Source organism: Trichosurus vulpecula, chromosome 3, assembly GCF_011100635.1.
Source record: "Trichosurus vulpecula isolate mTriVul1 chromosome 3, mTriVul1.pri, whole genome shotgun sequence".
NCBI classification, from domain to species: Eukaryota; Metazoa; Chordata; class Mammalia; order Diprotodontia; family Phalangeridae; genus Trichosurus; species Trichosurus vulpecula.
Genome location: NC_050575.1, coordinates 406,422,754 through 407,378,583, shown reverse-complemented (window position 1 = coordinate 407,378,583; position 955,830 = coordinate 406,422,754). Strand labels below are relative to the sequence as shown.

The 955,830-nt window shown below is 39.7% G+C and overlaps 12 protein-coding genes, 7 pseudogenes and 7 gene segments (V, D, J or C); 14 read left to right on the top strand and 12 right to left on the bottom strand.

The window, feature by feature from the left end:
- Window positions 1-8,066: 8,066 nt before the first annotated feature.
- LOC118844326 (zinc finger protein OZF-like) lies at window positions 8,067-38,951 on the top strand. The gene is made up of 4 exons (XM_036752197.1): window positions 8,067-8,119; window positions 35,290-35,416; window positions 36,057-36,152; window positions 37,361-38,951. Exons 1-4 carry the CDS (start codon window positions 8,087-8,089, stop codon window positions 38,731-38,733), a joined length of 1,629 nt encoding a protein of 542 aa, XP_036608092.1. The 5' UTR covers window positions 8,067-8,086; the 3' UTR covers window positions 38,734-38,951.
- Window positions 38,952-47,219: 8,268 nt separating this feature from the next.
- LOC118842752 lies at window positions 47,220-84,803 on the top strand (annotated as a pseudogene).
- An 8,260-nt stretch (window positions 84,804-93,063) lies between these two features.
- Window positions 93,064-537,548, bottom strand: LOC118844120 (zinc finger protein 420-like). Of its 2 annotated transcripts, none has more exons than XM_036751956.1 (5): window positions 537,477-537,548; window positions 105,992-106,082; window positions 99,707-99,833; window positions 98,896-98,991; window positions 93,064-96,552 (listed from the first exon to the last, which is right to left on the bottom strand). In XM_036751956.1, exons 2-5 carry the CDS (start codon window positions 106,022-106,024, stop codon window positions 94,601-94,603), a joined length of 2,208 nt encoding a protein of 735 aa, XP_036607851.1. In that variant the 5' UTR covers window positions 106,025-106,082; window positions 537,477-537,548; the 3' UTR covers window positions 93,064-94,600. The 2 variants fall into 2 exon arrangements, with proteins under 2 accessions (XP_036607851.1, XP_036607852.1); XM_036751957.1 differs by lacking the exon at window positions 537,477-537,548 and adding an exon at window positions 106,418-106,710.
- LOC118842750 (zinc finger protein 383-like) lies at window positions 127,103-165,478 on the bottom strand. The gene is made up of 7 exons (XM_036750114.1): window positions 165,385-165,478; window positions 146,364-146,495; window positions 138,590-138,842; window positions 137,654-137,744; window positions 133,173-133,299; window positions 132,326-132,421; window positions 127,103-130,587 (listed from the first exon to the last, which is right to left on the bottom strand). The coding sequence occupies exons 1-7, from the start codon at window positions 165,476-165,478 to the stop codon at window positions 129,476-129,478; spliced, it is 1,905 nt and encodes a 634-aa protein (XP_036606009.1). The 3' UTR covers window positions 127,103-129,475.
- LOC118842749 lies at window positions 170,526-180,696 on the bottom strand (annotated as a pseudogene).
- LOC118844124 (zinc finger protein 260-like) lies at window positions 181,032-212,383 on the top strand. The gene is made up of 4 exons (XM_036751960.1): window positions 181,032-181,260; window positions 183,890-184,879; window positions 195,462-195,467; window positions 210,055-212,383. The coding sequence occupies exons 1-4, from the start codon at window positions 181,116-181,118 to the stop codon at window positions 211,293-211,295; spliced, it is 2,382 nt and encodes a 793-aa protein (XP_036607855.1). The 5' UTR covers window positions 181,032-181,115; the 3' UTR covers window positions 211,296-212,383.
- LOC118842748 (zinc finger protein OZF-like) lies at window positions 248,675-261,260 on the top strand. The gene is made up of 5 exons (XM_036750113.1): window positions 248,675-248,747; window positions 249,517-249,608; window positions 256,674-256,800; window positions 257,511-257,606; window positions 259,034-261,260. Exons 1-5 carry the CDS (start codon window positions 248,675-248,677, stop codon window positions 260,305-260,307), a joined length of 1,662 nt encoding a protein of 553 aa, XP_036606008.1. The 3' UTR covers window positions 260,308-261,260.
- On the top strand, window positions 304,052-308,157 carry LOC118842747 (zinc finger protein 345-like). The gene is made up of 3 exons (XM_036750112.1): window positions 304,052-304,517; window positions 304,967-305,098; window positions 307,961-308,157. Exons 1-3 carry the CDS (start codon window positions 304,052-304,054, stop codon window positions 308,155-308,157), a joined length of 795 nt encoding a protein of 264 aa, XP_036606007.1.
- On the top strand, window positions 308,286-337,298 carry LOC118844122 (zinc finger protein 90 homolog). The gene is made up of 5 exons (XM_036751958.1): window positions 308,286-308,357; window positions 309,241-309,331; window positions 334,466-334,591; window positions 335,189-335,284; window positions 336,815-337,298. Exons 3-5 carry the CDS (start codon window positions 334,558-334,560, stop codon window positions 337,060-337,062), a joined length of 378 nt encoding a protein of 125 aa, XP_036607853.1. The 5' UTR covers window positions 308,286-308,357; window positions 309,241-309,331; window positions 334,466-334,557; the 3' UTR covers window positions 337,063-337,298.
- LOC118844121 lies at window positions 331,849-332,852 on the bottom strand (annotated as a pseudogene).
- Window positions 337,300-362,169, top strand: LOC118842746 (zinc finger protein 420-like). The gene is made up of 8 exons (XM_036750111.1): window positions 337,300-337,452; window positions 337,861-338,124; window positions 338,377-338,559; window positions 340,678-340,859; window positions 348,518-348,866; window positions 349,053-349,185; window positions 356,905-357,000; window positions 358,430-362,169. Exons 1-8 carry the CDS (start codon window positions 337,300-337,302, stop codon window positions 360,139-360,141), a joined length of 3,072 nt encoding a protein of 1,023 aa, XP_036606006.1. The 3' UTR covers window positions 360,142-362,169.
- LOC118842745 (zinc finger protein 585B-like) lies at window positions 398,011-399,881 on the top strand. The gene is made up of 2 exons (XM_036750110.1): window positions 398,011-398,029; window positions 398,121-399,881. The coding sequence occupies exons 1-2, from the start codon at window positions 398,011-398,013 to the stop codon at window positions 399,839-399,841; spliced, it is 1,740 nt and encodes a 579-aa protein (XP_036606005.1). The 3' UTR covers window positions 399,842-399,881.
- On the bottom strand, window positions 413,661-429,335 carry LOC118842744 (annotated as a pseudogene).
- LOC118842743 lies at window positions 441,602-587,694 on the top strand (annotated as a pseudogene).
- Window positions 514,737-536,908, bottom strand: LOC118844119 (zinc finger protein 850-like). Of its 2 annotated transcripts, XM_036751953.1 has the most exons (4): window positions 536,816-536,908; window positions 524,440-524,566; window positions 519,684-519,779; window positions 514,737-517,461 (listed from the first exon to the last, which is right to left on the bottom strand). In XM_036751953.1, exons 1-4 carry the CDS (start codon window positions 536,846-536,848, stop codon window positions 515,240-515,242), a joined length of 2,478 nt encoding a protein of 825 aa, XP_036607848.1. In that variant the 5' UTR covers window positions 536,849-536,908; the 3' UTR covers window positions 514,737-515,239. The 2 variants fall into 2 exon arrangements, with proteins under 2 accessions (XP_036607848.1, XP_036607850.1); XM_036751955.1 differs by lacking the exon at window positions 524,440-524,566 and having other exon boundaries at window positions 536,816-536,897.
- Window positions 561,750-582,488, top strand: LOC118844123 (KRAB domain-containing protein 4-like). The gene is made up of 4 exons (XM_036751959.1): window positions 561,750-561,839; window positions 562,408-562,503; window positions 580,903-581,029; window positions 582,340-582,488. The coding sequence occupies exons 2-4, from the start codon at window positions 562,471-562,473 to the stop codon at window positions 582,486-582,488; spliced, it is 309 nt and encodes a 102-aa protein (XP_036607854.1). The 5' UTR covers window positions 561,750-561,839; window positions 562,408-562,470.
- Window positions 587,695-608,768: 21,074 nt separating the features above from the next.
- On the top strand, window positions 608,769-630,311 carry LOC118843849 (zinc finger protein 420-like). The gene is made up of 5 exons (XM_036751635.1): window positions 608,769-608,856; window positions 609,885-609,987; window positions 625,648-625,774; window positions 626,507-626,602; window positions 628,113-630,311. The coding sequence occupies exons 2-5, from the start codon at window positions 609,967-609,969 to the stop codon at window positions 629,912-629,914; spliced, it is 2,046 nt and encodes a 681-aa protein (XP_036607530.1). The 5' UTR covers window positions 608,769-608,856; window positions 609,885-609,966; the 3' UTR covers window positions 629,915-630,311.
- Window positions 630,312-684,327: 54,016 nt separating this feature from the next.
- LOC118842742 lies at window positions 684,328-688,288 on the top strand (annotated as a pseudogene).
- A 23,263-nt stretch (window positions 688,289-711,551) lies between these two features.
- Window positions 711,552-712,163, bottom strand: LOC118841575. The segment is given in 2 exon segments: window positions 711,552-711,868; window positions 712,094-712,163. Coding segments are annotated over 2 exon segments (372 nt in total).
- Window positions 712,164-724,242: 12,079 nt separating this feature from the next.
- On the bottom strand, window positions 724,243-724,898 carry LOC118842741. The segment is given in 2 exon segments: window positions 724,243-724,601; window positions 724,850-724,898. Coding segments are annotated over 2 exon segments (408 nt in total).
- A 23,029-nt stretch (window positions 724,899-747,927) lies between these two features.
- On the bottom strand, window positions 747,928-765,217 carry LOC118842740. The segment is given in 2 exon segments: window positions 747,928-748,244; window positions 765,145-765,217. Coding segments are annotated over 2 exon segments (366 nt in total).
- A 33,924-nt stretch (window positions 765,218-799,141) lies between these two features.
- LOC118842739 lies at window positions 799,142-799,748 on the bottom strand. The segment is given in 2 exon segments: window positions 799,142-799,458; window positions 799,678-799,748. Coding segments are annotated over 2 exon segments (372 nt in total).
- An 18,790-nt stretch (window positions 799,749-818,538) lies between these two features.
- LOC118842738 lies at window positions 818,539-832,990 on the bottom strand. The segment is given in 2 exon segments: window positions 818,539-818,855; window positions 832,935-832,990. Coding segments are annotated over 2 exon segments (372 nt in total).
- Window positions 832,991-835,612: 2,622 nt separating this feature from the next.
- On the bottom strand, window positions 835,613-836,229 carry LOC118842737. The segment is given in 2 exon segments: window positions 835,613-835,929; window positions 836,149-836,229. Coding segments are annotated over 2 exon segments (372 nt in total).
- Window positions 836,230-854,469: 18,240 nt separating this feature from the next.
- LOC118842736 lies at window positions 854,470-857,815 on the top strand (annotated as a pseudogene).
- Window positions 857,816-911,575: 53,760 nt separating this feature from the next.
- Window positions 911,576-921,693, top strand: LOC118841574. The segment is given in 2 exon segments: window positions 911,576-911,810; window positions 921,129-921,693. Coding segments are annotated over 2 exon segments (372 nt in total).
- The last annotated feature ends 34,137 nt before the right edge of the window (window positions 921,694-955,830 follow it).

The window sequence follows — 955,830 nt, the reverse complement described above, 5'->3', positions numbered from 1 at the left end:
GAGAACAAAGAAGTCCAGGTCCTGGATCTTCTTCCAGTTACTCATTAATTCAGGCTCTGGGTCTGGTTAAAAAAAAAAAGGTTTATTCAAGTATCCTATTTCCTCCTCTTTTAATCTAGGCAATTTGTATTTTTGTAAATATCCATCCATTTCACTTAGATTGTCAGATTTATTGGCATACAATTGGGCAAAATAGCTCCTAACATTACAATTTTCAACTTCCAACTTTTGTAACAATATATTGGCAGCTTCAGCCGTCCCCTACACTCCTTTGAATGGCTTGTGTGAGTCTATGAAGAAAATCTGGGAATGTTTCTGTTGCCCCCTGTGTGGGTCAAAAGACCACTGGCTCAAGTAACAAAAACAGAGATATGTCGGTTTCTCAAGGCAGAAAAAAAAAAACAGAAGCTTTATTTGATCAAGTCTGGAGAATTGGGCATCTCTCACTACCAGGGTGGAGATAGCAATGAAGAGAGGCAAGGGCGGGGTGGGGGAGGTGGGGAGGGTGGGGGAGGCAAGCAGGGAGATATATACCCTTGTACAAACAATTCTAAGAAATCCCACCCCAGAGGCTGGACCCCTGTCCCCATTTGCGGAGACAAGTGGCCTCACAATCTAACCAGGAATAAGTTTTTACCCAATACAAGCACAGAAACTACAGAATTACCTTATAGGGAAACTCTAATGCTAAGATGGCCATTTGTAAGTAGGCTAGGGGAGGGGGAGAGGGGAATATCATCTGGTTTCCCCAAAATCATATGATTTACAGGAAAACAAAACTTAGGCCTGGTGAGGTTCACATCCTAACTAAATTTGTACTATCTCTATTTGAATATTGCCTTGCCTGAGTTATTCATAGGGAAGCTTTCAGAACTTGTATTCCATTCCCAGCTGAGGTGACATCTATAAATCTAAAGAAGAAGGGGGAGAAAGACATTCCTAAAGGCTAAATAATCAGATTCCCACAGACTCAAATTTATCCCATTTCCCTTTTCTCTAAATATTGATTCTCAAACATTTTAGATATAAACACATATATACATATTCCCTGTGAAGTCTTCACACTTTATTCTCTCACTACCTCACACACCCCTGTAATATCTTAGTGAATGAAGAGTTCCGGTCTGTTTTGCCGGGTATTCTCTGCCAAGCTGCATTCCTTCTTTTGGGAACCAGGGGCAACACTTTTCTACTATTTCTAGAAATTCCTGTTATTGGGCAGTTGTTATTAAGAGATCTCTTTCTCTTACTAGCCTCTCTAAGGCTTTCATGCAGTATTCTTGGTCCCTCTCTCCTGATTGCATCTGCCCCATCTCTCTAATCCCCATATAAGCCTGGTGATACCTTAGAATAGGAAAGTGAAAGTAAAGGAGAAGAAAGATTATCACCCTTATCTTAGTCAACTCTGTTTGCTGACTAGAGGTCCGTTTTTGTCAGGGCCTCTCCGCGGGAGACTTCACTCTTTTGTCTGCTTCAGGTTTGTCTTCAGGTCCGTCTGTTCGGGCACCACTTGCTGCCAGCGGCTGTGGAGCCAGGCCACCAAAGAGTGAAAAGGATGCTGCAGAGAGTGAAAAGAGTACACGGGCCAGGCAAGAGAGTATAGCACAACTCTGTTTATTAAGCTGAGGGAAAGGGCTTATATTCTTTTTTAGGCAAGCAGATCAACAAATTCTTGCGTGAAACATTTGTTACATTGCATGACTTCCTCGTGTTTTGTTAACTTTTTGCTGTAACAATATCATGTTAACAGCCCACAGGTGGTGTTTAGCACGTGTGTGCCTAGGGGATTTGGAGAGCCCACATCCTGAGTTATCAGCTCAAGGGCAAGAACAGGCTTCAGGGACAACCTGGCCTGTACTTTATCCCAGAATGGACTTTCTCAGAGCTGGCCCTCTACATACACTGCCACCCCCCATCCCCTTCCCCCTTACTTTCTTGTAGGGCAAGATAGATTTCTATACCCCATTGCCTGTATATCTTTGAATAATAATTTTTTAAAAGGTTTGGAATCGCTCATGACATGGACCAGACTATTTAACCCTAACCCGACTCTGCAACAGAGAGGAAAACCTTAAGATTTCTGCCTGCCTCACTGAACTGCACAAATCTACCTGCCAATTCTAGCCAGATGGGAGCAAAGTCCAATGGAGTTCAATTTGTGGAGGGCCAAGCCTGGGCTCTAGGGTAAAGGAAGGTATGATGAATGGCTAATGCACACATCAGCCAGAATTTGGTTCTGTAATCACTTGACCTATCCTAGAAGTGAGTCACCCAGTCTTTTTTGCCTCAAAGAGTTGGGAATGATCTACAAATCACCACTTACAAATAATTTTTCCAGTGCACCTATCTCCTCAACCACAAGTATCCCACCAGGCTGTGTGCGGAGCTGCTGTTCTCTTCCAGTACCCCTTCAATGATTTCATGGCATCTTCCCTTCTCCTAGCAGGCAGGAAATATGCAATTAGCTTGTAAAGACAGCTTGGAATCACATGGACTTTAACAGAGGACTTAGTGTTTTATCCTCACTGTAGGGTTTGACATTCCTAAATCATAGGTCAGACATACAGGAATGTCAATTTGCTAATTGTATAGAGAAGGTGCTCCTGAGTCTGTTTTGGTCTGGACCTGTTATTTCATCCTTATGGGAAAGTTACAGTTTGGAGGGTACACACACTCATAGAGATGGACAACTCCTTTGAAAATTACTGTTTTGGCCTCACTGTGATTCCAAAGGACTGAAGATAAGCATGCTACCCATCTGTTTTCTGGAGAAATAATAAATTTATAATACAGAATGAGATTTACATTTCTGGATGTGGCCAATGTGGAATTTTATTTTGTTGGATACTGTGTATATGTTATGAGGGTTATACTTTGTTGCCTTTTGTTCAATGAGGGAGAGAAGAGGAGGGAGAAAAAAATAATTATTAAATATGAAAGTAAAATTTTCAATGAAAAAAAACTTCTTTAATGAGTGTCTACAGCATGTCCAGACGTCCTGAGAAGAATTGTTTTGTCTAACTTATCAATCCACTTAAGGTGTATTCTGCCAGCGCAGAATATTGCTGTTATGCTTCTTGAATTTACTCCCATTTCACTTTTTTCTCTCCTTCCTCATCCTGCTTGTTGAACTGACACTGTTTACTGTAAATCATGTTTATTTGCTATCTGCACTTTTATAATGGCTTGTGGCTGCAAGCAAAGATCAGCTGATTTCTATTGTATGTTAAGCAAGTGTTTGCTATATATGATTGGATCTCTCTGGGGAAAGGGAAGGGGGGGAACATCTGGACAGATAGTTCTAGGTTTGGCAAAGAGCCTTATATCAAAAGATTCTCTACCTCCTTATCTATCTCTCTCTCTCCATTCTTCCCACCCCAATCTGCGCCCCCACTAACCCACCTGCCCCAGGAAACAAAAAGGGATTTACATGTTTTATCATGTTAGAGATGAGAGGGTTTTGTTTTGTTTTTAATAAATCCTTTTCAAGATTAAAACCTCACATGTCCAAACAGGTTTCTGGAATTTGCCATTTGCTTCTAACAACAGCTGTAATTGTTGTTTGCTTCTAATTCAAATGTAGCCCCAGTAAGGAGCAGTTTTTCCTCTATCCAAGTTATTTCCCTCCTGCACTTCTGTACCTGTAGGTACCAGAGAGTTCAGGGAAATACTTTGAGTACTCACATCAGAGATATGCCAGAGCTCCAGAGGGTCTTAATAAAAGGGCAATATTTTTGTGACTGTACCCCGGGAGCCTCTCTGTTTCCTCTCCAAGCTTGCAGGAGGTATCGTTGGGGCATTTGCTCTTCTGACTGGGACATGTTTGCAACTCCAGGAGAAAACAAGAGATGGAAACTGGCCAGTCCTGCCCAGGTACATACTTCTTAGTGGGCAGCTAGGAGTTCCAGTGGGCATTTACTGCAAGAGCTCTTGTAAGGACTAGAAAAATAAGCTGATGAGATCATTCCTCTTTCCCCTACCTCTTCATTTGGATATTGGAAGCCTGAAAGGGGTTCTCTACTAAGAAGTGATAGTCTTCCTTTCCCTTGGAAAACTAGGAGGTATGTCCCAACAGGATAGGGGAAGGGAAATTCTCATACCTCTTAAGTCTTAAAGTTATACATTTTGTTTTTGATATTGTTTCAGTCAATATAATTTCATTTAAATGCTAATTCACTAAATCCTTTGAGACTTCAGGAAAGAAAAGACTTCTGGGGAAATAAGTGGGAGGACAGGGGCAATGACACAAATCAATTATTATTGAGTTCAGGGCCCTTCACTCACTTGGAGCTTTCTCAGTCTCCATTCCTGGCAAGTATATGAAGCTTGAGTGATTTGGATTTAAGGCATGGTCCTTGTTAAAGAAACCTAGTGTAAACCCCAAGGTATCTTGTGAGATTTCAGTGATCAAAATTCACATTCCCCTAGGCAGAGCACCCACAGGTAAGAAAGGGCGCTACACCTATATGGACAGAGGGAGAGGAAGGAGGAGAGGAAGGAGGAGAGGAGAGAAGAGGAGAGTTGAGGAGAGGAGAGGAGAGGAAAGGAGAGGAGAGCAGCTGCACTGGCCAACTGGAAGCAACCAGCTGGGTCCCCAATGGGGCAGCTTGTCCTACTCACAGTGGTTGTGAACCTAAATAACATAATAGTATAGATGGTAGAACAGAAAAAGAAGGTTATACATGAAACTGCAGGTCTCTATCATATACAGTTTTCTTTTCTTTTTAAATATACATTAAGCCAGCCATGGTAGTACATGCTTGTAATCTCAGCTACCAGAGGAGAGGGAGACTGGCAGATGTACTGGACCCAGGAGCTCTGCAGCAGTGGACCATGTGGATCAGGTGTTTGCAATAAATTGGAAATGAATATGGTGAGCCTCCAGGAGCAGGTGGTCACCATGTTCTTTAAGAAAGGGGAAATCAGCCCAGGTCAGCAATGGAGCTGGTCAAAGGTTTCATTCTAATCAGTAGTGGAGTTGGGCCACTGCACTTCTAGCCTGTTTAAGATAGGGAGACCCCATCTTTAAAAAAAAGCATATAATAAAATTGATCCATGGCTTTCAAAGCAGTCCTGATTTTCTGACCTTCATTTCTATTTAAAAAAAATCTCCCTGTCCTCTTTTAATCCAAATTTTACAGAATGAATCCAGTTATTTTTATTAATGCATTTTTGTTCATCTTTTATACTTTTATTTTTAAATGAATGTATTTAAAATACCAAGGAACAAAATAAGTTTCAATTAAATAATCCTCCCAGATTGACCAGCACAATTAGAACATTAGTAAGCCTAAAGTGCTAAACTGATGACTGCTATGCTCTTGATTTAGTTCTAACTTCCCCCTGGCACCACCACCACACAAAGCTGGTTGGCAAGAGTTTATGGGGGTTGTTAAACCTGAAAGTTGGTTAAAGGAGGCAAACAGAGCTGATAGAAAATTTATATTACTTATACATTTATTCATTCATTCCCTTTAAACATAGCAGACAGACATGATCATGGATTGAGCCAGACAGAGTCTGACTGACTTGTACAGAAACATGAACAGGTTTTATATTTTTTTAGAACAATCACAATTCAGCATGTTACTCAATTTTATGATCCCCATGTATGTTTAACCACAAGACAAGGATTTCCCTTAATGGAATAGGGTTGTAAAGAATGTTGACAAAGGTAAGTTAAAACTACAGCCCAGCATCTCTGTGTCTCATTAACATTCCATAACATAGTATATACCCGTAGAATATTAAACGAGGTAGTCTCTCTTGGGGTTAGGGTCTCATCCTTTAATGGCTAACAGGAGAAAGAATGTCCTCAGGTCAGTCTGATCTGGCCTTGTTAACAGAGGTAAGGGTATTTCCTGAGCAAACTTTAGAGAACAAAGAAGCCCAGGTCGTGGATCTTCTTGCAGTTACTCATTAATTCAGGCTCTGGGTCTGATTGAAATTAAAAATGATATAAAATGGTATAAAATTTTTCACAGGGTACACCAGTCTGTTATCAGCTTTTGACAATGGTGCAGGGACAGGTGTTAACCAAAATTTAACTCTGTGAGAACAGATAATTAAATTTTATGAAGAACAGAATCAGCAATGTAAATTATTGAAAGAAGATTTCTATAGGAATGTTGCATGTCTGTGTGATGTCAAATCAAAACAACTTGAATATTTCTTTGCAAGGTAAACTGTGTGTGTGTGTGTATCAAAAAATCCAAGCATTTCAAAAAAAAGCTATCTTTTTTCAAAACACTTTTTCAAAAGGAAATTTGGGATAAACATTTTTCCCAGTTAACAAAGGTCATTGATGACCAAGGAGATATATGCATGCAGCTGTTATAGACCTATTAACTGGAGAATACAATGAAAGGTTCATTGACTGGGAGAATCAGGACATCACACTCAAATTAGCATATCAGTTTCACCTAGCTGATATCATCAAGACACCTGAAGAACTATGTGTGGAATTGATTGAGCTCTCGGTAAATGACATTTTAAAGTCATTGCTGGATCATAAAAAGATCCAATTAAAATGTGTAAAAATGCAGTAGAATAACCACACCTTTGGCAACATGCCCAAAAAATGTTTTCTTGCCTTTCAACCACTTATTGCTGAGAATCTACATTCTCCTACCTAACTCAAATCAAGCTTAGCTTAAGGTCACAAATGACTGATACCCATCTGGAGGATCAACTGAAACTGGATCCTCCATGATGCAAGCAAATATTCAAATGCTTTCCAACAAAAAGCAGATATAACAAAGTCACTAAAAAGTTAGTTTTAAAATTAACAAATAGCTTTCATGTTTTGAAATTAAGTACATAGTAGTTAGATTTTTATGAAATAAAGTACATTTTATAAAGTATAGCTAATCGAAGTTTCTTGAATGTTGCCTTATTTGATTAAGCTAAGCTAAATATCAATGTGGGCGTCCATGACGAAATGGTTCCCCAACCCCGGACTAGATTTGGAAGAGGCCCATATGCGCCTCCAGGTCTGGGACCCCAGGCCTAGTGACTCGCCTTAAGTTTCTGGGACTGTGAAAACCACGCAGGAGGTAAGGGGAGGAGCGGAGGGGGCGGGGCTCCGAGGCAGGAAGAGCCGGGAGGGGCGGGACTGGCAGGGAAACGGAATCGTATTCCAGGGCGGGGGAGGGGCCGATGCCCAGGCATGCGCAGAAGACACCGAGGCCTCCAGACTACAATTCCCAGTAGACTATGTTCAACTAGGGAGCATTTTCCAAAACGAGGATGAAACTTCCCCCTGACATCACTTCCACCCCGCCCTCTCTTCTCCTTTTCTTTACTTTGTTGTGGTAGTTTTCCCCTCTTCTGTCTTGAGCCTACCTGCGGCGGGGTGAGGGGCAGCCGAAAGCGGGGCCAGGCCGGGGCCGGCTGAGAAGGTGCGGCGGGGTCGGGGTAGCGGGTGGGGGGCGGGGGCGTTGTGGCGCGGTACTGGCTAGGGAGCTCCTAGGGAAGGGGAGGAGCGTCTGTCAGAGGAGGAAGGAAGGAAGCCTTCACGGGATTATACTGGCCGGTTGGGCGGAGCTTGGGCAAAGGTGGAGGTCCTAGCGGGGCGGAGTCTAAAGGCGGGGCCGAGTTAAAGCCGCACTCAGCTGTCCCCTGGGCTGCTCCAGTCTTTGGGGAGTTCCTGGTGTGTGTCTGGCCCTTGGTCCGGCCTTCCCTGTGGCCTCATCTCCTCCTCCCGGCATCTTCCGGGGCACCCCCTCCTCCGGGAAGCCTTCCCTGATGTTGCCGGGGATCTGTGCAACCACCCACCCCGACTAAGAGGGTCACGTCTCTGTTCCCCAGTTTTGTTTCTAAAGAGATCTTGGCTCAGAGACAGCGGCCCACCCCGGCCTCAGAGAGAAATGACTGTTTCATTCTGGCCTCCTACCCCTCACCCAGACCCAGGCCTCCTCCCTGACCCCCCCCTCCCTAATGGAGAAGTGGGGCTTCCTAGTCTCTGAGCAGGGCAGACCCATAAAGTGGCCTCTCATTCTCATGGTTCCTCTTTCCTCCCCAGGGGAGCTCTGCCTTCTGTGGTCTCTGCCCTGCCCCAGTAGGTGGGAGCCTTGAGAAAGAGGGAATGGCTCCTGTGCTGACAGCCAGGCCTGGACAGGTGAGTGCCACCTGCTGCTTTCCTGAAACACAGTCTCAGGCCAGAGACCCTGGGATATGTTTCTTTGTCCTATGCTATAACCCTAGAAAATATGGACATGGGGAATCGTATAGTTATTAGAGCTTAAAAATATCATAGAGAGCATCTGTCTTCTTCCCACAAAAAAGTTTTCCAACTTTTACCTTTGTTTTTTTTAAACATTTTTAAATTTTAAGTTCCAAATTCTTCCCTTCCCTCCGTCAGTGTTCCCAGACATTTTTGTCAAGTAGTGTGTTCTTTCCCCAAAAGTTTGGATTTTTATCAAATACTAGGTTACTATGGTCGTTTGCTTTCTGTATATTTGGTACGTATTCTATTCCATTGATCAACCACTATTTCTTTCCCCTTACCAGATTATTTTGATGGTTAATATAATAGAGTTTGAATTAATAGAATTTGAAACCTGTTTCTTAGGCTGTATTTCTTCACATTGTTTATTAATTTCCTTGACATTTTTGATCTTTTGTTCTTCCTGATAAATGTTATTTTTTTCTATCTCTATGAAAAATTTCTTTGGTAGTTTGATTGGCATGGTACTGAATAAGTAAATTTAGGAAAAATTGTCTTTTTTGTTATATTGACTTAACTTACTCATATGCAATTAATATTTCTCCAGTTGTTTAGATCTGTCTTTGAGTTTGAAGTGTTAAGTGTGAGAAACCTGCTCGTTTGGAAAGAACAACACTGGATGTAAAAGCCAGGAAAGCTTTTATTTAATGCAAGGTTCCAAGCCCTGGTGTTCTACAAAAACACATACTTTCTGGTAGTGAGCAAGAGGACTTTTATCCCTGTCCCAGCCTCGAGGTCCCTCCCTCTTTTCCCACTGTTTGGTACTCAGAGGTATACAACTTTCCTACCAACTTGGTTCATACTAACCCCTTTAACATGCCCCCCCCTGCAAATTAAGTCTTGGCTACACCCTGGGGTGGGGAAATAATATTCATAAAATCATTAAGCATGAGCTCTGCCTTTCAGCTGTGACTTTTGACCCACCTAGAGATGTCCTAACCCCAGAACCAGTTGTAGCTAGTTTCTGTTAATATGGGGCTTGTGACCCTCTTTCCTTCCCCTATTTCCATCTCTTGTGAAAACAATACTTCTTCCTCGATTCCTTACATGTTAATATAATTCTAGGTGTGTCTGGGCAGATAGACTCCCAAGTATTTTATATTGTCTGCAGTTATTTCAAATAGAATTTCTTTTTCTTTCTCTTATTGCTGGACTTTGTTGGTAGTATATAGAAATGCTGATTATGTGGATTTATTTTATATCCTGCAACTTTGCTAAAGTTCTTCATTGTTTTGACTAGTTTTTTTTAGTTATTTTTAGGGTTCATATCATCCACAACGTGTGATAGTTCTGTTTCCTTGTTGCCATATTCTTTTTGTCTAATTACTATAGTCAGGATTTCTAGTACAATATTGAATAAAAATCTTGATAATGGCCAACTCTTCTTCACCCCTGATCTTATTGGGAAGGTTTCTTGTTTATCCCCATTACAGATAATGCCTGCCCTTGGTTTTTGATAGATACAACTTACCATTTCAGGAAAAGCTCCATTTATTCCTATGCTCTCTAGTGTTTTTAGTAGGAATGGGTGTTCTGTTTGTTGCCCTGAAGCCAATATAACCTGTCTTCTTGAGTTCCCATATTTTCCATAAACATTGAACCTGGGGTATGCAGGAGGCTCTGAATGAGTCCAGGATAAACACATACCCCTACTCCCTAGCTGACATTAATTGTTATTTGCACGTAAGTGTGTCCTTGAGAGTTGAACCAACTACAAGACTTCAACCAATGAGTCTGCATCTGACTGACAAACTGTGCAGCTGGGACCCATGTAGATGAGCAGATCATCATATCTTCATAGTCTAGAAATTCCCAAGGGAAAAGAGTGCTGCTTTTGCCATCCTCCTTACTTATCCCTTCCCTTTTTGCTCCCTTCCTCCTCTATACCACTCCCATTTGGGAGGGGATTGCTACCACCACCTTCCGTAACTCATAAATATTCAATCTTCCGTCTAGATTGTGACCTTCTTCATGCTTGGTATAGGAGTTCCTCATGCATGTTCATTTCTCTTGTAATATCCAGTTGTAACACATGCCTCATAGACTTGTGATTGATATGAACACATGGTTTTTGGTGTTTTTTGTTACTGATATGGTCGATTATGCTTATAATTTTCTTAATATTAAACCAGCTCTGCATTGCTGGTATAAATACAACTTGGTTGTAATGTATGATCTTTGTCTCTCTCTTTCTCTCTCTCTCTCACACACACACACACATGTGTAGCCGTAATCTCCTATTAATATTTTAAAATTTTGGCCTCAATATTCATTAGGGAAATTGGTTTTGTTGTTTTCTTTCTCTGTTTTTGCTCTCTCTGGTTTTGCTATCAAAATCATATTTGTATGATAGAAGGAATTTGGCTGGACTCCTTTCTCCATTTTTTTCATATAGTATTGGAATTGATTGTTCTTTAAAAGTTTGGTAGAATCCACTGGAAAATCCATCTGGTCTTGCGAATTTTTTCTTAGTTCATTTATATCTTGTTCAATTTACTTTTCTAAGATACAGTTATTTAAGTTTTTATTTACTCTTTTGTTAATCTAGGCAATTTAAGTTTTTGTAAAAATTCTTCAATTTCACTTAGATTGTCAGTTTTATTGGCATATTATAGGGCAAAATACCTCCTAATAATGACTTTAACATCATCTTCATTGGTGATACATTCACCCTTTTCATTTTTTGATACTGCAAATTGGATTTTCTGTCTTTTTTTAAATCAAATTAACCACTAGTTTATTTTATTGGTTTTTCATTAAACCAGTTCGTGATTTTTTTATTAGTTCTTTGGATTTTTTGCTTTAAATTTTACTTTAAATCTCTCCATTGATTTTTAGGATTCCTGTTTCGATTTTGGGATTTTTAATTCATTCTTTTTCTAGTTTTCATTAGTTATGTGCCAAATCCATTGAGATACTCATTCTTTTATTGATATAAATTTTTTGATAAATGCTTCCTAAATGCTTGCTTCCTTGCTTCCCTTCCTCCCTCCCTCCCTCTTGATTTCATGTTTAAAGTCTTTCAGTCTTCAGTCAGAATAGGGATTGGCACCAATTGATTCACAGAGATCCCTCTGTCATTTCTTTAGGATCTGATTACCAAAAATTGCATCCGGTATTTATAACATAAAATGAAGAGAAAAACCAAGCACAATTAGGCTATTTATAAGTAACATAAAAAAATTGCCTACAAGGAGAAAAATGGACACAACGTCGTATAAAGCTTGATAAACAGTTTGTAATAATTGGGGCCCAGTACATACTTCTTCGAATTATATTAATATGATGGTAACTCATTTATTCAGTTTGAGGTCCCCTGGGTCTTTAGACTTGCACCTTTTACCCTTGTATGCTTTCAAGATATTTGCATTCATTAGTTTCAGGATTTTTGTTTTTAAGTTCTATAAATGAAACAAAAAAGAATAAGAAAAAAGCTCCTCTTAGCATTACAGCCATATGCCAAGTGGTATGAGTAACCTGAGGCATTGTAAGGATTGACATAAGAACAAAGCAGATTATCGTTCTAGTGACTTGGGGTAAAGAGTTATTTGAGAAACACTGGCACTCATTGCTTTAGGCCGTAACTGTTCTGGAACCTGGATCTGAGTTTCTGATCATTAATTAAGTTGTATATAGGAGATGACAATGCTTAAGAAAGTAGTCTGTGACTATATCAGTAACAAAAACAAAAATCATGATTTTCTCACTAGATGCAAAAAAATCTTTTGACAAAATACAGCACCTTTCCTATTAAAAACACTGGAAAGCATAAGAATACATGGAGCTTTTCTTAAAATGATAAGTAGTATCTATCTAAAACCAAGAGCAAGTATTATCTATGACAAACTTGAACCTTCTCAGTAAGATCAGGGGTAAAGCAAGAATGCCCATTGTCACAACCGTAATTCAATAGAATACTAGAAATGCTAGTTATAGCAATAAGACAAGAAATAGAAATTGAAGAAATAAAGATAAGCAATGAGGAAACAACACTATCATTCTTTTCAGATGATATGATAGTAGCCTTAGAAAACCCTAGAGAATCAACTAAAAATGAATTGAAACAATGTCAAACTTTAGCTGAGCTGCAGTTTTTTAAGTAAATCCACATAAATCATCAATATTTCTATATACTACCAATGAGACACTGCAGAAAGAGACAGAAGGAGAAATTCTATTTAAAAATACTGCAGATAATATAAAACACTTATGAGTCTATTTCCCACGGGATTAAATCCTATATAAACTCAGGGATTATATGAACACAGTTATAAAACACTTTCTCAACAAAGACAGATATTAAAAATTGGAGAAATATTAATTGCTCGTGGGTAGGTCTAACCAATGTAAGAAAAAATGATCATTCTACCTGAGTTACCAAAGATTTATTCTATAGAGCTATAAAAAATAATAAAACTCATCTGAAAGAACAAAAGGTCAAATAAGAAAGTCAACAAAAACAAAAAAAAGAAGGTAGCCCAGTAATACCAAATTTCAAACTATATCACAAAGTAGTAACATTCAAAACTATCTTGTACTGACTAAGAAATAAACTGGTGGGTCAGTGGAATAAATTAGATACACAATACACAGTAATAAATGATCATAGTAATCTAGTGTTTGATATACCCAAAGATTTAAGTTTTTGGTGTAATAACTCCCCATTTAACAAAAATTACCGAGAAAAGTGGTTCGCAGAAAAGAGGCATAGGCCAGCATCTCACAGCGTATTCTAAGATAAGATTAAAAATGGATAAATGGTTTAAACATAAAGGGGTAATATCATAAGCAAATTAGAGGAGAATTGAAAAATGTACCTCTCACATGTACAGATAAGGAAGGAGTTTGACCAAATAAGAGAGAGGATAGAATCATGGGAAGTAACATGAATAATTTTGATTACATGAACTTGAAAGGATTTTACACAAGCAAAACTAATGCAGCCAAAGTTAGAATTAAGAAAGTAAACTGGATAAAATTTTCAATAGCAAGTTTCTCTGATAAAGGCCACAATCCTCAAATATATAGGGAACTGAGCCATATTTATAAAAGTAAGAGTCATTCACAGTCCATAAATGGTCAAGGGATAGGAACAGGAAGATTTCAGACAGAATCAAAGCTATCAATGATCATGTGACAAAATTTGCCAAATGACTAGTGATTAGAGAAATGCAAATTTAAAAAAATTCTGAGATACCAAATCACATCTGTCAGATTGGTTAACATGACAGAAAAGGAAAATAACAAATGCTGGAAGGGATGTGGAAAATTTGGGAGACTAATGCAATGTTGGTAGAGTTATGAACTAGTTCAACCATTCTGGTGAATAATTTGGATCTATGCCCAAAAGGCTATAAAACTGTGTACCCTTTGAACTAGCAATACCACTGTATCCAAGAAATCCAAGAAAAGGCAAAAGGACTTATTTATATAGCAGCTCTTTTTGTGTATGGTATTCCCTCTTTGAGCCAAATCCAATGAGAGTAAGGTTCAAGGAATGCTCACCCCCTTCCTTCTTTCCCTCTACTTCAATAGGTCTTGCACACCTCTTCATGTGAGATAATTTATCCCATTTTACCTCTCCCTTCTCTCTTCACCCAGTGTAACCCATTTTCTTACCTTTTTTAATATCATCCCATCAAAGTAAACTCATACCCATACCCTCTGTTTGTGTATATACTCCTTCTAACTGCCCACTAGTGATACACTTCTTAAGAGTTACAAGTATCATCTTCCCCTGTAGGGATGTAAATAGTTGAATCCCTTATGTTATCTCTTTCTTGTTTACTTTTTTATGCTTCTCTTGAATCTTGTATTTGAAAATCAAATTTTCTGTTTAGTTCTGGTCTTTTCTTCAGGATCTTTTGAAAATCCTCTATTTCATTGAATATCCATTTTTTTTTCCTTTGAAGATTTATGCTCAGTTTTGCCAGGTAGTTGATTCTTGGTTGTAATCCAAGCTCCTTAGCCTTCTGGAATGTCATATTATAAAGCCCTCTGATCTTTTAATGTGGAAACTGCTAAATCCTGTGTAATCCTGACTGTGGCTCTATGATATTTAGCCTGTTTCTTTTTGGCCATTTGTAGTATTTTGTCCTTGATCTGACAATTGTGGAATTTGTAAAATATTCCTAGGAGTTTTCATTTTGGGATCTCATTCAGGAGGTTATCAATAGATTGTTTCAGTTTCTATTTTGCCCTATGATTCTAGGATATCAGGGCAGTTTTCTTTGATAATTTTTTGAAGGCTCCTTTTTTGATCATTGTTTTCAGGTAATCTAGTAATACTGAAATTATCTCTCCTGCATCTATTTTCCAAGTCAGTTGTTTTTCCAATGAGATATTTCACATTTTCTTCTATTTTTTTTTCTTTTGATTTTCTCTGATTGATTCTTGATGTTTCATGGAGTCATTTATTTCTACATGCCCAATTCTGATTTTTAAGAAATTATTTTCTTCAGTGAGCTTTTGTACTTCCTTTTCCATTTGGTCAATTCCACTTTTTGAAGAGTTGTTTTCTTCAGTGAATTTTTGTACATCTTTTTTCATTTTTTGTGCTGCTTTTTCCAAGCTGTTGACTCTCTTTGTGATTCTCTTGCATAACTCTCATTTCTTTTCCCAATTTTTCTTCTACTTCTCTTATTTGATTTTAAAAACCTTTTTAGAGTTCTTTTTTGGACTCGAGACCAATCCATATTTCTCTTTGAGGCTTCACATGTAGGTGTTTTGACATTATTGTCCTCTTCTGAGTTGGTGTTTTAGTCTTCCATATTGTCACAGTAGCTTACTATGGTCAGGGATTTTTGTTTTTGATTTTTTACTCATTTTCCAATCTATGCCTTGACTTTTAAAGTTAAGCGTTGCTCTCTGTTGTAGTGAATGCTACAGAGGGGCATTCTCTCAAGCTTCTTGTACTGGGGCCAGGGGTGGTTTGCTATGCTAGGGCCATGAGCCTTAGTTTTGATTTGTGCTGCAGCTTTGTGTCCTCACACTGGCTTGCCCAGACAGTGCCCATGCTGACCTGCACTCCCCTTTTACCAGAGTGAGACAGACCTTTTCTGCAGTCCTAAGTTATCTTAGGCTAGAAAATTGTTTCATTCCATTCTTTTGTGAGTTCTACCACTACAGAATTCATATTGAGGCATAATTTAAAGTTGTTTGGAAGGAAATTTGGGAGAGTTCAGCCAAGTACCTGCCTTTTCTCTGCCATCTTGACTCTGCCACTGCCCTTGCCACTCCCTCTAGCTATTTTTGTAGTGGCAAAGAATTGGAAATTGAAGGGATGCCTGTCAATTTGGGGAATGGATGAACAAGATGTGGTATATATGATGGTGATGGAATACTAAGAAATTACACTAATTGCACTAAGAAATTACAAGAAGGGGGTGGGTTCAATATAACCTGGGAGGACCTAAATGAACTCATACAAAGTGAAGGGAACAGAAATGAGAAAATTGTATACAGTAACAGTAATATTATAATGATCATAAACTGTGAAAGATTTAGCTACTTTGATTAATGATCCAAGATAATTTCAAAAGACCAGTGATGAAATATGCTATCCTCCTCCAGAGGAAGAACTGATGAACTCTAAATGCAGATTGAAGCATACTTTTAATTTTTTTTCTTTATTTTCCTTGTTTTGAAGTGTATGTATCTGTGTGTATCTGTGTGTTTTCTTTTGCAACATGGCTTATACAGAAGTAGGTTTTACGTGACTCCACATGTAAAAATGATATCAAATTGCCTTCTCAAGGATGGGAGGAGTGGCAGGAAGAAGGGAAAGAATTTGGAACTCAAAATTTTAAAAAATGAACATAAAACTCTTTTCTTATGTAACTAGGAAATATTTAATGAAATAAATATGTATTTTTAAAAAGTAAATGGAAATTTTTTTAAGTTCAGGAAAAAAAAAGTAATCTGGAACTGTTGTTCATTTCTTTTAGTCATGTTCGACTCATCATGATCCCATTTGGGGTTTTTTTGGTAAATATACTGGAGTGGTTTGCCATTTTCTTCTCTACCTCATTTTGTAGATGAGGAAACTGAGGCAAACAGGGTTAAAGGACTTGTACAGAGTCACACAACTCATAAGGCACTGAGGCTGGATTTGAATTGGATCTTATTTTCCTGATTCCAGGCCTGGAGCTCTGTCCGTTGTGCTGCCTAGCTACCCCCAATCTGGAATTTGATTAGTCCAATTAAGTAGTATTTGGTACTTCAGAATAACATTAATCTATTTGTGAATTGGCCAGTAAACTGAGTCATTTCCCATCGGTATAGTAAGTATAAAGTAGATTTTTTTTAGAGATAGCAACAATACAGCTGTTACTGTCATGAAACAAAGACCCCCAAGAGAAATATCCACTCCTTAAGCTACTTAGCCAATATTATCCTGAATTGGAATCTGATAGTACCTTGAACATCCTAAACACTTAACACGTGCTTCTTGATGATTGATTTTTTGATTTGCTGTCATTTGGCTACCATCCTCTAGGTGTCCACTGGATAGAGGTCTAGAATCAGGAAGTTCTGAGTTCTGAGTAAAATTTGGATAGTAATAGCACTTGTCTCCCGGGATTATTATAAGGATTACATGAGATTATATTTGTAAAGTGCTTAGCACAGTGCCTGGCATATAGTAGATACTTAATCCTACTTTCCTTCTTTGTTTCTTTTCTTACTTTCTTCCCTCCCATCCTCCTTCCTTCCCTTCTCTCTTAATTCCAAGCGCATACAAAATAACTGGTGTTATTCTAAGAGCATTTATGTATTGATTAGGTTCTTTGTAAGGGGTAGTACCAATCTCCCACATTTCACAGTGTACTACCCAGTTGCAGATGCAATCCAGCCCAAGGTCCTAGTGCCCAGAATCCCTTAATGGAGCCACAGAATTGTGCAGGTTGATCGTGTAGACTTCCAACCTAAAAGCCACGAGGTCTGTCTCCAAAACCGTCCTTGTTAGTTGTTCCCATGTTCAAGCCATTCACAGCGAATGTAGTCAGCATGTATAGCCTGCAGCTCAGAACCCATTCTGTTCCATTTGAATGCACTGACCTGTTTGATGATATCACTGATCTGTGATGAAAAGAGGATTCTCATATTTTTGTCTAGAGCACCAGTGCCGAGTTGTCCCTAGCCTGCCATATACATGTTGACACCCCGATAGAAAATAAGCTCCATAAATAAAACCGGGTGTTGCTTCCTTTTTTCTCTATCTCCAGTAACTAGCCAATGTCTGGTATATAACACACTTAATAAGTGATTTTTGATAGTTTAATTGAGATTATTTAGTTGAGCCTCTGTTAAAAGACTAGTAGTTTGTCCTCATTGTTAGTCTCTTTTTAGGCCTTTATTTATATCGTAAAATGAAACAGCGTTGACCCTCTCCCAAAGGTGTACTTAGGTCCCTTGGGCTCCTACTGTTACTTCACGCCCCAAGTCCCTGTAATCCAGGGGTTATTTTTTTTTAAATTTAAATTTATTTATTTAACATATTTAGTTTTCAGCATCGATTTTCACAAGAGTTTGAATTACAAATTTTCTCCCCATTTCTACCCTTCCCCCCACTCCAAGATGGCATATATTCTGGTTGCCCTATTCCCCAGTCAGCCCTCCCCTCTATAACCCCCCGTCTCATCCCCTTTTCCCTTCCTTTCTTGTAGGGCAAGGTAAATTTCTATGCCCCATTGCCTGCATATCTTATTTTCTAGTTGCATGCAAAAACTTTTTTTTTGTTTGTTTTTGAACATCTGTTTTTAAAACTTTGAGTTCCAAATTCTCTCCCCTCTTCCCTTCTCACCCACCCTCCCTAAGAAGTCAAGCAATTCAGCATAGGCCACATGTGTATCATTATGTATAACCCTTCCACAATACTCATGTTGTGAAAGACTAACTATATTTTGCTCCTTCCCAACCCATCCCGCTTTATTGAATTTTCTCCCTTGACCCTGTCCCCTTTCCAAAGTGTTTGTTTTTGATTACCTCCACCCCCATCTGCCCTCCCCTCCATCATCCCCCCCTTTTATTTTTTTATCTTCCTCCCTCTTCTTTCCTGTGGGGTAAGATACCCAATTGAGTATGTATGGTATTCCCTCCTCAGGCCAAATCTGATGAGAACAGGATTCACTCATTCCCCCTCACCTGCCCTCTCCCCTCCTCCCACAGAACTGCTTCCTCTTGCCACCTTTATGTGAGATAATCTACCCCATTCTAGCTCTCCCTACCTCCCTCTCTCAGTATGTTATTCTCTCATCCTTTAATTTGATTTTATTTCTTTTAGATATCTTCCCTTCATCTTCAACTCACCCTGTGTCTGCTCTCTCTCTCTTTCATATACACACACACACACACACACACATGTGTATATACACATACACATGTGTATATATACACACACACACACACACGTGTATATATATACACACATACATATACACACACAGATATATACATACATACACGTTCACTTATATATATACATAAACATATATATGTATATGTATATGCATATTCTCTTCAGCTACCCTGATACTGAGGTCTCATGAATCATACGTGTCATCTTTCCATGTAGGAATGTAAACAAAACAGTTCAACTTTAGTAAGTCCCTTGCAATTTCTGTTTCTTGATTACCTTTTCATGCTTCTCTTGAATCTTGTGTTGGAAAGTCAAATTTTCTATTCAGTTCTGGTCTTTTCACTGAGAAAGCTTGAAAGTCCTCTATTTTATTGAAAATCCATATTTTGCCTTGGAGCATGATACTCAGTTTTGCTGGGTAGGTGATTCTAGGTTTTAGTCCTAGCTCCATTGACCTCTGGAATATCTCATTCCAAGCCCTTTGATATCTTAATGTAGAAGCTGCCAGATCTTGGGTTATTCTGATTGGGTTTCCACAATACTCACATTGTTTCTTTCTGGCTGCTTGCAGTATTTTCTCCTTGATCTGGGAGCTCTGGAATTTGGCAACAATATTCCTAGGAGATTTCTTTTTGGGATCTATTTGAGGAGGCGATCGATGGATTCTTTCAATTTCTATTTTGCCCTGTGGCTCTTGAATATCAGGGCAGTTCTCCTTGATTATTTCTTGAAAGATGATATGTAGGCTCTTTTTTTGATCATGGCTTTCAGGTAGTCCAATAATTTTTAAATTCTCTCTCCTGGATCTATTTTCCAGGTCAGTGGTTTTTCCAATGAGATATTTCATATTGTCTTCCATTTTTTCAATCCTTTGGCTCTGTTTTATAATATCTTGATTTCTCATCAAGTCACTAGCTTCCACTTGCTCCCATCTAATTTTTAAAGTAGTATTTTCTTCAGTGGTCTTTCGGACCTCCTTTTCCATTTGGCTAATTCTGCCTTTCAAGGCATTCTTCTCCTCATTGGCTTTTTGGAGCTCTTTTGCCATTTGAGTTAATCTATTTTTTAAGGTGTTGTTTTCTTCAGTGTATTTTTCAGTATTTTTTTGGGTCTCCTTTAGCAAGTCATTGACTTGTTTTTCATGGTTTTCTCGCATCCTTCTCATTTCTCTTCCCAATTTTTCCTCTACTTCTCTAGCTTGCTTTTCCAACTCCTTTTTGAGCTCTTCCATGGCCTGGGACCAGTTCATGTTTTTCTTGGAGGCTTTTGTTGTAGGCTCTATGACTTTGTTGTCTTCTTCTGTCTGTATGTTTTGGTCTTCTTTGTCACCAAAGAAAGAATCCAAAGTCTGAGACTGAATCTGGATGTGTTTTCGCTGTCTGGCCATATTCCCAACCAACTAACTTGACCCTTGAGTTTTTCAGTGGGGTATGACTGCTTGTAGACTAACGAGTTCTATGTTCCACGTTTGGGGGGGAGGTGCCAGCTCTGTCACACCAGCACTACTCCTTCTCCAAGAACCCCCAACCCGGACTGGGCTTAGATCTTCAGCAGGCTGTCGACTCCTGCTCTGATCCGCCACTTAATTCCTCCCACCAGGTGGGCCTGGGGCCAGAAGCGGCAGCAGCTGTAGCTGCCCCACCTACGCTGCCCCCTGGGCAGGAAGCCTAACTGCGAACTCCTTCCACTCCTGCAGCTTTTCCCACTAACTTTCTCTATTGTCTTTGGTGTTTGTGGGTTGAGGAGTCTGGTAACTGCCGCAGCTCACTGATTCAGGGTGCTAGGGCCCCCTCCGCCCGGCTTCTGGTCTGGATGGTCCACGCCGCTCAGGCTGGGTTCTGCTCCACTCCGTTCCCAGCTCCCAGCTCCCACAGAGACCATCTAGGCTGTCCTGGGCTGGAGCCCTGCTTCCCTCTGCTGTTTTGTGGGTTCTGCAGTTCTAGAATTGGTTCAGAGCCATTTTTTATAGGTTTTTGGAGGGACTCGGCAGGGAGGTCACGCTAGTCCCTGCTTTCCAGCTGCCATCTTGGCTCCGCCCCCCCCCCCGGGGTTATTTTAAAACAAATTTTGATTGTTGTATTTCAGCATAATTGGTTTTCTTTGTAATTCTATTTATTTCATTTTTTTGCATTTAAAAACTTTATTCTTTATCTGCTGTGTCACCTACGTGCCATAGTTTAAAAAAAAGCAATTAGTAATAAAATAATATTGTATTATAATCTTTGCGTTATTAAACTTGAAAAAAAAGAATAGGATTTAAGATGACTAATTACTCTTGAGGTGCTGTAGAAAGAATAATGGATTTAGGTCTAGATCCCAGAGGGTCTGGGTTCACATCTTATATCTGCATGTATTAATTAGATATACTAATCACCATCCCTGGGCATCAATTTCTTTCAACAGAAAATGAAGAATTTAAATTAGATGATGCTGAAGACAGGGGGAAAAAAAGATGAAAGCTAAAAGAACTTTCCAATCTCAATGATACAGTGATCCAGTCAGATTTAGAGCTGGAAAAATTAAATGATTGGCCAAGGTCACACTGGTAATAAGTAGGAAAATTGGAATTTGAACTCAGAGTGAGTCTGGCAACTTTGCACAGCCCTGCCTCACTTGAATCCGATTCACTTGCAAGTCATGACATCACCTTCCTAAAGTCACGGTCCTCTTCAAGAACAAGGGACAAAAAGCTACAATCTTTGCCTCTAGACAGTAAATAAACTTCTGGCAGCCTAGCCCTCTATCAGCACAATTTACTTAACAATTCTAAATGTTATCAAAGAATAATTGGCCTCTAAGACCTTACCTTGGTTTAGCACTTTTAAAAATGAGTGTTTCTAAACTTCACTTTTGGTCCTGAGAATAATTTGGTAAGTGTGTGGGATGAAAGACCCTCACCAATTAAAAAAAATAATTTTTAATAAGGAGCCATCTCAGCGTGGGAACAGAAATAAAATTTTATTCAATTCTCGTGAGAATAGGGCACCCTCTGCCAGAACAGATCTAGCAAGGGAGGCAAAGTACAAGGGGCAAGGCACTAATAATTATACCTAACACAAGAGAATTCCCACCCACCTCTGGCCCTTCTCACCATTGTCTGGGAGGAGGGTTTACAATCTGAGTGCAAAAAGCTAGACAAAGAACTGGGAAATCAAGGCACAGAAATTCCAGTTCCCATTCCCTTAGTTAATGGTTGCAACTGAGATGACATCTATAAATCTAAAGATGGATAATAAGACAAGGGGAGGGGTAGACCCTCTCCTTTCTTTTACAGTACTTTTACAGTAAAGGAAAGCAGGTCACAGTGACCCTATTCTTACTTAACAAATCTTTGAACCAGAACCAGAAGAAAGAACAAAAAGTTTCAGGAGAAAAAAAAAAAGAAAGAAACTTTCCCAGAGGCTGAGTAATCAGACTCTCACAGTCTCAGAATTTTTCTACTTCGCTATTTTAGGTATAGATATGAATATATATGTGTGTGTGTGTGTGTGTGTGTGTGTGTGTGTGTGTATGTATACACATACACATATATATATTCCCTGCGAAGTCTTCACATTTTTTTTCTCACTACCTCACACAGTAAGGTAGGTTAGGATAAACCACCCCTGTTTTACAAAAGGGGACACTAAGGGACTTCAGGGCACAAACGAGATTTGCTGATTTCTGGCTCACTGCTTCTTTCACTAACTCAAAAGAATTCTGCAGAAGTTCTTAGTCAGATTTTCCTTACAAGTATAGCTCAGCAAGCAAGAGAGAGGGGAGAAAGAGCTATTGTTCAACTGTGTTTTTCAATAACTTTAAAGGATAGGCCGAAGTGTGGGGGGAAAAACATTTCCAGGTGACCTGACATATAGTTAGATGGAAAAGCCAGTGACATGATCTAAAGGAATACTGCTAGACCACACTATTTGCCATTGAGAGCCAAAGGAAAGTTAAAAAGAATGGTTTTTTTTCCACTTTGTAGGATACTAAATAGTTTCTTAATTTAAAAAAAGTATTGTAGTAAATGTTGCTAAGCCCTAAATGATATGTACTACAAGTTCAATATAGTCTAGAAGAGGAAAAAAGTTCCCACACTGTTATTTGCAGCTTTTTGTCCTGGCCCCCAACCCCAGCATTTTATTAGCTGCTGTTAGCAGTTTTACCCAATCTCTTCCACTGAATGGCAGTGACTATGTGTATGTGTCTAAAATTGCAAGGAAGATAAATGAAGATGGCAGGGTGGAGAGTGCCTTCCCCACCTCCAGGGCTTTTTTGGCTGTAGGGTGGGACTGAGAGAGGTAACTGCAAGCTTAACACAGTGCCTGACCAATAGGTACTTAATAAATGTTTCTTCCCTTCTTTTCCCTTCCCAGTAGGGCTAGGGATATTTGAGGGCAGAAAGAGGCAACAAATCTAGGAGTCTGAGGTAAGGAAGGGACAACAATGAAGAGTAACAAATTTATGTATTTGGGGAGAATTGTGGGGGACAAAAAAATCTAAAAATTGGGGAGGGAGGAGAAAGAGGGGCAGAGATAGTACAGTCAGATGTTACGGAGGGGAGTGGAGAGTGTGGCTCTAGATCTTAATATTAGGGGGAGGAAGGAAGGGAAAGATCTGAATTTGAAGGAGGAGGAGGTTGTGAGAAGGTTACATCTGGATGGGGAGAGTGTGACTATTTGAAAAAATAGAAAAAAAAAAGATCCTACCATATTCCTCCTTCTGTCAACCTGAAAGTTTGGTTAAAAGAGGCAAACAATATAGGTGGCGTATAAATTCATATTGTTGATTCCCATAAAGCTAGCAGAATACATGCATGCACGGAGCTAGAACGAAAATTCTGATTGCCTGATAAAAGAATGACAAGCCTTTTTATATGTTTTAGGATAATCCCAACTCAGGATGTTTGTGTCCCGCAGATTCATGGTCTCCATGTGTTTAACTATACCATGAGAAAGGAAGTTTCTTAGTTGAGTAAGTTGTAAATACAATAAGACAAGACAGTTGACAAAGTGTCCATTGAAATTATGATCCCAGGATATCTGTGTTTCCCCTATATAGCCTACGTCCATAGGATACCAAGATAAGAGAAGTCCCACTATTCAAGACAATGTCTGGTCCCAGGCATCCTGTCCTTTAGTGGTTAAAAACAGGAAGAATACTCCTGGTCAGCCTCACCTGGTCTTAAAGTACTGACACAGGAAAGGGCATTTTTAGAATAAAGCAAAGTATATCTGGTTGATTAGTTCAGGCTTTGGCCTTTATTGGGGTTCAAATGATCTTAAATGATTATCGATGCAAATATGGTGTTGTTACCTAAACCAGAGAGAAATTACAGCAAGATATAATCAAGGTTATAAACTATGATCACATTGGGTTCATATTAGGAATTCAGGGTTGGTTCAGTGTTTCAAAAACTATTTATATAATAGACTACATTAATAAGAACAACAAAAATGATTATATCAGGCAGACAAGCTTCTAACAAGACAGAAGACCAATTCTTTTTTTAAAATGCATTTATTTTTTATTTAATATTTTTCATTTTCAACATTGATTTCTGCAAGATTTTGAGTTACAAATTTTCTCCCCATTTATACGTTCCCCCCTTCCCTAAGATGGCATAAATTCTGATTGCCCCTTTCCCCAGCCTGTCTTCCCTTCTATCACCCCACTTCCCCCTACCCATTTCCCTTTCCCCTCACTTTCTTGTAGGGCAAGATAGATTTTTATACCCTGTTGCCTGTATGTATTATTTCCCAGTTGTATGTAAAAAGAACTTTTTTTAAACATTTGTTTTTAGAACTTTGAGTTCCAAATTCTCCCCCTTCTTCCTTCCCCACCCACCCTCCTTGAAAAGGCAAGCAATTCAACATAGGCCACACGTGTATCATTATGCAAAACACTTCTATAATAGTCAGGTTTTCAAAGACTAACTATATTTCCCTCTGTCCTATCCTGTCCCCCTTTATTCAGTTTTCTCCCTTGACCCTGTCCCTTTTCAAAAATATTTGCTTTTGACTACCTCCTCCCCCAATCTGCCCTCCCTTCTATCATTCACCCCCCCCCAAACCCTTCCCTCCTACTTTCCTTTAGGATAAGATACCCAATTGAGTGTGTATCTTATTCCCTCCTTAAGCCAAATCTGATGAGAGCAAGATTCACTCATTCCCTTTCACCTACGCCCTCTTCTCTTCCATTACAACAGCTTTTTCTTGCGACTTTTATGTGAGATGATTTACCCCATTCTATTTCTCCCTTTCCCCTTCTCCCAATATATTCCTCTCCCCTTAATTTTATTTTTTAGGTATCATCCTTTCATATTCAACTCACTCTGTGCCCTATGTCTACATATATGTATATTCCCTTCAACTACCCTAATACTGAGAAAAGTCTCATGAGTTACATCTTTCCATGTAGGAATGTAAACAAAACAGTTCCCTTATGATTTCTCTTTCCTGTTTACCTTTTCATGCTTTTCTTGATTCTTGTATTTGAAGTCAAATTTTCTATTCAGCTCTGGTCTTTTCATCAAGAATGCTTGAAAGTCAGGGTATGACTGCTTTCAGAATGGAGAGTGCTTTGTCCCAGGCTTCAGGAGTTTTGAACTGCTGTTTTCAGAGCCACTTCTATTCTGAGGTGTTATGATGTTCCTCTCCTGGCCTGTGCTGTGGTCTGGGAGTGCAGGCACTCCTTTCTGCCATGTAACCATCCTCTCTACAGCCACCACAAAACTATGCCACACCAGCACTACTCCTCCCTCAAGAACTGCCAGCGAGGACCATGACCCAGATCCAAGTACAGCAAAACAGGAGAACTTTGTCTCAGCACCAGCAAAGCCATCTCTCCACTCCCACTCTGATCAGCCACTTGATTCCCCCCACCGTGTGGGCCAGGGGCTCCAGAAGCAGCTGCTTCAGCCACCTCCACTGCCCCAGGGCTGGGGCCAGACTATGCACATCCCTCACCCAGATCCAGCAGTTTTCCCACTGACCTGCTCCATTGTCTTGGCATTTGTGGGTTGAGAAGTCTGGTAACTGCCACAGCTCAGTGATTCAGGACCCTGAGGTTTGCTCTGCCCAGTCTACTCCAGCCTGGGCTGACCTGGCGTGGCCCACATTGAGCTGTGCTCCACTCCCAGTGTGTAATAGACCCTTCCCAGCGACCATCCATGCCATCTTGGGCTGAAGACTTGTTTCCCTCTGTTATTTCATGGGTTCTGTAACTATAGAATTTGTTTAGAGTCATTTTTTACAGGTGTTTGGAGAGATTTGGGTGAGTGCTTAAGCAAGTCCTTGTTTTCAAGGCGCCATCTTGGCTCTGCCCCCCAGAAGACCAATCCCTATTAAAAATATAAAGCATAGAAATAAAGGCTAATTAAGGCAATTTTGAAGTTCTACCTCACAGTCATTAAGTTGGCAAAGTTGACAAAAAAGTAAAATGACAAATGCTGGAGGAGATTTGAGAAAACACATACATTAATACACTGCTGATTGAGCTACAAACTGGGCCATCCATTCTTGAAAGCAATTTGGAACTATGCTGAGAAAATTAGTAAATTGTGCATACCCTTTTATCCAACAATGTTACTACTAGGTCCAAAGAGATCAAAGAAAGAGGAAAAGGACCCATGTACAAAAAATATTTGTAGCAGCTCTTTTTGTGGTGGCAAAGGATTGGAAACTGAGGAGGTTCCCATCAGTTGGGGAATGGCTGAACATGTTATATATACAAAAGTTAGAGAAAACTATTATAAGAAATTGTGAAGGGAATGTTTTCAGAGAACCTAGGGAAGATTTATATGAATCAACGCAGGGTGAATTGAGTGGGCTAGGAGAAAAATTTATCCAATGACAACATTGTAAAGGCAAACAGCTGTAATATTTAAGAGCCCTGATCAACATAGTGACCAACCACTTTTCAAGAGGATTCATGATGAAATATGCTACCCAACTTCTGGCATTGCTGTGACCAGCCTGTAGGGTGTAGATTGAAATTTTGGACTTGCCCAGTGTGGGAATTTGTTTTGCTTGCCTATGGATATTTGTCACAAGGATTTTGCTTATCATTTTTTCCAAATGAATTTGGGAAAACAGAAGTGCTAGAAAACAGATTTTTGATAAGTGTGGCCCTCCTTCCTGGGACTGGAGGAGGAAGGATGAAAAGAATCCTTTTTCTTGTGGGTGGTCCTCTTTCCTGGTACCCTGATAATGTCATACCTTTTTATCTAATGTATAACAAAGGTTTAAGACTGAAGTCCTTTTTGGGGAAGTGCTATGTTAAAGTAAATTTAATGAGAGAGGAGGAGGCAGCAGAGTATAAAGAAAAGAAGACCAGGATGTCTGTCGGAAGGCTTGTGTTTGAGACTCAGCTATAATTGTTAATAGCTGATTGACAAGAATTATAATGACTCATGATAATAAAAATATTTTAAGTACCATTAACAGAGGATTAATAAGTGTAACAAAACAAACAAACAAACAAGTAGTGGAGAGATAACAAAGCCCTGAAAGAAATTATTCTAGTGATAAAGATTTTTAAAACCTATTTTGGAGGCAAGGAAGAGATCAAAAAATAGTGAGAGCCATGTTTAGGGGTAGGAATGAGAGCCCAAAAGTTGACAGTAAGAAGTGGATCCCCAAAACAGGAGACAAACAGGATTTAGCTATTCTAATAGGAGTATAGGTGTTTGATTGCTTAGCCATATCATGTATCCCTGAAAATAGGGAGAGGTGACACAGAACTGGAAAAGGGGGACATGTTCCAGGTTTCAAAAAGGAGGGTAGACTCTGTAAAATCTAGACCAGTGACTTTGAATTCTGACACATTCCTAGGATACATTGGTAAATGAATAATTAGGGAGCAATTAAAAAGGTTATTTTATTTTTTCTAAAATGCCTTTTGCTATTTCACCACAGTCATTGCTCAAAAAAATTTTCCTCACCCTCCAAATTTTATCCTCCTTTATACCAAAGAAATACAGTTACACAAAAATACCTATTACTGTGGTCTTCATCTTCTCTGCTCTGAGAAGTGGTAACATTTTATTCAACTACTCAGAGATCAGCATCATTTTTAAATAATATTTTTGTTTGTGTATAATGCTCTGTTTATTTCACACTGTATCAGTTAATGTACATTTTTCAGTGCTTTTTGGAATTCTTCACATTTGTCATTTCTTACTGTATAATAAGTCTGTTGTATTCATATGTTACTTTTTGGTAGTCATTATTGTGAATCCCTCCCACAACCAAGTGAGAAAGGCCTAAACCTGGATTGGCCAATCAGGAGAGACATTTTGGCCCACTGTGAGCTTAACCTACCATAATGCTTTGCGTGTTTTAGCATAGCAGACGTGTTTTGCTTTGCTCTCTTAGTGAACTCAAAATGCCCCTTCCTGTGTCAACAACTATAAGGCCAGATGAAGCTGATCAAGAGCATTCTTCTGTTTATGACTATCTAGGGCAAAATGCCTCGAACTGGACACTAGCTTGAATAATGGGACTTTTTCTCATCTTGGTATTTTATGGATGTATGTTATGCTATGGTATACTCTCTCTTTGTCTCTCTCTCTCTCTGTAGATAGATAGACCCTAAAGGAGACTCTGAAATGCCTTAAATTCCTTCTGACAGGGAATTCCTCTGACAAGTGAAAATCAACCTTGATTGGTCAACATTTAATGAGGAAGTGGGCTAAAAGTCTTCAGCTCCTCCTGCTGAGAACAAAACTTGATCATGAGACTCAGGAGCTATAACAGTGTTGTTGGCAGCTGCTGTGGGAGTGCAAGACTAATAAAAACAGCATACAGAAGAGCTACTAGCACAGGTTCTTTGATCTGCTTTTCTAAGGAAAGCAGCCTTAAGGGGTTAACAATCTCACTTTAATCAAACATACATGTATCATTCACTTAGTTCAGGGGGAAAAGCCAGCACCTGAATTTCAGAGCAAATACAAAGAGAAATTACAGACAGACAATTTAAACAGAGCAAACTTTTCTGTCTAACCAAATCACGACATATGTAGTTACCAGAGAAGCATCAACATCTGGTTTTTCCAAAGCTGGGAGGCTCCAGTGGCTACCCAGAGTCTCCACATCAACATTCTTCCAGTGAGTGAGAGCCCCAAACAAAACGCTAACCTCTGAGTTTATATACCCTTCTTAGGGTTGGAAGGCTTCACATCTAATCAGCAAAAGGGTATGGGCCTGAGGCTTTGAACCTAGTAAGACTTAATCAAAGGCACTTGATTACTAAAAGAGAAAACAGTAAAAAAAAAATTCCACCTTAATTAATATTACAGGTGTCGGCGGCCGAACGGGATGTGCCCCACTTTGGCACCCCGTGCTCCCCGACTACCGCCTACCACTCACCCTGCCCTCGGGTCTTCGGATGTCTCCAGCTCCTCTCGGGGGATGCGAGAGGAGAAATCACCAGGCAGTACACCGGACTCGGACAAGCAGCTTTATTGCAATGGCGTACCAGAAGTCCCACAAATCCCACTGACCCTCTCTGGGGAGCGCCTTATATTGGGTGTTTCGGGTTGGCTCCTCCCCAGTTCCTCCCCGAGGGTGGAGCTCCTCCAGTAAGAGCCGCCCAGGTACTGACGTGGTGGAAGCCACACGGGCACTGCCGTGTCAGCAGGTCCAGACTCTCTGGCGTCTCACTACCCTCTGGGGGGGGCCTAGGTCCAGAGCGCCCCTAACAACTCCCCCTTTTTGTTTTATGAGCGGCGCAGAACCCCAATCATACAAGAAGTCAGGCAGGGTAACCACAAACAGGTGAGAAGGGCAAGGACGAGGACAAACCCCCCAATGGAGGCCCATTGGAGTAGTGTCCCACCAGTCCTTGGCGTTGTTACAGTTCTTGTCCCGGTCGCCATTGAATTGTATAGTGGCAGTCTGTATGGCCCCAATGGCCTCATCTAACATGTGCAGTTCAGTGGTGAAAGTAGTGGCAGTGCTAGAAGTCTTTCTAATTGTGCATACTGGGAAACATGGTAGGGAATAGGGGTTACACAGACAGGATGGGCTGCAGGTCACCAACTGGAACATCGGGAGATTTGGGGTAAGGGCCCAATGCGTGGGGGTCACTGCCAGGGGTGGCAAGACGGCAGGAGCTGTGGATGGGGTCGCCAACTGGATCATGGCAAGCAGGCAGCTAAGGGCGTTGTTCAAGGCAGCCCTCTTTCTCTGGACGGTCCTGTTCTTCCCTGGGCGTCGACGGGGGCGCAACCTCACGGACCCGGCGGATGGGCACCCAGACTTGTTCTCCTGTGGCGTCATCTGTGGAGACACAAAGACACCCTCCTCCCTCTGATTACGACCCTTCCCGGCCCGCGCCACACCCCTTTCTCATCTTTCCACCAGACCGTGCTGCCTTGAAGGCACGCGGTTGGTGGTGTCTCCTCCTGGTCTGTTTCTCACACCGGCCCCCAGCATAGTATTTTAGCGCGGGCGTGAGGCCACCATCACGAAAATTGGCAGTAAAGGTAGCTGTAGCGAGCTGCGCATGGGTCAGCCTACCCGCTACTCCCCCTTTTTGTTTTAAGACAATAGGACTCACATACATAAGGGAGTGAATTAAACATCTTTCATCCTCTACGTTAAACTTATCCCGGTGTAAAAGCCAAATATTAGAATCCTTTCCATCTATTGTACATTCAGTTCCTCAGCAAGTCAAGTTCATTGTTTAGGACCTACATAACTCAAACAAGTTCTTTTTCTGGGCTGATGACCTTGCCCGTGCAGAGAGTGTCCAAGGGCCTTGGCAATGTTACAAAATAAGGAGAAGTAACATGGTCTCTAGGAAGGGGTTACATAGAGAACTCTGTGTGCTATCTTTTGCTGTTCCTCTGAGCAAACTTAGTCAAGGTCTTCAAAAATCATGCAGAGGAGTTCACAAACCTTTCCTACGTAAAAAATCTCTCTTACTCAGAAACAGCGTATAATTTATCCTGATATTATTAATTCCTAGTGCTAGCAATTCTTAAATTTTGATTACCAAACCTTTTCCACATAAGTAAACAAAGAAAACTAAACTTACTAGTGCAAATACTATCTCTAAGCAACAACATCAATAGCTTAATTAATGATCTCACAAATTTCCCAAATGATAGCAAAACAATTAAAGATAAAATTTGGTAATTTAAGATTTCTCAAATTACAATTCTTAACCTAATAACAGTTAGATTATAAAAGAAATTGCTTTTCTAACAACACAGATGATATAGCTGCTTACCAATTTACGCAATAAGAAAAATTTGAGAAATATAACAAAATATCAAAAAACCATAATTATCATCTATTTAAACTTGAAAACCAAAACCAATTAAGTTCCATTTTGGTGGCTTTACCGCAGTCAGATATGACCCCAAATTGCTTAATACAGAGAATCATCCATCTCATTACCAAAACGTCACATTGAAGAAAATCCACATAAAGTTAATATAAAGCAATTATCTTTAACTTAAAACAGTTTACATTTAAATAGCATGTATCTTATGTCAAGTAGTGTGCCAAGCACTTTTACAATCATGCGATCTTTGTAATATCCCTGGGAATGGATTCCACCACCATTCCCTTATTGAACAGCAAACTACAGTAAATAGAATTTTCTTGGGGCTATATAGTTAATACCTTTCTCAATGCCAAGCAATAATATGCACTTTGTAAATTATTCAAATATGAATTTCTAAGTTCCATTCACATTTTTCTTGGGAAAGTTTTACAAATAGTTTGCAATCACGTATTATAATTAGATCGGTTTGAAATGTGCTGGGCCAGTATTCTAACTACTTCTTTTGCTCCGGGTAAAAAGGAAACCTAAGAAATTTGAATCATTGCGAAGAAGGTATAGTCGGTTTCCCTTCCAGGCAGAGGGGGTTGATACTTAATGGAACAGCAATCATAATAACTCACAATAAGCAATATATTTATCCTGATTAATATCTTTAGGTGGACTTAATTCCTTTTATCTTTCCAAAACTGTATTAGGTGGGTGACATAATTTCTTTTATCCCTTCAGAACGTAATTGGTTTTTAACATTAACACAGTAATCCCACATAACCTAGCTAACAATCTTACAAGTTTCATAAGTGCTACACAATTCAGAAGTACAATAATAGTACAAACAGAAAAATTTCAGATGACATTAATTGCATTCCCAAATCATTACATACATTAGGCTTACCAAGCATAGAGGCTTTTCTACTCCTCATAGTTGCAGAGCCTGGCTGTGGACTGAGGGGGGGAAGGTGCTGGGAAGCTGCAGAGTCCAGCACCTGAATTAAAGGTCTAAGGAATCATTGAGGAGGGTCCCTGAGAGATCTTTATAAAGGGCTTAAATAAGAAAGAGCAGCTAGTACACAGGGCAATTATTTTGACAAGAAGCCAACTCTCTATTGTATATTTGCAAATCACTTTCTAAACTTTCCAAGTAGCAAACGTAGGAAAATCACAGCGAGCTAGAAATGTTTTCATCCAGGTGGCCCTGGTTATATCTATGGAGATAATTCATATCCGAAGAAGTATTTTTGTTTCTCAGGACTACAGTAACAGTCTTTTGGGTACACTATGTTCAGATTGGCTTTCATTTCTCTGTTTTGGAAGCTTTAAACCACTTGTTTCAAATTCAAACAGGAATGAGGGTCACTAAATTGCACATAAGAATCTCTGTAGTTGTATATTGAAAAGTACTTATTAACTCTATAGATTTAATACCGTTATGTCATTAAATATTTTCCAACTTTTTATCTATACTAGTCTCATGGTGATTCTCATTCACCACACAGGAATTAAAACATCTTTGTATATACTTCTGACATAGAGCTGAAATTCTTAACCCCCCAAGGAGTCTACGGATTGGAGGGGGATACAGAATATCTTTTGTCATATAAACTGATTTTTCTTCACATTCATACGTGTATTATTATTTTGAAAAAGGTTTCATATACTTCACCAGATTATCTATGGTTAACAGAATCTGCTAAATCAAGATCTTAATAGTTCTAATTTTTTCTCGAGTAAATTTTACTTCTGTGTTTACTCCTTAAAAACCTTTTTGGAAGTGAGAACTTTGAATTTGCCAGTCTAAGGTGAGTGGGACTCTGGAAAAGATCCAGTGGTACCATGTCCCTTTCTCCTCATACTGGGGAGCTCAAAGTGTCTCTTTAGTAGAGATTCATGCATTTTCCGAATTTGCCTTAGTGCCAAATGGTATGAGAAATTCTGACTTTATCTTAAGCATCAAATCAGGAGTAACACATTTGAATTTCAGGGAAAAGGTCCCCGCCTCCTTTCTTATCTCTTCTCACATCCCAAATCGTCCAGATTTGGGATGAAGGGAGAAAGAAAGAGCATTATTTCCAACAACTATAAACCGTTAAACAAGAAGACATTTTCCTCTCTCCTTCTCCGCCCCCCCCCCCCCGCCCTCCCGCTCCTCTGAAGAGACTGGAGTCAGGGAGGGAGAGAAAGAGATAGTGGACATTACAGGGTGTCAGATTACACACACAGAAACACCACACACAGAAACACAGATACAGCACACAGACACAGAGACAAAAAACACAGAGAGGATTTTTTGAATCCTATGCAGAAATTGCTTGGCCCTCTGATGTAACGGAGGCCAGGTGCCGTGCTTTATTGGGACTAACTTCTTCAGAACTTTACTTCATTCTTTCCTTTTTCTGGTATCTTGTCCTTGGAGTCTACCAAGTGTGCAAGTTCCTCCTCTTGCTCTGTTCCGGTAGCCACATCTGTAATTCGGGGAGTGATTGTACACCCCTGATCTTGGCCATCTTGTATATGAGTCTTATGAATGTGGCCTGATCCGTGGCGGTTCCTAAGCACTCCGCCTGCCGCGGAGACAGGCAGATCCACCCCGGTGTGCTCCAGCCACGGGCTGACCACCCAGATCTTCTCCACCCACTCTCTACATGTCCTTATGTAACTGTTAACGCCTTGTTCTTTGCAGACCTTGTAGATCTGGCAGGCGAGTACGCCTTTGTCCTCCGGCTCAACACGGGCTTCACGGACCTTTGGTCCCATCTTCCCAAGGGCTCAACCTGTCTCCTTGGGGCTGCCTGGTCTTCCGCTCCCCTTATCTATGGGGAGCAGGAGCGGCCTCACTGGACGAGCCCCACGTTTGGGCGCCAGCTGTCAGCGGCCGAACGGGATGTGCCCCACTTTGGCACCCCGTGCTCCCCGACTACCGCCTACCACTCACCCTGCCCTCGGGTCTTCGGACGTCTCCGGCTCCTCTCGGGGGATGCGAGAGGAGAAATCACCAGGCAGTACACCGGACTCGGACAAGCAGCTTTATTGCAATGGTGTACCAGAAGTCCCACAAATCCCACTGACCCTCTCTGGGGAGCGCCTTATATTGGGTGTTTCGGGTTGGCTCCTCCCCAGTTCCTCCCCGAGGGTGGAGCTCCTCCAGTAAGAGCCGCCCCGGTACTGACGTGGTGGAAGCCACACGGGCACTGCCGCGTCAGCAGGTCCAGACTCTCTGGCATCTCACTACCCTCTCGGGGGGCCTAGGTCCAGAGCGCCCCTAACATACAGGAGCTTACAGCAATCTGGGCAGGGGAAGCAGTTTCCATCTGGACTACTCTCACTGGTTTGCTCTTTCACAAGCTAGATCACTCTAAACTCTAATGGGGGAGATCAAGAACAGGGCTTCCTTTCCCCAATGTTAAGGGCTTCCACAGACTAGATTTTGTTTATACTCTAAACAGAAAGTTGGGTGATGTCCTGCCCAAAATCATGTTCATTGAGGGGTAGGAGCAATTTCATTAATCAGCCATGCCCTTCAGAGACTGACAGACCTTAACAAGAGTTGGACCTTTACAGAAAATTAAGGGAAAATGTTTGTTGTTGTTAATAATTAATTATTAATATGTTATAATATTTCAGCTGAAATGCAAATCTGTTTACTCCCTTTTTAATGTTACACAAGTTACTTTTCCTCTCTGGGCCTCATTTCCTAATTTGTAAAGTGAAAAAGTTGGATTTTAAAGTGTTCCAGCTCTAAATATATGAACTGGGAAGTCAGGGTCCTTTAACTCCCTTTTCAACTATAAAATTTTTTTACATAGTGTTGCAGATAGGAGATGGCAGTCTCTTGTGCTCACCTTTGTTGTTATGGTTCCAGAAGCATTGAACACAATTGTGTACAATTCAGAGTGCCACATTTTAAGAAGCACAGCAATTGGATGAGGAGGGGAACACATTTACCTTAGGAGATCAGGCTGATTCGTTAAAGGAACTGTGGATGTTTATCCTGAAAGAGAAGTCTTAGGGCCACATGAGAGTTGTCTTCAGCTATTTCATTTTTGTTGTTTTATTTCAGCAAGTAGAAAAGGAATTGGGCATTCTACAGCTTCGGCTCAGAGGATAGTAATAGGAGCCATAGGTGCACAGTGTAAAAAACAGACACATTTAAAATTGATTGTCCTTGGATCCATTAACAATAGTAAACACTAATTAAGAATCTGTGTGCCCAGAACTATGCTAAGTGTTAAGGTTACAAAGGAAGGCAAAAATAGCTCCTGCCCTCAAGGAACTTGCAGTCTAATGAGAGAAGATTTCTTAAAGTGCCTGCTAGCAGGCACTCTTCTGGGTTACAAATAAATAAATGAAACAACCCCTGTTGGCAAGGAGTTTACGTTTAAACTTCATAACAGAGCTGTATCTTGGTAAGCACACATTTTTTTTGATGTTTCAGGAATCAGTGACATTCAAGGATGTGGCTGTGGAATTCACGCAGGAAGAGTGGGTACAATTGCACCCATCTCAGCAAAAGTTGTACAGGGATGTGATGCTGGAGAACTATAGGAACTTGGTCTCTTTGGGTAAGAACAGCTAATCCTTTGGCTCTTGATATATACTATGAAGACTTCGAAGATTTTAAGAGTTATTCTTTGGCTTACAAAATGAAGGTATTTCTAATCCTTTTATAGCCAAGAGAAAGTACTTGTGCTGTTTCCAAGAATGGGGTCTTTGTCTTTGCTCAGTATTCCTGCAGACTGACTTCTTGATTTTTTTTATTATCCTTGAGAATGTATCTTCCCCTTTCTGTTGCTTTAAATTGAAAATTAAGTCCTATTCTGTAACCAATTTCCCCAGAATATCCCCAGAATATCCTTCAGTGGTCCTTCATCCTATACTTGGATTTGTACTAATGTCTATTTTTTTCCCCAAAGAGAACCTGAACTAGTTTTAAATTCTTTTATTGTTATAATATGAGGCTTTTTAAAAAATGTTATTTTTCCTCTTTACCTCTCACCTAAAAAACACCTAACTCTCCCTTTAACCAGTCCATTGAGCCCTCCTTGGTTGAAAAAAAATTCTCAGACCAAGTTAGCTAACAGAGAAAGTGCCCTTGGTGGTATAAGATACATTCTGCACCCTTGTTCCCCCACCTTTCTACTAGGAGTTGTGAGGGAATTTTGAGATGACTGTCCCTAGTACTTTTTCCTTTTCAATGAACAGGATTTGCAGTTTCCAAACCAGATGTGATCTACCAGTTGGAAAGAAAGGAAGCATCTTGGATGCCAGAGGCAGATATTCCCAGAAGCACCTATCCAGGTGACTGCATGAAAACCAAGGACATGAGTCATTGCAAATACAGCTCTGTTGGTTATTTTAGATCAGAACTCTTGCAAAAATATTGAACAAGGTGGTTGTATTAAAGCTTCTAGAGCTATGACTTTAAAACTTAATATTTTAACTCAAAAAGTTACATTTTTGTGCATGTCTTTACTCACATGTACCTCCACTCGCAAAGAATCTTGTTGCCTCAGTTATAGGAATCATATTTCTCTTCTATTCATTGATAATTATCATGAGCAGACATTATCCTGCCTCACTTCCATCAATTCACTTTCCCTTTTAAAATAAGCACATTTCTTAAATATTAACAATATGCTCTTTTTGCTTCTATAACTTTCTGATATTTTATTCTGTATTGTTTTTATGATAATGTTTCTTTGCTGCTCTTTTTAAAATATTTAATCATAACCCAGTTTTCCTTTCTTCAGTCTTTCATTTTATATGTCAGAAATACCTTTCAACATAACTGTGAAAATTTTTTAAAGTACCTTTGCTAATCCCATTGCTGTTTGGTGATAACTCTAAATTGTTTTCAGTTTTAGTTCTTTGATTATCAGAGTTTGAGTAGTGTTTCAGGTAATTATTAATAATTTCTCCTGTGAAAAAGACCTGTATGGATTGATTATCTACCTTTTTGGAAATGGATCTTACTCTTAGAATTTTGAATCACTTCTTTCAATGTAGATATATTGGATTTTTAGCAAAAGTTTCTGGCAGTGATTGTCTGATACAACCCCTTTTTCTCATATTTCTTCTTTATTCTGTTTACTTTATGTTTCTATCTCTCCTCTTCACTCTAAACTCATTGATTCTCCATTTTATTTATGGTCAGTTTTTCCCTTCCTATTTAAACCTCAGATGGCAAGGACATATTTGCAAACTCAAGTCTACTTTTTATGGATAGTTTTTTATTTCCTTATTCCATTCAAATGTCAACCATATACAATATAGTAAGTTCTTATTCATCTTTCTAGGTAACTTCATCCTAAGTCAATTCATTTACATATGTTAAATTGAGTCATCATACTTTCACATAAGAGAAACTGATCCTTAGTGAAAGACCAGAGAGACTAGCCTTCTCAAATGAGAAGACCAGAGAATAGCTCTAAAACCTTTGAGCAAGTAGGAAGCTGGGGGAAGGGAAGAAAAGGCAAGGTTAATCCGATCTTTATTCTTCTTTTCAGGGAGGGAAGAATTTCCTAGAGAAAAACCTTATGAATGTAGTGTGTGTGGGAAGGCCTTCAGGACTAAGACGCAACTTGTTGTACATCAGAGAGTTCATACTGGAAAGATTATTTATGAATGTAAGGAGTGTGGGAAGGCCTTCCATTGGAACTCAGATCATATTAAACATCAAAGAATTCATACTGGAGAGAAACCTTATGAATGTAGTGAATGTGGAAAGGCCTTCAGAAGGAAGCCACAACTTACTGTACATCAGAGAATTCATACTGGAGAAAAACCTTATGAATGTAGTGAATGTGGGAAGGCATTTAGGATGAAGGAATATCTTACTGTGCACCAGAGAATTCATACTGGAGAGATTCTTTATAAATGTAAGGAGTGTGGGAAGGTTTTCCACTACAACTCAGGACTTATTCGACATCAAAGAATTCATACTGAAGAGAAGCCTTATGAATGCAGTGAATGTGGGAAGGCCTTCAGGAGGAAGCCCCAGCTTATTGTACATCAGAGCATTCATACTGGAGTGAGACCTTATGAATGTAATGAATGTGGGAAGGCCTTCAGGAGGAAGGCATATTTTACTGAGCATCAGAGAATTCATACTGGAGAGAAACCTTATAAATGTAGTGAATGTGGGAAGTCCTTTAGGAGTAAGACACAACTTACTGTACATCAGAGAATTCATACAGGAGAGAAACCTTATGAATGTAAGGATTGTGGAAAGGCCTTCCATCGCAACTCAGATCTTATTAAACATCAACGAATCCATACTGGAGAGAAACCTTATGAATGTAGTGAATGTGCAAAGGCCTTCAGGAGGAAAGCAAAACTTACTGAGCATCAAAGAATTCATACTGGAGAGAAACCTTATGAGTGTAATGCATGTGGGAAGTCCTTTAGACAGAGGACACAACTTTATGTCCATCAGAGAATTCATACTGGAGAGATTCCTCATGAATGTAAGGAGTGTGGGAAGGCTTTCCTCTACAACTCAGAACTTATTAAACATCAAAGAATTCACACCGGAGAGAAACCTTATAAATGTGAATGTGGGAAGGCTTTCAGGAAGAAGTCACATCTTACTGTCCATCAGAGGATTCATACTGGAGAGATTCTTTATGAATGTAAGGAGTGTGGAAAGGCTTGCCACTACAACTCAGATCTTATTGTACATCAAAGAATTCATACTGGAGAGAGACCTTATGAATGTAATGAATGTGGAAAGACCTTCAAACAGAGGACACAACTTACTCAACATCAGAGTATTCATACTAGAGAGAGACCATATGAATGTAATGAATGTGGGAAGACCTTCAAACTGAGAACACATCTTGCTCAACATCAAAGAATTCATTCTGGAGAGAAACTTTAAGAGTGTAATGCACGTGAGAAAGCCTTTAGACTGAGGACACTACTTTATATCCATCAGAGAGTTCCTACTGGAGAGGTTCCTCATGAAATGTAAGGAGTGTGGGAAGTACCTTACATCTGTTGAGGGAGAAATTTAACAAGAAGGTAAACAGGCATTTCCCCAAGCGTTTGTCAATAAATGGGTCAATGGCTTACCTCTATTTATGCCAAAGACCAGAAATAAAAGGATATTTCCCCTTTTATAGGTTTTGAGGCGTACAGAACACAGGGTAGGTGACAACATGGGATTAAGAATAACGGAGCTGAGGTGTGGGTAACAACATGACTGATTGGAAGTTTAGTAATGGGGGCTAGCAACAACACCCCTTCTCCTCTCCTGAGTCTTAGGAGTGCATATTATTTGAGTCCAGCTGCAAGATATAGGACAGCAAATCAAACATCTTTGAAAGATAGAATAATGGTGTAAAGATACTATGCCTGACTTTACAGTCTTCGTATGCTTTCTGGAAGGTCAACTAAGAACAGATTAGCAGGAGAGCTGGATTTCTAAACTTTACCCATTACAGGCAAGCTGGATTCTGAACTAAGTTCAGAGATATAGAACCATGACTTAAGCACTTAATGGGCAAAAGCAATAAATTGCAAATCAGATCAATAGGATCAATACAGGATCAATTCAGTCTTGTTTCCCTTTTGATCAATGAGAGATAGTTCTCTTACCTATATGCTAATCCTGTAAGATTTTTAACAGTCATTCTCAACAGTAGGGTGCACCAACAAACATCTTTCCAGTGGAAGTTCAGAACAGGCTTTAACACAGTAACTAATCAAATTTGAAAAATAGCAAGGCTGATTAATCATAAAACAAGCCATAATAGGAATTTCTGAAACCATGGACTGAATGTAGACGGGAGATTTATATATTTCAAGGCAACTAAGAAAACTCTCAGCAAGCATAGTGTAAGAAAAGCCAAAGTAACACAGTAATGATCAACAACATTAACTAATATAAAGTTTTCTTGTATCCCAGTATTTTGTTAAGTTTCACACTATCTCCTTTCTTCCCAGCCTCTCCACCTTGCAATAGAGAAGGCTACCATTACACATATATGCACATATGTATGTATGTATATGTTAAAACCATACTATGCATACTTCTATTTATCATTTCTCTGGAGGTGGATAGCATCTTCCTTCATAGGTCCTTACTAATTTATTTGAATATTTATAATACTCATAATAGCTTTGATCTTCACAGTTATTCCTCAAAAAATAGTGCTATACTATGTCCATTGTTCTCTTAGTTCTTCTCATTTCACTCTTTATTATTTCATGTAAGTCTTTCCATGTTTTTCTAAAATCAACCTGCTCATTTCTTACAGCACTGTAGTATTCCATAATAAATCACTCTCACTATCTTATTTTATTTGCATTATTTCATCTTGGATCCAGATGTCCCATGTGCCTGTCTGTTTCTATGGAAACATCTTGTCTTGGACATTCTGGAAAAGGTCTCATTTCTCAGGGAAACTCTGAAGAGGCTTCTCGTTGACATACTGCTTCTCTGGTTTACTATCACTTATAGATTCTTTGGTATTCCTGCTAAAATCTTTTATAAAACAAATCTTAATGCACTTTACTAAGCCCTCTTAATTATAACTTCTAAAAAAACACTTCTCAAGCCTTGTGGTTGTGATAATATTAAATTAAGAACCCATCGTTCACTTGAGATTTCAGAGAATTCAGATTCTTAATTACCCCTTGCTGTTTATCTTTTTTCTTAATTCTGTAACTGATAAAAACATTGCTATCAAGAGGCTGAAAATTTTTTTTTAAAAAATATGAGAATCTGACTTGAAAATGAGGCCTCCTGGTTAAAGATTTAATATTCACCAAGGTAAACATATAAACTAGGGCTAAGAGTGCTTGTCTAAGTTAGCACTGACTCCACTATCATTTACCTTCCTACAGTATAAATTAGCAAACTGTTACATTGATATATTTAAGAAATTCAAAGACAAGCTGAAAAATCAAAAGCTAAATACCTAAAATACTACAGAAGGCAGAATTCTTAAAACTTCTTAAATAACTTGTGTGTGTGTGTGTGTGTGAGATCTTGTTGCTTTCTCAAAATTTTTTGGCTCAATTTTTTACTGTAGTCTAAATGCAGTACTGCATTTAAAACTCCAACTTTTTCAATTCAGATTTTTTTTTCCTTTTAAATTTCCAGTTAATTCCAATTCAGTTTCCCCCTTAGGAGGAATAGACTGATAAAAATATAAACCTTACATAAATAGATGACCTCCAGTACACAAATGAATTTACCTAAAAGTTGCAAATTGTACTCTAATTATAGCAAAAAGTCCTGGGATAGGATGCGTAGATATACTAAGTAACTAATTCCAAAGTGTGTACAACAAACTGCTCATCAAATAAATTGTCTGTAGTAAAACATGTTTGTACTTGAGGACATGTTCCATATCCACACAGAGATGTTAATCCCAAATTAAATAATAAACCTAAGTAAAATTAACTTTCCTTTTGAGATAACACAAGATAGTCCATGTTACTATCCACAAAGATAACTGATTGCCCTGAAATTTTTTTCTTTAAAAACAAAACGAAATGTTTCTGACTTAGTCTTACTAATTAATAGATTACTATTTTGGCCTAAACTGTTGCACCATTGTTTAATTCTCACATTTTGAAAAATTAAGGACCTTATCTTATACATAAATATATAAAAGTAACAGGCAGATGACAAGCCCAAATATACATCTACTAAGTTGTTCAGGATATAATATTACAATAGGATTCATCATAAAAATTACAACTTGCCCTGGTTAAAGAGATTTGATATGAAAGGAAAAAGCAGGGATATGAATATAATAGCATCAATGCTGGTACTCCAAGCCAACCCCTAGGTTGCAGAATGATTCAACACTGTATGCCAGGATAAAGCATCCTTAGTTCCATTTGATTTTAGTTAAGAATTGTATGAACAGCTAAGTGTATAACAGGATACCATAGCCAGTCTCTGAATTAACAGGAAGGAAGAGTTCTTCTATGGGAAACTGTGGCAAGAGTGTCTTACTTTAGCCTTCCCAAGTTCTGTTTCCCCCCTTCCCCCAACCATTGCCTCAGAGACAGATCCACTGGCCATAGGTCACAGACCTCATTCCCATTGAGCTGCTAGCATTTGACTAGTGACTTCAGACAAGCATACCTTAAATCAAAACTCAGAATAATATCAGATTATAGTCCCATGAGATCTTACCTCACATAGCAAGTCTCATAAATCATGCTTAGGAATGGCTATAGTTATCAACACTCTCATATAGTTGCAATAAATTGGCTAGCAAATAAAAATTTATCAGGTCTTTAAAAAATCACACAAAAGATTTTAGTAAACATTCTTTTAGTTCTCTTTCTCAGATACAACTTAAAATTCATCTTGATGTAAAACTTTTAACATATTGTATATTAACTCTTTTAAAGCAAAAATAAATCAAAGCCAGAGTCTGTTAAGACTAAGCTGGTACAACTTCAGTACAGACTATTCCAAGTATAACTTCATAATTATAACCAGAAATCATCACATAAAACCTACACTATAGACACACTTTCAAAAATTTTTTCCCAAATATTTCCCTCTTATTCAAGGAGTGTTTTTAATGAGAGAGGGTAAGCCTGCTGGGTTGCTGCATACTGCAACAATCCAGGGGGCAGTAGCAGCTGCCAGCGCAAGTGGGGGGTGTTGAATAAAAATAAGGGGGCAGTGGAAGCATGAGGAAATAGAAGTTTGAAAAGCCATTTGTATGTTCAGGGGATGTACCCATTTATTCAGGGGGAATAAATTAAATTATAATAAAAAAAGAAAAGCCATTTGTACATGTTTCATCTGTTGTATAACAGCTAAAGTCATAGTGATTACATTATTTTCTAAATAAATGCACAAAATTCAAGTTATAATTGATCAGTGGTTAAGTCCACCAACAGGTCTTAACAAACAAGTATTAGCAGGTGAGCATGTCACACATTGTTGGGAAGTTCAGCATGCATCAGCAGGAATCTGTGTGTGTAATGATTTTTACATTATGATACTATACAGTTTCATGATCAAAATTTCAATGCAGGAAAAAAACCCACAAATTTACAATAAATTATTAAATTTAAGATGTGTCTTTTATTTTAATTTATTTTTTAGATGAAGAAAATTTTGAAAAAAAACATTAAAGGGCTAAAGAAAGTAGATTTCTAGGGGTGAACTGAGTAATTTTTTAAGGGGCTAATAGGCCAAATAAGTTTGGGAACCTCTGAATCTAAATAAACCAGTACACAAGGTTTTTCTGACCTTGGTGAAGAAATTTGGCAGATTTACACACAAGGAGATTTTTACAAGGTCTTTATCCCACTTCCCTTTTCCAAAAAATAAGCAATTATTCTATCCTTTTAAAATATATCCAATTTGTGACAAAAACCTTCCAATAACTTAGTTAATAATTTGACAGTATTCAAATCAAAAGGAATGAAAATCTCCAACAATCTACTCCTTTTCCAATCTTAAACCAATCAGTTGTTCCATATTGGTTTTAACTGTTTCTTCTTGGCCTGTGCACAGGTTCTTATGGGGCCAAATAAGATGATTTGATGCTCCCATCTTTTGGAGGACTTGCCACATTTTGTCGTGATCCACACAGTTAAAGGCTTTAGTGTAGTCAGTGAAACGGAAGTGATGTTTTCTGGAACTCCCTTTCTCAATAATCCAATAAATGTTAGCAATTTGGTCTCTAGTTCCTCTGCCTCTTGGAATACCAGCCTTCTCTTCTGGTAATTCTCAGTTCACATATTGCTGAAGCCTAGCTTACAGAATCTTAACCATAACTTTGCTGGTATGTGAAATGAGCACAATTCTTTGGCACCAGCCTACTTTAGGATTGGTAAATAAACTGATCTTTTCCAATCCAAGGGCCACTGTTGAGTTTTCCAATTTCGTTAACATACTGAGTGCAGCATTTTAACAGTATCATCTTTAGGACTTTAAATAGCTCAGCTGGGATTCCATCATCTCCACTAGCCTTATTTTTATCAATGCTTCTTAAGGCCCACTGAACTTCATGGTCTGGAAGTCTGGCTCTAGATCAGTAACTGTACCATCATGGTTATTGGTGATGTTAAGAACTCTCTCATATAGTTCTTTTGTGTATTCTTGTCACCTCTTATTAATCTCTTCTACTTTTGTTAAGTCCTTACTCTTCAGGTCTTTTATCATGCCCATTTTTGCATAAAACTTATCCTTGATATCTCAGATTTTTATGAAGAGATCTTTTGTCTTTCTCATTCTGTTGTTTTCTTCTATTTCTTTGCATCACTCATTTAAGAAAAATCTTACCTCTCGTTGCTGTTCTCTGGAATTCTGCATTCAGTTGTATATTTTTGTCCCTTTCTCCTTTACTTTCACTTTCCTCAGCTATTTGTAAAGCCTTATCAGACAGCCATTTTGCTTTCTTGCTCTTTTTTTCTTTGGGATGTTTTTTGTTGCTCTCTCTTGTATGATATTGCAAACCTCTATCCATAGCTCTTCAGGCACTCTGTAAGATTTAATCTGTTGAATCTGTTCATCCCTTCTACTTCGTAAGGGATGTTATTTAGGTCATACTTCTATGGTCTGATAGTTTTCCCTCCTCTCTTTAAGTCTGAATTTTACAATAAGAAGCTCATGATCTGAGCCACAATCAGCTCCAGGTCTTGTTTTTAACTGATTGTAGAAAGCATCTCTACCTTTGGCTGCAAAGTATATAGTCAGTCTGATTTCTGTATTGACTATCTAGTGATGTCACCTTTTGGGTTGTTGCAAAATAAAAGCATTTACTATGACCAATGAGTTATCTTAATAAAACTCTATTAGTCTCTGCCCTGCTTCTTTTTGTACTCCTAGGCCAAACTTGCATGTTATTCCAATTATCTTTTGATTTCCTACTTTAGCATTCCAATCTCCTTTGAGAAATATGACATTTTATCAATGTTGTTTCTAAATGATGTTGTAGGTCTTCATAGAACTGATCAATATAGAATTGATATCTATAGAATACAGAACTGATAAATATACTACCCACAGTGTTACATGTAGCAATCACCAGAATTAAATTTACTCAATTCCTCTCCATTTAAGTTCACTGATACCCAGGATGTTGGATGTTTAATCTCTCCATCTCCTGTTTGACCACATCCAGCTTATCTTGGTTCATAGGTCTTACATTCCAGGTTCCTATACAATATTGATCTTTATGACATTGAACTTTCCTTTCAACACCAGACATATCCACAGCTGAGCTTTCTTTCAGGTTTGGCCCAGCTGCTTCATTTAGTACTGGAGCTGTTTGTAGTTGTCCTCCACTGTTCCTTAGTAGCATTTCGGATACCTTCTGACCTGAGGAGTTTATCTTACAGTTTCATCACTTTTATCATTTTAGTACTGTCCATGGAGTTTTCTTGCAAAAATACTGGAGTACTTTGACATTTCCTTCTCCCATGGATCACCTTTTGTCAGAACTCTCCATTGTGACCTATCTTGAGAAACTCTGCATGGCATAGTTTGTAGTTTCATTGAAATATGCAAACCCCTCTACCAGAACAAGGTAATGATGGGGGATTTTTTAAAAAATTTTCAATGCAACTTTATTTTCATAATCCAAAAAGTAACTAACACAATACTACTTGCCAAGAATTTAGAAGTATCAATTTTATTCCATATCACAATTCAAAATTTTTTTTCTTTAGACTAGAGTGCCATCACCTCTAGGAAAGGATATTCAGAAGGGGAGAGTGATCGTACAATCCAATCTTTATACTACCTTCTAAGAAACAAAACAATTTTTCTATATTTCCCTGGGTTTGGGTCAGCTTAAATTGGCTCTGGATCAGATGATGCTTGTCTAACTCTTCAAACCTATTAGTTAGGGAAAAGGTGGTATAAAGCTTCTGCATGTCATAACAGGCCTGTTCAAGCTTGTCTTGTACACCTCTTGGAAGACCTTGGGCTTTAGTTAATGAAAAGCTGTGAAAGATAGTGGCCCCAGTATTTCTTTACTGACAACACTATAGTTACCAGCCTTCTGAATATTTATTTCTAATAATCTATCTCCTCTGCTCATAAATCTTTTACTGGTTACTTTAACTTAATGTCACTGGTAATCTTTATATATTGCCTTACCTATTTTGGTTGCTGGAGATTGTGCTATCTCAAACACACAAAAATCACATTTTAGCAGTTACTTTGATTTAGATCAGACCGCCTTTTAATAGATTACCAGGTAGGGCAAAAGCCCTCATTCTGGCACATTGGAGAAGCACCAAGTGCCAGTAAGACCATAGGATACCCCTCAGGCCCCAGTAAGTGAAGTATATGGTCTCTTTATCCAGTCAGGAGACCTTTAACAAGGACACATCTCTATAAAAGAATCCATAGGATCCTGACCTGGGTGCTCTCCCCTTCCCTCTGTATGTGTGTATGTATGTATACGTATACATACGTGTGTATGCAATTAATTTCCAAGACAAAAAATGGTGGCTATTAATGCAAATAAACATACTCAAAACACACATAAAACATACAAAACTTGTCAGTTTTTACCCAGAGAAGATCTGTTGTGAATAGGAAGAGAGCTTGTTCACAGACATAGAGCCCCTAAATGAAGTTGTTCCATTTGGATCCAGTAGATTAGGGGAAAATTCTGATAAAAGTTTGAAAGGAAGCTTTTATTTATTATCCCATTGCTGCCGCCAACTATCATATGTGAAATTTAATAAGAAGGTAAACAGGCAATTCTTTGAACAGGATACTATTTATTAACAGAGACATGCTGACCATCAATAAATAATACCTGCACTTATGCCAAAGACCTGCAGCAAAAGGACAGTTCCCCTTTTATAGATTTTGGGAAGTACAGAACAGGGTAGGTGACATGGGATTAAGAAAAACAGCTGAGGCATGGGCAATAACATGATTGGTTGGCAGTTTGGTAAGGGAGGCTAGCAACAACCTCCTTCCTTTCCTGAGACTAAGAAGTGCTCATTATTTGAGTCCAGGTACAAGATAGTGGTTTAGACTTTGGAGAGCAAACCAGACATCCTTGAAGGATAGCTTGGTAGTGTAAAGATACTAGACTTCCTTGGCTCGCATGCATTTCCCCGAGTCAGATAATTCCTTGAGGCAAGAATGAATAGGTGATTAGCAGAAGAGCTAGATTTCTAAACTTAAATGGGCCAGCTTAATTCTGAACTAAGTTTCAGAGACAGAGAACCATGACATAAGCACTTACAAACAAAAGCAATAAATTGTAAGTAGGATCAATAAGAAAATGATATAGGATTGATTCAGTTTTCTCACATCACAACTTACATCATCATCAAAAGATTCATACTAGAGAGAAACTACGAATGTAGTGAGTGTAGGAAGTCTTTCAGGAGGAAGGCACATTCTGACATATGTGTCAGAAAATTCATACTAGAGAAAAACCTTATGAGTACGGGAAGGCCTTTAGACAGCAGACCCAAGTTTATGTCTTTAGAGAATTCACACAAGAGATTCCGCAGGAATGTAAGGAGTGTGCAAAGGACTTATATTGCAAGTCAGATCTTATTCAGCATCAAAGAATTCATACTAGATAGGAACCTTAGGAATGTAGTAAATGTGGGAAGGCCTTCAGGAAGGCACATCTTGCTGTGCGTCGGAGAATTCATACTGGGGAGATTCTTTATGAATGGGAAGGATTTACACTACAACTTGAAATTGATATGACATTGAAGAATTCATGCTGGAGAGAAATCTTATGAATGTACTGTATGCAGAAGGCCTTCCTCTTGACTTTAGAACATACTCAGCATCAGAACATTCATACTAGAGAGAGACAATAGGAATGTGAGGAGGTCTTCAGGAATAAGACACAACTTACTATGCCTTAGAATTCACACAGGAAAGATTCTTTACAAATATGAGGAACATAGCAAGGCCTTCTGTCACAACTCAGATCTTATTAAATATGAAAGAATTTATCCTGGAGAGAAACCTTATGAATATAATGAATGTGGAGCGGCCCTCGGGCTGAAGGCAAATCTTACTGTGCATCAGAGAATTCATACTGCAGTGATTACTCATGAGTGTAAGAAGTGTAGAAAGACTTTCCACTATAATTCAGGTCTTATTTAACATCAAAACATTCATACACAAGGGAGGCCTTATGAATGTAATGAATGTGGGAAGACCTTCAAGCTGAGGATACAACTTAGCATGAGAGAATTCATACTGGAAGGATTCCTAGTGAAAGTAAATAGTGTGGGTAGGCCTTCCATTGTTGAGGTAAAAACTTTGGTAAAGAGAAAGTAGGGCACAAAGTTCTGATCATGATCAGTTTATTAGTATGGCTAGCAAATACCAATAAACTGGATCCAAGACTCCTCAGTAGTCAAGGATTCATCTGACAGCAATTCTTACACAGTTGAAAAGGTACAAATTATCTGGGTTACAAAAAATTGTCCAGTGATACAAATGACATCTGAGGCTATGACTGGCTTGACCCAGAGAGAGAGGGTTGGCTATTCTTGGCTTGACTTAGAGGGAGGGTTTATATAACCCTTCCATAACCCAGGGCAATGGGGAAAAAAACAGAACTGACATTCTCTGGAGAGTCCCATGGTAGGTACAGCTTATCACCAGATTGACTCACATCCCCTGGAAAGCCCCTGGTGGGCAAACATCCTGTGATCAGATTGACTTATCTCTCCTCATACTCAGGCGAAGTAACATATTAGGATTTTGTGGTTAGATTATAACCCATAGGTATATGGAAGTCACATTCTCACAAATATTACTAATAGGGCCACACAATCAAGTCTGAATTTGATTCACAAATAACAATTGGATACACTGTTTATATACAATTCTCAATCAATCATGGAATGTCAGTTTTCAAATTTGATAATAGGCAACTGTAGGTACAGGCTTAAGGGAGCTCAAACTCACACAATGAGGGGGCCAACCAATATATAGTGGGTTCATCATTAATACATAATAAATTGACTAAGGCTTATTAAAATCATATAAAATGGGGTAACAATTTTCAATTTCTTATTCCTTCTTTTGATTCTTTGGAGACATGTCTTCAATGAATCACCATGTATAAACCAAATTGATATAATTAGGATTGATCATCATCCATTGGAATTAAATTAGTAATGGGGCAATAGCAATAATTACAGAGTTTGACAATTTATACAAGGACAGCCATGAGATGTTTTATTATTACTGGTGCTAGTTGACTTATAAATGGTTCAGAAAAAGACAATAAGTCTCTCCTGCTTTCTCTATCTTTATTTTGTGGTAGCCAAACAGAAATAAGCTCCCATGATTTGGGAGTGTTTTGGTGACAAAGTCTTGCTGTCTATGGCTGTCATATTGGCAGAATCTGTTTGGGGCAGTTCCCTTCCTTAAGCTAGACTTAGAGAGACAGTGGCACATGCAAAAGGAAATAAAATATTCAAGTGTCTTTATGCCCTAGTAGCGTAGAGCAGAGCTATCCAACCTTAGGTTATCTTAGAGCCGCATTAAAATAAAATAATTATTCGAGGGCTGCACCCAGAATAAAAAATATAGTACACTAATAGAAAGTGGGGGAATGTGCATCATCAATACGACAGGTGAAGGCACGAAGCACAAAAGCAAACACAAAACAACAAAGTGACAATACAACAGTATAAAGGTAGGTACATACTGACTAGCCTGCATCTTACGGACAGAACGCATCCCACAGATCAATTGAAAACTCTGTGCTATATATTCTGTCCATAATACTGCTTAAAAACAACAAAGAAAGTTAACATCAAGGAGATTATTTATTAGTGATGGTATTAAAAAATCTAATATGCATTCCATGCAAATTATTATTTTATTATTTCGCTTGTGAAAATTAAAATCCACAGGTGGGCTGCATAAAATCACACTGCAGGTCACATTTTGGACAGCCGTGGCCTAGAATATAGGATGTGTTCAGGGAAGACTAGTACCTCTGGTGTGAGGACTGCCAAGCCCTTTTCAGGGCAGTTTTCCACCTTTGGTGTCCACCTGATTCACCCAACTTCACCTATGGCTCCAAGAAGCTGTAGCACGAACAGTGGCCACGCCCCAGTAAATCATTTTGGCAGATGGGTTAACCAGATTGAGGGCAACCAAAAGGTTTCAGACCCTTGAGTGAGTTAGGGAGGTGTTTACTCCAAGCATATGAAGAGTTCCCCAAGATGAGAACAATTTGTTCCAACAGCCACAAAGGTGGCTGAAGCAGGTGATGTGGAGAGCTTAGAGATTGGTTAGACATTAAGGTCATCCACTGCATTCCAAGCTATCTCTAGTTATCTTTGCTTTTGTTTTGCCACTGGACTCTGATAACTCTGGAAGAGAAAGTGGGGCTGCCCACTATGAGCAACTCTACCTCATTTAAATGCAATTTATGCACAAATTAAAAGACATTGCTTACACCATTTTACCACTTTTTCCTACCTCAAAGTCCTGTGGTGACAAGCAAGTAACAAGCAGTGCAGAGGCTATAGAGTCATTCACACTGGACTGAAGCAATAGTGGGATTTGACAGCCCATTGGGTGTCTGTGCATCCTTTTTTAAGGACTGCACTCCTCACCTCCTGTTGTGAGGACCACGCTGTAGTCGAAATGCAAAAACATGTACAAGAAATTTTGCAAAGATGATTCTATTCATCATTGGTACATGGAATATGTGCATGCTTATGGACAACACAAAATCCAGTATACCAGAAAGAACAACTCTTGTGAGAAAACTGAGCAGGTATCACATCCAAATAGCAGCCTTGAGTGAAACAAGGCTGGCAAATGAAGGCCAACTTACTAAAGTCAGAGCTGGATATATATTTTTCTGGAGTGGCCATAGTGAAAGAGAACACCATGAAGTGGTGTAGGTTTTGCAATCAAAACTAATGTCAAGAAGATTGTATGCCTCCCAAAAGAAGTAAATAGCAGGCTCATGACAATGTAGTTGCCACTTGCAGGAAAGCACCATGCCACCATCAGCAGTGTCTGTGCTCCCACCATGACAAAACTTGATAAGGTTAAAGGAAAATTTAAGATCTGGAGACACTCATTGTCTGTGTGCAATAAGGACAGCTTATAATTCTGGGTGACTTTAATGCAAGAGTAGGCACAGACTACCAGAAATGGCAAGGAATACTTGGGAAGAATGTTGCTGTCACCTACTACTGAAGACTTGTGCATCTCATTACCGTTACCATCACCATCACCATTCCATTTTCCTGAATGCAATAAAACTTTGTGGATGCACCCCTCACAGCAAACATTGGCAATTAATAATGTCATTGTAAGGAGAAGAAACAGGATGTGACAGTGAGAAAGGTGATGTGTAGTACAGAGTGCTGAATTGATTATAAACTTATCCTCTCCAAGCTTAATATTCACATTCAACAAAAGTGGCGGTCCCAATGCAAGACAACTACCAGAAGACTTAATATTAACATATTAGAGTGTTTCTCTAAGTGGAATAGTTTGTTGCTTACTTGGAGAAAAAAACTGAACCAAGAAGCACCTGCCAGCATAGATTAGCCCAAAGTATAGATATGACAGACACCCCCATGATCTCATGCTGCAGATTTCTGTTTAGATCCTCCAAGCACCCCATTTTTATTCTTATGCTATAAGTACCTTTTTTTCTTTCTGCAATGTGTTTTAAAATGCCCCTCCCCTTTTTGAGGCAAAAAAAGCAGCCTATTCCCTGAGATTTCATGGTAAGGCTCAAAAAGGAGCTAGAGGTTTTGGATTGTGACCAAGATTGCCTGTGTTTTCTACCTAGGTTTCCACTTTTCTTTATTTCTTCTTCATATTGGGCAATTCCTGGTGTAAAAAGATAGAATCTTAAGGGCTTCATATTTCCAGACTAGGTTAGAGAAAAACCAGCAGCAGCCAGTCCTTCTTGTTCAAAAGTGGTTACATCTCTTACTATAGTTGGAGAGGAATAGGGTGAAGGAGCAGAAAAAGAGGGTACAGTTAGAACAGAAGTCAGGAATAGGTCTTTTAAGGAGTGTTGGGCATGTCCAATCAGAACTGCCCAGCACCACATAGTTCATTGGTTTTGGGTGAGATTGTTCAATGATGATTCTTAGTTTCTCTAATGTCCAATAATCAAAAGGGAAAATTTTAGACAGGTAAATGGTAAAAATAACTATAACTCTTATGGTAGCAAAACAACTCATCATCTAATTAATGACATAAAAGGGCAAACAAGATTCACTTGATCACAAAATTGAGGAATATGAACAAGGAGTTTTCAGAAGAAGAAATAAAAACTATCAATTGTCATATGAAAAAAAATGATGTAAATCATTATTGGTTAAAGAACTCAAATGAAAACAACTCTGAGGTACCCCTCACACCTATCAGATTGCCTAACATGACAGAAAAAGAAAATAATAAATTCTAGAGGAGATGTGAAAAATAGGGACACTGATGCACTTTTTGGTGGAGTTCTTCATGGTCCAACCATTCTGGAGAACAATTTGGAACTATGCCCAAAGGGCTATAAAACTATGCATATCCTTTGACCTAGCAATACCACACCTAGGTCTGTATCACAAAGAGATCAAAGGAAAAGGACCTGTATGTACAAAAATCTTTTTAATGACTCTTTGTGGTGGCAAAGAATTGGAAGTTGCTTGTCAATTGCAAATGAATAAACAAGTTGTAGTATATGATTGCAATAGAATATTCTTGTGTTATAAGAAATGATGAGGGGGATGGTTTCAGAAGAACTTGGGGACACCTCAAAACTGGGAGAGCATCGTGTATGCTTACAGCAACATTGTAATGATGGTTAACTATGAAAGACTTAGCTATTCTGATCAAGATGGTGATATAAGACAATTCCAAAGGACTCATGATAAAAATGCTATTCACCTTCAGAGACAGAAGTGGGGAACTCAGTGTAAATTGAAGTATAATTTTTTCATTTTCTTTATTTTTCTTGCTTTTTGTGACATGGCTAATATAGATATAGTTTTTGCATTATTGCAATGTATAATTGATATCATATTGCTTGCCTTCTCAATGGGTGGAGGATGAGCTGGAGGGAGGAAGAAAATTTGAAACTCAAAATTTAAAAAAAAAGAATCTTGAAAGTAATAATTTTTCACTAAGAATGGTAAAGAAAAAAAATTGGGATTCACCCACAACATGGAACGGATTATTGAACTCTATGACTTGGGTCTTTCTGTAGCAGAGAGAAAAAGCCTAAGATTTTTGCCTTCCTCCATGAACCCACTAATCTGCCTGCCAATTGTAGCCAGAAGAGTGCAAAATCCAGTGGGGCCCAACTTGTTGAGGGCCAAGCTTTGGCTTTAGGTTAATAGAAGAACACACCAGTCAGAAGCTGGCTCTGCTGTCACTTGACCAGTTCTACAAGAGAGTCACCTGGTCTTTTCTGCCTTAAAGAACTGGGAATGGTCTACAAGTTGTCACTTAAAAACTCATTGTTCTAGCATGCCCATCCCCTCAACCACAAGTGTCCCACCAGGCTCAGTGTCTGGAGCTGCTGCTCTCATTCATCCCTTCTTCAAAGATTTTGAGGCATCTTTGCACCCCCTGGCAGGCAGGCAATATGTAATCAGCTTTTAAAGACAGATTGGAGTCACATGGTGGTGGGCTTTTACAGAGGAGTTAATGTTTTATCCTAGAATTTGTTGGAAAGCTAAAGCCTTAGAATAGAATGACGTGATGTAGGAATATCAATTTGCTAATTATATAGAGAATGTATTGGAAAGGAGAGAGGTTGCCTATGTGTCTGTTTTGGTCTGGACCTGTGATTACATCCTTATGGGGAAGTCACAATTTGGAGGTTACCTACACTTATACAGATGGACAACCCCTTTGTAAATTATTGTCTTGAGCCCATTTCCCTATTGTCCCATGATTCAAGAGGACTGAAGATAAGCATGCCACCCATCTCCTTTCCGAGAGGTGATGAATTTAAAATACAGAATAAGACTTTTTTAATTTGACCAAAGTGAAAATTTATTTTGCTGAACTATAAGTATGTGTTATGAAGGTTTTACTTTTCTTGACTTTCGTTCAATGGAGGAGAGAGGAGGAGGGAGAAGAAAAAATAATTGCTAAAAATAAAACTAAAATTTTAAAAACTTCTAGGAGGCTGAGCCAAGATGGCAGAGTGAAAACAGGGAATTACCAGAGCTCTCTTACAAATACTGTCAGATACCTCTAAGAAAGTGAATCTGAGCAGATTTGAAAGAGGTAGAAGCCACTAGGAGACTATGTGGCACATTTCTGGCCCAGGAGAGCCCACAGGGTTGACAGAATGGATCTGTGGGCTGGGAGAGTGCCAGGCATGTGGAACTATACCTGACCACACCAGAGTGGAAGCAGTAGCATGACAAAACAGGAAAATGATAAATGTTGGAGAGGATGTGGGAAAATTGGAACATTGGTACATTGGAGTTGTGACCTGATCCAGCCATTCTGGAGAGCAATTTGGAACTATGCCCAAAGGGCTATAAAAATGTGCATATCCTTTGACCCAGCAATTCTGCTTCTAGAGCTATATCCCAAAGAGATTACACAAGTGGGAAATGGACCAGTATGTACAAAAATATTTATAGCAGATCTTTTTGTGGTGGCAAAGAATTGGAAATCAAGGGGATGCCCATCAATTGGGGGAATGGCTAAACAAATTGTCTTATATGAATGTAATGGAATACTATTGTGCTATAAGAAATGAGGAGCAGACAGACTTCATAACAACCTGGAAAGACATATATGAACTGATGCTAAGTGAGGGGAGCAGAACCAGGAGAACATTATACATGATTACAAACACACAGTATCTGTAAGGGCTAACTTTGATAGACTTGGCTCTTCTCATCAATGGAAGGTTCAAAGACAGCTCCAAAAGACTCATGATGGAAAAAGCTATCCACATCTAGAGAAAGAATTATGGAGTCTGAATGCAGATTGAGGCAAAACTATTTGCTTTCCTTTTTTAATTTTTTCCCTTCTTTTTTGGTTTTGTTTCTTCTTTCTCATGATTCATTCCATTGGTTCTAATTCCTCTTTACAACTTGACTATTATGTAAATAAGTTTATATATCATTTAGGCAAAATTCATGACCTTAGAGAGGACCATGGGTAGGTAGAAGGCAGAGGAAGTATAGCATTTATTTAGACTCCAAAGGATCAGACTCAAAGACTAATGCCCCCAATTCAATATTGTGGCACTAACATTCCAAAACCAATAAGTCCACCTCACTATAGTAACAAGGAGATAATAATAAAATATTATAACCAAACCATACTTGTGCTTCCCCTTAGTGCTAGGGCCCTTCTATAAGAAGATCACTTACAAATCCTAACTTCCTGCTCAGCACTCTCTCCTACAGCTCTGCTGACTCCGAGTTCCACAACTGCCTCTTATGTAGAGCACTCTCTGCTCTGCACACTCTGGAAGCTGGCCCTTGTCTTCTGAATGCTGCTGCTCTCTGCTCTGTTGCTTCTGGCTCCATTGTGTCCGGTTCCACTCTCAGTCCTCAGTTTCTCCTCCCTTAGTCCTCAGTTTCTGCTGTTTCCAAGTTCTGTTCTCTCTTATTATACAGTCCTTAAGTGTCATCTGATTGACTAGAACGTCATCTGATTGACTAGAACTCAGGCACATACCATTGGCTCTGGTCTTAGCAACTCCCCTTAGGGCCTTGAGGTCTTCATGCCTCTCTCAGCCTAGCAAATTAGTTTGCTAACTAGCCTGGGGCCTCACATCTAATTAGTGAAAGGATGTGGGCATGTCTCCAATCTCCCTTTGTCGGCCCCACCTGAAGCCTATTCAGGGCAGGAAAGATCTTTTCACTTACTGATTGGCTTTACAGTGTAATGTAAAGGTATATGTAGAACCTATATGGGATTACATGCTCTCTTGGGGGGGAAGGGGAAGGAGAGGGAGGGAGAGAAAATTTGGAACTCAAAAACTGATGGAACTGAGTGGTATAAACTAAAAATAAAAAATAAAAAAAAAACCTTCTGTACTGAGGGTCTAGAGTAGTGGTGGGGAACCTGCAGCCCCAAGGCTACATGTAGCCCTCTAAGTCCTCAAGTGCATTCCTTTGACTGAATCCAAATTCACAGAACAAATCTCCTTAATAAAAAGATTTGTTCTGTAAAACTTGGACTCAGCCAAAAGGCCACACCCAAGGACCTAGAAGGCCACATGTGGTTTTGAGGCCACAGGTTCCCCATCCCTGGTCTAGAGCACGTCCAGACCTCCTGAGATGGAATATGTGTATACCACCATTACATACAATATAGACATAAAGACAATAAGTAGAAATAAGTGGGAAAAAATAAATTCAAAGGAATGGCAGTGGTGGGACAAATGAAGAAGCTTTGGACATTTATTCTTCCTTCCAATCCCCATGTTACCACAGACCATACCCTCCACCTACACAAGAGGAATTGGGAAGGGGGAACTAAGGGTGGTAGGAAGGCAGAATAGAAGGGAGCCTCACCAACAAGAATCCTTAGGCAGGGAGAGAAAAAGGAAAAGATGGAGTTGGTATTTCTAGCTGGCATTTGTTAATATGTAGTATATACAGACCCTGACTCACTGTGAAATATAGGTAGACATTTATTTATTGGTTGTTCATGAATCTACCTTAAATTGTTTCCTCCCACCAAATGGGTATGGGAAATGTATAGTCCATTATCACTAAAAGAGAGAGAGAGTAATGGGAAGTATAGTTTTCCCAGATAGAAGGAGGGACCAAAGGATAATGGGAGTTGGGAGCTGTAGGGAGCAGAGGGTGTAGGAACTTTGGAGCTGGTTCAAAAGCTGAAAGTTAATAGCAAAGGGCACTGCTGCCCAAAACAATATAATCATGAGTAGCTGGAGCCTTGTCTAACTGATTTTCTAATTATCATTTCCAAAACTCCCTCCTCCATCTCCGACTCATTTCTGTTACAAATAGAAATCATTAAAGGAATTCGTTCCAGGGGTGTCTCATTTTTATGCTCTTTATGTCCAAAGCCCTTTACAAAAAAATGTCTAGTCTTCCATGCAACCAGATAGAATATTGATTTTAAGGTCATGCAGCATCTACCCACAATCCATTTCTATAGTTTCCCTTTGGGTGGATCTCTTCCCCCTTCCACTCTCTTCTCCCCCCAAGTGTCTGTAAACAATCAAAGGAACATGAAAATAATAACTGATCAATCAATATGGAATCAGTTTTCTGATAAGACGTGGGTTGCTTGAGATGTGCAACTGTGAGAAAACCCTTTGCATCAATACTTGGATTTGACCGGGTTTCTGGTCAGCATAATATACGTCCTTGGTTAAGAGTCTCTAAGTAAAAATAGAGTTGGTCCATTATCCCGGCCATGCAGGGCTAGTTTCAAACAATACAGTAAGATTTTCTCTCAATTCCCACAACTGAATAGAGTTTTCTCACAGGACAGAAATTGGACCAGATCTGTCATTGAATGAGCAGCTAGGTGGTACCATGGATAGAACACTTGGACTTACCTTCCTGAGTTGAAATCCTGCCTTAAACATTTACTAGGTGTGTGACCCTGGGCAAATCACTTAACCCTGTATGCATGTAAAATGAGCTGGGGAAGGAAATGGCAAATCACCCCAGTGTCTCTGCCAAGAAGCCCCCTAATGGGGTCACAAGGAATTGGACGAGACTGAAAAATGATTGAAATAACAACATAATCAAATAATCAAACAAAGGGAACTCAGCTAGCTCCAGAATTGAATCAGAAGATTGAGTTCGTATGGTTCACTCAATTGCCTCAATACTCACTACCACTTGCTGCTCCAATCCCCTCAATTCCTTAAAGTATTCTATCCCATTCATGTATTGTAACATTCAGTCATTCCTCAATCAATGGACACCCCCTCAGTTTCCAAATTTTTGCTGCCACAAAAGAGATACTATGACTATTTTTGTATGTATAAGTCCTTTTTCTTTGATCTCTTTGGGGTATAGACCTGGTAGTGGTATTGCTGGATCAAAGGGTATGCACAGTTTAATAGCTTTTTGGGCATAATTCCAAATTGCTTTCCAGCATGACTGAACCAGTTCACAGTTCTACCAACAAAGCATTAATGTAAATTTTGCCAGAATTTGTCATTTTCCTTTTTTGTCAACCATATTAATCTGAGGATTAATGTTTTCATCAGTGCTACTTCTACAAGGCAAGATATAAAGAGTCAGAGAAGGGTATTGGTATGAGGGAAGGTAAACAGCTGGTAAAGAAAATGGTGTCTCAGAATGGGGTATAGAATTTTTGACCGCAGCAGTAATGACCAAAAGCAGCAACGACGGGCTCTTGATCAGGAATTTACATTTAATGTGAGTGGGTAGAAACATATATGTCTAATATGCTATAAACTTTAAAAGGACGGCAGCAAAAAAATGTTTACAATCCACCTAGGTAAATTTTGTCAAGTGTAACTTGAAGAAGTAACCCATGTATCCCAGGGGACCAAATCCAGGAAAGGATCCAGCAATGGAACCCACAGCCTGAAATGTGTCTACATAAGTGTACAAAGCACATCTGACAAGCAAGGGAAATTAGAAGCCTTAAGACAAGCAGGAAAAATCAACCTTATAGGTATGACTGAGACTTGATAAAATGGGATTCATAACTGAAATAGAATATTCTTCCATCCCTCCTTCTGCCTCAGGTCCATATCTGCTCGTTTCTTACTCTGAACTCAACTTCTTCAATCCCTCTGTGTTTGCCCAGTTCATTATCCTGACTCTGGGTTTACGTTGCTCCCCCCATAGTCTGAACCCACAGGCGATCACTCCATCTCTACATTGTGCTATCACCTAGGATCCCTTGCCACCTTCTCCTATTATAAGTGATGCCTCATCAAACCTCAGTTCTCAATTACTTCCACCTATGTGCCTTCCCAATGTCTTAGGAACTTCCTGTGCCATTACTGAATGCTGCTGAATCTGAGGTCCCTGCCTGCCTCAGTCATTGGCCATGGTTCCAAGACAGATTTCACTACCCCGCTAACAGCCTGGAGAATGATATCAACTGACGTCAACAGGACTACATCAGATCTTCCACAGTGCTCCTGCATAGATTCATTCAGTAAATATTTATCAAGTGCCTACTATGTGCCAGGCACTGTATTAAGCACTGGGGGCATAAAGAAAGGTAAAAAAGGAGTCTTTTTTCTTAGAGCTCACAGTTGAATGGGGCAGTGGGTAGCAACATAAAAACAATTTTGTGCAAATAGGATATATACAGGATAAACTGAGAGTAATCTTGGAGGGCAGGAACTACAATGAAGGGGGACTGGGAGAGTTTTCTTGGGACTTCAGTTGAGATTTGAGGGAAGTCGGTGAAACATTTAATTTGCCTAATTGGGGGAGGGAGTAGTGGGTAGATAAAGAAAAAAAAACATTGTCAGTTTAAAAAAACAATCCAAGTGCTTTACATATGATATTTCATTTGATCTTTGACAAGAATCCTTTGAAATGGGTGCTATTATTTATCCTATTTTACAGATGACAAAAATGAAGACTGAGAGTTTAAGTGACTTGTCCAGGATCGCAGCTAGGAATTGTCTGAGGCTGGATGAAAGCTCAGGTCTTCCTAACTCCCAGTCTACCACTAAATTCACTGCCTCAGTAAGAGCCACTTCCCAGTAGACAAATGGTCAAAAGATGAACAGGTAATTTCCAAAGGAATAGATGCATCATCGATTGTGTGAACAAGAATAGCTAACATTCATATAGTGCCAAGCACTGTGTTAAACACTACAATTATTGTCTTATTTGAATCTCACAACAACTCTGGGAAGTAGGTGCTATTATTATGCACATTTTACAGGAGGGGAAACTGAAGAAAAGAGAGGCTATGTAAGTTGCCCAGATCACATACCTAGGAAGTATATAAGGGCAGATTCAAACTCTTGTCTTTCTGACTCAGTGTCCAGTCCACTGCCCACTATACCACTTAGCTGCCAAAAATGTTCCAAATCATTAATGATAACAGAAATACAAATCATAATTATCTTTGAAGTTCCAACTCATTAGACTGGCAAAGATAACAAAAAAAGGACACTGAGAATTGATGGAGGGGCTAGGGAAAAAGAGGTACAAGAATTCCTTAGTGGAACTATGAATTGGTCTAAATATTTTGGAAAGCAATTTGAAACCACTTCCCCAAAGTTACTAAACTATACATACCCTCCTTTGACCTAGTGACTAATAGGCCTATACTCAAATGTAATTTTAAAAAAGAGAGAGAAAAGAACACTTGTGTACAAAAATGTGTATAGCTTTTTTGTAGTAGCAAGGGACTGGAAACTTGATAGAGAATAGCTGAACAAATTATTATATATAAATGTAATGGAATATTACAGAACTCTAAGAAATCTTTAAAGAGATGGCTTTAGAGAAACCTAAAGAGACCCAAATGAACTGATGCAGAGTGAAGCAAGCAGAACAAGGTGACTTATTTATTTAATAGCAATACTGAAAAGAAAAACGACTTTGAAAAACTTGAGAACTCTGCTTCGTTCAAAGACAAATCATGATTCTAAAGGACCAGAAATGAAAAATGCTATCCACCTTCTGATAGAGTGGTGATAGACTCATGATAGACTCAAACTAATACGAACATGTCTAGAGATGTCTATTTGTAAGGATTTGAAGAATTTGGGATGGAAAGGAATTGGGATCTAGGGAAGGGAGTGACTAGGGATGGGTTATCAAAAAAGAGAAGGGAACAAGAAAGAAAGAAAAAGAAAGAAAATGTGTCATTGAAACATTTTTATGGACAGAAGGGAAGGAAGGCCAAAAGAAATTACAAATAAGCTGGAAGCTTTGAAAGCTACATGTTGAACTTATCTCCATCTGTCTATCTATCCAGCCATCATGTATTCATTTATGCATCTGTCATCTATTTATCTATCCAACTATCATCTATCTGTCCATCTATTTTTCTATCTTTGAAAAGAAAGTCAAGCTGTAAATAATTGATTATCAATCTCACATATAATCCTCTTAGTTTTCTACTATTTAAACATATTAATGTTATTCTGTGCTAAATTCAGAATTTTAAAAAAAAGATTTCTAAAAATTGAGTGTCTCTTCTCAGTTGTTCACATCTTGTGTGTGGCCATAGTGGAATCAGGTAAGCCCTCTGAGTCTCAGTTTACTTTTCAGAACATAAAGCTGTAGGACTAGAAGATCTCTAAGGCCCTTTCCAGTTCTATCCTTTCTTTTATAAAACTGTTATTCTGAATAGTTTAAGCTATTTAATACGGAAAGTTTTGCTTTTTTCCCTTTGTCTCTTAGAACAGAAATTCAGAGGGCAGGTTGCTACCCCTCTTTTATTAGGCTGCCTGACTGCTAATAACCACCCATAGTCAAGTCCATCTTAGGAAGTAGGAGAGAGATACTTGGACAGCAGAACCCAAGTTTGATGCTTCGACTCTCCTGGATTCCCTGTTCAAATATCTAACAAAGATAATCCATGGTATAGCTCAAGGATGCCCATGCTAGGGAAAGGTAGGCCCTTGTCATTCCCATGGGCAGTTTTTCTTTAAAGTATCTGCCCTTCAATTTCAGTCCAGCTCACCCATCAAATGCATGTTGGAAGTTGATGAGGCAGTTGGATAGTTGGGGTAGGTACAAAAGTAGGTTCTTGGAAGAAACTGAGCATCCCTCTTACAGCTGAGCGCAGGGTTCATAGATAGAAAGTAATGTTTTTCTAAAGTATCACCTTTATAGGGACATTGTTTAAATGTTGTATGCCGTTACTAGAAGTATTTCTATGAAAACATGAGGCTAATCTGTGGAGATGAGTAAAAGAGGAGAAGTAGGAATGCTTGAGGTGTATTAAAGACACAATGAATATGTCAGTTTGGCTGGATGAGAAGCCAGATCAGGAAAGGGATGGATGAAGAGACCAATGGAATGTTTTCTCCCATCTTCTATAGCATTTCTAACTATCATGTCCTGAGTCTGAGCAGATGAGGAGGCAATTCTGTCCCCCTGATAATCAGGGGAGACAAATAGTTTTGAGGCTGAATGTGCCTCCCTGTTCTAACTGGAAGATGCAGAGAGGAACTGACTGCATCATTAGCCCCATAAACTGACCAACCTCCAGAGCCCCAAGCCCAGAGCACAAGCTGCTTTGCATCTTTTCCCAACCCACAGCATGTTCCTTCTGCTCAGAGCCCTCATCAGTGAGGCCTGTCACTACCCTGCCCAGAGGGAAAACAACATGGAGATGGTGTCCCTGGCTCAACCCTCTGCCTCCTCCTACTTCTCTGGCTCCCAGGCAAGGAAGGAGAGAACACAGAGGGCCCATGAGATCATTAACAGGCTTGTGTTTTCATCTCAGATAATTTAGAATATATTTGTGGACTTTTAAAATTTTCTTGTTCATTAAAGTGTCCAGTATCAGTAATGTCAGTCTAGCTGGTTTTGTCCAACTTAATAGAGTGTAAACTGGATAACTCTTGGTAACTTTTCGCTTTTCTTTTTCATTGCAGATACCACAAAGCAGATTGCAATGATTCAGACTCCAGCTTCTCTATCTGCTTCTCCAGGAGAGAAAGTCACTGTGTCTTGCTGTAACAACAATATGCCTAGCAGCTGCTGTAGGGGTGTAACACCCAACAAGCCCAGCAACAAGAGCTGCCAGCACAGGTTCTTCGATCTGGTTTTCTAAGGAAAGCAACTTTAAGGGGTTAATAATCTCACTTTAATCAAGTATACACATATAATTCACTTAGTTCAGTGTGAAAGCCAGCACCCTCAACTTCAGAGCAAATACAAACAAATTACAAGCATACCTTATGTAAACAGAGCAAATAAACACTGATCAGCAGACAGGCTTCTAGCTGTCTGTCCAGGCAATACATAGTTACCAGAGAAGCACCAACATCTGGGTTTTTTCAAAGCGGGGGTGGGGAACACTCCAGCAGCTACCCAGAGTCTTGTCTGGTCAAATCACAGGACACTCTTCTAGTGAGTGAGAGCCCCAAAGCAAAACACTAACCTCAAATGAGAACTCCACAGGTTTGTCATGTAGCGGCTTCTGAATTTCCCCATCATTTTGATCAAACCAGTCTTGGTGTTTGTAAGTCTTCTAACCCAAATGAGCAAATGCAGTGCTATATACCAAATCTCTGAAAGCTACCTTTTCTGCTCCACTGTTGCCAGCCGTGTGTAGGCTCAACTTGCCATCCAAGTCAGTGACAAACTGTTCCCACTCAGAGAAGAGCTCTAATTTGTTGACATGAGATCTGGTAGTCATTTTGCCTTGGGGGCACTGCTTTTTTTTGAATGGAAATATTTAGCTTAGAAAGGATAAGTCTATGATCATTCCAGCACTCTGCACCACACATTGCCTTCATCACTCTCACATCCTGTCTGTCTCTTCTCCTTACAATCACATAATCTATTAAATGCCAATGTTTGCTGTGAGGGTGCATCCATGAAGTTTTATTGCATTTAGGTAAATGGAAGACAGTGTTGGTGATGAGAAGGTCATTATATGCACAAGTCTTCAGTAGTAAGGGACCATTATTGTTGCTGTTGCCAACTCCATTCCTCCCTAGTGTAAGGGGCTCTTGAGAGCCTGATGAGCTTGGGAGTTGAAGCCCAAGGACAGTCCTGTAAAAAAAGGGATTATCTGGGGCTACACAGTCCGGCTTGGCTCCTCCTCCTCTGATAAGGCAGGCTGTGAACAGAACATGCCCCCCTTCCAAATAAGCACTGGACATGAGTTGTCCACAAGCTGTGATGCAAGGCCTTGATAGGGGCTCCTGATAGGCTTAGAGGATCATGCATGAGCTTGCTTGCTTGCACCAGTAACAAAGGCTAGTACTGCATAAAAATCCTGCTTGCTGAAACAATAAACGGAGTGCCTTCCATCCTTGACTCCCACCTCAATCATTGCATACCGAGACAGGTCCTTGCTGGTCAAGGACTACCAGGGGTGAGAGGACCCCAATAAGTGGCGCCCGAACGTGGGGCTCAAGGAGAGGACCCCACGCCCCATGAGGCCCCTCTGATGCATAGAGGGATGAATCACCTCGGCTAGCGTGCAGCTGAGCCAATCACAGAGGACAACAATACTCAACTCGCCTGGGAGAGACAGCTGGACGAGACTCCGGGACGCAACCCGAAGCAAGGTCAGAGAGCCGGATAAGACTTCGGAGGAGGTAAGGTTAAGGGAAAGCCTTACCAATGGGGCAGTGTGCATCCTTCACAGACTCTAAGGACTTAGAGACACTCTGTAGAATACGTCACAAGCTTAGCAAGAAGCAAGGATGCACAATTCATTTGAGAAAAGTTAGGGGCACCACACTATGACAGCAGCTACATCAAACACTATATACACTGAAGTTCCTCAAAACAAAAGTTTTAAAGACAGATGTGGCTACCGGAACAGAACAAGAGGAGGAACTTGGACACTTGGCAGACTCCAAGGACAAGATACCAGAAAAAGGCAACTTAGAATATGATCCAAAGGATTCAAATTTCTTAGGCTTCCTTTTTACCCGGGGCAAAAGAAGTAGTTAGAATACTGGCCCAGCACATTTTAAACCAATCTAATTATAATAGGTGCTTGCAAACTATTTGTAAAACTTTCCCAAGAAAAATGTGAATGGAACTTAGAAATTCATATTTGAATAATTTTTTTAAAAGGTGCATGTTGTTATTTGGCATTGAGAAATTTATTAACTATATAGCCCCAAGAAAATTCTATTTACTGTAGTTTACTGTTCAATAAGGGGATGGTGGTGGAATCCATTCCCAGGGATATTACAAAGACCGCATGATTGTAAAGGTGCTTGGCACAATGCTTGGCATAAAATAAATGCTATTTGAATGTAAACTGTTTTAGGTTAAAAATAATTGCTTCATATTCATTAACTTTATGTGGATTTTCTTCAATGTGAAGTTTTGGTGATGAGATGAATGATTCTCTGTTATCAGGCAATTTGGGGTCATATCTGACTGAGGTAAAGCCACCAAAATAGAAATTAATGGATTTTGGTTTTCAAGTTTAAATAGATGATAATTGTTTATGATATTGTTATATTTCTAAAATTTTTCTTATTGCATAAACTGGTAAGCAGCTGTATCATCTGTGTTGTTAGAAAAGCAATTTCTTTTATAATCTAAATGTTATTAGGTTAATAAGAATTAGGTTAAGAATTGTAATTTAAGAAATCTTAAATTCCCAAATTTTGTCTTTAATTGTTTTGCTATCACTTGGGAAATTTGTGAGATCATTAATTAAGATATTGATGTTATTGCTTAGAGATAGTATTTACAATAGTATGTTTAGTTTTCTTTTTTTTCAATTATGTGGAAAAGGTTTGGTGATCAAAATTTAAGAATTGCTTAGCACTTAGGAATTAATAATAATATCAGGATAAATTATAAGCTGTTTCTGAGAAAGAGAAATCTTTTTTTATGAAGAAAAGTTTTGTAAAATCCTTTGCATGATTTTTATCAAGGCTCGACCTTGAATAAGTCTGCTCAGAGAAACAGCAAAAGATAGCAAACAGACCCAAGGTTTTCCCTTCCTGGAGACTGTGTTACTTCTCCTTATTTTGTAAAATTGCCAAGGCCCTTGGAAACTATCTGCACTGGCAAGGTCATCAGCCCCAGAAAAAGAACTTGTTTGAGTTATGTAGGTCCTAAACAATTAACTTAGCTTGCTGAGAAACTGAAAGTTTATGTACTATAGATAGAAAGGATTCTAATATTTGGCTTTTACACCAAGACAAGTTTAAAGTGGAGAATGAAAGATGCTTAATTAAATCCCTTATGTTTGTGAGTCCTGGTAAATCTTTATTGCTTATTGCAGCTTTGTATCTGACTCTAAGCTGTGATTGGTGGGACTTGCTGTTCAAGGTTAAAAGGTACTCGGGACCATAACTAATTTTGTTTTGAGTTTGAATCTGGGTATAGTCATCTACATTACATCAGTATCTGAGAGAAATGCCACAAGCTACTCAGAAGGAGTGTTATCCATACTGTTAAAGGTGGAGATCTGCATTTGGGAAAAAGCTGAGGGGATGATCTTAGTCTCAGTCTAGGATGGGATCCTCCTGGCCTCAGTTTCCCCCTGTGTTCCTTTGGAAAGGAAGTTTCCCACCTAACTATTTCTGAGTGTAGCATTGAGGTGGAAGAGATACTGCATAATTGAGAAATCATAACTATATCTGGATTATAAACAAAGTCAAGGATGTTTTATCCTGTCATATTTGGCATGTCACAAGTCCTTGCTTTTTTATTTTTATTATTATTATTTATTTTTAATATTATTTTTATCTAGAACTATAACACGTGCAGAAATTTATGCAAACTGCTTAAGACTCACCTTAAGATGTTCTCTTTGTTTAAAGGATTTTTAAAACAGTAGTATTTTTCCTGTGATTGCTCTCTTACTGCTATCAATGTGAGATTCCATTACAACACCTTTTTGACTAAGAAACTTTATGATATTTAGGAATTCTGCTATAACTAGAAACTTTGTTATGATGCTTTGGAGTTAGCGTTACTTATTGACTTTTGCACCAACTTAGTAAAGCTTTATGAACTAGGGTAGAAATGCATACAAGTCACACAGGGCTCGCTTTTCCTTAAGCAATGTGAGAATGTCATTTTGTTATTTGATTAATATCATGCTTGTCTAAAATTTTGTTGCTAATAAGAAAATGGTTTGAGGTTTATTTTGTATACACCATCAAAGAAACATGGCACAGCTAAAAGGTTAAGATTTTATATCCATTGTGTTAATTTGACTATTTGATGTATTTATGTATCTACTGAAGCCTGTTATTAATTCCTTAAGTGACATCTCATCCTCCTGATGAGGAAATTAATAATGGATGTATGTAAAGTGTACGACAATAGTTTCTGACAATTAGCCATGGTTCAAACTTTCAGTTTGTAAAAATGATCAGGGTTATAAAGATTAGAAATGATAATTTAAAATTGTGCTAAGATTACTCTTGTAGGACGATAGACAGAAAGCTAGTTCCTGCAAGAAGAGAAGAAGAAGAAGTCGCTGCGCTGGAGATGACTGGAACAGATACCAAGGACCAGAAGATTTCATTGACGATGTCCTCTGCCAGACAGCTGCATACAAAAAGAACCTTTTGAATCTTAAAGAAACAATTACATTTTTATTTCTTTTTTGAGTCTATGTATCTATATTCACAAAGGGGACTGCCCCCTTTGATTTGTCAATGCGCCGATCAATCCTTCCCATATTTACTTACTAGGGGATAGTTAAAGGAAAAAATTCGGATGTACCTATAATAGTGAGGTGTCCGCAAACAAAAGAAAAGGGGGGGAGGATTGAGTGAAATACTGATTGAGTGGAATACTGAAGTAGCAAAACAATTATTGATTATTGATAGTTTCAAAAAATTATTGATATTTTCAAAACATTTACCCATTTCGTAATATATTCTTGACTAATACATTAGGAAATGGGTAAATGTTTTGAAAATATCAATAATTTTTTGAAACTATCAATAATTGTTCTGCTACTTCAATATTCCACTCAATCAGTATTCCACTCAATGACTCCCCCTTTTTGTTATTTGCAGACACCTCACCACTATTGGTACATCCGAATTTTTTCCTTTAACTATCCCCTTGTAAATAAACATGTGAAGGATTGATTGACGCATTGACAAATCAAAGGGGGTAGTCCCCTTTGTGAATATAGATACATAGACTCAAAAAGAAATATAAATGTAATTGTCTCTTTAAGATTCAAAAAGTTCTTTTCGTATGCAGCTGTCTGGCAGAGGACTCCGTTAAGGAAATCTTCTGGTTCTTGGTATCTGTTCCAGTCATCTCCAGCACAGAGGCTTCTTCTTCTTCTTCTTGCAGGAACCAGCTTTCTGTCCATTCTCCTACAAGATTAATCTTAGCAGAATTTTAAGTTACCATTTTTAATCCTCATAACCCTGATCATTTTACAAATTCAAAATTGAAACCTTGACCAATTGTTCTGTTTAAGAAATTCACATCAGAACCCAAATTCTTATACTTTACATTACTCATCATTAATTTTCCCCACCAGAGGGATGAGACTCCAGTACATACATAAATACATTAAATAACCAATTTTCAACATAGTACATATAATGCCATAAACTTTTGTCATGCCATGTTTCTTTGATGGCATTTACAGGATAATACACAAGCCATTCTTCTTTTAACATTACTAATTGTAACAAAGCTTTAGACAAGCTTGATATTAACCAAATAGCAAAATAATATTCTCACAAGCCCTTGACCTAATTGTCTCCATACCATTACTGGGAGAAAATCTAACTCATATATGGACCTATGCAAAAATGCTACTCCCAGTCCTATAGTAATCTAAGATGTTCCATAATCAATATAAATAGATTTTCACTATGCCTACAAAACCTTCTGATTAATAGAAATTTGCCACCAAGAGAGTAGGGACTTAGAGTAAGGGGACCATATTTTCCCCAGCTTCCTGTCAACTCCAGGCAGAGGCCATGTCAAACTGCAAGCTGCATTGAGTCAGGCTTAGACTGCCAGGTTTTAATTAAGGCATCAGGTCAAGACGGTCCCACCTCAGCACAGGCTGAACAGTTGCCCTCTCAACTCTGCCAAGAAATCATACCTGCAGCTCATGCTTGCCCTCTCACAGGGCCGCTGGCATCCTGGGTCAGCCTTTCTTGATACTCACACCTGGAGTTAGACTCAGAAAAACAGTCAGTTAACGGTCCCAATAGTCTTTGAGTGGCAAGTTCCAACTATCAGTGACTATTGCCTAAGGAACATCCTTAAAGTTAGCTCTAAATAGCTTGCAAGCATTTCCTCCCTTGTTCATAAAATCTTCCCATTAAGATCATAAGTTACTGCTCTAACACATTTGCATCAGTTTCTCCTCTATTTTTCCTATTCTTTTCTAATTATGCCTGATCTGAAAGAATTGAACCATATGACTTTATCTTTATGTTTTAGATGATGGAATGAATTCAAATCCACATTTAACTTTTCCCATTAATACAGAAATATTCTACAACTTCTCTCCTAAAGAGACTTACATTGAAACTCTTTTTCCCAAATTATTCCCATTAATACTTTAGAAGCCATATTATCTTTCATTTGGCTATACAAGAGTACCAATGTTACCAGTCATTTGATTAGAACAACAAGATTTCACATATTTGCATTTATCCAATTTCCCATAATTCCCCATAAAACCAACTTCTTTCACAGTGGTAACAAATTCTGGCAGATAACTTCCCTTTTGTCACTACTGGCTTATTTCTGATTACAGAGATCTGTCATAAAAAAGCATCATATTATCTCACCCAGAACTTGGATAACTCACAGAAAACTGCAACCAATTAGCTTACAGGTGGAAATTCAGCAGGCCTTCTGAAAATTATACAAAAAGATTTTACAGAGCATTTTTCAAAAGTATTTTCACTAAACTTTCCTGAAGAAAAATTATTTGACAGCTCTAAAATGAGATGTGTCTCTCTCTTAAAGTAAAATAACCTTTAAACATTTGGATTCATTCACAAATTAGTCCATAAACCTCCAGATTAACATAAATACAGCTTTAGATGATACAGGCTTGAAAATCACACTCCTATATTTGCAAAGTATTGTAACAACTGAATTCTCTGTTATTACAGAATTTCTAGATATCACAAATAGGAATTGTTGATCCTGTGACTTCTGGTATTTCTATATTAGTACATTAATATATAAATACATGCATAACCTATATTAATACATTAATGTCTTAAATACACTTCATTAGGAATATTTGCCTGGCCATGAATGAATTTATGAAAAAAAAGAAAAAGCTTTATTTGCACCCAGCTTTCTCCAAGCTTCATCTTATGCATTCCAATCCCTGACTCTAATTCTTCCGCTTTTACAAAAAGGGTTTGAATTAACAAAAAGCCTAAGGAATTTGAAAGAGGTGAGCCACTTCTTTTCAAGCAAAAGGAGCAAGCTAAAACAATTTTAGTTTCCCCTCCCTTCTGTCTACCTCAACATGAGAAGAGAGGGATCCTTTTCAGTTGCTGAACAGAACTGACCAAGGTGAGTTAAAGAGGAACTCAGGATTATCCATGATAAAAATCTCAGCCACAGGTAAATTACCTTGGGCTGGGAAGACCCATACAGAACAAAAGAGCCTGCCTATGTGAATTCCCCAGGCGGGGAGCTTCCTTGACCAACAGTAAGATTTAACATTTTTAACAGTCATACCTTACATAGACAGAGCTTAATGATTATACAAATCAAAATCCTTCTTATAGTAAATAACCAGAGTTTCAATAAAACCTTTCATCATTAACTACAAGTTACAAGTTTCTTTTAGTTTCAGCTCCTAAGGTGGAGTGGGGGGGGGAGGGAGTGGCCCAGAGCACAGGGACCCTAAGCCACGTGGACTCAACTACAGCCTCTACCCCCACACCCAAACTCCTCCATACAACTCTCTCTCCTTCCCAAATTTTTACCTTAACTTTTTTCTTTTCTTTTTACCCTCTGTATCTCCAATTTCAATCTTTCTTTTCCAAACTACCTTAAACATTTCAAGTAAATAAATTACATACCCAGCTTTTCCTTTCCACAGCTGGCTTACTTTTCACCTTAAAACTTAAAGATTAAAATGAGCAACAGCTTAAAACTTTTTTGGAAGTGAGAACTTTGAACTTGCCAGGCAAAGGTGAGTAGGACTCTGGAAAAAAGAGAATCCAGTGGTAACTTGTCCCCTATCCTTGTACTGGAAGACTCAGAGTGTCTCTTCATTAGATATTCACGAATTTTCCAAATTTGCCTTAGTGCCAAATGGTATAAGAAATTCTGACTTTATCTTAAGCCCAATTAGAACACATTTTCACTTAAATTTAAGGGAAAAGTTCCCGCTTTCTTTCTTTTCTCTCTTCAGATCCTTCAAACTGGCCACATTTGAAGAAATGAAGTGAAAAAGAGCATTATTTTCCAGCAATTTTCCAAAACTACATTTTTCTCTCTCTTTCTCTCTCCCCCGAGGAGGGAGAGAAAGAGATAAGGGAGATTACAGGGTGTCAGATTACACACTCACACAGAAACCAAGACGCAGAGACACAGAGACACAGAAGGGATTTTTTGAATCCTGTACACAAAGTGCTTGGCCCTCTGATGAAACAGAGGCCAGGTGCCATGCTTCAAAACTTTCATATAATGTATTTTATGTTCCCAAATGCACAGATTGAATTTATATTGAGGAGTTGGGGGAGGGGCCGAAGGAGACTTCATTCTTTCCTCCGGATCATAGTCTAAGTTTTCTGGTATCTTGTCCTTTAAGTCTGCCAAGTTTGCAAGTTCCTCCTCTTGCTCTGTTCCAGCAGCCCCATCTGTCTGTAAAACTTTTGTTTTGAGGAACTTCAGTGTATATCATGTTTGATGCAGCTGCTGCTGTGGTGTGATGCCCCTAACTTTTCTCAAATGAATCATGCATCCTTGCTTCTTGCTAAGCTTGTGAAGTATTCTACGGAATGTCTCTAAGTCCTTAGAGTCTGTGAAGGATGCACACTGCCCCATGATAAGGAGATCTCCTTACCTCACCAGCATTGAAAACTGGGTTGTTGCCACGAAGACGAGAAGATGAAGCATTTCTCGCTGAGAATTTTGAACCTGGCCCAAGGCTGTGCGCGCGTGTAGTCCCTCCTGCTCATCTCCTTCTGCTCCCAGAAGGAGGCACCTTGGGTATTGTGGGTGCACACGCTGTGGCTCGGCCATGTAATTACCCCACGTTCTGGGTGCCACTTGTTGCGAGTCCCCAGCCTCGCAACCAAATCGTGGGGGTCTGTGGTTAGCCCCCCACACCCAGGCCTTTGCGTAGCAAAGGGCCTGATCTCGTGGACAATGTATGGGGCGGGAGCCGAAAGGTGGTGAATGACTCCGTTTATTATTTCAGCAAGCAGCATTTTTATATCTGTAGTGACGTAGGTACATTCTTTGGTTACGTGGGTGAAAGAACAGGTAAAATCAAAACACCTGGGTACTAGGACCACCCCGACTCCGCCTACTCTCCTCCCCTTCTCTTCCCGAGCTAACCCGAAGCTCCCTGCGGTCAGGCAGTCCAGGCAAAGAACCAGAAGTTCCATGTGCTCTGGCAAGCCCAGACAGAGAACTGGAAGTTCCATGTGCTCAAGCGGGTCCGGGCAAAGACCTGGAATTGCTAGGGAGGCAACAAAGGCGAGACCCCTCCTCCTGGCTCCACCCATATCTCAGAGCCCTGAGTTTATCTCAGCAGGCCCCTGGGCCTGGAGGTCCGAGGAGGGCAGGGCTGGGCTCTAATGTAACAGAAAACAACAACAACTAAATAAATAAATAAATGAATGAATGAATGAATGAATGAATAAATAAATAAATAAATTTAAATCTTTCAAAAATAAAAAAAAATAAAAAGGCATATGTATTTGAAAAAAAATAAAACAGAAGACATTAAAAAAAAGATTGTTGACTCCTTTAACAGCTTTCTTTCCTAGTAAAGCAGATCTAAGAAACTGTGCTAGCAGACATCCTGGGCATGCCAGTGTGGTTGCCATTACACCATATTAAATGATCACAGAGGTTGGAGTTGATATTCTGGAAGGCCAAGGAGCTAGGATAATCACCAAGAATCACCTAGCTAGCAAAACTGAGCATACTCCTTCAAAGGAAAAAAAATAAGCATTTAATGACATAAAGGATTTTAAAGCATTCCTGACCAAAACAGCAGAGATGAATAGAAGTTTGTCATTAAAATCCAATACAAGGGGTGGAGCCAAGATGGTGGCTGGAAAGCAGGGACTTGCTTAAGCTCCCCCAAAATGCCTCCAAACACCTGTAAAAAATGGCTCTGAACAAATTCTAGAGCTGTAGAACCCATGAAATATCAGAGGGAAACAGGTGTCCAGCCCAGGAGAGCCTGGATGGTCACCAGGAAGGATCTGTCACACCATGCTGAGAGCAGAGGGCAGCCCAGCATGGGCCGTGCTGGGACAGACCAGACCCAGAATCAGCCAACCAGAACAGGCCTTGGGGCCATGAAACAGTGAGCTGTGGCAGTTACCAGACTTCTCAACCCACAAACGCCAAAGAGCAGGTTAGGGGGAAAATGTGAGATCGAGTTCAGAGCAGTCCAGCCCCCAGCTCTGGAGGTGGAGGAGGTGGTGCAGCAGTGGTGGTAGCAGCAGCAGGAAGCTCCTGAGGCTGCTTCCAGAACTCCAGTGTCAGCTGCTTCCTGAGTCCCTGGCTCACATGGTGGGAGGAATCTGGCAGTGGATCAGAGTGAGAGTGCAAGGAGCACTTTGTGGGCACAAAGGGTATATTCTCTTCCTGTGCCCTGCTTGGATTTGTATTGTGGTCCTGGTTGGCGGTTCTTGGGGGAGGGGAAGCACTGTTGGGACAGGGCCTGGGGGGACAGTGGAGTAGAAGTAGCTCTGAAAACAGCAGTGCTTGGACACTAAAGCTTGGGACAAAGTACTTTCTACTCTACAAGCAGTCATACACTGACAAAAAACTCAAGGGTCAAGTAGTTGGCTGGGAACATGAAAGGGCAGCAAAAACAGACTCAGACTCAAACTCAAATTCTAGATTCCTTTTTTGGTGACAAAGAAGATCAAAACATACAGCCAGAAGAAGTCAACAAAGTCAAAGAGCCTACATCAAAAGCCTGCAAGAAAAATATGAATTGCTCTCAGGCCATGGAAGAACTCAAAAAGTATTTGGAAAAGCAAGTAAGAGAAGTAGAGGAAAAATTGGAAAGAGAAATGAGAGTGATGCAAGAAAACCATGAAAAACAAGTTAATGACTTGCTAAAGGAGACCCAAAAAATGCTGAAGAAAGTAATACCTTAAAGAATAGACTAACCCAAATGGCAAAAGAGCTCCAAAAAGCAAATGAGGAAAAGAATGCCCTGAAAGGCAGAATTAGCCAAATGGAAAAGGAGGTCCAAAAGACCACTGAAGAAAATACTACCTTAAAAATTAGATTGGAGCAAGTGGAAGCTAGTGACTTTATGAGAAATAAAGATATTATAAAACAGAACCAAAGGAATGAAAAAACGGAAGACAATGTGAAATATCTCATTGGAAAAACCACTGACCTGGAGAATAGATCTGGGAGAGATAATTTTAAAATTACTGAACTACCTGAAAGCCATGATCGAAAAAAGAGCCTAGACATCATCTTTCAAGAAATTATCAAGGAAAAGTGCCCTGACATTCTAGAGACAGAGGGTAAAATAGAAATTGAAAGAATCCACCGATCGCCTCTTGAAAAACCTCCCTGCCCTGCCCCCCAAAAAACTCCTAGGAATATTGTTGCCAAATTCCAGAGTTTCCAGGCCAAGGAGAAAATACTGCAAGTAGCCAGAAAGAAACAATTTGAGTATTAAGGAAACACAATCAGGATAACACAAGATCTAGCAGCTTCTACATTAAGGGATCAAAGGGCTTGCAATATGATATTCCAGAGGTCAAAGGAGCTAGGATTAAAACCAAGAATCACCCACCCAGTAAAACTGAATATAATGCTCCAAGGCAAAATATGGATTTTCAATAAAATAGAGGACTTTCAAACTTTCTCAATGAAAAGACCAGAGATGAATAGAAAATTTGACTTTCAAATACAAGAATCAAGAGAAGCATGAAAAGGTAATCAAGAAAGAGAATTCATAAGGGACTTACTAAAGTTGAACTGTTATGTTTACATTTCTACATGGAAAGATGATGGAGTTGAATATGAAGGGATGATATCTAAAAAAATGAAAAAAATTTAAGGGGTGAGAGAGGAATATTTTGAGAGAGGGAGAAAGGGAGAGATAGAATGGGGTAAATTATCTCACATAAAAGTGGCAAGAAAAAGCAGGTCTGTTGGAAGGGAAGAGGGGGCAGGTGAGGGGAAATGAGTGAATCATACTCTCATCGGATCCAACTTAAGGAGGGAATAACATACACACGCAATTGGGTATCTTACTCCACAGGAAAGTAAGGGGAAGGGGATAAAAAGGGGGCGGGGATGATAGAAGGGAGGGGATATAGTGGGAGGAGGTAATCAAAAGCAAACACCTTTGAAAAGGGACAGGGTCAAGGGAGAAAACTGAATAAAGCGGGACAGGATAGGATAGGAAATATAGTTAGTCTTTCACAACATGAGCATTGTGGAAGTGTTTTACATAATGATACATGTATGATCTATGTTGAACTGCTTGCCTTCCTAGGGAGGGTGGGTGGGAAGGGAAGAGGGGAGAGAGTTTGGAATTCAAAGTTTTAAAAACAGATGCTTAACAAAATTTTTAAAAAGTTGTTTTTTGCATGCAGCTGGGAAACAAGATATATAGGGAATGGGGCATAGAACTCTATCCTGCCCTACAAGAAAGTAAGGGGAAAGAGGATGGGGAGGGGAAGTGGGGTGAAAGAGGGGAGGGCTGACAGGGGAATGAGGCAATCAGAATATATGCCATCTTGGAATGGGGGGAGGGTAGAAATGGGGAGAAAATTTGTAACTCAAAATCTTGTGGATGGAAATCAATGTTGAAAACTAAAAAACAGAATTTTTCTGCTTGAAAAAAATGATACAAATAAAAGCATAAAAAAGTAAACAGGAAAGAGAAATCATAAGGTACTTAAAACTTTATAATATCATGGGAAGATGATATATGTAACTCCAAGAACTTTATTATTATTGTGGCAGTTAAAAGGAGTCTACATAAACAGAAAGTACAGGGGCAAGTCAATAATGTTGGGAAGATCTTTAGAAAAAGATAGGTGAGAAAGATGGATGTACTAGGAAAAGGGGGAAGGAAGTGGGAAAATGGGGGAAATTAATATAAAAGAGGCACAAAAGAAATAACTCTTAAATTGAAAAGGAAAGGGGGAAGGGAAGCAAAGCTTGAACTGCACTCTCACATGGTTCCGAGAGTCTAGAATATGTACAAACTTTATGGGATACAGAAACCTATCTTACCCAATGTGGAAGCAGGATGGGAAGGAGATAAGAGAAAGCAGTGGGTGTTCTGATTAAGGGAGTAGTCAGAAGCAAAAAACAACAACAACAACAACAAAAAAACAAATCTTTGAGGAGGGAAGGGCATAATCGTAATTCAAATTTGAAGATCTTTTCCACCCATTAATAGGCCCAACTGACCTATTTATGACACAGGAAGCCTAAGTCACAAGTGATGGGAAGAGCTTGCTGAACAGGAGGAACAGGAAAGGGTGGAGCACAAAATGCTCAGAGCAGTTAGAGCTAAGGGAGAGAGCAGATGTGCTAGCTATGCTGTGAGTGTGTTTGTGGGAAGGGCACAGCAGAGGGGCAGAAGGTTATGGGATGGCGAGGCTCCATGCTGTGATATTGTGTTTTAAGTTCCTTGCTGTTATGATAAAGTGGGCTTACTGATTTTGAGAGCTGGTTGTTGCTTGGATGGGTTGGACTTATTGGTTATGAGATTTGGTTCTCTGGTGTTTGAATAAATGTTTTACTTCTACCTTCTATAAGGAGACTCTCTCTATATTTTGTGACACAGAACTACATAGGCATATTCACAATTATTGTCAATGTTCTGTTTATTGCCTTGCTGATACAAAGGGTAAGAAAAGAGAGAGAGAAGGATAAACAGAAGAAAATAGGATGGAGGGAAATACACAATTATTAATCATAAATGTGAATGTGAATGGAATCAATTCACTTATAAAACAGAAGTAGAACACAGACTGGATTAGAAACCAGAATCTAACAATATGTTGCTTTAGAAAAACACCTGGAAAAAAAAGATACATACAGAGTTAAAATAAGGGGCTAGAACAGAATCTATTATGCAGCTGAAGTAAAAAGGGGAAGGGTAGCAATCATGATCTCAAATAAAGGAAAAGCAAAAATAAACCTAATTGAAAGAGATAGTCAAGGAAACTACAAATTGCTAAAAGGTACTATAGACCATGAAGTATTATCAATGCTATCAATGCACCAAAAGGAATAGCATTCAAATTTTTAAAGGAAAAGTTAAATGAGTTACAGGAGGAAGTATTGAAACTATAATAGTGGGGTACCTCAACTTTTCCCTCTCAGAATTAAATAAATCTAACCATAAAATAAATAATAAAGAAGTTAAGGAGATGAATGGAATTTTAGAAAAGTTATCTATGATACACTTCTGGAGAAAAGTGAATGGGAACAGAAAAGAATATACGTTTTTTCTAATCTCTGCATGGCACCTTCGCAAAAATTTAAGATATATTGAACATGACAACCTCACAGACAAATGCAGAAAGGCAGAAATATTAAGTGCATTCTTTTCCAATCATATGGTAATGAATGTCACATTCAACAAAGGACCTTTGAAGCATAGATTGAAAATTAAATAAAAACTAAATAACCTGTCCTAAAGGATATGGGAGTCAAAAGAACAAATGATAGAAACAATCACTAATTTCATTAAACAGAATAAAAATAATGAGACAACATACCAAAATTTGGGAATACAGCCAAAGCAATATTTCCAGAAAACTTCTACTTCTAAACTCTTACAAGAATAAACAGAGAAAGATCAGATCAATGAATTGGGAATGTAATTAATAAAAACTAGAAAAAGAACAAATTAAAAATTTCCAATTGAACATCAAAACAAAAATCCCAAAAATCAAAGGTGAAATTAATAAAATCGAAAGTAAAAAAGCTATTGACTAATAAAATTAAGAGATGGTTTAATGAAAAGCCAATAAAATAGTTAATTGTGGTTAATTTCATTTAAAAAAATAACCAGCATCAAAAAGGAAGGAGGTGGAGGCATCAACAATGATGATGAAATTAAAGCCATTATTAGGAGTTACTTTGACCAAAAATATGTTAATAAAACTTACCATGTATTTTAAATGGATGAGTTTTTACAATAATGTAAATTTCACAGATGAACAGAAGAGGTAATAGAATACTTAAGTAACTCTATGTTAGAAAAGGAAATTAAACAAGCCATAAATCAACTCCCTGAAAAAATTCCGAGGATCAGATGGATTTTCAAGTGAATTCTACCAAACTTTTAAAGAACAATTGATTCCAATACCACATGAATGATTTGGACCTGGGGGGGGTAGTTTGGAGGGGGTAGAAATGGGTAAAGAAGGAGTCCAACCAAATTCTTTCTTTGACACGAACATGTTTTTTGGTAACAAAACCAGGGATAGCAAATAAAGAGAAAACAATAAAACCAGTTTTCCTAAAGAATATCAAGGTAAATTTTTAAATACTTTATTATCAGGAGATTCCAACAATGTATCAGAAAAATCATACATTATACCAGGAATGCAGAGAGGGTTCAATATTAGGAAAACTATAAGCATAATTGACCATGTCAGTAACAAAAACAAAAAAAATAATATGTTCACATCAATAGATGTGGAAAAGACTTTTGAAAAAATTAAAACACCTATTGCTACCAAAAAAAACCATAAGAAAGCATAGGACTAAATAGGGCTTTTCTTAATATGATAAGTCGTATCTATCAAAAACCAAGAACAAGCATTATCTGTAATGAAGATAAACTAGAAGCCTTCCCAAAAAGATCAGAGGTGAAGGAAGGATGGCCATCGTCAACACTTTTATTCAATATTGTACTAGAAATGCTAGCTATAGTAACAAAACAAGAAACATAAATTGAAGGAATAATTCAACAAGGAAACACAATCATCACACTTTGCAGGTGATATGACAATATACTTAAGAGAACTCTAGAGAATTAACTAAAAAGACAAGTTAAAGCAATGAGGAACTTCAGCAAAATTGTAGGATATAAAATAAACCCACATAAATCATTAGCATTTCTATATATTACCAGAAAAACCCAGCATCAAGAGATAGAAGGAGAAATTCCATTTAAGATAACTGCAGACAGTATAAAGTATTTGGGAGTTTCCCTGCCCAGACATGCCCAGGAGCTATATGAACATAATTATAAAGCACTTTTAACACAAATAAAGACAGATCTAAACAACTGGAGAAATATTCATTGTTTAAGGGCAAGTGGACAATTCCACCAAAATTAATTTACTTATTCAGAGGCACATCAATCAAATTACAAAAGAATTTCTTCTATACACCTAGAGAAAATAATAAAATATGTCAGGAAGAACAAAAATTCAACAATATCAAGGGAATCAATTTTTAAAATTGCAGAAAGGCAGTCTAGCAGTACCAGATTTCAAACAATATTAAAAGGCAGTAATTGTCAGAATCATCTAATGAGGGCAAAGAAGTATAGTGGTTGATCAGTGAAATACATTAGGTTTTTGGTTTGGTTTGGCTGTCGTCCTTCATTCTGGAAGAGGATCAAAATGACATCATTATACCAGAATCAAGTCACAGTGTGTCTGACTGTGGCTGATGAGACCAACATGAACTTGGAATGTTCTACCACAGGTTGAGCACAAACTGCCCATGTGAACACTTGGCATGGTTTCTCTAAATTTATGCATCTTGTGTTTCTTCTGAGTTACATCAATTCTACTTTGCTCATAGAGCACAGCACCTTCTCTGATGTGGGCATGCCATGCTGAATGGTCCTGTGCCAGTGTCTCCCCTGTCACACAATCAATTCCAAAGTTCTTAAGAGAGATCTTGAGAGTGTCCTTGTATTGCTTCTTTTGACCACCATGTGAACACTTCTCCTGCGTGAGCTCTCCATAAAATAGTCTTTTTGGCAAGTGTAGGTTTGGCATTCAAATACCGTGGCCAGCCCATCACAGTTGCACTCTCTGAGGCAGATTTTAAATGCCTGGCAGTTTAGTGAGAATATGAAATGAGAATAAATTCACTCAGCTCCCAAAAGCAGCAGAACATGAACATCCAGTTCCAAAAGATTATGGTTTAACTGGGTCGATAACTTATACAAGGCTCCAACTACTCTGGATTATATTCAGTTGTGGGTAGCAGTGCCCTTCATTTGTTATCTGTTCTCCAAAGAGCTCCCAAATTCCTACTCCCTCTACCCACTATAGTTTCCAATTCCCACTGTCCTTTGGCCCTTCCTTCTATCCAGGAAAATGCTATTTGTTTTTAGTGTCCTTGTCAGTAAGGGACTACACATTCCCTATTTCCCCCCACCTGCCATTTGGTGGGGGACAAAAATTTTTAAAACAAATTCATGAACTGATAAATGTCTGCTTATAATCTGCAGCAAGAGTTTACGCAGATGACATATTTAATGATGACTACTAGGAAGGGTCAACTCAATCTTTTGCTTTCTCTCCCCCTGACCACTCCATGGATGCTTGCTGCTGATGCTCAAGTCCATTCCATCTTCCCAGCAATTTTAGTTGCACAACTCCCTCTTGTGTGGGTGGAGAGCCTCATCTGTGGGAAGGAAGTGCAAAGGTCCAAACTTCTCCTTCATCTGGTGCACCACCATCATTCCTTTGAATTTAATCTTCCTATTTATTCATAATTATTTTCTTCATATTTATTCTTTATGTAATGGTGGTCAATACATTCCACCTCAGGGGGTTTGGACATGCTCTAAACTCTATTTCTAGAATTTTTTATTTAAAATTTTACCTTTTTCCCAACTTAATAGTATTTTTTTCCAATTACACATGAAGTCAGTTTTCAACATTCACTTTTAGAAGATTTTGAGTTCCGAATATTTTTGTCCCTCCTGCCCCTTCCTCCTCCCCAAGGCAGCATACAATCTGATATAGGCTATACATGTACAATCATATTAAACATATTTCCACATTAGTCATGTTGTGAAATAAAAATCAAAACAAAAGGGAAAAACCACAAGAAAGAAAAAATAGTACACTTTGATCTCCATTCAAACTCCATATTTCTTTCTCTGGACATGGACAGCATTTTCCATCATGAGTCTCTTGGAATTATCTTAGATCACTGAATTGCTGAGAAGAGCTAAGTCTATCAAAGTTGGCCATTACACAATGTTGCATACAACTGAGTATGATGTTCTCCAGGGTTTGCTCACTTTCACTCAGATAAGTGTGAGGAGGTACCTCAGAGTTGTTTTAATTTGCATTTCTCTAATCAATAATGATTTAGAGCATTTTTATATGACTATAGATAACTTTAATTTCTCCATCTGAAAACTCCCTGTTCATATCCTTTGACCATTTATTAATTGGGGAATGACCTGTATGCTTATAAATTTGACTCAGTTCTCTATACATTTTAGAAATGGGGCCTTTATCAGAGACCCTGACTGTAAAAATTGTTTCCCAGCTTTCTGCTTCCCTTCTAATCTTGGTTGTATTAGCTTAGTGCAAAAGCTTTTTAATTTAATGTAATCAAATTACGCATTTTGCATTTCATAATGTTCTCTCTCTTGTTTGCTCATAAATTCTTCCTTTCTCCGTAGATCTGACAGGTAAACTATTCCTTGCTCTTCTAATTTGCTTATGATATCATCCTTTATGTCTAAATTATGTACTCACTTTGACTTTATCTTGGCAGAGGGGCAGAGCCAAGACGGCAGCTGGAAAGCAGGGACATGCCTAAAGTTCTCTCCCAGGACCCTCCAAACACCTATAAAAAACGGCTCTGAACAAATTCTAGAATTGCAGAACCCACGAAATAGCAGAGGGAAGCAGGGCTCCAGCCCAGGACAGCCTGGATGGTTGCTGGGTAAAGTCTATCCCACGGAACTGGGAATGGAGTGGAGCAGAGCCCAGGGTGGGCTGCACCTGGGACAACCAGACCAGGAGTCAGGTGGAACAGGCCCTAGTGCCCTGAATCAGTGAGCTGTGGCAGTTACCAGACTTCTCAACCAACAAACACCAAAGACAACAGAGAAGGTTAGTGGGAAAAAAAACTGCTGCAGAGATAGAGTGAAAAGAGTTGGCGGTTCAGCCACCACCTTGGGGGCAGTGGAGGTGGTGCAGCTACAGAACTACAGCTGCAGTTGCTTCCAGCCCCAGGCCCACTTGCTGGGAGAAGTTAAGTGGCAGATCAGAGCAGGAGTGCAGAGCCTGCTTAAGATCTGAGTCCAGTCCAGGTTGGCCGTTCTTGGGGGAGGAGTGCTGGTGTGGCTTGCTGTGTAGAAATAGCTCTGAAAACAACAGCACAGGCCCTCAAGCTTGGGACAAAGTACTTTGACTATAAGCAGTCATACCCCGATGAAAAACCCAAGGGTCAAGTAGTTGGCTGGGAACATGGCCAGGCAGCGAAAATGGACTCAGACTCAGTCTCAGACTTTGGATTCTTTCTTTGGTGACAAAGAAGACCAAAACATAGAGCCAGAAGAAGTCAACAAAGTCAAAAAGCCTACATCAAAAGCCACCAAGAAAAGCATGAGCTGGTCTCAGGCCATGGAAAAGCTCATAAAGGATTTGGAAAAGCAAGTCAGAGAAGTAGAGGAAAAATTGGAAAGAGAAATAAGAATGATGTGAAAAAACCATGAAAAACAAGTCAATGACTTGCTAAAGGAGACCCCAAAAAATACTGAAGAAAATAACACCTTAAAAAATAGGCTAACTCAAATGGCAAAAGAGCTCCGAAAAGCCAATGTGGAGAAGAATGCCCTGAAAGGTAGAATTAGCCAAATGGAAAAGGGGGTCCAAAAGATCACTGAAGAAAATACTACCTTAAAAATTAGATTGGAGCAAGTGCAAGCTAGTGATTTTATGAGAAATCAAGATATTATAAAACAGAACCAAAGGAATGAAATAACGGAAGACAATATGAATTATCTCATTGGAAAAACCATTGACCTGTAGAATAGATCCAGGAGAGATAATTTAAAAATTATTGGACTACCTGAAAGCCATGATCAAAAAAAGAGCCTAGATATCATCTTTCAAGAAATTATCAAGGAGAACTGCCCTGATGCTCTAGAGCCAGAGGGTAAAACAGAAATTGAAAGAATCCACTGATAGCCTCCTGAAAAAGATCCCAAAAAGAAAACTCCTAGGACTTTATCTTGGCATACAGTGTAAGATATTGGTCTATGCCTACATTCTGCCATATTATTTTTTTTCAGTTTTCCCAGCAATTTTTGTCAAATACTGACAGAAGCTGGAGTCTTTGAGTATATCAAATAGTTGCTTGCTAGTCATTGACTACTATGCCTTGTTTACCTAACCTATTTCACTGATCCACCACTGTTTCTTAGCCAGTACCGAGTAGTTTTGATGATTGCTGTTTATAATAGTTTTAGATCTGGAATGACCAGACCACCTTCTCTTGCATTTCTTTTCATTAACTCCCTTAATTTTCTTGACCTTTTGTTCTTTAGATGAATTTTGTTATTATTTTTTCTAGCTCTATAAAACGTTTCAGTAGTAAAACAGCAAAATTTAAAGAATATATACCAATAACAGACTCTGAACTTAGGCAAAAGATCCATCAGACTTACAGGGTACAATACATTCAGGACATCATTTTGCCAATGCCATCTGTTTTTGAAAAGAATTTTTTTCTGCTCATCCTTCCTTTATTTTCTTCAACAAAGTTGAGATTGGCAGCATGTTGCAGGAGGATAAGAAGTTTTTGCACAGTTAACAGATTAAGCTACAGATAATGATAAACGGTGTGAATTGGTTAGTTTTTTCAAGAAACTGTGCATTTTCTCAAACATTACAACCTCAAAACAGGGATGCATTTTTCAAAACTTTGGCAAAATTGGGGCTTCTTCCTGTTCTTGAAATTGTAATGGGAATGGATGATTTGCAGGTCAGGTTTGCTGCTACAGATATATTTTCTTATATAGTAGAGTTTGGTCCATCTATCATCAGAGAATTTGTTGTGCAAGAAGCCCAGCAGAGTGATGATATCCTTTGCATTAATGTAGTAATTGAACAAATGATCTGTGCTACTGACCCTGAACTAGGAGGAGATGTTCAGTTAATAGGATTCCTTCATACTTTTATTGATCCAGAGAACATTCTGGCTACAGCTAATAAAACTGAAAAAAGCTAATTTATAAATTTTTTCTATAACCATTGTATGCATGTTCTCACAGTACCACTTTTGGCTAATACTTCAGAAGACAAATGTGGAAAGGATGAAATAGTTGGTGCTAACAAAAGTAACACAATTTGCCCTGATAACTACCAAACAGCACAGATGCTTGCCTTAATTTTGGAATTACTTACATTTTGTGTGGAACACCACACATATCACATAAAAAATTATATTATGAACAAATATGTGCTAAGACGTGTCCTGGTCTTAATGAATTCAAAACATATGTTCTTGGCATTATGTGCTCTTAATTTTATGAGGAGGATAATTAGTCTTAATGATGAATTTTACAACCATTATATCACCATGGGAAATCTTTTTGAGTCAGTTCTAAATGCCCTTCTCAATAATGGAACCCAATACAACCTGCTAAACTCAGCTGTCATTGAATTGTTTGTGGAAGATATCAAATCTCTAACTGCACTTGTTGAAAATTTTTATAAGGCCCTTGACTCAATTGAATATGTTCTGACATTCAAAGGATTGAAGACAAAATATGAACAAGAAAAAGACAAAGTCAGAAACTGAACAGCAGCAGATTTTGAAGAAATGCAACAACCTTAGAGGAAGATGAAGAAACATGGTTCAATGAAGTTGAAGAGGAAGAAGGTGAAGCAGTTGTGCCACCAGGTGGATGGATGATTTTCCAGATAGCTATGAAAAGTTTATGGAAACTGAAAAAGCAAAAGAAAGTAAAGACAAAGAAAATCTTCCCAAAAGGACATCCTCTGGCTTCAAATTTACTTTCATTCTTCCAGTGCTGCTAATGGAGCAAATAGTACAAACAGTAAATCTGTAATGGCTCAAACAACACCAGCAAGTTCTAATGGATCTTCCAAAAATACAAGCTTGATTATATCAGTAACTGCCACTAAAGGAAGTCTAGTTGGCCTAGTGGCTTGTCCAGATGACTAAGAAGAGGAGGAAGAAGAGGAGACATCTCCAAGAAAAAGACCTCTCCTTGGCTCATAAAAACTTTGCGGGGAGGGGAACCTCACTGTAGGGTATTACTAAATGCTGCAACTGTTCAGTGAGCATAAAAGTCTGAATCAGAAAGCTTTTTCCCTTGAACTAAGTGGCATTTAACATTAAGAAACCATTTTGGAACAAAAAGGAGTTACTAGAAAAGAGAAGTCAGCATGCAGCACATAAACCTTTTTCTTAAGCAGGGTGTAATATGAAAGCTGCTTTTGTTTGTTTTTGAAGAGCACAAGCACATTCCATGTAAACAAATGAATTTCAAAAACAACTGAGGCAAACAGTTGTAGTTTTATTTTCAAAGAACAGCAAGTAATCTGTAAATATTTTAATGTTAGTTTGCCCATCTAATGAGCTGAGATTATGCTAAAGTAAGAAAACACATCCCCAAACTATAATTAATGTGTTAGAAATGATAAAAGTTCAAAACTATGAAACCAGCTGCAATCTACCACATAGAAATTGCCCTTGTAATATATTATGGGTTCATTTTTCCAGGAATAGTTTGAAATGAAGCAGTTTCCCTGTTTTGGAGATTTTGTAGTTAATTTTAATTTTAGCTTGTTTGGAAAAGATGGGCTGTCTGTGTAGATATGAAGTATAGTTTTTTTCCCCCGTAAAACAGAATTTATTTTGTATCAAAAATGCCACTGTTCTGGGGGGCGGAGCCAAGATGGCAGCTGGTAAGCAGGGAATAGTGTGAGCTCCGTACTGAGACCCTCCAAAAACTTATTAAAAATGGCTCTGAACCAATTCTAGAATGGCAGAACCCACAAAACAGCAGAGGGAAGCAGGGCTCCAGCCCAGGACAGCCTGGATGGTCTCTGGGTGAGGTCTATTCCACACGGAGCTCGGAGCTGGAGTGGAGGAGCAGAGCCCAGCCTGAGCAGCGTGGACCATCCAGACCAGAAGCAGGGCGGAGGGGGCCCTAGCTCCCTGATTCAGTGAGCTGCGGCAGTTACGAGACTTCTCAACCCACAAAACCAAAGACTGCGGAGAAGGTTAGTGGGAAAAGCTGCCGGGAGTGGAAGGAGTTTCGCGGTTAGGCTTCCAGCCCCAGGGGCAGCGGAGGTGGGGCAGCTACGGCTGTTGCTGCTTCCGGCTCCAGGCCCGACCTGGTGGGAGGAATTAAGTGGCGGATCAGAGCAGGAGTCCACAGCCTGCTGAAGATCTAAGCCCAGTTCGGGTTGGGGTTCTTGGGGAAGGAGCAGTGCTGGTGTGGCAGAGCTGGCACCTCCCCCCCAAACGTGGAACATAGAACTCAGTAGTCTACAAGCAGTCATACCCCACTGAAAAACTCAAAGGTCAAGTTAGCTGGTTGGGAATATGGCCAGGCAGCGAAAACATACCCAGATTCAGTCTCAGACTTTGGATTCTTTCTTTGGTGACAAAGAAGACCAAAACATACAGCCTAAAGAAGTCAACAAAGTCATAGAGACTACACCAAAAGCCTCCAAGAAAAACATGAACTGGTCTCAGGCCATGGAAGAGCTCAAAAAGGATTTGGAAAAGCAAGTTAGAGAAGTAGAGGAAAAATTGGGAAGAGAAATGAGAAGGATGCAAGAAAACCATGAAACACAAGTCAATGACTTGCTAAAGGAGACCCAAAAAAGTACTGAAAAATACACTGAAGAAAACAACACCTTAAAAAACAGACTAACTCAAATGGCAAAAGAGCTCCAAAAAGCCAATGAGGAGAAGAATGCCTTGAAAGGCAGAATTAGCCAAATGGAAAAGGAGGTCCAAAAGACCACTGAAGAAAATACTACTTTAAAAATTAGATTGGAGCAAGTGGAAGCTAGTGACTTGATGAGAAATCAGGATATTATAAAACAGAACCAAAGGAATGAAAAAATGGAAGACAATGTGAAATATCTCCTTGGAAAAACCACTGACCTGGAAAATAGATCCAGGAGAGAGAATTTAAAAATTATTGGACTACCTGAAAGCCATGATCAAAAAAAGAGCCTAGATACCATCTTTCAAGAAATTATCAAGGAGAACTGCCCTGATATTCTAGAGCCACAGGGCAAAATAGAAATTGAAAGAATCCATCGATCACCTCCTCAAATAGATCCCAAAAAGAAATCTCCTAGGAATATTGTCGCCAAATTCCAGAGCTCCCAGATCAAGGAGAAAATACTGCAAGCAGCCAGACAGAAACAATTTGAGTACTGTGGAAACCAAATCAGAATAACCCAAGATCTGTCAGCTTCTACATTAAGAGATCGAAGGGCTTGGAATGCGATATTCCAGAGGTCAATGGAGCTAGGATTAAAACCTAGAATCACCTACCCAGCAAAACTGAGTATCATGTTCCAAGGCAAAATATGGAGTTTCAATAAAATAGAGGACTTTCAAGCTTTCTCAGTGAAAAGACCAGAACCGAATAGAAAATTTGACTTTCAAACACAAGAATCAAGAGAAGCATGAAAAGGTAATCAAGAAATGGAAATTGCAAGGGACTTACTAAAGCTGAACTGTTTTGTTTACATTCCTACATGGAAAGATGATGTGTATGATTCACGAGACCTCAGTATTAGGGCAGTTGAAGGGAATATGCATATATATATGTTTATGTATATATATATATATATATAAGTGAATGTGTATGTATGTATGTATCTATGTGTATATGTATGCATGTGTATGTATGTTTATATATATGTGTGTGTGTGTTTTCATGTGTGTATATATACATATATATATATATGTAAAAGAGAGAGCAGACACAGGGTGAGTTGAAGATGAAGGGAAGATATCTAAAAGAATAAAATGAAATTAAGGGATGAGAGAGCAACATACTGAGAGAGGGAGATAGGGAGAGATAGAATGGGGTGGATTATCTCGCATAAAGGTGGCAAGAGGAAGCAGTTCTGTGGGAGGAGGGGAGAGGGCAGGTGAGGAGGGAATGAGTGAACCTTGCTCTCATCGGATTTGGCCTGAGGAGGGAATGCCATACATACTCAGTTGGGTATCTTACCCCACAGGAAAGAAGAGGGAGGAAGATAAAAAAAAATAAAAGGGGGGGGATGATGGAGGGGAGGGTAGATGGGGGTGGAGGTAATCAAAACAAACACTTTAGAAAGGGGACAGGGTCAAGGGAGAAAATTCAATAAAGCGGGATGGGTTGGGAAGGAGCAAAATGTAGTTAGCCTTTCACAACATGAGTATTGTGGAAGGGTTATACATAATGATACACGCGTGGCCTAGGCTGAAGTGCTCGACTTCTTAGGGAGAGTGGGTGGGAAGGGAAGAGGGGAGAGAATTTGGAACTCAAAGTTTTAAAAACAGATGTTCAAAAACAAAAAAAAAAAAGTTTTTGCATGCAACTAAAAAATAAGATACACAGGCAATGGGGCGTAGAAATTTATCTTGCCCTACAAGAAAGGAATGGAAAAGGGGATGAGAGGGGAGGGGGGTGATAGAGAGGAGGGCTGACTGGGGAACAGGGCAACCAGAATATATGCCATCTTGGAGTGGGGGGAGGGTAGAAATGGGGAGAAAAATTGTAATTCAAACTGTTGTGAAAATCAATGCTGAAAACCAAATATGTTAAATAAATAAATTTAAATAAAATAAAATTTAAAAAAAATGCCACTGTTCTAGAGCCAGAGGGTAAAATAGAAATTGAAAGAATCCACAGATCACCTCCTCAAATAGATCCCAAAAAGTAAACTCCTAGGAACATTGTCGCCAAATTCCAGAGCTCCCAGATCAAGGAGAAAATACTGCAAGCAGCCAGAAAGAAACAATTTGAATATTGTGGAAAAGCAATCAGGATAACACAGGATCTGGCAGCTTCCACATTAAGGGACCGAAGGGCTTGGAATATGATATGCCAGAGGTCAATGGAGCTAGGATTAAAACCAAGAATCACCTACCCAGCAAAACTGAGTATCATGCTCCAAGGCAAAATATGGACTTTCAATAAAATAGAGGACTTTCAAGTTTTCTCAGAGCTGAATAGAAAATTTTACTTTCAAACACAAGAATCAAGAGAAACATGAAAAGGTAAACAAGAAAGAGAAATCATAAGGGACTTACTAAAGTTGAACTGTTTTGTTTACATTCCTACATAGAAAGATGATGTGTGTGATTCATGAGACCTCAATATCATAGTAGCTGAAAGGAATATGTATATATATATATATATATATATATATATATATATATATATATATATATGTGTGTGTGTGTGTGTGTGTGTGTGTGTGTGTCTATGTATATGTATACACACACACACACACACACAAACACACACACACAAAGGGCACAGGGTGAGTTGAATATGAAGGGATGATATCTAAAAAAATAAAATCAATTTAAGGGATAAGAGAGGAATATATTGAGAGAGGCAGCAAGGGAGAGATAGAATGGGGTAAATTATCTCGCATAAAAGTGGGAAGAAAAAGTGGTTCTGCAGGGAGGGAAGAGGGGGCAGGTGAGGGGGAATGAGTAAATCTTGCTCTCATCGGATTTGACCTGAGGAGGGAATACCATACACACTCAATTGGGTATCTTACCCCACAGGAAAGAAGGAGTTAGAAGATAAAAAAGGGGGGATGACAGAAGGGAGGGCAGACGGGGGAGGAGGTAATCAAAAACGAACATTTTCGAAAAGGGACAGGGTCAAGGGAGAAAATTCAATAAAGGGGTATAGGTTTGGAAGGAGCAAAACATAGTTAATCTTTTGCAACGAGTATTGTGGAAGGGTTTTACACAATGATCCGCATGTGGTCTATGTTGATTTGCTTGCCTTCTTAGGGAGGGTGGGTGGGGAGGGAAGAGGGGAGAGAATTTGGAACTCAAAGTTTTAAAAACAGATGTTCAAAAACAACAACAACCAAAAAATTTTTTTTCATGCAACTAGGAAATAAGATACACAGGCAATGGGGCATAGAAATTTATCTTGCCCTACAAGAGAAGAAGGGAAAGGGGGATGGGAGGGGAGTGGGGTGACAGAAAGGAGGGCTGACTGGGGAATGGGGCAACCAGAACATACGCCATCTTGGAGTGGGGGTAGGGTAGAAACGGGGAAAAAATTTGTAATTCAAACTTTTGTGAAAATCAATGCTGAAAACTAAATATATTAAATAAAAAAAAATACCACTGTACTTGTTTTACACCACTTGTGCACATGTGGTGATAATAATGCTGAAATGTAAAATTCAGGAATTAAAATGTGACCCTGTAATTCCATACCAATCCATTGATTGGTGTGGCACTGAATAAGTAGATTAATTTAGGTGAAATTGTCATATTTATTGTATTAGCTGGGCCTAACTATGAGCAACTGATATTTTTCCAATTATTTAGATCTGACTTTGTGTGAAAGTGTTCTAAAATTGCGTTCATACAGTTACTGGGTTTGTCTTGGCAGGTAGACTCCCGAATATTTTATATTGTCTACAGTAATTTTAAATGGAATTTCTCTATTCTGTTGCTGCTTGGCTTTGTTAGTAATATATAGAAATGAAGATGATGATGATTTATGTGGGTTTATTTTATATCCTGCAACTTTGCTAAAGTTGTTCATTATTTCAAGTAGTTTTTTAGTTGATCCTCTAGGATTCTCTAAGTACATCATTATACCATCAGCAAGCACTTCCTGTAATGGGGATAAGCTAGAAACATTCCCAACAAGATTAGGGGTGAAATGAGGATGTCTATTATCACCACTGTTATTCAACATTGTGCTAGAAATTTTAGCTTTAACAATAAGAGAAGAAAAAGAAATTGAAGGAATTAGAGTAGGCAATAAAGAAACAAAACTTTCTTTAAAATTTTGCTTATGTCAAGATATTAGGAGACAACCTGTTTTCCAGAGCTATGGCCTAGGAAGCAAGCAGTTCCCTGAGCTTGGCATAACAACAATCCTTTGCGCTCACCCTCTAGATGATCTCTACCACTGGCAATAACCCAATTATTTTTGTATTGCTTTGATTAGCACCAGGTGTTCAGACAAGCCCAGGACAAGCTCAGACAAGTACCCATGTTCCAGTCATGAAGCCTTGATATGAATCATACTTGTCTCATTGTTGCTTTTGCCTCTTTTTGTCAGGGCCACAGCTCACTGCTTAACTATTGGTATAAGAACTGAGACCTCCCCACACTGCCTCATGCGCCCCCACTAGGGGCAGGGCCCCAACACATGTCTCATTTCCTCCCTGCTTACAAGCCATTTCCCTCACTTTGAAATTAAACTTCTGTTTGATTCCTGACTCTCCTGCCTGTAGCTTGCTGTTTGGTTCTGGCCATTCACAGGCTGGTTTGGTACAAATGACACTTTTATTTTACCCATTATTTTTGCTTCTCTCTCAATGAACAAAAAAGACAAGAAAAATAAGACCTTCATATCATATATAGTCCAATAAAATAAATTTCCCCTTTTGTCATACCCAAAAATTTAAATCTCATTCTGTATTTTAAATCCATCACTTCCACAGAAAGAGATGAGTAACATACTTATCTTCAGTCCTCTTGAATCATGGTTCACCTCCACACTAGTCCAGACCAAAACATACACACAGGCAGTCTTTCTCCTTTCCAACACATTCTGTATACAATTAACAAATTTATATTCTTAAATCATAGATCAGACTATATCATTCTGTTCCATGGATTCAGTAGCTTTCTTACTGATGCTAGCACAATTAAAGCCCACCAGAGTGTGACCCAAGTCTATCTTTATAAGCTGATTACATATTACCTGCCCCATAGAAGGCAGAAAGATGGCTCAAGACCATTGAAGAAGGGGCTGGAAGAGAGCAGCAGCCCCAGAAACTGAGCCTGTTGGGACATTTATGGTTGAGAGGATGGGAGTTCTGAACAAGGGGTTTGTAAGTAGTGATTTGTAGATCACTGTTAACCCTCTGAGAGAAAAAAAATCAGATGACTCTCTTCCAGAATTGGTCAAGTAGTTGCACAGCCAGCCTCTGGCTGTGTGCATTAGTCATTGAAACAGTAAGGCAATAATAAAATGTAGATGATAATTGTCAAAATGCCTATGTAGTTCTGTATCGCAAAGTATACAAGACTCTCCACATAGAAGGTAGAAGAAGTAAACCATTTATTCAGACACCAGAGAACCATATCCCACAAGCCATTTATCCAGTGTACCACAGCAGTAAAACATTCCACACACAATATAACAACCTGGAGCCTCGCCATCCCAAAACCTCTCTGACCCCCTGCTGCCCCAAAACAAACTCACAGTATATCTAAGTCAGCCTGTTCAGTTCGAACAATCACGCAAGCGGCCATTAGCAGCCATAACATCTCTCTCTCTCCCAGCATTTCCTGTGACATAACTTCCTTTTCCTGTCAGGAAACTCCTCCCACCACATGTAACTTAGGCTTCCTGTGATGTAAGCAGGACACATGGCCTATTTATGGGTGAAAAAGATCTTCAAATATAATTGCTACTATAGTCATTCACCAAACCATCTTGTGCTATAGAGCCCAAGCTTGGACCTCCACAAATTGACCACCATTGGAGTTTGCACACATCTGGCTAGAAATGGCAAACAGATTATTGGAGATCATGCAGGCAGGCAGAAATCTTAGGCTTTTCCTTTCTGTTCCAGAAAGACCAAGTCTAGGAGTTCAATAATCTGGTCCATCTTGTAGGTGATTCCAAATCTTTTTATTTTTATTATTTAAATTAAAAAAATTATGTTGAACATTGTTTTTAACATTTTGAATTTGAAAATTCTCTTTCCAGACTCTTCCTACTCATTGATAAGGCAATAAATATATCAATTATACATATGAAATCTTACCCCCCCCAAAATTTTTGAATACTAATCATGTAGCAAATAAAGTAAGAAAACTATAGAAAAGGAAAAAATATATATTTCAATTTATATTGAGTTCATCAGCTTGCTCTCTGGAGGTGGAGAGTATGTTTCATCGTGAGTCTTTTGGAAGTATCTTCATCAAGCAGCTAACTCTTTGACAGTTGTTCATCATTACAATATTGCTATTACTGTGTACAATGACCACCTGTTTCTGCTCACTTCACAATGTATCAATCCATTTAGGTTTTCATGGGTTTTTCTGAAACCATCACATTCATTATGTTGTTGTTTTTCAGTAGTTCAGTGATTGCTTGACTCTTCATGACTTCCATTATGGGAACTTTCTCAGCAAAGAAAATGGAATGGTTTTGCCATTTCTTTCTCCAGTCTAAGTGTCTTAGGCCCTATTTGAACTCGGGTTTGAGTGACTTCAGGCATAGTGCTTTATCCACTAAGCCATCTAATTTCTAACAGCAAAATAGTATTCCAATACTGTTGTATTGCTTCTCTCCAGTGTGAATACTGTGTACTTCAGGGCAGATCCTGGTCTACATATCTTGCCACTAGACCCAGGTGGCTCCAGAGGAGATAGTGAGGAAGGTGACTTTGCACAGTCCTCCCTCAATTAAATACAACTCACTTGCATGGCATGGCATTACCTCCTTAATGTCATGGTGAACAAAGGACAAAAAGCAACAACAATTAGATGACAAGGCCTGAGGCAGCCTTAAAAGAGTAAACGTTATTGCTGCTGTTCACTGGCACTTCACTGAATTCCTTCACTTTTATATTCAGAACAATGGATAGAAAGCATATAGCATCAATATCTGCCAAAGACCCTTACTAGGCTTTTAAAAAATTGTGATTCCAAATCTTCATAGTTCAGTGACTACCCTGATGAGCAGAAGCAGCACCAGCAACATCAGAACACAGCTCAGATTATGACACATCCCTCAAGCACAGTCAACAAGTACTTATCATACATCGGGCTCATCTGATGGTCAAGTCATCATCCATATGCCTCTTGCATGCTATCTTCCCAGGGATCAAAGTTAATATCAAGGCTCTCCCAATATCACCACCCACTCAGTATCCTCTGGCTCAACCACCAAATCCTCTCCATTCCAGAAGGTCCATGGGAGGATAACATTAATCTTTTTTCCCTTAGAGGACTCTACAGAGGGGATATCTCCTTTAATGGGGGAGGGGTGCCTAAATGAGGACCCTTAGAACTTCATATAAGGATTCAGAATAATGGCCTAGATAGCTACACAATCTTCCCACACACTAAGATTCTACACAGCATGAATTCTCTGATAGACATCAGAGAAGTGTCCTCAGTCAAAATTCCTTGCCATATGCATTACTTAACACATAGGGTCTCACTCCAGAATAGATTCTTTAATGTTGAATAAGTTGTGTCTTCAGTAAGAGGATCTTCCATATTCATTACATTCATAAGGTCTCTCCAATATCAATTCTCTAATGTTGAATAAGTTCTAAAGTCAGGAGGAATGCCCCCATAAACTACATTCATACAGTTTTTCTTCAATATGAATACTGTGATGTCCAATAAATTCTGAGCTGTAGTAGAAGGCCTTTTCACATTCCTTATATTCATAAAGAATTTTCCCAACATGAATTTTCAATGTGGAGTAAATTGTGTCTTACTTCTGAAAGCCTTCCCATATTCACTACATTCATAAGGTTTCTATCCAGTACGAATGCTTGGATGCACAGTAAGTCATGGCTTATTTCTGAAGGGCTTTCCATATTCATAAGAACCCTCAGCACTATGAATTCTCTGATGTTCAATAAAATCTAAATTGTGATTGTCTTCCCACTCTTTATATACATTACATATATTTACATACATCACATACATTTACATACATTAAATACATCTCTAGTATGAATTCTCTTATGGACATAAAGTTGTATATTCTGTATAAAGACTTTCCCGCATTCACTACATTCATCAAGTCTCTCTCAAGTATGAATTCTCTGATGCACAGTAAGCTGTCTCTTAAACCTGAAGGCCATCCTGCATTCACTACATTCATAAGGTGTCTCTCCAGTATGAATTCTCTGATGCACAGTAAGATTTGACTTCCTATTAAAGATCTTCCCACATACACTGCATTCATAAGGTTTCTCTCCAGTATGAATACTCTTATGCACAGTAACATGTGCCTTAATCCTAAAGGCCTTCCCACATTCACTACATTCATAAGGTTTCTCTCCAGTATGAATTCTCTGATGCATAGTAAGACGTGGCTTCCTCCTGAAGGCCTTCCCACATACATTACATGCATAAGGTTTCTCTCCAGTATGAACGCTCTGATGAAAAGTAAGTTGTATCTTACTCCTGAATGCCTTCCTACATTCACTACATTCATAAGGTTTCACTCCAGTATGAATGCCCTGATGCACAGTAAGTGTTCTCTTATTCATGAAAGCCTTTCCACATTCACTACATTCGTAAGGTTTAGCTCCAGTATGAATTTTTTGATGTCGAATAAGTTCTGAATTGTACTGGCAAGCCTTCCCACACTCTTTACATTCATATAGAATCTTTCCAGGATGAACTCTCTGATGTACATTAAGTTGTGTTTTACTCCTGAAGGCCTTCTTACATTCACTACATTCATAAGGTTTCTCTCCAGTGTGAATTCTTTGATGTAGAATAAATACTGAGTTGTAGAAGAAAGTCTTCCCACACTCTTTACACTCATAAAGACTCTCTCCAGTATGAATTCTCTGGTGCACAGTAAGCTCTGTCTTACGCCTAAAGGCTATCCCACATTCACTACATTCAAAAGGTTTCTCTCCAGTATGAATTCTCTGATGCACAATAAGATGTGACTTCATCCTAAATGTCTTCCCACAAACACTACATTCATAAGGTTTCTCTCCCCGATGATTTCTTTGATGTTTTATAAAATCTGCCTTATGATGGAAAGCATTCCCACACTCCTTACATTCATAAAGACTCTCACCAACATGAATTCTCTGATGCACAGTAAGATTTGACTTCCTATTGAAGGTTTTTCCACATAAACTACATTCATAAGGTTTCTCTCCAGTATGAATTCTCTGATGCATAGTAAGCTGAGTCTTAAGCCTAAATGCCATGCTGCATTCACTACATTCATAAGGTTTCTCTCCAGTATGAATTCTCTGATGCATATTAAGAGTTGACTTCCTCTTGAAGGCCTTTCCACATGCACTACAATCATAAGGTTTCTCTCCAGTATGAATTCTCTGATGCATATTAAGATTTGCCTTCCTCCTGAAGGCCTTCCCACATTTACTACATTCATAAGGTTTCTCTCCAGTATGAATTCTTTGATGTTTAACAAGGTGTGAGTTGTATAAGAAAGCTTTCCCACACTCCTTACATTCATAAGGTTTCTCTCCAGTATGAATTCTCTGATGCATTGTAAGTTGTGTTTTACTCCTGAAGGCATTCCCACACTCACTACATTCATAAGGTTTCTCTCCCATATGATTTCTTTGATGTTCTATAAGTTCTGAATTGTAGTGGAAAGCCTTTCCACACTTTTTACATACATAAAGAATCTTTCCAGGATGAACTCTGAGATGCACAGTAAGTTGTATCTTACGCCTGAAGGCCAGCCCACATTCACTACATTCATGAGGTTTCTCTCCAGTATGAATTCTCTGATGCATATTGAGATTTGCCCTCCTCCTGAAGGCCTTCCCACATACACTACATTCATAAGGTTTCTCCCCAGTATGAATTCTCTGATGTAGACGAAGTTCTGAGTTGTAGATGAAAGCCTTCCCACACTCCTTACATTCATAAAGAATCTTTCCAGTATGAATACTCTGATGCACAGTAAGTTGTGTCTTATTCCTAAAGGCATTCCCACATTCACTACATTCATAAGATTTCTCTTCAGTAAATCCTTTGCTCCCTGAAAGGAAGAAGGGAGAATTGATTAAACCTGCCTTTTCTTCTGGTTCCCAAGGCTCCTATATGCTTAAAAGGTTTTAGAGCTATTCTCTTGCCTTCCCACTTGAAAAGACCAGTCTCAGGACTCTTTCACTAAGGATCCCAGTTTATCTTATGTGAAAATATGGTGACTCAAAATTAACAAATAAATGAATTGACTTGGAATGAAACTACCTGGAAAGGATGAAATAGATGAATTTACTCAAATGTAAATGGTTGACACTTGAATGGCATAAGGAAATGAAAGCTTTCCATATTTCACTGCATAATCATTGCAGATATTATGCCAAATTTTTTTGCAAAAAAGTGGGCTGTGACCATTATGTGAAGCTTTTAAAAAAATTTGTGCTGGTATTACTTAAAAACCATTTATTACTAAACTGTATCACTGACCGACAAACTGTACAGTTTAGATAATGCAGAAAGATGTAAGTCTTACCACATCACGTGACTTATTCATGGCAGCTTTGCCTGCAGGCATGCTTCCCTTGAGCCTATGGTTCTTCACTGGGTTAAGTGGCAATACTGTTAGTACTGTAGTGCTCTAAACAAACCATACAAGATAGCTTTTGGAACTATACTAACAATGCACATGAGCTGAGAATTCTAGGCTCTGGGCTCATAATGCACTAGAGATAAATGCATATCCATATGCCACTTGCGAATACATTCCTGGTTTTTTTACAAGTGGTAAGATGAACAGAATTATACCATATGACAATTATGCATGAAAGGTTACAAATCAATTTTTGGACAAAAAAAAACTGGGTGTGATGATTATGTGGTGAAATACAGTAGCCTTTAAAAGTAGATGACTTTAAGAGGTTGCAAAGTAGCCTTAGGGTCGCTAGGTAGCACAGTGGATAGACTGCTGGGCCTAGAGTCAGGAAGATTAATCTTTCTGAGATCATACCAAAACTTAAAACACTAGCTCTGTGACTCTAGGCAGGTCATTTTACCATGTTTTCCTCAGTTTCCTCACCTGCAAAATAACTTAGAGAAGGAAAAGGAAAACCAGTCCATTATCTCTGACCAAAAAAAACCCAAATTAGGTCATAAGCAGTTGGACATAAACAAAAAATGACTGAACAACAAAAATGTATCCTTAATGTTTAAAGTGGAAATAGGAAAGGAAAACACTGAACAGAAAGAAAAAGGGGAACTAATGAGAGTAGCATGAGGAGAGATAGAAAGAGATGTGGAATAAATAGTAAAAAGAAAAAATATGAGAAAAGAAGGTCTTACTGGACAATTGTTGCCATGAAGGTCTGCTAAAAATCCAACATATCTACATTGTAAGGAACTGATAAAATTTGTAAGAGTAAGATCCAATTCCAAAAAGGTAAATGATCAAGACATAAAGGTATTTTTCACAAAACAAAACTACCAGAAACAATACAGAAACTCTGGTAACCAAAGAAATAAAATTCTGAACAATTTGGAGGTATCACCAAATAGTCATCAAATTCGAAATGATACTTTAAAATGATAACAAATTTTGAAAGTTATGCTGAAACAGACACTTATTAAGCTGCCAATGCCATGTTTCTAAAAAACAACAAAGCAATTTACGTTTTAGCTACAAAACTTCATAACCTTTGACCAATGGTCCCACTACTAGATCTACATCCTCAAAATGTTACTCAAAACAAAGACATTTCATATAACATATTCACCATAGCTTTTTTTGAAATAGCAAAGTACTCAAAACCTATAGGTCCAATGATGGTGTTATGGCTAAACAAATCCTTCCATAAGAAAATATTATCTGCCTTGATAAACATAATTTCAAAGCACAAAGAAAAACAGTATGACATGTAACATGATCAACTAACGAAAGAGGAATTAGGTTAGGATTAAATATTTTATAAAGTAACAGCAACAAAGAAACATAAGCATCAAACAATAGAGAAGAAAGCATCAGAAGAGGGCACAAAAGCCAAAAGGACATGTTGTTAATAGTTTAAATGATTTGCTTATTTTAAGATGGAGGATGAATTCATGCAACTGAGTCAGGAGAATGCCTGCTTGAAATAGGATACTCTTCAATGAATTGGATAGAAATACCTACCCCACACTGAGGCAACTACTTGCCTTGAAAGTGGAGGTACATGAGGGTAGAGATGCATAAATAGCTAACTTCTTGAGTTAAAAAAATGACATTTTAAAGTCTTAGCTCTTCTCAACAGGCCTGAGAAGCTTTGATAAGACCACCTTGTTCAACATTTTAAATGAGCTTTGAACTACAATGACCAACAGGGCAGTATTTTCCAATGACCCATTTCCTTGGTTTTTATGTAGTCACCTGGACAGCTGCTTCTTGGAATATCTGCCTCTGGCATCCAAGATGCTTCCTTTCTTTCCAATTGGTAGATCACATCTGGTTTGGAAACTGCAAATCCTGTTTGTTGAAAATGAAAAAGTGCTAGGCACAGTCATCTCAGAATGCAATCATAGAACAGAGATGAAACACTCCTCTCGACTCTTAATAGAAGAGTGGGGGAATAAAGGCACAAATTTTTTCTTATACCATCCAAGACACTGTTGATGTAGTGCTAATTTTGTTTGTAATTAATTTTTTTTTTCAACCAGCGAGGGAGCAATAGCCTAGATGGAAAGAGAGGTACAGTTTGTTTTGTTTAAAAAAAAAAGCATCGATAAAACATAATAAAAGAATTCAAAACTAGTTAAAACTCTCTTTGGGAAAAAAGCAGGCATGCTAGGAAGACCCCAAGGATAGTAACAAGGACCTATGCGGGGATGGATTATAGATCATGACTTAGGAAAAGTATTTCATCTGACTCTGCTTAGACAATGGGGAGACCTCGTATGTAATGAAACCCACAATGGGATTGAACAGAAAATCTTGGATTTAAAGCAAAAGAGAAGGGAAGATACATTTTCAAGGACAACACCAAATCAAGAAATCATACTAAGCAACAAACTTTTTCCTGGAAACAGTAGCACAAGTATTGTGTCTCTAGGCCGCACAAGGATTAGGAATATCTTCCTTTTGTATGCCAAAGAATAACTGTTAAAATTCTGAAAGTCAACATCATATTATATATATATTATATATATATAAAACAAGATTGCAAAAGGGAAGCTATTCTTACCCAAAGAGACCAAGTTCCTATAGTTCTCCAGCATCACATTCCTGTACAACTTTTTCTGAGATAAGTTCAAATGTATCCACTCCTCCAAAGTGAATTCCACAGCCACATCCTGGAATGTCACTGGTTCCTGAAACACCAAAAGTATTTGTGATTACCCAAGTATAACCGTTATAGTTACTATACACATAGGCACCTATCTACAAACATGAATATATATGTATATAATATATACATACACTTAGATATCTATAATCATACTCATATATAGACAGATACATTTACATGCATCTATGTAAGACCATACTATACTTGTCCTCTGTTTCTGAGGGTGGATAACATTTTCCTTGATAAGTTTTAGTCTTTCCATACTTTTCTAAGTACAGCAACTCATCATTTTCTATACCACAGCAATATTCTAACCTTATACTGTCTAGTTATTTTAAATAGCCTAAAACTATATTGATTAATATGGCTGACCTACAGTATAGTTTCCGTTTTTCTCTTTTGATTAAATCTATTTTAGCTTTAACTTTGTCTGAGATCACAATTACTAATCCTGTTTTTCTTTCCTACTCCTAATCTTTATTTTATGTTTGTTTATCTCTTATTTCCTATCCTTCCTGACTCTTCTACTTTACTTCTACCTGGTACCATACCCACCTATTATTTAACATACTCGCTACCCCCTTATTCTCTCCCCCAAGCCTGAAATCCCTCCCTTATCCTCTCCCCCTATCCCTTTAATCTTTTATTTCTTTCTGAATTTAGAAGTCTTTTATACCTATATGTGTATATGTATATATATATATATGCATATACATATACACACACACATATATATATGTACATACGTATTGTTTGTTCCCTCTTTAATCCATTCCTGATGAGAGGAGGGTTCCAGAACTACCAGCCCTCCTCTCCTATCTAATTCCGGTGTCAGTTCTTCTTTTTGCACTTCATTTGTATAAAATACTCTTTTTACCTTTTCTGATATGGTTTTGCTTTTTAGTACTCCATCATACTTAGTTCTACCTAAATCTATCTTTTGAATTACTCAATTACTAATAACAATGTTAGACATATGATTTATATTTCTTCATATAAAAAGTAAACAGTCTATCCTTATTAAGTTCCTGGTAATTAGACTTTGATGTTTAACTTATATTTCTCTTGGATCTTGTATGTCGAATTTCCTACTGATTTCAGGTCTTTATGCATCAAAATCCTGAAAGTCTAGAAATTCATTGAATATCAATTTTTTTAAAAAAAATTCCAGCTTATGCTTAACTTTTCTGGGTAGGATTTTTTTTGCTCTGTGACAGATAGTGCACAATGACCTGTGGTCTTTTAGTGTAGCCGCTGCTAGGTCTTCTGTGATTGTAATTATGGTTTCACCACATTTGAATCTTTTTTTTCTTGTTGCTCATAATATTTTCTCCTCGAACTGGGGACTTCGGAATATAGCTATGATATTTCTACATGTTTTCCTCATAGAATCTCTGTCAGGGGGTAATCAGAGGGTTTTTTCTATTTCTACTTTCTCCTCTTGTTCTAATACTTCAGGAAATTTTTCTTTATTTTTTGTATAATTGTATCAAGATTTTTTTTTGATCATAGCTTTCAGGTAGTCCAATTATTCTTACATTTTCTCTTCTTGATCTGAATCAAGGAGTGTTATACTCCTAGTATACATAAATAAAAAGGTATGACCTATCAGGGTACCAGGAAGGAGGGCCATTCACACCTAAAAGGATTCTTCTCATCCTTCCCCCTTGAGTCCCAGGAAAGAGGGCTACCCATAACAAAAATCTATTTTCTAGCACTCCTACTTCCCCATTCCATTGGGAAAAAAAGATGAACAAAATCCTTGTAGTGAATACACACACACACACACACACACACACACACACACACACACCCAAATTTCCACATTGGCCAGGTCTAAAATATCTATATCTGAATCGATACCCTGTAAATTGACTGCATCACTGTCAAAAGCTGGGTAACATGTCTCATCAAGAATCCCCTTGGAAAATAGTTGGTCATTGTGATCAGAGTTACATATCTTTCAAATTTGTCTCTTTTTCACTCTTTAATATTTTTTCCATTATTACACAGAAAAATAACTCAAAATATTCATTTTTTAAAAATTTGAATCCTAAATTCCCTTACAACCCTCCCTCTTCAATGGTTCTTTCTCTAAAGGTAGTATCATATAATATTGCTGTGAAGTTCTCCTCATTTTGCTCATTTCACTTTGCATCAGTTTATGTAAGTCTTTCCCAACACAAATTCCATTATAATTCTATATGATAACTTGTTCAGCCATTCTGCGATTGGTGGGCATCCACTCAATTTCTGATTCTTTGCCAACACAAAAAGAACTGCAATAAATATTTGTGTACGTATGGGTCCTTTTCATTTTCATTCTTATGATTTTGGGATACATAACTAGTAGTGGTATTGCTGGAACAAAAGGGTGTGCATAGTTTTATACCCCCTTGGGCACACTTTTAAATGAACATTCACAATGTAAACAAGGAAATCATATTATACTGAAAGCAACTACTGATGACAACCTAATATCAATATTAAATGTTTATGTTCCAAATGTCTTAGCATATAAATTCATAAAGAAAAAATAAGCATGTCAATTGAGCATGTAACAAAAAACAACAGAAATCATATGTTTACATCAATAACTGAAGAAAAAGCTGTTGACAAAATACAACAGCCATTGCTATTAAAAACACTGGAAAACAGAAGAATAAATGGAGCTTTTCTTTAAATAAGTAGTATCTATTAAAAACCAAGAGTGAGCATTACCTTCAATGGGAACAAACTAGAAGCCTTTCCTGAAAGACCAGGGGTGAAGTAAGGATGGCCATCATGAACACTTTTATTCAATACTGTACTAGAAACACTAACTATAGTACTAACACAAGAAAAAAGAAACTTGAGGAATAAGGCAAAAAACAATACAAAACTATCATGCTTTGCAGATGCTTTGATGGTATACTTAACAGAACCTTACATAGTCAACTAAAAAGCTAGTTAAAAAGGGACAGCTAGGTGGAGCAGTGAATAGAGCACTGGCCCTGGAGTCAGGAGGACCTGAGTTCAAATCCTGCCTCAGACACTTGACATTTACTAGCTGTGTGACAGAGGGCACTTAACCTCAATTGCATTGCCTTCCCCCTCAAAAAAAAAAAAGGCTAGTTAAAATAACGAAGAACTTCATCAAAGTTGCATGATATAAAATAAACCCACATAAACCATGAGTACATCTATATATTACCCACAAAACCCAGGAGGAAGAAAGAGAAATTCCATTTAAAATAACCAGAGATATGCAGAGCCTACTTGCCCAGAACAACCCAGCAACTATTTCACACAAATAGAGAGATCTAAACAATTAAAGAAATATTAGTTGCTCCTGGGTAAGCTGAACTAAACTAGTATAATGAAAATTACAATTCTACCTAAATTAATATACTTATGCAGTGCCTACCAATCAAATTAACAAAGAAATTATTTTATAGAAAAATACCAAACATTATCAGTATAAACAAAAAGTCAAAAACATCAAGAGAATCAAACAAAAAAAAAACATGTGAATGAAGGGAAACTAGCAAAACAGACTTCAAACTATATTAAAAAGAGTAATCATCAAAACAACCTAGGAAGGGCTAAGAAATTCCATGGTTCATCAGTGGAAGACATTAGGTACATAATACATGAAAGTAATGACCATAATAATGAAATGATGAACCCAAAGATCCAGGGTTTTCAGGTAAGAACTCCCCATTTCATAAAAATTGCAAGCAAAATAGCAAAGCAGTCTGGCAAAAATTTGGCACGGACCAACGTCTCAAGTCATATACCAAGGTAAGGTCAAAATGAGTACATGATTTAGATATAAAGGGTGGCATCATAATTAAACTAGGTGAGCATGGGAAACTACCTGTTAGATCTGTGGAAAAGAGAAGAATTTACAACCAAGAGATAGAGAGGATAACATAAAGAATTTTGACCGTATGCCATTTGAAAGTTTTTGCCAAAACAAATCAATGCTGCCAAAATAAGAAGGCAATCAGGAAAGTGGAAAAAGTTTCTACTGAAAAGTTTCTCTGATAAAGGACTCATTTCTCAAATATATAAGAAACTGAGCTAAATATATAAATTTAAGATCCATTTACCAATTGAAAAATAGGTAAAAGATATGAAGAGGCAGTTTTCAGAAGTTTAAACCATCAATAGTTATATGAAAAAATGGTCTAAATCACTAATTAGAGAAATGCAAGTTAAAATAATGCAGAGATGCCACTTCACACCAATCAGATTGCCTAACATGAGAGAAATGGCAAAGTGAAGTGAGCAGAATCAGAACATGGTGGTCAGTAACGCCAATACTGTAACAATGATCAACTGTGAAAAACTTGCTTACTTTGTTTAATACAATGAGGAATGAAAATTCCAAAGGATTCAAGATGAAAAGGGAAGAGAGAAGTTGTGAATTCTAAAGGCAGATAAAGGATTTATCATAATATCATAATAAATGCTGGAAGGGATGTAAGAAAAGACACTAGTGCTTTATTAGTGGAGTTGAGAACTGTTCCAACCCTTCTTGGAATACAATTTGGAACCACACCCAAAAGGCTATATAACTCTGTATACCCTTTGACCTAGCAATCCCTCTATTAGGTCTGCATCCCAAAGAGATCAAAGAAAAAAGGAAAGCACCAAAATGCACAAAAATATTTAAAGCAGCTTTATTTGTAGTGGCAAAGAATTAGAAACTGAGCAGATATGAGGGAATCACTTTAAAATTGCAGGGGAGAACTCCTGGGACTTTGAGTAATTCCAGGACCTCACCATCTTCTAAAATAGTGAATGAAACTTGAGGAGATTCAGGGAATCAGGAAAGCACATGGTTTATTGTGGGAATTAAGTGAACAACAATGACTCCATCTTGTGACTCAACTCAGGAGCTAGGTTGGTTTCTACTCAACTTTTGGTTTCTCCATTCCAAATTCTGCCTTATGAGAAAACTTCATTCATCAGTGGCACCTGGAAAAGCTTATTGCATTGTTTGACCCTGGCTTTTCATGGCTGGGAATCTGGACAACCTCTCCCTGCTTTTCAGAGCCCCTTGACTGAGGACTTGCATTACCCTGATCAGAATCCCAGGCACATCCAAAGGGTGAGGTAAGGAGTTTCTCACAGTGGTCATTCTCAAGCAATTTATGTCTTATCTGAAAACTGGCCCCATACTGATCAATTATTGTTTCCATGTTCCTTTAATTGTTTACAAACACCTGGAGGAAATGGGACACCTCTTTTTCTGATTTCAGGGCATCGTACCTGTTTCTCTCCCCTTCCAAACTTGGAAAGTTCCTAATCTTTCAGCTAATTAGAAATCAGATTACCTCATGGTGTAATTTCCTTTAAATTAAGTGACCTTATTTGATTATTTTCAAAAGTCCAAAACCTAAAGTCAGGAAGTCTGGTCCTGGTTTCTTGAAAAACTGACATGTACTGCTTAATAAAATGCCATGCTCAGAAGATCAAACCATTTTCCTTGGTCATTTCATCTTTCACCCAACACAGCTGCCTGTCAAGTGGAGAATGGCTCAATAAGGTGCTGGATATGATTCTTAGGGAATACTATTGTGTACTAAGAAATGACAAGAGTAAGGTAGGTTCAGAAAAACCGGAGAAAAGTTCTTTGAAATAACACAAAGTGAATGAGCAGAATAAGAACACTGTGGCCAGTAATGCTGATGTTGTGACGCTGATCAACTGTAAGGACTTGCCTACTTTGATCAATACGTAAACATGTTTCATTTCATGAAAATTCCAAAAGATTCAAGATGAAAAATGAAGAGAAGAGTTGTAAACTCCAAAGGCTGATAAAGGATTTTTTATCGTTTTAAGAAATTCTAATGCTTTTTTAACTCTGTTTACAATGTGACTAATAGAAATGTTTTTCATGTTTTTACATGTATGATGTATATCTTGTTGGTTCCCTTGTCAATGGGTGGTAGTCAGCCTGAAGGAAGTGAAAGAATCTGGATTTCAAAATTTTAATATGAATGTTAATTTTAGGGTAGGTAGCATTGGATAAATAGACGATCTCATAGAGATACCATAGGTATTTTTTAGCTCTAAATATATGATTCCCTGATGCCCATAATTTCTAGGGTTGCAGCACAGGAGAAAGAAACACATGCCACAGTTTTTGCCTTGTGACTGTATTTCAGTAAAGCAGCAAGTGGCACTCACCTGTCTGGGCCTGGCTGTCAGCACAGGAGCCATTCCCTCTTCCTCAAGGCTCCCACCTACTGGGGCAGGGCAGAGGCCACAGAAGGCAGAGCTGGGGAGGAAAGGAGAACCATGAGAATGAGGGGCCGTGCCAGGGGTCTCCCTGCTCAGAGACGAGGAAGCCCCACTTCTCCCCAGGGGAGGGGGGGTGGGGAGGAAGGGGAGCAGGGATGGGGGTATGGTGATGGGAGTGGGGGGCACAAGGAAACTGTCATTCCTCTAGTCGGGGGGAGAGCCACCCCCTCCCACCCCCCGCTGTCTTTTAGCCAATCTCTCTTGACAGACAAAACGGGACAGACGGGGGACCATCTCAGCACGGCAGGGCACGGACCCCTGGCACCACGGCGGGGCGGGGGGAGGGGTTCTCCTGCAGTAAGCGATCGTCACCAGGACTTGGTTCCCTAAGAATCTCCTCCGGGATAACGACTAAACCCGGGGGGGTCGGGGCGGCTCTGTCTGCAGCACTCAGCTGACCCCGGGAACAGAGGGCAGGGCCTGCAGGGCAGGAAGGCTCTTCTTCCACAAACAGAATCTGAACACTCGCTAGCTGGGTGACCCTAGCCAAGTCCCTTCACCCTGCGGGCTTCAGTCTCCCCGGATGGAAAATGGCCTGAAGCAAAGGCAAACCATTCCAGCATGTCTACCAAGAGAATCCCAAATGGGTCCCGGACACTGGCAAACCACTCCACGACCCCCTCCCACGGCCTCAGCGCAGGCCACACCGCCCTCCCGCCTCCACCCCCTGCTGCCCACGCCCCCACTCCACCGGAAGCCCCGTCAGGGCCCCTCCTACCCCGTGCACTCCCGAACCAACTCCCAGGGCTCCGGCACCGCCCCAGCCCCGCAGCCCGCCTGAGGTCAGGCCCGGCCCGGCTATCGGGGGCCGCTCACCCCGTTCCGGGTCAACTCAGTGAAGAGAAGGGAAACGGACAACCCCAAGCGTCTGTGTGTGTGTGTGGGGGGGGGGGGGGGGGGGGGCGGGGCGGACGTGACGTTAGAGGGACCGCCCATCCCCACGGCGAGGAACTTGGAAAAGGCGCCTCGGGTGAGAGAGGCCTTCTGGGAATCGTAGTCTAGAGGCCACTGCAGTTTCTGCGCATGCCCGGGGCTAGGCGCCACCCCGGCCACCAACAGCACCCTCCATGTCATTCTATGGTGGTGTTCCCCCTGACCCGGGCAGCTCTTCACACCCCACGGAGGAGGAATGTCCTGCTTACCAAGGGTTGCTGAGGCCGTCCTGACTGCATGTCGAGTATCGGAGGAAGCAGAAGATGATGCACAGGCCCACGTGGAGGCTTCCGTGGCCTGGGGAAGTACGTGACTTATCCAGAGGTCTCTGGAGCCCCGGGATCCTCCAAGGCTGCCCGGTCAGAGCCACCCAGGGGCAGTGTGGCAGCTCCGGGAAGGATAGGCTGCAGGGGGGGCCCAGAGGACCTGTCCCAGGTTATCGGAGCCGCCCCACAGAGCTGGAGGCCCTTGGGACTGGAGCGCAGCAATGGCAGAACTTTGCCCCAGGACAAGCCTCGAGCCTTGGCCAAGGCGGGATGGGGGAAGTGGGGTAAGTGTAAACTTCCTGCAGGAGGTGGTCATGTAAGAGGACTGAAGACGAGCAGTGGCTCTGGACATGCCCTGTGCATGGGAGACCAGCTGAGGCTTTGGAGGAAGATCCTTCTTTCTATCTGGGAAAACTATCAGCTAACAAGCTCCTTTCTAATAAGGGACTATACATTCTCCATTCCTTCCCAGCCATAACTTGGTGGGAGACAATAACTTAAAACAAATTCATGAACTGACAAATGGCTGCTTATATTCAGCAGTAAGAGTCTGCACAGATGACTTATTTAATGATGGCTACTTGGGAGGGCCAACTCCGAGGTCTCTTGCTTTCTCCCTGACTGTCCCAGGGATGCTTGCTGCAGATGCTCACTCCATTCTGCCTTCCCAGCAATTTTATTTTCCCCTCCACAACTCCCTCTCCTGTGGGTGCAGAGCAGTTTTAACAATCCGGCTAGCAGCTTCCGTGGGGGTGTAAGATCCACCCACAGCCAGCACCCAGGAAGCTGCCAGCAGCACAGGTTCTTTTGATCTGCTTAACCAAGGAAAGCAAGGTGAAGGGGTTGACAAGCTTACTTTAATCCAGCATACAGACAGCATTCAGTTAGTTCAGGGGAGCATACAGACAGCATTCAGTTAGTTCAGGGGGAAAAGAACAGCACCCTCAACTTCAGAACATTCATTTAGTTCAGGGGAAAAAACCAGCACCCCACGGAGGTCAGAACAAAATACAAACAAATTACAAATATCAACAGACAGACCCAATACAATTCATAGTTACCAACATCTAGGTTCAGCCCGAGAGCTCAGAGCAAGGGCTGGCCCAGAATCATGCTCGCCACGGCTGCTGCTCCAACAGAAAAGGGATCTTCGAGCTGTCTTCTCTCCTCTTACAGAGTTTTTGACATCATCAAGCGTGGCCTGAATGACCAGAGCCGTTGGTTCTTGAGTTGGCCCCTCCCCTTAGGACCCTGGGAGGTTCACATCCACGTAGATTAGGTTAACACCCAATAGGGCATGGCTCTGGAGTTAACACCTCCCCTTAGCCAGCCCCATGAATCGTCACAAAGAGGCAGACTTAAACCCACGTGGTATAAAAGCCTCTGCTGTCCCAGACATGTAAACTAGGCCCCCCTGGAGTTAGCCCTACCTTGGGCCCTACCAAGGTTCCACACCTAACAGGGCTCTGGGCATGGGTCCCAGCACCCAGCAAGGCTCAATGAGATAAACTGAATCACTCAAAGAAAACAAATGCCATTCTGCGTACACTAGCCTGGTCTGTGGTAGCAGGGATGAGAAGGAAGTGCAGTGGTCCAAAGCTTCTCCTTCATCTGGTTCACCACTGCCAGTCCTTTGAATTTATCTTTTCTATTTATGTGTAATCGTTTTCTTTATGTTAATTCTGTATGTAATGGTGTTCAACATATTCTACCTCAGGAGGTTTGGACATGCTCTAACCCCTAATCACAGCATTTTTTAATTTAAAATCTTACATTGGCAAGATATTAGGAGACACCATGTTTTCCAGAGCTAAGGCCCAGTCAGCAAGCTGTGCCCTGAGCTTGCAAAAAAAAAAACAACAAAAAAAACAAACCAACAATCCTTTGTGCTTAGTCTCTGACAAAATCTCATGATTATTTTTTTACTTTGACCAACACCAGATGTCCTCTGAGCTTAGATAAGCACAGGACAAGTTTGGACAAGTACCCATGGTCCAGTCATAAGGCCCTGATATGAATCAAACTTGTATCATTATTGCTGTTACCCCTCATTGTCAGGGCTACACCTCACTGCCTACCCATTGGTATAAGTATTGAGATCTCCTGCCACTGCCTCTGGTTCCCCCACTAGGGGCAAGGCCCCAACACATATGTCTTGTAAGGGGTTAGGCCGACCCCGGGGCTGGTCAGGGTCCTAGCACTTGGCCTGTTTCCTGGGTAAAACCAGATAGGCTTAGTAGGAGTTGGAATGGCAGGCGCCCAGAGGGAGGGCCTCCGTCCTTAACAGCCCCCCCCCCCCCCCCCCGTAGTTATCCTTCTCATGCAGGCAGAGTCCATCCACTAGGGACTCTCAAGCCCAGAAGGAGGAACCCAGCTGGCCACTACCTAATGCTCTTGAACCAGTGCCTAACACAACAATGCTTTGATACTTTACTTACTGGAACATCTTTGATACTTTACAAGGGCATCCTGCCCTGTGCCTCACATAGCTCATACAGCTCTGGTATCAGCTGGCTACATGCCTGAGCCTTCCCATGCCTCCATAGATACTGTAGGACAGCATCCCCCTGTGTTCCCATACTCCCATAAAAACTATCTTGCTACAGCCCTAATTTTCCCATACGCCTGTAGGAACCATAGTTTGCAACAATCCAGATTCTTCCCACCCTATATCGATCTTCCCATGCTGTCATCCCCTAACCCCTTCAACACCTTCTTCTGCTCATGTAGTGCAAAACCCTTAAAACTGGATAATGTCTCCCAATAAATCGGAGTTGTATCTTCCCTGACTCCCGCCTCATCATTGCGTACTGAGATTGGGGTCCTTGCTGGTCAGGGACCCCCAACAATGTCTCATTCCCTCCTTGCTTGCAAGCCATTTCCCTCACTTTGAAGCTTCTGTTTGATTCCTGACTCTCCTGCCTTTAGTCTGCTCTGTTGGATATCCAGCCACCCACAGGTTAGAGGCCTGTTAGGTATAGCTGACACTTTTATTTAGCAGTTGTTTTTCCTTCTCCCTCAGTGAATGAAAAGACAAGAAAAATAAAACTTTAATGCTATATATAGTCCTCAAAATTTAATTTCCACATTGGTCACATCCAAAAATCTAAAGTCTCATTCTGTATTTTAAATCTATCCCCTCAACAGAAAGAGATGAATACCAAACATCTTCAGTCCTCTCGAATAATGGTTTGCCTAGGACAATAATTTACACAGGAGTTGTCCATCTCTATGAGTGTAGATAACCTCTACATAGGTCCCGACCAAAACACACAGAGGCAGTCTTTCTCCTTTCCACCACATTATTTTTTTTGTTTTGTTTTGTTTTTTGTTGTTGTTTTTGGCAGGGCAATTGGGGTTAAGTGACTTGCCCAAAGTCACACAGCTAGTACATGTGTCAAGTGTCTGAGGCCAGATTTGAACTCAGGTCCTCCTGACTCCAGGGCCAGTGTTCTACTCGCTGCGCCACCTAGCTGCCCCCCAACACATTCTTTATACAATTAACAAATTGATATTCATAAATCATAGGTCAGACTATACCATTCTGATCTAGTGCTTTGGTAGCTTTCTTACTGGCTCTAAGATAAAATACTGACTCTTGTTAAAGCTCACCAGAGTATGACCCAAGCCTATCTTTACAAACCGATTAACACATTGCTTGCCCTGCAGAAGGCAGAAAGACGGCTCAAAACCATTGAAGAGGGGCTGGAAGAGAGCAGCAGCTCCACAAACTGAGCCTTCTGGGACACGTGGTTGAGAGGATGTGAGTGCTGGAACAGTGGGTTTCTAAGTAGTGATCTGTAGATCACTGGTAACTCTTTGAGAGAGAAAAAAAACAGGCAACTCTCCTCCAGGACTGGTTCAAGTAGCTGCACAGCCAACTTCTGGCTGTGTGCATTAGTCACTCACCAAACCTTCCATTGCCCTAGAGCTCAAGCTTGGCCCTCCGCAAACTGACCCCCATTGGATTTTGCACCCATCTGGCTAGAAACAGCAGATTGTTGGGGAACAGAAAGGCAGGCAGTAATCTTAGGCTTTTCCACAGAGTTGCAGAAAGACCCAAAACTAGGAGTCCAATAATCTGGTTCATGTTGTAGGTGATTCCAAATCTTTTTGTTTAGTCAATTAACTAAAAAAATATTATTTTGAACACTCCTTTTAACACTGAGTTCCAAAATTCTCTTTCCAGCCCTCCCCCACTTATTGATAAGGGAAGAAACATATCAATTAACTATGTGGAATAATTCAAAAAATTTCAATACAAATTATGTAGAGAAAAAAGAAAAACAAAGAAAATGAAAAAAAATTATACTTCAATTAATTCTTTGAGGTTCAGCAAGTTCTGTCTTCAGGCTGAAGGTCTTCCCACATTCACTGCATTCATGTTTCTCTAGCATGAATGCTCTGATGTTGAGTAACATCTACATTCAGGTGGAAGGCCTTCCCATGTACACCATATTCATAAGGAAAGAATAAAGCCTTCCTACATTTATTACATACATAAGATTTTGCTCCAGCATGAATTTTTGATGTCTAATAACATCTGAATTGCAATGGTAGACCCTCCCACACTTCTCACATTCACGAGGAATCTCACCAGAATGAATTCTCTGATGGACATAAAGTACTGTCCTCAATCTAAAGGCCTTCCTATATGCATTACGATCTTAATATTTCTCTCCTGAATGAATACTTTGGTGTTCAGTAAGTTGTATCCTCACTCTGAAGGCCTTCCCATATTCATTATATTGATAAGGTTTCTCTACTGTATGAATTTTTTGATGTTGATTAAGACCTGAGTTCTACTAGAAACCCTTACAACACTCCTTGCATTCATAAAGAAAGGCTCCACTATGAATTCCCTGATGCACAGTAAGATGGTCCTTCCTCTTGAAGGCCTTTCCACATTCACTACACTCATAAGGTTTCTCTCCAGTATGAAGTTTCTGATGCTCATTATGATGTGACTGCCTCCTGAAGGCCTTTCCACATTCACTACATTCATAAGGTTTCTCTCCAGTATGAATTCTTTGATGCTGAATAAGTTCTGAGTTGCAAGGACAAGCCATACCACACTCCTTACATTCATACAGAATCTCTCCAGTATGAATTCCCTGATGCACAGTAAGAAGTGCCTTCCTCCTGAAGGCCTTCCCACATTCACTACATTCATAAGGTTTCTCTCCAGTGTGAATTCTTTGATGACGGATAAGGTATGAGTTGTACAGGAAACCCTTCCCACACTCCTTACATTCATAAAGAAAGTCTCCAGTATGAAGTTTCTGATGCTCAGTATGCTGTGACTTCCTCCTGAAGGCCTTTCCACATTCACTACATTGATAAGGTTTCTCTCCAGTATGAATTTTCTGATGTCGAATAAGATCTCTCTTAAAAGTGAAATCCTTCCCACATACACTACATTTATAAGATTTTTCCACAGTATGAATTCTCTTATGCAGTGAAAGTTGTATCTTAATCCTGAAGGCTTTCCCACATTCACTACATTCATAAGGTTTCTCTTCAGTATGAATTTTTTGATGCACTTTAAGTTGTGAGTTAGTTCTAAAGCCCTTTCCACATTCACTGCATTCACAAGGTTTCTCTCCAGTATGAATTCTCTCATGTGCTATAAGTTGTGCCTTACTCCTGAAGGCCTTCCCACATTCCCTACATTCATAAGTTTTCTCTCCTTTATGAATTTTTTGATGTTGAATAAGTTCTGAGTTGTACAGAAAAGCCTTCCCACACTCCTGACATTCATAAAGAATATCTCCAGTATGAGTTCTCTGATGCACAGTAAGTTGTACCTTCACCCTGAAGGCCTTCCCACATTCACTACATTTGAAAGGTTTCTCTCCAGTATGAACTCTCTGATGCACAGCAAGATGCTCCTTGCTCCAGAAGGTTTTCCCACATTCATTACATTCAAGAGGTTTATGTCCAGTAAATTCTCTGCTCTCTGAAAGGAAGAATAAAGAGCTGATTAACCCTGCCTTTTTTGCCCTTTCCCAAGGCACTTAGTTGCTCAAGGTTTTAGAGCTATTCTCTTGCCTTCTCACTTGAGATGACTAGTCTCACTAGTCTTTCACTAAGGATCAATTTATCTTATGTGAAAATATGACTCAAAGGTAACATACGTAAATGAATTGACTTGGGATGAAATTACCTGGAGGAATGAATGAAACCTTTCTTTACTTTAAGTGGCTGACATTTGAATTGAATGAGACTATTAAGAAAAAACAAATGACTTGAACTTGGAAATGTATTCCTACAATCTGAGGTGGAAATAGGAAGGGAAAAGACTAAAGTGAAAAAAAAATAGAGAACTGAGTTTATAGTGAGAAGAAATAGATACATGAAGCAAACAGAATAAGCAAGAAATATGAGGGGAAAAAAATGTGACAATTGTTACCATAAATATCCTATAAAAATCCAACATAAATACTTTGTAAGGAATTGATTGAAATTTGTAAGAATAAGATATACTGGTATTTTTAACAGGAGAAAGTATTAATGTTCACTTGAGACATTACTCAAACTCTGATAATCGAAGAAGTAAAAATGAAAACAATTGACAGTGAGGAACATTTTATACCATTTTATATTATTTTTGCAATTTCAATAAGACCCAGGGCCTGAATTAACGATCAGCAGGAAGAGCCTGAACCTGGGCTTCTTTGTTCTCTAAAGTTTGCTCAGAGAATATCTTTTCTCTGTCAACAAGGCCAGATAGGCCTGACCTAAGAACATTCCTTCCCCTGCTAACCATTAAAGGATGAGACCCTAATCCCGAGAAAACTACTTTGCTTAATATTTTACGGGCATATACTATGTTATGGAATGTTAATGAAACACAGAAACGCTGGGTTGTAGTTTTCACTGACCCTTGTCAACACCTTTATCTTATTGTATTTACAAACCTATTCCATTAGGGAAAATCTTTGTCTTGTGGTTAAACACACATGGGGATCATAAAATTGAGTAACATGCTAAATTGTGATGTTCTAAAAAAATATAAAACCTGTTCATGTTCCTGTACAAGGCAGTCAGACTCTGTCTGGCTCAATCCAAGATCATGTCTGTCCGCTATGCCTAAAGGGAACGAATAAATAAATAATATGAATTTTTCTATCACCTAGCTCTGTTTGCTACCTTTAACCAACTTTCAGGTTTAACAACAGGTATCAATAAATAGCCATTACAGGGTAGAGCCAAGTTGGCAGCTGGAAAGCAGTGACTTGCGTGAGCTCCCCACCAAGTCCCTCCAAAAACCTATAAAAAATAGCTCTGAACAAATTCTAGAACTGCAGAATCCACAAAATAGCAGAGGGAAGCAGGGCTCCAGGCCAAGACAGCCTGGATGGTTGCTGGGTGAGGTCTATCATGCACCGAGCTGGAAGAGGAGGGGAGTGGAGCCCAGCGTGGGCAGTGGCAGGACCAACCAGACCAGGAGCTGGATGGAACAGGCCCTAGCGCCCTGAATCAGTGAGCTGTGACAGTTACCAGACTTTTCAACCAACAAACACCAAAGACAACAGAGAAGGTTACTGGGAAAAGCTGCGGGTAGTGAAAGGAGTTCGCAGTTCGACCACTATCCCAGGGGCAGCAGAGGTGGTGCAGCTACAGAACTACAGCTGCAGTTGCTTCCAGCCCCAGGCCCAACTGGTTGGAGGAATTAAGTGGCAGATCAGAGTAGGAGTGCAGAGCCTGCTAAAGATCTGAGTCAGGTCTGGGTTGGCAGTTCTTGGGGAAGGAGGAGTGCTGGTGTGGCAGAGCTGGCTGTATAGAAATAGCTCTGAAAACAACAGCACGACATGGCCAGGCAGCGAAAACGGACTCAGATTCAGTCTCAGACTTTGGAATCTTTCTTTGGTGACAAAGAAGACCAAAACATACAGACAGAAGAAGTCAACAAAGTCAAAGAGCCTACAACGAAAGCCTCCAAGAACATCATGAAATGGTTTCAGGCCATGGAAGAGCTCAAAAAGGATTTGGAAAAGCAAGTTAGAGAAGTAGAGGAAAAATTGGGAAGAGAAATGAGAAGAATGCAAGAAAACCATGAAAAACAAGTCAATGACTTGCTAAAGGACACCCAAAAAAATACAGAAAAAAATACTGAAGAAAACAACACCCTAAAAAATAGACTAACTCAAAGTGCACAAGAGCTCCAAAAAGCCAATGAGGAGAAGAATGCCTTGAAAGGCAGAATTAGCCAAATGGAAAAGGAGGTCCAAAAGACCACTGAAGAAAATACTACCTTAAAAATTAGATTGGAGCAAGTGGAAGCTAGTGACTTTATAAGAAATCAAGATATTATAAAACAGAACCAAAGGAATGAAAAAATGGAAGACAATGTGAAATATCTCATTGGAAAAACCACTGACCTGGAAAATAGATCCAGGAGAGAGAATTTAAAAATTATTGGACTACCTGAAAGCCATGATCAAAAAAAGAGCCTAGATATCATCTTTCAAGAAATTATCAAGGAGAACTGCCCTCATATTCTAGAGCCAGAGGGTAAAATAGAAATTGAAAGAATCCACAGATCACCTCCTCAAAAAGATCCCAGAAAGAAAACTCCTAGGAATATTGTCACCAAATTCCAGAGCTCCCAGATCAAGGAGAAAATACTGCAAGCATCCAGAAAGAAACGATATGAGTATTGTGGAAACGCAATAAGAATAACACAAGATCTAGCAGCTTCTACATTAAGGAATTTAAAGGCTTGGAATACGATATTCCAAAGGTCAATGGAGCTAGGATTAAAACCAAGAATCACCTACCCAGAAAAACTGAGTATAATGCTCCAAAGGAAAATATGGATTTTCAATAAAATAGAGGACTTTCAAGCTTTCTCAGTGGAAATACCAGAGCTGAATAGAAAATTTGACTTTCAAACACAAGAATCAATTGAAGCATGAAAAGGTAAACAAGAAAAAGAAATCACAAGGGACTTACTAAAGTTCAATGTTTTGTTTACATTTCTACATGGAAAGATATGTATGATTCATGAGACCTAGTAGTATTAGGGTAGCTGAAGGGAATATGCATATACATATACATATATATATATATATATGTATATATATATATATATATATATACACACACACACACACACATATGTTATATGTACATATATATGTGTGTGTGTATGTATATATGTATGTGTAAATATATATAGACAGAGGGCATAGGGTGAGTTGAATATGAAGGGATGATAGCTAAAAAATAAAATCAAATTAAGGGATGAAAGAGGAATATATTGAAAGAGGGAGAAAGGAAGACATAGAATTGGGTAAATTATCTTGCATAAAAGTGGCAAGAAAAAGCAGTACTGTAGGAAGGGAAGAAGGGGCAGGTGAGGGGGAATGAGTGAATCTTGTTCTCATCAGATTTGACCTGAGGAGGGAATACCATACACGCTCAATTGGGTATCTTACCCCACAGGAAAGGAGGAGGAAGAAGATAAAAAAGGGGGATGATAAAAGGGAAGGCAGATAGGGGGAGGAGGTAATCAAAAACAAACACTTTTGAAAAGGGACAGGGTCAAGGGAGAAAATTCAATAAAGGGGGATAGGTTAGGAAGGAGCAAAATATAGTTAGTCTTTCACAACATGAGTATTGTGGAAGGGTTTTACACAATGATACATATGTGGCCTATGTTGAACTGCTTGCCTTCTTAGGGAGGGTGTGTGGGGAGGGAAGAGGGGAGAGAATTTGGAACTCAAAAGTTTCAAAAACAGATGTTCAAAAACAAAAAAAAAAAGTTTTTGCATGCAACTAGGAAATAAGATACACAGGCAGTGGGATGTAGAAACTTGTCTTGCCCTACAAGAAAGGAAGGGAAAAGGGGATGGGAGGGGAGTGGGGTGACAGAAGGGAGGGCTGACTGGGGAACAGGGCAACCAGAATATACACCATCTTGGAGTGGGCGGGAGGGTAGAAATGAGGAGAAAATTCATAATTCAAACTCTTGTGAAAATCAATGCTGAAAACTAAACATATTAAATTAATTTTAAAAAATAGCCATTAGATTAGCAAAGATTCTTCAAATTGATAAAATTTGGCCATTGCGCTGAATAATTATTAAATTGCTTCTGCCATTTTTCTGAAAAGTAAGGTAAGAATTTCAGCTAGAATTACGAAACTATTCATATTCTTTGACCCAATGGTCCCACTACTAGGTCTACATCCTCAAAATGTTAGTGAAAGCAAAGAACTATCTCTTCAATTTTTACAATAGCTTTTTGGGAAATTGCAAAATGATGAAAACCTACAGATCCAATGATGGCATTATGGTTAAACAATCATATGAACATATTATTTGCCTTTATGAATCTAACTTCAAAGCATAAAGAAAAAGAGAATGACACATAACGATAGACTGAAGAAAGGGCAATTAGGTTGGGACTAAATATTTTTAAAAGTAACAGCAGGAAAGCAACATAATCATAAAAAACAAAAAAAAATATCAGAAGAGAACTGAGAAGCAAAAGGAGCACATTACTTAATATCTTAAGTAACATGATTATTTTAAAAGGGAGAATGAATTCATGCAAGTGAGGCAGAGAATACCTGCTTAAGAGAAGATAACTTTCAATGAATAGAGGAGAAATAACTGCCCTGTACAGAGGCAACAACTTTCTTTGAGAGTGGAGGTACATTTTTGTAAAAGAGATACATAAAAAAGTAACTTCTTGAGGTAAAAAATGAAGTTTTAAAGTCTTAGCTCCTCTCAACAAGTCTGAGAAACTTTGATAGATCACTCTGTTCTACATTTTACCTAAAATTTACCTACATTTTGACCTAAAATTACCAACAGATCTGGATTTTGCAATGACACATCTGCTTGGTTTTTAAGAAGTGATGATCATTTCATATCAAATTAGTAATTTCAATAAGGGTCAGAGCCTGAACTGATTGACCAGAGGAAGAGCCAGAACTGACTAACTAGAGGAAGAGCTTAGGCTGATTAACCAGAAGAATAATTTGAACCTAGCAACCCCTTTGTTCTCTAAGTAAACTCAGAGAATAGCTTTTCCTATATCAACAAGGCCAGATCAGGCTGACCTAAGAGCATTCTTTCTTTTACCTGTTAATCATTAAGGATGAGACCCTTAACCCGAGAAAACTATCTCGAATAATATGACTTTTTCTTAATATTTTATGGGCATATACTATGTTGTGGAATGTTAATGGTAAATTAAACACAGAGATCCTGGGTTGTAATTCCAATTGACACTTTGTCACCTATCCTGATTTACTGTATTTACAACCTATTAAATTAAGGAAAATCCTTATCTAGTATCATGGTTAAACATACATGGGGATCATAAAAGTGAAGCAATGCAGGCATGCTGAGTTGGGACTAAGAAAACGTATCTAAACCTTCTCATTTCTTTGCTCAGGCAGTCAGACTTTGTCTGGCTCTATACATGTATGAATCCGCTAGCTTTAAGAGAATAAATGAATAAGTAATATAAAATTTTCTATCATCCAGCTTGTTGCCTCCTTTAACCAAACTTTCAGGTCAACAGATGTCACCTGGACAGCTGCTTCTTTGGATATCTGCCTCTGGCATCCAAAATGCTTCCTTTCTTTCCAACAGGTAGATCATATCTGGTTTGGAAACTGCGAATCCTGTTAGTTGAAAATGAAAAAGTACCAGGGAGTCACCATGGAGTTCCATCATAGAACAGATAGATGAAATACTCTTTCCAACTCTTAGTAGAAGGGTGAGGGAATAAGGCCCCATCAAGGATAACAAGAAATCAAATTCCAGGCATACTAAGCAAAGATCATTTTCCTGGAAACAGGTAGCACAAGTACTTGGCTATAAAACGATTAGGAATAGTTTTCTTTTGTATGCCAAGTAATAACTGTTAAAATCTTGAAAGTTGTCATAGCTTATATCAAGACTCCAAAGGGGTAGCTTTTCTTACCCAAAGACACCAAGTTCCTATAGTTCTCCAGCATCATATCCCTGTACAACTTTTTCTGAGATGAGTTCAATTGTACCCACTCCTCCTGGGTGAATTCCACAGCCACATCCTTGAGTGTCACTGATTCCTGAAATACCAAAAACATTTGTGCTTACCCAGCTATAGCTCTAACTGTTATGAAGTTGAAATGTAAACTGCTTGCAGCAGGGTGAAGAAACGCAGGGCATTAGGATAGCAAGTGGTACAGGGAATTGAGGCAATTTAGTCAACCATGCTGACTCGATTTTGTGACTTAATTCTGGAGGTAGCTCAGTTCTTTTTCTGTTCAATTACAGGTCTAGTCCAACTTCTGTCTTGTGAAAAAATTTATTCAATTGTGGAAATTGGGAAAAAACCTTACTGCATTGTTTGAACCAAGCCCTGCGTTACTGAGGAAAAGACTACCTCTACCTGCTATTCAGAGACTCTTTAACTAAGGATTGAGGTTACACTGAACAGAAACCCAGTCAGATCCAAAAAGAATGATGTAAGAAGTTTTCTCACATTTGTACATCTCAAGCAACCCTTATGTCTCATCTGAAAACTGGCCTCATACTGAACAATTAGTTGTTGTTTACACATTGCTTTGATTGTATACAGACACTTGGGGGGAGTGAAACACCTCTTTTCCTGAATTCAGGGAACTGAACCTGTTGCCTACCCCCCCTGTCAACATAAAAAGTCCCTTATCTTTCCTCCAATTAGAAATCAGATTACCTAACATTATATTATTTGCTTTTAATTAATTGGTCTTGTTTGTTTTTAATGTATAAAAGTATGTCTCCCCCTATATTCAGGGTCCAGATCTAAGTTAAGGAAGGGGCCTGGGTACATTTTGTTGTGCAACTGCCATGCATTGCTTAATAAACTGATACACTTAAAAGATAGAACCTTTATTTCCTGAGTCATTTCATCTTTCATTTGTCAGAAGGGAAAGTGCTTGCTTAAGGTCAAAAGGGGAGTAAATGGTAGGTGTGCACTCTGAGCCCAGGTCCTGCCAACCTCAAATCCAGGACTATTCTCACTGTACCATGTTGCCATTCCCTTTCTGTACAACCAGACCAAGGCCACAGTTGAATTTTTACACAAAATCATTCATAAAAGCACTCTTTGGGGCAGCAAAGAGGTGGAAACAAACTGAATTCTCACCAGTAAAGAATAGCTAGAAAAATGGCATATGAATAACACTAGATTATTACTATATAGTTAAAAATGACAAATATGAGGAATTCTGAGGAGCACTTGAAGATACATTAACTGACAGTGTACAATAAGCAGACCCAACAGAACATAATACACAAAACTACAAAAATACAATTAGGGATAAAAAAGAAGCTGGACTCCAAGTAAATAAAAAATAAATTTGAACATATTACTTATCAGACTTATGGATTGGCGAATAATTTATGGATAAGTGAGAGATAAGAGAGCACAAATAAATCCAATAATCTTGTATTCTGTCAGGACAAAAACTTATGAATTCATTATCTGGTAAAAATTCTTGTGAAAACTGGAAAGCAGAGTGGCAGAAACTGGGCATAGACCAGTACCTTACATCATTTACATAGACATTGATTTTGGAGAAAGGTGGTTAATTTGTCTTATGGGGCCCGACCATGAGTTATTGCTAGGCATAGTGTCCTTGGGCTGGGGAGAAAACTATCAGGTATAGTGTTTTGAAGCTAGGGAGAGAAATGTGATCTTGGAATGGGGATCCAAGCACAAGCACCCCATCAGATGGAAAGAATTTGGAACTCAAAATTTGAAAATGATTGTAAAAACAAGTAAATCTAATTTATTTTGTCAGGGGAGCATAAATAGAAGATCTCTGTGGTATCTTTTAGTTCTAAATACATTATTTTTTGATGCCCACAATTTCTAGGGTTACAGTACATGAAAAAACCATATCCTGGTCTTTACCCTGAGACTGTATTTCAGGAAAGCAGCAGGTGGCACTCACCTGTCCAGGCCTGGCTGTCAGCACAGGAGCCATTCCCTCTTCCTCAAGGCTTCCACCTACCAGGGCAGGGCAGAGGACACAGAAGGCAGAGCTGGGAAGGAAAGCAGAACCATGAGAATGTGGGGCCAGGCTGTGGGTCTGCCCTGATCAGAGACTAGGAAGCCCCACTCCTCCACTGGGAGGCTGGTATCAGATAGAAGGGCAAGGTACTGGGGGTGAGAGAGGGCCACAAGGAAACAGTCATGGGGGGAGGGAAGAAAACTCATTTGTCTCCTGGGGGGGACGCAGAAGGAAACACTCATGTGTGATGGTGGCACACGGAAAGTCATTTCTCTCCTGGGAGGGGTGCAAAAGGAAAGAACCATTTCTCTCCTGGGGCGGGCCACAAGGAAACCCTCATTTCTCTACTGGGAACAGAGGGCAAATGGAAACCCTCCTTTCCCTGGAGGGGGGAGGGAGCCCCTCCCGATGTCTTTGGGACAATTTCCCTTTACAGACAAAACAGGGCAGATGGGGACCCTCTCAGCAGGGCACGGACCCCTCCCCTGCACCATGGCAGGGGTGGGGGTGAGGTGGTGTTTCAACTGTCCGGCTAGCAGTTTCTGTGGGGGTGTAAGATCCACCAATGACCAGCACCCAGAAAGCTGCCAATACACTGCAAAAGCACAGGTTCTTTTGCTCTGCTTTAGCAAGGAAAGCAACGTTAAGTGGTTGACAAGCTTACTTTAATTCAGCATACAAATACCATTCACTTAGTTCAGGGGAAAAAGCCAGCACCCTAAACTTCAGAGTAAAATACAAACAAATCACAAACATCGACAGACAGCCCTTGTCTGATTCAAATCCCAATACATAGTTACCAGAGTTTAACAAAGTCTCAGCATCCAGATTTACGAGCTGCAGGGCTTCTAGCTACAGCTGCCTGGAGTCTCTGCATCAACACCATCGGGAGTCAGAGTCCTCCGCAAATGGCTCTGTCTTCTCTTCTTGTAGGATTTCAGACATCATCAACAGCCAACTGAATGACCAGCACTTAGGTTCCTATGATTGGCTCTTGAGTTAGCTCCTCCCCTTAGGCCCCTGGGAGGTTCACATCCACATAGGTTAAGTTAACACCTAATAGGAGTTGGAGCCTGGGGCTTAGCACTTGGTAAGACTCAATGAAATACAGTGAATTGCTCAAAGGAAACAAAAGCCAAACTCTTCAAGGGTACTTGGTTGAACTAAGTGTTAAGGGTCCATTTTGCTTACCAACACAGGTGGAGAGGGTGTCCTCTGGGGGACTCCTGGAGGAATAGAGCGGTCCCAGGACTTGGTTCCCTAAGATTCTGCTTCTGGGGAAGGGAAGAACTGAACCCTGGGGGGTCGGGGCACTCTGTCTCCAGCACCCAGATAGCCCTGGGGGAAGAGGGCAGGGCCTCCTCTTCACCAGACAGAATCAGAACACTCGCTAGCTTCGTGACCGGCCAAATCCCTTCACCCTGAGGGTCTCAGTCTCCCCAGATGGAAAATGGCCTGAAGCAAGAGGCAAACCACTCCAGCATGTCTGCCAAGAGAATCCCAAATGGAGTTCCAGACACCTGGAAACCACTCCGCGACCCTTCCCACGACCTCCGCCCAGGCAACACCGCCCTCCGGCCTCCACCCTCTGCTGCTCACGCCCCCTAACCCACCCGAAATCCCCCTCAGGGCCCCTCCCATCCCTTGCGCTCCCCAACCAGATCCCAGGCTCCGGCCCCGCAGCCTGCCTCCGGTCAGGCCCCAACCGGTTATGGGGGCCGCTCACACCTTTTCGGGTCAACTCAGGGCACAGAAGGGAAGTGGCCAAGCCCAAGCGTGAGAAAGGGGCGAAGAGCGGGGCGGACATGACGACAGAGGGACCGCCCACCCTCACTCCCTGGAACTTTGAAAATGCATCTCGGGTGAGCGAGGCCTACTGGGAATCGTAGTCTGGAGGCCAATGCGGTTTACACGCATGCCCGGGCTTCGGCTCCGACCCGGCCACCAACACCACGGTCCATGTCCTCCCAGGGAGGTGTGCCCCTGACGGGGGCAGTTCTTCACACCCAAAGAGCAGTAATGCCCTGTTTACCAAAGACTGCCGAGACCGGCCTGACCGCATGCCGAGTGCTGGAGGAGACAGAAGACGATGCACAGGCCCACGTGAGGCTTCCGTGACCCGGAGAAGGAGATGGCTTGTTATCCATAGGCCGCGGGAGCCCCGGGAGCCTCCTTGGCAGCCAAACGAGCTGCCGGGTCAGAGCTCCCAGGGCTAGTGTGGCAACTCCGGGGAGGACGGACTGCAGGGGGGAGCCAGAGGACCTGTCCCAGGATATCGGAGCTGCCACACGGAGATGGGGGCCCTTGGGACAGGAGTGGAGCAGTGGCAGAACTTTGCCCCAGGACAAGCCGCAAGCCTTGGCCAAGGGGGCATGGGATGGAAGTGGGAAAGTGAAAACTCCCTACAGGAGGTGGTCAGGGAAGATGACCGAAGACCAGTCGTGGGTCTGGACATGCCCTGTGCACAGGAGGAGACCAGCTGAGGCTTTAGCGGAAGATCATTCACGGGAAGTCAGCCCAGGACAGACAGGAGACTCCCACGATGAAATTAAAACACCAAGCAAAATGGTCTGAGGAGGAAATCGAGAAGTTGTCTGATGGATGCATGGACAACTTCTTCACCAACCCAGGAGTTTCTTCATGTGCAAGACTGGCCAGGTTCCATCTTTTGATTTCCCCTGATATTGCAGACGTAGCCCAGTGAGGAAGAATAAATGCTTCAAGGGCATCTTTTACAAGCCTGAGTAAGAAACAGAGGGACTCCCAGGGGACACTAACAAAACGTTGCTGCCCCTTTATTAGGACGCACTGGAGCACCAGACCTCATCAGTCTCTGATCTCACTACTCACTACTAAGTCCTTCTGACTTCTCTGGTACCTAAAGGAACAGAAATGCGAGGGGGAAATACCTCAGCTTCCAGCAAAAGCTGCTCCTGATTGGAACTACATTTAAACTAGAAGCAAACAACTTTTACAGCTGTTGTTTGGAATATGTGGCAATTTCCAGAGACCACTTTGGACAGGAGGTTTCAGTCTTCAAAATGAAGCAAAGAAAAAAAAACCCTCCCATCTCTAACCTGATAAAATTTGTCTTCCCTTCCTGTTTTTTGGGGTGGGGGAGCAGGAGAACACTTAAACATGAAGCTCCTGGCCAAGTCTAGGAGTGTCCAAATTTTCCACTTTCTCCTTCCCCAGAGAGATCCATTTCTTGACAGATCCTACCCTCTACCCATTGCACCTTCCAGCTCCCATCATACTTTGACACTTTTCTATCTGGCAAATCTATACTTGGTAACAGTCTCCTTACTAGTAAGAAACAACAGATTCTCTACTCCCTCCCAACCACCACTTGGTGGGGGACAATAACATAAAACAAATTCATGAACTAATAAATGTCTGCTTATATTCAGCAGCAAGAATCTGAACAGAGAACTTATTTAATGATAACTGCTTGGGAGGGCCAACTCAGAGGTCTCTTGGTTTTTCTCTCCCTGACCACTGATGTTCAAATCTATTCTGTCCTCCCACCAATTAGTTCCCCCTCCACAACTCCCTCTTGTGTGGGAGCAGCCTGGTCTGTGGTAGTGTGATACCTGAGCAGGCAGCTATTGCTAGAAAAGCCCTGCCCCCAGCCCCTAACTACAAACCCCAGTTTGCATATAAGAAAAACAGACTGAGTTCCTGCCCTTTGGCGTTCAGCAAGTGTCCTGGGCCCTCAAAGGCTTTTCCAAGAAATATAAACTAATTACCATAAAAAGCCTGATGCCTAACGGTATTCCTTTGTCTAACTGAGTGGGCTCAGAGATGTCTCTATCTTGTGTCAACAGACTAAGCTGGAGCATCCCTTGGTCTAGCTATGGCCATTAAGGATGAAAGCCTCGGCCCTAGACATTATCTTGAATTATATGACCTCTGCCTTATCTTCAGCCTCACCCGTGGGAGTTATGGCAAGGTGGACACAGGGATCCTGCGTTGTAATTTCAGTTGACACTTTGTCAGCTATCTGATATGTTGTATCTACAATCTATTGAGAAGGTTCCTTTTATCATGGTCATAAAAGGTACAGGTGTGCCAAGTCTGCAAAATGACATTTCAAGAGATAATTAACCACTGTACCCTGTATTTTCTATATAAACTACCTTTTCACTCCAATGCGGGGCCATTCTTGTTTTGGGCTAATTGCCCCTAAATGGACGCCGAGTAATAAATTCTCCATTTAAAACTTATACTCTGTGGAGCGTCTCACTTGCTCTCGGTATAACATTAGCAGGGGATGACAAGGAAGTGCAACGGTCCAGAGCTTCTCTATTTAGTCCACCACTGCCATTGCTTTGCATTTATGCTTCCTATTTTTCATTGTTTTTTCTGTGTGTAATGGTGGTCAACACATTCCACCTTAGAAAGTTTAGACATGTTCTAAATCCTGATTACAGCATTTTTAAATAAAATCTTACACTGGCAAGATATTAGGATACCATGTTTTCCAGAGCTAAGGCCCAAGAAAAAATGTGAGCCTGGAGCTTGAAAAAAAAAAAATCCTTTGTGCTCACCCTCTGGCAAAATCCCTTAATTGTTGTACTGCTTTGACCGACACTAGGTGTTCTCTGAGCTCAGACAAGCATAGGACAAGCTTGGGCAAGTACCCATGTTCTAGTCATAAAGCCCTGGTATGAATCAAACTTGTATCATTATTGCTGTTAACCCTCATTGTCAGGGCTATACTCACTGCCTAGCTATTGGTACAAGTATCGAGATCTCCTCCCACTGCCTCGGGTCCCCCCAAAAACGTCTCATTCTCTCCTTGCTGGCAAGCAGTTTCCCTCACTTTGAAATTGAACTTCTGTTTGAATTCTCATTCTCCTGCCTTTAGCCTGCTCAGTTGGGCACCCAGACAACCACAGGTTAGAAGGCAATTTGGCACAATTGACACTTTTAGCAATTATTTTCCCTTCTCCCTCAATGAACAGAAAAAAAAAGGAAAAATAAATCTTTCATATCATATATAGTGGAACAAAATACATTTCCACAATTATCATACCCAAAAGTCTAAATTTCATTCTGCAGTAAGAGAGGAGTACCAATCTTATCTTCAGTCCTCTTGAATCATGCTCTGCCTGGGATAACAACTTAAACAGGAGCTGTACAACTCTAGGAGAGTAGGTAACCTCTACACAGATCCAGACCAAAACAAACACACAGGCAGTCTTTCTCCTTCCCAACACATTCTCTACACAACTGATAAACTGATATTCCTAAATCATAGATCTGACCATATCATTCTCTTCCAAGGATTCAGCAGCTTTCCTACTGACTCTGGGATAAAATAGTCACCCCTTTGTTAAGCCCACTAGAGCTCTTTACAAGCTGATTACAGATGCTTGCCCTGCAGCAGCTGGAAAGGTGCCTCAAAACCATTGAAGAAGGGCTGGAAGAGAGCAGCAGCTCCAGAAACTGAGCCTGTTGGGACACATGTTGAGAGGACAGAAGTGCTGGAACAATGGGTTTCTAAGTAGTGATCTGTAGATCACTGGCACCTCTGAGAGACAAAAGACCAGGTGAGTCTCTTCCAGGACTGGTCAAGCAGCTGCACAGCCAACTTCTGGCTGTGTGCATTAGTCATTCACCAAACCCTTCCATTGCCCTAGAGCTCAAGCTTGATCCCCATTGGATTTTGCACCCATGTGGCTGGAAATGGCAAATTATTGGGGAAAAGAAAGGTAGGCAGAAATTTTAGGCTTTTATGCTGTCTTGTAGAAAGACCCAAGTCTAGGAGTTCAATGTTGCAGATACTTCCAAATATTTTTTAATCACTTAAATAAAAAAAAAACTACACATTTTGAACATCCTTTTTAACATTTTGAGTTCCAAAATTCTCTTTCTAGGCCCTCCATCACCCACTGATAAGGCAAAGAACATAATATTTAACACATGAAATAATACAAAAAATTTCTATACCAACCATGTACAAAATCAGTAAGAAAAACAAAGAAAATGAGAAAAAATTATACTTCAGTTTACATTGAGTTCTTCAGTTTCCTCTCTGGGGATACATAGTATGTTTCATCATGAGTCCTTTGGATTGATCTTGATCACAGTAGATAAGTCTTCAGTAATTAACGATCATTAAAATCTTGCTGTTGCTGTGTACAATTACCACCTGGTTCTGCTCCCTTCATTCTGTATCAATTCATATGGATTTTCACAGGTTTTTCTGAAACCACACCCCTCATGATGTTGTTGTTTAGTGGTTCAATAAAGTCCCCAGTCCCATTATAGGGGTTATCTTGGGGAAGATAATGAAATGGCTTTGCAATTTCCCTCTCCAGTAGCTTAAGGCAAATACAGCTTAAATGACTTCTCCATAGTCACTGAGCTAGTAAGTGGCTGAGGCCCTATTTGAATTCAGATTTTAGTGACCCCAGGCACAGTGCTCTATCCACTGAGCCATCTAGTTACCCATCTTTCATTTCTTACAGCAAAATGGTATTCCATTCCAAACATAAACCACAACTTAACCAGCCATTCCCCAAATGAGAAGCATCCCCTCAATTTCCAATATTTTGGTACCACAAAAAGAGCTGCTATGAATATTTTTGTACACAGAAGTCCTTTTCTTTCAATTTCTTTGGCATGTATTTCAAGTAGTGTTACAGCTAGGAAAGGGGAATGCATTATTTTATAGGCCTGAGGGGACAGTTCTAAAATATTCACCATAATAGGCTGGATCAGGTTTGAACTCTGCATTAGTATCTGTATTTTTCCATATCCCCTCCAGAATCAGTCACTTTCCTTATCTATCCTATCCTTATTATGTCACCCAAACTGATAGGTGTGAGGGGGTATTTCAGAGTTCTTTTCATTTGCATTTCTCTAATCAAAAGTGATTTAGAGCATTTTTTCTTAAGACAATTGTTAGCTTTGATTTCTTCTTCTGAAAATCCCATTTATATCCTTTCACCAGAATCAGAATCCTATTCTACATTTCATATATCACCAGTTAAATGACAAGGCCCATGGCTACCTTAAAAGAGTATTAGCTACTACTGCTGTTTAACAGCACTTCACTGATTTCCTTCACTTAGATATTCAGAACACTGGGCAGAAGCGATACAGCTTCAACATCTGCCACAGGCCCTTTGTAGGCTTTTAAAAGAGTAATATGATTCCAAATCTTCATAGTTCAGTGGCTACTCTGATAAATATGAGCAGAAGCAACACCAGGAACACAGCTCAGATTATGATACATTCCTTAAACAGTCAACAAGTATTTATCATACATCAGGACCATCTGATGGCCAAGAGGTCATCCATATGCCTCCTGCATGCCACCTGCCCAGGCATCAAACTTGGGCTCTCCCAATACCACTACCCACTCAGTATCCTCTGGCTCTACCACCAAATCCTCTCCATACTAAAAGACCCATGGGAGAAAAACATTAATCTTTCTCCCCTTAGAGGGCTCTGAAGATGGGAGGGATATCTCCTTTCCTGGGGGCTAAATTAGGACTCTTAGAACTTCATATAAGAACTCAGAATCATAATCTACACAGCTAGGGGATCCTCCCACTTTCCTTACATTCACAAAGCTTTTAGAGTATGAATGCTCTGATAGACATCAGGAGAACATCCTCAGTCAAAATGCTTTCCCACATGCATTACAAAACTCTTAAGGTTTCTCTCCAGAATAGATTCTTTGATACTCAGTAAATTGTGTCCTCAGGCTAAGTCATCCACATTCATTACATTCCTAAGGTCTTTCTCCAGTATCAGTGCTCTGATACTGAGTAAGTTCTAAAATCAGGAGGAAGGTCTGCCCATGTACAGTGTATTCATAATTCATTCATTCTCTTCAGGATGAATTCTGTGATGTCCAGTAAATTCTGAGCTGTATTTGAAGGCCTTCCCATACTCCTAATATCCAAAATATCTTCCTAGTATGAATTTTCAATGCACAGTAAATTATACCTTAAAACTGAAGGCCTTCCCAAATTTACTACATTCATAAGTTTTCTATCCTGATTGCTCTGATATGCAGTAAATTGTAGTTTCCTCTAAAAGACCTTTCCATATTCATAAGGACCTTAACCTGTATAAATTACCTGACATTCAATAAAATCCAAGTTGTGATGGTATTTCCCCCCACCCCTTTATATTCATGAGGAATCTCTCATGTATGAGTTCTCTGATGGCCATAGAGTTGTGTACTCTGTAAAAAAGTCTTCCCACATTCACGACATTCATAAGGCCCCTCTCTAGTATGAATTCTCTGATGCTTATTGAGCTTTTCCTTCCTCCGGAAGGCCTTCCCACAGTCAATACATTCATAAGGTTTCTCTCCAGTATGAATTCTCTGATGCACAGTAAGACGTGGCTTCCTCCTGAAGGTCTTCCCACATACATTACATATGTAAGGTTTCTCTCCAGTATGAATTCTCTGATGTTCAGTACGTTGTGTCTTACTCCTGAATGCCTTCCCACATTCACTACAATCATAAGGTTTCTCTCCAGTATGAACTCTCTGATGTTCAGTAAGTTGTGTCTTACTCCTAAAGGCCTTGCCACATTCACTACAATCATAAGGTTTCTCTCCACTATGAATTCCCTGATGCACAGTCAGTTGTGTCTTTCCTCTGAAGGCCTTCCCACATTCACTACATTCATAAGGTTTTTCTCCAGTATGAATTCTATAATGCACAGTAAGACGTGGCTTCCTCCTGAAGGAGCTCCCACATATATTACATTTGTAAGGTTTCTCTCCAGTGTGAATTCGCTGATGCACATTAACATCTGTCTTACTCCTAAAGGCCTTTCCACACTCATGACATTCATAAGGTTTCTGTCCAGTATGAATTATCTGATGCACAGTAAGTTGTGTCTTACTCCTGAAGGCCTTGGAACATTCACTACATTCATAAGGTTTCTCTCCAGTATGAATTCTCTGATGAAAAACATAATGTCCCTTAGTCTTGAAAGCCATCCTGCATTCACTACATTCATAAGGTGTGTCTCCAGTATGAATTCTCTGGTGCACAGCAAGACTTGACTTACTACTGAAGGCCTTCCCACATACACTACATTCACAAGGTTTCTCTCCAGTATGAATTCTCTGATGCAGACGAAGTTCTGATTTGTAGATGAAAGCCTTCCCACACTCTTTACATACATAAAGTGTCTTTCCAGTGTGAATGCTCTGGTGCACAGTAAGTTGTTTCTTACTACTGAAGGCCTTCCCACATTCACTACATTCAAAAGATTTCTTTCCAGAAAATTCTTTTCTCCCTGAAAGAAAGAATAAAGAGCTGATTAACAGTCCTTTTTCTTCCATTTCCCAAGGTTCCTACTTGGTCAAAAGGTTTCAGAGCTATTTTTTTGCCTTCCCACTTGAGAAGACTAGTCTCACCACTCTTTCACTAAAGATCACAGTTTATCTTATGTGAAAATAAGAAGACCCAAAATTAACATATACATGAATTGACCTAGAGTGAAATTACCTGGAAAGATGAACAAGATGAATTTATTTTAATATAAATGGTTTACATTTCAGTAGAATAAGAAATGAAAAAGTATCCTTAAAAACTAGATGACTGACAGTTTGTAAAAGTGGGCCTAGAGTCAGTAACATTAAACTTTCTGACATCATGTCAGGACTCAAGACACTAGCTGTGTGACCCTGACCAGGTCCTTTAACCATATTTGCCTCCCTTTCTATACCTTAAAAGTGACTTAGAGAAGGAAAAGGCAAACTGCTGCATGATTTCTAACAAGAAAACCCCAAATTAGATCATAAAGACTTGGAGACAACCAAAAAGTGATTGAACAAAAGAAAAATGTATTCTTAACATTCAAGGTGGAAATAGGAAGGGAAAACACCGAGCAGAAAGTAAAAGAATTGATAAGCTTAGCACAAAGAGACATAGAGTAAATTATAGAAAGAAAAAAACTTGAGGAAAGGGGGCCATACTGAAAAATTGTTGCCATACAGACCTCTTAAAAATCCAATATGTCTACTGTGTAAGGCATGGATTACTTCCATAAGGCTAGGATCCAATTCCAAAACAGTAAATGATCAAGACAGGCAGGTATTATTCACAAGGCAAACTATGAATAACTGCCTGAAACAATATTGAAACTCTAGTAATCAAAGAATTACAATTCAGAACAATTTGAAGGTATCACCAAATACTCATCAGATAGGAAAAGATACTTTAAAATAACAAATTTTGCAAGTTATGCTGAAATACGTACTTATTTAGCAACTGACGCCATTTTCCTGAAAAGAAACAAAGCAACTTAGGTTTTAGATAAAACTTCATAACTACTGACCCAAAGGTCCCACTACTAGGTCTACATCTTCATAACGTTACTGAAAGCAAAAACATTTCTCAAAAATATCCACCATAGCCTTTGTGAAATAGAAAAATACTCAAAACCTATAGGTACAATGATGGCATTATGGCTAAACAAATACCATCATAGGAATATATTATTCTGCCTCAATAAACATAATTTCAAAGCATAAAAAAAAACAGGGTGACATGTAACATGATAGACTGACAGAAGGAAAATTAGGTTAGGATTAAATATTTTATAAACTAACAGTAACCAAAAAAATAAGCATCAAGCAATAGAGAAGAAAGTATGAGAAGAGGATGCAAAAAGGCATACTGTTAATAGTTTAAATGACTTGCTTACTTTAAGAGGGAGAATGTATTCACGCAACTGAGGCAAGAAAATGCCTGTTTAAGATAAGGTAATCTTCAATAAACAGGACAGAAATACCTACCCCACAATGAGGCAATCACTTGCTTTGAAAATGGAGGTACGTGTGGATAAAGAGATGCATAAAAAAGTAACTTCTTGTGTTAAAAATGACATTTTAAAGTCTCAGCTCTCCTCAACAGGCCTGAGAAGCTTTGATAAGACCATCTCGTTCAACATGTCAAAAAAGCTTTGACCTACAATGACCAACAGAACAGTATTTTCCAATGATCCATTTCCTTGGTTTTTATGTAGTCACCTGGACAGCTGCTTCTTGGAATATCTGCCTCTGGCATCCAAGATGCTTCCTTTCTTTCCAACTGGTAGATCACATTGGGTTTGGAAACTGCAAATCCTGTTAGTTGAAAATGAAAAAGTGCTAGGCACAGTTATCTCAGAGCTCAAACATAGAACAGAGAGATGTAACACTCTTCTCAACTCTTTGTAGAAAACTGGGGGAATAAAGGGACAAAAATTATCTTCCACCATCTAAGGCACTGTCCTGGTTAGCTGGTTTTGTCTGTGATTAATCTTTTTGCAACAAGAAAGGACTTAAAAGCCTAGATGGAAGGAGAGGTAGGGTTTGTTTTCTTTTGTTGTGTTTTTATTTAGTGTGGAGGGAAGAGACCTTACATTAAAAAAAATCCATAAAATTTAATCAAAAAATTAAAAATTAGTTCAAACTCTCCTTGGGAAAAAAGTAGGCATGCTAGAAAGATGCCTAAAATAGTACAAACGACCAACAAAGAATAATCTTTTATTTAGGAATGGGATACAGAGTAGAACTATGGAAAAATAGTTTCATTTGACTACTTAGGCAATGGGAACATTTAATAATGATAAAACCTACACTGGGATTGAACAAACAGTCTTGGATTTGAAGTAAAAGAGAGGGGAAGATACATTCTGAAGGACAGCAACAAATCAAGAATCAATTTTCAGGCACAGTGAGGAAAGACCATTATCCTGGAAACAAGAAGCTCAAGCATCACCTCTCTGGGGCTACACAAGGACTAGAGAACATCTTCCTTTTGTATGCCAAAGAATAACTGTTAAAATCTTGAAGGTCAACATTATACATACTGCAAAGGGGAAGCTGTTCTTACCCAAAGATACCAAGTTCCTATAGTTCTCCAGCATGACATCCCTGTATAACTTTTTCTGAGAGGGGTCTAAATGTATCCACTCCTCCAAGGTGAATTCCACAGCTACATCCTGAAATGTCACTGATTCCTGAAACACCCAAAACATTTGTGCTTAGTCTTTCACTGATAACACACTAGAGGCACTGGAGGTTTCAGACTCCATCCTCTAACAGGTTCACTCTTGATCTGGTCAGACAGAAAGGTCAGCTTTGGAGGGGTTAATAATAAGCTTTATTCTAGTCTAGTTTTCTCAGAAGGGTCACTGATAATGAGACTACTTTATTCTAGTCTAGTTTTCTCAGAAGGGTCACTGATAATGAGACTATCAACCCCTACAGTATCCCCTAACAAAGCATTCCCTTTACTTATCTGTAATCCAGTACAGTGACTGGTGAATAATAGGTATCTCAGAATTCCTCTCTCATTAGACTGTAAGCTCTTTGAGGGCATGGGATAGGCTTGCTTTCTTTGTATCCTAACAACTTAGCAGAGTGGATGCTTGTTGTTCCTAATGGATCCAATGACTTCAACTTCAAAGGTGGGTGGGCTTTTTTGTTTGGTTGTTTTTTGCCTTTCTCCTAATGAACACGATCCTGCTCAATGCTCCTGGAACCATAAGAGCCAAGGTGAGCATCTCATATCTGCAACACTGTGGGAAAATGTTGTACAGCTGAAAAGGATGGTGCAGGGTCATTTTTTTCCAATTCATATATTTAGAACTGAAAGAGACTTGAGAGTCCAACTTTCTCATTTTACAAATGAGGGAAGTGAGGCCCAGAGAGGGAAAGTAACCTGCTGACAGTCAAAAGGGGGTAAACTGCAGATCTATACTTTGAACCCAGGCTTTCTCAACCCCAAATCCAGAGACATTTTCACTCCACCATGCTGCCATACCCTTTCTCTATAACCAGAACAAGGCCACAGGTGAGTTTATACATAAAAAACTTTTATTATTCTTTGGGGGCAGCAAAGAACTGAAAACAATCTGAATTCTCACCAATAAAGAAGGATTGCAAAAAAAGTGGCATATGAATACAACAGATATATTATACGGTTTGAAATGACAAATATGAGCAATTTTGAATACTAATGGAAATGCAAATCAAACAATGCAGTGCAAAATAAGCAGCTCCAACCTTATATTATACACAAATACTACAAAAATAGATCTTTAAAAAGAAAAAGATGCTCAACTCTCAATAACTGGAAAAATGACACTGTTTCTAACAGCAGAGGAGATGGAGATCACTAGAGAGGAGCATGTTCTCTGAATTATCCAGAAGAGTCACTATAAGGGGAATTTTTCAGTAACTATGTTTCTTTGCCACAAAGCAAGGTGAGCGAGAGAAAACTTTTTCCAGAAAAGACTGAGGTAAATAGCATAAAGCACGGTAGGAAAATAAATAAATAAAAGCCTTTTCTGATTGGTCACTAACCAACTCATTTCAAAAGGTGATCTAGCAATGTGCCAGCATTGGAAGTCACTGGCCTAAGCTTTGAAGAATCCAATGTCTGTTTTTTGAAACTTGACACCAGTCCCCTTTCAAGTTCTGTGGCACCAACCCCATTCTCCAAAATCTTGCAGGGATACCTGAGAATGGCTAAGCAATCAAACACATTGTACACTTCTTTCAGAACAACTGGATCCTATCTATCTCTCTTTACCTTGGGTTTCCACTTCTTGTTGACAACTTGGGGGCTCTCAATCCCACTTCAAAGATCTTCATTTTTCAAAGGGAAAATTTAAGCCAAGCAAGAGATTACTTCTTTAGGTTTCTCTCAGGCATCCCTCCTTATCATCATCCCATCCTCCCCTAAACTTGGTCCTCACTACTCTTTGATCCCTTGCTTGCCTCCAAAATAGTTTTTTTTTAAATCATTTTGTAACATTTATGATCAGAATCACATCTTTGCGGGCCTTGTTGTCTTTCCACTGATCTTTTACTATCTCTTTTTTATTCATCTTCAGTTAATGGTACTTAAAGCCATTTTTATTATCAGAATTAGCTATGGTGGAATCCTAATAAAGCTGCCCTCGGCACCAATATTCTCACTTCCTTATAGGCCCCACTGAACTGCAAGCCCACTGCCCATACCTAGCCTCTCACCTCTTCCCCAACTCAATATCCTAACTTCTTCATATATGCCTCACTGCTCACTAAAACAAGTGTATCCATGAACTCATATTTCTCACAGAACAGGTGTGTCCACGTGATGGGATGCCACTACCTCTAGCTAGCCACTGCCCCCAAATCCATTCCTCATATTTCCCTCAGAAACAGCAGGTATGGCCATGTACTCAACCACAACCACATCCATCTAATCTCAGAAAGGACAACAATAGCTAGCCAATCAGAAAGCAGCACCACCAGCATACCCAAGGAGAATGTGGACCCCAAAATAACAGAAGGGACTTCCCCTAAGTAGGCACCTGCACAGTAATAGTAAAAGCTGTCCTTTAGGTGAACTTATGACATAGAGAGGCTTATTCTAATATTATCATACATACATATCTCCCCCATTGGTTTTTCTGTATGCATTGTGGGTAATCTCAATGTGCAGTTCCACTGTCGCGGGGATCCTTTCTCTATGACCTAATGTCTTAACATAACCCTCCTGCCTTTTTAATATTCATAGTTTCTGTTATGTAATTGCATCTTTGCCATATGAAAATCCATCTTGCTTTCTCTGAAGTGGCTAGCTCCTCTTGGAACTCAGCCCACTTTGTGAGAGGCATCAATCTCAATAAATACCTATGCTTGGATTAAAGGTGGTCTGACTGAATTCTTTGAGACAGTTCTACCACAATATATCATGAAACCCCAACAGTTAGGCTTCAAGTCAATCAGCTATTAACAAATACAGCAGTCTCACCTACAAGCATTCTGACACATGGTCTGGTGTTCTTTTCTTAATACTTTGCTGCCTCTTACTCTTTAATTCAATTCACTTTAACATAGCAGTTCTCCAAAATGCAAATTTGAATCAAGAGCTTAAGTCTTAACCTTCTACTATATACAAGATAAAAAAGAGGACCACTCACAACAAAAGGGATTCTTCTCAACCATCCTCCTTGAGTGCCAGGAAGCAGGAATACCCTGAACAAAAATATGTTTTCTAGCACTCCTACTTCCCCCACTCCATTGGGAAGAAAAAGATGAAATCCACGTAATGAATACACCCATAAGGTACTTAAATATTTCAAATTTGTCTCTTTCTTCACCCTTCAATTTTTTTTCCATTATTACACGTAAAAATAACTTTAAATATCCATTTAAAAAATTTTCAATTCTAATTTTCCTTTGAACACTGCCTCTTCCATTGCTCTTTTTCCAAAGGTAGAGAGCATTTTTTTTTTCACCATAAGTCCTTTGGAACTGTATTGGTTCATTGATGGCTGAGAATAGCTAAGTCATTCAGAGCTGATCATCATACAGTATTGCTGTTACTATGTATGATGTTCTCCTAGTTTTGCTCATTTCAGTTTACACCAGTTCATGTAAGTCTTTCCCAGAAAAACAGTACTCCACTACAATCCTATATCACATGTTCAGATATTCCCCAATTGATAGGCATTCTCTCAATTTCCAATTCTTTGCCACCCCAAGAAAAGTTGCAATAAATATTTGCATAAATATTGGTCTTTTTTATTATTGTTTTTCTCTCTCTGGGATATAGACCTAGTAGTGGTATGGCTAGAACAATGGGTATTGCTGATTAATTGTTATGCTCAGAAGATCAAACCATGGTTTCCTTGGTGATTTCATCTTTCACCCAACATAGATGGCTATCTGTTGGGGAATGGCTGAAAAAGGTCTTTGATATGATGGTGAGAGAATACTATTATGTACTAAGAAATGACAAGGGAGCAGGATGGTGTCTAAGTTCAGAAAAACCTGAGGAGACTTCTATGAACTGAGGCAAAGTGAAGCTAGCTTAATCAGAACATTGTGGCCAGTAATGCCAATACTGAAACAATGATCAACTGTGAAAGACTTGCCTACTTTGTTCAATACAATGGTGTATGAAAATTCAAAAGATTCAAGGTGAAAGATGAAGTGAGAACTGATGAACTCTGAAAGCAGATGAATAAATTTTTCAATTTTCTTTTGTTTTAATGCCTTCTTTTTTTTGCAATGTGGTTAACATAGAAATCTTTTTTATGTCTTCATGTGCATAATGTCTATCTTGTTGCTTGCCTTGTCAATTGGTGGGGAAAGGGCTGGAGGAAGGGAAGGAATCTGGATTCCAAAATTTTAAAATGAATGTTAATTTAAGAGTAGGTGGTATCAGGTCAAAAGATTATCTCTATGGTATCTTTTAGCTCAAAATACAGGATTCTCTGATGGCCAAAATTTTTAGGGTTATAGCACATGAGAAAAATGTATCCCATATTCTTTAGACTGAGATGGGGTTTCAGGAAAGTAGACTGTGGCACTCACCTTTCTGGGCCTAGTTCTCAGCACAGGAGCCATTCCCTCTTCCTCAAGGCTCCCACCTACTGGGGCAGGGTAGAGACTGCAGAAGGCAAAGCTGGCAAGTAATGGAGAACCATGAGAATGAGGGGCCATGGTGGGGGTCTCCTCTGCTCTGAGAGGAGGAATCCCCACTTCTCCAGGAGGGTTGGGGGTGGGGGATCAGGGAGGAGGTGTGATGATGGGAGGGGCGGGGTGAGAAGACCTGAAGTAAACAGTCATTTCTCTCCTGGGGGGATGCGTGCCTAAGGAAACAGTCCTTTCGGGGGATGGGGTGGCAGAAGTAAACACTCATTGCTTTCCTGGGAGGGGGGGAGGGGCAGAAGGAAACACTTCTGCCTTTGAACTAATCAACCAATCTCTCTTTACAGACAGAACAGGACAGATGGGGGACTCTCTCAGCAGGGCAGGGACCCCCGGCAACATGGCCGGGGGGGGCGGGGTGGAGACAGGCTGAACCCTGGTGGGTCGGGGCAGCTCTGTCTCCAGCACCCAGATAGCCCCGGGGGGAAGACGGCAGGGCCTGCATGCAGGAAAGCTCCTCTTCCTCAGACAGAATCCGAACACTCGCTAGCTGCATGACTCTGGCCAAATCCCTTCACCCTGAGGGCCTCAGTCTCCCCGGATGGAAAATGGCCTGAAGCAAGAGGCAAACCACTACAGCATGTCCGCCAAGAGAATCCGAAATGGGCTCCCGGGCAGCGGGAAACCACTCCGCGACCCTTCCCATGGCCTCCGCCCAAGCCACGCGGCCCTCCTGCCTCCACCCCCTGTTGCTCAGGCTCCCACCCCCCCCGGAAGCCCCCTCAGGGCCCCTCCCGCCCCGTGCGCTCCCCAACCAGATCCCGAGGCTCCAGCTCGGCCCCAGCCTCGCAGCGCGGCCCGGCTACGGGTGCCGCTCACACCGTTTGGGGTCGATTCAGGGCAGGGAAGGCAAGAAGACAACCCCAATTCGAGCTGGACAGCTGAGGAAGCAGGGCGGACGTGACGTCAGAGGGATCGCCCCGTTCCCTACGTCCCGGAGCTTGGAAAAAGGCACCTCGGGTGAGCGAGGCCTTCTGGGAATCGTAGTCTGGAGGCGGCTGCAGTTTCTGCGGTTTCTGAGCCCCAGCCACCAAGGCCAATAACCTTCCTGTCCCTCCTTGTGGGTGTCGCTCTGACGCAAGCAGTCCGTCACACCCCAAGGGGCGGAAATGCCACGTTTACCGGTTGCCGAGGCCGGCCTTACTGTATCCCAAAGAGATCAAAGAAAAAGGGAAAGAACCTAAATGCACAAAAATATTTAGAGCAGCTTTTATTTTTGGTGGAAAAGAATTAGAAATTGAGTAGATGTGAGGAATCACTTTAAGATTACAGGGGAGAAGTCTTAGGACCTGGGTAATTCCGGTAACTCATCCATTTCTGAAAATAGTGAGTGAAACTCGAGGGAATTCAGCGAATTAGGACAGCAAGTGGTTAACTGTGGGAATTAAGTGAACCACACCGAGTCCATCTTGTGACTCAATTATGGAGCTAGCTCAGTTTCTAGTCAATGATAGGTCTCCCCAGTACAATAGTTGCCTTCTAAAAAAACTTTATTCAATTATTGAAACTGGCAAAGCTTATTGCATTGTTTTCACTTTCAATTCACCGCTGGGAAACTAAACAACCTCTCCCTGTTTTTTGGAGCCCCTTAACCAAGGACCTACATTATGATGACAAAAAAAGCCAGTCAGATCCAAAGACTGATGTAAGGAGTTTCTCACAGTTGAACATCTCAAGCAATTCATATGTCTTACCTGAAAACTAGTCCTAAATTGATCAACCAGTTATTGCTTCCATGCTACTTCAATAGTTTAAAAACACTTGTGGGGAGTGGGACTACTCTTTTCTTGATTTCAGGGCATTGAACCAGTTCACTCTCCCCATGGGAACATGGAAAGTTCCTAGCTGGTCATCCAATTAGAAATCAGATTGCCTGGTGGTGTAATATTAACTTTCAATTAATTGACCTTATTTGATTATTTTAAAAAATCTATCTATCCCTGTATTTGGGGTCAGGCCTAAAGTGAGGAAGTCTGGTCCTTGTTTCTTGAAAAATTGACATGCACTGCTTAATAAATCACTATGCTCAGAAGATCAAACTGTTGTTTCCTTGGCCATTTCATCTTTCACCCACCACAGATGCCCATCAACTGTGGAGTGGCTTGTAAGAGCAATTTAGATTTGAAGATCTTTCCCACCCATTAATAGGCCATGTGACCTGCTTACCTCACAGGAAGCCTAAGTCACATGTGGTAGGGCAAGTTCTCCTATGGGCTCAGATGTCCATTTTGGAGCAAGAGCAATCTTTAGATGTGACAGACCTAACAGGGGTTCCCAGAAGACATACAATTTGATAATTGAGAGGATACAGCACAACATAGGTAACATGGCTAAGTTCAGTTTCCCAGCCATGCAGACCTAGGTTCACACAATACAATAATGTTTTTCTCACAATTTACAAAATTGCATAAGTTTCCATTTACACATTAGATAACAAAAAAAAAAACTTAAACATGAACCGTACAAAGCAATGCAATCATTATTAACAATGTTAACTAACATTAAATTCCTTGTATCCCAGTTACTTATTCCCAATGTCCATTTAAGCAGCACTTTTTTTAACCCCAGATGCCTGATGTAGTTATCTGGTCCCTGTATAGCCTTTCTTTGACAATAGCTTTTATTCTTAGGACAGCTCAAAAAGGAAGTTCTGCTTCTCTGGTTCAGGTCTAGAAGTTCCCGGGTAATTCTGACAGTATAGATTAGTACAATCACTTAAATTTGGTTTTCCATTTTTGAAACATCAGAGAATTTCAGTTTATATATCATCTGCTGCTTCTATCCTTACCTAAACCCTGTACCTGGTATAAGAAACTTTTAAAATGTGGAAGTCCTTACAGAAAATAAGCTCATCTGCCTTTTAAAATTATCACACACTTTAATAAAGGAGAAATAATTTCACTTTTTACCACTATCTTATACAATTTTGTGCAAAAATCCAAATTTAAGATCTATTTATGAAAACATAATAAATTTTGGAAGCCAGTCATGTACATCTGTATATAATTCTTAGAGGAATCAATCTGATCCTGTTACTTTTCTCAAAATTTTGCTTTCCTATTTAATTAGATATCTATCACATTACATCTTTGTCTTATAACTTTGTCTAATCATTTTCTTCTTTTGGAGGATGTTATTTCTATATTATATTTATTTGGGGAATACAGGTTAAAATTCTAAGCTATTCATTCTTACATCACATTATAGTAACTCAGAGATATTCCAATATCCATCTATTACCTAATAGATTTAGCATTGTGTTTACAAAACTTCTTGATGATATAAATTTGCTATAAAAGGAAGGACAATGTCATATATCTTACCAGAAGGAAAGAACTTCCCTAGCTCTGTTTGATTCCAGGCATGAGTCATATAGTCACTGATGCTGAAATCAGGGCTTAGGAATAATCATGTGGGGAACTTTCCTTTATTCAGAAAGGAAATAGCAAAATTGGGAAATAGAGTCAGGAAGATCCTACCTAGGCCATGTCCAAGGTTGTCTTCAAAACTCTTCCCAGGCACAGACATTCACCTTTATCAGTTCTCAGCCTATAGCACATGCCATTCTACTATTGGCTTTATGACACCTGTCCCTGTAATCAGAGCTTGAAACAATAGTAAATTGCAGTAACATAAAGTCTTAAATAGCAAATAAACATGGGCTGGTATCCTTCAGATAGGGCCGTCCCAAATTTGATTGAGCATTAATTATCAAATCAAGTTACACAATTTTTCAATCTTCTCAAAATATTTCCTCACACTCTCTCAACATACTTAAACCATCTGAAACTAGTACAAAGGTATCCAGAGCAATTATCTAGGGACAGGAGGGGCTTGGATAACTCCCATTTGTCCCCAAACCTTCTTATCTGCTTTTCATATTTCCAGTCAAACCTTTATTTATCTTTACAAATCTTTCAAACCCACTATTCAGCCTTCCTTTACATGTCAACCATAAGACAAGATAGCTCATAAGTTATTACTCTTTACTAACATAACCACTGTACTGGAATCCCATTCCAGCTTAAGCAATACAAAGAGGTTAATGAATAACCCCACAGGTTGTTGGATTTATGTCTTTGTTTCACAAGCTTGTTTATTCTTCCCCAATTGTACTCATTCTGGAAGAAAGAGATACCTCAGGAATTACATATTATAAGTTCAAACACCAATTTTCACCTTTACTTAGGCCATGGAATAGCTACAAATTCAGATCAAGATGGCAAGGTCTCTTGTGCTTTACAACTCATTACATTAATGTAGTAATAAATTATCTTGAAAACTTATCCTGATATTAAGAGGAACAGTCACTAAACTTTCATGAAGAAAATCAGTTGGACAACTCTAAAATGATAGGTGTCTCCTCCTTAAAGCAAAAATAAACCCTTAAACATTGGGATTCATTCACAAATTCCAAAAGTGCTGTCATAAATTATTCCATAAACCTCCAGATTAACATACATAAATATATCTTTAGATGATATAGGCTTGAAAATCACACCCCTATATTTTTCCAAGGATTCTCATTTGCTCAATAGGAATTCTGCAACACCTAAACCTTTTGCACAGAGTTTATAAGAACTTAAATATATACAGAGGTTGGAAATCTATCCTAATTTATTCGCTCTTTGTCATATATATATATATATATATATATATATTGCACAATTTTTAGCCTAACATCTAGATTATAAGAGAAATTGCTTTTTCATAAATTCCAAAAGTATTACAACAACTAAATTCCTTGTTACTAAAGAATTTCTAGATATCACAAAGTTCCCAAATTTTGTATTCACAAAACCTCTTGTACATTACAAGGGGACATCCCAAACAAGGCCTTTGTATAAATACCTGATTTATAGCAAAAACAATTTTAACTGAACTTCCTTTTAAATAAAGACAAAACTTGGAAGTTTATAATTTCTTAAGTTACAGCAATTGTCCAGCTTCTTAACCCATTCATCATTTTCCTCAGACAATACAATTCTAACAACATTTAGACCATAGAAATGTAATAATGCCCTGAACATTATTATGTATTTAAAATTTGAAACTACCCATTATCTAATTAGGTGAATGCATTTCTAAATTTCCTTACACAGAGAATCATGTATCTTATCATTAATATGTTGAAACTATAACTTTGAACCACCTTAAATTCTCATAAATAGGTAAGATTTCAAAAAAAAAACTATCATAGTAAATGTCAGCATTATTATTACTTGTTTATAACCAAACATAATGGCTTCAAATCATCAAATTTTTATCACATCCCTTTGAAAACCCAATTCACATATATCAAAAATCAAATTAAATTGCTATAATACTATTTATACCACACAGTAGTCTTCTCGAATTTCACAATCTAAGAGAATTTTAGAAATATAATACAATTTTAGAAATACAGAAACAATAAACTTCAGATAACATCAATTGCACTTCCAGGTTATCACATATAGAAGTTATTAAAGTTATTTCTTTTGGTATTTAAAAACCACTTCAAAGTTAACAATTACATTAAATTAGAAAGATATAATAATAATGTTGTATCTAACATATGCCAGTCATTATTTTAAGCATTTTACAGTCATTATGTCATTTTGATCCCATAACAACAATCACTATTGTTTTCCCTTAACAAATCATGACACAGGTCAAACAGACATAAAATATATTTTTACAACTAGAACAGAGAAGTATGAAGTTTACCAAAAGCAGAAGCTGGTATCCCAGTGGTGGTAATTCTTGGAGGCTGGGCTTAGGGAATGCTATGCACAGAATGAATCCATGCACCTCTCCCTTCCCCCACAACTGCAGAATTTACTGAGTCTGGGGCGGTTTGCAGCTGCTGGGACAGGGTGGGCAGAGTGTATGGGACCTGGGTAAAATTTCCAAGCTTTGCCTAGAAGGATGACCTACAAGGGGCCCAGGGGCACAAAGCTACTCTCAGTCTCCAAATTGCTGCCCCTCCCCTCCTTTTGCCAGGTGGGGAAGGGTGATTTAAGTTTTTCCTACAATTCTCCAACATTCTCATTTTTTCTCCCGTAGTTGCAACTAATTAGTTTCCAAACTTTTTAATAATCCCACGATCTGCTAAAATGTTTTTAGCTCTGTTTCCATTGTAATTCCAGGTTGGTCAAATCAAAGAACAAGAGGAAAAGAGTCTTAAGTTTTGTTTGTTTCCCTAGCTGCAGCCCTTAGAAATCTCTGACTGCCTGCATTTTAAATTTGACTTGCGCCATCTTGGAGTGGGGGGGGGGGTAGAAATGGGGAGAAAATTTGTAATTCAAACTGTTGTGAAAATCAATGCTGAAAACCAAATATGTTAAATAAATAAATTTAAATTAAAAAAATTTGACTTGCTCACAAGATAGAAACAGAGACACACATACTGACAGACAAAATTTGACAGGACAAATACAAACTGAGCTCAGAATTTAACAACAGAGAGGGAATTAGAGGCTTGCTAGAAATTCTCATCATGAATTGGCTATTATTATTCCAAGGAAAGAGGGTTGGGGAATTTGCAAAGATCTAAGACCTGACAGGGTAGGAATGGATGGAGGTCAGATCCTGCAACCTTTGCTCAGAGCACCTCTGTGGTCTTTGGGGGAAGCCTTGGCATCCCTGATGTTTCTGACTCTCCATATCCTACATCCAGAGTGTAGCTATCCTTCTCAAAAATGGAGCCCTTAAGGGAAGGGGGAAAAGGGAGAGAGGGAGGAGGCAATGGCAGCAGAACAAAATTATCCTCCTTAAGGCTAGGGCAGATAGGGAGGTAGTAACGACGAAATGCTGTTAATCCTCCCTAGAATCAGAGCCTTTAAGGGAAAAGAGGGAGGAAAGAGGTGAGGCATAGGGCAGGAGTGGAGGAATAGCTATGGCTGGGGTTGTTGGACAAGAGGGGAGAGTGAGGTAGAGAGAATTAGGCAATATTGCCTAATAGTCTATTTTTAAGGTGTTGCTTTCTTCAGTATTTTTTTCAGTATTTTTTTGGGTCTCCTTTAGCAAGTAATTGACTTGTTTTTCATGGTTTTCTCACATCCCTCTCATTTCTCTTCCCAATTTTTCTTCTACTTCTCTAAGTTGCTTTTCCAAATCCTTTTTGAGCTCTTCCATGACCTCAGACCAGTTCATGTTCTTCTTGGAGGCTTTTGTTGTAGGCTCTTTGACTTTGTTGACTTCTTCTGTCTGTATGTTTTGGTCTTCTTTGTCACCAAAGAAAGATTCTAAAGTCTGAGACTGAATCTGAGTCTGTTTTCGCTGCCTGGCCATGTTCCCAGCCAACTTACTTGACCCTTGAGTTTTTCGTCAGGGTATGACTGCTTGTAGAGTAAAGAGTACTTTGTTCCAAGCTTGAGGGGATGCGCTGTTGTTTTCAGAGCTATTTCTATACAGCTAGCTCTGCCACACCAGCACTCCTCCTTCCCCAAGAACTGCCAACCTGGACCTGATGCAAATCTTAAGCCAGCTCTTCACTCCTACTCTGATCTGCCACTTAATTCCTCCCACCAGGTGGGCCTGGGGCCAGAAGCAACTGCAGCTGTACTTCTGTAGCTGCACCACCCCCACTGTCCCCGGGGCAGTGGCCGAATTGTGAACTCCTTCCACTCTGTCCCCCACAGCTTTTCCCACTAACCTTCTCTGTTGTCTTTGGTGTTTGTGGGTTGAGAAGTCTGGTAACTGCCACAGCTCACTGATTCAGGGTGCTAGGACCTGTTCTGCCCGGCTCCTGGTCTGGTTGGTCCTGCCGCTGCCCATGCTGGGCTCTGCTCCCCTCTGCTCCCACCTCCGTGCACAATAGACCTTACCCAGAGACCATCCAGGCTGTCCTGGGCTGGAACCCTGCTTCCCTCCACTGTTTCGTGGGTTCTGCAGTTCTTCTCTGTTGTCTTTGGAGTTTGTGGGTTGAGAAGTCTGGCAACTGCCACGACTCACTGATTCAGGGCGCTAGGGCCCATTCCACCCGGCTCCTGGTCTGGTTGGTCTGCTCAGCCCATGCTGGGCTCTGCTCTGCTCCACTCCCAGCTCTGTGCATGATAGACCTCACCCAGCAACCATCCAGGCTATCCTGGACTGGAGCCCTGCTTCCCTCTGCTATTTTGTGGGTTCTGCAGTTCTAGAATTTGTTCAGAGCCATTTTTTATAGGTTTTTGGAGGGACGTGGCGGGGAGCTCATGCTAGTCCCTGGTTTCCAGCTGCCATCTTGGCTCCGCCCTGAAGTAGCTTTTCAAGACTTAGGGGGAGAGGATTCTGCCTTTTGTTCTCGCTCAGTCATCTCTGCAAACCCATGATGAAAACATTTACTCTCCTAGCTAGATGTTTTATTGGCCTTTAAATTTAATTTGGTTTTAAGATAAAGTAACTTTAGTCCAAAAAAGCCAATGTAATGTGGGGCTATCTTTAATTAACTGACACTAGTGATGACAATACTTGTACTAATTTCCAAAGATCCATCTACAGAGGGGACCTAATTATTCCAGAGTGATTTAACGCAAATTGGTCCCTGCCCCCAGAGCTAGCCCAAAGGAAATTAGGGACTTCAACCAAACTAGTGGGAGTCCTTTGGAAGCTGGGAATAGGGAGAACTTACCCAACCCCATCAAGGTAAAGACTCCAGGCAAAACGAATCCTGAGGTGCCTGCATCATTAGCATTGGTGAGGTTGGGCTGCTGTTCTGTCATTCCATCAGTTCCATCTGAGGCACAGAACCATACTGGTCGACCTAAAAGTTTGGTTAAAGGAGGAAACAGGCTAGGTGATATATAAATTCATATAATTTTTCCCTTGAAGCTAGCAGATACATGATCTTGGAATCTCAAGCAAAGTTCTGATTGACTGAAAGAAGAAAGACACAATTTAAGTAACAATCCCAACTCATAAGAAAGGAAGTTCTTAGTTGAATGAGTCAGTTGACAAGGTAGTGTCACTTAGAGATTATGGTCGAAAGATGCAAGTGTCCCTAGAATATCGAGATAAGAGAAATCCCATTGTTCTGGTTGCAGACATCCTGTCACCAATAGGAAAGATATTCTTTGTCAATATTATCTGGTCTTTGAAGTTGCTGACACAAAAAGGGCATTTTTAGAGTAGAGTAAAGCAGTTTGGATGCGTTGGATATTATTGGGGTTCAAATAATATGAAAGGATTGTCACATTCCATAACATAGTATATGTTCATAAAATATTAAGATAAGAAAGGTTCCACTATTCAAGAGAGTACATCGGGTTAAGGAGCCTAGTCATTAACAGAAGAGAATGTTCTTAGCTCCCTATGGCCTCACTGACACAGGAAGAGGCTGAGTAAACTCAAGCTGAGGGGCTTCTTCTGGTTGATTAGTTCAGGCTCTGGCCCTTATTGGAATTCAAATGATATTAAATGATTATCAAGGGTAACCAAGGGGTCTCAGACCCATTGGTGAGTAAGGGGGCGGGGTGTCTACCCCAAGCGTGTGAAGACTTCCCCTGGTGGAATGGGTGGATGAGAACAATTTGTTCCAACAGCCATGAAGGTAGCTGAAGCAGATGCTGTGGAGCCCATAGAGCTTGTTTAGGCATCAAAGACACCAAGGTCATCCATTGCATCTTGAGTCACCACCAGCCATCTTTATTCTGTCCTGTCATTGAACTGTGATGATGTTCAATTAAGCTAGGTTAGGTTCGGATTCAGATTCGCACTGGCAATAAGACACACTCCCAACAGAATAAAGTTCTTATTGAAAGACAGGGGAAATACTCTAACTAACACAGTTAACACAACAAAGACAAAGACACAGACAACATAGATTCATCACCTCTCGGGGGAGCTCCTGCACTTGATCCTCTCAAAGCTGTGGGGGTCCCAGTTTGCACAGCTCAGTCAAGGCCCCAAAAGGGAAGATGGTCCCAGGCAAAGCTTTCTCCCCATGGGTGAGATCCCAGTGTGCTTCTCCCACGTGGTGACTTTTACAGGATGCTGAACAAAGAAAGTTTTTCCTGCCAGAGAGGGGAGACTCATTGCTAACTGTCCTGGATGTTCTCCACCAGAGAGGGTAGCCACTCTCCTCGAGAAGGGAAGATCCTGTCAGTCATTTTGGTTTTTGAAAACTGGGAGGTCCTCAAAAAGCAGCTTCAGAAATATTTCCTGTTCTTTGTTTAGGACCTATCCGTCTTCTAGTTGAAATGTATTCTATCCTTTGTTTGGGCCTATCAGTCAGGGAGGAATGTCTGAGAGGTTCTTTCTTATTTGGGCTTCTCAGTCTCCTACCCAGAAAGGAATGTCTGATTCTTTATTCCAAGCCAGAGAGTCAGGAGCTGGGGAGTGGGGGGGGGGGGAAGGGAGAGCCAGACTTACACTATAATATGGAGGATCTTCTCTAATGATTTATCATTCAGATGATGATGGAGAGAGTGTGGCCAACAACTTCATGTAATTCTGCCTCACTTAAATCCAATTTACCCACAAATCAAAAGATATCATCCATACCATTTTACTATTTTACCTATCTCAAAGCCCTGTGGTGACAGGCAAGTGATGAAGCACCATGTGCGGATACACTGAGAGCTATAGTCACAACCCTGCACACAAGTGGGCCCAGGCCATAGGGTCATTTCTCACTGTAAGCAGCAGTGGGATTCAGCAGCCCCCTGGGTATCTGAGAAGCCTTTTAAGGATTGCACTGCTCACCTTCTGGTGTGAGGAAGGGACTAGTAAAGGTGCCCCAAAATTGTCTACTCACCCAACCCTGGCCTGATTGCTGTGGTCAGTGGGGAATCCCACTCTGTTGTAAAAACACAAAAAACTTCACAATCTGCAAAGACAATTCCACTCACCATTGGCACGTGGAATGCGTGCACACTTATAGACAACACAAAATCCAGTATATCTGAAAAATGAACAACTCTTGTTGTAAGAGATCTCAGCAGGTATCACATCCAAAGAGTAGCCCTGAGTAAAACAAGGCAGGCAAATGAAAGCCAGCTTAGTGAAGTTAGAGCTGGATATACATTTTTCTAGAGTGGCCACTGTGAAGGGGAGTACCATGAAGCTGGTGTAGGCTTTGCAATCAAAACTGATCTAGTCAACAAGCTTGTATGCCTGCCAAAAGGAATGAACAATAGGCTCATGACAATACGATTGCCACTTGCAGGAATATGTCATGCCACCATCATGAATGCCTATGCTCCCACCATGACAAACTCTGAGGTCAAAGAAGAATTGTATGAAAACCTGGAGACTCTTATCATCAATATGCCAAAATAAGACAAGCTCATAATTCTCTGTGACTTTAATGCTATAGTAGGCTCAGACTACCAGACTTGGCAGGGAGTCCTAGGGAGGAATGGAGTTGGAAACAGCAACAGTAATGGTCAATTACTACTGAAGACTTGTGCATCTCATGACCTTCTCTTTACCAACACTGTCTTCTGTTTACCTAAATGCAATAGAACTTTGTGGATGCAACTTTGCAGCAAATATTGACATTTGATAGACTATGTGACTGTAAGGAGAAGAGACAGACAGGATGTGAGAGTGATGAAGGCAATGTGTGGTGCAGAGTGCTGGACTGATCATACACTTATCCTCTCCAAGCTAAATATTTATATTCAAAAAAATGGTGTCCCCAAGGCAAAATGACTACCAGAAGAATTAATGTCAACCAATTAGAGCTCTTCTCTTGAGTGGGAACAGTTTTTTTGCTGACTTGGAGGGAAAATTGAGCCAACACATAGTTGGCAACAGTGGAACAGAAAAGAAGTGAGCAACTTTCAGAGATTTGGTATATAGCACTGCCTTTGCTCACCTGGGTCAGAACACTTGCAAACATCAAGATGGCTTTGATGAAAATGATGGGGAAATTCAGAAGCTGCTAAATGACAAATGAGAACTTCACGGGGTTTACCAGCAGGGTAGTTCATCCATCTCTAAGAAGGCATTTAATTCTATCAAATTTAATTCTATCAAAAGTAAAGTACAAGCAAAGCTTAGAGAGATGCAGGATTCTTGGCTCAGTAAGAAGGCTGATGAAATTCAGTTTTTATGCTGATAGTAATAATCCCAAGGGCTTTTATGATGCACTGAAGTCTATTTATGGGCCAAAGACCTATGGTGTATCACAACTACTCAGTGCCGATGAAGCCACATTGATTACTGAAAGGATATGATCCTAGAGAGATGGGCTGAACACTCTCATAGTGTTCTCAACGGACCATCATCAATCAATGCTGAAGTCATTGACCCTTTACTTCAGGTTGAATTTAATCCTTTCCTAGATGAAGTTCCAACTGAAGAAGAGGTTTTGAATGCCATTAGGTTCCTGTCATGTGGCAAAGCACCTGGTGCTGATTCTATTCCAGCCGAGATTTACAAGATAGGGGGTCCATTGCTCATACAAAAGCTGACTGAAATTTTCCAGGTTATATGGCAAGAGGAAGTTATACCCCAGGAGTTCAAGAATGACCCATTGTCAATCTCTATAAAGGCAAAGTAAACAGGTTGTCCTGTGACAATCACAGTGGGGTCTCTCTCTTAGTCACTGTTGACAAGATTCTTGTCAGAGCCCTCCTTAATAGGCTGTTCCTTCACCTGGAAGATGGTCATCTACCTGAGAGCCAGTGTGACTTCAGAAGGGGCAGAGGAACAGTTGATATGGTGTTTGCTGCCCAGCAACTCCAGGAGAAATGCCAGGAGCAGAAAAGAGGTCTGTAAGACACAATGCTGGGAAAGCAAGGACTTGCTTAAGCTCTCCCCCAAATCCCTCCAAACACCTGTAAAAAATGGCTCTGAACAAATTCTAGAGCTGCAGAACCCATGAAATAGCAGAGGGAAACAGGTCTGCAGCCCAGGAGAGCCTGGATGGTCACCGGGAAGGGTCTCTCGCACGGTGCTGAGAGCAGAGCACAGCCCAGCATGGGCCGTGCCGGGACAGACCAGACCCTGAGTCAGCCAACTGGAACAGGCCTTGGGGCCATGAAACAGTGAGCTGTGGCAGTTACCAGACTTCTCAACCCACAAACGCCAAAGAGCAGGTTAGGGGGAAACTGCAGGATTGAGTTCAGAGTGCTCTGGCCACCAGCTCTGGGGGTGGAGGAAGTGGTGCAGCTGTTGTGGTAGCAGCAGCAGGAAGCTCCCGAGGCTGCTCCCAGAATTCCAGTGTCAGCTGCTTCCCGAGTCCCTGGCTCATACAGTGGAAGGAATGTAGCAGTGCATCAGAGCAGGAGTGCAAGGAGCACTTTGTGGGCACAAAGGCAGATTCTCTTGCTCTGCCCTGCTTGGATCTGTATTGTAGTCCTGGTTGGCGGTTCTTGGGGGAGGAGGAACGCTACTGGGACAGAGCCTGGGGTGACAGTGGAGTAGAGGTAGCTCTGAAAACAGCAGTGCTTGGACCCTAAAGCTTGAGACAAAGTACTCTCTACTCTACAAGCAGTCATATCCTGACAAATAGCTCAAGGGTCAAGTAGTTGGCTGGGAATATGAACAGGCAGTGAAAACGAACTCAGACTCAAACTCAAATTCTAGATTCCTTTTTCGGTGACAAAGAAGATCAAAACATGTAGACAGAAGAAGTCAATGCTATCAAAAGCCTCCAAGAAAAATATAAATTGGGCTCAGCCCATGGAAGAGCTCAAAAAGGATTTGGAAAAGCAATCAAGAGAAGTAGAAGAAAAATTGGAAAGAGAAATGAGGGTGATGCAAGAAAACCATAAAAAACAAGTCAAAGATTTGCTAAATGAGACCCCAAAAATACACAAGAAAATAACATCTTAAAGAATAGACTAACCCAAATGGCAAAAGAGCTCCAAAAAGCCAATGAGGAAAAGAATGCCCTGAAAGGCAGAATTAGCCAAATGGAAAAGGAAGTCCAAAAGACCACTGAAGAAAAAGACCACTTTAAAAATTAGATTGGAGCAAGTGGAAGCTAGTGACCTTATGAGAAACCAAGATATTATAAAACAGAACCAAAGGAATGAAAAAATGGAAGACAATATGAAATATCTCATTGGAAAAACCACTAACCTGGAGAATAGATCCAGGAGAGATAATTTTAAAATTATTGGACTACTTGAAAGTCATGATCAAAAAAAGAGCCTAGACATCATCTTTCAAGAAATTATCAAGGAAAACTTCCCTGATATTCTAGAGCAAGAGGGTAAAATAGAAATTGAAAGAATCCACCAATTGCCTCCTGAAAAAAAGAACCCCAGAAGAAAACTCCTAGGGATATTGTTGCCAAAGCTAAAGTTGAACTGTTATGTTTACATTCCTACATGGAAAGATGATGTATGTAATTCAGGAGATCTTTCTCAGTATTAGGGGAGTTGAAGGGAGTATAGACAGAGAGCACAGGATGAGTTGAATATGAAGGGATGGTATCTTAAAAAATGAAATAAATTTAGGGGGTGAGAGAGGAATATATTGAGAGAGGAAGAAAGGGAGAGATAGAGTGGGGTAAATTATTTCACATAAAGGTGGCAAGAAAAAAGCAGTTCTGTTGGAAGGGAAGAGGGGGCAGGTGAGGTGGAATGAGTGAATCTTACTCTCATCAGATTCAGCTTGAGGAGGGAATAACATACCCACTTATCTTACTCCACAGGAAAGTAAGGGGAAGGGGATAAAAAAGGGGGGGATGATAGAAGGAAGGGCATATAGTGGGAGGAGGTAATCAAAAGCAAACACATTTGAAAAGGGACAGGGTCAAGGGAGAAAATTGAATAAAGGGGGACAGGATAGGATGGAAGGAAATATAGTTAGCCTTTTACAGCATGAGCATTGTGGAAGTGTTTTATCTATGTTGAATTGCTTGCCTTCCTAGGGAGGGTGAGTGGGAAGAGAAGAGGGGAGAGAATTTGGAACACAAAGTTTTAAAAGCAGATGCTTAAAAAAAATTTTTAAGAAGTTTTTTTTCATGCAGCTGGGAAACAAGATATATAGGGAATGGGGCATAGAAATCTATCCTGCCCTACAAGAAAGTAAGGGGAAAGGGGATGCAGGTGGAGTGGGGTGAAAGAGGGGAGGGTTGACTGGGGAACAAGGCAATCAGAATATATGCCATCTTCGAATGGGCAGGAGGGTAGAAATGGGGAGAAATTTTGCAACTCAAAATCCTGTGGAAATCAACGTTGAAAACTAAATATTAAATAAAAAACAGATTAAAAAAGACACAATGTTTGGAGATCTGATCAAGGCTGAGTGCTAATGGAAAATTATGTCAAAATTAGATTGCATGGAGAAGTACATCAGCACTGTATGTTAATTTCATGACGGCATGCTTGCCTAGGTTCTGGATAATGGACAATGCTCTTGTCCTTTCCCAGTCCCCAGTGGATTGAAACAGGGCTGTGTGCTTGCTCCCACGCTTTTTAGCATAATGTTTTCAGCTATTGTTACACCAAGAACGAGTGAGACACTCCACAGAGTATAAGTTTTAAATGGAGAATTTATTAGCCAGCGGTCATTCAGGGTTAAACCCAAATCAAAATGACCAAGAGTTTGGGGTGGAGAAGTCAAATTTATACAGTAGATCAAGGAGCAGTGGTTAATTATCTCTTGAAACTTGCATATGTTATTTTAGCAGGCTTGGCAAGCCTCTTCCACCTTTGTGGTCATGATATATGAAGAGGAACCTCCTAAATAGACTGCAAGTACAGCATATCATACTGCTGACAAAGTGTCAACTGAATTACAGCCCAGGATCTCTCTGTCCAATTTGCCATTTACATCCCACAACATAAGATAAGAATAAGGAATTCAAGAGAATGTCTGGGGCTGAGGCCTTCATCCTTCAAGGCCATAGGCAGACCAAGGGATGCTCCAGCTGGGTTTGTTGACACAAGATAGAGATGTCTCTCAGCCCGCTCAGGAAGGAAACAGAGATTGCTAAGCATCAGACCCTTCCCTTGGCCACACTCCATACTCCCAGAACAGTCATGGTGGGGGGAGGGGGGAAGGACACCCGCTGAACGCCAAACGGCAGGAACTAAGTCTGATTTTCTTATGCAAACTGGGGTTTTTTAGTTAGGGGCTGGGGGCAGGGTTTTTCTAACAATAGCTGGCTGTTCAGGTATCACACTATGTTGTCAAATGTTTTCAATGAGGATGAACACAGCATCAAGGTCAGCTCTGGCACTGATGGTAAATTCTTCAACTTGAAAAGGCTACAAGCCAAGACCAAAGTGGAGGGAGTGTTGGTGCATAATTTTCTGTTTTGGGATGATTGGGCCCTCAATGCAGCCTCTGAGGCTGAGATTCAACAAAGCATGGATCAATTCTTTGCTGTTTGTGATAATTTTGGCCTAATAATTAACACCAAGGAAACACGGGTGCTCCATTAGCTACCATTACACCATCCCTATGCGGAACCATTGGTTACAGCAAATGGAGACGTTTTAAAAGCTGTGGATAAGTGCACTTTCCTTGGTAGTGTAATTTCCAGGGATGTTCACATTGATAATGAGGTCGAGGCCAGAACTAGCTCAGTGTTTGGGACACCCCGAAGGAAAGTATGGAAAAGAAGAGGTATTAGACTGACTACCAAACTGAAGGTCTATAGAGCCATTGTGCTGACCTCGTTGTATGCCTGTGAAACCTGGACAATCTACCAATGCCATGCCAGGAAACTGAATTGCTTCCATTTGAGTTGTCTTAGGAAGATTCTGAAGATCACCTGGCAAGATAAGCTACCAGTCACTGAGATCCTTATTAGAACTGAACTGCCAAGCATTTAAACTCCGCTTCAGAAAGCACAACTCCAATGGGCTGGCCACATTGTTTGAATGCAAAACATACGTTTGCCAAAAAGACTATTTTATGGAGAACTCATACAGGGCAAACATTCACATGGTGGTGAGAAGAAGTGATACAAGGACACTCTCAAGGTCTCTCTTAAGAACTTTGAAATTGATTGTGTGACATGGGAGACACTGGCACAGGACCTCTCAGTGTGGTGTTTCCACATCAGAGAAGGTGCTGTACTCTACGAGTAAAGCAGAATTGAAACAGCTCGAAGGAAACACAGGATGCACGTATTTAGAGAATTCACTCCAAATGTTCATGCAGACTATTTGTGCTTGACTTGGGGTAGAGCATTCTGAGCTTGTATTGGTTTGATCAGCCACACAGTGTTGTCATTTTGGTCCTCTTCCAGAATGAAGAACAATAATAGTACATTTAGTCAGTCCTATCGATTTATTTTTATATAGAAATTACATATATTCCCAAAGAGATAGAAAACAAAAAAGGAACAAGACTTGTGTATACAAAAATATTTATAATAGCTCTTTTAGTGGTGGAAAAATATTAGAAATTGAGAGGATGTCCATCAATCGGGGAATGGCTGAAGATGATATTGTGTATGATTGTGATTGAATACTATTATGCCATAAGAAATGAGGAGCAGGATGCTCTCAGAAAAACCTGGAAAGACTTACATGAATTGATGCAAAGTGAAATGAGTAGAAGGAAACAACATTGTACACAGTAACATCAGTGTTGTATGGTGGATGATCTACTGTGAATAACTCTCAGCAATGCAGTGATCCAAAACAATTCAAAAGGACTTAAGATGAAAGGTGCTCTCCATCTCCAAAGAAAGAACTGGTGGAGCTTGAATGAACATTAAAGATACTTTTTCTTCATTTTCTTTATTTTTCTTGGGTTGTTTTTTTCTGTGTGTTTTTTCATGGCATGATTTACATGGCAGTGTGTTTTGCATGACTGCACATGTATAACCTATGTCAAAGTGCTTGCCTTGGAAGGGGGTGGGGGAAGAGGGAGAGAATTTGAAACTCACAATTTGAAAAAAGAATGTTAAAATTGTTTTTATATGTAATTGGAGAAAATATTAAATAAAGTTTTTAATTAAAAAGAAGTTTCAAATATTAATACATCTTTCACATAGGGAGAATTAGATAATATAAATGCTTTCATATAATAGGCCTCAAACTTTAAATTATAAACCATAAGGTCACTATTCACTGTTCACTAACCTGTTATTAAGTTCACTTCCCTAACCACAAGAAGGCTGACTAGGGGACCTCCACCCTGTTTTCTCAGTCACCATCACCAAATTCAGCTTGGATGGGATGTCTTGATGGGATATGGAAATTCCCCCAACTCACATTTTTCTATCTTGAGACTACTCTCTCTTGTCCAGCAAAAGTAGGGTCTCATCTTATGATCACTTACTCAGCTGAAATGACTCTTGCTTTGCTCATCCTGTGATGCCCCCCCCATGTGGATGCATCATTTCTGGCCCTCTTGGAGGGTCAAGAACAATCAATGTATCAACCAATGAGATGTTGTATTTTACTTTTCTTCTTCTATGTGTCTGGATATCAAGCATTATAAAAATAAGGCCCTGGGGAGAAGGGGGCATCTCAGATCTTAAGGATGATCGGAAGTCCCCTTTCTTAGAGGGGGCCAGGTCCCTTTGATAAAGTGCTATTGGTTCAGAGCTCTGCCTCAGTTTCTCTTACTGTAGATGAGGTGTTTTGGACCTCACAGTACTGAGTCTTTCACAATTGGTCATCATACTTTATTGCTGTTAACTGTTCATATTGTTAACTATATTGCTGTTAACTGGTTCTGCTCACTTCATGAGTTCATATAAGTCTTCCCACAATGTAGATTTTTAAATGATACCTATAGGAGATGGAGATGAGGGCAGGCCAGACGACCAGGACAGAAGTGAGCACAGGGCAGGCAGGAGAGGCCAAGAGAGTGCTAGCCAACAGCTGGGATGCCAGGGACAACAGAAGGGTTTGCTTTGGCTTGGGTTTTGTTTTTTGAAAGCTTTGGGGCAAAACTGAGGATGAAAGAAGGCACAGGACCCATGTTGGGGATCCATGGGATGATGATCATTGACAGGAGGTAGAAGGAAGAACCACTCCATTCTTACTTTGCTTCTTTTTCCTCTGTCAAGGAGACTGACCTAAGGTAAATAAGGAAATATTGAGTGCATTTAGCTGTACTTAAAGAATGCAAGTCTTTTGGCCTAGATAGAATAATTAAAAATAAGAGCTAACATTTATATAGAGCTTATTGTGTTTCAGGCACTGTGCTAAGTACTTTATAATGATTATCTCCTTGATTCCTCAGAACAACCCTGGGAAGTAGGTACTATTATTATCCCCACTTTCTTGTGGAAATGAAGGTGAAGTGACTTTCCCAGGGCCACACAGCTAGGAAGTGCCTGAAGTTGGATTTGAACTCAGGTCCTCCTTACTCCCTACCCAGACACTCTACTCACTGCCCCACCTAGCTTCCCTTTAGTTATCTCTTAGCTAACTGAAGAGTTGACAGATAGCATTGCTGAGCCATTGACTGCGATACAGGCAGGATCATGGACTACAGGAGAGAAGCAATGGGAGAAATAGAAATGTCCTAATTTTCCAAAAAGGGACAAGAACAGAGTCAACAAACTGTAGGCCCAGTGAGCTTGCTTTTATTTTCTGACAATATTCTTGGTTGACCTTTTAACCGTTATTGATGTTCATGTTTTTACATTACCTTCTTATCCAATATATGCTTTCTCCTTTGTATTGTTAATGGAATGAGAAGATCTTTCCCATCCATTCATAGGCCCATGTGATCTGCCTGAGTCACATGAGTCTGAGTCACATGAGCTTGTGGTGGGAGGAGCTTGATGAAGGGGCAGAGCAGGAAGGGGCAGCGCAAGAAGTGAGACAGAGCAGTCAGAGCTGGGAGAGAGAGAGAGAGAGGGTGGGAGTTGCAGCTTGGAGAGAGAGAAAGCAGGCAGAGTAGAGGAAGAGCAGCTAGGGTGAGTGAGTGTGTTGGTAAGCAATATGGGCTCTTAGCACTCAGTTCAACCAAGTGCTCTTGAAGAGTTTGGCTTTTTGGTTTCCTTTGATTAATTCAGTGTATTTCATTGAGTCTTACTAGGTGCTAAGCCCCAGACCCAAACCCCTATTAGGTGCTAAGCCTATGTGGGTGTGAAGCTCCTAGGGACTGAGGGGAGGTGCTAACTCAAGAGCCAATCATAGGAGCCTAAGTTCTGGTCATTCAGATGACATTTGATGATGTCTGAAACAGTATAAGAAGAGAAGACAGAGCCATTTGCTCAGGACTCTCACTCTTGGTGGCGTGGAGACTCCGGGCAGTTGTAGCTAATGTTATGCCGAAAAACAAGCGAGCGAGACCCAGACATAAATTTAGATGTAGATTTATTGAAGCACGTGACTGTTCGGAGTAATTACTCAAATTGAACAGCAGCGAGTTGGGGAAGATAAAAAGTATTTATAGGGAAAGAACACAATTAGATTTCCGTGGAGATGGGGACACAAACAGTGGGACAAGCTAAGGCAGGATTATTTCCGTGGAGAATGGAACACAAACAGTGAGGTCTGTGGAGATGGGAGTACAAACAGTGGGGTCCGTGGAGATGGGAGTACAAACAGTAGGGTGAGCTGGGGCAAGATGGAGAAACTGGAGGGGGGTGAAAGGGCATAACACTAAGAGCCCTCCAGCTTGTAAACCCGGATGCTGGGACTTTGTTAAACTCTGGTAACTATGTATTGGGATTTGAATCAGACAAGGTCTGTCTGTTGATGTTTGTAATTTGTTTGTATTTGCTCCAAAGTTCAGGGTACTGTCTTTTTCCCTTGAAGTAAGTGAATAGTATTTGTATGTCGAATTAAAGTAAGCTTGTTAACCCCTTAACGTTGCTTTCCTTAGTAAAGCAGATCAAAAGAACCTGGGCTTTTGCAGCATGATGGTAGCATGCCTGTTGTTGGGCTTGTGTTGGTCTTTAACCGCCACAACAGCTGCTAGCCGGATTGTTGAAACAGTGAGAGAGGGAGCCATTTTGCATAAGGGAGTCTGCTTGTGGGAAGGCCCCAACGGAGGAAAGGCTTGGGGATGGTGATGCTTCCTGCATTGATAATTTGTATAGATTTTTTTGTTGCCATGGCGGATTTGTCTTTCTGATGTTAGAATAAATGTTTTGGTTTCATCTTCCATGGAGAGAGCCTGTTATATCTTGTGTTTCAAACCTGGGAATTTGCTTGCATATTCATAGCAGCTGCTGTGGGTATCACATGGCGATATGCCCCTTTCCTATTCAAAGAATCAGTCCTTATAACAAAGAATAAAGAGAGAGAAAGCATTACAACAAATCTAACAGATTTATAGACTCATTCTAAATCATGTTCCACAAATATATAATGGACCACATCTGCAAAGAGAAGCAGAAGAATTCAGAAAGAAGGGAGGGGCATCTCTCTTCCCTTGGTCTCCTGCGATCTTGTTACTTTGAAAAACAAAGAAGAGGCAAGATTTATTGCATATGATAAGACCATTTCCTCGAGGAGAAAATAGCCTCATGTAACTTAAAAGGCAGTTAGATTTACAAAATGTATTATAATAAATGTGTTTTATATCACCACCTTATAATTTTACTATGGGTTTTTATTTCTGATAAGACAGGAAAAAAGATTGAAAATATGTTCTCATTCTTTAGGAACATTTCTGACATTCTTTTCAGATACATGACTATCAAACAGTGGAAATTATAGAATACAAATATTTACTTGCCTCTTAACTGATACACGTGTATTTATTTCTTTATTGATTCTGTAAATCAGAGAAAGGTTTTCTCCCCTAAGAATTTGGGGCACAGGGGGTGGGGCATTTTGCAATCTGTTAAAAAATTTATCAAACAAAGGCAAAAACCTCTGATTGCTTTGCCATTAAGTGATTCTTAGAAATAAGGTAACCCCCTTTCTTCCCCTTCATTTGTCTTGAAAAAAATGATTTAAGGGCCTTTTTTCCTCATGAACTTTTCCTAATCTAATGTTTGATTACTGGAGGAAAGTTTCATTGCATCTTGTACTCTAAAGATACAAGTAGTCTGATGTTTCTGTCAACCTGAAGAGTTTGGTCTAAGAAAGACAAAGGGGATTAGGCTGTAGTCACATCTTTATTTCTCTAAAAGTGTGCAACACATATGCGTGGGAACCAGTCTAGAACTGGAATCCTCTTCAGGTTATAGTGCATAGGGGCTGATGTCACTCCATCATCATTTCATCTCTGGACAGAGGAAATACCTCTTTTCAGACCACCCTCAGGATTTAGGGTATTTTGACAAAAGAATCTCTCTCCACTCAAGCATGAGTAGAATAAGATGGTCTTCCCTACCCCAGATTAAATTATTTGTAAGCTTGAGTGGGGGCGGACCAGGATAAGTAGAGTCAATGCAGTCTCATTATCAGCAATGTCTATCAGAAAAAAAAAACTGAATTTAAAGTCAGGGCTTTAGAAGAAAAGGGCAGGGGAAAGCTCTGAATCTCATTTTTCATATTCCCCCATCTGATTCTCATGAGAGGTATAGCCTCCTCAATGAATCATTAATTGACATAACCAACACTTCATCAAGGGTTTGGGGACTTATAATGGGTAATAATGTGGGGGGCTGTAGTAACAATTAGATATGAAGATCTTTCCCACCCACTAATAGGCCATGTGACCTGCTTATGTCACAGGAAACCTAAGTCACATGTGGTAGGAGGAGCTTCCTGACAGGAAAAGGAAGTTATGTCACAGAAAATGCTGAGAGGGAGAGAGAGAAAGAGGTTATGGCTGCTGGTGGCTGCTATTGGCTGCCCTCATAGTTGTTAGAACTGAACAGGTTAACTTAGCTGTACTGTGAGTTTGTTTTGGGGAAGACCCCAGCAGGGGGTCAGAGAGGTTTTGGGATGGCGAGTTTACGGGTTGTAATATTGTGTGTGGAATGTTTTACTGCTGTGGTAGACTGGATAAATGGCTTGTGGGATATGGTTCTCTGGTGTCTGAATAAATGGTTTACTTCTTCTACCTTCTATGTGGAGAGTCTTGTATACTTTGTGATACAGAACTACATAAGCATTTTGACAATTATTATCTACATTATTATTATTGCCTTACTGCTTCAGGGGCAGGAGGGAGAAACTGATTGACACATTGACAAAACCAAAGGGTCCTTTCCCATTTAGTAAGTAGACACATTGATAAAACCAAAGGTGGCAGTCCACTTTAGTAAACTGACCATAACGATTAAAGAGGCAAAAGGAAAAAGTAAACAATGAATAAAATTGTCCATTTAAGGTTCAGAAACCTCATCTCATACAGCTGTCTAGTTCTTGAGATACCTTCTGATGAAGTTCTCCATTCTGGGTGTGTGCTAAGCAGTTTCCAGCTGACTACCTTCTTAGACTCCTTGTAGAGATCCTCTTTCTTTGTTAAAAATCTCTTACAAAGTTTGTCTTAACACAATTTTAAATTACTTTGCCAACACCAGGTCAAATAATGCAAGTTTTAACTTAACACTTATGTCTCTGTTATTATAATAATCAAGTTTGGAACTTTTTAGAGCTGGGAACTTGTATTTTTACGTGGGCCAATTGTCATTTTGATATATCTAAGAAACTCAAAAATAGAAAAATTCGAACCCAGTTTTTATACTTATGCCCAAAGGAATATAAATTTTGATTGTTGAAACCTCTGAATATATCTTTGGGTTCAAGAGCTAGATTTCTTTCATAGGGACCATGTCTCAAACCCAAATCACCCTAGCTTTCATTGATTAGTCAATAATGGGTCCTAGGCCAAGCACCACTTGGTCATTGTTTGGGCCCTGCTTGCCTCAGGAGCTATCTCCGGTTGTCCTGATCTATATCTGGCACTTCACTGAATTTCTTCACTTTGACATTCTCAACACTGGGCAGTTTCTGATCTATATCTTGCCACTGGACCCAGATGACTCTGGAGGAGAAAGTGAGGCTGGTGATTTTGCACAGCCCTCCCTCACTCAAATCCAATTCACTTGCAAGTCATGGCATCATCTTCCTGATATCATGAACTTCTTCCAGAACAAAAGACAAACCACAACCTGTGAGTATTCTAGCTGCCTCCTGTGAGACCCAACTTGCCAGTTCTAATCTGGTAACTCAGCTCCTCTCCTTTCCTCTCCTCTCCCCAAATGGGATATCATGCCCTTACCTGAGGGTGCTCTGGCCAAAGGAAGGTAAATTTTGATGACTGAAACCTACATTGATTTCTTGGGGTTTACTGGCTAGATTTCTTTCTTAAACACCATACCTTAAACCCAATTTCCCCAGAGTCTCATTGATTAAACAACAATAGATTCTTGCCCAACCACCACTTAATGGTTATTTTTGGGGCCCTGATGGCTTAGAGTGGATGTAAATAGTAATTGTTTCTCTTTTGGCCAGAAACCCTGGAGTCTTCCCCTCCCAGCCTGGTGTTTCATTTATTTATTTATTTGTTTGCTTATTTATTTTTATTCAAAGGGCATCCCTTGACTCATTTAAACAGCCCTAATCAATGAATGGGTATTGCCTCAGTCAAAGTGGGAACTTGGAAAGACCTTAGCTTGAAAAATCCAAGGTCTCCCACTGCATCCTGGGCCATCTCCAGGCTTCTGATCAGTATCTAACCAGGGACTCCTTCCCAGCTCCTGCTGGGCAAGTAACGTGTACTCAGCTTGTAAAGATAAGCTTGATTCACATCCTGGTGGGCTTTAACAAAGGGGTTACTATTTTATCCTAGAATCAGTAAGAAAACTACAGAATACAGTAAGAAAACTATAGAATGATATGATCTGATAATCATTTAGGATCATTTGGGTCCCAATAAGGGCTAAAGCCTGAACCAATCAACCTGAAGAAGCACCTCAACCTAACAAACATGCTTTTCTTTGTTCTCTGAGTGAACTCAAAATGCCCCTTCCTGTGTCAACACTACAAGGCCAGATGATGCTGACCAGGAGCATTTTTCAAGGTGCCTTGACCTAGACATCTTGAATAATGGGACTTTTCTTATCTTAGTATTTTATGGACATATACTATGTTATGTCATGTTAATGGTAAAAGAAAGACATATGGTGGATCTATAATTTCAATTTACACTTTAACACTACTATCTTATTTTATTCCCACCCTATTCACTTAAGAAATTCCTTTCTCATCTCATGGTTAACCATATGGAGACTATAGTTTTAGCTGACATAGGCATTTTGAGGCAGTAAGGGAGGGAGCGGTGAGAGGGAATTGCTCTGAAGACATAAGGTCTGTTTTGTCTGTCCGTCCCCATGCTTATCTCTATATGCATGTTCTGCAAGTTTTGAGAGAAATAAACACTCACATTCAGCCTAATTTGTTTGTCTTTCTAAGAATGAACCTGGTAATGATTGACAGGTCTGACCTATGATTGAGAAATATCAGTTTGTTAATAATATAGAGAATGTGTTGGAAAGGAGAAAGACTGCCTGTGTGTCTGTTTTGTTCTGCACCCATGTGGAGGTTACCTACACTCATAGAGATGGACAAATCCTTTATAAATTATTGTCCTAGAAAAGCTGTGATTCAAGTGGATTGAAGATAACTATGGTACTCCTCTCTTTCTGCAGAGGTGATGGATTTAAAATACAGAATGAGACTTAGATTTTTGGGTGTGACTAATGTGGAAATTTATTTTATTGGGCTCTATGCATGTGGTAAGATGGTAGTGAGTTGTTTTTTTTTTTTTTTTTGGTCTTTTTCATTGAAGGAGAAGGAAAAATGATTGCTAAAATGAAAGTGTCAACTGTACCTAACTGGCCTCTAACCTATGGATGGCTCGATGTGAAACAGAACAGGATAAAGACAGGAGAGTCAGGAATCAAACAGAAGTTTTACTTCAAAGTGAGGGAAATGGCCTGCAAGTAAAAAGGGAATGAGACACGTGTTGGTGTCAATAGTGGGGGACCTGAGGCAGTTTGGGGACATCTCAGTACATATACCAATGGCTGCCCAGTGAAGTGTAGCCCTAACAATGAGGGGTAACAGCAATAATGATACAAGTTTGATTCATAGCAGGATTTCATGACCAAAGGGGTACTTCTTTAGAGAACACCTTAGAACATCTGGTGCTGGTCAAAGTAGTACAGTAATAAGGAGATTTTGCCAGAGGGTGAGTACAGAGGCTGCGTTGTGCCATGCTCAGGGTACAGCTTGCTTGCTTGGGTCTTACCTCTAGAAAATGGGCTGTCTACTAATATTTTGATGCAAATAAAATTTTAAATTAAAAAATTCTATAATGAGGGCTTAGAACATATTCAGTCCTCCTGAGAGGGATTTTAACATGGTTACATACAGAATAAATTTAAAGAAAATAATTACAAATAAACAGGAAGAATAAATTCAAAGTAATGGAAGTAGTGGATCAGATGAAGGAGAAATTTTGGGCATTTATACTTCCTTCCCACCCCCTGCTACCACAGACTAGGCTCTCCAACAAGAGGTGGTTGTTGAGAGACAAGTAAAATTGTTAGGAAGGCAGAAAGAACTTGCACATCAGCAACAAGCATCTCTGGAGTGGTTGGGGGAGAGAAACCAAGAGACTGAGTTGGCCCTCCAAAGTAGCCATCATTAAGTCATCTGTGTAGACTCTTCCTGCTAAATATAAACACACATTTGTCAGTTCATGAATTTGTTTTAAAATTCTGTCCCTCATCAAATGGTGGTTGGGAGGGAATGGAGAATGTGTAGTCCCTTATTAGTAAGGAGATTATTAGCAAGTATAGTTTTCCAGGATAGAAACGGGCCAAAGAATGGTCACAGTTGGAATTGTAGTGGGTAGAGGGAGTAGGAACTTGAGAGCTGTTTGGAGAACTGAAGGCAAATGAAGGGCATTGCTACCCAAAACTGAATATAATCCAGAGTAGCCTAATATAAATTAGTGACCAATTTAAGCCAAAATCTTTCAGTTCTGGACGTTGATATTCTCCTGATTTGGGGGACCTGAGTGGATTTATTACCACTTCACTTCCTTCTTCATCCTGCTTTATGAACTGATATTATTTTTACATTTATTTGCTTGCTGCATAATCAGCTGCTTTTATGAAATTCTAAGCAACTGTTTGCTGTCAATGATTGGACCTCTCTGAGGTAGGAAAAACAGAAAATTGGAACAACAAACCCTAGACTTAGCCAGGGGTCTCATATTAAAGGGTTTTCTCATCCTTTCCCCCATGGCCAGAAACTTAGAGGACATATGTGTTTTATTATGTTAGAGATAGAAAGGTTGTTCTTTTTTCTGGTTTTGGTGTTCTGTTTCCTTTTCAAGACTGAAACCTCTTATGTCTAAAGTGGTCTCTGGAAATTGCCATACTCCAAACAACAGCTGTAAAAGTTCTTTGCTTCTAGTTCAAATATAGTTCCGATCAGGAGCAGTTTTTGCTGGAAGCTGAGGTACCATCCCCCCTGCATTTCTGTTCCTTTAGGTACCAGAGAAGTCAGAAGGACTTAGAGTAGTCACATCAGAGACTTGTGAGGTCTGATGCTTCAGTGGGTCCTAATAAAGGGGCAGCAACGTTTTGTTAGTGTCCCCTGGAAATCCCTCTGTTTCCTACTCAGGCTTGTAAAAGATGTCCTTGGAGCAGAGTCTTCCTCATTGGGCTGTCTGCAACTCCAGGGGAAAATCAAAAGATGGAAACTGGCCAGTCTTGCACAGGAAGAAACTCCTGGGGTGGTGAACAACTTGTTTATGCATCCATCAGACAACTTCCGGTTTTCCTCCTCAATGACTGTTTTGCTTGGTGTCCTAATTTCATTGTGGGAGCCTCTTGTCTGTCCTGGGCTGACTTCCCGTGAAGGATCTTCCTCCAAAGCCTCGGCTAGCCTCCTCCCATGCACAGAGCACGTCCAGAGCCACGACTGGTCTTCGGTCCTCTTCCATGACCACCTCCTGTAGGGAGTTTTCACTTCCCCACTTCCCCCATGCTCCCTTGGCCAAGGCTCACGGCTTGTCCTGGGGCAAAGCTCTGCCATTGCTCCGCTCCTGTTCCAAGGGCCCCCATCTCCGTGGGGCGGCTCCGATCTCCTGGGACAGGTCCTCTGGGGCCCTCCCCGGAGGTGTCACACTGGCCCTGGGAGCTCTGACCCGGCAGCTCGTTTGGCTGTCGAGAAGGCTCCCTGGGCTCCCGCAGCCTCTGGACAAGCCACGTCCTTCCCCGGGCCACGGAAGCCTCCACGTGGGCCTGTGCATAGTCTTCTGCCTTCTCCGACACTGGGCAGGTGGTCAAGCAGGCCTCGGCAGCCTTTGGTAAACAGGGCATTCCTGCCCCTCGGGGTATGACTGACTGCCGGAGTCAGGGGAACAGCGCCAAGGCGGGACGTGGAGGATAGTGTTGGTGGCGTGAGCGAAACCGAACCCCAAGCATGCGCAGAAACCGCAGCCGCCTCCAAACTACTATTCCCAGAAGACCTCGCTCACCCGAAGTGCTTTTTACAAGTACCGGAGCGTGGGGAATGGGCGGTCCCTTGACGTCACGTCCTCCCCGCCCCCTTAACCCGACTTTGTGCTTGGGGTTGTCCGTTTCCCTACTCTGCCGTAAGTTGACCCGAAACGGGGTGAGCGCGCCCTGATAGCCGGGCGGGCCTGACCGGAGACAGGCCGCGGGGCTGGGGCGGGGCCGGAGCCCCGGGACCTGGTTGGGGAGCGAACGAGGTGGGAGGGGCCCTGAGGGGGATTCCGGTGGAGTGGGGGCGTGGGCAGCAGGGGGTGGAGGCAGGAGGGCGGCGTGGCTTGGGTGGAGGTCGTGGGAAGAGTCACGGAGTGGTTTCCCGCTGCCCGGGGCCCCATTTGGGAGTCTTTTGGCAGACGTAATGGAGTGGTTTGCCTTTTGCTTCAGTCCATTTTCCAGCCAGGGGGACTGAGGCCCTCAGGGTGAAGGGATTTGGCCAGGGTCACTCCGCTAGCGAGTGTTTGGATTCTGTCTGGGGAAGAGGAGCCTTCTTGCCTGCAGGCCCTGCCGTTTGTCCCCGGGGCCAGCTGGGGGCTGGAGGCAAAGCCGCCCCGACCCCCGCCATGGTTTAGTCTCCCCCCCCCCCCCCCCGAGAGTCTTAGGGAACCAAGTCCTGGGGCCGATCTCTTCCTGCAGGAGTCACCCCGCCCCCCTCCCCGCCGCGGTGCCGGGGGTCTGTGCCCTGCACTGCTGAGAGGGTTTCTCATCTGTTCTATTTTGTCTGTAAAGAGAGATTGGCGCAAAGACACTGGGGGAAGGAGGTGGGAGTGTTTCCTTCTGCCCCTTCCCCCCAGTAATGAGTGTTTCCCTCTGCACCCACAAGGAGAGAAATGAGTGTTCCTTCTACCCAGCCGGGAAAGAAATGAGTGGGTTTCTTTTCCCCCAGAAGAGAAAAGAGTGTTTCCTTGTGGCCCCCCTTTCCCCGCGAAAGGACTGTTTCTTTATGCACCCCTCCCCCCCAAGGAGAGAATTGACTGTTTCCTTCAGGCTTCCTTGCTCCACCCCAGCATTATGCCCCCTCCCTGACCACCCTTCCCCACCCCTCGTGGAGAAGTGGGGATTCCTCGTCTCTGATCAGGGCAGACCCACAGAGTGGCACCCCCTTCCATTCTCATGGTTCCTCTTTCCTCCCCAGCTCAGCCTAATGTGGCCTCTGCCTGGCCCCAGTAGGTGGGAACCTTGAGGAAGAGGGAATGGCTCCTCTGCGGACAGCCAGGCTTGGACAGGTGAGTGCCACATTCTGCTTTCCTAAAGTTTCATCTCAGTCTAAAGACCATGGGATACATTTTTCTCATGTGCTATAACCCTAGAAATTTTGGCCATCAGAGAATCCTATGTTCTGAGCTAAAAGATACCATAGAGATCATCTTTTAATCCAGTACCACCTTGTTGTACCAGAAGCCAGTGAGACACGCCACAGAGTATAAGTTTTAAATGGAGAATTTATTAGCCCGCCACCATTTCGGGGTTCCACCCAAATCAAAATGGCCCCAAGTTGGGGTGGAGGAGTGGCTTATGTAGAAAATACCGGTACAGAGGTTAATTATCTCTTGGAACTTACAGGCCAGGTCACAGGGTGGGGGGAACAGGAACAAAGGTCCTGACTGATCAAAAGATTCTGACCAGTTATCTTTAAGTGGGATAATCTTGTTGACATTCCTTGGTGGAGTCACAGAGCCCCAGGGACATTTGCTAAATGCCAGAAGGTCTAAGTCCATTCTTTATTATGCAAACTGGGGTTTCTCAGGGGTCTCCCTACCTTTAAATTAACATTTATTTTAAAATGTTGCAATCCATATTCTTTCCATCGGTCCAGCCCCTTCCCCACCCATCGACAAGGCAAGGAATAAGATACACATTATGCATGTGAAGACATAAAAAAGGTTTCTATATTAGCCACATTGCAGAAAAAAAAAAGGCATTAATATAACAGAAAGTTGAAAAATTTCTTCATCTGCTTTCAGAGTTCATGAGTTCTCTCTTCATTTTTCATCTTGAATCCTTTGGAATTTTCATACATCATTGTATTGAACAAAGTAGGCAAGTCTTTCACAGTTGATCATTGTTTCAGTATTGGCGTTACTGGCCACAATGTTCCGATTAGGCTAGTTTCACTTTGCCTCAGTTCATAGAAGTCTCCTCAGGTTTTTCTGAACTTAGACACCACCCTGCCCCCTTGTCATTGTACACAATAGTATTCCCTCACCATCATATCAAAGACCTTGTTCAGCCATTCCCCAACAGATGGACATCTGTTTTGGGTGAAAAATGAAATCACCAAGGAAACCATGGTTTGATCTTCTGAGGATAGCAATTAATCAGTACATGTCAGTTTTTCAAGAAACCAGGACCAGACCTCTTGACTTTAGGCTTGCACCCCAAATGTGTTAGGGGAGACATTCTTTTAAAAATAGTTAATCAAATAAGATCAGTCAATTAAAAGGAAAATTACACCATGAGGTAATCTGACTTCTAATTGGATGAAAGATCAGGAACTTTCCAAGTTTGGAAGGGGAGATGAACTGGTGCAATGCCCTGAAATCAGAAAAGGAAGTGTCCCATTCCCCCCAGGTGTTCGTAAATAATTAAAGGAACATGAAAACTAACTGATCAGTATGGGGGCAATTTTCAGATAAGACATGAATTGCTTGAGAAGTACAACTGTGAGAAACTCCTTACCTCACTCTTTGGATCTGACCAGTGTAATGTAAGTCCTTGGTTAAGGGGCTGTGATCATCAGGGAGAGGCTGTCCAGTTTCTCAACCAGGAAAGGGTAGGGTCAAACAATGCAATAAGGTTTTCCAATTGCCACTGATGAATGAAGTTTTCTCACAAGATAGCAGTTGGAATAGAGAAACCAAAAATTGAATGGAAATTAAGCTAGCTCCAGAATTAAGACACAAGGTGGAGTCCACAACTCAGTTTCTTAGCTAGTACCAGGTAGTTTTGATGACTACTGCTTTATAGTACAGTTTAATATGTGGTATGGCTAGGCTACCTTCCCTAGCATTTCTTTTCATTAATTCCCTAGATATTCTGGACCTCTTGTTTTTCCAGATGAATTTCATATTATTTTATTGAGCTCTGTAAAATAATTTTTTGGTAGTTTGATTGGTATGGAGCTGAATAAGTAAATTAATTAAGGTAAAATTGTCATTTTTACTATATTAGCTCAGCCTAACCGTGAGCAACTGTTGTTTTTCCATTTTTTTAGATCTGACTTTATTTGTGTTAAAAGCGTTTCATAATTATGTTCATATAGGCCCTGGGTTTGTCTTGGCAGATAGACTCCCAAATATTTTATAGTGTCCACAGTAACTTTAAATGGAATTTCTCTTTCTATCTCTTGCTGTTGGGCTTTGTTAGTAATGTGTGGGAATGCCAAGGATTTATGTGGGTTTCTTTTATATCCTGCAACTTTGCTTATTATTGCAAGTAGTTTTTTATTTGATTCTCTAGGATTCTCTAAGTAAATCATCATATCATCTGCAAAAAGTGATAGTTTAGTTTCTTCTTTGCCTATTCTAATTCCTTCAATTTCTTTTTCTTCTCTTATTGCTACAGCTAACGTTTCCAGTACCAAATTTAATAATAGGGGTGATAATGGACATCCTTGTTTCACCCCTGTTCTTATTGGGAATGCATCTAGCTTATCCCCATATATTAGGAAGGCAGAATTTATGATGTCAAAGAGAATCTCATATGTGCCTGAAAGGTTCGGAACTGCAGGATATAAGGAATTCTCTAGGCAGAAGGCAGGAGAACTAAAGCATGTAGTTACACTCCACAGTAACAGGCCCACAAACCAGCATCCCCATTTTGATATTTTGATCAAAAGCTTCCAGGCCCAATAAGTCTGCCTCACAAGAATAACCAGGAGGCCACAGAGAGGCGAGATGGTATAAGGCAAAATCGTATACATGCTTCCCCTCTACGGTAAGAAGATTACCCACTGGCCTCTAGTCCTTGCTCAGCAATCTTCACTCCACATGGGTCAGCTCTGCTACCAGCAGCTCAGCTTCAGCTGTAGGCATCTCTGGCTCCAACTGGAAAAGGAAAAAGGGGTCTTCAAGCTGTCTTCTCCCCTCTTATAGAGTTTTCGATATCCTCAAGCACCGCCTGAATGACCAGGGCCGATTGGTTCTTGAGTTGGCCCCTCCCCCTAGCGCAGACCAGGTTAACATCCAATAGGGCGTGGCTCTGGAGTTAACACCTCCCCTCAGCCAGCCCCATGACTCATCACACAGGAAGTTCTATGCTTCCTGGAAGAGAAGCAGCAGCAACCAGCAAGGCTCAATGAGGTAAGCTGAGTGACTCAAGGAAAACAAAGGCCACTCTGGCCATACCCCATTACAAATAATGCTTGTTGATGGTTTTAGGTAGATGCTATTTATAATTTTAAGAAAGGCTCCATTTATTCCTATGCTTTCTAGTGTTTTTTTGTTTTTTGTTTTTTTTTTTAAAGATAGACCAGCCATTTTATTTTCCTCTGATTGGTTCAGGAATGTTGATTGTCAGCTCTTTACATGGGCTTTGGATGGGGTCTGGGGGCAGCACCTGCAGGTCTGAATCGGGGCGGGGGCGTCCAATCCTTCTGAGCCTCACGGGAGCGATTCCTCACTACCTTGCTGTGGATCACGCAGCTCACACAGTAATGTAGTTTCACATACAGTTTGGGCAGCACATAGGAGTCGAAGACACTGGCCTTGGAGATGTCCCCGACGGCCGCAGCTTCCATGATGTTGCGGATTACAAATTTCTTGATGGCCTTGTCCTTCAGCACCCAACGGGCGCAGTTGGTGCAACGGATGGGCTGCACGTGGCCAGGGCCCTTCTTGGCGCGCCTGTTGTTCTCCTCTTCTTGGTCATCTTGGAAGCCAGGAACCGAAAAAGCTTTCTAGTGTTTTTAGTAGGAATGGGTGTTGTATTTTGTCAAAGGCTTTTTCTGCATCTGTTGAGAGGATCATATGGTTTCTGCTAGTTTTGTTGTTGATATGATCAATTATGCTGATAGTTTTCCTACTATTGAACCAGCCTTGCATTTCTGGAATAAATCCTACCTGGTTGCAGTGTGCTATTCTTGTGAAAAGTTGCTGCAGTCTTTTTGCTAATATTTTATTTAAAATTTTTGCATCAATATTCATTAGGGAAATTGGTCTATCATTTTCTTTCTCTGTTTTGACTCTTCCTGGTTTAGGCATTAGTACCATATTTGTGTCATAAAAAGAATTTGGTAGGACTCCTTCACCTATTTTCCCAAATAGTCTATAAAGTATAGGAATTAATTGTTCTTTAAATGTTTGATAAAATTCACATGTAAAACCATCTGGCCGTGGAGATTTTTCATAAATTTCAGAAAGTGGTGAGTTCCTGGAATTAACCACAGTCTTAGGAGTTCTCCCCTGCAATCTTAAAAAGATTCCCCTACATCTGCTCAATTTCTAATTCTTTGCTACTACCAGTAAAGCTGCTGTAAATATTTTTGTACATTTAAATGCCTGCTCTTTTTCTTTGATCTCTTTGGGATACAGACCAATAGAGGAATTGCTAGGTCAAAGGGTATACACAGTTTTATAGCTTTTTGGTCATGGTTCCAAATTGTATTCCAAGAATGATTGGAACAGTTCACCACACCACTGATAGTACACTAGTGTCCCTATTTTCCCACATTCCTTCCAGCATTTATCACTTCCCTTTTCTGTCATGTTAGGCAATCTCATAGATGTGAAGTAGTGTCTTGACTTTGTTTTACTTGCATTTCTCTAATTATTAGTGATTTAGACCATTTTTTCACATGACTATTGATGGCTTCAACTTCTGAAAACTGCCTCTTCATATCCTTTGCCTATTTTTTAGTTTTATATATTTGGCTGTATTTCCTATACATTTGAGAAATGAGTCCTTTATTAGGAAAACTTTGCTGTAGAAACTTTTTCCATTTTCCTGATTTTCTTCTTATTGTGGCAGCATTGGTTTTATTTTGGCAAAAATTTTTAAATGGCGTACAGCCAAAATTATGCATGTTACCTCCTGTGATCCTCGCTATCTTTTGTTTGGTCATAAATTCTTCTCTTTTCCATAGATCTGACGGGAACATTTTCTCATGCTCGCCTACTTTGCTTGTGATACCACCCTTTATGTCTAAATCATGACCTCATTTTGACCTTATCTTGGTGTATGACTTGAGATGTTGGGCCATGCCTAGTTTTTATCTGACTGCTTTGCAGTTTTGCCAGCAATTTTTGTGAAATGGGGAATACTTAATTGAAAAGCTTGGCTCTTTTGCTTTATCAAATACTAAATTATTATGGTCTTTGCTTCTGTGTGTTGTGTAACTAGTCTGTTCCATTGATCAACCATTGAATTTCTTGGCCCTTCCCAGATTAGTTTGATGACTATTCCTTTTCATATAGTTTGAAATCTTTTATTTTAGGTTCCCTTATTTCACATTTTCTGTTTGATTCCCTTAATGTTCTTGACTTTTTGTTTATATTGATAATGTTTATTTTTTTTCTAGCTCTACAATAATAATTTTTTGGTAGTTTGATTGGTGTGGCACAGAATAAGTGTATTAATTTAGGTATAATTGTCATTTTCATTATATTGGCTCAGCTTACCCAGTACCAATTAATATTTCTCTAATTGTTTAGATCTGTCTTTACTTGTGTGAAAAGTGCTTTGTGCTGTTGTTCATATAGTTCCTGGGTGGTATGGAGAGATAGATTCCCATGTATTTTATACTGTCTGTGGTTATTTTAAATGGAATTCCTCTTTGTATCTCCTGCTGCTGGATTGTGTTAGAAATATATAATAATGCTGAAGGTTTATGTGGGCTTATTTTATAATCTTGCATCTTTGGTAAAGTTCTTTATTATTTCAACTAGTTTTTTAGTTGCTTATCTTGGGTTCCCTTAAGTGTACCATCAAATCATCTGCAAAGTATGATGGTTTTGTATTGATTTTTGCCATATTCCTTGAGTTTATTTTTTCTTGTCTAATTACTATAGTTAGCATTTCTAGTGCAATATTGAATAATTGTGTTGACAATGGCCATCCTTGCTTCTGCCCGGTCTTTTAGGGAAGGCTTCTAATTTGTCCTCATTAGAGATAATCCTTGCTCTTGGTTTTTGAGTGATACTACTTATTTAAAGAAAAGTTCCATTTATTCCTGTGTTTTCCAGTGTTTTTAATAGAATGGCTGTCGTATTTTGTCAACAGCTTTTTCTTCAGCTGTTGATATAAACACCTGATTTCTGTTGTTTTTCTTACTGACATGCTCACCTATGATATGCTCGTCTTTTCCTGTATGAATATTATATGGTAAAACATTTAGAATACAATCTTTTAATATTGATACTGGTTCATTTCAGGATAATATGATTTCCTTATTTACATTGTGAATGTTTATTTAAAAGTATGCCCAAGGGGGTACAAAACTTTGCATACCCATTGTTCCAGCCATACCACTACTAGGTCTATATCCCAGAGAGATAAAAACAATAATAAAAAAGATCTATATTTATTTTTTTTTCCTTGTTCATCTCTCTTGTATTATTTATTTATTTATTTAATTTATTTAACATATTTAGTTTTCAGCATTGATTTTCACAAGAGTTTGAATTACAAATTTTCTCCCCATTTCTACCCTGCCACCCACTCCAAGATGGTGTATATTCTGGTTGCCCTGTTCCCCAGTCAGCACTCCCCTCTGTCACCCCACTCCCCTCCCATCCCCTTTTCCCTTCCTTTCTTGTAGGGCAAGATAAATTTCTACACCCCATTGTCTGTGTATCTTATTTTCTAGTTGCATGCAAAAACATTTTTGTTTGTTTTTGAACATCTGTTTCTAAAACTTTGAGTTCCAAATTCTCTCCCCTCTTCCCTTCCCACCCACCCTCCCTAAGAAGTCAAGCAATTCAACATAGGCCACATGTGTATCATTATGTATAACCCTTCCACAATACTCATGTTGTGAAAGACTAACTATATTTTGCTCCTTCCCAACCCATCACCCTTTATTGAATTTTCTCCCTTGACCCTGTCCCCTTTCGAAAGTGTTTGTTTTTGACTACCTCCACCCCCATCAGCCCTCCCCTCCATCATCCCCCCCATTTATTTTTATCTTCTTCCCTCTTCTTTCCTGTGGGGTAAGATTCCCCATTGGGTATATATGGTATTCCCTCCTTAGGCCAAATCTGATGAGAGCAATGTTCACTCATTCCCCCCTCATCCGCTCTCTCCCCTCCTCCCACAGAACTTCTTGCTCTTGCCTCCTTTATGCGAGATAATCCACCCCATTCTATCTTTCCTTATCTCCCTCTCTCAGTATGTTCCTCTCTCATCCCTTAATTTGATTTTATTTCTTTTAGATATCTTCCCTTCATCTTCAACTCACCCTGTGTCCCCCCCCTCTCTGTGTGTGTGTGTGTGTGTGTGTGTGTGTATATATATATACACATATACATACACACATAGATATATACATACATACACATTCACCCATATATATACATAAACATATATGTATGCATATTCCCTTCAGCTACCCTAATGCTGAGGTCTCATGAATCATACTCGTCATCTTTCCATGTAGGAATTTCAACAAAACAGTTCACCTTTACTAAGTTCCTTGCAATTTTTTTTCTTGTTCTTTTTCTTGATTACCTTTTCATGCTTCTCTTGATTCTTGTGTTTGAAAGTCAGATTTTCTATTCAGTTCTGGTCTTTTCACTGAGAAAGCTTGAAAGTCCTCTATTTTATTGAAAGTCCATATTTTGCCTTGAAGCATGATACTCAGTTTTGCTGGGTAGGTGATTCTTGGTTTTAATCCTAGCTCCATTGACCTCTGGAATATTGTATTCCAAGCCCTTCGATCTCTTAATGTAGAAGCTGCCAGATCTTGGGTTATTCTGATTGGGTTTCCACAATACTCAAATTGTTTCTTTCTGGCTGCCTGCAGTATTTTCTGCTTGATCTGGGAGCTCTGGAATTTGGTGACAATATTCCTGGGAGATTTCTTTTTGGGATCCTTTTGAGGAGGCGATCTGTGGATTCTTTCAATTTCTATTTTGCCCTGTGGCTCTAGAATATCAGGGCAGTTCTCCTTGATAATTTCTTGAAAGATGATATCTAGGCTCTTTTTTTGATCATGGCTTTCAGGTAGTCCAATAATTTTTAAATTATCTCTCCTGGATCTATTTTCCAGGTCAGTGGTTTTTCCAAGGAGATATTTCACATTGTCTTCCATTTTTTCATTCCTTTGATTCTGTTTTATACTATCTTGATTTCTCATCAAGTCACTAGCTTCCACTTGCTCCAATCTAATTTTTAAAGTAGTATTTTCTTCATTGGTCTTTTGGACCTCCTTTTCCATTTGGCTAATTCTGCCTTTCAAGGCATTCTTCTCCTCATTGGCTTTTTGGAGCTCTTTTGCCATTTGATTTAGTCTGTTTTTTAAGGTGTTGTTTTCTTCAGTGTATTTTTCAGTATTTTTTTGGGTCTCCTTTAGCAAGTCATTGACTTGTTTTTCATGGTTTTCTTGCATTCTTCTCATTTCTCTTCCCAATTTTTCCTCTACTTCTCTAACTTGCTTTTCCAACTCCTTTTTTAGCTCTTCCATGGCCTGGGACCAGTTCCTGTTTTTCTTGGAGGTTTCTGTTGTAGGCTCTTTGACTTTATTAATTTCTTCTGTCTGTATGTTTTGGTCTTCTTTGTCAGCAAAGAAAGAATGCAAAGTCTGAGACTGAATATCGGTGCGTTTTCGCTGCCTGGCCATATTCCCAGCCAACTAACTTGACCTTTGAGTTTTTCAGCGGGGTATGACTGCTTGTAGACTACAGAGTTCTATGTTCCACGTTTTGGGGGGAGGTGCCAGCTCTGCCACACCAGCACTGTTCCTTCCCCAGGACGAACTGGGCTTAGATCTTCGCCAGGCTGTGCACCCCTGCTCTGATCCGCCACTTAATTCCTCCCACCAGGTGGGCCTGGAGCCGGAAGCAGCAACAGCCGTAGCTGCCCCCGGGGCTGGAAGCCGAACCGGGAACTCCTTCCACTCCTGCAGCTTTTCCCACTAACCTTCTCAGCAGTCTTTGGTGTTTGTGGGTTGAGAAGTCTGGTAACTGCCGGAGCTCACTGATTCAGGGCGCTAGGGCATGCTCTGCCCGGTTGCTGGTCTTGGTCTATGCTGCTCAAGCTGGGCTCTGCTCCTCTCCGTTCCCAGCTCCCAGGTCCCAGCTCCGCATGGGATAGACCTCACCCAGAGACCATCCAGGCTGTCCTGGGCTGGAGCCCTGCTTCCCTCTGCTGTTTTGTGGGTTCTGCTGTTTTAGAATTGGTTCAGAACCATTTTTTATAAGTTTTTGGAGGGACTCGGTACGGAGCTCACACTATTCCCTGCTTACCAGCCGCCATCTTGGCTCCGCTCCCAGATCTATATTTATACAAATATTTATTGCAGCTCTTCTTGGGGTGGCAAAGAATTGGAAATTGAGAGAATGCCCATCAATTGGGGAATAGCTGAACAAGTTGTGATATAGGATTGTAGTGGAGTACTGTTTTTCTGGGAAAGACTTACATGAACTGGTGTAAACTGAAATGAGCAAAACTAGGAGAACATCATACATAGAAACAGCAGAACTATATGATGATTAGCTCTGATGACTTAGCTATTCTCTGCAATCAGTGATCCAATACAGTTCCAAAGGATTTACGGTGAAAAAAAAAATGCTCTCTATCTTTGGAAAAAGAAAAATGTTCAAAGGGAAATTAGAATTGAAAATTTTTTTAAATGGATATTTAAAGTTATTTTTACGTGTAATAATGGAAAAAAATTGAAGGTGAAGAAAGACAAATTTGAAATACTTAAGTACTCTGTGTGTGTATTCATTATGTGGATTTTGTTCAGCTTTTCTTCCCAATGGGGTGGGGAAAGTAGGAGTGCTAGAAAATACATTTTTTATTCAGGGTATTCCTGCTTCCTGGCACTCAGGGAGGATGGTTGAGAAGAATCCCTTTTGTTGTGAGTGGTCCTCTCTGCTAGTAACCTGATAGGTCATACCTTTTTATCTTATGTATGGTAGATGTTTAAGACTGAAGCCCTTGATTCAAATCTGCATTTTGAGGAACTGCTATGTTAAAGGGAATTGAATTAAAGAGTAAGAGGCAGCAAAGTATAAAGAAAAGAACACCAGACTATGTGTCAGAATGCTTGTAAGTGAGACTCTGCTGTATTTGTTAATAGCTGATTGACTTGAAGCCTAACTGTTGGGGTTTCATGATGGGTTGTGGTAGAACTGTCTCAAAGAATTCAGAGTCAGACCACCTTTAATCCAAGCAAGGGTATTTACTGAGATTGACGCCTCTCACAAAGTGGGCTGAGTTCCAAGAGGAGCTAGCCACTTCAGAGAAAGCAAGATGGATTTTTATATGGTAAAGATGCAATTACATAACAGAAACTATGAATATTAAAAAGGCAGGAGGGTTATGTTAAGAGATTAGGTCATAGAGAAAGGATCCCCACGACAGTGGAACTGCACGTTGAGATTACCCACAATGCATACAGAAAAACCAATGGGGGAGATATGTATGTATGATAATATTAGAATAAGCCTCTCTATGTCATAAGTTCACCTAAAGGACAGCTTTTACTAATACTGTGCAGGTGCCTACTTAGGGGAAGTCCCTTCTGTTATTTTGGGGTCTACATTCTCCTTGGGCGTGCGGGTGGTGCTGCTTTCTGATTGGCTAGCTATTGTGGTCCTTTCTGAGACTAGATGGATGTGGTTGTGGTTGAGTACATGGCCGTACCTGCTGTTTCTGAGGGAAATATGAGGAATGGATTTGGGGGCAGTGGCTAGCTAGAGGTAGTGGCATCCTATCACGTGGAAACACCTGTTCCGTGAGAAATATGAGTTCATGGATGCACTTGTTTTAGTGAGCAGTGAAGCATATATGAAGAAATTAGGATATAGAGTTGGGGAAGAGGTGAGAGGCTAGGTATGGGCAGTGGGCTTGCAGTTCAGTGGGGCCTATAAGGAAGTTAGAATATTGGTGCCGAGGGCAGCTTTATTAGGATTCCACCATAGCTAATTCTGATAATAAAAATGGTTTTAAGTACCATTAACTGAAGATGAATAAAAAAGAGATAGTAAAAGACCAGTGGAAAGACAACAAGGCCCGCAAAGATGTGATTCTGATCATAAATGTTACAAAATGATTTTAAAAAAAAACTATTTTGGAGGCAAGCAAGGGATCAAAGAGTAGTGAGGACCAAGTTTAGGGGAGGATGGGATGATGATAAGGAGGGATGCCTGAGAGAAATCTAAAGAAGTAATCTCTTGCTTGGCTTAAATTTTCTCTTTGAAAAATGAAGATCTTTGAAGTGGGATTGAGAGCCCCCAAATCATCAACAAGAAGTGGAAACCCAAGGTAAATAGAGATAGTTAGGATTCATTTGTTCTGAAAGAAGTGTACAATGTGATCAAGAAAAAGAACAAGAAAAAGAAATCGCAAGGGACTTGCTAAAGTTGAACTGTTTTCTTTACATTCCTACATGGAAAGATGATGTGTATGATTCATGAGACCGCAGTATTAGGGTGGTTGAAGGGAATATGCATATATGAATGTGTGTATATACATATATATATGTATATACACACACACATATATATATACGTGTGTGTGTGTATGTATATATGTAGGTATGTGTGTGTGTATATATATATATATAGAGAGAGAGAGAGAGAGAGAGAGAGGGCACAGGGTGAGTTGAAGATGAAGGGATGATATCTAAAAGATACAAAATCAAATTAAGGGATGAGAGAGGAATATATTGAAAGAGGGAGAAAGGGAGCGATAGAGTGGAGTAAATTATCTCGCATAAAAGTGACGAGAAAAAGCAGTTCTGTTGGGAGGGAAGAAGGGGCAGGTGAGGGGGAATGAGTAAATCTTGCTTTCATCAGATTTGACCTGAGGAGGGAATACCATACACACTCAATTGGGTATCTTACCCCACAGGAAAGAAGGAGGAAAGAGGTAAAAAAAGGGGAGGATGAAAGAAGGGAGGGCCGATGGGGGAGGAGGTAATCAAAAACAAACACTTTCGAAAAGGGACAGGGTCAAGGGAGAAAATTGGATAAAAGGGGATAGGTTAGGAAGGAGCAAAATATAGTTAGTCTTTCACAACATGAGTGTTGTGGAAGAGTTTTACATAATGATACACATGTGGCCTATGTTGAATTGCTTGCCTTCTTAGGGAGGGTGGGTGGGAAGGGAAGAGGGGAGAGAACTTGGAACTCAAAAGTTTTAAAAACAGATGTTCAAAAACAAAAAAAAAAGTTTTTGAATGCAACTAGGAACTCAGATACACAGGCAATGGGGCATAGAAATTTATCTTTCCCTACAAGAAAGGAAGGGAAAAGGGAATGGGAGGGGAGTGGGGTGACAGAAGGGAGGGCTGACTGGGGAATAGGGCAACCACAATATGCGCCATCTTGGAGTGGGGGGGAGGGTAGAAATGGGGAGAAAATTTGTAATTCAAACTCTTGTGAAAATCAATGCTGAAAACTAAATATATTAAATAAATTAAATAATAAAAAATAAAAATAAAGAAGTGTACAATGTGTTTGATTGCTTAGCCATTCTCAGGTATCGCTGCAAGATTTTGGAGAATGGGATTGTGCCACAGAACTGGAAAAAGGGGACTGGTTCCAAGTTTCAAAAAACAGATTCTTCAGAGCTTAGGCCAGTGACTTCCAATTCTGGCACATTGCTAGATCACCTTTTGAAATGAGTTGGTTAGTGACCAATCAGAAAAGGCTTTTATTTATTTATTTTCCTACAGTGCTTTTTGCTGTTTACCTCAGTCATTTCTGGAAAAAGTTTTCTCTCCCTCACCTTCCTTTGTGGCAAAGAAACATAGTTACCAAAAAATTCCCCTTATAGTGACTCTTCTGGATAATTCATAAAACATTCTCCTCTCTAGTGATCTCCATCTCCTCTGCTGTTAGAAAGTGTCATTTTTCCAGTTATTGAGAGTTGAGCATCTTTTTCTTTTTAAAGATCTATTTTTGTAGTATTTGTGTATAATGTTCTGTTGGCTCTGCTTATTTTGCACTACATCATTTGATTCACATTTCCATTACTATTCAAAATTCCTCATATTTGTCATTTTAAACTGCATAATATATCTATTGTGTCCATATGCCGCTTTTTTTGCTATCCTTCTTTATTGGTGAGAATTCAGATTGTTTTTAGTTCTTTGCTGCCCTCAAAGAATACTCTAATGAAAATTTTTATGTATAGACTCACCTGTGGCCTTGTTCTGGTTACAGAGAAAGGGTATGACAGCATGGTGTTGTGAAAATGTCTCTTGATTTGGGGTTGAGAAAGCCTGGGTTCAAAGTATAGATCTGCAGTTTACCCCCTTTTGACTGTCAGCAGGTTACTTTCCCTCTCTGGGCTTCACTTCCCTCATTTGTAAAATGAGAAAGTTGGATTCTCAAGTCTCTTTCAGTTGTACATATATGAATTGGAAAACAATGATCCTGCACCATCCTTTTCAGCTGTACAACATTTTCCCACAGTGTTGCAGATAGGAGCTGCTCACCTTTGCTCTTATGGTTCCAGAAGCATTGAGCAGGATCGTGTTCATTAGGAGAAAAGCAAAAAACAACCAAACCAAAAAGCCCACCCACCTTTGAAGGTGATGTCATTGAATCCATTGCAAACAATAAGCATCCACTCTGCAAAGTTGTTAGGATACAAAGAAAAGCAAACCTATCCCATGCCCTCAAAGAGCTTACAGTCTAATGAGAGAGGAATTCTGAGATACCTATTATTCACCAGTCACTGTACTGGATTACAGATAAGTAAAGGGAATGCTTTGTTAGGGAATACTGTAGGGGTTGATAGTCTCATTATCGGCAACCGTTCTGAGAAAACTAGTGACTTATTATTAACCCCTCCAAAGCTGACCTTTCTGTCTGACCAGATCAAGAGTGAACCTGTTAGAGGATGGAGTCTGAAACCTCCAGTGCCTCTAGTGTGTTATCAGTGAAAGACTAAGCACAAATGTTTTGGGTATTTCAGGAATCAGTGACATTCCAGGATGTAGCTGTGGAATTCACCTTGGAGGAGTGGATACATTTAGATCCCTCTCAGAAAAAGTTATACAGGGATGTCATGCTGGAGAACTATAGGAACTTGGTATCTTTGGGTAAGAACAGCTTCCCCTTTGTAGTGCTGGTATATATGATGTTGACCTTCAAGTTTTTAACAGTTATTCTTTGGCGTGCATAAGGAAGATATTCTCTAGTCCTTGTGTAGCTCAGAGAGGTGGTACTTGAGCTTCTTGTTTCCATGATAAAGGTCTTTCCTCAATATTCCTGGAAATTTGTTTCTTGATTTGTTGCTCTCCTTCAGAATGTTTCTTCTCCTCTCTTTTACTTCAAATCCAAGACTGTTTGTTCAATCCCAGTGTAGGTTTTATCATTATTAAATGTTTCCATCGCCTAAGTAGAGTCACATGAAGCTATTTTTCCATAGTTCTACTTGGTATCCCATTCCCACATAAAAGATTATTCTTCATTGTTCCTTTGTACTGTTTTGGAGATCTTCCTAGCATATCTACTTTTTTCCCGGGGAGAGTTTGAACTAATTTTGAATTTTTTGATTAAGTTTTATGGATTTTTTTTAACGTAAGATCTCCGTCCCTCCCTACTACATAAAAACGCAACAAAAGAAAACAAACCCTACCTCTCCTTCCATCTAGACTTTTAAACCATTCCTTGTTGCAAAAGGATTAATCACAGACAAAACCAGCTAACCAGGACAGTGCCGTATATGGTAGAAGATAAATTCTGTCCCCTTTATTCCCCCAGTTTTCTACAAAGAGTTGAGAAGAGTGTTTCATCTCTCTGTTCTATGTTTGAACTCTGAGATAACTCTGCCTAGCACTTTTTCATTTTCAACTAACAGGATTTGCAGTTTCCAAACCCAATGTGATCTACCAGTTGGAAAGAAAGGAAGCATCTTGGATGCCAGAGGCAGATATTCCAAGAAGCAACTTTCCAGGTGACTACATAAAAACCAAGGAAATGGATCATTGGAAAATACTGTTCTGTTGGTCATTGTAGGTCAAAGCTCTTTTGACATGTTGAACGAGATGGTCTTATCAAAGCTTCTCAGGCCTGTTGAGAAGAGCTGAGACTTTAAAATGTCATTTTTAACACAAGAAGTTACTTTTTTATGCATCTCTTTATCCACACGTACCTCCATTTTCAAAGCAAGTGGTTGCCTCATTGTGGGGTAGGTATTTCTGTCCTGTTTATTGAAGATTACCTTATCTTAAACAGGCATTTTCTTGCCTCGGTTGCGTGAATACATTCTCCCTCTTAAAGTAAGCAAGTCATTTAAACTATTAACAGTATGCCTTTTTGCATCCTCTTCTCATACTTTCTTCTCTATTGCTTGATGCTTATTTTTTTGGTTGCTGTTAGTTTATAAAATATTTAATCCTAACCTAATTTTCCTTCTGTCAGTCTATCATGTTACATGTCACCCTGTTTTTTTTATGCTTTGAAATTATGTTTATCAAGGCAGAATAATATATTCCTATGATAGTATTTGTTTAGCCATAATGCCATCATTATACCTATAGGTTTTGAATATTTTTCTATTTCACAAAGGCTATGGTGAATATTTTTGAGAAATGTCTTTGCTTTCAGTAACGTTTTGAAGATGTATGGGACCTTTGGGTCGGTAGTTATGACGTTTTATCTAAAACCTAAATTGCTTTGTTGCTTTTCAGGAAAATGGCATCAGTTGCTAAATAAGTACCTATTTCATCATAACTTCCAAAATTTGTTATTTTAAAGTATCTTTTCCTATCTGATGAGTATTTGGTGATACCTTCAAATTGTTCTGAGTTTTACTTCTTTGATTACTAGAGTTTCAGTATTGGTTCAGGCAGTTATTCATATTTTGCATCATGAATAATACCTGTCTGTCTTGATTGTTTACCTTTTTTTCTAATTGGATCCTAGTGTTACAGAAGTAATCTATTCCTTACACAGTAGACATGTTGGATTTTTAATAGCTCTTTATGGCAACAATTCTCCAATATGGCCCCCTTTCCTCAAGTTTTTTTCTTTCTGCAATTTACTCTATGTCTCTTTGTGCTAACCTTATCAATTCTTTTACTTTCTGCTCAGGGTTTTCTCTTCCTATTTCCATCTTGGATGTTCAGAATACATTTTTTCTTTTGTTCAATCACTTTTTGGTTGTCTCCAAGTCTTTGTGACCTAATTTGGGGTTTTCTTGTTAGAAATCATGCAGCAGTTTGCCTTTTCCTTCTTTAAGTCACTTAAAAGGTATAGAAAGTGAGGCAAATAATGGTTAAAGGACCTGCCCAGGGCCTCACAGCTAGTGTCTGAGTCCTGATATGATGTCAGAAAGTTTAATCTTCCTGACTCTAGGCCAATCCTAGTCCATCCACTGTGCCACCTAGCTGCCCTAAGGCTACTTTTACAAACTGTCAGTCATCTGGTTTTTAAGGATACTCTTTCATTTCCTTATTCCACTGAAATGTCAACCATTTATATTAAAATAAATTCATCTTGTTCATCTTTCCAGGTAATTTCACTCTAGGTCAATGTATGTATGTGTTAATTTTGGGTCTTCTTATTTTCACATAAGCTTAACTGTGATCCTTAGTGAAAGAGTGGTGAGACTAGTCTTCTCAAGTGGGAAGGCAAAAAAATAGCTCTGAAACCTTTTGACCAAGTAGGAACCTTAGGAAATGGAAGGAAAGAAACTGTTAATCTGCTCTTTATTCTTTCTTTTAGGGAGCAAAGAATTTACTGGAAAGAAATCTTTTGAATGTAGTGAATGTGGGAAGGCCTTCAGGAGTAAGACACAACTTACTGTGCATCAGAGCATTCATACTGGAAAGATTCTTTATGCTTGTAAAGAGTGTGGGAAGGCTTTCATCTACCAATCAGAACTTCGTCTACATCAGAGAATTCATACTGGAGAGAAACCTTATGAATGTAATGTATGTGGGAAGGCCTTCAGTAAGAAATCAAGTCTTGCTGTGCATCAGAGAATTCATACTGGAGACACACCTTATGAATGTAGTGAATGCCAGATGGCCTTCAAGAGTAAGGCACATATTATTTTTCATCAGAGAATTCACACTGGAGAGAAACCTTATGAATGTAGTGAATGTTCCAAGGCCTTCAGGAGTAAGACACAACTTACTGTGCATCAGATAATTCATACTGGACAGAAACCTTATGAATGTCATGAGTGTGGAAAGGCCTTCAGGAGTAAGGCAGATATTACTGTCCATCGGAGAATTCATACTGGAGAGAAACCTTACAAATGTAACGTATGTGGGAAGACCTTCAGGAGGAAGCCACGTCTTACTGTGCATCATAGAATTCATACTGGAGAGAGACCTTATGAATGTAGTGAATGTGGGAAGGCCTTCAGAAGAAAGACACAACTTACTGTACATCATGGAATTCATACTGGAGAGAAACCTTATGATTGTAGTGAATGTGGGAAGGCCTTCAGGAATAAGACACAACTTACTGTGCATCAGAGAATTCATACTGGAGAGAAACCTTATGGATGTAGTGAGTGTGGAAAGGTCTTTACCAGGAAGCCAAATCTTACTGTGCATCAGAGAGTTCATACTGGAGAGAAACCTTATGAATGTATTGACTGTGGGAAGGCCTTCCCAAGGAAGGAAAATCTCAAAAAGCATCAGAGAATTCATACTGGAGAGAGGCCTTATGAATCTCGTGAATGTGGGAAGACTTTTTTACAGAGTACACAACTTTATGGCCATCAGAGAACTCATACTTGAGAAATTCCTCATGAATATAAAGGGGTGGGGGGAAAGACCATCACAACTTGGATTTTATTGAACGTCAGATAATTTATACAGGTTAAGGTCCTTATGAATATGGAAAGGTCTTTTAGAAGAAACTACAATTTACTGCATATCAGAGCATTCAGGATAGAAAACTTATGAATGTAGTGAATTTGGGAAGGCCTTCAGTTTTAAGATATAATTTACTGTGCATTGACAATGCGTACTAGGAAGATATTTTGGATATTAGGAGTGTGGGAAGGCCTTCAAATATAACTTGGAACTTATTGGACATCACAGAATTCATCCTGAAGAGAATGAATGAATTATGAATATACTGTACATGGGCAGACCTTCCTCCTGATTTTAGAACTTACTCAGTATCAGAGCACTGATACTGGAGAAAGACCTTAGGAATGTAATGAATGTGGATGACTTAGCCTGAGGACACAATTTACTGAGTATCAAAGAATCTATTCTGGAGAGAAACCTTAAGAGTTTTGTAATGCATGTGGGAAAGCATTTTGACTGAGGATGTTCTCCTGATGTCTATCAGAGCATTCATACTCTAAAAGCTTTGTGAATGTAAGGAATGTGGGAGGATCCCCTAGCTGTGTAGATTATGATTCTGAGTTCTTATATGAAGTTCTAAGAGTCCTAATTTAGCCCCCAAGAAAGGAGATATCCCTCCCATCTTCAGAGTCCTCTAAGGGGAGAAAGATTAATGTTTTCCTCCCATGGGTCTTTTAGTATGGAGAGGATTTGGTGGTAGAGCCAGAGGATACAGAGTGGGTAGTGGTATTGGGAGAGCCCAAGTTTGATGCCTGGGCAGGTGGCATGCAGGAGGCATATGGATGACCTCTTGGCCATCAGATGGTCCTGATGTATGATAAATACTTGTTGACTGTTTAAGGAATGTATCATAATCTGAGCTGTGTTCCTGGTGTTACTTCTGCTCATATTTATCAGAGTAGCCACTGAACTCTGAAGATTTGGAATCATATTACTCTTTTAAAAGCCTACAAAGGGCCTGTGGCAGATGTTGAAGCTGTATCGCTTCTGCCCAGTGTTCTGAATATCTAAGTGAAGGAAATCAGTGAAGTGCTGTTAAACAGCAGTAGTAGCTAATACTCTTTTAAGGTAGCCGTGGGCCTTGTCATTTAACTAGTGATATATGAAATGTAGAATAGGATTCTGATTCTGGTGAAAGGATATAAATGGGATTTTCAGAAGAAGAAATCAAAGCTAACAATTGTCTTAAGAAAAAATGCTCTAAATCACTTTTGATTAGAGAAATGCAAATGAAAAGAACTCTGAAATACCCCCTCACACCTATCAGTTTGGGTGACATAATAAGGATAGGATAGATAAGGAAAGTGACTGATTCTGGAGGGGATATGGAAAAATACAGATACTAATGCAGAGTTCAAACCTGATCCAACCTATTATGGTGAATATTTTAGAACTGTCCCCTCAGGCGTATAAAATAATGCATTCCCCTTTCCTAGCTATAACACTACTTGAAATACATGCCAAAGAAATTGAAAGAAAAGGACTTCTGTGTACAAAAATATTCATAGCAGCTCTTTGTGGTACCAAAATATTGGAAATTGAGGGGATGCTTCTCATTTGGGGAATGGCTGGATAAGTTGTGGTTTATGTTTGGAATGGAATACCATTTTGCTGTAAGAAATGAAAGATGGGTAACTAAATGGCTCAGTGGATAGAGCACTGTGCCTGGGGTCACTAAAATCTGAATTCCAATAGGGCCTCAGCCACTTGTTAGCTCAGTGACCCTGGACAAGTCATTTAAGCTGTGTTTGCCTTAATCTACTGGAGAGGGAAATTGCAGAGCCACTCCATTATCTCTAAGATGACCCGTATAATGGCATCAGGGACTGTACTGAATCACTAAACAACAACAACAGCAACATCATGAGGTGTATGGTTTCAGAAAAACCTATGAAAATGCATATGAATTGATACAGAATGAAGGGAGCAGAACCAGGTGGTAATTGTACACAGCAACAGCAAGATTTTAATGATCGTTAATTATTGAAGACTTATCTACTGTGATCAAGATCAATACAAAGGACTCATGATGAAACATACTATGTATCCCCAGAGAGGAAACTGATGAACTCAATATAAACAAGTATAGTTTTTTCATTTTCTTTGTTTTTCTTACTGATTTTATACATGGTTGGTATAGAAAACTTTTGTATTATTTCACGTTTAATTATTGCCTTATCAGTGGGTGGGTAAGGGCATGGAAAGAGAATTATGGAACTCAAAATGTCAAAAAGAATGTTCAAAATATGTAGTTTTTTTTTATTTAAATGATTAAAAATATTTGGAAACATCTGCAACATGGACCAGATTTGAACTCCTAGACTTGGGTCTTTCTGCAAGAGAGCATAAAAGCCTAAGATTTCTGCCTGCCTTTCTTTTCCCCAATAATCTGCCGTTTCTAGCCACATGGGTGCAAAATCCAATAGGGATCAAGCTTGAGCTCTGGGGCAATGGAAGGTTTGGTGAATGACTAATGCACACAGCCAGAAGTTGGCTGTGCAGCTGCTTGACCAATCCTGGAAGAGACTCACCTGGTCTTTTGTCTCTCAGAGGTGCCAGTGATCTACACATCACTACTTAGAAACCCATTGTTCCAGCACTTCTGTCCTCTCAACCATGTGTCCCAACAGGCTCAGTTTCTGGAGCTGCTGCTCTCTTCCAGCCCTTCTTCAATGGTTTTGAGGCACCTTCCCAGCTGCTGCAGGGCAAGCATCTGTAATCAGCTTGTAAAGAGCTCTAGTGGGCTCAACAAAGGGGTGAGTATTTTGTCCTAGAGTCAGTAAAAAAGCTGCTGAATCCCTGGAAGAGAATGATATGGTCAGATCTATGATTTAGGAATATCAGTTTATCAGTTGTATAGAGAATGTGTTGGGAAGGAGAAAGACTGCCTGTGTGTTTGTTTTGGTCTGGTTCTGTGTAGAGGTTACCTACCCTCCTAGAGTTGTACAGCTCCTGTTTAAGTTGTTATCCCAGGCAGAGCATGATTCAAGAGGACTGAAGATAAGATTGGTACTCCTCTCTTACTGCAGAATGAAATTTAGACTTTTGGGTATGATAATTGTGGAAATTTATTTTGTTCCACTATATATATGATATGAAAGCTTTATTTTTCCTTTTCTTTTTTTTTTTCGTTCATTGAGGGAGAAGGGAAAATAATTGCTAAAAGTGTCAATTGTACCAAACTGGCTTCTAACCTGTGGTTGTCTGGGTGCCCAACTGAGCAGGCTAAAGGCAGGAGAATCAGGAATCTAACAGAAGTTCAATTTCAAAGTGAGGGAAACTGCTTGCCAGCAAGGAGAGAATGAAAGACATTTTTGGGCCCTGCCCCAATAGGAGGACCTGAGGCAGTGGGAGGAGATCTCAATACTTGTACCAATAGCTAGGCAGTGAGTATAGCCCTGACAATGAGGGTTAATAGCAATAATGATACAAGTTTGATTCATACCAGGGCTTTCTGACTAGAACATGGGTACTTGCCCAAGCTTGTCCTATGCTTGTCTGAGCTCAGAGAACACCTAGTGTTGGTCAAAGCAGTACAACAATTATGGGATTTTGCCAGAGGTGAGCACAAAGGATTATTTTTTTTTTCAAGCTCCAGCTTACATTGCTTGCTGGGCCTTAGCTCTGGAAAACATGATATCTCCTAATATCTTGCCAATGTAAGATTTTAAATTTTTTTTTTGTGCTCGACATACTTAATTTATTAAATATTTAATTTAAAATATTTAATTGAATAAATAATTATTTCCTTATTTTATTATAAGTCTTAAAGAACACCTTCATTGGGGTTAAGCAATTCAGAAATCTTTCTTTGGAGTGATTTAAAAAGATTTATTTATTTTATTTAATTTTATTTATTTAATATATTTAGTTTTCAGCATTGATTTTCACAAGAGTTTGAATTACAAATTTTCTCCCCATTTCTACCCTCCCCCCACTCCAAGATGGCGCATATTCTGGTTGCCTGTTCCCCAGTCAGCCTTCCTGTCACCCCACTCCCCTCCCATCCTTTTCCCTTCTCTTGTAGGGCAAGATAAATTTCTGTGCCTCATTGCCTGTGTATCTTATTTCCTAGTTCCATTCAAAAACTTTTTTTTTGTTTTTGAACATCTGTTTTTAAAACTTTGAGTTCCAAATTCTCTCCCCTCTTCCTTTCCCACCCTCCCTCCCTAAGAAGGCAAGCAATTCAACATAGGCCACATGCGTATCATTATGTAAAACCGTTCCACAATACTCATGTTGTGAAAGACTATGTTTTGCTCCTTCCTAACCTATCCCCCTGTATCCAATTTTCTCCCTTCACCCTGTACCTTTTCGAAAGTCTTTGTTTTTGATTACCTCCTCCCCCTATGTGCCCTCCCTTCCATCACCCCCCTCCCCCTTTTATCTTCTTCTTCCTTTCCTGTGGGGTAAGATACCCAATTGAGTGTGTATGGTATTCCCTCCTCAGGTCAAATCTGATGAAAGCAAGATTTACTCATTCCCCCTCACCTGCCCCCTCTTCCCTCCCAACAGAGCTGCTTTTTCTTGGCCACTTTTATTCGAGATAATTTACCCCACTCTATCGCTCCCTTTCTCCCTCTCTCAATATATTCCTCTCTCATCCCTTAATTTGATTTTATTTTTTTAGATATCATCGCTTCACGTTCAACTCACCATGTGCCCTCTGTCTATATATATACACCTACATATATACATACATACACACCCATATATGTATATGTGTATATATACACATATATATACACACATATATATGCGTATTCCTTTCAGCTACTCTAATACTGAGGTTTCATGAATCATCCACATCATCTTTCCATGTAGGTATGTAAACAAAACAGTTCAACTTTAGTAAGTCCCTTGCGATTTCTCTTTCTTGTTTATGTTTTCATGCTTCTCTTGATTCTTGTGTTTGAAAGTCACATTTTCTATTAGGCTCTGGTCTTTTCACTGAGAAAGCTTGAAAGTCCTCTATTTTATTGAAAATCCATATTTTGCCTTGGAGCATGATACTCAGTTTTGCTGGGTAGGTGATTCTTGGTTTTAATCCTAGCTCCATTGGCCTCCGGAATATCATGTTCCCTTCAGTCCCTTAATGTAGAAGCTGCTAGATCTCGTGCTATCCTGATTGTTTTTCCGCAATACTCAAATTGTTTCTTTCTGGCTGCTTGCGGTATTTGCTTCTTGACCTGGGAGCTCTGGAATTTGGAAACAATATTCGTAGGAGTTTTCTTTTTGGGATCCTTTTGAGGAGGCGATCTGTGGATTCTTTCAATTTCTATTTTACCCTCTGGCTCTAGAATATGAGGGCAGTTCTCCTTGATAATTTCTTGAAAGATGGTATCTAAGCTCTTTTTTTGATCATGGCTTTCAGGTAGTCCCATAATTTTTAAATTTTCTCTCTTGGAACTATTTTCCAGGTCAGTGGTTTTTCCAATGAGATATTTCACATTGTCTTCCATTTTTTCATTCTTTTGTTTCTGTTTTATAATATCTTGATTTCTCATAAAATCACTAGCTTTCACTTGCTTCAATCCAATTTTTAAGGCAATATTTTCTTCAGTGGTCTTTTGGACCTCCTTTTCCATTTGGCTAATTCTGCCTTTCAGGGCATTCTTCTCATTGGCTTTTTGGAGCTGTTTTGCCATTTGAGTTAGTCTATTTTTTAAGATGTTGTTTTCAGTATTTTTTTTAGTATTTTGGGTTTTTTTTTTATCAAGTCATTGACTTGTTTTCCATGGTTTTTCATTTTCATTTCTCTTCCCAATTTTTCCTCTACTTCTCTAACTTGCTTTTCCACATCCTTTTTGAACTCTTCCATGGCCTGAGACCAGTTCATGTTCTTCTTGGAGGCTTTTGATGTAGGCTCTTTGACTTTGTTGACTTCTTCTGGCTGTATGTTTTGGTCTTCTTTGTCACCAAAGAAAGATTCCAATGTTTGAGAATGAATCTGGGTCTGTTTTCGTTGCCTGGCCAAGTTCCCAACCAACTTGCTTGACCCTTGAGTTTTTTGTAGGGGTATGACTGCTTGTAGAGTAAAGAGTACTTTGTTCCAAGCTTGAGTGGATGCGCCGTTGTTTGCAGAGCTATTTCTATACAGCCCGCTCTGTGACACCAACACTATTCCTTCCCCATGAACCACCAACCTGTACCTGACTCAGATCTTAAGCTGGCTCTGCACTCCTGCTCTGATCCGCCATTTAATTCCTCCCACCAGGTGGGCCTGGGCCTGGAAGCAACTGCAGCTGTAGTTCTGTAGCTGCACCAGCCCCGCTTCCCCCCTGGGTGGTGACCAAGCTGTGAATTCTTTTTACTCTGCCCGTGCAGCTTTTCCCACTAATGTTCTCTGTTGTCTTTGGTGTTTGTGGTTGAGAAGTCTGGTAACTGCTACAGCTCACTGATTCAGGGCGCTAGGGCCTGTTCTGCCCCACTCCTGGTCTGGTTGGTCCTCCTGCCGCCCACGCTGGGTTCCGCTCCCCTCTACTCCCAGTTCTGTGCATGATAGACCTCACCCAGCAACCATCCAGGCTGTCCTGGGCTGGATCCCTGCTTCCCTCTGCTATTTTGTGGGTTCTGCAGTTCTAGAATTTGTTCAGAGCCATTTTTTATCGGTTTTTGGAGGGACCTAGAGGGAGTTCATGCAAGTCCCTGCTGTCCAGAAACCATCTTGGCTCCACCTGTAAGATGTTAAATTTAAAAATGCTGTAATTAGGATATAGAACATGTCTAAACTTCCTAAGGTGGAATGTGTTGACCACCATTACATACAGAAGAAACAAAACAATGAGAAATAGGAAGGATAAATTCAAAGGAATGACAGTGGTGGACCAAATAGAGAAGCTCTGGACCGTTGCACTTCCTTGTCATTGCTTGCTACCACAGACCAGGATCTGTGTGGACAAGAGGGAATTGTGGTGGGGGAAGTAATTGGTGGGAGGACAGAATGGACTTGAACATCAGCACCAAGCATCCCTGGAGTGGTCAGGGAGAGAGAAACCAAGAGACCTCCGAGTCGGCCCTCCCAAGCAGTCGTCATTAAGTATGTCCTCCGTCCAGACTCTTACTGTCGAATATAAGCAGATTTTTATCAGTTCATGAATTTGTTTTAAATTATTTTCCCCCACCAAGTAGTGGTTGGAAGGGAATAGAGAATCTGTTTTCCCTTACTAGTAAGGAGATTGTTACTGTTGAGGGAGAAAAGAAACCCAGGGATGTAGGAATCCTAAACCAAAGTTCCCAGGTTGCCTGGAATGAATTCATGGACCCAAGCATTCTTTAAGTCAAGGAGGCAAAGATTTATTACGCTTTGCAGCCAGCAAGAGTTCTTAGCAAACCTGCAACCTTACAGGGCTACAGAGAAAGTTTAAGTACAAGATTTGGGGGTGAAACTTGTGAATTAGGTTTTTGGGGGTGGGATTAGGGAGTGGTTAAGGGGTAGTCAGTTCTTAAAGGAACATGCACTTTTCGTATCTACTGTGCAGGTGTCTTACCCAGCGTTCACTGGGAAAAACCTGGGTGGGGGGGGGGTAGGAGGAGGTGTGGTTTTGATTGTGAAATCTCACGAAGTCACCAAAAGTTCACGGCTGACTGGAAATACCCAGGTGGATTCCATCACATGTCTTATTAGACAAGATAAATGTAAGGGAGTATACATTTTACAATGTCTAGGATACATATCAATAAGGCCAGTACGCAGTAAATATTGTTGTGTTCCAGCGCACAGCCAATTAGCAATACACAAGGAGTCCAAACTAATGAATTCTATATGTGTAGCAGGCCACAGTATCAGGAGGAGAGAGAAATGTTTTGCTAAGGCATGCTGCCCTTGAACTGGAGAGAGACTGCTAAGGCCAATGCTTTGAAGCTAAGGAGAGATGTGATTTTTAGAACTGGAGTTCAGGCACAGGCACCCCAGCAGAGGCTAAGAGGAAATGTGATTTTAGAATTAGGGTTTAAGCACAAGCACCCCATTATTACCAAGTATAGATTTGGACTTGGCCAGGAGCTTCATATTTAAGGGTTCTGCTGCTCTCCCACCCAGAGAAACAGGAAGGGAGGACATAAATATTTCATCAGGTTAGAGATGGGAGGGTTTTTTTTTTCTTTGCTTCCTTTTGAAGACTGAAACCTCTTATGTCCAAAGTGGTCTCTGGAAATTGCCACATACTTCAGGAGCAGCTTTTGCTGGAAGCTGAATTATTTCCCCCTTGCATTCCTGTTCCTTTAGGTACCAGAGAAGTCAGAAGGACTTAGAGTGGTCAGATCAGAGACTTGTGTGGTCTGGTGCTCCAGTGGGTCCTAGTAAAGGAGCAACATTTTGTGAGTGTCCCCTGGGAGTCCCTCTGTTTCCTCCTCAGGCTTGTAAAAGATGTCCTTGAAGCATTTATTCTCTCCCCTGGGCTATGTCTGCAAATCCAGGGGAAATCAAAAGATGGAACGTGATCAGTCTTGCACATGAAGAAACTCCTGGGCTGGTAAACAAGTTGTCTGTGCATCAATCAGACAACTTCTGGTTTTCCTCCTCAAAGACCGTTTTGCTTAGTGTTCTAATTTCATTGTGAGAGCCTCCTGTCTGTCCTGGGCTGACTTCCCCTGAAGGATCTTCCTCCAAAGCCTCAACTGGTCTCCTACGCACAGGGCACGTCCAGAGCCACGACTGGTCTGCGGTCATCTTCCCTGACCACCTTCTGTAGGGAGTTTTCACTTCCCACTTCCCCACTTCCCCCATGCTCCCTTGGCCAAGGCTCGCGGCTTGTCCTGGGGCAAAGCTCTGCCATTGCTCCGCTCCTGTTCCAAGGGCCCCCAGCTCCGTGAGGCGGCTCCGATCTCCTGGGACAGGTCCTCTGGGGCTCCCCTGCAGTCCGTCCTCCCCGGAGCTACCACACTGGCCCTGGGCAGCTCTGACCGGGCAGCTCGTTTGGCTACCGATGAGGTTTCCCGGGCCACGGAAGTCTCCACGTGGGCCTGTGCATCGTCTTCTGCCTCCTCCGACACTCGGCATGCAGTCAGGCCGGTCTCGGCAGCCTTTGGTAAACAGGGCATTTCTGCTTCTCGGGTGTGAGGGACTGCCTGGGTCAGGGGCACTCAGCCCCGGGCATGCGCAGAAACCCATAGGCCTCCAGACTACGATTCCCAGAAGGAATCGCTCACCCACCGCGCATTTTCCAAGTTCCGGGGCGTGGGGATAGGCGGTTCCTCTTACATCACGTCCGCCACGCCTCCCTTACCCCACCTACAAGCTTAGGGTTGTCTGTTTCCCTTCTCTGCACTAAATTGACCCGGAACCGGGTGAGCGGCCCCCGAGAGCCGGGCCGGGCCAGACCGGAGGCGGGCTGGGGGCTGGGGCGGGGCCGGAGCCCTGGGATCTGGTTGGGGAGTGCACGAGGTGGGAGGGGCCCTGAGGGGGCTTCCGGTGGGGTGGGTGTGGGAGGACTGTATGGCCTCGGCATACCCTGTGCTACAGTGTTGCTGAGTTGGTTTTCCGCTGCCCGGGACCCCATTTGGGATTCTCTTGGCCGACATACTGGAGTGGTTTGCCCTTTGCTTCAGGCCATTTTCCAGCCGGGGAGACTGAGGCCCTCAGGGTGAAGGGATTTGGCCAGGGTCACCCAGCTAGCGAGTGTTCGGATTCTGTTTTGGGAAGAGGAGCCTTCCTGCCTGCAGGCCCTGACCTCTTCCCCCGGGGCTATCTGGGTGCTGGAGACAGAGCTGCCCCGAGCCCCCAGGGTTCAGTCCTTCTCCCCGAGGAGAGTCTTAGGGAACCAAGTCCTGGGTTCGATCTGTTCCTTCAGGAGGACCCCCCCCCCCACACACACACACAGTGCTGGGGAGTCCGTGCCGTGTCTTGCCGAGAGGGTCCTCCTTCTATCCCGTTTTGTCTGTAGAGAGACATTGGCCCACAGGCAGCGGAAGCCCCGTCCCCGAAAGGAGGGTTTCCATTTGCCCCCTGTCCCCAGGAGAGGGTTTCCTTGTGGTCCCCGCAGAAGAGAAATGACTTTGCTTTTGCACCCCTTCCTGGAGAGAAATGACTTTTTTTGTGCCCTGCCCCAGACATGGGTGTTTCCTTTTGCGCCCCCCCCCCCCCCAGGAGAGAAATGAGAAATAAGTGTTTCTGGACACACACAAACCTTGCCCCCTCCCCCCCCCCCCCCGTGAAATGACTGTTTCCTTGTGGCCCCCTCCCACCCCCAGCACCTTGCCCCCTATCTGATCTAACACCCGCCCCCCCCCACCCCGCCAGTGGAGTGATAGGACTCCCTAGTCTCTGATCAGGACAGACTCACAGCCCGACCCCACATTCTCATGGTTCTCCTTTCCTCTCCAGCTCTGCCTTCTGTGGCTTCTGCCCTGCCCCAATAGGTGGGAGCCTTGAGGAAGAGGGAATGGCTCCTGTGCTGACAGCCAGGCCTGGACAGGTGAGTGCCACCTGCTGCTTTCCTGAAATACAGTCTCAGGGCAAAGACCAGGATATGGTTTTCTTGTGTGCTATAACCCTAGAAATTGTGGGCATTAAAAAATAATATATTTTGAACTAAAAGATACCATAGAGATCTTTTATTTATGCTCCCCCCACAAAACAAATTAGATATACTTGTTTTTACAGTCATTTCTAAATTTTGAGTTCCAAATTCTTTCTTTCCATCTGATGGGGTGCTTCTGCTTGCACCCCAATTCCAAGATCACATTTCTCCCTAGTTTCAGAACACTATGCCTGACAGTTTTCCCCCTAGCCCAAGGTAACTCATGGTTGGACCCCAGTAAGACAAACTACTTTTCGCCACGATTACTCATGAGTGGGCCCCAGTAAAACAAACTGTCTTTACCCATCACAAGAACAAGCTGACCTCTGAAGAAACTCTCTCATAAAAACAGTTATCATAGAATTATCGTGTATTGATTCCCAAAGTTATCATATTCAATGCAGAGGTCACATTATAGACATCAACTCACAAAGCTATATTGCTACAGAGGTAACAGACCAAAAGTATACTCCTGAAAAACGCTTCCCCTGGTTTCCATTAGTGAATGACACCTGTGACTCAGGTTGTGTATTATCACCTAATAGCATATCTCAAATAATCCACTGCTTTTCCTATATAAGCTTTAGCATCATTGCTGTTAAGTTGGTAGTTCCTTAAGGAGTGCTGCCTGCTGTATTGGCATTACAATAAACCTTTACAAACTTTACGTAAAGAATGCTTGAGTCCCTGAATTCATTCCAGAAGATCCTATCCAGTACTCTTGGTCTTTGCGGGGGGCAGTCCTTGAACCCCTTAAACTTCATCACATCCAGCTCCTTCCCCACACGTGAAGTCAAGAATCAAGTTGTATGATACCATTACGCATCTGACATTATGCAAGACATTTCAATATTAAGCCATGTTGAAAAAAATTAATAAAAATAAAAGAAAGTTAAAAGTTAGCTTTCATCTGCTTTCCCAGTTTATGAGTTCTCTTCATTTTTCATCATGAGTCCTGTGGAAATTTCATGCATGCATCATTCTGTACATCGCAGTAGCTATGTTGTTCACAGTTGATCTACCTTTCAGTATTTCTGTTACTGTGCACAGAATTCTCATAGTTCCGCTCACTTCATACAAATCTTCTTAGAGGTTTTTCTGAACTCACCCCTATCATCATTCCTTAGTACACAATAGTATTCCATCAGATTCATATACTGCATCTTATTCAGCCATTCCCTAGTTGATGGGAATCCACTCAATTTCTAATCCTTTGCCATTACAAGACAAAAGACATACTTGAAAAAAATTGGTATATATTTGGGCTTTAGTTCCAAACTATTCTCCAGAATGCTTGAAGCAGTTGACTGCACCATCAACAGTGCATTAGTGTCCCTATTTTTTCCACATTCCTTCCAGCATTTATCATTTATAATTTGTCATACTAGCCAATCTGATAGGCGTGAGGTGTTTTAATTTGCTTTTCTTTAATTATTAGTGATTTGGAGCATATTTTTCATATCACTGTTGATAGCTTTGATTTCTCCTTCTGAAAAGTGCCTACTCAGAATATTGGACCATTTTTCAATTAGGAAATGGCTCTTATTTTTATAAATTTGTCTCTGTTCTCTCTGTATTTGAGAAATGAAGCTTTTATTAGAATGAAAATTTGTTATAAAAATTGATTTTTAAAAAACTTATTAGGTAAAAATTCTTACCATTTTCCTGATTGCCTTCTTACTTTAGCTGCATTGTTTTTTAATGTGTACAATAATATCCAGTCCCTGGTCACTTCACTGCAGCAGTTCATATAAGTCTTCTCAGGTTTGGGGAAAGTATCTTATTTTTTGTAGCACAGTAGTATTACATCACAATCATATAACACAGCTCGTTTGGCCATTCCCCAATTGAGGGCAGCCCCTCAGTATCCAATTTTTTGCCACTACAAAAAGAGCTGCTGTAATATTTTTGTACAAATAGGTTCTTTTTACCTTTTCTTTGATCTTTTTGGGATACAGACCTAGTAGTGGTATTGATGGGTCAAAGATTATGGATAGTGTTACAGTGTAGCCTTTCAAGTGTAATTCCAAGTCATTCTTCAGAATGATTGGACTAGTTCACAATTCATTGCATTAGTGTCTTGTTTTTTCCACATCCCCTCCAACATTTGTTGTTTTCCTTTTTTGTTTGTTAGCCAATCTGATAGGTGTGAAGTAGTACCTTTGAGTTGTTTTAATTTGTATTTCTCTAATCATTAGTGACTTTCAGCATTTTTTTCACACAACTAGAGATAATTTTGATTTCTTTTGAAAACTGTCTGTTCATATCCTTTATTGACCTGAAAGTTTGGTTAAAGGAGGCAAACAAGCTAGGTGATATGTAAATTCACAATGTTTATTCCCTTAAAGCTGGCGAAGCTAGCTTACTTGTATGTCCAAGGAGCCAGAGCATAAGTTCTGACTGTCTGAACAAAAGAATGAGAAAGCTTAAATGCATTTCAGGACAGCCACAACTCAGCCATGTCTGTGTCACTCAAAATTTATGATCTCACGTATGTTTAATCACAGGATAAGAGAGGAATTTCTTAATTGGATAGGTTGTAAATACAATAAGATAAGAGAGTTGACAAAATGTCAATTGAAATTATGATCCAGGACATCTCTATTTTCTTTACCATTAACATACCATAACAGAGTATATGTCCATAAAATACTGACATAAGGAAAAGTCCCATTATTCAAAATAGTATTTCAGGTTAAGGGTCACATCCTTAATGGCCGTGAACAGAGGAAAAAAAGTTCTTAAGTCAGCTTCATCTGGGTTTGTTGACATAGGAAGAGGTGTTCTCTGAGTTTACTCAGAGAACAAAGAAGTTGTTGGGTCCAAATGTTTCCTCTGGTTGATTAATTCAGGCTTTGGCCCTTACTGAAGTGACTAAATTGATATTAAATAATTATCACCTTTGACTATCAATGGGTGAATGACTTGTATTCTTATAAATTTGACTCAGTTTGCTATATATTTGAGAAGTGAGGCCTTTATCAGAAAATTGCTGTAAAATTTTCCCCCAATTTCCTGCTTTTCTAATCTTGGCTGTATTCATTTTGTTTGTATAAAAACTTAATTTGATGTAGTGAAAGTTATCAATTTTGTATCTTCTAATGCTCTCTATCTCTTGTTTGGTCCCAAATTTTTCCCTTATCCATATTTCTGATAGGTAAAATACTCCATGCTCCCTTAAATTCCTTAGGTATCACCCTTTATATATAAATCATTTATCCATTTTCATCTTATTTTGGTATGCTCTATGACATGTTGGTTTATCCCTACTTTCTGCCAAATTTCCTTTTAGTTTCCCCAGCACTTTTTGTTAAATTCTTGTCCCCAAAACTTGCATCTTTATGTTTCTCAAATTATGGTCATTTACTATTAGGTATTGTGTACATAATCTGTTCCATTGATCCACCACTCTGTTTCTTAGCCAGTACTAGATTGTTTTGATGATTTCAGCCTTGTGTTTGAGATCTGGTACTGCTAAGCCACCTTTCTTTACTTTTTTTCCATCAATTCATTTGAAGTTCTTGAACTTTTGTTCTTCCAAATGAATTTTATTTTTTTTAGTTATATTAAATAATCTTTTGGTAATTTGCTTGGTATAACACTGAATAAGTAAATTAATTTAGGTAGAATTGTCCTTTTTAGTATATTGGCTCAGCTTACCCATGAGCAATTAACATTTCTCCAATAGCATAGATCTTTATTGTGTGAAGAGTGTTTTCTAATTGTGTTCAGATATTTGCTGCATTTGTCTTTGCAGATAGACTCCCAAGTACTTCATATTGTCTACAGTTATTTTAAATGCAATTTCTCTATCTCTTTCGGCTGGACTTTGTTGGTAATGTATAGAAATGCTGATGATTTATATGAGTTTATTTTGTATCCTTTGCTGAAGTTGTTAATTATTTCAACAAGTGTACCATCATCTCATCTGCAAAGAGTGATAGTTTTGTTTCCTCGTTGCTTTGTTTCCTCATTTCTTATTTTATCCAGTTCATTCAATTTTTGAATAATAGTAGTGATAATGGCTATCCTGGCCTCACCTCTGATCTTATTGGGAAGGCTTCTGTTGTTATTCGATCATTTATCAGTCGCATATGAGCCTTTGTGACCTCATTTGGGGTTTTTTTCTAGAGATACTGGTGTAGTTTCCCTTTCCTTCTGTAGCTAATCTTACAGATGAGGAAACAGGCAAACAGGGTTTAGAGACTTGCACTGAGTCACCTAGCTAGTAAGTGTCTGAGGTCAGATCTGAACGCAGGAAGGTGAGTTTTTCTTACTCCAGGCCTACCATTCTATTCACTGTACTATCTTGCTGCCCTGGGAAGGCTGCTCACTTATCACCATTACAGATGTTAAACCTGAATATTTGGTTGAAGGAAACAACAGAGCTAGGTGATAGAAAAATTCATATTACTTATTTATTTATCCATTCATTCCCTTTAAACATAGCAGACAGACATGATCATGGATTGAGCCAGAGTCTGACTGACTTGTACAGAAACATGAACAGGTTTTGTATTTTTTAGAACAATCACAATTCAGGATGTTACTCAATTTTATGATCCCCATGTACGTTTAACCGCAAGACAAGGATTTCCCTTAATGGAATAGGGTTGTAAAGAATGTTGACAAAGGTCAGTTAAAACTACAGCCCAACGTCTCTGTGTCTCATTAACATTCCATAACATAGTATATACCCATAGAATATTAAGTGAGGTAGTCTTTCTTGGGGTTAGGGTCTCATCCTTTAATGGCTAACAGGAGAAAGAATGTCCTTAGGTCAGTCTGATCTGGCCTTGTTGACAGAGGTAAGGGTATTACCTGAGCAAACTTTAGAGAACAAAGAAGCCCAGGCCCTGGATCTTCTTCCAGTTACTCATTAATTCAGGCTCTGGGTCTGGTTGAAATTAAAAATGATATAAGATGGTATAAAATGTTCCACACAGAGAATGCTCAATGATGGTTGTGGAGAAATAATACTTACCATTTTAAGGAAAGCTTCATCTATTCCTATGCTTTCTTGTGTTTTTAATGGGAGTAAGTGTTGTATTTTGTGCGAGGCTTTTTCTGCATCTGTTAAAATAATTGTAATGGGTTTTGTTATTTTTGTTACTGCCATTGTTAATTATGCTTTTAGTCTTCCTACTATTGAACCAGCACTGCATTCCTGGCTTACATCCTACTTGATTAAGTTTATGATATTTTTGATATATTACTGTAATCCCCTTGCTAGTATTTTATTTAAAATTTTTGCATCAGTATTCATTAAAGAAATTGGTCTCTAATTTTCTTTCTCAGTTTTTGGTCTTCCTTCTTTAGGTATCAGCACCATATTTGTGTCATAAAAAGAATTTGGTAGGACTCCACTTCTTTTTGCAAATAGTTTATATGGTATTGGAATTAATTTTTCTTTCAGTGTTTGGTAGAATTCACTTGTGATTCCGTCTACTTCTGGAGATTTTTTTCTTAGGGAGCTCATTGATGGCTTATTCAGTTTCTTTTTTCTCAGGGTATTTAAGCATTCTATTTCTTCTATTAATCAGGACAATTTATATTTTTGGAAATATTCATCCATTTCACTTAGATTGTTAGATTTATTGGCATATAATTGGGCAAAATAGCTCCTAATAATTGCTTTACTTTTATCTTCATTTTCATTTTAGATGCTAGTAATTTGTTTTTCTTCTTTCTTTGCTTAAATTGGATTAAGCAGTGGTTTATCAACATTTTTTTTTCATAAAACTGGCCTCTAGTTTTATTTATTAGTTCAATGGTTTTCCTGCTTTAAATTTTATTAAGCTTTCCTTTTATTTCCCCTAAGTATTGCTTTGGCTGCATCCCATAAATTTTGGTATATTTTCTCATTGTCGTTTTCTTTAATGAAATTATCGATTGTATGATTTGTTCTTTAATTCACTAATTCTTTTTTTTATTCTTAAAAATTTTTAAATTTTAAACTTAAAGACTAAAACAAATACAAAATAAGAAAAGAAAAACAAATTATAAAATTAAATATTAAAAAAATTCAAAATTAGAAAAGAAAAAAAACATCATGTCCACGGCAGAACATAAGAGAAGATTCAAAATATACAATAAATTTCTACTTCAAGAAAGCCTATATAATAAATCTTACATGTTATATTCAGAGCTGTCCATCTTTTCTTTGCTTCCTTGTAAGTTTTCTTTTGTTTTTTGCTGTGCACTTTTTACTTTGTTCTTTTTCTCCCCTTTTTCCCCCCACCAAAGGCTACAATTAAGCACAGATATCTTTATATCCACATATATATACATATACATGTTTATATATATGCTTATGTACATACATATATACACATGCACATATATACATGCATATGAACATATAAATGAATATATATCTGAGCTTAATTTATATATGTATATACATATACATATATACACAGATATATACATACATATGCACATTCGTATACTTCAATATCTATAATCATACTCATATATATCCATATGCATCTATGTGAGATTGTCCTATACTTATTTGTTTTCTTTCTCTGAGGGTGGATAGCCTCTTCCTTCATAAATCTGAATCTTTCCATGTTTTTTTAAATCCCTCAACTTATCATTTCCTACACCACAGCAATATTCCAACGTTATGCTGTCTGGTTGTTTTAGTCTAAAAATAATATTGATTAATATGGCTGTTATATAGTGTAGTTTCCATATTTTTCTCTTTTGATTATATCTATTTTGGCTTTAACTTTATCAGAGATCATTATTGCCCCTGCGTTTTTTCCCTAAGCTCTATTTCTGATCTTTATTTTATGTTTGTGTGTATCTCTTATTTCCTATCCCTTCTGACTCTTCTGTTTTATGTCTACCTGCTACCTTGCCCTTCTATTATTTAACCTACCCCCCTCTCCTAGGATCCCTGCCTTATCCTCTTATTCCCGTCAATCTAAATACCCTTCTATACCACCCCCAATCCTATTCTCTCCTCCCTTCTGAAAATCCCTCCCTTATTGTCTTCCCATTCCCTATCCCCTTAACTTTTTATTTCTTTCTAAATTCTTTCTTTTTATTTCTTTCTAAATTCCTGTATTTTTATATCCTGACTTTTATACCCTTCTAGATATATAGATATATAGATATAGATATAGATATAGATACAGATATAGATATAGATATAGATATTGCCCCCTCTTAAACTGATTCCCAGTGAAAGTTGTGCTTGTCCCTCATTCTTGAAGAGGACCATGACATCAGGGCGATGATGACATGACTTGCAGTTGACTTTGATTTGAGTGAGGTAACCTGTGCAAGGTTACCAGCCTCACTTTCTCCTCCAGAGCTATCTGGGTCCCATGGCCAGATATTCATCCGGACAATTGGAGTTGGCCCAGGATGCAGTAGGAGACCCTGGCCCTTTTAAGCTAAGATCTTTTCAGGTTCTATGAAAGTAGGATTCTGGGACTACCAACACTCCTCCCCCATCTAATTCCTTTGTGTCAGTTCTTCTTGGACCTCATTTGTATAAAATTATTACTCTTTTTACCTTTCCCTTAATGGTTTTACTTTTTAAAATCATATCATACTCAGATCTACCCCAATTACTAATAACAATCTTAGACATTTGTTTTAAATTTCCTCATATAAAAAGTAAATAGTCTGTCCTTATTGGGTTCCTTGTAATGTGTTTGAAAAATACCTTATAATCCTCTTGAATCTTATATGTTAAATCTTCTGTTGAATTCAGGTGTTTTTTTTTTTTTTGTTTTGAAACAAAATCCTGCAAGTCTGACAATTCATTTAGTGTCCTTTTTTTTTCATTCAGGATTATGCTTAACTTTGCTGGGCATAATATTTTCGGCCGCATCCCCAGTTCTTTTACTGTTAGATATATGGTGTTCAAAGACTTGCGGTCTTTTAGTGTCACCACTGCTAGGTCTTGTGTGATTCTAATTGTGGCACTGCCATATTTTAATTTTTTTTCCTGTTGCTTGTAATGTTTCTCCTTGAGCTGGGGTTTCGGGATTTGACTATGATATTCCTGTAGGTTTTCTTCATAGAATCTCTTTTATTTCTATTTCTACTTTCCCCTCTTGTCCAATGCTTCAGGACAATTTTCTTTGATAATTTCTTCTATTATTGCATCAAGATTCTTTTTTTGATGATAGCTTTCAGGTAGTTTGATTATTCTTATATTTTCTCTTCTCGATCCGTTTTCCAGAGCAATTGTTTCATTCTTTATATTTTGTTTATTATTTCTTGGTTTCTTTTAACTTTGCTGGCTTCCCCTTCCCCAATTCTAATTCTCAAGGAATTGTTTTCTTCCTTAAGATTCTGAATCTTTCTTTTCTAATTGGTTGGTGTTCTTTTCATAATCTTCTTGTTTTTATTAGATTTTTCTTTTTTTTTTTTAATTATTCCTCAGTCTCCCTCTGTTTTTAAAGTCTTTTTTAAGTTCTTCTATAAATTCTTTTTGCCCAGGTGTCCATTTGACATTACTCTTTCAGATAGGAGAGGCTTTTTCTTTGCCTCAGTTTCTTCCTCCGAAGACGAACCCCCAGTCTTTTCTATTCCCATAACTTTCTGTGGTTGGATTCTTCTTCACCTGCTCATTTTATTGTTTTATTTGTAGCAGCTTATTTTTTGTGATCACTTCTAGTCCTGGTGTTTGGAGTGTGGTGTCTCTGTCCTCTGAACCTCCTTCAGTTCTCTTCTCTGGCCTGGAACTGAAACCAGGAACTCCAGCCTCCTGTAAATGCCCATAGCCAGTGGAGTCCCCATCTCACTGCTTCTGCACTCACCAGACTCGCGTTGGTTCCTTCTAACCCAGTCTTGGCAAGCACAGCTGGGCTTGGAGTCCCTTATCAACAGAGGTTCCCTCAATCTTCCCCCACTCAGATGCCTGACTCCCCACACTGTGGGGGGTGTGGGGGGAGGGTGGAGAATTCCTGTGGCTGAGGCTGAGTCTGAGCCTACCTCCCAGCCCAGCTAGCCCCAGGGCTTGCCACTTGCTGTTTCAGAAGAACTAGCCTGGAGGTGTTTACTCTTCACAGAGACCAAACCTCTTTCTGGGATTTTTCTTCAGATCATCTCAGATTTGTCCCAGGAGGACCTCTGTTTTGCCTCCACTCTTGTTTATTTTTACTGCTTCATGTTTGCCCTGAGGCATTATTTTGTTTTCTTTGTGGGAGAAATCAAGAGAGCTTTGAAATTTCTGATGCCCCATCTTCCCAAAATCCTCTCCCTGCCCATTCTTTAGGATTAAATTATTTAGATTCCAATTAATTTTTAGTCTGTGTTTCACTCGGCTTTTAAAATATAATTTTTATTTCATTATGATCTGCAAAGGATGCTCTTCATATTTGTCTTGTTTTACCTTTGGTTGTGAGGTTTTTATTCCTTAATGCATGGTTAATTTTTTGTGAAGATGCCATGTCCAGCTGATAAATAGGAATACTCCTTTCTGTTCTTATTCAGTTTCTCCAGAGGCCTTTCATATCTAAATTTCCTGAAATTCTTTCATCCCCTTAACTTATTTATTTTGTGTTTAGATTTTTCTAGTTCCGAGACAGGAAGGTTGAGATCCTTTCATTAATATTTTCTTTTTCCTCTTGTAACTCATTTTACTTTCTTCTTAAAAATTTGGATCCTATACCATTTGGTACATATAAGTTTTGTATTGACATTACTTCATTGTCTGTAGTACTGTTATACCAAGAGCGAGTGAGACACGCCACAGAGTGTAAGTTTTAATCGAGAATTTATTAGCCAGTGACCATTTGGGGTTCCACCCAAATCAGAATGGCCCAGAGTTGGGGTGAAGGAGTCATTTTTAAAGAAAATACAGGGTGTAGTGGTTAATTATCTCTTGAAATTTATAGGCCAGGTCACAAGGTGGTCGGGGAACAGGAACAAAGGTCCTGACAGATCAAAGATTCTGACAGGTTATCCTTAAGTAGGATAATCTTATCTATTGACATTCCTTGGAGGAGTCACGGAGCCCCAGGGACATTTGCTAAATGCCAAAAGGTCTGAGTCCATTCTTTATTATGCAAACTGGGGTTTTAGTTAGGGGCTGGGGGCAGGGTTCTCCTTAGCAATAACTGATTTCTCCAGCACCACAGTACCTCTTCACAAGATGTAATTTTCCTGCCTATCTCTTTCAGTTAGTTCTGTTTTTCCTTTTGCTTTGTCTGAGATCATGGTTGCTTTCCATTGCCGTTTTTTACTTCAGCTGAAGCATAATAGATTCTGCTTCAGCCCCTTATTTTAACTCTGTGTGTGTCCCTCTGTTTCAGATGTTTCTTGCACACACAATATATTGTAGAATTCTGATTTTCAATCCATTCTGCTAACCACTTTCATTTTATGGGTGAATTCATCCCATTCACATTTATGATTAGTATATTTCACTTCATCCTGTTTTCTCCCTATTTATCTTTCCCTCATTCTTTTCTAAACTGTCCCTCCTAAAAAGTCTGTTTTGCTTCAAATAACTGCCTCTCTTAATCTACCCTGAATACTATCAGTGCCACCCCATCTCCCCTTGCTTTATCCTCATTCCCTCCTACTTCCCTATATGGCAAGAAAGATTTCTGTAACCAGCAGAGAGAGCAGCTCCAATGGGCTGGCCACATTGTGTGAATGTTAAATGTACATTTGCCTAAAAGACTACTTTATGGAGAACTCACAGAAAGCAAAGGGTCCTTCAATTCTCCCCTGCCTAAATATCTGATCCCCACACTATCTGTGAGGTGAAAACTCCTGTGGCTGAGGCTGAGGCAGGGGCTGGGGCTGCCTCCCGATCCAGCTACCCCTAGGGCTTGTTTGTAGTTTCAGAGGATACAGCCTGAGGTATTTGCACTTCACTTGGGCCAAACTTCTGGCCCTGGGTCTTCAGGTCTTTTTCATTTGTCCTAGGAGGACCACTACTCCACCATAACTTGTTTAATTTTTCTGTTCTACATTCACTCTGAGGCACTGTTTGTCTTGTTTGTAGAGGAAATCTGAGAGCATGGAATTTTATAATCTACTGTGCCATCTTCCCTTGTTTTTACTCTTTTGTCTCTGGGAGCACTGAACATGATCATGTTAATTTCAGAGCACCAGCATTTTAAGAAGCAAAGTGATTGCATGAAGAGAGGAAATTGTTTTAGTGGTGAAGAGATCAGGATGATTGATTGAATGTATATTTAGCCTGGAAGAGAAGACTTAGGGCCACATGATAGTTATTTTCAGCTATTCCATTTTCATTGTTTTATTTCACTAAGTGTATGGGACAGAATTTTTAAATAATAGGAGAGACATCTTTAAGAGAAACAAAGTAAATTTATTCTACAAACCTTGCAAGATTTGGGCACACCTCCATAATGGAGGAGGCAAGGTAAAAGGGAACCTGCCTTAATTTATAGTCTTAATGAAAAGATTCCCACCCACCTGTGTCCCTTCTCACCAGTGGCTGGAAGGTGGGCTTACAGTCTAGGCGTGAAAACTACACAGAGGACCAAGGTTGATCCGGTCCATTCAGTTTTTCCCTATCAGAACTCAACTGCCTGGGTGGCGTCTGAAAGTCTAGGAGAAGAAATGGGGTAAGGGGGGAGGAGACACCCTTCCTGGAGCAGAGAACAAATAGCTCAGGGGAAGTTCATTATCTTCTAACATCTGAGAGAGAGAGGGGGAAGGGCATGCCTTCCCAAAATTACAAGGCCAAATCCCAAAACCTCCCCATTAGACATAGCCTGTGAAGTTTTCACAATTATCCATCCCATTCAAAGTGAAAAAGGAACTAGGCATATTACTATTTGAGCTTAGAGAGTGGAAGTAAGAGCCATTGGTACATGTTAAAAAAAAAAACTTTTAAAATTGATGTCACTGGATCCATTAACAACAAGTATTTTTTTAGTTCCTACTAGGTACCAGGCACTGCACTAAGTGGTGAGGATACAAAGGAAGGCAAAAATAGCCCCTGTACTCAAGGAACTTGCGGTCTAATGGGAGAGGAATTTTTAAGTGCCTTTTATGTGCCAATCTCTGTACCAGGTTACAAATATGTAAATAAAATAATCCGTACTGGCAAGATGTTTATATTTAAACTTCATAACAGAACTATACTTCAGGAAGCACAAATATTTTTGGTATTTCAGGAATCAGTGACATTCAAGGATGTGGCTGTGGAGTTCACTTGGGATGAGTGGGTACATTTGAACCCATCTCAGAAAACACTGTACAAGGATGTGATGCTGGAGAACTATAGGAACTTGGTCTCTTTGGGTAAGAACAGCTACCCCTTTGGAGCCATGATATATACTGTGGAGACTTTTTGAGATTTTAAGAGTTATTCTTTGTCATACAAAAGGAAGATATTCCTAATCCTTTTGTAGCCCAGAGACAGAGTACTTGTGCTGCCTGTTTCCAGGAAAAATGTTTTTCCTTAGTATGTCTGTAAACTAGACTGCTTCATTTGTTATCCTTGAGAATGTATCTTCCCCTCTCTCTTGCTTGAAATCCAAAATTTTCTGTTCAGTTCTAGTGTAGGTATTATTTCCCATTGTTTAAGCAAGGAGTGAGTCAAATGAACTATATTTTCTAAGTCCCACTCTGTATCCCATTTCTTCATAATGTAGAATATCTTTCAGTGGTCCTTTGTACTATTCTTGAGTTCTTCCTAGCAGGACTATACTTTTTTTTCCCCAAAGAACTTGATCTGGTTTGGACTTCTTTTGAGTTTAATGGATTATTTTTTTATATGTCAGTTCTCTTCTACATTCCCACTCTACCACCTAAAAAAACAAATGACAGCAAAAAAAAATCCTATCTCTCTTTCCAACTAGCCCATTGAGCCCTCCCTGGTTGAAAAAAAAGATTTAAGAGAAAATCAGCTAACATAGACAGTGCCCTTGATGGTATAAGATACATTCTGTACCTTTATTTCCCCACCTTTCTACTAAGGGTTTTATGTCTGTTTTATGATGGCTTCTGAGTTGACTGTAGAACTTTTTTATTTTCGATGGACAGGATTCGCAGTTTCCAAACCAGATGTGATCTACCAATTGGAAAGTAAGGAAGCATCTTGGATGTCAGAGCAAGATTTTCCAAGCAGCAGCTGTCCAGGTGACTACATAGAAATCAAGGAGATAGATAATTGCAGATTGCCACTCTGTTGGTCATTTTAGCTCAAAGCTCTTGCAATATGTGGAGCAAGGTGATACTACTAAAGATTCTCAGGCCTGTTGAGAAGAGCTGAGACTTTACAACTTCATTTTGTATGTCTTTACTCACATGTATCTCCACTCTAAAAGAAAGTTCTTGCCTCAGTACAGGGTAGGTTTATTGAAGATTATCTTATCTTAAGCAGGCAGTCTCCTGCCTCACTTGCATGAATTCATTCTCCTTTTTAAAATAAACACGTTACTTAAAATATTAACTATATGCCCTTTTTGTTTCTGAGTTCCATTTTGATATTTTCTTCTGTGTTGTTTTTAATGATTAATGTTGCTTTGCTTCTGATACTTTTTAAAATATTTAATCATAACCTAATTTCTCTTTCTTCAGTCTGTCATTTTATATGTCATCCTGTTTTTCTTTATGCTTTGAAGTTATGTTTATAAAGGCACAATATTATATTCATATCCCAGGACTTGTTTAGCTATAACCCCATCTTTGGACCTATAGTTTTCAGTATTTTGCTATTTCACAAAAAAAGTACCATGAATAAACTTTGAGAGAGATGTTGTTTGCTTTTGATAACATTTTGAGGATGTAGACCTAATAGTGATTTCCGGTGATTATTAATAATCTGTCTTTTGAAAAATACCTATTTGTCTTGATCATTTACCCTTTGGAATTGGATCTTTTAAAAATTTGAATCAATTCCTTACGAAGTAGATATGTTAGATTTTTAGAGCAAATTTATGGCAACAGTTGTCTGATATGACTACCTTTCGTCATATTTCATTTTTACTCTGTTTTATTCTGTTTATTTTGTGTGTGTCTCTCTCTCCTTATTACTCTAAACTCATCAGTTCTTTTTCTTTCTATCCAATGTTTTTACTTTTTATATTCCCTCCAGATTGTAAGGATATGTTTGCAAGTTCTCAAAGTCATTTTATGGATAGTCTTTCATTTCCTTATTCCATTCCAATATCAGCCATTTACAGTAGTGTAAGGACTTGCTCATTTTTCCAGGTAGTTTGATCCTAAGTCAATTCATTAACATATGTTAACTTTGAATTATTACACTTTCACATAACATAAATTATGATATTTAGTGAAAGACCAGTGAGACTAGACTTCTCAAGTGTGAAGGCAAGAGAATAGCTCTAAAAGCTTTTAAGCACATAGGGACTTCGGGAAAGGGGAAAAAAGGCAAGATTAATCGACTCTGTATTTTTCCTTTCAGGCAGCAAAGAATTTGCCAGAGAGAAACATTATGAATGTAATGAATGTGGGAAGGCCTTCAGGAGTAAGACACAACTTAGTATACATCGGAGAATTCATACTGGAGAGATTTTCTATGAATGTAAGGAGTGTGGGAAGGCTTGTCACTGCAACTCAGAACTTATTCGACATCAAAGAATGCATACTGGAGAGAAACCTTATGAATGTACTGTCTGTGGTAAGGCCTTCAGCATGAATGCAAATCTCACTGTACATCAGAGAATTCATACTGGAGAGAAACCTTATGAGTGTAGTGAATGTGGGAAGTCCTTTAGACAGAGGACACACCTTTATGTCCATCAGAGAATTCATACTGGTGAGATTCCTTATGAATGTAGTGAATGTGGAAAGGCCTTCAGGAGGAAGACGCAACTTACTGTCCATCAAAGAATTCATCCTGGAAAGATTCTTTATGAGTGTAAGGAGTGTGGGAAGGCTTTCTTCTGCAAGTCAGATCTTATTAAACATCAGAGAAGTCATATTGCAGAGAAAGCTTATGAATGTAATGAATGTGGAAAGGCCTTCAGGAGTAAGATACAACTTACTGTACATCAAAAAATTCATCCTGGAAAAATTCTTTATGAATGTGAGGAGTGTGGGAAGGCTTTCCATAGAAACTCACATCTTATTAAACATCAAAGAATTCATACTGGAGAGAAACCTTATAAATGTAGTGAATGTGGAAAGGCCTTCAAGAGGAAGGTGCATCTTAACCTGCATCAGAGAATTCATTCTGGAGACATTCTTTATGAATGTAAGGAGTGTGGGAAGGCTTTCCTCTACAACTCAGATCTTAATCGACATCAAAGAATTCATAGTGTAGAGAAACCTTATGATTGTACTGTATGTGGAAAGGCATTCAGGAATCAAACACAACTTACTGTGCATCAGAGAATTCATACTGGAGAGAAACCTTATGAATGTAATGAATGTGGGAAGTTTTTTAGACAGAGGACACACCTTTATATGCATCAGAGACTTCATACTAGAGACATTCTTTATGAATGTAAGGAGTGTGGAAAGGCTTTCCCTTACATCTCAGATCTTATTCAACATCAGAGAATGCATACTGGAGAGAAACCTTATAAATGTACTGTGTGTGTGAAAGCCTTCAGGAGTAGGACACAACTTACTGTGCATCAGAGAATTCATACTGGAGAAAAACCTTATGAGTGTAGTGAATGTGGGAAGTTCTTTAGACAGAGAACACACCTTTATATCCATCAGAGAATTCATAATGGAGAGATTCTTTATGAATGTAAGGAGTGCGGGAAGGCTTTCTCCTACAACTCAGAACTTATCCGACATCAAAGAATTCATACTGGAGAGAAACCATATGAATATACTATATGTGGTTAGACCTTCAGGATGAAGACATAACTTACTGTGCTGAAGAAAATTCATACGGGAGAGATTCTTTATGAATATAAGTGTGAGAACACTTTCCACTACAACCCAGAACTTATCCAACATCAAAGAATTCATACAGAGAGAAGCCTTACAAATGTACTGTATAAAGGAAGACCTTCTGCGGAATGTAGAACTTACTGAACATGAGAACATTTATTCTGGAGAGAGACTTTTTGAATGTAATGAATGTGGGAAGACCTTCATAGTTAGGACACAGCTTGCTCAGCATCAAAGAATTCATTCTGTAGAGGAATCTTATGAGTGTAATGCATGTGGGGAAGGCTTTTAAACTGAGGATTTTGATTTATTTCCATCAGCAAATTCACACTGGAGAGATTGTTTATGAATGTAAGGAATGTGAGAAGATCCCCTAGCTAAGTAGACTATGATTCTGAGTCTCTAGATGATGTTCAGAGAGTCCTTATTTAGCCCCCATGGGATAAAGAGATAGCCCTCCTTTCTGTGGAGCCCTCTAATGGGATAAAGATTAGTGTTATCTTTCCATGGTCTTTCAGGGAATGAGAGGCTATACTGGTTGGGCAGGGGATACTGAGTGGCTGCTGGTATTGGAAAAGCTTTGGTATTAGCTTTGATCCCTGACATATGTCGTGCAAGAGGTATATGAATTACCTCTTGGCCATCAGGTAATCATGATGTGTGCTATGTAATTGTTGACTCTACTTGAGGAAGTATGATCTGAGCTATATTCTTGATTTTGATGATTTTGCTTCTGCTCATATTCATCAGGGTAGCCACTGTGAACCGCAAAGATTTGGAATCTCTTTAGTTAAAACAAAGCATCAAAAGGACTTGTGGCAGATGTTGATGGGATATGATTCCTTCCTAGTTTTCTTAATGTCAAATGAAGAAATTCAGTTAAGTGCAGGTGAATGATATGAGTAACTATAATTCTCTTAAGGTAGTCAAATTCCTTATCGTATGATTGGTTGTTATTTATGCATTTTCCATTGTGGCTGACTCTTTGTGACCTGCTTTGGGGTTTTCTTGGCAAAGATACTGGAGGGGTTTACCATTTCCTTCCTTAGTTCATTTCACAGATGTGGAAGTGAGGCAAATAGGGTTAAATGACTTGCCCTGGACCACACAGCTAGTAAAGTGTCTGAGGCTGGATTTAAAGTGATTTCTTCCTGACTCCAGAGCTAGCACTCTATCCATTGTGCTACTTAGCTTCCCATTTTATGAAATTAGTGATACATTTCAAAAGATGAATGAGATTTTCATTGTGGTCAAGGGATATGAACAGGGAGTTTTCAGAAGAAGAAATCAAAGCTATCAATTATCATGTGGAAAAAATGCTCTAAATCACTATTGGTCACAAAATTACAAATGAAAACAATTCTGAGATACCACCTCACACCTATCAGATTAAAAGAAAAATGATAATTTCTGGAGGAGATATAAAAAAATAGAGACACTGGTACGCCATTTATAACTTTTCCAACCATTCTGGAGAACAATTTGGAACTATGCCCAAAGGGCTATAAAAGTATGCTTAGCCTTTGATACAGAAATACTCTTACTAGATTTGTATCCCAAAGAGATCAAAGGAAAAGGATTTATATGTACAAAAATCTTTATAGTAGCTCTGCTTGTGATGGCAAGTAATTTGAAATAGAAGGGATACCCATTAATTGGAGAGTGGCTGAACAGGTCGTGGTATATGATTCTGATGGAACATTATCTTACTATAATTGAAACATTAGATGGTTCAGGGGAAATTGCACTGAGCCAGGAGTTAGGAATACCTGAGTTCAATTCTGGCCTCAGTCACTTATTAGCTGTGTATCCCTTAGCAAGTCACTTAACCTGTGTTTGTCTTAATACACTGAAGAAGAAAATGGCAAAAGCACTCCAGTTTCTTTCCCAAGAAAACCTCACAGTGGTGTCACAAAGAGTGAGAAACAACTGAACTACAACATAAGAAATGATGAGGGGGATGGGGTCAGATAAACCTGGTAAGACCTGTATGAATTGATGCAGAGTGAAGTGTGTCACTCCAACAGAGCCTGGAGGTCTTGTACACAATAACATCGATATTGTAATGTTGATCAACTGTGAAAGACTTAGCTGCTACTCTGATTAAGATGATCTAAGAGAATTCCAAAGGACTCATGATGAAAAATGCTCTCTACCTCCAGAAAGAGAGCTGATGAATTCAGTGTAAATTGAAGTATAACTTTTTCATTGTCTTTGTTTTCTTATTTGCAGCATGATCAATATAGAACTTTGTTTTGCATGATGTCACATGTATAATCGATATATTGCTTGCCTTCTGAGTAGATGTGGGAGGGGATGGAGTGAGAGAGGGAATTTGGAACTCCAGATTTTTAAAAGAATGTTTAAATATTTTTTGAATGATGAAAAAAATTTGGAATCCCCCATGATATGGACCAGATTATTGAATTATGATACTTGATCTTTTTGTAACAGAGAGAAAAAGCATAATATTTCTGCCTGCCTCCCTGAACCCCAGTAATCTGCCTGCCATTTCTAGCCAGATGGTTGCAAAGTCTAATGTAGGTTAATTTGTGGAGGTCCAAATTTGGGCTATAGGGTATTGGATTGTTCGTTGTGTGACTAATGCAGACACTAGCCAGAAGTTGGTTCTGCAGCCACTGGATCCATCCTTGAAAGAGACTAACCTTGTCTTTTCTACCTCAGAGAGGTGAGAATGATCTACAAATCATCACTTACAGACTCATTGTTCTAGCGTGTCTATTACCTCAATCAGAAGTGTCCCATCAGACTCTTCCAGCCCTTCAGTGATTTTGGGTCATCTTCTGACCTTCTGGTGAGCAGTCAAAATGTAGTCAGCTTGTAATGACAGGCTGGAGTCACATTTTGGTGGGCTTTAACAGACGACTTAGTGTTTTATTCTAGAATCAGTCAAAAAGCTCCCAAAACTCTAGAGCAAAATGACATGGTCTGACTTCTGATTTAGGTACATCAGTTTGCTAATGTATAGGGAATGTGTTGGAAAGGAGTAAGACTGCCTGCATGTCTATTTTGGTCTGGATCAGAAAATCACAGTGTGCAAGTTACCTTGACGTATAAAGATGGACAACTCCTTTGTACATTATTGTCCTAAACCCAGGCAAACCATGATTTTAGAGGACTGAAGATAAGCATGCTACCCATCTCTTTTTGAAGAGCTGCTAGATTAAAATACAGAATGAGAACTATGTTTTTGATATGACCAATGTGGAAATTTGTGTTGCTGCATTATATATGTGTGTTATGAAGTTTTAACTTTAATTGTCTTTTTTGTTCAATGAGGGAGAGAGAAGAAAAAGTAATTGCTCAAAGTAAAAGTAAAACTTTATAGTGAAGTTTGAGTATAACCAGACATCCTGAAAAAGAATATGTGTGTAGACCACCATTACATATAGAATAAAGATAAAGAGAATAAGTACCAATAAATAGGAAAAAAATTCAGATGAATGGCAGTGGTGGACCAAATAAAGGATAAGCTTTGAACATATATACGTTTCTTTCCCATACCCAGACCATGCTCTCCACCCACACAAAAAGGAGTTAGGGAGAGGGAATTGAAGTTGGTGGGAAGACAGAATAGATGGGAGACTCAGTAACAAGAACCTACGCAGTGTTCAGGGGGAGGGAATGAAAGTGATTTGAGTTGACCCTCCGAAGTGGCCATTGTTAAAATAGATAATATGTGCAGTATCTGATTCACTATGGATCATAAGCAGACATTTATTTATTGGTTCATGAATCTACCTTAAAAGCATTATACCCCAACAATGGGGGATGGGGGGATGTTTAGTTCCTTGTCAGTACAGAGACTAATAGGAAGTACAGTTTTCCCAGACACAAAGAGATCCAAAGCATGGTGATACTTGGAAGCTGTAGGGGCCAAAAGGAGTAGGAACTTTAGAGCTGGTTGGAGAGCTGATAGCTATGAAGGATGTTGCTACCCAAAACTGAGTACAGTTATGAATTGTAATCTACTCATAAGTTGTCCAATTTTTGAATATACTTAAGGAGTAATCTGCCAAGGCAGGATATTGCTGTTATGATGCTATTGAGAGCCGATGGAATATATTCCCCTTCACTTCCCTTCCTCATCCTACTTGGTGAACTGACATTACTTACCCTTAAATTGTATGTGTTTGATGTCCGCACTTTTATAATGGTTTTTGGCTAGAAACAATCAGCTGATTTTTATTGCATTCTAAGCAAGTGTTTGCTATAAACAACCAGACATCTCTTGGGAAGAGAGAAAGAGAATATTTGGATGTAGAACCCTAGACTTGGCCAGGGTCCTCATCTTAAAGGGTTCTCTCCCAATCCTCTATCTTCCCACAGAAACACAAGGAATTCACATTTTTTATTACATTTGTGATGGAAGGTTTTTTGGTTTTTAAATTCTTTTTAAGAAAAAAACTTAGTATATCCAAAGTGGTTTCTGGAACTTACCATTTGCTCCAAATTGCTGTAATTCTTTTTTTTTCTTTAAATTCTTTTTTTTATTATTATTTAATATTTTTAGTTTTCAGCATTGATTTCCACAAGGTTTTGAATTACAAATTTTCTCCCCATTTCTACCCTCCCCCCTACTCCAAGATGGCATATATTGTGATTGCCCCGTTCCCCACTCAGCCCTCCCTTCTGTCACCCCAATCCCCTTTTCCCTTACTTTCTTGTAGGGCAAGATATTTATGCCCCATTGCCTGTATATCTTATTTCCTAGTTGCATGCAAAAAATTTTTTTTGAACATCTTCTTTTAAAACTTTGACTTCCAAATTCTCTCCCCTCTTCCCTCCCCACCCACCCTCCCTCCCTAAGAAGGCAAGCAATTCCACACAGGTCACACATGTATCATTATGCAAAACCCTTCCACAATACTAATGTTGTGAGAAACTAACTATATTTTGCTCCCTCCTATCCTGTCCCCCTTCATTCAGTTTTTTCTCTTGACCCTGTCCCTTTTCAAAAGTGTTTGCCTTTGATTACCTCCTCCCCCATCTGCCCTCCCTTCTATTGTACCCTCTTTTTATCCCCTTCCTCCTCCTTTCCTGTGGGGGTAAGATACCCAGTTGAGTATGTATGTTATTCCCTCCTCAGGTCAAATCTGATGAGAGGAAGATTCATTCATTCCCCCTCACCTGCCCCCTCTTCCTTTCCAATGAACTGTTTTTCTTGCCACTTTTATGTGAGATAATTTACCCCATTCTATCTCTCCCTGTCTCCCTCTCTCAATATATTCCTCTCATCCCTTAATTAGATTTTTTTAGATATCAACCCTTCATATTCAACTCACCCTGTGCCATATATATATATATATATATATATATATATATATATATATATATATGTATGTATGTATATAGTGTGTGTGTGTGTATGTATGTATATTCCCTTCAGCTACCCTAATACCAAGGTCTCATGAATTACACACATCTTTTCATGTAGGAATGTAAACAAAACAGTTCAACTTTAGTAAGTCCCTTATGATTTCTCTTCTTGTTTACCTTTTCATGCTTCTCTTAATTCTTGTGTTTGAAAGTCAGATTTTCTATTCAGCTCTGGTCTTTTCACTGAGAAAGCTTGAAAGTCCTCTATTTTATTGAAAATCCATATTTTGCCTTGGAGCATGATACTCAGTTTTGCTGGGTAGGTGATTCGTGGTTTTAATACTAGCTCCTTTGACCTCCAGAATATCATATTCCAAGCCTTTCGATCCCTTAATGTAGAAGCTGCTAGATATTGTATTATCCTGAATGTGGTTCCACAATACTCAAATTGTTTCTTTCTGGCTGCTTACAGTGTTTTGTACTTGATCTGGGAGCTCTGGAATTTGATGACAATATTCCTAGGAGTTTTCTTTTGGGGATCTTTTTCAGGAGGCGATCTGTGGATTCCTTCAATTTCTGTTTCACCCTCTGGCTCTAGAATATCAGGGCAGTTCTCTTTGATAATTTTTTGAAAGATGATATCTAAGCTCTTTTTGATCATGGCTTTCAGGTAGTCCAATTTTTAAATTCTCTCTCCTGGATCTATTTTCCAGGTCAGTGGTTTTTCCAATGAGATATTTCACATTGTCTTCCATTTTTTCATTCCTTTGGTTCTGTTTTACAATATCTTGATTTCTCATCAAGTCACCAGCTTCCACTTGCTCCAATCTAATTTTTAAGGTAGTATTTCCTTCAGTGATCTTTTGGACCCCCTTTTCCCATTTGGCTAATTCTGCCTTTCAAGGCATTCTTCTCTTCATTGGCTTTTTGGAGCTCCTTTGCCATTTGACAGTCTGTTTTTTAAGGTGTTATTTTCTTCAGTATTTTTTGGTTCTACTTTAGCAAATCATTGACTTGTTTTTCATGGTTTTCTCACATCATTTTCATTTCTCTTCCCAATTTTTCCTCTACTTCTCTTACTTCCTTTTCCAAATCCTTTTTGAGTTCTTCCATGGCCTGAGACCAATTCATATTTTTCTTGGAGGCTTTTGATGTAGGCTCTTTGACTGTTAACTTCTTCTGGCTGTATGTTTCGGTCTTCTTTGTGACCAAAAAAAGATTCCAAAGTCGGAAACTGAATCTGAGACTGTTTTCACTGCCTGTTCATGTTCCCAGCCAACTACTTGACCCTTGAGCTTTTTGTCGGTGTATGACTGCTTGTAGAGTATAGAGTACTTTGTCCCAAGCTTGAGGGGCTGCACTGCTGTTTTCATAGCTACTTCTACACAGCAAGCTCTGCCACACCAGCGCTCCTTCTCCCCCAAGAACAGCCAACCAGGATTGCAGCCCAGATTCAGGCAGGGTAAAGCAGGCTTTTCACTCCCACTCTGATTTGTTGCTTAATTCCTCCCACCAGGTGGGCCTGGGGCTGGAAGCAGCTGCAGCTATAGCTCTGTAAGCAGCCTCAGAGCTGCACCACCTCCACCACCCCTGGGGTGGTGGTAGACCGCCAACTCTTTTCACTCTATCCCAGCAGCTTTTCCCACTAACCTCTGTTGTCTTTGGGGTTTATGGGTTGAGAAGTCTGGTAACTGCCACAGCCTAATGATTCAGGGCCCTACTGCCTGTTCTGCCCAGCTCCCGGTCTGGTTGGTCCTGGCGCAGCTCACACTGAGCTCTGCTCCGCTCCGCTCCCAGCTCTGTGTGATAGACCCTTCCCAGTGACCATCCAGGCTGTGCTGGGCTGGAGCCCTGCTTCCCTCTGCCATTTTGTGAGTTCTGCAGCTCTAGAATTTGTTCAGAGCTGTTTTTTATAGGTGTTTGGAGGGACCTGGGGGAGAACTTAGGCAAGTCCCTGCTTTCCAGCCGCTATCTTCAAATTGCTGTAATTCTTGTTGGCTTCTGATTCAAATGTAGCCCCAGTGCAGCTTTTGGTCCAGCCAGATTATTTACCTCCTGAATATTTTAGGCCTTTGGGTATCAGATTGATTAGAGAAGTATTTAGAGTATTCACATCAGAGATATGACACATGGGGAACTCCTGTAGGTCAGTATAAAAGGACAACATTTTGTGAGTGTCCCCTGGGAGCCACTCTGTTTCCTACTCAACCTTGCAGATTTCCTTGGGACATTAATTCTTCCTGACTGGGAGAAAGCTGCAATTCCAGGAGAAAACAAGAGATGGAAACTTGCCTGTCCTGACCATGAAGATATGAAGAGGTGATATCCTCAGTCAGCAGCTAGTAGCTCCAGTGGACACTTGCTACAGCAAGTGACAAGAACAATTAGGTGATAGAGGCAGAACCTATGACAAAGAAAAGGCAGGGACTCTTCTGAGCATTCCCCAAAACCTCTCCAAACATCTTTAAATGATGCCTCAAAATAAATTCTAGAGCAAGAGAACCCGCACAACGACTAAGTGAAACAATGATCCAGTCCAAGACAGCTTAGAGGGTCAGCACAAAAGGTCTGTTGCACCGAGATGAGAGTCCAGTGCAGGTCATGTCCCAGCAGACCAGAGGCAGGTCTTGGGGAGCTAGGGTGGTGACTGAATCTGTGGTAGTTTCCTGACCTCTCAGCACTCAGTAAGGGGGTTAGACAACTGGTCAAAAGGAGATTGCAGAGGTCCCTTTGCTGGCACCAGGGGCAGAACTCTGTTGCAGTGTTCATACCTGGATCTGGGTCTCAGTTCCAGGAAGAAGAGAAGCCCTAGCATACCAGAGCTTGCAGCCACCGGGGACCTGGGACCCGGTTCATGTTCTAGGATGGAAAAGTGCTTGTATTCACTCACAGAACAGAGCAGGAGAATATACCTATTCCTAAGTCATACCACCTTGGAAGAACTGAAAACTTACAGGTTCCCCAGAATTACTCTGAAAACATCTGCACAAAAACCTGACTCGAGTCAGTGCCCCCTTCACTCCATAGGCAGAGTGCCACTTTAGCATACATAGAGTCAAAAGTCAAGAAATTGTTTAGCAAAATGAGCAAACAGCAGAAAAACATCCATTTTTTCTTTATTTTTGTTCGTGTTTTCTTTCATAGCATGCCTATGTGGAAATATGTTTTTGCATGATAACACATGTATATTCTATGTCAAATTGCCTTCTCAATGGGCATGGTAAGAAGAGGGAGGGAAAGAATTTGGAACTCAAAATTTTGCAAAAAGAATGTTAATCATTTTTACATGTAATTCGTGAAAAATAAAATATTACATCTTTTAAAAAATGAAGCGATGAGATCATTTTTCTTTCTTCTACCTCTTGATTTGGATATTGGAAGTTTTACAGTGCTTCTTTATTAAGGGGTGAGAGCCTTTCTTTCCCTTGGAGAACAAAGCATGTCCCAGCAGAATAGGGAAAGGGAACTACCCATAGCTCCTAAGTTTTAAAGTTATACATTTCACTTTTGATATTATTTCATTCAATGCAATTTCATTTAAATGCTAATTCACTGAATCCTTTGAGATTTCTGAAAAAGAGAGAAGACTTCAGGGAAAATAAGGGGGAGAACTAGAACAATGACCAAAAGAATTATCAATTATTAAGTTCTGGGCCCTTCACTCACATGGAACATTCTCGGTCTCTATTCCTGGCCACCTGGTGGAAGGCATAATCTAGCCATTATATTTCATCCTGGAGTCTGTTAAGCCAAAGAACTCTGGAGAAAGAAGACAAGAATATGGACTAGAGCATGATACTGGTCATCAGTCCCTGAGTCTTAGACCAATCAGCTTCTCACTCGCTCTACAAGAATCAGAATGTCCTTACCCCTAAGCTTGAGACAAAAACCAAAGAAACCTCTAGGAGTGAGCCATAGAGGTTATAAAATCTATGAGTAATAGACAACATTACATGTGAAGCTGGTCAGATAGGCAACTCGATTCTGGAATACCATTTGGTGGTTCAGCTCCAAGTAATTGCTCCAGACAAATTCCCTGGTGTCTGGTAAAACACAACCCTTTCCAGTGGGTATTGGAAAGATCCACCCACAAGCTATTTCTGGAGGTTCCTTTTGGGAGGCATTTCCCAACACCCCTGCTTTTTTCCCCCTTTAAAGAAATGCAAATTGATCTTTTTGATTCTAATTCATTCTGATAATTCTAGCTGTTTACAGAGAGTTGGTTCTCAAATCTATGTCTTCAGCCTCTTTCCTAAGTATTATAACTGCATTTCCATCCAGTTCTTGGGTGCTTCCACTTGTTTTTCCTGAGAGTAGCTCAAATTTAGTATGTCTTAAATTTAACTCATTAGTTTCCCCGCAAAGACCTGTTCCTTCCTGACTTGCTACTTTTTGCCGATAGCATTATCCCCTCTGTTCACCCAGGCTCAAAACTTCAAGTATATGTTGATCTATTCTTTGTTATAACCCTTCCATTCTAATCAGTGGCCATATTCTGTCATTGTTACCCCTCAAATATCTCTTGCATTCAAACTTCTTTTTTCATTGTTCTCCCTGTTCAGTGTTGGGACTGTATTAGTTATTGCCTTTTCCATTACTATAGCTTCCCAAGGAGTTGTCATTGTGGTGATGCAGCAGGTAGAACATCATCCTTGGATACAGGAAGATAGAACTTACAGGACATCCCAAAAATCAGTGCAGTTTTATGCTTTAATTAGTCCAAAAGTATAAATTCTATGAACTTGCCCCCAAAATATGAAAGGCTAATTATATATTTAGTTGATTTTCTGACTTTACAAAAACTTTCATCAGCTGCTGGTCAATAACTGAAAGGATTGCATTTGTGATCCTAGACTTAAGATCATCCAGAGAATGAAGTTTTGGTATGTATTTGGCACATTGGAACCCACAAAAAAAGTTTAGTGGAGATTGATCAAGTGAATGAGGTGGCCAAACAAGAGGACCTAGTGTATCGATCCAACTCTCTTAAGTGTCATCCAAAAACAATTTCATACAATGCATAATGACATGATGTCTCTTATTGTTAAGATTACAATTTAAAATTTATGATTCAAAATTCATAAAACTTGATAATGGTCAAAGAATATGAGCAAACATTCAGAAGAAAAAACTATCAATAGTAGCATGAAAAATGCTCTAAATCATTGCTTATTAGAAAAATGCAAATTAAAACAACTTAGAGATACCACCTCATGCCTATCAGGTTGACTAATTTGACAGAAAAGGAAAATGGCAAATGCTGGAGGGAATATGGAAAAATTGGGACACTAATGTACCATTGCAGAACTTAGGAACTACTCCAACCATTCTGGAGAATAATTCTGAACTACACTCAAATGGCTATAAAACTATGCATACCCTTTGACTCAGCAATACTACTGCGAGGTCTATGTCCCAAAGAGATCAAAGAAGAGGAAAAAGGACCTATCTGCACAAAAGTCTTTATAACAGCTCTTTTTATGGTAGCAAAGAATTGGGAATCTATGGATGCCCATCAATTGGCAAATGGCTGAACAAGTTGTGTTACATGGTTGCGATTACGCTCATCAGGTTTCTTTACAGAATGAATGCTCTGCTGCTTAGGAAACTGTGTTCTCAACCTGAAGGTCTTCCCATATTCATCTTAAAAAAAAGAAGACAAAAATAGTCCCTGCCCTCAAGAAGCTTACTTTCTAAGAACAGAAATGTGGTTTTTTGTTTGTTTTATAATTAATGGGTCTGCTTTCCTACCCACTAACCATCTCTATAACTCCTTTGTAATCTGCCTTTTATTCCAGTCATTCTATTAAAACTGATCTCTCAAAGTTAAAAAAAAAAAAGAATGGTCACATCATTTCACAACTCCACCAAGAATGCATTAATTTCTCAACTTTTCCATATCTCCTGAAGCATTTGTTATTTTCCTTTTCTGTCATATTAGCCAACCTGATACGTGTGAGGTGGTACCTCAGTGTTACTTTAATCTGCACTTCTCTAATCAATAGTGATTTAGAGCATTTTTTTCATGACTCTAGATAGCTTTGATTTCTTCTTCTGCAAACTGCCTATTCATATCCTTTGACCAGTTATCAATTGGGAAATTGTTGCGGGCCCCCAAGCCTTGCAACTATACTCGGCGTTCTCCCCAAGCCCCAGGCCTTTGCCTAGCAAAGGGCCTGATCTCACGGACAATGTATGGGGCTGGAGCCGAAAGATGGTGAATGACTCCAAATTTTATTTCAGCAAGCAGCAGTTTTATATCTTTAGTGACGTAGGTACATTCTTTGGTTACGTGGGTGAAGGACAGGTAAAAATCAAGACACCTGGATACTAGGACTGCCCCGACTCTGCCTACTCTCCTCCCCTTCTCTTCCCTCGCTAACCCGAAGCTCCCTGCGGGGCAGGCAGTCCAGGCAAAGAACCAGAAGTTCCATGTGTTCTGGCAAACCCAGACAGAGAACCGGAAGCTCCATGTGCTCAGGCAGGCCCGGGCAAAGACCTGGAATTGCTAGGGAGGCAACAAAGGCAAGACCCCTCCTCCTGGCTCCACCCATATCTCAAAGCCCCGAGTTTATCTCAGCAGGCCCCTGGGCCTGGAGGTCCGAGGAGGGCACGGCTCAGCTCTAACTTGGCCCGCAACAGGAAATAACATGTAATCTTATAAATTTGACTTAGTTCTCTATATGTTTGAAAAATCAAACTTTTATCAGAGAAACTTGCTGTAAAACTTTTTCCTCAGTTTCTTGCTTTTCTTCTACTCTTGGCTACATTGATTTTGTTTTTGCAAAACTGTTTCAATTTCATGTAATCAAAATTATGCATGTTGTCTCTAGTGATGTTCTCTCTCTCTTGTTTGCTCATAAATCCTTCTTTTATCCATATGTCTGAAAGGTAAATTATTCCATGCCCTGCCACCCCCAATTTGCTTATGATATCACCCTTTATGTCTAAATCATGTATCCATTTTCACCTTATTTTGGTGTATCATTTGAGTTGTTGGTCTATACTTAGTTTCTACCAAACTACTTTCCAGTTTTCCCAGCAATTTTTGTGAAATAGTGAATTCTTTACCCCAAGCCCTGTATCTTTGCACTTCTCAAACACTAGGTTTCTATGGTCCTTTACTTCTTATACTCACATTTTTAATTGGGGACTTACCCTTGGGACTTGTGGTGAGTTAGTGGAAAGTGATAGGGAAAGAGAGTGGCACTGTGACCTCACTGATAAAAGGAATTCCAGGATGAGTAAATGCCCTCTACCAGTGCGAGTCAACATCTTCTCAGCAATTTCTAGACTTAGAGAGTGCTTAACCAGGGGTTAAGTGTTGTGCCTTACAGTCAAACAGCAGGTACATTTTAGAGGTTTAACTTGAACCAAACCCTATCTCTCTGGCCACTATATGATGCTGCCTTTGGGGAAAGTAGTAGCAATTAAAAATAAAAGCACAGAGTCTCAATAACACATTTGAAAATAAAACACATACTAGGAAACAAAAAGACCTTGAGACAGGGACACTGGATAATTTTATTACTACCTCATTAAATGGAATATATACTTTAAAAAACAAACTGCACAGAAGAGTTTATGGTTTTTGTCCACTGCCCTCTTTTTTGGGTATTTTTTTTATGAATCAGAACGTTTGTGCTTGTGGAATGCTGAGTTCATGCTTTTTAAAATAGGAGGCAGAGAAAAGGAATACAGGCAGCTCTTGTCTGTAAAGGAAAACAATCTGCATCAAAGAAGAGATGGAGTAGAGAGAGTTACATTTAAGATGGATTATGTACATTTTACTTTTCACAATTCCCAGCCAAGCTGTATGATTATTATTACTATTCGTTTTCCTGTGATTGTATTACCAAGGCAATATTCACAATGGTTGCTATTATTATGAATATGCCAACATGGTTCTGAATCTCAAAATATAACAGACTTTCTATATAGAAGACAGAAGCAAAACATTTATTCAGACACCAGAAAACCAAATCCCCAAACCAGTAAGTCCAATCCATCCAAGCAAAAGAGAAGTTAAAACACATTATGATTACAGAGAGCACTTCCATTCCATGGCCTTTCCCCACTTCCCACAAACACATTCACAGCACAGCTAACTTGCCTCCTCTCTCTCCCTCAGCTCTAACTGCTCTGACCTCACTTCCTCTCAGTTCTACTAACCTCCTTCCTACTCCACTGTTTCCTGTTCTACTCGTTCAGCAAGCTCCTCCCACCACATGTGACTTAGGCTTCCTGTGATGTAAGCAGGTCACATGGGCCTATTAATGGATGGGGAAAATCTTCAAGTTAAGCAAAAATACATTATCAATACAGTAATCTTCTTGCAAGAAGAAGAAAAATAAAGTGGTGATATTAGCAACTTTTAATATAGTAATACATATGAAGTCCTTCCAACAGTACTTTTTTTCTTAAATAATTTCCTGTCAACTAAGTCTTTGCTTTTGTTTCATGCTTTGGTTACATTTGAAGATGTCTCACCCCAACCCCCAATCAGACAGACTGTTGCTGTCCTTCATTCTCAAAGAGGACCAAAATGACATCACTATGCTAGAGTGAAGTTTTAACATTTCTGATTGTGGCTGATCAGACCTATACGAGATCAGAATGCTCTACAACAGGTTGGGCACAAATAGATCATGCGAACATTTGGGGTGGATATTCTAAATTTGTGCATCCTGTGTTTCCTTGGAGCTGTTTCGATTCTGCTTTGCTCATAGAGCACAGAACCTTCTCTGACATGGGAACAGCATGCTGAGAGGTCCTGTGCCAGTGTCTCCCATGTCACACAATCAATTTCAAAGTTCTTGAGAGAGACCTTGAGAGTATTCTTGTATTGCTTCTTCTGACCACCACGTGAATGCTTGTCCTGTGTGACTTCTCCATAAAATAGTCTTTTTGGCAAGCATGCATTTTGCATTCAAACAATGTGGCCAATTCATTGGAGTTGCACTCTCTGGAGCAGAATTTGAATGGTGGGCAGTTTAGTTTGAGTGATGACCTCAGTGTCTGGTAGCTTATCCTGCCAGGTAACTTTCAGAATCTTCCTAAGACAATTCAAATGGAAGCAATTCAGTTTCCTGTCATGGCACTGGTAGACTGTCCAGGTTTCACAGGCATACAACAATGAGGTCAGCACAATGGCTCTGCAGACCTTTGTAGCAACAATTTGGCTAGCAGCAGCTGTTGAGGTATAACACCCAACAAGACTAGCAACAAGAGCTGCCAGCACAGGTTCTTTGATCTGCTTTTCTAAGGAAAGTAACTTTAAGGGGTTAACAATCTCACTTTAATCAAACATACATATACAACTCACTTAGTTGAGGAGGAAAAGGCAGCACCCTGAACTCCAGAGGAAACACAAATAGATTACAAACATACATTATATAAGCAGAGCAAATAAACATGAATCCACAGACAGGTGTGTCAGTAAGGCAATAATAACAATGTAGATGATAACTGTCCAAATGCCTATGCGGTTCTGTATCTCAAAGTATATGAGACTCTCCACATAGAAGGTAGAAGAAGTAAACCATGTATTCAGACACCAGAGAACCATATCCCACAAGCCATTTATCCAGTCTACCACAGCAGTAAAGCATGCCACACACAATATCACATCCTGGAGCCTCGCCATCCCAAAACCTCTCTGACCCCTGCTGGGTCAGAAGATTATGACAGCCATTAGCAGCCATAACTGCTTTCTCTCTCTCTCAGCATTTCCTGTGACATAACTTCCTTTTCCTGTCAGGAAACTCCTCCCACCATATGTGACAGGTTTCCTGTGACATAAGCAGGTCATGTGGTCTATTAATGGGTAGGAAAGATCTTCAAATCTAAATTGCTATTACAACAGGCCTCTTATCTGTCTGATCAAATCACAATAGTTCCCAGAGAAGAACCAATTGGTCTCTGTTAGCAAAGCTGGGGGGCAGTTACAACGGCTTGTCCAGAGTCTCAATACTCCTTCCATGAGTGAACCCCAAAGGAAAAATGCCAACCTCTGAGTTTATATACCCTGTTCAAGGTCAAAGGGTGTCACAGCAGGCAAATCAAACCCACATGACTTAAAAGCATCACAAACATGTGACTCAAACCCATGTGAACTAGGCTTTCCCTTGAGGTAAGGAGGTCATCAAAGACTGCTGATTTAATCAAAGAAACAAAAGCCAGACTCATCAAGGGCACGTTATTAAATAAGTGCTCCAAAAGAGAAAACAGTAAAAAAAAAAAAAAAACAAGTCCCACCTTAATTACTGATACAACCTTCAGTTTGGTAGTCAATCTAATACCTCTGCTCTCCCACACTTTTCTTTGGAGCCTCTCAAACACTGAGCTAGCTCTGGCAATGCATACATCAACCTCATTATCAAAGTGTACCTCCCTGGAAAGTACACTACCAAGGTTAAGTGAACTTATCCACAGCATTCACAACTTCTTCATTTGCTGTAACTGATGGTTCCACATATGGATAGTGTGGTGGTGGCTAATGGAGCACATGTGTTTTCTTGGTGTTAATTGTTAGGCCAAAATTAGCACAAGCAGCAGAGAAGTGATCCTTACTTTGTTGCATCTCAGCTTCAGAGGCCGTACTGAGGGTACAACCATCTGCAAACAGAAATTCATGCACCAATACTTTGGTCTTGGCCTACAGCCTTTTCAAGTTGAAGAATTTACCATCAGTGCAGTAGCTGACCTTGATGTTGTGTTCATCCTCATTGAAAGCAGACAGACAGACACACACACACATACACACACACACAACACACACACACACACACACACACACACAAACACACTTGCATAAACAAACATATTTCCCCCTTGAAAGGGGGAAGTTGCTCATACTACCACTTTCTTTTTTCTTCTTGCAAGAAGATTATACAGGAAAATCAATGGAAATAATAATCATAATAATAACTACTTAGCATTTAGCCTCTAGTACTTTTTTAAGGTTTGCTAAGTAATTTACAAATATTATCCCATTTAATCCTCTGAAGAAATTTTTGAGGTAATTGCTATTATTATCCGTATTTTACGGTAGAGGAAACTAAGGCAGGGAGCTGTCTAGTGGCAGCTCACCCAATTAGTGTGTTACACCAGATTTGAACTCAAGTTTTCCTGACTCCAGGTCTAGCTCTGTCCACTGCACCACTAAGCTGCTATGATAAGTTCATATATTTAGAGCTGGAAGCAACCTAAGAGGTCATGAAGTTCCACCTTCTCATTTTAAAAGATGAGGAAAGAGGGGCTCATGGAGTTTAAGTACTTTTACAAAGTCACACTGGTAGAGGCCAAGCTGAGGCTCACAACCTAGGAGTCACCATTAATTTCTGACTCTTGCCCTCTCCCCACCCCATTTTTATTGTGCAGCGATGTCGTGGGATTTCTCTCTAACATCTTTCTTATACACCCTTCTTTCTCTTCTGACGATGCTACCACCCTGGTCCCTGCTCTTACCATCTCATGCCCAGGCTATTGCAAAAGATTTCTGATCAATCTCCCTGCCACAAGTCCCTCCCCTCTAGCTGTTGAAGTCCTCCTCTCAGCTGTTAAATTGATCCTCCTCTACCTAAGATCTGGTCATGTCAGCTCCCTTTCTAATAAATTCCATTGGTTCCCCATTCCAGAATCAAATATAAAAACCTATTGGATTTTCTAACCCCTTCTTAAAGTGGTTCCCTCCTACCTTTCCAGTCTTTATGAACTACTCCATCATTATAACACTCTATCCCCTGATTCCAAGCATTTTCTTTCTTTTTTTAATAGTATTTTATTTTTTCCAATCATATGGAAAGACAATTTTACCACTCATTTTTTCTTTTTTTATTAATTTATTTTGAACTTGAATACAAAATAAGAAAAGAAAAAAAATTGCCATGAGCACAGCACAACATAAGAGAGGATTGAAAATTTAAGCAATAAATTTTCATTTCAAGAAAGCCTGCATAATAAAAATTACACATCATGTTCAGAGCTGTCCATCTTTGCTTCCTTGTTGGTCTTTTTGTGTTTTCTGCTGTGTACTTTTTACTTTGTTCTTTTTCCCTCCTTCATCTCCCTCCCCCAAAAAGGCTACAATTAACTTCATGTATATGTGTGCACACACATACATGTGCATATATATATATGCATATACACATACACAAACATACACTTACATATATACATACATACACTTACATACACATACATATACATACATTTATATGATCATAAGCATATATGCACATATACATTCATATGCATTTATATAAGACAATACTATGCTTGTTTGTCCTCTGTTTCTCTGAAGATGGATAACATCTTCCTTCATATGTTCAAGTCTTTCCATATTTTTTAAATCTGCCAACTCATCATTTCCCACACCACAGCAATAGTCCAACCTTATGTGGTCTAGTTATTTTAAACAGTCTAAAACAATATTGATTAATATGGCTGACATATAGTGTAGTTACCCTATTTTTTCTTTTAATCAAATCAATTCTAGCTTTAACTTTGAAATCATGATGCTTTTTTTACCTAGTAAATTCTATTCCTGATCTCTATTTTGTGTATCTCTTGTGTGTATCTCTTATTTCCTATCCCTTCTGACTCCTCTGCTTACTTCTACCTGCTGCTTTGCCCTCCTATTATTTAATCTACCCCCCACCAAAGATCCCTACTTTTTCTTCTCCCCCCCTTTTCCCTTACTCACTTCTTTCTGCCTGAATTTAGAAGACTTTTATTCTTCCAAATATATGTTGTTCTTTATCCCATCTTTGTTAATCTAGACACCCTTCCACAATACCTCCCTTATTCTATTCCCTCACCCTCTTATTTCTTTATAAATTTAGAAGACTTTTATTCTCTGCCAAATGTATATGTTGTTTTCTCTTTTACCCAGATCTGATGTGAGTAGGTTCCCTCTAAAAATCCCTTCCTTATCCTGTCCCCTCTCCCCAGCCCCTTAGCTTCTTACTTCTTTCTGAATTTAGAAGATTTTATACCCTTCTAAAAATATATGTATTGTTCCATCTTTAATCCATTCTCGATGACAGTAGGGTTCCAGAACTACCATCTCCAGCTCTCCTTCCCCATCTGTTTCAACAATCCGGCTAGCAGCTCCTGTGAGGGTGTAAAGCCAACAACAACCAGCTCACTGACGCTGCAAGCCCAGGTCCTTTTCATCTGCTTTACTAAAGAAAGCAACGTTAAAGGGTTAACAATCTTACTTTAATCCAGCATACAAATATCATTTACTTAGTTCAGGGGGAAAAACCAGCACCCTGAATTGCAGACCAAATACAATTCATAGTTATCAACATCTGAGTGTTCAGCCGGGGAGCTCATTAGAACGGCTGGCCCAGAGTCACACGCCACTCCTGCTGTGGCTCAGAGCTCCAAGTGAGAACGCTAACCTGTGTGCTTATATATCCTCTTCAGGCCCTGACCTCACCCAGGCTGGGCGTGGAGAAGTTCCCCACCCCCAATATCACATCAGATACAAATCAATGGTTCCCAATAAAAGGTCAACAGCAAAAAGTCCCACCTTAATTACTATTACATTGTCCACCCCTTTCCAGGGTGTATGGACTAACAATATCTAAATTAAAGGGTCATGGATCCTGGAACAAAATAGAAACATTATACATTACAATCATGTTCAGGGAAATACAACAAAACATATCATTCACAACAAAGCAAAACATATCATTCAGTGCCATTACCAAATATTTGTTTACAATTCAAATGTCCACCCCTAGGTCTCAGCAAGTTAATCTCTTTAAGCAGTACAGAATGTCCAAGCAAAGCTCTTCTTGAGTGTCCTCCCCGCACAGCAGTTGCAGGCTTCCTGCTGTCACCCTCAGGTACCAGCATGCTTTAATTAGCAAAGTCCCAACACAAAGTCCAAATTGAGTTCTCTTGGGGATGTGTCCTTCTCCCCACACTGCTCCAGCACCCCACTTCCAAGTCCTGGGGGGGCAGCTGGGCAACAAAACCAACAGGGTGGGGTCCCTGGGGGTCCACAGCACTTCCCCCACCCCACCATAGACAAATCCACCCCTCCCTCCTGGGTCCCAAACAGTCCCAGAGGAAGGCAGGAAAAAGTCACACTCCGTGCCTTGCTGCAAAGTTTCCATCTTGCCCCAGGACTGAACTCCAGCCTCCTGGGTTCCTGGTTGTCCAGCTCTGGCTGGCCAGGCCTGGCTTCTGCCAGAATCCCAATGTAGGTGATTCCCCGCCTCTGTGCTCACCTCACCAAAGTCAGCTAGAAGGCAGCTCACCGCTCTCACTTTTCCAAAGTTCTCATGCAGGTAGTCTTCTGCTCTGTCTGGGTAAATACTTTGGCAGTCACTGTCTACTTCCTCCTTCTCCTCACCAGCCACTCCTGCCAAATCTTCAGGAACACCATTCTCCACTTTTTGTCTGAAGTCTGTCGGAAGGCATTTCAGGCATTTCTCCGCTCCTGTTCCAAGACTCCGCATACAATACAATCTCAAAACATTCACTCTTTCAGCACAGTCCTCCAGAGCCGGGCTTATCAGCTCAAGCCCTTTCTCCAGCCATCCAACCCTGCCCCATGCCTCATCTTGTTCTCCTCCCACAGCCTCTGCTCTGGCTTCTAGCCTCTGGAGGGCTAATAGGGTAGGGAGAGGGAAGGAGAGGTTATCTCCCAGAGCCCCTGCTCTGACCTCCTGGGAAACCACTCCCATCTTTGCCATTTGCCCGTTCTCCTTCAGGCCTCTGGGGCTCCACAGAACCATAGCCACCACAAGTACAAAGAGCAATCCAAAAACTGGGAAACATTCAGCCACCCCAGTACCCCAAAACACCATACTTTCCTTCTAAAATGCAGATCCTGTTCGTGACACCATTAGTTTCAACAATCTGGCTAACAGCTGCTGTGAGGGTGTAAAGCCAACAACAACCAGCTCACAGAACACTGCAAGCCCAGGTCCTTTTCATCTGCTTTACTAAGGAAAACAACGTTAAGGGGTCAACAATCTTACTTTAATCCAGCATACAAATATCATTTACTTAGTTCAGGGGGAAAAACCAGCACCCTGAATTACAGACCAAATACAATTCATAGTTATCAGTATCTGAGTGTTCAGCCGGGGAGCTCATTAGAACAGCTGGCCCAGAGTCACACGCCACTCCTGCTGTGTTTCAGAGCTCCAAGCGAGAACGCTAACCTCTATGCTTATAAATCCTGTTCAGGGCCCCAATCTCACCCAGGCTGGGCGTGGAGAAGGTCCCCACTCCCAATATCACATCAGATACAAATCAATGACTCCCAATTGTCTCAGTGCTGAGAAATACAAAAACATCCCACTTTATCTGCCCCATTCAAACAAAGGCCAGAATCATTAAAGGTCAACAGCAAAAAGTCCTACCTTAATTACTATTACACCATCTAATTCCTCTGTGTCAGTTCTTCCTCTCACACCTCATTTGTATAAGATAATTACTCTTTTCCTGAATGATTTTGCTTTTTAGTATCACATCATACACAGCTCTACTCCAATCTTTCTTTTGAACTACCCAATTACTAATAACAATTTTAGACATGGAGTTTCACATTTTTACACATAAAAAGTAAACAGTCTGTCCTTATTGAGTCCCTTGCAATTAGTCATTGGTGTTTTTCTTATATTTCTCTTGGATCTTGTAAGTCAAGTTTTCTTTTAAGTTCAGGTCTTTCTACAACAAAATCCCCAAACTCTGGCAATTCATTGAATGTCCTTTTTTCATTCAGGATTATGATTAAATTTGCTGTGTGTGATATTTTCACCTGCAGCCCCAGTTGTTTTGCTCTTTGCTATATAGCGTTCCAAGACTTGTGGTCTTTTAGTGTAGACACTACTAGGTCTTGTGTGATTCTAATTGTGGCTTCATCATATTTGAATTGTTTTTTTCTTGTTGCTTATGGTATTTTCTCCTTGAGCTGGAGGTTTTGGAATTTGACTTTTATTTTAGCACCTTTTTGAAGAATCTTAAGCACTTCTTTGTTTTATTAAATAGAGAATACTGAACATAACCTTTTCTTGGTGATTCAAGGGTAGTCATTATACACATCAGTAAATGTACAACCTAGATGATTTATACTATAACATCTTTTTCAGCTGTAGAGGCATAATAAGAACAACTTTTTGGTTCAATGGAAAGTTATTAAGAAATAAATTTTTCTCTAGTCTAAAGTCCTTTCCAAATTACCTGAAAGAATGAAATTTTATTGGTTCTTAATCAAAGTTCTAAAAAAAATAATGCCTGCTACTAAAATCCTCTCCCCTCTTTCTCTTAGGACTAATCCCTTTCTTTTTTGTGTGATCATTTTCTTTATTTGATATTTTTTAGTTTTCAGCATTGATTTCCACAAGATTTTGAGTTACAAATTTTCTCTCCATTTCTACCCTCCCCCCACTTCAAGATGGCATATATTCTGATTGTCCCGTTCCCCAGTCAACCCTCACTTCTATCACTCCCCTTCCCTTCCCCCCCATCCCTTTTCCCTTTACTTTCTTGTAGGGCAAAATAGATTTCTATGCCCCATCGCCTGTACATCTTTGAGTTCCAAATTCTCTCCCCTCCTCCCTCCCCACCCACTCTCCCTAAGAAGGCAAGCAATTCAACACAGGCCACACATGTATCATTATGCGAAACACTCCCATAAACAGTCAGAGCTGCACTGCCTCCACCACCCCTGGGGCAGTGGCAGATCAGCCACTCCTTTCACTCTGTCTCTGCAGCTTTTCCCACTAATCTTCTCTGTTGTCTTTGGTGTTTGTGGGTTGAGAAGTCTGGTAGCTGCCACAGCTCAATGATTCAGGGCCCTACCACCTGTTGCGCCTGGTTCCCGGTCTGGTTGGTCCTGGCATGGCCCATGCTGGGCTCTGCTCTGCTCCGCTCCCAGCTCTGTGTGATAGACCCTTCCCAGTGACCATCCAGGCTGTCCTGGGCTAGATCCCTACTTCCTTCTGTTATTTCATGGGTTCTGCAGCTCTAGAATTTGTTCAGAGCCATTTTTATAGGTGTTTGGAGGGATGTGGCAGGGAGCTCACACAAGTCCCTGCTTTTCAGCCACCATCTTGGCTCTGTCCCCCTGGAATATCGCATTCCAAGCCCTTTGATCCCTTAATGTAGAAGCTGCTAGAACTTGTGTTATCCTGATTGTGTTTCCACAATACTCACATTGTTTCTTTCTGCCTGCTTGCAATATTTTCTCCTTGACCTAGGAACTCTGGAATTTTGCTACAGCATTCTTAGTTTTCCTTTTGTTTCCTTAGTTTTCCTTTCTTTCAAGAGGCAATCAGTGGATTCTTTCAATTTCTCTTTTTCCTTCTGGTTCTAGAATATCAAGGCAGTTTTCCTTGATATTTTCTTGGAAGATGATATCTAGGCTCTTTTTTTTTTTGATCATGGCTTTCAGGTAGTTCAATAATTTAAAAATTATCTCTCCTGGATCTATTTTCCAGGTCAGTGGTTTTTCCAATGAGATATTTCACATTATCCTCTATTTTTCCATTCTTTTGGTTCTGTTTTATAATTTTTTGATTTATCATAAAGTCATTAGCTTCCATTTGCTGCATTCTAATTTTTAAGGAATTATTTTCTTCAGAGAGCTTTTGGACCTCCTTTTCCATTTGGCCAATTCAGCTTTTTAAGGTATCCTTCTCCTCATTGGCTTTTTTGGACGTCTTTTGCCATTTGGGTTAGTCTACTTATTAAGGTGTTATTTTCTTCCGTATTTTTTGGGTCTCCTTTAGAAAGCTGTTGAATCATTTTTCATGATTATCTTGTATCACTCTCATATCTTTTCTCAATTTTTCCTCTACTTCTCTTACTTGATTTTCAAAATCTTTTTTGAGCTCTTCCATGGCCTGTGACCGATTCATATTTTTCTTGGAAGCTTTTGATGTAGGATCTTTGACTCTATTGTCTTCTGGTTGTATATTTTAATCTTCTTTGTCACCAAAGTAAAATGTTATAGTCTGAGTTTTTGTAATGCTATCTGCTCATTTTCCCAGCCAATTGGTACTTGACTTTTGAGCTCTTTGTCAAGGTGTGACTCTGCTTCCAGGGTGGAGAGTACTCTGTCCTAAGCTTCAGGGTTTTTGCACCACCAGCACCCCTCCTCCCCCGAGGATCACCACTCAGGACTGTGACCCAGATCCTAGCAGGGCAAAGCAAGAGAATCCTGCCTCAGTGCCACCAAAGAGATTCCTGCAATACCACTCTGATCAGCTGCTTAATTTCCCCCACTGTCTGTGGGCCTGGAGCCCTGGAGCTGCTGCAGCTGCTGCTACCACCTCCACTTCCCTGGGACTGGGGCCAGACCATGCCCTTCTCTCACTCAGGTCAGATAGAGTTTTCCCACTGACCTGTTAAGTTGTCCTTGGTGTTTGTGGTTTTAGAAGTCTGGAAACCACCACAGGTGCCAGTGATTCAGTGCCCTGAGGCCTGCTCTAGCCCTGTCTGCACTGGCACAGGCCACACAGCATGGGCCATGCTGGGTTGTGCTCAGCTCTCAGCATGGGCTCTGTCTTGGGCTAGAGATTTGATTCACTCTGTCATTTTGTGAGTTCTGTAGCTCTAGAATTTGTTTAGAGTCATTTTTTACAGATATTTGGAGGGGTTTAGGTGAGACCTCAAGCAAGTCCCTGCTTTTACTCTGCCATCTTGGCTCTGCTCTGAATTGTTCTTTAAATGTTTGGTTGACACTGGGGATTTTTTCTTAGGAATTTTTTCTTATTCATTGATGACTTCTTCAATATTTTTTCTAAGATGGAGCTATTTAGGTATTCTATTTTTTATTTATTCATCTTCATGATTTATATTTTTGTAAATATTCATTGATTTTGCTCAGATTGTCGTATTTATTGGCATTTAATTGGGTAAAATATTTCCTAATGATTGCTTTATGTGCATCTTCATTGGTGATGATTTCAATTGAACAACCATGGCTTCAAGGAGCTTCTAGTCTAACAGAGGAATACAAAGCAGAAAAAGAAGCTGAAAACTATGAGTTTGTGGAGAAGGCAGCCTATATGTGGGCATGGTGAAGAACTCAGTCAGGGAATTCCCAAAATTGTACAGCCAGGTGAGAAATGAAGCAATATCTGAGCCAAGCTTTCTCCTGAAATGGAGGACTGGAGTTCAGGGACCCACCCTCCAATCAGAGAGGCCAGCATAGTTATTCAGTAGAGTCCCAAACTGATGGGATTTTATGGGGTGATAGGTTTATCTCAATAATGAGCTTCCTGAGGCATGGAGGCAAGAGGGGTTCATAACTGAGCTCAATAGAGAAAAAAAAATCAGTGGTTTCTCTTCCCTGTGGAACCCTGGAGTCAGCAGCTGCTCCTCTGAGCAGAAGCCACTGAAACTTCCCAGGGAGGTTTGTGTACCAAGATGGAGCACTGTGTGAGAGAGCAACCCCATGGCTGACAGTAGTAGACTGCAACATCTTCAGCTTCCACACTGCTGACTGTGAGGGGGAAATGTGTGCCAGACCCACTGCCACTGAACCAAGCAGGGACCTCAGAGGCCTGGCTAGATGTGCTATAGATGAGGAGCCTTCGGGCCTTTCCTGGATTCTCTTGGTACCAACATAAGCAGCAAGTACTTAAACTCTGGGTGACCCTGCAGGACACAGTGATTATCTCCCCTAGAGACACAGACAAGGCAACTGGAAGTCAAGGCAACACAATCTCTCCTTTAGCATCTACAATGAGAAAGAAAACACAGATGTTTCGAAGAGTTAATCAACTGTTACTTCATTGTTGTTGTTCAGGAGTATCCAACTCTATGATCCCATTTTTTACCACTCCATTCTCCAGTATATCCCCATGTTACAGTTGGGGAGCTAAGGCAAGTAGGTTTTAAACGACTTGCCCAGGGTTGTACTTTTCATGAGTGTTTGAGGCTGGATTTGAACTTAGATCTTTCTGATTTCAAGCCCAGTGTTCTATTGACTATACCACGTAGCTGCCCTTTACCTCATTGGCTTTCACAAAAAATCACTGGGAGTGATATTTACTTGACTGTAAGTACTGAACCCTCAAGTAAAGGAGAACATTTAACAAACAATTGTAACAAGTTTGACAAAGCTCAGAAATGAGCTTTGAAAGGTGTAAAAATGGCAATAAAATTATGATTATAATCCCATGACCACTTTAGGGTCTCTTTCCTTATGTGGGAGCCAGAGGCAGTGCAGTTGAGCTGTTGACCACATCTCCATGCTATGCCCAGCTCAGTGCTGATCCCCGGGATTGGGAGAGTAAGAAGTTCATTCATAAGGATTCTCAGCACCAGAAACAAGACAGAGTGGGCAATGACAGCATGTAAAGCTGAATGGCCCGTGAAGGAAATATGAACCTCCAGCTGCTGTGTTTATCTCTCTGGCTCATGACATAGGACATTCCTCTTCACGCGCCTCCTGCCCCATCACATCACAGAAGAGTATTCAGACTTGGTAGTCTCCGTTGCCCTTAATGGTTAGTGGGATTGAATCACTTCATGTTCTAGCCCTTTTCTCCCCTCAGTCTCAAAAGAAATTAGCTATCAACTGGGACTTTTTGTGTACCCCCTTATTTATCATGAGCCTCCACTGTTCCTCTAGCTAAGACTGTTCATTCCTAAATGGGTCACAAGCATTCTCATCCCCACCTCCTTTGCTCACTCCCACCAATTGAACCCTCTCTTTCCAACTGAAATATATCTTAAAGATAAAGGTCATGTTCATGTACCTTTAAACAATCTATAATGTTAGTCATTTAGGGAGGAAAGTATTTTAAAGCAAATCAACACCCAAAAGGATCTTTTCCTTCTACTAACTCTGCTCACCTACAATATGGATCCTTTCCTTCTTTTCACAACTCTACATGATTATTATGTCCACATCTCACCACTGACCTCAATGCCAAAGTCCAGGATCTCAGTGCATGTCTATAGAGTCTGCTCTGGGGTTATTTCCAAGAATCTGGGGATTATTTTCAAGCAAACCTGAACCAGAAATAACAAAGGTATCCCCTTCTCCATCCTTGGCACCCCATGGTCTATGATGTATTATCAAGGTTATACATTAGAGCAGAGATTCTTGGAGAGTTAGGAGATCAGAAGGAGGTGGTCAAGGCTTGGGGCTCTATCTTCCCGCTCCTCACATGCCAAGGCAGATTATCTCTGTGTGGAATTATTTGGTCTTCTCTAAGTCATTCTTTCTCTCTGGTACCAGTTTCAGGGCTTTGTCATGACCATCATTGATAGTCATGAGGACACAGTTGAGACTCACAATCCAAAGCCTTAAAAAAAAGTATTTCTAGCCCTTTGGGAGCTAACCACAGATCCTTGAGCTGAGGTGTATCCAACCTTGCCCAGGGAACTCAATTCATTTTTGTATGTGCAAACTATGATAAGAACACCAGATTCTCTCTGGGCTACACTTTTGTGTCCCCATTATTTATTCTTTGGTTGTTTCCCTTCTGATTAGTCTGTAGACCCCAGAGACTGGATTATAGGATTTTTTTTCAGCCTCTTTGTGAGCATTTGCTCTTCAGAAATCAGCAAATGCCACAAATCAGAACTAGATTCATTGCTTTGTTGATTGTACAGACTTAAGAAAGTGATGGATAAAATAATAATGCAGATTAAACTAAGGAGTGTATCATGCATATTCTGTCACCTCCACTCCCAACCCCCACCCAGAGATTCAGTTTTCAACAATTACCAACCTACCCCTGCTTTGGAGGGAAACATTAGAGAGCAGAAGTTGGATGTCTAGGGCTGAGGTGGCAGCAGCAAGAACTGATGGTGAATGAGAATTATGCATGAGCAGCTGGGGTGGGGTTCAGAATCACTGGGGATGAGGTCACTGTAAGGGGATTGGAGTATGCTAACCACAGAGCAAAATTTCCTGGCAGAGTATCAGTGGCTGGTATTTGTTGAATAAGGTGTGATTACATTGTTCTGGTTTCTCCCTTTAGATTTAGTTTCCTGGCAGAGGAAGATGCTGTGTCCTATAAGACCCCAGGAATTCTACCTGATAGCAGGTAGGAACAAGTAGAGATATATGGGAGGGTGCTAAGGAGTCAGGGTGCTTTGATTGTCTTGAAAAAGACCCTAAAGTATAGGAAATGGAAAAATTCTTCTGGGCAGAGGGTAGCCCAGTCCTGAAAATGATCCACATCAGAGGTCTACTGATGCAGATGGTGAGAAACAATGTTTTTGTGTACAGCAGAGGAAAGCACCTCCAGCATTTGTTGAAGCATTAACACATTGCCATTCCCAAGATTCTTGGGCCCATGGTCCTAGGCTGTTTGCATCAGGTCTGAGGAGAGATGGTAGTCAAGATGGTGGTGTTGGTTGGACTTGCCTGGCACATGCTGTCTCCTGTCTCTTCCCCTGAATGCTATGTTCCTTCAGCTAGGCTGGCTTGCCTACCTTATGAGTGGCAGTTGGTAGGGATGGCTAGTTCCCTTTCCATAGGAGTTACTACTTTGGATGATGGCTGGGAGGGCTAGGCTAGAAGCAAGACTAATGGTCTGGGGATGAAGGAGCTCTGCCAACACCAGGGCTCCCATGTGTATCTGCTTCTTGGTGATGGTTGCTGGTGGTGATAAGCATAGTGGGCTCCCTCTCAATAATCATTTCTTCCTTCAATGATGGCCATGGGGGCTGGACTAAAAGGAAGTCTAGTGGTCTGGAGGGCAATGCTATTCACAGGTGTTTCGGTTCAGTGTTGTAGATTATTTTCATATGGATCTGAAAGGAGATGGCAACAATAGTTTTACTTGCCTGGCACATACTTTTCCTGTCAACCCCTCTGGGTGTCTTTCTCAGCCTCAGGGCTGAATCTAATAAGATGGTATGTCACATGAACAAAATACAGTCTTAAACTTGATCTAAAAAAAATAAATTTCACAAGAATAAGATTGAGATGATGGGAGATGGGATTTACATTGGACCCCTAAAAGGAAAAGACCATGTCTTTGGGACCTGGACCACAAAGCCCCTGAACCCAGATCTCTGGCATTCACCTGAGGCACCCAGCCCATCCCAGTCAATAATCTTTTTAACTGCCCTTTCCTTGTGGCTCTCATTTTCTGCACCTGGCCCACCCCAGGCTATTTTCCACTCCTAGATTCCACCCAGATCTTCCCACAGTCTTTCTGTATAAAAGTGTTGATCTTACCCCCATTAAATTGCTCATATTCTTAAAATCTGGCCCACTTGTATTAGCATCACAGATAGTGCAGGCTAACTAGGAGTCTGGCCCGCTTCTATTGGTGTCACAATAAACTCACTACTTGGACTGAAAGAAGGCTTGTGTGGTCTAATTCTTTTGAGGCAGACCCCTGCCCTGTACCCTTGCATTTTGGGTTTCCTAGCACCCCTAGACCCCAACAGAGAGAAATTCTTAAATACCCCTTGTCTGGGAAAATCTGGTGAGTATTATGTCCTATCCTAAAAATGAGTCAATGGGGGGTCGGAGCCAAGATGGCGGCTGGTAAGCGGGGAATAGTGTGAGCTCCGAACCGAGTCCCTCCAAAAACTTATAAAAAATGGCTCTGAACCAATTCTAGAACAGCAGAACCCACAAAACAGCAGAGGGAAGCAGGGCTCCAGCCCAGGACAGCCTGGATGGTCTCTGGGTGAGGTCTATCCCACACGGAGCTCGGAGCTGGGAACTGGGAGCTGGGAACGGAGTGGAGCAGAGCCCAGCCTGAGCAGCATGGACCATCCAGACCAGAAGCCGGACGGAGGGGGCCCTAGCGCCCTGATTCAGTGAGCTGCGGCAGTTACGAGACTTCTCAACCCACAAATACCAAAGACTGTGGAGAAGGTTAGCGGGAAAAGCTGCGGGAGTGGAAGGAGTTCACGGTTCGGCTTCCAGCCCCGGGGGGCAGCGGAGGTGGGGCAGCTACAGCTGTTGTTACTTCTGGCTCCAGGCCCACCTGGTGGGAGGAATTAAGTGGAGGATCAGAGCAGGGGTGCACAGCCTGCCGAAGATCTAAGCCCAGTTCGGGTTGGGGGTTCTTGGGGAAGGAGCAGTGCCGGTGTGGCAGAGCTGGCACCTCCCCCCCAAACGTGGAACATAGAACTCTGTAGTCTACAAGCAGTCATACCCCACTGAAAAACTCAAGGGTCAAGTTAGTTGGCTGGGAATATGGCCAGGCAGCGAAAACGCACCCAGACTCAGTCTCAGACTTTGCATTCTTTCTTTGCTGACAAAGAAGACCAAAACAGACAGACAGAAGAAATTAATAAAGTCAAAGAGCCTACAACAGAAACCTCCAAGAAAAACATGAACTGGTCCCAGGCCATGGAAGAGCTCAAAAAGGAGTTGGAAAAGCAAGTTAGAGAAGTAGAGGAAAAATTGGGAAGAGAAATGAGAAGGATGCGAGAAAACCATGAAAAACAAGTCAATGACTTGCTAAAGGAGACCCCAAAAAATACTGAAAAATACACTGAAGAAAACAACACCTTAAAAAACAGACTAACTCAAATGGCAAAAGAGCTCCAAAAAGCCAATGAGGAGAAGAATGCCTTGAAAGGCAGAATTAGCCAAATGGAAAAGGAGGTCCAAAAGACAACTGAAGAAAATACTACTTTAAAAATTAGATTGGAGCAAGTGGAAGCTAGTGACTTTATGAGAAATCAGGATATTATAAAACAGAACCAAAGGAATGAAAAAATGGAAGACAATGTGAAATATCTCCTTGGAAAAACCACTGACCTGGAAAATAGATCCAGGAGAGAGAATTTAAAAATTATTGGACTACCTGAAAGTCATGATCAAAAAAAGAGCCTAGATACCATCTTTCAAGAAATTATCAAGGAGAACTGCCCTGATATTCTAGAGCCACTGGGCAAAATAGAAATTGAAAGAATCCATCGATCACCTCCTCAAATAGATCCCAAAAAGAAATCTCCTAGGAATATTGTCGCCAAATTCCAGAGCTCCCAGATCAAGGAGAAAATACTGCAAGCAGCCAGAAAGAAACAATTTGAGTATTGTGGAAACCCAATCAGAATAACTCAAGATCTTGCAGCTTCTACATTAAGAGATCGAAGGGCTTGGAATGTGATATTCCTGAGGTCAATGGAGCTAGGATTAAAACCTAGAATCACCTACCCAGCAAAACTGAGTATCATGCTCCAAGGAAAAATATGGACTTTCAATAAAATAGAGGACTTTCAAGCTTTCTCGATGAAAAGACCAGAACTGAATAGAAAATTTGACTTTCAAACACAAGAATCAAGAGAAGCATGAAAAGGTAATCAAGAAACGGAAATTGCAAGGGACTTACTAAAGTTGAACTGTTTTGTTTACATTCCTACATGAAAAGATGATGTGTATGATTCATGAGACCTCAGTATTAGGGTAGTTTAAGGGAATATGCATATATATATGTTTATGTATATATATAAGTGAATGTGTATGTATATATGTATCTATGTGTATGTGTATGCATGTGTATGTATGTGTATATATATATATGTGTGTTTATATATATATATATATATATATATATGTAAAAGAGAGAGAGCAGACACAGGGTGAGTTGAAGATGAAGGGAAGATATCTAAAAGAAATAAAATGAAATTAAGGGATGAGAGAGCAACATACTGAGAGAGGGAGATAGGGAGAGATAGAATGGGGTGGATTATCTCGCATAAAGGTGGCAAGAGGAAGCAGTTCTGTGGGAGGAGGGGAGAGGGCAGGTGAGGGGGGAATGAGTGAACCTTGCTCTCATCAGATTTGGCCTGAGGAGGGAATACCATACATACTCAGTTGGGTATCTTACCCCACAGGAAAGAAGAGGGAGGAAGATAAAAAAAAATAAAAGGGGGGGGGATGATGGAGGGGAGGGCAGATGTGGGTGGAGGTAATCAAAACAAACACTTTGGAAAGGGGACAGGGTCAAGGGAGAAAATTCAATAAAGTGGGATGTGTTAGGAAGGAGCAAAATGTAGTTAGCCTTTCACAACATGAGTATTGTGGAAGGGTTATACATAATGATACATGCGTGGCCTAGGTTGAAGTGCTCGACTTCTTAGGGAGGATGGGTGGGAAGGGAAGAGGGGAGAGAATTTGGAACTCAAAGTTTTAAAACAGATGTTCAAAAACAAAAAAAAAGTTTTTGCATGCAACTAAAAAATAAGATACACAGGCAATGGGGTGTAGAAATTTATCTTGCCCTACAAGAAAGGAAGGGAAAAGGGGATGAGAGGGGAGGGGGGTGATAGAGGGGAGGGCTGACTGGGGAACAGGGCAACCAGAATATATGCCATCTTGGAGTGGGGGGGAGGGGAGAAATGGGGAGAAAATTTGTAATTCAAACTCTTGTGAAAATCAATGCTGAAAACCAAATATGTTAAATAAATGAATTTAAATTAAAAAAAATTAGACTAATAAAAAAAAATGAGTCAATGGCCACCATAGAAAGCTGATATAACCTAGTGCTGCTCTTGGATAGTAATGGTATAGGAGAGTAAAGAGAAGATAGTCTTGCTCTGTTCTTTGCTGGTGAGACTCAAAAGCATTGTGTTCACTTCTGCTCTCCATATTTTAGAAAGGACATTCTAATCTGGAGGGAAGACAGGATAACGGAGGGTCTTGAGTTTATGACACTTGAAAATTATTTGAAATCACTGGACTTGGGTAGGTATGGCGCATGGCAGCTCTCTTCAAGTGTATTAATCCTTGTCATATGGAAGAGGGAATGTAGATCAAATCTATTGAACTGCTTGCTTCACAGAAGAGAATCAGGATCAACTCATGGAAATTTCAAAGGAATAAATTTACACTTTATTCAAGGAAAATCTCCCTCTCAAGTAAAGCTGCCCATAAGTACTGAGAGAAATGATTATCAATAACCAATGATTTGATAAGATCCAGAATTCCCCTTTTTTCTATAGTCCTCATTTCAAAGTTCAGTCTCTTTAAGGACATTACTGATAATGAGACTGAATGAACTCTCCTTAATCTTGGTCAGAACCCACACTACCTTCCACTCACTTTTGGGTGGGGATAAATTCTTTGAATAGATTGCCCAAGGCTGGGTAATTTAGAAGTAAATAACATAATCAAAGTTTGTTTGTAAGGTCAGGAACTTCCTCACTTAGTCAATCCTGCATCTCTTAGCCCCCCAAAGAGTGGGACAAGTTCCATACCAAAGGCAGAGGCCAAGGAGTTCCAGATTTATCATAGGTAATAGTTTAGTCAATTGGATTGCCTACATTAGGGGCCAGTATGATGGATCTCTGCCAAGAGTTCTGATAATCAGAGACATAGCCAAGATGGCAGAGTAAAGGCAGGGACTCACCTGAGCTCTTCCCCAAACCCTCTAAATACCTTTACAATGGAGGAGGGTGGTGGGTGGAAGTCAGAGAACCTTACTCTCATCAAAATTGACTCAAAGAGGGAATAACAAATACACTTAATCGGGTATAGAATTCTATCTTACCCTACAGGAAAATAGGAGTAGAAGAAGATAAGAGAAGGGGGAGTGATAGAAGGGAGGGAAGCTTGGGGGGTGGTAGTCAGAAGAAAAACACTTTTGAGGAGGTACAGGGTGAAAAGAGAGAGAATAGAATAAGTGGGGGGGGACAGTATCGATGGAAATACAGTTAGCAATAGTAACTGTGAAAAAAATTTTTGAAGCAAGTTTTTCTGACATAGGCCTCATTTCTCAAATATATAGAGAACTGAGTCAAATATATAAAAATAAGAGCCATTCCCCAATTGATAAATGATCAAAAGATATGATCAGTTTTCAGGTGAAGTAATCAAAGCTATCTATAGTCACATGAAAAAATACTTTAACTCATTGTTGATTGGAGAAATGAAAATTAAAACAATTCTGAGGTATTGCCTCATTCCTATTAGATTGACTAACAGGACAGAAAAGGTAAATGACAAATATTGGAGGGGATGTGGGAAAAATGAGACTTTAATGCACTGTTGGTAGAATTGTGAACTGATTCAACCACTCTATAGAACAATTTGTAACTATACTCAAAGGGCTATAAAACCATGACTTGGCAATACCACTACTAGGTCTGTATCCTGAAAGAGATTAAAAAAACCCAAAAATGAAGAGGACCTATACGTACAAAAATATTTATAGCAGCTCATTTCTGGGGGCAAATAATTAGAAACTGAGGGGATGCCCATCAATTGGGGAATGGCTGAACAAGTTATGGTATGTGATTATGATGTAATACTATAGTACTATAAGAAATGATGAGCAGGATGCTCTCAAAAAAACCTGGAAAGACTTACATGAGCTAGTGCAAAGCGAAATGTACTGGGTACAAAATAAACGCATTACTATAAGATGATCAGCTCTGAATGACTTAGCTATTCTCAGCAATACAATGATCCAAGACAATTTTGAAGGACTTATGATGAAAAATGCTCTCCATCACCAGAGAAAGGTCTGATGGTACCTGAATACAGATTGAAGCATACTTTTTTTTAACTTTTTAAATTTTTCTTGAGTTTTTTTTATATTTTCTTTCCCAATGCAAGTATTATGGACATGTTTCGCATGATTACACACATATAACTTATATCAAACTGCTTGCCTTCTCAGTGGGGGTAGAGGTGGGGAGGGCAGAGGGGACCTCCAAGTTTAAAAAATGAATGTTAAAAATTGTTTTTACATGTAACTGGGGAAAAGTTTTTTTAAAAGAAAAAAAAAGAGTTCAGACAATCAGTGGTCTGATGTGGCAGCCAGACGAATTGTGGATCCCAACAAAGACCCCAAGAAAGCTTGGCCTCCCTGGGACATCTCTCAGTCAGTCTGACCACTATGGTAAGCTTTGGTTAGATAATTTCTATCATACAAAGCTGGGTTCAAATGATACAAATAAATAATAAAGTATTTTCCCCACCAAGGAGAAGGAAGTTGGAAATAGTTTGACATGTACGCTCAATTTTGGCACAGATTTCAAGGATGTCAGAAAAAAAAGTCAGGCTCACAGGAACTATAATACTTATTGTGAGCATGTCAAGCTGGGAGGTATTTCAAGAATGAAAATCTTAAGATTCGAAGAGAAACAAGTCCAATGAGGAGCAAAAGGATTGGTTGTCTGAAGAAAATGATGTTAATATACAGAGAACTAATCAACCAATGTCGTTTAAAACACACACACACACACACACACACACACACACACACACAAAATGGCACTAGACCTTACCATCCTCCTAAAGTGGGCATTCTGTATCTTTCTTCCTTTCCTTAGCCAAACCCTCTACAGGATGTTCCTAAAGTCTGGACGCATAGGCAATTGATGGCAATGTAGAGTTATTGCATCAAATTCACGAGAATCTTGCAAAGCACATCAACCTTTGCATCACAAATGAATTGAAGATATTATTTGTTAATATTCCAATTATATAAAATGTTGAAAATTTCATTCATTTCATTTCTTCAAAATATGCATTTTTGCCTATGTGTCCAGACTTTAGGAACACCCTGTATGTAAGCTACCTCACTTATTGTTCCACTTCCTCTTGTCTTTGAGGGATTTGTGACGGGATGTCTACATCAAGGGCTCTGGGTGATGGTGTCCAACATCTTGGTTACCATTGAGTGAACAGGTAGGTGTGTCCACCTTGGAGGTCTCTTTCCTTGGTTGTAATTGGTGAACAGTGGTGCATACCAGGAAGCAGAGCTGCTGATTCCAAGGGTGGGTTTTAGGGTAGTGTGTGGGATGGAGGTGACAGGAGTGAGTGGCATCACAGTGAAGAGGTTCCTTTGTGGCATGATGTGTGCGTCCATAGCAGGTGCTCTAGGTTTAGAAAGCAATTTTGTTTGGTAACAGCATTTTTGTTTCATTTTTTTTTCAGTCTTGTCTGACTCTTCAGGACCCCTTTTGGGATTTTCCTTGGCAAAGATACTGGAGTGGTTTGCCATTTTATTCTCAAGCTCATTTGACAGATGAGGAAACTGAGGCAAACAGGGTAAAATGACTTGCCCAGGGTCATGAAAGTAGTGCTTGTATGAAGCTGAATTTGAACTCAACAGGAGGATTCTTCTTCACTCCCAGACCAGCCATCCATTTCACCACCTAGCTGCATGTTAACAGTACCTGAGATCACACCAATGGGAACAACATGTACTTTTCCAGCTGATGGGCCCAGTAGGTGGTGCCTGGTAGTTGGCACAGAATTCCTGAAACCTGTTGGTGAATTCACTGGTGGCAATGTTTTCATAGCTGTTATTTTCTCTGTTAATTGAAGGCCTGTTTGTCATGGGCACCATGAGTCTCCTCTGTTTTGAAGATCTGCTTTTCTGTTCAGAGTGTTTTGAATGTACATGAGAGAAACTTGGGGGAATATCAGCATGTCTACTTTCTTTTCGAATCTTAGCTGTGACATTTTAAGGAAACGTCCTGTTTGTTTCACATGTTTCACATGATTTGACTCTCAGGCAGAAGAAATTAAGCCTTGCCATAGGATTTACATAATTACAAAATCTGAGAGTTGGAAGGGACTTTGATGGCAATCCAGTCTAACTCAGATAGTAAAGGGATCCCCACTCACTATAGCACACCTGACAAAAGGTAGCTCAGCCTCTGCTTGAAGACCTCCAAGGAGGGGAAACCACCACCTGTCAAGGCAGCTCATCCCACTTTGGGACAGCTCTAATTGTTAGGAAGTTTTGGACATTAAGCCCAACTTTTTGACTTTGCACCATTTATCCACTCCTCTGGCTTTTGCCCTCTGCAGCTAAACAGGAAAAGTCCAATTCCTTCTCCACATGACAGATCTTCACATTCTTGAAGACAGCTATCATGTTCCCCCTCAGTCTTCTCTTCAGGCTAATTATCCCACTTCCCTCAACTGATCTTCTTATGTCCTAGAGTCAAAACCCTCCTCCATCCTAGCTGCCTTCCTCTGGACACTCTCCAATTTATCAATGTCCTTCTTAGATCATAGCACCTAGTACCTGACAGGAGTTCAGCTATGCTCTGGCACTGGGACTACTTCCCTGTTCTCGGAGCTCTGATCCTCCTAATGCAGATCAAGGTGACATTCAGTAGAATCATGTTAACTTGTTAAGAGGGGGTCTCCAAAATCCATAGCAACTGGGGAAAACACAGTTAATTAACATCCACTGGAAAGTCCCATGACAGATACCACTCAGCACCAGAAAAAACCCGTGCTGTGCAAACCATCTCCTGACCAGGCTGACTCTTCTACCATCCATCTTCCTTATCTCCCTCAGAAGATAGGACAAGTTTGCAGCCTTAAGATTTGGGTACATAAGCTCTTTAAAAATCTACTGTTAAGGCTTATGGTATTAAATTCAAATCTGATCCATAGATTTTTATTTCAGTGTTTAACAAAAACTTAACAATCAGTAATCAATAACCAATTTCACAAATTACATTAGAAAAAGTAGGGAAAATACCATGCAAATAATTAAGACAAAGTGAAGGTTAACTTATTTCTAAAAATCACTTAACATAGCAAATACGTAATCAGAGATTTTTGCTTTTTAAAAAACACCTCCCAATTATTTAAAACTTTCTATGACCCATAGATAAAATTTAAAAATGAATACATGTTTATCGCTTAAAAGGTAAGTAAACTCTTGTATTCTATAATTTTCACTTGTGTAATGTTTAAGCATAGAAAAGAATGTTCAAATCCATCTTCAAGGACTTGCTAGTTGTGTGACACTGGGCAAGTCACTTAACCCTAGTTTCCACATCTATAAAATGGGTGTTATTATAGCACAGGCTCCCAGCGTTGTTGTGAGGACCGGATGAAATAGTCACTGTACATAACAGTGCCTGGAACACTGGAAGCTCCAGGTAAACATTGGCTCTTATTTTTATTTAGTCCATCTACCAAACTGGCATTCACGAGGTAAAGGGAGGAGCGGAGGGGGAGGGGCTCCTAGCCGGAAGGGCCGGGCGGGGCGGGGCAGACAGGGAGGCTGGACCGCATTCCAGACCAGGAGCGGGGCCGAGCCCCAAGCATGCGCAGGTGTCTCAGCCTCCAGACTACGATTCCCCGAAGACTGTGCTCGCCTCGGAGGCATTTTTTCCAAGGTGAAGAGTGGGAGGAGGGACGTGCGTCTTATTACCTCACTTCCGCCTCGTTTCCTCCCCACCTCTTCAATGTTTGCCGGTAGTGGCCTCCCCTCCTCTGTCCTGAGCTCGTGTGACCGGATGAGGGGCAGCTGAGAGCGGGGCCAAGCCCAGGCGGAGACAGTCTGCGGGGATGTAGCGGGCTCTGGGCCCCGGGGGCTGGTTGGGGAGCTCACGGGGAAGGGGAGGAGCGTCCGCCGAAGGAGGAAGGGAGCCCCCGAGGGCTTCCAGAGGTCTGGGGGCGGCCTGGGGGTGGGTGGGCTGGAGGAGGAGCAGGCGGAGGCGGGGTCTGGGGGCGGGTTCTAATCCTCCTTCAGTCACGGCCGCATCCCATGATCCCAATCAGGTCCTGTCCCTCCAGGCCTCACTGCCCAGGGTCCGAGGGCAGGTACTCCCCGTGTGTGTTCAACTGTTCCTTGGTCCGGCCCTCCCTGTGGCCTAACCTCCTCTTCCCGGCATCCTCCGGGGCACCCCTCCTCCGGGAAGCCTTCCCTGAATGCTGCCGGCCCCGCCCCCAGCTGAGAGGGTCACGTGTCTGTTCTCCAGCTTTGTCTCTAAGAGATTGTCCCTCCCCCCGGAAGTGACTATTTCCTTCTCCCCACCCCCACCCCCAACATTGCTTCCCCCTTTCTTCACCCTTCCTCTCGGGGAGAAGTGGGGATTTCTAGTCTCTGAGCAGGATAGACCCACAGTCGGCCCCTCATTCCTATAATTCTCTTTTCCTCCCCAGCTCTGCCTTCTGTGGCCTCTGCGCTGCCCCAGTACGTGGGAGCCTTGAGGAAGAGGGGAATGGCTCCTGTGCTGACAGCCAGGCCTGGACAGGTGAGTTCCACCTGCTGCTTTCCTGAAATACAGTCTCAGGACAGAGACCCTGGGATGCTTTTCTTTCTCCTATGCTACAAAATGTGAGAATCAAGGAACCATATATTTAGAGTTAAATGATACCTTAATGACCAGTTTATCGTCCCCCCACCAAAAAAGACCTTACATTTACTTTTTCAAAAAATTTTGAGTTCTAGATTATTTTCCTCTGTTCAATGCTTCCCCCACCCATTGAGTAGGCAAACAATAGGATACCCATTTTGCATGTGAAGTAATGCAGAACATTTCCATATTAGCCCTGGTCCAAAAAGAAAAATGAAGGTGACAAAGAAGATGCTTCAGTGTGCATTTAAAGTTAATCAGTTCCCTTCATTTTTTATAATTAGATTGAAACATACTTTTTTAACTTTATTTTTCCTGAAGTTGGTTTTTTTTGTTTGTCTTTTCTTTCAGAACATGACTATCCTGGAAACGTTTTGCATGACTACACATGTATAACCTTTATGAAATTGCTTGCCTTCTCCGTGGCTGGGGGCGGGGGAAGGGAGCAAGAGGGAAGAAGGGAGAGAATTTGAAACTCATAAAGTTTTTAAAAGAATGTTAAAAATTGTTTTTACATGTAAATGGAGCAAGATACTAAATAGATTTAAAAAATTTTAATGTAATCAAAATTATCTGTTTTACACCTCACACTACACTATCTCTTGTTTCTTCATAAATGGTTGGCCTGTCCATAATTCTGATAAGTAATATGTTTCATGTTTTCTAATTTTCTTGTAATATCTCTCTATATCTAGGTCATGTATCCATTTTGAGCTTATCTTGGTAAATGGTGTAAGATACTGGTCTATACCCAGTTTCTGCCATTCTGCTTTCCAGTTTTCGCAACAATTTTTACCAAATAATGAATTCTTATCCCCAAACCTTAAATCTTTACCCTGACAAAGTACAAGGTTATTGTATTTATTTATTACTGTAAATTGTATGTCTTTTCTGTTCCATTGATCTACCTTTCCATTTCTTAGCCATAACCAGGTAGTTTTGGTAATTACCGCCTTATAACATAGTCAATAATATGGTACTGCAGAACCTCCTTCCTTAACATGTTTTTCATTAGTTCCTTTGATATGCTTAACTTTTTGTTCTTTCAAATACATTTTGTTATTTTTTCTAATTCAGTAAAATAATTTTTTCGTAATTTAATTGGAATGGCATTGAATATATAAATTAGTTGGTAAAATTGCCATTTTTATTATATTGGCCTTGCCTACCCATGAACAATTAAAATAACTCCATTTGTCTAAATTTGATTTTATTGGTATAAAAAGCTTTTAATACTTTTACTTATATAGTTCCTGGGTTTGTTTTGGCGGGTGTGCTCTCAGGTATTTTATACTCTCTAGAGTTATTTTTAATGGAGTATCTTTTGCTATCTCTTCTTGCAGTGTTATGTTTGTGATATATAGGAGTGCTGTTGAATTGTGTGGATTTACTATATAACCTGCTACTTTGTCTTAACTAAAGTGAGTGTTTAAGATTTTCCAAGTATGTCATCACATCATCTGCAGAAAGAGATAATATTATTTCCCCATTCCCTATTCTGATTCCTTCTATTTCTTTTCCTTTTTTTTTTTGTATTTTTTTTTTGGAGGGGGGAAAGCAGGGCAACTGGGGTTAAGTGACTTGTCCAAAGTCACACAGGTAGTAAGTGTGTCAAGTGTCTGAGGCCGGATTTGAACTCAGGTCCTCCTGACTCCAGGGGCAGTGCTCCACTCCCTGTGCCACCTAGTTGGCCCCTCTATTTCTTTTTCTAATCTTACTGCTATTGCTAGGATTTGCAGTACAATACTGAAAAATATTGGTGAGAGTGGGCATCCTTGTTTCACACCTGATGTTACTGGGAAGACTTCTAGCTTATTTCTATTACAAATAATACTTGCTGATGGTTCTGGATAAATGCTTTTTATCAATTTAAGGAAAAATCCATTTAGACCAATACTTTCAAGTGTTTTTAATAGAAATGAGTATCGTACTTTATCAAAAGCTTTTTCTGCATCTATTGATAGAATCACATGATATTTAAAAACTTTTCTTGTTAATATAATCAATTATTTTAATATTTTTCCTTATGATAAATCATCCCTGCATTCCTGGTATCAGTTCCATGTGATTGTAGTGTGTAATTTTCATAATATATTATTGTAATCTTTTAGCTAGTGTTTTATTTAGGATTTTTGTGTCAATATATGTTAATCAAATTGGTCTGTAATATTCTTTTTGTTTTTCTCTTCCTGGTTTGGGTATCAGTATCATATTTGTTTCATAAAAGGGGTTTGGTAAGGATCCCTTTTTTGCCTATTATTCCAAAAAATTTATTTAATATTGGAGTTAGTTGATGTTTAAATGTTAGATAGAATTCACTTGTAAATCCATCTGGTGCTAGTGCTTTTTTCTTAGAAAGCTCATTTATGGTTTGTTCAATTTCTTTTTCTAAAGGAGGTCTATTTAGATATTCCATTTCTTCTGCTAATTTATGCAATTTATGTTTTTGTAAATATTCTTCCATTTTGCTTAAATTGTTAAATTTATAGGCATATAACTGGGCAAAATAATTCCTTATAATTGTTTTAATTTCATCTTTGTTAGTGGTGTATTCACCCTTTTCATTTTTGACACTAGTGATTTGATTTTCTTCTTACAGTCAAATTAACCAGTTGTTTACTTTATTTGTTTTTTCACAAAACCAATTCCTAGTTTTATTAATCCAGTGGCTTTTTTATACATAATTCTAATTTTAATTTTCAGAATATTGATACCCAGTTCATTGATCTGCTGCTTTCTCTGTTCATTTAGGGAGATACATTTTCCCCTGGTCACTGCTTTTGTTGTATTCCAAAGGTTTTGATATGTTATCTCATTTTTGTCATTCTCTCCAATCAAATTATTGATTGTTTCTAAGATTTGTCTATAACACATTCATTCATTAAGATTAGATTGTTTAATCTCTAGTTAGTTTTTAATCTATTTTTTTGTGGTTCCTTATTAAGTGTAATTGTTATTGCATTGTGATCTGAAAAGAATACTTTTAGTATTTCTGCTTTTCTGCTTTTAACTATAAAATTTTTATGTGCTAATACACAGTCATTCTTTGCAAAGGTTTCATAAACTGCTGAAAAAAAGTTATATTCCTTTCTATTTCCATTCAATTCTCTCTAGATATCAATAATATCTAACTTATCTTAAATTCTTTTCACTTCCTTGACATCTTTCTTATTTATTTTTTGGTTAGATTGATCTACTTCTTCAAGGGGAAGATTAAAGTCTCTGATTATTATAGTACTGCCGTCTGTCTCCACTTGTAATGCATTTAACTCTTTTTTGTAGAAATTTAGATGCTATAGTATTTGGTGCATATAGATTCAGTATTGATATTCTACATTCTTGGAAGATGGAGGAGTAGGTCAGAAATTTCTAGGCTTTCCAGATTTCTTCCACAGGCAGAAAATTGCCACAAAATGAATGGAGAGCAGCAAAAATAAAAGGGTAAAGCAGTATTCCTCCTAAGACAAATTGAGAGGACCTCCAAGAGCTGAGATTTGGCCTGAGTGACACGTAGTCGTCTCCAGGCTGACTCCACTGAATCAACAAATATCAGGCTCTGGATCAGCTCTGTCAGGAAGCAGACTAGACCTCAGGAAATTTTATCTTACAAACACTTGCCTTATAGCCTCAGGAACTTTCACCTCACAAACTTTTATTCCAGACTTTCATCTAAGGAACAGCAGATGGCTGAGTGCAGCAAGATTGAGCCCTCTATCCCCCCATTTCCCTGAGTCTGCTTCCACTAGCTAGGCCTAGCAGTATTGACCAGAAGCTATCCTGGGTTGTGGCTGTGGGTAAGAAGCGAGCACATGGTCAGTGAGTGTAGTACTGCAGGGAGGAAGACCAGTTTTGTGGCATCAGGGCTGGGAACCCTGACTGATTTAGGGGAGGAGAAAAGTCCCTGAATTTGAGCCCTTTGATAGAATTCAAAAAATAAATTGTCAACAGTAAGTGGATACAAGAGGTAAAAGGAGACAAACAGGATCCAGCTGTTCTGATAGGAACATATAATATACTTCATTGCTTAGCCACTATCAAGTGTCTCTGAAAGATCTTGGAGAATGGAGAGAGGTGCCTCAGGACTGGAAAAAGGTACATTACCAAGTTTCTAAAAAGAGGATAGATTTTGCAAAGCCTAGTGACTTTGAATTCTGGCACATTCCTAGAATACGTTAGTCAATGAGTGGCAGAGAGCAATTAGAAAGGTTTCTTTTATTTTTTTCTATAAGGCTTTGTGCTATTTCACCACAGTCATTTCTGGAAAAAGACTTCTTTCCCTCGCCCTCCAAATTTTATCCTCCATTATACCAAAAAAAGTAGTTGCACAAAAATACCAATGATAATAACTTTACCCGACAGTTCATAAAGCATTCTACTCTGGTGGTCTCCATCTTCTCTGCTCTCAGAAGTGGGAATGTGTTTAAAAATTTTATCTTTAATTTATGGAATAAAACAAGTATTTCCATAACAAAGTACAATAAAAAAGGTGATTGTACATGAAGCTATAAATCTACGTACAACTTGCTATTTCTTTCAAATAAACAACAAAATCATCACATAAATTTCTTTTTTTGCTCCTTCCAACCTAGAGAGCTGCCATTAGACACAAATAGGCACATACACACATACGTATATGTATACATTCTATACATCTGTTTAGCAGTTGTTTCTCTGGATTCAGATAGCATCTTTCTTCATGTGTCCTTTACAGTTAAATTGGTCATTTAAAATCATCAATAATTCATTCAAAGTTGTTCTTAAAACAGTATTGCTGTTACTGTGTACAGTGTTTTCTTGGTTCTGCTCATTTTTTGCTCTTATTTTGTGCAAGTCTTTCAGTATTTTTCTAAAATCACTTAGCTCATTTCTTATAGCGTAGTAATAGTCCATCACAATCATGTACCACAACTTCTTCAGCCATTCTTCAGTTGGTGGGCATAGCTATTCTTTATTGATGAGAATTCAGTTTGTTTCCAGTTCTTTGCTGCACAAAGAGTGCTCTTATGAATGTTTTTGTGTAAAAACTCAGTTATGGCCTTGGTCTGGTCATACAGAAAGGGATTGGAAACATGGTACAGTGAGAATAGCCCTGGATTTGAGGTTGGGAGGACCTAGGCTCAAAGTGCAATCTACCCTTTATTCCCCTTTTCACCTTAAACAAGTCACTTTCCCTCTCTGGGCTTCACTTCCCTTACCTGTAGAATGAGAAAATTGTACTCTAAAGTTTCTTCCAGCTCTAAATATATGAATTGGAAAATAATGGTCCTTTAACATCCTTTTCACATGCTGTTACAGGAGATTGTAGTCCCCCATGATTGCCTTTGCTCTTATGGTTCCAGGAGCATTTAACACTGTTCATTTCATATTTTTAAGAAGCACAGCTATTGAATGAAAACAGGAAGATAGCTGTCTTAGTTGTGAAGAGATCAGGCTGATTGGTCAAAGGGACTGGGCTTGTTTAGATTGGAAGAGAAGACTTAGGCCCATGGGATAGCTGTCTTCAACTGTTTCATTTTCATTATTTATTTCAGCAAGTAGAAAAGGAATTGCCCATATTGCTGCTTCAGCTCAGAGGGGAGAAAGTGGAACCATGGGTATACATTGTATAAAAAGCAAAAAAAACCTCATACATTTAAAATTGATGTCATTGGAACCATTTACAGCAATAAGCATTTATTAAGCACCTACAAAATGCCAGGCACTGTGCTAAGTGCTGAGGATACAAAGGATGGCAATAATGACTCCTGCCCTTAAGGAGCTTACCAACTAATCAGAGAGAAATTCTTTTCTAAAATTTTTTATTCATTTAATTTTTAATTTGTGGAATAAACAAGCATTTCCAAAACATAGTATAATTAAAAAAAAATTGATTGCACATGAAACTGCAAATATATTATGTATAACTTGTTATTCCTTTTAAATATATAGTAAAATTATCATGTGAATTTCTTTTTTTCCCCTTCCATCCCCAACCCTTGAGATGGCCAATTTCAACACACACACACACACACACACACAAGATCATTCTATACATCTATTTATCATTTCTTTCTGGGAGAGGAATTCTTAAGTGCCTGCTATATACCAGACTCTGTACTGGGAACAAATGAATAAATGAAACAACCCCTTGTGAAAAATGAAAGATGGAATGACTCAGGAAACAGAGGTTTTCTCTTTTGAGTATATCAGTTTATTAAGCAATGCATGGTAGTTGCACAACAAAATGTTACCAGGCGCCTTCCTTAACTTAGGTCTGGGCCCTGAATATAGGGGGAGACATACTTTTATACGTTAAAAACAAACAAGACGAATTAATTAAAAGTGAATAATGTAATGTTAGGTAATCTGATTTCTAATTGGAGGAAAGATAAGGAACTTTTCATGTTGAGAGGGGGGGAAGGCAACAGGTTCGGTTCCCTGAATTCGGGAAAAGAGGTGTTACACTCCCCACCAGGGGCCGGATACAATCAAAGCAACATGAAAAAAGTAACTAATTGTTCAGCATGAGGCCAGTTTTCAGATGAGACATGGGTTGCTTGAGATGTACAGTTGTGAGAAAACTCCTTACATCACTCTTTTTGGATCTGACTGGGTTTCTGCTCAGTATAACTTCAGTCCTTAGGTAAGGGACTCTAAACAGCAGGTGGAGGTGGTCTTCTTTCCCAGTCATGCAGGGCTTGGTTCAAACAATGCAATAAGTTTTTCTCCTAATTTCCACAATTGAATAAATTTTTCTTACAAGACAGAATTTGGACTAGACCTGTAAATGAAAAGAAAAAGAACTGATCTACCTCCAGAATTGAGTCACAAAATGGAATTGGTGTGGTTGACTCAGTTGCCTCAATTCCCTGGACAATTTGCTGTTCTAATGTCCTGCGTTCCCCCATCCTGTTGGCAAACAGTTTACATTTGAACTTCGTAACAGCTATAGCTGGATAAGCACAAATGTTTTTGGTATTTCAGGAATCAGTGACATTCAAGGATGTGGCTGTAGAATTCACCCAGGAGGAGTGGGTACAATTGAACCCATCTGAGAAAAAGTTGTACAGGGATGTGATGCTGGAGAACTATAGAAACTTGGTGTCTTTGGGTAAGAAAAGCTACCTTTTGGAGTCTTGATATATGCTATGACAACTTTCAAGATTTTAACAGTTATTGTTTGGCATACAAAAGAAAACTACGCCTAGTCCTTTTGTAGCCAAGTATTTGTGCTACCTGTTTCCAGGAAGAAGATCTTTGCTTTGTATGCCTGGAAATTGATTTCTTGATTTGTTGTTATCCTTGAGAATGTATCTTTCCCTCTCTGTTGCTTCAAATCCAAGATTTTCTTTTTAATCCCAATGTAGGTTTCATCATACACAATGATCTCACAGTCTAAGCAGGGAGTGAGTTAATGGAATTATTTTTTTTTCCTAAATTCCGGTCAGTAGTCCTTTCTCCTATAATATAGTATATCCTTCAGTGATCCTTTGTACTAACCTTGAGGTCTTCCTAGCATGCCTAAGTTTTATATGTTCTTTTTTTAAAAAAATGTAATTTCTCTTTCCCCCTCCAACAACAACAAAAAAGATAAAAACAACTCTACTTCTCCCTCCAGCCAGCCCATTAAGCCTCTCTTGGTTGGAAAAAAAAAAATCTCAGACAAAATGAGGTAACATAGTGCCCTTGATGGTGTAATGTCCATTTGGGGGCCTGACTCCCTCACCTTTCTACTAAGCGTTGGAAAGAATATTTCATCTATCCGTTCTATGATGGAACTCTAAGATGACTCCCTGGTACTTTTTCATTTTCAACTAACAGGATTTGCAGTTTCCAAACCAGATATGATCTCCCAATTGGAAAGAAAGGAAGCATCTTGGATGCCAGAGGCAGATATTCCAAGAAGCAGCTGTCCAGGTGACTTCATAAAAACCAAGCAGATGTGTCATTGCAAAATCCAGATCTGTTGGTAATTTTAGGTCAAAGCTTTTGTAAAATGTAGTACAGAGTGGTCTATCAAAGGTTCTCAGACCTGTTGAGAGGACTTTAAAACTTCTGTTTTTTACCTCAAGAAATTATTTTTTTATGTATGTCTTTACAAAAATGTACCTCCACTCTCAAAGAAAATTATTGCCTTTCTGCTGTGCAGGTATTTCTCTTCTGTTCATTGAAGGTTATCTTCTCTTAAGCAGGTATTCTCTGCCTCACTTGCATGAATTCATTGTCCCTTTTAAAATAATCACATTACTTAAGATACTAAGTAATGTGCTCCTTTTGCTTCTCAGTTCTCTTCTGATATTTTCTTTTGTTTTTATGATTATGTTGCTTTCCTGCTGTTACTTTTAAAAATATTTAATCCTAACCTAATTGCCCTTTCTTCAGTCTGTCATGTTATGTGTCATTCTCTTTTTCTTTATGCTTTGAAATTAGATTCATAAAGGCAAATAATATGTTCATATGACTTGTTTAACCATAATGTCATCATTTTGCAATTTCACAAAAAGCTGTTGTGAAAAATTTAAGAGACAGTTCTTTGCTTTCAGTAACATTTTGAGGATGTAGACCTAGTAGTGGGACCATTGGTTCAAAGGATATGAATAGTTTTGTAGTTCTAGCTGAAATTCCCACTTTACTTTTCAGAAAAATGGTAGCAGCAATTTAATAAGTAGCTAATTCAACATAATGGCTAGATTTTATCATTTTAAAGAATCATTGCTACTCTGATGGCTATTATATTGATACCTGTCAGGTGTTTTCATTTTTTCTTCTTTGATTACCAGAGTTTAAATAATGTTTCAGGTAAGTATTAATACTTAAAAATACCTGTATATCTTACTCTTACAAATTTTAATCAGTTCCTTATAAAGTAGATGTGTTGGATTTTTATAGGATATTTTTGGGAACAATTGTCACATTTTTTCCCATCATATTTCTTGTTTATTCTGTTTGCTTCGTGTATCTATTTCTTCTCCTCTAACTCAATTCTCTATTTTTTTTCTCTTTAGTGTATTCCTATTTACACCTCAGATTGTATGAATATATTTGCAAGCTCTTAAAGTCATCTCTTTTTTCTGGTCTTATTCCATTCAAATGTCATCCATTTAAAGTAATGTAAGACTTCATTCATTCCTCTAGGTAATTTCATCCCAAGTCAATTCATTTACATTTGTTACCTTGAATCATCATACTTTCACATAAGATAAATTGATCCTTAGTGAAAGACTAGTGAGACTAGTCATCTCAAGTGAGAAGGCAAGAGAATAGCTCTAAAACCATGAACAATTAAGGACCTTGGGAAAGGGCAAAAAAGGCAGGGTTAATCAGCTCTTTATTCTTCCTTTCAGAGAGCAGAAAATTTACTGGACATAAACCTCTTGAATGTAATGAATGTGGGAAGGCCTTCTGGAGCAAGGAGCATCTTGCTGTGCATCAGAGAATTCACACTGGAGAGAAACCTTTCAAATGTAGTGAATGTGGGAAGGTCTTCAGGGTTAAGATACAACTTACTGTGCATCAGAGAATTCATACTGGAGACATTCTTCATGAATGTCAGGAGTGTGGGAAGGCTTTTCTCTACAACTCAGAACTTATTCAACATCAAAAAATTCATAGAGGAGAGAAAACTTATGAATGTAGTGAATGTGGGAAGGCCTTCAGGAGTAAGACACAACTTACAGTGCATGAGAGAATTCATACTGGAGAGAAACCTTGTGAATGTAGTGAATGTGGAAAGGGCTTTAGGACTAAGTCACAACTTAAAGTTCATCAAAGAATTCATACTGAAGGGAAACCTTATGAATGTAGTGAATGTGGGAAGGCCTTCAGGGTTAAGATACAACTTTCATTGCATCAGAGAATTCATACCGGAGAGAAATCTTACAAATGTAGTGTATGTGGGAAGGCTTTCACTCTTAAGAGATATCTTACTCGACATCAGATAATTCATACTGGAAAGAAACCTTATGAATGTAGTGAATGTGGGAAGGCCTTCAGGATTAAGATACAACTTTCACAGCATCAGAAAATTCATACTGGAGAGAAACCTTATGAATGTAGTGAATGTGGAAAGGCCTTCAGAAAGAAGTCACAGCATACTGAGCATCAGAAACTTCATACTGGAGACTTTCTTTATGAATGTAAGGATTGTGGGAAGGGTTTCCTGTACAACTCAGACCTTATTCGTCATCAAAGAATTCACACTGGAGAGAAACCTTATGAATGTAGTGAATGTGGGAAGGCCTTCAGGAGAAAGGCACTTCTTACTGTGCATCAGGGAATTCATACTGGAGAGATTCTGTATGAATGTAAGGAGTGTGGTATGGCTTGTCCTTGCAACTCACAACTTATTCTACATCAAAGAATTCATACTGGAGAGAAACCTTATGAATGTAGTGAATGTGGAAAGGCCTTCAGGAGGAAGTCACATCATAATGAGCATCAGAAACTTCATACTGGAAAGAAACCTTATGAATGTAGCGAATGTGGGAAGGCCTTCTGGAGGAAGGATCGTCTTACTGTGCATCAAGGAATTCATAGTGGAGACTTTATGAATGTAAGGAGTGTTGGAAAGGTTTTCAGTAGAACTCAGGTCTTACTCAACATCAAAAAATTGATATAGTAGAGAAGCTTTATGAATGTAACAAGTGTGGGAAGACTTTCAGAGTGAGGATACAATTTACCCAACACCAAGGTATTCATTCAGGAGAGAAATATTAAGGTTGTAATACATGTAGGAAGGCCTTTAGAATGAGGAAACTACTTTATGTCCATCAGGGAAATCATCCTGGTGAGATTATCTTGTGAATGTGGAGTGTGGGAAGGCCTTCCACTGTAATTAAGATGTTATATTAAACATCAGAAATTTGTGCTAGAGAAAAACTTTATGTATGTAGTGAATGTGGAAAGGCATATAATGAACAAAGGAAGGCCTTACACCTGAATGTAGATCTTACTCAACATCAGAGTATTCATACTTTAGAAAGATCTTAAGAATTCAGTGAATGTGGGAAGACCTTCAGCCTGAAGATAGAACTTGCTCAACAACAAAGAATTAATTCTAGAGAGTAACCTGAATTTGGGAAGGCCTTTAGACTAAGGACATACTTTTTGTCCATCAGAGAGTTCTTACTAGAGTGATTCCTCATGGTTATAAGGAGTGTGGATAGATTCTCTCAGCTGACTAGACTGATTCTGAGTCCCTAGATGTAGTTCAGAGTCTTTATTTGGGCTCCATGGGAGAAGAAGATATCCCTCCCCTCTGCAGAGGCCTCTAAAGAGGCAAAAATTTAGTATTATCTTCCCATAGGCCTTCAGGGAGGGAGAGGTTATGCTGGCTGAGCCAGAGGTTACTGAGTGGATGGTGGTATTGGGAGAGCCTTAGTATTAACTTTCATTACTGGAGATAATAGCATGCAGGATACTTGGTGATGACCTCTTGGCCATGAGATGAGCCGGAGCTTAATGTGTGATAAATAATTGTTGATAGTGTTTGAAGGGGGAGGCGGAGCCAAGATGGTGGCTGGAAAGCAGGGACTAGCGTGAGCTCCCTGCCGAGTCCCTCCAAAATCCTATAAAAAATGGCTCTGAACCAATTCTAGAACTGCAGAACCCACAAAATGGCAGAGGGAAGCAGGGCTCCAGCCCAGGACAGCCTGGATGGTCTGTGGGTGAGGTCTATCCTGCACGGAGCTGGGAGCTGGGCGCAGAGTGGAGCAGAGAGCAGCGCGGACCAACCAGACCAGGAGCCAGGTGGAGCGGGCCCTAGCGCCCTGAATCAGTGAGCTGTGGCAGTTACCAGACTTCTCAACCCACAAACGCCCAAGACAGCGGAGTAGGTTATTGGGAAAAGCTGCGGGAGTGGAAGGAGTTCGAGGTTGGGCCACCGCCCCAGGACAGCGGAGGTGGGGCAGCTACAGCTGTTGTTACTTCTGGCTCCAGGCCCACCTGGTGGGAGGAATTAAGTGGCGGATCAGAGCAGGAGTGCACAGCCTGCTGAAGATCTAAGCCCAGTCCGGATTGGGGGTTCTTGGGGAAGGAGGAGTGCTGGTGTGGCAGAGCTGGCGCATCCCCCTCAAACGTGGAACATAGAACTCTTTAGTCTACAAGCAGTGATACCCCACTGAAAAACTCAAGGGTCAAGTTAGCTGGTTGGGAATATGGCCCGGCAGCGAAAACACACCCAGATTCAGTCTCAGACTTTGGATTCTTTCTTTGGTGACAAAGAAGACCAAAATATACAGCCTAAAGAAGTCAACAAAGTGCAAGAGCCTACACCAAAAGCCTCCAAGAAAAACATGAACTGGTCCCAGGCCATGGAAGAGCTCAAAAAGGATTTGGAAAAGCAAGTTGGAGAAGTAGAGGAAAAATTGGGAAGAGAAATGAGAAGGATGCGAGAAAACCATGAAAAACAAGTCAATGAATTGCTAAAGGAGACCCAAAAAAATACACTGAAGAAAACAACACCTTAAAAAATAGACTAACTCATGGCAAAAGAGCTCCAAAAAGCCAGTGAGGAGAAGAATGCCCTGAAAGGCAGAATTAGCCAAGTGGAAAAGGAGGTCCAATGAACCACTGAAGAAAATACTACCTTAAAAATTAGATTGGAGCAAGTGGATGCTAGTGACTTGATGAGAAATCAAGATATAAAACAGAACCAAAGGAATGAAAAAATGGAAGACAATGTGAAATATCTCATTGGAAAAACCACTGACCTGGAAGATAGATCCAGGAGAGATAATTTAAAAATTATTGGACTGCATGAAAGCCATGATCAAAAAAAGAGCCTAGATATCATCTTTCAAGAAATTATGAAGGAGAACTGCCCTGATATTCTAGAGCCACAGGGCAAAATAGAAATTGAAAGAATCCATCGATTGCCTCCTCAAATAGATCCCAAAAAGAAATCTCCTAGGAATATTGTTGCCAAATTCCAGAGCTCCCAGATCAAGGAGAAAATACTGCAAGTAGCCAGAAAGAAACAATTTGAGTATTGTGGAAACAGAATAACCCAAGATCTGGCAGCTTCTACATTAAGAGATCGAAGGGCTTGGAATACGCTATTCCGGAGGTCAATGGAGTTGGGATTAAAACCAAGAATCACCTACCCAGCAAAACTGAGTATCATGCTCCAAGGCAAAATATGGATTTTCAATAAAATAGAGGACTTTCAAGCTTTCTCAGTGAAAAGACCAGAGCTGAATAGAAAATTTGACTTTCAAACACAAGAATCAAGAGTAGCATGAAAAGGTAATCAAGAAAAAGAAATTGCAAGGGACTTACTAAAGTTGAACTGTTTTGTTTACATTCCTACATGGAAAGATGATGTGTGATTCATGAGACCTCAGTATCAGGGTAGCTGAAGGGAATATGCATATATATATCTATATGTTTATGTATATATATATATGTGAATGTGTATGTATATATGTATGTGTGTGTGTATATATATGTGTGTATATATATATATATGTATATATGTAAAAATAAAGAGAGGGAGAGTGGATACAGGGTGAGTTGAAGATAAAGGGAAGATACCTAAAAGAAATATAATCAAATTAAGGGATGAGAGAGGAATATATTTAGAGAGGGAGATAGGGAGAGATAGAATGGGGTGAATTATCTCGCATAAAGGTGGCAAGAGGAAGCAGTTCTGTGGGAGGAGGGGAGAGGGCAGGTGAGGGAGGAATGAGTGAATCTTGCTCTCATCAAATTTGGCATGAGGAGGGAATACCGTACATACTCAATTGGGTATCTTACCCCACAGGAAAGAAGAGGGAAGAAGAAAAAAAAAGGAGGGGATGATGGAGGGGAGGGCAGATGGTGGTGGTGGTAATCAAAAACAAACACTTTGGAAAGGGGACAGGGTCAAGGGAGAAAATTCAATAAAGGGGGATGGGTTGGGAAGGAGCAAAATATAGTTAGTCTTTCACAACATGAGTATTGTGGAAGGGTTATACATAATGATACACATGTGGCCTATGTTGAGTCACTTGACTACTTAGGGAGGGTGGGTGGGAAGGGAAGAGGGGAGAGAATTTGGAACTCAAAGTTTTAAAAACATGTTCAAAAACAAACAAAAAAAAGTTTTTGCATGCAACTAGAAAATAAGATACACAGGCAATGGGGCGTAGAAATTTATCTTGCCCTACAAGAAAGGAAGGGAAAAGGGGATGGGAGGGGAGTGGAATGACAGAAGGGAGGTCTGCCTGGGGAACAGGGCAACCAGAATATACGCCATCTTGGAGTGGGGGGGAGGGTAGAAATGGGGAAAAAATTTTTAATTCAAACTCTTGTGAAAATGAATGCTGAAAACTAAATATGTGAAATAAATTTAAAATTTAAACAAAAAACCATAATCTTAAAAAAAAGTGCTTGAAGAATATATCATAATCTGAGCTGTGGTCCTGATGTTTCTGTGGCTTCTGCCCTTATTCATTTGTGTAACCACTGTGGATCATAAAGATTTGAAATCACCTTAATTAACACAAAGCATCACTAGGTCCTGTGTCAGGTGTTGATGTAATATGATTTCTGTCCAGTGCTCTGAATGCGAAAGGGAAGAAGTATATTGAAGTCCAGTTAAACAGGAATATTAATATGACCTTCTTATGGTAGCCGAATGCCTTGTCATCCAGTTAGTGATACACATGAAAAGATGAATAGTATTCCCATTATGGCTAAGGAATATAAACAGGGAGTTTTCAATGAAATCAAAGCTGTCAATAATAATGAAAGCTCTAAATCGCTATTGATGAGAGAAATGAAAGTGAAAACAACTGTCAGGTAACAGCTCACAGTACCTCAGATTGGCCTACTTGACCAAAAAGGAAAATGACAAATTCTGGAGGGAATGTGGAAAAGGAAGGACACTAATGCACAATTCAGAACTGGTCCAAACATTATGGCGAACAATTTGGAACTGTGTCCAAAGGGCTATAAAACAATCACTGCTAGGTTTGTATTCCAGGTAAAAGAAAAACCAAACGACCCGTGTGTACAAACATATTTATAGCGAGTCTTTTTGTGGTGGCAAAGATTTGGAAATTGAGGGGATGTCCAGTTGTTGAATGGCTGAAGAAGTGGTTGTATATGATTGTGATGGAATATTATTGTGCTCCATGAATTGAGGGGGATGGTTTTGGCAAAACCTGGGAAGACCTATATGAATAGATACAGAGTTAAGTAAGCAGAATCAGGAGGTACATAGTAGCAGCAATATTTTAATGAAGATTACGTGATCACACAGTAAGGGCCTCTGGCCAGTTTTTGAAGTCAGGAAGATGAGTTTTCCTGACTCCAGGCTTGACACTCTTTGTACTGCACCACCTGTCCAATCAGAAAGCTACTGAAACACTAGAACACGATGGCATGCTGTGGCCTACGATTTTTGAATATCAATTTGGTATTTGTATAGAGAGTGTTTGAAAGGAGAAAGACAGCCTGTGTGTCTGTTTTATTCTGGACCTGTGATTTCGTCTTTATGGGGAAGTCACAGGGTGGAAGTTACCTACACACATTGAGATAGACAACTGCTCTGTAAACAATTTTCCTGGGCAAACACTGATTCCAGAGGACTGATGATAAGCTGCCCATCTCTTTCTAGAAAGGTGATGGATTTAAAGTACAGAATGAAACTTTGATTTGGGGGTATGACCAATGTGGAAATTTCTTCTGCTGGACTCTGTGTGTGTGTGTGTGTGTGTGTGTGTGTGTGTGTGTGTGTGTGTCTGACTGTCTGATGAAGGTTATAAATTTCTTGTCTTTTTTGTTTCATGAGGGAGAAGAAAAAACAATTGACAAAAATAAAAGTAAAATTTTAAATTAAGGAAAAATACATATAATAAGGGTCCAGAGCATGTCTAGAGCACCTGGGCTGGAATATATGTAGACCAGAATTACATGAGGGGCAGCTAGGTGGTGTAGTGGATAGCATGCTGGGCCTAGAGTTTGGAATGCTTATCTTCCTAGTTCATTCAGTTGCTGAGTCAGACGTTTGGTAGTAGTGTGATGCTTGCCAGTTAATCCTGTTTGTTTCAGTTTCGTCATCTGTAAAATGAGCTGGAGAATGAAATGGCAAACCACAGTAGTATCTTTGTCAGGAAAACCCCAAATGTGATCATAGAGTCAGCCATAACTGAAATGACTGAACAAGAACAACAACCTGTATTTATATGTACATACAAGTGTGAATACCTACCCATATTTGTATGTAAAGTTTTTTGAAATCAGGACTGTTTAATTATTTGTCTTTGTCACCTTTGTTGAACTCAGTGCCTGATGCATAGCAGATATTTAATAACTGTTTTTGATTATTTGAGTGGTTTGAAGGCTATCCCATGCAAGGATTAGAATTCCTTATTTTGGATTAGGAAAATTGGTAAAAATTGCAATGAGGCAAACTTAGGTTTGAGTTAAGACAACTTATGAATTACTGTTCTTATCTTATTGCTAAAGCTACCATTTCTAGCACAGTATTGAATAACGATGATGATGATGGCCATCCTTGTTTCACCCCTGATCTTACTGGAAATGCTTCTAGCTTTTATCCCCATTACATATAATGCTTGCTGATGGTTTTAGATAAATGCTACCTGTCATTTAAGGAAGACTCAATTTGTTCTGTCTTGTGGTTTTAATAGGAAAGGTGTTGTATTTTGTCAAAAGTTTTTTCTACATCTATTGAGATAATCATGATTTATGTGAGTTTTGTTGTTGACATCATCAATTACGCTGATAGCGTTCCTAATACTGAACCAGTGCTGCATTCCTGGTATAAACCCTACCTCTTTACAGTTTATTATCCTCAAGATAAGTTGCTGTAGTCTCATTGCTAATATTTTATTTAAAAATTTTGCATCTATATTTACTAGGGAAATTGGTCTATAATTTTCTTTCTCTGTTTTGACACTTCCCAGTTGAGGTATCTGCACCATATTTATATCATAAAAATAATTTTATTGGACTCTTTCTTCACCTATTTTCCCAAATAGTTCATATAGTATTGGAATTCATCATTCTTTAAATTTTTGATAGAATTTTGATAGTAAATCCATCTGGCCCTCGAGATTTTTTCTTGGGGAGTTCATTGATGGCTTGTTCAATTTCTTTTTCTGAAGTGGGGTTAAATATTTTATTTCCTCTCCCATTAATCTGGGCAATTTATATTTTGGTAAATATGCTCTAGTTCACTGATTGTCAAATTTATTGGCATACAGTTGTACAAAACAGCTCCTAATTTTCGTTTTAATTTCCTTTTCATTGGTGGTCAATCCACCCTTTCCATTTTTGATACTGGTAATTTGGTTTTCTTTTTTTTAATCAAATTAACCAAAGGTTTATCTATTTTATGGTTTTTTTCCCCCATAAAACCAGCTCTTAGTTTTATTTGTTAGTTGAATAGTTTTCTTAATTTCAATTTTATTAGCCTCTTTGGTTTTCAGAATTTCTAACGGTATTTAATTGGTAATTTCTAATTTGTTTTTTTCTAGCTTTTTTAGTTGCATACCCAATTCATTGAGCTCCTCTTTCTCTATTTTATTCATGTAAGCATTCAGAGATATAAAACTTCCCCTAAGAACCACTTTCACTGCATCCCATAAGTTTTGGTATTTTGTCTCATTATTGTCATTCTCTTAGATGAAGTTATTGATTTTTTAGGATTGGATTATTTAGTTTCCAATTAATTTCTAGTCTGTCTTTCCATAGCCCTTAATTACATGTAATTTTTATTGAATCATGATCACAAAAGGATGCATTTAGTATTCTGCCTTTCTGCATTGGATTGTGAGGCTTTTATGCCCTAATATATGGTCAGTTTATGTGTAGGTGCCATGTACCACTGAAAAAAAGCTATATTCCTTTCTATCCCCATTCAGTTTTCTCCAGAGGTCTACCATATCTAACTTTTCTAAAATTCTATTCACCTCCTTAACTTCTTTCTTGTTTATTTTGTGATTAGATTTATCTAGTTCTGAGAGAGGTAGGTCGAGGTCCTTCACTGGTATAGTTTTACTGTCTGTTTCTTCCTGTAACTTCCTTCTCTAAGAATTTGGATGCTATGCCACTTTGTGCATATATATTTAATGATATTATTTCATTTTCTGTGGTACTTTTAGTAGGATATTGTAGTTTCCTTTCTTACCTCTTTAAATTAGATCTATTTTTGCTTTTGCTTTGTCTGAGATCAGGATTGCTACCCCTGCTTTTTTTTTTACTTCAGCTGAAGCATAATATATTCTACTCCAGCCTTTTACCTTTACTCTGTATATCCCTCTGCTTCAAATGTGTTTCTTGTAAACGACATATTGTAGGATTATGGTTTTTAATCCATTTTGCTATTGCTTTTATGGGAGAGTTCATCCCATTCACATTCACAGTTATGATCACTGTCTCTCTCCAGCCTATTTTCCTTCCTGTTTATGCTCTTCTCTCCTTTCCCCCTCACTAGAGTTTTGCTTTTAACCACCTCCTCCCTCAATCTTCCCTCCCTTCTTTATACCCCGTCCCTTTTCTTTCCCCTTTCCTCTCTTTCTTATAAGGTAAGTTAGATTTCTATACCTGAGTATGTTATTCCCTCTTTGAGCCAAATATGATGAGAGTAAGGTTCAAATAATGCTCATCTCCCTCACTTCTTTCCTTCTGCTTTAATAGGTCTTTGCGCCACTTCATGAAATTTAATTTATCCTTTTCTGCCTCCTCCTTTCCTCTTCTCTCAGTACAATCCCTTTTCATCACTTAGATTTTTTTGTCATCACATCAAAGTCAACTTACACCCACACCCTCTGTCAATGTATTGCCCTTGTAAACGTCAGAATAAAGATACAGTTCTCAAGAGTTACAAATATAATCATCCCATATAGGGATGTAAACAATTTGCCCTTATTGAATAATGTTTTTTTTTCCTTTCCTGTTTACCTTTTTATCACTCTCTTGAGTCTCGTATTTGAAGATCACATTTTCTGTTTGAGCTCTGATCTTTTCATCAGGAAAGTTTGGAAGTCCCCTGTTGCATTGAATGTCCATCTCCTCCCCTGAAAGATTATGCTCAGTTTTGCTGGGTAGTTGCTCTTTGGCTGTAATCATAGCTCCTTTGCTTCCCGGAATATCATATGCTAATTCCTCTGATCTTTTAATGTAGAAGCTGCAAGGTCCTGCATGATCCTGACTGGTTTCATGATATTTAAATTGTTTCTTTCTGGTTACTTGCAGTATTTTCTCCTTGACCTGATAATTCTGGAATTTGGCTACAGTATTCCGTAGTGTTTTCACTTTGGGAACTACCTTCCAAGGTTGTGAGGATAAAATGAGATGATTACACCAATATAAATGCAACTGTATTTTTATAAACAATCAGTTTTTTAAATCAGAACATGTAACAGCTTCTAGGTAATGGGCCATGAGGCTGGTGGCAGCATTCCCTTTATGTTCTGTGGTTTGGGCTCTAATCCAATGTCCTGCTGCACAAGTCTCTCAGGTGGAAAAAAGGATTAGTCTTCCCTTTTTTTGACCCAAAGGGAAGAACTGTGGGCAATGAGGGAAAGTTTCAAGGACCCAATTTAGGCTCAGTGTCAGAACAAACTTCTTCACTATTACAGATGTGCAAAAATGCGATGGCTGCCCATTCCAATGAGGAAGTTGCCTGATACTTTGGTTTTGCATATCCTACCCGCTTCCTAAAACGTCACTTGTAGGAAATAGGTATTTCTCTTCTCAAATATGGGGGAAGGGATAAAAAGAAAAATCCCCATATCATCAAGACCATTAATGTTTTTAAATCATTGCCTCAAAAATGAAGTACCACTCTACTCAATTAGGATACAATGACAATGTGCTCCATACCTGGAACAGGTATGTCGGAGTAGGGCCAAGACCACTGTACACTAGGGCCCTAAAAAACCTTGAGGACAAGGCAAGAAACAAAGCTGTCACAGATGAGGGAGGGAGGGTTGAAGGACAGGAGATGGGTTAGCTGAGCCTCACTGCTTAGGCAGCCAGGAAGGGTTTTGTTTAGGGCTTCTTTTGTTTACTATCTTCTTTCAGGACCAGTTTAGATAGTTACTAATGCTTGAACTGGCCACGTACCTGATGGTGACTTTCTCTTGGGGTCACTGCCAAGCAAGCTGGAGACTGAGTTACCACATGGCCCTCCAAAACCTGAAATCCTTAAGAAGTAATCAAAATACACAGAAGTCAGTCGAACCTTGAAATATATAACCGGCTCTTATATTCCCAAAAGGACATATAATGTTAGCCAATGTTCATGGGCACTTTTCTATCATCATTATAAAGGATGTCCCAGAAGCCTTAATGCATCTAATTGTTATGGAAACTTAAATTGTACTGTATTTTTATTTTCCTGAAACAATCTCTTGATTATGAAAATGGGAGAAATTAGGAAGTATACAAAGTAGCTACAGAACAGGTGCAAAGAAGCTAAAATAGCAAAACCAATGGTCTATGTCTTAGGACTAATGAGACAAATCAGTGAAGTCCAGTTGACAAAAAATTCCAGTGTTCTCTGGCTTAAACTTTTTTTTTCAACTTTTAGGGCAGGAGTTCTTAACCTTGTTTATATCATGGACCTCCTTGGCAATCTGCTGAAGCTTATGGATAGTGCCTAGAATCATATTTTTAATTGCACAAAATAAAATACACAGGAAACAACAAGAAAATTATTTTGAAATAAGTACCTAATTTCCCCATCTATATGTAAAGACCATGTGAAATTTATTCACAGACCCCAGGTTAAGAACCCATATTTTGTGATATCTCTCAGAAATTGATGGAAGAAGCCATAAGATCACAGTTGTAGAGGTAAAAGCATTCTCCAAAGGTCATTAGTGATTGTGGTTTTGGGTTATTTTCCTTCCAATACCACTCCTGCCTTCCCCTCTCCTGTGGCCCTCTCTTTGCCTCTCTTTTATAGTATTTTGTGTGTTGTATCAGTTTCCCCCAATACTTTGATCAGTATCATTCAAGGCCATCTTTCTTGTTTCCCCTAAGAGTTTTGTTTCACTGGGGACTTTCTGTGGTTGGCACAGTGACCAGCCAACAGGTAGCTTCTTCTCCTGGTGACCCCCTCATTACCATTTTACTGGAAGCCCCATAGGCCACTGCAGATACTATGCCCCTGCCCTATTGGCCATGTAGCCAAAAGCACATTGTTCCATTGTTTATCTCTCAGTCATGTATATCCTTCCTTGATCTTAGGTGTGTGAGTATCCGACAGAATAGACCAGGCCAAGACCTCGTGAACTCTGGAAAATACGAAGAACCAAAGATACAATAAGTGGAATCCTTAGCAGGGTATCTCCACACGCTGTGGTAACTAAGGAATGGCTTACATGACTCAGGTCAGTCATGAATGAACAAAGAGGTCAAGAATATGTTTTACAAACAAAGGAATGGTTAATCCATCACCTCTGCAATATGTAGTAGTGAACTCAGTACAGTCAATTTGAGTTCAGTCTCCTTACTAGAGGAAAATGGCTCCCAATTTCAGAGGGTCCATACATTTGAGTCTTACCACGTATTCTTAGTAACTCTTTGTTAAACGTAGTAGAAGTTTATCGGATAATTGATGTTAAGGAATTATCAATTGGTTGGCTGATATGGGATACTTAGTGGTAACTGGTACTGGGGAGAACACACTGGATAGGTGCTCATAATCTATTGCACTAATGAAGCACTCCCCAAAACCTTCAGGATTAACCCTAGAACTTTGAGGGCAATGGTTGTCCAGCTCTGATAACCTGACATGCAAGTGGGGTTGGGGTTGGGAGAGTAGCTTATATTTTTTATTGTTCCTACTACGTATAAAGTTTTCTTGTTTTTAAAAGAAATGACTTCCAAGCAAAGCACTTGCTAAAGTCTCCTATGGCCAAAGCATTTTATGAAAAGTGAAGAGTGCTGCCTGCAACTACAGCTGTAATAGTTTGTTTACTTGAGTTTTTAAATTCAAGTGTAGCCCTTGTTTTGAGCTATTAGGACTGCTTGAATGCACTTCAATCAATAGGATTTTTACAGTTCCCTCTGACTTCAGTCACAACATCTACTCCAATATCTGTGTCCTTCCTTGCCAATCAGAAATCTGAGCCCTTTAATGGATGCAAAAAACTTATACTGATTATGTGGTGCAATCACTGTCTTAAAGTAAAGTACCAAGGCAGTGTAAAGGGACTGAATCTTCCCTGAAGTTGTTGAGTGGGATCATCCCTCCTTCCACGATTCCAGGGTCCATGTGTTCCTTTGGAGAGAGATTGCACATCCTCCTCTCCTTATTGCCAGTTTGGAAGAAGGAGAAAGAGCCAAAGCATCACAGAAAGGAATGAGTAAGATTGAAAGGAAATGTGGTCTAATGGAAACATTCTGAATTGGAGTCATGGAACCTGACTTTAAATCTGTTAAATTCTGTAAATCTGTTTAAATTCTGTTACTACTTCTGACCTAAAGCAAATCACTTAGCTTCTCAGCCCCAAAGTTCCTTCATGTTTATAATGAATGGCTTAAAGTTACTGATCTATAAGATTCTGCCTCACTGTGAAGCTTTCATCTTTGTAAATACTCATACCCAATTCTAGACAACTGAATGAGCACTTTGTTAAGTGCTTACTATGTGTAAAACACTGCTAAGAGCTGGGGGTGCTACTAGTGAAGAAGAGCCAGTCTGCTCTGAATGAGCTCAGATTCTAAGGGGAAGAACAAGTGAAATCAGTGAATATGAGACCCCTGCTAGGTGCCAGCCCCTGTGCTAGTAAGTGCTAGGCGTACAAAGAAAACCAAAAGACAACCCCTATACTCAAGGAGCTCACAGTCTAATACAGGGAAATAACATGTAAAGAATTACAAATAGGATGTACAGGATATCCCCAAAGTCTTAGTTCACTATTGAGCTTTGATAGGAAGAATTAATGAAATCTCAAAAGGAGGCCACCAGCATTAAGGAGGATCGAGTAAGACCCTTGCAAAAGGTAAGATTTTGTTGTTTATTCATTGTCCTGTCTCTTCATGACCCCATATAGCATAGCAGATCAGGCTGTTCTGTGCTCCACTGTCTTTTGAAGTCTGTCAAAGTTCATGTTCATTGTTTCCATTATACTATCTATCCATCTCTTCCTCTCCCATCCCGTTTTCCTTTCTCTTTCAATCTTTCCCACCATAAGAGTCTTTTCCAATGGCTCATCTTATGTGGCCAAAGTATTCCAGCTTCAGCTTCAGTATTTGACTTTCCACTGAACAGCCTGAATGAAATTCTTTAAGTATTGACTGATTTGATCTCCTTGCTATCCAAGAGACTCAAAAATCTCCCAAGATCACAATTTAAAAGTGTTGATCTCTCAGCTTTCCTTATAGTCCTCTCACAGCCTTACATTGCTACTAGAAAAACAAACAGCTTGTATTGTATCTCTGGAGCTTTTCATAAATATTGCTCAATTTTGTATATGTTTGAGAAATAAAGATCTTTATCAGAGAAACTTGATAGAAGAACATTTTCCATTTTTCTCATTGCCTCATTTTGGTTTAATTGGCTTTATTTCTATAAGAAACTTAAATTTCATGCTATTTCTCTGGCCTTGTAATTATGACCAGGGCTCCAGCTTTCTTGGCCCCCAAGGGTTTGTCCCTATCCTGCAACTGTGACCTGGAACTGAGTAATGTACACTGGAGTTGGCAAGTAGCCCCTAGCCCCACACCCAGAACCTGCACAGCAGTCCCATGTAATCTTTGGAGAGGGGGAGGCAAGGCAATTGGGGTTAAGTGACTTGCCCAAGGTCACACAGCTAGTAAGTGTCAAGTGTCTGAGGCTGGATTTGAGTTCAGGTCCTCCTGACTCCAGGGTTGGTGCTCTATTTACTATGCCACCTACCTGCCCCCCATGAAATCTCCTATTTTTGTAAAGCAGCCATTAAGCACCTGTCATGTGCCAGGCACTATGTTAAGTTCTGGGGCTACAAAAAACATTTCAAAATACAGTCCCTGCTCTCCAGAAGCTCACAATCTCCTGGAGGAGATGACATGCTATGTCATAGAACTATGACATAGAACTATGTACAAACAAGATATATACTCAACAAATTAGAGATAATCCAGAGAAGCGAGGCACCAGTATTAAGGGGGATCAGGAGGGGCTTCTTGCAGAAGGTGGGACTTTAGCTGACATTTGAAGGAAGTCAAAGCCCAATCAAGGTGTCATAGGAAGTACCTTGTTAAATTTTTCTGACCATTTGTCCAGTCTCTTGACCATCTCCGGACAATGAGATCTCCACCTCTAAGGCCCAGATCTAGTGTTACTGTCAAGTGTACTCTAGACCAGCCTCCATTCCAGTGACATAGGCTACTCCTGACCCCCTAAGTTGTCTTGGCCTGGAAAAAATATCCCAACCTTCATTTGGCTGTGCCACTTCAGAATTTGCTTAAAGTCTTTTTTGGAGAGGAATGTTGAGTTTGCAAATGGTGCCTGTATTTTGCTATCTTGGCTCCACCTCATCCTTTGTTTTGCATTTATGATGCTCTGTGTGCATAAGTATGTAAACTCCTAGAGAGCAGTGACTATTTGATTTTCCTGTATGAAACCTGTGCTTAGCATAGTGCCCTGCACACGTTAAATATTCAATAAATGCTTGTTGAATACCAGAGAGGAAGCTAAGGCTCTGCCAGTGAAAATGATTGAGTGTTTATTCAGAGCCAGATGCTATATAGAGTAAGAGGGTCATGATTTCATCACAGGTATATAAACATCATCTCTTAAACTTTTCTATAACTGTGACTCCAAAACCAAGCACTCTATAACCCAGTACTGCCCTCCTAAAGGATATCCTTCACATGAAATACTTCCCATGTGCCTAATGCCTTCTTTTTTGTATCCAACTTTTATGTATTCATTTGTTCACTCTTTCAAGGCTATAGTATAGTCAATACTAATCTTTCTGTTTCAGGGATGCAAAGGAAGGAGAGTAATAGCATTGAATATTTATATCCTGATTTAAGATTTACAAAACATTTTCCTTGAAGAAACTGATGGGTATTAACATTTCCATTTTATAGATTAGAAAACTAAAGTTTAGGGAGAAAGTAACTTTGCAAGGATCATACTGGGCATGTTAAAGTCAGGAATCTAAAAGGAACACAAATAACTTGAGCCTGTCCTGATTTTTCATCTTCTATTCCAAGACCAGAGGAGACCAAGACTACTGCTTGAATTGGTGTGTCAGTACTACACGGAAGTCAAGATTAAGTTTCTAAGTAAATCCTTAGAGGCCTTAAATATTCAGAGAAAGAAGGATATTATAAAACTTTGTACTGGTCTCTTATTTTTTCCTTTGTTATCACTTGATTCTCCTTGGACTAGTTTCAGTGTTAATATGTGGGAAAAATCAAGTTTCACTCTTGATTTTGTGGTTAAAGTCTTCCAGTCTTTACTCAGAATACAAACAATTTTTGGGAGAGGCAACATTTGACTTGCAGATCCCTCTGTCTTTTCATTGGGATTTAATTACAAAAAAAAATTGCATCTGATATCTATAGCATAAAATGAAAAGCAAAAACCAAGCACAGTTAAGCAGTCTTATAAGCTATTATTAATACCATAAAAATAAAATTGCCTACAAAGAGAGAAATGGTCAGAGTGTACTTCTTAGCTATGATACTCTTTCAACTACAACATTGTGAAAAGCTGGACAAGCAGTTTGGAATAATTGGGGCCCGAGGCATACTTCTTCAAATCCTATCATTATGTTGGTAACCTTTAGCCTCATTTATTCAGTTTGGGTTCTACTGGGTCTTTAGACTTACATCTTTTACCTTTTTATGCTTTCCAGAATATTTGTATTTGTTAGTTTTGGGATTTTAGCCTGATCCTTGGGGTCATTGTTTTGTTCCTTAGGTATTCATAGAATCATTATTGAGAATTATTATTCTATCAGGCATATAGGACATAGCTATTCTGGAACCTGGGTCTGACTTTCTAATCATTGATTGAATAGTATGTAGGAGATGATAATGATTTAAAAAAATAGTCTGTGACTATTTCAGTAACAGGAACAACAAAAATCATATGATTATCTCAATAGATGCAGAAAATGCTTTTGACAAAATACAACACCCATTCCTATTTAAAAAAAAGTGGGGCAGCCAAGTGGCTTGGTGAGTAGAGCACTGGCCCTGGATTCAGGAGGACTTGAGTTCAAATCCAGCCTTATGAAATTGACAGAGTTACTAGCTGTATGACCTTGGGCAAGTCACTTAACCCAAATTGCCCTGCCTTCCCCCCTGCAAAAAAAACAAAAAAACCCATAGGAATAAATGGAGACTTTCTTAAACTGATTAGTAGTATTTATTTTAAAGCCAAGAGCAAGCTTTATCTGAAATGAGGATAAACTTGAAGTCTTTCCAACAAGATTGTAGTAAAGTACTATGGCTAATAATACTACTACTATTCAATATCATACTCAAAATAATACCTATTACAATAAGATAAAAAGAAAGTGTAGGAATAAAATAAGCCATGAGCAAACAGAACTATCACTCCTTGCAGATGATATGATGGTAATCTTAAAGAACCCTAGAGAATCACTGAAAAACTAGTTGAAATGATGAAGAACTTTAGCAGTGTTGCTGTTTATAAAATAAACCCATATAAATCATTAGCATTTCTCTACACTTGCAATAAAACCCAGCAGGAAGAGACAGAGAAGTTCCATTTAAAATAACTATGGACAACATCAAATACATTGAAATATTTCCAAGTACTACCAAGATAAACCCAGGGATAATATGAACACAATTGTAAAACACTACTGGAGAAATATTAATAGCTTATGGGTAGGCCAAGCCAATATAATAAAAATGACAATTCTACCTAAATTCATTTACTCATTCAGTGCCATAATGATCCAACTTCAAAAGAATTATTTTATAGAGCTACCACAAATAATAACAAAATTCACCTGGAAGAACAAAAGGTCAAGAATATCCAGGGAATCAAGAAAAAAAAATGGGAAGAAAGGAAGGCTAGTAGTTCCAGGTTTTCTTTAAAAATCTGATACTGGGCTAAAAAATAGAATGTTGGATCAATGGAATAGATTGGGTACACAATACACAGTAGTAAATGATGCTAGGAATCCAGTGTTTGATAAATGCAAAGATCCAAACTTGTATCATTTGACAAGAATTGCTAGGAAAACTGGCAAGCAGTTTGGTAGAAATTAGGCACAGACCCAACATCTCACACCGTATACCAAGATAAGGTGAAAATGGCTTAGATGGCAGAGCCAGGATGGCTGCTTGAAAACAGCATCTTACCAGAGCTCTCTCACAAATTCTGTCAGATACCTCTAAAAAAGTGAGTCTGAGCAGATTTGAGAGAGTTAGAAACCACGAGTAGAGTGAGTGGGGTAAATTTCCAAGGCAGGAGAGTCAGAAGGGTTGACAGGATGGATCTGTAGGCTGGGAGAGTGCTCAGCACACAGAGCTGCACCAGAACACACCAAAACTGAAGTAGCTGTGGAACTCAGCCAGCATTCCAGGCTGGGAGAATGCTGGGTGCGTGAAACTGGTGGTGATCTCCAGGCCCCCCAGTCCAGGACGGGAGTCTGTCAGAGCTACAGGAGGCAGCAGTGCAGCATCTGCAGCTGCAAGAACAACTACTTCTGAGGCTTGCAGCCTACAGTCTAAAGGTTTGAAACTTGCCTTCTTGAACTTCCAGGAGCTATAATAACAAGGTAAAATGACTCTCATCCCTCCCTTCTCACCCAGCTAATGCTCCCTTGGGAGAAACCCCGAAATAGAGGAACCAGAAGTGGGGCTTCAGTAGCCAAACAGTGGGGGTTCCTGAGCCCCATGGGGGTGGAGCCAGCAAAGGTCAACACCAGGAACCCGGAGTTGCATTCACACAGCCAGGAGAAGGGGCAGACACCAACACAGACAACGACTGAGACCACCAATGCTCTAGCGCAGCACTAGGGGAAGAGGAGATTTCCAGCAGCCAAACCACCCTTTCCCTACACCTCACAAAAACCAGAGGCCATAGCACACAAATCCAGTAACTATGCCCACAATTCCCAGAACAAGAAGCCTGGGACAGAGGTCCCTGAACTCCAGAAGCAGAAACCCACTTTAAAGCCAGGAAAAAGTTAACCAACATGAAAAAACACTTGAGAAAACTGAGGATCATTACTTCTTTTTATGGAGACAGGGAAGATCAAAATAACAATTCAGAAGAGAACAACATTGACTATACCCACATCTGAAACCTCAAAAGGGAATGTGAACTGGTCTCAGGCCCAAAAAGCATTCCTGGAAGAGCTCAAGGAGAATTTTAACCAAATTAAAGAGGTAAAAGAAAAAATGGGAAGAAAATGAGTGGTGAGAACAAATACTTAAAAAGTAAAATTGGCAAAATGGCTAAGGAGATTCAGAATCTAATTAGAAAGAATGATGCCCTGAAAAGTAAAATTAACCAAATGGAAAAGGAGGCTCAGAAGCAAAATGAAGAAAACAATTCATTAAAAATTAGAATTGAGCAAGTGGAAGCTAATGACTCTATGAATGAAACAAAATCTAAAGAATGAAAAATTAGAAGAAAACATGAAATATCTGATTGGCAAAACAACTGACCTGGAAAATAGATCCAGGAGAGACAATCTAAGAATCATTGGTCTATCGGAAAGCCGTGATGAAAAAGAGAGACTGTACAGTATCTTCCAAGAAATCACCAATGATAATTTCCCCAAGGTCCTAGAACCAGAGGGTAAAATAGTCATCAAAACAATCCACCAATCATGCCCTGAAACAGATCCCAAATTTAAAACTCCAAGAAATATTTTATCCAAATTCCAGAATTATCAGGTCCAGGAGAAAATACTGCAAGCAGCCAGAAAGAAACAATTCAAATATTAAGGAACTACAGTCAGGATCACACAGGATCTTTCACCTTCTACATTAAAAGACAGGAGAAATTGGAATATGATATTTGGAAAGGCAAAGGAGCTTGGACTACAGCCAAGGATCAACTATCCAGAAAAATTGAACATAATTTTCCAGGCAAGGAGATGGACATTCAATGAAATAAGGGAATTCCAAACCTTCCTGATGAAAAGGCCAGAGCTCAATGGAAAATTTGATCTTCAAATACAAAACTCAAGAGAGACATAAAAAGATAAACAGGGGGGAAAACCCACAAACATTTTAATCAATAAGGGCAAAAGGGAGGGTAGATTGGGGAAAGTAAAAATCAGAAGGAAAACACTTCTGAGAATGGGCAGGTTAGAAGGAGAGAGAGTAGGATAACAGAAAAAATAAGAGAGAGGAAAATACATAGTAATCATAATTGTGAAAAAACTTTAAGATGAGTTTCTCTGATAAAGGCTTTATTTCTTAAATATATAGAGAACTGAGTCAAATTTATGGAAATAAGAGCCATTCCTCAATTTGATAAGTGGTAAAAGGATACGAACAGGCAGTTTTCAGATGAAGTAATCAAAGCTATCTACAATCCTATAAAAGTGCTCTAAATCACTATTAATTAGAGAAATGCAAATGAAAACAACTCTGAGATACCACTACACACCTATCAGTTTGGCCAGTATGACAGAAAAGGAAAACGGCAAATACTGGAGCAGATGTCAGGAAATTGTGGTAAAGTTTTATACTGATTTAACCATTCTCAAGAGCAATTTGGAACTATGCCCAAAGGGCTATAAAACCATCTACACCCTTTGACCAGGCACTGCCACTTCAAGGTCTGTACCCCAAAGAGATTTAAAAAAAGTTAAAGGACCTATATCTAAATATATATGCATATATGTACATATATATTACTTATATTATGTATATATTATGTACATAAATATATGTTATATTTATTTATAGTAGCTCTTTTAGAGGCGGCCAGAGTTGGAAATTGAGGGGGCATCCATCATTTGTAGGTGAGTGAACAAACTGTTATAATTATTGTGATTAAATACTATTGTGCTATAAGAAATAGTGAAGGGTGCTTTCAGGAAAACCTGAAAGACTTACATGAACTGATGCAAAATGAAATGAGCAGAACGAGGAAGATGTTATATACAGTAACAGCAATATTTTACGGTGATGAACTGTGAATAACTTAGCTATTCCCAGCATGTAGGCTTAATGGAATATAAGATAACATGTGTTCCCTTTTTCCCTTGGAACAAAGGCTATGTTCCCAGGTTTAAAGGTGCACAGGCATTTCAGTCACAGATGTCTTGCTGCTTTGAGCTCCAGCCCAGTTCACAGCTGTGATAGATCCCGAATCACATAGAGCCCATTGGGGGAGGAATTTTCCTAAGAAGAAGCTTGCTTAGGGGAAGCTTTCATACCTTTTGGTTCTAAGCTATTTTGGAATTGAGTCATGTGAGTTGTGGTGCCTTCTGGCTCTGAGCCTATTAGCCAAAAATGTATATATATATTCTGAGGTGAGATTTTGCTTTTGGGATCACTCATGGGAAGAATGTTTGCCTGAGGTCTTTGTGAACCCAGATGTTGGTGCTTTGTGGTCTGGCGATTATGTATCTATTACTTTTTTTAGACAGTTGGAGCCCTGTCTATTGGATCTTTGTGCTAATTTCTCTGCTTGTATTTTCTCCACGTTCAGTGAGGTGATCTTTCCCCTGAACTAGTGAATGACCTTTACCTTATTTACTTATATAGCTTTAATTAAAGTAGGGTTGTTCACCCCTTTGAAGCTGTCTTTCCTTTAAAAGCAAATCAAAGAACCTGTGCTAGCAGGCCATCCTGGCTGTGCTAGGGTACTTGTGAATACACAGCAATACAATGATCCAAGACAATTCTGAAGGACTTATGATAAAAAAAAATGGCATCCATCTCCAGAGAAAGAACTGATGGAGTCTAAATTCAGATTGAAACAAATTTTTTCTTTATTTTTCTTGTTATTTTTTACCCCATTGTATCTTGTCACAACATTACTAACATGGAAATATGTTTTACATGACTACACATAACATAAGTTGAGTTCCTTGCCTTCTCAATAAGGGGGGCAAGGGAGAGAGGGAGAAAATTTGGAACTCAAAAAATTTTTAAAATAGTGATAAAATTGTTTTTATGCGTAATTGTGGAAGATAACTAAATATGCATATATTAAATAAGAATCATTCCCCTCTTGATAAATGGTGAAAAGATAGGAATTGGCAGTTTTCAGAGGAAGAAATCAAAGCTAATAATGGTCATGTGAAAAAATGTTTTATATCACAAAGGATTAGAGAAATGCAAATTAAAACAACTCTTCAGTACCACCCCACACACCTATTAGATTGGTTAATATGACAGAAAAGGAAAATAACAATTGCTGGAGGGGGTGTAGGAAAATAGGGGCACTCATACATTGTTGGTAGAGTTGTGAACTGTCCAGCCATTCTGGAAAACTATTTTGATTAATGCTAAAATGCTATAGAACTGTACACCTCCTTTATCCAGCATTACACTACTAGATGTGTATTACAAAGAGATTTAAGAAACTGGAAAAGAACTTAGCAGCTCTTTTTTTTGGTGGCAAACAATTTGAAATTGAGAGGATGCTCATTAGTAGGGAAATGGCTTTACAAGTTATGGTATGTGATTGTGATGGAATACTATTTTGCTATAAGAAATGACAAGAAGGATGATTTCAGATAAGCCAGGGAAGACTTATATTAACTCATGCAAAGTCAAGTGAACAGAACCAGGAGAGCATCGTACATAGTAACAGTAATATTGTAAGGATGATTAGTTGTGAAAGACTTAGCTTTGATTATTACAGTGATTATTATTACAGGAAAATATTATAATAAAATATCATAAAATACAATATGACAAAATATTGTTATTAACAATAATAATATTATTACAGTGATACAAGACAATTCCAAAGGTCCCATGATGAAAAATGCTATCCCCTTCCAGAGAGATAACTGACAAAATCTTAATTTCTTTTCTTGTTTTATTTTGTCTGTTTTCTTTTGCAACATGGCTAATATGAAATTATGTGTTGTATGACTTCAAATGTATAATTGATATCAAATTGCTTGCCTTCTCAAAGGAAAGGGGGAATTTTTAACTTGAAATTTTTTAAAATGCTAAATTTTTTCTTAGAGGTGATTGGTAAATATTTATGAAATAAATTGAAAAACAGAAGATGACTATAAAACAATATAAAATAATATTTAAATTTTTTTGAGTTCAGAAAAAAAGTCTGGAATTACATTAGCTCAATTAAATGGCATTTGGTACTTAAGAATAACTCTAATCTCTTGGTGAATTGCCAGTAGAAGGAGCAATTTCCCTTTGATGTAGCAAGTATAAAGTGAATTTTTCAGGGGATAGCAACAATCCAGCTGTTACTGCTAGGAAATAATTTCTGACCATCTCCTTATGCCATTTAGTGAATCTCAACCTTATCATATTAGAGGCTGACAGTTCCTGGCATATAGTAAGCACTTAATAAATGCTTGTCAATTGATTTTTTTATTTGCCATCATCTGCCTACCATCCGGTAGGTGCCCCAGTGGATCAAGTGCTGGACCTATAGTCAGGAAGTCCTGAGTTCAAATCTAACCTTATACACTTACAAGTTGTATAACTCTGGCCAAGTTACTTGACCTCTTTCTGCCTCAGTTTTCTCAACTGTAAAATGGGGATAATATTAACATCTTCCTGTTGTGAGGATCATATGAAATAATATTGGCGCACAAAAGGCCCTTAATAAATGCTTGATTCCTTTCTTCTTTCTACCTTTTCTTGCTTCATTCTTTCCTCCTTCCTCCCATGCATCCAGAAAAGATAGAATATTCCCTTAATCCCAAGTTCAAATTCTGAATAATTAGTGTTATTTTAGAAGCATTTATGTATTGATTAGGTTTTTTGTAGGGGGCTAGTACTGATCTGCCACATTTCACAGCATGCTGCTGTGGGGTATAAAATTGTCCAAGCTATAATAAAAGAAACTGAAGCAGAGTTCTGAACTAATAACACTTTATTAAAGGGACCATGGTCCCCTCTACTGAGGTGGACCTCATATCTTCTTCATGATCTGAGAACCCCACTTCCTCCAGGGCCTTAGTTCTATAGTGCTTGATACCTATATGATACAGAAAAGGCAAAGTAAAATATGGTCTCATTGGTTGATAGACCTTCTAGGAGAAACTTCAGTTCATGCCTATGGTTAATGACCAGTAGAAAATGTCCAAAAATAGGCAGGGCTGATGGCCATCCACTGGTCCCATATTGGGTAACAGATTTTTAGGCAGCTCTAGTAGATATGGTCACCCATTGGTCAAGTACTTATAGGACTGCTGGCCAAATGCCATGGGCCCATTTCCCTAACAAAGGAATGTTAAGCTCTAAATTCAACTTTTTCATTTTTGATGCTGGGAATTTATTTTCCTCTTTCCTTTTCTCTGTGACTAGAGGTTTGAAGGTATACATACATATATACATATATTTATATGGCTATATAAACTACATAATAGCTTATATTAATAACAAGAAAAATTAAAATGATATGGTTATATCAATAGATGCAGACAAAGTTTATTGTGTCTGACCCTTCTTGACCCCTGTAGGGTTTTCTTGGCAAAGATACTGAAGTGGTTTGTGATTTCCTCATCCAGTTGTCCCCATATTACAGTTGGAAATGAAGCAAATAGAGGTTAAGTGACTGTCCAGAGTCACACAGGCAGTGAGTGTCTGAGGCCAGATTTGAACTCAGGTCTTTTTTTAGGCCCAAGTCTCTCCACTGAGCTACCTAGGTGCCCTTTGACAAGATACAATACTTATTCCTGTTAAAAAATTATAAAGCATAGGAATAATGACAAAGTAAAGCTACCTTGAGATTCCACCTGACTCATCAGATTGGCAGAGTTGACAAAAAGTAAAACATGCCAAATGCTAGAAGGACTGTGGGAAAACAGGTGCATTAATTGATGGAGCTACAACTTGGACCAGCCATTCCTGAAAGCAATTTGGAACTATGCTGAGAAAATTACTAAACAGCGCACATATCCTTTGAGCCAGGATAATAGCAAGTACCCTAGCATACTCAGGATGGCCTGCTAGTGCAGGTTCTTTGATCTGCTTTTCTAGGAAAGACTACTCAAAAAGGGATTAACAATCCTACTTTTAATTACATTCACTAGTTCAGGGGAAGGGTCAGCACACTGAACTTGGAGAAAATACAAGCAGAAAAAATACAAACAGAGAAAATAAAAGCAGAGAATTTAGCACAAAGACCAACAGACAGGGCTCTTAACTGCCTGAACCAAAGCAATATTGCTATACACTTTTCATACACCAGTGGATCAAGAGTGCCTTTACATCTGAGTTTGGGGAGTTCTGAACATATGACTACTCAGAGTCTCAACCAGGGAATCAAAAGATCCTTCTCATAAGCAAACCCCCAAAGGAAAATACCAACTCAGAGTATACATATACTTCTCAGAGACAGAAGGCATCACAACTCAGTGCCTAATCAACTTAGTACCAAAAGGTATGAAAGCCTTCCTACAAGCAAACCTCCCCTAAGCAAACTTCCTTCCCCCAATGGGCTCCATGACTCAGAATGTATCACAGCTGTGAGCTGGGCCAGAGCTCAAAGCAGGTCACATAGGCCTATTAATGGATGGGGAAGATCTTCCTACTCCATTAACATTACAACCAGCAATACCACTACTAGGTGCAAAGAGAGCAAAGAACGGGGAAAATGGCCCATGTATCTAAAATCATTTATAGCAGCTCTTTTTGTGGTGGCAATGAATTGTAAACCAAAAAGGTTCCTATCAATTATGGAATAGCTGAACATGTTATGATACATGAAGGTGATAGAAAGCTATTGTAGTATAAGAAATCACAGTGGAAACATTTTCAGAGAACCCATGGAAGACTTGGATGAATCAATGCAGAGTGAAGTAAGCAGACCAGGAGAAAAATTTATCCAATGACAGCCTTGTAAATATAAATGACTTTGAAAGATTTAAAAACTCTGATCAGAGCACTGACCAAAACCATTTTTCACAAGGATTCATGACGAAACATGCTATCCAACTTCTGACATTGGTGTCGTTAACTCGTAGGGTATTGAGATGCACATATTTTTGACATGGCCAATGTGGTAATTTCTTTTTCTTACTTATGGATATTTGTTACAAGGATTTTGCTTATCTTTTTATCCCAATGGGGTTCGGAAAGTGGGAGTGCTCAGAATTAGATATTTGTTTACCTCCTTCTTGGGACTGAAGTAGAAGAATGAAAAGAATCCCTCTTGGTGCAGGTCCTCCCCCCTGCTCAAAATATGACATCATATTTTTTTAATCTCATGTATAATAGGGGTTTAAGACTCAAGTGTTTGATCTAAGTCTGCTTTTTTGGGAAGTGCTATATTAAAGTCAATTGAATTAGAGAGTAAGAGGCAGTAAAGTATAAAGAAAAGACTAGGCTATGTGTCAGAAGGCATGTATTTGAGACTTAGCTATAATTTTTTAGTGTCTCATTTCACATTTTATTTTATTTTTAATTTTTAAAATTAATTTTGAATTTAAATTTTTATAAAATAACATTTCCAAGTACACCACACAAGATAAAAAGAGGATTCAATATAAAACCATGAATTTCCATTTCACACTGTTTACTTTTTTTGAAAAACTATGTAATAAATAAAATACATTGGTTTCAAAGCTACCCTGCTTCTCTGCGCTTATTTCCAAGTTTTCTTTTTTTCTTTGCTGTGCACATTTTATTATATTTTTCTCCTTCCCTCCCTATCCTACCCTAGAGGCTACCATTAGAAATATATATGTAGAACCATGCTATACATACCTCTGTTTATCAGTTCTTTCTCTGTAGGTGGATAGCTTCTTCCTTCATAGGTTATTTGTAGTTGGTTTGAGTGTCTGTAATACTCAAAAAGACTTATTCAAAGTTGTTCTGAGAACAATATGGCTTAACTAAATTAATTACATATTCAGTTTCATAAGAATCAAAGTACTAAAAAATTATTTTATGGAGCTAGAAAAAATAATTACAATAATCATCTGGAAGAAAAAAAGGTCAAGAATGTCAAGGGAATTAATGAAAAGAAATGCAAAGGAAGGTGGTCTAACTCTACCAGACCTAAAACGATAAAGTGGCAATCATCAAAACTACTTGGTATTGGCTAAGAAATAGAGTGGTAGTTCAGTGGAATATGTTATGTACACAAGGCAGAGCAGTTAGTGACTATTGTAATCTACTGTGATAAACCCAAAGACTCCAGGTTCTGGGATAAGAACTCACTATTTGACAAAAACTGATGGGAAAACTGGAAAATAGTATGGCGGAAACTAGGCATAGACCAACAACTCACACCATATACCAAAGTAAGGTCAAAATGGGTACAGGATTTAGACATAAAGAATGATACCATACTCACATAGGAGAGCAAGGCAATTTACCTGTCAAATCTTTGGAGAAAAGAAGAATTAATGATGAAATAAGAGAAAGAGATCATTTTGAAATGCAAAATGTATAATTTTCATTACATTAAATTTAAAAAGTTTTACACAAACTAAACCAATGCAACCAAGATTAGAAGGAAAGCAGAAAGCTGGGAAACCATTTTTAAAGCCAGTGTTTCTGATAAAGGCCTCATTTCCCAAATATATAGAGAACTGAGTCAAATGTATAAGAATACAAATCATTCTCTCCTTGATAAATGGCCAAAGAATATGAACAGGCAGTTTTCAGATGAAGAAATTAAAGCTATAATCATATGAAAAAATACTCTGAATCACTATTGCTTAGAGAAATACAAATTAAAACAACTCTGAGGTACTACCTCATACCTATCAGATTGATTAATATAGCAGAAAAGGAAAATGACATATGTTGGAGAAAATGTGAGAAAATGGGGGCACTAATGCATTATTGATGGAGTTGTGAACTGATCCAACCATTCTAGAGAGCAATTTGGAATTGTGCCAAAAGGGCTATAAAACCATGCATACCCTTTGGATCCAGCAATAACACTATTACGTCTGCATTCTAAAGAGATTATTAAAAAGGCAAAAGGACCCACATGTACAAAAATACTTATAGCGGTTCTTTTTGTGGTGGCAAAGAAATGGAAATTAAGGGGATGTCTGTCCATTGGGGAATGGCTAAAGAAGTTGCACTATATGAATGTAATGGAATATTATTGTGCTATAAGAAATGATGAGCAGGTGGATTTCAGAACAACCTGGAAAGACTCACATGAACTGATGCTAAGTGAAGTGAACAGAACCAGGAGATCATTGTACAGAGTGACGGTGAAATTGTGCAATGATCAACTATGATAGACTTATCTCTTTTCAACAATACAATGATCCAAGGCAATTTCAAAAGACTAATGAAGGAAAATGCTATCCACTTCCAGAGAAAAAACTATGGGGTCTGAATGCAGATTGAAGTATACTATTTTCACTTATTTTGTGTTTTTTTTTGTTTTTTCTTTCTCATGGTTTTTCTCTTTTGTTCTGATTTTTCTTTCACAACATGACTAATGTGGAAATGTTTAACATGATTGTACATATATAACCTATATCAGATTGCTTGCTGTCTTGGGGAGATGGGGGGAGAGAGAAGGAGGGAGAAAAATTTGGAACTCAAAATCTTAAAAAAAAAGATGAATGTTGAAACTTTCTTTACATGTAATTGGAAAAAGTTAAATACTGTTAAGTGCAAAAACCAAAAAAGAACAATATTGCTGTTACTGTGTACAATGTTCTCTTGATTCTGTTCATTTTGCTCTTCATTATTTCATGCAAATCTTTCCAGGTTTTTCTAAAAATCATCCAGCTCCTCACTGCTTATAACACAGTAATATTCTATTACAATCATATACCACAAATTATCTAACCATTCCCCAATTGATGGGTGTCCCCTCAATTTTCAGTTCTTTGCCATCACAAAGAGTTGCTATAAATATTTTAGAACATATAGGTTCTTTTTCTTTTCCCCAATCTCCTTGGGAAACAGAGCTAATAGCATAGCTAGGTCAAAGTGTATAGACAGTTTTATAACTCTTTGGATGTAATTCCAGATTGTTCTCCAAAATGTTTGGATGACTTCACGGCTTCAATGATAATGATTTAGTATCCCAATTTTCACATCTCTTCTGACATTTGTGGCTTTCTCTTTCTATCACTTTTAGTCAATCTGATAGGTGTAAGATGATATCTCAAAGTTGTTTTAATTTGCATTTCTCTAATCAGTAATGATTTAGAGCACTTTTTCGTGTGAATATATATGGCTTTGATTTCTTCATTGAAAAGTTGCCTGTTCATATCCTTTGACTATTTATCAATTGAGGAATGAATCACATTCTTTTAAGTTTGACAGAATTCTTTACATATTTGAGATATGAGACTTTTATCTGGGACACTGCCTACAAATTTTTTCCCCATTTTCTGCTGTTCTTCTAATTTTGCCTAAATTTTTATTTTTACAAAAACTTTTAAATTTAATATCATTGAGATTATCCATTTTATCCCTCACAGTGCTCTCTATCTCTTTTTTATTAGTAAGATGGTCTCCTATACATAAGTCTGATAGGGAATATGTTCCATGTTCTTCTAATTTTCTTGTGATATCTCTCTTTATATCCAGGTCATGAATCCATTTTGACCTTATTTTGGTAAATGGTATAATATGTTGTTCTAAGCCCATCTTCCACCAGCCTGCTTTCCAGCTTCCCCGACAATTTTTTTTTTACCAGATAATGAATTCTCATCCCCAAAGCTTAAATCTTGACATTTGTGAAACATAAGGTTACTATAATTATTTTCTATTGTGTATTTTATGTCTACTCTATTTCATTGAACTAGCTTTCTTTTTCTTAGCCAGTACCAAATAGTTTTGATAATTACTGCCTCATAGTGTAATTTAAGATCTGGTACTATTAAGCCTCTTTCCTTTGCATTTTTTTGGTTAATTCCTTGTTATTCTTAGCCTTTTTTTCTTCTAAATGAATTTTGTTATGAATTTTTCTAGCTCAGTAAAATAATTTTTTGGTAATTTGATTGGGTTGGTATTGAATAAATTGATTAGTTTAGGTAAAATTATAATTTTTACTATATTGGCTACGCCCACCCATGAACACTTGATATTTCTCCCCTTATTTAAACCTGACTTTATTTGTGTAATAAGTATTTTATAATTTTGTTCATGTAGTTCCTAGGCTTATTTCGATAGGTACACTCCTGATATTCCATATTGATTACGTTTATTTTAAATGAGGTGTGTTTTACTATCTCTTCTTGCAGGGTTTTGTTGGTGTTATATAGAAATGCTGATGATTTATATGGATCTACTTTATGTTCTGCTGTTTTGCTAAAATTATTGTTTTCACTAACTTTTTAGTTGAATCTTTAGAATTTTATGTCTGTCATCATATCATCTTCAAAAAAGGATAATTTTTATCACTTTTTGCAGATGATATGATGATTTACTTAGAGAATCCTAGAGAATCAAGTAAAAAACTACTTGAAATAATAAACAACTTTAGCAAAGTTGCAGGATATAAAATAAACCCACATAAATCCTCAGCATTCTTATACATTACTGACAAAACCCAACAGCAAGAGATAGAAAGAGAAATTCCATTCAAAGTTACTGTAGACACTATAAAATATTTGGGAGTCTATCTGCCAAGACAAACTCAGGGCCTATATGAACATAATTATGAAACACTTTTCATGTGAATAAAGTCAGATCTAAATAAATGGAAAAATATAAGTTGCTCATGGTTAGGCTGAGCTAATATAATAAAAATGACAATTTTACCTAAATTAATTTATCTATTCAGTGCCACACCAATTGAACTACCAAAAAATTATTTTACACAGCTGGATGAAATAATAACAAAATTCATTTGGAAGAACAAGAGGTCTAGAATATTTAGGGTATTAATGAAAAGAAATGCTAGAGAAGGTGGCCTAGCCATACCAGATAGTAAACTGTACTGTAGAGCAGTAGTCATCAAAACTACCTGGTACTAGCTAAGAAACAGAGTTGTGGATCAGTGGAATAGGATAGGTACACAAGATGGAGAAGTCAATGAGTATAGCAATCTACTCTTTGATAAACCCAAAGAGGCCAGCTTCTGGGCTAAGAATTCACTATTTCACAAAAACTGCTGGGAAAATTGGAAAATGGTAGGGCAGAAACCGGGCATAGACCAGTATCTTACACCATATGCCAAAATAAAGTCAAAATGTGTTCATGATTTAGGAATAAAGGCTGATATTATAAGCAATTTGGGAGAGCAAGGAATAGTTTACTTATCAGATTTATGGAAAAGAAAAGAATTCATGACCCAACAAGAGATAGAGAGCATTACAAAATGTGAAATGGATAATTTTAATTATGTTAAATTGAAATGTTTTTGTACAAAAAAAGCCAATGCAACAAAAATTAGGAGGGAAGCAGAAAATTGGGAGAAAATCTTTACAACTAGTGTTGCTGATAAAGGCCTCATCTCTAAAATATACAGGGAACTGGGACAAATTTATAGCAATACAAGTCATTCCCTAATTGAGAAATGATCAAAGGATATGAACAGGCAGTTTTCAGAGGAAGAAATTAAAGATATCTATAGGCATATGAAAAAATGCTCAAAATCACTACTAACTAGAGAAATGAAAATCAAAACAACTCTTAGATACCACATCTCTCCTGTCAGATTGGCTAAAATAACAAAACAGGAAAATGATAAATGCTGGAGAGGATGTGGGAAAATTGGAACATTGTTACATTGCTGGTGGAGTTGTGAACTGATCCAGCCATTTTGGAGAGCAATTTGGAACTATGCCCAAAAGGCTATAAAAGTGTTCATACCCTTTGACCCAGCAGTACCACTTCTAGGGTTGTATCCCAAAGAGATCACACAAGTGGGAAAAGGACCCATATGTACAAAAATATTTATAACAGCTCTTTTTGTGGTAGCTAAGAATTGGAAATCAAAGGGATGTCCATCAATTGGGGAATGGCTGAACAAGCTGTGGTATATGAAGGTAATGGAATACTACTGTGCTATAAGAAATGGGGATGATAAGAACTTCATAACAACCTGGAAAAACCCACACGACATAATGCTGAGTGAGCAGAGCAGAGCCAGGAGAACATTATATGGATTCTGTGAGGACTAACCCTGACAGACTTTGCTCATCTCAGCAACACAAGGTGCAAAGATAACTCCAAAGGACTCACGATGGAGAATGCTGTCTACATCCAGAGAAAGTACTATGAAGTATGAATGTGGATTGAGGCACACTTCATGCTCGCCTTCTCCCCCTCACCTTTTTTTCTTTTTCTCTCCTTTGTTTTTGTTTTTGGGTTGTTTTTTGTTGTTATTGTTCTTTTTTTTTTTTTTTTGGTTCTGTTTATTCTTTCTCATGATTCATTCCATTGGTCATATTTCTTCTCCACAATTTGACGAGTGTGTAAATTAATTCAATGCGAAGTTATACTTGGAAGTTATATGGGATTCCATGCCGTCTTGGGGAAGGAGGCATGGAGGGAGGGAAGAAAATCTGGAACTCAAAATTATGTAGAACTGAGTGTTGTAAACTAAAAATAAAAAGAAGCAAAAAAAAAAAGATAATTTTATTTCCTCATTGCCCATACTTTGTCTTCTCTTATTGCTATTGCTAGCATTTCTAATGCTTCGTTTGGTTTGTTTCTTTGTTTGTTTAATAGAGGCAATCGGGGTTAAGCGACTTGCCTAGAGTCACACAGCTAGTAAGTATCTGGGGCTGGATTTGAACTCAGGTCCTCCTAACTCCAGTGGTGGTGCTCTATCCCTTACACCACCTAGTTGCCCCATTTCTAATATAAATTTGAAAATTTTTGGTGATCATGGACAACCTTGTTTCACTCCGTATCTTATTGAGAAGTCTTCTAGCTTATCCTCATTACAAATAATGTTTGCTGATGCTTCTAACTAGATGCACTTTATTATTTTAAGGAAAAATCCATTTATACCTGTGCTTTCAAGTGTTTTTAATAGGAAGGAGTATTGTTTTTATCAAAAACTTTTAATGCATCTTTTGATATAATCATTTACATTGTTTGTTACATTTGTTATTGATATAATCAGTTAAGTTAGTATTTTTCCTTATGTTAAACCATACCTGCATTCCTGTTATAAAGCTCACTTAGCCACAATGTATAATCTTTGTAATATATTGTTGTAGTTTCCTAGCTAGTATTTTATTTAGGATTTTTCCGTCCATTTTCGTTAATTAAATTGCTCCATAATTTTCTTTCTCTTTTTTTGATGCTCCTGGTTTAGAATATTTGTTTCATGAAGGGAGTTTGGTAGAACACCTTCTTTGCCTATTATTCCAAATAATGTATTTACTATTGGAATTAGTTGACTTTTAAATGTTAGATAGAATTCACTTGTAAATCCATCTGGTCTTGATGCTTTTTTCTTAGGAAGTTCATTTATGACCTGTTCAATTTCTTTTTCTGAAATAGGTTTATTTAGATATTTTATTTCCTTTTATCTTCACCTAGGCAGTTTCTATTTTTGTAAATATTCTTCCGTTTCATTTAAATTGTTAAATTTATTGACATATAATTGGGCAAGTTAACTCTTTACAATTACTTTGATTTCATTTTCATTAGTCATATATTCATTTTTAATACTAGTAATTTGGTTTTCTTCTCCCTTTTTAAAAATCATATCACCCAGTGATCTATCTATTTTGTTGGCTTTTTCATAAAATCAACTCCTAGTTTATTTATTCAATGGTTTTCTTACACTCAGTTGTGTTACTCTCACTTTTAATTTTTAAGATTTCCAATTTGGTGTTTGGGAATTTTAAATTTGCCCCTTTTTATTTTTTTTTTAAATTCTATATGCAATTTGCTGGTCTACTCTTTCCCTATTTTATTGACATTCACATTTAGAGATCTAAATTTTCCTCTGATTACTGCTTTTGCTGCTTCCCATAGGTTTTGATATGTTGTCTCATTATTATCATTCTTTTTAATGAAGTTAGTGTTTCTATGATTTCGTCTTTAACCCACTCATTCTTTAAAACTAGGTTGTTTAGTCTCCAATTATTTTTTTGGTGAGGCAATTTGGGTTAAGTGACTTGCCCAGGGTCATATAGCTAGTGTCAAGTGTCTGAAGCCAGATTTGAACTCAAGTCCTCCTGACTCCAGGGCTGGTGCTCTATCCACTGCACCACCTAGCTGCCCTCCAATTAATTTTTAATCTGCATTTCCATGGTCCTTTATTGAATCTAACTTTTATTGCATTGTGATTTGAAAAGTATGCATTTAATATTTCTGCTTTTCTGTATTTAAATGTAAAGTTTTTATGCCCTAATATGTGGTAAATTTTTGTAAAGTTGCTGATGAAAAGGTGTAATCTTTTCTATTCCCATTCAGTTTTCTCCAGATATCTATCATTTCTAAGATTCTATTTACTTCTGACATATTATTTATTTTTCGGCTAGTTTTGTATAATTCTGAGAGGGGATGGTTAAAGTCCCACATTGTTATAGTATTACTACCTATTTCTACCTGTAATTCATTTAACTTTTTCTTTAAAAATGTAGATTCTATATCATTTGGTGCATATAGGTTTAGTATTTATATTACTTCATTGTCTATGGTACATTTTATCATAATGTAGTTTCCCATTTATCTCTTTTAATTAAATCTACTTTAGCTTAAACTTTTTCTAAGATCATGTTTGCTACCCCTGATTTTTTTACATGAGTGGAAGCACGATAAATTCTGCTCCAGCCCTTTATTTGAACTCTCTGTATATCTATCATTTTCAAATGTGTTTCTTGTAAGCAACATATTGTCTGATTCTGATTTTAATCCATTCTGCCATCCGTTTCTGTTGTATGGATAAGTTCATTCCATTCACATTCAAAATTATAATTAGTAGTTGTGTATTTCCCTCCTTCCTATTTTTCCTTATTATTATCCGTCTTTCCACCTCTGTTTGCACTATCCCTCCTCACAAGTCTCTTTTACTTTTACCCACTACCTCCCTAATCTGCACCATTTTTCAGAATCCCTCCCTTATCCTCACCCATTACCACCCTATTCCTAAATCTATTCAACCCTCTAAAAGTGTTTCCTTATCTGCTCCCCCCACCCTCCTTCTTCTTGATCTAAAAGTCACTCCCTTTCTTGTCCCCAGCCCTCCTATTTCTTAATAACTTTAGAAGACTTTTATACCCTGCTAGTTGTATGTTATTCCCTCTTTAACCCAGTTCTAATGAGAATAACATTCCAGTACTACCAGCCCTCCACCCCTACCTGCTTGCATTGTAACAGTTCTTCCATTTGCACTTCATATGTATGAGGTGATTGCTCCATTTATTTCTCTTTGCCCTTTTTATTTTTTTGTGAGGCAGTTGGGGTCACATGACTTGCCCAGGGTCACAAAATGAGTAAGTGTCATGTCTGAGGCTAGATATGAACTCCTCCTAACTCCAGGGCTGGTGCTCTGTCCACTGAGCCACCTAGCACCCCTCCAATTTTATTTTTTAGTGTCATCCCATCATACTCAGCTCAATCTCAAGCCTTCAATCTATGTGTGCTCTTTCAAAGTACCCAATTAATGATAATTTTGTTAAGAGTACAGACTGTTATTGAGTCCCTTATAATTGATCTTTAATGTTTACCTTTATTTTTCCTGCATCTTATATATTTATTTTCCAGTGAATTTTGGTCTTTTTGTAACAAATAATTGAAATTCTTTAATTCACTAAATGTCTATTTTTGTTGTTGTTGTTCAGGATTATACTCAGTTTTGCCTGGTACATTGTGCTTGGTTTCAAACCCTGCTCCTTTGCTCTTTTACATGTAATGTTCCCAGGACTTCGTTCTGAATGTAGAAGATGCTAGATCTTATGTTATATCCAGTGTATTTAAAATGTTTTTTCTTGTTGCTTGTTTTATTTTCTCCCTAATCTGGCAACTTGGTCATAATATTCCCATGAGTTTTCATCTTAGTGTCTATTTCAGGTGGTGATCAGTGAATTTTTTTCTATTTCTATTTACCCTCTCATTTCAGAATTTCAGGACAATTTTCCTTAATAATTTTGTGTAATATAGTGTCAGCTTTTTTTTTATCATAACTTTCAGGTAGTCAAACAGTTCTTATATTGTCTCTCTTTGATCTTTTCTTCAAATCAGCTGTTTTTCTAATGAGATGTTTTATATTCTCTTCTATTTTTTCATTCTTTTGATTTTATTTTATGATTTCTTGGTGTCATTAGCTTTCCATTGGATCCCTTTCCAATTGATTTTTGTTTTTTTATTTTCTTGGTTTCTTCTTGGTTCTTATCTTCTCTTATTTTTTCATAATTTTGCCACTGCCTCTTTTATTTGATTTTTAAGGTCCTTTTTAAACTCTTCCAAGAACTCTTTTTGGGCTTGTGACCATTTGATATTTTTCTTTGAAATAGGAGTGCCTTTTTAAACTTTACTATCTTCTAAGTATGAAGCCAGATCTTCTCTCTCCCTATAGTAGCTAACCATGATTGGGTTCTTTCTCCTTTGCTTACTCATTTTTTTTAGTGGCTTATTATTATAGTCAGGTTCTAGTCCCTAAGTGTGGAGGATAATGCCTCAGGCTTTAAATTTTTATTATTTTTATTTTCTGAGCTCTATCTTAGGGCTTGACTTAAGCCATTCCTCTTCACCTCTGAGTCATGGCTAGGGCCCCCAGTCAAACTGTCACAACAAATGCTCTTGTTCCCTGTGATCCCTCGCAAGGTTCCAAAGTACAGCTCACTTTTCTGCCCTGGATCTGAAGGACTCTACTCTCCTACAAGGTCACTATCCCTCTGCTACCACACTCACTAGGCATATACTTGCTCCTCCTTGTTCACAGTTGCAGCCCAGACTGCATCTGGTCAATAAACCTGGGCCTGGCATCCAGTACAAGTGGAGCGTGCTTTAATATTCCCCTGCTCAGCTGTGTGACACCCTCACTATCCATGAAGTGAAAGTTGCTGAAACTGAGGCACCTGACACAGCTGTTGAATCAGCAGAGTATGCCTGCAGGTCTTTGCAGCTCATTCAGACCAAATATCTGGCTCATGAGGTTGGGTTTTTCCTAAAGTGCTCCCAAGTTATCTTAAGAGAACACCTACTTTACCCTGAATTTTCATTATTTCTGGCACTCAAAGTTCACTTTGAAACATTGTTTTACCTCATTTGGGGGAAAATTTAGGAGAGCCTGGTATTTCCTGTCTTAGTCTGTCATCTTCCCACAGCTGTAATTCTTAGTAGCTGATCGACTGTAAGTATAATTAATCATGATAATAAAAATGTTTTTGAGTGTCATTAACTGAGGATGAATAAAAAAGAAATAGAGCAGTGTAAAAAGAAATAATGGAGAGACAATATAGCCCCAAAGAATTGATTCTGGTGGTAAATGTCACCAAAAGGTTTTTAAAACCTAGTTTGGAGGCAAGCAAGAAATTAGAGGATAGTGAGAACCATGTTTAGTGGTGGATGGGATGGTGGTGATAAGGAAGGATACTTGTGAGAAAGGTTAAACAATGAAAATTTTGCTTGGCTTTAGTTTTCTCTTTGAAGAATGATGATCTTTGAACTGGGAAAGAGAGCCCCCAAATTGTCAACAGGAGACAAGCAGGAGCCAGCTGTTCTGAAAGAAGTGTATAATATTTTTGAATGCTTAGCCATTCTCACTTGTCCCTGACAGACTTTGGAAAACAGGGGAGGTGTCACAGGACTGGAAAAAGGGATGTGTGCCAAGTTTCAAAAAAGAGAGGGTGGATTCTGCCAAGCCTATGCCAGTGACTTTGAATTCTGCCACATTCCTTGATTACATTGGTAAATAAATAGGGAACAATTAGAAAAGGTTATTTTATTTTTTCTATAATGCTTTGTGGTATTTTTCATTTATGGAAAATAAACTTCTTTTCTATGCCCTCCAAATTTTACCTTCCTTCATGCCAAAGAAATATAGTTATGCAAAAATAGACATTATGGCTCTACTTGACAATTCCTAAAATATTCTTCTTTACTGGTCTCCATTTTCCCTGTTATGAGAAGCAGTAACGTTTTTTCAATTCTTCAGAGTTCAGCATCTATTTTTTTTAAATTTATGTACTTGTAGTCTTTGTGTATAATGTTCTGTTGACTCTACTTACTTCACATTGCATCAATTAATATATATCTTCAATGCTTCTCAGAATCCCTCATATTTGTAATTTCTTACTGTATAATAATAATCCATTGTATTCATATGACATTTTTTTTCTAGTCATTCTTTGTTTTTGAGAATTCAGTTTGTTTCCAGTTCTTTGCTGCCCCAACAAGTGTTCTTAAAAATGTTTTTGTGTATGAACTCATCTGTGGTTTGGTCTGGTTAGAAAGAAAAGATATGGCCACATGGTACAGTAAAAATAGCTTTGGATTTGGAGTCAGGAGGACCTGGGGTCAAGGTGCAGATCTACCATTTTACTCCTCTTTTGACCTTCAGCAAGTTATTTTCCCTCTCTGGGCCTCACTTCCACAATTCATAAGTTGAGAAAATTGGACTTTAAAGTCTCTTCCATCTCTACATAGATGGATTGGAAAGTAATGGTTGTTTAACACCCTTTTTAGCTGTAAAAAAATTTTCACTTAGTATTGTAGACAGGAGATATGAATACTCTATGCTCTGCTTTCGCTCCAGAATCTTTGAACACTTTGTGTTCATGTCAGATTACCACATTTTAAGAAGCACAAAGATTGGATGAAGAGAGGAAGGTGACTACATTAATGGTGAAGAGATCAGGCTGATTGTGGAAGGAACTGGGGATGTTCAGCTTGGAAGAGAATGGTTAGGGCCACAGGATGGCTATCTTCAACTCCTTCATTTTTGTTGTTTTATTTTCACAAGTAGAAAAGGAATTGGTTATACTACTGCTTGAGCTCAGGGGGCAGAAGTAGGAGCCAGGGGTGCCTATTGTAAAAGAACACATTTAAAATTGATATCATTCAATCCATTAACAACAATAAGGATTTATTAAGCACCTACTTAGTGCCAAGCACTGTGCTAAGTGCTGAGGATACAAAGTATGACAAAAATATCCCGTCCTCAGGAAGCCTATAGTCTAATTTTATTCACCAGGCATTGTTCTTAGTTACCAATAGATAAGACAATTCCTACCAGCAAGTACTTTACATTCAAACTTCATAAAAGAGCTATACCTGGATAAGCACAACTTTTTTTTTTTCTGTTTCAGGAATCACTGACATTCAAGGATGTGGCTGTGGAATTCACCTGAAAGGATTGGGTACAATTGAACTCACCTTGGCAAAAGTTGTATAGGGATGTGATGCTGGAGAACTACAGGAACTTGGTCTCTTTGGGTAAGGACATCTACCCCTTTGGAGTCTTGATATATACTATGGGGACTTTCATGATTTTAACCTCATTCTTTGGGATGCAAAAAGGAGATATTCCTAATCTTTTTTTAGCCAAAAGACACAGAACTTGTGCTATTTCCAGGAAAAAGTTCTTTCCTTAGTATGCTTGATATCTGACTCCTTAACTTGTTATCCTTGAGAATGTATCTTCCTCTCTCTTTTGCTTCAAATCCAAGATTTTATTTTTATTCCCAGTGTAGGTTTCATCATACACAATGTGTTCTCATTGTCTAAGCAGGGTAAGTCAAAGGAGGTATTTTTCCCCAAATGTAAATCTGTAACCCATACATAATATAAAATATTCTTCAGTGGTCCTTTGTAATATCTTCTTAGCGTGCCTACTTTTTCCCCAAAAGAGTTTGAACTAATTTTGTATCCTTTTACTAAGTTTTGTGGATGTTTTATTTCATGTCAGCTCTCTTTCTCTCCTCCCACCTGAAACAAACCCACCTTACCTCTCTTTCTCTCTGACCAACACATTTAACCCCTCTGTGGTTGAAAAAAAACTCAAACAAAATGAACTAACATAGCCAGTGCCCTTGATGGTATAAGATGCATTCTGCACCCTTATTCCCCCAACTTTCTACTAAGAGTTGGGAGGAGTATTTCATCTACCTGTCCTATGATGGAATTTTGTGATGACTGGCCCCAGCACTTTTTTATTTTCAATTAACAAGATTTGCAGTTTCCAAACCAGATGTGATATACCATTTGGAAAGAAAGGAAGCATCTTGGATGTCAGAGCCAGATATTCCAAGAAGCAGCTGTCCAGGTGACTACATAAAAACCAAGGATATAGTTCCTTGCAAAATATAGCTCTGTTGGTCATTTTATGTCAAACCTCTTGTAAAATATTGAATGAATTGCTCTTATTAAAGTTTCCCGGGCTTGTTGAGAAGAGCTGAGATTGTAAAACTTCATTTTTTAAGTTACTTTTTTATGCATCTCTTTACTCACATGTACCTCCACTCTCAAAGAACATTGTTTCCTCAGTTCAGGGTATTTCTCTTCTGTTCATTGAAGATTATATTAAGCATTTATTCTCCTGCCTCACTTATCATTCTTCCTTTTAAAATAAGTACATCACTTAAAATATTAACAGTATGCCCCTTTTTCTTCTGAGGCTCCTTCTGACATTTTCCTTTGTTTTTTATGGTTATGTTGCATTGCTGATGTTGCTTTTTAAAATATTTAATCATAACCTAATTTCCCTTTCTTTAATCTACATTTTATGTCATTCTGTTTTTACTTTTGCAGTTATATTTATAAAGGCACAATGATATGTTGATATGACAGCACTTATTTAGCCATAACGCTGTCATTGGACCTGCAGATTTTCATTATTTTACTACTTCACAAAAACCTGCTGTGACAATTTTAGAGAGTTTCTTGTTTTCTTTTAATAACATTTCAAAGATGGAGGCCTGGTAGTGGGACCATTGTGTCAAGGATATGAACAGTTTTGTTGCTTTAGCTTAAATTGCTAAATTGCTTCTCAGAAAAATGGCAACAGCTGTTTAACAGGTACCTATTTCACTATAAAATTGGTTATCATTTTAAAGGACCTTTCTTTCTCTGATAGCTATTAGGTGATACGTCCACATTATTTCATTGTTACTTTGATTACCAAAGTTTGAATAATGTTTCTGGTAACTATTAATAATTTCTCTAATGAAAAATACTTGTATGTCTTGATCTTTTACCTTTTTGGAATTAGATGTTCTGCTTACAAACTTAAATCAATTCCTTACAAATTGGATATGTTGAATTTTTAGCAGAAGTTTATGCTAACAATTATGTGATATAACCCCCTTTTCCCTCATATTTCTTTACTTTTCTTACTTCATATGTCTTCCTATCTCTCCTTCTCAATCCAAACTCATTGATTCTCCTTTTTTTTTTCTGTTCAGTGTTTTCCCATTCTATTTCCACCTCATGTGGAAGAGTTTATTCATCCCTCCAAGTAATTTCATCCTAAATCAATTCATTTACATATGTTCACTTTGAGTCACCATACTTTCATATAAGATAAACTGTGATCCTTAGTGAAAGACCAGTGAGACTAGTTGTGTTGGTAAACAAAATGGGCTCTTAGCACTCAGTTCAACCAAGTACCCTTGGTCTTTGTTTCTTGATTAGATTTGGGAGTCCTTGGTGACCTCCTTGCCTCAGGGGAGGGCCTAGTTTACATATGAATTTGAGTGACATGTTTGGGACATCAGAGGCTTTTAAGGTTTAAGTGGCCTCTTTGTGATGATTCTAGGTCACATGGGTGAGTGGCTGTGACAATTCTAGGTCATGTGGGTGAGTCTCATGTGTGACTCACCCTTGACCCTGAAAAAGATATAAAACCAGGGGTTGGCTTTTTCTTTTTTGGAGCTCTTACTCACAGCTGTGGTGGCGTGTGTGACTCCCTTGTTATGAGCTCCTGGGCTGAACCTAGATGTGGGTAACTATGAATTGTATTTAGTCTGTCTGTTGATGTTTGTAATTTGTTTGTATTTGTTCTGAAGTTCAGGGTGCTGGCTTTTTCCCCTGAACTAAGTGAATGGTGTTTGTATGCTGAATTAAAGCAAACTTGATAACCCTTTAACGTTGCTTTCCTTAGTAAAGGAGATCAAAAGAACCTGGGCTTTTGCGGCATGCTTGTAGCATTCTTGTTGTTGGGCTTGTGTTGGTTTTTCCACCCCCACAACAGCTGCTAGCCAGATTGTTGAAATACTAGCCTTCTCAAGTGTTACAGCAAGAGAGTTGCCATAAAATCTTTGAGCAACAAGGAACCTCAGGAAAGGAAAGAAAATGCAGGGTTAATCAGATCTTTATTCTTCCTTTCAGAGTGCAAAGAATTGACTTGTAAGAAATCTTATGAATGTAGTGAAGGTGAAAAGGCCTGGAGGCAGAAGACCCATCTTATTATACATCAAAAAATTGATACTGGAAAGAAATCTTGAGTGTAGTGAATGTCAAAAAGACCTTCTGGAAGAATCTAAATAGTACCTCACATCAGAGAATTCATACTATAGAGAAATCTTATACATATAATGGATGTGGAAACACTTTCTATCACAACTCAAATTTTATTCCACATAAAAGAATTCATACTAGAGTGATTATTTATTTTTATTCTTCAACACATTTCCACAAGATTTGAGTTCCAAATTTTCTCCCCATCTCTCCCCTCCCCTGCACCCCAAGATGGCATACATTCTGATTACGCTTTCCCCCAGTCCGCCCGTTGCCCTATCACTCCCCACTCCTACCCCCCTCCACCTCACTTTCTTATAGGGCAAGATAGGTTTCAATATCCCATTGCTTGTACATCTTATTTCCCCATTGTATGTAAAAACAATTTTAAACATTTGTTTTTAAAACTTTGAGTTCCAAATTTTCTCCCTTCTTCCCTCCCCACCCACCCTCATTGAAAAGGCAAGCAGTTCAATATAGATTATACATGTGAAGTTATGCAAAACACTTCCATAACAGTCATGTTGTTAAAGATTAACTGTATTCCCTCGATCCTATCCCACCCCCCATTCTTTTTATTTTCTCCTTTGACTCTGTCCTTTTTTAAAAGTGTTTGCTTCTGACTAACCCCTCCCCTGATCTGCCCTCCCTTCTATCATCCCCCTTCTTATCCACTTCCCCATACTGTCCCCCTACTGCTATTCCCTCCTTAAGCCAAATCTGATGGAAAGACTGTTGACTCATTCCCTTTCACCTCCTCCCTCTTCCTCTCCATTGTAAAAGCTTTTTCTTGCCTCTTTTATGTGAGATGATTTCCACCATTCTATCTTTCCCTTTCTCCTTCTTCCAATATATTCCTCTCTCACCCCTTAATTTTTTTTTAGATATCATCCCTTCATATTTAACTCACCCTGTGCCCTCTAACAACTTTCCAAGTAGGAATGCAGACAGTTCAACTTTAGTAAGTCCCTTATGATTTCTCTTTCTTGTTTACCTTTTCATGCTTCTCTTGATTCTTGTATTTAAAAGTCATATTTTCTATTCAGCTCTGGTCTTTTCGTCAAGAATGCTTGAAAGTCTTCTATTTCATTGCATGTCCATTTTTCCCCTGAAGTATTATACTCAGTTTTTCTGATTTTTGGTTTTAATCCAAGCTCCTTTAATCTCCAGAATATCATATTCCAAGCCCTCTAATCCCTTAATGTAGAAGCTGCTACATCTTTTGTTATCCTGATTATGTTTTCACAATACTCAAATTGTTTCTTTCTGACTGCTTGCAATATTTTCTCCTTTACCTGGGAACTCAGGAATGTGGCTACATTCCTGAATATTCCTAGGAGTTTTCCTTTTGGGATCTCTTTCAAGAGGTGATCAGTGTATTCTTTCAATTTCTATTTTTCCTTCTGGTTCTAGAATATCAGGGCAGTTTTTTCTTGTTAATTTCTTGGAAGATGATGTTTAGGCTCTTTTTTTGATCATGACTTTCAGGTAGTCCAATAATTTTAAAATTATCTCTCCTGGATCTATTTTCCATATCAGTGGTTTTTCCAATAAGATATTTCATATTGTCTTCTATTTTTCATTCTTTTGGTTCTGTTTTATAATTTCTTGATTTCTCATAAAGTTATTAGCTTCCATTTGCTCCATTCTAATTTTTAAGGAATTATTTTCTTCAGTGAGCTTTTAGACCTCCTTTTCCATTTGGCCAATTCTGTTTTTTCAGGCAACGCTTTTCCCCATTGGCTTTTTGGACCTCTTTTGCCATTTGAGTTAGTCTATTTTTTTAAGGTATTGTTTTCTTCAGTATTTTGGGGGTCTCTGTTAGCAAGCTGTTGACTCATTTTTCATGCTTTTCTTGCATCACTCTCATTTATCTTCCCAATTTTTACTGTACTTCTCTTACTTGATTTTCCAAATCCTTTTTGAGCTCTTCCATGGCCTGAGACCAATTCATATTTTTCTTGGAGGCTTTTGATGTAGGAGCTTTGACTTTGTTGTCTTCTTCTGCTTGTATGTTTTGATCTTCTTTGTCACCAAACTAAGATTCTATAGTCTGAGGGTTTTTTTATGCTGTTTGCTCATTTTCCCAGCCAAATACTTGACTTTCTAACTCTTTATTAAGGTAGGACTCTACTTTCAGTGTATAGTATGTCCTGTCCCAAACTTCAGGGGTTTTTGCACAGTTGTTTTCAGAGATACTTCTAGGGGCCTATAAATTTTCAGTTCTTCCAAGGTGGTATGATCAAAGGAGAGGCGTTACTCCTTCCTTGGCCTGTGTTCTGGTCTGTGAGTGGCCCCAAGCACTCTTTTCTGCCTTGGAACTGTGAGGAAGAGTCCCTCTCCACTGCAGCCACAAACTCTGTCACACCAGTTCTCCTCCTTGCCCCAGGACTGCCACCCAGGACTGTGACCCAGACCCAGACAGGACAAAGCAAGAGAATTCTTCCTCAGTGCCAGCAAAGAGATCCCTACCTCTGACCAGCCACTAGATCCCCTCACCATCTGTCAGCCTAGAGCTCCAGAAGCACAGGCTACCTTTGCTGCTGCTGCCACTGCTACCACCACCACCGTCGCCCTGGGGCTGGGGCCAGACAGTGCTCATCTCTCATCCAGGTCCAATAGAGTTTTCCCACTGATCTGCTTTGCTGTCTTTGGTGTTTGTGGATTGAGAAGTCTGGAAACTGCCAGAGCTGCCAGTGACTCAGTCGCCTGAGGCCTGCTGCAGCCTGCCTATGCTGGCACAGCCCATGCTGGACTGCACTCCACTCCAAGTCCAGTGTGATAGACTCTTCCTGTCAACTTTCCAGGCTGTCTTGGGCTAGAGATTTGTTTCACTCCCTGCAGCTCTAGAATTTGTTTAGAGTCATTTTTTACAGGTATTTGGAAAGGTTTGGGGGAGAGCTCAAGCACCAGAGGATTCGTACTAGAGAGATTCCTTATGAATGTAACTAATGTGGGAGCACTTTCAGTTTGAGGGCACTGAAAATATTCATACTGGAGAGAAATACCATGAATGTAGCGAATGTGTGAAGTCCTTTAGTATGAAGGTACAAGTTACAATGCATCAAGGGATTTGTACTGGAGAGAAACCTTATGAATGTAGTGAATATGGGAAGACCTTCAGGAAGAAGATACCTCTTACTGTGTATCAGAGAGTTCATACCGGAGGGAAACTTTTTGAATCTAAGGAATGCAGGAAGTCTTTCAAGTGCAACTCAGGGCTTATTCAACATGAGAGAAGTCATACTATAAAGAAATCTTTTGAATGTACTGTTTGTGGGAAGGCCTTCGCAAACAATTCAGTTCTTACTGGGCATCAGCAAATTCATAATGGAGAAATCACATTTGAATGTAATGTATACGGAAAGATCTTCTGCCTGGGTTCGGAAGTTACTCAACATCAAAGAACAAATAAAAGTGAGCACCCTGAACTTCAGAGAAAATACAATCAGAAATTACAAGGAGAAAGTATATAAACAGAGAAATAAACCAACAAACAGGGCTTCTAACTGTCTGACCATAGCAATACATACATAGTTATTAGAGAGAGAAGCATCAACACCTAGGTTTTTCAAAGCTGGGGGGCTCCTTAACAGCTACCCAGAGTCTTGTCTGGCTACAAAAACACTCTACCCATGAGTGATCCCCAAAGTAAAATGCTAACCTCAGAGTATATATACATTTTTTCAGGGTCAGAGGGCATCACAAGCCTTGTGACCCAGGCTCATGTGACTCAGACTCCCATGTGATTCAGGCAGGTCACATGGGCCTATTAACAAATGGGAAAGATCTCCCCATTTTCATTAACATAACAGAATGCCTTCTATAGGGGGTCAGAAGTTACTCAAACAGTATTCATCCTGCAGAAAAACTTTATGAATGTAATCTATATAGGCAGGATTTCCTCCTGAGGACAGTACTTGCTAGACATCAGAGAATTCATATTGGAGAAAAACATGATGAATGTAATGAATGTGGGAAGATTTTCAAACTGGGAGGTGGGGGTAGAGCAGACCTTACTCTGCAGGACAGAATTCATAATAGAGAAAATCCTTAGGCACATATTGAAGGAAGGAAGGTTTTCAAACTGAAGACATAGGGTAGAGCCAAGATTACAGAGTGAAGCCAGCATTTTTGCCTTACTCTCCCAACATACTTACTGTACAGTTGTAAAAAAAAAAAAGCCCACCAAATCAAATATAGAGTGGGGAAGTAAAGAATAAATCACAGTGAATCATTTTTGCAGACCAGGGCACCTTAGAAAAAGAGGTCTCTAGACACTGGGGTGTCAACTGGCCAGCAGTCCAGCACAAGGGACATAAACCCAGTAGTGGGGAACAGCCTAGCACTCTCGGAAATTAAGGGGACTACACAGTTGATCAGAAAGATTCCAGGAGTCTCCTGTGCTAGCACTAGGTCCAGGACTAGTCCTATTTGGCAGCTTCATCTCCCATTAGACCATTCTGATTTGCATTTCAAAGGTGGAGAGGAGCATTTGCAGTGGCAAAGGAGTATGACCCTTACCTTGGTAAAGGCCAGAGCAATGAGCAAGAGGGCAGTGACCCAATCCTTCCCTGCATCACACCATCTTGGAAACATTAAAAACTTACAGGCCTCCCTCTCCTCCACCACAGACCTAGTTTAGAAAGCAGCAGCACATCAAAATCTGAAGACTAAGTTAGCTATCCATATCATTCTCTTTCCCCTGCCCTCACCCAGTGGTGAGTAGAACCCAACTGTACCATAAAGTCTAAACTGAAAATATGCTAGTTAAATGGACAAATCAAAAAAGAACCTTACCATCAAAAGGTACTATGAGAGCATAAGATACAGACTTGGGAAAAGGTAATGACTTTTAAAAAGAAACAAGGCCCCCAAATACAACTGGACACAAACTCAACAAGGCTTCCTGGAAGAGCTCAAGAAAAAATCAAAACAACGTTTCTAATAATCGGTTGCAATACTAATTTAGATTAGAAAATCATTCCCACCTATTTATAGGCCATGTGACCTGCTTACGTCTCAGCAAGCCTAAGTGACATGTGGTGGGAGGAGCTTGCTGAGATGAAAATGAAAGTGTGTCAGGAGAGAGCAGTTAGAGCTGAGGGAGAGAGAGCAGACGTAGTGGCTGGGTTGTGATTGTTGATGGCAAGGTCCCAGCAGAGGCGTGGATGGCTTTGAGTTGGAGTGGTTCTCTACTGTGATATTGCGTATTGAATTCTTTGCTGCAATGATGAATTGGACTTATTGGTTTTGCGATCTGGTTCTCTGGCAAATGGTTTACTTCTTCTACCATCTATATGGAGAGTCTCTTATATTTTGTGATACAGAACCACACAGGCATTTTGACAATTATTGTCTATATTGTGATTATTGCCTTGCTAATACAAGAGTCTATGATGCAATCATTGTGGAGAGCAATTTAGAACCACGACCAAAATACTGTGCATACCCTTTGACCTAGCAGTACCACTTCTAGGTCTTTATCCCAAAGAGATCATAATGTTGGCAAGAGATGTGGGAAAAGGACCCCCATGTACAAAAATATTTAGAGCAGTTCTTTTTGTAGTGGCCAAGAATTGGAAATTGAGGGGATGCCCATCAATTAGGGAATGGCTGAATATGTTATGGTACATGAATGTAATGGGACCGTATTATTCCATAAGAAATGATGACCAGGCAGACTTCAGAACAACCTGAAAAGACTTACATGAACTGATGCTAAGCATTGTGAGCAGAACCAGAACATTGTTCACAGTAACATCAGTGTTGTACAATGATCATCTGTGAGTGACTTAACTCTTCTCAGAGATGCAAGGATCTAGGATAATTCCAAAAGACTCATGATGGAAAATGCTACCCACATCCAGAGAAAAAATATGAGTCTGGATGCAGATCAAAGCATACTATTTTCTCTCTTTTTTTGTTTCTTCTTTCTCATGGATTTTCCTTTTGTTTCTAATTGTTCTTCACAACGTGACTAATGTGGAAATGTTTAACATGGTTGTGCATGTATAACCTATATCAGATTGTACTCTGTCTTGGGGAGGGGTCAGGGAAGAGAGTGGGAGTAAATTTAGAACTCAAATTCTTATAGAAGTGAATGTTGGGAACTAAAAATAAATTTTAAAATAATTTAATGAGAAAAAAAAAGACTTGGTGACTTTCTTTTGTCAAGGTATTCAGAGACACTCTGTTTTTCCAGTACTAAGGCCTGGTGAGCAAGCTTTATCGTGAACTTGGCATAACCAGAATCCTTTGCTCTCAACCTCTGAACGATCTCACCCTCTGGTAAAATCACATAATCATTGTATTGTTTTAACAAACACCAGGTGTTCTCTGAGTTCAGATAAGTGTCAGACAAGTACCCATGCTCTGGTCATTAAGAACCTGTTATGAACCATCAGTTCTCTCTTCATTTTTTCTCATGAGTTGAAATCAAGTTCAGGCACTTACTAGCTGTGTGATTCTGGACAAGTCACTTCACCCTAGTTTCCTCATGTATAAAATGGGGTCTATAACAGCACCGGCTTCTCAGGGTTGTTGTGAGGACCAGATGAGATAATCATTGTAAAGTACTTAACAGTGCCTGGAACACGGGAAGCTCCAAGTAAATGTTGGCTCTTTTTCATCTAGTCCGTCTACCAAATGACTGGCATTCTCCATGGGCAGCTAAACGTTCTCACTATCTCTTGGTTTCCCTTGGGTCCGTCTCCTTGACAGAGGAAACAGACACAAGGTGGGCACGGTCTAGCTCCGCCTTCTTCCCTCGTCCGTAATCCTAGTTTCACAGACCCACACAGGTCCTGGCCCTTCTCAGATCCTCAATTTTTCCCCAACATCGCTTCCCTAAAACACAGCCCAGGCCACAGCAAAGTCTTTCACAGTCCCTCAGGTCCCCGCTGGTGGCTGGCTCCCTCTTGACCTCTCCTGCTGTCCCGGGTCCACTCGTGTCCTGCTATTCAGGCCTGGAAGTCCCCGAGGGCTAAGCAGTAGCTCCTGTCCTACAGTTCCAACTCGTGGTTTCCTTCCTTGGAGCCGCCGCTTCCGGTCCTGAGCGAGTCACTTCCGCCATGAAGATGGCGGCGCACAGGAAGCATTTTTTAAGAGCTGCGGCCTGTTAGAACTGGCTGCCGCAGTGGGAGAGACGCGAGGCGGACTAGACTGGGAGTAGCACCAGGGCCCCTCCAGGTCTGGGACTCCATGCCTGCTGACTCTCCGTGGGCTCCGGAGTTGGGAAGACCACGAACGAGCTGTGTGAGCGAAGGGGCGGGGCTCCAAGGCAGGAAGTGCCAGGAGGGGCGGGGCAGGCAGGGAGGCAGAAACGCCTTCCAGGCCGGGGGCAGAAGACGCCTCAAAATTCAGACTACGATTCCCAGAAGGCCGTGCGCTCTAAAGGGGCATTTTTGCAAGCTTAAGAGAGTGTGGCAAAGTCCCACCCTAGTCAGTTCCGCTCTGCCGTATCTCTGCTTTTTCGTAGACTATTAGTAGTCTTTCCGTTTTCTGTCCTGAGCGGCCTGTGACTGGGTAGGGGGGAGCGGAAAGCACGGCCAGATCGAGGCGGAAGCTGAGGGACCCTGGACCTGGTTCGGGAGCTCAGCGGCAACAGGAGCATTGCACGCCTGAGGAGGAAGGAACCCTCCGAGGGCATTACTATAGCTTGGAGGCAGCACATGCCCACACATGCGGTCGTCCTCCTGAGCTTCAGTCCTTTGCCCTTTGCAAGGAGTGAGGGAATGAATGCCTGGTGTATGTCTTGTCTTTGGTTCAGACTTTACTGCGCCCTCATATCCCAGCACCCCCCCCCTCCACTTAGTCCAGAATCCCTCCGGGGCACCCCTTTCTCTGGGAAGTCTTTGATGCCTCTGGGGATCTGTGCCCTCCCCTTGCTGAGAGGGTCACGTGTCTGTTCTCCAGCTTTGTCTCTAAAGAGATATTGCGGCCCCCCGCCCCTCCCCATCCCCGGAGAGAAATGACTGTTTCTTCTCCCCTCCGCCCATGACTGTTTCCTTCTACCCCCGCAGCCAGCACCATACCCCCTCCCTTCTGCTCCCCAACCCGAAGTGGGGCTTCCTCGTCTCTAAGCAGGGCAGACCCACAGCGTGGCCCTTCATTCTCATGGTTCTGCTTTCCTCCCCAGCTCTGCCTTCTGTGGCCTCTGCGCTGCTCCAGTAGGTGGGAGCCTTGAGGAAGAGGGAATGGCTCCTGTGCTGACAGCCAGGCCTGAACAGGTGAGTGCCACCTACTGCTTTCCTGAAATACTGTCTCAGGCCAATGGATGCGTTTCTAACCCTAGAAATTGTGGGCATCAGGGAATCAAATATTTAGAATCAAATGACACCGGAGACACCAGTTTATCCCCTACACACACACACACACACATACACACACACCCTTGCATTTACTTTTTTAAAAAAAATTGAGTTCCAAATTCTTTCCCTCTCTCCAATACTTCCAGTGCTATAACACTAAAAATTGTGGGCATCCGAGAATCATAAATTTGATGCTAAATGATATCATAGAGATCTTTTACTTATCTTCACCCCACAAAATTGCATTTTTTACAATGTTCATTTTAAAATTTTTAGTAATAAATCCTTTCCTTTCCTTCATCTCTTCCCCCACCTATTGAAAAGGAAAGCATATAAGCTATATGCAAAGTTCATCAGTTCTCTCTTCATTTTTTCTCATGAGTTCTTTGGAATTTTCATAGAACATTGTATTGATCAGAGTTTTGAAGTTTTTCCACATTTAATAATTTTTGCAATTTTGCTGTTACTGTTTACACTGTTCTGGTTCTGTTCACTTGTCTTTGTCTCAGTTCATATTTGTTTTAAGAAATTTTTCTGAGCCAACTCCATCATCATATCTTAGTTTGCAGTAGTATTCCATCACAACCATATACTGTTTAACTGATGGGCATCCATTCAGTTCCTAATTCTTACCACAGCAAAAAAAAAAGAAAAAGAAAAAGTTTCTATAAAATATTTTTGTACAATTTGATCCTTTCCCTTTTTCTTTGATCTCTTGGAATACAGACCTAGTAGTGGTATTGCCAGATAAAAGGGTACGCACAGTTTTGTAGTCCTTTGGTCATGCTTCCAAACTGTTCTCCAGAGTGATTTGTTTAATCAGTTTCACACCTCTACCAACACTGCATCAGTGTCCCCATTTTTTAACATCTCTTCCAGTATTTATCATTTACCTTTTCTGTCATGTTAGCCAATCTAATAAGTTTGAAGTGGTAGCTCTGAGTTGTTTCAATTTGCATTTCTCTAATTATTAGTGATTTAGAGTGTTTTTTGTATGACTAGTGATAACTCATTTTTTTCTTCTGAAAAGTGCCTGTTTATATCCTTTGACCATTTTTCAGTTTGGAAATGATGCTTATTTTTATAAATATGGCTCCATTCTTATACTATTTGAGAAAGTTGCTGTAAAAGCTTTTTTCTGTTTTTCCTGATTGCCATCTAATTTTGACTGCATTAGCTTAGTTTTTGTAAAAACTTTTAAACTTTACTTTCTGTGATCCTCTGTATCTCTTGTTTGGTCATAATTTCTTCCATGACAGATAAATCTGAGAGGTAAATTTTTCCATGCTCCCCTTAGTGATATTACCCTTTGTGTCTAAATCATGTACTCATTTTTACCTTATCTTGGTATACAATGTGAGATGTTTGTCTATGTCTAGTTCCTGCCACACTGCTTTGTAGTTTTTCCAGCAGTTTTTGTCAAACAGTAAGTTCTTAGCCCAGTAGCTTGCATATTTGGGTTTATCAAACAGAGTTACTATGATTTTACTTACGTACATTACTTCTGTCTATATTGTACCTAATCTATTCCTTTGATCCTCTCTTCTATTTCTCATCTAGTACCAAATTGTTTTGATGATTACCACTTTATTTGAGATCTGGATGGCTAGGTCACCTTCCTGAACATTTAAAAAAATTGATTTTCTTGTTGTTCTTGAACTTTTGTTTTTCCTGATATCATTTACCTTTTTTTTTTTTAATAAATTTGATTGGTATGGTACTGAATTAATAAACTAATTTAGGTAGAATTGTTATTTTTATTATATTCGCTCTGCTTACTCATGAGCAATTAATATTTCTCCAGATTTTTAGATCTGGTTTTTTTTTTTTAAGTTTTTTTTAAGTAATTATGTACCCAAGTGTGTAAGAGCAGGTAGATTCCCAAGTATTTTTTACTGTCTCTGGTTATTTTAAATGGAATTTCTCTTTCTGTCTCTTGCTGCTGGGTTTGTTAGTAATATATAGGAATGCTGATGTGGGCTTATTTTATATTCTCCAACTTGGGTAAAATTCTTCGTTGTTTCAACTAGTTTTTTAGTTGATTCTCTAGGGTTCTCATCATCTACAAAGAGTGATGGTTTTTTTTCCTTGTTGCCTATTGTTATTCCTTCAGTTTCTTTCTTTCTTTTTGTTTTTTTTTTGTCTCTTTAATATAGTTAGCATTTCCAGTACAATATTGAGTAAAAGTTGATAGTGACCATCCTTGCATCACCCCAGATGTTCAAGGGAAGACTTTTAGTTTATCTTCATTATAGATAATGTTTGCTCCTGGTTTTAGTTATCATTTTAGTTTCCGAAAAGCTACATTTATTCTTATGTTTGCTATTGTTTTTAATAGGAATTTGTTGATATAAATGTGATTTTTTTGTTACTAACATTGTCAGTTATGCTTATAGTTTTCATAATATTGAACCAGCCCTGCATTCCTGGTATAAAATTTAAGCATGACTGTAATGTATGATCTTTATGCTGTGTTACTGTAAGGTCCTGCTAATATCTTTAAAAAAAATTTTTTTCCATGTTCATTAGAAAAATAGATTTGTTGCTTTCTTTTTTTGTTTTGATCTCTTTTTGATTTCCTTTTTTTAAAAATAAAACTAACTCGCAAAAAAAAAATAAAAAAAATAAAACGAACCCTTGGTTTATAATATTTTTTTACATTTTTACATTAAACTAGCTCTTGATTTTATTTATTAGTTCACTGGCTTTTCTACTTTCAATTTTATTAGTCTCTCCTTTGATTTTTGGGATTTGTTTTGATGTTTAATTGCTTTAATTTATATGTAAATTATTATATATATAAATAAATAAAATATATATATAAATTATATCAATTAAATCATTCATTTTTCTATTTTTTTTAAAGTTAAATGCTCAATTTACTGATTTATTCTTTCTTTTGTTGGTGTAAGAGTTTAGAGATATAAATTTTTCTAGAAATACTACTTTGGCTGCATCTCACAAATTTTAGTATGTTATTAGTTATTATTATCTTTAATGAAATTACTTATTGTTTCTATGATTAGTTCTTTGACCCCCACATTCTTTAGGATTAGTTTTCAATTAAGTTTTTATTTATGCTTCAAAGGCCCTTTATTGAATGTGATTTTCTTTGCATTATGATCTGAAAAGGATATGTTTAATATTTCTGGTTTTCTGTATTTGCCCTAATGTATCGTGAATTTGTGTCAGTGTCATGTACAGCTGATAAAAAGGTATATTCCTTTCTGTTCCCATTTACTTATCTTCAGAGGTCTATCATAGCTAACTTTTCTAAAATTCTATTCATCTTTTATTTATTTTGCTGTTAGATTTATCTAGTTCTGAGAAAGGGAAGTTGAGGTTTCCCACTAACATAGTTTTACTTCCTGTTTTTTCCTGTAACTTACTTAATTTTTCCTTTAAAAAATTTGAATGCTATGCCATTTGGTGCATATATGTCTGGTATTGATATCACTTCATTGTTTATGGTACCTTTCAGCAAGATGTCGATCATGACTGTTTTTGCTTTTTCTTTGCTTGGGATCATGATTGCTACCCCTGCTTTATTTACTTCAGCTGAAGCATAATTGATTCTGCTCCAGCCCGTTATTTTAACTCTATGTATCTTTCTGTACTAGGTGTGTTTCTTGTAAACAGCACATTGTTTGACTCTGTTTTCTAATCCATTCTGCTTTCCGCTTCAATTTTATAGGTGAATTGATTCTATTCACATTCAGTTATAATGACTGTGTTTTTCCTTTCATCCTATTCTGTTTTTCTTTCTCTCTTTTTTTATGCTGTCCCTCCTGAAAATCTTTTTTGCTTACTACTGCCACCCTTATTACTGTATTTCACTGCATAATTGTTGCAGATATTGTCAAATTTTTTTTTTTTTTGCAAAAAAACAAAAAGTGGGGTGAGGCCATTCTGTGGAGCTTTTTAAAACAAATTTTGCCACTATTACTTAAAAATCATTTATAACTAAACTGTATCGCTGGCAGACAAACTGTACAGTTTAGTTAGTGCAGGAAGATACAGGTCTTACCATATTACGTGACTTACTCATGGCAGCTTTGCCTGCATGCCCACTCCTCTTGGGCCTATGGCTCTTCACTGGGTTGACTGACAATACCATTAGTACTGCAGTGCTGTAAACCAACACTACAAGTCGGCTTTTGGAAATATATTGACAATATGTTCTGGCTGAAAATTCTAGGCTCACAATGCCTGAGAGATAAATACTTATCCATATGCTACTGGTGGATACACTGCTGCTCTGTTTACCTTTTAAGCAGCATGAGGAACAGAATTATACCATGTGACAATTATGCAATGAAAGTTTATAAACCAGTCATCCGTTTCTTCATCCTTCATCGTTTTCTCATATGCTCTTCCCCTGTAACTTACACAGTGGGCAAAATAGATTTCTGTACCCCACAGAGTTTGTTTATATTCTTTCCTGTTTGAACCAGATAAGAGTAAGGTTTAAACAATGCCCACCCTCTCTCCCATTTTCCCTCCACTGTAAGAGTTCTTCCTTTTGCCCCATTTTCATGTGAGATAATTTTCTCCATTTTTCCACGTTCTTCCCCTATTTCTCAGTATATCTCTCTTTCTCACGCCTCCATATTTTTTTAAGATCATCCCAAAATTATCCACTCACAGCCTTGCCTTCTGTTTACTTAGACCCTTCCTAACTGCTCTACCATAATAAGCACAAAGTTCTTAGGAGTTACATTTATCATTGTCCCATGATAATGTAAACAGTTTAACTTAAGTCCCTTAAGATTTCTTCATGTGTACCTTTTTATGTTTCTCTTGAGACTTGTGTCAATGTCAGATTTTCTATTCATCTCTGGTCTTTTCATTAGGAATGCTCGAATGTCTTCTATTTAATTAAATATCCCTCATTTCCTGTGAAGAATTATACTCAGGTAATCCAGGTTGTAATACCAGCCCTTTTCCTTTCTGGAATGTCATGTTCCAAGCCCTCTGCTAAATCCTGTGTAATCTTGATTTTAGCTTCATAGTATTTAAATGGTCTCTTTCTGGCTCCTTACAGTATTCTCTCTTTGACCTGGGAGCTCTGAAAGTTTTCATTTTGGCATCTTTTTCAGGAGGTGATTGGTAGATTCTTTCCATTTCTACTTTGTCCTCTTATTCTAAGATATCTGGTCACTTTTTCTTGAAATATAATGTCTAGGCTCTTATTTTTTTAATTAATTTATTTTTAGTTTTCAACATTCACTTCAGCAAGATTTGGACTTCCAAATTTTCTCCCCATCTCTCCCCTGCACCCACCCCAAGATGATGTGCATTCTGATTATCCCTTCCCCAATCTGCCCTCCCTTCTATCACCCCTCCTCTTCTCATCCCCTCCCACTTCTACTTTCCTATAGGGCCTCATTGCCTGTATATCTAATTTCCCAGTTGCATGTAAAAACAACTTCCAACATTCACTTCTAAAACTTTGAATTTCAAATTCTCTCCCTTCCTTCCTCCCCACCCACCCCCATTGAGAAGAAAAGCAATTGATATAGATTAGACATGTATAGGCATGCAAAACACCTCCATAAATGTCATGTTGTGAATGACTAAATATATTTCCCTCCATCCTATCCTGTGCCTATTTATTCTATTCTCTCTTTGACTCTGTCCCTCCTCAAAAGTGTTTGCTTCTGATTACCCCTCCCCCAAATCTGTCCTCACTTCTATCTTCCTCCCCTCTCTTATCCCCTTACCCCCTACTTTCCTGTAGGATAAGATAGATTTCATACCCAATTGTAGGCTCTATTTTTGACTGTGACTTTCAGGTAGTACAATAATTTTTAAATTCTCTCTCCTCAATCTATTTTCCAGGTCACTTGTTTATCCTGACATGATGTTTCACATTTTCTCCCATTCTTTTTTCAGTCTTTTAACTTTGTATTATTATTTCTTAATGTCTTATGGAGTCATTTGCTTTCTTTGACCAATTCTAATTTTTAATCACGTATTTTCTTCACTTTGGTTTTGTGCCTCTTTTACTACTTAGCCAATTCTGATTTTTAAAGAATTTGTTCTTCATTTTTTTCTTCTTCTTTTCCTAAGCTGTTTATTCTCTTTTCATAATTTTCTTTAAATGCTCTCAATCATTTTCCCAATTTTTCCTCTACCATTCTTACTTGATTAAAACTTTTTTTTTTGCTCTTTAATTCTTTATCATTTTTAGGGATTCTTGTTGGGCTTGTTCCAAGATTAAGATTTTTCCCCTGTTGCTTTCACAGCCTTGTCTGTGGTTCTCTATGTTTTTGGTGATTCCAAAGTAGCATGATCTGCCAAGGGGTGTGGTCAGTGCTCTCCTGGGCAGCATTCTGGTCCTTACCTAGGAAAGGGCCCTACTCCCTTTGATGAAATTAAATTGACTCTTTATCACTTTATAATTGATTCTGTTCTATAATTGGTATTATTCTATATTACTGCCTCATTTTGTATGATTGCTCGAGTCTCTTTTCTTTGTCTCTTTGCCTATGAGCTAAGTTTAGAAGTTCATTTCTCATTCTTCTGTTCTTGCTTCAAGGAAATCCTTGACAGATGCAGATGCATACCAGGGAGTCTAGTCCACTGACTTTAACTTTGCAGGTAGGCTCAAACAGTGAACATTTCTTAGTCTCAGAAATCTAGCTTTAACTTTGAGTTAGTTAAAAGTTATAATGGGAAAAACTGTTATGTACCATACCTTCAGCTGCTAGGAAAATATGGAGACGTCTAGTGTTATCTTTTACACAGCAGGCTGCCTCTAGGAGATATATTGCCTGTCTTTGTCCTTGTACAATTAAGGAAGGTCCTATCTCCTTCCCAGGAGCCAGGGAGTCTTCTTTTCCTGTGATATTAATAAAAACCCAAAAGACAGAGTTTCTGGGTAATTAACAATTAATTTATTAATTAGGCTAGCTGACAGTCAATGAATTGATGATTAGTGGTTTCAGTAGCCAAGAAGGACAAAACCATGGAGATCACCGAATGCTTAAATACCTTAAATACCTGGAAAGGGGGTTGCCCCTGACAGGTAAAAATCAACTTTGATTATTGAACAGTTAATGAGGGGGTAGACTTTCAAAGGAGGAGGTGGGTGGGCTACAAGCCTTCAGCTCCTGCTGAGAACTTGGTTTGATCATGAGATTCAGCTGCCTCCAGCATTCTGGATAAAAGAATTCCTCTACCCAGACCATTCTGGTTGGTTTTCTCTTTCATGAGCTGGTTTGTCCTAAACTCTAATGGAGGAAGGCATAAGCTTAATGCTTTAGGGCTAGAAATCATCTAGATTAGATTCAGTTTACATGCTAAACAGAAGTCAGGTCTTCTAGTTGGGTGGGGTCCTGCCCAAGATTGATAAGCATGTTCCCTGAGGATTTGGGCTATCTTATTTGTCAGTCATCCTTCAGAGACTGACTGGCCTACAGAGTCTGGTCCCTGAATGATGAACTAAAGAGAAAAATCCTTAATCCTAATTTAATAATTGGCTACTAATATAATAGAAAAATAATTGCCCTCCCCTGGTTCACTGTCAATGGCCTCAGGATGCAGATAGGTCCCATAAATCAATCAAGCATTCTTTTAAGAAGGAGAGGGGTGGATGCTAGCCCCATGTAAGTATTAACCTGTTCTTCTTAATGTAACCAGTCATATCATCCTCACTCCCATTGTGCTGCCAACCCTATAACCAATTGTATTATTTTCTTCACCTACCCAGTTCTGTTCTTTATTCTATGCTTATAGAAAGGGGCTGTGCCTCCTCCTCTGGGTCACTGACTTAACTGAAGTAGCAGCTTGTAGTCCTCAGCCCCACACCCAGCATGAAGAGAACAGTCCCATGTAATCTCTTTCTGGCTGTCCAATCACCTTACTGTCTCTGGACAAAGAGGGCTCCCTGAACAGCTATTGCTGTTGCCTCTGCCAGCCCCTCCAAGGACCAGAGCTGGTGTTTCTGCCATGTCCACTGTAAGCCAGCCCCAACCTGTGGTACACACTGTTCTTTCTGACCCCCAAGTTGTCTTGGGATACAAAAATGTCTCATCCTGACCTTTTCTTGGTTATTTCACTTCTGAATTTGATTTGTTGCATTATTTTAAGTTTTTTTGGAGGGGAATATTGGGAAAGTTTGAAAAGGTCCTTTTCCCTCTTTTTTTTTTTTTGGTGTCTGGGATATAGACCTAGCTGTGGTATGATTGTGTCAAAGGGTATGAACAATTCTATAGCAGTTTGGGCACAGTTCCAAATTGCTCTCCTGAATGGTCGGATCACTTCACAACTCCACCAACAATGCATTAGCGTCCCAGTTTTCCCTCATCTGCTCCAGCATGCATCATGGTCCCTTCACTCTACCATTTTGGCTCCATCGCACAGTTTATATATGTTTTATATTTGGATTACTGTATGTGTGAACATTGTTTTTACCAGAAATGTAGACTCCTGGGGGGCAGGGAATATTTTATTTTCCTTTATGATCTCAGTGTTTGGAATAGTGCCTTGCACATTTTAGATACTTAATAAATGCATGTTAATTACTGAAGAGCAAGTTAGGCTCAGGCAGTGGCATTGATTGAGTGGTAAGTCAGAGCCAGGAGTCGCACAGAGTGAAAGTGCCAAGATTTCCTCACAGGTGTATAAATCTCATCTTGTATAAACCTGTCCATGACTTTGACACCAAAATCAAACTCTCCATTACCCAACACAGCCCATATCTATATCGATAACAATATAGATACAGATATGGGCTGTGTTGGGTAATCTATATATACACACACACATACACATGTGTATATATTTTTATTTTTCCCCCAATTACATGTTAAAACAATTTTTAAAAAAGTTTTGGGTTCCAAATTCTATTCCTCCTTCTCCCCCTTCCTGAGTAATCAATCACGGTTCCATATAGTCATTTTATACAAGAATACTCAAATAAAAGAAAATGAAAGAAAGAAAGTGAAAAATAGCATGCTTCAGTCTGTATTCAAACAATATCAGTTCTTTCTCTGGAGTTTGATAGTATGCTTCATCATTAGTCCTTTGGGATTGTCTTGGATCATTGTATTGCTTAGAATGGCTAAGTGATTTGTAGTTCTTCATTGTATAGTATTGCTGTACTTATGTACAATGTTTTCCTGATCTTGTTCACTTCATTTTGTATCAGTTCATGTAAATCTTTCCAGATTTTTCTGAAATCATCCAGCTTGTGATTTCTTATAGCACAATAATATTCCATTAGAATTATATACCACAGCTTATTTTGCCATTCCCCAATTGATGGGCATCCCTTTGATTTCTAATTCTTAGCCATCACAAAAAGAGCTGTTATAAATATTTTTGTACAAAAAGGTCCTTTTTCTCTTTTTTTTTTTTTTGGTGTCTTTGGGATACAGACCTACCAGTGGTATGGTTGGGTCGAAGGGTATGAACAGTTTTATAGCACTTTGGGCATAGTGCCAAATTGCTCTCCAAAATGGTTGGATCAGTTCACAACTCCACCAACAGTGCATTAGTGTCCCAGTTTTCCCACATCTCCTCCAGCATGCGTCATTTTCCCTTTTTGTCATCTAAGCTGATTGGATAGGTGTGAGGTGGTACCTCAGGGTTGTTTTAATTTGCATTTTCTAATCAATAGTGATTTAGAGCATTTTTTCATATGATGATAGATAGCTTTTATTTTTTTGTCTGAAAACCATCTGTTTATATCCTTTGATCATTTATCAGTTGGGGAATGACTTGTATTATAGATTTGGTTAAATTCCCTGTACATTTGAGAAAGAGGCCTTTATCAGAGATGCTTGTAAAATGTTTTTTCAGTCTTCTGCTTTCCTTATAATTTTGGTTGCACTGGTTTTGTTTGTGCAAAAAATGTTTAAATTTTATATAATCAAAATTATCTATTTTGTATTTTGTAATACTCCCTATATTTTCTTTGGACCTAACTTCTTCCCTTATCCATAAATCTGACAGATAAACTACTCCATGTCCTCTTAATTTGCTTATGTTATCATCCTTTATGTGTAAATCATGATATGCTTCATGTGTGTCTAGTGTCCTCTTCACCCAGCTTTTACATGTTCATTTGTTCACTCATCCAAGGCTACTCTATGGTCAATACTAATCTTGCTATTGTGGGGGATGCATTGGAAGTAGAGTAATAGCATCAAATATCTATATCCTTCTTGAAGATATAAAAACATTTTCCTTGAAAAAGCTGATAAATGTTAACATATCCATTTTACAGATAAGGAAACTGAGGTTTAGGGAGAGGAATCAACCTTGCAAGGATCACCCTGAGTGTTTTAGAGCCAAGAATCCAAAAGGCTGACACATAACTTGAACTTCCCCCCCCCCCCCCCCAGTTTCTTGCCTTCTACTCCCAAGACCAGAGGACACCAAGACTGCTGGTTGAATTGGTATGTCAGTACTACAGGGAGGTCAAGATTAAGTTTCTAGGTGAATCCTCAGAGGCATTAAGCAGTCAGAGAAGGAAGGATGTGGAAAATATTGTAGTAATCTTTAACTTTTTCCTTTGTATCACTTGATTCTCCTTTGGCTGGTTTCAGTGTTAATTTGTGAGAAAAATCAAATTTTACTCTTCATTTTGTGGTTAAAGTCTCCCAGTCTTTACTCAGAGTACATACAATTTCATTGACGTAGAGATTCCTTTGTCATGTCTTTGGGATCTGATCACAAAAAATTGTATCTAGTATTTATAGCAAAAAATGAAGAAGACTCAAGTGCAGTTAGCCAGTTTTTACAAGTTATTACTAATATATTTTTTAAATTGCCCTCAAGGAGAGAGGTGGACAGAGGGTACTTCTTAGCTGTGATATTGCACTCTCTTATAACATAAAGATCTTGACAAGCAGTTTCAATAATTGGGGTCCAGTACATACTTCTCCAGATTCTATCATTATACTTGTAATCTTTAGCATCATTTATTCAGTTTGGGGTCCCTTGGGTCTATAGACTTGCATCCTTTACACTTTTATGCTTTCAAGAATATTTGTGTTTGTAAGTTTGAGGATTTTAGCTTGCAAATCATTGTTTTTTTCCATAGGTATTCATAGAATCATTGTTGAGAGTCATCATTTTGTCAGGCTTTGCATAAGTGTGTAATTCTCTGCTTTTAAGTTATTATAAAATCTTTGAAACAAAAGAGCAAGAAAAAAAGCTTTTCTTAGAGTGACAGCCATATGCCAAGTGGTAAGAGTAAATTGAGGCATTGCAAGCGTTGTCCTAAGTCCAAAGCAGGTTATGTCTAAAGTGATATAGACAGAGGTTACTTGGGAAACACAGGCACTGCTCTAGGCCATAGCTATTTTGGGACCCGAGTCTGAATTTTTCATCATTAATTGGATAGTATGTAACAGACAATATTGATTAAGAGAGTAGTCTGTGACCATATCAATAACAAAACAAAATCACATGACTATATCAGTGGGAGCAGAAAAAACTTGACAAAATAAAACATTCCTATTAAAAAAAAAAAAAACACTGGAAAGCATAGGAATAAATGGAGCCTTTTTAAAAATAAGTAGTATCTATCTAAAACCCAGAGCAAGCATTATCTGTAATGAGGATAAACTTGAATCCGTCCCAGTAAGGGGTGAAGCAAGGATGGCTATTATCACCACTATTTCACTAGAATTGCTGGCTATAGCAGTAAAAGTAGAAAAAAGTTGAAAGAATAAAAATAAGTAATGAGGAAATAAAACTATTACTTTTTGCAGATGATGTGATGGTAAACTTAGAGGACCTTAGAGAATCAACTAAAAAAAAAAACTAGCTGAAACAATGAAGAACTTCAGCAGAGCTACAGTTTATAAAATAAACCCACATAAATCATGAGCATTTCTACGTGCTACCAACAAAACCCAGTAGAAAGAGATAAAATGAGAAATTTAAAATAACTGCAGACAATATAGAATATTTGGGAGTCTACTTGCCAAGATAAAACCAAGGAATATATCAACATAATGATAAAACTGTTTTTAAATAAAGAGATCTAAACATTTGGAGAAATCGCTCATGGGTAGGCCCAGTCAATACAATAAAAATTGTAAATCTACCTAAGTTAATTTACTTATTCAGTGCCATACCAGTTCAACTACCAAAGATGTATTTTATGGAGCTAGAAAAAATTACAGAATTCATGTGGAAGAACAAAAGGTGAAGAATATCGAGGGAATCATTGGAAAAGCAATATGAAAGAAGGTGGCCTAGCAATACCAGTTTTGAAAGTATATCCTAGAGTGGTAATCATCAAAGTAATCTGATACTAGCCAAGAAACAGTATGTTGGATCAGTGGAATAGATTAAGTAAACAATACATAGTAGTAAATGACCATAGTATCTAATATTTGATAAACCTGAAGATCCAAGCTTTTGGGGTAAGAACTCCCCATTTGAAAAAAACTGCTAGAAAAACTAGAAAGCAATTTGAAAGAAATAAGGCATATACCAACATCTCACAGAACATAGCAATATAAAATCAAAATGAGTAAATAATTTAGACATAAATGGTGATAATTAAATTAGAAGAGCATGGGAAAATGGGCCTGTCAGATCTCATGATATGGGAAGAATTTATGACCAAACAAGAGATAGAATCATGGGAAGTGAAATGAATGATTTTAATTGGGTAATCAAAAAGCTTTTGCACAAACAAAACTAATGCAGCCAAAAATGGAAAGAAAACCAGAAATGGAAAAATTTATAACAAATTTCTCTGATAAAGGTCTCATTTCTCAACTATATAGGGAACCAAGTTAAACTTCTAAACATAAGAGCCATTCTCCTGTTGATAAATGGTCAAAGGATAGGAACAGGTAGTTTTCAGGAGAAATCAAAGCTATCAGTAATCATGTAACAGAATGGTTTAAATGACTAATGATTAGAGAAATGTAAATTAAAACAATTCTGAGGTACCACCTCACACATATCAGATTGGCAAATGTGACAGGAAAGGAAAATGACAAATGCTGGAGGGAATATGGAAAAATTGGGACACTACTACCCTGTTGGTGGAGAACAATTTGGATCTATGTCCAAGAAGTACTAAAACTGTGAATATCCTTTGACCCAGCAATACCACTGCTAGGTTTATATCCCAAAGAGATCCAAGAAAAGGGAAAAGGACCTATTTGTACAAAAATATTTATAGCAGTTCTTTTTGTGGTGGCAAAAAATTGGAAATTGAGGGGATACACATCAATTGGGGAATGACTGAACAAGATATGGCATATGATTATGATAGAATACTATTGTGCTATAAGAAATAGTGAGAAAAAGGTATCAGAAACACCTGGAAAGACTTATGTGAACTCATGCAAAGTGAAGTTGAGCAGAACCGGGAGAATCTTGTACACAGTTACAGCAATATTGTAATGATGATCAACTGTAAAAGACTTAACTACTCTCATCAAGAAAATGATCCAGGACAATTCTGAATTATCCTTGATGAAAAATGCTAACCTATCCCCATCCAGAGAGAGAAATGATGTACTCTGAATGCAGATTGAAGAATACATTCTTTTTCTTCCTTTTCTTTTCTTGAGAGGTCATCAGAGTTAAGTGATTTGCCCAGGGTCACACAGCTAGTAAGTGTCAAGTATCTGAGATAAGATTTGAACTCAGGTCCTCCTAGCACTAGGGCTGGTGCTCTATCTACTATGCCGTCAAGCTGCCACTGAAGACTACTTTCTTAAAATGTCTTTATTTTTCTTTTTTTGTGTGTTTGTGTGTGTATATGTTTTTACTTCACATGCATAATTGATATCAAATTTTTGCCTTCTCAAAGAGGGGGGAGGGATGGGAAGAAAGGAGAGAATTTGTAACTCAAAATTTAAAAAAGAAAAATGTTAATTTTTTTTTACATGTAACTAGGAAATATTTAATGAAATAATTTTTTTTGAAAGTAAGATAAAAATCTTTTTTTAAGTTGAAAAGAAAATAGTCTGGAATTTGATTAGTCCAGTTAAATGATATTTGGTCCTTCAGAATAATAACATTAATCTATTTGTGAATTGACTAGTAGACTGGATGTAGCAAGTATAAAAGATTTTCTTAGGGATAACAACAGTCCAGCTGTTACTAGCATGAAACATTTCTTGTCTCCCAAGAGAAATAGTGGGTCTTTTAACAACTCAGTTAATCTTCTACTATATTGGAATCTGATAGTACCTGGCAAATAGCAAACACTGCTTCTGTGGGAAAGTGCTGTGTTAAAGTGAATTGAATTAGAGAGTAAAAGGTAGCAAAGTTTAAAGAAAAGAGGACCAGACTGTGTGTCTGAAGACTTAGGTTTTACACTTAGCTGTAATTCTTAATAGCTGATTGAATTGAAGCAGAACTAATCATAATGATTAAAATGGATTTAAGTACTATTGGCTAAGGATGAATAAAAAAGAAATAGAGCAATGTTTAAAAAAAAAGTAGTAGAGAAACAATAACTCCCCCAAAGAACTCATTCTGGTGATAAGTGTTAGCCTAAAATTTTTAAAACCTAGTTTGGAGGCAAGCAAACATGGAAGACCATGTTTAGGAGATGATGGTAATGAAGAAGGATACCTTCAAGGCTAAAACTAATTTCTAAATAAAAACTAAAATCTTCGTGGGCCTTAGTTTTGTCTTTGAACTGGGAATGAGAGTCCCAAACTTGTCAACAAGTAGATATACAAAGTATAATGAATGAAAAACCCTAGGACATAGAGCTTCTGAGTAATTAATAATCAATTCATTAATTAGGCTAGCCCACAATAGTAAATTGATGGCCATTGGTTTCTCTTACTAACCAAAGATAAGCCACAGAAAGCCTGAAAGCTTTACATAATCTTTGAAAGGGAATGTTCCTCACAAGTGAAAGTCCACCCTGATTGGTGGACATTTAATGAGGAGGTAGACTAGAAGTCTTCAGCTCCTTCTGCCCGGAATGTGGTGTGATCATGAGACTCGACCACCTCCAGACATCTAGACAGGTGAGTTTATCTCCATCAAGACCACTTTGGTTGGTTTTCTTCCTCATGAATTCAGTTACCCTAAATTCTAATGGAGGAGTATAAGAACAGGGGCTGTTTTCCTCAGGGTAAGAACTGCCCAGACTGGTTCCTATTATACTCTAAATAGAAGTTAGGTCTCCTAGTTGGGTGGAGTCTCACCCAAGATTGAAGAGCATATTCCTTGAGGGTTAGTGCTATTTTCCTTAGCCAGTCCAATCCTTCAGAGACTGACCTGTTACTGGAGTTGGGCCTTAATGAAGAAATAGAAGAGAAAAGCCTGGATCCCAATTTAATAATTGGTTATTAATGTACTAGTAAAATAATAATTTCTCTTAAAAGTAAAAGGAGACAGGATTCACTTGTAATGAAAGAAGTCTGTAATGCATTTGATTGCTTAGCCATTATTACCATATATCCCTGAAGAATCTTGGAGAATATGAGAGGTGCCACAGGATTGGAAAAGAGGATGGATTCTACAAAGCCTAGGCCAGTTCATTGGTAAGTGAGTGGTTAGGAATCAATTAGAAAAGACTTATTTTTTTTTCTATTTCAACCACAGTCATTTTTGGAAAAAATCTTTTCTCTCTTACCCTCCAAATTTTACCATCTTATACCAAAGAAATGCAGTTACACAAAAATACCCAAGATAGTAACTTTACCTGACAAGTCATAAAACATTCTCTTCTAGTGGTCTCCATTTTCTGTGCTATGAAAAGTGGTAACTTTTTTTAGTTAGTTGGTTCAGCATCTTTTTCATTTTGAAAAAAATCTTTATTTTGGTATTCTTTGTGTATGTGTTCAGTAAGCTCTACTTATTTCAAACTGCATCAGTATTAAGCATTTTCCAATGCTTCTCAGTCCTCATATTTATGATTTCTTACTATATAATAATAGTCCATTGTGTCCACATGCCATTTTTTTCTAGTCATCCTTTAATGGTGAGAACTCAGTTTGTTTCTATTTCTTTGATGTCTCAGAAGAGTACTCTTGTGAATGTTTTTTGTGTATAAACTCAATTTTAGCCTTGCTGTTGTTATAGAGAAAGGGTATGGCAGCATGGTACAGTGAGAATAGCTCTGAATTCAGAGTGTAGAGGACCTGGGCTCAAAATACAGATCTAACATTTATCCTACTTTTGACCTTAAGCAAGTTACTTTGGCTCTGTGGATCTCACTTCTCTAATTTGCAAAATGAGAAAGTTAGACTCTAAAGTCTCTTCTAGCTCTGAATATATGAATTGGAAAATAATCATTCTTTAATGCACATGTTTTTCACTTACTGTTACATACAGGAGATGGTAGCCCCCTCACCATGCTCACCTTTGCTCTTATTGCTCTGGGAGCACTGAACACTTGGTGTTCGTTACAGAACACATTTTGAGAAGCACTGTGATTGGATGAAGAAAGGGAGGAGACTACCTTAGTTGTGAAGAGATTGGGCTGATTGCTCAAAGGAACTGGGCATGTATGGTCTGGAAGAGTTAAATTTAGTGCCACTGTAACAACAATTTGGCTAGCAGCTGCTGTTGAGGTGTAAAACCCAACAAGAGCTGCCAGCACAGGTTCTTTGATCTGCTTTACTAAGGAAAGTAACTTTAAGGGGTTAACAATCTCACTTTAATTACACATAGATATGGCATTCACTTAGTTCAGGGGAAAAAACCAGCACCCTGAACTTCAGAGCAAATACAGACATTACAAACAGAAAATATCAACAGATCAAATAACACAATTCAAAAGTCTGATCAAGACATCATATACATAGTTACCAAAAAGAGAAACAACAACATCTGGGTTTTCTTCAAAGCCAGGGGGCTCCAGCGGCTATCCAGAGTCTCCACACCAACACTCTTCCAGTGAGTGAGAGCCCCAGACAAAATGCTAACCTCTGAGTTTATATACCCTTCTTAGGGCCCAAAGAGTTAATACCTAATCAGCAAAAGGGTGTGGGCCCAGGGCTTTGCACCTTGTAAGATTTAATCAAAAGCACTTGATTACTTTAGCATTCTCAAAGGGAAAACAGTAAAAAAGTCCCACTTTAATATTATAGCCACATGATCACTACCTTCAACTATTTCATTTTCATTGTTTTAGAAAAGGAATTAGGCATACTGTTGCTTGAGCTCAGAGGTCAGAAGTAGGAGCCATGAGCATACATTGTAAAAACAAAACACATTTATAATTCATGTCACTGGATCCATCAACAATAGTAAGCATTGGGGCAGCTAGGTGGCGCAGTCAGTAGAGTACTGGCCCTGGAGTTAAGAGGACCCAAGTTCAAATCCGGCCTCAGGCACTTGACACACTTACTAGCTGTGTGACCATGGGCAAGTCACTTAACCCCAATTGCCCTGCCTTCCCCCCTCAAAAAAAAATACTAAGCATTTATTAAGCATCTACTAAATGCCAGGCACTGGGCTAAGTGCTGAAGACACAAATAGTCCCTGCTGTCAAGGAGCTTGCAGTCTAATTATAAGAGGAATTCTTATGTGCCTATTATGCACCAGACGTGGTACTGGCTTACAAATAAAATAATAAAACAGCCCTTACTGGCAAAGAATTTACATTTGAACTGAGACCTGGGAAGACCTTAGCTTAAAAATGCCAAGGTCTTCCACTGCATCCAGGGCCATCTGAAGTTGTCCTGATCCATATCTTGCCACTAGACTAGGCTCTGGAGGAAAACGTGAGGCTGGTGACTTTGCACGGCCCTCCCTCATTTAAATGCAATTCAATTTCAAGTCATGTCACTACTTTCCTGATGTCATGGTCCTCTTCTAAAATAAAGGACAAACAACAATTTGTGAGTAGTACGAGCTCCCCAACTGGGGATCCAAGTGGTCAGTTCCATTTGGGCAACACAACTCCTTGCTCCTTCTTTCCTCTTTCTCTCCCTCTGTCCACACGAGGTATCATACCCTTACCTGTGGGTGCTCTGCCCAAAGGAATGTAAATTTTGATCACTGAAACCTTCAAAGATACCTTGGGATTTAAGGGCTAGATTTCTTTCTTTCTTTAGGGACCATGCCTAAACCCAAATCACTCTGGCTCTCATTGATGGGTCAATAGTAGGTCCTAGCTGAAGCCCCACTTCATCATTGTTTGGGCCCTGATGGCTCAGAGTGAATGTAATTAAGCAATTGTTTCTGTTTTGGCCAGAAACCTTGAGGGTCTTCCCCTCCCATATTGATTTTATTTATTTATTTATTTGTTTATTTAGTTTGCAACACACGGTTCTACATAATTTTGAGTTTCAGATTTTCTCCCCTCCCTCCCCAAGACGGCATGGAATCTCATATACCACGTATAACTTTGCATTGAATTAATTTATGCAGTAGTCAAGTTGTGGAGAAGAATTATGACCAATGGAATGAATCATGAGAAAGAAGAAACAGAACCAAAAAAAAAAAACCAAACCCAAAAACAAAAACTAAAGAGAAGAAAAAAAGGCGAGCATGAAGTGTGCCTCAATCTGCCTTCAAACTTCATAGTTCTTTCTCTGGATGTAGATAGCATTCTCCATTGTGAGTCCTTAGGAGTCATCTTTGTACCTTGTGTTGCTGAGAAGAGCGAAGTCTGTCGGGGTTGGTCCTCACGGAATCCATATATCTGTGGTTGTGTATAATGTTCTCCTGGCTCTGCTCTGCTCACTCAGCATTATGTCGTGTAGGTTTTTCCAGGTTGTTATGAAGTCCGTATCATCCCCATTTCTTATGGCACAATAGTATTCCATTACCTTCATATACCACAGCTCGTTCAGCCATTCCCCAATTGATGGGCATCCCTTTGATTTCTAATTCTTGGCTACCACAAAAAGAGCCGCTATAAATATTTTTGTACATATGGGTCCTTTTCCCGCTTGTGTGATTTCTTTGGGATATAACCCAAAGTGGTATTGCTGGGTCAAAGGGTATGAACATTTTTATGGCTGGATCATCTCACAACTCCACCAGCAATGTAACAATGTTCCAATTTTCCCACATCCTCTCCAGCATTTATCATTTTTCTGTTTTGTTATTTTAGCCAATCTGACAGGAGAGATGTGGTATCTAAGAGTTGTTTTGATTTGCATTTCTCTAATCGGTAGTGATTTAGAGCATTTTTTCATATGCCTATAGATAGCTTTAGTTTCTTCCTCTGAAAACTGCCTGTTCATATCCTTTGACCATTTCTCAATTGGGGAATGGCTTGTATTCCTATATGTTTGGCCCAGTTCCCTGTATATTTTAGAAATGACACTATTTATCAGTGACACTAGTTGTAAAGATTTTCTCCCAATTTTCTGCTTCCCTCTTAATTTTTGTTGCATTGGCTTTTTTTGTACAAAAACATTTCAATTTAACATAGTCAAAATTATCCATTTTGCATTTTGTAATGCTCTCTATCTCTTGTTGGGTCATGAATTCTTTTCTTTTCCATAAATCTGATAAGTAAACTATTCCTTGCTCTCCCAAATTGCTTATAGTATCAGCCTTTACTCCTAAATCATGAACCCATTTTGACTTTATTTTGGTATATGGTATAAGATATTGGCCTATGCCCAGTTTCTGCCCTACCATTTTCCAATTTTCCCAACAGTTTTTGTGAAATAGTGAATTATTAGCCCAGAAGCTGGCCTCTTTGGGATTATCAAAGAGTAAATTGCTATAGTTGTTGACTTCTCCATCTTGTATTCCTATCTACCCTTACTATTCAATTTGGTACTAGAAACGTTAGCTGTAGCAATAAGAGAAGAAAAAGAAATTGAAGGAATTAGAATAGGAAAAGAAGAAACTAAATTATCACTTTTTGCAGATGATATGATGATTTATTTAGAGAATCCTAGAGAATCAAGTAAAAAACTACTTGAAATAATAAACAACTTTAGGAAAATTGCAGGATATAAAATAAACCCACATAAATCCTCAGCATTCCTATACATTACTTACAAAGCCCAACAGCAAGAGACAGAAAGAGAAATTCCATTCAAAGTTACTGTAGACACTATAAAATATTTGGGAGTCTATTTGCCAAGACAAACCCAGGGCCTATATGAACATAACTATGAAACACTTTTCACGCAAATAAAGTCAGATCTAAATAAATGGAAAAATATCAGTTGCTTATGGTTAGGCTGAGTTAATATATTAAAAATAACAATTTTACCTAAATTAATCTATTCAGTGCCATACCAATTGAACTACCAAAAAATTATTTTACTGAGCTGGACAAAATAATAACAAAATTCATCTGGAAAAACAAGAGATCTAGAATATCTGGGGGATTAATGAAAAGAAATGCTAGAGAAGGTAGCCTAGCCATACCAGATATTAATTTTTTTTTAATTTAAATTTATTTATTTAACATATTTGGTTTTCAGCATTGATTTTCACAACAGTTTGAACTACAAATTTTCTCCCCATTTCCACCCTCCCCTCCACTCCAAGATGGCATATATTCTGGTTGCCCTGTTCCCCAGTCAACCCTCCCTTCTATCACCCCCCTCCCCTCTCATCCCCTTTTCCCTTCCTTTCTTGTAGGGCAAGATAAATTTCTACGCCCCATTGCCTGTGTATCTTATTTTTTAGTTGCATGCAAAACCTTTTTTTTTGTTTTTGAACATCTGTTTTTAAAACTTTGAGTTCCAAATTCTCTCCCCTCTTCCCTTCCCACCCACCCTCCCCAAGAAGTCGAGCAATTCAACCTAGGCCACACATGTATCATTATGTATAACCCTTCCACAATACTCATGCTGTGAAAGGCTAACTACATTTTGCTCCCTCCCAACCCATCCCGCTTTATTGAATTTTCTCCCTTGACCCTGTCCCCCTTCCAAAGTGTTTGTTTTGATTACCTCCACCCCCATCTGCCCTCCCCTCCATCATCCCCCCTCCTTTTATTTTTTTTTATCTTCCTCCCTCTTCTTTCCTGTGGGGTAAAACACCCAACTGAGTATGTATGGCATTCCCTCCTCAGGCCAAATCCGATGAGAGCAAGGTTCACTCATTCCCCCCTCACCTGCCCTCTCCCCTCCTCCCACAGAACTGCTTTCTCTTGCCACCTTTATGCGAGATAATCCACCCCATTCTATCTCTCCCTATCTCCCTCTCTCAGTATGTTGCTCTCTCATCCCTTAATTTCATTTTATTTCTTTTAGATATCTTCCCTTCATCTTCAACTCACCCTGTGTCTACTCTCTCTCTTTTACATATATATATATATACATATATATATATATGTATATATATATAAAACACACACACATATATATATACACATAGATATATACACACATACACATTCACTTATATATATACATAAACATATATATATGCATATTCCCTTAAACTACCCTAATACTGAGGTCTCATGAATCATACACATCATCTTTCCATGTAGGAATGTAAACAAAACAGTTCAACTTTAGTAAGTCCCTTGCAATTTCCATTTCTTGATTACCTTTTCATGCTTCTCTTGATTCTTGTGTTTGAAAGTCAAATTTTCTATTCAGTTCTGGTCTTTTCATTGAGAAAGCTTGAAAGTCCTCTATTTTATTGAAAGTCCATATTTTTCCTTGGAACATGATACTCAGTTTTGCTGGGTAGGTGATTCTAGGTTTTAATCCTAGCTCCATTAACCTCCGGAATATCACATTCCAAGCCCTTTGATCTCTTAATGTAGAAGCTGCAAGATCTTGAGTTATTCTGATTGGGTTTCCACAATACTCAAATTGATTGTTTCTGGCTGCTTGCAGTATTTTCTCCTTGATCTGGGAGCTCTGGAATTTGGCGACAATATTCCTAGGAGATTTCTTTTTGGGATCTATTTGAGGAGGCGATCGATGGATTCTTTCAATTTCTATTTTGCCCTCTGGCTCTAGAATATCAGGGCAGTTCTCCTTGATAATTTCTTGAAAGATGATATCTAGGCTCTTTTTTTTGATCATGGCTTTCAGGTAGTCCAATAATTTTTAAATTATCTCTCCTGGATCTATTTTCCAGGTCAGTGGTTTTTCCAAGGAGATATTTCACATTGTCTTCCATTTTTTCATTCCTTTGGTTCTGTTTTATAATATCCTGATTTCTCATAAAATCATTAGCTTCCACTTGCTCCAATCTAATTTTTTTTGGGGGGTTAAGTGTCTTGTTTAATTATGAAAAGCTTAACAACTTTATCTAAGTTCACATTTCTGCCAAATAACCACAAGCTGCTTGCTGGTTAGTAACTGGGCCTCCAGTGAGCAAAACACACTCAAGCTTGACAGCACTCAAAAAGACATATCCAATGTAGGGAGGCCTGTTTGCTATATATTGCAGAGCTAGTCTTAATCTATACCAGTAGTTTTCTACTTTTTCACTCTGAGGAACTGGGAAAAAACATTCGTGAAGCAAAACCATTCAAAATATTTACCTCAATTAGCCTTTTGCCTGTTTCAAGCTCATGAATAAAGATAACACTTTGTTAATTCTATTGTGGAAAACTTTTGCAAGTGGTTTTATTTACAATGCCAACGTTCCTTAAAGGGCAAGTCAAATAGCAAGAAAACTAAAGTTTAAAGGTGGACGATAACTGGACAAACTGCTTTACAAAAGAAGAAAAGGAAAGCCAAAAGTGCCACTTTCCATACAGAACCCACACAGTTTCAGTTTTATTCAGACCAAAGTAAAAAGACTTTTGATTATACTGGTTAAAACAGCCATAGGATTAGACTCTGGACACAAAAAACACTACACATGCAAAGGGAACGATCGATATCCTGCTAATACAACAGATTTGCTGCTGCATTTGTCTAATATTAACAATTATAAACAGAGCAGTGCAGCTAGTTATTTGGAACGATCCTTACAGTGTTACAGTGTCAACAGGCACAAAACTTCACTTTTCTTCACACCACTGGTTCTCTTTGCGTACCTGGGCTTCTTCCTCTTCAGTGAAGTCATTCTTGCTATTGAATGTTTTGCGAATCTCTTCTGGAGTTTTTCCCTTGATCATATTTGCAACAGTCTTGCATGTGACATCAAGCAAACCTTTAATGTCTAAGTAGTTTGCAATCAAAAAGGGTTCCTTGGTCAACTTTCAGGAATTCTTGGTCCCAAACAGGAATATCATCTGTTTGCTTCTCTTTGTTCTCATCATCCTCAGGAGGAGGAGGATCATCCTTGTGGTGGGTGCACCACTGAATTACCTTTTTTAATATCGCTGCGTTAACATTTGGTAGAGGAACTGGATCGTCATCCCCTTCATCATCCATTCCCAGATCTTCCAACATGGTCTTGATAGTTATAGACTGTTTTGCAATTTCAACATCAACTTCGAATATCTCTCCATCAGAACTCTGCAACTTAATTGAAGGCATGGTTCCGGATCCCCGGGGACCCCGGCGGGCAAGCTGGCAGAGCCGAGAAAACCGGGTGGGCTAAGGGGCAGGCGACGAGGGAGGGAAGGCCCCGAAACAACGCGGAGCACCGAGACCACTACCCAATCTAATTTTTAAAGTAGTATTTTCTTCAGTGGTCTTTTGGACCTCCTTTTCCATTTGGCTAATTCTGCCTTTCAAGGCATTCTTCTCCTCATTGGCTTTTTGGAGCTCTTTTGCCATTTGAGTTAGTCTGTTTTTTAAGGTGTTGTTTTCTTCAGTGTATTTTTCAGTATTTTTTTGGGTCTCCTTTAGCAGATCACTGACTTGTTTTTCATGGTTTTCTCGCATCCTTCTCATTTCTCTTCCTAATTTTTCCTCTACTTCTCTAACTTGCTTTTCCAACTCCTTTTTGAGTTCTTCTATGGCCTGGGGCCAGTTCATGTTTTTCTTGGAGCCTTTTGTTGTAGGCTCTATGATTTTGTTGTCTTCTTTAGGCTGTATGTTTTGGTCTTCTTTGTCACCAAAGAAAGAATCCAAAGTCTGAGACTGAATCTGGGTGTGCTTTCGCTGCCTGGCCATATTCGCCACCAACTAACTTGACCCTTGAGTTTTTCAGTAGGGTATGACTGCTTGTAGACTAACGAGTTCTATGTTCCACGTTTAGGGGGGAGGTGCCAGCTTTGCCACACCAGCACTGTTCCTTCCCCAACCCCCAACCCGAACTGGGCTTAGATCTTCAGCAGGGTGTGCACTCCTGCTCTGATCCGCCACTTAATTCCTCCCACCAGGTGGGCCTGGAGCTGGAAGTAACAAGAGCTGTAGCTGCCCCACCTCCACTGCCCCTGGGGCTGGAAGCCGATCCGCGAACTCCTTCCACTCCCACAGCTTTTCCCACTAACCTTCTCCGCAGTCTTTCATGTTTGTGGGTCGAGGGGTCTGGTAACTGCCGCAGCTCACATATTCAGGGCGCTAGGGGCCCCATCCGCCTGACTCCAAGTTTGGTTGTTCCACGCCGCTCAGGCTGGGCTCTGCTCTACTCCGTTCCCAGCTCCCAGCTCCCAGCTCCGTGTGGAATAGACCTCACTCAGAGACCATCCAGGCTGTCCTGGGTTGGAGCCCTGCTTCTCTCTGCTGTTCTGTGGGTTCTGCCGTTCTAGAATTGGTTCAGAGCCATTTTTATAGGTTTTTGGAGGGACTCGGTACAGAGCTCACTGTAGTCCCTGCTTACTCACCGACATCTTGGCTCCGCCCCCCCATACCAGATATTAAACTGTACCACAGAGCAGCAGTCATCAAAACTACCTAGTACTGGCTAAGAAACAGAGGTGTGGATCAGTGGAATACCATATTGAGTTTTTTTTGACCAGGTAAAAGAGGCCATTCTTTGCCTCATTTCTTACTCACCTTTATTCATCGAGTGGGTATTGCCTCAGACAAACAGAGACCTGGACAAGACCCTAAGTTAGGTCTCCCTGCATCTGGGGCCAAATCCAGTCATCCTGATCTGTATCTTACCACTGGACCTAAATGGCTTCAGAGGAGAAAGTGAGGTTGGTGACTTTACACAGCCCTCCCTCACTTAAATCCACTTCACTTGTTAGTCATGGAATCACCTTCCTGATGTCATGGTGCTCTTGGAGAATGAAAGACAAACAAGAATAATAACATTTGAATTTCATAACAGAACTATATTTGGGTAATACAAATACTTTTGGTGTTTCAGGAATCGGTGACATTCAAGGATGTGGCTGTAGAATTCACCTGGGAGGAGTGGGTATTTCTGAACCTGCCTCAGAAAAGTTGTATAGGGATGTGATGCTGGAGAACTATAGGAACTTGGTCTCTTTGGGTAAGAACAGCTGAAGGTCTTTGCTTAGTATGCATGGAAACTGACTTTTGATTTGTTGTTATCCTTGGGAATGTATCTTCCCCTCTGTTGTTTCAAATCTAAGGTTTTCAGTTTAATCCTAGTGTAGGTTTCATTATACACAAAGCATTTTCATTGTCTGAGTATGGAGTGAGTCAAATGAACTATTTTTCCTTAGTCCTACTCTCTAAACCATTCTTCCATAATACAGAATCCTTCAGTAGTCCTTTGTATTGTTTGAAGGCATCCTAGGATGCATACCTTTTCCCCCCAAAGAGACTGAACTCGTTATTAATTCTTTTATGAAATTTTATGGAACCACCGCAATTACAACCACCTAAAAAACAAACAAAAACCTACCTCTCCTTCTAGTGTACCCATTGAGCCCTCCATGGTTGAAAAAAAATCTCAGACATAATGAGTTAACATTGCCAGTGCCCTTGATGGCATAAGATCAATTCTGTACTCTTTTTTTCCAAACTTTTCTAGGAAGAGTTGAGAGAAATATCTAATCTATCTGTTCTATGATGAAATTCTGAAATGTCTCTCCCTAACACTTTTTCATTTTTAACTAAACAGGACTTGCAGCTTCCAAGCCAGATGTCATCTACAAATTGGAAAGAAAGGAAGCATCTTGGATGCCAGAGGCAGATATTCCAAGAAGCAGCTGTCCAGGTGATTACATAAAAACCAAGCAGATGGGTTGTTGCAAAATCCAGCTCTATTGGTCATTTTAGGTCAAAGCTTTTGTAAAATGTTGAACAAGTTGGTCTTATTAAAGCTTCTCAGGCCTGTTGAGAGGAGCTGAGACTTTGAAAGTTCATTTTTTTTAACTCAACAAGTTACTTTGTTTTGTACCTCTTTACTTATATGTACCTGTACTCTCAAAGAAAGTTATTGCCTCAGTAGTGGGCAGGTATTTCTTTTCTGTTCATTAAAGATTATCTTATCTTAAGGAGACATTCTTCTGTCTCACTTCCATCAATTCAGCCTCCCTTTTAAAATAAGCACATTATTTAAAATACTAACAATATGCCCTTTCCTTCTCAGTCTCCTTCTGATATTTTCTTTTGCATTATTTTTATGATTGTTTCTTTGTTGTTGTTACTTTATAAAATATTTAATCTTAATTTAATTTCCATTTCTTCAGTCTATCATGTAATATTTCATCCTGTTTCTATGGTTTGAAATTCTGTTATAAAAGGACAATAATATGTTCATATGACAGGACTTGTTTAGCCACAACTCCATCACTAGACCTATAAGTTTTTAACATTTTGCTATTTCACAAAAAGATGTGAATATTTTTGAGAGAGATCTTTGTTTTCAATAACATTTTGAGGATGGAGACCCAGTACTGGGAGAGTTGGGTCAAAGGGTATGAAAAGTCTTATAGCTCTAGCTGATATTGCTATGTTACTTTTTAGGAAAATGGTAGCACAAGCTTGATAAGTACCTATTTCAGCATAACTGCCAAATTTTGTTATTCTTTTAAAGTATCTTTGCTAATCTGATGGTGATTTAATGATACCTCCAAATTGTTTTCATTTTTACTTCTTTGATTATCACAGTTTGATTAATGTTTGAGGTAATTAGTAATAATTTCTCTTGTGAAAAATAGCTATATTGTTACTCTTAGAATTTGAATAAATTCCTTATATTGTTACTCTTAAAATTTGAATAAATTCCTTATAATATAGATATGTTAACTTTTTAGAGGAAATTTATGGCAATAATTGTCTGATATGACTCCCTTTCCTCATATTTCCTCTTTACTCTATTTGTTTCATGTCTCTGTCTCTCCTCCTCACTCTAAATTCATCAGTTCTCTCTGTTTTTTCTGTTCAGTCTCTTCCTTTCCTGTTTTTCACCCAGGATGTTAATGACTCATTTGCAAGCTCTCAAAATCATATACTTTTTATGGACAGTCTTTATTTTCCTTATTACATTCAAATGTCAGTTATTTATAATAAAGGGCTTATAAATCCCTCCAGATAATTTTATCCTAAGTCAGTTTATTTACATATGTTTCATCTGAGTCATCATACTTTCACATAAGATAAACTGTGATCCTTAGTGAAAGACCAGTGAGAAGAGCCTTCCCAAGTAGGAAGGCAAGAGAAAAGCTCCAAATTTGGACAACTTAGAACCTTGGGAAAGGGAAGAAAAGGCAGGGTTAATTAGTTCTTTATTCATTTTTTTCAGAGAGCAAAGAATTTGCTAGAGAGAAGTCTTATGAACGTGGTGAATATGAGGCCCTCAGGAGAAATCAACATCTTGCTGTGCATCAGAGAACTCATTCTGGAGAGTTTTTTAATGAATGTAAAGAGTGTGGGAAAGCTTTCCACTGGAACTCAGAACTTATTCGACATCAAAGAATTCATACTGGTGAGAAACCTTATGAATGTAGTATATGTGGAAAGGCCCTCAATATGAAGGCAAATCTTACTTGACATCAGAACATTCATACTGGAGAAAAACCTTTTCAATGTCGTGAATGTGGGAGGGCCTTTAGACAGAAGACACAACTTTGTGTCCATCAGAGAATTCATACTCGAGAGATTCCTCATGAATCTAAGGACTATGGGAAGACCCTCTTCTGCAACTCGGAACTTTTTGAAAATCAAAGAATTCATACTAGAGAGAAACTTTATGAATGTAATGAATGTGGGAAGGCCTTCAGGAGTAAGATGAAACTTACTGTTCATCAGAGAATTCATACTGGAGAGATTATGTATGAATGTAAGGAATTTGGGAATGCCTTCCATTGCAACTCAGATCTTATTCAGCCTCAGAAAATTCATACTGGAGAGAAACCTTATGAATGTAGTGAGTGTGGGAAGGTTTTCAGAAGGAAGACACAACTTACTGTGCATCAGAGAATTCATACTGGAGAGAAACCTTATGAGTGTAGTGAATGTGGAAAGGCTTTCAGACTGAAGGCACACCATACTTGACATGAAAGTATTCATACTGGAGAGGAACCTTATGAATGTAGTGAATGTAAGAAGGCCTTCAGGAGTAAGATAAAACTTACTGCGCATCAGAGAATTCATCCTTTAAAGATTCTTCACAAATGTAAAGAGTGTAAGAAGGCCTTCTATCACAACTCAGATTTTATTGAACATCAGAGTATTCATAAGGGAGAGAAAACTTATGAATGTAGTGGATGTAGAAAGGCCTTCAGGAGGAAGGCATATCTTACCGTGCACCAGAGAATTCATACTGGAGACATTCTTTATGAATGTAAGGAATGTGGGAAGGCTTTCCTCTACAACTCCACACTTACTGTGCATCAAAGAATTCATACTGGAGAAAAAGCTTATGCATGTAGTATATGTGCAGCAGTGTTCAAGAGTAAGATACTACTTGCTGTGCATCAGAGAATTCATACTGGGAAGATTCTTTATGAATGTAAGGAGTGTGGGAAGGCTTTCCCCTATAACTCAGAACTTGTTCGACATCAAAGAACCCATACTGGAGAAAAACCTTATAAATGTAGTTTATGTGGAAAGGTCTTTAGGAGGAAGCACCATCTTACTGTGCATCAGAGAATTCATACGGGAGAAAAACCTTATGAATGTAGTGAATGTCAAAAGGCCTTCAAGAGAAAGGCACATCTTACTGTACATCAGAAGTCTCATGCTAGAGAGACTCTTTATGAATGTAAGGAGTATGGGAAGGCTTTCCCTTACAACTCAGCATTTATTCTTCATCAAAGAATTCATACTGGAGAGAAGCCTTATGAATGTAGTGAATGTGGGAAGGCTTTCAAGAGGAAGACACTACTTACTGTACATGAGAAAATTCATACTGGAGAGATTATTTATGAATGTAAAGAGTGTGAAAAGGTTTTCCCCTACAACTCAGAACTTGTTCGACATCAAAGAATTCATACTGGAGAGAAACCTTATGAATGTAGTATATGTGGGAAGACCTTCTGCCGGACTGTAAATCTTACTCGACATCAGAGCATTCATACTGGAGAGAGACCTTATGAATGTAATGAATGTGGGAAGACCTTCAGACTGAAGATTCAGTTTACTCAACATGAAAGAATTCATTCACAAGAGAAGCCTTAACAGTGTAATGCATGTGGGAGACTTAGACTAAGGATAGCACTTTATATCTATCAGAGATTTCAACTTGGAGAGATTCCTCATAAATATAAAGAGTATGGACTGGCCTTCTATCACAACTCAGATCTTATTAAAAATTAATGAATTCATACTGGAGAGAAACCTTATGAATGTAGTAATTATGGGAAGGCCTTCCAGAGGAAGGCAATTCCCTGTTCATCAGAAAATTCATACTGGAGAGAAACAATATAAATGTGAATGTTTAGAGATCTTCAGGAGTAAGACCCTACTGGACATCAGAAATTCATACTGGAGACATTCTTCACGAATTGAAGGGGTGTGGGAAGGTTTTCCTCTACAACTCAGTATTTATTCTACATCAAACAATTCATAGTGGAGAGAAATCTTATGAATGTAGTGAATGTGGGAAAGCCTTCAGTAAGCAGATACAACTTAATGTCCATTGGGGAATTTTTAGTGGATAAATTCTTTATGAATATGAGAAGTTTGGGAAGGGCTTCTAGTACAACTCAGATCTTATTCAACTTTGAAAAATTCATACTGGAGAGAAACCTTACAAATGTACTCTATGAGGGAAGTCCTTCTGCCTGAATGTAGATCTTACTCAGCATCAGACAATTCATACTGAACAGACACCTTATGAATGTCATGAGTGTGGTAAGACCTTCAGACTGAGGATACAATTTACCCAGCATCAAAGAATTCATTCTGGAGAGAACTCTTGTGAGTGTATTGCATATGGGAAGGCCTGTAGACTGAGGACACTACTTTAATGTCCATTAGAGAATTAATACTAGAGAGATTTCTTATGAATGTAAGAAGTGTGGGAAGATCTTCCAGGTGACTAGACTGTGATTTTGAGTCTCTAGATGTAGAGTCCTTATTTACCCATCAACAGAGACAAACCCTCCTCTCTTTCAGATGCCTCTAAAGATGTAAAGATTTAGTGTTATCCTCCCATCTCCCTTTAGGGAGGGAGAGATTATACTAGTTGACCCTGAGGATCCTGAGTGGGGCAAGTGGTATTGATAGAGTCTTTGTATTAACTATGATCTGTGGGCACATGGCATGCAATACGTTGATGGATGACCACTTAGCCATCTGATGAGCCTGATGTGTGATAAACAATTGTTGACTATGCTTAAGAAATGTATCCTGTACTGAGCTGTGTTCTTGATGTTGCTCCTGCTGCTTCTGCTCATATTCATTAGGGTAGCCACTGTGAAGCATAAAGAATTGGAATCCCCTTAATTAAAAAAAAAAAGCATCACAAGGGCCTGTGCTGATCCTTGATGAGATGTGATTCTGCCCAGTGTTGTGAATATTAAAGTGAAGAAATTCAGTGAAGTGCAAGTAAATGGCGGTCCCTCCTGGTCAAATGAAATAGTGGCCTGTCCTAGTAAGTGTCCAGGGGCCTCAGGGACCAGGACAAAAGAATGAAAGGCTCTGGTCTCTCCAATAAAAAGGGAGAGTGGTTCTGAGATATGGGCTGCAATGGTCTTATTAGCAATCCCCACAACTGAGATACACTCTTGACTTCAGGGGAGGGGAATGGGTAAGGCAGTGGGGTTTAAAACTGAGAGTGTGGCACTGATGTCAACTAGAGCAGATGCCTTTTGCCCTATATAAGCAAGGAAACATCTTCAGTAGAAGTCATGGGGATAAGCATGGCTTGTATATACCCCTCCTGTTGCTGTCCCTCCTACTACCTCTCCCTGGAACAAAGTCATGTTTTCTGGCAGCAACTCCTAGTCTCCCCCTTTCCTGACTGAGACAACCATGAGTTGATACAGATCTAGATACTCAGGTCTGTATAAACACAGAGTGAGTCAGAACTGCTCAGCAAAGCTTATGGCAGGGGTGGGAAATATGCGGCCTTAAGGCTATGGCCTTCCAGGTCCTTAAGTGCAGCCTTTTGACTGAATCCAAATTTTGCAGAACAAATCTGCAGGTTCTCCCCCTCCCTAGCCTATGGGATCCCTCCTGGGGCTGGTACACTCCTTGGCAATAGAATGGAGTTCTCCTTGCTGCCTTGAAACCATAGGGCCTGATCAAGCCACTCTCCTCAGGGGGTTTTCTTGGGCTAATTTCGGCTTGCACCTTGAAAGGGAACATAGAAACTGGGGAGCTGGTGGAGTCTTTCGGCAAAGGTGGGTAGTTGAGTTTTTTAGGGGTTCTTAAGGAGAAGGTTTTCAGATAATTGAATCCTTTCTTTCACTGATTCTAATTTGGACCTGTAAGTAAGGAGGATTTTTTTTTTATCCTTTATAGAGTTTAGTTTCTCAGGATCCATGGCCATGGCAATCTCTAGTTTTTAGGTGTTAGATAATAACTCCCAGAATAGCTCCAAAGATCCTAGATAGTAATTCCTAGAATCATAAAGAGAGACAGTCCTACAACTGCGCAGTGAGATAAGGGGTGACATAGTATGACACTATGCTTGTGCTGAATGACGATACTGCTAAAGTTAACCTGTGAGGCTATTGCTGGCAGTATGCCTTCTTTGTCTGTTGCCCTATAAAGCAAGTGGGTACTGGTCAATGAATGGGGAACCTATGGGGGAATATGACAGTGTAATACTGCGTGTACCTTGATCGGCCCCCATCAAGGCTTGGGGGGGGCGGCGGAATCTGTGTTTGCCTTAACTGGCCCCCACTGAGGTTTAGGGGATTCTGCAGGAGTTGTAAACTCCTGCTATATTCTTGCTGGCCCCTGTGAGAAGTGTGATTAGGGAATGCTGTAGGAGTTGGTGTTCCCATGATCAGTAAACCCTCTTGAGAAAACCAGACTAGAATGAAGTAAGATTATTAACCCCTCCAAAGATGTTTTCCTGTCCTTCCTATTTGACCAGATCAAGAGTGAAACTGGTAGAGACTGGAGTCCCAAAACTCCAGTGCCTCCCATGTGTTATTTGTGAAACAGGACCTATGTTCTCTTTTCCTTGCCTCTGAGTACCATTTATTATAGCTGTCCCACTCAAGAGGTTGGCTTTCCTCATTCATCAGTTCCTGCCTTAAATACTCTAATATGGTCTTATCAAAGCTGCCCCAATGGGGCCAGCAAAGTTTAAGATCATCACTAGTCAAATCAACCCAATTCTGGCAATATGTAGGACAGTAAGGGCCATATTTCTCATATATTTGAAAGGCACACGTTTGTTCTGGGGGTTTGTTAACAGGAACTGCTGTAACTTCCCCCATGCCTTTACCACACATCTGTCTTATTTTATAGGTGAACACTCAAAGATACTACCACTTAACTAACAAGTACACACAACACACAAATATAAATGCACTATAAGGGGATATAACAACACAAATACACAAAATACCAGCATAAAAATATAAGTATTCCACACTGTGCTAGCAATTCACTTGAATTACAGAAGTAAATTTTTCACAATTCTAAGTTTAACCACACACAAAACCAACTTTGCAAGCAATTCTTATGCAAATAAAATTTACCCCAAGCAGAAATAAAACCAAGTCCAAAGCCTGAGCTGCCTTTACAAAAGAGGAAAGAAGAGAAAAAACAAAGGCCATAGCTGGGAAAGGAGGCAAGCAAAAGCCAAATCCACGTGCTAACAGGCCTCAGCAGAGTAATCCAGACCAAGAAAAGGCCCCAGGAACGTTCCTTACAATGAAAAGTGGGCATGATCAAAGGCTGGACCCATAATAGTGGAGTGAGAGTGGGAGCATTGATCCTGCCAGACCAGGTGAGTTGAGATGCTGAAAAAAGATCCAGTTGGTTCCTAGTCCCTTCTCTCTGGTTCTCAAGGCTTCACCCTACATCTACCCCCTTAAAAACTTCTGACATCAACTAATGTTAATAGGATTGTACTGAGCCAGCCTATCACCAAGAATGATGAATCAGCAGGCTAGAGACAAAGTGCCAGTAATCAGGTAGCTGTTTAATTAATTGGTTTCATTATGAGGAAGATTTGCAAATCAGGAATTCTCCTGATCAGAGTTCTACCTTGCTGTAGTGAAGACAGAGATTATATACATAAGTCACAATGGGAAGGGAGGGAGGAAGATAGATCTCCCTGAATGGTTTCTCATCTCAAGCCCACAAATGGAAGGGAACACAATTCTGGAGTCCTGTGGGAAGAATATTGTTCAAGTTTTAGAGGGTTGTTACTTAGTAGGGTACAGAACCAGAATTCTGTGATGGAATAGGTTCTACAATTTTGGTTTGCTTCAGTTAAGGTATATAGGCAAAAGAATGCAGTGGCTGTGGGAGTGTCATCAAGGGTTTGATTGATGATTTCAAGCTGTATTGTAAATCTGACTCACAAGCTAAAAGAGGCAATTCTTGAGAATTGTAAATTATTAGTATATTCACTACACATATCATATTGATAATTATCAAAATCATAATTCTCTTCACAATGTATAGAATAAACACAAAGAGAATAAGTACAAATAAACAAGAAAAGTACATTTCAAGGAATGTCAGTGGTGGGTCAGATGGGAGAGAAGCTAGGGGCATTTATACTTCCTTCTCATCCTCATGCTACCACAGACCATACTCCACACACAGAAAGGGGAGTTGAGGAGAGGGAACTAAAATTAGTGGGAAGGCAGAAAGGACAGGGGCCTCAGCAGCAAGAATCCCTGCAGTGATCTGGGGAGGGAAAGGAAGAGACTGAGTTGACCTTTCAAGTGGCCATTATTAATATATATCATATGTGCAGACACTGACTCACTGTGGATTACTGAAGACTCAGAAGAGGCAAAGTAAAATAGAGTCTTATTGGATGATAGAACTTGGTTTTTGACCTGCAGGAGGGCCAGAAATGATGTATCAGCATGGATGGTCCTAATGATGGGGTATAGGCCCTGTGAACTCTCTTAAGCCCCACCTTGAATCTTTCCACTTGATCTAGCATTCACTTGAGGCCATAAGCTTTTCATGTCCAAATCTGTTACCCTTAACTTAGCCTAGCCCTCTATTGTGGCCTTCAGCTATTTCCCACCCTTAATCTCATTCCTGTAGTCTGACCTCTAGTCATCCCAGCCTCCTTAGACTCCTCTTCAAGATGCTCCCTAAACCCCTCCTGTAGTCACCCCAGAACACTTGGCCAACCTTAGATCCCTTCCTCAGTCTTTCTGTACTTAAGATCCATCTTGCTTCCATGAGGGTGCTCAGATTCAATCTGGCCTGCTTGTGAATACAAGCATCACAAATGCTCAGATTCTTTAAGTCTACCCAATATGGCGAATCTTTAATAAACTTTGTTTTACTTTGGCTAAAAGAAGGCTTGAATTGAATTCATTTGAGCAGGACCTGGCGTGTCAGTATTTTGGGGTCCCAAACACCTCCAAACTTCAACAACAGGATAGGCAAGGCCAGGGTCATCTCCAATGACTAAGTGGTCATAAGATGAGTACCTCATGTTGGGCAAGACAGAATGGTCCAGAGGTACAAAAATAAGTTGGGGAACTTTCCACATTACATTAGGACATCCCACCCATAATAGGCTTGGTCTTAAACTCATCACTTAAAAAGGCAGAGGTCCTCTAGTGAGCATTCTTGTGGTTAGGCAAGTGAACTTTATAACTAGTTTAACAAGCTAGTCAACTTATAGCTTGTAGTCTAAAGTTTGGGGCCTACTATAACAAAGTATCTTACCTTGGGCATCCATTCTGAATCATTTCTCTTCTGAAATTTCCAGTATAAATCATTCTCCTTTAGAGAAAACAAAATAAAAATGACATTTATGAAGATCTTCACTGTGTTGTCAGTTATCATCCTATCTCTTCTTTGATCTTCCTTTTTTTCTCAACATGACATTTAAAAAACCCCACCTTCAATTTTCATTAGCATCCTCAGCTTATTCTGAGTTTTAACATTTCTGATACAACTTTTCCAGGACCATACTATACTCATATTTGTTCTTTCTTATCTGGTTTTGCTTCTATTATCTGTACATTTCTTTTTTTCAGTCTTAAGTTGGTTGGTGAATTTGCCATACTTTGTTTGGTCTCTCCAGACAAAACATACTTTTCAATTGATGGGAAATTTTTCTCTTTCTTTCTTCAACATTTCACTGCTGACCTCCCATCCCTTCTAGACTGATTTCCCTCTAAAGCATTTTACTTCATGGGAACATACCTTTAAACTTTTCCTTTGAACCACTTCTAATCTGCTTTCTCAAAACACAGAGTATAGTCAGACTGTTTTTCCTTTTTGTAATTTGATTCTGAAGTAAATGATTTTATAACATCAAGGTATAAATTCTCCTTTCCTATTATCTAATATTAAAACATATTTTTAATCATTAGCAAAGATTGTGATCAGTTTAAAATGAATATACTTTTTAAAATCAAAATTATGGCTTAAGCACTTCTCACTTATAACATTCAAAATCATTTTAAGGACTATGTATAATTTTATATTCTTCACTCAAATGAAACATGACATTGCTTATATCTTTAAAATATGATACAACATTTTTCTCTAGTAATCAAATGTATTTTGATTACATTAGGAAAAAAGATCACTTAAATCTTGTTTAGGACAAATGAAGGGGAGTGAAAAGGGTTAACTTATTTCTAAGAATCACTTAAGAGCAAAGTAATCAGAGGTTTTTTGCTTTTTTTTTTTTTGATAAATCTTTCAACAGATTAAAAAAAAAAACCACCCCTCCATTCTTAGAAGACAAAAAAGCTTTCCCTGACCCAGGGAAAGAATACACAAATAAATACATGTCTATCAGTTAAGAGGTAAGTAAACTTCTGTACTCTATGATTTTCACTTGTGTGATAGTCATGCATAGAAAACAATGTCAGAAGTGTTCATAAAGAAGAACATATTTTCGGGGGGGCAGAGCCAAGATGGCAGCTGGGAAGCAGGGACCTGCGTGAGATCCCCACCCGATCCCTCCAAAAACCTATAAAAATGGCTCTGAATAAATTCTAGAACTGCAGAACCCACAAAATAGCAGAGGGAAGCAGGGATCCAGCCCAGGACAGCCTGGATGGTTGCTGGACGAGGTCTATCATGCACGGAGCTGGGAGCAGAGCGGAGCACAGCCCAGTGTGGGTGGCGGCAGGACCAACCAGACCAAGAGCTGGGCAAACAGGCCCTAGCACCCTGAATCAGTGAGCTATGGCAGTTACCAGACTTCTCAACCCACAAACACCAAAGACAACAGAGAAGGTTAGTGGGAAAAGCTGCTGGGGACAGAGTGAAAAGAGTTTGAGGTTTGGCCTCCACCCCAGGGTCATCGGGGGTCGTGCAGCTACAGAACTACAGCTACAGTTGCTTCCAGCCCCAGGCCCACCTGGTGGAAGGATTTAAGTGGCAGATCAGAGCAGGAGTGCAGAGCCGGCTTAAGATCTGAGTCAGGTCCAGGCTGGTGGTTCATGGGGAAGGAGGAGTGATGGTGTGGCAGAGCTGGCTGTATAGAAATAGCTCTGAAATCAACAGCACATCCCCTCAAGCTTGGAACAAAGTACTCTTTACAGCAGTCATACCCCGACAAAAAACTCAAGGGAAAAGTAAGTTGGCTGGGAACATGGCCAGGCAGCGAAAACACACTCAGATTCAGTCTCAGACTTTGGAATGTTTCTTTGGTGACAAAGAAGACCAAAACATACAGCCTACAGAAGTCAACAAAGTCAAAGAGCCTACATCAAAAGCCTCCAAGAAAAACATGAACTGGTCTCAGGCCATGGAAGAGCTCAAAAAGGATTTGGAAAAGCAAGTTAGAGAAGTAGAGGAAAAACTGGGAAGAGAAATGAGAGTGATGTGAGAAAACCATGAAAAACAAGTCAATGACTTGCTAAAGGAGACCCAAAAAATACTGAAAAAATTATTGAAGAAAACAACACCTTAAAAAATAGACTAACTCAAAAGGCAAAAGAGCTCCAAAAAGCCAATGAGGAGAAGAATGCCTTGAAAGGCAAAATGAGCCAGATGGAAAAGGAGGTCCAAAAGACCACTGAAGAAAATACTACCTTAAAAATTAGATTGGAGCAAGTGGAAGCTAGTGACTTGATGAGAAATCAAGATATTATAAAACAGAACCAAAGGAATGAAAAAGTGGAAGACAATGTGAAATATTCATTGGGAAAACCACTGACCTGGAAAACAGATCCAGGAGAGATAATTTAAAAATTATTGGACTACCTGAAAGCCATGATCAAAAAAAGAGCCTAGATATCATCTTTCAAGAAATTATCAGGGAGAACTGCCCTGATATTCTAGAGCCAGAGGGTAAAATAAAAATTGAAAGAATCCACCGATCACCTCCTCAAAAACATCCCCAAAAGAAAACTCCTAGGAATATTGTTGCCAAATTCCAGAGCTCCCAGATCAAGGAGAAAATACTGCAAGCAGCCAGAAAGAAACAATTTGAGTATTGTGGAAAAACAATTAGAATAACACAGGATCTAGCAGCTTCCACATTAAGGGACTGAAGGGCTTGGAATACGATATTCCAGAGGTCAACGGAGCTAGGATTAAAACCAAGAATCACTAACCCAGCAAAACTGAGCCTCATGCTCCAAGGCAAAATATTGACTTTCAATAAAATAGAGGACTTTCAAGCTTTCTCAATGAAAAGACCAGAGCTGAATAGAAAATCTGGCTTTCAAACACAAGAATCAAGAGAAGCATGAAAAGGTAAACAAGAAAGATAATAAAACTGTGCTTACCCTTGAACCCAGCAATACCACAATTAGGTCTGTATCCCAAAGAGATCAAAGGAAAAGGACCCACATGTGCAAAAATCTTTATATCAGCTCTTTTTGAATGTCAAAGAATTGGAAACGGAGGGGATTCCCATCAACTGGTGAATGGCTGAACAAGTTAAAGAATATGAAATGTGATGCAGTACTACTATGCTGTGACAAATGATGAGGGTGATAGTTTCAGAAAAACTTGGAAAAATTTATATGTAGTGATGTAAAGTGAAATGAGCTGAACCAGAAATAGTCCGTACAATAAATAATATTCTAAAGATAATCAACTGTGAAAGTCTTTGCTACTCTGATCAACACAAAGATCCACCACAATTCCAAAGGATTCATTATGAAAACTACTCTCCTCTTCTAAATAGAGAACTGATAGATTCAGAGGGCAGATATTAAAACATATTTTTTCCTTTATGCTTCATTCTATTTTTCCTGGAATATGGCTAATACAGAAACATATTTGATACAACTTCTCATATTTAATGGGTATTGTATTTCTTGCCTTCTCAATGGTTTGGTTATGGGTGGAGGAAGGGACTGAATTAGGAATTGAATATTATAATTTTAAAAAATGTCAAAAAATTAATGAAGCATGATAAATGAGTATTTGATGAGAAATGAGAGTGATGCAAGAAAACCACAAAAAACAAGTCAATGACTTGCTAAAGGAGACCCAAAAAAATACTGAAGAAAAAATAACATGTTTTAATTTAGTTTAAATCTGGGTTCCACAATCTCAGAAGGAACCCATAACTCTCTATGATTTCTTATTATGAATAGGAGTCTCATATAATTTAGTAGTTTTCATTTTTAACACACACCCAAATTTTTAAAATTATTTTTAAATTGACCAGTACTTAATTTTAGTTTGTAAGACTCCCTAAATTCTAGCTAGATATTTTAATCAAACTCAATTACCTTTTGGCTGGGTCCTGATGCACACAAACCTTTCCTCATTTTCATGAGCCAGGGAAGGGTTAAATGTCAGTTCTATTCCAAAGTGTCCACTTCCTCTATCTCTTTAACTAGAAACTTTCACTGACACAGCTCCCAAACCAGCCTGTCTCTCTCTAATAAGGTGAGCAACTTCTCCTTTTGTGAACCAGGAAAAGGGATCGGAGGGGCGGGGCAGGCAGGGAGGAGTGGGGCGGGGTAGGCTGCGAGGCTGACTCCATTTCAGGACGTGGGCGGGGCCGAGTCCCAGGCATGCGCAGAAGGCGCCTCAGCCTCCAGACTTCGAGTCCCAGAAGGCTGTGCATGCCTCAGGGGTATTTTCCCAGCCCAAGGGCGAGAGCATGGGACTTCCGTGTTTGCGTAACTTCCGCCTCGCTTCCGCTTCGCCTCTTTTGTGCTGGTTGTGGCTTCCCCTGCTCATTTCTGACAAGGAGAGGAGGAGAGCTTGGCCCGGCCCAGGGGGAGACCGGCTGCGTGGGTGCGGGGCCCGGGGGCTGTTTGGTGAGTTCGCCGAGAAGGAGAGAAGCGTCAGCCCGAGGAGGAAGGAAGCCCTCGAAGGTTTCCAGGGTTCTAGAGGCTGCCGGTGGCGTCTCGGGCGGCTTCTAATCCTCCTTCAGTGACGCCCGCATCCCGTGACCCCGGTCAGGTCCTACCTTTCTTGTCCTCAGTCTTTTTCCCTGTGCCCAGGGTGTGAAGGCCGGTACTCCCCGTGTGTATCCGGCTACTCTTCTGTCCGGTCTTCCCTGTGATCTCATCTCCTCTTCCCGGCATCTTCCGGGGCAACCCCTCCTCCGGGAAGCCTTCCCTGATGCTGCCGGTGGTCCGTGACCCCCACTTCTTCGCTGAGAGTCACGTGTCTTTTCCAGTTTCGTCTCTAAAGAGATATTGGCGCCCCCCTCCCAGGAGACAAATGACTCTTTCCTTCTAGCCCCCTTTCCCCCCAACCTTACGTCCTCGCTCCCTGATTCCCCTCCCAGTGGAGAAGTGGGGCTTTCTCGTCTCCAAGCAGGGCAGACCCACAGCGTGGCCGCTCATTCATATGGTTCTCCTTTCCTCCCCAGCTCTGTCTTCTGTGGCCTCTGCCCCGCCCCTGCCCCAGTAGGTGGGAGCCTTGAGGAAGAGGGAATGGCTCCTATGCTGAGAGCCAGGCCTGGAAAGGTGAGTTCCACCTGCTGCTTTCCTGAAATACCGTCTCAGGTCAAAGACCCTGGGATACGTTTCTTTTTCCTATTGTATAATACTAGAAATTGTGGATATCGGGGAATCGTACATTTACAGCTAAAGGACACCATCGACACCAATTTATCTTCGCCCCTACATTTAATTTTTTTTTAAATTTTGCATTCCATATTCTTTTCCTCTCTCCAATGCTTCCCCCACCCATTGAGAAGGCCAAGGATAGGATACCCATTTTGCATGTGAAATAATGTGGTACATTTCCATATTGGCCCTGGTCCCCAAAAAAAGTGCAAGAAAAATGCAAGTGAAAAAAATTATGTTTCAATCTGCAAACTAAGTTCATCAGTTCTGTCAAAATATTTTATAATTAGTCCTTTGGAATTTTCAGGGGTTATTGTATTCATCAGAGTAGCTAAGTCTTTCTCAGTTGAGCCTTATTGCTGCCACTGTGCCCAGTCTTCTCCTAATTCTCACTTTTCATATGTATTGATTTTTTTTTTTAATTTATGGAATAAAACAAGCATTTCCAACTTGCTGTTCTCTTCAAATATATAATGAAGTTATCGTGGAAATTTCCTTTTATTCTCTTTTTTTTTCTCTGACTGTAAATTATTTTGATTCCTTTATTGGAAAACTGCTGTTCATATCCTTTGACCACTTCTCAGTTGGGAAATGATTTCATATTCTTATAGATTTGACAAAGTTCTTCATATATTTTAGATATAGGACCTTTACCCGAGAAACTTTCTATAAAATTTTTTCTCCCAAATTTCTGCTTTCCTTCTGATCTTGGCAACATTCATTTGTACAAAACCATTTTAATTTAATGAAATTGAACTTATCTGTTTTATACTTCATACTACTTTATCTCTTGTTTATTCATAAATTATTTCACTTGTCCATAAGCCTGATAAATAATATGTTCCATGTTCTTCTAATTTTCTTGTAATATCTCTTTATATCTATGTTATGTATCCTCTTTGAACTTATCCTGGTAAATGGTATAAGATAATGGTCTGTACTCAGTTTCTGCCATTCTGCCTTATAGTTTTCCCAGCAATGTTTACCAAATAATGAATTTTTATCCCAAAATCTCAAGTCTTTATCCTTGTCAAATATAAGATTATATTTATTTTCTTCTGTAAATTGTTTGTCTGCTCTGTTCTGTTACCCTATCTTTCTATTTCTCAGCCAGTACTAGATAGTTTTGAAAATTACTGCCATATAATATAAAGTCTGCTTTTGCAAAACCTCCTTCCTTGACTTTTTTTTTAATCAGTTCCTTTGATATTCATGACTTTTTGTTCTTCCAAATACATTTTGCTTTTATTTTTGCTAATTGAGCGAAATAATTTTTTGGTAATTTAATTGGGATGGTATTGAATATTTAAATTAATTTAGGTAAAATCGTCATTTTTATTATATTGGTCCTGAACAATTAAAGAACAATTAAAATTCCTCCAATTATTTTAAATATTATTTTATTTGTATAAGAAGTTTTAAATAATTTTATTTATATAGTTCCTGGGTTTGCTTTTACAGGTATACTCTCAGGTATTTTGTACTATCTAAAGTTATTTTAAATGGAGTATCTTTTACTATCTCTCTTGCAGGGTTTAGTTTGGGATATGTTAGGAATGCTGATAGATTTACTTTATAACTTAACACTTTATTAGTTGTTTCAAGTAAAGTGAGTCTTTAGGATTTTCCAAGTATATCATCATATTGTCTACAAAAAGAGATAGTTTTATTCCCTCATTTCTTATTCTTATTTTTTCTATTCCTTTTTCTTTTATTACTAGAATTTCCAATTCAATACTGAATATTATGACAGGGGGTATCCTTGTTTCACTCCTGATCTTACTGGGAAGGCTTCTAATTTATCTCTATTGCAAATAATACTTACCGATGGTTTTAGATAAATACTTTTTTTTTATCAATTTCAGGAAAAATCCATTTATACCAATACGTTCAAGTGTTTTTTTAATAGAAACGAGTGTTGTACATTATCGAAAGGTTTTTGTGCATCTATTGACATAATCATATGATTTTAAAAAATATTATTGATATAATCAATTAATAGTTTTCCATATGATAAATCATCCCTCCATTCTAGGTATGAATCCCACTTGATCCTAGTGTATAATCTTGGTAATATGTTGTAATTTTTTAGCTAGTGTTTTATTTAGGAGTTTTGCATCCATATTCAGTAATGAACTTTGGCAGTAATTTTCTTTCTCTGTTTTTTCTCTTCCTGGTTTTGGTATCAGTATCATTTATTTCATAAGGGGAGTTTCCATAGGATCCCTTTTTTGTGTATTATTCCAAATAATTTATTTACTATTGGAATTAGTTGATGCTTAAGTGTTGAATAGGATTCACTTACAAATCCATCTAGTCCTGGTGCTTTTTTTAGGAAGTTTATTTATGGCTTGTTCAATTTCTTTTTCTAAAATAGGTCTATTTAGATATTTCGTTTATTCTTAATTTAGGCAATTTATATTTTTATAATTTTATAATTTATAATTTTCCATTTCACTTAAACTGTTAAATTTATTGACATACAATTGGGCAAAATAACTCCTATTTGCTTTAAGTTCATTTTTGTTAGTGGTATATTCACCCTTTTCATTTTTGATACTACCGATTTGATTTTCTTCTCTCTTTTTACAATCAAATTAACCGATTGTTTATTTTATTTGTTTTTTCATAAAAACAACTCTTTGTTTTATTAAGTCAGTGGATTTTTTTTTAATATGCAATTCTACTAATTTCACTTCTCATTTTTAGGATGTTAATACCCACCTCATTGATGTGCTTTCTTTTATTGATGTAAGCATTTTAGAGATATAAATTTTCCTCTTATTACTGCTTTTGCTGTTTCCCATAGGTTTTAAATATGTTGCCTCACTTTTATTACTCTCTTTAATCAAATTATTGATGATTTCTATAATTTCTTCTTTAACCCACTTATTCATTAAGATTAAGTTGTTTAATCTCCAGTTAGTTTTTAATCTATATTTCTATGGTGGTTTATTAAGTATAATTTTTAGTGTATTGTGATCTGAAAAGGAAACTTAATTTTTCTGTTTTTAACTATAAAATTTTTATGTACTAATATATGGTAAGTCTTTGTAAAGGTTCCATGAACTGCTGAAAAAGAGGTGCTTTCTTTTTATTTCCACTCAATTCTCTCCAGATGTGGATCATATCTAGCTTGTCTTGAATTCTATTCACTTCCTTAATGTCTTTCTTATTTATTTTTTTTTTGGTTAGATTGATCAAGTTCTGAGAGGAGAAGATTAAAGTCCCTATTACAGTACTACTATGTAACTCCATTTGTAATTCATTTAACTTTTTTTTTGTAAAAATTTAGATGCTATAGTATTTGGTGCATATAGATTCAGTAGATACTGTTCATTCTTGGAAGATGGTGGAGTAGGTCAGAAATTTCTGGACTCTCCAGATTTCCTCCACACACAGATAGAAAATTGCCACAAAGTGAATGGAGAGCATCAAAAATAAAGGGGTAAAGCAGTTTTCCTCCTAAGACAACTTGAGAGCTCCTATAAATATTTTGGAGCAGATAGGTTCTTTTCCTTTTTCTATGATCATCTTTGGAAACAGACCAAGTAGTGGTATTGCTGGGTCAAAGCATATGTGTATTTTAATAACTCTGTGCATAATTTCAGATTGCTCTCCAAAATAGTTGGATCATTTTACAGTTACAACAGTGCATTAGTGTCCTAAGTTTTCCACATCTTCTTCAACATTTGTCACTTTCCCCTTCTGTCATTTTAGCCTGGTACACAGGTAGGTGTAAAATGATATCTGAAGGTTGTTTCTGTTTTCATGTCTCTGATCCAATAATGATTTAGAGCATTTTCACATGACTGTAAATTGTTTTGATTTCTTCACTGGAAAACTGCCAGTTCATATCCTTTGACCATTATCAGGTAGGGAATGATTCATATTCTAGTTATAGATTTGACAAAGTTGTTTATATATTTTAGATATGATGCCTTTATCTGATAAGCTGTCTATAAAATTTTTTCTCCAGTTATCTGTTTTCCTTCTAATTTTGACTTTATTTGTTTTATTTATACAAAATCTTCATTTAGTGTAATTAAAATTATATATTTTATACATGATGTTGCTGTCTTATCTCTTGTTTATTCATAAATTGTTCTCCTATCCATAAGTCTGATAGGTAATATGTTCAGCTTTTTAAAAGAAGTAATTACTTGAAGTTCAGCATTTTTTTCTTTTTTATTAAGTTATATTTTTGCGCATTATATTCTGTTGTCTCTGCTTACTTTACACTGTCAATTAATGCATATCTTCCAATCCTCGGAATTCTTCATATTTGTAATTTTTAATCATATAGACAGTGTTCTTCATATGCCATTTTTTTCTTTCCTGGTGAGAATTCAGTTTGTTTCCAGTTCTTTGCCATTCCAAAGAATGCTCTTATGAATGTTTTTATGCACAAACTCAATTGCGGCCTTGGTCTGGTTATACAGAAAGGGAATGGCAGCGTGTTTCAGTGAGAGTAGCCCTGGATTTGAAGCTGGGAGGACCTGGGCTCAAAGTGCACCCTACTGTTTATTCCCCTTTTCTCCTTAAGCAAACTCACTTTCCCTCTCTGGGCCTATCTTCCCTAACGTGTCAAATGAGAAAATTGGACTCTAAAGTCTCTTCCAGCTCTAAATATATAAATTGGAAAGTCATGGTCCTTTAACACCTTTTTCAGCAGTAAAAAGTTTTCACATGCTGTTATAGACAGGAGATTGTAGTCTCCCATGCTCACCTGTGCTCTTCTGGTTCCAGGAGCATTGAACACCATCCTGTTCATTTCAGAGCAGCACATTTTAAATAGTGCAGCAATTGGATGAAAAGAGGAAGGTAACTGCCTTAGTTGTGAAGAGATCAGGCTGATTGGTCAAAGGAATTGGGCTTGTTTAGACTGGAAGAGAAGACTTAGGACCACAGGATAGCTGTCTTCAACTAATTCATTTTCATTGTGTTATTTCAGCAAGTAGAAAAGGAATTAGCTGTATTACTACTTCAGCTTAGAAAGTAGAAGTAGGAGCCATGGGTGCACATTGTTAAAATCAATAACAACAACACCACACCTTTAAAATTGATGTTTCTAGAACTATTTACAGCAATAAGCACTTATTAAGCACCTACAAAGTGCCAGACACTGTGCTAAGTGTGGAGGATACAAAGGAAGGCAATAATAGCTCCTGCCCTCAAGGAGCTTACAAACTGATGGAAGAGGAATTCTTTCTAAAAATTTTATTTCATTTAATTTTTAGTTTATGGAATAAAACAAGGATTTCCAAGACATAGTATAATACAAAAATAAAAAGATGATTGCACATGAAACTGAAAATCTATTAAGTATAATTTGCTATTCCCAAATGTATAATAAAGTCATTTTAATTTCTTTTTTTCCCTTTCCTTTCCACCCATCCCCATAGATGGCTACCATTAGATACAAGTGTATGTGTGTGTGTGTCTTTATGTCTTTCTGTGTGTATGTCTGTAAAATAAATGTATCCACACTTCTATTTATCAGTTCTTTGTGGGAGAGGAATTGCTAAATGCCACACACTGTACTGGGATACAAATAAATAAATGAAACAATCCCTTGTGGCAAGTGAAAGATGAAATGACTGAGGAAGCAAAAGTTCCGTCTTTTGGGCATATCAGTTTATTAAGCAATGCATGGCAATTACACAACAAACTGGGACCAGGCCCCTTCCTCAACTTAGGACTGGACCTTGTACTTTTATACGTTAAAAACAATGAAAACCAGTTAGTTAAAAAAACAAATTATACAGTATTAGGTAATCTGATTTCTAAGTGGAGGAAAGATTAGGAACTTTCACTGTTAGGAAGTGGGGGACACAACAGGTTCAGTTCCCTGAATTCAAAAAAATGAGGTATCCTACTCCCCACAAATGTCTGTATATGATCAAAGGAACATGGAAATGATAACTGATTTACCAGTATGGGGCCAGTTTTCAGATGAGACATATGGGTTGTTTGATATGTACAGTTGTGAGAAAACTCTATATAATCAATCTTTGGATCTGACAGTTTCTGGTCAGCATAACCTAGGTCCTTACTTAACGGTCCCTAAACAGCAAGTAGAGGTATTTTGGGTTTCCTAGCCATGCAGGGCTTGGTTCAAACAATGCAGTAAAGTTTTCTCCCAGTTCTCACAATTGAATAAATTTTTCTCACAAGACAGATCTTGGACTAGAACTATAATTGAACAAAAAAAGAACTGAGCTTCCTCCAGAATTAAGTCCCAAAATGGAGTCAGTGTGGTTGACTCAGTTGCCTCAATTCCCTGTACCACTTGGTGTCCTAATGCCCTTCATTCCCCCACCCTGGTGGCAAGCAGTTTACATTTGAACTTCGTAACATTTAGAGCAATAGCTGGGTAAGCACAAATGTTTTTGGTATTTCAGGAATCAGTGACATTCAAGGATGTGGCTGTGGAATTCACTCAGGAGGAGTGGGTACAATTGAACCCATTTCAGAAAAACCTGTACAGGGATGTGATGCTGGAGAACTATAGGAACTTGATCTCTTTGGGTAAGAACAGCTATCCCTTTGGAGTCTTGATATATACTTTGACAATTTTCAAGATTTTAGCAGTTCTTTTTGGGCATACAAAAGGAAAATATTCTTATTCCTTTTGTAGCCAAAAGAAATATTATTTGAGCTACTTGTTTCCAGGAAAAAAGGTCTTTGCTTCATATCCTTGGAAATTAATTTTTTGATTCCTTGAGAAATGAATATTACCATCTTGGTTGATTCAGTTCTAAGATTTTCTTTTGAATCCCATTATAGGTTTCATCATTCACAGTGTTCCCACTGTCTAAGTAGGCAGTGAGTCAAATAAACCATTTTTTCCTAAGCACAGTTCAATAATCCATTCTGCCATAATATAGACTATCCTTCAGTGGTCCTTTGTACTATCCTTGAGGTCTTCCTAGCATGCCTCTTTTTTCCCAAAGAGGGCTTGAAGTAGTTTTGAATTCTTTTATTAAGTTTTATGGATGCTTTTTAAAAACATTTAATTTCTCCTCCCTCTGCCACCTTAAAAAAAAGAGAGAGAAAATCTTACTTCTCTCTCCAGCCAGCCCATTGAGCCACCCATGGTTGAAAAAAAGAACCCCAGACAAAATCAGCTAACATAGTGCCCTTGGTGGCATAAGATACATTCAGCGCTCTTATTCCCCCACCTTTCTAGTAAGAGTTGGAAGGGGTATTTCATCTGTCTGTTCTATGGTGGAATTTTGAGATGACTCCCTAGCACTTTTTCTTTTTCAATGAACAGGATTTACAGTTTCCAAACCAGATGTGATCTACCAGTTGGAAAGAAAGGAAGCATCTTGGATGCAAGAGGCAAATATTCCAAGAAGTAGCTGTCCAGGTGACTACATAAAAACCAACCAGATGGGTCAAAAACTAGTGATCTATTGGGCATTGTAGGTCAAAGCTCTTGTAAAATGTTGAACAGAGTGTTTATCAGAGTTTCTCAGGCCTGTTGAGAGAAGTTGAGACTTTTAAAATTCATTTTTTAACTCAAAAAGTTACTTTTTTAATGTATCTCTTTACTGAAATGTGCCTCTACTCTCAAAGAAATTTATTGCTTCCGTACAGGGCAGTTATTTCTCTTTTGTTTATTGAAGATTATCTTAAGCAGGCGTTCTCTTGCCTCACTTGCATGAATTCATTCTCCCTTTTCAAATAAGTAATGTGCTCTTTTTGCTTCTGAGTTCTCTTTGTTTCCTTCTGTTTTATTTGTATGATTATGTTGTTTTGCCACTGTTACTTTATGAAGTACTTAATCCTAACCTAATTCCCCTTTCTTCAGTCTATCCTGTTGTGTCATCCTGTTTTTCTTCATGCTTTGAAATTATGTTTATAAAGGCACAATATGTTTATATGGCAGGACTTGTATAGCTATAACCCCTTATTGGACCTATAGGTTTTCAGTATTTTTCTATTTCATAAAAAGTTGTTGTGAAAAATTTACAGAGAATCCTTTGTTTTCAGTAACATTTTGAGGATGCTGACCTAGTAGTGGGGCCATTGTGTCAAAGGATATGAACAGTTTTGTACCACTAGCTTAAACTGCTGTTACTTTTCAGAAAAATTGTGGCAACAGTTTAATAAGTGCCTATTTCAACACAAGTGCCAAAATTTATCATTTTAAATTATCGTTGCTAATTTGATTGCTATTGATACCTCCTAATTGTTTTCATTTTTATTTCTTTGATTACAAGAGTTTCAGTAATATTTTAGGTAATTATTAACAATTTCTCTTGTAAAAATACTTGTATTTCTAATTCTTACGAATATCAAACCATTCCTTATAAAGTAGATATGTTGGATTTCTAGAGGAAATTTATGGCAACAATTGTCACATGTTTTTCCTTCATATTTCTTCTGTTTTTGCCTTACTCTAAACACAATTCTCCATTTTCTTTCTGTTCACTCTTTTCCTTTTCTGTTTTCACCTCAGAGGGTAAGGATATGTTTGCAAGTTCTCAAAGTCATCTGGTTTTTCTGCATAGACTTATTCCAGTCAAATGCCAGCCACGTACAATAGAGTTAAGGGTTCATTATCCATCCAAGTAATTGCATCCCAAGTCGATTCATTTACATATGTTACCTTTGAATCATCATACTTTCACATGAGCTAAATTGATACTTAGTGAAAGACTAGTGAGACTAGCCTTAAGTGAGAAGGCAAGGGAATAGCTCTAAAATCTTTGAACAGCTGAGAACCTTGGGAAATGGTAAAAAAAAAAAAAAAAAAAAAGCAAGGCTAAACAGCTCTTTATTCTTCCTTTCAGAGAGCAGAGAATTTACTGGAGATAAACCTCTTCAATGTAGTGAATGTGGGAAGGACTTCAGGAGCAAGGAGCTTCTTGCCATGCATCAGAGAGTTCATACTGGAGAGTTTGTTTATGAATGTAAGGAATGTGGGAAGGCTTTTCTCTACAATTCAGAACTTCTTCAACATAAAAAAATTCATACTGGAGAGAAACCTTATGAATGTAGTGAATGTGGGAAGGCCTTCAGGAGTAACTCACAACTTGCAGTGCATCAGAGAATTCATACTGGAGATATTTTTTATGAATGTAAAGAATGTGGGAAGGCTTTTCTCTACAACTCAGAATTTGTTCAGCATCAAAGAATTCATACAGGAGAGAAACCTTATGAATGTAGTGAATGTGGAAAGGCCTTCAGGAGGAAGGAACATCACACTGTACATCAGAGAATTCATACTGGAGAGAAACCTTACGAATGTAGTGAATGTGGAAAGGCCTTCAGAAGTAAGGGACATCAGACTGAGCATCAGAAAATTCATACTAGAGACATTCTTTATGAATGTAAGGAGTGCGGGAAGGGTTTCCTTTACAACTCAGGTCTTATTCAACATCAAAAAATTCATACTGGAGAGAAACCTTATGAATGTAATGAATGTATGGAGGTCTTCAGGAGTAAGACCCTACTTTCTGTGCACCAGAGAATTCATACTGGAGAGATGCTTTATAAATGTAAGGAGTGTGGGAAAGCTTTTCTCTACAACTCAGAACTTCTTCAACATCAAAGAATTCATACTGGAGAGAAACCCTATGAATGTAGTGAATGTGTGAAGGCCTTCAGGAGTAAGTCCCAACTTAAATTGCATCAGAGAATTCATACTGGAGAGAAACCTTATGAATGTAGTGAGTGTGGAAGGGCCTTCAGGAGTAAAGGACATCATACTGTGCATCAGAGAATTCATACTGGAGAGAAACCTTACAAATGTAGTGAATGTGGGAAGGCCTTCAGGAGTAACTCACAACTTACAGTGCATCAGAGAATTCATACTGGAGACATTTTTTATGAATGTAAGGAGTGTGGGAAGGCCTTCAGGAGTAAGGGACATCATACTGTGCATCAGAGAATTCATACTGGAGAAAAACCTTATGAATGTAGTGAATGTGGAAAGGCCTTCAGGAGTAAGGGACATCATACTGAGCATCAGAGAATTCATACTGGAGAGATGCTTTATGAATGTAAGGAGTGTGGGAAGGGTTTTCTCTACAACTCAGGTCTTACTCAACATCAAAAAATTCATACTGAAGAGAAACCTTATGAATGTAGTGAATGTATGGAGGCCTTCAGGAGTAAGACCCTACTTTCTGTGCACCAGAGAATTCATACTGGAGAGATGCTTTATAAATGTAAGGAGTGTGGGAAAGCTTTTCTCTACAACTCAGAACTTATTCGACATCAAAGAGTTCATACTGGAGAGAAACCTTATGAATGTAGTGAATGTGGTAAAGCCTTCAGGATTAAGACACAACTTACTGTGCATCAGAAAATTCATTTTGGAGACATGCTTTTTGAATGTAAGGAGTGTGGGAAGGCTTTCCCATATAACTCAGGACTTACTCGACATCAAAGAATTCATACAGGTGAGAAACCTTATCAATGTACTGTATGTGGGAAGAACTTTATGACTAAGTCACAGCTTACTGTGCATCAGAGAGTTCATAGCGGAGAGAAACCTTAGGAATGTAGCGAATTTCAGAAAGCCTTCAAAAGAAAGGAACATCTTACTGTATGTCAGAAAATTCATATTGGAGACATTCTTGATATATGTAAGGAGTGCGGGAAGGCTGTCCTGTACAACTCAGATCTTACTCGACATCGAAGACTTCATACTGGAGAGAAAGCTAATGAATGTAATGAATATGGGAAGACCTTTAGAGTGAAGCTACAACTTACCACCAAAGAATTCATTCAGGAAAGAAACTTCTTAAGAGTGTAGTGCTTGTAGGAAAGCTTTTAGCTGAATAGCATTACTTTATGCCCATCAGAGAATTCATCTTGGTGAGATTCCTCATGAATATGAGGAGTGTGGGAAGGCCTTCCATTGCACTTAGATCTTATTAAATACCAAAATTCATGCTGGAAAAAAAATTTATGTGCAATAAATGTTGGAAGGACTTCAGGAAGAAGCCACATCTTACTGTGCATGAGAGGATTCTTACTGGGGAAATTCTTTATGAATGTGAGTAGTATGGGAAGTTATTCCATCACACGTCATATTTTTCTCAACTTCAAATAATTCATACCTTATCAATGTAATGTAAGAAGGAAGGCCTTCTATCTGGATGTAGATTTTATTCAACATCAGAGCATCCATATTGGAGATAGACCTTATGAGTGCAATGAATGTGGGAAAACTTTCAGCCCGAAGACACAACTTGCTCAACAACAAAGAATTAATTCTCTAGAGAAACCTTTTGAATTTGAGAAGCCTTTAGAGTAAGGACACTACTTTATGTCTATCAGAGAATTCATACTAAAGTGATTCTTCACAAACGTAAGAAGTGTAGGAAGATCCCTCAGATGACTGGACTGTGATTCTGAGTCCCTAGGTGCAATTCAGAGAGTCCTTATTTAGGCTTCTTGGAGGAGATATCCCTTCCCTCTGCCGAGGCTTCTTAATGGGCAAAGATTTAGTGTTATCCTCTCATGGACTTTCAGGGAGGCAGAAATTATGCTCCCTGAGCCAGAAGTTTCTGAGGGGATGGTGGTATTGGGAGAGCCTTTGTATTAACTTTTATCCCTGGGCTTATGGCATACAAGATACTTGGGGATGACCTCTTGGCCATGAGATGAGCCTGAGCCTGATGAGTGATAAATAATTGTTGATAGTACTTGAGGACTATATCAATCTGAGCTGTGTCCGTGATGTTGTTGGTGCTGCTTCTGCTCATATTCATTTGTGTAGCTGCTGTGGGCTATAAAGATTTGGAATCACCTTAAAGCATCACAAGGGCATGTGGCAGATGTTGGTGCAATGTGATTTCTGCCCAGTGCTCTGAAATGCCAAAGGGAAATTCAATGAAATGCAGGTAAATAGGAGGATTAACTTTGACCTTCTTATAGTAGCCACATGCCTTGTCATGTAGTGACAAACATGAAAAGATAAATCAAGATTCCCATTATAGTTAAGGAATATAAACAGAGAGTTTTCAATGAAGAATTCGAGGCTTATTAATAATAATGAAAAAGTGCTCTAAATCACTATTGATGAGAAATGCAAATAAAAACAACTTTGAGGTAACACCTCACAGTACTTCAAATTGGCCAACATGACAAAGGAGGAAAATGAGAAATTCTGGAGATGTGGAAAAATAGGTACACTATGCAGAATTCAGAACTGGTCCAACCATTCTGGTGAACAATTTGGAACTGTGCCCAAGGGTTATAAAACTGTTCCTCCCCTTTGACCCAGGAACATCACCACTTATGTCTGTATTTCGAACAGATGGAAGAAAAAGGAAAAGAATCTGTGTGAGCAAACATTTATAGCAGGTTTTTTTTGTGGTTGCAAAGAATTGGAAATTGGGATGACCATCAATAACTGAATGGCCGAAGAAGTAGTTTTCTATGATTGTGATGGAATATTATTGTGCTCTCAGAAATGACGGGGTTGGTTTTGGCAAAACCTGGAAAGACCTATATGAATAGATGCAAAGTTAAGTAAGCAGAATTAGGTGGTCCTTGTACACAGTAACAGCAGTATGTTAATGATGATCCACATGATCAACTTTGAATGACTTAGCTACTCTGATCAAGAAAATTAAGATAATTTTTTTAAAATAATAGGATAAAAGAATTTGAAATCACCTATGATATGGATCGTATTGTATTCTTGAAACTTGGATCTTGCTGCAGCAGAGAGGAAAAGCCAAAGATTTCTGCCTGCCTCCCTGAACCCCAGTAATGTGCCTGCCAATTCTAGCCAGATGGGTGCAAAGTCCAGTGGGAGCTGCTTTGTGGAGGCCCAAGCTTGGGCTCTAGGGTAGTAGATGGTTTGATGAGTGACTTGTGTACACACCTGCTAGAAGTTGGCTCTGCAACCACTCAGCTAATCTTAGAAGGTCTTTTCTGGTCTTTTCTGCTTCAGAGAGTTGGGAATGATCTACCCATAATCACAAACCCATTGTTCCAGTGCTCCCATCCCATCAATCCCAAGTGTCCCATCAAACTCAGTGTCTGGAGCTATCACTTTCTTCAAAGCCCCCTCTTCAGTGATTTTGAGACATTGTCACATTGTGGTGGGCAGGCAATAGGTAATCAACTTGTAAAAACAGGCTGGAGTCACACTGTGGTAGGCTTTAACTGAGCAGTTGGTGTTTTATCCGAGAGTCAGATGGTTTTTTGTTGCTTAGTTGTTTTTCAGTTGTGTCTGACTTTCCCCATTTGGGGTAACTCCAGGTACTGGAGTGGTTTGCTGTTTCCTTCTGTAGATCCTTTTACTGTTGAGGAAACTGAAGCAGACAGGGTTAAGTTAAGTGACTTGCCCAGGTTCACACAGTAAATGTCTGAGGCCAAATTCCAAACTCAGGGAGATGAGTCTTCCTGACTTGAGGCACAGCACTTTTTCTGCTTCACTACCTAACCGCCCAGTCAGAAAACTACTGAAGCCCTAGAGTAAAATGATGTCTGACTGGTGATTTTTGAATATCAATTTGCTAATTGTATAGAATGTATTTGAAAGGGGAAAGACTGCCTGTGTGTCTGTTTTATTCTAGACCTGTGATTTCATCCTCATAGGGAATTCACAGTGCAGAAATCACCTACATTCATTGAGATGGACAACTTCTCTGTAGGTGATTGTCTTAGGCAAACCATGATTGCAGAGGACTGAAGAAAAGCATTCTGCCCATCTCTTTCTGGAGAGGTGAGGGATTTAAAGTACAGAATGAAACTTATATTTTGGGATGTGATCAATGTGGAAATTTCTTTTGCTGAACTATATATGTGTGTGTTATCAAGGTTATATTTTTCTTGTCTTTTTTGTTCCATGAGGCAGAAGAAAATATGCTAAAAATAAAAGTAAATTTTTAAATTAAAAAAAAAATTAAGCAGTGTTTAGAGCATGTCTAGATCTCCTTAGCTGGAATATATGTTGACCAGCATTGCATAAGAGGCAGCTAAGTGGTGTAGTTGATAGAGTTGTGAGCCTGGAGTCAGGAAGACCTATCTTCCTGAGTTCAAATGTGGCATCAGACACTTAGTAGCTGTGTGATTCTGGCATGTCAGTAATGGCAAACCACTCCAGTATCTTTGTCAAGAAAATCCCAAATGAGGTCACAAGCAGTCAGATGTAACTGAAATGATGGAACAACACAATAACAAAAATATCTTTCTATGCATATATGTATGTGTATAGATTCACTCATTTATATGTAAGCTTTTTGGAAATCAGCACTGTTTCATTCTTTACCCCTGTCACCTTTATTGAGCTCAGTGCCTGGCACACAGTAGGTGCTCAATAACTATTTTTGATCATTTGGTTTAAGGGCTACCCCATGCAAGAAGGATTACAATTCTATATTTTGGCTCCAGAAGGTAGGACTAGCAGTAATTGGTAAGAAATTGCAATGAGGCAAATTTGGTTTGAATTAAGAAAATTTATCCAGTTAGACCTATCTGAAAGTAGAATTGGACTTCCTGAAGAAGCAGTTGGGCCTTTGCCCTCATTAGAGACTGGATAGGAACATTTCAAGGTATATCATGGAAGAAATTCATTTTCAAATATGACTTAGAGAAGATAGCTGACAAGGTCCTTTCTATCTCCAGTTATGTGATTCTGTGAAGTCAGTTTTGAGTCAGCCACAATTTTGGTTGGTTTTCTTTTTAAGTATGTTAATCCAGTTTTCCTCACATTCCCCCTGCACTGTCTGGCACTAGGGAGAATTCAGTTAGCTTTCTTGGAACATCTGAAAACATCCCCTATACCCTGGGCTTACTTAAGCACAGCAGCAGGTGAGAAACAAGGACAGCATCCTTGTAGCTCAGAACATGTCCAGTAACCATAGGTCACACTGTGTCCTGAGTGGGGAGTCATACCTCCTTCCCTCCCTTAGTCGTTCTATGCCCTGCTAGATAGAAGAGGGAGAAGAGCATATACAGAGGTATCAGCAAGAGAAGTTAGTAATATGTATGAGTCCTTGTTCCCATAGACAGATGGACAGAAAATGTGGCTCAAGTGATTTATTATGAAGATAATGGGAGACAGTGCTAGGCTAACATGGCAAGGGAATTGGAGATAGTGGGAGAAATGTTCATGCAATACAGTTCTAGCAACATAGACCTACATTGATGCACCACTCCAAATGTTCATATGGACTCCCATGTGCCGGACCTGTTGTAGAGACTTCTGAGCTCATACTGGATTGGTCAGCCACTGTTGAACACACCATCACACATCGCTAGTTTAAGAGGGTGTTTTAGCATCTTGTTCAGGACAGTCTTCAAGCCCCTTTTCAGTTTAGCCAGATGGTACCTTAGCTCTTGGGGAGCAGGTGGATGAGAAGTTTCATGGTAGAACCTTGTCAGTGAGTCATGGGTTGGAGGGATTAGCAGCATAGTGACCTCTGTAAAGTTATCCCATCTTCCTGGTCTTCAGCTTTGAAGGGATTTGTTTGTCCAGAGAAATCCAGAGGACATTGCCCTTTGGCCCAGAGCGTTCTCCTTTCCTCTGATTAAAAAAAAAGGGAGGGGTGGTCACTTCACCCACACCTGAAGTCCCCTGGGCCCTGATCTAAATGATTCCAGAGCCTGTTTGCCTGGTTTGTATGATCTCAAATGATGAGAGCTAATTGGGAATGGTGTTCTAACCCACTTCTTTGTGGGACCTTGGACAAGTTACTTTAACTATCTGAGTTCTTCATCTGTGAAACAAGACCTTTATTAGATGATCTCTAAAGATCTTTTATTGAAAGCAAAGACACTTGCTCAGGAGAATTGAATTAAACTCTCCCACCCCCACAATAGCAGCAAAGGAGGTAATATAGAGCAAATCTGGGTGTTTCCTCCCAGGTGGATTGATGTGGGACCTACTTAGGGACTCTTTGGGGCATGGAGAATATTTTAAAAAGTAAAAATAAAAAACCCAGCATTGACAGAGGAACTCCTGACATCCCAGGAAACCTCCTTTTTGATTGTTTTAAATTCCCTTGCCTGCTGATTATGTCTGCTTTTACTTTTTGGACTTCATTTTGCCAAGCATAGAGTGTCATTTAACTTTGCCTTGGTTTCTTTAAAAATCTATAAAATAGGAATAATAACAGCACCTGATGGGGTGCTTGTGCTTGGACCTGTTTCAACAATTCGGCCAGCAGCTACTGTGGCTATGTAAAACCAACAACAACCAGCACACAGAATGCTGCAAGCCCAGGACCTTTTGATCTGCTTTACTAAGGAAAGCAATGTTAAGGGGTTAACAATCTTTAATCCAACATACTAATATCTTTCACTTGGTTCAGGGGGAAAAGCCAGCACCCTGAACTTCAGAGCAAATACATACAAATTACAAACATACATATATAAACAGATCAAATTCAATTTGTAGTTACCAAGGAACCATCAACATCTGAGTTCAGCCAGGAGCTAGACAAAGGCTGGCCTAGAGTCACCTGCTGTGGCTCAGAGCTCCAAGAAAAGAAAGCCAACCTCTGGTTTTATATATCTTGTTCAGGGTCAAAGGTGAGTCACATATTTGACTCACCCACGTGACCTAAAATCGTCACAAAAATGCGACTTAAACCCACGTGGTCTAAAAGACTGATGTCACAAACAGGTGACTCAAACCCATGTAAACTAGACTTTCCCTTGAGGCAAGGAGGTCATCAAAGACTCCTCATTTAATCGAGGAACAAAGACCAAACTCTTCAAGGGCACTCGGTTGAATAAGTGCTAAGAGCCCATATTGATTCTCAATATAGGACACTAATTCTAACATCACATTTCTCCTCAGCTTCTGCTTGAGTGCCTGTGCGTGGACCCCAGTTCTAAAATCACATCTCTCCCTAGCTTTAAAGCATTGGCTCTAGCAGATTCTCTCCAGTTCAAGGGCAGCATGCCTCAGCAAAACACTTAGCTCTCCTCCTTATACTGTGGCCAGCTACACATATAGAATTTATTAGTTTGGACTCTGTGTACATGCTAATTGGCTGTGCACTGGGACATAACAATATTTACTACTTACTGACCTTCCTGATATGTATCCTAGACATAGTCAAATATATACTCCCTTACATTCATCTTGTCTAACAAGACATTTGATGGAATCCACCTGGATATTCCCAGCCAGCTGTGACCAATGGTTGACTTAGTGACTTTTCCCAGTCAAAAGCACACCCCCAGGTAGCCTCCCCTTGGGCTATTTCCCAGTGAACTTTGGGTAAGATACCTGTGCAGTAGATTCAAAAAGTGCATGTTCCTTTAAGAACTGACCACCCCTTAACTACTCCCTAATCCCACCCCAAAACACCTAGTTGAACCCCAAATCTCATTTAAACTTTCCCTGTATCCCTGTAAGGTTGCAGCTTCCCTAAGAACTTTTGCCTACTGTGCAGTGTAATAAATCATTGCCACCTTGGCTTAACGAATGTTTGAGATCGTGAATTCATTCCAGATGGCCCTGGCACTCTCTAGGACTCTCATCTTTGAGGGGCACTCCTCAATGACCCCATCTGGGAACTCCAGTCTTGGGGTTCCTGGACCTCATCTCCCCCAACCCTCAGCATACCCACCTTCCAAGGTGGTTGTGAGGATATAATGAGATGACTACACCACTATGTGGATGCTAGCTATATTTTTATAAAAAATCAGTTTTTAAATAAAAACGTCCAAGGGCTTCCAGGTAATGGGCCCTGAGGCTGGTGGCAGTGATGAGATCAGGGAACCATATGTTTTTAGGGGTGCTCGAGACCCCAAAATACCAACACATCAGGTTCTGCTCAAATGAATTTGACTCAAGCCTTCTCACAGCCAAAGAAAAAATTTATTAAAGGTTTTTCATACTGGGTTCACTCTTAAGAAATCTCACCATTCATGACATTCGTTCTCACAAGCAGGCCAGATTCAATCTACCGAGCTAGATTGAACTTGAACCCCTTCATAGAGGCAAGATGGAGCTGATATAGAGAGACTGTAGGAGGGATCTAGAGTGGTCCTAGGGTGAAGGGAGGGGGGGTTTAGGGAAAGTTTTGAGTATAAGGATGGGACTTGGGTTAGGTCAGACTCCAGGAACCAAGAGAATGGGATTAAGGGTGGAAAGTAGTTGAAGGCTACCTGAAAATAACAGACAATGTAGTGCTAGGCTAGTTTAAGGGTAACAAATTTGGGCATAGACATTTCGATAGGATCAAGGGTGGGAAGTAGCTGGACAATGGAAGGCTAGGCAAAGTTAAGAGTAACCTAGCCTAGAGATTTGGGCCTAGAAATAATGAAAGGCTTATGGCCTTAGGCAAATGTCTCATCAAGTGGGAAGATTCAAGAAGAGTTCAAGGGGACTCCCACAATCTAAAACCTATCATTCCCTAGTCAGACAAATGGGAATCAAATTCCTTTGGTATAAGGAGCTAAGGTCTCAGCTCCTGAAATTGCTTCCTGCTGGTAAGGGGTGTAGAGCTGTCCCTGCCTTGATGGGTCCAGTTCAAGGGCTACATAGTCTGAGCAGTCATCTGGAAGTTGATGGCTTGGAGCCTGGAGGAGACAAACCTGGCAAGGAGGTTAAGCAAACAAGGACCAAACAAGCAGTATAGGAGTATAGAGAAATGACAATTTCCCTGCAGGAAATTAAAGATGACTATTTCGTACCTAGTTCTCCTAACCATTAGTTCTGTGTACCACACTGCTTCAGGGTTCAGGAGTGTATAGTACACCCAAATTAAGTCAGGTGTATCCAAGAACAAGGCTTGACTTTTGGTGAGCCTGTGGCTAGCCAGCCACTGATGACCCTCTGCTTCCAGGATGCTTTGAACTTGGTGGGGAGTCAGAACTTCTAAGGTCTGGTCAACTAGAGCTTTAGAAGCTTCCTCAATTAGAATGTAGTAGCCATGGAATCTAATTGTTTTGAAAAATAGGAAACTGACCTGGGGTCCTAAGGACTGGATTAGGACTCCCAAGGCCTTCCTCTCCTTTCATCAACGTACAGAGTGAAAGGTTTTTCTAGATTGGGTAGAGCTAATGCTGGAGTGGTGGTTAATTCAGTTTTCAAAGTTTCAAAGCTTTAGACTGATTGGGGCCCCATTCTAGAGGGAGTGAGTCAGGGCCTTGAGTAGGATTAATGATTTCAGTCCATCCCAGGCCTTGTGCTTAATTAGATATTGACTAAGATGGGGTAACACCTTAGGATCTTGGAGGGGAACTATGGCTGGGGTGGCCGAACTAGCTTACTCAGGATTTCCCTGATCCCAAACAATTGGCTCAAATGTCTCCTACACTTCTGGAGGAACATGGGGAGGTCTGGTAAACAGAGGGAAAAGGGAGATGGGAGGCTTAACTAGAGAAAATTGGCTCCCCAATTTCACCATCAGGTCCCTTCCCAACAAGGGGGCAGGGCAAGAGGAGAGCATAAGGAAGGAGTGTTCAACAGATCTTCAAGTAGGTGGGGGAGGGGGTATGTCTGGAGACATCCCTTAATTTCTGCTTTGGTGCCTATGACCTGATGGGTCGAGGGGCAGGTAGGGCCAGCGTAATTAGTTAAAAGAAGAGAACATAGCTTTGATAAAGTGGGTAACCTTACTTTCAGCCTCAATTTTGCCCAGGGCTCAGCAAGAGAGGTAGAGAAAGTGGGAGGGCTGCCAAGCCCTAGGCTCCCAAATTATTCTGAATCTTGAGAAGACTGGAGGACAGGGTACTGGGGGTGACTCTACCACTTTTCCAACCTCAGAGACAATCCTTCAAATTTCCCTACTGGTCACATTTGCATGGTCCCAAAGAAGTCAGTTCCTGGGGCTCCTTCTAGGTGGGGCACCCTAGAGGGGCACTCCTTGGATCAGTGACCCTCCTTGTGGCATGAAAAGTGGGTTTCCTCAGTGCCCAAGTCACCAGGCTTCCTCCAAGGGGGTGCCCTGGAGAGGAGCTCCTTGGGTCTTTTCATGGCCATGGCAGCAGCCAAGAATTGAGCATGTTCTCTGTCTCTGGCTCTTTCCCTGCATTCTCGTTCCTCTGCTGCAACTAGTTCTCTGTTGTTAAAGACTCCAAAGGCTGTCTCCAGTAATTGGGCCTGATGTGTTTGGGGTCCCATTGCCAATTTATGCATTTTCCTCCTAATATCTGGGGAAGACTGATTAATGAAATACATGCTATCCCTTCTATAGAATCAGGATCCAAATTGGTATATTTCTTAAAAGCTTCTATTAGCCGGTCTTGCAAAAAGGCAGGGTTTTCTTTTTCTCCATGAGTAATTTCCCTATTTGAAAATTTATTTGCTTTTGAAATGCATTTTCTAAGCCTTGTAACAGGCAAGTTACCATATGATCCCTCTTTCCCCTAGCCTCACTCTTTTGATAATCCCATATTGAGTCACTAGTGGGAACAGCAGCTCTTCCTGGGAGGGGTATTTTACGGGGCCCTTGCTAGCCAAACAATCCCCAAATTTTTGGGCTTGTTCCCAGATCCTCCTCTTCTCCTCAGTGCTACAACAGGTAGAGAAGAGGATATGCATCACTCCAAGAAAGCTCGAATTGTAGGGACAGATCCCTAAACTCTCAGTAAAGTTAGTGGGATCTTTTGAGTATCTCCCCAGTTTTTCTTAAATTTGAGTGAGATCTGAAATGGAAAACAGAACATGGACTCTAATTCTCCTGCTAGGTGAGGCAGGCACTTCCCTCAGGGGGAAAAGCCCTGAAGGTGCTGTGGGGACTGGGGCCTGGGAGGGAGATAGGAAGTCCCACTTCTTCTGAGGAAGGGGCTGGGGAGTGCTGGCTGAACTGGATTAGACTTTAAGGCCAGGGGATCCAACTGGCAAGGGAAAAGGTTAGCTGTTACCTGAGGAGGGGAAGGGGTGAGGAGATACCCTAGGTACCCTGTGCCATGGGGGCACAGCCTGAGGCCAGAACCTGAGTAGGGGTTGCCTCAGGTGGAGGGGCTGAAGGGGGAGCTGCCTCAGTGAGATCCATGGCTGGGACCTGAGCAGGAGTTGCTGAGGAGGGAGGGGCCAAAGCCCTGGGGTCCATAAGAAGGTGGTCATCCAAAATGTCATGTTGACCCCCATTGCCCCTTTGTGGGGTAGCTCTACCTACAAGGATCTTACAATCTTTTCTGAGGCCAGGGTTCCAAGACAGCTTGAAGAAGGTCATCATGTAGGCAACTTCTATCCATTTTCCTTCTCTGCGACAGCACAACTCTAACTGCAAGAGACTATTATGTTTTAAAGTACCAAATATGGTCACATTTCATGGCCCTCTAAATGATACTGAGGCCAGTGTTGCAAAAGAACACCAGCCTTTTCTTTTTAAATTCTTTGGAGTAACTATTTTTTCCCCAATTTTGTAAAAGACAACCCAAAGGTGAACTTTTGGGGATTGAAAAGGTTTGACCCATTACAGGTGTGGGGGCTAGAAGTCCCTTCCTTCATAAAGAAGTTAGGAGTAAGCTTCTAAAGACAAAAGAAGGCTGAAGGCTACCTGGAGATAACAGACAATGTAGGGCTGGGCTAGTTTAAGGGTAACAAATTTGGGCATAGACATTTTGTAGGATCAAGGGTGAGAAGTAGCTGGACAATGGAAGGCTAGGCAAAGTTAAGAGTAACCTAGCCTAGAGATTTGGGTCTAGAAATAACGAAAGCCTTATATGGCCTCAGGCAAATGCCCCATCAAGTGGGAAGATTCAAGCAGAGTTCAAGGGGGCTCCCACAGTCTAAAAACCCCATCAGAACCATTCCCTTTATGTTCTGTGCTTTGACCTCTAATCCAATTTCCTTCTGCTTAAGTCTCTCATGTGGAAAAAAGGATTGGTCTTGCCTTGTTTGACCCAAAGGGAAGAACTATGGACGATGAGGGAAAGTTTTAAGCAGGCAATATAAGCTCAGTATAAGAAGAGACTTCCTCATAGTTATGGAAATTAGGGTGGAAATTTTTTGCTGTTCTTCTCTTTTGGAATGCTGAGGTAATCAAATACCTTTAATGAGTTTTGCCTTTCAAATGTAATGGCAAGCAAAGTAGACTTTTTGTAGTCTTTGTTTCAGAATGTTTCTCAGCACTGAGGAATCTTTAATTGAATCAGAAGTCTTTGATGACCTGCTTACATCAAGGGAAGACCTGGTTCACATGGGTTTGAGTCACATGGTTGTGATGCCCTTTGACCCTGAGACTTGTATATAAGATCAGAGGTTAGCGTTTTGTCTTTGGGGGCACACTTATTGGAAGAGTATTTGTGATGAGAATCTGGGTAGCCAAAGCAGCCCCACCCACAGCTTTGAAAATGCAGATGTTGGTGTTTCTCTGGTAAATATGTATTGTGATTTGGTTATACAGAAATGTTGATCTGTTTATATTGTCTCTGTAATTTGTTTGTATTTGCTCTGAAGTTCAGGGTGCTGCCTTTCCTCCCAAAACTAAATGAAGGTTATATGTATGTTTAATTAAATATTGTTAACTCCTTAAAGTTGGTTTCTTTTAACAAACAGATCAAAGAACCAGTGCTGGCAGCCCCTTTTGTGTGCTGGTGTTGCTGGTCTTACACGGCTGCAATAGCAGCAAGCTAAAGTTGTTACACTCACTATTAAAGCTGTGCAGAAATGGAGTGGGCTACCCATTTCAATGAGGAAGTTGCCTGATACTTGGGTTTGGGTAGCCTGCCTCCTTCCTATACTATCACTTGTAGGAAATAGATATTTCTTTCTCTTCTCAAACATGGGGGAAAGGGGATAAAAAGAAAATCCCGTAATCTCAAGGGCATTAATGTTTTTATACCATTACCTCAAAAATAAGGTACCACTCTTCTCAATTAGAACCACAATGACAGTATGCTCTGTACCTGGAACTGTTATGCCAAAGTAGGGCCAAGACCAGAGTGTCTACCAGGGCTCTAAAAAACCTTCATGTGAACAAGCCTAGAAGCAAGGCTTCTAGATGGTGGGGTAAAGGACAGGAGATGGGTTAGCTGAGCCTCACTGCTTAGGCAGCCAGAAAGGGTTTATGTTTAGGGTTAGAGCACTGTGGGAGGGACACCATTACTATGATGACTATTAGTCTGAGATGTCCTTAGACTCCACAGAACTGGTAAGAGGGTGTGGTCAGTGTAACCACTGCCACTGACCACAGCTGGGACACCAGAGGCCCTCTCGTACTCGTAATAGAGCCCAAGTGTCTATCTTGGCTTCTTTTGGTACCAGTTAAGTTACCAGTGCTTGAACTGGCCTTATACCTGATAGTGACTCTTTCTCTTGCAGTCACTGCCAAGGAGGCTGGAGATTGAGTCGGCACATGGCCCTCCAGTAACCTGAATTCCCCAAGAAATAAAATACAGGGAAGTCATTTAAACCTTGAAATGTACAATCAGCTCTTATATTCCTAAAATGACATGTAGTGCTAGCTAGTGTCATGGAGACCTTTCTAATTTACATTATACAGGATGTTCCAGAAGTCTTAATGTATTAAGTGTTATCAAAACTTATATTGTACTGTTTTATTTTCCTAGAACAATAGAATCTCCTGATTATGAAAATGGGAGAAATCCTCCAAAGCTCATTAGGGATTCTGGTTTTTGGTTATTGCCCTTTCAATTCCACCTTTGCCTTCCTTGCTCCTGTGGCCCTCTCTTTGCCCCTCTTTTCTTCTAGTATTTTGTGTGTTGTATCAGAGTTTCCCCCAATACTTTGCTTAGTATCATTCAAGGCCATCATTCTTGCTGTTGTTTCCTTTAAGAGTTTTGTTTCATTGTGGTATTTCTGTGGTTGGCAGAGTGACAAGCCAACAGGTAGTTTGTTCTCCTGGTGACCCCCTCATCACCATTTTCTGGAAGCCCCACAGGCCATTGCAGATACCATCCCCCTGCCTTAACAGCCATGTAGCCAGAAGCACATATCAGAAACAGAATAGACCAGGTGAAGACCTTGTGAACTATGAAAAGTAGGAAGAACCAGAGATATAATAAGCAGAATCCTTAGCAGGATCTCTCAGAAACTGTGCCACCCCTGAGGAATGGTCTACATGACTCAAAGCAGACATGAAAGAACAAAGAAGCCAAGAAAGTATGTTTTGCAAACAATGGAGTGTTTAATCCATCAGCTATGCCACACCTAGTAGTGACCTTGGTGCAGTCAAGTTGAGTCCAGTGTCGCTACCCACCAAAGTGGTGGAGGACAGTGTCTTCCACTTTTAGAGGGTTCCATACTTTGAGTCTTACCATGTGTTCTCAGTAACTCTTCATTAGCCATAGTAGAGGTTTATTAGATAATTGATGTTAAAGAATTATCAGTTGGTTAGCTGATATGGGAGTAATCAATGGTTACTATTATTGGGGAGAAGACACTGGATGGGTGCTCATAATCTGTTGTACTAATGAGGCACTCCCAAACCCTTTAGGATTACCCCTAGAACTTTGAGGGGAATAATGGGCCAGCTCTGATAACCTGACCTGCAGGTATGGTTGAGGCTGGGAGAGTAGCTTTCATAGCCTTGTACCTGGGTTTATCAGCTTATATTAGTCTGTCCTTAATGTTTAACAAAATTTGTTTTTAAAAGGACTTATATATTTTCTTTGTACCTAGTACATATAAAATTTTGCTGTTTTTAAAAGAAATGACTTCCAAGGAAACTGCTTGTTAAAGTCCACTTAAAGCATTTTATGAAAAGTGAAGGGTGCTGCTTGCAACCACAGCTATAATAGTTTGTTTACTTTAGTGTTTTTTTTTTAAATTCAGGTGTAGCCTTTGTTTTGAAAAATAGGACTGCTTGAATCACTTCAATAAATAGGATTTTTACAGTTCCCTCTGACTTCAGTCATAATATCTACTCTAATATCTGTTTCCTTCCTTGCCAATCTGAAATCTGAGCTCTTTAGTGAAGACAAAAAAACTTATGCTGATTATGTGGTGGGATCACTGTCTTAAAGTAAAGGACTAAGGGAATGTAAAGGGACTTAGCTGGAATGGTTGGGTACAATCTTCTCTCTTTCTACAATTCCAGGGATCATGTATTCCTTTGGAGATGGATTTCACATTCTGCTCCTCTTATTACCAGTTTAGGGGAAGGAGAAGAAGCCAAAGCCTTATATAAAGGAACGGGTAAGATTGTGAGGAAATGTGGTCCAATGGAAACAATCTGAATTGGAGTCATGGAACCTGACTTAAAATCCCATTTCTGCCACCTAATACCTTTGACCTAAAGAAAAGGACTTAACTTCTCAGCCCCTCAGTTCCTTCATGTTTATAATGAAGGGCTTAAAGTTACTGATCTATAAGATTCTGCGTCACTGTGAAGCTTTGATCTTTGGAAATGTCATACCTAATTCTAGAAATGAATAGACAACTGAATGAAATAGAAAGCCTTTGTAGTGCTTACTATGTGTAAAACACTGCGAGCTGGGAGTGCTACTAGTGAAGAAGAGCTAGTCTCTGCTATAAACAAACTCAGCTTCTAAGGGGAAGAACAAGTCACATCAGTGAATATTTATGAGATCCCTGCTATGTGCCAGCCACTGTGCTAACAAGTGCTAGGGATACAAAGAAAGCCAAAAGACAGTCCCTGCACTCAAGGATTGCACAGTCTAGTAGAGGGAAATAACATGTAAAGAATTACATTCAAATAGGATATGCAGGCTATCCCCAAAGACTTAGCCCACTATTGAACTTTTTTTCTGTATATATTGTATTTAATATTTTAGTTTTCAACATTGATTTCCACAAGATTTTGAGTTACAAATTTTCTCCCCATTTCTACCCTCCCCCCTTCCAAGATGGCATATATTCTAATTGTCTCATTCCCCTGTCAGCCCTCCCCTCTTCCACCCCATTCCCCCCCATCCCCTTTCCCCTTACTTTCTTATAGGGCAGGATAGATTTCTATGCCCCATTTCCTATATATCTTGTTTCCCAGTTGCATGCAAAAAACAGCTTTTTAAAATTTTTTTTAAGCATCTGCTTTTAAAACTTTGAGTTCCAAATTCTCTCCCCTCTTCTCTTCCCACCCACCCTCCCTAGGAAGGCAAGCAATTCAACATAGATCACACATGTATCATTATGCAAAACACTTCCACAATGCTCATGTTGTGAAAGGCTAACTACATTTCCTTCCATCCTAACCTGTCCCCCTTTATTCAATTTTCTCCCTTGACCCTGTCCCTTTTCAAATGTGCTTGCTTTTGATTACCTCCTCCCCCATCTGACCTCCCTTCTATCATCCCCCCCTTTTTTTATCCCCTTCCCCTTACTTTCCTGCAGAATAAGATACCCAATTGAGTGTGTATGTTATTCCCTCCTCAAGTTGAATCCGATGAGAGTAAGATTCACTCATTCCCCCTCACCAGCCCCCTCTTCCCTTCCAACAGAACTGCTTTTTCTTGCCACTTTTATGTGAGATAATTTATCCCATTCTATCTCTCCCTTTCTCCCTCTCTCAATATTTTCCTCTCTCACCCCTTAAATTTGTTTCAGTTTTTTAGATATCATCCCTTCATATTCAACTCATCCTGTGCCCTCTGTCTATATTCCCTTCAACTCGCCTAATACTGAGAAAGGTCTCCTGAATTACACACATCATGTTTCCATGTAGGAATGTAAACATAAAAGTTCAACTTTAGTAAGTCCCTTATGAATTCTATTTCTTGTTTACCTTTTCATGCTTCTCTTGATTCTTGTATTTGAAAGTCATACTTTCTATTCATCTCTGGTCTTTTCATTGAGAAAGCTTGAAAGTTCTCTATTTTATTGAAAATCTATATTTTGCCTGGGAGCATTATACTCAGTTTTGCTGGGTAGGTGATTCTTGGTTTTAAGGAATCTAGAGTTTGAGTTTGAGTCTGAGTTTGAGTCTGAGTTTGTTTTCACTGCCTGTTCATGTTCCCAGGCAACTACTTGACCCTTGAGCTTTTTGTCAGGATGTTACTGCTTGTAGAGTAGAGAGTACTTTGTCTCAAGCTTTAGGGTCCAAGCACTGCTCTGTTCAGAGCTACTTCTACTCCATCGTCACCCCAGGCTCTGTTACAGCAGCATTCCTCCTCCCCCAAGAACCGCCAACCAGGGCCACAATTCAGATCCAAGCAGGGCACAGCAAGAGAATCTGCCTTTGTGCTCACAAAGCACTCCTTGCATTCCCACTCTGATCTGCTGCTAGATTCCTCCCACCTTGTGAGCCAGGGACTCAGGAAGCTGCTGATGCTGGCTCTCTGGAGGCAGCCTCTGGAGCTTCCTGTTACTGCCACAGCTGCACAACCTCTGCCACGCCCAGGGCTGGTGGCCGGACCGCTCTGAACCCGATCCTGCAGTTTCCCACTAACCTCGTCTTTGGCATTTGTGGGTTGAGAAGTCTGGTAACTGCCACAGCTCACTGTTTCATGGCCCTAAGGCCTGTTCCAGCTGGCTGATTCCGGGTCTGGTCTGTCCTGGCATGGCACACACTGGGCTGTGCTCTGCTCTCAGCACCATGCAATAGAGGACTTTCAATCTTTCTCAGTGAAAAGACCAGAGCTGAATAGAAAATTTGACTTTCAAACACAAGAATCAAGAAAAGGGTGAAAAGGTAATCAAGAAAAAGAACAAGAAAAAGAAATTGCAAGGGACTTACTAAAGTTGAACTGTATTGTTTACATTCCTACGTGGAAAGATGATGTGTATGATTCATGAGACCTCAGTATTAGGGTTGCTGAAGGGAATATGCATATATGTGTGTATATATATATATATGTTTATGTATGTATATGTGAGTGTGTATGTATGTATATATGTATGTGCATATATATATATATATATATATATATATGGAGAGAGAGAGAAAGAGCACAGGGTGAGTTGAAGATGAAGGGAAAATATCTAAAAGAAATAAAATCAAATTAAGGGATGAGAGAGGAATATATTGAGAGAGGGAGACAGGGAGAGATAGAATGGGGTAAATTATCTCACATAAAAGTCGTAAGAAAAAGCAGTTCTGTAGGAAGAGAAGAGAAGTCAGGTGGTTGGGAATGAGTGAATCTTGCTCTCATCAGATTTGACCTAAGGAGGGAATACCATACATACTCGATTGGACATCTTACCCACAAGAAAAAAGGAGGAGGAAGATAAAAAAAAGGAGGGATGATAGAAGGGAGGGCAGATGGGGGTGGAGGTAATCAAAAACAAACACTTTCGAAAGGGGGCAGGGGTCAAGGGAGAAAATTCAATAAAGGGGGATGGGTTGGGAAGGAGCAAAATATAGTGAGTCTTTCATAACATGAGTACTGTGGAAGGGTTATACATAATGATGTGCATGTGGCCTATGTTGAATTGCTTGACTTCTTAGGGAGGGTGGGTGGGAAGGGAAGAAGGGAGAGAATTTGGAACTCAGAGTTTTAAAAACAGATGTTCAAAAACAAAAAAAAAAGTTTTTGCATGCAACTAGAAAATAAGATACACAGGCAATGAGGCATAGAAATTTATCTTGCCCTGCAAGAAAGGAAGGGAAAAGGGAATGGGAGGGGAGTGGGGTGACAGAAGGGAGGGCTGACTGGGGAACAGGGCAACCAGAATATACGCCATCTTGGAGTGGGGGGGAGGGTAAAAATGGGGAGAAAATTTGTAATTCAAACTCTTGTGAAAATCAATGCTGAAAACTAAATATATTAAATGAAAAACAAAAGATAAAAAGCCACTTGAAATGACAATGAGAAGCTGAAATACTTAGAGATTCAACTCAATATTTCTACATCCAGACCACATCCCATGAAATATAAAGCATGTGCAAACCATTGCAGGAATGATCTATGGTATCATACTCCCTGGGTTTCTGAATGGTTCTTCCCTGGAAGTGACCCAGGCTGAACATGCCATAGCTCACAAGAGATGAAAGCCTAAATCTGCACAGCCATGTGAAGGAAAGGAAATGCATTCGATTCATTTCAAGGACAGAAGAAGGCACCAAAGAGCTACTTAGATGAAAATCCTAGAGGTTTCCATGCTTGAGGGACTAGGAACCTAGCAGGGGTAAGTGCTATCCTCTAAGAATTAACTAGGGAAAGGAAGGGGGCATAAAGATGTTGAACTAATTCAGTACTTTGTGTTTTTCTGACATAACTAAGGCAATTTTTATTACTTGTGGCCACAACAGTTGGACCATGGACACTCAAGCAGATCCAGAAGGTATATTATCACTTCTGGTAGAGTAATACTAACCAATTTATCATCTTACAGCTTGGTGAACATGAAAAAGGGCAAATTGGAGATGGTATAAAAGTGAAAGACAAATGGGGTTAGTACAGTTGGGAGGAAGAGGCCCAAAGTTAAGAGACTGATGAAAGTGCACTTAGTGGGGCAGAGTGACTGAGTTAAGACTGTGATATTCTAGGAAGAAGTACTGCAAGCAGAGCAGGAGCATCCGTTGTCCTTCCCAGAGTAAACATTTCTCCCCATGGGAATGTATTTGTCCATGGTTTCTTTGGGACAGCAATATGTAGTCCACCCACAGGACTTTTCAGTAAAGTCACGCTCTGTTGAAATCCAGTCACCTGCAGCAAGCTTAGGCTCCTGATTCCTCAGGGAAGAGTAGATAAAAAGTGAGAAGTAGAGTCAGGAACAAGTTTCTGGGAATTTGAGGAAAAGCAGGGAAAACAATAAATCCAGGAGAGATAATCTGGCTAACAAAGGAAACAAGCATTTATTAAGTGCTTACAAGGTGCCAGGTCCCGTCCTATATGGAGTTAGTATCTAAAATCAGCATGTCAAAAATCAGAGCCACAATTATCCTTTAAATGGGCACTCTTTTAAATTGCCCATGAAATGTATAGGGCAATAGCTTTAGACATATGACTATACCTGGAAAGCAACAAGGAAAATCCTAACTTCAGAAGCTTGATAATGAAGCCTTCCTCCCACCTAATGGCAGAGAACTGATGGACCAGAGGTTTAGAATGAGATGCATTTTCAGACATGGCCAATATCTTGATTGGTCTTACTTGGTTATACTTACCTCTTTCAGTGGGGGGAGGGGGGCACATCAAACTAGGAGGTAGTGTGAGTTAGTGGAAATTGATAGTTCTAGACACTGGATCTTTGGCTTCATTGCTATAAGGAAGTCTCAGATGAACACACACCTTCTACCAGTGCAGGTCAAAATTTTCTCTGCAACTTCTAGTTTTAGAGGCTTGCCTATGGTACCAAGTAGTTCAGTATTGTGCCTTAGGTCAAAGAGCAGGTATGTATTAGAGGTTGAACTTGAACCCAGGACTTTCTACCTTTCAGAACCCCTCTCTGGCCACTATATGATACTGCTTTTGGAGAAAGTGATAGCAATTGGGGGGAAAAAGAACAGAGTATCAATAACACATTTTAAAAAATACATAAAAGGAAAAAAACACAAGAAGGGGACACTGAATAATTTTATTACTACCTTCTTAAGTATAATACTGTAAAAAATGAACTGCATAGAGCAAGAGTTTATGACTTTATTCACCACCCTCTTTTTTGGTTTTCTTTATGAATCAAAATGTTTGTGCTTGTTGAGCAATGAATTCCTAATTTTTAAAATGAAGGAGGAAGAGGCAAGAAGAGGAATGCAGCAGCTCTAGTCTTCAAAGGAAAGCAATCTGCCTCAGAGAAGAGATGGAGCAGAAAAAGCTGCTATAGAGACTGTTTAAGTACATTTTATTATTTACAGTTCTGAGCCAAGCTTCTGTGGATAAGGAATGTGTGAAGTGTATTCGTGTGTGTGTGTGTGTGTGTGTGTGTGTGTGTGTGTGTTTTCCTTTTTGGGGTGGAGGTGAGACATATTCAAATATAACCAAAAAATAAAAGTAAAGACTTAGCTGTCAGGGAATTGATTATTTCAAATAAATACTCTTGGATGGGGATCACCTGTGTTAGTATAGTAGATGTTGCTCACACCACTGCTTTAGTCTTTCTTCTAGCAAGACTACAAATGAAAATCAATGGGAATAATAGTAATAATAACTAGTCTTTAACATTTTAAATTTTGCTAAGTATTTTATAAATATTGTCTCATTGGATCCTCGTAAGAACCCCATGATGTAGGTACTATTATTATCTCCATCTTACAGAAGAGGAAACCGAGGGAGACAGAGGTTAAGTGATTTACCCAAGGTCAGACAGTGTCTTTGGCCAAATTTAAATTCAGGTCTTTGTGACACCAGCTCCAGTGCTCTGTCTACTGCACCACCAAGTTGCTGTCATAGGTTCATAGATTTAAAGCTGGAAGTGACCTGAGAGGCCATGAAGTTCCACCTTCTCATTTTACAGATGAGAAATGAAGGACTCACAGAGTCTAAGTTCTTACACAAATCCACACTGGTAATGCTCAGTGGATGGTCCAAAATCACGCTTACAACCCAGGTGTCACCCTCAATCCTGAGTTGATTCTTGGCACTTCTACTTTTGTAAGATCATTCTAATGCACCCCCTTCTCTCTTCTGACAATGCTGCCAATTTGGTCCCCACTCTCATCACCTCATTCCCAGATTACTGTAAAAGCCTTCTGATTCATCATCCTGCCAGAACTCTATCCCTGATCTAGTCCATCTCCCTCTCAGATGTTCACTTGATCCTCCTCTATCTAAGGTCTGGTCATGTCAATTCCCTAACATTATCAGCAAGGCAATAACTACAACATCGACGATAATTGTGAATATGCCTATATAGTTCTGTATCGCAAAATGTAAGAGACTCCAAATAGAAGGTAGAAGTAAAACATTTATTCAGATACCAAAGAACCAAGTCCCAGAACCAGTAAGTCCAACCCATCCAAGCAGCAACCAACTCCCCAAACCAGTAAGCCAACTTTACCATAACAGCAAGGAACTTAAAACACAATATCGCAGCATGGAGACTCACCATCCCATAACCTTCCCCCCCACTGGGACCTTCCACAAACACACTCACAGCACAGCTAGCACATCTCCTCTCTCTCCCTCAGCTCTAACTTCTCTGAGTATTTCCTGCTCTACCCTTTCCTGTTCTCTTTCAGCAAGCTCCTCTCACCCCATGTGATTTAGGCTTCTTGTGACATAAGCAGGTCACATGGGCCTATTAATGTGTGTGAAAGATCTTCAAATTTACATTACCATTACACCTAGTAAATAAAATCCAGTGGTTTCCTATTTCAGAATCAAATACGAAATCCTTTAAGGTTTTTAATACCCTCCTAACTTGGCTGCCTTCTACCTTTCCACATTACTTTAACAGACTAACAATCTATTTCCTGACTGCAAGCATTTCTACTAGTTGTGCCTGATGCCTGGAACTCTCTCCTTCCACCTCCTCATCTCTTAGTTTCCCAGGCTTCCTTCAGGTCCCACCTAAAATTTCATTTTCATCCAGCAAGAAGTTTCTCCCCATTCCCCTCAATCCTAGAACTGACCTTCTACTTATTAACTCCAATTTGTCCTGCCTATATATTGTTTGTACAGAATGGGGTGCATGTTGTCTCCCACTAACTGAGCTCCTTGAGAACAGAGATTGATTTTCCCTTTCTTCATATTTGCATCACTTAGCACAATGCCTGGAACATAGAAAATGCTAAAAAAAAAGGCTTGGTGACTGTATCAGCAAGGCAATATTCACAACACTGAAGATAATTATAAATATGCCCATGTAGTTCTGAATCACAAAATATAACAGACTCTCCATGTAGAAGTCAGAAGAAGTAAAGCATTTATTCAGACACCAGAGAACCAAATTCCAAAACCAATTAAGTCCAATCCATCCAAGTAGCAAAGAAGTTAATAAACATTATCATGGCAGGGAGCCATCCCATCCCATAACCTTGCCCCCTGCTGGGGCCTTTCCATAGACAAACAGTCACAAATCCTAGCTCACTCTTTGTCTGTGGTCCTTCTCCTCCCAAGGTTTGTATCAGCAAGGCAATAATCACATCGACAATAATAGTGAATATGTCTATGTAGTTCTGTAACACACTGTATCTCTCCATATAGAAGGTAGAAGTAAAACATTTATTCAGATAACCAGATCCCTTAACCAAACAACCAACTCTGATAACTAGTAGGCCCACTTTACCATAACAGCAAGGAACTTAAAACACAAAATCATAGCATGGAGCCTCACCATCCCAAAACCATCTGGCCCCCTGCTGGGGCCTTTCCACAATCACACTGACACAGCATAGCACAGTCTGCTCTTTCCCTCAGCTCTAGCTGTAGTAACTGCTCTCTTAGCATTTCCTGTGACACAACTTCCTTTTCCTCTCAGCAAGCTGCTCCTACCACATGTGACTTAGGCTTCCTGTGACATAAGCAGGTCACATGGCCCTATTCATGGATGGGAAGACCTTCAAATTTACATTACCATTACAGTGACTTACTCTGAATAGCAGTAAATGAATGACAATGTGGATGGAAGGTTAATTGTTGTTGTTCAGTCATTTAAGTCATATCTGACTCTTTGTGACTCCATTTGGGTATTCTTGGCAGAGATACTGCAATGGGTTACCATTTCCTTCTCCAGAATGTTTTATAGATGAGGATACTGAAGTAAATAAAGTTGTGTGACTTGCCCAGGGTCACACAGCTAGTGTCTGAGGCCAGATTTGAAGTCAGAACGAGGAGTCTATGGGACTTCAGGCATAGGCTCTACCCACCTAGCTGTGAGACTAAGGGTGTAAGTAAGGCTTGGATAAAAATAAACCAGCATTCTCAGTAAAACCAAAGGTTTTGCTTCTCCAATGTAAACATGAGGGATAGTAAAGAATTTTGGATGGATTTGGAATGTCAACTAATCCCACTTGTTAATCCCAACTAATCTCTCTCCCTCCCTCTCTCTCTCTCTCTCTCTCACACACACACACACACACACACACATCCCCTATCAGTATTACTCTCAGCTCTCTGCCCTGCCTCAGTTGGGAGTAAATGAGGTGTGGCCTGGGATGGGTGAGGGAGTTGGGGGTGGGGGCTAACTCAGCTCAGTCCTGACAAGACAGCAGTCACGGCTCTGGCCTAAGATTTGAGCTAAGACAGCCAAATTTCCCCAGGAGACTTTTGTTCTGAGCTGAATCACTGAGACAGGCCAACTGTGATTGTGTTGATAGTAACAGAGTCTGTCATCTTCAGTCTCTACACTGCTGTCTGTGAGAGTATAGTCTGTCCCAGACACACTACCACTGAACCAGACAGGAGCCCCAGAGTGCAGGATGGTAGAAGGACAGATCAGGAATCTGGGAGACTGTCCTGGTGGCTGCTGGTACCAGAGTAAATTACTGTTAATAAATACCCTGACTGGCTCTGCAAGACATAGTTGACTTTCTCTTGTCTGAGATATTTGGAGACACTCTGTTTTCTAGAGCTAAGACCAGGCAAGCAAGCTGTGCCTTGAGCTTGGCATAACAACAATCCTTTGTGCTCACCCTCTGGCAATATCACATAAGTATTGTATTACTTTAACAAGCACCAGGTGTTCTCTGAGCTCAGACAAGCATCAGACAAGTACCTACGTTTCAGTCATGAAGTTCTGTTATGAATGAAACTTGTCAAATTGTTGGTGTTACTCCTCATAGCCCCGAGTTCAAATCCAAGTTCAGGCACTTGCTAGCTGTGAGATCCTGGGCAACTCACTTCACCCTAGTTTCCACATCTACAAAATGGGGGCTATAATAGCATGCTTCCCAGGGCTGTTGTGAGGACCAGATGAGATAGTCACTGTACAGTACCTAACAGTGCCTGGAGCTCAGGAAGCTCCAGGTAATTGTTGGTTCTTATTTTCATTTAGTCCATCTACCAAAGGACAGGCATTTTGAAGCGCAGCTAAACGCTCTCAGTGTCTCCTGGTTTCTCTTGGGTCCGTGTTCTTGACAGAGGAAACCGATGTAAAGTGGGGTCGGCCTGGCTCCGTCTTCTCCCCGCCTCTGTGATGCTCGTCCCACGGAGCCCACACAGGGCCTGGCCCTCCTCGGATCCTGGGCTTTTCCGCAACATTGCTTCCCCAAAACGCAGCCCAAGCCCCAGCAGAGCCTTCCTTTGTCCCTGGGTTCCCTGCTGGTAGACGACACCCTCTCGACCTCTCCTGCTGCTCCGGGCCCACTCACGTCCTGCTCCTCCGTCCTGGAAGCCCCTGGGGGCTAATAGAGCACTCTGGGGTTCCAGTTCGTGGTTTCCTTCCTCGGAGCCTCAGCTTCCCTTCGTGGTCGCGTCACTTCCGTCGGCCAGCGAACAAAAAGCTTTTCCTTAGAGCTGTGGTTTGTCGGTACTGGCTGCCGGAGTGCGAGAGGCTTCAGGGTGGACTAGATGGGGAGGAGCCCGAGGGCCTCTCCAGGTCTGGGACTCAAAGCCTTGTGACTCCCTGTGGGACCTGGGGCTGTGAAGACCACGCACCAGGTAAGGGGAAAAACAGAGCGGGTGGGACTCCGGGTATGAAGAGCTGGCAGTGGCGCAGCAAGCAGGGAGGTGGGACCGTTTTAAAGACCAGGCAAGTGGCCGCTCCCCAGGCATGCGCAGAAGGCGCCTCAGCTCCAGACTACGATTCCCAGAAGGCTGTGCGCACACCGGGGGGTGGGGGGGCATTTTCAAAGCCCAAGGTCGGGAGGATGGGACTTCCGTCTTCCTATGTCATTTCTTCCTGTTTTCCTCTAGGGCTCCTCCCGGCTTGCTGGTGGCGGCTTCCCTTCCTCCATTCTGAGCTGAAGTGTGACAGGGTGAGGGGCAGCCGAGAGCGGGGCCAAACCCAGGCGGAAGCCGGCTGCAGGGGTAGTGCGGGGTCGGGGCCCCGAGGGCTTGTTGGGGAGCTCATGAAGAAGGGGAGGAGAGTCCGTCAGAGGAGGAAGGAAGCTCCCAAGAGCTGACTGGAGTCTGGGGGTGGCCCGGGCGTGGGGGGCTGTTGGAGGAGGAGCAGGCGGAGGTGGGATCTGCGGGTGCGTTCTAATCCTTCTTCAGTCACAGCCACATCCTGTGACCCTGGTCAGGTCCTGCCCCTCCAGGCCTCAGTCTTTCCCCTGTGCCCAGGGTCGGAGGTCAGGTGCTCCCGATGTGTGTTTGGTCCTTGGTCCACCCTTGCCTGTGGCCTCATCTCCTCCCGGAATCTTGCGGGGCACTCCGTCCTCTGGGAAGCTTTCTCAGATCATACCGGGAGTCCGTGCTTCCCCCAACCACGCAGGATCATGTGTCTATTCTCCAGTTTTGTCTCTAAAGAAATTGGCCCCCCACCCCACGAGGGAGATGACTTTACTTCTGCCTCCTCCCCCCAGCAGAGAAATGAGCATTAATTTCTGCCTCCCCCACCCCCCTTCCTGTCCCGTGGCGGAAATGGGGATTCCTTGTCTCTCAGCAGGGCAGACCCACAGCGTGGCCCCTCATTTTCATGGTTCTCCTTTCCTCCCCAGCTCTGCCTTCTGTGGCCTCTGCCCTGCCCTAGTAGGTGGGAGCCTTGAGGAAGAGGGAATGGCTCCTGTGCTGACAGCCAGGCCTGGACAGGTGAGTGCCATGTGCTGCTTTCTTGAAATACTATCTCAGGCCAGAGACCATGGGATGAGTTTCTTTGTCCTGTGCTATAACCTTAGAAATTGTGGGCATCAAGGAAGCATGTATTTAGAGCTAGATGATAGCATAGACACCAAATTATCCTCACTACACACACAAAAAAACTTTACGTTTACTTTTTTTTTTTAAATTTTAAGCTCCAAATACTTTCCCTCTCTCCAGTCTTTTCCCTCCCCATCCAGAAGGCAAACAATAGGATCCCCATTATGCATGTGAAGTAATGCAAAACATTTCTGTAGTAACCCTGGTCAAAAAAAAGCATAAGTAAAATGAAAGTGAAAAAGAATATGCTTCAGTCTGCACTTAGAGTTCATCAATTCTCTCTTCAATTTTTATAGTGGGTCCTTTGGACTTTTCATGGATCATTGTATTCATCAGAGTGCCTAAGTCTTTGACAAGTGTTCATTATTGCTGCTACTGTGCCCAGAATTGCAAATCTATCATGTAAAACTTGTTATTCCTTTTGAATATGTAACAAAGTTGCTGAGTAAATTTCCAGGTTTTTTCTCTTCCTCCCTGTCATGGGTGCCATTAGACACAAAGAGGTATATATATGTACGTATGTATGTATGTATAGATACATATATGCACGTACATATATATCTATGTGTACATATGTATGGGTGTATACGTGTAAACGTATTCTATATATACTTTTATTTATCAGTTCTTTCTCTGGATGCACATAGCATCTTTCTTCATTTATCCTTCGTAGTTAATTTGGATATTTATAGTAGTGAAAGTAACTTATTCACATTTGTTCTTAAACCAGTATAGCTGTTACTATATACAACGTTCCTTGGTTCTGCTCATTTCACTCTTCATTATTTTGTGAAAGTCCTTCCATGTTTTTCTAAGATTATTGAGCTCATCATTTCTTATACTATAGTAGTATTCCATCACAATCATATACCACAACTTGATCAGCCATACCCCAATGGATGGGCATCCCTGCAATTTCAAATTCTTTGCCACCACAAAGAGAGCTGCTATAAACATTTTAGAACATATAGGTTCTTTTTTCCCTAATCATCTATCATTTTAGCCAATCTGATAGGTGTAAAGTTATATCTCAGGGTTGTTTAGTTTTCGTTTATCTAATCAGTTATGATTTAGTACATTTTTATTTACATGACTATAAATTGTTTAGATTTCTTTGTTAGAAAACTGCCTGTTCATATCCTTTGACCATTTATCAGTTAAGGAATGATTTGTATTCTTAAACATTTCAAAAAGTTCTTTATTAGATATGAGATTTTATCTGAGAACTGTCTATAAAATATTTTCCCCAATTTTTTTCTTTCTTTCTGATCTTGGCAGATTTTTTGTCTTTTATTTGTACAAAAGCCGGGCCCAAGATGGTGGAGTTAAGGCAAGAACTCTGCTGAGCTTTCCCCCAAACCCCTTCAAATACCTTTAAATAATGATTTGCAACAAATTCTAGAGAAGCAGAACCCACAAAAAGACAGAATGAAGCAATTTTCCAACCCAAGACAACTTAGAACTTTGTCAGGAAGGACTTGGTGCACTAGGGTGAGAGAGGAGTGCAGTCCAGTGCAGGTGCAGGGAGGGCTGAGCAAACCAGGAGCAGGCCTCAGGCAACTGAATCAGTGGCAGCAGTGGTGATATCCAGACCTCTTAGCCCAGAGATGCCAAAGACAACTTAGTAGGTCAGCAGGGAAGGCCTGTTGAACCATGGTGAGAGTAAAGCACAGTCCAGCATAGGCTGTGTCAGCACAGCCCCGGCCGCAGCAAACTAGGAGCAGACCTTGGGAGTCACTGAATAAGTAGCAGCAGCAGCTGCTTCAGGGGTTTTCAGTCCACAGAAGGTAAGGGGTTTGAAGAAGGAGATCACAGGGGTGTCTTTGCTACCACTGAGGTAGGATTCTGTTGCCTTGCTCGTACTCAGATTTGGGATGTAATACTGGGTTGAAGTTCCAGGGTGAAGAGGAGCACTAGTACACCAGAGCTTGCAGCCACAGTGGAACTATTACCCTTCTCACAGTTCCAGGACAAAAACGAGTTGTTGTGGTCACTCATACACCAGAGCACAGGCCAGGAGAGTAGTAAATCCCCCACTCCTTAGATCATACTACCTTGGAAGAACTGAAAACTTACAAGTCCCTAGATGTAAATCAGAAAGCAGCTGCACAAACTCTTAGAGCTTGGGACACTGTGCCCTCTACTCTGGAATCAGAGCACTACTTTACCAAAGATTTAAAAGTCAAGTAATAGGCTGGGAAAATGAGCAAGCAAGAGGAAAAAAAAATTCTGACCATAGAAAATTATTATGGTTACAAAGAAGATCAAAACACACCTTCAGAAGAAGAAACAAAGTCAAAGCTCCTCCATCCAAAGCCTCCAAGAAAAATAGGAATTGGTCTCAGACTATGGAAGAGCTCAAAAGGGATTTTGAAAATCAAGTAAGACAGAAGAAAAGTTGAGAAGAGAAATGAGAGTGATGCAAGAAAATCATGAAAAATGAGTCAACAGCTTGGTAAAGGAGACAAAAAAAATGGAGAAAATAACACATTAAGAAAAAAAAGGAGTAGGCAAATGGAAAAATGGTCATGAAAATTCATTGAAAAAAAGAACTCCTTAAAAAGTAGAATTGGCCAAATGGAAAGGGAGGTGCTAAAGTTCACTGAAGAAAATAATTCCTTAAAACTAGAATTGAGCAAATGGAAGCTAATGACTTTATTAGAAATCAAGAAACAAAACAAAACCAAAAGAATGAACAAATAAAAGTCTGTGAAATATCTTATTGGAAAAATAACTGATGTCAAAACAGATTGAGGAGAGATAATTTAAAAGTTATTGGACTACCTGAGAGCCATGATAAAAAAAAAGAGCCTAGACATCATCTTTCAAGAAATTATCAAAGAAAATTGTCCTCCTGTTCTAGAGATGGAGTGAAAAATAGAAATCGAAAGAATCTAGCAATCACCTCCTGAAAGAGATCTTAAAATGAAAATTCTTAAGAATATTATAGTCAAATTCCAAAGCTCCTAGGTCAAGGAGATATAATTGGAAGCAGCCCAAAGGAAAAGAAAAAACCAGTATCATGGAGCCACAATCATGATAAGACAAGATTTAGCAGCTTCTAAATTAAAGGATCTGGTGGGTTGGAATATGATATTCCAGAGGGCAAAGGAGCTAGGATTACAACCAAAATCACCTTCCCTACAGAAGTGGCTATAACCCTTCAGGGGGAAAAATAGTGATTCAATAGAATGGAGTACTTTCAAGCATTCTTAATTAAAAGACCAGAGCTGAATAGAAAATTTGACTTTCAAATGCAAGACTCAAGAGAAGATTAAAAACGTTAACAGGAAAGGAAAATCATAAGGAACTTAAGTTAAACTGTTTTCATTCCTACATGGGAAGATGATACTTGTAACTCAGAAGAACTTTCTCATTATTAAGGCAATTAGATGGGCTATATTTTGACAGGGGGCATAAGTGTGACCTGAATATGAAGGGATAACATCTAAAAAAGTAAAATTAAGGGGTAAGAGAGGAATGTTCTTGGAGAAAGGGCAAGGGAGAGGTAGGATGGGGTAAATTATCTCATAAAAGGCAAGAAAAAGCTTTCATAGTAGAGGGGAGGTGGAGGGGTGGGGAGTGTGTGAACCTTATTATCATTAGAATTGGCTCAAAGAGGGAATAATATACACAATTGGGTATAGAAATTTATCTTACCCTCCAGGAAAGTAGGAAGGGAAGGGGATAAGAGAAGGGGGAGCATAATAGTAGGGAGGGCAGTTTGGGGGAGGGGTAGTCAGAAGCAAAGCACTTTTGAGGAGGGACACAGTGAAAGGAGAGAGTAGAAAAACCTGGAGGGAAATAGGATGGAAGGAAATAAACTTAGCATTAGTAACTGAAAAAAAAAAAACATTTGAAACAAATTTCTCTGATAAAGGCCATTTCTCTACATAGAGAAATGAGTCAAATTTATAAAAATAAGAGCCATTCCCCAACTGATAAATATATATAGACAAAGGGTACAGGGTGAGTTGAATATGAAGGGATGATATCTAAAAATACATAAATACAAGGGGTGAGAGAGAAATATATTGGTAGAAGGAGGAAGGGAGAGAGAGAATGGGGTAAATTATCTCATGAAAGTGGCAAGAAAAAGCATTTCTATTGGAAGGGAAGAGGGGGCAGATGAAAGGGAATGAATGAATCTTGCTCTCATCAGACTTGACTTAAGGAGGGAATAACATACACATTCAATTGGGCATCTTACCCTACAGGAAAGTAGGGGGGAAGGGTATAAGAGAGAGGGGATGATAGATGAGAGGGCAGAGCAGGGGAGGAGGTAATCAAAAGCAAACACTTTTGAAAAGGGCCAGTGTCAAGGGGATAAAATTGAATAAAGGGGACAGGATTGGATGGAGGGAAATATAGTTAGTTTTTCACAACATGACTCTTATGGAAGTGTTTTGCATAATGATACATGTGTGGCCTATGTTGAATTGCTTGCCTTCTCAAGAAGGGTGGGTGGGGAGAGAAGAAGGGAGAAAATTTGGAACTTAGAGTTCTTAAAACAAGTGCTCAAAAAAAAAAGTTGTTTTTTACATGCAGGTGGGAAATAAGATATACAAGCAATGGGTTATAGAAATCTATCTTGCCCTACAAGAAAGTAAGGGGAAAGGGGATGGGGCGGGGAGTGGGGTGACAGAAGGGAGGGCTGACTGGGGAAAGGGGCAATCAGAATATATGCCATCTTGGGGTAGGGGTAGGGTAGAAATGGGGAGAAAATTTGTAACTCAAAATCTTGTGGAAGTCAATGTTGAAAACTAAAAAATATTAAAGGAATAGAGAAAAAAGTTACATTTATTCCTATTTCTGTTTTTAATAGGAATGGGTATTGTATTTTGTCAAAAGTTTTTTCTGCATTTATTGATTTCAGCCTATGACTTTTATTTTTAGTACTGATATCATTTATGTTTATAGTTTTCTTTATGTTAAACCAGCCCTTCATTCATTGTATAAATACAGCCTGGTTGTAGCATAGGATCTTTATGCTGTATTGCTGTAATCTCCTGCTAATATTTTCTTTAAAATTTTTGCCTCAGTATTCATTAAGGAAATTGGTTTGTTGCTTTCTTTCTCTGTTTTTGTTCTCCTTAGTTTAGTTATCAAAACCATATTTATGTAATAGAAGGAATTTGATAGGAGTCTGTCTTTACCCAATTTTTCAGATAGTTCATGTAGTATTGGAATTAACTGTTCTTTGAAAGTTTGGTAGAATTCACTTGAAAATCAGTTTGGTCCTGGGTTTTTTTCTTTAGGTATTTATTTATGGATTAGTCAATTTCATTTTCTAAGATAGGGTTATTTAAGTATTCTGTTTCTTTTGTTAATCTATGCAGTTATTTTTTTTGGGGGGGGGTTGTAAAAATCCATCCATTTCTACTTTCCAGATCATTTTCCTGATGATATATTTCACATTTTCTTCCATTCTTCTTTCAGTCTTTTGAGTTTGTTTTATTATTTCTTGATATCTCATGGAGTTGTTTGCTTCTACTTGATCAGTTTAAATTTTTTATCCATTCTTTTCTTCACTTGGGTTCTGTCCTCCTTTTACCACTTGGCCAATTCTGATATATAATGAATTATTTTCTTCATTTTATCTTTGTGCTTTTTTTTTAATCAAGTTGGTAATTGTTCATAATTTTCTTGTATGGCTCTCATTTTTGTTTTAAGTAGTTCTTGTTCGGCTTCTGTCCAAACTGCGTATTTCTTTGAGGCTTAGTTACAGAAGTTTTCTTGTTGTTTTCTTCTAATAAATTTAACATGTGACTTTCAAAGATGTCTTCTTTTTCTTTTTGAACTTCCTTCTGTTCTCTTCTGTGCATCTTTTTCTTTCTTTCTGACAGCACTATCTCTAGCTCGCTTCTTTTCTCCCCATTACTTTTCTGGAATCGTGGCTGGTCATTGCATGGTACTGTAATTTGTAAAATTTCTTGATTCTGCTATTTTCCCCCTTCACTGCTTCATACAAATCTTCTCATTTTCTCTGAAACTGTTCCCTTCATAATTTCTTATGGCACAGCACTACTCCATTTCATGGAATGATCAGGTAATCCCAGTTGTTGGGTATCCCTTGGTTCAAAATATTTTGATGTAACAGGAAGGACTGTTAGAAATATTTTTGTCCTTTTGAGTCCTCTTCTACTTTTCATTTTTGATATCTTTGGGAGTATAGGCCTAGTATAGCTTTGGCTAGGTCAAAGAATACACACTATTGAGTAGTTTTCTGTCTGCTTCCAACAGTTTCTCTGCTAATTGACAGTTTTGCCAGCATAAGTGCCTTATGCACTTATCAATAAAAGAGAAAAAAAAATCAATTATGGGACATGAAATTCAGTAAGTCAGTTGTCAACAAACATTTATTAAATTCCTATTATGTGTCATGGCATATCATATGATAATAAATAATATATAATAATGTGATAATAACATGGCATTAAGGTCATCTACCACTGTCTTGGTAAATTCTTCAACTTGAAAAGGCCACAAGCCAAGATCAAAGTAGGAGTGTTGGTGCACAGTTTTCTGTTTGCAGATGATTATGTCCCTGGTGCAGCCTCTGAAGATAACATCCAGGAAAGTATGGATTGGTTCTCTGCTACCTGTGTTAATTTTGGCCCAGCAATTAACACCAAGAAAACACAGGTGCTCCGTTAACCATCGTCCATACATAGAACCATCGTTCTCAACAAATGGAGAAGTTTTGAATGGTGTGAACAAGTTCACTTACCTTGGCAGTATACATTCTGGGGATATAGACATTGTTGACACACACACATTGAGGTTGACATACACATTGCTGGAGCTAGTTCAGTGTTTGGGAAGCTCCAAAGGAAAGTGCGGGAGAAAAGAGGTATTAGACTGACTACCAAACTGAAGGTCTATAAGAGCTATTGTGCTGACCTCATTGTTGTATGCCTTTGAAACCATGCCAGTGCCATGCCAGGAAGTTGAATTGCTTCCATTTGAATTGCCTTATGGAGATTCTGAAGATTACCTGGCAGGATAATCTGCCAGACACTGAGATTCTTTCTTGAACTGAACTGCCAAGCATTCAAACTCTACTGCAGAGCTTGCAACTCTGATGAGCTGGCTATGTTGTTTGTATGCCAAATGTGTGATTATCAAAAAGACTATTTTATGGAAAAATCACACAGAGCAAGTGTTCACATGGTGCTGAGGAGAAGCAATACAAGGATACAAGGTCTCTGTCTTAAGAACTTTCAAATTAATTGTGTGACATGGGAGACACTTGCACAGGACCACCCAGTGTGGCATGCCTTCATCAGAAAAGGTTCTGTGCTTCATGAACAAAGCAGAATTGAAGTAGTTCAAAAGAAATGCAAGATGTGCAGATTTAGAGAATCTAACCTAAATGTTCACATGGACTATTTCTTTTTCAATTACTCATAGTTCAGGATCTTTTTCATTTTAAAAATTATATTTTTGTAGCTTTTATGTGTTACCTTCTGTTGGGTCTGGTTATTTTATACTGTATTAGTTAATGCATGTCTTCTAGTTCTCAGAATTCCTCATATTTGGTGTTTTTAACTATATAAATGACAGTGTTATTCTTATGCCATTTTTTCCTAGCTATTTTTTATTGATGAGAATTCAATTTGTTTCCAGTTCTTTGTTGTCCCAAAGAGTGCTCTTAGGAATGTTTTCATGTGAAAACTCAGTTGTGACCTTGGTCTGGTTATACAGAAAGGGAATGGCAACATGGTACAGTGATAATAGCCCTGGATTTGAAGCCAGTAGGACCTGGGTTCAAAGTGCACGTCTACCATTTACACCCTTTTTAACCTTACTCAAGTCACTCTCCCTCTCTGGCCTTCAATTTCCTAATTTGTAAAATGATAAAATTGAACTCCAAAGTTTCTTCCAGCTCTAAATATATAAATTGGAAAGTGATGATCCTTTAACACTCTTTTCAGCAGTAAAAAAAAAATTTCACATGCTATTACAGACAACAGATTGTTGTCCCTCATGCTTGTCTTTATAAGTTTCCAGGAGCATCAAACCCCATCCTGTTCGTTTCAGAGAAGCACATCTTTAAGAAGTACAGGGATTGGATAAAAAGAGGAAGGTAGCTGTCTTAGTTGTGAAGAGATCAGGCTTTTTGGTCAAAGGGACTGGGCTTGTTTAGATTGGAAGAGAAGACTTAGGACCACATGATAACTATCTTCAGCTATTTTATTTTCATTATTTTATTTCAAAAAGTAGAAAAGGAATTAGCTGTGTTATTGCTTCAGCTCCAAGGCAGAGGTAGGAGCCATGGTGTTGCTGCCAGCGGCTGTGGCACGGAATGGCCAGAGATGGCTGAATGCTGTGGAGAGTGAGAAGAAGACATGGGCCAGGTGGGAGAGTATAGCACAGCTCTGTTTATTAAGCTGAGGGAAAGGGCTTATATACCTTTTAGGCAAGCAGAATCAATAAGTTATAATGCGAAACATTTGTTACATTGCATGACTTACTCGTGCTTTGTTCCCTTTTTGCCATAACAATATCATGTTAACAGCCCACAGGTGGTGTTTAGCACATGTGTACCGAGGAGGTTTGGAAAGCCCACACCCTGAGTTATCAGCCCAAGGGCAAGAACAGGCTTCAGGGAAAATCTGGCCTGTATCTTATCCCAGAATGGATTTTCTCAGATCTGGCCCTCTACACAGTGTCACATTGTTAAAAAAAAAAATGAACAACATGTTTAAAATTGATGATATTGGAACCAGTTCCAACAATAAGCTTTTATTAAGCACCTACAAAGTGCCAGGCACTGTCCTAAATGCTGAGGATACAAAGAATCATAATAATAGTTTCTGTGCTTAAGGAGCTTACAAAATAACCAGAGGAATTCCTTTTTAAAATTTTTTATTCATCTGATTTTTAATTCATGGAATAAGACTAGCATTTCTAAAACATAGTATAATAGAAAAATGATCGCATATGCAACTACAAATCTTTTATCTACAACTTGCTGTTCCTTTTAAACATATAATAAAATTATCATGTAGATTTCTTTTCCTCCCTTCCCCCCAACTCTAGAGTTATCTACCAATAGATACAAATATGTGTGTGTGTGTAAGTGAATGCAAAATCATTCTATCCATACATCTGCTTCTACTCCCATACTTTCTGGGAGAGGAATTCCTAAGTAACTACTATATATCAGACTGTACTGGGATACAAATATAGAAAGGAAACAATCCCTTGTGGTAAGTAAAAGATGAAATGACTGAGGAAACAAAGATTCTGTCTTTCGAGCATATCAGTTTATTAAGCAATGCATGGCAATTGCACAACAAACTGGGACCAGGCACCTTCTTCAGCTTAGTGCTTGACTCAGAATATAGGGAGAGATAAACTTTTTTATACATTAAAAACAATCAAAGAAGACAAACAAAAGCAAATACTATAATTTTAGTTAATCTGATTTCTAATTGGACAAAAGATTGGGAACTTTCCATTTTGGGCGGGGAGGGGGGGAATCACAACGGGTTCAGTTCCCTGGATTCAGAAAACTAGGGGTCCCACTCCCCCCAAGTGTCTGTATACAATCAGAGGAACGTGGAACCAGTAAGTAATTGTTCAATATGGAGCCAGTTTTCCGATAAGACATGAGTTTCTTGAGATGTAGAATTGTGAGACAACTCCTTAGATGTGCTGGGTGAGCACAAATGTTTTTGGTATTTCAGGAATCACTGACATTCAAGGATGTGGCTGTGGAATTCACCCAGGAGGAGTGGGCACAATTGAACCCATCTCAGAAAAAGTTGTACAGAGATGTAATGCTGGAGAACTATAGGAACTTAGTGTCTTTGGGTAAGAAACAGCTACCATGTTTGGAGTCTTAATATATGCGCTGACAGCGTTGAAGATTTTAACAGTTAATCTTTGGCATATAAAAGGAAACTTCCAAATCCTTTTGTAGCCAAGGGACAGATGACTTGTGCTACCTTAGTATGCCTGGAAATTGATTTCTTGATTTATTGTTATCCTTGAGAATGTGTCTTCCCCTCTCTGTTGCTTAAATCCAAGATGTTCTTTTTAATTCAGGTGTAGGTTTTATCATCATGCACAGTGTTCCCACTGTCAAATGAACTATTTTTTCCTAATTCCTATTCAGTAATACATTGTACCATAATATAGAATATCCTTCAGTGGTGCTTTGTACAGCCCTTGAGGTCTTCTTAGCATGTCTGCATTTTTCCCAAAGAGGATTTGAACTCATTTTGAATTCTTTTATTAAGTTTTATAGATGCTTTTTTCTTTTTTCTTTTTTAAAAAAGTAATTTCTCCAGAAAAACCCCGAAACTAAAAAAAGAAAAAAAACCCCTACTTTTCCCTCCACCAAATGCATTGAAACCCCCATGGTTGAAAAAAAAAATCTCAGACAAAATCAGCTAATTCAGCACCCTTGGTGTAGTAAGGTAGAAGGTATATTTCATTTTTCTGCTCTCTGGTGGAACCCTGAGATAACCCCCTAGCACTTTTTCATTTTCATTGAATAGGACTTGCAGTTTCCAAACCAGATATGATCTACCAGTTGGAAAGAAAGGAAGCATTTTGGATGCCAGAGGCAGATATTCCAAGAAGCAGCTGTCCAGGTGACTACATGAAAACTAAGCAGAATCCACTTTTGTTGGTCATTTTAGGTCAAAGCTCTTGTAAAATGTTGAACATAGTGGTCTATCGTAACTTCTCAGACCTGTTGAGATCAGCTGAGACTTCAAAACCTAATTTTTTTTCCTCAAAAGTTACTTTTTTTATATATCTCCTTACTGAAATGTACAGTCACTCTCAAAGTTGTTGCCTCAATACAGGGCAATTTTTGCCTCACTTGCATGAATTCATTCTCCCTTTTAAAATAAGTACACTGAAGATATTAAATAATTGTGCACTTTTTGCTTCTGAGTACTTTTCTGATATTTCTTCTGTTTTGTTTTTATGATTATATTGTTTTGCTGCTACTTTTTAAAATACTTAATTCTAAATTAAATCCCCTTTCTTCAGTCTAACATGTTATGTGTCATCCTATTTTTCTTTATGCTTTGAAATTAATGTTTATAAAGGCACATTGATATGTTCATATAACAGGATTTGTTTAACCATAACCCCATCATCAGACCCATACATTTTCATTATTTTGCTCTTTCACAAAAAGGTGTTGTGAAAATTTTACCGAGAGTGCTTTGTTTGCTTTAAATAACATGTTGAGTATTCAGATTTAGTACAGGGACAATTGGGGTCAAAGGATATGAACAGTTTTGTAGGCTCTAGCTGAAGTTACTGTTACTTTTCAGAAAAATGGAAGCAGCAGTAGCTGTTTCAACATAATTGCCAAAATTTATTATTTTTAAAGTATCTTTGCTAACCTGAATGCATTTATTGCTACCTCCAAATTGTTTTCATTTTTTTTCTTTGATTAGCAGAGTTTGAGTAGAGTTTCAGGTAATTCTTAATAATTTCTCATATGAAAAACACCTGTATGTCTTACTCTTAAAAATTTAATCAATTCCTTGCAAAGTAGATATGTTGGATTTTTATAGGAAATTTATGGCAACAATTGTCACATTTTCTCCCTCATATTTCTTTATTCTGTTTACTTCATATATCTATTTCTCTTCCTCACTCTAAACTCAATTCTATATTTTCTGTTTAGTCTTTTCCCTTACTATTTTCACCTGAGAGGGTAAAGATACATTTTCAAGTTCTCAAAGTTATCTTTTTTTTTTTTTTCTGAACAGTCTTATTCCATTCAGATGTCAACCAGTGAAACTCGAGTCATAGGTCATAAATCAGCTCCATGTTATATCATCCTATGTCAATTCATTTACATATGTTATCTTTGAGTCATCATTCTTTCACATGAGATAAATTGATCCTTAGTGAACATCTAATGAGACTAGCCTTCTCAAGTGAGAAGGCAAGAGAGTAGCTCTAATAACTAAGAACCTTGGGAAAGGGTCAAAAATGGAGGATTAATCAAGCCTTCATTCTTCCTTTCAGAGAGCAGAGAATTTACTGGAGATAAACTTCTTGAATGTAATGGATATGGGAAGGCCTTTAAGAGCAAGAAACATCTTGCTGTGTGTCAGCTAATTCATATTGGAGATAATTCTTATGAACATAGTGAATGTAGGAAGGCCTTCAGGGAGAAGTCACATCTTAATGTTGATCATAGAATTCATACTGGAGAGAAACCTTATGAATGTAATGAATGTGGAAAGGCTTTCTGGAAGAAGTCACATCATACTAAACATCAGAGACTTCATTCAGGAGAGAAACCTTATAATTGTGATAAATGTAGGAAGGCCTTCAGGATTAAGTCAGAGCTTACTGTGCATCAGAGAATTCATACTGGAGAGAAACTTTATGAATGTAGTGAATGTAGAAAGGCCTTCTTGAAAAAGTCAGACCTTATTGTGCATCTGAGAATTCATACTGGAGGGAAACTTTATGAATGTAGTGAATGTGGAAAGGCCTTCACGAGGAAGCAATATCTTACTGTGCACCAGAGAAATCATACTGGAGAAAAACCTTATGAATGTAGGGATTGTGGAGAGGCCTTTATGAGAAAGCCAGAGCTTACTGTGCATCAGAGAATTCATACTGGAGGGAAACCTTATGAGTGTAGTGAATGTGGAAAGGCCTTCACAAGGAAGCAGTATCTTACTGTGCATCAGAGAATTCATATTGGAGAATACATTCTTTATGAATGTACTGAATGTGGGAAGGCCTTCAGGGAGAAGTCACATCTTAATGTTCACCAGAGAATTCACACTGGAGAGAAACCTTATGAATGTAGTGAATGTGGAAAGACCTTCAGACATAGGGGAAATCATACTGTGCATCAGAGAATTCATACTGGAGAGAAACCTTATGAATGTAGTGAATGTGGAAAGGCCTTCAGGAGTAATTCAGGGCTTACTGTGCATCAGAAAATTCATACTGATGAGAAACCTTATGAATGCAGTGAATGCGGAAAAACTTTCAGATATAAAGGAAATCATACTGTACATCAGAGAATTCATACTGGAGAGAAACCTTATGAATGTAGTGAATGTGGAAAGGCCTTCAGAAGTAAGGATCATCTTATAGTACATCAGAGAGCTCATACTGGAGAGAAACCTTATGCATGTGAATGTGGAAAGGCCTTCAGGAGCAAGGATCATCTTATAGTGCATCAGAGAATTCATACTGGAGAGAAACCTTATGAATGCAGTGAATGTGGAAAGGCCTTTAGGAGTAAGGAACAACTTAAAGTGCACCAGAGAGTTCATACTGGAGAAGACAAACCTTATGAATGTAGTGAGTGTAGGAAAGCCTTCAGGAAAAAGCTAGAGCTTACTATGCATCAGAGAATTCATACTGGAGAGAAACCTTATGAATGTAGTGAGTGTGGAAAATCCTTCAGGATTAAGAGACGCTTTATTATGCATCAGAGAATTCATACTGGAGAGAAACCTTATGAATGTAGTGAATGTGGGAAGGCCTTCAGGATTTACTCACAACTTAAAGTGCATCAGAGAATTCATACTGGAGAGAAACCTTATGAATGTAGTGAATGTGGGAAGGCCTTCAGGACTTACTCACAACTTAAAGTGCATCAGAGAATTCATACTGGAAAGAAACCTTATGAATGTAGTGGATGTGGAAAGGTCTTCAGGATTAAGAAACACCTTATAGTGCATCAGAGAGTTCATAGGAGAGACACCTTGAAAATGTAGTGAATGTGGGAAGGCCTTTATGTATATTGCTTCAGAAATTCATACTTGAGTGAAACCTTACAGATGTAGTGAATGTTGAAAGGCCTTAATGAGAAAGGTACATCTTAATGTGCATCAGCAAATTCATATTGGAAACATTCTTTTTGAATGTAAGCAGTGTGGGAAGGCATTTCCATACAACTTGGAACTTATTCAACATCAAATAATTCATACTGGAGAGAAACCTTATCAATTTACTCTATGTGGGAAGGCCTTTGGGAGGAAGACACATCTCACTATGCATCAGAGAACTCATACTAGAGAAAAACCATATGAATGAGCATAATTAAGCACAGCAGAAGGAGGTGAGAAAAAAGTACAGCATCCTTTTTTAAAACAGCTGGTAACCATGGGTCACAATGTGTATCCTGAATGAGGAGTCATACCTCCTTCCCTGAATCCATCCTTCTTCCATGACCTCATAGATAGAACAGTATGATGGCAAGCAGAGTGGGACTTTTTGCCTAATTTTTTTTTAGGAGTGCTTCTCAGCACTAAGGCAGTCAAGTACCTTTGGTGAATCTTGCCTTTGAAATGTAATGGCAATGTTGTATTTTGTTCTGGAATGCTTCTCAGTACTGAGGTAATCAAGTGCCTTTAAGCCTTTGACTGGATCAAGAGTCTTTGATAACCTGCTTAAGAAACAAGAAAGCCCCAGGCCCCACACCCTTTTGCTAAGTAGGTCCTAAGTCCTAGGGCCCTGAGAAGTGTATATATGATATATATTTGTTTTGGGGGCACTCTCATTAGAAGAGTGTTGGTGATTTGGCCAGACAAAACTCTGGGTAGCCGTTAAGGAGCCCTCCTGGCTTTGAAATCCCAGATGTTGGTGCTTCTCTCTATGTATGTAATGTCTTTCGTCAGACAGATAAAAGCCTGTCAATTTGTGTTATTTTGCTCCATTTATTTCTGTTTGCAATTTCTGTTTGTATTTTCTCTGAAGTTCAGGGTACTGACTTTTTCCCCTGAACTAAGTGAATGATATGTATGTTTGTTTAAAGTGAAATTGTTAACCCTTTAATATTGCTTTCCTTAAAAAAGCAGATCAAAGAACTGTGTGCCCTTGTTGTTGGTCTTATTGGTCTTTCATCTCCACAGCAGCTGCTAGCAACATTGTTGTTACAAAGAGGGAGAAGAAACTGTACAAGGTACCAGCAGGAAGAATTAGGAACATGTATGCAGGCATGTTCCAATAGGCAGATGGGCAGAAAATGAGGCACAAATGATTTATCATGAAGATAATTGGAGATGATGGTAAACTAACATGGTAAGGGAACTGGAGATGGTGGGAGAAGTATTTGTATAATACAGCTCCTTTGACATAGACCTGCATTGAGGCATCACTCCAAATATCCATTTGGACTATTTGTGCTCAACCTGTGGTAGAACCTTCTGAACTCATATTGGTCTGATCAGCCATTGTTGGGCACACTATATATCATTTTAGTCCTTTTTGAGCACAAAGGACAACCACCATAGTGATGCCATCCCTAGGTTAAGAGGCCGTTATATTGGTATATCGTATAAGATGTTAGTCTATGCCTGGTTCCCACCACACTATTTTCCAGTTTTTCCAGCAGTTTTTTTCAGATAGTGATTTCTTATCCCAGAAGCTGGACTCTGGGTTTGTCAAACAGTTGATTTCTATAGTCAGTGACTACTGTGTCTTGTGTACCTAATCTATTCCACTGAGACTACTTGCCAAGACAAACCCAGGAACTATATGAATACAAATACAAAACACTTTTCACACAAATAAAATCAGATCCAAGCCACTGGAAAAACATAAATTTCTCATGGGTAGTCTGAGCTAATATAATAAAAATGAGAATTCTACCAAAATTAATTTACTTTTTCATGCCATGCCAATCAGACTACCAAAAAATTATAGATACAGAAATAATAATAATTCATCTGGAGCAACAAGTGGTCAAGATTCTCAGGGGTCTTATTGAAAAATATTGCAAAGGAAGGTTGCCTAACCTTACCAGATCTATAAATATATTATAAAGTGGCAATCATCAAAATTATTTAGTATTAGCTAAGAAATAGAGTGGTGGATCAGTGGAAATAAGGTTGAAATTGGTACATGATTTAGACATACAGGGTGATAACATAAGCAAATCATGAGGAGAGTAAAGAATAGTTTACCTGTCAGATCTATGGAGAAGGGAAGAATTTATGACCAAACAAAAGATAGAGAACATTATGAAGTACAAAATGGATAATTTTGATTACATTAATTTAAAAGGTTTTTGTACAAAGCCAGTGCAATCAAGCTTAGAAGGAAAACAGACAGCTGGGAAACAATTTTTACAGCCATTGTTTCTGATAATGGCCTCATTTCTAAAATATATAGAACTGAGTAAAATTTATAAGAATAAAATTCATTCCCCAAATGATAAATGATCAAAGGATAAGAATGGAGTTTTCAGATGAAGAAATTAAAGTTATCTATAGTTATATAAAAAAATGCCCTTAAATTTTTTTTAAAAGGCCTAAAAATGTTCTCAATCACTATTGATTAGAGAAATGCACATTGTAACAACTCTGAAGTACCATCTTACAACTATCATGTTGGCTAATATAGCAGAAAAAGAAAATTGTAAATGTTGGAGAATATGTGGGAAAATTGGAAACCTAATGCATTGTTGGTGACGTAGTGAACTGGTCTGACTCTTCTGGAGAGCAATTTGAAATTATGCCCAAAGGGCTATAAAACTCTGCACAACCATTGATACCACTACTAGGTCTGTATTCCAATGAGATCATAAAAAATGGGAAAAGGACCCACATGTACAAAAGTATTTATAGCACTTCTTTATGTGGTGGCCAAGAATTGGAGATTGAGGGGATGTCCATGAATTGGGGAATGGGTGAACAAGTCATGGTATATGAATGTAATGAAATGCTATTGTGCTGTAAGAAATGATGAGTAGGTGGATTTCAGAAAAACCTCAAAGGATTTACATGAACTGATGCTGGGTGAAGAGAGCAGAATCAGGAGAACATTATCCACAGTAACAACAACATTGTGCAGTGATCAAGTTTGATACACATAGCTCTTCTCAGCAATATAGTGGTCAAAGACAATTCCAAAAGATTCATAATGGAACATGGATTCCATATCCAGAGAAAGAACTATGAAGTCTGAATGCAGATGGAAACATAGTATTTTTAATTTTTTTGTTTTTTCATTGTTTTTCCTTTGCTGATTTTTTTCACAACATGCCTAATGTGGAAATATGTTTAATATGATTGTACATGTATGGCCTACATCAGATTTCCTGCTCTCTTGGGGTAGGTGGGGGGGAATTTTGAAAATCAAATTCTTATCAAAGTGGATGTTGAAAACTATCCTTATATGTAATTGGAAAAAATAAAAGACTATTAAGTGAACAAAAGAGGCCATTAAAGGTTCTTGTTTAGGAGAATCTTCAAACCAGTACAGCATCAGACTCTTCAGCCAGATGGTGGCTTTGCTTTTTTGGGAGGAGATGGTGGGTGTGGTGAAAGGTTTCATGGTAGAACCTTGACAGTGAGTCATGGGTTGGAGGGATTAGCAGATCTAGTGATCTCTGTACAGTTATCCCACCTTCCTGAAATTCAGCTTCAGAGAGATTTCTGCTTGTCTTGAGAAATACAGAGGACATTGCCCTTTGGGAGCTTTCCCCTTTCCACTTCTTTAAAAACAAACAAAACTCACCACCACTACCAACAAAAGACGTTGGTCTCTCACCCACACCTGAAGTCCCTGTTTGTATTGTTAATGTATTTTTGCTTAATTTGAAGATCTTCCCATCCATTAATAGGCACATGTGACCTGCTTAAGTCACATGGAAGCCGAAGTCACATGAGCTTGCTGAATGAGTGGAACAGGAACATGTAGATCAGGAAGTCACAGCAGTTAGAATTGAGGGAGAGAGAGGAGGCAGGCAGCTTGTTGGGTTTGTTTGTAGGAAGTCCTGAGCCAGGGGAAGACTTTGGGTTGGAGTTGCTTCCTGCAGTGATAATGTGTATTAACTTCTTTGTTGCTATGTTGTTTTGGGATTTGGCTTTCTGGTGTCTGAATGTCTTGCTTCTATATGGAGAGTCTATTATATTTTGTGATTCAGAACTACACCTACATATTCATAGTCACTGTTGGTGCTGTGAATATTTCCTTGGCAATACATTTGGCATCATGAACAGGAAGACAAATCTCTATTTGGAGGCAGAAAGTCTTTAGAGGAAGAAATGGATATCCCAGGATGGGATTCCCTAGCAAGGGAATGGGCTAAAAGCGGACCTTGGAAAGTATTGGGACAGGTGGAAGTAATCAGTATGCTGAACTTATGACAGTACATCAAGGTATCAAAATGAAACAAGGAGGACAGTGTCATATATTCACTGATTCATGGGCAATAGCTAATGGGTTAGCTACATGGATGCCCCTGTGGAAAAATCAAAATTGGGAGATTCATGGCAAAGAAGCCTAGGGCAAAGAATTATGGGAAGATATACGGGACATGTCTTTGGTTACTAAGTTGTCAGTTTTTCATGTAGAGGCTCATGTGGCCCTCACCACACCAGAATGTGAGTACAATGCACATGCTGATCAACTAGCAAAGATTGCTACTCAACATGTTGTCCCTACTCTGACACCAATTGATGATCTAGTACTAGCAAAATGGGTCCACCAAACAGCTGGCCATTTAGGGATCCAGGCCACACACCAGTGGGTTCAAGATGGAGGTATTAGTATCTCTTATCCATTGTTAAAACAAATAGCAGAGGAATGTTTTTTCATATATATATGTATATATATGTATATATATGTATATGTTGTATATGTATATATACATGTATGCACATATACATACATATATATAGTCAAACTTTTCTGATTATTTGAACCCCAATAATCCAAACTGCTTTTGCTCTATTCTAAAAATCCCCTTTTTCTGCCTCAGCAACTTCAAAGACTAGGAGTATCTTTATTGTCTGTGGTGACAAAAAGTCTGCAGCCAGAGCTGTAGGCTAGAAACATTTGTATCTCTGAGTGACTCTACTTTGTCAATTGATTTGTTTACCTGAGAACTTCCTTTCTTTGATACGGCCATCATAAACTGCTGCTGAATTGTTACTTAAACCTTCTCTCTTTCTTGTTCAAGTTAATCAGAAGTTTGCTTCTGATTCCATGATCATGTACAAGTTAGCTAAAAGGGAATAAATCTATACAAATTTTATTTCACCTAGTCTGTTTGCCTCCTTTAACCAAACTTACAGGTTGACTATATATATGTCAGTTGGAAAAGGAACGAACTCTTCCTCAGGTAGTAACTGGGGAAATAGCAAGGGGAGAAGTTCCAGCTCAGATTTGGCAGTGTGGAACATTTTATGCCATTTTATATCATTTTTGTAATTTCAATAAGGCTCAGAGTCTGAACTGATTAACCAGAAGAAAAGCCTCATCCTAACAGTCTCTTTGTTCTCTGAGTAAACTCAGAATGCCTCTATCTTGTGTCAACAAATCCAGATGGAGCATTCTTTTCTCTATCCATGGCCATTAAGGATGAGACCTTTAGCCCAGAGAAATGATCTTGAATTATCTTAATATTTTATGGGCATATACTGTGTTATGGATGTTAATGGTAAATTAAACACAGACATCCTTGGTTGTAATTCCAATTGACACTGTTGAATATCTTGACTTATTGTATTTACAACCTATTCTGTTAAGGAAAATCCTTGTCTTGTATCATAGTTAAACATACGTGGGGATCATAAAAGTGATGTAATGCAGGCTGCTGTGTTGGGAGTAGGAAAAATGTATATAAGTTTTCTCATTTCTTTGTTTGGGCTGTCAGAACTTATGCTCTGGCTCCTTGTACATACAATCTAGCTAGCTCCGCTGACATTAAGGGAATAAACAATATGGATTTTTCTATCACCTAGCTTGTTTGCCTCCTTTAACCAAACTCTCAGGTCAACAGTTATGGTGCCGTGAACTTTGAATGGAAATGATGGAACTGGGACAAAGAACTAACTGCATCCCAATCTCACCAATGCCATTCTTAGGCACCTCAGGATTCATTTTTTCCTCGAATCTTGGCCTTGATGAGGTGGGGGTAAGTTGTCCTTATTCCCAGCTTCCAAAAAGGACTCTCACGGGTTTGGTTGAAGTCCAAAAATTCCCTTTAAGCTAGCTGTGGGGGCAGGGATCAAATCTTCGGTAAAAATGCAGATCTGCAGTCAAACACACATAGATCCCCTGGAAATACTAATTGATCTAGAAAATTAGCTGTGGATCAATCACAGTCTAAAATTAGAAGTCCAACCATCATTCCTCCTCCTCCATTCCCTCTGCCCTATTCCTCACCCCCTCCCTTCCTTCCTTCCCTTGGAGGCCCTGATAGGGGGAGAAGAACTGCACTTTGCAGTTACCCCCTCCACCTCTGCCTCCCAGTACCTGCTCTAACCCAGAGCAGGGTAACTCTGTTCTGCTATCGTTGCCTCCTCCTCCTCTTCCTCCCTTCCCTTAAGGGCTCTGTTTTTGCCTTCTGCCCTATTCCTGCTTCCTTTCCCTTAGAGGCTCTGATTCAGGGGAGGACAAATGCACTTTATCCTTACTCCTCGCCTTTCCCTTACCTGCCTAAGGAGGGTAACTCTGTACCGCTGCCGTTAAGTGCTAATAGCCAACTCATGAAAGCCTCTAATTCCCTCTTGCTGTTGTTAAATTGTGAGCTGTTTGTATTTGTTCTGTTAAATTGTCCAATTTGTCAGTATGTGAGTGTGTGTGTTCCATGAAATGAGTTGACCTTGTAAAATTTGAAATGCAGGCAGCCAGAGATTTTGGGGGCTGCAGCTAGGGAAACAAAGACTCTTCCTTGTGATTTCTGGTCTGGACAACCTCAAATTATAATGGAAATAGAGCTGACACATTTGGGCAGAATTCAATGGGAAATAGCCCAAGGTGGGGGTAACCTGGAGGTGTGGTTTTGACAGAAGTGTCACTAAGTTAACTAACAGTCAAGGCTGACTGTGAATATCTAGGTGGCTTTCATCAAATGTCTTGTTAGACAAAATAAGCATAAGAGAGTATACATTTGACTATATCTAGGATACATATCAGTAAGGTCAGTAAGTAGTAAATAGTCATGACCCAGTGCACAGCCAATTATCAGCACACAGGGAGTAGATAGGCACAGCCACCTACTGTGAAAGGAGTAGAGATAAGTGTGTTGCTGCCCTTGAGCTAGAGAGAGAGTATTTTGAGGCTAGGGAGAGATATGATTTTAGAACCGGATGTTGTTTTGGAATTGGAGTTCAGGCACAGGCACCCAAGCAGAGGCTGTTAGGATTAGAGTCCAAGCACGAGCAACCAACCAAGCACCCCATCACTTTCTCCTTCAGAGCCATCTGGTTTCAGTGCCCGAATAGAGATCAGAATGAGTGGAGGTAGCACTGGTTGTAGTGGGAACTGTGGCCTTTTTAAACTAAGTTCTTTCCCAGGTCTCAGTGCTTGTGGATTTCTGAGCTCATGATTTTTGAAATGAAGGAAGGAAAGGTAGAGAAGAGGAATGCAGCAGCTCTAGTCTGTAAAGGAAAGCAATCTGCCTCAGAGATGGAGCAGAGATTTGCTATGGAGACTGATCATGTACATTTTAGTATTCACAGTGCCTAGCCAAGTTGTAGATGAGGAATGGGGGAAGTGTTTTGTTTGTGTGTGGAGGCCTGCTATCATAGGTTCATGGATTTGGAGCTGGAAGTGACCTGAGAGGTCATGAAGTTCTACCTCACTTTACAGATGAGCAATGAGGGGCTCAGTTCTTGCATGAAGCTACAGTGGTAGTACCCAAACTCAGGCTTACAACCTTGATATCACCCTCAGTCCTGACTCCTGACTCTTTAATCTGCAGTTGAGTCTTTGCATTTCTAACATCTTTCTTATGCACCCCCTTCTCTCCTCTGACAATGCTACCACCCTATTCCCTACCCTTATCACCTCATGCTCAGGGTATTATAAAAGCCTTCTAATTGATCTCCTTGCCAGAACTTTGTCCTTGATCCAGCCTTTCCCCTTCCCAGCTGTTCATTTGATCCTCCTCTATCTAAGGTCTGGTCATGTCAGTTCCATAGTTAATAAACTCCAGTGGTTTCATGTTCCAGAATCAAATATAAAATCCTATTACATTTTTAAACCCTTCCTAACTGGCTGTCTCCCACCTTTCCAATCTTTCTGCATTACTTTAACACACCAACAATGTCCTGACTCCAAGCATTTCTACTAGTTGTGCCTAGGCTGGAACTCTCTCCTCCCTCCTCATCTCCTGGATTCCCAGGCTTCCTTTAGGGCCTACCTAAAATCCCATTTCCATCCAGAAAGGTTCTACCCATTCCCCTTAATCCTAGAACTGACCTTCTGCTGATTAACTCCAGTTTGTCCTGCCTATATATTGTTTGTACAGAGCTGGGTGCCTGTCATCTCTCACTGACTGAGCTCCTTGAGAGCAGAGATTGATTTGCCCTTTCTTTTTATCTACGTGACTTAGCACAGTGCCTGGCACATAGAAGGTACTTAAAAATGCTTGGTGACTCTCCCTGAATAGCAGTGAATGAATGAGAATGTGGATGGAAGGTTGGTTGTTCTTCAGTCATTTAAGTCATATCTGACTTTCTGCAACCACATTTGGGATATTTTTGGCAGAGATGCTGAAGTAGTTTGTCACTTCCTTCTCCAGATAATTTTATAAATGAGAAAACAACAAAAAGTTGTGTAACTTGCCCAGGGTCATACAGCTAGTGTCTGAGGCCAGATTTGAAATCAGGAAAACAAGTCTACCTGACGTTAGGCATGGGCTATATCCACCCAGCTACCAGATGAAGGGTGTAAGTAGGGCTTGGATAAAAGTAAGCCAGCATTCTTAGTAAAACCAGAGGTTTTGCTTCTCCATGAGGGATACAGTGAAGAATTTTGGATGGATTTGGAATGTCAACTAATCCCACTTGTTAATCCCAACTAATCTCTCTTTCACAAACACACACACACACACACACACACACACACACACACACACGCACGCACGCACGCACTCTCAGCTGTCTGCCCTGCCTTAGTTGGGAGGATGTAATGTGTGAATGAGGTGGGGGCCTGGGATGGGTGAGGGAGTTGGGGGTGGGGGCTAACTGAGCTCAGTCCTGACAAGACAGTAGTCATTGCTCTGACCTAAGATTCTGTAGGGGAAGCAGCTACTCCCCTGAGCTAAGACAGCCAAATTTCCCCGGGACACTTTTGTTCAGAGCTGAATACTGAGAGAGGCCAGCTATAATGGTGTTGATAGTGATAGAGTCTGGCATCTTCAGCCTCTACACTGCTGACTGTGAGAGTATAGTCTGTCCCATACCCACTGCCACTGAATCAGACAGGAACCCCAGAATGCAGGATAGTAGAAAGACAGATCAGGAATTTGGGAGACTGTCCTGGTGGTTGCTGGTACCAGGCTAAATTACTGTTAATAAATACCCTTACTGGCTCTGCAGGACATAGTTGACTTTCTGTTGTCTGAGATATTTGGAGACACTCTATGTTTTCTAGAACTAAGACCAGGCAGGCAAACTGTGCCCTGAGATTGATAAAAGCAATCCTTTGTGCTCACCGTCTGGATGATCTCAACATCTGACAAAATCAAATAATTATTGCATTGCTTTAACAAGTACCAGTTGTTCTCTGAGCTCAGAAGAGCACTTGTGTTCTAGTCATTAAGTCCTGTTATGAATCAAACTTGTCACATTGTTGGTGTTACTCCTGATAGTGCTGAGTGCAAATCCACTTGCTAGCTGTGCGACCCTGGGAGAGTCACTTCACCTTAGTTTTCACATCTATAAAAGGGGGTCTAGCAAGATGGTGGCTGGAAAGCAGGGACTAGCATGAACTCGCCAACAAGTCCCTTCAAAAAACTATAAAAATGGCTCTGAACCAATTCTAGAACTGCAGAACCCACAAAATAGTGGAGGGAAGCAGGGCTTTAGCCCAGGACAGCCTGGATGGTCTCTGGGTAACGTCTATCGTGCATGGAGCTGGGAGCAGAGTGGAGCAGAGCCCAGTGTGGGCGGCGCAGACCAACCAGACCAGGAGCCAGGCGGAACAAGCCCTAGCACCCTGAATCAGTGAGCTGCAGCAGTTACCAGACTTCTCAACCCACAAACACCAAAGACAACAGAGAAGGTTAGTGGGAAAAGCTGCTGGGGACAGGGTGATAGAGATGGTGGTTCAGCCACCACCATGGGGGGCAGTGGAGGTGGGGCAGCTACAGAGCTACAGCTGCAGTTGCTTCCAGCCCCAGGCCCACCTGGTGGGAGGAATTAAGTGGTGGATCAGAGCAGGAGATCTAAGTCCAGTCCGGGTTGGGGGTCCTTGGGGAAGGAGGAGTGCTGGTGTGGCAGAGCTGGCTGTATAGAAATAGCTCTGAAATCAACAGCGCACCCCCTCAAGCTTGGAACAAAGTACTCTTTACTCTTCAAGCAGTCATACCCTGCTGAAAAACTCAAGGGTCAAGTAAGTTTGCTGGGAACATGGCCAGGCAACGAAAACACACCAAGATTCAGTCTCAGACTTTAGAATGTTTCTTTGGTGACAAAGAAGACCAAAACATACAGCCAGAAGAAGTCAACAAAGTCAAAGAGCCTATAACAAAAGCCTCCAAGAAAAACATGAACTGGTCTCAGGCCATGGAAGAGCTCAAAAAGGATTTGGAAAAGCAAGTTAGAGAAGTAGAGGAAAAATTGTGAAGAGAAATGAGAAGGATGTGAGAAAACCATGAAAAACAAGTCAATGACTTGCTAAAGGAGACCCAAAAAAATACCAAAAAAATACTGAAGAAAACAACACCTTAAAAAATAGACTAACTCAAATGGCAAAAGAGCTCCAAAAAGCCAATGAGGAGAAGAATGCCTTGACAGGCAGAATTAGCCAAATGGAAAAGGAGGTCCAAAACACCACTGAAGAAAATACTACCTTAAAAATTAGATTGGAGCAAGTGGAAGCTAGTGACTTGATGAGAAATTAAGATATTATAAAACAGAACCAAAGGAATGAAAAAGTGGAAGACAATGTCAAATATCTCATTAGAAGGACCTGAGTTCAAATCTGGCCTCAGACACCTGACACATGTACTAGCTGTGTGACCTTGGGTAAGTCACTTAACCCTAATTGCCCTGTCAAAAAAAAAATTAAAAGAATGTAAAAAATTATTGGACTACCTGAAAGCCATGATCAAAAAAAGAGCCTAGACATCATCTTTCAAGAAATTATCAAGGAGAACTGCCCTGATATTCTAGAGCCACAGGGCAAAATAGAAATTGAAAGAATCCACAGATCGCCTCCTCAAATAGATCTCAAAAAGAAGTATCCTAGGAATATTGTCGCCAAATTCCAGAGCTCCCAGATCAAGGAGAAAATACTGCAAGCAGCCAGAAAGAAACAATTTGAGTATTGTGGAAACACAATCGAATAACCCAAGATCTAGCAGCTTCTACATTAAGAGATCGAAGGGCTTGGAATACAATATTCTGGAGGTCAATGGAGCTAGGATTAAAACCAAGAATCATCTACCCATCAAAACTGAGTATCATGCTCCAAGGCAAAATATGGATTTTCAATAAAATAGAGGACTTTCAACTTTCTCAGTGAAAAGACCAGAGCTGAATAGAAAATTTGACTTTCAAACACAAGAAGCAAGAGAAGTGTGAAAAGGTAATCAAGAAAAAGAACAAGAAAAAGAAATTGCAAGGGACTTACTAAAGTTGCACTGTTTTGTTTACATTCCTACATGGAAAGATGATGTGTATGATTCATGAGACCTCAGTATTAGGGTAGCTGAAGGGAATATGCATATAAATATATATGTGTACGTATATATATATATGTGTGTGTGTATGTATGTATATATGTACGTGTATATATATATGTATATATATATATACATGTGTATATATATATATATATATATATATATAGAGAGAGAGAGAGAGAGAGAGAGAGAGAGAGAGAGAGAGAGAGAGAGACAGAGACACATACACACAGGGGGGGGGCACAGGGTGAGTCGAAGATGAAGGGATGATATCTAAAGGAAATAAAATCAAATTAAGGGATGAGAGAGGACTATATTGACAGAGGGAGAAAGGGAGAGCTAAAATGTGGTAAATTATCTTGCATAAAAGTGGCAAGAAAAAGCAGTTCTGTAGGAAAAGAAGAGAAGCCAGGTGAGGGGGAATGAGTGAATCGTGCTCTCATCAGATTTGACCTGAGGAGGGAATACCATACATACTCAATTGGGTATCTTACCCCACAGGAAAGAAGGAGGAAGAAGATAAAAAAGGGGGGATGATAGAAGGGAGGGCAGATGCGGGAGGAGGTAATCAAAAACAAACAGTTCAGAAAAAGGGACAGGGTCAAGGCAAAAAACTGGATAAAGGGGGATAGGCTATGAAGGAGCAAAATATAGTTAGTGTTTCACAACATGAGTATTGTGGAGAGGTTTTACATAATGATACACATGTGGCCTATATTGAATTTTTTGTCTTTTTAGGGACGGTGGGTAGGGAGGGAAGAGGCGAGAGAATTTGGAAGTCAAAGTTTTAAAAACTGATGTTCAAAAAAAACGTTTTTGCCTGCAACTAGGAGGTGAGATATACAGGCAATGGGGCATAGAAATTTATCTTGCCCTACAAGTAAGGAAGGGAAAAGGGGACGGGAGGGGAGTGGGGTGACAGAAGGGAGAGCTGACTGGGGAACAGGGCAACCAGAATATACGCCATCTTGAAGTGGGGGGGAGGGTAGAAATGGGGAGAAAATTTGTAATTCAAACTCTTGTGAAAATCAATGCTGAAAACTAACTATATTAAATAAATTAAACTAAAAAAAATAATAAATATAAAAAAGAGGGTCTTTAATTGCACCAGCTTCCCAGGTTTGTTGTGAGGACCAGATGAGATAATCGCTGTAAAGTACTTAACAGTTCCTGGAATACAGGAAGCTCCAGGTAAACGTTAGCTCTTATTTTCCTTTAGTCCAGCTACCAAAGGACTGCTATTCTCCATGCTCAGCTAAACTCACCCTCCCCATCTCCTGGTTTCCCGTGGGTCGGTTTCCTTGACAGAGGAAACAAGAAAAAATGTGGTGGCATGGTTCTGCCTTCTCCCCTCCTCCGTGATGCCCACAAAGGGACTGGCCCTTCTCCGATCCTCGGCTTTTGTCCAACATGGTTTTCCAAACCACATCCCAAGCCACAGCAGAGCCTTCCGCCTTCCCAGGGTCCCCACTGGTGGTCTGCGCTCTCTCGACCTGTCCTGCTGCCACAGGCCCACTCGTGTCCTGTTCCTCCAGCCTGGAAGGGCCTGAGGGAATGTTCTGCGTCTCCAGCTCCCAGCTTGTGGTTTCCTTACTCGGAGCCACGGCTTCCCTTCGTGGCCTCGTCACTTCCGTCGGAGGAGATGGCGGGGCACAGGAAGCATTTCCTTAGAGCTGTGGCCTGTTAGGACTGCCTGCCCAAGTGGGAGAGACTGCGGGGTGGACTGGACTGGGAGAAGCACCACGGGCCCTCCAGGTCTGAGACCCCACGCCTGCTGACTCCTCTTGAGCTCTGGGGCTGTGAAGACCAAGCAGGAAGTAAGGGGAGGTGCGGGGAGGCAGCACCACACTCCAAGCCTGTGGAGGGGCCGAGCCGCAGGCATGCGCAGAAGGCCCCTCAGTCTCCAGACTACGCTTCCCAGAAGGGCCTACGCTCCTAGGGGGCATTTTTCAAAGCCCAAGGGCGGGAGGACGGGACTTCCTTCTTCCTGCGTCACTTCCGCCTTCTTTCCTTTCGGCCTGTTCCTTTCTTGCTGGTGGCGGATTCCCTTCAGTCCTGAGCTCAGGTGAGACCGGGTGAGGAGCAGCCGAGAGGAGGGCCAGACCCAGGCGGAGGCTGGCTGCGGGGATGCTGTGGGATCGGGCCACTGGGGCGGGTTGGGGAGTTCATGGAGGAGCCTCCGCCAGAGGAGAAAAGAAGTCCCCGAGGGCTTACAGGGGTCTGAGGGCGGCCCGCGGTGGGGCGGGTTGGAGGAGGAGCATGCGGAGGTGGGGTCTGGGGGCGGGTTCTAATTCTCCTTTAGTCTTGGCCGTATCCCGTGACCCTTGGTCAAGTACTTCTCCTGGGGCGGGTAGGTCTGCACCCTGGTCAGGCTTTCGCTCATCTCCTCCCGACATCCCTCGGGGCACCCGTCTCCTGGGAAGCTTTCCCTGGTGCTTAGGAGGTCTGGGCCCCGCCCCATTGAGAGGGTCACGTGTCTGTTCTCCAGTTTTGTCTCTAAAGAGAGATAGGGCCCTGCCAGGAGAGAAATGGCCGGTTCCTTCTGGCCCCAACCCCCAGGGCAGAAGTGGGGATTCCTGGTCTCTGAGCAGGGCAGACCCCCACTGTGGCCCCTCATCCTCATGGTTCTCCTTTACTTCTCAGCCCTGCCTTCTGTGACCTCTGCCCTGCCCCAGTAGGTTTCCGCCTTGAGGAAGAGGGAATGGCTCCTGTGCTAACAGCCAGGCCTGGACAGGTGAGTGCCACGTGCTGCTTTCCTGAAATGCAGTCTCAGACCATGGGATCCCTTTCTTTCTGTTGTGCTTTAACGCTAGAAATTGTGGGCATCAGGGCATTGTATATTTAGAGCTAAGTGATACTAACATATCCTACCCTCACAAAAAAGAGACCTTACCATTCCTTTTATTTTTTTTTTCAAATTTTGAGTTTCCAAATTCTTTCCCACCCTCCAATCCTTCCTCCACCTGTTGAGAAGGCAACAATAGGACACTGTTTGCATGTGAAATAATGGAAAACATTTCCATATTAGTCCTGGTCCAAGAAAAAAAGATTAAGAAAACTGAAAGTGAAAAAGTGAAATACTTTAATTTGCACTCAAAAATTCATTAGTTGTCTTTTCATTTTTTATAATGGGTTCTTCGGCGTTTTCATGGATTGTTGTATTCATCAGAGTACCTAAGGCTTTCACAGTTGTTCATTATTGCTGCTATTGTGCCCAATCTTCTCCTACTTCTCACTTGTCACATTTATTGATTTTGTTTTTAGTTTATGAAATAAAACAGGCATTTCCATGATGTGTTGGTAAGCAAAATGGGCTCTTAGCACTTAGTTGGCCTTTGTTTCCTTTGAGTAATCCAGTGTATTTCATTGAGCCTTACTAGGTGCTAAGCCCCAGGCCCAAACCCCTATTAGGTGTAGAACCTATGTGGGTGTGGATTGGTGACTAGGGTGGGGCCCAAGGTGGGGCTGGCTAAGGGGAGGTGCTAACTCCAGAGCCATGCCCCTCTTGAGTATTACTAGGTGCTAAGCCCCAGGCTCAAACCCTTATTAGGTGCTAAGCCTATGTGGGTGTGAAGCTCCCAGGGTACCAAGGGGTGGTGCTAACTCAAGAGCCAATTATAGCAGCCTAAGTTCTGATCATTCAGATGATGTTTGATGACGTCTGAAGCCCTATAAGAAGAGAGGACAGGGCCATTTTTGCAGGGCTCTCACTCGTGGTGGTACTGAGGCGGAGACTCCAGGCAGCTGTAGCTAGGAGCCTTCCAGCTTGTAACCCGGATGCTGAGAGTTTGTTAAACTCTGGTAACTATGTATTGGGATTTGAATCAGACAAGGTCTGTCTGTTGATGTTTGTACTTTGTTTGTATTTTGTTCTGAAGTTCAGGGTGTTGGCTTTTTCTCCCTGAACTAAGTGAATGATATTTGTATGCTGAATTAAAGTGAGCTTGCCAACGCCTTAACCTTGCTTTTCTTAGTTAAGCAGATCAAAAGAACTTGTACTTTTGCAGAGTGTTGGCAGCTTTCTGTGAACTGGTTGTTGTTGGTTTTACAGCCCCACAGCAGCTGCTAGCCGAATTATTGCAACAATAACACAGTATAATACAAAAGAAAATTGCATATGGAATTGCATATTTATTATGCACAACTTTTTATTTTAATGTTTAAAAAATTACCATGTAAATTTCTTTTTTTCTTCTATTTTTTTCCTCTCCCACCTCCCACGTAGCTACCATTAGGTACAAATCGTTATGTATGTGTGTATATACTCATATGCATGTGTGTGTGTGTATATATGAGTGTATACACACATACGTAATGATATATTATATACGTACGCATATTCCCCAATTGATGGGCATCCCTGCAATTTCCAGTTCTTTGCCACCACAGAGAGAGCTGCTATAAACATTTTAGAACATATAGGTTCTTTTTTCCCTAATCATCTTTGTATTGGTATGGTTGTATCACAGAGTATAGGTAGTTTAATACCTCTTTGGACATAATTCCATATTGGTTGCCAAAATGGTTGCATCAGTTGACAGTTCCACCAACAATGAATTAGGGTCCCAATTTTTCCATGTCCCCTCCAACTTTTGTTGCTTTCCTTTTCTGTCATTTTAGCCAATCTGATAGGTGTAACATGCTATTTCAAGGTTGTTATAGTTTTTTTCTTTAATCAATTATGTTTTAGAGCATTTTTTTTATGACTAAAAATTGTTTTGCCTGTTCATATCCTCTGACCATTTATCAATTGAGGAATGATTTCTGTTCTTATAGATTCTGCAAAGTTTTTTACACATTTTAGATATAAAACCTTTATCTGAAAAACTGTCTATAAGATATTTTCCCCAATTTTTTTGTTTTCCTTCTGATCTTGACAATGTGCCTTTTATTTGTACAAAACCTTTTTAATGTAATGGAAGAGCCAGAGCCAAGATAGTAGAGTAAAAAAATGCAAGGATTTCCCCAAGACCTCTCCCAAACTCCTCCAATTACATTTAAATTATGATTGTAAACAAATTTAAGAGCAGCAGAACCTACTAAAAGACAAAGTGAAAGAATTTTCTCATCCAAGACAACTTAGAAGGTCATCAGGAAAGGTTTGCTGCATTAGGATGAGAGAGGAGTGCAGTCCAATGCAGGCTGCATAAATGCAGTCAGGGCCCAGCAAACTGGGAGCAGACCTCAGGGCAACTGAATCAGTGACAGCAGTGGTAGTTTACAGACTTCTCAGCCCACAGATGCCAAAAACAGCTTAGAAGGTCAGCAGTGAAAGTCTGTTGCAACTTGGTGAGAGCAGAGCTCAGTCCAGCACAGGCTGTGTCAGCACAGCCCTGGCCCCAGCAAACCAGGAACAGGCCTTGGGAGCCACTGAATCAGTAGCAGCAGCAGCTGTTTCAGGGGTTTTCAGCCCTCAGAAGGTAAGGGGTTTGAAGAAGGAGATCACAGGGGTGTCTTTGCTACCTCTGAGGCAGACTTCTATTGCTTTGCCCATACTCTGGGTTGCAGTCTTGGGTGGCAGTCCCAGGGCAAGAAGGAACACTAGAACACCAGGGGTTATAGCCACTCAGGAGCTGGTACCCTCTTGACAGTTCCAGGGGAAAAATGAGTGCTTGTTGTCATTAGAGCAGAGCACAGACTGGGAGAGTAGTTAATACACCTCTCTTTAGATAATACCACCTTAGAAGAACTGAAAACTTACAAGTTCCTAGATATATCTCTGAAAAAGGCTGCACAAAACCCCTAAAGCTTTGGACAGTGTGCCCTCTACCCTGGAAGCAGAGCCCTGCTTTACCAAAGATTTAAAAATTAAGTGTTAGGCTGGGAAAATGAGCAAACGAGAAAAAAAAAATCTGACTATAGAAAATTATTGTAGTGATGAGGAAGATCAAAACACACCCTCAGAAGAAGACAACAAAGTCAAAGCTCCTCCGTCTAAAGCCTCCAAGAAAAATATGAATTGGTCTCAGGCAATGAAAAAACAATCTGAAAATCAAGCAATTAGAGGAAAAATTGGGAAGAGAAATGAGAGTGATGCAAGAAAATCATGAAAAATGAGTACACAGCTTTTTAAAGGAGACACAGAAAAATAATGAAGAAAATAACACCTTAAGAAACAGAGTAGGCCAAATGGAAAAGAAAGTACAAAAGCTTACTGAAGAAATAATTCCTTAAAACTATAATTGAGTAAATGGAAGCTAATGACTTCATGAGAAACCAAGAAGCCTTAAAACAAAACCAAAAGAATGAACAAATAGAGGTCTGTGAAATATCTTATTGGAAATACAACTGGCCTGGAAAATGGATCCAGGAGAGATAATTTTGAAATTATTTTACTACTTGGAAGCCACTGTCAAAAAAAGAGATGACATCATCTTTCAAGATATTATCAAGGAAAATTGTCTGGATGCTATACAATGTTAAAAAGAAATGAAAAAAATCCACCAATCACCTCCTGAAAAAGATCCCAAAATGAAAACTGTCGGGAATATTATAGCCAAATTTTGGAGCTCCCAAGTTAAGAAGAAAATATTGCAAGTAGCCAGGAAAAAAAAATTAGTATCGTGGAGTTGCAGTCATGATAAAACAAGATTTAGCAACTTTTTCATTAAAGGATTGGATGTATAGGAATATGATATTCCAGAGGGCAAAGGAGCTAGGATTAAAACCAAGAGTCACCTACCCATATTATACCCAGGTTATAATCCTTCATGGAGAAAAAAATGGTTATTCAGTGAAATAAATTTCAAGCATTCTTGATGAAAAGACAAGAACTCAGTAGAAAGTGTGACTTTCAAATTTAAGACTCAAGAAGCATAAAAAGGTAAACAGAAAAGGGAAATCATAAGGGACTTAGTATGGTAAAACTGTTTACATTTCTACATGGTAAGGTGATACTTGTAACTCATATGAACTTTCATTATTAGGGCAGTCAGAAGGAGTATATATTAACAGTGTACTGTTGTGAATTGAATATGAAGGGATGATGTCCCAAAAATAAAATTGAAGTGTGAGAAAGGAATGTACTGGGAGAAAGAGATAGGGAGAGGTAGAATGGGGTAAATTATCTCACCTAGAGTAGGCAAGAAAAAGCTTTTATAATGGAGAGGAAGAGGAAGAATTGTGGGGGAGTGCATGAAACTTATTTATCAGAATTGGCTCAAAGGGAGAGTAACTTAGAAAACTGGGTATAGGAAATCTATCTTACCCTACAGGAAAGTAGGAAGGGAATGGGATAAGGGAAAGGGTGGGAGTAATAGAAGGGAGGACAGATTGGGTGGGCGGAGGAGGGCAGTATTCAGAAGCAAAACACTTTTGAGGAGGGACAGGGTAAAAGAGAGAGAATGGATTGTACTGAGTAGGGGAACTGAATAAAGAGAAAAACACTTAGCAATAGTAACTGAAAAAAATTTTGAAGGAAATCTCATTTCTCAAGCATATAGAGAACTGGGTCAAATTTATAAAAATAAGTGCCATTCTCCAATTGATAAATGATCAAAAGATATGAAGTGTCCCACTAAAGTAATCAAAGCTATCTGTAGCCATATGAAAAACTGTTCTAATGCACTATTGATTGGAGAAATGCTAATTGAAACAATTCTAATGTACTGCCTCATACGAAGTAGATTGGCTAATAGGACAGAAAAGGAAAAGTACAGATGTTGGAGGGGATGTGGGAAAAGTGGGATGTTAATGCACTGTTGGCGGAGGTTTGAACTGATTCAACCATTCTGCAGAGCAATTTGGAACTGTGTCCAAAGAGCTATAAAACCATTGCATACCCATTGACCTAGGAATACCACTATTAGGTCTGTATCCCAAAAGAGATAAAAAATAAAAGGAAAAAGGACGTATATGTAAAAAAATATTTCATAATAGCTCTTTTCTGGTGGCAAAGAATTGGAAATTGAGGGGATGCCCATCAATTGGGAAATTATTAAACACATTATGGTATGTGACATGTGACCATGATGGAATACTATTGTCTTATAAGAAATGATGAGCAGGAAGCTCTGAGAAAAACCTGGAAAGACTTACATGAGCTGATGCAAAGTGAAATATACTATGTACAAAGTAACAGCAATATTATAAGGTGATCAACTGTGAATGACCTAGCTATCCTTAACAATACAATCATCCAAGACAACTCTGAAGGACTTATGATGAAAAATGCTATCCATCCCCAGGAAGAGAACTGATAGTCTCTGAATACAGATTGAAACATACTTTTTTTTACTTTCTTTATGTTTCTTGAGGGTTTTTTTTTTGGTCTAACTTTTTCACAAAATTATGACTGTTAATGGAAATCTTTTGCAAGACTATACCTATATTGAATTACTTGTGTTCTCAGTGAGGGGGAATGGGGAGGGAGGGAGAGAAATTAGAACCCAAAGTTAAAAAATTGAATGCTAAAAATTGAATGTTATATATTGTTTTTACATGTAACTGGGGAAAAATAATTAAAAAATTAATATTGAAAATACCTGTTTTGCACTTCACACTGCTGTATCTTTTGTTTATTCATAAGTTGTTCACCTATCCATAATTCTGGTAAGTGATATGTTCTACCTTCTTCTAATTTTCTTGTAATTTCTCTCTTTATATCTAGATCACGTATCCATATTGAACTTATCTTGGTAAATGGTATAACATTGATCTGTGCCCACTTTCTGTCATTCTGCTTTCCAGTTTTCCCAACAATTTTTACCAAATAATGAATTTATATAAAAGGGTTTTATTTATATAGTTCCTGGATTTGGTTTGGCAAGTGTACTCCCAGGTATTTCATACTGTCTAGAGTTATTTTAAATGGAGTATCTTTTACTATCTCTTCTTGCAGGGTTTGGTTTTGTGATATATAGGAATGCTGATGAATTATGTGGATTTATTTTCTAACCAGCTACTTTATTAATTGTTTCAATTAAAGTGAATCTTTCTGATTTTTTAAGTATATCATCATTTTGTCTATAAAAGGAGATAGTCTTATTCCCTCATTGCCTGTTCTGATTCTTTCTATTTTTTTTTCTCTTATTGCTATTGCTTGGATTTCTTGTACAATACTGAATTATTATTGGTGACAGTGGACATCCTTGTTTCACATCTGATCTTACTGGGAAGACTTCTAGCTTATCTCTGTTATAAATAATGCTTGCTGGTGGTTTTAGATAAATGCTTTTTATCAATTTAAGGAAAAATCCATTTATACCAATACTTTCAAGTGTTTTTTTTTTAATGGAAATAAGTGTTGTACTTTCATCAAAAGCTTTTTCTGCATCTATTGATAAAATCATATAATTTTAAAAACTTTTAACCAATTATTTTGATAGTTTTCTTTACATTAAATCATGCTTGCATTCCTGGTACAAATTCTAATTAATCATAGTGTATAGTCTTTGTAATCTTTTAGCTAGTATTTTATTTAGGATTTTTGCTTTCATATTCATTAATGAAATTGGTCTGTAGTTTTCATTCTCTGTTTTTACTCTTCCTTGTTTTGGTATCAGTATCTTATTTGTTTTATAAAAGAAGTTTGGTAGGATCTTTTCTTTTTTATATTATTCCAAATATTCTATTTAATACTGAAAGTAGTTGATGTTTAAATGTTCAATAGAATTCACTAGTAAATCCATCTTATTCTGTTGCTTTTTTCTTAGGAAGCTCATTTGTGGTTTGTTCGATTTCTTTTTCTTAAAGAGGTCTATTTGGATATCACATTTCCTTTTCTGCTAATCTAGACAATTTACATTTTGGTAAATATACTTCCATTTCACTTAAATTGTTAAATTTATTGGCATATGGTTGGGCAAAATAACTCCTTATGATTGTTTTAATTTCTTCTTTGTTAGTGGCATACTCACCTTTTTCATTTTTGATACTAGTGGTTTGAGTTTCTCACTTTTTATTATCAAATTAACCTGTTGTTTATATGATTTGTTTTCTCATAAAACCAACTTAGTTTTATTTATTAATTCAATAGGTTTTTTTACCTATTGAATGTAATAATTTCTGCTCTGCTCTGCTCTAATAATTTCCCCTTTAATTTTTAGGATATTCATAACCCAATTCATTGATCTGCTCTTCCTTTGTTTTATTGATGCGAGCATGTAGAGATATACATTTTCCTCTGATCACTGCTTTTGCTGTATCCTGTGGGTTTTGACCTGTTTTCTCATTTTTGTCATTCTCTTTAATCAAATAATTATTTCTATGATTTGTTCTTTAACCCTTTCATTCATTAAGATTACATTGTTTATTCTGCAGTTAATTTTTAATCTATGTTTCTGTGGTCCCTTATTAAATATAATTTCATTTCATTGTGATCTGAAAAGGATACTTTTAATGTTTCTGCTTTTTTGTTTTTAACTGTAAAATTGTTATGTACTAATATATGGTCAATCTTTGTAAGGGTTCCATGAACTGCTGGAAAAAAAAAAGGTGTATTCCTTTCTGTTTCCATTCCTTTCTCTCCAGCTATGGATCATATCTATCTAGCTTATCTTAAATTTCATTCTCTTCCCTTGACTTGTTTCTTATTTAATATTTGGTTAGATTGATCTAGTTCTGAAAGGGGACGATTTAAGTCCCTGACTATTATAGTACAACTATCTATCTCCACTTGTAATTCATTGAACTTTTTTTGTAAAAATTTAGATGTTGTAATATTTGGTGCATGGAGATCCCGTATTGATAATTGCATATTCTGGAAAGATGGCAGAGTAGATCAGAAATTTCTAGGCTCTCCAGATTACCTCCACAGATAGAAAATTTCCATAAAATGGAGAGCAACGAAAATAAAGGGGTAAGGAATTGTTCTTCTAAGAAAACTTGAGAGGACCTCAGAAAAGAGAGGATCTTTAAGGCTGAGGTTTGGCTTACGTGAAGTGTAGTCACCTCCAGGTGTACTGAAGTAATAAATATCAGGCCGTGGATCAACTCTGTCATGAAACAGACTAGGCTTCAAGAAATTTCACCTCACAAACTCTTACCTCACAGCCTTAAGAACTTTCACCTCACAAGCTTGTACCTCAAACTTTCATCTAAGTACCAGCACATGGCTGAGCACAAGAAGATTGAAAAACCCTCCCCTGCCCCCACCCCCTCCTTCTTTTTCCCAAATCTAGGCCTAACAGTGCTGATCACTATCTGGGCTTGTTGCTGTTGATGAGGAAAAGCAAACACATGCCCAGTGGTGCAGTACCACAGGGAGGAAGAACATTTTGGGGGCAGCATGGCTGGGGACCCGAATTGTGGTTTAAGGGAGGAGTCTCTGAGGTCGAACCCTTTGACAGAATTCATAAAATAACAGTAAGGACTTGAGGGCTAGGGCAACATTACCCACAACTTGAGATTAAAACTTGATTATAATAATAAACTGCTAAAAAATAAAATAAAAATAAAAATGAGCAAGCAAAGGAAAAAGAACCCAACCATAGATAGATACTTTGGTGAAAAAGAAGATCTGGGTTCATATTCAGAGGAAAATAGTGAGGTGAAAAAAGCCCACACCTGCCTCAGAGAGTGATGTCAAATGGTCACAAGCCCAAAAAGAACTCTTGGATGAACATAAAAAGGAATTCAAAAATCAAATAAAAGAGATGGTAGAAAAATTAGGAAAAAGAAGAAATTTTTAAAATTGTGAAAAGAAAGTTAACCAATTGGAAAATTTTTAAAATTACAGTTCAGTTTTCTATTTGATAGCTTTTTATTTTTTCCAATTACATGTAAAGATAGTTTTCAGCATTCACTTTTTGAGTTCCTAATTTTTTTCCCTTCCAACCTTTCTTCCTGCCTCCCCTAGATGGCAAGCAGTCTGATATAAGTTACACAGGTACAATCATATTAAACATAATTTTACATTAGTCATTTTGTCAAAGAAAAATCAGAACAGAAGGAAAAAGGCACAAGAAGGAAAAAACAAAAGCAACCAAAAAATGGAAATAATATGCTTTGATCTGCCTTCATACTCCATAGTTCTTTCTCTGAATATAGATAGAATTTTCCTCATGAGTCTTAGATCAGTGTATTGCTGAGAAGACCTAAATCTATCGAAGATAGATTGAGCATGATGTTGCTGTTACTGTGTAGAATGTTCTCCTGGTTCTGCTCACTTTATTCAGCATCAGTTTTTTCTTATCTTTTCTTTGCTTCCTTGTAGGTTTTCTTTTGTTCTCAGCTGTACATTTTTTTACTTTTTTCTTTTTCTCCCCCGTCTTTTCTTCCTCCCCCAAAAAGGCAATAATTAAACATGTGAGAGCGTGCGTGCACAAACACACATGTGTGTGTATACCTATATATAGGTATACACACATATATTCTCCTTCATATATATGTGTGTACGTATATACACATAAACAAATGTATGCTTATTTACACCCAAGGATATATACATACATGTACACATACATATGTACACTAACATACATATACGTAGATATCTATAATCATACAAATATCTATACATGTACATTCATGTGTCTCTATGATCTTTATTTCCTTTGTGTGCATCTCTTTTTTCCTGTCCCTCCTGACTCCTCTGCTTTATTTTTATATGTTCCCTTACCCTCCTGTTCCTTAACCTGTTCCCCTTCCAAGGATCCTTCCCTTATCCTCTCCCCCCTACCCCTCTAAAAATCCCTCCCTTACCCTCTTCTCACTCTGTGTCCCATTGGTCTCATTCCTTTCTGGATTTAGAAGACTTTTATACCTTCTTGATTTTTATGTATTGTTCCATCTTGAAACCATTCCCAATGAGAGTTGGGTCCCAAAACTACCAGCCCTCCTCCCCCATCTAATCCTTCTGTGTCAGTTCTTCTGCCTCATTTGCATAAGATAATTACTAATTCTTTTTAAATTTTTCTTATATGGTTTTGCTTTTTAGAATCCCATCATACTCAGCTTTACCCCAGTCCTTTCAAACAACCTAATTAGTAATAATCTCAGACATTCATTTTACATTTCCATGTATAAAAAGTAAACAGTCTGTGCTTATTGAGTCCCTTGTAATTGGTCTTTGATGTTTGTCTTGCTTTTCTCTTGGATTTTATATGTCAAATTTTGTATAAAGTTCAGGTTTTTTTGCAAAAAAAAAAAATCCTGAAAGTCTGGCAATTCATTGATTGTCCATTTTTTTCATTCAGGTTTTTGCTTAACTTTGATATAATAGTTTTGACTACAACCCCAGTTCTTTTGCTCTTTGAAATATAGTGTTCCAAGACCTGTGGTCTTTCAGTGTAGCCACTGCTAGGTCTTATGTGATTCCGATTGTGGCTCCACCATATTTGAATTTTGTTGTTGTTGCTCATAATATTTTCTCCTGGAGCTGGGGATTTCGTAATGTGGCTATGATATTCCTGTAGGTTTTCCTTGTAGGATTTCTTTCAGGTGGTGATCCGTGGATTTTTTCTATTTCTACTTTCCCATCTCATCCTAACACTTTAGGACAATTTTCTTTAGTTATTTTTTTATTATTGTATCAAGATCCTTCTTTGGATCATAGCATTCAGGTAGTCTTATTCTTATGTTTTTCTTCTAGCTCTGTTCTCTAGATAAGTTGTTTTTTTATGAGATATTTCATATTTAAAAGTTCTTCTATGAATTCTTTTTGGGCAGGTGACCATTTAACTTTACTCTTTGGGGTAGGAGAGCCTTATTTCACTACAGTATCCACTTCTGGAGATGAACCCTGGGCTTCTCTGTTCCTATAGTAACTTTCTGTAGTTGGGTTCTGTTTCCTTTGCTTGCTCATTTAAAAAAAAATTTTTTTTATATCAGCTTGTTATTGTAATTACCTTTAGTCCTAGGTCTTGGGGGAGTGGCGACTCTGGCCTCAGGTCCTCTTTCAGTTTTCCTTTCTGTCCTGGAACGGAAACCAAGAACTCCACCCTCCTGTAAATGCCCACAGCCAGTGGCATTCCTACCCCACTGCTTCAGCACTCATGGGTCCTGTGCTGGTTCCTTTTTACCCCAGGCCACGTACCGGCAGCACAGTTGGGCCTGGCATCCCTTGTCAGCAGAGATTCGCCTGTCTTCCCAGGCTCAGATGCCGGACTTCCCACACTGTCTAAGAGGTGAAAGTTCCTGTGGCTGGAGTTGTGGCTACCTCCCAACGCAGCTCACCCCAGGGCTCACTATTTACTGTTTCAGGGCAGCTAATGAAGAGGTGTTTGCACTTCACAGGGGCCAAACATGAGTCCTGGAGTTTTTTCTTATCTTCACAGTTTGTCCTAGCAGGACCACTTTTTTGTCCCACCTCATTTTTATTTTTACCACTCTGTGTTCACTCTGAAGAACTATTTTATCTTGTCTGTGAGGGACATCTAGAAAGCTTGGAATTTTCTGACCTACTCCTCCATCTTCCCAGAATCCTCTAGTAAATGCATTTTGACAAAGATACCATAGACAATGAAGCATACATGTCTTCCTTGGTTTTTCTGAATGTATCCCCTTCAACTTTTCTCAGTGCACAATAATATTCTGTCACAATCATAAATCACATCTTATTCAGTCATTTCCCAGCTGTTGGACATTCTCTCAATTTCTGATTATAATTTCCAAAAAATTTTTTTTCTTTTTATTGTAAGTAGCATTTGTAGTACAAGACTTAATAAAAGTTGATAATGAGCATCCTTGCTTCACCCAAAAGTTCTTAGGAAGGTTTCTAGTTTATCCTCATTATAAATCATGTTTGCTCTTCATTTTAGATAGATGCTAATTATCATTTTAAGAAAAGTTACATTTATTACTATGCTTTCTGTTGTTTATGATGAGAATGGGTGTTGCATTTTGTCAAAAGTTTTTTCTGCGTTTATTGATTTCAGCCTATGACTGTTGTTATTTTTAGTACTGACATTATCAATTATGCTTATAGTTTTCCTTATATTAAACCAGCTCTGCATTTGTTTTATAAACACAGGCTGGTTATAGCATAGGATCTTTATGGTGTGTTGCTGTAATCTCCTGCTAATGTTTTCCTTAAAATTTTTGCTTCAGTATTTATTAGGGAAATTGATTTATTGCTTTATTTCTCTGATTTTGCTCTCCTTGGTTTAGTTATAAAAACCATATTTGTGTCATAGAAGGAATTTGATAGGAATCCTTCTTTACCCAATTTTTCAAATGGTTCCTGTAGTATTGGAATTGTTCTTTCAAAGTTTGGTAAAATTCACTCGAAAAGCAGTTTGGTCCTGGGGATTTTTTTTTTCGGTGTTTATTTATGGATTAGTCAATTTCATTTTCCAAGGTAGAATTATTTAAGTATTCTATTTCTTTTGTTAATCTGGACAGCTATTTTTTTTTGTAAAAATTCATCCATTTCACTTAGAATATCATTTTTATTGGCATATATTTGGGCAAAATAGTTCCTAATAATTACTTTAATCATCTTTATTGGTGATATATTCCATCTTTTCATTTTTGATACTGGTGACTTGTTTTTTTTTTCTTTTTAAATCAAATTAACAACTGATTTGTCTTTTGGTTTTTTGTTAAGCCAAGTCTTAATTTTCTTAATTAGCTCAATGGCTTTTTTACTTCCAATCATGTTAATTTCTCCCTTTGCTTTCAGGACTTCTGTTTTTATGTTTAATGGTGATTTTTAATTGGTTGCTTTTCTAGTTTTTTTATTTTTAGTTATATGCTGAATTTACTGATTTCCTCTCTCTCTTTCATTGGTGTAAGAGTTTAGCGATGTATCTTTCCATAAACACTTCTTTGGCTGCATCCCACAAATTTTGGCATGTTGTCTCATTGTTATTGTCATTAATGACATGATTGATTATATGATTTGTTCTCTCACCCCCACATTCTTTAGGATTAGGTTATTTAATTTTCAATTAATTTTTAATCTATGCATCAAAGGCCCTGAATTGAATGTGATTTTCAGTGTATTATGGTTGGTAAAGTATGAATTTATTGAATGTGATTTTCAGTGTATTATGGTTGGTAAAGTATACATTTATTATTTCTGCTTCACTATATTTATGAGGTTTTTATGCCCTAACACATCATGAATTTTTGTGAAGGTGTCATATGCAGTGGAGAAAAAGTATATTCCTTTCTGTTTCCACTTAGTTTTTTCAAGAGGTCTGTCATAACTAATTTTTCTACAACTCTACTCATCTCCTTAACTTCTTTCTTACTTATTTTATGCTTAGATTTATCTAGTTCTGAGAAGGGAAAGTTGAGTCTGTCACTGGTATAGTTTGGCTGTCTAACTCTTCCTTTAACTTTTTAAATAAATTTTATTTACTTATTTTTAGTTTTCAGTATTCACATTTTTAAGATTTTGAGTTTAAAATTTTCTCCCCCTCCTTCCCCTCTTCTTCTCAAGATGGTGTGCAATCTGATATATGCCAAACATGTATAGGCATATTAAACATATTTCCACATTAGTTATGTTGTAAAGAAGAATTATAACCAAAGGGAGTTACCACAAGAAAGAGAGAGAGAGAAAAAATAGTATGCCTTTATGTGCTTTCAGACTGCATAGTTCTTTTTCTGGATGTGAATAGCATTTTCCATCATGAGTCTTTTGGAATCATTTAACTTTTGCTCTAAAATTCTGGATTCTATGCCATTTAGTGCATCTATCTTTAGTATTTTTATGACTTCATTGTCTATGGTACCTTTTTGGCAACATGTAGTTTCCTTGATTATTGTTGTTATATTGAGATAACTTTTAATTAGATCTATTTTTCCTTTTGCATTGTCTTAGATCATGATGCTACCCTTCCCTTTTTTATTTCAGCTGAAGCATAATAACTTCTGCTCCAGCGCCTTATATTTTTTTTAAATGAGAACAAGTCCCTTTTACTTTATATTTGATTTACAGAATGTTAGAAAGAATACAACTAGGATATTTTGCAAATTGCAAATTAAAATTAAAAAAAAAAAGAACAAGATTTTCATGCTTTTCTTCCTTCTTGATGAAGTATCCTACTAACTTCTGTGGTCTCTTTTGATACTCAACAAGCAACTCTTGGGAGCAATCTGAGGCAATTTAGAATAGTAACACGTACAACAGCAGCTTTGATGCCATCAGTACCACACATGGCTGCAAAGATAGAAGATTGCATCTCAGTGTTTCTGATTCCTGCATCATAAGCTGCCTGTAAATATTCTCGCTTATCCTTGTTAGTATATGAGCAGAATGCATCATCCAGCTCAACTTGACTTTCATAGAAGTCTAAGGTACACATGGTGTTTCCCATGAATGGTATTAAACTCATTCATGTCCTTGGCACATGCCATTAATTCTTGATTCAGGTCATCACCGAGCTCTCTATTTTGCATTGTGCACTTCCCCAAAACATTTTGTTCAAATTCAGGTTTGAAGCAAGAATCCATTGCTTTTCTAGTTAGCACCACTAAACCAGGCTCCAGACCTATTTCACCACATGTAAGCATGCAAATGGTGACAGCATTGGAGCACTTGGCGTGATACAATAACTTGACATGTTCGTGTAACATGATTCCAATGGAAGGAACTCCCGTACCTGGCTAAATGATAGCATAGATCCAATCTTATACATGGCATAGCAGTCAGTTCCTTCATAAATGTTAGGAAGGTCCATGCCAGGTTGTATAAATCCCAACTCTTCACCAGTATAGCTAATGAAAGCTTTCATCCATCCAGCCCCTTATTTTAATTCTGTGTATTTTTCTTTTTTCAGGTGGTTTTTTTTCCTTTGTGAACAACATATTGTTAGATTCTAGTTTCTAATGCGTTTTGCTTTCTACTTCCATTTTATATGTGAATTCATTCTGTTAAGGTTCATGGTTAAGGTTACTATGTTTCTTTCTACACCCTATTTTCTTCTGTTTTTCCTTCTCTAGTTTATTTTTTTACCTTGTTCCTCAGAATTTTTTTTTGCTTCTTACTGTTGCCTCCCTTAATCAGCTCTACCTTTTCTCACCCCCACTTTTTTTTCTTATCCCCTTCCCCTCCTGCTTCCCCATTGGGTAAGATAGATTTCTTTACTCCACTGAATTTGTATATATTATTTCCTCATTGAAGCAGATTAGAGTGAGGTTCAAACATTACCCACCTCTCCTATTTTCCACTCCATTAAAAGTGTTCTTCCTTTCTCTCCATTTTCATGTAAGAAAATTTCCCCCATTTTTCCACTTCCTTTTTTCATCTCCTAGTACATTCTTTTTTCTCAATCGTCTATTGTTTTTAGATCATCCCAACATTATCCACCCATAGCCCCATCCTCTCTTTATTCACACCCCTTCTGACTTCCTTAAAAATGATAAAGTTCTTAAGGAGTTACAGGTGTCATTATCCCCTGACAATACAGATTGTTTAACTTAACTTTCCCTTATGATTTCTCTTTCATGTTTACCTTTTTCTGCTTTTCTTCAGACTTGTATTTTAATGTCAAATTTTCTATTCATCTCTGGTCTTTTCATCAAGAATACTTGAACATCCTCTTTCATTAAATATCCCTTTTTTTGCTGTGATGAATGATTCTCAGTTTTGCTAGGTAGATTATTCTTGGTTGTAATCCTATACCTTTTAACTCTTAGAAAGCATATTTCAAGCCCTCTGCTCCTTTAACATAGTAGGTTCTAATCTTGTGTGATAGTGGTTTTAGTTCTGTTTGTCTCTAAATAGTCTGTCTCTGATTGCATGCATTATTCCCTCTTTGACCTGGGAGACCTGGCATTTGGCTACAGGATTCCTGGAAGTTTTATTGTGGGATCTCTTTTAGGAGGTAATTGATAGATTTTTTCTGTTTCTACTTTACCCTCTTATTCCAAGATGTCTGGTGAGTTTTTCTTTATGATCTCTTAAAATACTACATCTAGGCTTTATTTTTGGTCATGGCTTTCAGGTAATGCAATCATTCTTAAGTTATCTCTCTTCCATCTGCTTCCCAGGTCACTCTCTTGATGACATATTTCACATTTTCTTCCATTCTTTTTTCAGTCTTTTGACTTTGTTTTATTACTTTTTGATGTCTCATGGAGTTGTTGGCTTCTACTTGATCAATCTTAATTTTTAATCAGTTATTTTTTTCACTGGGGGTTTGCACCTCTTTTATCATTGGACAATTCTGGTTTTTAATGAATTGTTCTCTTCTTTTGCACTTCTTTTACCAAGCTAGTAATTGTCTTTTCATAATTATCTTGTATTGCTCTCATTTCTTTCCCCAGTTTTTCCTTTAGTATTCTTATTTGTATAAAAGTATTTTTTTTTTCTCTTTTTAAAACATTTTCTTTAGCTTTTTAAAGTAATTCTTGACGGCTGCTCTAAACTGCATGTTTCTTTGAGGTTTGGTTATAATGTTTTCTTGTTGTTGTCTTGTAATAAATTCAATATGTGACTTTCTCTTTTTTTAATTTAATATATTTAGTTTTCAGCATTGATTTTCACAAGAGTCTGAATTATAAATTTTCTCCCCATTTCTACCCTCCCCCCCACTCCAAGATGGCGTATATTCTGGTTACCCTATTCCCCAGTCAACCCTCCCTTCTGTCACCCCACTCCCCTTCCATCCCCTTTTCCCTTCCTTTCTTGTAGGGCAAGATAAATTTCTATGCCCCATTGCCTGTGTATCTTATTTTCTAGGTGCATGCAAAAACTTTTTGTTTTTGTTTTTGAACATTTTTTTAAAACTTTGAGTTCCAAATTCTCTCCCCTCTTCCCTTCTCACCCACCCTCCCTAAGGAGTCAAGCAATTCAACATAGGACACATGTGTATCATTATATATAACCCTTCCACAATACTCATGTTGTGAAAGACTAACTATATTTTGCTTCTTCCTAACCTATCCCTCTTTATTGAATTTTCTCCCTTGACCCTGTCCCCTTTCTAAACTGTTTTTTTTTATTACCTCCACCCCCATCTGCCCTCCCTTCTATCATCCCCCCTTTTTTATCTTCTTCCTCCTCCTTTCCTGTGGGGTAAGATACCCAATTGAGTATGTATGGTATTCCCTCCTCAGGTCAACATGTGACTTTCAAAGCTGTCTTCTTTTCTTTTTGAACTTCCTTCTGTTCTCTTCAGTGCATCTTTTTCTTTCTTTCTGACAACACTATTTCTAGCTCCCTTCCTCTTAAATCCAACTCTCCTCACACTTCCAGTAAAGAAAGAAAAAAACAGTGCTTATAGCCAGTAAGCATAGTCATGTAAAATAAATTCATAAATTTGTCACCACTTTTCTGTCATAAGACAGGCCGCATGTTTCACCATCACTTTTCTGGAATCATGGTGGTCATTACATGGTACTGTCATTTGTAAATTGTTTTCTTGGTTCTGCTGTTTTCCCCTTTCACTGCTTCATACAAGTCCTCTCACTTTCTCTGAAATTATCCCCTTTGTAATTTCTTATGGCAGATCAGTTTTCCATTTCATGGAATGATTAGGTAATACCCACTTATTGGGTATCCCTTTGTTCCTAATACTTTGCTATAATAGAAAGGACTATTAGAAATATTTTTGTCCGGGGGTGGAGCCAATATGGCGGCTGGAAAGCAGGGACTTGCATGAGCTACCCCCCAGGTCCCTCCAAAAACCTAAAAAAATGGCTCTGAACAAATAGTATTGCTGCAGAACCCATGGAACAGCAGAAGGAAGCAGGGCTCCAGCCCAGGACAGCCTGGATGGTCACTGGGTAAGGTCTATTGCGCATGGAGCGGGGAGTGGAGGGTAGCAGAATCCAGTGTGGGCTGTGCCCAGACCAGCGAGACCAGGAGCCAGGCAGAACAGGCCCTAGTGCCCTGCATCAGTGAGTTGTGGCAGTTACCAGACTTCTCAACCCACAAACACCAAAGAGAACAGAGAAGGTTAGTAGGAAAAGCTGTTGGGACAGAGTGAAAGGAGTTCGCGGTCTGGCCACCACCCAGGGGGCAGTGAAGATGGTGCAGCTCTGAGGCTGCTTACAGAGCTATAGCTGCAGTTGCTTCCAGCCCCAGGCCCACCTGGTGGGAGGAATTAGAGCAGGAGAACAGAGGCTGCTTAAGATCTTAGTTGCAGTCATGGGTTGGCGGTTCTTGGGGGAGCAGAAGTGCAAGTGTGGCAGAGCTTGCTGTGTAGAAAAAGCTCTGAAAATAACAGCACAGCAGACAAAGTACTCTCTGCTCTACAAGCAGTCATACCCCGATGAAAAACTCAAGGGTCAAGTAGATGGTTGGGAACATGGCGAGGCAGTGAAAACAGACTCAGATTCAGACTCAGACTTTGGAATCTTTCTTTGGTGACAAAGAAGACCAAAACATAGAGCCAGAAGAAGTCAACAAAGTCAAAGAGCCTACATCAAAAGCTTCCAAGAAAAGCATGAACTGGCCTCAGGCCATGGAAGAGCTCAAAAAGGATTTGGAAAAGCAAGTTAGAGAAGTAGAGGAAAAATTGTGAAGAGAAATGAGAGTGATGCTAGAAAACCATGAAAAACAAGTCAGTGATCTGCTAAAGGAGACCCAAAAAAATACTGAAAAAAATATTGAAGAAAACAACACCTTAAAAAATAGACTAACTCAAATGGCAAGAGAGCTCCAAAACGCCAATGAGGAGAAGAATGCCTTGAAAGGCAGAATTAGCCAAATGGAAAAGGAGGTCCAAAAGAACACTGAAGAAAATACTTACCTTAAAAATTAGACTGGAGCAAGTGGAAGGTAGTGACTTTATGAGAAATCAAGATATTATGAAACAGAACCAAAGGAATGAAACAATGGAAGACAATGTGAAATATCTCGTTGGAAAAACCACTGACTTGGAAAATAAATCCAGGAGAGATAATTTAAAAATTATTGGACTACCTGAAAGCCATGATCAAAAAAAGAGCCTAGATAACATCTTTCAGGAAATTGTCAAGGAGACCTGCCCTGATATTCTAGGGCCAGAGGGTAAAATAAAAATTGAAAGAATCCACCGATCACCTCCTGAAAAAGATCCCCCCAAAAAACTCCTAGGAATATTGTTGCCAAATTCCAGAGCTCCCAGATCAAGGAGAAAATACTGCAAGCAGCCAGAAAGAAACAATTTGAGTATTGTGGAAACACAATCAGAAAAACACAAGATCTAGCAGCTTGTACATTAAGGGATCAAAGGGCTTGGAATATGATATTCTGGAGGTCAGTGGAGCTAGGATTAAAACCAAGAAACACCTACCCAGCAAAACTGAGTATCATGCTCCAAGGCAAAATATGGACTTACAATAAAAGAGAGGACTTTCAAGATTTCTCAGTGAAAAGACCAGAGCTGAATAGAAAATCTGACTTTCAAACACAAGAATCAAGAGAAGCATGAAAAGGTAAACAAGAAAGAACTCATAAGGGACTTACTAAAGTTGAGCTGTTCTGTTTACATTCCTACATGGAAAGATGATGTGTATAATTCATGAGACCTCAGTATTAGGGTAGCTGAAGGGAATATATATGTATAGACGGAGGGCACAGGGTGAGTTGAATATGAAGGGATGATAGCTATAAAAAATAAAATCAAATTAAGGGATGAGAGAGGAATATATTGAGAGGAGAAAGGGAGAAATAGAATGAGGTAAATTATCTCACATAAAAGTGGCACAAAAAAGCTGTCTGTTGGGAGGGAAGAGGGGGCAGGTGAGGGGGAATGAGTGAATCTTGCTTTCATCAGATTTGATGTCAGGAGGGAATACCATACATACTCAATTGGTTATCTTACCCCACAGGAAAGAAGGAGGAAGGCGATAAAAAATGGGGGACAATAGAAGGGATGGCAGATGGGGGAGGAGGTAATCAAAAGTAAACACTTTTGAAAAGGGACAGGGTCAAGGGGGAAAATTGGATAAAGGGGGATAGGCTAGGAAGGAGCAAAATATAGTTAGTCTTTCACAACATGAGTATTGTGGAAGGGTTTTGCATAATGATCCACATGTGGCCTATGTGGGATTGCTTGCCTTCTTAGAGAGGGTGGGTGGGGAGGGAAGAGGGGAGAGAATTTGGAACTCAAAGTTTTAAAAGTGGATGTGCAAAAAAAAGTTTTTGCATGCAACTAAGAAATAAGATATACAGGCATTGGGGCATAAAAATCTATCTTGCCCTAAAAGTAAGGGCAAGGTAAGGGAAAAGGGGATGGGGAGAAGTGGGGTGACAGAAGAGAGGGTTGACTGGGGAATGGGGCAATCAGAATATATACCATCTTGGAGTGGGGGGAGTGTAGAAATGGGGAGAAAATTTGTAATTCAAACTCTTGTGAAAATTAATGCTGAAAACTAAAAATATTAAATATATAACAATTTTTTAAAAAGGCAAAAAATTGATTAATTAAAAAATATTTTTGTCTTAGAAGTCATCAAAACTACTTGGTACTGGCTAAGAAATACAGTGGTGGATCAGTGGAATAGGCTAGGTATACAAGATGTAGTAGTTAATGACTATAGCAATCTACTCTTTGATATACCCAAAGAGTTCAGCTTCTGGGTTAACAATTAAGTATTTCACAAAAACTGCTGGGAAAACTAGAAAATATTATAGCATAAGCTGAGCATAGACCAATATCTTAAACCATACACCGAAATAAAGTCAAAATGGGTTCACAATTTAGATATAAATGCTGATACTACAAGCAGTTTGGGAGAGCAAAGAATAGTTTTGCCTGTCAGATTTATAGAGAAGGAAAGAATTTATGACCAAACAAGAGAGAGAGAGAGCATTACAAAATGCAAAATGGATAATTTTGATTATGTTAAATTGAAAAAGTTTTTGTACGATCAAAGCCAATGCAACCAAGATTAGGAGGGAAGCAGAAAATTAGGAAAGAATTTTTAGGAGTTTCCCTGTTAAAGGCCTCTCTCTAAAATATACAGGGAACTGAGCCAAAGTTATAGGAATACAAGTCATTCTCAAATGGTCTAAGGATCTGAACAGGCAGTTTTCAGAGGAAGAAATTAAAAATATCTATAGTTATATTGAAAAAATGCTCTAAGTCACTATTAGAGAAATGCAAATCAAAACAACTCTTAGGACATCTCACCTGTCAGATTGGCTAATATGACAAAACAGTAAAATCATGAATGCTGTAGAAGATGTGGGAAAATTGGAACATTGTTACGTTGTCGGTGGAGTTGTAAACTGATCCAGACATTCTGGAGAGCAATTTGGAACTATGCCCAAAAGGCTATAACAATGTTCATACCCATTGACCCAGCAATACCACTTCTAGGGCTGTATCCCAAAGAGATCATGTGAGTGGGAAAGGGATCTGTATGTACAAAAATATTTATAGCAGCTCTTTTTGTGGCGGCAAAGAATTGGAAATCAAGGGGATGCCCATCAGTTGGGAAATGGCTAAAGAAGTTGTGGTATATGAATGTAATGGAATAGTATTGTACTATAAGAAATGAGGAGCAGACGGACTTCATAGTAACCTGGAAAGACTTACATGATCTCATGCTGAGTGAAGGGAGCAGAACCAGGAGAACGTTATACACCATTACAGACACACGGTATTTGTCATAACTAACTTTGATAGACTTGACTCCTCTCAGCAATGCAAGGTTCTAAGACAGCTCCAAAAGACTCATGATGGAAAAAGCTGTTCACATCCAGAGAAAGAATTATGGAGTCTGAATGCAGATTGAGGCAAACTATTTGCTCTCCTTTTTTTTTTTCCCCTTCATTTTTTGGTTTTGTTTCTTCTTTCTCATGATTTATTCCATTGGTTCTAATTCTTCTTTACAATGTAACTATTGTTTAAGTAAGTTTAATGTGAAGGTATATGTAGAACCTGTATCAGATTACATGCCATCTTGGTGGGGGAGGGCAGAGGAGAGGAAGGGGGAGAAAATTTGGAACTCAAAAACTTGTGGAACTCAGTGTTGTAAACTAAAAATAAAAAATAAAGAAATAAAAAGAAATATTTTTGTCCTCTGAGTCCTTTTCCACTTTTTGTTTTTGGTGTCTTCAGGAGTATAGGCCTAGTATTGCTTTGGCAAGCAATACACATTTTGGCAAAGAATACACATTGTTGAATAGTTTCCTGTGTCCTTCCTACAGTGGCTCTGCTATTTGACAGCTCTGCCAGCATAAGTGCCTTAAGCACTTATCAACAAAAGAGAAAAAAACACAAATCAATTGGGTATGAATTTGCATAAGTCAGTTGTGAACAAATATTAAGCTCCTATCATTTGCCACGACATATAATATAATAATAACACGGCATGAAGTTCAACACTGATGGTTACACTGATGGTAAATTCCTCAAATTGAAAGGGCATCAAGCCAAGACCAAAGTGGAAGGAGTGTTGGTGCATGATTTTCTGTTTGCAGATTATTGTCCCCTCAGTGCAGCCTCTGAAGATGAAATACAACAAAGTATGGATCGATTCTCTGCTGCTTGTGCTAATTTTGGCCTAACAATTAACACCAGAAAAACCACAGGTGTTCCATCAGCCCGCACCACACCATCCATATATGGAACCATCAATTATAGCAGATGGAGAAAGGAGTTTTGAATACCATAGATGAGTTCACTGAGCTTGGCAGTATACTTTCCAGGGGCGTACACATTGATAATGAGGTTGATGCACATGTTGCCAGAGCTAGCTCAGTATTTGGAGGCTCTGAGGGCAAGTATTGGAGAGAAGAGGTATTAGACTGACTTCCAAACTGAAGGTCTGCAAGAGTTCTGATGCTGACCTCATTGTGTGCCTGTGAAACCTAGGCAGTATATGAACACCAGGCTAGGAAACTGAATCACTTCCATTTGAATTGTCTTAGGAAGTTTCTGAAAATCACTTGGCAGGATAAGATCCCAGACACTGAGGTCCTTTCTCAAACTAAAATGCCAAGCATCCAAATTCTACTGAACAGAGCATAACTACATTGGGCTGGCCATGTTTGAATGCAAAATATAAAGTTGCCAAAAAAAACTTTTATGAAGAATTCACACAGGGCAAGCACTCACCTGGTTGTCAGAAGAAACAATCAAGGGCACTCTCAAGGTCTCTCTCAACTTTCAAATTGATTCATGACATGGATGACACTGGCACTGGACTGCCCAGTATAGCATGCCTTCATCAGAAAAGGTTCTGTGCTCCATGAGCAAAGCAGAATTCAAGTAACTCAAAAGAAATGCGAGATGCACAAATTTAGAGAATCCACCCCAGATGTTCACGTGGACTATTTTTTTTAATTACTCATAGTTCAGCATCTTTTTTTAAAGTTTATATTTTGTAGTTTTTATGTATTATCTTCTGTTGGGTCTGCTTATTTTACACTGTCTCAATGCATATCTTCCATCAGAATTCCTCATTTTTACTACAATGTTGCTTGCAGCTGCTTTGGGGGTGTAAGACCAATAATACCAGCACACAGGAGGGCTACTAGCGCATAGGTTCTTTGATCTACTTTTCTAAGGAAAGCAACTTTAAGGGGTTTACAGTCTCACTTTAATTAAACATACATATATCATTCACTTAGTTCAGGGGGAAAAGTCAGCACCCTGAACATCAGAGGAAACGCAGAAATTAAAAGCAGAAATTATATAAACAGAGCACATAATCAGCAGACAGGGCTTCTCATTGTCTGTCCATAGCAATACATACGTAGTTACCAGAGAGAGAAGCACCAACGTCTGGGTTTTCAAAGTCGGGGAGCTCCTAAACAGCTACCCAGAGTCTCATCTGGCCAAATCTCACAAACACTTCCAATGAGTGAGCCCCCCAAAGCAAAATGCTAACCCTGGAGTATATATACACTTCAGCTTCAGCCCACAGAGAGTGTCACAACCATGTGACTCAGACTTATGTGAAAAGCTTTCATTTTCATTGTTTTATTTCAGCAGGTAGATAAGGATTTAACCATATTACTGCTTCAGCTCAGAGGGCAGAAGTAGGAGCCCTGAGTGCACATTGGGAAAAAGAAAATTAACAGATTTAAAATTGATGTCATTGGAACTGTTTACAACAGTAAGACTTTATTAAGCACCTACATAGTGCCAGGCACTGTGCTAAGTGCAGAAGATAAAAGGGATGGCAATAATAGCTCCTACCTTTAAGCAGCTTACAAACTAATTGGAAAGGAATTCTTCTATAAAAAATTTTTATTCATTTAATTTTTAATTTATGGAATAAAACAGGCATTTCCAAAATGGAGTATAACTTTTAAAAAGATGATTGCATATGAAGTTGCAAATCTTATCAACAACTTGCTATTCCTTTTAAATATATAACAAAATTATCATGTAAATTTCTTTTTCTCCTCCTCCCAACCCTATAGATGGCTACCATTAGATATGTGTGTGTGTGTGTGTGTGTGTGTGTGTGTGTGTGTGTGTGTAAAATCGTTCTATCCATACTTATATCTATCAGTTCTTTCTGGGAGAGGAATTCTTAAGTGCCTGGTATATACCAGACCGTACTGGGATACAAATAAGTAAATGAGACAATCCCTTGTGGTAAGTGAAAGATGAAATGACTGAGGAAACAAAGGTTCAGTCTTTTGGGCTTATCTAAGAAATGCTTGGCAATTGCACAACAAACTAGAACCAAGCCCCTTCCTCAGCTTAGGGCTGGGTGCTGCAAATGGGGGGAGATGTACTTTTATACATTAAAAACAATCAAGAAGACCAATTAATTAAAAGCAAGTAATGCAATATTATGTAACCTAATTTCTCATTGGAGGAAAGATTGAGGACTTTCCATGTTGGGAGGGGGAAAAGCAACAGGTTCAGTTCCTTGAATTCAGAAAATGAGGTGTCCCATTCCACCCCAGGAATATGGAAACAATAACTAGTTGTGCAGTATGGGGCCAATTTTCAGATAAGACATATGGGATGTGTGAGATGTGCAATTGTGGGAAAACTGCTTACATTAATCTTTTTGGATCTTACTGGGTTTCTGGTCAGCATAACCAAGGCCCTAAGTTAAGGGTCTCTAAACAGCAGGTAGGAGTGGTCTCATTTCCCAGTCACAGAGGGCTAGATTCAAACAATGCAATAAGGTTTTCTCCCAGTTCCCACAATTGAATAAACTTTTTTCACAAGACAGAAGTTGGACTAAACCCATAACTGAACCGAAAAAAACTGAGCTACATCCTAAATTGAATCACAAAATGGAGTCAGTGTGGTTGACTCAATTGCCTCAATTCCCTGTACTACTTGCTGTCCTAATGCCCTCTATTCCCTCACCCTACTGTAAGCAGTTTACATTTGAACTTCACAACAGAGCTATAGCTAGGTAAGCACAAATGTTTCTGGTATTTCAGGAATCAGTGACATTCAAGGATGTGGCTGTGGACTTCACTGAGGAGGAGTGGATACAATTGAACCCTTCTCAGAAAAAGTTGTACTGGGATGTGATGCTGGAGAACTATAGGAACTTGGTCTTTTTGGGTAAGAACAGCCACCCTTTTGGAGTCTTAATATATACTGTGACAACTTTCAAGAATTTCAATTATTCTTTGGCATACAAAAGGAAAATATTGCTAATCCTTTTGTAGCCAAGAGACAGATTGCTTGTGCTACCTGTTTCTAGGGAAAAGGTCTTTGCTTGGTATGCCTGGAAATTGATTTCTTAATTTGTTGTTATCCTTGAGAATATATCCTCCCCTGTCTGTTTCTTCAAATCCAAGATTTTCTTTTCAATCCCAATGTAGTTTTCATCATACACAATGTTCTCACAGTCTAAGCAGGGAGTGAGTCAATTGAACTATTTTTTAAGTCCTATTCAGTAGTCCATTCTACCATAATATACAATATCCTTCAGTGGTCCTTTGTACTGTCCTTAAGGTCTTCCTAGCATGCCTACTTGAGGACTTGAACTAGCTTTGAATTCTTTTAAGTTTTATAGATGCTTTTTTTTAAAAAAAAAATGTAATTTCTCCTCCCCCTGCCACTTAAAAGAAAACCAAAAACCTACGTCTCCCTCCAACCAGCCCATTAAGCCTCTCTTGATTGGGGGAAAAAAAGTCTCAGGCAAAATGAGCCCACATAGTGACCTTGATGGTATAAGGTACATTCAAGGCTTGTATTCCCCCACCATTCTACTAAGAGTTGGAAGGAGTATTTCATCTTCTGTGATGGAACTCTGAGATGACTCCCTGGTACTTTTTCATTTTCAATGAACAGGATTTGGAGTTTCCAAACCAGATGTGATCTACCAGTTGGAAACAAAGGAAGCATCTTGGATGCCAGAAGCAGATATTCCCAGAAGCAGCTGTCCAGGTGACTACATCAAAACCAGCCAGATGGGTCATTGCAAAATAGTGATCTGTTGGTCATTTTAGGTCAAAGTTCTTGTAAAATGTTGAACAAATTGGTCTGTCAAAGCTTCTCAGGCCTGTTGAGGGTAGCTGAAACTTCAAAACTTTTTTTACCTCAAGAAGTTCATTTTTTATTATATTTTTACTGAAATGTACCTCCACACTTAAAGGAAATTGTTGCTTCAGTTACAGGGCAGTTATTTTCCTTTTTCATTGAAGATCATCCTAGTTCTCCTCCTCCACCTGCATGAATTCATTCTCCCTTTTCAAATAAGCACATTACTTAAGACAGGGCTGTACAACCTTAGGTTATCTCAGGGCTACATTAAAATAAAAGAGTTATTCTAGGGCCGCACCCAGAATAAAAAATACAATACACTAATAGAAAGTGGGGAAATGCACATTATAAATACAACAGGCAAAGGCCTGAAACCAAACGTAAAACATCAGAGTGACAACACAGCAGTTTAAAGGTAGGTGCATACTGACTAGTCTGCATCATACAGACAGAACGCATCCCACAGATTGAAAATTTCGTGTGATATGTTGCGTCTGTAATACTGCTTAAAAACACCAAAGAAAATTAACATCAATGATATTATTTATTAGTGATGGAATTAAAAAATCTAATACGTGTTCCACGCAAATTATTATTGTATTTTTTCACTTGTGAAAATTAAAACCAACAAGCAGGCCACATAAAATCGCATGGGGCCTGTGGACCGTATCTTGGACAGCCCTGAATTAGTTAGTAAGTACTGTGCTCTTTTTTCTTCTGAGTTCTCTTCTGATATTTTCTTCTTTTTTGTTTTTATCATTATATTACCTTGCTGCTACTTTTCAAAATATTTAATTCTAATTCCCTTTTCTTCAGTCTATCATGTTATGTGTCATCCTGTTTTTCTTTCCGCTTTGAAATTGTTTATAAAGGCACATTAATATGTTCATATGACAGGACTTGTCTAACCATAAATCCATCATTGGACCTATAGATTTTCATTATTTTGCTCTTTCACAAAAACCTGTTGTGAAAATTTAACTGAGAGTGCTTTGTTTGCTTTCAGTAACATATTGAGGATTCATATTTAGCACAGAGACAATTGGGTCAAAGGATATGAACAGTTTTGTAAGCTCTAGCTGAAATTGCTATTTTACTTTTCAGAAAAATGGCGGCAGCAGCTTAATAAGTAGCTATTTGAACATAATTGCCAAAATTTATCATTTTAAAGTATCTTTGCTAACCTGAAGGCATTTATTGCTACCTCCAAATTGTTTTCATTTTTTGTCCTTTGATTAGCAGAGTTTGAGTAATGTTTCAGGTAATTCCTAATAATTTCTGTGGTCAAAAACACCTGTATGTCTTAACTCTCACAAATTTGAATAATTTTTTTACAAAGTAGATATGTTAGAGGAAGTTTATAGCAGTAGTTGTCACATTTCCTCCATCATATTTCTTCTTTTTTCTGTTTACTTCATCTGTCTATTTCTCTTCCTCACTCTAAACTCAATTCTCTGTTTTCCTTTTGTTCAGCCTTTTCCCTTCCTATTTTCACCTCAGAGGGTAAGGATACATTTGCAAGTTCTTTTTTTCTTTGTGAATAGCCTTATTACATTCAAATGTCAGTTAATTAAAGTAGAGTAAGGTTTCATTCATCCCTCTTGTTAATTTCATCCTATGTAAATTCAATTACATATGTTACCTTTGAGTCATCATATTTTCACATAAGATAAATTCATCCTTAGGAAAAGACTAGTGAGAGTAGCCTTCTCAAGTGAGAAGGCAAGAAAATAGCTCTAAAACCTTTGAACAACTAAGAACTTTGGGAAAGGTTCAAAAAGGCAGGGTTAATAAGCTCTTTCTTCTTCCTTTCAGAGAGCAGAGAATTTACTGGAGATAAACCTCTTGATTGTAATGGATATGGAAAGGCCTTCAGGAGCAAGAAACATCTTTCTGTGTGTCAGAGAATTCATGCTGGAGAGAAACCTTATAAATGTAGTGTATGTGAGAAGGCCTTCATGTGGAAGGGAAATCTTACTCGACATCAGATAATTCATACTGGAGATATTCCTTATAAATGTAGTAAATGTAGGCAGGCCTTCCCAAATAAGATACATCTTATACTGCATCAGAAAATTCATACTGGAGACAAAGCTTATGAATGCAGTGATTGTGGAAAGGCTTTCTGGAAGAAGTCACATCACACTGAGCATTCGAGACTTCATACTGGAGAGAAACCTTACGAATGTAGTAAATGTAGGAAAGCCTTCAGGATTAAGTCAGAGCTTACCGTGCATCAGAGATTTCATACTGGAGAGATGCTTTATGAATGTAAGCAATGTGGGAAGGGTTTCCCCTACAAGTCATATCTTACTCGCCATCAGAAAATTCATACTGGAGAGAAGCCTTATGAATGTAGTGAATGTGAGAAAGCCTTCAGGATTAAGTCGGAGCTTACTGTGCATCAGAGAATTCATACTGGAGAGATGCTTTATGAATGTAAGGAGTGTGGGAAGACTTTCCCCTACAACTCATATCTTATTAAACATCAAAAAATTCATACTGGAGAGAAACCTTATGAATGTAGTGAATGTAGAAAGGCCTTTAGGAGTAAGAAACAACTTACAGTGCATCAGAGAATTCATACTGGAGAGAAACCTTATGAATGTACTAATTGTGGGAAGGCCTTCAAGAGTAAGTCAGAGCTTACTGTACATCAGAGCATTCATACTGGAGAGAAACCTTATCAATGTAGTGAATGTGGAAAGGCCTTCAGGATAAAGAAACAACTTACAGTGCATCAGAGAATTCATACTGGAGAGAAACCTTATGAATGTGCTAAATGTGGAAAGGCTTTTAAGAATAAGCGAAATCACACTGTGCATCAGAAAATTCATACTGAAGAGAAACCTTATAAATGTAGCGAATGTGGAAAGGCCTTCAGGAATAAGGGAAATCATACTGTGCATCAGAGAATTCATACTGGGGAGAAACCTTATGAATGTAATGAATGCAGAAAGGCCTTCAGGAGCAAGTCAGAGCTTACTGTGCATCAGAAAATTCATACAGAAGAGAAACCTTATGAATGTAGTGAATGTGGGAAGGCCTTCAGGAATAAGGGAAATTATACTGTGCATCAGAGAATTCATACTGGAGAGAAACCTTATGAATGTAATGAATGTGGAAAGGCCTTCAGGAGTAAGGACCATGTTATAGTGCATCAGAGAGTTCATACTGGAGAGAAACCTTATGAATGTAGAGAATGTGGAAAAGCCTTCAGGAGTAAGGATCATCTTATAGTGCATCAGAGAATTCATACTGGAGAGAAACCTTATGAATGTAGTGAATGTGGAAAGGCCTTTAGGAGTAAGGAACAACTTAAAGTGCATCAGAGAGTTCATACTGGAGAAGACAAACCTTATGAATGCAGTGAATGCAGGAAGGCCTTCAGAAAAAAATTAGAGCTTACTATGCATCAGAGAATTCATACTGGAGAGAAACCTTATGAATGTATTGAATGTGGAAAGGCATTCAGGATTAAGAAGCGACTTATAATGCATCAGAGAATTCATACTGGAGAGAAACCTTATGAATGTAATGAATGTAGGAAGGCCTTCAGGACTTACTCACAACTTAAAGTGCATCAGAGAATTCATACTGGAGAGAAACCTTGCAAATGTAGTGAATGTGGGAAGGCCTTCACGAGAAAGGTACATCTTAATGTCCACCAGCAAATTCATATTGGAAACATTCTTTTTGAGTGTAAGGAGTGTGGGAAGGCTTTCCCATACAACTCAGAACTTATTCGACATCAAATAATTCATACTGGAGAGAAACCTTACGAATGTACTGTATGTGGGAAGGCCTTTGGGAGGAAAGCACATCTTACTAGGCATCAGAGAACTCATACTAGAGAAAAACCATATGAATGAAAAACCAGCAGAAGGAAGTGAGAAACAAGTATAGCATCCGTATAGCTCAGAACATGTCCAGTAACCATGGGTCACACTGTGTATCCTGAGTGGGGAGTCATACCTCCTTTCCTCCCTCCATCATTTTTCCATGCCCTGCTAGATAGTAGAAGGAGAAGAAATTGTACAGGGTACCAGCAAAAAGAGTTAGGAACATGTATGAGGCCTTGTTCCCGTAGGCAGGTAGGTAGAGGATGTGGCAGAAATGATTATCATGAAGATAGTGGGAAACAATGCTAAGCTGACATGGTAAGGGAACTGGAGATAGTAGAAGTGTTTGTGCAGTATACCTCCTTTGACATAGACCTGTACTGATGTACTAGTCCCAATGTTCGTATGGACTATTTGTGCCTGACCTGTTGTAGATTCTTCTGAGTTCGTATTGGTCTGATCAGCCACTGTTGGGCACACTATATACATTGATCCTGACATAGTGATGTCATTTTGGTCCTCTTTGAGCATGAAGGACAACCATGACCACACTGATGCCTTCCGTAGGTTAAGAGGCTGTTATATTGTATATGGTATAAGATGTTTGTCTATGCCTAGTTTCCACCAACGCTCTTTCAAAGTGTTCCCAGGAGTTGTTGTTATCAGAAACTGGAATCTTTGGGTTTATCAAACAGTTAATTACTATAGTCAGTGACTACTGTGTCTTCTGTGCCTAATCTATTCTGTGGAGTGTATCTGCTAAGACAAACCCAGGAACTATATGAATATAATTACAAAATACTTCACACAAATAAAGTCAGATCTAAACTATTGGAAAAACATCAATTGCTTATGGGTAGGCTGAACTAATATAATAAAAATGAGAATTCTACCTAAATTAATTTACTTTTTGATGGCATACCAATCAAACTACCAAAAAGTTATTTATAGAGCCAGAAATAATAATAACTTCATCTGGAAGAACAGATGGTCAAGAATCTCAATGGTCTTATTGAAAAGTATTGCAAAGGAAGGTGGCCTAGGCTTACCAGATCTCTAAGTATATTATAAAGTAGCAATGATCAAAATTATTTGGTACTGGCTAAGCAAGAGTGGTGGATCAGTGGAAAGAAGGTTAAAATGGGTATGTGATTTAGACATAAAGGGTGATACCATAAGCAAATTGTGAGGAGAGTAAGGCATAGTTTACCTGTCAGATCTGTGGAGAAGGGAAAAAATTATGACCAAACAAAAGAGAACATTATAACATGCAAAATGGATAATTTTGATTACATTAATTTAAAAAGTTTTTGTACAAACAAAGCCAATGCAACTAAGATTAGAAGGAAAGCAGAAAGCTGAAAAACAAGTTTTACTCTCAGTGTTTCTGATAATGGCCACATTTCTAAAATATATAGAACTAAGTAAAATTTATAAGAATACAATTCATTCCCCAAATGAGAAATGATAAAAGGATATGAACAGGGAGTTTTCAGATGAAGAAATTACACTTATCTATAATCAAATGAAAAAATGCTCTAAATCACTATTAATTAGAGATATGCACATTAAAATAATTCCAAGGTACCACCTCACAAATATATTAGTCAATATGGCAGAAAAGTAAAATAATAAATGTAGATGATAAGCGAAAATTGGAACACCAATGCATTGTTGGTGGAGTATTGAATTGACCTGATCATTCTGGAGAGCAATTTGAAATTATGCCAAAAGAGTTATAAAACTACTAAATTTTGATCCAGCAATACCACTACTAGGTCTGTATCCCAAAGAGGTCATAAAAAAAGGAGAAAAGGCCCCACATGTACAAAAATATTTATAGCAATTCTTTTTGTGGTGGCCAAGAATTGGAAATTCTTTTGGGAAGATGGTGGGTGGAAAACAGGGACTCGCTTAAGCTGTCCCCCAAATCCCTCCAAACACCTGTAAAAAATGGCTCTGAACAAATTCTAGAGCTACAGAACCCATGAAATAACAGAGGGAAGCTGGTCTCCAGCCCAGGATGGCCTGGATGGTCACTGGGAAGGCTCTATTGCACTGAGCTGGCAACAGAGCACAGCCCAGCATGGGTCGTGCCAGGACAGATCAGGGCACAGGAGATCCAGTGAGCAGGCCCTCAGGGCCAGAAATCACTGAGCTATAGCAGTTACCAGACTTCTCAACCCACAAATGCCAAAGACCATGGAACAGGTTAGTGGCAAAATTGCTGGATGTCGGTGAGAGAAGTGGGCAATCCAGCCCCAGCCCTGGGGGCAGTGGAGGTGGCCCTGCAACAGCATTAGGAGGCTCCAGTGGCTGCTTCCTGAGTCCCTGGCCCACCTGGTGGGGGGGAGCAAGCGGTGGATCAGAGCAGAAGTGCAGGGAGCACTTTGCTGGCACAGAAGCAGGATTCTCTTGATCTGGGTCGCAGTCCTGGTTGGCAGTTCTTGGGGGGGGGGGGAGGAGGAGGAGTGCTGGTGTGGCAGAGCTTGTGGTGGCTTAGAAGTAACTCTGAAAACAGTGCAAGGCCCCTGAAGCCTGAGACAAAGCACTCTCCACTTCTAAGGCAGTCATAATCTGACCAAAAGCTCAAGGGTCAAGTGGTTGCCTGGGAACATGAGCAGCAGGCAGTGCAAAAGGACTCAAACTATAGAATCTCTTTTTGGTGACAAGACGAAAACATACAGCCAGAAGAAGTCAACAAAGTTAAAGAGCCTACATCAAAAGCCTCCAAGAAAAACATGAACTGGTCTCAGGCCATGGAAGAGCTCAAAAAGGATTTGGAAAATCGAGAGAAGTAGAGGAAAAATTGTGAAGAGAAATGAGAGTGATGCAAGAAAATAATGAAGTCAATGACTTGCTAAAGGAGATCCAAAAAAATAATGAAAACACCTTAAAAAACAGACTAACTTGAATGACAAAAGAGCTCCAAAAAGCCAACGAGGAGAAGAATGCCTTAAAAGGCAGAATTAGCCAAATGGAAAAGGAGGTCCAAAAGACCACTGAAGAAAATACCACCTTAAAAATTAGAATGAAGCTATTGACTTTATGAGAAATCAAGAAATTTATAAAACAGAACCAAAAGAATGAAAAAATATGGAAGACAATGTGAAATATCTCATTGGAAAAACCACTGACCTGGAGAATAGACCTAGGAGAGAGAATTTTAAAATTATTGGACTATCTGAAGCCCATGATCAAAAAAAGAGTCTAGACATCATCTTTCAAGAAATTATCAAGGAAAACTGCCCTGATATTCTAGAACCAGAGGGTAAAATAGAAATTGAAAGAATCCACTGATCACCTCTTGAAAAAGATCCCAAAAAGAAAACTAGGAATATTGTAGCCAAATTCCAGAGTTTCCAGGTCAAGGAGAAAATATTGCAAGCAGCCAGAAAGAAACAATTTGAGTATTGGGGAAATGCAGTCGGGATAAAACAAGATCTGTCAGCTTCTACATTAAGGGATTGAAGGGCTTGGAACATGATATTCCAGAAGTCAAAGGAGCTAGGATTAGGACCAAGAATTGCCTACCCAACAAAACTGAGTATTATATACTCCAGGGCAAAATATGGATTTTCAATAAAATAGAGGACTTTCAAGCATTCTTGATGAAAAGACCAGAGCTGAATAGGAAATTTGACTTTCAAATACAAGAATCAAGAGAAGCATGAAAAGGTAAACAAGAAAGAGAAATCATAAGGGACTTACTAAGTAAGTTGAGGTGTTTTGTTTACGTTACTACATGGAAAGATGATATTTGTAATTCATGAAACCTTTGTCAGTATTAGGGTAGTTGAAGGGAATACACACACACACACACATATAGACAGGGCACAAGGTGAGTTGAATTTGAAGAGATGGTATCTACAAAAAATAAAATTGAGGGTTGAGAGAAATATTGGGAGAAGGAGAAAAGGAGAGATAGAATGGAGTCAATCATCTCACATAAAATTGGCAAGAATAGGCAGTTCTATTAGAAGGGAAGAGGGGGCAGGTGAAAGCGAATGAGTGAATCTTGCTCTCATCAGATTTGACTTAAGGAGGGAATAACATACATACTTAATTGCATATCTTACCCCACAGGAAAGTAGGGGGGAGGGGAAACAGTATTTTCATATTTCTTTTTTTTTTCTCATGGTTTTTCCCTTTTGTTCTGATTGTTCTTATACAATATGATTAATATGGAAATATGTTTAATATGATAGTATCTGTATAACCAAATCAAATTCCTTACTCTCTTAGGGAGGAGGGTTGGAAGGGAGGGACAGATGAAAAAAACTTGGAACTCAGTCTTGTAAAAGTGAATGTTGAAAACTATCTTTACATGTAACTGGAAAATATAAAATATTAAGTGAAAAATGATGTTGGAGCATGTTGTTCTGGAGAATCTTAAAACTAGTTCAGTCTCAGACTCTTCAGCTTACCCAGATGGTGCTTTAGCTTTTTGGGAGTAGGTGGATAAGAAATTTCATGGTAGAACCTTGACAATGAGTCCTGGGTTGGAGGTATTAGCAGATCTAGTGACCTCTGTACAGTTATCCCACTTTCCTGATCTTCAGCTTTGCAGAGATGTCTATTTGTCCTGAGAAATCCATAGGACATCACCCTTTGTCTCAGAGCTTTCTCCTTTCCATTTTTTTTTAAAAGTCTCTCAGACACAGCTGAAGTCTTTGAGCCCCAACATAAGTGATTCCTGAGCCTGCTTGAGACTGTGTTTTGTGTCTTCTCATATGATAAGAGCCAATTGGCAATGTCATTGTAACCTACAGCTCAGTGGAACCTTGGACAAGTTACCTTAGCTATGTGAGCTCTTCATCTGTAAAACACAAAATCCTTATTGGTTGATCCCTAAAGATCTGTCATTGGAAGCAAGGATACTGATGAGGTCAGGAGAGTTGTTAAACTCTCCCACTCCAACAATAGCAACAAGGGTTGTTGTGAGCAAAGGAGGTATTGGAGAGCAGAGTTGGAGCAGTTTGAGTTAAGTTTCCTCCCAGGTGGATTGATTTCAGACCCACTTAGGGACTCTTTGGGGCATGGGAAAAAAAACAACTCCCAACATTCCAGAGAACCTCCTTTTTGATTGTTTTATATTCCCTTACCTGCTGATTGTATCTGCTTTTACTTCTTTTGACTTCATTTTGTCAAGCATGGAGTGTCACTTAACTCTGCCTCAATTTCTTTAAAAATCTGTAAAATGGGGATATTAACAGTACCTACCTTCCATGTTTTTGTGAGGATAAAATGAGATAACCACACCACGATATAAATGCTACCTGTATTTTTTTTTAAATAAACAATCAGTTTTAAGTCAAAATATCCAACAGCTTCCAGGTAACGAGCCTTGAGGCTGGTGGCAGCATTCCCTTTATGTTCTGTGGTTTGGGCTCTCATCTAGTTTTCTGCTACACAAGTCTGTCAGGTGGAAAAAAGGATTAGTCTTGCCTTGTTTGACCCCAAGGGAAGAAGGCAATGAGGGAAAGTTTTAAGGAGCCAATTTAGGCTCAGTGTTAGAACAAACTTCCTCATTATTAAAGATGTGCAGAAAAGGGGTGGGCTGCCCATTTCAATGAGGAAGTTGTCTAATACTTGGATTTTGTGTACCCTGCCCACTTCCTATACTATCATTTATAAGAAATTCTCAAAAATGCGGGGAAGAAAATCCCATAGCATCATTAATATTTTTAAACCATCACCTCAAAATAAAGTACTATTCTACTCAATTAGAACAGAATGACATTGTGCTCCATACCTAGAACAGGTATGCCAAAGTAGGGCCAAGACCACAGTGTCCACCAGGGCATTAAAAAACTTTCCTGTGAACAGGCCCAGAAGCAAGGCTCTATCATAGATAGTGGGGTGAAGGACAGAAGGTGGGTTATCTGAGCCTCACTCCTTAGGCAGTCAGAAAAGCTTTTGTTTAGGGTTAGAGCACTGTGGGAGGGACACCATCACTATGCTGTGAGTCTGCAGTGTCATCAGACTCCACAGGACTAATAGTAAGAGTGTATCTAGTGTAACCACTGGCAGTGGTCATGGCTGAGACCCCAGAGGCCCTGTTGTATCTGTAATAAGATAGAGCTCAAGTGGCTATACTGGCTTCTTTTGGCACTAGTTAGATAGTTATCAGTGCTTAAACTAGCCTTATACCTGATGGTGACTTTCTCCTGGCATCACTGCCAAGGAGGCTGGAGACTGAGTTAGCACATGGCCCCCCAGTAACCTGAAATCCCCAAGAAATAATCAAAACACTGGGGAGACAGTTGAATCTTGAAATATACAACCAGCTCTCATTTTCCTAAAACGACATATAATGCTAGCTAATTTTCACAGGGACTTTCCAGTTTCCGTTGTGTGGGATGTCCCAGAAGTCTTAATGCATCTAAGTGTTATGACAACTTAAATTGTACTATGTTTTAACTTCTTAGAACAGTAGAATTACCTGATTATGAAAATGGGAGAAATTAAGAAGTATGCAAAATAGTTAAAATAGTGAAACTGACGATCTTTCTGAGGACTAATCACAGACACAGCTCAATGAAGTCCAGTTAACCAAAAACTCCAGCCTTCTCTGGTTTAAACTTTTCTTTTTAACTCTTAGGGCAGAGGTTCTTAACCTTATTTGTGTCATGGACCTCCTTGGAAACCTGGTGAAGTCGAGGGGTATTTCCCAGAATCACAATTTTAAATGCATAAAATACACAAGAAACAACAAGGAAAATAATCATATTGAAATAAATATCTAATTTCCCCATCCATGTGCACAGACCACGTGAAATCAATTCATGGACCCCTTTTGGCCCCAGCTTAAGAACCCATATTTTGGGGTATTTCTCAGAAGCTGATAGAAGAAGCCATAGGATCATAGTTCCAGAAGTAGAAGGAACATCTGAAGCTCATTGTGCATTCCAGTTTTTGGTTATTGCCCTGTCAGAACCACCCCTGATTTCTCCCCTCTTTGCTCCTCTTTTCTAGCATTTTGTGTGTTGTTTTAGAGTTTCCCTGGACACTTTGCTTAGTATCATTCAAAGCCATCTTTCTTGCTGTTCCCCCTAAGAATCTTGTTTCATTGGGGTGTTTATGTGGTTGGCTGAGTGACCAGCCAACAAGTAGCTTATTTCCCTGGTGACCCCCTCATCACCATTTTCCAGGAAGCCCCACAGGCCATTGTTAGATACTATGCCCTTGCCTTAACAGCCACGTAGCCCAAAACACATGATTGTATTGTTTGTATCTCTATCACGTATATCGTTCCTTGATCTTAGGTGTGTCTATATCATAGACAGATAAGGCCAAGACCTTGTGAACTATGAAAAGTATGGAATGGAAACATAATAAGTAGAATCCTTGTTGGGGTATCTCAAGAATTGTGATAATCCTGTGGAATGGCCTACATTACTCAAAGCAGCCATGAATGAACAAAGAAGCCAAGAAAATGTGTTTTATAAACAAGGAAGTTGGTTAATCCATCAGTTATGTCACAGCTAGTAGTAACCTTGGTTCAGTCACTTTGAGTCTAGTCTCCCTCTACACCAAAGTGGTGGAAGAGAGTGGCTCCCAATTTCAGAAGGTTTCATACTTTTAGTCTTACTTTCTGTGTTCAGTAACTCTTCTTTTTTAAACACAGAAGAGGTTAACCAGATAATTGACGTTGAAGAATTATCAACTGGTTAGCTGATACAGGTATAATCTATGGTTAGTTTTATTCTGCAGAGCATGCTGGATGGGTGTTCATAATCTATAGTACTAATGAGGCACACCAAAACCCTTCAGGAGAATAGTAGTCCAACTGATAACCTGACCAGCAAGTGGGGGTGGGGTTGGGAGAATAGTTCTCATAACTTTGCTCTATGTGTTTATCAGCTTGAATTAGTTTGTCCTAAATGTTTAACAAAATTTGTTTTTTTAAAAGGTTATATTTTTTCATTGTTCCTATTACATATAAAGTTTTGTTGTTTTTAAAAGAAACTACCTCCAAGGAAATGACTTGCTAAGGTCCTCTATGGCCAAAGTATTTTATGAAAACTGAAGGGTGCTGCCCGCAACCACAGTTATAATTGTTTAGTTTTAAAATTCAGGTGTAGCCCTTGTTTTGAAGTAATTGGACTGTTTGAATACACTTCAATTAATAAAGTTTTTACACTTCCCTTTGACCTCAGTCACAAGATCTACACCAACGTCTGTGTCCTTCCTTGCCAATCTGAAATCTGAACACTTCAGTGAAGACAAACAATATACACTGATTTTGTGGTGAGATTACTTTCTTAAAGGAATGAGGAGGAACTGAACCTTCCCTGGAGTTGTTGGGTGGGATCTTCCCTCTTTCTAGAATTCCAGGGTCCATGTACTCCTTTGGAGATGAATTTCACATACTGCTTTCCTTATTGCCAGTTTAGGAGAAGGAGAAGTAACCAAAGCATCACAGAAAGGAATGGCCTAGATCGAAAGGAAATGTAGTCCAATGGAAACATTCTGAATTGGAGTCATGAAATCTGACTTCAAATCCCAGATCACAGCTGATTGTCCTGAGTTTTGTCTTGCCACTGGACTTTGTGACTCTGGAAGAGAGAGTGAGGCAGAAGATCCCAGTCACTTACTACCTCTGACCTAAAGCAAATCACTTAACTTCTCTGCCCCAAAGTTCCTTCATGTTTATAATGAAGGGCTTAAAGTTATTGAGGTATAAGATTCTGCCTCACTGTGAAGCTTTGATCTTTGGAAATAAACACTCATGCCTAATTCAAGAATTGAATTTACAACTCTATTAAGTGCTTCTATGTATAAAACTCTATGCTAAGAGCTGGGAGTGCAACTAGTAAAGAAGAGTCAATCTCTGCTCTGAATGAGCTCAGATTCTAAAAGGAAGAACAAGTCAAATCAGTGAATATTTATGAGAACCCTGCTATGTGCCAGCCACCGTGCTAGTAAGTGTTAGGGATACAAGGAAAACCAAGAGACAGTCTCTGCACTTAAGGAGCTTACAGTCTAGTAGAGGGAAATAACATGTAAAGAGTTACATACAAATAGGATATACAGAATATCCCCAAAGTCTTAGTTCAGTATTGAGCTTTGATAGGAAGAATTAATGAAATCTCAAAAGGAAGCTACTAGCATTAAAGACTGTAAAAGGTAAGATTTTATTGTTCATTTGGTGTTGTATCCAATTTTTCATGGCTCCACATACCATAGCACATCAAGCTGTTCTACACTCCACTGTCGCTTGAAGTCTGTCCAAGTTCATGTTCATTGTTTCCATTATACTCCCTACCCATCTCATCCTTGGCCATCCCGTTTTCTTTTTGCCTTCAATCTTTTCCATCATCAGTTTTTTGCAATGAATCTCATCTTTTCATGTGGCCAACGCATTTAAATTTCATCTTCAGTATTTGACCTTCCACTGGATAGCCTGAATTAATTTCTTTAAGTGTTGACTGATTTGATCTTCTTGCCGTCCAAGAGATTCTCAAAAATCTCCAGCAGCACAATTCAAAAGCATCAATTCTATAGCTCTCAGCTTTCCTTATAGTCCAATTCTCACAGCCATACATTGCTACTGGAAAAACCAGTAGCTTCCAGTGGATCTTTGGAGCTCTTAGAGCTTGTCAAAAATCAAAGACACCAAGGTCATACACTGATCCCAGACCATAGCTCATCGTCCTGAGTTTTGTCCTGCCACTGGACTTTGTGACTGGAAGAGATAGTGAGGCTGAAAACTTTGTGCAGCTATGCCTCATTTAAATCCAATTCATTGGCAAGTCAAGATATTACCTTGTGATGTGACTGGTCCTCTTCAAAAAGGAAGGATGAATGATAAACAATGAATTGGATTTTAGTGAAGCACAGTTGCTCAAAGTTGTCAGCCTCACTCTTTCTTCCAGAGTCATCAAAGTATATTATAATCTCTATGCTGATGATTCTCAAAAATACTTATCCACCCATGCCCCCTTTGTCATCCTCCAGTCTTATATCTCTAACTACCTATTGGCAGACAAACTGGATGTCTCATAAACATCTTAAACTCAAGAAGTCCAAAACTGAAACCACAATCACAAATCACAAATTTTGAAAGATAATTTTTATTGTTTTCTGTTTCTTACATCAACATAATCTTCCCTGTGTGTTCTCTCCATCTCACAAGAGAGCCATCCCATAAGACAGATAGTGATTTGTTTAGCTTTTAGAGAGGAAAAATAATCAGCATAACTGATCAATACATTGAGAAAGTCCCAAAACATGTGTTATGTGTAACATCTGTGGACCTCTCACCTCCACTGAGGGGTAGGTTGGGGTTATTTTCTCACATCTTCATTTGAGACCTACTTGATCTTTATAATTTTGTTACATTTATTTTTGACTCCTGTGTATGTCATTGTTCTTTCCATCCATGTCTTTTAGGAATCAGCTTCCTCATTCTTGCATTTTCTAAACTCAAATAGTTTATTAAACATATTCTTTCACTCATCTATGGACTGTTAATGTATCTTGTGCTGTCTTCCCCCTACTATGCATTATGTTGCCTGAATATTTCAAACCAAGACAAATTTCTCCCCGTTCTCAAAGTGATGTACATCACAATCTTTTCCCCCAAACTCTCCCTTTTTCCTGACTTCTTTATTACTGTCCAGGGGACCAACATACTCCTAGTCACCCTGGCTTGCAGCCTAGATGTATCACCATTGACTTGATTGTGATTTCAGACAAAGCAACAACAAAAATAGACTATGGTATGGTCAATACTAATCTTGCTGTTTGAGCAATGCAAAGGAAGTAGAGCAATAGCATCAAATATTTATATCCTGATTTAAAATTTACAAAACATTTTCTTGAAGAAACTGATAGGTCTTAATATTTGCATTTTATGGATAAGAAAATAGAGGCTTAGGGAGAAAGTGACTTTGCAAAGATCATACTAAGCATGTTGAAGCCAGGAATCCAAGAAGTCCACAAATAACTTGAGGCTTTCCTGGTTTTTCACCTTCTACTCCAAGACCATAGGAGACCAAGACTTCTGGTTGAGTTGGTGTGTCAGTATTACAGGGAAGTCAAGATTAAGTTTCTAGGTGAATCTTTAGAGGCCTTAAACATTTAGAGAAAGAAGGATATATAAAACCTTGTAGTGGTCTCTGATGTTTTCCTTTGTTATCAATTGATTCTCCTTGGACTAGTTTCATTATTAATATGTGAGAAGAATCAAATTTCACTCTTGATTTTGGAGCTAAAGTCTTTCAGTCTTAACTCAGAATACAGGCAATTTCTGGGAGAGGCAAAACTTGACTCATGGATCCCTCTGTTATTTCATTGGGATCTAATTACAAAAAATTGCATCTGGTATCTATAGGATGAAATGAAAAGGGAAAACCAAGCACAGTTAGGCAGTTTTACAAGCTATTACTAATATCATAAAAATAAAATTGCCTACAAGGAGAGAGATGAACAGAGAATATTTCTCAGCTATGATATTGTATCAACAACAACGTGAAAAGCTGGATAGGCATTTTAGAATAATTGGGGCCCAAGGCATACTTCTTCAAATGCATACATTCTTAAAATGCTAATCATTATGATGGCAAACTTTAGCCTCATTTATTGTTTGGGTTCTATTGGGTCTTTGGACTTGCATCTTTTACCCTTTTGTGCTTTCCAGAATATTTGTATTCAATAGTTTGAGGATTTCATCTTGATCCTTATAGTCATTATTTTATTTCTTAGGTATTCATAGAATCATTGTTGAGAATCATCATTTTATCAGGCATTGCATAGGGTGCAATTCTTTGTGTTTAAGTTCTTATATAATGATTGAAAAAAAAAGGAAAGAGGAAGAAAACAATCTTAAGAGTGCCAGCCGTATGCCAAGTGGTATGAGTGACAGAGCAGATTATGTCTGCGATGGTATAGAAAGAGGTTGCTTGGGAAAAACAGGCATCTGCTGCTGTAGGTCATAGCTATTCTGGAACCTGGGTCTGAGTTTCTAATCATTAATTGAATAGTATTTAGGAGATGATAATGATTAAAACATAGTCTGTGGCTACATCAATAACAAAAGCAACAAAAATCATATCATTATTTCAATAGATGTGGAAAGAGTTTTTGACAAAATACTATCCCCATTCCTGTTACAAACAATACAAAGCATAGGGATGCACAGGAAAGCAAAGGAGACTTCCTTAAACTGATAAGTAGTATTTATCTAAAACCAAGAGCAAGCATTAATTGTACTGAGGATAAACTTGAAGTCTTTCCAGTAAGATCGGGGGTGAAGCAAAGGTGGCCATTCATACTACTATTATTCAATATTATGCTTGAAATGCTATCTATAGCAATAAGATAAGAAAAAGAAACTGAAGGAATAAAAATAAGCAATGCAGAAACAGTACTATCACTCCTTACGGAAGATATGATGGTAACCTTAGGGAACCCAAGGGAATCAACTAAAAACTAGTTGAAACAATGAAAAACTTAGCAGGGTTGCAGTTTATAAAATAAACCCACATAAATCATCAGCATTTCTATGCATTTCCAACAAAACCCAGCAGGAAGAGATAGAGAAATTCCATTTAAAATAACTGCAGACAATATCGAATACTTTGAAGTATTTCCAAGTACTGCCAAGGTAAACCCAGGGATAACAGGAACACAATTGCAAAACATTATTGGAGAAATAGTAGCTCATCAGTAGGCTTAGCCAATTTAATAAAAACAACAATTCTACCTAAATTAACTTATTTAGTGCCATAACAATCAAACTACGAAAGAATTATTTCATACAGCTAGCAAAAATAATAACAAAATTCATCTGGAAGAATAAAAGGTCAATAATATCAAGGAAATCAATGGGGAAAAAAGTGAAGGAAGGAAGCCTAATAATTCCAGGTATTTGTCAAAAATCTGGTACTGGCTACGAAATAAACTGTTGGATCAATGGAATAGATTAGGTACATGATACACAGTAGTAAAGGACATTAGTAATCTAGTGTTTGATAAATGCAAAGATCCAAGCTTTTACCATTTGTCAAGAATTCCTGGGAAAATTGGCAGGCAGTTTAGTAGAACTAGGCACAGAGCAACATCTCACACCATATACCTTGATAAGGTGAAAATGGATTCAGACATAAAGGGTGATAATATAAGTAAATTATAAGAACATGGGAAAATGTACCTGTCAGATATATTGACAAGTGAAGAGTTTATGACCAAAAAAGAGGATTATGGGAAAGAAAAGGAATACTTTTAATTACATGAAATTTAAAAAGGTTTGCATAAACAAAACTAATGCAGGCAAAATGAGAAAGAAAACAGGAAAGTGCTGGGCTTAGAGTCAGGAAGTCTTGAGTTAAAATCTAGCCTTATATACAAGCTGTCTTGTAAAAAATCAAATTACTTGACCTCTTTCTGCCTCAGTTTTCTCAACTGTAAAATGGGGATAATATATACACCTTCCTGCCAGGGTTGTTGTGAGGATCATATGAAATAATATTTGTATACTGCTTAGCACAGTGCCTGGCACATAAAAGACCCTTAATGTCTTCTTTCTCCCTTTTCTTGCTTCATTCCTTCTTTCCATCCATCCATCCAGAAAAGATAGAAAGTTCTCTTAATTACAAATTGAAATTCCAAATAATGTGTTATTTTAGAAGCATTTATGCCTCAATTAGGTTCTTTGTAGGGGGGGAAGTATTGATCTCCCCCATTTCACAGCATACTTTTGTGGGGTCTAAAATTGTCCAATCCAAAGTAAAAGAAACTTTGGGAGAGCTCTGGGCCAGTAACACTTTATTAAAGGGAACATGGTCCCCTCTAATGAGGTAGAACTCAGATCTTCCTCACAATTTGGAATGCCTCCTTCCTCCAAGGCTTTAGTTCTATAGTGCTTGATACCCATGTGATACAGAAGAGATAAAGTAAAATACAGTCTCATTGGTTGATAGACCTATCTCTTGACCTTCTAGGAGAAATTTCAGTTCATGCCTATGGTTAATGACCAGTAGAAGATGTCCAAAAATGGGAAGAGGTGATGGCCATTCACTGGTCCAATGTTATGTAATAGATTTGTAGGCAGCTCTAGTAGATATGTTCACCCATTGGTCAAGTGCTTATAGGACTGCTGACCAAATGCCATAGGCCCATTTCCCTAAGAAAGGAATGTTAAGGGTGGAAGGACAGTAAAAAATAAATGGGGACTTTCTATGTCATTGAGTCATCTATGCCACACTGTTTTTGGTCACCTATTCAGCAGAAAGGGTAAAGGTCCTCTAGTTAGCTTCCTAGGGTTAAGGAAGTGGATTCACTAGACTAACTGTATATCAATAGACAAACATAACGATAATAGTCATTTCCCCTGTAGAATCACACTAACTTGAATGTGTGGAATAAAATAGCAGTCTAATTAATCACCTATAATATGACCCAGTTGCAGGTGCGATCCACCCTTGAGGTTCAAGTGTCCAGAATCCCTCGGTGGGGCCATAGATTTGTGTACTTTGATCACATACATTCCTGACCTGAAAACCACCAGCTGTATCTCCAAGACCATAAATTGGGAAGGGATTCTTTGTGGGTTGTTCAGATTTTCAAGCCAATGGCAGTGAATGAAGTTAGCATGTATGGTCTGCATCTATCTGGTCATTCAGTGAATCCTGGACCTCAGAGTCCACTATGTCCCATTTGCATGCATTGGTCTGATGTTATCACTGATCTGTGATGAAAAGAGGATTCTCACATTTTTGCTTAGAACACATCCAGTGCAGAGTTCTCCCCAGACCACCTTATACATATTGGCAGCACTGAGACAAAATAAATTCCATGAATAAAACCAGGTGCTATTTCCTTTTTGTCTATCTCCAACAACAAGCCAATGGCTGGCATGTCGTAGACAACAAGTATTTTTTGATGGTTTAATTGATTGAAATGATTTAATTGGGCACCTGTTATGAGACTAGTGGTTTCTCCTAGTTGTTGGTCCCTTTTTGGGCCTTTTTATTTTCAAATAAAATAGCATCGACTCTCTCGCAAAGATGTCCTTGGTACCCATGGTCCCTAAGTTAGTGTCAGATCAGGTCCTAAGTCCTTATCATCCAGGGGTTCTCAATCTGTGTTCTGTGGACTTATTTCAAAACATTGTATTTCATTGTATTTCTTTTTATTTTTTATTTTTAGTTTACAGCACTCAGTTCTACAAGTTTTTGAGTTCCAAATTTTCTCTCCCACTCCTCAACCCCTGCCCAAGATGACATGCAATCTGATATAGGTACTACATATACCTTCACATTAAACTTATTTTCACAATAGTAAAGTTGTGAAGAAGAATTATAACCAATAGAATGAACCATGAGAAAGAAGAAACAAAACCAAAAAAGAGAGAAAAAAAGAGAGAGCAAATAGTTTGCCTCATTCTGCATTCAGACTCCATAGTTCTCTGGATGTGGACAGCTCTTTCCAACATGAGTCCTTTGGAGCTGTCTTAGAACCTTGCATTGCTGAGAGGTGTCAAGTCTATCAAAGTTAGTCATGACAAATACCATGTGTCTGTAATGGTGTATAATGTTCTCCTGGTTCTACTCCCTTCACTCAGCATGAGATCATGTAAGTCTTTCCAGGTTATTATGGAGTCTGTCTGCTCCTCATTTCTTATAGCACAATAGTATGCCATTACATTCATATACCACAACTTGTTTAGCCATTTCCCAATTGATGGGCATCCCCTTGATTTCCAATTCTTTGCCGCCACAAAAAGAGCTGCTATAAATATTTTTGTATATATGGGTCTTTTCCCCACTTGTATGATCTATTTGAGATACAACCCTAGAAGTGATATTGCTGGGTCAAAGGTTATGAACATTTTTATAGTCTTTTGGGCACAGTTCCAAATTGCTCTCCAGAATGGCTGGATCAGTTTACAACTCCGCCAACAATGTAACAATGTTCCTATTTTCCCACTTCTTCTCCAGCATATATAATTCTCCTGTTTTGTCATGTCAGCCAATCTGACAGGAGAGATGTAGTACCTAAAAGTTGTTTTGATTTGCATTTCTCTAATCAATAGTGATTTAGAGCATTTTTTCAATATAACTATAGATATTTTTAATTTCTTCCTCTGAAAGCTGCCTGTTCATATACTTTGACCATTTATCAATTGGGGAATGACTTGTATTCTTATAAATTTCACTCAGTTCCTGATATATTTTACAGATGAGGCCTTTGTCAGAGACACTGGTTGTAAAAATTCTTTCCCAATTTTCTGCTTCCCTCCTAATCTTGGTTGCATTGGCTTTGTTTGTACAAAAACTTTTCAATTTCATGTAATCAAAATTATCCATTTTGCATTTCATAATACTCTCTATCTCTTATTTGGTCATAAATTCTTCCCTTCTCCATAAATCTGACAGGCAAACTATTCCTTGCTCTCCCCAATTGCTTACAGCATCAGCTTTCATATCTAAATCATGAACCCGTTTTGACTTTATTTTGGTATATGTTTTAAGATATTGGTCTATGTCCAGTTTCTGCCATACTATTTTCCAGTTTTCCCAGCAGTTTTTGTCAAATGGTGAATTCTTATCCCAGAAGCTGGACTCTTTGGGTTTATCAAAGAGTAGATTGCTACTATAGTTGTTGACTACTGCATCTTGTGTACCTAATCTATTCCACTGATCCACTACTCTTTTTCTTAGTCAATACCAAGTAGTTTTGATGATTGCTGTTTTATAATACGGTTTAAGATCTGGTATGGCTAGGCCACCTTACCTCGCATTTCTTTCCATTAAATTGCTTGATATTCTGGACATTTTGTTCTTCCAGATGAATTTGGTTATTATTTTATCTAGCTCTATAGAATAATTTTTGGTGGTTTGTTTGATATAGCACTAAATAAGTAAATTAATTTAGGTAAAGTTGTCATTTTAAAATTTATTTATTTAATTTATTTAATATTTTTAGTTTTCAGCATTGATTTTCACAAGAGTTTGAATTACAAATTTTCTCCCCATATCTACCCTCGCCCCCACTTCAAGATGGCGTATATTCTGGTTGCCCTGTTCCCCACTCATCATTCCCTTCTGTCACCCCACTCCCGCCCATCCCCTTTTCCCTTACTTTCTTGTAGGGCAAGATAAATTTCTATGCCCCATTGCTTGTATATCTTACCTCCTAGTTGAATGCAAAAACGTCTTTTTTTGAACATCAGTTTTTAAAACTTTGAGTTCCAAATTCTCTCCCCTCTTCCCTCCATACCCACCCTCCCTAAGAAGGCAAGCAATACAATATAGGCCACATGTGTATCATTATGTGAAACCCCTCCACAATACTCATGTTGTAAAAGACTAAATTTTGCTCCTTCCTAGCCTATCCCCCTTTATCCAATTTTCTCCCTTGACCCTGTCCCTTTTCAAATGTGCTTGCTTTTGATTACCTCCTCCACCTATCTGCCCTCCCTTATATGGTACCCCCTTTTATATCTCCTTCCTCCTTCTTTCCTGTGGGGTAAGATACCCAATTGCGTGTGTATGGTATTCCCTCCTCAGGTCAAATCTGATGAGAACAATATTCACTCATTCCCCCTCACCTGCCCCCTCTTCCCTTCCTACAGAACTGCTTTTTCTTGCCACTTTTATGTGAAATAAAATCCCATTCTATCTCTCCCTTTCCCCCTCTCTCAATATATTCCTCTCTCATCCCTTAATTTTTTTAGATATCATCCCTACATATTCAACTCACCCTGTGCCCTCTGTCTATATATATATATATATATATACATATATATATATATATTTTTTTTCTTCAGCTTCCCTAATACTGAGGTCTCATGAATTATACACATCATCTTTCCATGTAGGAATGTAAACAAAACAGTTCAACTTTAGTAAGTCCCTTATGATTTATCTTTCTTGTTTACCTTTTCATGCTTCTCTTGATTCTTGTGTTTGAAAGTCAAATTTTCTATTCAGCTCTGGTCTTTTCACTGAGAAAGCTATTTTATTGACAATCCATATTTTGCCTTGGAGCATGATACTCAGTTTTGCTGTGTAGGTGATTCTTGGTTTTAATCCTAGCTCCATTGACCTCCAGAATATCATATTCCAAGCCCTTTGATCCCTTATATGTACAAGCTGCTAGATCTGGTGTTATCCTGATCGTGTTTCCACAATACTCAAATTGTTTCTTTCTGGCTGCTTGCAGTATTTTCTCCTTGATCTGGGAGCTCTGGAATTTGGTGACAATATTCCTAGGAGTTTTCTCTTTGGGATCTTTTTCACGAGGTGATCTGTGCACTGTTTCAATTTCTATTTTACCCTCTGGCTCTAGAATATCAGAGCAGTTCTCCTTGATAGTTTCTTGAAAGAGGATATCTAGGCTCTTTTTTTGATCATGGCTTTCAGGTAGTCCAATAACTTTTAAATTATCTCTCCTGAATCTATTTTCCAAGTCAGTCGTTTTCCCAATGAGATATTTCACATTGTCTTCCATTTTTCCATTCCTTTGTTTCTATTTTATAATATCTTGATTTCTCATAAAGTCACTAGCTTCCACTTGCTCCAATCTCATTTTTAAGGTAGTATTTTCTTCAGTGTTCTTTTGGACCTCCTTTTCCATTTGTATAATTCTGTCTTTCAAGGCATTCTTCTCCTCATTGGCTTTTTGGAGCTCTTTTGCCATTTTGGTTAGTCTATTTTTTAAGGTGTTATTCTCTTCAGTATTTTTCTGGGTCTCCTTTAGCAAGTCATTGACTTGTTTTTCATGATTTTCTCGCATCACTCTCATTTCTCTTCCCAGTTTTTCCTCTACTTCTCTAACTTGTTTTTCCAAATACTTTTTGAGCTCTTCCATGGCCTGAGGCCAGTTCATGCTTTTCTTGGAGGCTTTTGATGTAGGCTTTTTGACTTTGTTGACTTCTTCTGGCTGTATGTTTTGGTCTTCTTTGTCACCAAAGAAAGATTCCAAAGTCTGAATGAATCTGAGTCTGTTTTCGCTGCCTGGCCATGTTCCCAGCCAACTTACTTTTCCCTTGAGTTTTTCATCAGGGTATGACTGCTTGTGGAGTAGAAAGTACTGTTTCCCAAGCTTCAGGGGTTGCGCTGTTGTTTTCAGAGCTATTTCTACGCAGCAATCTCTGCCACACCAGTACCACTCCTCCCCTAAGAACCACCAACCCAGACCTAATCTAAGCTGGCTCTGCACTCCTGCTCAGATCTGCCACTTAATTCCTCCCACCAGGTGGGCCTGGGGCTGGAAGGAGCTGCAGTTATAGCTCTGTAATCAGCCTCAAAGTTTCACCATTTTCACTGCCCCTGGGGTGGTGGCCAAACCGTGAACTCCTTTCCCTCCATCCTAGCAGCTTTTCCCACTAACCTTCTCTATTGTCTTTGGTGTTTGTGGGTTGAAAAGTCAGGCAACTGCCACAGCTCACTGATTCAAGGTGCTAGGGCCTGTTCCACCCAGTCTGGTTTGTCCAGGTGTGACTTATGCTGGGCTCTGCTCTGATCCCAGTTCCATGTGATAGACCTTACCCCACGACCATCCATGCTGTCCTGGGCTGGAGCCCTGCTTCCCTCTGCTATTTTGTAGGGTCTGCAGTTCTAGAGTTTGTTTAGAGCCATTTTTATAGGTGTTTGGAGGGACCTGGTGGGGGAGCTGATGCAAGTCCCTGCTTTCCAGCTGCCATCTTGGTTCCACCCCCAAAGTTGTCATTTTTTTAAAAATGTATTTAACATATTTAGTTTTCAGCATTGATTTTCACAAGAGTTTGGATTACAAATTTTCTCCCCATTTCTACCCTCCCCCCCCACTCCAAGATGGCGTATATTCTGGTTGCCCTGTTCCCCAATCAGCACTTCCCTCTGTCACCCCACTCCCCTCCCATCCCCTTTTCCCTTCCTTTCTTGTAGGGCAAGATAAATTTTTACGCCCCATTGCCTGTGTATCTTATTTTCTTGTTGCATGCAAAAACATTTTTGTTTGTTTTTGAACATCTGTTTTTAAAACTTTGAGTTCCAAATTCTCTCCCCTCTTCCCTTCCCACCCACCCTCCCCAAGAAGTCAAGCAATTCAACATAGGCCACATGTGTATCATTATGTATAACCCTTCCACAATACTCATGTTGTGAAAGACTAACTATATTTTGCTCCTTCCCAACCCATCCCCCTTTATTGAATTTTCTCCCTTGACCCTGTCCCCTTTCGAAAGTGTTTGTTTATGACTACCTCCACCCCCATCTGCCCTCCCCTCCATCATCCCCCCCATTTTTTTATCTTCTTCCCTCTTCTTTCCTGTGGGGTAAGATTTCCAATTGGGTATGTATGGTATTCCCTCTTTAGGCCAAATCTGATGAGAGCAATGTTCACTCATTCCCCCCTCATCCACCCTCTCGCCTCCTCCCACAGAACTGCTTCCTCTTGCCACCTTTATGGGAGATACTCCATCCCATTCTATCTCTCCTTATCTCCCTCTCTCAGTATGTTCCTCTCTCATCCCTTAATTTGATTTTATTTCTTTTAGACATCTTCCCTTCATCTTCAACTCACCCTGTGTCCCCTCTCTCACTCCCTCCCTCTCTCTCTCTCTCTCTCTCTCTCTCTCTCTATATATATATATATATATATATATATATATATATGTATATACATACATAGATATATACATACATACACATTCACCCATATATATACATAAACATATATGTATGCATATTCCCTTCAGCTACCCTAATACTGAGGTCTCATGAATCATACACATCATCTTTCCATGTAGGAATGTCAACAAAACAGTTCACCTTTAGTAAGTCCCTTGCAATTTCTTTTTCTTGTTCTTTTTCTTGATTACCTTTTCATTCTTCTCTTGATTCTTGTGTTTGAAAGTCAAATTTTCTATTCAGTTCTGGTCTTTTCACTGAGAAAGCTTGAAAGTCCTCTATTTTATTGAAAGTCCATATTTTGCCTTGGAGCATGATACTCAGTTTTGCTGGGTAAGGGATTCTAGGTTTTAATCCTAGCTCCATTGACCTCTGGAATATCGTATTCCAAGCCCTTCGGTCTCTTAATGTAGAAGCTGCCAGATCCTGGGTTATTCTGATTGTGTTTCCACAATACTCAAATTGTTTCTTTCTGGCTGCTTGCAGTATTTTCTCCTTGATCTGGGAACTCTGGAATTTGGTGACAATATTCCTGGGAGATTTCTTTTTGGGATCTATTTGAGGAGGCGATCGATGGATTCTTTCAATTTCTATTTTGCCCTGTGGCTCTAGAATATCAGGGCAGTTCTCCTTGATAATGTCTTGAAAGATGATATCTAGGCTCTTTTTTTGATCATGGCTTTCAGGTAGTCCAATAATTTTTAAATTTTCCAGGTCAGTGGTTTTTCCAATGAGATATTTCACATTGTCTTCCATTTTTTTCATTCCTTTGGTTCTGTTTTATAATATCTTGATTTCTCATAAAATCACTAGCTTCCACTTGCTCCAATCTAATTTTTAAAGTAGTATTTTCTTCAGTGTTCTTTTGGACCCCCTTTTCCATTTGGCTAATTCTGCCTTTCAAGGCATTCTTCTCCTCATTGGCTTTTTGGAGCTCTTTTGCCATTTGAGTTAGTCTGTTTTTTAGGGTGTTATTTTCTTCAGTGTATTTTTCGGTATTTTTTTGGGTCTCCTTTAGCAAGTCATTGACTAGTTTTTCATGGTTTTCTCACAATCTTCTCATTTCTCTTCCCAATTTTTCCTCTACTTCTCTAACCTGCTTTTCCAAATCCTTTTTGAGCTCTTCCATGGCCTGGGACCAGTTCATGTTTTTCTTGGAGGCTGTTGGTGTAGGCTCTTGCACTTTATTGACTTCTTCTGGCTGTATGTTTTGGTCTTCTTTGCCAGCAAAGAAAGAATGCAAAGTCTGAGACTGGATCTCAGTGCGTTTTCACTGCCTGGCCATATTCCCAGCCAACTAACTTGACCTTTGAGTTTTTCAGTGGGGTATGACTGCTTGTAGACTAGAGAGTTCTATGTTCCACGTTTGCGGGGGGAGGTGCCAGCTCTGCCACACCAGCACTGCTCCTTCCCCAACCCCCAACCCGGACTGGGCTTAGATCTTCAGCAGGCTGAGCACCCCTGCTCTGATCCGCCACTTAATTCCTCCCACCAGGTGGGCCTGGAGCCGGAAGTAACAACAGCTGTAGCTGCCGCACCTCCGCTGCCCCCGGGGCTGGAAGCCAAACCCCGAACTCCTTCTACTCCCACAGCTTTTCCCACTAACCTTCTCTGCAGTCTTTGGTGTTTGTGGGTTAAGGAGTCTGGTAACTGCCGCAGCTCACTGATTCAGAGCGCTAGGGCCCCCTCCGCCCGGCTTCTGGTCTGGATGGTCCACGCCGTTCAGGCTGGGTTCTGGTCCACTCCGTTCCTAGTTTCCAGCTCCCAGCTCCCAGCTCCGTGTGGGATAGACCTCACGCAGATATCATTCAGGCTGTCCTGGGCTGGTGCCCTGCTTCCCTCTGCTGTTTTGTGGGTTCTGCCGTTCTAGAATTGGTTCAAAGCCATTTTTTATAGGTTTTTGGAGGGATTTGGTACGGAGCTCACACTAGTTCCTGCTTACCAGCCGCCATCTTGGCTCTGCCCCCCCAAAGTTGTCATTTTTATTATATTAGCTCAACCTAACCACAAGCAACTGATGTTTTTCCATTTATTTAGATATGACTTTATTTGTGTGAAAAGTGTTTTGTAAAAAAAAAAAGTGTTTTGTAATTGTGTTCATATAGTTCCTGGGCTTCTCTTGGTAGGTAAACTCCCAAATATTTTATAATATCTACAGTAAATTTAAATGGAATTTCTCTTTCTGTTGGACTTTATTAGTAATGTACAGAAATGCTGAAGACTTATGTGGGTTTATTTTATATCCTGCAACTTTGCTAAAGTTATTTATTATTTCAAGTAGTTTTTTAATTGATTCTCTAGGATTCTCTAAGGAAATCATCATACCATCTGCAAGGAGTGATACCTTAATTTCTTCTTTGCCTATTCTAATTCCTTCAATTTTTTTCTTCTTTCATTGTTAAAGCTAACATTTCTAGTATCAAATTGAATAATATGGGTGATAATGGACATCCTTGTTTCACCTCTGATGTTACTGGAAATGCATCTAGCTTATCCCCATTACATAAAATGCTTGCTGATGGTTTAGGTGGATGCTACTTATCATTTTAAGGAAAACTCCTTTTTTTGCTATGCTTCCTAGTGCTTTTAATAGGAATAGGTGTTATATTTTAATAGGAACGTTTGTTATATTTTGTCAAAAGCTTTTGCTGTATCTATTGAGATAATCATATGGTTTCTGCTACTTTTTTTTGATATGATCAATTGTGCTTATAGTTTTCCTAATATTGAACCAACCTTGCATTCCTGGAATAAATCCTACCTGGTCATAATGTATTATTTTTTTGTGATAAGTTGCTGTAACCTTTTGCTAATATTTTATTTAAAATTTTTGCATCCATATTCGTTAGGGAAATTGGTCTATAATTTTCTTTCATTGTTTTGAGTCTTCCTGGTTTAGGTATTAGCACCATATTTGTGTCATAAAAAGAGTTTGGTAGGACTCCTTCCTCGTCTATTTTCCCAAATAGTCTATAAAGTATGTGCATTATTTGTGATAGAAAACTATTGTAATATAAGAAATCACAATGGGATTATTTTCAGAGAATCCATGGAAAACATGGATGAATCAATGCAGAGTGAAGTAAGTAGACCAGGAGAAAAATTTATACAATGACAGCCTTTGAAAGATTTAAGAACTCTGATCAGAGCAGTGACCAAAACCATTTTTCAGGAGGATTCATGATGAAACATGTTACCCAACTTCTGACACTGATGTGATTGACTTGTAGAGTATAGTTTGAGATGCACATATTTTTGACATGGCCAATATGGGAATTTCTTTTTTATGAAATGCAAAATGGATAATCTTGACTACATTAATTTAAAAAGGTTTTGCACAAACTAAACCAATGCAGCCAAGATTAGAAGGAAAGCAGAAAGTTGAAAAACAATTTTTACAGCCAGTTTTTCTGATAAAGGCCTCATTTCCCAAATATATGGAGAATTGAGAGAATGTCTAAGAATACAAGTCATTCCCCAATTGATAAATGATCTGACAGTATGAACAGACAGTTTTCAGATGAAGAAATTAAAGCTATCTATAGTCATATGAAAAAATGTTCTAAATCACTATTGATTAGAGAAATGCATATTAAACACCTCTGAGGTACCACCTCACATCTATCAGGTTGGCTAATATGGCCAAAAAGGAAAATAATAAATGTTGGAGAAGAGATAGGAAAATAAGGGCACTGCACTGTTGGTGGAGTTGTGAACTGATCCAACCATTTTGGAGAGGAATTTGAAACTGTGCCCAAAGGGCTATAAAATTGCATACCCTTTGATCTAGCAGTACCATTACTAAGTCTGTATCCCAAAGAGATCAGAAAAAAGGGAAAAGGACCCACATGTACAAAAATATTTATAACAGCTCTTTTTGTGGTGGTAAAGAAATGGAAATTAAGAGGATGCCCATCCATTGGGGAATGGCTGAACAAATTGTGGTATATGAATGTAATGGAATACTATTGTGTTATAAGAAATGATGAGCAGCAGATTTCAGAAAAACCTGGAAAGATTTACATGAACTGATGCTGAGTGAAGTGAGCAGAACCAGGGAAACACTGTACATAGTAACAGCAATATTGTATGATGATCAATTATGATAGACTTAGCACTTCTCAGCAATACAATAATCCAAGACAATTTGAAAAGACTCTTTAGAGCAGAGGTTGATTTTCCCTTTCTTTGTATCTTGCCCACCTGGCACATGATAATGCTTTAAAGTAATTACTTCAAAAGGTTCAGGTAAAGTGATTGGGTCCATTTTTATTTTTCCCACTAAAACCATTAATTCCTGTCTTCCTTACTGCAAATTGGTATCTCCTCTCAGGTAAATTTCGAGCCATATTTCTCATACCAATGATGTATTCAGGAATGGGTACAATGACCACAGTATATTGTTTCTTAGGTAACTGTGCAGTTCCCACCATTAATTTGACTTGTTTGGCTGATATTTCAGCCCCTCCCAGTCCTGCAATGGTAACAGGAGTTCCATGTTTAAACTTAAAAGGGTTTCCATATATAAGGGAGGCCTCCACCCCAGTATCCATCAATGCCATAGTTACAGTATTTGATCTGTTTTTCCAATATATGGTCAAATTGACATGGGGCCTGTAACTGTGTGTGTACCTCCTTGATCTGAGCTGAGGTATGGCCAAATTCCTATTCTCTCTGAAGGTGTGACACAATTGGATACAAGGATTCAGGAGGATCTGTAGGGGTAGTTCTTACTTCTCTATTCTAATTTTAAGTCCTTTATCTCAGTACATTTTGTATGGTTTATTAGTTGCAATACCATCTATACTTCCAAAATCTACCCCTGCTCTCAATACAGAAGTAAAAAACTCTTTTCTTGTCAATCTACTCTGACTTTGAATCCAGTGGCTATTTATTCTTCTCTTTCAAGGAAATGCATGGTTTCCCTAGTCCCATAAGTCACTTAGCTGTGAAATTTTCTTCAGCACCTCTGAAAGAGGGTGCCCTATCTCCCCAATTAGTAGAGTCAAAAATAAGTGCTTATAAGCAGGAGGAGCCATCTTCACTATTATATTTCTATGAGAGACTCCCAAGAGAGTATCAAAATAAACCTTGGCATTTCTGGTCATGATTGCTATCTTCATTACCTCCTCTTTTAACTTTTTCATACAGTCCTTAAGTGAATACCAGGGCCTACTGGCCCACTGGCCCACATAGAGTCCACAGGGTATTGTCTGCAGCATCCGTTTGCAGCTCAAGCTAACAGATTGGTTATGTTGTTACCTCCTAGTACATGGTAATCCCTAAAAGCTTGCTGCATAAAAGTATTCTGACTAATACTTATGAATTTCAAGCAATCTATGCTATCTATTGATACTCCTCTGGTCCCTTCATTACTGATTTTCACCATCCAAGATATTAATGATTCCCGCATCCTCTGGATGAACCAATTCAAAATATCTGTGATCTCCTGGTGAGTAAAATCTTCAAGTACCTCTCTAAACACTGTATTACCTCCCTGGGTCTCCTGCTTCCTTCATAGTACTAGGCATGCATGTTGTTGAGGACTCTTTTCTAACATTGTTTCATTTTCTGCCCACACACTCTCTTGGCAGTCATTGCCAGGGCAACTAGGCTCACCCTGTGCTAAACTTGCATGTACCTTCAATTTTTTTGCTCTTTGTTTTTTCTTAACTAAATTAACAGCAAAATCCTCATTCAAACCAGAAGACTCAAGAACAGTAACCTGTTCTGCCACTTTAGATCCCCTATCTTGCTGTGGCACAGAAAGATTGTCCTGCAAACTAGCCAATTTTCTTTCCATCTGAGTTTTCTCCTGTAACAGTTTGTCTCTGTTTTTGCATATAATACAGTAACCTGTTAATAAAATCCAGCCTCTTCTAGACACTCCTGCCAATTCTTTCCCTGGTTTAACTTTAATTCCTTGCAAACATCTTTCCAAATCTCTAGGTTCTCCCTTCTGTAGCCTCTGTTCCCAGTTTTCACAGGGTCTGGTGCCTTTAGCCCACTTCCTTGCTAGGGAGGAATAAGGAAAACCTTCCCATCCTTGGACATCCATTTCTTCCTCTAAAGCCCTTCTGTCTCCAAATAGAGATTTTATACCTTGTTATCCTGTTCATGATGCCAAATGTATCGCCAAGGCAATATTTGCAACAATTGCTATTGCTATAATTATGCCAGCATAGTTCTGAATCACACAAAATAACAGACTCTCCATATAGAAGACAGAAATAAAACATTTATTCAGACCCCAGAGAACCAAATCCAAAAACCAGGAAGTCCAATCCATCACAGCAGCAAAGAAATTAATACACATTATCACAGCAGGAAACCATTCTATCCCAGAGCCTTCCCCGCTACTGGGGCCTTCCCACAAATAAACACTCAGAAATCCTAGCTGACTCCTTGCCTGCTTTAGCTTTCTCATACCATCCTAAGTGCTCTGAGCATTTCCTGCTCCACCCTTCCTGTTTAACTCATTCTGCAAGCTCCTCCCACCACCTGTGATATAAGCAGGTCACATGGTCCTATCAATGGATGGGAAGATCTTCAAATTTACATTACCATTACACTGCACCACATAGCGCAGTGCCTAGCACACAGATGATGCTTTAAAAATGCTTATTGATTTACATTGAATAATCATGCGTGAGTGAGAACATGGATGGAAGGTTTTGAGGCTTGGATAAAAAATAAGCCTGCATTCTTAGTAAAACCAAAGTTTTTGCTTCTCCAATGTGAACTTGATTGGGAATGTCAAATAATCCACTTGTTTATCTCCTTTACACAGACATCCAAATCCCCTAATGGGATTACTATTACTCTGCTCTGCCAAAGTTAGTAGAATGTAAAGTGTGAACAAGGTGAGGTCTGGGATGGGTGAGGGGGTTAGAGAGAAGCCAAGGTTCTGTGGTAGAAGCAGCTGTGCCCTTGAGCCAAAGCAACCAAACTTGCCTGGAGCTTTTTGTTCAGATCTAGATCACTGTGAGAGGCCATCAAATCCATCCAAATCCAGCTATAACAGTTTTGCTAGTAATAGTTTGGCATCTTCAGCCTCTACACTGCTCATTAAGAGCACAGTCGCTGTCCCAGACCCAGTGCCACTGAACCAGGCCCGGACTCCAGAGTATTTGGAGACACCCTGTTTGTAGATCCAAGGCCAGACAAACTGCCCTGAGCAACAATCCTTTGTGCCTACCTTCTGGCAAAATCAAATAATTACTATATTGGGTTTTTTTGAGTCAAGCTTTTTATTTAATGTTACAAAAAATATTTAGTCAAACAGACCAAACCCCATGTCATCATGGGACTCCTCGGATTCTTCTTTTTTTGCTTTCTTTTTCTTCTTCTCAGGTGGGGCAGCGGTGCTAGCAGGAGCAGCCCCTCCAGCAAGGGCAGCACCACCAGCTGCTGGGGTAGGTCCACCAACTCCTACATTGCAGATGAGGCTTGCAATGTTTACATTGGACAGGGCCTTTGCAAATAATCCAGGCCAAAATGGTTCAACATTTACACCTGCTGCTTTAATGAGGGCATTGATTTTATCATCCGTGACCATAACCTCATTGTCCTGAAGGATGAGGGCAGAGTAGATGCAAGGGAGCTCGGAGACGGCAATTTCAGCAGATGGGTGAGGAGACTTGTTTGTAGTGGTGCTAGTCGCTGGCTGAAGTTAGGGTTCACCCCAACGCAGCCTTAGCTTCTGAAGAAGAACCAAGCACCCTACAGACAACTGAAGAGGTACTATATTGTTTTAACAAGTAACAGGTGTTCTCTGAGCTCAGAGAAGCATCACATAAGTACCCATGTTCCAGTCATGAAATCCTACTATGAATCAAACTTGTCAAATTGTTGCTGTTACCTCTCATAGACCTAAGTTCAAATCCATTTTCAAATATTTGCTAGATGTGTGACCCTGGGTAAGTTACTTCACCCTAGTTTCCACATTTATAAAATGGGGGCTATAGCAGCACCTGCTTCCCAGGGTTGTTGTGAGGACCACATGAGGTAGTCACTGTAAAGTACTGAACAGTGCCTGCACACAGGAAGCTCCGGGTAAATGTTGGCTCTTCTTTTTTTCATTTAGTCCATCTACCAAATGACTGTCAGTCTCCAAGCGCGGCTAAACGCACTCACTATCTCCTGGTTTCCCTCGGGTCCGTCTCCTTGACAGAGGAAACGGACAGAAAGTGGGCACGGCCAGGCTCTGTCTTCTCCCCTTGTCTGTGATCCTAGTTCCAAGAACCCGTACAGGGCCTGGCTCTTCTTGTATCCCTGGGTTTTCCCCAATATCACTTCCAAAAAACACAGCCCAGGACACAGCAAAGCCTTCCGACATCCCCAGGGTACCCCGCTGGTGGCCAGCGACCTCTGTACCTCTCCAGCTGGTCCGGGCCCCCCGGTGTCCTGCTCCTCTGGCCTGGAAGCCCTCTGTGGCTGAGTCAATACTCTGCACCTTCAGCCCCCAGCTCCTGGTTTCCTTAGTCCAAATAGCCACTTATCTTGTCTTATCACTTATCACTTGTCTCTTCCATTGGGAAGATGGCGGGACGAAGGAAGCATTTCCTTAGAACTGCAGCCTGTTGAGACTGGCTGCCAGAGTAGGAGAGACCGCGCGGGGTGCACTAGACTGGGTGGGGCCGCAGCTTCCCGTGGGCTCTAGGGCTGTGAAGACCACTCACCAGGTAAGAGGAGGAGCAAGGGGCGGGGCATCAAGGCAGGCAGGCCACGAGGGGCGGGGCAGGCAAGGAGATAGGACCGCATTCCAGGTCTGGGGCAGCATGCGCAGAAGTCTGTTCAGTCTCTAGACTACAATTCCCAGAAGGCCATGCGTGCCTCGGGGGCGTTTTCCGAGCCCAAGGGCTGGGGGACGGGACTTCCGTATTTCTAAGGCATTGCAGCCTCGTTTCCTTTCCGCTTCTTCGGTGTTTGTTGGTGGAGGCTTTAGCTCCTCCGTCGTTAGGTCAAGTGTGACCAGGAGGGGGGTGCCGCCGAGAGGCAGGGCCAGGCCCGAGCTGAGGCCGGCTGCGGGGGTGCGGCGGGGTTGGACTCCCACGGGCTGGTTGAGGAGCTTGTGGAGAAGGGGAGGGGCGTCCGCCTGAGGAGGAAGGAAGTCCCCGAGGGCTTTCAGGGGTCTGGGGGTAGTCAGAGGAGGGGCAGGCGAACTTGGGATGTGGGGGGTGGGTTCTAATTCTCCTTCTGTCACTGCCGCATCCGGTGACCCCGGTCAGGTCCTGCCCCTCCAGGCCTCGGTGTCCAGGGTACGAGGGCAGGTGCGCCGCTTGTGTGTCTGTGTGGTCTTCCGTCTCCTCATCTCTTCCTCCTGGCATCCTCCGGGGCACCGCCTCCTCCGGGAAGCCTTCCTTGATGGTTCCGGGGGTCCGTGCCCTGCCTGCTGAGAGGGTCGTGTGTGTTCCCCAGTTTTGTCTCTAATGAGATATTGCACCCCCCCCCCCAGAGGAAGGACTGTTTCCTTCCGGCCCCCAAGGAAAGAAATGACTTTTTTTGTGGCCACCCCTTCCAGAGAAATGACTGTTTCCTTTTTGCCACACCCCCCCCCCCCCGCCCCTAGCAGAGCAATGATTTTCCTTCTGTCCCCCCACCCCCCAGAGAAATGACTTTTCTTCTGCCTTCCCGCCAAGTAGGGATTCCTAGTCTCTGAGCAGGGCAGACCCCTAGCATGGCCCCTCATTCTCATGGTTGTCCTTTCCTCCCCAGCTCTGCCTTCTATGCCCTCTGCCCTGCCCCAGTAGGTGGGAGCCTTGAGGAAGAGGGAATGGCTCCTGTGCTGACAGCCAGGCCTGGACAGGTGAGTGCCACCTGTTGATTTCCCGAAGTACAGTCTCAAGGCAAAGACTGGGATATGCTTCTTTCTCCTATGCTAGAACCCTAGAAATTGTGGGCATCAGGAAGTCGTGTATTTAGAGCTAAATGACACCATAGACCCCAATTAATCTTCTCCACACTAAAAAATACCTTAGACTTTTTTTTTTATTTTGAGTTCCAAATTCTTTCACTCTCTCCAATTCTTCCCCCACCCATTAAGAAGGTAAACAGTAGGATACCCATTTTACATGTGATATAGTATAAAACATTTCCATACTATCCCTGGTTCAAAAAAATGCAAAAAGTTAAACTGAAAAAGAATATGCATCTCTCTGCACTCATAGTTTGTCAATTCTCTCTTCATTTTTTATAATTAGCCCTTTGGAATTCTCACGGATTACTGTATCCATCAGAGTAACCAAGTCTTTCACAGTTGATCATTATTTTTGCCACTGTGCCTAGTCTTCTCCTAGTTCTTCCCACTTTTCACATTTATTGATTTTATTTATAATTTTTGGAATAAAACACGCATTTCCATAACATAGTATAATAAAATAAAAAGATAATTGCATGTGAAATCACAAATCAGTTATGTACAGCTTGCTATTCCTTTTAAATAAATGAATTATCATGTAAATTTATTTTCCTCCCTTCCCCCATCCCCTCCAACCCTAGAATTGGCTACCATTAGATAGAAGTGTGTGTGTGTGTGTAAAATCATCCTATCCATACTTCTATTTATCAGTACCAGACACTATATTCGGAACAAATAAATAAATGAAACAATCCCTTGTGCCAAGTGAAAGATGACTGAGGAGACAAAGGCTCATTCTTTTGGGCATGTCAGTTTATTAAGCAATGCATGGCAATTGCACAACAAAGTGGGACCAGGCCCTTTCCTCAACTTAGGGCTGGATCCTGAATATAGGGGGAGATACACTTTTATACATGAAAAATACTCCACAAGACCAATTAATTAAAATCAAATAATACAATATTAGCTAATCTGATTTCTAATTGGAGGAAAGATTGGGGACTTTCTAATGAGGTGCTTGTACTTGGACCCTAATTCTAACATCACATTTCTCCTTAGCCTCTGTTTGGGTGCCTGTGCCTGAACTCCAGTTCTAAAATCACCTCTCTCCCTAGTTTCAAAGCATTGGCCCTAGCAGTCTCTCTCCAGTTCAAGGGCAACATGCCTTAGCAAAACACAACTAGTTCTCAAAGTATATTCTCTCTCAGGCAGTCTGTCTAGCTAAAGGACAGCATGCCCCAACTTATCTCTGCATCTTCCTTAGTACACTGAGTCATAACCATATTTACTATTTGCTGACCTTTCTAACATGTATCCTAGACATAGTATTTTGTCTAATAAGACACTAGATGAGAAACTATATAGAGATTCCCTTTAGCCCGGACTGATAGTGAACTCAGTGATGTTTCACGGTAAAAACCACACCCTTAGTTACCCCACTGTGGGCTGTTTCCTAGAGAACTCTGCGTAATACGCCTGTGCAGTAGATACTAAATGTGCATGTTCTTTTAAGAACTAACCACTCCTTAACCACTCCCTAATCCCATCCCCAAACACCTAATTGACATGTGTCCCCCTTTTGGCCCCCTAAAAGCTTCTATAAAAATTCCCCCTGCACCTTTTTATGGTTGCAAGTTCCCTAAGAACTCTTGCCCACTGTAAAGCACGATAAATCTTTGCTTCCTTGACTTAAAGAATGCTTGGGTCTGCAAATTCATTCCAGGAGGCCTTGCCCTGGGAACTTTGGTTTGGGATCCCTGCATCCCTGGGTTTCTTTTCCCCCTGAACATTTCCATGTTAGAAGGGAGGGGACACAATAGTTTCAGTTCCCAGAATTTAGAGAACAAGGTGTCCCACTCCCTTCAAGTTAAAGGAACGTGGAAACAATAACTGTTTAGTGTGGAGCCAGTTTTCAGAGAAGACATGGGTTTCTTGAGATGTAGAACTGTGAGAAAACTCCTTACATCAATCTTTAGATCTCACTGGGTTTCTGGTCAGCATAACCTAGGTCCTTAGTTAGGGGTCTCTAAACAGCAGGTAGAGATGTTCTCATTTTCCAGCCACACAGGGCTAGGTTCAATCAATGCAATAATGTTTTCTCCCAATTTCCACAATTGAATAAATTTTTCTCACAAGATAGGAGCTGGGCTAGACCTGTAATTAAACAGAAAAAGAACTGAGCTGCTTCCGGAATTGAGTCACAAAATAGGAGTCAGTGTGGTTGACTCAGTTACCTCAATTCCCTGTACCAATAGCTGTCCTTATGCCTTCAGTTCCCTCATCCTGCTGGCAAACTAAAGTTTACATTTGAATTTCATAAGAGTTAGCGCTGTAGTTGGGTAAGCACAAATGTTTTTGGTATTTCAGGAATCAGTCGCATTCGAGGATGTGGCTGTGGAATTCACCCAGGAGGAGTGGGTACAATTGAACCCATCTCAGAAAAAGTTGTACAGGGATGTGATGCTGGAGAACTATAGGAACTTGGTCTCTTTGGGTAAGAAAAGCTAACCCTTTGGAGTCTTAATATATACTGTGACAGCGTTCAAGATTTTAACAGTTATTATTTGGCATACAAACTATTCCTAATCCTTTTGTAGCCAAGGGACAGATTGCCTGTACTACCTATTTATGTGCTTAGTATGCCTGGAAATTGATTTCTTGATTTGTTGTTATTCTTGAGAATGTATCTTTCCCTCTCTGTTGCTTCAAATCAAGATTTTCTTTTTAATACCAGTGTAGGTTTCATGATACACAGTGTTCCCACTGTCCAAACAGGGAGAATGAGTCAAATGAATTATTTTTTCCCAAGTCCTACTCAGTAATCCATTGTACATAATATAGACTATCCTTCAGTGGTCCTTTATACTATCCTTGAGGTCTTCCTAGCATGCCTGTTTTTTCCCAAAGAGGGTTTGAACTCGTTGTGAATCTTTTTATTCAATTTTATCGATGCTTTTTTTAAAAAAAAATTTCTCTGAAAAAAAAAAGAAAAACCTTACTTCTTTCTCCAACCAACCCATTGAGACCCCCATGGTTGAAAAAAAAAATCTCAGACCAAATCAGCTATTATAGTGCCCTTGGTGTTATAAGATGGAAAGAGTATTTCATCTGTCCGTTTTATGATGGAACTCTGAGATGACTGCCTAGCACTTTCATTTTCAACTAACAGGATTTGCAGATTCCAAACCAGATGTGATCTACCATTTGGAAAGAAAGGAAACATTTTGGATGCAAGAGGCAGATATTCCCAGAAGCAGCTGTTCAGGTGACTACATAAACCCAAGCAGATGAGTCATTGCAAAATACTGACCTCTTGGTCATTTTATGTCAAAGCTCCTGTAAGATGTTGAACAATGTGATCTATCAAAGCTGCTCAGGCCTGTTGAGAGGAGCTGAGACTTCAAAACTTCATTTTATCTTTTTTTTTGCCTCAAGAAGTTACTTTTCATATGTATCTCTTTACTGAAATGTATCTCCACTCTCAAAGAAAGTTTTTGCCTAAGTACAGGGCAATTATTTCTCTTCTGTTCATTGAAGATTATCTTATTTTAAGCAGGCATTCTCTTGCCTCACTTGCATGAATTCATAACTGTGTTGCTTTGCTGCTACTTTTAAAAATATTTAATCCTAACCTAATTCCCCTTTCTTCTGTCAGTCATGTTATGTGTAGATAATTCTGTCTTACTTAATGCTTTGAAATTTGTGGTTTTTAGTGGGGGGGCCCAATGTCTTATTTTCTTTTTCTTTCTGTAATATTTAATTTATTTATTTTCAGTTTTCAACATTCATTTCCATAAGTTTAAATATAGCCCTTTGGGCATGTTTCCTACTTCCCCAAGACATCATGCAATCTGATATAGGCTCTACACATACATTGCGATTAAACACACTAGTCATGTTGCATAGAAGAATTTTAACGAGTGGGAGAAACCATGAGAAAGAAAACAAAAGAGAAAAGTGTGCTTTGCTCAGTATTCCAACTCCATAGTTCTTTCTCTGGATGTGGATGGCATTTTCCATCATGAGTCTTTTGGAATTGTTTTAGGTTCTTGCTTTGCTGAGTCTATCAGTCAGTCATCGCACATGGTGGCTGTTACTGTGTACAATGGTCTCCTGGTTCTGCTCATTTCACTCAGCACCAGTTCATATAAGTCTTTCCAGGTTTTCCTGAAGTCTGCCTGCTCATCATTTCTTAGACCACAATAGTAGTCCATTACATTCATATACCACAACTTGTTCAGCCATTCCCCAGTTGATGGTATCCCCTTGATTTCCATTTCTTGGCCACCATAAAAAGAGCTAGATAAATATTTTTGTACATGTGGGTCCTTTTCCCACTTCTCTGATCTCTTTGGGATACAGCCGTAGAAGTGGTATTGCTGGGTCAAACGGTATGCACATTTTTATAGCCCTTTGGGCATGTTTCCAAATTGCTCTTCAAAATGGTGAGATCCCTCACAGCTCCACCAACCATGAATTAGTGTTCCAACTTTCCCATGTCTTCTCCAACATTTATCCTTTTCCTGTTTTGTAATGGTAGCCAATCTGATAGGTCTGATGTGGTACCTCAGAGTTGTTTTGATTTGCATTTCTCTAATTAATAGTGATTTAGAGCATTTTTTTCATATGACTATAGACAGCTTTAATTTCTTCCTTGGAAAACTGCCTGTTCATATCCTTTGACCATTTATCAATTGGGGAATGACTTGTATTCTTGTGAATTTGACTCAGTCCTCTATATATTTTAGAAATGAGGCTTTTACTAGAGATACTAATTGTAAAAATTCTTTCCCAATTTTCTACTTCCCTCCTAATCTTGGTTGCATTGGCTTTGTTTGTACAAAAACTTCAGTTTCATGTAATCAAAATTTTGCATTTTGCATTTCATAATGTTCTCTATCTCTTGTTTGGTCATAAATTTCTCCATTCCCCATAAATCTGACAGAGAAACTATTCCTTGCTCCCCTAATTTGTTTATAGTATCAGCCTTTATACCTAGATAGTGTACCCAATTTGATTTTATTTTGGTATATGGTGTAAGACTTTGGTCTGTGCCCAGTTGCTGCCATACTATTTTCCAGTTTTATCAGCAGTTTTTGTCAAATGGTGAGTTTTTATTCCAGAAGCTGGGGAAATTTACGTGTATAAAGCACATTATCATGTTCATATGCAGAACTTGTGTAACCATAACTCCATGATTGGACCTATAGACTTTTATAATTTTGTTCTTTCACAAAAAGTTGTGATAATTTTACTGAGAGTGCTTTGTTTGCTTTCAGTAACATATTGAGGATACAGACCTGGTAGTGTGGATATTGGGTAAAAGGATACAATTTTGTTGCTGTGGCTGAAATTCTTATCTTACTTTGCAGAAAAATGACAGCAGCAGCTTATTAAGTAGCTATTTCAACATGATTGCCAAAATTTATCATTTTAAAGCATCTTTGCTAATCATATGGCTATTCATCAATACCTCCAAATTGTTTTCATTTTTTTTCTTTGATTACCAGAGTTTGAGTAATGTTTAAGGTAATTATTAATAATTTCTCTTGTCAAAAATACCTGTATGGCTTACTCTTATAAATTTCAGTCAGTTCCTTACAAAGTAGATATATTGGATTTTTAGAGAAAATTTATGCCAACTGTTATCACATTTTCCCCCTCATATTTCTTCTTTATTCTGTTTACTTCATGAATCTATTTCTCTTCCTCACTCTAAACTCAATTCTCTATATTCTTTCTGTTCAGTCTTTTCCCTACCTATTTTCACTTCAGATGGTAAAGATACATTTGCAAGTTCTCACTCATCTTTTTTTTTGAATAGTCTTATTCCATTCAAATATCAGTCAATGAAAGTAGAGTCAAGGTTCATTCATCCCCCCAGGTAATAATTTCATCCTAAGTCAGTTCATTTACATATGTTACTTTTGTGTCATCATACTTTCACATTAGCTAAATTAAGGAAAGAGTAGTGAGACTAGTCATCTCAAGTGAGGAGGCAAGAGAATAGCCCTAAAACCTTTGAGCTGCTAAGAACATTGAGAAAGGGTTAAAAAGGCAGGATTAATGAGCTCTTTCTTCCTTTCAGAGAGCAGAGAATTTACTGGAGAGAAACCTTTTGAATGTAGTGAATGTGTGAAGGCCTTCAGGAATAAGCAACAACTTATACTGCATCTGAGAGTTCATACTGGAGAGAAACCTTTTGAATGTAGTGAATGTGGGAAGACCTTCAGGATTAAGGAACAACTTGTACTGCATCAGAGAATTCATACTGGAGAAAAACCTTATGAATGTAATGAATGTGGAAGGCCCTTTAGGCTTAAGCAACAACTTATAGTACATCTGAGAGTTCATACTGGAGAGAAACCTTTTGAATGTAGTGAATGTGGGAAGGCCTTCAGGAGTAAGGGACAGCATACTGTGCATCAGAGAATTCATGCTAGAAAGAAACCTTATGAATGCAGTGAATGTGGAAAGGCCTTTAGCATTAAGGAACAACTTATAGTGCATCTGAGAGTTCATACTGGAGAGAAACCTTTTGAATGTAGTGAATGTGGGAAGGCCTTCAGGAGAAAGGCATGTCTTACTCGGCATCAGAAAGCTCATACTGGAGAAAAACCTTTTGAATGTAGTGAATGTGGGAAGGCCTTCTGGAGTAAATCAGAGCTTGCTGTGCATCAGAGAATTCATACTGGAGAAAAACCATTTGAATGTAGTGAATGTGGAAAGGCCTTCATGACAAAGAAGCAACTTATTATTCATCAGCAAATTTACATTGGAGGCATTCTTTTTCAATGTAAAGGGTGTTGGAAGTCTTTCCCATACAAATCAGAACTTATTCGACATCAAAGAATTCATACTGGAGAGAAGCCTTATCAATGTACTGTATGTGGGAAGGCCTTCGGGAGGAGGGCACATCTTAATAGGCATCAGAGAATTCATACTAGGATAAACCATATGAATGGTCATACTTAAACACAGCAGAAGGAGGAGGGAAACAAGTACAGCATCCTTATAACTGAGAACATATCCAGTAATCATGGATCACACCGTGTATTCTGAGTGGGTAATCATACCTCCCTCCTTCTCTCAATCCTTCTTCCATTGCCTGCTTGAGAAAAAAGGTGAAGAAATTATACAGGGTACTTGCAGGAGGAGTTTGGAACGTGTATTGGTCCTTTGCCCATAGGCAGATTGGCAGAGAATGTGGCATAAATGATTTATCATTGTTACATATAATTAGAAAAAACAGAATAGTATTAAGTAGAAAAAAATAAAATAATTAAAAGAAGGGTTTATACCATTTTTTCCAATTGTCTAGCTTTTTTCATAATTTATTTTTCAGTTTCTTTTTTTTTCCTAATTTTTCCTCCATCTCTGTTATTTGACTTTTGAATTCCTTTAAATTTCATCCAAGAGTTCTTTATGGGTTGATGTTACTCTTTTGGGTAGGAGTGTCTTTTTTTTAACCTATCTTCTCTGTGTGGACCCAGATCTTTTTATCAAAGTATTTATTTAGGGAAAAAAAAGTATTTATTTAGGGCTGAGTTCTTTTTCCTTTGCTTACTCATTTTTATTTTAAAAATTTTTTAGTGGTTTATTATTATACTCAAATTTTAATCCCAAGTTCTTGGTAATGTGCTACCCCTCAGGTTTTCCTTACTGTTATTTTTGAATTCTGTCTAAGGGCTCAATCTCAGGGACTCCTCTCCTCCCCTAAACCACAGTTAGGACCCCCAGCCCTGCTGCCACAAAAATGTTCTTCCTCCCTGTAGTACTACACTCACTGGGCATGTGCTTGCTTCTCCTCACCTACAGCCACAACCCCAGATATCTTCTGGTTAGCACTGCTAGGCCTAGGTTCTGGTAATGCTCAGGGGGCTGGGATTGGGGTTCAGTCTTTCTGTACTCAGTCATCTGCTGTTGCTTAGAGGAAAGTAAAAGCTTGTGAGGTGAAATTTCTTGAGGCCTGGTCTGCTTCCTGACAGAGCTGATCCAAAGCTTGCTATTTGTTGATTTAATGGAATCAGCCTGGAGGTGACTATGCTTCACCTAGACCAAATCTCAGCCCTTGGAGGTCCTCTCAAGTTGTCTTAGGAGCATGATTGCTTTACCACTTTATTCTTCCTGCTCTCCATTTTGTGGCAGTTTTCTGTCTGTGGAGGAAATCTGAAGAGCCTAGAAATTTTTGCCCTACTCTGCCGTTATCCAAGAATGTACAATACCATTACTGAATTTATATGCATCAAATATTATAGCAGATGTAATTCATTTTTACCAAAGAAGTTAAATGTAATTGCAAGTGGAGCTAGTAATATATACTCAAGGACTTTAGTCTTCCCCTCTCAAAACTAGATCAATCTAACTGAAAAATAAGAAAGATGTCAAAGAAGTGAACAGAATTTAAGATAAGCTAGATATTATTAATAGCTAGAAAGAGTTGAATGGAAATAGAAAGGAATACAACGTTTTTTCAGTAGTTCACGGAACCTTTACAAAAATTGACCATGTATTAGTACATAAAAATTTTATAGTTAAAAGCAGAAATATTAAAAGTATCCTTTTCAGATCACAGTGCAATAAAAATTATACTTAATAAGGGACCCCAGAAACATAGATTAAAAACTAATTAGAGATTAAACAATCTAATCTTAATGAATGAGTGGATTAAGGAACAAGTCATAGAAATATTTTGATTAAAGACTGATAAAAATGAGACAACATCAAAATTTATGGAATAGAGCAAAAGCAGTGATCAGAGGAAAATGTATATCTCTAAATGCTTACATCAATGGAGAAAGAGAAGATCAATGAATTGGGTATCAATATCCTAAAATGTAAAGGTGGAATCAATAGAATTGAGCATAAAAAAGCCACTGAATTTGTAAATAAATCTAAGAATTGATTTTATGAAAAAACAAAACATAAACAGTTGCTTAATTTGAAGAGAAGAAAATCAGATCACTAGTATCAAAAATGGAAAGGGTGAATAGACCACTAACAAAGATGAAATTAAAGGAATCATAAGCTATTTTGCCCAGTTGTATACCTATAAATTTAACAATTTAAGTGAAATGGAAGAAAATTTACAAAAAAATATAAATTGCCTAGATTAGCAGAAAAGGAAATAGAATAAGTAGAAATCTTTCAGAAAAAAAAAATTGAACAAACCATAGATGAGCTTCCTAAGAAAAAAGCACCAGGATCAGGTGGATTTACAAGTAAATTCTATCCAACATTTAAACATCAACTAATTCCAATATTAAATAAGTTATTTGGAATAATAGGCAAAAAAGGGATCCTATCAAACTCCTTTTATGAAACTTGTATGATACTGATACCAAAGCCAGGAAGAGTAAAAACAGAAAGAAAATTACAGACCAATTTCATTACTGAATATGGATGCAAAAAATGTTAAAGAAAATACTAACTAAAAGATTAACAACCTATTACAAAGTTATACTCTATGACCAAGTAGGATTTATACCAGCAATGCAGGGATAAGTACAACACTCTGTTAAAAACACTTGAAAGTATTGGTATAAATGGAATTTTCCTAAAATTTTCTAAAAACCACCAGCAAACATTATTTATAATACAGATAAGGTAGAGGTCTTCACAGTAAGATCAGGTGTGAAACAATGATGCCCACTGTTACCAATATTATTCAGTATTGTATTGGAAATCCTTGCAATAGCAGTAAGAGAAGAAGAAGCAACAGAAGGAATCAGAATAGGGAATGAGGTAATAAAACTCTCTTTTTGAAGGTGATATGATGGTATACTTGAAAAATCCCAAACACTCACTTTAGTTAAAACAATAAAGTAGCAGGTTATAAAGTAAATCCTCATAATTCATCAGCATTCTCATATATCACAAACCTAACCTTGCAAGAAGAGACAATAAAAGATACCACATTTAAAATAATATAGACAGTATATTTAAAATAATAGACAATACGTTTAAAACAATATAGACAGTATAAAATACCTGGGAGCATACCTGCCAAAACAAACCCAGGAACTATGTAAATAAAGTCATTAAAAACTCTATACAAATAAAATCATATTTAAACAATTTTGTATCCCAATTAAATTACCAAAAATTATTTTACTGAATTAGAAAAAAAGTAAAATTTATTTGGAAGAATAAAAAGTCAAAAATATCAAAGGAACTAATGAAAAACATGTCAAGGAAGGAGGTTCTGCAGTACCAGACTTTGACTATATTATAAAGCAGTAATTATCAAAACTACCTGGTTCTGGCTAATAGAAAGGTAGATCAATCGAACAGAATAGTCATACAATTTACAGTAACAAGTACAACTTTGTATTTGACAAGGGTAAAGACTTAAGGTTTTGGGATAAGAATTCTTTATTTGGTTAAAAAAAATTGTTGGGAAAACTGTAAAGTAGAATGGCAGAAACTGAACATAGACCAATATGTTACACCATTTACCAAGATAAGCTCAAAATGGATACATCATCTAGATACAGAGATAATACAAGAAAATTAGAAAACATGGAACATATTACCATAAATATGTATAGGTGAACAATTTATAAATAAACAAGGTAGAATAGTGTGAGATGTAAAACAGATGATTTCAATTACATTAAATTTTTAAAAACTTATTTAGTATTTTTCCCCAGTTACTTGTAAAAACAATTTTTGACACTAATTTTAAAAATTGAGTTCCAAATTCTCTCCCTTCCTACCCTCACATTGAGAAGGCAAGAATTTGATATAGGGTATATATGTGTAGTCATGCAAAACATTTTCATAATAGTCATGTTATAAAAGAAGACATACCCCCCCCAAAACCTCTCAGGAAAAACAAAGTAAAAAAAGTGCATTTCAGTCTATATTCAGACACCATCAGTTCTCTCTCTTTGGATGGGTAGCATTTTTTTCATCATAAGTTCTTCAGAGTTGTCTTGGATCACTGTATTATGGAGAATAACTAGGTTATTCACAATTGATCATCCTACATGTGCAAAAATATTTATAGCACCTCTTTTTGTGGTGGCAAAGAATTGTAAATTAATGGGATGCCCATCCATTGGGGAATGGCTGAACAAGTTGTGGTATATGAATGTAATGAAATACTATTGTGCTATAAGAAATGATGAGCAGGTGGATTTCAGAAAGACTTGGGAAGACTTATGTGAAGTGATGCCAAGTGAAGTCAACAGAACCAGGAGAACAATGTACACAGTAACCACCAACATTATACAATGATCAACTTTGATAGACTTAGCTTTTCTCAGCAATTCAGTGATCTAAGATAACTGCAAAAGACTTATGATGGAAAATGCTATCTGCATCCAGAGAAAGAGCTATGGAGTCTGAATACAGATGGAAACATACTACTTTCACTTTTTTTACTTTTTCATCATTTTCCCCTTTTGTTCTGATTCTTCTTTTACAACATCACTAATATGGGAATATATTTAATATGATCATACATGTATAAACTGTCAGATTGCTTGCCATCTTGGGAGTCGGGGTGAGGGGGAATTTGGATCTCAAAATCTTATAAAAGTGAGTGTTGAAAACTATCCTTACATGTAATTGGAAAAAACCAAAATACTATTAAGTGGGTGGGGGAGTGGAGGAAGAGGCTGTTATAGGATCTTGTTCAGAAGAAACTTCCAACCCGTTCAGCCTCAGACTCTTCAGCTTAGCCAGATGGTGCCTTAGCTCTATGGGAGGAGATGGTGGGTGGGATGAAAGAAATGTTTTGAGAAAAAAAAATCTCGTGATTTTTAGAAGGCCTACTGAATTTTCATTTGCAAGATGATTTATTGCTAAATTAATGTAAGGAGCTGTAAAGCAGAAGAGATCATCCTGCTTTGATCTGAATTTGTAGTTATTCCATGGCCTAGACAAGAGTTAAATTAGTGTTTGAACTTATCATATGTATAAGATTCATATCCCAGAGTATCTCATTGTTCCAGAGTGAGTATAATTAGAGAAGAATAGACAGTCTTGTGAAACAAGGAAATAAATCCATCAACTTGTGAGGTTAAAATTAGGAGCCTCTTGTTTCATTTAAGGAATGGAAACCCAGTACAGACAGTTATGTTAGTGAAGAAAAGTGATTTATGAGTTCTTTTGTATTATCTTAATGGGAAATCTAATATTATTTTAAATCTGAAATTAGAACATGTACAGAAATTTATGAAAACTGCTTAAGACTCACCTTAAGGGGCGGAGCCAAGATGGCGGCTGGTAAGCACGGACTAGAGTGAGCTCCGTACCCGAGTCCCTCCAAAAACCTATAAAAATGGCTCTGAACCAATTCTAGAACGGCAGAACCCACAGAACAGCAGAGGGAAGCAGGGCTCCAGCCCAGGACAGCCCGGATGGTCTCTGGGTGAGCTCTATTCCACACGGAGCTGGGAGCTGGGAGCTGGGAGCTGGGAACGGAGTGGAGCAGAGCCCAGCCTGAGCGGCGTGGACGATCCAGACTAGAAGCCGGGCGGAGGGGGCCCTAGCGCCCTGAATACGTGAGCAGTTACCAGACCCCTCGACCCACAAACACCAAAGACTGTGGAGAAGGTTAGTGGGAAAAGTTGCGGGAGTGGAAGGAGTTCGCGGTTCGGCTTCCAGCCCCGGGGGCAGCGGAGGTGGGGCAGCTACAGCTGTTGTTACTTCCGGCTCCAGGCCCACCTGGTGGGGGGAATTAAGTGGCGGATCACAGCAGGGGTGCACAGCCTGCCGAAGATCTGAGCCCAGTCTGGACTGGGGGTCCTTGGGGAAGGAGGAGTGCGGCTCTGACAGAGCTGGCACCTCCCCCCCAAACGTAGAACATAGAACTCTGTAATCTACAAGCAGTCATACCCCACTGAAAAACTCAAGGGTCAAGTTAGTTGGTTGGGAATATGGCCAGGACGCGAAAACGCGCCCAGATTCAGTCTCAGACTTTGGATTCTTTCTTTGGTGACAAAGAAGACCAAAACATACAGCCTAAAGAAGACAGCAAAGTCATAGAGCCTACAACCAAAGCCTCCAAGAAAAACATGAACTGGCCCCAGACCATAGAAGACCTCAAAAAGGATTTGGAAAAGCAAGTTAGAGAAGTAGAGGAAAAATTGGGAAGAGACATAAGAAGGATGCGAGAAAACCATGAAAAACAAGTCAATGACTTGCTAAAGGAGACCCAAAAAAATACTGAAAAATACACTGAAGAAAACAACACCTTACAAAATAGACTAACTCAAATGGCAAAAGAGCTCCAAAAAGCCAATGAGGAGAAGAATTCCTTGAAAGGCAGAATTAGCCAAATGGAAAAGGAGGTCCAAAAGACCACTGAAGAAAATACTACTTTAAAAATTAGATTGGAGCAAGTGGAAGCTAGTGACTTTATGAGAAATCAGGATATTATAAAACAGAACCAGAGGAATGAAAAAATGGAAGACAATGTGAAATATCTCCTTGGAAAAACCACTGACCTGGAAAATAGATCCAGGAGAGATAATTTAAAAATTATTGGACTACCTGAAAGCCATGATCAAAAAAAGAGCCTAGATACCATCTTTCAGGAAATTATCAAGGAGAACTGCCCTGATATTCTAGAGCCACAGGGCAAAATAGAAATTGAAAGAATCCATCGATCGCCTCCGCAAATAGATCCCAAAAAGAAATCTCCTAGGAATATTGTTGCCAAATTCCAGAGCTCCCAGATCAAGGAGAAAATACTGCAAGCAGCCAGAAAGAAACAATTTGAATATTGTGGAAACCCAATCAGAATAACCCAAGACCTGGCAGCTTCTACATTAAGAGATCGAAGGGCTTGGAATGCGATATTCCGGAGGTCAATGGAGCTAGGATTAAAACCTAGAATCACCTACCCAGCAAAACTGAGTATCATGTTCCAAGGCAAAATATGGACTTTCAATAAAATGGAGGACTTTCAAGCTTTCTCAGTGAAAAGACCAGAACTGAATAGAAAATATGACTTTCAAACACAAGAATCAAGAGAAGCATGAAAAGGTAATCAAGAAACGGAAATTGCAAGGGACTTACTAAAGTTGAACTGTTTTGTTTACATTCCTACATGGAAAGATGATGAGTATGATTCATGAGACCTCAGTATTAGGGTAGTTGAAGGGAATATGCATATATATATATGCATATATATATGTTTATGTATATATATAAGTGAATGTGTATGTATGCATGTATCTATGTGTATATGTATGTATGTGTATGTATGTGTATATATATATATATATATATATGTAAAAGAAAGAGAGCAGACACAGGGTGAGTTGAGGATGAAGGGAAGATAGCTAAAAGAAATAAAATGAAATTAAGGGATGAGAGAGTAACTTACTGAGAGAGGGAGATAGGGAGAGATAGAATGGGGTGGATTATCTCCCATAAAGGTGGCAAGAGGAAGCAGTTCTAGGAGAGGAGGGGAGTGGGCAGGTGAGGGGGGAATGAGTGAACCTTGCTCTCATCAGATTTGGCCTGAGGGGGAATACCATACATACTCAGTTGGGTATCTTACCCCACAGGAAAGAAGAGGGAGGAAGATAAAAAAAAAAAAATAAAAGGCAGGGGGATGATGGAATGGAGGGCAGATGGGGGTGGAGGTAATCAAAACAAACACTTTGGAAAGGGGACAGGGTCAAGGAAGAAAATTCAATAAAGCGGGATGGGTTGGGAAGGAGCAAAATGTAGTTAGCCTTTCACAACATGAATATTGTGGAAGGGTTATACATAATAATACATGTGTGGCCTAGGTTGAATTGCTCAACTTCTTAGGGAGGGTGGGTGGGAAGGGAAGAGGGAAGGGAATTTGGAACTCAAAGTTTTAAAATCAGATGTTCAAAAACAAAAAAACTTTTTGTATGCAACTAAAAAATAAGATACACAGGCAATGGGGCGTAGAAATTTATCTTGCCCTACAAGAAAGGAAGGGAAAAGGGGATGAGAGGGGAGGGGGGTGATAGAGGGGAGGGCTGACTGGGGAACAGGGCAACCAGAATATACGCCATCTTGGAGTGGGGGGGGAGGGCAGAAATGGGGAGAAAATTTGTAATTCAAACTGTTGCGAAAATCAATGCTGAAAACCAAATATGTTAAATAAATAAATTGCATTAAAAAAAAAATAAAAAAAAAAGACTCACCTTAAGATGATCCCATTGTTTAAAGGAATTCTGAGAAGAGTAGTGTTTTTCTTTGATCAACCTCTTACTGTTACCAATGTGAGATTAAGTGATAATTAGTTAGGATATGTGATCCTTGAGAACTAAACCCACCTGAAGCTCTGATAATTGGAACTTGCTATTCAGGACTTTATGGAATTGCATTTTACTATTGTTTTGATCTTTGATTTACAGGGAGCATGTATCAGGTGTCATGAAGCCAGTAGTAGGATGGCATGTGTTGCAGGCTTAGAACTGCTACAGGTGGATGTCTGTGCCCAGGAAGAGTTTTGAGGACAACCTTGGACACAGCCTAGGTAGGATCTTCCTAGTTCTATTTCCCAGTTCCCCACGTGATTAAACCTGAGCCCTGCTTTTAACATCTAGTGACCACACAATTGGCTGTCAGATATGACTCATGTCTGGAATCAAACAGAGCTAAGGAAGTTTTTTTTTCCATTTGTTATGATATATGACATTGTCCCTCTTTTTCTTTTTATAGTAAATTTCTAAAATCAAGAAGTTCTGTAAGTATAATACCAATCTATTAAATAATAGATGGAAACTGGAATCTCTGAGTCAGGGTTGGTTCAATATTAGGAAAACTATCAGCATAATTGATCTAACGAACGACAAAATTGCAGGATGTGTATATAATGGAATACTTTTGTGTTATAAGAAATGAGAAAATAGATGATTTAAAAGACACATGAAAAGATTTTTTTTTGGTTAGAACACCTTTTTTTAAAAAATTTAATTTATTTAATATATTTGGTTTTCAGCATTGATTTTCACAAGAATTTTAATTATGAATTTTCTCCCCATTTCTACCCTTCCGCCCACTCCAAGATGGCATATATTCTGGTTGCCCTGTTCCCCAGTCAGCAATCCCTTCTGTCACCCCACTCCCCTCCCATCCCCTTTTCCCTTCCTTTCTCGTAGGGCAAGATAAATTCCTATGGCCCATTGCCTGTGTATCTTATTTCCTAGTTACATGCAAAAACATTTTTTTTTGTTTTTGAACGTCTCTTTTTAAAACTTTGAGTTCCAAATTCTCTCCCCTCTTCCCTCCCCACCCACCCTCCCTAAGAAGGCAAGCAATTCAACATAGGTCACATGTGTATCATTATGTAAAACCCTTCCACAATACTCATGTTGTGAAAGACTAACTATGTTTTGCTCCTTCCTAACCTATCCACCTTTATTGAATTTTCTCCCTTGACCCTGACCCTTTTCGAAAGTGTTTATTTTTGATTACCTCCTCCCCATATCTGCCCTCCCTTCTATCATCCCCCCTTTTTTTATCTTCTTCCTCCTTCTTTCCTGTAGGGTAAGATACCCAGTTGAGTGTGTATGGTATTCCCTCCTCAGGTCAGATCTGATGAGAGGAAGATTCAATCATTCCCCCTCACCTGCCCCCTCTTCCCTTCCTATGGAACTGCTTTTTCTTGCCACTTTTATGTGAGATAATTTACCCCATTCTATCTCTTCCTTTCTCCCTCTCTCGATATATTCCTCTCTCATCCCTTAATTTGATATATTTTTAGATATCATCCCTTCATATTCAACTCACCCTGTGCCCTCTGTCTATGTGTATATATATATATATATATACATATATATACACACACATATATACATATATATACACATACATATATACATACCTACACACACATACATATATATACATACACACACACACACACACACACACATATATATATGTACATATGCATATTCTCTTCAGCTACCCTAATACTGATGTCTCATGAATCATACACATCATCTTTCCAAGTAGGAATGTAAACAAAACAGTTCAACTTTAGTAAGTCCCTTGTGATTTCTTTCTTGTTTACTTTTTCATGCTTCTCTTGATTCTTGTGTTTGAAAGTCAAATTTTCTATTCAGCTCTGGTCTTGTCACTGAGAAAGCTTGAAAATCCTCTATTTTATTGAAAGTCCATATTTTGCCTTGGAGCATGATACTCAGTTTTGCTGGGTAGGTGATTCTTGGTTTTAATCCTAGCTCCATCGATCTCCGGAATATCGTATTCCAAGCCCTTTGATCCCTTAATGTAGAAGCTGCTGGATCTTTGGTTATTCTGATTGTGTTTCCACAATACTCAAATTGTTTCTTTCTGGCTGCTTGCAGTATTTTCTCCTTGACCTGGGAGCTCTGGAATTTGGCAACAATATTCCTAGGCATTTTCTTTTTGGGATCTTTTTGAGGAGGTGATCTGTGCACTGTTTCAATTTCTATTTTACCCTCTGGGTCTAGAATATCAGGGCAGTTCTCCTTGATAATTTCTTGAAAGATGATATCTAGGCTCTTTTTTTGATCATGGTTTTCAGGTAGTCCAATAATTTTTAAATTATCTCTCCTGGATCTATTTACCAGGTCAGTGGTTTTTCCAATGAGATATTTCACATTGTCTTTTATTTTTTCATTCCTTTGGTTCTGTTTTATAATATCTTGATTTCTCATCAAGTCACTAGCTTCCACTTGCTCCAATCTAATTTTTAAGGTAGTATTTTCTTCAGTGGTCTTTTGGACCTCATTTTCCATTTGGGTAATTCTGCCTTTCCAGGCATTCTTCTCCTCATTGGCTTTTTGGAGCTCTTTGCCATTTGAGTTAATCTATTCTTAAGTTGTTGTTTTCTTCAGTATTTTTTTGGGTCTCCTTTAGCAAGTCATTGACTTGTTTGTCATGGTTTTCTCGCATCATTCTCATTTCTTTTCCCAATTTTTCCTCTACTTCTCTAACTTGCTTTTCCAAATCCTTTTTGAGCTCTTCCATGGCCTGAGACCAGTTCATGTTTTTCTTGGAGGCTTTTGATGTAGGGTCTTTGACTGTGTTGACTTCTTCTGGCTGTATATTTTGGTCTTCTTTGTCACCAAAGAAAGATTCCAAAGTCTGAGACTGAATCTGAGTCCGTTTTCATTGCCTGGCCATGTTCCCAGCCAACTTACTTGACCCTTGAGTTTTTCATCAGGGTATGACTGCTTGTAGAGTAAAGAGTACTTTGTTCCAAGCATGAGGGGATGTGCTGTTGTTTTCAGAGCTATTTCTATACAGCCAGCTCTGCCATACCAGCACTCCTCCTCCCCCAAGAACCACCAGCCAGGACCTGACTGGGATCTTAAGCAGGCTGTGCACTCCTGCTCAGATCTGCCACTTAATTCCTCCTACCAGGTGGGCCTGGGGCTGGAAGCAACTGCAGCCATAGTTCTGTAGCTGCACATTCCCCGCTGCTCCTGGGGCAGCCGTCCAACTGGGAACTCCTTCCACTCTGTCCCCCACAGCTTTTCCCACTAACCTTCTCTTTAGTCTTTTGTGTTTGTGGGTTGAGAAGTCTGGTAACTGCCACAGCTCGCTGATTCAGGGCACTAGGGCCCATTCTGCCCAGCTCCTGGTCTGGTTGGTCCTGCCACCACCCATGCTGGGCTCTGCTCCCCTCCGCTCCCAGCTCCATGCACAATAGATCTCACCCAGCGACCATCCAGGTTGTCCTGGGCTGGATCCCTGCTTCCCTCTGCTCTTTTGTGGGTCGGTAGTTCTAGAATTTGTTCAGAGTCATTTTTTAATAGGTTTTTGGAGGGACCTGGCAGGGAGCTCACACAAGTCCCTGCTTTCCAGCCACCATCTTCACATGGAAAGATTTTTATGAACATCATAATTCAGAGTAAAGTGAGCAGAGCCAGGGGAGCAATTATAAATTAACAATAGTACTATTTTTTTTAAAGCTGTAAGAATTCCAATCAACTGAATGACCATCCATAATTCTAGAGGACTGATGATGAGGCACACTATGGATTTGGAAGAAAAAACAGATGAGCTCCCATGCCTATCTCTATATGCATGCTCTGCAAGCTTTGAGAGAAATAAACACTGACATGTAGCCTAATTTTGTCTTTCTAAGAACAAACTTAGTAATGGTTGACTAACAAAAATGAAAATAATATATTGCCAATAGATGAAGAAGTTTTTAAATAAACATCAAGTATTTCTATTAAAAACTCTAGAAAACATGAAAAAATGTACTTTTCCTTAATATAATTAGTAGTATAGCATTTGCAGACATATATGTGTGTGTATATATGTGTGTATATATATATATATATATATAAATGTACAAAAGGTATACTATTAATCATAATACATACGCACATGTGCACACACACATATACACATATCCAAAGACGAGAATGAGCATTTTTTGTAATAAGTATAAATTAAATTCCTCTCCAACAAAGTCAGGGGTGAAAAGTCACTGTTGCCACATCTATTTGACATATTGCTAGAAATAATGGCTATGGAAATAAGAAAAGAAAAAGAAATAGAATGAATAAACAAAGGTTAAGAAGAAACAAAATGATCACTCTTTGCAGATTATGGGATGATGTACTTAAAGACCCTGGAGAGACCACTAAAAGTTAATTGAAATAACTATTAATTTTTGCAATATTATATATTCACACAAAATATGATCATTTCTATATCACACCAAACCCAGCAAAAGAGATAGAAAATGAAATTACTTTGCAAAAACTATAGAATATGTAAGATACTTGTAGACTTTACCTACCAAGATACACATAAGAACTTCATAAATAAAACTATAAACCATTTTTTAAAGAAATAAAGCAAATGTAAGTAAGTGGGAAAATATTATTTGATCATGGGTAGGATGGGCCTTCATTATCAAAATGATAACACTATTAAATTTTCTTTTTCAATGCCATGTCATTCAAACTACCAAAGCCTTATTTTATAAAATGAGAAAAAATATTAACATAGTTTTGCTGGAGAAAGAAAGGTCAAGAATCTCAGGGGAAATGAAAAAAAAAAGGGCACAAGGGAGCCTTAGCAGTGCCAAATCTCAAGCTATCCTATAAAGCAGTATTTTTCAAAATAATGTTCTCCTGGTTTGTTTTTTTCTAAGAGAGATCATTCAGGGGAACATTAGGAATACAACACACAGAGACAAAACTAGTAGCTTAGTATTCAGTGAGCACAAAGACCCAAGTTAGTGGGATAAAGACACAATATCTGGTAAACATTCCTAGCAATATAGTACAGCAATATGAAAGAAATGAGATTTAGACCAAAACTTCCCACTTTATACAAAGATAAGATGCAAATGTGTGTGATCGAGATATAAAAGATCACATCATAAACACATTAGAGAAACATGGAAAAAATTACCTATAAACTATATTGATAAGAGAAAAATTTATGACCAAACAAGGGATAGAAAAAAATCACAGATATCAAAATGGGTAATTTTGATTAAAATATAAAAGTTTTGTACAAACATGTAATAAAGCTTAGATTAAAAGGGCAACATTGGGGGGGAGGGGCAGTAGATATCTTTGTAGCAAGTTTCTCTAATAAAAATTTAATATCCAACACACATAAAGAATTGACTCAAATTTATAAGAATAAGAACCATTCCCCAATTTATAAGTGGCCTGAGAATGTGAACATCAGTTTCACAAGGTAAAAATCCACACTATATATAGCCATGTGAAATGGCTCCAAATTATTGCTATCTGAAGTATGCAAATTCAAGAAGTTTTAAGGCACTGTCTCACAACCATCAGATTAACAATGGTGACAAAAAACAAAGAACATGAAAAAAATTGGAGAGGTTGTAGGAAAAAGGCACATTCATGAACTATTGGAGGAGCTATGAATGGGTCCAACCATTCTAAAAAAGAAAATTTGAAAATATCTTCCCAAAGTTCCTAAACAGTACATGCCTTTTATCTCAGATATCCTGCAACTAGGCCTATATCCTAAGGAGATCAAAAAGGGAAGAACAGGTACTACATATAAAAAATGTTTATAGTATTGTTTTTTGTGACAGCAAAACAAACAAACAAACCAGAAACTCCAGAGCTGTCCATTATTTGAGGAATGACTGAACAAATTGCAGCATGTGTATATAATGGAATACTTTTGTGTTATAAGAAATGAGGAAATAGATGATTTAAAAGATACATGGAAAGATTTTTATGAACTGATACATAGTAAAGTGAGCAGAGCCAGGGGAACAATTAAAAATTAACAAAAATACTATAAAAAGAAGCAACTTTCAAAGCTGTAAGAATTCTAATCAACTGAATGACCATCCATAATTCCAGAGGACTGATTGAGACATACTATGGATTTGGAAGAAAAAACAGATTTTGCTTAATTAAAAAAAAAATCCCCTTGAGGGGCCATTGGGACCAAAGCCCTCATTTTGTAGATGGGGAGTATACCTTTGTGTATACCCTTTGATCCAGCCAGCAATAACACTGTTGGTATGTATCTTAAAGAGATCAAAGAAAAGGACATAGAAGTACAAAAATGTTTATAGCAGTGCTTTTTATGATGGCAAAGAATTGGAAATTGAGAGGATGTCCAATAATTGGGGAACAGCTAAACTAATTGTGATGTGATTGTGATGGGATACTATTATTCTATAAGAAATGATGAGCAGAATGGTTTCAGAAAAAGATTTACACGAACTAATGGAAAGTGAAGTGAAATGAACAAAGGGAACGCTGTAAACAGTAACAATGATGGTGTATAACAATCAACTGTGAATGACTTAGCTATTGTGAACAATACAGTAATCCAAGACAATTCCTAAGGACTTATGATGAAAAAATGCTATTGATATCCACAGAAAGAAATTAAGGACTCTGAATGCAGATCAAAGCACACTTTTAAGATATTCCTTATTATTCAAGATTTTTTGGGTTTGTTTTCTTTTGTAACATACTAACATAGAAGTATTCTGCATGATGACAAAGATATAATCTCCCTCAAACTGCTTGCCTTGTCAAGGAGTGGGGAGTAAAGAAAAGGAATTTGGAACTCAAAATTAAAACAAATATAGTGAGGCAGTTGGGTTACTTACCCATGGTCATGTAGCTAGTGTCAAGTATCTGAAGCTGTTCTGGTTCTGCTCACTTCACTCAACATCAGTTCATGTAAGTCTTTCCAAGGTTTTTCTGAAATAATTTTGAGAATCATCAGGACAGAGATTATAACATACTTTGATGATCCTGGAAGAGACAGTGAAGCTTACAACTTTGAGGAACTCTGCCTCCCTAAAATCCAATTCATTGTTTAATATCCCTCCTTCATTTTTGAAGAGGACCAATGACATCTCAGGGTGGTATCTTGACTAGTCCATGAATTGAATTTAAGTGAGGCAGAGTTGCAGAAAGTTGTCAGCCTCACATCCTCTTACAGAGTAATCAAAGTCCAGTGGCAGGATGAAACTTGGGACAACAAGCCATGGTCCAGGATCAGTGTATGACCTTGGTGTCTTTGATGTCTGACTGAGCTCTAAAAGCTCCACACCTGCATTGCAAGCTATTGCTTTTTCTATTATCAATGTATAGCTGGGAAAATTGGACTATGAGGAAAGCTGACAGACCCAGAATCAATGCTTTTCAATTGTGGTGCTAGACAAGACTTTTGAGAGTCTTTTAGATTGCAAGATCAAATCAGTCAATACCTAAAGAAATTAGTTCAGGCTATTCAAGAGAAGGTCAGATACTAAAGCTGAAGCTTAAATACTTTGGCCACATGAGAAAGTAAGATGCAATGGAAAATAATAATGTTGGGAAAGATTGAAGGCAAAAGGAAAATGGGATGGCAGAGGATGCTATGGATAGATAGTATAATGTAAAGAATGAACATGAACTTGGATAGACTTCAAGAGATAGTGCAGGACATAAGGGCCTGACATGCCATGGACAGGACAACAAATGACCAAAATCTTGCATTTTACAAAAGGTCTTGCTTAGTCCTGTGTTATTAATGTATTTTTGCTTAATTTGAAGATCTTCCCATCTACTAATAGGTCCATGTGACCTATTAAGCCTAAGTCATGTGAGTTTCAGTCATGTGAGCCTGGGTCATAACCCTGAAGAAATATATATACTCTGAGGTTAGCATTTTGCTTTGGGGCTCTTTCATGGGAAGAGTATTCTTGTGGTAGCCAGATGAGACTCTGGGTAGCTGTTAAGGAGCCCCTGCAGCGCTGAAAAATCCAGATGTTGGTGCTTCTCGCTCTTGGAACTAGGTATGTATTGCCTTGGTCTGACAGCTAGAAGCCCTGTCTGTTGATTTGTGCTATTTTCTCTGCATGTATTTTCTGTTTGTATTTTCTCTAAAGTTCAGGGTACTGACCTTTCCCCTGAATGAAGTAAATGATGTATATGTTTAATTACAATAAGACTGTTGACCCCTTTTGAGTTGCTTTCCTTTAGAAAAGCAGATCAAAGAACCTGTGCTAGCACCCCTCCTGTGTGCTGATGTTGTTGGTCTTACACCCCCACAGCAGTTGCAAGTGACATTGTTACAACTCCTTAGGGCTAGTGGCTTCCTTTGAGATTTCATTAATTCTTCCTATCAAAACTCAATACTAAACTAAGACTTTGGGGATATCCTGTATATCATATTTGCATGTAATTCTTAACATGTTGTTTTCCTCTACTATATTGTGAGCTCCACGACTGCAGGGGCTGTCTTTTGGTTTTCATTGTATCTCTAGTACTTATTAGCACACTGGCTGGTACATAGCAGAGATTTCATAAATATATATTGATTTGACTTGTTCTTCCCCCTAGAATCTGAGCTCATTCAGAGCAGACTGGCTCTTCTTTACTAGTTGCACCCCCTGATCTAAGTATTTTACACATGGTAAGCACTCAACAAAGGCTTTCTCATTTATTCAGTTGTCTATTCATTTCTAGAATTAGGCATGAGTGTTTATTTCCAAAGATCAAAGCTTCACTGCAAGGCAGAATCTAATAGATCAGTAACTTCAAGCCATTCATTATAAACATGAAGGAACTTTGGGGCACAGAAGTTAAGTGATTTGCTTTAGGTCAGAGTTAGTAAGTGACAGTACTGGGATTTTAAGTCAGCTCCCATGACTCCAATTCAGAATGTTTCTATTGGACTACATTTTCTCCCAATCTTACCCATTCCTTTCTCTGATGCTTTGACTCCTTCTCTTTCCCCTAAACTGGAAATAAGGAGAGAAGGATGTGAAATGCATTTTCCAGGGAATACATGGACCCTGGAATTGTGGAAAGAGGGGTGATCTCACTCAACAACACCATTGAAAGTTCAGCCCCTTTACACGGCCTCAGTCCTTTGCTTCAAGATAGTGATCTCACCATATGATCAGTGTAAGTTTTTTGTATTGTCAAGAGGACTCAGATATCAGATTGGCAAGGAAGGACAGTTATTAGAGTAGATGTTGTGAATGAAGTCAGAGGGAACTGTAAAAATCCTATTCATTGTAGTGAATTCAAGCAAGTCTACTAGTTCAAAACAAGGGCTACACCTAAATTTTAAAAAACTAAGTAAATAAACTATTATAGCTGCAGTTGCAGGCAGCACCCTTCACTCTTCATAAAATGCTTTGGCCACAGAGGACTTTAGCAAGCGATTTCTTGGAAGTTGCATCTTTTAAAAATAACAAAACTTTATTATGTAGCAGGAATAATGAAAAAATATACCTCTTTTTAAAAACAAATTTGTTAAACATTAAGGACAAACTAATACAAGCTGATAAACCCATGTACAAAGGCTTTGAAAGCTACTCTCCCAACCCCAACCCCACTTGCAGGTAAGGTTATCAGAGTGGGACTACTACTCTCCTCAGTGTTCTAGGGGTAATCCTGAAGGGTTTGGAAGAGCTTCATCAGTACTGGATAGTATGAGTACCTATCCAGTGTGTTCTCCCCAGTACCATTAACCATTGGTTACTTCCATATCACTTAACCAATTGCTAATTCTTCAACATCAATTACCTGATTAACCTCTATTACGTTTAACAAAGAAGAGTTACTGAGAAGACACAGTAAGACTCAAAGTATTGAACCCTCTGAAATTGGGAGCCACTCTCCACCACTTTGGTGGCTAGGTAGACTAGACTCAAATTGACTGCACCAATTTCATAGCTGGCACAGCTGATTAACCACTCCCTTGTTTGCAAAACATACTTTCTTGGTTTCTTGTTCATTCATGGCTGGTCTGAGTCATGTAGGCCATTTGTCAGGGTTACCACAGTGCCTGAAAGACCCTGCTAAGGATTCTACTTATTGTATCTCTGGTTCTCCCTATTTTTCATAGTTCACAAGGTCTTGACCTGGTCTATTCTGTCTGTGATATTCACACACCTATTTTTCATAGTTCACAAGGTCTTGACCTGGTCTATTCTGTCTGTGATATTCACACACCTAAGACCAAAGAAGGATATAGATGACTGAGATAGAAACAGTGGAATCTTGTGCTTTTGACTACATGGCTGATAAGGCAGGGGCATAGTATCTGCAATGGCCTGTGGGGTTGCAAAGGAAAATGTTGATTAGGGGGTCACCAGGAAAACAAGCTACCAGTTGGCTGGTCATTCTTGGTTGTTGTCTTTCATTCTCAAAGAGAACCAAAAGACATCACTACGCTAGAGTCAAGTTTCAATTTGTCTGACTATGGCTGATCAGACCAATATGAGCTTGGAATACTCTACCACAGGTCAGGCACAAATATTCCGAGTGAACATTTGGAGTGGATTCTCTAAGTTTGTGCATCCTGTAGTTCCTTTGAGCTGTTTCAATTCTTCTTTGCTCACAGAGCACAGTACCTTCTCTGATGTGGGCACACCATGCTGAGTGGTCCTGTGCCAGTTCATCCCATGTCACACAATCAGTTCCAAAGTTTTTAACAGAGACCTTGAGAGAAACACCCAGATGAAACAAAACTCTTAGGGGAAACAAGAAAGATGGCCTTGAATGATACTGATCAAAGTATTGGGGTAAACTGATACAACACACAAAATACTAGAAAAGAGGGGCAAAGAGAGGGCCCCAGAAGAAAGAAAGGCAAGGGTGGTATTGAAAGGTAAATAACAACAACAACAACAAAAAAGCCAGAATCCATAGTGAGCTTTGGAGGATGCTTTTACCACTAGAACTATAATCGTATGGCTTCTTCCATCAACTTCTGACAGCCCAAAACATGAGTTCTTAACCTGCGGTCTGATACCCCATGAAGTCTGTGAATTGATTTCATGTGGTCTGTGCACACTCGATGGGGAAATAAGATATTTTGATATAATTATTTTCCTTATGTTTTCCTGTGTATTTTATTTTGTGCAGTTAAAAATGTGATTCTGGGCATTGCTTCAGCAGATTGCCAAGGAAGTCCATGATACAAAGTTAAGAACCCCTGCCCTAAGTTAAAGAAAAGTTTAAGCCAGAGAAGGCTGGAGTTTTTTTTTTGTTTGTTTTTTTTTTGTTGTTGATGTTAACTGGACTTGATTGAGCTGTCTATGGTTGATCCTCAGAGAGAGATCACCAGTTTCACTATTTTAGCTTCTTTTGACCAGTTCTCTAGCTACTTCGAATACTTCTTAATTTCTTCCATTTTCATAATCAGGAGATTCTATTCTTCTAGGAAAATAAAACATAGTACAATTTAAGTTTTCATAATACTTAGATATAATAAGACTTCTGGGACATCATGTATAATGGAAACCAGAAAGGTCCCTCTGAGCATTAGCTAGCATTGTGTCCTTTTAGGAATATAAGAGCTGGTTATATATTTCTTGGTTCAACTGACTTCCCTGTATTTTGATTATTTCTTGAGAATTTCAGGTTACTAGAGGGCCATATGCTAATTCAAGTTTCCAGCCTCTTTGGCAGTGACCCCACTGCCATCACATATAAGGCCAGTTCAAGCACTGGTAACTATCTAAACTGGTACCAAGCCAGGATAGCCACTAGGGCACTATTACAAACACAACAGAGCCTCTGGGGTTCCAGCCAGGCTCAGTGGCAATGGTTTACACTGCCTACATCCTCAATATCAGTCCTGTGGAGTCCGATGACACTGCAAAACAATATTCAGCATAGTAATGGTGTCCATCCCACACTGCTCTAACCTAAACAAAACCTTTTATGGCTGCCTTAGCAGTGAGGTTCAGATAACCCATCTCCTGTCCTTTGCACCACCATCTGTGACAGAAGTCTTGCTTCTGGGCTTGTTCACAGGAAGATGTTTTAGGGCCCTGGTGGATACTGTGGTCTTGGGCCTTCTTTGGCATACCTGTTCCAGGTATGGAACAGAATGTCATTCTGTTCTTATTGAGGAGAGTGGTACTTTATGTTTGAAGTGATGGTTTAAAAATGTTAAGGGCCTTGATGCTATGGGATTTTCTTCCTCCTATATTTCAGAATTTTCTATAAATGATAGTATAGGAAGTAGGCAGGGTACACAAAATCCAAGTATCAGGCAACTTCCTCATTGAAATGGGCAGCCCACCCCTTTTCTGCACATCTTTAATAGTGAGGAAGTTTGTTCTGACACTGGCCCTAAATTGGCTCCTTGAAACTTTCCCTCATTGCCTTCTTCCCTTGGGGTCAAACAAGGCAAGACTAATCCTTTTTTCCACCAGAGACTTCTGCAGCAGGAAATTGGATTAGAGGGCAAACCACAGAACATCAAGGGAATGCTGCCACCAGCCTTAGGGCCCATTACCTGGAAGCTGTTGGATGTTTTGATTTAAAAGCTGATTGTTTATAAAAATATAGATAGCATTTATAGTAGTGTAGTCATCTTATCATATCCTCACAAAAATATTGAAAAATAGGTGCAGTTATTATCCTCATTTTACAAATATTTTAGGAAGAATTAAGTGATACTCCATGCTTGGCAAAATGAAGTCAAAAAAAGTAAAAGCAGGTGCAATCACCAGGTAAGGGAATTTAAAACAATCAAAAAGGAAGGTTCCCTGGGATGTCAAGAGTTCTTCTGCCAATGCAATTTTTTGTTTTTAATATTCTCCGTGCCCCAAAGAGTCTCTAAGTGGGTCCCAAGTCAATCCACCTGGAAGAAAACTTAACTCCAGGTCTGCTATATAATACCTCCTTTTCTCAAAAGGGGGATGTTATTGTGGGAATGGGATAGTTTAACTCAACTCTCCTGGAATCCATCAGTGTCCTTTCTTCTAATAAAAGATCTTTAGGGACCATCTAATAAAGATCTTTTGTTTTACAGATGAAGACCTCATATAGGTAACATGTCCAAGGTTCCACAAAGCTGTGGGTAAGAAGGCCATTCCCAATTGGCTCTTATCCTTTGCGAGGACACAAAGCAGGCACTCAGGCAAGTTCAGGAATCAATTACATCAGGGCTCAGGGACTTTGGGGGCAGCCAGGTGGTGCAGTGAGTAGAGTACTGGCCCTGGAGTCAGGAGGACCTGAGTTCAAATCTGGGCTCAGACACCTGACACACTTATTAGCTGTGTGATCTTGGGCAAGTCACTTAACCCCAATTGCCCTGCCTTCCCCTCTCAAAAAAAAAAAAGGACCCTGTGGGCTATCTACTCCAAATCATATTTGAAAATGCATTCCCTACATGATAAACCATTACAAGTGCCTATCCAGCTTCCAATGAGGTCAGAGCCCCAAATACCTATTCAGGAAGCCCTATTCAATTTTCAGATAGGTCTATTTGATAAGTTTTCTAAACTCAAACCTAAATTTGCATCATTGCAATCTTTACCAGTTATTTCTAATCAAAAATAAGGCATTCTAATCCTTCTTGCATGGGGTAGCCTTCAAACCAATCAAATAATCAAAAACAATTATTAAGCACCTACTATGCATCAGGCACTGAGCTCAACAAAAGTGACCAAGCCAAAGAATTAAACAGACCTGGTTTAGAAAAAGTTTACATACAAACCTGGGTATGTATATACACATATAAATATATATTGTTGTTGTTCCGACATTTCACTTATGTCAGACTCTATGACTCCATTTGAGGTTGAGATATTGGTATGGTCTGCCATTTCTTTCTCCTGCTCATTTTACAGAAGAGGAACCTGAAACGATCTTGCCAGAATCACACAGCTATTAAGTGTCTGACTCAGGAATTGAAACAGGACAATAAACATTCTGGACTCCAGGCCAGACATGCTATGCACTACACCACCTAGTTGCCCCTTATGTAATTCTGGTCTACTTATATTCCAGTGTTATGCCTTGCCCCACCTCCCTCCAGTTTCTCCACCTTGCCCCAGCTCACCCCGTTTTTACTCCCATCTCCACAAACCCCACTGTTTGTGTTCCCTTCTCCACAGAAATAATCCTGCCTCAGCTTGTCCCACTGTTTGTGTCCCCATCTCCATAGAAATCTAATTGTGTTCTTTCCCTTTAAATACTCTTTTTCTTCCTTTACTCAGGGCTGTTCGATTTGAGTAATCACTTGGAACAGTCATGCGCTTCAATAAATCCACATCTAAATTTATATTCGGGTCTCGCTCGCTTTTTTTTCAGCACATTTCTGGAGGCCCCAGCGAGATTTGGGGGTGGTCTGTGGCACCCCCTGAGACCTGGGCCAGGTATGGTCTCATCCTCGGGTAGTGGGCGTCTCCTAGTCCCGACCTCTAAGGGGAGCCGGCCTCTGAAACATTAATAACTGGCTTTTAGGCCAGACGTTTCAGAGCTGCTGGAGCTTGGGAGAGAGAACTAACCCATCCCCCGATGCCGACCTGCCCTCTATTCAGACTTGTGTGGATCAAAAAAAAAAAACCTCTAGGGGAATCCATCTCTGAGACGTTCCAGAGCCCCAGAGGGTAAGTTGAGTCAGGTTTCTGCTTTCTGGTCTCTGGTGGGAATTCCCTTCTGGTTCTGGTGGAGATTCGGGGCCGAATGCGGCTTTAGCAGTCAGTAAGGCTGGGACACAGACCTAATTAGTCTGACAGGACTTCTGAAGCACCATCTCCCAGGCATGCTGGAGATGGTCCAGCCTCTGCCTGTTCTGGTTTCTGGTATCTGTCCCGGGGTGTCTCTCTGTTTTGTGTTTTGTGTGTTTTTGTCTGTTTGTCTGTGCCTGTACGTGTGTGTCCGTGAATGAGTGAGAGTAGCCTGTCAGCTGCTGCAGCAGCAGCAGGCAGTAAACTCCCCCCTTGCCCCTCCCCATCACACTGGCATTCCTGAAGAGGGAGCAGAGCAGGCTATATGTCTGTAGACTGCTTAAAGTCTAACACTGTAAGGAGAAATACCCATAAGTTAAAGTCAAGTTGTTGGGGGAGATTGATTTATGTTGAAGATGGGAGAAAACAGGGTATGTAAGAAAAGAAAGCCTGAGAAGTGTTAAGACTGAGTTCTAAGGGCTCTGGCATAATCTCTGCTCACAAAAAGGCAGAGTTATCTGAGCAGAAAGACTTAAAGGTAACCCCTCAGGAGAAAAACTTAAAGGTACATGGGAGAAGTTCCTTTGAACTTCTCTGCACTAAAAAAAGTTTCAAGATAAGAAAGAGTTAACTCCTCCCTAGAGATCAAAAGGGAAACAGCTAGAGAAGTATTTTAACCCTTTTTCTGCCTACATAAAGGAGAAAAAGTTTTTGTGTAATGGGACCCAACCAGAAAAGAAGTGAAAAGTGAAGATGTGGCATTCCTAATTTAATGCTTAAGGTAAATTAGAGTTCATTTTACTGCTTGTCACTAAAGTTTATGGGAAAAGGAAAAGAGAGATTGTGATAAAAAGTGGAAGATTAGTAAATTAAAATCTTGAGCAAGCAGCTTAGAGTAAAAGGCTTGATAGCCTGAGTTAAAAACCCAATAGATGAAGTTATAGAGAGATGGAAGAGGATTACATCCACCCACTCTTTGGACTAGATCTGTGAGTAGGTTCTATTAAATTTAACATGAATATTGGTCCATTATGTCACTTTAAACTGACCTGGTTATAACAGGTGATTCCAAATTGAAATAGTATTCTTAATTGTAACCATTATGTCACTTTAAACTGACCTGGTCATAACAGGTGATTCCAAATTGTAATAGTATTCTTAATTGTAAAGTTATTTAGTATATTGATTGGCAAAAACAGACGTTCAAGTTAAATAGAATTGCTTCATATGTGAATTTTCTCAGAAGTGAAGTTTATGTCAATGGTGATAAGATGAAGGTGAAAATACATCCAGCCAGATTGGTAATTAATTAATTATGATTCTAAAGGTTTACATCTGTTTATGATATTGTTGTGTTTTTAAAATTAAGTTCATGTTGCTAGGTAAGAACTGTTTGGTTCATCTGTGTTGTTAGAGAAACAATTTCTCTAAGTGTTGTTAGACTGACAATTGTACTGTTAAAATAATGAATGGATTAAGAAACTGTTAAGTCATTTTATATGACCATGTCTTTTAAAGAAGTTTAATTTAAGAAGTTATAAACCTCCAGGTTTTGTAACAGCAGTACTGGGATCCCTATTTGTACAATAAGTTGGGAAAAGCCTGGAAGTGGAAGTTTTACTAAAAGAAAGAGAACAGTGGAGTCAGAAACTAGCTGACCTCTGAACCTGGCTTTTAAAGTCAGTAGGACTAATTTTTAATAATTGGCTTTTAGGATATTCTTTTAAAAATTAAAATTTGATTGTTAGCTCCAGGTAAAAACTTTAAAAAGAAAAGGTATTTGTCAGAAACTGGTATTATTGTCAAATTGTGATACCCTGTGAGTCGGACTCCCTGGACCTAGACCTCCCCTCCTGTTGCCCCTCCCCCACCTGCTCTTCTTGTGCTGAGTTCCTCCCTCATGAGCCGACCGAGTCAGCTTCTGCCAGCCCCCACCCGGACCACTTTTTTCCCCCTGGTCCCTGGGCTTTGGGCCAAATCTAACCCTCCTGGCTCCTAGCCACAGCCCCTCCGGTTTCTATTTGTCAGTATCCCATATCTTCTGAAGCCTACAGGCGCATAGCTTTCTGCTTTTCTCTCCTCCAGTGGCCCTCCCCCAGGACCCAAAACTGCTTTTCTAGCCTCCAGACGAATTCGTTCTCTTTCCTCAGTAGCTCTCCATATTTCCCGTCCCAAGGAAGCTGGCATCCTTGTCCTGTGCCCGTCCCCCTGGAACACCCCCCTGCTTCCTGTTAAAAAGCCTGACACTTCTGACTTTTGGACAATGCAAGATCTTTGGGAGGTCAATAAGCCATCCTTACACCCTCCTCAGCCTCTTGCTACCCACCCACACTGTGTACACTGTCTTGGACCTTAAGGATGCTTTCTTCTCTATTCCTTTGGCTCCTGCAAGCCAGCCCCTTTTCGGTTTTACCTGAGTCAACCCTTCATCAGGCTTCTCTGGCCAGCTGACCTGAACAAGGTTGCCTCAGGGTTTCGAAAATTCCCCCACCCTCTTTGATGAAGCCCTCCGCAGGGATCTCTTGCCTTTCTGGGAATCTAACCCTTCTTGCTCCCTCATTCAGTATGTTAATGATCTCTTGTTAGCTACATCCACTGAGGATGGTTGCTTTCAAGCTACCCAATCTCTTCTGTCTCTTTTAAATTCCCTTGGCTACTGTGCAGATCTTTTGCACCTCTGTTTTCTACCTTGGGCACTGCCTTGAGGCTGGAAATCTCTCTCTCTCTCTCTTAAGCTTGTATCCAGGCCATCCTAAACATTCCTGTTCCTGCTACCAAGAAGCAGGCCTGTGAACTGCTGGATCCTTGGGTTTGCTGGCCTTGCTAAACCCCTTTACTCTTCTACTTCTGGGTCTCACCCTCTGGTCTGGACCCTGGTGGAAAAAACCCCTTCTGACTCCCTAAAAAGGTCCCTCGCCTCTGCCCCTGCATTTCCTCTCCCTGACATCACTAAGCCCTTTCATCTTTTTGTGGCAGATCAGCCCCTGCCCTACCCTTTCTAAGTCTTCAGCCCTTAACCCTGCCACTCTCCTTCCTGACTCCGATGATTTTTCTGTCTATTTACAAAGAACGAGGCCCCCTCACATCTTCTAGTAGGACAGTTGGAGGCAGGGGGGAGATCCACACCCTCCTGGACTCTGTTTGGCTCCCCTCTCAAGTTTCTCTTGTCCACTGCCCGGGCCATCAACTTGGCAACTCCCCTGAAGCAATTGGCAACCATGCAGCTGATGCCGCTGTCCGGGCAGCATCCCTCTCGGAAGCTGTCCCCCTTCTTCTTGTTTCAGACCCCCTCCCCTCTGCCACCCCTCCTCCCTCCTATTCACCCTCGGATGATTCCTTCGCAGCCAAAAGAAAAAAAGGGGGGTGGGGAAGGAGGAGTCCGGGTGGTGAGTTTTGGGAGACGGACAAACTTTTGTTCCTGAGGTCTTGGGGAGGGATTGGGTGGGAAGACTCCATCAGATCACACCCCGGGCGGGGGGAGGGGAAAGCTACTCAAGGATAGATATTACATCCCCCACCTAGACAACATACTTACCAGCACAGTCACCAGATTCGCATCCTGTGCCCAAGTGAACGCCAAACAGACAAAGACAGCTCCACTGGGGGTGGGGCTGCCGGGGGTGCAACCAGGGGAACATTGGGAAATGGATTTTGCTGAAGTCAAACCACCAGCAACAGGTTTTAAATGTCTCTTGGTCTTTGCTGAAGAAAGAGACAGCCCAGATGGTTGTGAAGAAACTCTTGAATGAATTGGTCCCCCATTTCGGCCTTCCCCCTAGCATTGGCTCAGATAATGGCCCCAGTTTTGTTGCAAAATTACCTTGAGGTGTGCCCACGGCCCCAGAGCTCTGGTCACGGCCCCTTAAAGAATTTCTATCTAAACTTGTCCTGGAAACCTAGGAGAACTGGGTCACTCTGCTCCCTCTGACCCTGCTCTGCAGCCGATGCACCCCTAATAAGCTAGGTTTGACCCCCTCTGAAATTCTTTTTGGGCATCCCCCCTCCTATTAACGTTTCCCTCATTAAGTTCCTACAGGGTCTGCAACATACCCAGTCTCAGCTTCATAAATCTGTCCAGAAAGCCCCGCCTACTCCAACTTCTGACCACCTCCACTGCTTCCAGCCTGGGGACTCTGTCCTAATCCGAAAACATACAGCCTTTGGTCTCGAGCCTAAGTGGAAGGACGCTTACACTGTCATCCTGACCACCCCATCTGCATTCAAGGTTAACTCCATTCCTGTCTGGCTCCACCACAGCTATATGAAAGCAGCTACATCTGCACAATGGAAGGAAGAGCCCCTCAAGAACCCCCTAAAGCTAAGACTGTTCTGATCTCCTTCTTAATCTTCCTATTAACCCCTTCCATGGTCCCTGGCAATCCCCATGCCCCCAAGCTAAGCTCTACTTGGGTAATCACTACAGGGAACAAACAGTCCTGGACTTTCCTAAGTCACAAAGACATACATCTCCCCCTCAATACCCTTTTTGAGGCCCCACCAGCAGACGCAGGCTACCTGCTCTGTTCTACTTCAGGATGCCCAACCACATGTGACTGCTCTTGTATCACGGCCTACAACCTTCCCTCAACTGAGCTTAGTGATCCCCTGTGTGTTCCACCAGGCAGCATTAGGGGCTCAAACCAACCTTTGGACCCGTTACTCCGTATCCATATAATCAAGTCTGACCCCTGGCACCCCAAACTCGATCTTATTGTCCTAAATCCTTTTGACCAAGCCTGGAGAGGCCTGGTCTCTTGGGTACTGGGACTCATAATTATCCCTTGGGTGACCAAGGGGTTTCTGCACGTGGGAGAGACGGTGACCCTGACTGTAACCAAGAAGCCTTTACCAGGTCCCCATCCCATTTGGCCCAACAGGGGACCTGGCCATCCCTGCCCCAACATCTATTACTCAGGAACCCCACACCTATCAGGTTCCTTGCTTGCCCTTTTATCGGCTGTTCATAAGACACTTAACAGCTCTAACCACATACTGGGCAAAAATTGTTGGATCTGTGTTAAGCCCCAGCCTCCTTACTATGTAGTGGTGGCACTAAATGCCTCTGTCGCCCCTACCTCCAACATGGAGGACTGCGAGTGGAACCAACCACAGCTCACCCTTGGGGATATACAGGGAACAGGCCTTTGCCTTACATCATCTAACACCACTTTATCCAGTTCTCAGTATGGCTCCATTTGCAAACAAACTCAGGAGATTCAGGCCTGTAGCTCAGACTACTTCCCGGCTCCTCCTGGAGCCTGGTGGGCGTGTCACGATGGCCTTACCCAGTGTGTCTCTGCTACTGTGTTCCTCAGACACTAACAACACCTGGAGGGCCCCCTGTGCATCTTGGGGGCCATAATTCCCCGGGTTTCCCTCCTCCCAGGTGAGGAAGGCTGGCGCTATTTCCCCCCGAAGGGCAACTGAGTTACCAACAAAGGCGAGCAACACCACTCCTCATCCCCATCTTAGTGGGCCTGGGGCTTGTGGGCTCCACTGCCACTGGGATGGCAGCCCTAGTCAAAGGGGATCTCAACCATAAGGCCTTAAGTGCACAGGTAGACACTGACCTCTCCCACATAGAGCAGTCCATCTGAGCCCTAGAAAAACAAGTGGACTCGTTGGCGGAGGTGGCCCTCCAGGACCGCAGAGGCCTTGACCTTCTTTTTCTCAAGCAGGGTGGCCTATGTGTGGCCCTGGGAGGGGCTTGTTGTTTCTATGCTAATAACTCTGGGGTGGTGCAGGAAAGCCTGAGGTTAGTACACCAAAATATTGCCAATAGACAGAAGGAGCTGGAAAACTGAGAACTGGTATCAATCCCTGTTCTGTAGATCCCCTTGGCTCACTACCCTGATGACAAACCTGGCTGGCCCCCTCCTCCTCTTCATTACTGCTCTGGTTGTGGGCCCCTGCCTCATTAATCGTTTTCTGCAATTTGTCAAGTCCCACATAAACTCTGTTAAACTGCTATTGACTAGGGATATCCATTACCGATTTGCAAATCCCAGTCCCCCTGATTCTTCTGACAGATCCCCTGAGAATGTGTCAAAGAATTGACACACTTAAAAAAAGAAGTGGGGAATGTTATGCCTTGCCCCGCCACCTCTAGTTTCTACATCTTGCCCCAGCTCACCCCACTGTTTTTACTCCCATCTCCACGGACTCCACTGTTTGTTCCCTTCTCCATGGAAATAATCCCGCCTCAGCTTGTCCCACTGTTCGTGTCCCCATCTCCACAGAAATCTAATTGTGTTCTTTCCCTTTAAATACTCTTTCTCTTCCTTTACTCAGGGCTGTTCAATTTGAGTAATCACTTGGAACAGTCGCACGCTTCAATAAATCCACATCTAAATTTATATCCAGGTCTTGCTCGCTTTTTTTGGCACAACACCAGCTCATATTCAACACATGCTCTAGACCCTCATTATAGGTCTTATATTTTTAATTTAAAAATTTACTTTTATTTTCAGCAATTATTTTTTCTTCTTCATGAAACAAAAGAGACAAGAAAAGTATAACCTTCATCACACACACGGAGTCCAGGAAAAGAAATGTCCACATTGGTCACACTCCAAAATGCAACTTTCATTCTATAGTTTAAATCCTTCACCTCTCCAGAGACAGCAGCATACTTATCTTCAGTACTCTGGAATCTCATGGTTTGCCTAGGTCTAGGCCAATTGTTTTCAGAGTAGCTGTCCATCTCAATCATTGTAACCACCAGACTAGACCTCCCCATAAGGATGAAATCACAGGTCCAGAACAAAACAGTCACAGGTAGTCTTTCTCCTTTCAAATACATTCTCTATACAACCAGCAAATTGATATTCAAAAGTCATAGGGCAGACCATGTCATTCTGTTATAGGACTTCATTAGCTTTCTGAATGGATAGCTAGGTGGTGCAGTGGAAAGAATTCCAGGCCTCAAGTGAGGAAAACTCATCTTAGTGAGTTCAAAATCTGGCCTCGGACACTTACTGTGTGATAATGTAATCATCACTAAAGAACTGCTATTACTGTGTACAAGGTCCACCTAATTCTGCTTACATAACTGCATCTATTCATATAAGTCTTCCCAGGTTTTGCAGAAACTATCCCCTTCATTTCTTAGAGCACAACATTATTCCATCACAATCATATACAACCACTTCTTCAGCCATTCAGCAACTGATGGACACCCCCTCAACTTCCAAATCTTTTGCCACCAAGAAAAGACCCACAGCCTTTTTCTTTCATCTGTTTGGAATACAGACCTAGCAGTGGTACTGCTGTTAAAAGGGACGCAGTTTTATAGCCCTTTGGGCACAGTCCTAAATTGTTCTCCAGAATGGTTGGACCAGTTCTGAATTGTGTTGTGTCCCTATTTTTCCAAATCCCCTCCAGGATTTGTTATTTTCCTTTTCTGTCCTGTTGGTCAGTCTGAGTTAGTGTGAGCTGTTACATTAAAATGATTTTCACTTGCATTTCTCTGATCAGTAGTCATTTAGAGCTTCCATTATTATTGACAGCTTTGATTTCTTCATTGAAAACTCCATTTATATTCCTTATCCATAATAGGAATCTTACTTATCTTTTCATCTGTGTCACTAATTGAATGACAAGGCATTTGGCTACCATAAGAAGGTCATAGCCAATCTGGCTGTTTACATGCACTTCAATGAACTTCTTCCCTTTGGCATTAAGAGCACTGGGCAGAAATCACATTACATGAACATCTGCCACAGGTCCTTGTGATGCTTTATTTTAATTAAAGTGACTACAAATCTTTATGATCCACAGTGGCTATCCAAATGAATGAGCAGAAGCAGCACAGCAACATCAGGAATACAGCTCAGATTATGATATATTCCTCAAGCACTGTCAACAATGATTCATCACACATTAGGCTCAGGCTCATCTCATGTCCAAGAGGGCATCCCCAAGCATCTTGCATGCCATATCTCTAGGGATCAAAGTTAATACTAAGGCTCTCCCAATACCACCATCTACGCAGTAACCTCTGGTTCAGCCAGCATAATTTCCCCCTCCCTAACAGCCCATGGGAGGATAACACTGAGTTTTTGTGCCTTTTGCATCTGCAGTGGGGATGGATATCTTCTTCTCCAAAGGAGCCTAAATAATCTCTGACCTACATCTAGGAAATCAGAATCATAGTCTGGTCAGTTGGGGGATATTCATACACTCCTTATATTCATGAAGAAGCACTCTAATATAAATTATCTAATTAATACATAAAGTAGTGTCCTTAATCTAAAGGCCTTCCCAAACTCAAAAGATTTCTCTCCAGAAGTCTTTGATGCTAAGCAAGTTCTGTCTTTAGGCTGAAGGTCTTCCCACATTCACTGCATTCATAAGGTCTCTCTCCAGTATGAATGCTGATATTGAGTAAGATCTACATTCAGGTAGAAGACCTTCCCTCATACATTACATTCATAATGTATGAATTAGGCCTTCCCACATTCACTACATAAGGTTGTTCTCCTGCATGAATTTTTTTTCTTTTTTTTATTATTATTTTTTCTTTTTTCTTTTTTAAATTTATTTATTTTTAGTTTACCACACACGGTTCTACATAGTTTTGAGTTCCAGATTTTCTCCCCTCCCTCCCCCCTCCCTCCCCACTCCCTCCCCAAGACGGCATGGAATCTCATATAACTGTCATGTATAACTTCGCATTGAATTAATTTATGCACTAGTCAAGTTGTGGAGAAGAATTTTGACCAATGGAATGAATCATGAGAAAGAAGAAACAGAACCAAAAAAAAAACAAAAGAGAAGCAAAAAAGGCAAGCATGTAGTGCGCCTCGATCTGTATTCAAACTTCACAGTTCTTTCTCTGGATGAAGATAGCATTCTCCATCGTGAGTCCCCTGGAGTTGTCCTTGCACCTTAGGTTGCTGAGAAGAGCGCAGTATGTCAGGGTTGGTCCTCACGGAATCCATATATCTGTGGCTGTGCACAATGTTCTCCTGGCTCTGCTCCACTCACTCAGCGTTATGTCGTGTAGGTTTTTCCAGGTTGTTACGAAGTCTGTATCATCCCCATTTCTTATGGCACAATAGTATTACATCACCTTCATATACCACAGCTTGTTCAGCCATTCCCCAATTGATGGGCATCCCTTTGATTTCCAATTCTTGGCTACCACAAAAAGAGCTGCTATAAATATCCTTGTACATATGGGTCCTTTTCCCACTTGTGTGATTTCTTTGGGATACAACCCTAGAAGTGGTATTGCTGGGTCAAAGGGTATGAACATATCTATAGCCCTTTGGGCATAGTTCCAAACTGCTCTCCAAAATGGCTGGATCAGCTCACAACTCCACCAGCAATGCAACAATGTTCCAATTTCCCCACATCCTTTCCAGCATTTATCATTTTCCTGTTTTGTTATTTTAGCCAATCTGACAGGAGAGATGTGGTATCTAAGAGTTGTTTTGATTTGCATTTCTCTAATCAGTAGTGATCCAGAGCATTTTTTCATATGCCTATAGATAGCTTTAATTTCTTCCTCTGAAAACTGCCTGTTCATATCCTTTGACCATTTCTCAATTGGGGAATGGCTTGTATTCCTATATATTTGAGAAATGAGGCCTTTATCAGAGATACTAGTTCCTGCATGAATTTTTGATGCTTAATAACACCTGAATTGCAATGGAAGGCATTCTCACACTCACTTCATGAGGAATCTCACCAAAATGAGATCTCTGATGGACGTAGTGTCCTTAATCTAAAAGTCTTTCTACATTCATTACGCTCTTAATATTCCTCTACGAATGCTTTGGTGTTGGGTAAGTTGTATCCTCACTCTGAAAGACTTCTTGCATTCATTACATTTATAAGGTTTCTCTCCAATGTGAATTCTTTGATGCCAAATAAGTTCTGATTTGTAGGGGAAAGCCTTCCCACACTCCTTACATTCATAAAGCATCTTTCCAGTATGAATTCTCTGGTGCACAGAAATTAATATCTTACACCTGAAGGCCTCCATACACTCAATACATTCATAAGTTTTCTCTACTGTACGAATTTTTTCATGTCTAGTAAGATCTGAGTTGTAGGGGAAAGCCTTCCCACACTTACTACATTCAAAAAGAATTGTCTCCAATATGAATTTTCTGATGTTGAACAAGTTTTTTCTTAATCCTGAAAGCCTTCCCACATTCACTACATTCATAAGGTTTCTCTCCAGTATGAATTCTTTGATGTTCAATAAGTTCTGAGTTGTAGGGGAAAGCCCTCCCACACTCCTTACATTCATAAAGCATTTTCCCAGTATGAATTCTCTGGTGCACAGAAAGTTGTGTCTTATTCCTGAAGGCCTCCATACATTCACTACATTCAAAAAGTTTCTCTACTTCTCTACTATGAATTTTTTGATGTCGAATAAGATCTGAGTCATACAGGAAACGCTTCCCACATTCCTTACATTCACAATGAAAGTCTCCAGTATGAACTTTTTGATGCATTCTAAGATGTGACTTACTCCTGAAAGCCTTACCACATTCACATTTATAAGGTTTCTGTCCATTATGAATTCTCTGATGCACAGTAAGCCCTGACTTAATCCTGAAGGCCTTCCCACATTCACTACATTCATAAGGTTTCTCTCCAGAATGACATCTCTGATGCTCAGTATGATGTGACTTCTTCCAGAAGGCCTTTCCACATTCACTGCATTCATAAGCTTTCTCTCCAGTATGAATTCTCTGATGCAGCAAAAGCTGTTTCTTAGTCCTGAAGGCCTTTCCACAATCACTACATTCATAAAGATTATCTCCCGTATGAATTACCTGATGTCGAGTAAGATTTGCCTTCCAAGTGAAAGCCTTCCCACATATACTACATTTATAAAGATTCTCTTTAGTATGAATTCTCTGATGCAAAGTAAGCTCTGACTTACTCTTGATGGACTTCCCACATTCATTACATTCATATGGTTTTTCTTCAGTATGATCTCTCTGATGCACAGTAAGCCCTGACTTATTCCCAAAGGCCTTCCCACACACACTACATTTAAAAGATTTCTCCCCAGTATGATCTCTCTGATGCACAGTAAGTCCTGACTTACTCCCAAGGGCCTTCCCACATACAATACATTTAAAAGATTTCTCCCCAGTATGAATTTTCTGATGTTGAGTAAGATATCCCTTCCAAGTAAAGGCCTTCCCACATATACTACATTTATAAGGCTTCTCTCCAGTATGAATTCTCTGATGCAGTGAAAGTTGTTTCTTATTCCTGAAGGCCTTTAAACATAGGCTACATTTATAAGGTCTCTCCCCAGTATGAATTCTCTGATGCACTATAAATTGTGTCTTAATCCTGAAGGCCTTCTCACATACAGTACATTTATATGGTTTCTCCCCAGTGTGAATTCTCTGATGCATTATAAATTGTGTCTTAATCCTGAAGGCCTTCTCACATACAGTACATTTATATGGTTTCTCTCCAGTGTGAATTCTCTGATGCAATATACATTCTCTCTTAATCCTGAAGGCTTTCCCACATACAGTACATTTATATGGTTTCTCCCCAGTATGAATTCTCTGATGTTGATTAAGATTTGGCTTCCGAGCAAAGGCCTTCCCACATATACTACATTTATAAGGTTTCTCTCCAGTATGAAATCTCTGATGCAGTGAAAGTTGTACCTTAATCCTAAAGACCTTCCCACATTCATTACATCCATAAGGTTTCTCTCCACTATGAATTCTCTCATGTTGAGTAAGAATTCCCTTCCAGGCAAAGGCCTTCCCACATATGCTACATTTATAAGGCACCTCTCTAGTATGAATTATCTGATGCAGTGAAAGTTGTATCTTAATCCTGAAGACTTTCCCACATTCATTACATTCATAAGGTTTCTCTCCAGTATGAATTCTCTGATGCTCAGCAAGAGAATTCTTAATCCTGAAGATTTTCCCACATTCACTACAGGCATAAGGTTTCTCTCCTTTATGAATTCTGTGATGTCGAGTAAGACTTATCTTGTGAGTGAAGGCCTTCTTACATACACTGCATTTATAGGGTTTCTCCCCAATATGAATTCTCTGATGCTCTGAAAGTTGGTTCTTAATCCTGAAGGCTTTCCCACATTCACTACATTCATAAGGTTTCTCTCCAGTATGAATTTTCTCATGCCGTGAAATTTGTTTCTTGATCCTGAAGGCTTTCCCACATTGACTACATTTATAAGGTTTCTCTCCAGTATGAATTCTCTGATGCACAGCAAGTTGATTCTTGTTCCTGAATGCTTTCCCACATTCATTACATTTAGGAGGTTTATCTCCAATAAATTCTCTGCTCTCTGAAAGGAAAAATAAAGAGCTGATTAGCTCTTTCCCAAGGTTCTTAGCTGCTCAAAGGTTTTAGAGCCGATGGAATAAAGCTGCCCTCAGCCCCAATATTCTAACTTCCTATTTGTGCCACAATGAAAAGCAGGAATATCCTGATTTAACTACATAATGTGGGTTTAACCACACCACAGTCACCTAGACTCAATACAGCCACTACTAGCTGCCACTGCCATGAGATATAATTCAAATATTTGAACAGATGTCTTCTTTTACTCAACCACAATCAACCATTTAGCCCACGACAGGACCATGATACTTAACTTTCCATCTTGACCAGATGGGACCACAATAGCTAGCTAATTGGAGGAGAGCACAACCAGGATGTTTGACCAACAAACCATAGAAGGGACCCCTCTACATTAACTAATCTCTTAACAAATCCCTCCTGCCTTTTTAATATTCATAATTTCTGTGATGTAATTGCATGTTTACCCTATAAAAATTCCTCTTGCTTTCTCTGAAGTTACTGGTACATCTTGGAACCTAGCCCACTTCTGAAGGGCATCGAATCTCAATAAATGCCTATACTTGGATTAGAGGGGTATGACTGAATTTTTTGAGATGGTGCTGCCACAACGCACCATGAAACCACAACAAAGCTATCGTCTTGCCTTCTCACTTGAGATGACTAGTCTTATTGGTCAGTCACTAAAGAACAGTTCATCTTATGTGAAAGTATGATGACTCAAAGGTAACATATGTAGATGAATTGGCTGAGGATGAAATTACCTGGAGGGATGAAGGAAGACTTACTTTAAAGTGGCTGGCATTTGAATGGAATGAGACTATTAATAAAAAAACAGAAGACTTTGAGAACTTGCAAAAGCATACTTACCTTTTGAGGCAAAGATAGGAAGGGAAAAGGGAAAAGACTAAATAGAAAGAAAAATAGAGAATTGAGTTTAGAGTGAAGAAGAGAAATACATACATGAAGTAAACAGAATAAACAAGAAACATGAGGGGGAAAAACATGACAATTTTTCCATAACTTTCCTCTAAAATCCAATGTATCTACCTCATAAGAAATTGATTGAAATTTATAAGAGTAAGAGATACAGGTATTTTTGACAAGAAAAATTACTGATACTGACCTGAAACATTACTCAAATTCTGGTAATTGAAGTAAAAATAAAAACAATAGGTATCAATAAATAGCCATAAGATTAGCAAAGATTCTTTTAAATGATAACTTTTGGCAGTTACATAACTACGTCATAAGGAATTGACTGAAATTTGTAAGAGATACAGGTATTTTTGATAACAAAAATTATTAATACTGACCTGAACCATTACTCAAATTCTTATAATCAAAGAAGTAAAAATGAAAACAGTTGATAGGTATGAACAAGTAGCCATCAGATTAGCAAAGATTCTTTAAAATGATAACTTTTGACAATTATGTTGAATTAGCTACTTATTAAACTGCTACTGCCATATTTCTGAAAAGTAACATAGCAGTTTCAGCTAGAGCTACAAAACTGTTCATGTCCTTTGAATGGTCCCACTACTACATCTACAACCTCAAAATGTTACTGAAAACAAAGAATACTCTGAAAATTTCACAATAGCTTTTTGTGAAATCGCAAAATGATGAAAACCTATAGGTCCAATGATAGGGTGATGGTTAAATAAGTCACATGAATACATTATTTGCCTTTATAAATATAATTTTAAATCACAAAGAAAAACAGGATGACACATAACATGATAGGAATGAAAAAAGAGGAATTAGGTTAGGACTAAATATGTTTAAAAGTAACAGCAGCAAAGCAACATAATCATAAAAACCAAAGAAAATATCAGAAGAGAATTGAGAAACAAAAAAAGCATAATTACTTAATATCTTAAATAATGTGATTATTTGAAAAGGGAGAATGAATTCATGTGAGGCAGAGAATACTTGCTTAAGAGAAGATAATCTTCAATGAACAGAAGAAAAATAACTGCCCTGTACAGAGGCAACAACTTTCTTTGAGAGTGAAGGTACATTTCATTAAAGAGATCCATTCTTGAGGGAAAAAAAAAATGAAGTTTTGAAGTCTCAGCTCCTCTCAACAGGCCTGAGAGGCTTTGATAGACCACTCTATTCTACATTTTATAAACCCTTTGACCTAAAATGACTAACAGATCACTAGTTTGCCATAACCCATATGCTTGGTTTTTATGAGGTCACCTGGACAGCTGCTTCTGGGAATAACTGCCTCTGGCATCCAAGATGCTTCCCTTCTTTCCAACTGGTAGATTTCATCTGGTTTGGAACCTGCAAATCCTGTTCATTGAAAATGAAAAAGTACCAGAGAGTCATCTCAGAGTTCTATCATAGAACAGATAGGTGAAATACTCCTTCCAACTCTTAGTAGAAAGGTGAGGTGATAGGAGTGCTGAATGTACCTTATACCATCAAGAGCACTATGTTAGCTAATTTTGTTGGAGATGTTTTCCTCCCAACCAAGAGAGGCTTAATGGGCTGGTTGGAGGGAGAATTAGGGTTTTTTCTTTTTCTTTTTTTCCTAGGGGGCAGGGGGAGGAGCATTATCATTTCCAAACAAAAAGCATCTATAATTAATAAAAGAATTCAAAGCCAGTTCAAGTTTTCAAGTTGTGTTTGTTCTTCTTTTTTGAAGAAGACATCGGGAAAATGATGATATGACCTGCAGTTGGCTTTGATTTGAGTGAGGGGAGGACTGTGCAAAGTCACCAGGCTCACTTTGTCCTCCAGAGTCATCTGGGTCCAGTGGCCAGTTATTCATCAGGATGATTGGAGATGGCCCAGAATGCAATGACCACTGGACCCAGATGGCTCTGGAGGACAAAGTGAGCCTGGTGACTTTGCACAGTCCTCCCCTCACTCAAATCAAAGTCAACTGCAAGTCATGTGATCATTTTCCTGATGTCATGCTCCTCTTCCCGAAATGAAGTACAAACACAACCTGTGAGTAATCCAAGCTGTCTGAATGGGGACGCAGCCAGCTGGGTAACTCAGCTCATCCTCTCTGTCTCCCTCTCTTCTAAAGGAAGCTAAATTTTGATGGCCAGAAGGTCTCAAATTAACTTGTGGTTTACTGACTAGATTCCTGCCTTTCTCTTCTCTTCTCTTTTTCTCTATTTCTTTCTGTTTTCTCAAAGACCAAACCTTAAACCCATTTCACTGTGAAGCTCATAGATTGGACCACAATAGGTCTCTGCCCAAGCTCCAATTAATGGCTGTATTTTGGGACCTCCTGTCTCAGAATGAATGGCAATGGTAACTGTTTCTCTTTTGACTAGTAACCCTGAAGGTCTTCCCCTCTCAGTTTGATTTTTTTCTTTTTCTTCTTTTTAAATTGAAGGGGCCGTCCCTTGACTCACTTCTTTTTTTTATTTGAAGATTTCTTTTTAATTTAGATTTCATATTTAATATATTTAGTTTTCACCATTTTCACAAGAGTTTGAATTACAAATTTTCTCCCCATTTCTCCCCTCCCCCCCACTCCAAGATGGTGTATATTCTGGTTGCCCTGTTGCCCTTCTGTCACCCCACTCCCCTCCCATCCCCTTTTCCCTTCCTTTCTTGTAGGGCAAGATAAATTTCTACCCCCCATTGCCTGTGTATCTTATTTTCTAGTTGCAGGCAAAAACTTTTTTTTTTGAACATCTGTTTATAAAACTTTGAGTTCCAAATTCTCTCCCCTCTTCCCTTCCCACCCACCCTAAGAAGTCAAGCAATTCAACATAGGCCACATGCGTATCATTATGTAAAACCCTTCCACAATACCCATGTTGTGAGAGACTAACTATGTTTTGTTCCTTCCTACTCTATCCCTCTTTACTAAATTTCTCCCTTGACCCTGTCCCTTTTCGAAAGTGTTTGATTTTGATTACCTCCACCCCCATCTGCCCTCCCTCCTATCATCCCCCCCTTTTTTTTTACCTCTTTCCTCCTTCTTTCCTGTGGGGTAAGATACCCAATTGAGTATGTATGGTATTCCTTCCCCAGGTCAAATCTGATGAGAGCAAGATTCACTGATTCCCCCTCACCTGCCTTCTCTTCTCTTCCTACAGAACTCCTTTTTCTTGCCACTTTTATGCAAGATAATTTATCCCATTCTATCTCTCCCTATCTCCCTCTCTCAATATAGTCCTCTCTCATCCCTTAATTTGATTTTATTTCTTTTAGATATCTTACCTGCATCTTCAACTCAACCTGTGCCCGCTCTCTCTCTATATATATACACATACATATATACATGCATACACACACACACACACACAGACATATATATATGCATATTCCCTTCAGCTACCCTAATACTGAGGCCTCACGAGTCATACACATCATCTTTCCATGTAGGAATGTAAACAAAACAGTTCAACTTTAGTAAATCCCCTGAAATTTCTTTTTCTTGTTCTTTTTCTTGATTACCTTTTCTCCCTTCTCTTGATTCTTGTGTTTGAAAGTCAAATTCTCTATTCAGTTCTGGTCTTTTCACTGAGAAAGCTTGAAAGTCCTCTCTTTTATTGAATGTCCATATTTTGCCTTGGAGCATGATACTCAGCTTTGCTGGGTAGGTGATTCTTGGTTTTAATCCTAGCTCCATTGACCTCCAGAATATCATATTCCAAGCCCTTTGATCCTTAATGTAGAAGCTGCTATATCTTGTGTTATTCTTATTATGTTTCCACAATACTCAAATTGTTTCTTTCTGGCTACTTGCAGTATTTTCTCCTTGATCTGGGAGCTCTGGAATTTGGCAACAATATTCCTAGGACGATTTCTTTTTGGGATCTATTTGAGGAGGCAATCGATGGATTCTTTCAATTTCTATTTTGCCCTGTGGCTCTAGAATATCAGGGCAGTTCTCCTTGATAATTTCTTGAAAGACGATATCTAGGCTCTTTCTTTGATCATGGCTTTCAGGTAGTCCAATAATTTTTAAATTATCTCTCCTGGATCTATTTACCAGGTCAGTGGTTTTTCCAATGAGATAGTTCCCATTGTCTCTTATTTTTTCATTCCTTTGTTTCTGTTTTAAAATATCTTGACTTCTCATAAAGTCAGTAGCTTCTACTTGCTCCATTCTAATTTTTAAGGTAGTATTTTCTTCAGTGGTCTTTTGGACCTCCTTTTCCATTTGGCTAATTCTGCCTTTCAAGGCATTCTTCTCCTCATTGGCTTTTTGGAGCTCTTTTCCATTTGAGTTAGTCTGTTTTGTAAGGTGTTGTTTTCTTCAGTATATTTTTCAGTATTATTTTGGGTCTCCTTTAGCAAGTCATTGACTTGTTTTTCATGGTTTTCTCGCATCCTTCTCATTTCTCTTCCCAATTTTTCCTCTACTTCTCTAACTTGCTTTTCCAAATCCTTTTTGAGCTCTTCCATGGTCTGAGACCAGTTCATATTTTTCTTGGAGGCTTTTGTTGTAGGCTCTTTGACTTTGTTGACTTCTTCATGCTGTATGTTTTGGTCTTCCTTGTCACCAAAGAAAGATTCCAAAGTCTGAGACTGAATCTTGGTGCATTTTCGCTGCCTGGCCATGTTCCCAGCCAACTTACTTGACCCTTGAGGTTTTCAGCGGGATTTGACTGCTTGTATAGAGTACTATGTTCCAAGCTTGGGGGGGGCGGGGTGTGCCAGCTCTGCCACACCAGCACTCCTCCTTCCCCAAGAACCCCCAACCCGGACCTGACTTAGATCTTAAGCAGGCTGTGCACTCCTGCTCTGATCTGCCACTTAATTCCTCCCACCAGGTGGGCCTGGGGCAGGAAGCAACTGCAGCTGTAGTTCTATAGCTGCCCCACCTCCACTGCCCCGGGGCAGTGGCTGAACCGTGAACTCCTTCTTACACTCTGTCCCTAGCAGCTTTTCCCACTAACCTTCTCTGCTGTCTTTGGTGTTTATGGGTTGAGAAGTCTGGTAATGGCTGCAGCTCACTGATTCAGGGCGCTAGGGCATGCTCCGCTCCACTCCCAGCTCCGTGCGGGACAGACCTTACCTAGAGACCATCCAGGCTGTCCTGGGCTAGAGCCCTGCTTCCCTCCACTATTTTGTGGGTTCTGCAGTTCTTCTCTGTTGTCTTTGGTGTTTGTGGGTTGAGACGTCTGGCAACTGCCACAGCTCACTGATTCAGGGCACTAGGGCTCACTCCGCACAGCTCCTGGTCTGGTTGGTCCACGTGGTCCATGCTGGGCTCTGCTCCCCTCCCAGCTCCATGCGTGGAAGACCTCACCCAGCAACCATCCAGGCTGTCCTGGGCTGGAGCCCTGCTTCCCTCTGCTATTCTGTGGGTTCTGCAGTTCTAGAATTGGTTCAGAGCCTTTTTTTATAGGTTTTTGGAGGGTCTTGGCGGGGAGCTCATGTTAGTCCTTGCTTTCCAGCCGCCATCTTGGCTCCACCCCACCTTGACTCACTTCTTAAAGAGGCCTATTCACTAAATGGGTATTACCTCACTCAAAGTGAGAAACTGAAAAGACCTTAGCCTAAAATGGCCAGGGTCTCCCAAGCCCTCAAGTAGGCATGCTAGGAAGACCTCAAGGATAGTACAAAAGACCACCAAAGGATATTCTATTATTATGGTAGAATGGACTACTGAATAAAATTTAGTTCAACTGACTCATTCCCTGCTTAGACTGTAGGAACATTGTGTATGATGAAACTTACACTGGGATTAACAAGAAAATTTTGAATTTGAAGCAACAGAGAAAGGAAGATACATTCTCATTATTCATGATTCATGATTCAAGATACATTCTCGTTATTCACAACAAATCAAGAAATCACTTTCCAGGCATACCAAGCAAAGACCTTTTTCCTGGAAACAGGTAGCACAAGCCATCTGTCCCTTGGCTACGAAAGGGTTAGGAATAGTTTCCTTTTGAATGCCAAAGAATAACTGTTAAAATCTTGAAAGTTGTCACAGTACATATCAAGACGCCAAAGGGGTAGGTTTCCTCACCCAAAGAGACCAAGTTCGTATAGTTCTCCAGCATCACATCCCTGTACAACATTTTCTGAGATGGGTTCAATTGTACCCACTCCTCCTGGGTGAATTCCACTGCCACATCCTTGAATGTCAATGATTCCTGAAATACCAAAAATATTTGTGCTTACTCAGCTATAGCTCTGTTATGAAGTTCAAATGTAAACTGCTTGGAGCACTGTGAGGGAATGGAGGACATTAGGACAGCAAGTGATACAGGGAATTGAGGCAATTGAGTCAACCACACTGATTCCATTTTGGGACTCACTTCTAATGGAAGCTCAGTTCTTCTTCTATTCAATTATAGGTCTAGTCCAACTTCTGACTTGTGAGAAAAATTTATTGAATTGTGGGAATTGGGAGAAAACATTATTGCACCGTTTGAACCTAGCCCTGTGTGGCTGGGAAACAAGATCACCTCTACCTGCTATTTAGACTCTTAACTAAGGACTTAGGTTATGCTGACTAGAAACCCAGTCAGATCCAAAAAGACTGATGTAAGAAGTTTTCTCACAATTATACCTATCAAGCAACCCATATGTCTCATCTCAAAAGTGACCCCATCCTGAAAAATTAGTTATCATTTCTGTGTTCCTTTGATTATATGGACACTTGGGGGAGTGGGACACCTCTTTTTCTAAATTTAGGGAATTGAAACTGTTGCCTTTCACCCTCCCAACATGGAATGTCCCTAATCTTTCCTCTAATTAGAAACCAGATTACCAAATAGTCTATTACTTGCTTTTAATTAATTGATCCTGCTTTATTGTTTTTTACACATAAAGTACATCTCCCTCCTATATGCAGGGCCCAGACCTAAGTTAAGGAAGAAGGTGGTCCCAGTTGTGCAATTGCCTTGCATTTGATATGATACATTTGCCATGCATTTTATCTGATATGATAACTGATATGTTCAAAAGACAGAACTTTTGTTTTCTTAGTAATTTCAACTTTCATTTGCCACAAGGGATTGTTTTATTTATTCATTTGTTCCCAGTACAGTGTCTGGTATACAGCAGGCATTTAAGAATTCCTTTCCTGAAGGAAAGAATTTATGACACAAGAGATAGAGAGCATTACAAAATGCAAAATGGATAATTTTGATGATGTTAAATTGAAGAGTTTTTGTATAAACAAAGACAATGCAACAAAGATTAGGAGTGAAACAGAAAATTGGGAGAAAATCTTTACAACTAGTGTCTCTGATAAAGGTCTCATCTCTAAAATATACAGGGAACTGAGACAAATTTGGTCAAAGGATATGAACAGACAGTTTTCAGAGGAAGAAATTAAAGATATCTATAGGCACATGAAAAAATGTTCTAAATCACTACTAATTAGAGAAATGCAAATCAAAACAACTCTTAGGTACCTCATCTCTCCTGTCAGATTGGCCAACATGACAAAACAGGAAAATGATAAATGCTGGAGAGGATGTGGGAAAACTGGAATACTGTTACATTGCTGGTGGAGTTGTGAACTGATCCAGCCATTCTGGAGAACAATTTGGAACTATGCCCAAAGGGCTATAAAAATGTGCATACCCTTTGACCCAGGAATACCACTTCTGGGGAAGTATGCCAAAGAAATCACAGAAATGGGAAAGGGACCCATATGTACAAAAATATTTATAGTGGCTCTTTTTGTGGTAGCAAAGGATTGGAAATCAAGGGAATGCCCAACAAAGGGGGAATGGCTGAACAACTGGTGGTATATGAATGTAATGGAATACTATTTTGCTATAAGAAATGGGGAAGATACAGACTTCATAATAAACAGGAAAAACCTACATGATATAATGCTGAGCAGAGCAGAACCAGGAGGACATTATACACAACCACAGATATATTGATTCTCTGATGACTAATCTTGATAGACTTGACTCTTCTCAGCAATACAAGGTTTAAAGACAACTCCAAAGGACTCATGATGGAGAGAGCTACCGACATCCGAAGTATGAACACAGATTGAGGCAAACTATTTACTCTCCTTTTTTTTTCTTTTTTTTCCTTTTTTTTTTTTTTGGTTTTGTTTCTTCTTTCTCATGATTCATTCCACTGGTCATAATTCTCCTTTATGACTTGACTATTGTGTAAATAATTTTAATGAGAAGTTATATGTATAAGATATATTGGATTCCATGCCATCTTGGAGGGGGGGTGGGGGGAAGAAACTCTGGAACTCAAAATCATGCGGAAATGAGTGTTGTCAAGTAAAAATAAAAAATCTCAATTTAAAATAAATAAATAATCTTATTAAAAAAAAAAAAAGAATTCCTTTCCTGGAAAGAACTGATGAATAGAGTATGTATAAAATGATCTTACGTGGGGGGGGGGGGGGAGGGGGCAGGGTGTGTGTGTGTGGTGAACTGTAGCCATCTCCAGGGTTTGGATGGAAGGGAAAAGATTAGATTTACATGATAACTCTCATAATATATTTAAAAGGAAAAGCAAGTTGTACTTAATAGATTTGCAATTTCATATGCAATAATCTTAGTCATACTATGTTTTGGAAATGCTTGTCTTATTCCACAATTTAAAATTTTTTAGAAAAGAATTCCTCTCTGATTAGTTTATAAGCTCCTTAAGGGCAGGAGTCATTATTGCCATTTTTGGTATACTCAAAACTTAGCACAGTACTTGGCACTTTGCAGGAGTTTAATAAATGCTTATTGTTGTACAATGTTTCCAATGACCTCAATTTTAAATGTTTTTTGTTTTGTTTTGATTTTTAAAATGTGCATGCATGGTTTCAACTTTTGCCCTCTTAGTTGAAGTAGCAATATGGTTCATTTCTTTTCTACTTTCTGAAAGAAATAATGAAAATAAAATAGCTGAAGACAGCTACCCTAAGTCTTCTCTTCCAAGCCAAACAAGTCCAGTCCCTTTGACCAATTAGCCTGATCTCTTCACAACTATGACAGCTACCTTCAATGTTCATGGAATCCTAATAGCAAAGGCAATCATGGGGGACTATATTGTCCTGCCTGTAATAGCATGTGAAAAATTTTTACTGCTGAAAAGGGTGTTAAAGGACCATTACTTTCCAATTCATATATTTAGAACTAGAAGAAACTTTCTAGAAGAAAGAGTCCAGTTTTCTCATTTTACACCTTAGAGGCCCTGAGAGGGAAAGTGACTTACTTATAAAGTCTAAAGTGGAGTAAATGGTAGATTACACTTTGAGCCCAGGTCCTGCCAGCTTCAAATCCAGGGCTATTCTCACTATACAATGTTGCCATTCCCTTTCTGTATAACAAGACCAAGGCCACAACTGAGTCTTCACACAAAAACATTCATAAGGGCACTCTTTGGGGCAGCAGAGAACTGGAAACAAACAGAATTCTCACCAATAAAGAACAGCTAGAAAAAATGGCACACAAATAACAATGGAATATTATTATATAGTTAAAAATGACAAATACAAGAAATTCTCCCAGGCATTGGAAGATATATGTTAACTAACACAGTGTAAAATAAGCAGACACAACAGAACATAATTGTATTAGTAATTAAAGTGGGACTTTTTTTACTGTTTAGCTTTTAGAATGTTAAAGTAATCAAGTACCTTTGACTAAGTCTTACTAAGTGCCAAGCCCCTGGCCCACACCCTTTTGCTGATTAGATGTGTAGCCTTCAGGCCCTAAGAAGGGTATATAAACTCAAGAAGTTAGCATTTTGTTTGGGACTCACACTCACTGGAAGAGGGTCATGTGATTTGACCAGAGGAAACTCTGGGTAGCCACTGCAGCCGCCCCCCCCCAACCCCCCAACTCCCCCCAGCTTTGAAAACAACCCAGATGTTGGTGCTTCTCTGGTAACTATGTATTTCTATAGATAGACTTGTTTGTGTTATTTGCTCTGTTTATATAATGCATGTTTGTAACTTTGGTTTGTATTTCCTCTGAAGTTCAGGGTGCTGGCTTTTCCCCCTGAACTAAGTGAATGATATATGTATGTGTGATTAAAATGTGGTTGTAAACCCCCTTTGAGTTGCTTTCCTTAGAAAAGCAGCTCAAAGAACTTGTGCTGGCAGCTCTTGTTGCTGGTCTTGTTGGGTCTTTCAATCCCACAACAGCTCCTAGCAACATTGTTGTTACAAAAATGCACAAAACTACCAAAACTATAATTTAAAAAATCTTGTATTTGAAAAAAAAAACCTGAAACATTTTCAAGTAATTGAAAAAAAAAACAGTTGAACATATTACTTTATCAGACTTATCGATAAGTGAATAATTTACGAATGAGCAAGAAATAAAAAGTCAGTTGTAAGATGGATAGTTTTGATTACATTAAATTGAAAAGATTTTGTATTAATAAAACAAATATGGCCATGCTTAGAAGCAGAAAATGGGGGGAAAACAGTTTATCAGATAAAGGTCTCATATCTAAAATATATAAAGAACTCTGTCAAATCTATAAGAATAGGAGTCATTCCCCAATTGATGGTCAAAGGATATGAATAGGCAGTTTTTCAATGAATAAATCAAAATAAAAAATTTCTCTAAATCACTACTGATTAGAGAAACACAGATAAAACAACATTGCAATATCATTTTACAAATGTTGGAGAGAATGTGGAAAAATTGGGACACTAATTCATTGTTGGTAGAATTGTAAAATGATCCAACCATTTTGGAAAGCAATTTGCAATTATGCCCAAAAAGTTATTAAACTATTTATGCCCTTTGACCCAGGAAGACCATTGTTTGGTCTATTTCCAAAGATGATTAGGGAAAATGGAAAACAACCTATATGTTCTAAAGTACTTATAGCAACGCTCTTTGTGGTGGCAAAGAACTGGAAATCACAGGGATGCCCATCAATTGGGAAATGGCTGAACAAGTTGTGGTATATGATTGTGACATAATACTACTCTGCTATAAGAAATGAGCTAAATGATTTTAGAAAAACATGGAAAGATTTGCAAGAAATAATAAAGAGTGAAAAATGAGGAAAACCAAGAGAACACTGGCTAAAATAACAGCGATATTATTTTAAAATTAACTTTGAATAATTATATTATAAATACCCACATTAACTATAAAGGACATATCAATAAAAACATTATCTGTATCCAAAGAAAGAACTGATAAGCAGACATATAGAATAATATGCTTATTACTGTCTAATGGTAGCCATCTCTAGGCAGGAAGAGAAAGGGAAGCAAAAAAAGAAATTTACATGATAATTTTATTGGATACTTGAAAGAAACAGCAAGTTGTGCATAGAAGATTTGCAGTTTCATGTACACTCATCTTTTTTATTATACAGTGTTATGGAAATACTTGTTTTATTCCATAAATTAAAAATAAAATTAAAAAATATTACCACTTCTGATAGCAGAGAAGATGGAGACCACCAGAGGAGAATGTTTTATGAACTGACAGGTAAAGTCACTATCATATTTTTGTGCAACTATTTCTTTTGGCATAAAGGGGGACATAATTTGGAAGGTGAAGGAAAGAAGTCATTTTCCAGAAATGACTCTGATGAAATAGCACAAAGCCTTATAGAAAAAAATAAAAGAAACTTTTCTAATTGCGCTCTACCAACTCATTTACTAATGTATTCTAGAAATGTGCCAGAATTCAAAGTCACTAGCCTAGGCTTTGCAGAATCTATCCTTTCTTTTTAGAAACTTAGTAAACGTTCCTTTTTTCAGTCCTGTGGCACCTTGTCCCAGTATCATTCAGAGACACATGATAATGGCTAAACAATGAAGCACATTATACACTCCTATCATAACAGCTGGATATTGTCTGTCTCCTTTTACTTATGGCATCCACTTCCTGTTTACAATTTCTGAGCTCTCATTCCTAGTTCAAAGTTTACTATTCTTCAATGAGAAAAAAAAGCCAAGGAAGATTTTAGTTGTTTAGCTTTCTCACAGGTATCCCTTGTTATCACCATCATCCCATCAAACATAAAACTGGACCTTCACTATTCTCTGATCTCTTGTTTGTCTCCACACTAGGTTTTTAAAATCTTTTTGGAGCATTTATCACCACAACTTTTTTTCAGGGCTTTGTTGGCTCTCCACTCTTTTTTATACTGCTGTAATTCTTTTTTATTCATCCTCAATAGATGGCAGTTAAAAACTTTTATCATGATTAGTTATGCTTCAAGTCAATCGGCTATTAAAAATTGCAGCTGAATACAATGATCCAAGGCAAGTCTGAAGGGCTCATCATGAAAAATGCTATCCATCTCCAGAGGAAGAATTGATGGTGTCTGAATATAGATTGAAGCATATTTTTTTTTACTTTATTTTTCTTGAGTTTTTCTTTTTTTTCCTCTATGCTTTCATTTACAGAATGACTTATTATGGATATGTTTCGCATCACTACACATGTATAACCTATATTGAATTGCTTGCTTCTCAGTTGGGGTATGTGTGTGAAGTGGGAGGAGTGGGAAGAATTTAGAACTCAAAAGTTTTAAAAACAAATGTTACAAATTGTCTTTACATGTAACTGGAGAAAAGTAAAATGCTAAAAGCTAAAAACAAACATTATAGCTGAATCTCAAATACAAGCCTTCTGAAAAAAAAGTCTGGTCTTCTTTATACTTTCCTGGCTCTTACTCTAGTTTAATTCACTTTAACACAGCATTTGTCCAAAAAGCACATATGACTCACGAACCCTTATTATATATTTGACAAATAGGTATGACATATGAGGATACGAAGAGAGGAATGACCATACCAAAACGGATTCTTCTCATCCTTTCTACTCCAGTCTAAGGAAGGAAGGCCAAACTTAACAAAAACCTATTTTCTATCACTTCCACTTCTCCCACCATATTGGGGAAAAAAGATGAGCAAAATCCTTGTAATAAATATTCATAGGCAAGAAAAACAAAATCCCATATTGTCCAAGTCCAAAATACAAGGAAAGCTGAGCACTACAGAATAGATAATTTTAAACTGGTGCTGGAGAAACTATTGAGAGTCCCTTGGAAAGCAAAGAGGTCAAATCTGTCAATATTTAAAGCAATTAATTCACATTATTCACTGGAACCTCAAATACTAAAGTGGAAGCTTAAGTACTTTGCCCACATAAATAAGACATTGAAAAAGACTCTACTGTCAGGAAAGACTGAAGGTGTCAATCATTTACTAAAGGTTTGGCCCAAAGAAACAAACAGAATCAGTTTCCCCCTTAACCAAAGATTTGTCCCAAAAACAGAAGGGGGTCCCTCTCCCAACCAAAGTTTGTCCAAAGGACAAACAGAATCAGCCTGTACATGTGCTATAACATGCTTGTTTATTCCCATTAAGCCAGAGAATTATGCATGCATGGAATCAGAAAATTCTGAATTCAGAGGTAAACAAGCCAAAGGAGATCCTTTACATGTTTACAGCAATCCCTACTCAGGAAGCCTCTGTTGACCAAAATTATAGCCTCCATATGTACTAACCATAATATGAGAATGGAATTTCTGGTTTTTTATCAGGGGCGGAGCCAAGATGGCAGCTGGTAAGCATGGACTAGAGTGAGCTCCGTACCCGAGTCCCTCCAAAAACCTATAAAACATGGCTCTGAACCAATTCTAGAACGGCAGAACCCACAGAACAGCAGAGGGAAGCAGGGCTCCAGCCCAGGACAGCCTGGATGGTCTCTGGGTGAGCTGGGAACGGAGTGGAGCAGAGCCCAGCCTGAGCGGCGTGGACGATCCAGACCAGAAGCCGGGCAGAGGGGGCCCTAGCGCCCTGAGTATGTGAGCTGCGGCAGTTACCAGACCCCCCTCGACCCACAAACACCAAAGACTGCGGAGAAGGTTAGTGGGAAAAGCTGCGGGAGTGGAAGGAGTTCGAGGTTCGGCTTCCAGCCCCGGGGGCAGAGGAGGTGGGGCAGCTACAGCTGTTGTTACTTCCAGCTCCAGGCCCACCTGGTGGGAGGAATTAAGTGGCGGAGTGCAGAGCACTCAGAGCAGGAGTGCAACAGCCTGCTGAAGATCTAAGCCCAGTCTGGACTGGGGGTCCTTGGGGAAGGAGGAGTGCGGCTCTGACAGAGCTGGCACCTCCCCCCAAACGTGAAACATAGAACTCGTTAGTCTACAAGCAGTCATACCCCACTGAAAAACTCAAGGGTCAAGTTAGTGGGTTGGGAATATGGCCAGGCAGCGAAAACGCGCCCAGACTCAGTCTCAGACTTTGGATTCTTTCTTTGGTGACAAAGAACACCAAAACATACAGCCTAAAGAAGACAACAAAGTCATAGAGCCTACAACCAAAGCCTCCAAGAAAAACATGAACTGGCCCCAGGCCATAGAAGAACTCAAAAAGGATTTGGAAAAGCAAGTTAGAGAAGTAGAGGAAAAATTGGGAAGAGAAATGAGAAGGATGCAAGAAAACCATGAAAAACAAGTCAATGACTTGCTAAAGGAGACCCAAAAAAATACTGAAAAATACACTGAAGAAAACAACACCTTACAAAACAGACTAACTCAAATGGCAAAAGAGCTCCAAAAAGCCAATGAGGAGAAGAATGCCTTGAAAGGCAGAATTAGCCAAATGGAAAAGGAGGTCCAAAACACCACTGAAGAAAATACTACTTTAAAAATTAGATTGGAGCAAGTGGAAGCTAGTGACTTTATGAGAAATCAGGATATTATAAAACAGAACCAGAGGAATGAAAAAATGGAAGACAATGTGAAATATCTCCTTGGAAAAACCACTGACCTGGAAAATAGATCCAGGAGAGATAATTTAAAAATTATTGGACTACCTGAAAGCCATGATCAAAAAAAGAGCCTAGATACCATCTTTCAGGAAATTATCAAGGAGAACTGCCCTGATATTCTAGAGCCACAGGGCAAAATAGAAACTGAAAGAATCCATCGATCGCCTCCTCAAATAGATCCCAAAAAGAAATCTCCTAGGAATATTGTTGCCAAATTCCAGAGCTCCCAGATCAAGGAGAAAATACTGCAAGCAGCCAGACAGAAACAATTTGAGTATTGTGGAAATCCAATCAGAATAACCCAAGATCTGGCAGCTTCTACATTAAGAGATCGAAGGGCTTGGAATGCGATATTCCGGAGGTCAATGGAGCTAGGATTAAAACCTAGAATCACCTACCCAGCAAAACTGAGTATCATGTTCCAAGGCAAAATATGGAGTTTCAATAAAATAGAGGACTTTCAAGCTTTCTCAGTGAAAAGACCAGAACTGAATAGAAAATTTGACTTTCAAACACAAGAATCAAGAGAAGAATGAAAAGGTAATCAAGAAACGGAAATTGCAAGGGACTTACTAAAGTTGAACTGTTTTGTTTACATTCCTACATGGAAAGATGATGAGTATGATTCATGAGACCTCAGTATTAGGGTAGTTGAAGGGAATATCCATATACACACACACACACACACACACACACACACACACACACACACACATATATATGTTAATGTATATATATAAGTGAATGTGTATGTATATATCTATGTGTATATGTATGTATGTGTATATATATATGTGTTTATATATGTATATATATATACATATGTAAAAGAGAGAGAGCAGACACAGGGTGAGTTGAAGATGAAGGGAAGATATCTAAAAGAAATAAAATGAAATTAAGGGATGAGAGAGTAACATACTGAGAGAGGGAGATAGGGAGAGATAGAATGGGGTGGATTATCTCGCATAAAGGTGGCAAGAGGAAGCAGTTCTATGGGAGGAGGGGAGAGGGCAGGTGAGGGGGGAATGAGTGAATCTTGCTCTCATCAGATTTGGCCTGAGGGGGAATACCATACATACTCAGTTGGGTGTTTTACCCCACAGGAAAGAAGAGGGAAGAAGATAAAAAAAAAAAATAAAAGGTGGGGGGATGATGGAGGGGAGGGCAGATGGGGGTGGAGGTAATCAAAACAAACACTTTGGAAAGGGGACAGGGTCAAGGGAGAAAATTCAATAAAGCGGGATGGGTTGGGAAGGAGCAAAATGTAGTTAGCCTTTCACAACATGAGTATTGTGGAAGGGTTATACATAATAATACATGTGTGGCCTAGGTTGAATTGCTCAACTTCTTAGAGAGGGTGGGTGGGAAGGGAAGAGGGAAGAGAATTTGGAACTCAAAGTTTTAAAATCAGATGTTCAAAAACAAAAAAAGTTTTTGTATGCAACTAAAAAATAAGATACACAGGCAATGGGGCGTAGAAATTTATCTTGCCCTACAAGAAAGGAAGGGAAAAGGGGATGAGAGGGGAGGGGGGTGATAGAGGGGAGGGCTGACTGGGGAACAGGGCAACCAGAATATAAGCCATCTTGGAGTCGGGGGGAGGGTAGAAATGGGGAGAAAATTTGTAATTCAAAATGTTGTGAAAATCAATGCTGAAAACCAAATATGTTAAATAAATAAATTGCATTTAAAAAAAAAAAGAGAATGGAATTTCTTAATGGGATGGATTGTAAATACATGTCAAAGAGTCAAATGAAATTATAGATCAAGGACATCTGTGCTTCTTTTATCATTAACATGACTGTATAAATGATATCTAGAAATTTTTCTACAGGGGGAGAGGGAGAAAAACAGAAAGAGAGAGAAGGGGGGGAGGGAGGGAGAGCATAACATAGCATAACATGTGTGCATAAAATACCACGATAAAAAAAATTCCATTTTTCAAGATAGTGTCTGGTTCAAGGCATCTTGCCCTGGACAGTCATAAATAGAAGAATGTTCCTCATTAGCTTCATCCAGCCTTGTAGTTGTTGACATAGGAAGGGGTATTTTGGTTTCACTCAGAGAGCAAAGCAAAGGATGTCTGTTGTACCAGAGCAGGCAAAGCATTATGGTATGAGTGGGCCAAAAATGTCTTTCTTCTGATTGGCCAATCCAGGATTTGGGGCTTTCTCAGTTTCTGGGGGGCTCAAAATGGTTTACTATGGCAAAAGGAAAAGGAGACAGCAGACAATGAGATATATAGAAGAGTATCACGGAAATAATGAATATGAACATGGATAGACTTTGAGACACAATGGGTAAGAGGGCCAGATGTGCTACAGTGCATGGAGTCACAAAGAACTGGACAAGACTGAATGATAATCTGCATCCCAAAACTCAATCACATCAATGTCAGAAGTTGGATAACATATTCTATCGTGAATCCTCATGAAAAATATTGTTGGTAATTGCGTTGATCAGAATTGTTAAATCTTTCAAAGTAGTTTGTCTTTACAATATTGTCATTGGATAAATTTTTCTCCTATTCTGGCTTACTTCACTCTGCATTGATTCATATGAGTCTTCCTCAAGTTCTATGAAAAAGTTCCTTTCATGATTTTTCATGTTACAACATTTTTTTATCACCTTTGTACGCTGTAACATGTTCAGCCATTCCATTTTAGAAATGCACTCACTCTTAAAAAATAAAAAAAAAGAACACCAGTGCTGAAGCCAGGAAAGTTCCCATTTTATTTTATATTTACTGTACATTCCTAGGTATGGGAAGCTCCCTAATGGAGTATGCTTGCTCAGACAAATGTAATGCTTTTTGTGCTGTTCCCCCCTCCCCCAAATTGTTAGAAATAATCGTCTTACCAAGAATTTTACCTGGCCATGACTGAATTTAGGAAAAAAAAAACTTTATTTCATGTCATTTCTAATGGGTCGACTTGGCCTTTACCTCTTGTGAAAAAGGGCCAGGTACAAACACACTCTCAAGGCAATTACAAACTCTTTTATAAAAAAGCATCCTGATTTGAATGTCCCCTCCCTTGCTCTCCATTGGCTAGGGACTACAGGAATATAGATTAAAAACTAATTGTAGATTAAACAATCTAATCTTAATGAATGAGTGGTTTGAAGAACAAATCACAGAAAAAATCAATAATTTGATTAAAATGAATGACAAAAATGAGACAACTTATCCAAATCTATGGAATACAACAAAAGAAGTAATCCTTCATTTTTGGTTTTCTTTTGTTCTCTGCTGTGAACTTTCTTTTTCCCCCTTTGTTCTCCCTCACAAGGATACAATTAAACATGGATTTTACATATATACACACACGTACAAATATAAACATATACTTTCCATTAACAAATTCTTCTTCTGATATTGTTTTTATGTTTGTGCTGTTGCTTATTTCTACCCCTACTAACTCCTCTACCTTATTACCCTATTACTTAACCTATCCCTCCTCTCCCTCAAGGATTGCTCCCATTAAGTAAACGGAAGGTCTTTTTGTGTGTGGGGAGAGGATAAATTGGTGTCCATGATGTCATCTAGCTCTAAATATATGCTTCCCTGATGCCCACAATTTCTAGGGTTATACTATAGGAGACAAAACGCATCCCACGGTCTCTGGCCTGAGATTGTTTTTCAGGAAAGCCACACATGGCACTCACCTGTCCAGGCCTGGCTCTCGGCACAGGGGCCATTCCCTCTTCCTCAAGGCTCCCACCTACAGAGGCAGGGCAGGGCAGAGGCCACAGACGGCAGAGCTGGGGAGGAAAGGAGAACCATGAGAATGAGGGGCTGCACTGTGGGTCTGCCCTGCTCAGAGACGAGGAAGCCCCACTTCTGCCCTGGCCGGAGGTCGGGGGGGGGACTGGGCTGGGAGGGGGGCCAGAAACAGTCTTTTCTCTCCCGGGGGGAAGCCACTATCTCTTTAGAGACAAAACTGGAGAACAGACACGTGACTGTCTCACCACGGGGGCATGGACCCCCGACAGCAACAGGGAAGGCTTCCGGGAGGAGGAGATGAAGTCACAGGGAAGGCAGCACCAAGGACCAGACGGACACACGCGGGGAGCACCTGCCCTCGGACCCTGGGCACAGAGAAAGGACCAAGGCCTGGAGGGCAGGACCCGACCAGGGTCACGGGATGCGGCCGGGACCAAAGGAGAATTAGAACCCACCTCCTCCTGCTCCTTCTCCAACCCGCCCCCCACGTTCAGCCCCCAGACTCCTGGAAGCCCTTAGGGGGGTTCCTCCCTTCTCGGAGGACGCTCCTCCCGTTCTCCGTGAGCTCCCCAGCCAGCCCCAGGGGCCTAGACCCCGCCGCACCCCCGCAGCCGGCTTCCGCCTGGGCCTGGCCCAGCTCTTTGCTCCCCCTCATCCCGTCACAACGGAGCTCAGGACTAAGGACGAGACACCGACATGAGCAAGCATGGAAGAGGCGGGGAGGGAACGAGGCGGAAGGGGCGGAGGAAGACGTAAGGCCCGCCCACCCTCCAGCCTTTGGGCTTGGAAAAATGCCCCCCAACCCCGACGCGCGCACGCCCTTCTGGGAATCGTAGTCTGCACTCTGAGGCGCCTTCTAGGCATGCCTATGGCTCGGCACCGCCCCTGGCCTGGAATGCGGTCCCACCTCCATGCCTGCCGGCCCTTCCCAGCCCTTGCTGCCTTGGACCCCCGCCCCCTCCACTCCTCCCCTCACCTGATGTATGCCCATCATTTGGTAGATGGACTAAATGAAAGTAAGAGCCAGCATTTACCTGGAGTTTCCCTTGTTCCAGGCACTGTTCAGTACTTTACAGTGACTATCCCATCTATTCCTTACAACAACCCTGGAAAGTCAGAGCTGTTATAACCCCTATTTTATAGATGTGGAAATGATGGGGTGCTTGTGCTTGGACCCTAATTCTAACAGCCTCTCCTTGGGTGCCTATGCCTGAACCCCAATTCCAAAACCACATCCAGTTCAAAAATCACATCTCTCACTAGCTTCAAAACATTGGCCCTAGCAGTTTCTCTCTAGTAAAGCAGGGCAGCATGTGCTAGCAAAATAAGTATCTTTCTTCCTGGTACTGTAGGCAGCTGTGCCTATCTATGGACTGACTCCATGTGTAGTGATAATTGGCTGTGCACTGGGTCATGACCATATTTACTACTTACTGACCTTACTGATATGTATCTTAGATATAGTCAAATGTATACTCTCTTACATTTATTTTGTCTAACAGGACATTTGATGAAAGCTACCTAGATATTCCCAGTCAACCCTGACAGCTAGTTAACTTAGTGATGTTTCATAGCCAAAACCATACCTCCTCCTAGCCCACCCTTGGGCTATTTCCCAGTGAACCCTGGGTAACACACCTGTGCAGTAGATACAAAAAGTGCATGCTCCTTCAAGAACTGACCACCCCTTAAACACTCCTTAATCCCAATCCAAAATACCAAATTGACATATTTCACCCTTCAATCTCTTATAAAAGCCCTCCCTGCACCCCTCTAAGATTGCAGGTCCCCTAAGAAGTCTTGCCTGCTGCAAAGCATCATAAATCTTTGCCACCTTGGCTTAAAGAATGCTTGAGATCATGAATTCATTCCAGATGGCCCGGACCCTCTGCAGTACTTGGGTCCTTGAGTGGTACTCCCCCTTAACTGGGAACTCCAGTCCTGGGAACTTTAATTTTGGGATTCCTGAATCCCTGGGTTTTTCCTCCCTCAACAGAAACTAGTCTAGTAGATAGGAATACCATACACACTCAATTGATTATCTTACCCCACAGGAAAGAAGGAGGAAGAAGATAAAAAGGGGGGGGGGAATAGAAGGGAGGGAAGATAGGTGGATGAGGTAATCAAAAACAAACACTTTCAAAAAGGGGCAAGGTCAAGGGAGAAAATTCAATAAAAGGGGATGGGTTAGGAAGGAGCAAAATATGGTTAGTCTTTCATAACATGGGTATTGTGGAAGGGTTTTACATAATGATCCATATGTGGCCTATGTTGAATTGTTTGTCTTCTTAGGGAGGGTGGGTGGGGAGGGAAGATGGGAGAGAATTTGGAACTCAAAGTTTTTAGAAACAGATGTTCAAAAACAAACCAAAAAAAAGGTTTTTGCATGCAACTAGGAAATAAGATACACAGACTATTTGTTGATTCAGTGGAGTATTCCAGGATGTGATTGCTCTTCACTTAGGCTAAATGTCACCCTTAAAAATCCTCACTTTTCTGAGTTTGAGTAAGAACCTCAGTGTCTTGTAGCTTATCCTGCCAGGTGACCTTCAGAATCTTCCTAAGAAAATTCCAATGGAAGCAATTCAGTTTCCTGGCATGGCACTGGTATAACATCCAAGTTTCACAGGCATACAACAATGAGGTCAGATAGAAAGAATCAGAGAAGATGGAAAATTTTGATTAAGATTTAAAAATTTTGTACAAACAAATTTGATAAAGCTAAGATTAAAAAGGAGACACTGAGGGGATATCTGCAGCCAGTTCCTCTACTAAAAATTTCTTTCAACATACACAAGGAACTGATTCAAATTTATGGGGATAAGAAGCATTCCCCAATTTGTAAGTAGCCTAAGGATATGAACATGAGTTACAAAACAATGCTCCAAATTATTACTATTTGAAGGATTAAAATTCAAGCAATTTTAAGTTTCCATCTCACAGCTGTCAGATTAACAATGGTGACAAAGAACATGAAAGAAATTGGAAGGTTATAGGAAAAAGGCACATGCATGAACTCTTGGAGGAGCTATGAATGGGTCCAATGATTCTAAAAAGAAAATTTGAAAATATCCCCCCAAAGTTACTAAACAGTACCTGCCTTTTGGCTCAGATATTCCACTATTAGGGCTATACCCTAAGGAGATCAGAAAAGGAAGAAAAAGTCCTACATGTACAAAAATGTTTACAGCATTGCTTTTTATAATAGCAAAAAAACCAACCAACCAAACAAACAAACCTAAAAACTCGAGGGTTGTACATCAATCGGGGAATGACTGAATAAATTGCAAGATGTGTATTGTTGACCTGGAAGTTTGGTTAAAAGAGGCAAACAGACTAGGTGATAGTAAATTCATATTGTTTATTCCCTTAAAGCTAGCAGAATACAAAACATGTATGGAGCCAGATAAAATCTGACTGTCTGAACAAAAGAATGAGAAGGCTTAAATACATTTCAGAATAATCTCAACTCAGCATGTCTGTGTCACTCAAATGTATGATCTCCATGTATATTTAATCATAGCATGAGAAAGGAATTTTCTTAATTGAATGGGTGGTAAATACAATAAAATAAGAGAATTGACAAAGTGTCAATTGAAATTATGATCCAGGACATCTGTATTTTCTTTACCATTAACATACCATAACATAAAATATTAAGATAAGAAAAAGTCCCATTATTCAAGATAGTGTCTCCAGTTAAGGGACTCATCCTTAATGGCCATAGACAGAGGAAAGAATGCTCTTAAGTAAGCTCCATCTGGCCTTGTTGACATAGGAAGAGGTATTCTCTGAGTTTATTCAGAGTTTTTTAGGTCCAGGCTCTTCTTCTGGTTGATTAGTTCAGGCTCTGGCCCTTATTGAGGTTATTAAATTGATATTAAATGATTATCAGTATATAATGTAGTACTTTTGTGCTATAAGAAATGAGAAAATAGATGATTTGAAAGAGGCATGGAAAGACTTGTATGAATTGATGCAGAGCTAGGGGAACAACTACAAATTAACAAAACTATAAAAAGAAACAATCTTTAAAGCTTTAAGAATTCTAATCAAGTGAATGATGATCCATAATTCCAGAAGACTGATGATGAGACAAACTATGGATTTGGGAGAAAAAACAGATTTTGCTTAATTTTTTAAAAAATCCCCTTGAGGGGCCATTGGGACCAAAGCCCTCATTTTGTAGATGAGGAGACTGAAGATAGAGAGATGGGAGTGACTTGCCCAGAATCACACAGTTACTAAGTTTCTGAGGTGAGATTTGAAAATCGGCCTTCTTTATTACAAGTCCAGTACTATATGAATTATACTGTGCTGACTCTCAGATGCAGTATCAAATATTCCCAGGCAATCTCTTATCCACATTTTATCTAAGTCTGACCTTGCTTAGCTTCTGAGATGATGTGAGGTCAGACACTTTCATGGAGGTACAGCCATATGTTTAGGACGCATTCAGGGTGATGGGAATATAGATGAAAGACATTCACAAGAAAGTGAATCAAATCCGGGAGTGCAGAGCACAGTGGTTTAACATCCATCAGCCTAATCTCTCTTCCATCTTGTCCCAGTCTTCTTTGTCATCTAGAACATGTAAGCTGGTATACTTCACTTCTTCAAGTGCTTCCTTCACTCAAGATCAGAGGACTTAGAATGGCCCACAGAGATGTTGCCCTTAAAGTCATTCGTTTTACAAATGAAGACACTGAAGCTAGAGACGTGTATTGACAGGGCTGAGATCACATACTCAATCCCTCTTTCTTATGGTTTATAGTTTTCTGGTTATATTCAGAAGAAGGTCCTTTCCCCATGTATGCTCCCTGTGACCAAATAGGGAGGGGGTTCCAGGCCACCATTTTATGACCCAGACCTAGCCCAGCTGGAGTTAATTTCACCATCATCCACCAAATTACCTGGAACTCAAAGAGGGAGGAGGGGTTGTGTGTGGTCCTTGGCGAAAACTGGCCATATCTACTAAGCTTGTTGGCAGAGTGAATAGAACACCAATCAGGAGCCGGGAAGACCTGTGTTCAAATCCAGTGTTAGACACTCATGTCAGCTGTGTGATCTTGGGCAAGTCACTAAATCTCTGCCCCAGCTTCCCCATCTATAAAATGGAAATGATAATAGTGCATATCTCCCTGGGTTGGTGTGAGTTAAAAATGAGATGCTTATTGTAAAGCACTTAGCACAGTGCCTGGTACGTACTAGGTGCCAAATCCATGTTAGCTATTACTATTTTTGCTTTGTTTATTTATTGGCTTTTGGTCTATTCAGACTAAACAGAATGTCCCCATGAACATTTCTTTTACCTAGTGCAGAGGATATATTGATAATAAAAAGAAAAGGGAATCCGGCCATTCTAATGATAAAATTTGTATGTACCTATTATTTCACCATCTGCTTGTTTGGTTTGCTTGGTTTGGTTTTTCATCTGCAGAATGGGGGTAACAATAACACCTTCTACTCAGGGTTGTTGTGAGGATCGAATGTGATCATATATTTAAAGCTCTTAGCAGTTCTGGGCACATGATAGGAGCTATATAATTGCTTATTTCCTCCCTCCCCTATATTGTTTTCCAGAAATAATGGATTAATCCAAGGCTCCTGCAACAAAGGATTAGTGTACCTGTCTTCCCACAGCTCATTCAACACTGAGATAGATTTTTACATCTTTTAGCATCTTTGTTAATTTTAGGGGTGCTAGTTTCTTATAAGGGATTCCAAGGACAAGTTTGGCAGGGAAACTTGAGGACTAGATGAGATCCAAAACAAAAAATATCTAGATAAAAAGGCCCATAGTGGCTCTTCTTCCTTTCTACTGGAACATGTGTCTCTGACGTCTTTTGAAACTGAGGGGAGAGCATGATTGGAAAGGGGAATGATTCTATTCCCCTGGCCCTCAGAGGGAGACATCGGCCCATGAAATTTATTGGGTCACCCTATTCTACTAGGACCCAACTACTCTGGTTCATTTGAGGAATTCCAAATATCTTTGCTCCCCATTGTCGCTTCTAGATTCTCTTTCTACCTTCATCATTCCATTCCTTGTATAAAGCTAGCATGGGCCTAAGTGGAAAATCTGTCTTACATTGCCATAATCTCCTTGATAATATCATATTTAAATTTTTGCAACAGTATTCATTAGAGATCTTGGTTTGGTTTTTCTTCCTCCTATCTGGCTTTCCCTAGTTTTGGTTTCAAGATTACACTTGTGTCGTACAAGGAATTTGGTAGAACGTCTTGTTTTCACATGTCTTTCAAGTACCTTGTATAGTGTTGGAATTTTTTTTAAATGTTTGACAGGATTCACCTGTAAATCCATCTGATCCCTATATTTTAAATTAATTTATGGATTGATCAATTTCTTTTTGCTAATGTTGAGTTATTTAAGTCCTCTTTTTCCTTTTCTGTCAATCTGGTCTTTTTATGTTTTGTAAATATTCATCAATTTAATTTAGATTGTAAAATTTTTGGCATATAATTGGGCAAAACTATCCAAAATAAGTTTATTTCTTCTTTATTTAGTGTGAATATTCATTTTTGGCTTTTAATACTGGTGAATTGGTGTTGTTCTTTGCCTTTTAAATCAAATTACCTAATGGTTAAACTATTTTATTGATTTTTTTCAAAAAAAACCTTTTAGCTCTACTAATTCAATTTTTTCTTTCAATTTTTTCAACATTCCTGTGCATACCTCTTTTACCTGGTGAGGGGGGTATATTGATAATAAAAAGAAAAGGGAATCTAGCCTTTCTGATGGCACAATAATTTTTGAATGAACCTGTGATTTCAGCATTTGACTGTTTGGTTTGGTTTAGTTTTTTTTTTTGTCTTTTATTTTTTTTGCACCTTTTTTTTTTATTTTTAGTTTACAATAACCGGTTCTACATAATTTTGAGTTCCAGATTTTCTTCCCTCCTTCCCCCCACCCAAGATGGCATGGAATCCCATATAACTTCCACGTATAACTTCGAGTTGAATTAATTTACACACTAGTCAAGTTGTGGAGAAGAATTATGACCAAGGGAATGAATCATGAGAAAGAAGAAACAGAACCAAAAGAAAAAAAAACAACCCAAAAACAAAAACAAAAGGGAGAAAAAAAAAGGAGGGGAAAAAGGCAAGCATGAAGTGTGCCTCAATCTGCATTCATAGCAGATAGCATTCTCCATCGTGAGTCCTTTGGAGTTATCTTTGCACATTGCGTTGCTGAGAAAAGCAAAGTCTGTCAGGGTTAGTCCTCACAGAATCCATATATCCGTGGTTGTGTATAATGTTCTCCTGGCTCTGCTCCGCTCACTCAGCATTACGTCGTGTAGGTTTTTCCAGGTTGTTATGAAGTCCGTATCATCCCCATTTCTTATAGCACAATGGTATTCCATTACCTTCGTATACCACAGCTTGTTCAGCCATTCCCCAGTTGATGGGCATCCCTTTGATTTCCAATTCTTAGCCGCTATGAATATAAAATGTTTGCATGGCACTTTAAAAGGGTTCTTCTTTGAGCTTCACAATAATCCGTAGATGCAAGCAGAATAGATATGATCATCCCCATTTTAGAGAAAAGGAAATTGATGTTCAAAGATTGTAAATAATTTGGCCCAGATGACTTGGCTATTAACTAGAACAACTGAGACTGGAACCTAGATACTCTGACTCCCAGTCTAGAAGATGATGATGATGAGGATGAGGATGATGATGATGACAGCCAGTATTTATATGAGGCTAGAAAGTTCATAAAAAGTATTTTTTTTTCAAATATCCAATTCTATCCTCACAACAACCTTGGGAAGTAGATGCTCTTGTTACCCTCATTTTGCGGATAAGGAAGGTGGTGCTTAAAAAGTTAAGTAATTTGCCCAGTGTAATACAGCTAGTAAGTACCTGAGGCTGGATTTGAACTCAAGATCTCTTGAATCTAGTCAAGGATCTCTCACCACTGCACTACCTAGCTGTCTCTTACAATAATGATAATGATGATGGAGGAAAGCATGTTCGTTTCCCTCTGAGGTTTTATGAAGTACTTTACAAAAATTGTCTCCTTTGATCCTCACAACTCTGGAAGATAGGCACTATTATTATCCCCATTTTACAGATAAGGGAATTGAGGCTGAGAGAGGTTAAATGACTTGCCCAGGGTCATACAGCTTTGTGTCTAAAACAACATTTGAACTCGGAGTCTTTCAAGGCCCAGGCTCTATTTATCAAGCACACCACCTACCTGCCCATGTTGTAATAAATCTGACAAGACATAACGAGGGTCTGGGATAAGAGCATTGTAGTGTGAGTAGAGAGAAGGGAACACACGGAGAACTTCGGGGAGGTGGGATCAACAAAAATTAGCACTTGATCCAGTGTGGGCATGTGGGTTGTTTGAGAGTAAAGAGTCAAGTAATATTCTGAGGAGAGGGAAAGGGAAAGGAGAAGGAGGAGGAAGAGAAGAATGAGGACAAGGAGAAGAAAAGGAGAAGGAAGAGGAGGAAAAGAGGAGGAGAAAGAAGAGTAGAAAGAAAAGGATGAAAAGGGAAGAAAGAGAAAGAAATATAGATAGAAAGATAGGTAGATAGATACTAAATGCTATGTGCAAGGCACTGTGCTAAGTGCGGGAATATAAATTAAAGAAAAAAAAACAGTCCCTCCCTACCCTTCAAGGAGCTTACACTTTAATGGGCAGAGAAGACACATATGAAGGGGAGCTGGAAAGCAGGGGTGTGGGAAGACCCCCCAGTCAGGAGAGTGGGTTTCAGGCCATATGTATCTCCAAGATGAGAAGGCTGCTGATACAGGGTGGAGAAGTCTGGAAATTAAAGAGTGGAGCCAGAAGGGAAGGGAGGAAGGCCTGGAGGCCTGATGAAATGGTGGCCTAGCAGGGTGGTTAATATTTGATTCTGGAGAGGAAAGTGGAAAGGATATAATAGAGAGGCAGAAATGCTTGCTGATGGATTGATTCAATTTAATTTCAGGAGATAGAAAACAGTAACAAGTAGGGGGGTGGGATAGGCTTGGTTGTGATAGGTTGCACCTTAGCTGAACATTGAAGTAGGATTACAGAATTCGGGATTTTTCAAGTTGGAAGGGACTACAGTTACCACATTGTCTATCTTAGACCTAAAGGAGAATCCCTGCCCCTACACACACATTATCATCATCATTATCATCATTATCATCATCTGGAAAAGTGAACGTTTATCCGGGAACATGGTCAGCCAGTCTTTGCTTCAAAACCTTCAATGAGGGAGAATCCACTAATTGTTAGAAAATTTTTTCTTACATTGAGCTAAAATCTATCTTGTAACTTCCACCCTAGACAGAACAAAGGTAACTCTTCTACATGACGGTCCCTCAGATATTAAGCATATCTCTCCTGTTCCCTCTGAGTCTGGTCTATGATCCATATTCCCAGCTCCTTCATCTGCTCTTGGAACAGCATGATCCCAATACATGCAACAATCCAGATGTGGTCAGCGGAACTCTCCCTTCCCTGCTCTTTGACCCGATGCCCCTCTTCATTTGGCCTAAAACAAGACTGCGGATTTTGGCCGCCATGTTGCCTTGAATTTATTATACATTAAAACCTTCAGGTATTTTTCAGATTAAAATGCCGTGCAGCGATGTTTGTATCATCTTTCAGTTATAATTTTTAAAATTATGCAATCAAACAGCATACCAAAATAAATGACAAAGGAAGGCCCATTCTCCCACTGGTTCTAATGCCATCACTGAGGAAGGGATGCCTACAGGGAACATGGGTCACCAGGGAGAACACCCATGAGGAAGCTGTGTGGCCAGGGCACATGCGGGGCACATCTCTGAAGCCGCAGGCACCCGTATCTTGGGCAGTGTCATTGAGTGAGCTTGTGCTTTCCCATTCTTGATGGCTCAGTAGCTCTTGGCAGCTGCACTGCCCTCTGGTGGGCTGCTCCACCAAGCCACTCTGCCCAATGTCTCTGCCACCATCTGGATTCCCCTCTGTCTGCTCCAGTAGCCAGCCATAGCCTCAGGGCAGCTGGCTGCCCAGCCTCAGCACCCACTTTTTACATTCCTTCCTGCTATCGCCCAAGGTTCCTCAAGGCTAAAATATGAATTCTGGTGCAAGATTTATTTTAACTCTTATCCAATCCCTTAGTCACTCACCTGAATCCTCCTCAAATCATCCCAGTGTCTTCGCAAAAGAGTTGGATGGACCTTGGGTAATTAATTCTTTCAATCGCACCCCCATACATAGCCTAGTAATGTCCCTGGTTGCTCTGCAAATCAATAATAGGGAACATTAATTATAAAGCTAACATTTATATAGTGCTTACCGTATGCCAGGTGCTTTTCAATCATGATCTCACTTGATCTTCACAACAACACTGGGAGGTAGGCACTATTATTATCAAACCCATTTTACAGATGAGGAAGCTGAGGCAAGCAGAGGTTAAGTGACTTGCCCAGAGACACCCAGCCAGGATGTATCTGAGGCCAGATTTGAACTCAGGTCTTCCTGACTCCAGGCCTACATCTCTATTCCCTGTGCCCCCTATCTAAGACTGAAAATCAAGTCCTGCCTGCAACCATTGTGCTCCCCTGCATCTCCGGGGTGTGTTCAAGAGAAGGGCTGGCAGGATGATGAAGGGTCTCAATCATAGTTTATGAACGTGGGCTGAGAAAATTGGAGATGCTTAGAAAAAAGAAGCAATCTCCTAAAGATGAGGCAGGTAGGCAGTGCAGTAGATAGGGTCTTGGACCTTATGTTAGGAAGACCTGATTTCTAATCTGGTCTCAGACACTTGATAGCTGTGTGATCTGGGCAAAACAAATGGGGATGCCCAATGTCAGCTGAGATCTCTACTCTTCACTTAGATTTCCCTTAGTTCATGACTGAAGTCATCTACTACCACTACAATGCCCCCCCACCCCATAGTAGAGCCCCTTAACCCTTTAGTCCTCAGCATTTAATTGAAACTGGCGTTCCCCGTGATCAGTGACCTCTTAATTATAAGAGAGAATGGCTTTTTCTCAAGCTTCCTCTTTCTGACTTCTCTGCAGCTTTTGTCACTGTTGGGCACTATCTTCTCCTTGATCCTCTCTTCTCTTTAGGTTTTTATGACATGGCTCTCTCCTACTTCTCCTTCCTCCCTGAGCCCTTCTTTTCAGTCCCCTTTGCTGGAACTTCATCCATGTAATACCCATCAGCCATGGGTGTCCCTCAAGGCTTTGTCCCGAGCCTTCTCCTCTCTTCTCCCTCTATACTATTTCATTTGGTGATCTCATTAACTCCTATGGATCATCTCTATGCAAATGGTTCTCTTATCTCTTTGTCCAGCCCGACCTCTCTCCTGACTTCCAGTCTTATGTCTCCAACTGTATATTGGACATTTTGCACTGGATTTCCCTTAGACATCTTAAACTCAACATGTCCATAACCAAAATCGCCATTTTTCTTCTCAAACCTCCCATCTTCCTACCTTCTCTATTACAGTCAATGGTGCCAATATCTTCTCATCTCCCAGGCTTGCAACCTAGGCATCATTTGGACAATCTTATTGGAAAGGTCTCTAGTTTATCCCCTTTACATATAATGTTGTCTCTTGGTTTTAAATACATATTATTGTTCAACCATATCTGACTCCTGGTGACCCCATTTGGGATTTTCTTGGCAGCGATACTGAAGTGGTTTGCCACTTCCTTCTCCAGCTCATTTTACAGATGAGGAAACTGAGACAAACAGAATTATGGGACTTGCCCAGGGTCACAGAGCTAATAGTGTCTGAGGTCAAATTTGAACTCAGGTTTTCCTGACTCCAAGCCCAGTGCTCTATCCACTGCACCACCTAGCTGCCCTAGATTGATGTTCTTGCCATATTAAGGAAAGGTCCATTTGTTCCTATGTATTTTAATATTGTAACAGAATTATGTGTCATAATTTATCAAAAATCATTTTCTATATGTATTGATAGAATCACAATTCTTATTGTTCTTTTTATTTCTACAGTATATTATGTTTGTAGCTTTCCTACTATGGATCCAATCCAGCATTTCTGGTATAAAGCCACCTTGGCCACAGAATATAATTTTTGTGATATACTGCTATAGCCTCTTGGTTAATATTTCATTTAAAATGTTTATGTCAGTGTTCATTAGAGATATTGATGTTTTCTTTCAGTTTTGACTCTCTCTGCTTTAGGCATCAAGACCATATTTGTATCATAGCAAAAATCTGTTAGGATTCTCCTTTTGCTCTTTTTGCAAGCAGTTTGTGAAATAATGGAATTCATTGGTCTTTGAACGTTCAAGAGAAATTGCTTATAATACCATCTCTACTGTGCTTTTTTTTTTTTTTGCTTTGGTGGAAGTGTCTGAGGCTGGATTTGAATTCAAGCTTTCCTGCCTCTAGGTCCAGTGTCCATTTGTTGTGAATTCTCCTTTTTAATTTTTCATATGGATAATTAGGTTTTGTTCTTCTTTTTTAAAAAATCAAATTAGCCTAAAATAGTGCTTTTTAAAAGAAAATCCAACTCCTAATTTTATTTATTAATTCAATTCATTTTTTTGTTTTGGATTTTGTTTATCTATTTCTTTTAATTTCCAGAATTTCTTCCTTCCTCCCTCCTTTTCTTTCTTTCTTTCTTTCTTAGATTGGGCTTTCCCATCTTCTCCAGTGGCATCAGCATGAGAGCTCTGGCCTGCTCTCTTTTTAACACGGGCCAGTTTACCCCACCCCAATCCTTATCCCCTCCCCCATTCCTGTGTACTCACCATATTGATTCTGGACTTAATCTGGACACCCAATCACCATCTCAAGACTCCCGAAATCAAGAAATCCACCAGCGCGAGCCTTCCCAGAGGCAGAATTTAAGTGGTCTACCACTACACTGGGCTAATTTGGGGTTGTGGATTCAATTTATTTATTTTCTAGGGAATTATTTTGGTACCAACTCATTGGTTTTTTTCTTTCTTTTGTTAAAAAGTTTAGAAATATAAACTTTTTTATTTCTAAGGACTGCATACAAAAAATTCGGGTTTTCTCTTTTTTTTCCTTTTTATTTATTTTTTTTTAATTTGATTTATTTAATATATTTAGTTTTCAGCACTGATTTTCACAAGAGTTTGAATTACGAATTTTCTCCCCATTTCTACCCTCCTGCCCACTCCAAGATGGCGTATATTCTGTTTGCCCTGTTCCCCAGTCAGCACTCCCTTCTGTCACCCCACTCCCCTCCCTTCCCCCTTTGCCTTCTTCTCTTGTAGGGCAAGATAAATTTCTATGTCCCATTGCCTGTGTTTCTTATTTCCTAGCTGCATGTAAAAACCTTTTTTTTGGTTTGTTTTTGAATGTCTGTTTCTAAAAACTTTGAGTTCCAAGTTCTCTCCCGTCTTCCCTCCCCACCCACCCTCCCTAAGAAGACAAATAATTCAACATAGGCCACATGCGGATCACTATGTAAAACCCTTGCACAATACCCGTGTGTTATTTTGCTCCTTCGTAACCTGTCCCACTTTATTGAATTTTCTCCCTTGACCTGGTCCCTTTTTGAAAGTGTTTATTTTTGATTACCTCATCCACCTATCTTCCCTCCCTTCTATTTTCCCCCCCTTTTTATCTTCTTCCTCCTTCTTTCCTGTGGGGTAAGATACCCAATTGAGTGTGTATGGTATTCCCTACTCAGGTCAAATCCAATGGAGCAAGATTTACTCATTCTTCCTCACCTGCCCCCTCTTCCCTTCCTATAGAACCACTTTTTCTTGCCACTTTTATGGGAGATAATTTACCCCATTCTATCTCTCCCTTTCTCCCTCTCTCAATGTATTCCTCTCTTATCCCTTAATTTGATTTTATTTTTAGATATCACCCCTTCATATTCAACTCACCCTGGGCCCTCTGTCTATATATATATATACACACACACACACACACACACACACACACACATATATATATATATAGACATACACACCTACATATATACATACATACACACACATATATATATTTACATACATATACATGCATATTCCTTTTAGCTACTCTAATACTGAGGTCTCATGAATCGTACACATCATCTTTCCATGTAGGAATGTAAACAAAACAGTTAAACTTTAGTAAGTCCCTTATGATTTCTCTTTCTTGTTTACCTTTTCATGCTTCTCTTGATTCTTGTGTATGAAAGTCAGATTTTCTATTCAGCTCTGGTCTTTTCACTGAGAAAGCTTGAAAGTCCTCTATTTCATTGAAAATCCATATTTTGCCTTGGAGCATGATACTCAGTTTTGCTGGGTAGGTGATTCTTGGTTTTAATCCTAGCTCCATTGACCTCCAGAATATCATATTCCAAGCCCTTTGATCCCTTAATGTAGAAGCTGCTAGATCCTGTATTATTTTGATTGTTTTTCCACAGTACTCAAATTGTTTCTTTCTGGCTGCTTGTAGTATTTTCTCCTTGACCTGGGAGCTCTGGAATTTGGCAACAATATTCCTAGGCATTTTCTTTTTGGCATCTTTTTGAGGAGGTGATCTGTGGATTCTTTCAATTTCTATTTTGCCCTGTGGCTCTAGAATATCAGGGCAGTTCTCCTTGATAATTTCTTGGAAGTTGATATCTAGGTTCTTTTTTTGATCATGGCTTTCAGGTAGTCCAATAACTTTTAAATTATCTCTCCTGGATCTATTTTCCAGGTCAGTGGTTTTTCCAATGAGATATTTCACATTCTCCTCCACTTTTTCATTCCTTTGGTTTTGTTTTATAATATCTTGATTTCTCATCAAGTCACTAGCTTCCACTTGCTCCAATCTAATTTTTAAGGTAGTATTTTCTTCAGTGGTGTTTTGGACCTCCTTTTCCATTTGGGTAATTCTGCCTTTCAAGGCATTCTTTTCCTCATTGGCTTTTTGGAGCTCTCTTGCCAATTGAGTTAGTCTATTTTTTAAGGTGTTGTTTTCTTCAATTTTTTTTTCAGTATTTTTTTGGGTCTCCTTTAACAAGTCATTGACTTGTTTTTCACGGTTTTCTCGCATCATTCTCATTTCTTGTCCCAATTTTTCCTCTACTTCTCTAACTTGCTTTTCCAAATCCTTTTTTGGCCTGAGACCAGTTCATGTTTTTCTTGGAGGCTTTTGATGTAGGCTCTTTGAATTTGTTGACTTCTTTAGGCTGTATATTTTGGTGTTCTTTGTCACCAAAGAAAGATTCCAAAGTCTGAGTCTGAATCTGAGTCCATTTTCACTGCCTGGCCATGTTCCCAGCAACTTACTTGACCCTTGAGTTTTTTGTCAGGGTATGACTGCTTGTAGAGTAAAGAGTACTTTGATCCAAGCTTGAGGGGATGCGCTGTTGTTTTCAGAGCTATTTCTATACAGCCAGCTCTGCCACACCAGCACTCCTTCTTCCCCAAGAACCACCAGCCAGGACCTGACTGGGATCTTAAGCAGGCTGTGCACTCCTGCTCTGATCCTCCACTTAATTCCTCCCACCATGTGGGCCTGGGGCTGGAAGCAACTGCAACTGTAGTTCTGTAGCTGCACCTTCCCGGCTGCCCCTGGGGCGGCCGCCAAACCTCCAACTCCTTCCACTCTGTCCCCTGCAGCTTTTCCCACTAACCTTCTCTGTAGTCTTTTGTGTTTGCGGGTTCAGAAGTCTGGTAACTGCCACAGCTCACTGATTCAGGGTGCTAGGCCTTGTTCCCCCCGGTTCCTGATCTGGTTGGTCCTGCTGACACCCATGCTGGGCTCCTCTCTCCTCCATCCCCAACTCTGTGTGCGATTGACCTCATCCAGCAACCATCCAGGGTGTCCTGGGCTGGATCCCTGCTTCCCTCTGTGGGTAGCATCTCACACAGTACCAAGTGATCAGGAGGTAGGGTATTGAAACAAAATGAGAGTCTCTGACTTCATACAATATGAAAAGCCACTATACTTGTATTGACATTGCTTCTCTAACTCAAAAGCAATGAGAAATGTAGCCTATTTCAACAGAAAATTTTTCCTATCTGCTGAGCAAGACCTGAATGAATAAACCAGATTGAGCTAGGAAAGGAAAAGGTGACTTTAGAAGTTGGAGCCCAAGCAATAATATCATCACTTGATGGACCGGGGATCAGCAAAGGAGAAGGAAAGTAGATGTAGTCCAATGACTTGCACATAATAGGCAAGGAAGGAATGTGTGTTGAATAGAATAAGAACAACTGGTATGTGCTGGTGTGGGATGACTATACTTAAATAAAAACTGCTGATAAAACCTGGGTGCCCAGGCCTACCTGGTGGGAAAGGAAATCAGGTACGAATTTTGTCAGCATTGTGGTATCCATTCTTCACCAGTTATTATATTAGTTATTGCAACTTCAGAAATTAGGCACATGAGTCAGAGGTCCATTCAAAGGACCAAGGACAAAGGGTTAGATTATACTTTGTTCTGCCGTAAAACAGTACTACAGCATGCATAGGTAAGAGGCTGAGAGAGGGGATTCGAACCCACGACTCCCTGGACTCCAGAAGCAGAACTCCGGCCACTCTCCTATCTGCATCTCCCCGGCCCGGCATCAACCTTTCACCATGCCCACCTTGCTTAAGGCCCCTCCTCCGAGCCTCTCCGTCTGTCACCAGCGCCCGCGGAGGCCTCTTCTCGTCCTCCGCGGAAGGGGGTTAGGCCGCCGCCGCCCAGGACGGGCCCCCAGACCCTGGTCACTAGCAGCGCGACCCCTGCCACCAGAGCCAACGCTGTCCATAGCCACACCATGCTTGCCGCCTCCGGTGTAGCTCGAGGTGTAGGGAAGGCCAACACTTCGAGGCTTATTCAGACCTACAATGACACAGAATCAATTATAAAGTACCTCCACCAGGCTGCCCATCCCACCGCCCCCGTGGGCGCAGCGCCAGAGCAATAATCACCTGGTGACTGCAGCAGATACCTGTCAGCCACCCTCTGATGTTCACTTCCTCCAGATTAAGGGTTGGCTCTGGGCTAAGTTGGGCAAAGTTGGGGGTAGGATCAGAAATTCATCTTTCAATGGGAGCTTTAAAAATTACTCCTCAACGAACTATTCTGGGAAAGAAGGCAGGAATAAGCCTGGGTTCCTGCTGTCAGGGTGCTTGTAATCTACCCTGGCATAAGAAATACTTGGGAGAAGAAATACTTCGGAGAAAACGAGAGAGAGAGAGAGAGAGAGACAGACAGACAGACAGACAGACATATGTTCTTACTAAATGATGCCAGGCTCTGTGCTGAGATCTGGGATGCAAATAGAAACAGTCTCTGGTCTGTTTCCCTTTCACACTAGCTGCCTGCTCCCCCGAAGACTTGCTCCACCCTAAGGCCTGCCTTGCAAATCCTCATAGCAGGAGGACCCCTCTCAGCCAAGCTGCTCTTTGAATTTCCAACCCACCCTCCAGTCCCCCTGGGTTGCCATGCTACCCTTCTTCCTTCTCAATGCCCCTCCCCTTCAACTCCCCTTTATTATTTGTTTTCCCCTAATAGACTGTAACTTGTCTAGCACACCACAATGCCTGGCACATAGTAAACTCTTAATAAATGCTTTATTTCTCCATCTTTTTATACCTGTCTTTAAAAAAAAAAAAACAAGGCAATCCCTGCTCTCAAGGAGTTTACATTGTAGTGGAGAAAGTCAACACATAAAGAAGATCTGGAAAGCTGAGGAATGGAGGTAGAAAGGAAGATACCCATGTGGGGGCAGTGCCTATGAGGGGGACACAAAGACTGGAGAAAGCAATTTTATTTACTGACGTTTACAATAAATCTTACATTTTCTGTCTTTAAAAATATTTCATGTGCATTGTGTTTTCCTTTGCTTGGGATCACTTGTTTTATATAATTTGGCAATGAGTTCACAAGATTTTATCCTATTCGATTCTTCCTAATGAAACCACACTTTTATCATATTGGATATTAAATGTATATTCCTTGAATAATCCATTTTCTCAATGCTTTTATTATATTTCCTAGGTTTTCAATGGATCATAACCAGGTGAGGTTCAAGGCCACTGAAGAATGATTCTTTCCATCTTTGGATATGGGGAGTGGCTGGTGAGCCCAGCTCTTAGGAGACTATGCAGAGTTCTAGACTGAAGTCATCTTCACATAATCTTTGGAGCGTGTATTGACATTCTGTAACGAGAACAGGTCTGCTAACAAAATGAAGAGGAAGGAGCCTCTTTGATGGACTAGAGCAATGCAGCTGGACCTGAGGGTCATTCAAAAGAATCTTGGTTAACCAGGTGCTGTCTTCTTGGTGAGAGAAGAGAGGCAGGCCTTCCCCATTCAAGTCAATATGTGACCCAGGAACATGGGCCTCAGTTCTTTCCCTTGGACTTTATTCCTTTAAGTGGAGGAGATTATAGGCTAAATCATGTCAATTTTAATAATAATAACAATAATAACAGTAATGACAATAATAGCTTACATTCATATTGCATCTGCCATGTGCCAGGCACTGTGCTAAGTGCTTTACAATTATGATCTTATTTGATCTTCACACCAGTTCTTCAAGGTAGGCATTACTATTTTTTAATCCCCATTCTACAGATAAGGAAACTGAGAGAGATAGAAGTTCAATGACTTGTCACACAGCTAGTAAGTGTCTGAGGCCCCATTTGAACTCAAGTCTTTCTGACTTCAGACCTGGCGCTCTAGCCACTGCACCCCACAGCTGACCCAAAATTTCAAAACATTAGAAGAGAGAGCCACAAAGAAGTCCAAGAATGGCGGCTGTGCTGTGGTTTGCAGCCAACCAGTCTGATTTTGTGGAAGAGAAGCCTACATTTGGACATGAATTTGGTGGGACCAGTGCTATGCAGATATTTCAATAAATCTGAACCCATTCTTTCCAGAGGTGAGTGTTCCCTGAGGTTTTGGGGGGAAATGTTTGGATTTCTCTGTTTGCTCTTTCTTTGAAGAAAATATCCTCTTGTTGAAGCTAATTGATATTAATTGGTTAAATGGACGTGGGGACCTAGTCACTATTGGTTAATAGACTGGGAACTACACTGGAATGAGAGTTGGAACCGATAGCATTGAAAAACAGACACTGCAAGCCCTCAGGAGTACCCATAAGAATCTCATGAGGGAGTGCTATAATCATCTTCATCCTAGAAGAGTGAAGCTAGAGAATCTTAACCCCTTTCATATTAATCCATATGATATGTGTAATGAATATTCTAAGAATTTCTTAGAATGCTCCATCCCCATTTGAGAATTTCTGTATTTCCAGAACAATTCTTCTTCTCAGTATTTCAGGGTCATATTTCCCTCAATGGGAAAAAAAACTTCCAAAATAATAGTGATTTTTAAAAAAATTCCCCCAAACACTTTTTAGGTGAATGTTTTACAGTCTGGTGAAGATGTCCCACTCCTAACCAGATCACTTGGAGTTCTTCTGACAGTGCTTTTGGTATAGCCTTGAATAAAAATGTGAGTTTCATCAGTAAAAATAACCTTTTTCCAATCCGGTAGTTTAGTCTTCGTAGTGTCTTGCCGGTGAAGAGTAGTTTCTCTTCATGGTAACAGTTAGCAGGGTGTTTTTTGTTTTGTTTTGCTTTGACTGGTCTCACTGTTCTCAAATCTGCCCTGCACTTAAGAGGAATCTCTCTATCAATCTGTAAATCTCTTAGGCCTCTGCTTCCTTTCCAAGGATTAACTTGTCTGTTTTGTAGCCAACTTTCTGGGTTCTCGGCATTGTTTTTCATTTTTGATAGCTTTTTCCTTTGAGCTTCAGTTAGACTGATTCTATTTCATTATAAGCCTGAATAAGCCTTGAAGTGTTTGTCTTCCTCACACCAACAGCAACTGCAGTATCTCTAATAGTCATTGGAGTGTGCTCTTTAAGAGCCATGACTTTTGTGCATTTCCTTGGAGCAATATTCATTCTTGAAAACACACACACAAAAAGAATAATGAAGCATGAACATGTGTGATAAAACTCAGCCTTAACTGACAGAGAATAGTAGCAAAATCAGCTCAATCCAATCTCCTCTGATCAGTCAAAGGTTCTGAGTCAGCCTGGTGTCATTAGAAGAAGATTCACATGATGACTGATATCACAAAATGAGACTATATCAAAATTTTTCTTGTATCAAGTAATTAATGCACTAATTTAGGTAGTAAGAATTATAGGATCAACTACACTTCTTGTAGGTCACCCCTCAGGATGCTTTTTAAAAAAAAATTAATTAATTTTTAGCATTCATTTTTTTTATTCCAAATGCTCTTCCCTCCCTCCAATCCCACTGAAAAGGCAAGCATTAAGATCCCAATTATATATGTGAAGTCATGAAAAACATATTTCTCTATGCCAAGTAAAAAAATGTCAAGAAATATTAAGTGAAAAACAGTATGTTTTAATCTGCACTTATAGTTCTTTCAGTCTCTCTCTGGCTTTGGATGGCATTTTTCATGAGTCATCTGGAATTGTTCTGTATCATTGTATGGATCAGAGTAACTAAGTCATTCACAGTTGGTCACTGTTATATTGCTGTTACTGTGACTTATGTTCTTCTAGTTCCGCTCAGTTTACTTTGAATCAGTTCATATGAGTCTTTCCAGGTTTTTCTAAAATCATCTCCCTTGTCATTTCTTACAGCACAATAGTATTTCATCACAATCATATACCACAATTTGTTCATGCCCAGTTGATGGGCATCCCCTCAATTTCTAATTCCTTGCTACTGCAAAAAGAGCTGTTATAAATATTTGTATACTTACAGGAAATTTTAGTGTTTCTTTTATCTGTTTTGGATGCACACCTATAGTGGTATTGCTGGGTCAAAGGTCATGCACAGTTTTAAAGTCCTTCGAGCATAGTTCCAAATTTTTCTCCAGAATAGTTGAAGCAGTTTACAACTCCATCTATAGTGTATTAGTGTCCCAATATTTCTACCTCCTCTCCATCGTTGGTCATTTTCCTTATCTGTCATGTTAGCCAATCTGTTAGATGTGAAGTGGTATGTAAAACTTAATTTGCATTTCTCTAATTATTGGTGATTTATGGCATTTTATATGACTATTGATGTTGATAAAGGAATTTATAATTTTCATATTAATCAATATGATATATGTAATGAATATGCTCATAATTTCATTTTCTCAACAGCTGCCTCAGGCTCAGGAGTCAGAGCTCACAATGCAGCTTAAATTGATTAATCAAAAATCTGACAACATTCACAATCACTGGATCTTAAGTGAAGCAAATCAAAGATTGAAGAACCTGTTCCAGTAACAGAACTCTGTTTCTGTACTTTAGGGGAGACTTGACTCCACAATTGCATTGTGAGACTTATGGGTTTCTCATGGGAAACCACTAAATGATTGTCTGTAATCCACCTTCCCCAGTTGTGACTTAAGTATAAAACTATGCTTTTACTTCAACTAAGAGAACATTCCTCACTCAGAAATTGATTAATTAAACTACATGATTACTGGCACTCCCATCTCTAGACCTGCTTTGTGTGGCTTCAATCATTCTCAGGTTAGAGACCAGCTCAGTAAAAATCCTTTTAACATTCATTGGTGTCAGAAGTTTTTAAGGGATGGATGTAGGGTGAAGTCTTGAGTTCTTCAGGACAGGGAGAAGAGACAGATGCAGCTGGATTTTTTTTCCCACAAGTCCCAGTTCACTTGACTGACAAGTTCAATGCTCCTGACTCTTGCTCCATTACAGGCGCCAGCCTCTTATCAAGTCTGGCTTTTCATCATGAGGAATGTTTCAGGACCACTTTTCTTGATCCAGATCACTTTGGCAAAGCTTGTGGGGTTTTTTGTTTTGTTTTTTGGCACACATATTTGGCTTTGCATGGTCTGTTCTCTAATAATGCAGGGCTGGCTCTGGCCTTCAGTTTTTCTCTTCTCTCTTTTATAAATGCAATCTGAGCTAGGGACTTCAGGGTGCCACTTATGCACCAGGTAAAATTTTTTTTTGAGTAAGAGTTGCTTGTACAGTTGGTTTTGTGTATGGTTAAACTGGTTGAAATTAACTTTTTAATTAGACTTAGACTTGTGGAATGTTTATTTCTATAATTCAAGTGACTTGCTAGCACAGTGTAGAATACTTGTAATTGTGCATTTGTATTTTGTGAATTTGTGTTGTTACATCCTCCTATAGTGTATTTGTGTATTGCGTATACTTGTTAGTTAAGTGGTGTCATTATCTTTGAGTGTTCACCTTTAAAATGGGAGACATGTGTGGCAAAGACAGGGGGGAAGATGGAGCAATTCCTATCAGCAAACCCCCAGAAGGAACGTGTGCCTTTCAAATGTATGAGAAACATGGCCTTGACTGTCCTACATATCGCCAGAATTGGATTGATTTGATTAGTGATGACCCGAAAGTTTGCTGGCCCCATTGGGGCAGCTTTGATAAGACCAAAGCAGTGTTTAAAGCAGAAACTGATGAATAAGGAAACTCAGCCTCTAAAGTTGGACAGCTCTAATAAATGGTACTCAGAGGTAAGGGAAAGAGAGCATAGGTCCAAATTAGAATCAATGAAAGAAAGGATTAAATTATTTGAAAACTTTCTCCTTAACAGCCCCCAAACTATCCAGCTACCTAAAATATGCCCATCTTTACCAAAAGATACCACCAGTTCCCCTTTCAAAGAGTTTCATTTCAAAGAGCAAGCTAAAGTTCTCCAAGGAAAAAACCATGAGGAGAGTGGCTTGGTCAGGACCTATGGTTTCAAGCCCAGGCAGTGTGGAAAAGTCTAGGCTATTGCTAAGGAATATCCCAGCCTCACAGAGGATTCTATAGGCTTTGCTGAGCAGTTCCAACTCAGCCTGTGTTCATACAGATCCTGGTATCTGGATCTGTAGTAACTCATGGTAATCTCAGCTCGGAAAGGTAAAACAAGGATTTGGTGCCAGAAAGTATTGAGGGACCCTCCCAGCAATCCTAATCACTCAGCATGACTGGCTGGGGAGAGCTGGCAGGAGGGGTAGCCAAAGGAGGGAGATGCATAGGCGATGCCTGTAATCCCCATGACTCCTGTTGGAGACACTGGTGCCACACTGTCAGTTTTAAACCCCTCTGCCTTCCCCACTCCCCTCCCCCAGAATCAAGTGTATCTCAGTTGTGGGAACTACTTATTAATAAGACCATTGCAGCGTGTATCTCAGAACCACTCTCCCTTTTTCTTGGAGAGATCAGAGCTTTTCATCCTGTTGTCCCAGTCCCTGAGGCCCCTGGACACTTACTAGGACAGGCCACTACTGTATTTGACCAGGAGGGACCACTTTCTTGTGTCCTTTATCCCCATCACCCTCCTTAACCCCTTCCAACCCTCCAGCTCCCAACCAAGCTCCCCCCAGCTGGTGGACTTCTGATGTTACTGATATTGGGTCAGTTATCAGTGCCCTAGCTATTGCCCTGCAGTTAGCTCTCCCATTTGGTCTATTTCCTATGAGAATGGGGGAATATAGTTGGTGCAAGCACATTCAATCCTGCCACCTATCCACCTGAGGTGGAAAGTAAGGATGAGACTTTGGAACATGACTTTGGGATGCTATGGAAACATTGGGGCTTCCTCACCTGCATAGGACAGGCCATTAAAAATCAGAAAAAGGTTTCCCATCTACTAGACTAGTTTCTGTTGAGGGAGGAAAGACCCAGGGATTCAGGAATCCCAAAATTAAAGTTCCCAGGACTGGAGTTCCCAGTTAAGGGGGAGTACCACTCAAGGACCCAAGTACTGCAGAGGGTCCGGGCCATCTGGAATGAATTCATGATCTCAAGCATTCTTTAAGTCAAGGTGGCAAAGATTTATGATGCTTTGCAGCAGGCAAGACTTCTTAGGGGACCTGCAATCTTAGAGGGGTGCAGGGAGGGCTTTTATAAGAGATTTAAGGGTGAAATATGTCAATTTGGTATTTTGGATTGGGATTAAGGAGTGTTTAAGGGGTGGTCAGTTCTTGAAGGAGCATGCACTTTTTGTATCTACTGCACAGGTGTATTACCCAGGGTTCACTGGGAAATAGCCCAAGGGTGGGCTAGGAGGAGGTGTGGTTTTGGCTATGAAACATCACTAAGTTAACTAGCTGTCAGGGCTGACTGGGAAATTCTAGGTAGCTTTCATCAAATGTCCTGTTAGACAAAATAAATGTAAGAGAGTATACATTTGACTATATCTAAGATACATATCAGTAAGGTCAGTAAGTAGTAAATATGGTCATGACCCAGTGCACAGCCAATTATCACTACACATGGAGTCAGTCCATAGATAGGCACAGCTGCCTACAGTACCAGGAAGAAAGATACTTATTTTGCTAGCACATGCTGCCCTGCTTTACTAGAGAGAAACTGCTAGGGCCAATGTTTTGAAGCTAGTGAGAGATGTGATTTTTGAACTGGATGTGGTTTTGGAATTGGGGTTCAGGCATAGGCACCCAAGGAGAGGCTGTTAGAATTAGGGTCCAAGCACAAGCACCCCATCATTTCCACATCTATAAAATAGGGGTTATAACAGCTCTGGTTTTCCAGGGTTGTTGTAAGGAATAGATGGGATAGTCACTGTAAAGTACTGAACAGTGCCTGGAACAAGGGAAGCTCCAGGTAAATGCTGGCTCTTACTTTCATTTAGTCCATCTACCAAATGATGGGCATACATCAGGTGAGGGGAGGAGTGGAGGGGGCGGGGGGTCCAAGGCAGCAAGGGCTGGGAAGGGCCGGCAGGCATGGAGGTGGGACCACATTCCAGGCCAGGGGCGGTGCCGAGCCATAGGCATGCCTAGAAGGCGCCTCAGAGTGCAGACTACGATTCCCAGAAGGGCGTGCGCGCGTCGGGGTTGGGGGGCATTTTTCCAAGCCCAAAGGCTGGAGGGTGGGCGGGCCTTACATCTTCCTCCGCCCCTTCCGCCTCGTTCCCTCCCCGCCTCTTCCATGCTTGCTCAGGTCGGTTTCTCGTCCTTAGTCCTGAGCTCCGTTGTGACGGGGTGAGGGGGAGCAAAGAGCTGGGCCAGGCCCAGGCGGAAGCCGGCTGCGGGGGTGCGGCGGGGTCTAGGCCCCTGGGGCTGGCTGGGGAGCTCACGGAGAACGGGAGGAGCGTCCTCCGAGAAGGGAGGAACCCCCCTAAGGGCTTCCCCGAGTCTGGGAGCTGAACGTGGGGGGCGGGTTGGAGAAGGAGCAGGAGGAGGTGGGTTCTAATTCTCCTTTGGTCCCGGCCGCATCCCGTGACCCTGGTCGGGTCCTGCCCTCCAGGCCTTGGTCCTTTCTCTGTGCCCAGGGTCCGAGGGCAGGTGCTCCCCGCGTGTGTCCGTCTGGTCTTTGGTGCTGCCTTCCTTGTGACTTCATCTCCTCCTCCCGGAAGCTTTCCCTGTTGCTGTCGGGGGTCCATGCCCACGTGGTGAGACAGTCACGTGTCTGTTCTCCAGTTTTGTCTCTAAAGAGATAGTGGCTTCCCCCCGGGAGAGAAAAGACTGTTTCTGGCCCCCCTCCCAGCCCAGTCCCCCCCCCCCCGACCTCCGGCCAGGGCAGAAGTGGGGCTCCCTCGTCTCTGAGCCGGGCAGACCCACAGTGCAGCCCCTCATTCTCATGATTCTCCTTTCCTCCCCAGCTCTGCCGTCTGTGGCCTCTGCCCTGCCCTGCCTCTGTAGGTGGGAGCCTTGAGGAAGAGGGAATGGCCCCTGTGCCGAGAGCCAGGCCTGGACAGGTGAGTGCCATGTGTGGCTTTCCGGAAAAACAATCTCAGGCCAGAGACCGTGCGATGCGTTTTGTCTCCTATACTATAACCCTAGAAATTGTGGGCATCAGGGAAGCATATATTTAGAGCTAGATGACATCATGGACACCAATTTATCCTCTCCCCACACACAAAAAGACCTTTCATTTACTTAATGGGAGCAATCCTTGAGGGAGAGGAGGGATAGGTTAAGTAATAGGGTAAGGGAGCAGGTAAAAGCAAAGTAGAGGAGTTAGGAGGGGTACAAGTAAGTGACAGCATAAACATAAAAACAATATCAGAAGAAGAATTTGTTAATGGAAAGTATATGTTTATATTTGTATGTGTGTGTATATATATAAAATCTGTGTTTAATTGTATCCTTGTGAGGGAGAACAAAGGGGGAAAAAGAAAGTGCACAGCAGAGAACAAAAGAAAACCAAAAAGGAAGGATTACTTTTGTTGTATTCCATAGATTTGGATAAGTTGTCACGTTTTTGTCATTCATTTTAATCAAATTATTGATTTTTTCTATGATTTGTTCTTCAAACCACTCATTAAGATTAGATTGTTTACTCTACAATTAGTTTTTAATCTGTGTTCCTGTAGTCCCTTATTAAGTATAATTTTCATTGCATTGTGATCTGAAAAGAATACTTTTAGTATTTTTCCTTTTGACTATAAAATTGTTATGTACTCATTCTATTTCTATTCAATTCTCTACAGATATCAATAATATCTAGCTTATCTTAAGTTCTATTCACTTCCTTGACATCTTATTTTTTGGTTAGATTGATCTCATTTTGAGAGGGGAAGATTAAAGTCCCTGACTATTATAGTACTACTATTTATCTCCACTTGTAATTCATGTAATTTTTTTGTAGTATTTGGTGCGTGTAGATGCAATGTTGATGTTGTGAATTTTTGAAAGATGGCAGAGTAGGTCAGCAATTTCTAGGCTCTCCAGATTTCCTCTACAAAGAGGCAGAAAATTGCCACAAAATGAATGAAGAGCAGCAAAAATAAAGGGGCAAAGCAATTGTTCTCCTAAGACAACTTGAGAGAACCTCAGAAAAGGGAGGACCTCCAAGGACTGAGGTTTGGCTTAAGCGAAATGTAGTCACCTCCAGATGTGCTTCACTGAGTCAGTAAGTATTGGGCCCTAGATCAGCTTTGTTAGAAAGCAGACTAGACCTCAGGATATTTCACCTTACAAATTTTACCTCGCAGGCTCAGGAACTTTAATCTCTCAAACTTTTACCTCAGAATTTCATTTAAGGAACAGCAAGATGGAATTCCTCCCCTCCTCCCTCTTCCTCCAGTCTATTTCCAGAAGCTAGGCCCAGCAGTACTGACCAGAAGTTATTTGGGGTTGTGGCTGTGGGTGAGGAGTAGCAAACACATGCCCAGTGAGTGTAGTACTACAGGGAGGAAGAACATTTTTGTGGTATCAGGACTGGGGGCCCTAACTGTGATTTAGGGGAGGAAAGGAGTCCCTGAGATTGAGCCCTTTGACAGAATTAAAAAAATAACAGTAAGGAAGACCTGAGCCCTAGGGCAACATTACTCACAACTCAGGATTAAAACTTTTATGTAATAATAAACTGCTAAAAGTAAAAGACAAATCAAAATGAGTAAGCAAAGGAAAAAGAACTCAACCATAGACAGATACTTTGTTGAAAAAGAAGATCTGGATTCATATTCAGGGGAAAATGAGAAGGTCAAAAAAAGCCACCCCTACCTCAAAGAATAACGGGAAATGGTCACAAGCCCAAAAAGAGCTCTTGGATAAACTTAAAAAAGAATTAAAAAATCAAATAAGAGAGATAAAGGAAAAACTAAGAAAAAAAATAAAAGCAATTAAAAATTTTGAAAAGAAAGTTAACCAATTGGAAAAAGCAATAAAACTCTTTTAATTATATTTTATTTTTTCCGATTACATGTAAAAATAATTTTCAGTATTTACTTTTACAAAATTTTGAGTTTCAATTTTTTTCCCTTTCTGCCTTGCCTGCCTCCTCCTCTAGACAGCAAGCAATCTGATATAGGTTATACATGTACAATTATATTAAACATATTTCCACATTTGTCATGTTGTGAAAGAAGAATCAGAACAGAAGGGAAAAGCCGAGAGAACAAAAAAAAAAAAACAGTGGAAATAATATGCTTCAAGATGCATTCAAACTCGATAGTTCTTTTTCTGGGTGTGAATTACATTTTCCATGATGAGTCTTTTGAAATTGCCTTGGATCATTGTATTGCTGAGAAAAGCTAAGTATCATAGTAAATCATACTGTCATACACTGTTGGTGTTACTGTATGCACTGTTTTTCTGGTTTTGTTTACTTCACTCAGCATCATCAGTTCATGTAAATCTTTCCAAGATTTTTTCTGAAATGTGCTTGCTCATCATTTCTTAGAACACAATAGCATTCCGTTACATTCATATACCACAAGTTCAGCCATTCCCCAATTGATGAGAATCCCCTTAATTTCCAATTCTTTGTCACCACAAAAAGAACTATTATAAATATTTTTGTACATGTGGGTCCCTTTCTTTTTTTTTTTTTTTCATTTTAAATGCAATTTATTTATTTAATTTATTTAACATATTTGGTTTTTAGCATTGATTTTCACAACAGTTTGAATTACAAATTTTCTCCCCATTTCTGCCCTCCCCCCCCACTCCAAGATGGCTTATATTCTGGTTGCCTTGTTTCCCAGTCAGCCCTCCCCTCTATCACCCCCCTCCCCTCTCATCGCCTTTTCCCTTCCTTTCTTGTAGGGCAAGATAAATTTCTACGCCCCATTGCCTGTGTATCTTATTTTTTAGTTGCATACAAAAATTTTTTTTGTTTTTGAACATCTGATTTTAAAACTTTGAGTTCCAAATTCCCTTCCCTCTTCCCTTCCCACCCACCCTCCCTAAGAAGTTGAGCAATTCAACCTAGGCCACACATGTATTATTATGTATAACCCTTCCACAATACTCATGTTGTGAAAGGCTAACTACATTTTGCTCCTTCCCAACCCATCCCGCTTTATTGAATTTTCTCCCTTGACCCTGTCCCCTTTCCAAAATGTTTGTTTTGATTACCTCCACCCCCATCTGCCCTCCACTCTATCATCCCCCCACCTTTTATTTTTTTTTTTTTTATCTTCCTCCCTCTTCTTTTCTGTGGGGTAAGATACCCAACTGAGTATGTATGGTATTCCCCCTCAGGCCAAATCTGATGAGAGCAAGGTTCACTCATTCCCCCCTCACCTGCCCTCTCCCCTCCTCCCATAGAACTGCTTCCTCTTGCCACCTTTATGCGAGATAATCCACCCCATTCTATCTCTCCCTATCTCCCTCTCTCAGTATGTTACTCTCTCATCCCTTAATTTCATTTTATTTCTTTTAGCTATCTTCCCTTCATCCTCAACTCACCCTGTGTCTGCTCTCTCTCTTTTACATATATATATATACACATACATACACATACATACATATACACATAGATACATACATACATACACATTCACTTATATATATACATAAACATATATATTTATGCATATATATACACATATATGCATATTCCCTTCAACTACCCTAATACTGAGGTCTCATGAATCATACACATCATCTTGCTATGTAGGAATGTAAACAAAACAGTTCAACTTTAGTAAGTCCCTTATGATTTCTCTTTCTTGTTTATCTTTTCATGCTTCTCTTGATTCTTGTGTTTGAAAGTCAAATTTTCTATTCAGCTCTGGTCTTTTCACTGAGAAAGCTTGAAAGTCCTCTATTTTATTGAAAATCCATATTTTGCCTTGGAACATGATACTCAGTTTTGCTGGGTAGGTGATTCTAGGTTTTAATCCTAGCTCCATTGACCTCCGGAATATCGCATTCCAAGCCCTTCGATCTCTTAATGTAGAAGCTGCCAGATCTTGGGTTATTCTGATTGGGTTTCCACAATACTCAAATTGTTTCTTTCTGGCTGCTTGCAGTATTTTCTCCTTGATCTGGGAGCTCTGGAATTTGGCAACAATATTCCTAGGAGATTTCTTTTTGGGATCTATTTGCGGAGGCGATCGATGGATTCTTTCAATTTCTATTTTGCCCTGTGGCTCTAGAATATCAGGGCAGTTCTCCTTGATAATTTCCTGAAAGATGGTATCTAGGCTCTTTTTTTGATCATGGCTTTCAGGTAGTCCAATAATTTTTAAATTATCTCTCCTGGATCTATTTTCCAGGTCAGTGGTTTTTCCAAGGAGATATTTCACATTGTCTTCCATTTTTTCATTCCTCTGGTTCTGTTTTATAATATCCTGATTTCTCATAAAGTCACTAGCTTCCACTTGCTCCAATCTAATTTTTAAAGTAGTATTTTCTTCAGTGGTCTTTTGGACCTCCTTTTCCATTTGGCTAATTCTGCCTTTCAAGGAATTCTTCTCCTCATTGGCTTTTTGGAGCTCTTTTGCCATTTGAGTTAGTCTATTTTTTAAGGTGTTGTTTTCTTCAGTGTATTTTTCAGTATTTTTTTGGGTCTCCTTTAGCAAGTCATTGACTTGTTTTTCATGGTTTTCTCGCATCCTTCTTATTTCTCTTCCCAATTTTTCCTCTACTTCTCTAACTTGCTTTTCCAAATCCTTTTTGAGTTCTTCTATGGTCTGGGGCCAGTTCACGTTTTTCTTGGAGGCTTTGGTTGTAGGCTCTATGACTTTGTTGTCTTCTTTAGGCTGTATGTTTTGGTCTTCTTTGTCACCAAAGAAAGAATCCAAAGTCTGAGACTGAATCTGGGCGCGTTTTCGCTGCCTGGCCATATTCCCAACCAACTAACTTGACCCTTGAGTTTTTCAGTGGGGTATGACTGCTTGTAGATTACAGAGTTCTATGTTCTACGTTTGGGGGGGAGGTGCCAGCTCTGTCAGAGCCGCACTCCTCCTTCCCCAAGGACCCCCAGTCCAGACTGGGCTCAGATCTTCGGCAGGCTGTGCACCCCTGCTGTGATCCGCCACTTAATTCCTCCCACCAGGTGGGCCTGGAGCCGGAAGTAACAACAGCTGTAGCTGCCCCACCTCCGCTGCCCCCGGGGCTGGAAGCCGAACCGCGAACTCCTTCCACTCCCGCAGCTTTTCCCACTAACCTTCTCCGCAGTCTTTGGTGTTTGTGGGTCGAGGGGTCTGGTAACTGCCGCAGCTCACATATTCAGGGCGCTAGGGCCCCCTCCGCCCGGCTTCTGGTCTGGATGGTCCAGGCCGCTCAGGCTGGGCTCTGCTCCACTCCGTTCCCAGCTCCCAGCTCCCAGCTCCGTGTGGAATAGAGCTCACCCAGAGACCATCCGGGCTGTCCTGGGCTGGATCCCTGCTTCCCTCTGCTGTTCTGTGGGTTCTGCCGTTCTAGAATTGGTTCAGAGCCATTTTTATAGGTTTTTGGAGGGACTCGGGTACGGAGCTCACTCTAGTCCGTGCTTACCAGCCGCCATCTTCCCCTTTCTTTTTTTTAATGATCTCTTTGGGATACAGACCTAGTAATGGTATTGCTAGATCAACGATTATGCACAGTTTTATAGCCCTTTGGTCACAGCCCTAAATTGCTCTCCAGAATGGTTGGATCAGTTCACAACTCCACCAATAATGCATTAGTGTTCCAGTTTTCCCACATCTCCATCACTTTTCCTTTTCTGTCATATTAGCCAAATCTGGTAGGTATGAGGTGGGCCTTCAGAATTGTTTTAAAGTGCATTTCTCTAATCAATAGTGGTTTAGGACATTTTTTCATATGACAGTAGAGAGCTTTAATTTTTCTGAAAACTACTTGTTCATATCCTTTGACCATTTATCAGGTAGAGAATGGCTTGTATTCTTATAAATGTGGGCTCGATTCTCTATATATTTGAGAAATGAGGCCTTTTTCTGAAATACTGACACTAAAAATTGTTTTTCATCTTTCTGTTTTCCTTCCTTGTTTGCATTGGCTTTGTTTGTGCAAAAACTTTTAATTTAGTGTAATCAGAATTCTTCATTTTGTGTTTCATAATGTTCTCTATTTCTTGTTGGTCATAAACTCTTCCCTTCTTCATAGATCTGACAGGAAAACTATTCCTTGCTCTCCTAATTTGCTTGTAGTATCACCTTTTATGTGTAAATCATGTTCCCATTTTGACCTTATTTTGGTGTATGGTGTAAGATGTTGTCATATGCCTAGTTTTTGCTATACTATTTTCTGATTTTTGTCAAATAGTGAGTTCTTATCCCAGAAGCTAGACTCTTTGGGTTTGATTACTGTAATCATTGCTTTCTGTATCTTGTGTTCCTAACCTATTTCACTGATCCACCATTCTGTTTCTTAGCCAGTACCACGTAGTTTTGATGATTGCTGCTTTATAATACAATTTAAGATCTGGTATGGCTAGGCAACCTTTCCTTGCATTTCTTTTCATTAATTCCCTTCATATTTTTGACCTTTTTTTTCTTCTAGATGAATTTTCTTTTCATTTTTTCTAGCTATGTAAAATGATTTTTGGTAGTTTGATTGGCATGGTGTACTGAATAAGTAGTTTAGTTTAGGTGAAATTGTCATATTTATTATATTATCTCAGCCTACCCATGAGCAACTGATATTTTTCCAGTTATTTAGATCTGACTTTATTTATGTGAAAAGTGTTTTTTAATCATTCCATATATTTCCTGGGTTTTGGCATGTAGACTCCCAAATGATTTATAATGTCAACAGTAACTTTAAATGGAATTTCTCTTTCTATCTCTTGCTGTTGGGCTTTGTTAGTAATATATAGAAATGGTGATGATTTATGTGGTTTATTTATTTCCTGCAACTTTGCTAAGTTTATTTTTTATTTCAAGTAATTTTTTTTGCTTGATTCTCTAGCATTCTCTAAGTATACTATCATCTCATCTGTAAAGAGTGATAGCTTTGTTTGACAAGCAAATCAGTCACCAATTATATGCCAGGTGTGGTAAATGCTGGGGATACAAATATGAAAAGGAAAGACTGTTCTTGTCCTCATGGAGTTTACAGTCTAATTAAAGGAAGACAGTCTACCAAAGGAAGCTGAAAAGAAGGCCTGGGATAGGGAACCCAGCCTGGGGGCATGATGTTAGAGTTAAAACCAAGCAGAATAGCTGATGAAAAATGAAGAATTGGCAGGAAAAGTGTGAGGCCTCTGAAAAAAAAGGCTTTGGGAGGAATTGATTGTTCTACCATCTAGCCCTTCCATCATAGGGAAAAGGCAACTAAAAAAGAAAGAGGAAATAAAATTGCTAGTATCAAAAATGAATAAAAAGTTGAATTTGCAACCAATGGAATAATAAAAATAAGTTATTAGAAACTGTTCTCCCCAAGTATTGCCAGTACAGTCAACAATCTGAATAAAATGCATGGACCTTTATACGTACATATATGCATGTAATACCCAAATCAGCTGAATATGAAATAAAGGATTTAAATAAGCTAATCACAGATGAAGAAATTGAATAAGGTATAAATGAGCTTCCAAAGGGTATGAAGAGAAAAAAAAAACAAGAATTCTGGGATCCAGTGACTTTACAAGTGAATTCTGTCAAATATCTCATGAACAGCTTTATTTATTAGCTGTTTGCAAATTTAGAGAAAGAGAACATCCTACCAAATTCTTTCTACAAACAAATATGATGTTGCTACCTAGATTAGGGAGAGAGAGTACAGCACGATCTCATCAAGGTTGTGTACATGTTATAAGATTGTGTTTTTATTAGGCATTCAGATTTGGTTCAAAATTAAGAAAAGTATTAACATGATGGACTATATTAATAACATGAGTAGTAAAAAGTATATGGTTATATCAATAGGTGCAGACAGAGCTTTTGAGAAGATAGAAAACTTATTCCTCTTGTTGTGTGTTTGTCCTTTGTTCTTGAAGAGGATCATGACATCAGGGAAATGATGATATGACTTGTAGTTGACTTTGTTTTGAGTGAGGGAGGGCTGTGCAAGGTCACCAGCCTCACTCTTCTCCAGAGCCATCTGGGTCCAGTAGCCTGATATTCATCAGGATGACTGGAGATGGCCCAGGATGCATTGGGAGATCCTTGCCGTTTCAGGCCAAGGTCCTTTCAGGTTCTCCTGTGGAATGAGGTAAAGGCCCATTCAGTGAATAGGCCTCTTTAATAAGTTAATCAAGGGACGGCCACTTTAATCAAAACTCAAAAAAAAAAATCAAACTGGGAGGGGAAGATCCTCAGAGCTCCTGGCCAAAGGAGAAACCTTTACTGTTTGGTATTTACATTCACTCTGTGCTGAGAGGGCAGGGACCTGTTGTCCAATCTATGAGCTTATATTAGGAAGGCAGAATTTATGATTTCAAAGAGAATCTCATATGTGCCTAAAAGGTCTGGAACCGCAGGATATAAGGAATTCTCTAGGCAGAAGGCAGGAGAACTAAAGCATGTATTTACACTCCACAATAACAAGCCCAAAAACCAGCGTCCCCATTTTGATATTTTCATCAAAAGCTTCCAGGCCCAATAAGTCCGCCTTACAAGGGTAATCAGAAGGCCACAGAGAAGCGAGATGGTATAAGGCAAAATCGTATACATGCTTCCCCTCTACGGTAAGAAGATTACCCACTAGCCTCTAGTCAGCTCTGCTACTGGCAGCTCAGCTTCGGCTGTAGGCGTCTCTGGCTCCAACCGGAAAAGGAAAGGAGGATCTTCAAGCTGTCCTCTCCCCTCTTATAGAGTTTTTGACATCATCAAGCGTCACCTGAACGACCAGGGCCGATTGGTTCTTGACTTGGCCCCTCCCCCAGCGTAGACCACGTTAACACACCTCCCCTCAGCCAGCGCCACAACTCATCACACAGGAAGCTCTGGTCCTGCCCCGGAAGAGCAAGCCCCAGCATCCAGGGAAGCTCAACGAGGCGAGCTGAGTCATTCAAAGAAAACAAAGTCCATTCTGGCTACAGAGCTCCAGAGTGAACTGGGTTTAAGGCTTGGTTTTTTAGAAAGAAATCCAGCCAGTAAACCCAAAGTTAAGGAAGCAGCCTTTAGCTGTTGAAATGTAGCTCAGAGGAGAGGGAGAGGCTACTCACAGGTTGTGTTTGACCTTCGTTCTCAAAGAGGACCATGACATCTGGGAAATGATGACATGACTTGCAGTTGACTTTGTTTTGATTGAGGGAGGGCTGTGTAAGGTCACCAGCCTCACTTTCTCCTCCAGAGCCCACTTACTCCTCTTAAAAACAAAAGAATGGAATAAAGGAAAATTAAAGTTTCTGAGGTTCCCCCTCACAATCATCAGATTAGCAGAATTGACAGAAAAGTAAAATGAGAAATTCTGGATGGCCTGTGGGGAAAAAGGACTTTCTGATACTTATTGTTCTTTGTTCTTGTTCTCAAAGAGGACCTGGAGAACTTGCGAATGAATTGGATTTAAGTGAGGGAAGGCCCTGCAAGGTCTCCAGCCTGACTTTGTTCTCCTGAGCCATCTGGGTCCTGAGGCAAGACATAGATCTGGAGCACTGGAGATAACCCAGCATCCAGTTGGAGATCTTGGCCTTTTTAATCTAAGGTCTTTAGGAGTTTTCCTTTGAGAGAGCCACCTCCCCGTTTAGTCATCAAGACTAGTTTAGAAGTAAGCCAAGGAATGGCTCCTTTTACCTACCCCCCAAGAAAATCTGGGAGGGGAAGATCCTTGGTGTTTCTGGCCAAAACAGAAGCAATTAATATTTACATCGCTTCTAAGGTACCACACCAAGCAATGGCCAGTAAGCGGTGCTTGGGCTTGGACCTATTGTTTGCCATTCGATGAGAGCCAAAGTGAATTGGGTTTAAGGCATGGTCTTTAAGAAAGAAATCCCTAGGGCATGATACCCTATGTGGACCAAGGGAGAGGAAGTAGGGGAGGGAGAAGAGAGGAGAGAAAGGAGATGAGGTGCCCAACAGGAACTGCCCAGTTGGATTCCCCAGCAGGACAGCTTGGACTACTCACAGGTTGTTGTTTGTCCTTCCTTCTTGAAGAGGACCATGACATCAGGAAGATGATGCTATGACTTGCAAATGAATTGGATTTAAGTGAGGGTGAGTTGTCAGCCACACTTTCACCTCCTGAGCCACCTGAGTCCAGTGGCAAGATCAGGACAACTAGACCGACCATTCTTGAAAACAATTTGGAATGATGCTGAGAAAATTACTAGACTGTGCTCATACTCTTTGGCCCAACAGTACTACTGCTAAGTGCAAAGTGATCAAAGAAAGAGAAAATGACCCATGTGTACAGAAAACATTTGTAGCAGCTCTTTTTGTGGTGGCAAAGAATTGGGAAACTGAGGAGATTCCCATCAGTTGTGTGTTGGAAACAAAGGATGGAATTCTGTTTCCACAGGATTAAAACTCCCAGCTTTGAATGCTAATCAGAGCTGTGACCTAGCAGAACTGGGCTTCCGATCAGGTAAAAGATAAGAAGCTTGTATGCATGCTTAATGAGCTGTTTGAGGGGGAACCTATCAGGGAGGAAAACATGAAGTAAGAGGTTCAAGAGTTTGTATCTAGCCAATGGAGAGCAAGGGAGGGGACATTCAAATCAGGATGCTTATAAAAGAGTTTGTAATTGTCTTGAGAGTGTGCTTGTACATGGCCCTTTTTCACAAGGGGTAAAGGCCAAGTCGACCCATTAGAAGTGACGTAAAATAATTTTTTTTTTCCTAAATTCAGTCATGGCCAGGTAAAATTCTTGGTAAGATGATTATTTCTAACAATTTGGGGTGGGGGGAACAGCACAAAAAGCATTGCATTTGTCTGAGCAAGCATACTCCATTAGGGAGCTTCCCATACCTGGGAATGTACAGTAAATATAAAATAAAATGGGAACTTTCCTGGCTTCAGCATGGGTGTCCTTTTTTTTTCTTTTTTAAAGAGTGAGTGCATTTCTAAAATGGAATGGCTGCATATGTTATAGTGTACAAAGGTGATAGAAAAATGTTGTAATATGAAAAATCATGAAAGGAACTTTTTCGTAGAACTTGAGTAAGACTTATATGAATCAATGCAGAGCGCAGTAAGCCAGAGTAGGAGAAAAATTTATCCAATGACAATATTGTAAAGACAAACTACTTTGAAAGATTTAACAATTCTGATCAACACAATGACCAACAATTTTTTTCACGATAGAATATGTTATCCAACTTCTGACATTGATGTGATTGATTTTTGGGATGCAGATTATCATTCAGTCTTGTCCAACTCTTTGTGACTCCATGCACTGTAGCACATCTGGCCCTCTTACCCATTGTGTCTCAAAGTCTATCCATGTTCATATTCATTATTTCCGTGATACTCTTCTATAGATCTCATTGTCTGTTGTCTCCTTTACCTTTTGCATAGTGAACCATTTTGAGCCCCCCATCAACTGAGAAAGGCCCAAATCCTGGATTGGCCGATCAGAAGAAAGACATTTTTGGCTCACTGATACCATAACGCTTTGCCTGTTTTGGCACAACAGACATCCTTTGCTTTGCTCTCTGAGTGAACCCAAAATACCCCTTCCTGTGTCAAAAACTACAAGGCTGGATGAAGCTGATGAGGAGCATTCTTCTATTTATGACTGTCCAGGGCAAGATGCCTTGAACCAGACACTATCTTGAATAATGGAATTTTTTTTATCTTGGTATTTTATGCACACATGTTATGCTATGATATTCTCTCCTTCCCTCCCTTCCTCCCTTCCCCCCTCTTTTTCTCCCTCTCCCCCTGTAGATAGATTTCTAGATATCTATATACAGTCATGTTAATGATAAAAGAAGCACAGATGTCCTTGATCTATAATTTCACTTGGCTCTGACATGTATTTACAATCCATCCCATTCAGAAATTCCATTCTCATATTATGGTTAATACATATGGAGGCTATAATTTTGGTCGACAGGCTTCCTGAGTTGGGATTGCTGTAAGCATATAAAGGGTCTCCTTTGGCTTGTTTACCTCTGAGTTCAGAATTATTTTCTAACTATGCATGCATGATTCTCTGGCTTAATGAGAATAAACAAGCGTGTTATAGCACATGTACAGGCTGATTCTGTGTGTTCCTTGGTCAAATCTTTGGTAAGGTGAACCCCATTCTGTTTGTTCTTTGGAGAAACTTTTGGTTGAGAAGGGCACCCCCTTCTGTTTGTTTTTGGGACAAATCTTTGGTTAAGGGGGAAACTCATTCTGTTTGTTTCTTTGGACCATTCCTTTAGTAAATGACTGACACCTTCAGTCTTTCCCAACAGTAGGGTCTTTTTCAATGTCTTATTATTTATGTGGGCAAAGTACTTAAGCTTCCACTTTAGTATTTGAGGTTCCAGTGAATAATTTGTATTAATTGCTTTAAATATTGACAGATTTGACCTCTTTGCTTTCCAAGGGACTCCCAAAAGTTTCACCAGCAGCAGTTTAAAAGCATCTATTCTATGGTGCTCAGCTTTCCTTATATTTTGGGCTTGGCCAATATGGGAATTTGTTTTTCTTGCCTATGAATAGTTATTACAAGGATTTTGCTCATCTTTTTTTCCCCAGTATGGTGAGAGAAGTGGAAGTGACTGAAAATAGATTTTTGTTAAGGGTGGCCTTCCTTCCTTAGACTGGAGTAGGAAGGATGAGAAGAATCCCTTTTGGTATGGCCATTCCTCTCTTTTGGTACCCTCGTATGTCATACCTTTTTGTCAAATATATAATAAGGGTTTAAGACTCAAGTTCTTGAGTCATATGTGCTTTTTGGGTAAATGCTGTATTAAAGTGAATTAAACTATAGAGTAAGAGGTAGGCAAGTATAAAGAAGACCAGAATTTTTTTTTTCCAGAAGGCTTGTATTTGAGATTCAGCAGTAATTTTTGTTTTTAGCTTTTAGCATTTTATTTTTCTCCAGTTACATGTAAAGACGATTCGTAACATTTGTTTTTAAAACTTTGAGTTCCAAATTCTCCCTGCTCCTCCTGTTTCACACACACACCCCAGTTGAGAAGGCAAGCAATTCAATATAGGTTATACATGTGTAGTGATGCAAAACATATCCATGATAGTCATTTTGTGAAGGAAAGCATAGAGGAAAAAAAAAGAAAAACTCAAGAAAAATAAAAGTAAAAAAATATTATGCTCCAGTCTATATTCAGACACCATCAATTCTTTCTCTGGGAATGGATAGCATTTTTCATGATGAATCCTTCAGACTTGCCTTGGATCATTGTATTCAGCTGTAATTTTTAATAGCCAATTGACTTGAAGCATAACTAATCATGATAAAAAATATTTTTAATTGTCATCTATTGAGGACGTATAAAAAAGAATTACAGCAGTACAAAAGAGTGGAGAGCCAACAAACCCCTGAAAAAAAGTGATAAATGCTACAAAAAGATTTTAAAAACCTAGTGTGGAGACAAACAAGAGATCAGAGAATAGTGAAGGTCCAGTTTTACGTTTGATGGGATGATGGTGATAAAAAGGGATACCTGTGAGAAAGCTAAACAACTAAAATCTTCCTTGGCTTTTTTTTCTCATTGAAGAAGAGTAAACTTTGAACTGGGAATGAGAGCTCAAAAATTGTAAACAGGAAGTGGATGCCATAAGTAAAAGGAGACAGACAAAATCCAGCTGTTCTGATAGGAGTGTATAATGTGCTTCATTGTTTAGCCATTATCGTGTATCTCTGAATGATACTTGGGCGAGGTGCCACAGGACTGAAAAAAGGAATGTTTACCAAGTTTCTAAAAAGAAAGGATAGATTCTGCAAAGCCTAGGCTAGTGACTTTGAATTCTGGCACATTTCTAGAATACATTGGTAAATGAGTTGGTAGAGAGCAATTAGAAAAGTTTGTTTCATTTTTTCTATAAGGCTTTGTGCTATTTCACCAGAGTCATTTCTGGAAAATGTCTTCTTTCCTTCACCCTCCAAATTATGTCCCCCTTTATACCAAAAGAAATAGTTGCACAAAAATACCAGTGATAGTGACTTTAGCTGTCAGTTCATAAAACATTCTCCTCTAGTTGTCTCCATCTTCTCTGCCATCAGAAGTGGTAATATTTTTTAATTTTATTTTTAATTTATGGAATAAAACAAGTATTTCCATAACACTGTATAATAAAAAAGATGAGTGTACATGAAACTGCAAATCTTCTATGCACAACTTGCTATTTCTTTCAAATATCCAATAAAATTGTCATGTAAATTTATTTTTTTGCCTCCCTTTCCCTTCCAGCCTAGAGATGGCTACCATTAGACAGTAATAAGCATATTATTCTATATGTCTGCTTATCAGTTCTTTCTTTGGATACAGATAATGTTTTTATTGCTATGTCCTTTATAGTTAATTTGGGTATTTATAATATAATTACATATTCAAATTGTTCTTAAAACAGTATTGCAGTGTTCCAGAACACTTATCTAGTGTTCTCTTGGTTTTCCTCATTTTTCACTCTTTATTATTTCTTGCAAATCTTTCCATGTTTTTCTAAAATCATTTAGCTCATTTCCTATAGCCCAGTAGTATTCTATCACAACCATATACCACAACTTCTTTAGCAATTTCCCAATTGATGGGCATCCCTGTGATTTCCATTTCTTTGCCACCACAAAGAGAGTTGCTATAAATACTTTAGAACATATAGGCTGTTTTCCATTTTCCCTAATCATCTTTGGAAATAGACCAAGCAGTGGGTCAAAGGGTATAAATAGTTTAATAACTTTTTGTGCATAATTACAGATTGCTCTGCAAAATGTTTGGATCATTTTACAATTCTACCAACCATGAATTAGTGTCCCAATTTTTCCACATTCTCTCCAACATTTGTAAAATGATATTGCAATGTTGTTTTATCTGTGTTTCTCTAATCAGTCGTGATTTAGAGCAATATTTTATATGACTATGTTATTTTGATTTATTCATTGAAAAACTGCCTATTCATATCCTTTGACCATCAATTGGGAAATGACTCCTATTCTTATAGATTTGACAGAGGCTGCTTATTTTACACTGTGTCAGTTAATGTATATTTTCCAATGCCTGGGAGAATTTCTCATATTTGTCATTTTTAGCTATATGATAATAGTCCATTGTTATTTCTGTGCCATTTTTTTCTAGCTATTCTTTATTGGTGAGAATTCTGTTTGTTTCCAGTTCTCTGCTGCCCCAAAGAGTGCCCTTATGAATGTTTTTGTGTAAAGGCTCAGTTGTGGCCTTGGTCTGGTTATACAGAAAGGGAATGGCAACATAGTACAGTGAAAATAGCCCTGGATTTGAAGCCGGCAGGACCTGGGCTCAAAGTGTAATCTATCATTTACTCCACTTTTGACTTTATAAGTAAGTCACTTTCCCTCTCAGGGCCTCTAAGGTGTAAAATGAGAAAACTGGATTCTAAAGTTTCTTCCAGTTCTAAATATGTGAATTGGAAAGTAATGGTCCTTTAACACACTTTTCAGTAGTAAAAATTTTTCACATGCTATTACAGGCAGGACAATATAGTCCCCCATGATTGCCTTTGCTATTAGGATTCCAGGGGCATTGAAGGTAGCTGTCATAGTTGTGAAGAGATCAGGCTAATTGGTCAAAGGGACTGGACTTGTTTGGCTTGGAAGAGAAGACTTAGGGTAGCTGTCTTCAGCTATTTTATTTTCATTGTTTCTTTCAGAAAGTAGAAAAGGAATTAGCCGTATTGCTGCTTCAGCTAGGAGAGCAAAAGTAGGAACAATGTGTGCACATTTTAAAAAACAAAACAAAAAAACACATTTAAAATTGAGGTCATTGGAAACATTGTACAACAATAAGCATTTATTAAACTCCTGCAAAGTGCCAAGTACTGTGCTAAGTCTTGAGTATACCAAAAATGGCAATAATGGCTCCTGCCTTTAAAAAGCTTATAAACTAATCAGAGAGGAATTCTTTTCTAAAAAATTTTAAATTATGGAATAGGACACTATTTCCAAAACATAATATGATTAAGATTATCGCATATGAGATTGCAAGTCTATTAAGTACAACTTGCTTTTCCTTTTAAATATATTATAAGAGTTATCAGGTATATCTCATCTTTTCCCTTCCATGCAAACCCTGGAGATGGCTACACTTTCTGACATACACACACACACACACACACACACACACACACACTCATTCACACTCACACACGCTCTGCCCCCTCCCCCCCGTAAGATCATTTTATACATACTCTATTCATCAGTTCTTTCCAGGGAAGGAATTCTTTTTTTTTTTTAATAAGGTTATTTATTTATTTTAAATTGAGATTTTTTATTTTTACTTGACAACACTCAGTTCCGCATGATTTTGAGTTCCAGAGTTTCTTCCCCCCACCCCCCCTCCAAGATGGCATGGAATCCAATATATCTTGCACATGTAACTTCTCATTAAAATTATTTACACAATAGTCAAGTTGTAAAGAAGAATTATGACCAGTGGAATGAATCATGAGAAAGAAGAAACAAAACCAAAAAAAAAAAAAAAAGAGGAAAAAAAAAGGAGAGTAAATAGTTTGTCTCAATCTGTGTTCATACTTCGGATGTCGGTAGCTCTCTCCATCATGAGTCCTTTGGAGCTGTCTTTAAACCTTGTGTTGCTGAGAAGAGTCAAGTCTATCAAGATTAGTCCTCAGAGAATCAATATATCTGTGGTTGTGTATAATGGCCTCCGGTTCTGCTCTGCTCAGCATTATATCATGTAGGTTTTTTCTGTTTATTATGAAGTCTGTATCTTCCCCATTTCTTATAGCAAAATAGTATTCCATTACATTCATATACCACCAGTTGTTCAGCCATTCCCCCTTTGTTGGGCATTCCCTTGATTTCCAATCCTTTGCTACCACAAAAAGAGCCACTATAAATATTTTTGTACATATGGGTCCCTTTCCCATTTCTGTGATTTCTTTGGCATACTTCCCCAGAAGTGGTATTCCTGGGTCAAAGGGTATGCACATTTTTATAGCCCTTTGGGCATAGTTCCAAATTGTTCTCCAGAATGGCTGGATCAGTTCACAACTCCACCAGCAACATAACAGTATTCCAATTTTCCCACATCCTCTCCAGCATTTATCATTTTCCTGTTTTGTCATGTTAGCCAATCTGACAGGAGAGATGTGGTACCTAAGAGTTGTTTTGATTTGCATTTCTCTAGTAGTGATTTAGAGCATTTTTTCATGTGCCTATAGATATCTTTAATTTCTTCCTCTGAAAACTGTCTATTCATATCCTTTGGACCATTTCTCAATTGGGGAATGACTTGTATTGCTATAAATTTGTCTCAGTTCCCTGTGTATTTTAGAGATGAGACCTTTATCAGAGATACTAGTTGTAAAGATTTTCTCCCAATTTTCTGCTTCCCTCCTAATCTTTGTTGCATTGTCTTTGTTTATACAAAACTCCTCAATTTAACATCATCAAAATTATCCATTTTGCATTTTGTAATGCTCTCTATCTCTTGTGTCGTAAATTCTTTCCTTCAGGAAAGGAATTCTTAAATGCCTGCTATATACCAGACACTGTACTGGGAACAAATGAATAAATAAAACAATCCCTTGTGGCAAATGAAAGTTGAAATTATTAAGAAAACAAAAGTTCTGTCTTTTGAGCTTATCAGTTATCATATCAGATAAAATGCATGGCAAATGTATCATATCAAATGCATGGCAGTTGCACAACTGGGATCACCGCCTTCCTTAACTTAGGTCTGGGCCCTGTATATAGAGGGGAGATGTACTTTGTATATAAAAAGCAATAAAGCAGGATTGATTAATTAAAAGCAAGTAATACACTATTAGGTAATCTGGTTTCTAATTAGAGGAAAGGGACTTTCCATGTTTGGAGGGTGAAAGGTAACAGTTTCAATTCCCTAAATTTAGGAAAAGAGGTGTCCCACTCCCCCAAGTGTCCATATAATCAAAGGAACACAGAAATGATAACTAATTTTTCAGGATGGGGTCACTTTTGAGATGAGACATATGGGTTGCTTGATAGGTATAATTGTGAGAAAACTTCTTACATCAGTCTTTTTGGATCTGACTGGGTTTCTGGTCAGCATAACCGAAGAGTCTCTAAACAGCAGGTAGAGGTGGTCTTGTTTCCCAGCCACACAAGGGCTAGGATCAAACAATGCAATGAGGTTTTCTCCCAATTCCCACAACTCAATAGATTTTTCCCACAGGTCAGAAGTTAGACTATACGTATAATTGAATATAAAAAGAACTGAGCTACCTGTAGAATTGAGTCCCAAAATGGAGTCAGTGTGGTTGACTCAATTGTCTCAATTCCCTGTATCACTTGCTGTCCTAATGTCCTCCATTCCCCCACAGTGCTCCAAGCAGTTTACATTTGAACTTCATAACAGAGCTACAGCTGAGGAAGCACAAATATTTTTGGTATTTCAGGAATCATTGACATTCAAGGATGTGGCAGTGGAATTCACCCAGGAGGAGTGGGTACAATTGAACCCATCTCAGAAAATGTTGTACAGGGATGTGATGCTGGAGAATTATAGGAACTTGGTCTCTTTGGGTAAGAAAATTTACCCCTTTGGCATCTTGATATGTACTATGACAGCATTCAAGATTTTAACAGTTATTTTTTGGCATTCGAAAGGAAACTATTCCTAACCCTTTTGTAGCCAAGGGACAGATGGCTTGTGCTGCCTGTTTCCAGGAAAAAGGTCTTTGCTTGGTATGGCTGGAAATTGATTTCTTGACTTATTGTTTTCCTTGAGAATGTATCTTCTCTCTGTTGCTTCAAATTCAAAATTTTCTTGTTAATCTCAATGTAAGTTTCATCATACACGATGTTCCTACAGTCTAAGCAGGGAATGAGTCAGTTGAACTAAATTTGTAGTTCTATTCAGTAGTCCATTCTACCATAACAATAGAATGTCCTTTGTACTATCCTTGAGGTCTTCCTAGCATGCCTACTTGAGGGCTTGGGAGACCCTGGCCATTTTAGGCTAAGGTCTTTTCAGTTTCTCACTTTGAGTGAGGTAACACCCATTTAGTGAATAGGCCTCTTTAAGAAGTGAGTCAAGGGATGGCCCCTTTAATTAAAAAACAAAAAGAAAAAAATCAAACTGAGAGGGGAAGACCTTCAGGGTTACTGGTCAAAAGAGAAACAGTTACCATTGCCATTCACTGTAAGCCAGGAGGGCCCAAAATACAGCCATTAATTGGAGCTTGGGCAGCGATGTGTTGTGGTCCAATCTATGAGTTTCACAGTGAAATGGGTTTAAGGTTTGGTCTTTGAGAAAACAGAAAGAAATAGAGAGAAAGAGGAGAGAAGAGAAGAGAAAGACAGGAAGGCAGGAATCTAATCAGTAAACCCCAAGTGACTGGAGATGGCCTAGGAGGCAATGGCCATTGGACCCAGATGGCTCTGGAGGACAAAGTGAGGCTGGTGACCTTGCCCAGTCCTCCCCTCACTTAAATTAAAGTCAACTGCAATTTATGTCATCATTTTCCCGATGTCATGGTCCTCTTCAAAAATGAAGAACAAGCACAACTTGAAGGTTTGAACTGGCTTTGAATTCTTTTATTAATTATAGATTTTTTTTTGGAAATGATACTTCTCCTTCCCCTGCCCCATACAAAAAAAAGAAAAAGAAAAAGCCCTACTTCCCCTTCCAACCAGCCCATTAAGCCTCTCTTGGTTGGGAGGACACATCTCCAACAAAATTAGCTAACATAGTGCTCTTAATGGTAGAAGGTACATTCAGCACCCCTATTACCTCACCTTTCTACTAAGAGTTGGAAGGAGTATTTCATCTATCTGTTCTATGATGGAACTCTGAGATGACTCACTGGTACTTTTTCATTTTCAATGAACAGGATTTGCAGGTTCCAAACCAGATGAGATCTACCAGTTGGAAAGAAGGGAAGCATCTTGGATGCCAGAGGCAGATATTTCCAGAAGCAGCTGTCCAGGTGACCTCATAAAAACCAAGCATATGGGTTATTGCAAACTAGTGATCTGTTAGTCATTTTAGGTCAAAGGGCTTATAAAATGTAGAATAGAGTGGTCTATCAAAGCCTCTCAGGCCTGTTGAGAGGAGCTGAGACTTCAAAACTTCATTTTTTTTCCCTCAAGAATGGCTCTCTTTAATAAAATGTACCTCTACTCTCGAAGAAAGTTGTTGCCTCTGTACAGGGCAGTTGTTTTTCTTCTGTTCATTGAAGATTATCTTCTCTTAAGCAAGTACTCTCTGCCTCACTTACATGAATTCATTCTCCCTTTTCAAATAATCACATTATTTAAGATATTAAGTAATTATGCTTTTTTTGTTTCTCAATTCTCTTCTGATATTTTCTTTTGTTTGGTTTTTGTGATTATGTTGCTTTGCTGCTGTTACTTTTAAACATTTTTAATCCTAACCTAATTCCCCTTTTTTCATTCTATCATGTTATGTGTCATCCTGTTTTTCTTTGTGATGTAAAATTACATTTATAAAGACAAGTAATGTATTCATGTGACTTACTTAACCATAACCCTATCATTGGACCTATAGGTTTTCATCATTTTGCAATTTCACAAAAAATATTGTGAAATTTTCAGAGTGTTCTTTGTATTTGTTAACGTTTTGAGGTTGTAGATGTAGTAGTGGGACCATTGGGTCAAAGGATATGAACAGTTTTGTAGCTCTAGCTGAAATTGCTATGTTACTTTTCAGAAATATGGCAGTGGCAGTTTAATAAGTAGCTAATTCAACATAACTGCCAAAAGTTATCATTTTAAAGAATCTTTGCTATTCTGTTGGCTACTTATTCATACCTATCGACTGTTTTCATTTTTACTTGTTTGATTATAAGAATTTGAGTAATTTGTTTCAGGTCTGTATTAATAATTTTTGTTATCAAAAATACCTGTATCTCTTACTCTTACAAATTTCGATCAATTTTTTATGAGGTAGTTATGTAACTGCCAAAAGTTATCATTTAAAAGATCTTTGCTAATCTTATGGCTATTTATTGATACCTATTGATTGTTTTCATTTTCACTTCTTTGATTACCAGAATTTGAGTAATGTTTCAGGTCAGTATCAACAATTTTTCTTGTCAAAAATACCTGTATCTCTTACTCTTACAAATTTCAGTCAGTTTCTTATAAGGTAGATATATTGGATTTTAGAGGAAAGTTATGGAAACAGTTGTCATATTTTTCCCCCTCATATTTCTTGTTTATTCTGTTTACTTCATGTATGTATTTCTCTTCCTCACTCTAAACTCAATTCTGTATTTTCTTTCTATTCAGTCTTTTCCCTTTTCCCTTCCTATCTTTGCCTCAAAAGGTAAGAATGCTTTTGCAAGTTCTCAAAGTCTTCTGTTTTTTTTCTGAATAGTCTTATTCCATTCAAATGCCAGCCACTTTAAAGTAAGTCTTCCTTCATCCCTCCAGGTAATTTCATCCTCAGCCAATTCATCTACATGTTACCTTTGAGTCATCATACTTTCACATAAGATGAACTGTTCCTTAGTGAATGACCAATGAGACTAGTCATCTCAAGTGAGAAGGCAAGAGGATAGCTTTGTTGTGGTTTCATGGCGTGTTGTGGCAGCACCATCTCAAAGAATTCAGTCAGACCCATCTAATCCAAGTACAGGCATTTATTGAGATTTGACGCCCCTCAGAAGTGGGCTAGGTTCCAAGATGTACCAGTAACTTCAGAATAAGTAAAGATGCAATTACATAACAGAAATTATGAATATTAAAAAGGCAGGAGGGATTTGTTAAGAGATTAGTTAATTTAGAGGGGTCTCTTCTATGGTTTGGTGGTCAAACATCCTGGTGATGCTCTCCTCCAATTAGCTAGCTATTATGATCCTGTCTGGTCAAGATGGAAATTAAGGATCATGGTCCTGTCTTGGGCTAAATGGATGATTGTGGTTGAGTAAAAGAAGACATCTGTTCAAATATTTGAATTATATCTCGTGGCAGTGGCTGCATTGAGTCTAGGTGACTGTGGTGTGGTTAAACCCACATTATGTGGTTAAATCAGGATATTCCTGCTTTTCATTGTGGCACAAATAGGAAGTTAGAATATTGGGGCTGAGGGCAGCTTTATTCCATCAGCTCTAAAACCTCTGAGCAACTAAGAACCTTGGGAAAGAGCTAATCAGCTCTTTATTTTTCCTTTCAGAGAGCAGAGAATTTACTGGAGATAAACCTCCTAAATGTAATGAATGTGGGAAGGCATTCAGGAACAAGAATCAACTTGCTGTTCATCAGAGAATTCATACTGGAGAGAAACCTTATGAATGTAGTCAATGTGGGAAAACTTTCAGGATCAAGACACAAATTTCACGGCATGAGAAAATTCATACTGGAGAGAAACCTTATGAATGTAGTGAATGTGGGAAAGCCTTCAGGATGAAGAACCAACTTTCAGAACATCAGAGAATTTATATTGGGGAGAAACCTTATAAATGCAGTGTATGTAAGAAGGCCTTCACTCACAAGATGAGTCTTACTCGACATTACAGAATTCATACAGGAGAGAAACCTTATGACTGTAGTGAATGTGGGAAGGCCTTTAGGATTAAGAATACTCTTGTTAAGCATCAGAGAATTCATACTGGAGAGAAGCCTTATGAATGTAATGAATGTGGGAAAGTCTTCAGGATGAAGAATACTCTTGCTGAGCATCGGAGAATTCATACTGGAGAGAAACCTTATGAATGTAATGAATGTGGGAAAGTCTTCAGGATTAAGATACAACTTTCACTGCATCGTATAATTCATACTAGAGAGGTGCCTTATAAATGTTGTATATGTGGGAAGGCCTTTGCCTGGAAGGGAATTCTTACTCAACATGAGAGAATTCATAGTGGAGAGAAGCCTTATGGATGTAATGAATGTGGGAAGGTCTTTAGGATTAAGGTACAACTTTCACTGCATCAGAGATTTCATACTGGAGAGAAACCTTATAAATGTAGTATATGTGGGAAGGCCTTTGCTCGGAAGCCAAATCTTAATCAACATCAAAGAATTCATACTGGGGAGAAACCATATAAATGTACTGTATGTGAGAAAGCCTTCAGGATTAAGAGAGAATGTATATTGCATCAGAGAATTCACACTGGGGAGAAACCATATAAATGTACTGTATGTGAGAAGGCCTTCAGGGTTAAGACACAATTTATAGTGCATCAGAGAATTCACACTGGGGAGAAACCATATAAATGTACTGTATGTGAGAAGGCCTTCAGGATTAAGACACAATTTGTAGTGCATCAGAGAATTCATACTGGGGAGAGACCTTTTAAATGTAACATATGTGTAAAGGCCTTCAGGAGTAAGAAACAACTTTCACTGCATCAGAGAATTCATACTGGAGACAAGCCTTATAAATGTAGTATATGTGGGAAGGCCTATACTTGGAAGGGATATCTTACTCAACATCAGAAAATTCATACTGGGGAGAAATCTTTTAAATGTAGTGTATGTGGGAACACCTTTGAAAGTGAGTCCGGGCTTACTGTGCATCAGAGAGATCATACTGGAGAGAGACCTTATAAATGTAATGAATGTGGAAAAGCCTTCACTAGGAAGGGGAATCTTATTCAACATCAGGTAATTCATACTAGAGATAATCTTTATGAATGTAGTGAGTGTGGGGAGGCCTTCAGGATTAAGAAACAATTTTCACTGCATCAGAGAATTCATACTAGAGAGAATCTTTATGAATGTAGTGAATGTGGGAAGGCCTTCAGGAGTAAGACACAATTTTCACTGCATCAGAGAATTCATACTAGAGAGAATCTTTATAAATGTAGTATATGTGGGAAGGCCTTCACTTGGAAGGCAAATCTTACTCGACATCAGGTAATTCATACTGGAGATAATCCTTATGAATGTAGTAATTGTGGAAAGGCTTTCAGGACTAAGATACAACTTACACTGCATCAGAGAATTCATACTGGAGAGAAAGCTTATGAATGCAGTGAATGTGGAAAGGCCTTCTGGAAGAAGTCACATCTTACTGAGCATCAGAGATGTCATTCTGGAGAGAAACCTTATGAATGTAGTGAATGTGGGAAGGCCTTCAGGGTTAAGTCAGGGCTTACTGTGCATCAGAGAATTCATAATGGACAGAAACCTTACAAATGTGAATGTGGTAAAGCTTTCAGGAGTAAGTCACAACTTAGAATGCATCAAAAAGTTCATACTGGAGACTTTCGTTGTGAATGTAAGGAATGTGGGAAGCGTTTCCTGTATGACTCAGATCTTATTCGACATCAAAAAATTCATAGGAGAGAAGTAGAGAAACTTTTTGAATGTAGTGAATGTATGGAGGCCTTCAGGAATAAGACACAACTTTCTGTGCACCAGAGAATTCATACTGGGAAAATGCTTTATGAATGTAAGGAGTGTGGGAGGGCTTTCCCCTACAACTCAGAACTTATTGAACATCAAAGAATTCATACTGGAGAGAAACCTTATGAATGTAGTGAATGTGGGAAGGCTTTCAGGATTAAGACAAAACTTATTCAACATAAGGTAATTCATATTGGAGACAATTCTTTTTGAATGTAGTAAGTGTGGGAAGGCTTTCCCATATGTAGAACTCAGATTTTACTGGACATCAAAAAATTCATACAGGAGAGAAAGTTTAAGAATGTAGTGAATGTGGGAAGGCCTTCAGGAGTATGCACCAAATTCATACTGGGAAGATGCTTTATGAATGTAAGGAGTGTGGGAGGGCTTTCCCCTACAGCTCAGAACTTATTTGGCATCAAACAATTCACATTAGAGAGAAACCTTATGAATGTAGTGAATGTGGGAAGGCTTTCAGGATTAAGAAAAAAAATTTATTGAACGTCAGAAAAGTCATATTAGGGACAATTCTTTTTGAATGTAAGAAGTGTGGGAAGGCTTTCCCCTACAACTCAGATCTTACTAGACATGAAAAAATTCGTACAGTAGAGAAAACTTATGAATGTAATGAATGTATGGAGGCCTTCAGGAGTAAGACACTAATTTCTGTGCACCAGAGATTTCATACTGGGAAGATGCTTTATGAATGTAAGGAGTGTGGGAAGGCTTTCCCCTACAACTCAGAACTTATTTGGCATCAAAGAATTCACATTGGAGAGAAACCTTATAAATGTAATGAATGCAAGAAGTCTTTCAGAGTGAGGATACAACTTACTCAACACCAAAGTATTCATTCAGTAGAGAAGTATTAAGAGTGTAATGCATGTAGAAAGGCTTTTAGACTATAGACGCTATGTCCATCAGAGATCTCATTTTGGTGAGATTCCTAATGAATTGAGTGTGAGAAGGCCTTCCATTGCAATTCAGGTGTTATTAAGCATCGAAAATTCATGCAGGAGAACAACCTTATGTAGTGAATGTGGGAAAGCCTAATCCATACATTATGAATGTAACGTATGAGGGAAGGTCTTCTACCTGAATGTAGATCTTACTCAATATCAGCATTCATACTGGAGAGAGACCTTATGAATGCAGTGAATGTGGGAAGACTTTCAGCCTGAAGACAGAACTTGCTTAGCATCAAAGAATTCTGGAGAGAAATCTTGAGTTTGGGAAGGCCTTTAGATTAAGGACACTACTTTGTATATTAATTAGATAATTTATATTAGAGTGCTTCTTCATGAATATAAGGAGTGTGTGAATATCCCCCAGCTGACCAGACTATGATTCTGATTTCCTAGATGTAGGTCAGAGATTATTTAGACTCCTTGGGAGAAGAAGATATCCATCCCCACTGCAGAGGCAAAAGGCACAAAAACTCAGTGTTATCCTCCCATGGGCTGTTAGGGAGGGGGAGATTATGCTGGCTGAGCCAGAGGTTACTGAGTAGATGGTGGTATTGGGAGAGCCTTAGTATTCACTTTGATCCCTAGAGATAATGGCATGCAAGATGCTTGGGGATGACCTCTTGGCCATGAGATGAGCCTGAGCCTAATGTGTGATGAATCGTTGTTGACAGTGCTTGAGGAATATATCATAATCTGAGCTGTATTCCTGATGTTGCAGTGCTGCTTCTGCTCATTCATTTGGATAGCCACTGTGGATCATAAAGATTTGTAGTCAGTTTAATTAAAATAAAGCATCACAAGGGCCTGTGGCAGATGTTCATGTAATGTGATTTCTGCCCAGTGCTCTTAATACCAAAGAGAAGAAGTTCATTGAAGTGCAGGTAAACAGCCAGATTGGCTATGACCTTCTTATGGTAGCCAAATGCCTTGTCATCCAATTAGTGACACAGATGAAAAGATTTCCTATTATGGATAAGGAATATAAGTGGAGTTTTCAATGAAGAAATCAAAGCTATCAATAATAACGGAAGCTCTAAATGACTACTGATCAGAGAAATGCAAGTGAAAACAACTTTAATGTAACAGCTCACACTAACTCAGACTGACCAACAGGACAGAAAAGGAAAATAACAAAACCTGGAGGGGATTTGGAAAAATAGGGACACTAACACACAATTCAGAACTGGTCCAACCATTCTAGAGAACAATTTGGGACTGTGCCCAAAGGGCTATAAAACTGTGCATCCCTTTTAACTCATCAGTACCACTGCTAGGTCTGTATTCCAAACAGATGAAAGAAAAAGACTGTGGGTCTTTTCTTGGTGGCAAAGATTTGGAAGTTGAGGGGATGTCCATCAATTGCTGAATGGTTGAAGAAGTGGTTGTATATGATTGTGATGGAATAATATTGTGCTCTGAGAAATGAAGGGGATAGTTTCTGCAAACCCTGGGAAGACTTATACGAATAGATGCAGTTAAATAAGCAGAAGTAGCAATTCTTTAATGATGATTACATTATCACACAGTAAGTGTCCGAGGCCAGATTTTGAACTGAGGAAGATGAGTTTTCCTCACTTGAGGCCTGGAATTCTTTCCACTGCACCACCTAGCTATCCATTCAGAAAGCTAATGAAGTCCTATAGCAGAATGACATGCTCTGGCCTATGATTTTTGAATATCAATTTGCTGATTGTATAGAGAATGTATTTGAAAGGAGAAAGACTACCTGTGACTGTTTTGTTCTGGACCTGTGATTTCATCCTTATGGGGAAGTCATAGTCTGGTGGTGACTTACAATAACTGAGATGGACAGCTATTCTGAAAACAATTGGCCTAGACCTAGGCAAACCATGATTCCAGAGTACTGAAGATAAATATGCTGCTGTCTCTTTCTGGAGAGGTGAGGGATTTAAACTATAGAATGAAAGTTGCATTTTGGAGTGTGACCAATGTGGACATTTCTTTTCCTGGACTCTGTGTGTGTGATGAAGGTTATACTTTTCTTGTCTCTTTTGTTTCATGAAGAAGAAAAAATAATTGCTGAAAAGAAAAGTAAATTTTTAAATTAAAAACGTAAGACCTATAATGAGGGTCTAGAGCATGTGTTGAATATGAGCTGGAATATAAGTAGACCAGAATTACATAAGGGGCAGCTAGGTGGTGTAGTGCATAGCATGCCTGGCCTGGAGTCCAGAACGTTTATCGTCCTATTTCAATTCCTCAGTCAGACATTTAATAGCTGTGCGATTCTGGCAAGATCGTTTCAGTTTCCTCTTCTGTAAAATGAGCTGGAGAAAGAAATGGCAAACCATACCAATATCTCAACCTCAGATGGAGTCATAGAGTCTGACATAAGTGAAATGTTGGAACAACAATAATATATATTTATATGTGTATATACATACCCAGGTCTATAAGTAAACTTTTTCTAAACCAGGACTGTTTAATTCTTTGTCCTTGTCACTTTTGTTGAGCTCAGTGCCTGGTGCATAGTAGGTGCTTAATAATTGTTTTTGATTATTTGATTGGTTTGAAGGCTACCCCATGCAAGAAGGATTAGAATGCCTTATTTTGGATTAGAAATAATTGGTAAGAAATGCAGTGATGCAAATTTAGGTTTGAGTTTAGAAAACTTACCAAATAGACCTATTCGAAAATAGAATTGGGCTTCCTGAATAGGTATTTGGGGCTCTGACCTCATTGGAAGCTGGATAGGCACCTGTAATGGTTTATCATGTAGGGAATGCATTTTCAAATATGATTTGGAGTAGGTAGCCCACAAGGTCCTTTTTTTTTTTTTTTGAGAGGGGAAGGCAGGGCAATTGGGGTTAAGTTGACTTGCTCAAGATCACACAGCTAGTAAGTGTATCAAGTGTCTGAGGCTGGATTTGAACTCAGGTCCTCCTGACTCCAGGGCCAGTGCTCCACTCACTGCACCACCTAGCTGCCCCTGATGAGGTCCTTTCCAACTCAGAAATTAGGTGATTCCCTGAAGTCACTTTCAAGTCAGCAGCCACAGGTTTTGTTTAATTAGTTTGTTTCTTAAACCAGGTCTTAAACCAGGGAATGGGAGATTCCCCCTCTTCCATCTGGTCCTAGAAAGAATTGAGATGGCTTCCTTGGAACATCTGAAAACTGATTCCTATACCCAGGGAATACTTAAGCACAGTAGAAGGAGGTGAGAAATAAGCACAGCATCCTTATAGCTCAGAACATATCCAGTAACCATGAATCACACTGTTTGTATCCTGCATGGGGAGTCATACCTCCTTCCCTCCCTGATGCTCTGCCAGACAGAAGAGAGAGAAGAGTTTGTACAGGATACCAGCAAGAGGCCTTAGGAACACATATGAGTCCTAGTTCAATGAGCAAAGAATGTTGGAGAAATGATTTCTCATGAAAATAGTGGGAGACAATGCTAAGCTGATATGGTAAGGAAACTGGAGGTAGTGGGCGAAATGTTCATGCTCCTTTGACCTAGACCTATATTGCTGCACCACTTCAAATGTTCATATGAACTATTTGTGCCCAGCCTGTGGTAGAGCCTTCTGAGATGGTACTGGTCTGATCAGCCTCTTGTCACTGTTACCTTGTACTTGTATACTGCACTTTGACCCTGACGTAGTGATGTCATTTTGGTCCCCTTTGAGCACAAAGGACAACACCCACCGTACTGATTCCCTCCCTAAGTTAGGAGGTTGTTCTAGTACCTTGTTCAGGAGAATCTTCAAGGCAGGTCAGACTGAAGACTCTTTAATTATCCAGATGGTGCCTTAGCTTTTGGGAGGAGGATGTGGGTAGGATGAGAGATTTCATGGCAGAACCTTGACAGTGAGTCATGGGGTTTGAGGGATTAGCAGATCTAGTGATCTCTATACAGTTATCCCACCTTTCTGATCTTCAGCTTTGCCAAGATTTTTATTTGTCCTCAGAAATTCAGACTTATTTTGGCCTAGAGTGTTCTGCTTTCCAATTCTTAAGGAAAAAAAAAAAAACCCAAAGCTACAAAACCAAAAATTAACATGGGCCTCTCACCCACACCTGAAGTCCCTGAGCCCTGATATAATTGATTCCTGAACTTGCTTGAGTGCCTACTGTGTGTCCTCTCAAAGGATAAGAGCTACTTGGGAATGGCCTACTAACCCACAGCTTTGTAGAACCTGGGACATGTTACCTATGTGAGCTCTTCATCTTCATTAGATGATCCTTAAAGATCTTCTATTGGAAGAAAGGACACTGATGGATTCCAGGAGAGTTGATTTAAACTCTCCCGTTCCCACAATAACATCGCCCTTTTGAGAAGGAGGTATTATATAGCAGACCTGGAGCAGTTTGAGTTAAGTTTTCTTCCAGGCAGATTGACTTGAGACCCACTTAGGGTCTCTTTGGGGCATGGAGAATATTAAAAACAAAAAACTGCATTGGCAGAGGACCTCTTCACATTCCAGGGAACCTCCTTTTTGATGTTTTAAATTCTCTTACCTGCTGATTGCACCTGCTTTTACTTTTTTTGACTTCATTTTGCCAAGCACGGAGTGTCACTTAATTCTGCCTAAGTTCCCTTAAAAATTTGTAAAGTAAGGATAGTAACTGTATCTACTTTCCAAGATTTTTGTGAGGATATGTTAAGATGACTACAGTACTATAAATGCTATCTATATTTTTATAAACAATCAGTTTTTAAATCAAAACATCCAACAATTTGCAGGTAATGGTCCCTGTGGCTGGTGGCAGCATTCCCTTGATGTTCTGTGGTTTGGCCTCTAATCTAATTTCCTGCTGCATAAGTCTCTCTGATGGAAAAGAGGATTAGTCTTGTCTTGTTTGATCCCAAGGGAAGAAGGCAATGAGGGAAAGTTTCAAGGAGTCAATTTAGGCTCAGTGTCAGAATAAACTTCCTCACTATTAAAGATGTGCAGAAAAGGGATGGGCTGCCCATTTTTTTTAACTCAGCTTTTTTTTTTTAATTTGTCAAACTGGCCTTTTCTCAGTCTTTATTCTTTTTTTCCCATAATTTATTATTTAATATTTTTTAGTTTTCAGCATTGATTTCCACAAGATTTTGAGTTACAAATTTTCTCCCCATTTCTACCCTCCCCCCCACTCCAAGATGGCATATATTCTGATTGCCCCATTCCCCAGTCAGCCCTCCCTTCTGTCTCCCCACTCCCCCTACCCCCCATCCTTTTTCCCCTTATTTTCTTGTATGTCAAGATAGATTTCTATGCCCCATTGCCTGTATATCTTATTTCACAGTTGCATGCAAAAAACAACTTGTTTTTTGATCATCTGCTTTTAAAACTGAGTTCCAAATTCTCTTCCCTCTTCCCTCCCCACCCACTCTCCCTAAGCAGGCAAGCAATTCAACATAGGCCACACATGTATCATTATGCAAAACACTCCCATAAATAGTCATGCTGTGAAAGACTAACTATATTTCCATCCTATCCTGTCCCCCTTTATTCAGTTTTCTCCCTTGACCCTGTCACTTTTCAAAAGAGTTTGCTTTTGATAACTTCTTCCTCCTATCTGTCCTCCCTTCTATTGTCCCCCCTTTTTATCCCCTTCCCCCTACTTTCATGTGGGGTAAGATACCCAATTGAGTGTGTATGTTATTTCTTCCTCCAGTCAAATCTGATGACAGCAAGATTCACTCATTCCCCTCACCTGCCCCCTCTTCCCTTCCAATGAACTCCTTTTTCTGTCCACTTTTATGTGAGATAATTTACCCCATACTATCTCTTCCTTTCTCCCTCTCCATATATTCCTCTCATCCCTTAATTTTATTTTATTATTATTTTTTTAGCTATCATCTCTTCATATTCAACTCACCTTGTGTCTTCTGTCTACATATATGTATATTCCCTTCAACTACCCTAATACTAAGAAAGGTCTCAAGAATTACACATATCATCTTTCCATGTAGGAATGTAAACAAAACAGTTCCACTTTAGTGTCCCTTATGATTTCTCCTTCTTGTTTGCCTTTTCATGCTTCTCTTGAGTCTTGTGTTTGAAAGTAAAATTTTCTATTCAGCTCTGGTCTTTTCACTGAGAAAGCTTGAAAGTCCTCTATTTTTATTGAAAGTCCATATTTTGCCTTGGAGCATTATACTCAATTTTGCTGGGTAGGTGATTCTTGGTTTTAATCCTAGCTCCATTAACCCTCCCCAAATACCATATTCCAAGCCCTTTGATTCCTTAATATGGAAGCTGCTAGATCTTGTGTTATTCTGATTGTGTTTCCACAATACTCAAATTGTTTCTTTCTGGCTGCTTGAAGTATTTTCTCCTTTACCTGGGAAGTCTGGAATTTGGCAACAATATTTCTAGGAGTTTTCTTTTTGGGATCTTTTTCAAGAAGCGATTGGTGGATTCTTTCAATTTCTATTTTACCCTCTGGCTCTAAAATATTAGGGCAATTTTCCTTGATAATTTCTTGAAAGATGATGTCTAGGCTTGTTTTTGTTTTTTGATCATGACTTTCAGGCAGTCCAATAATTTTTAAATTCTCTCTCCTGGATATATTCTCCAGGTCAGTGGTTTTTCCAATGAGATATTTCACATTGTCTTTTATTTTTTCATTCCTTTGGTTCTGTTTTATAATATCTTGATTTCTCATAAAGTCACTAGCTTCCACTTGCTCCAATCTAATTTTTAAGGTAGTATTTTCTTCAGTGGTCTTTTGGACCTCCTTTTCCATTTGTCTAATTCTGCCTTTGAAGGCATTCTTCTCCTTTTAGTCTATTTTTTAAGGTGTTATTTTCTTCAGTATTTTTTTGGGTCTCCTTTAGCAAGTCATTGACTTGTTTTTCATAATTTTCTTGCATCACTCTGATTTCTCTTCCCAATTTTTCCTCTACTTCTCTAACTTGCTTTTCAAAATCCTTTTTGAGCTCTTCCATGGTCTGAGACCAGTTCATATTTTTCTTGGAGGCTTTTGATGTAGGCTCTTTGACTTCGTGGGCTTCTTCTGGCTGTATGTTTTGGTCTTCTTTGTCACCAAAAAAGATTCCAGAGTCTGAATCTGAGTCTCTGTTCTTTTTTGCTCCCTGGCCATGTTCCCAGCCAACTACTTGACCCTTGAGGTTTTTGTCAGTGTATGACTGCTTGTAGAGTAGAGAGTACTTTGTCCCAAGATTTAGGGGTCAAGCGCTGCTGTTTTCAGAGCTTCTTCTACACAGCAAACTCCGCCACACCAGCAGTCCTCCTCCCCAAGAACCGTTAAGCTGGACTGGGACACAGATGCAAGCAGGCTGTGCACACCTGCTCTGATCCACCACTTAATTCCTCCCTTAATTCCTTAATTCCTCCTGTGGGCCTGGAGCTGGAAGCAATCACAGCTGGTGCTGTGGAAGCAGCCCTGGAGCTGAACCACTTATGCACCCCTTGGGCTAGGGCCTATGGCACTCTTTTCACTCCTTTCCAGTAGTCTTTCTACTAACCTACTCTGTTGCCTTTGGTTTTTGTGGTTTGAGAAGTGTGGTAACTACCACAGCTCACTGATTCAGGGCACTAGGGCCTGTTCTGCCCAGCTCTGGGTCTGGTTGGTCCTGGCGCCACCCATGCTGGGCTGTGCTCTGCTCTTCTCCCAGCTCCATGGAATAGACCCTTCCCAGCAACCATCCAGGCTGTCCTGGGCTGGTACCCTGCTTCCCTCTGCTATTTTGTGGGTTCTGCAGCTCTAGAATTTGTTCAGAGCCATTTTTTACAGGTGTTTGGAGGGATCTGGGGACGAGCTTAAGTCCCTGCTTTCCAGCTGCCATCTTGGCTTCACCATGGGCTGCCCATTTCAATGAGGAAGTTGCCTGATACTTGGATTTTGTGTACCCTGCCTACTTCCTATACTATCATTTATAGAAAATTCTGAAATACAGGAGGAAGAAAATCCCATAGCATCAAGGCCCTTAACGTTTTTAAACCATCACTTCAAAAATAATCTACCACTCTCCTTAATTAGAACAGAATGACATTGTGTTCCATACCTGGAACAGGTATGCCAAAGTAGGCCCAAGACCACAGTGTCCACCAGGCCCTAAAACATCTTCCTGTGAACAAGCCTAGAAGCAAGGCTTCTGTCACAAATGGTGGTGTGCAGGACAGGAGATGGGTTATCTAAGCCTCACTGCTAAGGCAGCCATAAAAGGTTTTGTTTAGGTTAGAACACTGGAATGGACACCATGCTGAATATTGTTTTGCAGTGTCATCAGACTCCACAGGACTGATATTGAGGATGTAGGCAGTGTAAACCATTGTCACTGACCCTGGCTGGAACCCCAGAGGCTGTGTTGTGTGTGTAATAGAACCCTAGTGGCTATCCTGGCTTGGCACCAGTTTAGATAGTTACCAGTGCTTGAACTGGCCTTATATGTGATGGCAGTGGGGTCACTGCCAAAGAGGCTGGAAACTTGAATTAGCATATGGCCCTCTAGTAACCTGAAATTCTCAAGAAATAATCAAAATACAGGGAAGTCAGTTGAACCAAGAAATATATAACCAGCTCTTATATTCCTGAAAGGACACAATGCTAGCTAATGCTCAGAGGGACCTTTATGGTTTCCATTATACATGATGTCCCAGAAGTCTTATTATATCTAAGTATTATGAAAACTTAAATTGTACTATGTTTTATTTTCCTAGAAGAACAGAATCTCCTGATTATGAAAATTGAGAAAATTAAGAAGTATTCAAAGTAGCTAGAGAACTGGTCAAAGGAAGCTAAAATAGTGAAACTGATGATCTCTCTCTGAGGATCAACCACAGACAGCTCAATGAAGTCCAGTTACAAAAAAACTACAGCCTTCTCTGGCTTAAACTTTTCTTTAACTTTTAGGGCAGGGGTTCTTAACTTTGTATCATGGACTTCCTTGGCAATCTGCTGAAGCTTACAAATAATGCCCAGAATCACATTTTTAAGTGGACAAAATAAAATGCACAGGAAACCATAAGGAAAATAATTATATCCAAATATCTTATTTCCCCATCGAGTGTGCACAGACCACATGAAATCGATTCACAGACCTCATGGGGTCTCAGACCACAGGTTAAGAACTCATATTTTGGGCTGTCACAAGTTGATGGAAGAAGCCATAAGATTATAGTTCTAACGGTAAAAGCATCCTCCAAAGCTCATTATGGATTCTTGTTTTTCTGTGGTTGTTGCTATTTACCTTTCAATACCACCCTTGCCTTCCTTCTTCTGGGGCCCTCTCTTTGCCCCTCGTTTCTAGTATTTTGTGTGTTGTATCAGTTTCCCCCAATACTTTGATCAGTATCATTCAAGATTTCCCCTAAGAGTTTTGTTTCATCTGGGTGTTTCTCTCAAGGTCTCTCTTAAAAACTTTGGAACTGATTGTGTGACATGGGATGAACTGGCACAGGACCACTCAGCATGGTGTGCCAACATCAGAGAAGGTACTGTGCTCTGTGAGCAAAGAAGAATTGAAACAGCTCAAAGGAACTACAGGATGCACAAACTTAGAGAATCCACCCCAAATGTTCACTCGGAATATTTGTGCCTGACCTGTGGTAGAGTATTCCAAGCTCATATTGGTCTGATCAGCCATAGTCAGACAAATTGAAACTTGACTCTAGCATAGTGATGTCTTTTGGTTCTCTTTGAGAATGAAAGACAACAACCAAGAATGACCAGCCAACTGGTAGCTTGTTTTCCTGGTGACCCCCTAATCAACATTTTCCTTTGCAACCCCACAGGCCATTGCAGATACTATGCCCCTGCCTTATCAGCCATGTAGTCAAAAGCACAAGATTCCGCTGTTTCTCTCTCAGTCATCTATATCCTTCTTTGGTCTTAGGTGTGTGAATATCACAGACAGAATAGACCAGGTCAAGACCTTGTGAACTATGAAAAATAGGGAGAACCAGAGATACAATAAGTAGAATCCTTAGCAGGGTCTTTCAGGCACTGTGGTAACCCTGACAAATGGCCTACATGACTCAGACCAGCCATGAATGAACAAGAAACCAAGAAAGTATGTTTTGCAAACAAGGGAGTGGTTAATCAGCTGTGCCAGCTATGAAATTGGTGCAGTCAATTTGAGTCTAGTCTCCCTAGCCCCCAAAGTGGTGGAGAGTGGCTCCCAATGTCACAGGGTTCCATACTTTGAGTCTTACCATGTCTTCTCAGTAACTCTTCTTTGTTAAGCATAATAGAGGTTAATCAGGTAACTGATGTTGAAGAATTAGCAATTGGTTAAGTGATATGGGAGTAACCAATGGTTAATGGTACTGGGGAGAACACACTGGATAGGTACTCATACTATCCAGTATTGATGAAGCTCTTCCAAACCCTTCAGGATTACCCCTAGAACACTGAGGGGAGTAGTAGTCCCACTCTGATAACCTTACCTGCAAGTGGGGTTGGGGTTGGGAGAGTAGCTTTCAAAGCCTTTGTACATGGGTTTATCAGCTTGTATTAGTTTGTCCTTAATGTTTAACAAAATTTGTTTTTAGAGTTACATTTTTTCATTATTCCTGCTACATAATAAAGTTTTGTTCTTAAAAGACACGACTTCCAAAGAAATCGCTTGCTAAAGTCTTCTGTGGCCAAAGCATTTTATGAAGAGTGAAGGGTGCTGCCTGCAACTGCAGCTATAATAGTTTATTTATTTAGGTTTTTTTTTTAATTTCGGTGTAGCCCTTGTTTTGAACTAGTAGATTTGCTTGAATTCACTACAATGAATAGGATTTTTACAGTTCCCTCTGACTTCATTCACAACATCTACTCTAATAACTGTCCTTCCTTGCCAATCTGATATCTGAGTCCTCTTGACAATACAAAAAACTTACACTAATCATATGGTGAGATCACTATCTTGAAGCAAAGGACTGAGGCCGTGTAAAGGGGCTGAACTTTCAATGGTGTTGTTGAGTGAGATCACCCCTCTTTCCACAATTCCAGGGTCCATGTATTCCCTGGAAAATGCATTTCACATTCTTCCTTCCTTATTTCCAGTTTAGGGAAAGGAGAAGGAGTCAAAGCATCAGAGAAAGGAATGGGTAAGACTGGGAGAAAATGTGGTCCAATAGAAACATTCTGAATTGGAGTCATGGAACCTGACTTAAAATCCCAGTACTGTCACTTACTAACTCTGACCTAAAGCAAATCACTTAACTTCTGTGCCCCAAAGTTCCTTCATGTTTATAATGAATGGCTTAAAGTTACTGATCTATTAGATTCTGCCTTGCAGTGAAGCTTTGATCTTTGGAAATAAACACTCATGCCTAATTCTAGAAATGAATAGACAACTGAATGAATGAAAAGCCTTTGTTAAGTGCTTACCATGTGTAAAATACTGTGCTTAGATCAGGTGGTACAACTGGTAAAGAAGAGCCAGTCTGCTCTGAATGAGCTCAGATCCTAGGGGGAAGAACAAGTCAAATCAATGAATATTTATGAAATCTCTGCTATGTGCCAGCCAGTGTGCTGTTAAGTACTAGGGATACAACGAAAACCAAAACACAGCCCCTGTAGTCATGGAGCTCACAGTATTAGTAGAGGAAAACAACATGTTAAGAATTAGTGCAAATATGATATACAGGACATCCCCAAATTCTTAGTTTAGTATTGAGCTTTGATAGGAAGAATTAATGAAATCTCAAGGGAAGTCACTAGCCCTAAGGAGTTGTAACAATGTCACTTGCAACTGCTGTGGGGGTGTAAGACCAATAACATCAGCACACAGGAGGGGTGCTAGCACAGGTTCTTTGATCTGCTTTTCTAAAGGAAAGCAATTCAAAAGGGGTCAACAGTCTTATTTTAATTAAACATATACATCATTTACTTCATTCAGGGGAAAGGTCAGTACCCTGAACTTTAGAGAAAATACAAACAGAAAATACATGCAGAGAAAATAGCACAAATCAACAGACAGGCCTTTTAGCTGTCAGACCAAGGCAATACATACCTAGTTCCAAGAGTGAGAAGCACCAACATCTGGATTTTTCAGCACTGTGGGGGCTCCTTAACAGCTACCCGGAGTCTCATCTGGCTACCACAAGAATACTCTTCCCATGAAAGAGCCCCAAAGTAAAATGTTAACCTCAGAGTATATATACTTCTTCAGGGTTATGACCCAGGCTCACATAACTGAAACTCACATGACTTAGGCTTAATAGGTCACATGGACCTATTAGTGGATGGGAAGATCTTCAAATTAAGCAAAAATACATTAATAACACAGGACTAAGCAAGACCTTTTGTAAAATGCAAGATTTTGTTCATTTGTTGTCCTGTCCATGGCATGTCAGGCCCTTATGTCCTGCACTGTCTCTTGAAGTCTGTCCAAGTTCATGTTCATTCTTTACATTATACTATCTATCCATATCATCCTCTGCCATCCCATTTTCATTTTGCCTTCAATCTTTCCCAACATCAGTATTTTCCAGTGCATCTTACTTTCTCATGTGGCCAAAGTATTTAAGCTTCAGCTTTAGTATTTGACCTTCTCTTGAATAGCCTGAACTAATTTCTTTAGGTATTGACTGATTTGATCTTGCAATCTAAAAGACTCTCAAAAGTCTTGTCTAGCACCACAATTGAAAAGCATTGATTCTGGGTCTGTCAGCTTTCCTCATAGTCCAATTTTCCCAGCTATACATTGATAATAGAAAAAGCAATAGCTTGCAATGCAGGTGTGGAGCTTTTAGAGCTCAGTCAGACATCAAAGACACCAAGGTCATACACTGATCCTGGACCATGGCTTGTTGTCCTGAGTTTCATCCTGCCACTGGACTTTGATTACTCTGTAAGAGGATGTGAGGCTGACAACTTTCTGCAACTCTGCCTCACTTAAATTCAATTCATGGACTAGTCAAGATATCACCCTGAGATGTCATTGGTCCTCTTCAAAAATGAAGGAGGGATATTAAACAATGAATTGGATTTTAGGGAGGCAGAGTTCCTCAAAGTTGTCAGCTTCACTGTCTCTTCCAGGATCATCAAAGTATGTTATAATCTCTGCCCTGATGATTCTCAAAATCATTTCAGAAAAACCTTGGAAAGACTTACATGAACTGAAGTTGAGTGAAGTGAGCAGAACCAAGAGAACATTGTACAGAGTAACAGCAACATTGTGTGATGATCAACCATGACAGACTTATCTCTTCTCAGTAATACAATGATCCAAGACAATTTCAAAAGACTCATAATGGAAAATGCTATCCACACCCAGAGATAGAACTATGGAGTCTTTGAAGCATACTATTTTCAGTTTTTGTAATGAGTATTGATTGTTTCTATGATTTGTTCTTTAACACACTCATTCTTTAAGATTAGATTGTTTACTCTACAATTTTCTTTTTTGTGAGGCAGTTGGGTTACTTACCCATGGTCATGTAGCTAGTGTCAAGTATCTGAAGCTGGTTTTGAACTTGGGTCTTCCTCACTCTAGGACTAGTGCTCTATCCACCTCAACACCTAGCTGTCTTTCTAATTAACTTTTAATCTCTGTTTCCATGGTCCCTTATTCAATCTAATTTTTAGTGCATTGTAATTCTGAGAGGGGACCATTGAAGTCCCCTACTATTACAATATTACTCCTATTTCTGCCTATAATTCCTTTAACCTCACAGTCCAATGCAGAAAAGCAGAACTTTAAATTCATCCTTTTCAGGTCATGATGCAATATAAATTACATATGATAAAGGACCATGGAAAGATAGATCATTTAGTTTTTAATTAATTTTTACTCTAATCCAAAAGAATGAGTGGGTCAAACAACAAATCATAGAAACAATAACTCGTTCTAAGAGAATGACAATAATGAGACAACATACTAAATTTATGGCATGCAAGGAAAGTAGTTCTTAGGGGAAGTTTTATTCTCTAAATGCTTACATGAATAAAATAGAGAAAGAGGAGATCAATGAATTGGGCATACAACTAAAAAAGTTAGAAAAAAAACAAATTAAGAATCCCCCAATAAATACCAAATTAGAAATTCTGAAACGAAAAGGAGAGATTAATAAAATTGAAATTAAGAAACTATTGGAGAAATAAATAAAAGAGCTGATTTAATTTGTTTTAAAAAAAGAAGAAAACTAAACTACCAGTATTAAAGATGAAAAGGGTGAAAAATGGACAATTATAAAGAGTGTGACCATCAAAAGTTACTACTGGCCACTATGGGAGCTCAATATACAGACTCAAAAAACGGTAAAATATAAGCAACCCCCCAAAACACAACCGGTTACAAATTTAGTAAGAATTCCTGGAAGAGCTAAAGAAAAATAAAAATAATGCTTTCAGTAGTCAGTCTAGAGCAAAAATTGGGAAAAGAAATGAGAGTGATGCCAGAAAATTATAAAATGACAACCACTTTGTAAGAGAGGCACCAAAAAAAAGATACTGTAGAGAGAAACTCATCAAAAAGTCCTAACTGTCCAAATGGCAAAAAAATGTACAAAACCTCACAGACAGAAATAACTCCTTAAAAATCTGAATTGGGGGAGAGGATTCTGGAAAGATGGTGGAGCAGGTCAGAAAATTCCATGCTCTCAAGATTTTCCCCAAGAATTAAAATAGCACCTTAGGGCAAACAAAATGTCCGTGGAGACAAAGAAGAATAGGGTCACAACCAGGATCTCCCAGGGACAATTTGAGATCCAAAGAAAAATCCCAGGGCAAAGTTTGGTCCCTGAGAGGAGCAAACACCTTCAGGCTAGGTTCCCTTTTAACAACAAGGGGCAAATCTCTTAAATAACTAGCCACAACCCCTGGCGTTAGTTGGTTTGAGAGGCTGCCTCGGCCTCGGCCTCAGCCACAGGAACTTTTCACCCCAGAATAGTGAGGGGAGTTGGATGTTTGAGCCCAGGAAGATTGTGGGAACCTCTGCTGGCAAGGAATGCCAGATCCAGCTGAGCTGCACAGAGTGGGGGCAAGACGGAACACACCTGGTGAGTGCAGAAGCAATGGGGCAGAAAGCCCCCTGTTTGTAGCACTTGGAGGATGTTGGAGGTATGGCTTTCATTCCAGGCTAGAGGGGAGAACTGAAAATATGAGTCAAGAGGCATTATTTCCCATACCCCAGGGCTAGAGGTGATTAGAAAAATCAAGCTATTACCACAAAAAATGTACAGGGAAAGGAAAAAGAATCCAACCATAGAAACCTATTAGGGGAATAGAGGTGACCGGAGTTCATCTTCAGAGGAGGATACTGAAGTAAAGAAACCCCCAAAGAGTAATGTCAAATGGTCACCTGCCCAAAAAGAATTTATAGAAGATCTTAAAAAAGACTTTAAAAATTAAATGAAAGAGATGGAGGAAAAACTAAAAAAATAAAAATAATCCAAGAAAAACAAGGTTATGAAAGAAAAGTCAGCCAATTAGAAAAGGCGATCTAGAATCTTAAGGAGGAAAATGACACCTTGGAAATTAAAATTGGGCAAAGTGAAGCCAGTGAAATTATAAGAGATCGAGAAATAATTAAACAAAACATGAATAATAAAAAAATAGAAGAGAAAGTAAAACATAAGAAAAACAACAGATTTGGAGACTAGATCAAGAATAGAAAAATTAAAAATAATTGGACTAACTGAAAATTATGATCAAAAAAAGAGTCTTGATACAATAATACAAAAAATAGTTAAAGAAAATTGTCCTGAAGCATTAGAACAAGGCAGGGAAGTAGAAATAGAAAAAAATCCATTGAACACCATTTAAAAGAGATCCTATCAGGAAAACTCACAGGAATATCATAGTCAAATTCTGAAACCCCCAGCTCAAGGATAAAATATGAAAAACATCAAGATTAAAACAATTTAAATATGATGGTGCCACTATTAGAATTACACAAGATCTAGCAGCAGAGACATTAAAGGACTGCAAGTCTTGGAACACAATATATTGAAGAGCAAAAGACCTGGGGCTCTGGCTGAAAATATCATACCCTGCAAATTTAAGTATTATCTTGAATGAAAATAGACATTTGATGAAGTATCAGACTTTGAAGACTTTGTTTAAAAAACATCCTGAAGTTAATAGAAGATTCAACATACAAGAACCAAGAGAAACATAAGGTACATACCAAAGACTGACTATAAGGGAGTCATAAGGTCACACTGTTTGTCTTTTATATAATGTAAAATGTATGTCTAAGGTTCTTGTTAATAATTGGTGACCTCATAAGAAAGAGGGGGGTATACTTGACTATGATATGAATTTAAAAAGTAAAACCATTTAGAAACAGCTAAAAAGAGTAACTATTTTATACAAATGAGGTGTAAGAGGAGAAAGGATACAGAGAATTAGATGGGGGAGGAGGGCTGGTAGTTCTGGTAACCTACTTTCATCAGGAATGGGTTTAAGAGGGAGCAATATATATATATATATATATATATATATATATATATATATATATATATGTATACATGTATATATATGTATAGAAGTCTAAATTTTAGAAGAAATAAAATGGTAGGGGTACAGAGAGGGGAGAGGACAAGGGAGGGATTTTTAGAGGGGAGAATGAGGGAATAGGTAAAAGGGGGTATCGAAGGGTGTTTAGATTTATAGTTAATGGGAGGATAGCAGAGGGATCCTTGGAGGGGGGTAGGTAAGTAATAGGTGGGCCGGGTAGTTGGTAGAAGTAAAGTAAAGGACTCAGGAGGGATAGGAAACAAAAGATAGGCACAAATATAAAAACAAATATCAGGAGTAGAGTATGTTTGGGAAAGTATATGGCTATATATGTATGTATATATGTACATGTGTATGTATATATCTATGGCTATAGAGAAACATATCTAAACTTTATTGTAGCCTTTGGGGTGGGGTAGGGGGAAGAGAAAAAAGAACAAAGTAAAAAAGTGTGCAGCAGAGAACAAAACTCACAAGGAAGGAAAGAATAGATGGACAATTCTCAACACAACATGTATTATTTATTATATAGGCTTTCTTGAAATGAAAATCTATTGTCATATATTTTGAATCCTCTCTTTCCTCCGGCTATGCACATGACATGCTTTTTTCCCCCCTTTCTTACTTTGTTTTTAAATTTCAGTATTTAAGTTTATGATATGCTGTGTTTCTTTTCTCTGTTCTGTATTTGTGTTCTGGCCCTTGAGTCTAAAATAAAATTAAGTTTAAAAAAAATTTGAATCGGTCATTTGATGGTAATGACTTCATGAGACATCAAGAAATAATAAAACAATATCAGATAACTGAAAATATAGAAGGAAATGTCAAATATCTCATAGAAAAAAGTAACCTGGAAAATAGACTGAGGAGAGATCATTTAGGAATTATTGAACTACTTGATCAAGAAAACAGCCTCGACATATTTCAAGGAATTATAAAGGAAAACTATCCAGTTATTTTAAAACTAGAGGGCAAAGTTAAAATGGGAAATATCTACTGATCACCTACTGAAAAAGAATCAAAAATGAAAACTTCCAGAAATCTTATAGCCAAAACCCAGGTCTCAGGTGTGGTGATTAAAAATATCCAACCTATAATAAAAGAGCCTGAGGCAGAGCTTGTCACCGATGGCATTTCATTAAAGGGTCCATGGTCCCCTCTAATCAAGTGAACCTCAGATTTTTCTTACAGTCTAAGATGCACCCTATCCCCAGGGCCATATTTTTATAGGGTTGGATATCTAAACATTCAAGAACAGCTATAACAAATCCAAAATAATTCCATTGGTTAGCATGATGCATAGACTAAAATAAGCAAAGCAATATATCAGCAGGGTCATAGGTTGGGCAAGGTAGGAAACATTTCCACTGACTAGGTGGTCACAAGGTTGTCATAATATAGGTGAAGCGTATGGCATCTCCATTGACTAGGGTCATAAGATGGACACCTGTTCATGCTGGACAAGAGGGAATGGTCTGGGGTTACAAAAATATTTGGGGGACTGTCCATGTAGTTGAGTGACCTCAGTCACACTGGGCTTGGTTACCATGACAAGGAAAAACAAAGGTGGAGGGTCTCTAGCCAGCTTCCTATAATTATGCAAGTAATCATGCCATCCTGCAGCTCACAGCTCTGGGGACATATATACAGAACTTACAATCACATCAAATTGATATATCAAAATTTATGTCAAATTAAGGGATATAATGCTTGGAATACAGTATTTTATAAAGCAAAATAAGAAGTATTGCAACATAGAATAACCTACCTTACAAAATGGTATACTTATAGAGGATGGGAAAGTGATGTTACAGAAGATTTTTTTAAAATTTTTGTTTTTTCTCAATTACAGGTAAAAACAATTTTTATCATTTGTTTTAATTTTGAGTTCCAAGTTCCTTTTCTTTACTCCCCACTCCTTGACAAGGCAAGCAGTTTGAGGAAGATTATATCTTTGTCATCATGCAGAATACTTCTATGTTAGTATGTTACAAAAGAAAACAAACCCCAAAAATCTTGAATAATAAGGAAAATCTTAAAAGTGTGTTTTGATCTGCATTCAGAGTCCTTAATTTCTTTCTGTGGATATCGATAGCATTTTTTCATCATAAGTCCTTAGGAATTGTCTTGGATTACTGTATTGTTCGCAATAGCTAAGTCATTCACAGTTGATTGTTATACGCCATTATTGTTACTGTTTATGGCGTTCCCTTTGTTCATTTCACTTCACTTTCCATTGGTTCCTGTAAACCTTTTTCTGAAACCATTCTGCTCATCATTTCTTATAGTACAATAGTATCCCATCACGATTATACCACAGTTAGTTTAGCTATTCCCCAATTATTGGACATCCTCTCAATTTCCAATTCTTTACCATCACAAAAATCACTGCTATAAACATTTTTGTACCTCTATGTCCTTTTCTTTGATCTCTTCGAGATACATACCAATAGTGTTATTGCTGTCTGGATCAAAGGGCATACACAAAGGTGATGCCCTTTCAGCATAGTTTCAAATTGTATACCATAATGGTTGGATCAGTTCACTATTACACCAGCAGTTCATTAGTGCCCCTATTTTCCCACCTCTTCTCCAACATTTATGATTTTCCTTTTCTGATTTATTTGTGGAATTTGACTTATACTGTCTGAATCAATAGAGGTGTTAATTAGATTTGTTGAACTGCTCTCTCTTTTAATTCCTTGTCATAATGGATGATCCTTTGTATAGTAAAATGAAAAAATAAACTTGGGCAGAGGAAGGCAATGTAAAAACAAACATATCAATACCATTTGAAAATATAGCCTAGAAATTTTTCAGATAATAAAAGCATTCATGGAATCTATGAGATCAGTTAGATGGCACAGTCAATAAAGTGGAGTTAGCAGGACTGACTTCAAATTTGGCCTTAAACACGTAATAGTTTTGTGATCCAGGGTAAGTCATTTAATCTTCTTTAATGCTCAGTTTCCTCACCTCTAAAATAAGCTGGAGAAGGAAATGTCAATTCCAGCATCTATGCCAAGAAAACCCCAAATGAGGTCAGGAAAAATTCAAAATGACTGAATAACGGTGCACTTAAAATTTTCTCATTCTATTTTTTTTGAAAATTTGGACATTTCTATTTCTTTTGTTGTCTTCTCTCCTGTTATTCATTTCACTATCTTGCAAATATCACAGTCAATGGCTCAGCAATCTTTTCTGTCAGTTCTTTCAATACTAAGGGAGAAAGTGGCAGGTGGTGGTGTAGTGAAATGTTGTTCCTCCTTCACTCTGGAAGGAAGAGGACCAATGACATGAGGAGGGTGATGTCTTGAACTCCAAGTAAATTGACTTTAAGTGAGGCAGAGCTGTGCAAAGTCATCAGCCTCATTCTCTCCTCCAGATTCACATGGCAAGAGGTAGGTCAGGACAGCTGGCTCCCGATGCAGTGGGAGACCTTGGACTTTTTAAGCTAAGGTCTTTCCCAGGTCTCAGTTTGTCTGAGGCAAGACCCATTCAGTAATTAAAAACGAGGTAAGAATTAAGGCAAAAGATTTGCCTCCTTTGCCTTCAAAATAGAATCAATCTGGGAGGGGAAGATACTCAGAGTTACTCTATGCAGTGGATAGAGTTCTGGTTGTGAAATAACGAAGATCTGAGTTCAAATCCAAGTTCAGGTACTTCCTAGCTGTGTGACCCTGGGCAAGTCACTTCACACTAGTTTCCACATGTATAAAATGCGCAATATAATAGCACCTGCTTCCCTGGGTTGTTGTGAGGACCCGATGAGATAGTTACTGTAAAGTACCTGGAATACTGTAAGCTCCAGGTAAATGTTGGCTCTTATTTTCATTTAGTCCATCTACCAAACGCCCTCACTATCTCCTGGTTTCCCTTGGGTTGTCTCCCCGACAGAGGAACCAGACATATGGAAACAAGGTGGGCACGTACTGGCTCTGCCTTCTCCCCTCTCCTCCCATGGACCCGACACAGGGCCTGGCCCTTCTCGGATCCCCCGCTTTTCCCCAACATCGCTTCCCCAAGACACAGCCTAAGTCTCAGCAGAGCCTTGCGTCCTCCCTGGTGTCCTCGCTGGCTGCTGGCGCCCTCTCGACCTCTCTTGTTGCTCCTGAGTCCTGGAAGCCCCCAGGGGCTGAGCAATCATTCCATTCTCCAGCCCTCAGCTCTTGGTTTCCTTTCTCGGAGCTGCAACTTCCCTTCGTGATTGCGTCACTTCCGCTAGGAAGATGGCGGCGTTCGGAGAGCATTTTATTAGAGTCACGGCCTTTTGGGACTGGTTGCCGGAGCGGGAGAGAGCGCAGGGTGGACTAGACTGGGAGGAGGCCCAGAGTCCCCTCCATGTCTGGGGTACCCCAGGCCTGGTGACTCCCCGTGGGCTCTGGGGCTACGAAGACCAGGCACGAGGTAAGGCAAGGAGCAGAGGGGGCGGAGCTGCAAAGGGCCGGGTGAGGCAGGGCCAGCAGCGGGGCAAGAGCACATTCCAGTCTGGGGTGGAGGGGTGAGGGTGGGGGTGGGGGTGGGGGGGTAGCGGTGGGGAGCTAGAAGCATGCGCAGAATGCGCCTCAGCTTTCAGACCACGATTCCCAGAAGGCCTTGCGCGCACGGGCATTTTTTTCCAGGCCCGGCGTCTTCCATGCTTGATGGTGGCAGATTCCGCTTCGCGGTCCCGAGCTCAAATGTGATGGGGTGAGGGGCACCAGAGAGCGGGGCCGGGGCCAGGTTCAGGCGTAGGCCGGCTGCGAGGGTGCGGCGGGGTCGAGGCCCCAGGCGCTGGTTGGGGAGCTCAGGGAGAAGGGGAGGGGCCTCCGCCCGAGGAAGATGGAAGCCCCTGAGGGCTTCTAGGGGTTTGGGGGCGGCCGATTGGCGGAACTGTAAGAGGAGCAGGAGTAGGTGGGGTCTGGGAACAGGTTCTAATACTCCTGGGATCAAAGCCGCATCCTGTGAGTCAGGTCCTGTCCCTCCAGGCTTCTGTCTTTTTCCTGGGTCCGTGGGCAGGTGCTCCCGGTGTGTGGCCATTTGCTCCTTAGTACGGCCTTCCCCGTGGCCTCGTCTCCTACTCCCGGCATCCTCTGGGGTACCCCCTTCAGGAAACCTTCCCTGATGTTGCTGGGGATCCGTACCCCTCCCATCCCTCTGTTTCTGCCCAGACTTCCTCAGGGCCTCATCTCCTGTTCCTCAGGACGCCCCCTGGGTGCCCCCTACTCTGACATGTCTTCCTCGATGCTGCTGCTGGTCGATCAGGACTCTCTCTCTGTAAAGATAGTCTCCAAAGATCCCCCCCTTCCTGGTCTCCCCCTATGTGGAGAGGTGGGAATTTCTAGCCCCTGAGCAAGGGACACAGAGAGCATGCCCTGCATGTCTCCTAATTGTCATTTCCTCCCCAGAACTTTTGCCTCTCCTGGCCTCTCCTCATCCCCAGAAGGCAGTTTCACTGTGAGAAAGGGGATGGTTTCTTTGCTCCTGACAGCCAGAACTGGAAGAGTGAGCGCCAGTTGCTTCTTTCCTGATATTCCGTGGGGGTTTGAAGACCATGGGATGTGTTTCTTTCTCCTGTAACCCTAGAAACTGAGGATCAGAGCATCATACATTTAGAGCTAAAAGATAACACAGAAGTCATCTATTTGTCCTCCCTTACCAAGAAATTCCCTTACATTTACTTTGATTTTTAAAAACATTTTAATGTTTTGAATTCCAAATTCTTTCCCTCCATCCAGCCCCTCCACCATCTGTTGAGAATGCAAGCAAGAGGATACACATTTTGCATGTGAAATCAGGCAAAACATTTCCATATTAGTCATGCTGCAAAGAAAAAAGAAGGTAAGAAAAATAAAATGAAAAAAAATATGCTTTAATCCATAGCAGAGTTCATCAGTTCTTTTCATTTTTCATCATGAGCCCTTTAGAATTTTCGTGGATCATCGTATAGATCAGAGTAGATTTTCTCTCAGGGCTGACTGTTGTTACAGTATTGCTATTCCTATAAAGAATGTTCTGATTCTGCTCAGCTATTTTGCCTTAGTTCATACAAGTTTTTCCAGGTTTTTCTGATCCCCACCTACATTTTAGCTAATCTGAGAGTTATGAAGTGGTATTGATGGGGTGCTTGTGCTTGGACCCTAATTCTTTTTTTTTTTTTTTAATTTAAATTTATTTATTTAACATATTTGGTTTTCAGCATTGATTTTCACAACAGTTTGAATTACAAATTTTCTCCCCATTTCTACCCTCCCCCCCACTCCAAGATGGCATATATTCTGGTTGCCTTGTTCCCCAGTCAGCCCTCCCCTCTATCACCCCCCTCCCCTCTCATCCCCTTTTCCCTTCCTTTCTTGTAGGGCAAGATAAATTTCTACGCCCCACTGCCTGTGTATCTTATTTTTTAGTTGCATGCAAAAACATTTTTTGTTTTTGAACATCTGATTTTAAAACTTTGAGTTCCAAATTCTCTCCCCTCTTCCCTTCCCACCCACCCTCCCTAAGAAGTCGAGCACTTCAACCTAGGCCATGGATGTATCATTATGTATAACCCTTCCACAATACTCATGTTGTGAAAGGCTAACTACATTTTGCTCCTTCCCAACCCATCCCGCTTTATTGAATTTTCTCCCTTGACCCTGTCCCCTTTCCAAAGTGTTTGTTTTGATTACCTCCACCCCATCTGCCCTCCCCTCCATCATCCCCCCCTTTTATTTTTTTTTATCTTCCTCCCTCTTCTTTCCTGTGGGGTAAGATACCCAACTGAGTATGTATGGTATTCCCTCCTCAGGCCAAATCTGATGAGAGCAAGGTTCACTCATTCCCCCCTCACCTGCCCTCTCCCCTCCTCCCACAGAACTGCTTCCTCTTGCCACCCTTATGCGAGATAATCCACCCCATTCTATCTCTCCCTATCTCCCTCTCTCAGTATGTTGCTCTCTCATCCCTTAATTTCATTTTATTTCTTTTAGATATCTTCCCTTCACCTTCAACTCACCCTGTGTCTGCTCTCTCCCTTTTACATATATATATATATATATATACACACACACATATGTATGTATACAAGTATACATATACACATATAAAAACACACACATATATATAATACATACACACACATGCATACATATACACATAGATACATACACACATACACATTCACCCATATATGTACATAAACATATATATACATGCATATTCCCTTCAACTACCCTAATACTGAGGTCGCATGAATCATATACATCATCTTTCCATGTAGGAATGTAAACAAAACAGTTCAACTTTAGTAAGTCCCTTGCAATTTCCGTTTCTTGATTACCTTTTCATGCTTCTTTTGATTCTTGTGTTTGAAAGTCAAATTTTCTATTCAGTTCTGGTCTTTTCACTGAGAAAGCTTGAAAGTCCTCTATTTTATTGAAAATCCATATTTTGCCTTGGAACATGATACTCAGTTTTGCTGGGTAGGTGATTCTAGGTTTTAATCCTAGCTCCATTGACCTCCGGAATATCGCATTCCAAGCCCTTCGATCTCTTAATGTAGAAGCTGCCAGATCTTGGGTTATTCTGATTGGGTTTCCACAATACTCAAATTGTTTCTTTCTGGCTGCTTGAAGTATTTTCTCCTTGACCTGGGAGCTCTGGAATTTGGCGACAATATTCCTAGGAGATTTCTTTTTGGGATCTATTTGAGGAGGTGATCGATGGATTCTTTCAATTTCTATTTTGCCCTGTGGCTCTAGAATATCAGGGAAGTTCTCCTTGATAATTTCTTGAAAGATGGTATCTAGGCTGTTTTTTTGATCATGGCTTTCAGGTAGTCCAATAATTTTTAAATTATCTCTCCTGGATCTATTTTCCAGGTCAGTGGTTTTTCCAAGGAGATATTTCACATTGTCTTCCATTTTTTCATTCCTTTTTTTCTGTTTTATAATATCCTGATTTCTCATAAAGTCACTAGCTTCCACTTGCTCCAATCTAATTTTTAAAGTAGTATTTTCTTCAGTGGTGTTTTGGACCTCCTTTTCCATTTGGTTCATTCTGCCTTTCAAGGCATTCTTCTCCTCATTGGCTTTTTGGAGCTCTTTTGCCGTTTGAGTTAGTCTTTTTTTTAAGATGTTGTTTTCTTCAGTGTATTTTTCAGTATTTTTTTGGGTCTCCTTTAGCAAGTCATTGACTTGTTTTTCATGGTTTTCTCGCATCCTTCTCATTTCTCTTCCCAATTTTTCCTCTACTTCTCTAACTTGCTTTTCCAACTCCTTTTTGAGCTCTTCCATGGCCTGGGACCAGTTCATGTTTTTCTTGGAGGTTTCTGTTGTAGGCTCTTTGACTTTATTAATTTCTTCTGTCTGTATGTTTTGGTCTTCTTTGTCAGCAAAGAAAGAATGCAAAGTCTGAGACTGAATCTGGGTGCGTTTTCGCTGCCTGGCCGTATTCCCAGCCAACTAACTTGACCCTTGAGTTTTTCAGTGGGGTATGACTGCTTGTAGATTACAGAGTTCTATGTTCCACGTTTGGGGGGGAGGTGCCAGCTCTGCCACACCAGCACTGCTCCTTCCCCAAGAACCCCCAACCTGAACTGGGCTTATGGGCTTAGATCTTCGGCAGGCTGTGCACCCCTGCTGTGATCCGCCACTTAATTCCTCCCACCAGGTGGGCCTGGAGCCGGAAGTAACAACAGCTGTAGCTGCCCCACCTCCGCTGCCCCTGGGGCTGGAAGCCATGCGAACTCCTTCCACTCCTGCAGCTTTTCCCACTAACCTTCTCCGCAGTCTTTGGTGTTTGTGGGTTGAGAAGTCTCGTAACTGCTGCAGCTCACTGAATCAGGGCGCTAGGGCCCCCTCCACCCTGCTTCTGGTCTGGATGGTCCACGCTGCTGAGGCTGGGCTCTGCTCCACTCCGTTCCCAGCTCCCAGCTCCCAGCTCCGTGTGGAATAGTCCTCACCCAGAGACCATCCAGGCTGTCCTGGGCTGGAGCCCTGCTTCCCTCTGCTGTTTTGTGGGTTCTGACATTCTAGAATTGGTTCAGAGCCATTTTTTATAAGTTTTTGGAGGGTCTCGGTACGGAGCTTACACTATTCCCAGCTTACCAGCCGCCATCTTGGCTCCGCCCCCCTTGGACCCTAATTCTAACAGCCTCGGCTGGTTGCGTGTGCCAGAACTCCAATTCCAAAACACATCTAGTTCTCAAAACATGTTCTCTCCCAGACTCGCTCTCTCTAGCTGAAGGGCAACATGCCCCAACTAACTTATCTCTGCTTCTTCCTTCGTAAGCAGCTATGCACAACTAGAGATTGATTTGCGCATACTGATAACTGACTGTACGCTGAGTCATGACCGTATTTACTATTCTCTGACCTTTCTAACATGTATCCCAGGCATAGTATTTTGTCTAACAAAACACTAGATGAGAAACTGTTCCCTTTTAGCCCGGGCTAACAGTGACCTTAGTGACATATCACAGTAAAGACTATACCCCTAGTAACCCCTCTGTGGGTTGTTTCCTAGAGAACTCTGGGTAATACACCTGCACAGTAGATCCTAAATGTGCATGTTCCTTTAAGAACTGAAAACTCCTTAACCACTCCCAAATTCTACCCCCAAACACCAAACTGGCATTTTTCCCCCTTTAATCTTTTATAAAAGCTCCCCCTGCACCCCTCTATGGTTGCAGGTTCTCTAAGAACTCTTGCCCGCTGAAAAGCACAGTGAATCTTTGCCTCCTTGACTTAAAAAATGCTTGGGTCCACAAATTCATTCCAGGTGGCCTGGCCCTGGGAATTTTGGTTTGGGATTCCCTGCATCCCTGGGTTTCTTCTGCCCCTCTGTAGTATCTCTCGGTTGTAATTCACATTTCTTTATTAGTGATTTAGAACATTTTTTTCATTGATGGTTTTGATTTCTTCTTTTGAAAAGTGCTTGTTAATATCCTTTGACCTTTTTTTTTTTCAATTGCAGAATGGCTTTTATAAGTTTGGCTCAGTTTCCTATATATTTGCAAAATAAGGCCTTTATTTTAGAGAATATTGTTGTAAAAATTTTTTCCTTTTTCTTCTTGCCTTTATATTTTGGCTGGATTGGTTTTGTTTTTGCAAAGATTTAAATTTCATATAATCAGAATTAGGCACATTACCTCCTATAATCATATGTGTCTCTTGTTCAGTCATAAGTTCTTCCCTTATCCATAAATATGACAGGTAAATTCTTCCTACTTTGCTCATGATATCATGCTTTGTATTTAAACCGTGTACCCATTTTGACCTTATCTTGGTGTATACCCTGTGAGATGCTGGTCTGTACCTAGTTTTTGCCAGATTGCTTTTGTAGTTTTCCCACCAGTTTTTATCAAGTAGTGATTTCTTGCCCCCAAAGCTTGCATCCTTGGATTTTTGAACCACTACATTGTTATGGTCATTTACCTCTGTATTTTGTGGACCCAACCTGCTTCACTGATTAACCACTATATTTCTTTGTTCTGACAATTACTGCCATTGAACATTTTTTGAAATCTTTTACTGCTAGATTGCCTTTCTGCATTTTTAAAAAATTGATTCCCTTAATATTGTTGACCTTTTCTTCTTCCTGATAAATTTTATTATTTTTCCTTGGTGTATGGAAAAAATTCTTTGGCAGTTTGATTGGTGTGGCACTGAATAAGTAAATTAATTTCGAATTTTCTACTTGCTCATGAACAATCAATATTTCTCCAGTTGTTTAGATCAATCTTTATTTGTGTAAAAATTGTTTTGTAATTATGTTCATCTAGTTCCTGGGTGTTTCTACATAGAGAGACTGTTAAGTATTTTATGCTGTCTGCAGTTAATTTTAAATGAAATCTCTTGTTCTATCTCTTAATGCTGGGCTTTGTTGGTAATATATAGAAATGCTGATAATTTGTGCAGATTTATGTTATTTTCTGCAATTTTGCTAAAGTTCTTCATTGTTTCAGTTTGTTTTTTAAGTTGATTCATTAGAGTTCTCTTAAGTATACCATCATTTTATTTGCAAAGTATGATGATTTTTTTCCTTGTTACTTATTCCTTCAATTTATTTCTTTTTTTTATTACTATAGCTAGCATTTCTAGTATAATATTGAATAAAAGTGTTGATAATGGCCATCCTTGCTTCACCTCTGATCTTTTTGGGGAGGCTTCTAATTTATCTCCATTACAGATAATGCTTGCTCTTGGTTTTTGATAGATACTACTTTTACAACTCCATTTATTCCTCTGCTATATTATATTTTTTAGTAGGAATGGGTGTTGTATTTTTTCAAAAGCTTTTCTGCATCTGTTGATATGAACATGTAATTATTTTTGTTTTTGTTACTGACATGGTCATTTATGCTTGTTGTTTTCCTAATATTGAACCAGCTCTGCACTCCTGGTATAAATACAGACTGGCATAATGTATGGATTTTGTGATACATTTGTTGGAATCTCCTGCTAATATATTCTTCAGTATTTTACCTTGACATTCATTAGGGAAATTGGTTTTGATGCTTTCTTGTGTTTTATTCTCTCCCTGGTTTTATTACCAAAAAACATATTTGTGTCAAAGAATGTCATGCTCCCTCCTACTTTCTGAGGTGAGAGTTCAGGCTATAGCCTAGAAAACTAAGGAAATTAAATTCTCTAAACTAAGGCTTACATAGTGAAATCTAACTCTAATCTATAATTTCTAATTGTGTTGAATTACTACAATTTAGTAATTAATAATCCAAATTTACATGCCCCCTTAGATTCTGTAGAGCCATGTTTCCATTGAATCACCATCTATAAATCAGATTAATATGATCAGATATGATCAGCATCCCTTGGAATTAAATTACTAATGGGGCAATGGAAAGCAATAATTACAGGATTCAACATTTTATATAAGGCCAGCCATGAGAGGTTTGATTATTACTGTTGCTGGTTGATTGTTACAAATGGCTCAGCAAAAGTTGATAGGTAAGTCTCTCATGCCTTCTCCATCGGCTTATTGTGGTGGCTAGATAAGAATAGGCTTCCATGACTTAGGAATCCCTTGGCATTGCAGTCTTGCTACCTGTGGCCCTCACACTGACAAAATCCATTGAGGGCAGTCCCCTTAGGTAAGTTAGCCTTACAAAAAAATGGCACATGGGAAAGGTAAAATTTATGTTTCTTCCAAGTAATACGATGAACAAGTGCCTTTGTACCTTAGTAGCCCACTCCCAATGTCCATTAATTCTCCAGTTGAGTTTCAGATGTCTTGAGTATTTATGTGGTCCTTGGAAACAAATTCTCATGGTCACATTCTGGAGTAGCTCTCACTTGATGGCCACTCTGAAGTTGGGCCTTTTAGGAACCTCAGAAGTTCTTAGATGTTCCTGATATACCCTTTTACAAAACAGATCTTAGTAGAGTTTAGTAACTACTTGAGATGGCAAACTATATAACATCAAATTAGGAACCTATACCTCAACCTTCAGAGAATTTTAGTGACATGTTTTTATAGACATGTTTGGTCTCTGGCTGTTTTACATCAAAACCTTATATCTTATGTGGACAGTGCTGTCAATCATAAAAGAAATGCATGAGGGACTAACCTGTAAAATAAGACCATCATATGTTTTAATCTTTATTTCAGAACTAAAACCCATAAAAGGAAAAAAAATTAGGCCTTTAAAACCAGAAAATAGGCTAATGTATGTTCCATCAATGTCATTTCAATATGAGAGTCAGTGGTGTGCACACAAATCTTGTTGCTCCTGAAAATTGTGTGCTACATTTAATTTTTAAAAATTATACATTCATCTTCGCTCTTTTTATCTGTCTTTATCTAAATTTGTTTCTAATTCATTCCCTCCCCCTTAGGATATGATTGTATTAGCATAATGAAAGCATGTTGTAGTATTGATTTCCTTAGGAGGATATTATGATCATATTAGCATTATAATATAATACGATTATATTAACATTATGATCCTCCTTAGGAAGATATCATGATAATATTAACATAATGAAAAGATGTTGTAGTATTGATCTCCTAAATTAAATACCTTATCAATTATAAGTTGGATGACTCATCATATAGTGTGTTAAGAAGACCTCAGAAGGCAAGGGAAGTGATTCTCCATTGTTAACAAGGTTAAGCTTTCAATGGTCTCTGTTATTTGTAAATCAAATATTTTAAAATGATTCCTAACTACAGTAGTACTATACTAGCATATATTATCTGATCAAAATTTACTAATAAGTTTTATCTCCTTTGTTTATTACAATGAAAAAATGAGGCATCATTATACATTCACTCTTATCAATGGAATTTGCTATTTGAGAAAAAAGGAAAAGACACAGCAGCATCAGTGGTCTTCCTCAATTCTGTTTGATTTCAGGTATGAATCATAGTCAGTAGCCAGTCACACAGAAAGAATCACCATGAGCCACAGAATTTAGGCTCAGATATACCTAAGTGGGGAAAATGTCTTTGTTTACCAACATGGGGAAACTAAATCAAAAGAATCCTACTTTCACCTTTGATAGGTTGGTTCCTCAACATTCCGAGAGGCAGTCTTCAGACTGCAGGAACACATGGCTTGTCCCTTGATTGATAGACTAGTGGACTTAGAGAAGTAAGACACAAATTGTTGTTTTTTAGTCCTTTTTAGTTTTATTGGACTGTTTGTGACCTCATTCGGGATTTTGAGGTCAAAGATACTAGAGTAGTTTACCACTTCCTTCTCCAGCTCATTTTACAGATGAGGAAACTGGGGTAAACAGGGTTAAGTGACTTGCCCAGAGTCACATAGCTAGGAAGTTTCTGAGGCCAGATTTGTACTCAGGAAGATGAGTCTTCCTGATTCCAGACCTAGTACTCTATCCATTGCATCACCTAACTGCCTTTCAGACACAGATACCTGAAATTGATACTTAGAATAGCAACAGATAAAAGTCCCAAGAGAGTTTTCCTCAAACAGCAAAATTTCACTAATTGCAGCTTAGTGCTAGGTTATTGTTGTTTTTCTCATGTCTTACTAAGTATCAAGATATTCGATTGAACTTTCATGTCAGAATACTTATATTCTGGATGTCTACTCACGTACAGTTAATACCAGTTTATACATTCAGTGGTTTAAAAATGTCCCTTCATACTAATCATTAACAGATAGGCTCTCTTGATTTTCTAATGATCTTGTATGAACCTCGCTATTTAAAGTTAACTCTTAGGGGCAGCAAGGTGGCTCAGTGGGTAGAGCACTGGCCCTGGAGTCAGGAAGACCTGAGTTCAAATTCACCCTTAGACACTTACTAGGTATGTGACCCTAGGCAAGTCAATTAACCCAGTTGTCTCAACAAGAAAAAAAGAAGAAAGTTAAACTCAATTTTTTTTCACTTTGTCTGGGAGAGGTCCTAGTTTCTCAAACTGTAGCATTACAGACTTTCGCCACATTCTGTGAGAAGGGCTGGCAAGATCTCATGACCCAGCCTGAGTAGGAAGTCCCATAGAACCTCACATACGAGTCTCTTAAGAGGATTTTGTTAGATTTTTCTCTCAACAGTGATTTATTATTATTCTCTAATTTAAAATAAAACATAACTTATTAAATGTTTAACAGTTTTCAAACACTTTGGTCACATTCTTTTAAGAGTTCAATTTATAACAGCAGAGCCAAATCAATTCCTTTTAATCTCCTAACTTAGCTCTGCCAGTGTACCTTAAGAGGGCTGTTAAAGGTCACATCTCTCCTTACTGCAAGGCTTTCTGATTGTAGTCCTGTCAGGAAAAGCTACTTACTAAATATTTAACAAAAACTTCTGGCATAACTATTTAAACCAAACCAAAGAAACAGCATTTTCTTTATCAATCATTTAGTTAATTCATGTTTGTCAAGCTTCTGTTTAACCCTTCCCAATTTTATTAAATTTCTTTTGTAGTCTTCTGTGGATTGGGGTAGGGAGCCTTGCAGTACTTGTCAAAGAGTCATTTCCCTAAATCATTTTTTTTATTTCAGTGGGGTCAAAACCCTTCCTCAAAACCCCAAAGCCCTTTACTTTGAAACTCTCCGTTCATACTGTGCTAGTCCTAAGAGATTCCAGCTTTGCTCTAACTCTACCTTCTTCCTTCTTTTAAACTTCCTTCTTTTCTTTTCATATCCCTCCAGTGGACTTTGATCAGAGCCCTTCAGAAGTACCCTTTTCATATTCTATTCTGACCCTTCTCTTTCTTCTACTTGCTTAATCCTCTAGTCTTTATTTCTCAATACTCTCCAAGACTGTCTACAGACTAAATCTTCATTTTAGTGAATTTTCCTTTATATTTTAGCACACTTTAATTAGACAAAATTCATTAATTGTAGTACTGCTACATTTTGCAGTTCTTAAAGGCTTATAAATTTTTAGTTCATTCCAATTTCTTTGAGGCCTTTTGGGCAATTGAAATTGCTTAGAGTCACATAATTTTTATAAGTGATAGTCAAATAAACTCCCTCAGCACAACTTCAGAATTTAAGGTTCCCCCTACTTCCTCACTGTAGTGTCACAGGTTTCAGTGAGTAGGATGACTTTGGAGAAGTTGTCTAGGCCCCTCTCAAAGTTAACCTCTTCTATGCTAGAGAAGCATTTATCCATCCATATCACAGAGGAATTTACTTGGTAATGACTAAGTGGATCAGCCAGAGACCAGTGATGGTTTCTCAATTTATAGTCTGTTGTATAAAAGCAACTTTCATTTTGGTGCTTGTACTTAAATATGTAAAGAAACTCGTAAGCACCTTTTCTTTGACTGTGAATGAGCGTACTTACTAATTGCTTCTTCCTTTCACAAAGTTTGTTATATTTTTCAATACTATAGGCTATGAAGTTATATCTGATTAAGTGGTTAAGAGTTTAACTTTTGTCTTTCATCGAAGAAGAGTTCATTTTCTATTGACTTTGAATTGACAGAAATCTTTATCACATTAACTTAATTTTTGGATTAAATTAAATCAACTACTAGCTCTATAATCACTAATGTTAACAGTTTAAAATCTCAATTTTCACAAGGGCCATTAACTGTCAAGATTTCAAATTTCATGGCTCTCTATTATCACTTAGCTTATGCTTTAATTTTTTTCAAATATTTATTTATTTTTAGTTTTCAACATTCATAATCCATAAGATTTTGAGTTCCAAATTTTCTCCCCTTCACCTACCCCAAGACAGTGTGCAATCTCATCTAGTCTCTACATATACATTCATATTAAACATTTCACATAAGTCATGTTGTAAAGAAGAATTAGAACCAGTGGGAGGAACATTGAGAAAGAAGAAACAAAAAACAAGAGCAAATAGTATGCTTCGATCTGCATTCAGATTCCATAGTTCTTTTTCTGGATATGAATAGTATTTTCCATCCTGAGACTTTTGGAGTTGTCTTAGATTCTTCCATTGCTAAGAAGAGGTAAGTCTATCCAAGTTAATCATCACATAGCATATTCCTTTTCTTTCCCTTTATAGTGATAAAGTTATTAAGAATTACAAATATCATCTTACCTTGTAGGAATATGAACAATTTAACCTTATTGAATCTCAAGTTTCTTATTATTTACCTTTTAATGTTTCTTTTTATGTTCTCTCACATTTAAAAGTCAGATTTTTTTCATTCAGCTGTAATCTTTTCATTAGGAAATCTTGAAAAGCTTGAAAATCCTCTATTTCATTAAATGTCCGTTTTTTCCCCTGAAGGATTTTACTCACTTTTACTGTGTAGATGACTGTTGGTTGTAATACTAACTGCTTTGCTTTCTGGAATATCATGTTCAAAGCCCTCTGTTTCTTTCATATAGAAGCTACTAAATCCTGTGTAATCCTAACAGTTGTTCTGTAATACTTGACTTCTTTCTATCTGGCTGCTTGCAGTATTTTCTCCTTGACCTGGGAACTCTGGAATTTGGCTATGATATTCCTGGGAGTTTTCCTTTTGGGATCTCTTTCAGGTTGTGATCAATGAATTCTTTCAATTTCTATTTTGCCCTCTGGTCCTAGAATATAAGGGTGGTTTTCCTTAATAATTTCTTGAAAGATGATGTCTAGGCTCTTTCGTTGATGGTGGCTTTCAGGTGGTCCAGTAATTCTTAAGTTATCCCTCTTGGATCTATTTTCCAGGTCAGTTATTTTTCCAATGAGAAATTTTACACTTTCTTTTTCTTCTTTTGATATTGTTATATTGTTTCTTGAAGTCTCATGGAATCAATAATTTCCACTTGCCCAATTCTGATTTTTAAGTAATCATTTTCTTCACTGAGCTTTTGTACCTCCTTTTCCATTATACCAATCCCATTTTTTAAGGAGTTGTTTTCTTCTGTGAATTTTTGTATATTTTTTTTCCCACTTTTCCACTTTACCTAGTTGTCTCTTTTTTTCATAATTCTCTTGCATTGCTCTCATTTATTTTCCTTACTTTTTTTATTTCTCTTTCTTTTTTAAAACCCTTTGTAAGCTCTTCCAGAAGTTCTTTTGGGCTTTAGACCTATTTACAGTTTTCTTTCAGGCTTCATGTAGTGCCATTCTGACACTGTTGTCCTCTGCTAAATTTGTGCCTTGATCTTCCCTGTCACCATAATAATTTTCTATAATCAAGTTCCTTTTTTTAACTTGTTTTTTGGTTTATTTTTCTATTTTATAATTTGCGCTTTTATATCATAGTTGGGCTCTAATCCTGCACTGTCCAAGCATCAGGCACAGTGCCTTGTTGGTGCCTTTAAGTGGGCCTCACAGCCTGCCCTCCCACCCCATTGAGACAGACCTTTCCTGCTGTGCTGGTAAACTGCTTCCCTACTCCTAAATTGGTTCTGAGGCTTTTTTAATATTGTTTTTAGGGGAATTCAGGAAGACTTTAGGCAGTTCCTTCACTCTGCCATCTTGGCGCTAGAATTCCCTTAATAGTAGTTTTGGGGGGCAGAGCCAAGATGGCAGCTGGAAAGCAGGGACTTGCTTAAGCTCCACCCCAGGTCCCTCCAAATACCCGTAAAAAATGGCTCTGAACAAATTATAGAGCTGCAGAACGCAAGAAATAGCAGAGGGAAGCAGGGCTCCAGCCCAGGACAGCCTGGATGGTCTCTGGGAAGGGTCTATCACATGCAGCTAGGACCGGAGTGGAGCAGAGCCCAGCGTGGGCTGCGCCAGGACCAACCAGACTGGGAGCTGAGCGGAACAGGCATAGCACCCTGAATCAGTGAGCTGTGGCAGTTACCAGACTTCTCAACCCACAAACTCCAAAGACAACAGAGAAGGTTAGTGGGAAAAGCTTCTAGGACAGAGTGAAAGGAGTTCGTGTTTGGTCACTGCCCTGGAGGCAGAGGAGGTGGTACAGCTCTGAGGCTGCTTCCAGAGCTACAGCTGCAGTTACCTAGCCCCAGGCCCACCTGGTGAGAGGAATCAAGTGGCAGATTACAGTGGGAATCCAAAGCCTGCTTTGCCCTGCCTGGATCTGGGCTACAATCTGGGTAATCTGGGTTGTTGATTCTTGGAGGAGAAAGAGCTCTGGTGTGGCAGAGCTTGCTGTGTAGAAGTAGCTCTGAAAATAGCAGCACTTGACCCCTAAAGCTAGGGACAAAGTACTCTCTACTCTATAAGCAGTCATACACTGACAAAAACCTCATCAAGTAGTTGGTTGGGAACATGGCCAGGGAGCGAAAAAGAACTCAGACTCAGATTCAGACTCAGACTTTGGAATCCTTTTTTGGTGACAAGAACAAAACATACAGCCAGAAGAAGTCCACACAGTCAAAGAGCCTATATCAAAAGCCTCCAAGAAAAATATGAATTCATCTCAGGTCATAGAGAAGCTCAAAAAGGATTTGGAAAAACAAGTAAGAGAAATAGAGAAAAAATTGGGAAGAGAAATCAGAGTGATGCAAGAAAATTGTGAAAAACAAGTCAATGACTTGCTAAAGGAGACCCAAAAAAATATTGAAGAAAATAATACCTTAAAAAATAGACTACCTCAAATGGCAAAAGAGCTCCAAAAAGCCAATGAGGAGAAAAATGCCTTGAAAGGCAGACTTAGACAAATGGAAAAGGAGGTGAAGAAAATACTTAAAATACCTTAAAAAAATACCTTAAAATACCTTAAAAAAAAAACTTAATAATACCTTAAAAATTAGATTGGAGTAAGTGGAAGCTAGTGACTTTATGAGAAATCAAGATATTATAAAACAGAACCAAAGGAATGAAAAAGTGGAAGATAATGTGAAATGTCTCATTGGAAAAACCACTGACCTGGAGAATATATCCAGGAGAGAGAATTTAAAAATTATTGGACTACCTGAAAGCCATGATCAAAAAAAAAAAAAAAAGTCTAGACATCATCTTTCAAGAAATTATCAAGGAGAACTTTCCTGATAGTCTAGAGCCAGAGGGTAAAATGGAAATTGAAAGAATCCACAGATCGCCTCCTCAAAAAGATCCCAAAAAGAAAACTCCTAGGAATATTGTTGCCAAATTCCAGAGCTCCCAGATCAAGGAGAAAATACTTCAAGCAGCCAGAAAGAAACAATTTGAGTATTGTGGAAACACAGTCAGAATAACACAAGATCTAGCAGCTTCCACATTAAGGGGATCAAAGGGCTTGGAATATGATATTCGGGAGGGGGGGTTTTGGTTAATGGAGCTAGGATTAAAACCAAGAATCACCTACCCAGCAAAACTGAGTATAATGCTCCAAGGCAAAATATGGACTCTCAATAAAATAGAAGACTTTCAAGCTTTCTCAGTGAAAAGACCAGAGCTGAATAGAAAATTTGACTTTCAAACACAAGCATCAACAGAAGCATGAAAAGGTAAACAAGAAAGAGAAATCATAACGGAGTTACAAAAGTTGAATTGTTTTGTTTACATTCCTACATGGAAAGATCATGTGTGTAGTTCATGAGACCTCAGTATTAGGGTAGCTGAAGGGAGGGTGTGTGTGTGTGTGTGTGTGTGTGTGTGTATACACACACACACACACACACATACACATATATAGACAGAGGGCACGGGGTGAGTTGAACATGAAGGGATGATATCTAAAAGAAAATATTAAGGGATGAGAGAGGAATATATTGAGAAAGGGAGAGATAGAATGGGGTAAATTATCCCAAAAGTGGCAAGAAAAAGCAGTTCTGTTGGAAGGGAAGGGCGGGCAGGTGAGGGGGAATGAGGGAATCTTGCTTTCATAAGATTTGACTTGAGGGAATAACATACACACTCAATTGGGTATCTTACCCCACAGGAAAGAAGGAGGAAGGAGAAAAAAGCGGGGATGACAGAAGGGAGGCAGATAGAGGGAGGAGGTAATCAAAAGCAAACACTTTCGAAAAAGGGACAGGGTCAAGGGAGAAAATTGAATGAAGGGGGACAGGATAGAATGGAGGGAAATATAGTCTTTCACAACATGAGTATTGTGGAAGGGTTTTACGTAATGACACGTGTGGCCTATGTTCAATTGCCTTCTTGCTTTTTTTTTGTTTGTTTTTAGTATTTTTTTTTTGGTAGGGCAATTGGGGTTGGGTGACTTGCCCAGGGTCACACAGCTGGTGGATGTGTTGAGTGTCTGTGGCCAGATTTGGGCTCAGGTCCACCTAACTCTGGGGCCTCCTGACTCTAGGGCTGGTGCTCTGCTCACTGCACCACTTGGCTGCCCCTAATTGCTTGACTTCTTAGGGAGGGTGGGTGGGGAGGGAAGAGGGGAGAGAATGTGGAACTCAAAGTTTTAAAAGAAAATATTGAAAAAAAAAAGTTGTTTTTGCATGCAACTGGGAAATAAGATATATAGGTAGTGGGGCATAGAAATCTATCTTGCCCTACAAGAAAGTAAGGGAAGAAGAGAAGTAGGGGGGCGGGGTTGACAGAAGGGAGGGCTGACTGGGGAATGGGGCAATCAGAATATATGCCTCCTTGGAGTGGGGGGGAGGGTAGAAATGGGGAGAAATTTTGTAATTCAAAATCTTGTGGAAATCGTTGCTGAAAACTAAAAATATTAAATAATAATTTTTAAAAAGTAGTTTTTAATATTTTTGAAAGAAGGTGACTACTTTAGTGGTGAAGACCTTGTGCTGATTGCTCAAAGGTTCTGAGAATGTTTAGCCTGCAAGCAAAGACTTATGACCATATGATAACTATGTTTGACTATTTCATTTTCATTGTTTTATTTCAGCAAGTAGATAAGGCTTAGGCATACTACTACTTGAGTTCAGTAAGTAGAAATAGGAGCCACAGGTTGTAAAATTGATATCCTTAGAACCACTAAAAACTGTAAGCATTAATTAAGCACTGACTATGTGCCAGGTACTGTGTTGAGTGCTGAGGGCACAAAGTAAGGCAAAAATAGCCCATGCCATCAAGGAGGTTACAAAATGAGGAGAAAGGAATTTTTTAAATGCCTGCCCATGTACCAGGCTCTGTACTGTTTTTCACGTGAATGAATGAAACAATCCATATTGGCAAAGACTTTACATTCAAACTTCATAATAGTCAAAGTTATACCTGGGTAATCCATATATTTTTGGTGTTTCAGGAATCAGTGACATTCAAAGATGTGGCTGTGGAATTCTCTCTGGAGGAGTGGGCACATTTGAATCCATCTCAGAAAAAGTTGTACACAGATGTGATGCTGGAGAACTATAAGAACTTGGTCTCTTTGGGTAAGAACAGCTACTGCTTTGGAGTTTTAATATATGCTATAGAGATTTTCAAGATTTAAACAGTTATTCTTTGGCATACAAAAGGAAGATATTCCTAATCCTCTTGTAGCCAAAAAACAGTATTTGTGCTACCTGTTTCCATGGAGAAAAATCTTTGCATAGTATGATTGGAAACTGAGTTCTTGATTTGCTGTTGTCCTAGATACTGTGTTGTTTTAAATCCAGAATTTTCTCTTTAATCCCAGTGGAAGTATGATCATACACAAAATGTTCTCATATTTTAGCAGAGAGAGTGCCAAATGAACTATTTTTCCAAAACCCTACTGTGTAACCCATTCCCACACAATATAGACTATCCTTCAGTGGTCATTTGTACCATCCTTGAAGTCTTCCTAGCATGACTACTCCCATCCCCCCCCCCCCCAAAAAAAAGAGCTTAAGCTAGTTCGGGATTCTTTTATTAAATTTTGTGGATGTTTTACTTGATGTCAGTTCTCCTTCCTACTTCTCTAATCCTATTTCTCTCCTCAACCAGACTATTGGTTAAAAAAAGAAAAAAAATTTCAGACAAAATCAGTGAACATAGCCAGTGCCCTTGGTGATATAAGATACATTCTGCACCTTCATTCTCACACCTCTCTACTAAGAGTAGGGTGGAGTATTTAAATAAATTTGTTTTAGATAGAATTCTTAAATTACCATCCCTAGCATTTTTCCCTTTTCATTGGACAGGATTTGCAGTTTCCAAGCCTGATGTGATTTACCAAATGGAAAGAAATGAAACATCTTGGATGCCAGAGAGAGCTATCCCAAGAAGCAGCTGTCCAGGTGACTGCATAAAAACCAAGCAAATGAATTATTGTAAAGTACAGCTCTGTTGATCGTTTTAGGTCAGAGTTCTTAGAAAATGTTGAACAAGATGGTCTTATTATAGCTTCTTGGTCATGTTGAAAAGAGCTGAGTTGGTTTTTTTTTTTTTTTAAGAAATTACTTTTTTATGCATCTCTTTACTCACATGTACTGCCGCTTTCAAAAACGTTGCTCCCTGAATACAGTATAGGTATTTCTCTTCTGTTCTTTGAAGATTATTTTAACTTAGGCAGGCATTCTTCAGCCTTATTTCCATCAATTCATTCTCCCTTTTAAAATAAGCACATTATTTAAAATATTAACGTGGCCTTTCTTCTTAGTCTCCTGATATTTTCTTCTGTGTTTTTTATGATTATGTTTCTTTGCTACTGTTACTTTTTAAAGCATTTAATCATAAGCTAATTCTCCTTTCTTCAGTCTGTCATTTTATATATCATCCTGTTTTTCTTTATGCTTTGAAATTACGTTTATAAAGTCACAGTGATATATTCATATAACACGATTTGTTTAGCCATATCGCTATCACTGAACCTATAGGTTTTTAGTATTATTCTATTTCACAAACATCTGCTGTAAATATTTTTGAGAGAATTATTGGCTTTCAGTAAAATTTTGAGGCTGTAGGCCTAGAAGTTGAATCATTGATCAATGGATATGAACAGTTTTGTACCATTAGCTTAAATTGCTATGTTACTTTTCAGAGAAATGATAACAGCAGCTGAACAAGGACCTATTTCAGCATAACTGCCAAAATTTCTTATTTTAAGGTATCTGCCAACATGATGACTATTTGTTGATATATCCAGATTGTTTCATTTTGACTTTTTTCATTACCTGAGTTTGTATGTTTCAGATGTCATTAATAATTTCTCTAATGAGAACTACCTGTATGTCTTAATCATTTTCACTTTTTTGAATTGGATCTTACTCTTACAAATTTGAATCAGTCTCTTACAAAGTAGATATGTTAGACTTTTAGCAGAAATTTATGAAAACAGTTGTCTCGTATAACCCCTTTTCCTCATATTTCTTTATTCTGCTAACTTAATGTCTCTTCCTATCTCTCCTCACTCTGAATTGGTTGATTCTCCTTATTCTTTCTGTTTATTGTTTTCCCTTCCTCTTTTCACTTCAGATGGTAAGGATATATTTGCAGGCCGTTATAGGTATATAATTTGTGGATAGTCTTTCATTTCCTTATTCTATTCAAATGCACCTATTTACAGTAGAGTAAGGGCTTACTCATCCCTCCAGGTAATTTCATCCTAAGTAAATTCATTTATATGTATATTAACTATGAGTCATTATATTTTCACATAAGATAAAGTGTGATTCCTATTGAAAGACCACAGACACTAGCTCTCTCAGGTAGGAATGATAAAGAATAGCTCTAAAACCTTTGAGCAACTACAAACCTTGGGAAAGGGAAAAAAGGCAGAGTTAATCAACCCTTTATTCTTTCTTTCAGAGAGCAAAGAATTTACTAGAGAAAAACCTTATCAATGTAAGGAATGTGGAAAGGCCTTCCACTTCAACTCAGAACATAATAGGCATCAGAGAATTCATACTGGAGAGAAACCTTATAAGTGTGATGAATGTGGGAAAGCCTTCCGCCTTACTGTACAACTTTCTCTACATAAAAGAATTCATACTGGAGTGAAACTTTATGAATGTAATGAATGTGGGAAGATCTTAAGTAGCAATACATCACTTAAGGCACATAAGAAAATTCATACCGGAGAGATGCCCTATGAATGTAAGGAGTGTGGGAAGGCCTTCAGACAGAGGATACAGCTTACTCAGCATCAGACAGTTCATACTGGAGAGAAGCCTTATAAGTGTGATGAATGTGGGAAGATCTTAAGAAGTAATGCTTCACTTAAGGCACATAAGAAAATTCATACCGGAGAGATGCCCTATGAATGTAAGGAGTGTGGGAAGGCCTTCTACTTCAACTCAGAACGTAATCGGCACCAGAGAATTCATACTGGAGAGAAACCTTATAAATGTAATGAATGTGGGAAAACCTTCCGCCTTACCGTACAACTTACTCGACATAAAAGAATTCATACTGGAGAGAAACCTTATGAATGTAGTGAATGTGGGAAAGCCTTCCTTCGGAATTCAGATTTCATGCGACATCAGAGTATTCACACTGGACAGAAACCTTATGAATGTAATGAATGTTGGAAGACCTTCTGTCATGTTGCTGAACTTACTCAACATAAGAGAATTCATACTGGAGAAAAACCTTATGAATGTAAAGAATGTGGGAGGCTCTTCAGACTGAAGACACAGCTTACTCAGCATCAGAGAATTCATACTGGAGAGAAGCCTTATAAATGTGATGACTGTGGAAAGGCCTTCAGGCTGGGAAAACAATTTATTCAACATCAAAGAATACATACTGGAGAGAAGCCTTATGAATGTTATCATTGTGGGGAGGCCTTCAGACTTAGGCCACAGCTTACTCAGCATCAGAAAATTCATCATGGAGAAAAGCCTTTTGTGTGTAATGAATGTGGGAAAGGCTTCTTTGGGAATTCAGATTTCATGCGGCATCAGAGTGTTCATACTGGGGAGAAACCTTATGAATGTAATGAATGTGGGAAGGCCTTCAGACTGAAGACACAGCTTACTCAGCATCAGAGAATTCATACTGGAGAGAAGCCTTATAAATGTGATAAATGTGGGAAGGCCTTCAGAGTGAAGAAACAGTTTAGTCAGCATCAAAGAATACATACTGGAGAGAAGCCTTATAAATGTAACCATTGTGAGGAGGCCTTCAGACTGAAGCCACAGCTTACACAGCATCAGAGAATTCATCATGGAGAAAAACCATTTGTATGTAATAAATGTGGGAAAGGCTTCTTTTGGAATTCAGATTTTACGCGACATCAGAATATTCATACTGGAGAGAAACCTTATGAACGTAATGAATGTGGGAAGGCCTTCAGACTGAAGAAACAGCTTACTCAGCATCAGAGAATTCATACAGGAGAGAAGCCTTATAAATGTAATAAATGTGGAAAGGCCTTCAGACTGAAGAAACAATTTAGTCAACATCAAAGGATACATGCTAGAGAGAAACCTTATGAATGTAATTATTGTGGTGAGGCCTTCAGACTGAAGCAACAGCCTACTGAGCAACAGAGAATTCATCATGCAGAAAAACCGTTTGTGTGTAATGAATGTGGGAAAGACTTCTTTTGGAATTCACATTTTATGCGACATCAGAGTACTCATACTGGAGAGAAACCTTATGAATGAATGTGGGAAGGCCTTCACATGGAAGAAACAGCTTGTTCAGCATCAGAGAATTCATACCGGAGAGAAGTCTTATGACTGTGATGACTATGGAAAGGCCTTCAGGCTTGGGAAAAAATTTATTCCACATCAGAGAACACATATTAGAGAGAAGCCTTATATATGTGGGAAGGCTTTTAGGCTGAGGAGACAGCTTACTCAGCACTAGATAATTCATTCTAGAGAAAAATTTGAATAGAGTATGTCTTAAAACACCTGCATGAATTCAAAAGTTACTCTGCATCAGAGAGTAAAGTTTATATGAGAGAAAACTTAATGTAATAAATGTGGGAAGGCCTTCAAGAATAAGATCCAACTACAGATTCAGCCATTCTAGAGAGCAATTTAGAACTATGCCCAAAAGGCTATAAAAATGTGGCTACCCTTTGACCCAGCAATATCACTTCTAGGGCTGTACCCTAAAGAGATCACACAAGGGGGAAAGGGACCTGTATGTGCAAAAATACTTATAGCAGTTCTTTTTGTGGTAGCAAAGAATTGGAAATCAAGGGGATGCCCATCAATTAGGGAATGGCTAAACAAGTTGTGGTATATGAATGTAATGGAATATTATTGTGCTATAAGAAAAGGGGAAGATGCAGAATTCATAATAACCTGGAAAGAACCACATGATACGATGCTGAGTGAGAGGAGCAGAACTCGGGGAACACTATACAACCACAGACATTGATTCTGTGATGACTAACTGATAGACTTGGCTCTTTTCAGCAATACAAGGTTCAAAGACAGCCCCAAGGTCTCATGATAGAAAGAGCTGTCTACATCCAGAGAAAGAACTATGGAGTATGAGTGAGGATTGAAGGAAACTATCTGCTCTTTTTTTCTTTTCTTTTTTTTGATTTTGTTTCTTCTTTCTCATGATTCAGTCCATTGATCATGGTTCTTCTTTACGACTTGATTATTGTGTAAATATGTATAATGTAAAGGTATATGTAGAACATATATCAGATTCCATGCTGTGTTGGGGGAGGAGGGGAGGGAGGGGAAGAAAATTTGGAACTCAAAAACTTGTGGAACTGAGTGTTGTAAGCTAAAAGTAAAAAAATTAAATATAAGAAAAAAGAATAAGAACCAACTTAGCTTGCATCAGAAAATTCCTACTGGAGGAATTCCTTATGAATAGAAGTTGTGTGTGAATACCTTCGAAATTCAATGACAAAGCATCTTTACTGGAAAGAAAAGTTATGAATGTAATGTTTTCCTTCTGCCTGAATGTTTGCCTTCTACCTGAAATCAGAACTTACTTGACATTTGAGAGTGTGAATGTGAGAACGTCTTTAGTGGCATCAAGAATTTGAGATCAGAGAATTCTTACTGGAGAAAAATGTTATGAAAGAAATTAATGTGGGAATGTCTTCAAACTATGGGCACTCCTTACTGTGCATCAGAGAAATTGTACTAGAGTGGAATGTTATGGATTTAGTGAAAATGGGAAGTCTTTCACACTGGAGCACAGAACAGAAACAAGATGGTGGAGTGAAGCCTGCATTTTTTGCTGAGTTCTCTGAACACGTTCTACAATAATTTTGAAAATGTGCCAAACTGAATTGTGAGTGAGAAACTGAAAGAAAAGTCATGGTGACTTCTATTTCCCACAGGAATGTAGGAAGTCAGAGAGGTGAGGTAGGAACTGGCCGGGAGTATAAGGGTGTAAGTTCAGCAGTGAAAAGCCTAGTGCCCAGGGATTGTAAGGAGATTGAACATTTCATCAAAAAGAGATTCCAGGGGGACCTGTGCTAGTACTAGTTGCAGGATCGGGTGCCATTTGGCAGCTCTGTCATTCATTACCCACTTCTAAGTTGTAGGTCCAGGATAGAGAGGAGCAGTTCTAGTGGCAAGGGAGCAGATAACCTTACCTGGTTAAAGTGAGATACCAGCTTGCAGACCTGCAGGGTAGTGACCTGACTTCTCCCTGGATCTCACTACTCTAGAAGCAACAAAAACTTGCAAGTCCTTAGACTTAACTTCAGAAAGCAGCACATGAAAATTAGAAGACTAGATTGGATAGCTGCCCCCAGAAGCAATCAGACCCCAACACTAACAAAAAGTCCAAACTCCAAGAAATAGGCTAGAGAAATGAGCAGCTACAGAAAAAGAACCTGACAGTAAAAGCTTCTGTGGGCATAGGGAATCTTGAGACAAACTCAAAGACAATGATGTATAAATCTCTACAGTGAAAGCCTCAAAGCAAAATGTAGATTGGACACAAGCCCAAAAGGAATTCCTTGAAAAGCTCAAGGGAATTTTTTTTTAAATAGAGAAATTTTTTTTTAAATTAGATTTTTTATTTTTAGTTTACAACACTCAGTTCTATATGTTCTTGAGTTTCAAATTTTTTCCCTTCCCTCCCCTCTCCCCTCTCCCCCAAGACAGTATGTAGTCTGATATAGATTCTACATAAACCTTCACGTTAAATTTATACAGTAGTTAGGTTGGAAAGAATTATAACCAATGGAATGAATCATGAGAGAGAAGAAACAAAACCAAAAAAGAGAGAAAAAAAAAGAGCCATCAGCATTCAGACTCCACAGTTCTTTCTCTGGATGTAGATGGCTTTTTCCATCATGAGTCCTTTGGAGCTGTCTTTGAGCCTTGTATTGCTGAGAAGAGCCAAGTCTATCAAAGTTGGTCATCACACTATCGATATGTCTGTGGTTACATACAATGTTCTACTGGTTGTGCCCCTTAAATAGAGAAAAATTTTAATCAAGTTAGAACAATAGTGCAAAGTTTGGGAGAAGAAATAAGAGCAATTGTGATGCAAGAATTAACAGTTTGGTAAAAGGTACACAAAAAAGTCCTGAAGAAAATAATTTCTTACAAATCAGAATTAGCTAAATAGTTAAAAGAGGGATAATAATCTCACAGAAGAAAATAAATTTCAAAAATTAGAATTCAAGTGGAAGCTAATTCATGAGACGTCAAGTAACAAAATATTGTCCAAAGACAAAATATTTGTATTGGTGTGCAACATCTTATCAGAAAATCTACTGACCTGGAAAATAGACTAAGGAAAGAAAACTTAAGAATTATTGTACTATCTAAAAACCATTGTTAAAAAAGGCTAGACATCATATTTCAATATTATAAACCAAAGCCTTCTAGATGTATTAGAAGCTGTACTGTTAATGTATTTTTACTTAATTTGAAGATTTTCCCATCCATTAATAGGCCCATGTGACCTGCTTATGTCCCAGGAAGCCTAACTCACATGTAGTGGGAGGAGCTTGCTGAATGAATGGAACAAGAAGGGTGGAGCAGGAAATGCTTTGAGCATTTAGAACTGTGGGAGAAAAAGGACTGCTGGGAAGGAGTCAGCAGGAATTGTGAGTTTTTGTTTGTGGAAAGCCCCAGAAGAGGGTGAAAGGCTTTGGAATGGCATTGCTCCCTTCTGTGATAATGTGTATTAAATTCTTTGTTACTTTAATGGATTGGATTTACTGGTTTGGGGATTGGGTTTTCTGGTGTCTAAATATTGGTTTGGTTCTGCTTTCTATGTGGAGAGTTATATTTTGTGATTGAGAACTATGCCAGCATACTCATAGCAACAGCAACTGCCGTGAATATTGCCTTGGCAATACAGAACCAGAGGGCAACATAGAAATGGAAAGAATCCACTGATCTTTTCTTGAATGGGGTCTCAAAATGAAAACTCCTAGGAATATAACTGTCAAAAATCCAGAGCTTCCATGTCAAAGGGAAAATACTGCAAGCAGCCAGAAGACCGTATTTAAATACCATGAAACCATAGTAAGAATCACAAGCTGTAGGAGCAGAGGGCTTGGAGTATGATATTCCAGATAGCAAGAGAGTTTGCATTATAACCAAGAATGACCTACATAGCAATACTGAGTATAATGTTTGGGGTGGGGAGGGGAGAGATATTTACTAAAATAGAGCATTTTCAAGTGTTCTTGATGAAAAGATCACTACTAAATAGAAAATATAGTACTTAAACAGAAGACTCAGAAAAGCTTAGAAAGATGAACATGAGTGAGAAATCATAAGGAAATTAATAAGGGTAATTTGTTTTTATTCCTAAATAAACTCCTTAGAACCCCCAAGAACTTTTTCATTGTTAGGGCAGTTAAAAGGAATCTGCTAAGGAAGAGGGCATAAATATATGAGTCTAGCATATTGGGGTAATCTCAAAAGAAAAATATATGGTTGAGAAAGGGATGCACTGGGAAGAAGAGGGAAAGGAGAGGAAGCATAAGGAAAATTATCCTGTAAAAGATGTGCAAGAATGATATTTTACAGTGTAGGGCAAAATGGGGATGGAGCAGGCAATGTTTGAGTCTCACTGTCATCCGAAGTGTTTCAGAAAGGGAAGAACTACACACATGCACACGCACACACACGCAAATTGGGTATAGAAATCCATCTTGCCCTAGAAAGAAGTAGTCTGGGAAGAGACTAAGAAAATGAGGGGGAAGAGGTGATTAGAAGAGTAGATTGAGAAAGGTACTAATGAACATCAAAATAGACTCTTAAAGAGGGGACAGGGTAAACAAACAAACAAAGAAATAGAAGACAATAGAATGGAGTGCAGTACATAGCAGTCGTAACTGAATGTGAATGGATGAACTCACTAGGAAGACATATATTCAATAATAGCAATGTGGTAATGATAACTGAAAGACTTAGCCATTCTGATCAATACAATGGTCCACTGCAACTCCAAAGGACTCATGATGAAAAATGCTCTCCTGCAGACATAGAACTGATTGATTCAGAATGCAGATTTTGAGGCACATTTTTTCTGTCCTTTATTTTTCTTGCTTCTCCACACCCCCTGAATATGGCTAATAAGAAATGTATTTTACATAACCATTTGTATAACAGGTATCTTACTATTCTGTGGTCTGGGGAGATGGGAAGGGAGAGAATTTGGAGCTGAAAATAAAATTTAAATGCTGCATCAGTGGGCATGTATTAAGTGAGGCAGGATGAAGAGGCTGAGGTCCTTCCATTGTCTATCATGCATGTTTTCTGTCCATTCCTTCCTGTATACATTGGCAGAATAATCTTCCTAACCTACAACTAAGATAAATGGGAATGCTGCAAAGAGGGATTATTGCCTTAGCACTACTATTTTTGGGGTCAGAGATCTGCTATATGCACCTTGTTTGGGATTCAAAAGAAAAAGGACACCTTGAACAATGAGTCCATGTACCCTAACACTTGTAGAGACAAGGCCCTTAATCCTTCCACCACAAGATAGTGAAGTGTCTGATTTTCACAATCAGCTACCTCATATCGATTTAAAAAGCATATGTATCAGATCTACAGTAATTAGAACTAAACATTGCAAAATAAGAGGAGTCCCCAAGAAATGACAATGAGAAAGTGAAATACTTGGGAGTTACAACTCAGTGTTTTACTCCCTAGCCCACATACCACGCAAGACAAAATGTGGGCAACCCGTTACAGGATTGATCTTTGGTATTAAGCTATCTGGGCATCTGAATGGTTCTCTGGAAGTGACTGAGATTGAATGTGAGATAGGTCACAAGAGATGAAAGCCTAAATCTACACAACCACCAGAAAGAAAGGAAATGCATTTGGTATGGAGGACAGATGGAACTGAAGAGTTGCCTGGATATAAAGCCCCAAATGTTTCTGTGTTTGTGGGACAGGGGGCTGGGAAGGTAGGGGCAAGGAACTTGACATCAAGGTGGTGCAGAATGCTGTTTTTCTGACTTGTTACTCTGTGTTTTTCTGACATAACTAAGGCAATTTTTATTACTTGTGGCCTAAAGGAACAAATGGACCATGGACACACAAGCAGATCCAACAGCTGTATTCTCAATTCATAGCATATTACTAACCAGTTTTTAGTCTTAGTATTTGGTCAAGATGAAAAGGGATAAATTAGAGATGGTCTAATGGTAAAAGAAAAATGGGGTTTGTACAGTTGGGAGGGGGAGGCCCAAAGCTAGGAGACTGATAAAGCTACACTTAATGGAGCAAAGTGACTGAGTGTGCAGCAACTACTATTATCCTTCATAGAGAGACCATTCTTTTCTATGGGAATGAATTTATCCATTATTTCTTCAGGACAGCAATACCTGGTCTACAATAGAGTTTTGTAGCAATGTTGTGTTCTCTTGAAACCCAATGACAGAAAGCAAGCCTAGGCTCTTGATTCCTCAGATTAAAGAAAGAGGAGTCAAAGAGTGAGAAGTAGAGCCAGAAACAAGCTACTGGGCATATGAGAAAAATCAAGGGGAAAAAATCAAGAGAAAGTGGCTACAAAATAAAGCATTTATTAAGTGATTGCTATGTGCCAGATTCTGTTCCTCTCTGTTCCTCAAAGCTCTTCTTAGGTTTACCACACTCCTTGTTAAGGTTAGCCCCAAGCTGGACACAGCAAGGAGGTGGCGTCCCTGGCTCTGCTCCTCTGCCTCCTGCTGCTTTGGCTGGAGGAGGAAGGAGACACACTGAAGAGCCAAGGGATTACTTAAATTATTTTATTCTCATTTTAGGTCATTCAGGAATTGTAGCATTTTCAATTGCTCTCTTTTATTTGAATATGCAATTCCCTTGGTTGTGCTTCAAAGCCCATGGGTGTAGAATCTGGTTAACAATCAACTTTATCTTTTCTTTCTGACTTTCTGGAGACCATTGGGCAGATTGTAATGACCCAGTCTCCATCCCTCCTTTCTGCATCTCCAGGAGAGAGGGTCACCATGTCCTGTAGGGTTGGTCAGAACATTGACCAGTAATTAATCCAGTACCAGCAGAAAGATGGACAGCCCCCCAGGCTCCTGATCTATGACACTTACAATCTACTGTCTGTAGTCCCTACCCAGTTCAGTGGCAATAAGTGTGAGAGTGTTTTCACTCTTACCATTAATAGTATGGGGACTGAGGATTCCGCAGTCTATTACTGTCAGCAACTTAATAGCTTGCCTTTCCCACAGTGCTCCAGCCCTGATCAAAAACATTCCTAGACTGTTAAGCTGCCTGAGATCAGAGGAATAGCTGCCTCTTCCCCAGTACCAGGGTCAGGGCATTTGCTGCTCTCCAGCCAGTATAATGTTGTCTGGGGCTTAGTCACCCAAGCCCCAAGGCCACAAGGGCTGGTAAGATTACCCTCTCCTTCCCTTTAGTTTTGAGTGTATCAGACAATTCAGAGCATCTTGGACTTGACATGGCTTCAGTCTGGGTGTACCCATATGATGATCATTATCACTGCTTCTGTCCTCTTGTATGCATCCACAGAAGCCACATTGTTGGTTAAAACAGATATTGAGTTCTAGTTTGTGGTCTGTAGTATTCCGCTAGTATTCTCAGCAGAGTGGAATTGGTTTCAGTTAGTACTGATACTCAACTAGCACATAAAGGGTCTAGACAAACCAGTCGGAAGCCCATTGTTTTGTTAACACTAGCAAGTACTTCAGGAAATTGCAAGGTTACTTTGGCATATCCCAACAAGTGCCAGTTTCTCTCACCACTCTTCCTAGACCAAAACCTACAAGAGGTTGTATAGGTATTTATATATGTCTCATAGAATGTCTAGAGCACAATGGTCACTGTCCAAGTGTGAGAAGTGATTATTAATAACTAATATCTTGGAAAGATTCAGAGGCTCTCCCCTTCTAAATTTCTCATTTTAAAAAGTCCTGTTTTTCTTCAGAAGGACATTACAGTTAATGAAATTGCATTAATGCAATCTTTCCTCTGGTGATAGCTATTGTGTTTTGCTCAAGCTTGGGTGGGGCATACATTCTTTTAATTGATAGCCTAAAGCCATGAGTGGTCTGGTATTGAGATACTCAACCCTTCATTTTAATGTATCCCACCTCCAAACAGTTAACTGACTAGATTCTGTTGCTGTTTGATGGACCACCTACTATTTTGAAGTGTGTATAAATGGTGAGTCTGCCCCCATGATGGTCTTTGGTCTAAGAGAGATGGCCAAATGACCATCTTTTTATTAGTAGCTTACTGGCCTTATTAATAAAAATGATCACATTACCCAGAAATTATGCCTGAAAACTTTTTAAATGTTACACTAGGACAGCAATGCAATCTACATTCCAAATTTTTACAGACACCTCTGTTCAGTGCCCTCAGTCTAAACTGATCACTGGCGAAGCTCTTGTCTGTATCTATCTAATGGGACTGGGGCAACCTCCTGCCTTGGCCCCACTTCTTTTCCCCTGAAATCAGTCCTATAGTCCTCAGCATCTGAAGAACCAAGATCTCATTCTCTTCCTGAGTACATTTATCCTGTTTTTAGCTATTCTCTCCGTGGTTGGAATAGAAGTCAATTCTACCTTTCTCATCTTCCATGAATGATGGTGTATATTGTGGTTTCCATTTACTTGGTCTAGTACTTTTCCAAGAACATAAATGCCATTTGTGATATTTTCCTTCAGAAGTGTTCTTGTGAGCTCTTGTTTCAATTTCTGCATCTATAGAGTAGTTGCTCCATGAATTCACGAATTCCTAGACCATTTATATATATCCTAAACAACCCTAATCCTATTTTCCATGTCTCTTACAGTGTTTAGCAACTCTTCAAAACTAAGTGGGTTCCACTTAAAGCCTTGGCTATCCAACTTTAATGATTTTGTTGTATTTGAGGCCTGTCTGTATACAATGCTCCAATCTGACCTCATCCTCCATCTTAGGCTTTACTTCCTTTAGGTCCACTCATCTCTATAAATTAGCATCTGTCCAGAGCACAAAATCATGTGGCTTCTCGCCTCTTCAAGAATATGTAGATAGAATAATTGTGGAACATGCTTGACTTGGGGTGGCTAGGTGACTCAGTGAATAGAGTCCAGGGCCTGAAGCCAGAAAGACTCATTTTCCTGAATTCAAATCTGGCCTGGGTAAGTCACTTAAAACCCTATTTGCCTTAGTTCTTCATATGTTAAATGAGCTGGAGAAGGAAAGAACAAACCACTCCAGGATCTCTGCCAAGAAAACTCCAAATGGGGTCATGAAGTCAGACAAGACTGAAACAACTGAATGAGAAAAAAACTTGACTTGATTTTTCACCATCCCTAAAGGATTTTTTCAAGCTTTTACAAGCAACTTTGCCATGTTGTATCTTGATTCCTGGCCACTAGGCCTCCCCTAAAATAGAAAAACATTTCCCATGAGACACTCCTTCAGGCAGCCCTGCTTTTCTGTAGTTGAGGCCCTCAAACTTCACATTGCCATGGACATGCATATAATCCATGTTTCCTGTATTCGTTCTCTAAGGGGTAAATCTTTCCTAAGAAAGCTCTGAAAAGGGGCCAGTAGTATTTTTCTGCCATGATAGGCCTTATCTTTTGCCTGCCATCAGCCACAGCTTTTCTGCCCAATGCAGTGGACTCTTCTCCTTTTACACATTCAGAAGAGGTTTCATTGTATGACTGAGGGGAATTGATTGTTTCAACAATGCCTTCTATGATATTCCATTCATTTGTCTTTTAAAACCAGCATATAATCAAATATATCCAGTCTCAGAAGAGAAACCCAAATAGCATAGCAATCATGACAATTCACATATGTAATTCCCCTCAAAGTTAGTAAAATTAAAAAAAAACAATTTATTTTTATAAATCAAGATGAGAAATAAACCCTGGTAATACTGATAGCATGAATTCTTGGGAAATATTGGGGAGGAAAGAAAAAAATATCAAGAAAATAATCCCACAGTGTAGTATCCATGCATGTCTGTAAGGCAACTTTATAAAATATAGTCTGCATTCACAGTCACTCTACACACTGTGGGCAGGCCATGTCACTATAGGCAAGTTGCTGACCTGTATGAGTCTCAATTTCCTTACAGTAAAATGGGGTTAAGAAAATTTTGCTCCACCTTACAGACTTGCAGTGAGGAACAAATGAGACAAAGATGACAGAATGCAGACCATAAAGTGCTATCTAATTACAAGATACTACTAATTATTGCAATGGTATGCAAAATGCATCCTGATCACACAGTTGTGGGTTTTTGTTCTTGTGTTGTCATTTTTCTGCAATTTCAGGTTTTTAGAGGCTCCAGTGTGCTAACAGCCACCTTGTCATTATCTTCAGGAGAGTCACCATCAACTGTAAGGCCAGTTCAAGCACTTACCAAAGTTTACACTGGTACCAACGAAAACAAGGACAGCCACCCAGGTTCCTTTTCAAGTCCCTTCAACTTGGCCTCTGGGGTCCCAGCCCAGTTCAGTGGCTATGACCCTGTCAGGGGTTTCACTAACTACTTACTCACCATCAACCTGGTGGAGGCTGTTGCTGCTGCCTCTTACTGTCATCAGGGCTGTAGCAACCCTTATCCTTCTGCAGCAGACCTGAACAAAAGCCTCCCCAGGTTTATGGTTCAGGGTGGCTCAATAATTCCAGCTGCTAACGTCTCACCCCATAATCTGTGATAGAGGCTCTACTTTTGTTTGTTCAGATATGGCCACTGAAAGAGTCCAGGGATTGGAGTCCAAGAATTTTCCTGTATCTCATGAAAGAGATTCTTTGACATGTGGGTTGTCTGTGGTTGCATGAGAACTGTGATACATTCCATTTTTAAAGTTATAGTGGAAATACTTTAATATTATGAGACAGTCCTCTGTATATCATGTCACTCTGGGAGGAAGAAGTAGAAATATCTCATATCTAGAGAAAGAAATATGGAGTCTCAATGCAGATCGAAGCAGACTCTTTTTTTTTTTTTTTGTTCTTTTCTTTCTCATGGTTCCTCCCATTTGTTCAAATTCTTCTATGCAACATGACTAATGTGAAAATATATATAATAGGAATGTATATGTAAAGCCTATATCAGATTGAATGCTGTCTTGGGAAGGGCAGAGGGGAAGGAGGGAGAGAAAATTTAAAACTTATGGAAGTGCATATTGAAAACTAAAAATAAATAAATTAACTTAAAAAAAAAACCTAGTTTTTTTTTTTACAGTACTTGGCACATGAGTGTTTAATAAGTTCTTATCTATCTAAAAAAAAAGAAGTAGAAATATCTGCGTCAATATAAGTTACTGTAGAGAAGTCTTGGCAGAGCATTCCAAGTGCACCAGAAATCAGTAGGCTTCATTATTAGCGGACAGTTTGAAACTGTATTTCAGTCAATAATCCTTGAAGCACTCTATAAATGCTAGCTATTATTATTGATAGATTGTTCCTGGGTTTAGTCGTGCCTCAAATATATCTTAGCTGTTCCTTGTGTTTTCCAATGAATTCTGTTCCCTTTCCTTGACTCCTACTGATTGTGTGACTCTGTGCCAGGCACATAAATGCTACCTGCCTTGGTTTCCTCAACTGTAAAATCGGGATAACAACAACAACAACAATAATAATAATAGCACCTACCTCCCAGGTTTGTTATGAGGATCAAATGAGATATTTTTAAAGCACTTAGCACAGTACTTGGCACATAGCAAGCATTGTAGATATGTTTATTCTCTTCCTGTGCTTTATTCAGTCTGTCACTTTTTCATTTAATTGGGGTGTATAATCCATTCACATTTAAATTTATGAATTAGGTTTATAGTTTCTTTTATTTTCTCTAATGTGTTTTTTTTCCTAATTTAAGGTTTTTTTCCCTTTTCCCTTAGTAAAGAAGGTGTTTTGTTTCCAGTTATTTTAGCTTAATCTCCTTTAAAGCAATTCTAGTTCCACTAGATCTCTTTTTCCACCCCTGATCCTCTTCTCCTCACTCTGCGCCTCACCCCATTGATTGATTATCTGTGTAAAATAAGTGATGCCATTTGGATTACAGCCATCTCAGGTGGTATGGGCATGCTCAAGACCATGCATGAAAGTGAAGACTGTCCTTGTTCTCATTACATTTACACTGCAGTAGGAGGTCAGCCCTCCCATCTGTCACCCCACTCCCCTCCCATCCCCCTTTCCCTTCTTCTCTTGTAGGGCAAGATAAATTTCTATGCCCCATAGCCTGTGTATCTTATTTCCTAGTTACATGCAAAAACTTCTTTTTGTTGTTGTTGTTTTTGAACGTCTCTTTTTAAAAACTTTGAGTTCCAAATTGTCTTCCCTCTTTCCTCCCCACCCACCCTCCCTAAGAAGGCAAGCAATTCAACATAGGCCACATGCATATCATTATGTAAAACCCTTCCACAATACTCATGTTGTGAAAGATTAACTATGTTTTGCTCCTTCCTAACCTATCCCCCTTTATTGAATTTTCTCCCTTGACCCTGTCCCTTTTCAAAAGTGTTTGTTTTTGATTACCTCCTCCCCCTATCTGCCCTCCCTTCTATCATCCCCCCTTTTTAATCTTCTTCCTCCTTTCCTGTGGGGTAAGATACCCAACTGAGTGTGTATGGTATTCCCTCCTCAGGTCAAATCCAATGAGAGCAAGATTTACTCATTCCCCCTCACCTGCCGCCTCTTCCCTTCCTACAGAACCACTTTTTCTTGCCACTTTTATGTGAAATAATTTACCCCATTCTATCTCTCTCTTTCTCTCTCTCTCAATATATTGCTTTCCTATCCCTTAAATTGATTTTATTTTTTTAGATATCATCCCTTCATATTCAACTCACCCTGTGCCTTGTGTGTGTGTGTGTGTGTGTGTGTGTATACACGTACATACATACATATATACTTACATAGACACACACATATGTATATATATGTATACACACACACACATATTCCTTTCAGCTACTATGATATTGAGGTCTCATGAATTATACACATCATCTTTCTATGTAGGAATGTAAACAAAACAGTGCAACTTTAGTAAGTCCCAAATGATTTCTCTTTCTTGTTTACCTTTTCATGTTTCTCTTGACTGTTGTGTTTGAAAGTCAATTTTTCTATTCAGCTCTGGTCTTGTCACTGAGAAAGCTTCAAAGTCCTCTATTTTATTGAAAGTCCATATTTTGCCTTGGAGCATGATACTCAGTTTTGCTGGGTAGGTGATTCTTGGTTTTAATCCTAGCTCCATTGACCTCCGGAATATTGTATTCCAAGCCCTTCGGTCCCTCAGTGTGGAAGCTGCCAGATCCTGTGTTATCCTGATTGTTTTTCCACAATATTCAAATTGTTTCTTTCTGGCTGTTTGCAGTATTTTCTCCTTGACCTGGGAGTTCTGGAATTTGGTGACAATATTCCTAGGAGTTTTCTTTTGGGGATCTATTTGAGAAGGTGATCTGTGGATTCTTTCAATTTCTATTTTACCCTCTGGCTCTAGAATATCAGAGCAGTTCTCCTTGATAATTTCTTGAAAGATGATATCTAGGCTCTTTTTTTGATCATGGCTTTCAGGTAGTCCAATAATTTTTAAATTATCTCTCCTGGATCTATTTTCTAGGTCAGTGGTTTTTCCAATGAGATATTTGACATTGTAATCCATTTTTTCATTCCTTTGGTTCTGTTTTATAATATCTTGATTTCTCATCAAGTCACTAGCTTCCACTTGCTCCAATCTAATTTTTAAGCTAGTATTTTCTTCAGTGGTCTTTTGGACCTCCTTTTCCATTTGGCTAATTCTGCCTTTCAAGGCATTCTTCTCCTCATTGGCTTTTTGGAGCTCTTTTGCCATTTGAGTTAGTCGATTTTTTAAAGTGTTGTTTTCTTCGATATTTTTTTCAGTATTTTTTGGGTCTCCTTTAGCAAGTCATTGACTTGTTTTTCACGGTTTTCTTACATCATTCTTATTTCTCGTCCCAATTTTTCCTCTACTTCTCTAACTTGCTTTTCCAAATCCTTTTTGAGCTCTTCCATGGCCTGAGACCAGTTCATGTTTTTCTTGGAGGCTTTTGTTGTAGGCTCTTGCACTTTGTTGACTTCTTCAGGCTGTATGTTTTGGTCTTCTTTGTCACCAAAGAAAGATTCCAAAGTCTGAGACTGAATCTGGGTGCGTTTTCGCTGCCTGGCCATGTTCCCAGCCAACTTACTTGACCCTTGAGGTTTTCGTCGGGGTATGACTGCTTGTAGAGCAAAGAGTACTTTGTTCCAAGCTTGAGGGGATGAGCCATTGATTTCAGAGCTATTTCTATATAGCCAGCTCTGCCACCCCAGCACTCCTCCTTCCTCAAGAACCACCAATCCGGACCTGATGCAAATCTTCAGCAGGCTCTTGACTCCTGCTCTGATCTGCCACTTAATTCCTCCCACCATGTGGGCCTGGGGCCGGAAGTAACTGCAGCTGTAGTTCTGTAGCTGCACCTCCCCCGCTGCCCCGGGGTGGTGGCTGAACCTCGAACTCTGTCTCCCGCAGCTTTTCCTACTAACCTTCTCTGTTGTCTTTGGTGTTTGTGGGTTGAGAAGTCTGGTAACTGCCACAGCTCACTGATTCAGGGTGCTAGGGCCTGTTCTGCCTGGCTCCTGGTCTGGCTGGTCCTGCTGCCTCCCACACTGAGCTCCGCTCTCCTCCACTCAGTGTGTGATAGACCTCATCCAGCAACCATCCAGGCTGTCCTGGGATGGATCCCTGCTTCCCTCTGCTATTTTGTGGGTTCTGCTGCACAGGTTGTTTTGATCTGCAACATCTAGATTCAGCCCGGGAGCTCAGAACAAGGGCTGGCCCAGAGTCACGTGCCACCACTGCTGCGGCAAAGAGCTCCAGAGAAAGGAATTTCTTAACTGGATAGTTTGTAAATACAATAAGATAGGAGAATGTCAAGGTGTCAGTTGAAATTACAGATCCAGGATGTCTGTGTTTCTTTTACCATTAACATGACATAATATAACATAAGAAAAGTCCCATTATTCAAGAGAGTGTCTGATTTCAAGGTGTCCTGCCCTGGTTAGTTTCATCTGGACTTGTAGTTGCTGACACAGAAAGGGGCACTTTGAGTTAACTCACAGAGCAAAGCAAAGCATGATGATAGGTAAAACTCAGAGTGGGCCAAAATGTCTCTCCTGGTTGGCCAATCCAGGTTTTAGGCCTTTCTCTTGGGGGGTTCAAAACATTTTGGAGAAAGGTCTGCAGTCGCCAGGGAGCAAGTGCCCTGGTCACAATTCTAAGTTAAAGAAGAGCCCTAGTGTTTGTGGCTGCAGGGCAGTAGGGGCCTTTCTTGGGTAAAGACCAGAGCTCAGACCAGGAATACAGACACTGACCCTCTGTGTGGATCACACTATCTTGGAGGCGCTGACAACTTGCAGATCCCCAGAACTAGGTCTGAAGACAGCAGCATAAAAAGGCCTGAAGCTTGGGACAGTGCCTCCCCACTCCCAGGTGAGCAGAGTCCAATTTAAACATAAAATTCGAAGTTGAGAAATAGGCTGAAAAATGAGCAAACAAACAAAAAGAACTTGACTACCAATAGCTACTAGGTTGGCAGGAAGACCAAGACATAAACTTAGAAGAAGACAACTATGTGAAATAGCTATAAAAAAGCCTCAAAGAAAAATGCTAATTGGGCCCAAGCCAAAGCAGAATTCCTGGAAGAGTTAAAGAAAGAGATAAGGGTCATAGAGAAAGAATTGGTGGGGCAGGGTAGGAAATGAGAGTGATGTAAGAAAATAATGAAAAGAGAAATAACAGCTTGGTAAAAGAGGCACAAAAATACTGAAGCAAATAATACTTTAAAAAACAGAATGGGTCTAAAGATAAAAGAGACAAAAATTCACTGAAGAAAATAACTTAAAAAGCACAATTGATCAACTGGAAAAAGAGGTTCAAAAGCTCACTGAAGAAAATAATTCCTTAAAAATTGGAATTGGGCAAATGGAAGTTAATGACTCTATGATCTATCAAGAAGCAATAAAATAAAGTCAAAATGAAAAAGTAGGTGAAAATATAAAACGTCTCTTAGGAAAAACACCAACCTGGAAAATAGACATAGGAGAGATTGCATTGGTTGTATTGGTTTTGTTTGTACAAAAGCTTTTCATTTTAGTGTGAGGAAAATTATTTATACTACACTTCATAATGCTCTCTATCTTTTATTTGGTCATGAATTCTTCCCCTCCCCATAGATGTGATAGGTAGACTATTCCTTGTCCTTCTAATTTGATTGCTTCTTTGTCTATTGTACCTTTTAGCCAGATGTAGTTTCCTTCCTTATCTCTTTTAAATTAGGTCAATTTTTGCTTATACTTTGGCTAAGGTCAAGACTGCTACCCCTGTTTGTTTTTTTTAACTTCAACTGAAGCATAATGGATTCTGCTCCAGCCCCTTACCTTTACTCTGTGTGTGTTTCTTTGCTTCAAGTGTGTTTCTTGTAAGCAACATATTGTAAGATTCTGGTTTTTGATCCACTCTGCTATCTGCTTCCATTTTATGGGAGAGTTCATCCCATTCACATTCCCAGTTATGATTACTACCTGTGTATTTCCTTCCATTCTATTTTTCCTCCTGCCTGTCCTCTCTCTCATTTCACCCTTTCCCATTTCACCAATGTTTTGCTTTTGTCTACCATTTCACCTGATCTGCCCTCCCTTATATCAGTCCCCATCCCCACCCTGCTTTATTTAATCTCCTCCCCTTTTACTTCCCTGTTGGGTAAGACAGATTTCTATATTCAACTGATTGTTTATATTATTCCCTCTTTGAATCAATATGCTTAGAGTAAGGTTCAAGCAATGCCCATCGCCCATTCTCCCATCTTCCCCTCCACTGTAATAGGTCTTTCTCACCTCTTCATATGAGATACTTTGCCCCATTCTACCTCTCCTTTCCTCTGTACCCTTTGTACTACTCTTTTTCATCCCTCAATTTTTTTATGTCACGCCCTCAAAGTCACCTTATACCCATACCTTCTGTCTACGTTTATTCCTTCTATCTATGCTGTTAGTGATACAATGTTACAAGTATCATCTTCCCATGTAGGGATGTAAACAGATTAGGTCTATTGCATTCCTTATGTTTTCTTTTCTCTTTTTATCTGTTTATGCTTCTCTTGGGTCTTGATATTGGAGGTCAAATTTTCGTTTTAGTTCTGGTCTTTTCCTTAGGAAAGCTTGGAATCCTTCTGTTTTGTTGAATGTCCCTTTTCTACCTTGATGTATTATGCTTAATTTTGCTGGTAAGTGATTCTCGCTTGTAGTCCTAGCTTCTTTGCCTTGCTGAATATCATCTTCCATGGCCTCTGATCCTTTAATGTTGCAGCTGCCACGTCCTGTGTGATCCTGATTGTGGCTTCCTGATATTTGAATTGTTTCTTTCTGGCCACTTGCAGTATTTTTAACTTGACCTGATAGATCTGAAATTTGGCTATAATGTTCCTTGGGGTTTGTATTTTGGGATCTCTTTCCTGGGGTGATAAGTGTATTTTTTTCAATGCCAATTTTGCCCACTGGTTCCATGATATCGGGGCAGTCTTCCTTGATAATTTCTTGAAAGATGCTGTCCAGGACCTCCTTTTGATTATGGCTTTAAGGTAGTCCATTGATTCTCTCCTGCATCTATTTTCCAGATCAGTTGTTTTACCCATGAGGTATTTTATATTTTCTTCCATTTTTTCATTCTTTTGAGTTTGTTTCTTTGATTCATATCTCATAGAGTCCTTAGCTTCCACTTGTCCAATTCTAACTTTTAAGGTATTGTTTTCCTCAATTAGCTTTTGTATCTTCTTTTACATTGGGCCAATTGTACTCTTTAAGGAGTTGTTTTCTTCAGTGGATTTTTGTATCCCTTTTCCATTTGGACAATTCTACTTTTTAAGCAGTTTTCTATGCTGTTGACTTTTTTCATAATTTTCTTTGCATCACTCTCATTTTTCCCCAATTTTTCTCATAGCACTTTTATATGATTTTAAAGCTCCTTTTTTTTTAGCTCTTCCATGAGATCTTTCTGGTCTTGAGACCACTCCCCATTTTCCTTTGGGGTTTTGCCCATAGGTGTTTGGACATTGTTGTCCTCTTCTGAGTTTGTGTCTTGTTCTTCCCTGTCACCATATGTTTCCACAATCTGGCTAGCAGCTTTTGTGGGGGTGTAAGATCCACCCAGAGCCAGCACCTAGAAAGCAGGTTCTTTTGATCTGCTTAACTAAGGAAAGCAAGGTGAAGGGCTTGACAAGTTTACTTTAATCCAGCATACAGACAGCATTCACTTAGTTCAGGGGAAAAAGCCAGCACCCTGAACTTCAGAATAAAATACAAATAAATTACAAATATCAACAGACAGACCCAATACAATTCATAGTTACCAATATCTAGGTTCATCCTGGGAGCTCAGAACAAGGGCTGGCCCAGAGTCATGTGCCACCACTGCTGTGGCAAAGAGCTCCAAAGAACAGACAGCCAGCCCCTGGTTTTTATATCTTTTTCAGCATCAGGGGTGAGTCACACATGCGACTCACCCATGTGACCTAGAATCGTCACAAAGAGGCGGACTTAAACCCACGTGGTCTGAAAACCTCTGCTCTCCCAGATGTGTAAACTAGGCCCTCCCTGGAGTTAGCCCCACCTTGGGCCCCACCTTAGTTGCCAATCCACACCCACTAAGGATTCACACCTAATGGGGGTTTGGGCCTGGGGCTTAGCACCTAGTAAGGCTCAATGAATTACTCAAAGTGAACAAAAGCCAAACTATTCAAGGGCACTTGTTGAACTAAGTGCTAAGGAGCCCATTTTTGCTTACCAACACACCATAATAACTTTCTATGGTTAGATCCTTTTTTTGTTGTTTTCTGCTTATCCTTTATTTTTGGACTTTTTCCTTTCTTTTAAATTTGAACTCCACTCCCAAGGTGGAAGAGGAACTGTCTCAGGCTTCTTGTGCTGATGACTCCAAGCCCTGGCTGTTTACCTGAGGTCTATGGGGGACCCTCATCTCTAGTGTTATGCTGAGAGGGTGGGGTGGGGGTTGGCTGGTGCTGCTGGAGGCCATAGGGGTCTGGCAGCTTAATTGGTATTGAGCTGGGGTTCTAGTGGTGGTGTCTGGCCTGTGCTGAAGTCTCCTGGGGTGTTTCTGTGTTTATCCATGGCTACACTGAAGCAAGTGGAGGTCAGGCCTCAGGAGGCTGCCTATTTGCCTAGGGCTATGCTGAAGCATGTGGTGGTTCTCAGAGTTGGAGTCTGCCTGTTCCCTTGGCTAAACCAAGGCTTGTGGGGGGTCCTGATGTTGGCATTTGCCTACTCTACCACACTGGGGCTCAGGATCTCCTGCTTGTTTGCTAAGGTGGGGCTTGCTGCTGGCTTATTGGGATGTTTCCTGTCCTGGACTGTGCTCCCCCTTCACCTGAGTGGGACAGACCTTTCTTGCTGATCCTTCAAGTTTCTTGGTCTAAAAGATTGTTTCACTCCTTCTTTTTGCTGGTCTTGCTGTTCCAGGATTTGTTTTGGGACTCTGTTTTGTGTTTGTTTGGAGGTAAGAATGGGTGAGCTGCAGTGATTTATTACTTACTCTGCCATCTTGGCTCTCAGAAGTTGCCTAGCTTTTGTTTGAAAACTTCAAAGAGGGGCAACAACCCACTACCACTTTGGATGTAAAAAATGACTAGAGTAGAACCCTGTGGCCTCTGTTCCAAGGAATATTCATTCTTATTGCTGAGTATTTGGCTGCGGTATCAAGAGGGTCTTCCTTGTTCAGGGAAAGTAGGTTAGAAGGAGACAGTGCACATCAGTGGGATGTGGCCTGGGGATGCTCTCAACAAGACCAAGGCTGGGCTCTTGGCCACTTGCAGTAGCCACACAAGGCTAGGAGAATCCTTAGCAGTTTTCATCCCCTTCCTTCCTGTCCCTCCCTTTGCTACTGAAAACTACTGAAATCCATCAGGACTAGAAAACAATGGGAAGGATGGATATCCATGGGAGAAAGGGGTGTTTGGGGTTGCTAGGCAGCAGGGAGGTCTGTTGTGGTCAGAAAGGGAATGAAGGTATGTTCCTTTTGCCTCTTTCCTGGAATGACTGTTTCAGCTGGCCTTTTTTGAGATGTGCAGATAAAGCCTCACTTCTGGCTTTATCATTTTTTCATAAAACTACCTTAAATATTAGTATCTAAAATCTCATTTTCTGGTTATCATTTCTAAAAGTCCCTCCTCTACCTCCTACCTAGCTCTGTTAGAAACAGAAATCCTTAGATATATACATTGTAAGGGAATAGTATTCTAATACCGTCTATGTCTAAAGCACTTAACAAAAAAACTGCATGGTTTTCTATGCAACCAAATGGAATGCTGTCTCTAAGGTTATGCAACAGATATCCACAATATATTTCTATAGATTCCCTTTGGGTGGGTCTCTTCCCCATTCCATTCTCCCATCGACTCTGTCATTAGACAATAAAGTATTCCTTTCTGACTGAAAACATTCCATGGCTCTACATTGTACAGATCACCCTCAAATATGTATCTCTAGCCACAGCCTGTCTCTTGAGCTCCAGGACTGAATTTCTCAGTGTCCTACAACATGATTCCTGTATTAACCTGCTACTGCTGTCTAATGTCCTCATCATTCTTCTAGTCATGCAGGCTCAAAAGTTGAGTCATCTTGGACTCTCTCCTGCTAATTCCCCTTTCCTCTCAGCAGCCAAGTCCTCGCAAACAGGCAGTCACTCAGAATCAAGTGTAGACAATCAGGGACCCAACCTAGGAGTCTCAACTGCTTCTAGGACAAACATATAGGATGTAACTTCCTAGAACTCACTAAGGCATGAAATAATCTGGGTAATGTAGACAAACTCACCCACAAGAAACCATCCCCTCATGTATTGCTTCCAGATCTTTAATGGATGTCTCTGCTGCTTATGTCTCTGAGAGGCATTAAGTTTTCCCTTACTCATACAGTCCCTTTTCTTCCCTCTCAGACACTAGCATTAGTGGGTCATGAATATTGAGGAAGGGGGGAGGAAGTGAGCAGGGTCCTGCTATCGTCCACCATGAATGTCTTCTCTCCATTCCTTCCTGCATGCATTGGCAGAATAGTATTCCTAACATACAACTAAGATAAATGGAAGGTTACAGAGAAGAATTATGACATTGCCACTACCATTGCCGGGGTCAGAAGTCTGCTCTATGTGTCTTCTTTGGGATCCAACAGAAGAAAGGCACTTTGACCAATGACTTCATGTCCCTAAAACTTGTAGAGACCAAGGTCCACAACTCTCCCCTAAAACAATAGTTTCATGATCTACAAGGTGGTGAAGTGGGTGGTTTCCACAAATTGGAATTTAAAAAAGAAAGAAAATAAGTGTCAGATCTACAGTAATTAGAGCTAAATTTCCAAGATAAAAGAAACAACCCCCAAGATAAAAGCTACTTGAAATGACAGTGAGAAGCTAAAATACTTAGAGATTCAACTCAGTGTTTTCATCCCCAGCTGACATAGCATGCGAGATAAAGCATGTGCAAGCCTTTGCAGGCTTGCTCTTTGGTATCACACTCCCTGGTGTCTGAATGGTTCTGTAATACAAGGAAAATTAGGAACCCCTGAGTAACCCCTAGCTACTGACAAGCCCCCCCAGAAAGAATGGACTCAGATATCTTTGGCATTTAACAAACCCTCTGGGACTCCATGACTCCACCAAGGAATCTCAATAGATAGGACCATCCCACTGAGAGATAACTTGACAGACCCTTCCTGGGAGATATCCCTGGGACTCCGTGACTCCACCAAGGAATGTAAATGAGATTATCCCACTAGTATGATAACCTGATTGAATCTTTTGATCAGCCAAGACCTTTATTCCTGTTTTTCCCCCCACTCTGTACCCCCATATCCTATATAAGCCAAGCCATCACCCCAACACATTTGCCATTGATTTGTGGTGCCGTACCCCGATGGCCGCTGGCTAATAAATTCTCCACTTAAAACTTATACTCTGTGGTGTGTCTCGCTCGCTTCTGGTACAACAGTTCTTCCCTGGAAGTGACTCAATCTGAACATGCCATAGCCCACAAGAGATGAAAACCTAAATCTGCACAACCATGTGACGGAAAGGAAATGCATTTGATGCATTTCAAGGACTGAAGATGGCACCAAAGAGCTGAGTAGATGAAAAGCCCTAGGGGTTTCCATGCTTGGGGGACTAGGAAGCCAGCAGGGGTATGTGCTCTCCTCTAAGAATTGACTAGAGGAAAGGAAGGGGGCCTAAAGGTGTTGACCTCAGCACTTTGCGTTTTTCTGACATAACTAAGGCAATTTTTATTCCTTGTGGCCACAAGATGACAGTTGGACCATGGACACACAAGCAGGTCCAGAAGTTATATTCTCACATCAGGTGGAGTACTGCTAACCAATTTATCATCTTACAGTTGGTTAAGATGCAAAAGGACAAATTGGAGATGGTGTAAAAGTGAATGAAAGACAAATGGTGTTAGTACAAGTGGGAAGAGGAAGCCCAAAGTTAAGAGACTGATGAAGGTGCACTTAGTGGGGCAAAGTGACTGAGTTAAAACTAGGATATTGTAGGAACAAGTACTGAAAGTGGGGCAGGAGCATCCATTGTCCTTCCTCAAGTGAGCATTCCTCCTCATGGAAATGTATTTGTCCATTGTTTCTTCAGGACAACAATACTTAGCCCACCCACAGGCTTTTTCAGTAAAGTCAAGCTCTACTTCAAGCCTAGGCTCCTGATTCCTTAGGTAAAAGGAAAAGGAGACAGAGTGAGAAGTAGAATCAGAAGCAAGTTTCTGGGAATTTAAGAAAAAGCAGGGAAAACAATAAATCCAAGAAAGAAAACCTAGCTAACAAAGGAAACAGGCATTTTTTAAGTGCTTACTATGTACCAGATCCTGTTCTGTATGGAGTTAGTATCCAAAATCAACATGTCTGAAATCACAGTCAGAATTATCCTCGGACTCTTTTAAATAACCCATGAAGTATATGGGTCAGTAGCTTTAAACATGACTATACCTGGAAAGAGACTAGGAAAATCCTGACTTCAGAAGCTTGATAATGAAGTCTTCCTCTCACCTAGTGGCAGAGAGCTGATGGACCAGAGGTTTAGGATGAGAAGCATTTTCAGATATGGTCAACATCTTGATTTGTCTTGCTTGGTTATATTTACCTTTTTCAGTGGGGTGGCTTCAAATTAGGAGGTAGTGTGAGTTAGTAGAAATTGATAGGGGTAGAGGCTGGACCTTCGGCTTCATTGCTATAAGGAACTCTGATGAACACACATACTCTGCCAATGCAGGTCAACATCTTCTCTGCAACTTCTCATCTTAGAGAGTTGCCTATGTACCAAATGATTCAGTGTTGTGCCTTAGGTCAAAGAACAGGAATATATTAGAGGTTGAACTTGAACTCAGGCCTTCCTATCACTCAGACCTCCTCCCACCCCCTCCCGCCAGTATATGATGCCGCCTTTGGAGAAAGTGATAGCAATTTAGGAAAAAAAGAACAGAGTATCCATAACGCATTTAAAATGAAACACATAGAAGGAAATAGGACATGAGAAGGGGACACTGAATAAGTTCATTACTACTTTCTTAAATAAAAAAACATACTGTAAAAATGAACAGCACAGAGTAAGAGCTTGTGACTTAATCCACCACCCTCTTTTTTGTATCCTTTATGAATCAGAATGTTTGTGCTTGGGGAGCGCTGAGTTCATGATTTTTAAATTGAAGGAGGAAGAGTCAAGAAGAGGAACGCAGCAGCTCTAGTCTGTAAAGGAAAGCAATCTGCCTCAGAGAAGAGATGCTCTCTGCGCGGCCTTGGAATGTGGGGAGAATGTCACGTGGGACCTAGGTGTGACCTGAGATGGGGGCGGAGGGGAAGCAGCCAAGCTCAGTCCTGACGGGACAGCAGTCGCTGCTCCGACCTAAGGCATTGTAGGGGAAGCAGCTGTGCCCCTGAGCTAAGGCAGCCAAACCTCCTCTGGAGGCCTTTGTTCAGGGCTGGAGCACGGTGAGACCAGCTGCAACGGTCCGTAATACAGTCAGGAATCTTCAGCCTCTACCCTCCCGTAGGTATTCCAAGCCGGGGGCGGGTCGAGCCCCCGGCATGCGCAGAAGGCGCCTCAGCCCCCAGATTCCCAGAAGGCCATGCGCACATCCGGGGTATTTGGACTTCCGTCTTCTGTCACTTCGGAGTAGTTACCGCCTCGCCTCTTCCAGGCTTGCTGGTGGCCGTTCCCCTTCCTCGGTTCTGAGCTCAAGCGTAACGGGGTGAGGGGCAGCCGAGAGCGGGGCTAGGTCCAGGCGGAGGCAGGCTGCGGGGGTGCGGCGGGGTCGGGGCCCCGGGGGCTGGTTGGGGAGCTCACGGAGAAGGGGAGGGGCGTCCGCCCGAGGAGGGAGGAAGCCCCTGAGGGCTCCTAGGGGCTTGGGGGCGGCCCGTGGGGGTAGGGTTGGAGGAGGAGCAGGTGGAGGCGGAGTCTGGGGGCGGGTTCTAATCCTGTCGCGGCCGCATCCCGTGACCCCGGCCAGGTCCTGCCCCTCTAGGCCTCCGTCCTTCACCTGTGCCCAAGGTCTGAAGGCCGGTGCTCCCCGTGTGTATCCGTCTGGTCCTTGGTCCTGCCTCCCCTGTGGCCTCATCTCCTCCTCCCGGCATCCTCCGGGGTACTCCCGCCTCCGGGAAGCCTTCTCTGATGCTGTCGGAGGTCGGTCCCCCCCCTACCCCCCCGCTGAGAGAGTCCTGTGTCTGTTCTCAAGTTTTGTCTCTAAAGAGATAGTGAACCTTCCCTCCCCCCTCCCGGGAAATGACTGTTTCCTTCTGCCCCCCACGCCCCCGCGCGAGAAATGGCTTTACTTCCCATCCCCCGAAACGACTGTTTCCTTCAGCGGCTCCTCCCCTCCAGAAGAGAAATGACTTTTACTCCTGGCCACCCCGTTGAGGTTTAGGGGTGGTTGATCCTACCGGAAATAGCCACAAGCAGGTGCCAAATAGAATTCAACTCAAGCTTTCTTTCAGCCAAAGAAAAACAAAGTTTATTAAAGATCCGCCACATTGGGCAAATTTTTATAGAATCTGAACATTTGTGACTCTTGGGTTGGCAAGCGAGCCAGATTGGAGGCGAGGTGAATCTATATACAGAAAGACTGGGAGGGATCTAGGGGTGGCCAAGTAGTCTGGGGTGACTGGAGGAGGAGTCCATGGGAGGATCTTGATGGAAGTGGCCCGTAGATTGCAGTGACTAGTGGTCCGACACCAGAAACCTAGAGAATGGGGTTGATTAGGATCAAGGGTGGGAAGTAGCCAAAGGCCACCCTGAGATTACAGATGATCTCGGGCTCCAGGGCTCGGCCAGGTTAAGGGTAACTGAGAATTGGCTTTAATGAAAGACTCGTAGCCTCAGGCCAATGCCAGATGAAGTGGGAATGTTCAGTGAGAGCTCAAGGGAGTTCCCAAAGCCTGTAGCCCATCACCCCCCTCCCTGATCTCCTCCCCACCCCCAGCAGTGGAGAAATGGAGCTTCCTCCTCTCTAAGCAGAGCAGACCCACAGCATGGCCCCTCATTTTCATGCTTCTCTTTTCCTCCTCAGCTCTTCCTCCTGTGGCCTCTGCCCTACGCCAGTAGGTGGCTGCCTTGAAGAGGGAATGGCTCCTGTGCTGAGAGCCAGGCCTGGACAGGTGAGTGCCACCTGCTGCTTTCCTGAAATACTATCTTAGGCCAAAGGCTGGGATCTCTTTCTTTCTCCTATGCTACAACCCTAGAAATTGTGTGCATCAGGGAATCATATGTTTAGAGCTAAATGACAGAGACCAATTTATCATCCCCCCCCCCAAAAAAGTCCTTACATTTGGTGCAGTTTGAGAGGTTCAGGGACCCCCCCCCCCCAAACACCGGAATACCGGACAGGGTTGTCTGGAATGAATTCACAGACTCAAACAATCTTTTAGTCAAGTTGGCAAAGGTTTATTGTTATGCTGGCAGAGCTCCTTAAAGAACTTGCAATTTAACAGGAATAATGCTAAAACTTATATGGGAAAAGTAGTGGATTATCTGGCAGATATGCTAATTAGGTGATAACTTCTACAGCCTTGGTCACTGGCATCATTCACTTCTGGAAACCAGGGGAAGGAGTTTCTCAGGGGTGTATTTTTGGTCTGTTAGGTCTGTAGCAAGATAGCTTTGGGAGTTGATATCTATAGCTTCATCTCTGGATTGAATATAACTCTGGGAATCAATACATGATAATTCTGTGGTTACAAGATAGTCTTGTTTTTGCAAGAGAATTTCTTCGGAGGTCAGCTTGTTTTTGTGGTAGGTAAACATTGTTTTACTGGGGCCCACTCATGAGTTATTGCTAGACATAGTATCCTTGGGCTGTGGAGAAAACTGTCAGGGATAGTGTTTTGAGACTAGGGAGAAGTGTGATTTTAAAACTGAGGTCCAAGCACAAGCACCCAAGCATCTTATCACATTTACTTTGTGTTTTTTTTTTTAATTTTGCATTCTAAATTCTTTCCCTCCTTCCAGTCCTTCCTCCTGGCAAACAACAGGATGCCCATTGTGCATATGAGGTAATACAAAACATTTCCATGTTGGCCCTGGTCCAAAAAAAAAATGCAAGCAAAATGAAAGTGAAAAAGAATATGCTTCATTCTGCACTCAAAGTTCATCTTCTCTCTTCATTTTTTATCTGTGTTCATCAGAGTAGCTAAGCTGTAGTTGATCATCATTGCTGCTACTGTGCCCAGTCTTCCGGTTTGTCTCACTTTTTATATTTATTGATTTTATTTTAGTTTATGGAATAAAACAAGCATTTCTATAACATAATGTAATAAAAAAGATAATTGCATATGAAACTGCAGATCTATTATGTACAACTTCTATTCCTTTTAAATATATAATAAAGTTACACAAATTTTTTTTTCTCTTCTCTTCTCCTTCCCCCCATCATGGCTACCATTAGACACAAATAGGTGTGTATTGTTGACCTGAACGTTTGGTTAGGTGATATATAAATTCATATTGTTCATTCCCTTGAAGCTAGCAGATTCGTGTATATACAGAGGCAAAACATAAATTCTGATTGTCTGATAAAAGAATGACCAGCCTTAAATACGTTTTAGAACAATCCCAACTCAGCATGTCTGTGTCACTCAAAAGATCTCCATATGTGTTTAACTATAGTATGAGAAAAGGAATTTTCTTAATTGAATAGGTTGATTTATAACAGGAAGATAAGAGACATTGTGACAATTGATAAAGTGTCAATTGAAATTACAACCCAGGATATCTGTGTTTTCTTTACCATTAACATGACATAACAGAGTGTATGTCCATAAAACATTAAGATAAGAAAAAGTCCCATTATTCAAGGTAGTGTCTGCTCAAAGTGCGCAGTCCTTGGTAGTCATTAACATAAGAATGCCCTGGTCAGCTCCCTCTGGCATTATTGACACAGGAGGCATCCCTGAGTTTACTCAAATCTTTTAGGCCCAGGTGCTTCTTCTGGTTGGTTAGCTCAGGCTCTGGCCCTATTGAGGTTCAGATGATATTAAATGATTATCAGTATCTATATGTATGGATATGTAAATGTAAAATTATACCTACTTTTATGTATCAGTTCTTTCTCTGGATGCAGATAGTATCTTCCTTAATATGTTTTTCATGATATTTATAATAGTCAAAGTAACTTATTAATAGTCATTCTTAAAACAATATTACTGTTACTGTATACAATGTTCTCTTTGTTCTGCTCATTTCACTCTTCATTATTTTGTGCAAGTCTTTCCATATTTTTTTTTCACATTCTGTCAATATCGAATCTAGAAAGTCCATAAACTGAGCTGCGTATTTTTCACATGGAGGTTTTCTTCTCTCCCTATAAATAAAAATAAACATGGAGACTCAGTGTAGATGATCCCCAGGGAAGTCTCTAGCAAAAGGACATTTCTGCCCTGTGCTAAACCTGTAAGCTGAAAAGAGAGTTCTTTAAATGATACAAGAAGCGACTCCTCCAAGCCAGGCCAGTGACTCCACAAGACTCATTAGAGAGCAGGAGAAATGTGAGTTTGGTTAGATGCGTAAATCACCCCCCTCCAGTGAGGTCTGAAAGTGCCCCTCTTGGCTGTAGACCATGTTTCTTGTTCGAGGTCACTTGTCTGAAAGGTCCATCCAGCCAGTCCCTAAAGTGTTGCCACTGCCCAGTTTCCAAAGCTTTCAATGTTTTCCATGAGTTTTTCACACCAAGTGCATGTGAGAGTATGCTTGGCCCTGAGCGGCAGCCATCAGAGGCTTCAGACAGGACTCAGAAGCTGCACTGTGGATTAATTTACTGCAAATCTAGACAGAAAACCCCATAATAACATTGCCGGATTCTAGCTGCTTCAAAGCTCTTACTTAATTCTCTCTCAGCCTCTAATGGAGAACATGCCGAAGGCTCCTCTTCTAGTGGAAACCCAAGGATGAAGTCTTCAGGCAGTGACTCTGGTGCGATCTGAGCTAACTGATCATCATAAGTGCCCAGAGTCTATAAAGTTTCCAATTCGTAGGTTTCTTGAGTCCCTGGAGGCATCAAATGAATCACCATGCTCTCAAAATCCGCACACAGCCGGTCATCCTCAACCTTCTCTTCAATCCGAACAAAAGCATCGCTCTTGGATTTCAGGAACTTACGCATCTTTGCTATGTACTGGGCCATAGCCTCTAAGTGTCTCAGGGAGGTAGGTAACACCATAGAGACCAATTTATCATTTCCCCCCCTAAAAAAAGACCACAAAGTAATCTGTATATTTCAGTTCTGGAGAAACCTGGATCACACAAATACCTTTTGCATATTCTTGCCTCAAGAGAGACACCAACAGGTCAATGTCCAATTTGGGTCCGGTGTGACCTGCAGCAGCCCGTTCCAGAGCCCATGAGCCCCCGCAGCCAAGGTGAGAGCATCACTGCCTTTCCATATTTTTCTAAGATCTTTGAGCTCATCATTTCTTATATTACGGTAGTATTCCATCAAAATTTTATACCACAACTGGTTCAGCCCCTCCCTAATTGATGGGTATCCCTACAATATCCAGTTCTTCTTTGCCAACACAAAGAGAGCTGCTATAAGTGTAGTAAAATGCTTTTTTAGTAATTTAATTGAGATGGCATTGAATATATAAGTGAGCTGAGGTAAAATTGTCTTTTTTATTATATTGGCCCTGCCTACCCATAAGCAATTAAGATTCCTCTGATTGTTCAAATCAGATTTTATTTGTATAAAAAATTTTAATTTTATTTACATAGTTCCTAGGTTTATTTTGGCAGGTGTGCTCCAGATACTTTATACTTTCTGGAGTTATTTTTAATGGAGTATCTTTTACTATCTCTTCTTGGAACGTTTTGTGATATACAGGAATTCTGATGAATTATATAGATTTACTTTATAAACTGCTACTTTATTAATTGTTTTAACTAAAGTATGTGTTTGGTATTTTCCAAGTATATCATCTATTGTTTGCAGAGATAGTTTTATTACCTAATTCCCTTTCCTTTGCATTAATTTCCATTAATTCTCTTGATATTTTTGACCTTTTCTTCCAGGCGAATTTTGTTTTTACTTTTTCTAGCTCTATAAAATAATTTTTTGGTAGTTTGGTATGACACTGAATAAGTAATTTAGGTAGAATTGTCATTATTATTATATTAGCTCAGCCTACCCATGAGCAATTGATATTTTTCCAATTAATTAGGTCCAGTTATTTAGACTTTATTCATTTGAAAAGTGTTGTGTAATGTGTTCATAAATTTCTTGGGTTTGTCTTGGCAGATAGAGTCCCAAATGTTTTATGTCATCTACAGTTATTTTAAATGGAATTTCTCTTTCTGTCTCTTGCTACTGGGCTTTATTAGTAATATATAGAAATGTTGACAATTTATGTGGGTTTATTTTACATTCTGCCACTCTGCTGAAGTTGTTAATTATTTCAAGTAATTTTTTAGTTGACTCTAGAATTTTTTAAATAATACCTTCAAATCATCTGAAAGGCTGTTCCCCGCTAGTATAGTTTTGCTGTCTCTTTTCTTCCTGTAACTCACTTAACTTCTCCTCCAAGTGGTAGTTTTGTTTCTTTCTAACAGTGATGATGATGGATGTCCTTGTTTTAGTCCTGATCTTATTGGGAAAGCTGCTTATCTCCATTACACACACTGCTTGCTGGTGGTTTTAGCTAGATACTACTTATCCTTTTAAAGAAAACTCCTTTTCTTCCTATGCTTTCTAGTGTTTGTAATAGGAATGGGTGCTGTATTATGTCCAAAGCTTTTTCTGCATCTTTTGAGATGATCATTATTTCTGTTGGTTTTGCTATTGATATGGTCACTTTGGGGTATAGTTTTCCTAACATTGAACCAGACTTGCATTCCTGGTATAAATCCCACCTGGTCATAGTATATTATCCTGGTGATAAATTGCTCTAATATCTTTGCTAGTATTTTATTTAAAATTTTTGCTTCAATATTCATTAAATTGGTCTATAATTTTCCTTCTCTGTTTTGGCGTTTCCTGGTTTAGATATCAATACCATATTTGTGTCATAAAAAGAATTTGGTAGTACTCCTTCTTAACCTATTTTTCTAAATAGTTTCTATAGTATTTGAATTAATTGTTCTTTAAATGTTTTATAGAATTCACTTGTAACTCCATCTGGCCCTGGAAATTTTTTCCTGAGGGAGTTCATTGATGGCTTGTTCGATTTCTTTTTCTTCTTTTTTTTTTTCGAGGGGGGAAGGCAGGGGAATTGGGGTTAAGTGACTTGCCCAAGGTCACACAGCTAGTAAGTGTGTCAAGTGTCTGAGGCTGGATTTGAAGTCAGGTCCTCCTGACTCTAGGGCTGGTGCTCTACTCACTGCGCCACCTAGCTGCTCCACAATTTCTTTTTCTAAAATGGGGTTAAGTATTTTATTTCCTCTTCTGTTAATTTGGGCGGTTTATATTTTTGTAAATATTCATTCATTTCACATAGATTGTCAGATTCATTGGTGTACAGTTGGGCCAAACAACTCCTAATTATTGCTTTAATTTCTTCTTTACTGGTGGTAAATATCACCCTTTTCATTTTTGACACTGGTAGTTTAGTTTTCTTCTTTTTAATCAAATTAACCAAAGGTTTATCTATTTTATTAGTTATTTCACAAAACCAGTTCTTAGTTTTATTTATTAGTTCAATAGTTCTCTTTCATTTTTATTAATCTTTCCTTTGATTTTCAGAATTTCTAATTTGGTATTTAATTGGGGGCTTTAAATTTGTTCTTTTTCTAGCTTTTTTTTAGTTGCATAGCCAATTCATTGATCTCCTCTTTCTCTGTAGAGATACAAAATTTCCCCTGAGAACTGCCTTTGGCTGTATTCCTTAAGTTTTGATATGTTGTCTCATTATTTTAATTCTCTTTGATGAGGTTATTGATTGTTTCTATGATTTGTTGTTTGACCCACTCATTCTTTAGGATGAGATTATTTAGTTTCCAATTAGTTTTTAGTCTATCTTTCCATGACCTTTTATTACAACGTAATTTTTATTGCATCATGATCTGAAAAGGATGTATTCAATATTTCCACCATTCTGCATTTGATTGTAAGGTTTTTATGCCCTAATACGTGGTCAGTTTTTGTGTAGGTGTCATGTACCCTAGAGAAAAAGTTATATTCCTTTCTATCCTCTTTCTCCAGAGGTCTGTCATATCAAACTTTTCTAAAATTTTATTCACCTCCTTAACTTCCTTCTTGTTTATGTTGTGGGTAGATTTAATCTAGTTCTGAAAGGGAGAGATTGAGGTTTCCTGCTAGTATAGTTTTGCTGTCTCTTTCTTCCTGTAACTCACTAAACTTCTCCAAGAATTTGGATGCCATGCTGTGCTGTGCATATATATTTAATATTGATGTTACGTCATTGTCTATGGTACTTTTAGCATGAGGTAGTTTCCTTCCTTGTCTCTTTTAAAATAGATCTGTTTTTGTTTTTGCTTTGTCTGAGATCAGGATTGCTACCCTTGCTTTTTGTTACTTTAGCTGAAGCATAATATATTCTACTCCAGCCTTTTACCTTTCCTCTGTGTATCCCTCTGCTTCAAATGTGTTTCTTGTAAACAACATTTTGTAGGATTATGTTTTTTAATCCAGGCTGCTATCCAGGTAAGTTTAATGAGAGAGTTCATCTCATTTACATTCACAGTTATGATTACTGAGTATTTCCTTCATCTTATCTGCCCCCCCCCTTATAATTTTCTTTCTGCTTTCACCCTGTCCTTCCTCACCAATGTTTTGCATTTGACTCTCCTCTCTCAATCTGTCCTCCTTTCTATCAGCGCCCCCCTCCCTTTCCTTTCTCTTTTCTCCTCCTTCCCTATAGGGTAAGATAAATTTCTGCACCAATTTCGTGCATGTGTTATTCTCTCTTTGAGCTAAATCCAATAAGAGTAAGGAACAAACAATGTTCACTGCTTTCCCTTTATTCCTTCTACTGTAGTACGTCTTTTGAGCCACTTCATGTGATGTAATTTGCCCTATTTTGCTTCCCCTTTCCTCTTCTACCAGTACAATCTTTTTTTTTCACCCCTTAATTATATTTTTTATATCATCACATCATGGTGAACTTATACCCACATCCTCTTTCTAGGCATACCCCTTCTAACTCTCCTAATGAAAATACAGTTCTCAAGAGTTACAAGTATCATCTTCCAACGTAGGGAAGTTGTGAGAAAAGAAAGGCTGTTCTGCTTCCACAACAAATAGTGAAGAAGCCAGCCCCTGCCCCCATAGGCGCTGACCCATAACGATTTGCTTAGCAACCAGTCATCCAGTAAGGGAGCTGAGACTAAATACTTGCTAACCACGGAATCTAACTTGAAAGAGGGAGTTCAAGAATCAAGGGGCTAACAAAAGAACATTTAAAGCAACAGAATCAAAGTGTGCTTGCTTAATGGACCATGTTAATATTAACTGACACACCCCACATAAAATTATCCCTCCATTTTCCGTACATGAGATGCATGAAGCAGGTGGGATAACAATAAGGAGCAGTATGTAGTGGGAGTATAAAGAAAAATGTAACCCGGAAGGATTGGGACCAATCCCGATCTGGAAGGGAGGGACCCTAATCAATTAACCTATATAAGCTGGCTCTGCTTCTGTATTGGTGCGCTCACACTTGTGCATCTTAGCTCGGGGTACCCACTTCTCTTGAGAACCATAATAAAGTTTTCTTTCTCTCACTCCTGTGTAAGATTTTTTGCTTTTGGAATTTTCCGATAATTTGGTGCATAGGCTGGGAATCAAGGATGATCTGGGAGCAGCAGAGGAGAGAACCCAGGGAAGAGGGCTCCTGCTCCACTTGAGTGGACTCTATCTTCTCTCCCCTCCCCACCCCCCAACTGCCTCTGCATTGGACAAAGAATCTGGAGGCCCTGTTTGCAGGGGGAGTGAGCAAATGATCATTGGTGAATGTGATGGCGGGAACTATGAAATTTGATATATTGAGCAAGGTAGGAAAAATTGGTGGCTAAAGTATTGCCTTCTTAGTCCAGGGAACTTAGCTAGGATTGGTCCAGCCCCTTACAGGGTCATTGCAGAAGAGGTCTTAGGGTAGGGTATCTTAGGCACAACCAGTTCTTCAGGGACCTTAGGAGTATAATTCCTAAGATGGGAAGTAAGAGCTCAAAGGTTACTTAAAGGGGGTGAGGGAACACCCCCGGAGATTCCCCAAGACAGTCCACTGGGGAGGATGTTAGCAAATTGGGGTAGCCCATCTACCCTGGGAAAGGGTAAAAAGAAAATGATAAAAGTACTACTATTTTGAATGGCCAAAAGAACTGATTCTTAGACCTTCGTTATTCTGGACTAAGTTTGGGGCAGGTGAGGATTGGATCTGTCAAGCTCTAAATTTGTATGTAAATCCTAGGATACCCTTTAATCAGGAAGAATCAAACTGTGCTTCCTGCTGGAAGGGAGGCATAGGCGGGCCCTGATTGTTACTGGTAAGAAAAGAGGAGGAAGAGAAGACCTGGGACCCCTTATTGGCAATTCCCCAGCTTTATGATCCTCCTCCTCCTGCCCCCTGTGAATCAACACCCTTGAGTGAAGAGGAGGCATTGGGAGGTGAGAGTGAATGAGAAGGGGGACCCTATGGTAGATTAAGGAAAGATACAGAACAATGTAAAAAGGATATAGAAAACTTCCCACTCTCCTCAACCTCACAGCACCCATGTTCCCACTAAGAGAGATTCCAGTGGGAGGGGGTGAGATTGGGTTTGTAAATGTTCCACTGAGTGCCAGCGAGGTGAGAAATTTTCAAAAGGAAATCCTTAATAAAAGATCAAGTGGGCTTAGCCCAACAACTAGATCAGTTCTTAGGCCCTAATATATGTACTTGGCCAGAATTAATGTCTATTTTAAATCTCCTGTTTACAGCAGAAGGGAAGGGAATGATCAGGAGACTGGCAATGGAATGGTGGGAGAGAAGACACTCCCCTTGTCCTGGGGTAGTGGCAGCAGGTAGGAAGTTCCCGAATACAGATCCAGAACAGGCATATGAATGATATAAGGGAATTAATAATGGAATAAAGGGAGCAGTCCCAAAATCACAGAATATAAAGAAAGTTTTTGAGATAGAACAAGAAAAGAACAAATCCCTGTCCCAGTTCCTTGAAAGAATGAGAAAATATTCAGAAATGGATCCTCAGGATCCAATAGCACAAGAAATGTTGAAGGTGAATTTTGTGACTTGGGCATGGCCTGATATTAATAGAAAATTGCAAAAGATAGAAAGGTGAAGTGGAAGGCCCTTAGAAGAATTGTTGAAGAAAAATAAATTGAAGGAATTAGAATAGGCAAAGAAGAAACTAAGTTACCACTCTTTGCAGATGATACGATGATTTACTTAGAGAATCAAGTAAAAAAAACTACTTGAAATAATAAATAACTTTAGCAAAGTTGCAGCATATGAAATAAACCCACATAAATCCTTGACATTCCTATATGTTACTAACAAAGCCCAACAGCAAGAGATAGAGAAATTCCATTTAAAGTTACCATAGACACTATAAAATATTTGGGAGTCTACTTGCCAAGACCACACATGGTATCTGTAAGGACTAACTTTGATACAGACTTGGCTCTTCTCATCATTGCAAGGTTCAAAGACAGGTCCAGAAGACTCATGATGGAAAAAGCTATGCACATGCAGAGAAAGAATTATGGAGTCTGAATCCAGATTGAGGCAAACTATGTTTTCTGTTTTTTTCCTTCTTTGTTGGATTTGTTTTTTCTTTCTCATGATTCATTCCATTGGTTATAATTCTTTACAACTGGACTATTATGTAAGTAAATTCAATGTGAAGGTATATGTAGAACCTACATTGAATTACATGCTGTCTTGGGGTGGAGAGAAAATTTGGAACCCAAAAACTTGTGGAAGAGTGTTGTAAGCTAAAAATAAAAAATAAATTCATAATTAAAAAAAAAAAGAAATGAGAAGCAGATGGACTTTATTATAACCTGGAAAGACTTACATGAACTGATGCAAAGTGAGGGGAGCAGAACCAGGAGATAATTATACGTGATTACAGACATATGGTATATGTAAGGACCAACTTTGATAGACTTGGCTCTTCTCATTAATGCAAGGTTCAAAGACAGCTCCAAAAGACTCATGATGGAAAAAGATATGCACATCCAGAGAAAGAATGCAGATTGAGGCAAACTGTTTGCTCTTTTTTTTCCCCTTCCTTTTTGGTTTTGTTTCTTCTTTCTCCTGATTCATTCCATTGGTTATAATTCTTCTTTATAACTGGACTATTATATAATAAGTTCAATGTGAAGGTGTATGTAGAACCTACATTGGATTGCGTGCCATCTTGGGGGGTGAAGGGGTGTAGAGGGAAGGAGAGAAAATTTGTAACTCAAAAACTTGTGGACCTGAGTGTTGTAAACTAACAGTAAAAAATTAATTAAAAAACAGTTTTTGAGAGAAACTCAGAAGATTTATGTGAGAAGGGAGGATGAAAAGCAAAAACAGAAAGCTCAGGTCATCATACAGACTGTGAAGGAGGTTATGAAACAGCCTGAGCAGAAAGGAAAAGATAAGTACTCCTGGGGGCCAGTCTCGAAGGGAAATCATGGCTGGGAGGACAGAAGCGGGGAGTGGGAAGAGGGTCAAGCTGCAAGTGGTGAGGTAGAAATGAATGTCATCATTGTGGGAAACCCAGACACTTTAAAAGGGAGTGCCCAGAACTGAAGAAAGGAGTGTGTGGTTCCCCTCCTCACCTTTGAGGATAATGATTAGGGGGCTCTGGGGTTCTTCCTCCTCAGGCCCAACAGAACCCCTATTAAATCTGCAGATTGGGGAAAACAAGGAAGAAGTTGTTTTCCTGGTGGACACCAATGCCAAGAGATCACCTCTCTGCCTCTTACCACCTGCAATTAGTATAGGGAAAGATTCATTGAAAGTGTTGGGGGTCAAGGGAGAAGAGTTTTGAGTACCCATAATGGAGAAGGCCCCTATCTACTGGGGAGACGAGGATATTGGCCAAATTTCTGTATATATCTGAAGCAGGAACAAATTTGTTAGGAAGGGATTTGATGGTACAGTTAGGATTGGAATTAAGAGTGGTGGAAAATCAAGTAAAGGTAAAAAAAAATCTTGTCAGTCCAAGATGAAACAGAATTTGACCCCAGGTTATGGGCAAAAGGAAGGTAACAGGGACCAACTGAACATAAACCCAATAGTCATAAGTCTTAAGGACCCAGGGGAGACAGTGCATCTCAGGCAATATCTGATTCCCCTTGAGGGAAGGAGGGGGCTCCAACCAGTAATTGAGCAGTTGGTAAAAGACAAATTACTTGAACCTTGTATGTCTAGCTTTAATACCCCCATCCTTCCTGTCAGAAAATCTGATGGGACCTATAGGTTAGTACAAAATTTGAGAACCCTCAATAAGATAGTGCAAGTGCAACACCTGATGGTGCTGAACCCCTACACCCTATTGCATAAGGTTCCCCCAGAGCATAAATGGTTTAGTGTAGTGGATCTAAAAGATTCCTTCTGGGCTTGTCCACTAGAAGACAGGAATACAGATAGTTTTGCATTCACTTGGGAAAACCCTTATACAGGGAGGAAACTACTGGATCTCCCAATTTGTTTGGTCAGGTACTAGAAGAATTGTTGGTCACCTTTGAAGTCCCCAGGGGTATTTTGCTATTATAGTATGTGGATGACTTGCTCCTTTTGGGAAAAAAGAAATAGGAGGTGGCTCAGGCCACAATATAATTATTGAACTTTTTAGAGAATCAAGGTCTGAGTCTACCCCAAGAAATTGCAATTTGTGGAATAGGAGTTATAATATTTAGGATATTTAACTAGTGAGGGGAAAAGAAGAATCAACCCTGAAAGAGTCACGAGGATTGTGGAGTTACCTTTGCCAGGGATTAAGAAGGAACTAAGAAAATTTGGGGGTTTGATTGGATATTGTAGGTTTTGGATAAACTCTTATGCACAGCTAACTCAAAATCTGTACAAGAAGTTGCTGGAGAAGGAGCCTGAAATTTTACATTGGAGTGCAGAGGACTCATGATGGAAAAAGATATGCACATCCAGAGAAAGAATGCAGATTGAGGCAAACTGTTTGCTCTTTTTTTTTTCCCTTCCTTTTTGGTTACTAGTAACAAATCTGAAACAAGCTCTCATCCAGTCTCCTGTGCTTGCCTCACTTACTTTAGACAAGCCATTTAATTTGTTTGCTACTGTGGATAGGGGAGCCGCCCTGGGTGTCCTAACCCAATCATGGGCTGGACAAAAATAGCCACTAGCATTCTTATCTAAGCTATAGGACCCAGTCTCTCAGAGATGGCCTGAATGTGTGCAAGCTGTGGCTGCCATTGCCTTATTAGTAGAGGAAAGCAGGAAACTCACTTTTGGAGGAGCACTGATAGCACTCCCTACCAAGTTAAAACTATATTAAATCAAAGGGCAGGGAGGTGGTTAGTGGATTCTAGGATCCTGAAATATGAAGCTGTATTGATGGAAAAAGATGATCTAGTTTTAGCTACAGACAATGTTGTTACTCCAGCCACTTTCTTGCAGAAAGGGGAAGCAGATATACAAGATTTGGAACATAATTGCTTGGACTTGAACTGTCAGACTAAAGTTAGGCCAGATTTAAGAGATATTCCCATTATTAAGGGAAAGAAATTATTTATAGATGAATCTTCAAGAGTAGTGGGAGGGAAAAGGCAAAATGGTTAGGCTATAGTGAACTGTGAAAACCACCAGTTGCTAGAGGCTAGCCCCCTTCCTAAAAATTGGTCAGCATAAACTTATGAATTATGTGCCCTAAATCAGGCACTGAGACTATTAAAAGAGGTGAAAGGCACTATATATATATATATATATATATATATATATATATATATATATATATATATATATATGGATTCCAAGTGTGCTTATGGAGTGGTACATACCTTTGGTAATATTTGGGAAGAAAAGGGGCTCATAAACAGCAAAGGGAAGGAATTGGTTCACGGGGAACTAATAAAACAAGTTTACTCCTACCTGAAGAAATTGCAGTGGTCCATGTGAAGGGACACCAGAAGGGGAGTTCACCTGAAGCAGTGGGAAACAGGCTGGCTGATGAAATGTCCAGGGAAGTGGCAGGTGAAGATTCTAAATGTGAGACTTTTATTTTAATCCCTTCTCTGTCTCCAACAAAAATACCTCCCTTGTTTATGAGCAGTGAGGAAGAAAACATAAAGAGACTGGGGGCAGTGAAAGCAGAGGGAGGGAACTGGCATTTACCTGATGGGAGAGAAATGTTAAGTAAGGAAGTGATGAGGGAAGTTTTGGGAATATTACATCAAGAGAGTAATTGGGATGTACAAGCTATTTGTGATGCCTTTTTTAAAAAAACATTTATTATTATTATTTTTTTAGTTTACAACACTCAATTCCACAAGTTTTTGAGTTCCAAATTTTCTTCTCTTCCCTCTCTTCCTCCCTCCCCCGCAAGACGGCATGTAATCTGTTACAGGTTCTACATATACCTTCAAATTACACTTATTTTCCCAATAATCAAGTTGTAAAGAAGAATATAACCAGTGAAATAAACCATGAGAAAGATGTAACAAAACCAAAAATAAAATAAAATAAGATTTAAAAAAAGAGAGAGAGCAAATGGTTTGCTTCAATCCGCATTCAGATTCTATAATTATTTCTCTGAATGTAGATAACCTTTTCCATCATGAGTCTTTTGTAGCTGTCGTAGAACCTTGCATTGTTGAGAAGAGCCAAGTCTATCAAAGTTAGTCATCACAGAAGCCATGTGTCTGTGGTTGTGTACAATATTCTTCTGGTTCTGCTCCCTTCACTCGGTTCTTATAACAGTAGTATTCCATTACATTCATAGACCACAATTAAGGAAGTTTCAGTGCATGGGACTGTATAATGTGACCAAGCAGATAACAGAGAGATGTGTTATCTGTCAAAGAGTGAACAAGAAAGTCCTAAGAAAACAACCGGTTGGAGGTAAGGAGCCAGGACTACCTTTCCAAAGTATGCAGGTAGATTTTACTGAAATGCCTCTGGTTGGGAAGTTAAAATATTTGCTGGTATTGGTTGATCACCTGATGGGGTGGGTAGAGGCTTACCCATTGAGCTCGGCAGCTGCATTGGGTGTTAGTAAGATTATTTTGGAACAAATTATACATAGGTATGGCTTAGTAGAGAATATAGTTTCAGACAATGGGACCCACTTTACCTCGAAGGTGCTTCAAGTTGGATTGAACATAAATTGGCAGTTTCACACCCCTTGGCATCCCCTATCATCAGGAAGGGTGGAGTGGATGAACCATACACTAAAGAGACATATAATAAAATTGGGGTTGAAAACTAAATTGCCTTGGACCAAGTGTTTACCAGTTGCATTGTTAAGAATTCAGACTGCTTCCTGCAAAGACATAGGATTATCTCCCTATGAAATGTTATTTGGGTTACCATACATGGGTGGGACTTCAGAACTTCCAGCCTTTGAAAACAAGGATACATTTTTAAGAGACTATATATTGGCAGTTCATCCTCCCTTGCAGATTTAAAACAGAAGGGATTGCTTGCCCAGACTCCACCCATAGACTTTGTGGTTCATCCATTCGAACCAGGAGATTGGATACTAATCAAGACTTGGAAGGAGGTGAAGCTGCAGCCCACCTGGGAAGGTCCATTCCAAGTACTCCTAACTACTGAGACAGCAGTGAGGACCACAGAGAGAGGATGGACTCACTACACAAAGGTGAAGGGACCAGTGGAGGCACCTGAGGAATTGACTGTTGAACAAGGAGGGGATCCTCTTAGGTTAAGTTTGAGGAAAGGAACCCCTGGCTGGAGATGGGGTGAGGGATTGATGGAATTTGGTGTAATACCTTGGACTCTCCTGATTGTATGGTATTTCTGTATGAGTAATTGCTTGCTTATTATTTTTGTGTTAGGTGAAGTTTTGATATTCCTAGGAGGTGTGTCATTGCTCTGGGCTCTCAGCTGGACAGGACAGCCTGTTGATAGAACAGCTGAGGAGCTCCCCCTTCTACCTAGGGTGTCACCACCTAGCAGTAGGCAGTGATCATGGTACTGCATCTTTGGGTAAGTGTATTATGTCTCCCCCTCACTACAGGTTACTACTATGCTTTAGCTCCTATTCCAGTCCACCAAATAGTTCTTAAAAGAAATATGTCAGTCTGGACAGCAAGATTTAACACATGTGGTGGCCACCTGTAATGATAGGGTAGATGTCCAGAGAAGGAACCAAAATTATGAGAGATACATTGTGTTCAGGACCCCAGTATCAGCATAACTGGGACCAGAAGAAGATTCCTTGCCCCTACTGGTCAGATATCTGGTTCATGACCTCTGGCTGGCGATCCTGTAATGCCCAGAATAGGATTTGAAAGGTTTAACTTCAAAGATCCTCCTGACCAAGGGCCTGGTGCAAGAGGAAGACAGCTGGAAGAACCGATGTAGCCTTAACACTCTGACCTTTGTTAACCCTGATGAGGGTGTTGTAGGCATATATGGATTTGGGATATGGGCCCAGGGTGGAGGAGTGGACCAGGTAGGGAGAATAAACATTAGCTTTGAGGTCCTAGAATTGGAGGAAAAAGCAAAAGCAAGCATGACAAGTCCAACTGGGGAGCCTTTAGAAGAAAAGGACCCGACTGCCACAAAAAAATTAGGACAATCTAGATATCTGATTTAAAGCAAACCCTGGAAATAGAAACAGGCTATGGGGATATGAATGTTTGGATGGAATGGGTAAAATACACTGTAAAGAGCCTGAACAAAAGCAACTGTTATGCTTGTGCCTCAGGCAGACCTACTGTACAGATAGTACCCTTTCCTTTGGGATTAGAAGGACATGAGGCTGAGTTCAAATGTATGGTGTGGCTATTTCAAGATAGCACCCCAAGAGAAAATTGTAGTACATTGTCTTACCTTTTTACTCCAATGAAACGAGGAAATACAAAGGGCATTCCTACCTCCCTCCCTGGGTCTGGAAATCATTCCGCTTGTCTCTCAAAACAGAGAGAGTGTCTTCTAGATTTGGGAATATGACATCGTGCACTGAGGTTTGGAATGTTACAGGGGACAGTGCTGGCAATTTCTCTCAGATAAGTAATCCTTGCGCAAACCTTTGGTGACTATGTGGAGGAAAGACTCTCAGACTGACTTTACCTGAAAATTGGGCAGGGATCTGTGCACTAATACAATTGGCTATACCATTCACCCTAGCATTCATAACCCAGACCCAGGAACCTGAAGCAATAACTAGAAAGAAGAGAGAGATATCTGGGACTCTACATGGGTCATTTGATGATTGAATTTATCCCTCAAGGGGTGCCTGATGAATTCAAAGCCAGGAATCAGGTAGCCTCTGGATTCAGGTCCTCCCTGTTCTGGTGGATCACTATTAACAAGAATGTAGATTAGATAAGTTACATATAACCAGCAGAGATTTATAAACTACACTAGAGATGCAGTAAAGGGAATTGCTGGACAGTTAGACACAACCAGCAGAATGACTTGGGAAAATAGGATGGCCTTAGATATGATGTTAGCAGAGAAAGGGGGAGTATGCAAAATTATAGGAGGGACTTGTTGCATCTTTATCTCTAATAACACCTGATGGGACTATAAACAAAGCTTTGCAAGGACTGACTGTCCTATCTGAAGAGCTAGCTCAGAATTCAGGTATCAATAACCTTATTACTGGATGGCTAGAATCCTGGTTTTGGTAAATGGAAAGGAATGGTGGTTTCCATCATTACTTCCCTAATTGTGGTAGCTGGGGTATTAACAGCCTTAGGATGCTGCATTGTCCCTTGTATTAGAGGATTAGTCCAGCAGTTAATAGAAACGTCTCTTACCAAGGTTATTCCAGTGGGACCTACCATGGGAATAAAGGTGGCTGGGTCATGCAAAGTCAAAATGATGATTGAACAAACACATGACCCTTCTCCTAGTGATGAGGAGTGTGAACTGATGCTGAGAGGGTATGAATGCAAGGAAGATCCCGAAAAGGTGTGGAAGCAGAATCCTTACTAATAGAAAAAGGCGGGGATTGTTAGAAAAGAAGGGGTCTTCTACTTCCCCAACAAATAGTGAAGAAGCCAGCCCCCTTCCCCGTGGGAGCTGATCCACCACGATTTGCTTAACGACCAACCATCTAATAAGGGAGCTGGGACTAAATACTAGCTAACCACAGAATCAGACTTGAAGGAGAGAGTTCAAGAATTGAGGGGTTAGCAAAAGGACACTTAAAGCAACAGCCACTAGGAACAAAGTGTACTTGCTTAATGAACCATATTAATATTAGCTGACAGACCCTGCATAAAATTATCCCTCTATTTTCTGTACATGTGATGCATGAAGCGGGGTGTAACATGATAAGGAGTAGTATGTAGTGGGAGTGTAAGGAAGAATGTAACCCAGAAGGATTGGGACCAATCCCAATCTGGAAGGGAGGGACCCTAATCAATTAACCTACATAAACTGGCTCTGCTTCTGTATCGGCGCACTCACACTTGTGCGTCTTAGCTCGTGGTGCCCACTTCTTGCGAAAACTGTAATAAAACTTTCCTTCTTTCCCTCCTGTGTAAGATTTTTGCTTTTGGACTTTTCCAACAGATGTAAATAGTTTAACCTTAATGCAGAAGCCTTTGTTTCTTGTTTACCTTTTTATGCTTCTCTTGAGGAGTCTCTTATTTGGAGATTTAATTTTCTCTTTAGCTCTGGTCTTTTCATCGGGAATGATTGAAAGTCCCCTATTTAATTGAGTATCTATCTTTTCACTTGAAAGATTATGCTCAATTTTGCTGGGTACTTGATTCTTGGTTGTAATTCAAACTCCTTTGCCTCCTGGAATATCATATTCTAAGCCTTTGATCCTTTAATGTAGAAGCTGCTAAGTCCTGTGTAATTCTTCATCTTCTGTTAATCCGGCCAATTTGTACTTTTATAAATATTCATCTGTTTCACTGAAATTATAAAATTTATTGGCATACAGTTGGGCAAAATAGCTCAATTATTGTTCTGATTTCCTCTATTGGTGGTAAATTCACCCATTTCATTTTTGATGCTGGCAATTTGGTTTTCTTCTTTCTTTTTTTAAATCAAATTAACCAAAGGTTTTTCTATTTTATTGTTTTTTTTTTCACAAAACCAGCTCTTAGTTTTATTTATTAGTTCAATATATTTTTTAAAATTTCAATTTTATTAATCTCGTCTTTGTTTTTCAGAATTTCAAATTTGGTATTTAATTGGGGATTTTTAATTTGTTCTTTTTCTAGCTTTTTTAGATGCATGCCCAATTCATTTATCTCTTCTTTCTCTATTTTATTCATGTAAGCATTTAGAGATATAAAATTTCCCCTAAGAACCGCTTTGGCTGCACCCCATAAGTTTTGGTATGTTGTCTCATTATTGGCATTCCCTTGGACGAAGTTATTAATTGTTTCTAGGATTTGTTGTTTGACCCACTCATTCTTTAGGATTAGATTATTTAGTTTCCAACTAATTTTTAGTCTGTCTTTTTTAATGCTTTGTTTTACTTTAAATAATTTATTTTTAGTTTTAGTTTACAACATTCAGTTCCTTAAGTTTTTGAGTTTCAAATTTTCTCCCCCTTTTTCTCCTCTCCCCTTCCCACCCAAGACAGCATGCAGTCCAATATAGGTTCTACATATACCTTCATGCTAGACGTATTTTCACAATATCAAGTTGTAAAGAAGAATTATAACCAATGGAATGAACCACGAGAAAGAAGAAACAAAACAGAAGCAAAAAAAAAAAAGAAGAGCAAATAGTTTGCTTCAATCTGCATTCAAACTCTAATTCTTTCTCTGGATGTGAATTGCTTTTTCCATCATGAGTCTTTTGCAGCTGTCTTAGAATCTTGCATTGCTGAGAAGAGTCAAGTCTATCAAAGGTAGTCATCACAGATACAATGGTCTATATATGTGTATAATGTTCTCCTGGTTCTGCTCCCCTCACTCAGCATCAGTTCATATAAGTCTTTCCAGGTTATTATAAAGTCTGTCTGCTCCTCATTTATTATAACACAATAGTATCCTATTACATTCATATACCACAACTTGTTTAACCATTTGATGGGTATCACCTTGATTCCTAGTTCTTGGCTAACCACAAAAAGAGCTGCTATAAATGTTTTTGTACATATGTGTCCTTTTCCCACTTGTATGATTTCTTTGGGATACAACCCTAAAAGTGGTATTGCTGGGTATGCACATTTTTATAGACCATTGGGCAAAGTTCCAAATTGCTCTCCAGAAAGGTTGGATCAGTTCACAACTCCTCCAACAGTGCATTTGTGTTACAATTTTCCCACATCCTCTCCAGCATTTATGATTTTCCTGTTTTGTCATGTTAGCCAGTCTGACAGGTGAGATGTGGCATCTAAGAGTTGTTTTGATTTGCATTTCTCTAATTAATAGTGATTTAGAGCATTTTTTCATATGACTATAGAGATCTATAATTTCTTCCTCTGAAAACTGCCTGTTAATATCCTTTCACCATTTATCATTCCTATAAATTTGACTCAGTTCTCTGTATATTTTAGAAATGAGGCCTTTACCAGAGACACTGGTTATAAAAATTCTTTCCCAATTTTCTGCTTCCCTCCTAATCTTGGTTGCACTGGCTTTGTTTGTACAAAAACTTTTCAATTTAATGTAATGAAAATTATCCATTTTGCATTTCATAACACTCTCTATCTCTTGTTTGGTCATAAATTCTTCCATTCTCCATAAATCTGATAGGTAAACTATTCCTTGCTCTCCCAGATTGCTTATAGTATCTGCCTTTGGTATATGTTGTGAGATATTGGTCTATGCCCAGTTTCTGCCATACTATTTTCCAGTTTCCCCAGCAGTTTTTGTCAAATAGTGACTTTTTATTCCAGAAGCTGGATAGTCTACCTTTCCATGGCCCTTTATTACATGTAATTTTTATTGCATCCTGACCTGAAAATGATGCATTAATATTTCTGCCTTTCTGCATTGGATTGTGGGGTTTTATGCCCTAATGAACAGTCAATTTTTGTGTAGGTGCCATGTACCACTGAGAAAAAGGTATATTCCTTTCTCTCCCCATTCAGTTTTCTTCAGAGATCAACCATATCTAACTTTTCTAAAATTTTATTTTCTTAACTTTTCTTTATTTTGTGATTAGATCAGTCTAGTTTTGAGAGGGGGGAGGTTGAGGTCCCCCACCAGTATAGTTTCATTGTCTGTTTCTTCCTGTAACTCCCTTAACTTCTCCTCTAAGAATTTGGATACTATACCATTTGATGCATATATGTTTAGTAATGACATTACTTCATTGTCTATGGTCCCTTTTAGCAAGATGTAGTTTCCTCCTTATCTGTTTTAATTAGATCTGTTTTTGCTTTTGCTTTGTCTGATATCAAGATCACTACCCCCTTTTTTTTACTTCAGTTGAAACATAATATATTCTGCTCCAGCCTTTTACCTTTACTCTGTATGTATTCCTCTCCTTCAAATGTATTTCTTGTAAACAACATATTGTAAACAACATGATCCACTGTGCTGTCCACTTCTGTTTTATGGGAGAGTTCATCCCATTCACATTCACAGTTATGATTACTATCTCTGGCTTTCTCTCCATCCTATTTTCCCCCATGTTTATGCTTTTCTCTCTCCTTTCTCCATTTCCCTCTTCATTAGAGTTTTGCTCTTCTCCAACTTCTCCCTCAGTCTGCCCTCCCTTCTATCAGTGCCCCCCTTCTTTCCTTTTTCCCTTAGTACTTCTTCCCTCCCATCCATCCACTGCTTCCCTTTTCTTTCTCCTTTCCCCTCCTACTTACTACAGAGCAAGTTAGATTTCTACACCTAACTGATTATGTTATTCCCTTTTTCAGTCAAATCTAATGAGAGTAAGGTACAATGTTCACCCCTCTCCCTTCTTTCCCTCTACTATAGTAGGTCTTTTGAGCCTCTTCATGTGATGTAATTTACCATTATCTGCCTTCTCCTTTCCTCTTCTCCCAGAACAATCCATTTTCACCACTTAGATTTTTTTTATCATCACATCAAAGTCAACTTATATCCATACCCTCTGCCTATGTATACCCCTTTTAAATGACAATAACAATATAGTTCTCAAGAGTTACAGGTATGATCTTCCCTTATAGCGATATACACAGTTTGACATTATTAATAACATTTTTCTTTTGTTTTACCTTTTTATACCTCCCTTAAGTCATGTATTTGAAGATCAGATTTTCTATTGAGCTCTGGTCTTTTCATCAGGAAGGTTTGGAAGTTCCCTATTTCATTGAATGTCCCTCTCCTCCCCTGAAAGATTATACTTGATTTTGCTGGGTAGTAGATCCTTGGTTGTAATCCAAGCTCCTTTGCCTTATGGAATATCATATTCCAAGTCCTCTGGTATTTTAATGTTGAAGCTGTAATGTCCTGTGTAATCCTGACTGTGGTTCCGTGATATTTAAATTGTTTCTTGCAGGCTGCTTGCATTATTTTCTCTTTGACCTGGTAATTTTGAAATTTGGTTACAGTATTCCTTGGTTTTTTTCCATTTGAGATCTCCAATTGGTGGATTCTTTTCATGATTATTTTACCTTCTGGTTCTAGGAACTCAGGGAAGTTTTCCTTCATGATTTCTTGGAAGATGCTTTCAAGGCTCTTTTTTTGATGATGGTTTTCAGGTAGACCAATAATTTTTAAATTGTCTCTCCTGGATCTATTTTCCAGGTCAGTTGTTTTACTAATGAGGTTTTTTATGTTTTCTTCTATTTCTTCATTTTTTGTTTCTGTTTGATTGATTCTGATATCTCATAGAATCATTAGCTTCCACTTGCCCAATTCTAATTTTTAACAAATTGTTTTTTTCTGTTAGATTTTGGTACCTCCTTTTCCATTTGACCCATTTTACTTTTTAAGTTCTTCTCTTTAGTGAGTCTCTGTGTCTCCTTTTCCATTTGGCCAATTCTACTTTTTGAGAAGTTGTTTTCTTCAGTGTACTTTTTTTCCATTTGGCCAATTGTATTTTTTAAGGACTTGTTTTCTACAGTCAATGTTTGTCCTTTCTTTTCCAAGCTATTGATTGTCTCTTGCATATCTCTCATTTCTTTTCCCAATTTTTCTTCTACCTCTCTTATTTGACTTGTAAAATCCTTCTTGTGCTCCTCCAAGAAGGCTTTTTATGATTGAGATCAGTTCATATTCCCGTTTGAGGTTTCAGATTTGAGTATATTGACAATGTTGTACTATATTGAATTTGTGTTTTGATCTCCTCTCCCCATAGTAAGAATCTATGATCATTATCTGTTTCTGTTTTGTGCTCATCATGTTTGCTCATTTCTTGGATTTTAAAGTTGAGCTCTTCTGCTCGAGCAAAGGGGACATTGACCCAAACTTCTTGTGCTGCGGGGCAGGTTGTTTGATCATCTGGCTTTGTGTGCTGGGGCTGGCAGCTAGAGGCTGTAGGGTTCTGGCATCCTACTTGGTGTAGGGCTGGGGTCAGCAGCACTGAAGCTCTCGGGGTGGGGAGGGGTAGGGGTGTGGGGTCTGGACCCAGGAGGGTGCCTGCTTATCTGGACTGCTTGGGAGTACCAGAAGGTTTGGCTGCTGAAGGAAGCCTGTCTGTTGGCACACGTGGTGGTTTTCCAAGCTGGAGTCTACCAGTTCCCCTGTCTATGCCAAGACACTTGGGGGGTCCTGGTATTGGCACTGGCCTGCTCCACCACCCTGGAGCTCAGGATCTCCCCCTCGTTGCCAAGGTGGGGCTTACTGCTGGCTTGCTGGGATGCCTCCTCTTCTGTACTGCTTCTCTTCCGCCAGAGCGAGAGGGACATTTCCCATTAATCTCCCAAGCTTTCCTGGGCTCTAAGACTGCTGCACCTGTCTTTCTGCTGGCTCAATTATTCCAGGATTTTTCCTTGGGTGATATTTTCTGTGTTTTTAGAGGTCCATAAGGGAGAGTGCAAGTGGCTTACTTCTCACCCTGACATCTTGGCTCCTGGAAATTGTCCATTTTTTCTATCTATTGTATGACTGTGCTTTTTATGTAAGAATTGGGTTCTGCTCCTTCACTGTCCCAAGTTTCTTGTGCTGGGGCTTAGGGCCTTGCTGTTGCCCTTAACTGGGCCTTAGAGTCTCCCCTCCCATCTCAGTGAGAGATAACTTTTCTGCTGGATTGGTAAACTGCATTCCTGCTCTTAAAGTGATTCTGAGGCTTTTTTCAAATGTTGTTTTTAGGGGGATTCAGGAGGGCTTTAGGGAGTTCCTTCCTCACTCTGCCATCTTGTCACTGGAATTCCTTTAATAGTTGTTTTTACATACAGTTGTGAAAAAAGAATTTTTTTTAAGGAGAGGAAGGTGACTACTTTAGTGATGAAGAGGTCATGCTGATTCGTCAAAAGACCTGAGAATGTTTAGCCTGTAGGAGAAGACTTAGGTCCACATGATTGCTACGTTTCACTATTTCATTTTCATTGTTTTATTTCAGCAAGTATAAAAAGATTAGGAATACTACCGCTTGAGCTCAGAAGGCAAATGTAGGAACCATGGGTGCAGGTTGTAAAATTTATTTTGTTGGAACCACTAAAAACAGTAAACATTAATTAAGCATCCTGTTATGTGCCAGGCAGTGTGTTGAATTCGAGGATACAAAGGAAGGCAAAAATAGCCCTGCTCTCAAGGAGCTTACAGTCTAATGGGAAAGGAATTCTTAAGTACCTGCTCTGTACCAGACCCTGTACTGTGTTTCACATAAATGAATGAAAAAATCCATACTGTGAAGTACTTTTCATTCAGACTTCATACTAGTCAGAGCTATGCCTGGGTAACCCAAATATTTTTTGTTTCAGGAATCAGTGACATTCAAAGATGTGGCTGTGGAATTCACCTGGGAGGAGTGGCTACATTTAAACCCTTCTCAGCAAAAGTTGTACAGGGATGTGATGCTGGAGAACTATAGGAACTTGGTCTCTTTGGGTAAGAATAGCTACCCCTTTGGAGTCTTGATATATACCATAGGGACTTTCAAGATTTTAGCAGTCATTCTTACAAAAGGAAGATATTCCTAATCCCTTTTTAGCCTAGAGACAGAACACTTGTGCTACCTGTTTCCAGAGAGAAATGTCTTTGCTTAGTAGGAATGGAAACTGACTGCTTCATTTATTATTGTTCTAAACCCTCTGTGTTGCTTCTAATCAACATTTTCTGTTTAATCCCGGTGGAGGCATCATCATATACAAAGTGTTCTGATTGTCTATTCAGGGAGTGTGAAATGAACTATTTTTTGGAAGTCCTATGCTATAACCCATTACTGAATAATATAGACTATCCTATCATTTGTAGTTCTTGAGTTCTTCCTAGGATGTCTATTTTTTCCCTAAAAAGAGCTTAAGCTAGTTTTGGATTCTTTTATTAAATTTGATGGATGTTTTATTTGCTGTCAGTTCTCCTTCCCACCTCACCACCTAAAAAAAAATCCTACTTCTCCCTCAACCAGCCTCTTGAACACTCCCTGGTAAAAACAAAACAAAACAAAACAAAAATCATAAAACAGTTCCAGATAATATCATCTAACATAGTCAGTGCCCTTGATGATATAAGATACATTCTGCACCTTATTTCCACACTTCTGTACTGAGAGTAGGGTGAGTATTTAAGTCATTTGTTTTAAGCTATAATTCTTAAATTACTGTCTCTAGTACTTTTTCCTTTTCAATGAACAGGATTTGCAGTTTCCAAACCAGATGTGATCTACCATTTGGAAAGAAAGGAAGCATTTTGGATTCCAGAGACAGATATCCCAAGAAGCTGCTGTTCAGGTGATTATGTAAAAACCAAGCAGATGAGTCGTAAACTATTCTTCTGTTGGTCATTTTAAGTCAAAGTTTTTATAAAATGTTTATCTAATGAGATATTTCACATTTCCTTCTATTGTTTCATGCTTTTGGTTTTGTTTGATCATTTCTTGATATCTCCTAAAGTCATTATCTTGCACTTGCCCAGTTCTAATTTGTAAGGAATTATTTTCTTCAGTGAGCTTTTGTACCTCCTTTTCCACTTGGCCATTTCGACTTTTTAAGGAGTTCTTTTCTTCAGTGATTATTTTGTGCCTTTTTTTCCATTTGACCAATTATGCTTTTCAAGACACTTCTCCTCATTGGATTATTGTATTTCTATTACCATTTGGCCTGTTCTGCTTCTTAGGGTGTTGTTTTCTTCAGTTTTTTTTTTTGTGCTTCCTTTTACCAAGCTGTTGACTCTTGTTTCATGATTTTCTTGCATCTCTCTAATATCTCTTCCCAATTTTTCCTGTTCTTTAAAATTCTTTTTGAGTTCTTCCATGGCCTGAGACTAATTTATATTTTACTTTGAGGCTTTGTGTGTAGGAGTTTTTAGTTTGTTATTTTCTCAGTTTTTCTTTTTAAATGTCTTTTTTATATATTTTAGAGCTTTATTATTTAATATTTTAGTTTTCAACATTGATTTCCACAAGATTTTGAGTTACAAATTTTCTCCCCATTTCTACCCTCCCCCCCACTCCAACATGGCTTATATTCTGATTGCCCCATTCCCCAGTAAGCCCTCCCTGCTGTCATCCCACTCCACCCCCTTATCTCCTTTCTCCTTATTTTCTTGTGGGGCAAAATAGATTTCTATGCCCCAATGCCCCTTATTTCCCAGTTGCATGCAAAAACAACTATTTTTTTGAACTTCTGCTTTTAAAACTTTGAGTTCCAAATTCTCTCCCCTCTTCCCTTCCCACCCACCCTCCCTAGGAAGGCAAGTAATTCAACATAGGCCACACATTTATCATTATGCAAAACACTTCCACAATAATCATGTTGTGAAAGACTATATTTCCCTCCATCCTGTCCTGTCGCCCTTTATTCAATTTTCTCCCATGACCCTGTCCCTTTTCAAAAGTGTTTTATTTTGATTACCTCCTCCCCCTGTCTGCCCTCCCTTCTATCATCCCCCCTTTTTATCTCCTTCCCCCTACTTTCCTGTGGGGTAAGATACCCAATTGAGTGTGTGTGTTATTGCCTCCTCAAGTCAAATATGATGAGAACAAGATTCACTCATTCCCCTTCACCTGCCCCATTCTTCCCTTCCAACAGAACTGCTTTTTATTGCCACTTTTATGTGAGATAATTTACACCATCCTATCTCTCCCCTTTTCCCTCTCTCAATATATTCCTCTCTCACCCCTTAATTTTATTTTATTAATTTAGATATTATCCCTTCATATTCAACTCATCCTGTGCCCTCTGTCTATATTCCCTTCAACTACCCTAATACTGAGAAAGGTCTCCTGATTTACACACATCATCTTTCCATGTAGGAATGCAAGCATAACAGTTCAACTTTAGTAAGTCCTGTATTAATTCTCTTTCTTGTTTACCTTTTCATGCTTCTCTTGATTCTTGTATTTGAAAGTCAAATTTTCTATTCAGCTCTGGTCTTTTCATCAAAAAAGCTCGAAAGTCCTCTATTTTATTGAAAATCCATATTTTGTCTTGGAGCATTATACTCAGTTTTGCTGGGTAGGTGATTCTTGGTTTTAATCCTAGCTCCATTGACCTCCAGAATATCATATTCCAAGCCCTTCCATCCCTTAATGTAGAAGCTGCTAGATCTTGTGTTATCCTGATTGTGTTTCTACAATACTCAAATTGTTTCTTTCTAGCTGTTTGCAGTATTTTCTCCTTGACCTGGAAACTCTGGAATTTGGTGACGATATTCCTAGGGATTTTCTTTTGGGGATCTTTTTCAAGAGCCGATTGGTGGATTCTTTCCGTTTCTATTTTACGCTCTGGTTCTACGATGTTAGGGCAGTTTTCTTTGATAATTTCTTGAAAGATGATGTCTAGGCCCTTTTTTTGATCATGGCTTTCAGGTAGTGCAATAGTTTTTAAATTATCTTTCATGGATCTATTCTCCAGGTCAGTGGTTTTTCCAGTGAGATATTTCACATTGTCTTCCATTTTTTCATTCCTTTGGTTCTATTTTATAATATCTTGATTTCTCATAAAGTCACTATCTTCCACTTGCTCCAATCTAATTTTTAAGGTAGTATTTTCTTCAGTGGTCTTTTGGACCTCCTTTTCCATTTGGCTAATTCTGCCTTTCAGGGCATTCTTCTCCTCATTGGCTTTTTGGAGCTCTTTTGCCATTTGTGTTAGTCTATTCTTTAAGTTGTTATTTTTTTCAGTATTTTTTTGGGTCTCCTTTAGCAAGTTGTTGACTTGTTTTTCTTGCATCACTGTCATTTCTCTTCCCAATTTTTCCTCTACTTCTCTTACTTGCTTTTCTAAATCTTTTTTTGAGCTCTTCCATGGCCTGAGACCAATTCATATTTTTCTTGGAGGCTTTTGATGTAGGCTGACTTTGTTGACTTATTCTTAGCTGTATGTTTGACCTTCTCTGTCACCAAAAAAAAAGATTCTAAAGTCCGAGTTTGAGTCTGAGTCCATTTTTGCTGCCTGTTCATGTTCCCAGCCAACTACTTGACCCTTGAGCTTTTTGTCAGGTTATGACTGCTTGTAGAGTAGAGAGTACTTTGTCCCAAACTTTAGGGGCTGTGCTGCTGTTTTCAGAGGTAGTTCTACTCCACTGTCAGCACAAGCTCTGCTACAGAAGCACTGCTCCTCCCCCAAGAATCACCAACCAGGACTGCAATTCAGATCCAAGCAGGGCACAGCAAGAGAACCTGCCTCTGTGCTAGCAAAGCACTCGTTGCACTCCTGCTCTGATGGGCTGCTTGATTCTTGCCACCATGTGGGCCAGGGAGTCCGGAAGCAGCTGACGCTAGAGCTCTGGAAGCAGCTGCGGGATCTTCCTGCTCCTTCTGCCACTACCACACGCCACCACCACCACCCCCGGGGCTGGGGCCAGACCACTCTCTAACCCAATCCAGTGGTTTTTCCACTAACCTGCTCCATGGTCTTTGGCGTTTGTGGGTTGAGAAGTCTGGTAACTTCCACCACTCAATGATTCATGGCCCTCAGGCCTGCTCCTCCCAACTCCTGGTCTGGTTGGTCCTGGTGTGGGCTGTGCTTTGCTCCCAGCACTATGCGATAGACCCTTCCCAGCGACCATCCAGGATGTCCTATGCTGGAGACCTGCTTCCCTCTGCTATTTCGTGGGTTCTGCAGCACTAGAATTTGTTCAGAGCCATGTTTTACAGATGTTTTTGGGAGAGAGCTTAAGCAAGTCCCTGCTTTCCAGCCGCCATCTTGGCTCCACCCCCTCAGTGTATCTTTTCATCTTCCTTGTCACCGTAGTAACTTTCTGTAGTCATAATTTTTTCTTTTGTTTGCTCATTTTCCAGCCTATTTCTTGACTTTTAACTGTGCTAAAGTGGGGCTCTTTTTGCACAGTAGAAGCTTCACTGTCCCAAGCTTCTGTGGTTTTGTATAGCTGTTTTCAGAGATACTTCTAGGGACTTACAAGTTTTCAATTCTTCCATGGCGGTATGATCTAAGGAGAGGTGTATTCATTACTTTCTTGTCCTGTCATGTGAGGGACCACAAGCACTCTTTTCTGCCTGGAACTATGACAAGGGTCCCTGTTCCACTGTGGCCACAAGCTCTGGTGTGCTAGTGTTCCACCTGGCCCTAGGATTTCCACCCGGGATTGTGACCTGGATCCAGATATCAGCAATGCAACAGAGTCCTTCCCCTCATGCCAGCAAAGAGACCCTCATAATCTCTTTCTGACTATTTTTCTGATCCCCTTGTCATCTGTTGGCTGAGAGCTGCAGAGGCAGCAGTTACTGCTGCTGATTCAGTTGCTCCCAAGCCCCACTGCTGGTTTTCTGGGGCCAGTCTGTGCTGGCCTGTGCTTCATTCTCACACTGGTGCAACAGACCTTTCCTACCAATCTTCTGAGTTGTCTTGGGATGGATAATTGTTTCATTCCCTCATTTTATGGGTTCTGCTGCTCCAGAATTTGTTTTGAGGCATTATTTAAAGTTGTTCAGAGGGTTTTGGAGGAGAACCCAGGGGAGTCCCTTCCTTTTCTCCATGATCTTGGCTCTATCCCCCAAGTTCTTCCAAAATGTTGAATAAGGTAGGCTTTATTAAAGTTGGTCCTACTGAAAAGCACTGAGACTTTTTTTTAAAGAAGTTACTTTTTATGCATCTCTGCTCAGATGTACTTCTTCTCTCAAAGAAAGTTGTTTCCTCAATACAGCATAAGTATTCTCTTATGTTCTTTGAAGATCATCTCCTCTCTTCTCTTCTCTTCTCTTTTCTCTTCTCTTCTCTTCTCTTCTCTTCTCTTCTCTTCTCTTCTCTTCTCTTCTCTAGGCATTCTTCTGCCTCACTTCCATCAATTCACTCTCCCTTTTAAAATAAGCACATTACTTAAAATATTAGCAATATGCCTTTTTTTCTGAGTCACCTTCTGATATTTTCTTCTGTTTTTGTGATTATGTTCCTTTGTTGCTGTTACTTTTTAAAGCATTTAATCATAACCCAATTCCCCTTCATTCATTCTGCCATTTTACATATCATCCTGTTTTTCTTTATGCTCTGACTTTATTTTCATAAAGGCACAGTGATAGATTCATATGAAACAATTTGTTTAGCCATAGCCCTAAAACTGAACCAATAGGTTTTCAGTATTGTGCTATTTTACAAACAGCTGCTGTAAATATTTTTGAGAGAGATCTGTGTTTGCTTTCAGTAAAATTTTAAGGAGGTAAACTTAGTAGTGAGATCATTGGGTAAATGTATATGAGCAGTTTTGTAGCACTGCAACAGCAGCTGAACAAGTACCTATTTCAGCATAACTACCAAAATTTCATATCATTTTTTAGTATCTTTGTTAATCTGATCACCAAATTGTTTCATTTTGACTTCTTTGCCTGAGTTTGAATAATATTTCAGGTAACTATTAATAATTTCTCTAATGAAAAATACCTGTATGTCTTGATCATTTTCATTGGAATTGAATTGTACTCTTACAAATTTTTGTTAGTTCCTTACAAAGTAGATATGTTGGATTTTTAGCAGAAATCAATGGCAGCAATTTTCTGACATGACTCCCTTTTTCCTCATATTTCTTCTTTATTCTGCTTACTTGATGGCTCTTCTTTCTCTTCTCCTCACTCTGAATTGGTTGATTCTCCTTATTCTTTCTGTTCATTGTTTTCCCTTCCTATTTTCACTTCAGATGGTAAGGATGTATTTGCAAGCTCTTGATGTTCTTTATTTTTTGTGGATAGCCTTTCATTTCCTTATTCCACTCTAATGTGATCTGTTTACAGCAGAGTAAGGGCTTATTCATCCCTCCAGGTAATTTCATGATAAGTCATGGTATTTATATATGCTAAGTATGAGTCATAATATTTTCAAACAAAATGAACTGTGATCCTTACTGAAAGACCAGGGATACTAGCCCTTTCAGATGGGAAGGCTAGAGAATTGTTCTAAAATCTTTGAGTTACTTAAAATCCTTGGGAAAGGGAAAAAAGGCGGTGTTAATCAGCTCTTTGTTCTTCCTTTCAGAAAGCAAAGAATTTACTGGAGAAAAACCTTATGAATTTAATGAATGTGGCAAATCTTTCATCCTGGACACACAACTTACTCAGCATCAGAGAATTTATACTGGAGTGATTCCTTATAAATGTGGGGAATGTGGGAAGGACTTCCGTTACATATCACAGTTTATTGAACATCAAAGAATTCATACTGGAGAAAAACCTTATGAATGTAGTGAATGTGGAAAGGCCTTCAGACAGAGGATACAACTTACTCATCACCAGAGAATTCATACTGGTGAGAAGCCTTATGAATGTAGTGAATGTGGAAAAGCCTTCAGACAGAAAATACAACTTACTCATCACCAGAGAATTCATACCGGAGAGAAGCCTTATAAATGTGATGAATGTGGAAAGGCCTTCAGAGTAAAGAAACAATTTATTCAACATCAGCGAATACATACTGGAGAGAAGCCTTATACATGTACTCATTGTGGTGAGGCCTTCAGACTGTGGGAACTCCTTACTCAGCATCAGAAAACTCATAATGGAGAAAAACCATTTGTATGTAATGAATGTGGGAAAGGTTTCTGTTGGAATTCAGATTTCATGCAACACCAGAGGATTCATACTGGAGAGAAACCTTATGAATGCAACAAATGTGGGAAGGCCTTCAGACTGAAGACACAGCTTACTCAGCATCAGAGAATTCATACTGGAGAAAAGCCATATAAATGTGATGAATGTGGGAAGGCTTTCAGAGTGGGGGCACAATTTATTCAACATCAGAGAATACATACTGGAGAGAAACCTTATAAATGTAATGAATGTAAGAAGGCTTTCAGACTGAGGGAACAACTTATTCTGCATAAGAAAATTCATCCTGGAGAAAAACCATTTGTATGTAATGAATGTGGGAAAGGCTTCTTTTGGAATTCAGATTTCACACGACATCAGAGTATTCATACTGGAGAGAAACCTTATGAATGTAATGAATGTGGGAAGGCCTTTAGACTGAAGATACACCTTACTCGGCATCAGAGAATTCATACTGGAGAGAAGCCTTATAAATGTGATGAATGTGGGAAGGCCTTCAGTAGCAATCCATCACTGAAAGCACATAAGAAAATTCATGGAGAAATGCCTTATGAGTGTAAGGATTGTGGGAAGGGCTTCCACTACCACTCATATTGTATTCAACATCAGAAAATTCATACTGGAGAGAAACCTTATAAATGTAATGAATGTGGGAAAGCCTTCCGCCTTACTGTACAACTTACTCGACATAAAAGAATTCATACTGGAGAGAAACCTTATGGATGTAATGAATGTGGGAGTGCATTCAGACAGAGAATATAGCTTACTGTGCATCAAAGAATTCATATTGGAGAAAAGCCTTTTAAATGTGATCAATGTGGGAAGGCCTTCAGAAAAGGAAAACAATTTATTCAACATCATAGAATACATACTGGAGAGAAACCTTATGAATGTAGTCATTGTGGGGAAGCATTCAGACTGAGGGAACAGCTTATTCGGCATCTGAAAATTCATCCCGGAGAAAAACCGTTTGCATGTAATGAATGTGGAAAAGGCTTCTTTTGGAATTCAGATTTCATGCGACATCAGAGTATTCATACTGGAGAGAAACCTTATGAATGTAATGAATGTGGGAAGTCCTTCAGACTGAAGGCAGAGCTTTCTCAGCATCAGAGAATTCATACTGGAGAGAAGCCTTTTAAATGTGATGAATGTGGGAAGACCTTCAATAGCAATCCTTCACTTAGTGCACATAAGAAAATTCATACTGGAGAGATGCCTTATGAATGTAAGGAGTGTGGGAAGGCCTTCCACTACAAGTCAGAATGTAATCGACATCAGAGAATTCATACTGGAGAGAAACCTTATAAATGTAATGAATGTGGGAAAGCTTTCCGCCTTACTGCACAACTTACTCAACATAAAAGAATTCATACTGGAGAGAAACCTTATGAATGTAATGAATGTGGGAAGGCATTCAGATGGAGAACAAAACTTACTGTGCATCAGAAAATTCACACTGGAGAGAAGCCTTATAAATGTGATGAATGTGGGATGGCCTTCACAACGCAGAGACAATTTATTCAACACCAGAGAATACATACTGGAGAGAAGCCTTATCATTGTGGGGAGGCCTTCAGACTGAGGCCACAGCTTACTCAGCATTAGAGAATTCATACTGGAGAGAAGCCTTATAAATGTAATTATTGTGGAGAGGACTTTAAAATGAGGGAACATCTTGCTCAGCACCAGAGAATTCATACTGGAGAGAAGCCTTATAAATGTGATGAATGTGGAAAGGCTTTCAGAGTAGGAAAACAATTTATTCAACATCGGAGAATATATACTGGAGAGAAGCTTTATAAATGTAATCATTGTGGGGAGGTTTTCAGACTGAGGCCACAACTTACTCAGCATCAAAGAATTCATACTGGAGAGAAGCCTTATAAATGTGATGAATGTGGGAAAGCCTTTAGAGTAGGAAAAGAATTTATTTGACATCAGGGAATACATACTGGAGAGAAGCTTTATAAATGTAATTATTGTGAGAAGACTTTCAGATTGAGACATCAGCTTTCTCAGCATCAGAGAATTCATACTGGAGAAAAACCATTTGTATGTAATGAATGTGGGAAAGGCTTCTTTTGGAATTCAGATTTCATCCAACATCAGAGTGTTAATACTGGAGAAAAGCCTTAAAAATAATGATGAATGTGGGAAGGCTTTCAGACAGAAGTCAGAGCTTCCATGGCATCAGAGTATTCATACTGGAGAGAAGCCTTGTGAATGTAATGAATGTGGGAAGGCTTTCAGACTGAGGGCACAGCTTACTGAGCACCAGAGAATTCATTCTGGAGAAAAACATTTTGAATATAATATGTGTTGAAAGACCTTCTGCATGAGTTCAGAAGTTACTCTGTATCAGAGGATTCATATGAGAGAAAATTTGAATATAACAAATGTGGGAAGGCTTTCGAGAGTAAGACCCAACTTAGTGTGCATCAGAGAATTCCTACTGGAGGGATTCCTTATGAATGTAAATTGTGTGGGAATACCTTTCACTACAGCTCAGAATTTATTCAATTGTCAAAGAATCATTATTGGTAAGAAAACTTTTAAATGTAATATATTTGGAAAAGCTTCACCTGCACTCAGAACTTACTTGACATCTGCGAGTTCATACTGCTAAGAAATGTTGTGAATGTGGGAATGTCTTCAGTCATACTACAGAACTTACTTGACATAAGAGAATTCCTACTGGAGAAAAACTTTATGAAAGCAATTAACGTGGGAATGTCTTCAGATTGTGGGCACACCTTACTATGCATCAGAGAAATTATACTAAAGAGAACTATTATTATGCATTTAGTGAATATGGGAAGGCTTTCAAACTGAAACACTGGGCTCAGCCAAAATGGTGGAATGAAATCAGCATTTTTTTTTTTTGCCAAATTCTCTTAACACACCCCTTCCATAACACCTTTAAAAAATGCAACAAACTGAATTCTGAATGAGAAAGTGGAAGAAAAGTCACAGTGACTCATTTCCAGTAGGAACGTAGGAAGTCAAGAGAGGTATCTAGGCAGTGAAGTGGGGACTGGCCATGAGTGTAACCCATAGGGTGTAAGCCCGGCAGTGCTGAGCAGCCTGTTGCCCAGAGAAGGTAAGGGAATGAACATTTGGTCAAAAAGATTCCAGGGGACCCCTGTGCTAGCACTAGGTACAGGATCAGGTGTCATTTGGCAGCTTCATCACCTATTTACCCACTTTTGAGTTGTTAGTTCCAGTATATAGAGGAGTAGTTATAGTGGCAAGGGAGCAGATAACCTTATCTGGTTAAGGTAAGGTACTAGCTTGTAGACCCAGAGGACAGTAACCTGACTTCTCCTTGGATCACACTGCCTTAAAAACAACAAAAATTTACAAGTGCTAGACTTAACCTCAAAAAGCAGTAGGACATAAAAATCAGAAGACCATGTTGGAAAGATGCCCTCAGAGGTGATCAGAACCCAACACTAACAAAAAGTCCAACCTCGAAGAAACAGGCTAGAAAAATGAGCAAATGTAGCAGCAATTTAGATTTGAAGATCTTTCCCACCCATTAATGGGCCATGTAACCTGCTTATGTCACAAGAAGCCTAAGATACATGTGGTGGGAGGAGCTTCCTGCCAGGAAAAGGAAGTTATGTCACAGGAAATGCAGAGAGAGAGAGAGAGAGAGGGAGAGAGAGAGGGAGAGAGAGAGAGAGAGAGACAGAGAAGAGAAAGCAGTTGTGGCTGCTAATGGCCACCCTCATGATTGTTAGAACTGAACAGGCTGACTTAGCTGTACTGTGAGGTTGTTTTGGGGAAGATCCCAGCAGTGGGTCAGAGAGGAATGTTTTAGGTTCCTTGCTGTTATGATGAAGTAAATTCACTGGCTGTGGGAGCTGAGCTTTTGGTTATAGGATATGGTTCTCTGGTGTCTGAATAAATAGTTTACTTCTACCTTCTATGTGAAGAGTCTCATATACTTTGCAATACAGAACTACATAGGCATCTTGACAATTATCATCTACATTGTTATTATTGCCTTACTGTTACGTTTGGTGACTAGGAGGATGGGGTCACAAGGTATAAGATGTCTGTTTAGAGGTAGAAGGACTTTAGAAAAGAAATGGTTATCCCAGGATGGGAGGATGTAACTTATTGCTCCCTACCAAGGGAATAGAAGGCACTGGTCTCTGTGAGGACTGGAAGCAGAAGCTACACAGTGGAGGACCTAGAGATTTGGAGCGATGTCTCAGAGAGGTTACTGTTGAGCCAGGAATGGGAATCCCAAGAGCGATCTCTAGATGAGGCTGGATTTTACTCACAGCCTATCATATTGTATGTGAACACAGAGACAGACTATTAGGAGAGAGAGCTCAGGCTCAGACAGTTACTGAAACATCTGAAAATACTTTTCCTATAGCACAGCAAGATGGAGAAGCTCAGGTGGTAGAACAGCAGGAAGCTAACAGCCTTGTTGTAAATTCAGCTGGAAGGCAGAGGGAGCCAAGGAGGTCAAGTGTGCACCTCAGTTCAGCTGAGGTCAAGCCTAGCAGGCTGTCTGGTTACCATGGTAACAGGGGCAGAGAATCTAGACAGGAGGATACAATGTCAGAACCTCAGGTACAAGGTGATACTTTGTTGCATGGTACATCTCACAGAGAGAGTGAGATATTGTTACACTCTCAAATAGAAAAGCGCCCCATATGGTGAAGGATACAGGAAACAAGATCATCATCCTCAGTTTAGGGAGATTTTAGAAGATTTTATGCAGCAGGAAATCACAGATATCTTGAGTAGGTTCACCTGGAGAATGGGAGAATTGTTAATATCTTGGGTGGTGAGAATCAGATACTGTTACCTTAATAGAAAGGATCCAGAAATATGATGGGACTTGGTACACAGTTATTGATTTGGCCAATGCTTTTTCTTATCATCCCAATAGACTCCAACAATGGGACCGGTTTGCTTTCACATGGCAGGGCCAACAATATACTTTTACCCAGTTGCCCCAAGGATATCTGCACAGCCCAACTATTTGTCATAGGATTGTGGCTGAACATTTGGATGAATTAAAGTTACCTGGTGTATAGCTGACCCACTACATAGATGATGTTTTGATACAGGGAGAAAATGTAAAAGAAGCGGAGAAGAGTTTGATACTTTTAATTGAGCATATGAAAAGCAAAGGATGGGGTTTGGGGTATACAATGGAATAAAGGACTGCGAGAAATTCTCCTACAAGCTCGACAGAAGATTCAAGATTTTCCTATCCCCACCAATAAGAAAGAGGCACAAAAGTTTATAGGACTATTTGGATCTCGGAGGCATCACATTCCACATCTTGGACAAATTTTGAAACCCATATATAAAGTTACCAGGAAAAAATATGAATTTGATTGGGGACTTGAACAGAGTAAAGCTTTTGAAGAAGCTAAAGCTGCTATACAATTGGCTCTGGATTTATGGCCCATGCAAAATGAACCAGTGGAATTACAAGTGACTATACAAGATGACTATGCGAATTGGTGTTTATGGCGTTTATGGAATCAACAAAGCCGAAATGTACCCTTGGGATTTTGGTCAAGGAAACTACCTTCATCTGGATTACAATATACACCTTTTGAAAAGCAGCTGTTAGCTGCATATGGGGCTTTGGTAGAGACTGAACAACTGACTCTGGGCCATGAAGTGATATTAAGGCCTGGAATTCTGATTATGACTTAGGTAATGAGTACCCCAGCATCTCACAGAATTGGACATGCACAAGAGGATAGCATAATTAAATGGAAATAGCATATTCAGAATAGATTGAAAACAGGCAAAAGTGGAGTTTCTACTCTACATGAATCTATCACAAGCATCAACATTGATGGGAGTGACAAACCCTCTGAACCAAGGCAACAATTGGTACAATCCTTGGTAAAATGGAATGATAGATATGATGGACTGACTGACGAACAGAAGAAACATGCATGGTTTTACTGATGGAACAGCAAAATATTTGGGCCATAAAAGACATTGGAAAGCAGTAGCCTATAACCCATGTACTAAGAGAACTTTAGAAAGTACTGGGATAGGTGGAAGTAATCAATATGCTGAACTTATGGCAGTAGATCAAGCTATTAAAACAGAGAAAGGAGGAGTGTCATATAGTCACTGATTCATGGGCAATAGCTAATGGGTTAGCTACATGGATTCTGATGTGGAAAAATCAAAATTGGGAAATTCATGGTAAACAAGTTTGGGGCAAAGAACTATGGGAAGATATATGGGACATGTCTTTGGTTACTAATTTGTCAGTTTTTCGTGTAGACACTCATGCGCCCCTCACTATGCCAGAACTGGAGTACAATGCACATGCTGATTGACTAGCAAAGATTGCTACTCAACATATTGTCCCTACTTCAACTGATGATCCTAGCAAAATGGGTCCACCAAATGGCTGGCCATGTAGGGGTCCAGGCCGTACACCGGTGGGCACAAGATCGAGGTTTTAGTATTCATTGTTAAAGCAGGTAACAGAGGAATGTCATATGTATCAATTGGAAAAGGACTGAACTGTTCCTCAGGTAGTAACTGGAGAAATAGCAAGGGGAAAAGTTCCAGCCCAGAGTTGGCAGATAGATTATATTGGAGCACTACCCCAAGATAAAGGATGCAAATTTATAGGTACTTGTGTTGACACCTATTCAGGTGTGCTAGTGGCTTGTCGTTATAAGAATGCAACCCAGAAAAACACCTGTAAAACTTTAGATATTGTAAGTCTATATTATGGAACCCTAATGTGGATTCAAAGTGACAATGGGTTACATTTCAAAGGTAATGGGATGAAGAGATATTGTGTATTGAACAATATAGAACAATATATCATATTTCATATTATCCACAAGCATCTGGATTGATAGAAAGAATGAATTGATTGTTGAAAGAACAGTTAAGAAAGTTAAGTTCTAATAATTCGTATCAACATTGGAAAGATAATTTGTTCACTGCTTTACATAATTTGAATAATAGACCATTAGGAGGAATTACACCTCTAGCCAGAATGATAACCCCAAATCTGCAAATTAGAAAACAGCAAACACATAAGATCCGAAATATTGAGTATTGGACTGTGAGGGAAGATGTCCCACCACCATATCCAGGAATACCTGGTCTGGCAGGATATGATTTGCATTGTTTAGAGGACTTTTGGTTGGATGGAAAAAAAAGATAAGAAAAATCTCTACTGGGATATGTACGAGAATCCCTAAGAATCATTTTGGATGGATATTACCCAAACCAGGATTAGCAGCTCAGGGAATACATGTATTGGCTGGAGTGATAGATTCTAGTTATTGTGACACTCCAGAAGTTAGGCAAAGAACCTGTACAGTTGTGTAAAAATGATAAAATAGTTCAATTGATAATTATTCTTTGTGACTCCTGGTGAAAACTGACCCTCCTTCCAAAGTAACTATCAGAGGAAAGGAGCTAAAGTATGGGTAAAATGGAAGCCAGACGATGTTCGAAAGGCTACAGAAATTATAGCACATGGGAAGACAATATTGTAACAATAGTCTGCTCAGGAGAAAATGGTTATGAAATTGTACCCTCAACTCATATATTCTATTGTGAACGAGGCTACGATAGTCTCTTTGTTTCTTTTTGGATTTTTGTCTATTAAATTTGTTTGTGAGATTTGTTTCCTGCAGGCTTAGTACTATCCACCTGCAGATGCCTAATGGCTTAAGCCAGATGTCACTCTCTGATGGGTTTGGATGTCACCTCTGGACCTATCCACGACTGTGATGTGTCATCCCTGGACCTGGCATCAACTGAGTTTCAGATGCCAGCTGGCTAAAGAACTGACCTCTCAAATAGGACTCTTTATCTTTTGAGGTAGAGACAGCTCTATGTCCAATTCCAACAGGAAGAATCTTTGGAGGATGAGACCTTTGCCCCTTACCCCAAGATTTTGAGCCTCGTTCATTCAAGGGGAGAATGATAACATTGTTTTAGATACTTATCTTGTGTTATCCCTGTTATATTATTGTGTAAAATTCTGTTGACACCAGTTATCCCAGAATTCCCATTGCCCTATGTAATGGATACAAAAGGTCTTGGGGCTGAATTTAGTAGCAATTTAGATTTGAAGATCTTTCCCATGCGTTAATAGGTCATGTGACCTGCTTACATCACAGGAAGCCTAAGACACGTGGTGGGAGGAGCTTCCTGACAGGAAAAGGAAGTTATGTCACAGAAAATGCTGAGAGAGAAAGCAGTTCTGGCTGCTAAGGGCCACCCTCGTGATTGTTAGAACTGAACAGACTGACTCAGCTGTACTGTGAGTTTGTTTTGGGGAAGATCCCAGCAGGGGGTCTGAGAGTTTTTGGGATGGAGAGGCTCCATGTTGTGATATTGTGTATTGAATGTTTTGGGTTCCTTGCTGTTATGATGAAGTGGACTAACTGTCTGTGGGAGCTGAGCATTTGGTTATGGGGTATGGTTCTCTGGTGTCTGAATAAATGGTTTACTTCTTCTACCTTCTATGTGGAGAGTCTCATATACTTTGCAATATAGAACTGCATAGGCATTTTGACAATTATCATCTACATTGTTATTATTGCCTTACTGTTACAGCAAACTACTAAAAAAAAACCTGATAGTAAAAAGCTTCTGTGGGCCCAGGGAAGCTTGAGACAAACTCAAAGGCAATGGCATATAAATATCTACAATGAAAGCCTCAAAGCAAAATGCAGATTGGACACAAGCCCCCTATCACCCACCCAAATTTCTTGACAAGCTCAAGAATTTTTTTAATCGAGCTAAATTTAAATCAAGAGTGGTGAAGCAAAGTTTGGGAAAATAAATAAGAGCAATTATGACACAAGAACCAATTTGTGTAAAAGATACACAAAAAAGTACTGAAGAAAAGAACTTACAAATCAGAATTGGCCAAATGGTTAAAAGGTACAAGGATCTCACAGAAGAAAATAGCTTCTACAAATTAGAATTAAGCAAATGGAAGCTAATGATGAGAGATCATCATGCCATGAGACATCAAGAAACAGTAAAATGATGTCAAAAGACTGAAATTTTAAAAAACAATGAAATATTTCATCAGAATAATAACTAACCTGGAAATTAGGTCAAGTAAAGATAACTTAAAAATTATTGAACTATCTAAAAACCATGATCAAAAAAGAGTCTAGACATCATATTTCAACATTATGAAGGAAAATTGTACAGATGTATTAGAACCAGAGGGCAAAGTAGGAATAGAAGGAATCCACTGGTTTCCTCCTGAATGAGATCCCAAAATTAAAACTCCTAGTAATGACAGTGAAAATCCAGAGCTTTCAGGTCAAAGAGAAAATACTGCCAAGGAGCCAGAAAGACACAATTCAAATGTCATGGAACCACAGAATCACACAAACTTTTAGGAGCAGAGGTTTTGTAGTATAATATTCTAGATAGCAAAGGAACTTGGTTACAACCAAGAATGACCTACTCAACAAAACAGTATATATAATGGGGTGGGGGTGGATATTTAATGAAATATAGGATTATCAAGCATTCCTGATGAAAAGACCACTACTGAATAGGAAAAAAAAATTAGCACTTAAACACAAGACTCAGAAAAGCATAAAAAGGCACAAGACTCAGAAAAGCATAAAAAGGTAAGCAGGTGTGAGAAATAAGGAAATTAGTAAGGTTGAATTGTTTTTCTTCCTAAATATATACCTCAGAAGCCCTAAGAACTTTTTCATCCTTAGGGCAGTTAGAAAGAATCTACTTAGAGGGCATGGGTGTGAATCTAGTGTATTGGTGTAATCTCAAAAGAAAAATGGATTGTTGAGAAAGGGATACACTGGGAGAAGGGGGAAAGGAGAGGAAGAATGGGGGAAATTATCTCATAAAAGATATGCAAGGATGACTTTTTACAGCATAAGGGGAAATAGGGATGGAACAGGCCATGCTTGAACCTCACTTTTATCTGAAATGCTTCAGAAAGGAAAGACACGCTCTCTCGCTCTCTCTCTCTCTCACACACGCACACACGCACGCACGCACACACACACACAATTTGGATATAGAAATTCGTCTTGCCCAAGAAAGAAGTAGGCTGGGAAGGGGCTAAGAGAATGAGGGTGGGTATGGTAAGAAGCAGGGTGGATTAAGAAAGTCATTAGTTAACATCAAGACAGACCCTTAAAGAGGGGACAGTGTACACAAAAGGAGAAAGAGAAGAGAATAGGATTAATGGAAGCACATAGTTAGCAATCGTAACTGCTCATGAATGGATGAACTCAGTAGGAAGACAATATATTTAGTAACAGCAATATTGTAAAGATAACTGAAAGATCAATACAATGGTCCACCACAACTCCAAAGGACTTGGTGAAAAATGCTGTCCTCCTGCAGATGAACTGATTGATTCAGAGTGTAGATTTAGAAGCATATTTTCCTTTCCTTTATTTTTCTTGCTTTTCCCCTCCTGGAATATGGTTAAAGCAGAAAAGTGTTTTACATGACAATTTATATAATAGGTGTCATGTTACTTGCCTTCTCTGTGGTCTGGGGGATGGGTGGAAGAAGGGAGAGAATTTGGAACTGAAAATTTAAATAAAATTTAAATGCTACATCAGTGAATTTCTTGCATTAAGTGAGGCAGGATGAGGATGCTGAGGTCCTTCCATTGTCTAACATGCAAGTTTTCTCTCCATTCCTTCCTTTGGCAGCATAATCTTCCTAACTCATAACCAAGATAAATGGGATGTTGCAAAGAGGGATTATGACCTTGCCACTACTATTCCTGGGGTCAGAGATCTGCTATGTGCTCCTTCTCTGGGATTCAAAAGAAAAAGGGCACCTTGAACAATGACTCTGTGTCCCCTAACACTTGTAGAGATCAAGGCCCATAATCCTTCCCTAAAGTTTATCCTTGTATGATCCACAAGGTGGTGAAGTGTGTGATTTCCATAATCAGCTGCCTCATATCAATTTAAAAAGCATATATGTCAGATCTATAGTAATTAGAGTTAAATTTGCAAGTTAAAACAGAAAGAGCACCCAAGATAAAAGCCTCATGAAATAACAGTGAGAAAGTGAAGTACTTGGAGCTGCAACGTAGTGTTTTACTCCTCACCTGACACACCATGCACAACAAAGTGTGGGCAAGCCACTAGGGGCAAGGAAGTGGGCATCAAGGTGGTGCAGAATGCTGTTTTCTGACACAACTAAGGCAATTTTTATTGTTTGTGGCCACAAAGGAACAGATGGACCATGGACACACTAGGAGGTCCAACAGCTGTATTTTTAGATCAGGTAGCATATTGCTATCCAATTAATAGTCTTACAGTTTGGTTAAGACGAAAAAAGATAACTTGGGGATGGTCTAAAAGTCGAAAGCAAATGGGGTTAGTATAGTTGGGAGAGGGAGGCCCAAAGCTAGGAGACTGATAAAGGTGCACTTAATGGAGCAAAGTGACTGAGTTGTGACTAGGGTGTTCTAGGAACAAGTACTGCAAGCAGCATAGGAACTACCATTGTCCTTCCTAGAGAGAGCATTCTTCTCCATAGGAATGAATTCATCCATTGTTTCTTCAGGACAGCTACAGCTAGGCTACCCACAGGCTTTTGCAGAAATGTCATGCTCTCTTGAAACCCAATGACAGACAGCAAGCCAAGGCTCTTGATTTTTCAGGTAAAAGAAGAAGAGACAAAGAATGAAGTGGAGCCAGAAACAAACTACTGGGTGATGAGAAACGTCAGGGAAAACAATAAAAGAGAAAGTCTAGCTAGAAAATAAAACAAGAATTTATTAACTTCTTATGTGCCAGATTATATGGAAGTTAACTTCTATAGGGAAGCTAAGTATGGAAACCAACATGTCAAAAGTCATATAGAGTCAAAATTACCCTTTGTCCTTCCTTAAACTGCCCATGAAGTACAGGCAGAAGCTTTAAATATATGATGACTACCTGGAAAGAGACTAGGAAAATCCTACCTTCAGAGGCTTGATAATGAAGCCTTATTCCCACCTCTTGGCAGAGAGCTGATGGACCAGAGGTTTAGACTAAGACATGTATCTTCAGACATGATCTACAAGTATCTTGATTTGTCTTGCTTTATTTTACCTACATTTTAAAGCAGGGGCTTTGACTTGGGATGTGGTGTGAGTTAGTGGAACGTGACAGGGATAGGGACTGAACCTGTGACTTCATTGACATAAGGAATTTTCATATGAATAAAACTCCCTCTCCCAGTGCAGGCCAACACTTTCTTTGTGACTTCTAATTGTAGAGTTGTCTGTAGAACCGATGTGTGTATACTTAGGTCAAACAGCAGATATGTATCAGAGGTTGAACTTGAGCCCAGACCTTCCTATCTCTCAGACCTCATTTCTAGCCACTATATGATGCTGCCTTGGGAGAAAGTGATAGAAATTTATTTTAAAAGGGACAGAGTATCAGTACATTTAAAAGTAAACTACATAGAAGAAAACAAAAAAAAACTCGAGAAGGGGACACGATTTTATTCCTGCCTTGTTAAATGTAATATATACTTTAAGAAACAAGCTACGCTGAATAAGAGGTCATGACTTTGTCCCCCATCCTCTTGTTTTGTTCTTTGTGAATCAGATGAAACACCAGGGTAGAAAGAGATCTCAGGAGACCCCTGTACCAGCACTAGGAGCAGGAACAGAGGCTGATTGGAAGGTCTGTCTTTCATTACTGAGTCTCAGGTCACAGTTTTAGGGCAGAGAGGAGGACTCACAAGGGAGTAGAAGCCCTATGTGGGTAAGGAGCAAATTCCAAAAACTTACCTGAGAGACTTTGAGCCCAAGAACAGAGTGAAGATTTTGGCTTTGCATAGAAGCCTTCAGCAGAATAAATTAAGGCAGGAGAGCCAGCAATTCAGTGTGCTCTGAGTCTACAGAGCCTTCCAGGGTGCTAACAGTCACTGAGCCCAGCAGCAGTCTATGGAAACTGAACTCATACAAGCCAATTGACCCAAACCTGGATAAGGAACTTGCAGCATTCATATCAAGAAAGCAGTGAACCAGGGAGAGCTCTGGATCCCACCACTGTGAAAACACCAAAAATTTATTGGCCCCTACACTGAGCTGTGAATGCACCAGAACAGGGAGGAAGAGCCAAGATGGGAAAAGACAGGGACTCATTTGAGCTCTCCCCTAAACTCCTCCAAATACCTTTAAATAATGTTTCAAAACAAATTCTAGAGCAGCAGAACCAACAAAAGGATGGAGTGAAACACATTTCCAGCCCAAGACAACTTTAAAGGTTGACAGGAAGAGTCTATTTCACGAGGGTGAGAGTGGTGTGCAGGTCATGCCAGTGCAGACCAGGTCTCAGGAAACCTTTGGGGTGACCTATTTGATGACAGCAATGTTGGTTCCTATTGCTGCTACTTGGGCCACAGACAGTAAGGGAATCAGACAACTGGCCGGAAGGAAATTATAAGGGCCCCTTTGCTAGCACTGGGCGCAGGACTCTGTTGCATTGCTCATACTTGGATCTTGGTTTCAGTACTGGGTTTTAGACCCAGGGCGAAGAGCAGCACTAGTACACCAGAGGTGGTGGCTGCAGGGGAGTGGGGACTCTGGTCATAATTCCAAGGTGGGAAAGAGTGCTTGTAGTTGCTCACAGACCAGTTAATGCACAGTACAGGAGAGCAGTAAACAAGCCTCTCCATAAATCATACCACCTTAGAAGAACCAGATTACAGGTCCCCAGAATTACCTCTAGAAACAGCTGCACACACACAAAAAAAAACCTGAAACTTGAGACAATGTCCCCTCCACTCTGGAAGCACAGCCACACTTAAAATGGAATTAAAAGTCAAGAAATAGAGTGGAAAATGAGCAAACAGCAGAAAAAGATCCTGACTAGGACATTGTTATGGTGACAGAGAAGATCAAAATAAACTCAGAAAAAGATAATAAAGTCAAAAGTCCTATATCCAAAGCCTGCAAGAAAAATATGAATTGGGGGGGCAGAGCCAAGATGGCAGCAGGAAAGCAGGGACTTACTTAAGCTCTCCCCCAAATCCCTCCCAACACCTGTAAAAATGGCTCTGAACAAATTCTAGAGCTGTGGAACTCACAAAATAGCAGAGGGAAACAGATCTCCAGCCCAGGAGAGCCTGGATGGTCACTGGGAAGTATCTATTGCACAATGCTGAGAGCGGAGGGCAGCCCAGCTTGGGCCATGCTGGGACAGATCACACCTGGAGTCAGCCAGTTGGAAGAGGCCTTGGGGCCATGAAAAAGTGAGCTGTGGCAGTTACCAGACTTCTCAACCCACAAAGGCCAAAGAGCAGGTTAGGGGGAAACTGTGGGATCGAGTTCAGAACAGTCCAGCTGCCACCTCTGGGGGTGGAGGAGGTTGTGCAGCAGTGGTGGTGGTAACAGCAGGAATCTCCTGAGGCTGCCTCCAGAGTGCTAGCCTCAGTGGCTTCTGGAGTCCCTGGCTCACACGGTGGGAGGAATCGAGCAGCAGACCAGAGCAGGAATGCAAGCACTTTGTGAGCACAAAAACAGAGTCTCTTGCTGTGCCCTGCTTGGATATGAATTGCAGTCTTTGTTGGCGGTTCTTTGGGGAGGAGGAGAGCTGATATTCTGGAGGTCAATGGAGCTAGGATTAAAACCAAGAATCACCTACCCAGCAAAACTGAGTATAATGCTCCAAGACAAAATATGGATTTTCAATAAAATAGAGGACTTTCGAGCTTTTTTGATGAAAAGACCAGAGCTGAATAGAAAATTTGACTTTCAAATACAAGAATCAAGAGAAGCATGAAAAGGTAAACAAGAAAGAAAATTCATATGGGACTTACTAACGTTGAACTGTTTTGTTTACATTCCTACATGGAAAGATGATGTGTGTAATTCAGGAGACCTTTCTCAGTATTAGGGTAGTTGAAGGGAATATAGACAGAGGGCACAGGATGAGTTGAATATGAAGGGATGATATCTTAAAAATGAAATAAATTTAAGGGGTGAAAGAGGAATATATTGAGAGAGGGTGAAAGGAAGAGATAGAATGGTGTAAATTATCTCACATAACAGTGGCAAGAAAAAGCAGTTCTGTTGGAAGGGAAGAATGGGCAGGTGAGGGGGAACGAGTGAATCTTGCTCTCATCATATTTGACTTGAGGAGGCAATAACACACACACTCAATTGGGTATTTTACCCCACAGGAAAGTAGGGGGAAGGGGATAAAAAAGGGGGGATGATAGAAGGGAGGGCAGATGGGGGAGGAGGTAATCAAAAGCAAACACTTTTGAAAAGGGACAGGGTCACGGGAGAAAATTAAATAAAGGGGGACAGCACAGGATGAAGGGAAATGCAGTCTTTCACAATATGATTATTGTGGAAGTGTTTTGCATAATGATAAATGTGTGGCCTATGTTGAATTACTTGCCTTCTTAGGGAGGGTGGGTGGGAAGGGAAGAGGGGAGAGAATTTGAAACTCAAAGTTTTAAAAGCAGATGCTTAAAAAATTTTTTTAAAAAATTGCATGCAGCTGGGAAACAAGATATATAGGGAATGGGGCATAGAAATCTATCCTGCCCTACAAGAAAGTAAGGGGAAAGGGGATGGGGGCAGGGAATGGGGTGAAAGAGGGGAGGGCTGACTGGGGAATGAGACAGTCAGAATATATGCCATCTTGGACAGGGGGGAGGGTTGAAATGGGGAGAAAATCTGTAACTCAAAATATTGTGGAAATCAATATTGAAAACTAAAATATTAAATAAAATATATACAGAAAAAAGAAAAATATGAATTGGCCACAGGCCACATGGAAGAGCCCAAAAAACATTTTTAAAATCAAGTAAGAGAGGTAGGGGGAAAACTGGGAAGAGAAATGAGAGTGATGCAAGCAAATCATGAGAGTCAAGAATTTGGTAAAGGAGGCACAAAAAATACTGAAGAAAACAACATTTTAAAAAACACAGTAGACTAAATGGTGAAAGGGGCACAAAAATACAATGAAGGGAAGAATACCCTGAAAAGCATAATTAGCAAAATGGAAAAAGTGGTACAAAAATCCACTGAAGAAAAGAACTTAAAAATTGGAATTGACCAAATGGAAAAGGAGGTACAAAAGCTTACTGAAGAAAATCATTCCTTAAAAATTAGAACTGGGTAAGTGGTAACTAGTGACTCTATGAGGCATCCAGAATCAATCAAATGGAATTAAAAGAATAGGGAAAAAATAGAAGAAAATGTGAAGTATCTCATTGGAAAAAAAAGAAAACAACTTACCTGGAAAATAGATCCAGGAGAGCTAATTCAAGAATTATTGGACTATGTGAAAGCCACGATGCAGAAAAGAACCTAGATATAATCTTTCAAGAAATTATCAAGGAAAACTGCCCTGATATTCTAGAACCAGAGGGTAAAATAGAAATTGAAAGATTCCATTGATCAACTTAAAGAGATCCCCAAATGAAAACTCCTAGGAATATTATAGCCAAATTCCAGAGCTCCCAGATCAGGGAGGAAAATATTGCAAGCATCCAAAAAGAAGCAATTCAAATATTGTGGAACCACAGTCAGGGTAACACAAAATGTAGCAGTTTTTACATGAAAGGATGGAAGGGCTTGGAATATAATATTCTGGAGGGCAAAAAACGCTAGGACTACAACCAAGAATGACCTACCCAGCAAAAATGAGTCTTGTCCTTCATGGGGGAAAACGGAAATTCAATGAAATAGAGGACTATCAAACATTGCTGATGAAAAGACAAGAGCCGAATAGAAAATGTGACAAGGCTGAAGAAAAACAGAAAGATAAACAGGAAAGATTAATCATAATGGCTTCAATAAAATTTAACTGTTCACATTCCTACATGGGAAAAGGATACTTGTAACTCCTAAAAACTTTCTCATTATTAGAGCAGTTAGAAGGAGTATACATAGACAAAAGGCACAGGTATGAGTTGAATATGGTTGAACGATTATCTAAGAAAACAAAATTAAAGGGCAAGAAAGACAAATGGACTAGGAGAAGGCGAAAGGGAGAGGCAGAAAGGGGGCAAATTTTCTGACATAAAAGAGGCTTTAAAGCAATTTTACAGATGAGAGGAAGATGGGGGAAGGGGAGCACATGAACCTTATTCATCAGAATTGGCTCAAAGAGGGAATAACATGCACACCTAGTTGGCTGTAAAAATCTATTTTACCATACAGGAAAGTAGGAGGAAAAGGGGATAATAGAAAAAGGAGATGAAAGAAGGGAGGGAAGATTGGAGGAGATAAATTTTGGTAATGGACAGGGTGAAAGGAAAGAGAGTAGAGTAAATGGGGGAAAGAGAATAGAAGGAAATACATTGTTGGTAATCATTACTGTGAAAAAAAGTTTTCCAGCAAGTTTCTCTGATAAAGACCTCATTTCTCAAATATATAGCAAACTGAGTCAAACTTATAGAAATAAAAGCCATTCCTCAAATGATAAGTGGTCACAGGATGTGAATGGACAATTTTTGAACAAAGCTAAGCTGTTTATAGTCAATTGAAGATATGCCTTAAATCACTATTGTTTAGAAAAATGCTAATTTAAATAGCACTGAACTGCTACCCCATACCAATCAGACTGGCTAATATGACAGAAAAGGAAAATGACAAATGTTGGATGGGATTGGGAAAAATTGAGACACTAATGCAGTTTTGTGAAGTTGTATACTGATTCAGCCATTCTGGAGAATGTTTTGGAACTATGCCCAAATGGCTATAAAATCTTGCATACCATTTGACTCAGCAATATCACTACTGGGTCTGTATCTCAAAGAGATAAAAAACAAAAAGGGAAAGGACCTATATGTCCAAAAATATTTACAGTAGTTCTTTTAGTGGTGGCAAAGAATTGAAATTAAGATGTCCATCGGTTTGGGAATGGTCAAACAAGTTGTATATGATTGTGATAGAATACTATATATATATTGTGGTAAAAGAAAAGAGTAGAATGGTTTTAAAAAAACCTGGAAAGACTTACATGGACCAATATAAAGTGAAATGAGCAGAACCAGGAGAACATTGTACACAGAAATAGCAATATTGTATGATGATCTACTATGAATAACTTAGCTCTTCTCAGCAATGCAATGATCTAAGACAATTCTGAAGGACTTACGATGAAAGGTGCTGTCTCCAGAGAAACAAATGGTGGGGCCTAAATTCAGATCAAAGATACTTTTTCTTTACTTTCTTCCTTTTTCTTGTTTTTTTTTTGTCTGTGTTTTCTTTCACAGCATGGCTTATGTGGAAATGTGTTTTGCATGACTACACATGTATAATGTATGTCAAATTGCCTTTTCAACGAAATGGGTGGGGAGGGAGAGAGAAAATTTGGAACTCAAAATTTGAAAAAGGAATGTTAAAATACTTTTTACATGTAATTGGGGGGAAAAATGCTTTTAAAAATGCAGCAGAAAGATATAAAAGATGAAAGCTCAGACCAAATATTCCCCTTCCCCAGAGGTTAACAGAGCCCAATACTAACATAAAGTCCAAGGTCAGGAAGTGTTATACCAGAAGCGAGTGAGACATGCCACAGAGTATAAGTTTTAAGTGGAGAATTTATTTAGCCGGCGGCCATTGGGGCTTCCCAAATCAATGGCCCCGTTTTAAAGTGAAAGGGTAGTTTTTATAGAGAATACAGGATTCAGTGCTTAATTATCTCTTGAAATGTCATTTTGCAGACTGAGCAAGCCTGTACCTTTTATGACCATGATCAAAGGAAACTCCTTAATAGATTGTAGATACAACATATCAGACAGCTGACTAAGTGTCAACTGAATTACAACCCAGAATCTCTGTGTCCAGTTTGCCATACATCCCACAACACGACTCATGAGATAAGAGCTAGGAACAGTCACATAATTCAAAAGAATATCTGGGGCTGAGGCTTTCATCCTTCAAGGCCATACTCCATACTCCCAGAACAGTCATGGGAGGGGGGGGGTGTCAAGGACACCCACTGAACGCCAAACGGCAGGAACTAAGTCTGATTTTCTTACACAAACTGGGGTTTGCAGTTAGGGGCTGGGGGCAGGGTTTTTCTAGCAATAGCTGGCTACTCAAGTATCACAGAAGTAAGGTAGAAAAATGAACAAACAACAAAAGAACTCAAAACAGCTACTATGGGGACAGGGAAACTCAGGACAAATTCAGAAGACAATGATATTGAAACAGCTATAAGCACAAACCCAACAAGATTTCCGAGTTACAAAAGAAAAAGGCAAAACATAGGACAAAAATATAAATAGTTCTTTCTTCATAGTCTTAATTTCTGCAAAGGGGCTCTCATTGCTGACCTAGATTCTTATGTGTAATTTTAAAAAATGAATCCTATTTCTCTTTTCCCAGGATTATATTGGTGGGGAATGTTCTCAAAGACCTCTGGGGAGTAAAAAATTCTGCCTTTTATTAGGCATTATTGATTCCCTTTCCTCAATTGCTTACCCATGTTTTTGTTTTACTTTGGGGTTTTACCCATTCTTCCTTCTCTTTTCAGGATCTCCTTGGGTGATTTATCTGCTTGAGGATTGGCCTTTTGTTGACTGTTTTTCTCTTGATCTCTTTGGTATTTGTGCTTCCCCCCTCCCCTTGTGTTCCCTCGATGCTCAACCTTTGTTGCCTCTCCTCCCAGGAGTGCACAGACTCCTGAGGCTTTTCTATAGTATATGCCTCAGTCTCCTTGTGTTGGGGGATGTGGAGATGACAGGCCCCTTTACCTACTTCTTCAGTGACTATATGGTCCTAGCTGGTTTTCCATTCCCCTCTGTGTTCATCCCAATGAGTTTCCTCCAGCGTTTAGCATAGCTCCTGGTACGTGCTTAAAAACCTTTTGTTCTGTAGCATTCATGGAATGTTTACCTCCCTCTAATAGCTCTATCAACTTAGCTTGTGGAATACTCTGCAATTTTCCTGTCATTAGCACATAATTGTTTCCTTTTGAGGATTGGGACTAATATCATTTACCAAAAGTGACTATTTTACTTGTCTTTTGGGTCATATAGAATAAGCCTGTCACTTTTAATGACTATGACTGCGGAATTTTACTTCTAAGATGCAAAACTGGGTAAAAATTTGGGTAAAAATAAACTCTACCTTTGTCAGTTTTGAGCAAAATCAGCTAATGCCCCACGTCCCCCAGTGTGAATGTGGAGATGCTGATTAAACCATTTTGAATACAACTTCGTTATCAGCAAATTGCATATTTCCGTGAATAACCCATATTACTATTTCAGCTCTCTGCCTTATCTTAATTGTGGAACGTGGAGTGTAAATACCAAAGTAGGATGGACTCTGGTAAGAAGAAGGCACCTGGGATCAATTAATTATTTACTGTGTGCCGGGGTAGTACTAAGCGGGAGATATAAATATGATAAAGAGTATGGTCTCTCACCTCAACTAGTTTACAAACTAATAGAGAAAGACAAAATAAAAAGGAAGTGAAAGGCAGGCATTTGTGGAGATCGCACTGCTTGCCAACATGGAGGAATACAGGCAGCAGCCCAGCTGAACTCTCCCAACATTCCTCTCCAAACAACTTTAAAACAACTCCTCGAAGCATATTTTGGGGTGGCAGAGCCAACAAAAGGTGGGAGTAAGACATTTTTCCAACCTAAGACAACTTGGGAAGTGGGCAGGAGAGGTCTGTCACGTGGGGGTGGGGGGGCAGGGTTTGTGTGGAGTACACACATGGGGTGGCATCACCAGCAACAGTAGTGAGCCTTGGAGGCAGCCATGACAGTAGTACTGGCAGCTTCCAGAGCTCTCAGTCCAGAGATGGTAAGGGGGTTGGACAACTAGTCAAAAAGAGATTACAGAGGACCCTTTGCTGGCATGTGATAGAGCTGGCACTGATTAACAACTCTATTCCCCATAAACTGTTCTGGGTCACAGTTCCAGGATAAAGAAGAGCACTGGGTATTGGTCACCAGGGAGCAGGGGCCCTGGTCACAATTCTAAGCCAAAGAAAAGCCCTAGTGCTTGTGGCTATAGGGCAGAAGGGCCCTTTCCTGGATAAAGATCAGAGCTCAGACCAGAAATACAGATACCACACCACTCTGTGGATCACATCATCTTGGAAGCACTGAAAACTTGCAGATCCCCAGAATTAGCTCTGAAAAAAGCAGCATGAAAAGGCCTGAAGCTTGGGACAGTGCCATCCCACTAACAGGTGAGCAGAGTCCAATTTTAACATAAATTTCAAAGTTAAGAAATAGGCTGGAAAAATGAGCAAACAAACAAAAAGAACTTGACCACAAATAACTACTATGGTGGCAGGAAGACCAAGATTAACCTTAGATGACAATTATGTAAAAATAGCTACAAAAAAGCCTCAAAGAAAAATTCTAATTGGATCCAAGCCAAAGAAGGTTTCCTGGAAGAGTTAAAGAAAGACATAAGAATGGTAGAGAAAAAATGGGGAGGGATATATCAGAGTGATGTAAGAAAATAATGAAAAGAATTAATAGCCTGGCACAAAAAAATACTGAAGAAAATAACACTTTAAAAAATAAAATGGGCCGAATGATAAAAGAGGCAAAAAAAATCACTGAAGAAAGGAATTCCTTAAAAAGCACAATTGATTAAATGGAAAAAGAGGTACAAAAACTCACTGAAGAAAATAATTCTTTAAAAATTGAAATTGGGCAAGTGAAAGTTAATGACTCCATGAAATATTAAGAAGTAATAAAATAAAATCAAAATGAAAAAGTAAGTGAAAACGTAAAACTTTTTTAGGAAAAACAGTGACATGGAAAATAGATCTAGGAGAGAGAATTTAAGAATTAATAGTACCTTTATGGTAAAAAGGAGCCTAGACATCATCTTTCAAGATATTATAAAGGAAACTAACTCTAGACCCAGAGAGTAAACTAGAAATTGAAAGAATCCACTTGTCACCTCCTGAAAGAGACCCTGAAATGAAAATTCTCAGGAACATTATAGCCAAATTTCAGACCTCCTAAGTCCAGAAGAAAGTATTGCAAGCAGCCATAAAGGAATCATTCAAACATGGAGTCACAGTGAGGATCACACGAGATTTAGTAGCTTCCATGTTAAAGGAACAGAAGACTTGAAATATAATTCCAGAAGGCAATGGAGCTAGGATTACAGCCAAGAATATCCTATCCAACAAAACTGAGTATAATTCTTGGGCAAGGTGAGGGTGGTGGTGGACATTTAATGTGTAAAACTGAAAATTGATTCAAATTCTATGTTTAAGGCTTAGTCAAGCTAAGTTTAATATTCCACTTTGCCCTAAGTTTTACTCAGGTAACCTCAAGTCACTTGGGTCACAATTCTATTCTTGTGACTCAGGTAAACTAAGGTCTCTTGTCTCACAATTCTTGCATTGTACCTAGTATATCCACAATTATAACTTCATACACCACCCACATCCCAGAGAAACTTGCCTGAAGATCAATCTTTTGTCTTGTAATTACCTCCACCTCTGTAACCCTAGCCATCACCTACTTTCCAGAGCAACTTGATTAACCAGTTAAATCTCCATTCCCCTGCCTGGGAACTTGTGATTTGTGACTCCAATCACATATCATGGCTATTGCTAAGGGAGTTTTAGAAGGGGAGGTCCAAATTATGTAATCTCAATTCTGACTATGTCATCAGTAGCTAACCAGAAGAAGACACAACTATGCAGATCAAATTTTTGCTCTTTCGTATTGTTAATTGCCATGAAAAACCTTGTCATCTTTCACTCAGTGTCTCTGGCATTATTGAGGTAGCCATTGACACATTTTGTTAGTAAATTCATAAACCAATAATGCTCAGAACTTTGCGCCTCAGTTTAACTTAATTACAATCAGGACAAAAGAAGTAGAGAATTATCAAGCATTCCTGATGAAAAAACCAGAGCTGAATAGAAAATTTGGCATTTAAATGTGAGACTTAAGAGAAGCAAAAAAAAAGGTACACATGAAAAAGTAATCATAAGGGACTCAATAAAGTTAAACTATTTACATTCCTATATGGTAAGACGATGTACTCTTAAGAACTTTATCAGTATTAAGGTCAGCTAAAAAGACTCTACATAGATAGAAGGCATAGAGATGAGTTGATTACATTTGGAGTGATCTAAAAAATGGATGGGTGAGAAAGATGGATCCATTGGGAGAGAGGAAAAGGAAGAACTGGGAAAATTATCTCACATAAAAGAGGAGGACAACAAAGAGCTTCTACAGTGAAGGGCAAAATGGTAGATTGAACCTCACTTGGTTCAAAGAGGGGAATACACACACACACACACACACACACACACACACACACACAAAGAGAGAGAGAGAGAGAGAGAGGAGAGAGAGAGGAGAGAGAGAGAGAGAGAGAGAGAGAGAGAGAGAGACCCAATTGGGTATAGAAATCAATCTTACTCAACAGGAAAGTTGGAGGGGAAGGGAATAAGTGAAGAAGAGGGGTTGATAAAAAGGAGGGTGGATTAAGGGAGGCAGTGGTCAGAGGTAAAACAATCTTTACAGGAGAGAGAGGATAAAAAGATAGACAGAAGGATAGACAGAAGAAAATCATATGGAGGAAAATGCCCAGTTAGTAAGCATAACTGTGAATGTGAATGGGATGAATTCACCCATAAAATGGAAGTGGATAGTAGACTGTATTAGAAACCAGAATCCAATAATATGGTGTTTCTAAGAAACTCTGTTGGAAAAGAAAAAATACCCACAGAGTTAAAGTAAGGGACTGGAACAAATTCCATTATGCATCAGCTTAAGTTAAAAAAGAAAAGGCAAAAAGAACAATTAAAAGCTCAAAGAAAGCCAAAGCAAAATAGGTGTAATTAAAAAAGATAAAGCAGGGAAATTGCATCTTGCTAAAAAGAAAATCACAGACAATGAAATAATACCAATATGAAACATATATGACAAACACCTAGCATTCAAATTCTTCAAGAAAAAGTTAAATGAATTATAAGAGGAAATAGACAGTAAAAGTATACTAGTGGGGGTCCTCAACTTTCCGCTCTCAGAACTAGAAAAATATAAAATAAGTAAGAAAGAAGTTTAAAAAATAAACAGAATTTTTTAAAAAGTTAGATATGATAGGCCTCTGGGAAAAACTTGGAAGAAAAACATGCATATCATTTTCTGAGTTGTACATAGCTTTTATACAAAAATTGACCACATATTAGGGCATAGAAACCTCACAAACAAATTCAGAGAAGCAGAAATATTAAGAATGCTCTTTTCAGATCATAATTCAATAAAAATTACATTCAAAAAATCATAGATTAAAAATCAATCAGAAACTAAGTAATCTATTCATAAAGAAAGAGTGGATCAAAGAAAAAATCATAGAAACAATTAATTTCATTAAGGAGAATGACAACAATGAGACAAGATTCCAAAATTTGTTAAATGCATCTAAGGCAATATTTAAATAAATTTAAATTTCTAAACACATACACCAATACAAGGGAGAAAGAGCCAGTGAATTCAGCATGCAATTAAAAAAAATTAGAAAAAGGACAAATTTTAAAACCCTCAATTTTAAATACCAAAATGGAAATCTTGAAAATCAAATGAGAAATTAATAAAACTGAAAGTTAAAAAAATCACATCATTGAACTTACAAAAGTAGTAGGTGGTTTTGTGACAAAATGAACAAAATAGATAAACCATTGGATAATTTGATTAAGAAAAAAAACACCAAATTATCAGTATCAAAAAGAAAAGTGATGAATGTGCCAACAATGAAGATTAAATTAAAGCAATTATTTTTGTTCAATCTTATGCCAGCAAAACAAAAAATCTATGCAAAATAGATGATTATTTACAAAAATATAAGTTGCCCAGATTAACAAAAGAGGAAACAAAATATTTAAATAACCCTACCTTAGAAAAACAGGAGAAGTAATGTTCAGTGGGGCTGGAATGGTAGGCTACACCTCAGTAATGAAGGGTTTTTAAACCTAAACAGTGCTGTTTAAGTTTTACCCGAAAGGCAGTAAGGTTAGTCATTGGAGCTGTTATCAGAGGTTGTTGGAGTTTTGTTTCTGAATGTCCTTGATTATGATTTGGACCCTTTGCCAATTTTGGTAATATTTATGCAAGATGTATGTACTTCATAGGAAAATGAGGCAAGATTAGTTTTGACTAGAAAGCACAAGCTATTTTGACAGAAGAAGTGACTGTTCCTCTGTGCTGAGACAGCTGAACTGTTTGGGGAGGTTTTTGTTCAGGGATGGAGCACTGTGAGAGGAAAGGTTTTATGCTGCATACAGTAATAAACTCCACCATCTTCATTCTCCACACTGCTGATGGTGAGAGTGTAATCTGTTCCAGATCCACTGCCACTGAACCGGGATGGGATCCCAGAGTGCAGGGTGGATGTGGCATAGATGAGTGACTTTGGAGACTGACCATGTTTCTGTTGGTGCCATGCTAAATACTTGTTAATGTTTTGACTAGCCCTGCAGGAGATAGTGACTGTATCTCCGGGAGTCACAGACAGGGAGGTTGGAGATTGGGTCATCACAATCTGTCCATTGGCATCTATAATGAAAAAGAAAATTCAAATGTCACCAACTGTTGACTAGATTTTTCACCAAATAAGACTTTTGAGTAGAGCCAGCTAGACTAGTTTTACTGGGACAGACATATTATATACAGAAAAATGAGAATATTTAAAAACCCCAGAAATTGGTTTTGAATTATCCAAAATGAGAACCAAAGCATGTGAATAATCCCAATTGCACTCCCATGTGTCTCCTTTCTCACCTGGAAGTCCAAGCAGGAGGAGACAGAAGAAGTGAGCTGGGGATACCATCTCCATACTGTGCTTTGTCCAGTCCTGATCCCTGGGCAAGTGAATAAGAAACCCTCTGATAAAGGTTCTGTGCAGTAGGAATAAGTTGTGGGTGGAGATAGGGGCGAATATGCAAAGCAGCCTGGCCCTGTATAGGGGATGTTTTGGGCTTCCAGGTGCAGAACTAGTTTGTCTCCAGGGCTGACCATATAGTTAATTCCTTTACATGTTTCTTGAGAAAAAAGATCATTCATCACAACTTCCTTCTCCCCAATTATACATTTCAGGTCACCCTAGAAGCCATCCCTTCCTTTATTTTAGTTTCAGAGCAGAGGGTGTCCCTTCTCTAGGTCAATTCCAGCCTCAACTTATGCCCTTAATTCATACCTTTCCATAAATTCTAGCACCCTGAAACTTTGATTTCATTGTTTGTTAAAAAAAAAAGAATGAAACCCTATACTTGACTGTACCGTCTCCTCGAGCTCTCATTCTATGGTCCACTTCAATTCACAGACTCATACAAAGAGCTGTGTACATTTACTACATCCACTTTTCTCACTTTCCATTGACTTCTTACTCCCTTTTAATCTGGTTTCTGATCATACCTCTCTGCTAGAACTGCTCTCTCCAACATCAGCAAAGATCAATTTTACTGTTAAACCTGATGACCTGAATACTTCTTGATGCTCCCTGTAGTATTTGAAACTCTTGACTCTTCTCCCCACAATCACCTACCCCATCCTTCTAGGTAATTTTTCCTCCCTAGCTTTTCTTGACACTATTATGTGATGGTTCCTTTCCTTCTTCCTGCCTCATTGATTGTACTTCTCAGCATCCGGTACAGTATCATAATTCATGTCCTCCCACTCTTTCCACCTGAACCCTGACAACCATACTATACATGGATGTCTCACAGGGCTCTATTCTGCCCTTCTCCCCATCTATCTCTTGTAATTGACAAGTCTTGTTGATTCTACTTCTTTAATGTTCGCCATAAGTCTTCCTTTCTCTCTGTTCACATTACAAGTGCCCTACTCCAGTTCCTCATCACCCCTTGTCTCTTTTATTGCAATACCTTTTTAGGCAGTCAGGTGGTTCAGTGGACAGAGCACAAGTCTTGGTTTCAGGCACATCTAGTTCAGATCCTACCCCATATACTTACTAGCTGTGTAACTCAGGAAAGTCACTTAACCCCCCTCAGCCTCAGTTTCCTCATTTATAAAGTGAGGATTGACAGAACCTCTCCCGAGGTTGTCATCAGAATAAAATATTTGTGAAGTGCTCTGCAAACATTGAAGTGTTGTGTAAATGCTAGCTGTTATTATTGCTGTTGTTATTTTCTCCTCCTGCTCCTTCCTCTTCCTCTTTTCTTCTGATTCATCCTCCTCTCCTCTTTATTTTTATGTTCAATGGTAGTTGGTGGTTTCATAGAACACTAGTCCTCTCATGGTTAGTGAGCAAGCATATGCTCAATTTCTCACTTTAGTTTTTGTTCTTGTGGTAGCAGAGTGCTGTGCTAGTGAGCTGGGTGTCACACTACATAGCCTTTTGGATTGAGTCCAGAAACCCTGAGATCCAGTGCTGCCTTGGGCACTTACTAGCTTTGTCACTAAGGGAAAAGCACTTAACCTCTTATTTTCAGTTTTCTTATCTCTAAAAGAGGAATAATATTAACATCTACCCCAAAGGATTGTTCTGAGGATCAAATGAGATGACATTTGTAAAGTACTTCACAAACCTCAGAGTGCTAGATAAATGCTATGCATCAGTAGTAGTAGCAGTGGTAGTAGTAGTACTAGTAGTGGTAGTAATAGTAGTAGTGGTAGTGGCAGTAGTAGTAGTAGTAGTAGTAGTAGTGGTAGTAGTAGTAGTAGTACTAGTAGTGGCAGAAGTAGTAGTAGTAGTGGCAGTAGTAGTAGTACTAGTAGTGGCAGTAGTAGTAGTAGTAGTGGCAGTAGTAGTAGTACTAGTAGTGGCAGTAGTAGTAGTAGTAGTAGTGGCAGTAGTAAGGTGGTGAAGTAGGTAGACCACTGGACTTGTGTTCTGGAAGACCTGAGTATAAATCCAATCTCAAACACTTATTTTCTGCATGATTCTCAATAATTCATTTAATCTTGTTAGCTTCAGCTTCCTCATGTGCAAAATAAGGATTTTTAAGGATAAAATGAAATATTTTATGAGAGTTTTTATCAACCTAAATACCCTATATAATGCTAGTTATTATTATTATCGTTATTAATATTGGCATCAAATTATTATTGTGTATTCTTGGACTAAGTGATAGAATACCTGGGTTCCATTCTCAGCTATTCCTCTTAATATCCCGGTGATTTGGACCAAATTATTTCACTTCTCTGAACATGAATTTCTTTTCCTCTACAGAGGAAACAGTTACATCATCTCTGAGTACCCCACAGGGTTATTGGGAAGCTCAGATAAGGACTGAGGAAGTGCCAATGCACGGCTCTCTTATTCTTCATTTGGAGGTTTTCTAACTCTATCTGGGTGACTTTGGTTGTCACTTTGTCATCCCTGGCCTTACTTGTCTTTTAATTATTAAAATGAGTAGGCTGGACCAGAAGCTCCCTATAGGCCTTTGCAGCTCTAATAATTATTGAATGATGTCATAACTCTGAATTCTCTTCGTTGTTTAACAATGAAGTTTATTTCATTTTTCTGGGTTTTTAATCTGTACTGGATTGCACAGAGAGTTTCACTATGAGAGGCCTGGTATCATCCTGCTGACAGTGATAATCCCCAGTATCCTCAGCCTCCACAACTTTGATAATGAGGGGGAAATCAGAGCCATATCCACTGCCACTGAACCAGGCAGGCACCCCATCATGGAGGGTGAAACATATCTAATGAGGAGCCTAGGAGACTGTCCTGGCTTCTGCTGATATCACTGCATGTCATCATCAGTACCCTGGCTGGCCTTGCAGGTGATGGTGGCTGTCTGCCCTGGAGAGACAAGCAGTAAGTTGGGAGCCTGGGTCAGCACAATGCTTGCTCTGGACCCTGGCTAGTGGAAGAAAGCACCAAATGAAAAAATCCATTAGGAAGCCCCACTCACTGTGTTCAGAGACAGACAGTGAAAGATGCTGCATTTAAAAGCTGGATCATTGACATTGGATTCAAGGCAGTGCCAGCCTACAGGCTGTGCTGAATGTGTGTCTCTCACCTCGAATAGAGAGCAGCAGGAAGCACGGGATGTGAGCCAAGGAGCCCTTCTTGGTGTTTTGGGTCCCCTGGGAGAGCAGATCAGTCACCATGACCCATAGAAGAGTCTCTTTATAAACACTCAGCTGCCCAGGGCTATGTCTCTAGGAACAAAACGTGCAAATGCCAAGGGCTCAGGAGGTGTTGGCAATCTAAAAAGAAGAGAATCCTGGTAGACTTCCCAGCCTAATGAGACATAGGGAGGAGGGACATTTTCTGAGACCTTAAATATATATGTATAGGCATCATATATGGGCTGTCCCAAAAGACTTAGTGCAATTTAAGGCTTTTAATGACAAAAAACTACACTATATTTTTGGGACCCCCTGTATTTTAACTTGTAAAGGATCTTAGAGATCATTCAGTGCAATCTTCTGCAGTCCTCCCTGTCATTTTACAAAGGAGAAGTGTGAAATCCAAAGTTATGGAGGGTCTGGGAAATGCACCCCCTCCCTACTTCTTTAGGGGAACCTTCTCCTCTGCTTGGTACCCACACATTCGGTTCCACCTGAGTTCAGTCTGGAGGAACCTTGGCCCCTCATGCAAAGTGGTCAGATATTATTTCTCACCCTCTTTGACCAGGTGATCACTCGAAGGTCACAAACTCTGGTAGGGACAGGGAGGCTGCTGGAGTTGATTCCACTTGGACTAGAACTGTCAGCAGTCTCCTTTCCACACTTACCTTCCTCCCAGCTCTGCCTCAGTTACCTCCCTCAATCAAAATAAATAAATACTTAGAATGCATGGGGGATTGAGGAGAATATACAGGAGTGAGTGGTCCAGGAAAATGTTCTAAGAGAAAATACAAGAGGTTCTATCATTTTACCAGGGTTAGGGGAGGAGAGGAAGGAACTGAAGGAATGCTATAATAAACTCTAATTGATAATAAATAAACTAATAAACTCTATTGATAACCAAGCTGGCATGGGCCCCTCTTTCTCTGGTATCTCAGTATGCTCTCAGAGTGTATGCCACCCTACAATTGGCACAATTCGGGCAGACGAGATCTGCCACCTTACACTTATCTGAAATCTGACCCCATGCTGGTCAGTCATTTATTGTTTCCGTGTTCCTTTGATTGAATACAGACAGCTGGTGGGGGGGGAGTGAGACATCTCTTTTTCTGATTTCAGAGAATTTTACCTGTTCACTCTCCCTCTCTCAGCTTGGAAGGTCCCCAATCTTTCCTCCAATTAGAAATCAAATTTTTAAATTTTGCATCCTGGTTAATTGTTTTCTTTTAATTAATTGGTCTTATTTGATTAATTGCTTTTAACATATTAAAATCTATCTCACTCTGTATTCAAGGTCTTTGGACTGATGGGAGTCTATTGACCCATTTATTATGTCTGCATTGTTAATAAATCATAGAGCTCAGATTGTTTCCTTGGTTAATTGATTATTCATTAATGAATTTATGGAAGGGAACAATCTTCTTGTCTGCTATTTGTAAGTAGACTTGTGCCTTTCAACTCTGGTTTAAAATTGGATGGTTCCAGGATGACTGCTAATCCTGGTCCATGCCACCAGGGATCTGTGCTTGGTAAAGGCATAGACAGCTGAGCAACTCTGCAGATGACACAATGTTGGGAGGGTTGGCTGCCAGTGTGGGTGACAGGGTAGTTCACAGAAAGGTGTACTGACAGGCTAGAACTTAGAGTCAAGGAAATAAGACACAGGTACTAAGGACAAATCTAAAGTCTTACAGCTTGGTTAAAAAGAATTCAATTTCACAGAGACAAAAGATGGGAAGGGGGAGGAGGCAGAAGTTTCTCTAAAAAAGATCTGGAGACCTAAGTGGACTGCAAGCTCTCTGTTGTAGATGTACATGGGTTGTATTCTCTCCTTTTCAATTTAAAACTCTTCTCGCTCCTAATAAAACATTTTTTTCACAACTTCTGGAAAATCTACTTTTGTCGGCCCCTATTTGCTACATTCCAAGTCATGGCCCAAATTTCCATTCTTAGAAACAGCGCATTAACAACCTAGTCACAAACCTTTCAAGGACTTTATATCCTCCTCTAACCACCTCCTTTTTTGTGCTGGCAACTACTGTCACCACAAATGCAGGTGATTCCAAATGTCTAAAAATCATTCCTTCCTTGTCTCTGCCTGTTGAAATCCCTTTTTCTCCAGTTCCCAGATCAGGTGCCAAAAGCTTGTCATTAGCCCCATGGCTCACCCACCCAACTCAGCTGGAAGTCATTTCTTCCTCCTCAGATTTTCTAGATCACTTTGTCTAAGTCTGTCCTTTGACCTATCATTCTCACTTAACCTCTCAGCCTCAGTTTCCTCACCTGTAAAATGATGATAATAATACTACTTCCTTCGCAGGACTGTTGTGAGTACCTGACCAGATAACAGATGAATAGTATTTTGTAAACCTTAAAACACTATGTAAATGTTAATTATTGTCATTATGATACTTATTTATGAAATTGAAATCCATTGAATTTCTTTGTGTGGTCCTTGAACTGGCTCACAGTGAAGATATTTCGTCATGCCTGAGAAATCTACATTGTGATGACAAGTTTTAACAAGATCAATTTACTCCTTAGCTGAAAATAATGAAAAAGGTAAAAAAGGAATGAAGAGATACTGGAAGTGGAAATGAACCTGTCCAAATGCCCATTGTTTAACAGCCGTGTTCTCCTACTTATGTTATGTGGCTCTGAATCAAATCACCGTCATTGTGCATTAAATGAGGAGAGAATATCTAGAGGGTAAGTGCTTGCTCATTGATTGTCAGGAATGGAAAATGCCATAAAGAGACCAAAGATGATAAGCAAATAAAAACGCTATTGAATTTTGCACCAGTACAGATTGCAAAATTAATTGGTGGGAATCATGCAGCCTGAAAAATTTAGTGTCTACCAGATGCCCAGAAAACCCCATCAGGTTTCTAGAATTATATTCTAAGAGTTCCCTGTCCTATGTAAACTAACAGGAAGTCCTCCTACAACAAAAACAAAAGCCATGATATTCCTGAAGATTCAACAAGTAATCTGTACTAAAACAAAACCATAATTACTGAGAAAATCTTTGCCAATAGAGCTCTAAACACAACCTTGATCCATAAGTAAGGACTCAGGGACAAAGGCACCCTCTCCCACTAAGCACCGCAGCTCTGCACTCTGGACTTCATTTCTTGGGGGGAAGGGAGGAATCCTGGCCCCATAAAGAAAAGTTCATGTTTTCCCAAGGACTCTGGATCATTGTTCTGTCATCTCAGAGGTCCAAAGGAAAGTTATTGAAGCCTAAGTTGAAGGAAAGACGTGTTGTTTATCCTTAGCTGATATAGTCATGGGATTTTAAGTACAGACAACAGGTGTTAATTATTAACAAGATGTTAATGCTTTGCTTTCCCTTTATGAAAGGTCAGTATCTTCCTCAGGTTGTATTAGAAGTACAGGAAATACACAAGTTGACATGAACATTTGGCTAGCCTCCTGTAGGGTTCTAACTAAGCCTTAAGAGACATCTAGGTGCATCCAAGAAAGTCAGCCATCAAGAAAAAGTCCAAGTGTCTTCAGAGTTCCCTCTTTTGCTACCATTATTTGTCATGGCATTGAAGGTACTTGCCCAGAAGGAGACACCTCATCCAGAAGCTTGAGGTCAGTTCAAGGGAGTTGAGGGAGTAGAGACCCACATTTCAGATAGGTGAAAATATAGAAAGGCCATCACTCATGGTAGGAAGAAGTTTGAAGGAGTGAGACCTAAAGAAGAAAATTAATTATGGACTTTATTTAGGAAGTTCTAGCCTTGATAGTCAAGAGTTTAGTAAATGAGAGGAGCAGAGGCTGAGGACAAGCTGAATAACTCACCCAGCAGAGATAGTCCACTCGGGAGAAAGCTTTGTGAGGAATACACTAGGAAAGACAGGGACTCCCAGTTCTAGAGGTATTAGAGGAGTAACATTGGCCCCATTTTTGCCCTACATGTATACCTTACCACGGTTGTGCTCATGAGTTTCTGCTTACTTTTCCCACTGATCCTGTGTGTATTAGTGGGAGAGTGTGCTCTAGATTTATAAGGGGAATGTTTTGTAGCTATTGTTTTTCTATGTCATCTTAGTAAATTCTATTTCTGTCTCCTGGTATAACTGTCAAAGAGAAGTTCAGTACTGCAGGCTCATGAGCTAGAGTTTAAGGATTAGCCATCCATGTAGTACCCTAGGACAGAAAAGAAGTAGTCACCCTGTGAAGGATCCAAATGCAAGTTGGTAAGGGAACCCCAAGGAGGTGCTACATAGGCTTGCATCATGTCTAGGTTTTCCTCAAAAAGCATCTATAAGATCCCTTCTACATATAATGGTATTTAATGAGCAAAGAAAAGGGGTATAAGACAGCTATTTATTTCCTCTGCCATAAAAGATATAATTAAAATACAAAAGACTCCTAAGTGTACAGTGATCAACATGTAAAACATGACCCAGTAAAATATGATATACTTTCCTAGGAGGTTAACATTTAAAACACAGAGCACTTTGAGGGGTAGCTAAGCAAGCTTGCCCCCTTCACTTCAGAGCTGGAAATTTATGCAAAATTCATATCTTCTGACCAGCCAGGGCCTGTCTTGGGCTCACACTCTGGGCAGTGCTCATCCTCTCTAGAAAGTTGTTTCACAGATCATCTCTTGCTGCATAATCACACTCCCACCCAGGAACTCTTCTCCCTCAAACTCATGAGTTTGCCACCAAGGCTAGAATTACTCATCAGAGAATTGCTGTTTAGTGACCTATGTTCAGAGGAAGAAACACAAAGCCAAAGATAAAAGTTAAGAACTTGAAGACCACTCCTGAGACCCATCTAAATGCTCCTTTCCATGTGTTTGACCTACAACATCTTGGAAGTGGGAGTGGTGAGGAAGGGGTGAAAATTACCTCTCTTTGTCTCAAAAGCAATCCAAGGAAGAGCTATGATAGTCTCAAGGCACACCTTGAATACATGGGAAGAGAGAAATAGCAGAAGTTGTTTTTCTTTATAAGCTTAATGACCTTTACAGTGGTCAGTTGTCTTTGGCATAGGCCCTCACCTTGCTGCCAACACAGGAAACAAGGGATTGAACAGGAGCTTCTGATGTGACATGGGGCAGCCAGTTGGCTCAGTGGATAGAGCACTGGGTAAGGAATCAGGAATACTCATCTTTCTGAGTTTAAATCTGGCCTCAGACACATACTAGTTGTGTGACCCTGGGCAAGTCACATAACCTTGTTCATCTTAGTTCCTCATCTGTAAAATGAGCTGGAGAAGGAAATGGCAAAGCACTCCAGTATCTTTGTCAAAATAATCCCAAATGGGATCACAAAGCATTGGACACGATTGAAAAACAGCTAAACAACAAAGACTGAATCTGATCTCAGTCTGATCAGACTATGAGTTATGAGCCATCAGAAGTGGCCCAGCAGCATCCTCAGCTATAACAAGAAGCAGGCAGTCTGCATGGTCACCCCATGGGAAGTTCTCCAGTCCAGTAGACCTGAAGAGCTCCTTCAATTGACCTCATTACACATAAAAATTTAAGAAAAAAAATTTTTGGAGGGTGGAAGGCAAGGCAGTTGGGGTTAAGTGACTTGCCCAAGTTCACACAGCTAGTCCGTGTCGAGTGTCTGAAGCCAGATTTGAACTCAGGTGCTCTGTTCACTGTGCTACGTAGCTGCCCCAAGAAAAAAATTTATTTGATGTTGCTATACCAACAAACATAAACTCCAAACTCCATAGAACAAAGAGGTTTCACATTATCAAGTCCTAGAGAAATAAATTAAAACCATGTATGCTTGTTGTCTTTTGTTCTCCAAGAGGACCACAATGACATTACTATGTTAGAATCGAGGCACAGTATATCTTGAAGGACTCTGCCACAGGTCAAGCACAAACATGAACATTTGAAGCGGAGATGTCTCTAAGATGGCACATCTCAGGTATCTTTTGAGCTTCAGAAATTCTGCTTCACTCCTTGAGCAGAGTACCTTCTTTGTCATGGGCACACCATGCTTGGTGCTCCTTTGGAACCATCTCCCATGCCACGCAATTAATTCCAAAGTTCTTCAGAGATACCTTGAGAATGTCCTTCTCCACTTCTTCTAACTTTCATGTAAGTGCTTGGCTTCTATGAATTTTCTGCAAAATAGTCTTTTAGGCAAACTCCATTTGGGGTTTTCTTGACAAAGATGCTGGAGGGGTTTGCCATTTCCTTCTCCAGCTCATTTTACAGATACAGAAATGGAGGCAATTGAGTGATCTGCCCAGGACCACATGACCAGAAAGGTTTTGAGGACAGACTGGAATTCAAGAAGATGAGTCTTCCTGATTCCAGACTTGGCATTCTACCCAGTGTGGCTCCTAGTTGTCCAGAACTGGAGAACATAAGAGTAAAAAGTAACATAATGAGGGAGTGGCCAATGAGAGGCTATGTCTTTAGAGCTTGTGCAATAGGGCCTGCTGGTTCCAAACCATATGGAAGCTAGATGAGTCTGCATCAGAGCATGAATGTGATGAAAGAAGCCCTTCTTCCCATTTCAGAGAATGTGCAAGTATCCTCTTACCACTTCCTGCCAGTCTAATCTGTGGTAGTAAAATTTTTATTTATTTTACTGCTGGGCCAGAATTGAATGTTCATATAAAAGGTTTGAGAGACTAGTCTCTCTTGATCTTCCCTGATGGACTTAAGGAAGAAGAACTACTATAAGCTTCTGGGAACGAGGGAGGGGCAACAACTTTCTAAAACCTCAAGAGAATATGTAGTGAACTGACCTTCTGCGGACCCCACCCCATGTTTGCCAGTATAGATTAGGGAAGTAGTCCTAGAGGTGCCACTACACTACTCCATTATAGCTTTACTAGCTTATATTATAATAGCTTCAGTAGTAATGAGGCAGAGACTGGAATGACAGAATATTATGATCAAAGGAAGTGAATTTTATAGTTATGAAACATGAAAGTAGCATAATAGTGGAGGATGGCAAGGGCTACAATATGACCATCCCTGTGGATGTCTGAGGAGGAGTAAAGATAGAAATCATGGGAGCTGAAGAGATTAACTAACTGAGAAGCTGGCATTTTGAGGAAGCATCAAATTAATATACTGAATCCCTTAGTAGGTGGCCAGAGGCTAGAGCAGGGGTGGTCCTCAAGTGTGAGCCTTTGACTAAATCCAAACTTCATAGAACAAATCTCCTTAGTAAAAAGGTTTGTTCGATAAAATTGGACTCAATCAAAAGGCTACACCCAAAGACCTAGAAGGCCACAGGTTCCCCATCCCTGGGTCAGAATGAAAAGAAAAGCTATGATCCAGTTACTGAACTCCTTGAAAAAGGAGGAAGAGTGGCCTAGACGCAGGTAGATGATTGCAGCATCCTCAGCCTCCACACTGCTGATTGTGAGGGAGAAATCTGTGCTGGAGCCACTGAACTGGGTGGGGACCCTATGCTAGAGGGTGGACATGTATATAATGATGAGCATTGGAACCTGTCCTGGTTTCTGTTGGTACCAGTATAGATAGTTACTGATGCTTTGATTTGTCCTAACCTTAATGGTGACTCTGGTTGCCAAGAGCTGTAGAAAGGAAAGCTGAGCTGTGTCACCCCAATCTATTGTCCACTGACATCTGAAATCACAATAGTGACAAACTTGACTGCATATGTTTACAACATCCAAGATCATATTAAATTGCGGTGGACCACAAACTCAGGAGCCAGAACATTCCCTTTCCTGAACAGGCATCACCTGACACAAGCCTGATCATCCCTCTGTCCCCTCAGAACCACATACAGACTTTCAAAATTGTAACCACAGGGAGGATGGAAACCCAGAAACTATGTGTGACCACAGGAGAGAACCCCCTCAGCTTGGATCCAGTGTATCAGAAGACAGATTTGTGCAGCATAAGATTGATAGATTGAATGAACCTCAAAAGAGAAGATCACAGTGTAATGGCCTCAGAGGGAAGGTCAGGAGGTAACCATGCAGGAAGAGAAGTATGCGTATTATTTCACTTGGCCCATTGTATTTGGGGCAGGACTATGATAGAAAGAACCCAATAACAGAGAAGGTGGCCAGGGATAAAGCATTTTCTGAAAAAGTCAGTGTTTTCTGATCACAAGATGCTGGAATGGGTGGGATAGAAGAGCTCTAGAATCAAGGAAAGATCATGTTGGGTTTTCTTTTGTATGCTACATCAAGAATTTAGAAAGACACAATGAAAAGGATAGACAGAGAAGAAAGGGAAATGGTAACACTGAAGTGGCAGGGAGAGCAGGGACAGGCAGCAAGGGGAGCTTTTGTTTGTCACTCATCCAAGGTAACATGACTCAATAGAAAAGTGAGAGGAATGAAAGTGAAGAGACCAGGGATGAAGTCCTAGCCCTGTTACCAACTAGCAACATGACTTTAGTCAAGTCGCTGACCTCTCCTGGCCACTATTTCCTCATTTATGAAATTAGAATGAGTGCTATAAGAGATACAGAGACAGGAAGGAAGGAACAAGAGGACAGTGGCATCAGACTAAGGAGACTGAGAAAGATAAGAATCAGTAAATGGGAGAAGAAGATATAGAGAAGGATAGGGAAAGAAAATAAAATAAAGGAGGAGTAAATAGACTGTGTCTGAACCTGACATTCCCATTCCTAGACTGCAACAAGCTGCTCCAACTCCCCCTGACTGAGGTCAGGGGCAGGCCTTCCTCTGATGGTAACAATGACAAGACCTCCAGGGAGAGAAGGGCTCAGTAACAAGTATCTGTACCTTATTGTGGTGGACAAATAAAGGAAGGATACCAAAAAAGCAGCCAACCTGAAACCCCAAATCTCTCCCAGAGCATGGCAGACACTACATCTAAACAAGCTCAGAATTGCTATCTAAGATGCAGCTGCAGTGAGTAGGAGAAGCAGCAGAGATAGCTGAACTTAACGTTTTATCTGACCTGTGGAGGGGGGTGGTTTATGTTCGAAGCTGGAGCACTGTGGGAATAAGCTATAACCCTGCTGGCAGTAATAGACTGCAGCATCCTTGGCCTCCACACTGCTGATTGTGAGGGAGAAATCTGTGCTGGAACCACTGCCACTGAACCGGGCAGGGACCCCAGGCTGGAGGGTGGAAATAGTACTGATTATGAGTTTAGGAATCTGTCTGGGTTTCTGTTGGTACCAGTTTACATAGCTACTGACACCTTGACTTGTCTTACAATTAATAGTGACTGTGTCTCCTAAAGATGCAGAGAGGGAGGCTGGAGATTGTGTCACCCCAATCTGTTGTCCACTGGCATCTGAAAGCACAAATCCAAGAACAATAGTGATCAACTTGAGTGCGTATATTTACAATAGCATTGACCATATTAAATTGTGGTGAACCACACACTCAAGAACAAGAACCTGCCCTCCCCAAACAGGCATCATCTGAGATAAACCTGATCATCTCTCTGTCCCCTTAGAACCACACTAAGACGTTCAGAGTTGCAACCACAGAGACGGTGGAAATACAGAAACTATGTGTTATAGGAGAGATCCTCCTTACCTGCGATGCAGAGTACCAGAAGACAGAGAAACTGAGCCTGGGACCCCATATCCATGTGCCTGAGCTCTACTACCCAGAAGTCTCCTTCCCCAGCTGCTCGTTTATAGCTGCTCTCATCAGCTGGCCTCATTTCCTGGGGATTGACCATGCAAAGCAATCCAAGAGGGGGAGGGGAAGGGAAGGTTTTCTGCTCAAACGACAGACTTCAGGGGCCTTCCCCACTGGGCATCCCAGAACCCTGATCAAGTTGGACAAGTTACCCCCTTTTTTGATGCATTGTCCCAATGATATCAGACCCTCCCCTATTCTCATAATCTGTAAACCACCTGAATGTATAAAAGGAGTTATGAACTAGAATTGTCCCAGGGTGGGACTGGGGTGTGCTGGAGCCAGGTCAAGGAGAAAATATTGCAAGCCTCCAGAAAAAAAACAAGCCAAACATTCAAATATCATGGAGTCACAGTCAGGATCGCTCAAGATTTAGCAGTTTCCACACTAAAGGAAGAGATCACTTGAATATAATTCCAGAAGACAAAGGATCTAGAATTAGAGCCAAGAATAACCTATCCAGCAAAAATGAGAATAATATTTTAGGGGGGAATGGATATTTAATGAGTAAAATTGAAAATTAATTTTAATTCTGTTTTTAAGGCTTAGTCAAGCTAGATTCAATATTCCCCTTTGCTATAAGTTTTATCCCAGTAACCTCAAGTCACTTGAGTGACAATTCTATTCTTGTGATTCAGGCAAACCAAGGTCTCTAGTCTCACAGTTCTTATATTGTAACTTGTATCTCCACCTTTGCAACTTCATCCACCACCCACATTCCAGAGAAAATTGCCTGAAGATCAAGCTTTTTTCTTGTGATTATCTCTGCCTTTGTAACCCTACCCAACACTTACTTTCCTGAGAAAATGGATTAACCTAACAAGTCAAATTTCAACTCCTATGCCTTAGAACCTTTGTCTTGTGGCTCAAATTGCCTCTTGGCTGTGATTAAGGGTGTTTCAGAAGGGAGGTCAAAATTATGTAATCCCAATTATGGCTACGTCTATAACAGTCAATCAGAAGTCATATCTATATAGCTAAAAGTTTGTGCTGTTATCTTGTTAATTGCTATAAAATATCTTGTCATTCTTTATTCAAGTTCTCTGGCATTACTGAGGTATCCATTTACCCACTTTGTTATTAGCTTCCTGCTCTATTAATAAACTGATAATGCTCAGAACTTTGTGCCTCAGTTTACCTTAATTTTAATCAGGACAAATGAAATAGAGGACTTTCAAGCATTCCTGATTAAAAGACAAGAATTGAATAGAAAATTTAACATTCAAATGCACAACTCCAGAGAAGCAAAAAAAAAAAAACAAGGTAAACATGAAAGAACAATCATAAGGGACTCAATGCAGTTAAACTGTTTACATTCCTATATGGGAAGATGAGGGGCAGCTAAGTGACAGAGTGGATAGAGCACAGGCCCTGGAGTCAGGAGGACCTGAGTTCAAGTACAATCTCAGACATTCAATAGCTGTGTGACACATAGGGAAGTCACTTAACCCTATTTGTCTCAGATCCTCATCTGTAAAATGAGCTGGAAAAGGAAATGGCAAAGCCTCTAGTATCTTTGCCAAGAAATCCCCAAAAATGGAATTATGAAGAGTCTGACAGGACTGAAATGACTCAACAACAACAAATGGGAAGATGACACATGTAACTCCTAAGAACTTACTCATTATTGGGGCAGTCAGATAAAATCAACATAAAGAGAGAGCATGAGTATGTTCAGGTGATCTACAAAAAAATGTAAGTCCCTTTTCTTTCTCTTTGTGTCATTCCTTGGGACTCAGTAACCACTGAGCTCTGACAATGAATCTCTGTAGATTCCTAAAATCTTTTAATACCATTGCCCTGGTACAAGATTTTGGCAAATAGATATAATGATTGGTAGATAGATAGATGATAGATAGATAGATAGATAGATAGATAGATAGATAGATAGATGGATAGATGAATAGATAGAAATAGAGATGGATGGATAGATAGAAAGAGCTAGATGGATAGAAAGATAGATAGATAGGTAGATAGATAGATAGATACATCCTAAGTCTTCTCTTGTTGCCAAAAAAAGTAGCATGATACAATTTTGTATTGGAGAGAGAGCTGCATCTGGAGCTGGGGCATGGAATCAAATCCCAGCTCTCTGCTATTTACTGGCTGTGTGACCTTGAGGAATTGCACCTTGCATTTTTCCAGTGCCCTTTGAGGGAGACAAGTAGGTGATAGTGTGGATAAAGCTCTGGAAATGGAGTTAAGAAGACCTAAATTCAAATCCAGACTCAGATACTTCCTAGATGTGTAACCCAAGGCAAGTCACCTAATCTCACCCAGCCTCAATGCCCTCATTTGTAAAATGGGGATAATAATAGCACTTACCTCCCAGGGTTGTTGAGGATCAAAGCGGGTAATATTTAAACCGCACCTTGGGAATCTTAAAACACTGCACAAATGGTAGATAACATTATTATCATTATTCACTGCTCTAGACATCAGTTTCCTCATTCATAAGTAAGAAAGAAAGGAACTCAGTGACCTCTAAGTTCCCTTCCATCTCTAAATCTAGGATGGTATGAGCCTGAGTCAAAAGCACCCATGTTCTAATTCTTAGTGCAGTGGAGAACCATGGTCAGGCTTCCCACCTGTTCCTTTTTTGTCTTTATCGTAATGTTGGTTGGTGAAGATGTTGGAGCCATTTGGAGCACTTGTCTAAGACAGCAGGTACTGAGGGAAGAAGGTAATAGAAAGGAAGTGAGGAGATCTTGGGCTTGTCACAGGTCCATTACTAATTAGCTTGATGACTTTAGTCAGCTCACATGCATCTCTGAGCCAGTTTCTTCATTTAGAAAATGAATAACTTGCATCAGACAGATGACAAGACGGAGAGAGGGGGAGCAGCACAAATCCAAGGATATTTAGAAAGGATTAGCAGAGACCGGCAAATTGGTGAAGAAGTTGGTGAGGAAAGGGGAAGAGAAGAAAATAAAGGGCAAATGTTCTACCAGTGTCTGAATCTGACATAGCTCCCCCAGGCCACTAGGGGGTGCAACAGTTCCCTGAGTGCAGGGCCTGGAGTTGACATGAGTTCAAATATGACCTCAGATATTTACTAATTGTGGGGCCCTGGACAAATCACTTAGATTCTGTCTGCCTCAGTTTCCTCAGTAGTAAAATGGGGGTCATTATAGCCCCTGTTTCATAGGATTGTTGTAAGGATCAAATGAGGTATCTGTAAAGTGCTTAACACAGTGCCTGGCACACAGTAGGCACTTACTAAATGTTTGTTCCCTTCCTCCTTTTCTTGGATTCAGAGGATCCCTCCAAGTTCCCCACCTGAAGGGAGTTAGAGGCAAGTTCTACACCAATGAGGGGCCTGGGCAGTGACTTTTGATCTCCAAGGAAGGAAGGGCTCAGTACTGAAGGTCTGCAACTCCTTGTGATGGAAAAGTCAGAGAAGAAGACTCAGCAAGCAGCCAGCCTGAATCCCACACCCTCTTCTTCAGCCAGGCAGAGTAGACGTAGACACCTAAATAAGCACAAAATTGCTGCCTTGGTCACAGCTGCAGGGGGAAGGGAAGTGGACAAGACTTCTGAATTTAACTGCTCGACCAGCCTGCAGAGGTTTCTGTTCAAGGCTGGAAATAAAGAATAATCCTGCTGACAATAATAATCTGCCACTTCTTCAGCTTCTGCTGGGCTGATTGTGAGAGTGAAATCCGTCCCTGACCCAATGCTACTGAACCAGGAGGGGACCCCAGGCATGAGGCTTGAAACCATCTGGATTAAGAGATTAGGAGCCTGTCCCAGGTTCTTCTTGTACCAGTTTATATAATTGGTACCAGTGCTGCCTGTAACATTCTCACCAGTCCTACAGGTGATGGTGACCCTTTCTCCTGGTGACACAGATGGGGAGGCTGGAGACTGGGTCACCTCGATCTCCTCATTAGCAATTGAAATCTCAAAAAAAGTAGAACAATAATAAGGTTAATTAATATTCACATTAGTAGTAGCCCAAACAATCCCTCTTACACTGCGGTGAGCCACCTACTCAGATACCAGGCCATACCCCCAAGGATCACCCGAGAAGAACCAGATCTGTTCTGTGTTTCTCCGAATCAAACACACATTCAAAATCCTTCCCGTAAGAATAGCAAAGACCTAGAAATTGAATGTGACTCCAGGAGATATCCTCCAAATTGTCTCCTTCACCTGAGATCCAGAGCAACAGAGCCTGAGACCCCATCTCCAAGTGCCTGAGCTCTAGGCTACCCAGAATTCCCCACCCCCACCCCAGCTGCCCATTTATAGGTGCCTTCATCTCCTGGAGGTGTGGCATTCAAAGCAGCTCAGAGAGAAGCTGACTTTGCTTGACAGTGAGATCTTCCACTGGGTATGAAGATTCTTGTCTCTATATGTCATACTTTCCTTTCAACAAATGCAATATTGTATGATAAGGAGAGTGTTGGACCTAGAGACAGAAAGACCTGAGTTTGAATCTTGACTCTTACACTTTCAAGCCTGACAAGACATCAGTCACACAAATGAACCCATCCCCTTCTCTTTAAAATGGGGACAGCAGTACTGCTGGCATGTATTTCACAGGGTTGTGAGGTTCACACCAGAGAATGGAGATAAAAACTCAATGCCAGTCCTAAAGCACACTGCCATTATGAGCCATTCCTCCAATAACATTCTACAGGGTTCTTGGCTATTATATCATCCTGGCCACTCATAATCAGTGGTAGGAATTCTGGGGAGGCAGTGTAAGTTCTTTGACTCAGAGAACACTTGTGTCTCTATAAGGAAAAAGGGCAGGGAGCAGGGGACAGAAGGGGAGATCCCTGACTTCAAGCTCTCCAATTTACTCCACTCCAATGCTCTGCTGCCCAGAAAGCATCTGGGATGCCACATATAAAGCAATACTTGACCTTAGTAAGAACAATAGCTCCCATTTATAGAGTACTTCAAGGTTTTCAAAAAGCTTCATAAATATTATCTTACTTATCCCCACAACCTTGGAAGGGTAGGGTCTATTATTAACCCCATTTTAGCAGTAAAGTGGTTTGGTCAGGGTCCTACTACTCAGAAGTACTTGAGTCAGGGCTTGAACTCTATCCACTGTCCCTCCTAGCTGCCTATGTGATAACTAGGTGCTTCTGAATCATTTTTTAAAATAGGAAGCTATCAGGTGGCCCTCTTTTCCCTAGGGGACCCCTTCTCAGCTGCAGCCTTCTCATGTGCCAGGGTCTCTGTCTCCCTTAAATCATGTGGCATTCACCATCCCCAGCCTCTCCCCAAGGGCACCTTCCTTGCCATCCACCACAGATGTGGTCTAGTGTGCTTTGCCCAGGTACAAAAACACTCAGTTATGCTTGAATTGAGCTTAAATGATGCCTAGTCATAGCTCCACCATATTGCAACTGTCAAGTCAATTTTCAAAAAAATATCAAATAACCAACAAGCTTTTTTATGCACCTCCTACGTTGTAGGAATCTGTGCTAGCATCTAGAACTATAAAATAAAAAAAAATGAGATAGCTTCAGACACTTACTAGCTGTGTGACCCTCAGCAAGTCACTTACCCCTGTTTGCCTCAGTTTCTTCATCTGTAAAATGAGCTGAAGAAGGAAATGGTAAATCATTCCAGTATAACCTCCCCCCACACACAACAACCAAATGGGGTCACAAAGAGGTGGACAAATCTAAACAATAATAATCTATTAAAATACTATAATTTTTTAAAGTCTAGAAATCCAGTTTTCCTGTTAATCACAAGTTCTATTCTTTTGCCAAGGAAATCTGTTACCTTTAAGGATATAGGCAGGGACACCATGGAGTTTGGTTGGCTATCTTTACACCACCAAGCTCCAAGGATGTCTTGTTCGTTCTCCATGGTAGTCAGGTTTGCCACCTCTATCCTTGTAGATGCAGCTAGCCTGGAACAAAGAACGTTTCTTGGTCACAGGAGGGAAAGAGATGTTTGTTGCTAACTCTTATTCTCAGATTCCATCCAATCCAGTCATATTTTGTCCTATGATGCTAGCTTTCCTAACAAATTATTTTTTAAAAAAGCTTTCCTCCCAAAAAGAATATAAGGTCCCCCTAGGACAAGGATTGATTTCCCTCTTGTCTTTGTACCCCCAGTACTCAGCATAATGCCTTGCTTTTTGAATCAAATTGAATCCAGGAGAAATCAGTCCAGGAACAATGAGGAGCACTGAGGAATGAAATTCTGAAGACACAAAGTAAAACATTCCAATGAGGAAGAAAAGAGGAGACTGGTAGGATGCCCAGAAAACTCATCTAGCAACTTAGAATTTTAAGATATCCACCAAAGATGGGATTTCAATCTAAGTCAAATCCTGGTCACCCAGAAAGATCATCTTTTCCCAACACCTCCTAGTCAAAGGTGTGTCTGAAGCATTAGGTTGTTCTATTTGTCTCCAGAGGCCAGAGCTAGGATCACTGGATGGGAACTGAAGAAAAGAAGAATCATTTGAGATAAAAAAAAAGCATCCTAACAATCAGAGTAGTCCAAAAAGGAAATGGACTAACTAGCTCAGGAAAATCCTGCTCCCCCTGTTGCTGGAGGGGCTATCATAAAAGGACTTTTGGTTCAGGTATGGTTTGAACTAAATGCCTTTTGAAGTCTATTTCCACTTTCATGCTTGGTTGCTTCTCATCTCCATGGCTTATAGTAGTTCAGTCAAGACTAGGAGTGGGGAACCTGCAGCCTTGAGATCACAAGTGGTTCTAGTTCCTTGGGTGTGATCTTTTGACAGTTCAATTTTACAGAACAAATCCTTTTATTAAGGGGGTTTGTTCTGTGAAGTTTGGCTTCAATCAAAGAGCCACACTTGAGGATGTGGCCTTGAGGCCACAGGTTCCACACCCCTGGCCAAGACCATTCTCTCTCTTCCATACATTTAAATCACAGCCTGTCTTCATACTAGAGATGTTTGCTTGGACTTTTGCCTACATGAAATTACATATAATTACATGAAAATACATGAAATTATTTCAGAAGAACAAAGTTTGGTATAAAATAAAATGCTACCGCTGGTTGTCTCTTAACAAGTCCCTTTGATAGAAGGTAGACATATCAAAAGAAACATTTGAGGACACTTTCATTGCAAAGCCTCTGGATTCTACTATCTATTGACTTTTGCAATTTTTCCTTAGTGACTATTGGCAGTATTTTGGCTACTTTTTTTTTAAGACAGACTAGTCCAACGGAAGGTTGACTCTAATGATAATCTGGGGGCCTTGGTTTTAGTTTCAATCTTGTATGAATTTAGGCAAGTCACAAAATTCACAAGGGTTCCTTTAACTTGATTTAAAAATGAGCAATTTAAAAAGATCTGATAGAAAAAAAAAAGATCTGATAGTAAGGCAAGGAGAAGAAGAGGAAAAGAAGAGGAGAAATCTGAAAATGGTTTAATTGAGACACAAGTAGGAGAGTGAGATCATGGGGCCATAGAATAACAGCTGATAAGGACCTAAGAAGCTGCCTAGTCCCTCATTCTACAGATGAGGAAGCTGAGATTTGAAAACATTCAATGTCTTGCCTGTGGACACACAGGTAGTAGTAACAAAAGTCTAATTTGAAACCAAATCCTTTGACTATATGTAAATCCAGCACACTTTAGGTCAGGGCAGAATCGGAGAGGGTTAATTGGAGATAAGGAAACTGCTGGAAAAAAAGAATAGTTAAAGGGTAAAAAAAAATCTGTGTCTGAATCTGGCATGGCTCCTTGCTTGAACTTCCCTGTCTGAGATTTTGACAAAGATGAAACTCCCTACAACAAGAGGGTCACTGCTTCCTTAGTCTAGGATACTACAATACTCTTCATATGGCCAAAAATTTCGTTAGGTTTATTAACTGCCCTATTATTCTTTTCACTTATTTTAGAGCCAGAGTCAGAGTAGTTTGGAGATCCAAGATCTCATCATCAGGTCAGGAAATTTGGGGCTGTTTGTTCTAATGATGTTTAAAATATTAACCTCCCAACCTATGTGAACCACAGGGATGAAAATACTGAATTCTGTTCTAATCATTTCACTCTCCATGTAGGTATAAACCACCTGTTCCAAGCCTGATTCATATTGTACCTTCACTGTTTCTTTTGCTCCAGTCTTCCAGGGGACCCCTTGGGCTTTCAAGTCATAATCCAGACTATAATTGTTGAGCCAAATGAAGTGAGAATGAGACTCCTATGTAGAAGAAATATTTCTCCAGAGTCTAATTGGGACAAACTGAAGTGGCTGGATAAAGGATAGAGAGGGATGCAGTGCAATAGCTTCTGTGCCCTCAAACAGTGTCTTTCTGCTCTAAGGCTGGAGAACAACTTGTAGGAGATACTTTATAGAGGATTCCTTTCAGGAAGTGGTAGGATGACATGACTTCTGAAGCCACTTTCCACTCTGCAATTCTATGATTTTATGATTCCAGGATTCTGTTTTCTTTTACTGCTTATTGCTACTCAGTCCAGTCTTTTTCTACTTATCCACATGTCAATAATTTCCCCTGAAACATCCCATATTAAGCCAAGATATCCTAATGCTTAATTCTATTTCCTTGTCTACATTCTAGGTGAAAAATTTTATAAGACAATGTGAAATGCTTAGCCTACCCAAGTATAGAGGTGCCCATCACCACTAGAATGGACTCTTGGTAATGAATCAATTGACCATGACAATGTATCAAATAAAAAAATAGGAAATGACCCCCAGTCCTGTGTGGCACCCTTCTACTGCAGAGAGTTAGGAAATGGGACAAAGAGTGTTCAGAGTCACAAGTATCAGAATGTATCAAACTTTACTGGGTTATTGATATTCGTAATATAAGGTCCTTGTCCAATGACCAATGAGTGAGCATATTGCTAGAGGAGCTCAATCACATCAATCTTAACCTTCTTGCTCCAAATGAAACCAGAAGAGAGAAAGTAATGGTAGCTATTGTGTATATCTAGCTGTAACCAGAATGGACTTTGTTTTCTTTGAATGACTCAGCTTACCTCATTGAGCTTCCCTGGACACTGGGGCTTTCTCTTCCGGGGCAGGAAGCTCAGTGACCATGCCAGGAATCAGAGAACTTCCTGTGTGATGAGTCATGGGGCTGGCTGAAGGGAGGTGTGTTAACTTGGTCTACGCTAGGGGGAGGGGCCAAGTCAAGAACCAATCGACCCTGGTCATTCAGGTGGTGCTTGATGATGTCAAAAACTCTATAAGAGGGGAGAGGACAGCTTGAAGATTCTCTTTTCCTTTTCCGGTTGGAGCCAGAGACGCCTACAGCCGAAGCTGAGCTGCCGGTAGCAGAGCTGACTGGAGGCCAGTGGGTAATCTTCTTACCGTAGAGGGGAAGCATGTATACGATTTTGCCTTGTACTATCTCACTTCTCTGTGGCCTCCTGGTTACCCTTGTGAGGCAGACTTATTGGGCCTGGAAGCTTTTGATGAAAATATCAAAATGGAGACGCTGGTTTGTGGGCTTGTTACTGTGGAGTGTAAATACATGCTTTAGTTCTCCTGCCTTATGAGATTCCCCTTCTTGCTGTGGGGTAGAAGTGCCCCCATCTCTTTCACTTAATCTCAATCTTTCATATACTAGCCGGTAGGCTGATAACACTATCCAGCTTTGCCTAGATAGTGATGCCCCTGACTGAATACCAACCTCTTGTAAACACCTTTCCAAATCCTTAGGATCTCCTCTCTGTAGCCTTGGTTCCCAGTTTTCACAGGGTCCGGATTTTTTAGCCAATTGCTTTGCTAAGGAGGAATAAAATGGATCCTCCCACCATGGGATATTCATCTCTTCCTCTGAAGTTCTTCTGCTTCTGAATAGAGATCTTATATCTAGTGATCCCATCCTCATCGCCAAATATATTAAGAAGGCAGAATTTATGATTTCAAAGAGAATCTCATATGTGCCTAAAAGGTCCGGAACTGCAGGATATAAGGAATTCTCTAGGCAGAAGGCAGGAGAACTAAAGCACGTATTTACGCTCCACGGTAACAAGTCCACAAACCAGCGTCTCCATTTTGATATTTTCATCAAAAGCTTCCAGGCCCAATAAGTCTGCCTCACAAGGGTAACCAGGAGGCCACAGAGAAGTGAGATAGTACAAGGCAAAATCGTATACATGCTTCCCCTCTACGGTAAGAAGATTACCCACTGGCCTCCAGTCAGCTCTGCTACCGGCAGCTCAGCTTCGGCTGTAGGCGTCTCTGGCTCCAACCGGAAAAGGAAAAGAGAATCTTCAAGCTGTCCTCTCCCCTCTTATAGAGTTTTTGACATCATCAAGCGCCGCCTGAATGACCAGGGTCGATTGGTTCTTGACTTGGCCCCTCCCCCTAGCATGGACCAGGTTAACACACCTCCCTTCAGCCAGCCCCATGACTCATCACACAGGAAGTTCTCTGATTCCTGGCATGGTTGCTGGGCTTCCTGCCCCGGAAGAGCAAGCCCCAGTGTCCAGGGAAGCTCAATGAGGTAAGCTGAGTCATTCAAAGAAAACAAAGTCCATTCTGGTTACACTAGCTAAGAACAATGGCCCCAGAGATGGACCTGAGCAGGAGACTTGAGCCTCCCAGAATGTAACAACAAACTGGCTAGCAACCACTGTGGAGGTGAAAGGCCTGACAAGACTAGCAACAAGAACTGCTAGCACAGGTTCTTTGTTCTACTTCTCTAAGGAAAGCAACTTTAAGGGGTTAACAATCTCACTTTAATCAAGTATACATATATCACACACTTAGTTCAGGGGGAAAAGCCAGAACCCTGAACTCCAGAGGAAATACAAATAGAAATTACAAAGAGGAAATATCAACAGATCAAATAACAATATTCAACAGACAGGCTTTGTCTGATCAAGATATCACATACATAGTTACCAAAAAGAGAAGCACCAACATCTGAGTTTTCTTCAAAGCCAGGGGACTCCAGTGGCTACCCAAAGTCTCCACATCAACACTCTTCCAGTGAGTGAGAGCCCGGAACAAAATGCTAACCTCTGAGTTTATATACTCTTCTTAGGGTCTGAAAGCTTCACACCTAATCAAGGCCTGGGGCTTTGCACCTAGTAAGACTTAGTCAAAGGTACTTGATTACTCTAGCATTCTAAAAGAGAAAACAGTGAAAAAAAAAAGTCCCACCTTAATTACCAATACACAGAAGAACAGGCCTGGGTAAGAAGATCCTGTTGGTTCTATTAGGTACAGGGAAAGTAGAAAGAAGGGTCAAAAATAAAAGAACCCAAGCCCCATAATCTGTTCTTGACCCCTACTAACATTCTGACTCACCAAGTACATGAATGTTGCCTTTATGAGGACCGCTAGGTAAGAAGGGAAAGGGAACAAGCATTTAAGTACCTACTATGTGCCAGTCACTGTGAAAAGCATTTTTTTCAAATGACCCCAAAACAACTATTGGAGTTAGGTACTTACTTTAAAGTTGAAGAAACTGAGGCAGACAGAAGGCAAGTCACTTGCCCAGGGTCACATAGATAGTGTCTGAAGCTGGATTTGAACTCAGGACTTCTTGATTCCAGGCCCAGGATTCTATCCACTGGCCACATTTTATAAATCAAGTCCAAGTCTTCTAATTACAGCCATGAAGATGAGCCTCTTTGGTTGGATGCATAGCCAGAATGAGAGGTACTTTCACGTCACTAGTTGACCCTGTTACTTCTCTTGGTAAGACTTTTTGCTTATCTGACAATGTTCCTGTGAAAAAAGATAATGTTGTTAGCAGAAAGGCCTCTGTCCTCCCTCAATGAGTCCGAATGTAGCCTATAAATATGGGCCTCAATTCTTTGCTTCCTAATTTGTGCTTTTGCTTGTGTTGGAGGAGACTGGAGCTGGGGGTCAGGCAGTGGATCCCAGGGTGGATAAGTCCGCATCAGCCCCCTGAGGAGCAAAGAGCAGACAGAAATGTTATTATAATAAGATATGGACTTAATGGGACTAATTCTATATAGAAACTTTAAGTGCAAGCCTGATCTCCTCAGAGATGGAGAAGCCATGAGAGGAGAGAGTGTTCCTTCTAGACGTATTTTTTAGGGAGCGAAGGTATTTGTATTAATGTTCTTGTTATCTTTAAAGTCAGTTACTCTTAGTAAAAGCTAAATGATATTATTTGGTTAAATGGAACTAAGGTGCTAAGCCCTGGTAAATTACAGTAAGAAAACCAGACCTGAATTGGGCCTTAGAGCAGTAGCGTTAGAGAAAAGATACCCCAAATGCTCAGTGGTATTCCTAGAAACTTGAACAGGTGATGAAGTTGATCTCATTCTGGAAGAGTGAAGCTAGAGTACGTGTTACTTATGAGCATTCATCTAGGAAAAAAATTTCCTCTCTTCACATTTGTGAAAATTTCTCCACCCAGAACTTTCATAACTGGATACCCTAGGAAGATCATTACCCAAATCCAGAGTTTCCAAGTTAAAAATAATACTTCATGCAGTCATAAAGGGCTCTGACAAGATTACATAACTTTGAGCAGCCACTACTATTAGGCAGAAAAGAATATGGAGTAAATATTCTAAAAGGCAAAAGATTCAGGTTTACTACCAGGAATAATTTACCCAGAAATACTGAGTATAATACTACAGGCCATAAACAGAACTTTCAGTGACATAAACAAGTTCCTATCATTTCTGGTGAAATGACCAGAGCTGAGTTTAACTATGAAACACAAACACAGATTTCAAAGGAAACGTAAAAAGCAAATATGAGGGAGCAATTAGAAAGGGTCAAGAACAAGGATGAAGTGTTAACATTCTAAGGAGGAAAGGATGGTGATGATGGTTAAATTCATATGGGTAGATGATGGTAAAACTCTAATGTCGTTAGGGCTCTTAAAGGTAATTAAATAAGATAAGTCTGGGATTGAATTTATTATGTTTTTATGAACTTTAAAGAAGAAAAGACATGCAAGGGGAAAGGAATACACTAGGAAGAAAAGGGGGAGGAAAAGTTGGTGAACTTACTAGCTTATATTGCCAAGTTGTTTAACTAGAATGTTATTCAAACAAGAATGATGGGGTTGGAATAGGTGAGTTCTAACGGAACCACTTTCATCTTAATCAGACAAGTCAGGTAAAACACACACAGGATGTGATATAATAATGCCTTCTACTCAGTAGGAGAGCAGAAGGGAAAATGTAAAGGGAGGGGCAAATAAGAGAGAAGCTAGATCCAAGGAAGGCTTACTTTTCAGGGTGAATTTTGAAGAGAGATTTTAAATGGAAAAAAGAGAAAGTGTATGATTACGGTTTGAATGAATGGCAAGACAAGAGGGGTAGGAGGACAGAAGTAGATTGGGTCAAACACAGAGTAGTAGACCTGACCCCATTCATGTCTCATCACCCTTCTTTATAAAAATTCAGTTGGGGAACTAACTAAAATAGAATGCAGAGAATACTAGGGTGAACACGGAGGGGACAATGAGGGAATTGAAGCAGTTGAGCAAACCACACTGACTGCATCTTGAGACTCAAATCTGGATCTAGCTCAGTTCCCTTTCTATTCATTTATGGGTCGAGTCCAATTTCTGTCTTGTGAGAACACTTTATCGCATTGTTTGAACCTAAACCTCCCTGACTGGGAAGCTGGATGACTTGAATCGGTTGCTTAGAGACCCATAACTAAGGACGTTAGGTTATGCTGACCATAAACCCAGTCAGCTCCAAAATTTGATGCAACAAGTTTTCTCACAACAATACATCTCAAGTAATCTGTCTATCTATCTATCTATCTATCTATCTATCTATCTATCTATCTATCCATCTATCTATCTATCTGAAAACTGGCTCTGTACTAGTTATTCAAGCATTGTTTCCATTTTTCTTTTATGGCATAAAGATACCAGCAAGGAGAGGGACACCTCTTTTTCTGATTTCAGGGAATTACACCTGTTTGCTCTTTTTCCCCAACTTAGAAATTCCCTAATCTTTTCTCCAATTCAAAATCAGATTACCTAATTTTGTATGCTGCTTAATGGTTTTCCTATAATTAATTGGCTTTTAAAATTGTTTTTATGCCTAAAAATCTGTCTCTCCCTGTATTCTGGGTCCAGTGCCAAAAGCTGAGGAAAGTCTGGTCTCGGTTTGTTGGACAATTGGTTTGCATTGCTTATTAAATCAATATGCTCAGGAGCTTAGGATTTTATCTCCTGAGTCATTTCACTTTTCACCCACCACAAAGACCTCCAACCCACCATGGGAAAAGGTAAGAGAATGGGTTAAAAAAGTAAAACCCAACAATGTATTGTTTTAAAAAAAACATTTGTGACATCAAGATTCATGTGGAGTTAAAATAATGGTTTGGAATACAATCTATTAGGCAATAGTTCTTAAGATTTGAAATTATGTTTTATACCTCAAAAACACTGAACTTGAGATCATAAATTCTATTTTCTGTTCCCCAATCTACTGTGATCTCACCAGTCACAGAAGTTTTGGAATGTCATTTAACCTCTCCAAGCCTCTGTTTCTATCAAGGGCATTGCTACTCTTTCAGTCACCTGTGTTTAGAATCTAGAAGTCAGCCTGGATTCTTCTCCAGCACTCACCACAACCAGTCAGTCACCTTCTTCTCCGCTTCATTCACAGCAATATTCTTCTTTCAAAATAGATACCACAGCCACCTTAGTCCGGGCCCTGATCCCCTATTTACTTCTCTATTACATCTTCTTCCTCTTTTGCCTCCCAATCCTCCTTCTCCTCTTCTTGTCCTCCTCCTCCTCCTTTTCCTTTCCCTCTTTTCAGAAAGTTACTTGACTCTTCTTCACTCTCAAACAAGCCCAAGCTCATACTGGATCAAGGGACAATTCTCGTTGATTCCTCCTCCCCAATGTTATCCATACATATTCCTTTCTCTCTCTTCACTCCGCAATAAACCTAGACCAGCTCTTCACTACTTCTTCTCTGGTCTATGACAATAGCCTTCTACAGCAGCAAGGTGGCACACTGGATGGAGCCTTGGCCTTGAAAGACTCATTTCAAATGCTGTCTCAGACACCAAGCTCTGTGACCCTAGGCAAGTCACTCAACTTCAATTTCTTTATCTATAGAGTGGAGATAATAAAAACACCTATATTCCAGAGTTATTGTGAGGAGATAATGTTTGCAAAGAACTTTGCAAACCTCAGAGTCATATAAAATGCCATCCTCCATCATCATCACTGTTTTGAGAGGCAACAAGGTAGTACAGAGGCTAGAGCCAAAGACCTGGATTCAGGAAGTCCTGAGGTTGAACCCAGTCTCAGACACTTACTAGCTGTGTTATTCTGGGTAAATCACTTCACTTTTTAAGCCTCAGTTTCCTTATCTGAAAAATAAGAGTAACAATAAGCCCCTACCTTCCAGGGGTGTTATGAAGCTAAAATAAGATATTTGTAAAAATAGTTTTATAAAACATCCAGACTTATATAAATGCTTTCTATCATCCTCCTGATCATCTAGATTAGGAGTCAGAATATCTGGGTTCTAGTCTCAGCTGTTCTAGTGAATACTCAAGTCATCTGAGCCAAATTATTTCCAGTCTCTGACAATCAATTTTCTTTTCTCTGAAATGGGGATGACCATAGCCATTCTGCTGGAATCTAAGGGTTATTGTAAAGCTCAAAGAAGGACCCTTTGAAAGTGCCATGCAGACATGTGGATTGTAGTCTTTGTTTTGAGAGTCTGAACTTGCTATCCACATGCTTTTATTTAAACCACCTTTGCATTACTAGGCCTTAGTTTCCCTATTAATTAAATGGGTCAGAACAGAGGTTCCATAAGGTCCCTCATACCTCTAAACATCATTCTGTCATGCTGTGATTATGAATTGCTTTAGTAATTTAACAATGAAGATCATTCTGTTTCTTTTCAAAAAAACGAAACCTAGAACATGGGTTACACTCCTACCCACCATCCACCTCCATGAGGGGGGTATTAATCCCTGAAGCTGGATGTTCCTTCCAGATCTAATTGAGGATACCTGAGGAAGAACTCATGTCATGAGCCCTGGAAGTACATTGGCTCTAAAACTGGAAGTCCCTGAACATTCTCTCACAGCCCATGTGCTTTGCATGTCCCCTCCCTCCAATCCCCCTACCACAAGCTAAGAACCCTAATCAGTGGGACCTTTCCTTCCCCAGCCTAAGAATCAGCACTGGACAGAGCACAGCATGGAGATGGTGTCCCTGGCTCAGTTCCTCTGCCTCTTGTTTCTTTGGCTCCCAGGTGAAGAAGGTGGCAGAGGAGCCAGGTGATCATAATGTGCTTTCATTATCATTTTAGACAACGGTAATAAATATTAGCTTGTACATATCATTTGCAGCACTGAAATATTCACATAAAATCGAGCGTATAATTCTCAAAGTTGAAAAATGACAATGCAATGGATTTGTTCCCTCTAAATGAAGATGCCAACATGGTCATTGTGGGACCCAGGCTTCAGCCTGCTGGAGAGAGAGCTACTCTAAGTACATATCCACATATGGTCCATCTCTGCTGACACTTGACATCTCCTTCCCCACATGGTCTAATTTGTGCAGTGACTTTGTCCTTTAAAATCACCATTCTTCACTATTTTCCTTGGTGCATGTGGGGTCTTTAGGGCAGCCTCTGACAGGTTTGGTTCAGTTCCCAAGTTCAACTCATTGACCTTTAAACTCCTTGTTCCCTTGGTGGCAGAGAGCATAGACTGTGATGAACTGTAATATTACAAATCAACAAATAAATATTTATTAAGCACCCCTGATGTGCCAAGGACTCTTCTAAGTGCTGAGGATACAAAAAAAGGCATAAGACTGTCCCTGCTCCCAAGGATGTCATAGCCAAATAGAGGAGATACGATGCAAGTAAGTATGACCCAAACTGCCATATGCAGGTAAATCAGACATAATTAAAAGAGAGAAGGAACTAGCAGTAAGGGGGATCAGGAAACACTTCCTGGAAAAGGTGGGGGTTTTGCTGCTACTTGAAGGAAGCCAGGTGGTAGAGATAAGGAGGGAGAAAATTCCAGGCACGTGGAATAGCCAGGGAAAATGACCAGAATGAGGAGATGAAGGGTCTCACTCCTGTAATAGCAAGGAGGCTAGTATCACTGAATCAGAGTATGTGGGGAGTAAGGTGGAAGAAGACTGGGAAAGGGGTTTTCTTCTTGTTTAGCCTCTTCCTATGTATCCTCCCTCTTCCTTTCCCCACCTCCCTCTCAAAGCAAGCGTTTTGAAACATACATTTTCTCTTAAGGGCTACTTGGGCTACATCCTAAAAATTTTGGTATTTTGCATTAATATTTAATGAATATATTAATATTTCATTAATAAATAATTAATAAATCAATTTATTTATCAATTGTTAAAATTAAATAGCTAATCATCAAAATTAAAAATACTTAAATAAAATTAATAATAAATAATTATTGATTAAATAAATAAATAATTGCTATATTAATATTTAATGAATATATAAATAATAGCATTTAATGAACTAATCTGTCATTTCTATAATTTGTTCCTTGACCAGTTCTTTAGAATTTAATTATTAAGTTTCCAATAGACTTTTAACTCTTTTCTATTGGCTCTTTTTTGTTGTCATTAAAAATTGCGTATAATAATTCTGGTTTTCTGAATTTGTGAAGGTTTTATGTCCCAATATCTTAGTAATTTTGGTTAAGGTTCCATACACAGATTAGAAATATATATTCTTTTTCAAACAAACATTCCATAATCAGCAGCAGTCAATCATACTAACTTTTCTAAAATTATATTGAGGTGATGACTTCTTTTTAATTTATTTTTTGGTTAGATTTATCTAGGGCAAAAAGCATTATATTACGGTAACCCACTGTTAAATTTTTACTGTCCATTTTTCTTTGTAATTCATTTAATTTTTCTTTTAAGTCTTCAGATATGATATGATTTAGTTCATATATTTTAAATATTGAAATTTATTCATTGTCTATGTTACCTTTCTGAAAAATGTAGCTTCTCCATTTATCTCTTTTAATTAAGTCTATTTTTGTTGTTTGCCTTGTCTGAAATCACAATCACTATACCTGGTTGGTTTGTTTTTTAATTTTTAGTTGAGGCATCATAGATTTTGCTCCAGACCCTTATTTTAAGTACATGGGAGTTTTTATATTTAAAAAGTTTCTTCTAAAAAAAAACCATACTGCTGGATACTTCTTTATAGTCACTTGTTATCCAATACCTTTATATGTGTGAGTTCATCTCATTCACATTCATTGTGATGAGTTAATTGTATATTCCTCTCCATCCTATTTTCTCATGCATTTCTTTCTCTGTGCACCTCACTCACCCTTTATTAAATGTTCTTATTGTTTCTTTCTTTCTTTTTAATCTCTTCTCTGCCCTTTCAACAAACTTAGAGTTTGGTTTGCTTATGACAATCCTTCCCTGAAACTATTCTCCTTATCTTCTTTATCCTCTTTGTGTTGAGACGAATGCCTTCCTACACCAAACTCTCTGTGTGTAATTATGTACTTTCTACCCTATTTTAAGAAGTTGACATAAAAGTGAAGCTTAAATGATGTCTGATCCCCTTATTCCTTCCATCTTTGTATATACTTCTATTTGTGCACCTCATCTACTGGAGATCCTGTGCCTCTCTCCCTTATTTAGCTCTAATATTTCCTTTCCCCTTCCATTTTCTATCTTCTTTTAGCACCATCAGAACAAACTATCACTCTTCTGTCTCATTGGAATACCTCTATGACCCCTAATGACATTTAGATTCTTGAACCACCCTTTTATCACTCCCACCATTAGAATGTAAATATTTCTTTGACACAAAGTCTCTTTTGATTGTTAACTTGGATTTACCTTTCAATTTTTCTCTTGATGTCTATATATTTATTTCAAATATCTTTTCTTCAGTTTTCTCATGACAAATGTTTGAAAGTCATTGATGTCATAGAATGCACTTTTTTTCCTTGGGGGATTATAGTGAATATTTCTTGGTAGGTCATTTATGGTAAGAGACCTTAATCTTTTACTTTTAGGATGTCTAGGTTCCTTGAAAGTGATGGCTGATAAATTTTGGACAATCCTGACTGTGGTTCCTCAATATTTGACTTCCTTCTTTCTGATTGCTTACTATAGAGCAATTTTCTTCCATGATTTCTGAAAAAAGATATCCAGGTTATTCTTTTGGTCATAGATTTCAGGTTGTATAATGATTCTTAAGTTATCTGCCCTTGCTCTTTTTTCCAGTTTAGTGATTTTTTATTAGACGTACATTTTAGTTTCTTCTAATTTCCTCAGTCTTTTGACTTTGTTTTAACAATGATGGAAATAGCTATCCTTTATATAGCACTTACTATGTTCCAGGCACTGTGCTAGCCAGTTTACAAATATTATCTCATTTGATTGTCACAACAACCCTAGGAGGTAGGTACTATTATGATTCCCGTTTTACAATTGAAGAACCTGAGGAAAATAGAGGTTAAGTGACTTGCCCAAGGTCACATGGCCAATAAGCATCTGTGGCTGGATTTGAACTCAGATGTTCCTGACTCCAGGTCCAGTCCTCTATACACTCCACAGCCCACTTGTCTAACTAATTTTAATTGTCTTTTGAAGTCATTGACTTTGGTTTGCTCAAATTTTGAGTGTTATTCAGATAACGTTCAGATTAAGCACTGTTGTATGCAGGTATATTTATATATAGAAGCATATATACACCAACATAATAAATACTTACACATTTTTATGTGTGTTTGTGCATTCACACACACATACATGTAAATTTATATGCCCTTCAGTCTCTCCCTCATAGGCTAACATATAAACCAGGGAAAATATGCTTTGGTCTTTGCCTCAGCATATTTTCTTTTAAGTGGATGAATTGCAGATTCATATATTGTGAATTTGAAATGTCTGGAGAGCAAGTCTCTGAGAGTCTGGGCCTTACTCTACAACAGGTTTTGCAACTAGCCCAAAATTCATCACCTACAGTACCCAGACCAGCATTAGCTGACAGGCAGACTTATTGCACAACAAGGCTATATTGGGATGAAAACTTGATGGCATCAATGTTATCTAGAAAATGTGCCTCCAGGAACTAAAATGGCATTGGGGACAGCATGTCTCCCAAAGTTGAGGGTGGTAATACTTGTAATTTTATTTTTCAATATCTGCTAAGTGAATAATCCCTTTGTAAAAGCTGATTGGGCAAATAGATGTTACAGTAGATAGAGTATAGGGCCTGGAGCCAGGACTCATCTCCATGAGTTCAAATTTGTTCTCATGCCCTCCCTAGCTATGTGACCCTGTGCAAGTGACTTAACCCTGTTTGTCTCAGTATCCATATCAGCATCCTCATCTTGATTAGTAAAATGAGCTGGAGAAGGAAATGGCAAACTACTCCAGTATCTTTGATAATGAAAACCCAAAACAGGGTCATGAAGAATTGGACACTGCTAAAAAATGACTGAACTATACCACCATTAAAAGAGCTCAGGGCTTGGAATATCATATTCTGGAAGACAGAAGAGCTAAAATCACAACCAAGAATAACCTACCCAGCAAAACTGAGTATAATACTTCAGGGGAAAGTGAATTGTTAATGACATGGAGGACTTGCAAGCATGCCTGCTGAAAAGAGCAGAGATGAACAGAAAATCTGACTTTCAAATGCAAGACTCAAAACAAGCATAAAAAGGTAAACATGGAAGAGTAACCATAAGAGACTCAATAAAGTTAAGCTTGTCACATTCCTGTATAGGAAGATGGCAATATAATTCCTAAGAATTTTATTATTGAAGGCACCTAAAAGGACTGCACATAAAAGGCGTGGGAATTAGTTGATTATATTTGGAGTGTTCTAAAAAATAGATGGGTGAAAAGATGGATGCACTGGAAGAAAGGGAAAGGAGAGAAAGAATTAGGAAAATCATCTCACATAAAAGAGGCATGCAACAAAGAGCTTTTATAGTGGAGGAGGAAATGGTAGGTGGGGGTGAGCAACACTTGAACTTCACTCTCATCTAAATTGGTTTGAAGAATGGGGGAAATATATATTTGTATATAAATATATATGTATATAGATATGTGTGTATATTTTATACACATATATGTATACAAATATATATGTATATATACACATACACATATACACACACATATATACATGCACACACTCAATTGCATATAGAAACTAATCTTACTCAACAGCAAAGTTAGAGGGGAAGGAGAAAAATAAAAAGGGAGGGGCTGTTAAAAAGGAGGGTGGATTAAGGGAAGCAGTGGGCAGAGATAAAACAAGCTTTACAAATGAGAGAGGATAAAATGAGATAATAGGGTAAACAGAAGAAAAATGTATGGAGAGAAATATCCAGTTAGTAAGAATAACTGTGAATATGAATGGGATGAATTCACTTATAAAATGGAAATGGATAGCAGAATGGATTAGAAACCAGAATCCAACAATATGTTGTTTACAAGAAATACACTTGAAACAGAAAGATACATAAAGTGCTAAGCTAAGGGACTGGGAACTGAATCTACTGTACTTCAAGTAAAGTAAAAAAAAAAAAGCAGGAGAAGCAATTATAAGCTCAAAGAAAGCCAAAGCAAAAATAGACCTAATTAAAAAGAGATAAGGAGGGAAATTACATCTTGCTAAAAAGAAAATCACAGACAATGAAATAATATCAATAAAAAACAGGTATGCATGAAACAGCTTGGCATTCAAATTCTTAAAGGAAAAGCTAAATCTATGAAGGAGGAAATAGAGAGTAAAATTATACTAGTGGGAGACCTCAACTTTCCCCTCTCAGAACAAGGGAAATATAAAGTAAATAAGAAATAAGATAAGGAAAAGAATAGAATTTTTAAAAAATTGGGTATGATAGACCTCTGGGAAAAATTGAGACAAGAAATGTGTATACCATTTTCTCAGTTGTACATACCACCTATACAAAAATTGACCATGTAGTAGGGCATAAAAACCTCACAATAATGCAGAGAAACAGAAATATTAAGGACACTCTTTTCAGACCATATTGCAGCAATAATTACATTCAGTAAAGCAAAGATCGAGAATTAATTGGAAACTAAGTAATTTACTTATAAAGAACAAGTGGGTCAAAGAAAAAATCACAGGAACAATAATTCCATTAAAGAGCATGACAACAAATAGACAAGATTCCAAAATTTGCAGCATGCAGTCAAAGCAAGACTTAGAGGAGATTTTAAATCTTTAAAGACATACATTAATAAAATGGAGAAAGAGTAGATCAATTAATTGGACATGCAACCTAATAATAGGAAAAGAACAAACTTATGATCCCCAATTAAACATCAAAATGGAAATTGTGGAAATCATATGAGAAATTAATAAAATTTAAAACTAAAAACCCTGGATCTTACAAAACTAGGAGTTGGTTTTATGAAGAAATCAACAAAATAGATAAACCACTGGGTAATATTATTAAGAAAACTGAAAGAAGAAAACCAAATTACCAGTATTAAAAATGAAAATGGGGAATGCCTCACTAATGAAGACTAAATCAAAGCAATTATTAGGAGGTATTTTGTGCAATTACACGACAAGAAAACAATTTATGTAAGATGGATAAATATTTGTGAAATGGTTCCGATTAACAGAAGAGGAAATAAAAGACTTAAATAACCTTATGTTATTAAAAGAGGGGAAGTAATAATGTTCAGTGAAGCAGGAAGGGCAGGCTATACTCCAGTAGTGAAGGGTTTTTAAATCTAATCAGTGTTGTTTATGTTTTACCCTAAGGGCAACAAGGTTAGCCACTGGACCTGTTATCAGAGGTTATTGGTTTCAGGTTTTTCTATGAATGTCTTAGATTATAATTTGGACCCTTTGGCAGCTTTGGTATTATTTATGCAGGATGTAAATGCCATGGTAGAATAGATTTCACAGGAAAATGGTAGAAGATTAGTCTTGACTGTAGAGCACATGCAGTTTTAACCTTGAGAACAGAGGAAGCAACTGCTCACTTACGCTGAAGCAGCTGAACTCCTGAGGAGGTTTTTGTTCAGGGCTGGAGCACTGTGAGAGGCCTTTCATCATTCTGCATACAGTAATAAACTCCAACATCTTCAGCCTCCACACTGCTGATGGTGAGAGTGTAATCTGTTCCAGACCCACTGCCACTGAACCGGGATGGGATCCCAGACTCCAGGTTGGATGTACCATAGATGAGTAACTTTGGAGACTGACCATGTTTCTGTTGGTACCATGCTAAATACTCGCTAATGTCTTGACTAGCGCTGCAGGAGATGGTGACTGTGTCTCCTGGAGTCACAGACAGGGAAGCTGGAGATTGGGTCATCACAATCTGTCCATTGGCATCTATAATGAAAAAGAAAACTCAAATGTCACCAACTGCTGACTAGATTTTTCACCATAAGACTTTTGAGTAGAACCAGCTAAACTAATTTTACTGGGACAGACATATTATACACTTAAAAAATAAGAATATTTTAAAACCCCAGACACAAGTTCCAAATTATCTGAAAGGAGAACCAACGTATGTGAATAATCCCATGGCAAACCCATGTGTTCACTTTCTCACCTGGAAGCCCAAGCAGAAGGAGGCAGAAGAATTGAGTTGGGGACACCATCTCCATACTGTGCTCTGTCCAGTGCTGATCGCTGGGCAAGAGAATAACAAGACCCTCTGATAAAGGTTCTGTGCAGTAGGAATAGCTTGGGGGTGGAGATAGGAGGGAGTATGCAAAGCAGGCTGGCCTTTTATGGGGAAAGGAGGATGTTTTGGGCTCCTAGGTGCAGAGCTAGTCTGTCTCCTGGGCTGACCACATAGGTAGTGTTTCTCTTACATTTTCCTTGAGAAAACAGACTATTCAACACAAACTTCTTCTCTCCAATTACACATTTCAAATGAGATTAGAATCCTTCCCTTCCTTCATTCCAGTCTCAGAGCAGGAGGTGTCCCTTCTCTAGGTTAATTCCAGCCTCTGCTTATGCCCTTAATTCATGCCCCTACACTTGACTCTACCATCTCCTCAAGCTCTCATCCTATAGTTCATCTTCAATTCATAGACTCCTAGAAAAAGCTTTCTACATTTACTGTGTTCACTTTTCTCACCTTCCATTGACTTCTTATTCCCTTTTAATCTGGCTTCTGATCATATCTCTCTGCTAGAACCTCTCTCTCCAACATCAGCAAAAATCAACTTATGCTTAAACCTGATGACCTGAATAATTCTCAATGCTTTCTGTAGTATTTGTTTCCTATGACCCTTCCTCTCCCCCCAGTCACCCACCCCATCCTTCTAGATACTTTCTCCTCCCTAGGTTTTCTTGACACTATTATGTCATGGTTCCCTTTTTTCTTCTTGCTTCACTGATAGTACTTCTCAGCATCCTACAAAGCTCATAATTCATGCACTCCCACCCTTTCTACCTCCACCCCCACTCCACATGCTATATAGATTTCTCCCAAGACTCTGTTATGCCCTTTCCCCATCTATCTCCTGTATTGACAAGTCTCGTCGATTCCATTTCCTTAATGTTCCCCATATGTCTTCCTTTCTTTCTATTCACATTACCAGTGCCCTGCTCCAGTTCCTCCATCACCCTTTGCCTGTTCTATTGCAAGCCATTGTTCTAGGCAGCCAGGTGGTTCAGTAGACAGAGCAAAAGTCTTGTTTCAGGTACATTAGTTCAAATCCTACCTCAGACACTTACTAGCTGTGTAACTCTTGGAAAGTCACTTAACCCCACTCAGCCTCAGTTCCCTCATTTGTAAAATGGAAACTAATAGGATTTGTCTCCTAACATTGTCATTAGAATAAAATGAGCTAATATTTGTAAATGCTTTGCAAACATTGAAGGGTTATGTGAGTGCTAGCTATCATTGTCGCTGTTCTTAATTTCTCCTCCACCTACTTTCTCTTCCTCTTTTTCTTTCACTTTATTGTTAGGCACAAGGATAGCTAGTGCGTGAATAGAACACTAGTCCTCTTGCAGTTAGGGAGCATGAGGGTGTGCTGAATTTCTCATCTCAGTTATGTCCTTGGGATGGTACAGTGTTGTGCTAAACATCTAGGCGTCACAGAATATAGAGCTCTGGACTTGAGCCAAGAAACTCTGAGACCTAATGCTGCCTCGGGCACTCTCTAGTTGGATCGCCATAAGGAAGTCGCTTAATCTCTCACCCTTGGTTTTCTTGTGTGTTAAAGAGCGATAATATTATCACCTATCTCACATGGTTGTTGTGACAATCAAATGAGGTGACATTTGTAAAGTACTTCAGAAACCTCAGAGTGCTGTATATACGTATATATATATATATATATGAATGCTGTGTGTATGTAATAGTAGTAGCAGTAGCAGTAATAGGAGTAGTTGTAAGGTGATGCCAAGGAAGCTAGAGTGCTGGACCAAATTTCAAGGAGACCTGAGTATAAATCCAATCTCAGACACTTACTAGTTGTGTGACTCTCAATAATTCACATAATCTGGTTCACCTCAGTTTCTTCATATGTAAAATGGAGATAATAGTAACCCCTACCACCTAAAATTTTTTAAGGATAAAATGAAATATTTTAAAAGTTTTTAAAAACCTAAACACCCTGTGCAAATGTTAGTTAGTATTATTATTGTCATTAACATCATTGCCATCATCAATATCATTATTATTCTCTCTTGGACTAATTGACAGAATAGCCGGGTTCCACTCTCAGCTTTTCCTCTTACTACCTCAATCATTTAGGCCAAATGATTGCATTTCTCAGAACATCAATTTCTTTTTCTCTACAGAGGAAACAGTAACATCGTCTCTGAGTATCCCACAGGGTTCTTGGGGAGCTCAGACAAAGACTAATGAAGTGCCAACACACAGCCCTCTTAATCTTCACTTTGAAGTTATCATACACTCTCTGGGTAACTTTGATTATCACTTGTCATCCAGGCTTAGTTGTCTTGTAATTAATAAAATGAGTGGGTTGGACCAGAGGTTCTTAAGTTCACTTGTACCTCTAATAATTATTGAATGATATCATGATTCTGAATTCTTTTAGTTGTTTAACAATGAAACTTATTTTTATTATTCTGGGCACTTTATTTCATGACAGAACCCAAGAGGTCTAGTTCTTCCATCATTCCCACCCACAGGAAGGGGAGGAATGTCCCTGAATCTGAATATTCCTCCCTGGTCTGAAAGAGGATACCTGGGGAGGAACTACCCATGTCATGAACCCAAGAGCTTTGTTGCTTCTAAAGCTGGAGGCTTCTGAAGAACTTCTCCCTTCAGTCCAGCTCCTTTGAAAGCCCCTCTCACCCCCATGAACAGAGCCCTCATCAGTACGGCAGGTCACTGCCTTCCCCAGAGATCAACACTGGACAGAACTACATGGAGATGAGGTCATTGGTTCCCAGCTGCAAGAGACACACATAGAGGTGCTTGGGTTCACCAACATGCTTTCATTACAATTTTAGACCATGACAATAATAAATGTTAACTTTTATATGGCACCTTAATGCTTGCAAAGCTTTATATATGTTATCTGATACATTGACTCTACTGCAATATCCACTTGAAATGGAGGATACAATACACAAAGGCAAATAATACCAACACAACTGGCTCTGAAGATAACTCATTGGGTATAGTCTGGTTAACATGGGAACATTTTTTTTCTTCTCAACGTTGATACCAACAGGGTCACTGTAGGGACCTAGTCTCCAGGCTTCCTGATTGTGTTTACAGAGAGAGAGGCATGATAAATACATATCCTCTTCTGGGTCATCTCTGCTTTGACACAATGACTTCTCCTGTCCCAGATGGCCTACTATGCGCAGGTAGCCCAGTGACTTCGTCCTTTATAGTCACCACTATTTGTTGTGTTTCCCCTACTGCACATGGAGTTGTCGGGGCCAATTCTCAAGTTCATCTCACTGGCCTTTGAACTACCTCTTCCTTTAACAGACTATGATGAAATGTAATATTATCAGTCAATAAAGAAACATTTGTTAAGTATCTTCTCAGTGCTGGGCACTGTTCTGAGCACAGGGCATACAAAGAAAGGTAAAAAGTGTCCCCATTCTCAAGGAGCTCACAGTCAAATGAAAGAGATACCAGGCAAACAGCTATGTACAAATGATGGATATACAGGATAACTTGGAGATAAAACAAAAGAAGGAAGACCCTCGAATTAAAGGGGATCAGGAAAGGCTTCCTTCTGCATTATGTGTACAGGAGGGAAGGCAGGAGATGGTGGCAATAATCCAGGGCTTTGGCTTGGCAGGGCAAGATCAATGATAGAGTAATGGGGCAAGGGGTTCAAGAGAACAGGACAGTGTAGATGGAAATCATTCATTAGGTGTCAAGATGCCAAAGTGAGCAGAGTGTATCTATTTCAGGGGTGATGGCCTAGGAAAGACCCAAGAGGCCAAGAGATTGGAGGTCATAGTAAGGATAAAGAAGAGTGTTTGTAGTTACAAGGCAGAGACATAGGTATAATGACAATAGACTGTGATCACCTCAGTGGATTTCAGAGTTTTTGAACATGGAGGCTTTGCATTGATAGGTGAGCAAGGGTATGACCATTTCTGTGTACAGCTGATGTGGGTTGGAGGTTTTTGTCATGTGAAATGAGCAAGGCAAGGACCTGAGAGGTAAGTGTTTTTGGGAGAGTACCAGTTGAAGTTCCTTGGCATGTAAGTGAATTGAGGAGGAGAAGAAGGCAGTGAGCCAGGTACTGAACTCATCAAGGAAGGATGAAGTGTCCTGGAAGTTGGTAGACAACAGCTACCAGCCTTTTGATTGGGTGGTAAATCTGGATTGAGAGAACTTAAAAGAAAGAGAGATTAGTGAGTGATGGAGGTAGAGAGAGCCCCTGAATGGTAGTGGGGAACTAGTATTCCAAATCTCCTCTCTCATTCAGAGATGGAGCAGTGAATGAGGAAAATTGCAGTGAAGGCTAGGAAGGCTGGATGGGGAGGCTGTCTTATCAGGAGGCACCCAGATCTCAGAGAAAGGTCATCGATGGAAGTTGTTCTGAGACTCCATCAATCCCAGAAGTCCACTTTTCTGAGTTCTTAGCCTGGTGACATATTCTTCATCTAAAGAAATGGTCAGAGAAGAGAGGACATTGAGGTTCTCATATTTATTTTGAAATCTTTTTCTTAGGAATTACAATGCCCTTTTACCGAGTGCTAAGCTTGTGGTCACAAAATTCTGTGCTTCTATTCGTTTGCTGGTCTTTTAAACTTCTCCCTATCGGTTCACTGTTGTTATTCCTATTTTAGAGATGTGGGATTGCTCCCTCTTTATACCAATACTTATTCCTTCCTGTTTCAGGAGCAGGTTTTTCACTCAGGCTCTTTCCTTCCACAGATTACCTTCTCCATGCTTGGATTCTCTCTCCTACAAAAGAATGTGAGATCTTCGATGTTGAGTAAATGATTCATAAACAGAGCATTTCTGATGGCCTGTCTCCAGTTCCTGTCCCTGGGGTTGCTCTAGCTCTTCTGTTTGGAGTGAGGTCAAAGGCAAGGTTCCCTCTGATTCTAGAATTTCATCTGGGCCGATCCCTGGACCTTTGATTTCTAAGAAGAAGAAAAATGTGATGAGAAGAGCCTTATGAGCCTTTTTGACCAAATTCTCATGTTTATGTTTAACATCCTGTGTGTGAGTATGCAAACAATGTACCTCCACACTTAGACTCTAAGATCCTTGAGATCACCTGGATGTCAGAGACCTCTGTAATACCTGACACAGGGCTGGGGAGAGGGAAGGTGCTCAATTCCTCTTCATAATGTCAGCTGCATACAGATGGAAAAAGGAACTGATGTAAATGTGAAGGGACAAATAAGGCTCAAATCATGAGCATCTTGGTAGCAGCTGCTCCCCTGAATCAGCTGTACTGGGTGGCACAGAGAGGTGTTTGTGGCAGGCTGTATCACTGTGAGAGGCCTAGTGTCACCCTATTGACAGTGATAAACCCCAGCCCCCTTAGCCTCCACACTTTTGATGGTCAAGGGGAAATCAAAGCCATATCCACTGCCACTGAACCAGGCAGGCACCCCATCATGGAAGGTGGAAACACATCTAAAGAGGAGCCTGGGAGACTGTCCTGGTTTCTGCTGATACCAGTGTATGTCATCATCAACACCCTGGCTGGCCTTGGTGGCTGTCTATCCTGGAGAAGCAAGCAGTGAGTCTGGAGCCTGTGTCAGCACAATGATTGCTCTGGACCTTGGCTAGTGGAAGAAAGCACCAAATGAAAAAATCCATTAGGAAGACCCACTCACTGTGCTCAGAGACAGACAGTGAGAGATGTTGCATTTGAAAGCTGGATCACTAACACTGGATTTAAGGCAGTGTCAGCCTCCAGGCTGTGCTAAATGTGTGTCTCTCAAATGGGATGGAGAGCAGCAGGAAGCACAGGGTGAGCCAGGGAGCCTGTGTTGTTGTGTTGCATCCTCCCAGGAGAGCACATCAGTCACCATAACTGTAATAGCAATTTAGATTTTAAGAGCTTTCCCGTTCATTAACAGACTGTGTGATCTGCTTACATCACAGGAAGCCTAAGTCACATGTGGTAGGAGGAGCTTGCTGAGATGAAATGGGAGTTGTCTCGCAGGAAATGCAGAGAGAGCATGTATGACACAATTGAGAGAGAGAGCAGACTGGTGGCTGTGATTGTTTTATGGGAAAGCCCCAGCAGGGTCAGATGATTTTGGGATGGTGAGGCACTATGTTGTGCTATTGAGTTTTAAGTTCCTTGCTGTTATGGTAAAGTGGGCTCACTGATTGTGGGAGCTGGTTCTCTGGTGTCCAAATAAATGTTTTACTTCTTCTACCTTCTTTATGGAGAGTCTTTCATATTTTGTGATACAGAACTACACAGGCATATTCATGATTATCATCGATGTTGTGTTTATTGCCTTGATGATACAATGACCAATGGAAAAGCCTCTTTCTAAACACTCAACTGCCCAGGGCCATGTCTTTGGGGACAAAACATGCAAATGTCAAGGGCTCAGGAGGTGTTGGCCATCCAAAAAGAAAAGAGCCCTGGTAGACTTCACAGACTAATGAGTGGGGAGGAGGGACTTTTTTGAGACCTTAAATATATACATATGGGCATCATATATGGGATATCCCAAAAGACTTAGTGCACTTTAAAGCTTTTAAGGACAAAAACCTGCACTAATATTTTGGGACCCCCTGTATTTTGATTCATAAAGGATCTTAGAGGTCATTCAGTGCAACCCTCTTTGGTCCCCTCCTCATTTTACAAATGAAAAGTGTTAGAACCCAAACAGTGGAGGGTCTGAGAAATGCACCCACTCCCTACTTCTTTGGGGAAACACTCTCCTCTGCTTGGTACCCCCACATTCAGTTCCACCTGAAGGACAGTCTGGAGGGAACTTGGCCCCTCATGCAAAGTGGTCAGATACTATTTCTCACCCTCTTTGACCAGGTGAGCACTCAAAGGTCGTGAACTCTAGTAGGGACAGGGAGGCAGCTGGAGGTGATTCCACTTGGACTAGAACCATCAGCAGTCTCCCCTCCACACTGACCCTTTCTCCCAGCTCAGCTTCAGTTACCTCCCTCAGTCAAAACAAATAACTAAAATTCGTGGGGAACTAAGGAGAATGCACAGGAATGAGTGGTCCAGGAAATGTTCGAAGAGAAATTAGAAGAGGTTCTGTCATTTTACCAGGGTTAGAGGAGGATGGGAAGGAGCTGAAGGAATGCTTCATGGAGAAAGTGGAGGCACCCAGCATGATACCTCCTCATACTCTTGTGAGTAAACTCCCAAAATTAATCTAATTGAACCTAATGAAACCTATTAACAACCAAGATGGCATGGGCCCCTCTTTCTCTGGTATCTCAGTATGCTCTCAGAGGGTATACCACCCTACAATTGGCACAATTAGGGCTGAACAGATCTGCCACCTTACACTTATCTCAAAACAGACCCGATTCTAGTCAGTGACTTATTGTCTCCATGGTCATTTGATTGAATACAGACAACTGGGGGGAGTGAGACATCTCCTTTTTTGCCCATGTGGATTTTACTTTTATTTTTTTTCAAGATTAACTTATTTTTAATTTTCAACATTCATTTCCACAAGATTTTGAACTACAAATTTTCTCCCCCTCTCTCCCCTCCTCTTCACCTCAACATGGCATATATTCTGATTGCCCCTTTCCCCAGTGTATCCTCCCTTCTATCACCCCACTCCCCCTCCCGTATTCTCTTCCTCCTTACTTTTTTGTAGGGCAAGATAGATTTCTATACCCCATTGCCTGTATATCTAATTTGCCAGTTGCATGTAAAAATAGTTTTTAACATTTGTTTTTAGAACTTTGAGTTCCTAATTACTCTCTTTCCCTCCCCATGGGAAGACAAACAATTCAGCATAGATTATACATATACCATTATGCAAAACACTTCCATAATAATCATGTTGTGAAAGACTAACTATATTTCCCTCCATCCTATCCCATCCCTCATTTATTCAGTTTTCTTCTTTGACCCTGTCACTTTTCAAAAGTGTTTGCTTCTGACTATCCCCTTTCCCCATTATGTCCTCCCTTCTATCATCCCCCTCCTTTTATCCCCTTTCCCCATACTTTCCTGTAAGATAAGATACCCAATTGAGTGTGTATATTATCACTCCTTAAGCCAAATTTGATGAGAATATGGTTCACTCATTCCCTTTCACCTACCTCTACTGGCCTGTGCTCTGATCTGTGAGTGACCTCAAGCACTCTTTTCTGCCTTGGAACTGCTAGGAGGACTCCCTCTCCACAGCTACTGCAAGCTCTGCCACACCAGCACTCCTCCTCACCCCAAGACCTGCAACTAGGACTGTGACCCAGATCCAAGCAGGGCAAAGCAAGTGAATCCTGCCTCTGTACTAGCAAAGAGATCCCTGCACTCCTGCTCTGATTATCTGCTTGATTCTCCCCACCATCTGTGGGCCTCGAGCTCTGGAAGCAGCAGCTGCTACTGCTGCTGCCGCAGTAGAACACAACAATGTGTTGCTTTAAAAAAACATATGAGATACATTATGATTTTTCTGGAGTGAAAATAATGTTGTACCAAAATCTATTAGGCATTACTTCTTAAAATTTGAAATTGGGTCTTATACTTCAAAAATGCTAAACTTCAGACCATAAATTTTGACTTTACTTCTTCCATTTGCTGTTATCTCACCAGCCACTGAGGCTTTGGTAAGTCATTTAACCTCTCTGAGCCTCAGTTTCTATCAAGGGCACTACTATTCTTTCAGTCACCCAAGTCTGCAATCTGGGATTCATCCTGGACTCTTCCCTCTCCCTTCTATACCTAGTGAGTTGCCACCTTCTCAACTTCATTCACAGCAATATTTTTCTTTTTCAATAGACACCACAGACAACCTAGTCCAGGGCCTGATCTTCTCTTTCCTTTTCTAGTACAATGTCTTCATCCTCCTCTTCTGCCTCCTTTACCTCTGTCTTCTTCCCTTCATCCTTTTTTCCTACTGTTCTTGTCCTCCTCTTCTTGTCATCCTCCTCCTTTTCCTCTCCTTGTCTTCCTCCTTCTCTTCTTTCTCCTTCTCCTTTTTCTTTTCCCCTGTCAAAACGTTACTTGACTCTTTACTCTCAGACATCCCCCATGCTCATACTGGATCAAGTGCCAATTCTTGTTGATTCCTCCTCCTCAATGTTGTCCATACATGTCCCCTACTCACACTACAATAAACCTAGACCAGCTCTTCACTACTTCTTGTATAGTCTATGACAATGGCCCCATACTGGCAGCTAGGTGGGTATAACAACAATCTGCTAGTAGCTACTGTGGCTGTGTAAGACCAGCAGTAAGCAGCACACAGAAGGCTTCTACCACAGGTTCTTTTAATCTGCTTTACTAAGGAAAGTAACTTTAAGGGGTTAACAATCTCACTTTAATCACACATATGTATGCAACTCACTTAGCTCAGGAGGAAAAGCCAGCAACCTGTACTTCAAAACAAATACAAACAAATTGCAAACATACATTATAAACAGACCAAATACAAACCAACATCTGGGTTAGCAAAGCTGGGAGGCAGTTACAACGGCTTGCCCAGAGTGACATGCCACACTTCTAGTGGGCTAGAGCCTCCAAACAAAACATCTGGGTTTCTTCAAAGCCAAGGAGCTCTTAACAATGGCTGCCCAGAGTCCCCACATCAACACTCCTCCAGTGAGTGAGAGCCCCAAGGGAAAACACAAACCTTTGAGTTTATATATCCTGTTCAGGGTCAGAAGGTGTCCCAACATGGCACTCAAACCCAGGAGCTTCTGGTGTCACAAATATGTGACTCAAATCCGTGTAAACTAGGCTTTCCCTTGAGGCAAGAAGGTCATCAAAGACTCCTGATTTGATCAAAGAAACAAAGGCCAGACTCTTCAAGGGCACTTGATTAAATAACTGCTAAAAGAAAAAACAGTAAAAGAAAGTCCCTCCTTAATTACTGATGCAGTGGTACATTGGAAGAGCCTTAGCCTTGAAAGATTCTAAGTTCCAGTGCTTTCTCAGACACTAAATACTGTGACCTTATGCAAGTCAGAGTGGATTAGAAACCAAAATCCAATAATATGTTGATGAAAAGAAACACACTTGAAACAGAAGGATACATAAAGAGTTAAAATAAGGGACTGGAACTGAATCTATTATACCACAGCTTAAAAAAAGGCAGGGGTAGCAAATATAAGCTCAAAGAGAGCCAGAGTAAAAATAGATCTCATTAAAAGGGAGAAGCAGGGAAATTATATCCTGCTGAAAAGAAACACATAGAAAATGAAATAGTATCAATATCAAACATATATATATGTGTGTGTGTGTGTGTGTGTGTGTATACATATATACATATATATGTATATATATGTACCAAGTAGCAGAGCATTGAAATTCTTAAAGGAAAAGTTAAATTAATTACAGCAGGAAACAGACAGTAAAATTATAGTAGTGGGGGACCTCCACTTTCCCCTCTTAGAACTAGATTGATATAAAATAAATGAGAAGAAAAGTTAAGGAAAGGAATAGAATTTTTTAAAGTTAGCTGTAATAGGTCTCTGGGAAAAACTGAAATGAGACGTGTGTATACCCTTTTCTCATGCATAGCACCTATACAAAAATTGACCATATATTAGGGCATTAAAACCTCACAAAAATGCAGAGAAACAGAAATATTAAGGATACTCTTTTCAGACCATATTGCAACAATAATTACATTCAATAAAGCAAAGACTGAAAATCAATTGGAAACTAAGTAACTTACTCATAAACAATGAGTGGGTCAAAGAAAAAAATCACAGAAACAGTAATTCCATTAGAGAGCATGACAACAAATAGACAAGGTTCCAAAATTTGTGGCGTGCACTCAAAGCAAGACTTAGGGGAAATTTTAAATCTCTAAACACGTACATTAATAAAATGGAGGAATAGCAGATTAATGAATTGGGTATCCAACTAAAAAGTTAGGAAGAGAAAAAATTTAAAATCCCCATTTAAACACCAAAATGGAAATCCTGGAAATCACATGAGAACTCTTTGTGACTCCAGTTGGGGTTTTCTTGGCAAACATACTGGAGTGGTTTGCCATTTACTTCTCTAGGTCATTTTGCAGATGAGAAAACTGAGGCAAAGAGGGTTAAGTGACTTGCCCAAGGTCACATGGTTAGTAAGTGTCTGAATCTAGATTTGAACATAGGTCTTCCTGACTCCAGATCCAACCCTCTATCTATACGCTGGACCACATAGCTGCCTGACAGAGTCTTTACTTATTTCTTTTCTGTCCTTTACCTTTAAGTTGGTGAAGATGATGGCGCCATTTGGACCACTTGTCCAAGTCAGTTAGTTCTGATTGAAGAGGGTAATAGAAAGGAAGTGAGGGGACCCAGGGCTTGTTGCAGCTCCATTAGTAATTAACTGGATGACTTTAGTTAGCTCACATGCATCTTTGAGCCAGTTTCTTCATTTAGAAAATGAATGACTTGCTATTGGACAGATGACAAGATGGAGACAGGCAGAGCAGCACAAATCCAAGGATATTTAGAAAAGATTAGCAGAGATCAGCAAACGGGTGAACAAGATGGTGAGGAAAGGGGAAGAGGAGAAAATAAAGGGCAAATGTTTCACCAGTGTCTGAATCCAACATAGCTCCCCTGGACACTAGGGGGTGCAAAGTTCACTGAGTGCAAGGCCTGGAGTTGACATGAGTTCAAATGTGACCTCAGATATTTACTAGCTGTGGGACTCTGGACAAATCACTTAGAGTCTGCCTGCCTCAGTTACCTCATCTGCAAAATGGGGATCATTATAGCCCCTGTTTCATAGGGTTGTTGTAAGGAGCAAATGAGATAATATCTGTAAAGTGGTTAAACACAGGGCCTGGCACACAGTAGGCACTTAATAAATGTTTGTCTCCTTCTTCCTTTCCTTGGATTCCCTCCAAATTCCCTGCCTGAAGGGAGCTAGAGGCAAGTTCTGCACCTAAATGGCCCCAAGCTGTGCCTGGGCAGTGACTTTTGATCTCCAGGGAAGGAAGGGCTCAGCACTGAAGGTTTACAACTCCTTGTGGGGGAAGAAGCAGAGAGGGAGACTCAGTCAGAAGCCAGCCTGAATCCCACTGTCTCTCCTCTATCTGTGAGTTTATCCCATTCACATTTTTTTTGATGATAGCTAAATGTGTCTTTCTCACCATCCTATTTTCTTGTGCATTTTCTTCTCTGTATTCCCTGCTCCTTCTTTAATAAACATTTTTCCTTCTTTCTTTCTTTCTTTCTTTCTTTCTTTCTTTCTTTCTTTCTCTCTTTCTTGCCTTGTAATATCCTCATCTCTATTCGCTTGACAAACCTAAGGCTTGATTTGTTTATGACAATCCCTCCCCGAACTTACTCTCCTCCTTAAACACCCTTCATTCTCCTCCTGTTCCTACCTATGTCCCTGTTGAGATGAATGCATTCTTACACCAAACTCTCTGTGTCTATTTATGTTGTTTCTTCCCTATTTTAGGAAGTTGAGATAAAGGTGAAGCTCAAGTGATGTCTACTCCCCCATTCCTTCTGTCTTTCTTTATATTTCTACTTGTGCACCTCAACTACTGGAGATCTTGTGCATCTGTACTCTGTTTATCTCTAATGTACCCTTTGCCCTTCCATTTTCTATCATCTTTCAACCCCATCAGAACATACACTGTAACTCTTCTGTCTCATTGGAGTACCTCTATGACCCTTTATGACATTAGGATTCCTAAACCACCTTTTTATCACTCCCTGCATTTGAATGTAAACATTTCTTTGATACAAAGTCCCATTTGCTTGTTAACTTACAATTTACCTCTTCATTTTTCTCTTGATGCCCATGTATTTATTTCAAATTTCCTTTCTGCTTCAGTTTTCTCATCAGAAATGTTGAAAGTCATCTATGTAATAGAAAATACCTTTTTTCCTTGTAGGATTATACTGAGCTCTTCTGGTTAAGTTAGTGGTTATAGACATTATTCTTTTGTCTTTTGGATGTCTAGGTTCCTTGAAGGTGATGGCTGGGAATTTTCAGCTATCATGACTGTGGCTCCTCCATCTATGGCTTCTTTCTTTCTGACTTCTTGCTCTAGGACAATTTTCTTTAATGATTGGTTGAAACAAGATATCCGGTTTCTTCTTTTGGTCTTCTATTTCAGGCTATACAGTGATGCTTAAGCCCTTGGGTTTTTTCCAGGTTAGTAGTCTTTGATTAGATACACATTTTATTTTCTTCTCATTCCCTCGGTCTTTTGACTGTTTTTTTAAAATAATAATCGCAATAGTTATCCTTTCCATAGCACTTACTACATGGCACACACTCTGCTAAGCAGTTTACATATATCTCTCATTTGATCCTCACAACAACCCTTGGAGGTAGATACTGTATATGATCGCCCATCTTACAGTTGAGGAACCTAAAGAAAATAGAGGTTAAGTGACATGTTGAATGGCAAGCAGCTGGAGTGTCTGAGTTGGATTTGAACTCAGATCTTCCTGACTCCAGGACCCATGCTCCATACATTCCACAACCTAGCTGCCTAATTGACTTTAATTCTCCTTTTAAGTAATTAATTTCTGTTTGCTCAAATGTTTAGTGTTATTCAGATAACTTTCAGATTAAACACTGGTGTGTGGGATATAATTGTATACATAAACACACATGTATACATGCAAATAATATACACACACTTACATATATGTTTTGGTACCCATACACACATATACATCTAAATTTATATACCCTTGGGTCTCTCCCTCATAGGTTAACATGTGAACCCTGGAAAATGGGCTTTTATAGCATTTTTTCCTTTGGTTTAGGTAGATGAATTGCAAGTTCACATATTGTGAGTTTGAAATGTCTGAAGAGCAAATTGCTGCGAGTCTGGGCCTTGATCCACAACGGGTTTGGCAGATAGCCTAAAATGCATCACCTACAGTACACAGACTAGCATTAGCTGACAGGAAGACTTATTTGATAACTATGCTATATTTGTTTTTCTTTATTTTGACATTTGAAAATTTTATTATAGCTTCAAAATAGTAGTTGATTTGATTCCACAAAGAAAATACATTTTTATGTTTTCTTTATGGACAAAGGAAAAAATAAAATAGAATCCCATTGTTAATATAAGATCTATACATTGAAAAAATAAATGTGTAAATAACATTTCAACTCTAATATCCTGATTTTAACATTTAAGATCTTATGTAAGACCTAGTGTTTAATTTGTACAAGCAAAGTAACAGATACATCTTATCAATTTACAATGTTTGATTTACGCTGTAAAAACATATGACTTTTTTCTTTTAAAACCAGTTTTGGCAACTTCAATATTTAGAGTTCTCAGTCATTTCATATGTCTTCTTTCAAGCTTTTTCCTATTATTAAATTTTAGCTCTTTGCAGATGGGCATCCGGACCTTTTTTCCTGGTCCTTATAGGAAGGATATCTGTAATCCAGTAACGAAAAAGAGTGTCAATTTCTTTTGCATAGTCAGGAGGCATCATGCATTCTTCTTGGAACTATTCTAAAGCACTCTTCAATCTTTCAGTATCTTATAAAAGTACCAGAGTTTTCATCTGGTCAAAAGTATAATATCTGAGGAAGCTATGCGATGAAATTCAAGATGTTTAAAAACCTCCTGGATAGTTTCCAAACAGTCAGCTGAACCAGAAGATTTAAAATTACTGTCAGAGAAATAAATTTCTTGTGTTGCCTGCAAGAAGTCTAGGATGCCAACTGCCTTGTCACTGGTATCTTTAAAATCTTCTCTTTCCCTGTTGCTCTCAGGCTGGTAAGTAAAACTGATGCCAGTGGCTTTTGTCAGTAGGCCAGCTGCTCTTCTCCTTTCCTTCTGCTGTTTCTTTTTCAGTTTCTTTTTTTTATTTTTGCTTATTTGTGGACCATCTGTATGCTATGCCTGTAGTTTTTCTTGTAAATGGCTCTCATCCTTCTCAAATTCTATTTGTTCTACATGAATATTATGAGAATTTTGCAAAATGTTCTTCAGTTCTGCTTTCTTCTTCTTCTCTTTGGTGGCTCTTGAGGATTCTCTTCTTCTGTGTCATCAGTGCTATCAGATTTTTCTGATTTTCTGCTGTTGGTGAATTCTGGAGAACATGGAGCATATCCATCAGGAGGTGAGCTTACTGTGTACATTGTTTTCCTAGGATGGAGCTTATTTTCATCATCTGCTGAAGGCTGGACTTTTCTTAGTTCTACTTTGGGTTTTGAAGGAGAAGTCTCTGCTTTAGACAGACGTTGTTGATTTGGAACAGAAGGATAGAGTCTCTTCAGCACTTTTTCAATAAACATTGATGAGTGCCTAGGGCTTTTGTGGCAAGAACTTTCCTTTCTGGGTCTTCAATATCTGTTTTTGTAGCACCTTCAGGAACAGGTATCAGGCTGCATATGCATGTTGCTTCCCAGAATGATGGCTGAGAACATGAGAATGGAAGCACACAACTAAAAGAACAAATTTAAAATCCCAATTAAACACCAAAATGGAAATCTGAGAAATCACGGAATAAATTAATACAATTTTTAAAAAACTATGGGCCTTATAAAACTAGAAGCTAGTTTTATGAAGAAACCAACAAAATAGCTAAACCATTGGGTAATTTGATTAAGAAAAAAGAAAGAACACCAAATTGCCATTATCACAGATGAAAAGGAGGATGCATCACCAATGAAAATGAAATTAAAGCAATTATTGGGAATAATTTTGCTCCTTTATATGCCAGCAAAACCCACAATGTGAAATGCATAAATATTTACAAAATTGCCCAGATTAACACAAGAGGAAATAAAATACTTGAGTAACTTTATGTTAGAAAAAGGGGGGAAGTAATGTTCAGTGAGGCAGGAAGGACAGGCTACACCCCAGGAGTGAAGGGTTGATAACCTAAAAAGTGTTGTTTATGTTTTACCCACTGGAGCTGTTGTCAGAGGTTAGGGGTTATACTTTTTTTCATGAATGATATAGACACTTTGCCTAGCTTTGTTAATATTTATGCAGGATGTATATGTCAAGATAGGATGGGCTTTGTAGGAGGATGAGGTGAGATGAATTTTGATCAGAGAGCACAGCCTGTTTGGACCTAGCAACTAGAGGAAGCCATTGCTCCCCTGTGCTAAACCAGCTGAACTGCCTGAGGAAGTTTTTGTGCAGGGCTGGAGCACTGTGTGAGGTAGGTTATCATTCTGCATACAGTAATAAACGCCAGCATCTTCAACCTCCACATTGCTGATGGTGAGAGTGTAATCTGTTCCAGACCCACTGCCACTGAACCGGGATGGGATCCCCGAGTACCGGTTGGATGTGTAATAGATAAGTGACTTTGGAGACTGACCATGTTTCTGCTGGTGCCATTGTAAATACTTGCTAATGTCTTGACTAGCCCTGCAGGAGATGGTGACTGTGTCTCCTGGAGTCACAGACAGGGAAGTTGGGGATTGGGTCATCACAATCCGTCCATTGGCATCTATAATGAAAAAGAAAAACTCAAAAGTCAAACTGTTGACTAGATTTTTCACCAGATAAGACTTTTGAATAGATCCAGCTAGACTAGTTTTACTGAGACAGACACTAAATGAGACAATACACTAAAAAAAGAGTATATTTAAAAACCTCAGAAACAGGTTCCCAATTATCTCAAAGGAGAACCAAAGCATGTGAATAATCCCATGGCACCCCGACGTGTATCCATCCTCACCTGGAAGTCCAAGCAGGAGGAGACAGAAGAACTGAGCTGGGGATACCATCTCCACGCTGTGCTCTGTCCAGTGCTGATCCCTGGGCAAGAGAATAACAAGACCCTCTGATAAAGGTTCTGTGCAGTAGGAATAGGTTGGAGGTGGAGATAGAGGAGAATATGCAAAGCAGCCTGGTCTTTTAAATGGTCTGGGATTCCAGGTGCAGAGCTAGTTTGTCTCCACGGCTGACCACATAGAAAGTACTCCCTTACATGTCCCTTGAGAAAACAGACTATTCATCACAACCTTCTTCTCCCCAATTACATATTTCAAATGACATTAGAATCCTTCCCCTCCTTCATTCCACTCTCGGAGCAGGCAGTGTCCTTTCTCTAGGTCAATTCCAGCTTCTACTTATGCCCTTAATTCATACCTTTCCAGAAATTCTAGCATCCTGAACCTTTGATTTCATTTTCTGTTAAAATAAACAAAACCCCACATTTGACTCTAGCATCACCTCAAGCTCTCATCCTATAGGTCGACTTCAGTTCAGACTCCTACAAAAAGCTGTCTACATTTATTATGTCCACTTTTCTCACATTTCATTGACTTCTTACTCCCTTTTAATCTGAATTCTGATCGTACTTCTCCACTAGAACCACTCTCTCCAACATCAGCAAAGACCAATTTATTGTTAAACAGGATGACTTGAATAGTTCTCTATGCTCTCTGTAGTATTTGATGCCCATGACCCTTCCTCTCCCCTGAATCACCCTCACCATCCTTCTAGATACTTTCCCCTCCCTAGGTTTTCTTGACACTCCTATGTCATGGTTTCCTTTCTTCTTCTTGCCTCACTGATGGTACTTCTCAGCATCCTAGAAAGTATTGTGATTCATGCCCTCCCAACCTTTCCACCTCCACCTTCACTCTCACACCATAAATGGATGTCTCCCAAGGTTCTATTCTGTCCTTCTCCCCATTTGTCTCTTGTAATTGATAAGTCTCATTGGCTCCATTTCCTTAATATTCACCATAAGTCTTCCTTTCTCTCTATTCACATTACAAGTGCCCTGTTCCAGGTCCTCATCAAGCCTTGCCTGTTCTATTGTAATACCCTTGTCTAGGCAGCCAGATGGTTCAGTGGACAGAGCACAAGTCTTGGTTTCAGGCACATCTAGTCCAGATCCTACCTCAGATACTTACTAGCTGTGTAACTCGGAAAAGTCACTTACACCCTTTAGCCTTCATTTCTTCATTTGTAAAATGGGGATTAGTAGAGGCTGCCTCCCAAGGTTTCCATCAGAATAAAATGAGGTAATATTTGTAAAGTGCTTTGTAATCTTTAAAGTGCTATGTAAGTGTTAGATATTGTTGATGTTTTTGCTTTTGCTTTTCTCCTCCTCCCTTTTCCTTCTCTTTATTTTTATATGCAATGGTAGTTGGTGGCTTCATAGAACACTAGTGTTATCATAGTTAATGAGCATTAGGGTGTGGTGATTTTCTCATTTCGATTATGGTCCTTGGGTTAGTGCAATATTGTGCCTAGCAGCTAGGTATCACAGAACAGAGAGCTCCGGAAACCCTGACTTGAAATGCTACCTCAGGCACTAACTAGCTCCCATGTGTCCAGGTGGGAAAAGGACTTAACCTCTCATTTTTAGTTTCTTATCTCTGTAAGAGGAATAAAACTATCACCTATGTCACGGGGTTGTTGTGAGTATCAAATGAGATGACATTTGTAACTGCAGAGAGCTATATTAGTTCTACATTTAATTAGTAGTAGTAGTAGTAGTAGCAGCAGCAGCAGCGGCAGCAGTAAGGTGATACAGCAAGCTAGAATGCTCCATCTACATTCAGGAAGACCTATGTACCCAATCTAATCTCAGACACTCATTAGGTGTGTGACCCTCAGTAATTCCCTAAATTTTGTGGGCCCCAATTTCCTCAAATACAAAGTGTGGATAAAAATAGCACCTACCACCCATGACTTTTTAAGGATAAGATGACATAATTTTAAAGTGTTTTATAAACCTGAATGCCCAATTTAAATTCTAGTTTGTATTATTACTGTTATTAACATCATCACCATCATCAACATTATTGTTTGGTACTCTTGGACTAAGTGACTGAAACCTGGGTTCCACTCTCAGCTATTTCCCTTACTAGCCCAATCATTTGGACCAAATGGTTCTACTTCTCTGAACATCAATTTCTTTTTCTCTACAGAGGAAATAGTAACATACACTGTGACTACCCCATAGGGTTATTATGGAGCTCACATAAGGACTAATGACATGCCAACCCACAGCTCTCTTATTCTTCACCTTGAAGTTGTCTTACTCTATCTGGGTGACTTTGGTTGTCACTTTGTCATCCCAGACCTTAGTTGTCTTGTAATTAATAAAATAAATGGGTTGGACCAGAGGTTCCCTAAGATCCCTTGTAGCTCTAACAATTATTGAATGATATCATGATTCTAAATTCTTTTAATTGTTTAACAATGAACCTTATTTTATTCTTCTGGGTTCTTTGTCTCATGACAGAACCCAAGAGGTCTAGTCCCCCATCATTCTCAGACACATGAAAAGCAGAAACATCCCCGAATTTGAATATTCTTCCCTAGTCTGACTGGGGATAGCCAGGGAGGAACTACCCATGTCATGAACCCAAGAGCTTGTTGGTTCTGAAGCTGGAGGCCTTTGAAGAACTTCCTCCCTCAGTCCAGCTCCTTTGCATGTCCCTCACAGCCCCATTAACAGAGCTTTCATCAGTAGGGCAGGTCACTGCCCTCTCCAGAGATCAGCAGTGGACAGTACATGGAGATGGAGTCACTGGCTCCCATCTGCAGGAGACACACACATAGAGGTGCTTGGGATAACCAACATGCTTTCAGTTTGATTTTAGACGATGACAATAACAATTGCTAGCTTTTATATAGCACCTTATGTTTGCAGATCATTACATGTTATTTCATACCACTGACTCTACTGAAATGTCCACATGAAACAGGGGATATAACACAGAAAGACAAATAACACCAACACAACTGGTACTGCAGATAACTCAGTGGGTATAGTCTGGTTAACATGGAAATACGGTTTTTTATTCTAAACACTGATGCCAACTGGGTCATTGTAGGGACCTGTAATGTTAATGGAATATGAGGATCTTCCCCATCCCCATTAATGGGCCTACGTGACCACATGTGTCCCTTTTTTTCCTGGAACAAGGGCCATGTAAGGTGCACAGGTATTTCAATCACAGATGTCTTGCTGTTTTGAGCTCTGGCTCAGTTCACAGCTGTGATATATCCTGAGTCACATAAAGCCCATTGGGGGGAGGAACTTGCTAAGGAAAGCTTGCTTAGGGGGAGGCTTGCTTGTAGGAAGGCTTTCACACCTTTTGGTACTAAGCTAATTAGGCACTGAGTCTCAAGGTTGTGATGCCTTCTCCCTCTAAGCCTATTAGTGGAAAGTATATTCTGAGCGTATTAAATAATTATATATAACATATATTCTGAGGTGAGATTTTGCTTTAGGGGTTCACTCATGAGAAGGACCTTTTGATTCCCTGGACAGTACTCTGAATAGCTGTTTGTTGAGAGCCCCTGACTACTCAGATGTTGGTGTTCCCCCAACCTGGTGGTATATGTAGGTGGTTATATTACTTTGTTCAAACAGTTAGAGCCCTGTCTGTTGAACCTCTGTGCTAATTTCTTTGCTTGTATTTTCTACTTATGTGTAATTAAACTAAGATTGTTGACCCCTTTAAAAGTTGTCTTTCCTTTAGCAAAGCAGATCAAAGAACCTGTGCTAGCAGGCCATCTTGGGTGAGCCAGGGTGCTTGTTATTGCAGGACCTAATCTCCAGCCTTCCTGATTGTGTTTACAGAAATAAAGGTTTGATAAATGTATATCCTATTATGAGCCATCTCTGCTCTGACCAAATGACATCTCCTGTCCTAGATGGCCTAGTAATTACAGGAAGCCCAGTGACTTTGTCCTTTACGATCACCACTATTCATTGTGTTTCCTCTGGTGCACATGGAGTCCTCAGGCCAGCTCTTGAAGGAATGGACTTAATTCCCAAGTCTGTCTCATTGGCCTTTGAACTACCAGTTCCCTCAATGAGATAGGGCACAGACTATAATGAAACGTAATATTATCAGTTTATAAAGAAACATTTGTTAAGTATCTTTGTGTGCTGGGCACTGTCCTGAGCATTAGGCATAACAAAGAAAGGTAAAAGACCAACCCTGCTCTCAAGAGTTCACAGTTAAATAAAGGAGATAGAATGCAAACAACTATGTACAAAAAAAATGTATGTAGAAGATAACTTAGAGACAAATAACAAAGGAAGACCCTAGAATTAAGGTGGATCAGGAAAGACTTCCTTTTGTAATTATGTGTGCAGGAGGGAAGGCAGGGGATGGGGGCAATAATCCAGGGATTAGGCTTAGCAGGGAAAGATCAATAATAGCATGATGGGGCAAAGGATTTGAGAGAAAAGGACAGTGTAGATTGAAGTAATTCACTAGGGCGTTGAGACGGTAAAGGGAGGAGAGTGTATGGTGTAAAAGGGTGATGATGTAGGAAAGAACCAAGAGGTCGGGAATTTGGAGGTCATCGTAAGGATGAAGAATACTGTTTGGAGGTATGAGGCAGAGAAATAGGTATAATGACAATAGACTGATCAGATCAGTGATTTTCAGAGTATTTGAACATAGAGGTTTTACATTGATTGGTGAGTAAGAGTAGACCATATCTGTGTACAACTGCTATTAGCTGGGGGTGTTTCTCACGCGAAATGAGGAAGTTGAAGAACTAAGAGGTAAGCATGTTTGTGGGAGTATCAATTGGTATGTTGAACTCCTCTGGTATGTGCACAAGAGTTGAGGGGGAAAGGAAGAAAGTGATCCAGGCACTGAGCTCATTGAGGAAGGATGAAGAGTATCCTGGAGGTAGGGAGAAAACAGGTACAAGTCTTTGATTGGGTGGTAAATCAGGATTGAATGAATTTAAAAAGAGGAGAGGTTACTGAGTGATGGAGGTAGACAGAGTACCCCCAAGTGGCAGGGAGGAACGAGGAGTATTCCAACTCTGGCATCTTGACCACAGACAGAGGTGTGAATAGGGGAAATTATAGCCAATGCTAGAAAGGCTGCCTCCTCACAAGGGATTCAGGTCTGTAGTAGCAATTAGATTTGAAGATCTTTCCCACCCATTAATAGGCCATGTGACCTGCTTATGTCACAGGAAGCATAAGTCACATGTGTTGGGAGGAGCTTCCTGACAGGAAAAGGAAGTTATGTTGTGACAGGAAATACAGAGGGAGAGAGAGAGAGAGAGAGAGAGAGAGAGAGAGAGTGCAGTTATGGCTGCTATTGGCTGCTAATGGCCGCTGTCGTGATAGTTAGAGCTGAACAGACTGACTGACTTAGCTGTACTGTGAGTTTGTTTTTGGGAAGACCCCAGCAGGGGGTCAGAGAAGTTTTCGGATGGCAAGGCTCCATGTTGTGATATTATGTACTGAATCCTTCACTGCTCTGATAGATTGAATAAATGGCTTGTGGGATGTGGTTCTCTGGTGTCTGGATAAATGGTTTACTTCTTCTACCTTCTATGTGCAGAGTCCCCCATACTTTGCGATACAGAACCACATAGGCATTTTGACAATTCTCATCTACATTGTTATTATTGCCTTACTGATACAAGGTCTCAGAGAGAGCCAGATGATGTTGTTTTAAGGCTCCATCTGTCCCAGAAATCCATTGTTCTGAGTTCTTGGTTTCTGATAAGAAAGGGACAGAGAAGAGAGGACCTCAAGGATCTCGTTTTTATTTGGAAATCGTTTTTTTAGGAGTTACAATCCCCTTTCGCTGGTTGCTAAGCTTGTAGTTACAAAATTCTGTGCATCCATTCTTTCCCCTGTTCCTTGAACCCTCTCCTTATATGTCCAGCATTGTTATTCCCATTTTAGAGATGAAGAAATACTCCCTCTTCATTCCATTACATATTTCTTCATGTCTCAGTAGAAGGTTTTTCACTCGGGCTCTTTCCTTCCAAATTACCTTCCCCACATTTGAATTCTCTCCCCTGTAAAAGAATGGAAGGTCTTTGATGTGGAGTAAATGACTCATAAACATGAAATAGGAGTATTAACATTTCTGATGACCTAATTCCAGTCCCTATACCCAGGGGCACTCTAGCACCCCTGTTTGGACTGAGCACTAAGGCCAGGTTCCCTCTGATTCTGGAATTTCATCTGATCCTATCCCTAGACCTTTGATCTCTAGGGAGAAGAGAAACTTCATAGAAAGAGCCTTAGGACACTTTTGACCAAATTCTCATGTTTATGTTTAACATGTTGCATATGAGTATGTAAGGAGTGTACCTTGAAACTTATATTCTGAGATCCTTGAGATCATCTGAATGTCAGAGACCTCCTTAATACCTGTCTGGAGAGAGGGAAAGTGTTCAATTCCTCTTCATAATGTCAGAGGCACACAGATGAAAAAGGAAACTGACCTACATGTAAAGTGACTAATAAGGCTCAAACCATGGGCATCTCAGTAGCAACTGCTCCCCTGAATCAGCTGTACTGGATGGCACAGAGAGGTGTTTGTGGCAGGTGGTAGACCTTGCCTCTAGAGGCAAGCTATCATCCTGCTGACAGTAGTAATCCCCAGCATCCTCAACCCCCACACCTTTGATAGTAAGGGGGAAATCAGACCCATATCCGCTTCCACTGAACCAGGCAGGCACCCCATCATGGAGGGTGAAACATATCTAATGAAGAGCCTAGGAGACTGTCCTGGTTTCTGCTGATACCAGTGCAGGTCATCATCAATACCCTGGCTGGCCTTGCAGGTGATGGGGGCTGTCTGCCCTGGAGAAGCAAGCAGGGAATCTGGAGCCTGGGTTAGCACAATGCTTGCTCCGAACGCTGGCTAGTGGAAGAAAGCACCAAATGAAAAAATTCCATTAGAAAGACCCACTCACTGTGCTCAGAGATAGACAGTGAGAGATGTTGCATTTGAAAGCTGGATCATTGACACTGGATTCAAGGCAGTGCTAGCCTACAGGCTGTGCTGAATGTGTGTCTCTCACCTCGAATGGAGAGCAGCAGGAAGCACGGGAGGTGACCCAGAGGGCCAATCTTGGTGTGTTTGGGGCCCCCTAGGAGAGCAGATCAGTCACCATGACCCATGGAAGAGCCTCTTTATAAACACTCAGCTGACCAGGGCCATGTCTCTGGAGGCAGAACATGCAAATGCCAAGGGCTCAGAAGGTGTTAGCTATCTAAAAAGAAGAGACTCCTAATAGATTTCAAAGTCTAATAAGAGACGGGGAGGAGGGACTTTTTTTGAGACCTTAAGTCCATACATATGGACATGATATATGGGCTGTCCCAAAAGACTTAGCACAATTTAAGTTTTTTAATGACAAAAACTACACTATATTTTTGGGACCCCTTGTATTTTGACTTGTAAAGGATCTTAGAGGTCATTCAGCGCAACCCTCCTCAGTCCCCTCCTCATTTTACGTAGAAGTGTGAGAAACAAAGTGGTGAAGGGTCTGGGAAATGTTCCCACTCCCTCTTTCTTTAGGGGAACCTTCTCCTCTGCTTGGTACCCCCACATTCAGTCCCACCTGGGTACAGTCTGGAGGGACCTTGGTCCCTCATGCAAAGTGGTCAGATACTACTTCTCAACCTCTTTGGCCAGGAGAGCACTCAAAAATCACGAACTCTGGTAGGGACAAGGAGGCAGCTGGAGGTGATTCCACTTAGACTAGAACTGTCAGCAGTCACCCCTCCATGCTGACCCTTCCTCCCACCTCTGGCTCAGTTACTTCCCTCAGTCAAAATAAATAAATAACTAGGATGCAGGGGGTACTGAGGAGAATGCACAGAAGTGGGTGGTCCAGGAAATGTTCTAAGAGACAATACAAGAGGTTCTATCATTTTACCAGGGTTACAGGAGGAGGGGAAGGAACTGAAGGAATGCTTCATGGAGAAAGGAAGGTACCCAGCATGACCAGACTCTTGTGAATAAACTGCTTTAATTAATCTAATTAAACCTAATAAACTCTATTAGCAACCAAGCTGGCATGGGCCTCTCTTTCTCTGGCATCTCAGTATTCTCTCAGAGCGTAAGCCACCCTACAATTGGCACAATGAAGGCAGACCACATCTGCCACCTTACACTTAGCTGAAATCTGACCCCATGCTGGTCAGTCATTTATTGTCTCCACGTTCCTTTGATTGCATACAGGCAGCTGGGGGGAGTGAGACATCTCTTTTTCTGATTTAAGGGATTGCAACTCTTCACTCTCCCCCTCTCATATGATTCAAATCTGAAAATTGATTCAAGGAGTTTTCTCACAGTACATCTCAAGCAATCCATATGTCTTACATGAAAACTCTTCCCCTTATGGTTAATCAGGAACTTTTTCCATTTTCTTTTCCTGGCACACAGACACTAGCAAGGAATGGGATACCTCTTTTCCTGATTTCAGGGAATTACATTTACTAGCTCTCTCCCTCTCCAATTTAAAAAGTCTCTAATTTTTCATCTAATTCAAAATCAGATTACCTAATTTTGTATCCTGATTAACTGTATTCTCGTGATTACCTGATCTTATTAATTTCTCTCTATGCCTAAAAATCAGTCTCCTCCTCTGTTCTGGGTCTGGTGCCAAAAGGTGGGGAAGGTCTGGTCTCAGTTTATTGGGAAATTGGCTTTCATTATTTAATAAATCAATATGTTCAGGAACTTGAACCTTTGTTTCCTGAGTCATTTCATCTTTCATCCACCACAAAGACCTCCTACCCACCATGGAAGAATGTAACAGAATTAGTTAAAAAGTAGAACCCAACAATGTGTTGTTTTAAAAAATGAGACACATAAAGATTTTTGTGGAGTTAAAACAATGGTTTGGACAAAACTCTATTAGGCATTACTTCTTAAAATTTGAATTTAGGTCTCATACTTCAAAAATGCTGAACTTCAGATCATGAATTCTGACTTTAATTCTTCCATCTACTGTGATCTCACCAGCCACTGAGGCTTTGGTAAGTCATTTAACCTCTCTGAGCCTCAGTTTCTATCCAGGGCACCATTATTCTTTCAGTCACCCAGCTTTGCAATCTGGGACTTATCCTGTACTCTTCCCTCTCCCTTCCATACTCAGTCAGTTGCCACCTTCTGAGCTTCATTCACAGCAATATTCTTCTTTCTGAATAGATACCACAGCCACTCCAGTCCAGGCCCTGATCCCTTCTTTCCTCTTCTATTACAATATCTTCCTCCTCCTCCTCTGCCTCTTTCTCTTCTTTCTTCTCTTCTTCATCCTTTTTTTCTACTCTTCTTTCTCATCTTCTTCTTGTCTTCCTCCTCCTTTTCCTCTCCTTGTCCTCCTCCTTTTCCTTTCCCCCTGGCAGAATGTTACTTGACCCTTTACTCTCAAGCATCCTCCATGCTCATACTGGATCAAGTGCCAATTCTTGTTGATTCCTCCTCCTCGGTGTCCACACGTGTCCCCCACTCACACTGCAACAAACCTAGACCAGCTCTTCATTACTACCTGTATAATCTATGACAATGGTTCTATACTGGCAACTAGGTGGTACATTGTATAGAGCTTGGGCCTTGAAAGATTCTGAGTTCAAATGATTTCTCAGACACTAAGTATAATGACCCTAGGCAAGTCGCTTGACCTCACTTTTTTTAATCTGTACAATGGGGATAATAATAGCACCTATGATGTTTGTAAAATACTTTGTAAACTTCAGAGTGATATAAAATACCATCCCGCATCATCATCATCATTATTAGAGGCAGCAAGGTAGTACAGAGGCCAGGGCTAGAGCCCTAGACCTGGATTCAGGGAATTCTGAGTTCAAACCCAGCTTCAGACACTTACTAGCTGTATTACCCTGGGCAAAACATTTCACTTTTAAGTCTCAGTTTCCTCATTTGCAGAATTAGAATACCAATAAGCATCTATCTCCCCTGGCTGTTATGAGGCTAAAACAAGATATTTGTAAAAAGTCTTATAAAACATATACTTTATATAAATGCTAGCTGTCCTCCTTCTCCTCCTCCCTCTCCTCATCATCATCTAGATTAGGAGTCAGAATATCTGGGTTCCAGTCTCAGCTGTTCTCATTACTAGCCAAGTCATCTGAGCCAAATTATTTACAATCTCTGAACACCAATTTCCTTTTCTCTAAAATGGGGATGATCATATCCGTTCTGCTTGCATCTAAGGGTTACTGTAAAGCTCAGAGAAGAACCTGTTTAAAGTGACATGCAAACATGTGGATTGTAGTCTTTGTTTTGAAGGTTTGAGCTTATTATCTGCATGACTTTCCTTAAACCACCTCTGCATGGCTAGGCCTTAGTTTCCCTAACTAAAAGACTGGATGACTTGGAACAGAGGTTCCATAAGGTCCCTCAAGCCTGTAAACATTGTTCTATCAGGTGCTGATTATGAATCACTCTAGTAATTTAACAATTAAGATTATTCTGTTTTGGAGGTTTTTCAGGGGTAGAGGCAAGATGGCAGCTGGAAAGCAGGGACTTGCTTCGGCTCTCCCCCAAATCCCTCCAAACACCTGTAAAAATGGCTCTGAACAAATTCTAGAGCTGCAGAACCCATGAAATAGCAGAGGGAAGCAGGTCTCCAGCCCAGGATGGCCTGGATGGTCGCTGGGAAGGGTCAATCGCATGGTGCTGGGAGTGGAGCAGGCTGCACTGGGACAGATCAGACCAGGAGTCTGAAATAGGCCTTAGGGCCATGAATCATTGAGCTGTGGCAGCTCCCAGACTTCTCAACCCACAAACGCCAAAGAGCAAGTTAGTGGGGAAACTGCAAGATCTAGTTCATAGCAGGTCTGGCCGCCAGCCCTGGGGGTGGCAGAGGTGGTGCAGCAGTGGCAGTAGCAGCAGCAGGAAGTTCCTGAGGGTGCTTCCAGAGCTCCAGCATCACCTGCTTCCCAAGTCCCTGGCTCACACAGTGAGAGGAAGGTAGCAGCAGATCAGAGAGGAAGTGCAAGGAGCACTTTGTGGGCACAAAGGCAAGTTCTCTTGCTGTGCCCTGCTTGGATCTGAATTGCACTCCTGGTTGGCAGTTCTTGGGGGAGGAGGATCGCTGCTTTGACAGAGTCTGGGATGATGGTGGAGTAGAAGTAGCTCTAAAAACAGCAGTGCTTGGACCCTAAAGCTTGGGACAAAGTACTCTCTACTCTACAAGCAGTCATACCCTAACAAAAAAGTTCAAGGGTCAAATAGTTGGCTGGGAACGTGAACAGGCAGCAAAAACAAACTCAGACTCAAACTCAAACTCTAGATTCCTTGTTTGGTGACAAAGAAGATTAAAACATACAGCTGGAAGAAGTCAACAAAGTCAAAGAGCCTACATCAGAAAAATATGAATTGGTCTGAGGCCATGGAAGAGCTCAAAAAAGGATTTGGAAAAGCAAGTAAGAGAAGTAGAGGAAAAATTGGGATGAGAAAGGAGAGTGATGCAAGAAAATCATGAAAAACAAGCCAATGACTTGCTAAAGGAGGCCCCAAAAAATACTGAAGAAAATAACACCTTAAAAATAGACTAACCCAAATGTCAAAAGAGCTCCAAAAAGCCAATGAGGAGAAGAATGCATTGAAAGGCAGAATTAGCCAAATGGAAAAGGAGGTCCAAAAGACCACTGAAGAAAATACCACCTTAAAAATTAGATTGGAGCAAGTAGAATTTAGTGACTTTAGGAGAAATCAAGATATTATAAAACAGAACCAAAGGAATGAAAAAATGGAAGACAATGTGAAATATCTCATTGGAAAAACCACTGACCTGGAAAATAAATCCAGGAGAGATAATTTAAAAATTATTGGACTACCTGAAAGCCATGATCAAAAAAATACCCAAGACATCATCTTTCAAGAAATTATCAAGGAAAACTGCCCTGTTATTCTAGAACCAGAGGGTAAAATAGAAATTGAAAGAACCCACTGATCACCTCTTGAAAAAGATCCCCAAAAGAAAACTCCTAGGAATATTGTTGCCAAATTCCAGAGTTTCCATGTCAAGGAGAAAATACTGCAAGCAGCCAGAAAGAAACAATTTGAATATTATGGAAACACAATCAGAATAACACAAGACCTATCAGCTTCTAGATTAAGGGATCAAAGGGCTTGGAATATGATATTCCTGAGGTCAGTGGAGCTAGGATTAAAACCAAGAATCACTTACCCAGAAAAAGTGAGTATCATGCTCCAAGGCAATATACAGATTTTCAACAAAACAGAGAACTTTCAAGCTTTCTCAATGAAAAGACCAGAACTGAATAGAAAATTTGACTTTCCAACAAAAGAATCAAGAGAAGCATGAAAAGGTAAACAAGAAAGAGAATTCATAAGGGACTTACTAAAGTTGAACTGTTTTGTTTACATTCCTACATGGAAATGTGAAGTGCGTAATTCAGGAGAGCTTTCTCAGTATTAGGGGAGTTACATACAAATATATACACAGAGCGCACAGGGTGAGTTGAATATGAAGGGATGATATGTAAAAAAAAAAACTAGATTAAATTAAGGGGTGAGAGAGGAATATATTGAGAGAGGGAGAAAGGGAGATATAGAATGGGGTAAATTATCTCACATAAAAGGGGCAAGAAAAAGCAGTTCTGTTGGAAGGGAAAAGGGGGCAGGTGAGGGAGAATAAGTGAATTTTGCTCTCATTGAATTCAACTTGAGGAAGGAATAACATACATACTCCATTGGGCATCTGACTCGGCAGGAAAGTAAGGGGAAGGGGATAAAAAGGGGAGATGATAGAAGGGAGGGCAGATGGGGGAGGAGGTAATCAAAAGCAAAAACTTTTGAAAAGGGACAGGGTCAAGGAAAAAACTGAATAAAGGGAGACAGGATAGGATGGAGGGAAATATAGTTAGCCTTTCACAACATAAGCAGTGTGGAAGTGTTTTACATAATGATACATGTGTGATCTATGCAGAATTGCTTGCCTTCCTAGGGAGGGTAGGAAGGAAGGGAAGAGGGAAGAGAATTTGGAACTCAAAGGTTTAAAAGCAGATGCAGCAGCTCTCTTTGTGGTAGCCAAGAATTGGAAATCAAAGGGATGCCCATCAATTGGGGAATGGCTGAACAAGCTGTGGTATATGAAGGTGATGGAATACTATTGCGCCATAAGAAATGGGGATGATGCAGATTTCATAACAACCTGGAAAAACCTACACGACATAATGCTGAGTGAGCGGAGCAGAGCCAGGAGAACGTTGTGCACAGCCACAGATATATGGATTCCATGAGGACCAACCCTGACATACGGCGCTTTTCTCAGCAACCTAAGGGGCAAGGACAACTCCAGGGGACTCACGATGGAGAATGCTATCTTCATCGAGACAAAGAACTGCGAAGTTTGAATACAGACTGAGGCACACTACATGCTCTTCTTTTTTGCTTCTCTTTTGCTTTTGTTTTTGGGTTTGTTTTTTTTTTTGGTTCTGTTTCTTCTTTCTCATGATTCATTCCATCGGTCAAAATTCTTCTCCACGACTTAACTAGTGCATAAATTAATTCAATGCGAAGTTATACATGACAGTTATATGAGACTCCATGCCGTCTTGGAGAGGGAGGGGGGAGGGAGGGGAGAAAAACTGGAACTCAAAACTATGTAGAACCGTGTGTGGTAAACTAAAAATAAATAAAGAAATTTATAAAAAAATAAAATAAAATAAAATATGATGCAAGGTTCTGAGCTGAGACAGCGGGGGGTTGCAGAGTCCTGAGACATCTGAGGAGGGATGAAAAGGTTTGGAGGAGCCAAAACAAGTGAGTCAATAAGAGAGAAATAGTAGGATTTCTATCTTGTGATAGTTCTCTGGCATGAGGGAGTCCCTCTTGGGAAGACAGAGGTTCCTCTTTTGACCCTTACTTTCTAGGACTGGGCTCACAATGTCCTAATCCCTATGAGAAATCCAACTGTCAAAAAGGAGAGTCCCTTTCCAGAGACCAGTTTATGTCTAAGGAAAGGCTCATGGGTTAGCCAGAGACAGTGGTAAAACAAGCCCTTTAATGAGTCCAATGGACATGAATAATGTTATAACAATGCAAGTCAATTCAATATTCAAGTTTTATTGAGAAATAATAGGAAAAAGAGGGAGAAGAGGGGGAAAGAAAGAGGGGGAGAAGGGGACTTACATGTATCAATGCAGAATAAAACTCATGCTTCTTTTAAACAAAAAAAAAAAGCAGATGCTCAAAAAAAGGGGGTTTTTTGCATGCAGCTGGGAAACAAGATATATAGGGAATGGGGCATAGAAATCTATCCTGCCCTACAAGCAAGTAAGGGGAAAAGGGATGGGAGGGGTGAGTGGGGTGATAAACGGGAGGGCTGACTGGGGAACAGGGCAATCAGAATATATGCCATCTTGGAGTGGGGGGACAGTAGAAGTGGGGAGAAAATTTGTAACTCAAAATCTTGTGGAAATCAATGTCGAGAACGAAAACATTAAATAAAAATGATAAAATTCAAAAAAAAGATAATTTTGTTTCCTTTAAAGGAAGGAAACCAAGAATAAGGGTTACACTCCAAGCCACCACCTACTCCATGAGGTGGAGATGCATCTCCTTCCAGATCTAATTGAAGATACCTGAGGAAGAATTGTTTGTGGCGTGAGCCCTGGAAGTACATTGGTTCTAAAACTGGAAGCCTTGTGTTGGTAAGCAAAATGGGCTCTTAGCACTCAGTTCAACCAAGTGCCCTTGAAGAGTTTGGCTTTTGTTTCCTTTGATTCATTCAGTGTATTTTATTGAGTCTTACTAGGTGCTAAGCCCCAGGCCCAAACCCCTATTAGGTGCTAAGCCTATATGGATGTGAATCTCCCAGGGTACTAAGGGGAGGTGTTAACTCAAGAGCCAATCATAGCAGCCTAAGTTCTGGTCCTTCAGATGATGTTTGATGATGTCTGAAATGGTATAAGAAGAGAAGACAGAGCTATTTGCTCAGGGGCTCTCACTCTTTGTGGCACACTGATGTGGAGACTTTGGGCACCTGTAGCTAAGAAGCCCTCCACCTCGTAAACCCAGATGTTAGGATTTTGTTAAATTCTGGTAACTATGAATTGGGATTTGAATCAGACAAGGTCTATCTGTTGATGTTTGTAATTTGTTTGTATTTTGTTCTGAAGTTCAGGGTGCTGGCTTTTTCCCCTGAACTAAGTGAATGATGTCTATATGCTGGATTGAAATACACTTGAAAACCCCTTAACGTTGTTTTCCTTAGTAAAGCAGATCAAAAGAAACTGGGTTTTTGCAGTGTGTTGGTAGCATGCTTGTTGTTGGGCTTGTGTTAGTTTTTCACCCCCATGACAGCTGCTAGCCGGATTGTTGAAACATCCCTGAACATTATTTCACAGCCCATGTGCTTTGCATGTCCCCTCCCTCCAATCCCCCTACCACATGCTAAGAGCCCTTATCGGTGGGACCTTTCCTTCCCCAGCCTAATAATCAGCTCGGGACAGAGCATAGCACAGAGATGGTCTTCCTGGCTCAGTTCCTCTGCCTCTTGATTCTTTGGCTCCCAGATGAAGAAGGTGGCACGTGCAGAGTGGCCATAGGGTCAAAATGGGCTTTTATCATCATTTTAGACAATGATAATAAATATTATTAGCTTGTACGTATCATTGGCAGCACTGAAATAGTCACATAAAATAGAGGATATAACACTCAAAGGTGAATAATGTGAATGCAATGGTTTCTGAGGATAACTCAGTGGGTACAATCTGCTCCAAATGGGAACATTTGTTCCCTCTAAATTAAGATGCCAACATGGTCACTGTGGGGCCCAGGCTTCAGCCTCCTTGATCACATCTGCTGGAGAAAGAATATATCCACATATGAGATATCTCTGCTGGCACAATGACATCTCCTTCCCCACATGGTCTAATTTGCACAGGAAGCTCAATGACTTTGTCCTTTACAACCACCACTGTTTTCTATTTCCCCTGGTGCATATGGGGTCTTTAGGGCAGCCCCTGGTGGATTTGACTCATTTTCCAAGTTCAGCTTATTGACCTTTAACCTCCTTGTTCCCTTGGTGGCAGAGAGCATAGACTATGATGAACCATATTATCAGTCAACAAACAAATATTTGTTAAGCACCCTTGATGTGCCAAGCAGTCTTCTAAGTGCTGAGGATACAAAAAAAAAGGCACAAGACTGTCCCTGATCTCAAGGGGTTCACAGTCAAACAGAGGAGACACGATGCAAATAACTGTGATCCAAGCTCCCATATACAGGTAAATTGGAGATAATCATAAGAAAAGGTGGAGTTTTAGTTGCTTCTTGAAGGAAGCCAGGAGGCAGAGATGAGTGGGGATAAGATTGCAGGCATGAGGAACAGCCAGGAAAAACAACCAGAGTGAGAAGATGGATTGGCTCCTTCCTGTATCAGAGTGTATGGTGAGTAAGGTGTAAGAAGACTGGAAAGGGGGGTTTTCTTCTTGCTTAGACTCTTCCTATGTATCCTCCCTCTCCCTCTTCCTCTTCCTCTCCCCACTTTCTACTTTGAAACAAGTGTTTTGAGATACAAACTTTCTCTTAAGGACTGCTTTGGCTGCATCCTAAAAATTTTGACCTTTTATATGAATATTGTCATGTTTAATGAAATCATCTATCATTTCTATAATTTGTTCTTTGACTGGTTCTTTAGAATTTAATTGTTCAGTCTCCAATGGACTTTTAACTCTTCTTTTCATTGGCTCTTTTTTGTTGTCATTAAAAGTTATATATAATAATTCTGGTTTTCTGAATTTGTGAGATTTCTGTCCCAATATATTAGGAATTTTGGTTAAGGTTCAATACGCAGGTTAGGAGGATATGTACTTGGCTCAGATTCAATCTAGCTCAGTAGATTGAATCTGGCCCACTTGTGAAAACAGGTGCCACAAAGGGTGGGTTTTCCTGAGACAACCCATTATGGTGAATCCCTAATAAACTTTGTCTTTTTCCTTGGCTGAGAAGGCTTGAGTTGATTTCTTTTGGCAGGACCCGGCATGTCAGTATTTTGGGGTCTCGTGCACCCCTAAAAACCTATGGTTCCCTACTATCATCATTTTTTTAACCTCTTCATCTTTGGTTCCCTGAGACCGAGAATACTGCTCATCTCAAGTTCTTCTCCAACTAAGACTGGAAGGTAAGCCTCTCCCTCTTCCAATCTCCTTCTTGCTCTCCAGGCATTTTGGAGGTGATTTTCAGGCCTGACTTCCTAGGTCCCCAGTAGGTTAGACAACTGCTCGCTGTCTCAGACTGAGCCTGATGCTCTCAGGTTCTCAGTACAGTGGTTTATGTTCGAGGCCATGGACCTGGGCACACATTCTGAAGCATAGAGTACAAGGACGGATGCCCTATCCCGAAGCGCACCCCCAAGTTTTCAATTCTCTCAGCACTAAGGAATGGGAAAACCCCAGGTACCTTTATGTGTTTATTTTTTTCTGTCTTGCTTTGTTCCTTTTTGAGGCTTACTCCCAGATCCTCCTTGAAGAGGAAGGGACTTCCAGCCCCCTCCCCAGCCCCAGCCCACAATGGGTCAATCCTCTTCAATCCCCAAAAATTCACCCTTGGGCTGCCTTTCACAAAATTGGAAAAAAATTTAAGTTCTCTAAAGGACTGAAAAAGAAAAAGCTGGTATACCTTTGCAATACTGCTTGGCCACAATATTGCCTAGAAGGCCATGACGAGTGGCCTGTTTTGGGGACTTTAAAATATAATACTCTTTTACAGTTAGAATTAAATTGTCGGCGAGAAAGAAAATGGACAGAAATTCCTTACATAATGGCCTTCATGGAGCTCTCTCAGAACCCCATTCTCAGAAAAGATTGTAAGATGGTTATAGCTAGAGCCCCCCCACAAAGGGGCAGTGGGGGTCAACAGGACATTTTGGGCAAACCTCCCCTTATGGCCCCCAGGGCTTCAGCCCCAGCCTCTCCTCCTGCTCTCCAACCTCCCTGGAGCACCCTTGTTTCCTGTGCTCCCCCTCCCCTCTTTCTCTTGGCTTCCTGTAGTGCAACCCCTCTCTTTTTCTGCTTCCTTCATGGTCCAAGTCTCCTACCCTGCATCTCCTCCCATGGCCCCTCCCCCCTTGGTGATTCCTGCTCAGGTCCCAGCCAAGGGTCTGGTTGAGGTGCCTCTCTCTGTGGTCTACTCAGGTTCTGGCCTCAAAATCTGACCCCATTTCAGGCCCTGCAGTATCTACTACTATGGGCCCTACCCCCGAGGCAACCCCTACTCAGGTTCCAGCCTCGGGCCCTGCCCCCACTGCAGTATCTCCTTCCCTGGCCCCTCTCTCTGAGGTGGCTCCCACTCAAGTCTCTTTGGTATCTCCCTCTCTGACCCCTACCCCTCCTCAGGCACCAGCCAATTTTCTCCCTTGCCAGCCAGATGTCCTGGCCTTGCAGTCTGATCTAGTTCAGCTAGCACCTCCCAGCCCCTCAGGACTTCCTATATCCCTCCCCAGGCTCCAGGTCCCACAGTTCCTTCAGGGCTTTTTCCCCTGAGGGAAGTACCTGCCTCCCCTACCAGGACAAGGAGAGCATATGTTCCATTCTCCATTTCGGATCTCATTTAAATTAAAGAAAAACTGGGGAGATACTCAGAAGACCCCACTAAATTTACTGAGGGTTTTAGGGATCTGTCCCTACAATTTGAACTTTCTTGGTGTGATTTGCATATCCTTTTCTCTACTTGTTGTACCACCAAGGAGAAGAGGAGAATCTGGGAACACACCAAAAAATTTGGGGGTAGCTCGGCTAGCAATAACCCCATAAAATATCCCCCAGGTACAGCCGCTGTTCCCACTAGTGACCCAGGATGGAATCATCAAAGGAGTGAGGCTAGAGGAAAAAGAGATCATATGGTAATTTGCCTGTTAGAAGGCCTAAGAACTGCATTTCAAAAGCAAATAAATTTTCAAAAAATTAGGGAGATTACTCAGGGAGAAAAGGAAAAACCCCCTTTTCCACTCCTGGCTAGTAGAAGCTATTAAGAAGTATACAAATTTGGATCCTAATTCTACTGCAGGGGCAGCAATACTTAACATGTATTACATTAATCAAACTTCCCCAGATATTGGGAGGGAACTACAGAAATTGGCAATGAGACCCCAAACACCTCAGGCCCAATTACTGGAGACAGCCTTTGGAGTTTTCAACAATAGAGACCTGATTGAAAGAAAACACAGGGAAAGAGCTAGAGACAGAGAACATGCTCAATTTTTGGCTGCTGCCATGGCCAGGAAAAGACCCAAGGAGCACCACTCTAGGGTGCCACTTGGAGGAATCCCGGCACTTTGGGCAGTAGGGAAATCTGCTTTTGATGCCACAAGGAGTGTCACTGGTCCAAGGAGTGCCCCTCTGGGGTGCCCCACTGGAGGAAGCCTCCAGGATTCACGCCTCCAGGACCATGCCCAGCATGTAACCAGGAGAGACATTGGAGGAAGGATTATCCCCGAGACTGGAAAAGTGGTAGAGCCTCCTCCCAGTACCCTGTCCTCCAGTATTCTCAAGACTCAGAAGGAGGGGAAACCGTGGGGCTTGGCAGTGCTCCTACTTTCTCCACCTCTCTCATGCAGCCCGGGGCAAAATCGAGGCTGAAGGTAAAGTTACCCACTTTGTCACAGCTATGTTCTCTTGTTTTAACTAATTGCTCTGGCCCTGCATGCCCCTTGACCCATCAGGTCATGGGCATCAAGGATCTGTTGTTTGAACACTCCTTCCTTGCACTCTCCTGTGGCCCTGCCCCTTGTTGGGAAGGGACCTGATGGTGAAATTGGGAAGCCAATTTTCTCTAGTTAAACCTCATAACTTCCTTTTCCCTCTGTTTACCAGATCTCCCCATGTTTCCTCAGAGGTGTGGGAGAGGGTTGAGCCAATTGTTTGGGATCAGGGAATTCCTAGGTAAGCTACTTCTGCCACCCCAGCCATAGTTGCCCTCCATCACTATCAATATCCAATTAAGCCCAAGGCTTGGGAGGGACTGCAACAATTAATCGCCACTCAAGGCCCTGACTCACTCCCTCTAGAGTGGGGCCCTGACCAGGCTAAAGCTTTAGAGACTGAAAACTAAATTGACCACCACTCCAGCATTAGCTTTACCTAATCTAGAAAAATCTTTCACTTGGTATGTTGATGAAAGGAGAGGACAGGCTTTGGGAATCCTAATTCAATCCTTAGGACCAGACCCCAAGCCAGGTACCTGTTTCTCAAAACAATTAGACACCATGGCTGCTACAGCCAGTCTAATTGAAGAAGCTTCTAAACCTCTAGTTGACCAGCCTTTAGAAGTTCTGAATCCCCATCGAGTTCAGAGCATCCTAGAAGCAGAGGGCCACCAGTGGCTGGCTAGCCACAGGCTCACCAAATATCAAGCCTTGCTCTTAGATACACATGACCTAATTCTTTTTGGTATGCCACACACTCCTGAACCCTGAAGCAGTGTGGTACACAGAACAAGTGATTAGGGGAGCTAGGCATGAAATAGTCATCTTTAATTCCCTCCAGGAAAATTGTCTTTTACACCAGGGAAATTGTCCTTTCTCTATACTCCTATACTGTCTGTTTGGTGCTTGTTTGCTTAATCTCCTTGCCAAGTTTATCTCCTCCAGGCTCCAAACCATCAACTTCCAGATGACTGCTCAGACTACGTACCCCTTGAACTGCACCCATAGAGACAGGGACAGCTCTATACCCCTTGCCAGCAGGAAGAAATTTCAGAAGCTGAGACCTTCACCCTTTATCCCAAAAGAATTTAGGTCCCATTTGTTTGAGGGGGGAATGATGAGGGCACAGTCTCTTGGAACCCCCTTGAACTCTCCTTGAATCTTCCAACCAGATCTGGCCTTCCCCTAAGGCCATAAACCTTACATTATCATTAGGCCCAAATCTCCACCTAGCCTAGTCCATCCTTAATCCTGATCAAAATATCTATACCCTAGCCCAGTTACCCTAGCTCTCTTATCTGTCATCTCCAGGTAGCCTTCAGCTATTTCCCCACCCTGGAGTCTGACCTCCTCCTTAGACTCCTCCTCAAGACCCTCCATAAACCCCTCCTCCCATCACCCCAGACTGTAAGGGGCTCTTGAGAGCCTGATGAGCTTGGGAGTTGAGGCTCCAAGGACAGTCCCATAAAAAAAGGGAATTATCTGGAGCTACACAGTCTGGCTCGGCTCCTCCTCCTCTGATAAGGCAGGCTGTGAACAGCACATGCCCTCTTTCCAAATAAGCACTGGACACGAGCTGTCCATGAGCTGTGATGTATGGCCCTGGGGCTCCTGATAGGCTTATAGGATTGTGCACGAGCTTGCTTGCACCCAGTAACAAAGGCTAGTACTGCATAAAAATCCTGCTTGCTGAAACAATAAATGGAGTTACTAACCACCTCGGCTCCCACCCCATTCATTGCCCGGGAGATCAGGTTCTTTGCTGGACAAAGGCCTGGGTGTTGGAGGGGGTAACAGACCCCAGCAAGTTGGGTGTTGGGGGTAGAGGACCCCAACAAATGGCGCTCAGATGTGGGGCACTGCATGGAGCCACACCGTGCACACCCACAATCCCCAAGGTGCCTACTTCCAGGAAGAGGATGGAGAAGAGCAGAAGGGAAGACTACGCGGGCGCACAGCATTGGGTCAAGTTCAAATTCTCAGCAGGAAGGCTTCATATCCCGTCTCCGCGGCAACCCAGCTTCTACGCTGGTGAGGTAAAGATATTTCCTTATCATGGGGCAGTCTGCATCCTTCACAGACTCTAAGGAGTTAGAGACATTCTGTATAATACTTCAAAAGCTTAGCAAGAAGCAAGGATGCATAATTCATTTGAGAAAAGTTAGGGGCATCACACCACAGCAGCAGCTGCAGCAAACACTCACACCACTACAGCAGCTACATCAAACACGATATACACTGAAGTTCCTCAAAACAAAAGTTTTACAGACAGATGGGGCTACTGGAACAGAGCAAGAAGAGGAACTTGCACACTTGGCAGACTTCAAGGACAAGATACCAGAAAAAGGCAACTTAGACTATGGTCTGGAGGAAAGAATGAAGTCTCCTTCGGCCCCTCCCCCAACTCCTCAATATAAATTCAATCCATGCATCTGGGAACATAAAATACATTACATGAGAGTTCTGAAGAAGCTAGTAAGAGAAAAATATCTCCTAAACAACTGGAAGAGACCAACCGGGGATCTGCCCCGGATCATCTTAAAAGCAGGATCTCCACGACCCCAATAAAGCATGGCACCTGGCCTCCGTTACATCAGAGGGCAAAGCAATTTGTGTATAGGATTCAAAATATGCTCTCTGTGTTTTTTGTCTCTGTGTCTGTGTTCTGTCTCTGTGTTTCTGTGTGTGTGTAATCTGACGCCCTATAATGTCCACTATCTCTTTCTCTCCCTCCCTGACTCCAGTCTCTTCAGAGGAGCAGGAGGGCGGGGGAGAGAGAAAGAGAGAGAAAAATGTCTTCTTGTTTAAAAAAATTTTGGAACATTGTCAGAAATAATGCTCTTTCTTTCCCCCTTCATTTTTCAAATCTGGCCAATTTGGATGTGAAGAGAGATGAGAAAGAAAGTGGGACCTTTTTCCTGGAATTTATATGAAATGTGTTACTCCTGTTTTGATGCTTAAGATAAAGTCAGAATTTCTTATACTACTTGGCACTAAGACAAATTGGGAAATTGCATAGATCTGAAAAAGAGACACTTTGAGCGGCCCAGTACGAAGAGAAAGGGACATGGTATCACTGGATCTTTTCCAGAGTCCCACTCACCTTTGACTGGCAAATTCAAAGTTCTCACTTTCACAAAAGTTTTTAAGGAGTGAATACAAAAGCGAAGTTTTCTTGAGTGAAAATTAGAGCAGCTAAAACAAACTTCTCTCATCCCAGATCAGATAAGGGAAGAGAGTAATGGTAAGGAATTTGAGTTACCCTCCCCCACCTGGAAAAGAAAAAGTGGGGAGGCATAGCAGCTATATTGGGGACCTCTGGCCACCCTGAAGCCCACACTTCTAGGCAATAGGTAAACAGAGGAACCTCTCCTCCCAATCCCCCAAGTCCTTGCTCCCACACCACCGGAACCTGGAATTTTTGCTCCTAGTCTTCCAAACCCAACAACCCCTATTAGAAAGTAAAGATCTCTCAGGGACCCTCCTCAATGACTCCTTAGACCTTTAATTCAGGTGCTGGACTCTGCAGCTTCCCAGCACCACCCCCACCTCAGTCCACAGCCAGGCTCTGCAACTATGAGGAGAAGAAAAGCCTCTATGCTTGGTAAGCCTAATGTATGTAATGATTTGGGAATGCAATTAATGTCATCTGAAATTTTTCTGTTTGTACTATTATTGTACTTCTGAATTGTAGTAAAATTCTCCTATATTGTAAAACTTAAGAGACTAGAAATGATGTTAGACAAAGCAATCTTTAATCTGAATTTTGTTGAAACTACAAAATGAAAACAATTGTGTAAAACTGGTGAAGTTACTTTCTCAGCCTTGTTAACCCTGTCTTGTTAAGGTCACAGCTAAAACGATTAGGCCAGCACTTATGAAACTTGTAAGATTGTTAGCTAGGTTATTTGGGATTACTGTTTTAATGTTAAAAACCAATAAAGTTCTGAAGAGATAAAAGAAATTATGTCCACCCACCTTATGAGCTAGATCTGTGGGTGGGTTCTATTAAATTTTATATGGATATTGATTAGGGTAAAGATATTGATTATTGTGAGTTATTATTATTGCTGTTTAATTAATTATCAACCCCCTCTGCCTGGAAGAGAAACTGACTATACCTTGTTAGCTATGATTCAAATTTCTTAGGCTTCCTTTTTACCCGGGGCAAAAGAAGTAGTTAGAATACTGGCCCAGCACATTTTAAACCGATCTAATTATAATAGGTGATTGCAAACTATTTATAAAACTTTCCCAAGAAAAATGTGAATGGAACTTAGAAATTCATATTTGAATAATTTTTTAAAAAGTGCATATTGTTATTTGGCATTGAGAAATTTATTAACTATATAGCCCCAAGAAAGTTCTATTTACTGTAGTTTACTGCTCAATAAGGGGATGGTGGTGGAATCCATTCCCAGGGATATTACAAAGATCGCATGATTGTAAAGGTGCTTGGCACAATGCTTGGCATAAAATAAATGCTATTTGAATGTGAACTGTTTTAAGTTAAAAATAATTCCTTCATATTCATTAACTTTATGTGGATTTTCTTCAATGTGAAGTTTTGGTGATGAGATGAAAGATTCTCATAATACAGAGAGGCAATTTGGGGTCATATCTGACTGAGGTAAAGCTGCCAAAATGGTAATTAATTGGTTTTGGTTTTCAAGTTTAAATAGATGATAATTGTTTATGATATTGTTATATTTCTAAAATTTTTCTTATTGCATAAACTGGTAAGCAGCTGTATCATCTGTGTTGTTAGAAAAGCAATTTCTTTTATAATCTAAATGTTATTAGGTTAAGAATTGTAATTTAAGAAATCTTAAATTACCAAATTTTGTCTTTAATTGTTTTGCTATCATTTGGGAAATTTGTGAGATTGTTAATTAAGCTATTGATGTTATTGCTTAGAGATAGTATTTACAATAGTGTGTTTAGTCTTTTTTTTTCTTTTCAATTATGTGGAAAAGGTTTGGTGATCAAAATTTAAGAATTGCTTAGCGCTTAGGAATTAATAATAATATCAGGATAAATTATAAGCTGTTTCTGAGAAAGAGAGATATTTTTTATTATGAAGAAAAGTTTTGTAAAATCCTTTGCATGATTTTTAGCAAGGCTTGACCTTGAATAAGTCTGCTCAGAGAAACAGCAAAAGATAGCAAACAGACCCAAGGTTTTTCTATTTAACCCCTTCCTAGAGACCATGTTACTTCTCCTTATTTTGTAAAATTGCCAAGGTCCTTGGAAACCATCTGCACGGGCAAGGTCATCAGCCCCAGAATAAGAACTTGTTTGAGTTATGTAGGTCCTAAACAATGAACTTAGCTTGCTGAGAAATTGAAAGTTTATGTACAATAGATAGAAAGGATTCTAATATTTGGCTTTTACACCAGGACAAGTTTAAAGTGGAGACTGAAAGATGTTTAATTAAATCCCTCATGTATGTGAGTCCTCGTAAATCTTTATCGCTTATTGCAGCTCTGTATCTGACTCTAAGCTGTGATTGGTGGGACTTGATGTTCAAGGTTAAAAGGCACTCGGGACCATAACTAATTTTGTTTTGAGTTTGAATCTGGGTATAGTTGTCTACATTACATCAGTATCTGAGAGAAATGCCACAAGCTACTCAGAAGGAATGTTATCCATACTGTTAAAGGTGGAGATCTGCATTTGGGAAAAAGCTGAGGGGACAATCTCAGCCTCAGTCTAGGATGGGATCCTCCTGGCCTCAGTTTCCCCCTGTGTTCCTTTGGAAAGGAAGTATCCCACCTAACTATTTCTGAGTGTAGCTATGAGGTGGAAGAGGTACTGCATAATTGAGGAATCATAACTGTATCTGGATTATAAACAAAGCCAAGGATGTTTTACCCTGTCATATTTGGCATGTCACAAGTCCCTGCTTTTTTCCTTCTAGAGCAAGCATCCATGATCAGAGCAAGTAGTCAGTGTAAGATATGAGCTCTTTGGTGTTATCTTACTGGGCAATCTAATATTATTTTATCTAGAACTAGGGCAGGTGCAGAAATTTTAAAAAAACTGCTTAAGACTCACTTTAAGATGTTCCCTTTGTCTAAAAGGCATCTAAGGGCAGTAGTATTTTCGTATGATCACTCTCTTACTGCTATCAATGTGAGATTCCATTACAACACCTTTTTGACTAAGAAACTTTGTGGTATTTAGGAATTCTGCTATAACTAGAAACTTTGTTTGTTATGATGCTTTGGAATTAGTGTTACTTATGGACTTTTGCACCAACTTAGTAAAGCTTTATGAAGAAGGGTAGAAATGCATACGAGCCACATAGGGTTCACTTTGTAACTGCTCCTTAAGCAATGTGAGAATGTTATTTTGTTATTTGATTCATATCATGCATGTTTAAAATTTTGGTACAACTAATGATGCTAAAAAGAAAAATGGTTTGTGGCTTGGCTTATCTTGTAGTGCCATCAAGGAAACCTGACATGACTAGGTTAAGATTTTATATGTACTGTGTTGAAAATTGGTTATTTAATGTATTTATGTATGTACTGGAGTCTCATCCCTCTGGTAGAGAAATTAATGATAAGGAATGTAAAGTACGAGAATTTGGGTTCTGATGTGAATTTCTTATGTATGGCAATTGGCCCAGGTTTCAATTTTGAATTCGTAAATATGATCAGGGTATACTTATTAGAAATGGTAACTTAAAATTTTGCTAAGATTACTCTTGTAGGAGGATGGACATAAAGCTGGCTCCTGCAAGAAGAGAAGAAGAAGATGCTGTGCTGGAGATGACTGGAACAGATACCAAGAACTAGAAGATTTCATTAACGATATCCTCTGCCAGACAGCTGCATACGAAAAGAACTTTTTGAATCTTAAAGAGACAATTACATTTTTATTTCTTTTTTGAATCTATGTATGTATATTCACAAAGGGGATTGCCCCCTTTGATTTGTCAATGATCAATCCTTCCCATGTTTACTTACAAGGGGCTAGTTAAAGGAAAAAATTTGGATGTACTTATAATGGTGAGGTGTCTGCGAAAAAGAAAAAGGGGGGAGGATCGAGTGGAATACTGACTGAGTGGAATATTGAAGTAGCAAAACAATTATTGATTACTGAGAGTTTCAAAAAATTATTAATATTTTCAAAACATTTACCCATTTCGTAATGTATTCTTGACTATTTTCCATACAGTACCTATCTTTATTTGGTCATAATAAGTTTTTGTCTACCTTGTGTCCTTAGGATAACGAACGCTATATTTAAGCCTTATTTCATAATCAGAACATCACAGCAGAAATTACCCAGTTGTTGCAATTGGCCACTGAGGAAGAAAAAGTAGCACATGAGAACTTACAACCTGAAAGTGTTATAGACAACTTTCTGAGTCATATTAAGACCTTTTTAACCCCCAATTGGCTTACTCATGTTTTAGAGACTGTGGCCATTGTGGGGGGCCTTGCCCTTGTGCTATGTTGTTGCATTCCTTTAGTGCTGAGGATGTGTCTTGGGGCCCTGTATACAGCCATTGATTCGGTATGCATTGACTCTTGGGGCAAAAACAAAAAGGGGGAGTTGTAAGGGGCTCTTGAGAGCCTGATGAGCTTGGGAGTTGAGGCTCCAAGGACAGTCCCATAAAAAAAGGGAATTATCTGGGGCTACACAGTCTGGCTTGGCTCCTCCTCCTCTGATAAGGCAGGCTGTGAACAGCACATGCTCTCTTTCCAAATAAGCACTGGACACGAGCTGTCCACGAGCTGTGATGCATGGCCCTGGGGCTCCTGATAGGCTTAGAGGATCGTGCATAAGCTTGCTTGCACCCAGTAACGAAGGCTAGTGCTGCATAAAAATCCTGCTTACTGAAACAATAAATGGAGTTACTAACCACCTCGGCTCCCACCCCATTCATTGTCCGGGAGATCAGGTTCTTTGCTGGACAAAGGCCTGGGTGTTGGGGGGGTAACAGACCCCAACAAGTTGGATGTTGGGGGTAGAGGACCCCAACACCAGACCACCCCTCAGTCCCTCCCCAGTCTTTGTGTATGTACGTCTCATCTTGCCTCCAAGAAGCTGCTCAGATTCAATCTAGCTCAGTAGATTGAATCTGGCCCACTTGTGAAAACAGGTGTCACAAAAGGTGGGATTTCTTAAGACAATCCATTATGGTGAATCCCTAATAAACTTTGTCTTTTCCCTTGGCTGAGAAGGCTTGAGTCGAATTCTTTTGGCAGAACCCGGCGTGTCGGTATTTTGGGGTCTCAAGCACCCCTAAAAACCTATGGTTCCGTACCATCATCATTTTTAACCTCCTCATATAGATGCTTATTCCCTTGTTTCCCTAAGATTAGGATTTTATCATATGCTTCTTTGTATTTACAACAATCTTTTTGTGTGTGTGTGTCTTATCTCTCCAACTTAAGGGGAAGGAATTATATCTTCTGCTTTTAAAAATTCTCCCATTGTGCCTGTCCTAATTCCTTAGTCTTACTAGATCTTCAATAAAAATCTGTTTTTACTGATAGCTGTTTATATGTATGGTGCCTGGAAATACAGTTAGAGTAGATACTGAATATGAATAACAAATATTTGTTAAATCTGCCCTGGTATACCTCAGAGGCATTGGTATTGTTTTGGGCATTTTTTTGTCATTAAAATCAAACCCTTTTCATCAAATATATATATACTCTTTTAAATAGCCATTCAATAATCACAAGGAGTCTATCATGCTAACTTTTCTAAAATTATATTCGGGCAATGACTTATTTTTATTCATTTTTAGTTAGATTTATCTAGGGCAAAAAGTACTATGTTACTTAGTACTATATATAATCCACTATTATATTTTTACTGTCCATTTCTCTTTATGATTCATGTAATTTTTCCTTTAAGTCGTTAAATGTAGTATCATTCAGTGCATATATTTTAAATATTTAAATTCATTCATTGTGTTACTTTTCAGAAAAATGTAGCTTCTCAATTTATCTCTCAAGTAAGTCTATTTCTGTTATTGCCTTGTCTGAAATTACAATCACTACACCTGTTTTCTTTTTTAATTTTCAGTTGAGTCATCATAGATTTTGCTCTGACCCTTATTTTAACTACATGGGAGTCTTTATATTTAAAAGTTTCTTGTAAAAAAAACATACTGCTGGATATTTCTTTGTAATCGCTTCTGTTATCCAATGCCTTTTTATGTGTCAGTTTATCTCATTCACATTCATTGTGCTGAGTTCATTGTATATTTCTCTCTATCCTATTTTCTCATGCATTTTCTTTTCTATTTTCCTCCCTCCCCCTTTATTAAATGTTCTTTTTCTTTCCCTTTTAATCTCTTCTCTGTTCTCTCAACAAACTTGGAATTTCATTTGCTTATGATAATCCTTCCCTGAATCTATTCTCTTTCTTCTTCTTTATCCTCTGCCTGTTCCTATCTGAATCCCTGTTGAGACCAATGCATTCCTACACCAAACTCTCTGGGTGTAATTATGTACTTTCTACCCCATTTTAAGAAGTTGAGATAAAAATGAATCTCAATTGATGTTTGACCGCTTTATTAGTTCCATCTTTGTTTATACTTCTACTTGTGCATCCCAACAAAGGGAGATCCTGTGCTTCTGTCCCCTATTTATTGCTGTTTTCCTTGCCCTTCCATTTTCTATCTTCTTCAACACCATCAGAACATAAACTGTAACTCTTCTGTCTCATTGCAGTACCTCTATGACCATTACGACATTAGGATTCTTAAGCCACCCTCCTATCACCCCTCCTTTAGAGTATAAATATTTCTTTGACACAAAGTCCCTTCTGATTGTTAGCTTGGACTTACTTTTTATTGTTCTCTTAATGTCTATATATTTATTTCAAATGTCCTTCAGTTTTCTCATCACAAATATTTGAAAATCATTGGTCATAAAACGCCCATTTTTTCCTTAGAGGATTATATTGAGTATTTCTTGGTAGGTAATTTATGGTTATAGAACTTAACCTTTTGCTTTAGGGAGGTCTGGGTTCCTTGAAAGCGATGGCTTGTGAATTTTCGGCAATCCTGACTGTGGTTCTTCTATATTTGGCTTCCTTCTTTCTGATTGCTTGTTATATGGCAATTTTTTTCAATGCTTTCTTGAAAAAAGATATCCAGGTTATTCTTTTTGGTCATAGATTTCAGGTTTAGAATGATTCCTAAGTTATCAACCCTTGGTCTTTTTTCCCCAGGTTAGTTAGTAGTTCTTGATTAGACATGCATTTTGGTTTCTTCTAATTTCCTCAGTCTTTTGACTTTGTTTTAATAAGGACATAGCTATCCTCTATATAGCACTTACTACATGCCAGTCACTGGGCTGTGCACTTTACAAATATCATCTCATTTGATTCTCACAGCAACCCTAGGAGGTAGGTAGGTACTATCATGATTCCCATTTTACAGTTGGAAGAACCTGGGGAAAAAAGAGGTTAAGTAACTTGCCCAAGGTCACACAGCCAGTAAGTGCCTGGGGCTGGATTTGAATTCAGATCTTTCTGACTCCAGGCCCAGTTCTCTACACAGTCCACATGCTAGTTGTCTAACTATTTTTAATTGTCTTTCGTAGTCATTAACTTCAGTTTGCTCAAATTTTTAGTGTTATTCAGATAACTTTCAGATTAAGCGATGGTGTTTGTGGGTATATTTATATACATAAGCATACAGAAGCACATATACACTCACATAATAAATACATACACACATATATATATATATATATACACATATATATGTTTGTGCATTCACACACACAAACACACACACACACACACACACACACACACATCCTTCAGTCTCTCTCTCATGGGCTAACATGTAAACTGTGGAAAGAATAGGCTTTGCTCTTTGCCTCAGCATTTTTTTCTTTTCTTTTAAGTGGATGAATCACAAGTTCACACACTGTCAGTTTGAAATGTCTGAAGAACAAGTCTCTGACAGTCTGGGCCTTGATCCACAACAGGTTTTACAGATAGCCCAGAATTCATCACCTACAGTACCCAGACCAGCAGTAGCTGACAGGCAGACTTATTGGACAATAAGGCTATATTGGGATGAAAACTTGATGGCACCAATGCTATCCAGAAAATGTGCCTCCAGGAACTAAAATGGCATTGGGGACAGCATGTCTCCCAATGTTGAGGGTGGTAATACTTGTAATTTCATTTTTCAATATCTGCTAAGTGAATATCCCTTTGTAAAAGCTGATTGGGCAAATAGATGTCTCAGTGGATAGAGTGTAGGGCCTGGAGCCAGGACTCATCTCCATGAGTTCAAATCTGTCCTCAGACCCTCCATAGCTGTGTGACCCTGTGCAAGTGATTTAACCCTATTTGTCTCAGTATCCTCATCTATAAAATGAGCTGGAGAACAAAATGGCAACTCACCAAGAAAACCCAAAATAGGGTCACGAAGAACTAGACACTATTGAAAAATGACTGAACAACATCACCATTAAAGGAGCTCAGGGTTTGGAATATGATATTCTGGAAGACAAAAGACCTAAGATTACAACCAAGTATAACTTACACAGCAAAACTGAGTATAATATTTCAGGTGGAAATGGAAATTTAATGAAATGGAGCACTTGCAAGCATTCTGGCTGAAAAGAGCAGAGATGAACAGAAAATCTGACTTTCAAATACAAGATTCAAAATGAGCATAAAGAGGTAAACATGAAAGGGTAAGCATAAAGGACTCAATAGTTCAACTTTTTATATTACTGTATGGAAAGATGACAATGTAACTCCTAAGAAATGTATCATTATTAAGGATAGGTAGAATATTTCTGCATAAAAATCTCACAAAAATGCAGAGAAGCAGAAATATTTAGGATGCTTTTCTTATTGCAACAGTAAATACATTCAATAAAGCAAAGATAAAAAATTAATCGGAACCTAAGTAACTTACTCATAAAGAATGAGTGGGTGTATTAGCAATTTTGATTGGAAGATCTTTCCCACCCATTAATAGGCCATGTGACCTGCTTATATCACAGGAAGCCTAAGTTATGTGGCGGGAGGAGCCTCCAGACAGGAAAAGGAAGTTATGTTACAGAAAATGCTGAGAGAGAGAGAGAGAGAGAGAGAGAGAGAGAGGGAGAGAGAGAGAGAATGTGGCTGCTGGGGGGTAATAGTGGCTGCCCTCGTGATTGTTAGAACTGAACAGACTGACTTAGCTGTACTGTGACTTTGTTCTTGGGAAGACCCTAGCAGGGGGTCAGAGAGGTTTTGGGATGTTGAGGCTCCATGTTGTGATTTTCTGTATTGAATGTTTTAGGTTCCTTGTTATTATGAAGTGGATTAACTGACTGTGGGAGCTGAGCATTTGGTTATGGGATATGGTTCTCTGGTGTCTGAATAAATGGTTTACTTCTTCTACCTTCTATGTGGACAGCCTCGTATACTTTGCGTTACAGAACTACATAGGCATTTTGACAATTATCATCTACGTTGTTATTATTCCCTTACTGTTTCAGTGGGTCAAAGAAAAAATCACAGGAACAATAATTCCATTAAAGAGCATGACAACAAATAGACAAGATTCCAAAATTTGTGGCATTCAGCCAAAACAATACTTATGGGAAATTTTAAATCTCTAAATACACATTAATAAAATAGAGAAAGAGCAGATCAATGAATTGGGTATTCAACTAAAAAATAGGAAAAGAACAAACGTGAAATCCCCAATTAAACACCAAAATGGAAATCTTGGAAATCATGTTGTTGTACCGAGAGCGAGTGAGACACACCACAGAGTATAAGTTTTAAATGGAGAATTTATTAGCCGGCAGCCATTTGGGATTCACCCAAATCAGAATAGACCCAAGTAGAGCTGAAAAAGTTGTATTTATAGAAAATACAGGGTGCAGTAGTTAATTATCTCTTGAAATTTACATATGTTATTTTAGCAGACTTGGCAAGCCTGTGTTATTTCACTTTTTATGACCATGATACAAGTAGAGGAACTTCCTGAATAGATTGTAAATACAACATATCAGATAGCTGACAAAGTGTCAACTGAAATTACATCCCAAGATCTCTGTATCCAATTTGCCATTTACATCCTACAACATGGTATATACTCATAAGATAAGGATAAGTCACATAATTCAAGAGAATGCCTGGGGCTGAGCCTTTCATCCTTAATGGCCAAGACAGACCAAGGGATGCTCCAGCTGGGTTTGTTGACACAAGATAGAGACATCTCTGAGCCCGCTCAGGAAACAAAGACTGTTAGCATCAGGCTTTTCCTCTGGTTAATTAGTCTACATGCCTTAGAACAGTCACGGGGCCCAGGGACATTTGCCGAACGCCAAATGGCAGGAACTAAGTCTGTTTTCCTTATGCAAACTGGGGTTTTTAGTTAGGGGCTGGGGGCAGGGGTCTCCTTAGCAATAACTGATTTCTCCAGCACCACAATATGAGAAATAATTAAAATTTAAAATTAAAAGCAATGGACCTTGTAAAATAGGAGTTGGCTTTATGAAGAAACTAACAAAATAGATAAACTACTGGTTAATTAGATTAAGAAAAAAGGGGGGCAGCTAGGTGGTACAGTGAGTAGAGCACTGGCCCTGGAGTCAGGAGGACCTGAGTTAAAATCCGGCCTCAGACACTTGACACATGTACTAGCTGTGTGACCTTGGGCAAGTCGCTTAACCCCAATTGCCCTGCCTTCCCCTCTCCAAAAAAAAAAAAAAAAAAAAAGAAAGAAGAAAACCAAATTACTAGTATCAAATGAGAAGGAGGAATGCACCAACAAAGAAGATGAAATTAAAGCAATTATTAGGAGTTATTATGTGCAATTATATGCCAGTAAAACAATCTATGTGAAATGGATGAATATTTATAAAATTTCCCAGATTAACAGAAGAGGAAATAAAATACATAAATTATGTTATGTTAGAAAAATAAGGGAAGTGAGTTCAGTGAGGCAGGAAGGGTAGGCTACACTCCATTAGTAAAGGCATTTTAAACCTAAACAGTGTTGTAAATTTTTTACCCTAAGGGCAGCAAGGTTAGCCACTGGAGCTGCTATCAGAGGTTATTGGTTTCAGGTTTTTTCTGAATGTCCTAGATTATGATTTGAATTCTTTGCCAGCTTTGGTAATATTTATGCAGGCAGTAAATGACAAGGTAGGATGGGCTTTGTAGGAAAGTGGGGCAAGATTAGTCTTGACTAGAGAGCACAAGCTGTTTTGACCTTGAGACCAGAGGAAGCAATTGCTCCCCTGTGCTAAGCCAGCTGAACTGCCTGAGGAGGTTTTTGTTCAGGGCTGGAGCACTGTGAGAGGCCAACTTTTATCCTGCATACAGTAATAAACTCCAACATCTTCAGCCTCCACACTGCTGATGGTGAGAGTGTAATCTGTTCCAGATCCACTGCCACTGAACCGGGATGGGATCCCAGACTCCAGGTTGGATGTACCATAGATGAGTAACTTTGGAGACTGACCATGTTTCTGTTGGTGCCATGCTAAATTCTTGCTAATGTCTTGACTAGCCCTGCAGGAGATGGTGACTGTGTCTCCTGGAGTCACAGACAGGGAAGCTGGAGATTGGGTCATCACGATCTGTCCATTGGCATCTATAATGAAAAAGAAAACTCAAATGTCACCAACTGCTGAGTAGGTTTTTCACCATTTTCAGTGAATAGAATCACCTAGACTAATTCTACGGCGATAGACACATTATACACTAAAAATGAGAATGTTTTAAAACCCCAGAAATAGGTTCTGAATTATCTAAAATGAGAACCAAAGCATGTCAACAATCCCAATTGTACCCCCATGCTCTCCCTTCTCACTTTGAAGTCCAAGCAGGAGGAAACAGAAGAACTGAGTTGGGGACACCATCTCCATGCTGTGCTATGTCCAGTGCTGATCCCTGGGCAAGAGAATAACAAGACCCTCTGATAAAGGTTCTGTGCAGTAGGAATATGTTTGGGGTGGAGATAGAGGAGAACATGCAAAGCAGCCTGGCCCTTTATAGGGGAAGGGAGGATGGTCTGGGCTTCCAGGGGCAGAGCTAGGTTTTCTCCAGGGCTGACCACATAGGTAGTATTTCCCTTACACAATTCCTTGAGAAAACAGACTATTGAATACAACCTTCTTCTCCCCAATTACACATTTCAAATGAGGTTAGAATCCTTCCCTTCCTTCATTGCAGTCTCAGAGCAGGGGGTGTCCCTTCTCTAGGTTAATTCTAGCCTCTTCTTATGCCCTTAATTCATACCCCTCCATAAAGTCTAGCAGCCTGAGCCTTTAATTTCATTGTTTGTTAAAACAAACAAAACCCTACACTTGACTCTACTATCTCCTCAAGCTTTCATTCTATAGGTCAGCTTCAATTCATAGACTCCTAGAAAAAGCTGTCTATATTTATTGTGTCCACTTTTCTCACATTCCATTGACTTCTTGTCCCTTTTAATCTGGCTTCTGATCATACCTTTCTACTAGAACCTCTCTCTCTAACATCAGCAAAAATCAATTTATCCTCGAACCTGATGACCTGAATAATTCTCCACACTCTCTATCGTATTTGATGCCCATGAGCCTTCCTCTCCCCTCAATGACCCACCCCATCATTCTAGATATTTTCTCCTCCCTAGGTTTTCTTGACACTATTATGTCATGGTTCCCTTTATTCTTGTTGCTTCACTGATGGTACTTCTCAGCATCCCATAAAATATCACAATTCATACCCTTCTACCTTTTCCACCTCCACCCACATCCCCACACCCTATATGGATATCTCACAAGACTGTTCTGTCCTTCTACCCATCTATCTCTTGTAATCAACAAGTCTTATTGATTCCAGTTCCTTAATTTTTCCCACAAGTCTTCCTTTCTTTCTGTTCACATTACAAGTGCCCTGCTCCTGTTTCTCCACCACCCCTTGCCTGTTCTCTTGCAAACCATTGTTCTAGGCAGTCAGGTGGTTCAGTGGACAGAGCACAAGTCTTGGTTTCAGGTGCAACTAGTACAAATCCTACCTTAGACATTTACTAGCTGTGTAACTCTGGGAAAGTCACTTAACCCCACTCAGACTCAGTTTCTTCATTTGAAAAATGGGGATTAATAGAACCTGCCTTCTAAAGTTGTCATTAGAAGAAAATAAGCTAATATTTGTAAAGTGCTTTGCAAATATTGAAGGGGTGAGTGCTAGCTGCTATTATTGCTGTTGTCAATTTCTCCTCCACCTCCTTTCTCTTCCTCTTTTTCAGTTTATTTTTATGCAAAAGGGTAGTTGGTGGCTTTATACTAGTCCTCTCATAGTGAGTGAGTCAGTGAGCATGAGGGTGTGCTGAATTTCTCATTTCAGTTACGTCCTGGGGGTAGCACAGTGTTGTGCTAAGCAGCTAGGTGTCACAGTACCTAGAGCTCTGGACTTGAGTCAAGAAACCCCGAGACCTAATGCTGCCTTGGGCACTCTCTAGTTGGATCACCATAAGAAAGTCACTTAATCTCTCACCCTCAGTTTTCTTATCTCTTAAAGAACAATAATATTATCATCTTTCTCACATGGTTGTTGTGAGAATCAAATGAGGTGACATTTGTAAAGTACTTCAAAAACCTCAGTGTGCTAGATAAATGATACTTATCAGTAGTAGTAGCAGCCCCAGCAGTAGGAAGGTGGTGCGGTAAGCTAGAATACTGGACGCATATTCAGGGAGACCTAAGTAGAAATCCAATCTCAGACACTACCTTGGTGTGACTCAATAATTCACACAACCTTGTTGGCCTCAGTGTCTTCACATGTGAAATAGGAATAACAATATCTCCTACTGCCTAAAATTTTTAAGTATGAAATGAAACATTTTAAAAGTTTTTAAAACCTAAACACCCTATATAAATGCTAGTTTTATTATTGTTATTAACATCATTGCCATCATCAATATTATTAATATGTACTCTTGGACTAAGCGACAGAATAGCTGGGCTCCACTCTCAGCTACTCCTCTTACTAGTCCAATCATTTGGACCAAATTATTTCACTTCTCTAACAAGAATTTCTTTTTCTCTGCAGAGGAAACAGTAACATCATCTCTGAGTACCCCACAGGGTTCTTGGGGAGCTCAGAGAAGGACAAATGAAGTGCCAACACACAGCCGTCTTATTCTTCACCTTGAAGTTGTCTTACACTATCTGGGTGTGTGGGACGAGTGAAGACCTCTCATAAAAGGGAACAAATTAGATAAATAGAAATAAGTAGGATAGTGAGTCCCATTTCTCTACTTAGATATTTTCCCCTCCACAAGCTTAGCTAGTGACCGTAGGCCCTCGAGGTTAAGAACAGGTCCTGTGTATTTATCTAATGGCGAGAGGCCTGAAAGAAAGAAGGGTTGAGGTGAATAAGTCAGCAACCATAAAATTCTCTGAGGATAAGGATAAGACACAGGATACTCACCCCCTGTACATTGACCCCAAGATAAGAGAACCTCCGTTTGGGGAAGAATGGATGAAAAGCCAAAAAGCCAGGTGCAATATAGATGTGCAAGATTAGTTAGGTATAAGAATGATGGGAGGCAAGGTGTAAGGATACTAGGGATATCCGCCATAGCCACAGATGTGAAGATGAGGTAACTAACAACTAATTCCTGCCTGTCACCGATAACCGAACTGTTTGTTTATTAAGACAGATTTACTACCTTGAGATTGATAGTAGAATGAAACAAGAATGGTGGGAAGTTTATGACTGTCACCTGCTTGTAAAAAATAACCATACTGTTTGTTCCTTGCCATTGTCCCTGGGTAGATTTATCGCGTCCAGATTGTACCCTCAAAGCTTACGTCTGCAAGCTGAGAGGAAGGAGGTTGGGAGGGGGAATTGCGGTTAGGGACCTATATAAACACCCCAATTTTCTGTGTCCAGTGCGCTCTGACACTGAGAGGACCCCCCAGTCCTCTCGATGTCCGGGTTGCCCTTTCCTGCAGGATCGTAATAAATTTTCCTTTCTACTTTCACCTTGAGATGCCTCTGTTGTTAATTTTTGGATTCGTAAAATCCATCCCACACATGGGTGACTTTGGTTGTCACTTTGTCATCCCAGGCCTTAGTTGTCTTGTAATTAATAAAATGAGCGGGTTGGACCAGAGGTTCCCTAAGGCGCCTTGTAGCTCTAACAATTATTGAATGATATTGTGGTTCTAAATTCTTTTAATTGTTTAACAATGAAACTTTTTTTATTTTTCTGGGTTCTTTATCTCATGACAGAACCCGAGAAGTCTAGTTCCCCATCATTCCTACACACATGAAGGCCAGAAACATCCCTGAATTTGAATATTCTTCCCTAGTCTGACTGGGGATACCTGGGGAGGAACTACTTATGTCATGAAGCCTGGAGCTATGTTAGTTCTGAAGCTGGAGGCCTCTGAAGAACTTTCTCCCTCAGTCCATGCCCCTTTCACCCCCATGAACAGAGCCCTCATCAGTAGGGCAGGTCACCGCCCTCCCCAGAGATCAGCACTGGACAGAACAACACAGAGATGGGATCATTGGCTCCCAGCCGCAGGAGACACACATAGAGGTACTAGGACTCACCAACATGCTTTCATTATGATTTTAGATGATGACAATAACAATTACTAACTTTTATATAGCACCTTAATGTGGGCAAAGCTTTACATATGTTATCTCATACATTGGCTATATTAAAATATCCGCATGAAATGGAGGCTATAACACACAAAGGTTGTATAACACACAACTGGTTCCACAGATAACTCAATGGGTATACTCTGGCTAACATGGTAACATGTTTTTTGTTCTCAATATCAATGCCAACAGGGTTACTGTAGGGACCTAGCCTCCAGCTTGCCTAGTTGTGTTTATAGAGAGAGAGGCATGATAAATGCATATCCTCTTATGGGTAATCTCTGCTCTGACATGACAACATCTCCTGTCCCAGATGGCCTATTATGCACAGGTAGCCCAGTGACTTTTTCCTTTGTAGTCACCACTATTCGTTGTGTTTCCCCTGGTACACTTGGAGTCCTCAGGGCAGCCCATGAAGAATTAGACTCAATTCCCAAGTTCATCTCATTGGCCTTTGAACTACCAGGTCCCTCAATGAGACACGGCACAGACTATGATGAAATGTAATATCAGTCAATAAAGAAACATTTGTTAAGTATCTTCTCTGTGCTGGGCACTGTCCTGAGCATAGGGCATACAAAGAAAGGTAAAAACCTGTCCCTGTTTTGAAGGAGCTCACAATCAAATAAGGGAGACACCAAGAAAATAGCTATGTGTAAAGAATGGATATATATAGTATAACATGGAGATAAATCAAAAGAAGGAAGACCCTTGAATTAAAGGGGGTCAGGAAAGGCTTCCTTCTGCATTATGTGTGCAGGAGGGAAGGCAGGAGATGGTGGCAATAATCCAGGTATTAGGCTTGGCAGGGCAAGATCAATAATGAAATAATGGGGCAATGAATTCAAAAGAAGAGGACAGTGTAGATGGAAATCATTCATTAGGTGCTCAGATGCCAAAGTGAGGAGAGTGTATCTAGTTCAAGAGTCAAAGATGATATATCAAGATTGCAACTTGGGGTAACAGAGAGAATGGTGGCCCTCTGGACAGAAATTTAAAATTCAGGAAGAGGGGGAACATCAGGGGAAAAGTTGGCAACTTCAGTTTTGGACTTGTTGTGTTTACAATATCTATGGGACATCCAGTTTCATATGTCCAATGGGCAGTTAGTCATATGATAATAGAAGACAACAAAGAGGTTATGGCTGGATAAGTATTTTTGAAAATTATCAGGATAGAGAACATAACGGAAGCCACAGAACATGATGAAATCACCAAATGAAATAGTATAGGTGGAGAAGAGAAGAGGGCCAAGGATAGAACTCTGAAGGGGAACCAAATATAGCAGGTGTTGCCCGGATGAACACCCAGCCAATGGGACTGAGGAGCAGTCAAAGAGTTAGGAGGAAACCCAGAGGAGTGTCACGAGAACCTTTGAATTTGAATCAATATTGAATCAAATGTGTCTTGGAAATTAGAGCAACTGGCTGTGAAGATTTCTGCCCCTCCCCCCACATTGTTTCCCTTTTAATCTTAGCTTTATTGAATTTTTTATACAAACCTTTTAAATTATAATCTAAATTATCCATTTTCTCTGCTGTGATTTTTCGATCCCTTATTTGGTGGTGAATTTTTCTCTTATCTATGTATTTTATAGGCCATTTTTTGGATGTTTCTCTAATGTCTTCATGTGATCTTTTATATCCAGACCCATTTGCAGCTTATCTTTGCAAAAAGTGGGAGATTTTTCTCTAAAGCTCATTTCTTTCATATTGCTATACCATTTTCCTTGGCATATCTATCAGATATCAAGTCTTTCCCAGTAAATGGAATGTTTGTATGAGTACTATGTTACTAGTTTTGTTTGCCTCTGTGCATTGCATTTTTAATTTGCTCCCCTGAAGGATTTATTTTCAAACCAGGACCAAATTATTTTGATTATTGGTTTGTAGTATAGTTTGAGATTTGGCACTTCTAAGCCCCCTTCATTACCACTCTTTTTCATTGTTTCTGCTAAGCATAAATGCACCATCTGCAAAAAAGATCATTTTGTTTCTTCTTTACCTTTGTTTATTCACTCTATTCTTTTTTTCCTCATCTTATTTCTAGAGTCATCATTTCTAGCAAAATGTAAAATAAAGAGGGCAACAATGGACATATTTATTTGACCCCTGATTTTATTGGAAATGAATTTAATGTATTCCCCTTACATAACATGCTCACTATTGTCTTTGGATACACACACACACACACACACATACATACAGATATATGTATGTATGTATGTATATTTATACACATGTATATATATTAAGGAAAGCCACATTTAATCAAATGTTTTCTACTGTTTGTACAGAGATAACTGACGGGTATAAAATTTTTCCTTATCTATTGGAAATATATGGTTTTTCGTTATTAATATGGTTAATTAAGCTTATATATTAATTACATATTAAGGTAATGTTAAATCAATAATATAATCATGGAATGAATCCATCTTCATCATAACTTACAATCTTTGTATTAGGTTATTTTTAGCATTTTTGCTAAGACTTTATTCACAAATTTTGTATCTATGTTGGTTAGGGATATTTATCTAAGGGTTTCTTCTTGTTTAGATTCTATGTATTTTCCCTCTCTCTCCTTCTTCCCACCAGCCTCCCTTCTCTTAGCAAGTGTTTCAAGATATACATTTTCTCTAAAAGGCTCCTTTGGCTACATCCTACAAATTTTGATATTTTGTATTTATATTGACACATTTAATGAAATCATCTATCATTTCTATAATTTATTACTTGACCAGTTCTTTAAAATTTAATTATTCAGTCTCCAATGGACTTTTAACTCTTTTTGTTGACTCTTTTTTGTTGTCATTAAAGGTTGTGTATATTAATTCTGGTTTTCTGAATTATATATATTACTAATTATGGTTAAGGTTCCATACATAGGTTAGAAATATATGTATGTACATATATATATATGCCTCTTTTAAATAACTTCAATAATCGCAAGAAATCTCTCATACTAACTTTTCCAAAATTGTATTCAGATGATAACTTCTTTTTTATTTATTTTTAGATAAATATCTAGGGCTAAAAGTATTCTATTGGGTAACGCATTATATTTTTACTGTCCATTTTTCTTTGTAATTCATCTAATTTTTCCTTTAACTTTTTAAAGGTAACGTCACTTAGTTTGCATATTTTAAATATTGAAATTCATTCGTTGTCTATGTTACCCATCTGAAAATTGTAGCTTCTCCATTTATCACTTTTAATTAAGTCTATTTTTGTTGTTGCCTTGTCTGAAAACACAATAACTATACCTGTGTTTTTTAAATTTTCAGTTGAGGCATCATAGATTTTTCTCCAGACCCTTATTTTTACTACATGAGAGTCTTTGTGTTTCACAAATTTCTTGTAAACAAAAATACATATTGTCAGATGTTTCTTTGTAATCACTTCTGCTATCCAATTCCTTTTTATGTGTGAATTTTTCTCATTCACATCTTTTGTGATGACAGTTAATGGTGTATTTTTCCTCATCCTATTTTCTCATGCATTTCCTTCTCTATACTCCTCACTCCCTCTTTATTAAAAATTCTTATTCTTTCTGTCTTTCCTTTTAATCTCTTCTCTATCCTCTCAACAAACTTAGGATTTGGTTTGCTTGTAACAACCCCTGCCCAAACCTATTCTCCTTCTAATTCTCCCCTTTACCCTCTTCCTGTTCTATCTCCATCCCTGTTTAGTTGAATATATTCCTACACCAAACTTTCTATGTGTAAGCATGTGTTTTCTTCCCTCTTTTAAGAAGTTGAGATAAAAGTGAAGCTCCAGTGATGTCTGATCCACTTGTTGCTTCCATCTTTGTTTATTCTTCTACTTCTCCACCCCATGGGAGATCCTGTGCATGTCCCCCATTTATTTCTAATGTATCCTTTCCCTTTCCATTTTTTTTCTTCTTTCAGCAGCATCAGAACATAAACTATCAGTATTCTGTCTCATTGGTACACCTCTGTGGCCCCTTATGACATTAGGATTCCTAAGCACACCCTTTAATGAGCCCCCTCCCATTCGAATGTAAACATTTCTTTGATACAAAGTCCTTTCTGATTGTTAACTTTCATTTGCCTTTTTATTCTTCTCTTCAAGGCCTTATATTACCTTCAAATTTCCTTTCCACTGCAATTTTCTCATCAGAAATTTTTAAAGGTCACCTATGTCATAGAAGATACATTTTTTTCCTTGTAGGATTACGTTGAATTTTCTGGTGAAGTTATTAGTGGTTTGAGACCTTAATCTTTTGCCTTTGGGATATCTAGGTTCCTTGAAAGTGATAGCTCTTCAAATGTGGGCAACCCTGAATATGGCTTCTCCATATTTGACTTCCTTCTTTCTGACTGCTTGCTATAGGGAAATTTTCTTTATTGAAACAAGATATCCAGGTTCTTCTTTTGGTCATGTATTTCAGGTTGTGTAATGTTTCTTAAGTTATCTGCCCTTGGTCTTTTTTCCAAGTTAGTGGTTCTTGATTAGACATGCATTTTATTTTCTTCTAATTTCATCAGTCTTTTGACTTTGTTTTAATAATAATGGAAATAGCTATCCCTTATAGGGCAGTTATTATGTTTCAGGCACTGCGCCTTATCATTTTACAAATGTTATCTCATTTGACCCTCACAACAGTCCTTGGAGGTTGATATTATCATGATCCCCATTTTACAGTTGAGGAACCTGAGGAAAACAGGTTTAGTGACTTGCTGCTGCAATAGAACACAACAATGTGTTCTTTTAAAAACATATGAGATACATTATGATTTTTCTGGAGTGAAAATAATTGTTTGGACCACAATCTCTTAGGTATTACTTCTTAAATTTTGAAATTAGGTCTTAAACTTCAAAAATGCTAAACTTCAGACCATAAATTTTGACTTTACTTCTTCCATCTTCGGTGATCTCACTAGCCACTGAGGCTTTGGTAAGTTGTTTGACCTCTCTGAGCCTCAGTTTCCATCAAGGGCACTGCTATTCTTTTAGTCACCCAGGTCTTCAATCTGGGAGTCATCCTGGACTCTTCCCTTTCCCTTCCATGCCCAGTCATTTGCCACTTACTCAACTTCGTTCACAGCAATATTCTTATTTTTCAATAGACACCGCAGGCAACCCAGTCCAGGGCCTGATCTTCTCTTTCCTTTTCTAGTACAATGTCTTCATCCTACTCTTCTGCCACCTTTTCCTCTTTATTCTTCTCTTCTTCATCCTTTTTTTCTATTCATCTTGTCCTCTTCTTGTCATCCTCCTCCTTTTCCTCTCCTTGTCTTCCTCCTTCTCTTCTTTCTCCTTCTACTTTTTCTTTTCCCCATCAAAACGTTACTTGACTCTTTACTCTCAGACATCCCCCATGCTCATACTGGATCAAGTGCCAATTCTTGTTGATTCCTCCTCCTCAATGTTGTCCATACATGTCCCCTACAATAAACCTAGACCAGCTCTTCACTACTTTTTGTATAGTCTATGACAATGGCCCTATACTGGCAGCTAGGTGGGTGTAACAACAATCTGCTAGTAGCTACTGTGGCTGTGTAAGACCAACAGTAACCAGCACACAGAAGGCTGCTACCACAGGTTCTTTTGATTTGCTTTACTAAGGAAAGTAACTTTAAGGGGTTAACAATCTCACTTTAATCACACATATGTATGCAACTCACTTAGCTCAGGAGGAAAAGCCAGCAACCTGTACTTCAAAACAAATACAAACAAATTGCAAACATACATTATAAACAGACCAAATACAAACCAACATCTGGGTTAGCAAAGCTGGGAGGCAGTTACAACAGCTTGCCCAGAGTGACATGCCACTCTTCCTGTGAGCTAGAGCCTCCAAACAAAACATCTGGGTTTCTTCAAAGCCAAAGAGCTCTTAACAATGGCTGCCCAGAGTCTCCACATCAACACTCCTCCAGTGAGTGAGAGCCCCAAGGGAAAACACAAACCTTTGAGTTTATATATCCTGTTCAGGGTCAGAAGGTGTCCCAACATGGCACTCAAACCCAGGAGCTTCTGGTGTCACAAATATGTGACTCAAATCTACATAAACTAGGCTTTCCCTTGAGGCAAGAAGGTCATCAAAGACTCCTGATTTAATCAAAGAAACAAAGGCCAGATCCTTCAAGGGCACTTGACTAAATAATTGCTAAAAGAAAAAAGAGTAAAAGAAAGTCCCACCTTAATTACTGATACAGTGGTACATTGGAAGAGCCTTAGCCTTGAAAGATTCTGAGTTCCAGTGCTTTCTCAGACACTAAATACTGTGACTCTATGCAAGTCAGAGTGGATTAGAAACCAAAATCCAATAATATGTTGATGAAAAGAAACACACTTGAAACAGAAGGATACATAAAGAGTTAAAATAAGGGACTGGAACTGAATCTATTATATCACAGCTTAAAAAAAAGGCCGGGGTAGCAAATATAAGCTCAAAGAGAGCCAAAGTAAAAATATATCTAATTAAAAGGGAGAAGCAGAAAAATTACATCCTGCTAAAAAGAAACACATAAAAAATGAAATAGTATCAATATGAAACATATGTGTGTGTGTGTATCAAATAGCATAGCATTGAAATTCTTAAAGGAAAAATTAAATTAATTACAGGAGGAAACGGACAGTAAAATTATAGTAGTGGGGGACCTCCACTTTCCCCTCTTAGAACTAGAGTGATATAAAGTAAATGAGAAGAAAAGTTAAGGGGGGTGGAGCCAAGATGGCAGCTGGAAAGCAGGGACTTGAGTGAGCTCCCTGCCAAGTCCCTCCAAAAACCTATAAAATGCAGAACTCACAAAATAGCAGAGGGAAGCAGGGCTCCAGCCCAGGAGATCCTGGATGGTCTCTGGGTAAGGTCTATCGCACATGGAGCTGGGAGCAGAGCAGAGTGGAGCAGAGCTCAGCGTGGGCAGCGGCAGGACCAACCAGACTGGGAGCCGGGTGAAGCAGGCCCTAGCGCCCTGAATCAGCGAGCTGTGGCAGTTACCAGACTTCTTAACCCACAAACACCAAAGACAACAGAGAAGGTTAGGGGGAAAAGCTGCAGGGACAGAGTGAAAGGAGTTCTTGGTTCAGCCACCTCCCTGGGGGCAGCGGAGGTGGTGCAGCTACAGAACTACACCTGCAGTTGCTTCCTGCCCCAGGGCCACCTGGTGGAAGGAATTAAGTGGTGGATCAGAGCAGGAGTGCAGAGCCTGCATAAGATCTGAGTCCAGTCTGGGTTGGGGGTTCTTGGGGAAGGAGGAGTGCTGGTGTGGCAGAGCTGGCTGTAACAGCTCTGAAAACAACAGCGCATCCTCTCAAGCTTGGAACAAAGTACTCTTTACTCTACAAACAGTCATACCCTCACAATAAAACTCAAGGGTCAAGTAAGTTGGCTGGGAAAATGGCCAGGTAGTGAAAACACACTCAGATTCAGTCTCAGACTTTGGAGTCTTTCTTTGGTGACAAAGAAGTTCACAACATACAGCCAGAAGAAGTCAACAAAGTCAAAGAGCCTACAACAAAAGCCTCCAAGAAAAACATGAACTGGTCTCAGGCCATGGAAGAGCTCAAAAAGGATTTGGAAAAGCACGTTAGAGAAGTAGAGGAAAAATTGGGAAGAGAAATGAGAATAATGCGAGAAAACCATGAAAAACAAGTCAATGACTTGCTAAAGGAGAACCAAAAACACACTGAAAAAAATATGGAAGAAAACAACACCTTAAAAAATAGACTAACTGAAATGGCAAAAGAGCCCCAAAAAGCCAATGGGGAGAAGAATGCCTTGAAAGGCAGAATCAGCCAAATGGAAAAGGAGGTCCAAAAGACCACTGAAGAAAATGCTACCTTAAAAATTAGATTGGAGCAAGTGGAAGCTAGTGACTTTATGAGAAATCAAGATATTGTAAAACAGAGCCAAAGGAATGAAAAAGTGGAAGACAATGTGAAATATCTCATTGGAAAAACCACTGACCTGGAAAATAGATGGAGGAGAGATAATTTAAAAATTATTGGACTACCTGAAAGCCATGATCAAGAAAAGAGCTTAGATATCATCTTTCAAGAAATTATCAAGGAGAACTGCCCTGATATTCTAAAGCCAGAGCTTAAAATAGAAATAGAAAGAATCCACCAATTGCCTCCTCAAAAAGATCCAAAAAAGAAAACTCCTAGAAATGTTGTTGCCAAATTCCGGAGCTCCCAGATCAAGGAGAAAATACTGCAAGCAGCCAGAAAGAAACAATTTGAGTATTGTGGAAACCCAATCAGAATAACCCAAGATCTAGCAGCTTCTACATTAAGAGATAGAAGGGCTTGGAATACAATATTCCGGAGGTCAATGGAGCTAGGATTAAAACCAAGAATCACGTACCCAGCAAAACTGAGTATCATGTTCCAAGGCAAAATATGGATTTTCAGTAAAATAGAGGACTTTCAAGCTTTCTCAGTGAAAAGACCAGAGCTGAATAGAAAATTTGACTTTCAAACACAAGATTCATGAGAAGCATGAAAAGGTAATCAAGAAAAAGAACAAGAAAAAGAAATCACAAAGGACTTACTAAAGTTGAACTGTTTTGTTTACATTCCTACATGGAAAGACGATGTGTATGATTCATGAGACCTCAGTATTAGAGTAGCTGAAGGTAATATGCATATATATATATATATATATGTACATATATATGTGTGTGTATGTGTATGCATATATATGTGTGTGTGTATGTTTGTGTATATATATGTGTATATATGTGTGTGTATGTGTATATATATATATATGCATATGTATATAGACAGAGGGCACAAGCTGAGTTGAATATGAAGGAATGATATCTAAAAAAAATAAAATCAAATTAAGGAATGAGAGAGGAATATATTGAGAGAGGGAGAAAGGGAGAGATAGAATGGGGCAAATTATCTTGCATAAAAGTGGCAAGAAAAAAGCAGTTCTGTAGGAAGGGAAGAGGAGGCACATGAGGGGGAATGAGTGAATCTTGCTCTCATCAGACTTGACCTGAGGAGGGAATAGCATACACACTCAATTGGGTATCTTACCCCACAGGAAAGAAGGAGGAAGAAGATAAAATAGGGGGGATGATAGAAGGGAGGGCAGATGGGGGAAGAGGTAATCAAAAACACACTTTCAAAAAGGGACAGAGTCAACGGAGAAAATTCAATAAAGGGCAATAAGTTAGGAAGGAGAAAAATACAGTCTTTCACAACATGAGTATTGTGGGAGGGTTATACATAATGATACACATGTGGCCTATGTTGAATTGCTTGACTTCTTAGGGAGGGTGGGTGGGAAGGTAAGAGGGGAGAGAATTTGGAACTCAAAGTTTTTAAAAACAGATGTTCAAAAACAAAAAAAAAAGTTTTTTCATGCAACTAGAAAATAAGATATATAGGCAATGGGGCATAGAAATTTATCTTGCCCTACAAGAAAGGAAGGGAAATGGGGATGGGAGGGGAGTAGGGTGACAGAAGGGAGGGCTGACTGGGGAATCAGGCAGCCAGAATATATGCCATCTTGGAGTGGAAGGGAGGGTAGAAATGGGGAGAAAATTCATAATTCAAACTCTTGTGAAAATCAATGCTGAAAACTAAACATATTAAATAAATTAAATTTTTTTTAAAAAAAGAAAAGGAAAGGAATAGAACTTTATTAAAGTTAGCTATGATAGATCTCTTGGAAAAACTGAAATGAGAAGTGTGTATACCCTTTTCTCATGCATAGCACCTAAACAAAAACTGACTATGTATTAGGGCATTAAAACCTCACAAAAATGCAGAGAAACAGAAATATTAAGGATATTCTTTTCAGACCATATTGCAACAATAATTGCATTCAATAAAGCAAAGACTGAAAATCAATTGGAAACTAAGTAACTTACTCATAAACAATGAGTGGGTCAAAGAAAAAAATCACAGAAACAGTAATTCCATTAGAGAGCATGACAACAAATAGACAAGGTTCCAAAATTTGTGGCATGCAGTCAAAACAAGACTTAGGGGAAATTTTAAATCTCTAAACACATACATTAATAAAATGGAGGAATAGCAGATCAATGAATTGGGTATCCAACTAAAAAGTTAGGAAGAGAAAAAACTTAAAATCCCCATTTAAACACCAGAATGGAAATCTTGGAAATCACATGAGAAATTAATAAAACTGAAAATAAAACACATGAACTTTATAAAAATAGGAGTTGGTTTTATGAAGAAACCAACAAAATAGGTGAATCATTGGGTAATTTGGTTAAGAAAAAATAAAGAATAAAAACAAATTACCAGGATCAAAACTGGAAAGGGGAAATGCACCACCAAAGAAGATGAAATTAATGCAATTATTAGGAGTTATTATGTGAAATTATATGCCAGCAAAACAATCTATGTGAAATGGATGAATATTTATAAAATTTCCCAGATTAACAGAAGAGGAAATAAAATACATAGATTATGTTATGTTAGAAAAATAAGGGAAGTGAGTTCAGTGAGTCAGGAAGGGTAGGCTACACTCCATTAGTAAAGGCATTTTAAACCTAAACAGTGTTGTAAATTTTTTACCCTAAGGGCAGTAAGGTTAGCCACTGCAGATGTTACCAGAGGTTTTTGGTTTCAGGTTTTTTCTGAATGTCCTAGATTATGATTTGAATCCTTTGCCAGCTTTGGTAATATTTATGCAGGCAGTAAATGACAAGGTAGGATGGGCTTTGTAGGAAAGTGGGGCAAGATTAGTCTTGACTAGAGAGCACAAGCTGTTTAGACCTCGAGACCAGAGGAAGCAATTGCTCCCCTGTGCTAAGCCAGCTGAACTGCCTGAGGAGGTTTTTGCTCAGGGCTGGAGCACTGTGAGAGGCCAACTTTTATCCTGCATACAGTAATAAACTCCAACATCTTCAGCCTCCACACTGCTGATGGTGAGAGTGTAATCTGTTCCAGATCCACTGCCACTGAACCGGGATGGGATCCCAGACTCCAGGTTGGATGTATAATAGATGAGTAACTTTGGAGACTGACCATGTTTCTGTTGGTACCATGCTAAATACTTGCTAATGTCTTGACTAGCCCTGCAGGAGATGGTGACTGTGTCTCCTGGAGTCACAGACAGGGAAGCTGGAGATTGGGTCATCACAATCTGTCCATTGGCATCTATAATGAAAAAGAAAACTTAAACATCACCAAGTGTTGCCTAAATTTTTCACCATAAGACTTTTGAATGGAACCAGCTAAACTAATTTTACTGGCACATATTATACACTTAAAAAATGAGAATATTCTAAAACTCCAAACACAGGTTCCAAATTATCTAAAAGAAGAACCAAAGCATGTGAATAATCCATGGCAAACCCATATGTCTACTTTCTCACCTGGAAGCCCAAGTAGGAAGAGGCAGAAGAAGTGAGCTGGGTACACCATCTTCATATTGTGCTCTGTCCAGTGCTGATCCCTGGACAAGAGAATAACAAGACCCTCTGATAAAGGTTCTGTGCAGTAGGAATAGCTTGGGGGTGGAGAAAGGGGAGAGTATGCAAAGCAGCCTGGCCTTTTAAAGGGGAAAGGAGTATGTTTTGGGCTCCTAGGTGCAGAGCTAGTCTGTCTCCTGGGCTGACCACATAGGTAGTGTTTCCCTTACATTTTCCTTGAGAAAACAGGCTATTCAACATAACCTTCTTCTCTCCAATTACACATTTCAAATGAGATTAGAGTCCTTCCCTTCCTTCATTCCAGTCACAGAGTAGGAGGTGTCCCTTCTCTAGGTTAATTCCAGCCTCTGCTTATGCCCTTAATTCATGCACCTCCATATATTCTAGCATCTTGAACCTTTAATTTCATTGTTTGTTAAAACAAAAAAAACCCTACACATGACTCTAGCATATCCTCAAGCTCTCATCCTATAGTTCACTTTCAATTCATAGACTCCTAGAAAAAGCTGTTTACATTTACTATGTTCACTTTTCTCACATTCCATTGACTTCTTATTCCCTTTTAATCTGGCTTCTGATCATACCTCTCTAGTAGAACCTTGCTCTCCAACATCAGCAAAAATAAATTTGTCCTTAAACCTGATAACCTGAATAATTCTCAATGCTTTCTGTAGTATTTGTTGCCTATGACTGTTCCTCTCCGCACAGTCACCCACCCCATCCTTCTAGATATTTTCTCCTCCCTAGGTTTTCTTGACACTATTATGCCATGGTTCCCTTTCTTCTTCTTACTTCACTGATGATACTTCTCAGCATCCCAGAAAGTATCATAATTCATGCCCTCCCATCCTTTTCACTTCTACCCCACCCCCACACCCTATATGGATGTCTCCCAAGACTCTATTCTGCCATTTCCCATCTATCTGTTGTAATCGACAAGTCTCATTGATTCCACTTCCTTAATGTTTCCCATAAATCTTCCTTTCTCTCTATTCACATTACAAGCGCCCTACTCCAGTTCCTCCATCAGCCTTTGTCTGTTCTATTGCAAGCCATTGTTCTAGGCAGCCAGGTGGTTCAGTGGACAGAGAGTAAGACTTGGTTTCAGGAGCATCTACTTTGAATCCTACCTCAGACACTTACTAATTGTGCAAGTCGGGGAAAGTCACTTAATCCTGCTCAGACTCAGTTTCCTCATTTGTAAAATGGAGATTAATAGAATTTGCCTCCTAAAGTTGTCATTGAAGGGTTATGTGAGTGTTAGTTGCTATTGTTCCTCTTCTTAATTTCTCCTCCATCTCTTTTCCCTTTCCCTTTTTCTTTCACTTTATTTTTATGTGCAACAGTAGTTGCTGGCTTCATAGAACAACAGTCCTCTCATAGTTAGTGAGCATGAGGGTGCGCTGAATTTCTCATTTCAGTTATGTCCTGGGGGTAGCATAGTGTTGTGCTAAGAAGCTAGGTGTCACACTACATAGAGCTCTGGACTTGAGTCAAGAAACCCTGAGACCTGTAACAACAATGTGGCTTGCAGCTGCTGGAGAGGTGTAAGACCCAAGAAGCCCAGCAACAAGAGCTGCCAGCACAGATTCTTTGATCTGCTTTTCTAAGGAAAGCAACTTTAAGAGGTTAACAATCTCACTTTAATCAAACATACATGTATCATTCACTTAGTTAAGGGGAGAAAGTGAGCACCCTGAACTTCAGAGCAAATGCAAATAGAAATTACAAACAGAAAATATTAACAGATCAAATAACACAAATCAACAGACAGGCTTTGTCTGATCAAGACGCCACATACATAATTACCAAAAAGAGAAGCACCAACATCTTGGTTGTCTTCAAAGCTGGGGGGCTCCAGTGGCTACCCAGCATCTCTACACCAACATTCTTCTGTTGAGTGAGAGCCCCAAACAAAATGCTAACCTCTGAGTTTATATACCCTGTTTGGGTTCAAAGGGCATCACAACCATGTGACTCCAAACCATGTGACACTTCTTTAGGCATCACAGCCATGGGACTCAAACCTATGTGAACTAGGCTTTCCCTTGAGGTAAGCAGGTCATCAAAGACTCCTGATTTAATCAAAGATACAAAAGCCAGACTCATCAAAGGCACTTAATTACCTAAGTGCTCCAAAAGAGAAAATGGCAAAAAAAACCCAAAAAGTTCCACCCTTACCAATACAAGACCTAATGCTGCCTCAGGCACTCTCTAGTTGGATCACCATAAGAAAGTCACTTAATCTCTCACCCTCAGTTTTCTTGTGGGTTAAAGAACAATAATATTATCATCTATCTCAAAAGATTGTTGTGAGAATCAAATGAGGTGACATTTGTAAAGTACTTCAAAAACCTCAGAGTGCTAGATAAATGCATATCAGTAGTCATAGTAGTAGTAGTAGTGGTACTAGTAGTAGTAGTGGTACTAGTAATAGTAGTAGTGGTAGTAGTAGTAGTAGTAGTAGTAGTAGTAGTAGTAATAGTAGTAGTAGCAGCAGCAGCAGCAGCAGCATTATTGGTAGTAATAGTAGTAGTAAGGTGGTTCAATAAGCTAGAATACTGGACCTGTATTCAGGGAGACCTAAGCACAAATCCAATCTCAGAACTCACTAATTGAATGACTCTCAATAAATTCACTTAATCGTGTTGGCCTCAGTTTCTCCATATATAAAAAAGGGATAATAGTACCACCTACCAACTAAAATTGTTTAAGGATAAAATGAAATTTTTAAAAGATTTTTTTACAAACCTATATACCCTATATAAATGCAATTTAGTATTATTAGTGTTATTAACATTATTACCATCATCAATATTATTAATATGTACTCTTGGACTAAGTGACAGAATACCTGGGTTCCACTCTCAGCTATTCTTCTTACTTGCCTAGTCATTTAGACCAAAATATTTCACTTCCCTGAACATCAATTTCTTCTTCCTTACAGAAGAAACAGTAACATCCACTCTGACTACCCCACAGAGTCATAGTGGAGCTCAGATAAAGATGTAGGAAGTGCCAACACATGAGCCTCTTATTCTTCATTTTGAAGTTTTCTTACTCTGTCTGTGTAACTCTGTCTGTCACTTTGTCATCACAGACCTTAGTTATCTTGTAATTAATAAACTGAGTGGGTTGGACCAGAGGTTATCTATGTTCCCTTGTAGCTCTAACAATTATTGAATGATATCATGATTCTGGATTCTTTTAGTTGCTTAATAGTGAAACTTACTTTATTTTTCTGGGTTCTTTATCTCATGACAGAACCCAGGAGGACTAGTAGCCCATCATTCCCACCCACATGAAGGTTGAAACCATCCCTGAATCTGAATATTCCTCCCTGGTCTCAATGGGGATACCTAAGGAGGAACTACCCATGTCATGAACCCAAGAGCTATGTTGGTTCTGAAGCTGGAGGCCTCTGAAGAACTTCTCCCTTCAGTCCAGCTCCTTTGCATGCCCATCTCACCCGCATGAACAGAGCCCTCACCAGTAGGGCAGGCCACTGCCCTCCCCAGAGATCAGCACTGGACAGAACTATATGGAGATGGGATGGGCTTTGTAGGAAGATGAGGTGAGATTAGTTTTGACCAGAGAGCACAGCCTGTTTTGATCTAGAAACTAGAGGAAGTAATTGCTCCCCTGTGCTGAGCCAGCTGAACTGCCTGAGGAAGTTTTTGTTCAGGGCTGGAGCACTGTGAGAGGTAGGTTTTCATACTGCATACAGTAATAAACTCCAACATCTTCAGCCTCCACATTGCTGATGGTGAGAGTGTAATCTGTTCCAGACCCACTGCCACTGAACTGGGATGGGATCCCAGACTCCAGGTTGGATGTACCATAGATGAGTGACTTTGGAGACTGACCATGTTTCTGTTGGTACCATGCTAAATTCTTGCTAATGTCTTGACTAGCCCTGCAGGAGATAGTGACTGTGTCTCCTGGAGTCACAGACAGGGAAGTTGGAGATTGGGTCATCACAATCTGTCCATTGGCATCTATAATGATAAAGAAAATTCAAATGTCACCAACTGTTGACTAGATATTTCACCAGATAAGACTTTTGAATAGAACCAGCTAGACTAATTTTACTGAAACAGACATATAATACACTAAAAAAAGAGTATATTTAAAAACCTCAGAAACAGGTTCCCAATTATCTCAAAGGAGAACCAAAGCATGTGAATAATCCCATGGCACCCCGACGTGTATCCATCCTCACCTGGAAGTCCAAGCAGGAGGAGACAGAAGAACTGAGTTGGGGATACCATCTCCATGCTGTGCTCTGTCCAGTGCTGATCCCTGGGCAAGAGAATAACAAGACCCTCTGATAAAGGTTCTGTGCAGTAGGAATAGGTTGGAGGTGGAGATAGAGGAGAATATGCAAAGCAGCCTGGCCTTTTAAATGGTCTGGGATTCCAGGTGCAGAGCTAGTTTGTCTCCACGGCTGACCACATAGAAAGTACTCCCTCACATGTCCCTTGAGAAAACAGACTATTCATCACAACCTTCTTCTCCCCAATTACATATTTCAAATGACATTAGAATCCTTCCCCTCCTTCATTCCACTCTCGGAGCAGGCAGTGTCCTTTCTCTAGGTCAATTCCAGCCTCTACTTATGCCCTTAATTCATACCTTTCCAGAAATTCTAGCATCCTGAACCTTTGATTTCATTTTCTGTTAAAATAAACAAAACCCCACATTTGACTCTGGCATCACCTCAAGCTCTTATCCTATAGGTCAACTTCAATTCAGACTCCTAGAAAAAGCTGTCTATATTTATTGTGTCTACTTTTTTCCGTTTCCACTAACTTCTTACTCCCTTTTAATTCGAATTCTGATCGTACTTCTCCACTAGAACCACTCTCTCCAACATCAGCAAAGACCAATTTATTGTTAAACGTGATGACTTGAATAGTTCTCTATGCCCGCTGTAGTATTTGATGCCAATGACCCTTCCTCTCCCCTGAATCACCCTCACCATCTTTCTAGATACTTTCCCCTCCCTAGGTTTTCTTGACACTACTATGTCATGGTTTCCTTTCTTCTTCTTGCCTCACTGATGGTACTTCTCAGCATCCTAGAAAGTATTGTGATTCATGCCCTCCCAACCTTTCCACCTCCACCTTCACTCTCACACCATAAATGGATGTCTCTCAAGGTTCTATTCTGTCCTTCTCCCCATTTGTCTCTTGTAATTGATAAGTCTGGTTGGCTCCATTTCCTTAATATTTACCATAAGTCTTCCTTTCTCTCTATTCACATTACAAGTGCCCTGTTCCAGGTCCTCAGCAAGCCTTGCCTGTTCTATTGCAATACCCTATTCTAGGCACCCAGAAGGTTCAGTGGACAGAGTACAAGTCTTGGTTTCTGGGCATATCTAGTCCAGATCCTACCTCAGATACTCACTAGCTGTGTAACTTGGGAAAGTCACTTACACCCTTTAGCCTTCATTTCTTCATTTGTAAAATGGGGATTAATAGAGGCTGCCTCCCAAGGTTTTCATCAGAATAAAATAAGGTAATATTTGTAAAGTGCTTTGTAATCTTTAAAGTGCTATGTAAGTGTTAGATATTGTTGCTGTTTTTGCTTTTGCTTTTCTCCTCCTCCCTTTTCCTTCTCTATTTTTATATGCAATGGTAGTTGGTGGCTTCATAGAACACTAGTGTTATCATAGTTAATGAGCATTAGGGTGTGGTGATGTTCTCATTTCGATTATGGTCCTTGGGTTAGTGCAATATTGTGCCTAGCAGCTAGGTATCACAGAACAGAGAGCTCCAGACTTGAGTCCAGAAACCCTGACTTGAAATGCTACCTCAGGCACTAACTAGCTCCCATGTGTCCAGGTGGGAAAAGGACTTAACCTCTCATTTTTAGTTTCTTATCTCTGTAAGAGGAATAAAACTATCACCTATGTCATGGGGTTGTTGTGAGTATTAAATGAGATGACATTTGTAACTGCAGAGAGCTATATTAATTCTACATTTAATTGGTAGTAGTAGTAGCAGCAGCAGCAGCAGCAGCGGCGGCAGCAGTAAGGTGATACAGCAAGCTAGAATGCTCCATCTACATTCAGGAAGACCTATGTACCCAATCCAGTCTCAGACACTCATTAGGTGTGTGACCCTCAGAAATTCCCTAAATTTTGTGGGCCCCAATTTCCTCAAATACAAAGTGTGGATAACAATAGCACCTACCACCCATGACTTTTTAAGGATAAGATGACATAATTTTAAAGTGTTTTATAAACCTGAATGCCCAATTTAAATTCTAGTTTGTATTATTATTGGTATTAACATCATCACCATCATCAACATTATTGTTTGGTACTCTTGGACTAAGTGACTGAAACCTGGGTTCCACTCTCAGCTATTCCCCTTACTAGCCCAAAGGGGGTAGGTGAGGGGGAATAAGTGAATTTTGCTCTCATTGGACTCAACTTGAGGAGGGAATAACATACACACTCCATTGGGTATCTTACTCCACAGGAAAGTAAGGGGAAGGGGATAAAAAGGGGGGATGATAGAAGGGAAGGCAGATAGGAGAGGAGATAATCAAAAGCAAACACTTTTGAAAAGCGACAGGGTCAAGGGAGAAAACTGAATAAAGGGAGACAGGATAGGATGGAGGGAAATATAGTTAGCCTTTCACAACAGGAGCAGTGTGGAAGTGTTTTACATAATGATACATGCGTGATCTATGCAGAATTGCTAGCCTTCCTAGGGAGGGTGGGAAGGAAGGGAAGAGGGAAGAGAATTTGGAACTCAAAGTTTTAAAAGCAGATACTCAACAAAAAGGGTTTTTTTGCATGTAGCTGGGAAACAAGATATATAGGGAACGGGGCATAGAAATCTATCCTGACCTACAAGAAAGTAAGGGGAAAAGGGATGGGGCGGGGGGGGGGGGTGAATGGGGTGACAGAAGAGAGGGCTGACTGGGCAACAGGGCAATCAGAATATATGCCTTCTTGGAGTGGGGGGAGGGTAGAAATGGGGAGAAAATTTATAACTCAAAATCTTGTGGAAATCAATGTTGAAAATGAAAATATTAAATAAAAATGATAAAATTCAAAAAAAGATAATTTTGTTTCCTTTAAAGGAAAGAAACCAAGAATAAGGGTTACACTCCCAGCCACCACCTACTCCATGAGGTGGAGATGCATCTCCTTCCAGATCTAATTGAAGATACCTGAGGAAGAACTGTTTGTGTTGTGAGCCCTGGAAGTACATTGGCTCTAAAACTGGAAGCCTTGTGTTGGTAAGCAAAATGGGCTCTTAGCACTCAGTTCAACCAAGTGCCCTTGAAGAGTTTGGTTTGTGTTTCCTTTGATTCATTCAGTGTATTTTATTGAGTCTTACTAGGTGCTAAGCACCAGGCCCAAACCCCTATTAGGTGCTAAGCCTATATGGATGTGAATCTCCCAGGGTACTAAGGGGAGGTGCTAACTCAAGAGCCAATCATAGCAGGCTAAGTTCTGGTCCTTCAGATGATGTTTGATGATGTCTGAAATGGTATAAGAAGAGAAGACAGAGCTATTTGCTCAGGGCCTCTCACTCTTGGTGGCACACTGATGTGGAGACTTTGGGCACCTGTAGCTAAGAAGCCCTCCACCTCATAAAGGCAGATGTTAGGACTTTGTTAAATTCTGGTAACTATGAATTGGGATTTGAATCAGACAAGGTCTATCTGTTGAGTTTGTAATTTGCTTGTATTTTTTTCTGAAGTTCAGGGTGCTGGCTTTTTCTCCTGAACTATGTGAATGATGTCTGTATGCTGGATTAAAATAACCTTGAAAACCCCTTAACGTTGCTTTCCTTAGTAAAGCAGATCAAAAGAAACTGGGCTTTTGCAGTGTGCTGGTGTTGTGCCGAAAAAAGCGAGCAAGACCCGGATATAAATTTAGATGTGGATTTATTGAAGTGCATGTGACTGTTCTGAGTAATTACTCAAATCAAACAGCCCTGAGCAAAGGAAGGCAAAGAGTATTTAAAGGGAAAGAACACAATTAGATTTCCATGGAGATGGGGACACAAACAGTAGGACAAGCTGAGGCAGGATTATTTCCGTGGGGAAGGGAACACAAACAGTGGGGTCTGTGGAGATGGGAGCACAAATACTGGGGCCTGTGCAGATAGGAGTTAAAAACAGTGCGGTGAGCTGGGGCAAGATAGAGAAACTGGAGAAGGGTGGGGCAGGGCATAACATTCCCCAATTCTTTTTTTAAGTGTGTCAATTCTTTGACACATTCTCAGGGGATCTGTCACAAGAATCGGGGACTGGGATTTGCAAATTGATAATGGCGATCCCTAATCAACAGTACTTTAACAGAGTTTATGTGGGACTTGACAAATTGCAGAAAATGATTAATGAGGCAGGGGCCCACAACCAGAGCTATAATGAAGAGGAGGGAGCCAGCCAGGGTCGTCACCAGGGTAGTGAGCCAAGGGGATCTACGGAACAGGGACTGATACCAGTTCTCAGAGTTTTCCAGCTCCCTTTGTCTATTGGCAATATTTTGGTGTACCAACCTCAGGCTTTCCCGCACCACCCCAGAGTTGTTAGCATAGAAACAACAAGCCTCTCCCAGGGCCACACATAGGCCACCCTGCTTGAGAAAAAGAAGGCCAAGGCCTCTGCAGTTCTAGAGGGCCACCTCCGCCAACGAGTCCATTTGTTTTTCTAGGACTGAGTTGGACTGCTCTATGTGGGAGAGGTCAATGTTTACCTGTATACTTAAGGCCTTATAGTTGAGATCCCCTTTGGCTAGGGGTACTGTTCCAGTGGTGGCGGAGCCCACAAGTCCCAGGCCCACTAAGATGGGGATGAGGAGTAGTATTGCTCACCTTTTATGGTAACTCAGTTGCCCTTCGGGGGAAAAATAGGGCCAGCCTTCCTCACCCGGGAGGAGGGAAACCTGGGGAATTATAGCCACCAAGATGCACAGGGCGCCTCCGGGTGTTGTGGTGTCTGAGGAACACAGTAGCAGAGACACACTGGGTAAGGCCGTGGTGACACGCCCACCAGGCTCCTGGAGGGTCTGGGAAGTAGTCTGAGCTGGAGGCCTGAATCTCCTGAGTTTGTTTGCAAATGGAGCCATACGGAGAACTGCATAAAGTGGTGTTAGATGATGTAAGGCAAAGGCTCAAGTCTCTTTGGTATCTCCCTCTCTGACCCCTACCCCTCCTCAGGTACCAGTCAATCTTCTCCCTTGCCAGCCAGATGTCCTGGCCTTGCAGTCTGATCTAGTTCAGCTGGCACCTTCCAGCCCCTCAGGACTTCCTATATCCCTCCCCAAGCTCCAGGCCCCACAGCTCCTTCAGGGCTTTTTCCCCTGAGGGAAGTGCCTGCCTCCCCTACTGGAACAAGGAGAACACATGTTCCATTCTCCATTTTGGATCTCATTCAAATTAAAGAAAACCTGGGGAGATACTCAGAAGATACCACTAAGTTTACTGAGGGTATTAGGGATCTGTCCCTACAATCTGAACTTTCTTGGTGTGATTTGCATATCCTTTTCTCTACCACCAAGGAGAAGAGGAAAATCTGGGAACACACCCCAAAATTTGGGGACAGTTTGGCTAGCAATAACCCCATAAAATATCCCCCAGGTACAGCTGCTGTTCCCACTAGTGACCCAGGATGGAATCATCAAAGGAGTGAGGATAAAGAACAAAGAGATCATTTGTAATTTGACTGTTAGAAGGCCTAAGAACTGCATTTTGAAAGCAAATAAATTTTAAAAAAATTAGGGAAGTTACTCAGGGAGAAAAGGAAAGCCCTGCCCTTTTCCAAGCCCGGCTAGTAAAAGCTACTAAGAAGTATACAAATTCGGATCCTCATTCTATTGCAGGGGCAGCAATACTTCACATGTATTACATTCATCAGGATTCCCCAAATATTAGGAGGGAACTACAGAAATTCACAACGGGACCCCAAACACCTCAGGCCCAATTACTGGAGACAGCCTTCAGAGTTTTCAACAATAGAGACCTGGTAGAAAGAAAACGCAGGGAAAGAGCTAGACACAGAGAACACGCTCAATTCTTGGCTGCTGCCATGGCCAGGAAAAGACCCAAGGAGCACCACTCTAGGGAGTCCCCTTGGAGGAATCCCTGCAATTTGGGCAGTGGGGAAACCTGCTTTTGATGCCACAAGGAGTGTCACTGGTCCAAGGAGTGCCCCTCTAGGGTGCCCCACTGGAGGAAGCCTCCAGGATCCACACCTCCAGGACCGTGTCCAGCATGTAACCAGGAGGGACATTGGAGGAAGGATTATCCCTGAGGCTGGAAAAGTGGTAGAGCCTCCTCCCAGTACCCTGTTCTCCAGTATTCTCAAGACTCAGAAGAAGGGGAAAGCCTGGGGCTTGGCAGTGCTCCCACTTTCTCTACCTCTCTCATGGAGCCCTGGGCAAAATCGAGGCTGAAGGTAAGGTTACCCACTTTATCACGGCTATGTTCTCTTGTTTTAACTAATTGCTCTGGCCCTGCATGCCCCTTAACCCATCAGGTCATGGGCATCAAGGATCTATTGTTTGAACACTCCTTCCTTGCACTCTCCTGTGGCCCTGCCCCTTGTTGGGAAGGGACCTGATGATGAAATTGGGAAGCCAATTTTCTCTAGTTAAACCTCATAACTTCCTTTTCCCTCTGTTTACCAGATCTCCCCATGTTTCCTCAGAGGTGTGGGAGAGGGTTGAGCCAATTGTTTGGGATCAGGGAATTCCTAGGCAAGCTACTTCTGCCACCCCAGCCTTAGTTGCCCTCCATCACTATCAATATCCAATTAAACCCAAGGCTTGGGAGGGACTGCAACCATTAATTGCCACTCAAGGCCCTGACTCACTTGCTCTAGAGTGGGGCCCTGACCAGGCTAAAACTTTAGAGACTTTGAAAACTAAATTGACCACCACTCCAGCATTAGCTTTACCTAATCTAGAAAAATCTTTCACTTGATATGTTGATGAAAGGAGAGGACAGGCTTTGGGAATCCTAATCCAATCCTTAGGACCAGACCCCAAGCCAGGTGCCTGTTTCTCAAAACAATTAGACACCATGGCTGCTACAGCCACTCTAATTGAAGAAGCTTCTAAACCTCTAGTTGACCAGCCTTTAGAAGTTCTGAATTCCCATCGAGTTCAGAGCATCCTAGAAGCAGAGGGCCACCAGTGGCTGGCTAGCCACAGGCTCCCCAAATATCAAGCCTTGCTCTTAGATACCCATGACCTAATTCTTCGGGTGTGCCACACTCCTGAACCCTGAAGCAGTGTGGTACACAGAACAAGTGATTAGGGGAGCTAGGCATGAAATAGTCATCTTTAATTCCCTCCAGGAAAATTATCTTTTACACCACGGAAATTGTCCTTTCTCTATACTCCTATACTGTCCGTTTGGTGCTTGTTTGCTTAATCTCCTTGCCAAGTTTATCTCCTCCAGGCTCCAAACCATCAACTTCCAGATGACTGCTCAGACTATGTACTCCTTGAACTGGACCCATAGAGGCAGGGACAGCTCTATACCCCTTGCCAGCAGGAATAAATTTCAGAAGCTGAGACCTTCATCCTTTATCCCAAAAGAATTTAGGTCCCATTTGTTTGAGGGGGGAATGATGAGGGCACAGTCTCTGGGAACCCCCTTGAATCTGGAATACAGTCTCTGGGAGCCCCCTTGAACTCTCCTTGAATCTTACAACTAGATCTGGACTTCCCCTAAGGCCATAAGCCTTACATTATCATTAGGCCCAAATCTCCATCTAGCCTAGTTCATCTGTAATCCTGATCAAAATATCTATACCCTAGCCCAGTTACCTTAGCTCTCTTATTGTCTGTCATCTCCAGGTAGCCTTCAGCTGTTTCCCCACCATGGAGTCTGACCTCCTCCTTAGACTCCTCCTCAAGACTCTCCCTAAACCCCTCCTCTAGTCACCCCAGACCACCCCTCAATCCCTCCTACAATCTTTGTGTATATAATCTCCATCTTGCCTCCATGAAGGTGCTCAGATTCAATCTAGCTCAGTAGATTGAATCTGGCCCACTTGTGAAAACAGGCATCACAAAGTGTGGGATTTCCTAAGACAACCCATTATGGTGAATCCCTAATAAACTTTGTCTTTTCCCTTGGCTGAGAAGGCTTGAGTTGAATTCTTTTGGCAGAACCCGGCGTGTCAGTATTTTGGGGTCTCAAGCACCCCTAAAAACCTATGATTCCCTACCATCATCATTTTTAACCTCTTCATATAGATGCTTATTCCCTTGTTTCCCTTCGATTAGGATTTTATCATATGCTTCTTTGTATTTGCAACAATCTTTGTGTGTGTGTGTCTTATCTCTCCAACTTAATCAAAAGCTTACTGAGGGAAGGAATTATATCTTCTGCTTTTAAAAATTCTCCCATTGTGCCTGTCCTAATTCCTTAGTCTTACTAGATCTTCAATAAAAATTTGTTTTGACTGATAGCTGTTTATATGTATAGTGCCTGGAAATGTAGTTAGAGTAGATACTGAATATGAATAACAAATATTTGTTAAATCTGCCCTGGTATACCTCAGAGGTATTGGTATTGTTTTGGGCATTTTTTGTCATTAAAGTCAAACATTTTTCATCAAAAAAAAAGATATACTCTTTTAAATAGCCATTCAATAATCACAAGGAGTCTATCATGCTAACTTTTCTAAAATTACATTCAGGCAGTGACTTATTTTTATTCATTTTTAGTCAGATTTATCTAGGGCAAAAAGTACTATATTGGGATAATCCACTATTATATTTTTACTGTCCATTTCTCTTTATGATTCATGTAATTTTTCCTTTAAGTCATTAAATGTAGTATCATTCAGTGCATATATTTTAAATATTTAAATTCATTCATTGTGTTACTTTTCAGAAAAATGTAGCTTCTCAATTTATCTCTCAAGTAAGTATATTTCTGTTATTGCCTTGTCTGAAATTACAATCACTACACCTGTTTTCTTTTTTTAATTTTCAGTTGAGTCATCATAGATTTTGCTCTGACCCTTATTTTAACTGCATGGGAGTCTTTATATTTAAAAGTTTCTTGTAAAAAAAGACATACTGCTGGTATGTCTTTGTAATCACTTCTGTTATCCAATGCCTTTTTATGTGTCAGTTTATCTCATTCACATTCATTGTGCTGAGTTCATTGTATATTTCTCTCTATCCTATTTTCTCATGCATTTTCTTTTCTATTTTCCTCCCTCCCCCTTTATTAAATGTTCTTTTTCTTTCCCTTTTAATCTCTTCTCTGTTCTCTCAACAAACTTGGAATTTCGTTTCCTTATGATAGTCCTTCCCTGAATCTATTCTCTTTCTTCTTCTTTATCCTCTGCCTGTTCCTATCTGAATCCCTGTTGAGACCAATGCATTCCTACACCAAACTCTCTGGGTGTAATTATGTACTTTCTACCCCATTTTAAGAAGTTGAGATAAAAATGAATCTCAAGTGATGTTTGACCGCTTTATTAGTTCCATCTTTGTTTATACTTCTACTTGTGCATCCCAACAAAGGGAGATCCTGTGCTTCTGTCCCCTATTTATTGCTGTTTTCCTTGCCCTTCCATTTTCTATCTTCTTCAACACCATCAGAACATAAACTGTAACTCTTCTGTCTCATTGCAGTACCTCTATGACCGTTACGACATTAGGATTCTTAAACCACCCTTCTATCACCCTCCTTTAGAGTATAAATATTTCTTTGACACAAAGTCCCTTCTGATTGTTACCTTGGATTTACTTTTTATTGTTCTCTTAATGTCTATATATTTATTTCAGATGTCCTTCACTTTTCTCATCACAAATATTTGAAAATCATTGGTCATAAAATGCTCATTTTTTCCTTAGAGGATTATATTGAGTATTTCTTGGTAGGTAATTTATGGTTATAGAACTTAATCTTTTGCTTTAGGGAGGTCTAGGTTCCTTGAAAGAGATGGCTGGTGAATTTTCGGCAATCCTGACTGTGGTTCTTCCATATTTGGCTTCCTTCTTTCTGATTGCTTGTTATATGGCAATTTTTTTCAATGCTTTCTTGAAAAAAGATATCCAGGTTATTCTTTTTGGTCATAGATTTCAGGTTTAGAATGATTCCTAAGTTATCAACCCTTGGTCTTTTTTCCCCAGGTTAGTTAGTAGTTCTTGATTAGACACGCATTTTGGTTTCTTCTAATTTCCTCAGTCTTTTGACTTTGTTTTAATAAGGACATAGCTATCCTCTATATAGCGCTTACTACATGCTGGTCACTGGGCTGTGCACTTTACAAATATCATCTCATTTGATTCTCACAGCAACCCTAGGAGGTAGGTAGGTAGGTACTATCATGATTCCCATTTTACAGTTGGAAGAACCTGGGGAAAAAAGAGGTTAAGTAACTTGCCCAGGGTGACACAGCAAGTAATTCAAATCTAGTCTAGGGCTGGATTTGAATTCAGATCTTTATGACTCCAGGCCTAGTCCTCTACACAGTCCATAAGCTAGTTGTCTAACTATTTTTAATTGTCTTTCGTAGTCATTAACTTCAGTTTGCTCAAATTTTTAGTGTTATTCAGATAACTTTCAGATTAAGCGATGGTGTGTGTGGGTGTATTTATATACATAAGCATACAGAAGCACATATACACTCACATAATAAATACATACACACGTATATATATATATATACACATATAAATGTTTGTGCATTCATACACACATACACACACACACATACACACACACACACACACACACACACACACACACACACACATCCTTCAGCCTCTCCCTCATGGGCTAACTAGTAAACTGTGGAAAAAATAGACTTTGGTCTTTGCCTCAGCATTTTTTTCTTTTCTTTTAAGTGGATGAATTGCAAGTTCACACATTGTCAGTTTGAAATGTCAGAAGAGCAAGTCTCTGACAGTCTGGGCCTTGATCCACAACAGGTTTTACAGATAGCCCAGAATTCATCACCTACAGTACCCAGACCAGCAGTAGCTGACAGGCAGACTTATTGGACAACAAGGCTATATTGGGATGAAAACTTGATGGCACCAATGCTATCCAGAAAATGTGCCTCCAGGAACCAAAAGGGTATTGGTAACACCATGTCTCCCAATGTTGAGGGTGGTAATACTTGTAATTTTATTTTTCAATATCTGCAAAGGAATATCCCCTTGTAAAAGCTGATTGGGCAAATAGATGTCTCAGTGGATAGAGTGTAGAGTCTGGAGGCACGACTCATCTCCATGAGTTCAAATCTGTCCTCAGACCTTCCTTAGCTGAGTGACCCTGTGCAAGTGACTTAACCCTGTTTGTCTCAGTATCCTCATCTATAGAATGAGCTGGAGAACAAAATGGTTACTCACCAAGAAAACCCAAAATAGGATCATGAAGAACTAGACACTATTGAAAAATGACTGAACAACATCACCATTAAAGGAGCTCAGGGTTTGGAATATGATATTCTGGAAGACAAAAGACCTAAGATTACAACCAAGTATAACTTACACAGCAAAATTGAGTATAATATTTCAGGTGGAAATGGAAATTTAATGAAATGGAGCACTTGCAAGCATTCTGGCTGAAAAGAGCAGAGATGAACAGAAAACCTAACTTTCAAATACAAGATTCGAAATAAGCATAAAGAGGCAAACATGAAAGGGTAAGCATAAAGGACTCAATAGTTCAACATTTTATATTACTGTATGGAAAGATGACAATGTAACTCCTAAGAAATGTATCATTATTAAGGACAGGTAGAATATTTCTGCATAAAAATCTCACAAAAAGGCAGAGAAGCAGAAATATTTAGAATGCTTTTCTTATTGCAACAATAAATACATTCAATAAAGCAAAGATTGAAAATTAATCGGAACCTAAGTAATTACTCATAAAGAATGAGTGGGTGTATTAGCAATTTTGATTGGAAGATCTTTCCTGCCCATTTATCATAGGAAGCCTAAGTTACATGGTGGGAGGAGCCTCCAGACAGGAAAAGGAAGTTATGTTACAGAAAATGATGAGAGAGAGAGAGGAAGAGAGAGAGAGAGAGAGATAGAGATAGAGAGAGAGAGAGAGAGAGAGAGAATATGGCTGCTGGGGGGATGCTAGTGGCTGCCCTTGTGATTGTTAGAACTGAACAGGCTGACTTAGCTGTACTGTGACTTTGTTTTTGGGAAGACCCCAGCAGGGGGTCAGAGAGGTTTTGGGATGTTGAGGCTCCAAGTTGTGATTTTCTGTATTGAATGTTTTTGGTTCCTTGCTATTATGATGAAGTGGATTAACTGGCTGTGGGAGCTGAGCATTTGGTTGTGGAATATGGCTCTCTGGTGTCTGAATAAATGGTTTACTTCTTCTACCTTCTATGTGGACAGCCTCGTATACTTTGGGTTACAGAACTACATAGGCATTTGGACAATTATCATCTATGTTGTTATTATTCCCTTACTGTTTCAGTGGGTCAAAGAAAAAATCACAGGAACAATAATTCCATTAAAGAGCATGACAACAAATAGACAAGATTCCAAAATTTGTGGCAGTCGGCCAAAACAACATTTATGGGAAATTTTAAATCTCTAAATACACATTAATAAAATAGAGAAAGAGCAGATCAATCAATTGGGTATTCAACTAAAAAAATAGGAAAAGAACAAACGTGAAATCCCCAATTAAACACCAAAATGGAAATCCTGGAAATCATATGAGAAATAAATAAAATTTAAAATTAAAAGCCATGGACCTTATAAAATAGGACTTGGCTTTATGAAGAAACCAACAAAATAGATAAACTACTGGTTAATTAGATTAAGAAAAAAGGGGGGCAGCTAGGTGGCACAGTGAGTAGAGCACTGGCCCTGGAGTCAGGAGGACCTGAGTTAAAATCTGGCCTCAGACACTTGACACATGTACTAGCTGTGTGACCTTGGGCAAGTCGCTTAACCCCAATTGCCCTGCCTTCCCCTCTCCAAAAAAAAAAAAGAAAAAAGAAAGAAGAAAACCAAATTACTAGTATCAAATGAGAAGGAGGAATGCACCAACAAAGAAGATGAAATTAAGCAATTATTAGCAGTTATTATGTGCAATGATATGCCAGTAAAACAATCTATGTGAAATGGATGAATATTTATAAAATTTTCCAGATTGACAGAAGAGGAAATAAAATACATAAATTATGTTATGTTAGAAAAATAAGAGAAGTGAGTTCAGCGAGGCAGGAAGGGTAGGCTACACTCCATTAGTAAAGGCATTTTAAACCTAAACAGTGTTGTAAATTTTTTACCCTAAGGGCGATAAAGTTAGCCACTGGAGCTGTTATCAGAGGTTATTGGTTTCAGGTTTTTTCTGAATGTCCTAGATTATGATTTGAATTCTTTGCCAACTTTGGTAATATTTATGCAGACGGTAAATGACAAGGTAGGATGGGCTTTGTAGGAAACTGGGGCAAGATTAGTCTTGACTAGATAGCACAAGCTGTTTTGAACTTGAGACCAGAAGAAGCAATTGCTCCCCTGTGCTAAGCCAGCTGAACTGCCTGAGGAAGTTTTTGTTCAGGGCTGGAGCACTGTGAGAGGCCAACTTTTATACTGCTTACAGTAATAAACTCCAGCATCTTCAGCCTCCACACTGCTGATGGTGAGAGTGTAATCTGTTCCAGATCCACTGCCACTGAACCGGGATGGGATCCCAGAGTACCGGTTGGATGTGTAATAGATAAGAGACTTTGGGGACTGACCATGTTTCTGTTGGTGCCATTCTAAATACTTGCTAATGTCTTGACTAGCCCTGCAGGAGATGGTGACTGTGTCTCCTGGAGTCACAGACAGGGAAGCTGGAGATTGGGTCAGCACAATCTGTCCACTGGCATCTATAATGATAAAGAAAATTCAAATGTCACCAACTGTTGACTAGATATTTCACCAGATAAGACTTTTGAATAGAACCAGCTAGACTAATTTTACTGAGACAGACATATAATACACTAAAAAAAGAGTATATTTTAAAACCTCAGAAACAGGTTCCCAATTATCTCAAAGGAGAACCAAAGCATGTGAATAATCCCATGGCACCCCCACGTGTATCCATCCTCACCTGGAAGTCCAAGCAGGAGGAGACAGAAGAACTGAGCTGGGGATACCATCTCCATGCTGTGCTCTGTCCAGTGCTGATCCCTGGGCAAGAGAATAACAAGACCCTCTGATAAAGGTTCTGTGCAGTAGGAATAGGTTGGAGGTGGAGATAGAGGAGAATATGCAAAGCAGCCTGGCCTTTTAAATGGTCTGGGATTCCAGGTGCAGAGCTAGTTTGTCTCCACGGCTGACCACATAGAAAGTACTCCCTTACATGTCCCTTGAGAAAACAGACTATTCATCACAACCTTCTTCTCCCCAAATACATATTTCAAATGACATTAGAATCCTTCCCCTCCTTCATTCCACTCTTGGAGCAGGCAGTGTCCTTTCTCCAGGTCAATTCCAGCCTCTACTTATGCCCTTAATTCATACCTTTCCAGAAATTCTAGCATCCTGAACCTTTGATTTCATTTTCTGTTAAAATAAACAAAACCCCACATTTGACTCTAGCATCACCTCAAGCTCTCATCCTATAGGTCAACTTCAATTCAGACTCCTAGAAAAAGCTGTCTATATTTATTGTGTCTGCTTTTTTCAGTTTCTACTAACTTCTTACTACCTTTTAATCTGAATTCTGATCCTACTTCTCCACTAGAACCACTCTCTCCAACATCAGCAAAGACCAATTTATTGTTAAACATGATGACTTGAATAGTTCTCTATGTCCTCTGTAGTATTTGATGCCAATGACCCTTCCTCTCCCCTGAATCACCCTCACCATCCTTCTAGGTTTTCTTGACACTATTATGTCATGGTTTCCTTTCTTCTTCTTGCCTCACTGATGGTACTTCTCAGCATCCTAGAAAGTATTGTGATTCATGCCCTCCCAACCTTTCCACCTCCACCTTCACCCTCACACCATAAATAAATGTCTCCCAAGGTTCTATTCTGTCCTTCTCCCCATTTGTTTCTTGTGATTGATAAGTCTGGTTGACTCCATTTCCTTAATATTCACCATAAGTCTTCCTTTCTCTCTATTCACATTACAAGTGCCCTGTTCCAGGTCCTCATCAAGCCTTGCCTGTTCTATTGCAATACCCTATTCTAGGCAGCCAGGTGGTTCAGTGGACAGAGCACAAGTTTTGGTTTCAGGCACATCTAGTCCAGATCCTACCTCAGATACTCACTAGCTGTGTAACTCGGGAAAGTCACTTACACCCTTTGGCCTCCATTTCCTCGTTTGTAAAATGGGGATTAGTAGAGGCTGCCTCCCAAGGTTTTCATCAGAATAAAATGAGGTAATATTTGTAAAGTGCTTTGTAATCTTTAAAGTGCTATGTAAGTGTTAGATATTGTTGCTGTTTTTGCTTTTGCTTTTCTCCTCCCCTTTTCCTTCTCTTTATTTTTATATGCAATGGTAGTTGGTGGCTTCATAGAACACTAGTGTTATCATAGTTAAGGAGCATCAGGGTGTGGTGATTTTCTCATTTCGATTATGGTCCTTGGGTTAGTGCAATATTGTGCCTAGCAGCTAGGTATCACAGAACAGAGAGCTCCAGACTTGAGTCCAGAAACCCTGACTTGAAATGCTACCTCAGGCACTAACTAGCTCCCATGTGTCCAGGTGGGAAAAGGACTTAACCTCTCATTTTTAGTTTCTTATCTCTTTAAGAGGAATAAAACTATCACCTACCTCATGGGGTTGTTGTGAGTATCAAGTGAGATGACATTAGTAACTGCAGAGAGCTATATTAATTCTACATTTAATTGGTAGTAGTAGTAGCAGCAGCAGCAGTGGTGGCAGCAGTAAGGTGATACAGCAAGCTAGAATGCTCCATCTACATTCAGGAAGACCTATGTACCCAATCTAATCTCAGACACTCATTAGGTGTGTGACCCTCAGAAATTCCCTAAATTTTGTGGGCCCCAATTTCCTCAAATACAAAGTGTGGATAACAATAGCACCTACCACCCATGATTTTTTAAGGATAAGATGACATAATTTTAAAGTGTTTTATAAACCTGAATGCCCAATTTAAATTCTAGTTTGTATTATTACTGTTATTAACATCATCACCATCATCAACATTATTGTTTGGTACTCTTGGACTAAGTGACTGAATACCTCGGTTCCACTCTCAGCTATTCCCCTTACTAGCCCAATCATTTGGACCAAATGGTTCCACTTCTCTGAACATCAATTTCTTTTTCTCTACAGATGAAATAGTAACATACACTCTGACTACCCCATAGGGTTATTATGGAGCTCACATAAGGACTAATGACATGCCAACTCACAGCTCTCTTATTCTTCACCTTGAAGTTGTCTTACTCTATCTGGGTGACTTTGGTTGTCACTTTGTCATCCCAGACCTTAGTTGTCTTGTAATTAATAAAATAAATGGGTTGGACCAGAGGTTCCCTAAGATCCCTTGTAGCTCTAACAACTATTGAATGATATCATGATTCTAAATTCTTTTAATTGTTTAACAATGAACCTTATTTTATTCTTCTGGGTTCTTTGTCTCATGACAGAACCCAAGAGGTCTAGTCCCCCATCATTCTCAGACACATGAAGGGCAGAAACATCCCTGAATCTGAATATTCTAGAGAGCACGAGCTGTTTTGACCTTGAGACCAGAGGAAGCAATTGCTCCCCTGTGCTAAGCCAGCTGAACTGCCTGAGGAGGTTTTTGCTCAGGGCTGGAGCACTGTGAGAGGCCAACTTTTATACTGCATACAGTAATAAACTCCAAAATCTTCAGCCTCCACACTGCTGATGGTGAGAGTGTAATCTGTTCCGGATCCACTGCCACTGAACCGGGATGGGATCCCAGAGTACCGGTTGGATGTATAATAGATGAGTAACTTTGGAGACTGACCATGTTTCTGTTGGTGCCATTGTAAATACTTGCTAATGTCTTGACTAGCCCTGCAGGAGATGGTGACTGTGTCTCCTGGAGTCACAGACAGGGAAGCTGGAGATTGGGTCATCACAATCTGTCCATTGGCATCTATAATGAAAAAGAAAACTCAAATGTCACCAACTGCTGAGTAGGTTTTTCACCATTTTCAGTGAATAGAATCACCTAGACTAATTCTATGGCAATAGACACATTATACACTAAAAATGAGAATGTTTTAAAACCCCAGAAATAGGTTCTGAATTATCTAAAATGAGAACCGAAGCATGTCAACAATCCCAATTGTACCCCCATGCTCTCCCTTCTCACTTTGAAGTCCAAGCAGGAGGAAACAGAAGAACTGAGTTGGGGACACCATCTCCATGCTGTGCTATGTCCAGTGCTGATCCCTGGGCAAGAGAATAACAAGACCCTTTGATAAAGGTTCTGTGCAATAGGAATATGTTGGAGGTGGAGATAGAGGAGAACATGCAAAGCAGCCTGGCCCTTTATAGGGGAAGGGAGGATGGTCTGGGCTTCCAGGGGCAGAGCTAGGTTTTCTCCAGGGCTGACCACATAGGTAGTATTTCCCTTACACATTCCTTGAGAAAACAGACTATTGAATACAACCTTCTTCTCTCCAATTACACATTTCAAATGAGGTTAGAATCCTTCCCATCCTTCATTGCAGTCTCAGAGCAGGAGGTGTCCCTTCTCTAGGTTAATTCTAGCCTCTGCTTATGCCCTTAATTTATGCCCCTCCATAAATTCTAGCAGCCTGAACCTTTAATTTCATTGTTTGTTAAAACAAACAAAACCCTACACTTGACTCTACTATCTCCTCCAGCTTTCATTCTATAGGTCAGCTTCAATTCATAGACTCCTAGAAAAAGCTGTCTATATTTATTGTGTCCACTTTTCTCACATTCCATTGACTTCTTGTCCCTTTTAATCTGGCTTCTGATCATACCTTTCTACTAGAACCTCTCTCTCTAACATCAGCAAAAATCAATTTATCCTCGAACCTGATGACCTGAATAATTCTCCACACTCTCTATTGTATTTGATGCCCATGAGCCTTCTTCTCCCCTCAATGACCCACCCCATCATTCTAGATATTTTCTCCTCCCTAGGTTTTCTTGACACTATTATGTCATGGTTCCCTTTCTTCTTCTTGCTTCACTGATGGTACTTCTCAGCATCCCATAAAATATCATAATTCCTGCCCTCCTACCTTTTCCACCTCCACCCACATCCCCACACTCTATATGGATATCTCACAAGACTGTTCTGTCCTTCTACCCATCTATCTCTTGTAATCGACAAGTCTTGTTGATTACAATTCCTTAATTTTTCCCACAAGTCTTCCTTTCTTTCTGTTCACATTACAAGTGCCCTGCTCCAGTTTCTCCACCACCCCTTGCCTGTTCTATTGAAAACCATTGTTCTAGGCAGTCAGGTGGTTCAGTGGACAGAGCACAAGTCTTAGTTTCAGGTGCAACTAGTACAAATCCTACCTTAGACATTTACTAGCTGTGTAACTGGGAAAGTCACTTAACCCCACTCAGACTCAGTTTCTTCATTTGAAAAATGGGGATTAATAGAACCTGCCTTCTAAAGTTGTCATTAGAAGAAAATAAGCTAATATTTGTAAAGTGCTTTGCAAATATTGAAGGGGTGAGTGCTAGCTCCTATTATTGCTGTTGTCAATTTCTCCTCCACCTCCTTTCTCTTCCTCTTTTTCAGTTTATTTTTATGCAAAAGGGTAGTTGGTGGCTTTATACTAGTCCTCTCATAGTGAGAGAGTCAGTGAGCATGAGGGTGTGCTGAATTTCTCATTTCAGTTACGTCCTGGGGGTAGCACAGTGTTGTGCTAAGCAGCTAGGTGTCAGGGTACCTAGAGCTCTGGACTTGAGTCAAGAAACCCCGAGACCTAATGCTGCCTTGGGCACTCTCTAGTTGGATCACCATAAGAAAGGCACTTAATCTCTCACCCTCAGTTTTCTTATCTCTTAAAGAACAATAATATTATCATCTTTCTCACATGGTTGTTGTGAGAATCAAATAAGGTGACATTTGTAAAGTACTTCAAAAACCTCAGCGTGCTAGATAAATGATACTTATTAGTAGTAGCAGCCCCAGCAGTAGGAAAGTGGTGCAGTAAGCAAGAATACTGGACACATATTCAGGGAGACCTAAGTAGAAATCCAATCTCAGACACTCCCTTGGTGTGACTCAATAATTCACACAACCTTGTTGGCCTCAGTGTCTTCACATGTGAAATAGGAATAACAATATCTCCTACTGCCTAAAATTTTTAAGTGTGAAATGAAACATTTTAAAAGTTTTTTAAACCTAAACACCCTATATAAATGCTAGTTTTATTATTGTTATTAACATCATCGCCATCATCAATATTATTAATATGTACTCTTGGACTAAGCGACAGAATAGCTGGGCTCCACTCTCAGCTACTCCTCTTACTAGTCCAATCATTTGGACCAAATTATTTCACTTCTCTAACAAGAATTTCTTTTTCTCTGCAGAGGAAACAGTAACATCCTCTCTGAGTACCCCACAGGGTTCTTGGGGAGCTCAGAGAAGGACAAATGAAGTGCCAACACACAGCCCTCTTATTCGTCACCTTGAAGTTGTCTTACTCTATCTGGGTGACTTTGGTTGTCACATTGTCTTCCCAGGCCTTAGTTGTCTTGTAATTAATAAAATGAGTGGGTTGGACCAGAGGTTCCCTAAGGTGCCTTGTAGCTCTAACAATTACTGAATGATATTGTGGTTCTAAATTCTTTTAATTAACAATGAAGCTTTTTGTATTTTTCTGGGTTCTTTATCTCATGACAGAACCCAAGAAGTCTAGTTCCCCATCATTCCTACACATGAAGGCCAGAAACATCCCTGAATTTGAATATTCTTCCCTAGTCTGACTGGGGATACCTGGGGAGGAACTACTTATGTCATGAAGCCAGGAGCTATGTTGGTTCTGAAGCTGGAGGCCTCTGAAGAACTTTGTCCCTCAGTCCAGCTCCTTTGCATGCCCCTCTCACCCCCATGAACAGAGCCCTCATCAGTAGGGCAGATCACTGCCCTCCCCAGAGATCAGCACTGGACAGAACAACACAGAGATGGGGTCATTGGCTCTCAGCTGCAGGAGACACACATAGAGGTTCTTGGACTCACCAACATGCTTTCATTATTTTAGATGATGACAATAACAATTACTAACTTTTATATAGCACCTTAATGTGGGCAAAGCTTTACATATGTTATCTCATACATTGGCTATATTAAAATATCCGCATGAAACGGAGGCTATAACACACAAAGGTTGTATAACACACAACTGGTTCTACAGATAACTCAGTGGGTGTAGTCTGGCTAACATGGGAACATTTTTTTTGTTCTCAATATCAATGGCAACAGGGTCATTGTAGGCACCTGGTCTCCAGCTTCCCCAGTTGTGTTTACAGAGAGAGAGGGGCATGATAAATACATATCTTCTTATGGGTCATCTTTGTTCTGACATGATGACATCTCCCATCCCAGATGGCCTACTATACACAGGTAGCCTAGTGACTTTGTCCTTTATAGTCACCGCTATTCATTGTGCTTCTCCTGGTGCACTTGGAGTCCTCAGGGCAGCCCCTGAGGAATTGGACTCAACTCCCAAGTTCATCTCATTGGCCTTAGAACTACCAGTTCCCTCAGTGAGACAGGACACAATGAGACTATGATGAAATGTAATATCAGTCAATAAAGAAACATTTGTTTAGTATCTTCTCTTTTCTTGGCACTGTCCTGAGCAGAGGGCATACAAAGAAAGGCTAAAAATGTCCCTGTTCTCAAGGAGCTCACAGTCAAATAAAGGAGACACCAGGAAAATAGCTACAAATAAATAATGGATATACAGGATAACTTGGAGATAAATCTAAAGAAGGAAGACCCTAGAATTAAAGGGGATCAGGAAAGGCTTCCTTCTGCATTATGTGTGCAGGAGGGAAGGCAGGAGATGGTGGCAATAATCCAGGGATTAGGCTTGGCAGAGCAAGATCAATGATGGAATAATTGGGCAAGGAATTCAAGAGAAGAGGACAGTGTAGATGGAAATCATTCATTAAGTGCTGTGATGGCAAAGTGAGAACAGTGTATCTAGTTCAAGAGTCAAAGATGATATATCGAGATTGCAAGTGGGGTGACAGAGAGAATGGTGGCCCTCTGGACAGAAATTTATAATTCAGGAAGAGGGGGGAGTGTCAGGGGAAAAGTTGGTGATTTCAGTTTTGGACTTGTTGAGTTTATGATATCTATGGGACATCCAGTTTCATATGTCCAATGGGCAGTTAGTGATATGATAATAGAGGACAACAAAGAGGCTATGGCTGGATAAGTATTTTTGAAAATTATCAGGATAGAGAACATAACTGAAGCCATGGAACATGATGAAATCACCAAATGAAATAGTATAGGGGGGAAGAGAAAAGGGCCAAGGATAGAACTCTGAGGGGGAACCAAATATAGCAGGTGTTGCCTGGATGAACACCCAGCAAATGGGACTGAGAAGCCATCAAATAGTTAGGAGGAGACCCAGAGGAGCGTCACAAGAACCTTTGAATTTGAATCAATATTGAATCAGATGTGTCTTGGAAATTAGAGCAACTGGCTGTGAAGATTCACACACACACACACACACACACACACACACACACACACACACACACATTGTTTCCCTTTTAATCTTAGCTTTATTGAATTTTTTGCACAAACCTTTTAAATTATAATCTAAATTTTCCATTTTCTCTTCTGTGATTCTTTCTATCCCTTATTTGGTTGTGAATTTTTCTATCTATGTATTTTATAGGCCATTTTTGCATGTTTCTCTAATGTGTTTATGTGATCTTTTATATCCAGACCCATTTGCAGTTTATCTTTGCATAAAGTGGGAGATTTTGCTCTAAAGCTCGTTTCTTTCATATTTCTATACAATTTGGCTTGGTATATTTATTAGATATCAAGTCTTTATCCCAGTAACTGGGATGTTTGTGTGAGTACTACGTTACTAGTTTTGTTTGCCTCTGTGCATTGCATTTTTAATTTGCTCCCCTGAAGGACCTATTTTCAAACCAGGACCAAATTATTCTGATTATTACCTTGTAGTATAGTTTGAGATTTGGCACTGCTAGGCCCCCTTCATTACCACTCTTTTTCATTATTTCTGCTAAGAAGAAACTTTTGACCTTTTTTTCCTCCAACAGAATTTTATTATTTATTTTCTCTAATTTGGTAAAATAATCCTTTGGTAGCTTTATTGGTGTGGCACTGAAGAAGAAAATTAATTTAAATAATCTTGTTCCTTTGATAATAAAGGGTCATCCTATCCATGAGCAAATAATATTTTTGCAATTATTTAGGTTTGGCTTTATTTCTCTAAATAATGGTTTTTAGTTTTATTTATAAAATTCCTGTGTGTATCTTGGTAGGTAAGGTCTCAAGCATTTTATATAATTGGTAGCTCTTGCAAAAGTAATTTCTCTTTCTATCTCTTTTTGCTGGGTTTTATTGGTATGATATAGAAATGCTCGTGATTTGTGTGGATATGTGCAACATACTACAAATTTGCTGAAGATAATAATTATTTCAATTAATTTCACTCGCTTCTCTGGAGTCATAAATGCACGGTCTGCAAAAAAAATCATTTCATTTCTTCTTTATCTTTGTTTATTCACTCTATTCTTTTTTCTTGTCTTATTTCTAGAGTCATCATTTCTAGCAAAAATGTAAAATAAAGAGGGCAACAATGGACATATTTATTTCACCCCTGAGTTTATTGGAAATGAATTTAATGTATTCCCATTACATAACATGCTCACTATTGTCTTTAGATATATATGTATGTATGTATGTACACATGTAAACACATATATTCAAAATATATAGTCTATCATATTAAGGAAAGGCACATTTAATCAAATGTTTTCTACTGTTTGTACAGAGATAACTGATGGGTATAAAATTTTTCTGTATCTATTGGAAATATATGGTTTTTCGGTTATGAATATGGTTAATTAAGTTTGTATATTAATTATATATTAAGTTAATGTTAAATCAATAATATAATCATGGAATGAATCCATTTTCATCATAACTTACAATCTTTGTATTAGGTTATTTTTAGCATTTTTGCTAAGACTTTATTCACAAATTTTGTATCTATGTTGATTAGGGATATTTATCTAAGGGTTTCTTCTTGTTTAGATTCTTTCTATGTATTTTCCCTCTCTCTCCTTCTCCCCACCAGCCTCCCCCCTCTAAGCAATTGTTTCAAGACATACATTCTCCCTAAAGGGCTCCTTTAGCTACATCCTACAAATTTTGGTATTTTGCATTTATATTGTCATATTTAATGAAATTATCTGTCATTTCTATAATTTATTACTTGACCAGCTCTTTCGAATTTAATTATTCAGTCTTCTTTGGACTTTTAACTCTTTTTGTTGACTCTTTTTTGTTGTCATTAAAGTTCATATATACTAATTCTGGTTTTCTGAATTATATATATATATTACTAATTTTGGTTAAGGTTCCATACATAGGTTAGAAATATATGTATATACATACATACATATATATACCTCCTTTAAATAACTTCAATAATCGCAAGAAATCTATCATACTAACGTTTCTAAAATTGTATTCAAATGATAACTTCTTTTTTATTTATTTTTAGATAAATATGTAGGGCTAAAAGTATTCTATTAGGTAACCCATTATATTTTTACTGTCCGTTTCTCTTTGTAATTCATTTAATTTTTCCTTTAACTCTTTAAAGGTAATATCACTTAGTTCGTATATTTTAAATATTGAAATTCATTCATTGTCTATGTTACCTATCTGAAAAATGTAGCTTCTCCATTTATCTCTTCTAATTAAATCTATTTTTGTTGTTGCCTTGTCCGAAAACACAATAACTATACCTGTTTTTTTTTTTAAATTTTCAGTTGAGGCATCATAGATTTTTCTCCAGACGCTTATTTTAACTACATGGGAGTCTTTGCGTTTCACAAATTTCTTGTAAAAAAAAAATACATGTTGTCAGATATTTCTTTGTAATCACTTCTGCTATCCAATGCCTTTTTATGTGTGAATTTTTCTCATTCACATCCTTTGTGATGACAGTTAATCGTGTATTTCTCCTCATCCTATTTTCTCATGCATTTCCTTCTCTATACTCCTCACTCCCTCTTTATTAAAAATTCTTATTCTTTCTGTCTTTCCTTTTAATCTCTTCTCCATCCTCTCAACAAACTTAGGATTTGGTTTGCTTATAACAACCCCTGCCCAAACCTATTCTCCTTCTAATTCTCCCATTTATCCTCTTCCTGTTCTATCTGTTTAGTTGAATGTATTCCTACACCAAACTTTCTGTGTGTAACTATGTGTTTTCTTCCCTCTTTTAAGACGTTGAGATAAAAGTGAAGCTCAAGTGATGTCTGATCCCCTTGTTGCTTCCATCTTTGTTTATACTTCTACTTCTCCACCCCATGGGAGATCCTGTGCATCTGTCCCCCATTTATTTCTAATGTGTCCTTTCCCCTTCCATTTTTTATCTTCTTTCAGCAGCATCAGAACATAAACTATCAGTATTCTGTCTCATTGGTACACCTCTGTGGCCCCTTATGACCTTAGGATTCCTAAGCACCCCCTTTAATGAGCCCCCCCCTCATTAGAATGTAAACATTTCTTTGATACAAAGTCCTTTCTGGTTGTTAACTTCCGTCTGCCTTTTTATTCTTCTCTTCAAGGCCTTATATTACCTTCAAATTTCCTTTCCACTTCAATTTTCTCATCAGAAATGTTTAAAGGTCACCTATGTTGTAGAAGATACATTTTTCTTCCTTGTAGGATTACACTGAATTTTCTGGTGAGGTTATTAGTGGTTTGAGACCTTAATCTTTTGCCTTTGGGATATCTAGGTTCCTTGAAAGTGATAGCTCTTCAAATGTAGGCAACCCTGAATATGGCTTCTCAATATTGGACTTCCTTCTTTCTGAGGAAGCATGCTATAGGGCAATTTTCTTTATTTATTGAAACAAGATATCCAGGTTCTTCTTTTGGTCATGTATTTCAGGTTGTGTGATGTTTCTTAAGTTATCTGCCCTTGGTCTTTTTTCCAGGTTAGTGGTTCTTGATTAGACATGCATTTTATTTTCTTCTAATTTCATCAGTCTTTTGACTTTGTTTTAATAATAATGGAAATAGCTATCCCTTATAGGGCAGTTATTATGTGTCAGGCACTGTGCCTTAGCATTTTACAAATATTATCTCATTTGACCCTCACAACAGTCCTTGGAGGTTGATATTATCATGATCCCCATTTTACAGTTGAGGAACCTGAGGAAAACAGGTTCAGTGACTTGCTCAAGGTCACACAGCTAATAAGTGTCTGAGGTAGATTTGAACTCAAATCTACCTGACTCCAGGTCCAGTCTTCTATATACTCCACAACCTAGCTGCCTGATTCATTTTAATTGTCTTTTGAAGTCATTAACTTCGGTTTGCTCAAGTTTTTAGTATTATTCAGATAACTTCCAGATTAAGCACTAGTACGCATGGGCATAAACATAAGTATATATACACCCACATAATAATTGCATACATACTTATATTAGTGTTTGTGCATACACACACACACACACACACACACACACACACACACACAAATATCTAAATTTATATAACCTTCAGTCTCTCCCTAATAGGCTAACATGTAAACCCCAGGAAAATAGGCTGTGGCCTTTGCCTTTGTATTTTATGCTTTGTTTTAGGTGGATGAATTACAAGTTCACACATTGTGAGTTTGAAATGTCTGAAGAGCAAGTCTCTGAGAGTCTGGGCCTTGATCCACAATAGGTTTTGCAGATAGCCCAAAATTCATCACCTCATGTGCCCATACCTGCAGTAGCTGACAGGAAGACTTATTTGATAACAATGCTATATTGTGATGTGAATTGGATGGCATCAATGCTATCTAGAAAATGTGTCTCCAGGAACCAAAGAGGTCTTGGGGACAGTATGTCTCCAAATATCGAGGGTGGTAATATTTGTAGTTTTATTCTTCTGTATCTGCCAAGTGGATTCCTTTTGTAAAAGCTGATTGAGCAGCTAGATGGCTCAGTGGATAGAGTGTAGGGCCTGGAGCCAGGACCAATCTTCATGAGTTCAAATCTGTCCTCTAATACTTACTAGATGTGTGACCCTGGACAATCACTTAACACTGTTGGTCTCCATATGCTCATCCATGAAATGAGCTGGAGAAGGAAAGGGCAAACTATTCTAGTATCTTTGCCAAGAAAAACCCCAAATGAGGTCATGAAGAATTGGACAATACTGAAAAATGACTGAATAACAACATTAAAGGAGCTGAGTGCTTGGAATATGATATTCTAGAAGACAAAAAAGCTAGAATTACAGCCAAGAACAACCTATCCAGAAAAATTGAGTATAATGCTTCAGGGGGGAAATGGATATTTAATGAAATAAATGACTTTTAATCATTCCTCATGAAAATATCAGAGATGAACAGAAAATCTCATTGCCAATGCAAGTCTCAAAATAAGCATAAAAAGGAAAACATGAAAGAGAAATCATAAGGGACTCAATAAAGTTAAACTCTTCATATTCCTATATGATACATGTAACTCCTAAGAACTTTATCATTATTATCAGCAGTTAAAAACACTCTACATAGACATAAGGCAAAGGAATGAGTTGATTATATTTGGGGTGATCTAAAAAATGGATGGGCAAGAAAGATGGATGCACTGGGAGAAAGGGAGAGAGCCATAACTGTGAAAATTATCTCACATAAAACAGGCATGCAACAAAGAGCTTTTATAGTGGAGGGAAAAATGGTAGGTGGGGGTGAGCAACACTTGAACCTCATTCTCATCTAAGTTGGTCAAAAATGGAAAATATATTTATACAGACACTCAATTGGGTATAGGAACCAATCTTACGCAACAGAAAATTAGGAAGGGAAGGGGATAAATGAAAAGGAGGGCTGATAAAAAAAAGAGGGTGGATTAAGGGAGGCAGTGGTCAGAAGTAAAACAAACTTTACAAATGAGAGAAGATATAAAGAGAGAGTAGGATAAACAGAACAAAACCATATGGAGGGAAATGTCTTGTTAGTAAGCATAACTGTGAATGTGAATGGGATGAATTCACCCATAAAATGGACATGGAAAACAGAATGGACTAGAAACCAGACTCCAATAATTTGGTGCTTACAAGAAACACACACAAAACAGAAAGATACAGAGTTAAAATAAGGGGCTGGAACTGAATCTATTATGCTTCAGCTAAAGTTAAAAAGTGTAGCAATTTTAAGCTCAAAGAAAGCCAAAACAAAAATAGATGTAATTAAAAGAGATAAGCAGGGAAATTTCATCCTACTAAAAAGAAAACCACAGACAATTAAATAATACCAATATGTAACATATATGAACCAAACAGTCTAGTATTAAAATTCTTAAAGGAAAGTTAAATGAATTTTAAGAGGAAATAGACACTAAAAATATATTAGTGCAGGGTACTCAATTCTCCCCTCTCACAACTAGAAAAAATATAAAATAAATAAGAAGTTTAAAATGAATTGAATTTTTTAAAGTTAGATATGATATACCTCTGGGAAAAACTAGGAAGAGAAATGTGCATATCATGTTTTCAACTGTATATTAGCACTTATACAAAAATTTACCATGTGTGAAGGCATGAAACCTCACAAACAAATGCAGAGAAGCAGGAATATTAATGATGCTCTTTTCAGACCACAACACAATCAAAAAATACATTCAATAAAACATAAATTAAAAATTAATTGGAAACTAAGTAATCTATTCAATAAGAATGAGTAGGTAAAAGAACAAATCATAGAAACAATTGATAAGTTCATTAAAGAGCATGACAACAATGAGAAAAAATTCCAAAATTTGTATCATGCAGGCAAAGCAATACTTAGGGGAAAATTTAAATCTCCAAACACACACATCAATAAAAGTGAGAAAGATCAGCTCAATGAATGGGGCCTGCAACTTTAAAAAAAACTAGAAAAAGAACAATTTTTAAATCCCCAATTAAATGCTAAAAGAAATCTTGAAAATAACATGAGAAACTAACAAAATTTAAAAAAAAATACTGAACTTATAGAAGTAGGAGCTGGTTTCATGGAAAAATACCAGTAAAATAGATAAACCATTGGGTAATTTGATTAAGAAAAAAGACAGAAGAAAACCAAATTACCAGTATCAAAAATGAAAAGGGAATATGCTACCAATGAAAATGAAATTAAAGCAATTATTGGGAGTAATTTTGCTCAACTATATGCCAGTAAAACTAACAATCTATGTGAAGTGCATAAATATTTACAAAATTGCCCAGATTAACAGAAGAGAAAATAAAATACTTAAATAACTCTACCTAAGAAAAAGTGGGTAAGTAATGTTAAGTGGGGCAGGAAGTGTAAGCTACACCCCAGGAGTGAAGGGTTTTTAAACATAAACAGTGTCGTTTATGTTTTACCCTAAGGGCTAGTCACTAGAACTTGCCATCAGAGGTTGTTGTTTGATTTGTTTGTGTTTTTTCTGAATGACCTAGATTATGATATGGACCCTTTGCCAGACTTTGCTAATGTTTATGCAAGATGTAAATGCCAAGGTAGGATGGGCTTTGTAGGAAGATGAAGTGAGATTAGTCTTGACTAGAGAGAATAGGCTATTTTGACCTGAAGACCAGAGGAAGCAATTGTCCCCTGTGTTGAGATGACTGAACTGCCTGGGTAGGTTTTTGTTCAGGGCTAGAGCACTATAAGAGGTTGTTTATCATGCTGCATACAGTAATAAACTCCAGCATCTTCAGCCTCTATATTGCTGATGGTGAGAGTGTAATCTGTTCCAGACCCACCACCACTGAACTGGGATGGGATCCCAGACTCCAGGTTGGATGTGTAATAATGAGTGACTTTAGAGACTGACCATGTTTCTGTGGGTGCCATTGTAAATACTTTCTAATGTCTTGACTAGCCCTGCAGGAGATGGTGACTGTGTCTCCTGGAGTCACAGACAGGGAGGTTGGAGATTGAGTCATCATGATCTGTCCACTGACATCTATAATGAAAACGAAAACTCAAATGTCACCAACTGTTGACTAGATTTTTTACCACAAAACTTTTGAATAGAACCAGCTGGACTAATTTTACTTTGATAGACATATCATACACTAAAAAAGGAGAATATTTTAAAACCCCAGAAATAGGTTCTGAATTATCTAAAAGGAGAACCAAAGCATGCGAATAATCCCATGGCACATCCGTGTGTATCCATCCTCACCTAGAAACCCAAGCAAGAGGAGACAGAAGAACTGAGCTAGGGATACCATCTCCATACTGTGCACTGTCCAGTGTTGATCCCTGGACAAGAAAAAATAAGCCCCTCTGATAAAGCTTCTATGCAGTAGGATGCAACCTTCTCTATCCATTTAGAGTTTATCTTGGTATTGGATGTGAGACACAAATCTATTTTTACCAGCCCTGTTTGGTACACTCGATCTCATGGTCCAGAAATCCAAATACCATCCTTAGACACCTTCTTCACCACCACTTGCCTTCTCAAATTAACCTTTCTCTTTGGAATACTATGACTTTGACAAGAAACAGTGATAAAAGATCACCTGTGCCCCCAAATGCTTCAGTTTCTGTTTCAGGACTGATCCTTAGCCGTACTCCTTAGGTTCTAAAAATCAGTAATACCCATGAGATTCAGTGGGAGTGGGTTGTTGACATCAGGCTTGTCTATATCCTAAATTTGGATCCATGTGTATGTTTTTGAGGAATGTTTATATTCTAAATTATGAAAGCCATTAAAACCAATTGTTGAAATAAGTTTATGTTAAAACCAAACTTTCAAATTGCTATATGACAAAGTGTTAAGCCAAGATTTTAAAAAATAATGAAATATTCAATCACATTACTCTCATAAAAATAGTTAAAATGTCACTTAAAATCACAGAATTGTAGGATTTCAGAATTGCCACTTTTTCTCCATCTTACATGGAACTTTTTGAACTCAAGTGTAAATAAAACTCTATACTATGAATTTTGATGTTAGCTGTCCCTCCCAGCTTTATGTCATTTATAAATTTGATAAGCATGTCATCTATGACTTCAAGCCATTGATTAAAAAAATGCTGTTTATTATAGGGCTAATGACAGAGATCCCTGAGGAATCACACCATCTTTCCTTCACATTAACAGTGGTTTTCATTGTGTCTGATGATTCAGCTAGTTGCAAATCCATCCACCTATACTGTTATCTAGCCCATATCCCTTCATCTTTTCCATAAGACTCCTATCATAGATTTTGTCAAGTACCTTTCTGAAATCTAGGTACACTAGAATACCTATAGTATTCCTTTGCCACTCAGAATTAATAATCTTGTTGAAAAAGGTAATTAGGTTGGTCTGATAGGACCTTTTCTTCGATCTATGATAACTTTTAGTGATCATTGGCAGCTATTTAAAATACTCACAAACCATCTTTATCAATAAATTCTAGAATTTTGATAGCAAGTGAATCAAGCTCAGTGGTCTCTTTCTAGTGTGAATATTCTATTTTTCTTTTTCTGAAAATCTGGACATTTGTCCATTTCCAGTTGTGTGACTATTCACCCTTTCTTTGATTTTTCATAGATCACTAAAAGTGGCTTAGCAGTCATGTCAAGTTCCTTCAGTACTCTGGAAGGATAGTCTCCAAACTATTTTGATAGTATACCTATATCAAGTACATAATCATAATAATTTTGACTATGTACCTAATTTGGGGAAATGAACCCCAAAATATTTATCATAAATTATATACATATACTACTGTATTAATTAATATATAAAAAAGAAATTTTAGAAAGATGGCAGCAAGGTTTAAACCCTAAGTTTTCTAGGAATATATACTTCAAATCAGTACCAGACAAAAGCAATTTTTAAAAAAGACAGTCTTTACTTGGGGACACTCTGGCTGGCTTGTGTTTGCTGCATCTGATGTTTATTCAAAGTCTGTGGTCCCAGACAACTTTAGAGTTAAATAATTTCTTGTACCTTCCATTTAAACTCTGATGGAGAGCCTCTTACTATGGGCTATATATGCTACGTATGTTATAATGTCAATATACTAAAAAACAAATAATTTCTAGAGACTTAAGAACTCTGATCAACTACATGATCAACTCTGACTACGAAGAGTTGATAAAGGCCTGATCATTTAATGAAAGAGAGATAAAAGACTAATACACAGAATAAGATGTTAATTTTGGATGTGATTCATGTAGGACTGTTAGGTTGACTGTGCTTGTGTGACATGTATTTTTCTTAATTTCTTTCCAGTGGGTGGGGAAAGCTGGAGGGAGAAAAAATGCTTGGTAAATGAATTAATAAAATTTAATAAAACAAAACAAATTCTATGGAAAAGCAAAGAGTGTCTAGTCAACTTTTTTACCACAATGACACCTACTGGTAACAAGTGGCAACTGCATTTCAGATTTTTTTTTTAGGCTTTTTACTACATAGTTTACTTTTTTATTCTTTCTTGTTGCTTTTTTATAAATTACTATAACCTTTATTACCAAAAAACCTCCCAACTCCTTCACATGTTATTCTGCTAAATTACTTGGCCAAAGTTCAACGCAGGCAAATGATAGTACTCTGTGCGTGTGTGTGTGTGTGTGTGTGTGTGTGTGTGTGTGTGAATGTGTGTCTGTTACATACAAATCCAAGTAACAAATACAGGCAGGTACATTAGAGCACCAGGCCTGGATTCAGGAAGACCTGGGTTCAAATTCAGCCTCAGACACTTACAAAATATATTAATTAGACATTACTTACAACCATCTGGAGGGGAGCATGGAAGAATGCTGAACTTTTCCAAATTTCTATTCAGATTGGGGAAAGTGCCATGGCTTCCCAACTTTCCCTTTTTGTAAAGGAAAAGTCCTAACTCTCCAACGTGCTAGTGATGCTCACACCTTTTCTGGGGTTACAGAATGGAAATTAATGGAGATTGAGGTGTTATCTGTCACACGAACTCTTAGATCTAAGCTTTGAGCACAGTAATTGCTTGAGAGGAATAAGAATATGGAATTGTAATGTTTCCCAGTTTACTCAAGGTTAACTAACAAGGGAGATATGGTTTTTCTTATTTATGATCTCAATTGCTATGGGGACCTTTGGGGCCCACATGGACACATCTATGAATTTATAACTGGAGATCCACGGGTAGGCCTCAGTAGGTTTCAAGAGTGAAAGCAAAAGAAAGCAAAAAGCAAATAAAATTTCATAGGCATATACGAAATAGCCAATTAATACATATGAACATGAGTCTTCTGAGGAAATTCTGCCTCCAAATTGCCTGGCCAATGCCAGGATGGTCTTGAGTTGTTCTTCTGAGTGAGGATCAAATGTGCATATAACTTTTCCCCTTGCATTTCTATGGATGAATGTTAACTTTGACCCTGTGAGGGAAGAAGGAATAAACCTTCAATATATAAAGATCCTAAAAAAGAGAGAAAACCCCTAATTATTAATATAGTTGTATATAAATGTGTCTTTGTTGCATATATGCTTTCTAGCAAGCAACATCAATTCATCTGTATTCCTCAGAAGAATAATGGTCCTTGAAGTCATGAAATTTGAAGTAAAAATATCCTTATGTATATCACAAGAAAGGTCAAGGAAACCACAAACCAGACACTATGAAATGAATCATTGCAGGCATGGTTTAGGGGTCCCTACAACAATTCTGATATAGAATAAATTGTAAGATCTTGAGTTAAGCCTTCATGTATCCATCACATTCACATGTCCTTGCACTGAAGGTTTCCTAATATCCATATATTCATAGGTTTCTATCCAGTATGGATTCTCTGAAGTATAACAAGGTTTGAACTAAGGAAAACCTTCCCACATTCATTACGTTCACAAGGCTTCTCTGTATAACCTTGGATCAGACCAAGAGGAAAAATAATTATTTTCCAGAGGGGACCTCAATCTGAAGAGTTTCATTACTGAATATTCCATCTTATTTAAAACTCTAATTAAATCTTTAAATTAGTCTCACCAAATATAAATAGACTAAGGAAATGCAACAAAAACAAACACTTGCCAGTTTTTACACATAAACATAGACATAAAGACAACAACAAAAACAGGACCCCAAAGTCATAATCTAGGTATATTTTTTTCTATTTCTTTGGAAATTTCAATGTGCCAATCAAAAAGAGCTTCCCATTTTTCCTCTATTTTAAAATGCACTAATGTATGCATCCAAGAAACTTAAAATCATAGAATAATGAATAATATGGATAATATAATTCCCATAAAGGGCACCAGACCTTACTTAACCTTATAAAAGCACATAGAAAATACAATTTCAGACTCATTCAAGTTCTCTACTTTCTCTTACCTTAGTTTGCTGACCATTCACCAAGAAGGGGCACAGCCCACAGAAATATTGATCAAAGTCACATTCGGGCTTTGGAAAGGTACTGTTAAGGAGAGATTTGGAGTTCTGAAAGACAGATCATAATCACCAGAGACACACGGAGAAAGGAGGAATCACAGGCAATAGAAACAGTCATGCTAAGAGGCTTCAGAGGTTCTCCATGCCTTATGGAGAATGTCAATGCTAAATAAATTGTGTACTCATGCTGACAGCCTTTCTATATTCATAAAGTTTCTCTCTACTATGAATTAGCTGAAGCACAGGATGATCTGTCCTCATAATGGAGACTATCTCACATTCTTAAGGTTTATTCCCATATGAATTCTCTGTTAAGTAGTGTCCTCTCTAGGAAGGACTTCTTATATTCATTACATTCATGAGGATTCTATCCAGTATGAATCATCTGAAGCACAGTAAGTTTTGTTAACATCATGAAAGCCTTGTTACATTCGTAAGTTTTCTCTGTAGCATGAATTTTCTGATGTCAAGCAAATTGTGTCCTCAGACTGAAGGCCTTCCCACATACAGTATAATCATAAAGTTTCTCTCCTATATGCATTATCTGATGCATAGTAAATTGTTCCTGCAGTCTAAAGGCCTTCCCATAGTCCTTACATTCAAAAGGTTTCTCTGAATTTCTCTGAAATCTATGAATTATCTGACATCAAATGAGTTCCAAGGTCAGGTAATAGAACTTCCCACATTTAGTACACTCATAAGGTTTTATTCCAATATGAATTCTCTGCTATCAAGTAAGTTGTGCCCTCAGTGCAAAGGCCTTCCCACATTCATTACATCAATGAGGTTTTTCTCTAGTGTGAATTTTATGACAATGAATAAGTTATTTCCTCTCCTTCATAAATGTGGTGTAGGGTGTGTTCAGGGAAGACTAATACCTTTGGTATGAGGCCTGCCAAGCCCTTTTCAGGGTTGCGTTCCACCTTTGGGGTCCACCTGTTCCACCTATCACCTGTGACTCCAAGAAGCTGTAGTATACACAGTGGCCACACCCTGGTAAACCATTTCAGCAGATAGGCTGAACCAAGTTGACTGTAACAAAGGGGTCTCAAACCCAAAGGTAAGTTTGGGGGGTGTGAAGCATGTGAAGACTTCCCCTGGTGGAATGCGCATATGAGAACAATTTGTTCCAATGGCCATGAAGATAACTGAAGCAGACCCTGTGTAGTGCTGAGAGCTTGGTTAGACATTGAAGATGCCGAAGTCATCCACTGCATCATGAGCCATCACCAGTTGTCTTGACTTGGTCCTGCCACTGGACTATGATGACTCTGGAGAAGAGGGTGAGGCCAATGACTTCATGCAACTCTGCCTCCAGAATTAATTTTCCAATTAAGTCCAACTTATGCACAAATCAAAAGATGTCACCTATACCATTTTACCATTTTTACCTATCTCAAAGTCCTGTGGCAACAGGCAAGTGATGAAGTAGCAGGTGGAGCTACACTGGAAGCTGTAGTCACAACCTTGCACACAGGAAGCCCAGGCCATAGGGTCATCTTCTCACTGAAAGCAGTGGGATTCAGCTGCCCCTGAGTGTCTAAGCAGCCTTTTAAGGATCACACTGCTCACATCCTGGTGTGAGGAAGGGGCTAGAAAAGGTACCCTAAAAATTGTCTGTTACCCTGGCCTAATTACCATGGCAGGAGGGGAATCCCACTCTGTGGTCAAAACACACACAAAAACTGTACAAAAACATCTGCAAAGAAGATTCCACTCACCAGTGGCACGTGGAATGTGTGCACACTTATAGACAACACAAAATCCAGTAGATCTCAAAGAACAGCTCTTGTTGCAAGAGAACTCAGCAGGTGTCACATCCAAATAGCAGCCGTGAGTGATACAAGGCTGGAGAATGAAGGCCAGCTTACTGAAGTTGGAGCTGAATACACATTTTTCTGGAGTGACCTCAGTGAAGGGGAGCACCATGAAGCTGGTGTAGGCTTTGCAATCAAAATTAATCTAGTCAACAAAGCTTGTATGCCTGCCAAAAGGAGTGAATAACAGGCTCATGACAATGCAATGGCCACTTGCAGGAAAATGTCATGCCACTATCATCAGTGCCTATGCTCCCACCATGAAGAATCCTGATGAAGCCAAAGGAAAAAATTATGAAGACCTGGAGACCCTTATAATTAATGTGCCAAAAAAGAGCAAGCTTATAATTCTGGGTGACTGTAATTCTAGAGAAGGTTCAGACTATCAGATTTGGCAGGATGTCCTAGGGAGGAATGGAGTTCAAAACAGCAACAGCAATTGTCACTTACTACTGAAGACTTGTGCATCTCACGACCTCATCACCAACACTGTCTTCCATTTACCTAAACACAATAAAACTTCATGGATGCACTCTCACAGCAACCATTGGCATTTAATAGACTATGTGTTTGTAAGGAGAAGAAACAGACAGAATGTCAGAGTGACAAAGACAATGTGTGGAGCAGAGTGTTGGACTGATCATGGACTTATCCTTTCCAAGCAAAATATTTGCACTTAACATTGCCCCAAGGCAAAATGACTGCCAGAAGAATTAATGTCAACAGATTAGAGCTGTTTTCGAAGTGGAAACAGTTTGTAGCTAGCTTGGAGGGAAAGTTGAGCCAACATACACTTGGCAATAGTGGAGCAGAAAAGGCGTGGGCAGCTTTCAGAGATTTGGTGCATAGCCCTACACTTGCTCATCTGGGTCAAAACAATCAAAAACCAAGACTGGTTTGATGAAAATGATGGAGAAATTCAGAAACTGCTAAACGAAAAATGAGAACGCCACAGAGTTTACCAGCAGCAGTTCATCCATCTCTAAGAAGGCAACGTTTAATTCCATTAAAAGTAAAGTACAAGCAAAGCTTAGACAGATGCAGGATTCCTGGCTCAGTAAGAAGGCTGATTAAATTCAGTTTTATGCAGATAGTAATAATCCAAAGTGCTTTTATGACACCCTGAAGACTATTTATGGGACAAAGACCTATGGTGCATCTCAACTCCTCAGTGCTGGTGGAGCCACATTGATTAGTGAAAGGATATGATCCTAGAGAGATGGGCTGAACACTTCCATAGTGTTCTCAACAGACCATCATCAATCAATGCTGAAGCCACTGACTGTTTACCTCAGGCTGAAGTCAATCCCTCCCTAGCTGAAGTTCCAACTGAAGAAGAATAGAACCTGTGGTGATTCTATTCCAGCTGAGATTTATGAGGTAGGGGATCCACTGCTCATACGAAAGCTGACTGGAATTTTCCAGGTAATATGGCACGAGGAGGTTATCCCCCAGGAGTTCAAGGATACCTCCATTGTCCATCTCTATAAAGGTAAAGGAAATAGATGGTCCTGTGACAATCGTGGGGTGGGGGGGGGGGGAGTCTCTCTCTTAATCATTGCTGGCAAGATTCTTGTCAGAGTCCTCTTTAATATTCTGATCCTTCACCTGGAAGATGGTCATTTACCTGAGAGCCACTATGGCTTCAGAAAGGGCTGAGGAACAGTTGACACGGTGTTTGCTGCCCAACAACTCCAGGAGAAATTCCAGGAGCAGAACAGAGGTACAACATTTGTAGATCTAAGGTCTTTGATACTGTCAGTCATGAGGGTTTATGGGGAATTTGTTCAAATTTGGTTGCCTGGAGAAGTTTATCAGCATTGTACATCAATTTTCTGATGGCATGCTTGCCCAAGTTCTGGATAATGGACAATGCTCTCATGCTTTCTTAGTCACCAATGGAGTAAAGCAAGGCTGTGTGCTTGCTCCTATGCTTTTTAGCATGATGTTTTCAGCCATGTTGCCAAATGCTTTCAATGAGGATGAATATGGCATCAAGATTAGCTACAGCGCTGAGGATAAATTCTTCAACTTGAAAAGGCTATAAGCCAAGAACAAAGTAGAGTAAGTGTTGGTGCATGACTTTCTGTTTGCTGATGACTGTGCCCTCAGTGCAGCCTCTGAAGCTGAGATGAAACCAATTATGTCTCAATTCTCTGCTCCTTGTGCTAATTTTGGCCTAACAATTAACACCAAGAAAACACAGGTGCTCCATCAGCTACCACCACACCATCCACATGTGGAACCATCAGTTACAGCAAATGAAGAAGTTGTAAGTGCTATGGATAAGTTCACTTACCTTGGTAGTGTACTTTCCAGGGATATACACATTGATAATGAGGTTGATGCACGCATTGCCAGAGCTAGCTCGGTGTTTGGGACGCTCCAAAGTAAAGTGTGGGAGAGAACAGGTATTAGACTGACTACCAAACTGAAGGTCTACAGAGCCATTGTGCTGACCTCATTGTTGCATGCCTGTGAAACCTGGACAGTCTACCAGCGCCATGTCAGGAAACTGAATCACCTCCATTTAAATTGTCTTACAAAGATTCTGAAGATCACCTGACACGATAAGGTACCAGACACTGAGGTCTTTTCTCAAACTAAACTACCAAGCATTCAAACTCTACTCAGAGAGTGCAACTCTGATGGGCTGGCCATATTGTTCAAATGCAAAATGTATGCTTACCAAAAAGACCATTTTATGGAGAACTCACAGGTCAAGCGTTCACATGGTGGTCACAAGGAGCAATACAAGGACACTCTCAAGGTCTCTCTTAAGTTTGGAATCGATTGTGTGACATGGGATACACTAGCACAGGACTGCTCAGCACAGCATGTCCATATCAGAGAAGATGCTGTGTTCTATGAGCAAAGCAGAATTGATGTAGCTCAAAAGAAACCTGAGGCACCATGTTGCCTGGCTCTGGTTCTTGCTTCAACAGTATTTGGACAGAATAGATTCAGGGTCCCTCAGCTCCCCTCACTTTTGAACTTCACGTTTCTGCAGCCCGCCAGCCCCTGGGACCAGCTACCCCTCCACCCCCACCCCACCTCCAGAACCAGCTGCCTTCTCCCTTCGCCGTTGGTGCACTGAGCTCTAGCCCCCAGATTCGCCAAAACTTCTCCTCTGAGGCTGAGGCCGCTGTCAACCGCCTGGCCAACCTGTACCTGCAGGCCTCCTACTCCTTTCTATTTCGATCTGAAAGATGTCGCCCTACCTAGGATGTCGTGTTTTTCCTGTGAGCTGGCAAAGGACAAACTCGAGGATGCTGAGCACCTTTAGGCAGCTCCAGAACCAATGTGGGGACCATGTCCTCCTCCAGGCTGTGCAGAAACCCGCCCAAGGTGAATGGGGCCACAGCCTGAATGCCATGCAGGCTGCCCTGAACCTGGAGAAGGGCCTCCTGAAGCTGCAAGCCCTGGGCTTGAGCCCAGGGGATCCACACCTGTATGACTTCCTGGAGAGCCAGTACCTGACTGAGGTGGTGAAGCTGCTGAAGCGCCTGGGGGACCACCTGAGCACCCTGCTCCTCCTTCAGGGAGGACCCCCAGTCTGGGCTGGGGGAGTACTTGTTTGAGAGGCTGAGCCTAAAGCATGACTAGGAGGAGCACCAAGGGCAGGGCAGGGCAGGGCAGGGCAGGGCAGGGCAGGGCAGGGCAGGGAAGGGAAGGGAAGGGAAGGGAAGGGAAGGGAAGGGAAGGGAAGGGAAGGGAAGGGAAGGGAAGGGAAAGGAAGGGAAGGGAAGGGAAGGGAAGGGAAGGCAAGGGAAGGGAAGGGAAGGCAAGGGAAGGGAAGGGAAGGGAAGGGAAGGGAAGAGAAGGGAAGGCAAGGGAAGGCAAGGGAAGGGAAGGGAAGGGAAGGGAAGGGAAGGGAAGGGAAGGGAAGGGAAGGGAAGGGAAGGGAAGGCAAGGGAAGGGAAGGGAAGGGAAGGGAAGGGAAGGGAAGGGAAGGGAAGGCAAGGGAAGGGAAGGGAAGGGAAAGTGAAATGCGCAAATTTAGATAATCCACCCCAAATGTTCACAAGAACTATTTGTGCCCAACTTGTGGTAGAACATTCTGATCTTATATTATTAGTCTGATCAGCCACAGTTGGACACTCTGTACCTTGACTCTAGCATAGTGATATCATTTTGGTCCTCTTCAAAAACAAAGGACAACAACCAACCAACATTCATAAAATTTTCCTTTACTATGAATTTCCTGATTTCCATTAAGTTCTAGTTTTTGGTAAAAGAATTCATATTCCTTACATTCTTAAGTTTCCTCTCCCACATGAATTATGTGGGAGACTTACGGACTTACGGACAGTGCCCACAGTTGATAAGGTCTCTCTCCAGCATGAATTCTCTGATATGAAACAAGTTCCTCACTCTCTGAAAGGAAGAACAAGGGCATGATCACCCTTGTCTTTTTTTTCTTTCCTCTCCCAAAACTTCTGGCTCCTCAAAGGTTTCATAACTTCTCTCCTCCCCGACTTCTTGACCAGTCCAGTTTAATGTTTCTCTGCACAAGGAAACCTGTTCTATGCTAACATAATGTAACCCGAACACAGATTCAGGATTAAACTATTTCCAAGTGCTTTAATAGAACACTGGATTAATACTAATAATTAGAAAAATGAAAATTAAAACAACTCTGAGGTTTCACTTCAAACCTAAAGAAGGAAAATGAAATATATTGGAGGTGCTGTGGGAAAACAGGTACATTAAAGGCAGCTGGGTGGCAGAGTGGCTAGAGAGCTGGTCTGGAATCAGGAAGACCTGAATTCAAATCCTGATGCAGAAACTTAATGCTGCATGGCCCTGAGAAAGTCATTTAACCACTCTCTGACTCAGTTTCCTTATCTGGAAAATGGGTATAATAATACCATCTACCTCCTAGGGTTGTTGTGAGGATAAAACAATACCTGCTGAGTGCATTTTGTTGTTTTTGCTCAATTTTACTTCCAATTCCAAATTCTCTCCCTTCCCTACTCCATCCCTTACTCACTGAAAAGACAAGAAATATAAAACTCAATACAAATTTGCAGTCATACAAAATAAATTTCTATATTACTCATGTACTGGGGGGGGGGGGAGAGAGAGAGAGAGAGAGAGAGAGAGAGAGAGAGAGAGAGAGAGAATGTTTCAATCTGTACTTTGAGTCCATCAGTTCTTTATCTGGAGATACATAGCATTTTTCATCATGAATTCTTTGGAACTCAGGTAGGCCACTGTACTGATCAGAGTTACTAAGTCTTTCCCAGATAACTATCATTTATAATATTGATGTTACTTCACAGATTGTTCTCCTAGTTCTGCTCACTTTACTTTGCATCAGTTAATGTCTTCCCAGGTTTTTTGAAACCATCCCCTTTGTCATTTTTATAGCACAATAGTATTTCGTCACATTCATATACCATTATTTGTTCAACTTTTCCCCAGTTGATGGATATCCCCTCAGTATCTAATTCCTTGCCACAAAAAGAGCTGCTAGAAATATTTTTGTACACATATTGGTCCTTTTTCTTTGACTTGTTTGGAAATCAAATAGACCTAGTATTGGTATTTCTGGGTCAGGGGGTATAGCCAGTTTTATACCCCTCTGCCAAATCAATCTCCAGAATGGTTGGACCAGTCCAGAACTCCACTAGCAGTGCATTAGTGTTCCTATTTTTCCACATCCCCTCCAGCATTTGTCATTTCTTTTCTGTCATGTTAGCCAATCTGACAGGTGTGAGATAGTCCTCAGAGTTATTTTAATTTGCATTTCTCTAATTATAGTGATCTTTAACATTTTTTCATGTGATCACTGTCAAGTTTTGTAAACCTTAAATCACTTCATAAATGTTAGAAATTATTAGTGATTATTATCATTAATATGCTGTTGGTGAAGCTGTGAACTGGTCTAACCATTCTGGAAAGTAATTTGGAACTATACCCAAAAAGTTACCCTATAACATACTGTTCAGTCCTGGGAAGATTAATATGGTCCTGTATGATTTATTTATTGATCTTACTTAAAATTAATTGCTTTTGTCCTGTAACTGCTTAAGTCATGGTTCTCTGTCTCTGAACTTGGTTCAGAATTCAGCTGATCTGTAATGGGTTGATTTTAAAAATACAGTTCTGCTAATCACTGATCCTCAAGAAATCTAACTGATCTTGGGGAATGTGTGTGAGGGAGTCAAGTCAGGCCTAATATCTTTACACTACCAAGCTACCCTTCAAGAATGTCTGGTTTGCTATCCAGAAAGGTATGGTTTGTTATCTCCAGACCTTGCAGCTGGACTCACTAAGCACTTCTCAGTCTCATGAGAAAAGAAAAAGGGCTGTTGCTAGCTTGGTTATCAAACTTCCAACCAATCACATTATTCCCTGTGCCTCAGATTTGTAACCAATCATTTTGTCATTAATCCCATAATGTCATCTACCCTGTTCTGTTCTTTGTTCTGTATTCCCCAAAACCTGTAAGAGCTTTTGTTCAGGGTCTTTGGCATAAATGGGACCAATCCATCAAACCATTTGTTGACAGGCAGCATGCCCCTGCTAATAAATGTTGTCTTGCTCAGAGATTTGCCTCAGTTTACTCTTTCATTAGATTGCAATTGTGACAGTCCACTACTAGGCCAAAACCCCAAAGAGATCAGAGAAAGAAGAAAAGGACCAATATGTACAAATATATACACATATATACATATACATATATGTATAGTGTATATATATATACATGTATGTATGTGTGTGTGTATCAGCTCTTTTTGTGGTAGCAAAGACCTGGAAACTAAGGGGACGTCCATAAATTGGAGAATAGCTGAACAAACTGTGGCATATGGATATGATGGAATACTACTGTGGCAGAAGAAATTATGAAAAGGGTGGTTTCAGAGGAACTTGCTAAGACTTTTATGAACTGATGCATAGAGAAATGAACAGAACTGGAAGAACCAGTTATACAACAACGACAGTGCTATAAAGACAAATAACTTTTAAAGGCTTTACAAACTCTAGTCAATACAAGTCCAGTGGCAAGAAAAAAGTAAAGATGACCGGCTACGACCTTGACATCTTTGATGTCTGACCAAGTTCTAAGTGCTCCACAGCACCTGCTTCAGCCACCATTATGGCCATTGGAACAAACTGTTCTCATCCATCCATTCTGCTGAGAAAAGTCTTCATATACTTGGGGCAGACACCTTCCTAACTCACCCATGGGTTGAGGCCTGTCAGCTATCCTCAACCTGGTTCAGCCTGTCTACCAAGATGGTACACCATCTGCACATACTACAGCTTCTTGGAGCCACAGATGAGAGTTGAGTGCCAGGCTGTAGCAGCAAGCACCCAAGCATACCCAGGATGGCCTGCCGCACAAGTTCTTTAATCTGTTTTTAAAGGAAAGCAACTTTAAAGGGGTCAACAATTTAATTACACTCACTAGTTCAGGGGAAAAGGATGTCAGAGAAAATACAAGCACAAAGATCAACAGACAGGGCTCTAACTGCCTGATTAAAACAAAATGTGATACACTTTATATATGTCACTGGATGAAGAGAGCTTTTACATCTGAGCAGTTGGGGAGTTCTGGACATACAGCTACTCATAGTATGGACCAGGAAACCAAAAGATCTTTCTCATAAGCAAACCCCCAAAGCAAAATACCAATTCTGAGTATATATACACACTTCACAGAGCCAGAAGATATCACAAACTTCTTGACTCGGTGCCTAATCAACTTAGTACCAAAAGGTATAAAAGCCTTCCTACAAGCAAGCCTCCCCTAAGCAAGCTTCCCTTAATGAGCTCAACATTAGGCCTATTAATGGGTGGGGAAGATCTTCATATCCCATTAACATTACACAAGCAGACCACAAAGATGGATGAAAATTCCTGTAAGGGGCTTGGCAACACCTTTCACCAGAAGCGCTGGTCCTCCTTGAACCTCATCCCTTAATAAATGACTACTGACTGGCTAACAGGTTGGCGAAGACCCATGAAATGTTCACCCCTTTTGCATCTTAGTTCTTCTAAGTATGACATGTCGTATCCTATGATGCAGATATGAGAACACCGATGAGAATTCCAGTACCACCACCTGTATTCCCAATGTAACCTGATGTGACTGAGATGATGCTGAATTATGGGCAGGTAGAGCTGAAGTGGGTTAATTCAGTCCTGAAGGTAGAGATGGGGCCACTCTGGCATTGGGGGTCCACATTAAAGTCCACTGCAGTTTACTCTGGAGCTTGGCCAGAAGTTGGGAGCCGGACACTTATCAGACACTTTTAACCATCAACGACGCTATTAATTCTTAGGATCTTCAATCCTGGATCTGGACATGATAACAAAAGGTTTCTGCCCCATGATGGACCGACAGGCTTAAAGTGCTGGTGACTGTTTGAAGCACAAGTTCCGGTCAAGGCCTAGGCTCACACCAGAAGTTCATTCGCTTAAGAGCCTGGGTGCAGGGAGAACCGAGGCGTGGAGGGTCAGGGGTTGTGGTGGGTCACGTGATGAGGGCGTGTCTGAGGCCTGATTTAAACCCCGCCCCGCCCCTCCACTCCTGGAAGCCCTCGGGGGCTTCCTTCCTCCTCTGGCGGACGCCCCTCTCCCTCTCCGTGAGCTCCCCAATCAGCCCCCGGGACCCGACTCCGCCGCACCCCCTCAGCCGGCCTCCGCCTGGGTCTGGCCCCGCTCTCGGCTGCCCCTCACCACGTCCCAGGTCTGCTCAGGAGCGAGGAGGGGAAGCCGCTGCAAGCAAGAAAGGAAGAGGCGCGAGGACAGGGCGGAAGTGACGTAAGAGGGAAGTCCCAGTCTCCCACCCTTGGGCTTGGAAAATGCCCCAAAGGCGAGCATGGCCTTCTGGAAATCGGAGCCTGGAGGCTGAGGCGCCTTCTGCGCACTCTTGGGGCTCGGCCCCTCCCCGGCCTGAAATTCGGTTCCGCCTCCCTGTCTGCCCCGCCCTTCCTGGCACTTGTGGCTTGGAGCCTCTTCCTTCTTCCCTTTATCCCTTGATCTTCTTAGCCCCAGTGGAGGGGATGTGGGGAGCCCACAGATGGGCTCCTCAAAATATAATCCATCCTAGCAGTCTCTCCCAGCAATTGCCCGTTTATTGTGGCAACAGTAGTCAGCAAACTCTTAATTTTTCTTTCTTTCGAGTTAATCGAGGGTTAAGTGATTTGCCCAGGGTCACATAGCTTGTAAGCGTCTGAAGCTGGAGTTGAACTCAGGTCCTCCTGACTCCAGGACAGATACTCTATCCACAGAACTACCTAACTGACCCTAACAAGGTCTTATTAAATGCCGGCAGGTGCTAAATGTTGAGGATACAAAGGGAATAAACAGCCCTTGCCCTCAAGAAGCTTACACTCTAATGAGAGAGACCACGTGCAAATACAATATATACTCAAAATAACTTAGCATTTGTCCCAGTGAGAAGGCTCTGTCACTGTGTGGGGCATATGGGGGTGAGAGATGAGAAAGACCTCCTTTAGAAGGTGGGATTTCATCTGAGTCTTAAAAGAAGCGGAGGGGCTGAGGGGGAGGGCGCTCCCAGCATGGCATGAAGGGGAAAAGCTGAGTCCGGAGATGGCAAGTCATGCAAGGAGCAGCAAGGGCTTGAAAGGCCAACCAGGAGACTTTATATGTGATCCAGGAGACATTGGAATATTTTTGCAGGGAAAAAGAGAGGGTGACACGGTCATAAACTGGAATTCAGGAAAATAATTTTATTAGCTGAGTAGAGGATGGACTGGAATAGAGAAAGATTTGAGGTAGAGAGATAGGGGCCTGCAGCAGGGTTTTGTGAGTGGAGAGAAGGCAATGTATAGGAGAGCTTCAGCTCAGTGAGTCAGTCAACAAGCAGTTACAATGCTGCTTTGAAGATACAAATAAAAGCAAAAACTCTTTCTTTGCCCTTAAAGACAATCACATTCTAATGGGAAAGACAACCTGAAATAACTGAATATATATACGATATATACTAAGTAGATGAAAAGTATTCTTAGAGGAAAGGTCTGGGGGAGGGGGAAGAAAGGAGAGAGAAGGTTCAGGGGATGAAAGACTTCATCCAGATGATGAGATTTGAGCTGAGTCTCAAAGGAATCCAGGGAATGGAGGAGGACCTAAGAAGGGAGACTATTCCAAGCATGGGGCACAGTGTCCTTTTCAAGGAACAGCAAGCAAGCCAGTGTATTGAGGCAGGATTGTGCAAGTATAAGTTGCTCAAGCCTTTTGTCGATTCTGGGACCTCAGAGGCCATCTAGTGAAATCCCCTCATTTTATAAATGAGGAAACTCGGTTTTGGAAACATGATGTGGCTTGCTCACAGGTGATACATGAAAGAAGTGAAATTCAGACACAGATCCTCAGGCATCAAATCCAGTGTCCTTTCCATTGGAGTCTACTTATCAAACGTTATGCTTAAAGAGAAGACTTTATAAGGCTTCTTAGATAGAAGCTATGTAATGAGATAGCAGTTCTTCTAAAACAGGTTTGTGAATTTAGTCAAATGTAAAAGGACGTTGGGGATGTACATAGACTGGACTTCTTAGAGATTTACTGTCCTTCTAGGTTTACCTCTTGGTTATCTTCTAAGCAATAGTATTTATTTTGGTTTTTTTTTTTCTGTTTACTTTGATCCTCAATCTCAATTTCTGGATTGAAGCATTATGCCAGGATCCACACACTCCTGTACCCCAGTTGCCAGAATTGCGACCCCTGCATTCCATGTCCCCTGGCATGCCAGCATCAACCCCAGTTTGAGCACTGTCATGCCTTCAGCCCCATTATTCTGCTCTAGATCTTCCTGCCCATTTCACTGTGCTCTCTGGAATGCCTGTTCCATAATTAATAAACTTGTTTTCATCTTAAATCATTTCATTTCTAACTCCATCTTCTGGCTCTCACTGAGAGCTGGATTCCTCCTAATGACACTATATCCCTGGCTACCCTTCCAAATACCAACTGCACTTTCATTAATACTTCCAACTCAATGGCCATTGTGGAGGAGTTGGAATATTCCAAGTATGTGCCCCATGCTCTCGAATGGCAAACACGTGCTTGCCAAAAAGACTATTTTGTGGAGAACTCACACAGGGTAAGCGTTCATATGGTAGTCAGAAGGAGCATACAAGGAAACTCTCAAGGTCTCTCTTAAGAACTTTGGAATTGTGTGACATGCAAGACACAGGCACAGGACCACTCAGCATGGTGTGCCCGAATAAGAGAAGGTGCTGTGCTCTATGAGCAAAGCAGAATTAAAACAGCTCAAAGGAAACATGAGATGTACAAATTTAGAGAATCCACCCCAAGTGTTCCCATGTAATATTTGAGCCCAACCTGTGGTAGAGCATTCCAAGTGTATGGGCTCAAGACAGTGCAGGCCCCTCAGGGTTAAGTTTGAATTTTATTAAATATCTTTAGGGGAATACTGACTTGATAAAACCCCAGAATATAACTGACAAAGTCACACTGTCTTAAAAAACATCCTGCTTCACATGAAATGCACATATATTTTCCTGGAACTAGCCCCCATTAAAATAGATTGCTAAGAATGATAAGATTATAAGTCCTGTTGTCAGGGATAGTGTGAAAATTGTGGGTTTTTGCTTTAAGAACTGTATGAAGGGACAAAACCAGTGCTCTTTCTCTTTGCCTGCTTTGCTGCATCAAGGAACAGCCCTTCCTCGAGGAAGTTAATAAATCATCTCCTTGCTGGATTAATAGTCTCTGAGAAATCTTTAATTTGAGTTGGGGACGTACCCACACAAGCTTGTACTGGTCTGATCAGCCACAGTCGGGACACATTCAAATTTGACTCTAGCATAGTGATGTCATTTTGGTCCTCTTTGAGAATGAAAGACAACAACCAACCAACCAACCAGCCCATGTCCTAACTTTCACTTTACCACCATTACCCAACAACCTCTCTTCCTTTGACATCTACCCTATTGAAACTGATCACCTAATTCAGATCCTGGTGGCCATTGTCTATTGACCCCCACAGCCCACAGCACTTCCTTCTTCCTTCCACAATGAGCTCAGTGCCTGGCTCACTGTCTTTCTCTCCACCCCAACTGCTACCCTCACACTAGAGATCTTCATAATACATATCAATGCTTCCTTAAATACCCTGACTTCTCAGTTCCTCAATCTACCTACATGACCTACATTTGACCTCAGCTACACACACAGATACACACAAGGTTTGATCTTGCCATCACCCATAAATGTTCTACTTGCATATTCATGAACTCAGAAATTCCTTTCTCTTATCAAAATCTTTTATTATTCTATATTTTAAATTTTTTTATCTTAAAATCTGAACTTAAACATCAAAAAGGAACATTTCTATATACACAGCAGGACACAAAGAGCATTTTATATAAAACCATGAATCACCGTTTCATAAAATTTTTTATGTAATAATAATAGCTAACATTAATATAATGTCTACTATGTGCCAGGAACTGTGCTAAGTTTAGCTTTACAATTATTATTTCATTTGATCCTCACAACAACCCTAGGAGGTAGGTGCTGTTTATTATTCCCATTTTACAGATGAAGAAACTGAGGCAAACAGAAATTTAAGTGGCTTACCCAGGGTGACACAGCTAGTAAACATCTGAAGCCAGATTAGAATTCAGGTTTTCTTGACTCAAGGCCCAGCACTCTGTCCACTGTACCACCTAGTTGCCCCAAATGCATGCATGTGGTCTTATAACAAAAATTGCCACAAAACAATCTAGAAAAAATTAGAGATTATTACTGCATCAAGTCCCATGCTTGTCAAATCTTAATGATACCCTTAAATTGCCAGAGAAATTATCAAAATAACTTCTCCTCTCTGAAGACAGTCAGGGGTAGTTCTCTCTTGAGTCCAAAGACAGTTCTTTCCAGCAGCCAAGTGTCCTCCGCAAAGCTGCATTGCTTCTGTTTCCGTATCTAACTCTCCAGCTGATGGAGATGCTATCTTCTTGGAGGTAACTCTGCTGCTTGATGTGATGACCAATGGCGATGAGATTAAGAAAAATCCCTTCCCGTTTCCCTGTAGGAGGATCATCCACAGGCTGCTCCTGGCAGCCTCCCTCAAATGGCAACAGATCTAGCAGCTCATTCTTCTGAGGGCCTTGGAGCACGGCCAAACTTTCCAGGAACGAATGGAGCTGCTCCTTCTGATTCAGTCAGAGAAAAGTATTCATACTTCATATAGGGATTTATGGGTGCTAATACCCTGTTAATTCATCAGAATTTGAACTCCTTGAGGGCAAGGACCATATATTTGCCTGTTTTATTATCTCCTAGCTTTGGCACAGTGCCTGGCACATAGTAAACACTTGATATATGCTTGACTGATTGAATGAATACATTAACACCTCCTCCATTGAACTGTGGCAAAACCAAATCTCCATTTACACCTACTATTATGGACATGAGACTTTTTCATTATAGCTCAACCACCTTTGCCCTTTCCCCACTTACATTTATAGTATTTTTCTCAAAACTTCACAGGGACTCAAGGTAATTTTCTTGATCTAGCCCCAGTAACTGAAAAGGGTGATAGAAAAGAGAAAGATAAATGAATAATGGGCGTTCGTGTTTTCCCTAACCCTGAAAAAAAATGTGAAAGGTGCTGAGTGGGAAGCATGCTACCTGCTTCAGGGAACCAATAAATATAATCAAAACTGCCCTAATTCAACCACAGATCCCCTTATGAGGCCCTATTCTGTGGAAGTCAACTCGCAGGGACCTGTAAGGGGGGGGAGGGAGGTGGGAAATAGAAATATGTTAAATGGCAAAGAGATGTCTCAATGCTGTACCTAGAGGAAGTTGGCAGAGAGTTAACTCAGGAGAGCAGGGGTGCTAAGTGGGAAGATATAGCAGTAGCAACATCAAGGACAGTAATAGGAATCTGAAGGGGAGACTTGGTGGAGAACTCCAGAACTGAGGAGGAGCAGCAAGCAACACAGCAATGCTCCTTAAAGGCCTAACATGGAGGAGCAAAGCCAGACTGTGCCCCTCACTGGCATTCTAGGTCACACTAGGACTGTCTAAGTCTACATGGGTGACTCTGGAAACCTTCTTTCTCTCATGATGGGATTCTCATCCTAATATCAACATCCTTACATACTTCCAAAGGCTGGAGGAAGTGCTTTACCAAGATGGAGCTGAGATGCAAAATTCTCAGTTTCTTTGAAAAGAGAATCTGCAAACATTAGGAAATATGCAGAACTCTTTCAAATTCATTTCTAACTTTTCTTTCAAATATAAACTGTAATGAAGATATTGACCTAGTGAAATATAAGTCCATTGATCTTAGGACAAAAACTTAGTACAATCAGAATTCAGCTCAAAAAGCAATGAAGAAATCTGGTGTTCCTTGAGAGAAGCTTATCCCCACCTTTAAAACAAACTCTGGAACCTTTCATCTCATTTGCAACACAAGATCTTTGTGAATCAAGACTTTCAATACTTATAGCCACCAAAACAGGAAACTTAAATGGAATATCCCACAGGACGTGCCTGTTTCCTTGTCAAAAATCAACAGCTTCATGTCTTGTTTAAGTCAAGCAACAACAGCCATCACACTGATGTTTAACAATTAAAATTTAACTTTAACTTCCTTATATTTTTTAAATGTATCATCTTGTTAGTGTATTAATAAACACTTTACTATATCACAAATTTTAAAAATATTTATTTCAATGTAAATGGTTTTCTTTGTAATCCTATGTTATTTTATTCTATGAATTTAAAAACATTACTCTGAGAAGCTTCACCAAACTGAGAAAAAGGTCTAAGACACACAAAAAATTAAGAACCTCTGCTCTGGAGTCCCTGGCTACAGCCTGCTCATGGGCTTCTTCCACAAGATTACCAGTTTAAAAATTGATCATACATTCTTGAGTAAGTAGCTTTTAGAAAAGGGTATTTACCAAGTCAGTACAGCAAGAATAGCGGGGGGAAAAACTTCTGCCCCAGAGTCTGTCATAGTCACAGACTCATTTCTCAACTTGAAGACTTTTCTGACATCTCCACCAGGCCCCAGAAAGCTCATTACTGGGGGAACCTCCATCATCCTGCAAGATCCCATCATCACCACCCTCTCCCCTCTAATTGTCCAAAACTTCCATATAAGGACAGAACTCAGCTCATTCTGGTGAAGTCCATCATCCTCTCAACCCTGGAGTTCTCAAAGACCTCCTCTAGCCAAAGAGGGTGGGGGAGACAAGATCCCAGGCCAAAATCAAGGGATCCCCCTCCCCCAGCCAGGTGATTCCTTCTCACTAAGGATGTACATTCACTCACTCCAATTTCTGAAATGAATCTGGTTCTAACAAACTTTATAATTTATAAAATTACCTCTGGGACATGGCCAAGTTTCCTTGGCCCATCAGAACCTTATTCTTGGATTCCTGCAAACTCCAACTCAAAGGATTTTTTTTGTACTTAGTCCAAAGCCTACAATTCATTGATTGAGACAGGTCCTCTCCTGGTTATAGTTTCAAGTCTAAAATGAGGTGTGGTGATTTCAAACCCATCCTTACCGAAGTAATCGCAATAATTGGATTTTATGCAGGGGCGTACTAAAAAATGTTTAGCAGCCAGCTCCTTCCCCTCGAAAAAATGCGCATGTTACACTTTTGGGTTTATTCTGCATTAACACTTTATCACTTTCTTAAGTACAGATGATCAACAAAAACAATAAATTGACTCCTGATGTGTAGGTTTGCCAATTTCTGAGGTACAAATACCCATGCTGAAAATTTAACAATCAGCAGCCCATGTAGGCTGGCTCTGCCACCCCTGATTATATGGCTTATAAGTGCTGATTATATTTTTTAAAACTTTGAACCCTAGGCTTAGCCTACCTTGCCCATCCTAGTCCAACCATCTCATTTTCAGACAAGGAAACCAAGGTCAAAGGGGAGTAAGTGACTTGTCCAAGGTCACACAGAGGTAGCCTTTAAACCCAGGTCCTATTGTTCTTTCTACTCTACCAGGCTAGTTGCCAGGCCTCTTGTTACCACGGTCATCTTCTCTGAACAGTCTCTGGCTGCCAGGATTTCTCTTAAAATGTGGTGGCCCAAACTGAACAAAGTAAACCATAAGTAGCACAGTCAATTCAGAATTTCCTATCCAATTCCAGAATTAGACTGTTTCCTCTACCTTCTGAGATGAGATCATAAAGGGTATTAAAAAGTTTACCAGTTGCTGGGCTTTGAATAGAATTGGTCTATTGTCTAGACTACTGTAATACTTCTCATTGGTCTCATGAGATACTTCACTTCTCTCTTAGACTTATTTTTGCTTACAGAAATTTAGTCTAAAAGAGGCTATTTATTGTTTCTCTAAAGCTTTTGACATTGACTCTCCCAACGCCTAGGAAGCATGTCAGACAATAAGGACATGAATTGCCAAGTTTGGGGAAGGCCACACAAAGGCCAGCTTGATAGAATGCTAAGTGTGTGAAAACAATGTAAAAAAACTATAAGTAGATGGAGAAGTCAATGTGGAGGCTTTAAGTGCCAAGTTGAGGAGTTTGTATTTTGTCACAGAAGCAGCAGCGAGCCACCAGAACCTCATCAGTAACAAAATGACATGGTCAGACCTATGCAACAGGAATTGTAGCATCTCCGTGGACTATGCAACAGGAACTGTGGCATCTCCATGGAGGACAGATTATAGAAAAGATGAGTCCAAAAGCTGGGAGTAAAAGAGGAAGTTGTTGCAACACCACCTGTCTGAGTAGATCTCGATGGCTAAATGGAGCTGGTGGCCTTTTGGAAAGAATTGGAGGGGTGGGAGCATGTTGTTACCCTGGGAGAGCCCAGGAGACTTGGCCAACTTGGGGTAAAGTGGGAAAGTGAAAATTCACAAGAGTTTGTGATGGAAGGAGGAAAGAAGATCAGTTGTGGTTCTGGACATGCTCTGTGGATGTAGGGAGAGCAGATTTCTGAAGCCTCAAAGATCAACAGATTCCATGTAAATAAAATCCTTCAGTGGAAATCAGCCCACAACAGGCAAGGGTCTTCCAAAATGAAATGATGTGGACACAAATGGAAACAATTTCTTTTGAGGATGAAAACCAGGAATTGTCAGAACAGACCAATGGTGGATGTACAGAAAACTTGCTAACAAACCTAGGTTTTTATATATGTTGTCGACTTTACTTCACTTGCTTTATTAAACCAGTTAGAGGTAAGGTCCTCAAGGGATGAAGTCATTTTTTTGTTTTATCTTTGTATGTCCAGTAAATAGTATAACCTGTTGTATACAGTGGGTGTTTAATAATAATTTTACCATGAATTTTTGTTGATAAGAAAGGTGGGGGATGGGGGGACATTGAAAATATATACTCAGCTTTTACGAACACTTCTGACATTCTTTTGTGATGCATAACTATCTCAAGTGGAAACTAAAGAACACAGGATTTTACTTTTACTTTCCTCTTAAGTGACAGATACACATAAAGGGGAATAAGCATTTATATAGTGCCTATTATGTGCCACTGTACTGTGCTAAGTGCTTTTTATAAATATCTCATTGGATTCTAACAACCTTGTGAGGTAGGCACTGTTATTATCTCCTTTTTACAGTTAATAAAACTGAGGCAAACAGAGTTTAAGTAATCTGGCCAAGGTAATATAGCTAGTAAGGTTTGAGACTGGATTTGAACTCAAGTCTTCCTGACCCCATGTCCAGCTCTCTATCCACTGCACTATCAACAATCTATTTATTTCTTATTGTTTCTCTAGGTCAGGAAATGTATTTGTTCAAAGTAGAATTGGGAGATTAATGTGTTAAAAAATTTCTCCAAAGAGGCAAAAACTTCTGATTGTTTTGCACTATCAAAGCGATTCTTAAAAGTTAACCCCTTTCACTCACTATCCATTTGTTTTAAGCAATGATTTATATGGTGATTTGATTTTGTTGTTGTGGTTGTTTTACCATTAAACTTTTCCTAATGTCATTCAGGCTATAATTTATTTCTGGAGAAAAAGAATTTCATTATATCTCATGCCTAAAGATATATACAGTGTGATGTTTCATAGGGATGTGAAAAAATTATATTAAAATTTTTTTTATAAAAATGGAAAACTGCACAGGGGCCTTAGAAAGAGTTTGAATGCTAAGAAAGAAAAATGCTTAAGTTATAATTCTGACATCATAAAATACCTTAATGTTAAATTGATCACAATTTTTACAAATATTTGAAAATATATTTCTAACATCAAAAAAATGAGAGACAACTTAGAACCAAGGTATTATAAAGTCTTTTACTTTAGAATCTAACTATAAAAGGAAAAAATACAGCTTGACATATACCCTAGTTTTTAAGAAAAAAGATTTCAAATAGTTCAAAGGAAATGTAGAGGGCCAGCTCTGAGAAAGTCCATTCTGGGATAAGATACAGGCCAGAGGCCTGTTCTTGCCCTTGGGCAGATAACTCAGCACATGGGCTCTCCATCCCCCCCTCGGCATACGTGTGCTGTTTAGGATTAAGGCTCTCCAAGCCTCCTCAGTATACACATGCTCTCTCCAATACCCCCATGGCACACACGTGCTAAACACCACCTGTGGCCTATTAACACAATATTGTTTATGGCAAAAGAGGCAACAAAAGCACGAGGAAGTCATGCAAAGGGGAACTAAGCTCTCAGAAGTCATGCATTATGCAAATGCCTCACATGTGGATTTGTTGATTCTGCTTGCCTAAAAGGTATATAAGCCCTGTCCCTCAGTTAAATAAACGGAGCTGTTCTTTACTCGTCCACCTGGCCCATGTTTTCTTTTTACTCTCCATGGCATTCAGCCATTTCAGCGCCACAGGAGCTGGCAGCAAGGAAAGGCTGGTAGATTCCCATGGAGTAAAATGCTTTATGGGGAAGTCAGCTCAGAAGGCATGGGAGAAGCTCAGAAATGAAATGCTGAAGACAGAGAAAAAATTTCAGTGAGGTGGAAAAAAGGGATTCGTCTGGAAAGAGCAAAGTATATGGTGAATGCGTAGCAAACTCACCAATCAACTTGGATTGAAAAAGGGAATACTGTATTCAGATGAAAAAAACAAGCCCAAGAATGAATATCATAGTATAGTCTTGAAAAAAATATTATCAGGAACATTAAAACTTAGCCTTAGCCAAGGCTAATTAGAAAAATTAAGGACAACAAAAAGGTGTTGTTGTTGTGTTTAAGTTATGTTGGAAGAAAAATAAAGATCAAAGAAGAAATGGGACCTCTACTGGGGGTGAATGTTCAATTTTTATTTTTATTTCATTTTCTCTCCAAAGGAGAAGGACCTCTACCCCGGAAATTTCAGAACAGAAATGATTCAGAGCAAGTACCCCAAGATAATAAGGAGACAATAAGAGGGCAGATGAACTACAAATGTAGTGATATTTGAAAGATTATGGAAGTCAAGAGAAGTACCACAGAACTGAAGAAAGGCAAATGCTTTCCCAAATTTAAATATGTGTATACATACGCATACAAACATACATATACATATGTATATATATTTGTGCGTGCGTGCGTGCGTGTGTGTGTGTATGTGTGTGTGTAATGCAGATTCTGCAAAGTACTAGCCAGTGGGCTTCATTTTGATTCTGGGGAAAATTCTAGGGGTCAGTAGTAACCACATGGAAAGGGAAGGAATGAACACAAAGAGTGAGCATGGCTTCATCAGGAACAGATGATAACGGACTGTCATTTCTTTTTTAGACAAGATTGCTAAATAATTAGATAAGAAGAATGCTGAAGATATAGTTCATATTTATATTTTAGCAAAGCTTTTGACAAAATATCTCATATTATTCTTGTGGAAAAGAGGAAGAAATAAGGATTAAATAATAGTGCAATCAGACAGATTCAGAACTGGTCTAATGGTCTGAATCCAAAGAAGAGTTATTAATGGTTTGATGTCAATGTGGCATCTGAGAACTTGTGCTTAGCTCTATGCTGTTTCACATTTGTATTAATGACTTGGATAAAGACATAGATAACATGTTCATCGGTTCTACAGATGAAACAACGCTAGGGATAACTACCATTGGTTTACCAAGTCAGGATCCAAAAGACTCTGTCAGGTTACAGCTCTGGGCTGAAACCAATAAGATGAAATTCAAAAGAGAAAAATGAACTTGTACTTGGATACTAATAGTCATCTTCACAGATAAAAGGTAAGGGAAACACGGATTGATAGCAGCTCTGAAAAAGACCTAGGGGTTATAGTAGTTACTAGGTGTCATAGTCTAAGGACAATGATAAGCTGAAGTGTCCAGAGGAGGGTGACCAGGACAGTGAAGGGCCTTGAGTCCATGAGAAGATCAGTTGAAAGAACTGTGATGATTAGCCTGAAGAGAAGACTGAGGGGCAACATGATAATATCTTCAAGAATATGAAGGTCTGTCATGTGTTAGAGGGATTAGATTTTTCATGTCTGGTTCCATAGGCAAAAAAAATAGGAGCAATGGGGAAGAAGGTACAAAGTGGGAAATTTAATGTCAAGAAAGGCTTAATGTCAAGAAATCTTCCTAACAATTAGAGTCATCCAAAAGTGGGACCTTGAGAGGTGGTGGTTTCCCCTCCTTGGAGGTCTTCAAGCAGAGGCTGAGCTACCACTTGTCAAGTGTGCTATAGTGAGTGGGGCTTCCTTTGGTATATGAGTTGGACTGGATTGCAATCAAGGTCCCTTCCAATTCTCAAGTTCTGTGATTGTGTAAAACCTACAGCAACATTTAAATTCTTCTATCTGGGAGTTAGATTAGGAAGCCCATAAATGTAAAACAAGCAGCACATTTCTTTAAAATGACATAACTAAGATTTGAATGGAGATTGGACTTAGGTGGCCTGAAATTCCCCTCTATTGCTTTCATGTATATTGAGAACATTGTGAACAGAAAACAGCATGTCCTAAAAGACAAATGAAACTAATGGTGCCCAAACCAAATAGGTCTCCAGTAAACAGAGAAAAAAAAAAGCATCTTTAAAAATAGTGAAACCAGTGAATTCTCCAACAGGTATCAGAAGTTCTGCTCCAATTACCTGGCACCACTTATTGGGCCCATCCGTGAGAAAAGTGCCTTTCAATCCTGCTAATGGGACCTATCTTAGGCATTGTTACCAACTAAAATTACTGTCTATATACAGAGCACCAGTTATGGACCCACACATCATGCTGCAAAGGAATGTCTTCACTGGGATGCCAGCCACACCTTTCTCCTCCATCCCACATACTGCCTGAACACCTACCCTTGGAATCAACAGCTTTGTCCCATAGCATGCACAACTGTTCCCCCATTAGGACTAAGGAAAAAGGACCCCAAGATAGCTATACAAGCCTATCTACATATCGTTTGGATATCTATCTCTATCCTGTGTGGTAATCAAGAACCTGGATTCTGTCCCCCATATCTCTTGACCGAGACATTAAATCTCCCTCTTCTCCCAAACCTAATCATTAAACCCTGTTCCCTTTAGATTTCCCTGCTCCATAACCAGAGTCCTGTTTTCCCAAAGCTGGTAACAATCATCAAACTTCTCCCTAAATCCTGGTCCAAAGACTCCATGTATAGATTTTGTATATTCAGAGGCATCAGAAATGACTACCACTGGGGCAGAGCCAAGATGGCAGCTGGAAAACAGGGACTTGCCTAATGCTCTCCCCCAGGACCCTCCAAACACCTATAAAAATGGCTTCCCACATTTACTACATTCATAATGTTTCTCTCCAGTATGAATCCTCAGATGCCAATTAAGTTCTGCTCTTATACAGAAGGCCTTTCCACATTCATTACATTCATAAGGCTTCTCTCCAGTGTGAATTCTTTGATGGTAAGTCAGTCGCACCTTAACAGTGAAAGCCTCCCCACATTCATTACATTTATAAGGTTTCTCTCCAGTATGAATTCTCTTATGTTGAGTAAGCCCTGAGCTGTAACGGTAGGCCTTACCACATTCCTTACATTCATAAGGTTTCTGTCCTGGTTTTGCAAATGGAATGAGTTGTTTGCACTCAAGGAAGGCTTTTCACAGTTATTATATCCATTACATTTTTGTCCAATTTGAATTTTCCAATGTGGACTAAGGGTTTTATTCTCTGAAAAGAAGAATAATGATTAATTAGTAATTAATTAATTTTCCTCTTTCCCAAAGGTTCTGTCTGCTCACAAATTTTATAACTGTTCTCCTGCTCTCCTGCTTGAAAGGCCCAATCTAACTTGGTTTATACGGGAAACTCAATATATGTAAAATGCAATGGTACATAGTTAATATACTTAAATTAATAGATTCAGGATTAATTTTTTTCTAAGTGCCCTGATAAAAAGAGGAGCATTAGAGGGATGAAAAAGACCTTCCTGAAAAATGATCGATATTTGAATATATGGTAAAATTACATTCACATGAACAAAACCAGGAGAACACTGTGCACAGCAACAGCAACACTGTGCGATGACCAACTTCGATAAGACTTAACTCTCTCAGTAATACAATGATCTTAAGACAATTCCAAAAGACTCATGATGGAAAATGCTATCCACATCCAGAGAAAGAACTATGGAGTCTGCATGCAGATCAAAGCATACTATTTTGTCTTTTTTGTTTGTTTTTTTTTCTTCATCATGGTTTTTCCCTTTTGTTCTGAGTCTTCTTTTACAACATGACTAATGTAGAAATATGTTTAATATGATTGTATATGTATAGCCTATTATCAGATTGCATGCCATCTTGGGAAGGGTACTGGGGAGGGAGGGGGGAAAATATAGAACTCAAAATCTTATAAAAGTGAATGCTGAAAACTAAAAATAAAAAAATAATTTTTTTTTAAAAAAGATTACATTCACGAAAAATATGGCTTTCATATTTTGCAAATATTGCCCCACATTTTGAGTTGAGACTAGATAGGGGGACAAATGAAAAGAAAAAAATGAAGAGAATCTATGTGGATTTGGGAAAGAAGTGAGGAGAGATCCAAAGAGTCACCAGGGGAACAGACTTAAGAAGGAATAAAATGGGGAGTTATATAAAGCAGTTTGGTACAATAGGAAGAACAATGAATTTAGAGGCAGAGCACCTGGGTTCAGTCCTGCCTCTGCCACTTATTATACCTATGTGCCTCTAATTTTTTTTGGATTTTTAGTTTTAATTTTCTTTTTTTATTATGAACTAAAAAAAAAGAACATTTCACTATACAAAAAAATTTTTAAATTCTGTATATGAAACATGAATTTTCATTCCATACAATTTGAATGTTTTAAAAGTGCATACTAAGTTTAACCTGGTAGTAACAAAACTGTGTTGCTGGTATGTGTCTCTCTATAGCTGTCTTTCTCTCTCCTGTATATTTTTAAATATTTCTTTGAAGCTCTTTTTCTTCTTTTTAAAATTCTATTGCTACTCACAAAATTCTCCTTCCCTCCCCAAATCAAAAGCCCTCCTCTATAACAAATAAGTACGGTCAAGCAAAACAAATGTGCACATTGGCTATATCTGAGCATATATGCCTCATTATTTACCTCGAGTACAAGAGCTTGGACCAAGTGCCAAATCCAGCCCACTGCCAATTTTTGTAATGGCCTGTGAGTTAAAAATGTTTCACATTTTTAAATTAAAAAAAAAATCTTTCCTAGTGAGCCAAACAAAAAATTTCTTAGTAGAGAACTGAATTTGGCACTTAGAACATAGTCTGCCAACCCCTGCTCCAGTCCATCAGTTTCTGCCAAGAAGTCAGAGTTTTGCTCCATCAGTCAATTTTAAATAATTAAAATTTTTTAAGTAGCAAAAGTCTGACTTCTCTAACCTTTTCCCCCTCCTCAGCTGAGAATGAAAGGAAAAACAAAATTCCTGTTACAAACATGTAGAGTCAAGCAAAACAAATTTCCACATTGGCCCTGTCCAAAAGAAAAATACATTTCACCTCTCTATCAAGAGGTGGGCAGCAGGTTTCATCATGAGTCCTCTGGAATTGTGGTGGGTCATTATAGCAATCAGAAGTCCGAAGACTCAAAATTGCTCATCTTCACGATATTGTTGTCATTGTATAAATTCTTCTCCTGGTTCAGTTCACCAATTCTTTATTAGTTCATACAAGTCTTCCAGGTTTTTGTGAAATTGTACCCTCATCATTTCTTACAGCACAACAGGGTTCTACCAAATGTATATACTAACACGTATTTAACTATATTTTTAAACAGCCTTAGAGTTTGTTTACTTAGGATTAACTCCTTCTTTTATCTTTTTCTAATTCACTTTCTCTCTTCTCCCCTATCTCTATATCCCCCATGGAGTGAAATGTATTTCTGTACCCAACTTTGTGTGTGTGTGTGTGTGCGCGCGCTTCCCTCCTTTGACCAGTTCAGATGAGTTACATTTAAGTGTCAGCTGCTCCCTTCACCCTTTCCTCTTTGTTAGTATAGACATCTCCTTGTGCAACCAATAATTTCTCCAGAGAAGAAAAAGTCTGAGGGGTTCTGAGGACATACCATCCTGTTCAACATTTTACAAATATTCCTCAACAGAGCTCATCGCTTCATTTTCATTGTCACCTGTATAACTGCTTCTTAGAATGTCTCCCTCTATAGCCAAGAAGCTGCCTCCTAAATGATGAACTGAGTTGTTTCTTGCAATGATTCATTTGCTCAGCTTTCATGTACTCACCTAGGCAGTTGTTTCTTTGGATGTCTCCCTTTGGCATCCAAGATCCTTCTCTTCTCTCCAACTGGTAGATGATATCTGGTTTGGAAACTGCAAATCCGTTCAATGACAATGAAAAATTTCTAAGGACTATCATCTAATAATTCATTCCTCTCTATCCTTGATAAAAAGGAGGAAGAACAAAGGCATGGAATGTTGCTTACACTATCAAGAGCATTGACCATGTTAGCTTGAGCTGGGTTTGTTTCTTTTATTTGTTATGAGAGAGGTCAATGGTTTAATTAGGAGGATATTTCATAAAAATGAGTGTAGAGTTTAAAAAGTATCCCAAAGACTTCAGAATTATTTAATATTTTATTTTTCCCCAATTACATGTAAAAACAATTTTTAATATCCTTTTTTAAAAATTTGTTTTAAATTCTCGCTCTCCCTTCTTCCCATCCCCCCTCACTGAGAAGGCAAGCAATATAGGTTATACATTTGAAGTGATGCAAAACATATTTCCATCTAAGTCATGTTGTTAGACCAAAAAAAAAAAGAGAGAAAGTTTAAAAAAAAAGTCTGATTCAATCTGCATCCAGACTCCATCAGTTCTTTCTTGGGAACTGGATAGCATTTTTCATCAGGAGGCCCTTGGAATTATCTTGGATCATTGTATTACTGAGAATAGCTAAGTTATTCAAGGTTGATCTTCATACAATATTGCTATCACTATGTAAAAGGTTCTTCTCCTGCTCACTTCACTTTTCATCAGTTCATGTAAATCTTTCCAGGTTTTTCTAAAAGCATCCTGCTTGTCATTTCTTATACCACAATAGTATTCCATCACAATCATACACCACAACTTGTTCAGCCACTACTCAATTGAGGGGCATCTCAATTTCCAGTTTTTTGCCACCACTTTAAGAGCTGCTTTAAATAGTTTTGTATCTATAGGTGCTTTCCTTTTTGTTGTTTATCTCTTCAGGATACAAACCTAGTAGTGGTATTGCTGAGTTAAAGGGTATGCATGGTTTTATAGCCCTTTGGGCATAGTTTCAAATCGCTCTACAGAATCTTTGACTCAGTTCACAACTCCAACAGTGCATTAGTTTCTCAATTTTCCCACAGCCCCTCCAACCCTTGTCATTTTCTTTTTCTGTCATATTAGCCAATCTGATAGGTGTGAGATGGCACCTCAGAATTGTTTTAATTAGCATTTCTCATATCAATAGTGATTTAGAGCATTTTTTCATATGGCTATAGATAGCTTTGATTACTTAATCTGAAAACTACCTGTTTTGACTATTTATCAACTGGGGAATGGCTCTTCTATAAATTTGACTCAGTTCTCCATATACTTAAAAGATGAAGCCTTTATCAGAGAAACTTGCTGTGAGAATTTTTTCACAGCTATGATTACTATTTCTCTCCTTCCTATTTTCCCATTTATCCTACTCTTGCTCTCCTTTCACCCTGTCCATCTTCAAAAGTGTTTTGCTTCTGAGTACCACCTCCCCTAGTCCATTCTTCTTCCTTCAACAAACCCCACACACACTCCCTTTTTTCTCTTCCTCTTCCCATCCTACTTTTCTATATGGTAACACAGATTTCTATACCTAAGTGTGTATGTTATTTCCTCTCTGAGCCAATTCAGATGAAAGGTTCAAGCACTGCTGCCCACCTAACCTATCCTACCCACCACTGAAAAAGCTCTTTTGTGACTCTTCTATTGTGAGATAATTTACCCCATTCTATCTCCCCCTATCCCCTTCTCCAAATGGATTCCTCTTTTCCACTCCTTAATTTTAATTTTTAGGTATCATCCCATCATATTCAACTCACACCCGTGCCCTCTGTCCATATATACTCCTTTTAACTGCCCTAATAATGGGAAAGTTCTTAGGAGTTATGAGTATCATCTTCCCATATAGGAAATGTAAACAGTTTAGCCTTACTAATTCCTTATCATTTCTCTTTCCTATTTACCTTTTTTTGTTTCTCTTAAATCTTATATTTGAAAGTCAAATTTTCTATTCAGCTCTGGTCTCTTCATCAGGAATGCCTGAAAGTCCTCTATTTCACTGAATTTCCATTTTCCCCCTTAAGGATTATACTGGGTTTCACTGGGTAGGCAGATTCTTGGTTGTAATCCTAGCTCCTTTGTCCTCCAGAATATCATATTCCAAATCCACCAATCCTTGAATGTAGAAACTGTTAAATCTTGAGCTATCCTGACTGTGGCTCTATGATAAGTGAATTGTTTCTTTCCGATTGCTTTCAACATTTTCTCCTTGACCTGGGAACTCTTGAATTTGGCTATAACATTCCTGGGAGTTCCTTCAATTTCTATTTTGCCCTCTGGTTCTAGAATATCACAGCAGTTTTCCTTGATAATTTCTTGAAAGATGATGCCTAGGTTCTTTTTTTGATCAGGGCTGTCAGGTAGTTCAATAATTCTTAAATTATTTCTCCTTGATTTTCCAGGTCAGTTGTTTTTCCAAAAAGTTCACATTTTCTCCTATTTTGTTGTCATTCTCTTGATTTTGTTTTATTGCTTCTTGATGTCTCATGGAGTCATTAGCTTTCATTTGCCCAATTCCTAATGTTTAAGGAATTATTTTCTTTGTTGAGCTCCTTTTCCATATGGCCAGTTCTATTTTTAAGGAGTTCTTTTCTTCAGTGAATCTTTGTACATCTTTTTATTTGGCCAATTCTGTTTTTTAAAGTATTCTTCTCTTCACTGGATTTTTGTGCTTCTTTTATCATTTGGCCTATTCTGTTTCTTAATGTGTTATTTTCTTCAGTATTTTTTTTATACCTCCTTTACCAAGTTGTTGAGTCTGTTTTCATTATTTTCACTATTTTCATTATCAGTCATTTCTTTTCCCAATTTTTCCTCTATCCCTCTTATTTGATTTTAAAATCCTTTTTGAGCTCTTCCAGAAATTCTTTATAGGCCTGAGACCAATTGACATTTTTCTTTGAGGCTTTGGATGTAGCAATTTTGACTTTGTTGTCTTCTCTGAGTTTGTGTTTTGATCTTTCCTGTCACTACCGCAACTTTCTATAGTCAGGTTCTTTTTTGTTGTTGTTTGTTCATTTATCTAGCCTATTTCTTGACTTTCAACATATTAAAGTTAAGCTCTGCTCCCGATGTGGAGGGGGCACTGTCCCAAGCTTCAGGTTTTTTGTGCAACTATTTTCAGAACTAGTTTGGGTGGGGATGGGAATGAGGTGGGGGGGGGGGGGGGAGAGGAGATGTCTGTAAGCTTTCAGTTCTTCCAAGGTGGTATGATCTAAGAAGAGGTGTGTTTACTACTTTCCTGACCTGTGCTATGGTCTGTGAGCTACCACAGCATTATTTTCTGCCCTGGAACTGCGACCAGGGCTCCTGCTCCCCTGTGGCCATACCTCTGGTTTGCTAGTGCTCCTCCTTGTCCTGGGATTACAACCTGGATCCAAGTATGGGTAATGCAACAGAGTCTTGCACCCAGTGCCAGCAAAAGGACCCCTGCAATCTCCTTCTGACCAGTTGTCCAAGCCTCTTACCATCTGTGGGCTGAGAGAAGCCAAAGTAACCACTGCCATCATGGTTTCAGTCAATCCTAAGGCCTGTTGATGGTTTGCTGGGGAGTACTCTGCCCTGGACTGCACTCCACTCTCACCCTAGTGCAATAAACCTTTCCTGCCCACCTTCTAAGTCATCTTGGGCTAGAAAATCATTTTATTCTATCCTTTTGTGGGTTCTACCACTCCAGAATTTGTTTTGAAACATTAATGTTGTTTGAAGGGAAATTTGAGAGAGCTCAGGTGAAGTACCTGCCTTTTCTCTGCCATCTTCCCAAAAGACTTAGAAAAAGAATTCAATCCTAGTCTAATCTTTCACTACAGAAAAAAGTAAGCATACTAGAAAAACCAAGAGTACATAAGAATTCTGAGGATGTTTTACAGCATCTTGTTAAGAAGTACTGGAGAATGGGATATAGAGTTGGGCTCAGAAATAAATTAGTTTGTTTTACCTACTCCCTGCTAAAGACAATAGGAACATTTTATATATGCTGTTATGTGCACAGAGATTTTCAGGAAGAATACTGGATCTGAAGCAAAAGGGAATGGGGAAGGTAAATATTCAGGGACCAAGAATCAAGTTGCTAACTTCCAGTCTTATAAAATAAAGATTTTTTGATTGGGAACACATAAAACAAGTACCTTGAGTTTTGACCAGAAAAGAACTAAGAATTTCAGGTTTCTGCATGCTAAACAATAACTGTTAAAAACTTGAGACATTAAAAAGATATTTATAGCAACTCTATTTGTGAGGGCAAAGAACTGGAAACCAAGGGGTTGTTGTTGTGGTGGTTGTTCAGTCATTTCAGTTGTGTCTCATTCTTAATGACCCCATTCAGGGTTTTCTTGACAAAGATATTGCAGTAGTTTGCCATTTCCTTCTCCAGCTCATTTTACAGATGAGGAAATTGAAGCTAACAACGTGAAGTTACTTCCCCAGGGCCATACAGCAAGTAAATGTCTGAGGCTGGATGTGAACTCAGGAAGATCAGTTTTCCTGACTCCAGGCCTGGTACTCTATCCACTGAGCCACTTAGCCACTTAGCTCATATGTGTGTGTGTGTGTGTGTGTGTGTGTGTGTGTATGTGTATGTATATGTGTGTGTGTATGTGTATATATATACACATATATATTTATATATATCAGAATGTTACTGTGTTGTACATGAAGAGAAACGTTTCATAGAAGCCTGGGAAGATCCGCATCAACTTATACCAAGTAAAATAAGCAGAGTCAGAACAATTTATACATTAACAACAACATTGCAAAGACAAACAACTTTGAAAATTTTAAGATCAGTGACTAATGCAATGGTCAACCATGATTCCAAAGGAACAAAAATCCTGACAGAGAAGCGATAATCTAAATGTATAGAAAAAGTCATATTTTTGGAGATGGCAAAAAAGGCAATTTGTTTTGCTTGACTACGCATGTTTGCTATAAGGGTTTTGTTTTGTTTTGTTTTTACAATGTAAGGGGAGAGAAGGTAGGGATGGGAGGGAAAAAATAATGGCTAATTTTTTAAAAATTGAATTTAAAAAATCTTGAAATAGCCCACAGTATTTGTAAAGGGAGGATACAGACATCCCAATGAGCAGGTTCTAATTCAAAGTGGGCAGCTGTCCTTACCCAGGCAGACCAAGTTCTTATAGTTCTCCAGCATCACATCCCTGTACAACTGTTTCTGAGAAGAACTCAAGTATACCCACTCCTCCTGGGTGAATTCCACAGCCACATCTTTGAATGTCATAGATTCCTGAAAAACAAAAAATATTTGTGCTTACCCATTCCTCATATTAGCCTGAGAGAAGTGAACCTGAAAGAAATTTTGAGGGTAATTCTAACAGTGTTTGGGATTTAAGATCTTCCAAGGCACATATCTGAGCACCATTAATGGTACTCATTGAGGAAACACACTGCTCCAGAGATAGGGCATTCTACTTCAGAATAACATTAATTTGTAGACAGTTTTCCTTCTATAACTTCCATCTGGGCTCAAGCAGAAGTAAGCTGACTCCTTCTTCTACTTGATGGATCTTCACATAGTTGAAAACAACTACCATGTCCTTCTAGGTCTTCTCTTACAAGCATCAATCAATTAGTATGATCTACTTGCCACCCAAATTGGCCTCCTCTATTCACTCTCTAACTAATTTTTGTCCTTCTTAAAATGTGGTGCTCATAAGTAAGCATAACATTCCAGATTCTACATGTCGCAGCAAGACCAGGACACAGAAGGGGGAAACTATCACATCCCAGTCAGAACATGAGGTATAAGGCTGTTGGTAGAGGAGCTATTGTCTTCTCCATACTGCACTGTATTAGAACTATCCACATTTATGAAAACGCCCATTGACATGATGACTGCTCATGGAAGGTCTACTTTATTGTAATTTAGAATACATCAATAAAAGGCTTTATTTCGCAACTATTAAAATCTAGACAGGGAGAAGAATAAGTTGGCACACAGATAAGTGTGTCTCTGTCTCTGTGAGGCAAATGGATTCCTGACTATGAGCTATTTCCCACTGGTACTTTTAGTGCATCAAACACTCGATCTTGCTGGTTTCAAAGCTGTTTAGTCACTGGCTGTGTGGTCAGTTTGCTGTTTGGGTGCAGTGTATGTGTGGCGTAAGGGTGGAAGAATTGGATGGGGAATGCTGGGAAGTCAGGAGAGACAGAGACTTTCTAATTTGTTTATTTGTAATTGACCTCGAGATTATGAAAGAGAATCAAAGAACTTGAGTGTTGAAGAGGATCTCAGGGGTGATCCAGTCCAACTCAGGGTAAACTCTGCCTTTTAGTATGTTTGCACAAGAAAGGGGTAAAGGAAGGCAAAGTACAGAGCTTAGCTGAGATTGCCCATTTAAAAGTGAAATGGGGCCTTACCTGAAAATGGTATTAGGGAAAATACAGGTCCCTCCCTGGGCAGAATAAGGACTGTGAATAAAGGCTGACATCCTCCAAGTAATGAACACTGATTATGCTAGAAAGCACAACAAAGGGAGAAATGTAAAGGAAGGAGACTTCTAAATAAAACAAAGAGGTTAAAGTTTCCCACCATGACACAATGTGAAGAACTCTGTTCTAGGCCTTCCAAGATCCAGACCATCACCAGGGCTCCGCTTCTCCTCAGGACAAAGAAGTTACAGCGGCACAGCTGGGAACCACATGCTCTGTCTCTCTTATTGGACAGTAGACGCTTGCTTGTACTGAGAAAGACAAGAGAGTGACTGGACTATCCCTATGTACAGGGAAATCAAATGTGAGGAAATTCCCTCCACCAATGCAGGCTGGCACTTTCTCTGCAACTTCTAACATTTCAAGAGCTGCTTAGAGCACAGAGCAGTTAAGTGACTGGCCCGAGATGACCCAGAGTGCATTCATCAGAGATGAGCTTCAGTCTTCATTCTCGTGGCTTCCAAGCATTAGGCCACACTGCCCCATGCTGCCTGCATTCACTGACAGCTTGCAGAGCCTAACTGCTCTTAATTTTACTTCTTCACTTTTGCTATAAATACTAGGCACAATTTCTTATTATCAAATCCTAATTAACTATCAGAGGAGACTCTGAGTCAGTCAACTGGCACCTTCCCCTGATATTGCTAGTAACCCGAATAACAGGTCCTGATTAGCTTTTAGACACAAAATCAGAGGGAAGCTTGTTTCTTTCCCACAGGTTAACCTTGAAACTAGCCCAAGAAAGAAAATGAAGTGAAACAAAGAAAATAAATGAGAGCTCAGCCCAAGGTGCCAGATAACCTTCCTTCTCTGAAGCCTTCATGCCTCTGCAGACTCATCTGGGGCCTCACAGACCTTCCTTGTCCTGTCCTCATAACCAGGCAAAGATCAGGCAAATACAAGCAGTCTCCTACTGGGGAGGGCTAGTTGTGAAAACTGGACAAGGAGGGACAGAAGGGGGAGAAAGAGGGCCAGAAGAAGGTCCTTGGTCCACTCTGCTGGAGTATTGCCTCCCACGATGACTTTGTGTGACCCTCAGAAAGTCACTTCCTCAGCTTGTACGTCTGCCCTCTAGGCTGTAAAATGGAACTATTACCAGCTGCTCATCTTTAAGAGGAGCATGCTCACTCCACAAGAAAGCAGGATATACAAACGTCGGGCCATTCACACATCTTCTTGTCATCCCTCCCAACAGCGAGCTAGAACTAACCACATCAGTCTGGGAGGGGCTGACAAATCAATGAGGTAAAGTTAGGTAGAAAAGAGAGGTCACTGGGCATCCCAAGGCAGAGTCCCAGGTGAAGTTCATCACTCCAGAAGGCTGTAGTGTATAACAGGAAGGGCATTAGATTTGGAGTAAAAGGACCTGAGTTCCAATCTTGATCCTGTCACTCATGACTTGAGAGGCCTCTGGTCAGTCCCTTCCACTGGCAGGGGTTTGGTTTGCTCTCCTATAAGCCATCAAGCATTTATGAAGCCTTTTTAGGTGTCAAGCACAAGGCTAGGCACCAGAATCCCTCCCTCCAGTTTACAGTGGGAGAAACAATATGGAAACATACAACTAAACCCAAGATGTCTAAAAATTAAATGCAAGAGTACTGCAGGGGTTAGCAAGGTGTAGCCAGACAATTTCTAGGGTTCCTTCTTGCTCTAAGTCTAGTTTCTAGGATGGCCACAAATTCTAGGGTTATAGGATATGGGAAAGAAATCTATCCACACACTTTGGACTGAAGCAGCAAACTCCACTCACCATGCCAACCTTGGCTGTCAGGAGTATAGAGACCAATCCTTCTTCTTCAGGGCTCTCATCTACTGGGGAAGGGTGGAGGCCACAAGGCAGAGCTGGGGAGGACATGGAATTACAAGTTAACAGTGGCCATGCTTTGCACATTCTATAAATCCCATCACACAGTAGATGTTATATAAAGGCTTCCCCTCCCCACTGAGGTGGCTATTAGGAGAAGCTCTTGGGCTGTTCCCAGGATACAAGACGATTCAACAACTATTTATCAGATACCTACTATAGGAAAGGATTTTGCCAGGTGTTGGGGTGGAGGACCAAAATGAAATAATCCTTTCCCTCATGGAAATGACATTACCCTGAGGAGATACAGCATAAGCACAGGGAAATAAATGGACAGTTGAGGAGAGACAGAGCACTATTAACTGGGGGAGCAGAAAAGCTTCCTGGGTATGGTGGCGACCAAGGGAAGTTTTGAAGGAAGCTAAGAACTCTAAGAAGGAAAGACTAGACAAGACAGGAGTGTATCCCAGGCACCACGGATGGTATCTATTGTAGTTTACAGGTGGGAAATGGAATTTTCAGTTCCAGAAACACCTAGGAGTTCAGTTTGTCTGGAATAGATATGAAGGGAGTAATCAAGCAATAAAAACTGTGAAATAAAAGTAGGTTGAAACCAAATAATGACAAGTTTTAAAGTTTGTATTTTCACTTATTCACAAAATCTTCAAAGGGCCCTCTGAAATGACCTAATCCATCCATACCTAATTTGAGAATTCTTCCACAGCATACCCAAGAAGTGATCATATAGCCATTACCTGACAGTTCACTACCTCCCAAGATAATCCATTCCCCTTTGGGAAACCTCTCTTTGTTAGGAAAGCATGGCCTTCTTTAAAGCCTAAATGTACATCTTGCTAAGTTCAACCCATTGCCCTTGTATTCATCCTTGGGATGAAGCAAAAACAAGCCTAATCCCTCTTCCAAATGAGGGCCCTTCAACCATCTGAGAACAGCGACCACATTTCTAGGGAGCTTTCTATTCTCCAGACTAAAAATCCTTGATTCCTTCAAATGATCCTTGTATGGAATGTACTACAAGACTTCACCATCACTTTTGTATTCTTCGGTAACTCCACATTTTCTCTTCTGTTTGGCATTTAAAGTTCTTCACATACTGCCTTTCACCTATTTTTAAATTTGTTTTTTTTTGAATACACAAAAATTTATTTTTCTCCTTCCTTCCTCCCCCTCCCAATGAAAAAAGAAAAGAAAATTAAAACCCTTACAAACAATATGTACAGATAATCGAAACAAATTCCTATATTAGACAAGTCCAAAAAATGTCTCCTTCTACATCTGGAGTCTATTACCTTTCTGTCAGGATTTGGATAGTATAGTTCATCATTGGTCCTCTGATAATTGCACTGGTCAGACTTCTTAAGCCTACCAAAGCTGTTTTTCTTTATAATGTTACTGTACATATCACTCTTTTGCTTCTGCTCACTTCAGTATGCATCAATTCATACAAATTTTCTGTTTTCTCTAAAACCATCCCTTTATTTATGGCACAATAGTATTCCATCATATTCCTATACCATTGTTTGTTCATATACCATCGTTTCTCATTCTTTGCCACTCCAAAAAAAGAGCTGATATACGTATATAAAATATATGTATTACATGAATTATAATAACTGACATTTATCTAGTGCTTTGTTTGCAAAATGCTTTACAAATATCTCATTTTATCCTCACAAGCCTGGGAGAGAACCTTTTCTTTCTTTGTTCTCTTTGAGCCATAGGCTTGGTAGTGGCATCCCTGGGGTCAAAGGGGAAGGAGAATTTACTTAGTGACTCTGCTCCAACCTACTGTGTGGGATGGATTTTACGAATCCAAGAATTAAAAACAGAGGCATCTCAAGGTGAAAGTAGAAAGGAAAATTTATTACGATCCCCGCGGGAAAGGGCCACCCGGACACCAGGAGACCGGGGTTCTCTCAGTGTCAGAGCACACTGGACACAGAAAATTGGGGTGTTTATATAGGTCCCTAACCGCAATTCCCCCTCCCAACCTCGTCCTCTCAGCTTGCAGACGTAAGCTTTGAGGGTACAATCTGGACGCGATAAATCTATCCCAGGGACAATGGCAAGGAACAAACAGTATGGTTATTTTTGACAAGCAGGTGAGGGACATAACCTTCCCACTATTCTTATCCCATTCTCCAATCAATCTGAAGTGATAAATCTATCTTAATGACAATAACAATGAACAAATGGTTTGGTTATCTGTGACAGGCAGAAGCCAGTTGTTGGTTACCTCATCTTCACATCTGTGGCAAACTAGCCTTTCCCATCACCCTTACATCTGTGACAGATATCCCCAGCACCCTTACACCTTGTCTCCCATCATTCACACCTAACTGGTCTTGCACGTCTACATTGCACCTGGCTTTCCAACTTTTCATCCATTTTTCTGCTGAGCTGAGGGTCCCTTATCCTGGGGTCAGTACACAGGGGGTGAGCATCCTGTGTCCTATCCTTACTTTCAGAGGATTTTATGGTTGCTCACTTATTCACCTCAACCTTTCTTTCTTTCAGGCCTCTCGCCATTAGGTAAATACACAGGATGTGAGCATCCTGTGTCCTGTTCTTAACCTCGGAGGCCTTACGGTCGCTAGCTTAGCTTACGGAGAGCAAAACATCTAAGTAGAGAAATGGCTTTACAGAAAGGAAAATGTCTAAGTAGAGAAATGGGACTCACTATCCTACTTATTTCTATTTATTTAATTTGTCCTCTTTTATGAGAGGTCTTCACTCGTTCCACACACTACTTTTCTAGACTGACTTCACATCGCTCACCTTATGCAGAATACGGTCCGACAACCTTGCCAACTTTCCCCTATAATGAATCCCATCTACTGCCACCAGGCTTTGCACAGGGAAAAGCATCTCATTTTGCTGGCATGTTCACCATTTTCTACTCCAACTGCTGGACCCCTAGATGCAGTCGAGGTTCAGTTCAAGGGTCACCTCCTCCAAGGCGCCCTGGCCCCTGAAATGACTTCTAATTTTTTTTGTATCTATTTTGTATTATTTATCTCTCTGTGTAACTCCTAGAACAGGTGTTGTTACGTTAACCCAGGGTCCAAAGGACCCCTCCCCAAGGGGTGACTATGGGGAGGTGGGGGTCCATAAGCTTGGTTAAAGAGCATCCTTTTTTTTTTAATAATCTCTAACTTAATTTTAGCTTTTCCTTCATAGCCTACCAAAGGGGTCCACCACGCACGAACGCCTAGGAACCGCTTAAGGGAAAGGCGGCGCTTTCGCTTTTTCCGCGTACTCCCAAAGGGCAGAAGAACGTCCAGCACACAGCCGCCCACTAGCAAACCCAGGCTGAACTTTAGGGAGAAGAATAAGGTCCGGAGGAAGAGAAGAATGGCGGGGGCGGGGCAGAGGAGCGGCGGCGGTGCTGATTGGCTCACAATCCTCGCCCCGCCCCCCCGCCCCCAGAGTTGCTGCAAGCGGATGGGAGAGTTAGCCTGCGCACGTGCAGTTCCCCTCTCCCGCCCTAGAGGCGCTCCAACTCTTCGCCACCTGTTCAGCCCCTCTCCGGCCCCTACTCACCCTGGCTTGGAATACATGGCTCAGACTCCGGCGACGATGCGGAAGCGGAAATGGCTTTCTTTCCCGCCCCCCCCCCCCCGCCCCACTTCCCCCTCCAGCGCAGGCGTGGAAAGGGTTAATGTGGCGAAGAAAGCCTTCTGGGAATCGTAGTTCCGAGGTTAAGCATACGCAGAACCTATGGTCCTGGTGGGACTCCCTACCCCCCCCCCCCCCCCACCCCCAACTTATTGGATGGCGGCTGGAAAGGATCTCGGTCTCCATCACCAACTGCCTGTTTGGAATGGTGCAAGGCCTGGAGTCAGAAAACTTGAGTTCAAACCCAGCCTCAGACACTTAACTAGCCACGTGACCAGACAAATCGTCAGAATGCTGCCTGCCACAGTGCCTACCTCCCCGGGATACCCTGGGGCTGGAATGAGATAATAATTGTAAAGGTCTCAACCCTGTGCCTGGCACATAGTAAGTGCTATATAAAGGCTATTATTTTTTTAGGTGTTCTCATCTGGCCTCATCTCCTGGATCTGAACCAAGCTAAAACGGTGCCAGGGAGATTTTGTTCAAAGGGCAGACTTCTGGAATCTGGGTTCTTAATCTGCTCACAAACTAGACCAGGCCAGAATCTGCTTCCTCTGTATGTCTGGAGTAGTGACCCAATGGTCTCACATCCATCCCTCCTTAGGCCTGGAAATTCTGGAGGTGCGATGGGGCTTCTGACCCAAAGACATAGGAATGAACAGCTTATCCAGCACACAGCAAAGCTGAAATGGACCATGGGGCCATGCCCTGGAGCATCTTCAGAGCTGCCATGCCTAGTTCACGTCAACTGCATGAGGGTCTTGGGACCTATTTTGGGCCATGTGTGACTTCAGGCTAAAAGAGTTATCACACTTTGAGAGTATGAAGAGTCCCCTTAGTGGCTTCAATGACAGAAGAGCTAATGAGTTAATGAGTGTATAAAAAGGAAAGCCTCATCCTCCCTTGCCTGCTTTACCCAGAATTCCATCAGGACTGTTTAGAGCTACTACCTAAGAAGTAGTGGCCCCAACCTCCTCAGCCCATGAGCTCATGGCACCTGAAACACATCTTTGTCATGTTCTGGGTTTGTGCTTTCTCAATCTTAAGTGAATGAGTATTTATAAAGAGTTATCCAGGCTTGGCTATGACCGTGAGAAATCAACAAGTCTGGAGGTCACATCAGTGTAGGAGGTTCATACAACTCTGAAGCAGAAAGGAAGGAGACCAACCCTATCAACTACTCCAAAAGTCTTGGAAAGGACAACCAGAACAAGAGGATCAGCCTAAATCTGACCATTTTAATAGCAGAGGGGTGACATGGTTGGATATGCACTTTAGGAAAATCACTTTAGCAGCTGAATGAAGGATAACTGGAGTGGCAAGTCTTTGGGCAGGCATACCTGTAAAGCAGTCTACTGAAATAGTTCAGACACAAGGAGATGGGTGCCTGTACCAGGATGGAGGCAGAACCAGGAGAGAAGAAGCATGTTTGAAAGATGTTGCAAAAGTAAAATAGACAAGCCTTGACAACTGATTGGATATGGGGCAGGAAATACTGAAGAGTTTAGGATAACAACTAGGTTGCCAATCCAGGAGACTGGGAGAATGGATTTGCCCTCTACAGTGATAAGGAAGGTGGGAAAGAGGAAGGGCTTAGGGGAGAAAGATAATGAGTTCAGTTTTGAACACGTTGAATTTCAAACGTCTCTAGGAGGTCTAGTTCAAGATGTCTGAAAGGCAGCTGTTGAGATATTGGAGGTCAGTAGAGAGGTAAAAGCTCAATAAATAGATGTGGGAATCATCAGCATAAAGATGATGAGATCACCAAGTGAACTAGTATAGAGGGAGAGGAGAAGAGGACCCAGGATAGAGCCCTGAAGGACAGTTATAGTGAGCAGGCATGACCCAGATGAAGATCCAGAAAAGGAAGTTGAGTTGTAAGGCAGGTAAGAGGAGAAATGGGAGACAACAATGTTATGAAAACCTAGCAAGAAGAGAGTATCCAGAAGAAGAGAGTGATCAGTAGTGTCAAAGACTGGAGAATGGTGAAGAAGGATGAGGACTGAGAAAAGACCATTAGATTTGGCAATTAAGAAATCATTTGTAACTTTGGAGAGAGCAGTTTTGATTTGATTAGGAGGTTGGAAGCCAGACTGCAGAGAGTTAAGAAGAGAATGAGAGAAGAGGAAGTGGAAGTCAACATGAATTTATAATGTCCCTAGTTATTGTGGTTCTGGGACTGCCACCAACTCTATTAGTTATGGTGTGAATGGTGTGATAAGGGAAGGTTTGGCTTAACTTTCTTGCCACCATTTACTTAAGATGAGCAGGTCACATGACTAGCTCTACCTCTGGTGTTAATGGTTAGTTTGCAAATTCCAGCTATATCTTGGTATATCTTGGTGTTTACTGACTAGTATACTCTTTTAACTTGATATCGATCTTCCTTTTCCATCTGTTCTTTGATGTATAAATTGTTACGGAAGAAATATCTTCTCTCTGAGTTCATGTGGTGAGTAACTGCTGCCAAATACATATTTATCACAACAACATGGAAATTATGGGAGTGAATGCCTAGGTTTTCTTATTATGCTCAAGCGTAGGTTCAGGTCTCAGAGAAAACCTGAACAATTACGAAGATTCTGACAAGGTTTCTAAGAGGCAAAATTACACCAGAGTGACAGAGAAATAACTCATTTACAGATTACAATGTTGTACATTCCTCTTAGGACATAAAAATGAAAGAGAAGCAAGATCTATAATCCCATGCTTCTTTCAATGTCATAAAAGTTGAACAAATGTAGTTAAACAGGATTATAATCTCATACATTCCCTAAGGAAACTAACTTCATCAAATAAACTTTATGGGTAAACTAAGTCAGGTTACAGATTAAACTACATTTAGAGGATTCATAAATAGACTGAGCAGGAGAATTTACATGTCATCAAGAAAACAGGGACAGTTGAAAGTCTTGCTTTGGCTTCTTATCTAAGGAATGTTTAAGGCTCTTAAGTAAATTTTTATATTCCGTGGGACAGATTTCAGTCAGGTGAGGTTAATATTAAGAGACTTTTAGTTAACCAAAATTTGCGAGAGGAATGGCCCTGAGTCCAAATAATAAAAGGAAATTTAAAATCCCCATAACAAAATCATTACTTTTCACTTCTGCCTTCTGTAAAATTCCATTGTGGCCATACTGCCTGGGTAATTTAAACCTATATAGGGTTGCTGAAACTGTTGCTCATGGCCCATGTTTTTGTATATAATGAGTCTATGCTCTGAGCATTTTTCCCCCATATCTCTTGTGTTAATAAATATGATTGACAGCAGTACCTATCAATGAATCTTTGGAGAATTTTTCTATCAGTAGGAGTCCAGGAAGGGATAGTATGGAATAATCCAAGACTAGAGTTTGATAAGAAGGAGCTATGATAGGACAAGCTGGTGAGAAGCTCAAGAGTAGAAGACCTTATGAAGTTGAATTGGTTAAGGATAGGGTCAAGATTGGGAAGGAAGGAAAGTGAAGTCAGAGCAGGAATAATGTTCTGAGAGGTACTAAGGCATGAAGGGACTGGCGATCTCAATGAGGGATAGAATAGATGTAGGTATGGAGCATAAGGAGAGATGGAATTGAAGAGGTCTAAGGAAAATGATGATTGTAGGGAACCATAGGTTTCTAGGGGTGCTCGTGACCCCAAAATACCAACATGCCGGGTCCTGCTGAAAGAATTCGACTCAAGCCTTCTTGGCCAAGGGAAAAGACAAAGTTTATTAGGGATTCACCATAATGGGTTGTCTTAAGAAATCCCACCCTCTTTGATGCCTGTTTTCACAAGCGGGCCAGATTCAATCTACTGAGCTAGATTGAATCTGAGCGCCTTCATGGAGGCAAAATGGAGATTATATACACAAAGATTGTAGGAGGGATTGAGGGGTGGTCCGGGGTGACTAGAGGAGGGCTTTAGGGAGGGTCCTGAGGAGGAGTCTAAGGAGGACCAGATGGGTCAGAGTCCAGGAACCAAGAGAATAGGATTAAGGGCAGGAAGTGGCTGAAGGAATATCAGCTTTGGGAAGTAACTGGAGGCATGCATATGGATAGTAACATAGAGGGCAAGGCTTAGGTAGAGATTTTGGTCTAATGATAATGTAAGGCTTATGGCCTTAGGGGAAGGCCAGATCTAGTTGGAAGATTCAAGGAGAATTCAAGGAGGCTCCCAGAGACTGTATTCCAGATACAAGGGGGTTCCCAGAGACTGTGCCCTCATCAGAAAGATAGGAAGTTATTGTCAGATAAAGGAATGATAATGTTTTTGATCATGGGAGCAGAACAATTACGAGATCTAGTGTGTGACTACCCCTGGGTGTGTCTGAGGTGGAGTAAGGGAGCAGAACATGGTATTTATGGATACTGAGGAATTGAGAGTTTAGGGAGTTTGAGGGAGCATCAATATGGATATCCAAGTCCTTAGAATAAAGGTAAGAGTTGAGGAGGAGAGGAAGATGGTGATCCAGGTGCTGAAATCCTTGAGAAAGGAGAGAAAGGAGGGGTCAGTATACAACAATCACCATGATCTGAATTATATGGAAGTCTTGCATAGTCTTGTGTTATTTGAATTTACTTTTCTTTATATTCAAAGGTCTTTCTCCTGGTTGCACGCAGAATTTGTTGACATTAGAATTGATGAATTTAACCAATATGTGTCTAGCTTTTTTCTTCTTCTGGGGGCCATCTGGGTATTCTTTTAACTGGGGCATTGTTTTCTGTATTCAGAAGTACTGGGTAGTTTTCTTTTACTTCTTTTCTTGCATTGTTTTAAGGTTTTTTGACTTCTTTTGTCTTCTTGGAGGCCTATGATCCTTAAGTTGTCTTATGCATTTTGTCCTCAAGATCAATGTGTTTTGTTTGCATAAAGATCATGTGTTTTTAAACATTATTATTTTTACTTCTCTTCTTCCAGATTGTCCTTTGCTTCTCTTATTTTTGCAATTCTCTCTTTTGCTTCTTTGGAGAGACTCATCACTGTGGATTTATGTTTCTTTAGTTCTGCTAATTATTTCAGCTATGGATCTGTAAATTCTGCTATTTTTTTTTCCTTTTTATTTCTTTTTAAGATTCTGATTTCTCTCTTGAACTATTCAGGTATAAACTGCTACTTTTCCATGCTTTTTGGGCAATCCACAAGATTCTCTCTTTTATCAGGGGTTGGTTAAATTCATTTGTTTTGCAATATTTATTTAAAGATGTTTCCAGTCAGTTAGATGATGTGCCATATATCTTCCCTTATGTTTTAATACCTTCCCTATTATTTATTGTAATTTAGGTTTTTAGCTGAGCTTTTTTATTCCTGAAATCTTTGGTAGTTTTGGACTTTTCCCCATCATAGTCCCCTATTGCTCATTTTCTGATACCTTTCTCCTTTGATGTTGGATCCGCAGAGGCTGGACCTCAAGACGTGTTGAGCTTTTTCAACACTGAGGAATTCATTTTGCAATAGCTTCAGTCCCTGCCCCAAGAGGTTTCTGGGGAACATGACTACTCCCAGATTGATGCCAGTCCCATTTCCTTAAGGTCTGGTGTAGCCCCACACACATGCCTGCTAGCACCCTGCCCTAGGTCCCTCGGTTCCTTAGTTCTTTGGCTGATTGCTACCACCCCAAGCAGAGCACATGCCACCCCCCATACCAACCCTCCTCTGCAAGTTGGTAGGCAGAGTTAAAGTCTGCTGCTTGTTGTGATAGAAGGGTGGAGTAAGGACAAGGTCAGGGTGTACCAGCAGAGACCAGAGCAGTAGCAGGGAAATTCCCCGGTAGATCACAGCAAACAAGTAGTGGAGTTGGATTGTTCATTATGACAGAGTATAGGGGCTGGTGGAAGGGGTTCTGAGGGAAAATGTTAGGGATAAGCATTCCTTACTGTCAATAAGATTGTTGCTTTATTTGGCTCCTTAATGTCTTCACCAGTGGAGAAAGCTGCAATTGTTTTTCCTCTGGTACATAATTTCTCTTTTGGGGAAGTTTCTGAGAATATAAATTAGAGAAAATCTCTAGTCCTACATCTTATTGGTCATAAGACCTACATGTTGCCTGACCACTTCCATTCAGATTCCCCCCACCCACCCCCAGCTCAAATTCTACATTTCTAAAATACTACTGATCATGTTGTTGAGTCATTTCAGTCTCTGTGACCCCATTTGGAGTTTTCTTGGCAAAGATGCTGGAATAGTTTGCTATTTCCTTCTCCAGCTCATTTTACAGATGAGGAACTGAAGCAAACAGGGTTAGGTGACTTGCCCAGGATCACACAGCTAGTAAGCGTCTGAGGCTGGATTTGAACTCAGGTCCTCCTGACTCCAGGGCCAGTGTGCTATCCACTGCACCGCCTGGTTGTTCCAACCACCACTGATTATCTTCTCCATCAAATAGCTCTTTTACTCAACATATTTCTGGTCATGATATTTTTCTTCCATGATTCCAACACTGAAACCTCTGCATTGGCTATCTTCTTCCCCCACCACATCTGATCAGTCATTAAGCTTTGTCATTTTTACCTTAAAAACCCATCTGTACCTTCTCTTTCCCATTCCCATGACCATGACTTGGGTTCCATTCTCTCTCATATCTGGATCACTAAAACCTTGATTATAGTCTACCATATCTTCAATTCATTCAACAGTAAACTCCCAGTAAATTAGTTGATTTGTCTTTCAAAAACCAAGGATCACAGAGCTGGTAAGTGGCAAAGCCCAGACTTACACTAAGACCTGTTCCTTTCAGGGATCTTTCACCATGTTGCTGCTCATTAGCTTCAGTTTGTCCTCTTCCAGTTATGTGGGAATGCAAAACTTCATGACTCAGCCTGTTGTGTCATGTCCATTTACTAGAAAATTTTTCAGGAATTGAGTCAAGATGGTAGAATAGTATAAGTACAATAAGCTCCCTGTCCCCCCACCTCATCCCCCTGCCCCCACAACTCCTTAAAACAGATCCAAAAACCACACCAGACCAAATCTCAATGAGGAAATCCAAGAAAAAGTCTCAGTGAGACATTTGTCCAGCCCAGGTTGGCACAGGGAGATAGGCTGAGAATTCTGTGGATACTGGGGAAGGGGTCTGGCCAGGAGTATACTACTGGGAACTCTACCACCCAAGGAGAGGCTATGTACCAGGGCAAGACAGGGTCCCAGGTGCATACTAGGGAACCTTGATAAGAACAAGCACAAATTGGCAACTCTTGTCCACCACCCAGTACTGGGTCCTGGCTCCATAGTGGTCTAAGGAGGGTATCTGCACCTAGGGACAGTGTTTTGGGATAAGGAGTGGTTGGAGGCCCCAGACAGTGTATTGAGAGAGGAGCAAGTTCAGAAGTAGCAGCAGTGTAGCTCAGATCTCGGGAGCGGAGCAGGGTCTCAGTCCTAGCTTTTAGCCTAGTCTGAATCCTACAAAAAATAACCAGGGCAGGAATCTCGTATAAAAGAAACCTTCCAGTCCTATCACACTGAACCATCAAAGCTTCCCAGATGGCTGGGAGTGGCTGAATCCACTAGCAGTCAGCTGTTACTCAAACCCAAACCCAATTCAGGAACTTGAAGAGCTCAGACCAGTAGGGGATGTGATCAGACTTTGCCTGGATCAGACCATTCTGGCAAAACTGAAAACTTACAGATTCCCAACCTGAGCTGTCCCTAAGATATTAGAATAATACAACATTCTATATCCTATGAAAGCAGCAACAGGACCAACCCAGATCTTCCCTCCAGAAGTATGCAGAGCCTGGCCCTTATCAGAACTCCTGGAAGGCTTGCCTGTCACCAGCCCCCAGCTAATGTGTTAGTAGTGTAGGCGCTGCCTTTGGCTTTCCTCTCCAGTGAAGAAGTATTTATTAAGTGATTACTATGTGTTAGCCATTGGGCTAAGTGCTGGGGATGCAAACAATAAAATTATAAATAAATGAAAATAAAATTCCCTGCCCTCACAATCTAATGAGGGAGATAACATGCAAGCAACTATATACAAATAAGACACTCATGAGATAAATTGGAGATAATCTCAGAGGGAAGGCATTAAGATTAAGTAGGGCCAGAAAAGGTTTCTTGCAGTAGGTGAGGGTGAGACTTGACAGAAACCAGGGCAGCCAGGAGGTGGTGATAAAGAAGCAGAAAATCCCAGTCATTGGAGATGACCAGTGAAAATACCCTTCTCTCCAAAGAAGTGGCCCATGCTTCAGATCCAATCTATTAATCATATCTACAGATCATTTCTATGATATGCAAGCCACGTCTATGCATACAATACATGGAGGGATACTTACCTGATAGAAATCAGGTAACAGAAGCCAAAGGATATCACAAAGATGGCATTTGAACCCCGGTTCTGTGAGTCCAGAGCCAATATTCATTCCACTATGCCACACTAGTTGTAATAACCCATGCCATCATGGCCACCTTCTTTGGAAAAGCCCTTAGCATTCTAGTGTTTCTCTTAAAATACGGCGGCCAAAGCTGAAAAATAATACACCAGACGGAGTACAGCCACTCTAGAATTACATTTCCTTTCACTGCTTCCTTACCTTCTGAGAGAGATGAAATTACCAGCAAAAGGGTTAAGGAATTTATCAGTCACTGTGTTTTGAACAAGATGCCGGCAGATGTCCGAAGAGTTACAAGCGTCAAACACTCCTTCCTATTTCTTATTCTCCACCCCTCCTCCGCTCAACGCCTTTTGGCCACCAGAGGGAGGTATAACCATCTCAAATGAGACATCAGAGAGCTCACTGAGTAAGAGGCAAAAATAATTTCATTGTTTTTAGTATCATAGATTTAGAATTGGAAGGGACTGGTCACCCAACTCCAGAGGAGTCAGATTGCCTGCTCCTGATAAGGAGAGTTTTCTGTCCTTCCAGGCAACCATTCATTCTATCAGGCTCTGGGCACTCTCAAGAACCACCTAAACTCTACGACAGTTGTTTGCCCCTTTCCGTTTACCTCTCCTATCACCACCTCCATTTCCCCTAAGTACTGCCATCTGATGCCCTGGGACAATTCCGCCCCCAGGCTGAACCTCTATGGACAATGCTAACCAACCTGAATTCATTCCTCAATGAATAATATACACCTACTTAGCCATTCCTTCCACATCTCAGTGATTCTCAAATTCCATTCTTGGTGTTCTCCTGACTGCTCCTTTATTCCTATCTCCCTAATCCAACCCACCAACACTTCCCTCTAAAGCAACCTACCCCTTCTACTGTGCTCTCTGGAATGCTTTCTCCACAGCTAACACACTTGCTTTCATCTGAAATCTGTTCCTTTCAAATTCCTCCCATCTTCTGGCTCTCACTCAGGCTTGGTTCCCTCCTGATGACACAGCCTCCCTGGCCTCACCTTCTGGCACTGGTTGGCCTTTCACTCATTCCCTGACTCACTGGTCTGAGAGCAGAAGTTGGGGTATTCCTTGTTTCCCATTGCCATTTCCAGACTCTCCCTCTACTACTACTATCACTCAATAACATCTTTTCCTTTTAATCAATTCAATCAATATTTCTTACCCAACCAGTCATCTAGTGGCTATTGTCTAGCAACTTCAAAGACACTCTCCTTCCTTCCTCAAAGAGTTCAGCACTTGGCTCATAATGTTTCTCTCTTCCCACCTCCCACCCTCATTTCTCTCTTCCCACCTCCCACCCTCATACTAGAGGACTTCAACACACACATTGATATTCCCACAAACACCCTGATCTCCAAGTTCCTCAGTTTATTAATTTGTCATGACCCACTCCTTTACCCCATCACAGCTATACACAGATTCATCATACCCTTAGCAATGAAGGGTTTTGGAATCAACTGTGAGAAATGGAGATGCCGGCACAGGACTATCCAGCATGGCATACCTGCATCAAAGAGGTGCTGTACTCTATGAGCACATGTGAGATGCACAGATTTAGAGATATCTCCACTCCGAATGCTCAGATAGACTATTTATGCCTTTTGAGCTCACATTGGTCTGATCACACTGTTGAATGTACCTTGACCCCAGCATTGTGATATCATTTCAGTCTTCTTTGAGAATGAAGGTTAACAACCAATCTTGCCATCACTCACAAATGCACCACTTCCAGTTTAAAAATTCTAGAACTTCTTTATGTGATCACAATCATCTGGCATTCCAACTCTTCTTCTTCCTTACAATCCCAAGACTTGTTCTTCATCCACATCGTATCGTCCAATCACTCAACCCCCCAGTTGTTTCCCAGCCCATCACCCCTACACTAGCTATATTCTCCTCTCTTGCATGTCGTGACCTCTTGGTGAACCAGTTCAACGCAATATTGGTCTCTTCTCTTGAGTCCCTTGCCCCCCTGTCTTATTGCCAACCTTGCCCTGCCAACCCTCAGCATTGGATTACTCCCACCATCACTGCCTTCATTTCTGTTCATATGTTGCTAAAAGAAGGTGAAGAAAATAGAGAAACCATGCTTAGTGTATCCACTACAAATTTATGTTGCATAATCTCAACAGAGTCCTCAGTGCTGCAAGGCAATCCTTTTACACCTCCCTGATTGACTCACTGGGAAGCTAGGGGGTGTCATAGTGCATAGAGCACTGGGCCAGGAGTCAGGAAGACTCATCTTCCTGAGTGCAAATCTGGCCTCAGACACTAGCTGTGTGACCTTGGGCAAATCACTTAACCCCGTTTGTCTCATCTGTAAAATGACCTGGAGAAGGAAATGGCAAACCACTCCAGCATCTCTGCCAAGGAAAACTCCAAATGAGGTCATCAAGAGTCAGACATGACTGAAAACTACTGAACTGAAGTTGACTCACTATCCCACTTGCTCAGTGGCTTTTTCAATTTTTTCATCCCTTCTCATATCTGCCATGACTTTCCTGCTCTGGATCCACCCTCTCAGCTGAGCATCTTGCCTTGTATTTCACTAAATAACTTGAGGCCATTAGCAGAGAGCTCCCTCTTCTCCCCTCCTCCTCATCTCCTATCACCCAGATACCTTCTGCCGTGATCTTTTCCTTTATGTCTATCTCACATGAAGAGGTAGCCTTTCTTCTTGCCAAGGCCAACTGCTTCACATACACATGTGATACCATCCCATTGCTTCTTCTCCAGCAGACCATTCCCTCTATCCTCCTCACTCTTTCATTAATCTTCAATCTCTCCGTGCTACAGGCTGCTTCCCTACTACCTACAAATATGCTCATCCTCAAAGCCTTCAAGTTCTATATAAATGGCTTTGTTGTTGTTCAGTCATTTCAGTTGAGTCCAACTCTCCATGAGTCCATTTGGGGTTTTCTTGGCAAAGATAATGGAGTGGTTTTGCCATTTCCTTCTCCAGCTCATTTTACAGATGAGGAAACTGAGGCAACAGGGTTACGCGACATGCTCAGGTTCACACAGCTACTATGTGTCTGTTGTTATATTCTATAAATACTTGTTTTTAAAAATATTTTTATTTGAAGTTTTAAGTTCCAAATTCTATTCCTCCCTCCCTCCCTTTCCCCTTTTACTGAGACAGTAAGCAATCAAATATGTTATACATATGCAACTATGTAAAAAAATTCCATATTAGTCATTTTGTACAGGAACACTCAAATAAAAGACAAAAATGAAAGAAAGAAAGTGAAAAATAGCACTTCAGTCTGTATTCAGTCAATAACAGTTTTTTCTCTGGAAGTGGATATTATGCTTCATCACAAGTCCTTTAGGATTGTCTTAGATCATTTTACTGCTGAGAAGAGCTAAGTCTATCAAAGTAGATTATCACGCAAAGTTGTTGTTACTGGTTACTGTGTACAGTGTTGTCCTGGTTTTTGTTCACTTCACTCAGCATCAGTTCATGTAAGTTTTTCCAGGTTTTTCTGAAATCATCCTGCTTGTCATTTCTTATAGCACAATAATATTCCATTACAATCATATACCACAGCTTGTTTTGCCATTCCCCAAATGCTGGGCATCCTTTTGATTTCCAGTTCTTAACCACCACAAAAAGAGCTGCTATAAATATTTTTGTACAAATAGGTCCTTTCCCTCCTTTTTTGGATGTCTTTGGGATATAAACCTAGCAGTGATATTGCTGGATCAAAGGGTATGCAGAGTTTTATAGCCCTTTGGGCATAGTTCCAAATCGTTCTCCAGAATGGCTAGATCAGTTCACAACTCCACCAATACTGCATTAGTGTCCTAGTTTTCCCACATTCCTTCCAACATCCAATGTTTTCCTTTTTTGTCATATTAGCCTCTGTGACAGATGTGAAGTGGTATCTCAGAGTTGTTTTAATTCCCATTTCTCTGATCAGTAGTGACTTAGAGCATTTTTATATGGCTATAGATAGCTTTGATTTCTTTGTCAAAGAACTGCCTGTTCATGCCTATTGACCATTTATCAATTTGGAAATGACTTGCATTTTTATAAATTTTACTCAGTTCTTTATGTATTTGAGAAATGAGGCCTTTATCAGAGACACTTGTTGCAAAATTTTTCTCCCAGTTTTCTGCTTTCCTTATAGTTTTGGTTGCATTGGTTTTATTTGTGCAAAAACTTTTTAATTTTATATAATCAAAATTATCTATTTTATATTTTGTAATGTTCTCTAAATATTCTTTGTCTTAAAGTCTTCCCTTATTCATAAATCTGGCAGATAAACTATTCTATGCTCTCTTAATTTGCTTATGGTATCACCCTTTATGTATAAATCATGTATCCATTTTGACCTTATCTTGGTATACGGTGTATGAGATGTTAATCTAAACCTACGGCACTGAATAAATAGATTAATTTAGGTAGAATTGTCATTTTTATTATATCATCTTGGCCTACTTATGAGTCATTAATATTTTTCCACTTGTTCAGATCTGACTTTGTGTGTTCATGTAGTTCCTGGATTTGTCTTGGCAGGTAGACTCCCAAGTATTTCATATTGTCTACGGTTATTTTAAATGGAACTTCTCTTTCTCTCTCTTGTTGCTGGACTTTGTTGATAATATATAGAAATGCTAATGATTTACATGGGTTTATTTTCTATCTTGCAACTTTGCTAAAGTTATTAGTAATTTCAAGTAGTTTTTTAGTTGATTCTCTAGGATTTTCTAAGTATACCATCATATCATCTGAAAAGAGTGATAGTTTTGTTTCTCAATTGCCTGTTCTAACTCTAATTATTTCTTCTTTTATTACTATAGCTAACATTTCTAGAACAATATTAAATAATAGAAGTGATATCGGGCACCCTTGCTTCACCCCAATTATATTGGGAAGGCTTCTAGCTTATCCCCATTACAAATAATGCTTGCTGATGGTTTTAGATAAATATTACTCAAGTTTAAGTCAAGTTCCATTTATTTTTATGCTCTCTAGTATTTTTAATAGGAATGGGTGCTATATTGTGTCAAAGGCTTTTTCTGCATCTATTGAGATAATCATATGATTTCTGTTGGTTTTGTTATTGATATGGTCAATTATGCTGAAAGTTTTCCTAATATTGAACCAACCCTGCATTCCTTGTATAAATCCCACCTGTTCATAGTGTATGATCCTTGTAATATAATGCTATAATCTCTTTGCTGGTATTTTATTAAAATTGTGTCAATATTCCTTAGGGAAATGTCTATAATTTTCTTTCTGTTTTGGCTCTTCCTGGTTTCAGTATCAGCATCATATTTGTGTCATAAAAGGAATTTGGTAGGACTCCTTCACCTATTCTTCCAAATAATTTATATAGTGCTGAGATTAATTGTTCTTTAAATGTTTGATAGAATTCACTTGGGAATCCATCTGGTCCTAGGGATTTTTTCTTAAGAAGTTCATTGAAGGCTTATTCAATTTTTTTTCTAAGATTGGATTATTTAAGTATTTTATTTCTTCTTCTATTACTCTAGGTAATCTATATTGTTATAGATATTCATCCATTTCATTTAGATTGTCAAATTTATTGGCATATAATAGGGCAAAATAGCTCCTGACAATTGTCTTAATTTCATCTTCATTGGTGATGAATTCACCACTTTCATTTTTGATACTAGTAATTTGGTTTTCTTATTTCCTTTTTTTAAATAAAATTAACCAAATGGTTTATCTTTTTTATTGTGTTTTTTTTTAATAAAACCAGCTTCTAGTTTTATTTATTAACTCAATGGTTTTCTTTCAATTTTTTAATCTCTCCTTTGGTTTCAGGATTTTCAATTTGGTATTTAATTGGGGATTTTTAATTTGTTCTTTTTATAGTTCCTTTTAGTTGCATGATCAATTCATTGATCTGTTTTTTCTCTGCTTTGTTGATGTAAGCAATTAGAGATATAAATTTTCCCATAAGTATTGCTTTGGCTGCGTCCCATAAATTTTGGTATGTTGTCTAATTGTTGGTCATTTTCATGAAATTATGTCATGAAATTATTGATTGTTTCTATGATTTGTTCTTTGACCCACTTTTTTAGGATTAAATCATTTAATTTCCAATTAATTTTTAATCTCTCTTTAAATTGTCCATTATTGAATGTAATTTTAAATTGCATTATGATCTGAAAAGGATGTGTTTACTATTTCTTTTTTTCTACATTTGATGTTTTTATGTCCTAATACATGGTCAATTTTTGTGTAGGTGCCATATACTGCTGAGAAAAAGATGTATTCCTTTCTATTCCCATTCAAATTTCTCCAGAGATCTCTATCTAACTTTTCCAGAATTTTATTCACCTCTTTAACTTCCTTCTTGTGTATTTTTTGGTTAGATTCATCTAGTTCTGAGAGGGGGGAGTTGAGGTCCCCCACTAGTACAGTTTCATTATCTATTTCTTCCTGAAATTCATTCAACTTCTTTTAGAAGCTATATCATTTGCTGCATATATGTTTAGCATTGATATGACTTCATTGTCTTTCAGCAAGATATAGTTTCCTTCTTTATCTCTTTTAATTGGATCTATTTTGGCTTTTGCTTTGTCTGAGATCATGATTGCTACCCCTACTTTCTTTGCTTCAGCTGAAGCATAATAGATTCTGCTCCAGACCCTTATCTTTACCCTGGGTATATCTCCCTGCTTCAAATGTGTTTCTTGTAAACAATATATTGTAGGATTCTGGTTTTTAATCCATGCTGCTATCTGCTTCCATTTTATGGGTGAGCTCATCCCATTTACATTTATAGTTGTGATATCTAATTATTCCCCTCCATGCTATTATTCACTTTATCCCTCCCTCTCTCTTACCTTCTACCCTCTCCCTCCTCACAAATGTTTTACTTCTGATCACTGCCTTCCCCAATATACCCTCCCTTTTATCAGTTCCCCCTCCCCCTTCTATTATCCCTGTCCCTTTTTACTTCCTTATAGGGTAAGATAGATTTCTATATCCAACTGAGTGTGTATTATTGCCTCTTTAAGCCAATTTTGGTGAGGGTAAGGCTTAAGCTTTGCCCAACATGTCCCCCACAATCTTCCCCTCCATTACAATACTCTTTCATGCCTCTTTTATGTGGGATAATTTACCCCATTCAATCTCCCCCCCGCTTCTACTTTCAGTGTAATTTTCTTTCTTACCCCTTTATTTTGTTTGATGTTTTTTTTGGAAGGATGATGGTATCATCCCATCAAAATCACCTTATATCATATCCTCTGTCTACCTTCTAACTACTCTTATAGTAATAAAGTTGTTAAGAGGTACAAAAATTATCATGCCATATAGAAATATGAACAGTTTAACCTTGTTGAATTTCATATGTTTTCTCTTTCTTGTTTCTTTTTTACCTTTTTTGTTTCTCTTGAATTTTGTATTTGGAAGTCAACACAGCTCTGGTTCTTTAACTAGAAATGCTTGAAAGTCCTCTATTTTGTTATATATTCATTTTCTCCCCTGAAATATTATATTTAACTTTGCTGGGTCAGTGATTCTTGGTTGTAATCCTAACTCCTTTGCCTTCTGGTATATCACATTCCAAGCCCTATGGTTCTTTAATGTGGAAGCTGCCAAATCCTGTATAATCCTGACTGTAGCTCCACAATATTTGAATTGTTTCTTTTTGGTTGTTTTGCAATACTTTTTCCTTGATCTGGCTACGATATTCCTAGGAGTTTTCATTTAGGGATCTCTTTCAGTCAGTGATTGGTGGATTCTTTCAATTTCTATTTTGCCCTCTGGTTCTAAAATATCAGGGCAATTTTCTTTGATAATTTCTTGAAAGATGTTGTACAGGCTTTTTTTTTTTAATCATGGCTTTCCATAGGTCGATAATTCTTATATTATCTCTCCTGGATCTATTTTCTAGGTCAGTTATTTTTCCAATGGGAAATTTCACATTTTCTTCTTTTTTTAACTTTTTAAATTTTGTTTTATCATATCTTTGTATCCAATAGGGTCATTAGTTTCTGCTTGTTCAATTCCAATTTTTAACGAATTATTTTCTTCAGTGAGGTTTTGTACTTCCCTTTCCATTTGGCCAATCCTATTTTTCAGAAAGTTTTTTCCTCAGTAAATTTTTGTATATCTTTTCCCATGCTATTGACTCTTTTTTCATGATTCTCTTGTGTTACTTTCATTTTTTTCTACTTCACTAATTTGCTTTTAAAAGCCTTTTTTAAACTCTTCCAGGAATTCTTTTTGGGCCTGCGACCAAATTACATTTTTCTTTGAGGCTTCACATATAGCCATTTTGATACTATTGTCCTCTTCTAAATTTATGCCTTGATCCTCCCTATCACCATAGTAACTTTCTACAGTCAAGCTCTTTTCTTGTTTTGGGGGCATTTTTTTTGCTCATTTTTCTGATTTTTTTTTTTTTGTGACTTGGCACTTTTTATGTGAGAATTGGGTGCTAGTCCTGCATTGTCCCATGCTTTATGTGCTAGGGCTATGGGTCTTACTGCTAGCTTTCATGAAATTTCAGGGCTTAGCTATTTGCTTTCTCTGGAGTGTAGACTTCCCTTCTGGCATGTACTGGGGGGGGGGGCTCTCTGTTGGCCTCCCCTAGGTTGGGGTCTTGCTGCTGGCCAGGTTCCTATGGAAACAGTCTTTCTGGTGGCTGACCCTGGGGGAGGGATCTTATTGCTGGTCTGTGCCAGAGTTGGGGCCCTGCTTCTGGGTTCCTATGGAAACAGAGTCTCTTTGCTGGTAAGTCCCAGGGGCAAGGTCTCCCTGTTGGCCTGTGCCAGGGCAGCACTTCACTACTGGTCAGCAATGTGGTCAAGGCCTGGCTGGTGACTTGTGCTGGGGGTGGAGTCACTGGGCTGAGCCTTGCTGCACTGCACAGACTGCTCATTTGCCTAGGGAGCTGCTGGTTTGCAGGAGGACAGGGCCTCACTGGTAGATTGTCCCAGGCTTGGAGCCTTGCTGTAGGCCCCCTGCTATGAGGCTGGCTGCTGCTGCTGCTCTTGGACCTGGCTGTCTTCCTACCCCAGTGCTACTTTCCTTCTGGGCTGGTAAGCAGCTTCCCTGATCCTAGATCAATTCTGAGGTGACTTTATAGTTGTTCAGAGGGGAGTTTGGGAGTCATGTTAATAATTGTTGAATAGATTTGATCTTAAAGCCATTATAACTTAATTCTTAAATCCCTAACTTCCTTCATGAAGGCATTTCTTCCATTGCCAAAATGCTTCTGTAGCATTACTTAAATTAGTCAGTTTCAGTGCCCAAAAGTATTACCACCTGGTCCTAATCCTTACTGAACTAGGCTAGAGTTTTTTGTACCACCAGGTCTGTACTTGAGATATCTCAATATTGGACTTTTCTAAAAGCATTTCTTCTGTCAGCATAGCCCAGTAGAAGCCAAGGTCATCTTCAAGACCCTGAAAGTCTTCAAAATAGGAAAACTCTCATTTGGTCCAGCCATTCCTATCAGCTACCATTCAATATCTCTTTTCCCTTTCCTGGCTAAACTCCTTGGAAAGGTCCTCTACAATGGATGCTTCCCATTCCTTTCCTCTTACTCCCTTCTAAACTTCTACAATCTGACTTCTGACCTCATTATTCAACTGAAACTGCCATCTCCAGAATTACCAATGACCTCCTCATCACCAAATCCATTGGCCTTTTCTCCATCATTATTCTCCTTGATTTCTCTGCAGCCTTTCATACTATTGATCGCTCTCTCCTCTTTGACACTCCTTTCTCTTTAGGTTATCATGACACTGTTCTCCCCTGGTTCTCCTTCTATCTGTCTGAGCACTCCCTCGCTATCTCTTTTACTAGAGCTTCATCTAGATCATATCACCTAACCACGGGCATCCCCCAAGGCTCTGTCATGGGCCCTCTCCTCCATTCTCTCTACATATGCTATTTCACTTGGTGATCTCAGCAGCTCTCATAGATTCAACTATCATCTCTTTGCATCTGAATCTTTGATTTATTTGTACAGCCCTAACCTCTCTTCTGACCTCCATTCTCACATCTCACATCTCAAGGCAGAATAGTTTATTTATCCTAGAGGATGTAAGGACCCTCTCATTGGCCTGATCTACACGTAAGGACCATTGCTTGGCAACAGTATATAAGATGGACTGGAGAGGGGAGAAATTAGGAGGTTCTTGCAACCACCTAGGCAAATGGGTGATAAGAACTTGAATTAAGGGGATAGCAATATGAACAGAGAGAAAGGGTCAGATGAGAGAAAGGTTGTGGGGACAGGAGGATAATGTCCGATAACAGCCTCTGACTATACTAACCCTATCATTTTGCAGATAATGAAACTAAGGCTAGGAGAGAGAAAGTTACTTCTCTCAAGTCATGCAGAATGACAGAGATGGAGGCCTAATCACCTTATTTATGACAGACTTTCAGACCTAGGTTGCTTGGAAATGCAACAGAGGCCCCACCTATTGAAATCCTTCTTTAGCCCCAAAGGCAGATCTAGGAGCTGTGACGTATAAAAACTTTGAGAGACATAATTTCCAGGTAATTAATCATTTTATTAATTATTGCTAACGGATAATTAATAAAAAGATGGACATTTGGCTGTCTCTCATAAACCAAAGACCCCTCATGGAACCCACTCAATGCTTATATGCCCTTGGAAAAGTGAATATTCCTGAGAGTGGAAATCAATTTTGATTGGTTAATAAGTAATGAGAGAATGAATATTATAATGAGAGGTGAGATTATTCTAATGGGCGTCTGGGGGACGTGATTCTGATCACTAGGTCTTGGACAAAGAGACTTATCTACACCCATACCACCCTGTCTAGGATAATCTAGGCAAAAGGGAGAATCCTCTTCCACTCAGAACTATCTGACTAAAACACAAAGGGCCAGAATCCAACATTTCACCTAACTAGAATTTCTTTACTTTTGGATAAGATCTAAGTTTTTCTGGTTGAGTAAGTTTCACCCAAGATTTCATCTCATTATTAGCCTTGTACTTCAAAGGCTGTCTGAATAGCGTAGAGGGGTTGATTTCTGAATGAGGAAATAGGAGGGGGGAAACCCTTAGTCTTAATTCAATAATTGCTTATTAATATAAGGGAAAAATAATCACTTCTCTCAGAGCAAAGGATGGATGGTCCAGGGAAGCAAATTTTCACTAGACAGGACAAACTTCCAAACTAGGTGGTACAATGCATAGAGTGCTGAGCCTGGAGTCAGAAAGGTGAGTCTTCCTGAGTGCAAATCTGGCCTCAGATACTAACTAGCTGTGTGACCCTGGGTGAGTCACTTAACCCCATTTGCCTCAGTTTCTTCATCTGCAAAATGAGCTGGAGAAGCAAATGGCAAACCAACCACTCTAGTATCTTTGCCAAGAAAACCCCAAATAAGGTCATGAAAAGTTGGACATGACCGAACATCATCCAAAATTGCAATAAACTCCTTTGGGAGGTAGTGGGTTCTTCCTGACCAGAGGTATTCAAGTGAAAGCTAGGTGGTGATTTGTTGGCTCTGTTAGAAGAAGGGATTCTTGTTCAAGTATGGGTTGGACTGTTGGCTTCTGGGGTCCCTACCAACACTGGGATACCGCTATTCCTTCAAGGTCCAACTTAGGCGTCACCTCCTCCATGAAGTTCTTCCTGACTTCCCCAGCTGAGAACGATCTCTCATTTTCAAAATTTTCCCAAAGCACTCTTGCATCACTCCTTTCTTGCATCATATTTACATATTAATATTATACCCCTTTATTTTATTGTTAGCTTCTTGTGGGCAATGGCTATGGTTTTTTGTATTCATGTAGGCATGTGTCTTACATATAGTAGGCACTTAATGAATATTGATTGAATTGAACCAGATCAATTTACTTTTTTGTCTAGAAGAATAACTAAGGAAATGGTGTTACTTGCAGACATTCTGGCTGGGAAAGAATGCCTGAGTGATAACATCATACAGAACAGAGCCTCGTGTGCTAACATCTGGCCTTGTGCAAAATGAACTGAAAACTGGAGTGTGAAGCATGTAAATTTATGTGACCCACTGCTGAGGTAAGAAGTCGCATGGGTGAACGCCCACTTGGTTTCCTCAGGATGTTGGACCCAGTGTTCTCCTGCCTCATGCAGAAGGTGGAATGAATGGGGCACGGGTCACACTCCAGCAGCCTAGGCATTGTATTTGGAAATGTTTTACCTACATAGACATAAGATGGAAAACTGTATTTCTCCAGGAGGATGAGAGAGAATCTAAGGTATGGGCAAGCTCACCCCAAATGCCTTTCCACAAGGCAGCAGTTTTCTAGCCACCAAGGTGGATCATCAAGATTGGAGAGAGGAAAGGGACCAAAGCACCCCAGAAGTGACATGGATGAAAAAGCTCCCCTGGCTCTTTCTTGAAGTCCTGTGCCATTAAGAATTCTCTGAAGCCCTCTTATTCTAAAGGTACAGCTCCAGGGGGAGTTGCAACTGACTTCCAGGACTCAGATTTCACATCCTATCCCTGTCTCCTCTGCACTGGGGAACTTGGGGCCACTCACCCATTGGCCTGGGACTCAGGAGCTTGACTGGTAAAAATGAAGTAGCCAGGCAGGGTGGTTGGACACCCAGGGAAGGGTGGGCCCAAGGAAAAAGAATCAGCCTCCATGATGAAAAAAATGAGGAACTTCCCATCCATCAAGATGGAGGATGAGAGACCCACATTCCCCACAGGCAGTGAGCCCAGTCTGGAAAGGTAAGGTGGTCAAGTTCTCTCTGGCATGGCTTCATAATGGTGGTTTCCAACCTTTTCAACTATACTTCCCCTCTGTTTCCTGTCTGTATCTTATTTATCAACCTGAAGTAAAAATATTTAAAAGCGTTCAGAGTGGTGTTAGAAACTATATGAAGCAACATATTTTATCTTGAATTCTGGAAAGCCAAATTTGGGTTCCATGCTGCTATGCAGGAGAATTATTATAGACCAGCAGGTTACATAGAGCTGTAACATTGAGAAGTTTCTTTGTAACAGCATAATATGGGCTAGAGAAGCATTGGGGAAGATCTAGGTTCAAATCTTGCTTTTGACACCTACTTTCTGTGTGACCCTGAGCAAATCCCAAATTCTCTGAGCTTCAGTTTCTTCATATGTAAAATGAGATAATAAATGCCTATAGTATTTGCCTCCCAAATGCTATTAGGAGGCCCCAAGGATACAGTGTGTGAAGAACTCTTTGCAAAATGTAAATCATGATATAAATGTCAAGGACTATTCTTGTCATATTCTCATGCTCATGGACAAGCGAATTCCATGAACATAAAGAGCTGCCAAATAAAGCAGCCATTTCCTGATAATTTTCCATTTAAGGGGGGGCTCCTTTGCCACCTGGCAGTCATATTGTCTGTGAATCAACACAACTTTTATTTCCTCTGCTTTGGTGGATGAGCTGGGAAGGGATGTTATAATTTCCTGCGAGAAGGGCAGTGTTCAAGGACTTTTATGGGAAGAAGCAGCTCTATCTGGGATCTAAAGACAGTATGTGGTTACTTTGGTAAACAAAGCAAGGACTTCTTATGTCCTTTTTTGATCAGACCAAATGGACCCATCTTTTTAGTCACTGGGAATTGGAGAGTATCCTCACACACAGATGCACAGCAGAAGTCGGTAGAGGCAGAGGGCCCTCTTGTAAACCAAATCTAAGAGAGAAAAGCAAAGCATGGCTGCTGGGGAACTTTGATGATGTGAGGACACGCTTTTCTTTACTTTTTGTATCCCTACCACTTAACACCATGCCTAGCACATAATAGGTGCTTAATAAATATCTGTTACTTATTTGCTAACTTGATTCTACAGTGATTTGTAAAGAAGAGGCAGCAGGGAGTGTTGGCCTTTGGAAAAAGATGACCTGCATTCAAACGCTGGCCTCAGACTCTAACTACTTGGGGAGGCTACTTAACCCAAGCATCAGGCAGCTCTCTAGGACTTTCCTACTAAGTCATAGATGGGTTGGGATCTGTGTTGGTGTAGGGAATTCCCACACCTAGAGTTATGGGGATTCCCTCCACCAACAGAGACATCACTAATCCTTCATGTAAATCATAACAGGAAACAGATGGAAAAGGAACATGGAAGGGGTATTAAAAGTAGGTGATTACCAAAAGGGCTCGAATCAACAAGTCAACAAGCATTTATTAAGCACCTACCAGGCACTGGGGACCTATAGGTTGGATATTGCTGCTCTAAGCAAAGTCTCCAAGGGCTTCAGTCATAAAAGCATCCTTCTTTCCCTTACCTGGAAAAAGGTACAAGCCAACAAATAGAGTTTTTTTGGTTATTGTTCAGTCGTTCTTCAGTCATGTCCAACCCTTCATGACCCCATTTGGGGGTTTTCTTGGCACAGATACTGGAATAGTTTGCCATTTCCTTCTCCAGTGGATACAGTGGATCTATTTTGTCAGGCAATCAGAGGTTAAGTGACTTGTCCAGGATCACACAGATAGGAAGTATCTGAGGCTGGATTTGAACTCAGGTCTTTCTGACTCTAGGCCTAGTGCTCTATCCACTGAACCACCAGCTGCCTTGAATCAACAAGCATTTATTAAGCACTACTATGTGCTACACATTGTGCAAAATCCTGGGGATATAAAGACAGAAAATAATTCCTACCTTCAAGGAGCTCACAATCTAATGAAGGAGACAGCTACAAACAAACATGGATAAGCTGAAGATAAGCAACAGGAGGAAGAGACTAGCTTTAGGGAGAATCAGCAAAGGCTTTTTCTAGAGGATTGGATTTTAGCTGGGCCTGAAGGAAGCCCGGGAAGCCAGGAGGTAGAGATGAGGAGGGAGGGAGTTCTAGGTATGCAAGACAACCAGAGAAAATGCCTGGAGGGAAAAAAAAGAAAAAGAAAATGCCTGGAGTCAGGAGATGGAATGTCATGTTTGAGGAGCCCAGTGTTATTGGATAACCAAAGACATGGAAGGGAGGAAGGTGTAAGAAGGCTAGAAAGATAGGAGGGGGCCAGGTTAGGAAGGGCTTTGAATGACAAATACAGATGGATATTTGCAAATTTTGCTCCCAGGCACTAACACAATAACCTTTTGAAGGAGTTTCATCTGCCAGCTGACATGCTTCTGCTAAGATGGGTCACCTCCAGTGGCACAGGGGAACCATCTAATCAACAATCTGTCTTGGGTCATAATAACTATCCTAGAGATGGCTCAGTTCATGAAAGGCAACATGGGTGGTGAAGGTTATACTGATCTTGAAAGCCTTCATCACTATCTAGTTTTGTGATTCTGGGCAAGTCTTTTTGGCCTTTCTCAGTTTCAATTCGCTCATCTGTAAAATGGACTGAATAATATTTGCACTCTAGTTGATCGGGGTGGCTCATGGCTCAGATGAAGTGATGCATGTAAAAAAAACTCTTCAAAACCACAGTACATCAGGTTTCTTGGTCTGTTTGCTTCAAGAAAACTTTCAAAGAATTTGACTGATTTTAATGAAATTTGTTGCCCTGCTAAAAACTTACCAGACAGACACCTCAGGATGAAGTAATAGTTCAGTCTGCCATCTTGAAAAACATTCTACACAATTGTTCAAACTTTCTAATGATTAGGGAAATGCAAATTAAGACAATTCAGAGATTCAGAATATTATTACACTACTGGTGGAAATGGAAATTGGTGCAAGCTTCTTTGAAAGCAATATGGCCCAAGAGCTACAAAACTGTTTTAATTTTTATTAGATTTCAGTGAAGTCTGGTACATGGGTAGTGCTTAAAGAGCTATGCAACCACATTGAATGAGGTCACCTACTCAAAAAAATATTTTTTATTGATTTTGGAAAAGTAGGTGGGAAAAGAGGTAATGTGGAAGAGACGGAAATTTGCTGAAGAAGGTGGAAGGCGGACAATATTCTTGGGATATCACACTTCCAGGAGTAAGGGAGGAGGGGGAGAAATAAACTACCTATGAAAAGAAAAAAAGTCCTAACACCACTAACCATAATAGCATAAAGTTATAAACAGCCTATACATCTGATGAGTGGGAGCTGGCTGAGTAAATTATTATAGGGATGCCATGGCATACTGTTGCACCATAAGAAATTATACAAATGAAAAATACAAAGAAACCTGGTTAGCCATATGAGAAATAATGCAGAGGAAAGAAAACAGGATCAGAAAAAATGTTTACACACTAAGTGTAATAAAAGAAATAATCATCATGATGATAATAGCTACAAAATAAAAAATACAAAGAAGGAAGAAGCTCATCGGGAGACTTTGGAGGAAGGGGACATTTTTGATATTAAAGTTAATAGTCACATCTTTTAGTAAACTGTAAATTATGGCATTTATATTTTCATGTGTGCTCATCCTTAAGTTTTTGTCCATGAATTTGAAGGTTTGCTTTTTTATGGTTACTAAATTCAAATTGAATAAAGGAATAATTTTAAATGACATAATAAATGCTTTCAAATGGGAATGTCTTCTGTAGTTTTTACTGGCTTTCAGTGGTCTTGTTCCTTGGGTAAACATTATACAATTGCATAGAATAGAGTCTATTGTTCATAAAAAGATTATCTGTTGATTTGGGGAAAATGGGTGGGATAAAGCAATGATAAAGAAAAGATGGAAATTTGCAGAATAGGGTGGAAGGGAGACAATATTCCTGGGATATCCCAGGCTTTTGGCATTTTAGGCCTTCTTTGGTATGAAGATATTCACAATTTGCCTAAGACTATGAAGGCTGAGGGGACCCACACCTGTTTGAAAAAGGCTGCAAGTCTCAGCAGATGGCTTTGGGTTCTGTTCCCCTTCTGCCAAGAGGGTTTTTGTACAGAGAGGCAATAGAGATCTATTACTGTGGTGGACGTTCGGCCAAGGGACCAAGTTGGAAATTAAACGTGAGTAAAATCCCTGTTTTCTTTCTTTGGATGCCTGTTCTTCTGAATCTGTGTGAGAGCTACAGTCTGAGGTTTTGAGCTTTACTATCCAATGTCATGCAATGAAAAAGGAAGGGATGGGAAAAACAGTCAATCAATTAATCAATTGCTAGCTTGTCTTTAATTCAGAGCCAAGGTCACAAAATAAGAGGAATGTGTTGGGAAGGGGCTTCAGAAGTGCACTCTGCATGTGATGATGGGCACTATGTGAAACCAGAAGGCAGAGAGAGAAAGGGAAACTGGGTTTTGGTATAGGCAGGGCACTGAGAGAAACCACTGTGTGTACAGTTTCGGCGGTGGGACCAAGTTGGAAATCAAACGTAAGTGCCTTTTTTCTACTGCTTTTATCACTGTTTTTTTTCCCAGTTGATGCATTTTTCTTCCTTTTTGTGTGTTTGTGTTTGGGTGTCAGGATAGAGAACAAAAATTGTTCCTCGACCTAGTGGCACAGAGGTCAATAAGTAGAGATTAGCTGGTAGCCAATTGTTAGATTTCTCCTTCTAAATTGAATTTGGTCAATAAATGGGATTCAAGGCTTGCTGCCACTCTTAGAGAAGGTTTTTGTAGAGGGGTACATAGAGGGAAAAACACTGTGGTTAGTTTTCGGCCAAGGGACCAAGGTGGAGATAAAACGTAAGTACCTTTTTTCTTCCCTAATTCCTCACAAAAACTTCATGCTCTTTTTGCTCTTTTTATTTGAGGTGGAATAGAATTACTCAGTAAGATCAGTCAGAGGCATGATATCTACCTGCCTAAAAGAAAAACAAATTGGGAGAGAAACGACTTATCTCTTTCTAAGTTAGCCAGCCCAGAGGGATCAATTGTATTTCTATGCATTTTGACTCCAGACATAGCATTTTGGTCTGGGTTCTCTACCCCTATCTCCAACTAAAATTTTCTTTATTGAAAGGATAGCAGTTGAGGGGAGAAGATCATCATTGCTGCTTGCCTTCTAATCCCTAGGTTTGGTCCTTAAGGCATGAGGCATTAAGGCATATAATATCATTTCTGACAAGAATTGTCACCTCTACTTTCCAGTGAGTGACTAAAAAGCAATTTGTCTCCCCCACCACAAAGAATTGCCAAGATTTGGGTACTAGACTGACGTATAGATGGTAAAGTTTTCTTGGAATTAGCCAGCCCAGAGAGAATTAGTGGTAGAAGGAGGTTTTTGTTGAGGGGGAAGTTAGGAAGCCAACACTGTGGATAACGTTCGGTAAAGGGACCAAGCTGGAAATCAAACGTAAGTGAATTTTTCTCAATCTTTTTCTGAGATTTTGTGATCTTTATCCATCTTTTGGAGATGTATGCTTATGTGCTGATGAGTGCCAAAAGAGTTATAAATTTATCAGTCACAGAAAACCAGCTCATCTCCACCTCAAAAGGGAGATTTCAAGGGTTAGGGGTAAAAAGGCTAGACTGTCTTGAAATTAACCAGTGGAGTCCAGTGGAACTCTTCAATGAAAAGAAATTTCCTAGAAGAGGAGAGTTGTAGATAACTACGGTTGGTTACTTTCAGCAAAGGGACCAAACTGGAGAAAAAAATGTAAGTACATTTTTAATAGAACTAAATATGATCATTGACTTTGTTCATTGTGATATAGAAAATGTATTTTTCTCTTTGCGTCTTTGCTTTCTTTCTTCTACTTTCTGTGTATTAATTTGCAGTTCAGTTGCAAAAGCTCTATATTTTACAATAGCTGTAAGTAGGGAGCTAGGAAAATGTATTTCCTAAACCTAAGTGTAGTAAGATAGCTAAATATGGGGTTTGTAGTCAAATTGTTAATAATAAACTGTTAGAGAAAACCAGGGATGAGTTATCGTAAAGTAAGAAATTTATTTTTAAAAATGGATATTGGGAGATCAGCTGGTCTTTTTTTTTCTTTTAAAAAAACTATATATTTCATTAGACTAACTTGAAAAATTCTCAGGTTGGGAAGATTCGTCCAAAGAAAGCTAATATTTAAGAAATTTTTAGAAGACAGAAAGAGAAACAATTAAAACTTGTTTTAAAATATGTACAGACTTTTATAAAAGGAGAAGGTGTTTAAAATATTATGTTCTCAAATTTTTTAAACTAGAAGTATGTAGTCAGAAATATAAGCGCTTAACTGTGGCACAACTGATGTGGTCTAAGTGGTCTGAGGTGGCTGGTCTACACCGTGGACACGGTACAGCAGTCATTGCCTTGGCATAGCAACTGGTGCTCGCTAATAAGACCGACAGCACAATCTGTTTCTGATGTGTGCTGCTTAGGGTGGGAAAACACAAAATTGCTATAAAGTGGATGAAAATGCATGAAATTTATGGAAAAGGGAATTATTTTAAAATTTATGGATAAACTTGCTCAATATTAAATCTTTCCTTCCTGGAAAATGCAAGAATAAGTGAAATGAAGGAGATAGAATAGTTTAAAGATATTTTAATAGAAATAATCAAAAAATTATAAAATTTAGTAAAAGAGTGAAGAGCTGGTGAAATAAGGTGCTATGCTCTTTGAGTGACATCCATATAAAAATTAATGAAAGTTAGTTGTTTGATTAATTTTTACTGAATTCATATAACTGCCACAAAATTATTTTTCCTTTGATCATAGAAAATTAATAATTTTGCATTTCATAGTTCTTCTTGCACTAAAAAAATTTGTGAATGTGATAGAATTTAGAATAACGAAATCAATTAGTTTAGTAAGATGATGACAGCACTAATGGGCCTTCAGTTATAGAAAGTTTCTATACACAAAAAATAAAAAAAATGATAGTTAAAAATCAAATATTTCTAATTCTAATATCAGGAAATATAATGTATAGTTTTTTCATCTGTAGAGATATCTACATATTTCACTGGATTGTCTAGAATATGTTTATGATTTTTCTTTGACAAATTTAAAAAGAGATTATTTTCTAGAAGTGTTTCATTGACTATTCTAACCTATAATGTGACAGTCTTCTTTATTTCTCCCAGAAATCTTGGGTTTTTAAACATCTTTCAAAAAATCCATTTAAAAACTGAGAAAACCTTTTGAAGATGTTTATCCCATATCTCTTTTTAACCTGTTTAATGCCAAATAAGAAATTTATGCCTCTAAGTCATTTTTGGAGTTTGATTTAAAAAAAAAAGTATAAAATCTAGTGGATCATTAAAACATTGTACAGGGTTAAAACTGGAAGGGACCTGAGATCAGCTAGCACAAACCCACATCTGTCCTTATTTTACAGATAAAGAAACTGAGGGCCAGAGAGGTCCGGTGGTTTGCTTGAGGTCACACAGTGACACAGCCAGGTCTAAAACCATGACCTCCAGACTCCCAATCCTCTCCACTGTTTCCTCTTGTTTCTGAGTCTGATCAAGGACATACTGCTTCAAACTCTATTCGATAAAGTAAAAAAGAACCATATGTAATTTGTTTTAAAAATGAAAAGCACTTTGGGGTTGTTTTAAAAATGTTATTTTCCTCTTTGTGAATTTAGCTTTGCTTGCAGCTGAAAATCCATAAGTTAATGGGGAAAATACTGATGATGAAACAAGAACAGACTCTGAAGTCAAACTGTATTCAATCTGTGACTCTGTGTGTCTTGGGCAACTGCCTTGTGCCTCAGTTTCCCCATGGGGGATGGATGCTATAGCCCCAGAGGTCCCACATCCTATAGTTTTAAGTCTATTAGAATTAAGATTGCCTTACTGGCTTCTGGATATTGCAATGGCTTATGTCTAGATTGATGATTCTCTACCTGTCTGAGTACCAAAGGCTAGAAAGGACAATAATATTGAACAATCGACACACTGAAAAGTGAGTTAGTATTGAGAAAAAAATAATCCGACCTATTTCTTAGTCTGAATGCAGGTTGCTCAAGCTTGAGAAACCTTGAAAACTTCTCTATGGGACTTTCCCAGAAACAGACACTTTGTGTTTGTTTTCTGATCTTCTGAATTGCTTCTTTATGAACTATTTTTAATAAGAAAAAAAAACCACCCAAATCTAAGGGCTGGGGGACTTGCCATAGGACAAGCTGCCTGCTGCCCTGTGGGCTTCCCAGCCAGCAGCCTGAATTAACCTGGGCAGGGGAGGGGAGTTCCTTGCCACCATCTGACAGCTGCTGAAAGTCAGACCTGCTGGGGCTAGTTTCTATTAGGACAGGTGGCCAGATAACCGTTAGCCCCAAGTCACAGCCTTGTAGCCAACGTGGCTGAAAATTTCCCCCTGATTACAGCAGGTTCATGAAACTCCTATCTTATGGGGTCCAAGAGTAATAGAAGAGAGGAGATGGGCTTTTGAGTTTAAAAAAGAGACTTCAAAAAGGTCTACACAGGTGGCATCTGGTCACCTCCAAACTAAGGACATGATGGGGAGGAGGAGGGAATGTGACACCCTGACTCAAGAATTGGAGGCCATCCAAATGTCCCATTAAGGAAGTGGGATGTCTGGTATCAGGGGAGCTGGGTTCAAATCCTGCCTATGCCACTTGCAAGTATGTTTCTCCTTAGTTTCCTCATGTGTAAAATGAGAGCATTCCTTTCCACTCTAAACCTATGGTCTCTGATTCAGTCCTGGGAGAAAACAGAGAAGAATGGCAATGAACATGGACCTTGTATCCATTGCCCTGGGGCCATCTTCCCTTGGAGGAGCCACTGGCCATCCTTCCTGTCTTGTCTTCTGAGCTGCATGAAGGGCAGCTGTGTCTCTCTGCTTGGTTTACAGGAAACCAGAGTTTGGTGCTGCAGGGGAAGGAAAAGAAGGGAGGGAAGATATTATTGGGAGAGCATGTATTAGCATGTTTGAAGATGCCTTTGCTAAATAGAGCCAAAGTGTTTGAGTGTGTGAGTGTGTGTGTGTGTGTGTGTGTGTGTGTGTGTGTGTGTGTGTGTAGGGGCAGAAGAGCTTACAGAGGGGGCATACTCTAGCCTTCAGAAACATAGGGATCATGGGAGAAACAGGAATGATGTCAGGATCATGACCATGATTAGCTGGCCGAGTCTTGACAGCTTTATGGAATACGCTTGATACCTCTTATATATATAGTCTGATGTCCTTTAGGTAACTCATGTTATTTATAACAGGCAAGTCCATTTTCCTATTATTAAACTTATCCTTTTGGTGTTTTTTTTTTCTCCTTTCTCCTCTGCAGGGAGTGTGGCTAAACCATCTGCCTTCATCTTCCAACCATCTGAGGAACAATTACAGACGGGCTCAGCCTCAGTGGTATGCTTTGTGAACAACTTCTACCCCAAAGAAGCCACAGTCCAGTGGAAGGTCGATAATGTGGCCAGAAGCTCAGGTGTCGTGACCAGCTTCACAGAGCAGGACAGCCAGGACAGTACATACAGCCTGAGTAGCACCCTGGCCCTCACTGCAAGCGATTACAAAGCTCACGAAACATACACCTGTGAGGTCACTCACGAAAGCCTGTCCTCTGCCCTAGTGACATCCTTCCAGAGGAGCCAATGTTCTTGAGCGGGGCAACAGGGGCCCGCAGAAGGGAACCTCCCCAACTCCCACCCATTCCCCACCCCTTCTTGCTCTCATGTTTCAATGTCCCCTTTCTTGGCCTAGTGATAACAGGTCATTCTCCTGTTCAAAGATCCACCTACCCATGGCCTTATTCATTCTTGTCTTCATCTTTGCCTGCGCTAATAATGTCTATATTTAAAAGGAAAAAAAAAACAAATAAAGTCAATTAAATGGTCCCTGTATTCTGTGTCTTTCTCCCTTTGATTTAGATGTTAAACATTTTTTCAAGTTTCTTCATTTCTCTTACAACATAGAGATATCCCCCCACTCACCCAATACACAAACACTAGAACCCACCAGCATTTATTTAAACACACCACCAAGCAATTGGTTAGAGTTTATGGTGGGCTCTACCCTCCATAAACCTCACGAGTGGCCAGTGTTGCCTGAATGGTCTCAGAAGAAATTGGCTGCTCTTAGCCATCACTTCCAGGAGCTGATCAAAATCTCTCCATAGCGCTAATGAGTTTTCCAGTCACAAGAATAGCAAGGGTGTGGGAGCATCTGGGGATATTATACAACATTTTCAGAGGGAATTCCTGAAACCTCACTTCAAAAGGATCAAGTGGAAGGGAAGGGCCTTCCAGTGGAAACCAGGCCCACACTTAGAGGCAGTATAGTATAATGGTTAGGGCCTGGACTTGGAACCAAGAAGAACTGGGTTCAGGTCCTACATCAGATTCATGACCCAAGGCAAGTCACATAAACTCTCTGATCCTCAGTTTCCTTGTCTATAAAATGAGGGTATTGGATTAGAGGGTCCCTTCAGCTCTAGAGCCATGAGATTGTGGTATGCAGCCCAGAGTTTCTTCTGAGATGTAATTTCATTTGAACCTCTAACAATGGCACCCACTGCCCAACCCCAAAAGTGCCTTTATCTACTAGAGATGTTGACAGGACTCCCTTGCCAGAGGGAAGGAGAGTTTTAGCAGCTCCTCCACCAGAAACAAAAAGAGAACTAGGGAGTTTGACTCAGGTTAACACAAGTAAAGAGCTAAGGAAAGTGTTATTAAACTCCTTAAATTGTAATGAAGACCAAAGAGAGCTATTAGGAAAATGCTTTTAAAACATAATTTTGTAAATTCTTAATATTTGTTTTTCCAACCACCTTTAGTTTCAGTGGGTCAATAAGCATTGATTAAGCACCTACTATATATGCCAGGCACTGTGCTAAAACCCAGGGATACAAAGAAGGGTAAAAGATAGTCCCTGCCCTCAAGAAGTTTACAGGGGGAGACAATGTGAAGGCAGCTATGTACAAACAAGTTAAGTAGTACAGGATAAACTGGAAATAATCAAGAGAGGGAAGGTACTAGCATTAAGGGGAGCTAGAAAAGGCTTCTCATAGAAGATGCCTTTGTAGCTGGAATTTGAAGGAGGGAAGGAGGAGGGAGAGTATTCCAGGCATAGGGGAAAGCCAGGAAAAACATCTAGAATCTGGTGATAGAGGGTTTTGCTCAAGGACCAGCCAAGAGGCCGGTGTCAGCGAAGCCAAAAAAGAGTACTCAGAGAAAGGGGCAAGACAAAAAGGAAAAGGAAGAGGAGGTCCCTGTTGCGCAGGGCTTTGAATGGCAACCAGAGGATTTTGTATTTGATCCGGGAGGTGAGAGGGAAGCACTAGAGTGAAATGAATAGGGAGAGAGATCTGTGACATGGTCAGATCTGCCCTTTAGGAAAATTGATTTGATACTCAAGGGGAGGATGGACCGGAGTGGGCAAAGACTAGAGGCAGGGAGACCAATCAGTAAGTTATTGCCATAGTTTAGGCATGAGGTGGTGAGGATGGGCACCACAGTGATGGACAGTGTCCAATGAGTGAAGAGGGGAAATAGAAGAGAGGTCACTAAGGTAAAACTGACAGGATTTGACAACAGATTGGATACAGGAGATAACGGAATGGGGAGCCAAGGGTGACACCTAGGTTTAGAGCAGGAGTGGGGAACCTGCGGCCTTGAGGCTGCATGTGTCCCTCTAGGTCCTCAAGTGCAGCCCTTTAACTGAATCCAAACTTCACAGAACAAATCCCCTAGATAAAAGCATTTGTTCTGTAAAACTTGGACTCAGTCAACAGCCACACCCAAGGACCTAGCAAGAGAAAGAAAGAAGCCTCTTGTAACAAAATGCCTTGTCAAGCAAAGCCAATGGCCACACTGGCTTTGTCTGAAAACATGTTTTATGCTTCATCTTGGGTATCCCCTCTCTGTCAGGAGGGGAAAAGCTCCTTTCCTTTGACTATAAATCTTTCTCGTCCATAGGTCAGGTCTCCTTGGATGGGGTACATTACTGGTTTAAAAGATGCCAAGGGCTGAAACATTTCTGAAGATGGTAGACAAAAGGAAACACCTGGACTCACTCGAGAATTCCAGGCTCAGTTTGACATGCCAACCCTCGGCGAGCTCCCATGATGGGGTAAGGGTCATGTTCTTCACATCATTAAGGAGCAGGTCCCACTAAGTGCCATTACTCGGCAGTTGAGCTGGCTGTAAAGGCTTTAACAATGTTCAGGAACAATCATCCCAGAGGCAGAAGCAGGTCCAGTGTACAGGGACAGCATTCACTTCTCAACTTGCTTTCTACCAAGAGGGAATTTCCCAGAGTTGGTTGTTTTTATAAAATTCATTGGCCACACTAACAAAAGGAGCCAATGTGAATTTAGGGGTACAAAAAGAGCCATCTCTTAATTGTGATTTCCATCATAAGATTATAAATTTAGAACTGGAAGGGACCCTAGACTTCGTCTAGTCTAACCCCTTCGTTTTACAGATGAAGAAATGGAGGCCCAAAAGGGCTTAAGTGACTTGCCCAAAGTCACTCAGGTACTTCAGGAGCAGGATTTGAACCCTGATCTCTGACTCCAGTCAGCTCCCTTTTCATGTTCCTTTCCAGAATATCTACTCTGCTCTCCTCCCTCCCTTACTCCCCACTTTGTGGAATTACTCAGTGTTTTTGTCTGCCTTAAGCATACCACTACTAGCTTCATCGTGAGGGACATGGAAGAGAGTGGGGCAGAACCCAGAGCTTCTGTGCACTGTTAACAAGTTCATATAGCTAGCATGGCTACTCTACTTGACCCAATGAAGGCTGTATCCCAGAAGAGGCTATGTGGTATAATGGATAGAGAGCCAGTCTCAGGGAGACTGAGAAAGATCTAAGGTCATTTCCTGCCTCTGAGAAATATGACTATGTGGCCCTGAGCAAACTACTTAATTTCTCAATGCCCCAGGAAGCTCCCCCCTATCAAATGTGAAAAATCCCTGCCTTCAAGGAGAGAGAATATATGCCTGGCACACAGTAGGTGCTAAATAAATCCTTCTTACCTTCCCTTCCTTCCCCTTCCCTTCTCTTCCCTGCCCTCCCCTCTTCTCCCTTCCCTTCCCCTTCCTTCTTCTCCCCTCCTCTCTACTTCCCTTCCCTTTCTTTCCCTCTTCTCCTTTCCCTTCTCTTTCCTTCCCTCCCCTCCCCTCCCCTTTCCTTCCTTTGCAGAATATCCATCCCTGTATTTGTATATGTGTTGGTATGGTCCTTTCCCCCTTTGCACTTTTCCCTGTCTGGCCTCAATTTTCTCATCCATCAACAAGTATTCAGTAAGCAAATCTACTATGTGGCTGGCACCATGCTAAGCTCCGGACAGACAAGCACAAAGAATGAAACAATCCTTGCTCACATAGAGATTAAATGAGGGAGGTTGGGATAGATGGTCAAAGGCCATCATTCGTTGTGCTTGTCTGTCCAGAGTCTAGCACTTGGTGGATGGACAGAGCACTGGGTTTGTCATCTTCCTGAGTTCAAATCTGGCCTCAGCCACTTACTAGCTGTGTGACCCTGGGCAAGTCATTTAACCTCGACTCAGTCTCCTTATCTGTAAAAAGAGCTGGAGAAGGAAATGGCAAACCACCCCAGTATCTTTGCCAAGAAAACCCCAAATGCAATCAGAGTTGGACGCGACTGAAAACAACTGAACAGCAAATGACAACAAATAGAACTGTATAGAATTGGCTACCGCGAGCAAATGTTCTCATTACCTTTTCAAATGTGCATGAGCGCGTGTGTGTGCATGAATGCATAACAGCGTGAGTTGTTTGCAGTTTCCTGAGGATGCACATATATAAAATAAGTTTGCATACACGAGCGTATGGTATGTGTTTGTATCTATGTATTTATAATACGGTGATAACAGAAAATATTGATAATAATGATAATGATAGAGAGCACTTATCTAGCACGTAAAGGTTGTCTCATTTCATTGTCTACACAGTCACTCAAACATTTATTAGGAGGAAGGAAGGCTTATGCATTTATACAGCACCTACTGTGTGCCAGGCAGTGTGCGAAGCATTTTACAATCACGATCTCATTTGAGCCTCCCAACAACGCTGGGAGGCAGGTACTATTACTAGCTCCATTTTACAATTGAGGAAACTGAGGCAAACAACATTTCATTGAGCTAGTGGGTGTCTGAGGATGGATTTGAACTCAGATCTTCCTGCCTCTATCCGCTTCACCATCTAACCACCTCTTTTAAGCACCTACCATGTGCTTGGCATCCTTCTAAGGGCTGGGGATACAGTACCTTCCCATACACACTCCCACACACACACACGCACACATACACCTTTACATGAGTCAATGTGCAATACATGATTGGCAGTGTAATGCCGTGGAAAGAGCTCTGAATCTAGAATGCAAAGACATTGGTTCAAATCTCGGTACTGTCACTTACTACCCATGTGACTATGGGCAACTCACTTCACATTCTGGGTCCCATCCGGCTCACCTCTACGAAGAGAGGGTTGGAATAGATCAGGGGCTCCTAACCTTTTCTGCGTCCCCAGACCCTTTGGTAGTCTAGTGAAAGCTAGGGACCCCTTCTCAGACTTCTGTTTTTAAATGCATGAAGTACAATCCATAAGATTACAAAGAAAAAAGATGTAATTCCCCTCTGCAGACTAGGTCAGGCCCCTTTTAGATTGAAGTCTAGGACACTACGTAAATAGGGGAGGGGGTGATTAGATAGTCCTCTCTATTGAGATTTGTGTGTCTACTACGCACCAGGCTTAGACATAGATGCTACAGAGGATCATAAGAGAAAGCCACTGCCAACAAACAGCTCACACTCCCATCATAGCGAGGGTTTCTATAAGGTGTAAACATCACTTTCTTCACAGCAACGTCTCGAGGTAGGGGATATGCTTCATTATTATCCCCATTTAATAGGTGAGGAGCCTGAGGCCCAGAGGTGAAGCGGCTTGGTCCAAGTCATGTAGTTAAAAGGGTCAAAGCCAGAGTTTGGAACCACGCCTCTCCTGATTCCAGGTCCCATCATCTTTCGTCTCTATCTGACCACATAGCCTCTTCTATCTGGATGGAGATAACAGACATACACAGGTGGGATCATGGGACCAGAGACTAAAGGGGCCTTTGAGATCATCTAGTCTTTAATACTTTGTTTCCAATTCTTTGCTACCACAAAAAGTGCTGCTTGAAGAATTTTGAGGAACATGGGTCCTTTCTTTTTGTCATTAACTCTCTTGGGGTATGAGTCAAAGAGGATATATCTTGAGATACACTAAGGGGTATGAGAAGCTTAGGAAGAGAATATGAAAATTAATTAGTTAATATATGTTTAAATTTTTTTATGTCTATATATGTGGTAAACCCTAGAATTGATTTTCTTCACTCTTAGCATAATTTCAAGTTTTGTTTTTGTTTTGTTTTGTTTTTCGGAACAGCTGGACCAATTCAGAGCTCCACCAACAACACACTAGTGTGAGTGTCTTCCCCAAAATCCCTCTGACATTGACCATTCCCATCTTTTGTCACCTTTCCCAATACATAGGGTGTGAGAGGATTCCTCAGGACTTGTTTTAATTCGCATTTCTCTTTTTACTAGTGATCTGGAGCATTCTTTCTAATGGTTGTTAGTGGTCTTTTGAGAAAAATTTGTTTCTGTTCTTTGATCACTTATCTACTGCCATCCACCCCACCCCCCAAAATTAAAAGAGTACTACACAGATGTGTTCATAGACTTTAAGTCTGTGAGCTCACATCTGCTTTCTGCCCCCATTCTCACTACCACCAGCACCCTAATACAAGTCTTGCCCAGACTTGCCTAGACTCTTTCAACGGCTTGAAAGAGCCGTTGGTCTTCCTCCTTCTACTCTCCTCTACCTCCAACCCATAGTATTTACCAATGCCAGAATAATTTTCTGTATTCACAGAACTTGTCAGATTATTTCCTGACTTTATTATTATTCAGTTATGTCTGACTCTTTGTGACCCCATTTGGGGTTTTCTTGGCAGAGATACTGGAGGGGTTTGCCATTTCCTTCTCCAGCTCAATTTACAGATGAGAAACTGAGGCAAACAGGGTTAAGTGACTTGCCCAGGATCACACAGCTAACAAGTATATGAGGCCAGATTTGAACTCAGGAAGATGAGTCTTTCTGACTCCAGGCCTGGTGCTCCAACCACCGCACCACCTAGCTAAATACCCCAATGGGGTGTTCGTAAAGGGGAAGCTCATGGGATATTCAAGGAGGACTAGTATCTGTCATTTGAGGGCTTGCCAAGCCCTTTTCAGGGCTCCTCATCCACCTTTGGTGCCCACCTGGCTCTCAGCTCTCACCTGTGTCTCCAAGAAGCTGCAGCTTGCCCAGTGGCTATGCCCTGGTAAAACCATCTTGGTTGATGGTAACCAATAATCCTTAAAACTGTCAATGGGTTAGTAGGATGTCTACCCCAAGCACGTGAAGACTTACCCTGATGGAAAAGGTGGGGTGAGAACAATTTGTTCCAATGGCCATGAAGGCAGTGGAAGCAGGTTCTATAGAGCTTTTAAAACTTGTCAGACATCAAATATAGCGAGGTCATCCACTGCCATCACCTAGGCCATCACCAGGCATCTTGACTTCTCTCTTGCCACTGAACTCTGATGACTCTGAAACAGAGAGTAAGGTTAATGATGCTGTACAATTCTGCCTCACTTTAATTGAACTCACATGCAAGTCACACAGGGTGATGTCATTGGTCCTCTTCAAAAATGAAGGTGTTTCCTCCACCCAAAAATCTCCCCTGGTTCTTTATTGACCCCTGATTAAAGTTCAGATTACATTGCCTGGCTTGGCCTTCCATTGCCAGGTCCTCCATGTCTGGCTGTGTAGTGGGGGACCCACGTGGCCATATGCGTCCACTCAGTGTTAGAGAAAGAGCACTGAATTTGGAGTCAGAGAACCTGGGGGCCAATTCCAGCTCTTGCTACTGTCTCTGTGTCCTTGAATAAATGACCGATCTCTCTGATCCTCAGTATCCTTATCTGAAAAAGGAGGGCATTAGATTAGATGGTCTTTAAGGTCTCACATAGCTCTTTAACTCATGTTTCTGTGTTCCACACACCCTATTCTCATCTCCACAATATGCCTTTGCACTTACTCTTCCTGTTTTTGGAATGTCCTTCCTCTCTCTCTTAGCTTGTTGGATTCCTGTCTATCCTTTAAAGTCCAACTCCTCCAGGAAGCCTTCCCCGATCCCCTTCATTGGTAACAGCTTTTCGCCTTGGACTTCCCATAACACTTGGCTCTGCATCCCTCTAATGCACTTAGTGGGTAATAGAATAGATCATGTTTATTTGTGTTTGGATCTTATTCCCTCACTAGAATGAGGACAGGGAACCTGTCTTATCTGAACTTTTTAGCTCCCTCAGCACTCTGCACAGGGTAGGTAATTAATAAATGCCATTTGAAAGCAACAGAGTAGATGCCTCAGCTTCTCTGTACACCCAAAGAACGAAAGGAAAATGGCCCTCGACCTACCTCATACAATTCTAAATAAGCTGTTTTACAACCAGAGATGTATGCATCACCACAGTGTATGAGAAGCTTGTCAAAGGGGGATGGGAATTAATGAATTAATCTCCTTATTTCATTTCTTATGTACATATGCATGGTAAATGCTAGAATTTATATCTTTTCATAATGAATAAAATATATTTGGTAAAGCATAGCTCTACTGAAAGATAAAATACAAGAATCAAAACAAGCTGGGAACCTTTGTTGTAGACGACTCTATAATCGTGGTCTGTTAGAATTGGAAGGGTCTTTTAAGATCAGCTAATCTAACCCTTTCACTTTACAGATGGGGAAACTGAGGGCCAGAGGAGGTGAAGTGCCAAGTCCAAATTCACACAGTCACGGACCAGCAGTCAGTACTAGTTCAGATCTGTTCTGTGACCTTGCTTCTCATGATACCCTTGAACATATGTAATAATGAATTATGTTGTAATGGGGCTATATTGTGTTAATTAATATAAAGTATCCCAAAAAAGAAATTCAAGAACCATTGCAGAAATGGAGGTTCTAATTATGTAGGGGCTAGCCAAGCCTATGTGAGAAGGGTCCACTTGGTATGGAAAAAGAACTCTCTGACCTATACCTGGGTCTCAGTGTCAGCCCCATGTTTCTAACCCTGCTAAACTGGCTGTTGTCAAGTTTCATGGTGCCTGGCCCAAAGGGACTAAAAAAAGCAGCCCCACCTCGTGAGGGAGAACCCCAGCACTAAGATAGAGGTTTCCATAGCAACGGTCACACTGTTTCAGTCAGTGAGACCACACTTTGAGGAACCGAAAACACCACCCACCTGCTGGTTTCTCTCCCACCCATCTCCTGGAGGCCACGTTGCAACCTCCGTCTCCTCTTGGCATCTCCTGTTTCCGACCAGAGACCTGGGACTGGGCTTGGTCCCTGCACCTGGACATGCTCCCAGCACCTGGACCCTGGCCTGTAGGCTTCCTGTGGAAGGATCAATTCTGTTAATATTCTTTGATGCTTTTTTTCCTCTCCACAGCATATGGCTAATTCATTCTTGTGTCACCTCATGTGATGCAGTGGAAAGAGTAGAGGATTTGGAGTGAAAAAACCTGGGTTCAGATCCCAGCTGTACTACCTACTACCTGGGTGACCCTGGACAATTCATGGAACCTCTCTGGGTGATGGCATCATTGTGTGTAAAATGAAGGGGTTGAGGGAGATGGTCTCTAAGATTCCTTCAGGGTCTGAGACTCTATGATCCTGCAAACCCAGGCCCAGTCCTTTTTCAGCTGTAACAGGAACCATGTAGGTTAAACATAAAGGAAAATCACCTGAACTGGGCAGAGCATGAAAAGTGCCCGATCCATGGAGCCTCCTCCAGCTCTGAGAGCAGAAGGGAGAACCATTCATTTGGGGCTGGCTTGGGGATCCTCCTGCATGGAGTCAGGGTGATAAACTCAGTCAGTGTCTCCCAAGCTTTTCTAGTCTATGACCTGGCTCTGTACTTCTGGGACGTTCTTTCCCTATCAGAGAAGACAACAGGCACTTGGAGGACACTGCCCATGGGGCCATTCTCTGCCCACCCAATCCATAATGATAGTAATGATAGCTAACAAATCTATAACACTTTAAGCTTTATAAAGATCACCTCAATTTGACTCTTGTGGTACCTTGAATGAGCTAAGGAGTAGAAATAATTATTGTCCCCATTTTACAGACAAGGAAACTGAGACTTAGAGAGATGAAATACGCTAGCCAAAGTCAGCACTGAGATTTGAGCTTAGGTTCTCTAGCACCAACTCCACAGTCCACACGACTATGCTGGCTTCTTCTAGCTATCCAGGTGGGGGGAGGTGAAGGCAGCCATCTGTCTACACACTGGTTCATTCTCTCCACCATTTAATTCAATTCAATCAGCCTTTATAAAGCCCCTAATGTGTGCCAGGAGCTAAGCTCAGCACTGAATAATGACCTGTGTAAGCACACCCTCTCCCCCTACCATGCCTATTCACCTTCCACTCCTCAGTGTGTTTTCCTGAGCAGAATGGGGCAACCCAGGCTGAGGAAATGAGGACCTTTTTAGGAGGCACCAAAGGGGCCTATCAAATCACCTCTCAGCCCCTGGATTGTGTGAGTATTGGATAGGAAGAGTTGGGGTTGGAATTCATCAGATTCCAGATGCTTTTCTTGATATCAATCCTCAGTTGGCCTCTTGGCCACTTCCCCTCACCACTCCTGGTTCTGTTCTCCGGGGCCAAACAGAACAAATCTGATCCTTCCAAATACTTAACGGCAGCATCATGTCCCCCATAAGTCCTCCTTTCTCCAAGCTAAATATCCCTGGTCCCTTCAAGCAGTCTTCACATGACAAGAACTTGAGGCCCTTTCCCATCCTGGTTCTGCCCTTCTCTAGACAATCTCCAGCTTGTCAATGCCCTTGCTAAAATGTGGTGCTCAGAACTCAACCCAACGCTTCCCAAACAACATTCCCCCTCTCATTACAAACTCCTTTAGGACAAATAAAGAACCTCTTCTGCACTCCACCAATGCCCGAAGTCCTCAGCATGGTGCTGTCACTATGTGTATGGTAACGTCAGTTCAGGAAACTTTGCCACCCTTGCTTGCTTCTCAGCTTAACCATTCAAAAGACAATATACTTAAACCTTATTCATTTTGGAAAAAAAAAAGAAAGTGATGCCTGAAGTAGTGAAAAGCCTAGTATATTTTAAAATGCCATTCTTCTCAGTACTAGGCATATTCTGAATGACATAACACATAACATTGTACATAATATTAGTACATAAAATTACACAAGTTCATTTGCAAAAATGCAATGCACACAAGGTCTACATTATGCAATGCAGGCGATGTATCTCAAAAGGACACAAGTCCCCATTTATGCCACTTGTTTCTAACTTTTACTTTATTTGCCACGTAACCCTGGAAAAGTTATTACACCTGCCTGGGCCTTAATCCTCTAGTCTGTGAAATGCAGTGGTTGGATTACACAATCTCTAATTGATGTTGACTGTCACTGAGTCAACATTGTATGATTGTGACCAAGAATGACCACAAATCCCCAAACAAAAGATTCTCAGATCACCATAGAATTTTAGAATTGGAAGAAAGGGTGGGTGAACAGATGGATGGATGGATGGACAGATGTATGTATGTATGTATTTATGTATGTATGTATGATGGATGGATGAAAAATCATTTATTAAACACTGTGCCAATCACTGTGCTAAACTCTGTGGATATAAATACCAAAGCAAAGACAGTCCCTGACCTCAAGGAGCTTACATTCTAATGGGCAACCTTCAGAAGGTAGGGACGAGGGAGAATGAGGGTCCTGGGCTAAACTAACTGTTCTGGGAAGGACCAGCACTTACTCTACATGAGGCATCTCACTTTACACAAAAAACCTGAACCTAGAAAGTTGAGTATAAATCAAATCTTTGTCCATCTGAAAGGTACTAAGGGCACCTACTGTTTAAGCAGATTCTAAGGTAAAAACTTGGGCTAAGTGAAAGGTCACAGAATCATGGCATCTCAGAGTTGCAAGGGACATTAGAGGTCATCCAGGTTGACCCATGCCTGAAAAAGAGTCCCTTCTAAAAATGCTCATCCCACTTCCACTAGAAGACCTCTAATGATGAGGAGCTCACTGCTCTCTTAGAAAACTCATTCTGTTCTTGGTTAGCATCAATCAGGAAATTTTCCTTGCATTGAACTAAAATATTTCATAAAGTGAACAATCATCCTCCCCAATGTCATCAGGGTCAGCTGAATGTCTTTATACCAGGTTTTCTCAAAACCGAGCACCTGTCTGGTGTTTGCTTGCTCACTGATGACTTGCTGTTCTATAGGCAGGCACCTGGCTGAAGAAGAAGCAAGATTCCAAAACAACAAGGAATTAAAAGACTCCTAGATTCACATCACCTTGGCACCAGGAGGGACGTTGGTGGTCATCCAGTCCAATGGCTTCATTCTACATGGGAGGAAACTGAGGCCTAGAAAAGGGAAGTTACTTGACACAGGTAACAGGGAGCAAAATAGGGATTTGAACCCAGGTTCTCTGATTTCACAGGGTCATAAATTTAGAGCCAGAAGGAAGCCTCAGAGATCATGTAGTGCACCTCCATTGCAGTCTAGTTGAGGAGGACTGGAGTGGGGAAAAGGGAATGTATATGAGAGATGTTATGAAGTCAGAAATGGCAAGATTTGGTAATAGGCTGAAAATATAGAGCAAGTGAGAGGGATTGCATTTGTCTCTTCTGCTCTATATGAATGAGTTCTCCTTACAATGATCACCATATGCTTTGGAACTTGTCTATCTCATTGTTACACTGAATAATATGTATCTCTATTTCATGTCAAAGTGTTGCCTTTCCCCAAAGACTGGAAGTTCCTTGAGAGCAAGGACCATGTCTTATGCTTATTTTCTATCTCCCACAGGTCCAAGGCTGTTGAGCACATATTAGGTGCTGGATAAGTATGTAGTGAATAGAACTGTCCAACTTTGTGCCCAGGTCTGGTCTGGCCACCAGGTGAACACCACTGATCAGCAAAGCCAACTCTCATCCTCTGCCTACCCACAAGAGACTTGGCCTGGGGAGAATGGGAAAGGCCTCCTGAAGAAGGTGGAATTTTCACTTTCAGGGGTTGGATGTCCAGAAGGGTTTACCAGTCTGGTAGAGGACTAGGTGCCTAAGAAGTCCATTGATTCATTCGGCAGCGGGTTGGGCTAGAGGATCTCTCAGGTCCTTCCCAACTCTGGGATTCTATTACTATTGTGGAAGGGTAGACTACCACTCAAAGGATGGTTGATCATTTATTGGGTATGTGGATTCTTGTTCAGATACTGGTTATACTAGATGGCCCCTGACATCCCTTCCAGCTCAGAGATCCCATAATTCTGCTCTGAAAGCCAAAGTAAATTTTTACTCCAGGATCTCTCTGTCAGTGTAGGACTGGTGAGGACAGTTGAACTAGACCAAAAGATGGCAAGTCCTTGAGTATGGACATGCCATCATGAAGGACTGACTTCACCATTGCATCAAACCCAATGGGAAATCATGATGCAGGGGATTTCCACAGTGCAACATCTGATGGAACAAAGTTTTCTATTTTAAGAACCAGGCCCTGCCACCTGTTCCAGATGGGCCTGGGGAAAAGAGAAATGAGAAAGCGTTTTCTTGCTAAGAGCTGGAACCGGGGCCTGCTCATAAATTGCTCTATCGGAAAAAAAAAAAAGGATTTTTTTTAAGAATGGAAGACAAATTCAAAGACTTGTTAGGTTCAGTTATTTCATTACTAGAACCCTTTCTACCCCAAAGAAGCTTACTGATACACTGATTGTAGTTTGGTCCCCATGTCACCAGATTGGTAGTCCTTCCCTCCCACTATGCTCTGATAGGTTTTTTTGAATGGGAATAAGGATAAGGAATAGAAAGTCTGTGTATTAAAGGTAGAAGAAGGATACAGAAGGTCCCTATTCAGAATGTCTTGAAAATGAGAACTAATAGAAGACTATTCTCCTAGAAGAGATGGGTAAAGAAACTAATGGAATCTTATTCCTTAGAAAGAACTTTTAGGACATATCTCCTGCAAGAGAACACAGCAGAACTGAATAGAATTCAGATATTTCCCAGCTGTCCAATCTCACTAGAATACCACCCTGTCTGGAGACAGGGGGGTAGCCTGAATGGCCCTTTGGGCCCTTTGCTTGTTATGATCCATATGAGAATCCAGCTTTTTCTTCCTAGAGACAGAAATGAAAAGTCACACAGGTCAGCATTTCTCTGATAGAGGGAGGCAGGGACAGATTTATATTTGCCTTTGTATCCCCAGCACCTAACACAGTGCCTGCGCCCAAAAGGCAATTAATAATGCTGTCGATTGACTGATTGGTCCAAAAGACCAGAGGGCATCTGTTGAAGGTTGACCTGTACCTCACCAACTTATTCTGGCTTGAACCTTAGATAAATCCTTCTTATGCTGCAATTTGCTCAGTTTCCCCATCTGCAAAATGGGGAGATTATTGTAGGACTATATGAAAGAATCAGCATTCTAATTTCCACAGCTGAAAGTGATCTCCCCTAAGCCCTCAGTTTTCCTTGAGCATTATCTGGATCTCTCCTTGACACTTCTTATCCTTAAGCTTTATTATACCAAATGGGATCATAGGTCTGGAGTTAGGAGGGACTTCAGAGGTTGTCTACTTCAGATATGTCAAACATGGGGCCCACAATACTCAGCAGTGCTGCCTAAGCCAGACTAAAATGGAATTGATAGATTGATAACATACCAATTGATACATAGATTGATAACATAAAGTTAATTTGTGGTTTACTAAGTCAATATGGGGCCTGCAGGGATCCTTAGTGTACAGTTTAGTGGCCTCTATTTCTATACATGTTTAATGCCACTGGTCTAACCACTCTCCTTCATTAGGAAGTAGGTTGGACCAGATGACCTCTTAGGTCTTTCCCAACTCTGGGGTTCTATTACTGTAATGGAAGTGTAGAATACCACCCAAAGGCAGGTTGATCACTTGAGTATAGGGATTTTTATTCAGATACTACACTAGATGGCCCCTGAGGTCCAACCCCCTCCCTTCATTATTGAGGAAAATGAGGCCCAAGGAAGCTCAGTGATTTGCTTCAGGTCACATATGAAGTAAGTGGCAGAGCCAAGATTTGAACCCAGGCCCTCCATAGCTACTGTATGACCCACATACATCATTCTCCCTTCCCTCACCCCATGGAGTGTAAGCTCCCTCAGGAAAGGAATTTTTTCACTTTTTGCTTAATAAATGCATATTGACTGTGTGCTGTTGATAATGTTAATAAATGCATGTTGACTGATTGATCGCCTCGGTTCATTCTAAATATGAAATTCTAGTCCCAGTTCAGGCTATGTCACTTTGGATGAGTCATCGAATAACTCTGGGCCAGACATTCCTATGTAACTCAACAGACGTTTATTCAGCTAGGAGGAGTCTAGGTTTTCTCATCTGTAAAACTGGGATAATAATAGTACCTATCTCACAGAGTTGTTGTGAGGATCAAATAAAAAATAGGTAAAGCAATTTGCAAACCTTAAAATGTGCTAGAAGGGCTAGTTATTGTTAATTAATATTATCAGTATTATGAACATTAATAGTATTAATTACTAATTAATGTTATTTGTTAATATTACTAATTATATTATTAATGCTAATATTTTAATATGGGCAGTTAGGAGGTACAGCAGACAGAAATCCAGGCCTGGAGTCAGGAAGACTGAGTTCAAATCTAGCTTCAGACACTTAATAGCTACGTGACCCTGTTTGTCTCAGTTCCTTATCTGTAAAATGAGCTGGAGAGGGAAATGGCAAACCAATGCAATATCTTTGCCAAGAACACCCCAAACGGGGTCGTGAAGAATCAGACACAACAACAAACTATCATTGACAAAACTATCATATCACATTTTATATTATATGTGATTATGTTGTGTAATATAACATTATATGATTACATGATAATAGAATCAAATCATGTGATTATATTTTTATTTTTATTTATATTTTCATTTATTACATATTTTATAATATATATTATATATATTTTTAATAACTCTTATTTAGTAAGTGAGTCTAACAGAGAAAGTCAGTAGGGCCTGGCTTTGCCATCAGGGCAGAGAAAGGAATTAAAATCTATATGGCTAGCCTAACTCCTTTGAAGCCTCATTACTGCAACAGTTCAAAAAAAAAATAGGAGCGTTGTAGGAGATGAAAAAAAAAACCATGATCCCTGCCCTTCCCTAATTTACAAATTAGCATGAAGTCAGTGCATGGGAGATGATCATCCAAAGCTAGAAAAGACTTCAAAGCCTAACTCTCTCATTTTATAGATAAGGAGATGAGATGACTTGGCCAAAGTCACCAAGAGAGCCTCAAAGGTGAGATTCGAACCCAGGTCCTCTGAATCCAGAGCCGAGGCTTGTTCTTCTCTGGACAAAGGGGTATAAGAGATTTGAACTGGGACAGTTCATTCCAGTGAGGGTCAGGGAAGGCTTCATGAAGGTGGTAGCACTTGAGTAAGGGCTTGAAGGATGAATATAAACTAGATATACATTTCACACACTGAGAGAAGGTTCTCCAGTTGATAAAAGACCAGATTAATAAGACTGTACTCTGAATTTTGCCTTTGTTCCTAGGATCTTAGAAGCCTCCTTCTACAAATTCTATATCCCAGGAGAAGAGCAAACATCCTCCTGTAAGAGGTAAGGGATCAGAGCATAGCTCAGCTAAAGGATCTCTATTTTTTTCTGATTACTCTCGTACAATGTGTAAATAAATCCCAGCTCTACTCTCTCATGACAAACAGAACTCTAAATATGTCAAATCATGCCTTTTTAAAAGCTTCACCAATGAGAAAGCACACAGAGAGGCAGGCACCATTTTAATCCAACTCAACAGAGACAATGAGTGATGTAGGAATATAGCGGTGTGGGATGTAGGAATATGGTGGTGCGTGACATAGACATATGGGGGTGCGTGATGTAGGAGTATGGTAGTGTGTGATGTAGGAGTATGGAGATGTGTGATGGTTCACCTGTACAGGAAGGAACCCTCAGCAAGAAGACTTGAACCTTGGGCTTGAGTCCCAGCTCTGCTGCTAATGAGCAAATCACTTCTCTCCGTGCCTCATTTTCCCCACTTTCAAAATGAGGGAGCCTTAGACTAAATGTTCTCTGAGGTCCCCTAGGAAAGGGCCCCCAAAAGTTGGATGAGCCAAAGGCAAATCAACCTGTCATTCCTGGGACAGATAGATTTCCCTATCATTACCATCATTAAGAAGGCTTTATTAGGCATGCCAGCCCCAGCTGGTTTCTGCCTTATCACCTAGGTCTCATGTATAGAAGGGTGGACACCGATGAATAGCACATAGAGAAGAGGCAGGAGGGAATGCTGAGATCATTTACTTAATATAAACAAAGGGTATAAAGTAGCCTGGGTTACCTGCTTTAGCAAATCACACTGATCAAATCATCCAGGTGGTTGGCAAACCTCTCTTTTGTGCCCATATGGAAACTGACAGCAAACTCTAATGTCATTTGGCAAGTTTTTTGTGTGAGTGACCTTAGAAAGAGGATCAAATTCAGGCTCCCATATGCTGCCTGATTTTTGGCATACAAGGGTGTGCCTGGGCTCGAAAGTCACTCCCTCATCTGGAGGTTATATTAGTGTCAAGCTAGGTGATCACCAGGGAAATTCTAGAGAATCAAAGGATCACAGATTTCGAGCTGAGTGGGACCTCATGGGATATTTATGACCTCTGTCATTTTAAAGAAGAGGAAAGTTCCATGGAGGGTTCATGGGAATGACTTACCCAAAGTCTTAAGTGACTTGCCCAAGGTCAGATAGTAAGTGACAAAGTCAGAATCTGAGCAGAGATCCTCTGACTCCAAAGCCTATGGTCTTCCTGTCTTCCTTGTCTTTTCCAACTCAGACTGTTTACCAATCTATGACTGTCTTTTACCTTTGTACCCTCAGCTCTTAGCACAGCTCCTGGCACACAGTAGATACTTAATAAATGTTTATTAACTGAATAACCAAATATGGTAGCACTAACTTAAAGAAAAGCAGCCCGTTTCAGGGGCCATGGAGTGAGAAATAAAAATATTTTCTTATTTACTGATGCTGCTCATAATGCTGCTTTTGAGAATGACTCATGCCAGGAAGGCTAGCTTGTTTCTGAGTCTAGAAATGAGATTTACCATCAACAAGTCCCCTGACCTCCTTCCTAGGTAGTAAACACCATCCACAGTACCTTCACAAAAAGAAAGTAAAATTTTCCACTTAACGATTCAGAGGTGATGTTACCAAATTAACTAACAAAATATGAATTCAAACCAAGACAGATTTTGAAAGTGGAACTTACTGAATTGTTATGGGTTTTTCTCAGTGAAAAATAGTTTCAACCTAATAAAAAAACATACATTTATAGAAGATATATAACATAGATGTCAAGCATATTTCAAGATTTGTAGAATTTTAGAGATGGAAAAAAACTTTGGAAGTCATTTCACCCATCATTTTACTGAGGTGGAAATGGAGAAAACTGAGGTCCAGAGAGGGGCTACTACATGCTTACAGCCACACAGGAGGTTAGCAGTGGTCTCTGGACTGTAAGCCGTGTTACCTAGAACTTCAAACTTTGTTCTTTTCTGGAGCAGTAGAAGAGGTCATTGATCAGAAGAATTGGAAGCTACAAAATCATTTTGCCTTGGTTACCATTTAATACTCAAGATGTAAATTGCCAACTTTGAACATGAATGTATTATATCATGGTTTCAGGTTCCGAGATATTTACTTCCTGTGTGATCTTGGGGAAGTCACTTAATTTCCCTAGTTCTTGGTTTCCTCATTTAGAAATTGAAAAGGTTGGACCAGATCAGGGGTTTGGATCCATTTTTATGTCCCAGATCCCTTGGCAGTCTGGTGAAGCCTAAGCACCCCTTCTCAGAATAATGATTTAAATGCCTAAAATAAAATGCATAGCATTACAAAAGAAACCAGTTAGTTTGAATACAGTTGCTAAAATATTTTTTTAAAAACAAGACCCTTCATAAGCAGTCTTGGAGATACCTTCCAGCTCATCATCTGTAATCCTGAGAGCCTATAAACTTTGACCCAAGATAAGAAATGAGCATGAAGAACAGGGTTGGGTAGAAGACAGAGAGCTAGCCTCAGATTCAGAAAGAAGCTGTGGGCTCAAGCCTAGCCTTTGAAGCATTCTAGCTGAGTGGCCAAGGGTAAGTTCAGCTTCATAGGATTGTACATTTTGAGCTGGAATGGACTCTAGAGATTACCCATCCTCCTAATTTTACAGATGAGGAAATGATGCATTGGAGCAACTGGTCCAAGGTCATGTAGGTGGTAAGCAGCTGAGCAACAATCTGAACCTGGGTCCTATGAGTTCCAAATCCGTTGCTTTTTCCACTGAAAATGAGGATGTTCTATGAGATGGCCCTAAGATGCTTTCCAGTCCTGAATCCATGAGCCAGTGATCTAGGCTATAAATTCCAGATGAGCTGCTAATCTCGACTGATTAGGGGAGTTTCCATGCTAGGACTTCCCTACACTGTTAGAATCACAGGGCAAGAACCAAATAAGAAGTAAGAATCATAACTATGACCATGAAAAGTGAATGTGAATGGACAACTATAATGAGCTGGAAATCCTACTAATGAATTTAGTTCTAAATTGGAATTATAGTCCTGAGGCAGGACTCAGGAGACCCAGGTTCTAAGCCTATCCATCTTTAGCTCATTGTCACCTTCACCATGAAGCCTTCTAAATCAATCAATCAATCCCAGATAAAAAGGACCAAGTTTAGCAAGAAGTATGATGGCTGCTCTGGGTTGAGCAGTACAAATACTAGAGATTTTAGAAAAATTAATAGTTAGGGATAGGAACTGCATCTCCAATTTTGCTAGCATAGGGAACTCCCAGGTGAGGACACTCCCTCTGCCAATGCAGGTCACCACCTCCTCTACAACTCATAGTCATAGCAATCTGCCTAGAGGGCTGAGAAGTGAAGAGATTTCTTTTTTCAAGGTTACATAGCCAGTATATGCCAGAGGCAGGATTCAAACCCAGGTCTTCCTGACTCAAAGGCCAGATCTCCTGATCTCTTAGAATTAAAGGGCACTTAAAATACTCCACTCTGTCATCTTACATTGTATTTGGCTGGTTCCATTTTTAAGGTAATTCAAAATAGCTCATCAACATTTTAAGTAAAAATTTCAGAATTTAGCAAATTTCTTATTTCGCGCATTGATCTGAAAATCTTTTCTTCATGAAAGCAGGATTTTAAATGTGGACTAAAACCAAAAAGCTGATGGTGTTGTCAGTAGCTATGGTTATTTTGTGTTGCACTTTAGAAATAATATTGAAGGAGGTAGATGGTGTGCTGTGTCTATTAGAAGGGAAGAGGCCAGTGGCCTGTGAATCTCCTTCCATTCAATGAACCCAGGCCTAGGAGTGAGGGTCCTTGTTCTTCCAGGCAGTAGCTTCAAGAGCTCAAAGAACTAGCCTCTCATGAATTTGTTTCTTCTTTCCTAAAATAATGGGGCTGAATTAAAGTTTCTCTAAGGTTCCCTATGATTCTTTGAGCTCTGGATGGGAATCCCAGCTCTGTTACTTATAAGCTATTTGACTCTGGGCAAGGGAGGACCCCTTTCTGGGCCTTGGTTTTCTCATCTGCAAAATGAGAGGTTTGAATGATATGATCTGCAAATTCCCTTCCAGGCTGGGAGAAGGTTAAGAGTCTATTCACAGTCAGTGAGTGCTATTGGGTTTGGAAAAATGAGGAGTTACCAAAGGTCCCGTTGGAGAATGAGATTTCTTGGGCCAAGTCTCAAACTGTATCTATGTGGCCAAAGATGAAGACATTTAAGAACTGGTCACGCTTTAACAGTTTTTGGTTTTCAGAAGGATAGGCTAAGAGTGAAGAGGGCAGAACCAAAGAAAATCCTGCACAAAGGGGTGAGGGCTGTGTTAGAGATGGTAACAAATTCATGTTGTGCATCAGAGCAAAGGTCACAAAAGATCCCCAAAACAAGGGTGACGTGGTACTCAGTGAAAAACCACTACACACATCTTTTGGGGTGGAGTTAATGACAAGTCGATAACACAAGTAACAGACACGTGTACAAATCATTTACACTCTCCTTGCTGTTTGTTTGTTTCATCTTGTTCCCTTGTTCTTCACATGTTCTTGTTTCTATATTCAAATACGTGTACTTGGGGGGGGAAATCAAAATAAAATGAGTATTAAAAATAAAAGCTAAGATCGGAGAAAAAAGTTAGATTTTTTTTTTCTGTTAGAGCAAAAATGAGTCCAACTTTTTTTGGTTCATTGAGTGGTGAACGTGAGCTAAGAAATTAACTGGGTTTTAAGGAAACTTAGGAAGGCAATATGGTAAAATGAAAAGAACACTGAATTTGGAAAAATCCCTAGTGATAGATGGCCCTTTAAGGTTTGCTAAATGCTTTACAAATATTATCTCATTTTATCCTCAACCACCCCAGAAGGTAGGTTCGATTATTAGCCCCATTTCACAGATGAGGAAACTGAGGCAGATGGTGGTTAAGAGACCTGACTAGGATCACACAGGTAGCAAGTCCAGGGGCTGAATTTGAACTCAGAGGTTCCAGGTTCAAATCCAGATCTATGCGCTCCAACTATAAAATGAAAAGGCTAGGTTAAATATTCTTGGAGCTCCTTCCCAAACTATGATCTTAAAAAGGTGCTGGCATAAGAAAACAACACAGATTTTTTTTTTTTAAAAAAAAAGTGTTATTCAGCTTTCGTTTATACTGTGAGTCAGAGGCAGTCTACGGGTCCTAGGAAATGTGACTGTATGAGACTTCAGGGGCTGAATTGCTAATTAGCAAGTCTCCCATTTATCTAACACTTAAGTACTTCTTTACCCACTCATACCCCTTTTATTTAGCACAAATTCAGAATATCCTGCTTATCCCTGGGACCCTCACCACCACCCAGTGAGGTGCATAGGGCAAATATTATTTCTTCCCTTTTCAGATGAGAAAAACTGAAGTCCAGAGAAGTTAAATAATTTGCTCAAAATCACACACCCAGTAAGCGATCAAGGCCAGACTTAAAACAATCCTCCTAATTTTTTATCCAATTCTTTTACCTTGGAATTGCACTTGAGAATAGATTTCCTTTAATCGGTGGTAATAACCCCTTTCTTATTCATAATATCACCAGTGGAGCTAATATTGCTGGAAAAGTTTATTTCAAATTCATTGTCTTAATCAAAATGTCCCACTGGAATAACTTACTCAAGCTCCTCATTTCGAAAGACCCTAAGAAAAGATCTAGGACTCTGGCTGGGCAGAAAGACCACGAATGTGCTCGGGGACACTCCCAATACCCTCAAAGGCTTTGGGGCTATCCAAAAGCCAAAGAGAAAGTATTTCTATATTTAATTGGCTCGTTTAGAAAACTAGCATAGGTTTCCCTGGCTTCTTTAATACTTCAAAATCCCCTTGTATTTCCTTTTCTCCGCAGTAAAGGCAACAGTGATCTTCCCACATCTTAGTGGGCAGATGTTTCCTTTAGCCCAGGATAAGAGGAACTTCTTGGAAAAGGCAACTCAAAAAAACAAAAACCCAACCCAGTAACAACAGCCACCTTCCTTCCCTTCACAAATTGGGCAAGTTTAATAAACTGATTAGCTCTCCGTGAAGAGCTGTGTTGACGGGTCTAGTTCTCCCCAAGGATGATAGTCTATCGAATTCAGCAAGTATTTGTTAGCTTGGTAACCAGAAAAAACATGCAGAGTTGAACAAATCATGTATTTGGTTCATTGTCTAATTGCAATGCAGCTTCTCATGGACTTGTGATACTGTTTTTGGTTAACAACCAAAACATTTTTTAAAAACACTTTATCAGGAAAGGATCACTTTGGAAAAGGATTACCATTTTCTGTTCAAATCCTTTTTTAAAAAGAGGTGGATAATTTTAAAAGGCTCAACTGAACACACTCATACACCTATTAGGCCAGGGGTTCTTAACCTGGGGTCCCCAAACTCCTAAGGCATTTGTGGATGGATTTCAGAATCTGTGAGCTTTGTTGGGGGAAAAAAATGACATCTTTATTTTCACTAACCACTAACTTAAAATTAGCATTTGCTTCAATTATTTATTAGTTTATTATTAATATTATTAATTAATATTATTAATATTAAATTTATTAGTTTATTATTAATATTATTAATTAATATTATTAATATTAAATTCCTCATCTGGAAGAGTCCATAGATATCACTAGATGGCCAAAAGGATCTGTGAGACGAACAAGGTGAAGAACCTCTGCCTTGCAGTGTGATACAGAATCTATTTTGTGTACCCCAAAAGCCTGAGGACAAAGCCCAAGAATTTTACACTCATGAAAAACGAGGTGGGCAGAGTCCACGATAAGCCATTTTTTTAGCTCCATAAAATTGCATTAAGCCAATATTTTGAAACATCACAGCTTATGATACTCTTAAGTCAAAGTACTTCAGAGACTCTTGATTTTAAGATAACAGCAAATAAACTAAATATCGTTTATTTTTATGAAATTATTCCTGTTGTAGTCAATTGCTGCCCTCCCCCCATCCCCACCCAGCACCCCCTCCACACAAGTAGCTGGGAATTCATTGCTGGAACTGCCCCCCACCTTCATCCCCTGCACTAATATTAACTTCTATAAGAGCTTGTACATTTTATCACTGTAGTCTCTACTGTTTATCACTGTAGTCTCTGGTTCTCACCCAAGTTTTTCAAGGATTAAGGAAACCAAAGTCTGCTATGAAATCATTCTTCCCAACCCCTTTGCTCTCATCCTCCCTCCTCCCACACTCCCCAAAGGCCACCCCCTAATCAGCAATTGAGGATGTAGCCCAGCTGGGTTTCTGCTCAGGCATCAGACTGACAGCAACCACAGTGGGGAAGGATTTAAGCCCAGCAAGCAGTACCTTGATGGAGCCACAGTGGTCTGAGAGACCCTCTCACTCCAGGATTCAGCAGACTCCCCTGGGGTTGCTTGTTGAGTGACCCATCTCCTCCCTTATCCCCAGGATGATTTCCATCAACCACAAAGGGTCAATGCAGGCATAGATGGAAAATAGCCTGGAAGGGATGCCAGGGATCCCTTTGCTACAGAAAGATGTAGGGGTAAAGAGTTTCAGCTTTGTTTCAGCAAAAGCCTGTTTCCGATGATCACAAATAAAGCTGGAAGAGGCCTTAGAGTTCACCTAATCAACCCCCTCACTTCACAGATGAAGAAACAGTCCCAGAGAGGTCAGGGGACTCTCTCAACATCACACTGGGACTGACAGAGCTAGGATTGGAACTCAGCTCCACTAACTCCAAATCTGCCATTTTCCCCCCACTACACCACTCTGCCCCATCTTAACCTGCTGATACCCAACCTGGGCAGAGGGGAAAGATCTCAGTGGGGCTGAGAGTCAGAGCACCCTGGCTCTGATTCTGGTTCTGCCAATTACCAGGTGTCTGATTTGGCTGGGTTGTTTAAATCCTCCCAGCATTCAAAAGGTACTGGGCAAAGATCCCTTGGGGTTAAAAAACATTCCACTGTAAATGCTGCTTCCCCTGGGCATGTGGCTGATGCAGGGAGCTGCCCCACTCTTGGATCCTAAGCCAAAGGGGTCATGGGACCCGAGATTGAGAGCTAGAAGGGGCCTTCCAGCCTTTACCCCAACCCCTTCCATTGACAGAATGGAGTGATTGGCCCTGGATCACACAGGTTACAGACGTAGGATTCAGGCTCGGGTTTTCCCACTCCAAATACAGTTATTTTTCTATGGTACCCAAAAGATGAGGGGGCGCTGGGGTGACAGCTGAAGGAGAAGAGGCCCACTGGAGGAAGCCAGCCAAGCCAGATGATGGGCTGGCATGTCCCTGGGGGTCCCAGGCTCAGTGGTTACATGCTAGAAATCCAAGCTGCAGGGGAGGTCAGCCAGGCAGAAGCCCCCAGGAGAGGGGACTCCAGTTCTATGGGTTTGGAGCTCCCTCTACTGACCCCAGGATGGGGGCAGGGGGCTCATGGCCCTTTGATGGGACCTCCAACAATGCTGACGTAGCAGCCTTCGATGTAAGCCTGGGGCTAGTTTTCTAAACTGTACTGTTTGATTATTTCATACCTCTACCAACACGTGCACACACACACACACACACACACACACACACACACACATACAACTCTGCTCAGGGATCTGCTTTACATTTGGCAAGGTTGTAGAGGCAGAGCACTGGACCTGGAGTCTGGGTTTGAATCCCGTGTCAGACCTCTGGCAAAAATCATAACCTCTCTGGCCCTCAGCTAATCTGTAAAATGATTCAATAGTCTCTAAAGTCCTTTCCAGTTCTCAATCTATGGTCCTATGAAACATCCTCCTCAACTGAAGTGCGTTCACATTAAATTGGTCTGAATGACACTATCTTACATGCAAATATCATTTTATGAAGCGCTTTCCCACCCCGCGCCATCATGATCTCACCTGATTTTCACAACAACCATGCAGAGTGTCACCACTCCTTTTTCAGATGAGGAGACTGAGACCACAGTTTGTCCAGTGTCACCCCAACGGTGAGGGGCAGGTTTTCTGAACTCTCACTAGAGGCAGCATGGTCGAGGAGAGTTGGACCAGGAGTCGGAAAGAATCGAATTCACATCCTACATCTGACATCTGATGCATAACCCTTGGCAACCCTCTTCTCTCTGGGTCTCGATCTTCTACTCTGTAAAATGGGAGCATCTGTCCTGATTTACTCTATATGGACACTGGCTGTGCCTTTCTCCTACAAGAATGTCTGGGTGAAAAAATGTGAAACTCTAGGATTTTAAGTTTTAATGATAGAAGAGGTCTTAACGATTATCTACTCCAGGGGTGGGGAACCTATAGCCTCGAGGCCACATGTGGCCCTCTAGGTCCTCAAGTGTGGCCCTTTGACTGAATCCAAAATGGTGGAGTCTTCCCTCTACATGATCTCATGGACTTACAGCCATATCTGTAACTAGGGCAAGGCAACTGGAACTTGATCTCAGGGCACCAAATTTAAAGAGGCTTCACAGCATACAATCAATGGAGCATATAAGGTGACTAGTTAACCAAAATGAGGCTTCTCCTCCACCCTGCCTTCCCTCTCTCCTCCCCAGCAATAGCCTTGTACTAATGTCCTTCCTCTGGCCTTTCTCCTCGGAATGGCTCATGGTGCTCGCCCCTTCTCCTCGGAATGGCTCATGGTGCTCACCCCAGTCACAAAAACTCCTAGTTATACCTCTGCTTATAAAAGTGACATAGTATGAAATGGTGTAATATTAATTAAGGTGGGGCTTTTTTTCACTGTTTTCTCTTTTGGAGCACTTATTTAATCAGGTGTCCTTGATGAGTCTGGCCTCTATACTTTCATTGTCAGGAGTCTTTGATGACCTCCTTACCTCAAGGGAAAGCATAGTTCACATGGGTTTGAATCACATGTTTGTGACACCAGAAGCTTTTAGGCCACGTGGGTTTGAGTCGAATCTTGTGATGCCCTTTGACCCTGAACAGGGTATATAAACTCAGAGGTTGGCATTTTTTCCCTTTGGCAGCTCTCATTCACTGGAAGAGTGTCGTGTGACTCTGGGCCAGCTGTTGTAACTGCCCCCCAGCTTTGCTAACCCAGATGTTGGCTGGTATTTGGTCTGTTTATAATGTATGTTTGTAATTTGTTTTATTTGCTCTGAAGTTCAGGTTGCTGCCTTTTCCTCCTGAACTAAGTGAGTTTATATGTATGTTTGATTAAAGTGAGATTGTTAACCCCTTAAAGTTACTTTCCTTAGTAAAGCAGATCAAAGGACCTGTGCTGGCAGCTCTCTTGCTGGTCTTTTTGGGTCTTACACCTCAACAGCTGCTGCTAGCCAAATTGCTGTTACAAATGGAGATTCACAGTTTCATGTATAATCCTCTTTTTGTGTTCTTTTGTATGAAAATACTCCTCCCCGCTCCCCCAGGGTGGTGGTGGTAGTAGAATTAAAGTTGAGAATAAAGCAAAAATTAAAAATTTCTAGGATTATACTGTAATCTTAAACATCCGTCTTCCCTTAGGCACCAGTAACTTTGAGATTATAGTCAAGTCCAAAGCCAGTTATGGACGAAACAGGAGGATGTACCAGGGAACCAAAGGCCTAATGTCCACAGCTAGGCACTGAGCAGCCTCTAGCACCATCCCAGCCCTGTACCGGAGGTAGCTACTTCCTTCTGTGGTGGTGACAGGTGAAGAGAGACTACTCCTTTACGACAGTGAAAGAAAATAAGCAACCCTCCTCCTCTTCCCTCCATGGAAGCCAGCTTCAGACCCAGGTTAGTATCAGCCAGGGGCCTGAGTAAATCACTCAAACACTTTGAACCTCTGTAAGATCCCTGATTTAGAGACTGCTGTATCCCAGGTAGAATGCAAACTTCTTGAGGGCAGGAACTGAGTTACTTTTACAATCCTAATGTCAAGCTGCAATCCCTAGCACACAGTGGGCACTTAATGAATACTTGCTGAATAATTAATTAACTAATTGATCCATAATGGCTTCACAAACCTTAACGCCTTCTAAAGTTTGCAGGGTCCTACACTACCTACCCTTCATGGTTGTCCTGAAGACTAAATGATGTGATGTATATAGAAGTGCTCTGTTGTAAATCTTGAGGAGAGAGGAAACAGACAGACCCTCTGAGAGTCTCCAGGATGTGAGAGAACCAGAGAAAGGCTGCCCTTGAAAGATCTGCAGAAAGATGGAGGTAGACATTAAACAGGCCTCAAGGCAACGCATACTTATCGAGGGCCTAAGAGGTGCAAGAAGCCAGTGTGCTAGACACAAATCGGTCCCTACCCTCAAGGGGCTTCTTTTCTAGTGGGGGAAGAGATAAAAGAGGTACAAAAATAAGTACCACTAGGAAACTTGAAGACCAAAGAATTGAACTAATGTCCTGAGGGCATCAGGGAAAACTGAGCAAGATGAGAATTTGAGGAATGGTTCTGCTCTGCCTCAGTGCAGGAAGGACCCACCCAAAGACCTTGAAGATCCATGGAAGGAATAGACCAATATTAGGGGCTTCTAAGTGACACAGTGGGTGGCCCGGTGGATATAGAGTGCTAGGTCTGGAGTCAGAAAGACCTAAGTTCAAATCCAGCCTTGCATACTTTCTAGCTGTGTGACCCTGGGCAAGTCACTTAACCTCCATTTGCCTCAGGTTTCTCATCTGTAAAATGGATGTAATAATATCACTTACCTCCCAGGGTTGTTATGAGACTCAAAGGAAATGATATTTGTAAAACACTGAAAATTTCAAAGCATTCTATAAATGCTAGCCATTATCTCCAACAAATGGTCATGCACTTTGCTTGAGTACCACCCATAAGGGGGAATCTCACTCCATTCCCAGGGCACCCTGCTGCCCTTCTGTTGAACTCTGTTTCCAAGTTCTTCCTGACATCATTTCTCCTGTCTGTACTCTGGGGCCAGAAAGAACAAGCCTAATTCCTCTTCCATGAGTACCCTTAAATGCCTTAAGAGAACTAACCCATACCCCTGCATCTTCCTCTTCTCCAGTTTAAAGGTCCCAATTTCCTTCTAAAGACAGACCCTTGCCTGACACGGACTCAAGGCAATTCTTCATCCCTCAGGATTCTCCTCTGGATAAGCTTATCTATGACTGTCCCAAAACGTGGCCCCAGAACTGCTCACAGTGCACTAGATGGGACCTGACCAGGGCAGTGTAATCAACAAGAACATAACCACCATTTCATTCTCATTTTTTTCAATGAGGTTCACATACAAATGGTCCTGGGGCAATTCTCTATCCTGCTATTATTATTTTATATTTGATGTTCTGCAGATTAAAAGACGGGTGGGTAGAATAAAGTTCTTTTTGTAGTTGAATTTAAGCTCATCTTCCTTAGGCTCAGCTCAAGTACTCTCAGCACAATGCTAGGAGTCGAAAGGACAATAGGCATGAAACATATCTTACCCTGTTCACATGTGATTTTGATCCCCTGTTCTAGGTCTCTGGATTTTGAAAGCTTTTTGTCCCGTGTTGGAGATTATGAGTATTTTGTATGGCAACATCTATTACAAACACTGTTCTTATGTTTTTAATGGGTCAATGATATTTTGGGGGGAAGCTAAGTGGAGAGCACAGGGCTTGGAATCAGGATAACTCATTTTCTTGAGTTCAAATGTGGCATCAGACACTTACTAGCTGTGTGAACCTGGGCAAGTCACTTAGCCTCAGTTTCCTCTCCTCATCTGTAAAATGAGCTGGAAAAGGAAGTGGCAAACCACTCCAGTATCTTTGCCAAGAAAACCCCAAATGGGGTCATTTAGAGTCAGACACTACTGAAAACAACTGTGAACAACTGTTATTTGGGGGCAACTGTGAATAATAGTTTAATGTGTGAAAATGTTCTATTTCTAGGACAATTTATTAGTTGAGTTCTCCAGGATATTTGGGGGTCTGCATTTGGAGAATTAGGATTTGTCATTTATTAAGTACCTACTATGTACCAAGCTCTGGTTCTCTGGACCAGGTACTGGTCCTTGAAAGATGAGCTGACAGGTCTTGTCTTGTAAGGTAGTCAGTAAATGTCATATTTTCATAACCTGCAGTGATATGTTGTCCTTGCGTAATACACACTGATCACTAAATTCAAGCTCCTTAAGAATAACCCAACAATAATTTCTGGCAGTAATGACCTTATCTTGAATTGCCAACATAAACCATTCGAATCCAAAAAAGAAATCCACATGACTCAGCCTTCAACTGGACATTGCTGTGTCTATATGACATAGGCAGCATTTTTGGATATCATACTTTCCGTAGGCTTCATCGAGAAGTAAACCAGTTTCCTGTTATTAACCTTGACAGGTTCAGTAATGTCTGCTTCTTTCAAAGGTATTTCTATAGACCTTTGACCTTTATTATGAGCTCTGAGAATATTTATCAATATTCTTTCTCCTACTGGTCAAGGAAGTATTCATTCTTCTATAGCTTCCTTAGGGTAACAGGCCCTGTGTTTCATTAATATTGTACAGATTTTTTTCAGGATTCTTTGTGAGTCTGTTATAGTCCATTTTATACTTCCATATATATATATATATATATATATATAGAGAGAGAGAGAGAGAGAGAGAGAGAGAGAGTTGTATTGCATAGATATTAGTTGCCTTAAATGTGTTGTTCCCATTTAGCTTTGAATTCAGGATGCCAGTCTCTTAACATATGCAGCCATAGCTTTCTCCCTGATATCTTTATTGCCTGATTTGTCCTGAAAAGAGTCTAAAGTATTTTTAGGTATTGCCCTCATTCCTTCACTTATTAGTTCAATGTGGTCTTCACATTCAAGTTCAAAGCCTTTAGCTGCTATCTTTCTTTTGCATGCATTAATCACTTTACATTTATCAACTTCAAATGGCATTCTTATATCATTGAAGAAAGGTTCCATAAAATGATGGAGTTGTTTAATGTGTTTTTCATTGGAATCACATAATTTGATGGTATCTGGCTAAAACAGTGAGATTCAATTAATCAGATGATTTGGTTTGACTCCTTTAACTTTAATGTCAACCTTAATCCTACTTCAGAGAAATGAGAAAACCAGTGTGATCCATAAATGTTCCTGCGGGGGACACCTTTACAAAGAAGCTTACAGCAAGTAGCACCATAATATCTCACAAGGGAGTGACCAACTTTTTTTTTTAAGATAGTTTTTTCAATTAATTTTTCTTTCTCTCCAACTGAAAAGAAAGGGGAAAAGAAAGAAAAAGAAATCCTTGCATCATACAAGCATAGTCAAGCAAAACAAATTCCCATGTTAGCCATGTCCAGAAATGTATTTCTTTTTTTGTTTCTGTTTCTGTTTTGTTTCTTTTTTCTTACTGTTCATTCCATTGGTTATGATTCTTCTTTACAACTTGACTATTGTGAAAATATGTTTAGTGTGAAGTTTTATGTAGAGCCTATATTGGATTACATGCTGTCATGGGTGGGAAAGGGGGAGGAGATGGAGGAGGAGAAAATTTGAAACTCAAAAACTTGTGGAACTGAATGTTATAAACTAAAAATAAATAAGTTTAAAAGAAAAAAAAACCAAGAAATATACTTCTTATTCTTTACATTAGTCCATCATCTCTGATATGAAGTAGGCAGCCTGGTTGATACCTGGTTGATAATTTATTTGATCAAAGTTCTTAAGCCTTTCAGAATTGTTCATTTATATAATACTGATATTATAGAATCAATTGTTCTCTGGTTCTGTTCACTTTACTCTGCATCAGTTCATATAAATCTTCCCAGGTTTCTCTAAGACTGACTCTTCATTCATTTCTTATAGCACAATAATATTCCATTACATTCCTATGCCATAATTCATTCAGCCATTCCCCAGTTGATGGGCACTTCTAAGGACTTTGGTAGCCTCACCGCCCTGAGTCCTGTACTTTGGAATCCCAAATGCCCTGAGACTGCAATGAGGCAACATCCTCTTGGGTTTCCAGTGCTTTAGGATCTTTTCCTCTATCATCTCTTTGGGGTATAGGCCTAGTGGTGGTATTGCTAGATCAATGGGACATAATTCCAAATTGTTTTCCAGAGTGGTTAGAACAATCCATAGCTTCATCAATGGGGCTCCAAACTTTTTGAAGTTTTCATTTCAGCAAATTCCAGAATAAAAATTGGCAAGGCATTTAATGCATTCTACTACTTAGGACTAGATCAGGCAATGCTAGGACTCAAGAGCCAGATGACCCCACTGTTCTCAGAAAAGAATGTTTTTAGGATTAGAAATGGACCTGGGATTTCATTAGTATGGGGGATTCCCAATTGACAAAATGTTCTTTACCAATACAGGTCAATACCTGCTCTGCAACTTATAATCTTAGAGTGTTACTTAGAGAACTGAGAAGTTAAGTGACCTATGCAGGGTCACACAGTCAGCATGTGTCAAATGTGGGACTTGCACCTGGGTCTTCCTGATTTTCAGGCTAGTTGTCTATCCACTACACCACACTGCCTCTAATATTTAAAAAACAAACTAACAACAAAACATGAAAATCTCCTCTTAGCTTCTGGAAAGTTATTCTAGATCAACATTGTCACATAAGGTCTTAGGAGATGGGGAGCCTCCTCTTTCTTGGGAACTTGGCCGGGTCTTTTCCAGGGACCAAAGGATTATGATCTGAGGGGGTTATCCCCACCTGGATCCTGATGTTGTGCCTCCTTTGTGCACACTAATATCACATGATCTTTTCTCCTGATGTTTCCCCTACCATATGTTGCCTTTTAATAACTCCTTAAATCTGTAGAGTATACACCAATTTTTGTCGTTTGGTCACATCTGACTCTTTTTGACCCCATTTGGGGTTTCCTTGGCAAAGATATTAGTGTGGTTTATCATTTCCTTCTCCGGCTCATTTTACTGATGACGAAACTGAGGCAAACAGGCTTAAGTGACTTGCCCAGGGTCACACAGCTAAGTGACTGAGGCTGGATTTGAACTTAGAAAAAAGAGATTTGGGTGGAGCCAAGATGGCAGCTGGAAAGCAGGGACTAGTGTGAGCTCCCCGCTGAGTCCCTCCAAAAACCTATAAAAAATGGCTCTGAACCAATTCTAGAACTGCAGAACCCACAAAACAGCAGAGGGAAGCAGGGTTCCAGCCCAGGACAGCCTGGATGGTCTCTGGATGAGGTCTATCCCGCAGCGAGCTGGGAGCAGAGCAGAGCCCAGCGTGAGCTGAGCAGACCAACCAGACCAGGAGCCGGGCAGAGCATGCCCTAGCACCCTGAATCAGTGAGCCGCAGCAGTTACCAGACTTCTCAACCCACAAACACCAAAGACAACAGAGAATGTTAGTGGGAAAAGCTGCAGGAGCGGAAGGAGTTGGAGGTTGGCTACTGCCCCAGGGGCAGCGGAGGTGGGGCAGCTACAGAACTACAGCTGCAGTTGCTTCCGGCCCCAGACCCACATGGTGGGAGGAATTAAGTGGCAGATCAGAGCAGGAGTGAAGAGCCTGCTGAAGATCTAAGCCCAGTCTGGGTTGGGGGTTCTTGGGGAAGGAGGAGTGCTGGTGTGGCAGAGCTGGCACATCCTGCCAGGCTTGGAATATAGTTTTCTTAACTCTACAAGCAGTCATACCCCACTGAAAAACTCAAGGGTCAAGTTAGTTGGCTGGGAATATGGCCAGGCAGCAAAAACGCACCCAGATTCAGTCTCAGACTTTGGAATTTTTCTTTAGTGACAAAGAAGACCAAAACATACAGCCAGAAGAAGTCAACAAAGTCAAAGGGCCTATAAAAGCCTCCAAGAAAAACATGAACAGGTCTCAGGCCATGAAAGAGCTCAAAAAGGATTTGGAAAAGCAAGTTAGAGAAGCAGAGGAAAAATTGGGAAGAGAAATGAGAAGGATGTGAGAAAACCACGAAAAACAAATCAATGACTTGCTAAAAGAGACCCAGAAAAATACTGAAAAATATACTGAAGAAAACAACACCTTAAAAAATAGACTAACTCAAATGGCAAAAGAGCTCCAAAAAACCAATGAGGAGATTGAAAGGCAGAATTAGCCAAATGGAAAAGGAGGTCCAAAAGACCTCCGAAGAAAATACTACCTTAAAAATTAGATTGGAGCAAGTGGAAGCTAGTGACTTGATAAGAAATCAAGATATTATAAAACAGAACCAAAGGAATGAAAAAATGGAAGACAATGTGAAATATCTCATTGGAAAAACCACTGACCTGGAAAATAGATCCAGGAGAGAGAATTTAAAAATTATTGGACTACCTGAAAGCCATGATCAAAAAAAGAGCTTAGATATCATCTTTCAAGAAATTACCAAGGAGAACTGCCCTGATATTCTAGAGCCACAGGGCAAAGTAGACATTGAAAGAATCCACAGATCGCCTCCTCAAATAGATCCCAAAAAGAAATCTCCTAGGAATATTGTCGCCAAATTCCAGAGCTCCCAGATCAAGGAGAAAATACTGCAAGCAGCCAGAAAGAAACAATTTGAGTATTGTGGAAACACAATCAGAATAATCCAAGCTCTGGCAGCTTCTACATTAAGAGATCAAAGGGCTTGGAATACGATATTCCAGAGGTCAGTGGAGCTAGGATTAAAACCTAGAATCACCTACCCAGCAAAACTGAGTATCATGCTCCAACGCAAAATATGGACTTTCAATAAAATAGAGGACTTTCAAGCTTTCTCAGTGAAAAGACCAGAGATGAATAGAAAATTTGACTTTCAAACACAAGAATCAAGAGAAGCATGAAAAGGTAATCAAGAAAAAGAACAACAAAAAGAAATTGCAAGGGACTTACTAAAGTTGAACTGTTTTGTTTACATTCCTACATGGAAAGATGATGTGTATGATTCATAAGACCTCAGTATTAGGGTAGCTGAAGCAAATATGCATATGTATATATATACATATATATGTTTATGTATATATATGTATAAGTGAATGTGTATGTATGTATATATGTATGTGTATATATATATATATATATATATAGAGAGAGAGAGAGAGAGAGAGAGAGAGAGAGAGAGCAGGTACAGGGTGAGTTGAAGATGAAGTGAAGATATCTAAAAGAAATAAAATAAAATTAAGGGATGAGAGAGGAATATATTGAGAGAGGAAGATAGGGAGAGATAGAATGGGGTAAATTATCTCACATAAAAGTGGCAAGAAAAAGCAGTTCTGTAGGAAGAGAAGAGAAGGCAGGTGAGGGGGGAATGAGTGAATCTTGCTCTCATCAGATTTGACCTGAGGAGGGAATACCATACATACTCAATTGGGTATCTTACCCCACAGGAAAGAAGGAAGATAAAAAAAAGAGGGGGGGATGATAGAAGGGAGGGCAGATGGGGGTGGAGGTAATCAAAAACAAATACTT

Excerpts from the sequence above, each read along its gene's own strand:
- LOC118844326 (XM_036752197.1), top strand. The coding sequence starts at position 8,087 with ATGGCTCCTGTGCTGACAGCCAGGCCTGGACAG. Across the intron at positions 8,120-35,289 it reads TGACAGCCAGGCCTGGACAG|GAATCAGTGACATTCAAGGA; the intron begins GTGAGTGCCACC and ends TTGATGTTTCAG. Across the intron at positions 36,153-37,360 it reads TCCCAGAAGCACCTATCCAG|GGAGGGAAGAATTTCCTAGA; the intron begins GTGACTGCATGA and ends TCTTCTTTTCAG.
- LOC118844120 (XM_036751956.1), bottom strand. The coding sequence starts at position 106,024 with ATGGCTCCTGTGCTGACAGCCAGGCCCAGACAG. Across the intron at positions 98,992-99,706 it reads TAGGAACTTGGTCTCTTTGG|GATTTGCAGTTTCCAAACCA; the intron begins GTAAGAATAGCT and ends TTCAACAAACAG. Across the intron at positions 96,553-98,895 it reads TCCAAGAAGCAGCTGTCCAG|GGAGCAAAGGATTTACTGAA; the intron begins GTGACTACATAA and ends TCTTCCTTTCAG.
- LOC118842750 (XM_036750114.1), bottom strand. The coding sequence starts at position 165,478 with ATGGAAGAGGACCGAAGACCAGTCGTGGCTCTGGACGTGCTCTGTGCA. Across the intron at positions 137,745-138,589 it reads CTGAATCGACCCCAAACGGT|CTTTGCCTTCTGCAGTCTCT; the intron begins GTGAGCGGCACC and ends ATTACTTGCCAG. Across the intron at positions 132,422-133,172 it reads TAGGAACTTGGTATCTTTGG|GATTTGCAGTTTCCAAACCC; the intron begins GTAAGAACAGCT and ends TTCAACTAACAG.
- LOC118844124 (XM_036751960.1), top strand. The coding sequence starts at position 181,116 with ATGTTTTGGGTATTTCAGGAATCAGTGACATTCCAGGATGTAGCTGTG. Across the intron at positions 181,261-183,889 it reads TAGGAACTTGGTATCTTTGG|GGAGCAAAGAATTTACTGGA; the intron begins GTAAGAACAGCT and ends TCTTTCTTTTAG.
- LOC118842748 (XM_036750113.1), top strand. The coding sequence starts at position 248,675 with ATGCGCAGGTGTCTCAGCCTCCAGACTACGATTCCCCGAAGACTGTGC. Across the intron at positions 249,609-256,673 it reads TGACAGCCAGGCCTGGACAG|GAATCAGTGACATTCAAGGA; the intron begins GTGAGTTCCACC and ends TTGGTATTTCAG. Across the intron at positions 256,801-257,510 it reads TAGAAACTTGGTGTCTTTGG|GATTTGCAGTTTCCAAACCA; the intron begins GTAAGAAAAGCT and ends TTCAACTAACAG.
- LOC118842747 (XM_036750112.1), top strand. The coding sequence starts at position 304,052 with ATGTGGGAGCACTTTCAGTTTGAGGGCACTGAAAATATTCATACTGGA. Across the intron at positions 304,518-304,966 it reads ACATCAAAGAACAAATAAAA|AAAAACTTTATGAATGTAAT; the intron begins GTGAGCACCCTG and ends TTCATCCTGCAG. Across the intron at positions 305,099-307,960 it reads GAAGATTTTCAAACTGGGAG|CCCAGGCCACAGCAAAGTCT; the intron begins GTGGGGGTAGAG and ends CCTAAAACACAG.
- LOC118844122 (XM_036751958.1), top strand. The coding sequence starts at position 334,558 with ATGCTGGAGAACTATAGGAACTTGGTCTCTTTGG. Across the intron at positions 334,592-335,188 it reads TAGGAACTTGGTCTCTTTGG|GACTTGCAGCTTCCAAGCCA; the intron begins GTAAGAACAGCT and ends TTAACTAAACAG. Across the intron at positions 335,285-336,814 it reads TCCAAGAAGCAGCTGTCCAG|AGAGCAAAGAATTTGCTAGA; the intron begins GTGATTACATAA and ends CATTTTTTTCAG.
- LOC118842746 (XM_036750111.1), top strand. The coding sequence starts at position 337,300 with ATGAAACTTACTGTTCATCAGAGAATTCATACTGGAGAGATTATGTAT. Across the intron at positions 338,125-338,376 it reads AATGTAGTTTATGTGGAAAG|GCTTTCAAGAGGAAGACACT; the intron begins GTCTTTAGGAGG and ends GAATGTGGGAAG. Across the intron at positions 340,860-348,517 it reads GGTGGAGTCTTTCGGCAAAG|GAAAAGGGATCGGAGGGGCG; the intron begins GTGGGTAGTTGA and ends TTTGTGAACCAG.
- LOC118844119 (XM_036751953.1), bottom strand. The coding sequence starts at position 536,848 with ATGGCCCCTGTGCCGAGAGCCAGGCCTGGACAG. Across the intron at positions 524,567-536,815 it reads CGAGAGCCAGGCCTGGACAG|GAATCATTGACATTCAAGGA; the intron begins GTGAGTGCCATG and ends TTGGTATTTCAG. Across the intron at positions 519,780-524,439 it reads TACGAACTTGGTCTCTTTGG|GATTTGCAGGTTCCAAACCA; the intron begins GTGAGGAAACCT and ends TTCAATGAACAG.
- LOC118844123 (XM_036751959.1), top strand. The coding sequence starts at position 562,471 with ATGGCCCCTGTGCCGAGAGCCAGGCCTGGACAG. Across the intron at positions 562,504-580,902 it reads CGAGAGCCAGGCCTGGACAG|GAATCATTGACATTCAAGGA; the intron begins GTGAGTGCCATG and ends TTGGTATTTCAG. Across the intron at positions 581,030-582,339 it reads TAGGAACTTGGTCTCTTTGG|GATTTGCAGGTTCCAAACCA; the intron begins GTAAGAAAATTT and ends TTCAATGAACAG.
- LOC118843849 (XM_036751635.1), top strand. The coding sequence starts at position 609,967 with ATGCTGCAAAGAAAAAAGAAG. Across the intron at positions 609,988-625,647 it reads TGCTGCAAAGAAAAAAGAAG|GAATCAGTGACATTCAAAGA; the intron begins GTAAGAAAAATA and ends TTGGTGTTTCAG. Across the intron at positions 626,603-628,112 it reads CCCAAGAAGCAGCTGTCCAG|AGAGCAAAGAATTTACTAGA; the intron begins GTGACTGCATAA and ends TCTTTCTTTCAG.